The sequence below is a fragment of the Lissotriton vulgaris genome, chromosome 6, assembly GCF_964263255.1.
Source record: "Lissotriton vulgaris chromosome 6, aLisVul1.2, whole genome shotgun sequence".
In the NCBI taxonomy this organism is placed as follows: Eukaryota; Metazoa; Chordata; class Amphibia; order Caudata; family Salamandridae; genus Lissotriton; species Lissotriton vulgaris.
In genome coordinates, this window is record NC_141694.1 from 129741242 (window position 1) to 130894674 (window position 1153433).

The 1153433-nt window shown below is 45.2% G+C and overlaps 1 protein-coding gene and 1 pseudogene across 1 annotated transcript; one reads left to right on the plus strand and one right to left on the minus strand.

Annotated features, from left to right (window-relative positions):
* The first annotated feature begins 29132 nt into the window (after window positions 1-29132).
* CNIH3 (cornichon family AMPA receptor auxiliary protein 3) lies at window positions 29133-860258 on the plus strand. The gene is made up of 6 exons (XM_086925137.1): window positions 29133-29240; window positions 291093-291161; window positions 350126-350173; window positions 672438-672550; window positions 716094-716237; window positions 858751-860258. Exons 1-6 carry the CDS (start codon window positions 29160-29162, stop codon window positions 858779-858781), a joined length of 486 nt encoding a protein of 161 aa, XP_086781263.1. The 5' UTR covers window positions 29133-29159; the 3' UTR covers window positions 858782-860258.
* Window positions 345695-346055, minus strand: LOC147706896 (small ribosomal subunit protein uS10 pseudogene; annotated as a pseudogene).
* Window positions 860259-1153433: the final 293175 nt, after the last annotated feature.

The following is a 1153433-nucleotide window of genomic DNA, read 5'->3' on the forward strand; positions in this document are numbered from 1 at the left end:
AAATGAAAGCTCCGACAATCCCTGATTCTTTTTCACAAAGTAGAGCACTCAGGAGGGTGTTGAATCCATTGTTTTATTTAGCAAACAACACAGCCAAACAGACACGTTTCGGACGAAGGACTTTTCCGAAACATGTCTGTTTGGTTGTGTTGTTTGCTAAATAAAACAATGGATTCAACACCCTCCTGAGTGCTCTACTTTGTGCAAAAGGATCACGGAGTGTCGGAGCTTTAATATATATATATATATATATATATATATATATATATATATATATATATATATATATATATATATATATATATATATATAGAGAGAGAGAGAGAGAGAGAGAGAGAGAGAGAAAGAGAGAGATATATTCACTAAAAACCAAAGGTTACTGAAACGTTAGAATGAGGTTCAGATTTCACACACACAGATAACTATGGCAATTCAGCAGTTATAGTTATATCAAGTAACTATAACTCATTCCCTAAGGCAATTATAACTCCTGCCTCCATGCACAGTTGTCTCATAAATAATTTTACTGCAAATTATGCAATTATTATCAATGATGTCATAGAAGATGTCATGAGTGATGTAATGTGTGGGCTAATTAACAATACGTGGCGAGGGTGTGAGATTTAGCTACCTTAGGGCATGAGTTATAGCTACTTGAAATAACTAACTATAACTGCAGAATTTCTATGGATTTTTTGCGGAAAATCTGAACATAAATATAACCTCCCTGTAACCTTTAATTTTTTAGTGAATTTTGAAGTTTAAAAAAATTCTATTTCCTAACGATAACGTCCCTGTAACCTTGGTTTTTTTCAGTGAATTTCTATGGTTTTTTAATGCTATTTCTTAACTATAACGTCCCTGTAACATTTGTTTTTTTTCAGGGAATTGCGATGTTTCTTAATACTATTTATTAAAAATAATGTCCCTGTTACCTGGGTGTGTGAGTGGTTGTGTGGGTGAGTAAGTAAGTGTGTGATTGTGTGGTGGGCATGTCAGTGCATGTGTGACTGGATGTGTGGGTCTGTGAGTAGCTGGGTGTGTGAGTGGCAGGATGGGTTTGTATGTGGGTGTGTGAATGGCTTTATGAGTGTGTAAGTGAATGTGTGAGTGTTTTTTTGGGTTCTTAGGTGGGTGTGTGAGTAGCTGTATGGGTTTGTGATTGGTTTTCTGAGTCTCTGAGTGGGTGTGTGAGTGGCTGTATGGGTGTGTGAGAAGGTGAGAAGGAGAAGGAAACTTTGCCATTACTGAACAAGCAGGATTATTTACTTTGCGATTCTTTTCTTTTACATCTTTTATACACTTGGATTTATATAGGAATAATTGCAGTAATGTTTATTAACACATCTTGTATGGTTCCTATTTTGTCTTTGTGGAGAAAATAAAAAACACGAAACAGTTAGATCTGTAAATTTAACGCACTGCACTTCTGGTGCTTAATGCCAAAATAGTTTGAATCCCCTCGGGGGAGGGGCGGGGTAGCTATGCATGGTCTTTGTTCCTAGTCACACCCTATATACTCTGTTTTTTGTAATTCCAGATGGCTTTATATCTAGGCCCACAATCTGCCATAACATCATATGCCTCCACAGTGTCCCACCTTGGCGTACCGGCTAGTAGGTCCCTTTGCTATGGCTGTGGTATACGTCAACACTGAAAAAGCCTTCTGAATCAAAGAACAGGATTATCTTTTTAAGTCAAGAATGAACACTGGCTCCCAATGCCTGAAAAATGTTAAGCTCTTCTACACGTGACCAATGGCAAGAGTTTTCTTGAACAGTGTCCTCTTTGGGCTCGTTCCCATTCCAGCAGCACCGGGCAGGGAGGCCTTCCGCTCCAATATTTGCATTGACATTGAAGCCACTTGCAGAGTAGATCCAGACCTCTGCTCACTTCCAGTGACTCTAGTGGGTTCTGGGATTCAAAGATCAAGTGCTTCTCTTTCAGAGACAATCTACTTTTGTACAAGAAGCACCCTCACTGGCTCAGCCAACGTTTTGTGGAGTTCAATAATATTTTCACAATCTTCTATTTTCTGAATCTTCTCATGCCCTCATGTCAATTGCCCCAAATTAATATTGTTTCTAAGTTGGAGGATGGAGGGTGGGGGTCCGGGGAGGGGCGGCTTAATGGCATTTGCACTGATGGTGGTCCCAAAATGGTTTTACTACTGTTTCTGTGCACCATGGCGTTCCTTAGACAAACCACAGCCCACAATAATCACTTCTCTGGATTGGTGGAGAAAATACAGTTTTGAGGGCAAAAATGCTCAAAGTCACCATATGATATATCATTAGCCATGACAGACATACACCTGTACTACAGGTCCTTTCACTGTATTCTTCTAAATGACTGGCTTGTTGGTGGCGGCCTGGATCTACCTGGAGCTGTTCTGAGAGTCTGAACAACATTCTGTCGTCCAGGGAGACCTCAGATCAGCCTCTCCTCTCCTTTTTGGGGACTTGGCAGAATTTGTTTGTGATCATAGACACATGGTGCTACAAGTTGGTAAAGGTCAGCACTTTCTTTTGAACCTTCTTTTGAAGAAAGCACACAATTGTCACTCTAGTCACCTACATCTACAGGGATTTATTGGTCTCCAAATAAATGTCCACGTTGTAGACTGCCTTGGTATGTTCAGGCGTAGAGGTGGGTGCTAAGGACTTTAACAAGATAGCGGGACTTTAATTGCCGGTATAGCCCTGCTACGAAGGGCTATAAGGCTATTAGAACATTCTGCCACTAGAGGGCAGAATGTTCTAACAAATTAAACAAAGGGTTCTCGAAGTTCGAGGGGATATAAATCCCCTCGAGCTTCGAGAAGCCTCAGTAGAACATTGGAATGTTGCTCTGCGGGCCTTTACCGGCCCGTAGAAGCAGGGAGGACTCCATTGTCTGCAATGGAGCTCCCAACATTCCAATCTTCTAATAAGCGTTAACAGAAGCAGAATCCACTAGCTAAATGGCAGCTGTTTTGACCAGATTTTTTTGACTTCTGGGTAATGCCCGGTGATTGTTTCCCTATGAGTATTCCATCAACTTTGGGTACCAGTAATCAATTGGCACCATTTGATACCACTTCAAGGATTTGTTTTTCCTCCTATAATTAGTTTTCAGAAGATCAAGTGCAAGTAGCAGAGCAAAATTTATAATATCTGGGGGCCAGATGCACTAACATTAGGAATACCGATTTCATAATCGCAAATTGTATTTTGTACATATGTAAAAAAGAAATTGGTAGTCGGAAAGAGCCCGATCGGCATTTTCTGACTGCAAAAATGCTTAATACATGTTGCTCCAGGATGATTCCATATGAAATGTTTTATGCAAATTTTGTGATGGCGTTTGGTAATTAGTTGTTATATGTCAGAGACATGCTCTGTGATTTGAATGAAGTGAAACACGGTTGCTGATAGATAGATGAATATATGTTTGTTAACATTTAGGTATTTTTATTCTAGTTTACGCCAAAAAATCATTTGACCAAGAGAGTCACAGATACGGTCTTGAAAAAGATAGTGCTATAATTTCTTCCATCGAAACACGTCGAAGTTGCATGACACAATCCGTCATTAGGCTGGAACCACAGATTACTAATTAACTTTGTAGTATCCGGTTCTAGTGCTTCACTTTGTTTTATTATCGATGTGTAATTTGCCAATGACAACGTGTATTGTCTTTTATGTGTACTCTCTATGTTAGTATGTATAGGTTTTTCCATTGTGTCTTTGTGTTAGTTATTGATTAGTTGGGTCATATCATATATGAACATTACCAAACATGTGTGAGTTATATGTTGTCTTGTTTTTAATTTAGTACGACAACAAACAACGTTTTCTTAATATGGTTTTATATTGTTCTTAACTTTAGAAATGATGTGCAGTTCTTTTTGATACAATTATCAATAAATAGATCTGTTTTTATAAACTGCTTGATTGTGACCATGGGCTTACTATTACACATCCCTTGTGTGTATGGTGTATGTGGAATGGTTTAGAAGAAGTGTGGCCGAGGCCATTACGAGTGGATGTGACTAGTAGTTCGTATTTTTCTTATAGGATAGCCCAAAGGAAATTGCCTTGTTGATATGTCAGAGACAGCCTCCTTTATTACCTTAGATTCTGAATTGAAGGTCAAGTGCCTGTCTCTGTGTGGCTTTTCTTTTGATCACTGAGACTATGCATTTATTGTTGTCTATTGAAGCATCCTTTTTATGTAGATTTCTTGGTGACACATGATAATCAGGGATTAGACGTCAGAGACAGCCGCCTTGATGAATTTGTCTTTTAGGTTCTGCACTGAAGGTCAGGGACCAGTCTCCTTGTGGTTTGTGCGACATCTGTTCCTATATGATTCTATGACTCAATATTGTTTTTAATTGTCGCTGTGTACATTAAATTGGTTTTGTGAAATTATCAATGCATTCTGCTTTGCCAAGACAATCGTCCATGCTTTTGGATGGAACAATCTGAGGGGTCAACGAAAGCGCAAGCTTTCCTCACAGAGGGGGCCGTCACAGGACAGGTGTTCGCACGGTGTGCCTGTAGTGCTTAATTTGTTAAAGAAAAAAATAAGTGCCAGGGCCCTCGTCAGGGGGCCACTGCAGCTTGCACCGCCCATTGCCTTTGCCAGTGCTGCCAATGGCAGTACCAACACACCTACTATTAATCACCCTCCTACAAATGTGACATTTTTGACTAATCCAGGCCTCCTAAGCTATAGGAAAGGCTTTGGTGGTGGGTATTAGTCATTTTAATGTATATTGAATAAATAAACAACTGTTGTTGGGCTCGTCTATAAATGAAATAGCACCACCACATGGCAGATGGTTATAAATGCCGGTGTTGATATTTAAGGGCCGAGCACGGAAACCACCGGCTCAAATTAAGCACTGCTTTCTTTCATGCACCCAATGGTGACGACATACAGCATCTGGGTAAGATACCCTATGACCAGCTGCCGCTTGCTCTTCTGTGCTTGAGGACCCTCCTTCTAATGCATAGACGTTTTTCAATATTTAAATGCCGAGACGATCACGAGTATATTTATGCTTATTTTATTTGAATTTCGCACAGTACTAAACTAAATTGCTTTTACACCCAGAGCCATCAGTTGGCATAAAAAGAGTGAACTTCAATGAGGGCACCGTGACTGGCATTGCAATGATATAGTAACACTATGACAGTGACTGGCACTGCAAGGCTTGTTTAAAACCAGTATATCAAATATTTTTTTTTTACTTTAAGAATAACTTCCAAAACGCTTCCACGCCATAAATAGTTTTCTTTTTCACAAAAAAAAGCAGAAGTTGTTGTCAACTGTCTATAGAAGTGATAGTTAGGGCCTGTTCCCTATTATTTATGTCTTTTTCAGTTTTATACAGCACAAACTCGGCCCAGGTGCTTTGAGGCGCTTTTCATGAGCACGATTACACAACACAAGGTCATTCTGTTTTTTATGGGAGCGTGGGATTTGGGGCCTTATTTACAAGCCCCTTGCGCCGCCAGTACATCCCTTTTTCCCATATTAAAAATGACGCAAAAGTGACACAAGGGTATTGTAAATAAGCCCCTCAGTAGGGGCGGTATGCCGCATCCCGCTGCTTCTTTCTCTTGTGCTTTCAGTAAGCGCTATACTGGTTCGTTACGTTAAGTTAAACGGCACATGGGCGCTACAAGCCTGCGTGTTGGCGCTAGAGGGCGCCCGCTCTGCTCCCTCACTGGTCCAGCGCCGCTCTCTCTGCTCATGTAAAAGTTGAATGGATGCGGATCCGCGGACTACGCAGAGCTCGGGCGCATCCTCCCAAGTTTCAGCCTCTGCCGGCTGGAGCCAGCTTGTCTTTAATCTATCTTCTCCTTCCTCTATTCTAAACTTTCAATCTGTTATGCTTCACATCAGGGACTGGATGAACCACAACCACCTCAAACTGAACCCCGACAAAACTGAGTTGGTATTGACGGGTGGTTCAGCCAGCCCCTGGTCCCCTCTCTTCTGGCCCCCTTCTCTTGGCCCTCCCCCCACCCCCGCTTCCTCAGTTAAAACACTTGGCATAAAACTTAATTCTCAACTCACCCTTCACTCCCAGGTTAGCTCTGTGGTATCTTCTTCCTTCCTTTCACTGCGTACTATACGCAGGGTGTCCCGTTTCTTCACTTTCTCTGCTCTAAAGCTCATCATCTTGGCCATGGTGGTATCCCGCCTGGACTATGGCAACGCCCTGTATGCCGGCATCCCCGCCTACAGTCTGCGTCGCCTTCAACAGATCCAAAACCAGGCGGCCCGCCTGGTTTTCAAACTCCCCAAATTTCACCACTCTACCCCGCTCCTGAAATCACTTCACTGGCTCCCTGTGCGAGCCAGAATTGAATTCAAACTTGCTTCCATCACTTTCCGGGCCCGACACGGACTCGCACCTGAATTCATCTCCTCCGAGATTGTTTCCTATGTTCCCACCAGGGAACTCCGTTCGTCCTCCCAGTCCCTCCTCACCATCCCACGCTACCGGAGAAAGAAATGGGGAGGCTCTAAATTTGCCACCCTCGCCCCTACCCTCTGGAACTCCCTCCCCCTTGAACTCCGCACCATCTCTCTCTACCCACAATTCCGTAAACAACTTAAGACCTACCTATTCACGAAATCTTTCGAATAATAACCCTCCTGTTCCCCCAGCTTTTTAAATTAGGATCCTATCAGTAACAGCGCCAAGAAACCGCAGGTATACGTGCGCTCTATAAGAAATTTTAAATTCAAAATTTAAATTCAAATACTTTACTTAAAAAAGTACTCATTTAGTACTCTTGTAAGTACTCTTACGTGCCTTTGCGAACTGACACCAAAACATCTAAAATGAGGATAAAATGGGGATATTCATAATCAATTAGTACAAAGTACAAGGACTGTGCTGCATTTGTAACTTCTATTAATAAGGAGTTAGACATTTGAGGGTCACTGCACAAAGGCAGGTAAGAGTATGTAAAAGAGTACTCCTGTAGCGGTACTTTCTATGTTGTTAAATTCGTTTGTGAATCAAGCCCATAGAAACGACATCAGCTTGTCTTTCAGGGCTTGACTGGGTCTCTCTTTCAGGATTTACAACCTTTGAGAACTACAATATATATAGTATTTAAACGATTAAATTAAACCTTCCATGTGTGTATATATTTATATGTTTCAATGTCTTTATAGATTTGTACACATACACACAAGATCGGATTTAAACATTTCAAGCAAGCAAGAAAGGTTTATGAACAAATTCATGTGTGTGGCGAGAATCAGTGTCTGTTTTTCTGTGTCGCTTCTGGCACATTCAACAGCTGTGGTGGTGGGGCCGAATGCTCTCTCTGGCCTCCCCTTAGAAATGCCAGTGACAGCCCTAAGAGGGCTGTAATGTATATTTTCCCTCATTCACAGTCCAGCAATAAACCACCCACGTCGCTGATTTTCCAGTTCTTAATTTGTGCCGGTGGTTGCATCATGTGGGCACCAGGACACTTTTTTTGAGGGGTGTGACTGAGTAAGAGAAAGAAATTTAGTTAGAGTGACAAAAAGATATGAAAACTGTGTAAAAGGAACAACGCAGGAATAAAAAGGTCCCTGTAAGAGAGAGCTGAAGAGATAGGAAGTGGGGGTTGGTGAAAGAAAGAGCCATCCAATGTAATCAGGACTAGACAGCCTTGGTATTCGACCACTCGAGAATTCAGCAGCGCTACCAGGAGAGCTGCTAAGAAGAACTAGGGGCCAATGTTATGTTATGTTATGTTAATAGCACTTCTATAGCGCACAGATGCCCCAGCAAAGGGGCATCCCGGCGCTTCTGGAAGGGAATCCAGACACAACACAACAGAAAGATGGAAGAAGCACACAAAACAGAATCCTAAGAGGAATGGGGGAACAAATGCGTTTTGATGGCTCTCCTGAATTTCAGCAGCTCATCAATTTCGCGGATGTGGGACGGTAAAGAATTCCACAGCTTCGCAGCCAAGACTCGGAAGGAACGTCCTCCCTCTCTGCACAATCTGAATCGCGGAACCACAGGCAAGTTTTGGCCCAAGGATCTCAAAGGGCACGAGGGAACATAAGGCTTCAAAAGACTGTCAAGAATCGGGGGGAGGTCATCCTGAGGATCTTGAACGACAGGCACAGTGTCTTAAAATGAATCCTCTGTACCACCGGCAGCCAATGTAGAGAGCGGATGGTACTCTCAGCAGAGCAGAAGCTCGGTAGCCCCACCAGGGCTCTGGCTGCAGCATTCTGGATACGTTGCATCCGCGCGATTTCAGCCTGGTTGGCACCCAGCAATAATGAGCTGGCGTAATCAAGCCGTGATAGTATAGATGTTTGAATGACCAGCTGCCTGGTTGAGGCACCAAAGAACCTCAGGATAGGTCTCAGCCCTCGTAAGATGCCAAAACAGGTGGCCGCTACTTTTTTCGTATGGCCACAAAAGCTGAGGGCAGGGTCAAGCCAAACCCCCAAGTTCTGTCACTGGAGTAGGGGTTACACCCAGCTCAGGGGGCCACCACTTATCATCCCAGAGATCCGCTCGCTTACCCACTATCATGACCTCCATTTTTTTGGCGTTAAGCTTGTTAGAAAGGAAATCTTAGGGTCGGCCGAGCAAGGGGGAGAGGCCTCCAGGCGAGGGTCCTCTCCTAGGATCGTACAGACGAGCAACCACCCCCCTACAGATGGACGCCACACAAAGATAGGTTCTTACCACTTTTATCAGTACTTTAGGCAGGTTATCGTAACGATACAGAAGTACCGGGATCCAGGGATCCTCTTAAACTTAGTCTCTGTGGGACGGGGGTAGCGGGACAGTCTTGGTACCGGTCTGGTACAGGGATATCTTGCGCACAGCTCTCAATCCTCGAGCTGGAGGATTCTTCGGTATGGGCCGCGGCAGCGCCAGCAGGACCCCAAGGATGGTTTCATGAAGATGGGCCGCGGCAGCGCCAGCAGGACTCCAAGGATGGTTTCACGAAGATGGGCCGCGGCAGCGCCAGCAGGGCTCCAAGGATGGTTTCACGAAGATGAGCCGCGGCAGCGCCAGCAGGACCCCAAGGATGGTTTCACGAAGGTGGGCCGCGGCAGCGCCAGCAGGACTCCAAGGATTGTTTCATGAAGATGGGCCGCGGCAGCGCCAGTAGGGCTCCAAGGATGGTTTCACGAAGATGGGCCGCGGCAGCGCCAGCAGGACCCCAAGGATGGTTTCACGAAGGTGGGCCGCGGCAGCGCCAGCAGGACTCCAAGGATGATTTCACGAAGATGGGCCGCGGCAGCGCCATCGGGACTCCAAGGATGGTTTCACGAAGATGGGCCGCGGCAGCGCCAGCAGGACTCCAAGGATGGTCTCACGAGGATGAGTTTGTCTTGGTGTCTCTCGACTCCAGGATACAACTGCCGACCTGCTCTGGAGCTGCCCCAGTTATAGGTCTGGTGCCCTTTGATGTCCGGACCCTCGCACTTGGAGGTCGGAGGGTCCGGGATGTGCGAGTCCAGACACCCAGCAGGGGGGTGGAGCCAGCGCCCAGGGAGGCTGGGGCGATCGAAACCAGGCGGATGGGGGACCATCAAAACTCCTTCCCCCATTGATTCGTCAAGTGGTCTCTTTACCCCCTGGTTGGATCGTGGTGCCTCGATGTCGGGGCTTCGCTGGGTCTGTGGCTGGGGTCGGGCCGAGGCCATGAGGCCTGGTCGTGGAGGGTCCAAGATGGAGGCTGGGCCGGAGACGGTGGTCCGGGATAGGGTCCGGGCCAGCCGAGGGGGTTGAGGAGAGGTGGTCGAGTTCCACCGGGGAAGAGCTGGGGTCTGCCCGGAGGGGCGGCACTCGTGGAGGGTGGATGGTGCTGCTCTTGGCCGGGGAACAGGGGTCGAGGTAGTCCGGGACCCGCCATGCGGGAGGAGTGGGGCCACACCACGAGGCCAGGTCCAACAAAGCTGGAGACAGTTGGTAATCATCCAGCTGGCCACTGCCAGGAGTCCTTCCCAAAATCTGGGGGCATCACGGTCGGAGTCCGCACTCAGGGTGACCGCCAGCTGTGTGTCGTCAGCATAAGAGGCCATGGTCAGACCCCAATGCTTGACGACGACCTGCACCGTTTATTTTACGAATTTAGCACTAAGAGATTCACAAAATCGTGTTTGTGTGCGTTGAGTGGTCTGTAAAGGGTGGAAAGTCAAAGGAAGCCCAGTTGCCACCTTGTCTCCACATTCAGCAGTAGAGTGACACTCTCTTCACAAGTTTCTAAGAGCCAAAGTGACATCAAAACTGTTTATGATTCCAGCTCTGTGTATGAATGTAAGAAAGTGTGCTTTGGAGGAATATCAGGTATGCCCCTGCATTAATATTCATTTACACACAATACAAAGTGAACATACAACAAACTGAAGATTTTCAACGCTTAATAGAATGCATTTATTGGTTTGCAAAATTAACACATTTTATAAACCTTTAATAGCAAAAGAGTTTATTAACACCTGGGAGGATCCAAAAATAATTATTTGCAGCTTACATGCACATTTTTGCAATAGGTTCACAACTCATTGATTTTACCTGATTGTAACTTGTGACCTGCATGTTGAAACTGGATCCATTGAAACAGAAAGTATAACCCACCAAACGATTTAAAGATTCAAAACTGTGAGTGAAGATTACACACAGATCTATCCAACAAGTGCTCCAGCTAGCTGCGATATTTTACTTGTATGAAACACTGCAGCATGCTCATTAACCCCATAAGCTATTTTATATACAGTCTAGGGGGCCCATTACGATGTCGGGCGGATTGCCTCCGCCAAGCTGGCGGTGGCCACCGCCGGCCTGGCGGAGGCAATCCGCCCGACACCGTATTCCGAATTCCCTCCCTCCATATTAGTATGGCGGGGGGGACCGTGGCGGACAGATAGACCGTCCGCCGCTTTTCTGCCCCAGTCACCTTGCGACCGCGGCGGAACAGGCATAATATGGTGGCGGTGTCCAATGGACACCGCCAACCATATTATGATGTGTGGGCATAGGTGTCTTTTCGCAGCGGCGATGCCGCCACAGAAAGGCAGGCTGTCTTTGCTTTAGGGGCCCCCTGCGGACCCCCGTGGTGAAGGCCGAGGTGGTGGGTAAAAAAAGGGGGGGGTACCTGTGGTACCCCCCAGCATTTGCATACACCAAGCAGCAGGCACAGCGCAGTGCCTGCCGCTTCGTGTATGCAAATGTGTGCATTCATTTTTAAGATTGTGGCGGGCCGTGCAGTGAGCACCGCCCGCCACAATGCTAAATATGAGGGATGCGCCCGCCACTGTGGCGGGCGCATCCTAATGCACACATGGTCAGTTTGTGGCACTGTTTCAAAAGACTGTTTTGAAACAGTGCCACAAACTGACCATTGAGTGATAATATTGTGGATACTGTTTGGTAGGGCTTGCTTTACTATATTTCAAGTGCAAGCCCCGTGGCTCCAAAGTTATTGCCTGACTATTTTGTATGTTTTCGCACTATTTTATTGTCTTTTTCCCTCACTTCCTTCCTTATGTTGAGTACAGGATTGTGCCCACGTATAATTGTCTGTGCTTCTATTCCTTTCATTTTATACTCAAAGACTGACTGAAATCAAATTCCTTGTCCGGCTGGGCATTGGAAATACATATATAGAACTCATTGTAGTCTATATTAATCTTTGTTTTCAAAATCCTTGTTAGCACAGGACCATTGTTTTTTGTAATAATGGTGGAAATAGCTGGCCTGGGATCACTTCATGGAGTGGACCCATGGCATCCATTCAACAGATCTTAGGATGGACCGCACATGATGAAGTTCAGTGAGAGGTGCACAATGAATCCTTGGTGATTCATCCAGCTCCGGGATTCTCTTATGCTCCAGAAGGGTCCTGATGAAGGCTGCTTCGCCAGTGATGGGCAGGACAGTGAGAATGAAAGGAAGCGAGCAGCTAAAGAGTGTTCATTTTAGGTCAAAGTATATCCCTGAGGAAAATGATTGTCCACAGCTCACAGGGAGATGCACATCTCAGAACAGTTTGGTATGCATGGCTGGCAAAGAGATTCATTGCGTTCGCTAATTTGATGTATGTAATCAGTCTCCAGAGGTGATGTTATATGTTTCAACTGTAACAGTAAAAGCGCCCATATTCCTGATGAAGAATGATGTTTGCATAGACGTGTAAAGTCAATCACCCCTATGAGAGCAGTGACGTTTGTTCAAGTGGTTCCGACAACCAGCTTTCTAATCCAACTTCAGAGAGGAACTAAAATTGGGTGTTTCTGGGCAAATCACTATATCGCCCTGTGCCTCATATTGTAAATATGTATACGATGTACATATGTATGGCAAAAAAAGTAACCGTATAATACTCCTCTAAATATATATCCTCCTTGCATTATTTTTACCTACCCTCTGCCCCACCCCAAACACACTATACTATTCTTAGTACAACATTTTTTGTTTCTGGTTTTCCGCTGCACTAGAAATGTTCTCATTAAAACCCTCTCTGCCTATCCTTGGAGCTAGGTTTGTGCAATTCAAAATGCCTAGATAAATAAGTGTAATCAGTATTGCCCCGACAGTCTGGCGAAAGCAAAGGAGACAATATTAAAACAAGAAACATCACACCCCACACACACTCTACGGGTGAACCAGACTGGCAATTTGTATGTCTATCCTCGAATCATTATGAATTTCAGGGAAAGGTTGGACACTTTCCTACCAAATGGGTAGCAGCTTGATTTTAGAAATGCAGGGAAATATATTGTCCAGGCTTTTTGAGGTAAGTGTATTGACCCAGTCTTGTATTGACAGCTAATGGATCGCATTGCCTCAACCTTTTAATAATAGTGGCGGGAAATTTATTGACTCAGCCTTTTATTGACATGGATTAAACCATCACCTCAGCCTTTCGTGGACATGGATTGTACCCATTGCCTCAGCCTTTTTACTGACATTAATTTTATCCACTACCTCAGCGTTTTATCGACATGGATTGTACCCATTGCCTCAACCTTTTATTTACATGGATTGAAGCCATTACCTCAGCCTTTTATTGAAAGGGATTGTATCCATTGCCGCAGCCTATCATTGACATGGATTTTACCCTTTATTTCAGCCTTTCGTCAACATTTATTGAAGCCATTACCTGAACCTATCCTTGCAAAGGATTGTACCCACTGCCACAGCCTTTTATTGAAAGGGATTGTACCCACTGCCTCAGCCTTTTTACTGACATTAATTTTATCCACTACCTCATCATTTTATCGACATGGATTGTGCCCACTGCCACAACCTTTTATTGAAAGGGATTGTACCCACTGCCTCAGCCTTTTAATGAAAGTGATTGTACCCATTGCTGCAGCCTATCATTGACATGGATTGTACCCTTTTTTGTACCTTTTTATTGACATGGATTGTAACAATTGCCTCAGCCTTTTATTCGAAGGGATTGTACCCATTGCCTCAGCCTTTTATTGACATGGATTATACCGAATGCCACAGCCTTTCATTTACATGGATTGTACCCTTTATCTAAGCCTTTTATTGACATGGATGGTACCCATTGCCTCAGCCTTTTATACGAAGGGATTGTGCCCATTGCCTCAGCCTTTTTACATGGATTGAAGCAATTGCTGCAGCCTATTGTTGACATGGATTGCACCCATGATTTCAGCCTTTTATTGACATAGATTGTACCCATTGCCACAGCCTATTGTTGACATGGATTGCACCCATGATTTCAGCCTTTTATTGACATAGATTGTACCCATTGCCACAGCCTATCATTGACATGGATTGCACCCATTGCCTCTGCCTTTCATTGAAAGGGTGCTGTCCCATTGCCTCAGCCTTTTGACATAGAATGAAGCCATTTCTTCAGCCCATCATTGACATGGATTGTACCCCTTTCCTCAGCCTTTTTCCTGACATGCATTTTACCCACTGCTTCAGCATTTTGTTGACCTGGATTGTACCCATTGCCTAAACGTTTTATTGACATGGATTTTACCCACTGCCTAAACTTTTTATTGACATGGATTGTACAGATTGTCTCAGTGTTTTATTGACATGGATTCTATCCATTGCCTCAACTTTTATTGACTTGGATTGATTCCAGTCCCTAAGTCTTTTTTTGACATGGATTTTACCCAATGCCTCAGCCTTTTGACATGGATTGGAGACTTTGCCGCAGCCTATCATTGACATGGATTGTACCTATTACCTCAGCCTTTTATGACATGGATTTTGCTCCACTGCCTCAGCATTTCATTGACCTGGATTGTACCCATTGCCTCATCCTTTTATGGCATGGATTTTGCTCCACTGCCTCAGCATTTTATTGACCTGGATTGTACCCATTGCCTCATCCTTTTAGTGACATGGATTGAGTTGCTCCACGTAAAAATTAAAGCTCCGACAATCCCTGATCCTTTTGCACAAAGTAGAGCACTCAGGAGGGTGTTGAATCCATTGTTTTATTTAGCAAACAACACAGCCAAACAGACGCGTTTCGGACGAAGGACTTTTCCGAAACGCGTCTGTTAGTTGTGTTGTTTGCTAAATAAAACAACGGATTCAACACCCTCCTGAGTGCTCTACTTTGTGCAAAAGGATCACGGAGTGTCGGAGCTTTAATATATATATATATATATATATATATATATAGAGAGAGAGAGAGAGATATTGACTAAAAACCAAAGGTTACTGAAACGTTAGAGTGAGGTTCAGATTTCACACACACAGATAACTATGGCAATTCAGCAGTTATAGTTATATCAAGTAACTATAACTCATTCCCTAAGGCAATTATAACTCCTGCCCCCATGCACAGTTGTCTCATAAATAATTTTACTGCAAATGATGCAATTATTATCAATGATGTCATAGAAGATGTCATGAGTGATGTAATGTGTGGGCTAATTAACAATACATGGTGAGGGTGTGAGAGTTAGCTACCTTAGGGCATGAGTTATAGCTACTTGAAATAACTAACTATAACTTCAGAATTTCTATGGATTTTGTGCATAAAATCTGAACATAAATATAACCTCCCTGTAACCTTTAATTTTTTAGTGAATTTCGAAGTTTAAAAAAAATTCTATTTCCCAACGATAACGTCCCTGTAACCTTTGGAATACTATTTATTAAAAATAATGTCCCTGTAACCTGGGTGTGTGAGTGGTTGTGTGGGTGAGTAAGTAGGTGTGTGATTGTGTGGTGGTCATGTCAGTTCATGTGTGACTGGATGTGTGGGTCTGTGAGTAGCTGGGTGTGTGAGTGACATTATGGGTTTGTATGTGGGTGTGTGAATGGCTTTATGAGTGTGTAAGTGAATGTGTGAGTGTTTTTTTAGGTTCTTAGGTGGGTGTGTGAGTAGCTGTATGGGTGTGTGATTGGTTTTCTGAGTCTCTGAGTGGGTGTGTGAGTGGTTGTATGGGTGTGTGAGAAGGTGAAAAGGAGAAGGAAACCTTGTCATTACTGAACATGCAGGACTATTTACTTTGTGATTCTTTTCCTTTACATCTTTTATACATTTGGATTTATTTAGGAATAATTGCAGTAATGTTTATTAACACATTTTGTATGGTTCCTATTTTGTCTTTGTGGAGAAAATAAAAAACGTGAAACAGTTAGATCTGTAAATTTAACAGATCAAGTGTGATTTTGCTTTCCCAAAGCACTGCACTTCTGGTGCTTATGCCTAAATAGTTTGAATCCCCTCGGTGGGGCGGGGTAGCTATGCATGGTCTATGTTCTTAGTCACACCCTATATACTCTTTTTTTTGTAATTCCAGATGGCTTTATATCTAGGCCCACAATCTGCCATAACATCATATGCCTCCACAGTGTCCCACCTTGGCGTACCGGCTAGTAGGTCCCTTTGCTATGGCTGTGGTATACGTCAACACTGAAAAAGCCTTCTGAATCTAAGAACAGAGGGGCATATTATCAAGGGGGTTTATCTCCGCTTTTTTGGCTTTAAAAGCCAAGAAAGCGGAGATAAAATTATCTCCCTATTACCTAGCTGTCGCTAACACCAGTTAGCGACAGCTAGTAGGAGATAGCGACCATCTTGGGCCCCACTTTGCATGTCAGTGATATTTATCACTAATGACATGCAAAGTGGGCGTGCCAAGATTTTAGCGACTGGAAACAGTCGCTAACATCGCTATCTCCTATTACCAACTTTTGGACATATTCGCGCTAAGCGCAAATATCTCCAAAAGCTAACACCTGCCCTGAGCAGTTCTTAGCCATGTTATCCAATGGGAGGTGGATAACATGGCTAAAAACATTAGCTCGGTAATGCATGAATATCACTGACTTTTCAGCGATATTCATGCATTGCGGCCGATTTTTATCGCATTTGGGATAAACCTTGGTAATACCAAGGTTTATCTGCGATAAAAATCGCCGCAGCTCAGCGGTACATTTTTGTCTCTAACCAAGCAATAGCGATAATTTTCGCTATTGCTTGGTAATATGCCCCAGGATTATCTTTTTAAGTCAAGAATGAATACTGGCTCCCAATGCCTGAAAAATGTTAAGCTCTTCTACAAGTGACCAATGGCAAGAGTTTTCTTGAACAGTGTTCTCTTAGGGCTCATTCCGATTCCAGCAGCACCGGGCAGGGAGGCCCTCCGTTCCAATATTTGCATTGACATTGAAGCCACTTGCAGAGTAGATCCAGACCTCTGCTCACTTCCAGTGACTCTAGTGGGTTCTGGGATTCAAAAATCAAGTGCTTCTCTTTCAGAGACAATCTACTTTTGTACAAGAAGCACCCTCACTGCTCAGCCAACGTTTTGTGGAGTTCAATAATATTTTCACAATCTTCTATTTTCTGAATCTTCTCATGCCCTCATGTCAATTGCCCCAAATTAATATTTTTTCTAAGTTGGAGGATGGAAGGTGGGGGGTCCGGGGAGGGGTGGCCTAATGGCATTTGCACTGATGGTGGTCCCAAAATGGCCAGCGACGGCTCGTGGAGGGAGTTACGGTGGGGCAGGAGGGCGGGGAGGGGGAGGGGCAGGGCGGAGGTTGCTAAAAACCGGCATATGGATAATTGCAGGTAAGTAAACAATTTAATTAATAAAACGAATTTCGTAGCTCGCACTGCATTGCATTTTGCGATGCAAGGCGCACTACGAAATTCGTTTTATTAATTAAATTGTTTACTTACCTGCAATTATCCATATGCCGGTTTTTAGCAACCTCCGCCCTGCCCCTCCCCCTCCCCGCCCTCCTGCCCCACCGTAACTCCCTCCACGAGCCGTCGCTGAAAATGGCTTTACTACTGTTTCTGTGCACCATGGCGTTCCGTAGACAAACCACAGCCCACAATAATCCCTTCTCTGGATTGGTGGAGAAAATAGAGTTTTGAGAGCCAAATGCTCAAAGTCACCATATGATAGACCATTAGCCATGACAGACATACACCTGTACTACAGGGCCTTTCACTGCATTCTTCTAAATGACTGGCTTGTTGGTGGCGGCCTGGATCTACCTGGAGCTGTTCTGAGAGTCTGAACAACATTCTGTCGTCCAGGGCGACCTCAGATCAGCCTCTTCTCTGCTTTTTGGGGACTTGGCAGGATTTGTTTGTGATCACAGACACATGGTGCTACAAGTTGGTAAAGGTCAGCACTTTATTTTTAACCTTCTTTTGAAGAAAGCACACAATTGTCACTCTAGTCACCTACATCTACAGGGATTTATTGGTCTCCAAATAAATGTCCACGTTGTAGACTGCCTTGGTATGTTCAGGCGTAGAGGTGGGTGCTCATGAAGTGGGGCCACACTACCTTCTCCCAAGTGGAAGTATCTGCCGTGGTGCTCAGTCTTCATGTGGTTGAGGTTTACCACATTTTTTACATCAACTTCTGGTAAGGGACAGGAACTTGGCTAAGATGATACATATAACCCTGAGACACCGAAGGTGTTCTCTGCCCAAAAGTCAGTTGTGTGCCTTCTGCCTACCTGCAGATTGGACAAGACCGCAAGGGGACTCTTCTATAAAAATGAACGTAAAAGGGGATATTATTGGGCACTGTGGGTCACCACAGTTGAGTGCTTTTGCGCGAGACCAGCAAGGATAGGTTAGCACTAACTTGTCCTAGCAATGATAATAGCAACTCTGGACCTGAGCCCAAAACACCTGCTGCAGCACATCTGCTGGCCACAGAGGAATGTTCAGTGGTTCTGAAGACTGCTGAAAGGTCTACAAGAAACAAGGCACAAAAACCCCAGCCATAGACCAGTCTGTTTTGACCATGCAGCAAGGAAACCATAACTGGCTCTGTGCCATGTTCTGGCTGGAACCACATCAGGATGGAGTTTACAAGAGCATTTACCACCACAGATGTTTGTAGCTGGACAACGTCCATTTTCTGAGCAGCTGCCTAGAAGTAGGTTGTGGCAGTAATTACTCATATTTTCTGTTCCTAGCAATTCATTCAGGGATTATTTAGGGGCTATTTCATAGTTCTGATTACAGATAGCAAGTGCTTTCACAAAATGTAAGAAGGCAATTAATATAGCCTTATAGCCTGCCGTAGCGGGCTATACCGGCTATTAAAGGCCCGCTGAATCGTTAAAGGCCAGAGCCGAAGGCGAGGGACTTTAACTAGACAGCAGGACTTTAATTGCCGGTATAGCCCTGCTACGAAGGGCTATTAGGCTATTAGAATATTCTGCCACTAGAGGGCAGAACGTTCTAACAAATTAAACAAAGGGTTCTCGAAGTTCAAGGGGATATAAATCCCCTCGAGCTTCGAGAAGCCTTAGTAGAACATTGGAATGTTGCTTTGCGGGCCTTTACCGGCCCGTAGAAGCAGGGAGAACTCCATTGTCTGCAATGGAGCTCCCAACATTCCAATGTTCTAATAAGCGTTAACAGAAGCAGAATCCACTAGTTAAATGGCAGCTGTTTTGACCAGATTTTTTTGACTTCTGGGTAATGCCCGGTGATTGTTTCTCTATGAGTATTCCATCAACTTTGGGTACCAGTAATCATTTGGCACCATTTGATACCACTTCAAGGATTTGTTTTTCCTCCTATAATTAGTTTTCAGAAGATCAAGTGCAAGTAGCAGAGCAAAAATTATAATATCTGGGGGCCAGATGCACTAACATTAGGAATACCGATTTCCTAATCGCAAATTGTATTTTGTACATATGTAAAAAAGAAATTGGCAGTCGGAAACGGCCAGATCGGCATTTTCTGACTGCAAAAATGCTTAATACATGTTGCTCCTGGATGATTTCATATGAAATGTTTTATGCAAATTTTGAGACGGCGTTTGGTAATTAGTTGTTATATGTCAGAGACATGCTTTGTGATTTGAATGAAGTGAAACACGGTTGCTGATAGATAGATGAATATATGTATGTTAACATTTAGGTATTTTTATTCTAGTTTGCGCCAAAAAATCATTTGACCAAGAGAGTCACAGATACGGTCTTGAAAAAGATGGTGCTATAATTTCTTCCATCGAAACGCGTCAACGCTACATGGCACAATCCGTCATTAGGCTGGAACCACAGATTACTAATTAACTTTGTGGTATCGGGTTCTAGTGCTTCACATTGTTTCATTACGGATGTGTAATTTGCCAATGACAAAGTGTATTGTCGTTCATGCGTCCTCTCTATGTTAGTATGTATAGGTTTTCCATTGTGTCTTTGTGTTAGTTATTGTAAGTTGGGTCATATCACATATGAACATTACCAACCATGTGTGAGTTATATGTTGTCTTGTTTTTAATTTAGTACGACAACAAAGTTTTCTTAATATGGTTTTATATTGTTCTTAACTCTAGACATAATGTGTATTTCTTTTTGTTTTTTTTATTAAATCTTTTTATTCACAGAATTTTTGTAAATTTTTTTTCCACCCTCTGGAGCACAGAGGGGGCATGGAGCAGATAATAAAAAAAAACAGTATTGCCTAATCATATGAGATTTACACCGTATGTTTCATCTGAAGTAAACAAAAAGAAACTTCCTCTTAATACCAAAATAATACATCACTCCTTATTGGGATGAAATCGCTCTCCTTATACAAACACATTGATAGCAGTTATACATTCTATATGTATTGTACGTCATTGTACCTTATTTACACATTATATACACATTTATACAAATTATATACAAATTATATACATATACAATTCCTATACAAATCATGCTTCTTCCTTCCATTTCGTTATTGTCCCCCATATTTCCAAGCCTAATTTCCTCAAGCTTTTCCCTCTTCTGGAGTAGATCGCTTTTTCTAAATTGTATATACTCAACAACCTGGCTAACCATTGTTGGAATGATGGCGCCGTTTGATCTAACCATGCAGTGGCAACACACAGTCTGTACACTGCCATAGCCACAAAAATAAAATAGTTCCCTGTCTCAACATCATTATTTCCATCTACACCTAACAGAATAATCGCAGGTGTTAGGTTAGCAGGTACTTTTAGTGCCCTTTGTAGAAACATTTCTATCTCTTTGAGTACTGTAACTAAACTCGGACATGTTGCAAACATATGGATGGCATCTGCATCTGCGCTCGTGCATCTGGGGCAGTTTATACCAGTTGTCGCTCCCCATTGTGCCAACTTAGCCGGGGTGTAATATAGCCAATACATAGTCTTATAATGCTGTGCTTGTAATGACGCAGAGCATAGAATATTCATCCCTAATTCTAATGATATATCAAAACATTCTTGTTCTATGCCCAGCTTCGTTGACCAGATTTCCCCCCATTTAGCCATGTCGTCTGGTCTTTGTTCATTTAGCTCGAGATAAAATCTTTTAATTGTGCAATCTACTCCAGTCTCTATTATCTCTAATATGTTCTTTTTTTCAAATCCTCTTGTTCCCCCTCTTTTGTTTTGAAAAAAGCTTCTTACTTGTAAGTATTTGAAGAAGTGATTTGTCGACAAATTAAATTTTTTCTGTATTATTGTAAATTGTTTCACCCCTTGTGTCCCCATTACATCCCCTAGTTTTATTATCCCTTTCCGATACCATTCTGTAAAAACTGAGTCAGAGAATATATCTCCCGGAAATAACGTATTCTCGTATAACCTTGTATACCTATTAAACTTCCCCAAACCAAACTTTTTCATAAAAGCCTTCCATATTTTATATGCACCCAGTATAGTCTTAAAGCGTGTTCTTTTAAAATATGTCGTGTCAAAATTTTTCAAAAAAATATTTTTAGTTTCTTCACCCATCAATATGCCATATATCGCTAATGACCCTAGGTGATCTTCTCCTTCTGCTTCAGCTCCACCTATTAATCCTACCATATACTGCAGGGCAGCGGCCCAGTAATACAACTTAAAGTCTGGTAACGCCCATCCTCCTCTTTCCCGTGGGAGTGCCAGGAATCTCGCCGCTCTCCTAGTTTTACCTTTGGACCAGATAAATTTGTTAATCATATTTTCAATCCTTTTAAACCACGCGTTATCAAACCATAAGGGAATTGTTCGAAAGAGATACAAGAATTTCGGCATGATTATCATTTTTATAATGTTCACTCTTCCAACCAAGGTAAGATGGAGATTATTCAGTCTGTCTAGTTCTCCCCCAACTTTCCGTACAATAGGATCAATATTTAGTTCTACTATCTTATCTAGTTCTGAAGTTATTGTTATTCCCAAATAGATTCCCGTCCGCGCCACCCGTGGATCCTGGCATAAGGCCTTACTATTTTTTATAATTTGTGTTTTTCCGGTGTTCAAAGAATACCCGGAAACCTTCCCAAATTCCTTTGCCTCCTGTTCCACGTGTCTTATAGCCTCTGTGGGTGATGATGTTATAACCGCCACGTCATCAGCATAGGCCAAGATCTTACACTCCCCTCTAAGTGTGACAATTGGGGAGATATTCCTATTTGACTCCAGTCTCCTGATTAGTGGGTCTAAATATATCGCAAACAATAGCGGGGAGCATGGGCAACCCTGCCTTGTGCCCCTGTTAATTTTTACTTTATCCGTTAACCCCGCATTAATTCTAATTGCCGCCACAGGATCTCTATACAATGTCTTTAACGCTGTTAAAAAGCCGCTACCAAATCCCAATTTTTCCAAAACACTCCACATATATACCCATGAAACACGGTCAAAAGCTTTTTCAGCATCAAGTAATAAAACCGCGAACGGGTCCCCATCAGCCTCTGTTTTATCCATAAGGGTAATTAACTTCCTTACGTGGTGTGTAGTCCCCCGTCCCGGTATAAAACCGTGTTGGGAATTAGTAACTAGAGGTGTTATTACACTGGCGAATCTTGTTGCCAGTGCCTTTGAGTAAATCTTTGTGTCCGTGTTCATGAGAGTGATCGGTCTGTATGACCCCGGGTTAGTTGGCGTTTTCCCTTTCTTAAGAATAACCACAATTTCGGCCTCAGACCAAGTGCTTGGTGTTGAACTTCCCTTCTGTGCCTGTTTCATAGTATAAAGCATATCTCCACCTAGCTCCTCCCAAAACACCTTGTAAAACTCTAGCGGGATTTTGTCTGGACCAGCCGCCTTTCCTGATGGTAAACTCTTCATAGCTGTTTTTACCTCCTCTAAATCTAACGAGTTGTCAATCCTCTTCTTCTCTGTTTCCTCCAACTGCCTCCCCTCATAATAGTTCAAATACTCCATTATGTCTTCAGGGTCTTTTATATCACTTTCAGAATATAATTCCGTGTAAAAGTTCCTTAAGACTTCCCTTATTTGTTGTACATTAGTTACAATCACCCCTGAAGTGTCTTCGATTGCTTTTATCTCCCCAAAGGATACCTTCTGTCTAGTTCTAGCTGCTAACATTTTGCCCACTCTTTCATTCATCTCATAACAATTCTCTCTGTTCACTGTATATTGTTTGGCTGCCATTTCTGCTATCTGTTCTTCCTCCTCCATTCGCAGTTTCACAAGTTTAAGATATGCAGAGTCCGTTGGGGCTCCATTACCAATTTGATCTATCCTACTATTCAATTCCTCCTCTGCCCGCAGTAGTTCCCTCCTTACCCCCTCACTTCTTTCTTTCTCCTGTTTCCTTTTCCTAACCCCATAGCTGACGGTCTCACCCCTCACTCCAGCCTTAAAACAATCCCACACTATCACTACGGGTGCTGTATGCCTATTTATATTCAAAAATTCAGATATCCATCTCCTCATATGTTGAATATATGCGTCCTCCACTAGAAAAGCCTTTTCAAAAGACCACTCCGAGGCCTTCCTTACCGCTGTCATACCTTTTAAGGTGACTATAAGAGGATTATGGTCCGATAATAACCTTGGTAGTCTTTCGATGTCTGCCCCATCAATGCCTTGGCTATTAACTAAAAAATAATCTAGTCTGACACTTATCCTGTGGGGTACTGAATAATATGTAAAACCATCTTGACCAGGGTTAAGGGTATCCCAAACATCAAGCAAGCCGTTATTTCTGGCTAAATTAACGATTGCTTTAAAAACTCTTTTCTTCCTTCCCTTATATTTAACTGGGGGTCCCAGCCCCAACCCCAATCCCCCTGCTCCATTGATATTAAAATCTCCTCCTATCAATACAAATGGAGCCCAGGTTGCCAACTCAATATCGATCTCTTCAAAAATCTCCGGATCATCTCCTGTAGACCCATAAATAGACCCAAGAGTGACCCATGTTTCTCCAATCAGACATTCTATCAAGGCCCATCTACCCCATATGTCCTCCCATTTTTTCCTAGTGGTGACATCTCTTTGTCTTGCCATAACCGCAACCCCCCTATTCCTACTTCCCTGCCTAGAGTGTGCTAAAACAGTAAGACCTAACTGGTCTAGCAGCCTAATTTCAGACAGTTGTATATGGGTCTCTTGAAGTATTAGAAAGTCTAATCTTAAACTTTTAATCAAGACAGCTGCCTTCTGCCTTTTTGTTTTATCATTAAGACCACACACGTTCCATGTCATTATTCGTATACTCATCCTGGGTTTTTAACAAATACAATCACAATTTTAGTCATTTCCAAAAAAAACAAATCACGCATTATGACCACTGCTTTATATAACACAACCAACACAAACCTTCCTTCTGTTTCATTATTCCTCTTATTCCATAATGTTTCCTGTATTACATATTTCCTATTTGCTTTGCGCTCCTTGCCCCCCCGTGTCCCCCACCCTTTCCCCCCACCCCGACTATCCCACCCCCCCTACAGGCAAATAGGTCCAACGGACCTATATGTGACAGCTGTGTCTGCTTGGGTCCCACGCCCCCCCCCCCGCTCCTATTGTGTTCCTAACCCTCTACATAGAAGATACTCACTTATTGTTACCAATCTTCGAAGTTACATAGTGATACACTACAATTCTCTGTTCTTGTGCTTCTATAGAATTTCAGAGATCCTAACTTTATATCCTGCTGCCTTTAGCTGGTAAATCTACCACTAGACCCTGAGATTGTGTACTGTTCTGCGGGGTCCTTTCCTTAAGCCATGCCAAAAATTCAGCCGCTCTGACCTCAGAATGAAAGATTTTGAACTGGCCATCTTTTACCACCTTCAGTCTACTAGGGAACATTAGGTATGCCTCACACCCAATTCTCTGAAATGGAGCTATTAGCTCCCGCAGTCTCCACCTGCGCTCTACCGTTGTGTGGCAGAAGTCTGGTCTAGCAAAGAACTCTACCTCCTGGTATCTGCATTTTGCCTGTGGTCTTGCTTTGGCCATTATCTCTTCTCTCAATAAGAAGTTGCCCACATAGATTAGGAATGCTCTAGGCTTTTTTGAACCATCCCCCTTTCTCTGTGTAAAAGGAAATCTATGAGCACGCTGAATCTCTGATTCCCAGTCCCAGCCTTTTATGTCTGGAAGTGCACCCTTGAGGAATTCGATTATGTAAGCTCTAGCGTCCTGTCCCTCCCTTCCTTCCGGAATACCTAAGAGAATGACATTATTTCTCCGCTGCCTATTCTCAAAATCTTCGAGCTTCCATAATACATCGCTGTTAATTTTCTCTTGGTCTTGTCTAAATTCCTTCCATCCCTTCATTTCATCTTCCAGGACCCCCGTTCTTTCTTCCACCTCTGTAACTCTCCCTGCCAACTCTGTACACGCTTTGTTTACTTTTCGAAGGGCATTTTGTATTTTTTTACTTTCCTGTCTGGCTCTCTGGCTCTCTACCCTTGCCTCAGTCTGAATTTGTTTAAGCATTGAAAACATCATTTCAAACCCCAAAGGTGAATTTTGACGTTGAGGTTGCTCCTGGTTTTGAATCTGAGTTTCGGGTGGGCCTTGCCTGGCTCTCTCCTCATTCAACCGTAAAGATCCCATAGTCTCATCTAGACTCCCAACACCCTCTTTATACATCTGAGATGTAGCTGCGTAGTCCCAGTCGAGTCTCTTTGCAACATTAATAGCTGCTGGGCTTATAGATCCTTTTGTTCTTCTCCTTTTTTTGGTCAAGACTTTAGATTTACGTTTTGCAGCTAAGTCTTTATCAGAAGGCTCTCCAGAGCCAGAACCAGATGTAGAAATGGTCTCTGTTACAAGTCCTGATAATGTCTGGTCACTCCCCAAGTCGGCGATAGAGGAATCCTCTGACTCATCCCCCCCAACCGCCCCCACCTCTTCTCTTTCCTCCTCACCCTCATTAACAGAGAAAAAACATTCGTCAGAGGGGGAACCAGTTAGAGATATCACAACCTTAGGGTCAATATTAATCATTTTGCTCGTATTATCACTTCCGTTTCCATCACCATTTCCCTCACCAACTCTACCCCTCTCAGGCTGTTTAGATGCATTAATATCATTACTGTCCCCCTCTGTCGTGACAAGAGAATTAGAAGCATTAGTATTACTCTGCTCCTCCCTTAATGCCTCTGTCAATGCCTCTGTCAGAATCAAAATGTTGTCTAACCCCGGGTTTGGAGGCGCAATATTCTCTTCAGCATGGTGCAAGATACTATCATTCTCTATAATACCATGGCTGACATTTGTATTATTTGGAACATTGTTATCGTTTCTAACATTCCCAGTATCGGGTACAAGTTCGCCCCCTTTCTCATAACTCTGTTTGACCTGTCCAGAAGAAATCTCCGCATTCTCCTGTACCGGAGCGCCTTGTAGTGGCTCATTGTCTCTGTGCACCTTCTTGCTTAGAACTCCCAAATTATCAGTCTGTATTAGATAGCTGGTTGCCTGAAAGTTACTGTCTTTCTCCCTCGCAAGGGATCCATGGTCAGGGTTTAAGCCCACAACTTCACCAGAGTCTATTTGGGGTATAGTTGGGCCAGAGCTAGTTGTGGTTACAGGGAAAAAAGCCTCTGAAACTAGTGGCTGTCTCAGATTCCCCTGTTCTGTTACTTTTCCCTTGTTTCCTTTGTTTATCAGTGCTGCCTTAGTTTTATCTTTTTTTTTCGGCCTCTCCCCCACGCTGCTACCAGCCTCCTTACTCCGTATTGCACTCCTTACTTGCTCGGCAGCGCGAGGGTCTTCGCTCATCTCCTGTGTCCGCGTCAGTTTCTTTGTGCGGAGGTTAGCCGCCGGAGCATCAGACTCGCTCCAAGCAGCTTTCTCCTCCCTCAGAGCTCTCGAAATCTTCGGCGCCATTAAACGCCAACTCGTAGACAAAGCACCCGCTGAGCTCCGCTGCCAATAACGCTTCAGCTGCTGCCGCTGCCGATACTGTTTCCTCCAGCCACTCGCCTTCACCATCAGCTGACGTGCATTAGCCAATGCTCGAGTCAGCACCACTTCCACCGTCGGGAGGGCTAATACCTCCGCTATTACCTTCGAGGTTAACCACATAGATCGCTCTTCTCCCGTTATGTCACTTAAAATAAAAGCCGCTGCACAGAACAGATAAACGCTATCAAGACACCGCCGTTTACGGTTCCATTCTTCTCCTTCTCCTTGCGCTTAATTCTTGCGTGAAAACACGAGCGGGGGAGCAGGTAGGGAGCGCGTCCTCCCCCTACAGACTGTCAGCGGCCATCTTGCCCTGAGCAACCTAAGGTGTCCTGTTGTTAATGACAAAAGTGACAAAACATGCTAGCTTGGACAATGTTGTATTTCTTTTTGATACAATTATCAATAAATAGATCTATTTTTATAAATTTCTTGATTGTGACCTTGGGCTTACTATTATACATCCCTTGTGTGTATGGTGTATGTGGAGTGGTTCAGAAGAAGTGTGGCCGAGGCCATTACGAGTGGATGTGACTAGTAGTTCGTATTTTTCTTATAGGATAGCCCAAAGGAAATTGCCTTGTTGATATGTCAGAGACAGCCTTCTTAATTACCTTAGATTCTGAATCGAAGGTCAAGTGCCTGTCTCTCTGAGGCTTTTCTTTTGATCACTGAGACTATGCATTTATTGTTGTCTATTGAAGCATCCTTTTTATGTAGATTTCTTGGTGACACATGATAATCAGGGATTAGACGTCAGAGACAGCCGCCTTGATGAATTTGTCTTTTAGGTTCTGCACTGAAGGTCAGGGACCAGTCTCCTTGTGGTTTGTGCGACAACTGATCATATATGATTCTATGACTTAATATTGTTTTTAATTGTCGCTGTGTACATTAAATTGGTTTTGTGAAATTATCAATGCATTCTGCTTTGCCAAGACAATCTTCCATGCTTTTGGATGGAAGAATCTGAGGGGCCAACGAAAGCGCAAGCTTTCCTCACAGAGAGGGCCATCACAGGACAGGTGTTCGCACGGTGTGCTCAGAGTGCTTAATTTGTTCAAGAAAAAAATAAGTGCCAGGGCCCTCGTCAGGGGGCCACTGCAGCTTGCACCACCCATTGCCTTTGCCAGCGCTGCCAATGGCAGTACCAACACACCTACTATTAATCACCCTCCTACAAATGTGACATTTTTGACTAATCCAGGCCTCCTAAGCTATAGGAAAGGCTTTGGTGGTGGGTATTAGTCATTTTAATGTATATTGAATAAATAAACAACTGTTGTTGGGCTCGTCTATAAATGAAATAGCACCACCACATGGCAGATGGTTATAAATGCCGGTGTTGATATTTAAGGGCCGAGCACGGAAACCACCGGCTCAAATTAAGCACTGCTTTCTTTCTTGCACCCAATGGTGACGACATACAGCATCTGGGTAAGATACCCTATGACCAGCTGCCACTTGCTCTTCTGTGCTTGAGGACCCTCCTTCTAATGCATAGACGTTTTTCAATATTTAAATGCCGAGACGATCATGAGTATATTTATGCTTATTTTATTTGAATTTCGCACAGTACTAAACTAAATTGCTTTTACACCCAGAGCCATCAGTTGGCATAAAAAGAGTGAACTTCAATGAGGGCACCGTGACTGGCATTGCAATGATATAGTAACACTATGACAGTGACTGGCACTGCAAGGCTTGTTTAAAACCAGTATATCAAATATTTTTTTTTTACTTTAAGAATAACTTCCAAAACGCTTCCACGCCATAAATAGTTTTCTTTTTCACAAAAAAAAGCAGAAGTTGTCAACTGTCTATAGAAGTGATAGTTAGGGCCTGTTCCCTATTATTTATGTCTTTTTCAGTTTTATACAGCACAAACTCGGCCCAGGTGCTTTGAGGCGCTTTTCATGAGCACGATTACACAACACAAGGTCATTCTGTTTTTTATGGGAGCGTGGGATTTGGGGCCTTATTTACAAGCCCCTTGCGCCGCCAGCACATCCCTTTTTCCCATATTAAAAATGACGCAAAAGTGACACAAGGGTATTGTAAATAAGCCCCTCAGTAGGGGCGGTATGCCGCATCCCGCTGCTTCTTTCTCTTGTGCTTTCAGTAAGCGCTATACTAGGTTCGTTACGTTAAGTTAAACGGCACATGGGCGCTGCAAGCCTGCGTGTTGGCGCTAGAAGGCGCCCGCTCTGCTCCCTCACTGGTCCAGCGCCGCTCTCTCTGCTCTTGTAAAAGTTGAATGGATGCGGATCCGCGGACTACGCAGAGCTCGGGCGCATCCTTCCAAGTTTCAGCCTCTGCCGGCTGGAGCCAGGGTGGCAGGGGGCGCTTGTTTCAGTTCACCGCCGGATTTGAATGCGCCTGGTTCAGACTGGTTGGTAGAGAGAGAGAGAGAGAGCTGTGGAGGTGCCGGCTGCACCTCTGAGGGGTGGCCTCTTTGGGAGCCGTGTCTGTTTGAGGGGTCCTCCCAGTGGCACCTCTCCCCCATGGCTTTCTCCTTCGCTGCTTTCTGCTACATGCTGTCCCTGGTGCTGTGCGCCGCGCTCATCGTCTTCGCCATCTGGCATGTGAGTACCAGTCATGGGTGGCGGGCTCCTCTGGGGAAGTGGGGGCATGGCACCGCGCGGGTGTGATTTGTAGAAAGCTCACCAGACCAGGAATGTCGTATGGACCATTGATGCTACTTTTCCACGTGGACGAACGTTTATAGATATTTTTTCTTTTACGTGCAAAATATTTACACATATATTTTCTTTCATTTTTAACGAGATGACTTGAAAAGCACTACAGTGGCGACGAGGGCGTGGAATTGCATTACTCAATAAATGCCGAATGTTTCTCTGTTTCCTGCAGTGTTTATAATTAAGCATCCAATGTCCATCAGTTGTCCCTGCTTACCCATTCCAAATGTTTTATTTACAAGCTTTGAAGGACCTGTTTCACCCAAAAGCTTCCGCTGCCACTTCCATGCCACCGACCTGGCACACCACAACCACTGTTCATATATTTTTGATCTCAGATCCATCAAGCCAGCCATCATAATGGGAACATCAAGAGAATGGACTGTTTTCAGTTGAATATTGTCGGGTTATCCGTGTAATTCTCTCGTCTGTCTGTTTTCTCAGAACCCTCTTTACTCAACTTGTCTGCATTAATTCAGTTTTTTGTTATTTGAACTGTTTTTTTTAACGAAAGCAATGAAACAAAACCAGGTGAACTGCAGCAACATATACCTCTTAAGGGCCAATTCCCAAAGGCATTTTAGGGTACTTTACTTACAACAGTACTCATGTAGTACTCTTGTGAGTACTCTTACGTGCCTTTGCGAACTGACACCAAAACATCTAAATTGAGGATAAAATGGGATATTCATAATCAATTAGTCCAAAGTACAAGGACTGTGCTGCATTTGTAACTTCTAATAATAAGGAGTTAGACATTTGAGTGTCACTGCACAAAGGCAGGTAAGAGTATGTAAAAGAGTACTCCTGTAGCGGTACTTTCCATATTGTAAAATCTTTTTGTGAATCTAGACCTAGAAACTACATCAGCTTGTCTTGACTTGATCGGGTCACTTTTTCAGGATTTACACCTTTGAGAACTACAATATATATGTTATTGAAAAGTGTTTAAATTAAACCTTCCATGTGTGTATATATTTATATGTTTCAATGTCTTTATAGATTTGTACACATACATACAAGATCGGATTTAAACATTTTAAATAAGCAATACTGCTTAGCAGTGAAAGGTTTATGAACAAATTCCTGTGTGAGGCAAGAATCAGTGTCTGTTTTTTTGTGTCGCTCCTGTCACATTAAACAGCTGTGGGGGTGGGGCCCAAGGGGGGCCATGACAGCTAGGCCTGGGGCATGGGCTCTCTCTGGCCCCCCCTTAGAAATGTCAGTGGCAGCCAGGAGGGGGGTTGTGATTCTTATTTGCCTTCAAGAACAGTCCAGCAATAAATCACTCATGTCTCTGATTATCCAGTGCTTAATTTGTGCCGGTGGTTGCATCATGTTGGCACCAGCACACTATTTTTTTAGGGGTGGGACTGAGTAAGACAATTAAATGTAGTTAGAACGACAAAAAGATATGAAAATTGTGTAAAAGGGACAATGCAGGAATGAAATGGACCCTGTAAGAGAGAGAGCTAAAGATTTATTTATTTATTTATGCATTTTTATATAGCGCGGACTTTACCCGAAGGTGTCAGAGCGCTTCGCAATAGAACAGTAATGATACATGAGGAACAAATTACAAAAGCAAACGTTAAGTTACATGAGACCAAAGTGACAAATGTGAGCAAACAAAATAACAAGAGGTAGAAAACGGTACATTACAGGAGGAAAAAGTGACATGTGTGCAAGTTACAAAGGTATACAAAGTACAAGTAGAGGTATAATACTGAAATAAATGGTAGACACTCAAACAGAAGAACAAACGTTACATAAGCAATGGTGGCCCATGTGCAAGTATCTAATGCAAACAAAGTGTAAGAGTTAGCAAACAGTGTGTTACAAGAGAAAAGTGATGTGTGCATGTTACAAAAGAGTACCAAACACAGGTAGAAGGATAAAGCTGCAATACTTGGCAGACACTCAAACCACAAGAACACTGGGAAGGCACTTCCATAGTCATGGAGAATAGAATTTTCTATAATGGAAGGTATTCCTTCAGATAATAGAGATGGTGTGAATTAAATTTGGAAGTGTCTGTGAAGAAGGAGAACTTTGAGGTCAGTTTTGAAGGCCTGGGAGGAGGCGGTGGTCCGGAGCTGAGGCAGAAGTGAGTTCCAGATTCTCACTGCGTTGCCTGAAAAGGATTGGGCCATCGATCTTTCCTTCTTGAAAGTGGGAGGTTCAAGCAGAAAGTTTTCCGCATTACGTGATGGTCTAGAGCCTCCAGAGAGTTTCAGTTTATTCGCCAGGTAGCGAGGAGAGGAGGAATGCAAGACTTTGTGGGTGATACAGGCAGTCTTGTAGATAGATCTTGCCTCGATGGGAAGCCAGTGGAGGGTGGATAACACAGGTGTGATGTGGTCGCTTCTTTTGGCCCCAAAAATGAAACGAGCTGCTGAGTGGAGAACAGATTTAAGGGGGGACAGATGGGATTTGGGGAGGCCAGTAAGAAGAGAATTGCAGTAGTCCAGTCTGGAGAGGACCAGCGATTGGACCAGGGTTTTAAGGTCTTGCTCTGGGAAGAAGTGACTAATACCCCAAAGAAGGTGCAGTTGGTATCGAGCAGACTTTGCAATGGAATTGTTGTGGGAGATTAGATTGAGTTTTTTGTCGAGTATGACACCACGGGATTTTGCGCTGTCGACAATGATGGGTTTATTGTTAAGTAGATTCATCTGATCCATCCATGATTGAACCGGGGGAGGAGAAAGAATGGAAGAAAGGAGGAGGAATTCAGTTTTGGAGGGATTCAGAATCAGTTGATGAGTTGACATCCAGTTTTGAATGGAGTCTAGAGTAGAGATTAGGATGCAGAGACCGTGAGTGGAGGCAACCTTGAGGTAGATTTGTGTTGTCTGCATAGAGATGATAGTGGATCCCGGATGTACTCAGGAGCTTACCCAGTGGTTCTAAATAGAGATTGAACAATGTGGGTGCAAGTATAGAGCCTTGAGGAAAACCTTGACCTACCGCCAAAAGAGATGAAAGACTGTTCGCTATTTTGATCGTTTGGGATCTATCGGAAAGGAAGGAAGCAAACCATTTAAGCACAGTGCCCTCCATCCCCATTCTCTGTTGGAGAGTGTTGAGGAGGGTGTTGTGATTGACAGTGTCAAAGGCTGCAGAAAGGTCAAGGAGAATTAGAAGACAAGACCCTCCCCAAATCGAGTAATCGCAGCGTGTCAACAATCACCTGCTGCGGGGCTGTTTCAGTGCTGCAGTTTTGCATGAAGCCAAACTGAGAATTATCAAGAAGGTCATTGTCCTTAATATGACAAGAGAGTTGTTTCGCTACACATCTTTCTGTGATCTTCGCAAGAAAGGGTAGGTTAGTGATGGGGCGGAGGTTGTTGAGGTCATTCGCATCCGCAGTGGGTTTTTTAAGCAGATGGGTGACCTACCCCGTTTTGAAGTAGACAAGAAGGGAGCCTTGACAGACGGAGAGGTTGACCAGAGTGGTCCAATAGGAAAGAGAATGGGTATAGAAGTCAATGGCAATGGCACTAGGGATGGGGTCCAGGGAATGGTTGGCAGGCTTTGTTTCACGGATGCAAATGAGGAGGGCATCTTCAGAGATGGGGTCAAAGTTCTGCCAAATGGCTAAGGATTTGCGCTCCTCTGGAGGGGTAGGATGAACAACCTGACGAAATCCGCTGCTTTCTTTGTAGACTCCTCCAGCTTTGCGGTTGGGGGAGAGCAGTTAGGATTCTTGATGAGATCGAATAGTTTTTTGGGTCTATTTTTGGCTGAGTCAAGGAGGGTTCTGAAGTGCGACGCTTTCCCAAGGAAGATGTGCTTGTGGTACTTGGATCTTGCTGAACGAAGTGAGGCCAAATTATCGATGGAGGGCGCTTGCCTCCAGTGTTTCTCCAGGAATCTAAGGTGCTTCCTTGCTTCATAGAGGGATTTGTTGAACCAAGGTGCTGAGGCAGTGGGCCTTTTCTTTTTGCTTTGGGAGGAGCAACGTTATTGATTTCGACTGCAAGGACTCCGAGGCATTGGGAGGTGAGTTCGTCAACATCTAGGTTCTGGTCTAGCCTTGGAAGTGATAGCAAAGCTGATTCACAGAAGGAACTGATGTCAATATTTTTAGTGTCACAGAACCAGGAGGTAGCCCTCTTAGGTTGGCCAAGAGTTATAGAGTGTGATAGGTGAAGAGAGAATGAGACGAGGAAGAGGTCAGACCAGTCTACATGAATAGGGGTAGCGACAGAAAGCATGCCTGCTTTAGAAATCACAAGGTCCAGGATTGAGCCCTTAGAGTGTGTTGATTCTGTGCAGTGTTGGATAAGATCGTTTGCAGCGAGAAAGGTGGCCAGCAAATTTGCAGAAGAGTCTTGCGGAAAGCCCCAGTGGAGATTGCAGTCACCCACGAAGGTCAGATTGTCACTTTGCGAGTATTGGTCGCTGATGAAGTCAGTGAGTTCCTCCTTAAATGAAGAGCCACTACACTGCGGGCGATAAATGGCATGGAATCTGAGGGGTGAGCAGTGGTGTAATTGAAGCTCAAGAGCTAGCAATTCAAAAGTGCGGAAGGAGCTGATAGGAAAAGCCTTAAGTTGAAGGGAGTTTCTAAAGATGACTGCAACACCTTCCCCAACTTTGTCAGTTCTGTCATTCCTAAAAATGGAATAGCCTGTGGGTAGTAGGAGATCAAACATAGAGTGAGAGGTATCTTTGAACCAGGTCTCTGTGAGGAAGAGCATGTCTATGTGGTGAAGGGTGATGGTATTGGAGATTTCAAGTTTGTGTTTAATTGCAGATCTGCAGTTGTGGAGCAGACATCGCAGCTCTGTCAAGACTGTTTTGGTGACGGGGGCACTTGGGCTATGAAGGCTGACAGGGATATTGTGCTTATATGGGAGAGCCTGGGGGGGTTTAGGTGGATGCTTGGTTCTGACAGAGGAGATGGTCGGAATAGTGTAGATTGTAGGGTTACTACGAGATGAAGGTTGGAGAAGGGTGGCGTTCAAGGGCTTGTGTGAGTTAACGATATTTGCAGATGACTGGTTATGTTTGGCTATAATGGGGTGAGGGGCCGAGGTGCATCTCGTGGGAAGGTGAGAGTTTTCCAAAGGAGTTGAGGTGAATAGAAAAGAGGAAATCTTGGAGCTTAAAAGTGAAATGGAAGCTACAAGCTGGGAGATGGAGGTGATAAGAGAGCCTAGCTTATTTTCCAGAGAGAGTAGGGTCGAGCACGGACGGTTGGGTGGCTCGATGGGATAAGGAGGGGGTGAAATTTGTGGTGGAAGGCAGGGAGAGGTGGGGGAAAAAGAGGACAGTTGAGGTATAGGGTTCATAGGTGGGGAAAGGTGGAGATTGAGAGCGGGAGTTGGAGTATCAGAGGTGAGGGGGGAGTTGACTTTGTTGGCATTGCAAGAAAGACAGGAATTAAGGACATAATTAGGGGTAGATGGTTGCGGATCACAGTGGAGGAGTGGAAGGAGAGGGGAGGACTGTGTGGAGTCATAGAAATGTAGGAGGTTTGGGAGGAATAGAGGGGAGGTGGTTGGAGAGGTCATGTCAACTTGGAGAGGTGGCTGTGAGGGAACGGGCATCTGGGAGAGTGAGGGGGGTTGGGAGAAAGGGAAGTTGAAGAAAGAAAATGGTTCTGCTGGGCCCGAGGGAGGGAAGTGGAAAGGGTTACCCAGGGGGGAAAGTGGGTAGCACAGCAATGCTGGAGGAGTGGGGGAAAGGAGATTTATGCAATGGGTTTGTGGAGAAATCGGGGTAAATGGCGAGGGGAGAAGGGGTAGAGAAGAGGGGGAGAGGGAGAAATGAGGGGAGCATAAAGAAAGGTAACTGGGGGAGAAGATTGGAGGAGAGGTGGACTAAAAAGGGGGTGGCAGGTAGGAATATAGGGAGGAGATGAGATTAAAGTACCAGGACGGTGCAGATTGGACGAGGAGCGTATTAGCTAGAGGTAAGGCTGAAGTGATGAAGGGGGGGCATACTGTGAGGGGGGAGGAATGGGAAAGGAGGGCATAGGGGAGGGGGAGGGAAGAGGGCCGACCTGTGCTTCTCGACGGTGCAGCCTATTGGAGTGTAGGGGGGTCAGGGGAGGAGAAAGGGAGCAGAGGGTGGAGCTAGATGAAGAGTCAGGGGATAACCTGGTCGCAGAGGAGGGGAGAGACAGGTGTCTTTGCCTTGGATCATGACAGTACCGTTGTTATAGAGTGAGATAGTGAGGGAGCCGTTGAAACACGCGGAGGGGGAAATATTTAGTTGTTTCCCATGAAGGATAGAGGAGGAGGAGGTAACGTTAAGGGAATTATATAAGCTGGTGGACCAAGAGGGAATGTCGCGAGTGAAGAAAATTAAATCGTTTTTGAGCCTCCCAAAATGACCATTTTAAAATTGTTCAACAAAAAGGGAATCCGGGAAACGTTCAATAGTGTTATGCTTCAATCGTTTTACTGAGGCTTTAGTCTGGCCGGGAGGATAAACGATTTTGTAACAATTAATTCCAGCCTTAACTTGTGTGGTGGCCATGTTGGAAAATAGAGGAGGAGGAGGGTGGGGGGGATATGAGAAGGGTGTCACTAGGAAAGTGGTGGTGAGGAGTATAAGGACATAAAGGGGGCACATATTCCAGATGTCGGGTGAAGATAGATGAACTAATGTGCCATCCGGGAAGTGCCATCCGGCGGAATCAGGACCAGGCAGCCTTGGTATTCGACCACTCCAGCAATCAGCAGAGGTACCAGGAGGCTGCTAAGAAGAACTATGAGCCAATGCACCGTTTTCTTTTTACAAATTAAATCACAACGTGGTTTTTTTGTGTGCGTTGAGTTGTCTGGGAGGGATGGGAGATCTAAGGAAGCCCAGTTGCAACTTGCCACCTTGTCTCCACACTCAGCAGCAGATACACTCCGATATCTCTTCACAAGTATCTAAGAGCCAAAGTGACATTAAAACAGTTTTTTAGTCCAGCTCTGTGTATGAATGTAAGAACGGTGCTTTGGGGGAATCAGATATGTCCCAGCGTTAATATTCATTTACACACAATACAAAGTGAACACACAACAAACTGAATATTTTCAACACTTAAGAGCCTCATTAGGATCGCGGACGGACGCAAGTCTGTCCGCGACCCGAGAGCAGGAGGGAACCTCCGCATGGCATGCGGAGTTCCCTCCTGTGCAATTAGGATGTGACCGCCACCCTGGCGGTCACATCCTCTATTATTAACATTGCTGCGGGTGCGGCTTCAAGCTGCACCCGCGGCAATGTTAAAAATGCAGGTGTTGCATTTGTATGCAGAAAGAGGCAGGCACCGCGCGGTGCCTGCCGCTTTCCGCATACAAATGCAGGGGGGTACCATAGGTACCCCCCATGTGCACCCCCCACCCCCCCTTCACCTAGGGGGCTCGCAACGGGCCCCCGCAGTGAAGTTACACATGCTTTTCCACGGCGGAAAAGCATGTTTGCAGGCACATCCTAATCTGACAGTGCCTGAGAGACACCATCACCATATTAGTGCTTTTCCTCTGCGGTTGTAAGCCAACCGCGGAGGAAAAGCTGAGGACGTAAACCAGGACCCACCAGCCATCCTAATGTGGCAGTAGGTCTTTGGTGGGTCCGCTGCGGATTTTCCGCATCCTCCGGGCCGGCGGTGGCTTCCGCCGGCCCAGAGGATGCGGAAAATCCGCAGTTCTAATAACCCCCATGTTGGTATTTATCAGGAACAAAAATTAGCCCATTTTACAAAACTTTAATAGCAAAAGAGTTTATTAACACCTGGGAGATTTTTTAAAAAATTCTTTGCAGATTACATGCATATTTTTGCAATAGATTAAAAACTCATTGATTGTACCTGATTGTAACTTGTGACCTGCATGTTAAACATGGATCTATACAAACAGAAAGTTTAATCCACTGAACGATTTAAAGATTCAAACCTTTGAGTGAAGATTATACACAGATCTCTCCAGCAAGTGCTTTAGCCATCTGAGCTATTTTACATGTATGAAACACTACAGCATAAATCTCTGCAGCATGTCCCTTAACTCCGTAAGCAATTTTATGTACAGTCTTAGTTGTGACTTATTAAGAAATGCAAACTAGCTTTACTGTCACTTGATTCCATGTTGCCATTTCTGTGGGTTTGGAACCTCTTCAATCTATATCATAGACTGACTTTCATTGAACACCTGTTCATGGCTGTGACTCTCATGACCATCCTTGTCTGCGGCCAGGTATGTTCGCTCAGGGGCAGATTCACTAACTTTTCCTGCAACACAGGGCAGCAGTCAAAGTTTCTGTGCTGCACTTTGTGAAAGGGAGAAAGCAGAACAGAGTCATGTCTACTACCGTGGTGTTTTCCTCTCTACCCACGATGGCACACTTTAGGCTTCCATGCACCAGCTTCACCCTTGCACTATAGTGCAACATATCAACCATCAAAGTCCCCCTTTATGCAAACTAGTGCAAAGAACTACTTTGTGTCACTTTGCCCAACTTTCCAATGCAAATCATTGTAGGTATTGGGAAGTAAATTTCATCACAAAACACAAAACACTGTGCTGGTTTGTGCTGCAAAAATATTGCAAAGATCTGGTGAAAAGCAGGACCGGACTGGCTGTGGCGGGCATCGATCGTTTCCCCGAGTAGCTAGAAGGGTGGGGGCTGGTTGTGCAGTGGTGCTGCCCCCAGTAACAAAAGCAGCAATGCTTCACACTTGCACATCCCCAAACCCCCAGGGGGCTGGTCTGACAAAATTGCCAGGGCTGCTTTGGGTTCCCAGTCCAGCCCTGATGCAAAGTGTTAGTAAGTCTACGCCTTAATGTGTAGGTTCCTGCAGTAAATGATTTCTATAGTAAGCACTGGTCACACCACCCACCCTTTGATCCCCTGATCACATCTGATGAATTCACATCACATGACCTTTCAACGCATGTCAACTTTAAACATGACATCACTCAGTTGTGGATCCTAAGCAAACAACAGAAAGTAGATACAAATCATACAATAAGTAAAACATAATTTTAGAAAACTGTTTCATGTGGGTTTTGCAAGGGCCAAATACATGTGCCTGGTTGAAATAACTGGCCTGGGATCACTGCACAGAGTGGACCCATGGCATCCATTCAACAGATCTTAGGATGGACCGCACATGATGCTGAAGTTAAGTGAGAGGTGCACAATGAATCCTTGGTGATTCGTCCAACTCCGGGATTCTCTTATGCTCCAAAAGGGTCCTGATGAAGGCTGATTCGCCACTGATGGGCAGGGCAGTGAGAATGAAAGGAAGTGAGCAGCTAAAGAGTGTACATTTTAGGTCAACATATATCCCTGAGGGAAATGATTATCCACAGCTCACAGGGAGATGCACATCTCAGAACAGTTTGGTATGCATGGCTGGCAAAGAGATTCATTGTGTTCACTAATTTGATGTATGTAATCAGTCTGCAGAGGTGATGTTATATGTTTCGATTGTAACAGTAAAGATGCCCATAGGCCCTGATGATGAATAATGGGGCTTATTTACAAGGTGCATCTGTTATATTCTGATCATCTCTTTCCCTGCTGCTCAGCCTGTGTGTGTGTGATGTCATTAGAATGTTTCATTTTCTTATGTTGACTGTTTTATTTATTTATTTATTTATTTATTTATTTATAGTGTTTTATATAGCGCGTACAAGACCCGTAGGTATCAGAGCGCTTAACAGGAAAGAATAACAAATAGACATTATAGTAGCAATAATAATAATAACATAAATATGAGGTAGAAGGCAATATAATGAATGGACGTGATTAGATATATAAGTTCTTAACATCTGTGCAATTAGCATTGGTCTCAAACCAAGCTCAGTGAGGTAGAGTTTTATTGTATTCCAGTGCATATCAGGATAGTATGGATAAATAAATAAGGTGAGGTAGAGGTTATATAGTTTTGTCTGTGAGATATAGTTATAAGTTCACAAGTATATGAGGTAGCAGTATGTGTCTAGCCTCGGCTTGAACATGGACACAGTCAGATGTCAGGTATTGATCTTCCAACATTCCTGAAGTGGACAATCCTCTGGTAGCATAACTGGTCGTCTCAGTAGTCCGTAGGTGTCTCTAAGTAGGGTATTTACTCATCAAGTGGCTCTTAAGTTCTCGTTTGAATGATAATGTATTTTGAATCTTCCTGATGCTTGGCGGGAGTGAGTTCCATATTCTGGGGGCAGCTCCAGAGAATGCTCTGTTGTAAGTTTTTTTCTTGTGGAAAAAGGCTGGTCGCAGCAGCAGCTCTTTTGCGCTTCTAGTTGTTCTGTTACCTCCTGATATCTTAAGTTTCTTGGTTAGGTATCTAGGCGTGTTGTAGTGAACCGCTTTATGTGTAATACAGGCCATCTTCATTTGAATTCTGGCTTCGTAGGGTAGCCAGTTTAGTGCTTTCAGGTGAGGAGATATATGATCAAATTTCTTCGTTCCCGTGATGAGTCTTGCCGCTGCGTTGAGGCAGGCTTTTAGTGGTGCTGTGGATGTTTTCGGTAGGCCAGCTAGTGTGGTGCAGCCGTATTCGATCCTCGAGATAACTAGTGATTGGATAGCCAGTTTTAGATCGGACTCTGAGATAAAGGGTTTCAGTTTTCTTAAGTAATTTAAGTGGAAGCGGGCGCTCTTGGCCATTGAGTTAATATGGTTTTTCATATCAAGGTTTTCGTCTAAGGTGATTCCTAGTGATTTGGCTGAGTTAACTAGGGTCGGGGCGCAATTTAGCGCCGTCACCAATTTAGTCCATTCCTTAACATCCGGTTGGCTCCTTGTCGGTGAAATTAGCAGGAATTTTGTTTTCTGGGCATTTAGTTTCAGATGGTTCATTGTTAACCATTGCAGTGCTCTCTTTAGTGTCTTGTTCATTAGGTCAATGTCCTCGAGGGAGGCGATCTTTATGTATAATTGCGTGTCGTCAGCATACATGTGATAGGATATCTGTGATTGTTGAAGAATCTCTGTGAGAGGTTCTACATACAAGTTGAATAGATCTGGGGATAACGTTGAGCCTTGTGGGACCCCGATTTCATTGGGGCTTGGTGAAGAGATTGCTTGATTCACTAAGAATCGTTGAGTCCTATTTTGTAGGAAGGAGTTGAACCATTTCAACACGTTTCCGGACAATCCCATCCTGTTTTGTAGCCTAGTCATTAGCACTTCGTGGTTTACCGTGTCAAATGCTGATGACAGGTCTAGGAGGATTAGTAGGCATGTTTGATTTCGGTCTAAGGCTTGAAGTGCGTCATCGACAATATGCAGGATCGCAGTCTCAGTGCTGTGTCCAGTTCTGAATCCAGATTGGCAAATCCTGACCTTGTCATCGTCAGGGCATACTGTATTTAGTTTCTCTTGCTTTCTTTTGTGTTCATTGTTTTAAAAGAGGGAGATGTGTTATATTCTGATCATCTCTTTCCCTGCTGCTCAGCCTGTGTGTGTGTGATGTCATTAGAATGTTCGTGTATGCATGGTTTGAATGTGTGATCAGTTTGAATGAGTGGGGCTGAGCAGCTGGATGCTGCTCCCGGTGGGGCCTTCCTTATTACCAACTTTTAACTAATAAACATCTATTTAAGAACATCTACGACTATTGGATCTACTTACAGTACAAAGTACATTTAGCATTTGAACAGCGTCACTTTTAATATGGGGAAAAATTATGCACCTGTGGCACAAGGAGCTTGTAAATAAGCCCCACTGTTTGTATAGATCTGTAAAGTCAGGCATCCCTCTGAGAGGAGTGACATTGTTCAAGTGGTTCCTTTTATTACCTTCCACCTTGAAAACCAGCATTCTAGTCCCAGCTTCAGAGAGGAACTAAAATTGGGTGATTCTGGGCAAATCACTGTATCTCCCTGTGCTTCATATTGTAAATATGTATACGACGTACATATGTAATGCAAAAAGGGTAACTGTCCACTACTGCTCTAAATATGTATCTGAGTTACATTATTTTTACCCCCACCCCATTCGCACAATGATATCCTTCGTACCACATTTTTTGTTTCTGGTTCTCTGCTGCACTAGGAATTTTCTCTATAAATCCCCCTCTGCCTATTCTTGGAGCTAGGTTTGTGCAATTTAAAATACCTAGATAAATAAGTGTAATCAGTATTGCCCTCACAGTCGAGGGAAAGTAAATGAGATAATATTAAAATAACAAACATCACCCCCACACATCATATTGGTGGACCAGACCAGTTATTCCAATGTCCAACCTCGAATCATTATGACTTTCAGGGAAGGGTTGGGCACGTTCCTGCCATTTGGGAAGCAGTGTGTTTCTAGAAATGAGGAGAAATATTTTTTCCAGGCTTTTATAGATAATTGAGATAAGTGTATTGACCCAGTCTAATATTGACATCTGATCGATTGCATTGCCTCAATCTTTTATTAATAGTGGCGGAAAATCTATTGCCTCAACCTTTTATTGACAAGGCCTTAGCCTTTCATTGACATGGATTGAACCCATTGCCTTAGCCTTCAATTGACATGGATTGTACCCACTGCCTCAGACTTTTTTTGACATGGATTTCACCTACTGCCTCAGCCTTCTCTTGAAGTGGATTTTACCCACTGCCTCATCCTTTTATTGAAAGGATGCCCTACCCATTGCCTCAGCCTTTTGACATGGATTGAACCCATTGCATCTGCCTATCATTGACATGGATTGTGTCCATTATTTCAGCCTCATATTGACATGGTTTGTACACATTGCCTCAGTGTTTGATTCACATGGATTGTACACAGCGCCTCAGCCTTTTAGTGAAAGGGATTACAGCCCTTGCCTAGGCATTTTATTGGCATGGATTGTACCCATTATTTCAGCCTTTTATTGAAAAGGATTATACCCAATGCCTTAGCTTTTTATTGAAAGGGTGCTGTACCCATTGCCTCAGTCTTTTGACATGGTTGAACCCATTGCTGCTGCCTATCATCAACATGGATTGTATGCATTATTTCAGCATTTTATTGACACGGATTGTACACATTGCCTCAGTGTTTGATTGACATGTATTGTACCCATTGCCTAGTCGTTTTATTGATATGGATTGAACCCACTTTATAAGTCTTTTATTGACATGGATTGTACCCATTGCCTCTGCCTTTTACTGGCATGGATTTTACCTACTGCCTCAGCATTTTATTGACGTGGATTATACCCATTGCCTGAACTTTTTATTGACATAGATTTTACCCACTGCCTCAGTATTTTGTTGACATGGGGTTCACCCATTGCGTCAACCTTTTATTGACATGGATTGATCACACTCCCTAAGTCTTTTTTTACATGGATTGCAGCCATTGCCTTAGCCTTTTGGCATGGACATGGATTGAAGCCATTGCCACAGCTGTTCATTGACATGGATTGCACCCACTGCCTCAGCCTTTTTGACATGGACATGGATTGAAGCCATTGCCGCAGCCTTTCATTGACATGGATTGCACCCATTGCCTTAGTCTTTTATGACATGGATTTTGCCCACTGCCTCAACCTTTTATTGACATGGATTGATCCCAGTCCCTAGGACTTTTTTTGACATGGATTGTACCTGTTGGCTCAACATTTTAGTGACATGAATTGATCATAGTCCCTGTCTTTTTTTACATGGATTGTACAAATTGCCTCAGCCTTTTGACATGGATTTTGCTCCACTGCCTCAGCATTTTATTGACCTGGATTGTACCCATTGCCTCAACCTTTTATTGACATGGATTAAAAGTACTGCCCCAGCTTTTTACTGTCATGGATTGCACATATTTCCATAGCCGTTTAATGAGAGTGGAGGTAACATATTGCCCCAGCCTTTTGTTGGCAATAGTTTGAAATGTATTGCCTCAGTCCTTCATTGACGACTAGGTGAACACATTGCCTTGGCTCTTTTAACCGTGGAGGGAACCCACTGCCTCAGCCTTTTATTGACATGGATTGAATATCTTGCACCAACCTTTTACTGACCATGATGGCAACATGTTGCACTAGATTTTTATTGTCAATAGGGTGAAATGCACTGCCCCAGGCTTTTAATGAGATTGCATTAAATAAGATATTAACCCTTTTTATTGACAATGGAGGGACTGTATTGCCACAGCTTTCTATTTAAAGTCGGGTCTTAGATACTACATGGCATTTTATTTTACTACTGTGTGTCAACATAGGAGCTAATAAGTGTACAAAATGTGTGTCATCAGAATATTGAATGGATGTTGAAATAAGTCCCCCAAAAAAACCTGGGCTTGACCTCGCCGCTATTGAATTTTTGGGTGAACTTGTTTGGGAAGGTTCACCTCATTACAAAACGCTTTTCAGATACCCAAATGCATACAGTACATGTACTCAGTCCACCAACTTCTAACGTAGCTGTCTTAAAGTAACATCTGCGGGAACGTTCCCCCATATTATCATCACCTTATTTCAGCATAGTGCTTTATCAACAAGTTTGCCATTTCTAAGTGCTGCAAATAACACTGGTTAATGTAAATTCAACAGCACGGAAGCAAACTCTTTCTATGAACTAGTGATGTCAGTCAGTCAAGATTATGTTTATTTAGACTTTAGTCTGTAAACAATTCAAAGGTATACAGATAAAACATTATACAAAACCATTTATAAAATTCACAGTTTAAAACATTTCTTCATGTAGGTAGCAAAAGCAGCAGACATTCTTTGGGCAGACCTGTCCTAACCGAAATAGTATAAAAATGTATACACTTAAAATATCCAGTTTCTTAAAAACTTCATAGTTCATCTATTTCACGGTAAAAATTTCTAAAAATGTAATCATAGGTTTTTTAAAAAGGTTTGTATTACCTTTATAAAATTCCCTAGAGCAATTGCAATTTCGATGGTGGGCATTTCTGTGAGTATGTTGATCGCCTGTATTCGTGTCCTTATGTTATATTTTTATATTTTAAGAATTTAGGGCGAAGACAAAGTTTTCGCTGCTCAAGAATTAAAGTGCAATCAAGAAGGATATGCATTGGGTCTCCCTTTGTACCCAGCCAGCACTTACAACACCCTTTTCGGTCCATCATCTTTGTTTTTAATTCTTCATTTGCCAGCCAAGGGTTAACACCAATTCTCAGTCTTAGGATCTCGTGCCTATACCAGTGGTTCGGCAGACCATCCAAATAGGGAAACCACTTTTCATTATGCCAGGATTCAATCATAAAGTGGACCGATTTTTTTCTTGGCCAAATATTCCATATCCATATTTCTTGAGACTTCATGCCCCTGATACTTCAAAGCGCTTTTAGTGCACTCGTAGTGAGTCTTGGCAAAACTCAACCTTTATATTCGCACATACCTGCTCGATTTTCTTCCTATTCATTTTTGCCCATCTTAAATTACTGGATTGGATCTCGCTTCTACACCAATGGGATACTTTCTGGCCTTTCTCATTATCCAGCCGTTTCCAGAACCTTAGCAAAGCTATTTGGGATTGACCCCCCCAGGCTGTTGTTTCTAGCTCCGTTCTAATTGCTTGGATCATTGATGACATGGGCAAGGACAACAGGGCTTTCAGACACTTTCCTTCCTCCAAGTCCCAGACCCTTTACCGCTCAAATAAAGGACTTCTGCACCATAGAGTACCTGTGGGGGGATCATTGCACTGAATGCCTTTAACAGCGGAACTGGTGATGTGGAAGTCAAGCCAGGTGTTACTGTGCCATTGAGCGGTGCTACAGGGCACTGCCTGGTTGAACATGGAGGGGTACCTGTCCTTTCCAAACACGCACAAATGACATTTTGCGCAAGCGCCGTGCCTGGATCTTTAACAGTAGGGCCACAGTGCGACAGGGGAGGATGAAATTATGTGGCAGGTTGCACTAAATTATGCGGCAAGGAAAGGCAAATTATGTGGTGTAATAAGTCACATTTTGTGATACTATTACTTCATTACTTTATCCTTTTTACACTTTATAACATTGTCTGAGTATAGGTTTCATATCATTAGTACCAGTTTAACACTAAAACATAGCAATAAGCAACAAAATGGTGACCATTCAACCTTTGCAAAAGGCGTTCCATGGCGATGCAACACGAGTTGCTGCATTTTTCAGACCCCCCCAGGACATTGCGGCATAGATTTGCAAATTTTGCGACACAAAAAATGAAATTTAGAGGCACAAAAATTTAAATTTAGCAGCATTATTGTGCCACTTTATTTCACTCGTAATCATTACTTTTCAGTCTTAAATCGATGGATACTGTTTAAGCAGAGTATTCCACTTTCAAATAGACATGTGTAAAGTATCTGAGAGTATTTGTTAGCTATGCTAAGTCCCCAAGTCCTGTAATTGCTGGCAGCAACATTTTTCACATGTTGCTGCCAGCCAATCAGAGAACTTGTTGGACTCTGACTTCTGCAGGAGTGATATGGCCCAAGGGAAATAAAAACCCCCGGGCCAATCATAACTCTACTTTTAAACTGGCGGGCCCGCAAGAGTCTAAGACACTCCTGCTGGGTCCCGAAACAAGAAGAGAGGCAATGCATTGGTGCCCAACTCTGCTCCCAGCTGCCTGTCTACTCTTGCCCCAGAACAGGCTGCAGGCACCCCTACCCTGACCAGTGGCATCAACCCTTCCACTCTCTCGCTACCGACCCTTCTTACAAGCCTGCACCATGGTTTGCTGTAATTTGATTCTCTCCCGGCTGCTCATACACTTAAAACTGTGCAGTAAACAACATGTTGCACACATAATTATACTGACTGACCCCCCCACCCCCCTTCGCCCTCACCTTCCACCTACCATCACCCCCTTCTCCACTGCACAAGTCCTAAAAAAAAAAAGGAGTGGGGGGACTAACCAAGTTAGGTAGTTTGCAAGTCACCTCACACATTGGTTTATTTGGTATATCAGGAGTATATTTGAGCGCATTATGAGATTTAACAAATTAGATTTGCTTTGAGCTTGCTCCAAAAAAGTGGTGCAATCCCAACGCAAAATCTGGGCCTCAACTAATATTTCTTTTTTTTACAAAGCCTTGCCACAAATAAATTGTCAACAAGGAGAAGCATGGCAGTAAATCTCTTCTGTTTAATTGGTTGCACAATCTGCATTTTAAAATATTTTATGTTGTTGTTGCTTCTGCTACAGAGGTGCCCAGTAATTCTCAGGGAATACTAATAATGGTGAGATAACTCCGGAGGTTAAAGCATTGCTGGAGGGATCTGTGTTTTGTGTAGTCCCAGATTTGTATCAAAGTAGTATAGAAGATTAATGTGCCAACCATCTAATAATATCACTACTCTGTTCTGGTGTACATGGATCAGCGTACGTCAACCACCTAATGAGGCTACACTTTTCTTCTGCACAGGGTTCTCAGTGTGCCAAACACTTAACAATGCCTCTACTTTTTAAAATACGTATTAATCATGCAATGGCTATACACCTTGTGATGCCAGTGCTTTCAAAGTGCCTACCTTCTAATAACACCAGGTTACTTTTTGGAGCATGGGTCTTTCAGAACTCTCTCGAACTAATAATGCAACACTTTACAAGGGCAGAAGTCCCATATTGTTGCAACCAGTAAAGCTACTGCACTTTTGTGGGTGCTGAGGGTTCTCAGTAGGCTAACTACTTAATGCCGTCACATATCTCTGATGCACAAGCTTTTCAATGTGCCTGCCATCTACTGTCACTATACTTTTCATGTTCTTTAGGTCTTTCGATGGGCCACCGACCTCAAGCCACTACACTTTCCTGGTGTCTATGGCTTTCTATGTATCACGCTAATGCCTGTGGATTTTATTTTTGCACACAATTCTCTGTATATTCTAATGGCTCAATGTTGCACCACTCTGGCACAAAAAAGCCTGTAAGTTTGGTTTTTTCTTGCCCCATTTACTGTGAGGTCAAATGTCAGGCTATGTCTTCTGACGAATGTATGCTTATTCTTTTCACGTGGTAATGATCGTTTTTTACTTTTTTTTCTCTGACTACAAAGTGAGAAGATTTTGTAAAGTATGATGTTCCACAACCTTCCTGGGAGAACAAGGAAAGAGTATAGATAGATCAGTTGTTCTAACAAATGTGACTGTCACCTGTACAGAAGAAGGACTGCACCTGCTTTTGTTACTTGTGAGGGGGAACCCTAAGGACTGGACGTGCTCTTACTTGTGATCAGTACCAACAAGTGGACTCCAAACGTCATGTAAAACCTGTAATTGAACTATACAGATATTCCAAAATATATCAGCAGTTAGGAAAGCACAAATGAAACACTTTTCTGTAATTCAGAGGTGAGATGGAAACAAAGATTTTAATAGGATCAAAACAAACTGAGGCACTTGGTGATGCGCAAATAATAAATATTCATAGAAACTTGATTTCCGCACATCATCCTTTGTGAGCTAGATAGCGCTAGCCCCCTACGCAGCGGGGGTAATTCCCCTGCTTTGCTGGGGGGCGGGGGGGGGGGGGGGGGGCGCGCACAGCGCCCCGGTGCTCATGACGAGCTCAGCTCGTCATGAGGCACAGTGCTCGTGTGCTCATGACGACACCTGTTTTCGCGGAACGTTCAGCACAGCAGGGGAATTATCCCCACGTGTGAGCGTTCCACGGCTCATGACGAGCTCAGCTCGTCATGAACACACGAGCACCGTGCCTCATGACGAGCTGAGCTTGTCATGAGCACGGAAGGAGTTAATCAGTAAAACTGTAGGTCTGTGCGAATTTCAATGAGAAATGTCTTGTCAGTGAATGACAGTTCACAACCACACCATGCTTTAGTGACATATTTGCAAAAATGTGCTCCCACATGCTTACCACATTCCCGTTAAATGGGCGTGGCTACTTTGCTACACTGGTGTAACACTTGGATTTTCACAATCCCTATGGCTTCAGTGATTGAACGTTGATGCAAACACTCCCACTCTGAAAACTATTCCAGTGCCACTGTTGATCTCTGAATAGATTCACCCCCACACTCCATCAGCGAGATGGCACAAACAACTCTACGCCCAACTTGTCTGCTTGTAATAGGGACAAAAACAGTAGCTGCTGATATGAAGAGGGAAGATATGCTTTTGGCCAACACTTTACTAATGTTTTGTTCAAAAGAGAGAAATGACCAAGAGAGAAGATGGGGTGCATCATGCAAGCTCTTTTTGACATCACCCAGCCCACCGGAAGATCTGCATAAGGGGATTTGCAAACATACGAGTGTGCAAGGGTGAATGCACTGATCACCATGGCATTATGAGCTTAATTAAAAGAAGAAGACCCCTTTCTCAAGATTCTCAGAAGGTAAAGCAAGCTTTATGACGTATGCATGTGCCAGTGAAATTATACAAGCGCCATTTGCTTTAGTTCCTAAATACCGCTACGCTCTTCATCCTGGTCAGTCATCACATTTTGAGGTGGATTCACCTCCCAGATAGTAAGAAGAATGCAGTGGAATTCTAAAATGAACCACCACCCACCCTCCTGAGTGCTATATATAGGTTAGCAGTCCCAGAATCCTCCTGTTTTCTTTTTCCTGCCTCCTAAAGGGATGATAACGCAGGACTTTGGAGACATGAATATTCCTGTGTTATTTTGGGAGGGTTATCCCATGCCTGCTTGGCTTGCGGGTGATTCCTCCTGCGTCATGGAACTCCTGACCTTACGGCACAGGTGGCAGTGACAGTTCATTATGCAGGGATCTTTTCTTTCCCGTTGGCAGGATTCAGAGGGAAGCGGCCCGCTATTACACATGAATGGTGTTCTGGGAGTTTGTTTGTCTTTCTTTGAAATTGTCAATGTGTGTCCTGTCCGTTAGGATGATGGAACAACCAGCTGGGAGAATGACGTTTTACTCTCAATACCCAGGTGATAAATTTTCATTATAATTTTTCACACATTTTGCACTTCCTTTTTAAGCAGTAGCGTTACCGGTCCTGAAGAAAGCAGTGGGTACCATGGGGGTCCTTGAAATCTGCAGAAACATGTTGACCAGTTTAGAATTCAATAGTAGCTATTAATTAAAACTACTAGAATCGCACTTCCTTTTATTGATTTAGAAGCAGAGAGGTCTTGATTAAAATATTTTTCCTCCTGTCTATCTAATTTTAGTCCCAATAGTACTTTTTTCACCTTCACAATTATTATTTTTGCACTGCTTAACAGTGGTCTCCTACCGCCGAAACAAATCTCGTATATGTCACTGGGCTCCATTCCTGCCAACTTCTTGAGCATTGGTGAGAACATCTTTCCTTCGTGGTGCGAATGATCCCAGATGATGAAAAGGGCGGTATCGGTTGACTACTGATGGGTATTATTTTACACACGAACAAAGTACCCGTAGCTAGTTGACCATGTACTTCTAAGGAGTATTTTTTGGTCTTAGTTTTCTTTTTCTTTTTGTCAATTGCTTAGTTAGTCTGTCTTTGTGTTCTTGTGACCCACCGCTATTCTTTGTTGTTAGAAACTATATTAGTAGGGGGCTATAGCTGTGTGTGGTCGAAAAAATTTCCTTGGACCCTCCCATCCCTGTTGTGTTCATGTTCTGGGAGTCCGCACATGCGTGTACTTTTGTTTTCTAAGGGCGAGGCTATGCGTCTCAGTTACAGGCTGTTTATTAAAAAGAAACATGCAATCATAGGAGTAGAAGTGTAAGCACCACCCTCGTCAAAAGTTGGAAATTGAGAGGCAACAATATGTTTTCACTTTGTGAGCCTTGTAAAAAAAACAATCTATTTTCGAAATTTCGCGGGCACTTTTGTAAAATTCAGGGCATTTTTTACAAAACTGCCGATTTCGCGATTTTTCTTTTTGCAAATCTTGAAATCGTGAAAGCCTGGAGGGCCTGATTTTGAGTAACGTTTGATCCATTTGAGTTAGCTCTGTTTGTTAAACTCTGCAGATTATGCAGAAGCTATTGGATAATGTGGCGAATGCAGCAAATCCATAATTACGCGGAAAACACTGCCGCCGCAAAATCTCATAATTGCAGTGGTCCAGTTTAACAGCCAATCACGTAACTCTGGTAACATCTCCATCCTGGTGCAACGCCCCGAATGTGTTCTGTGTGTTAAATGTGCTGAGGAGCCTTCATTTCTAGGCGCTGGGAGAATGGAGCAGACTTTTACAATTACCCTTGTCCTCTTTGCCCTGGGGATTAATGGTTCATGCTTGTGGTGTCGCTTCCTGTGCTTTGTATTTTCTTTCCGGGGCTGAGTCATGTGGGGACACACATGACCCATCTCGTGGATACTGGTGGGCATCGAACGAGGAGCTGGCATAACAGAAACACCTCCGGGTGAAGGCGGCACGGTGTCAACCTGGCAGCACGAAGAACCACGGGAAACAGATCACAGCACTACACCAATACACAGACGGACCACCAACACCGCCAGCCTCCGTCTTGTGTGTGTTTTACTACGTGCACAGTGCAAATTCAAACTCTTACTGCACTCTGCATGTTACCCTCCGTAGGTACGTAAGTCAGTGACCATACCTTTGAGTCACATGCGTATTGAGGCCACGGACTGGCTGGAACACCAAAATTGTAGGCGGGCACGCGCATTGTTAACACGCTTCACTATTTGTATCACAATTATTGCACACAGCCAGACACTATGCTGTAAGTTCTACGCCACTTGCTTGTGAGGGGCATCGCACAGGCAGGTCATCTGTACTACACTCATTGAGGCCTATTCTTGTTGAGGTCATACACAGGTCCTGAGGCGGCTCGCGCTGCACGCGGAGTGCAGAAGTTTGCCGTGCAGATTTGAGGGCAGGTTGCACTGTTATCACAGTCCCACTGCCTAACTTGTGGAGTCAGTGACAGGCCTTGATGCTCGAGGTGAGGTGGTTCTGCTGGGCATCTGATGATGGTGGGTGTTGTGTTGCCAACTCCTTTAGTCTTTCCACCAGCAGGCAGCGGGTGTGTTGTAGCACCCTAGAGTAACCATGCTGGAGTTCAGATGGCAATAAGCTGTAAAGATGCCTTTACATTTTGTTTTTATCTTGTCACAAACTATTTCTTCTGACAAGTTGCTGCTTTTCCTTTCTATTAGCACCCTACCCCTTAACCTTACTGATTTGTTGGTGAATAATGGTGTAATGCAAGTGATGTTTTACCTTCTCTTGTCCTCAGGGGTGTTACACAGGCCCCCGCAGCCCCCGCATTGCGGGGGGCCCCCTCTCCAGGGGCCCCCTCACTCTCACTTTATTTATCATGAATTTATCATGAAAATTAAACAGTGCGCACAGCATGCTCGGACTCAAATGCCTCTTTTAAATAACTGTATTCACCTTCAGAACAGATCACAGTATTTATTTTTTATTTATTTAAACTTATAAGGCGCACGGCTACCCGCAGTGGGTTTCCCGGCGCCAAGGGATAGACTGAAGAAGAATGAACTACCAGGCATCTGTAAATTAAGCTACTGAAGAAAACTGCTCAAAATTACTGCTGAAAGAGCCACGTTTTTAAACCCCTGTGGAAGCAAAGAAGATCTGTCTCAAACTTCAGGGTCACAGGCAGGGCATTCCAGGAGTTGGTGCCTAGATGAGAAAAGGAGCGGCCGCCCATCTTCACTAACCTAAATCTAGGGACGATAAAATCTCCTTTTCCTGAGGATCTCAGACTGCGACTGGGCTTATAAGCATGAATGAGATTCTGTAGGTACCTCGGGCAGAGCCCTGTTTTATCTTAAAGATATAACATAAGGCCTTGAATTTATTTCTACACGTTATTCTCAGCCAATGTAGATTGCAAAGGGCTTGAGAGGCAGATGTTCTCCGAGGAACATTACGTAACAGCCGTGCGGCCGCATTATGAACAACCTGAAGTTTATTCACTGTTGTTACATCGGCACGAAGATAGAGGACATTCCCGTAGTCCAGGCGAGATATTACCAATGCCTGGACCACAGTCCTCTGTGTAGAGGCCGGAAGCATCCACAAGATTTTTTGAAGCCATCTTAAGGTGGCAAAGCAGATGGAAGCCACCCCGATGGCCTGTTGCCGCATTGTGAGCTTTTCGTCAATGAGGAATCCGAGATTGTGAACCTGAGCAACGGGATGAGGGGTAGGACCCATACTCTCGGGCCAATGTTGAGGACCCCATAGATCTTTACCCTTGCCCAGGATCACAACCTCGGTCTTATCCCCATTTAACTTAAGGAAATTCTCCTGCATCCACTCTGCCACTCGAGTCAGACCCTGCTTAAGAGCCGAGATGTTATCACCTTCCCTGTTGGAGAGGGAGAAGATGATTTGTGTGTCATCGGCGTAAGAAAATAAATTCAAGCCGGCTTCCTCCACAATGGTGGCCAGGGGTCTAACATAGATATTACATAGGAATGGACTAAGAATAGACCCCTGGGGAACGCCGTACGCTGATGCACATATTTTCGAGGATGCTTTTGCTGAAAAAACCTGGAAGGTACGATCACTTTTTTTTTAACACTGGTCTAAGGTATAAAGACCCTATATTTTCCCAACAACTTCCAAAATGTGGAATAAAAGGTTGCTTGAAGGTTGTTACTTTAAATTGCCTTGACCAATCGGTTTTACACAACAGAGGAGTCTGGCTTATGTCTAACCTGTTTATGAAACCTCAGTTTCTCAAATGTTTCTTTTCTAACATCTCCACATCCCTGATAGCTGAGATGCATTTTTGTAAGATTCCAGATCGAGTGACGAAATCACCCAGAAATCAGAATTTGCGTTCCGAACCCTTGGGTTCCATTTTGTGAACGGCATCCATTTTGTGATTGCCCTCACATAGCCTAATGACTGAAGGCCAAAACCTCGTCCGAAGGACACGTACACCTTTGCTGGCTCCTCAGTGACCTGGGCAAGCGGACTCCACTGCCCGAAGCCAAACCTGTTCGGCCAGGTCCTCTCCCAGCGGCCGAGCTAGATTCGTATCAAGGCACAAAATATCATAAACCTTTCATCACACACAAACCATGCCTAATCTTACACACACCTGTCCCTGTTTCTTGCTTTATGACTTGCTTTACGAGGAGGAGGTGCCCGATTTTATTGGGGGTCCGTCGATATCTGATGAAAATACTGGGCCTTGCCGGGTGATCAATTACGGGCTGGAAGAACTGAAATGTGGACTTGTCATCATGACTCTTTGTAGTGAAAATATGTGAATGGTCTACTGTAAAACAAGGAATGTTTGCCTAAAGCATATTATTTTGTATATAAGGAGAAGTCTGTTTTTGTAAAAGGAGCAGTCTCCTGAGAACATACATGCTGATGTACTTCTAGGATACCTGTTACTGGCTGCAGCCAATAAATACGATCTTTTAAGTCACTCAGAAGACTCTGTGTTTCTGTAGTCTGAAACAGGAAGGACTCGGAGCTTTCAGGTGTGTTCCCTGGCACCGCCGGGTTCTTAAAAACCCGGTACTCCAGTCATATTAGTGCACGTCTGAGAGTTAAATAAATGTGGAATTATGCTGTTTTACGACTCCAATTATCTCAAAACACCAAATAAATATGGATAAATACCAAGAAGATGTCCCAAAAATAAATATGATTAAATACAGATAGAAATGTTAAAAGATTTGTTCCATAAAACCGGAGGCCCTAATCATAAACAAGGTATTGTACGGGCTCAGTTAGTATTTTGCAGCCTGTTGGCAGGAGGTCTGTCTGAACCTGTGTGTGGGCAGCGGCTCTGATGCAATACACTTTGCGAGTGTTATGGCACAAGAAGGGGTGAGAGGAAAAACAAGAAGTGGGGTATTTTTGCCCATAGACTCGTGTTGCTGCAATACCCGCTCTCCTACTCCTGCTCAATGCTGACTCCTGTTTGAATTACCGAATGCATTATTGAATGGGACTAAGAGGAAGGTGCACATGGGACAAGGCAGTGATGGATCTGAGTATTAAAAAGATGGATTTATATTTGATGCCTAATCATTGAAACAGTTAATACTTCCTCCTTTTTCAACTGGAGGTTCAAGGTCCGCACTTGGTACAGAAGAGGAACCCGAGCACTTCAAGAAAGTGCTCCCTTTTTTTCTCTTTAGGTTGTTTTTTTGTACATAAGGCATTAAAGACATTTACCACCAGGATGTAGTAAATATCTGACGGATGAAGCACTGTGTATTCGGCATGTGTAGAATTGTAGGTGGTGGTCGTTATGCCTGCGAGGATCTTTAATCAACCGTGAAGATATTTCATTAGGTGAGAGGGAAAGTAACATAGATTATTCTGGCAGTATTAGGATAATTGTAACAGATCGATTTTCGTAGCCTGTGCAAACCCAAATGGAGAATGCCTAACACACAATTGCACCCGGTGGCATCAGATTATATAAACAAAGATGGGCATACCTGAGCCAGTTCATGTGTGTGTGTGTGCAGTCCACCTCCTTATGGCAGGGAGTAACTGGTCCTGGGGAAGGCTGGGGAGACCCCATTATTCTTGGCCATAGTCTGAACTTGTATTTGCTATTTTGTCAACTAGAAATTACGGCAAACCTAACCGCACAACACAGGATGGTTTAGTCATAGCCAAGATGAACATGAATAGGATCGCACGACCCCCCCGCCCCTTATTGTGACACCTTCCAATTTACAATTATGGGAACAGCAGAGGAGCGTCTGATGCCTCGGACTTTTCCCTCCCAACAGACCTTCTCAGATCCTCACAAGCAGGAGCACTCTCACGCCCGCACCCAGTCCCAGCACTTTCACTTTCCATATTATTATTTGGATTGATACTATTTATCTGACATGGGGTTTGACTTCCTTTCGCCTTGCACCAGGGAATCTGGCAAACCAAGCAACAGAACCAGCAGCAACCCCGGCTACACTGCACCTGCTGCACTTTCTGCTTGAGTGGCTCCCCTAACCGGATTGTGACACTGCCTGGGCCCAGCACCTCTATTGTTTGGACAGTTCCTGCCACAGAAAAGGAGACACTGCAGTGTGACAATATTAGACTGTGGGCATGGGTTTGTGTCTGTGATGACTCTGAACTCAATGGTTTATACCAGCTGCTAGGTGGCTGGGGTTAGAATGATGACCACCCAGGCTGTCCAGCTTCCAGTTCTGAGCCGGGGTAATTTATGAAAACATATAGCAATGGTGTTAGTCGATGGCTGCATTTAGGGGAGATAGTTATAAGCTTCTCTAGATGAGCCAGAACAGTCCCATGTGGTCAGAAATTGTAAATAGGTCCAGCAATCACTTAACTTCAACAGAATTCAAGGTCGTTAACAAATCGGGAATATACAACCTCATGAAAACTCCTACCTCTACGACAAACTGACGACTTTTTTTTAAAGTTTCACCATTCCAGGCTGCACACAAATCTCACCTCTTTTGAATATTTTTTTTGCAAAAGGAGGGCTATGCTGATGACACCACAATACACCCTGCATGTCACTGGCTGAAGAGGACTTTAGGATGACATAATGGTAACACCCAGTACCAGATCCTGACCCACATAGATGGCAGAAAATCTCCTCTCTGTGAGCTCGGATTTACTTTTTTTAAAAGGTGGTGATAGTGAGGTGAAGTGTTTTATTTATTTATTTAGTTTGTCAATAGAAAGAACCAGACCCATTGGGGCAGCAAAGTGTTTACAGGAGGTGTTGGGGTTTCGTAACGGGGATGTGTTTTCATTAAAGCTTTTAATAATTTTAACAGACCATGGAAAGATCAGAAACAGCGTTGGTGGTCTTGGCCAGATGTAGAACTGTAATTCACGGATGTACCACAGTGGGGCTTCAGAGTGCAAATGCTAGTCAGGTTTGCAGTGGACTAAAATATTAGCAAGGCCACTGGCATTATGGCTTCTGCAGTTGCAACGTTTTTTGCTTAATTATGCCGCATTTCCCACAGAATCCGTCACTGGCTGCATAAATTGCAAATTTAACAGAAAACAGTTTCTAGCTCAAACAGATCAAGTGTCTAAACACTCAAAAAATGTGTGACTGTGCAGTAGAAGGCCCTTCACAAAAGTTGGCAGGTCAAGTTGCAGTTGCTTATTCATATGTTTGGGTGCACAACTTGTATTCATGGGAAGAAACATTTGCCTAAACATTTATAACGTGAGTAAAAATAAAAAAATAAGGAGGCAAAGCTATCCCAACATTGTGCCGCATTATACAGCATACTTTGCCTTTTCTTGCAGCATAATATAGTCAACCCTGCCACATAATTTGATCTATCCCTGCCTCATAATTCCAGTGGCCTTGAATATTAGCAACTGAAAGTAATGAGCGAACAGAGCGTGGAAGGGATTGCGATCAATGAACCTCTCCACTATCACATACAGACCCCCGGTTTCTTCTCATTAGCTTTGGAAGTGGGTGGTTTACATAAACAAAAGCTGTGTTTCATTTAGCTTAACATTTGCAGGTAGTATTTCTAAAGTTTCATGATATCATTAATTGTGGCTGTGAAGGGAAGCAGTAGCGTAATAAAGGCCCCAGCAGCCCCCATGGTGTGGGGAGGCCTCCGAGCTCCAGGGGGTCTTCTTAGCACATTGCCCTGGCCTGAGAGCTCCTGAGTCTGGTTTCGTTACAACACTGCTTGTCCTGCGTCGCAGGCGGAGTTACAGGGCGATCCAATGCACTTTGGTTCAAAAAGCAACCACAAGAAACATCCCACAGGGGCTTCGAGCTAATACCCTGGGAGTCCTTATGGGAGGGCTCTGGGATGAAAGTGATGGTGCCCCGTTATTCCCACAGGCAGTTGTAGGCAAGTGCAACTGGGGGCTTGCTTGGTAATGCTCCGCCTCTTGGCGCAAGTTATTTTTCTGGACAATAGGGCCCAGATTTGGGGTGAACGCAGAAAGATTCAGCACCAGATGTTGTGTATTCCTAGTTCTCATTGGCTAATCAGGCAAGCAGCCAGCTTCGGTGATTTCATCGCTGGCCGTCCTTGGACGCCCCTAAGTTAAACCATTACTGTATCAAATAAACCTGCAACATTACTTTCTCTAAACATACCGGGGTGGTCTCAGTCAGTTACGTTTGGGCTTTTCCTTTGCATGCATTTGTTCAGTCCATGGTAATGTATGTGCCTGGCTATGGGAATTCTGTGCAATGGTGGACAAGGTAATACAAGTGCATTATAGTCTATGATACTTGTAACATGCAGACGTAATATCCACCACATGTTGATGGAGTATCCTGTCTACCGAACGCTAAATAAGGCCCTAAACATTCTCTGAGTACCAGACTGCCCAAGGGACCCAACCCTGCATATTCTTTAGGATTCCTTCTGCACTGAACTGGATTGGCTCCTGTATCCTTGTGTCCACTGATCTCTCACCATCCTTTGGATTAATTAACACCAAGGTTTCTTAAACATGTCTTCTGTTCAGAGGTCTCGTGCTGAGCAGCCATGCCTTTCATCTGATATTTGCCAACATACAATTCTAAATGCTGATGGCAGGCCTGTCCTGCCCAGTCATACTTCTTCTTGAAGTTCCCGGTGGGCCAATTTTATCAATGACCTTAGTTGACTTCCGCAATGACCCATTGCAATGGTCCTGAGTGCCACTGAGATCAGGACCTATCATTGTACAGATGACACTCAGTTACCCAGGGCACAAGTCGGGGGTACACCTGTCTCTCTGCTTTACTAGTAAGACCTCCCCACTGGTTTTGGTAGTACAGCAGCCATCTACCTGCCGGGAGAGCAGCCCTCGTCCGGAGTTTCGATCCATGTCAGGATAAATGTCACTACCTAGCACTGTGATCCTCTAGGGGAGTCCAGTTTCCATGCGGATCTCCATACTTGGAAGTCCTAATCCCTCGGTGGTAGGTCTTGGCCCCGTTATGATCCTGCTCCCTCTCCGCCACTGCAGACAAGCTAGCCTTCTATCCCTCCGGTATGATGGTTTAGAGGGGAATTAGACCAGAGTCCCTGGCCCTACATTTCTAGTTGCCCTCTGTCCACACTTTTTTTGGATTATGCTCACTCGACTTCCAGAATATGCGCCCTCCTCTTCTTATTCTTCTTCTTTGCACTATTGCTACCCTAGTGGTCCCTCCCCTCCCTATCATGGCTTCCATTCGAATTAAGTCCGGAGTTAACTGCTTCACAGCCATTTATCCCCCTAATCTATCCAAAGCAGCAGCAAAACGGTTCAAGCACAACACCATTGAACAGTTTCCTGATTCCCTCTTTGTTGATCAATTCCATAACTTCAATTCCCTCAACGTCTCCTTCTCCTCATCTATCCTGCATGGAAAGCGACTAAAAGTTTCCCCTTCCACCAGCTTTAATGGCTCTCTTACACTTTACAATAATGGCACTGTCGTGATACAAGCTACAGACTCCTGTCTCTCTCTCTCTTTGACCATCTCATCCACTCCCTTTGTCCAACCCATTCAAATATGATCTCCCTAGATTCTTCCTTGAGCTCCTCTCCTTTCTCTCTTCCTCCCCCCTTGACTCCCCGATACTCCATCAGGCCTCCTTCCCGGGAGTCACAAGCCTACCTTTTATTTCCCCCTACTTTTGCTGCCTCAACGCCTATTCTTCCCCCTTCCCAATATGTTCCTTCACCTATCCCATCTGCTTTGCCTCTGGCATCCATTCCCCCTCCCGACCTTGCACCTTCCCGAGTCACTAACGTGTTCGCCTCCCCCTATTCCAACCAAACTCCCCCTTCCTATTCCGACTGTTTTACAAACAGTCCTACCGATCAACTTTCCTTACCTTCCCCCTTCTCTCCCCCTCTCATCCCATCCCTTTCCGCTCTTCCCCTTCCCCCAAATTCTTCTCTTCCACCCTTCTTCTCTCTTCAACCTCCCCTCCCTCTTTCTTTGCTTCCCAACCATGTCTCCCTCCTCGACAATTCCTTCCTCGTTTCTCCCTCTGACCTTGCAGTCCCTTACTCCCTCAGTTTCTCTAGCCCAATCCCCCCATTCCACCCGTTACCTGTCCCTCTTCATCCCCCGTTCTTAACCTACAGTACCTGTCCAGCACCAATCTCTCTCTTCTCCCATATTCCTTGCCTTCCTGGGACCCCCTCATTCCCCCGCCTGTTCAGCCCCCTCTCCTCTCTTCTCCACATACCTTTGGCATTCATCTAACCCCCTCTCCCCCTCCCTGTTCAGCCTCTTCTCATATCCCCTTACATTTGGCCTCATCTGACCCCCCTCCTACTCCTCAACTTTCTCCTCCTATTGATGACCTCTACTCCTCCCTTCTGTTCAACACCAGTACAAATATTTCTCCTCCCACCACTGTTTTACCATCCACTCCTATCGCTCACCACCTTCCCCACCTTCTACTCTTGCTCCCAAAGTCCCCACCCATCCCCCCACCCCTCCCCTCCCTCCCTCTGCACTTCCTTCCTTATCCCGTTCCCCCACCTTGCCCCGTCCTCCCTCACTCCCTACTCTCCCTCCCGTTTCCCACTCCTCCATCCCTCCCCGTCCTCAATCAGCCTCTGCACATCCTCCCTTATCCCGTTCCCCCACCCCTCCCCATCCCACCTCACCCTCTGCACTCCCGCCCTTATCCATCGTGCCACCCAATACTCCGTGCTCAGCTCTACTCTCCCTGGAAAGCAAATTTGATTCGCTCATCTCTTCTATTTCACAGCCTTAGCATCCATCTCATTTTTGAGCACCAAGTTGTCCCCCTTCCCTAATATCCTCCCGAGGAGTTCCATGCACCCGGACCCCAATAAAGCCAACCACAGTCTGGGGCATATTAACAACAAATAGCGATATTTATCACTAAGTAGGGTTTGTGGCAATTCTTTTATCGCCCCGCATCATGGGATTTTATCGCTGAGATAACGTGCTATTAGCAACGTTTATCTCAAAAGCGATAAAATTGCCGGCGATAGCGGCAAAATCTGTGAATATCGCTGAGAATACAGCGATATTCACGCATTATCGCTAACAGGGTCTTAGCCATTATATCCACCTCCCATTGGATATAATGGCTAAGAACTGGTCTGAGCAGGTGTTAGTTTCTTGGAGATATTTGCGCTTAGCGCGAATATTTCCATCGCTACGCCTTTGTTGCTAATAGGCGATAGCGATGTTAGCGACTGCTTTCAGTTGCTAACAGGTTGGGTACGCCCACTTTGCATGTCATTAGCGATAAATATTGCTGTCATGCAAAGCGGGCCCAAACCGCTCACTACCGCCTACAAGCTGTCGCTAACTGCTGTTAGCGACAGCTTGCTAATAGGGCGATAGTATTATCGCCGCTTAGCAGCCAAAAACGGCGGTTAAAGCGGCAAAAATTGCCTATCGCCCCCCCTTGATAATATGCCCCTCTGTCCTCTACAGACATCTCCAACTTACTAGCCAGCTACAAGACCACCAGCGTCTCCCCCCTCTACCTTCCTCTCCTAAGAATTCTACGCAGTTCACTATGCAGACCATCTCCTCTGTCAGATCCTACCAGCCTCCCTTGTACCGGGCACCCTCATTCAAGAATCTCATCCCTGTCACCAAAACGGTTGCATCAGAACTGCACTGCTTGCTCCACAACTGCAGATCTGCAATCAAACACAAATTGGAAATTTCTGACATTATCACACTCCAGAATCTTGACATGTTCTTCCTCACTGAGACCTGGTTTAATGACTCCTCTCATACTCTGTTTGATCTCCTGGTACCCACTGACTACTCTATCCTCAGAAATGACAGATCTGACAAAATTGGGGGCAGTGTCACTATCATCTTCAGAAATTCCCTTCAAATGAAAGCCTTCCCTACCATCCCTTTCCGCACATTCGAATGCCTATCCCTAGAACTGCAAATACATCATGCCTCACCCTTTAGATTCCATGCCATCTACCACCCGCCCAGTAAATGCTCTGCCTTTGTGGAGGAACTCACTGACTTCATCAGTGACCAATTTTCTCAAAGTGGCAGGCAGATCTTCTTGGGTGATCTTAATCTCCATTGGGGCTCATTGGAAGACTTGGCTGCCAACAAGCTTGCCACGTTTCTCTCAGCTAACGATCTCTTCCAACATTGCTCGGAAACCACTCATTCCAAGGGCTCAATTTTGAATCTTGTTATATCCAAAGCAGACCTGCTGACTACTGCTCCCCCTATCCATGTAGACTGGTCTCACCACTTCCTTGTTCCCTTCAGTTTTCATCTCTTGCCCGTTATAATGCTCGGTCAACCTAAAAGATCTACTACCTGGTTCCGCAACACTAAAAACATTGATCTTGACACTTTTGTGACTCTGCTATGCGGTTACTTCCTAGACTTCACCCCAACATGGATGTCAACGTTCTCACCTCTCAGTGCCTCTCAGTCCTAGCTGTCGAAATTGACAAGGTAGCTCCACTCCAAAGCAAAAGGAAAAGACCCACCCCTCAGCACCTTGGTTCAATAAAACTCTCTACGAAGAAAGGAAAAACCTTAGAAGCCTGGAGAAACATTGAAGAAAATCTCCTTCCACCTCCAATCTCTCTGTTACGTTCAGCAAGATTCAAATACCACAACCACATCTTCCACAAAAAAGCTTCACATTTCAGATCCCTCCTCGAATCAACCAAAAACAGACCCCAAAAACTTTTTAACCTCACCAAAAACCCTAACTGTTCTCCCCTAACTGCTAAGCCAGGGGACTCCACAAAGAGAGCAGACGACTTCGCTATTTTCTTTGATGAAAAGGTCAAAGCCCTGGTGAATCAGGTCGCCCACCCCACCCCCTTTGAGGAGCGAAAAACTTTAGTCACCTGGCAACATTTTGACGTCATCTTGTAAGTTGAACTCCTCAAATGCATCCGCGAAACCAAACCATCCAGCCATTCTTCTGACCCCATCCCTAGCGTCTTCGCCATCAATTTCTACACCCATACTCTCTCTTACTGGACCAGGCTAGTTGATCTCTTCCTAAATCAAGGCTCCCTCCCAGTCGCCCTTAAATCAGGTCAGGTTACCCCTCTTCTAAAAAAAACCTCCGCTGATGCGAACGACCCCAACAACTTCTGCCCCATCATCAACCTCCCTTTTCTTTCAAAAATCACCAAAAAATGTGTTGCAAAACAACTTGTCCTACAAATTATGGACAATAATCTCCTCAACGTTTTCCAATCTGGCTTCATCCAAAATTGCAGCACTGAAACAGCCCTGCTGCAAGTGATTGATGATGCGCTGCATATACTTGCCTCTGGGGAATCGTGTCTTCTGATTCTTCTAGACCTCTCTGCAGCCTTTGACACTGTTAATCATAGCACCCTCCTCAACACTCTTCAAAAGAGAATGGGATTGGATGGCGCAGTGCTGAAATGGTTTGCTTCTTTCCTCTCGGATAGATCCCAAATGATTAAGATAGCAAACAGTCTTTCATCTCCATTGGCTGTAGGTCAAGGCGTCCCTCAAGGTTCAATCCTGGCACCCACTTTGTTTAATCTCTACCTGGCACCATTGGGGAACCTCCTAAGCAAATCTGGGATCCATTACCATCTTTATGCGGATGACACTTTAATCTACCTCAAGGTGTCTTCCGCACACGATCTCTCACTACTCAACTCTACTCTCAATTCCATTCACAACTGGTTGTTAGCTCACCAACTCCTTCTAAATCCTGCCAAAACTGGATTCCTCCTCCTTTCTACCTCTCTCTCACCACCTCCCATTCAATTGTGGATGGATCAGCTGAACTTACTCAACAACAAACCAATCATTGTCGACAGTGCAAAATCCCTAGGTGTCATACTTGACAAAAGCCCCAACCTAAACTCCCACATCAACTCTATTGCCAAGAACGCACGATACCAGTTGCGCCTTCTGCGGAGGATCCATCGGTTTTTCCAGGAGAAAGACTTAAAAACCTTGGTACAATCGCTGGTTCTCTCAGGACTGGATTATTGTAATTCTCTTCTGACGTCTCCCCTCTCAAATCCATCCTCCATTCAGCAGCTCGCTTCATTACAGGGACTAAACGAAAGGACCACATCACCCTTATCCTGTCCTCTTTTCGATGGCTTCCGATCGAGACAAGATCTATCTACAAAACTACCTGCATCACGCATAAAGCCTTGCACATGTCCTCCCCTCTTTACCTGGCAAACCAACTGAAATTGTCCAGAGGCTCGCGATCCTCGCGCAATGTGGAAAAGCTTCTGCTTGAGCCCCCCGTCTCCAAAAGGGAAAGATCGATGGCACAATCCTTCTCAGGCAATGCGGTGAGAATCTGGAACTCACTTTACCCATTGCTCTGTGGCACCTCCTCTACCCGGATCTTCATAGCTGATCTCAAATCGCTCCTCTTTCAAAGACACTTTCAGAACTAAAACTGTCATTCTCAGGCCCCTCTTGGAAGTTCACTCGTAAATTTGTATTTTATTTTTCCTGTACATTCCTCTCTCCTGCGTGCTTTGTTGGATTTTGTGTTTATGTAACCTTCATTTTTAGTTTGTAATGCTGTATTGTGTTTCCACTGTTGTCTTGTAACGTAACTGGCTCTATTGTACAGTGCTCCGACACCTTCGGGTAATGTCCGCGCTTTATAAAAATGCACTAAATAAAAAATAAAATAAAAAAGTTGGGCCCCACTGAATAATGTGCTGAACTCATCCTGGTGTAATTTCCAAACACCGGGACACTTTCAGCAGTGCCTGTAATAGAGCGCGCAGGTCACCCGGCTAACATAATGCACACTTGGGCCCATAAAAATAACTTTCATATACTTTATATATATCTAATCAGGTAACCTACACACTGTTATCAGTAATTCAGTTTTACTTCTTTCTACTTCCGTGTACCTGACTTACCAATCCTTGAAACAGGTACCTAAGATCACAATGGATCAGGAGCTAGCTGTGGGATTAAGTAGACAGCACCAAAAATACCATGCAATACTGAAATAACAGTTTGTACTTTATAATCACCACAGACGCAAGACGTTTTAAACACCTTTATCTAATTCTCATCGTCATCGTATGCCATGAGCCACAAATTTACACAGATCAAACTGTCTATAGCAAATTTTTTATTTTTTTTATAGCTATGAATGAGAGTAAGAAACATTTAGAAATCGGAAAATAAAAGGAAGCGAGAAATAAGGAACACGCTATTTTAGATCAGCAGACCTTCACAACTTCACTAAAGGCGGGTAAAGAAAGGGAACATACTAATCAAAGCAGACTTTCGAAAGTCACTAACGGTTCATAAGAAACTAAATTTATGCAATTTGATTTATCCAGATGTGCTTATTCTCTAAAGGGAGGGTAAGAATGGAACAACTATATAGGCAAACGGTTCTGCATTTGACTAAGGGTAGGAAGAAAGTAGAACATGCTAATAGACAAGTTTGCACAAAAACCTTATTCATAGAAAAAAGGGAAAGGACATTGGCAATTTTGTTTTATTCGAGACAAGAGAGAGAAGTTTAGGTAGACAAACACCCACACTCAATTATATTTACCTAGGATAGGTAGAAGACTAACCCTCGCCAAGGGTCAGTTGGAAAGGCGGGAAGGGACCCTCAAGGACTTAGGTTGCCAGTAGGCGAGCAGATACAGCTCATGGACAATCAGGACAGGACCGGGCTCACCAAAGGGTACGACCAACACCTGCAGCTTCGGATGCAACACCTGCGCTATCCCCTCTCTGCAAGGAATCTGCCAATAACCCCGATTGGGTTCTCGAATCTTCCAGCAAAGTTCTTTGCCAGCACTTAAGGTTTCCCAAACCCCGACTGAGTCTGTAGAAATTACGGACAGAGTGCGCCGCAGCTCTCTGTATCAATCGACTATAGAGTTCGTTGGGTCAGTGACAGGTCAGCTATTTGGACGAGTCGGACAATTTCTCTAGCTAAACCTAGGCTAGTTATACTGTTTTCGGGTCAGTGTACCACCCAGCAATGTTGCAATTGAGAGGTTCCCTAATTTCTGATTGGTCAAAGGAGGAGGTTATGTCATTGCGCCTCCTAAATTTTAGACTTTCTCAGGCTTAATATTCATTTTCGTACCCACCCCTTACATTCCAGTTCCCATGGGATAAGATTTATAGAATACAATAGGGTACACAGTAGGTTTAATACAAATGTTGCGAATGCAGATACAGTTCAGCTTCGTCTTGCTGGGTAGCAGGTCGTTTCTCATGAACATCTTAGCCTTGGCTGCCAGCTGGCTGATTTCCACTGCGGCCAGGTTCATTTCCCCCCATCACGTGACTGGGACCATAGGAGCTTCAAACATGGAGTAGCAAGCGCCTCTCAGGCCCAAGGAGTGTGATACATGAAAAGTAAACGAAAACAATTTAGAAACACAAGAAAAATGAATGCACTGTATACCGTGATTGGCTATACTACACCCCTTACTTTATAATAACTATAGCATTAGGAGTTAGGCATAACAGAGAGCTTTGCAAAAGCGGCAATGCAAGTACGGAGCATGTGAGAAAACAAAGCGGCCATTTTAGCAGTACTGCGCATGAGCAACAAGTTCCCTCCAGAACTGCGAGTGCGTCACATCACATGGGTATGACCGGCGCATGCGCAGACTAAATCCCCGCAAGCAGCGACCATTTTAAAGGCAAGCGTTATTACTGTTTAGTAAACACATAGGCAAGCATCTCTGGGACACCCCGTTTAGTGTAAAATGTGCAATGTTAGTAAGACAAACATTTATTAACATCATTTGAGGTTCTTGATACAAGCAAGTCGCTGAACGTGCGAATACTTGCTCCATCAATCCCCTCTTTGATGATATTTACTATCATCATTATTAATGGAACCAGATGCCAACTTTTCACATTTTTCCCAGTTCAATTTCTTCAAACATTCGATTCAGCTTTTCTTTTGCTTCTTTATTAGGGTGAGAATTTTTCACCCTTTTATAAATCTGACTAGCAGCCCGTCCCGACGTTGTCCGGGTATGAATTGCTGCCGGCCAGTAGTATATTGTTTTGTAGGATTTCGTTTTGATAGCATTTCTTATCTGTGACAGGCCTGTGAAACGCTCCGATTCACAGTGCACTGCTGATGCACTTAAGAGTACGCGTTCAGTAGTGTGTGAAGAGTTTGCCTACTTTATTTTTCCTTGCAATATTATATAGCGCGAACTCGACAACATGGCATGAGCACAATTTACATTACAGAAGAACACATTCATTTGTGGTAGGCACGGGGAGACAAATCGATTTGCCTGGAATAACAGGATGTTGAGCTGATGCCGAGATTCGAACGTAGCTCCCCAACTCTAAAGTTCGCAATTCCAGAACTTGTGGCGGGAGGTGTGTCTAAAAGTGTATGTCGGTGCTGGCCATCAATAAGAGAGACCTGTGCATTTTTCAAATGGGTGGTGAAAAAATATGAGTATGTTGCTGGAGATGTGGGCCGCCGTGCCACCAATGTACTTACCGGGGGAGGGTAAACACCCATTATTCCGCAACTATCTTTCCGCATACCATCACTCCGCATACTTTCATTAGGAAAGTACAATGACTCCGCAATGCCATTATAGCGCATGGCATTACATTTTGTATGCTTTTACCACACATACATTTACAACGAAATTCCTTGTAAATGCATGAATGGTAAAATCATGTTTTTTTTAAATGTTTGGATAAGGTAAGTATGGGTAAAGGGGTATATGTTTTGGGGTACTGAGGTATATGTTTTGGGGTGTTTGGGAATTTTAAAGTTTCAGATATAGTTTTGGGTTATGGGGTACAGGGGTAGTTTTAGGGTTTAGGGATAGGTATGGGTTTTAGGGTACAGGGATATTTTTAGGGTTCAGGGCTAGGTTTGGGTTTTGGGGTACAGGGGTATTTTTAGGGTTCAGGGGTAGGTTTGGGTTTTGGGGTACAGGGGTATTTTTAGGGTTCAGGGCTAGGTTTGCGTTTTGGGGTACACAGGTATTTTTAGGTTTGGGTTTTGGGGTACAGGGGTATTTTAGGGTTCAGGGGCAGGTTTGGGTTTTGGGGTACAGGGTTATTTTTAGGGTTCAGGGCTAGGTTTGGGTTTTGGGGTACAGGGGTATTTTTAGGGTTCATGGGTAGGTTTGGGTTTTGGTGTACATGGGTATTTTAAGGGTTCAGGGCTAGGTTTGGGTTTTGGGATACAGGGGTATTTTAGGGATCAGGGGTAGGTTTGGGTTTTGGGATACAGGGGTATTTTTAGTGTTCAGGGCTAGGTTTGCGTTTGGGGTACAGGGGTATTTTTAGGGTTCAGGGGTAGGTTTGGGTTTTAAGGTACAGGGGTATTTATAGGGTTCAGGGCTAGGTTGGGTTTTGGGGTACAGGGGTATTTTTAGGGTTTATGGATAGGTTTGCATTTTGGGGTACAGGGTATATTTATAGGGTTAAGATGGGTTAGTCTTTAAGGGTGTTGGGGTATTTTAAGGAGTACGGGTGGGTTATGATTATGGGGTACAGGGGTATTTAAAGGGAGCTGGGTGGGTTTAGTTTTTAGGGTGTAAAGGGTAAGAAAATAAAATAATAAATAAAAGTAATATAAATAATGCAATTTAAAAGAATAAATGTTTTAATAAAATTTAAAAAAATGGTATATATTATATATATATATATATATATATATATACACCAATCCCACTCCAAAAAGAAACGGGTCCGACACATGCTCAGTGGCACAAAGGATTTATTGGAAGGTTTCCCAGTGCAAAGTCTTTCGTGATTGTGAATTTGAGGGCAGACGCGTTTCAGTCTTACGACTTTCCTCAGTGCCCGCTTCACCTGGATACAGTTCTGCTTAGGGGCTCGTTTTTAAGGTAGATGGAGCTTCCCTAATTGGAGCAGGAAACTCATGGCCCCGCCTCCCACAACTTGGCACTCCACCTCTCCGGCTGCGATCCATCTCGGGTTTGGTGTCCCACGCTGTGAATGCAGACACAGTGATCTGCTACAACAAACACACAGTGGTGTCCCATTACTGGCTGCGTGTTCCACTTCGCCTCCGACAGTCTCAGCAGGGCTCAATGCTGTTATATCCATTTTGTGCCACGTCAAACAGCATACTGCTGCTTCTTCACTCCCCAACCGGTCTCTAACTCAGGTGAGTATCTCCGACCTACTGGGGGGGCGTCGCGCTATGTCCTCCAAACATTACTCCCAATCCGCTGCAAGCTATGCGCGAAGCTCCTGACCGTGAAGGCGTGTCGGCAAATCGGTGCTTGCTCCCGACAAATATGCACACCAATCCCACTCCAAAAAGAAACGGGTCCGACACATGCTCAGTGGCACAAAGGATTTATTGGAAGGTTTCCCAGTGCAAAGTCTTTCGTGATTGTGAATTTGAGGGCAGACGCGTTTCAGTCTTACGACTTTCCTCAGTGCCCGCTTCACCTGGATACAGTTCTGCTTAGGGGCTCGTTTTTAAGGTAGATGGAGCTTCCCTAATGGAGCAGGAAACTCATGGCCCCGCCTCCCACAACTTGGCACTCCACCTCTCCGGCTGCGATCCATCTCGGGTTTGGTGTCCCACGCTGTGAATGCAGACACAGTGATCTGCTACAACAAACACACAGTGGTGTCCCATTACTGGCTGCGTGTTCCACTTCGCCTCCGACAGTCTCAGCAGGGCTCAATGCTGTTATATCCATTTTGTGCCACGTCAAACAGCATACTGCTGCTTCTTCACTCCCCAACCGGTCTCTAACTCAGGTGAGTATCTCCGACCTACTGGGGGGGCGTCGCGCTATGTCCTCCAAACATTACTCCCAATCCGCTGCAAGCTATGCGCGAAGCTCCTGACCGTGAAGGCGTGTCGGCAAATCGGTGCTTGCTCCCGACAAATATGCACACCAATCCCACTCCAAAAAGAAACGGGTCCGACACATGCTCAGTGGCACAAAGGATTTATTGGAAGGTTTCCCAGTGCAAAGTCTTTCGTGATTGTGAATTTGAGGGCAGACGCGTTTCAGTCTTACGACTTTCCTCAGTGCCCGCTTCACCTGGATACAGTTCTGCTTAGGGGCTCGTTTTTAAGGTAGATGGAGCTTCCCTAATTGGAGCAGGAAACTCATGGCCCCGCCTCCCACAACTTGGCACTCCACCTCTCCGGCTGCGATCCATCTCGGGTTTGGTGTCCCACGCTGTGAATGCAGACACAGTGATCTGCTACAACAAACACACAGTGGTGTCCCATTACTGGCTGCGTGTTCCACTTCGCCTCCGACAGTCTCAGCAGGGCTCAATGCTGTTATATCCATTTTGTGCCACGTCAAACAGCATACTGCTGCTTCTTCACTCCCCAACCGGTCTCTAACTCAGGTGAGTATCTCCGACCTACTGGGGGGGCGTCGCGCTATGTCCTCCAAACATTACTCCCAATCCGCTGCAAGCTATGCGCGAAGCTCCTGACCGTGAAGGCGTGTCGGCAAATCGGTGCTTGCTCCCGACAAATATGCACACCAATCCCACTCCAAAAAGAAACGGGTCCGACACATGCTCAGTGGCACAAAGGATTTATTGGAAGGTTTCCCAGTGCAAAGTCTTTCGTGATTGTGAATTTGAGGGCAGACGCGTTTCAGTCTTACGACTTTCCTCAGTGCCCGCTTCACCTGGATACAGTTCTGCTTAGGGGCTCGTTTTTAAGGTAGATGGAGCTTCCCTAATTGGAGCAGGAAACTCATGGCCCCGCCTCCCACAACTTGGCACTCCACCTCTCCGGCTGCGATCCATCTCGGGTTTGGTGTCCCACGCTGTGAATGCAGACACAGTGATCTGCTACAACAAACACACAGTGGTGTCCCATTACTGGCTGCGTGTTCCACTTCGCCTCCGACAGTCTCAGCAGGGCTCAATGCTGTTATATCCATTTTGTGCCACGTCAAACAGCATACTGCTGCTTCTTCACTCCCCAACCGGTCTCTAACTCAGGTGAGTATCTCCGACCTACTGGGGGGGCGTCGCGCTATGTCCTCCAAACATTACTCCCAATCCGCTGCAAGCTATGCGCGAAGCTCCTGACCGTGAAGGCGTGTCGGCAAATCGGTGCTTGCTCCCGACAAATATGCACACCAATCCCACTCCAAAAAGAAACGGGTCCGACACATGCTCAGTGGCACAAAGGATTTATTGGAAGGTTTCCCAGTGCAAAGTCTTTCGTGATTGTGAATTTGAGGGCAGACGCGTTTCAGTCTTACGACTTTCCTCAGTGCCCGCTTCACCTGGATACAGTTCTGCTTAGGGGCTCGTTTTTAAGGTAGATGGAGCTTCCCTAATTGGAGCAGGAAACTCATGGCCCCGCCTCCCACAACTTGGCACTCCACCTCTCCGGCTGCGATCCATCTCGGGTTTGGTGTCCCACGCTGTGAATGCAGACACAGTGATCTGCTACAACAAACACACAGTGGTGTCCCATTACTGGCTGCGTGTTCCACTTCGCCTCCGACAGTCTCAGCAGGGCTCAATGCTGTTATATCCATTTTGTGCCACGTCAAACAGCATACTGCTGCTTCTTCACTCCCCAACCGGTCTCTAACTCAGGTGAGTATCTCCGACCTACTGGGGGGGCGTCGCGCTATGTCCTCCAAACATTACTCCCAATCCGCTGCAAGCTATGCGCGAAGCTCCTGACCGTGAAGGCGTGTCGGCAAATCGGTGCTTGCTCCCGACAAATATGCACACCAATCCCACTCCAAAAAGAAACGGGTCCGACACATGCTCAGTGGCACAAAGGATTTATTGGAAGGTTTCCCAGTGCAAAGTCTTTCGTGATTGTGAATTTGAGGGCAGACGCGTTTCAGTCTTACGACTTTCCTCAGTGCCCGCTTCACCTGGATACAGTTCTGCTTAGGGGCTCGTTTTTAAGGTAGATGGAGCTTCCCTAATTGGAGCAGGAAACTCATGGCCCCGCCTCCCACAACTTGGCACTCCACCTCTCCGGCTGCGATCCATCTCGGGTTTGGTGTCCCACGCTGTGAATGCAGACACAGTGATCTGCTACAACAAACACACAGTGGTGTCCCATTACTGGCTGCGTGTTCCACTTCGCCTCCGACAGTCTCAGCAGGGCTCAATGCTGTTATATCCATTTTGTGCCACGTCAAACAGCATACTGCTGCTTCTTCACTCCCCAACCGGTCTCTAACTCAGGTGAGTATCTCCGACCTACTGGGGGGGCGTCGCGCTATGTCCTCCAAACATTACTCCCAATCCGCTGCAAGCTATGCGCGAAGCTCCTGACCGTGAAGGCGTGTCGGCAAATCGGTGCTTGCTCCCGACAAATATGCACACCAATCCCACTCCAAAAAGAAACGGGTCCGACACATGCTCAGTGGCACAAAGGATTTATTGGAAGGTTTCCCAGTGCAAAGTCTTTCGTGATTGTGAATTTGAGGGCAGACGCGTTTCAGTCTTACGACTTTCCTCAGTGCCCGCTTCACCTGGATACAGTTCTGCTTAGGGGCTCGTTTTTAAGGTAGATGGAGCTTCCCTAATTGGAGCAGGAAACTCATGGCCCCGCCTCCCACAACTTGGCACTCCACCTCTCCGGCTGCGATCCATCTCGGGTTTGGTGTCCCACGCTGTGAATGCAGACACAGTGATCTGCTACAACAAACACACAGTGGTGTCCCATTACTGGCTGCGTGTTCCACTTCGCCTCCGACAGTCTCAGCAGGGCTCAATGCTGTTATATCCATTTTGTGCCACGTCAAACAGCATATATATATACAAACATATATTTGATGTTTTAATAATGAACTTTTACAATGTATATGACTTTACCACACATGCATTTGCGTCATAATGGCATGCGTGATAAAGTCATATGCGTTGTAAAAGTTTTAGAAATGATGTCTTTGCAGAGTAATAGTCCTGCATTAAAAAAATTGCGGAGTGATGGTATGCGGGATGTTGGTTTGCGGAATATCATCACATATTCCCAGGGGAGGGATAGTCCCTTTCTTGTTATTTCCGTGGAGGCGGGCCTTGTGTCCGGATGTGCGTGGCACGAGGCCTGTGCGCAACAGAAGTGGAAAATCTCCAGTGTGCGCTTCAGGCGTCACCGGAAGTTAACGCGAGATTACATTTCCTGCACAATGGCCCCTGTTTGTGCTCCTTCCGGTCCTTGGGAATAGCGCCATGCCTGACCTCCATACGGTAAAGCAGGTGCACGTCACTGGGAGCGCGGGGCAAGCACACCCGGAGCTGTAATGTACAGAACCTAGGAAGAAAAAACAATGAAATATTGGGCCCAACGCTCGCTTTTTTTCCCCGTAATCCCACGCCCGCACACACACACGCCCACGCCCCCAGCACACACCCACAGCACACAATATGAGACATGGCATGAAGGGCGGAACGTACCTCACGCCCCCAACGTTTGTCACGCCCACAGCACACGCCCACAAGGGACTACTTTGCTGGCATGGTTCTTTTACATTTTAAATGTATATTGTGGGCGTCTGCATAGCCTATGTCCTTCTGCTGCAACTGCCCTTTCCCATGCTGTATTGGGTGTTGTGATTAGTGCTGTGGTTCCTGAGATTACCCGCCTCAAAGGTTTGGGCTCTCTCTTTATTATATTAGCATAGATTATTCAGTTCCTCTAATTCAAGCTCATCCACATTTCTCTTCACTCCTCTCTTATTCACAGTGTACTTTTTCTGGTGTTTGCGACATTTACAACAAATGAATATGATAAACACTGCTATACTTATCCCCATGATTGGCATCAGTATTTTGCTCAAAAGACTTTTCCCTAAGTTAGAAAACCAATGACCTACAGAGGAGAGACCATCAGTTAGTCTCTTCCAGGCACTGTCAACTTCCAGGGGTTTGAGCTCTTTTTCCAAATTTGTAATGTTCCTCACATACCTTTTGATCTCCACACTTTTGTCAGGTATGTAAGTGCAACAATGTTGCGCTTTCAACATTCTACAGACTCCGCCCTCTTTTGCTAATAAGGTGTCAAGAGCAAGCCTGTTTTGTAAAACCATAGATCTGATCGCAACCATTTCGGTATTGACCATCAGGAAACCTCCAGCAGTGTCAGTAGATAACCGATCCACTACTGTTGACAATTTGCAAATTCTGTGTGTATTCAGAGTCACTCCCACTGCAGGTATCAATGCACTAAAAATATCTCCCACTAATTCTCCGGCACTTTCTCTTTTTGTGCGTGCTAATTTATTAGTCTTTTCAATGCTTCCAGTGCTTTTCCCCACATGGTATATCTTTGGGAAGACAATACCAAAGTAACAGCTTCCTTACCAATGGTCCGGCAATTTGAAATAAGCCTTGTTTCCACATATAAAATAAATTCCAGGAAACACTGGCTCTGACCCATCTTTGAATCCCCAACCTCCAATTACCTTGTAATTATGTTTGCATTCACTGGAACCAATGAATATGTTATTATAGTAACTAGTCATTTCTCTGTGAAGACAAAGTTTCCCTTTCTTTTCGAAATCCAGCAACAAGGCAACATTTGCCCCACCATTTGAGGTGCTCCCTATATTTTCTGCCCATTTAGGAACTTTCTGAGTTTTATCTTTGGCCTTCTTTTGGAAAATTTCTCTTCTTTTTTCTACCATATCCAGAAATTCTTTCTCCTTTTCATGTAAAGAACAAGTCAAGTTATTTTTGTGTGCGTCATCTATGTTAATTTTCCCTACCGTTAGAAAATAATCACCCATGTATTTAGCTACATCTCTAGTCGTATGTAAGGGGTTCAGTTTTCTTCGAACAGGAATTTCAGAAAATGTCACGTCAAGGTTTGAATAGTAATACTGTAACGGTCCTCTTCTGTAAAATAAGCTAGTCAGTATACTGCAGGAAATTCCATAGGTTAAGGGTAAGTGGTGGTAAGTTACACCTTCAGCTACTGAAGTGGGTAGCTTCATGCAGACATAACAGTCGTCTATTTCCATCGTCTCTACATAATGCACTAATAGGTTTGCAAAAACATTTAAATGAGTTTTGTTCTTAATCTTGTTAAAGTGTAATTCTTCTTCATCTGATGCTTCTAAATCTAGTCTTGTTTGTTTCAGGCTAAGCGGTCTGTCTAGTACGTCTATACTTTGTGGTGTACTTCTAGTATGTGATTCTACAGTGTCATCCGGTAGATTATTATTGGGGTACAGACTCGGGTTTTTGCTCATCATAGAAGGAATGGTTATAGTCAGTCCTATCCATAGTATTGGATTTGGTGCTATACTACATATACATATTTGACAGCATGTTTTACAACAATTACGTCTAGGTCTTCCATTCACATTGGAATCAGACATTTTGTCTCAAAAGAAGTTTTTCAACCCCTCTTTGTAACTTTGTACAGGTTTCTTACACAGGGCAATTTCAGGTTGGTTCTTCTTCTTCGGTACTCTGGTTAGCAATCAATTCTTCATCACTTTCGTCAGTTATATCAAGATTCTCAAATTCCTCCAACACTAGATAAGTCCATTCAGGATTCCGATATTTACTGTTCTGTCTCTTTATTCGAGCACTTTGTCTCTTAGGCTTTACTCCAGACTGTTCTGCTTTACTGGAGGCATATTTCCTTTGCTCAAGTTTCTCCTCTTCAGTCTTAAGTCTTAGTCTTAGTCTTTTTATGAACTTTGGTTCTTTATTCTTTTTCTTGAATCTTTTGGCGGGCACTGTTACTTGGCTTTCTTCTAATGCTCCTTTATTTTCATTCAGTTGTGGCACATCTGCTTCTATGGTTTCTTTTTCCCTATCTGTCTGACTAGTTCCAGGTCTTGGGTCGGTTTCTTCTGCCTGGTCACTAAGCTGGCCTGGTTCAGGTATATGCTGGATTTTACTCTGTTTGATTCCAATTTCTTCTTCCTGAACACATTTATCTACTTCTATCTGATCCTGTTCAAGCACTTCGAACCTTTGATTTTCTTCTGCTTGAACTTCAACCCTATTTTCTATTTGTCCTTTTTCAATCTCAGGAGTTCTTGGAGGTGTGTCGATAACCTGTTCTGTCCCGATCTGACCTTCCTCATTATTAGTTCTGACATGGATTTCGATGATCTGATTATTTTTTTCTATTCCTGTCTCGTCCTCACTATCCCACTCTCTATCTAAGTAGGTTTGTCTTCTGGTTCTTATGGGATCGAATGTCAGGTTGATTACTGGGACCCACTCATCTTGACTGGTGCTCAGTTGTTCGTCATCAGCTACTTCAGGACCAACGTCAGGAGACCCCTCAGCTGCACAACCTTCAGCCTCAGTTTCTTCGTCTTCAGTCACCCTTTTCGTATGGCTGGCATGGATCCACTTTGGCACACCTGCACACTTCACCGCTGTTGTGGTAACAAGAATCACTTGTCTTGGTTTTCCCCACTTCGGTGCAAGGCAACTCGACCGGGTGTGTTTCTTTAGTACAACCCAATCACCCGGGTTCAGATTATGGGAGTTGCTGGCCTGGCGACGGCGTCTTCCCCAATCTGGTGAGAGATAGAACGCACTTGGTCACCCAGTTGCTTGCAGTACTCTAGCACCAAATCATCAGAAATGCTTATCAGTTTGTGTCCTGGTACCCATGCTTGTGGCATTACTCTTCCCATCAGTATCTCATGTGGGCTCAGGCTTGTCTTCCGATCTGGAATACTTCTGATTCCCATCAGGACAAGGGGCAAGGCATCTATCCAATTCATACCAGTGGAGTCACACATTTTTCCTAATCTTGACTTGATAGTGCCATTCAGTTGCTCTACCACTCCAGAAGCCTCTGGGCGATATGCACAGTGCAGTTTTTTGGTAATTTTGAATGCTTCACAGATTTGGCCTATTATTGCATTCTGAAAATGCCCACCTCTGTCTGATTCAATTGTGACTGGAAACCCGTACCCAGGTGTCAGTTCCCTCAGTAACAATTTGTCTACAGTAATACCGTCATTTTGCTTTGCAGGATAAGCTTCTACCCGTTTTAAAAATAGACAGACAATGACAAGGACGTACCTCATTCCTTTACATGGAGGTAACTGAATAAAGTCAATTTGTAATCAGATAAAAGGACCTTCTGCTTTTCCGATTGTACCTGGTAAAACTACTGTTCTCTTTCCAGGATTGTATTGTTGACAGGTTAAGCACCTCTGGCAGAGTGCCTCTGCAATGTTCCTGAATTTCGAATTGAACCATGTCTGTCTGAAGACACGGACCATAGCATCTCTCCCTATATGTGCATCTCCATGTATCAGCCTAGCCATAGGAGCAAGCAAGCTGTCAGGCAATACAGACATACCATCAGTGTAAACAATGACACCATCCTCATTCCTTTTCTGACAACCAAACTTTCTCCACCTTCTTTTTTCTTTTGGTCCTGCTGCATTTTGCAATTCTTTCAGTTCTTCCCACGTTTGTACATCCTCAAGCACCATAAGTTGGCAGCTGTTTCCAATTCCCTCCAACTTGATATTGACTGACATTTTATATCTTACACAATGTTGGGCCAGTTGGTCAGCATATCGATTACCTGCTGTCACATCGTCATTGCCAGATTTGTGAGCAGCACACTTGACCACTGCCAATTCTTTTGGTAACTGGATTGCTTCCAGTAGCTCCTGTACAACGTTCCCATTTCTGATAGGAGTACCTGAAGAAGTCAGGAACTCTCTTTGCAGCCACAATTGGCCGAAGTCATGCACAACCCCATAACCATACTGGCTATCCGTGTATATGGTTATTCTCTTATTTTTCCCAATTTTACAGACTCTTGCCAATGCAACCAATTCGGCTACTTGTGCAGACTTGACTCCAAACAAATAGGACGCTTCTACTGCGTGTTCTAATGTACACACAGCATAAGCAGCGCTTAAGCCTCCATCCTCATGTCTTAGACACGAGCCATCTACAAACAGTTCATAATCTTCAACAGACAGGGGCATTTCTTTAATGTCTGGGCGTGGGTTTGTACTGAACTCGGTCAGGTCAATGCAATCATGCTCAACCTCTCCTTTTACCTCTGCAATGAGCGAATCTGGTAATATTATTATTATTATTGCATTTCTTATATAGCGCCAGAATCGACCCCCGAAGGGGTATCTCCGCGCTTGCCTTGGGAACCCGTCCTGATGTTTCCCTGTGAGATAGCCCCTATAGGGCATCCCCAAGGTGAAAGCCAGGCATCCCGCCGCCGGGGGGCCGTTGTGGAGATTAAGCAAGCTTAATGCCCAGAGTTGCATAGTGTGAACCCATGATTAGGTCAGGCACCGAAGCAAAAATTATCGAGTCCGTGGACATTTGAGCTCAACACCCTGCCGCGTCGAGAATCGAACCCTGGTCCCGGGTCTGACCTCTGCTTCAGGGTCTGCCTGCTCTAACCAGTGAGCCACACTTCTCCACTAATAGGGTAGCTGGATTCAATATGTTACATCGAGTAATGGTTACATTCGCTGCACCCACCAAAATCCTTTCATACTTAGTCAGCCGACTAGGTGTGAGATACTGGGTTTTAGTTCTGGTCAGTAAGATTACAACTGCATGTGGAACATACACAGTTACAGGATGTCCCATAATGATGGATTCACTCTGCTCAAGACTCATGCAAGTTGCAGCTACTGCTTTCAGACATCCAGGCAATCCAGCAGCCACTGGATCCAAAGTATCAGAAAAATATGCTACAGGATATCTAGTCAATCCATGCGCTTGGGTTAGGACTTACAGTGCACAACTGTCTCGTGTGTCACAAAACAGTGCAAATTCTTTTGAATAATCAGGCATCCCTAATGCAGGAGCTGTACACAGACAGTCTCGTAATTTTGTAAAAGCTGACATGCATTCTACGTCCCACTCCACTGGGTCCTTTGCTCCTTTCTTTGTCATTTTTATTAATGGTTTTGCTAGAACTTCAAATCCCACAATCCACTGCCTACAGTATCCCACAACTCCAAGGAACATTCTGATCTCTTTTTGAGTATTGGGTAGATGCATGTTTCGAATTATCCTAATTCTTTCTGTGGTTACTTTCCTGATACCTTTCTCTATCTGGTGCCCCAGATATTTCACTGAAGAAGTACAGAACTGTAATTTGTCTGGTGATACTTTATGCCCTCCTTCCCCTAAATGGTTCAGCAAGGCAATGGTGTCAACAACACAGTCTTTCCGACTTTTAGATGCCACCAAGAGGTCTTCTATGTATTGCACCAGGATTGATTCTCCAGGTAAGACCAAGGATTCAAGGCACTTTTTCAAAATCTGATTAAAGATTGAAGGACTCTCTGTGTACCCCTGAGGGACACGATTCCAGACGTAGACATGACTGTCGAATTCAAATGAGAAAAGAAATTTGCTGTGTGGATGCAATGGGATTGAAAAGAATGCATGACATAGGTCAATGACGGTAAACCATTCAGCATTCCATGGAATTTGGTACAAAATCACTGAAGGGTTTGGCACAATAGGACAGCAAGGAACGACAATTTTGTTTACCTTGCGCAGGTCCTGCACTACCCTGTACTTACCACTCGGTTTCTTGATTCCAATTATGAAGTGGTTCCGCTCCTTCCTCGACAATCGCTCTGTTTGCGTGGCCATCCCACCTCACCAGTCCAAATTCCATCCTCTGGGCATGGGGGTTCCGCAGGGATCCTCGCTGAGTCCCATTCCCACGTTATTCAATCTATACGTGAGACCGTTGGCTGATGTCGTCAAGCAGTGGGGCATGACTATGGTCTCATATGCCGACGACACTCAGCTAGCGGTCACTATCAGTGGGGATGCTGAGCGGGATGCCCCTAGGTTCCAGAGTAGACTGAGGGCGGTGATCAGCTGGATGAATGCCAACTGTCTCCAGCTCAACGCAAAAAAGACGGAAATCATGATTGTCGGTAAGAGAGCGGAACTCTGGGGGGACAGGTGGTGGCCTCCGGAACTTGGGCCGTCTCCGACTCCGGTTACGGAATTAAGAAACCTGGTAGTCTGGCTGGACCCCACCTTCAGCTTTGTCGGCCACACAAAGAGAACTGCGGCCTGCTGCTTTGGTGTTCTTCGGGGCTTAAGACCTATCCTCAAATTCTTTGATGCCCTGACCAGGCAGCTGGTGATTCAGGCGACGGTGATGTCCCGGCTTGACTATGCCAGCTCTCTCCTGGTGGGGGCCAACCAGGCAGAAATCACTCACCTGTAGCGCGTTCAAAATGCTGCAGCCAGAGCGGTAGTTGGCCTGCCCAGGTTCTGCTCCGTTTCTAACACCCTACGATCCTTGCACTGGCTGCCGGTCAAGATGAGAATTCACTTCAAGGTCTTATGTCTGGCCTTCAAAATCTTGAAAGGTTCTGCTCCCCAGATCTTACCAACCTCTTGTCTTTGTATGTCCCAACACGCTCTCTTAGATCCTTGGGCCAAGCTCTCGCTGTGGTCCCCCGGTTCAAGCTCAGCCGAGCTGGGGGCCGATCTTTTCATGTCAATGCTGCGGCTCTCTGGAACTCCCTTCCGGTAGAGATCCGTATGTTGGAGGACCTCCTGCTGTTCCGTAAGGCCATTAAAACCTTCTTATTTTAAATCTTGCCCCCGCAGCTGCTCCCCCTTTCTGTCTTTGCATTTAGCGGTGTTGTGTTCTACCTTGTCGTGCGCCAGGACGCTCCTTTGCTGGAGCATCTGTGCGCATTATAAGTGCCCATAACATAACATAACATAACATAACATGGGCGAATTACAAGGACTGCTCATTACCTCCTGTATGATGTTTGCTTCTAACAATCTTTTTATTTCGATGGCAACCCCTGCTTTTACTTCTGCACTCATTTTGTACTGTTTGGTATTTGGGTAAACTGCATCTTCTTTTATGGCTATTTTAATTGGGTCAACATTTGCCATTAATCCTACATCTTTTCCAGTAAAATCCCATACTTCTGGTTTCACTGTCTGTTGGAGCTCTTCAGGTAAGTCTTGTATTCTCAGTCTTTTGATTTCTGAGTCAGGCCTTATTAACATTAATTTATACATTCCATCTACATCTGGGCTCTGAATTTCAACGCCTTTTGGTGTGCAAAAGATGGTACAATTCATTTTGCACAACAAATCACGTCCTAGTAAGTTCACAGGACTTGAATCACAGACTACAAATCTGTGCATCTCTTTGAAGTTCCCTATTGTGATCTCCATGGGCTCTGTAACTGGGGTACTAATTAATTGATTAGAAACACCCACTACTTGGATTGCTTCTCCCGAGAGGGGTAGGTTTGGAACATCTGCTGTTCTCATAGTAGAACGGGTAGCACCAGTGTCCAACAGAAAGGTGACATCATTTCCTCCAACCTTTCCTTCATTGTATGGCCCTGACTGGTCTACCGGCAAGGAGGCGCCAAGTACGCACTCCTCGTCCTCCCCCCTCAGGCACCATCAGTAAGGTTCATCACAGAGGAATGTATCATTCAACAGGAATTGCGAAGTTGCTGCATGTCTATCCTCCCTTCCTTCCCAAACCTCTACTTCCTCACCCTGTTGTGCTTTGCTCCTATAGTTTGGCCTAGGTGCACGGGGCAACTGTTGCTGTTTTACCTGTTGCTGTGTCTTTCGTGGTCCCTCATTCTGCACCTGCGGATTCAAATCATTAATTTGCACGTTATCATTCTGCACAGCCTTACACTCGTCCCTCCAGTGCCCTATCTTTCCGCACCCGTGACAGGGAAATTTCTTTCGGGCTTCTTTTCGGCTTATTTTTACTCTGGGCTTCCCTCCACCCCCAGAGTTCTGATTCTGGGTATTATTCGTTGTATTTAACTGCTGCTCTTGGCGCTCTGCTAATTTTACTTGTGCCCACATAACCTTTTCTTTTAATTCTTTTCGTTTATTTTCCAGCTCATTTTCACAATATTTAGCATATTTCAGAACCTCATCAATGGGCTTGGCTTGACAACAGATCTTATTGTCTGTGATCCATTGAGAAATTTCAGGTCTTAGCCCTAACACGAATCGATAAATGAAATGGGTCATATCCTTCATCTCAATGTTATCTAGTCCACTGTACGTTTTGAACACCTGTAACAGTCGTTCATAGTATGAATGTACAGTTTCATCACGATTTTGGGTAGTTCTATCTATGCGGGTCCAATCAGTTTCTTTAGCAGGCACTTTTCCTTTTAAATACAGTAATGCCTGGTCATACTTTCACATCACCTCTGCAGAGGGAGCTCCTGTCTTTTTGTCTCTGGCATATTCTTCACTTGGCCAATCAACAGCAATTTTACATTCTGTCCACAAATCTACTGGAACTACAATGTCAAAGAACCCATCTAAATCTTTCAGGAGGCATTTTTGCACTTTAACAAATCTCTCGACCTGTCTGTACCAGTGTACAGGTTTCTCTCGTAATTTTGGGAAATCATGTGTAAATGACACAATATCCTGTCTGGACCAAGGAACATGTACATATCCTCCACCTGGCACTTCTCTCATGGGATACAATGTTTTTGCCTTGTCAGCTTCTTTTAGGACATATTCAGAAGACACTTCTCTGGACCTACTGTCTTCCTTTTTCTTTACCCACCTGCCTTTCCATTTTTCTAAGTCTCCCCATTTCTGTAACAGGTTCAGCAATTCTCTTATCTGCACCTTTTTCCCTGAAACGTTCATTTTTTACAAATCTTTGTCAGAAACTTCTGCTCTGTAGGGCTTTTGCAATACTTTGGATCTGCTGACATCTATTCCCATATTAGCTGCTGTGTCCATTAGTTTCTCATGGAACACTCTGGTGTTTCTGGTGATGCTTTTACAGATGAACAGTAATTCTTCCTCACTAAGGGTGTTCAGCCTGTCCAGTCCTACGTTCCCAGCCATCAGTTCTTCCAATTCAATTCTTAATTTGTAAATATCTAATGGTTTTGGCTGAGGATTTATCTTTTCTAATTCTCGGGTCCATCGATCTATTTCTTCCGGAGTCACTACCTTGGCACTTCGAGTACCTGAAGCTCACTCTATCAGGATTTCTCTTGTACTAGTCTGAGTGTTCTTTCTCTGTGCACTGCCTTCAGGTTCCCTTATGGGCAAATCCATCAGGGAAATTACAGACTCACATTCACTTGCCTGGTCATCAACTATTAAGGGCTCTTTTCTTGGCTGCACTACAGCTGGAGTAATAACTGGAGTCTTTGGACTAGCCTGCCTATCCCCATAAAGAGGAAGAACTGGATCAATGGTTACTGGAATTGTCAGAACTTCAGGACTTGAATTTAACTGTAATATTTTCTGAATGAGTTAATTTCTCTGTTTAGCTAAGGTTTCTCTTTCTCGTTCCTGCAAAACCTTTTCCACGGAGGGTTCATGTATTACTTGTGGAATTATAGGAGGGTAAAGATTCGGGGCAGTTGGAATTGTCATACTTGGTCCCTCACCACAAGTTGGTCTATAACATGGAACAGTTGTATTGGGCATGCTCGATCCCTCATTACCACTAGACCTATAACCTGGACTTGTTGTATCAGATGCACTGGCCCTTCTATTACTGGAAGGCCTAAAGAATGGATTTTTCGAACTCAAGGACCTAGACTCCTCATCATATGGCGGTGGATTTTTCATTAATAAATCCTCCAGGTATTCATCTTCTGAATCACCCGCAGTCATTAAGTGTTGGGTTTTCTCTGTCCTTTTTCCTCCTTTGGGTTCGTCTACAGCACGTACTGGGAACAGCCCTTCCACCATCATATTTTGTCTCCACTGTTTCATCTTTTTCTCTCGGGTCTCTCTCTGTGTCTTTGGATAAAATGTTGCTAATCCCTTATCCATTCTGGGTCTGTCTCGCTCAAACACCTCTATCTCCCATTCTTCAAGGGCCTCATATTGCGTCAATCTTGGTCTGGGATGTAAATCATTCATTCGGGTCCTTAAATTAAACAAAATTCTACCATTAAAGGTACCATCTAAGGGAAATGCTAAAACTCTGTCATCTTTGGTATATTCCACCTAATTTTCCAACCATACACAGGTATGATACCCTTTATCAAATTACATGAAATATGCTTGAGTATTAGGTGGTGGAATGAGTATACCCTCTCTAGTTTTGACAGGTTTATCCTCCTTGAAATAATTCTTAACTTTGTCTACGAAAGTCATCTTTCTCTTGCTTCCGTACATTCTGTCTAGTCTACGACCTTTCCACTGATCTTTCGCAAACCCTAAGTACCTAGGGGATCACTGAAATATTATCGACGGTCACATTATCGACTTACCAAAATATCGTTGAAAAATTATCGACGACAAAAATATCGACTTTCTATACTTATTACACAAATTACAAAAATATCGAGTACTAACTATATCGAATACATAAATATCGCTTCAATAAATATCGACTACAAATATATTGTTGGACATGAAATTAGCCCTAACACTACAAAAATATCGACTACAAAAATATAGACTACCAAAATATCGTTAAAAAAACAATATCGAGTTCATGTTTGTACACTTTCATTTCTAAAATACCATCTTTATCATCAATAAAAGTCATTTCTCTATACAAAATACATTTCACATATAATACCTGTTACTTACATAAAATTACTATTAATCCACATTTGCTATACATTCTATTACATGCATTTTATCATTTTCTACATATTCTTTGCATTTAACTAACATTTTCATTACTTATTTTCACATAAAAATATATTTCATTTAAAAACGAACCTGCTTTAATGCGGGAATCACCACATACCACCATTCTCACATCAACAAACACTCCAATTAACTAAAAAAAATTCAAACTAGCCTATACAATGCTTCCTTACATCCTACAACCAATCAAATCAAAGCACACATAATACATATACTATAAATGGGATACATGCATTCTACCATTTGTTGCTGCTACCTCTCTGGAAAGTAGATGCCAACACTCTGAAGATTTTGTTGCAGAATAAACATCTTTAAAGATCCAGCTCACTAGCTAATTAATCAAGTAAGTAACACAGCATTTTTGTAGAAATCTAAATTAGAAGTGCACTATTTTCCTTACATCTCCTAAGTCTTACACTTATTTTATTTTCATCTCTTCCTACATTTCTGATAGAAACTACTCCAACACAATTCCTATTACATGGTCATATTTCTTCACGTGCAAAATCAGATAGTAAGTATATAATAATGCTCTGTTATACACCAACTGCTGTTTTTAAACACTAATTTACAAGAGTATTTAATTTTTAAAAACATTATATTTACAGATATACTGAGATTGTCCTATTTCTACACCAAAAAGGATAACACTACACTAATTACACATGTAAGTATAGATGTGTTTGTTATAAAACAGCCAATTTCATTATTGCACATTTCGAATCAACATATCTTGCTTTTTACATCTTCCCTATAGATCATTTGAAAGATCCAACATCAACTATACCAAAACACAAGAGTACCCTTCTGAAAAATGTAAGTATAATTGTAATTTGTCTAAAAGTGGGCACAAAAAACGCTAACTATATTCTTAACACCATGTTATATATTTTGAATTGCCTCTACAGATATTCTGAAAACATCATACATCTATTCTACATATCCTATGAAAACATCCAACACAAACTATACCAATATACAAGAATACCCTTGTAAAAAATGTAAGTATACTTGTCATTTCTCAAAAACTGCCGAAAATAACACAGACTATGTTCTTAACAACATGTTATATATTTTATATTTCCTCTACAGATATTCTGAATACATCATACAGCTATTCTACCTACAACAAAGAAAACGACATATTTAGAAGTTAGTATACTTTTAAATATTTTCCATTTCCAAATGGTTCAATATAAAAATTATAATATTTTGCATTTATTTCTTCTATCTACTCTACAGATCAGACCTGTACTAACTTGATGTACTCCAGCACTACTCTACTATTTAAACAAGTAAGTATATGTAATGTTTACATCAAATGTACAAGTAAGCAAAAATGATAACTGCTTTTGAGTAGGAAATACGTTTGTTATGTGTAAACATTAACGTTGCTTTTCTATATTTTCATACCAACAGCAAATAAAGACATACATACAAGAACATCCTTCAAAAGACATTTCTGCTTCTGTGTCTACTACTTTGATTAACTGTAAGTATAAATGCATCAATAATGATGTTAGCACCACAAAAGGAAAAAAATGTGTTCTGATTTTGTTTCTTTCTACTCTTTCCTAGAACAAGTAAATCAAAATGACTGAAGGTGCAGAATTTGTCATGTCTCAGAAAAATAAATTACTATTATGCTACATGGGTTATGTGTATAATCAGGAAAGACAAAGTGGTAGAAAAGTTTTTTGGAAGTGTACCAAATATTACTCCAACAAATGTTATGGGAGGGCCACTACTGAGGAAACTAATGTGCTATTTACTAGGGAACACAATCACCCCCCAAATGTCACAGAAATTGAAATTAGAGATGCTTTAGAAAGTATTAAAAGTGCTAGCACACAAAGTGACAAACCAACAACACAAATCCTTAAAGAAGAACTGGTAAAAGTCCCAGCCCATGCTTCAAGTCAACTACCCTCTATTGACTCCCTGAAACGCACAATTGCACGCACTAAGCGACTCACTAGCACAACCCAACCCAACCCAACAACTTTTGAGGAAATTATTATTTCACCAGAAATGGCCATCACACACAATAAAGATAAATTTATTCTTTTTGATAATGAAAGCAGTACAAACAGAATAATTATGTTTGCAACTGCAAGTAATTTACGAAAAATCCAACAGTGTCCCCAATGGATGATGGATGGAACATTTAAACCCTGCCCAAAACCTTTTTATCAACTGTATTCCATCCACGGTTTATACCATAATTCTAACATACCTTTCATTTACTGTTTGCTACCCAACAAACAGCAAACCACTTACACCGAAATATTAAATGTTCTCAAAACGGAAATCAATAATTATTTTCCTGAAAAAATAATTATTGATTTCGAATTAGCTATGATTAATAGCATTGTGAGAACATTTCCCCACACAGCAATCCAGGGTTGCTATTATCATTTTAATCAGAGTATATGGAGGCATCTCCAAAAATCTACTTTAAGTATACTATACTCTACAGATAGCACCTTTGCCTATCAAGTTAAAAAGTTAATAGCCCTGGCCTACGTCCCTGTTACAGATGTAGCTGAACATTACAATTTATTAATTGACAGCGCATATTACAAGAGGAATGAGGATAAACTAACCCCATTACTGGACTATTTTGAAGACACTTGGGTGGGAAGGTTGCACAGATCTGGACATCCACGCCAGCCCAAATTCCAAATCCCTTGGTGGAATGTCTATCTTAGTACTTTAAACCAAGAGGCTAAAACAAACAACAGTGTAGAAGGGTGGCATAATGCTTTCCAAGCAACTACAAACAGAGGCAAACCCACATTCCATAACCTTCTAGAAGCTTTGAAAAAAGAACAAAGCTATCAGGAACTAAGAATGGAACAATCAGTGTCACAAATAGGTCCAAAACTCACTAAACAAACAAAACAAATGTTCCGACTACTTCAAAGTCAAGTCACACTATACCCTACAACTAGAGGATTAGAATACCTGGCAATAATAGCTAAAAGTCTACTATAAAAATGTCAACTAAATATACGAATGTCTTCTTACAATAATAGTAAAATTTACATGTCATAAACATATATAATCAATTATAAATAATACATATTTGTTTGACAAACTTATTAAAATTATGAAAATAAATTCGTAACAAATATGCAATGTTTATAATTTATTCACACATACACATAACATTAAAAATCGACATTTCCCACCCAATCAAAATTGTAAATTAAATACTTACAATTTTTGGAGATGAGAGACGCAATCAAGGAAAAAGCAATCCATACAATCCAATCCAATATCTTACTATTCCAATATGGGAAACCCTCAAAAACCCGAAAATAAAGTGTAAAACATAAAAAAACGCTCCAGGAAATCCCGAAAACAGTAGTGTGGACACTTTAGTATTTAAAGTGATATACACACAATTTTTAAAAAACGGTCACGCATATCAATGTATCAATCCGAATCGAAACCCTCAAAAAAACCCGAAAAAGGTTGAAAAAGTGTTAAAACCGCTCCTGGCAAACACGAAAAATAGGAGATAAATGTCAAAATATAAGCATAATAACTCAAACATTTGTTTCTCCGTAAAAAAACAGGCTTCCTTCCATTTAGTTTTCATGCGAGGAACCGAAACCTGTAAAATAACATACATAACGAAACCCCCCCACAAATACCCCCTTCACATTTGTAAATATACTAACAATTAACATTAACCATGTAGGAAGACATTTCCGAACACTTAAAATAAGACTTGAAGCAAAAAAAGCACAACACATCTATAACGGAGACTTTTCACCCAAACACTACTTAAACTATTAATACATACACCAAAAAACACTACAAAGTTCGATTATACCCTCAAACATGACCACTTACTTATAATTTGTAGTTAAAAATAACCTTACCTCTCTCCACGCGAAGCAACTCCCAACCGCGAGCTTCTCCAGTCCAGAATGGAGCGCAATAACCTTACGCGGTAAAAAAGTAGTCCCCTTAACCCATTTGTGTAAAAGGATAATAGAAAATACAATGTAATATTTAAAAAATATAATACATACACATGTATAATGTAACAAATTAATACACTATACTCATTACAATTTTCCTTATTTAAGAAAAATAAATATATTTAATATAAATTAATATATAATAATTATTATATATTAATAATATTAAAAAAATATGTAAGACTTTGAATAAAAGATGTAAATATTTGGTTATTGTGTATATTTATATGAATAAGTTTGTGTTTATTTTTAAGTAAACATTATAAATGTTTATGGTAATAATTAATAATGATAAATAATATAACTTATTTATTGTTATTAATATAACAATTTGAACCATTTACTATATAAACAATGGCCAGAAAAAAGTATTTTATCTGTGAATGTATATATTTTTGAAAATAATAAATGAATGTTTATGTTTATTAATTAATAATAATAATAATTAATAAAATAATTATTATTTTTATTAATTATTACAAAATTTTTATAATAATTTCTAACTATAACAAAAGTATATAATAGCTTAACTAATATTTTGTCAATACCAGATATTATAATTAAACATATTGTTTCCTATACAATTATAAACTTTACAACCGAATCGATTTCTATGTTTAATGTAAAAACAACATTTTCTGAAATATACACCAAGAAATATTTTATTTTGTATTTCAATTTCTTCTAACAAATGTAATAATAGTCATGTTACTTGTTAAAATAAAAAATGTTTTATATATATTTAATAATATTAATATTTAATATTAACATTATTAAATATTAATGTAAGAAATGTATAACAAATCATTGTTTTATGTATTTCTATATAAATACTTGAAACTGTAAGTGACTGATGGGAATATGTAAAATTTACTGAAAGAATGTTGTAAACAAATTTATTTTTATTATTGACAACATGTATATAAATGTAAATATATTATTCTGTGAATACTAAAAGTCAAAAAAATGTGATGTTATATTTGTTTGTGATTGTATTGTAGTACACAATAAAAATTAAAAAAATTGTTTAATAAAGTTTTTTGAAAACATCCATGTTGCATTATTTTTTAATATTAAAAGACAGTAATGAACAAATGTATGCAAATGTGCTGCACACTCACCAATTTAATATGTCCTATTGCTACTCCAGTCAAGCTAATATCATAGAAGCTGCAGGACACTAGCTAAAAATTATTTACTATTCCTACTCCACTCAAGCTAATATCATAAAATGTGGCGGAGACTGACCAATGTTTATTTATTAATCCAACTCCAGTGTAGGTAATATCAGTGATGGTGCTGGACACTAACCAATTAATAATTAGAATTCCAACTCCACTCTAGCTACTGTCTGGAAACATGCTAATACATATATTTTTTAGATCAAAGTAAAACTTAATAATGTAAAGTTATATTATTTTGTATTTTCGTGTAATAGCTTTAATGTATAAGTGTTTTATGTTACACTATACACCAGCACTCTAAAATACCCAAAACTGTCCCTAAACACTAAAAATACCCCTTCACCCCAAAGCCCAAAACTGACCCAGAACCCTACAAATACCCCTTTATCCACAAACTTAAAACTGACCCTGAACCCTACAAATACCCCTTTACTCAGAAACTGAAAACTGACCCTCAACCCCAAAAATACCCCTTTACCCAAGAACAGAAAATTGACCCAGAGCCCCAAAAATACCCCTTTACCCACAAACTGAAAACTGACCCTGATCCCAAAAAATACACCTTTACCCAAGAACTGAAAACTGACCCAGACCCTTTAAAAAACTCCTTTACCCACAAACTGAAAACTGACCCTGAACCCTACAAATACCCCTTTACCCACAAACTAAAAACTGACCTCAACCCAAAAAATACCCCTTTACCCAAGAACTGAAAACTGACCCAGAACCCCAAAAATACCCCTTTACCCACAAACTGAAAACTGACCCTGATCCCAAAAAATACACCTTTACCCAAGAACAGAAAACTGACCATGAACCTTAAAAAACTCCTTTACCCACAAACTGAAAACTGACCCTGAACCCTACAAATACCCCTTTACCCACAAACTGAAAACTGACCCTCAACCCTAAAAATACCCCTTTACCCAAGAACTGAAAACTGACCCAGAAGGCCAAAAATATCCCTTTACCCACAAACTGAAAACTGACCCTGATCCCAAAAAATACACCTTTACCCAAGAACTGAAAACTGACCCTGAACCTTAAAAAAACTCCTTTACCCACAAACTGAAAACTGACCCTGAACCCTAGAAATACCCCTTTACCCACAAACTGAAAACTGACCCTCAACCAAAAAAACCCTTTACCCAACACCTGAAAACTGACCCTCAACCCTATAAATGCCACTTTACCCACAAACTGAAAACTGATCCTAAACACTATAAATACCCCTTTACCCACAAACTAAAAACTGACCCTGACCCCAAAAAATACACCTTTACCCCTGAACTTAAAACTGACACTGATTATTAAAAAACACCCCTTAATCCACAAACTGAAAACTGACCCTTAACCCTTTCAAAACCCCTTTACCCACAAACTTAAAAATGTCCCAAATCCCACTAAATACACCGTTACTCACGAACAGAAAAATGACCCTGAACCCTAAAAAATTACCATATACCAAAAATTATTAAACTGACCCTGAACACTATAAATAATAATGAACACAACATTAAACATTAATATTTAATTAACAAAAAAATAATATTTAACAAAAACAAAAAGAAAATATATTATCACATTAGCTATAATAATAAATTTGATTAATTAATATTGTTTAATTCCAATTAATTAATTAACATGAACATACATTTATACATTACATTTAAATGTATCCAATTAATGTAATTAAGTCATTATTATAAATTAATTACCAATTAATTATTTTAAATAATATGCAAAATATTAATAAGATCATTAACTAATTATAATTAATTTGTTAGCAATTTATAAATTTAAATAATATGCTAATTCATAATAAAATAAATCACTAATTATTAATAATTAATAACCAATTTATCAATTAAAAAAATATACAAATCAATAAAAAAACAATAATTAATAATTTATTAATTAATCAATTAATCAATTAAATAATATGCTAAATACTTAATAAAACAATTAACTAATTAATATTAATTAATTACCAATTAAAATCTAATTAAAACAATTACCAAACATATATTGATTAATTAATTATTATTAAATTACTTCCCACCCTATTCCCCTATAAACCCACAACCCGCTCCTAAACATTAACTACTATTTATTTATATATTATATATATATATTTTTTTAAACATTTTTTTCTACATATTCTCGATATTTTTTACTTTCACTATATTTCGATATTTTGTCTGGTCGATATTTTTGAGTCGATATATTTGTATTCGATATTTTTGGGTCATTTTTTCAGTCGATATTTTGTCCAACGATATTCCTATAGTCGATATTTAGTTAATGTCGATATTTTTCCGTCGATATTTTGTCCATTCGATAATATGTAGTCGATATTATGTCCAGTTACCTAACCTAGGATCAGGTCGAGTCTCGGGATTAAGCGAATACCACATATATTTGTGAAACTTACATTTTGGTAAAATAGGTACTTATGTTTACTATTTTCTTCCAATGCTAAGGCTTCTTGTAAATTTCAACAACCAATCAACACTGTGATTGCAAATAATTTCAGCCAATGGGTGCGCAGCCTTTCCTAGAGACGCGGACTCACGCTCCGGCACTCACCCGTCCTTTACAATACCAGCTCCGTTACACAACCGCTGTTTCGACCAATACCAGCGCGGCACAGAGTGACGTCAGCGCAGCTCCGCGACTGACTCCCTCCTTCACAAGGTAACGGACACTCTCTTTCTGTCTTAAAGTGCAAGTGCTCTATTTAGTTTACAACGTATAACATTCGCCACTGTACTCGAGTGTCTAGAAAGAAAGATTTGTTTCGCTGCAAGTAAACCTCTTCTGTCTACTTTTCTTACACTACGGATAGATCCCTTCTGCCTACCCTTCACACAAGCATTAGAGAACCTGCTACTTCTTTGACTCATCCACTCTTTTCGGGATATATACTAAGTCTAAAGTTTCACTAGCGAACTCCTTTGCTATCACTCAAGCTCCGACGAACCTACTACTCCTTCTCGTGTGACCCTTACTCGGTTATATCACAACTGAAGTTTCATTAGCGAACTCGTTGCTATCATTTATTCAACTATTCATACAGAAAACCCTAATTAGCGCTTCCAGTTCTGCCTAACCACGCACTCATTTTCCTCACTGTAAGTGACCTCTCTGCAAAATGGATTCTCCTCACCACCCGCTATTCTGCCCCCGGGGATTCCAGACAACATATAACAATCACTAACCAGTTAGTAATACATAAAAATCATATAGCAGCATTTCATAAAAACTTTTCTAAAACATTTCATAACATTTGAAAGCAATTTTATTTTCGATTGATCGATTTAGCAGAAATAAAAAACTTTTAGCAGCACTTATTATTTTTCACAGTTATCAGCAAATAACTTATCTACCTATCTTAACTAGTCCTAACCATAGCTCTGCTACCAGAAAATTACTGATAGAGAGCACAGGTCACCCAGCTAACATAATGCACACTTGGGCCCATACAAATAACTTTCATATACTTTATATATATCTAATCAGGTAACCTACACACTGTTATCAGTAATTCAGTTTTACTTCTTTCTACTTCCGTGTACCTGACTTACCAAGCCTTGAAACAGGTACCTAAGATCACAATGGATCAGGAGCTAGCTTTGGGATTAAGTAGACAGCACTAAAAATACCATGCAATACTGAAATAACAGTTTGTACTTTATAATCACCACAGACGCAAGAAGTTTTAAACACCTTTATCTAAGTCTCATCATCATCGTATGCCATGAGCCACAAATTTACACAGATCAAACTGTCTATAACTAAAATAAAAAAGATTGTATAGCTATGAATGAGAGTAAGAAACATTTAGAAATCAGAAAATAAAGGGAAGGGAGAAATAAGGAACACACTATTTTAGATCAGCAGACTTTCACAACTTCACTAAAGGTGGGTAAAGAAAGGCAACATACTAATCAAAGCAGACTTTCGAAAGTCACTAACGGTTCATAAGAAACGAAACTTATGCAATTTGATTTATCCAGATGTGCTTATTCTCTAAAGGGAGGGTAAGAATGGAACAACTATATAGGCAAACGGTTCTGCATTTAACTAAGGATAGGAATAAAGTAGAACATGCTAATAGACAAGTTTGCACGAAAACCTTATTTATAGAAAACAGGGAAAGGGCATAGGCAATTATGTTTTATTCGAGACAAGAGAGAGAAGTTTAGATAGACAAACACCCACACTCAATTATATTTGCCTAGGATAGGTAGAAGACTAACCCTGGCCACGGGTCAGTTGGAAAGGCGGGAAGGGACCATCAAGGACTTAGGTTGCCAGTAGGCGAGCAGATACAGCTCATGGACAATCAGGACAGGATAACCCCAGGAATTTGGATCAGGACCGGACTCAACAAAGGGTATGAACAACGCCTGCAGCTTCGGATGCAATGCCTGCGCTACTCCCTCTCTGCAAGGAATCTGCCAATAACCCCGATTGGGTTCTCGAATCTCCCAGCAAAGTGCTTTGCCAGCACTTAAGGTTTCCCAAACCCCGACTGAGTCTGTGGAAATTACGGACAGAGTGCTCTGCAGCTCTCTGTATCAATCACCTATAGAGTTCGTTGGGTCAGTGACAGGTCAGCTATTCGGACAAGTCGGACAATTTCTCTAGCTAAACCTAGGCTAGTTATACTGTTTTCGGGTCAATGTTGCAAGTGAGAGGTTCCCTAATTTCTGATTGGTCAAAAGAGGAGGTTAGGTCATTGCGCCTCCTAAACTTTAGACTTTCTCAGGCTTATTATTCATCTTCGTACCCACCCCTTACATTCCAGTTCCCATGGGATAAGATTTATAGAATACAATAGAGTACACAGTAGGTTTAATACAAATGTTGCGAATGCAGGTACAGTTCAGCTTCGTCTTGCTGGGTAGCAGGTCGTTTCTCATGAACATCTTAGCCTTGGCTGCCAGCTGGATGATTTCCACTGCGGCCAGTTTCATGTAAATTGATGCTTGTATAGCGCACTACTCACCCGCAAGGGTCTCAAGGCGCTTGTACGAATACCGCTGTGGAACCCGTCCTGGCTTTCCCTGTGAGGCGTCCACTCCTGGGCACCCCCAGGGTGAAGGCCAGGCATCCTTAGCGTTGTGGGGGCCGTTGTGGAGATTAAGCAAGCTATTTCCCCCCATCACGTGACTGGGACCATAGGAGCTTCAAACATGGAGTAGCAAGCGCCTCTCAGGCCCAAGGAGTGTGATACATGAAAAGTAAACGAAAACAATTTAGAAACACAAGAAAAATGAATACACTGTATACCATGATTGGCTATACTACACCCCTTACTTTATAATAACTATAGCATTAGGAGTTAGGCAGAACAGACAGCTTTGCAAAAGCGGCAATGCAAGCACGGAGTATGTGAGAAAACAAAGCGGCCATTGTAGCAGTACTGCGCATGAGCAACAAGTTCCCTCCAGAACTGCGAGTGCGTCACATCACATGGGTATGACCCACGCATGCGCAGACTAAATTCCTGCAAGCAGCGACCATTTTAGAGGCAAGCGTTATTACTGTTTAGTAAACACATAAGCAAGCGTCTCTGGGACACCCCCTTTAGTGTAAAATGTGCAATATTAGTAAGACAAACAAGTTGAATTAATTTATTAACATTATTTTAGGTTCTTGATACAAGCAAGTCGCTGAACGTGCGAATACTTGCTACATCACCTGCACGTTGGCTGCTTTCCATCTGCAACAATCAGCAAAGTACAGGTGGGGACGGGGTTTTCTTATTTTAGACTGTTGCTGGGCACATAACAAAGGTTGAATTTCAGGGGTCATCCGGCCTCCTTTTGTTCAAGTCTCCTGGCTGGGAACAGTCAGGAGCCTCACACCTGATGCAAATGAAACCGAGGAGAAACAAAGGCTCACACCTTGTTAGCACTTCACACATATTTAAGAAAGGCAGCTTTTCACTTTGTTCAGTCCCTGTTTAGGAGATATGCATGAATGTAAGAATGTCAGATGTGTTGGTCTTTCCCAGTATTTACACAAAACAAATTGCATTTATATTTTACTTCCACTGAGGAGGTGCGTTGTAATAATTTAAGCACCACTATCTTGGATAGCACTACTCATCCCAATGCAGGGAGTCAGAGTGCTTTACATCAGACGTGCATATTACATATACAATAAATTATATACGTTTGTAAATGAATGCATAGGATGTGTTACATAAAACTGGGGGATTGCAATATGTAGAAGTTACATATCTTACATAGCTCACTATGCTATTATCCTCGCAATGCGCTCAAACTTACACATGATAGACCTGCTAAACATATATGTGAGGGCTTAAGATCTGATGGCACTTCTTGTGCTGCCACTTTCTGTAAATTCGTGGCTTGTGATGCCACTTCCGGGGATGTCAATTCCTGTAATGCCACGTGTGATGCCAAGCCCCATTATGTTATGCACCGTGATGTCACGTGCAGTGATGTCATGTGCAGTGATGTCACGCACCGTGATGTCACGCACCGTGATGTCATGCGACCCGTTACGCAACATGATGTCAAGCACCGTGATGTCACTTGCAAACTGCCTAACCAGGTTAGTCCCCCCCACCTATATATTTTAGGACTTGTGCCCTCCAGTTACAACTTTAGGCCTCATCCCAGGAGGACAGTCAGAGCCTGGAGACCTGTCTCCGATCCGTTGAGGGTTGGAGACCAAAGATCGCTTTAAGCCGAACTCCCAAAAGACCGAGTTCCATCTCTTCTGCTCACACAACCAGGCCTTGTGGGATTGTCAGTTACTGAGATTTCACTGCTATTAGTTTCTCACTCAAAAGCCATAGGCTTTGCATTGGGCTCCCGGTCGAGTATGCAAACTCACGTAAAACATTTGTTTCAGGGCGCAGCTTCACATTTTAAGGAAAAAATGAATTGATCTTGTCTGGATGGTGGAGACTATTCAGGGGCTGTTCCACTTTACAACTCTAGTCCACAGGGTTTCTTAAGAAAGACACAATGGCCCAGTCCTTCAGCAGCACTTCAGATTTGTTCTAGAACTCAATTCCTTTAGAAGCTGGAACTTTTACTAGTAATGGGGTACAAAACTAGTACTAGATACGATGTTTGGCTATGGTCCTTGCAAGTTAAGTGTCAATGTATCTGAAAGTTTTACGCTTGTCTGAGCAAGTTTTGTGGGACTATGCAATACTTTTCTCACTTTTTAGGTCTGGTTATATCCAAGACCTTTTGATTTTCCCGAAATTATATATTTAATAATGTACTAACCTATGTGAACTTATAGCCAGTGCTCTCCATTGTATGGACTGTTGTTGTGTCACTCACATTTTTCTTCCGCCATCTAACATATAGCATGGTTCAGTGGGTCACCCACTTCTGCCATTGTTAGCTTCACTGTGCGTGATTACATACATTCCACTCTTTCACAAGGAGCGCATCCACACACAAAGTAGTTCCATCAGTGCCAGGGACTATTATGGCAATGTGCACTTTTTAAGACCAGAAAATATATGTTGGCTCTTAGTCATTTTATTATATTTATATTTATTTGGAGTGGCCAAGAATACAGTTTTACAACACACACAACAAAATACACACATTGATGAAAGCAGAATGCTAGGAGCCAACACAAGACCTATTTGTTTTCCCAGTGCTTGTTCTATTTCAGTTCATGTCAAAGCATGTCCATATATTGGATCATTTGCATTCTAACGTGGATTACACATTTTTTTTCCTATGTTTTATAGAGTTGTGCCCATCAAACAGTTGCAGCAAACAAAACAAACATTGGCAAAGCAATCAAGTTTGGCTTTGTCATAGGGGAACGTGCAGACAGCACTACAACACATACACTCACAGGCAACTCACATCTAGGCATGTACACACACTTCTGCAGCCCTTGCAATTCCCTGGAGCCACTCGATACAGAACCTTCAATTTATTTTCAGGACAAAGTAATCATCAAAACAGACACACAGTGAGCACAACCTCTCTTAAGGTTGAGTACTAGTGACATATCTACATGGATTGTTGTAAACAGGATAAATATATGTTAACAAGGGGATCTTGTTCAGGGTTCAACCTGAAGCAGCAGAAACAGGACAACCATGTGAGGCTACTGATAAGGCTATGAAGGGTAAAGGGGCCCCATATGCGTGTCTCTCTTATCTGTGTATCTCTGGTCCTAAAGGGGCCCCTCAAGTCCAAATTTAATCTGGCAAAAGAGAGGTATCTCCAAAACTCAACTAGGCCAATCAAAAATAAAGCAAGGGTGTTGCAGGCACTCGTTATCTGTGTGCTTGCAAGGCCCTACGGTGAACCTTTTGGGGCGTAGCCTAGCCATCATTAGCCTCACAGTGTCAGTCGCTATCCTAGACTATGGCAAGGAGCTTCCATGATAACTTAGGGCACCCAGAGACAGTGGCGGCTGCCGCATAGCTGAAGTGGGGTAAAAGGGTTTAGGGGAACAATAAATAATAGAAAAAACGTACCTGTCGACACCAGCTGCCTTGGTGCTCTTCCCGGCTCTCCTCCCGGTAGTCACTGGGACCCAAGCCCCCAACCCAATCCCTGCGCTGCTCTCATGCAATACCTAGCACGAGAGCAGTACCAGGATTGGTCTAAGAGGCCTGCTTTGCCAAACAGACAGTGTCTGGTAGTATGTGCTGTTTCTCCAACTTGGCTGTGCAAAAGAGTGGGGTTGGAGAAACCAAAGTGCGCATATCTGTTTGGCCAGCCTAACAGGGTTGGCCAAACCGACATGCGCACTTTACAGTGCCCATCACTCCTACCCCTGCCATGGTTCTGGCCCCGCCCACCCGACACTGACATCGGGTCAGTAAGTCAGTGCAAAATAAAATGATAATATTGTTTTATTATTATTACATTTTTCGCTGACTGACTTTGACAAGTGGGTTGACGCTCCTCCGCCACTACAGAGGAGCCGCAACTGCTCAAAGATTTGGTGGCCCTGTGTCATGATCCAGGCCTGTGTTCACGCTTGCTCTTCCTCTTTCCAATTCCATGTTCCATGTCACCTGTAGAGCTTGAGTTCCTCAGTTTGTCTTACCTACTGTCACCTCTTGCTTTGAAGACACTCATTGATAACTCACACCTTTTAGACCTCGTCACGGCCCTGCTGGCCACAGCATCTTCTAATCCAGACTTTTGGCAGTAAGTTGGCACAGCACAATCTCCCCTTGGAACCAGCCTACATCCTTGGAAACTACTTGCACGCCTCTCAACACAGCCCCACCTGCCACACTTATGACCCCGATGTATGTCTAATATTTACAAGCAAGTTCGGCCTAGGCCTTGCGGCCAATCTCACGTTGGGCGTGCTTGGCGTGGTGTTATGGGCCTGAAGCCAACTTCCTGCTATGCAAAGGCACCGCATGATGGGGAGTTGGCTTTACGTATGGTAATAAAATATTACTTTATGTTGAAAAAAACCCCAGAAATTCACTGAAAAACCACAGGTTAAAGTGACGTTATAGTAAGGGGAAAATTTCAGTGACAACTCTGGGCCAGATGTAAGATGCTTGTAAATTGCGCCTTGCAATTTGCATTCGATTGTTAGGCGCAATTTACAATGTATTACAGTGTCTGAGACACTGCTTGAGATTCCCAATGGGCTAGCAAGATGCGAGGCTCATAAATATTAATGAGCCACTCGCAATGTGCGACCCCATTGGGAATGGCTGGCCCTCCCAGGGATAGGGACCTGCTGGGCTCAGCAGACCTCCATGTCTGGGACTGCTTGTCAATTAAGCAGTTTTTTTTTAATGTAGCCTGTGTTCCTTAAAGGAAAACGGGATGCATTAAAAAAAATTAATGAAACGTTTCCGTGTCATTTTTTTAAGGGCAGGCAGTGGTCCTAATTGCGAGTCGCGAAACATTATTTTTCGAGTCGCAAAATATTTGCGAGTCACAAAATAGTGTTTGTACATGGCCCTACCAGAATTAGCATGCACAAACTGGTCGCAAACCCGTTTGCGCATGCTAATTCTCGTCGTACATCTGGCCCTTAATGTTTTAAACTCAAATTCAACAATTACAGTTATCTCTAGTACTATAACTCTAGGCTTAAGTTAACAATAACTTGCACACTCACCATATAAAGCTAATTTCCCCACATATTACATCACTCATGACATGTTCTATAACGTCATTGATAACATCACTGCAGCATTTGAACTGAGATCATTGATGACAAAACTGTGCATGGCGAGGGCGCGCATTACATTTACCTTAGGGCACGAGTTAGAGTTACTAGAGATAACTATAACAGCGGAATTTCAGTGATTTTCTTGAGTGTAAAACATGACTTAGTCACTGAAATTTTCACCTAAATATGACATCACTTTGACCTTTGTTTTTTTCAATGAACATATATATATATGTTTTAATTTTAAGGATAGTAAATCTATAATTACCTGCAAATAAACATACCTTTATGAAATTGTACTTGTCGACATTCTGTTTGCGATATTTTTGTAGGACGATATTTAAAACAGGATATTCTGGTAAAATACCCAAATGATGAGTATGCAATTTCCGCTTTTGTTCCCCAGACGCGGCCCATGCAGGTAAGAACGGTGAGGCAGTGGAGCCCAGAGAGTGTGGGGGGGATTTCGACAGACGATGACGAGGGAAAATTAATGATTTATTGAATGTTTGCTCATCATCGTCCCTCAAAATCCCCCTGCCCACCTTGCCCCACCTCTCTTACTTGCACGGACCGCTGCTGCTGTTCCCGCCACTCTCTTAATGCCACAAATGTAATCATGAGAGAGCACTTTACTCTGTGCCGCATTGGCAGATATGATGTGTTAAAAAGAACGCGGTAGAAATGACATTAAAAATGGACTAGAAACCTGTTCATGTTTGTAGGAAGTACACAGTGTATTTTTGATAAGATTTATTCTTGCAGCACAGCAACATGGATCGGTCAGGTCATCGTTAAGGCCCGGTGCAACTGACCTTTCAGAACCAGAGACTCTGTTATAGGATTCCACATGGAATCAGAATACATTACATAAAATAACATTGCATGCATAGCAGGGTGACAACCATAGGATATAACATATCAACCTTATATAAGAAAAGCAGGAAAAACAGAGCAAAAGGGAGAAAGAGTGACACAACAACTCTATCTTACAAAATCTGACAATCTCAAAGGTATCTTCCTAATCGACATGAATCTTTAACTGTGGAGACAACAGAGTCTTTTTGGCAAAGTGTGGATTCGGTGACATTGGACGGTAAATGATAAGACGTACTGGGTGCCTCTACATTAGTACTGGGTGCAGAACCGTCAAAACTCTTGAAACTTTCAGGACACTTTGCAACACGTTTAATATTCCACTGCTTACCATCTTGTGTGATAACACTGTTCCTAAAAACTTTAGTATCTTTATTGGGCTTACCAAATTTGTTCATACACTTGCCAATAAAACCTGTTTTTGTAATCTTTATACAGTCTCCAATTTTAACAACATGATCCTTGGTACACCACTTATCATACCAGCGTTTGGTTTTACGTTGTTTAAGCTTAACTGTCTCACAAGTGTTGTAATCTTCCTGTTCATTCTAAATATTATTTTTACATTTGTCTTTGAACCACCACAGACATATCTAGGAAGCAGGATTGCTTCCTTTTAAAAGGCAGAATGAACTTATTTCCGTGACTGAAAGTGGGGTGATTCTCTACATCCATATCCTCTCTCTCAAAAGATCTTTCCAATCACCCCTCAATTTGACCACATCTGAAGCATAATTTTTCAACACGCCGTTGAAATGCTCCACTTGACTATTTTTATACAGTGCATAAAGTGATGTGGTCACATGTTTTATATTGTGAAATTTAAGATATTCTTTCATTTCTGTAGAGGTACGTTGTACACCATTATCCGTCACTATGACTGAAGGGCAACCTTCCCGTGCAAAAATGTCCTTAAAGAAATCCAACACCTTGTCAGTGGTGGTACCAGGAACAAACTTGACTTCAGGCCATTTAGAGTGAGAGTCCACTAAAACTAATGCAACGGGTGAATCAGATGGGAGATTCATAAATGGACCTGAAATTTCAAAAGCTAATTTCTTCCACGGTTCCTCAGGCCACTAGGTATTTTGGTGGGGAGGCACATTGAGTTTAAGCATTTTTTCACTTGAGATGCACACATCACATTCCCTGACAGTGCGCTCAATCATACGATCCATTGCAGGCCACCAGAAATAACACCTAATTAAGCGTTTCATAGCAGACATACCAGGGTGAGACTTATGGGCTAACTTTAGAATTAAATCACGCACCCCAACGGGTGGCACACACTTTCCATCCTTGTAAATTAAATCTCCTTCCAATTCCAAAACTTCTGCTACATCAAACATGGGGCTGAGTTCCTCTCTAATTTCTTTTATTTCTAGGCCAACCTTCTAAAATATATTTCTTGACTGTTTGCCAAAGAGAACCTTCCATTGCACTTGACCTCCAATTCTCCACCGAAATGTCTTCAAAACCACCTACAACTATATCTTGAATAGTGGTAACAATTTCACAGTCATCTACAAGTTCATTAGAAGATGTCTTACAAGGGTGATGCGACAATAAATCAGCAGTAACAATATTTCTACCTGGCACAAACTCGACTAAAAAACAGTATTCTTGTAACCTCGAAGTCAAACTGGCAATGCGCGCAGTGGAATTCCAACCACCTACTGGAGATAAAATATTGACTAACGATTTGTGATCCATTCTTAACGTCAACTTACCTCCCCAGAAATAATTGCGACGGTGCTCTATTGCCCACACACATGGCAACAACTCTTTCTCGATTACAGCATAACGTCTCTCCGCTTCACTCAGCATTTGTGAGGCAAAACAAACATTCCATTCTTATTTATTTATTTATTTTGAAAGTTTTATATAGCGCGAACAAGATCTTCGCAGATATCAGAGCGCTTTACAGAGGGGGGAGCATGTATACGCAGATACATCAGTCATGTTAAAGGTACATTGAGGTGATAACATAAAACAATCAATAGGTAATTTCAGAATCGAAATAACAATACAAAGTGTTCGACAAGTAGTACAGATGAGTATCAAGTCTTTGTAGTTTATCTCCAGTAGTGGTTCAAGTGTATTTAGCCATGAGGATCGCTTTTACTTCTTTCTTGAAAAGTATAGTAGAGGTGATGAGCCTGGTTTCAGGGGGGAGCGAGTTCCAAATCCTGGGAGCCATTCCTGAGAAGGAGCGTTTATAGGTTTTTTCCTTGCGGAATCTTTTAGGCTTTAGCAAAAGATTATTTGTACCTCTAGTGTTTCTAGTGTTTCTGGAACCTCCTGAAATCGTCAGCTTCTGAGCAAGGTATGTAGGTGAGCTCAGGTGGACAGCCTTGTGCGTCAGACAAGCGATTTTCAGGTGTATTCTGGCTTCAAACGGCAGCCAATTCAGGGATTTGAAGTTAGGGGAAATGTGTGAGTGTTTTTTTGATCCAGTGATAAGTCTCGCTGCGGCGTTTAGAGAGGCTCTGATGGGTGCCGTAGTGGCTAGGGGGAGACCGCAGAGGGCGGTGCTGCCGTATTCTATTCGAGGTATGACTAGCGATTGTACCGCAGTTTGGAAGTCTTTGGTTGGAAGGAAAGGTTTAAGTTTCCTAAGGGTGTTGATTTGGTAGTTCGCTCCCTTAGTTGCTTTGTTGATGTGTTCCTGCATGCTGAGATTGGTGTCAAGTGTTATGCCCAAAGATTTCGCTGAGTCCACGATGGTGGGTTGGACATTGAGTGCCGTTAGGTCTTTAAGCCACATTTGTGCGGTAGTGCTCTTCGCGGGTGGTGAGATCAGAAGGAACTCTGTTTTAAGGGCATTGAGTTTCAGATGATTGGCGGCCAACCACGATTGGGTGCTTCTGATCGTTGAGTTCAAGAGCGTGATGTCTTTGGGTGATTGTAGTTTGAGATAGAGTTGAGTGTCGTCAGCATACATGTGGAAGTGTACATTGGATTCTTGCAACAAGGTGGTGAGAGGTTCCATAACTAGATTGAACAAGGTTGGGGATAGGGAGGATCCTTGTGGTACGCCTAGCGATACAGGTCTTGGTGCAGACATCAAGTTGTTGCTCTTGAATTTCTGCGACCTGTTATGCAAAAAGGACGTGAACCATTTGAGCACAGTTCCAGATAGGCCCATTCTCGTGTTTAGTAGTTCGATTAAGCTCTCATGTTTGACAGTGTCGAATGCAGAGGAGAGATCAAGGAGGATGAGGAGGCAAGTATCGTTATGATCTAGTATTTGGAGGGCGTCGTCGATTATGTGAGTCATAGCAGTTTCAGTACTGTGATTTGCTCGGAAGCCTGATTGATGAGAGTTGAGGAGATCAAACTGAGTAATGTGTTTAGTTAATTGTGTTTGTGCGCATTTTTCCAGTAGTTTGGCAAGAGTCGGAATGTTGGTAATGGGACGGTAGTTGTTTAGGTCAGAGGGGTCAGCTGTAGGTTTCTTTAGCAAAGGTGTGACTTGACCAACTTTGAGGGAGTCGGGAATGATCCCTTGTTGAAGTGAGCTGTTAATGATTTTGGTCCAGAGTGGAAGGAGCGACGGGGTAAGGACTTTGACAGCGTTGGCAGGAAGGGGGTCCGTGAGGTGATTGGATGGTTTCAGAGTGCTGAGCAGTTTGCCAATTTCTTCCTCCGTGTAGGTGAGAAAGGTTGACCAGGTGGCATTGTTTTTTGGTGTCGTGGGTGCTATGCGGTGGGGTTTGGGATAGAGGCTTGCGTCTATGAGGAGGTCATTCTTTATGTTGTCAGTTTTTTGGTTAAAGAAGGAGGCGAAGTCCTCACAGGAGGGAGCTTCGCACACAGTGTTGAGATGTTGGGGTTGTTCTTTGGATTGTGTTCGGATAAGCTCAAACAGCTTTCTCGGACGATTTTTGGCTTGGTCAAGCTGACGGCTGAAGAAGTCTGATTTTGATCGTTTTATTTTCCTGAAGTAGGCGTTTCTCCTTTTCTTCAGGTTTTTTAGGTTCAGTGCGGAGGGAGCTGATCTCCAGGTGCGCTCTGCCATTCGCATGGCGCGTCTATCGTCATTGAGACTCCCGTCGTACCAGGGATTGGACATTTTTGTGGTGGCTTTTTTTAGTTGCAGGGGTGCGACTTCATTAATTATTGAGGTCATAGTGTTAAGATAGTGATTTGTCAAGGATTGGACATCTTTAACGCCAGCAGGAGGAAGTAGTAAGTTGCAGCTTTTGGGGGGCAGAGAGTTTGAGATTAGCTTTTTCATGTCTCTTTTCCAGACTTTGGGCCTGGCGGGTTGAACGGGATTAAATTTAACTTTTTCATTGATGAAGAATGTGATGGTATGATGGTCCGACCAATCACAGGGATGGATTGATTCGAGTTTGATAGTGGCCTCTTTGGAGATGATGAGGTCGAGGATAGAGCCTTTCTTGTGTGTTGGAACGTTGCAAATTTGAGTGAGGTCAAGGGCGTTAAGGAAGTTCTTCAGACCTTTTACCACCGCATCATTATGATCGTTCCAGTGGAGGTTGAAGTCACCAAGGTATATTTGTGTGAGTTGTCGCCCGGAGTTGGCTGAGATCATGTCCATGATTTGTTGGGAGAAGGTAAGGTTGTCACCGGGTGGGTGGTAAATGCCGTGCAGAGTGCAGATCGGTTTGTCCTCACTGTGAATATCGAGGCAGACATTCTTCATTTCCACATTTTGCATACCTTAATGTCCTCGTGTAAACTCGCAGGCAAAGCTTAGCTCTAAACAGTAGTGCCGTGACCCCACGTCTTGAGTTGACCCCATTAAGACGCAATGTTCTGTTCCCACAATGCCCTAGGTTTCTTTGACATTTCCAAATGAGATGAAAGGAGCATCTTAAGTTGTTGAGAACTGCTGCAGCTGAGTCACTGCCACCCTGCAAGATATAAATAAAACTCGACTTTCCCTGACAAACATATGCCGGAAGGAGCTTGTCACATTCACAGTGCCCACAGCGCTTGTGATGAGTCCTGGTGCTTGGCTCCGCAGGAATCCATCACACAGCAAAGATCTGAATAAAAGGGGACGACCTTTTATGCTTAAAAGTTGTACATACGAGAAATAACATAATTTTGCAACAATTAAACATGGGATAATCCCACAACTAGCCAAGAAACAGACTATTTGTCAAGAAACAGACTATTCATCAAATTTAATTCTGATTATTCTGATTAATTTTATGTTTTTGTAAGAACCTTATTCTTACCATGGTTTGACTGCATACGCTCATTTGATGAAACGAGAAAATTATACACTTGACCACATCCTTAAAAAAGTTTCAAGTTCAGCTACAAACTGTAAAAGAAAGGAAAGTTCAGGAATGCCGGTGAGCATTGGATCTGTGAAATGACAAAGTTCCCCTATAACAGTCTCAGCGGTGCTATCTAGGCAATTCTTTCGATGTCACAGTTTTTTTGCTCTATGGCAACAGTTTCTCCCCAAACTGCAAATTCGTTTTCTTCAGGCACATCCTCTGGTGTGTACATAGATGGGGTATTTGTATTTATATTTATTATTTATATGGCGCACAAATCATCCCCAGGGCAATCTCTCGGCGCCCGAACAGCACGCGACATAATGCAGCATTTATTCATTTAAAAAAACAGGTTTTTAGGTGTTTCTTAAAGATCGTAAAAGTGGGACATGCCCGTAGGTCTTCTGGCAATGCATTCCAATATTTGGGGGCCAGGTAGGAAAAGGCACGGCCACCCATCTTAGCCTTTTTAATTCTCTGGGTTTGCAGGAGCTTTTGGCCACTAGATCTTAACTGCCGGGCCGGGGTATACCATTCTAACTTCTTCGTTAGGTATCTTGGTCACAGTCCGACCAGGGCTTAAAAAGCAGGCATAAAAGTTTGAAAACTGCTCTTTTCCTAATGGGGAGCCAATGTAACTCTCTAAATAATGGTAAGGAAGGGGTGCGTGCTGGCTTGTTCAGGGCTATGCGTGCCGCTGTGTTTTGCATGACTTGTAGCCTTGAGGGCAGGTCTTCCCTCATCCCCTCCAGTAGAGCATTTCCATAGTCAAGTCTAATGACTAGAAGTGCCTGTATTAGAACCCTTCTTGTGGAGAGTGGAATCCATGGGAAGATCTTCTTTAGCGTACGCATCAGTCCAAAGCATTTGCCAGATAGGGTCTTCACATGCTCCTCCATAGATAGTTTACTGTCCATTAAAACGCCCATGATTTTTGCCCATTTTATTGGGGTGGGAGCTTCTCCAAGATCCCCCAGCCACCATTCCTCAGTCCATAAGTCCTTAGCTTTCCCAAACAATAAGATCTCAGTTTTGTTGGAATTAAGTTGCAGAAAGTTCTTTCATCCATGCAGCTAACTTTGTCATGAAAAGCTTGAATCTATCTCTGGTCAATTCCGGGTCCTTCTCTATAGGGACAATAACCTGCGTATCGTTCACATAGGAGATGGTTTGGAACCCGCAGAATTTAATAACAGAGGCCAGAGATGACACATAGATATTGAACAGAGTAGGACTTAATATGGAGCCCTGAGGCACACCCTTATCCACAGTTGTAGTCCTGGATACATAGGTGTCAAGTTGTAAACATTGGGATCTCTCCGAAAGGAAACTCTGCATCCAATCCAATGCCATCCCCATGACACCAATCTCTCGCAGTTTATCTAATAGAATTCTGTGAGAGATGGTGTCAAATGCTCCTGATAGATCCAAGAGAACCAGCATAGTGGAGTCCCCTTGTCTAACAGCAACCTGATCGTATCAGTTACCTCTGTTAAGGCTGACTCTGTGCTGTATCCAGCACGAAAGCCTGACTGTGAAGAGTCCAAGAGAATATAACGTTCCAGATAGTCTGAGAGTTGTCGGTTAACCAGGGTCTCCATTATTTTTTAGCACCCTGGAAGAAGAGAAATGGGCCTATAATTTTGTAGGTCAGCACAGTCTGCTGAAGGTTTCTTGGGCAGAGGTTTAATAAATGCCTTCTTCCATTTCAATGGGAAAGAGGAAGTTGCTAAAGACAAATTGCAAATTTCCCTGATTGAATCGGCCAACTCTAGCACTAAATCGGACATGATGTGGGGAGGAGCCACATCAGACGGGGAGCCTGACTTAATATGTTTTAACAATGGTAGGATTTGCTTCCTCGTGATGGTTGCAAAGGTCTCCAATCTCGGCAGGAGAGGATTATCTGGAGCCGGGATTTCTACCCTAGTCTCCAGATCCTGCTCAAAAGAGTTATAGATATTATCTATTTTACTTGTGAAGTGCGTTGATAACTCATCGCAAAATTCCTGCGTGGAAGGGCAGGCAAGATTGCTAACTTTTGGATTAGTGAACTCTTTGAGAACCCTAAAGAGTTCTTTGGAAGAACCCTTGGCTTCATCTATTTGGGTGGCTATGTATGTTCGCCTTGCTATGTTGCATTTCCTGAGATATATCCTGTGTGCTGCGTTATAGGCCAGTCTGTCTTCCTCTAGTTTTGATTTACTCCATTTACGTTCTCTAACTCTGCAAGAGGCTTTCTCCGCCTGTAGCCTATCAGAATACCATGGAGTTGGGCCTGACATGTTTTATTTTTGTTTTGATTGGGGCAATAATATCAAAAGTCCTTGTCAACTCTGACTTCAATTTACTTATAGCTTCGTTGATGTCATTACACTCACTGAAAGACGGAGGGGAGAATAGTAAACCAAATGTTTTTGGTGTTATTTTCCTCCATTGTCTAAGCGTGACTTCACGCCCTTGAGGCTGCCCTAGACGTTTAGGGGCGGAAAAGGAGAAGCTCAACGCCATATGATCAGACCAGCTTACTGCTTGAGGAGGTTCAATTATGAAATTCAACATATTAGTAAAAATATTATCGAGTGTATGGCCCGCTATATTTGTTGGCTAATATACTTTGGGAGAAAGATCTAACATATCCACAGTTGTAGTCCTGGATACATAGGTGTCAAGTTGTAAACATTGGGATCTCTCCGAAAGGAAACTCTGCATCCAATCCAATGCCATCCCCATGACACCAATCTCTCACAGTTTATCTAATAGAATTCTGTGAGAGATGGTGTCAAATGCTCCTGATAGATCCAAGAGAACCAGCATAGTGGAGTCCCCTTGTCTAACAGCAACCTGATCGTATCAGTTACCTCTGTTAAGGCTGACTCTGTGCTGTATCCAGCACGAAAGCCTGACTGTGAAGAGTCCAAGAGAATATAACGTTCCAGATAGTCTGAGAGTTGTCGGTTAACCAGGGTCTCCATTATTTTTTAGCACCCTGGAAGAAGAGAAATGGGCCTATAATTTTGTAGGTCAGCACAGTCTGCTGAAGGTTTCTTGGGCAGAGGTTTAATAAATGCCTTCTTCCATTTCAATGGGAAAGAGGAAGTTGCTAAAGACAAATTGCAAATTTCCCTGATTGAATCGGCCAACTCTAGCACTAAATCGGACATGATGTGGGGAGGAGCCACATCAGACGGGGAGCCTGACTTAATATGTTTTAACAATGGTAGGATTTGCTTCCTCGTGATGGTTGCAAAGGTCTCCAATCTCGGCAGGAGAGGATTATCTGGAGCCGGGATTTCTACCCTAGTCTCCAGATCCTGCTCAAAAGAGTTATAGATATTATCTGTTTTACTTGTGAAGTGCGTGGATAACTCATCGCAAAATTCCTGCGTGGAAGGGCAGGCAAGATTGCTAACTTTTGGATTAGTGAACTCTTTGAGAACCCTAAAGAGTTCTTTGGAAGAACCCTTGGCTTCATCTATTTGGGTGGCTATGTATGTTCGCCTTGCTATGTTGCATTTCCTGAGATATATCCTGTGTGCTGCGTTATAGGCCAGTCTGTCTTCCTCTAGTTTTGATTTACTCCATTTACGTTCTCTAACTCTGCAAGAGGCTTTCTCCGCCTGTAGCCTATCAGAATACCATGGAGTTGGGCCTGACATGTTTTATTTTTGTTTTGATTGGGGCAATAATATCAAAAGTCCATGTCAACTCTGACTTCAATTTACTTATAGCTTCGTTGATGTCATTACACTCACTGAAAGACGGAGGGGAGAATAGTAAACCAAATGTTTTTGGTGTTATTTTCCTCCATTGTCTAAGCGTGACTTCACGCCCTTGAGGCTGCCCTAGACGTTTAGGGGCGGAAAAGGAGAAGCTCAACGCCATATGATCAGACCAGCTTACTGCTTGAGGAGGTTCAATTATGAAATTCAACATATTAGTAAAAATATTATCGAGTGTATGGCCCGCTAAATTTGTTGGCTAATATACTTTGGGAGAAAGATCTAACATTTCCATGGCTGCTAGCAGATCTACTGTATCGATATTAGTAGTGGTGTTGAAATTAAAATTAAAATCACCCACAATAAAAAAAAATCAGCATACAAGACGTAGGGAGCAAGAATTTCCTGTAGTGCAGTACAAAAGGTCTTCTTGTTTTCACCCGGAGGGTGATACACTACCGACCCTATTACATTATGATACCGGGTGAGGTCCATAGAAAATATCAACAGCTCCAAGTTAGGTATAGAGATAGTGTCCAGAATTTGTTAATTCATAGTAGAGCGAGTGGCTATGGCCAACCCTCCTCTCCTCTTACCTAATCTATCCAATCTTGCTACCGCATATTCTGACGGAAGTACGATTGCTAGAGAGGGTCTTGAATGTGTATGGAGCCAAGTCTCTGTAAATAAACAGATGTCTGGTTTACTGTCATCTAAAAGATCCCAGAGTTCTGTGGCATGCTTAGATATGGACCTAGCATTAATACACAGGAATTGGACAATAGTATCTTGGCCATTTTCTTTCTTAGTGACTCCTTCCAAAGTAGGCTTCATGACTGTTTGTGGTCTAGTGAAAGTGCTGCTGTGGGAGCCAACTATTTTTTTATGATTGACCTGCTGTCAAGTTTGCAATGAGGGCAGCAACTCAGACGACCTCTTTTGTCCAGACAGAGCCTGCCTTCACAACTCAAACTAAGCATAATAGTCCCTACCTCCAACAAGCCCTCCTTAGAATAAGTCAGGGGTGGCATAATTGTATATGATTAACAAGGCAGAGATTTCTGCCAGCTGTCAGCGCCCAGGCACGGACGGGCGCAGACGGGCTTGTCTTTGGCGCGCCCACTGCGTGTGTCCGCTGCACGCCTTTGAAAGTGGTGAATTTATGTGTCCAGGCGGCTGAGCACTAGAACGCTGACCGCCCAAAATAGCGCCTGTTACTATCCCACTAGTAATGGGTTACCTCTCTCCACTCAAACGGTCATGTGCAGGACCACGGTGGACCGGAGAGACCCTTTCAGCCCAGTTGCAAGCAATATGCCCGACAAAATCACAGCCTCAATACATGCGAGTGCCCTCAAACATTCAGTAGGAAAAAGTTATAACTTGTTATTTAAAAAGCAAATATTACAAATGCATAGATTTAAAAATAAAGCATATGCATCGGATGCGGTAAGATGAAGCACATGAGCAATTAAAACAATGCTGAGTACATAAGGCGCCTGCAGCTCCGCTGCTCGCCCATGAAAGTGGTGAATTTATGTGCCTAGGCAGCCGAGCACTAGAACACCGACCGCCCAAAATGGCTCCCGTTACTATCCAACTAGGAATGGGTTACCTCTCTCCACTCAAACGGTCACGTGCAGGACCACGGTGGAAGGGAGAGACCCTTTCAGCCCAGTTGCAAGCAATATGCCCGACAAAATCACAGCCTCAATACATGCGAGTGCCCTCAAACATTCAGTAGGAAAAAGTTATAACTTGTTATTTAAAAAGCAAATATTACAAATGCATAGATTTAAAAATAAAGCATATGCATCTGATGCGGAAAGAGGAAGCACATGAGCAATTAAAACAATGCTGAGTACATAAGGAGCCTAAAGCTTCTTTGTCTCCCCAGTGTGTAGCCTAAAGTTGGTAGCCCAGTTTGTCCCCTCAGCACAGGTTCTGTCTGGGGGCATCAATTGGTAGGTTTTTGGGTGCAGAAGTTGCACCCAGGAGAAATGTCAGCTGACCTCCAAATGTACCAGAAGATCAGTGGTTAGGGTCGATGTGGGCTCCTTCGTGTTGTTTTTGAAGTTTTGAAATGCATTTCAACATTATGTGCATCATTTTTTCAATATTGAATATGAACATGGGATCATGTGGGCACATTAAATGCTCTGTGATTGCTTTTGCTTTGTGATTGCTTGCTATGCACCTGTCATTATGATGCCCGGCCTATAGCTGATCGAGAACCAGTGGCGTAAAAAAACTTGAGGAGGTCCCCTCAATGCACTTTGCAGGGGGCCCCCTCAAGTTTTGCTACGCCACTGGACCCAGTCAGGAGCTCATGGCCGCTGTGCACTGTGCATGAGGGAGCCCCCTGGACCTCAGGGGGCTCCCTGAGGCCCAGGGGGCTGAGGTCCAGGGGGAATAGTCTTACTCCAATGTTGTGAACATTTGTTGGTTGAAAGCACGGCAAATCAAAGCTGAAGGCCGCACGCTACCCCTGGAGGAACAATGGCAGCCCACCTGCACCTATGCTCTTTCTTCCTTGTTTATGATCTTCCAAGGTGTGTGATGGAACCCACTCCCTGAAGACTATACTATTTTTACATATGTACGGAGGCAGAAAGTCTGCTAAGTAGAGAAACTCTTCTCCAGTTGTATTTGCTAGATTTTGAACTTTTGTAGAATGCTCACACTTTGGTTGGCAGTGGGATTTGCCCACTGTCTGAATCTGGAAACTTAAGCTCAGCTTTCCTCCAGCTTCCTGAACACCACCTGTGGTCACTCTGTTGACACTGGTGCTTCCACATTGTGGAGCTAAGTGCTGCCAGTATCCTCGTGGCTATGAACACGTTTGAAGGCTTTGCTGAAACTCAGCTGGACTGTCTTGCTTCTGGTGCTGTTATTGCCTAAGGAGAAGACACTAAAAGAGCCCATAGATATTCACACAGCACCTTGAAGACAATTTTTACTCCTCTGATCCTCTCCCTGGAAGACCACACCAACCCTAACTTAAGACCACTCATTGAAGACACTGGAAGCCTGAGGCTCACCCAATGAATAATGGTCACTGGACACCTCCTGAACCCTATTTTTACCATTAACAGCAACATCTGAGTCGATGAGCACACACCAGTCCACTGAACAAACCACACCCATGTCAGGTTTATCATCCCTGTCCCAGTCCAAAGCACCTGCACCACCACCAGACCAGCCTGCCGGACTTGGAACAGCATCAATGACAATGACTGGAAAACCTCTCTAAGCACCTGCCGACCCAAACACAGCAACAACGTCCCCAAACCCAAGCCATCAAGAATCCCAATAATTGTATAACCTCCTGTGCTGACTCCCTGCCCCCTCAAACACAGTAATACGACAAGATCCAGACCTCAAGCAAGTTGGTACAGAGAGGAACACAGACTGATGAAACTGCAAACAATTGGAGCTCAAAAAGAGAATGAACAGAGCTATGCAGACAGAACATGTTTAACTCCGCTCTAAAAGAGAACTTCCAAATGATCCGGACTACCAAATGCATCGCTCTGGCGGACCACATTAAAGCCAGCACCAACAGAAGCAAAAAAATATTTTCATTGTGAAAGATTTCACTTATGCTGCCTCCAAATTTATCACGCCTTTGCAGGACCTCTGCAACAATCGATCTCAATGCTTCAACAACAAAATCACTGCCACTTACAGCAACATTAGCCTACAACCAAACCCAAATGACTTCGCCAAATGCCTCCTGATCTTATCCAAAAAACCACTGTTAACCACTTGGCCCATCATCACCCCAGAAGAAAGTGCTGTCACCATGAAGTCCATCTACTCGTCAGCCCCATTGGACCCCTGCTCCCAATATGCCTACTGAAGAGTACTGCAAACCATGCCATTCTCACACCCTTTCTGAAAGCCTTCACCTCTTCTGCAACATGCCAGATGTTTAGAGGAAGGACCCTTCAACGCTTGCCAAATACAGACCGATCTCGCTTCTACCATTCCCAGCCAAGGTCTAGAGAAAATCATCAACTGAAACCTCACCGAATACCTCAACAACCACCAACTACTTGACACCACTCAGTCTTGTTTCAAACCCAACCATAGCATCAAAGCTGCCCTCATCACAGCCACGGATGACTTCCTCATGACTAGACAAAGGAGATACAGCGCCCTTATCCTCTTGGACGTCTCTGCAGTATTTGACACAGTTTCCCACCCCATCCTCATCCAGTGCCTACATAACATTAGAATCCAAGGATAAGCACATCAATGGATCTGCTCCTTCCTGATTAGAAGGACCCAGTCAGTGAGCCTGGCACCGCACACCTTGGACACCTGTGCCCTCAACTGTGGAGTTCCGCAAGGATTTTCCCTGAGCCCGACCCTCTTCAACGCATTCATGATCCCTCTAGCCAGCATCATCTAGTCTCACAATATCAACATCCTCTCCTACTCCAATGACACGCATCTCATTCTTTCCTCCATGGACAATATGCCAAGTACCTGTACCCGGATCAAGTTCAAAGCCTGCATGACTAAAATCACTCACTGGATAAAGATCAACTGTCTACAGCTGAACACAGACAAGACTAAAATCATGATCTTTGAGAAAAGCACACACTGTGGAACTCCACCTCATGGCCAACAGAACTGGAACCAGCATCCACTCCCACGCCAAGAACCTCAGATCACCATCGACAGCAAACTCAACATGACCGCCCAAGTCAATGCTGGCACCGCCTCATACTTCCATACTCAGAAGATGCTGAGTACGATTTTCAAATGGCTTCTAATCAACACCTGGAAAACTGTGACGAATGCCTGATCACAAGGAAGCTGGACTATGGGAACACCCCCTATGTCCAGATCAATAAAAAACTCAGCAGAAGGCTGCAGACCATTCAGAACTCAGTGGCCAGAATACCTCTCATCCACCCATGCCGCACTTGCATCACACTTCACCTGACAGAGCTCCACTGGTTCCCTATTCACAAATGAGCACAATTCCTACTCCTCTCCTTTCAGGTCACTGAATAACACTGGCCCAGCGTACCGAAAGTATTGCGTCTGCTTTCAATAACCTTTCAGATGCCTCGGTCGTCCAGACTCCTACTTGCACAAATCCCACACATAGTGAAAACCAGATCTAGCAGTGTAGTCCTATTCTACATCATTCGTAATCTTGAAATGGCCACATAAGGGCCCCCTCCTCACTTCTCAAATTCTGCAAGAAGCTGAAGACCTGGCCTTTTGATTAGCCCTAATAGACTCTAGGTGTGCCTCGAATTACACCTGATCAGCGCCCAGATACACTCCTGGGTGATGGTGCGCTTCAAAACTGCATACCATAGCATAACCGGAGCTCAGAGGAGTGCTGGCCTAAAAAACTACTGCTGAAAGTGATTTTCCATACAAGCACACGTTTTTCATGCCACATCTTTCGTTATTTTATTCTTTATTAACTCCTTGACTCCGACAGTGGTTGGGCACCCGGTTGGCTTGTGAGTTTGCAAAATCCAGTGAAACTTGTGGACTTATAGCCACTGTACTTATTATAGACAACATGATCTGTGAGCACACCGCTGACTTCTCAGGCAAGGTTCACCCCTGGCATTCTGGTAAATGCAGTCTCTTGTAGCTCGCTCCGATATTTTCTAGTATTTCGCCAAGGTTGGCACAGATAGTGCTGATCTATAGACACGTGTTTCTGGTTTATTAACCGTCATCAGTAGAGAATACAGTCTTTATTTTGGGGTTTGCTGAGTAGGCTGCCAAACATTATATCAGGTCCGGTACCTCTCAATGGCGCGCAGGTGCTTCATCCACGACCTCGTCAGCTCAATGACTCACTGGAGTACTTTAAATAGACAACAGGATGTGGGAGCACACCGCTGACCTCTCAGGCAACGTTCGCCCCTGACATTCTGGTAAATGCAGTCTCTTGTAGCTCGCTCCGATATTTTAGAGTATTTCGCCATGGTTCGCGCAGATAGTGCTGATCTCTAGACATGTGTTTCTGGTTTATTAACCGTCATCAGTAGAGAATACAGTCTTTATTTTGGGGTTTGCTGAGTCGGCTGCCAAACATTATATCAGGTCCGGTACCTCTCACTGGCGCGCAGGTGCTTCATCCACGAGCTCGTCAGCTCAATGACTCACAGGAGTACTTCAAATAGACAAGAGGATGTGGGAGCACACCGCTGACCTCTCAGGCAAGGTTCGCACCTGGCATTCTGGTAAATGCAGTCTCTTGTAGCTCGCTCAGATAATTTCAAGTATTTCGCCAAGGTTGGCGCAGATAGTGCTGATCTCTAGACACGTGTTTCTGGTTTATTAACCTTCATCAGTAGAGAATACAGTTCGAGTATTTCGCCAAGGTTGGCGCAGATGTGAGGCAGTGTGCTCCCAACTTCCATTCTGTTTAAAAGGCACCCTGGAGCCAGCAAGCTGAGCTTCGAAGATGCACCTGTGTGCCTGTGAGTGGTACTGTGACCTGAGAGAAACTTGGCAGCATTTCCAGCAACCCCAGATGAATTTTCTTTCCTCTCCGAAACTGCTGCTCTCTACTGATGACGGGCTCAACCCAGAAATGTCTGCACCAACTTTGGTGAAAAACTCCAGCAAGTTTTGAAGTAAGTTTGAACTGAGTACTGCATTTACCAGGATGCAAAGGGGCGAACTGTGCTGGGACTGTGAGGCAGTGTGCTCCCAACCCCCATTCCACTGTACTATTATACTTTGGTATAGCTCCCTTTATTTGCAGTGAGGAGATGCGGGCCAAGAACCTCTAGAGCTCACATACCATAAGTTAAACACATGTTAAGTGATCAATTTCACCTGACTGCATAGTTCTAACTTCGCATCTACAGTAGACGTTGCCGACAACTCATGGAGCGGTACAAAAGGGGGTGGTAATGGACGGAGCATCTGAACCAATCAAACACTCACACCCAGTCAAAAGATCTGGGTTTAATCCATCACCGTTCTTTAGCCCACTCTGCCACCCCAGTTCAGACATGGCTATATGCAAATTAGTCTGACCCTGTGCCTCATGGGAACAGTCCAGCCCAAACTGCCAAGCCATGCCTTCCCTGGACCGGAAACAAGCTTCCGAGGACCGGTTTCTGGCATTCCAGCCATCTGCAGCCCGGCTTGATTGAATCCAGTGGCAAATTGAGCAAGGGACTCACGTCTGAGCATACCCTGCCACACTTATGGCGGCCAAAAGCGGTACAAAATGGGGTGGTAATGGACGGAGCATCTAAACCAATCAAACACTCACACCCAGTCAAAAGATCTGGGTTTAATCCATCACCGTTCTTTAGCCCACTCTGCCACCCCAGTTCAGACATGGCTATATGCAAATCAGTCTGACCCTGTGCCTCATGGGAACAGTCCAGCCCAAACTGCCAAGCCATGCCTCCCCTGGACCGGAAACAAGCTTCCGAGGACCGGTTTCTGGCATTCCAGCCGTCTTCAGCCCGGCTTGCTTGAATCCAGTGGCAAAGTGAGCAAGGGACTCACGTCTGAGTATACCCTGCCACACTTATGGCGGCCAAAAGCGGTACAAAAGGGGGTGGTAATTGACGGAGCATCTGAACCGATCAAACACTCTTTGAGTGGGCTAAAGAATGGTGATGGATTAAACCCAGATCTTTTAACTGGGTGTGAGTGTTTGATTGATTCAGATGCTCCGTCCATCACCACCCCCTTTTGTACCGACAACTCATGGAGAGCAACCCACTATCACAAGCTCCCTGCCAGTTACTCTTTATCCCCATTATATCCTGCATCAGAGACCCTGAATTGGAGATACAAGTGTGCTGGTGAGCCCGGCCCCTCTAGTGAACAACAATAGCCGTAGGCACCATGAACAACAGCCAATCGGTGGAAAGTGCCTCTTTTGGACATAGTTACCCCTAACATTTTGCCTGGAAAATGATGTAATATTGACCGGAAGTGCACAGGGCCCCTGTCAATCAGGCCTCCTGTGCCAGAACTTCTTCCCTAAACTACACCTTTTGTTTTCCAATTGGCACCACTTCAGTACCCCTTTTAAGTCCCCAGAAAATGGTACCCCTGGTATCTAGGGCATTGGCACTGAAGAGAGACCCAAAGGGTAGCAGCACAAATATTGCCATCCTTGGGTCCCCTCACCAAGGCCATGCATGCTGCCATTGTGGATTGCATGCCTTGGTGTAGACAAGAGTTGACATGGCACACATCCCTGTGTGCCATGCCTGCAGACACTGCATGGAATAAAGGAAAGACACCGTTCTCGCAGGCCTTAGCCCTAAGGCATGGTGCGCTATATCTCCTGTGGGGGCATCTTTGCATGAGTAGATATACCACTGCACTATCCATGTTGGTTCCTGGATATTGTAAATGACCAGGGAAGCCATAGTGTGTACATGTGTTTGACACACGTCATTACGAGTTCCCCAGCTCCATGATGGCTTCACTGAAGTATAGGATGTTTGATACCAAACATTTCAGCATAACAAATCTGCACTGATTACAGTGTTAGATTTGTGGAAAATTGCAAAACGAGGACCCCTTAGAGGGGTCCGCTGAAACCTACCAACCCTTAGTGTGCTCACCAACTGGCCTAAGCCAGCCTGCTAACACCAGACAGTGTTCTGACCTCATTGGGAGAGTGCCTGCGCGTGATGAGGTTGAGAACAATGCCTTTCCTCTGTGGAGGTGTTCACTCCTCCCCCTGGTAAGGAAGAGCCATCTGTGGCGGGGATCTTCAAAGTCTTTCCCCCCTTTGTAATGAGGCTCCAGCCTCTCCTCCTAAAAGGAACAGGCCCCCTTCCATTCCTCACCCATTTTGGTGGGAGGGCAGATGGGAAAACGTAGAAAGAATAGGAGGTGTGCGCCCCTTTGCCAACTCCACCCCTCAGGTGCTGGGGGTGAGGTGAAGTATAATCTGCAGTACCCACCATCTTGAAGATGGTGGGACTTATTCAATCAGGGCTAAGAATATGTTCGCTTCCCAGAGGAGGTGGGATTAATATAGGGTGTAGACACCCCAGGGAAGGGGCCTATTGACCATTACCTGTCACTCCCATGTAACACCCCTAAATATAGTATTTAGGTGTTATCCCCAGACCTTGATCTTGAGTTCCTGATGACTTAAGAAGAAGTGTGTACCATAGAGCTGCACCAGCAGAGAAGACTGCAGAGAACTAATGACTTGGCCCCAGTCCCACCGGCCTTTCCGTAGACCTCGATAATCCTGTGCCAGAAGACGACTCGTCCTGCAGCCCTGTGACCTCCAAAACCTTAGGAGGACTGATTGCCTTCGACAAAGATCAAGCTCTCCAGAGAACAGCAGACCTATTCACCAGCAACAAACTACAAGCAAGGGGTTCTGTGACCTGAAGAACCGCAAAACACTGCTCGCAGTTCCACCTCTGCACCGACACCTCCGGCCCAAGTCTTAGTAGCCCATCAGCTTTAGCAAGGTTCCCCAGAGCTCCAGATACTGAGCCCACTGTGATCTGGTGTCTCCCGGACTCCTGGACGTCGCCTGCAGCCTCTGCACGGAGACCCCCTCCACCGTGACCTGCTCCGGTAAGCCGTTTCTGACACCAAAAGACACCCCTGCACTCGTCTGCCCTGGTCCTTGGTGAAGAGGGCCAAAGGTGTATATACATCTCTGAATATATCAGATAACCTGTAGAGCTGTTGGTTTTCTTCGACTGGCGTCCTGGCCTGAGCCTGCAGCCCTTTTCCGATTTTACCTTTCTCCATTGCTTTACATTGGACACCTGACGCTGTGTTGGCACTCTTTACCTGGCGGCCCCTGTGCCGGAGGTGGTGTAGTGTTGGTACTGAATTGGGCCCTGCCCCATGCTTGCTTCAACCCCTTCGAGACTGGCCACCCAAGCGGCTGATTCTTACCTGTGAGCAGCCTTTGTCCCATTGCCCCAGTCCTCATTAACATATATTGAGCACCCGACCTTGAACTTGCCAGTCTTCACACGGTCGCCCCTGTGACGCTGGTGGTGTACAGTTGGTGCTGAACAAAACCTTACCCAATACTGATCTAAACTCCTGAAGACTGTTCTTGTAAGTCGATGTTACTTACCAAAATGCTGAGGAAATTCCTCCCCCTTCTCTCGATCGCCCATAGGAAAACAACGGTGCAAGCCCTGATTGGATCGAGGTTGGATCACGTGAACGTACTTTACCTCGGCCTGCCTGAATATCTTCTGTCACGGCTGCAGGTGGTGCAGAACGCGGCGGCTTGGGCCATTTTTGGCCTTGTCCGCCGTTCTCATGCCACTGGCCTTCTGGAGTCCCTTCACTGGCTTCCAATCAGGAAGCACATTAAGTTTAAGGCCCTTACCATGGAGTTTAAAGCCCTGCATGGCATTGGGGCTCTGTATCTGCGGGAGAGAGTTGTCTTCCAAAACCCAACTAGAGCCTTACGTTCGGCTGCCATGTCACTGGCGAGGATCCCTGTAATCAGGCGTGCACGGACCGGGGGCCGTTCTTTTCAACCTCTAGCGTCACGCCCCTGGAATGATTTGCCTCTTGCTCTGAGAAAGAGCGAGAATTTGGCATCTTTCAGGAAAGATCTTAAAACGTGGCTTTTCGGCCTCTAATCTGCCCCTCGTTGGAAGAGTTATGCTGTGTCTGATCTGTTAGCGCCGGGACACTCTGCCAGAGTAGCTGAGCGCTTAATAAAACCTACGATAACATAACATACATAACTGTATGCTGAATGGGTTCTTTTTCCCATAGGTTAACATTGAAAAGTCTGAAAATTGCACTGTGTCCACTATTGATATTGAAAAGTATTTCTATTTCAAAGCATGTTTACCTGAGACAAAGATTTGTGGTTCTACAAAATGAATATTACCAATTGTTATTTTTATAAATTGGTCTCCGAGTTATTCATTAAGTGTGTGTCTCATATATTGCCACTGTGTGTGCAACAAATGCTTAACACTCCCGTCTGATAACCTAACTGCTCGCCCACACCAACCACCAAATAGAGCATTAGTATTATCTACATTAGCCTCTTTAAAGCCTCTGGGGATCCACTGGACTCTCTGCACACTGTACCTCTTTGTTTTTTTTTTTTTTTTTTAACATCATTTTTATTGCATCACCAATAGAAAAGTACAGACAAGATATTCAGCAAAATGATTATGACAAGGACCAGTTCAGTGGAATACATTCGTTTTCCGTCCGGGGAGTTCTCGTCGCTTACGACGTGGGTCGCTTCATCTCCGTCTTGAGCTCATACGTCTTACATTGTCTGACCGCTTCATTGTGCACATAACCCTGGAATGCTTTTGTGATTTACGCCCCTCCCCCTCCCCAAATTTCGGTACCCCAACATCCCTCCAAACCAGCTTCCTACCCGCCCTCCCCCGTGGTCGCGCTGCGCTTGAGTAACCTTGTATCAGTGTCTGGTGTGTTGCAGGAGGAAGCAAACAATCGCTAAGGTGTGTTCTCCTGTATAATGTTAGGGTCTGCTCCAGCTAGTTCGCTCTCGCCTTCCTGCCCCTCATCGTCCACATCCCTGAGCGCCTGCACCATCACCTCCCATGCAGTCGCCCTTTCCAGTGCTTTCTCATCATTCGACCTCCAGGCCATTTGGTATCGTAGGGTACTATCACACGCGGCCCATCTCAGACACTCCCCATACCATCTTTTATATGTGGGCCCCACTCTGGACTTCCAGTTTTGTGTGATCTCCCGCTTGGCCAGGATAAGCCCTAAATCTATAAATTTACTTGACATCGTATTTCTAGGTGTGTGTGGGAACCAGTGAAGGATGCCAACTGCCTTAGTGTATTGGATATCCCTGTCCGTCGCCCCGTTAAGGGCCCGTCCAACTTCCTGCCAGTAGTCGCCTAAAGAGGGGCAATCCCACAACATATGACAGAAATCCGCCCCCGCTGTATTACACCTGGGGCAAGCAGCGTCGGTCGCCCCAAAGTACTGTTGGATTTTTCCGGGCGTAAGGTATGCCCTGTGGATAACATAGAAGTGGATTAATTGGAACCTGGCATTCCTCGAGCTCTTCCGCGCCCTCCTCAGTAGTTGGCCCCAGGTCGTGTCTGGTATCTCCACCTGGAGGTCCAGCTCCCACTTGGCCTTCAGGGCTGCCAGAGGTTGCAAGGCCTCCCGCTGTATCCGCGAGTACAGGCATGTGACGGCTTTAAAGGTTCCCGCCGCCATCATGGCGTACTGGCAGGCCTTTGAGGTACCTGGTTCCTGCAGCCCTTCTCCCCAGTGGGCTCGCATGGCGCCTGTGACTGCCGCGTGCAGCAGATAGTCACCCCTCGGTAGGTCAAATCTCTCTTGCAGGTCCCGAAACGGCAGCAACACCCCATCTTCGTAGAGGTCTCCCAGCACGTGTACTCCCGCCTCCTCCCACCCGAGCAAGCGTGACCAGTCACCTCCATGTGGGAGGGCTGTGACCATTCCCAACGGAATTTCGGGGGCGTACATAAGGCGGACACCCGCCCGCTTACGGGCCCGGTCCCAACATAGACGGAAAGTCTGCTCCTCGACCGTCAGGTCTCCCACTCGGAGTTTCTGGTGCAGCGTGATATAAGCCAGAACGTGTCGCGGGGTGCCTTCGACTCTCGCGTCCTCGGGACCTCTATAAACTCTTGCCACCTCCTGAGTAAAAGTCTGCAGCTGGGCAGCGAGGTAATATCCTTCGAAGTCCGGCACTGCCATACCTCCCTCATCTTTGGGGCGTAGCAGCGTGTCGAGCGCTATCCGTCTCCTACCCGTGCCCCACAGGAACGCTATAATCAGTGACCTCAGGCGTTTGAAAACCGAACTCGGGATCCATACCGGCAGTGTCCTAAAATAGTACAAAAGCCTGGGCAGGGCTATCATTTTAAGCAGGGAAATCCTACCAGCCAGAGAGAGCGGTAGAGTCGCCCAGAAATCCATAGATCCACGCAGGGCGTTAATACAGCGAGTTACGTTGCCATCCAGCAGGTCGGACGGGGAGTGATAAACATAAACCCCTAGATAATGTAGGCAGCGCGGCTCCCACCGGAGTTCCTGAGCAGTGAGTGGGCACGGCTCTCCCGGCCTCAGGGGAAACAGACAGGATTTAGGCCAGTTGACCCTCAGGCCCGATAACCTACCGAACTGCTCCAATAGCCTCCGCGCCCCCTGAAGTTCGGCGCCGGCATTGGCCAAAAACATCAACAAGTCATCCGCGTAAAGGGAGATGAGGTGCGGCCTCCCCCTAAAAGGCAGACCTACGTAGTGGCGGCCCAGTCTGGCTACCGCAGCGAAGGGTTCCATTGCTAACGCAAACAGTAGCGGGGACAGGGAACAACCCTGTCTAGTGCCACGCCTGATCGGGTATTGTCTCGAGATCAGCGCACCCACCCGGACCCTCGCCACCGCCTCAGTATAGAGGACCTTGGTCCACTGTATATATCCGTCTCCCAACCCGAAGCGGCGCATCACCTCATACAGGTATCCCCATTCGAGGCTGTCAAATGCCTTCTCAATGTCGATGGACAGGACAAATGGGGAGACGGTGTCTGGCCAGTCCACACCCATCAGTCTCGTGAGTCTGCGGATGTTATGGGTGGTGTTGCGTGTCGGTATGAAACCACACTGGTCACCATGAACCAGGCTCGTCATGTGCACCAGCAATCTGTTGGCCAGTATTTTACTGAGGATTTTGTAATCCGTCGTCAACATAGATAACGGACGGTACGAGGACAGCGCCGCACCGTCTCTGCCCGGCTTCAAGAGTGGGATCATGAGGGCCTCGCACATAGAGCCCGGGAGTCGGCCCTTCTCCTGCGCCTCATTGTATACCTCACGCAGCCGAGGAGCAAGATGCTCTAGGTATTTGCCATAAAATTCGATCGGTAGACCGTCAAGGCCCGGGGTCTTGTTTCTAGCCATCTGTTTCACAGCGCAACCTATTTCACCGAGGGAGATTGGCCGCCCTAACTCTTCTGCCTCCGAGTCCTCCACTCGCGGCAACTCTAGCCCGTCCAAGAACTCCTCAAGCTCCTCCGTCCCTCCCGTATCACCACTCAGATAGAGCCCCTCATAATAAGCTCGGAACTTGTTCAGGATCCCGGGTTGGGTGTGGCAAGGCTCCTCCCCTGGTTCCTGTATCCCCATGATCGGCCCTCCCCCCCGGATAGGGTTAGCAAGCCAAGCCAACATCGCCCCCGCCTTATCACCTTCCGCATGCGCCCTCGTCACGTATGCCTTGTGGTCGAAGCTACGCAGCCGCTCTAGCTCTACCGCCAGCCCCTCCCGCGCCCCGCTAAGCCCCTCCTGCAGTTCTGGGTGATTCGGGCGCCTCTCCTCAAGATCCCTCAGCCGTGTCTCAGCCTTGTCTAAGTCGTCCAACAAAGTCTTCCGTGCCCCTGCCGTGTGCCCAATACAGTGTCCCCGCACCACCACCTTGAAAGCATCCCATTCAACCGCCCTCGTGGAAGCCGAACCACTGTTCTCCTCAAAATACCTCTCGATACGGTCACTCAGGGCCTCCCTGAACAACAAGTCGTCCAGGGTGTCAGGTTGCAGGCGCCATGTTGGCACGCAGTTAACAGTCACCATCCATTCCAGAGACATCAACAAGGGGTTGTGGTCCGATATCGTCCTTGCCAAGTATTCCGCCCCTCCCACCGCAGGGAGCACACATTCCGAACAAAGAAACGCATCCAGCCTCACATGTAAATCATGCAGGTGCGAGTGAAAGGAGTAATCCCTAGTGGTGGGGTGCAACGCCCTCCATGCATCCGTGAGGGCCCAGCTCTCCTGCCATTCTAATCTACGCTTGGCGATCCTATGTGCTGGGGACGCGCGTAGCGGGGGATGGGACCTATCTAGTAGCACATCCTCAACCGAGTTGAAGTCCCCCCCCAGGAGGACCGGCCCCGCCAAGTAACCCGCCAATTTGCCCGAGACGGTAGACAAGAAAGCGGGCAGGTCTACATTAGGAGCATACACATTGCAGAGCGATATCATCCTGCCTCTCAGCCTTCCTTCCACCGCCACATACCTGCCCTCTGGGTCTATCGATGACTTCGAGACTTGGAAGGGGACCCCCGCCCGTATCCAAATCAATGTCCCCCTCGCAAATGCTGAAAATGTCGTGTAGAATAACTGCCCCCTCCAGCGCCTTTGTAGAGCCGCCCCTTCCTGCTTATTTAGGTGCGTCTCCTGCAGGAACGCTATGTGAACCCCCCTACGCTTGAGGTACGCCTGAACCTTATGTCTGCGCGCCATGGACTGCATGCCCCGCACATTCCAGGTCACACATTTCAACGCTCCAGTACTAGCCATTCCCCCCTACACAACCTGACCATACAACAAAGAACAGTGTTCGCCTAATTCCCGCGACCACGGGCCCTCCCCCCCACCCTCTCCAAACAGGAAGCCAAACCCCTCCAACAACTACAACCCCTTGAGCAACCCCAACTGCTCGCAACTCCCACCCCCCTAGGACAGGCCCCCCCGCAACTGGAAGTACCCCCATCCAAACCAACACTCCCGGTCACCCCTCAAGGAAAGGTGGTAATATTCGCAGTCCCCACTGCGATGACCTTAGGGGCCAGTAAGGCGCGGCTCAATGCTATAGAACCTCCAACAAATCAGCCCCGCGCGCTCCGCCCCATAATCCCCACAGTACAGATCCCCAAAACCTCAATCAATGTCTTTCCACTGCTGCGGGTCCATCGCCCCGGTGTCCAACCAACGAGTCCATTCCGCCAAACCAGTTCAACATGCCTCCAGTATCTCTCCCGAGGTCTGCGGCGTCACAATAGGGCCTCGGGCTCCACCAAATTCCGATTGTCCTGTCTCTGAGCCCGTTCCCGGGGCCTCCGAATCCGTGCCCTTCCCAGACTGAGTCCTGGCGGCTCTAGATAAGTCCACCACCGCCTGTAGGGCCGCCTGCCTCTCCGCCTCCGTCTGCGACATCGAGGGTTTCCCGGTCCTCCTGCGATTCTTTCTGATCCGTTGGGACTGTCTGATCGGCTTTTCCATCTTGGCCTCTTCCTCCCTGGCCTTAGCACCGTCCGTTCCTGCCTTATAAGTTTCCCACCAGTCCCATGCATCCGCAGAAGTCGTAAAGAATAAAGATTTTTCGTCCACCACCACTCTTAGCTTGGCTGGAAACAACAGGGAGTACTTGATACCTTCCTGGCGGAGCTCGCGCTTGAGGGACAAGAAGTTTGCCCGAAGTCGCTGAGTCTCAAACGTGTAGTCCGGGAACATGGTGACTCTGTTGTTTTCCACTTGAAAGGGCCCTGCCTCTCTCGCCCTCTGTAAAAGCCAGTCTCTGTCCCGGTAATGGAGCAACTTGAACACCACCGGGCGAGGAGGAAGGCCCAAGGCTGGCGGACGCGCCGGAACTCTATGTGCCCGCTCCAGGGAGAAGAAGGGGGACAGGCCTTCAGGTGCCACCTCCGTCCGCAGCCAGTTATCCAAGTAGCCCACCATGTCGTCGCCTTCAATTTTCTCCGGCAGGCCCACTAGGCGTACGTTGTTGCGCCTGTTCCTGTTTTCTGCATCCTCGGCCCTCCTTTCCAGTATCTTCAGACGGTCCATCACGTCGGCCATCTGGGCCTTCACCGTTGCCTGGGCCGGGGCTAAGTCCTTAACCGTGGTCTCCACGGATTTCACCCTGTCCTTAAGTTTGTCGTGGTCGGCCTTCAGGAGGCCCAGGCCCGTTGCTACCTGAGCTATATCTTGCTGTAGGGCATCCTTTGTGGTGGCGATGGCTTCCAGGATGCGATCTTGCATCCGCTGTAGCGCCGCCTGGTCTCTCTCTGCTCCTTCCGCCGCCTCAGTGTCGGTCGCGCCATCCCCCTTCCCCTTCGGTTTCCCCATCTGGGCCGGGATGGGCGGTGGACCTCAAATGTGTTCTTGGTCGCCCTCCGAGCGTCGCCGGGCACCGTCCTCCGGCCGGGTTCTCAGGTCCAGAAATGTCACCAAGAGGCAGGAAGCACTGAGCGGTCGTGGCTCGGCCAGCACCAGTTGCGCCTGAGACCCGGGGTTCTCGTCTCCGAGTCACTGTCGCATCGTTGTCGCCCCAATCAGGAGACGGTCCTCAACCACCGCCCAAGGGCGCGCCCAAAGTTCTACCAACACCTGGGGAGAGGCGCGACACGGCCGCCAGCACCCCTAGCGTGTCCGGGAGCGGTCTTCAGTGGGTCTCCGGGCAGATGCCTCCGTCACAAGCGATCTCATGCCATCGCCGCCATTTTGGGGTCCGCGACTTCTCGGTCGAGTTCAGCTTTCGAAGTTAAGTTACTGCTGCGGGATGGCTCGGTGTCGTCTTCCGCGGGTCCCGGACCCTCCGCAGTACCTTCCAGTACCGGATAATGTCCTTTATCTCGGGGTTCGAATGAATTTTCAGGATATTTTCCGGGATCGGGCACGGAGCTCCGAGCTCACGCTGCCTACCTCCTCGGCATCCAAGCCACGCCCTCTGTACCTCTTTGTTGTATAGTATAGAGAGAGCAAGCTTCCTACATCCACCGAATGGCAGTACACAGTAGAGGCCTAAGGGTGAAGATAGAGCTGTGGGCTCTGTGCTGTTGGCCTGCAGTAACTATTGCTAAGATAATGTGCTGAGGCAGTGAAGTCGACTCAGAACACGACAAAGAGGCGTAAGAGCTAACAATAGTGTGGTGAGGCACTAACTGATCAGCGGGTAGACGGCTTCTGTGGCAGGTGGGTTGGAGACAGGTGCTGAGACATGGACCTACGCAACACAGCACACTGAGGAGACAGCGACTGGAAGCTGCCTGTATGTGTCCAGGATGGAATGAGTGGTGGAGCAGTGGAACGGACTGGTGGAGGAGCAGAGTGCCTTTGTCCCTTATTGAGGTTAGAGGCACCTCTTGAACTGCATAAAGCAGGACACTTCTTACCACTAGTCCAGTTTGAACTCTTCACCAGAGTGACAAATGATCAATATCCTGAGCATCACCTCCCTTATCTATGCATATATTGTCCAAATGGACTACCCATGCAGTGCTACAACCACAAGAAAAAATGGCAACCAGGTTTCAAATGTATATTGAAATTTCCATAAAACAACGCTGTGTAACAGGGTGAAAGGAGCTGTGAGAAGTCTACCTCCGCCCACTGTCACAAATCAAGGTGCTGGACTGAGGTGATGCAAGCCCCACTAAAAAAGAGGCAGTTGGTGGTAACCATCATCCCTTAAGTCAGTGACACGCACAGTCTCAGGCTGTAAACAATTAGTAGAACATTGACCGCTACACAATTAGTAAATCATATTACACAAGGAAAACAGTGGGTAAATATAGGGCACCCAAACTAGAAGCATGTATCGTGTGGCTCAATCCCAAGAAATAGTGGCATGAGAAGGCACAATAGGCATGGACAGTCTGAGTCAGGTGAACGAAAGAGGATAGCTGAGCCCTGTACAACCAGGAAAACTAGACACACTTCTTGATTCGACCAATGCCATAATAGGGTCACCTGAGGCTAGGATTAGCACAATAGTGATTGACATGGGCTATTGCAAGATGACCAGAGGAAGCTGTCAGACCGTGTTAAGCAGGCAGAAAATTCACTAAGTGAATAAACTACATCCAAGTGCAACCTCACTGCAGAGGCAGGTGCTGAGGCTCACTGAAAGAGTGCAATTCCATGAACACAGGGTGGGAATCTGCTCCATTCTTAAGTGAAGCTTGCTTTCTAGTGGCGGCTGGAAAGTACAGTCATTGGAGAGGCGGGAAAAAGGGTTAATACATTAAAAAGATACTTAAATACAGTTAGAAACACCAAAGAAACAAATAAAAAGGACCTTACCAAGCTTCTCTGAGATGCGTCCTCCTCGCTCCGGTCGTCTTCTTCTCCTGAAGTCATGTCCAGCTGGGATCAACAATCCAGGCGCTGCATGAGAGCAGTGCCAGGATTGGAGAGAGCGACCCCACTCGCTGCTCCTGAGGACACTGGAGGCAGAGGCGCAATTAGAGTCAAATTTTGGGGGGGTGGGGCGCAATAAAAATTTGGAGGGGGAGTGCTGATTCTTCCAGCAATATGCAGAGTGGAGATGCAGGGGCTCTAAGAAGGGGTGAAAACACAACAAAGCTTTGTTAGCAAGTAAATGGTCTTTTAAAGATCTGTGAAGAACTCCGTGCGGCTATGTGTGAGCCCGGGAAGCTGCCTCAGCACTTGCTGACACACATGATGGGGGGGTGGGGCTGAAGCCCTTTGAGCCCAATGAGCGTAGTGCACCTGACTGGAGGCATGTGTAGGCTCTCAACCAGGCTGACTAAGACAGCTGGATTGAAAGGTTTATAGTGTGCATGTCAGCCAAAGGGACAAGCGCACTATAAAATAGTGCACAGTCAGGCAGCCCACCACTGCTGCCACTCAGAAGGCCCCGTCCCTTCCTGACGCTCAGTTCAGGATGGGTTGACGGAAAATAAAATGGTGTTGAATTAACTTCATCATCATTTTATTTTTTTGTCTCTAGGGTATTACTGGGGCAATTAAGTGGGCCGACGCCCCTATGCCCAAACAGAGGAGCCACCACTGTTGCTTTCTGGAGGGGGCTCCTAACTTGATTGGCCCATGAACTCATATGAGTGCTGGGGAGGTGGGCTATGGAGGCAGCGGCCTACTTCCTAGATTTTTCCCTCCCAAATGGGCAGGAAAATACTCAGTGCATACATGTCTGCTTGGGCAGAGAGCAGATACTACTTTGTTTTAGGGAATGGGATTTGGGTTTAAGATAGTGTGGTTCAGGGCATGTTCACTCTTGAAGTACAGTGATGGTGCTTGGAAATTGCAACCGCTAGGCGTGGCATCTTGAGTTGAGAGTTCCCTCAATTCCCCTGCCAGGATGACTGTTGGTATCTGGGAAACTGGATGAATATAAAAACCCACATGGGCAAACTAAGGGTCCGATTTGTAGAGTGGCAGTGTGATCATTCTAATTTATTTATTTGAGAGTTTCATATAGCGCTAGCTATACCCGAAGGTATCAGAGCGCTTCACAACAGTCAATGTTCACATCAAAGATAAGTCTAAAATTGACCATCAGACAATGCTGGCAGTCATTGGTTGGACCATTACAACCTTTTATGGCTGCATTGTCTTTTCTATTATATCTTCTCTTTAAAGATTGTTCCTGTGTTTGTGAGTACTTAGTGATAGAGTTTGTAGCCAGGAGTCCTGGTTTATAGTTGTACTGTGTTAAATTACAATTTTATGGTGCATTATGTAGATCTCTTTCCATCGCAGACACACAGACTCTCACCTTTAGCAGTGCTTGCTTGCCCCTGGGACACATGTACAGGGACAAGAAGCATACAAATGCGCCTCTTGCATGCTATGCTGCTGAAGAAGCCCACTTGGTGTTATGAAGGGTAATGATGTTTGTCCTTCCGGCTGCTCAGGTTTGGTTGCTTGCAGAGCTCCAAGGCAAGTGCATTGCAGGCAGCAGAGGCTCTGTGTGGAAAGATCTGACTTCCACAGCTGTTTTTGAAAAAACACCTGTCTGAGGCCTCTTCACCTGTGTGTTTGCCGTTCTGGTGATGAGCTGGATGTGAGGTCAGGCTTGGACTTGCAGTCATCAATGCTGAGCTGTCGTGGCTTTTGTTTGCAATTAGTTTCAGTGGGTTTTGATGAACATAAGAAGTAGACTACTAGGGCAAACCGCCAGTAGCAGAACACAGCAGATGATATACCCAAAGATAAGCATTTTCTGCAGCAGGGTGAGGTGAAGTGTATACAGCAGTGGCATTTCCTTGATTGGATGATGGCTATGACTGCACTCTCTAATTCTTTCACAGTCAACTATTAGTATTTTGTGCAGATCATGGGGCATTACTGTAGTCATTTTCTTCTCTGGTTGTGGGACACTCCATGATGGCAAGTTTGTTTTAGGTGTCAATGGCTGGGTGTATCTAACTCACTTGATAAAGTATTGGCTGGATTTCGTGATGCTGCTGTGTCAGGGGTCATCCCTAAAGCGAGGCTTTCTACATCCCTGGATGGTGATATCTTCATTAATGAATGATGTCAGGTAGAAGGCGATCATTCATAGCTCCTGCCTCCATTTATGGTTTGTTTTGTTAGAATTGTGAATCACATATACGGAGGGACAGATTTATCAAAATATCATGCAATGCAGCAAGACAACTTGTTGTGCTACACTGCATGACAGGAAGAGAGGAGCAGTGCACCACATCTACAAAGATATGATGCATTCCGGCTATCTCCTTGCGCTGGTTCACTGTTTGCTGCCTAGAGCCAACAAAGGCACAAGGGTGTCTGCATTAGAGGCAGAATAGTTTTTGTGCAAGAAGGGACTACTCCCTGCACAAAAACAATCCTTAGAGGCATAGTCTGCTTTCTACATATGCTGCAGAATGCAGTACCTGTAGAAAGAGAAAATAAAAAGGAGAAACAAAGATATTTCTCCTTGTTACACCTCTGTTGGCAAGGTGTACCATTTTGATCCAATACCAGGTTGACTACCCTTAGTACATCTGGTATTGCGTCCGCCCACACTCCACCCATGGACCTTACACCTTAGTAAATCTCTCTTAAGCCCTTGTGTTGCCTTGCATTGCCTTGAGTGACGCAAAGGGCAAAGCACAGGCTTAGTAAATCTGATTTACAAAAAAAGTTCTAGGATGTGACCCGCTCTTATTTATATTATGGGAGATTCTGTAACCATGCGGTGCGTTGACCAAAGGAAACTGGACCCTTTCAGTTTCCTATGTTGTGAAAGCTTTCACAACAGACAATTGCAAAAAATTATTTAATCCGCACACACTACGCACAAAAAGTCAGTTCCACCAGGTAGAATAGTTCACACAAATCTTTATTCTTTGAGTCTTTTTTTTATTTTAGCCTATGCGTTTTGTCCTATTAAAGGACTTCTTCAGGCCTCGTCAGTCATGTGCCAATGAGTGTTCCATCTTCTCAAGTCGAGCAGATCATTTGGTCCTACTTCTGTATTCCTACAGTATTGGGGTCTTCTGGTTAATGGACGCACTTGTCTTTTAGCACCCTTATGAGATTCTGTTAGTATTATGGCAGCTTCAGTCGCTTGACTTTCTCAGTCTGGAGTCTTTGAACAAGATGGTATTGTAGGAGAGGTTCCTTGAGCAGTGTACGGTCAGAGTTGACCCATGCCTCTAAAGAGTGTAGCACACGTGCCTTCGACACGGTGGACTATACCATCCTTCTTTCCCGTGCCGAGGCGGAAGGCATTGGAGGCTCTGCCCTGGCCTGGCTTAGTTCATTTTTGAGAGACCGCTCACAGGCAGTCCATCTGGCAGATTTTTCTTCCCCTACGCGCAAAGTGCAATGTGGCGTCCCCCAGGGATCTTCTCTCTCCCCTCTTCTATTTAATTTGTATATCTTTCCACTTATTTTTGCTTTGCAGAGGATGGAGGTCATGGTGTTTAATTACACCGATGACCTCCAGCTAATTTTTAACCTTTCTGATTCTCCTGACTCTATTCACAATTTCCAGTCGGTGATGGTCCTTATCAGGGATTGGATGAATTTTAACCATCTTAAACTCAACCCTGATAAAACCGAGCTTCTCCTCACTGGTGGTAAACTCAACCCTTGGTCTTCTACCTTCTGGCCCCCCTCTTTTGGTCTTCCGCCCTCCCCTTCTCCTTCTGTTAAGACACTGGGGATTACGCTCAATCAGCACCTTACTTTACATTCCCAGATTAGCACGGTGGTTTCTTCTTGTTTTTTTACTTTGCGCACTATTTGAAAGATCTCACGTTTTTTCTCCTTTTCAGCTCGTAAGTTGATTCTTATGGCTATGGTTCTTTCCCGTTTAGATTACGGTAACATACTGTACAATGGTGTTCCCGCCTACGCCATTCGGCGGCTCCAACTCATGCAGAACCAAGCGGCCCGCTTGGTTAATGGCTTACCTAAATCTCATCACGTTACTCCCCTTCTCAGATCCCTCCATTGGCTCCCTATTAGAGAAAGGGCCCTTTTTAAGATGGGCTGCATTACGTTTCAGGCCCTCGCGGGAACAGCTCCGATTTTTATTAAGTCCAAAATCGAACCCTACATCCCCAGCAGACAACTGCGCTCCTCCTCTCTGTCTCTCTTGGTGGTGCCCCGGTTCAGGAAGAGCAGGATGGGAGGTTCTAAGTTTTCTGTCCTTGCTCCGCTGTTTTGGAACTCTTTACCTCTCTCCATGAGAATGATACCATCTTATCTGGAGTTCCGCAGCACTCTGAAAACTCTTCTGTTCTCACAGGCTTTTATTATCTAAATCATGTTGCTACCTGACTCAGGATTCCACCCCCACAGCGCCATGAAACCGCTAGGTAAACGAGCGCTTAATAAATACCTTTAAATTCAAATTCAAATTCACCAGCATGGCGTCCTTCTCTTTATTTCCAACTCTGGCTACTGTGAAGAAAAGAAAAGAAATTAAAGACTCAAAGAATAAAGATTTGAGTGAACTATTCAGCTTAGTAAATCTGACCGTAATTGTCTGTGGAAAAGAGAGGAAGTTCGACAAGGAGATTAACAAATTGCTTGACAAATTCAGTGGTACAATTAGGCAGGTGATTACATGTCATGGTCGGGTGTATGATTAAACCAGAACACCTGCTGTATGATTAAACAGCACATATCATATCAGGGTACACTTTATGATTAAACCACCACATTGCTTTCCTGTCTCAGTTTCCTTAGTTTACTTGAGTCTGTAAACACCCACAATTCATTAGAATAAATGAGCCCGTGTTACAATTGGGCTCAAATCCCATTTGTTACACATGTCAGGACACAAGACCTTTAAAGACTCCGTGAAACATAAGGTAAAAGCTACAAGTTCCATCGTCCCAGCAGAAGGAGATAGCAAGCATGGTTGTGGCTACTGTGTCAACTCACACATAAGGAATTCAGTAATGCGCCTCGAGCCAAACAATCCATTCAAGCCATTCACCAGCAGCTGGACACGCCATCACGCAATACACTCAGAAGTGGTGTGGCAATCTATTCCCGAAGAGGTTGACTGCACCGCTGAAGCTTGATACACCGAGACGCGCGTCTCGCTCCGGCTGCTTGAACTTTTCTGGCCAAGTCAAAGAAGTGTTCGCAGCCTGTACTTTATAAAGGTATCCTCCTTCACTTAACACCTGAATGCTACTGTAAACTTTGAATTGGTTTTGGAGGCCTCTTTCCCATTCCTCTCATTTAAGGTACATCTCAGCTAACATGGTTCAATTAATCAGCAAGCGTATTGGGAAAGATGGAATTCTCTAATTCCCATTGATTGAGTGGCATCCATGTCTAATATTCCCCACACATTTGACACATTTTTAATGTTTAATTTGTTCTAATGTTTCATTGTTCCAATGCTTCCCCCAGTTCAAAGTCCTGAGGAGATCCTTACATCAAGTGGGTTGATTAAATGAAAATGCATGATGAGTGAACCCCTGACAATCCAGGTCTTTCCTTACATAAAGGACATGTTTCAAACACTGGTTTGCTGCACAAAATGGAGAACGAACATTACAACTGGGACATTTACTCTGTACTTTTATGTTTCAATGAACTGAACTGGATTGGAGTTATGTCTATGTTATTTTGATTGAGTTTTTAAATGTGGTACTGAATGGTCGAGGTTCAGCACAAATTTACGTTTTGTGGGTCAAAGGTGTATTATAAATGTCTAATCATGTTTTGCGATGGTGTGTATGATATGTACAAGTTTCTTTCACGCAACAAGTAACAACCAAGACGAAAACTGACTATTCTTGATTAATCACTATGATAATGCAAGTTAAAACTCTTGATCTTATGAGGAATTAGTCATTTTAAATTGATTCAGGCAAGGTACATACTTTAGTTGTATACTTTTATAAACTTGTCATTTCCTGTCTTAGCCATTTAGTGCCTATAGCCTGTCTTGGGGCACATTACTGGGTGTAGTCGGCAGTTGGACTTTGTGTATTCCTCCTAGACAGCCACACACAATAGGGAGCTTAGGTGTGCCAGGATGGGCCATTGCTGGTAGGATGGGATGGCAGGAGCTAGGTCCAGACCCACTTACACTTGAATGGCCTATGTCCTGACTCCAACATGAAGGGCTGCACACCACCTGTAGTTAGTCCGGAGCCAGGGCAGGGAAGGCAGAATAAAATCTTCTCACACCTTGCAGATGAGGGGTAGCAGATATAAATGTTGGAACTCAGACACAATCTACACTTCTGGACCAGTGGATACTCTGCCTACAAGAAGGACTTCTCTACTGCTGAAAGGACTGCCACTCTGCTGGACTGATACTCTAAAGCAACTGCTACCCTGCTGAATGCTGCACTCTGCCTGGGCGAGAAGGACTAGACCTCCATCACTTGAACCCAGAACCAGAGAATGACTCTAAGGGCTAGTTGGCTGGCCTCTTGATCTGAAGTCTCAGGGACACAACAGGCTTCCAACAACCTTTCACCTGCACCTGGATTCTGCCACTTGCGAGTCTATCCTGCTAAGTGGTGCCACCCTAGTCCTTTGAAGTGGGCCTAAGGTGCTTACCAGCCTGTGTGGATTCAGAGGAACCAACACAACTTTTCTGCTGCGTGGCACAACCCTGAGCAGAACCGATGTGTCACAACTGCTGCTTGGTACAGCTGCAAAGATCTGCATCGCACCCTGTTGCGTTTCAGAACCACTGCTGTGCGATGCATCCTCGGTACAGGTCTTTGTGTCCCTCACCGATGGCAGCCTCGATGACGATGTTGGATTCTGCAGCGCAGCCTCGCATCACCCCGACTGTGTGATGCATCCTCAATGCTGGAATTTGCATCGCAAGCCCCCATCAATGGGATCTGAACCGACAACACAAGACCTCACATGACAGCCTTGCCACATCTCGGAACCGACACATCGCTTTGGCTGCATGATGCATCTTCGACGTGAATCCTCCAAATGCTCAGCAAACCCAGGATTCAAGGTACTCTGTTCACCAGGCCTATCTGGGTCCATGTAGTCAGACCGCGCTACCTTGTGGTCTACCTAAACTGGTGACTTTGTCCCGGTCCGGCGTGACAAGATATCCACAGTGGGCACTTTGTGCTTTTTGGAGCTATATTGGCAGAAATATTTCAAACTGAATGTCTCCGGTTCTACTAATCACCTGGTACCAGGAAGACGGTGGCACAGGCCCTCATCACCAGCCAGCTGGAATACGGCAATGCACTCTAGGCAGACACCACCACAAGCCCATGAAAAGACTCCAGACGATCCAGAACACAGCCGCCAGACTGATCCTCGACCTTCCCAAGAGAAGCCGCATCACCCAGTACCTGAAGCACCTCCATTGGCTCCCAGTCCAGAAGAGATGCCTTTTCAAGCTACTGACCCACACCTACCAAGCCCTCCATCACCAAGGACCCGCCTACATAAACCACTGCCTGAATTTCCTGCGACCTCCCAGGAACCTCCGCTCCTCACACCTCGCCCTCACACAGACACCTCACATACACCACAGCCGCTCCTTCTCTCATCTCACTGCCAAAGCCTGAAACAACCTACCTCTCCACCTATGCACCACACCCTCGCTGACCCACTTGAGGAAGGGAGTCGAGATCTGGCTCTTTGACTGATACCTGCAGCAAGTGCCTGGATACCATATAGGGTGACAAGCTGTGCTCTATAAAAACAACTTGATTGATTAACTAATTGGATTTTTGTTGTTTTGTGTTTATTTTATTTATTAAAAAATATTCTATTTTTCCAAACTGGTGTCTGATCTTTGCGTGGTGTGTTTTTACTGTGTTACTGTTTGAAGTGTTGCACAAATCTATACTAATATAATAAAGAGAGAGCCCAAACCTTTGAGGCGGGTAATCTCAGGAACCACAGCACCAATCACAACACCCAATACAGCGTTGGAAAGGGCAGTTGCAGCAGAAGGACATAGGCTATGCAGACGCCCACCATATACATTTAAAAGGTAAAAGAACCGTGCCAGCAAAGTAGTCCCTTGTGGGCGTGTCTGCGTTGTGCTGTGGGCGTGTGCTGGGGGTGTGACAAACGCTGGGGGCGTGTGGTACGTTCCGCCCTTCATGCCATGTCTCATATTGTGTGCTAATCCCACCCTGCTCCCTTTAAATACCCCTGCACCCCATAATCATAAGCCACCCTTACTCCTTAAAATGCCCCAACACCCTTAAACACTAATCCACCTTAACCCTATAAATATACCCTGTACCCCAAAACCCAAACCTAGCCCTGAACCTCATAAATACCCCTGTACCTCAAAACCCAAACCTACCCCTGAACACTAAAAATACCCCTGTACCCCAAAACACAAACCTAGCCCTGATCCCTAAAAATACCACTGTACACCAAAAACCAAACCTACCCCTGAACCCTAAAATACCCCTGTACCCCAAAACCCAAACCTAGCCCTAAACCCTTAAAATACCCCTGTACCCCAAAACCTAAACCTACCCCTGAACCCTAAAAATACACCTGTACCCCAAAACCCAAACCTAGCCCTGAACCCTAAACATAACCCTGTACCCCAAAACCCAAACCTACCCCTGAACCCTAAAATACCCTTGTAACCCAAAACTCAAACCTAGCCCTGAAACCTAAAAATACCCCTTTACCCCAAAACCCAAACCTAGCCCTGAACCCTTAAAATACCCCTGTACACCAAAACACAAACCTACCCCTGAACCCTAAAAATACCCCTATACCCCAAAACCCAAACCTAGCCCTGAACCCTAAAAATACCCCTGTACCCCAAAACCCATACCTATCCCTAAACCCTAAAACTACCCCTGTACCCCATAACCCAAAATTATATATCTGAACCCTTAAAATACCCAAACACCCCAAAACATATACCTCAGTACCCCAAAACATATACCCCTATACCCATACTTACCTTATCCAAGCATTAAAAAAAACATGCTTTTACCATTCATGCATTTACAACGAATTTGTTGCAAATGTATGCGTGGTAAAAGCATATCAAATGTAATGCCATGCGTTATAGTGGCATTGCGGAGTCATGGTACTTTCGTAATGAAAGTATGTGGAGTCATGGTATGCGGAAAGAAAGTTGTGGAATAATGGGTGTTTACCCTCCCCGGGTAAGTACATTGGTGGCACAGCGGCCCACATCTCCAGCAACCTACTCATATTTTTTCACCACTGTTAGACCTGTCTGCCTCTGGGGGTGTTCTAACCATTATTATTTATTTTTGTCACCCTTAGCCTCCTAGTGTTTCTATTTTTTTTATGTTCACCAGGGTTTTTCAGTGTTGTCAGGGGGCTAGGTGTTCCTTGATTATGTCGCCATCTTTCCCTTCATTTTCTGTGAGGCCTAGTCAAGCTCCTGAAAATCTAGGGACACTCAGAAACCTAAAATGGTGTCCACCAACTGCCATAACGGTCACCTAAGGGTGGCAGACCCATAGGCTAGCATGAGGAAGGTTCCAGAACCCACTAGTAGCTTCCAGGGGTCTGAGGCCAGCCTATAAAAGGCCAGTGACCAGCAGCCATTTTGTACAGTATTGGAAGTGACCAGTGCGGAGAGAGGCGACTTGAGGAGGAGGATAGCACACTAGTAGTAACAAGATCGACCTCTGGGGCCGGCTGTCGCTCTACTGGGAAGTGACCCCTCTTAGGCTGACCAAACCCCACTACCACAGCAACCATATCAAGAAACCAGAGACTCTGTGGCAAGTTTTATAACTATCAGTGACTCTTGCAGCGTGGCTCCCAAGTGACCTGTAAGTCCCGCCCTGAAGGCACGTGTGCAGTGGGAGCGAACCCGGACACAGTGTCGCGCTGAATGATCAAGGAATCAGGAGGCAAGGAGTTAAAATGGCCGCGACTGCAGCACATGAGTCCGGTGTCCACATTGTAAAGAAAAGCGGCGGAACCAGCTGTTGACCTTACCTGAAGGAAACGCTGCTGCCGTGTGCGATTCCTGTCGCGGGATCGGAAGAGCCCAGCTGATCCGTGCTGCCGTCCGGAGGAATCTGAGGTAGTGTCGGAAGAGGCGGCGAGAGTGCAGGAGGAGGCTGGGCGGAGGCGGAGCCCTGTGTGAGGAGGCCGGCGGCGGCAACAGAAGGAGACGACGGACGCCCAGGAGGTTGGCCGGAGGCGGAGTCAGGAGTGAGAGAAGCCGGGCGGAAGAACGTCGCGGGAGCTTCTGTGGACTTTCCCCCCCCTAGTGAGCAGCCGTGGAAGATGCGTCGGAACAGCGAAGAAGGTTCCGATGAGAGAACTACCCTGAAGCTGAACGCTCACTAAAGTAAGCTGGGAAGAGTTCTCTGGTGGGGGGCGGTGAAAGGAAAGGCTTCCAGGCGCCGGGCGTGAACAAAGTACGAGCCTCCTTCAGTGGCGCTTCCTCCGGTGCGTGGGCTGCACGCGACGAACCCCTAACTAAATTGTGCCGCTTTAGTCTGAAACTGTGACACCCATAAAAATTACCTGACAAGTGGTGAGACGTCCGAAAGGGACTTTAGAACTGAGGCAATAGGGCGGGCAGGCATTACAGGAGGACAGGAACTGGCCGTGATGCAGTATATGAACTAAGCTGTAGAGGAAAGCTTTCATCGAGAAAGAATAGGTGTACAAAATATCCCAGCTTTCCCATGAGTGCTTAGAGGATTCTAGGGGGCTAAATGTAATGAGGTATTAATTACCCTGTCTCCTTTCAGATATCCAGCTGCCTAATCCAGTTACTAATACAACAGTAAGGTCCTCTTGTTGCACAACTGATCCTTCCAGCTGTTATTGTCTTACAGTTCCTATGATAATGTAGAACTTGATTCTCTTATAGGAAAGTGTCATTTAGTTATTTACCAACTGTGTATTGAGATCAAATATTAAGAAGTAAGGCTAACAGTGGAATTTTGATACACCTACCAATCGGAAAGAGGTGGGGGCAAATGTATTCAATGAAAGTAATGTAAAGATTGCGAATGTGAAAGTACACCAATGCAGAAATATTTTATGTGAAAAGGTGAAACGTTATTGCAGAACCAAAACAAGAAACCATAGCTTTCTTTTATAAAACATTCGTATTTTTCTAAATTGGTGTGGCGTCCTTTATTTTTAGTGGTAAGACATTGAGTTACTGTGAGTGGGTTCTGTAAGTACTTCACAAAAGCCTTGGAGGTTAGCTGTTTCCCCTCTGCGCCAGGCTACCCTATGTAGTCTAGGATTCCCTAGGTCTAACATAATTGGTGTTTCAGCGGTGGGATCACGGATTTGTGCTTACACTCACTTAGTAGTAATGCAGTGCTTACCACGGGCCTACACCTGGAGTTTTCTCCAAGCGGTCTCCCAAAATTTATATTTTGATTTTCCAAATTTAGTCCTGGTGGTGGGTGGAGGTTGTCCTCAAATTACACTTCTTAGTTCTCTCCTGAGTGTCCGTTTGATACCATATTTGAAAAATGGAATTGAACCTTGAGGAGATAGAGACCTACACTGTGGCCCAACTTAAAGAGTGGTGTCAACGACAGGGGGTGTTCTTCAAGAAAGGTGCCAAGAAAAGCGAGTTACAGACAAGCTTGAGGGCATGGGTGGAAGTTCATATAGAGGAGGAACAGGACACAGAAGAGAGTGGTCGAGACACTGTCCTTGGGGCAGGGCTGCTGTACCAAACTGAAGGGGGGAATCTACTGACAGGTCCCAGGACACTTTCAAGGGAGGGCAGCAGTGTCTCAGTGAGGGGCCTTACTGACGCCGAGCTAGAAGACAGGAGGGAAGAGAGGAGACTAAAATTGGATTTAGCTAGAATGGAAATGGAGAGGGAGGCCAGGAGGTTGGCCCACGAACGAACAATAAAAGAGTTAGACCTTCAAGCCTTAACCTTAATATCCTCCAATCCAAACAATGGTGGCAGCGAAAACAAAGAGATCACCAGAGAACCCAGACCCTACTTACCCAAGGATGTTATTGCTAGCTACACCCCGGGTGATGAAATTGCCAAATGGTTAGCCGCCTATGAGGTCTCCTTAAGGGCCCATGGGATCGTGGAAACCCACTGGGGGGGTGGGCTGTATAAGTGCATGCCACCTGCTGGCAGGGATACCTTGTTGGCCCTGGAGCGGGATGAGCAAACCCACTACCCTACAATGAAAGTGGCGCTGATAAGAAAGTTTGGACTAACTCCTGAGAAGTATAGGCAGAAATTTAGGAGTAGCCACAAACTAGGCACACAGAATTGGGTGGATTTCCTTGATTACGCCAAGAAGGCCCTGGAGGGTTGGGTGAAAGGCAGCGAGGTAGGGGACTATGAAGGTTTATATGACCTCATATTCAAGGAAAACCTACTCGAGAAATGTTTTCCCGAGCTGCGTCAACATCTGGTGGACAGCAAGCTGACCAGCCCCAGGAAGCTTGCTGAGGAGGCGGACATCTGGGCTAGTACCCGGGTGTCCTCGAAGGGGACTGGAGGGGATTCCCAGAAGTCTGGACAGGGCACCCCCCAGAAGAAAGAGGGGGGAGATAATAAGAGGGAGTTCTCAAAAGGTCCACAAAATACTTCTTAAGGAAGGGGCAGAGGATTCATCCCTAAGGCTAACCCACCCCGAAACGCTAATCCTGGCCAAAGCCAGCAGCCAAGGGTTGTCCATTGCTTCGAGTGTGGTGGTGTGGGACACTATAAAGGAGACGTGAGATGCCCAAAAGGACCACCCCCTCCCACTGGAGGAAAAGCCCCGGGAATAACTAGTGTAGTGCTCGGGGAGGAGATGCCTTTGGGTAATGGAGGGGAGCGGGCGGGTGTCACTTTAGTGTCCTTGGGAGATAAGGAGATGGTTCCAAAGGCCCAGTTGCCCGCAAATACCACAAAGTATGAGCAATTGGTCACCATCAATGGCCATAGAGGGGAGGCTCTGAGAGACACAGGAGCCAGTATGACTATGGTGAGAAGTCATCTGGTGTCTCCAGAGCAGGTCATCCCAAATGTACTCCATCCCGCTGTGATGGCTGACAGCAGATTGGGCCACTATCCTGTGGCCGAGGTTCCCTTTGAGTGGGGAGGGGTTGCAGGTTCACTTTGAGTTGCCGTAAGCCCTGCCGTGCCTGTTGATTGCCTGTTAGGAAATGACATGGAGCACAATGCTTGGAGGGAGGTGGAATACCGGACTCATTCTGAGATGCTGGGTACACCTGACTGGGCCTGTGTCAGCACAAGGTCCGCGACTACCCGGAGGGGGAGTTCGTTTACGCTGGAGCCTTGAACAATGGCCCAGCCCGCTGCCAGAGAAGAGAAGGACAGTAGGCAGGAGGGACCTGCCTCAACATCTCTACCTCGTGAGATAGATAGGCCACCTGCGGAGGTGGATCTGGAGTCCACGGAGGAGAATGTTACTTCCTTGGAGAACCTACCCATCCCCGCTGAGTGGCATGTGGAGGGAGGTCCTTCCAGGGAGGAATTCTGCAAAGCTCAGAAGGAGTGTCCTACTCTTGAGGGGCTGCGACAACAGGCCAAAGTCCAGGCAGCAGGGAACATTGTAGGGAACTACCAGATTTACTGGGAGGATGGACTCCTCTACAGTGAGCCCAAGGCACCCGGACATGGTTCATCCAGGGCCTTGGTGGTCCCTCAATGTTTTAGAGCCTTTCTTTTAGAACTGGCTCACGAGATACCCTTGGCAGGACACTTGGGACAGTACAAGACCCTTGCCCGGCTTGTCCCCCACTTTTACTGGCCTCGGATGAGAGTGGCGTCTGATACCTATTGTCAGACGTGTGTGTCTTGCCAAGCCAGTGGGAAAACAGGGGTGAAGCTAAAAGCTCCCCTGGAACCACTTCCTGTCGTTAGCACCCCTTTTGAAAGGGTGGGCATCGACATTGTAGGGCCATTAGATCCACCAACTTCAGCTGGTCACAGGTTCATCCTGGTTCTAGTGGATCATGCCACACGGTACCCAGAGGCAATTCCTCTGAGGACCATCACTGCACCTGCAGTGGCAAGGGCCCTGATGGGGATCTTCACCCGAGTGGGTTTCCACAAGGAGGTTGTGTCCGACAGGGGGACCAACTTCCTATCAGCTTACATGCGGGCTATGTGGAAGGAGTGTGGTGTTACCTACCGGTTTACCACTCCTTACCACCCACAGACCAATGGACTTGTGGAAAGGTTTAATAAAACCTTGAAAGGCATGATAAGAAGTCTGCCTGAGAGCCTGCGGAGGAAATGGGACGTCCTCCTACCCTGTCTTTTGTTTTCTTACAGGGAAGTGCCACAGAAGGGAGTGGGCTTCAGCCCCTTCGAACTTCTGTATGGGCACCCTGTACGGGGTCCTCTCAGCCTGGTGAAGGACGGATGGGAAAAGACCCCCAGGAAGCTTCCCCAGGACGTGGTGAGCTACATGCTGGCATTCCGGAGACAAATGGCCAAGCTGTGGAAGCAAGCTTCTGACAACTTGGAAGCCAGCCAAGCAGTAATGAAGGAGTGGTATGACCACAATGCTCACCCAGTGGAACTGGAGCCTGGACAAAAAGTGTGGGTGATGGTACCTGGAGAGCTAAATGCCCTTCAGGATCGTTGGACAGGCCCCTTTGAGGTATTGGAGAAAAAGGGTAAGGCCACTTACTTGGTGGACCTTAAGACCCCGAGACAGCCCCACCGGGTGCTTCATGCCAATCGCCTCTAGCCACACCATGAGAGACCCGAGGTCGTCTTGATGATGGTGACCGATGGAGCAGAGGAAGAGGAAAGCGAGCCTCTCCCTGATCTTTTCTCGTCTCAAGAAAAGGATGGGTCGGTGGAGGGAGTGATTCTCTCGCCATCCCTGACTCCTGAACAGCAGAGAGATTGCCGCCAGATCCTGGAGCAATTTTCTTCACTGTTCTCCCTTGTCCCGGGAAGAACCCACCTGTGTACCCATGATGTGGACACAGGAGACAGCCCACCTGTGAAGTCTAAGATCTACCGGCTGTCAGACAAGGTGAAGGCCAGCATCCAGGGTGAAGTCACTAAGATGCTGGAGCTAGGAGTGATTGAACCTTCTAGTAGCCCTTGGTCCAGTCCGGTGGTTTTGGTATCGAAAGCTGCCCCGCCGGGCGCCACACCCGAATTGAGATTCTGTGTGGATTACCGAGGACTAAATTCAGTAACAAAGACTGATGCTCATCCGATCCCAAGGGCGGATGAACTCATTGACCGGCTGGGAGCTGCCCAATATTTGAGTACCTTTGACCTTACTTCAGGGTACTGGCAGATTTCCCTTACTGATGGAGCAAAGGAAAGGTCAGCCTTCTCCACGCCTCAGGGTCACTACCAGTTCTGCGTGATGCCCTTTGGGCTCAAGAACGCTCCTGCCACTTTTCAGCGGTTGGTGAACAAGGTCCTCTCTGGTATGGAAGCTTTTTCTGCTGTTTATCTGGATGACATTGCTGTCTTCAGTAGTAGTTGGGAGGATCATTTGCAACACTTGCAAGCTGTTCTCCAGGCCCTGCAACGGGCTGGCTTGACAATCAAGGCCAGCAAGTGTCAGATTGGGCAGGGGTCGGTGGTGTACCTAGGCCACTTGGTGGGCAGAGGGGTGGTGCAGCCCCTCCAGGCGAAGATCGAGGCTATCATGGCCTGGGAGCCCCCCAAGACTCAAACCGAGGTCCGAGCCTTCCTGGGCCTCACTGGATACTACCGTCGCTTCGTGAAGGGGTATGGCACCATTGTGGCACCCCTCACTGAACTTACCTCAAAGAAACAACCCCGACGAGTAGTCTGGACGGAAGCTTGTCAGCGAGCCTTTGTGACTTTGAAACAAGCATTGTGTACTGCTCCAATACTCAGGGCCCCTGATTTCTCAAGAGAATTCATTGTCCAAACAGATGCGTCAGAACATGGCATTGGGGCAGTGTTATCGCAACTAAATGATGAGGGCTTGGATCAACCCGTGGTCTTCCTATCCAGGAGACTACTCCCCAGGGAACAGAGATGGAGTACTATAGAGCGGGAAGCCTTTGCGGTGGTTTGGGCTCTGAAGAAGTTGCGTCCATACCTATTTGGCTCGCACTTCCTGGTTCAGACCGACCATCGGCCCCTTTGTTGGCTGATGCAAATGAAGGGGGAGAATCCCAAGTTGTTAAGATGGTCCATCTCCCTACAGGGAATGGACTTCCGGGTGGAACATCGGCCTGGAATGGACCACGCCAATGCACACGTTCTTTCTAGGTATTTCCGCCTTAGTGATGAGAACTCCCAAGGGATTGGGTAGCTCTCCCCACTTTCAGCTGGGGGGGACGCGTGTTAGACCTGTCTGCCTCTGGGGGTGTTCTAACCATTATTATTTATTTTTGTCACCCTTAGCCTCCTAGTGTTTCTATTTTTTTTATGTTCACCAGGGTTTTTCAGTGTTGTCAGGGGGCTAGGTGTTCCTTGATTATGTCGCCATCTTTCCCTTCATTTTCTGTGAGGCCTAGTCAAGCTCCTGAAAATCTAGGGACACTCAGAAACCTAAAATGGTGTCCACCAACTGTCATAACGTTCACCTAAGGGTGGCAGACCCATAGGCTAGCATGAGGAAGGTTCCAGAACCCACTAGTAGCTTCCAGGGGTCTGAGGCCAGCCTATAAAAGGCCAGTGACCAGCAGCCATTTTGTACAGTATTGGAAGTGACCAGTGCGGAGAGAGGCAACTTGAGGAGGAGGATAGCACACTAGTAGTAACAAGATCGACCTTTTGGGCCGGCTGTCGCTCTACTGGGAAGTGACCCCTCTTAGGCTGACCAAACCCCACTACCACAGCAACCATATCAAGAAACCAGAGACTCTGTGGCAAGTTTTATAACTATCAGTGACTCTTGCAGCGTGGCTCCCAAGTGACCTGTAAGTCCCGCCCTGAAGGCACGTGTGCAGTGGGAGCGAACCTGGACACAGTGTCGCGCTGAATGATCAAGGAATCAGGAGGCAAGGAGTTAAAACGGCCGCGACTGCAGCACATGAGTCCGGTGTCCACATTGTTAAGAAAAGCGGCGGAATCAGCTGTTGACCTTACCTGAAGGAAACGCTGCTGCCGTGTGCGATCCCTGTCGCGGGATCGGAAGAGGAAGAAGAGCCCAGCTGATCCGCGCTGCCGTCCGGAGGAATCTGAGGTAGTGTCGGAAGAGGCGGGGAGAGTGCAGGAGGAGGCTGGGCGGAGGCGGAGCCCTGTGTGAGGAGGCCGGCGGCGGCAACAGAAGGAGACGACGGACGCCCAGGAGGTTGGCCGGAGGCGGAGTCAGGAGTGAGAGAAGCCGGGCGGAAGAACGTCGGGGGAGCTTCTGTGGACTTTCCCCCCCCAGTGAGCAGCCATGGAAGGTGCGTCGGAACAGCGAAGAAGGTTCCGATGAGAGAACTATCCTGAAGCTGAACGCTCACTAAAGTAAGCTGGGAAGAGTTCTCTGGTGGGGGGCGGTGAAAGGAAAGGCTTCCAGGCGCCGGGCGTGAACAAAGTACGAGCCTCCTTCAGTGGCGCTTCCTCCGGTGCGTGGGCTGCACGCGACGAACCCCTAACTAAATTGTGCCGCTTTAGTCTGAAACTGTGACACCCATAAAAATTACCTGACAAGTGGTGAGACGTCCGAAAGGGACTTTAGAACTGAGGCAATAGGGCGGGCAGGCGTTACAGGAGGACAGGAACTGGCCGTGATGCAGTATATGAACTAAGCTGTAGAGGAAAGCTTTCATCGAGAAAGAATAGGTGTACAAAATATCCCAGCTTTCCCATGAGTGCTTAGAGGATTCTAGGGGGCTAAATGTAATGAGGTATTAATTACCCTGTCACCTTTCAGATATCCAGCTGCCTAATCCAGTTACTAATACAACAGTAAGGTCCTCTTGTTGCACAACTGATCCTTCCAGCTGTTATTGTCTTAGAGTTCCTATGGTAATGTAGAACTTGATTCTCTTATAGGAAAGTGTAATTTAGTTATTTACCAACTGTGTATTGAGATCAAATATTAAGAAGTAAGGCTAACAGTGGAATTTTGATACACCTACCAATCGGAAAGAGGTGGGGGCAAATGTAATTAATGAAAGTAATGTAAAGATTGCGAATGTGAAAGTACACCAATGCAGAAATATTTTATGTGGAAAGGTGAAACGTTATTGCAGAACCAAAACAAGAAACCATAGCTTTCTTTTATAAAACATTCGTATTTTTCTAAATTGGTGTGGCGTCCTTTATTTTTAGTGGTAAGACATTGAGTTACTGTGAGTGGGTTCTGTAAGTACTTCACAAAAGCCTTGGAGGTTAGCTGTTTCCCCTCTGTGCCAGGCTACCCTATGTATTCTAGGATTCCCTAGGTCTAACAACCACACATTTGAAAAATGCACAGGTCTCTCTCATTGATGGCCAGCACCGACATACACTTTTAGACACACCTCCCGCCACAAGTTCTAGAATTGCGAACTTTAGAGCTGGGGAGCTACTTTCGAATCTCGGCACCAGCTCAATATCCTGTGATTCCAGGCAAATCGCTTTGTCTCCCCGTGCCTACCACAAAGGAATGTGTTCTTCTGTAATGTAAATTGTGCTCATGCCATGTTGTCGAGTTTGCTCTATATAATATTGCAAGGAAAAATAAAGTAGGGAAACTCGAGTTTACACCCTACTGAACGCGCACTCTTAAGTGCATCAGCAGTGCACTGTGAATCGGAGCGTTTCACAGGCCTGTCACAGATAAGAAATGCTATCAAAAAGAAATCCTACAAAAACAATATACTACTGGCCGGCAGCAATTCATACTCGGACAACGTCGGGAAGGGCTGCTAGTACTTTATACATTTACTCTGAGTTAAGCCTTACTTCTCTGTGCCAAACTACCCAAGGGTTGAGCATAGGTTCATTTAGGGTTGCTTGTGATTTCACCTTGAGAAGAATTGTGGTTGCTACTTGTTCAGGGCTAACACCCCAGTCAACCAACAACCCAATTTCTTACACCATTCTTCAGTGCAAACTTTAGTTTGCGCCCAAATGGGATTTAGTGCAGATTATACCCAACTCTGGAGTTTGTCCCCACAAATTGTAGCAGGGAAAACCAGCTGCAAATCATGGGATCAAGTTGTATCACATTAAATAACCCGCTATATAATAAGCACATTTGACTTCTCCCCTCTTCTTGGATGCCCAAACCACAATTGGGTGCAAATTTCACAGCTGCAGATTAGTGGGTGCGCAATTTCCATCTGAAATTTTTTTGAACCCTTGTATTGGTTCCTTCAAGAGTGAATCTGTTCTCATTTTTGTTTGACTGTGATCATATGTGGGCAGGAGCTATTCTACACAGTCGAGGCTATTACTTGTCCATGAACTTAACTATACTGAGCCCTCAATGGTAAGCAGGTTGTTTGTACTGTGGCGCACCTTTAGCCGAATATCTGACACATCCAGACCTTATTGGACCATTCCTTTCAAATAGCTTATCCTCTCACATCAACATCATATCCAGTTCAGTTTTAGCAAAGTAATTCAGCTAACACCACTTGTCTGGTTGTGTGCCAGAATATGGTTAGCAAAATTAACACATTCTCTGGTAGTGTGTCAGAATATCAATAACACATTCTATGGTTGTATCTCAGAATTTTAATAGCAAAAAAAACATTCTCTGGCTGTAAGTCTGACTATTGTTAGCAAAATGACACATTCTCTGGTTGTGTGTCAGAATATCGGTAGCAACAGAATATCGTTAGCAAAAATGACACATTCTCTGGTTGTGTGCCAGAATATCATTATCAAAAATAGCCATTCTCTAGTTGTGTTCCAGAATATTGGCACATTCTCTGGTTGTGTGCCAGAATATCATTACCAAACAGCCATTCTCTAGTTGTGTTCCAGAATCTTGGCACATTCTCTGGTTGTGTGCCAGAATATCATTATCAAAAATAGCCATTCTCTAGTTGTGTTCCAGAATCTTGGCACATTCTCTGGTTGTGTGCCAGAATATCATTATCAAAAATAGCCATTCTCTAGTTGTGTTCCAGAATATTGGCACATTCTCTGGTTGTATGTCAGAATATCGTTAGCAAAAAGAACACACTCCCTGGTTGTGTCAGATTATAGTTGGTAAAAATAACACATTTCTAGTTACATGTCAGAATAGCATTGTCAAAAATAAAACACTTCCTGGTTGTGCGTCAGATTATCATTTCAAAAATAAAACATTTTCTCGTTACATGTCAGAACATCATTAGCAAAAATAACACTTTCTCTGATTTGGTGTCAGAACATAATTAGCAAAATAGCACATTCTCTGTTTGTGTGACTGAAACATCTTTAGCAAAAATGACACTTTTCTGGTTGTGTGTCGAATATTGCTGCTCTAGTTGTATGTCAGAATGTTGTTAGCAAAAGTAACACATTCTCTAACGAAATACATTCCGAAAATCGATGCCAGAATACAGCTTGCAAAAATAACACATTCTCCAGTTGCATGTAAATGTAAATGTAGTAGTACTTGTATAGCGCACAAATCGACCCATGAGGGTATCTCGGCGCTTGTACGCATACCGCTGTGGAACCCTTCCTGGCTTTTCCCTGTGAAGTGCCCACTCCTGGGCACCCCCAAGGTGAGGCCAGGCATCCTAGCGTTGTTGGGGCCGTTGTGGAGATTAAGCAAGTGTTGGAACCTAAGTATGTCAGGTCACCTAGGGTAGCCTGGCCTAGGGTAAGACACAATCACTAGAGGCACATATGTAAAGGTTGCAAACCACCCAGCAGTAAAACAACGCAATTTCACCCAAAAATGACGCTACACCAATGTTTGGAAAAATACGAGCTTGTTTATAAAAATAATCTTTGCTCTCTTGTCTTTAGAATTCACAGCTTAGTATGGTACATTTTGTCAGGAGAAATAATAATACTCTTAACGTTGCCAAATCATGTCATAAAACAGTTCTTTTAACTTAACAGCACATTACATTTAGTCAGGAATTTAATAACCTTCTCAAAGTTATCAGTACAATCCCCCTACTTAGCTTGTCACCTTTGCATCACAGAACAGTAGTTCCCATGTAGTAGAGTCTGAACTCCTCTAAGAAAGGTTACACATTTCCTTCCTCTCCACTACTGACGACAAGAAGATCTAGCTATTCCCTCAAATCTCCCCCAAACCGACTGGCTCTCCTGGAGAAATGACCTACTGAAGGCAATGAGCCGGTCGGGGTTTTCCAGATAAAACAAACATTCAATGTAGACCCTTCAGGGATTCCTCATGGGCGCTGCACACTTTGGGTCAGATTCTCTGTTTAAGTACTTGCTATGTCTCGCTTCCCTGCCCTCGTTTTAATTTCTTTATGAAGACCACTTCCCCCTCTGAATCATCTCCTTACTTGTGGTTGAATTGTTGGCTGGGGTCTTGATACGCCAGAGGAAGGGGGGAAATAACCGGCAGGACAAAGGAGCCGAATGCTGTTAAGGCTCACCAGCCTCTATGGCTCCTCAGCTCTCCCCTCCCGCTCGAGCCAGCTCCTCCGTGTGGCGCTCGAGCGGGGAAAGGAAGATACCGCAATACTCTCAAGCCGCTGCTGGGCTCCTCAGCTCTCCCCTCCCGCTCATGCCAGCTCCTCCGTGTGGCGCTCGAGCGGGGGAGAGAAGATACCACAACGCTCTCAAGCCGCTGCTGGGCTCCCGGCGCTTCCCCGTCCGGTCCCGCCTCCACCTTCCTCAAGGGGAGCGGCGCGACTGGGCATGCGCGGCAGAACAGCGGCTTAGGATGGAGTCTGCTCGGCTCACTGGGACTGCCTCCTCGCGCCGACGGACGCGTTCCTTTAGCCGGACCAGCGCTGACAGGAGACAGCTAGGGAAAGGCGATTCTCCTCACAATGCGACCGCCGCAGCCACCGGATTCAGGGCAACATAGGCGGGCTGAACAAGGCGGCCAGTGCACTCTGTGGCGCCTCGCTGAACACACGTTTCCAGCCCCACTACAGTTAATTCGATATCTCCTTGGCAAAGGCTGCCCCAGGTAACGGGGAAAAGGGGGAATAGGCTTGAGTTTTATGGCGATTGACTCCTCTCCTGCTCACAGTCCCTTTAGCTACTGATGGGAGTATCCTGGAGTCACTTCCCTCAAGTTCCGCCCTAAAGCCTCTATTCTTTCTGGGTAGGGGGGGGAAGGCTTCCCTCAGGAACAGTCTCACTCACCCACGCGTTATACTGGGATCAGGGGAGAATTGGTGCCCAGGGTCTCCAAGAATTCTCACCCAGCGGGGTCAGGTCAAGTAACTAAAGGGAGGTCAGGTGGTGAATCAATAAGGAGCGTCCCTAGACTGGGAGGTCAACCCTTTGACTATCCTACCCCCACCTTCCGCTACAGCCTGTCCTCCAGCCAGCCTACACTGCAAGACAAAATGGCTGACCAGCATTCCGCCTTTTATAGGCTGACCCTCAGAGGTCCAGAAGGGACCAGAAGGTTCTGGAATGCCCTACTCTATCCTATGGGACAGGTTCCAGGTATGACAGTTGGGACAGTTGGTAGCCACCATTTTGTGACTCCAAGGGAATTCCTGTCAGGAAAGGCCTCTAGGCCTGAGGTAAAAAACTATGAGGGTGAAAAAGCACCTATCCCCTAGACCAATACCTTGAAAAAGCTAGTGGACACAAAAATAAATAAAGGCATGAGGGGCAAAAAGGGGACAAAATAAATAATAAATTGGAGGGACTACGCAAAAAGTCAGACAGGTCTAACACGCGTCCCCCCAGCTGAAAGTGGGGAGAACTACCCAACCCCTTGGGAGTCCTCATCACTAAGGCGGAAATACCTAGAGAGACCATCTGCATTGGCGTGGTCAACTCCAGGTCTATGTTACACCCGGAAGTCCATTCCCTGCGCTGGGATGCCTCAGGGTAACCATGCGCTATAGAAATGTGTAATCATTCATTCATTCATTCAGATGGACCACCTCAACAGCTTGGGATTCATTCCCTTCATCTGCATTAGCCAACGAAGGGGGCGGTGGTCAGTCTGAACCAGGAAGTGCGAGCCAAACAGGTATGGCCGCAGCTTATTCAGAGCCCACACCACCGCAAAAGCTTCCCTCTCAATTGCACTCCACTTCTGTTCCCGGGGAAGCAGTCTCCTGGATAAGACTACAGGCTGATCCAGGCCCTCTTCATTCAGTTGCGATAACACTGCCCCAATGCCATGTTCTGATGCATCTGTCTGGACAATGAACTCCTTGGAGAAGTCTGGGGCCCTCAGGACCGGTGCCGCACACATTGCCTGCTTCAGTTTCTCAAAAGCTTGCTGACAAGCGTTCGACCAAACTACCCGTCGAGGTTGTTTCTTAGAGGTGAGCTCTGTGAGAGGCGCTACAATAGTGCCATACCCCTTCACAAAGCGACGGTAGTAGCCTGTGAGGCCCAGGAAAGCTCGGACCTTGTAGTGTAGTTCCTAGTTTCCCACTAGGCCCTGCGCATTGGAATAACATAAACGGTAGTATCGACGTAGAAGTGCGGATCTTCAAGGCCTCTACTGACTATGCTAAACTTAATTGGGTTTGTTACCAACTAGCTCAGAGGTCACTGGAAACTTTCTTCTCTGCATGGGAAGTGATCAGCTTCTCTGGCACAGACAAGAAGGGATTCAGTTTTCCAACAACCGTGCAACATGACAACTTTGCTCCTCAGATCAAGAGTCAATCTCTAGGGTCGTGTGAAACAATAGGTATTTCACTCAGTCAGGTTAGTGCAGATTACTTTCACGATATGTAGAGAATAGAGAGACGGGCGTTTGTCAATAAAGGGTTAACATTTATTGAACAGTCTTTCTTCTCATACAAGAGAAATGTATTGCCACAATTGCAAGACTTGTTATGATAAAAAGTACGTACAGTAAGATAAGTATTGCGAAGTAATACTGTAAAAGCATTGATATGGTTTCTTAGCCATACAATGGTTTAAAAGTAATAAAACATATATACATTCATATATACATTAGGCTAACATACTCAACTGGTGCTTCTAACTACGCCTACCCCAGTGTACCTGACCTAAGCCTAATACGTGGGAGGGGAGTAAGTAAGTAGCTTTAAGTTAAGTTGGTATTGCCAAGGTTTGCTTCAAGAATTCTCTTCTAAGGGTTTAGTCAACACCATACCTCTGAATAGAATGATGGAGGTCTGGTATCTCCTTCAGGGGGTCTCGGTATCCCAGTCACCCACAAGGGTACACCGGAAACGCTGGAGCTGGATTTTTCTGCACGAGAAAGGCAGCGTCTCTCTTCAGCGCGTCGAGGAGGAGGAGGGGGGACAGCGTCCGCGGGCAGTTGGCATCTGCTGGGCTTCTTCGCAGTGGGACGGCTGTTCAGCTCCTAAGCTCACCACACCATCGTTCGCGCTTTAGCAGCGATAATGGTATCAGTAGCTTCACCACCAAAGGGACAGCAGCAGCATCAGCGTACTGCATACAGCATACAACAGCAATGGGACACCAGCACAGCTTAAGGCAACGTTAGTAGTATTTATACCTGACAGGTGCCTGGTTTGACGCAAGTTTGCTGGACATAAGACGTCAATTAAAGATGTCACTAGGAAGTGATAGCTATCAGTTGCTCATTAGAGTTCCATTACTAATCAAAACACAGCAAGCGGGGATTTCCAGGTTTGCTGAGTTTTTATCTTGTTGAAGAACTTGGAGTGTTAATCTAGGAATATCAGATAGTGACTTCTGCTCTGTCATTGCACTAATTGGTTGCAAAGGAAGTGGCAGAGAACTATTCTGGAATGTGGCTCTGTTCGTGTGAGGCCAGAGATGACTTTCTGAATATCGCACTTGAACGGTTATGCCAATATAGGGAATAAATGGATTTATAGCCAAATAGGGGCATAAGGTCACAGTATCGATCAGGATCCTAGATAAGCACGCAACACCCACTCCACGGTTTCATGTCCATCAAATTACTAAAACTAGAGCAATAGGATGCATGTGTAACATTGCCCACCCCAAAATACATATATGCATTTGAAAATAGGTGTATAATGTAATACGTGAAATTTAGGTACTGTACGTTTTTGAAGCATAGAAATCATTAAAAAATTATAGCATATGAAATCAATGAACGATTATGCAAAAAGAATTACACATGAAATATCTCTTAAACAGAAGAAGGGCGAGATAAATCATCACATATAAATGCATTGCAATAAATGTGCTAGAGGCTGATGTACGTTATTATGTCTCTAGATGTGTGTAGAAATAGAAGTTTGAAGCTTCTGTTCTCTAAGAATAGTTTTTACCCTAAGCAAAGAATTGTTCATGCCAAAAAAAGGTCAATATAAAAAAGTGTTCAATTCAAAAGAATTAATGCTTGAACGGGGAAATAGAGTTCCAACGCTTTTAGCAGTTTTTGTTGTTCAAAACTGAAGGCCGAATTCAGAGTTCATGGGAACGCTGTGTGTCGGAAAGCTTCTCAAAAGTTATTGTTTCTGTACGGGTGAGAACATCGTATCAGACAGGCTCTCAAAGAATTGGTCTACAAAATCAGGTGACAGTTCAACCAAATTCGATAGTGCTGTAACTTGGCAGGTGTGAGAATGATTGCTGTCATCATAGTCAGGATCCGCAATGCTCACAGATGGTCGTACCTGGGTGATGTTGCTTTTGTCACTCGCTCCACTGTTACCACCTAGTCGTAGCACAGGAGTCTCAACGAATGCCGTCATCAGGATTGGTAGCCGCTGGGGACAACACAATGCGTGAGCCGTTATTGGACTGAGCAAAGTATCGACGTCCATTGGTACTGCTGATGGAAGTGAAAGACAGATGTCCAACACGCACTCATCTCCGCATAGCATACATCGAAGTACCGGTAAGATACAGTTCTGCCATATAGGTCTGAATGAAAGGAACCTGGTCATGTTGAGATCTCTCAGCCTGGCCAATCCAAGGACGTTAGTTATCCTGTCCCGGTAGCGCATTGCAAGGATTGTCTCTTCCATTCCCATGGGAGCTATGTCTGAGTTTCGGCTTGCCATAACGAAGCAGGAGGGTCAAAAATAAAATCCCTGCTACAAGTCCCAAAAATAAGGGTATGCCGCCAAAAACAGAGTGAACAAAATTAGGAACGATTCCCAAAATTGCTTGAAAAGGTGTTAGCAGTCCCGTAAAAATCGTCTTAAATATGCCTGGGATGCCTATGGCACTAGACATGTTAAGGAGTTGGCTAAGCATTTCCACGAAATGCACGGGGCAATTTGTTGATAAAAGTTCATGAACTTCAGTAGCTGTCCTTGCAACTAGAAGATCATACGTCTCTTTTGATGACGTTATGGGCACTGTTCTCTGCAAAAGCACAGACTTCATTTTGCTTAAAGTATCAATTCGTATAGAATAGAGATTCAGACGAGGCCATATGGGAGTCACTGTGTCTGCAGGCCCACTCGGGAACAATGCCTGCATACAGCATTTGACCATGGATGTTACTCTTACTAGATAACTTTTCCCTGGCACAAGGCCACAACATCTGTGATCCGTTCTAAGAATGTAACTCCCGTTTGCAAGTTGCATAAAGAAGGGCTCTATCTGAGTTGCAGGTGTGACAAGCTGGTGGCATGAAAGGTTGTTAGAATTTCCATCACATGCTCCGTGTAAATTAATACCCTGACACAAAAGTATACCGCTTAGTGAATGTTTACAATTTTCACCACTAAGAAATACATTTTTGTTGCTGTCACTATAGCAAGAATGTGTGTATGGTAATTTCCATTCTGATTTTACATATCCTTTACCCAATTGTTCATACTGGCCAGTAGGTATGTACTCAAGGCACTTTTTAAATCGGAAAGTTGTTATCGGAATTGTGATAATTCCGTGTATTATCCATTCAATGACAGGACTCTCTGACATTGTCAATGGTAATCTCTCAAGTTTTTCGATGCTCAGGATTGTATAGTCTGCTCCTTTCTGTGCCAAACGGATCTGTTTATCAGTAAGGTTAAAAATGGAAAATAATGACGTTGTGTTGATTAAACGCCAAGGCACATAGCCTGAACGAAGATTTTGCAGTGTCCAGCCCATTTGTACAATAGAACGTAATTGAGATTGGCCATGTTGTAACATTAGCAAGTCTCTATCTATCACATCAAAGGCAGAGGATACAATATTGTCCAACGAATATATTCTGGAAGACAGAGTCATTAACCCATTGCCTACTACAGAAAGTGATTTTTCCAAATTAATACGATCAATTTCTCGTATTTTTTCAGCTGTTTCAATTTGTTTGACTTTCCAAGCCTCGTTGTACGCAGCATAGATACTGGTCGCTATGAAACGCTTTTGACGCTGTTTGCGTGGTCCAAGAATGAAATCGCGCAAATCAGCACCATCTTTTAGTAAAGACAAGTGTTGCTTAATTTCAGCCAGTGTGGATGATGTTAGCCATTCAAGGCAGAGTTTCCCTACACTGTATGTTGTTATTATCCCTGGATGTTGTCTCTGGGAGTATCTCGGGTCTAGTCTGGTCATTGTTAACCCCTGTGTTTTGTTCAGGAATCTATCTTGACAGCTGTTTGTGTCAGTAGGCCAGATTAACCACTTTTTCCAATCAGGATGTGTTCTGTTAAAATGTAAAATTTGTGACACGTCTAACTCAATATCTGTAGTTGTATTTTCAGGTATTGGCCTTGGAATAGACGGTGTTTTAAGGTCTTTGATCTTAGCTAGGCCAAGACAGGATGTTTGGTGTATTGTGTCATTTAAAAACATCATTTGTTCTGGTATCATGCAGGTTCTGAATAGTGCTTCAAGGCCTTTTACCTGACAATCTTTTGGACCCCAAATTGTTTTCGTTTCAATGTTATTTTTCCAATAATCAAAACCAAATGTCATCATTTTGTCATAAAATGCTTCTGAATATATCAATTTAGAATTTGTCAGCATTGTTTTCATTCCTGTTTTATCTAACAGTTTGTAATAAAACGTTTCTGCATCACTAGTGTTAAACCCTGAGAAGTATTTGAATTTCTCAAAAAATGTTTTAGAACTGCTTTTAGGCGGTGTAGCACAATGTTCCCATTGATTATACATAAAAACATTTCTAGGCTGTGCAGATTTATGCAAGTAATGATCGCCATAATGTGTGTAGCAGAATAGTTGCTCATAACTAGATGAACCTTGTAAATAATCATGATCTGTGAATCTAGCTGACATTACTAAATCAGACATCATGTCATTAATACTGTTAAAGTCCCAATCATCAGAGAATGTACTAGGATTTACAAAGTCACTTAAGGAAACCTTCAGTTGATGAGGATACTTCAGGATTTCGACCGGACCATAGATCTCATAGTCAGTTTTCTCCCATACTACCCCACCAGGTATTGGAATTGTTGTGACATTTACTGTTGACAGTTCTCTTTTCTTCACATGGGATGATCTGTGTGGTTTCAGGACTAGGTTGATGTTCTGACTTGCTGTGTCCATTGTACTATATTTTCCCTCAATGAATTCTCCCAAACAAAGTACCATGATGAGCCAAAGCAGGAGGAAAAATACACCTAGACCGAACCAGAACTCTAACCATGGGGAAATAAGGTAGATTTCCTTTAGTTTATGAAAGAGTTCCGTTGCTTTTTCTTTAAAATACTTTTTCGTTTCTGGCATCACTTCGGGGTCGTTTTGATCTTCAGAGAAGTTGTCGAAGTTGATGAAATAACCAGAGGCAGTTCTGTCAATTGATGGGATTGTTCTTTCAATCTGTCTTTCGGTAGCATTTTCTGATGCCACATTAGTGTAGACTGGTGTTGTTTCTTGACGAACCATTTCAATCTGTGTCTCAAGAGGCACGAGTTCCATGGCATTATTGCATGTCCTTCATTGTGCACTGCAGGCTGATCGAATGTGATTAGTCTTTCAGTTTGAACCTCTTGGATTGTTGCAAGTTTGGGTATTCTGTTGTTTCTTGGGAGTCCACTGGGCCTACTGTTGATTATAGGCCACAAGCTTGTGGTTTTACCAGGTCGATGGACACGACTCTGTTCTCCTTTTTACCAGCAAGGGGCGGTAGTACAACTGATCTTGTTCCGGTGACTGCCAAGACAGGTACTGCTTTTCTGTAAGAAGGCCCAAATTCCTTCTTCACTGCGATCTTTTCTCAGACTAGATCCCCAATCTTTGGAATCCAGACAGGCCTTGCTGGGGCTGTTGCTTGTGGTGCCTCGTCAGTGGTAGTTGGCTGTTGCTTTAACTTTATGTTGCTTAAGGATTTTCTTGTTTCATTCAGTTCCTGTAAAACAGCCAAACGATCTTTGATGTCAAAGTCTGTTGTTTTTTCTTGTACCACTGACATCTGACTATCGAGGTCCTGAATGTTCATTCTAATTCCGAACAATATTTCGTATGGGCTGAACCTTTTAGAGAGTTTCTTGGCAAGTTGTTAAGACTAGTCTGGACACTTATTAAATGTTTGACCCACCCAGCGCCTGAACCTAATACCTTCGCTGTTATAGATTGCTTTATGTCACGGTTTTTTCTTTCTACCACACTATTCCCTTCGGGGTGCGACGGACAAGAATACCGCAACCCAATTCCCATGCTGGCCATGGCCTCCTTATAGGCTCGAGAGCTGAAAGCAGGACCCTGGTCAGAATGGAACCTGGTAATTGCGTATGTGCCGATAAAGACTCGCAAATCTTTTATAACCGTTCTAGCGTCAGCCGAGCGCCGGAGGCTACATTTTTAAGTGTGTTTAGCCTTAACTTTTTAATTGGACGCGGGATGGGATGTAGGCAGCGTTACGCTTCTTCTGATCGGTAGCCGGTAGCAAGGTTCACTACTGCGATCCCTATTGCAGTTTTCACAGTTGTTTGCATATATTTGGTGTTCCACACTCATTCCCGGCCACCAGTATACTGATTGTAATTCAGTCAGGGATTCCTTGATCTCTCTGTGCCTAGGACCCAAACCCATATGTGCGTCTGCTATTAAAAATATTCTCCTGTTCGTGTTTGGAATTACTCTGTCCCCCACTCCAGGGATTCGAGCAAAAGGAACGGAGTTTGCATCGATTACGTATGCATAATTGAGTGGATAATTCACGGGTAGTGCTGCACAGTCGCCTTTTACGGTCGTTTTTACTGCCAGCATGGTTTCCCCGTCTATGTATTTTACTGAACGCTTTTTTGTGGCTACGGAAGCCGGTTTAGTTGCTTCCGCTGTGGCTGTATTAGCCAATGAATTCCCTGCAACGTGAACGCCATCACGTTGAAGACTCTGTGCGTGAATCACGTGAGTCTTTTGTAGTTCTTTGTGTAAAAGAGCTACCTGTTTCCAGAGCAATTTATGCTTTATTGTGGCACCTGTGTCATCTTTGTAATCGTTTTCAATCCATCTCTGTAGTTTATTATTGTAAGAGTTGACGCAAAAATGAGAATCGCACACGATAAGTGTCGGGAATTCACGTTCTGCATTTTCGAGCGCCATCTTTAAACATCTGATTTCAGTTCTCTGAACCGAACAGTTTCTTACAGATTCAGTTTTTGTTACTTTCGGTCTGAATTTACCGCACAGCCAACGACCTTTAATGATCGCACATGCTGCATCGTAGGATTTTCTCTCTACGTTGAAATGCTGTACAAATCCATCTGTATAGATTATACATGCGTATTGTGGGAGAGGCAGAATTTCGATTGGCAGAGGATATTCTTTTTCATATTCTAATTCATTCAGTTCTTCAAATTGCGGGGCGAAATAGTATTTCACATCTTCCGCTCCTAGAGAATCTACACACTGTATCCATTTCGGATCCAGTGACACTGTAGGCAGGTTTACTGGGCTGAATAGCGCCTCGAAGGAGGATTCCGCTGTGAGGATATTAATCCTTTTGCCGTGTGCTAGTTCTCTTTCATTTGCTAATGCGATTTGCACTGCTTTCACAGTTCTTTCTGTGTGACTGAATGTTTTTTCTGCTTGTGTGTACAAGTGAGATTTAATTGAAATAGGTACCTTTTCTCCCTCATTAGAGGTTAGGTATGTGAATCCGCATCTTCCTGGGATGACTCGGATTACAAGATCGCGTGTGTTGTCACGTGTATCTAATTTTGTTTTTGCTAACATGTCTGTTTGCAATGATCTCAAAATTTCTGTGTGTTTTTGAGTCCAATTGATTTGTTTAAAATCAGGTTTAATTAGTTCGTAAAGAGGTTTAACCCTCTCTGCGTAATTTAGAATGTAAGTTCTTCCGAAATTCAGAAAACCTAGAATGGATTGTAAATTCTTCAGCGTTTTTGGAGCTTGGAGTACAGCGCACTTCTCTAAGAAGTTGTCCGCTAGGCTTTTCCCTTCACTTGATAACTCGTACCCTAAAAATAGTACTGTCAGATGGGCAATTCGAGACTTTTTAAAGTTGAATTTGTAACCCTCTGCTGCGAACCCAAGTATAATGGTGTTCACTCTTTTCAAGTGAGTATCCAAGTCGTCGTCTGTGAGATAGATATCATCTACGTAAGATAATGCCTCATCATCATATATTTGTAGTAACTCTGTTACCCTAGGTGAGAATAGTCCTGGGCTGTTCTTGAACCCCTGTGGGAGTCGACAGAATTTTTTCTGCGACCCAAATGCAGAGAAAGCGGTCAAATATCTGCTTTCTGGTGCAATGTTTTGACAAAAGAAACCATTAGATATGTCTAATGTCGTTTTATATTTTTTCCTAACTATGTTATTCATTAGGGCTGCACTATGCGAGTTTTGTACTGCAAATGTTTTACAACATGTATTAAGGTGTCTGTAGTCCAAAACTAGACGATATGAATTGTCTGGCTTGGAGACAGGAAACAAAGGATTGTTCATCTGAGAGGTGCATGTTTCAATCACCCCCTGGTATTCAAGTTGATCTAAGATCTCCCTGACCTGTTTTTTAGCTTCTTGCTTAATGGGATACTGCCGTTGGGCAGTTGGTTCACTTTTTAATTGGATTTTGTAAGGAGGTGAGTCCTCATCCCATCCTACATGATTTTTATATAATGCAGGTGCCTGGGCTACTGCCCATTTCCTTGCATATGTATATTTTTTGTGAATCGGAATGTGATTCGAGAAGGCAGGCATAATCACTTCTTCGCCACGAGGGCACTCCCTGACAAACTCTGGGGGCCAATCTTTTTCAGCTAACAGAATATCATAGCCTTTCGAGAGTTTATCCCAAAATAGACCCTTTATTTTCCTAGTCTTATCACCCTCTATACGTAATGTTATTTCGTATATTTTATGGGGCTCGCTAAGTCTGGTGTCGGCAGTTTCAACCTGAATGTATTCATTCGTGTCCACTGTCTCCAGATGACTCATCAAGATCTTGCGCGCTATACTGATTTCTGCTGCACTGTCCAACATTTTCAATGCCCACTCCCCGTTTTTCAACTGTGTCCTCAGTATTCTCGGCATGGTTGATTACTCTAATACTGGCTACCTTCTTTTTCTGAAATTGAGATTTTTTACTCTGAGCAGGTTCCTTGTCTTTGGACTTGGTGTGCTCTCCTGGGTCTAACCGTCCTCTTCTTTCCGAATTCTGTGGAAAAGATCGAGAGGGATGTGTATCAATACTTTGATATCTATCAGGTTTTTTCAGATTATCCCTATTTCTAAGGTTATATCTTTTCTCAGAGGGCTCCCTCTGGGGAGACTGGTGTTCTCGAGTCGGAGTTCTTTCCCTCCGTCGAGGAGACCTTCCTCTGGACTGGAAAACTTTTTCCTTGGGAGTGGATTGTTTATTTCCATCCCAGCTCTTTTTAGGAGTGTTTAAATTATTTTTAATAAATAATTTTTCAGGATTTTCGAGCAGTTGGGGCTTTACCGGTTTTCCACCCAAGCTGTCTCTACCTAATTCTTCATAGCATTTTTCTATGATTTTGGCAAGCTCAAATGGCTGATCTTTTATATCTGTTTCCTTCAACTTCTGGCGAATCACCACAGATGCTGCTTCTCCCTTTATATTGGCTAATAATATAGCCGAGACCTGCTTGAAGTCTTTCAGTAATTTCATACCAAGAGTTAAAGCGGGCTCTGGACCGTATTCATTTTGAATCTGTTTTAGCACTTCTGGTATTACCGCCATAGACGGAACACAGTGTGTTTTTGTGTAAATGGAAGCAAAGACTGTACCCCAAGTGTCGCAGTCCTCCACGTGTGGTGCGATTCCCATAGGAAGGCAGATGGTCAAGATTCTGTGTTTCTCAACAGGGGTAGTATCAGGAAATACTGCCTCTATTTGAGTGATTTTCTGAGCTAACCAGAAAGGAATTTGTTCCCGTTTTATGGGTGTTTTACCAAGACATGACTGTATGTTCTGTGGTGTAATTTTATTAGTGTTCCCCTGATGAGGGGTCAGCTGTGGTACATTAACAGCTGGCTGGACTGTTGCAGTCCGCATTACATATTGGACTAATTGCCTATGTATTTTAATTAATGTTTTTAGCTGTACTAACAGCTCTTCTTTAGACATTTTTGCAATGTCAGGATGTGGTGTGTAGCCGGCTAGAACCGGCCACGTTGCTCCTGGTCTACCTAGTGGACCGAGCCTGGTAATGTGATCATTGTGTTTTAGGGCGCCATAAAACCAGAGCAGGTGCTCTTGGAATTTTAGTGGGATTTCAGTCTCCTCGAAAGGAGCGTACTCTTCTGGAGGTTCCTCTATTTTGTAATAGTGAAACTCTTTTGTTGTAGCGTTTGCCGCTGGAAAGTTTATCTATGAATAGAATACCTCTGTCTGCCGATATTCGTGAGCCTCTATCACGAAAATTACTGTACCACCTTGTGGTGTCAGCCCGTTCTCTATAAGTTTTAAAGTTATAGATTTTCTTAAGTGGACCGGGATGATAATTGCATCCGGGTCTGTGTGTTCGGGACCCTGCTGAGTCGCATCTGCTGTGGCCCCAGTGGTTCCGTTTTCTCCTGGCATTGTATAAATGCAAGGTTTGCAGAGTTGGTCTCCAAGGAGACAAAGATTAGGTGCACAATATTTTGGAACACTGTATCCTTCAACGTTGAATAAACCAGAGCTTTACATAGGAATCTCTTCCTACTGAGTTCGGGCGGATTTTAACCTTTCACCCACTCCAGACGTCTATTGGGGTATTTACGGGAGAAAGGGGTCTGTGTGAAATATGCACGACTGAGTTACTCTAACGTCTTGCGTTAGTTTATCGCCTTACCAAACGTTGGGCGCCATGTAGTGTAGTTCCTAGTTTCCCACTAGGCCCTGCGCATTGGAATAACATAAACAGTAGTATCGACGTAGAAGTGCGGATCTTCAAGGCCTCTAATGACTATGCTAAACTTAATTGGGTTTGTTACCAACTAGCTCAGAGGTCACTGGAAACTTTCTTCTCTGCATGGGAAGTGATCAGCTTCCCTGGCACAGACAAGAAGGGATTCAGTTTTCCAACAACCGTGCAACATGACAACTTTGCTCCTCAGATCAAGAGTCAATCTCTAGGGTCGTGTGAAACAATAGACAGGTATTTCACTCAGTCAGGTTAGTGCAGATTACTTTCACGATATGTAGAGAATAGAGAGACGGGCGTTTGTCAATAAAGGGTTAACATTTATTGAACAGTCTTTCTTCTCATACAAGAGAAATGTATTGCCACAATTGCAAGACTTGTTATGATAAAAAGTACGTACAGTAAGATAAGTATTGCGAAGTAATACTGTAAAAGCATTGATATGGTTTCTTAGCCATACAATGGTTTACAAGTAATAAAACATATATACATTCATATATACATTAGGCTAACATACTCAACTGGTGCTTCTAACTACACCTACCCCAGTGTACCTGACCTAAGCCTAATACGTGGGAGGGGAGTAAGTAAGTAGCTTTAAGTTAAGTTGGTTTTGCCAAGGTTTGCTTCAAGAATTCTCTTCTAAGGGTTTAGTCAACACCATACCTCTGAATAGAATGATGGAGGTCTGGTATCTCCTTCAGGGGGTCTCGGTATTCCAGTCACCCGCAAGGGTACACCGGAAACGCTGGAGCTGGATTTCTCTGCACGAGAAAGGCAGCGTCTCTCTTCAGCGCGTCGAGGAGGAGAAGGGGGGACAGCGTCCGCGGGCAGTTGGCATCTGTGGGCTTCTTCGCAGAGGGACGGCTGTTCAGCTCCTAAGCTCACCACACCATCGTTCGCGCTTTAGCAGCGATAATGGTATCAGTAGCTTCACCACCAAAGGGACAGCAGCAGCATCAGCGTACTGCATACAGCATACAACAGCAATGGGACACCAGCACAGCTTAAGGCAACGTTGGTAGTATTTATACCTGACAGGTGCCTGGTTTGACGCAAGTTTGCTGGGCATAAGACGTCAATTAAAGATGTCACTAGGAAGTGATAGCTATCAGTTGCTCATTAGAGTTCCATTACTAATCAAAACACAGCAAGCGGGGATTTCCAGGTTTGCTGAGTTTTTATCTTGTTGAAGAACTCGGAGTGTTAATTTAGGAATATCAGATAGTGACTTCTGCTGTGTCATTGCACTAATTGGTTGCAAAGGAAGTGGCAGAGAACTATTCTGGAATGTGGCTCTGTTCGTGTGAGGCCAGAGATGACTTTCTGAATATCGCACTTGAACGGTTATGCCAATATAGGGAATAAATGGATTTATAGTCGAATAGGGGCATAAGGTCACAGTATCGATCAGGATCCTAGATAAGCACGCAACAACCTCAGTCTGTGTCTTGGGGGGTTCCCAGGCCATGATTGCCTCAATCTTTGCCTGCAGGGGCTGCACTGTCCCCCTACCCACCAAGTGTCCAAGGTACACAACCGACCCCTGCCCAATCTGGCATTTGCTGGCCTTGATTGTCAATCCAGCTTGTTTCAGGGCCTAGAGAACTGCTTGCAAATGTTGCAAATGGTCCTCCCAACTGCTACTGAAGACAGCAATGTCATCCAGGTAAGCAGCGGAGAAACTCTCCATTCCAGAGAGGACCTGATTCACCAGCCGCTGAAATGTGGCGGGAGCATTTTTGAGCCCTAAGGGCATCACGCAAAATTGGAAGTGTCCCTCAGGTGTGGAGAAGGCTGACCTTTCCTTTGCTCCATCTGTCAAGGAGATCTGCCAGTACCCTGAAGTGAGGTCAAAGGTACTTAGATATTGGGCAGCTCCTAGCCGGTCAATTAATTCATCCGCCCTAGGGATCGGATGAGCATCAGTCTTTGTAACTGAGTTCAGTCCCCGGTAATCCACACAGAACCTCAGTTCTGGTGTGGTGCCTGGTGGAGCGGCTTTTGGCACTAGCACCACCGGACTGGATCAAGGACTGTTGGAAGGTTCTATAACTCCCAGTTCTAGCATCTTGGCATCCTCTCCATGGATGCTAGCCTTCACCTTGTCGGACAGTCGGTAGGTCTTCGACTTCACTGGTGGGCTGTCCCCTGTGTCCACATCATGGGTACACAGGTGAGTCCTTCCCGGGACAAGGGAGAACAACATAGAGTACTGCTCCAGTATCTGGCGACAGTCCTCCCGCTGTTCAGGAGTTAGAGTGGGAGAGAGAATCACTCCCTCCACTGACCCATCCTTCTCCTGAGACGAGAACAAGTCTGGGAGAGGTTCGCTTTCTGCTTCCTCTTCCCCATCAGTCACCATCATTAAAATGACCACGGGCCTCTCATGGTGGGGTTTGAGTCGGTTGGCATGCAGCACCCGTAGGGGCTGTCGAGGGGTCTTAAGGTCCACCAGGTATGTGGCCTTACCCTTCTTTTCCAACACTTCAAATGGGCCTGTCCAGCGATCCTGGAGGGCACTAAGCTCTCCAGGTTCCATCACCCACACTTTCTGGCCAGGCTCCAATTTCACCTGGTGAGCATTGTGGTCATACCACTCTTTCATGACTGCCTGGCTGGCCTCCAAGTTGTCAGAAGCTTGCTTCCATAACTTCGCCATTTGGCTCCTGAAGGCCAACATGTAGCTCACCACATCCTGGGGGGGTCTCCTGGGAGACTTTTCCCAACCATCCTTCACCAGGCTGAGAGGACCGCGTACAGGGTGCCCATACAGAAGTTCAAAGGGGCTGAAGCCCACTCCCTTCTGTGTCACTTCCCTGTAAGAGAATAGCAAGGGTAGGAGGACGTCCCATTTCCTCCGCAGGCCTTCGGGCAGACTCCTGATCATGCCCTTCAAGGTTTTGTTGAACCTCTCAACCAGTCCATTTGACTGGGGGTGATAAGGAGTGGTGAACCGGTAGGTCACTCCACACTCCTTCCACATTGCCCGCATATAAGCTGACATAAAGTTGGTCCCCCTGTCAGATACAACTTCTTTGGGGAAACCCACTCGGGTAAAGATCCCCATTAGGGCCCTAGCCACCACAGGTGCAGTGACTGTCCTCAGAGGAATTGCCTCTGGGTATCGTGTGGCATGATCCACCAGAACCAGGATGAACCTGTGACCAGCTGTTGTTGGTGGATCTAAAGGCCCTACAATGTTGATGCCCACCCTTTCAAAGGGGGTGCTAACGACTGGAAGTGGTTCCAGGGGAGCCTTCAGCTTCACCCCTGTTTTCCCACTGGCCCAGCAGGATACACATGTCCGACAGTAAGTGTTGGACGCCACTTTCATCTGAGGCCAGTAAAAGTGGTGGACAAGCCGAGCAAAGGTCTTGTCCTGACCTAAGTGTCCTGCCAAGGGTATAGCATGAGCCAATTCCAGCAGAAAGGCTCAGTATTGTTGCGGGACTACCAAGGCCCTTGATGAACCAGGTAAGGGTACCTTGGGTTCACTGTAGAGGAGTCCATCCTCCCAGTAAATATGGTAGTGTCCCGCAACGTCCCCTGCTGCCTGGGCTTCAGCCTGTCGCCTCAGTCCCTCAAGGGTAGGGCACTCCCTCTGCCCCTTACAGAATTCCTCTCTGGTAGGTCCTCCCTCCACATGCCACTCAGCAGGGATGGGTAAATCCTCCAGAGAGTCTACTTCCCCCTCCACGGACTCCTGGTCCACCACCGCAGGTGGCCGATCTGTCACATGGGGTGTGGAAGCCGAAGCAGGCTCTTCCTGTCTTCGGGTCTGTCCCTTTTTGGCAGCGGGTTGGGCCATTGTTACAGGCTCCAACCCAGGCGAACTCCCTCTCCGGGCAGTCGCAGACGTGTGCTCACACAGGCCCATTCAGGTGTACCCAGCATCGCAGAGTGCGTCCGGTATTCCACCTCTCTCCAAGCGTTGTGCTCCATGTCATTCCCCAGCAGACAATCAACTGGCACGGCAGGGCTTACGGCAACTCGAAGTGATCCTGCAACCCCTTCCCACTCAAAGGGAACCTCAGCCACTGGATAGTGGCCCATTCTGCCGTCAGCCATCGTGGCGGGGTGGAGTACATGGGGAACCACCTGCTCTGGAGACACCAGTTGACTTCTCACCATAGTCATACTGGCTCCTGTATCTCTCAGAGCCTCCCCTCTCTGGCCATTGATGGTGACCCATTGCCCATACTTTGCAGTATTTGGGGGCACCTGGATCTTAGGAACCATCTCCCATTCTGCCAGGGACACTAAGGTGACACCCGCCCACTCACCCCCCTTATCTAAGGGCAACTCCTCCCCGAGCGCTACACTAGCTACTCCCGGTGGTTTTCCTCCAGTGGGAGGGGGTGGTCTCTTTGGGCATCTGACATCTCCCTTATAATGTCCAACACCACCACACTCAAAACAGTGGAGAACCCTTGGCTGCTGGCTTTGGCCAGGATTAGGGTTTCTGGGCGGGTTTGCCTTAGGGGTGAAACCTGTTCCCTTTCCTTGGAAATTGTTTTGGGGACCTTTAGAGAACTCCCTCTTTTTATCTCCCCCCTCCTTCTTCTGGGGGGCGCCCTGTCCGGCCTTTTGGGAATCCCCTCCAGTCCCCTTTGAGGACACCCGGGTACTTGCCCAGATGTCCGCCTCCTCTGCAAGCTTCCGGGGATTGGTCAGCTTGCTGTCCACCAGGTGTTGGCGCAGCTCGGTAAAGCATTTCTCGAGGAGGTGCTCCTTCAAAAATAGATCATACAACCCCTCATAATCCTTCACCTCACTGCCCTTGACCCAGCCCTCTAAGGCATTTCTTGCGTAATCAAGGAAGTCCACCCAGTTCTGGGTGCTTAACTTGTGGCTCCCCCTGAACTTCTGGCGATATTTCTCAGGGGTAAGCCCAAACTTCCTTACCAATGCTAGCTTCATGGTGGGGTAGTTGGTTTGTTCCTCTGGTTCCAGGGCAAGCAAGGTTCCCGACCAGCAGGAGGCATGTACTTATACAAACCACCCCCCCAGTGCTTCTCCTGCACCCCATGGGCTCTTAGGGAGACCTCATAGGCAGCCAACCACTTGGCTATGTCATCCCCCTGACTAAAGCTAGCTATAAGGTCTTTTGGCAAATAGGGTCTGGACTCCCTGGCTGTTTCTTTGGATTCGCTGCCACCATTCATTACAGGAGAGGACCCCCGTTGCAGGGTCTTGAGTTCTAATTCTTTCAGCCTGAACTCATGAGCCATCCTCCGCTCCTCCTTCTCCTGCTCCAGCTTAGCCAGCTCCCATTTTAATTGCCTCATTTCCCTCCTGTCGGTGAGCTCGGCTTCGGTCAGGCTTCCCCCGGAGACACTACTGCCCCTCCTGGAGTAGGACACTGGTCCTGGGAGTAGGTTTTCCCCCTCTGAGTGGAATGAGCCTTCTATCTCCACAACCGTGTCCCGGTCTGTCCCTTCATCCTCCTCCTTCCCTTCTTTGTGTGCCTCCACCCAAGCCCTTAGACTGGTTTGGAGTTCCCCCTTCCTGGCACCATGCTTAAAAAATACCCCCATTTGTTGGCAGAAATCTTTCAGCTGACCCACAGAATAGGTGTCTAGTTTTTCTAGTGCAAACTCCATTTTGAAATAGGCAATATCAAGTTATACACACAAGGAAATTAGAGTTGCAAGGGCAACCTAAAGCCACCTCCACCCCACCACCAGGAACAAATTTGGAAAAACAAAAGTGAAATTAGGAGGGCCGCTAGGAGAAAACTCCTGGTGTAGGCTAGTGAATTACGTTCAATTACTACTGAGTAGCTGCAACCACAGTCAGGATCCCACTGCTAGACACCAACTTGTTGGAACCTAAGTATGTCAGGTCACCTAGGGTAGCCTGGCCTAGGGTAAGACACAATCACTAGAGGCACATATGTAAAGGTTGCAAACCACCCAGCAGTAAAACAACGCAATTTCACCCAAAAATGACACTACACCAATGTTTGGAAAAATACGAGCTTGTTTATAAAAATAATCTTTGCTCTCTTGTCTTTAGAATTCACAGCTTAGTATGGTACATTTTGTCAGGAGAAATAATAATACTCTTAACGTTGCCAATCATGTCATAAAACAGTTCTTTAACTTAACAGCACATTACATTTAGTCAGGAATTTAATAACCTTCTCAAAGTTATCAGTACAATCCCCCTACTTAGCTTGTCACCTTTGCATCACAGAACAGTAGTTCCCATGTAGTAGAGTCTGAACTCCTCTAAGAAAGGTTACACATTTCCTTCCTCTCCACTACTGACGACAAGAAGATCTGGCTATTCCCTCAAATCTCCCCCAAACCTAGACTGGCTCTCCTGGAAAAATGACCTACTGAAGGCAATGAGCCGGTCTGGGTTTTCCAGATAAAACAAACATTCAATGTAGACCCTTCAGGGATTCCTCATGGGCGCTGCACACTTTGGGTCAGATTCTCTGTTTAAGTACTTGCTATGTCTCGCTTCCCTGCCCTCGTTTTAATTTCTTTATGAAGACCACTTCCCCCTCTGAATCATCTCCTTACTTGTGGTTGAATTGTTGGCTGGGGTCTTGATACGCCAGAGGAAGGGGGGAAATAACCGGCAGGACAAAGGAGCCGAATGCTGTTAAGGCTCACCAGCCTCTATGGCTCCTCAGCTCTCCCCTCCCGCTCGAGCCAGCTCCTCCGTGTGGCGCTCGAGCGGGGAAAGGAAGATACCGCAATACTCTCAAGCCGCTGCTGGGCTCCTCAGCTCTCCCCTCCCGCTCATGCCAGCTCCTCCGTGTGGCGCTCGAGCGGGGGAGAGAAGATACCACAACGCTCTCAAGCCGCTGCTGGGCTCCCGGCGCTTCCCCGTCCGGTCCCGCCTCCACCTTCCTCAAGGGGAGCGGCGCGAATGGGCATGCGCGGGAGAACAGCGGCTCAGGATGGAGTCTGCTCGGCTCACTGGGACTGCCTCCTCCGGTCCCGCCCCCACGCGCCGACGGACGCGTTCCTTTAGCCGGACCAGCGCTGACAGGAGACAGCTAGGGAAAGGCGATTCTCCTCACAATGCGACCGCCGCAGCCACCGGATTCAGGGCAACATAGGCGGGCTGAACAAGGCGGCCAGTGCACTCTGTTGCGCCTCGCTGAACACACGTTTCCAGCCCCACTACAGTCAATTCGATATCTCCTTGGCAAAGGCTGCCCCAGGTAACGGGGAAAAGGGGGAATAGGCTTGAGTTTTATGGCGATTGACTCCTCTCCTGCTCACAGTCCCTTTAGCTACTGATGAGAGTATCCTGGAGTCACTTCCCTCAAGTTCCGCCCTAAAGCCTCTATTCTTTCTGGGTAGGGGGGGGGGAAGGCTTCCCTCAGGAACAGTCTCACTCACCCACGCCTTATACTGGGACCAGGGGAGAATTGGTGCCCAGGGTCTCCAAGATTTCTCACCCAGAGGGGTCAGGTCAAGTAACCAAAGGGAGGTCGGGTGGTGAATCAATAAGGAGCGTCCCTAGACTGGGAGGTCAACCCTTTGACTATCTTACCCCCACCTTCCGCTACAGCCTGTCCTCCAGCCAGCCTACACTGCAAGACAAAATGGCTGACCAGCATTCCGCCTTTTATAGGCTGACCCTCAGAGGTCCAGAAGGGACCAGAAGGTTCTGGAATGCCCTACTCTATCCTATGATACAGGTTCCAGGTATGACAGTCAGGACAGTTGGTAGCCACCATTTTGTGACTCCAAGGGAATTCCTGTCAGGAAAGGCCTCTAGGCCTGAGTTAAAAAACTATGAGGGTGAAAAAGCACCTATCCCCTAGACCAACACCTTGAAAAAGCTAGTGGACACAAAAATAAATAAAGGCATGAGGGGCAAAAAGGGGAAAAAATAAATAATAAATTGGAGGGACTACGCAAAAAATCAGACAGGTCTAACAGCAAGCTATTGCCCAGAGTTGCAGAGTGGGACCCATGATTAGAATAGGCACCGAGGCAAGAATTATCAGGTCCGAGGAAATTGAGCCCAAGACCCGCCGAGGCGGGAATTGAACCCTGGTCCCGGGCTAGACCTCTGCATTAGATTATTGTCTAACAGAAATATTGTGCCCTACACACTGTTTACAATAACATTGCCCGGGCCCATAACATCTTTAAAAACCTGCAGCTTTGCCTAAGAATGTTAGAACACCCAAAGAGTACAGTAGTGATGTAGAAGGTTTGATTACACTGCAGACAATGGAGAATGAGGGATGTCAGAATAAGGCAGAATGAAAACGCTCCCAAGATATGGGAGTCGTTTTTGATGTGAGCAGTGGCAGAGGGTTCAAACCTCAATCTAGATTCAATTCCAGTTTACTAAATGATAACATTGATAATATCCATGATTTGGTCATTTACGTACCTCTGTAATCTTGATACATGCCAAACACGGAACCGCATTAGGAATCTTTCCACCTGACTATGGCAGCCATAGCATGAGGACACCAGAATGATCATAACGCCCTCTGACAAGAGTAGCAATGTGGTACTTCTGGATTTTATGCATTAGAAACAGGGGGCATTTCACCAACTGCATAGCGTAGGCTGTTATGAACAGGTTCATATAGGGACATACAAATTGATGATTAGAATATATCATGCTTTTCTATCGGATTGGAAAGAAAAAGGTTGGCTAGACTGTGAGGAGTGTTGTTTTTTGAAAACAGACAACTCCATTGTACCAAGTTTTTATTTATTTCCTAAAGTCCATAGGAACCTCAGCAAAAACTGTCTTCCCTTCCCTTTGCAGCATACTGTAGAACATTTACTTTAACTTAAATAATTTCCTGATGCATTTGTACTAAATCTTAGCTTCTACTGCCAGGATAGCCCTGACTTCTTAACCCCTTCGATGCTCCTGACGAGCTCAGCTTGTCATGAACAATGGTAAATCTGGGAATGCAGCACCGGGGGGGGGAAACCTCTAGCAGCCAAGGTGTTAAGAAAGATAGCTCATGTTAACTAGCATGCATAGTGTTATTTAACACACATGCTTGCTTAATACACACATGTATTCAACACCAGGGTGGTCTCTCAACATACAAATACATCTTCAGAAGCAGACCATTGAGCATGAATGATCATACCATATTGCAGATGAAGAGCATTACATTCTGCTTGAATAACAACATGTTCATTGTTGAAAAGAAGTAATACAGACATACACCTGGGCCCAGCATGGGCATCTGCTTCGCCTCCAGCTATGCAAATGTTATCATGGGCTGATAGGAGGAGCAGGTGGTCTGGTCAGGCGACAGTGAGTTTATCAAACACATAACAATGTGGATTTGCTTCATTGATGATTTGTTCATCATTTGAGGGTTCAAGTTTTGAAATTTATCACCAAACTGCAAGACAATTACTTGCACGTATCTTTCTCTTGGTGTATCAATGAGAAAATAGGACACTAATAGCAAAAAAATTTCATAAGGAACCAGCTGAGTCAACATCCTAACAAACTAAAATGAAGCATCCCATATGAGGAGTTAATTGTAGCTAAAGAGAATTGAACCACAGAAATATGGTATAAAAAGAAGATGAGATTTTCTCTGTATTTAAGTAGAGAGGGTATCTCCAAAATGTCTTGGTTGCAAGTCATGAAGAAAATTCAATTGGAAAGTATGGAAACCATAATATCGGAGTCTTGTTCCAAGAGTAAAATGGCTCAGGACATTGCCATATTCATTACCACTTTAAACAGTAATGAATAAACAGTAGAAGACACAATATTCTAAGCAAAAAAACAAACAAACAAAACTAAATAACATTACCCATTGGATGTATAATTTCTATTATTAACTGAAATAGGTAGATATTTTTGTAAACAATATTTAGTTCACTATATTTTTATTTAACAATATTTTGGGTATATTATTTTGGCATCATACCTGACAAATTATGTATTTGTTGATGTTTCATATGTTCATTATCTGTGCCCTTGGGGGAACGCTAGATTCATACAAAAGATTTGTGTTGACTCGCACTGAAAATGGTAAATATTAGGATTTAGATTTGCAATGTCAAAGTCAAGAGGAAGCTGTGAATTATAATCACATATTGATTCTCTGTAACAGAGTTAACGATTCTTTTGGAAAATGAGAGTCAGCTAGAGTTGTCTTGATCCCTGATTGTGAGCTGTGCAGCAAAAATATATTTTAATATAGTTAAAAAAATATATATTAACTGAAGTCTCAGAGGGCAAGTGAGACATACTGCACAAGATCTTTAGAGGATAGGCACTATTTCCCACCACCCAACATCTCAAAACTGACCTACTGCACAAGCTTCCTGCCCTGAAGCCAGTTCACCTCCTCCACACGCTTTCGCATAAAATCACAATTGGCATACTTGACCATTGCTCTGTGGGCTTTCAAGAGATACCAAGGCTAGGCTTGGATGAATGTGTATTCTGAAACTCTTTTTGAACCACTGACAGGGACATGAAGAAATTCACACTGTGTTCTGCTTGAACTCTACAGCTCTCGATTGAGGCCCATTATAAACATCCACCTACAACTAAACTCAAGAAGTGACTTTTCACAATGCGTACTGTACACAATAAATATGTTACATGAAAAAAATACAGAAACACACCTTCATGGGAAAAGCAAATATTCTTAGGTAATACAAGAGTAAATAAAACAAGAAATGTAAACTGGAACAACATCACTGTTCCCAGGGTAAGAGGGGCGTGTCTGTTTTTGCTGGTTGTGGCTGTCACCGGTTGAAGGAATGATAGTGTACCTGGCGCACTCAGATTCAATTTACTCTAATGTTTCGATAAGTGTGCAATGTTGTGTAAATGCCTACTGAGCATAAATGACAATAAATCTTAGAGGCCCAGCCCCACAAGGGCGACTGGGACAACAACATGCATCAACACATGGATTATTTCTGGGAATAAAACGTTCAGTTCATTTTCTCATTTGTTCATTCAAATAAACTTTTATGTTTCCACAAAATTATTGGAAGAATTTTGCATCCAACATACTTTTCAATTACATTTAAACAATTTCATATGTTACAACCAATATCACAATGTACATTATTAACTTCACACCCAATGCATTTGAAGACCTTGGTCTCTTCTTCAGGGGTATAGCTGCAAAAGAAAATATGTCACCGGTTGAAGGGCAGAAGGTGTGGCCAGGGGAGTTAAAGATGGGGCACACACCCCACCTAGCCCCTCTCCTCCAGTGACATAACTAATGCCCCTATGTCATGCAACTCCAGTGTCCTCTTCCACACAGACACACACACATATATATCCACCTACAGGAATGCTACCACAAAGGACAACACACATACACTCACACACAAACACACCCAGTCCAGCAAAGTTCAGATCTTCAAACTTGTTAAAGAAAATTGCTTGAACTGCTCATGCAGGAGAACCATCTAGTCAGATGAGTTTAGTGTTCAAGGAACAGATAATGTGTTTTTGCTGTAAAAATTGGACTGTGCCAAAGCAAAAATGAATACTACATCTGGATGTGCAGGTGCAGGAATGTGCTGTCTAAATTCTGCCCTACTTTTGATGAAGAGAAACTGCATGAGCAGATGTTCATCTGGACTGCGTCACTACACATCAGATCTCAAATCTGAACTTTTTAAGGCATTGCAGGCCATGCTGACGATATATGGACTGGGCACATTCAACCAATTTAGAGGATTTCTATACTTATATAAATCAAGCATTGGCAAAACGAGTCGGTCAGTCCTGGGCAAGCAGGTGTGATGGTTATTTGTTTTATTACAAGAATGTGCCACAATAATAAAAACAAACCCTAAACTTGTCTTCCTTATACTTGCAATCAAAATTTAAAATTGAAAAAAGTTGATTGATGTAGTTGTTTTTCTAGTGAGTTTTCTTAAACAATAGACCTTTCAATTGTGCGGTGAATTGTTATAACTATTATATGCTATGAACGAGAAGAATAACTCACTACCTTAACACACATTCAAATCTCAGTCAGCTACAATGTTACAATGTCACTTAAATATTTTATAATACATGGAAACCTGCAACCCCACCATGAGACTATGGGGCCCATTTGGATGGCGGGCGGACTTTTGTCCAACCGTAACCCTAGCGGTGCTGGGACCGGCCGCCAGTGGTGAGGCGGTCCCGCACCGGCGATTAGGATGCCACCACCACCGTGGCAGTGGCATCCTCCATTCCCAGCATTGTGGTGGGCGGTGCTCACAGCACCCCCCGCCACAATGCAGGGAATGAACCGTGTGCATTGTCATGCACAAGGTGACAGGCACCGCGAGGTGCCTGCCACCATGTCCATGACAATGCAGGGGGTACCATAGGTACACCCCATGTGCACCCCCACCCCCCCAATACCCTGGGGGCCCGCAACGGCCCCCCCGTAAGTGAATTACGCATGCCTTTCTGCCACCACAGAAAGGTTTGTTCCCGCTCCCATGCTAATATGGATGTCGGTGTCTAGCAGACACCGCCACGATATATAGCCCCTTTTCCGCCCGGTCGACTGGCGGAAAACCGTCTGACAGTGTTTTTACTTCCGCTGGGGTCCCCCCCGCCACACTAATATGGCGGGGGAAATGGGTGACGGGCGGGGTAGGATGTAGGGCGGATCACCACCGCCATGCGGGCGGTGGCGATCCGCCCTCCATCCTAATGGACCCCTATGTATCTAATCTCAGGCAGCTACAAAGTTACAATGTCACTTAAATCATTTTCAATACACGGAAACATGCAATCCCACTCTGAGAAAGTCTCTAATTTCCTTTATACAGTCAAATTGTGATGTCCCTGGTCACCTGTAATAATAAAGTGGCATAGCAACTCACCTGTAAAAACGTACGGCAGGTGAGTTGTGATCCCGTAAAGCCTGAAGCCTGATCCAGCAGGCAAAGTGAAAGAAAGGCAGGCCACAGAGCATCTTTGCAACTGCAGCCTAAAGAGCAAAGCAAGATCTAGCTTTTCATTCTTCTAATCTGTTTTATTTTTAAATTGACAGTGATCAGCAGAAAGGATAGATTTATGGCGATGCGTTTCTTTTTTGCACACAGTTCATTTCAGAAAAGAAAGAATCTCTCCAGTTGTTACTCATTCTAAGCTCCAGCCTTTTAAATCCGGTTTACACTAAACTGATTCTATTATGTTTTTTACTAGAAATTATGAATTACTTTTTGATAGTAAAGGTTCTCCTTTTATTCCTCATGTTTGCAACAATATAATCTATTTCATATGAACGAGTAAGACTCCAAGCGGCTCATTTATGAAAACTGTTGCATCGCTGAAACGAAAAAAATCAGTGCAACAGTTTTCATGGTGCCTTCCTTACAACACGATGGATGCACCATATTTAATCTACGGTGCTCCATGTCGCAAGTAGTTACAGATACGTCAGTATTACTGATGTATCTGTAGGTGCAAAAGTGACGCATTGCTGGGGTGTGTCTGAAAATAGACGCAACTCCAGCAATGTGTCCTTCAACATGGGGCAAGGCCCATGTGAAAGGGCCTGCGTCAGTCATACGCCTGCTGTGAGGCAGGCGCAAGGTTTTGACACAGTGGTGTCCTAGAAGTGGCACTGTGAAATCAAATAGATTTCACTGCGCTTCTTTTATAAGGCTTTTACGGGAAAATGCCCCCCCCCCCCCCCCCTGCATACATTATACCTGACGGATGTATAATGTAGTTCAGGGCTTTCCTAAGTGACGCATCTGCTAGATGCGTCACTTTGTAAATAGGGAACAACATGGTACATTTTGTATGCCACCCGTGCGTCACAAAAAGTGGTGCAACGATGGTGCAAAAGTCTTGCAAGGCCTCATAAATAAGGCCCCAAGTATGTAAATGGTTTGTGGGAAGCATGATGGTGTGAGCATGTATTACACAGAATAAAATGCCATCTGCCATTTGTTAAAAGGATTATGCAAGTAACCTTGGCGTTCCATGGGTTTATAAAGGAACATGCCCTTTCATGGTGTATGGACATGGACCACCTTGGCGACTTGCAATATCTTTACATTGTACATTTTATCAAATTTATAACATAAACTTTACAAAGTACAGGCAAAATAAATCGCTGGTATTCAAGGTTAACGTAAGCCCAACAGCTCTGCGAGACCACACAAATCTCTGTTAACATAACATAACATAACACATCACACCACAACACTACATAACATAACATACCATAACATACCATAACATAACATAATAAAGCACAACATTGCCTGTCCCTTCTCTAGTAAAGACAAGCCTCTTTCCTGAAAAGGAGAAAGTTACTTAGTTTGCCAACTCTGAGTCTTTTATCGTTTGCTTGTTACATACTTTTATTCTTACACGTTTGATGTTAGTACACTTTAAAAAGTATAAGTAAAATACTTTGGATACCCTCTTTTTTAAAATGACAGTCAAGGTAGGTAATATTGAATTGTGAAGGTTTCCAAAATTCAACAAACTTTGTATAAACCCTACATCACCTGCTATGAGCCACAAATATACTGAGTATGTTTTAGTGTATTTTTCTCATTTCCTACTCACATCAGCTGGAGGAGCAGAAGCTGTCTAGCTTGATGTCATTCACATTTTGAAATATTTTACATTTTCATACGGAAAATGGGGAAAGATAGAGTGCCTACCAGTGGCGGCTGGTGTAGTCTGGGAGTGGTGTGGCTGAGCTTGGACTTATTTTTTTTCAATGAGATAAAATAATTTAATTTCCAGCACAATTGTTTTTAAATGCGAATATAAAGCAACAAAAGATAGTGCCCCGAAATAAAACGAGTTACCATAGTCCAGACGTGATATAGTAGGCATCTAGACAACGGATCTCTACCAGTTAGTCAGAAGCAACCATAGAATTTTATGAAGGCGTTGAATATAACAGATTCATCTAGAGGCCTCTCTTTGGATTTTAAAAGTGAAAGAGAAGGCATTGCAAAACACTCTGGCCTGATGTAGTGACTGTTTACATTTTCCTTTATTCCAACTGTTGCCCTGGAATTAAATGCTATTGTTCCAGTCTGAACAGCCTTCCCAGTTCACATGAAATGGGTGGTTGGTTACAAGTGTTTACAGGGCAGCGTGTTAAATTCAGAGCCCGACCTGCTGCTATGGATTCAAGGAGTGCTTGCATTGGTGTCTGTTCCTTTAGCGTCGCGAGATTTCCAGAAAGAGTTTGAACAACTTTCTCTTCCTATACACAGTTCGACAGAAGTCTGATAGCCCTTAGAAAGTTGACCCAGAAACCCCTTTGTATTGTCCACATGCACTGGCAGGCCACCTAAAGGGATTTGTGCCTGAATGACATCTATAGAAGCAAAGGTTTGTTGTTGGTCCTGGAGGCAGGCCTTCAGTTACTGTTTGTGAAATCCTATTCCTATCGAGCTGGTGCTAAGAGCTGTGATGTGAGGCTGATCAGATCAGGGCAGGCCCGCTGCTAACTGGTACTCGAATTAGATTTCAGAATAATGCTGCTCTTCAGGACGGAGGGTCTAGGGGAGGCACAAGAGGAGATCATCCAATTATGTATAGAGGTGGAGATTGTGAGACACGCTAATTGGGGCTCTCCTGTTTTCAGTAAAGATTTACAACTTCAGTTTGTAATCCAAAACTATGATCATTGAGGTGTGTGAGAATTGTCCGTATTATAATAAAATAACCAGAGGCTGTATTTCACCACACACATGACAACAAGCATGCAGTTTAAAAATGAAAGCTTCACGCTAGAAAAGAGAGCTTTGTGTACTGGCTGGAATGACAGATTCGGATACTGCCTTGGAGTGCACACAACTATAAATAAGCATGACTTGAAGTGTCTGCAAAAGATCAAAGGACATACTTGTTAATCAGGTCAAAAGACATCCAGGGGCGGCCTTAGGCATGTGCAAGCTGTGCACTTGCACAGGGCCACCAAACCCCAAGGGCCACCACACCAATAAATATCCTTAATATAATAATCCTCTGAGGATGGATGCATATTTGTGTAGTGGCCCCTGGCAGGAATTGGGTGGACTCCGGCTCTGTTCCACTTCCAAACACCCTGACTCCCCCCCCTCCTCTTCACTGACCTCCACGGAATGCCCCGCCCGGACCCTCTCTTCCAGGGCCCCCTACCTACGCTCCCTGCCCAGGGCCGCCATGAGCCTAGAGCCGCCCCTGAGACATCGAACAAAAACCCTAACCTGGTGGTCCTCAGGGTTGGGGCCTGCAAGCTCCGTCTGCCACTAAACACAGTGTTTATTGCATTCTCCATTCATCAGCAGCTGTGGACCAGTGCTGGTGCTGATAGGACAGGTTGAGATTTGCCTTGGCCCAAAGTAAGTGGAATGTTTTAAAGAAATTCAGCTGAGACCTAATTTCCAACAATATGTAGACATTTTCAGGCTAGCAATGGCATTTGAAGTGAATGTCATTGATTAGTAGTGACTAGAATACAGAGACAGTTATGATGTGTGGACTACTGTGGTGGTTGGGAGGCACCAGAAGCTCTTACCCTTTGCTATGTGACTCTCAGCGTAGCTCTGTGGTTATCTTCTTAGAAAAGGGCTTGGTGGGAATAGCCTCTTAATGACTTTTCTATTGGTCAGGCGGATGGCTACTTTCCACATAAGCACTGGTACTCAGTTACACCTTGTTCCAGTTTGTACCACAAAAGAGATTTACCAAACAGGATTTGTGGTGCATAGTGAAATCAATTTAAATCTTTTGAAGGCCAATTCCTGTTGGATTCAAGGGACCTCTGAATATCCAACTACTCTTGCTGCATATTGGAATATGTGCTAGAAGTCCAGGGTACAGGAAGCAGCAGCAAAACCCCAAACATCGGTAGAGCAATTCGACCATCTGCCACTACAAGAATCAATAAAGACAAAATGCATTGCTGTCTCCATCATTCGTTTTACACCTCCAAGACACACCAAGATTAGATTTCAGATATCCAATATTTGAGGACCTTGCAGCGTGCAATTACACAGGGATACTTACATTTTGGATTTCCATGACCATCCCAGCCAGAGTACCCCTCTCCGCCTACATAAAAAAGGTATGTAGTTAAGGAAGTTTCATATTTTACAAAAACTCGAGCTATTACATTGTGATCACACAAGAAGAAACTAAAGAAATGTATTCTCTAATTAAGGTGGCAAAGCAGGATGCTACCATGATAGGAAATATCAGTAATAACATCGGACCTTTGGAACTGAATACCAGTTTGAAAATCTGATAATACCTGTACAACAAAGCCATGGAACTCTTGAAAAGTCCCTAACCAGGTTCAGCTGTCCGACTGTTTGACCAGGCCATCTCCTCTCTACTCTAAGATTGCTCTCTGCAATATTGCTAGCTAGATCTCCCACTTCACAAAAACACCTAGATACTTTTGGTGATAGTGCAATCAATAAGGGCAATATAACATAACATTTAATATAACAAGAGGTAAAGCAGCACCCCTTCACAACTCATGCAGTACCACAGAGCAAGGAGAAAATCAACAAACAGATGCATGGCACAAAATTCAACCTTATGAAAAACTACTATTTGTAGAATTTTGATATGCAATATTAAATAAATGTTCACAAAACATACTTCCCACTATAGAAGAGCTAACCGGGCTACTAAAAGAATTGGAAGTGATGGTTCAAAGTAAGAAAGACACCTCTTTAAAAACAGAACTGACTCAGTGGAGCTAAAGACTTTATGACGTAAACAAGGAATTTGTGAACAAAATGTATGAAACTCAAGAGTGATATGAAAGATTATATGCTTAACAAATTATATGCATGGGCAGAACTCTACTTCACTAATAGAATCAACAAATCAAAAATAACTGAAGAAAGTACTCTTTCAGAGCAACAATCATTAACAACACAAAAAAATCAAGGAGGCAAGTTTCATATATAAGAAACTGTCAATGATTCTGAAATTCAAGAAAGAGGCAGTGATACAGCATTTTCTGCTCCCGCTGGCTTACCAATGGTCATCTGATGGACCTTGCTATCTGACTGAGAGTTGATGGGTGTTAGCATTAACATCAATCAAATTCAATTAACAGTGCAATTCATTTGCCTGCACAATGAGGACTAGGAATCTGTAGCTTGGGTTACAAAGGTTTATTACAAATTTAAAATTAAGTTTGAATGCAAAACCCTTAACACAATGCTATAAAGATATAAAATAACAACTTGAAAACCCAACCTCCTAAAGAAGCTTATGCTTACCAGAATTGAACAATCAGGGAATCTTTCACTGCTATGCAGAAAGTTAATAAAAGTAACTTATGTTCAGAGAAAAGTCTCAAGTGTTGCTGTCTATGCATAGATACATCTAGAGTCGCAGAAATCGAGCTCTAAACAAAGAGGATGGCTCAGGTAACCTAAAGAGTCTAAAAAATCAGGGAATCACATAAAGGAAATCAGGGTTAAACAAGAAAAGTTGAGTTTAGATGGTGTCAGCGTTGCTGAAGCTCAGTCAAGAGTCTTCTGTGGGTGGGAGAGAAAGTATTAGCCTAAGCCACACTTAGGAAGGGATCAAATAGGCATTGAGGTCCAAATCTCACAAGGTTTGGGGGAAAATACTCTAAGCATTCCGGATCTGCAAAGAGGCTTCAAGAGAGAATTCTTCTATCTAATCTGGAAAACATCTGTCTAGAGTGAAAGGGGCCTCTGAACACCATATTATAATACACAAAGCCCACTAGGTAACACACCTTTGTACGTCTCATCAGAGTAAATTGTTTCGGTCCGGTTCTCAGGTGGCAGACTGTAACATCGGGGAAAAATCTCACACTGGACATGGGAATTACATCAGTTTCTTATGTACACATCAGTTTGCTACATTTGCTTAATAGGCCTTTCAGTTGGTGTTCCGGTTCCCTATGTTCCTTCCTCTAAGTATTCTTCTCAGACTCTTTCTCTAGCTCTAGTACAGTAATGTATCTACACCACAACTAACAATGCATATAAATACCTGCAAGAAATGTCGAGGTAGCAGAAAAATGAAATCAACTTTAGACATCATGGTGAAATACAGGCCTACATAGGACAACTTAAACATTAACTCAATGGTGCATATCTAATATGTGTGTACACATTTAAACACGTTGTTTGATGGTACAATGCATGCCTGAACAATGCATGCCTTAACCACACAGTCTCAATTACGACTGTTTTTTACCGCGCAGGCCTTTACCAAGCAATTTTGTGATAAAGACATGATGGGTGAAAAGACATGCGTGCTAAAGATCATACCCCTGCCCCTTGCCCTGTAAACTGTCCCTTTTCACCTTGCCCTAAAAATTAAACCCACGCCCAAAAACTATCCCGACCTCAGCCTCCCACGCCCTGATCCCTAAAATCTATCCCCTAAATCCCTAACGTACTAGACTGTGCATTGCCGTCACCTTGTTAAAGCATGTGCATGGTTAAGGCATAAGAGTGGGTAAGGCATGCGTGGTTCGGTTTTCGGGGAAACAGCATGCAACTAGCGTTGTAAGGCTGTTTTACTTTAAACACAAATTAATATATGTTTCTAATACATTAGGTTTCACATTACATATAACATTCAGTAAGCCATGAAATATTCAATTGTAAGTATGACTAAGGACTACATTTAAATCAAATATATGAAATATTTATGCACACATTACATACACCTATTGTTTTCAGAAAAATCACATTCTACATAGGTAGGGATGGTTTCTAATTAGGTTGCAAATCAAAAGATGATATTCATGTGATATAGCACACACATTATGAAAATCGCATTTGATCTTACAGTGAGTACATTATCTACTAAATGAGGATGGTCTTTTACTTTCTCATTACATTCTGTTGAAACACATAACAAGAGTAAATTCTCTAATCCTACAGTAAATGCATTCTTTAATACTGAATATCAAGTGCAACACTTACATTAGTTCATTAAACCATACAAGTAAATTGCTAAATGCACTTTCTATACCATGAGCCCGCTAAGTATCTATGAAGCATTTGTGATGTGAAAAGGGTAGGCAACTTTTGTGCTGCCCTAGCAGCATATCTAAAGATCAGTCTTTCTTTTCAAACAGTCTGGCATCAAATGAAAAGACGGAGTACGACAAAGTAAATGAAAAATCAGGCAGGGAAAAAGAAGACGAAAGAAGGCTATTTTGCAGTCCGGTTAATCCTTAGTAACCAACGTTTCTATTTGAATTGTTTAGAGATAAAAACTTGTGCCAAAGGTACATCAGTTTCACCAACTTATTAAAACCAATTTCTTGATCTCTTAATCTATGTCCAGTCTGATACTGAGCACTTTTTCTCCAGGTTTGGCTGGGTTATATGTGCACCACTTAGAAGCAACTAGAATTCTTCACGCACACAACCCCTACAGACAGAACATAATATCTGGAAAAGGTACATCGACGACGTCCTGGTTATCTGGGACGGAGACCAACAGTCTGCAGACGACTTCCTGATCTGGCTAAATAACCAGAATACATTTCTGAAGTTCACTAGCTCAGTTGCTAACCAATCATTGGTTTTCTTGGACTTAAACATTTATACGGAAGGGGGGAGGCTCAAAACGACGACCCACTTCAAACCAACAGCGATATGACAGTTTCCACCCAAGACACCTCAGAGAGAACTTACCATATGGCCAATTTTTGCGCCTCAGACGTAACTGCACTGATATATCGCAATTCAGGACACAGGCCTGAGACCTGAGGGAGAAATTAATACAGAGGCAGTACCCTGTAAAATTTTTTGACAAAGCTATGAAACGAGCAAAATTAACCACAGAGAAGCTCTACTTGAGGATAGACCACAGGAGACACCAGAAACCAGACGACCAATATGTGTCACCACCTATAATACCATGTCCAATGAGGTCTCCAAGATCATTAATAAACATTGGGGTATCCTCACATGTGGCACCCTTAACCTGGAAAAACCAATGTACGCACACCGCAGAGGCAGAAACCTTAAAGATATTTTGGTACACACACGACCCAAACCTACTCATGAGACAAGACAAACCACCATAGGAATACAAGGTCATTTCCCATGTGGGAACTGCAGCAGCTGCCATTTGACACAAAAGAGCACTATACTAACATTCAGAAATGGCACCACGTGGGAACAGCGCAAAATGACGAATTGTAATACCAAGAACGTGGTCTATTTAATTACATGTCCATGCGGGTTGGAATACGTGGGGATGACCACGAGAGCTGTGAAAATACGCATGAACGCGCACAAGAGTAATGTGCGTTGCAAAAAGAGCACAACTAAGATGGAAACACATTACCTTAATGCCCAACACTGTGTGAACGACCTAAGATGGACAATTATCAAACAACTGCCATCAGAAGTGGGTCTGTTTCAGAAAGAGCAAAGGTGGGTGTTCCGTCTGGGCACTCACATCATGGGACTGAATGATGAGGTCCCCTGGGGACAGCTGTCTAATTAGCCGACATCATTAGCGTCCTCAGGATGGAGGAACTTACCAACATGAACTGCTTGACATTATGTACACAGGCATAATAATGATCTTTTACTTCCATCATCATTGCTCCGTTTATTGGTTTTACGAGATGTTAGGCAAAGGTTGATACAATCTGGAGTGAAAAAAGCAGTGAATACACAATCAGATTTACCCTTTGCCAAGCATTGGATATATCGCAAGGTAAAATAGACATTCCTTGGGTCAAAAGCAACTACAGAGGGAACAAAATAGGGCTGGACATACTGCACGCATGCGCGGGGAAACTCTGCCATCCCTCATGCATGCGCAATACTGTAGCTCTGATCTGAGCATGCGCGACCTAGTGGGTGCTACTCACGCATGCGCACACCTCCTAGACGGAACCGCGGGCTGACAACTGATCGTTCTCGCCAGATCTGCCTAAAAAGGACCTACAATTAACTTATAATCAACCTATCTTCAGCAGAACCACCCAACTAATGGTGGATCACCCTTATATGGGCACATAATTACATCCAGTTTAATGCTAATGAGGTCGAACCACTAATTGAAAACCAGGTATAAATACCACACGCCCCGGACTTTCCAACTCAGTCCGGCGGAGCAGCGTGTGGGGTAAGACAGAGGACAACTCATCCCGAGTTTGTGAGTATAGAGTGTGCAATACAAGCATTCCTAAGACTAACGAAGTAAGTAAGGAACCATATTAAAATCTACATTGTTTTTTACCTAGATTGCACAATAGCAATCACCCCCCAGACGTTCTTGAATGCTCATGAAGCAAGCAATACTTAATAAGTATGACCACAACTTCCTTTACATCCTTTGAGTGTATGTGTATGTGCCTTTAGGCCCATAGGAATGAATGGGGAGTTATTCCTTATTTGCGATTAGCAATTTGCTAATCGCAAATAAGGAATGTGTAGGAATCACATTTAATTTTGCGATTCCTACATGAATCCCGTTTTGCGAGTCTGTAATAACGATTCCTTATGAATCGCTATGAAAGACCGCAAAACGGGTCTTTGATGAATCTACCTGTAAGTGCTCCCACACCATTGTGGGAAACGCTTCCCTCACACTCTCAGTAGGATTCCTTTTGTTTATGTAAATAAGTCTGTGCAGTAAGAATCCTACTTTGTTACTCTACCTCCCTCTTTTTGTTTATTTGTACAGTCTGCTACTGAAACATGTTTTCAATAACATGTTACAAGAAAGTCAAACTAAGGAAAAAGCAGAGAATAACTATTTAAGACAAAAATCACCCACATGCAATAGTGTAGTGAACAGCTTTTAACAGTATTGTTCAGTATGAAAGAGAGAAGTTGAACAATGCAAAATACAAAATATAATACAATCTAACCAGCAAATGGAAAGGAGAATTATTAAATTTAGTTATTAAAAAGGACATAATATGAAAATGGCTGACAAGAAGAAAGATTGGTGGTAATCGAAAGAGAATATTACACAAAATGGGTAATAACATATGTAACCAATGATAATATATACTTGAAACTCAATGAATATCCTTCAAAGGAATTTTAAAAAGCCTTGAAATTGATTTTGGAATGAACAATGGCAACCAGATGAATCAGTGAAAACCACAAAAGCTTTCTTAATTACATACAATCCAAAAAGCCATAAATATGTTTGATGCATAAAATACATTATAGCCAGAAACATTCTCCTATCATGCCTGATTATGAGTTTATACATGAACCAACAGGAAAATACAAGGACAATATTTTACAACCCATTGTACAACAAGACTGTTCATACATCAAGGACACCACAGACCTCCATAAGTAATGATCCAGTCTAAACATCAATGAAAAAAATATAATAACTTTTATGTACCATTGATGTGAATTTCTTGTATACCTTATTACTACACCAAGAAGGTGTAGAAGTCATTTAGTGGGTCTTATTGCAGAATTAAAACATTTGAATGTTGGGAGCTCTGTTGAAAACAATGGAGTGCTCTGGCTTCTAATGGCCGTAGATGTCTGGGTCTCCAACATTCCAATGTTTGTTCAAGTGAAGTAGTGTGGCTCACTAGTTAGAGGCGGCAGACCCGAGAGCAGAGGACGGCCTGGGACCAGGGTTCGATTCCCGGCGCGGCAGGTTTCTGGACCAGGGTCAGCGGACTCGATAATTCTCTCGCCTCGGTGCCCACTCTGATCAGCGATCACACTTGGCAACTCTGGGCATTAGCTTGCCTCATCTTCACTAACGGCCCCACCAGACCGCCGGGGATGCCTGGTCTCACCCTGGAGATACCCATTAAGGGACCATCTCTCAGGGAAGCCAGGGAGGGTTTCGCAGCGGTCGAAGCGCCTTGGGACCCTACGGGTAAGTAGTGCGCTATATAAATGCCTATACATTTACATTTACATTTACATTTACATACATTTACATTCACAGATGTTGCTGTGAACAAAAGGCCTCATGGAGCCTGAGGGGATGTCAATCCCCTCTGACTCCCAGAGACCTTTGCTTTACAAATTTGAACATTCTACCCTCTAGGGACAGAAAGCTGGAGCGGGTCTTTAATGGCCAGTGGAGCCCGCTACAGCGGGCTCTAAGGCTATATTAAGTAATAGGTGCCAAGAAAGTATTTATACTAGAACTATCACAGTATACCTGTCCTTTTTTCATAGTTATTTGAGATGATATGATGGTTTCCTATAGTGGACCAGAACATAGGGCCTCATTAGGATGGCAGACGGACCTGCGTCCGTCCGCCACCCGAGGTGGAGGGACCGACCGCAGGGGCAGCGGCGGTCCCTCCGGTGCAATTAGTATGTGACCGCCACCCTGACGGTCACATCTGTATCTTTAACCTTGCGGCGGGTGCTGCTTGAAGCAGCACCCGCCGCAAGATTAAAAATGCATGTTTAGCATTTACATGCACAAAGCGGCAGGCACCGCGCGGTGCCTGCCGCTTTGTGCATGGAAATGCTGGCGGGTACCATAGGGACCCCCCATGTGCCCCCACCACCCCCGACACTCTGGGGGCCCGCAACGGGCCCCCAAACACCAAAGACCACATGCTTTTCCACGGCGGAAAAGCCGCCATGGAAAAGCATGCGACGATGCACATCCTAATTTGGCTGACGGTGTCTTGCAGAAACCGCCACCAAATGGCCCTCCACACCCCGCGGATCAGCGGCGGACGAACCTGCCGTCCGCCGCTGGTCCCACCGCAATCCCAATACACCATCCTAATCTGGCGGTAGGTGTATTCTGTGGCCGTGGCGGTGAACCCGCATCCTCCGGGCCAGCGGTGGCTTCCGCTGGCCCGGAGGATGCGGATTCACCACCATCCTAATGAGACCCATAGTTAGGGTTTTGTGGAGCACCCAGTTACACCATGTTTTTTTTGTTCACATTTGAAAGGAACAAGGATGGTGAATTAATGCAATGCATGAACTAATTGGATATAGGAGATTTATTTATTATATTATGCCTACTTTAGCAAGAAAATGAACTATTGCAGAAGAAGTCAGTGAACTCACTAATAAAAATGAAGATAACATTCAATTCCTAGATATATTTATTGAAATGTGCACCTCTGAACTTCTATCCAGTGTATATCAAAAACCAATGAACAAAAAACGTTTTCTACAATTTTTAAAGTTTTCATCCTGACACACTCAAATGACACCCCCCATAATCACAACCCACAAGCTAAAATGAATAACCTAATGTGGAAAAAAGTATGGATTAATTTTGCAAGAATCAATATACCCAGAAAAAGTTATTGATCAAGCCAAGGATCATATTAGCTAACTCAAAACTGAGAGTAGTTTTTAAGAACATAAAAAACTAAAACCCAAACTTTTAGTATTTCTATTTTTCACTTTGAGTAATAATATTAAAATAATATTAAATAAACATAGGGAAATGTTACAAGAGGAAGCAGACCTCCGAGTGGTTTCTTTTCCAAAAAGCTGTAAAACCCATATCAGTGATCCAAACACATCCCAGAAATGGTATTGCACACAAAGTAGAAATTATTGGTAAACACCTTTAACAACTATAAATCTAAAGGCACTCATACTTCTTTATGGTTTAAATCTTTTATTATTTTTCACACAGAGAAAAGTAGAACAGGACCCTCTGCTCCTTATAACAGTGCCGTACAGACATCAGATGCCGATAATGATAGCATTACAGAGTAATATGCACGAAGTGGGTCCACAACAGAGGGAATAAAGAATTCCAGGGAACCAAATACCCCCCACCACTCTTCCCACCCTCCCCCGCCCCCCTTCCCCTGTCCAAAAAACAAAAGAATAGGAAAGGAGGGAGGTGCTAGGTGTTCAAAGGATCATCGTGACTCTTTGGGATTGTGCTTTGGTGGGATCTGTGTGTCTACTAGGCGGAGGAGCCTAAGATATCGAGGGCATGTAAATTCCTAAAATTCCGTTGTTAGCTAGGTTAGGAAGGGACGGCATAGTTCTGGGAATTCGTTCCCCCTGCCCGCCAGTGTGTGGGATTGTTTCTCCATACCCAATACCATCCAGAGTCTCTGTAGCCAACCCGAATGTGGCGGAGTTTGAGGAGAACCCAGTATGTTCTGGGTGGCTGCTCCTAGGGCAATAGCAATTAGTTGGCCCCTCTGAGATTTCAGGGGATATGTTAGGGGATTGGGCAGACCTAGAAGGATATAGGCTGGGAGCGCGGGAGCTGTGTGTCGATATGGGAGTCTATGTCATCGAGGATTGGTGTCCAGTATGGTTGGATGTGATTGCAACTCCACAAAAGGTGCTCCAGGGTCCCTACCTCCCCACAGCCCCTCCAGCACATAGCGCTAAGATGGGAGTCAAAGTGATGCAGGTGCTCTGGTGAGTAATACCAGTAGGTGGCAACCTTGGTCAATGTCTGGGTGCGACCTGTGTGGTTTGCCGAGTGTCGGGCTCTATAATATATGTCATCCCATTCTTTGTGAGATAGAGTCCTACCCAACTCCCGCTCCCAACGCGCTCGTTCAGCATTATATGTGAGGGTGGTGGTTGGTAATAAGTGCTTGTAGAGGTCAGAGATGAGCTTTTTATCGGAGGATCGGGTAATCAGCCATTTCTGGTAGGTTGTTTTTTGTTTTTTTTGAGTCTTCAAAACCTTTATTTGCATTTGAAGTTGATTACACAGCTCATCGCCTACAACCAGATACTGGCCGGCAGCTCCATATTCGCAGTTTCTGTAATTAGTGATCATTCGCAGAAGTAACTCAGATTAACACAGCGTGCCGCCTACAACCACATTGGGCCGGCCACGTTTCAAGTCACAAATAATTATGTAAATACAGGCTTTGGAGCGATAGGCCTAGCAGGTACATTTCAATGTGTAACAGGAGAACAGAAAATAAATGGTATATGCCAATTAAGAGTTACAAGTCTCTATGTGCATGCGGAGGGCAGGCTTAATGTAGGTATTGCAGACTCATTCAGATGAGAGCAACTCTAACAATATAAAACTCAAACCCAAAAAAAAAAACACAGCATAGGTTGCTATATTCAGAACCAGCATAGTCGGATACATCACCTTACAGCCCAACCAGGGGCATCCATCGAACTGACACATGTCTTCTGAATAGTTCCCAGTATTTTTTATTTTTTTTTTATTTTTGAAAACCTTTATTGTGCACATAGAAAAATAACAAATACGGGCCTACAACCATCCGGCCGGCCTCGAACACTCAATCGAGCACCAGAGCATACATTATGGCGACCGGGTACTGCATCAGAACCATTTACATGGAGGAAAAGAAAACTGGAGGAGAACGCAGCACGGTACCGCAGGATGAATGAAGGTTAAATTTTAAAGTTTTTGTTATGCAGCTGTCACACAGGCCGTAGTGATCCGTACAAGCAAAATAATAAAGAAGAGCAAGGTCCATGTAGGTGGGACACGACATTAGCAACTACAGCAAGCAATTCGCGTATCAGCAAACAAGTCCCCGCCAGGCAGGATGGTAACACAATATCCACGTTACAAAGTAGCATCTATAACCCAGTAACACTACCACAGCCACCCAACACCCAGCACTCCCTACCATGGGCAAAAAGGTAAAATCATAGAAGAATAAAACCGGTCCCATAGAAACTAACAAAAAGGAAATATAACCCCCCACCCTACACACATGCAGAGGCTATGGCCTACCCCCCCTCTAGCAGCGTGCCTGTCGCCCTATAAACCCGAAATTTAGAAAGAAGAAAAGTCAGAAACGAGAGAAGGAGTCAGCAAGAAACGCCAAAAGAAGGAAGAAAAGTGAAAAGAAGGAAATGTCACTGTTGACTATAGGGAGGGAGAAAAGAACAAGCTAGTCTACCACTCCCAAATAGGGGGGGGATGGCGGGGAGGAGCCCACACAATAACCGATATCCCGGACTCCCAGTCACCTTCAACCTTAGCACCTTGCGGAATATACAACCAGCGTCATACAGGAGAGGAAAAGCGACTCTAAGGAAGTAGGCAAGGGGAACCGAATCAGTCCCAACCCATCACCACCCGTCACTGTATCTAGCACATTTAGTAAAGCCCAGTCACCAACATTACTGAACAAAGCCGCCTTACAATACACCACCGCCCCGGCAATTCTAATAAGCAGTTATTATCGTAGTACAATATTAAAGGGGGTGAGGTCTAGTAATTCGCCCATTGCAGCATAGAATCAAAATTGTCCGTTCCGAGTCCCCGCAAACCTTCCAGTCCCGGTCACAATTGACAGCAAATCAGCCCTGGCCAGAGCGTAAGCGTCCCTTCATACTCGGCAATCGAGGGAAGCCAGCTCCACAAAGTACCTGAAGGCAAAATGGCCGCCGCCGATGAGGAGGAGGGAAGAAGAGGCAAGATGGACGTCCAGCAGCGGCTGCCGAGTAGCAAACAATCAGAGAAAGTAACCCCGAACACCAAAATCGAGATTCGAGCCAAAACTGGAGAAGGGGCACTCGGGAGGCAGTAACCACAGGGGGATGTAGCGGCAGTGAGGGCCGGGAGCTCAGCATCAGTCCCAGAAACATTGTTTCAGGATCCGTGGAGAACTGCAACCTTGTAGCTCCGTCAAAGTCACCAAGCCGTCTTGCGCCGGAATCGCAGCTCCGGGAAGCAGCCGTCACCTCACCGGCCGCGGCCGGAGCCACAGTATCCACCGTGCCCATGTCCGCTGGGAAGGTCGATTTCGTACCGTGCCAGGGGTCAGCCAAACTGTCCCGTTTCAGCCGTTGCACCGCTCCATCTATCCGGTCCCCAAACCGCACAGAAAGTGCCCGCATTTCCATCCTGAGTTCAGCGAGTGCATCCACAACATCCCGGCATGTCAGCTCCCTCTGAGCCTTGGGCTGCCTCTTCGTACTCGGCGGGTGTTGTAATGGCGCCCTCAGGTCACCGCCGAGCGGTGAACTACTGCCAGCAGGCGAGTCAGCCATCGGCGCTGTGGAAGAGGCAGCCGCCATCCCGGGCATCCAGTAAGAAGGGGGGCGTCACATCGGGAGGAAGCCACAGTGGACCCAGGGAACTCGGGGCTAGTCTCAGGAGCCGGGCGGACAAGTCATGGGGCGACCCTCCCAATGGCCGCCGCGGACCAGTTGCAGCGTCAGCCAAGGGAGCAAGAACTGAAGCAACCACCGCTCACCAACACTTCGACCCACCGAGACGGGGCTGTTGAGTGTCGCTATAAAACTCCATCCCAAGTCCTCAGCACCGGCTCCAAGAAGCAGGGACGATCACAGTCCCAGGGTCACAGCAGGCGACAGCCGTCCCGAGGGTCCACGATAGCCAGGGGCGGCGCCGGTCTCAGAGCGCGGCCATGGAGCCCGGCACCCGGCACGGCGCTATCGACGGGAATCCGGCAGGCAGGGACACCGGGAAAACACCCAGTGCATCAGCGCGATCGTGGCTACCATCCGCGGCTGTTGTATCTCGGATAAGCGAACAGGATGTGGGTGCAGAGCGCACTGGCCAGCGGAGCCGGGAATCGAGCGTCCGTTCAGGTCGCCATCTTGGCTCCTCCCCCTAGTTCCCAGTATTAAGACGTATTGTGCAGCTAACTGTCTGTGGAGTGCGCTTGCGGATGGTAGCAAACCTCGTGATGGCAGAAAGTATAAATATGCCTCAAGTCATCCCTCGTGCAAGAGTGGGGAACCCCTGAATGAGGGAGGGAGGGGGGGGGGAAGGATGGGGGGGATGTAGCAGTGAGAGGGAGGGGGGGAACTACCTCTCCATTACATCATCTTTGGGTCGCCAGCAGATTGTTCGCAGGTCAGTCATCTCTCACTGTACGTCTATTGCAATTTCCGCCCTATCTGAAGCGGGAGATACCTCCCTGGCACGAGCCCATTGGAGAAAGGGGTCCCAGATATCTAGGGCCGGGATGCAGCAGGCATAAATTCCCAGTATATACCTAACTGTGTATGGCCGTACGTCACATCCGCCAGCCAAGCGCTGAAGGTAGGTAGTTTCTTCTGCCCCACCTAAGAGCAATCTGTCGTCTCGCGTACAGCAATAACAATGCATGCAGTTTTCTATCTTTTGGCTCTGTATCCATAACCATACCCAACAGGCCTAAATACGGGGAAGGGTCATCCGACCTCCCAACTATTTGGTTTACGGCCTCAAATATTTCTAGTCAGTAGCCAGCGAGTCGTGGATAGCTCCAGGCTATATGGAGAAAGGTACTGGGAGGAAGGGGACCCAGCGTGAGTGTGATATAATGTGAACAATTCAAAAAATTATTTACACAGACAATAAATGCATCCACATTGTTTTATTCTCAATGGGACTAGGGCCTAGATGTATCATCGTTCCCATTTGCGATTTCTTAATAACGATTTTTACCGAATCGCTATTAAGAAATCGCAAAATGGGATGTATGTTTAAATTCGCTTTTTTTTTGCGATTCCTTATTATTCCTAATTTGCGAATTCGCAAGTTGCGAATTCGCAAATAAGGAATAATTTCCCATTCATTCCTATAGGCCAGGAGGCCCATAGGAATGATTGTGAAATAATTCTCAAATTGCGAATTCGCAATTTGCTAATCGCAATTTGAGAATTATTGCAAGGGTGCAGGGGTGTCTCATGGACACCCTGCTGCACCCCTGAAACTTACATGTGTGTGCATATGGCCCACATACATGCCCTATGGGCATGTATGTGCGCCACATGCCACCTTCAAAATTGCTTAATTGTGAATTTTGAATGGAATTCGCAAATTAACACCAACCCGAAATTGGTGTTAATTTGCGATTTCTTAACCCGAATTCGCAAATTGAAATTGCTTCATACATGGCATTTAAGGAATCGCAAAATTGCGATTCCTTAAATGCTTAAGCAAAATAAGGAATCGCAATTTTTTGCGATTCCTTATTTTGCTAATTTCTCATACATCCCAAAAGATGCAAAATGTCCGTTTGCAAATTTCGGCCTTAACGAATCGCAAAAGGCTTGATAAATCTAGGCCTAGGTATACTGAATATACTAGACATCTAGACATCTGATCAATAATTTTAAACGGTTTTAAACGGTTGTACAGTGCCCCAGGGAGGGAAGGGGAGGTGATCGGGTGAGGATATTGTGATGGAAGGGAATTAGTGACAGTAAAATCAGCCAGTTAACAAAACTATATTGGCAAGTTATATACAAAACAAAGGACCACTGGTTCAAAGCTTAAATCAAAAGATATCATACTTCACATAATACAATAAATGTAAAGATAATGGCGTGAAGTTGACGACCAAACAGGTTATTGTCGACGTTTCGACCCTCAAAAGTTCGCAGGGATTAGTCGTGCCCTTGCTGTGGGGTCTTCATCAGGACAAAATGAGGGGCAGGCAACCTTGGTTGGTAAATAAATTGGAGAAAGGTAGCATTCTCACTACTGCATCTCCAGCATTCAGCGTCTTCACGCAGGTGCATCGAAACAGACTCACTGGGGTTCGTTAGTAGCGATGCAGAAATTTAAAATGTATGAGACGCAGCTTATAATTCGGGGATAGCTCTAACAGCTGTTTACAGCAAAACAACCATTGGTTGTCAGATAATGGAGGATCAAGCTCCTCATTTCAAAGTAGCATAGATTTAGGCTTCACAATCGGGGCTTGTTCTTGCATCTCGTTGTACAATCTTGTCACCAGCTTATTTGGGGAGGCACGGGCCAACACATTCTGTAAGGCATTCAAGGTAAGAGGAGCCTCTGGAAATCCCTCCCAAAGGGACCTGCATGCTGCCTTTAACTGGTGGTAGGCGAAAACCTCTCCAAATGGGGTTGTCGTCCCCTCCGCCGCCGCCTGCTGGCCTCGGAACATCCCATCCGGGTATAGATCAGCGAAAGTGTGGACCTGGCTGCCAATCAATACCAACTGTCCTCCACAACTCTCTAGGCAGGCTAACATCGGGTTGTTTTTTAGGGGTATGGCCGGTGCATAGAGGAGTGGGAGCCGTGCTTGTTTCTGTAATTCGCGCCATGCCAATCGCAGAGTGTTGGCGGAGTCTACGTCGGCAGAAGGTCGAGGGCTCCTCGGATATAGAGCAACCGCCAAAGGCAAGGGTGCCAGCGAGTACTGTTCGACCGCCCGTGTGGTTGGTACGGTGTGGGATACGTCCAGAAGTGCAGATTTTGGGCCTGTGCACATAGAGCATACAGCTGCATATCCGGAGCGGCCAGCCCGCCCTGTCTTAGTGGCAAGGTCAGTAGGGCCCATCTGGTACAGGGTTAATGGACGTTGAGCACCTGATTTAACTTGTGGCTGAAGTGCCCAATGCCTGAGTTGTAGGTAGGATAAACGGTCTGCCTCCGGGACTCCATAGTCTAATTGGAGCTAAGGGAATGGGATGATGTCTTCCAGATCAAACAGATGCCCAAGGGAACGGCATGGGGTGGGGTGCCAGCTCATAAAGGCTTTAGGATCTACTCCCGGCTGGAAATCGGAGTTGTCAAACAGTGGCATCAGGGGGGAGGGGAACGATGTCAGCTCATAAGGGACGGCAGTGCGGACCCAGGCCTCCATAATTGTGTTCGTGATGCAAGACGCATAGAGATTAGGTGGTCTGTGCTTCTTCCGAAGGAAGGGGACACCTTGCAGAGGCATGGCGGTGACTGCCTGGTCTTGAAATAGCCAATGTTTTTCAGATTCTAAGAGGTTCCACTCCGCCAAATAGCGGAGGTGCACAGCATAAAAATAAAGCTGGAGATCAGGTACACCAACCCCTCCACGCTCAGGAGGTTGAACTGAGATTGCATGCCTAAACCTTGGTTTGCAGCCCTGCCATATAAATTGAGCTGGATCTGACTGGGTTTGCCGAATGCAGCCAGTAGGGGGGTGCAGAGGGAGGGCCTGGAATAGGTAGAGGATTTGGGGGAGGATTGTCATTTTGATGGCTGCTATTCTGCCCAGCCAGGAGAGAGGTTAGTGTTTCCATTTGCCTAATTCTCCTCGAATATGGGTACAGAGCCTGTCATAGTTAGCAGTGTCAGTGGCTTGTATGATAGGCCCTATCTGCATCCCTAGGTAGGGAACCATAGTGGTAGACAGCTGGATAGGGTGCTCTTCCTGTATGCAGACTAGCGTGGTCGCGGACATCGAGATAGTGAGGGCGGTCGATTTGTCCATATTAATTTTAAAACCAGAGGGCTGCGCGAAGCTGTGCAGTTCAATAAAAAGGGCTTGTAGGGCCTGGAAAGGGTCAGTGATAGAGTAAAATGTCGTCTGCGTATAGGCTGATCTTGTGTGTATCTCCTCCGAATTTGATCCCGGTGATAAGGGGGTGGTGTCTAACTCTCAATGCGAGTGGCTCCATGTACAGCGCGAAAAGGAGGGGAGAGTGGGGGCATCCCTGTTGGGTACCTCTGCTGATGGGAGGACGTTTGGCCATTGACCCGGACCGTGGCTTGGGGCATGCGATAGCAATTCAGGATGCGTGTGCGCATCTCTTCTCCGAAGCCGAATCTCTGTAGGACTTGTTCTAGATAGGGCCAGTGAACCCTGTCAAAGGCCTTCTCTGCAGCCATGGCCAATAACATATATTCCCCTTGCGTGTGAGAGGCTTTTTCAATAAGGTGTAGTACTCTCTTCGTGTTGTCACTGGTTTGCCGTTGGGGTATGAATTCCGCTTGGTCCGGTTCCACCAACTGGGGCATATAGGGGCCTAGGCGTGTGGCGAGGATGCTTGTGTATAGTTTCATGTCTATATTTAGGAGGAAGATCAGCATATATGAGCTGCAAAGAGTCGTGTCTTTCCCAGGCTTCGGGATGACTATGATCGATGCTTCCAGCATTTCCTCAGGAATGGCTCCGGTATGGGCAAACGTGTTAAAGAGAGCCCGTAATAAGGGGGCTACCTGATTGCAAAAGGCTTTATAGGAAGCCGCCGAGTAGCCGTCCGGACCAGGCGATTTACCGAGCTGAAGGCGAGATATTTCCGCGATGACTTCTTCCATCCTAATATCTGTATCCAAATAGGCGGCTTGTGCGAGATTAAGGGCGGGTATCTGTGCAGTTTCCAGATACTCAAGGCTGCGGAGCGTGTCAAGGGAATCGCCAGTGTAGAGCTTACAATAGAAGTCCCGTAAGGCTTCCGCAATGGCTACATTATCCGAGGTAGGGTCGCCCCCAGGAGGACGGATGGCTTGCACCCCTTGCCGTTGTCTCGCTTCCCGCAGTTTATGGGCCAGAAGACGGCCACATCTATCCCCTCCGGTGTAGTAGGAGTGGCGAAGGTGGAGAGCTGCATATTCAGCCTAGTCCTGGTCCAACACCGCGAGTTGCTTCCGTTCTGTGCACAGTTGGCGCCATGCCCTGGCTGCCCCGGTGCGTTTATGCATCTGTTCTAACTTAGTGACCCTCCGCGTAAGCTCAGCTCTTTTCTGACAGTATTCCTTATTAATAGCCGTGGAAATAGCTATGAATTCTCCCCGCAGTAATGCTTTAAGGGCAGTCCACTGTGTCGCTGGGGAGGTGTCTGAGTTGGGGTTAAGAACTAGGTAGTTCGAAATAGCTAATTTAATCTGTTCAATTATGGAGGCCTGGTGCAACAGTGAGTCGCGAAGGCGCCAGTGTCGCGGGGTAGCCGTGTGTGTGGGAGCAGGAAGGAGACCATGACCGGAGAGCGGTCAGAGAGGGACGCAGTGAAGATGTCAGCGTTGGTGACTAGTGCCTGCAGCGGAGGGGAGCATAGGAAGTAATCTAGCCTGGCATAGGTTTTGTGGGAACCTGAATAATAAGTGTACGATCAGCTAGGGGGGGTGGAAGTTTCGCCACAAGTCAACGAAGTCCAATTCTTGGACGCAGGCAAACCCTGACCGTGGGATAGCTCCTACCTGGCTGGTGCACTGACAGGATCGGTCGGTAAGATTGTCAAAGTCAAGAATCAGGTCTCCCCCCAATAGTTGATGTCTTTCTGAGTTAGCCATTGCCTCGGTGAGTGCGCTGTGGAGAAATTTGTCCTGAACCTCATTGGGGGCATACATAGAACCTATTATAAGGGACACGCCAGCTACTAGGAATTGGTATGTGAGCAGGCGGCCCCTGATCTCAGCGTCTTTCTGGAGTACCTTGACCCGGAAGGAGCGAGAAATCAGAATATCCACCCCTGCCGATTTAGTAGAGTTGGAGGAGAACAAGTGTGTGGGGAAGGCTCTGAATTTCATTCTATGATGTTCTTTGTGCAGCAAATGTGTCTCCTGTAAAAGACAGATATCGGCGGCGGAGTGTTCCAGATAATTAAGGACAGCCCTGCGCTTGATGGGGTTATTGAGGCCCCGGACATTAAGGGTTAGGATCTTAAGCAGTCTTTCTGGCATCCATTGTGCAAGAACAGTGTAAGCTGTGGTGAGCGCAGTTTGAGCAATCTACGCGTAAGGCACTGAGCGGGAGGGATCGCGCCGGGACATCCGGTGAACTGCACCGGTGTTGGGAAAAATGATGTGGACAAGGGGAACCCCGAGAAAGAGGTAAAAAAGGGGGAAAATGTAAAAAGAAGGAAAGGGGCCCCAGAATTATTTCCCAACGGGGAACAGTTCGAACAAGTTTGAATAGCAGAGATAGTCTGTCGTCCCAGGACAACTGGTCAGTCAACAAAATGGGGGCCATCGTGTGACCAAGAGGAGGGAACACTCCCCCCGCAGTCCCCCTGCAACCAGCAAGGATGCAAGTAGACGGTCCGGTGTTTCAAAGGACATCATTTGGTAGTCGAGTCTTCTCCGGTGAGGACTTCGGTGGCTGAAGTAAGGGCTGCTTGCTGACCTCAGGGGACCTCTGATTTGGGTGGCCGCCTGGAGCACCGTCGTCTGCCTTGTCGTTGCCACCCCGATGGGGATGCTTCAGATCTGGAGGGAGTACAGCGGCCTTCATCATCCTCAGTAGGCTCCGCCAGGCCCAGTAGGCGGCATGCCTCCAAGAAAGAACGGATCTGGTGGAGTTATGATATGTTATGTTATAACGTATTTATAAAGCGCACAGCTACTCAAAATAGAGTGCACCGGCGCCAGCAGAACACAACGATTTAATGGAAGAGAAAGAGGCCGGCTCATTAGGGGAGAGAAGGTTACTGCTGAAACAGCCACGTTTTAAGTTGTTTCCTGAAAAGCCAGATGTCAGATAGTTCCCTCATTGTGGTAGGGAGTTTGTTCCACAGGTGAGCAACCTGAACTTGAAAAGAACGACCACCTCTGCGGGTCCCACAGTTTCCCATTATGGCGAAAAATTAGGCAAAAGGGATGTCCCCAGGAGTCATGAACTCCGTTCACTCAGGATCTCCGTCAGGCACGCCGCAATCAACGCCCTCCTCAAGAAGCCCAAGGCGGACCCCAAGGACCTCAAGAACTTCCGGCCCATCTCCCTGCTGCCATTCCCGGCGAAGGTCATCGAGAAAATCGTCAACATGCAATTGGCCCGCCACCTCGAAGACAACAACATCTTGGACCCGTCCCAGTCCGGATTCAGACAAAACCACAGCACCGAGACATCCCTCATCACCGCCACAGATGACGTCAGGCACCAACTAGACAACGGCGAAACATCAGCCCTCATCCTCCTGGACATGTCAGCCGCCTTCGACACGGTCTGCCATCACACTCTAAAGACATGCCTCCTAGAAGCCGGAATCCAAGAGAAGGCCGTTGACTGGACCACGTCCTTCCTCTCCAGCAGAACCCAGAGCGTCCGCCTCCCACCCTTCCGATCCAAAGCCACCGACATCATTTGCGGCGTCCCCCAGGGCTCATCCCTTAGCCCGACGCTGTTCAACATCTACATGGCCCTCCTCGCACAAGAGGCCCGCCATCACGACCTCAACATCATCTCCTACGCTGACGACACCCAGCTCATCCTCTCCCTCACCAAGGACCCACACACCACCAAAGCCAACCTCCACGAGGGAATGAAGGCTGTCGCCAACTTGATGAGGAGCAGCCGTCTGAAGCTGAACTCGGGCAAGACGGAGGTCCTCATACTCGGACCCACCCCCCCAGCCTGGGGGGGTTGACTTCTGGTAGCCGACCACACTGGGAACAGCACCGACACCCACCGACAATGCACGCAACCTAGGATTCATCCTCGACTCCTCCCTCTCCATTTCTAAACAGGTCAACGCCGTCTCATCCTCCTGCTACAACACCCTCTGCATGCTCAGCAGGATCTACAAGTGTATCCCTACCGAAACAAGAAGAACGGTGACACAGGCCCTCGTCAGCAGCAGACTGGACTATGGCAACGCACTCTACGCATGAATCCCAGCCAAACACCTATGACGACTACAATGCATCCAAAACGCCTCCTCCCGACTGATCGTCAACTTCCCCTGCCGCAGCCACATCACCCCCCACCTGAGAGACCTACACTGGCTCCCCGTCGACAAGAGGTCACCTTCAAGCTCCTCACCCACGCACACAAAGCACTCCACAACGCCGGACCAGCCTACCTGAACAGCAGACTCAGCTTCTACACCCCCACCCGCCAGCGCTGCTTCGCCAGCCTTACCCTCACCGCTGTCCCCCACATCCAACGAACGACCTCCGGTGGCAGATCCTTCTCCTACCTCATCGCCAAGACCTGGAACACCCTCCCTACCTACCTACGGCAGACCCAAGACCTACTCGCCTTCAGAACACTCCTCAAGACCTGGCTCTTCGAGCAGTAGCGGCACCCCTCCTTCCCTCAGTGCATTGAGACCCTCACGGGTAAGTAGCGCACTTTACAAGTTCTCTGATTGATTGATTGATTGATAAACTCCTGTTTGAGTGTGGTTAAGTCCGATACCGTGGCATCGCTTTTCTCCTCAAGGGAGGCAACCCATTCCCTCACGCCGTCCATGTTGCGGCGTATCTCTTTGTTCTCTGCAGCAAATTCAGTCTTTACTGATTGAATGTCCTCCCTGAGAGTGAGGAACAGGGATTCAAGGAAGGCATTTGTGATTGGCTCATCTCTGGTGGTCTTTGGGCCTTTCCCCGCCTCAGCCTTGGGAGTTGCAGTTGCCAAATTAGGTATGGAATGCAAGCGGCCAAAGATGTCTTTGAGGGGCTTCGCTTTATTGGTTCTGGCCTTGGACATTCTTTCACTCTCCAGCCAGTAAGTGCTGGTTGGGGCAAGAGTCAAAGAAGGTGTCTCCAGTGTGATGACCAGCTCCACCGTTCAAGGAAGCTTTCCCTACCGTCGTCATGGAGCGCTGGCATCCCCTTATTGTCAGTCCAGAGGAGGAGCACACACACGGCAGAGACCGCGCCGACCACAGTCCCCTCCGAACGAGGGCCCCTGGGATTATGTTATGTTATGTTATGTTATATGCTGTTTTATACCGCGCTCAATTACTACCGGAGTATCCTGGCGCGAATAGACCACTAAGGAACCCGTCCTGGCTTTCCCTGTGAGATGGTCCCTACTGGGTATCTCCAAGGTGAAACCAGGCATCCCCAGCGTATGTGGGGGGCCGTTGTGGAGATGAGGCAAGCTAATGCCCAGAGTTGCCGAGTGTGATCCCTGGTTAGAGTAGGCACCGAGGTAAAAATTATCGAGTCCGCTGACCCTGGTCCACGACCCTGCCGCGTTGGGAATTGAACCCTGGTCCCGGGCCGTCCTCTGCTCCCGGGTCTGCCGCCTCTAACCAGTGAGCCACACCACTCCACTATGCTCCCGCTATGCCCCTCCAAGGGCGGAGTTGATGCGGTGCACACCGGTGTCCCTCTGCCTCTGAACTATAATGGCGTCTCTCCCAGGGCCAGGAGGTCAATCTCCCTGTGTATGCTTATCAATTCAGGCCCCCGCTGAGCTTCCCAGGGGGGTTTGATGCGGCCAATCCAGGAGAGTTATGGGCCCCAGTAAGGTGTTGGAGGCCTCACACAGGGCAGGTGCCGAATTCAGATAGTAACGCTGGTGGGGGGCCCCAGGGGTAGCCAATCCTCCCCACCAAGTCCTCCAGGTGGGGCCTGATAATGGCAGCGGGCTCAGCTCCTCGCCGTCTACATGTTGCGTCCCTCAGGTCAGGCACTGGGCACCTCGTGGCAGCTGTGGTGGCACCTCAGACCCACCTCCGGTCCACATCAGGCTCCGTTGAGTTGGGGCCTCGCTCTCTACACCGCAAATGCAGGCAGCATGGCCTGGACGCGGACCCCTCAGCGATTTAAGCAGGGTGATGGGTGGTGGGTGGTGTGAGCTCCAGGACCTCGTGGACTGCTGGGCAAACTGACCGTTATGCAGGGTGAGCGGCCGCAGCCATGGACGGGGGGAGGGGGCCCCCAGGCCGGGATTTAGCACTGATGAAAGCGGGGGCGGCGCCGGGCCTCCTCCCCAGCCCGTGGGCTCGCGTAGATCGTCACCGCTCTGCTCGCGATGATGACGGGCTTGAGTCCACCCCAGACAGGGTATTGCTGCAGAATAGGGCACCAGGAGGGCCCGGGACCCGCCTTGCTCGTTGTGTGCAACGCTGGTCGCAGATCCCGTCGGCCCTCCCCGTCACTGCAGTGGGAGCCTAGGGTGTCACCGGTGCGGGAAGTCTCTCCACCCCCAGCAGGGGGCCCCGGTTAGATCTTACTGCAAGCGTCCGCTTCGGTATCCCGGGCGAGCGGTCCAGTTGATCTTCTCTGTTCTGCCGGCTGAGGTACGTTGCTGCCGGCGGGTCACCAGACCGATGGGGTGGTGGAGGACTGCCGGGAGAAAGAATGCTTGCCCTGGCGGTTCGGACCGGAACCACTGCGTTGTCGGGGCTGCCTACTGTGTGGGACGGCCGGGTCTGCTTCCCGGCGCTGCCACTCCTGCTTCCACGGCCACCTCTGTGTGTATGCAGCCGTAGTTTATGGGGCCGGTTCAAACTGGTCGAGCTCCCGAGGAGCTATGCTGTGCTGCTATGGGCGGACGACGGGTAGGAGCCAGAAATCAAGCGTTCTACCTCGCCGCCATCTTGGCCACGCCCCCTACTCATACTTCTTTAAACTGCGTTCATTGCACCAACATAATAATAGCTGCAAACAGATCCAACTGAAGGCACATACAACATGTCATACTATCCACTGTATATACATATTAAAATTTCCATGTAGGCTTTTATATGTAGGAAACATACATTTAAAATGAGACAGAACATAAAACATATTAGAATTAAGACTCCTAAAGCAACTGTAGTTCCATTCCATGGAGTAAGAACAAAACATCAGTCAGCCATATTGGAAACAGTCCAATCAAACTTGGAATGTGATGCAAGAAAAATAGGTGAAAAAAATAAGGGGAATCTATTATAGGACTTAAATGCCATTTGTATATGTTGTATGATTTTGTTGTTTTACCTTCATATACATATCCATTTATTTTGTTGTACTTAATGTAATATAGTATTCCTTCTTTAGAAATTGATGGTAAGTAGATTGTTTTAATACTCTTTAGTATGTTTGCCCCATCTCTATTTGTACTAAGCTTATCTATCACATAAGTGTATTTTTTCTCTTTTGGGGAGTGATGGGTATTCATTAAACTTCTAATTTTTTACTTACATCCCAGGTTCCTTCCTCATGACTTTCATTTAGAAATTATCATTACTTTCATATTTTGTACAATTACCCTTAATTTTGCATCTCCATTGCTATTAGATGTCACTGCTGCAGTATATTAAATCCTGTAAAGCCATTTAAACAGAGAGCAAGGACGTTTCACTTTATATCATCTCACTTTCAATAAGAGCACTTTTTCATTATGGTGCACATTCCAAACACTGGGCCGCTCATTCATAACATAACATGTGTATCAGTAAAGCGCAGGTTCACTCAGGGGTATCTAGGCACTGAATAACAGATGTTTGTTGTTATCCAACTCAATGGTTCTCTTTTTATTGACCTGAGAAAGATGAAAGGCAGAATGGACCTGCCAGGACTTGAACCTGAGACCATGTGATTGAACACAGGCCCCTACTGTGAATGCATTAGTCCACTAAGCCACCAGACCCGGCTTTGAACAGGCTTTGAAACACATACACCTTAGTTTAATAACTTTTTAAATCCATATTCATTATTTATTAATCATCACCTTGCTGATACTTTCCATTCATAATGTGATTAAAAATTATGAAATTCCAGTAGATATCACATTGCAGTCGTTTGTCAGCCACCCACAACGCTGTGACCACATACGGCGTTCCAGAAGACCAAGGATGCCCTTCTAAACAACTGAAGGACTGTCTGTTGTACTTCTAAACAGGAGAGATTTCAAAGATGGAACCTGTTTAGAATGTCAAGCAGCTCTTAAATGTTGAGACAGTACCAACACACTCACACTATCCCTGGATCCCCTCTAAATGTATTTGAAGCTGTCATTTCTCTGTGTAGAACATTGTTTGTATGATTTCTCCCTGATTACTAGATTTATAATGATGTTTTAATTCTGTTATCTTTAGAATTATTGTGATTAATGTAACCTTGATGATCACTCCTTGACAAATAACTGTATCAGAGTTCAAGTGCGTTGGAGTAGAGTATAATGTGGAGATGTAAATTGCAGGGATAAAAATGTATATTTCCTTAGAAATTATACCTAAAGTTGATGAATTTATGAATTGATCAATAAAATATTTTTTACAATACGTTGAGTTTGAATGAGTTTGAAGAAGCAATAGAAAGTAATACAAATACGTAATCCAAAGGAAGGTCTATAACAGATAACCAAACTGAAGGTTGGTGGCCCAGGAATGGCTGCGCAAGGTTCTGCAGAAAGCAAACATAAACAGATCCAGAATTGCATGCTGCTGGTAAGGACCTTTGTTTTGACCAATAATACATTTCTGAAGGATATTAACTGAAATTCCGAGAGTGGAAATATCCATGTAATCGTATAGTTGACAGAGCTCTTACTTCCCAAAAGGTGTTAAATTAAAAAAAAACGTTTATTCTTATAAGCATGATTTATTGATTTGTGGAAGTTACTAATAAGTCTTTAACTGAAAATAAAGGGTTTGTGTTATCTTAGAAATTAGGAGTTGTCAAGATTATGAACACAGGGACTTGGTCTTATATTGTTGTTCTATGGAGTTTTGTCCAAAGTTAGAATTTAAAAAGAGGTGAAGATCATACCACCTGGTGCCATATTACAGAACGCACATCTGACACTGATCCATGTCAGGTGCAGCCAGATTGTGCCTGCACACATGACATTTCTTGGTAGTTACGCTCGCCACTGAGTAGTTATAGTTAAGCCTTAGCTACCATAGGTAAAGTATTCTTTAGTTTGCTACTAATGTCAGCGCTGTTTGACGAATATTTACAAAGCTTTCCAAAATAAATTTCATCCACCTCAGCTCCATCCACGTTTCAGGGTGAATTGTCAAGTAGGGGGCAAATAAAAGGGAGGTCCCAAAAAGGATTTTTCCTGTGCAAATTTCCAAAGGGGTTTCTGAACTGCACTATGGCCCAAATGGTTCAACAGAATTACATACAATTTAGCAGAAACCTAGATCTTTACCCAGAAACCATGCTTGTGTGATTTTGTGTAAGTCCATTCAGTAGTTTTAAAACAATTAAGGTTCAAAATATATATATATATCTGGACGGTTGGGTTTGCAGGACTGTCGTGGAAGCCCCACGAGTATTCAACTTCAAATAATCCAGCGATCTGATTGGTCGGCAGGCCTCTTTTCCTATCAGCCTTCTCAATCCTGTGTGAGCGTGAAGCTCCCACAAATCCTGCAAAAGCTCACGCTCTGATTGCCATTACAGGGCATAGAGACTTAGGGGCCCATTAGGATCTCGCCACCGCCTGCATGCCCCATTGTAATATGGTCGGGGGGGAAATGGGAGGCAGGCGGTGGGAAATGGCGGTCGGATTGCTACCGCCATGCGGGCGGTGGCAATCCGCCCTCCATACTAATAGACCCCTAGGTGTTTAGTGGTGTGCCTAGAGCTTATGGTCCCGGTGTCACTGCACCTGCTGCACCATTGTAATCATGACCCTAGTGCCTGCAAGATAACTGCACTGGTGACTGTCTGTTTAGTCATAAAATTTAGCAATAATGAGTGCTTAGTGGGGTGCCCTAGAGCTTTTGGCCCCGGTATCACTGCACCATTTAAATCAAGGCCCCTTTTACTGCAAGCTTACTGAAATTGTGACTGCCTGGTTAGTAGTAAAAATATGTAAGAAATATCGATGTTCAAAATATAGGGAAAAAAATATCGACTGTAAAAATATGGACTCCACTACCTTAACAGGTAAGTACAAAAATATTGAATTAAAAATATTGAAGCAAAAAATATAGATGTAAAAATATCAGTTTAAAAATATAAATAAAACAATATATGTTAAATATATATATAATATTAACATTATCTTTAACACAAGTAATTAAATGTAATATATATTTTAACTAAATATAAATAAATAAACTTAATTAAAAAAATACAAACGCACAAACATAATATTTTATACATATATAAATCAAATACATACATATCTCAATGAATTAAAATAAAAAATAACAATTTTATAATTCATTCAAACATTTAACTATAAAAAAATAATTAAAATGTATATTTCCAAAACAATAAACACAACAGTAGGGAAATGTTGGATAGCGGAATAATTACATTAACTATTCCAACTCCACTGAGTTCAACAGTAGAGAAAGTGTTGGATAGCGGACGGGTAAAAATGACTATTCTCACTCTGATGAGAGCAACAGTAGGGAAATTATTGGATAGCAGAAGGGTAAACATTACTATTCCCACTCCAGTGAATGTAACAGTAGGGTAAGTATTGGATAGCGGAGGGGTACAAATTAATATTCCCACTCCAGTGAGAGCAACAGTAGGGAAAGTGTTGACTAGCAGTGGGGTAAAAAATACTATTCCCACTCCAATGAGTGCAACAGTAGGGAAAGTACTGGATGGCGGAGGGGTAAAAATGACTATTCCCACTCCTGTGAATGCAACAGTAGGGAAAGTGTTGGATAGCGGAAGTGTAAAAATTACTATTCCCACTCCAGTGAGTACAACAGTATTTATTTATTTATAACATTTATAAAGCGCACTGTTACCAAACGGTGTCCTGGCGCTGAAGTGAGAGCTCCCCATGCCCCAGCCTGAAATGTTTATTGTGCGAAAAGCCAGGTTTTCACGCCTTTGCGAAAGGCCATCAGGTCAGTCATTTGTCTGAGACCCAAAGGCACCCCTGGGGGTACCAGACCCTGGCTGCCCCCAGGATGAAACTCCTGCCTCCCCATTGCGCCTTCCTCTGTCGAGGGGCTAGGATCAAGCCCATGTTAGATGACCTAAGCTGCCTTTAAGGCCTATACCAGTGGAAGTACTGATTTAGAAAAGACGAGCCGATTCCTCAGAGGGCTTTAAAGACTATACACAAGGCCTTAAAAGAGATTTGCTTCCGTACTGGAAGCCAATGCAGTTTTACTAATTCTTGAGAGACGGAAACAAACTTAGTTAAACCTGAGATGAGTCGGGCTGATGCATTTTGCAAAGCCTGTAATTTGTTCAGAAGCCCCTGTTGAGCGTTGAAAAGCAGGTTATTGCAATAATCCAGGCGGGACAAAAGCAGGGAAGTCACCACTGTCTTCTTACAGCCATCGGGTCAGAATGGAAGGATCTTCCGGATAGATTTCAAAATGAAATGGATGGATGAAATCAAAGCATTGACCTGGGGTCTGAACGTGAGCTGATCGTCGATCAGGACCCCTAGATTCTTGACCTTCGTGACTGGAGAGGGGGGTGTGCCCGTTCCATCAGGCCACCAGTTCTGGCTCCAAAAGTTATCACTAGATCCGAACAGTATAACTTCGGTTTTAGCCGAATTCAATTTAAGACAGTTTTTCGCCATCCAAATGCCAACCGCCAGCATACATTCCTGGAATTTACGGGCAACACCTTCCTCTTTGCCCGGTAGCAGTGACACCACAATCTGCGTGTCATCCACATACAATGTCAATTCAAACCCAAATGATCGAATAATTGAAGCCAAGGAGGAGACGTAAACGTTAAAAAGGGTAGGACTCAGGGAGGATTCCTGGGGGACCCCACAGGGCAACACGAACGGTTTAGATTCGAACTCTCCCAGTGCCACGACCTGGACTCTGTTCGTGAGGAAAGCTTTTAAGATGTTTAGCACTTTCCCTTGAATCCCGCAGGCCTCCAAACGGTCCACCAGAATCTCATGGTGGACCGTATCGAAGGCTGCTGATAGATCCAACAAGACCAGAGCCGCTCTCCCCCCGACATCCATCATTTTCCTAATTTCCTCCGTCGCTTTAATTAAAGCGGATTCGGTGCTATGACCTGTTCTAAAACCGTGTTGGGACGGGTCAAGGGCTTGTGTGGCTCCCAGGAATACGCTAAGCTGTCTATTTATAGCTTTTTCTATTAGTTTGTCCAGTAGTGGTAATCTGGCAATAGGACGATAATTATTTGGATCGGTGATGTCTAGATTTGATTTTTTCAACAATGGAAGAATTGAGGCCCATTTCCAGTTAGACGGGAAAACCCCCATCATAAACATGTTGTTGAACAGCGTGGCTAGAGTTGAGGCTATAGGAGCCGAGGCTAATTTGGCCACAGTGGCCTGGCATGGGTCCCGTGGGGAGCCCGATTTAGTTCCTAATAGCAAAAGCCTGATCTCCTCAGAGGTCACCGGGGAGAAGTGCAGCATCTTATCTACTATCAGATTGGCTGTTAAAGTTACAGACCTAGCCTCTGGCAGGTTTTCCCTGACATGCCCTTCAAGGGAATTAAAAATAATCTCAAGGGGGGCATGGCCAAGATGGCGGCGGAGTAGGACGTGCTTTAAGTCTCCTCCGGCGCCGGGCCCTACAAAGCCTTGATAAGCACCTGCCCCGGGCGTCCCTTTGGGCTCTCTGGTCACTCCTGTGTCCCCTAGGAGCGGTGATCAGCTGTGGTTCGGAGCCCGGCGGAGACGGAGCCCGAGATCGCTGTGCCGGAACCCGTGACCGTGACAGGTCGGGGGCGGCGAGTTGTGAAGCAGGCCGGCTGAACAGAGGGCCCTGGAGGCGTGTGGAGACTGAAGGCCGGAGGGGGCGATCTGGGACAGCCGTGGGGTGCTGCGGAGGCCCAGTGGCGGCAACGGAGTGCCCGGTGGACATCGCGTCCTTTGTTCTCAGGGAAGAGGCGGGGCTTATTGCCCGCAGCCCGGAGGAGTTGCCGCTCGGCCGGAGGTCTAATCGAGGCCGTGGCTTGTGGCCTAGGGCGGAAGGCGGATTGAGCTGCTCCGGGGGCCCGCGCTGCCACACTGGGACCCTGACGGTGGACTGGCGCCAGGATGACCCCCGGGGGGGTGCAGACAACCCCTGGAGAAGTGAGTGGCGGCGCGATTGAGGCGGTGAGCGCCGCCGCCTCCTGCTTGGACCCCCACACACCTAATCGAGGACAGGCCCGGCTGCTGCCGGTGTGGGCAGGGGGACGCGGCAGTGCGAACGCTTGGCCCCCGGGAAGTGAGCGGCACTGCAGCGGGGAGCCAACACGGGACGCTACAGAACAGGAGGCAATGGCACAGGCACTGCGGGGGCAATGAGGACGGACCCCTGCTCCACGTGAGGGCGGCTGACGACGTAGAAGAGGTACTGGGACGAGCTTGGTCCCCCTCCCCTCTCAGTGGCTGGGACGCTGCTGGCTCGTAGAGGCGAGCTGGGCTGGACTGGAGTGTGGGGCAGAGAAGCCAACGGGGTGAGGCCTGGCTAGTCGTGGTGGACGCCTGAACTGGGGGCCCGAGGGGAAGGACGGTCCCCTAGACTTTTGTACTTCTCGCCGCTTGCTGCTGAAGGTACGATCGCACCCCTGGTATTGGTGTGGGGGCTGGAGCCGGGGGGGCCGCATCCGCTGAGCCCGGTCTACCTGGCCCCCTGTGGAGGATGGGGGTAGCACCCGGGAGTCTAAGCCCGCGCCGAGGAAGTGAGGTGGTTACATTTACGAGGCTCTGTCCTGTAGTGGGGGGGTGCCATCCGTGGTGTCTCCCAAAAAGTCAAAAGGGGCCGCAATGTCTACCGTTTCACACAAAGGGAAGACCGGTAAGGACGGCCAACCCAAGAGCACCCAGCAGCCGGCATCCCCTGGCCCGAGCTCCTCTCCTAAGAGGTCTGATGATGAGGCTCCTGCCACTAAGGCTTTCATGACTGATCTCTTTAAGTCTATTAAGGAGGATATTTCCGACCTCCGAGCACAGCTGACGTCTGATCTCCGGGAGGTGCGGAGGGACGTGGACGGAATAGGGGAAAGAGTGGCCATGCTGGAGGATCACAATCTTAGCATGGCAAATGACGTCCACCCATTGAAGCAGGACGTGCTAAGGCTCACAGAGCAGAACTTGGACCTACAATCCCATGCAGAAGACTTAGAGAACCGTTCTCGTAGGAACAACATTCGCATACGAGCTGTGCCATGGGACGGCGAAGGTGGGTGACCTGCGTGGCTATGTCCAAGAGCTTTTCAATCAGATCCTGGGTGAGGAGGATGTGCATGAGATCCGGATGAATAGATTCCACAGAGTCAGTCTACCGCGGAGGGGCGGAGGGCCGCCCCCTGATATATTAGTCTGTGTACATGATTTTCAGCTAAAGGAGAGGATCCTCAGAAAGGCGCAAGACATTCCGACTCTGCAGTTCCGTGAGCACCGCCCACAGCTCTATCAGGACTTGGCGGCAACGACCCTTCAGAAGCGGCGGGAGTTTAGACCAGTGACAGCCTTTTTGAGGAACCACAACATTCCTTACTCATGGGGCCATCCCTTCCGCATAGTCTTCCGGTGGCAGAATAAGCTGGCGCAGATCCGCTCCCTACAGGTGACGAAGGAACTTCTGGGCATCGAGGATGAGTCTCCGCCCTCAGGGGCGGGCAGCCCTTCAACGAGGAGGCGGCATCGATCCTCCTCTTGGCATAGAGTGGGGCCGGCGTCGGATCCTGGTCGGCCTGACCGAGCAACCAGCCTGCAGGAGAGAGGAGGCGCGGTGGCTTCCGTCGCTTCAGCGACATTGATGGCTTCGCAGCAGAGCTCCGGGGCGGCCTGATTTGCGGGCCGATGGCCAGAGGGCGCCGGAGGGGCCCGTGTTATCAGGTTCCGTGGGTATGGTGGTACTTTGTGAGAAGACACCCCGGACCGAGGCCTTGGGAGTCCCACCTGGAGTCTCCCGTCCCCTTCTCAGTGACTGTTCCGTGATCTGCACCGATCTGGGACTATCCATTGGGACTGCTAAGTATATCTGTTTGATTTTGGGTTTGGTTTTGGTCTGGGGGAGGGGAGCTGGGTGAGTTGTTTGGGGCTTTGCGGGGGGGGGTGGTTGGACTGGGTGGTGCACTCATCCAGAATGAGTGTGTGGTATGTTTTTCTCTCACTACTTCTGAGTTGATTGTGATCTTGGTTGTCAGGCCTTTGGGAAGGACTGTTAGATGGGTGGAAGCTGTTGCCGGGCTTGAGTCCCCAAACCCTGAGAGGAGAGCAGTGTTCTCTGGAGGCCCAGTGGTGAATGGGGCACGGGGGCCGGCTGGGCTGCATCTGGGGCGGTGGGGGAGTGGGAAGGCAGTTGCGTTGAGCAGGCAGGGGTGGGTTCCAATTATCCCTTATGCCGCTTAGTATTGGGACATGGAATGTAAAGGGTCTCAACTCCCCTCAGAAGCGCCAAAAAGTTTGGAAATATCTCACTGATCACCACTTGGACATTGTGGGGCTCCAGGAGACCCACCTGGCGCGTAAAGATGAGCTCCGACTGCGACATAGGCACTTCCCACTCATCTATAGATCCTCTGCATCTACTAAACATAGAGGGGTGGCACTCCTGTTTCGAGCGTCCCTACACTTCCAACCTTTGGGGATCAACTGTGACAAGGAGGGAAGGTGGCTAATGGTCAAGGGGGTACTTCGTGGCGTGACCTGTACATTTATGGTGGTGTATGTCCCCAACTCGGGGCAGAATGCTTTTCTCCGAGACCTGTTGGACAGGGCGGGGGACTTTGTAGAGGGATTTGTGGTTCTTATGGGCGATTTTAACATGATTTGGGACAAAGATCTGGACAGCTCACGAGCCCAGAGGGCGGGTGCAGGTGTTTTTTCTACTGAAAATCAGGGTCTGATTGGTGAACTTGGATTGATTGACTGCTGGAGGTTTCTGCATCCACAAACGTGAGATTACACGTTCTTCTCCCATGTTCATCATTCCTACTCCCGGCTCGACCATATTTTTGTAAGCCAGGCCCTTAGGGGCGATGTCCGGGACTCTAGCGTTTTCCCTCTGTCTGTGTCTGACCATAGCTTGTTGGTGCTAGGGTTACAATGGCCGTCCGGAGGGGACGGGGTGAGGAAGTGGTATTTTCTGCTGGCGCTTGTCCGGGATGACAACTCTTGCAAGGAACTGCGCAAGGCGATAGAGGAGTTCCGGACTCTCAATCCGGCGTCGGACACCTCCCTCTTTAATACTTGGGCTGCATGTAAGGCCTCCTTGCGGGGCACATGCCTCAACCTCAACGCCCACCTCCACAGATTGAGGAGGAAGGAGCGAGAGGATCTGGAAGCGGAACTGGCTGCCTTAGAGCAAGCCCACAAAACTAACCCGTCTAGGCTCACTCTTAGGCCACTAACTGCGGTGCGGGGCAAGTTGAAGGCCCACTATACCAATCGTGCAGAATTTACCCTACTTCGGCTTCGGCGTGTCTCCTACTCACAGGGGAATAAAATAGGCAGGCACTTGGCTCGTCAGCTCCGAGATAAAAGGGAGAGGGATTATGTTGGTGGCATCTTGGACTCCTCTGGGTCGTTACACCATAGAGATGTGGATAAGGTGAACCTCTTCGGCCGTTTCTGTGAGGCACTTTATAAGGGTGACTCCCTAAATCAAGCGGCTCAAGATCGCTTTCTGGCTGACCTCCCCATCCCACGGGTGTCGAAAGAGTGGAATGAACTCCTCGCGACCCCCATCTCTAGAACAGAGGTGTTCTAGGCTATCAGGGACCTGAAGCTCCACAAAGCGCCCGGTCCGGATGGCTACACAGCGTTGTTCTACAAATCCTTTCCTTCGGAGCTCTGTGAGTTTTTGGTACCCCTCTTCAACGAATTGGCAGCCACGGAGCGAACCACGGGCTCCATGGCTGAGGCTATGATTACCGTGATTCCTAAGCCGGGGAAAGACCTGTCTCACTGCTCGTCCTACCGCCCGATATCTCTACTCAACGTAGATGCTAAATTATATTCCACTATCATTGCGCGTAGACTTCAGGACCTGATGCCGGCCATCATTCACCCGGATCAATCAGGGTTTATTAAGGGTCGTCAGACGCACGACAACCTGAGAAGGGTTATACACCTCATTGAGAAGGCCACTCGCTTTCGTCTCCCAGCGGTATTGGTGGGGTTAGATGCGGAAAAGGCCTTTGATCGGGTGGACTGGGGTTTCATGTTCCGCACTCTGGATTCTCGCACCAATTCATCACCATGATCCGCGCGAACTACAGCGCTCCTTGCTCCAGAGTGGTGATTAATGGACATCGCTCCACCAGCTTCGCTCACACCCGGGGTACGAGACAGGGCTGCCCGCTTTCACCTCTTCTCTTTGCCTTAAGCATCGAACCTCTGGCCACTGCGGTGCGTGAGCTGGAGCAGATAAAGGGACTCCCATTTTCGGGTGAGCAGCATAAAATCTCCCTTTTTGCGGACGATGTGTTACTCTCGGTGGGGGATCCGGCGCAATCTCTGCCACACATTCAAACTCTGCTGTCCAGCTTTGAAGAAGTAGCCGGGTTCAAAGTTAATTTTGATAAATCGTACATTTTAAACTTGACGCTCCCGCCGGCTGAATTAGAGCGATTGCGCCCGCTTACGCCGTTGGCATGTGCACCTGTCTCCCTGCTCTACTTGGGTGTCCGCCTGACTCCCTCTATTGGTTCCCTGCTCGCAGCGAACTTTCCGCCTATGCTGTCGGCTGTACGCGTGGAACTAGACCGGTGGAAGCCAAAATATATTTCTTGGCTGGGTAGGATCCATGCCGTCAAGATGGTCCTCCTTCCTAGGTTTCTGTACCTTTTCCAGGCCCTTCCCATCCCCATGGAGATGGACTTTTTCCGGCGCCTGAAGACTCTTTTGCTGAAATTCATCTGGCAGGGTGGCCGGGCGCTCCTCTCCTATGCGATTCTGCGGTGCCCACGGGAGGAGGGAGGAGTTGGTCTCCTGGATATGCACCTGTACTATAAAGCCGCACAGCTGCGGGTTTTGGTGGAATGGTCGCAGCAAGAGTCTGAAAAACACTGGCTGCACATGGATAGGAATGTGGCCGGGAGGTCGATCTGAGACCTGGCCTGGAAACCCAAACCTAGGAATGCTTACATCAGCACACCCACAGGCACTGTCCTGAAGGTAAGGGACACGGTGTCGGGAGACGACCACTGGACTTCGTTCCCCTCCCCCTTCACTCCTTTGCACTTTAATCCGGCTTTTCCGCCGGCGCTGCAGGAGGGACCATTTCAGCTTTGGAGAGAGGGCGGTTGTAGGGCCCTTACCCATCTATTCCACGGCACGGAACCCCTCACGTTCTCTAATTGCATGCGGGACTACGGCCTGCCACCCACGGAACACTTCCGGTATGCCCAGCTGATCCACTGGGCGACCTCGCCTGGACTAAGAGCGGCAGCTACAAGACCGTTCTCGCCCTTCGAGGTCTTTCTTCTACGAACCGCCACAATGAAGGGAACGATCTCCTTTCTATATAAACTCTTGCTTAGTACGGAGGTCTCTCCTCGTCCCTGCTACATGGACCACTGGGAAGGCCTTCTGGGTAGGGACATAGCGGAAGGAGAATGGAAAGGTCTCTGGCCAGATATTAAGAATCACAATCACTCAGCGGACCTACGGGATGCCCATTTCAAAACTATGGTTGATTGGTACCTCTACCCCTCGAAACTTGAGTGTGATTGACGGAGAGAGAGAGTGTTTGTTGGTGCCACCACCTGGGTGGGTGGGGGGGGTAACGGGGGGGTGGGATGGGGATACAGTTGGGGGGGGTTATGTATTTGTTGCGGCACTACATGGCTAAGGGAGGATTTTGCCTACCCGGGCATCTCCGAGTCACTTGGTATTGCTGGATTGACTTTCCTCTTGGAGGAGGCAGCAGAGGTATTGGAGAATGACTGACAGTAAGTCCCTTGGCCGTCACTGACTTTCCTGCCCTCCGATTTGCTCAGTTGGCCGTAGCCCATCGCTGCTAATGCGTATATCGGAGGTTCTTACCAAGCCTGTATATGTGATACTGCAATATTGTCGCCTGTTCTTTCTCAGTCTTTTCTCCTCGATCTGTTTCCTTCTTTTCAAGTACAATAAAAACAACTTTAAAAAAAAAAATAATAATAATAATAATCTCAACCTTATTTAAGAAGAACTGCGCGAGATCCTCACACAGCTCCATACTGGGAGGCGTAGTCACTGGCTTGGAGATGCAAGGTTTGAAACCGTAGCAAACAATTCCTTAGGCGAGTTTCTAGCGCAATTAATGCGGTTGGTAAAGTACGTTTGTTTTGCCTTCACAATTAAGACCTTATATACCGAAAGACAAGATTTGAGTATCCTCTTGTCTGCCTCGTAGTAGTTTATCCGCCAAGCCCGTTCCAGTTTCTTAAAGACGAGCTTGTGGTCTCTGAGCTCTTCCGAGAACCAAGGGGCTGAGGGCAGTAGGGAAAGTGCTGGATGGCAGAGGGGTAAAAATTACTATTCTCATTCCAGTGAGTGCAACAGTTGGGAAATTGTTGGATAGCGAAGGGGAAAAAGTTACTAATCACATTTAAACAATTAAAAAAATAAAAATAACTACAAATTAATTAATTTTAATTAATTAACAACTTAATAATAATTCATAAATTAAATAAATTCTCACCCTTCTCACCATTTTCAACTATAAACGCAACAACACGCCACAACACACACCTAAAATTAACTTCACAATTAACATAATTAAATGCCAATTAATTAATTAAAATTAATTAACAACTCATTAATTAATTAATTAAAAATAAATTATTTCCCACCTTCCCACCATTTTCACCTATAAACACCACAATACACACCTAAAATTAATTACACAATTAACATAATCAATTGTCAAATAATTCATTAAAATGAATTAACAACTAAATATTAATTCATCAATTAAAAAGAAATTACTTCCCACCCCTCCCACCATTTTACCTATAAACACCACAACACACACCTACAATTAACTGCACATTTACCATAATTATTTTACAGTTGATTAATTAAAATTAATTAACATCTACTTATTAATTCATCCTTTAAAAATAAATTACTTCCCCCTTCCACCATTTTCACCTATAAACACCACAACACACACCTAAAATTAATTACACAATTAATATAATTAATTGTCAAATACTTAAATAAAATAAAAATGAATTATTAAATAACTAATAAAAATTTACACTATAACATCTCAACAAATGTAAATAAATTAAAATGTATTCAATAAATTTAGTATAATTAAATTACTTCGCACCCTATTACCATATAAACCCAAAACCCGCTACGGAACTGAAAACGCAAAATTCAACTTAAAAAAAAATACTCAAAATAATCAAGAAATGTACTAAAATTAAATTGCTTCCCACCCTATTCCCCTATAAACCCACATCCCTCTACGGAACTAAAAATACAAAATTCAAACAAAAATAATTTAATTACTACTAAAATGTTAACACATAATAAAAATACTAACAATTCTTATACAAAAAATACAAACATCACACACATAAAACATATATACTAAAATACATAACATTACTAAAAAAATCGATATTTTTAACAACTATATTTTTGCAAATGATATTAAACACTTCAATCTTTTTTATGTGGATATTACTTACCTTAAATCAATATTCTTGACCACGAGAATTTGTCTGTCGATATTTTTGACCCATGATATTTATGACTCGCTATTTGTGCAATTTGATATTTTTGATTTGATAGTCTGTCTCTGCCCCGTACAAATATAGCAATATTAGGTGTTTGGAGGGAAAGATAACAAAATGTAAACAGTAAACGGTATGCAGCGTTTACCAAAAGATAAAAAGTTTGAACTACCAGCGCAGATGAGAATGAGACTGACACTTATAAGAGAGGCACGGAAGGAAGAACAGGTTACAACCCATAGAAACATAGGGGGCCATTAGCATGGCGGGCGGACTTTGTCCAACCGCCATACTCCCGGGAAAGGGGACCGCCCGCAATGCATGCGGCGGTCCCGCACATCCCATTAGGATACGCTCGCCATACTGGCGGGCGCATCCCACATTTCTAAAACAGCGGCGAATGGTGCTGAAAGTACCGCCCGCCGCAATGCCAGAAATGCAAGTTGTGCATTTGAATGTACAACGTGACAGGCACCGCGCTGTGCCTGCCACGTTGTACTGTCAAATGCAGGAGGGTACTATAGGTAGCCCCCATGTGCACCCCCTAACCCCCAGAATCCCTGGGGGCCCGCTACCAGACCCCAATGTTGAGAACTGCCTGCCTTTCCGTGGCAAAACCCTGCATGCATCTTAATATGGAAGGCATGTCTACTAGACACCGCCACCATATTAACAGCTTTTCCGCCCGGTCGAGTAATTGACCAGGCGGAAAACCGGCAGACGGTCTTTCTGTCTGCCCGGGTCCCCCCCGTCATGGTAATATGGCGGAGGAATTGGCATGTGGGCAGGCAAAAATGGTGGGCGGATCGCCACCGGCATGGGGTGGGGAGATCGGCCCGACATACTAATGGGCCCCATAGAAAGGTAAACTGCCATGCATACGGACCAATAAAAAAATGAAAGCAGGATGTAAGTCTATTTTAAGATATATAAAAAACAATACATTTTACAAGCAGCAGGTGAGACCTAAAAAAGGCAATTAATACTTTTGAGTCTGTTCTTTCCTCCAGTCAGGGGCCTTATTCTGAGAAAACCAAAATTTCAACATTGATCAGTCCAGTTTCACAGTCAAACGAATCACCTAGGTTGTACCCTTGAAAGTACTGGACAATGTGCAGAGCACTTACTTAATCTTTAACTGACTTATAGTTATTTGCTAAGCGCGAACAAAAGCCAAAAGTGTCCATGTTTTAGTATTCCATAAGACAGAAAAATCATATTTCAAAGATAAATGATGAACGTATAATACATTTCAAGAACCCTGAGATTAAGAGAAGTTACCTGTTAATGGTGAGGATTTTTTTTTTTTAATGAGTATTCAGTTTCTTTATTGCTATTAGGTCATCGTAATATCCAGGATCACAGCAGGAAAGAGATGCATTATTAGTGCGTATATTATTTATCTATGGAATTTTCAGAATAGATGATGATTTGTAATGCTTTGAGACCATAGATCACGTCCTAGCTGACATAAAAGGAGCAGTTGGGATTTGCCCCCTAAAAGTAACTCCCTTATTTCACTTTCACACAGCCAAATTGAGGCCCATCGTAAATTTGTAAATATTTTGAAATTACTTGTGAGCAAGATTCAATAGAACAACTTCTGTTTCACAATAAAAGGAACTCCATTCAGATTAAAGTTGTCATCCTATTTTTTTCAGCTATGATTGACATTATTGATCACAACGCGCACTAGATATATCATTCACCAGAAGGTGCTATAGTAAAATTGCTTATCCCCATGTTTTGAACACGGATGTCATCAGATAATGCTGTTAGTGTTCTCTTCTGCTCCATGCCGATCATCTGTGGATTCTGGGAATGCTTTGCTGATGTCCAGCAGTCTATAGCTGCTTTTTTTAACCTTACCTTCCTAATCCTCAGGTGGTGCAGACTTCTTCTTAAATGTTGAACGGTTGCAAACATAAGATAAGCAGGAAAACCTATTAATTATTTGGTGTTGGACTTGGCCCTTTTTACAGGGTCATCCCAGAACTTTTTGCCTTCCTCCTGGTATTTTTTCTGACATGATGTTGTTGATTTTAGGACTCTGGGCACTTTATCACTGCTGTCCAGCGCAAAGTATATGGGATCTCTATGGTAAAACATGGTAAAATTGGTCTACACCTGTTTGGCGTATTTAATTTACCTATCAGTTCCTTGTAAAGTGGTATCTCAGATACCCAGGGCCAGTAAATTAAAGGCTACTGGTGGGCTTGCAGCGCTGCTTGTGCCACCTACCAAAGTAACCTTTCAAACCTATCTCAGGCTTCTGCCATTGCAGGGCCTGTGTGCGCAGTTCAAGTCTGTGACTCCCCTTTTACTACATATCAGTCACCCCTAAGGTAGGCCCTAGCTAGCCCTGGCTAGCCCTGGGCAGGGTTCATTGTAGGTAAAAGGTAGGACATGTGCCTTAACAGTGTGGCATGTCCTGGTAGTGACAAACAGCCATTTAGTTTTCTCACTACAGTGAGGCTGCGCTCTCATAGGAATGCATTGGGGATTCCCTGATATGTGTGGCAGTGGTAATTCCTGATTTGAGAGGAGTAGCATGATCAAGTTTTGTAAGTTTGGAACAGCAGTAATAAATGCTATGTAATGGTGTTTGCAGAATTATTATCACTATTTTAGAAATGCCACTTTTAGAAGTTAGCATTTCTGTGTGCTATGTGTCTTTATGCCTACCAGATGTGAATTGCATGTCTGGCTCTGGAGTAACAGTCCTGGTGAGGTGCAGTGGTTCCAGAGGGGCTGGGTGAGCCAGCCCTAGACAGATTAGGCAGATCTGCATTTGGAGTAGTGGGAGGAGTAGCCCCTGACCCTGAATAGGTCTGTGCCTGCCTTGTACAATGCTGGCTCCACCCCCCTGTGGTGTGTCTGGGGCCAATGCCTACACTGACAATGAGGGCCCCCCAAACTGGTTTGGACTGGGCTTGGGACTCTGCCAGGGGGGTAGAGCAATGTATAGTATAAGTATTGAGGCTGTGACCCCAAGAGTGTTCTGCTGTTGGTGCTGACTTGGAACTAGTAGCCAGCGGGCTTCTTGACTGCCTGGATGAACTGCCGCCTGGGACCATGCTGTTACCTGTCGGGGAGGGGCAGAAGGGACTGCCCCTCTGCCTGCTTAGGGTCCCTGCATGCTGGCCTGCCTGCGGTGCCTATGCCCAGCTCTGCTTATGGGACTATGGACTAAGCGCCTGGTGAGCGCTACATTTCCATTGCTCACTTTTGATCCATAAAAGGGGGGCTTGGGCTTTCAATCACGTGGTTAGCGCTCTACCTCTGGTTCCTTGGGGGGGAGGGGGGGCCAGGGGGAGGGCATTGTGCCTGGAGCAGCGCGGGGAGAAAACGTAAGGAGCGCTTCTTTATTCCTCTAACCTGTGAGTCTGAGCCCCTAACATGGGCTCCTGTGGTGATACCGCAGTGACGATGCCGAAAGAGCAAGAGCGCTGTTACAGGAGCGCTTTGGTCATCAGTTGCAGTACTGGTTGCCTGTCCAGCACTGTGTTGTGTGCACCTGCTACCGACCAGGGAGGCAGGCTCTGCTGAGGTGGTCTGCATTGCTGGGACCAGACCGAGAATTGCCCAACTGTCTCTGTTTTGAAAGTCCTCGAATATGTTTGTTATTTACAACATTTTGTGTTTTCTCTCACTTAGTACTCCTACCAGTCTACATTCCTATCACTTTCTACTGCCCCTTATGCCCATCTCACGCACCCTTCTTGTTCTATAATGTATTTTAACATTATATGCCAGTGTGATTGTTGGGAAAATATGAAGCTCGCCCTCCCCCCCACCCCCCAAGTCTTAATGACCAAGCTACCCCCCTGGCGAAAAGCCATATTTCCACGCACATTCCCATATGATGGCATCATTCAAATAGCTCTGCTGGGTCTATTAGCATAATCATACACTGTTCATAAAAATGTATTGCAAACATTTAGCGCAGAGATAGCTTAAACACTTGTAACCTAACAACCAAGACAGATGCACCATGCACTAGAGGTTAGTTTATTTGCTTTCTTGTAGCGAGTGTCATGAAAATAATAAAGAAGACCTATTTACCTGAAGAAAGTTCTGAAATGCATAATCTAACCTTAGGCAGGCACTCGATTCAGAAGAATTACATCAATACCAGTCAAGGACTGGCAAAGTCACATGGTCTCATCTTTTAATATTGTTATCTGACCTTTTTACTTTTTGCCTGTGCTGTTATGCATTGGCAGAAAAATATATATATATTTTGTGCTGATGTGGAAAAGTACCAACAAGAACAAAAACAAGCAGCCACAGCATTATGACAGATACACACATACGCTCCATGAAGCACGGCCATTTTTCCCTTTTTTAACTGTTAATTTACCATTCCAAGATGACAGCAGCCAATCCTAAACAGTAAATACACTAATCTCACCTATCCTTACCATGTTTAAGAGGCAAGAAGCTAGAGGCACAATGGAAAAGGAAAACAAAGCCTTCTTCAACCTCAAAAACCCAGGGGCCAAAATGCTCTCAACATCTAGATACCTGCCAAGCCTTTCTGCACCGCTAACTCCTCAAAGGGTGGCGCATACACTGGATTAGAACTCAACCCAGAGGATCAGACATCTCCGGGATCAATAGCACCCACACTGGACCCAATGGACCTAACGGTCCTGAGCAGCCAAGATTTAAGCCACGACGTAAGCAAAAATATATGGCAGACAAAGAAAAGGAAGAGTGTAGGAAAAAAACTACAGAGGCAGGGGAGGCCAGAGGGGAAACACCAACACCAGATGATAACAATCGTGGGCCACCCACAGAGGGTCGGGAGAAAACAAGTACAACTAGGTGTAATCCCAAGGCAATAGACAAGTTTACACCTGGCAAAGGAAGAGAGCCAAATGAGGTAAGAAGGACGTGGTCTGCAAGTGTCAGCCTTCCAGATTTAAGCATCAGTTCGAACGATGCATTACGCCCTACCATAAAGTCAATAATCTCCATCGCACAGTCGTACGTGCCTAAACAGGCCCTCAAAACGGAAGCTCTGATCCACAAGACATATCCAGATGAAGAAAACGACCTGGAAAGTCTAGAAAATTCATGGTTAAAGCTCCTAAGCCCAACACTTTACAAGGAGTTATCGCAGGACTTGACCGAAAGAGAGGGTCTAGAGGACAATAAAGCCCCAGTGCAAAATGAAGGGGAACAACTTCACCTGGGAAAAAACCTGGGAAATAATAAAACAGCAATGACACCCGCCAAGGACACCAGTCAAATACCAATCAGCAGTCACGTGTCAAATGCAGCACAACATCAGCAAACATTCCACAAAGAGAAAGCACTGAGCAACACAATAAATCCCCCTGAGTTCCCTAAGTCCGTAATTAATACCCTTCAATCATCCGCATAGGCACTTAATTTGCAATCAGACAATCTTGACATCCAAATAGAGCTAATGAATATCATAGTACTACATATGAAAAGGGAGGACCCTTGGCCCCCCCGCCCGCATGGCGGTGCGGCGATCCCCTCTCCCCTTGCCTCCCGGTGGTGCAGGGGCGTTATCTCCGGGTGCCCAATGGATACGCGGGAGGTGTGCGCCACACCACCGGTCGGCCGACGCCCAATACCTGACCCGGGAGGCGTGGTGCAGTCTTCCGGGTCAAGGGGGCGGGCGTTGAGGGGTGAGGGGAGGGGGCGGCCCGCCCCCTCCACGCGTCCCTGGAAATAAAGGAGGGGGGAGCACTCCAGTTGGCCCTTCTTGTCGCCTGACGCCCCCCCACACTGGTCGTGCCCCGCGCTCAGGGCCTCCTAATTTTCTGTTTTTATCTTTCAGGTCAAGGATTGCTGCTAGGAGTGTGTGGTACGCAGACAGACGGAGAGTTGATCGTAAAGACCGAAGCGTTCACGTGGTATACCGGTGTACAGTGGATCTGTAGAGTACAGGACACGCAAGGCATCGACAGTAAGAGGAAAGCGGGGGCTTGTATTTCATCGCTTCGTGTGGCCGCCGGGTGGGTCTACGTTAGAGTTTGGCCACCCCTAACACTTGGAAATCCGGTGTTGTGGTCGCAGTTGCGTGGTGCTCATAGCCCCCTGCGCATCCTCCGCCTCGTAAAGGTACAGGGCGCACGGGTTGCGAATCCGAGCAGTAAGCGAATCGATCAATAGTCAAAATGCCGGGAGCCAAGGGCGCTAAGGGGTCAAAAATGGAGTTGATGTTGCAGGCCATGATGCGTAAGATGAATGCCATGGATAAGAGATTGAATAAGATTGACGGCCTAGAGGCTCGTATGATGGAAATGATGGATGATATCGCAGGCCCACGCGGTAGACCCAAGCAGCAGATTGATGCGCCTTTGCTGGAGGGGGATTCCGACTCCTCGCCTAAAAGGAGCAAGTCCAAAAGACCAAGGCGCAGTGCACCCGCTCATGCACCTGTGGCGGTGCCTACTACCGCGGAGTAGGTACTCCCGGATCCCATGGCACCGGCTCCCGCCTTGCCAACAGGGGCCACTCTTGTCGGGCCGGCGCCGCCTGCCCCAGTTGGCCCACTTCCATTGCCTCCCGTGCCGGCACCCATGGCGCCCCCTTCCCCCACTGGTGGTGCCGGCAGCAGTACCGGATTGCGAACCTCAGATCCCTCCTGAGTTAACGGCGCAGATAGCGGCTATACTTCCTTGCCTGCAGAAGAGGGGGTATCATGCCCTCAACACTAGACCATGCCGCTGAGGCGGCCAAGATGGTGGAAAACATTAGGGTGGAAACAGTTGCGAGTGCGGCTGCGGCCTCTGTTTCTCCTTCTTCTGCAGGTTCGGATGCCGCTCGACCGAATGAAAGCGACGCAGGACCGGCTCCGGTGTCCGGTAATGGTAAGGAGGTAGCCCTGCCTCTTTTAGGGGACGATACGATCCCGTCTAGGAGCGAAGATTTAGTGCAACATGTTTCTCGGGCGGTGAAAGAGATGATTTGGGCGGGAAAGTACATATGTATTTTCTCTTTGCTATTAGACAATAGGGAAATGGAAAATGCCAAAATGCTAAAAGAATGGATGCATCCTAGTGAATGGAGAGTACAGTGTGCGAAGTTTAGGGTGGAGGAAACTCTGCGCAATTGGATCAGGGCCTTCTCCATCCTTACGGCTATCACTGTTGAACGCCCTCCAAATGTGCATGCGGCAATGGCTTGCTAGCAGGATTGTGGGTTGGAGCGAACAGTATACTGGGGACGCATGGAAGGAATATGATGTTAATTTCAGGAAAGCGAAGGAGTTCGACTTGTCGTTAACATGGGACAAGGTGGACTCGCTGTCGTGGCATAAACAGTTCGCAGGGAGCACGGCCCCGGCCTAGCCCGCTACCGTAGCCAGTGTGTTCCCCGCTAAAACCCAGCAGCCCGTTCATGCGGCGCCGGGGAATGAGTTCCCAGGGAAGAATAGGGGAAGCGTCGTGGAAAGGAAGGGTGTTTGTTGGGACTTTAATAAGCGTTCCTGTACAAGGCCGGCCGGCACATGTCGATTCAGACATGCATGCGCAATCTGTGGTCACACCTCCCATCCTGAGACAACATGCAGATCTAGAAGTGGTAACCAGAGTCAGAGAGGGGGAAAGAAACTAGAGTAGCGCTGGGTGCACGGTTAGCCCCTCTCCAGTTAATGTCCTGGCAATGATCCCATGGTTGAATAGATACCCAGACCACGCTGCAGCTGCTTTACTACAGGAAGGTTTCTCCCAAGGTTTCCGGATCCCGGCTGGGGATACACAGGATCCCCCAAACAGAGCTAATGAATATCATAGTACTACATATAACAAGGATAAACACTAAATTGGATAAACGTAATAGTCTAATAACAGCAGCTCAAACAAAATACACGCTAGAGGAACGTCCATGTGCCTGTGGCCTCATTATAGACAAGCTGAGCCTCCTTCAAACCCTCCTAGAACAAATAATAGCCATCAGACAGCAAAATACATCAAGTAATAAGTGCAAAGGGGCTGAAAGTAAAACACAACCAGCTCTCTCTAAACAGGAGGACAAGATAGAAGACCAGAAAATACAAAAAACATTGGTCGAGAAAAGAGCCGCTCCTGTATCAAACCTGTGCATCCCAACCAAATCATCCAACCTAGCAAGAAGACAGAACAAGCATTTGCAATGCAATAGGTCTCACATTTATGAGAGGTTAAGCTATTGGCATTGTAAATAACAATGCCTTTTATTTATATATTAAAAAATAAAAGGCATTGTCATTTACAATGCAATAGCTTAAACTCGCCTAAATGCGAGACCTGTTGTATTGGAAATGCTTTGTGGGGAAACCCCTTAATCTACACCCTGACTAAATACTGCAGTGCCCTCCCTCTTTCCGCTAACAACAAAGAACTCCTATGTTAACAGGGTTTTTAGGGTTGTGGGCATCCAATGTATTTAGAAGCCCACAAACTCACCGGCATAAACGACAAAGCATATGAAAAGACTCGTGATTTAGGCAGGAGAATCTACCTACCATCGTAAATTACTGATGGAATTTGAAGGCGCAAAAAAGATTGTGAATCATGTATATATTAGTCACAGCGGTGTCAAGCTGTACAATCTTAACGGTTTCTTTGCTAATAAGAGGTAAACTTGTACAATTAAGATGAGAAATCAGTCTACTTGGCACGACCGAAAAACCCGCACGTAATAATTACGGAACCAAGTGGTATTTACTGTGAGGTTTGGCACACTTTGTCAAAAGAACTAGCGTATCTACAACGTAAAACATGGTAATACGCAGGTAATCCAAAGACTGGCGTCCAAGTTCTGTCCCAACAAACTCTTTATTATATAAAACGTCATGCAGTCAGCAGGTTCATTGTGAGTCACAGTAGAAATATTTATTTTTCTATCCTTGTTATAGAAACGCACCACCTCTTGCCATAGTTCGTTCATTGAGACAACAAAGGCCACATTGCCCCCTCCTGAGGCCCTCCATGCTGCTTGAGCCCTCGCGACAATGGGGAACAGGATTGCGGCATAACAGCAAGCAAACAAGCCCACGAGTGGTGCGAGACATCTGGTTTTAATTATCCTGCCCGTATCTGGACACGATAATTGAAACCACATGGTGGCCGAGTGGGTAACCGACACCAATAGGCCATGGGCGGAGCAATGCGCCCGCCTTTGGCAATTGTCTTTGTTAAAAAGACGCACGCAAAGGCCAATAGCGTGGGCCAAAACAACAAGCACACGCACGAGCAAATCCTAGCATGGAAACACATAAATAGTAGCCCACAAAGCAGCACTTAAGTGAAGATAGATTACAAATTAAGTACAAAAAAACGCAACATGGGAAACCAACAAAGAAGACAACCGTACGAAGTGACACCTGCCCCAGGGAAAAAACAACAGAAAAAGGAAGGGCAAGAGGGGAAATTGACATCGCAACTGTTAAAAGACAATATAAAGGGAGACACGCGAGCGTGCGAACAAATATTGCCGCCGCGCTCCTACATTAGCGCGTTTTGCACCCGTTTTTGTCTTTAAAAGTGATGATTCCTGTCAGACTTCATTTTAAAAGTGGATGGAGAGCCTTATGATTGCCTACCTGCTGTAACCAGCGATTTTCAGCGATTTTGGAGCATTAGAAGTTCTTCTTTTGGCAGTGTGGCTCTTGGTCCCAGCCCAGCTTCTGAAGTAATGCAGGGTTTCCAGTCAGAGGGGCGGAGTGTAGTTCTAGGAAAGGGCCTGGCTTGGGCCTAGCCACGCCCACAGCTCATTTTAGCTGCTACACCAGTGTTTTTATTGCATTTTCACGACTTTTACAGCTTTTTGGACTAATTACTGTTTCCACCTTATTTTTTTTGACAACATGGAGAATAAAGCTGTTGTTAATAATAAAAGGAGGCAGCAAGTTTCCCCACCTCCTATTAAATCTAAAGTTGTGGAATCTTCAGAGCCTTCCTTATCTTTAATATTAGAGGAGATTCAAGCTTTGAGAGTCAACACTGATTCCATTGTGTCAGAAATAAAAAATGTTCGCAAGGTGATGGCTAGTCTATCCATGAAAAGTTCAGATAATTCAATTAAAATTCAAGATAATAAGGCTAGAATTGACTCTTTCACTCCTCTGATGGCAAAAATTCCACCTTTGTGTTCTCAGTTACTGGATTTGGAAAATTGCAATAGGCAATACAATCTTCGCATTTTTAATTAACCTGAAGATGTTGAAGGGGCTAGCTGCAGATTATACTTGGAAAATTAGCTCCCTGGTCATTTGCAACTCAAATTTCCTGAAAATTTTGAAATAGATAAGGCTCACAGAATTCCTTACCATCGAAATCCTCATCCTACCAAACCACGACAAATGATCTTTAAGGTTCTTTGTCACCACCACTTGGTCTTAATTAGAAAGGCAGCTCGAGAAATTCCTTCGCTGATGGTTAATGGAAATAAGATCTTTATTCATCGAGATTTTGCCAAGGAAACTGTGGCAATACACAAGGAATTTTCTACTTTCTGTCATCATCTTCGACGTCTTGGCTTCAAGTATGGACTTTTTGACCCATCGAAAATGCATATCTGGAAAGATAATTTCTCCAAATCTTTTCAACGTCCTGAAGAATTGTGACATTTTATTGATGAGCAGTCTCAACATTCAATGGATACTCATGATTCCAATACTTGAGTTATAACAGTTCTGCATTTTCTGACAGGATACTGAGATTTTCTTCTGTAGGGCTCTAGCGGTTTCGGCCATTCTTGTAACCGTGTGTGTGTTTCACATTTCACATTTATGCCTTTCGTTTGTTGTTTTTTTCTTTCCTTCTATCCTTTGGTCTGTTTTGGAGCTACGTTTTTCTCCTCTTTATTTTCGTCCAATTTCTTCTTTGCTTTTCTTTCTCTTATGCCTGTCTTCTGGATCTCATTTCTTACCATTTTCTACTATGGCTAATGCTCATAAGTTGAATGTAGTGTCATTAAATGTTAAAGGATTGCATCATCCAGTTAAGCGTGCGAAAATATTAGATTATTTAGGAAGGTATAATGCTGATATTATTTTATTCAAGAGACTCATATTGATGACAACATTTTAGATTATAAGAAAAAGAAATGGGTTGATAGCATAGTCTCTTCTCCTGCTTCTGACAAGAAAAATGGTGTGTCTATTCTGTTTGCAAAGAGATTACATTGTCAGATTTGAAGCAAACACTCTGAGGCTGATGTTAGATATATATTAGCAAAAATTAAAGTTCATGATACATTTTTATTTTTATTGAATGTTTATAGTCCTACTGCTGACGATCCTACATTCTGGTCCACTCTTGCTCGGAAATGTTCCTCTAATTGTTGGTGGGGATTTTATTATAATTTATGACCCCTTATTGGATAGAATTTCTCGAACTAAATTCCACCCTTCTAAAGTGTATTTCGCATTCAAAGCTTTTCTTCAAACCACTAAATTAGTTGATATATGGAGATTACACTTCTCCACAGAAAAACTTCACTTTTTTTCTCCAATCCTCATAACTCCCATTCCCGAATTGATTGTTTATTAATTACTTTTTTAATTCTGTTACAGATCCTCGAATTGGTAATATCGATATCTCTTTACAGTCAACATACACTAAAAAATCTAGGTGGCGAATGAACACTGATATTGTATTGAATGAGAAACATATACCTAAACTTTTATCAGCCATAAAACAGTATTTTTCATTTAATCACAAAAGTTCTACCTCTTTAATTAACAGATGGGATGCATTTAAAGCTTATATTAGGGCTACTAAAATTTTCCTTATGGCACAAGAAAACAAAACCTTTAATGCATCCATTATAGATCTACAAAAACAAATTGCGATAAATGAAAGACTCTTTATAACTTCTAATGATCCCCAATATGGGTTTACGCTTCAAAAATTACGATATTAATTTAACTCCATTCTTAGTAAGAGAGCAGGCATTCAAATTTCTAATGCTAAAGCCAGATTTAGTTTTAATACCAATCGATCTGGCCGACTTTTAGATAATTACCTACGCATAAAAAAGGACAAAACTCAAATCAATTCTATTCAAAGTTCTCATGGTAAAATTGCTTTTTCTCAAAATTATATTGTCAAAGAATTTTTTAAGTTTGGGAGTGTGGCCGCACTAGTGTGAGTCTCCTGCAGCCCAGAATAATTATCTGGATATTCATTCTTCTTTTAGTCCTGTCGGTCGGCTGAGGTTGCGCTGTCTGGTGGAGGAGCCCCCCAGCTAAACTTCCTGAAAAATGTAGTCGATTTGGTGCTGCCCTGGCTTCGTGGCGCCCTGGGAGGGATCTGGCCGAGAGGAGATCTTGGAGGAGCTGCGACTGGGGTCGCGTCATACGAGAGGCTGTGGCTGACTGGGCCTTGGGCGAAGAAGTAAGCGGGACAATCAGGCGCAGCGGCTCTGACTGCGACGTGCTGCGGAGGCGGGATCTGAGATTAGCTGGCGATTACGGAAGGTGACTGGGGGCGGCTTTGAACGGCGGAGACGAACTGCTGCAAGGTGGGGGCCGCATTTGAGACCTGAACTCCCTGTGCGGTGTATTGGCACTGCTGAGCGAGCTGAGAGACCTGCCCAGCTGACTGTAGTGGGTGCACGGGGGCCCTGGGGTATGTGTGCCTGAGCGGCGGCCACGGTGATTGACTGTGGCTCTCCTCACCCGTTGCGATATATCAGCACCAGAGAAAAACGCGGGGACAGAGGCTGGGAGTGGTGTCCCCCTCCCCTCCTCCGCACTACACAGAGATAAGGCTGAGGCTGCCCTGAGGAGCCCTTTATTGCAGAGGCACAAATACCGCCATTTTTAGAAGAATTAGAGGGGCAGACAGCCTTGGGAGAACCTACTGATACTTCTGAGTACCGAAGTTTTTCTGAAGTGATCCTCACATACAATGCTACCTGGCTCTGGTGGGGTATCTAAGTGAGGCCTAGCAGTGCACCGCTAGCCTTGCAGTATTGATTAACGGATTGCCGCTCGTAGTGTGAAGTTCTCTGTTACCTGGGAGCCGAACTCTGTTTATCACTTAGACTTTGGGAAAGCTGCCGCTGCCCTTGGAACTGTTGCTGGACTCGTCAGTGCGCTTCTACCATCACGCGCACCTGGTGCCTCTTCCCGTAACTCCTCCTCCCCTTCCTACTTAAGGTACGCCATTACGCTTTCGCGGGACGCGCGCGGGACGAAGCGCGAGGCGAAGCCCGGGCCAAGGGCGGGCCCGTTCTAGACCGTTCCTGACCGATCCGGACCGGGCAACCCCCTTTGGTTTTATTTTTTGTACCTTATCTCTTGTACTTTATATTATGTGTTCATCCATATCCATACTAATATAATAAAGAGAGAGCCCAAACCTTTGAGGTGGGTAATCTCAGGAACCACAGCACCGATCACAACACCCAATACAGCGTTGGAAAGGGTAGATGCAGCAGAAGGACATAGGCTATGCAGACGCCCACCATATACATTTAAAAGGTAAAAGAACCGTGCCAGCAAAGTAGTCCCTTGTGGGCGTGTCTGCGTTGTGCTGTGGGCGTGTGCTTGGGGTGTTACAAACGCTGGGGGCGTGTGGTATGTTCCGCCCTTCATGCCATGTCTCATATCGTGTGCTAATCCAACCCTGCTCCCTTTAAATACCCCTGCACCCCATAATGATAACCCACCCTTACTCCTTAAAATACCCCAACACCCTTAAACACTAACCCATCTTAACCCTATAAATATACCCTGTACCCCAAAACCCAAACCTATCCCTAAACCCAAAAATTACCCCTGTACCCCAAAACTCAAACCTAACCCTGAACCCTATAAATACCCCTATACCTCAAAACCCAAACCTACCCCTGAACCCTAAAAATACCCCTGTACCCCAAAACCCAAACCTAGCCCTGAACCCTAAAAATACCACTGTACCCCAAAACCCAAACCTACCCCTTAACCCTAAAATACCCCTGTACCCCAAAACCCAAACCTAGCCATGAACCCTTAAAATACCTCTGTACCCCAAAACCCAAACCTACCCCTGAACCCTAAAAATACCCCTGTACCTCAAAACCCAAACCTAGCCCTCAACCTTTAAAATACCCCTGTACCCCAAATCCCAAACCTACCACTGAACCCTAAAAATAGCCCTATACCCCAAAACCCTAACTTAGCCCTGAACCCTAAAAATACCCCAAAACCCATACCTATCTCTAAACCCTAAAACGACCCCTGTACCCCATAACCCAAAACTATATCTGAACTCTTAAAATACCCCAAAACATATACCTCAGTACCCCAAAACAAATACCCCTATACCCATACTTACCTTATCAAACATTTAAAAAAAACATGCTTTTACCATTCATGCATTTACAATGAATTTCGTGGTAAATGTATGAATGGTAAAAGCATATAAAATGTAATGCCATGCATAATAATGGCATTGCGGAGTCATGGTACTTTTGTAATGAAAGTATGCAGAGTAATGGTATGCGGAAAGAAAGTTGCGGAATAATGGGTGTTTACCCTCCCCCGATAAGTACATTGGTGGCACGGCGGCCCACATCTCCAGCAACATACTCATATTTTTTCACCACTAATTTGAAAAATGCACAGGTCTCTCTCATTGATGGCCAGCACCGACATACACTTTTAGACACACCTCCCGCCACAAGTTCTAGAATTGCGAACTTTAGAGCTGGGGAGCTAAGTTCGAATCTCTGCATCAGCTCAACATCCTGTGATTCCAGGCAAATCACTTTGTCTCCCCGTGCCTACCACAAATGAATGTGTTCTTCTTTAATGTAAATTGTGCTCATGCCATGTTGTCGAGTTCGCGCTATATAATATTGCAAGGAAAAATAAAGTAGGGAAACTCGAGTTCACACACTACTAAACGCGCACTCTTAAGTGCATGAGCAGTGCACTGTGACTCAGAGCGTTTCACAGGCCTGTCACAGATAAGAAATGCTATCAAAACGAAATCCTACAAAACAATATACTACTGGCCGGCAGCAATTCATACCCGGACAACGTCGGGACGGGCTGCTAGTATTATATATATGTATTGTCTGTAGTGTACTTATTACATTATAGACAGGATAACATAAGATGGCCACTAGGGGAAGCAGAAGCAGGGCTGCTAAAGGGGGTAAACAGCTCACAGGCACCCTTGACGATTTCATTACTAGGTCTAACTCTGTAATAGACATGGGTATACATCTAATGGAACACAGAGTATTTCTGGATTTAGCAGCTGCAAGAAGATTGTCCCAGGACCCTGCAATGTCGAAAAAGTCTTCGTTGGGTCACATAGCATCAGTTAGAACCCCCGAACGTGTCCCTGGTTCTGCTCTTCTTACCACGCATGCTGATATACACCATATTCCAGTTCCACACTCTAGAATACCAACTCCGACACAACCAACCATGCAATCTCTTATAGATAGTACAAGCCTTGTAGGGCCGGCTATGACGGGTGACACTTAGCCAATCTCACTGAAATAGTGAGTGACGGGTGACAGTTAGCCGATCTCACTGAAATAGACGCTCAGGGAGAGGAGACTAGCTTGAGGCAATTGTGTGGGAGGCAGGAGGGTGCAATATAAAAAAGGAAACGCCCCAATGCCTCAGCTTATGCTAGGAAAAAATCTAAAATTGTAAAAGAACAGGTGTCAAGAGGTATGATGACTAATGAAGGAAATGGGATTAGTTTGGTTCCTCACAACTTATTAATCAGGGACAAAGAGGCCCAAACGGTTGTAAATTTAGATGTACCTGAGGGTCCGCAAGATTTGGCAATTTTGGGTAATTTGGGAGGTGTTGGAACTAGGAATGTGGAAGGCGGGAATGAGATCCTATTGATGAATATAGGTGACATCTTAAAAAATGTTTTAACCCCTCTTGAAACAAGATTGACATCTATAGAAAACCAGTTACTTGAGGTGAAAAAAAGAATAATAACATTAACAAGCCTCGGCATAGTGGGCCCAACGCCTAATTGCACTTCAGATGGTGCCCAGATCTCATTAGCTTTGCCGGTACCACATGTGACCAAATCTAAGTCCCCGGCAAAGGGTAAGAATCCAAAAGCAACCACCTCGAAACATGCAGTCACTGTCCAAACAGATCAAGGAATCTCAGGACAGTGTACAAACACCACTAAACCCGACCATCAGAATCTAAAGGGGATTCAAAAAAAGGAAAAAGTGAAGGGAGGATATATTAATTTACCACCGGACTCTAGTCCTTTTGTTGTAGTGTTGACGGGGGTTCCTGAAATAAATAACCAATATGAGGAAACCTTCTGGTCACTTAAAAACAGAGTTTTACACTGGCTGACTGTAAATAGACCGCTACCCCATCATGTAAAGAGTAAAATCCTAATGGTTCGTAGGACACCATGGATAGGCACCACAAATAAATCTATCGCTGGCGATTGTATTATTGTAACATTTGAAGACCCACGTACTGTGAATCATATCTGTGCGTGGAATTCTTTTGGTGAAACCCTTAGAATCGTCACTAGACCACTCTCCTTCTTTTATCCACCACATAAATGTACTGACGGGGGAGGGAGGTGGACCCTGGTTAACTATCATGCCCAGGGTGGGTCCAGTGGTGAGAGACAGGACAATCAAAGACGATGGATGGGTGCCCCAACATATAATAGATTTAGCTGTTTGGAAGCAGTGGATTGACTGTGGCCTATAATGGGCTGTAAAATCAGCACTATTGGCCCATCTTGCATATGCAGCCCCATACCTGTGTATAATCCCAGGGAATATCTCTTAGTAGAGGTTAAGGAGGTGTATGCTGAAAGAAACAAGCAGGGAGGGAAAAATGACCCCCACATTATTGTAAAGAACGGGACACACCGCATATACATAGACAATATACACGGTGAGCAAGAGACATCACCTGATGCACAGAACCCACAGACAGTGCATACAACGGGAGTGACTCTCCTTAATCCAAGGAGACCAAATTTAGAATTAGTACCGACAAACAGTCGCAGCGAGGCAACCCTGAGACTAATATCTTGGAATATAGCTGGCGTAGCCAAAAACCTGAGGGACCCCGATTGGGCAGAGTATATTGACTCTAGTGATTTTTGCCTATTACAAGAAACATAGGCAGTAGATACACCACATAGGGTGGGCTTCAAAACGTACGGGATTGGAGCAGTGCCATCTACAAGGGGTAGGCCATCAGGTGGCCTTATTGTTTGGGTTAAAGTAACACTGAGGATCCGGGTTAAAGTCATAGACACTGGTTCTATAGATCTATTAGCCCTAAAAATTACCAATGATCTAGGGAAACTGCTTTATTTAATTAATGTTTACAACAGACCTGCATCTATACCAAGGAATCACCTGTTTTAACAAAGTTGGATTGCTTATTGGGTAGATCAGTTGGCAAAGAAGCGACTATTATAGGCGGTGACTTAAACTGTAATTTTGAACCTGTTAAAGGGCTTAGTGAGATATTTGAGGAGGAAGACAAAGCAAATAATATTCCTCTGCTGGATAACATAGCGTCCGTAAATTGTACAACCTTGGCAGTACAACTAGTAAAGTTGACTGCGGAACACAGGCTTAGGGCCTGTAATGGTCGCCTTCCATCGGATGGCTAAAAAAAAATTACTTTTTCCAGGATCAACTGTAAAAGTAATTTAGATTTTATAATTGTCTCGCTGTCCATCTGGCACCACATGGTTGATCTTGAGGTGAAGGATAGGACAGAGAGTGATCACTACCCTTTGGATTTATTGATAAAAGAGTGTTTGGTTATAGAGGATGGGACTGTAAAACCACCAGATTTTCGTAGTCCCATAAGTGATGAGGTCTTGGTTAGTAACAGTAGGCGCACATTAAAGTGGTCCCATATATTAGAACATGGCGACATCCTTGCAGCAATATATTCACAGCTTGCTGGGTATTTTGAAGCCTTTACGGGCTTCCCTCCTGAGACGAATACCCCTGAACAATTTATTGCTCTACATAATGAGTTTTTCAAGGCATTAAAAGTAATAGTCACAAAAATGCCAAAAAAGAGTCATCAGAATCTGAGCAATATGTCCCATAGCAAATCTTGGTATGACAAGTCTTGTAGGGTATCTAAGGGGAAACTCCTGCTGGCGATTAAAACTAAAACACCAGCAGATGTTAGAATTGCAAGGGAAGATTATAAGAGAGTACAGGCTGCATCAAAGAAGTTGTGGGAGGAGGGCAGCTGGGCCGACATGTTGGAAGCCGCAAAAGCAACGGATACAGTAGGGTTTTGGCGGCTGGCCGCGAATGGGAACCATGTAGGGAGGGTTGTTAAGGACGTCTATCTTGATGAAATGACGTGGGTCAACCATTTTTCATCCCTATATAAAAAACATAATGGGAATCACAGTGAGACCAGCGCTGAAATGCCATGGCACATAGCCTCTAATGATTCTCTGGACTTCACAATTGAAGAAACAGAGTTGGCAATAAATTCCGTGAAAAGTGGCAAGGCGCCAGGGTTAGATAAAATACCTGGGGACCTCTATAAACACGTTATAAAGATATGGGCACCCTATATAAACTATTTATGCAATACGTTGTCCCGCAGCAAAGATTTCCCCAATAGTTGGCGGGGAGCCGAGATTGTCTTAATTTTTTAAAAAGGAGATAGGTCGGATCCTTCGAACTACTGACCAATCAGCCTAATGGACATTCCCCAGAAAATTTACTCAAGACATATTTTAACCCGTGTAAATGAGTGGCAAAAAAATAAGATGGTCCTCACAAAATTCCAGGCCGGGTTTAGGAGCAAAGTGAGCACCATCGACCAAGTCTTTATGTTCTGCTGCCTTTACTGGAAATATGTCCACATTAAAAAGGGCCACTTGTACGTCGCCTTTGTAGATCTTAAAGCTGCATTTGATTTAGTACCGCGAGAACTGCTTTGGAGGTCCCTTCATGACGCTGGTTTACCCGGCTGTCTGTTAACCCAGATAGTAGAGCTGCATGCTAGGAACTACGCCACAGAGAGGTGGGGCCCCAATGGTGAACTCACCAAGAATATACCAATTGAGCGTGGTGTCCGCCAAGGCTGTGTTTTGGCCCCAACATTATTTTCGCTCTTTGTGAATGACATCCCCGAACATCTAGATGGTTGCTTGAATGACTCACCAAAATTAAATGGGGAGAGGGTGCCTTCGTTACTTTTCGCAGATGACACCATTCTAATTTTGCAAACTAGGAAAGGTCTCCAGGCACTACTGAACTCGTTTAGTGACTATTGCAGCAAGAAAGGGTTAGAAATGAATGCAAAAAAACCGAAATGCATGACCCTAAATCCCATTAAATCTGATAAAGGATCTCTATTCTTAAATAGCCAAAAGTTGGAATCAGTGGAATCCTTTTCTTATCTGGGGGTTTCGCTTGACTCTAAGTTCACATGGAACCCACAGATTGAAAAAAGCAAGGTAATATTCGCACAGAACACAAAACCCATCCTAACAAAGCATAACTTAAGTACCAGTAAAGCGGTATCACCAGCTGTAAAAATTTTTAAAAACAAAGTACAACCAGGAGCTCTCTTTGGGGCAGAAATCTGGGGGCTGATGTCAAAGGATGCTTTTGATACTTTGGATAATAAATTTATGCGCAGCATCGTAAGGGCCCCGAAAGGTATGCCCTTGGTACCCCTTCAATTAGACTTGGACTTCAAGAGGACCGACCATTTTACTATTGTACAGCCGCTGATGTTCTGAGTCAGACTATGGCAGACTCCAGATCTGGTCGACTATAGGAATGGGCTAAAAGAGTTACTGTGCTCAGAGGTATCTAACTCCAATGCTTGGCTAACACATATCAGAATGTGGTTCATTAAAATAGGTCTTCCGCAATTTTGGGAAAGTCCTGAAAGGTTGCAGCCGAATTCAAAAAAGGTGGTAAAAAAGGCTTTCTGGGGTTTTATAAATAATCAAATATTCAATAGCAATAGTGGTGGATCACTTGATAGCTACTTCTTAACCTTTAAGGATGTACCCCTATTTGAGAGTTTCCTTGATAAAGTCGAGCCCCCGCTGGCTAAAACCCTTTTTATAAAATTTAGATATGGCAACCTCATGACTAATTCAACTTTTGCACGTTGGTCTAGGAAAAACGCTCACGAGACCCAAACTGCAGGAGATTTATACACCTTGTGCGTGGTCAACCACAAGGAGGATGACATGCATATCCTTTTCTTCTGCCCAGCATATACGCTGGCCAGAAGAAAGTGATTTAAACCCTTGTGCAATCTTTTAGGAAGTAGGTCATGTATGACGGCACTTAGAATAATCAAATCTGACACATCACAGACCATTGTATTTAGTGCCAATAGATACCTTTATTCCACCTATTTTGTTCGTAGAAAAAAAGTCTTAAAGTTGTAATGATACGGGGTATTTAAATGTATTTTAAGAGTTTTAAGAGTTGGTTCAGTTGATTGAATTAGACAGCCACGTTGCAATATTTTATGATTTTAACTTATTAATTTTATATATGATAATTATTATTGTTATGATTGTATGTAAACTGGATTTTGGACTGTTTTAAAATGAAATGCTGTTGCTCAAATCTTTTATGGCAAAAGAACGCCGAAATAAAGAAATATTGAATTGAATTGATAAAATTGGTCTTGGTTCTCCCATTACTAAAGATGACATTTTGCTTGCCATTAAATCCCTTAAGAAAAAGAAGTCTCCTGGTCCAGATGGGTTACCAGCAGAGTTTTATAAAGAATTTCACTTGTTACCCTTTATATATCAACTTTTTACTTTTTTGGTTCCAATGGTACAACCTCTGGTTCATTCACAGAAGCTTTAATAATTGTACTTCCAAAGCCTGATAAAGATCCCACTATTGTCTCTAATTACCGCCCTATTTCTTTGATTAATCAAGATTGTAAATTATATGCAAAAATACTCGCTTCTAGATTAGCACCTATTTTGGATTCAGTTATCTCTCCCGAACAATCTGGTTTTACGAAAAATAGAGTTTCTGCTAATAACACCAGTAATTTACTTCACGTTATTGAACAAAGTTCTACTCTATCATCCCCCTCAGGTATCCCAGCCTTAGATGCTGAGAAAGCTTTTGATAAGATTCATTGGTAATTTTTATTTCATACATTATCCTTTTTTAATTTTGGAGATTCTTTTATACGAATGGTTTCTGCTTTATATTCTGCCCCGACAGCTCGTTTATTCATTAATGGACACTTTTCTCATCAGTTTTCTCTTTTTAGAGGTGCGAGGCAAGGATGGCCGCTTTCTCCTCTTTTATTTTTAATTGGCATCGAGCCTTTCCTTTCTTCAATTAGAAAATGTGATGAGATTAAAGGTATCAGTATTAAGGGTGTTCTTGTTAAATCCCTTGCATATGCTGATGACGTGCTTTTATTTCTAAGTTATCCTGTGTCCTCTTTCCCACCTTTACTTCATATTATAACAAATTATTCTACAATTTCTGGTTAAACTTTAAATACAAATAAAACAGAATTTTTCCCTTTAAATATATATTGTACCCCTGATATGCTTCCCTTGAATGGTATAATTTGGCAAAAAAATAAACTGAAATACCTTGGGATTTTATTTTCTACAGCCATAAAGTCAACAATTACTTTAAATTGTGATTTTCCTTTAACTTATATTAAAGACAAAATTTATAAATGGTCATCACTACATCTTACATGGAGGGGCAGATTGGATTCTATAAAAATGACTTTAGCGCCTAAATTTTTTTATACCCTTGCAATGCTTCCAATTCAATTTCCTCTGAAGTTTTATAAAGATGTTGATAAAGTTTTGTCTAAGTTCCTATGGTATAACAAATCACCTCGTATTAGTTATAAATTGCTACAAATTCCCAAACGTAATGCTGGTTTTGGCATTACTGATTTTTTTCTTTATCATAAAGCCTTTATTTTGAAACAAAGTTAACTTTGGTTTAATCAATCTTCATTAATTACTCCGCCTGCTTGGTTATCTATTGAGAAATCGTTAGTAAATCCTCACCCACTTCCATCTCTATTAACAATGTCTAATACCACAGCATTTCTCCATAAATCAGCCATTATTAAATCTACTAAAATTATGTTTAATGATTTAGACCTAATTTTTTCTTTCCCCCATGAATACTACTGGAGATATCTCCCTTTGGTATAGCAGTGTTATCAAATTGAATAGGAATGTTACTTTTTGGTCCTCATGGATTAAAGCAGGTATTTTTTATCTTAAAGATGTGTATACCAATAATAATTTCATTTTGTTTGAACATTTACAATCCCGATTTGGTTTATCTCGATCCCATGTTATCAAATACCACTACTTATGTAATTCAATTTTAGATTTTTTCCAGATGCTATTCCCTCTAATATTGAAGTTGATTTAGCAATCTACATTCAAACGGTTTCTTCTTTTCATGGTGTTTCTATTTTATATAAAAAGTTATCAGACACTCTTGGTAACAATATAGATACACTGTCGACTTTCTGGAATAATGAGCTATCACTTTCTCTATCTACTGACAACTGGAAAGATATATGGTGTAATGGTATATCTGGCTGGCTCCCTGTTTCCCTCTTTCAAACTAACTCTTATATTTTACTTGATAGATTATGGACCCCTTACCGTTTATTTCATGCTAAACTTCTCCTGACTGTTGGCATTGTATAGTAGAATCTGGTACATTGCAACATATGTTATTTGATTTCCCTTTCATTTTCAAGTTTTGGTCAGATGTTTGGGTTGTTATAACTAAGATTTTAAATATTCAAGAAGATATTTCTAATAAATTGTTGATTTGTAAATCGCATATCTTATTACATGATGTAAATGTTTTAGAATGTAAACTTTTTAATTTTCTCATTTCATCAGCATTGAAATCCATTACTTATTGTTGAAAAGATTGTTCTTCTTATCTGTTCATGCGTGGTGGTCTTGGGTTCTTTTTACAAGAAGAGGTGCTCAGTTATCTTGGAAGGGGCTCGTTCATAATTCACTTTCTTTTCAATAATTCTGGTTACCTGTTGATTTATATTTAGATAGTAAGTAATGTATGAATATTTTTCTTATCTAGGTTGCCTTCTTTTTCCATTAATGTTGTTCTCTCTTTATTACAGTAGCTCCTTTCAATTATTCTTATTCTATATTTTCCCTTCCCTTCCCCCTTTTATTTTCCTTTAAATAATGTTGTTATCTTTACCTAATGCAATCTTGTTATGTATTGATTGTTAGTGTGGATAGTGTTTTTAGGTATTTTCGCCCTTTAATAATATTTTTTGTATTGTCTTTATGTTTCACCTGCATATAAATTTCAATAAAATATTTTGAAATTAAAAGACAGCATAAAGAACTCAAAGCGGAAGGAAGGGATACATGGAACAACCCACGGGGGCGAAGACACTAAAATACAACATAGTAAGGAATCAGGGATCACTGACAGAAAAATGTCAAGAATGGCGGGGAACATACATGGTGTAAATGATAAAAATAAGCAAGGGTCTTAGGACAACACTGAAAAAACGATATGTGGAAAGGACTATAAAACTATTACTATCCAGCTGCAAAAGAGTTCACCTCCCAGCCCGTAGTAAGGACTGTCCTACAATACGGTAACCTTAGATTTAGTGTAAACAACGTGGAGAAAGCAGCCCCCTTGGAAAACATACAAGGGGCAGTAACTCCTGATACTGAACCAGGACTACTGAGAAAGGTCCCGGATGCAAAAGGGAAAGAGAAAAACCAGAATACCAGTCTCCTGCTTACCACCACAACTCAAGCCATCGAAAAGGGCACAAAGATTAAACCGGACAATGGTAAAATGCAAAAATCAACACTTCAGGGACCTGATCGAGAAGTCTGCAATAGTAGCATTACCGGGAGGTTAGAACATCAATCACAACAAATACTACTAACTCCAGAGTATGAGTCGCACAGACAATATGACATTTTAAACAGGGGCAACATATTTAAATTGCTAGCAACTATCCCAGGGTTAAAACATCTAAACTCAGCCCATATACTGTCTGTGGCATTTTGCCAGGAAGGAAATGGTAATACTAACGAACAAACCATTACAACCTGGGAAACAGTGGAGATTGCCCAACTAATTTTGTCCTTCAATCAATTATTCGACACATGGGGCTTAAGGCTTTCGAAAACTGTAAAACCACGCTACCAAGGCCCACTAGATGAAAAACTCACAGAGAATGGAAATTCAAGGCACAGCCTGGTGACCAAGGAACAGGCTTACTCAGTCCTCCGAAATGCAAGGGGAAATAGCCCATTAACAACAAGATGCAATGTGGGAAATGCCGAAAACAAGGTAACCGCTGAGCCTGCCATTGAACACTGTGGGTGGCTTGCTGGCACGCTGAATAAAGCAAAAGCCGATTGACCACCACAAAAGCATATAGTGAACAACAGCCAAGGCACCCGCCACCTTATCTCATAGAACATAGCAGGAGCGAAGAAATGGCTAGAAGACGGCAGGCCTTTACAAGATTGGGCAACATGCAACATAATTGCTTTGCAGGAGACCTGGGCATTGGAGGAGCTATCCCTCGTTGGTTTTACTCACTTTGTACACCAGCAGAGAAACACAGGAGGCATGGATGCTCAAAAGGCGGGCTAGTGGTATACATTTTGACTGTAATCAATATTAAATCGGAACAAATAGCCCCCCTACGGACCAAAGTACAACTGCTAAAGCTGTCTCTACCAGCTAAAGAGGAACCAGTTTTATTAGTCAACACCTACGTACACCCATCTCCGAAAGAGAAGAAAGCTCACATTCCTCTGCTAACAACCACAATCAAAGATATATGCATCATCAACCCTTCCTGGTAAATCATTATCACAGGAGATTTCAATTCCAATTTAATCTACACACAAGAAGAGGATGAGAATTTAGCAGCAGACAACAAGTTCTGGGAAGTACAACCTCAATATCAGCTCAAGTCGGTTCATACCTACCTAGAAGGACAACAACTTGTGAAAACCTTTGAATATCTGGGATTGAGAATAATAAATGGTGGAACACCAGAAGACTACCTGCCAATGTACACCTATGTCGGAGGGAAAACACAATCAAGGCTTGATTACACAGTAATATCTTTACCACTATTGCCATTCCTCACCCGGTTCATTATTGAATTTACCACCAAAAGCGACCACTCTCTCGAACACATCCATTTTAGTCTAAAGCCTCATAAGCACCAAATTAGTGCAACAATCGTAGAAAGCACATTTTCAATCGATCTGAAATGGATGAAATGGACAACAGGGAACATTAACGACATCAAGCAAAATTACAAAAGTTCAAAATGAAAAGTGAAACCAGCGACTTGAATAAAATACAAGAGTGGGTAAACATCACTAACAAATCAAAACAAGCATGTCTGGCAAATTAAAACAGGCCCCAAAATCTAAAAACACTACGTCATTACCAAACAAAGTTGTCAAATTGAAGCGAGAATTAAGGAAAACTGTGAGGAAATTGAAAGGAACGGAGCCGACCCGCTCAGACTGGGACCTAATACGGAAGCTCAAGAAAGATTACAAAAAGAAACTCTGGGAACATAAAAGAACATGCGGGGACAACTTCTGGGCTAAACTACTATACTCTGCAAGGAAACTTAACTCAAGTACATTTTGAGAAACAATAAATGGTCTGAATCGGCCTACAAATTCCATCACCTCAGGTGTACAGGAAAATTATTGGGTTATGTTACTAACAAAAAGATTTTCTGATAGCGAACTTTTGAATCATCTAGTAGGTATAGAGAGTGAGCTCACAAACAGCAAGGAACAAGGGAGCAATGGCAGGACCGCCACACAAAACCCAAACAGCAGTCCACCCTGCCCTCAGATCAATGTGCCAGGCGCAGAAGAAGTACAAAGGTTTGGAGCCGTAATGAGTGCCAGCAGGCTCGGAATTAAACCTAGAAATTCAGATTACTGATTAGAAGACATAAAAATAGTAATGCTGAAGGGCCAAGTGAATGGGGCCCCAGGACCAAATGGTATCCCACCAATAATCTTCAACTCAGCTCCGGATTTTTGGAGCAGGAGATTAAAAAAACTATTTGAAAGAAGTGGAAACCGAAAGGCAAATTCCGCCAAGCTGGCATGGGTCAGTAATTACACCGATCTACAAAGGAGGTGACAGAACATCTCCAGCTAATTACAGGCTAATAGCACTTCTGGACGTAGACTCTAAATACTATGCCTCATTGTTAATGGAAGAATTAACTGCCTGGTCTGATAAATCAAAACTGATACCACTCAACCAAACAGGATTCGGAAAGGGGACCCGGACGATTACAAACGTTCTATCGCTCTCGCTGCTTGCCGACAAATACATACGGAGGAAACAACAATTGTACCTCTGTTTTGTAGACTTAAAGGTGGCTTTCGACAAAGTGGACCGCCACATTCTATGGGGAAAACTGCGTGCGTGGAACATCCCTGAAAGTATACTCAGAAGAATACTGCTTCTTTACTCCACTACATGGATGAGAGTAAAACGGGGAGACTGCTCAAGAATATCAAGGAAGGTCATAACCACCAAGGGGCTGAAACTAGGGTGTGTTTTGGCCCCACATTTATTTAACCTCTTTATGGCGGACCTGGCACAAAAGCTCAATCTGATCAACTCCCATCCACTGATTCTGGGCACTCAGTGTTTAACTCATTTATCATACGGGGACGACATGGTCCTGATGAGTCTATTTAAGATCTGCCTGTGCAGGTTAATTGCAGGAATGCTGGAAAACATAGCCGACAATAAGTTAGAGATAAATTCAGCTAAAAGTAAAACAATGCTGATCAGTAGACACTGAACGGCTAAACAGCATTTCCAACTAGAAGGCAATAAGCTAAAAGCAGTCCCTAATTACAAATACCTGGGATTTTTTTTATTGACAGCAGGCATAATCATCAGGAGGAAAGAGCGTACATGGTTCAGAGGACAAACCCTTTATCATTTGCTTTCAGGTCCTTAGCAAAAAAACTGAAAGAGCCATCGTTCAAACCTTTATTAACGGTAATATCAGCTAAAATGTTACCGACGTTGTCATACGGCAGTATGGCACTGTATGGGAAAGATGTCAACCTGTTAAATAAATTACAAGTCACAACATACAAAAGGGTCTTTCAAATCCACCAGTCAACATCCCCAGCGCAGGTGAGACTAGAATTTGGGGTAACCAATGAAACGCTGGGGAGAATGTTCGCAACTATCAAGCAATGGTACAGACTGAAGCAAAATACAGCAGAGTCGGAACTGAACAAGGCTCTGTGGGAGGAACTAGAGACGGACGACAAGTCTCCTTACAATCAGTACCTAACAAAAGGTTTAGTAGCACCCTGCACAGGTGAGCTTTGGAAAACTAGCCTGTCCTATTCACCATTCAAACAAGCCATAAACAAATTAGCAAAATCTCATTCTTTGCTAGTAGACAAAAATATCTTCAGTAAGAGGAAACACGCCTGGATGGTAATCGCCAACTACAAAACACTGACACCAGGTCCATATTTAGACATTACGTTCTCGTCATACCGGAAGGCATCTATGCAGACCAGCCATCATGGGTGCATAAAGGGCCGAAAGAATGTAGACTATGTGGTGGCACTAAAGAGAATTTTATCTAGTCAGCACATGTCCTAAACTGTTAAATGCACTATGAATACCAGAAGAATAAGGATGTGCATATCTGCAATCATAGCGGCCTTGGATCCAACTGACACCTTAATGAATTGTCAACTAATAAAGTGTCTTACTGCACACCAGCAAGTATTAAAAAATACATAGAGAATAATACTAAACATTGAAAACATTGGAAGGCACGTCAAGGACACCTGAAAAGTATTCCCATTAGGATAGTGGTCTATGGACATTGAAAACATTGGACGGCACGTTAAGGATACCTGAAAAATATTCCCATTAGGATAGGGGTCTATGGGTCAACTAACCCTCCCCTCTACTAACCGCTAATTATGTAATTTATAAAGACCGTGACATTATTAAATGATAAATCAACTGTTTACTAGACATTCTGGAGGGAAACAATGGAATGATTTTAAATCAAAATGAATGCACAAAAACCTTTTTTATTATCACTTTTTATTGTTCTATGCTGTACTTTTAGAAGTGCCATTGTTATGGTTTTCATTAACTGAAACAATAAAACATTGAACCATTAACCATTAAGCAGTAAATAAAAAGAATATGTGTGAAAGCGCATTAAAGAATAAGGAGTGACCATCTACCAAAGTGGAGCTTCTGGCTCTCCAAAACAGATTATTTTTATAGAACTGATAGAACTGAACAATGAGGGCGTGGGGGCAACAGTGATTTGGAGCGCTTCAAAAGTCAAAGTGAGGAGATGAGGGGGCGCGTGGCAGGGGATGGCTAAAAAAATAAAATGTAAAAAATGTCATATAAGTGAAGCGATGGAAGAGATTGTGGGTGTAAGCAACGTGGAAAGTGCAGCAGGCCGAAATTTGAAGAGGGAAGAAGTATGCAAGGTAGAGATCAAGAAAAATGCACTCCATGGAATTCTGAAACAAAAAGAAAATTGTTATTTTGTGAATTAAGATGTGGAACAAAAGTCATTTAATCAAAAGGGTGGCAAAGAAGCTGTGCTCCATGGAGCGGTAAACATAAGAAGAAGTAGGAAAGTAACTGAATAAAAAGCAAGCAAATGAGATTTACTAGAAAGTCAACCAATCGTCATCAATGGACTGTCACAAAGCCTACTGTAAGTACTGGTATCATCCACCGTAAGGGGACCATTATGATGTCGTGCGGATTGCCCCCGCCAGGCTGGCGATAGCCACCACCAGCCTGGCAGGGGCAATCCGCACGACATCCACACTCTTTTCCCCCACCATATTAGTATGGCGGGGGGTACCTCGGCGGACAGAAAAACCGTCCGCTGCTTTTCCGCCCCGGTCCCCTTGCGGCCGGGGCGGAAAAGGAATATTATGGTGGCGGTGTCTATCAGACACCGCCAGCCATATTTTGATGGGTGTCTTCAGGTGCCTTTCCGCGGCGGCGATGTCGCCACTGAAAGGCATGCGGTCTTCACTCTGGGGGCCCCCTGCAGGCCCCCAGAGTGAAGTATAGGTGGGGGGTGCACACAGGGGGGTACCTCTGGTACCCCCCTTCATTTGCATAAACAAAGCGGCAGGCACCGCGCGGTGCCTGCCGCTTTGTTTATGCAAATGCATCAATGCATTTTTAGCATTGTAGCGGGCGGTGCAGAGAGCACCGCCCGCCACAATGCTAAAAATGCTGGTGCGCCCGCCACTGTGGCTGGCGCATCCTAATACCCCCCACGGGACCCCCGGCCTTATGGCGGGCGGTCCCGATTTCCGATAGGATGGCGGCCGGACTAAGTCCGCCCGCCATCCTAATGACCCTCTAAGTCTTTAACACAGTCAGCTAAAAGCTGTCTGTAGTCAAGACCTAAAAACTGATATTGACTAATTAGAAGCTGCGTTACATATCCTCCGGAGCTGGGAATTGCCCTTGATAAATTTAAAAATAACTCATAGTGCCAAGTGTTAGAAGGTTATCTTTGACAATATTCCAACAAACATCAGACTTGTGGATCATACTTGACTCCACTGTCTGCAAAGGGTCTACTCCATGTAATGTTTGTGAACAAGACTCAGGCTACCTAAAAAAAGCCAGAGATATCCTGTAGGAAGCAGGAGGCAGTTGCAAGCAATGTAAACCATTCAATCAATGGGTAGATTTGTAGAGTACGACTTGTCACCCTTGAGTGTATTCAGGCGCTGGAAATGTAAGGGAAGGCCAAACATTATTTATGACTTTACATAACAACAAAATATACAATCAAAATTTCTCACCTGAGCTTCATGTACTGGAACTCTTTTTCCCAAAATCTTAAAAATCTGGAGAAAATACATCTTCATGTTGAATAGGCAAGCTCTTTTCTCTTTAAACGAAAAGTCAGTCCTATTAGCTTTTTGATTTTGTCAGTACTTTATTATTATGGAGCTGTGTCACAAGGATCTTGAGTGTGCGATCACTGTTAACAAGAGGACATAGGGTAATGAGAGAGCGCAAAACTGAGAAAACGTATAAGTGCACCATATGTACAACCCAGATGCACGAATTCAGTAAAGTATCTAGAAGTGTTGAAAATATATAATCGCATATGCACATGAATGTTTAGTTAATATAGAGAAACATATATAGAGTGTGTGACTAATGTAGAAATGGCACACGCTAACAAGACTGCGGCGACTGCTCATATGAAACTCAGAATGATCAGGAAATTACTACCATACCTACCGGACACTGCTGGGAGAACTCTGGTCAGCTCACTAGTCCTGTCCGCACTGGACTATTGTAATGCTCTATTCCTAAATGCACAATCCCGGGTGACTAACAAGATGCAGTCCATTCAAAATGCTGCCGCCCGGATGCTGGCGGGACTTCCCAAGTTTGCATCGGTCTCAAACACCATCAGGGAACTTCACTGGCTTCCGATACGTAGCCGTATCAAATTTAAATCATTGTGTATTCTTTACAAGGCACTCAATAACCAAGGCCCCCACTTCCTTAAACATAATCTTCATCACTATACCCCAACCCGTTCCCTTCGCTCCTCTCACCACAATCACCTAGTAGTGCCTCGTACTAGAACAGTCACTTGGGGTGACAGGCGCTTTCTGGTTGCCGCCCCCAAACTCTGGAACACCCTTCCTCTACACATTAGGACCAGCCCTTCCCTGTTCATATTTCGCAAACAACTCAAGACTTGGTTATTTGACCAATAGCTCCACTTTTTGTTAGGTCTTCTAAAATACTGATCCATCCCTTAAGCCAGCGCCGAGATGCCTACGGGTATTCGCCGCGCTCAATAAATGTCAATAAATAAATAAATAAATAAATGTGTGGAATTGTTTAGAATGGTTAGAAGTGTTAATCAGATTCCATGTTATGTAGCTGCTACTGAAGAAATATAATGCTGCAAAACGTAGAAACGTGCAGGCCTCATGGCAATGAGGGGAGAACGACAACGTGTACTTACTTTTTCCACATGACACGGATTTACTATTATTCAGTAATTTTTGCTCACATGTTAAGAATCATGTTTTATAGAAGTGTTTTATATAATCATGTTTTATAGAAGTGTTTTATATAATCAGAGTGTATTAACAAGAATTGTTTTAGTTTTAGAAATAAAGGTTCATGGAGTGCAGGCCGTTTGCAAGATAATTTAGTAGGCCTGGAAAGATAAAGTGGCTTCTTTGATCTGCACGTGTTAGTTAGAATCGAGTCTCGTTAGAGCATAAATTGTCATTCCTGTGCAAAGTTTATGGCCGGAGCCAGATAACTAGAGAGTGGAATTTGGGGCCCTATTCATGGGTGTCTGTTTGCAGGTGCGAGGGGGTTCCAATCAAGAGAGTGATGAATAGAGCTCTGTCCAGGGAGACAGGCACAGGCCTGGAGGAGGGTATTGGAATGTTCTGGGGGGTACCGGCGAGCTGGAGAAGGAGCCTGGGAAGCAAGGTCAACGCTAACGAGAGGCCCAGAAGAGTGCCATCATGGAAGAAACCAGAACTGAAACCACGTGAGGGGCGTCTCAGAGGGGTGTTCTAAATTTCGATTGTGATTTTGTATTAGGGACAGCACCCTGGGGTGGAGTTAGAGCAGATGGCCTGAGGACCCTAAGAGAGCGGATGGGTAGGCAGAGAGGGCATGACTACAATGCATAGGTTTTTTCACCTAAGACTAAGAGAACGTGAGTGAACTTCTTTGGAAGTCACCACGGCTGACACCTTTTTAGGGTAAGATTCTGCTAAGTAGGGATGTCACCTAGTCTAGTGTAGGGACAGTCTAACCTGAGATTTTCTTCATTCTGTAAATGTCTCTCAAGCTTCAGCTTGTGTCTATATTGGCAAATCTATTAATCCTTGAACTAGCGTTGGTGGTATTTTTCTGTCGTTTAAGATCATTTAGAGAATTTATGTTTCTGTTGATGCCGGTGTACCTTTTGAACCTGATATTGAGATGCTTGTATCTTCAGTTAACTTTGGCTTTACAATAAAACTTTAAAACTGATCCGTGGTAAGTGATTCTTCAGAGTCGTGCCAATTATTGGTTTGATTAACCTAGTAGGGATTACTTGTTTTACTTAATGACAGGCAACAAAGATTCAGTCGACCTGATCAGGGATTTAGATCTAGAGTGATCAGATAAGAGATCGAAAATCCCGCCCTCCCAGTTGGTAGCTATAGAGGATGGTTGCCGTCTTGAGGAAGGGGATCTAGACTAGGTTAAGATTACCCCCGAGGCTCCTAGAGATCGAGAGATGACCAGCAGAAGAATCACCTGCCGAAGAAGGCGCTGACGGTGCGAGAGAGAAAAAGCAGCAGAGACGGTCGAGAGTGAGTATAAAGGGTCATGCGTTGTCAGATTGCGGTGTTTTGTGTTGTACCTGTGTTGTAATGTCAAGCGGAGTTGAATGCCTGTAGTGTGATTGTGAGACGGTTGTGAGCGCGCGCAACCTGGTGAAAATCTTAAGTTCAGAGAAGAGCTTAAGTGGTTCGGGTGTATCGGACATCCAGAGTAATTGTCAACCATTGTGAAGGGGGTCATGAGGTACCATTGATCGCCCGTAGGACCGTGATAGGGGGAATGAAAGAGTGAGTGTGTGAGTAACGGACGCTGGTCGGAAGGTACTGTGTGTAAGTAACCTATCAGTTGAGGCGATCGTCTAAAACGTTTTACGGAAGACGTTTCGTCAGTTGAGGTGACAATTACAGTTAGACTGTGGGCGTACAGTCAAGAAAAGTGATCGCTTGGTCGGAAGTAATCATTTTTCAGAGTATGAATGGGACGCATGCATGACCGGGATACAAGCTGAGAAAGGAGGGGAACTGCTGCGAAGGGGAGACGAGTGACGTCAGAGAGAGCCGCGCTGTGATAGGCCGGTTGGTGTAAGACCGTGCTGTGATAGGCCGGTTGGTGTAAGACCGCGCTGTGATAGGCCGGTTGGTGTAAGACCGCGCTGAGATAGGCCGGTTGTCAAGAGCCGCGCAGTGATAGGTCAGCTAGCAAGAACCGCGCTAGGATTGGTGGATTGTCATCAGGAAGTAAACAAACGTAACGGAGTAGAAAATTGTGAATTTGATCATGAAATGCTTTAGGCGCTTGAGAGCGGCCTTTAAGAGAGAAAATAGAGAATCGGTGGACAGGGAAGAAGCCCCGCCGGAGGGTACACCAGCTCATTACATGGCTACGAATGTTGGGTTGCATACTATACTGTGGATCTCTGAGTGGAGTAAGATGACAGAAGGGAAAGAGGAATTGGCGTTCCCGAAATACGGAACGTTTAAGTTAGAAGCATTGAACCAGTTGAAAGCAGTAATGCTCGCGACGAGACCTCTACCCAGACCAACACAGTTTGAAGCCCTTAATGCATGGTTTAGGGCGGCGTATGACAGGAGCTTGAACAGGCGCCAGGAAAGAGTAAAACGATCGGTAAGAGCAGTGCAGGATGCTAAGTGGGATGAAGAAGCTAAAAAGTGGAGAGTACAGAGAATTGAAGTAGATAAACTGTACCCCGTGAAAGAAGTCACAGGAGAAAAGAAACCACTAGTGGAGGACGAGGAGAGTGACACAGAAGACAGCCTGATAAATAGGTTATTGCTAGACAGACCACCTCCGTACAATAGAGAGATGGAAGGTCCCGAGCTCCAAAAGGGGGGCGGGACTGGTACAGGGGAAATTAGACCACCTTCTATAATAGAAAGAGGATACGCCAACGGTGAGGAAATACCTCAGCCTAGTCCAGTACAGAGAGTGGTCGGAAGGTTTGTGGTACAAAAGGTGCCAGAAGCAGAGCGTGCCAAGTCCTACCAACTGCCGGACGCTCTCCAAGTACCTGTTACCATAGGCCCTGTAGTATCGATTTACAACCCAGAGAGAGCACGGGAGGAGGAACAGGTGCGGTTAGACAGGGAGAGAGCAGAAATGGAGAATAGGAACAACATGATTAATTCCCAAAGGCAGTTGTCAGGTCCAAGAGATTGGAGCACTCCATTAAATCAAGCAGGGGATCCCATAATAGACCAGGAGGGTCAGAGAGGGCTGATAGATCTAAGGGGACCACGACCGAAATCCTTTAAAGAGTTAAGGGAGTATTTGAAGGAATGGGATGCTGCGGTAGAGATTCAGAATAGCAGGATGGGAGCGGAAGCCGAATGGGGAAGCCAAGACAACAGAACCTTGTCTCACTGCGGGGCTGGCGAAAGCGGTCCAGAGTGGGACGGGAAGAGTCAGAAAAGTAAAGGAGATACCCGCCATACCAGTGGTGGAAGCAGACAAGTGCAGGAAGATAGGAATACAGGATTTGGAGGGGTGCCTCGCCCCATTCACAGCGAAGGAGACCGAAGAACACAGGAGTACAGGGATAGCTTTAAGTGCACTCACCATGCACCTGGCGACAGTAGGCAACACTGGAGTCGCGGGAGCATGGAGAGCCGCGAGGTGTCTCGCCATGCATCCAGTGATCACGGACAGGAACGGGATTGTGGGAACATGGGGAGCTGTGAAGGATCTTATCATGTGCTGAGCGACACCAGACAGCAAGGGAACTGTGAAAACATGGGGAATGGTGAAGGACCCTACCATGTGTCTAGAGAAATCAAACAGAATAGACAGAATGGGACGGTGGGAAATAGGGCATTGTTTCACCACACACCGAGGGAAGATGGAAGGGCATGGGACCTAGAAAGATGGGAACATGGGAAGACTCCCCATAACTCACCTGAGCCTAGGCGTAGGACTCGGAGCTGGGACGGGAGAGATGTCAATGGACCCTCTAAGAATGATGCATTGAGAGCTGACATAAAAGCAAGGAGACTTGATGTGACCAGTCTAAAATCGGATTTAGATGAAATAATAGATGGTACTTTGCCATTAGAGAGGATTGACTTGTACGAACAAGATGAGCTACTGTTTATAGCAAAGGATATCACTCGGAAGGCGAGAGCAGTACATGAAAGATTATCTGAATTAGCAGACAGATACATGGTGGATTTATCGAGAACAAAGGCATTACAGGGGAACCATAGGTTGCATTATTCAGATCAGGACCTGGAAGAGAGGAGAACAATAGGATTAAAAACACACATCAGAGAACTGATTACAGGGATAAGGACATGGAGAGATCTGGATAAATGGGAAGAAAGGTGGTCCAAGAAAAGAACCGTTAGACGGAGCACAATTGGGATGTCCCCAGAGGGAGGGCTACAGAGGATGGAAGCAAACCCTTTGCGCGAAATCGCAAATGGGAGCTATGTACATGTACCCTGGAGTAGGGGGGACTTAGCTGCATTTACCAACTCCTTTCCTAAGCTGAGAGAAAATCCAGTGGAGTGGTATAAGCAGGTAGAAAGGTTCGTAAAGATCTCTAAGGTGCTGTGGGTCGACCTGAACACCCTGTTCGACATCGTAGTACCAGGAGACTTGTGGACGGCATGTAAGGTTAGTGTTGAATGGCCCACGTCTGAACCGGAGAGGGATACTCAGACGAACGGACCATCACCAAAAGTCATGGAAAAGTACGAAAGGGTAATGACATGGCTGAAAGAAAAGGTGCCATTGCAAGATATAGATTGGGTCAAAATAGATCGGACCAGACAGGAACCTAAAGAGACAGTTCATGAATATTATGAGAGATTATTCAAGGCATTCAAGCAGTACAGTGGACTGGATGTAATGGATCCAAAAGACATAGGACAGTTTGTTTCGAAATTTGTCTTGGGATTGAGATCCGATATTTGCTTGATGATTCAGCAACACTTAATTTGTTGGCAAAACAAACCATTAGATGAGATTTTGAGATATGCAAGGTATTGCAGTGATGAGATAGATTCCAAAGCAAAGAAGCTTAAGGAGAAGCTGATGTTGGTACAGATGCAGTCGGCTGGAAAGGGTGGACAGCAGCAACAGGGAACAGGGACCATGGGTCGGAGACAAAATAACCAGAATAAAAGCAATGAGGAAAATTCTAATTCGAGACCTAGGGTAGACACTGCGACATTGAAAAAGACAACCAGGTGTCACCAGTGTAACGAGGTGGGGCATTGGAAACGCGAGTGTCCTTATAATATTGAAATTGGAGAACTAGGACCGGAGGAATAAGACAAGAGCAGTCTGGTAAAGGGGACAGCAATACACAATGGAAAGGTGGTCAAAGGGCGGACCCCGGCTCCTCGAGCCCAGTTCCCTCAACCACCCAGAATAGCGACAGGAGGAAAAACCTATAGACAAATGCCACTTTTCGTAGGAGGAGAGGAATGCTATTACGTTGATCCATTGACTGGACGGCGTGTGAGTAACATGGAGGACTGTACCCTTGGGGCAGTTCTGGAGGTGGACCAAAGGGGACCGTATGTAGAGGCTGAAGTAGCAGGGTGTCCTACAACCTTCCTGGTAGACACAGGAGCCACTCGATCCACTATAAGATCAGCAGTAGTCCCGGATTTGCCCATGTCAGGGGAAACCATTCAAGTGGTAGGAGTCGCAAACAGAAGAATAACCAGTTCTTTGACGGAGCCAGTATCAGTGAAAATAGGGAAATACAGAGATGAGCATCAGTTTGTGGTCTGTGACTCCAGCCCTGTGGGGCCGATTCACAGAACTAACTTAAGACAAAATCCTAAACTTACTCCTTTTGGTATTCACAGAAGTTAGGATTTTGTCTTAAGTTTGTCTTAAGACAAACTTAAGACAGACTTAAGACAAAATCCTAACTTAAGTTTGTCTTAAGTTTGTCTTAAGACAAAATCCTAACTTCTGTGAATACCAAAAGGAGTAAGTTTAGGATTTAGTCTTAAGTTAGTTCTGTGAATCGGGCCCTGTGTGCCTGTTGGGAAGAGACTTGTTATGCAAACTAAATTGTACTATATATTGCACGCCTCAGGGAGTGGAAGTGCAGACTAACGATGATGATGCCGATTTTAAGGTTGCAAATTCACAAGTGTGCATGGAGCTATATCCTACCTTGACGGTGGAGGAGCTTCCATGGGACTTGAGAGGTGCAGTGTCATCTGAAGTGTGGGATTTCACTGGGGAGGAGATAGGACTGATCAAAGGAGAAGAGCCAGTGAAAATCATGGTAAAACCAAATGTCGAATATCCAAGAACGCCACAATACAAATTGACCCCGGAGACGATTGCAGGAATAAAACCCGTGATCGAATCCATGATTAAGCAGGGAATACTGAAAGAAATCGTGGGTAGTCCATGTAACTCCCCGATTATGGGTTTGCAGAAGCCTAGTGGGAAATTCAGAATAGTGCAGGATCTTCGGAAGATTAATAACATAGTTGTTTCATGTTGTCCAGTGGTACCGAATACATCAGTGATATTGTTTCAGATACCATTCCAAGCTGAGTGGTTCACAGTGATAGACCTTTGCCAGGCTTTCTTTTCAATCCCATTAGACGAGGAGAGCAAATTTATTTTCGCTTTTAAGCTGGAAAATCGCGTATTAACATGGTGTCGTATCCCACAGGGGTATACAGAAAGCCCATCGATCTTTAACCAGCTGCTGAAGAAAAATCTTGAAAGTCTAGTACTGCCACGGAACTCGGTTCTAGTCCAGTACATAGACGACCTACTTGTTGCGTCAGAAACTGAGGAAGATTGCAAAATAGACAACATCACCTTAATGAATCACTTAGCCGAGAACGGGCACAAGGTGTCCCCGAGCAAATTGCAGTACTGTTTGACAGAAGTGCAGTACTTGGGTCACCGAATTGAAAAAGGGAAACGGAAGGTGTCACCAGACAGGATAGAGGCGATCATGAAAATGAATCCGCCCACGACACAGAGAGAAGTCAGGATGTTTTTAGGAATGGTTGGTTATTGCCGACAGTGGATAGCTAACTTTTCACTGAAAGCAAAACCGTTACAAAAAGTGACGCACAAGGAGGTGAGTGATCCGGTACCATGGGACAAGGATTGTTTGATGGCATTCTTGCAGTTGAAGGAGGACTTGTGTCGTGCCCCTGCTCTAGGAATGCCGGATTACGAAAAGCCATTCTTACTGTACTGCTGTGAAAGAGAAGGTTGCGCTTTGTCAGTTTTGGTCCAGATTCACGGAAATGCCCGTAGACCAGTTGCATACTTCTCGGCTACTCTAGACCCAGTAGCCGCAGCGTTGCCCGGATGTCTCAAATCCGTTGCTGCAACGGGTGTCAGCATTGAGAGGTGTGAAAACATCGTTATGGGGCACCAATTAGTGGTTTATGTACTGCATTGTGTTGAACTGTTAATGACCAGGACCAAGACACAGCATCTGACAAATAGCAGGCTCACGCGCTATGAGCAAGTCATTCTTGCTGCAGAGAACGTGACCCTTAAGAGATGCTCTGTTTTGAATCCTGCCACTTTGATGCCACTTCCAAATGTTATAGAAGATGATGAATGTGAAGATCACGATTGCCTTGATGTGACTGAACTATGCACCAAACCAAGACCAGATATCGTGGATGAGCCATTGACTGACCCCGATGAAATTTTCTTTGTTGATGGCTCATGTGTAAGGGACGATGTTGGTCAGTTGAGAGCAGCTTACGCTGTTTGTACCATTACTGGAGTTGTGGAAGCCGCTTGCCTGGAAGGAGTACACTCCGCTCAGGTAGCCAAAATCATTGCATTGACACGTGCCTGCTTGGCAGGGAACAAAATTGGAGTCACCCTTTACACCGATAGCCAATATGGTTTCGGGGTAGTTCACGACTACGGGCAATTATGTCTCAAAGAGGTTACATGACCTCTTCAGGCTCACCTATCCGAAATGGGGAATTTGTACGTTTATTGTTGGAAGCATTACAAGGTCCGGCAGCAATTGCCGTTGTTAAATGTACAGCGCACACAAAAAACACTGATTTTGTGTCACAGGGTAATAGGTATGCTGATGAAGTTGCACGCTATTGTGCAGAGCAAGGATATTCCTTCACAGAGGTGGAAGTGAGTGGGATACAGGAAAGGACAGAATTAACTATGGTATTAGAAACTGTAGACACTTGGGATGAGCTAAAAGACATGCAAGAAAACGCACCAGACATTGAGAAACAGACATGGGAAACCGCAGGTTGTGTGAAAAGTGAAATGGGTTTTTGGGTTTCCGCAGATGGGAGAGCAGTGCTGCCAAATGAATTAGTTAGTCCAATGGCAAGGAGAATACACAGTCCAGCACATCTAGGGAGAGAAGCTATGTTGCGGATATTCAGGCAAACCTGGTATAACCCCAAGTTTAGAGTAGCCGCAGAAGCAGTGTGTCAACGATGTACCACCTGTCAGCATTTGAACATAGGGAAAAGAACGCCAGTTACACTGAGTCACATTGGAAGGTCCGGTGGCCCTTTCAATAGAATGCAGTTGGATTTCATTGAAATGCCAAGATGCAATCGCCTTCGATACGTTCTGGTGGTTGTCTGCATATTTTCCAGATGGGTTGAGGCTTACCCTACACGCAGGTGTGACACACTCACAGTAGCAAAGTTATTGCTTAGGGAGTTAATACCGCGTTTCGGGGTGCTGACCTCTTTGGAATCAGATAGGGGAACACATTTCAACAGCGAAATTGTGAAAATGCTTTGCTCAGCTCTGGATATAGACCAAAAGTTACACTGTAGCTATCGACCAGAAGCTTCGGGAATTGTGGAACAGATCAACGGCACAATAAAATCCCGGATTGCTAAAGTTTGTTCATCGACATCCTTGAGTTGGCCTGATGCCTTGCCACTGGTCCTTATGAGTATACGTAGCTCACCAGACAGAAGGACAGGACTTTCCCCGCACGAAGTATTAATGGGGAGGGCAATGAGGCTGCCATCAGTTCCTACTGCTGCACTGTTGAATATCACAGATGATCTGATCCTGGACTATTGTAAGGGACTATCTGACGCCATTCATTCTGTGTCTCTTCAGGTGCAGGCTGCTGAAATTCCATCATCCCAAGACTTGTGCCACGACCTGTGCCCTGGGGATTGGGTCGTGGTAAAGAAGCATGTCAGGAAGAATTGCTTAGACGTGCGCTGGCGTGGACCCTACCAGGTCATACTGGTAACAAACACTGCAGTCAAGTGTGGAGGTCTGCCCAACTGGATACACGCCTCACACACTCGGAGAGTTCCAGCACCCCTGGAAGAAACAGCTCCTCTCTCGGACGAGAATCCAGCTGAGGACGGAGAAGCCACAGAGGGGACCAGCCAAGCTGTGGGGGTGCCAGAGGAAGCTGGGAGTGTGTCTGACCAAGCCGAAGATGGACAGTACACCAGCAAAACTGACGTTGCCACAGAAGGAGAAAGTAGCTGTGAGTACGAATAAGACATTGATCAAGCTGCAAGTGGTCAAGAGTCAAGTGCGAGGACAAGGAGCAGGAGGGAAAGGCGTGGAGAGGCTAGCTGGCCGGAAAGAAGAAGGAGGCCAAGCCTAAGATCAACTCCAGAGAGTACCCTTGCTCCGATATCCGAAGACTCAGACTTGGACGAAGGTGCATTGGACTCAGACGAAGAGGGTCCAAGAAGGTCAAGGAGGGTGCGTGTGCCCTGCAGAAGGTACGCTACTCCTGAGTGGACCTACCTAGCGGCAGATGTCTTGGGGACAGAGATCCGGGAGGGTGAGGGCAGTGATAGTGGTCAGCACTGACCCCATCATCAAAGTGGAAGTGCAGTTGTTGGTGCCTGGAGGCGAAGCTGAAGGGTTACTGACACTCAACATTCCCAATCCTCCCTACCTAAGCAGAATAAAGGACATGGTCTTGAATGAAGTGGAATTTCCAACGTTTGGCACAGTAGTAACAGAACACGAGGAGTCCATACTTCGCATGGAAATACTGGAATACGCTATTAGAGCTGCTGGAACACGAACCATCGTAGATGCCTAAAGACTTTGTGAATAAACCAGAGTGAGAAGACAACCTAGCGCCTAGTGGAAGAAGAGGAAACTTAGGGACGTCTCACTTAGTGGACGGAGAAGGGCTAGGGTTGTCTGTTGCTGAAAAATAAAAGACTGTGTTTGCAAAGGGGTTTTATCAGCTTCCAAGTGTAAGAAACAGACTGAGTAAGCAAAGAGAACTGATTGAAGAAATAAACGAAAAGGGACTTTTCAGAAGGAAACAATACTATTTGAGAACATGGAGGCCGGTAACCCGAACCACAAGGCAAAATGCATAGTAGGCACATTATTAGCCGGAGTGATTCTTCTTATAGTTATAGTAGTTACCGTATCATATATAGTGGGACATGAGAGTGTAACAAAAGCAACAGATGAAAAGTCTGTAGTGACATCGAAACCTGCTGCTGCTGGTAAAAAGGAGGACAATGCAATTCAGGAGAAAGCGTTGCTAGCAGCAGAGGCCCGTAGGTTACATGTAGACGAGTCGCAGGGCAACTTTAAGACAAATGCTTATGCCAAACTATTATATGAATACATCGATGTCATGGAGGCTAAGGATTGCTATGTTTGTATGCAGCTGCCTGCTTCTGTAGACGAGGGCATTAGATACCATCATCTTCCATTGACTTATGGCATTACATGTAGTTTATTGCTTAGCATATTTTACGGACGAGATAGTTTTGAATATTACTTTTCAAATTATGACTCAGTGTTACCAGAAGTCCCGAACTACAAGCAGATGAATAAATGGGACTATTACGAGAGTGAAGATAGATTGGCGAAATTCTTCATTCCTTGGGATACCCTAGATACTTCACATGCACGTAGAAACAATCTGACTTGCAAGGTGTCAGAAATTGAAAAGAAGTTTATAGGGCAAGTTGATGACCGTTACAGAAGACAAAAGATTTTGAAAATGTCAGGACAGTGGAAAACAGATTGGACCGAGGAGGAGAAGGCACACAAAAGGAAGGGTAGTAATGGTCCAATAGCTTTAGATCGAACACAGAAAGGGAAGTTATGTCTCCACAGGAGTCAAACTTACTATGAGAATGTGTTTGTAGGTGAAGTCAGTTGTGAACATGCCTTTCGATTAGAATATTACACAAAGGATTTCTTAAAAGGAATGCAAGTGATTCCTAATGTATATTTTGTATGTGGAAGAAATGCCTACGTGAAACTACCTGACAACTGGTATGGATCATGTTATTTGGTAATTGTCTTCCCCAAAATATATCATGTAAGAGCAGAGAGGCGCACACAATGAAGTCAGTAGTATAAGAAAGTCCAAAAAACATGTACCGTGACTGTCCTTCAAACTGTTTTCGAAGAGGAACGACCTCGAGAAATACCGTACGGAGTAGATTGTCTAGTATATGCCCTGATGAAATTCCCAAGGCACGAATGGGAATGAAACGCGTTGGCTGTGCCGTTGTACGTGAAAATAAAGAATACTTTTAGAAATAAGAACTGAAGATCTACATGTTTTTTGGACTTTCTTATACTACTGACTTCATTGTGTGCGCCTCTCTGCTCTTACATACTATTGGTCAGATATTCATCCTTGGCAGCGGATGGTGAGAGTAGTCGCACCACCAAATAATTCTGAAACAGACGAAGTGGATGTGCGAAACATTGGTCAGCTGCTGTGTGCTTTTGTTCATTGTTAGTCCCAAAATATATCATGCAAAAGATTTAGAGATCATAGAGGGAAAAGCTTCAGCAAGAGGGAGAAGAGATGTAGGTGATCCTGAGGTAGTTGGAGATGTATTTGGCGCTATGTTCCCTCTTTTAGGATTGATACTTAATGATGTTAAGATCAGGAGATTGGCAACAGTTGTAGACAGATTGTCTGCCAGTACTGCAAGATCATTAATGCTGGTGGAAGGAGAGATGCAATCGATAAGGGCAATGGTTCTTCAGAATCGTCTTGCTTTAGACGTTCTGTTAGCCAAAGAGGGCGGAGTCTGTAAGGCTTTGAAGGTCCAGGAATGTTGCACTTACATTCCAGACAATTCAAAACCTCTTGAGAAAGGCATACAGAATATTACTGAGATCCACCAAGAAATTGAAGATCTGACAAGGGTAAATGCGTGGGAAAAAGTGGGTCATGGAATGGGTAAAGTTGGAGGTTGGTTTGCCAACCTAGGGAAGAGTTTTGTCTGGTACATACTAAAGCCTATCCTCATAATAGTGATTTGCATACTCATATTGTGGGGGTTAGTGAGGCTGTACCAATGGTACAGAGCAAACAGGTTGCAAAGAGCCATGAGAGAGCAGGAACAGAGATTAGCTGCTATGCAAGATAACCAATACAGGAGTCTGAGGGCTCTGGAAACGATAAAGAGAGGGAACCTTGCAACAAGTTCTGTTTGATAAGTCAAGATCGATGTATTAATGGTGATGACCCCTAGAGGTCATCAAAGGGGGGGAACTGAGAGAGCGCAAAACTGAGAAAACGTATAAGTGCACCATATGTACAACCCAGTTGCACGAATTCAGTAAAGTATCTAGAAGTGTTGAAAATATATAATCGCATATGCACATGAATGTTTAGTTAATATAGAGAAACATATATAGAGTGTGTGACTAATGTAGAAATGTGTGGAATTGTTTAGAATGGTTAGAAGTGTTAATCAGATTCCATGTTATGTAGCTGCTACTGAAGAAATATAATGCTGCAAAACGTAGAAATGTGCAGGCCTCATGGCAATGAGGGGAGAACGACAACGTGTACTTACTTTTTCCACATGACACGGATTTACTATTATTCAGTAATTTTTGCTCACATGTTAAGAATCATGTTTTATAGAAGTGTTTTATATAATCATGTTTTATAGAAGTGTTTTATATAATCAGAGTGTATTAACAAGAATCGTTTTAGTTTTAGAAATAAAGGTTCATGGAGTGCAGGCCGCTTGCAAGATAATTTAGTAGGCCTGGAAAGATAAAGTGGCTTCTTTGATCTGCACGTGTTAGTTAGAATCGAGTCTCGTTAGAGCATAAATTGTCATTCTTGTGCAAAGTTTATGGCCGGAGCCAGATAACTAGAGAGTGGAATTTGGGGCCCTATTCATGGGTGTCTGTTTGCAGGTGCGAGGGGGTTCCAATCAAGAGAGTGATGAATAGAGCTCTGTCCGGGGAGACAGGCACAGGCCTGGAGGAGGGTATTGGAATGTTCTTGGGGGTACCGGCGAGCTGGAGAAGGAGCCTGGGAAGCAAGGTCAACGCTAACGAGAGGCCCAGAAGAGTGCCATCATGGAAGAAACCAGAACTGAAACCACGTGAGGGGCGTCTCAGAGGGGCGTTCCAAATTTCGATTGTGATTTTGTATTAGGGACAGCACCCTGGGGTGGAGTTAGAGCAGATGGACTGAGGACCCTAAGAGAGCGGATGGGTAGGCAGAGAGGGCATGACTACAATGCATAGGTTTTTTCACCTAAGACTAAGAGAACGTGAGTGAACTTCTTTGGAAGTCACCACGGCTGACACCTTTTTAGGGTAAGATTCTGCTAAGTAGGGATGTCAACTAGTCTAGTGTAGGGACAGTCTACCTGAGATTTTCTTCATTCTGTAAATGTCTCTCAAGCTTCAGCTTGTGTCTATATTGGCAAATCTATTAATCCTTGAACTAGCGTTAGTGGTATTTTTCTGTCGTTTAAGATCATTTAGAGAATTTATGTTTCTGTTGATGCCGGTGTACCTTTTGAACCTGATATTGAGATGCTTGTATCTTCAGTTAACTTTGGCTTTACAATAAAACTTTAAAACTGATCCGTGGTAAGTGATTCTTCAGAGTCGTGAAAATTATTGGTTTGATTGACCTAGTAGTGGATTACTTGTTTTACTCAATGACAGGCAACAAAGATTCAGTCGACCTGATCAGGGATTTAGATCTAGAGTGATCAGATAAGAGATCGAAAATCCCGCCCTCCCAGTAAGTTAAGTAAAAGGAAGACTTCAATATATACTTGACTTCTTTATGAATATTCCAACTTAAAGAAATATGACTCCATTAGTGTTATCTCACATTAGGACTCTCGTTCTGCCCGAGAGTAATTTTGGTTACTGCAACACCCGTATCGATGTGTACAAATTCATTAGGAAAATCAAATTAAGAAAATATTTCACCATCAAAAAGAATTTAGAAGAAACTAATAAAAAAGAGGACAACCCTGATAAAATTCACACGACGACATTGCAGGCAAAAGATATGCTCTTGATGCAAACCTTACCCCAGTTACGTGATATTTTGACTCTCGATGATAGCACTCAAGAGGTTGCTAACATAGAGGGGATTGACATTGCAAAACCAGGGAGTAGTCCCTTTAAACCGACAACCAATTTTGTTCCCAGTAAGCCACGAGATGCTTTTGACATACATCACAAGTGTGTCATTGAAGAACTTAAAAAATTACAAAGGAATATGCAAAAACAACAAACCATCCCGAAATTTAACACTAAGCGATATTTTTACCTTATGAAAAAACTGAAAAATAACAACGCTATAGTAATTGACAAATCTGATAATGGAGGGAATTTTGGGGCATATTACCAACAACTAGCGATAATTATCGCTATGTTGGCTTTGCGGCAATATTTTTATCGCCGAGCTGCGACGATTTTTATCGCTTAGGAACCTTGCTATTATCAAGATTTATCTCCTAAGCGATAAAAATCGGCCGAAATGCATGAATATCGCTGAAAAGTCAGCGATATTCATGCATTACCGAGCTAATGCTCTTAGCCATGTTATCCACCTACCATTGGATAACATGGCTAAGAACTGCTCAGGGGCAGGTGTTATCTTTTGGAGATGTTCGCGCTTAGCGCAAATATCTCCAAAAGTTGGTAATAGGAGATAGCGCAGTTAGCGACTGTTTCCAGTCGCTAACATCTTGGCACGCCCACTTTGCATGTTATTAGTGATAAATTTCACTGACATGCAAAGCGGGGCCCAAGATGGTCGCTATCTCCTACTAGCTGTCGCTAACTGGTGTTAGCGACAGCTAGGTAATAGGGAGATAATTTTATCTCCGCTTTCTTGGCTTTTACAGCCAAAAAAGAGGAGATAAACTCCCTTGATAATATGCCCCGTTGTTTTATGGGACAGAAAAACGATGTCAAAGAAGCATACAGACACCTTGACGATGCCGCCTGCTATTGCAAGAGCAATTTGATGCAGGTGAAAAAAATACAGAGGAATTACAAAGACGATTTGAGTAAATGGAAAAAAAGATGCTTTAATTTCCAAAGACGAATAATCTTTTTTAAATAATGAATTTCCTGTGTTACCTAGCATGTATTTAATTCCAAAGGTACACAAAGGGCAATTACCTGTTCCAGGCAGACCGATTGTTTAAGCCATCAAAAGTACCTTTGAAAAATACATCCAAATATATTGATTTTCATCTTCAAGACTTTGTGGTGCAGTTACCAGCTTTTATAAAGGACACTGCAGACTTCCTATTCCAACTAAGCAAAATAGTGTGGTCAGATGATTTTATTTTCCTCACTATGGACATCACTGCCTTATATACTAGTATAGCCCATGTGGATGCTCTTAAGACGGTGGAATACTATTTGGGTAAAAGACTGATTCAAATGTATTGTCACAATCAAATGCTTATATGTATGATAAATTGGTGTTTGCATAACAATGTATTTATGTTTGATAATGCAATATTCCAGCAGTTGCGGGGTTTTGCCATGGGGGCATGCTTCTCCCCAAGCTATGCATGCTTGCATGTTTGATGGTGGGAGGAGCAAGTCCTCAGGGGACAGGACGCCCAAGAATGGTCTGAATACAAAGTCAAATGGTGGAATTACATCGATATAACAAAAAGGAGGGGAGGAGACGGATCAATTATGATCCAGTAGGGCTGAGATTCCCACTCAAGAAGAGTAAGTGGAAGGTCCAGCCGCAGTCGCAGCCCTGGAAATTGTGGACAACAAAAAGGAGGCTGGGTTGTTCCTAAAGGAAGAAAGGGACAGTCACTAAGGTGCAAGGGGTAGTGCTCAATCGAGATCTAACCCTGGGTATCCATTGTGTTGGATATAATGGCCTCACACACCCTTGCGAGTGTCATGCTTCATCATAGGCAATGCTCCTCGTTGGGTAGGCGGTGCAATACCCAACAGGCACACCTCAAAGAGGGGCTCTTTATCGGAGATCTTTTATCCAACTGCCTATGGGTGAAGTGTGGGTGAGGGACCAGAACAGAGTAGATGGTGTGGGTGAGGATAAAATGAGGCACAAGGTACCGGAAAACAATTTTATTCTGGTGGTCTTCTGCTGCAAATAAAATCAAGATTAGTCTGTACTCGCTGGAACATAGGTTTCCAAAGGCGATACAGTACTAAGATGTGATGGGTGTGGTCAACATGTTTCTCGCTTAAAGTTCATTGACTGCGATTCTTCAGGAGCTAATATATCAAAACTACTATCTACAGAAACATGACCTACAAGAGTGTCAGTTTACAAAAGGCACACAAGTTGTACTACCTGTTTAACACCTGCTCTTGCAAAAATTGGGAGACAAAAGAGACCGTTACCACAGGTAAGAGACAATATGCAATCCCTGTAGTGACCATGAGCACACAGTGACATTGTGACATACTAGTGATAGGTGTAGCTAGTATGTGGCTAAAAACCAAAGTTGCAAATCCAAAGATGGATGTATTAAAAGCAGTAAAAACATTTGATTGCAGCAGCATTCATACCTAGCAGGGTATCAAAATGAGTAGGAGCAAATTACTCACCTAATAGTTAGAGTAAATAGGTGTCAACAGTACCCAGCAGGTCTGACATCAGGGGAGAAGCCATTGTAAATAAGGCTGGGAAGGGGTATAAAGGTAAGAGGGTATTAGAGAGCCTCCAAGGTTGCGCCACACGCGGTGATATATATGGCATTCATTGTGAATTGCAGGCAGCCAACTAGGCTGCTAGTCATGAAAACAACGTACACGGTCTCTGGGAGAAACTATACTTAGCTCCAGTCTGAGGGCATCGATAAATCTGACAATCTCCTTGTATATTATAGCTATGCTGGTATGACTCATATCAACCAAAACGCCTGGTGTGTTGTGACTGGATAAGAGTCAACATTGCGCCAGATGCTATAAACAAACCGTCTGAGCAGCATAAAATGCAATGTAGGGTCTATCAAACACCGAGACCAACCAGCCGTATTGGACTGAAGATAGGTCGACATTGTGCCCATTATTATGTACATATTGTGCCCATTGCTATCTACATATTTTTAGCTGAAGACAGAATTGACACGTAAGTTATCGCTGACAGCAGGGCCTGCCCGTACTAAACCTGAAACACATGGACTGTCCGTAACCTGGGGCGGACTGTGTAAGTCCTTAGGAATGGATGTCGGGTCCGCACTTCACTAGGCATGCGGATCCACTGAAATCACCGTAAACCCAGTGGTAGGGGGAGCCAGCCATAAGATTGAGTTACCCATCGTTGAGACTTACTTCGTACTGCCTGTGCCAGCATGGAACAGGCCTACCCATCACTGCCGGGCCCGGACAGTGGAGAGCCGGTGCGGCGTCTGTGAATAAATAACAGGATGGGCGTCGCTGGGCTCGCAACCCCGAAACGCCTTTTGCCGGTAGGGAATGTGACTACCAAGGCAACTGGGGCAGCCATGACAGATTGTAGGAAGTATCCGCGAATACTGCTTGAAACGGGTATAGAAACATGAAGCTATCCCCCATATTGGATATCACGAGCAGCATCATCGTAGAAAAGACGTATTGCTGTGAAAGGTCATTAAAATTTGCACAAGCCTTTTATCTACATTAATGGCGTGACAGGATGGCATTAGAGGGGGACCACCAATATTGTGCAGTCAATAGGTATTACTATATCATGACATCCAGGTTTGTATCATACCGGTCGTAGGTTGCATTTATGGTAAAGGGGATCTGAAATAATGGGGCGGGTACTGCTGTGCTAACATCCAGGTAGTGGACGCTGTACGTAAGGCCGGTGACACTGGTTGCAAACCGGGTTGTCATATCAAAATGGAGTCACTCTCCCTAGAATGGATTAGTGCGTGGTGTTAAAAGGTGAAGAAATCATCCATTATAACCCTCAAGTACCAAGTCATGGGGAAAAGAGCGTTGATTCTCATTGCAAAATGGATAATCCTCGTGACTGACTTATACACATGGGTACCCGGTATGCAGAGGGGGAGTGGAAAAAACACAAACAACCTACACTGTATAATAGGTTGGTACACTGTGTAGTAACATGAAGCTGACTGTCATACGGACGGTAGGTGGAGGAAGGGGTTAATGTAATTCATCAACCATCCACACTATCTCCCTAATGCCCCCCTCGCGATACTGGGTTGGCAGTGATCAGTACATAGAGGGATTGGCTAACAGTGCGGCCATTTTATCCAACACAATGGATACCCAGGGTTAGCTCTCGATTGAGCACTACCCCTTGCACCTTAGTGACCGTCCCATTCTTCCTTTAGGAACAGCCCAGCCTCCTTTTTGTTGTCCGTAATTACATCGATGACATTTTTTTTATTTGGAGGGGAACCAAAGATCAGGCCCAGAAATTTGTTGATGACATCAATATAAACACCTTAAATTTGCATTTCACTGCCCATATAGATGAAGCATGCGCTCATTTCTTGGATATCACAGTTCAAGCCAAACATGGCAAGGTGGAAAACACTTATATAGAAAGCCCATGTCTGGGAACTTAGTGTTACACGCTGGGAGTTTCCATCCGCAGCACACAATTACCAGTATTCCCTATGTGGAATTTTTGCAGATTCACAGTGCATGCGGTACAGTTGAAGCTCGTGATTTTCACCAGGAAGAAACTAAAAAGAAAGGCTTGAGGCGATCGGATATGTTTCCAAGAAATTAGACGTAGCAAGGAGAAAAGCTAACATGAAAGATCGGACAACACTGTTAAATCCTGACAGAAATGCTATTAGTGAAGACATAGACACAGACAACCAAGTGCGTAGTGATGGTGGCGAGTTATGGTTAGTGACCACATACAGTAAACAGGCCCAAGCCATTAAGGCTATTTTTAAAAGACAGTGGCCGATAGTTTTGACTTATAAGACTCTTAAGAAGGTCCTTCCTCAAAGTCCTACCGTGACATTTCGCAAAGCTTAATCTATGCGGAATGACTTAGTAAAGAGCAGCCCCGAAACTGTCAATCCTGCGAATTGGCTATTGTCTAGAAAAGGTTTGTTAGATGCAGCTCGTGTAGAGCCTGTAAATTCAGTATCAATACCTCTACTTACTAGACACCCTTTTCAGATAGAGGGTATGCATTAGGAGAACACTTTACGTGCAGGACCGACCATGCAGTGTATGTGCTCAGGTGTAGATGCAGTTTGTGCTATGTAGTGAGCACGAAACTGCAGGCATGTCCTTATCCTGCAGCACCTTCGTGCGATTGTGAATTCAGACCCAGCTTACCCGGTCGCAAGACATTTCAAAGCTGTACATGATAATAACTTTAAATGTCTGCAATATTTTGTCATTGATAGAGTTTCCCTTAATAAAAGAGGGGGGAACCAGGAGAAACCGTTACGCCAGCTAGAATCTAAATATATCGTAGAGCTGGATATTAAGGGGCACATTAGGATGGTGGTGCCTGCCAGGTTGTACATTGAAATGCAGGGGGGTACCATAGGTACCCCCCATGTGCACCCACCCCCCCAGAATACCTGGGGGCCGGCAAAGGGCCCCCGCAAGCGATTCCAGGATGCCTTTCCTTAGCGTCAACGCCGCCACGGAAAGGCATGTGTCCGCCCCATCATAATATGGATGGCGATGTCTAGCAGACACCGCCACCATATTACACTCTTTACCGTCCAGTCGACTTGTCGACCAGACGGAAAAGTGGCGGAGGGTATTTCCGTCCGCCATGGTCCCCCTCGCCATAGTAATATGGCGGGGGGAAATGGGTGGCGGGCGGGGACGGATGTTGGGCGGATTGCCAACGGCATGCGGGCGGTGGCGATCCGCCCGACATCCTAATGACCCCCTAAGTTTCCATCTGGGCTGAACACAGGAGAAGACTTACACAATTTATTATAAAATAGGAGGTGCTGTTACTATCTCTATTTTCAAGTGATGGATTTTTAATTGTAGTTTTATTTTGATTCAGTCACTCTATCTTCACATTTCAGATACTTTGTATATATGCCAACTATGCGATTGTATTAGTTCCATTATGGGCATGAACGGAGATAAGTCTTACTGTTACTGGAATGTATAGAAAGTTGTTACATGGTATTTGTACTGGCATATATTTTTTAGATTCCAGACAGTAGATTCTAGTTAACCACCGCTGCCGCTGCATGATCCCTTTTGGTCTTAGTTTTAGTATATTAGCACTTTTACACATCTATTGCTCAATTTGCACCATTTCACTTTTGCACTTTCGTGATTCGTGCAGGCATGGGAACTCCATACTTGGCATAGTGTCTATATTATTGCGTATTTGCACATTGAACATTGGATATATGTGTTTAACATACATATGTGTTTTGTTTACAGGAGAAGTAACAACATATTGCTGTTAATTTATACATTATTTACATTATATATATATATATATATATATATATATATATATATGAATTCATATGTGTTTTAATAATTCAGGTATTAAGTATTTTTTAGCAATTGTAGCTAAATCTTTGAATAGTTTCCTGTTTATGTTCACATATGCATATTTGCACATAGTTACATTTCCTCATTATATGTGTAAGAAGAGTCTAGCACTTATTGAAATAGAATTGTTTATAAATTAGGTTCTCTGTGCCTTAACATCATGCAATTAATGATTATTATTACATGGCCAAAGCAAAAAGGTTAAAGTTTTTTTTCACATACATGATACTATATTGAGTAGTATTTTTTCAGTGTTTATCGTCATGCCGATTATGTTACTGGAAGTGCAATGTTTGTTTACATTTTACGCTTTGGAGTACGCCAATATGTGATCAGGGACACAGTTAATGTTGAAACTCGTCTGAGGCTGAACCTTTTCACTTTGGAATAAAGCACGAATATTGGCAACAGCTATACTCATAGTCCGTGGTCCGGGTTGTGCGCGCACGCATGGGGATACTGCTAGTGGATATATATGGCTCGTTCCCTGTGGGAAATGCAAAGCATGCAGTACCAGTAAAAGAGTTTTAACATACAAAATACCTGGTACTTATCCTGCGCTAAGATCTCCAAATTCATGACATGTACTACAACATATGTAGTGTACTGTCTGGTATGTCCATGTGGCTACTGCTACATGGGCAGTACCTTCAACGCAGTTAAAATGCGAGTACTGGAACACCAAAGAGCAATTACCAATAGGGATGAGAACTACCCTGTAGCCCGCCATTTTGCTAGCCACCACAATAGCAACAGAACACTCCTACAGTTTTTCTGTCTAGTCTGTATCCCCAATGACATCAGGGGAGGAGATAGGGAGAAAAGGTTACGACGTCTGGAGTGAAGATATATTATCGAACTCCAGACCAAGTCACCAAATGGGTTAAACGCTGGAGAAGAATTGATCACTCACCTTAAATATGTATATATTCATTGAACAGCACCTTTATATGTCTGGGTTAAAAAATAGAAGGACTGGCATATAGCATATTTATAAAATAGAGAGGAATGGTAATGAAAAGAACTAAGGTTAACGAATTGCAATGAAATGAACAGTGATTAATGAGTACATATATAAAAGTAATCTATTTTGATACATAGTGTAATGATTGAGAGAGGTTATCTCACCATATAAAACTATGCCAGCCCATTCAGGGCTCAATAATTTGAGTTATAATCGGTCCAATGTAAATGCTGATTAATTTGTAAATATTGGAATCATGTGAAACAGAACGTGACAACACTATGTTTGTATATAGGAGAAATCACAGTCTTATGAATTAAGCACTGACGTATTTACTTGAAATGGCAACAAGTGTGGCTCACTGGTTAGAGCAGGCAGACCCTGAAGCGGAGGTCAGACCCGGGACCAGGGTTCAATTCCCGACGCGGCAGGGTCTTGAGCTCAAATGTCCACGGACTCGACAATTCTCGCTTCGGTGCCTGACCTAATCATGGGTTCACACTCTGCAACTCTGGGCATAAGCTTGCTTAATTTCCACAACGGCACCCCGTGGTGGGATGCCTGGCTTTCACCTTGGGGATGCCCTGTAGGGGCTATCTCACAGGGAAAAGCCAGGACGGGTTCCCAAGGCAAGCGCCGAGATACCTCCCCAGGTGATCGAGCGCTATATAAGAACATACAAAACAAAAAAAAAAAAACAATGATTGCAACGACACCATTTGCACATTCCAATATGGCGCTTAAGAAATATTTTGTACAGTCCTTTGTCTATTATCATGGTTTTTGTAAATATTAACTTCTGCCTCGACTGACGAAAGCTACTGCTGAAACGCGTCTGTTTTGATTTGTGCACAATAAATCCTTATCGGGATTAAACTAACGTGAGTACTGGTCCTTTCTGTCTCCCGGCAGCAGAGCTTTATATATATATATATATATATATATATATATTCACTGAAAAAACCATAGGTTATAGACCATATATAGTTAGGGATTTGCATTTACAAAACCTTATTTTACTCGCATAAAACCATTGAAATTCCATATATAGTTAGTTGCGCTAACTATATATCGCGCACCCGCAATCCACTGCTGATGATGTCACATATTACATCATTCATGACATGGTCAGTGACATCACTGATGACATCACTGATGACATCTCAAATGACATCACTGATGACATCACTGATGACATCTCAAATGACATCACTGATGACATCACTGACATCTCATTTGACATTACTGATTACATCACTGATGATATCATTTATGTGATAATACATCTTCAGACTCTAATATAACCTTAGATACACTCAGTGTAAACAGGCACTCACAGACTGTCACACATCCATGGAGTTACTCACACACCTAGTCAGTCATGCAAAGAATCAATCGCACCTCCATTTCCTCAACTATACAGTTATACAAACTTTACTTATTCAAACATATACTAACACATATTTACTCTCTTATACAATCCCTGATACAAGTTCACAATGATCCATACAGCCACTCACACATTCACTGGCTCTTATGCACAGTTATTTATATATGTCAACTCTCACTTGTACTGTGTTTTACATATGTACTTACTTTGACATGTAGCACTGAGATATCCATTCACTCACCAATACACTCATGCACACAGTCAACCGCCCATACAGCTGTTTCCACATGCACTTTTGAAACCATACATCTAGTGAATCAACTGCTCACACATCTATGCACAGAGTCATACACCTCCCAGCCACCCACACACACACTCAGTCTCCCATACAAATACCTGGGCTACCAATCAATAACCCATATAGTTACTCATATAGCTACTTATCAACACATGCAGCAGTTTACAGAAAAACAGACATAATAATGCACAAATTAAGACAGTTTAGTCACTAACCCATGCACTCAGTGAGACATATTTAATCACTCACTCATACAGTCAGTCATGCACCTACTAAATCCTTCATCCAGACACTTATACATCCACTCATTCTTCAATATGTAAGACATATTTACACTTTACAGAAACATACAGTCACTGGATGTTGTCATCAGTGATGTCATCAGTGATGTCACTGACCATGTCATGAATGATGTAATATGTGACATCATCAGCAGTGGATTGCGGGTGCGCGATATATAGTTAGCGCAACTAACTATATATGGAATTTCAATGGTTTTATGCGAGTAAAATAAGGTTTTGTAAATGCAAATCCCTAACTATATATGGTCTATAACCTATGGTTTTTTCAGTGAATTTTCAAGGTTTTGTAAATGCAAATTCCTAACTATATATGGTCTATAACCTATGGTTTTTTCTGTGAATTTCATTGGTTTTTTAAAAGCTAACATCTGTAACTGTAAAATGTATTCTTCTTTAAATCTTAAAATATATTTTAGATGTTTATTAATAATTTTTTTTTTAATATTTTTTTTCTTCGCTTCCAGTTCGCGAACCGGGAAGCTTTCCGTTAGCTCATCTTGATGCCGCGACCTAGTCCGCGAACCGGTAAATAAATAAAAAAATGAACAAAAACAACAAATAATTAACATACAGTATTACAAAAGTCTATCATTCTTTTATCCTTAAAGTTCGCTGCCCAGAACGCTTTCCGGTTCGCGAACTTGGCGCTTACCACGCAAAAAAAAAATTTTTTTTTTGGACCCTCCTAGGCCCTTTTAAAACCTCCACATAAAACCTAGGGGGTCAACGAGGATCTACTATGCCCCCTTATGGTAATTTCCCCCTTTGTTTTGGCCTCCTCTTGTCTCTCGATCCTACCGAGAGACAAGATGGCGGCCGCTCCGGACTGTTTAGAATGTTGACAGACACCGGAGAGCCAATCAGCTTCGCATCGCAAAGTTCCGATACGCGAAAGGTTCGCTAACCGGATCGCTGCCCGGAGCGCTGTTACAGATATATATCTTGATTTAAACGTTAATTTCTCAAAATCCACTGAAGCACATATATTGAGACCTAGCAAAGGCACATCGGGCTAACAGTCCCTACAATTTTGCCAAGTTTCGTGCAAATCCATTCAGCCGTTCGGGCTAAAAGTGAGTCCAACCGCCCTATGGAAATTAACATGGAAAAAACGCGTTTTGGGACCCCCCTTTTTTCTCGGCCCCCCCTCCACAAAACCCCCCCAAATTTTCAAGGGCTGCTCAGAAACAAAATGTGCCATTTTCCTGAAAATTTCAGCCAATTCCGTCCACAAACGCCAAAGTTATTAGGCATAGAATTTTCAGAAATCCCATAGGGAAAAAATCCTAACTATATATACCTACTGGCGACCGCCAGTAGGTAATATATATATATATATATATATATATATATATATATATATATATATATATATATATATATATATGTTACAATTCCTGTGTAAGAAGAGTCTAGCACTTTTTGCATTGGTGCACTTATTTAAATAGAATTGTTTATAAATTTGGTTCTCTGTGCCTTAACATCATGCAATTAGTGATTAGTATTTCATGGCCAAAGCAATGAGTTTAGAGTTTTTTTCGCATACATGATACTATATTGTGTAGTATTTTTTCAGTGTTTATTGCCATGCCGATTATGTTACCGGAAGTGCAATGTTGTTTAAATTTCCCGCTTTTGAGTACGCCGCAATGTGATCAAGGACACAGTTCGTGTCCGAAACGTGTCTGAGGCTACACCTTTTCATTTTGGAATAAAGCATGAATATTGGCAACAGCTGTACTCAGAGTCCGTGGTCCTGTTTGTGCGTGCAAGCATGGGGATACTGCTGGTGGATATATATATGGCGGTATGTAGTTACAGTTAGGACCTAGTTACCATAAAAAATCGCAACATTCTATTCCCAATAGCTTGGCGCTGGTTGACGAATCTGAGAAGAAATTTCAAAACTTGTGGCCCGCTCCGGTCCGCTCCTATCTTGAAAGTTTTGGGGTGATTCATCAAGCGGGGGCCGAGAAAAAAGGGGGTCCCAAAACGTGTTTTTCCCATGCAATTTTCCATAGGAAGCTTTAGATGCATGGAATTATACCAATTTGGCAAAAGGTAGCTCTTGGTTCAGAAAGTACTCTTTTTGTTAAATGGTGTAAATCCGTTCAGTAGTTGCTGAGAAAAGCAAATAAAATTAGTGACATCTATGGCCTCGCAGGATCCACGCATCCTCTCGATCACAAACTTTGTGCTAATTGGCTGTCAACACTCCAAACCAGGAAGTGTTGGCAGCCATCTTGAAATCAGTAAAAGAAATGTGCAAAACCCGAAAAGGGGGCAGGGTAGAAACACCCTGACCCCCTAGGCCTGCTTAGGGGGTCCCAAAGGACCCCCAGGGACTGCCACCCCCGTGGCTTATGAGTTAAATGTGGGGGGGCTCAAAGGCCCCCCAAGCGCCGGGGACCGCCACCCATTATCTAAAATATTTGCGGGGGCTCTGGCCCCCCCTGTAGTCCAAAGGACCGCCACCCCCCGGGGCTTTTTTTTTAAATAAAAAAGACCTGTGTGGTCCAGGCTGTGCCCCTTTTTACACCTCTCTGCAATGCAGCTCTGTAGCGATAACTGGAGATAACTGGTGGGCTAGTTGGACCCAAGGGACACTCAGGATTCAAGGGAACTTTTCCCCCCAAATTAAAATGGCCACAGGGTGATTTTGCACATGTTAGCTCAGCCCCCCCTCACAAGTGTGAAAACGCGCCCTGTGGCGCATTTTAAGAGGTAGTTTTAATCCCCCTTCCCTACTATGTACTAGGGTCTTACAGAGGAAGCCATGGTAATCACAGGGGTACCCCAACGCATAGTGTTCCCTAATGTATGTAGCTGTTTTAACTGTATTCTAAGTGTCTTTTAGCATAGCACTGGCTCTAGGACTGGTTAGTCAGAGTCAGTTACCACCAGTACCCATCTGAAAAAGTTGAGGGTACAGGATGATTTTGCAACAAGGCTTCTTTCTGCTCCTCTGTTTGTTCTTTCTGCACGTTTTCCTTCTTTCTGCACTTTTCTTCGTCTTTGAGGACTTCTGTTGCTTCTTTTTGCTTTTCCTTTTCTTCTTTCTGTGTGTTTTTTCTTCTTTCTTCACATGTCCTACCTCTGTAGACATAGTTAGAATATAGCATTCACAAAACCTTTGAAATTAACTGGAAAAACCATGGGTTTCAGGCACGTTATAGTTACAAATTACCATTTAAAAAACCTTTGATAGTCACTAAAGAAAACTATAGATTTCAGGCACGTTATAGTTAGAAATGAGCATTTAAAAAACCTTGGAAATTCACTGAAAAAACCATAGGTTTCAGGGGCGTTATAGTTAGTTGGACATTTCACTGGTACAAAACCATTTAAATTCCCCCGTTATAGTTAGTTCAGCTAACTATTACTCGCGCGTCCGCAATGCACTGCTGAGGACATCACATATTACATCACTCATAACATGGTCGGTGACATCACTCATGACATCACTGATGACATCTCAAATGATATCACTCATGACATCACTGATTACATCATCATTGTGATAGAGTGGCAGACCTCCTCTCAACCTAATACAACCTTTGATACACACACTCAAAAATAGAAACAAACATTTTCAAAACAATGGACATACCAATACCACTTACAACACACCTATTCAGTAATTCCAAGATCTACACACACATCCACTCATTCACCAACACTCCTATACAGTCACTCATACATGTACTCACTCCTCATGTGTACTCATACACCTATACATCCTGTTACACACTGACACTCATCCATAGAGTTACTCACAAACATAGACACACATGCAAACAAAGTATCAAACATCCATTTAATTGCATATACAGTTATACACACACCACCACACTTACTGCTACATAAACGTACACATACTGACTCACTGAAGCAATCACTTATAGAAACATATACTAATTCATACAGGAACTATTCCAATCTCTCACTCTCACATATACTCACTTATATACACCAATACTCACATATAGTAGTTTACAACATGTGTAGTTACTCATAAAAACACTATTGAGACAGTCATTCACTCACTAACACACCCATACACACACTCATCCACCCATACAGTCCTGCACAAATTCTGTCTTCAGCACATACAAACAGTGAGTCATTCATTCATGCATTTATGCACTATGTAATACCCCCCACCGAACCATACAGACACTCAAACTGATACTCAAAAAAACAACTAATAACCTATATAGACACTCATTTAGCTACTCACCAACCCATGCAGCCATTTATACACAAAGTGAGAGACTGATACAGATATTTATATATTTAAACTTGACTCACTAACCCATGTATTCACTAAGATCCAATTAATCAGTCAGTTATACAATCAATTTTTCAAAAAACAAATCATCCATTTAGACACTTATATACCCATTTATTCTTCCATCGACCTTGAGATATACATATATAAAACATTTAATTTTCAGAAAAACACACATTCACTGGATGATGTCATCATTGATGCCATCAGTGATGTAATTTGAGATGACATCAGTGATGTCATGAGTGATGTCACTGACCATGTCATGAGTGATGTAATATGTGACATCATCAGCAGTGCATTGCGGGCACGAGAGTTATAGTTAGCAGAACTAACTATAAAGGGGGAATTTCAATGGTTTTGTACGAGTGAAATGTCCAACTAATTATAACGCGCCTGAAACCTATGGTTTTTTTCAGAGAATATATATTATTTATTCAACAATGGAGGTTGCCTTTGTGCAGATTTGTGTAGCTAAAAAGGGGAGAAGGGGGGTCTCAAAACAAGTTTCCTGATTCAGTTTTCCATAGGAACTTTAGACACAGGTACAGCCCAAACCGCTTAACAAATAATACATATATGTGTGTGTGTGTGTGTGTATATATATATATATATATATATATATATATATATATATATATATATATATTTTCGAAAGGGCTGACAGCTTGCATCCGCGCTGCAGCCACACAAAGAGACTCGCACTCCAGGGTCTGTGTTTAAAGATGTTTAATGGCGACGCGTTTCGACCAAACGGTCTTCTTCCAAAGCCAACCAAAATCAAATGTGTTCACCATTTTATGCATAAAGTGTTTCACATACTTTTCAAAAAATAAAGGTAGGACTGCTCCATTAACAAGAACTACAATTGGTAAGAACTACCATGAAGGTAGACGACAGACTTTACCACAACCGTTTTTCAATACATAGGTTAAGTTCTGTTTTTGACATATTTGCTGTATAAGCATGCAAATTCATGAAATTTAAATTAAATTGAATTCAGTTATTGTATTGTAAATTATACTTATGCACTATGCAGTGTAAAGTGGAATTCCTATTTACAAAATTAGCAAACAGGGTCTTAAAGATATTGGAGAATACCTTGTCACGTTATCACGGCCAAGTGGCCACATTTTCCACAACATAAAAGAGTTAGAAGAATTTCATGAATTAAACGTCACGGCCTAGTGGCCAAATCAAATTGTCAATATTCCTCCGATTTGACTGTCTGGGTAGTTCTTAACAGATTAGGCAGCACAACCTACTCTCCAGCTAAGGTAAGAACAGGCAATGTCTCAATAATATAACGGGAGTACCCGACACTATATAAGAAGAATGCCAACTCAACTTAACAGTAAACCAAAATAAAGGGTGAGGGACTGAAATACCTCTTTCAGCCCTGTGGTGATAGTGAAAGTGAACCCTGTGTTGTCTAAGATCTACCTAGCCAGGTACGACATGAACAAGCACAATGGTGTGAGTGTGAGAAAAATTAAAATCATTGGTATTAGCACCAGTACCCACATTTGGACAAGGGACAGATCAGTATATATGATGGGTTCGTAACACAATACAGAACCAGACATTACAGACAGATTGGGATTGGTAAAGAGGCTCTGCGCCCATGAATTTTGGGGGTACAGATGTTGTTTACCGACCTGTATCAGAGAGAGCCCTCTCTGAACAGGTTTAGTGAGGGAGGGGAAGACAAACACATGCACCAGAAAAGGGGAAAGACAGGGTAACAGGGGGGGACAGGATCATTTAAGAACTTGTGCATAGTAGGAATAGGTATACCGGCTCAACATATGGTCTTAGCCAATATGCACATGCAGTTCTTCGTCTTCGTTCAGACCAAAGGGGTTCATAGAGTCCAGGTGAATGATATATCGGGATTCCAGGATACGTAGCTGTTTAAGACGGTTTCCCCCTCTGGGGTTTGCTGGGATCCTGTCAATGCCAAAAAAGGAAAACTGGTTAACATCACTGTTATGAACTCGAAGCCAGTGTCTAGCAGTTGCATAGGACAGATCTACATTTCTGATAGCACGCATGTGCTCGAGGATCCTCTTCTTTATAGGAAAGATGGTACTGCCTACATAGAATTTTGAGCATGGACACATAATTACATACACACAGTGATCAGTGTTACAGTTCATAAATTTACTGATACTCTCCATTCTACCCGTGGGTAGTACATAGGATTTCACATTACGACTGGTTGCACAGGCTTTGCATTTTCCACATTTATAAAAGCCTTTTTGCTCTTTAAGCCACTGTTTGCTCTTCCCTGGGCTTTCAAAGTTACTTCTGACCAGCATATTTTGCAGGGAACGTGCCTTTCTGTAAGTAACCTGCGGTGAACTGTTAGTCAATTTCCCAATTACTGGATCACTTTGTACTATGTGCCAATGTTTCTTTAGGATACCTCATACGCTAGCTGCCTCAACATTAAAAGATGTTATCATCCTGACATTGCTGGAGCCAGAAGTCTCAAGTGGTTTGCTAACCTTTTTGGTTAAAAGTGATGCCCTGTTTCTCGTTTTCACCTTGTCTTTAGCTTTCATAAGTGTCTGTTCTGAATAGCCCCTGGCTCTGAACCTCTGGATCATGCTCCCTTGTGCTTTTTCAAAGTTTTCATTATTGCTGCAATTTCTCCTGGCCCTTAGGATCTCGCCATATGGGATGCTATCCTTTAAGCTGTTAGGGTGGTGGCTCTTAGCATGCAAGATGCTATTTCCTGAGGTGGGTTTCCTGTATAGGTCTGTAACCATTTCCCCTTCTATCACCCTGACTGTGACATCTAAGAAGTCCATCTCCACCGGATCTATCTTGCTCGTAAATCTAAGATTCACGTCATTCTTGTTGTTATCTAGGAGAAATCTGTTCAGGTCTGTTCTTGACCCATCCCAGATCATAAAGATATCATCTATATATCTGGTGTAGAACACAATGTGACGGGTTGTATCAACATTGTGTTCAGACCACAGGATCTGTTCCTCCCACCATCCCATTAGCATACAGGCAAAGCTAGGAGCAAAACAACTCCCCATAGCAGTCCCAACTTGTTGTTTGTACCAGATGTTGTCGAACAAAAAGAAATTGTTAGTTAAGCAAAATTCCAACATTTCTAAAAGCATTTCAGTTTGGTTCAAATAGAAAATCGACCGGTCCCTCATGTAGTGTCTACAAGCATTGAGACCATCACTGTGTTTGATACACGTGTACAGAGAGACCACGTCAATGGTGACCATGCAGTAACTGTCCTCCCATCTGATACCCTCAATCTTGGAAATGAAATCAGTACTATCTCTGCAGTAGGAGGGGAGATTTAAGACATAAGGAGAAAGAAACGTGTCAAGAAAAAAAGAAGTGTTTTCAAGAAGGCTCCCATTTGCAGATACTATTGGCCTTCCCGGGGGTTCACTTCTGTCCTTGTGGACCTTGGGTAGCATGTAAAAACAGGGTGCAATGGGATGTAGTACATGCAGGAATCTAAACTCGGATTCGGATAACAGGTCTCTGTCTCTCCAAACCCTCAGCTTATCATGATATGTTGAAATACTAAGGGTGTATTCCTCCCTGTTCGCCTTCCTGTAGTTGCCTGACAGCTCCAGTTGTTTGCGGGCTTCCTGTTTGTATAGGTTAATGTCCCACAAAACAACGTTGCCGCCCTTGTCTGAGGGTTTGATTATATAGCTCTTATCGCTATTTAGTGTTTTCAGAGCTTCCCTCTGCTGTGGGCTAAGGTTGTGGGTATGTCTATTCTTGGTTTTCTCCCATAGGATAAGTAAATCCCTGTTCACAATATCATGAAAGGTTTCCAGGTTGTCATGGGGTGTGATGGGGTTAAAGGTGGATTTGGGCCTGTGCTTAGTAGTATTCCTGCCACTCAATGTTAGTCCCATCCTGTTAAGAATTTCTTCATCATCCAAGCCACTCACATCTTCCCCACATAGTTCAAATGCACTCGCTAAGCTGTCAACATCTCGTATTTGTAATGTTTTAGACAATTGTGTGCTACAAATGTTACCATTACTTCTCTGTTCTAATGCACGTTTCTTTTTCATTTCAAACATTTTCATAAGTTTCAATTTACGGACAAAGAGGAACATATCAATCCTTGTTTGGCTGTAATCGAAGTTGGCTGTGGGGCAGAAAGTCATGCCCAACTCCAAAACCGATTTTTCAGCCTCAGTTAGGGTGTGGGGGGAGATGTTTATAATGGTCAAGTTTTGCTCACCCATCATTGTTGCTTGTTGTGTCGCTGCATTTTCCCACGCGACGTTCCTCCTCTTGTGTTGCTTCCCCCCACGCCTTGTTGCTTTCCTCTTGCGCTTCCTCCTCGTCCTCTTCCGTAAACCAGGTTTGGTGGTCTCCCCCTCAAAGTCTGAGCCGACTGTAAAAAATCATACTCCTCCATGGGTTTAAAGGAAAGCAAACTCCGCCCACTTGTATCCAGACTTTCATCAAAGTCCGAATAATTTTCTGATCCGGATTCAGAGACTGTTACATTTCGTTGTTGTCCCGCCAGTTGCTTGAATTGCTTGATAGCCGCATCATATTTTTTGCCAAAGGTCAGGATACGCCCACTGGCGTAATCTTGTTTATCCCTCAAAAACTTGGTCTTTTTCTTCTGTTTGATCTCATTTTCATACTTGTCGAGCCTCTTCTCCATTTGTTCGAGGGCTTTGGCTATCTCCTCCTTTGCATCAAGTTCGTCCAACTCTGCTTTCATTTTGGCAATGTCTGCAATCACTTGCTCCAGCTCCATACCTGCATATTTAGATAGCAGGCCAAGCATGTTCTTGCAGGTACCTGCCATTAACTGGGACCAATCCTCGATCAGTTTGGGGTGGGGGTTTTGATAAGTTGGGGTAATCATGATTCTGAGGCCTCTTGGCACCCTCCCAACTTCAATGTAGTTATTTAGTGAAGTTACCTCCCACCACCTGTTGATTTCCTTTTTCAGTAGTTTCTCATATTGAAACAGTAACTGTTTCGTCGATTTGTCGGGTACTGTTGTTATGACCTCATTGTTGTTTACTGGTCCTGTGCTCGTCGGTTCTCCCTCACAGAACAGGGATCGAGCCTCTTCTATTCTGCCTGCCCGTCGGCTCGCTGTCATGACGTTTGAGCTTGTGCTCGCATCCATGGTTGCAGGTTCAGCCTGTAAGTTGATTTCACCACCCGTGATGTTTTTTTGGGCTGTGTATATATATATATGGATATATAGATATATAGATATAGATATATATTACCTGCTGACGGTTATAGTTAGGACCTAGTTTCCATAGGAAAAGCATTTTTTGACTTGGCTATAACTTTGGCGTATGTTGATCAATCTTCACAAGCTTTTCCAAAAAAAGTGTCAAGGTAGGTTCTGGTTGTCATGGAAAGTTTGGGGTGATCTGGGCAGTAGGGACTGAGAATTTGGGGCACGAAATAAAGGTGAGTTTGTAATGTTAATTGCCATATGAACCTTTAGCTACAGTGACAGCCCAAACTGCTGGACGGACTTGCACCATATTTGGCAGGGATGTAAATGTTGGTTCAAGGAAGTGCCTTGTGCCTATTTGGTGTAAAAGTTTTTGAGTAATTTAAATTGAAAACTATAGTGATCTATGGTTGCGGATATTTTGTGGTGGTTTTGCGATTACTCGAGAATGCACGCACCAACGGGAATGCTCTGATTGGCTGGATGGAACATGAACAGAAAGTTGTAGCCGTCATTTTATTGATTGGGAAGGGTTCATGGGGCTGAAAATTTCTGACTAACATAAGGGGTCAGATTTGAGGTACTCCAACCCCATGTTTGAGAAATGAGAGTGTTGGTGACACAAGTTGTCCAAAATGGATTTTTTAAATCACACATGATATTTGCGATGATGCCTTAAAAGCCATGCCGGCCCGTGTACTTTTGTGGGGACGTCACGACTATTGCGATGTCTATGCGAATATAGGAGAAAATATATCCATACTAATATAATAAAGAGAGAGCCCAAACCTTTGAGGCAGATAATCTCAGGAACCACAGCACCAATCACAACACCCAATACAGCGTTGGAAAGGGCAGTTGCAGCAGAAGGACATAGGCTATGCAGACGCCCACCATATACATTTAAAAGGTAAAAGAACCGTGCCAGCAAAGTAGTCCCTTGTGGGCGTGTCTGCGTTGTGGGCATGTGCTGGAGGCGTGACAAACGCTGGGGGCTTGCGGTACGTTCCGCCCTTCATGCCATGCCTCATATCATGTGCTAATCCCACCCTGCTCCCTTTAAATACCCCTGCACCCCATAATCATAACCCACCCTTACTCCTTAAAATACCCCAACACTCTTAAACACTAACCCATCTTAACCCTATAAATATACCCTGTACCCCAAAACCCAAACCTACCCGTGAAACCCTAAAAATACCCCTGTACCCCAAAACCCAAACCTAGCCCTGAACCCTATAAATACACCTGTACCTCAAAACCCAAACCTACCCCTGAACCATAAAATACCCCTGTACCCCTAAATCCAAACCTAGCCCTGAACCCTAAAAATACCACAGTACCCCAAACCTAAACCTACCCCTGAACCCTAAAATACCCATGTACCCCAACACTCAAACCTAGCCCTGAACCCTTAAAATAACCCTGTACCCCAAAACCCAAACCTACCCCTGAACCCTAAAAATACCCCTGTACCCCAAAACCCAAACCTAGCCCTGAACCCTAAAAATAACCCTGTACCCCAAAACCCAAACCTACCCCTGAACTCTAAAATACCCCTGTACCCCAAAACCCAAACCTAGACCTGAACCCTTAAAATACCTCTGTACCCCAATCCTAAACCTACCCCTGAACCCTAAAAATACCCCTGTACCCCAACACTCAAACCTAGCCCTGAACCCTTAAAATAAACCTGTACCCCAAAACCCAAACCTACCCCTGAACCCTAAAAATACCCCTGTACCCCAAAACCCAAACCTAGCCCAGAACCCTAAAAATAACCCTGTACCCCAAAACCCAAACCTACCCCTAAACTCTAAAATACCCCTGTACCCCAAAACCCAAACCTAGACCTGAACCCTTAAAATACCTCTGTACCCCAAAACTAAAACCTACCCCTGAACCCTAACAATACCCCTTTACCCCAAAACACAAACCTAGCCCTGAACCCTATAAATACCCCCTGTACCCCAAAACCCATACCTATCCCTAAACCCTAAAACTACCCCTGTACCCCATAACTCAAAACTATATCTGAACCCTTAAAAAACCCAAACACCCCAAAACATATACCTCAGCACCCCAAAACATATACTGCTGTACCCATACTTACCTTATCCAAACATTTTTTAAAAACATGCTTTTACCATTCATGCATTTACAACGAATTTCGTTGTAAATGTATGCATGGTAAAAGCATATAAAATGTAATGCCATGCGTTATAATGGCATTGCGGAGTCATGGTACTTTTGTAATGAAAGTATGCGGAGTGATGGTATGCGGAAAGAAAGTTGCGGAATAATGGGTGTTTACCCTCCCCCGGTAAGTACATTGGTGGCACGGTGGCCCACATCACCAGCAACATACTCATATTTTTTCACCACCCATTTCAAAAATGCACAGGTCTCTCTCATTGATGGCCAGCACCGACATACACTTTTAGACACACCTCCCGTCACAAGTTCTAGAATTGCGAACTTTAGAGCTGGGGAGCTACGTTTGAATCTTGGCATCAGCTCAATATCCTATGATTTCAGGCAAATCACTTTGTCTCCCTGTGCCTACCACAAATTAATGTGTTTTTCTGTAATGTAAATTGTGCTCATGCCATGTTGTCGAGTTCGCGCTATATAATATTGCAAGGAAAAATAAAGTAGGGAAACTCGAGTTCACACACTACTGAATGCGCACTCTTAAGTGCATCAGCAGTGCACCGTGAATCGGAGCATTTCACAGGCCTGTCACAGATAAGAAATGCTATCAAAACAAAATCCTACAAAACAATATACTACTGGCCGGCAGCAATTCATACCCGCACAACGTCGGGACGGGCTGCTAGTATATATATATTTTACACACTAGCTGGTGACTGTCACACACTTATGTACCTACTCACATATTCACTCAGACACTTATACACCCATTCACATACCCACTTCCACACTTATATATCCAGACACATGCCCACTCAGATACTGATGTACCCACTGTAATACCCAATCAGGTATTTATGCACGCACTTTCAGAGTCACTTGGAGAGTGACACATGTATGTAAAGACCCACTCAGACACTCATACACCCACTTACAGACCCAGTGTTAGATTTTTGCTTCCACTGAGACACTCACTGATAGACAGACCCACTCAGACACTTATGCACCAACTCATAGACCGAGTCATAGGCTCATGTACCCATTCACATACGCTGTCAGAGACTCATACACTCACTCACAGAGTCACTTGGAGAGTGACACATGTATGTAAAGACCCACTCAGACACTCATACACCCACTTACAGACCCAGTGTTAGATTTTTGCTTCCACTGAGACACTCACTGATAGACAGACCCACTCAAACACTTATGCACCAACTCATAGACCGAGTCATAGGCTCATGTACCCATTCACATACGCTGTCAGAGACTCATACACTCACTCACAGACCTATTCAGACACTCATGCACCCACTCAGAGATCCACTCAGACACTCACACACCCAGTCAGAGACTCACTCAGACATTCATTCATTGACTCACAGACCCACTGAGAGACTTATAATTCCACTCAAACAACCACTGAGTCTGACAATTCCGTACTGACTCACAGAGCCACTGACAGCTTTGTACTTCCAGTCATACATTCACTGATAGAGACACACACTCAGAGACTTATGCAGCCCGTGACACACTTACTAAAAGACTCATGAATCTACTCTGATATCCACTCATCGACTTATATATGTAGTGACAGACCCACTCAAAGACTTATTTATGCACTCACATAACCGGTTGAATCATTAAACCAGACTGTTATAGAGTACTTGAGATATTGATAAATGTTTTTATAGCGTTAAATATATAGTGATTTATCTAGTGTGATGGTTAGAATTAGTAAGATAGTTATAACTGTCGAATGTGGTGGTGGCTATTGAATTCTTGCTTTTGCTTTGCATTTTCACTACGTGTCATGAGTCATTGTGAAAACAGAAAGTAGGTTTTAGAGAGGGTTTTTATAGAAACTCTCTAGAAAACCATGACTTTAGAGAATACTGTAACCTCTAGTGTGTAAAATACTGTAATATATGTGGATATATGTGTTTTAGACTTTATGGAAAAGGCGCGATTGTCGCAGTTTATAAAGTCATCGCGACATCTCGAATAACTGCAAAAATGGAAAATAGGTATGAAAGATGTTTTTTTAAAGAAACTTAGTACAAAAATATGAGTTTAAACATGCTTTGAAAGAAGTATAACTATAGTAATATGTGTAGTGCAATGTTCATAATGGATTATTTTACATATTATTTTTGGATGTGTTGGTGGTCATTGAATGTCTGTTTTGTTTTCTGTTTTCGTTACGTGTTTGCGGGGATCGCGACGTTGTCACAAGAACCCCAAAAAAACTAAACAAAAACACTTTAGAAAAAAACTTTTAAATATTTTGGGTATTAAAGTGGTTCTGACAAGAGCCATTGTGTTGGTTGTGTGTATATGGCTGCTACACATAAGACCAGATGCAGAATTTAGAAACACTCTGCTGTGTTCATTTGTAAAGTGCACTCCATTATTTCATACTAAATATTTAGACTTAAACATTATTTAGAACATTTCTTTAAGTGTATTTTTTAGTATGTGAAATAGATTTACTGATCGCAGATTCTCCACAGTAAATGCGACAATGTTGTGCTGAATCACAATATTGTTAAAAATAATAACAGTTATTAATGCACGTTCTGATAAACACATACCAAATCACAAAATGAGTGGTATATAAAATAAATATTGAAAGAACATACGGAAATCTTAAAAGGTTAAAATAAAATAGTCATTACAATTCAGAAATAGAATTTAAAAAACCTGGGAAATGTACAGAAAAAAACTGAAGGTTACCAAGACGTTATAGTTAGGAATTAGCATTTAAAAAACCTTAGAAATTCACAGAAAAAACAAAGGTTACAGGGGTGTTCTAGTTAGGAAATAGAATGTAAAAAAACCTTTGAAATTCACTGAAAAAAACAAAGCTTACAGGAACTTTATAGTTAGGCTGACAATTCACTCATACAAAACCAGAGAAATTCAGCAGTTATAGTTAGCTGAGCTAACTATAACTTGTGCCCCCACAATGCACTGCTTAAGACCTAACATATTACATCACTCATGACATGAAAGCTGCACTATGTTACAGGGAAAGAGCAGGAATGTTCTGTATTGAAAATACTAGGCATTCCTGTCCTTTCCCCTGCACTGGCGCACAATAGGCTGCCTAGCGCCAATGCAGGCACCTTTGCACCATGGAGCAAGAGTGCCTGCGTTGCATGCAGGGTTGTTTTTGTGCAGGAAGGGCCACATTCCTGCGCAAAAAGAATTCTGAAAGGCATTTCCTCTTTCTATGTGTGCTGCAGAGGGAGGAAAAAACGAGGAGAAATAAAGATACACTTCTCCTGGGAAGGGTTATATTTTTAGTGCATTCCCAGGTTTACCTGTTCTTGTAATTCTGGGAATGCATAAAAATCCATGGATGTTGTAACGCAACGCAGCAATTTGCGCAGCGTTACATTACTCAAGATTTATGAGGCCACATAAGGTGGCCATGTGTGGCTTCATAAATCTCTTTTTTGTGTTGCCTCCTTCTTGCAGCACAGTACGTGGTGCAAAAGCAACACAATGGGGCTTGTAAATGTAATCCATAGTATCATTCAAATGTGTGGATATGTGAGGGATTTGCAGTGGAGCAAATCTCCAGATCATGAATTAAATAGTCTGTGGATATTAAAATGACTTTTAACTTGTCACGGAACTGTATTTGCCCATGAGCATCTCTAAGATCCTCTGGTGATCTCCAGATTCACTAGCCATGTTGACATGAGCAGATGACGTAAGATGTTCCAGACATTATCTAAGGTGCCAGAAGGGAATTCACCATAATTGTGCCCCGAAATAGACACAACTCTTCAGTAACTATTGTTCTGTAAACTGTTTTCTTGATCAAATTCAACCAAAAAGAACCTTTCAGCATTTGTAATGCATTTGTTCTGTGCAACAACAATTTACATTTACAGTATTGTAATGTGACGCGACAGATCAGCACTGAACAGGTGCATTAATCATCATGTGGCATACTCAGAAACAAACATTTAAAAGTCTGAATTTGATGTGCTGTAGGCTTTTTCCTATCAATTGCATTTATTTCAGTCTATTTAGAAATTCACAAAGATCCCCAGGAGTACACACAGAAAGGCACAAGTTGTACATTTATATTCATGGTCCCTGGCATTATTCAGGACTTGAAACCTCGAGCTGACCGCGCAGCGGATCTAGCGCTGCAGTGGAATAGCCAACTTGAAAACAATCCTGCCGCCATTGACGGGGTGCTGCGAGGCCACGGCCACTCCTAGGCCACGCCTACCAGTATAAAACGCTGACTGCGAGCGTTCTTGCCCAGAAGCACATTTCCTCCTGAGGCGGAAGCCGGGAGTCTGTACTATCTATTTTAATCTTTGTGTGTCACGAATACTCTGCTTTTTAAAACTATTGCACTTACTTGGTCCCTGGCATTATTCAGGACTTGAAACCTCGAGCTGACCGCGCAGCGGATCTAGCGCTGCAGCGGAATAGCCAACTTGAAAACAATCCTGCCGCCATTGACGGCGTGCTGCGAGGCTACGCCCACTCCTAGGCCACGCCCCCGCCTACCGGTATAAAACGCTGACTGCGAGCGTTCTTGCCCAGAAGCACATTTCCTCCTGAGGCGGAAGCCGGGAGTCTGTACTTTCTATTTTAATCTTTGTGTGTCACGAATACTCTGCTTTTTAAAACTATTGCACTTACTTGGTCCCTGGCATTATTCAGGACTTGAAACCTCGAGCTGACCGCGCAGCGGATCTAGCGCTGCAGCGGAATAGCCAACTTGAAAACAATCCTGCCGCCATTGACGGCGTGCTGCGAGGCCACGCCCACTCCTAGGCCCCGCCCCCCGCCCATTTTCACTCCCTGATAAACATGTGTATCCACCGGACGCTCAGCGGATGGGCGCAGCGGGCGCGCCTAAGGCCAGCCCGTTTACGCCCGTCATCGCCAAGACATCGCCTCTCGCCAGTCTCCCTGGTCGAACTCCTCAGGTACCCCTTCATTACGATAGAGAACACCTCCTTGCCTTGAATCATGGGCAGAGATGTGTTGACATTACTGGTACTTGTGGCTACACGCGCCTCCAATGTAATTCTTGCCACTTTACTGCTACCAGCCCTCGTCGTATTCAATAAAAACGAGACTCACCTAAAACTACCCCCCTCACGATTCTTCAACTCAATGTCAGGTCTCTCACCAAACACCATCTTGAGGTTAACTCTCTCATACTTGATGAAAACCCTGACATCTTTTTCCTCTGTGAAAAGTGGCTACGGGACGGCACGTCTGCCATACCCAACCTCACGCTTCCAGACGACTACCACATGTCAACTTTAAATCGAGATGCGAGAGGCGGTGGCATCTCTGTAATTTACAAAAAGCTATTTTCTTGCTCATTCACCAAAGAAGATCTCCCCGGCTGTGAATGTGCCCGCTTTAAAATTACAACTAGCCCACACTTTGCCCTGTCTGGCCTTTACATCTACCGCCCACCTGGATCTGCCTCTAGATTTATCGAAGCTCTTCTTGAGGTAGCAAACTCACTAGTGACCAAATCCGCTAATTTCTCCATACTAGGTGACCTCAACCTTCATTTTGATCTATCTAGCGACTCCACTATTAAAAATCTTCTTGCAGATCTTTCTGCCCTACAACTTAACTCCCTAATTCAGGCCCAACACATTCAGCTGGACATACTTTAGATCCGGTTTTTACCAACATCCAGGAGGTCATAACAGAGATGCCTATACCAATGGGATGGACGGACCACTACCTCATTAAACTGACTGTACTAGTCAATGGTCGGGCGCATAAAATTGAACCTACTCGCCGCCTTAAAAGACCATGGCACAAACTATCCACCAGTGACTTCCACGCCACCCTTGGTGAATTCCATCAGGAGGCCAACCAGGACATCAATATGACCTATAGCGCTTTTAACGACTGGATTACGGGAGGACTAGATGCTCTCATCCCAGCAAAATGGACCAAAGGGCGTACCTCACCCTCCAACCCTTGGTACAATGACACCCTTAAATCCATGCGCAAGGACTGTAAAAAAGCTGAGCGTCTCTGGAGAAGATAATTCAACAATGGGGACAAAATCAACTATATATCAAAACAAAAATTGTACCATAAAGCTATCCGCGCTGCACGTGCAGCTTTCTATGCAGACAAAATCAACTCGAGCCCTAATCCTGCTAAAATAGTTTTCAAACTAGTTCAAGAACTTCTGCGCACTAGGTCACCTTCCCCCAGTATTTCGTCTGCGCAACAATGTGAGGACCTCGCCACGTACTTTATAGAGAAAGTTCAAAATATTTACAAAGCATTCTCTCAGCACTCCTTCAATCCTATCAACCCCACCAACTTCACCTCTAATTGTACCCTTCGAACTCACATCCCTGATATTTCTCTTGACGACCTTACTAAACTGTGCAGAAAGGTGAAATCAGGCTCCCCTGTGGATCCTATGAGTCCTACTCACTTCATGGACTCACTCAATTTCTTTTTGCCTTCCATGGCTGCCTTACTCAATCTTTCCTTCTCCTCAGCTAGTGTTCCGATAGCCTGGAAACAAGCGTGGGTCTCACCCATTATCAAAAAACCCACCCTAGATCCATCTAAGCCAGAACATTTCCGACCCATATCTTTGCTCCCATGGCTGTCCAAACTTGCAGAGACCCATGTAAATAGCGTCCTGTCCCAACATATGGACCAGAATAACATCCTGGACCCATCCCAAAATGGGTTCAGACCGGGCCACAGTACAGAGTCTGCCCTCCTGGCTACTTCCGAATACCTCCGGACAATCTTAGATTCCGGTCAAAGTGCTGCGCTGATTCTTCTCGATCTCAGCGCAGCCTTTGACACGGTATCCCACGACATCCTTTTAATCGTCTGGAGACGATCAGAGTTTCCGGCCTTGCTCTGACATGGTTCTGCTCCTTCCTAAAGGACAGATCCTTCCGGGTGTCAGCCCCTCCATTCTTATCCAAATCCCATCCCATTGCACAGGGAGTCCCTCAGGGCTCTGCGTTGAGCCCCTCCCTCTTTAACCTTTACGATCAGCCACTTGCAGCAGTGGCCAAAGAGTGGGGCCTGACGCTGGTGTCGTATGCCGATGACACCCAGCTGGCCATCACTCTCACAGAAGGCCCCTCCATCTTGGCCTCTAGATTCAGGGATGGCCTTGCAGCAGTGGCCCAATGGATGACGGATAACTATTTACAGCTTAACGCGGGAAAAACGGAAGTGCTGCTCCTTGGCAAAGACACCAGCCACTGGAATGAGCACTGGTGGCCGTCATCCCTAGGCCCCATTCCTCCTCCCAAGTCCCTAGTAAAAAATCTGGGAGTCTGGATGGATGCATCACTCAGTTATCAGACTCACACCAAGAAAGTGGCTGCCACCTGTGTTGGTCTGTTGAGGAGTCTCAGCCCTATACTTGGCTTTTTCGACGCTAAAGTCCGCCAACTTATCATCCAAGCGACAATCCTCTCTCGCTTGGATTACGCCAATGTCCTCCTCTTAGGCGCCAACAAAGGAGAAATAGCACGACTGCAACGCGTGCAAAATGCGGCAGCAAGAGCTTTAGTCGGCCTTCCCCGCAGATGCTCGGTTAGAGCTACTATTCGCAAATTGCATTGGCTACCCGTCGACTCCAGAATTCAATTCAAAGCCCTCATCATGACCTTCAAAATCTTTAAACTGGGAAGCCCTACTCTCCTACAAACTCTCCTCACTCCCTACGTTCCACGACGTGATCTGCGTTCCTCTAACCAGTACTTACTGAACGTTCCCCGCACAAAGCTTTGCCGCATTGGGGGACGCTCCTTTAGGGTCTTGGGAGCCAAGCTTTGGAATGCTCTGCCTCTCATTATCCGCTCCTTAGAAAGCCTCCCCACTTTCCGAAAGACTATTAAGACCCTCCTGTTCCCCTCTGTTTAGTTCACCTCTTTCCCTCCTTTCCTTTTTCTGTGATTCTCCCTAGCGCCGGGACGCCTCTTCGCTGGGGCAGCTTTTTGCGCTTTACCAAACCATAGAATAGAACCATAGAATAGAATACTCCCACTACCATGTACTTGGGTGCATTTGTTTACAAGGAGGAATATTGTAATGAATAAGCATTGTGGAAATGTTCATTTTTGCTTTTCCTAGCTCTAAAATATTCTTAAAGTTGAGGAATCTATTCCTATAAACCACCAAAAACATGTGTGTTAGAAGAAACTCTTTTCCACCCGAGTTACACAGTTAAACCAACATTTTGTAAATGTAAACGTAGTGGGACTGCTTGTGAATATGCACAGTTATTACTTTGTGGGTGTCCATTATTGCCCCCCTCCCATTATTCATTTCCTGGAAATGCCCATGTTCGAACTCCAGGAATACAAGTCTAATGTTTTTTTTTCCATTCGTAACATTCTTAACTAGAATCTGTGGGATTAGAAATTTGCTCACCTTGTTTGATGATTCAGGATTTACGATTTCCACCTGTAAATTCAACGTTATGCATACATCAAAGGAGTTATGAATTGGGCCGCTTAAATCTTTCTTTAGCATGTTCATGCCAATTCACATTGTTCCAAGAGCAGAGATTTCACACCAGTTCATAAAAATACTTTTAAGTTTTGTCACTTTGGATGAAAAATCTTGTGAAAAAGTACTTTTTCCTGTTGTAGGGCAGGCTAAAAAATGCAGTTTCAACTGACCCCATGCTAAAAATGAATGTTCTCATTTTGATTGAGCGGTGCCCAGCTAAATTATATATCAAAATATCTCCAATAGAAAATTGAATATACCTGATGATTGACAAGCACTTTAAAGAAATGCAGTTTCTTAAGTTAATTTGTACGTCTAAATGTCTGGTAACCTTCTTTGTTGCCTGTAGGAATGTAAATTGCCTTCTCTCTTTTGTGTGCAGATAATCGCCTTCGATGAGCTTAGAACGGATTTCAAGAGCCCAATAGATCAGTGTAATCCAGCACATGCTGTGAGTACCATCAGTTATGAGTTCTGGTGTTGTGAATATTCCCTATTTTTGCAGTTGTGTTTAGTACGCCCAGATTTTTTGATCACCAGGTTTTGGACCTTTTACTGTTGGTAAGTCTCACTATTTGTGTCTCATTCCTGGTAATCACATAGATAAATGAACTGTGGATGTTTTTAAGATAAGGCTACTGTGATGAGGTTAGGGACAGGGGCACTTGGCTAGCTACACGTGAACATGTGAACACGTGCGTGTGCACAAGTGTGCCCACTGCCGGTGTGAGACTACTGGGATAGGCCTTATTATAATAGTGTTTAACAACAAGGGGTGGTGATGGACAGAGTTTCTGAATTAAGCAGAATACTCTCACCCAGTCAAAAGATCAGGGCTAGATCCAACACCGTTTTTTAGCTCACTGCACCATCCCAGCTCAGAACCTGGCTATATGCAAATTAGTCTGTTCCTGTCCCAGTGCATGATGTGAACAGGGCAAACCAAACTACCAAGCCAATTCTTACACTGGAAAGGAAACAAGCTTCCGTGGACCGGTTTCTGGCATTTCAGCCGTCGTCGGCCCGGCTTGCTTGAATCCTGACGGTGCAATGAGCAAGGGACTCACATCTGAGTATACCCTTCCACGCTTGCTTGAATCCTGATGGTGTAATGAGCAAGGGACTCACATCTGAGTATTCCCTTCCACGCTTAAGGTGGACAAAATATTTAACAACAAGGGGTGGTGATGGACAGAGTTTCTGAATTAAGCAGAATACTCTCACCCAGTCAAGAGATCAGGGCTAGATCCAACACCGTTTTTTAGCTCACTGCACCATCCCAGCTCAGAACCTGGCTATATGCAAATTAGTCTGTTCCTGTCCCAGTGCATGACGGGAACAGGGCAAACCAAACTACCAAGCCAATTCTTACACTGGGAAGGAAACAAGCTTCCGGGGACCGGTTTCTGGCATTTCAGCCGTCGTCGGCCCGGCTTGCTTGAATCCTGATGGTGCAATGAGCAAGGGCCTCACATCTGAGTATACCCTTCCACGCTTAGGGTGGACAAAATATTTAACAACAAGGGGTGGTGATGGACAGAGTTTCTGAATTAAGCAGAATACTCTCACCCAGTCAAGAGATCAGGGCTAGATCCAACACCGTTTTTTAGCTCACTGCACCATCCCAGGTCAGAACCTGGCTATATGCAAATTAGTCTGTTCCTGTCCCAGTGCATGATGGGAACAGGGCAAACCAAACTACCAAGCCAATTCTTACACTGGGAAGGAAACAAGCTTCCGGGGACCGGTTTCTGGCATTTCAGCCGTCGTCGGCCCGGCTTGCTTGAGTCCTGATGGTGCAATGAGCAAGGGACTCACATCTGAGTATACCCTTCCACGCTTAGGGTGGACAAAATATTTAACAACAAGGGGTGGTGATGGACAGAGTTTCTGAATTAAACAGAATACTCTCACCCAGTCAAGAGATCAGGGCTAGATCCAACACCGTTTTTTAGCTCACTGCACCATCCCAGCTCAGAACCTGGCTATATGCAAATTAGTCTGTTCCTGTCCCAGTGCATGATGGGAACAGGGCAAACCAAACTACCAAGCCAATTCTTACACTGGGAAGGAAACAAGCTTCCGGGGACTGGTTTCTGGCATTTCAGCCGTCGTCGGCCCGGCTTGCTTGAATCCTGATGGTGCAATGAGCAAGGGCCTCACATCTGACTATATCCTTCCACGCTTAGGGTGGACAAAATATTTAACAACAAGGGGTGGTGATGGACAGAGTTTCTGAATTAAGCAGAATACTCTCACCCAGTCAAGAGATCAGGGCTAGATCCAACACCGTTTTTTAGCTCATTGCACCATCCCAGGTCAGAACCTGGCTATATGCAAATTAGTCTGTTCCTGTCCCAGTGCATGATGGGAACAGGGCAAACCAAACTACCAAGCCAATTCTTACACTGGGAAGGAAACAAGCTTCTGGGGACCGGTTTCTGGCATTTCAGCCGTCCTCGGCCCGGCTTGCTTGAGTCCTGATGGTGCAATGAGCAAGGGACTCACATCTGAATATACCCTTCCACGCTTAGGGTGGACAAAATATTTAACAACAAGGGGTGGTGATGGACAGAGTTTCTGAATTAAGCAGAATACTCTCACCCAGTCAAGAGATCAGGGCTAGAACCAACACCGTTTTTTTAGCTCACTGCACCATCCCAGCTCAGAACCTGGCTATATGCAAATTAGTCTGTTCCTGTCCCAGTGCATGATGGGAACAGGGGAAACCAAACTACCAAGCCAATTCTTACACTGGGAAGGAAACAAGCTTCCGGGGAACGGTTTCTCGCATTTCAGCCGTCGTCGGCCCGGCTTGCTTGAATCCTGATGGTGCAATGAGCAAGGGACTCACATCTGAGTATACCCTTCCACCCCCTTTTCTGAATCGTTTTTTGGTCACTATAGGTGTGGCAGGGTATACTCAGACATGAGTCCCTTGCTCACTGCACCATCAGGATTCATGCAAGCCGGGCCGACGACGGCTGAAGTACCAGAAACCGGTCCCCGGAAGCTTGTCTCTTTTCCAGTGAAGAATTGGCTTGGTAGTCTGGTCTGCCCTGTTCCCATGATGTACTGGGCCAGGGACAGACTAATTTGCATGGAGCCACGTTCTGAGCTGGGATGGTGCAGTGAGCTAAAAAACGGTGATGGATCAAGCCCTGATCTTTGGACTGGGTAAGAGTGGTCTGCTTAATTCAGACACTCTGTTCATCACCACCCCCTTTTCTGAATCGTTTTTGGCCAATATAGGTGTGGCAGGGTTACTCAGACATGAGTCCCTTGCTCACTGGACCATCAGGATTCAAGCAAGCCGGGCCGACGACGGCTGAAATGCCAGAAACCGGTCCCCGGAAGCTTGTCTCCTTTCCAGTGAAGAATTGGCTTGGTAGTCTGGTCTGCCCTGTTCCCATGATGCACTGGGCCAAGGACAGACTAATTTGCATGGAGCCAGGTTCTGAGCTGGGATGGTGCAGTGAGCTAAAAAACGGTGATGGATCAAGCCCTGATCTTTGGACTGGGTAAGAGTGGTCTGCCTAATTCAGACACTCTGTTCATCACCACCCCCTTTTCTACCCCCTTTTCTGAATCGTTTTTGGCCACTATAGGTGTGGCAGGGTATACTCAGACATGAGTCCCTTGCTCACTGCACCATCAGGATTCAAGCAAGCCGGGCCGACGACGGCTGAAATGCCAGAAACCGGTCCCCGGAAGTTTGTCTCCTTTCCAGTGAAGAATTGGCTTGGTAGTCTGGTCTGCCCTGTTCCCATGATGCACTGGGCCAGGGACAGACTAATTTGCATAGAGCCAGGTTCTGAGCTGGGATGGTGCAGTGAGCTAAAAAACGGTGATCGATCAAGCCCTGATCTTTGGACCGGGTAAGAGTGGACTGCTTAATTCAGACACTCTGTTCATCACCACCCCCTTTTCTGAATCGTTTTTGGCCACTATAGGTGTGGCAGGGTATACTCAGACATGAGTCCCTTGCTCACTGCACCATCAGGATTCAAGCAAGCCGGGCCGACGACGGGTGAAATGCCAGAAACCGGTCCCCGGAAGCTTGTCTCCTTTCCAGTGAAGAATTGGCTTGGTAGTCTGGTCTGCCCTGTTCCCATGATGCACTGGGCCAGGGACAGACTAATTTGCATTGAGCCAGGTTCTGAGCTGGGATGGTGCAGTGAGCTAAAAAACGGTGATGGATCAAGCCCTGATCTTTGGACTGGGTAAGAGTGGTCTGCTTAATTCAGACACTCTGTTCATCACCACCCCCTTTTCTGAATCGTTTTTGGCCACTATAGGTGTGGCAGGGTATACTCAGACATGAGTCCCTTGCCCACTGCACCATGAGGATTCAAGCAAGCCGGGCCGACGACGGCTGAAATGCCAGAAACCGGTCCCCGGAAGCTTGTCTCCTTTCCAGTGAAGAATTGGCTTGGTAGTCTGGTCTGCCCTGTTCCCATGATGCACTGGGCCAGGGACAGACTAATTTGCATGGAGCCAGGTTCTGAGCTGGGATGGTGCAGTGAGCTAAAAAACGGTGATGGATCAAGCCTTGATCTTTGGATTGGGTAAGAGTGGTCTGCTTAATTCAGACACTCTGTTCATCACCACCCCCTTTTCTGAATCGTTTTTGGCCACTATAGGTGTGGCAGGGTATACTCAGACATGAGTCCCATGCTCACTGCACCATCAGGATTCAAGCAAGCCGGGCCGACGACGGCTGAAATGCCAGAAACCGGTCCCCGGAAGCTTGTCTCCTTTCCAGTGAAGAATTGGCTTGGTAGTCTGGTCTGCCCTGTTCCCATGATGCACTGGGCCAGGGACAGACTAATTTACATGGAGCCAAGTTCTGAGCTGGGATGGTGCAGTGAGCAAAAAAGCGGTGATGGATCAAGCCCTGATCTTTGGACTGGGTAAGAGTGGTCTGCTTAATTCAGACACTCTGTTCATCACCACCCCCTTTTCTGAATCGTTTTTAGCCACTATAGGTGTGGCAGGGTATACTCAGACATGAGTCCCTTGCTCACTGCACCATCAGGATTCAAGAAAGCTGGGCCGACGACGACTGAAATGCCAGAAACCGGTCCCCGGAAGCTTGTCTCCCTTCCAGTGAAGAATTGGCTTGGTAGTCTGGTCTGCCCTGTTCCCATGAGGCACTGGGCCAGGGACAGAATAATTTGCATGGAGCCAGGTTCTGAGCTGGGATGGTGCAGTGAGCTAATAAACGGTGATGGATCAAGCTCTGATCTTTGGACTGGGTAAGAGTGGTCTGCTTAATTCAGACACTCTGTTCATCACCATCCTCTTTTCTGAATCGTTTTTGGCCACTATAGGTGTGGCAGGGTATACTAAGACATGAGTCCCTTGCTCACTGCACCATCAGGATTCAAGCAAGCCGGGCCGATGACGGCTGAAATGCCAGAAACCGGTCCCCGGAAGCTTGTTCTTTTCCAGTGAAGCATTGGCTTGGTAGTCTGGTCCGCCCTGTTTCCATGTTGCACTGGGCCAGGGACAGACTAATTTGCATGGAGCCAGGTTCTGAGTTGGGATGGTGCAGTGAGCTAAAAAACAGTGATGGATCAAGCCCTGATCTTTGGACTCGGTAAGAGTGGTCTGCTTAATTCAGACACTCTGTTCATCACCACCCCCTTTTCTGAATTGTTTTTGGCCACTATAGGTGTGGCAGGGTATACTCAGACATGAGTCCCTTGCTCACTGCACCATCAGGATTCAAGCAAGCCGGGCCGACGACGGCTGAAATGCCATAAACCGGTCCCCGGAAGCTTGTTCTTTTCCAGTGAAGAATTGGCTCGGTAGTCTGGTCTGTCCTGTTCCCATGATGCACTGGGCCAGGGACAGACTAATTTGCATAGAGCCAGGTTCTGAGCTGGGATGGTGCAGTGAGCTACAAAACGGTGATGGATCAAGCCCTGATCTTTGCACTGGGTAAGAGTGGTCTGCCTAATTCAGACACTCTGTTCATCACCACCCCCTTTTCTACCCCCTTTTCTGAATCGTTTTTGGCCACTATAGGTGTGGCAGGGTATACTCAGACATGAGTCCCTTGCTCACTGCACCATCAGGATTCAAGCAAGCCGGGCCGACGACGGCTGAAATGCCAGAAACCGGTCCCCGGAAGTTTGTCTCCTTTCCAGTGAAGAATTGGCTTGGTAGTCTGGTCTGCCCTGTTCCCATGATGCACTGGGCCAGGGACAGACTAATTTGCATAGAGCCAGGTTCTGAGCTGGGATGGTGCAGTGAGCTAAAAAACGGTGATCGATCAAGCCCTGATCTTTGGACCGGGTAAGAGTGGACTGCTTAATTCAGACACTCTGTTCATCACCACCCCCTTTTCTGAATCGTTTTTGGCCACTATAGGTGTGGCAGGGTATACTCAGACATGAGTCCCTTGCTCACTGCACCATCAGGATTCAAGCAAGCCGGGCCGACGACGGGTGAAATGCCAGAAACCGGTCCCCGGAAGCTTGTCTCCTTTCCAGTGAAGAATTGGCTTGGTAGTCTGGTCTGCCCTGTTCCCATGATGCACTGGGCCAGGGACAGACTAATTTGCATTGAGCCAGGTTCTGAGCTGGGATGGTGCAGTGAGCTAAAAAACGGTGATGGATCAAGCCCTGATCTTTGGACTGGGTAAGAGTGGTCTGCTTAATTCAGACACTCTGTTCATCACCACCCCCTTTTCTGAATCGTTTTTGGCCACTATAGGTGTGGCAGGGTATACTCAGACATGAGTCCCTTGCCCACTGCACCATGAGGATTCAAGCAAGCCGGGCCGACGACGGCTGAAATGCCAGAAACCGGTCCCCGGAAGCTTGTCTCCTTTCCAGTGAAGAATTGGCTTGGTAGTCTGGTCTGCCCTGTTCCCATGATGCACTGGGCCAGGGACAGACTAATTTGCATGGAGCCAGGTTCTGAGCTGGGATGGTGCAGTGAGCTAAAAAACGGTGATGGATCAAGCCTTGATCTTTGGATTGGGTAAGAGTGGTCTGCTTAATTCAGACACTCTGTTCATCACCACCCCCTTTTCTGAATCGTTTTTGGCCACTATAGGTGTGGCAGGGTATACTCAGACATGAGTCCCATGCTCACTGCACCATCAGGATTCAAGCAAGCCGGGCCGACGACGGCTGAAATGCCAGAAACCGGTCCCCGGAAGCTTGTCTCCTTTCCAGTGAAGAATTGGCTTGGTAGTCTGGTCTGCCCTGTTCCCATGATGCACTGGGCCAGGGACAGACTAATTTACATGGAGCCAAGTTCTGAGCTGGGATGGTGCAGTGAGCAAAAAAGCGGTGATGGATCAAGCCCTGATCTTTGGACTGGGTAAGAGTGGTCTGCTTAATTCAGACACTCTGTTCATCACCACCCCCTTTTCTGAATCGTTTTTAGCCACTATAGGTGTGGCAGGGTATACTCAGACATGAGTCCCTTGCTCACTGCACCATCAGGATTCAAGAAAGCTGGGCCGACGACGACTGAAATGCCAGAAACCGGTCCCCGGAAGCTTGTCTCCCTTCCAGTGAAGAATTGGCTTGGTAGTCTGGTCTGCCCTGTTCCCATGAGGCACTGGGCCAGGGACAGAATAATTTGCATGGAGCCAGGTTCTGAGCTGGGATGGTGCAGTGAGCTAATAAACGGTGATGGATCAAGCTCTGATCTTTGGACTGGGTAAGAGTGGTCTGCTTAATTCAGACACTCTGTTCATCACCATCCTCTTTTCTGAATCGTTTTTGGCCACTATAGGTGTGGCAGGGTATACTAAGACATGAGTCCCTTGCTCACTGCACCATCAGGATTCAAGCAAGCCGGGCCGATGACGGCTGAAATGCCAGAAACCGGTCCCCGGAAGCTTGTTCTTTTCCAGTGAAGCATTGGCTTGGTAGTCTGGTCCGCCCTGTTTCCATGTTGCACTGGGCCAGGGACAGACTAATTTGCATGGAGCCAGGTTCTGAGTTGGGATGGTGCAGTGAGCTAAAAAACAGTGATGGATCAAGCCCTGATCTTTGGACTCGGTAAGAGTGGTCTGCTTAATTCAGACACTCTGTTCATCACCACCCCCTTTTCTGAATTGTTTTTGGCCACTATAGGTGTGGCAGGGTATACTCAGACATGAGTCCCTTGCTCACTGCACCATCAGGATTCAAGCAAGCCGGGCCGACGACGGCTGAAATGCCATAAACCGGTCCCCGGAAGCTTGTTCTTTTCCAGTGAAGAATTGGCTCGGTAGTCTGGTCTGTCCTGTTCCCATGATGCACTGGGCCAGGGACAGACTAATTTGCATAGAGCCAGGTTCTGAGCTGGGATGGTGCAGTGAGCTACAAAACGGTGATGGATCAAGCCCTGATCTTTGCACTGGGTAAGAGTGGTCTGGTTAATTCAGACACTCTGTTCATCACCACCCCCTTTTCTGAATCGTTTTTGGCCACTATAGGTGTGGCAGGGTATACTCAGACATGAGTCCGGTCCCCGGAAGCTTGTCTCCTTTCCAGTGAAGAATTGACTTGGTGGTCTGGTCTGCCCTGTTCCCATGATGCACTGGGCCAGGGACAGACTAATTTGCATGGAGCCAGGTTCTCTGCTGGGATGGTGCAGTGAGCTAAAAAACGGTGATGGATCAAGCCCTGATCTTTGGACTGGGTAAGAGTGGTCTGCTTAATTCAGACACTCTGTTCGTCACCACCCCCTTTTCTGAATCATTTTTGGCCACTATAGGTGTGGCAGGGTATACTCAGACATTAGTCCCTTGCTCACTGGACCATCAGGATTCAAGCAAGCCGGGCCGACGACGGCTGAAATGCCAGAAACCGGTCCCCGGAAGCTTGTCTCCTTTCCAGTGAAGAATTGGCTTGGTAGTCTGGTCTGCCCTGTTCCCATGATGCACTGGGCCAGGGACAGACTAATTTGCATGGAGCCAGGTTCTGAGCTGGGATGGTGCAGTGAGCTAAAAAACGGTGATGGATCAAGCCCTGATCTTTGGACTGGGTAAGAGTGGTCTGCTTAATTCAGACACTCTGTTCATCACCACCCCCTTTTCTACCCCCTTTTCTGAATCGTTTTTGGCCACTATAGGTGTGGCAGGGTATACTCAGACATGAGTCCTTTGCCCACTGCACCATCAGGATTCAAGCAAGCCGGGCCGACGACGGCTGAAATGCCAGAAACCGGTCCCCGGAAGCTTGTCTCCTTTCCAGTGAAGAATTGGCTTGGTAGTCTGGTCTGCCCTGTTCCCATGATGCACTGGGCCAGGGACAGACTAATTTGCATGGAGCCAGGTTCTGAGCTGGGATGGTGCAGTGAGCTAAAAAACGGTGATGGATCAAGCCTTGATCTTTGGATTGGGTAAGAGTGGTCTGCTTAATTCAGACACTCTGTTCATCACCACCCCCTTTTCTGAATCGTTTTTGGCCACTATAGGTGTGGCAGGGTATACTCAGATATGAGTCCCTTGCTCACTGCACCATCAGGATTCAAGCAAGCCGGGCCGACGACGGCTGAAATGCCAGAAACCGGTCCCCGGAAGCTTGTCTCCTTTCCAGTGAAGAATTGGCTTGGAAGTCTGGTCTGCCCTGTTCCCATGATGCACTGGGCCAGGGACAGACTAATTTGCATGGAGCCAGGTTCTGAGCTGGGATGGTGCAGTGAGCTAAAAAACGGTGATGGATAAAGCCCTGATCTTTGGACTGGGTAAGAGTGGTCTGCTTAATTCAGACACTCTGTTCATCACCACCCCCTTTTCTGAATAGTTTTTGGCCAATATAGGTGTGGCAGGGTATACTCAGACATGAGTCCCATGCTCACTGCACCATCAGGATTCAAGCAAGCCGGGCCGACGACGGCTGAAATGCCAGAAACCGGTCCCCGGAAGCTTGTCTCCTTTCCAGTGAAGAATTGGCTTGGTAGTCTGGTCTGCCCTGTTCCCATGATGCACTGGGCCAGGGACAGACTAATTTGCATGGAGCCAGGTTCTGAGCTGGGATGGTGCAGTGAGCTAAAAAACGGTGATGGATCAAGCCCTGATCTTTGGACTGGGTAAGAGTGGTCTGCTTAATTCAGACACTATGTTCATCACCACCCCCTTTTCTGAATCGTTTTTGGCCACTATAGGTGTGGCAGGGTATACTAAGACATGAGTCCCTTGCTCAGTGCACCATCAGGATTCAAGCAAGCCGGGCCGAAGACGGCTGAAATGCCAGAAACCGGTCCCCGGAAGCTTGTTCTTTTCCAGTGAAGAACTGGCTTGGTAGTCTGGTCCGCCCTGTTCCCATGTTGCACTGGGCCAGGGACAGACTAATTTGCATGGAGCCAGGTTCTGAGCTGGGATGGTGCAGTGAGCTAAAAAACGGTGATGGATCAAGCCCTGATCTTTGGACTCGGTAAGAGTGGTCTGCTTAATTCAGACACTCTGTTCATCACCACCCCCTTTTCTGAATTGTTTTTGGCCACTATAGGTTTGGCAGGGTATACTCAGACATGAGTCCCTTGCTCACTGCACCATCAGGATTCAAGCAAGCCGGGCCGACGACGGCTGAAATGCCAGAAACCGGTCCCCTGAAGCTTGTCTCCTTTCCCGTGAAGAATTGGCTTGGTAGTCTGGTCTGCCCTGTTCCCATGATGCACTGGGCCAGGGACAGACTAATTTGCATAGAGCCAGGTTCTGAGCTGGGATGGTGCAGTGAGCTAAAAAAACGGTGATGGATCAAGCCCTGATCTTTGCACTGGGTAAGAGTAAGCATGAGCGAATTTTGCGGATCTCGCGTTCGCGAATTTTGCGGATTTGCGGATTCGCAATCCGCAAAATCCGCGAATTCCCGCGAATTTGCGGATTTTTTTTTTTTTTGTGTTCGCCCGTGTTTCTGCCAGTTCGCGAGGGTTTTGTACACTTTCACAAATTGCGAACTTACCTGTCGGGTCGCAAGTTTCGCGAACTTGTTGTTTCTACGTGTCCAGCCTGTTTGGGACACTCTTCTTCATCACTGCCACTCTCTGTCACCACTGCCACTCTCTGACTACTCATGCCACCCTCTGGCCCACCCATGCCACCCTCTGTTTCATCACCACACCCTCTGGTTGTCCAGTGTACATTATTTTCGGCAAAGCAAAGCACACCTTCCCTGCCTCAAGTGACCTGAATTAATTTGGGGCTGATTCATGTGTCACAGAATATTTTTTTAGCTGGCACCTGCTTCCTTAGTGCGCCCTGATTAGTGATCTTTTGCACTTGCTAAGTGCTTTCATTGTTGCAAAATTAGTTACAACACCTGCCCTGCCCCAACTGACAATAATGAATTAGGGGCTGATTAATGGATTTTAACTTCCAGCCTGGCTCCTGCTTGTCTCCCTTAGCTGTAATTCAGGACCTTTGTGGCATATGTGTAACTATTCTGAGGTTCAGAGCAGGGTCACATAATAGTTTCAACTGGCAACTGAACTCTGGAGGGGCCCCTCAGGAAGCACTCCAGGAAATGGCTACTAATGATGAGCCTGAACTTTTGAACCTGGTAAGTAGTTACTTTCAGTTTTGCTAAGATCGTATTTCTGCAATTTTGCACTTATTCGCGGGGCGCGAACTCACGCGAACAGTGCGAGCAGTGCGAGCAAAATCCGCTGCTCGCGGATTTGCGGATTTTGCGGGAAATTCGCAAATCTCGCGGATTGCGGATTTCCCGAAAATCCGCAAAATCCGCGAGCGGAACGGATTTTCCGCCCACGCCTAGGTAAGAGTGGTCTGCTTAATTCAGACACTCTGTTCATCACCACCCCCTTTTCTGAATCGTTTTTGGCCACTATAGGTGTGGCAGGGTATACTCAGACATGAGTCCGGTCCCCGGAAGCTTGTCTCCTTTCCAGTGAAGAATTGGCTTGGTAGTCTGGTCTGCCCTGTTCCCATGATGCACTGGGCCAGGGACAGACTAATTTGCATGGAGCCAGGTTCTGTGCTGGGATGGTGCAGTGAGCTAAAAAACGGTGATGGATCAAGCCCTGATCTTTGGACTGGGTAAGAGTGGTCTGCTTAATTCAGACACTCTGTTCATCACCACCCCTTTTTCTGAATCATTTTTGGCCACTTTAGGTGTGGCAGGGTATACTCAGACATGAGTCCCTTGCTCACTGGACCATCAGGATTCAAGCAAGCCGCGCCGACGACGGCTGAAATGCCAGAAACAGGTCCCCGGAAGCTAGTCTCCTTTCCAGTGAAGAATTGGCTTGGTAGTCTGGTCTGCCCTGTTCCCATGATGCACTGGGCCAGGGATAGACTAATTTGCATGGAGCCAGGTTCTGTGCTGGGATGGTGCAGTGAGCTAAAAAACGGTGATGGATCAAGCCCTGATCTTTGGACTGGCTAAGAGTGGTCTGCTTAATTCAGACACTCTGTTCATCACCACCCCCTTTTCTGAATCGTTTTAGGCCACTATAGGTGTGGCAGGGTATACTCAGACATGAGTCCCTTGCTCACTGGACCATCAGGATTCAAGCAAGCCGGGCCGACGACGGCTGAAATGCCAGAAACCGGTCCCTGGAAGCTTGTCTCCTTTTCAGTGAAGAATTGGCTTGGTAGTCTGGTCTGCCCTGTTCCCATGATGCACTGGGCCAGGGACAGACTAATTTGCATGGAGCCAGGTTCTGAGCTGGGATGGTGCAGTGAGCTAAAAAACGGTGATGGATCAAGCCCTGATCTTTGGACTGGGTAAGAGTGGTCTGCTTAATTCAGACACTCTGTTCATCATAACCCCCTTTTCTACCCCCTTTTCTGAATCGTTTTTGGCCACTATAGGTGTGGCAGGGTATACTCAGACATGAGTCCCTTGCCCACTGCACCATCAGGATTCAAGCAAGCCGGGCCGACGACGGCTGAAATGCCAGAAACCGGTCCCCGGAAGCTTGTCTCCTTTCCAGTGAAGAATAGGCTTGGTAGTCTGGTCTGCCCTGTTCCCATGATGCACTGGGCCAGGGACAGACTAATTTGCATAGAGCCAGGTTCTGAGCTGGGATGGTGCAGTGAGCTAAAAAACGGTGATGGATCAAGCCCTGATCTGTGGACTGGGTAAGAATGGTCTGCTTAATTCAGACACTCTGTTCATCACCACCCCCTTTTCTGAATCGTTTTTGGCCAATATAGGTGTGGCAGGGTATACTCAGACATGAGTCCCTTGCTCACTGGGCCATCAGGATTCAAGCAAGCCGGGCCGACGACGGCTGAAATGCCAGAAACCGGTCCCCGGAAGCTTGTCTCCTTTCCAGTGAAGAATTGGCTTGGTAGTCTGGTCTGCCCTGTTCCCATGATGCACTGGGCCAGGGACAGACTAATTTGCATGGAGCCAGGTTCTGAGCTGGGATGGTGCAGTGAGCTAAAAAACGGTGATGGATCAAGCCCTGATCTTTGGACTGGGTAAGAGTGGTCTGCTTAATTCAGACACTCTGTTCATCACCACCCCCTTTTCTACCCCCTTTTCTGAATCGTTTTTGGCCACTATAGGTGTGGCAGGGTATACTCAGACATGAGTCCCTTGCCCACTGCACCATCAGGATTCAAGCAAGCCGGGCCGACGACGGCTGAAATGCCATAAACCGGTCCCCGGAAGCTTGTTCTTTTCCAGTGAAGAATTGGCTCGGTAGTCTGGTCTGTCCTGTTCCCATGATGCACTGGGCCAGGGACAGACTAATTTGCATAGAGCCAGGTTCTGAGCTGGGATGGTGCAGTGAGCTACAAAACGGTGATGGATCAAGCCCTGATCTTTGCACTGGGTAAGAGTGGTCTGGTTAATTCAGACACTCTGTTCATCACCACCCCCTTTTCTGAATCGTTTTTGGCCACTATAGGTGTGGCAGGGTATACTCAGACATGAGTCCGGTCCCCGGAAGCTTGTCTCCTTTCCAGTGAAGAATTGACTTGGTGGTCTGGTCTGCCCTGTTCCCATGATGCACTGGGCCAGGGACAGACTAATTTGCATGGAGCCAGGTTCTCTGCTGGGATGGTGCAGTGAGCTAAAAAACGGTGATGGATCAAGCCCTGATCTTTGGACTGGGTAAGAGTGGTCTGCTTAATTCAGACACTCTGTTCGTCACCACCCCCTTTTCTGAATCATTTTTGGCCACTATAGGTGTGGCAGGGTATACTCAGACATTAGTCCCTTGCTCACTGGACCATCAGGATTCAAGCAAGCCGGGCCGACGACGGCTGAAATGCCAGAAACCGGTCCCCGGAAGCTTGTCTCCTTTCCAGTGAAGAATTGGCTTGGTAGTCTGGTCTGCCCTGTTCCCATGATGCACTGGGCCAGGGACAGACTAATTTGCATGGAGCCAGGTTCTGAGCTGGGATGGTGCAGTGAGCTAAAAAACGGTGATGGATCAAGCCCTGATCTTTGGACTGGGTAAGAGTGGTCTGCTTAATTCAGACACTCTGTTCATCACCACCCCCTTTTCTACCCCCTTTTCTGAATCGTTTTTGGCCACTATAGGTGTGGCAGGGTATACTCAGACATGAGTCCTTTGCCCACTGCACCATCAGGATTCAAGCAAGCCGGGCCGACGACGGCTGAAATGCCAGAAACCGGTCCCCGGAAGCTTGTCTCCTTTCCAGTGAAGAATTGGCTTGGTAGTCTGGTCTGCCCTGTTCCCATGATGCACTGGGCCAGGGACAGACTAATTTGCATGGAGCCAGGTTCTGAGCTGGGATGGTGCAGTGAGCTAAAAAACGGTGATGGATCAAGCCTTGATCTTTGGATTGGGTAAGAGTGGTCTGCTTAATTCAGACACTCTGTTCATCACCACCCCCTTTTCTGAATCGTTTTTGGCCACTATAGGTGTGGCAGGGTATACTCAGATATGAGTCCCTTGCTCACTGCACCATCAGGATTCAAGCAAGCCGGGCCGACGACGGCTGAAATGCCAGAAACCGGTCCCCGGAAGCTTGTCTCCTTTCCAGTGAAGAATTGGCTTGGAAGTCTGGTCTGCCCTGTTCCCATGATGCACTGGGCCAGGGACAGACTAATTTGCATGGAGCCAGGTTCTGAGCTGGGATGGTGCAGTGAGCTAAAAAACGGTGATGGATAAAGCCCTGATCTTTGGACTGGGTAAGAGTGGTCTGCTTAATTCAGACACTCTGTTCATCACCACCCCCTTTTCTGAATAGTTTTTGGCCAATATAGGTGTGGCAGGGTATACTCAGACATGAGTCCCATGCTCACTGCACCATCAGGATTCAAGCAAGCCGGGCCGACGACGGCTGAAATGCCAGAAACCGGTCCCCGGAAGCTTGTCTCCTTTCCAGTGAAGAATTGGCTTGGTAGTCTGGTCTGCCCTGTTCCCATGATGCACTGGGCCAGGGACAGACTAATTTGCATGGAGCCAGGTTCTGAGCTGGGATGGTGCAGTGAGCTAAAAAACGGTGATGGATCAAGCCCTGATCTTTGGACTGGGTAAGAGTGGTCTGCTTAATTCAGACACTATGTTCATCACCACCCCCTTTTCTGAATCGTTTTTGGCCACTATAGGTGTGGCAGGGTATACTAAGACATGAGTCCCTTGCTCAGTGCACCATCAGGATTCAAGCAAGCCGGGCCGAAGACGGCTGAAATGCCAGAAACCGGTCCCCGGAAGCTTGTTCTTTTCCAGTGAAGAATTGGCTTGGTAGTCTGGTCCGCCCTGTTCCCATGTTGCACTGGGCCAGGGACAGACTAATTTGCATGGAGCCAGGTTCTGAGCTGGGATGGTGCAGTGAGCTAAAAAACGGTGATGGATCAAGCCCTGATCTTTGGACTCGGTAAGAGTGGTCTGCTTAATTCAGACACTCTGTTCATCACCACCCCCTTTTCTGAATTGTTTTTGGCCACTATAGGTTTGGCAGGGTATACTCAGACATGAGTCCCTTGCTCACTGCACCATCAGGATTCAAGCAAGCCGGGCCGACGACGGCTGAAATGCCAGAAACCGGTCCCCTGAAGCTTGTCTCCTTTCCCGTGAAGAATTGGCTTGGTAGTCTGGTCTGCCCTGTTCCCATGATGCACTGGGCCAGGGACAGACTAATTTGCATAGAGCCAGGTTCTGAGCTGGGATGGTGCAGTGAGCTAAAAAAACGGTGATGGATCAAGCCCTGATCTTTGCACTGGGTAAGAGTGGTCTGCTTAATTCAGACACTCTGTTCATCACCACCCCCTTTTCTGAATCGTTTTTGGCCACTATAGGTGTGGCAGGGTATACTCAGACATGAGTCCGGTCCCCGGAAGCTTGTCTCCTTTCCAGTGAAGAATTGGCTTGGTAGTCTGGTCTGCCCTGTTCCCATGATGCACTGGGCCAGGGACAGACTAATTTGCATGGAGCCAGGTTCTGTGCTGGGATGGTGCAGTGAGCTAAAAAACGGTGATGGATCAAGCCCTGATCTTTGGACTGGGTAAGAGTGGTCTGCTTAATTCAGACACTCTGTTCATCACCACCCCTTTTTCTGAATCATTTTTGGCCACTTTAGGTGTGGCAGGGTATACTCAGACATGAGTCCCTTGCTCACTGGACCATCAGGATTCAAGCAAGCCGCGCCGACGACGGCTGAAATGCCAGAAACAGGTCCCCGGAAGCTAGTCTCCTTTCCAGTGAAGAATTGGCTTGGTAGTCTGGTCTGCCCTGTTCCCATGATGCACTGGGCCAGGGATAGACTAATTTGCATGGAGCCAGGTTCTGTGCTGGGATGGTGCAGTGAGCTAAAAAACGGTGATGGATCAAGCCCTGATCTTTGGACTGGCTAAGAGTGGTCTGCTTAATTCAGACACTCTGTTCATCACCACCCCCTTTTCTGAATCGTTTTAGGCCACTATAGGTGTGGCAGGGTATACTCAGACATGAGTCCCTTGCTCACTGGACCATCAGGATTCAAGCAAGCCGGGCCGACGACGGCTGAAATGCCAGAAACCGGTCCCTGGAAGCTTGTCTCCTTTTCAGTGAAGAATTGGCTTGGTAGTCTGGTCTGCCCTGTTCCCATGATGCACTGGGCCAGGGACAGACTAATTTGCATGGAGCCAGGTTCTGAGCTGGGATGGTGCAGTGAGCTAAAAAACGGTGATGGATCAAGCCCTGATCTTTGGACTGGGTAAGAGTGGTCTGCTTAATTCAGACACTCTGTTCATCATAACCCCCTTTTCTACCCCCTTTTCTGAATCGTTTTTGGCCACTATAGGTGTGGCAGGGTATACTCAGACATGAGTCCCTTGCCCACTGCACCATCAGGATTCAAGCAAGCCGGGCCGACGACGGCTGAAATGCCAGAAACCGGTCCCCGGAAGCTTGTCTCCTTTCCAGTGAAGAATAGGCTTGGTAGTCTGGTCTGCCCTGTTCCCATGATGCACTGGGCCAGGGACAGACTAATTTGCATAGAGCCAGGTTCTGAGCTGGGATGGTGCAGTGAGCTAAAAAACGGTGATGGATCAAGCCCTGATCTGTGGACTGGGTAAGAATGGTCTGCTTAATTCAGACACTCTGTTCATCACCACCCCCTTTTCTGAATCGTTTTTGGCCAATATAGGTGTGGCAGGGTATACTCAGACATGAGTCCCTTGCTCACTGGGCCATCAGGATTCAAGCAAGCCGGGCCGACGACGGCTGAAATGCCAGAAACCGGTCCCCGGAAGCTTGTCTCCTTTCCAGTGAAGAATTGGCTTGGTAGTCTGGTCTGCCCTGTTCCCATGATGCACTGGGCCAGGGACAGACTAATTTGCATGGAGCCAGGTTCTGAGCTGGGATGGTGCAGTGAGCTAAAAAACGGTGATGGATCAAGCCCTGATCTTTGGACTGGGTAAGAGTGGTCTGCTTAATTCAGACACTCTGTTCATCACCACCCCCTTTTCTACCCCCTTTTCTGAATCGTTTTTGGCCACTATAGGTGTGGCAGGGTATACTCAGACATGAGTCCCTTGCCCACTGCACCATCAGGATTCAAGCAAGCCGGGCCGACGACGGCTGAAATGCCAGAAACCGGTCCCCGGAAGCTTGTCTCCTTTCCAGTGAAGAATTGGCTTGTAGTCTGGTCTGCCCTGTTCCCATGATGCACTGGGCCAGGGACAGACTAATTTGCATAGAGCCAGGTTCTGAGCTGGGATGGTGCAGTGAGCTAAAAAACGGTGATGGATCAAGCCCTGATCTTTGGACTGGGTAAGAGTGGTCTGCTTAATTCAGACACTCTGTTCATCACCACCCCCTTTTCTGAATCGTTTTTGGCCAATATAGGTGTGGCAGGGTATACTCAGACATGAGTCCCTTGCTCACTGGGCCATCAGGATTCAAGCAAGCCGGGCCGACGAGGGCTGAAATGCCAGAAACCGGTCCCCGGAAGCTTGTCTCCTTTCCAGTGAAGAATTGGCTTGGTAGTCTGGTCTGCCCTGTTCCCATGATGCACTGGGCCAGGGACAGACTAATTTGCATGGAGCCAGGTTCTGAGCTGGGATGGAGCAGTGAGCTAAAAAACGGTGATGGATCAAGCCTTGATCTTTGGATTGGGTAAGAGTGGTCTGCTTAATTCAGACACTCTGTTCATCACCACCCCCTTTTCTGAATCGTTTTTGGCCACTATAGGTGTGGCAGGGTATACTCAGATATGAGTCCCTTGCTCACTGCACCATCAGGATTCAAGCAAGCCGGGCCGACGACGGCTGAAATGCCAGAAACCGGTCCCCGGAAGCTTGTCTCCTTTCCAGTGAAGAATTGGCTTGGAAGTCTGGTCTGCCCTGTTCCCATGATGCACTGGGCCAGGGACAGACTAATTTGCATGGAGCCAGGTTCTGAGCTGGGATGGTGCAGTGAGCTAAAAAACGGTGATGGATAAAGCCCTGATCTTTGGACTGGGTAAGAGTGGTCTGCTTAATTCAGACACTCTGTTCATCACCACCCCCTTTTCTGAATAGTTTTTGGCCAATATAGGTGTGGCAGGGTATACTCAGACATGAGTCCCATGCTCACTGCACCATCAGGATTCAAGCAAGCCGGGCCGACGACGGCTGAAATGCCAGAAACCGGTCCCCGGAAGCTTGTCTCCTTTCCAGTGAAGAATTGGCTTGGTAGTCTGGTCTGCCCTGTTCCCATGATGCACTGGGCCAGGGACAGACTAATTTGCATGGAGCCAGGTTCTGAGCTGGGATGGTGCAGTGAGCTAAAAAACGGTGATGGATCAAGCCCTGATCTTTGGACTGGGTAAGAGTGGTCTGCTTAATTCAGACACTATGTTCATCACCACCCCCTTTTCTGAATCGTTTTTGGCCACTATAGGTGTGGCAGGGTATACTAAGACATGAGTCCCTTGCTCAGTGCACCATCAGGATTCAAGCAAGCCGGGCCGAAGACGGCTGAAATGCCAGAAACCGGTCCCCGGAAGCTTGTTCTTTTCCAGTGAAGAATTGGCTTGGTAGTCTGGTCCGCCCTGTTCCCATGTTGCACTGGGCCAGGGACAGACTAATTTGCATGGAGCCAGGTTCTGAGCTGGGATGGTGCAGTGAGCTAAAAAACGGTGATGGATCAAGCCCTGATCTTTGGACTCGGTAAGAGTGGTCTGCTTAATTCAGACACTCTGTTCATCACCACCCCCTTTTCTGAATTGTTTTTGGCCACTATAGGTTTGGCAGGGTATACTCAGACATGAGTCCCTTGCTCACTGCACCATCAGGATTCAAGCAAGCCGGGCCGACGACGGCTGAAATGCCAGAAACCGGTCCCCTGAAGCTTGTCTCCTTTCCCGTGAAGAATTGGCTTGGTAGTCTGGTCTGCCCTGTTCCCATGATGCACTGGGCCAGGGACAGACTAATTTGCATAGAGCCAGGTTCTGAGCTGGGATGGTGCAGTGAGCTAAAAAAACGGTGATGGATCAAGCCCTGATCTTTGCACTGGGTAAGAGTGGTCTGCTTAATTCAGACACTCTGTTCATCACCACCCCCTTTTCTGAATCGTTTTTGGCCACTATAGGTGTGGCAGGGTATACTCAGACATGAGTCCGGTCCCCGGAAGCTTGTCTCCTTTCCAGTGAAGAATTGGCTTGGTAGTCTGGTCTGCCCTGTTCCCATGATGCACTGGGCCAGGGACAGACTAATTTGCATGGAGCCAGGTTCTGTGCTGGGATGGTGCAGTGAGCTAAAAAACGGTGATGGATCAAGCCCTGATCTTTGGACTGGGTAAGAGTGGTCTGCTTAATTCAGACACTCTGTTCATCACCACCCCTTTTTCTGAATCATTTTTGGCCACTTTAGGTGTGGCAGGGTATACTCAGACATGAGTCCCTTGCTCACTGGACCATCAGGATTCAAGCAAGCCGCGCCGACGACGGCTGAAATGCCAGAAACAGGTCCCCGGAAGCTAGTCTCCTTTCCAGTGAAGAATTGGCTTGGTAGTCTGGTCTGCCCTGTTCCCATGATGCACTGGGCCAGGGATAGACTAATTTGCATGGAGCCAGGTTCTGTGCTGGGATGGTGCAGTGAGCTAAAAAACGGTGATGGATCAAGCCCTGATCTTTGGACTGGCTAAGAGTGGTCTGCTTAATTCAGACACTCTGTTCATCACCACCCCCTTTTCTGAATCGTTTTAGGCCACTATAGGTGTGGCAGGGTATACTCAGACATGAGTCCCTTGCTCACTGGACCATCAGGATTCAAGCAAGCCGGGCCGACGACGGCTGAAATGCCAGAAACCGGTCCCTGGAAGCTTGTCTCCTTTTCAGTGAAGAATTGGCTTGGTAGTCTGGTCTGCCCTGTTCCCATGATGCACTGGGCCAGGGACAGACTAATTTGCATGGAGCCAGGTTCTGAGCTGGGATGGTGCAGTGAGCTAAAAAACGGTGATGGATCAAGCCCTGATCTTTGGACTGGGTAAGAGTGGTCTGCTTAATTCAGACACTCTGTTCATCATAACCCCCTTTTCTACCCCCTTTTCTGAATCGTTTTTGGCCACTATAGGTGTGGCAGGGTATACTCAGACATGAGTCCCTTGCCCACTGCACCATCAGGATTCAAGCAAGCCGGGCCGACGACGGCTGAAATGCCAGAAACCGGTCCCCGGAAGCTTGTCTCCTTTCCAGTGAAGAATAGGCTTGGTAGTCTGGTCTGCCCTGTTCCCATGATGCACTGGGCCAGGGACAGACTAATTTGCATAGAGCCAGGTTCTGAGCTGGGATGGTGCAGTGAGCTAAAAAACGGTGATGGATCAAGCCCTGATCTGTGGACTGGGTAAGAATGGTCTGCTTAATTCAGACACTCTGTTCATCACCACCCCCTTTTCTGAATCGTTTTTGGCCAATATAGGTGTGGCAGGGTATACTCAGACATGAGTCCCTTGCTCACTGGGCCATCAGGATTCAAGCAAGCCGGGCCGACGACGGCTGAAATGCCAGAAACCGGTCCCCGGAAGCTTGTCTCCTTTCCAGTGAAGAATTGGCTTGGTAGTCTGGTCTGCCCTGTTCCCATGATGCACTGGGCCAGGGACAGACTAATTTGCATGGAGCCAGGTTCTGAGCTGGGATGGTGCAGTGAGCTAAAAAACGGTGATGGATCAAGCCCTGATCTTTGGACTGGGTAAGAGTGGTCTGCTTAATTCAGACACTCTGTTCATCACCACCCCCTTTTCTACCCCCTTTTCTGAATCGTTTTTGGCCACTATAGGTGTGGCAGGGTATACTCAGACATGAGTCCCTTGCCCACTGCACCATCAGGATTCAAGCAAGCCGGGCCGACGACGGCTGAAATGCCAGAAACCGGTCCCCGGAAGCTTGTCTCCTTTCCAGTGAAGAATTGGCTTGTAGTCTGGTCTGCCCTGTTCCCATGATGCACTGGGCCAGGGACAGACTAATTTGCATAGAGCCAGGTTCTGAGCTGGGATGGTGCAGTGAGCTAAAAAACGGTGATGGATCAAGCCCTGATCTTTGGACTGGGTAAGAGTGGTCTGCTTAATTCAGACACTCTGTTCATCACCACCCCCTTTTCTGAATAGTTTTTGGCCAATATAGGTGTGGCAGGGTATACTCAGACATGAGTCCCATGCTCACTGCACCATCAGGATTCAAGCAAGCCGGGCCGACGACGGCTGAAATGCCAGAAACCGGTCCCCGGAAGCTTGTTCTTTTCCAGTGAAGAATTGGCTTGGTAGTCTGGTCCGCCCTGTTCCCATGTTGCACTGGGCCAGGGACAGACTAATTTGCATGGAGCCAGGTTCTGAGCTGGGATGGTGCAGTGAGCTAAAAAACGGTGATGGATCAAGCCCTGATCTTTGGACTCGGTAAGAGTGGTCTGCTTAATTCAGACACTCTGTTCATCACCACCCCCTTTTCTGAATTGTTTTTGGCCACTATAGGTTTGGCAGGGTATACTCAGACATGAGTCCCTTGCTCACTGCACCATCAGGATTCAAGCAAGCCGGGCCGACGACGGCTGAAATGCCAGAAACCGGTCCCCTGAAGCTTGTCTCCTTTCCCGTGAAGAATTGGCTTGGTAGTCTGGTCTGCCCTGTTCCCATGATGCACTGGGCCAGGGACAGACTAATTTGCATAGAGCCAGGTTCTGAGCTGGGATGGTGCAGTGAGCTAAAAAAACGGTGATGGATCAAGCCCTGATCTTTGCACTGGGTAAGAGTGGTCTGCTTAATTCAGACACTCTGTTCATCACCACCCCCTTTTCTGAATCGTTTTTGGCCACTATAGGTGTGGCAGGGTATACTCAGACATGAGTCCGGTCCCCGGAAGCTTGTCTCCTTTCCAGTGAAGAATTGGCTTGGTAGTCTGGTCTGCCCTGTTCCCATGATGCACTGGGCCAGGGACAGACTAATTTGCATGGAGCCAGGTTCTGTGCTGGGATGGTGCAGTGAGCTAAAAAACGGTGATGGATCAAGCCCTGATCTTTGGACTGGGTAAGAGTGGTCTGCTTAATTCAGACACTCTGTTCATCACCACCCCTTTTTCTGAATCATTTTTGGCCACTTTAGGTGTGGCAGGGTATACTCAGACATGAGTCCCTTGCTCACTGGACCATCAGGATTCAAGCAAGCCGGGCCGACGACGGCTGAAATGCCAGAAACAGGTCCCCGGAAGCTTGTCTCCTTTCCAGTGAAGAATTGGCTTGGTAGTCTGGTCTGCCCTGTTCCCATGATGCACTGGGCCAGGGATAGACTAATTTGCATGGAGCCAGGTTCTGTGCTGGGATGGTGCAGTGAGCTAAAAAACGGTGATGGATCAAGCCCTGATCTTTGGACTGGCTAAGAGTGGTCTGCTTAATTCAGACACTCTGTTCATCACCACCCCCTTTTCTGAATCGTTTTAGGCCACTATAGGTGTGGCAGGGTATACTCAGACATGAGTCCCTTGCTCACTGGACCATCAGGATTCAAGCAAGCCGGGCCGACGACGGCTGAAATGCCAGAAACCGGTCCCTGGAAGCTTGTCTCCTTTTCAGTGAAGAATTGGCTTGGTAGTCTGGTCTGCCCTGTTCCCATGATGCACTGGGCCAGGGACAGACTAATTTGCATGGAGCCAGGTTCTGAGCTGGGATGGTGCAGTGAGCTAAAAAACGGTGATGGATCAAGCCCTGATCTTTGGACTGGGTAAGAGTGGTCTGCTTAATTCAGACACTCTGTTCATCACCACCCCCTTTTCTGAATCGTTTTTGGCCACTATAGGTGTGGCAGGGTATACTCAGACATGAGTCCCTTGCTCACTGGACCATCAGGATTCAAGCAAGCCGGGCCGACGACGGCTGAAATGCCAGAAACCGGTCCCCGGAAGCTTGTCTCCTTTCCAGTGAAGAATTGGCTTGGTAGTCTGGTCTGCCCTGTTCCCATGATGCACTGGGCCAGGGACAGACTAATTTGCATGGAGCCAGGTTCTTAGCTGGGATGGTGCAGTGAGCTAAAAAACGGTGATGGATCAAGCCCTGATCTTCGGACTGGGTAAGAGTGGTCTGCTTAATTCAGACACTCTGTTCATCATAACCCCCTTTTCTACCCCCTTTTCTGAATCGTTTTTGGCCACTATAGGTGTGGCAGGGTATACTCAGACATGAGTCCCTTGCCCACTGCACCATCAGGATTCAAGCAAGCCGGGCCGACGACGGCTGAAATGCCAGAAACCGGTCCCCGGAAGCTTGTCTCCTTTCCAGTGAAGAATAGGCTTGGTAGTCTGGTCTGCCCTGTTCCCATGATGCACTGGGCCAGGGACAGACTAATTTGCATAGAGCCAGGTTCTGAGCTGGGATGGTGCAGTGAGCTAAAAAACGGTGATGGATCAAGCCCTGATCTTTGGACTGGGTAAGAATGGTCTGCTTAATTCAGACACTCTGTTCATCACCACCCCCTTTTCTGAATCGTTTTTGGCCAATATAGGTGTGGCAGGGTATACTCAGACATGAGTCCCTTGCTCACTGGGCCATCAGGATTCAAGCAAGCCGGGCCGACGACGGCTGAAATGCCAGAAACCGGTCCCCGGAAGCTTGTCTCCTTTCCAGTGAAGAATTGGCTTGGTAGTCTGGTCTGCCCTGTTCCCATGATGCACTGGGCCAGGGACAGACTAATTTGCATGGAGCCAGGTTCTGAGCTGGGATGGTGCAGTGAGCTAAAAAACGGTGATGGATCAAGCCCTGATCTTTGGACTGGGTAAGAGTGGTCTGCTTAATTCAGACACTCTGTTCATCACCACCCCCTTTTCTACCCCCTTTTCTGAATCGTTTTTGGCCACTATAGGTGTGGCAGGGTATACTCAGACATGAGTCCCTTGCCCACTGCACCATCAGGATTCAAGCAAGCCGGGCCGAAGACGGCTGAAATGCCAGAAACCGGTCCCCGGAAGCTTGTTCTTTTCCAGTGAAGAATTGGCTTGGTAGTCTGGTCCGCCCTGTTCCCATGTTGCACTGGGCCAGGGACAGACTAATTTGCATGGAGCCAGGTTCTGAGCTGGGATGGTGCAGTGAGCTAAAAAACGGTGATGGATCAAGCCCTGATCTTTGGACTCGGTAAGAGTGGTCTGCTTAATTCAGACACTCTGTTCATCACCACCCCCTTTTCTGAATTGTTTTTGGCCACTATAGGTTTGGCAGGGTATACTCAGACATGAGTCCCTTGCTCACTGCACCATCAGGATTCAAGCAAGCCGGGCCGACGACGGCTGAAATGCCAGAAACCGCTCCCCTGAAGCTTGTCTCCTTTCCCGTGAAGAATTGGCTTGGTAGTCTGGTCTGCCCTGTTCCCATGATGCACTGGGCCAGGGACAGACTAATTTGCATAGAGCCAGGTTCTGAGCTGGGATGGTGCAGTGAGCTAAAAAAACGGTGAAGGATCAAGCCCTGATCTTTGCACTGGGTAAGAGTGGTCTGCTTAATTCAGACACTCTGTTCATCACCACCCCCTTTTCTGAATCGTTTTTGGCCACTATAGGTGTGGCAGGGTATACTCAGACATGAGTCCGGTCCCCGGAAGCTTGTCTCCTTTCCAGTGAAGAATTGGCTTGGTAGTCTGGTCTGCCCTGTTCCCATGATGCACTGGGCCAGGGACAGACTAATTTGCATGGAGCCAGGTTCTGTGCTGGGATGGTGCAGTGAGCTAAAAAACGGTGATGGATCAAGCCCTGATCTTTGGACTGGGTAAGAGTGGTCTGCTTAATTCAGACACTCTGTTCATCACCACCCCCTTTTCTGAATCATTTTTGGCCACTTTAGGTGTGGCAGGGTATACTCAGACATGAGTCCCTTGCTCACTGGACCATCAGGATTCAAGCAAGCCGCGCCGACGACGGCTGAAATGCCAGAAACCGGTCCCCGGAAGCTTGTCTCCTTTCCAGTGAAGAATTGGCTTGGTAGTCTGGTCTGCCCTGTTCCCATGATGCACTGGGCCAGGGATAGACTAATTTGCATGGAGCCAGGTTCTGTGCTGGGATGGTGCAGTGAGCTAAAAAACGGTGATGGATCAAGCCCTGATCTTTGGACTGGCTAAGAGTGGTCTGCTTAATTCAGACACTCTGTTCATCACCACCCCCTTTTCTGAATCGTTTTAGGCCACTATAGGTGTGGCAGGGTATACTCAGACATGAGTCCCTTGCTCACTGGACCATCAGGATTCAAGCAAGCCGGGCCGACGACGGCTGAAATGCCAGAAACCGGTCCCTGGAAGCTTGTCTCCTTTTCAGTGAAGAATTGGATGGGTAGTCTGGTCTGCCCTGTTCCCATGATGCACTGGGCCAGGGACAGACTAATTTGCATGGAGCCAGGTTCTGAGCTGGGATGGTGCAGTGAGCTAAAAAATGGTGATGGATCAAGCTCTGATCTTTGGACTGGGTAAGAGTGGTCTGCTTAATTCAGACACTCTGTTCATCACCACCCCCTTTTCTGAATCGTTTTTGGCCACTATAGGTGTGGCAGGGTATACTCAGACATGAGTCCCTTGCTCACTGGACCATCAGGATTCAAGCAAGCCGGGCCGACGACGGCTGAAATGCCAGAAACCGGTCCCAGGAAGCTTGTCTCCTTTCCAGTGAAGAATTGGCTTGGTAGTCTGGTCTGCCCTGTTCCCATGATGCACTGGGCCAGGGACAGACTAATTTGCATGGAGCCAGGTTCTGAGCTGGGATGGTGCAGTGAGCTAAAAAACGGTGATGGATCAAGCGTTGATCTTTGGACTGGGTAAGAGTGGTCTGCTTAATTCAGACACTCTGTTCATCATAACCCCCTTTTCTACCCCCTTTTCTGAATCGTTTTTGGCCACTATAGGTGTGGCAGGGTATACTCAGACATGAGTCCCTTGCCCACTGCACCATCAGGATTCAAGCAAGCCGGGCCGACGACGGCTGAAATGCCAGAAACCGGTCCCCGGAAGCTTGTCTCCTTTCCAGTGAAGAATTGGCTTGGTAGTCTGGTCTGCCCTGTTCCCATGATGCACTGGGCCAGGGACAGACTAATTTGCATAGAGCCAGGTTCTGAGCTGGGATGGTGCAGTGAGCTAAAAAACGGTGATGGATCAAGCCCTGATCTTTGGACTGGGTAAGAGTGGTCTGCTTAATTCAGGCACTCTGTTCATCACCACCCCCTTTTCTGAATCGTTTTTGGCCAATATAGGTGTGGCAGGGTATACTCAGACATGAGTCCCTTGCTCACTGGGCCATCAGGATTCAAGCAAGCCGGGCCGACGACGGCTGAAATGCCAGAAACCGGTCCCCGGAAGCTTGTCTCCTTTCCAGTGAAGAATTGGCTTGGTAGTCTGGTCTGCCCTGTTCCCATGATGCACTGGGCCAGGGACAGACTAATTTGCATGGAGCCAGGTTCTGAGCTGGGATGGTGCAGTGAGCTAAAAAACGGTGATGGATCAAGCCTTGATCTTTGGATTGGGTAAGAGTGGTCTGCTTAATTCAGACACTCTGTTCATCACCACCCCCTTTTCTGAATCGTTTTTGGCCACTATAGGTGTGGCAGGGTATACTCAGACATGAGTCCCTTGCTCACTGCACCATCAGGATTCAAGCAAGCCGGGCAGACGACGGCTGAAATGCCAGAAACCGGTCCCCGGAAGCTTGTCTCCTTTCCAGTGAAGAATTGGCTTGGAAGTCTGGTCTGCCCTGTTCCCATGATGCACTGGGCCAGGGACAGACTAATTTGCATGGAGCCAGGTTCTGAGCTGGGATGGTGCAGTGAGCTAAAAAACGGTGATGGATAACGCCCTGATCTTTGGACTGGGTAAGAGTGGTCTGCTTAATTCAGACACTCTGTTCATCACCACCCCCTTTTCTGAATCATTTTTGGCCAATATCGGTGTGGCAGGGTATACTCAGACATGAGTCCCATGCTCACTGCACCATCAGGATTCAAGCAAGCCGGGCCGACGACGGCTGAAATGCCAGAAACCGGTCCCCGGAAGCTTGTCTCCTTTCCAGTGAAGAATTGGCTTGGTAGTCTGGTCTGCCCTGTTCCCATGATGCACTGGGCCAGGGACAGACTAATTTGCATGGAGCCAGGTTCTGAGCTGGGATGGTGCAGTGAGCTAAAAAACGGTGATGGATCAAGCCCTGATCTTTGGACTGGGTAAGAGTGGTCTGCTTAATTCAGACACTCTGTTCATCACCACCCCCTTTTCTGAATCGTTTTTGGCCACTATAGGTGTGGCAGGGTATACTAAGACATGAGTCCCTTGCTCAGTGCACCATCAGGATTCAAGCAAGCCGGGCCGAAGACGGCTGAAATGCCAGAAACCGGTCCCCGGAAGCTTGTTCTTTTCCAGTGAAGAATTGGCTTGGTAGTCTGGTCCGCCCTGTTCCCATGTTGCACTGGGCCAGGGACAGACTAATTTGCATGGAGCCAGGTTCTGAGCTGGGATGGTGCAGTGAGCTAAAAAACGGTGATGGATCAAGCCCTGATCTTTGGACTCGGTAAGAGTGGTCTGCTTAATTCAGACACTCTGTTCATCACCACCCCCTTTTCTGAATTGTTTTTGGCCACTATAGGTTTGGCAGGGTATACTCAGACATGAGTCCCTTGCTCACTGCACCATCAGGATTCAAGCAAGCCGGGCCGACGACGGCTGAAATGCCAGAAACCGGTCCCCTGAAGCTTGTCTCCTTTCCCGTGAAGAATTGGCTTGGTAGTCTGGTCTGCCCTGTTCCCATGATGCACTGGGCCAGGGACAGACTAATTTGCATAGAGCCAGGTTCTGAGCTGGGATGGTGCAGTGAGCTAAAAAAACGGTGATGGATCAAGCCCTGATCTTTGCACTGGGTAAGAGTGGTCTGCTTAAATCAGACACTATGTTCATCACCACCCCCTTTTCTGAATCGTTTTTGGCCACTATAGGTGTGGCAGGGTATACTCAGACATGAGTCCGGTCCCCGGAAGCTTGTCTCCTTTCCAGTGAAGAATTGGCTTTGTAGTCTGGTCTGCCCTGTTCCCATGATGCACTGGGCCAGGGACAGACTAATTTGCATGGAGCCAGGTTCTGTGCTGGGATGGTGCAGTGAGCTAAAAAACGGTGATGGATCAAGCCCTGATCTTTGGACTGGGTAAGAGTTGTCTGCTTAATTCAGACACTCTGTTCATCACCACCCCCTTTTCTGAATCATTTTTGGCCACTTTAGGTGTGGCAGGGTATACTCAGACATGAGTCCCTTGCTCACTGGACCATCAGGATTCAAGCAAGCCGCGCCGACGACGGCTGAAATGCCAGAAACCGGTCCCCGGAAGCTTGTCTCCTTTCCAGTGAAGAATTGGCTTGGTAGTCTGGTCTGCCCTGTTCCCATGATGCACTGGGCCAGGGACAGACTAATTTGCATGGAGCCAGGTTCTGTGCTGGGATGGTGCAGTGAGCTAAAAAACGGTGATGGATCAAGCCCTGATCTTTGGACTGGCTAAGAGTGGTCTGCTTAATTCAGACACTCTGTTCATCACCACCCCCTTTTCTGAATCGTTTTAGGCCACTATAGGTGTGGCAGGGTATACTCAGACATGAGTCCCTTGCTCACTGGACCATCAGGATTCAAGCAAGCCGGGCCGACGAGGGCTGAAATGCCAGAAACCGGTCCCCGGAAGCTTGTCTCCTTTTCAGTGAAGAATTGGCTTGGTAGTCTGGTCTGCCCTGTTCCCATGATGCACTGGGCCAGGGACAGACTAATTTGCATGGAGCCAGGTTCTGAGCTGGGATGGTGCAGTGAGCTAAAAAACGGTGATGGATCAAGCCCTGATCTTTGGACTGGGTAAGAGTGGTCTGCTTAATTCAGACACTCTGTTCATCACCACCCCCTTTTCTACCCCCTTTTCTGAATCGTTTTTGGCCACTATAGGTGTGGCAGGGTATACTCAGACATGAGTCCCTTGCTCACTGCACCATCAGGATTCAAGCAAGCCGGGCCGACGACGGCTGAAATGCCAGAAACAGGTCCCCGGAAGCTTGTCTCCTTTCCAGTGAAGAATTGGCTTGGTAGTCTGGTCTGCCCTGTTTCCATGATGCACTGGGCCAGGGACAGACTAATTTGCATGGAGCCAGGTTCTGAGCTGGGATGGTGCAGTGAGCTAAAAAACGGTGATCGATCAAGCCCTGATCTTTGGACTGGGTAAGAGTGGACTGCTTAATTCAGACACTCTGCTCATCACCACCCCCTTTTCTGAATCGTTTTTGGCCACTATAGGTGTGGCAGGGTTTACTCAGACATGAGTCCCTTGCTCACTGCATGATCAGGATTCAAGCAAGCCGGGCCGATGACGGCTGAAATGCCAGAAACCGGTCCCCGGAAGCTTGTCTCCTTTCCAGTGAAGAATTGGCTTGGTAGTCTGGTCTGCCCTGCCCTGTTCCCATGATGCACTGGGCCAGGGACAGACTAATTTGCATGGAGCCAGATTCTGAGCTGGGATGGTGCAGTGAGCTAAAAAATGGCGATGGATCAAGTCCTGATATTTGGACTGGGTAAGAGTGGTCTGCTTAATCCAGACACTCTGTTCATCACCACCCCCTTTTCTGAATCGTTTTTGGCCACTATAGGTGTGGCAGGGTATACTCAGACATGAGTCCCTTGCTCACTGCACCATCAGGATTCAAGCAAGCTGGGCCGACGACGGCTGAAATGCCAGAAACCGGTCCCCGGAAGCTTGTCTCCTTTCCAGTGAAGAATTGGCTTGGTAGTCTAGTCAGCCCTGTTCCCATGATGCACTGGGCCAGGGACAGACTAATTTGCATGGAGCCAGGTTCTGAGCTGGGATGGTGCAGTGAGCTAAAAAACGGTGATGGATCAAGCCCTGATCTTTGGACTGGGTAAGAGTGGTCTGCTTAATTCAGACACTCTGTTCATCACCACCCCCTTTTCTGAATCGTTATTATAATAGTGGGCACTTATAGGTACGGTCAGTAGGGTTTACTGGTTTATCTGCAGTGTCACTGTATTATACACATAATGGGAAATCTTCCTTAAAGTGTAATTTTGTTTCCCTTAGACCTACCAAGTCTCATAAGGAATATAAATGAGGTGAAACATGTGCGCCCGGTTTGAATATGCAGGTCCCAAGATACTACCCATACACTTCATGGGTCATCCAGAGTTCTCATAGTTCTCTGACTCAGCTCAGAATCAGAGTCCAGGCCTTTTGTCACCCTGCTGGCCAAAGTTATTTACTCTGTTCCCCAGCAGAGGCAACAAAGGCTTCCCCGCACAAAAGGAGTCCCGTAAAGTATGAAACTGAGGTGAGACGTGAGCCCAGTTTTGAATATGCAGGCCCCAGGATTCTACACCTAGACTTTATGGGTCATACAGAATTTTTGTATTTCTCTGACTCAGCACAGAATAAGAGTCCAGGCCTTTTGCCACCCAGCTGGGCAAAGTTAATTACTCTGTTTCCCAGCAGATGGAACAAAGGCTTCCTCGCACAAAAGGCGTAATTAACAATGCTTCACTCAGCTCATAAGGAGGAAAGGGTGGAGAAGAAAATCTGCATCTGTTAATTAGCTGTCACACTGCACAGGAGGTGGAACAGTCCAGGTCCATTGAAGAAAGGAGGAAGCCCAGACATATGGAGCAAACACAGATTTGGGCTTCCCATTGAAGTTTTGGTGGGAAAGATCCTGTCAGTGATGTCAGCTAGGGGCAGAGCAGAGATCCCCAGAGAAGATGTGAACTGTGGCCACTTGATGTCACCATCTTTAATGTTCCCAACATGCTGTGCAGGAGGGTTGTACAGGGGTGGAGGGGGTGATATGGCATCCTGTGTTTGGCCAGCTGTACCTGGCTTCTAGATATTTCCACCCCCATTTGAAAACCCTTATACAAGGGGGAGAAACAGTTGTTGAGGTTGGACACTAAAATTGGAAGGTGGTAACACCGTGGAAAGCTGGAAGGACAAGCCAGCCTGGTACCCTAATGGATTAAGGACACTGCCTACAACTTACCCCAGGACCAGTTGGTCTCTCAAGGCAGGTTCTCTTACATCCCCTAAGGATCAGTTTGGAGAAGATCTGAACTTCTGTGCCCCAGTAACAGAAGAGGCGTGCCAGAGTCCAACAAAATGAGAAGTTTGGCACATGGGCCCAGTAAGACCAGCTCCCAGAGTGAATCCCTTTAGAGGTCAGGAGGCCTACTGAAACTGATTCTGGTGGCTAGAGCTTGCCACCAGGAGACACATGAGCCCAAAATTGCTGAAATCAGCCCAATGTGGCCGGAGTTCTGCTCATTTACAGATTGATGATTTTTGACTCCCCATGGAAAGCCAAGCGTGTGGTGCTCTGTTGAGTACCCTTGGCTGTAGTTGGGAGCAGAAGAAAGAAAGGTTCTGGCTTCTACGCTGAACCAGAGGTATAATCCCAAGTGCCGAGAGCAGGCTGGGGTTGGAGGTGCCTTGGGTCTCCACCCTCAGCCCCACCAATCATCATTGCCTTTGTGATGTCTCGGGTCGGACCTGGACACCCAAAACGTTAAACAACACAAGAGAAAAGGAGGATATGCGTCCCTCCCGAAAAGTGGGAGGCCCGTGAGTGACTAATATTCACTGCTCCTGGCTGGAGCGCACCATAATGCCTCAGGAGAAGCTTATTTCCATACTTATCTGCCTCTTATGGGGCGATAAGAAAAACAGGGGCACCACCACCATGTCTAAGGAAGTGCTTGAGGGCGGCAGGAGCGAGCAGACCCTTCTCTTTGATTATTATTTAAAACTGAATCAACGTTTCTGGGGTCTTGAAATCCAATGCCTCCAGGATTTTCACCCATAGTTTGAAGCACTTCCTTATGCTTAAGCTTTTGTTCTTCAGTTGGGAGTGTAATAACCTTTAAGGGTTAGTTCTATAGTTGTATTTTCTGTGGTTTAAAGTGGTATATAAAAGACACAAACACATACTATGTTTATTTTTAATGTGTTATTAACAATACATGGTTGACAATTGTTTTTGATAAACATTGAATTGTGTTATTGCTGATAATGATTGCATTTAACCTTGGTTATGGTGATATAATGATTGTTTTTTAAGATGTGAATGATTTGTTTTTTAACCTTTGACAAAGCCAATAGGCATGCCTTATATTAAGCTGGTGACATTTGACAAAGCCAATAGGCTTTCCAGATATGATGTTGTGGTGACACATTGACAAAGCCAATAGGCCTGGTACATTTTTTTTCCGTTTTAAATAATTTTTATTTTTTCCAGCAATTTACAAAGTCAATACTTACAACTTCAAACAGTAGCCCAACCCACCCCTCACCCCAGGTCCATAAAAAACAAAAAAAGCAAAAGGAAAAAAATATATTGTTTCAGGCTGTTAACAATTACACATTCCAGATAAGTGTTTTGGCACTGCAATGATTATTAAATCAGAGAAAATTAACTGAAAACAAATCATGTCTAATAAGATAAACATGATACCAAAAAAGAAGGAAGACTTAGGAGGAGGCAGAGGTGGGGGTGTGAGTCGCGGGCAGAGAGGGGGCAGGAGAAAGCACAGGCGGCCAAAGCCCAAGAGGGAGATAGGGAATAGAAGAGGACACAGAGTAAAGTAAAATAAGTAAAAGGGAGGCCACTACATTATCAAGCCTGGGTATTCATAGTTTCGAGCCAATTGGTCATAGGTTCCCAGACTACCAAGCCCTTTTTTTCCCCTCCAACCTTTTTTGGCATAGATTTCCCATTCCAGCCTACACGTAGCGAGTAACCTCGCTTGCCATTGACCAAAAGATGGAGGATTCAGATCTTTCCAGTACGTGGTTATACATATCGGCAAAGTGGACGTTGCGACAAAAAATTGTGCCGTACCAGCTTTAGGATCTAATCGGGCGTATAACCCTAACATGATGGTTCTAGGTGTGAGTTGAATATCTACTTTGAGAATTCTGCAAAAAAATTGTTGTGCCTCTAAAATTAAGGGCTTAAGTTTAGGGCATGTAGCAAACATATGTACTGCATCCGCACTATATTCTGTACACTGCGGGCAGTTTGCCCTGAACCAGATGTCCATTTAGCGACTCTACTGGGTGTTATATTAAAAAAAAACTGTTTTATAAAATTGGGCTTGCAATTTAGAAGTTAAAAGATATATTTGTTCTAGGCCCAGAGCAGAGAAGAAAGAGTGCGGTGGAGTGTTCAACTTAAGCTGCCATTTAGCGTCGATTTTACTCATGTCGTCTGGCCGCTGTTCAATCAAGGTAGAATAGATACTTTTTATCCTTGGCAAGTTAGGGCTTAATAGTTTATCAATAAAACCAACCGCTGAGAACCCTGCAGACCCCCCCAGTTGTATGTGTTAAATAACTTGCGGTAGCCTGATATTGGAAGAACTGATTATTATCCAATTTATAGCAAGTTTGTAGGTCTTGAAATGATCGGATACAATCAGAGTTGAACAGATCCCCCAATCTACCAATCCCTGCCGAGTACCATTGACGAAGATATGATTTTTAGAATATAAACGGCAGGTTATCGTTATGTCTCATGGGGGTGTAACAGTTTAGCTTGGATATTCCAAAAACCTTGCGAACATTACAAAAAACCCTGTAGGCGCTGAGCATAGTCTAAAATTGGACTCGCTTATAATAGCCGAGTTCCAGTTGATGCCAAAGACAGCCCCTTACATTGTCCCTGAAGAGTAAAAGGCAAGGAGAGGGCAGACCTGATGGGCTTGAAGCACAATCCTCATTAATAGTTCACAGGAGTGTTGTAGGACCGCAGCCCAATAATATAATTTTTAGATTATGGAGAGCCCAGCCCCCCCTTTCCCTAGGAAGGGAAAAGAGATTAAAGGCTTTTCTTGGCTGCGTGTAGGCCCAAATGAACCGCAAAAAGATTTGCTAAAACATGGCGAGTGAGTGATTGTTAAAAACAAGCAGGATTGTCCGATAAAGTAAAGTAGCTTGGGAAAGTATGTCATCTTTAAAACGTTACATCTTCCTACAATGGTTAAGTGCAAGTTGGCGATTTTCTGGAGTGATTTCTCCATTGTGATAGCGAGAGGAGTCAAATTTTCTGATACTAAAGTGTCCAAGTCTGAAACTATGTTGACTCCTAAATATTTCGCTTTCTCAGTTATCCTACTGTCTGCCCAGCTTATTTTCCCATTAACGACAATCTGCGTTTTAAATTTATTTAGGGCATAGTCAGAGATTAATCCGGATTCCTGAGCTTCTTGTTCTAGAGCCCTAATGGCAGACTCAGGTTCAGGGGTTATTATGGCTAGGTCATCGGCGTATGCCATGATTTTTGTATCTATGCCAAACCTACTCACTGGGAAGATATAGGGGTTTAGCTCGATTCTTTTTATCAAGGGGTCAATATACAGAGCAAAGAGCAGGGGTGAGCAGGGACACCCCTGCCTCTTTCCTCTCGTGATCTTAATTTGCTCTGTCAGATGACCATTGATGAATATTTTAACGGTGGGATCTTGGTAAAGTGCCTGCACCACCTGGATTATTCTTGGACCGAAACCGATCCACCTCATACTAGCCCAAAGGAATTGCCAGGAGAACCGATCGAACGCTTTTTCAGCGTCTAGAATGATTAATGGGATCAGGTCTCCTGACACCTCTGCAGCACCAAATAAGGTAATAGTGCAGCGGATGTGCTCGTTAGTACCTTTTTTTGGTATAAAACCATGTTGCCATTTGGAGACTAATGGCTCGATATTAGCAGAGAGTCTGGTAGCGATAATTTTAGAAAAGATTTTTGAATCAGTGTTGACTAATGTTATGGGCCTGTAAGATTACATTTTCAGTGGTGATTTATCCTTTTTAGGAATAAATCACTATTTTTGCTGAAGACCAAGAGTCTGGTGGTTTGACCCCCTCAAAGATAGATCGTACCACCTCAGTAAATATCTCTTTTATTTGATAAGAGAAAAATACAATTCTACGGGTATACTGTCCATCCCGGCGGCTTTGCAATCCGGAAGACTAGTAAGCGCTGGTGAAATCTCATCCCACGTTGGGGAGGTTTCTATTGCCTCACATTCAATCAAGTTCAGTGTGCTAGAGGTTATAGTAGCTAGGTACTTTCTGACCTTAATTTGTGTATCCAAGTTTGTTCCTTCAATTTCTTCCGAGTAGAGTTTCTCGTAGAACTGCCTAAATGCTTCCTCTATTTTTTCTAGGGTCGGAGGTTGTTCCTTTGTTGTCTATATTGATTGTAGTAGAGTTAGCAGTTGCCTGCTGCCTAGTAACAATGGCAAGCTGATGGCCAATACGCTCTCCCAACTCGTAGCATTTTTCTTTTGAAGCTGCCCATTTGGTGGCTATTTTTTCTCTGCCAACATTGTACCCATCTCTGATTTGGCCACTGATACCGCTAACTGTGCCTCATCAATTCCTGTCCCGGTCTGGACCGCCTGTATTCATTTCCTCTCCGCTTCCATCATCTGTGCTTTCAACAGGCTGGTTTGCATCTTCTCCTTTCTGTTCCTCCTAATAGAGAAACGCAATATCTCGCCCCTTAGACCTGCCTTGAGAGTGTCCCATACGACCGTGGTGGAAGCTGTCCCATTATTTAAATTTGTAAATTCTTGTATCCACCTGGCCAAATGTTCTCGATATCTGTTATCATACAGTAGTGCTTTTTCAAAAGTCCAATGCAAGGTTGGCTCCTGGTTAGCCCAGCCTTCTAAGTTTAAGATAAGGGGATTGTGATCCGACAGTAGTTGGGGGGCTACATCAATGGAGTAGTCATGAATTAGAGCAGGTGATACAAAAAAATAATCAAGTCTGGCTAATGATAGATAAGGAGCAGAGAAAAAAGTTAAGCCGTTCTGATACGGCTTCAGGTAGGCCCAGACATCTTTTAAGCTGTGAGTGCTAATCAAGTCAAGCAACGCTCAGAACACTTTAGGTTTACTGCCTTGATACACCCATGACCCTATTGAACCCAAGGTACTAGGCAGGTTTAAATTCAAGTCTCCGCATAGGATTACTGGGAGTGTCCAGTGAGCAAGCCCTTCATTTACCTGGTGTATTATCCCTGGGTCGTCTAGGTTGCTGGCGTAGACAGAGCATATCGTAAATAAAAATTTAGAGAGTAAGGTGCACCTTGCAATAACCCATCTCCCTAATATATCTGATTTAACTTGATTAGCTACTAGCGATAAGGTTTTCTGGACCAGAATCCCAACCCCCTTCACCGTAGCCCCCTGAGAGGTTGCCCCTATAATTTTGAACCCAAGAGAATTCCGCAAGAGTTTCTGGCCCCCTTCAATGTGGGTCTCTTGGAGACATATTATGTCTGCCCCCATCAAACATAGTCTCTGCGCTGTTCTCCGCCGCTTTGATAGATCGTTCAGACCACAGATGTTCAATGACACAATCCTAAGTTTATTTAAAGCGCACATTATTTGGCTCTAATGGCGGCCCATGTCTGGTTTACGCTGGCCGCGACCTTCCCGATACCGACCCCTCCCCTCCTCACACCCTCCACCCAACCCCCACAGGCCTGGTACATTCAATGTAATACCCCCTGTATTATGATGTTCTATCTGATGTAGGTGAGGAGGTACTATAATTTACGGAATCATGGCGCATTAGTGGTAAAATGTGATTTCAGTGTCACAAAGGTATTTCTGTCTGCCCGATGTATATATTTGTAAAATAATGAGTAGTAGTTTGTAGTGTGTGTGTAATAAATTATTTTTCCTTTTCTAAAGAAAAAGCACTAAGTTGACAACCATTTATTGAGTGCTATTATTGTGTGCCAGTGAATGGTGAATACTAGCCCTCTTCATTTCCACTGATTAGGCCTTGAACCACTCTGCTTATCTACCCTGAGAGAGTCAAGCACTACAATGGCTTGGTCCCCATTAAGGGGAAATTGTGATCTATTACTTGCTCAGGCCTCAAACCCTGCACAATTTATAATCCAATTTCTTACACCTGTGCTTCCCCTATGCATGTTTGATCAAGAGTATAGTTTGAGTAACTAAAAGAGATTCCTTTGAATAGGAGGCACATATAAAAACAGTTTAGGTTCAGTTTGACTCAATCCACAATAGATCATTCAAGTTGAGTGTGGCCAAGCTCAAGAAGATGTCAGACGCGTTGTGAAGGGGCTCCTATCTGCAAGTTCAAAAGTCCTTAACTATCTGGCACAATCCCACATCAATGCAGCAAATCTGTGTGCAAAAACAGCCCAGCATCTACCTGTATTGCCTCTGAGATGCTGCAATGCCATTTCGGAACTGCAGCAGTGCTGGACAAAGCCACCTAAGTGTACTGTACAGAGGCTGCGTTGAGGCTGCACCCAGGAGCAGCCAGTGAGGGTACTGAAGGAAGGAGTTGCCCTCTGGCAGCCCCTGACAAGGTAGAATTTAAGTAACACCCCCCTGCATAAATGTGCTAAGATCTGCTCTCACCGTGGTGTCACTGGTAGGCCATATTGTGATTAGTATGGCCTTCTATCCTCTTGTTGGGACTGCATGGACCTTGGCCAACTTGAAGGCCTATGGAAGCCCTGTGCAGGAGCTACGTCTTCCTCTGACTGGTAGACTGTATGAGGAGCACTAAGGACCCTCCTTATTGATATAGGTGAGGTGTCCCCTTTTAAGCCATCGGACCATCTCCGGGCAGAGCCCTGTGGATGCAAGGCCCTATCCCTGTTGAGAAAGACATTCAGCATCTCAGTGGGGGGTATGATCTCCAGACCCCACAAATGAGCACTGAACTCAGCAAGCAAAAAGAGACCCATCAGAAATGCTGCTCGTGACTCTCATGCCAATGCCCCCACATTAATTGGCCTACATAATCTGTTAGACACTGCTCCAGGCTTTGTTGGCATCCAGGCACCTCTCCTGCCCATCATGGACGTACCTGCCTTAGCCTGGTCCGAGGGAATAACCTCTAACATTGAGTGAATACGGTCTCCAACTAATGACTGGCCTTGGGCAGTTCACTCTGGAAGAAAAACCCTTCAACTGAATCCTCACACAACTGGCAGTTGCACCCTTGGTTATGATAATGACTCACCCATCCATGGACCCATTAAGGAAATAACGTTTGCGGGTTTCTTTTCATAGATAGTCAAACTTGGCCCAAGGGCATTAAAGTGCTAAACATGAGGACCAGATTACTTTACATAAGGTCAGAATTTTATTGGATACAAGGAGATTATGAGGTTTTCTGCAGAATGACAGGACAATGAGCCAACGCCAGAACTAGATGCTGGTTCCCCAGTGGCAACGTTGGCAGCTCTTGTCATTTAGCCACATCCCTTCCTGATTTGAAGTGGATTGATCATGAAGCATGAGTCGTGTCATGGCAAGGAAAACAACTGGCAAAAGAAGATGATGCTTGTGTCAGCCACAAACTAGATCTCACACATGCTTATGCTGTTGGACCCATGGATAAGCGTAATGCTATGTTGTCTGCAATAAAAACTACACCAGAGCATGGACAGATCGGAACTGCGTAATTTCTTTGAAAATATGGCATAGGTCTGCTCTGTCAGGAGGTGCAGTGCAGCAATTTTGCTTGCTTGCTGTGTTGCGCCACTTTTTTCTTAATCAATCAATCAATCAAAGACATTTATAGAGCGCACTACTTACCCATAGGGTCTCAAGGCGCTGGGGGGAGGGGGGTGCCGTTACTGCTCGAACAGCCAGGTCTTCAGCTTCTTCCTGAAGGAGAGGTGGTCTTGGGTCAGGCGCAGGTCGGTCGGGAGGGAGGTCCAGGTCGTGGCGGCCAGGTAGGAGAAGGACCTTCCTCCTGTTGTCGCTCTTTGGATGCGGGGGACGGCGGCGAGGGCGTGGTTGGCTGAGCGGAGGTGGCGTTTGGGAGCGTAGAAGTTGATTCGGTTGTTGAGGTAGCTCGGGCCTTGGTCGTGTAGGGCTTTGTGTGCGTGGGTGAGGAGGCGGAAGGTGATTCTTTTGTTGACAGGGAGCCAATGCAGGTCTCTGAGATGTCCGGAGATGTGGCTGGTTCGTGGGATGTCGAGGATGAGTCTGGCTGAGGTGTTCTGGATCCGCTGGAGTCTCTTCTGGAGCTTGGCGGTGGTACCGGCGTAGAGGGCGTTGCCGTAGTCCAGTCGACTGGTGACGAGGGCCTGGGTGACGGTCTTCCTGGTCTCAGTGGGGATCCACCAGAAGATCTTCCGTAGCATGCGTAGGATGTTGAAGCACGCCGAGGAGACGGTGTTGACTTGCCTGGTCATGGAGAGGGAGGAGTCCAGGATGAAGCCCAGGTTGCGCGCGTGGTCTGTCGGTTTGGGTGCGGTGCCCAGGGCGGGAGGCCACCAGGAGTCGTCCCAGGCGGAGGGCGAAGAGCCTAGGATGAGGACCTCCGTCTTGTCTGAGTTCAGTTTCAGGCGGCTGGTCGTCATCCACTCGGCTACCTCTTTCATCCCGTCGTGCAGATTGGCTCTGGCGGCGGTGGGGTCGTTGGTCAGGGAGAGGATCAGCTGGGTGTCGTCGGCTTAGGAGATTATGTTGAGGTTGTGTTGGCGTGCGATGGCCGCGAGGGGGCTCATGTAGACGTTGAAGAGGGTGGGGCTCAGTTAGGATCCTTGAGGGACGCCGCAGATGACTTCGGTGGCCTCTGACTTGTACGGTGGTAGGCGGACTCTCTGTGTTCTTCCGTGGAGGAAGGAGATGATCCATTCCAGGGCCTTCTCCTGGATTCCGACGTTGCTGAGGCGCTGTACTAGGGTGCGGTGGCAGACAGTGTCGAATGCCGCGGAGAGGTCAAGGAGGATGAGGGCCGTTGTTTCTCCGTCGTCCATCAGGGCTCGGATGTCATCAGTGGCGGCGATGAGGGCGGTCTCGGTGCTGTGGTTGGCTCGGAAGCCGGACTGTGCGGGGTCGAGGGATCCATTCGTCTCAAGGAAGGCGGCCAGCTGCTTGTTGACGGTCTTCTCGATGACTTTGGCTGGAAACGGGAGGAGCGAGATGGGGCGGTAATTCTTGAGTTCGGTGGGGTCCGCTGTGGGTTTCTTGAGTAGAGCGCTGAGTTCGGCGTGCTTCCAGCTCTCAGGGAAGGTGGCGGTGTCGAAGGATGTGTTGATGATGTCTCGCAGTTGGGGTGCGATGACAGCGTCGGCCTTGTTGAAGACGTGGTGGGGGCAGGGGTCGGTCGGAGATCCTGAGTGGATGGAGTTCATCGTGCGGACGGTGTCTTCGGTGCTGATTGGAGTCCAGGCGCGGAGGGTGGTGGTGGGGGGTGGTGGTTCGGTCGTGGTGTGCGTTGGTTGGTTGTTGAAGCTGTTGTGTATGTCCGCGATCTTGTTGTGGAAGTATGAGGCGAGGGAGTTGCAGAGGTCTTGCGAAGGGGTGATGTCGTTGTTTCCTGCGCTGGGGTTGGAAAGCTCTTTCACGATGTTGAAGAGTTCCTTGCAGTTGTGTGCGTTGTTGTCCAGCCGGTCCTTGAATGCAGTTTTCTTGGCGGCGCGGATCAGCTGGTGGTGCTTCCGGGTGGCAAGCATGAAGGTGGTCCTGTTGTCCGGTGTTGGTTCCTTTCGCCAGACTTTCTCGAGGGCTCGGCAGTTCTTCTTGGAGCTCTTGAGTTCGTCGGTGAACCATGGGGCTTTCTTGCTGCCGGGTCTGCTGGGCGGGGTCCTCAGCGGGGCGAGCTCGTCCGCGCAGTTGCTGATCCACTTCGTGAGGTTGTCTGCGGCCTGGCTGGGGTTCGCTGAGCTGACAGGAGGGTGCTGGCTCAGGGAGACGGCGAGCTGGTAATGAGCCCCATATTGACCAGGTTATCGAAAAGTAGCAAATTTGCCTCATAGAATAACTCCTTAAATGGATGCAAATGTACTACCTTTTAGAATTCACAACCATTGGAAGTAATAGGCTTGGGAAACTATGCCAGAGTCTAGTTTTCATGCAATCAAACACCCAAAACAGTCATGGGACTAATGCTTGCAAATCACTGGCAATTCCTCGAACTAGCATTCCTAACCAATGGTTTTCACCCGATGTGCCACTCTAGAGAGAGGGCCTCATTTAGAATTTGGCAAACAGAGTAAAGGCAGACAGGGTGGTTGAGGACTTTACTGCTTCTACTCTGCCCACAAAATTTAGAGATATCCGCCAGAGCAGCAGCCTATAAATTTTCAGGCACCGCAGTCATGGTAGTTCCTGTCAATGTGGGAAACGTTTAATGAATGGCTCCGTCAAACACAAGGGCTGTCCTTCAAACTTTTCCAAATGTTTTATTTTTCAAAAACAAACTTCCAGAGCTGGAGTTTGTTTTTGAAAAGTAAAAAAATAAATAACGATCACCACATCAGTTTTCTCTCATGGGGTGGGGGTCATTTGCATACCTTGAGTTTGGTGAACAGGGCACTCCGTTATCATTGCAAAAGCATGTCTGTTCACCAAAGTCTAAATCAGCTCCGGAGGCCCACCTGCTGTAAATCAGTGCTGACCTGGCTCCTTATGAGAGCAGTGCACACCTTACTATTGTCATCTCACACATTCACTCTGTGTCTGTGGTCCATTGCTTTTTAGTTGGGAATTTCGGGTTTCACACCCCACGAATCTCCCTGACTGAGCTACTCCGCTGTATGGGCCTTAAATATGGACTGCTCTGATTTCTGTATGGTGCTTGAAGCTTCCTAGGATTGAAACAAGCAGTATGGAACATCTGGGCGGGTGGACACACAGCCAAGAATGGAGACACAAAGAAGAAGACATCGATGCAAGAAAGGTGGGCTGGAACTAGCTAGGCACCCCAACGTCAACATCCACGCTTACTTACCAACAAGTTAAAGAACCCAAAATTGCAACGTAGTAACTTTGTGACAATTCAAGCATTAAGGGCCAATTGTATCAACATTCCGTTTTGCGATTTGTAAATAGCGATTTTTAAGGAATCGCGGTTTAGAATCGCAAAATGGTATGTATGCAGAAATTCACTTATTTTTAGCGATTCCTTAAAATTCCTTATTTGTGATTAGAAAATTGCTAATCGCAATTAAGGAATAATTTCCCATTCATTTCTATGGGCCAGGAGGCCCATAGGAATGAAGGGGAAATTGGCGATTCGCAATTTGCTAATCGCAAATTGAGAATATTTTCAAGGGTGCAGGGGTGTCCAAAGGACACCCTGTTGCACCCCTGAAATCTGCATGAGTACACATGTGGCGCACATACATGCCCTAAGGGCATCTATGTATGTCACATGGCACTTTGAAAAATGAAAAAATATACATTTTGAAAGGAATTCGCAACTTACCACCAACTAGAAGTTGGTGGTAATTTGCGATTCCTTGAGGCGAATTTGCGATTTTTTTGGCTTATTACATTGCATTTACGGATGCAATCGCAAAATAAGGAATCGCAAATTTTGCGATTCCTTATTTTTAAAGCACATTTTCTTCATACATACCATTTGTCCAAAATGCATTCGCAAACGCCGACATTCTGTGAATTTCGGCGTTTGCGAAGTCAATTTGGCTTGATACATATGGCCCTAAGCTCTGTAAACAACACACCGAGGTTGCATGGTTACAAAAATCAAGTTGCTTTATTCCAAAGGAGATTCCATCCATCATTCCATTTGTGTCCCTGGGGAAACTGTCTCTGATCCCTCAAACCATAACACATTCCATCAGCTGGTTATGATACACCAGCTGATATCATGATGCTCCATACTCATGAAGCCACCATGTTTTTGACTACAATTGCCCATCTACCAGAGTCTTCCTCCATACCTGAAAATGCTGGCATCAGGACTAACTCTTCTGGGATTAAGGATGATAAGGAAGTGGCTCCATCCACATTGAAGTCCAAATCTAGAAGAATGCCACAAATTACCCCAAAAACTGCAGGTGACTTTTTATGAGCATTTTTGGCAACCCCAGGTGCAGAGTTTCGAGGGGATCATGAGCATAGACTAGTGTTAGAGTGAATATGTGGAAGGCTGATGGAAAAAGTTTAGGAAAGTGCACGTAATTGTAATGTGAAATATCTTAGCCCATGTTCTGAGAATGTCAGGCAGGTTTGCAACAGATCAATTTAGGCATAAGCTGATGCTAACACATGCGATAACATTTGAAACTTCTTTAGTTCACAGTTGCTTTAAGCTATGAATGGTACAATCTGTCATAGACACGCCTTTGTGGTGGGCTGTAGCGGCATTACTAAACACATTGCAGACACAGAGATTTTGGGACCTCGAAGTGCTTGAAGGATGGTTTCAATGGTGGTCAACCCTCCCTATTTTTTCTATCCTTTATAAAACTGTTCTTCTACTACGCTTGGTCAAGAGGAATTTCTAATCCAGCCCTGAAAGGGAATTTACAGTTAAGTTTGTTCGAGTTCAATAGTTCTTTTTTGAGAGCAGGATGAAGTATCAGTTGCATAACTTGAATCAGATCATTTTACTGACATATACCGGAGGTTTGATCTCTTCCAGGACCATGGAGTAAATTAGGCATTCACTAAACACATTATCGACCTATATAAGATTAAGTGAACATACATTTACTCCACCAACCCTCACCATTTATTACAATGGACCAATACATAAACGTAACTTGAAATGCCGCAGACTAGATCATCTTGCCAAAAGATATCATGTAGACTCATTTTTAAGGAGTCATGGAGCACACTTTGCGATTCTCTGGGAACCATACCATACCAACATTGGGGTGAATGGCTGCAACAAAGATGGAGGGGGCAGTTTTTTTTATTTGTTTATAACTTCCTCAGCCCATGCTGGTTATATTCGCATGGGTTAAAGCTGGGGGTTCCCTTTAGAGCCAAAATGCATAACATCAATCCAGAGGGGTGCTTTGTATACATGGGCAGCCTACTGGATGGCCAAAGGGTACACCCGCTTGCACTGTATGTTCTTAACCCCGGGCCACTCGGCCTGCTTGAACAGTATATCTGCCTTGATTACACCAATTCCCTGTGTCCAAACACTGTGGCTGGCAATTTTAATTGTGTCCACAGACCTAGATAGTCCTCCCATGCCACTACCAGGAGCTTCCTCCTGAAATTTCTCTGAACACCTGTCGGAAGAAATCATAGGTTGGGGTCTCACGGATGTATGGGGAGCAATACATCTGCGGCTGGAGAGTTCTCAATGTTGATGTGCAGTACACTTGTATAGACGTGATCATCTCTACAATATATATACACATAAGCTGGTTGTGGGAGCAGAGTAAATAGCCAAGACCCTTTCTGACCACAGCACCTGCTGCTCACCTTACAATGTAGTGCACTATCAGTGAGTATGCAAGTTGCAGACTGCAGCCCCTTGTAGTCTGGAAAACCTTCTATAAGGCTACTATATATATATGAAAAAATAACACACCTTTTTTAGCCCCAAACGCGGGTTCCACAGGAGAATTACTGAATGAAAGGGAAACCTTTAAGGTTTAAGTGCATGATATCCGCATAAATGGGGTAAGAATATTACTACATAAACAATTACATATATTGGAAATGGAGATACACTCTCTTGGAAAAACGCTCTATGCCCCAGTTGCTGATAATACCACTCTTTAGCAAAGGAGGCATTTACACAGGGAGTTGCAGGCTAGACTGAACTCCCACCACTATAAAGAGTGTTAAGTTTTGAAGCGCTTCAACTGTGACAAATCTGGCTGTTTTTTTAGCCAGGCTAACGCAGACTGAAGCTCCCCACATGAGTATTACTGCCATCAAATACTCACATGGTCATATCCTTCACTAATACACAGGCAGATATATATGTGGTGTTTATCGCGTATTGTAAGTACATATGAATGAATGAAAATCATTTATATAGCGCTACTCCAAGGGTGTCCCAGTGCTCAGCTTCAATGGTACAATAGAAAAACAGACCTCAGCCAGTCAACCCCTACTCTAAGGAGTAAAGAGGTATGTTTTTAGTGCTTTTTTAAAACGCACTTCCTCTTTTATTATTCTCAGCTGACTTGGCAACTAATTCCATAAACCTGCAGACAGCATTGTAAAGGAAGAGCCTCCTCTCTGCTTCTTTAAAAAAAAAAGATTTTATTCAACAAATGACGCATATAAAGCAGGGCTCTGTAACCCAGAGACATCTACATAATAATTATAAAGCTTCATGACTTTGACTTTTCAATAATAAGATCAAGGAGAAATGGAAAGCAATACAGATGAAATAAACCATATGCAAACCCCCACCCAACAACCCCCGTCCCCCCAGTCACACTAACGACCTCCCATATACAGCCGTAGCTGTGCATTTTGCACCACAACTGCATGCTACGATTAACATAAATGCAGGAAAGTACAGCTTGCACCAGCAGGGTAATGTTAAACTAGATGTAGGGGCCCTGCTGCATCAACCGGCTCCAACAGCAAGCCCCGATAGTCCGCCCACCGCTTCCAAACTTTATAATGCTTCTGCGGGCACCCTCTTGCAGCGAAAATAGGAGGTTCCAAGCCCATACAGAAGTCCAGTCCCTTCTTCCAAGTCGACATTGAGGGTGGCGCTGGTGCCTTCCATACTTAAGCAATGTCCCTCTTCGCCAGAGTAAACCATAGCAACATAAGATGCTGTTTATAAGTATTACCCCCAATCCCATCCATGACATCTAAAAGCACCAATTTTGGTGAATGGGGCAGGTCCTAGCTTAACACTTCAGAGAGGCAGGTCACCACCCCTCTCCAGAACCGTAACAAGTAGAGACAATGCCAAATCGTGTGCATCAGGGTCCCTTCCACCCGCTCACAACTAAGACATACACGGGGGGCCACTAGTCCGTCCTCCAAAATCGGACCCGCGTGAAGTAGACCCGATGAAGATATTAAAACTGGACAAGGTGCAGATGTATCGCTATGGCCGCCCCTGCGGGGAGGCCAGGGCCTCTGCCCAGTCCTCCTCATCAAGTGGGCCAACATCTCCCTCCCAGGCCCCTCCAAGCTTCTGCAGTGTGGGGGAGCTGTGAGTCACCAGGAACTGGTAGATCTTTGATATTTTATGATCCTGAAGGTCCCCCATAAATACCTTCGCTTCTATTGGGCTGAACACCGCCAGTGACTCCAAGCCCTCCAGACTAGGGCAGAGGGCGTGTCGAAACTGGAGGTATTTCTAAAATTGGGTTTTTTGCATTTCAAAACCTTTTTTTAGATCTTGAAAGGACTTCAGGATCGGCCCCAGCATGACGTCCTCCAGGGTAGAGATACCAATGTTGTACCAACCACAAAACCCTGACAGAGTAACTAGTTGTGACAGGCTGTCATTATTCCATAAGGGGGTTTCCCCTGTTAGCGTATTCCACCACACCATTCTGCGCAAGGCCTGTCGCCAAATTTGGAAAACTACCTGGGTCGCTGATGGCAGGGATCTACGTACCGGTGCTGAGTACAGAATCGTGTGTAAGGAGAGGTCCCCCATAAGATGCTGATCTACAGCATAGACAGGGTCATCTCTAACCCCATACCACCACTCATTTAAGACCAGTAAATGTGAGGCCATGTAATATGATAGTATGTCAGAGGTTGCCAGTCCTCCACAATACGTGGAGATGAAGCATGTCTGTAGGGCGACTCTCACTGCTCCCCCTGCCCAAGGAAATTGACCTAAAGCTGCATTGACCTGCTTGAACCATCTAGGGGGAATCGGGTAGGGGTGATTCTGCAATTGATACAGTAAATGGGGGAGAGAGACCATCTTGAAGATGGCAGATCGACCATATATAGACAAGAGCATATGAGACCATGTCTTAAGATCCTTCCGGACACGTTCCCAGACCGGACCCAAATTCCTTTTTCATGCCGCAGTGGGTGAGTCAGATAAAAATTCCCCAAGATACTTCATCTTGCCAGAAACAAACTCGAACCGATGAGGCCCAGGCACCCAGACCCCAAGAGGCCACAAGGGGGACTTGCTGGGATTCAAGTAGAAACCAGATGATTTCCCAAAAATCTGCATAATGCGAAGCAGCCGAAGGAAGAATAAAACGGCATTGGCATATAATGCAATGCGATCCGATAATCCGTGCGCCCATTCGAAGCCGGTCACCTGCGCGTCTATGCGGACCCAGGTGGCCAAAGTTTCAACCGCCAGGCCAAACAAGTATGGAGACAGCGGACGCCTTGCCGGGTACCCCGTACATGAGAAAAGGTGGAGGAGGTAGAGCCAGCAACACGTACCGACGCAGTAAGATCAGTGTAAAGTAGGAACATATAGGACAGAAAGTGCAGTCCAAGATTCAACCTGCAGAGCAACGCAAATAAATATACCCAACTAAGGGAATCAAATGCCCTGTCCATATCTGCCAGCAAGAGCAACGCCCGTTCACCTAGCCCCTAGATGGCCGCAACAGCAACCTGTACCCGGCAAATTTTATGTTTTGTCGCCCTCTGGGGCATAAACCCGGCTTGATCTGGATGTACCAAGGTAGTAATGTGGGGCCGCAAGTGGTTGGCCGGTGCCTTGGCCAATATTTTAGCTTCTACATTCAGGAGCGAAATGGGATGATATGAAGCGTGCTGGTCCGGAGGTCTGCCTGGTTTGTGGAACACTACAACCTCCGCATGTCACCAATCCCAAGGAAGACACCTCCGCTCATCGGACTCCTCCACCACTCTAAGGTAATGGGGTCCAAGCTGCAGAAAAAAATTCTTACAAAATTCACAGGGAAACCCGTTTGGCCCCGGAGCTTTACCCGATTTACGGTCTCCCAGGGCTGCACCCAATTCCTCCTCGGTGAGTGGGAGATCAAGCTCTGCACTTGCCTCATGTGGACAGGGCCCGAGGCGGGAGCTCTTCCAACAACCAGCTTATCGCGTCTTTGTGGAGACATTCTCTGGGGGCTCACAGCTCCGTAAAATATGTAGAGAAGCTTCCAGCAATGTCCCTGGAGTGTGTGAGGGTCCTTCCATTTGGGCCAACTATACCAGGGAGGGGCTGGGAAGGGAGCATCCCCAGACACAACCGATGAAGCATCTTGCTAGATTTATCCCCCCATTGGTAGACCCTACTGCACGTTGCCGGCCAATTAAGGCGAGCTTCATCCATAAAAAGAGCTGCTTAGTTCTGTTGCACCAGCAACAACTGTTGCCATGCTTGGTGACCACCGACTCCTCTACTGCGATGGTCAGGATCTGCAATATTAACCCCTCCTTGTAGCAGGGCCTCCCTCTTATTAAAGCGGGGTGCTGTTAGCAGCCCAGCTTGACTAGAGAGCAAAACTCCCCTTGGGCGGTAAGCATTAATCTTCTCATTCAGATATAGCAGCCCCTTATTATGAAGGGCTTGATGCGTCAGTGTTAGAGCTTTAAACATTTTCCACTTACGCACTGGGAGTCAGCGAAGCTGCTCACAGAAGAGCAAGACTGATGAGTGCTGCGGTAGCTTGTACAATAGACGAACCGCCATGTTTTGTACCACCTGTAAGTGCTGACTTCTGGGATACCCAAATAAGCACATTAACATTATCTAGCATTAACATAAGCACATTATCTAGCCTCCGTCTTTATGTCCACTGGTTCACCGCTACCTAGCGCCATGAAACCGTCCCGGTATAAGCGCGCTCTACAAATCTGTTAAAATTCAAATTCAAATTCAAAATTCAAACATAGTCCATCTGTGATAGTATTAAAGCCCTAACCACTGTGATCTGCGCTTGCTGAGGAATCAGGTGTAGGAATCTCCTAAGCTGGCAGAGAATCCAAAGGAAAATTTGTATCACTGAAGAAACCTGGGCGTTGACGGAAAGGCACAAGTCAGACGGAACCCCCAAGTTTCTTGCCTCCTCCACCGGAGGCGGGCAACATTCTTTGATCAAGCTCTAGTCAATCCTGGAAGGGGATTTGGCCCAAATGACAGGATATCGGTCTTGTCTGGATTACACTATAATTTGTTCTTCCTGAGCCAGTCAAGTAGCGTCTTTAAACAAAGAGTGAATTATTTTTTGGTGCTAGCTGAATTCCCATCATAGGTGAGAAGGAGCTGAGTATCGTCCATATGGGAAATTATCTTGATGTCAAATGATTCAACCAGAAATGCCAGACGAGGCATATAGATGTTTAAAAGGGACCCCCCATTTCAACTATTTAGCTGTAGAAGAGTAAAGTTTCTCCACACTACCTGCTATATTTCCTTAAAAAATGATATTAACTATCCTAAAGCAGAGTCTGCCAGGCCCAGATGTTCCAGTCTTTTTAGTAGGATGCTGTGGCCCACCATGTCAAATGCTGCTGAGAAATCCAGCAGCACCAATGCTATGTTGAGACCAGAGTCCAGGAGTCCAGGCTGATCTTAATTGATTCTGTCATTTCCAGCAAAGCTTTCTCCTTACTATGTCCCAAATGAAAGCTGGACTGGGTGGGATGTAGCAGCGTGTTAGCTGTCAAAATAGTGGTGAGCTGCTGAGTTATTGATTTTTCAAATTTTCTTACAGCCGCAGGCAATATTGAGACCGGACGAAACTTGGACAGTGTTTCCGGATCCGCATTGGCCTTTTTAAGAAGGGGAACCACATTGGTTTTCTTCCAAGAGTCAGGAATGGTGCCTGAATGAAGTAAAACCGAGAATAGTTTCTGGTAAATCGGATCTATATTTTTTGCAACAACCACCAATATGTGATCTGGGAGCAGATCTTCGGGGGATCCTGATTTACAGAAAGCAGACTGCTTCTTCAGCTCCTCGAATGAGGGTGACAAAAAGTGTGTCAGCATTGTCTTAGCTGATTGGACAGTAGTGTCACCAAATCTGGGACATCGGCCAGTGAGTAGAAGCTCTCTTGCTGGCCTGGATTTTCAAGATCTTTTCTTTAAAAAAGTAATTTAATCCAGCACAAAGTGAATCATTGGATTCTGGGAGTGATGATTTTGTTTTTAGGTCCGTGAAACTTGAGACAATTTTAAAAATCTCCTGCCATCATTCTCGGCCTCTCTAATATATTGGGTATAGAAAGAGGAGCATGCTTTTTTATGTTTGTATGGTAAATATTCAAAGCCGATGTATAACATACTTTATCCTCATTTAAATAGTGGCGATTGTTGCTGGATACAAAATGTTATGATCATACGATGAATTGGATTGCTGAGTTCTTTAATCACAACAGGGAGAGCACTGAGATGAGGTTCATTTGGGAAGCGTTTAAGGCCTCATTCAGGGGAGAGGTTCTTAGTTTTGGGCTATATGCTCAAAAGCTGGCACAGATGCAGTTGCAGGTTCTATACCAAGGCCTAGGTCAGGCTAAAGAGCGGCTGGCAAGGGATATACATTTAGCCAAAGACACTCAGGACTCTGAAGATGAGGTGGCCCGGTGTAAGGCGAAGGTAAACTACCAGTGGAGTCAAGAGGTGGCTAAAACATACCCCATTAAACAGCAATTGCTTTATGAGTATGGGGAGGCAAGTGGCAGGTGCCTGGCCCAGAAGATGAGATCTAGGAAACCGCACAAAGAATTAATTCTTTAGGGACTCCACTGGGCAATTGGTAGTGAGCGATGTGGAAATAGTGGAAGTGTTTAGGCAGTTTTACATCAGTCTATATACTTGCAAGATGTAGACAAAATAAGTCAAAACTGTTTTTGTTTTATACACTTTTAGATAAACTTAAAAGACAGAGCCCTGAGGAGAACCTGACAAGTGAAAACATCGGGTTTGAAACGCGTCGGCACATAAAGGAAATAGACATCAGTTGCCTAATAGACCACAGAATTAAATGATTGTTTTTTTTTTATATAAAAAAACTTCGGTTGCATTTACTTGTTGTTTATTTAAACCTTGAGTCCAAAGCGTGACTTTTGTTTTTTCAAGAAAGTGTGAGCAGCCCAATATGCTGTTCGAAATGTTTGTGTATATATCAAAAAGTATTCGTGTATATATAAATGGTGTATCTTTGTTGTAGAAATGTATTGTGTTTATGTGTAAATGAAGAAAAACGTCAAGTTTCCTTTTCACACATGAAATAATGAAAAAAACTTAAAATAATAAAAAAAAAAGGGTCTCATGCAAATACAGTCAATTTGTATGAAATTCTTATGGTCCCGGGGAAAACCTAGGCGTGCAAAAAAATTCATGGTTTTATCAAAGGCTGTTGGTGGTAGGGCGGTACCTGATTTTGTATTATATTATTATGCATACATGCTCCAGCAAATGAATATACTACTCACTGGGGTAGGACCTTCTGACCCAGCCGAACACCCTTCCATACATAGTATACTGTTAGGTACTGAAGTAAGAAATCGTCTTTTTCTCAATCTCGATTGGAATTACCACAAACACACAAGATTTAAGGTAGTAATGGCAGCTTTAAGTGTGGAGTGCTATAAAAAAATTATATAAAACTGAAAAGATTTCCAGATATACCCCAATGACTGCCCCGTTTTTTCTCCCTAGTGTCTTTTGGGATAGCGTAGTGGTTAGTTGGAGAATGAAAGGTTTAAAATATTTGGGTGATCTATATACAGCAGGTGTGCTTAAATCATTTGAACAGCTTAAGGAACAATATCAGTTGTCAAACTCGCATATTTGTAAATATTTACAAATCCGCGACTATCTGTTGAAAGCTCGCCCATGTATACAATCTAATCCTCTTATTGAAGCCAATAAGAAAGCAGCAAGGATAGGGGTACTTTATAATTTAATGTTGGATGTTATGCCTAATGATTTAGATTCACATGTTAGTAAGTGGGAGAATAGATTAGGATGCAAAGGGATCTCATTAGAAACCTCAATTTATTTAGCTGGACGAGTACTTATGTCTGCTAATTTGATTGCGCAACATTATAAGACTATATTTTATTTGTATCACACGCCAGACAAAATCTCAAAATGGGGGGGTGACCCGGATGGAAAATGTTTCAGATGTGGTGCAGCACAGGCGGATGTGCTGCATATTTTCGGCACTTGTGTAGAATTGAGGAATTTGTTAGGGCATGTGGATAATTTTTTGTCTGACATTTTGGGTACTCCTGTCCAGCTTTCATTGGCACATATTGTATTGGATATAGAAACTGGGATGGAAGAAGTCCCAGCCTCTAGTAACACTGCTTATCTGATATTTGTAGCCCCCGCTGTGCTGAGGCTTTGTATAGCTTCGTGTTGGCTACAAAAAGACGCTCCTTCATTTGAAGGATGGCGGATGAGGTTCCTCTTTATGTTTAACACTGAATATAGCTTATATGCCATGAAAGGGCGACGGAAAAGGCTTTTGGGACAGAAAATTTGGGGCTCGGTTAGCTCATATATGGAAATAGATGGTTGACTACCCCTGACTTGCTTAGTTTATCAGTTTCTTAGGTTCTTAGCGTTTTTATGTATCTTCATTTTATGTACCGCTATGATGTATGATATTTTTTTTTGCAAAATGGTATAATTTCTGGTACAGCGGAATTTGGTGATGGACGTTATCTACAATTTACTTGTGTCTTGAACCATCATTTTCCCCCTTGCAATCTTTTGTTGTGAAATATTGTTTTGTACTCATGTATTTTTCTCAATAAATAAAATAAAAAATAAAAAATAGTGGCAATGGCACGCTCTCTCCAACTATTAACTAGAGGGTCCCTCAAGGGCTAAATCCTGGGAGAACCATTAGGCCAAACGCACCTTTGAACGCTTCTTGGTAATCTTCAGTGGAGTGCTAGAGTCATCCGGTTTCAAAAGCAAGCCCTTAATAGCTCGATGACGTTCATCAATTTATCTGAGATTACAGGTTTGGACTCATCCAGCAACCTTTTAAGATTAGAGAGTGAAATCTTGTTCCATGCTCCGGTACCTTGCTCCTGGGTAAGTGTTCTTATCTCTTGCGAGCATGCAAAAGGCCAGTTGAATGGGATTTAAAAATGATCAGACCAGCACACCTGTATCGGACTATCCCAGTGGATTGGTAAATTAGACATAATGACATCAATGGCATGGCCTGCTTTACGTTTGGGGCCTGTGTCAGCATGTAGGAGATTGAATGTGGCAAGGGAGTCCTAAAAGCAAAGGAACCAAGGAGTCCTTAGTTTTATCCAGATGAATATTGAAATCACTTACTAACCTATACACCTTGCAAACAGCTATAGAACAGCTTATGCTTCGCGCCAGGATACTCTTGAGTAGTTGTGCGCGCAATAAATATCCATATAACATAACATAACATAACATAACAGCCAGTGCTTAATTTGTAAAAAAACATGAGTACCAGGGCTCTCGTCAGGAGAACAAAGCAGCTTGCATCACATATTGCCCCATCGATGCTGCCAATGATAGTAACAACTCAACTACGAACCATCTCACTCTTACAGGTATGACAATTCAGACTACTCCAGGCCCTCATAGTTATAAGGATGACTTGGACAGCAATCAATTAATAGCCATTTGTAATGTATATTGAATTAATAATTGACTGTTGTTGTGATCTTCTCTAAATTAGTGAGCAGCGCCACCTTGTGGCCGACTGTCACAAGCACTGGTGTTGACCATTAGGTGCTGGTGCCCAGAACCGGAAACCACCGGCTCAAATTAAGCACTGGATCAGACTTTGCAAGATGAGTGCATGTGCAGTGTTGCACTATCTCGCATGTCTCCTGAACAGATGCCAGAATTAGATACCCCACTCTCATTAGCAGAGGTTAATTTCTCCATAGAGCAACAGGCTGCGGGGAAAACTCTGGGCAGTGATGGACAGCTCTGGGAATCCAATCAGACCTATCAAGCATTATTAGCACAGTGTTTACTGGAAATGTACCAAAATTCATGTGACAAATGTTCCAGCCTCCTTTTCACTAAGGAAACAATTATTATAGTGCTGCCAAAACCAAGCAGAGACACAATCGATCGGTTATCCTAAGACCCCTTGTCTATGCTAAACCTTGACAATTTATTATTGTGAAAGATATTATCCAGAAGACTACAAAACACTCTTCCAGCTTATCCACCCTGATCAATACTGCTGGAAACCTATGTTGTTTATTCCATGTCCTGGATCAAGCACCGTCTGATCTGGCTTATGCAGCAGTTCTTTCTTGAGACACGGAAAAGGCATTTGATATGATACGATGGAGCTACTAATTGCATATTTTGAAGAATTGGGATTTGCTGAAGGAATTCCCCTATTGATTCGACACTTATGTAAAGCTCCAATGCAAAAATGTTTATTTTTCTAATGATACACAATAATTTATTAAAACAGTAAATTATGCATCAGCACTGGTAACTTCCCCTTCTAGCCCTGGCTCTGTAATGATGGGTGTGATCTGTTTCACAATCTCAGAAGGACTATGGAGGGGAATCAATCCCTCATGAATATGCATGGAAACCATCCCAAGTCTTTGAACCTTCACCACAAGACGTGTTTCGACTAGTACGTAATTTGCATCGTCTTGCTGGGCATGCAAGCTAGTCTGCTCATTTTCAGGGTTTCTCCTCAGCACCTCTCATAGGTTTGGCAGATGCTTTTAAAAGTGAATTCACATTGCAAATAGTCAGAGTGATTCTGATACAGCGTATCGCTACTTCCTGTTCCACAGGTGCTTTACCGGTGTTTGTAAATGCCATGGCTGATGGTGCCTGGCTTACTTATTCATACTCACTAAATGAACAAACGAACAGCGGTGAGCCAGGAAGAAAACAGCAGATCTCGTTGTCTGAGTTTGAAAGCCTCTGTGGGAATAAAGTCAGTGAAGGCACTATAAGAGAAGATACACGTACAGATGGTACAAGGCAGGGTTGCCTTGTCTCACAATCTTGTTCTGCCTGGCAATGGAATGCTTCTCAAATCATATGTGTAAGGAAGGGAAGTATCACAGGGTATTATTGCAAGGTCAAAAACATTTGCACCTCTCTATACGTGGAATAATATATATTCCTTTATTTTACATGATGCTCACAAAAGCCTCTCAGTAGTCCTTCAGAACTTGAAAGAATTTGAAAATATCTCAGGACTTAAGCTGAAGAGAATCAAGTCTCCCAGGTTCCCCCAACAGACCTGAGTGTCCGAACCCTGTCTTTCTTGGACAAGAAAGGCCTTAAATTAACAACACATACCTTCAAGTACTTAGGTGTGAACGTGTTCAGAGGGGAGGGGGATATCACAGTAGGTAGTCTGAAAAGGGCTTTAGCTTCTGCAATCAGGCACCGTCTGGAAAAAACGCTGGATGTAGTAGCTCTAGTAGAAATGAATCTCCTAGCACGAATACTCTGCTACTTCTCTACTATACTTAGAATACATACAGAGTATACTATACCTACAGTTTGTTTTTTTAGAGACCCAAACTACTCGTGTGGACCAATGGTAGACAGAGAGTGGCAGTCACCAAAGTGTTCCTTCCCATAGACAAAGGGAGACAAAACGTCCCTAACTTTGAAGCATGTTACGTCGAGGCTTGGTTCCAGTGGGTGGTTCCATGGTTAATAATAGACACTACTGCACAAGTTTGATACATGAAGGTCACCTTTAAAGGAATGACCATGGCCAAGTTTCTCCTGGGAACACAGCAGCTCCCAGCTTGTGTTGCCCTCTTGTTGTCCACACCCAGACCTTGCGGGCACAGATATCTGCAAAACACTAAGCAACAGGAGGTGTATACCCAGTGGTGGCATTTGAAAGTGATGGGGCCCCAAAGTTTGGGATGAGTGCTCGCTGATGAGCGAGAGAATTGAGCGAGGGAAGTTCGGGGGGCTTCTTCCACTGAGAAGGTTTTGAGAGCCACCAAACTAAACTGCCCTAGTGGACAGTAGACCAATCATTGAATGCGGATAAGGTTCATGTCACAGACACTTCTCTGAAGTGCCAGATGAAAACATATGCTGATCGTAGTCGACAAGCTCAGGAAACAGTCTTCGATATAGGTGACTGGGCCATGGTCAAGCAGAAACTAAAGCAGAAAACAGACACTCCATTCTCTGTCAATCCTTTGAGGGTGTGATGTGCAAATGACATATGGTAACAGCGCATCGTCCCGGAAAGTCAATCACACAGGACTCATCACACTTTAAGTACCTACCTCAATGGTCATCAGCTCCTGCAATCATCAAAGAGGCGACCAGGAATCAGAGTGCATCTCAACCATCTCGTACCACTCAATGTAGCTGACTGAGGCGAGCACCTCAACATCTTGTTGAAGAGATATGATGTGGTCGTTGCTTCTATTTTTTATTTAACAAGGGGGGAGGTGTAGTGTTGTGAGGCTATGTGCGCTAGGACCCTTGCTGTTCAAGACGGACTCAACAAGGAATTACGTAACTTGCTGGGAGGTGTTAAAGTGTGGCTATTAATGTTTATGACATAATGAGAGTGCAGTGTGTTATTGTATACTGAAGGATAGAGACATACAATCCAGAGCTCCATGTGTGGTGTATTCATTGTGCATGCTCCGGGCTGGGGAGGATGCTACTGAATTCTCACTGAAGTGCTGCCCAAGAAGTACTTTTGTTTACTATTGATTCATTTTATTAGCATAATAGAGTTAAAAGATAAGTAGTCATGACTCTAATTTAGTGATTCTGCATGATTTGTTTCCAAATATTTTTATTAAATATTTCTCCTTTAAACAGCGCAGGCTATATTCACATGTTCAGTGCAAAGTGGTTTCGTTTTAGGCTGTTATAGTTATAATTACATTACAATACATAAGGGATCAGCGCGTAATTTGAGAGACTAAACTATTACATGCAATTGGCGGTGATGACGCAGCAAGCATGCCTTGCCAATAGCATCAGTGTATGACAGAGTGGATCCAGGCCTCAAAAAGACAACTTTAAAACGGAACAGCCTGGCATTGAAAGAGGAGATGGCAGTGGGGAGTATTTACACTCAATCGTATTATTCTGTATCTCGGTCCTTGCATTTCTTCCATTATACTCAGTGTTCTCAACCACTCATCCACATTTCCTTGGTATAATTGCAGCAGCTGGTGTTGATATGAGGAGAATGTGTACTGTAAGGAGCAGAAACCAACAATGTAAAGGACATTATAGAAGATATGCAGGTTGCCTGTCTCTGGGTGAGGATTAATCCTGACAATAAGCACCGTGAGGAGGACGCAAAGAACTCTGCCATTTGCAAAGTAGTACATCATTGTTATTGAGTGTTTTTTTCCTGGTCGAGCATGTTCCCCTATGGCTTACATCAACCTCAGGCAGCTGGATAAACAAATAAAATTATCACAGCATTTTGGAGGTGAAGCACCTTTTTATAGAAGCAGACAACGTCTGCCCAATCAAAACATGTACTCCTGGCTCCCATCATGTGGGCAGAGCCACAGCCCATCTCCTGGTGGTTCTCTGCACTGTAAAGCCAGACCATAAAAACGTGTCGACCCTTAACTGGGGGAAATTTGATCATATAGGCCTTAATAGAACCTTCTGCTAGAGCATGCCAGCTTCAAAGTCAATGTGCTTTATCCAAGGCCAAAGCCTTCTGTTCAAGGGTGCGAGGTACGTTCAGAGAACAGGCACACACAAATAGATGGCCCAAGACTCTAGAATAAATGTACCTTCAACCATGAGAGCTCAACTAATCAACCGTTTCTTCCGCAGACTGCTGAAACCAACTTAGACACTTTCTTCTCACTAAAATCTTTTATTTTGTAAAAGAACAATAACATTAAAATAAATGGATAAACATGGTTAAAAGAAGATTAAGGCTCTTTTGTATTGGAATCAACCCTGTTTCTTGTGCTCCACTGCCCTTTGTTTTTGGTACATGAATGTATTAACAATATTAACTTTTTGAATAATGCATGCTGATTGGTTGCTTCACTACAGCAAGTGGAGGGCATGTATCCACTATTGTTTATATGTTTTCCCAACTCTTTGTCACTGTGACCAGCACAGCAAGATCCTTCAAAGCAGCGGTTTATAAACTTTTGTCTTCTGGAGACCCCCCCCTTAATCATTACTGGAACCCAGGGACCCCCACTGAATCAATATTTGATTCTGGGGACCCCCACAGAGTCATTAGACGGTGGGTACTCTAGCTAAGCATTTTTGATTATTTAAACCGCAAACCAATACCGATAAATACAGAAACAAATATTCATCAAACAAATACACAAATGATGAAATATTTTATTTAATTCAGAAACACATTACAAAATCAAACTTTTTATATTAAGGGGTAGGGGAAGTTAATTTAATTGCAGCCACTCATTGTCCATACTATATTCAGTTTGATGCATTTGTACTGCTCTCATAAATCAATCTGTGCCTACTAACATCATTTTTTGTCTTCAATTTTGCATTCCTTCACAGACAGAACACTTTTACATTTTTAATTTTACATTTTACTTCTATATTTATAAATACTTGTTTAATTTTCTAAGCAGTCACGGACCTCCTTGAGAAGGCTTTGCGGACCCTCAGGGTACCCGGACCACAGGTTGAGAAACACTTCTTTAAAGGAATAATTTGCTGGGTGGGGGAGCAGATGACTGAACCCCAGTATTCTAACACTGGCTCACCAATGTATGTGTAACCATGAAAAAATATGCAAATATTTTTATAGACAGTACAGGTGTACTATCTATAACGTGAAATTATTTGATTAATTTCTGTTGATTATTGATGTTAATCTGGGGCTTTGGTTATTATCTGACATGTTTGTTATTCTTCATCATTTTAAACAGCGGGAGCGATTAAGAAACATTGAACGCATTTGCTTTTTGCTGCGGAAGGTAAGCCTGACCTTTACTGCTGTGTAAAGTTGATTATCTGTGACCTTTTGGTATCTAACATACAGGAAGTACTTCATAGGGAAAGAAGGTATTCCAGTTCAAAGAATCCTCTGCTGCTGCCTGGGGTAGAGCTACTTTTATGTTCAGAGGACTGGCAATAAATGTCACATTTGTCATAGTGTTACATCTTATTTATTTAATTTTAGAATTATGCAGTATGTGACAATTTGATGATAAAATATGCCTTGTAGATTCTAACGCCTTCTTTGCAACACCATCACTCCTGATTGTTTGTGTGGGTATTATACTATACCAGAATGCCTGTTTGTCTATGGCAGGATATGTTCTGCTGTGGTCTGCAGCATAAGAAAGAGATCTTCTCTAAAGCATACAGCTGCAAGTTTAGAAGGAGGACATTGTATGTCTAACTTTTTAGTACCTTCAATCCTGCTAAACCTGTTTTTAATATTCTGGACCTGTGGGACCTCTCTTGCTTTTCAAATACACAGGACCCATGAGAGCTGTGTGGATCACTTACTGACATTTTTATTACTCACAATCACAGTCTTCATCACTACAGTCATCACAAATTAGGATTTACTTTGTCTGACTGACTTTAATTACTATCCATTTCTATGTAACTTAAACATGGTCCTTAAGGAAATACCTCCTTCCACATGAGTTTTCTATAAAACTACATAACTTCCTATACTCTTCAAGTGGAAACAGAAATATGTATATAGATATACATTTACATATATTTGTAACTAAAACACATATACCTATACCACCCAGTGGTGGTTGCCAGTGGGTAGGTATAGTTAGGCTTGTATTGCCATAGTAAAAGCATTGCTTGGTTTACTTATAACTTGTGGTGTTTCATTAAACTTTCACACAAAAATGTTCCTCTACCCCCAGCTCCTTTTTGGAAAGAATTCAGGGTGATCTGTCAGGTGGGGGGTTGTGAAAAAGGGGGCCCACAAAATGTTTTTCCCATTCATTTATCCATATGAAATTTGGACACAGCTACAGCCAAAACAACTGAATGGATGTATACCAAGTTTGTCAGAAAGCTAGATCTTGGCTACGAAAGCATGCTTTTTGTGATTTGGTCTGAATCTATTTTGTAGTAAATTAAGCCTCAAAAACGTTTACGCTCCGGAGGATCTGCGATGGAGCCACGGATCTGCGAGCTGAACCACACGTTGTGATTGGCTGGATGCAATCTGAAGGAGAAATTGCAGTCATTATCTTTGGACTTGTAAACTTGGTCCTGAGTCTTAAAAAATAGAACAAAACAAGATATAAGGGGGCAGGTTAAGGGTACCCTGAACCTTGGGTCTTGTGGGGGGGATTGGTTAAATGTGAAAGAAAATGGTTTTGGGGAGGTTCCATGGATCCGCGAATTCACCATGATGCTCAGCATGACATCTAAGAGCTTTGTGGTTGATCTGTGGATCTAGAGCGACTTCCCTGGGGTCAAAGTATCCACAGAACACCCAAAAAATTCACAAATGGAGTAGGGCACTCGTGGCCCAGGCCCTGTGCCCAACCCGCAGTGGCATCTTAAGGTGTTTTGGTGCAGCGCCAGGCCACAGGCCCTGCGCCCAAACCCAAAGAGGGTGCATCTGAAGCTGTGCACAGCTGGGGGTTGTGCACCTGTAAGGGGGAGGGTTCAGTACCTATAGAGAGTTTCCATCAGATCCTCGTCCTTCAAGTCAAACAGTAGCTGAACATTACTTGTTTGATCAATCATAAGGTCACATGTATTTTGGCATCTGATAGCATGTACAATTTTGGGTTCCTTTTTAGCAAAGTACTTGGCAAGTTGGATTTTTTCTGATACATTTGTAGGTATCAATCTTGGTTTCCAATATGTCAAAATGTTGTTTGACAGAAAGAGAGACCTTTATTAAGGATTGATTATTCATCCGTTGCCAGTTTATAACTGGATAGATTAACTACTAAATTATCTTCCATGGTTATGGTTTGTTTTACTTCTTCTCTCTGATTCGTAGAGGGTACTTTTTTCTTCCCATGCCCTCTTCTACATAGATTGTTCCTTGACTGGCCTCTGACAGGATTGTGTCCTCGCTCCTCCCTTTTGAGGTTTGTTGATCAAGATACATTTGTTGCATTTCCTCCAGAAGGATCATCTTCATTCTGCAATTGAAAGTTCCTTCGTCTTAACTGAGGTTTGTGTCAGACTCACTGATTTCCTCCAGGGCCACCAGTAATTTTATTTTATAATCTGAAGTATATTGTTTCTTTAAGACATCAAATCGTTTTGTCACAGGTATAGACAGTCCCATTTAGGTAATCATGTTAGTCCTTGATGAATTTCCTCTGTTGTCTGGTTTCTATCCCCAATTCATACTTTTCAAGTTTGCTGTACATCTGAGTAGTTCAGAGTGGAATAGCTTACAATACAGTGGGGTACAGTGTAATAGGGTACAGTGAAATGACGTATATTGGAGTACCATACAGTGTAGTGCCATAGAGTGGAATAACATAGAATTGAGTAGTGTTTACTGTAATAACGTTGAGTTTACTAGTTCTAAGTCTTGAGACGTACATTGCAGTGGCATATAGTGTACAGTAGAATGTCATAGAATTAATTTGGGTTAATTATAGAAGTGCAGAATCTAGTAACTAGTAGAATCTGAAGTGTCATTTACTGGAGTGGCACACAATGTAATTTTATTTAACTGAAATAGCACACAATGTTATCAGTAGAATGTAGTGGCATAGAGTGGAGTAGAGTACATTGGAATAGCATACACTCCAGTAGTGTACCATAAAGTGGGGCATACTGGGGTAGCATATAGTGCAATAGTGTACAGTGGAGTTGCGTACATTGGAGTCGCATACAGTTTGGAGCAGTATGTTGTAATTTGGCAGCGATTGGGTTAGCATTAGCAGAAGCCATCCTGTATTTAGAGGCTATCTTGTCCGTTTTGTGGAATCCATTTTGTATTTCTGGCAGCCATTTTGTTTGCCATGTGCTACCACGTGAATGCCATGTGCTCTGCCCTACTTTGCTGTTGTCTGCTCTTGAAATCTGCCTAGAGACAGGTTATATTTAGCCTCTTCCACTTTGCACATGCTCAGTTGAGCTTGCAGCTGTCCATGCAGCTACTGTTAGTCTGTAAATGTCAGGATGTGTTCACCAGAATTAGCAACTGTTAGCTCCTCCCACTTGTAGACTGTGCATTTTCTCTATGACCTTACATGTGCCTAAAACCTACTTCTTGTACTTGTACCGCCTTCTTTTGAGCCCCTGTGTGGGTATAAAAGGAACAAGCTCCTTCCATTCAGTGTGCTACTTCATACATTGCCGAAGGGTGCTGTGTGAATGTAGTTCCACCTCATGACGTTTAATACATTTTGTATTTTCTATTCCAGTTTCTGTGCCAACTTCTATCCTATTGGTCTGAGGACTTGTGCAGAGAAGGGCGAACCTCTTGCACTGGTAGGCCTTGCTGAGGCTCACCACCACAAGTATAGTGTAGATGCGTTGACTAAAGTAGCATATACAAGAGTGTAATCTAATACAGTAGGGAACTATATATTAGCGTAGAGTATAATGGTGTACATTGGCGTGGTGTACAGTGGCGTTGGATGGAGTAAAGTGAAGTAATGTTCAGTCAAGTCAAGTCAAGTCATAAAATTTATATAGCGCACTACATACCCAGAGGGTTTCAAGGCGCTTAGGGAGGGGAGGAGGATTATTTGTCAAATATCCACGTTTTAAGTTGCTTTCTGAACACTAGGTGATTCTGGGTGAGGCGAAGGTAAGCGGGAAGTGAGTTCCATGTTTTGGCAGCCAGGTATGAGAAGGATCTGCCTCCCATGGAGGTTTTGTTGATGCGAGGGACAGTGGCGAGGGCTTGGCTGGAAGAGCGAAGATGGCGGGAGGGGGTGTAGAAGGACAATCGAGAGTTGAGGCAATCTGGTCCGATGTCGTAGAGTGATTTGTGTGCGTGGGTAAGCAGTCGGAAAGTAATCCTCTTATTGACGGGTAGCCAGTGGAGGTCTTTAAGGTGACCAGAGATGTGTTCGTTGCGTGGGATGTCTAATATGAGCCTGGCTGAGGCGTTTTGGATTCGTTGTAGTTTCTTCTGGAGTTTAGCGGTGGTACCTGCGTAGAGGGTGTTTCCGTAGTCCAGTCGGCTCGTGACTAGAGCGTGGGTGACTGTTTTCCTTGTTTCGGAGGGGATCCAGCGAAATGTTTTTTTGAGCATGCGAAGGATGTTAAAGCAGGAAGAGGATACGGCGCTGACTTGTCTGTTCATTGAGAGTGAAGAATCCAGGATGACGCCAAGGTTCCGTGCGTGGTCTGTCGGTATGGGTGCATCTCCGAGGGCATCCGGCCACCAGGAGTCGTCCCATGCAGAGGGGGATTTGCCTAAGATGAGGACTTCTGTTTTGTCTGAGTTCAGTTTCAGACGGCTTTGTTTCATCCATTCGGCGACTTCTTTCATTCCTTCGTGTAGGTTAGTTTTGGCGGTGCTGGGGTCCTTGGTGAGAGATAGGATCAGTTGGGTGTCATCCGCGTAAGAGATGATGCTGAGGTTGTGTTGGCGGGCGATGGCCGCGAGGGGGCTCATGTATACGTTGAAGAGGGTGGGGCTGAGTGAGGATCCTTGTGGTACGCCGCAGATGATTTCAGAGGCCTCGGACTTGAATGGTGGGAGGCGGACTCTCTGGGTTCTTCCGGTGAGGAACGAGGTGATCCATTCCAGTGCCTTTCCTTGGATTCCGATGTTTCTGAGGCGTTGTAAAAGGGTGCTGTGGCATACTGTGTCGAAGGCTGCAGAGAGGTCGAGGAGGATGAGGGCGACTGTGTCTCCATTGTCCAGTAGAGTTCGAATGTCGTCTGTTGCTGCGATGAGGGCGGTCTCAGTGCTGTGTTTGGCTCGGAAGCCAGATTGTGAGGGGTCGAGTGATTTGTTGGCTTCGAGGAAGGCGGCGAGCTGGTTGTTGACAGCTTTCTCGATAACTTTGGCCGGGAATGGAAGAAGCGAGATGGGGCGGTAGTTTTTGAGTTCGGTGGGGTCTGCTGTTGGTTTTTTCAGAAGGGCGGTGAGTTCCGCGTGTTTCCAGTCTTCTGGGAAGGTAGCGGAGTTGAAGGAGCAGTTGATGACGTCTCGGAGGTGCGGAGCTATGACGGAGTCTGCTTTGTTGAAGATGTGATGAGGACATGGGTCTGTGGGGGATCCAGAGTGGATGGAATTCATCAGGCGGATGGTGTCCTCAGTGGAGATTGGGTTCCAGGCGTTAAGGGTGTTAACGGGGGGAGGATAGTCAGCTGATGGAAGGGTGGGTTGGCTTCCGGGTTGGTTGTCAAAGCTGTTGTGGATGTCAGCAATCTTGTTGTGGAAAAAAGAGGCTAGGGAGTCGCAGAGGGTTTGAGAGGGGGTGATGTCGTTGGAGTTGGCCGAGGGGTTGGAAAATTCCTTGACGATGTTGAAAAGTTCCTTGCTGTTGTGGGCGTTGTTGTCGAGTCGATCCTTAAATGCTGTTTTCTTGGCTTTTCGGATCAGTTGGTGGTGAATACGGATGGCGCTTTTGAAGGCGTCCTTGTTGCTGGTGGATGGGTCTTTTTTCCAGGCCTTTTCAAGGGAGCGGCATAGTTTCTTGGATTTCTTGAGGTCCTCGTTGAACCATGAGGCCTTCTTGATGCCAAGTTTGTGTTGGCGTTTTTTCAGTGGTGCTAAGGTGTCGGCGGTGTTGGATAACCAAAGGGTGAGGTTGGAGGCGGCTTCGTTGGCGTTAGAAGAGAGGGCTGGGGAGGTTTGAAGGAGCGATGTGGAGATCTGTTCCGTGGTGATTTTGTTCCAGTTTCTTTGTAGAGTTGGTTGGAGGTGGATGATTGGTTTCGGCTTGTTGTAGGTGAAGTGAACGCAGCTGTGGTCAGTCCAGAGGAGATCCGTAGTGTGGCTGAAAGAGACATGGTTGCTGGAGGTGAAGATGGGGTCGAGTGTGTGACCTGCGATGTGGGTGGGGGAAGTGACTAGTTGTTTAAGTCCGAGGTTGGCGAGGTTGTCCAGGAGGGTGGCGGTGTTGCGGTCGTTGATCTTCTCAAGGTGGAAGTTGAGGTCTCCCAGAAGGATGTAGTCTTTGGAGGGGAGCGCGTGTGGGGTGATGAAGTCCGTGATGTCTTCACTGAATTTAGCGCGGGATCCTGGTGGTCTGTAGAGGAGGGTGCCTCTGAGTGTGGTCTTGGGGTCGATGTGGATCTGGAAGTGAAGGTGTTCGGAGTTGGCGAGGTTGGCGTCAGAGCTGGTTGAGATGCGGATGGATTTCTTGTGGACGATAGCGATTCCTCCTCCTGTATGGTCGATGCGGTCCTTGCGCGTGATCTTATAGTCATCAGGGATAGCGATGGCGATGTCAGGGGCGGAGGAGGCGTTCATCCATGTTTCCGTTAGGAAGGCGATGTCTGGAGAGATGGTGTCTAGTAGGTTCCAAAGGTCAATGGCGTGTCTGTGGACCGAGCGGGTGTTGAGAAGGATGCATTCTAGGTGGTTGGGGTCGGGAATCTGTGGTGTGGTCGGAGCGGAGATGTCGTCGGTGCCGCTAAATTTGCAGGAGAAGCAGGAGAACGGACCATGGGTGCGTCCAGGAGCGGCTTGGACGCAGTTGGGGGCGCGACCGGGGTTAAGGGCTAGGAGGGCGGCGGCATCGTAGGAAATGCGGGGGGGTTGGGCAGCGCGAGGGGCAAGGGGACTGGCGCTGGGCGCGGTCCAGGCGCCATTAATTGCAGTCTGGAATAGATCAAAAGCGCTGCACAGACGGTACCTTATCAGCAGGGGAGCGACCACTCAGCTCGGAAGCGTAGAGCTGGTTTAGTGTAGAATTTAGTTGTGCACAGTAGAGCGTCCTAAAGTGGCTTGGTATACTCTAAATAGTGTAGAGAGCAGTGGCGTAAAGTCAGCTCTTATAGACTTTAGTGGCATAAAGTGGAGTGTGTGAATTAAAAGGTGCTGTAGAAATATATGAAAACATGTCAATATTGTATCTTCAAAATACCAATTATAAGATGTAAATGTTAATTCTGGGGGTATATATAAATAGTTAAAATATTTGTAAATGCATATGATGCATAAAATGTACTTAATATAGTGTGCTATAGTATAATGCGTACAGTTGACAATATAGTCTGATACTTGGGGCTTGAAAGTGGTGATGTGATAGGTTGATGGCTAAGTTTACCAAAAGTAGCAATCAGCAGAATTTTTCATAATTATACGGTCAGCGTGTCACTGACTTGTGGGTTAGGGTGTTACATATAGTTATCAATTAATTTGTGTTATTGTTAATAACGTATTCCCACTTAATTTATGTGGCAATAGGTATTTTGTTTTCAAATTTGTAAAGACTATCCTCCTATGGATTTTTCAAAACGTATCCCTTATTAACTTTGCACCCGTTTTAGAAATGTTGGCATCTTTGACGACACTTCTTCCAGCAGTTTAATTCTCAAAGAAATCAAACATTTGCGGATTTGGATGAACTGAGTGTAAAGCAAAAAGGAGGGTGCCAAAACATGCTTTATTCCAATATACTTGACATACAGTTTTATATTTTGCGTTATGTCAAAACTGTGAGTGGTATTTTGTTTACATTTAGCAGGATTAAATATTATGTTGCGTAGATGTTTATTTTGTCTAGTGCAGGTAATTAATGTAATTATTTTGCAAGTTTTCATCTATTCAAATTTAATGACATCTGTTATGACGTTTACGTTGTTCCTAAACCGTGAGTGTAATTTTGTTAGAATTTTTCAGTTTGATTGCACATAGTTATCACAAGTCATTAGCTGATTAGGTAATCATTGGCTTTCTAAAAGTTAAAGGAGGCCATTTTGTTTTTAAGTACACTTTCCCCGTGTTGTGCTTTATGCCTTCTGATGCAGGTAAATATAAGGTTTTTTATTTTTTTCCTTAACTGTTACCACTTTAATAAAGTAGTAACAGGTAGAGCAAAATAGTTATATCTTTCTATATATAGGTTAACATTTTTGTTTATAACATTTTCTACATTTTTATACCACTGTTAGGTGGAGTGTGTTTTTTTAGGTACCTCTGTAATTTTTAGTATTTACTGTGCTACTCCGGACACTTTTATGTGCATATTTAAATATCAAAAACATTGAAAACAACTTTAGCACACTATATTAAAAAAAGATAGTGTCTTACAGTGTATTTCCAATTCCTGGTACTCCCATAAATCTCAGCATTTTTTAAAAACATATATATAAATGTCTAAATATTTCTCTCTACTTATTATCACTTAACTAAAGTGGTAATAGGTATAGGAAAAGTAGCATACCTAATACTTACCTACATTGAATAGCCTCATAGAAAACATAGGGAAACTCAAGGTAAAAACAAGATGGCTACCTTTACATTATGTAAAGGCAGCCTTTAGCTAATTAGCTAATGACATGTCATTGCTATATACCTCAGGAGTACCATGGTACTACTATTGTCACATATATAACTAAATTAAAAACACTTACAATTTGTGAAATACTTATTCTACTTACCAACAGAATAGAATAGAATATTGAATATTGTGAGAGGATGTAGCCTTATGGCTGGAGCGGGTGACCTAGAAGCTGGGCAACCGGATTCGAGTCTCGGCAACGATGCTCAACATCCTGTGATTCTGGGCAAATCACTTAATCTCCCTATGCCTAACAAAAAGAAAAAAATAAATGTGTCCTCATGTAACGAAACTGGTGCTCATGTAAAGTGCTCTGATACCCAATGTCTCGGGTCTAGTTCGCGCTATACAAAACTCTAAAAAATAAAATAAAAATAAAAACAGAATCATCTGTGAATCATAATATATAATCCTTCAAATTTCCATCAATATTAGGGATGAGCGGGAAATCCGTTACTCTCGCGGATTTTGCGGATTTTTGGGAAATCCGCAATCCGCGAATTTTGCGGATTTCCCGCAAAATCCGCAAAAAAAAATCCGCGAACGTAACGGGTTCAAAAGTTGAACCCCCACTCATGCAACTATTTTACAATGGCGCCAGCAAGCTGCCAGCGCCGTTGTAAAATAGTTACACAGTTAGCTTGCACAGGAACCACTAGATAAAACGAAGCAGGTGCTGCTTTATTTTATCTAAGTGCTTCCTGTGCAAGCTAACTTTGTAACTATTTTACAACGGCGCTGGCAGCTTGCTGGCGCCATTGTAAAATAGTTGCATGAGTAGGCTCACTCAAGGGACCCCTGCGCCCTTCGGGGCGATTGCATAGTAATAACACACACATGGTCGCTCGAACTAGTTGATGCTCAAATTCAGTGACTCATTCATTAGCCCAAAAACAATCGTGAGCGTCGTCGAGGCTGGACAGGTGTGCCTTCTTCCCAAATCTACCGTGGAAAATCAGCTGTGATGCTGGATAGGGCTGTGATGCTGGATAGGCTTTGCATCCTTGACTTTCACGAGCGCAATACCCGTGCTGTTCCTGTGACAAGGAGCTTCTTTCTCTTCATCTGCTGAACTGATCTTTCTCTGACCTTTTATTCACACAAGAGGCACATTCCCTACTGGGCACAATGTGTTCGCACGGGTTTCTGCAAGTTCGCACGCGTTTTGTACAATTTTGCAATTAGCGAAATTGTACAAAACCCTCGAGAACTTGCAGAAACCCGTGCGAACATAAAAAAAAATCCGCGAGGATTCGCGGATTTTGCGGATTTTCGCAATCCGCAAATTCGCAAATCCGCAAATTCGCGGATTGCCAATCCGCAAAATCCGCTCATGCCTAATCAATATCCGACAGACGGTGTTCGTGCTATGCATAACACAAAAGTCTATGTAAAACGCATTTGTTTTTATGCCCATTTTAGGATTCCCCTTTTTTCTATGTACTCCTTTGACAAAATGCTGCTAAACCTTCAGGTCTGCAAAGTTTTGTTGACATTTGTCAAATGGGTGCACAGCTATTAAGCGATAAAAATCTAAAAAATCCCTATCTCTGGTCACCCTACCTGTAGCTACCGCCACATTTGGGCCTTGTAAAATCTGATATCACAATAGGCAAAATGGTTGGCAATTCTCCTGTGGTCACCTATTGAAGGCCTAAGTCCCTAAAGGATAAATTGGTTCCTAGCTATCAGAATGTCGAACCAAACACAACATGGCTACAACCAAGACAGGGATTTCATAAGTGTAATGCCTGTATAACAAGTTGCTGTACATATAAGATGTACAATAGCAAAGTCAAATGTATCAACAAGTACATTACTTGCACTACTGAATATGTAGTGTATTTGCTGGTTTGCACGTGTGGACTGCGCTACATGGGCAGTACTCAACTAGTTCTCAAAAAACGCATTCTGGAGCATCAGAGAGCGATTACCAATGTGGATTTCAACTATCCCGTCGCCAGACATTCCTACGATGCACACAAAAGTGATAGGAAACTCCTCAGTTTATGTGGCATTGATGGAGTGTATTAACACATCCAAGGGGGAGCCCGTGAAAAAGAGTTACGGATTCTGGGTTCGAAGTATATAATCGATCTCAATACCAGAACCTCCTATGGGTTTAACAAAGAAGAAGAATTGTGCACTTATGTAGTTTTATAAATACAAATAGTGCTCAGGGTCACGTGTTTTTCTATTTTTGATTAATGTCCTTGAATGATAAGTTCTTTAATTCTTCTTATCTTAGAAGGCTTAATTTTAATGAACTGTATCTTTTTCTGGGTGTCATGGTGGAGCAAGGGTTTCCTTGCCACTTTTCTACAAAGTTATCATAGGGTGCACTGTACACTTTGGACTGTAGTTATATAGTATCAAAAGGCAACTATGCCTAACTATATGCAATTTGGCGTGGAGTAATCAGAACCAATTTGTACTGCATTATATATATATAATTTTTGTCCGCAACGCGCAATGTCATGTATGGACAAATTAAATTCATGCACTATGGTTCCAGCATAAGATACATCTTCATGAGTATCTGGTGCCAAAATCTATGTAATAGTAATTTTTTCCTTCATTTTTCTACATGTCCTTTTGTGTCTAAATAGGGCACTATTTTATGAATTGCTACTACCCTCCCGCACTCCTTCCTGAATCACCGGTACTTTTATCTAAAAATATGAATTAGAGGATTATTCAAAATTTGACTTGATTGGTTTTCACAATAGGTCTCTCATATGTGTTACAAGGGAAATTTTTTAACCAATACTGTTGGTCTACACAAAATGAAATTGTACCACTTGGTTATTTTGATAGAACCACAATAGTATAATGCATACTAATGTGCAAAATTAGTGGCTTGGATACAATTTATTTTATGCCACTTGGCATTAGTAATAACATGATAATGACTTATGCTCAAGTGCTATGAAATTAATAAGTACTTCGGCAAAATGCCACACTTTAGATATAAATTGTTTCCAAGTAATTATGAGGAAATCTTTTAGTATAATTTTTGAGTCTTGCTTAAAAGAAAAGACAAGTCCGACTTCAGGTGCTCTCTTTAGTTTTGATGACTTAGAATTGAGTGATGTCCTTTGTATTTATTTACAAACGAAACCTTTTTTATCAAATGTTTTATTAAGAACACGAAACAAGATTTGTAGGAAAGGAATCATGAAAATTAATGTGGATTAATTAATGTTTTACATTTAAGAGACCTGATATTTTAAATCAAATCGTACCAAAGAGCAAAAAAAGTATGATCATGTTCCGATATATTTCTTCTATGTTGATTGTGATGTCACTGTTATAAAATGGTGACTGGGAAGGACTCAGACAACTTGACAAAGGGTGTTTTGCGACTGAAACGCTTTGTTGTTTTGTGATTAAAACTACCCGAATTGGAGTTGGTGTGCCGCCTCATCTCTTTTGGAGTTGATTTGCTGACTTTCTTGGCTATCTGTGGCAATGGCTGGAACCAGCGCTTAAAAGCAGGTGAGCGGCGTTCACTGGCAGTATTTGGTGTGCGTTATATATATATATATATATATATATATATATATATATATATATATATATATATATATATATATATATATATATATATATATATATATATATATATATATATATATATAGTACAAGGAGAAGGATTTAACAGTGGCTCTGGACAGAGCCAACACCCCGACTACAATGGAGGAAACAGATAATGCCTGTCTCACACTTCCTGCCATTAGCAGTAACAGCATCTCTCCTAAAGCTGATAATACAGTAAGACTGATTAGATCTTATAGCCAACGGAAAAACCAGTTTAGAAAAATCTGAGATAACTTGAGTCATACTATATTTTAACTCTTGACACGAATATGCCAAATGGTTTGAATAATGGAGAAGAATTGCACTATTTTCTATAATTGCTTTATTTTGTATGTGTATATAGTAATATGATAAACTGTACCTATTTATTGATTCAATTTCCTATCCTTATACTATTTTAAACCCCATTTTTTGTCCCGTGGTTTTAGTCCAGTTTTTAGACAAGGTTTTTTCATGGGTTTTATCTGGATTCTTCGTGTTTTACATTTGATTTTACCAGTCTTTTTAACGGAGCTTTAGCTAGGGATGATGATGTGGGCTGTAAAAATTCTAACAAGGTATTGGACATTCTGTTCATTTCAATTTGTTCTTTTGATATCATGTTTTTGGTTTGGGCCTCCTATATATGAATGATATAATTTTTAGCACTGGCTATTTATTTAGGAGTGAACCACGATAATGATCATTATAATCTATGCACATTATTTATGTCTCTCGTTAAAGTGCACTTTAAGTATTATTATTTTTGCACTGGCGAAATATTTTGGAAATTTATATGATCAGTAGGCATCATATAGGCTTCTCTAATTTATTTATTTATTCATTATGTTACCGTTAGCTACGGTGTATTATTTGACAATGAATTGAGATTGTGTGTTTTTATGATTTTTTGCACTTGCACTGAATTTTTACGTATTTATTTTGCGACATTGCGCAGTGTAAAATCCGACAGACAATCGCTACTAATTGTATAGGCATGTACTGTTGGAAGTATGTCTATTATTTCTATACTAAGAGATAGGATGACCGGAAGCAGTAGAAAAAAAACAGATGTTGTGGATGTTACATTTTATTCACCGTTTTGCACTTGTATTTATTGCACATTGACCCGCGGCATGTCATGTGATCAAGACAGTGTTCCACTGTCGAAACGCGTCATGCGGGCACTCGCCACTCTGAAATGTTGCTGACTCTATGGCAAAAAACTGCACTTGAAAGCTACCAAACTCACTGTGGTCTGTACCTGATATCCTGGGGGCTCCCGGGTGGAGCATGATCGTGGAAACCTATATATATATATATATATATATATATATATATATATATATATATATATATATCCAACCAAAACCTTCTCCAGTCAAGAAAAGAGATCCGGGCCACTTGGAAGTGCAAACCGTGTTTTATTTAATGGCTTTCTCGACGCGTTTCGCAGTGAAATCTGCTTTTTCACGAGACAGAAACCAAACAGGAAGTGCTCAATATATACAGTCACATGGTATTCAAATCATACTCATGGAAAACAGACTTTTGGTATATCTGCGGGCTGAGTTCGACGGTTACAGAGCTCACCAGGCAACAAAAGGAAATACAAACGAATAAGCTGCAGAAAACGTTAAATGCATAAACCGTAAATTGCAATACTTTTTAAACCAGGTTAAATTACTGTCTTTATGTTTGTTACACAACGAATTCCACGCATTGCTAATTTGCCTTTAACCTGGTTTAAAAAGTATTGCAATTTACGTTTTATGCATTTAACGTTTTCTGCAGCTGATTCGTTTGTATTTCCTTGAGTATGATTTGAATACCATGTGACTGTATATATTGAGCACTTCCTGTTTGGTTTCTGTCTCGTGAAAAAGCAGATTTCACTGCGAAACGCGTCGAGAAAGCCATTAAATAAAACACGCTTTGCACTTCCAAGTGGCCCGGATCTCTTTTCTTGACTGGAGAAGGTTTTGGTTGGATAATTTGGGATTCGCTATCCCATCCGAGGCCCGCCTTTGACAAGCGGCAGGGGTCTACAGTGACTTGTTTGGTTGGATATATATATATATATATATATATATATATATATATATATATATATATATATATATATATATATATATATATATATATATATATATATATATATATATATATATATATATATATCAGTTTTCTCCAAACATCAAATCAGTTGGACAGAAGAATAGCGGACCCAACAAGTTCTTAGTGCCAAACTTTAGAAATTCAAAACACCGTGCATCGCCGCCATGATGCGTTTCAGTCCCCCAAGGACCTTGATCACATGACGCGTTGCAGACAAAGAAGTGCAAATGCAACATTATTAGAAACAGCTGCGCTAAGCAGTCATTAACAGTCATTAACAGTGAAGACAGACTATATACTTATTGTTATTTGACGCGGGGCAAATTTCTATATGACAAAGCAAAATACTAGTCAATTAAGTACATATACCAACAATAGTATGGTCTACCACTCTTTAACCACATCGCTGCTGTGGTTATTTTTCCCCTGTGCTGGAAATTGCCATTTTGCTGGTGTCATGACGAGCTCAGCTCGTCATCAGCACAGCTCCACTGTGCCTCATGACGAGCTGAGCTCGTCATGAGCATGGAAGGGGTTAAGACTATCGGATCCTTTGTGTTACCAAAAATCTACCAACAAGGAATACATGAAGGCAAATGAAAATTTAAGCAAACTCCTACAAAAACATCGTAGAGTGGGTTTAATCTCGGAGGAAGAGTACAAATTTATGCTTAATGAACATCCAACTTTGCCAAATATGTATTTAATTCCTAAAATACACAAAGGACAATCACCGGTGCCAGGCAGGCCAATTATCTCTGCGATAAACAGTTGCGGAGAAAAAGTAGGCCAATATGTGGACTTTTTCCTGAAGGAATTGGTAAGCAGCCTGCCCAGCTTTGTACGTGACACTGGAGACTTTTTGGCTAAAATAGAGGACCTAGAATGGCAAAATGATATGCTGCTTATTACCTTAGATGTAGAACAACTATACACGAGTATTTCACATATTGATGGAATGAATGCAGTCTCTAATTTCCTGGGCCGTAGGCCAATTGACTTTTATGAGCACAACAAAGTGATTCTGGGGTTAATTGAATGGTGTCTGAATAATAACTATTTTTTGTTTGGCAAAGAAATCTGGAGGCAATTGAGGGGCGTGGCAATGGGGGGCTGCTTCTCCCCCAGCTATGCGTGTTTACACGTAGGCTGGTGGGAGGAGCGGGTCCTCAATGTCTCGCATCAAGTGTGGGTACGAGAGAAAATTATCCGATACCTCCGCTGCATTGATGATATTTTTATAGTCTGGCAAGGTAATGAAACAGAGGCCATTGCTTTCGTTGATGTGATTAATGACAATCCTTATAATCTTAGGTTTACTTCTAAGATCAGTACTAAAAAAGCAGAATTTTTGGATGTCACGGTTTATATTGATAATCACAGCAGAGTGCAGACTACTCTTCATCGTAAAAGCACGGCGGGCAACACTACTCTCCATGCCTCTAGTTTACATCCCAGGCACACGATTCAAAGTATTCCATATGGAGAAATCCTTAGGTTAAAGAGAATATGTAGTGTTGCCTCTGACTTTGAGACCTGTGTTGATGATTTGCGTAGCCGCATGAAAGCCCGAGGTTACACAGAAAAAATGTTTAATCTAGCTCTAGTTAAATCACAGGGTAGAACACGGGCGAGTTTGTTAAGGCAAGCCTCTGAAAATATTGAATTGCCTGATGTAACATTGGATATCATCAAACAGGAATGTCCCAGATTTATCACGGATTATAGCAGCCAACATAACAAAATAAGACAAATGATTAACCATCATTGGCCCACTGTACTAACTGACAATGTTTTGGGTAACATGCTTCCTGACAAACCCTTGGTTACCTTTCGTCGGGCACTGAGTATGGGAGCTGTGCTGGATCAAAGCAGCCCTGAGCTCAAACTGAAACCTAACTGGCTAATTAAGGAGGGATTCCGAAAATGCTCTACTTGTAGAGCTTGTAATTTCGGAATAAATAAGACACACTATAAAACTCCCTTCAGTGACACTGAGTTTCCTATTAAAGGCCAGTATACATGCAAAACAGAATATGCTGTATACGTACTGACATGTACTTGCGACCTCAATTATGTAGGCAGCACTATACAACCAGTACATGTTGGAATTTTACAGCATATTCGGGCCATTTTACACTCAGATCCTGCTTACCCAGTGGCACGTCATTTTTTGAGCTCGCACAACAAAGACATCAATTGTTTGTCATACTATGTTGTGGCCTCAGTCCCCAAATCAAGAAGAGGGGGTAATCGGGAACTTAGACTCCGACAACTGGAGTCACGAATGATTCTCGAATATGATAGCAAGTGGCCTAACGGGCTTAACATCACAGAGGATCTTCGTCATTTCTTATGATATGGTTTATGTTGTAAATATGGGGTCTCTGCGAAAAAAGTAACAGCTCTGGATGTAACTTCCCCTAGGTAGTCAGGTTCCCTGTTACCTAGTGGACCAAAAGAATATATAGGTGATTGTGTATATATATACACATATATATATATATATATCTTTTCAAATACGACCTAGGTTAGGACTTGTCTGAATAGCTAGATATGTGGCCAGTCAAGTTTCTTGTTGACCACCTTTTCATCAATACAGTTAGCTCCTTGCCTCCTCCAATTTTGTAAATATACACTGACTTTGTATACACCTTTTACTACTAAATTTTATCTGATTAGCACTTTTCTACACTGGGTGTTTTTAGTCATAAGGAATTTTACATATTGTAGATTCAATATCAGTATCAAATGTTCTTACAGTGTTTTATGAGATATAGTAAAGGACAGTGTCCTATCTCTAACTGGTAAATTGCATTTATGCATTGAATACACAAGGTACTTTTGTGCAATATGTTGGTTCAGCACTTTATTCCCATCTCCCTTATTCCCTCACGCACTTTAATATACTCCACTTGACGCAGGCTCAGAACCAGTCAAATTTGTATATATTTGCACTTATACATTAGTCTGCCAGTCACTTTAAATATTCCACATATATGAAATGTACGGTCTTTTTTAATGGATTTATCCTGAAAATATGAAATTCCTATCAACTATGTTTGTGGGATCATATTGTATCACTATTGCATAATGTTATATTTTATGGTATGTTGCCGTTAAGAATGTTTTTATAAATTAATATATACATTGCTTGCAATAATGCAAAAATTCCGTATGCAACAACACATTCCGATATATAGGAAAAGTATGTCTTTCATTTCTATGAGACTCTGACATCACGTGACTGGGCGGGTTAATTAGGTGTGCACTGCATTATAAAATCAAAAAATTCTAACTGGCTCACTTGCATGTGAACAAGGGCTTTTTAAGCCCGAAACGCATAGTGCCCTCTTGCTACCGACTATTATGCAATAAAAAGAACCTGTGAAGCGCATCTGTTGGTCCGTCTCCTCTGTTCCTGCGCCAACCTGACCTTTGGTCTGACTCGGAAGTGGTGTGTGGAGTTTTCGTGTATATATATATATATATATACACAATGTTTATCTCTTGTGCAAAGCATGGACATTTGTTAATAAATAAATTCATAAATATTACAAATATAAATATATATAAATAGTCAATCTATATACACACTATATACAAGAAGTCAGTGTAAAGTTGAGAATGGCTCAAAATCACAAACCCAAATTCATGTTGAAGAATGCCCATGCTGCGGGTATTTGATGAAAACACCCATTGTTGCCATTTCCCCGAATTATTCACCAGTTCATAACGACATGGTTTAAATCAATCAGTTTACCATTAGAAGTCTGCAATCAAGAAAAACTAAGGACAATCCTTATTTTCTAAAAGAGATTAAGTCCAAGTGGGCCTATGCAGCTGTTAATCTATGAGCCTTCTGGGTAAAGTCGAACACCCCATGAGTCACATCACCCACCAGGGTTAAACATATAATCCATGTGATATATAACATAATTCTATACATATTCACCAGTGTGCAAAAAAAAAATTGTAAAAGGGGCGCACATGATGAATACAAGTTCATGATTCAAACGGAAAGATGATATGCTTAAGAACTCCAAATAGCTGCACATAACCATAAAGTGGACACAGATATATCTTATGGGTCAAAGCAGTCGTGATTATACAGAATCTGCAATCTCAACATTAAAGGAGGTCCCCAGGTAACAAGTCACCCGAACTATAGACATGTGTGAAGGTCTTCGGTTGTATTCAGACCTGACGGGGACTTTGTATTCAATTCCAAAATGTAGCGTGTTTCCAGTAGTCACAGTGCTTTTTGACGATTGCCTCCTCTGCGAGACTGGGGTACGTAATCAATTGCATAGTAACTAAGATGTTTAGGGTCACTAGCATGAGCCGCCTCAAAATGCCTCGCCACTGGGTACGCCTGATCTTTATTAGAGATTGCACGTATATGCTGCAGAATTCTCTTGTGCACTGGCAGTTTAGTGCTGCCTACATAACGTAGTGCACAAGGACATTCCAAGACGTATACCACGTATTCTGTTTTGCATATAATTCTATTTTTAATACATATTGGATTAGGTAAATGGGGTAGTGTATTCCTTTTTATTCTTTGCAAAATTGCATGCCTTACACACAATACATTTATAGAAGCCTTTCTGTGTGGATAGCCAGTTAATTGGCAATTTAATTTCCGGACTATTCCTCACAAGGCAATTGCCCATGGATCTGGCTTTTTTAAACGTCAAAAGAGGTGTCCGACTATGCTCTGCCACATCTGCACCTATTACTGGGTCATTCAAAATCAGGCTCTAATTTCGTTTTAAAATACTCCTGATTTTTCTGTGTTGTTTATTATAAGTTAGGATGACTCTCACTTTGGGTGTTTTATCGGTTTTATTATTCACCCTAGCTTTCTTAGGAACAAGTGCCTGATCCCTAGTCAATGATTTGGTTTTATTTATTGCCTTGTCAATAACTGATGTTGAGTAACCTCACGCCAAAAACATCTGTTTGCTGTTCCTCTGGACAATCTGGCATTCCATGTCACTGCTGCAAAAGCGTTTCCCCCGCAGCATCTCCCCAAAAGGAATACTTTGGATAAGGTGCTGCAGGTGATGGCCAGAAGCATGCAGCAGTGAATTACCCACCGTGGGTTTACAGTGTAATCTGGTGGAAACAGTACCATTATCAATAAACACCTCCACATCAAGAAAAACCACGGATTGAGCGCTCATATGCGCAGTAAATTCAAGGTTAAGCTGGTTATCATTAAGTTTCTCAACAAACTGTTTGGCCAGGAGTTGGGGCCCCCTCCAAATAATGAAGAGGTCGTCAATGTACCTGAGCCAAAGAGGTACATGTGTATCCAAAGATTGCCTAAATTGACCCATGAGGACCCGCTCCTCCCGCAGTCCCATGTGCAAGCACGCGTAATTGGGGGAAAAGCAGGCCCCCATGGCAACTCCCCGAATTTTCTGGTAAATATCTATACTACTATTATAAAGAGAGAACACAAACCTTTGAGCCAGGTAAACTCGAAAAGTACACCACCAATCAAAACACCCGAGACATCTTTAAAAACCTCAGGGCAAGCAGAAGGACATAGGCTATTAAAAATAAAAAAATATACGTTGTTTAAAAAATTTCGAAATAAAAATAAAGTAGTCCCTTGCAAGTAGCGCCGGCCGCGACGTCTGCGTGATGACATAATTTGCGTTTGCGCTCCCTGGCAACACCTCCGGAAATGGCACCGGAGATCGCGACATGCTGGGAGGACTGCCGCGGCCCTGCTTGCTGTTGGGCGAAGTGGCGGCCTGTGCGGGCGGGGCGCATGGAGAGTGGCGGCCTGTGCGAGCGGGGCGCCTCGAGAGTGGCGGCCTGTGCGGGCGAGCGCCTGGAGAGTGGCGGCCTGTGCGGGTGGGGCGCCTGGAGCGGGACCGGCGGCTGAGGTAAGGATCAGGCGGGAGGGGGGGTCGGGACGGGAGGGGGCCAGGACGAGCCGGGACGGGCCGAGCCGGGGCGGGAGGGGGCCGGGGGCAGAAGTGCACGCAAGCCTCAAATGCTGCCCCCAGCCCCTTTCTGCCCCTGGCAACGCTGGGGCGGGCTGCTAGTTAATATATATGTCTAGGGGTGGGTGCTAAACTTTGCTCCACTGGCTGGGTTTGCCACTCTGGGCTCTTCTTGGATCGTGGAGCTTGGCAAAAACTCTGCCAAGAGCCGGCAGAGCAGAGTTTACCAGCGCGCTCACCGCTCATGCTCACCCCTAGCATTTATTGTCCCCAGGACCAATGCTTCCTCCAGTGGCCTTCCCTCAGGTGCCGCCCTCACCTGTGCACTCCAAGGGGGCATATAATCAGGCTGGATTGCATCGCAGTGAGCCACTCGACTGCCGACAGAATGGAATCGAATGGGTGCCAGCTGAGCGCAACCAAAAGGGTGAAGTTCAGGGACTGAGTGTGCACCTCCTGCAAGCGAGTGCAGGAAACAGTGAGGAATAGTGTCAGGAATTGAGCGTGCAGACACTGTGTCCACCAGGCGGCGAGTGCACCGAGTTTGAGACACACACAGTCAGTGAGAGTGAAAAGTGCTTCAAGTGAATGCTCAATGCGCAGAATAAAGTATTAGATGTATGTGTGCGTGACACAGAGACCATCGGACAAGGAGTTAGCACAGCTTGTGAGGCAAGTAGAGTGAGTGTACAGACAGTGATCTGAAAATATGTAGAATATAGTGTGAGAATGCCTCTGTGCGTGGTACGGTGTCAGAGTGTCCACTGAGTAAGAGGTACTAATAGGTACGTATAATAAAGACAGGACTGGAGTACAGGAAATGAAAGGCAGGGCCTGTGGGATGGGGACAAGTGGGCAGACACTCAAAAAGGTACAAGCTGTCAGAGCTCTTGCCATGTTTGATTAGCTGTCAGGTCTCAAAGGGAGAACTGTGACCTAGGATTGGACAAGCGAACGCGAGTCCATCATTAATTGATTGTCAGAAAGTAAAGTATCTACCCCGGCAACTAGTTGCTGCACGCGTCCATCTTTCCCAGTGGGTTATGGACTCCGAGTGCCTAAATGCTTACTGAGTACTCCAGATTCATCTGCCCAGTATCCTGACACTGACTGTCCTTTGACCAAGAGAAATGTGTGCAGAACTGGAAGCTGCTGGCCCACACACTCCTGAGGTGACAAATTGCGTCCAGGGTGCAACAGAGTGATAGCTCATGCCTCACCTTCTCAGAAGTTTCCTCCTGCACCTGTCCTTGCAAGCCAGGCCCTATATGTATGAGTTTCAAGGGAAGTGTGCAGCTGAGAAAACTTAGAGATCTTGATTCTCCGAGCAGCGTACAGGTGATCACCGGGCTGACAGGGCACGAGTGCAGGCAAGAACCCAGGCATCGAGCCAGGTAGAACACACCTTGTCAGCTGGATGGGAGTTAGGACACAGGCCCAGAAAAACTGTAGCACTACTTCAGGAAGGCTGTCCAACTCCAAGAAAAGCTGAACACTTCTCCATCAGGTGGCATGGGACACACACACGCATCTGATCATTGTTTCAACAATTAACAGCTGTGAAAAACTCATGACCTTACATATTACAAAGTACACCTGTTGTGTATGAACACTATCACCTGCGACGTTTCATAGATATTGGATAGTACTTCTGTAAAAACAGTACACAACCGTGTTCTGATTTTTGGAAGAGGCTAGGGTGAGCATTAGCACATTAATCCATGTTGTGCAGCCTCACATTTGCAATACATCCGCCTAGAATGTGTGCTCCATCCACTCACAGAACTCCCGGGCTCTCGCTGAGTTTTTGGGTAACTCCGCGAGCTCCACCCCGGCCTAGCTATGACTCAGAGTAATGAAGATTACCAGTAAATAGTCTGAGCATTACTTCTTCCTCCATCTTCCTCTTCACAGTTATCACAAAAGCGGATCTACCCAAGCTCCTATAAATAATACAACTATATTCTTGAATCCTTATGACAAATAAAAATATTACCAACGAAGGTTTGCTAATCACTTCACAAAAGTGTTTAATTTATCCAACTTCACCAAAATATTAAATATTATTTAAGAACATTCAACATAAAAGAATCAACTTTATGTTTGAGCTGCAGACAAGACTGTTGAAACGAACAATGAGGACAAGGAACCACACAACACCAATCTATAAGGAGACACAAAAGTAATAAGATTTCCCAGGTGTCAGCAATATAGATTAATTTAAGATACCCTCCTTTAACCACTTCCATGGAAGCTGCTATTATTTTGATTGAATTCCCTTGAGTTACATCAGGGAGTGGATAATGTGACAAATCATGTGCTAACATAACTGTTGCAAGACCCATATAAACAACATAGATAGTGCAGAATTTCAACGTATTCCTGATATCCAAAAAGTAACAAAAAGAGACTGAACCTTCTTGAGGGAGGCTCTTTTATTTATATAGATAAATAGTGCTCTATTCACATCTGGACCTTGTTGCTTTTCCTCTTCAAGAGAAGGAGGCCCGAGAAAAACAAAGGGAAATCTATTTCCTGATCTATACCAAAAAGCTTAACTATTCTTGGTAGGAACATTGGATCTTTTCTTGAGATTAATTTTTAAGGAAGAAAACTAACAAACTGATTGTTACTTTACAGGGCCCCAGTACTTCCCAACCTGTGACCTGAGGTTATCTCTACCTAAAAGAGATAGATTATGGAGACAGGTTCTAATGTTTCCAATGGTGAGACCTGCAGACAATATAATACCAATTGCAAATTCTAAGGTGGAATTGGTGAAGGAACTACTTGGCTTTTATTTGCTAACCTCTTCAAAATTCTAAATGCCAAGTTTTCCAATGGTAACATATCTTTGTCTCTACAGTCCTTAATGGCTGACCACTGATTACATAGGTTTGAATAGCATCCTGGATAGAAAGGAAGTTGATAAAAATGAATACAGGAGGCCTGTGGGACATTAGAAAGACATCGCATCCTGATATTACACCCTGAGAGAACACTTTAGCAAACAGAATTGTGGAAGTAATACATTGTCCTGTGCTGCAAATAGATCCTACTACTGGAGGCTATGTATCTTCACAGACCCCATGAGAGTGAATGCGCAGAGACACATGATTGTTGAGGGGGGATAAATCCTGCTCATACAATCCGCACACCCATTTGCCATCCCAGGCAGATAAATTGCCTCCAAAAAAGAAGGTTGGTCTCTTTTTATACTCCCAATTCTTGTTGTAGGAATGTGAGAACCCCTTTGGCAATTTACATATGTTCGAGTCACCTGATCGTCTGTTTGTATTTTCATTGCTAGGTTCCTTAAGAGCAGTGAGAATTCCAACAGAGCTTAGTAGACAGCTGCAGGCTCCCACCAATCACTAGATTTCTGAGCATTCTTCAAAGATCACTTTTTTGCACCAAAACCTGTCCACAGGCCACCCAACCTCTCCTGCTGGCATCTGCAGCCACTACAACTGGATTTACTCGAGTTGAAGGATCCCCTGTTCCACATTGTCCAGTATCAACCACCAGTTAAGATCTTCCCTTATCTCCAGTAACACTAGAGTGAATAAGAACAAAGCTTCCAGAATTGCAACAGATGCTGCATTAGAAGATGTTTGTGTAGGCGACTGCAAGGGACCATTGTCAGACAGGCTACCGTATTCTCTGAGCCCTGAGCTATTCTCTAACAGTCTCTGAGTTCTGTGTCAAGAGATTTGAAAGTCGTTGCATCATCTTGTTCTTTCTGGTTTGAGGAATATATATATTCCCTACATCTGTTTGAATTTCCCTTTGTACCACAAGTTGCAGATGTTGTGAATTTTTAGAAACACATATTCATGGAGAAGATTGCAGACTTGCTTTGTATCCTCTTGGGCCTTAGAAAAATAACTTATGAGCAGATCATCCAGATGTGAAATCTGAATACCTATCTCTTGTATAATTCCCACCACTGGTGCCAGCACTCTAGGGAACACTGCTAATCTGAAAGGCAATACATAGAATTGGTAATGGTCCTACCCCATGACAAATCACACACCTCTGTGAGTCCTGATGTATTAGTACTTGTAGATATACATCCAATAAGACTATTGACTTTAGTACATCTCCTTGCGGTATCAGAGGTAGAATCCATTGAAGTGTCACCATCTTCAGGCGTTGGGTAGCAAAAACTGAATCACCTTTTATTTAAAGTCTAACACCAGCTAAAAAAAAACCTGAAGTCTTCTTTAGTAAGGACGGTAAAGGATAACATCCTTTTCCACTTTTGCTTTCTGGTACAGGAGCTGTTGCAACTTTTGACCTCAGACTCTGAACTTAGTCTTTGCCAAATTCCTTGCTGCTTCTGAGTTTTTGGGGGGAATTGGTGTTAAACTGAAAACTATCTTCTGCCTCTGTTGTGAATTATATTTTGTATGCCTGAGCTACAATTTTGTAGGACCTATGAATCTGTCATTGACTTCTCCAATACTTGAGTGAAATTTATTAGGCAACCCTCTACCATGTGATTTGGGAAGGTTGGTAGTGACTTGAGTAGTTGCTGCATGAGATTGTGTTTGATCTATGGAAGTGGCCTCACTTCCTCCCTTGAAGGAGCTGAGTATAACCTCCACCATATTGTGTAAATCTAAATTTCTTCAGCCTAACAAATGACCTCCTCCTCCATCTACACCTTGTGCTGGAGCAATCAGTTAAATATCATAGGATAAATCAGATAAATATCTGATTTATTGCACAATACCTAGGACCGTGCATTCAACCCCCTCTTGTATTTCTTCTGCCAAATTCTGAAAGTCTTTTAATAGTGCTTGAATAGCGTACCTAACATAGGCACCTGCAATGAAGGCAACATTTGACCAGCAAATGCCCGTTTCACAGCTACATCTACTTTCTTGTCAAAAACATCTCCAATGGTTGCATACTCTGAAACGACAGACCGCTGTCAAGAAAGTCCTGCCATTATGGAGCCTACTTTATTGACTGGGTAAAACTTGTCTTGCAAATTTTCGAGGGTGTACCTTTTTGCTAAAAAGTGAGGAAACAAAGACTTCTCTGTACATCCATTCTTGAGATAGTAACATTATCAAGCTATGTAAGGGAAGACAACCGGGCTTTTTTGTGCTATACTGTGCATAAGAAATCATCCTCTCCCAGCACTGCCGCCTGCAGCAAATTTCGATTATTTCTTATGGGTGTAAACACATCACCCAGTTATGCCCCTTGAACAGATCCACCCTTCTGTTTCACATCATCCTCTGGGCGAACCGTCTCGGGGTTTTCTTCCCACCAGGCATGCTTAAGAGTAATATATTTGTGCCTTTAGGGCCGCTACCATATCTTTATAAAGAATATCCTAAATCATCTTCATAAAATTCATATTAGTTATAGTTAAGGTTCCCAGTTTTCCGTTCTTACTAATTTATACAGCTAAATACAGACAGAAAGCAATGTCTTTCCTGTCTGTATTTATTTTTAAAAGCGGACAGATACTGAAAATTGTTCTCCTTGTGAGTGACTTGCTATGCTGTCTTTTGTGAATCCCAGGGCAACAGCTGAGCAGATAGACAGCATAGGCAGTTAAAACAGAATCAGATGTCCTTAAATAAAGGCAAATGTTAATGTATATATGAAGTGTAATGGTAAGATTTAACTGTTGGTGTAATGTTTTGTTATATTTGGCTGCTTAATTTGCTAAAACTCGAGAGGCATCAAAGTATGAGTACATGTACATGTACATGGTCATCAGTGAAATGCATATGGAAATTTACATTTATTCTCAACACACAAAATAAATATGGATAAATACCAATAAGATGGCGAAAAAATAAATATGGGAAAATACGGATAGAAATGATAAGAAGACATAAATACCATAAAAACGGGAGCCCTAGTTATACTCTCCTGAGATCCCTCCCCTGAATCTGTCATATTTAAAGAATGCTTCCTGTTGGAAGTGCACTTCCTGTATGTAGACCTATCCTCAATTCTCTCCTACACTGGCTAGCCACCACTGTATTAGAAAACAGGAAGACTGCCCTGCATTTCCTTTTATTATATGACCTATATCTCTAGCTTCCCCTAATCTCAATAGACTACATGCCAGAAATTTTACACTCATAGTCTCGCGCTCGGATAGAATGGCAGCTTCCAAGCTCCAACTGGATTGAAGGGAGCTGAGCCACAGGTGAACATTTACACTTTCATATATGAGCTGGCTGCATTTTGTCATCCTTAACAAAAAAACGTTCACGCTACAGCGGGTCATTTTCACTCTAAATTACAAAATAAACAAAGTTCACTCAAGAGAAGCGCAACAACACAAACGTGCCCAACACAGTGAGGTCACATTAAGTGCTAATTTGAAAGTAAGTAAAAGTCCACCCATGGTGGCTTAGCATAAACAAACATGGCCGCTACAGTGAGGGAGTGTCCAGTCTTCAATTCACACTCTTACACAAAAATTTACCACTACGGTGGTGCCGCCTTTTTACAATTACTTTATATAAACATGAAATAAATACACTTTAAAAAGCGAAAGATTGGCATAGATAGCATCATTGCACTGATCTGTGCTTGGCCCGGGAAGTATATTTTGTTCATGCACAAGATAACAACTGATGTCTTGAGTGACTGGTGGACCACACGCAGTGTTAATCCCTTAACTGACGTTGGTGCCCCTAGTGGACCTGTTTCTCTTTAAGGCACTCTAAACGACAATTCAATGTAGATACATAAAACTCATTTATTCCTACAAGAACGACAGACAGGGAAGATTTAAACCTTGAAGTTTAATTTCCAGATCTGTCATACAGAAATGTAGTAATATAGTTAAACTCGATCAATAAATCAGAGTGAAATGCTTAATTAGAGTACAGAATCAATCAAAGAACTTGGTAAAGTTCAGGTCAGCAAAATACAAATGATAAAAAGGGACAGCAATCAGGCACGGATTCACCTCCTTAAGTCATAGATTTAAGAACAAAGTATTTCATACTTTTAATATAGGTAAACACGGTCCCCACAGAATAAACCATTCAGAATTCATTAGAGTGAAACGCTTGCAAGTAAATACATAAGTCTTTCATAATTCTACAATGGGATTTGGGGGCAGCTGACCGCTGGGAGTTCTGCCCGTTGGGTTTTTTGGGGAAGTTGGTGCAGTCCAGCGACTTCATCAGGGATTGGGCTCCATTTGGGCTACTTTGTAGCCCAACATATATATAGGCCCCCATCCTAAGGTACCAGCCACCATTTTGTCTCTGTGACACAGTGGCTGGTACCTAGGCAGGATCACTTTTTTGCCTCGCCTGCCTGTCACTGTTATAAGGGTTCTTAATATCTGTCTGAGCTGAGTGCTTCCCCAGTGGGGGGCTGGCTTGCTTTACTTGCAACAGGTGCGCAAGGGGATATATGGATATGTATGTATTTAGGTTTTCGCTTGATTCAGGTGCATAAACGGCTGGCTGAGAAGTTACCATGATTGACAGAAGTTTATTGCTTGTCAGCTGCAGTTCACGCAGAGTTCACGCAGAAAGGGAAGGGTAGGCAAGTTCACACCTGGACGACATAGGAAGCTCAAGGTTAGGTAGAAAGTTCAATGGGGTTTCAAGGGTAATTGAGGTGGGAACACCCAAGGGATTTTAGTGGTACCAGTTACAGTTGATCAGCTCTGATGCCAGTATTTTATTGAGCTTTTAAGATTGTTATGAAGAGAGGGGTGTGCTTAGGGGTGGGGGAAGCTTGTCATAGGTAATCAAAGATGTATTGTGAGGTTATAGTTTTGTCAAGCGAAGGCCCAGGTAATGTTGTAATGTGCACCTGTTTCTATAAAGTGGGCTTTTTCACAAACAGTTCCGGTGTTTGTGGTCTGTGATGCTCCCCTCTTCCCCAACATGGAACTTCTCGCTGATCCCACCTTTATTAGAACAGATACTGCTACATTTTGTGTGCTTCTGGTATGACAACTTGGTGAATCTTTCAAAATGTACTATTCTGATGAAACAACATTTTAACATTCTTGTGAAGGTTGTGGTCTTGCTTGTGAAAATATGTTCAAACATTATTCTGCTGAATAGGAGTTTATCTACATGATACAAAACATTGGCAGCAAATGTCACAAATAAAATAGAGAATGAGGCCTAAAATGTTCTACATTTGCTAGAGTTTGATTCTTCATTACTGCAAAGTGTTTATTTTTCAAATGGAAAGTTAACACAATGAAATAGGAAGTTAAGTAAATTTGGATTTGTGTTCAAAGGAAGTGACGAAGAAGGAATTTCCTTAAGGGGTCATATTTAAGTTACATAAAAAAGTATAGTAATTAAAGTCTGTGCGCAATGAGAGAAAGCCTCATTTGATAGGTATGTGTAGAATACTCTCTAGTGAGGCTTTCACACTACAGCAGGCAGGAGTACCAAACATGTGGAGGAATCTCAAACATTAGGGAGACTGGAGGAGAGAGGTAAGGAGGGAAAAGGAGGTGGAAAGGAGTATTAGGAGGGACAGAGAGATAGGTAGATAGAGAGAGAGAGAGAGAGAGAGAGAGAGAGAGAGAGAGAGAGAGAGACCCCAAGGGAGGGAGAAGGGAGAGAGAGTTGAGCAGTGTGGTAGGGGAGAGGAAATAGGATGAGGTAAAGGGATGAGAAGGAAGAACAGAGATGGCCTAAAGGAGGAGGGAAGGAGCTTAGAAGGGAAATAGAAAAAAGGAGGAAAGAGAGGAGTTAGATAGGGCAAAGTTAGACAAGCAGAGGAAGGACGATGGTTAAAGAGGAGCGGAACGAACTAAAGGTAGGAAGGAAAGGAGAGAAACAAGAGGAGAAGGAAGGAAGCAATGGGAAGAGAGGTTGAGAGACGACTAGAAAGAAACTCCAAAGGAACTGGGTGATGGGTGGAGGATTGAATCTCTTAATGAGATGACTGGTTTAATTGGTGGCTCTGTCAACTAACTGTGAATTTCTGGAACTGTGTCAATTACAGGAATGCATGGGTTTGCCAGAGGCAATAATTCTGTGTAAGTCATTATTTGATGTTTTTTCAACGCTTCCTCCAACATCTTTTTAAAATGTTGTGATACTCTTTTGTGAAGTTTGTCTATAATGAGTAGTTGGTTGTAATTTGTGTCTTTTCGATGTTCTTCCATCTTTCGTAGAGGTTTGAGAACATGAAGACCATTGCATCCCTTTGCCTGCCATTTTCAGAACCATCTTATGATTGGCTATTCAAGGATTATTTTTCAGACCTGATGTTCCTTCTTGTAGTCAGAGTTACTGAAGTGTAATAGCTCTGCTGTTTCGAAAAAACTCAAGGGACTTATTTACAAGCCCCGTGCGCCGCCAGTGAATCACTTTTTCCCATGTTAAAAGTAACGCACTGGTGGCGCAAGGGGCTTGTAAAAAAGACCCCAAGTGTCTTCTTGTGACTTATCTTTGGCAATACTGTAGGCAGGATGAAATTCTTATATTCCATCTGGCTTGTGTGTATTTCTGGTAATGTGGGGAAATACTTCAATATGAAATTTTGCGTGAATTAATAAATTCCTATTTTTAAATTGTTGGAGCATAAGATGTTTCTTTTTATAGAACTCAAATGTGATAGTTTTTTAAAGAATACTGTCACATTTTGACTATCTCTGACTCCTTAGTTGAAGTTTGTTTTTCTTTTCTGACCTAACATCTTACAAGGCTCACTGCCATGAAAAAGACACTGTGTGTTGATGTTTTGATTAACCTCGTCTGACTCGTTTCTGGGGCTTTTTGGTATTTAAAAAGGCATTTCTCCTTTAGTATTTTTTGTTTGTTGTTCATCTTTGATGGAGCTTACCCATAGTTCCTTTATGTTTCTTTATTGCAGTTTAGCCCACATAAATGTTTCATATTTACAGTGTATTCTTAATGTGTGTATTTTATGTTGTTCAGTGTCGTCTTGTAGCTCCATAGTTTTTATGAATCCCCTACTAGCTTTGGTTGCTGTATTCTACAGAAGTGTGTATTTGAATTTGCAACTTTGAATGTCGTTCTCAAATGTTAATAATAATGTAATAATAATACTACAACTAATTCCTAATTCGTTAAAATAATTACTATTGTAATTAAAAATGTGAAAGATAAAATACTCAGGAATAAGGAGCAGTCCCATTAATTCCTATACTTCCAGTACGAGAGCAACTTTACAACAGTAACCAACCCATGTAGTCAGGCGGTGGCATAATAAACAATTTTATTGTTGTGTTATACCCCACAACATTAACAATGTATGACTTCCAGTTGAGTGTGTAAGAACCCACATTGAGAAAGAGAAAGAGAGTTGAGGCAAACGTTTGTAAACTTAAGTAACCCCACACATACACAAACTTTACAGATTACAAACTCTGGATGGAACACACCACTCCAGGTGCCCTACAAGGCTCTACGATACCCAGCCTGTATTCCTCACTCTTCACCATTCACCTGTTAACTACACTTGCTTGAAGGTATACCCTACCTTCCTCTTCCACCCTCCAGTGCAGTGAGTAGGTAAGCAGGCTGAATAGTCATGATCAAGTTAAATTCGTAATAGAGGTTTCTTCCCTCAAGGATCTCTGGGTTGAGGTCTGGAAAGGGCACACAAGCATCACCACAAATAACATCCACTGAATCATGTCTCTCAACTGTAGTGTTCTAGTTTTCCTGGAATGTCACTTGTAGGTTCTATTGTAATGTTCTAAATAGAACACTGCTTTGAATATGAATTGACAGTTGCCGTCGTTCTGGAAGTTGGCTGCTGCGCAGCACCTGTGCCACAATAAACTTACTCTTCTTCCACTTACTCTGGTGTTGTGGACTTAATCACTACAAAAAACGTGGCGACGAGGACACAGGTGCATGCTGAACCCACGAGGAAAAGAACGAAAAATCGACTTTACCTGAGCATCAACGAAAGATCTGCAGCGTCGACTCTGCCTCTGGAGGAGGTTATCGATGCTCTTTGTGGATGTGGTATGATGCGGGAAAGGTACTGTTTGATATTCTAATTAATTTTGGCAGCAGCGCAACAGGAACAAAGTGAAATCCGTCGTAGTTTGATGTCGGTGCGCGCGCAACCTAGAGGTTAGCGTTCCAGTGCACTACCGGCGGACATCTTGTGACTGATATTTCAGAATGACAACGCATTTGGGTTGGCTTACGTAATATTGTGCATGACGTATCCAGTGTGGGCGCCATCTTAGGTGCGTTGGATTCCAGTTGAAGGAAGTCTCGCTTTAGTTGTCAATCACAGGGCAAGCTAAGTAAGCGTTAGATCTGCACGTAACGTAGATGTCATCTTAGGTGGAAAAAAAATATAAAACAGAATCTTCCTTGGAAAATACGTGTGTATACGGTGATACACACACCTGTTTGTTACGTAGCGCCATCTTAGGAGTCAGAAGCGGTTTGAGAGTTTCCCTTTGCAGATACGTGCGCACACGGTGATACGCACACCTGTTCATTAACTAGCGAACAAATATGAGAGAGGCGGTGAGCGTGAACACGGTGACACGCACACCTTAAGGGAGAATCATATCATTATTCACACTACGGACTGCGTTGAGAAAGTAGCAGTGAGACTATCTTCGGTGACACGCACACCAGACACAGTTTGTTTTGAGTTAGTTGCCTGTCTCCACTGTCACTTGTTAGGTATTTGTAGTCTTACCTACTGATCAATCTCTCACTTTGTGCAGTGGAGGAAACTCATAACAAATTGTTTCATTTGGACACTTCTTAAGACATATACTATATATATATTTTTTTGTGTTTTGTTATGAGATTAGACTTTACTGAAGTATAAAATGTGGTCATTTATTGTGATATTCACGCTTAGAGTATACTTAATCATTAACAAACATACAAACAAACATGCAAGCTGTTACTCCTCCTCCACCTTTTCTTGAAGTACCTGGTGAACCACCCATTGTTTGGAAAACATGCTATGCTGCTTTTTACTACTTATCTGGGAGCTATTGGGGCTTCACATTACAGAGCCGAAAGAAAGAAATATCTTTTATTACACGCACTTGGGTTTGAGGGACGTTCTATTTTCAAACATCTTCCACCTTTAGTGCATGTACCAGATGAGGAAGATATTGATGAATTTGTAGAAACAGTCAAAAAGTTAGAGTTGCCGTTTGACATTCAACCAAGCTTGCTCGTGAACAGGCACAAGTTTTTCAAGAGAGAACAGTGGGGAAAACGTTGAAGATTTTATTTCTGCTTTGCGAATGCTGAGCGCAGAATGTCAGTTTGAGACTTTCAGAGATCAAATGATAAGAGACCAATATATTTGTAAATGTGTGGACAAAAGTATTCAGCAGAAATTACTATCCTTGGGTAATCCCACGCTTGAGGAAACAGTACGTGTTGCCAAAAGTATTGAGTTTTCAAAATTGTCTGTTAAAGAATTAGAAGAAAAATTGCCTTCAGCAACAACTAAGGATGATTGTGTGAGTGTTGGTAAAGTTAAAGAAAGTATAAACAACGTGTCTACACGCACAGAAAATAGATTTTGTAAGCAGAGCAATATTTGTTTTAAATGTGGCAATTATTCAATTATCAAATCTGGGCAACCTTGTCCTGCTAAAAACGTTACATGTAGGTTGTGTGGGAAGTTAGGACACTTTACTAAAGTGTGTCAGAATGTGAAGCGTAACTTAGCGCACCCTCAAGACAACAAACAAAGTGCATCTCCTTCGTCAGTTGCTAATGTGAGTATGTCTGAATACAAACAAGAGGATTTTAGTAATATTCAAGATGATTTGAGAGACATGGTTGTTGCTGTGGGAGATTTGTCAGGTGGTCCAGAGTTGACTACAGAATGTGTTGATCCGTACACTGAAATAGGAATTGGTGATAAAGTTGTGTGTTTATTAGTTGACTCCGGAGCGAGGAGAACTATGTTGACTCAAGAACTTTTTAGTGAAGTTTGGGGTTGTCGTGAGTTACAACCAGCTGATAGGTCCCCTGTGTCTTACGAGGGTAGAAAAATTGAGCTTGCGGGTTATTTTGAGCACACGCTGGAGTTTAGAGGGAGAAGTTTGTTTGGCAAAAATGTATGTATCCATCAAAGGGTTGAATATCCTCGGATGGTTTCATCAAAGTTTGTTTAAGATGGTGCTTAGGCCGGGCACTAAGGATCCTATTTCTGTTGTACAAACTGATGATTTTGTGGATAAGTTGGTGGAACGTTTCCCGTCTGTTTTTGGTGATGAACTTGGTGAGGTAAAAGGATTTATGCATACCATTAGAGTTAAAGCTAATGCTATTCCAATTAAACATAGGTTGAGGAATGTACCATTTAGTGTTAGAGATCAGCTGGAATAGGAACGCAATGGTCTTTGCAAGAAAGGGATCATCGAGCCAATTGAGTCTTCTCTTTGGCTTTCTCCCCTGGTCGTTGCTAAGAAGAAAAATGGCGATCTACGTGTTTGCGTGGATTTACGCTGCCTCAATAAAAATATCTGGGTGGACTTGCATCCTCTGCCTAAAATCCCTGATATGTTGTCTTTGATAAATGGTTCAAAGTGGTTTAGCAAGCTTGACTTGGCTTCGGCTTACCACCAAGTTGTTTTGGATCCAACTTCAATGCATCTCACTGCTTTTATTTCTCCCATCGGTTCTTTTCAGTACTGTCGCATGCCATTTGGATTGGCCTTTGTGGCAGCAGTCTTTCAGAGGATCATGTCTAACCTGTTAAAAAACATTAAGGGTGTGGTTGTCTATCAAGATGATGTTTTAATTCATGGTCCCACTTGTGATTCGCACGATTACACTATGTTTAAAGTATTGGAGGGTTTGCGGAATGGTGAAGTGGTTTTGAAGAAAGAGAAGTGTGTTTTTAGGACTCAAAAAGTGGAGTATTTGGGTCATGTTTTATCTGAACATGGTGTAGAACCAAGACCAGGTTTGGTTAAGGCTATAGTTGACAGTTGCCCTCCCAAAGACAAAGTTGGGTTGAAGTCCTTTATTGGCTTGTGTGAATTTTATTCACGGTTTATACCTGATTATGCGTCAAAAGTACGACCTCTCTCTAATATGCTCAAGAGGGAAGTTCCTTTTTGTTTGGGATGTACACTGTGATTCTGTTTTCACATGGATTAAGAAGCAACTTGTAGGCACAAAAATTCTCAAACCTTTTGATCCCAATGCTATGTGCACCATTACAGTGGATGCAAGTGGGGTAGGTTTGGGAGCCGTTCTCACTCAGAAGGTCAATGGTTCAGAACAGACTTTGGGTTATGCCTCAAGGGTGTTGCATGGAGCTGAATTTAATTTCGCGGTTATTTCGAGAGAACTTTTGGCGTGCTGGTGGGCCATAAGAAAATTCAGCCCTTACATTTGGGGCAAACATTTTCAGTTAACAACTGATGATAGCCCGTTGGTTTCCATTCTCTCTGGTGACAAAGTGAAAGAACATACCCCTAGGATTGCTCGTCGTTCTACTAAGTTGGTACAGTATGACTTTGAGATACTGCATATTCCAGGGAACAAGAATGTTAGGGCGGACTATTTCTCTAGACATCCTCTGGTTTTTGAGTGCGAGAATGATGGTGAGGAGGATTACGAGGATGAGGATTGTTTTGTTGCGTCTCTGGGTTTGGATGATATGTGTTCTATCAGTGAAGTTGAATGGAGAGAGGAACTCTCTAAGGATGTTCTTCTTGGTGAAGTCATTAAGGGCGTGAGGAATGGTTGGCCAAGAGAGAATAATGTTCATTATTCTTTACAAACCTTTGTGAAAGTTGGGCATGAACTTTCCGTTGATGGGGGACTCTTAGTACGTGGTGATAGATTGATACCTCCGGATGTGCTCAGAGCGAGAATTGTGAAGGGAGCCCATGAAGGACATCTGGGAAAAACTTTAACTAATAGAAGGGTCCATGAAAATTTTTGGTGGCCGCAAATGGATAAGGAGATTGACATGATTGTTGAGGAATGTGTGGTGTGTTCGAGTGCAGAGAAGAGTCTTAAAATACGTTCTCCACCTCTTCAACCTATTCCTTTTCCAGCCAGACCCTGGGAAAAAAATTGGAATTGATTTGGTTGGACCATTTTATTCATTGCCTTCTACCTCTAGGTATGCTATAGTCGCCATTGATTATTATTCAAAATGGCCAGAGGTACGGTTCATAGGTGAACCTAATTTGAAGAATGTAATTGATTTCTTGAAGGATCTATTTTTACGGGAGGGTTTTCCCTCTTCAATTGTGAGTGATAATGAGGTGCAATTTGTGAGTCAAGAATTCAATTTGTTTTTAAGTAAAGGTGGTATTAGTCACTCCAAAAGCGCTCTTTATAATCCTCAAACCAACAGTTTGGTGGAGCGTATGAACAGAGTGTTAAACAACTATGTGCAGTGGGCTTTGTCTCAGAGGTGTAATGTACAAAACGCTGTTAGATCCATGTTATGGTTCTAACGCACTACGCCTCATTCCTTCACAAAGGTGTCTCCTTATGAACTTCTCAGTGGAAGTAAACTTTGTTCTAAGATTTGTCCTGGGTGGATGCGACAATGGGTGAAATAAAATTCCTTAGGAAATGTGGATGAGGTAGTGAGACACAATGTGACTCAGGCTCAAGTAAAAAAAAAGTTGGTTTTTGATTCAAGGAAAAGAGCAATTTCGCAGGACTTTGCTGTTGGGGACAAGGTTTGCATCAAAATACCTATTCATAGAAGAAAAGGTGGTTTTAAATTCTCTGAACTTTTTACGATAGACAAAGTTTGTGGAAATGCTATTAGAGTGAATTTTAAGAACTAGTGGAATGTTGCAAGAGTTGTAAAAGTTAACAAACAATCCGATAATTCTGTTATTTCTGATGTTGTTCATGGAAAACATTCGTCCTGTTCTTCGAGTGCCTGTGCAAGAAAAGATGCATCTTATTGTAATGATGAGCCTCTTCCTTATGATGGTTTGCGCAGAAGTACTTGTCAACATTGTGTTCCTGCTAGATATCGTTGATGGCTATTCTTGCTAATTCTTGAAATTTATGACAAGTTTATTTCTCCTTAGTTCTTATGTGCTGCACATATCTTTATGTGTGGTTTGGTTTGTTTTGTTTTTCTTTGCTTTGTTTCTATGTTTTATTCTTCTTCTTCCTTTGTTTTTCCCTTTTTGTCTTTCCCTGTTTTAAATTTATTGTAGGGAAGAGGATAATGTAGTGTTCTACATTTTCCCCGTGTTTTGGTTTTCCTTCCTTGTTGTCCGCCTACCTCGCCGCCCTCCGCCCTCCCTTCCCGCCACCGCCGCTTTTCCCCGCCCCTTTTTCTATTCTGTACCCTCCCCGCTCCCGCCTCCCAGCTGCTCCGCCCACCCGCGCACTTGGCCTTAAATGGCGACCGTGCGACGCAGGTGAGTGTGACCCACTTGTGGGACACCCCCGCGCCGCACGGCCACCAGCTGCTGCGTGGGCCCCTTGCCTGCCCTCTGCCTCGCTGCTGCCTCGTTTGCCGGTTGCCGGCTGCCTCCGCTGCGGTTGTTTTTGCCCTTGTTTTGTCGATAATTTGTGCCTGTTTTGTTTAATTTTCATTTTGCCCTTGTTTTGTCGATAATTTGTGCCTGTTTAGTTTTATTTCATTTTCCCCGTGTTTTGGTTTTCCTTCCTTGTTGTCCGCCTACCTCGCCGCCCTCCGCCCCCCTTCCCGCCACCGCCGCTTTTCCCCGCCCCTTTTTCTATTCTGTACCCTCCCCGCTCCCGCCTCCCAGCTGCTCCGCCCACCCGCGCACTTGGCCTTAAATGGCGACCGTGCGACGCAGGTGAGTGTGACCCACTTGTGGGACACCCCCGCGCCGCACGGCCACCAGCTGCTGCGTGTGCCCCTTGCCTGCCCTCTGCCTCGCTGCTGCCTCGTTTGCCGGTTGCCGGCTGCCTCCGCTGCGGTTGTTTTTGCCCTTGTTTTGTCGATAATTTGTGCCTGTTTTGTTTAATTTTCATTTTGCCCTTGTTTTGTCGATAATTTGTGCCTGTTTAGTTTTATTTCATTTTCCCCGTGTTTTGGTTTTCCTTCCTTGTTGTCCGCCTACCTCGCCGCCCTCCGCCCTCCGCCCTCCCTTCCCGCCACCGCCGCTTTTCCCCGCCCCTTTTTCTATTCTGTACCCTCCCCGCTCCCGCCTCCCAGCTGCTCCGCCCACCCGCGCACTTCGCCTTAAATGGCGACCGTGCGAACGCACAGCGGTCACGCGCAGCGGGCGCGCCGATTGTGCGCCGAAGGCGCGCCAAAGGTAAGCCCGTCTACGCCCGTCCGCGCCTGGACCGCGCCCAGTGCCAGGACCCCTGGCCCACGAGGACCCCGACCGACCCGCCTGACGTACTCCGCCACCACCCTCACCGCTCTCAACACCGGCTGACTCCCAGAATGCCATCAAGCCACTCCACGACGTACCCACGGACCTTTCAGCTGCCACGCCTGCAAGTTCACCTGCATCCGGACCAGCCTCGCACCAGCACCCGCCAAGTCGAACACCAGCAGCACCCACCTCAAGTGCATCCTGCTCAACACCCGCTCCGTCCACAGACACGCCATCGAACTCTGGAACCTCCTAGACGCCACAGCCCCTGACGTTGCCTTCCTCACGGAGACCTGGATGAACGCCTCTTCAGCTCCCGACATCGCCATCGCCATCCCAGAGGGCTACAAGATCGTCCGGAGGGACCGAAACGCCAACCAGATGGGAGGAGGCATCGCCATCATCCACAGGAGCACCATCCGTCTCACGACCAGCACCGACAACACCCTGACCAGCGCCGAACACCTGCATTTCCAGATCCACACCAACCCGAACACCACCCTCAGAGGCACCCTGATCTACCGACCCCCTGGACCACGCACGCAATTCAGCGAGGACATCGCCGACTTCGTCAGCCCGCATGCCCTCCCCTCGGCTGACTACATCCTCCTGGGAGACCTCAACTTCCATCTGGAGAACAACAACGACCGCAACACCAGCGCCCTGCTCGACAACCTCGCCAACCTGGGACTCAAGCAACTGGTGTCCACCCCCACCCACCTCGCCGGACACACACTCGACGCAGTCTTCTCTTCCAGCACAGACATCGACTTCAGCCACGCCACAGAGCTTCAATGGACGGACCACAGCTGCGTCCACTTTACCTTCAAGAGAACGACGACCCACCAACACCAGCAACAGGCCGCCCGCAGAAGCTGGAACAAGATCACAGCAGACCAGCTCGCCACCTCCCTGAGCCAGCACCCTCCTGCCAGCTCAGCGAACCCCAGCCAGGCCGCCGACAACCTCACGAAGTGGATCAGCAACTGCGCGGACGAACTCGCCCCACTGAGGACCCCGCCTAGCAGACCCGGCAGCAAGAAAGCCCCATGGTTCACCGACGAACTCAAGAGCTCCAAGAAGAACTGCCGAGCCCTCGAGAAAGTCTGGAGAAGGGAACCGACACCGGACAACAGGACCTCCTTCAAACTTGCCACCCGGAAACACCACCAGCTGATCCGCGCCGCCAAGAAAACAGCATTCAAGGACCGGTTGGACAACAACGCACACAACTGCAAGGAACTCTTCAACATCGTGAAAGAGCTTTCCAACCCCAGCGCAGGAAACAACGACATCACCCCATCGCAAGACCTCTGCAACTCCCTCGCTTCATACTTCCACAACAAGATCGCGGACATACACAACAGCTTCAACAACCAACCAACGCACACCATGACCGAGCAACCACCCCCCACCACCACCCTCCACGCCTGGACCCCGATCAGCACCGAAGACACCATCCGCACGATGAACTCCATCCACTCCGGATCACCGACCGACCCCTGCCCTCACCACGTCTTCAACAAGGCCGACGCTGTCATCGCACCCCACCTGCGAGACATCATCAACACATCCTTCGACACCACCATCTTCCCTGAGAGCTGGAAACACGCCGAACTCAGCGCTCTACTCAAGAAACCAACAGCGGACCCCACCGACCTCAAGAATTACCGCCCCCATCTCGCTCCTCCCGTTTCCAGCCAAAGTCATCGAGAAGACCGTCAACAAGCAGATGGCCGCTTTCCTCGAGACGAACGGATCCCTCGACCCCTCACAGTCCGGCTTCCGAGCCAACCACAGCACCGAGACCGCCCTCATCGCCGCCACCGATGACATCCGAGCCCTGATGGACAATGGAGAAACAACGGCCCTCATCCTCCTAGACCTCTCCGCGGCATTCGACACGGTCTGCCACCGCACCCTAGTACGGCGCCTCAGCAACATCGGAATCCAGGACAAGGCGCTGGAATGGATCATCTCCTTCCTCGACGGAAGAACACAGAGAGTCCGCCTACCACCGTACAAGTCAGAGGCCTCCGAAGTCATCTGCGGCGTCCCCCAAGGATCATCTCTGAGCCCCACCCTCTTCAACGTCTACATGAGCCCCCTCGCGGCCATCGTACGCAAACACAACCTCAGCATCATCTCCTACGCCGACGACACCCAGCTGATCCTCTCCCTGACCAACGACCCCGCCGCCGCCAGAGCCAACCTGCACGAAGGGATGAAAGAGGTAGCCGAGTGGATGACGACCAGCCGCCTGAAACTGAACTCGGACAAGACGGAGGTCCTCATCCTGGGCTCCTCACCCTCCGCCTGGGACGACTCCTGGTGGCCTCCCGCCCTGGGCACCGCACCCAAACCGACAGACCATGCACGCAACCTGGGCTTCATCCTGGACCCCTCTCTCTCCATGACCAGGCAAGTCAACAACGTCTCCTCGGCGTGCTTCAACATCCTACGCATGCTACGGAAGATCTTCTGGTGGATCCCCACCGAGACCAGGAAGACCGTCACCCAGGCCCTCGTCACCAGCCGACTGGACTACGGCAACGCCCTCTACGCCGGTACCACCGCCAAGCTCCAGAAGAGACTCCAGCGGATCCAGAACGCCTCAGCCAGACTCATCCCCGACATCCCACGAACCAGCCACATCTCCGGACATTTGAGAGACCTTCACTGGCTCCCCATCAACAAAAGAATCACCTTCCGCCTCCTCACCCACGCACACAAAGCCCTACACGACCAAGGCCCGAGCTACCTCAACAGCCGAGTCAACTTCTACGCTCCCAAACGCCACCTCCGATCAGCCAACCACGCCCTCGCCGCCGTCCCCCGCATCCGAAGAGCGACTACAGGAGGAAGGTCCTTCTCCTACCTGGCCGCCAAGACCTGGAACTCCCTCCCTCCCTCCCTGCGCCTGACCCAAGACCACCTCTCCTTCAGGAAGAAGCTGAAGACCTGGCTGTTCGAGCAGTAGCGGCACCCCTCCTCCCCCCCTCCCCCCCCCCCCCCCCCCAGCGCCTTGAGACCCTACGGGTATGTAGCGCGCTTTATAAGTGTCACTGATTGATTGATTGATTCTAGTTTTCCTGGAATGTTGCTTGTAGGTTCTATTTTAATGTTATAAATAGAACCCTGCTTTGAATGTGAATTGACAGTTGCTGTCGTCCTGGAAGTTTGCTGCTGCGCAGCACCTGTGCCACAATAAACTTACTTTTCTTCCACTTACTCTGGTTTTGTGGACTTAGGGCTCGATATAGGTAGGCAAATACCGGTCGGTAACGGACGAAATTCGGTAATTTCAGCCGTTACCGACCGGTATTTGGAAAATGAGATGTAGGGCCACCTAAAATACAGATTCGGTAATTTTATCGAATCGGTAATTTTACCGATTCGGTAAAATTACCAAATCAGTAAAATTACAGAATCTGTATTTTGCGATGTAGGTAGCACTGTAATCAGTGCTACAGGGCTTTCAGCATTCGTTATGTTACCACCAACTAGAAGTTGGTGGTAAATAATGAAAAGCCTTGAAAAAGCATTTTTTTTGCTTTTCAAATGCTGCCATGTTGCAGACATACATGCCCTTAGGGCATATATGTCTGCAACATGTGCACCCATACACGATTGAGGGGTGCAACAGGGTGTTAAAGTGACACCCTGCCACCCTTCAATGTTTCCCCCAATTACCGAATCGGTATTTACCGATTCGGTAATTGACATTCATTCCTATGGGCCTACAGGCCCATAGGAATGAATGTCAATTACCGAATCGGTAAATACCGATTCGGTAATTTAAAAATAGAAATTACCTACATCCCATTTACCTACTCTTAAATACCGAATCAGTATGATTCGGTATTTAAGAGTAGGTAAATCGAGATTACCTACATTGGGCCCTTAATCACTACATCAACTCTGCGGACTTCAACTATTTTACTAAGCTTAGCTTCCTTTCCACAGAGCCACTTCTACCATGTGTCAGAACATCAGAAGGCAAAATCCTACTGCCCTTCAATAAGCCTTGGCCAGATGATTATTGCATTGCCTGGCCATGAACCTGTTTCTCAGGATGATGGCTCTGTCTCTTCGTCTGCCACTGCTATTGTACAGCATGGAAAGACCCTAAGTAGTAAGACAGGGAGAAGGTGTGGGTGTCATCAGCTAGTCAGCATAAACAAAGTCAGCCTCTGGGGCTGATAAACAGTGCCATCTTCAGGGTGTACCCCTGGACCTCTACCTGTAGATGCTCCAGGCTCTTCCCAAGGATGATGGTGGATGATGTATGGTGCTTTAAAGGTAGAGAGTTTGCTAATGACAGTCAGTGCTATGCTAGAATCACTAGTGCCATGTGTACCTTTGGGTGGAGGTGTAGTATCACTATTGCTGTGGTGTGCTAAATCCTTTGCAATTTATGTAGCAGGAAGATTGGACCTCCTAGGTACAAGGTGTCTGTGTAATTTACCCCTTATATTACGAAGATGAATATGGCTTCTACTTTCTGATGGTATCCCAGATGAGAAAAGATGTGTCTTAGAATCAGCATTGTGTATAAAGTACTCCCATTGTCTCCATTGACATGTAAGGTCAAGGACAGATTAAAGCCCATGGTAATTCTGAGGTTTCTTTCTTCACTTGCTGTCGCCTAGCAGAGCCTCCAATCATTTGACCGAAATTGTTGTAGGTTTGTAGTTGTTCCATTGTCTGCAGGTGATGATCCACGTTTTTGCGGAGGTATTACTATGATCGATCATCATCCTTTCATTGGTGGCGCTTAAGTAGTCTCCAAGTTGGTTTAGTGATAGGGTAATAATTCAGAAGTATCATTTATTGATTTTGCTCACTTAATTATTATAGAACTATTAAATGGTCTTTGTTGGTTGTTTATTTCTGTGCTGTACTCAAATTCAGGTTATTGCTGTCTAAAAAATGATAACATGGGTTTTAACAGCAATCGTTCTGGGCCTTAGCCTTGTTAGTGTTGACTGTAGACACTGCATTAGCATTCTATATAGTGTTGGCAAGGAGCGCTGTGATTTTTATGCAAGGATGGAATGGAACTAACCAAGCTACCATTTCAGTCAAACCTAAATGGATGTGAGTGAGACAGATACGTCAACAGAGGGCATGTCTCACATACGGTAGGCTTGTAGGCTTGTAGTCAGTCCATCATGGAAGATTGCTATTTGTGGGATATATACTTTTGAGGTGTGTTGAACTACTGTTAACATGGCGGGCTGCAACACAGACCATTCCCACCAAGGCTTTGTGATTTATCTGAAAGTAACTCCAGCTGCCTTGTCGCCACCTCAATTGTACTGTGAAGTGTATGTTTGTTGACTAGTCGTTTTTTGTGCAATTAAGCCGGTGTAAGGGGTTCATCAAGGGACACCTTTTTCCTGTAGGATATGCATCTTGTACAGGGCCAACACACATTTTTGAAGCAATCATGCCATGCCTTCTAGATGCAGGGCTTGTGGAAAACCCAAGCTCCCTTGCTTTGCATGAGGGTACAAATACAAGTTGGAAGTTAATCTGTACAATTTCTTGATTTGAAACAGGGCCCAGCACGGAGTCAGACACTAGCTATGAAGTTGAGATTACAACTGGGATGCATCAGTACAGTCAGCATTTACAAGTGCCACCATGAGCCAGTCGCGAGAGATATTTTATACCTTGTACCTTGTGTCCTAATTGAAACAAGCATCTTCATACGGATCTTAGAAGAAAACTGCAGACGTAGCAATTTGAATTGTGTCTGCTCAGTAATTCCCCGGAAGGCACCATATTTGAGACTTGCCGCTGGGAGACTGAAGCCTGATACAATTAAATACTCAGTAGCCCCAGAGTCTCTAGCGAGGAGCGCCATGGTTATTTACCACCCACTAGCTCAAGTGGGACTGCCAAATCTGCAATCCAAGCAGAAAGCAAACTGAGTTTGTTTCAACCAAACTCATTGATTATCAATATATCACATTTCAAAGGTAATATGTTACATTACATGTTACAATACTGACTACATATATAGAGTATTGTATAGAAAACTGTTTTAATCATTAGTATTTGTGCTGCAAAATTTTTGTACCACAATATTTCGCAATCAATTCAATTCAAAAGTACTTTATTCAGTTTTTTGCACAAAACCATAAATGTTCACAGTACAAGATATGTTTCAGGTTTGTTAAAAGAAAGAACATGTTAAAATATATGTTAGTTAAAACAGGTATACCCTGGAGTTAAAAGGAAAATCCATCTATTCCACATTATAAAAGGCATCATATGGTTCTATACATCCAGACATTTTCTGTAATTCATTGCACTTTTCAAAAAGCCAATCACATGGGGTATACAATCTAATTTTAACAGTTGTAAATAAGGGCGAGCGGGGCGTGCTTGCACGAAGAGCGTTCTTTTTAAAAAAGGTTTAAGGTAAAAAGCTCTGGGGAATTCATAATATTTACAAAAAAACATAAAATGCAGCAAATCCTGTGAAGACAAACTGTCGCAGCCGCAAGGTTCTAGCACTGTTCCTCTGTGACTTTCCCTTGGCACTGCTATTAAAATGTGAAACAAGTTAAACCTAAACCTGGTTAATAAGAAGCTCTCATATGCTGTTAAAGGCAATAGGAGATAAGGTTCCTCTCCAGGCGAGGTTTTGAGCATCATGTGTAGACGGACGTTTTGTTTCGTCATGTCCTTTTCCTCCCTTTCCATTACTTTTCGTGTGGAGAAGGACTTTTTGATGTACGCTACGTCATTTATGGTAATACCTTCCAGATTCAAAAACAAATCCAGACACCCCTCATTCCCAAGTCTGGTTTTAAGATACTTCAGCCAGGGAATCTTGGTCTTACAGTCTAGGCCCATTGTCTCTTTTAGGAGACTGTGCGTTAAACCAAGCTGCTTATTGAGCCAGCATTGTAGCCATAATATAAGAGGTCGCAAGGACAGGGTGTCGCTAATAAAAGGCTGACCGGTCTCTTCGTGTACAGACATGTTCGATGTCCCCTGTGGGACACATAGGAGCTGTATTAAAAATGTATTTTAAACCACCTGTAGTCCCTCAAGTTTACAGTTACCCCATAACTCGCTTCCATAGGAAGCTATCACAATGCTTTTTGCACGATAAACCTTCAGCATGGCTTCCGCAGGTCTATTGCCCATTCTCGCAGCAAAGTCGAATAGTGCAGCGTTAGCCCTTATAACTTCTCCCCTCTTTTTGTTCAGGAGTGGGGCCTAGTTCAGCTGGTGATCAAAATAGACACTGAGATAGGAGAAAGTATTACACATAGGCACCGTGGTGTCATTAACTCTGAAATGATGCTTTTTTTCCGCTAGTTTCCCCATCTGCATCACGTAAGATTTTGTATTGTTTATGGATAGGTCGCGGCTGGCCATAAACCCATGGAATGTATTGAGTAAAGTTTGTAGTCCTTTCGGGGTACGGGCTAGGAGGACGGGGTCGTCAGCATAAAGCAAGACGGGCAGTCCCCGACGGCCCACATAAGGATAGTCCGCCCCTGTGTCTATCAATGTCGCTTCAAGGTCATTTATATAAAGGTTAAAAAGAAAGGGTGCCAGGATGCACCCCTGCCTGACCCCCCGACTAGTTCTAAAATTCCTTGTTACCTTGAGGTCCATTGTATATCTTACGTTAGCCCTTGTGTCTCTATGAAGATCTTTTAAAAAGTTCACCAGTTTTTGCTCTACCCCCATGGCCTCCATGGACTGCCACAACTTTCACACAGTCAAAAGCCGAGGAAAGGTCCATGAAAGCCATGTAGATATTCCCAGAACGTGCAAGAGTGTATTTGCCCAAAAGCAAATGAAGATTTAGGCATTGCGCCACAGTCGAGTGCCCAGTCCGGAACCCGTACTGAGCGTCTGAGATTATCTGCTTCTCATTTGCCCACGAAGTAAGCCTTTTAAGTATAACGCCCCCTAGGACTTTTACAATGGAGTCAATCAAAGAGATGGGCCTATAATTTAGGGTGCTGTTTGGGTCTCCCTTCTTAAACACCGGTACGATTGTTGATAGACCCCAGGAGGGTCTATCAACAATCGTACCGGGCCTTTTTGAATTCTCTGGATGCCTTAGAGCAGTTATGACAGAACCATTTGGGGTTTCCAGAAATGGGTTACCCCCTGGGGGCCTGTAGCATCTTTCCTACGTATTCGGTTATTATATCAAAGGCTTTAAGGACTCCTTCACCCAGATGTTCTGTGCTAGTGCAGATTGACAGTTCAGTGGCACAGTCTTTTTTAAGACTCTCAAGGAAATCGGGCGGAGTAACCTGGTTCCATTTAATGCGTCGTCCTCCATTTACGGGTTGCAGCGTGTTACTTCCCACAATTTTTCCCTTTTCTTCATAAGATTTCCTCCTAGTAGGATACAAACTGGGTTATGGCCACTATGTGCACTCGGTGTTATACAAAAGGCCAGGAGGAGACTCATAATAGCTCTAGAAACTAGGATAAAATCTATGAAACTCCCTGAACTTCTACCCTTAAACGTGGGATCCTTTTGTGTTGATAAGGGTGGTGCAATGCTCATAGTGAACAGGAGATCTTGCTCGTCTAAGATATGGTTCAACTCATTTCCCTGTTTTGTATGTTCAAAATGTAACCCCGTTATCTGCTGGCAACCCATAGTCGCTAAGGTGTTTAGCAGTGGGTCGCCGCAGGGGTGTACATTGAAGTCACCTGCTACTAGTAGGTTCCTTCTAGTTGGGCCGCGACATTGTGTGATAAAGTTATGTAGTTCAGTGATCCTACAGCCCTCACCATAATTGGTTGCGTTATAAAAGTTTATCACGCACAGACTACTTTCTTTTTTCCCCAAGATAATGGCCTGGATGTTTCCATTACCTGTGGAAAAAGCCCTAATACTACATCTTAGTGCCAGGGAGGTAAAGATAACTAATCCTCCCGACGCACAGCCGCTATTTGAGCTTTTCGCGGGAACAGAGAATGATTTGTAACCCACCAATGACGGGTTACTGTTGGTGATCCATGTCTCTTGAAGACAGATGATGGAGTATGTACTTACAAACTCCACCCATAAGGGGTCTTGAACCTTTCCCGCCAGCCCGGCAATGTTCCAGCAAAGAATGTTAAATTCTTGGTTGGCCTCTCTAATCACCTTACTGACTGTCTAGATAGATCAAGTTGGGTTGTTCTAGAGTGGGTGGCCCTGCAAGGTCCTTTGGTTGCTGACGGTGCAGTGTTAGTGAGGATGCCAGAGGTAAAGTTATTAAAATTGTTCTCTGGGCTGACCAGTGTTGGAGGGTATACAGGGATGGTGTAAGAGGTATCTTGTGGGGGGAAACTAGAAGGGATACCAGAGGTAAAATTATTAGAATAACTCTCTGGGCTAGCCGTTGCTGAGGCGTATACAGGGGGGGTATAAGAATCATCGTGACAGGGGTAACTAGAAGAGTTTCCCCCCAGTCAGTAGCAGTCATTGAGACCTGATAGGGCATTGAATCTGTTTGTAACCTCTATGTCCGATAGGTAACCTGGTCCCCCCTCGTCTGGGCTGCATTGAATCTTGATGGAATTGTTTCCTACCCTTCTGTCCTTCTGGGATAAACCTGATTGTTAACAGGCATCCTATTTCTATTGTTGTAGTGGCTGGGAGCACCCTGCGGCCCTGGTCTATAAAAGAATCCAAGGGGCAATATTTCTATTCCCTGCCCTCCCTGCAGGGGACCACCCTCAGCCTCCTAAGTATCATCGCAACTGGGGCTGGGCTGTTAAAATTTACTATGATGCAGTCTCCTTTTCTAGTTTTCCTGGAGTGACCCACCCAGGCTACTCGACGAGCCATGATTATATTGTGTACTGCCCTATTGCCTCCTACAGTGTTTCGCGAGAGCCAGTGTGTGACCTTATTTTTAATCTGGGAGAAGTCCTCTCTTTCTCCTTGACGGAGAAGGGGAACATTTCCCAGAACGATCACTAAGGGAGTGCTTTGGAGGGGAGATTTAGAAACCTGCAATTGCCCACCCACTGCAATGGTATTTTGGACTGTGTGTGTCCGTTAGTCATTGTGGCTGGTTGTTCGCCCTCAACCCGGTGTGTTTGGGAAATCCTAACAATGCTACAGCTACCCTTCGTACTCTGACAGCTGTCCTTTGTGACAGTTGAACTGTTATCATTATTAGTAGAAATTCTTTTTTCTAATGGTGTTGCAGATTTAGTGGTGTAAGACCTGGCATCTTTGGCGTGATTACCCCTATCTTTTTGCCTCTACCTCCTGTATTTTTTGATGCTGTGCTGGATTCGTTTTTGCTGGTTTAGATGCTTTGGACACTCTGCCACTGCTGATCAGTGCCAGGGTGTAAGTGCTCCCTATGTAAATTGTTGTTCTGATTGGATATACATGTTTGGTATATTTGTATCACCATGAAGTCCCTAGTAAAGTGCACTGGGTGTGCCAGGGCTGGTGATGGCAAATGCTACTATTGGGCCTGCAGCACTGATTGTGCCACCCACAGGAGTAGCTCTAAAATGGTGTCTCAGGCCTGCCACTGCAGTGCCTACGGGCAGTTTAGAACTGCCATGTCCTCCTGGTCAGTGTCCCCGCTGACCAGGCCTAACCCTTCCCTTTTCGTGCACATCAGTCACCCCTATGGAAGGCCCAAGGTACCCCCCTGGGCAGGGTGCAGTGTATGTGAAAGGTAGAGCATGTACTAGTGCAGGTGACATGCTCTGGTAGTGAATTACAGCCATTTTCGTTTTTCACTATTGTAAGGCTATCTTGCTCCATAGGTTAACATGGGGGATGCTGGCTACAGTGGTTAACAGCATTTCTTCCCATAGGAACAAGATAGGACATAAGTATCTAGTATCCCTGAACTCAGAATTTAATAACACATCTTTTAGGAAAGGTGGTTTTTAAATCCTGTGTTTGAGAACAGCCCTTTTAGAAAGTTGCTGTTCTCTTGTCTGACCCTTCTGTGTGCCTGGGCCTGTTTGTGTATTGACTGTCTGGTTTGTGAGTGACAGGGGCTGGGGAATTCCCCAGGAGGCTGGATGAGTCAGCACTAGGCAGAATGAATGCATTGCAACCTGAGTGGTGGGAGGAGTTAGCACCTGGGCCTGAATAGGGCTGTGCCTGCCTGCCACAATGCTGGCTCCACCTCCTGCTGGGCGGCTGAGGACCCTGCCCCTCACTCTGAAAGGAAAGATGCAGCCAGCAAAACAAAGTGCTCAGGATCCACCCAGAACTGGTTCAGACCGGGCTCAGGGCCCACATGCACAGAGAGAACAAAGACTTTAGGGGTATAAGTACAGGACCCCGGACAACAGAAAATTAGATCATCCTGGAATCAAGAAGAAACCTCTGCCAAGGAGAAAGATGACTCTGAAGAAGGAAGACTGTCCTGCTGTTGCTCTGCTGGACTGACCTGCTGTTGCTTTGGTGCCAAGGAGAGGGGAAGGACTTTGCTGTGAGCTGTGTCCCCTGTCTTGAAGGAATCTCCAAGGGCCTGAGTAGAGCTGGCTCCCTGTTTTTGAAGTCCCAGGAACAAAAGGACTTCACCCCCAGTTTCCCTGAACTCTGCTGAGAGAGTTCTGTCCTTCCTAGAGTGCTTGATCCAGTTGTGGGGCCTCTGGAAGTTGTACCTGAGCTGGGAAGCTTGAAACCAAGCTTGAGAGACTTTGGAAACTGAAAAGTGTCGCATCGCTGAGAGTGCGAGAAGTTTCCTGCCGCTACGAAGGTCGAGATCGTCGCAGCGCCTGACGCCGCTGCCAGAGCCGTCGCATCCTTCGTTTGCGGGACGCACCAGACCGGTGCGGGAGAAACGAACATCGCTGCGAGTGTCGTCACAGAGCCTGTCGTCGCTGGGTGAGATCACCGCACCGCTTGCTTGCGGACCGCATCACGTCGCTGCGATCATCGTCGCAGAACCATCGCATCGAGGAGCTGCGAGAGAGAGGATCACCGCTGGACCGCGCATCGTCGCCCCGGAGACCGTCGCAACCCCTACGAGATCATCGCATCGTGCCTTTGCGAGAACAGACTTCCTACGGAACCTACACACCGGAATCCATACAAGTGGCCTTCCTCCCCCTACAGACCTGATTTGTCGCAACACGCCCGCTGCTGCAGCGGGGCTGTCGCATCGCCTCCCCAGGGTCTCAGGAGTAACGCATCGCTTGTTTTCCACCGCACCAGCTTCCTGCTTGTGGAACTTTGTTGCATCTAAAAGGTACTGTGAGTAAACGTGACGCAACTGTGAACTTTTCACGCATCTGTGGATTATCTTAACGCAACTTACAGAACTTTGATTATAACCTTAAGAACTCTTTTGAAACCATATGCTTGAACTGTGTATGTTGGATTTTTGCCGTTTTGGTCTTGTGTAGATTAGAATAAATATCTTTATTTTCCTAAACTGTTGTGGAATCAGTTTGAGGTGTTTTCACTTTGTTACTGTGAGTGTTGGTACAAATACTTTACGCATTGCTTCTGGTTAGCCTAGACTGCTCAGGCCAAGCTACCTAGAGGGTGAGCAGGGGTTATCTTAGAGGGTTATCTCCTTGCCCTGACTAGAAGCAAGGGTCCCTTCTTGGACAGTGGTACCTACCTCTGCCAACTAGAGACCCCCAGTTCTAACAGTGGTGGCAGCGGTGGGATTTGAACTTGTATTTGTACTTGACCCACAGTAATTGGTGTACATCACTAGTGAGTGCAGACCACTACGCCACCGCATACTACTGGTTTTTGATTTTTGATTCTATTTTTGAGTAACTCTTCCAAGCATCATGTCTTTGAATGGGAAGGCACCCTGTAAGGAGGCAGAAGTAGAATTGGAGTTTGCCATTGGAGATTTGTATTCATACAAAGTTGAGCAACTTAGGAAATTCTGCCTTGAGTTTGAGTGCCCCATAAAGAGCGCCTACAGAAAGGAGGAGCTGCAGAGAATCTTGAAGGCCCATTGGGAGGCACAAGAGGGAGATGATGACGTAAATGGAGAGAATGGTTTTCAAGTCAAAGATCTGCCAGTGGGCAGAGTAGGCTCAGGAGCTGGCAGCAACCACTCCGGTAGGGGCCTCACCCCAGAAGAGTTACAAGAAAATCAGAGAATGAGAGAATATGACTTGGAAGTCATGAAAATGAAACTGAGGCAATTGGAATTGGAGAAAGAAAGGGCAGCGGAAGACAAGAGAGAGGTCCGTGCCCTAGAGGAAAAGAAATTGCTTTTGGCTCATAAGTTGAGCATGAAAGAACTGGATCTTAAAGCCAAGGAGGTGGATACCAGTTCAAATGGTGGCAGCTCGCAGCCAGTGCATGGGGGTAAAGTATATATTCCCAAAGACCTGGTACAGAATTACCATAGGAGTGAGGATATTTATGCCTGGTTCACTTCGTATGAGATTGCATTGAAGATGAATGGTGTGCCTGATCAGCATTGGGGGGCGGGCCTGTGGAAACATTTTGAGGCTTCTGGGAGGAGTGCTCTAGAGCCCTTAGAGATGGCAGGTGCCATGATCTACCCCAATATGAAGGAGGCCTTATGTCTCAGGTATGGCCTTACTCCAGAGCAGTATAGACTGCAATTTAGAAACTCCAAGAAGAAAGAGTCTGAGACTTGGATGGAGTGTGTGAATGTGTACTCGCGTGCACTGGAAGGTTGGATGAAGGGCAGTAAAGTAACTGATTTTAAGGGGTTGTTGCATTTAATCAGTTGGGAGCACTTGAGTAGTCTTTGTGTTCCAGAGCTGCGCCAGCATCTTTTAGACAGCAAGCTGACAGACCCCATTGAGCTTGCTAAGGAGGCGGACCGCTGGACCAGTACCAGGGTCTACAGAGGAATTGTGGGTACCACAGCCAAAGGTGGGCAGGGTCCCCAGCAGAAGAGTGGGGGGGACAAGGGTAACCAAAAGGAGTTCTCACAAGGGCCCCAAAGTAGTTCCCAGGAAAAGGATTCCCAACCCCCCAAATCTAAACAGCCGTGGCCCTCTAAGGGCAGGCGGGACAATAGAGACAGGAGAAATAACCAGGGTCCCCCTACCTGCTATCACTGCAATGAGGTGGGCCATATTGCTCCAAAATGTCCCAAGAAGAAGCCTGCACCCACTGGTGCTCCCGCCCCAGCGTTAGCTAGTGTAGCTTTGGGTGGGGATTTGGTTTCTAGTGACTGGGGGGAGCTAGCAGTCATGACCCTTGTCTCTCTAGGAGACCAAGAGATGGTCCAGGAAACCTTACTGCCCTCTAACACTAAGAAATATGGGCAGAAGGTGACCATCAATGGGAGGGAGGTTGAGGCTCTGAGAGACACAGGAGCCAGCGTGACATCCGTGAGGTGTCAGTGGGTGTCTGAAGAGCAAATCATCCCTGGTGTACTCCGACCTGTAGTGGCAGCTGACAGCTCAGTGCGCCTCTGCAAGCTGGCGAAGGTTTCCTTTGAATGGGGAGGAGTCTCTGGTCTTTTGGAAGTAGTAGTCAGTGATGCCTTGCCTGTAGACTGTCTGTTAGGCAACGACCTGGAGAGTTCTCCATGGAAGGACATAGAACACAGAACTCACTTGGAGATGTTGGGTCTGCCTGCGTGGATCTGCGTGACCACGCGTGCTATGGCAGCCAGTAAGGGTGAATCAGCAGAACTGGAGCCTGAAACAGTGGCCCAGAGACCTGCCAGGAGAGGAAGAGGCAGAGGGCGAGGGAAACCAGCCCCAGCTGTTCCCACGGTCCAGGAGGAAGCAGAACCTGAGGGGGATGCCCTGGAACCTACAGGGGAACAGGTGGCCGAACTGGGAGACCTACCTGAGCTGACCCATTGGCAGCAAGAAGGTGGTCCCTCCAGGGAGGAGTTCTGCCAGGCGCAGAAGGAATGCCCTTCTCTCATTGGTCTGCGGCAACAGGCTGTAGATCAGGCAGCAGGTGGAGCAGCCAGAGATCACTTTGTCTACTGGGAAGATGACCTACTTTATAGCGAGCCTAAGTTTGCTGAGCCCGGTGCTGCCCGTGTGCTGGTGGTACCCGAGCGCTTCAGAAACTTCCTAATGGGTCTGGCTCATGACGTGCCTTTTGCAGGACATCTGGGGCAAGACAAGACCCTAAACAGGCTTGTCACCCACTTCCACTGGCCCCAGATGAGAAAGCACGTTGGTTCCTTTTGCAGATCTTGCCAAACCTGTCAAGCTAGTGGCAAGACTGGAATGAAGTTGAAGGCACCCCTTCAACCCTTCCCAGTGGTGAGCACCCCTTTCGAGCGGGTGGGCATAGATATCGTAGGGCCCCTGGACCCCAAGACAGCCTTAGGCAACAGGTTCATCCTGGTCTTGGTGGACCATGCCACCCGGTACCCGGAAGCCGTCCCTCTCAGGACAATCACAGCACCCGTGGTGAGCCGTGCATTGATGGGGATCTTTTCCTGTGTGGGGTTCCCCAGAGAGGTGGTCTCCGACCGTGGTACCAACTTCATCTCTAGGTACATGAAGTCTCTGTGGGAGGAGTTTGGGGTAACTTATAAGTTCACCACTCCTTACCACCCTCAAGGAAATGGGTTGTTTGAAAGATTCAACCGGACCCTAAAAGGTATGATTATGGGCCTAGAGGAGCCCATGAGACGGAAGTGGGACGTCTTGTTACCATGCCTGTTGTTTGCCTACAGGGAGGTGCCTCAGAAGTCCTTAGGGTTCAGTCCCTTTAAACTCCTGTATGGCCACCCTGTTAGAGGACCTCTCTCACTGGTAAAGGAGGGTTGGGAAAAGTCCCGTGGGAAAACCCCCCAGGATGTGTTCAGCTATGTGCTGGCCATCCGCAACCAGACACAACGCTTCAGGAAGCTCGCTCAGGCGAACCTGGAAGCAAGCCAGGAAGAAATGAAAAGATGGTACGACCAGAATACCACTCTGGTCGAATTTCAACCTGGGCAGAAAGTGTGGGTGATGGCGCCAGTGGAGCCTTGCGCGCTCCAAGACAAGTGGTCTGGGCCATATGAGGTGGTGGAAAGGAAGAGTGAGGTAACCTACCTGGTTAACCTGAAGACTCCCAGGCAGCCCCTGAGAGTCTTGCATGTGAACCGCCTCAAACCACACTTTGAGAGGTCTGAAGTAACCATGCTCATGGCTACAGATGCAGGAATGGAAGAGGATAGCGATCCTCTCCCTGACCTCCTGGCAGTTAAAGAGCAAGATGGGTCAGTGGATGGTGTGGTCCTCTCGCCCACCCTGACCCCAGAACAGCAGAGTGACTGTCGCCAAGTGTTGGGTCAGTTCTCCTCTCTGTTCTCCCTGACCCCAGGAGTCACCAACTGGTGCGTCCATGATGTGGACACTGGAGACAGTCTGCCTGTGAAGCAAAAGTTTTACAGGGTAGCTGACAAGGTCAGGGCCAGCATCAAGGAAGAGGTTTCCAAGATGTTGGCGCTAGGGGTGATTGAGCCCTCCAGCAGCCCCTGGGCTAGCCCAGTGGTCTTGGTTCCCAAGAAAGCTGCTACCCCCGGTGGCCCTCCAGAACTCCGGTTTTGCGTGGACTACCGTGGGCTCAATGCGGTCACGAAAACTGACGCACACCCTATCCCCAGAGCTGATGAGCTCGTGGATCGGTTGGGAGCTGCCCAGTACCTCAGTACATTTGATTTGACTTCAGGGTACTGGTAGATTGCCTTAACTGATGGGGCCAAAGAGAGGTCAGCATTTTCAACGCCGGAGGGGCACTTCCAGTTCCGTGTCATGCCCTTTGGGTTGAAGAATGCCCCTGCCACATTCCAGAGACTGGTCAACTAGGTACTGTCCGGGCTGGAGGAATTCAGCGCTGCATACCTGGATGACATTGCTGTGTTCAGCTCCACGTGGGAGGAACACTTGCAACACCAAGTGTTGAAGGCTCTGCAAAAGGCAGGCCTCACTATCAAGGCCAACAAGTGCCAGATAGGGCAGGGATCTGTGGTGTATTTGGGACACCAGGTGGGGAGCGGCCAGGTGGCGCCCCTACAGGCAAAGATTGATACCATTCTGGCTTGGGAGCCCCCCAAGACCCAGACAGAGGTGAGAGCCTTTTTAGGACTCACCGGGTATTACAGGCGGTTTGTCAAGGGATATGGCACCATTGTTGCCCCCTTGACAGAACTCACTTCCAAGAAGTTGCCCAAAAGAGTTGACTGGACTGACGCCTGCCAAACTGCTTTTGATGCCCTGAAAACTGCGATGTGCACAGCACCGGTGCTCAAGGCACCTGACTTTTCCAGTGAGTTCATAGTTCAGACGGACGCTTCAGAGCATGGTGTGGGAGCAGTACTCTCACATGTCACTGAGGAGAATGGAGACCAGCCAGTAGCTTTCATTAGTAGGAGGCTACTCCCCAGGGAACAGAGGTGGAGTGCGATTGAAAGGGAGGCTTTTGCTGTGGTCTGGGCCCTGAAGAAGTTGAGGCCCTACATGTTTGGGACTCACTTCCGTGTTCAGACCGACCACAGGCCCCTCAGATGGCTAATGCATATGAGGGGTGAGAACCCAAAACTGTTGAGGTGGTCCATCTCCCTACAGGGACTGGACTTTACGGTGGAACACCGTCCTGGTACAGAACACGCCAACGCTGATGGTCTGTCCAGATTTTTCTGCCTTAGTGAAGAAAACTCCCAAGAGGGTGGGTAGTTCTCCCCACTTTCAGCTGGAGGGGACACGTGTTAGACCTGGCATCTTTGGCGTGATTACCCCTATCTTTTTGCCTCTACCTCCTGTATTTTTTTATGCTGTGGTGGATTCGTTTTTGCTGGTTTAGATGCTTTGGACACTCTGCCACTGCTGATCAGTGCCAGGGTGTAAGTGCTCCCTATGTAAATTGTTGTTCTGATTGGATATACATGTTTGGTATATTTGTATCACCATGAAGTCCCTAGTAAAGTGCACTGGGTGTGCCAGGGCTGGTGATGGCAAATGCTACTAGTGGGCCTGCAGCACTGATTGTGCCACCCATAGGAGTAGCTCTAAAATGGTGTCTCAGGCCTGCCACTGCAGTGCCTACGGGCAGTTTAGAACTGCCATGTCCTCCTGGTCAGTGTCCCCACTGACCAGGCCTAACCCTTCCCTTTTCGTGCACATCAGTCACCCCTATGGAAGGCCCAAGGTACCCCCCTGGACAGGGTGCAGTGTATGTGAAAGGTAGAGCATGTACTAGTGCAGGTGACATGCTCTGGTAGTGAATTACAGCCATTTTCGTTTTTCACTATTGTAAGGCTATCTTGCTCCATAGGTTAACATGGGGGATGCTGGCTACAGTGGTTAACAGCATTTCTTCCCATAGGAACAAGATAGGACATAAGTATCTAGTATCCCTGAACTCAGAATTTAATAACACATCTTTTAGGAAAGGTGGTTTTTAAATCCTGTGTTTGAGAACAGCCCTTTTAGAAAGTTGCTGTTCTCTTGTCTGACCCTTCTGTGTGCCTGGGCCTGTTTGTGTATTGACTGTCTGGTTTGTAAGTGACAGGGGCTGGGGAATTCCCCAGGAGGCTGGATGAGTCAGCACTAGGCTGAATGAATGCATTGCAACCTGAGTGGTGGGAGGAGTTAGCACCTGGGCCTGAATAGGGCTGTGCCTGCCTGCCACAATGCTGGCTCCACCTCCTGCTGGGCGGCTGAGGACCCTGCCCCTCACTTTGAAAGGAAAGATGCAGCCAGCAAAACAAAGTGCTCAGGATCCACCCAGAACTGGTTCAGACCGTGCTCAGGGCCCACATGCACAGAGAGAACAAAGACTTTAGGGGTATAAGTACAGGACCCCTGACAACAGAAAATTAGATCATCCTGGAATCAAGAAGGAACCTCTGCCAAGGAGAAAGGTGACTCTGAAGAAGGAAGACTGTCCTGCTGTTGCTCTGCTGGACTGACCTGCTGTTGCTTTGCTGCCAAGGAGAGGGGAAGGACTTTGCTGTGAGCTGTGTCCCCTGTCTTGAAGGAATCTCCAAGGGCCTGAGTAGAGCTGGCTCCCTGTTTTTGAAGTCCCAGGAACAAAATGACTTCACCCCCAGTTTCCCTGAACTCTGCTGAGAGAGTTCTGTTCTTCCTAGAGTGCTTGATCCAGTTGTGGGGCCTCTGGAAGTTGTACCTGAGCTGGGAAGCTTGAAACCAAGCTTGAGAGACTTTGGAAACTGAAAAGTGTTGCATCGCTCGCTTGCAGAGCGCATCCCCGACAGTGCGAGAAGTTTCCCGCCGCTACGAAGGTCGAGATCGTCGCAGCGCCTGACGCCGCTGCCAGAGCCGTCGCATCCTTCGTTTGCGGGACGCACCAGACCGGTGCGGGAGAAACGAACATCGCTGCGAGTGTCGTCGCAGAGCCTGTCGTCGCTGGGTGAGATCACCGCACCGATTGCTTGCGGACCGCATCATGTCGCTGCGAGCATCGTCGCAGAACCATCGCATCGAGGAGCTGCGAGAGAGAGGATCACCGCTGGACCGCGCATCGTCGCCCCGGAGACCGTCGCAGCCCCTACGAGATCATCGCATCGTGCCTTTGCGAGAACAGACTTCCTATGGAACCTACGCACCGGAATCCATACAGGTGGCCTTCCTCCCCCTACAGACCGGATTCGTCGCAACACGCCCGCTGCTGCAGCGGGGCTGTCGCATCGCCACCCCAGGGTCTCAGGAGTAAAGCATTGCTTGTTTTCCACCACACCAGCTTCCTGCTTGTGGAATTTTGTTGCACCTAAAAGGTACTGTGAGTAAACGTGACGCAACTGTGAACTTTTCACGCATCTGTGGATTATTTTAACGCAACTTACAGAACTTTGATTACAACCTTAAGAACTCTTTTGAAACCATATGCTTGAACTGTGTATGTTGGATTTTTGCCGTTTTGGTCTTGTGTAGTTTAGAATAAATATCTTTATTTTCCTAAACTGTTGTGGAATCAGTTTGTGGTGTTTTCACTGTGTTACTGTGAGTGTTGGTACAAATACTTTACGCATTGCCTCTGGTTAGCCTAGACTGCTCAGGCCAAGCTACCTAGAGGGTGAGCAGGGGTTATCTTAGAGGGTTATCTCCTTGCCCTGACTAGAAGCAAGGGTCCCTACTTGGACAGTGGTACCTACCTCTGCCAACTAGAGACCCCCAGTTCTAACAAGTGGGAATAGGTGCGGGGTTGGTTTGAAATTGGGCCATTTAGTGTATAGCATGTCCTCCCGCCTTATGAATATCCACTAAAGAGTGTAGTAGTTGGGTGTTGTCAGCTGTACCCTGTTGCAATTTATCAATACTTGTGCTAATTATTTTCAGTCTCTCAGTAAGAGGTAATATTAGGGACTTTACAAGCTGTTCCACCTGTCCGATCAGCCCTTCCTCTCCCTTTTCCATCGGTGGTAAATGTTTCGTTTGTTGCGTTTGGCCATTTTTCTGGAGAGGGGGTGCACTCCTATTCGGAGCGGGAATGACCACCTCTTCCTGTTTATGTATGCCTACCCATTTACCCATCTTAGTTATTAATTTGGGGACCTTTGCCCGTTTGCCTTTCTGTTCACCCCACCCCGCTTTCGTTTCCCATTTTTTGTGGTACATGATAGCGTTTCGGCACTGGGGCATACCGGTGTCTTTGTTGGGGGTGTCTTACAGGGCTCATTTTCCTCAATGATGTTGCCATTTTGTGTGTACTGTGTACTATTCCCCAGGATGATATCACTTTGTGTATCCGACCCTATACTTATATCGGGCAGGCCCAAATCACTGAGGCGTTGGTTTAAACGGTTCTCAGGAGTTATACAGCTCTTAATAGGACCTAGAGAGGATCGTTTAGAGAATATTTCTAATGAGAGCCGTTTTTCCACATCTACTATCTCCCGGTCTAATGCAGCTGCTGCCCGGGTGATATAGTTATCTTAAGTCCCCATGAGGCTCCAACCGGGTGTTTAAAAAGTAGGTTTCCCCCTTTATCTATTTGAGTAGGCATGGTATATGAGACAGCACTTAATTGTGGTATATCAAATAGCAATTACTCTCGACCTGTATGTGCTCAGACCTTAGGGATCCGGAAACGTCTTACTTGCCTATAACTCCAGTCTCTACAATAGAGGTCAGGATCTCAGGGGGGTGGCCCAGCCCGGCCTCCTTCGGCCCCGGAGGGCCCACCCTTTGTCCGGGCTTCGTCCGGCACGTCCCGCGCTGCGGGAAACACTGGGTGATATATAGTTCCGGTGGGCGGGTGGGCGGGTGGGTGGGCCTTAGCACAGGTCTCTTCAGGCACGGACTCCTGGGAACTGGAGTCCGTTCAGCGTGCAGCAATAGCCCCCACCGCTGGTATTCATAACAGTTCCTTTGACGGTGTGCACCCCAGTGAGCAACTGAAAGCTCCAGCGACGATGTCAGGTGAAAAGCGAAGTGGGACCCGCGCCAGCGGGTTCCGCGAGAGGTTAAACGTGGCTGATGGGTGGGAGGGCGGGCCTCAGTACAGGTGTCTTCAGGCAGGGACTCCTGGGAACTGGAGTCCGTGCAGCGTGCAGCAATAGCCCCCACCGCCGGTATTCACAACAGTTCCTTTGACGGTGTGCACCCCAGTGAGCAACTGAAAGCTCCAGCGACGATGTCAGGTGAAAAGCGAAGCGGGACCCGCGCCAGCGGGTTCCGCGAGAGGTTAAATGTGGCCGATAGGCGGGAGGGCGGGCCTCAGCACAGGTGTCTTCACGCACGGACTCCTGGGAACTGGAGTCCGTGCAGCGTGCAGCAATAGCCCCCACCGCCGGTATTCACAACAGTTCCTTTGACGGTGTGCACCCCAGTGAGCAACTGAAAGCTCCAGCGACGATGTCAGGTGAAAAGCGAAGCGGGTTCCGCGAGAGGTTAAATGTGGCCGATAGGCGGGAGGGCGGGCCTCAGCACAGGTGTCTTCAGGCACGGACTTCTGGGAACTGGAGTCCGTGCAGCGTGCAGCAATAGCCCCCACCGCCGGTATTCACAACATTTCCTTTGACTGTGTGCACCCCAGTGAGCAACTGAAAGCTCCAGCGACGATGTCAGGTGAAAAGCGATTTCGCACTCAATATTATGCCAGCACTATGAATCCTTCTATTGATGTAATCATTGGCCCAAAACATATTCCAATTTTCTGATAGAGTCGATTAGAAATCTGATCATGCAGTTAGACAATATCTGATGGATGCAATGGAGTGCATATTTGGGTCATTCGTTTACATTGTTTATTCATAGCCCAGACTTGCCATTCTCATCTTTACTCAGTCCATCACCAATTCCCCAGAAAGGCAAGTTTTTGTATGTGCCAAGTGAATTGGGGAGGTAATACATCTAAATAACTTGTTGAAGGTCTGGAGTTGTTTTATGTACAGCCTTATTGATCTGTTGCAGCTTTATGTATTGTATATTTTCAAGTGAAATAAATGACCAACGAGTGTACAACAAACAGGGAGAGTGAGAGGAGATTAAAGCTAGCACAGTACTTCTTCACTGATGTAATTATGTGACCACAGACTGTGATACTCTAGAATGTGGTGGGGGTTCTCACGCTCCCGAAAGAGAACTATGATCTATTGATATTGTAAATAGGGCTTAGATCGCTCACCCACATTAGGTGGGGAGCTTCATTATTGGGGTCACTCCTTATCAGTAAATGAGCCGGTCCACAGGCTCATCATGAGCTTTGTTTTGCTAGAGGTTGTTAATCATGAGACCTCCCTCATCATTAAACTAAACAAAGTTAAATATTCAAGGAAATGTCCTAATTATCCGATCAAACTGGATTTAATATTGTATGAGTGGGGAAAGAAAACAAAATCAGTTGACTCTCACTTAATACAATCTTCTTAACGAAGATTTACATAGGACATGCACATCCACAACCACTCACAAAAAGCAAAAGATAAAAGTTCCCTTCAGGGAGCCTACCTCGAGTATGAGAAACTTCAACCTCTCTCGTTACCTCTACCACAGTCCATGGTCACGTATATATAAAATTAGCCCAAACAGCACCATTAAAAGAGAAATGTGAATCAACCCCTCACCATCAAAAGTCAACACATAAACAGCAAGGTAGGACACAGGAAGCTCATATTTCGATCCATAAAAAGCATGCATACACCACTGAGGGAATAAGAAGGTGATGGTTGGAATCCAATGAATAGAAACCTAAATGGCAGTCGCATAAGTTTATTTTATTTTATTTGCTTGAGTTTTATATATCGCTGGCTAGACCCGGAGGTATCAGAGTGCTTTACATGAGGAGAGTTAAATAGGTTACAAGTTACACATTGTTACAGAAGGTACATCAATTACAAGTTACATCCGTTGATTCATGGCGTGTAGAAGGGTAAGGGGGTAATATAAAAGGGCGATGGGGAGGGAGATTAAGTGGAGCATAGGCACAAGGATAAACAAAGCAGGCAGGGGGAGAGAGATTCAGGGGAGAGAGGAAAGGAATAGGGGAGGCAAGCAAAGGATGAAAGAAGGACGAGGGGGTAGGAGACACAGCGAGGAGACGAGGAAGTAACTGCGTCTGATGTCCGACTGGGTGGGAGACAGCTCCCCGCTGTAAGGGGATTATTCCCAGTCTTCCATTTTGTGTGATTCCCTTGTCGCGGTGGACTCTCTCAGCTGGGTTGCTTACACTCCAGGGCATAGATGCTGGATCCCTCCCCAAGAAGGGGAGAGAAGTGCTTTGGTCACGGGCACACTTAAAAGAATGAAGGAGAGAAGAGGAGGGGGATGGAGTAGAAAACCCAGCGTGAACACAGTGTCCGACGTCCAGCAGGGTAGGAGACGGTTCCCAGTTGTGGGAAGAACAATCCCAGTCCTCCACTAAGTGTGACTCCCTTGTCACTGTGGACTCTCTCAGAAGGGTCTCTGAGACTCCGGGGCAAAAAATGCTCGATCCATCCCCAACAAGGGGAGAAAGAGCGCTTTGGACAAGGGCATACTTATGGGGGCATTTTAGGGAGTCAGGCTGGTAGGGTTACATAGGTTACGAGTTACACATTGTTGCAGAAGGTATGTTAAATACAAGATGCATCCGTTTGTTCATGGCGTGTAGAAGGGTAAGGGGGAAATGTAAAGGGGCAATGGGAGGGAGATTAAGCGGAGAATAGGCACAAGGATGAACAAAGCAGGCAGGGGAGAGAGTTTGCAGGGGAGAGATGAACGGAATAGGGGAGGCAAGCAAAGAATGAAGGAGGGAAGAGGTGGGCGAGGGGATAGGAGACACAGCGAGGAGACGAGGAAGTAACTGTGTCTGAGATCCGGTGGGTGGGAGACTGCTGGACCCGGGGTATCAGAGCGCTTTACAAGAGGATTGTTGCATTGCAAGTTACATCAGTTACAAGAGCATAGTAAGGTACAGTAAACAAAAACAATGTTGCGTTAGTTCTTAGAGGGGAAGGTGCCATAGCAGGTAGACGTCATGTCCGGGTCTCTGTAGATCCCTGTGTAGGCGTTGATGCAGTAGTTGGTCTCTGCTATGATGAAGCCCTGCTCGTGGGAGGCAGCAAATACCTCGGACCCCTGGACGCTGTTTAGATGCCGAGAATGTGAGATAAAAGAGGCTGGACTTCAACTGTCTCTTTTGCGCCTTCTCCCAGACCTGGTTAAGTTTTACAATCGGAAACTCGCCCGTCTCACCAGAATTCATTCTGTTTTCATTAAGTTCTGTGGACTATTTTCCGCCGCCTCCTGCATAAATGCCTAGTAGCAAACAAGAGCATAGGAACGACAGGGTGTACCACGAAGCAAACATGTTCTGCGTTGCGAGAATCTAAAAGAGCAGCAACTGCTTCCTTCTCAAAACTGGTATGTGTGACTTTCACTGAAAGTTGTGCAATTTCACTCACTTAAAATAGCTAATGCTGTTTAACAGCTGCAACGTTGTTTGGCAAACAATGAGTTCCCTTGTAGATGTGCACCGTAACAGAGGGGGTCAGATAATCCCAATCAAGGCGGAGGGTGCACCAGGCAGTATCAACATCCTGTTCACCAGATGTGGAAGTACCCAAATAAGACAAATGAGCATCTTTCTGTCTGAAAATGGAAACTTCACCTCCCACCACCACTTTCAGATTGAAACCTATCTGCTGGCTCTTGTTCCCTGATCCGCAAAATCTTTTCTCAACTTCTGAAGAATTTTCCTTCTCAAGATCGTAGCAGATATTATGTTGGGTGAAGAACTAATTTGTGCCCTAGATGCCGAACCTGTTGCAATTCAGTTATTCATAACAAGATGACCATGCAATGATCCACCACCTACAGTGTTGCAAGCACCATGCCATGACCTACATTGTCATTCGTCTCTGCCTAGTTGTCAATCTTATTGCACCCAATAACGTATTGGTTGCTGGTCATCTGGGGAAGCCATATGTTGATCACTCTCAAAATTTCAGCAATGTTATCAGTCTCCAAGTACATGGAGGGTGATGGAAAACCTCCTCTCCATTATCACCTCTGAGTCCACCACTTGGCCTAGCTATACTGCTCCTGTGGCCTCCGATTTGTATGGGGTCACTTTTGGCTTTGCTCCAGTATGGCATGACCAGTGGCCCACAGTTGGTGCTTTGCGCTTTTTGGCAGTATTTTTATGTTATACTTTAAACATCCATATCTTCAGTTATTTGTTCATTAAATTATGGTAATGCTCTTTTGGCTTCTGCCAATGAGACATTACTCTGTAAACTACAGGTTGTGCAAAATACAGCTGCACGGCTCATTTGTAATCTGCCACCCAGATCTGCATCTAATCCTCTTCTAAGAACGTTACACTGGCTACTAGTCAGAAAGAGAATTCCATTTAAGATCTGTTGCCTCAGCTACAAAGCTTTAGTTTGGAAAGGTCCAAGCTACCTACACCAGAAGCTTAAACACTATCTCCCTGTGAGAATTTGCAATCAATGGATAAAGAGCTACTTAACCATTCCCCACATTCATCGATGAAGATGTGGAAGCAGATCTTTTTCTTACCTGGCCCCCACCTACTGGAATCATTTGCCTTTTCACATTCGTGCGTGCACTGATTACACCAAATTCAAGAAATTAGTAAAGACTCACCTATTTTAATCTGGCTCTCTGGTCCGGCTGTTGTGTCTATCCTTAGCAGTCGCTAGGGTTATTTGTGCATGATATTAAAATAACATAACATAAATTATTATTTATTTTTAAAAATTGGGGTGGGACTTTTATTGTGTTGTGCTTTTGCATTATCAACTGTTTGGTCTTTCTAAATGCTTTACACATTTTCTTACACTAAGCCTGTGTGCTCTGTACCTTAGCTACCAGGGGTTGAGTTAAGGTTTAACCGCATCGCTGCGGCGGTTATTTTTCCCCTACGCGGCTTTTTTCTAAAAGCCGCGTAAGATGACGAGCTCAGCTCGTCATCCGCACACGCCCCCCGTGGCTGATGACGAGCTGAGCTCATCATCAGCATCGAAGGGGTTAAATTACTGAAACCTTTACTGGGCCTAACAATGATAGTGACATCATTAATTGTTGTGCGCTACCATCCACCCCAACTAATAATCCACTTTCTCATAGAGTACACGGTTGAAATGATCTCAGCCACTATTGTTAGGAAAATACTTCGAGGAACTCACATATAAAATGACAGTAACCTGTGTCTACCCTTTATAAAACCATTTTGAAGCACTCGACCTACAGTGGACTGAGTAACTATAACCAACAACTGCAATTGTTGCGGCACAATGCTGTGAACGCAAGCAAAATGTCAACAGCCAAAGCAAGTTTACCTAACTTCGCTTCAGGCAGCATCAAACGTGTCTCATATTGGTAGTAAACAATGTAATGACTACCTGTATGCTAATGGACACGTGTTGCAGGTCACACAGCTGAGAGCTCCAAAATGGACACTCACAAGCTCATTTAATCCATAGACATATCCATGTGCGACACAGTCAAGCAGACCATTCACTGCACGCATATATAATGTGAGTCTTGCCTCCCTTAGCAAGAGCTACATGGATCGCTCCATTTCAGCAACTCCTTCACTCCCTTGATTCTCAGGGATGACCGCGACCGTGACACTTTCTGCAACATGCAAACAAATGCTTGCATCTTTCTACACTAAAACACACCTGCAAGCTCCAAATAAAAAGCCTCGAGCTTGAATGGGAGCTCTCTGAATATACCCATACCCGCTCTTCACTCAGCAAGGCAAATATTTCTGGTAAGGGTACTCCAGGTAAACCACCAACACTGTCATGACAGTGGCATTGCTGTTATTTGTAGATCTTCACTTTCTACCTCTCTTATTTCAGTACTGTAAGAAATTGGATTACTGGTTGAGGTGGGTGAAACCATAATTAAGCCGCAAACACAATCCTTGTCAGGGTAAGGCACAAGCAAACCCCAAATTAACCGATCCTCAACCCCCTGGTAGTTTGGCACAGAGCAGCCAGGCTTAACTTAAAGGCAAACTGTAAAGTATTTGTGCAACACTTCAAACAGTAATAAAGTGAACATTACACACAAAAACCATCCCACAAGTTTGAAAAATAGAGTAATTTTAATAAATGAAACACGAGCAATACAACAAAAATCCAATCAGTAGAACCAGATTTAGGCAATTTTAAAGGTTTCAGGGTAAATAGCACCAAAAAGCACAAAGCATCAACTGTGGATATCTGGTTGCCCTGGACCGGGACAAAGACACAAGTTCAGGCTCACCACGATGGCCGCCAACAGAGACCCAGTTAGGACTGCTGAAAAAGTACCTTCAATCCTGGTTTGCAGAGCGTTACTAGCGTCCTCATTGCACAACCAAATGATGCGTTGGTTACGAGATTTGGCACTGCTGTTATTCGAGGTCCTGCATCATCTTCGAGGACTTGTCGACGAGAGCATGCAATGCAAAGTCCGACATCGAGGATCCGTCACGTAGTCTGGGCAATGCGTTGGTTCTGAGGTGTTGTGAGGTTGCAATGCAAAGTCTGTCATCTTCGTCGAGGCTGCCATCGATTAGGGATGTGAGGACCTGCACCAAGGATACATCGCGCATCAGCGGTTCTGAAGAGGCTGTGGGCTGTGAAGGCAATGTGGGTCTTTGTGTTGGGGAAGATCCACGCAGCAGCAGCAGTGTGTAGGTACTGCTCGGGTTGTGCTACACAGCAGAGATAAATGAGTTCCACTGGGTCTACAGAGGCTGTTAGAGCACCTTAGACCCACTCCCAAGGGTCCAGGCGTGGGGTGGCACCACTTGGCAGGGTAGAATCACAGATGGAAGGGTCCAAGTGCTGGGGTCGAGGTTATTGGAGCCATCTGTCCCTGAGGCTTAAGTCAGAAGGCCAGTCAACTAGCCCCTGGCGCCATTCTGGTAGTCCTGAGTTCAGCAGATGCATGTCCAGTCCTTCTCCCTAGGTAGAAGGGCAGTATTCAGCAGGTCAGCACAGCCAGGCAACAGTCCTTCAGAGCAGCACTCCAGCTGAGTGGCAGTCCTTTCAGCAGCACATCAGTTCATCTTCCTGGCAGAGTATCCTCAGGTCCAGAAATGTACTGAAGAGTTGCCGGTCTGAGGTCCAATTTTTATACCCAGTGCCTAATTTGAAGTTGGACAAGCTCCTAGAGATTTCAACCCCCTCTGATGTTAGACATACCCTTTCTCCTGGTCCTGGCCCCAGCTTGTGTGAAGTTACAATAGATTAGTGACAAGCCCTTTGTGAGAGGGCTCAGGAGGAGCCTTTGTGATGTTCAAGTGTAAAAGGAGACAACTCCTCCCCCTCATTAACTCAGAGTGGCCCATCCTGCCACCTAGCTTCACTTTGTCTAACTGTCTAGGAGCAATACACAAAGACCAACTGTCAGCTACACCTAGTCAGGTGACCCAAGATCAGGCTGCATGCACCAAATGGTTAGGACAAGAAAATGCCAACTTCCTAAAAGTGGAATTTACAGAATTGTGATTTAAAATCTGACTTTACCATTAGAGAGGGCTTGTAATTGAAATAATTTAGACATCAGATTTGACCTGTCTACCTGGTCCCAAATGGAAGTTACAGCTTATTAAATGTACTACCGTAGCAGAATGTTATCCTAAGAGAGAGGTAAGCATTGCAGTAGTGAAAAACGAATTTAAGAGTTTTTCAGTACCAGGACATGTAAAGCGTAAAAGTACACATTCACATTTTTGAATACATTGCACCCTGCTTTCTAGGCTGACCGGGCCTACCCCATGGGTGACTTCTATGTATTAAAAAGGAAGGTTTGGGTCTAGCAAAAGGTTTATTTGCCATGTCGAAATGTTAGTTTGAAACTGCATACAGGCTGCAATGGCATGCCTGAGACATGTTTGAAAGGGCTACTTACGTGGGTGGCACAACCAGGGCTGCAGGCCCACTTGTAGCATTTCATTTACAGGCCCTGGGCACAGGTAGTACCACTTTACTAGGGACATATAAGTAAATTAAATATGCCAATTTGGGAAAAGCCAATTTTACCAAGTATAAAGACAGCGCGTGGCTGGTTAACAGTAGGAAAATGTGCAGAGTCCTAAGGCCAACAAGGAGGAAGGCAAAAAGTCTTGGGATGACTATTCAGAAAGGGCCAAGTCCAACAAGTATCTTGTGTGATGATGTCTTGATCATTTCAGTTGATGTAAAATGTTCATGTTAGTCTGCCTTATTACTACTCCATCTACCAGTTTTACTACTTTATTATTCTCACTTCTATGACCGTTTGTTCTAAATACCTGTGTCTTTCCTGTTCGGATGTGTCAATATCTCTGCTGATCTACATGATGGCCAGCATGCGTCTGACCTTATACATGTCTGTGCATCCTTACACCTGCATCATCTGGTCGCCTCTTCCACACACTTGCCACCCACATCCTGAACCATATACATGCACTTTCCAGTTCTTTAAGGGTTCCATGTATTTCCTGGTGGGATTCTGATATTGCAGCTGCTGGCCCAGAAGATAGCAGATTACTTTGTGCAATTACCTTTGCTGTACAGTGCCCACAAATGCAAAACCAGCCTCAAAGCATTGAATATATACAGTTAACCAGTCATCATGTTGGCTTATTGCGGACATTAGTTATCATTCACTGCAAATCTCTGAGAAGAATGCGTAATTTTGATGATGTGCAGGGAACATAGCAGGTACATGCGAGCCTGAGTGTAAAGTTGTACATTTAGATGTTGATTTCCAAATACAATTTTTGAAGGGAAAATAATGTTCCCCTTACTTTTGATCATTAGAAGTAATAGTATTTTTCATAGTGTAAAGTATACTGACGGTTGTTTTTCACTTTTAAGCGCGTAAAAAATACTTTTGAAGAGTAACGTGCACTTTTGGTGAACCACTTGGCTTCATTGTAGCTGGGTCTTGTGGCTTACTGGACTAATGCGCCTACTGTAGAGGCCTGTGTTGACTTTTATGATGACAGGTTCAAATCTTGGAAGGGCCACTTAGCCTTCCTTATTTCTAAGGTCGATAACACAGGTACTATTGAGTTGGGTAACAATAAACGTGTTATTCTGCGCCAAGATACCCTTCTGAGTGAACATGCACTTTACAAATACACTTGTTATGTCCTCTAGAGAACAAAATGTGTTTACCTTAATCAGGCAGCAACAACTGTAGATGTTGCTGCTGCAACATTATGCTTTGTGATGCATTGAATGGAACTACAGTATTGTTACTATATATTTTACCAGGCATAGCATGTCTTTACATACTTATGTACTTTTTCCAAGTTGCTCATATTTTCTAAATAGCTAAGGGCCTGATTACGAGTTTGGTGGTCCCACAGCGGTCGCTGCAATGGTGTGACCGCACTCCAGATCATGAATTTATTCCTCGACCAGTCGGCGGCCCTGCAGCGGTCTGAGCGCGGCGGTCTGTCAGGCTCGTACAAGAGTCTAACAGGCAGTCCACTGCTCTTATATCGCCGGTAAAATGTCAACTCGGAATATGCTCGGCGTGCCGGCTGCGGTACCGCCAGTTATAATCCTGCCAGGGAAAGATTGCCGGCCCAGCGAGATCCTTGATCCCGGCAGTCTCAGGGCAGTCCGACCACCACAATCGAAATACTGCGTGCGGTCCCGCAGTGCGGCGGTCATCGGATCGCCACCACATGTATGGACTGCCGAACTTGTAATTAGGCCCTTAGTCGGAAACTGTTCTAAACGTTCTTTTCCTTGGTGCAGGTGATGGTATTTTCCAGCTCCAAAGACTCAGTTGAATGGCAGGTGCTTTACAAATATTGTCAATCCGTCACTCAACCTGTCTCCAAACCGGACATCTATAAAAGCGGGTTTGTAGTAAATTCAAAGTATTTCTACAAGTGATAAAAAAATGATCATATGATTAAAAGAAATAGACAAAATGAAGTGCAATTTACAAATCTTTTAATTTACATATGACCGAGTGTCAAACATTCTTCAAAATACTAAACACTAAATAATCTAGATATCACTAGCAATAGATTATCTGTACCCCTTTTATAAAAATGTCACGCTGCCTTCAGAGTACACGTGGCCGAACGAGAGTTCTTAACTTGATAGATAACATAACCAGTGCACAAGTCAGGGGTACATGCAGGTACATGGCGTACACCCGCTATTTTCCGGGGGTGGACACTGTATACACTGCCAAAAAATTGGGCCCCACAGAGGTATGTTGAACTTGTCCCGGTGTAATTTTCAGACACCGGGACACATTTGGCGCACACCCCTCACACCTAGCCACGAGTTTGTAATTTGGAAGAAACTGAGTCCTTGCTTGAGTGAGTGACAATCACACCGCCTCCTAGAACGCTGAAGAAGTAGAACAGACCGAATTCTTATAGTCCGCTGAAAGTGCAGTAATCAGCAATGTGCTTTTTATAATCCGTAAATGTGTATTGTGACAAAAAAGTGTTTAGGAGCGCAGAAGGCTTGACACAGCTGATTCAGATCTGCTGACGGAGGCCGGAATAGTGTGCGCAGCTTTGCGCGCGAGGCCCGGCGCGTGCGTGAGTGCTCTTCGTGATCCCGGCTCGCGCAGCTCGCAGCTCGCAGCTAACCGACAGTCCCAATGCCGCCATCTCCCCAGACCTCATCAGTCAGTCGCCGGCGTTGGCAGAGGCCGGCGCACCAGCTGGGCGGCGGCAGCACCTGCAGGAGTCCGTCATGTCACATTTGGAGGTTGTGCCTGCTGCGTGATTGGTGGCACGAGTTGCAAGGGCAGCTGGAGGCGCTGATGAGAAGCGCCAGGCTATGAGCAGATATCTGCCGTTTCAGCAGAGCTCGCCTCATGTTTTACTGTTGAACAATCGGCTTCACAAAGCGAATGCAGGAAATACGCGTCGCAGCAAAAGTGGCGTGTTGTATCGGGTTCGAATCCGGCCTCGGCCCAAGAGGGCAGACCCACGCCAGACTTTCATCCAAATAGAACTCATGATTGTTGTCCTGAACATCTGGCATACATTTGGCCCGTTTGTATACATCATGTGCCCTTGCTGTGCTAGCTTCATAATTTATAGAATGTTGACCGTTCCTGTGTGTCATTGGCACTTTGAATGTGAGGACACAGGTCGTCCACATTTGAAAAAAGTATTTCTTCAGAATTTTAGTGTGACGTAAATATTTTATACGATGAGAAAATCATGGAACCGGTTTTGGGGAACAGAGGCGATGTTTTATGTCATCCATGAGCTGGGTGACCAAGACTCAATCTCTCTGGCACATACCATTGCTCGTCCTTGGTACTCATTTAATTAACTATTGCATTCTGGAAGCTGTAGTTTCAATTCAGTTGAACCTCTTGGACCAACAACCTAATTACATAGATTTATAGAAGTTGAGCAAAATACTGGAAAAGTGGGGACTGAGTGAATTACGCCATCTGGTCATCCTGTCAGTTCTGCCCTCCACAAGAATAGACATAGTCTCATATTAAATAAAAAAAAAATGGGGAAGGGGGACATCCATTGTATAGAAAAAAATAGTTATTTTATCCAGCCCTGCATTTCTAACAATCGCCATTAATAGGTGTTCTTAAACGGTGCTTTGTACGATGATGTTTCCTTGGGTTTTCAGATCTATTGTGACGTTCCTGAATGGCCCCTTTAATTTATCTCAGTTCATATCAGGTAGACATTGGCCTAGTCTTGCGCTTCCACTTAACAAGCCACTGCATTGTTGGAATTGTGCACCTATTTAACTGAGAACCAATTGGACTACAAATCTAGATCACATTTCTAGATCACAGTATTATGCAGAAGCAAAGTATGTTCTGTAATTGACACTTAGTCAATCTGTAACCTTGGGAAAGCTAGCACTATTGCACAAATAGAACAAATCCATTGAGTACAATTTGTATATTGTATAAATGAGCATAAACATTTTGGTGATGAGTAGTATGATGTACACATTTTGCACTACTGATGAAATTGAGAAAAATTATTGTGCACTGCGTATGCTGCTCACTTAATTGGAACAAGAGCAAACCTATTTCGCCGCAGTCAGATTCATCCTGGACCTCCCCAAGAGGACCCACATCACCCCCACCTCAGAGACCTCCATTGACTCCCTATCCAGAAAAGATTGCAATTCAAGATCCTCACACATGCCTACAAAGCGCCACACAACCAAGGACCATCCTACATCAACCATCGACTGAACTTCCACCTACCTGGAAGACACCTGCGCTCCGCATCACTCGCCCTCGCACACCCTTCACCCATACATCGTAGCTGCAGCGGGGGCCGTTCTTTCTCCTGCATTGCAGCCAAGATCTAAAACACTCTAATTCTCCACCTCTGAACAGCTCCCTCCCTGGCAGAGGTCAGATTGAAAACTCAAAATCTGGCTTTTCGACGTAGACACAGCACCTCAGTGTAAAGATGTTGATGCAAAGTGCCCAGTGACCCAACTGGTCAGGCACTAGGACCGGCCCGAGTGAGGGACGAGGGCGGGAGGAAAGGGAGGAACTGGGGACCAAGTGGGCAGGAAAAGGGCAGTGAGCTGTTGGGATTTGAAGAAGGAGGACAGATAATAAAGAATGTCCCTGACCCTACCACACTGTGTCCGCCTGAGTTCTTGGGGCTGGACACTACATCTGGCGACGAAGGAGAAAGAAACCCTAAGCGTGTGGACAGCCACAGCAGCAACCGGCGACCGACTGGTCCGGAGCTCGCCCCACGTCTGGAGGCTCGAGCGCGCTGTGAAAAACGCCCACCGAGTGCCCACCTCGGCGGCGGACGAGCGTTAATTAAAGCGCCTACCGAGTGCCCACCTCGGCGGCGGAAGCGTGTGGCCAAGGAGAACGCCCAGCAAGTGCCCACCTCGGCGGCGGAAGAGCGCCAACTAAAGCGCCTACCGACTGCCCACCTCGGCGGCAGAAGCGCGCTATCGAGAGCGCCCACAGACTGCCCACCTCGGCGGCGGTAGCGTGCAGCTGAAGGAAAACGCCCACCGAGTGCCCACCTCGGCGGCGATATCATATAGACAAAGAAAACGCCTACCGAGTGCCCACCTCGGCGGCAGAAGTGAAAGAAATTGCCCTACACTGATTCGTGACTCAAGTGGTGGATTACGGCTCCGGTGAGTGACATTGCTGCCTAACTGCCCCCCCCCCCCCCCCCCCCCCCGCAGAAGAAACGAGCAGGAACGACCAAAATCTCGCTGAAAACGAGATTCCCGGCGGCCATTCTGAAGTCAGGCAATATTGACCAATCCCCTGCGAGGGATCATCGGCGGCCATTTTGAAGTTAGGCAAAAAGCCTGAAACAGCTAACAAGCACAGACAAGCAACAAACCAGCACTGGCGAGTGCAACAAAATAACAAACAAGCACTGGCGAGTGCAATAGAAGCTATAATAAAGCACTGGAAAGTGCAAGCATTAAACAGCAAACAAGCACTGGCAAGCAACAAACAAGCATTGGCAAGTAACAAACAAGCACGGGCGAGTGCAACAAACAAGCACTGGCGAGTGCAATAGAAGCAATAATAAAGCACTGGCAAGTGCAACAAACAAGCACTGGCAGGTGCAATAAGGACAATAAACAAACACTAGCAAGTACAACAAACAAGCACAAGCAAATTCAAGACATAAATGAAGACAACGGTAAATAACGACGAGCAAGCGATAAGGAAACATAACAAGCACCAGACAGTGCAAATCTCGAATGCGACAAACACAAGCAAATGCAGGTCTGAAACACAACAAGCACGAGCAAAGGCAAGTACCAAAGTAAACCTCTAACGCTACGCAAAGAGAAGAATTAAAATAAAGAAGGTGAGAAAATAAATGGTCCAGAATCATACCGAGATAGCTGCGGATCTCACCAACCTAAAAGGGAAACAGTCCTGCGACCGTAGCAGATCAAAATATTCCTCCCTCATGGCGGTGGGAAAAGCAACACAACGATCCAGTCCCTACATTGAAGAGCCACCCCCAGTGACACAGACTGTCATTCAGAGTTTGGGTCCCAAATGGAACCGGTGGCTGGAATCACTGGACGACTTTCTTGACGCCACCGGTGAGCGAAGAGATGGAAAATGTCTGACATTACTGCTCCAGCTGGTGGGCCATGAGGGCCGACGTTTAATTAGAAAATTTTCTGAAAAGGACACAGAGACTTATGAAAGACTACAAGAGACGCTACGCGCCCATTTCAACGCAAAGGATGACGTGGATCATGAATGCATCGTTTTCAACACAGCGCGGCAGGAACCAGGAGAATCATTGCCAAACTTCATCACCCGTTTGCAGAGTCTGGCACAACGCTGCCACTTTAACACATTTACAAATGAGGACACAGTTCGACTTCGGGTAATCGAAGGCTGTTCAAGGTCTAGTACAAAGCACAAGATTCTTCAAGGGCATTGGTCGTTAAAGGAAATAATCAAGAAAGCCGAAGCTGGAGAGCGAGTTAAAGCAAGAGAACTATCAAAAGAACCGCACCTATGTGCAAGACACCAAGATACCAGGAAAGAGACATCTCTAAGGTCGGTGAATAAAGCACAAGAAATAAACAAAACCAGAAACGGGGAGGGTGAAGACAAATCAGAGATAAGACAACGGGAGAAACAAAGTAACATGAAGTACTCTGAGTCAACAACACAAAAGACCGGGATGATCCAGGAGTACGACAGCGTCACTAATTCAACCTCAAATTCAACGTGTAGTGCAAGTGATTATGAAGCAGATGAAGCATCAAGTGAGACAGATCGCACCAATGGACCAGATGACAGCCTGCCCAACAAATGTGCAAGAAAAGCAAAGTATAGAGGACTGGACCAGTTACGCCAGCACTGGAATTCGGTACATGATCACACCCGTAACACAGATTTCAGTGCACAAAACAAGCGGGAAGGAGAAGCAAATCGGATAAGACGGACTGACTCACGCGGACACCGGGAATAGGAAGACAAACACATCCACGACATCCGAGACAATGAAGATACTGAGAGGAGGCCATTATCATCACACGAGAGAGGTAGAGATAAAATACCAAGAGATCAACCACAAGAGATAGATATGTGGTCATCAAACAACCTCTCCAGTAAGACGACACCAAAGTAATTTCGAGAAAGGTACCAGGAGAAATATGCCAAAGAGAACTCCGACTCTAGGAGCAGCTCGTCACGGCCTATCTATTTCAAAAATCATCTATTCAAGACACCCTCAAGAGAACGGTATCAAAGGACATCGACAGAAGACTCCTCTGATTCAGAAAGCACGTCTGTTCGATCCCTCGAGTCGACCGAGTCATGGTCCCGACGACGGCCATGGTGTCAACCACCTGAACATACCACAGAACCAAAGGACATCAGTCACGTCAAGAGTAACATATCTCACATCAATGTCCCTGAGCATTCAGTCACTCCACAAGACAACCTGTCATGTCAATCGCAGATACATCAAGATATAAACAATGTACCTTCACCACTGATAGGGTCAGCGAGACTGACCCACAGGGCCTACGGAAAGAAAATAAAGATAGTGGACACCACCAACCGGATGGGAAAGGAATATCCAGTCACCCCGCAAGGAAAACAAGACGTGTTAACAGAGACAGATCATCATCAGATGAGAGAGAAACATGCACAGGCCCAGACAGTCAAAGAGCTCACCAGTCCCAAACATGAGTGGGAGTGGGTGAGGCAAACAGAGGCAGCGAATGAGTCCCCGAACCAAACCAAGATGGTCTTTTCACATAGCGCCTCACCGTCTGGTATACATGACTTTGAACAGGAAGGCAGTGTTGCCCTCGACCGGACAAGACAAAAGGAAGTAAAGTCACATGCGGGTGCTCGGAAAAGAACCCGAAGAACATCCCCTCATGAAGGAAATCGAGCGTCGATCAAACAAGAGCCCCATATGAAGACTGACTGCCGCCATCAAGCTGAGCTTTTCACAGTCACCTCAGAAACTGAAAATGAGTGGATCACCCAGAAGCTGATTGGAAACCACCACGAACCTGAGCACAAGAAGATCACGCGAGACGTCTCGCAATTACAAAGATACACCACTGTAACAAAAGATGTTCTCGTCAAAGCAACAGAAATCTATACAAAAGAAATGGAGATGCATCTTCGTAGCCTATATAGGCGGCCTGCCGACCCGTGTGGCTGACTGAGGAACTATTAAACATATCAGACGCTAAGTTTATTTTGTCAACAAAGGGGAGATATAATAGTGTGATGCAGCCTAGCGTTTCAACAAAATGGAACTATAAGAGCTGCAGAGGCCGACGGAAGACGACTCACCCACAACGTGAAACCGAAACGAAACTGGAGCAGAGAGATCCTGAGACACTGCCAACTGACAGTCAGGCATTGATGGAGACTGCCGCTGAGAATGAGCCCGACAGGCCCTACCGTATCGCTTCATCGAAGAATTCTAAAGAAAGACAATTTCCTGTTTTGCCGTGGTGTATATTATTTTGTTTTCTTTTATTCACAGAGGGGGGGGATGTAAAGATGTTGATGCAAAGTGCCCAGTGACCCAACTGGTCAGGCACTAGGACCGGCCCGAGTGAGGGACGAGGGCGGGCGGAAAGGGAGGAGCTGGGGACCAAGTGGGCAGGAAAAGGGCAGTGAGCTGTTGGGATTTGAAGAAGGAAGACAGATAATAAAGAATGCCCCTGACCCTACCACACTGTGTCCGCCTGAGTTCTTGGGGCTGGACACTACACTCAGCACCCAGATGACCCAAGGGATGACACTCTACAAATACTGAATGATTGATACTATATGTAACCGATTTGAAATTTTAATTCCTGAGCAAAATTGCTGTGTCCTGTAACTTACTATGCAAACAGACTCTAAAATACGCCTTTGACTCTTGAAAATTTTATATAACTGTGTTCATTAATGAGCTCCTAGTCATGTCCCACCGTGCAACAACTAGATGATTTCTGTTTAAAGCAGCTGTGTGAAAGAGAGCTGTCAATGTGTAGCCATCAAGCCTCGAGGCAGCTGGAGACTGGGTCAGCAAGACCCGCAGCCAGTAATGGCCACCAGGCCTCCTTCGATCCCAGGCCAGCTGTGGGGGTGGAGTATCAGCAGAAGAGGACCAGTCCATTATGGATCAAAGGCAGGTAGGAGTATATGCTTTATAAAATAAAGCAATAGTAACATGATTGTAAAGGTATTGTTTATTAGTTCTAAGTTTAATTCTGCCGTGGAGGGTTTTATCTACACTTCTCAGTCAGCTGAGATGTATGTGAGGGAGAACTGGACTCGCTCCACAGAGTCATCTTTCTCAGTCTTCAGCAGCATGTCAGTGACAAGTTGACTCTCTTGCTCTGAAGAAAGGCTGTGGATTGCCAGTTGCACCTAACAAGTGGTAGGATGTGAGCTGGTTTACATGGTAAAACCGATGTGTCTGTTGGTTACCACCATTGTCAACCAATAGTTGACTTGCCTGATATTTTTGAGAGTATAGGCTGTATAGGTTCTAAGTCTCTTGATAGCCATTTAGTGCAACCTTTTGGTCATATCACTCTGTAAAGAGTTCCTAGGATGCCTGGAGATTTCATTTGCTTCGTGCATGATATTGGCAATCTTTTTGTGGAAGCCTACATCATATGCCACTTCATCACCTGTGGTAGTCCTGGGCTTGCCACCTCAACCTTCCTTGATAATGGTAAGGGGATCTGTACTGGGTAGCTGAAGAGTAGCCCAAGAGCACTGAAACTAACTCCCTTAGGCAGCATCTAATGCTGTGTAAGGGTGCAGAGAGCAAATAAGGGAGGAGGAGGCACTAAATCCTCTTCAGTATGGCTTTAAGAGAGTTCATTAAAGTCTTGAGTATTCTGCTGAAGTGCCCAAACAATCTGTAAGTCATGGGGGATGGAAGGAGTTGGAGAAGTAATACCCCACTCATAGGTCATCCCGTATGGCCTTCATATATGTGCTGAGGAAGTTAGTTCTCAAATGGAAAAGTATTTATTTTGGGAAACCAACCTGGGTAAAGAGTCCCAGTAGGTCACAGTCCACTATAAGGGCAGTAATAATTCTGAGGTGCTCTGGCCCATGGTGTTCGGTGACACACTAAAGTGTACAAAAAAGTGATGGATAAAATTCTTGAATTATTCTTAGCCACTGGTAATTACTCGGGCCACATGTCAGTCCTTTATTTTACACAACATGCCACGTCAGTTTGGACCCAACCATATGCAAATCACTCTTGACCCTGCTCCAAAGGGTACAGTTCAACCCAAACTGCTAGGCCTGGGCCTCTATGAACTAGAATACAGGCAGCCCAGAGCCAGTTTTGCCCTACTTAGGGCCCGTTGGAACAGGGTCAAGACTGATTTGCAAGGCAGCTGTTTCCATTGCTGCAAGTGGTCAGGGTTCTGTTCTAGAGGTTAAGAATGGATACTGCTGATATCTAGGAGCTTCTACTATTTCAGGCAAATACATGGAAAATGCCACCACGGTATACAAAAAAGTGACAGATGGAATGCTTGAACTAGTCTCAGCAACCTGTAGTGACTGGAGCCGCATCCCAACTCACCGTTATCTTGCACACCATGTTGCTTCAGTTTGGACCCAGACATATGCAAATCACTTTTGACCCTGCTCTAGTAGTAGCATTCCATCCCGAACTGCCAAGCCAATGCCTCCTGGAACCAGAACACAAGCAACCCAGGACCGGTTTTGCTCTGTATAGGGCTCATCAGCCAGGTATAGAATGCTTACTGTGTCACAGTAAGCACAAGACTGACGTCTGAGCACACCCTTCCCACTAAGGGTGACACACTGAAGTATACATAAAAGTGATGGATTAAATGCTTGGATTAATCTTGGTCACTAGTTATTACTTAAGCCAAATCCCAATCCATCATTACTTTGCACATCATGACACCTCTGTTTGTATACCAGGTTGTTTGGTGGTATTGTCCATCACAATAGGCATGTATTTAATGCGTGAAGTAGTAGAAGCTCCCAGGGACTGAGACTATCCATCCTTATCCTTTAGAGCAGAATTCTGACCTCTGGCACCTAGAAAACTGCTGTCTTTCCACGTGACATAGCAAATGATGCGCAGGTTGGATTGGCGTATCAGACCTTCCCAGCATTCGCATACATACTAAGCTGAGAGAATGTGGAAAAAGGCTTTCTTTGGCCTTCTTCATCCTGAAATGCCCTGCTAGAGGGACCTTATATGTGAGCATCTGCAGGAACTTCCTGTGATACTCTGGCATCACCATCCACAGACTATTCCCATGTTGTGGGGTTAGCCACCATCATAGAAGACCCTTTATCACCCAACTGACTCACCTTCACTTGTTAGACCTTATGTCATGTACACTGATCCCTAGATGCACACAACATTAGGGTTTTGTCCTGGTGATGACCCATGAACGTGAATAATCCAGAGATGAAACATCAACGATCCCAAGTGGATCAATGACACAACACACTTTCTGTAGCCTGTTGCAATGAAATAGCCAAGGTTTTTTCCTTTTGTGCGCAAAGAATATCGCTCCATTGCTTATGTATATAGTTCAAAGTGTAAAAATGTATGGAAAAAACATAGTTGCATTTGTTTTTAAAATTGTGAGCACTGCGCCAGACTCACCATTGAACCTATATTTAAAAAATCATAAGGTAGATTTTTAAACCACATTTATTCCGCTGGTCTTATTGCCTACTAACCGTTGGTGTTATTTATAATCATGTATTGGATTTCAAACAAAAAATGATTGCCTTTAGATTCTTTTTTCTTGCTGCCAAATCATGGGTTGTGAAGAAATGATATAGGTTAAACACTAAATGAAAATTATATTGACCATTACATTTATGAATTGCCATTTATAATCCCAGAATATATTTTGGTTAATAGGATAGACCTGTTTTTTAGGTCGAGCATTCAAGACCTCTTGTATATACTTTAGTATATACTTATATGTGTATGTACTGTGTGGGCTCTGGAAATCAGCTCTAGGACTTATCTGCTTCCGCTTAGGGGCTTTGTTTTCTGTTCAATTGCCTCTATTTAATTGTCTTGATAAAAAACAACCAACAGAGGTCAGTAAAATACCAGCATTGCTTTTTGCTGAGGGACTTTCTTTTTTTATATTTCTAGCAACTGCCTCTATTTAACTTTCTTGATAGAAAACGACCAGCAGAGTTCACTAAATACCAGAATAACTTTAGCATCCTCTAGATTACAGTCCATAGAATTTGTCTTCTACGAGCACCCGTAGACAATATTATCCGAAGGCCCTGATTTTATATTAAAAACAGAGCTTTGAACTATACCATTTCCGACTGAAAGGCAATATTTCTCTCCATGTGTTCCCATAACTGGCGTGTCACACAGTTTGGTGCTTACTTTCCCTCCATGTTAAAGAACACTGGATGTTTCAGCACCCAGGCTAATATGCTGCATAGCTAAATCCATATAAAGTCCCAAAGGCGAAACCCATTGCATTGCAAATGCTTGTTGTAACCAAGGCATGAATTTTGAGAGTCGAGCTCTCCAAATGTTGAAGAACAAGTTAACTGTTAGGGCAAAGAGAATAAAATATTTATGAACAATACCTGGCCTTTTTCATTTGCACAACTTTCACACTCAAAATCATCGTTTGGATAAAATGTATTTGTTCCATTCCTTATAAAAATGCAGAAAAAAACCCTCTTTAAATTTTATTTGCTCCAGTTTTATTCAGCCATGGTGAAATTTTAATTATGCCGGAGTACTCAATTAATTACGCATTACACTTGTGATGAGAAATTACTCCATTACACCAGCTTGAGTAATTCAGAGTAATTTACAGCAAAATCCTACCGTAGGAGCACAGAATCAATCAATCAATCTGGGATTTGTGAAGCCCACTACTCACCGCGAGGGTCTCAAGGTGCTGGGGGTGGGGGGAGGTGGTATGAGCAGCTCCATCCTAATCGAAGAGCTAGGTCTGGAGGCTCTTCCTGAAGGCTTGCAGCGTGAACTAATAAACTAAGAGAGTTGATGGCTACTGCTGTTCTTGTCCTGTAGCATTTAGTGCAATTTTGTTGGCGCAAAATGCATCCTCTGCCCATTTTGAACACGAAGGTGCATTTTGCACTAAACTCTTAGCCCTAAATACGGGTTAATTCATCTTACACAATTTTAAATAATTATCAGGTTTTTTGTAGTAATTGCAACTAATTGCGCTAGAGAGAATTATGTTGGTTCCGGCCACCACTAGTTTTTAGCACAGATGAAGAAGGCTTACAGGGCTACCTTAGCTTATCTTTTACCGATTGGAGGTAAAAAGAGGAATACATCTTGCAGAGGGTATTTCCTTCTGCATTGTATTCGGTATTATGTTAGAATATGACCAAAAAGGTTCTAGTGGTAAGTGCTTGGACAAACACAGGAGGGCAATTTGCGCTTATATACTAATCAATGCTAGTGATAAAATGTGTGCAGATCGTAACTACTCTTGCCTTACCATTTACAATACCATCTAAAGGACCGTGTAAATCAAATATGCACAAACCCCTAAAATGCTAGCAGCAAAACCGGTGCAAAAGAAGACACAGAGTTGATGTAAATGGAAGCAACTTTCCAGCTACTGACCAGCAAAGAACACAGTGATACATGTGACAATGGTCTTGTCTTCTACTGCTGGGAAGCCATCTTTAGGCCAGACCTTCATTTTTAGATCTTCCTGAAAAATTGCTTTAGCTGTTTGTCAGTCTCATGTAATAAAAACATGAATACATTAAAATGCAAATATACAGCTAATTCTATAGGGGTGTTGCTCTAAATCCATTCCTCTGTTTAACGGTCTTGCTTCCACCCATTACAGTATACATTATGATATGATATATGATATGATATGATAAGTGTTTGTATAGCGCGCTATCACTCCAAGGAGCATCTTGGCGCTTAGATTCATATGCTAAGGATGGTAAATATTTGTTGTTCTCAGTCGTCAGATAGAAAGATATAAACAAGATTTAAACAAGTGTTTTACAGACTGAGTCCGCCAAGCTGTAAGTCCATGTTTTAAGGAGTTTCCTAAACTCTAGTTCGGAAGTGGTTACGCGAAGTTGATGGGGTAGTTTATTCGACGCCCTAGCCCCCATAACTGCCAAGGATTTTCCTCCTTTTGTTGCCAATCTGAATTTTGGGACAAACATCAGATTGGCTGTTGCAGATCTGAGTGCTCGGTTGGGAAAGTATTGATTAAAGTTTTTATACAAATACTGTGGACCATGCTTATGAAAGGCTCTGAACGTGAGCTTTAGAACCTTAAATAGGATACGTTTCTGAATAGGGAGCCAGTGGAGGGTATCCAACGCAGCGAAGGCCGATGATTTTTTTGGCCATCTGAGAACCAGTCTCGCTGCCGCGTGCTGGACCATCTGCAGTCTATGCAGGGCAGATTTATTTGCCCCCGCGTATAAGCTGTTACAATAGTCCAGTCTGGATGTAATCAACGCCACTGCAACAGTGCGTCTGGCTGATAAGGGCAGGAGATCAAAACATTTCCTGAGGCCCTTAATGATGTTAAAGCACGAGCCAGCCACTTCTCTTGCCTGCTGTTTAAAAGAGAGGGACTCATCAAATTTAATTCCTAGATTTCTCGCTGCCTTGATGGTATTTGGGGGGGCTTCTACCTCATTTGGCCAACATGTACCAGGAGAGAAGAAATTATTTTGACCAAACGGCAGGATGTCCGTTTTGGCAGTATTGCATTTAAGATGGTTGGTGTTCATCCAGGCAAAGGCAGCCGTCAGACACTCTTTTAGATTCTGTTCTGCTTTTCCAGGATCTTCATACAGTACTAGAACTAGTTGAGTGTTGTCGGCGTACGCTTTCGTACTTATGTTGAAGGAGGAGATAAGGTCAATCAGGGGGACCATATATAGGTTGAATAAAATAGGGCTCAAACTGGAGCCCTGGGGTACCCCTGACCGCACTATCTTCTCTTCAGAACAGGACTGGCCCAGCATAGTAATCTGTCGTCTATGCATCAAAAAGTTCTTGAACCACTTCAACACGGTGCCCGCTATGCCTGCACTTGCCAGGCGATGTAATAAAATAGCATGGGACACCATGTCTAACGCTGCAGATAGGTCTAGTAGGATCAGGACTGCCCTCTTGCCCTGATCCAATGCAGCTCTTATGGTCTCTGTAGTAAACAGGAGTGCAGATTCTGTAGAATGATGGGCTCTGAAACCAGCTTGATTTGGATGGAGAAGGTTTTTCTCCTCCAAATACGCTGTAAGCTGCCTATTTAACCAGGCTCCGGCCAATTTACATACAGCTGGATGGAGCGAAATGGGCCGTAAATTGGATAGAACCGTAGGGTCCCGTAAAGCTTTTTTTTGTAGAGGCCTAACAGATGCAACTTTCCAGGCAATATGTCAGTTCACTTCAGCCTTTGGTGTCTTGCACTATGAGTAATGTTGTTTTCCCTAATCACATGTGCACATCTTTCCAGAAAGATGCGTACTTCAGTGCCATGGCCAATACTTTACTCTGCCAATGTTTTTTTGTGGGACTCATTTTCTGACCACAGTGAAAACACCTTTCATCAGATGCGTTAAATGCCTCAACCTTCATTAAATTTCAGAAAGTCAATCCTGGTGAAATTTACCCGAGGGAAACCATACAGTATTAACTTAAACTCGTAATAGGTGCTATTTATATCAGGTGCAATAAATAGCACATATGCTCAGTGGCGTAGCGTGGGTTGCCATCGCCCTGGACAAGGCAATTATCTTTCCAATTTTCTTGTAAAATTTTGCACCCCAAAGAATTCCCCTGTGCCACTAAGACTGGCACTAAGAATATTGCATCCGTAGAAACTGCCCCTGTGGCCCCACCCATGCTGCGTCACTGCCTATACTCATAATCAGGGATTTTTATCCGGGTGTGGTCCTCCCCCTGCTACTTCACTTTATCCTTGGATTTGGCCAATCCATCCTTGGCTGTTGCTTAGGGGTGTTCACCACGTGTTCCGCTGCCAAGGTCTTTCTGAGAGGGTTTCTGGACACCTCTCTGTGAAGTTTTAACATATTTCCTTCCCCAAACATGTTGCTAATAGGTGCAGCAGTGGTTGTTTGTGTTTATATTATCTCAGCTGTTGCTTGTTTAACTGACATTTGATGCATCCACCATTGTTTAGTGAAATCTTTGGGGGTTGCATAACTATGGTGTACAGTTTTGTGTGTAGCTTGTAGTAATTGATTGTTTTGTATAAATAATGGCTTTCTGCTGCAGAAATTGAGGCATGTTTTCTATTGAGTACAAAAACACTAGCCATGGTCCGCCATTTTTAAAAATCATTCAACGCGAAGCTGAAAGGAATCTGACTTTGTCAAGAGCACTGCTTATGCAGGATCAAGTTGTATGCCGGCATGACTTAAATCGCCCACTTGATAAAGACTGTCGAAAGCTGAACATCGACTTGACTGCCCAAATAAATGCCCTCTCATGCTTCCATACCTGGAAGATACTGAGGAAGATTTTCAAAGGGCTCCCTTAGCACTCGGAAAACAGTCATGCATGCCCTGGTCACAAGCAAGCTATACTATGGGAACAACCTCTATGCTGGGATCAACAGAATACTCATCAGAAGGCTGCAGATCATTCACAACCTGGCATCCAGAATAACTCGCAACCTCCCACGCCGCACTCACAATATACCATACCTGTAGGAGCACCACTGGCTCCCCATTCACAAACGAGTACAAGTAAAAACCTTACCTCAACAATATCATTTGCTTTCATAAACCTTCCACACACCTCAGTTCGTCTGGACTCCTACTTGCACAAATGCCAAGCATACGAAAAACCTAATCTGGCAGTTGATCCTTCTCTTACATTGCTCCTAAAGCATAGAACAACCTGCCACTGCAGCCTCCTCCTCACTTCTTGAATTTGTCCAGAGGCTGAAGACCTTGCTTTACAAGTAGTCCCACTAGCTCCTAGGTGTGTCTCGACCAGTCGTGGCTGCTGCCTAGAAGCAACAATGGGGTGGGCAGGGCGAAGGGGAAGAGGGGAGGGTTGGGAAAGCAGGTAAAGAAAAAAATCACCTACCTCCCGGCCGGCTGGCTGGCTAGCCACCGCGGCCTTTCTTGAGTCCGGTCCTCTTCCTGGCTTCTTGTGAGAAACAGGAAGCAAGAAGCACCAGGGCTCCCAATATCTCCTCAGCCAATCACAATGCTTCAAAGCAGCATTGTGATTGGTCTGAGCACGTTGACACTGCGATCAACCAGGAGCTGGAGGGGTGGGCATGCTTTCCATGCAGATTGCAATGCAGCCTGCATGGAGAACAGGGAAGTTGCGCATGACTGTTTTGGGCAGCCCGATAGGGCCATCCAAAGAGTCACGGCGCACTTTGGAGTGCTCTACCACTCCTCCCCTGCTTGCAGCCCGCCTCGCCCCCTTGTGCACTTTGCCCCAGCAGGAAGACAAATTAAAACGATAATAACATTATGTTATCATTTTTTCCCTTTCTTTTGCTGCTTCCTGGCAGTGGGGTGACACTCCTTCGCCTTAGCGGAGGAGTCGCCACTGCCTGCACTCACACCTGCTCTGTGCCAAGATACCCTCCATGATTATATGTAGTGTGCTCTACAAATCTGCAAAAGATTGTAGAGCCAACCCCCAGAAAGAACGAGGCTAAGATACCCTCCCAATGCACATTTGGGCTGTTCTGGACTCCTTGTACTTCAGGACATTTTGATATGTTTGCTCCTTTCTAATTTTAGCCTCTCAACACACACATAGGAAGAAACACAGTGAGAGAACTGCCGCAAAGCATCGCCTTCCAGTAGAATGGTAAATGCCCTGTAAGAATTTCAGTGTGTGACAAGTTGGTTTCCATTCTTGCTGATGTTGGAATTCTATTTGTCAGTTTCAACTGCGGTGCCTGGTCTTAAGGTGGTACGGGGTTCTAACTTCACATCACTAGATGAAGAGCATCTTTCATTTATTTATCAAAGTAATGCTGAGCCTTATTTATGTTTTTCTTTTGTAACACGTGGCTTGTGACAAGCAGCCTTTTTGAAGTAAATTTGAGTCTGTCGCAATGCTGCGCTTGAGGTTACCCTGCCAGGCGATGAGAAATTCAAAGCAGTGGAGAACTGTTGATCTCATGTGAAATGAGGTCTTCAGCGGTGTTTGGTTTGGACGCATTGTATCTGTGTACTTTTTTGTGGTAGGGATGGATGTAGTGCTGGTGGTATATGATGGAAATACCTCATTGAAGAGATGAGTCTTCAGTTTTTCCATGGATATTGCCAGATTGATTCCTCATAGCTGAGCAAAGGGCATCACAGAGCTGTGTTCACAACACTGGGCTGTTCTGCCTGATGGGTCTTGGGGGTAAATCAGGACTATAGGAACAGTGGGATTAGTCTTCTCATCAAATACTGCTGGAATTTACTGACCAGATGATATTTTTGCATCAGCCCATATTCCAGGGTTTTGTTACTGCTTCAACTAGAATCAGGGTGTGTCCTTGTTCGGTCCCGAATGAAAGATTGTCACATGAGGGATCACCCACTTTGAGGATTTATTTTATGTACTTTGTAGGTAGCGGTTGCTGTACTTCATACATTGATTTCGTTGTTGGAGACAGGAAGTGATGCTGGCAGAGTGTTGGTTTCATTTACTTTGCTTTGATTTTTAATTTGTAGAGCCCTGCAACTACATGATGACAGTCCATTAGTTAAATGTGTGGCTACATAGTGCCTCTAGGGGACTTGACGTCACTATGCTGGCCCACGCTTTAACGTCAGCATGGACAGGCATGCCGCAGGATGCCAGCTTAGTGGGGGGAGGGGGTGGTTACTGGCTACCCCTTTTGCTCCCAAACAATGGCTTGAGTAGTGCTCCTGACTCTCTTTTCTCGGCGTGTCTGCAGTTTGTAAAAAAAAAGTAAAAGAAACTCACCCAGAAATAGAGAATCACAAAGGATTTATCTATATTATGATGCTGTGAGAAGGCAGCAGATTGTGGATCGTGTATATAGGAGGTAAATTACCACTTTTTGGAATTTCCTCATATTTTTTCTTTTTTCTTCTTACTGCTGGCCTGATTAAAGTTTTCTCTCGTAGAGTTTACCCTCCCTAATAGGAATAGTCATCTTACTCCAACAAAGAACAATTCAGTGGGGACCAGAACAAATGTATTCATGAATATTATAATCTTATAAAGACACTATTATTTAAGATTTATTTTGATTACAAAAAGTACTCAAGTCTTTCAAAATGTAATATGACAATAAAAAATCTACTCTGTAAGACTATTGTACCTTTGGCAGTATTGGCTGAAAGGTCTCATGCTCCTACCAATAAATCCTGTAAGACACCTCCGAGCATGATCCCAATGGAATTTACCTTGCCTGATAGTGATGTAAACTGTCAAGTTCCTTCAACACTTAATAAAGAAATAAAAGACACTAAGACTTTTTCATAGTACTCCGAGTGATATTTTCGTACATATAGATGAATTGTCGAGTACACTAGATTTCTCTATGAATATTTCCTCTCGTCTCTCTGGAGACTGTGTTCAATGGCCAGAGAGGACTTACAAGTATTGCAAGGACTTTTAGGCTGTATCCTAAATTATCTGGAAGAAAGATTCTTAATCGTGACCTCATATTGGAAGTTTACCCACAATATTATTGGCATTTATGAATCACTCTAATTTCTCTAGACAATTCCAAGATCCAATTAGCAAAGCTGTCTTAAATTTAAAAATCATCAAGCATACAAACAGAGGGTACTTTGTCAGTAAATGTAAAAAACCCAAACAAATGGAAAATGGCCATCCAAGCTCAGGGGACCCAATTTGGGGGAATAGTTCAAAAACAGTACGAAAAAGATACAAAGAAAATATACCCTCCGAGTAAACTATTCTTAAACAACGAAAAAGTATTATAGGCTTCTCCTAAATATGATGTTGCTTCTCTCTGTTTCCTGATTTTTAAAAGGCAGCCTAAAAGTACATCACAATCCGTTCAAATAGAATACAAGAAAGAAAAGGAAAGGAAAGTTCGAATAAAATCGAAACGTGAAACAGCGAAAAAAGAAAAGCAAAAAAAGAATAAGTAAAAATGAACTGAGAAGAGCTAAAACTCCTTCTACTCAGTTCATGTTTGTAATCTAATCTTGGGTAATTGCAACTTTTTGTGTAAAAATGTTTTTGATCTGTTGTCAGTTAAATTAATATTTTTGATAGAGATCCCTGGGATAAATTATGCAAACGAGCTGCTAGAATGCATATTGAATCTTTAAAATGCAGCATGATCAGTAATAGTTTAGGTCAGCTTTGAAGGAAGAACAATTAAGCCTTGCAACAGTCTGCCTCTAATAGAAATATTAATGAGGAATTCAGGTCTTGGTTTCTAGGAAAGTTGAATATGAGCAAATTTCAGAATTAGGCAGTTAATTGAAACAAACATGTTCACTCCTTTCTTGAAACTTGGCCATGCTGATATTACTAATAATTTAATAAATCTAAATGTAACTATTATATAAATCCAACAATCATGTGTAATCCATAATGTTGCACTACAACGCTAATGTTGAATCAATATTCTGGCCAAAAATTTCAATAAAGGTAATTCAAAGGGGGTATTTCAATACTTTTATTCACAGACTACAAAATGAACAATGCGATCATCCCAACTTCACAAATGCCCTAAAGAGCATTTGGATTGGTTTTCTCAGTAATAAAGATTCCCAGAATAACCCCGTCTTCTAGTTAATATATACCCTGGACATACACCTCTAAATTAACCCATAGTTTTAATTTCATACATAGTATAATTAAAAGATAAAATACTCTGTGGATATTCATTATGTGGCATTTCAGCGCAAAGCTGTCTAATGGTGCTATTTAAGCATATAGAAACATAGAGCTAGAAGAGGCATGGGCCATCACCGGAGATACGCTCCATTATCATTACCTTGAGTCCGGAGCACTTTCGTTTTGAGGTTATATTGACGGCTTTGTGCTGCGCCTCTTCTGAGGTCTGATGGTGTGTTACCATAAGGTAGGAGCGGTCCTGGAACCTTCGTGGCTCCAATTCATGGGCGCGGCAAGGGAGTGGAGGCGGCGGATTCCCGGCTTGCAGTTCCGGGTCTTCCCCTGTGGAGCCTGCGCCCTCCAGTATGCTTTGAGTAGGAGGTGTGGCAGGCCGACGCAAGTAGCTGGCCGGGGGAACAACTTGGAGAGCGCTCAGGAGGCTGGAAACAGCTTACGATATTTATGTAGGAGCACTACCGGCGTTTTTGTGAGCAAGGGAGGAGGTAAGATTTCGGAATCTCTTCTTACGAACCTATTTGACCCTCTAATTGTTTTGCCTGCCTCTCCCCCCGGTGTGCCCCAACGAGGATGGAACAGTTCAGAAGGATAAAACAGCAGATGCTGAAGGCGCCAATCTGGGAGCTCTATAGGAGCCTTATGCAACGCCAAGTGAGGCTGAGGGTTTGATTGGGACTGGGCTTTTTCGGGAGGGCTATTAGAACTGCATGGAGAAGTATGGGAGCAGCGTCCCCTACAGCACTCCTCACTGTGCGACTGTAAAACATACGTCAGAGCCTGCCATCTGTCACTATACCTTGCGCAATAGGGCTCCTAACCTTATCTCGGATCTGCCTAAACCTCCCTCAGTTTCCCCCCCAATTACAGAAGTTAAGGTTACTGTTAGACAGGATAAAGGGAGAGTTATTGCAGAGAATACTCCCCCTGGCAGGTGAAGGGGGAGGGGGAAAGCCAAAAGGGGTTCTGTATTCTAAACCTAGAATAACACCATCATTGAAGACGTTCTATAAGGTGTTATCTACCACCTCCGATAGGGGGCAGAATAAAAAACCTATTATGGCTTCTATTACTACTCTGCCTGGTCCCTATGCATCTATAGAAAACTGTCAATCTTCTACTAGCCTCTCTACAGCATAACAGGTGAGGTAGATACACCTTCGGGCCAGCACGTGATTGTCCACATATCAGTGGAGTTATCTAATAGTTTTTCTGCAGTAGACAATAATGAAAATTTTTCTGGTACCCTTTCTGTTAAGCAGAAAGTGGTTGTTTTTTTCCTTCCACATCTGGGACTTTGTTAGCTGGATTACCTACTCCTCCCTTGGCTCCGATTACGATTCCCCCGTGGTCATTGGCTGATATTCTGTTAAGTCTAAAGGAGGATATCAGGAGATTTTCAACTTCAGAGGCTAACCAAGCTGCTATTCAGGCCTCATGTGAGGTATAGGTGCAGAAAATAGAAGAGGTCTCGCAAAAAACGGATGCTCTTGAGTTAGAGATTCCTAAGATTAAGGATGCTTTACTCCTCCTCAGTTAGGATGGACAAATTGGTACAACAAACAGGGAACTTAAGGATGATGTAGAGCGTTTGGAAAACCATTCAAGAAAAAATAACGTGAAAATATTAAACGTTCCTGAAGATCTGGAGAGTGATGATATTAAAAATGTTGTGATCTCCCTTTTAAAGGTAACCATCCTAAAAGATTTGGCGGAATTGGATTTGGTCTCTGACATCCAAAGGGTTCACCGTGACCCATACAGGAGGAACCCAGAAAAGCAACGGCTAAGGAACATTTTAGTTAATTTCCTTACATATGCTATTAAGGAAAAAATTCTATCCTTAGCCTTGAAAGCCGGACAGGTTAAGAGTAATTCCTTTTCCAGTACATTCTCATTCTCCATCCGGTCCATTGTATCCCATATCGCAGCAAAAAAACAGTGGGAGCTGGGCAAAAGAATGGTGATCTTAATCTCATTAGGGGCCAAGACCCAGCTGAGGTTTCCTGCATCACTCCGGACCATGTGGAACAATCATATGTATAATCTGCACCAAATAGAGGAAGTTGATGCCCTAATAGACAAAATAAGAAGTGGAAGTGGGGTATAACTGGAATGGGGGCATAAAGGCATCTATCTGATTAAAAAACAAAATCTTCTTTTTATATATTTTCCTTCTTCTCTAGTAAATGTACAGTTAAATGCCACTGGCGCCCTGGTGGGATTGGGTCCCTTCTATACTATGTTGTCTTGTTATGGTCATGTCCAGGGGTCCTCGTCCAAAGGGTTTATGCTGCTCAGAGGAGAAGGGAGGGTTCCCCAGGGTAGCGAGGGGATGTTGGGGTCACTGGGGGGGGCGTCTTAAGATGTAAGCCCCTTCCAGAGTTCTTGATTAAGGTCCAGGTAGCTGGAAGGGCACGTAAATCATAATGAGTACCAAGTCTAGATTTGTCTCCAGGAATGTCAACGGACTCCGTTGTCCACATAGACAAAGGTTAGTTATGAAATCTCTTGAACAATCTTCAGCTCAGGTTTGTCTCCTGCAAGAGACTCACCTGAGCTGTTTGGAGTGTAAGGCCGTCTGGGAAATACTGATTGGTTGAGCATTATTTCTCCTCTGAGCAGACAGCTCATAGTAAGGGGGTGGCGATTTTAATTAGATCAGGCATTGGAGGCACTATTAAATCAGTCTCAACTGATCAATCTGGAAGATATATAATAGCACAGTTGGCCATTGGGTGAGCCAATCTTACTATTGTTTCCTTTTATGGCCCCAATGTCGATGATCCAGCCTACCAGCACAGAGTACAGACCAAATTAATAGATGGTACCACCCCAGGTAATAATCGGAGGTGATTTCAATGTCCTTCTTAACCCCCTTCAGGACAGGTCTAATTATAGCCAATATGCTGCTGCCCCCGTACTCGTCGGGCTATGATCAATATGATCCATGAGCTCGGGATGGTCGATGCTTGGAAGGCTAAAAAGGGCACAGAACAAGGTTTTACGTTTTTTAGCAAAAAACACGGTCATTCTTCTAGAATCGACTATATCCTTACAGACAGGTCGGGTCTAGAGAATCTAGTTGATATTTCTATCCATCCATGCATTCTTTCAGACCATGCTCCAATCTCCTTTTCATATCTAGGGTATAAGCCAAGTACCAATTCTAGGTGGACACTAAAAAGGGCAATGCTTTCTAACCCCAAAATCATCGGTGCCCTTAAAATTTCAACAAGAGATTATTTTTCTGATAACATTGGTTCAACATCCCCAGACTATATCTGGGACTCATTTAAGGCTTACCTGCATGGACAGCTACATAGTCTGATATGTTCCAAGAATAGGGAAGAGGCTTTAGAATTTTAGTCTTTGGAAAGGGAGATCTCTAAGCTTGAAGGAGACAGATTGAATTGTCATCCTGATAACTTGACACAGGTCCTTAGTGATCTAGATCGTCTGCGTCTGGATTATAGGGTGAAGCTAGATCACAAAGTAAGAGCACAGTGGTTAGCCCTTAACATGGAAAACTATGAGTACGGTGAAAAAGCGGGTGCCCTTTTGGCATGGAAAGCAAGGGCCGACCGGGCCAAGAATATTATCAACGAACTTATCATTGATGAGACTAGAGTGACCTCCTGTATATAGGAGGACATGCAAAGGTGCCTTCTCTCCATGTTTTCTGAGTTGTTTAAAGAGGAGACAACCTCTAGTCCTGGGAGTATCCAAGAGTGGCTGCATAATAGGGCATTACCAGAACTAACAGAGGACAGCCGAGTTATTTTAGATGCCCCCATATCGGAAGATGAAATTAAACTCTATATAAAAAAGATTAAGAATAATAAGGCTGCAGGGACGGATACTCTTCCTGGGGAAATATACAAGGTCCTCCAGGACGAGTTAGCTCCTAGACTGTGTGAACTATTCAACTACATTTACAGTCTTGATGGTAGGATACCTAAATCTTGGAAGGAGGCCACGATTATCCTTATTTTAAAGCCAGGGAAAGATCCCTTCAAAGCTGATTTCTATAGACCAATCTCACTGCTGGAGATTGGTCAATATAGTTCCGCAGCTGATAATTGTAGATCAAAAGGACTTTATCCCAGGGATGTTTCCAAGAACAAACGCTGCAGCTAATAGGTAGCATCGATTTAGCGATGGCACGGTCGGAGCCCTTGGCTATGGCTGCATTTGACGCAGCCAAGGCGTTCGATCGAGTCAATTGGGTCTTCCTTTGGGAAACCCTAAAAATCATGGGATTTGGCTCGACCTTTAAACAGACTCTTATTAGATGCTATGAGGGTGCCTCTGCAGTTATTCTTTGGAATGGCTTGTTGACACCATGCTTTAACATAACAAGGGGAACAAGGCAGGGGTGTCCCATCTCACCCTTATTTTTCGACATCTACATCGAGCCCCTTGCTCAAGCCTTGAGATTGGATGACCAAATCACTCCCTTCCAAGTTTTAGATTACAGTTATAAGTTAGCCCTATACGCCGACGATTTGCTGGTGTATACTAACAACCCAGTCGAGATACTCCCAAGGTTGGAAGCTACCCTGGAGGAATTTGGTCTGTATTCTGGATATCTTGTCAACTCCTCCAAGACAGAGGTAATGTGTTGGGTCGTAGACAATATGACCGGAAGGAGTAGTAAGGAATTTAGGTATTTAGGGATAATCATTGTTCAAGATCTAGTTGACATCCCTCTGATAAACCCGAAGAAAGTGGCCAAGGAAATTGACCAGGAATTACGACCTGGTCTGACCTTATATTATCTGACGGAGTTCTTCCTTGGGAGGTCTTAAGATTAAAAATAGGCAGCTCCTTCTCTAAATTTAAATGATTGCAATTGTGCTCCTGGTTTACAGCTGAGAAGGAGCTCATAGGTGGCAACTGGGAAATCGAGTACCATCTTCAAAATACAAAGCTTACAAAAAAGGAGGTCGGGTACTGGTATAGGATTCTGCTGGATGCTGACGATGTAGACCTCCTTCCACCTTACCTCGTCTGGAACTCATCCGTCCTGGGTGATATAGCTTTTAAACTTTATGCCTTATCCCTTCAAACTCTAAAAAAGCATGTCAAGCCAGCCTCTCTTAAAAAGAACAATTTTTTCGTTATCAATAGACTGTATTATACTCCCAAGAAAATAGCAAGATTTGCCCCTTGCTCCTCCCTGAAGTGTCCAAGCAGTGGCGGCTGGTGGATTTTAAAAGTGGTGGGGCGAAAATGTTGTACCGCAAAGTAATAAGCGAGCGTGCAAGCCCGAACTGCAAAAGGAGGGTGGGGGGGGGCAAGAATAGTCCTGTCTTTGATGTAGTGGTACTGGTTTGGAATCATGTCATGTTGTAAATATTTTGGCAAACAAGCTGCATTTCAACCAGGCTGTAGAGCCTATATACTGTACATTGGAAAAATCCAATAGCCTGTGTGAGATGACTTCAAAAACGAAGTTGTAAATTACACTGGGGTGAGAGAAGTGACCCAGTCACAACTCAGACATGTTTACTTACTTTATGGCAGTGTAGGCGTGCGTCACTTTGCTGGAGGCAGTTAGTCCTATGCTTAGGTGCACATATTGGAGTCATGCTGCCATGCTGAATGGGCAGTGTGTGCTGATGTGATCAGACAGAATGGTTGCATAGGGTGGTTCAAGTGCAAAAGAGGGAGTCTAGTGAAATGTGGTTTACACAAACAGAAGATTTTTGTACTGCGAATAATACATAAGGGGTTATTTTAAAAAGTACATCCCAGCATCGGAGACAGGGAGGAACAAATCAAAATACTCTTATCTTCATATTTCACTTCACTTTATAGAAACATTATTTTGTGCCGTTCATTATTTTTGTTAAGAAACCATTTTATAACACTGCCGGCTATATTGTTTTCCTAGTTCAAGTTTTTCATCAAAGCAATAACAATTTATTTCACGCCACCAAGGGTAGCGAGGTCACAGCAGACAAGATGTGACAACTACATGTTAACACAGACAGTAAAACGACGAGAGAGAGAGAGATGAGCTACAGACGGCCTCCAAAACCAATACTTTCACTAAGCATTTGTCAGTCTGCAGAATAGTCGTCAAAGATAACCTGTTTTTTAAAGATTAAATGCACCGGATGTCGGTTTAGTCAGAACCAGTCCCTGCCGAGATCCCTGTGCAAAATTTGGCCACAATACATCTCTTCTTCGCTGGATTCAATCGACATCAATGATGTGCTTGCTCTGCTCCATCAACATTGGGAGCGGTGTTATCTAACCCAGCTGCTGCTTCTCCACAAGCCATTTCAGTCACCAAGGCCTGAACTGCTTTCTATGGCCTCAAACTCAGAATTCTGGCAAGCACATGTCCACATCACAAGTGGAAAGAAAATGCAGGGGGACAGAACACATCAACATTCAGGCACGTAACTGTACTGACAGGAATACACGGAGAAAGATTTAAAAAAAAAATGTTTTATGGGAATGTTTGCATTTCTTATTTTTCTTTTTGTACCCAGACACCAGTCAGAAAATGAAATAAATCACAGTCCTCGAGACACAGACCTCTATTCAGACTCCGAGGGCGCTTTGCCGGCCCCAGAATCGGATCTTTAAAGCAGCCAAATATTAAAGGAGGCCTGGCTGGAACTGAGCGGTACAGATGTCCGGAAGGAACTTACAAGGAAGGAGGATCTAGAAGTAACGAGGACACGCCGTTCTGCTAGACTCTCTCCCGTGACGCAGATGCATGCTGTTTTAGTACAGGCCAGGCCTGATTGTCAAGCCCGAACAACAGATACCCCCTGCCTCATGGAAGGTCTGGACACACCCGAGAGAGTGGGGGGTCTCGCTGCAGAGGGGATGGGGGGAGGCGGGATAATTATAAATAATAGAATTTTCAAACTTACCTGCTTCCCGCCTTTAAGTTCCCAGCAGACAGACTCCCGATTGCCGCCGTCCTACTTTCGAAGAATTCCCAGGGTGCTGCTCGTCAGCAGGAAGGCTGCAGGCAGCCTCCCTGACCCTCCCCTCCATGGCAGCCGGCGCTGATTGGTTCGGCCGGCTGCCCTAAAAACGTCATTCCTCTTAGTCTGCAAGCTGCAGAACGGAGAGTGGGAGGAGGCTTGGGGGAGCGGCTTGCCCACTGTTGCTAATACTGTCTGTTTGGGTAGCCTCTCAGGCTGTCCAAACAGTCCGTATTCACAACAGTGGGCAAGCCACTCCCCCAAGCCACTCCCCCTGCCCTGAGGCTCGACTCGTAATCAGGAAGTTAGTTCTGCAGTGCTGACTGCTTTCTCGCCGTGCGAGAAGGGCAGGCAGAAACAAATGGTAGTTATAAATAAATAACTACCATTTGTTTCTGCCTTCTTCTCGCACGGCGAGAAAGCAGGGGGGGCGGCGCCCTAACGCCCCCATGGTAAAACCGCCACTGTGTCCAAGATGCAAGTTTGCCGATGCGGATAACATACACATATTCTTTGAATGTGTGTCTTTAAGAGGATATTGGAACAACGTGGAGCGTGCCCTTGAAGTCATCTTTAAAATGAAGCTTAAATTGAACCTAGCATTAGTTATTTTTGGTTTGGATAACGATTTCACAAATTCGCTTTCTAGTGCACAAATGGGTTTATTTTTTTGTTTGATTTTAATCGCCGGAGGGAGATTTGCAAACTGTGGAAAGACTCTAGGCCCCCGTTGTATGAGAACTGGCTGGGTGCTGCATTTGGTATGGGTCGTTTGGAACAGGGATATTTGGATGATAACAACCAAAACATTTGGTCACCACTACTATCTTGGGGCATCGAAATGAGGTTGGTCTAATGTTTTCTTGGTCCAATGATTACACCAAGACTCGTACAAAGAAGCTGGCCTGGTTAGGCCCCAAGCCAATGCAGTAACAGAAGCCCAGGTGCCTAGGTCGGAATGGGCCTTTTGTTTGTTTTGAAGACGCTAATGGTGAGATGAGGACTGTGAAAAAAAAAAGGTATAGTAATATCGGCAGAGTTGAATCTGATTTACCAACCCCTTGAACTAGAAAAGGTAACATAGGTGCCTAGATAATTGATTACATAATCTCCACCTAGGAATCATTTATTTAATTCTCAAAAGTACACATATTATACTCAATGTATAGTGATTATTCAATACTTCAGGCTATTCTTGACCTTCCGCTCCAATCAACTACAGATTGGACTTTAGAAATCAGTACTGGTCAGTCTGAAATTCAATCAATAAGTGGCTGCTTATATTTCAATATTTCTAAGATAAGTATATTTAAATGTAATGAACTGCAGGTGATACTGATTAATAACTTTGGCCAGTGTTCTCATGTAGATTTTGAATAGAATGGGACGCAGAAGAGCTTCTTGTGGAACATTGTGTTGCTTATGTGCCAATTTTAAAGGAGGAGCTAAATCTGTGATGCTGGCTAAAGTTTGACAGGTAAGAGTGTGGCACCACCTTAGGAAACCAACGTAATGTAGCACAATTTAAGAAAGTGACAGTGACAAACCTGCAGTCGGTGATCCTAATGGACTGACTATCAGTAAAAGGCTGCTGTTCATAGCAAGCTATGGTAGTGACCATTCCTGTGTCAAAGACTATTTCATCTTTGAGCTGTAAGACTCAGAACATACAGAATGGTTTATGATCCAGCTTATACATGGCACACGTGGTGTGTGTTGTTAATGCATGTTTGGCATGTTGAAAGTCTTTCCATTCTTATCTTATTGTCTTATGGAAGAGCATCCTGTCTCAGCAGCTGCTGTTTCCTTTCCCATACTAATTCTAGTGACTAATATCCTTGCAAAGATTACTCTCCTGTGCATATTTAAGATCTATGTTATGAGAGCAGTTACCTAAGGAGGAGGGACTAATTCTGATAATGTAACTTTTTCTGTGAGTGCAATACATTGTCTCATGCTGATGCGAAAAAGTTAGAATATACTCTAGTTTGTTTAAAAAAAAAATGTTTTATTGTTCAGTTCATAACATACAAAAACAAACCAAAAAAGCAAAGGGCAAAGGAGAATAATTGAAATTAAACAAAAAACATAGACTTGCCAAAAAAACAAAATCAAATGCTTTTTCAGCATCAAGAAAGATAATTCCAATATTCTTTTGTAACGTATTTGCAAAATCTATAGCTGATATAACCCTATGGAGATGGTTTATCGTGCTTCTGCCAGGAAGAAACCCATGTTGCAGCCGAGATACAAGGGAGGGGACAACTTGCAATAGCCGAGTTGCCAATATTTTGGAATATATTTTAGCATCGGCGTTAATTAGTGATATAGGCCTATATGACCCAGGAGAACTAGAGGGCTTATCCTTTTTTTTAAACTACAATGTTAGCCTCATCCCAAGAAACCGTTGGATTTCCAGCTTGAGCAGTTAAAAAGTAGTAAGCATGTCCTCTTGGATAATTTCGAATAATAAACGATAAACCTCCAAAGGGAGTTTATCCGGACCAGATGCTTTCCCTAGTGCCAGCTCATCTATTGCAGACTGCAATTCCAGCATAGAAATTGGAGCCTCCAGTTTCTCCCTCTCAAGGAGCCCAAGTGTACAAAAATCAAAATCCTGAAGAAAAGACTCGATTACTTCCTCAGCAACAGGGTCTTGAGTATAGAGTTCTTGATAGTACCTACAAAAAACTTCCATAATTTCCTCCATAGTTTCCACCATATACCCGCTAGCATTTCCTATTATATCTATACGCTACACTGCCTGCCTCCCCCACATTCTTTGGGCCAAGCATCTACCTGTTGCCTCACCATATTCATATCTTTCATTTTTATAGACCTGATATTGGACAGCAATAACCTTGCTCCATATCCCATTGATCCTGGCTTTACAGCTGGCAACCTTAGTTTGAGCCGTACGAGAATCAGTGTGAGAGTGGATTGTGGCAGTAAGCTCACATTCTGCCTTACCAAGTTCTTCAATCAACCCAGTTATCAGAGCTTTTTGTTTTTTTTGTTTAGCCCATCCATAGCTGCATATTTCCCCTTCAATCCTGCTTTAAGCGAGTCCCAAACCATAGGTTGAGAAGCAGTGCCCCGGTTAAACTCTAGAAACTGCTCAGCCCATGCCTTATTATGAGTTTTAAATTGCTCATCACAGATTCGTTTTTTACTAAAAGTAAAGGCACGTACTTCACGTTTCATTTTACAATATGTCAGGTCTAATACCACAGGGTTATGATCGGAAGTAATATGCGGCATTACTTGAATATTTGCCCCTACAATAAGAAATCGGGGAAGAAATTTATAATCTAATCTTACCAGTTTAGAATGGGGAGAAGAAAAGAAAGTATACCCCGGATTCCCAGGTTGTAACGTTGCCCACCCGTCAACCAATCCATGTTGTGATATCAGGTGAATTAATGCCCTAAAGACCTTCGGCTTGCGACCTTGATAATTCTTAAATGAGGGGTTCCAAGTTTGGGCATCTCCATGTACATTAAAATCCCCAAGTATTATCAGAGGAGTTGCCCACTGTGCCAATTCTACATTTAAAAACTCAAGCATTTCGGCCTCATCAAAATTAGAACCATATACTGTGCATACAGTAAACTTAGTCGCCTCAATTATACACTCAGTGATCGCCCACCGCCCAAAGTTGTCCACACACGTCCTACACGATCCTACAACACCCTAACTACACATTATCGCAACACCTCTGTTCATAGTAGATTGTTTTGAGGCAGCCAGCAGTGTAAACCCCATTGAAGATAGAATTTTGTGATTGTACCAAGAAATATGGGTTTCCTGGATACAAAGAATATCAGGATTGATGAGACGCAACTCATTAATCAACTGTTTTCTTTTGGGAACATTTTTAAGGCCACAGACATTAAAGGAACATATTTGTAAACACCTAGCCGCCATCAAGACTTATAGAATGCATATCATTAATTATTACTAGTAGCCAAGAAGCTATAATTAATCCACCACTCTCCAAAAAACTGTTATGACCTGACATTTTATTTTTACCCCCACCACACCCCCCTGACCCCCAGTGTCCCTAGCCCCACCCACACACCGACACACCCAACCTACCCACCCACCCCTGGTGCCTGCCCCCCCTTAACTAAGGCAATAGGGTAGAACACCCTTGTGATGTTCGGTGAGTGGCTCCCCTAAAGACTCGGCTCAAAATCAGTCCATTTTTAACAGATAGACAAAACATATCAGAAAGGAAAATTCATGATAAGCTGAGAATTAAACCAAACAGTCAGGCCAGAGTAAGTAAATAGTCTTTCACTTCAATTTCAGATGAGAATAACCTGGTCTGGCCTTTATGGACAATTTTTAAAGTTGCTAGCTGAAGAAGAAATACTTGTGACCCCTTGGCTTGGAATGGAGCAATTAATTGTCGGAGCTTCCAGCGTTTCTCAACAGTAGAATGGCAAAAATCTGGCCGCACAAAAACTATGTTTTTGCCAGTTCTCTTCCGATCGGGTCTAGCCTTATCATAAAGTACCTGTCGTGCCAGAAAATTATTTAAAGAAATCATAATTGCCCGTGGTAGCTGAGGTCCCACTTGTGTGCTTCTTGCTGGTCGCAGCCAAAAAGGAAACCTATGAGCCCTTTGAATCTCACGTGACCAGTCCCATTTTGTCACCTCAGGGAATGCCACAAGTTTCCATATATCCTGCCCCTCTAGATTTTTTGGAACCCCTAATAGTCGTAGGTTATTCCGACGAAGGCGATTTTCCAGCTCATCATTCTTATCCTGGACAACATTTCTATGCGCCTTTATATCCACAAGATCTACCTTTTGGGACACCATCTGATCTTCCAGAGATGATATTCTGGCCTCTGCCTCTACCATACGGTCCGTATAGTCATTGCATGTTTTTACGAGGCGTCGAATAGTATTTTGCAACTTCTTGCACGCTGTATGGGCCTTAAGATGTTCAGCTCGGGCCTCCAACCTGTGGTCATTAATGGACCTATAAATCTCCTCCAGTGATACGGGGCCCAGTGTTAGATTAGGTACTGCAGTTACCACTCCACCATCTACTTGATCAGAAAGATTTAACCTCTCCGGTAACGGTGTTCCCATAGATAAATCCAAAACAGTCTCCTCGATATGAATAACCGACTCTCCTCTATCGTTCTTTCGTATAGGAGAGGCCTGATCAGATGCACTAACAGGAGAAATATTCCGGTGTTGGCTATCATCTATATTGGGGGAATTTGCAATGTTGTCGCCACAACTGTCCTCTGGAAGTGACAATTCATCTTCCATGTCCGATCCTTCGGACTGTTCTGAAAGTGAATAAAATTCACCATCCTTACTACTTAGTGGGTCCGGTGCTTCTCCCTCGCTTGCAGTACCTTCTCCATCCTTCTTAGCACTCGATTTGTGACCGTCTTCATCAGTCTCAGCCGAGATAGAAAGTATCCCAGAAGATATCATTACCTGGGATGGAGAAGCTTGTTCTATATTTACACCATTACCTGAAGTCGCTTTCACCTCATTATGATTAGACCTAGAATTACTGCTGGAATTAGGAGTAATAGCAGCAGTGCCAGTTTTTTTCCCCTGCCAACACTCTGAAACATTTGCAGTATCTTTGGTTTAACCACATTGATATCTTGGCTTGGCCCAGCATGTCCCATATCAAGGATGTCTTGCATTTCCTTGGACTTCGCAGCTAATGCGGCGCATGTACCAATTTTCGCTTCACCGACTGTTCTAGTTTTCTCGCCCCTAGCCACTTTGGGTGGCAAAGTAGAAAATAGGACCAGAGCCACGTACCGCAATATAGCAAATTTTAAAAAAAGAGAAATTTTCCTGGCTCCTCCGATGAACTTATACGCTTATATACAACAACAGTCCCTGTGCAGATATAATGGTCTTTATCTCTCTTTAGTTTTTTGTTTTATTTCCCCATTTTTTTTTCTTTAGTTCCCCTGCAGCCGCTTGTCCAAAAGAAGATTACAGCAATTGCAACATACAAGCGCGGTGTTGGCAGCAATACCAATTTCCAATAATCAAATGCACTCTTCAGACTATACTCCAATTGTACTCCGGTTATAACATCAATCAGAGCCGAAAGTGTCTAACTTGCTTTTCCTTATGTTTTAACAGTGATTTTAACAGTGATTCGCCTGCTCAGTTTGCTGACAATCTGCGGAATTGAAAAAAGGCCCATTCATTGCCATTATTATCTTAATATTATAGTATTTTGGCCCAGTAGGAAAGTGATACCAAACAGAGCTTAACAAAATGCAATCGTTTGGAAGAAGTAGTTATGTGGGCATTACAACAAACACCAAAGTAGTACATTACAGATATCGTGGCTTAGGTATTGATAGTACATTATGAGAACATTTAATGTTGCCAATTTTTTTTCATTTGTTTGTAAAGAACTTTATTATTTTGAAAACAGAGACCACTGCATAACGGAACATGCAATGTATACAGTAATAACAGCAAATCCAAAGCTAAGACTTCTGTGAAAACATCTGTAACACTGTCATACCAAAGACCCCAGCCCGAATGATTCCACCATTTAACCCAAATCTGGATATATTTGCATGAGCATCCCCTGGCCCCACAGACTGCTTTTTGCTGTTGGGTGCACCGATCCACTCCATGTCGCCACTGAGACAAGGTAGCAGGGTCGGAGGATTTCCATTTAGATGCAAAATTTCTCTTTGCCACCATGGTGGCCACTCTGAGCAGCGTACAAATGGTCCTCGAGTGATTTTTGTGAGAGGTCTACCTCCCAGTTCAGCACTGTCGACGGTTCCTCAACGACCCTTTTCCAATAGCATGCAATGACAGGCCCAAACCCTTTGGTAGGAGTCCGCAGGAGCCCAGGAACAGGGATAACAAGCAGGGCTCGTAAGGAGGCGTGCCTTATGCAGGCAGGGGGGAGTGAGATAAGTACCATATAGATAGTATATCTGAACTAATCTGAGCTTGGAAGAAATCATAATAGTGCAGTGAACCATGATGGCAATGCGCCATTCTTTGTCCTCCAGTGGTCCCACCCACTCATCCCACTGGGTCCGAAGGTGCTGTAATGTTGCGGGCATGTTGGCAACTATTGTGCGATGGATCTGGGAAACTCCACCGTTCAATAAAGCCCCCATAAGGACTTGTACCTCTAGTGGGCTGAACCCGGGGAGCGCCTTGTCTGTGGTAATGTACATATGTAATATGTGTGCAGCAGCTGAAGATATTTGTGAAATTGTGTTTGGAATAGGCTGTAAGTGGATTAGTGTTCTCAAAATAAGAGCAGCCAGGGGCCAGACCAGACACAATTTAAATGGATCCATTTACCACTCAAATGTATTCTAAGAAAGGTTTTTGAGTGAACATTATTAGGGTTGAAATGTTTTTTGTTTCAAAATAACTTTCTCTGTGATCTAAACACACATAATTTTAAGGAGTTTTGTCTTCCTATTCCCATCATGTAGCCTGTTTACTCCTGTCACTGAGAGAAGTACAATTATAACTGTTTAAAGGTGAGAAACTCTATAATGTTTGGTCAGTACTTTTGACCTGGTATTGAGCAACTTTCTCAGGTAGATCCACCCAGGAATCCCACCTACCCGCCCCTAGTGGTAGTAGCTGTGATCACACTGTAGGGCCTATTAACAAACTTCAAAGTAGAACTACAATAGTGCAATAAAATGCTATTTATCTTCATAATGTCCTATATTTGGCTGAATGCTATGAAAGTACTCAGCAATCTTAAAATACAGAATAACTCATGAAATATAAACATATCATACAAGGCTTACACTACAAAACTTTGTCAGTTCTCTAAATTAAGACCTAATGAGGTGCAAAATATTAAAAAAGTATTTTGATAGAGTATTAAGAGAGCACAGTTTGGCCACATATGTAATGCCTTGATACACCATTTAAAAGTATATATTCTTAATATAAGTAATTAAATTGGCCTTCATGAAAAGTTATACCAAGATTCGAGTGTGTAATCGCCAAATGTTACAAATTCATGACAATTCCATTACTTTTACTTACAATGAAGGCTCTTCTAATATAATTGACTAACTTCGAGTGACCCTAGCTGCTATAGATTTAACAAACCTATCTTGTGCTGTCTTACGTTGAAAACTTGCAATACTGATGCTAAAAAGTGTTTATGTAAGGGGCTATACAAAGTGCAAAAGAGCCTAAAGTGATTAGAACTTTACTGAGAAAAGTTATCACATGATCCTTTTGGTAGGTTCAAGAACCAAGTATCTTGCAGTGGAAGTACTAATAGAGAGTGCAAGGTGCTTAGACGAAGCTAAGTAAGATAAAACCTATATTGCGGGTTGCATATAAAATCGAGGTAAGGTTTCAGCCTTGCAGTAATAATCAATGCAGAGTTCATGACAAAATACAGGTCCTGCAGAACTCAGCTGCCAGAGTTCTGTCCAACTTGCCAAAACATCAGTCTGTCACTTCGGCCATGAAAGAACTTCATCGGCTGACAGTCAGAAACTCTCTACCTTACTTTTAAGGCATTACATGACACAGGTCCAGAATTCTTGAGAAACTCGATTTCCTGGTACAATCCTAATAGGAAACTCAGATCAATGGGTTCCTAAACAGTCACACCATCCAGAATTAAGAAAGCTAGATGGATGGCTGCAGCTTCCACGAAGGAGCCACCAAACTCTGCAATACTCAACCCTCCCACATTAGAACCTCATCCTCTCTGCTACTTTTCGGAAGGCTTCTCAAGACCTGGCTTTTTAACTTGTAACCTACCCATCTCTCCATGCGTACTATGCTTTGCCATCAGCGCCAAGACACCCTTGGGTATACATAGTGCTATATAAATCCATGTAACATTACATGACAGCCATCTGCATGATCTGGGTCATTCTATTGTGCATTCTAAAATGTTATTTGCAAAATAATATTTTCACTTTTACTTTAGAGACAAAGGGCCTGATTTAGATCTCGGTGGACGGGTTTCTCCGTCACAAAGGTGGCGGATATCCAATCTGCTTAAATATAAATCCCATAGGATATAATGGAATTCATATTTCGGCCGACTGGATATCCGTCACCGCTGTGACAGAGTAAATTGTCTACGAGCTCGAAATCAGGCCCAGAGTCTGAGTAGTCTGGGTTGGAGAAGAATTCTGGGGCACCCAGCTTTTTATAAATCTGTTTGACAAAAATAAGCCATGGTATCTTATTCATGTTCTCCAAGGCTATTCAATCCTTCAGAATTAATCTTGAGGAACCTGCATCGGACATTCGCTAAATCTTAAGCCATAACATAAGAGGAGCCACTCTAATAGCTATCTTCATGTATCCCAGTCTCGGCAATGACAAATACTCACAGCTGACCACTGTGGAACTACCAATAGCCTTTGGATAAAGCTCTTTTCTATCCTTTGAAGTAATCTGACATTGGTGTAACCCCAGACTCCTGTCTCATAAAACCCAACCAAAATGCATTTACTCTTACATATTTATATTAATTCCTCAGCGGTTTATGGTGTAAATGTGAGGCGAACCTGAAAACTACTTCTATTACTATATGGAATTGCTGGGATCTCAGATCGAGTAGATGAACTCAGTTCTGCCTGTAATTGAAAGAAATACCTAAGTAGTTAACATGTAATTCAGTGACAGGGACCCCCCACAGCACATATAGACTTGGTATTTTTGGGGTCACTGGCCATAATAAATGATTTGGATAGATCAGCTTTCAGATGAAATATAAAGGAGTCCAGTAAGAAATGCAGACTATTAGCTATTCTTTGTCATTCACATATATGAGGGTTGGGATGGGACATTTACCAATTTGTGGCATATCTTCCTCTTTGAGGGAAATATCATTATACAGCCCATTGATATATTAAATGAATAGAAAAGGGGCCTGTATGCAGCCTTTCCGTGCTCACCATTTTCAGTTAATTAAAGGGGAGCATTCGCTGTTTGGCCCATAACATACCTTTGTGGACGTTCCCAAATGGTAGCACCTTAACAAAGTTACTAGTGTCCTTTCTACCACCGTTTTCTATTATAATCCACAAATTGGTAGTGATTAACAATGTCAAACGGAAAGGAGAGGTCCATAAAGTATATGATGCCTCTCCTGGCTTTGACATACTTCCCCAATGAAAGAGACAAACTGAGACATTGCTCAACTGTATTAATGCCTTGACGAAATCCAAATTGGACATCAGGCAAAATGTTGTTATCCTCAACCCATGCTTTCAGCCTGAAGAAAAGAACTCAACCCAAGATAAGATTTGCATGGTGGCATCTAATAGCAGAGATTGGTGGTCCCAGCTAGGTTCAGGTTGGTCATGTTCCCTTTTATTGAAAATGGGAAGAATTATAGCCTTTTTCAAAGACAACCACAGTTCACAAATCATTTGTTATAACTGGCACCTACAATGGTATGTTCCCTTTAAACATGTCCACTAAGGCAGACAAGTACACACACAACTAGAAATCAACAATGTGTTCAAATCACATCTAGAGGAACTATATGCTCCCCCCCCCTGAAACGGACAGAGATGAAGTGACTGACTTCTTGGCAGACTTGCCGATCCCAGCCCTGACCCCAGAGACTCAGACGGCCCTAGCCGGACCCATAACGCAACAGGAAATAAAAATAGCTATCCACTCATTTAATCGGGGAAAGACTCCGGGTATGGACGGACTGCCTGGGGAGTTTTACTACGTCTACTCCGAGACACTGACACCCGGGTTGGAAAAAATGTATAAAACCGCTTATGAAACCGGCCATCTAGCAGTCACGACTATGCAGGCATTGGTAATATCCATTCCGAAACCCGGCAGAGACACCCTGGATGTGGGCAATTACAGACCCCTCTCCATGCTCTCCTCAGAGTATAAAATCCTCAGTAAAATCATCGCTTTGCGTATACAGGCCCATCTCCCTGGCCTGATTCACACAGACCAATGTGGCTTCCTCCCGGAGAGAAGCACTTCTCAGAATACGCAGAGACTCCACACTCTCATGTCGGCCACCCCACAAGACCTGCCGCACGCTGGCTGCATAGCCCTAGATCTCAGGCAAGCGTTTGACTCCCTGGCCTGGGATTTTATGTTTGAAGTTCTGCGTTGTTTCGGCTTCCCGGATGCCCTGATCAAATGGATTTGTCTATTATACACAAACCCAACGGCTAGGGCGCGCATGGGCAGGTACACCTCGGACAGCTACGATGTTCACAGGGGCACCCGACAGGGATGCCCGCTGTCGCCACTGTTGTTTGTGCTTACACTAGAACCCCTGGCGATTGCACTCCGATACAGGGCGGCGGAGTCGGGAATAGTGGTTGGGGACAATCATAACCTGCTCTCCATATACGCCGACGATATCCTGGTGTTCCTCCGTAATCTGCAGGATGACCACTCACAACTAGCGGCCATCTTTGACCGATTTGAGAAAATATCTGGCCTGGCCATAAACCCGAGAAAATCACTGGGTTTCTTTTTCCGAAAAGGGCAGCGACCCACCCAAATACAGTTTGGAACTCACGAGATCCTTGTAGCACCAACCACGTTTAAATACCTCGGTATTAACGTATTTCGAAGCCCGGAGGACCAGATAGATGGTAATATAAGGAAAGCAATCAATGGCCTTCGAGGCAGCATGAACTTTTGGACATCCCTGCCCCTCTCTGTAATGGGCCGGGTGGCGATCTCAAAAATGGTCCTACTTCCTAGGATTCTGTATTACTTCGTAAACTTACCAGTATTAATCCTGCGACGTATTTTTGCCACACTAAACACACTGTTAATAAATCTTATATGGGGGTCAGGAAGGCGGTAATTAAGCCTCAAGAAATTACAACTAAACACCAGACAGGGAGGCCTGGGGGTACCAGACCTACAAAGCTACTACTACGCAAGCCAACTTCAATGGCTGTCACGGTGGGTGGCGGGCAGGAATATACACGAGATTGCTCTCACGGCAGATCAACTGGCACGTGGAGATCTTCACTCCTTTCTATTGCCCACTGCTAAGATCCCCAGAGACTGCCACCCCCTATTACATGTAGCCTTGAAGTGCTGGCAAAAGGCGTTGTCGTATACGGCGGGAACCACTCCTTACGCTGACAACATCCCCATCCTGGGACTCCCGACGCCACATGGGACCTTGACGCGACGCAGATTACAACCTTGGTTGACGGCCGGGGTGGACAGAGTGGGAGACCTGTTTGGGGACGACACTCTACTTGATCATGCCTCTTTCGCACAATACACTGGCGCCCCACAACGTTTATATCTTCTGCACGCCTCGGTGACCCAATATGTCAGACGCACCTGGGCCCCACAACGCATCAAGCCTGAACAGCACAAATCAGTTCATCTCCTTCATTACATGGGGACGGGCGGACACCTAGTAAAGTGGCTCTACGTGGGCATCAGGGAACATGCGGCTTTGCCCCTCACCGCACTTAGGGAAACTTGGGCTACGGACACAGGGGAGACCATCTCAGACGGGGATTGGAAGATCATCCTGGGCCATCACAGGAGGGTGTCCAGAAATGTTAAATTCAAATGTATACAGGCCATGGTCCTACATAGGGCGAACCTCACCCCCCAAAAGGCTCCACAGGATGTTCCCTGCCACCCCCCACACTTGCCCTAGATGTCAGGGAGACAAAGCAAACATTCTCCATATGTTGTGGACATGCCAGAGAATCCGCAACTACTGGGGGACGATCAGACACATATTGTACACTATAACAGCCCTGCAGATCCCTGCGGGGGCACTACCCTGCCTGATAGGACACAGGAAGAGGCCTAAGAATTGTAAGGCGCAACTGAAATTTCAGGACTTATCCCTTCTGTTAGCAATCAGAGTGATCACCATGAGGTGGAAATCGCCCAGATCCCCGAACGCAGAAACATGGCGATCAGACTTGTTGAAATGGGGAAAGGCGGAAACTGCTGCGCTGCGCAGGGAAGAGGAGAAGGGCCTACGAAAATATCCAGTTGCACAGGACTGGGAACGAATGCTGTTAGAACTAGACAATGTAGACCTAGAAATGACGCAGTGATGTACCTGTAGATTGTATGCCAGATGTACAGATTGCCTACACACATGGGTATCTAGACAACTGTAATGGTCAACCAGGCCTGAGGACAGTAATATTCTCTGGAAAAGCTAAAAGTCAATGTATCCAAACTTCCAATGTGTGTGGAGGGAAGGGCCAGGAGACGGGGAGGGGGAGGGAAGGTGTTAAGGGATAGTTCACATACAGGCGATATTGCAATTTGAATACTAAAGATAACTGATGTAACAGAAAGCTACTTGGAAAATGTAAGATAAGACGATAACAAAAAAGCATATGATAAATAATACGCCACAGTTAAGTTACAGAAAAAGGAAAAGATTGATATAATGTAAAAAAAAAATGTACCATGTAATATTTGATACAGTCACAAATAAAAAGTTTTTAAAAAAAAACAACAACAAAAAAACATGTCCACTAAAACTCCATCGGATCCCAATGGATATTTTCACAAACGTAGGAGTCTAAACCTGGTAGATTTGTGAAATACAGATGTAGTATTCTTCTGCAAGAGCACCTCACCAATGTACTCCAACTGGTGGCCAGCTGAACTCAGACCTACACTGCACCCAGCACTCATACCAGGAACCTCAAAATAATTATCAACAGCAAAGTGGTCATGGCTGCACAAGTCAATGCTGTCACTGCATCCTGCTTCCACACCCTGAAGATGATGAAGTAGATCCTCAAATGCCTCCCAAGCAACAATTGGAACATTGTCACTCATGTCCTAGTTACCAGCAAGTTGGAATACTGGAACACCCTCTACGTAAGGATCGCCAAGCAACTCACTAGAAGACTACAAGCCATCCGGAACTTGGAAGCCAGACTCATCCCCAACCTCCCACACAGAACTCACATCACGCAAGATCTCAGGGAGCTCCACTCACTCTCAAAACACAAACTTGCTTATTCCAAACTCCTCACACACACATTTAAGGCACTACACAACTTAGGCCCCACCTACCTGAACAGTCGCATCTCCTTCCACCAACCACCCAGGTACCACTGCTCCCTAGGACTCCTACTCGCACACATCCTGTGCATACACGGACCATATCTGGAGGACAGGCGCTCTCTTACTTTGCTTCTAAAGCATCAAACGACCCCCACTACACAGCAAAGCTCCCTCATCTCTTCTTGAATTCCACAAGAAGCTGAAGACATGGCTTTTCAATTAAGTAACCTACCATAGGCAGGGATAAGCACACACACACCTGCCTTGCAACAAGATACCCTTGGGTAATAGTGTGCTTTACAAAAACACATAAGATGACATAAACCCCCACCTCTCCTATCTTTTCTATCTGGAGATCCTCACACATTTCAGTTTACTACTTAGGGGTTGATTTCAATCTCATTCGGAGGGCTCCGGATTGGAATCGAAATTGCCTAAACCGATTCGAAGCCTATGTTTGTGACCGAATTGTACCCCATTCTTAACGACCAAGTATGATGCGAGGATCTCGTTATCGTTGACCAAATCATTTCCGAACCCGTCAATCTGACTCATTCAGAGCTGATGGACCCGGCTTCCGAACGAGCAAATATGATGTACGATTCAGATAGCCTTATTGACCTGGTCTCAGCAAGACAAAACAGCTGTCAGAATCGGACATCGGGGGGCCTTAGCAGGCCTCCCTTCACCCGGGGCCTTCCGAATCGGTCATGGGTGGTTGCCCATGGGTCCCCCTGATTGAAGCATGCACAGTGTGATGGTCACCATGGGCTGGCCACCACAGGGTACACTCTTTTCCCCAACCACCCCTTTTTACTCTGGGAGCATGTGTACGCGATCGGTATACAGGCTCCAATAGAGTTCAATGGGAGTCTGAGCAAACCGAGTCCGTCAGCATACAAATGCATCATACTCGTTCGGTCGGACTCTCAGAGCGCGATTCGCTAGGAAAGCCCTCCAGATCCGAGTCGTTGGGAGGGCTTTCCTAGCCTGAATCAGCCCCTTAATAGTAAATATGGGGGACACCAGAGGGCATGGCTGGTAAAAGTGTGCAGTTACTGCTTAGTTGTTATGAATTAGAAACTGCCATTACAGTTAAAAGAAAATCTTATGGGATTTGGAAGTATTTTGAAGAATGAATGAAAGCAATGTTTTTCATCAGGTTTTGATGCTTTTGAATATTGTCTTCATTTTTTACTTTATATTAGGGTTTTTAGTAGCATCTATGTACATTGTTGATCACATTGTTTTAGTATGTTTTGTCATGAATAACTGAAATCATTTCTTCTTTGTTTATTTTGTTAATAAAGTATGAAAGCTAGATACTGAAGGTATATAGTTTAGGGGTGTGCCACCCTCTATAGTTGGTCTTTATTGTGGTATGTGGTGTGGTTGAGTCCTTTATAAAAGTGTCTTAATACCGCCCTCTTAAACCGTGGACGCAATATCAAAAATGAAAATGTACAAATCCCTGTAGCAAATCCTATGTTTTTATATGTAGCACATAGGCTAGATGGCAAAGGAAAAAGGTGTTGTGAACAATTCCACCAAATGTTAAAGATGAAAGCATTTGACCTAAACACAAGTTCTTTTGCATATGGCCGGGATGCCCGCCACCCCCTCCCAACACCAATTCCCCATGGGAGGAGACAAACACAAGTTTGAGCTTTTGGAAGGCGGGGGGAGTTACCCCCCCGGACGTATTTATTAAAATATGAAACAAAATTAAAACTTTAAATTAAAACGTTTCATAAATTATGTACAATTTTACTTTCATTACATTTTGATGAAGACATGTTCTTTGGCTAACCTTAACAGATCTCTAATACAAAGGTTTCCTAGCCGAGTCTAGCATCCTGAAAATGCATAACGTTCTAAAATAAAATTTTACATCCTAGCATTAAGGGCCAACGGCAAGGTCTTAACCGGTGTCAGATCCCTAATACCAAATTCCCGCCCTCACGGTGTGAGTGGCGCATGCGCAGAGGACTTTACCCTCGTTGCCAACTGTAACTTCCCTTGTCATGGGGGCCCCCTTTCACTCGACACCATCTTAAAGGTCGTCCGAGTTCCCGTGTGAGGTATCTGTAAGAAGGACAGCGTGGACTCCCCCCCTTCCCCACACTCTCTTCCGCCGGAGCGGATATCCGGCCCCGGGAAATTCATAGGAGGGGCATATAGCCGTCTTCCCGCTGGGAGGGGCCTATGGCCGTCTCCCCCTAGGCGACCCATCCGTAGTGGGTGCCGCCTCCCTGTGGGAGGGGCCAATGGCCGCCTCCCCCCGGGCGCTCCCATCCGTACTGGGTGGCGCCCCCCCTAGGGACCTTGAAATCACTGCTCACCGATAATGACCTTACCGCCCGCCCAAAATAAATACGACAGTTATTTTACCTACTAAGGGAAGAAAATACGCCTATTCTGCCACAGCTTGACGATTCACCAACTTTCACATTTCTACAAAGAGAAAAAAGTCCTAAAGCACAAGATAATTTTATTATGTGATACATTCCTCCATTTTCTACAAGGGAAAAAAGGCCTACACACATTTATTCAATCAAAGGCATATATTAATGCTGTAAATGTAACTGCATTTCTTTAATACATTCGAATATCACCACAATTACTTTATTCCAACAAACATTGCAAAAAGGGGGCTGGTGGGTGGGTTCAAAATTGCTGCTTGTTCTGTCGAGGGCTCACGAGCAACGAGTGGTGCAGCCTTCCGAGCACTGGAACAAGAGGACGCTTCATTGGATTACCGCTCTATTTATCCGTCTGCGGGAGGGCGGGGGCCCTCCTCGTGTACGCCCATTCGTGAGCGGACTTCCGGGCGGGTGTCTAGGACAACCCCTTCTGGGCGGGAAGGGCGTGCTCCGCCTACGCCGCTTTGGGCATACCAGCCGAACCACGCCCCCCGCCCAAAACAGTTTCCCGGGGGGATCGGGGCACCCATCCATACGTTCGGGGGGACCGAGTTGTCTTCCCTTTCCTTATAGCCGGGATGCCCGCCACCCCCTCCCAACACCAATTCCCCATGGGAGGAGACAAACACAAGTTTGAGCTTTTGGAAGGCGGGGGGGAGTTACCCCCCCGGCCGTATTTATTAAAATATGAAACAAAATTAAAACTTTAAATTAAAACGTTTCATAAATTATGTACAATTTTACTTTCATTACATTTTGATGAAGACATGTTCTTTGGCTAACCTTAACAGATCTCTAATACAAAGGTTTCCTAGCCGAGTCTAGCATCCTGAAAATGCATAACATTCTAAAATAAAATTGTACATCCTAGCATTAAGGGCCAACGGCAAGGTCTTAACCCATGTCAGATCCCTACTACCAAATTCCCGCCCTCACGGTGTGAGTGGCGCATGCGCAGAGGACGTTACCCTCATTGCCAACTGTAACTTCCCTTGTCGTGGGGGCCCCCTTTCCCTCGACGCCATCTTAAAGGTCGTCCGAGTTCCCGTGTGAGGTATCTGTAAGAAGGAGAGCGTGGACTCCCCCCCTTCCCCACACTCTCTTCCGCCGGAGCGGATATCCGGCCCCCGGGAAATTCATAGGAGGGGCATATAGCCGTCTCCCCCCTGGGAGGGGCCTATGGCCGTCTCCCCCTAGGCGACCCATCCGTAGTGGGTGCCGCCTCCCTGTGGGAGGGGCCAATGGCCGCCTCCCCCCGGGCGCTCCCATCCGTACTGGGTGGCGCCACCCCTAGGGACCTTGAAATCACTGCTCACCGATCATGACCTTACAGCCACAGGCCGGATAGTTGACCGACTATCCGGCCCCCCCACACCTCCTAAAGGTCATGCCTCCTCAATCCCACTAGCCATGCTATGAAGTCTCCTATGAGTAAGCCATTCCCCGCCCTGGACAGGTGAACCCCATCATTCAAGTAATAGTGATCACCCCGAATACACCCATGGGGGATGCTTTGCAAATGCGCGGAGCGAAACAATTTCCCAATTTTATTGTTGACCCTCTTTACCGAGTGGTTCAACGCCGTTACAGAGAAACCCCCCCGCCAGACTTTCCTGGGGATCATGTGGGACCAGGCAATTGTGCACCCCGGGAGCCTCCTAGCCAACCAGCTGACTGCCGACAATATGTGTTCCACTAACACCCGTCTTCCCAGTCTTACAAAGTCGTTGCCCCCCAAGTGCACTATGATTACAGATGGCGGTGACCTTTGCCGCCCTAAGAGCCCCTCCACAAACGCTTGAAATTGGTCAAAACAGAGGCTCCCCTTCCCATGGAAGGTCACTCTGAACCCGTATTCCCCAGATGCGTGAGTCGCGTCACCTGCCATGAATACGTCCCCAGCACGCTTCACGTATGAGTGGCCCACGACCCATACCACTTGATCTCCAGACGGTGATCCTTGACCGCTGGTCCTCTGGTGTTGGGTCAATCCCCAATTCCGCCCCGCATCACAGGCTTGCGAAACTGTAATTCAAACAAAAGACAACAAGCGTGAGTTCATTTCATCAGTCTTTTACAACATGTGCAGTAGCACATACCTCTTGAAACAGTTCGAGGACCAACGGCCCAGCCGTTTCACCTCTTCCGCACCCAGACCCCGGGCCGTAGCCTCAGTAGCGGCCCCTATTCTGAATGAGTGGGTCCCAAAATCGCACAGGTTCAAGCCCGTTGCAGCAATTGTAAGTGCCAGCACCCTCTGAAACTGAAATTTCGTCAACGGGGTGCCGTCCTTGTGTCTAAGCAGGCTCCCTCCCCATGTCGCCGGCCTCTGTGCCAGGTAGTCCTCCAAATACCTTATCGGACAACTGGGGCTCCCTCGGGCGCGCTGCACAACAACACTACTGCCCGAAGCTTCCTGGTCTGTCTTGGACCTGGCTATCGAGAATAACATAGAATCACCCCGTATTTGAACGTGATCCCGGCCCAGGCCTCCCTCCACATCCTTCTTGTTCCTCGCTACGAGTTCACTTACCCGCATGGCCCCATGGAATGCCAATGCGAAAGCCGCTCGGAACAGAACTACCTCGGAAGGGGAGGAGCATGTCTCATCAAGTTTTGCTAATAGCAAAGACAATCTCTCTAAACCAATCGGGTGCCTTGTATCTTGTCTGCGACCCTCCAGGCGCTGCCAACCGTGGAGCGCCTTCCTGGCTAGGAAGGAATCCGTCGGGTCCCGTATGCCATGGAGCTGTGCCATGAATGATATAGCCGCCCTATGTCTGTTGGCAGTTGCAGCTGATCGGCCTCCTTTATGAAGCGCCACTAAGAACCCCAGGAAGGATTCCTCCTGCCCCCAGCTATGTGTCCCCACCGGCCCCAAGAAAGCGCAGTATGAACGAAACGCTCCCTCATAGGCTTTCCTCGTCCTGGGCGCTAAGCTGGCTGCCACGAGGTCCTGTAATCCGGGGCACCGATCAGCCATAGTGCTTCGGGGAACGGTGCCGCCACTAGATCCGCTGTAGGTAGATAACCCCTGAAAGCCTGCATGTGTGAACGAGAGAGTGCATCAGCTGCATTATTCAGTACACCCGGCACATGTTTTGCCCTGAACTGTACATTCAATCTCATGCATTGCAATACAATTTCCTTCAACAGTCTCAAGATCCACTTGCAGCGTGCTGCCTGGCGATTAATGCACTCAACCACCGTCATATTGTCAGACCAAAACAGTACCGAGCGGTCCCTAAAATCATCTGGCCATGCCAACAGAGCCACCCAAATGGGAAATAGCTCCAAGTACCCAATGTTACCTGTTAGGCCACTGGTGTGCCACCACGTCGGCCATACTTGCGCCGACCATCGGTTACCAAAGATTGCGCCAAATCCCAAGCTCCCAGCTGAGTCGGTCCATAAACCCAGTTCGTCAGACGATGCTGGGGGTCTGTTCCACGCCACCCGACCGTTGAAGTCCGCCAGGAATGCCAACCAAATGCGCATATCCTGGCGAACCTCTGCCGACAGTCTTGTGCGGTGGTGTCCCTCCTTGAGGCCGACCATAGCTTGTGCAATGGAACGTGAGAAGGGGCGAGCCATCAGTATTACTCTTAAGGCAAAGTTAAGCTGGCCCACTGTTTGTTGTAACTGGTGCAGGGTCACCTTCTTTTTACCCAGGCATTGTATTAAGGAAGCCCTGAACTTGGCCACCTTCTCCATTGGCAGACGGAAGCATCCTTCAACGGAATCGAGCTCAATTCCCAGAAACTCCAGTGTAGTAGATGGCCCCACTGTCTTACCCGGGGCCAATGGGACCCCAAGCTCCTGCATGAGAGTGCAGAAGTCCTGCAGTGTCTGTGCACATTTCGTAGTGCCTGCCGGCCCTAAGAACAGGAAATCGTCTAAATAGTGCATTACCTGTCTATGCCCGGTGGCCTCGGTGAACGCCCATTCCAAAAAACAGCGGAACATTTCAAAATAAGCACAAGAAATTGCGCAACCCATGGGCATGCATTTATCCATGTAATACTTCCCTTGGAACGTGAATCCTAGCAAGCGCTGGTCCCGAGGGTGTACCGGGAGCAACCTGAATGCTGATTCGATGTCCGATTTCGCCATCAAAGCACCGGGGCCCAGGTGATTCAGTAGCTCGACGGCATCGTCGAACGATGCGTATCGAACTGAACATACTTCAGGGTCAATGGCTTCATTCACCGAGGCCCCCCTCGGGGCCGACAGATTGTGAATGAGTCTATACTCCCCTGGGTCTTTCTTCGGAACCACCCCTAGAGGTGAACACACAAAATCCGCCACTGGTGGGCTTGGAAACGGCCCTGCTACCCGTCCCAAGCTGACCTCTTTGGTAATTTTCTTGGCGGCCACTGCCGGGTTGTGTTGAACAGATAGCTGATTCTTACAAAAGGGGCTCCCCGAAAATTCCCTGCCGGGATGTTGAAGCCATACAAGAAGCCATTCCTCAAAATCCCGGCGGATACATGATCAGGGTATTTGTTCAGCCAGGGAGTCAAAGCCAGGATGTCGATGGGCAATGATGATTGCTTCCCAGGCATCACATCAATCCTGCTTGGATCCCCCCTTTCCTCTTGAACTACCGCTCTTGGACCTACAGCTACTTTCTGGGTGTGAGGAGTTCCCACAGCCCGCACAAGCATGCCGGAACCTACATGTTCCCTGGGGCCTGCTACAGTTACCTCTGTTAAAACCCCAACAAACCCCACGCCTGCCCCCGTTCCCGCCGGTTCTGGGCTGTGATTCCCCACCGGCGTTTGCACGAAAGGGCTGCGCCGGTCTTGGCTGGACTGTCCCAGACCCGCTCCCGCCTGGCGAGGACGTACACGCCGATCCAGGCAAGAGCTGTTTGTGCCATGACACCGTGTCGAGACAATCCCACGATAAAGTCACATCAAACTATTTAGATTTTCGAAAGTGAACATCATAACCCTTCCATTCATTCCCCCCGTACATCGAATAAAAATCCATGATCCTTGGTAACACGATAAATCGGGCAACACTTCGGGTTTACGTTCCCCCATTACTGCTGTGAATATAGAAAAGGCCTTCACCCAGTTCGCCATGGTCTCATCAACCCTAAATTCCGCCATCTTGGCCCGCCATACGCTGGGGTGCCATAAATCTTTCTGGGTTTTTGCGTACTCTATCTCACGATGGTCGGTCAACAGTGAAAACACATTAATATATTTGTCCCCCCATATCATTTCCTTCGTGGCCGCCGGGATGTGCTGAGACAACCTTTCCCGCCTTGAAGGCACTGAACTCTCCCAAACCATTGGCAATGGGTTCTTACCGGGTTCAACCACCGTGTCCGCTGTCTTTGCTCGGCCATCCGTCGCGACACCCGGTGCTACCTGTGGAGGAATAGAAGGAACATTCGCCGTCCCGGCTTCCCTTGACTGTCGTAACTGCTCAATTATTATTCTGGCTTCCTCGGCCGGATCCCCCACAGCCACTGCCCCCCCTGCCTTCTTCTTTAGCCAGGGTAACACTGCCGCTAACTGAAGGGCCAGTTCTGGTGGCATCTGATCATCCTCAACTGGTGTTATCACAACGGGGATTGGTAAACCCACGCCCGGCCTGGAACCGGGCTGCCCACCGGTGCGACTGGGCCTGCTGGGGGCACCTCCGGGACTGGGCCCGCCCTCCTCCTACTACGCTTCCCCTTACCCTCCGGGGCGACGTCCGGCAAGGCCGGTCCTATCACTTTCTTAGGCCGCCCCGATGGATTGTTCTGGGCTGCTATCTGCTTCTTAACCTCTGCTAAGCCCCGCCCGATCGAATCCACTTTACCCAGTTTTCGGTCCATCACCGCCATTCGGTTCACCAAGGTGCGTAGCATCTTCTCCATCTCGGAGCTCTTTCCCGCTTTTTTGCCAGACATGCCTTCGGTTACTCCGTCCGACTTGATCCACAAGGTCCTAGAGCCTCCGACTGAAAGAGAAACAACAAAGATTACAAGTTTTCAAAATTGCTGCTTGTTCTGTCAAGGGCTCACGAGCAACTTCCGCCACTGTTTTGGAGAAATCTGTGCTTGGATGGCCTCGAACCACCTTCGTCTCAATGCGGATAAGACGGAGGTCCTGTTCTTTAATCAAAAAATGACAATACCCCCCTCACTGTGGTGGCCTACGGTACTTAATCCCCCCCCTATTCCGGTGCACACCGCCCGTAATTTGGGATTCCAGTTTGACGACACGCTCTCCTGCGGCCCACAAATTAATAAAGTCACGGCTGCCTGCTTTGGTAAGCTAAAAATGATGAAAAAAATCTTCCCATTCCTGCCTATGGATGCGCGCAGAACAGTCACCCAGGCGCTAATAACGTCCCATTTGGACTATGCCAACAGTCTTTATGCTGGGGCCCCTCTGTATCAAATTGAACGCCTGCAAGCAGTTCAAAACGCGGCAGCAAGACTGATTGGCAACATCCCTTTCCGACATTCGATCTCCATGTTTCGTAAAAAGCTCCATTGGCTTCCTATAGCCGCTCGGATTAAGTTTAAAATACTCACTCTTGCCTTCCGTGCTCTCAACGGTACAGGTCCAGATTACCTGAGAAAGAGACTCACATTATCCCATTCAGTGAGAGACCTACGTTCCAACAGTCTACGCCTTATGGTTGTGCCACGCTTCTGCCGCGCTCGAATGGGTGGCAGAGCTTTTGCTGTCCTTGCTGCGAAACACTGGAACGGCCTCCCTCTGGACCTCAGATTTGCCTCATCTGAAGCACTGTTTCGCAGCCGCCTGAAAACTTGGCTATTCTCCTCATCTTAGATAGGCTCCTCTTTATCTCCGCTGACAGTTTTTTAGCGCCGGGACACCTCCGACGGAGGTAGCTGTGCGCTCTACAAGATCCATAAATAAATAAATAAAACGAGTGGTGCAGCCTTCCGAGCACTGGAACAAGAGGACGCTTCATTGGATTCCCGCTCTATTTATCCGTCTGCGGGAGGGCGGGGGCTCTCCTCGTGTACGCCCATCCGTGCGCGAACTTCCGGGCGGGTGTCTAGGACAACCCCTTCTGGGCGGGAAGGGCATGCTCCGGCTACGCCGCTTTGGGCATGCCAGCCGAACCACGCCCCCGCCCAAAACAGTTTCCCCGGGGGATAGGGGCACCCATCCATACGTTCGGGGGGACCGAGTGGTCTTCCCTTTCCAAAAGACCTGCTGGCCACACAAGAGCAATTTGGCTGGTAAATGGCATGGAACAAAAGAAGTTAGGGATTGGGAAACTAATTGGCTAATTTTGTGAAACATCGATATTCTTTGGCTTCCATTGTGTGTTTTCCCCATTTGCATTGCTTGTCCATTTGAAGTCCTTTTCCAACCCTTATTTTCTATGTGCACGTGATGAAATCTAATATGCCCATTAACTGTTCAGTGCAGGTATATTTTAGAGCTCTTTTGTGGAACTAAATTATCCTTTTTTTGAACTAAGCTTAGAGTGCTCGTTTTCTGGCGTGTTTTTCTTTACAGACGGCAAAGCCCACCCACCCCGCAGCCAATGAGGGGGTGGGTACACAAGGAACACAAGGTGAATGAGCAGTATCAGGAACTATAATAGCTTGGGGTGAACCGCCAAAGTTGTTTGACATTCACTCGAAGACTTTTTCGTGTATTTTGAACTCTTTCATGTGTTTCTTTTGCAAAGAGCATGCATCTTCCTTATTGCAGCTTCATTGGTGCAGTATGTAACATAGTTTAATCAGGCCCAGGAGCATTTTAACTGTGCCACTGTACATGGACTGCTAACTTTGGCAGTAAACGTGAAGCTCTTAAATTGTCTCACAGCTCTATTACAACGCTCTTAAAGTGTCACCCCAGTGTTGTGACCTGCTTTTGTGCTGTGATTCCCAACACTATATGCACACAAGGGTACTAACCGCTGTACATGCAACCCCATAGCTGGATTAAATACATGTGTAAAACTTCTAGGTGGCAGCATGTATCCTAAACATTTTAACCAAGCAGTAGTTTCCTTGTGTTAACCTTATAACTAAAAATGAGGTTTTTTATATTTCTTACCAAAAACAGTGTTGACATTTTCACCAACTAGACAACTCGAAAAATGCGCATTTCTTTAGGAAGCAGTGTCTGAGTTGGGACCCTATATATTCCCTTTAATTGATACTTTCTTTCAGATGTCTCTCTGCATGAAGAGTAATTACAGTGCAGATGACACCAAATGGGGTAATTTGTTTTTTTCTCTGGAGAACCAGTAACTAATCTTCATTACCAGCCTGATTTGTAATTATATCTTCAATCAGGTGAGGTAAAGCTGGAAACTGTGTATGTACTTGTTAGAAATCCTAGTTAAAAACAGCATTAGGGACTTCTTGTCTTCCTCTGTGTGTCTCCTTTCCAATTTTCTTTATTTGCGCAATTTTTTTTAGCCCACTCCAAGATTAATTCACATTTAAAATGGAACACCCAGACGAAGAACAGGCATCTCTATAACTAGTTTAGATTTATGGCCCAAGAAGTACAGCCACAGTTTCTGACATTTCCCTATGAGTTTGGGATCATAACTCACCAATTCTATCAGTTGAAACTTTTTTTGAGGGGTATCTTATTTTTATTATATTGTTCGTTTGTCCTTTTCATGAAAATCCTTTCCAGGACAAGTCTTCCCTTGCAACATGCTTCCTATGAAACTTCGAGATATTGGTGCAATCACACCCTTCCTGCACTAAGGCTAAATGTAGTGTTGGAACAGTAGAGACATATCTCAAATATCTAGTTTGCACGTCTTCTCTTTCCATGAAATGCTTTCTCATGAAACTTCTTTTCCCCTTCTCTACTGCCTGTGAAAATCAGGGTCATTATTTTTACTTTCTCACATCTTTTGCATGAGAGCTCCTTCAATACCCCTTAGGCTCTCTCAGAAATGTGAGGCTTTCAGATATCCATCATACTGTAAGAAAAATGTGGCCCAGAGATTCAATAGGTCCCACAAATTCAATAAAACATATTTGGGGTGTCAAGATGGCGGTCGCACTCTAAGAGTGCTCTGGACCTCTCCGTCACCCTCTCCCATCCGTAAGCCACTGAGATGCCTATTCCTTTGTAAATACAATTACAGGTGTCCTGGACTTGCCCTGCCTGCTGCCTGATCTTGAGGAGACACCGGGGCTACATTCGACGGGCATCCTGCGGCACTCCACTCCCTCCCTCTTGGGACTTGCACTCCCGTCTTGCTGAGCCTCGGATGGCGTGGTCGGGGCCGGGCTGCTGTGCTGTGGCTGAGATTGGAGGCTGAACGTTCCCTTCGCCACCTGCTTGTGGGGCTGCCTCTCGCCTGGTGGCCCCCCTTCCTGCTTCTTGTCCTAGGATCAGGACATGATATGCAGTGGAACCGAGGGTTCCAACCGATCCTGGGATAGTGTACCCAGACCTGACCTCAGAGGCCTGTCCGCCTCTTCAGCCCTGTGAGTGAATGAATGCCTACCTCTACTGCTGGACCCAGGGCCTGCAGCCTAAGGGGCATGGGCCTGGTGCTGGTGTGAGGATGTCCCTCCCAGGTCCTTTGACATTTACGACTTCTGCTCTGCGGACTGGCTACTCATCTGATGACGCCCCTGCCTGTTAGGCCTCACCGGTGGACTGCATTGGTGTCTGACCAGTCCGACGAATGATTGCTGTCCCATGGAGGCTGGTTCCTCTCTAGGTGCATCTGCGTCGGGTCCGGGCCCCTCTTTGCCAGCCCTGTGGTCCCACACCCAGAAACTCAGCTATGGGAATGTCTCCTTAATGAGATAGTGTCTTTTCGTGGCCCCCATTAACTACTTCTGCCATTGTGACAATTCTGCTGATGCTTGAGGAACTGGCAGGGCTGTGGCCTGAGGCAGAGCGACTTCTGTGAGAGACAGGGACTACAGCTGTGGGAGTGTCGGTCCTGCAGGCCAGTTCACCAATAACTTGGAACCTTGCCCTTTCTGCTACCCAGACCCCGTGAACAGTGTGACACTCTTCTATTGGGAGGTTCACTTGCAGTAATAGGAGGTCACAGTCCTATCCTCTGGCCCTGAAGACAGGTATGCCACTGGCTGGCCTGGACTGGACTCAATATATAATATAACTATCTGACCCCCCCTTGCTTTGCCTGTGGATGCCTGAGCTGGAGGTCTTCCTGTGCCCTCCGCGCTGCAGCCCGCCTGGAGGAGGACCCCACACTCATCAGCTCAGCTATTGCTCCAGTTTCAACCCAGATCCCACTGTCAGTCTGCGTGCTGAAGAACATTTGGTGCCCTACACCTATCCTGAGGATCTAGCCTGCCCCCTTTGGTACCTACCAAGCTCACTTGTGGAGGAGATTGAACTGCCAGGGGCTTTGGCTCCTCCCTGGATCCGGCTGCTCGTGCAGTCACATCCTCATGACAAGTGGGCTGGATCCCCTCTGGTGGTCCTCATGACAGTGCCCTCTTTAAAAAAAGCTAATTAAAAGAATCATCAGGGCAGCAGTCTTCATTCAAGTAGAAGACAGTTTGGCTCAGCAACAATACCAACCTCCAGGGCTATCAATCCAACTTTGGCCATAGTGATGACTACTCTGTCAACACCGTGGCCACACTTCTCAGACAGCCCAATGGAGGAAAGGCTGGCTGGAAGACAAATAGTTGTATGTCCCAGGATGTGTAGCTTTGCTGTTATGTCAGTTTAATAGTTATCTTTGCCCCGATTGATTATGTTGGTATCTAAGTGATATTTAGGGTATTATTGAATGACAGCATCACTCTATTCCTTGTATACTGCAGTTGAAGTGAGGGAGTAGTCTACTAAACCTGTATCAGCCTGCCCAATTTACTTCTGACTAGATGACTTCTTATATTAAAATAATCTTGGCTCCTTGAAACCTGAAATTGAGCATCTGCCTGCTTTTATGATGAAAGATCATTACCTTTTAAGACAGGAGTTTTAGAAATGTGGAATTATCCTAATTTGATCATCGTTTTATGTTTTATAAAGTGGTCTGTTATCCATGAAGTGCATTGTGGCAATGAAAAGTAGCCACGCACTGAAAGGAATGAAGGGGCAGGATTTATATATTCAAAAGCCAAGTTTTGAGGGCTATTCTCAAAGATGCATGGTTAGAAATTTGGCAAAGGAATTGAGGTTTAGGCGCTTCCTTAAGAAGCTCAGCTGCGAGCCCCAGCTTTGAGGATATAATAGTGACTACCAAGTGGGTTCTCAGTGCCAGGTTATGAACGATCAGTAGTTTATGCAATATATTATCTGGCAGGTCAAATACAGACTATTACAGTAATGAAGGCGCGAGCCACTAGTCACACTCAAGACCTGAAAAAGATAATCTGGGAGCAGAGGCATAAGGACCTTTCTGAGAGCTCTCGCATGATAGAAACAGGGGGAGGACAGTTTGGCAATTTGATCAGAACAGTCCAGCTGCTTAGAGGTTTCTAAAAATCTTGTCGATAAGTCTAACAGTACTTTTAACCTCTCTTTGTTATTGAATTGCATGATGTACCTAACCAAAGATTTAAGCAGGACATATAAATGTTCAAGTCTTTGTTGAACTCATGGCTAGAAATGATTTCCAGCTTTCCACCCTGCTAGAATATGATACCCATGGTGGAGTATTTTAGCCCTGGTGGAGTATGTTAGCCCTATTGGAGTATGATAGCCCTGGTGGAGCCTGCCAAAAGCTTGTCTTGGGCACATTGGGACACCACAGGCCAGTAGATTGAGCCTGGGATCTGGCCATCCGATTCACTGATGAAATATCGATGTAGAAAATATTGATGTACTAAAATATTGATGCAAACATATAGAATACAAAAATATCGACTCCCTATATTTAAACAGGTAAGTACAATAATTTTGAATACAAAATGTCGAAGTAAGAAATATAGATGTACAAAATATCGACTTAAAAATATATATCACATAAAAGAAATATATTAAATATAATTAATATTTTTAACAAAATAAATTAAATTTAATATACATTTTAACATAATATAACGAATACACTTAATAAAAAAGTATAAACGCACAAACATAAAAATGTATACATATACATATATTTACTTAAATGTAATTATTAACTATTATCTTTATTTATTTTTTAAACTTTTAAATATATAAAAATTAAACCTATACATATATCAATAATTTAAAATTAAAGAAATAACCATTATATAAATAATTCAAACATTTAACTATAAAAAAATTAAAACATACATTTTACAATATAATAAATACACAGAAGGGAAAGTGCAGGTTAGCAGAGCGGTACAAATGACAATTCCCACTCCAGTGAGTGCAACAGTAGGGAAAGTGCAAGGTGACGGAGGGGTAAAAAATACTATTCTCACTCCAGAGAGTGCCACTGTAGGGAAAATGCTGGATAGCTCAGAAGTTAAAATTACTATTCCCACTCTAGCGAGTGCAACACTAGGGAAAGTGCTGGATAGCTGATGAGTGAAAACTACTATTCCCACTCCAGTGCGTGCAGCAGTAGGGAAACTGCTGGATGGGGGAGGGTTAAAATGACTATTCCCACTCCAGTGAGTGCAACAGTAGGGAAAGAGCTGGATGGCGGATGAGTGAAACTTACTATTCCCTCTCCAGTGAGTGCAACAGTAAGGAAAGTGCTGGATGGCGGAGGACTGAAAATTACTATTCCCACTCCAGTTAGTGCAACAGTAGGGAAAGTGCAGGTTAGCGGAGGGGTAAAAATTACTATTCCCACTCCAGTGAGTGCAACAGTGGGGAAAGTGCTGGATGGCAGAGGGTTACAAATTACTATTCCCACTCCAGTGAGTGCAACCGAAGGGAAAGTGCTGGATAGCGGAGGGGTAAAAATTAATATTCTTACTCCAGTGAGTGCAACAGGAGGGAAAGTGCAGGATACAGGAGGGGTCAAAATTACTATTCCCACTCCAGTGAGTGCAACAGTAGGGAAAGTGTTGGATAGCAAAGGGGTAAACATTACTATTCCCACTCCAGTAAGTGCAACAGTAAGGAAAGTGTCGGATAGCGGAGAAACACAAATTAATAACAACATTTAAATAATTTTAAAAATGTAAACAATATAAAAATAAATAAACAATATTCTAAAAATAGCAGATTTAGTATATTAAATATTAACATTAAATATATTATTTACATATATCAAAAAGGTAGAACTATTATCTAAATTAAATACATTTATAAACACTATTCATTTAAAATAAGCAAATTTTTTTTTAAAACAATAATATATTTATTTAATTTCCTAGCCTATAACACCACACCAATAAAATATTATTTAACATACATATTCATAATTTGACAAAATTATTATTAATGCAAATAATTAATAAACATTGATTTAATATGCATTCTTTAATACTATAATATTCACAACACACACCTAAAATGAAGTACACAAATACCACAATTAATTAATAATACATTATTTTCAATTAATGAACTAATATTTATTAATACATTACTTCCCACCATATTCACCTATAAACACCACAACACACCTCAAATTTTTACATAATTATCATAACTAACTGCCTATAGATTAAGTAAACTTAATTAACAACTAATTATTACATCATCAATTAATAACTAAATTACTTCCCACCATTTTCACCTATAAACAGCACAACACACACATAACAGTAATTACACAATTAACATAATTAATTGCCAATTAATGTATTAAAATTATTTAGCAACTAATGATTACATCATCAATTAAAAACTAAATTGCTTTCCACCATTCCCATAATTTTCACCTATAAACAGCACAACACACATAAAAATAATTACACCATTAACATAATTAATTGCCAATAAACAAATTACAATTATTTAACAATTGATTATTACATGATTGATAACAAATTAATTTACACATTTAACACTATAACATCTCAATTCAACAATTATTAATAAATGTAAATTATTCTATAAATTGTATATAATTAAATTACTTCCCACCCTATTCCCCTATAAACCCACAACCCGCTACAGTACTAAAAACACAAAATTCAAATAAAAAACATTAATAACTACTCAAAACATTCAATACATTGTATATAATTAAATTACTTCCCACCCTATTCCCCTATAAACCCACAACCCGCTACGGAACTAAAAACGTAAAATTCAAACAACATTATTTATAAAGTGATAAACTTTTTTCACATATAATAAAAATACAATCAAATCTTATACAAATAATACATGCTTCACACACTTATAAAATATTTACTAACATATAAATTTTTTTAATACAAAATCGATATTTTTAACTTCTATATATTTTGCAAACAATAATAAACACTTTGATATTTTTTACATCAATATTACTTACCCTAAGTCGATATTCTTGAGCCACGATATTTTTGCAATGATATTCAGGTAAATCAATATTTGTGATTCAATATTTAGTCTCTGCGCCGGCCATCCAGAGTATGTCATGGATACTTTAAGACACCAGCAATCAGTGCCTACAACCCGTGCACCAGGCCTCCTGCCTTCTGCCGGTATCCAGTAAGAGATTTACACCCCTGCCAGAGCAGGTGAGCCATTATTGAGCCTGTGAACTCCATTATTGGTACAGAAAAAAGTTTCTGGCCAGTAGCGATGTCCCCAGACTAAGGGCCTGCACATGCCTGATGTTCTTAATCAGTCGCCTTCAGAGTTTGTTATCCATGGGAGTCCAGTAGTGCCTGAAGACACCATGGATCCAAGGGGCATGACTTAGATATCGGAGGATGTATTACTCTATCACAAACGTGACGGATATCCCGTCTGTCGTATTACAAGGACCATTGGCTAAAATGCTCTTGTGATACTGCTGGCAGGATATCCGTCACATTTGTGATGGAGTAACCCGTCTTCCAAACTCTAAATCAGGCTCTAAATCTGGAATTGTCACACCCTCTTGACCAGCAAAGTGGTTGGTTTGGTACAGAGGCAGCTTTTGCTCTACCTATCCCAAGATTGAATCAGGTGACTATGCTGTTTTACAATCTGTGTACCTCTGGTACAAAGTGTATCTTCTGAGGAAATGTATACACTCTTGCTGGGAATACATTTTAATTGAGCCCCACCAAGTCTACATTCAATCCTCAGAGTTTCTTGTTCCAGCTCCCCATCCCTTGTGTGCATCAAAAAGAAATCAGCTTGCATTGCTTCGAACCCCCACACGTGTAGGCCCAAACAGTGCCTGTGAATACACACTTCCAAGAACGACAAGTGATACCTCTAGTCTATGGAGCTACTATACTTGATTTACACACTACTATTGTATTTGATTGTAATTGCATTTATATAGCGCCAACCACCCCAGACAAGACATTAAAGCGATTTACGCTGGGCAGCACGCTGCTCATTAATCCAAGGTTAATGGTTAATCTAGTGGTAATTGGTTATTGCTATAAAAACCACAAAATTATTACTTGAGTGAGTACTTTAAGGATTAAGGCACAAGGGGGTGAAGCTATGCTATTTAATAATGTCTAATTATATAATATGCTGGGTAGAGTTATGGGTTACTTTCCATGCATTACTTATATGTGAATTGCTAAATGATTCAACCAGAAAGTGCTGCTCATACTTCTTCCTCTAAAATATAGATGGTCATAGTTGTTGATATGACAAGTTACCTGTTTTGTGAGCTTCATAAATAGATATAATTAAGCTGCTTGCCATCGCAGGGACACTGCTATTTAGATCTTTATATGAGTTAAAACTAAGATGACTGCCACAAAGTCTGCGTGGCGGTAAATAAGTGTTTGAAGCAGCCGTCTGGTTTTGATGAAAGATATTTAGCTGTTATGAAAGTAATTCAATGTTTTCAAGGTTGCTTTTGCTACATTTGAATCAAAAGGAAAGTACACAATTGCTGTTTGTTATTGTCCTTGACAAGAGCAGCTCATTGTGGAGCTGGTATTGTAGCAGCTAAGTGTTGTTTTGTCCTTGTGTGGGATTAAATGTTTCATTTGCTCTCCTTTGAAAGATGTTACATGCATGCTCTTCTCACACTAATTATGTGGGTTGCTGCTGTAAGACAATCAGCGTTGTTGTAGGGAGCAAGTTTTAATTTTTCTGTTCAGTGCTCGAATTACAAAGCGTGGGATGGGTGGTGTTTGTTCAATATTCCTAGCAATTGTTAGGTAACCTTCATCCAATACATTATTCATGTGTAGCCTATTTTTAAAGCTGGCCTCTTTGTTTTGACTGGGAGCAGAGAAGGACCAATTGCACACCATTTTTGCCCAGCTGAGGTATGAATTGTTGATGTTCACAATGCCAAAGCACAGGGATGTGGCTTGCATCTGTTCCTCTCTAATGCTGTGTTTGGTCCGCGTGGGGATATTAACTCCTGCCCTAGTTAGTTAGACCTTCTTAGGGGAGGGCTTATTTCTTTAGGACCTAGGGTGTAGTGTAGTTCCTATTTTCCCAATAGGCTCTGCACTTTGGAATAACATAAACGATAGTGTAGACGCCGGACTGAGGTCGACTAGGTCTCTATTGAATATGTTAGACTTAATTTAGGTTTGCCAGCTAGCTCAGAGGTCACCAGAAACTTTCTCAAATAAACAGGAAGGAGTGAACTTCCCTGTTTAGACAAGAAGGGATTCAGCTTCTGACAACCGCATAAACATGACAACTTTGCTCCCCCAGAATAAGAAGTATATTTCCAGAGTCGTGTGAAAACAATAGATAGCTATTTCACTCAGTCAATCGTGCATACTTAGTTTCACCAGAGTGCAGAGAAATAGAGAGACGGGTGTTTTCAACAAAAGGTGTTATTTTATTGAGCAGCCTTCTTTCTCATGCAAGAGAAATGAAATGCCACAATTACAATACGTGTTATAAAGTAAAGTGCGTACAGTAAAAGGAGTATTATGACATAATACTGTAAAAGCATTGATATGGTTTCTGAGCCATATGATACTTAAAAGGTATAAAATATATACAGTTACATACAATGATAATAGTTTGACTAAACATACTCAACTGGTGCTTCTAAATATGCCTACCCCGATGTACCTAACCTAAGCCTAGTACGTGGGAAGGAGTAAATGAGTTGCCGTTTAAGGTAAGTTAGTTTTTGCCAAGATTCTGACTCAAGAATTCTCTAGGGATCTAATCAGCCCCGTACCTTGGTTTTTAGAATGTAGGAGGTCCTGTATCTCGTTCTCAGGACTCGATCTCCCGGCAAACCGCAGGGGTGACTGGGAACACCGGAGCTGCATTTTCTTGGCAGGAGAAAAAGACAGCGTCTTTCTCAGTGCGCCAAGTGCGAGGGACGGCTTCCTTTGGCACTCGCATCAGCTGGGCTTCGGATAAGTAGATAGCCGCTCTGCTCCACACCACTGTGTGTTGCTTAAGGCAAACGTTGGTATATTTATACCTGGAAGGTGCCGTGTTTGACGTAAGGTTGGACATAAGACGTCAATAAAAAGATGTCACTAGGGACGGGCCGTTCTTTTAGTGCTCGCAGGAGTTCTCGGACAAATCAAAACAAAAGCACGGGGAATTCCCAGGTTGCTGAAGGTTTGGTATGTTGTAAGAACTCGTTGTGCTTTCTAGGAGTCTAAGGAAGTAGCTTTGCCGCATTTGGTTTGTATTGGCCTTTACTTTAAATATGAAATATTTAATTAGGGTCCTAGATAAAACACAACAAGGGATGGTACTCTTTCTTCCATTCTGGCCTTGAGTTGATGACAGTTCAACTTCCAAAGTCTTTGTTTCTCTGCTCCGACCACACTTGTTGTTGGAAACTCAGACCAATGTACATTACGGAACTATTGAAATTGTTTTACAGTGGCTAAATCACTATGGGCCTTATTTAGATTTTGGGTGTGGGATGCACTATTGAAACCTGGTGGATATACTGCCCAATGTATTACAATAGCTGTAGCCTACAATGCTCTTGTAATACTGTGGATGGGACGTGTGCCATATTTGTGACGGAGTATCGCACCCACCGAACTCTAAATAAGTCCCTTTGTCATTTACATTGTTCTTTAGAAACATTAGAAACATTACGTACACCCAAGTATTTACAAGCAAGAAGATAGACATTAAATAGTATAAGACTTACTTATATGCTCCAATGTCCTTAGTGGATGTGTCGGCTCAACCCGGTATGACTTGGCCCAGGCACTAAAGGTAGATCTCACAGTTACTATTGTAACTCTATGATATTCTTTTATGGCTGTGAAATCATTCGAGTTAACTCTTTACAGAGTCACTCTTGGTAGTGTGCATACAGAGCAGAGAATAATCAAAACAACACCTTCTTCCTTCTTGTGGACGTCCCTTGCTAATTGTAAGCAAAAATGTGTAAGTTATTAAAAAGAATCTAGGGATGATGCACCTGACCTGTTCTCAGGAACAGAGTAGAAGTATTGGCATAAGACAACTAGCTCATGCAATGTCCAATTTTCAACATATAGACATTGAGTTGTTTGTGCAATACGTGATACCATTCTGTTCCATTCATACAGACTTCCATCAAGACATTAAGGTTTGGGTACATGGAAATCCTGGTATTGGAAAAAGAGAGGCTTGCTGCGTTCTGTAATATATAGTGAAATGTGTGAGGACGTTCACCTAGATGCTTCATATGCTACAAGAAACTCACCAGCATCAGCTACAAGACTTCTTGCATGATCATGAAGGCCATTACATCCAACATGACACTCAATTTAGCAAGCAAAATCAATCTCTCTGGTGGCCATTGCAAAACGCATGATATTGACATGCTCCGGCCAAGGAAGAGCAAGAAGATAGGCCTTCTTTTTTTACATGCAAAGGTCAGGATGGGTGTATTGACCTCTGCTGTGCTCCAGGGATGTGAAAAGCATCTCGATCCTTGCTAAGATTAGCACTCCTTAGCACTTCTTTATCAATAGTTAAATTTTCACATGTATGTAACATATATAGTATGCAAAGTAATAAGCACAGCTCTCTTTTCATTCTTCTTAGTTGTTCAGTTTAATTTACGTAGTTGTTCCAAACTGCTCCCAACAGCTAACACGTGTTTCGTCGCAACCGAGAGGTCGTCCCGCGACTTCCTTAAGGCTGTGTAATTACAAACACATAAAACCAGTGTATGTATTGGGAAAACTATCCCACTCATTACAGTAACCCAAAACCCGAAGGTTTTAGGTACAAATACAATGCAAAGTATAGCTATGCAAATGGTGAGACTGAAGCAAATTAATCAACTTTCAGGTAATTTAAGAACACAGAAAGTAACAATGTACAAAATACACTAGGTCTATGACCCAAATATAGATCGGTGCCACATTGAATCCGTGCCTCCTAATATTGTGTTGTGAAGAATCCTATTTCTGTAAAACGTTAGGTGTGACTAGGTGTGGAAAAGATGGAAATTTCTGAAAAAAACATGCTAATCCGGTGAAGGTATAAACATCAAACCGTTCCACAATGAGGGTGACGTGAGGGTGGGAAAAGGGCAAAAGTGGGCCAAAGTTGCCCAAAGCCTGAGTGTATTCAAACTTCATAAATACCTATTTCTTTCATGTGAAATAATCTGTAAATCAAGCAGAAGTATATAGATCGAAAAAGTGAGTCTATTGTCCAACAATTAGAATCCTGACAACGTCAGCGTGTGCCTGTACAGATTACCTACTTGTTTGTGGTGATATTTCCAACCCACAGTAGGTTTCTGGTATGGCGGCGTCAACGTTCTGTAACTTAACTTGTATCACAAGTCTTCTCTGTAGTTATTCTTCAAAAACCTGTAAGAAGTCAAATGTTTGTAAGCTGACCTATAATTTATCAGTCTGACTTGATAAATTAGGTTAATGTAATATTCATGTTTTATCCCTGATTTCTTTCTATATTTAGTACACCGCTAGTTATAAGACATGCTCTGTTTAAGTGACGTTGCGTCTATATAATGTCTGTCTATTTTTTTTAAACGCTTATGGGTAGTAATCGAGCAACCGCCCTTCATGCTCAAAGCTGTCAGGAAAGCGTTAATTCTGGTCTGCAGCACACTAAGTAAACTTTAGCATATCGACATTAAGCCTCTCTGTTAGCCTTGAAACCTATCTAAGCTTCGCTGTAGTAATGCACAGTTGAATTGCATCGACCGCTCTCTGAGTGCAGAGATGTATGAACCCCCCCCAAAAAAACTTTAGCATATCGACATTAAGCCTCTCTGTTAGCCTTGAAACCTATCTAAACTTCGCTGTAATAATGCACAGGTAGGTTGCCTCTACCGCTCTCTGAGTGCTGGGATGTATAAACCCAAAACTCTAAATGAGGCATTTACATTAGATATGTGCCTTACACCCGTTTGTTATGATACTCACATTTTTCTAACCTTGCTCGTTGAAATACCAAAAGACAGTAAATGCGGCTTTGACAATTATTTAATGTGCTACACCCATTTGGAAAATCCATATTTAAATTCTAACCTTAGGGCACTACCATGGGTACCCCTCAAGTGCACCCTTCACCCCCCTGGGGGCCCACAATGGGCCCCCAAAGTACATCCCCACCAGCCTTAGGAAGGCCTTTAAAAGCATGCATCCTAATATGGAGGAGGAGAACATTTTTCACCTTTCAATAGTATGTGTACTTTTCTTAGTTGCATTTATCTATTGTCTTCAGCATAAACCATAATACCATAAGTAAGGATTGCCACTACACCATACTACCATAAGTAAGGATTGCCACTACGTCTGGCTTATGAATGAAAGTGTCATTGATCAGTTTAGGCACTCAATTAATTATTATTCATGCACCCTGCCACTCATCTTTGCACTCATGCATCCATCCACTGACTAATTCTTGCATTCACCTTCTGAGTAAACAACAATAAAACACACACTCAGCAACATATGCAAGATAAATTAAAAGAATGCAAGTTGAAAAAAGAAAATATGCTGTCTAAACACTGAAGTCATATGCTTGTTATAACAAAACTAAACAGCTCCTGTGGTCCATCTTGCAGAAGTACTGTAAACAGTCTATACTAATTTTAAACTTCCAGGGTGACAGGATCCATTTTCTTTATCATCCGTGATGATAAGTGTGGCTCAAATCCACTCGAGTGACTTACAGCACTCACCCATAATTACCAAGTAAGAAGTCAGCCGGACAGTGGAGAAGAAATAACAAAGTATTTATTAGGCCACAAACTCCCATATGAGAGGGCCCTGTCCGACCTCACCCCTAAGAGTGCGCCGAGAGGACTGCTTCATCTCACCACAGCAATACATTATAACATGGTACAGCAGAGTAGAACACGCCAATACTGGAAAAGTACTGGACCCCAGAAAGGGTGAACAATGGTCTCATACAAGAGGCATCTGCACCTGCAATAGCAACATTTGGTTATCTCTGCCCAAGGCCGCCGAGCCAGGCCTCAGCGTCTCCACAGCCTGCGAACATTATAGATAAGAGTTTTCTTGACAGTTTCGGTAACAATTAGCTAAGAAACGAAAACTACTGTGTTCAGGGTTTTTCTATTCCTACGGGAGGGGAGATGAGCGAGTGCGACTCGCGCACTGAGAGAAGCACCCAAAATGGTGGCACACAAGCTAAGCTAAGAATACTAGATCTTGTTACATGCATAAATGAATCATGGTTACATGCATAAATGAATCATAAAATGGAGAGTACAAACATAAATGCGTAAATGAATAAATCATTGGTTAGACACATCAGGCTAACTCATATATGCTAAAAGTAAGTGGGTGGGGCATCGGAAAATGAAACCTATCAGTGATGTGAGATTCGGCAGATAGACCTGATTTTTTAGAGATCTGTGTGACTACTACTCTGTTTCTAGGTTTTGCCTGCACAGAGCTTACGCTGTGCTTGTGAAATCTTTTCTATTTAATATAAATCTTAAATGGGTCTTACCCCTTGCTTTAATTGCTTTTCATTGGTTCCTGTGCTTGCTCCTACTTTTCCTACATTTCTATTGGCTGTAGCACACTATTCCTGTTGTTCCTCTTGTTGTTCCTTGTGTGTTTCTCTTATCAGTTTCCTGGCTCCGAAGCACTGTTTCCATGCACTTTTCTGGAACAATTGTTTTAAAGGTTTTACCTGCACAGCGATGTGCTGTACTTGTTTTACTGGCTTTAACTTGCTATAGATTGTAACGGGAACCCACAATCAAACCTTTCACTTTAAATGCAGAGTGATCTCTCCTCAATGAGAGTGTTATTTCATGTTCTCCCTAACACTATTTTCAGTGTCGCAAACTGTTCCACACTACAATTCCCATGAGCATTTGTTCCCCCTGCCTGATTAGCTGAGCATGTGTGCTTGTTTTACCGGCTTTAATTTAGGATGATTGAGTATTTATTTTTATAATTTGCAACGTGAAACTACAATTAAACCTCGCACTTTAAATGCACAGCGATGTCTCCTGAATGAGTACGTTATTTCACGCTGTCTCTTACAGCATTTTCGAGGCCACGAACTGTCCCACACTCAAATCCCATGAGCATTTGTGCCCCCGACCTAATTGACTGAGCATTGTTTTTGTAGTAGTATAATATACCGCAAACTGGACCTGACCCCAAGGTATTGACTTATTTACATGCCACATTCATATTGAGGCACAGAGAGATTAAATGATTTGCCCAGAAACATGGGATGTTGAGCTGATGCGACTCGAATCCGGTGCCCTAGTTCCAAAGTCAGCAGCTCTGGCTGTTATGCCACAAAGACGCTCGTTTCACAGATCTATCCCACTTCACCCAAAACCTCTTATTTCTCATTGTCCCAGAAAGACAGATACCAAATTTTATTCAAAGTTTTTCCAAGTTTGGGACTGAGGCACCCCATCACTTCCTCACAATAGCGCAATACACTCACAGAAAAAGAATGAATACTACAATATCCACACAAGCTGCAATTTTTTAAAGAAACATTGCACCACTCTGTATTACCACCAGTTACTGCACAATATATTGGTTTTGTCAATAAACAAGTTATAACACTTTTATGGAGTTTCAGTAAATGATATTGCACAACTGCTGACCAAGCTAAATCTTGCACACAAAAAAAAGGAATCACATAGGCGAAACCTAATGCATTTACCAATGCTTGTTCTTTTTATGACTGCTAGGTCTCTTGGCTGGTGATTGAAACTGGTCCAACAGAGAGTAAGCACAAATCTCTTGCTGTCCTACTTAGCATGGCACAGTGTGCAACCCCAGTAAAGTAGTGCCTCGAGGAACCCAAGTGAAGAAATAAATGTTGCTTTTATAACCGGTGATGCTCCTACTGTATTAGTGGCTACAAGGAAGCACTGGCTGGATAGGAATGAAAGAGGTAATTAAAACCACATTAAAATGTAACCAATAATTATTCCAGCCACTCAGCAGAAATCCATCAAAGAACACACCCAGCAAATACCTACACAAGAATATGACCAGCTCTGTATGTCAGCTCATATTTGAGCTGTCATCAGTGATGTCATCAGTGATGTCACTGATCATGTCATGAGTGATGTAATATGTGAGGTCATAAGCAGTGCATTGCCGGGCGCAAGTTATAGTTAACTCGGGTAACTATAATGGCTGAATTTCTCTGGTTTTGTACAAGTGGAATGTCAGTCTAACTATAGAGTACCTGAAACCTTTAGTTTTTTTCTGTGAATTTCTAAGCTTTCTTAAATTGTTAATTCCTAACTATAACGTCCCTAAAACCTATGTTTTTTCAGTGAATTTCTAATGTTTTTTAAATTCTATTGGCTAACTATAACGTCCCTGTAACCTTTGGTGTTTTGTTAGTGAATTTCTACGGCTTTTTGAATTTTATTTGCTAACTATAACCTCCCTGTAACCTTTGTTTTTTGTGTGCAAATTTTTAAGGTTTTTTTTAACTAGCAGTCATGTTTGCAGAGTGGTGGAGAAAGGCGCTGGGCCTTCAACCAGCTCTCAGGAATTACCCTGTGTAGGACTTACAGAAGGTACCAGGAGGGCTTCTTGGCCCCAGAGGTCCCTCTGGAGCCATGGTGACTTCATCCCCCAACCAAGAACACGCCAGGAGGCGCATTTGCAGAGTGGTGGAGAAAGGGGGCATAGCCTCTGACAACTTGACAGCAATCCTGCTGTGTGGAACTTACTGGAGGTAACATGAGAGGTAGAGGCCCTTGGGGGCCAACTACCCCTCCTATTATCTCCAGTTAGTCCCATACAGCAGGATTGCTTAGTTCTGCTATCATGCCATGCCCCCTTTCTCCACCACTCTGCAAACGCGCCTCCTGGCGTGCTCTTGGTTGGGGGATGAAGTCCCCTTTGCTGCTGAGGGTCCTTAGGGGCCATCTAGCCCAGCTCTTACCTGCAGAAAGCCCCACACAGTGGGATTGCTGAGAGGGGGTCCCAGGCCATGCCCCTTTCTCCACCACTCTGCAAACGCGCCTCTTGGTCCACTACTTTTTGGGAAATGTGGTCCCTTGCCTTTTGAGGGTCCCTTGGGGCCAACTAGCCCTCCTGTTAGCCCCAGTAAGCCCCACACAGCTGAATTAGTGAGAGGTGGTCAGAGGACAGCCCCCCTTTCTCCACCACTCTGTAAATGGACCTCCTGGTGCACTGCTGCCTGGGGTAGTTCTTCATTTCAAATTCTTTCTTTGGGGGATACCTTTCACTGTGAGATCTGATCATAAACCACTTTCCAAAATTTTCACTTCTAGAGAGATAAATATCATTTCTCCCAGAATTTCTCGATGGGTGGATGGGTTATCCAACTATAATTTTGTAGTCGAGTTTGTTCCTGGTTCTGAAAATTGTATGGCAGATTGTATGTCCAGGTTACCTGTTCAGTCTGATGTGGGCAATGTGGATTTTAGAACTATTGTTGTTATTATTATTATTATTAGGTTTTGAAAAGTTGTGAGGCTGCTGTTCGTCCCTGTGACCTCGGGACTGTCTCTTGCTGGGTTGTCCTGTGTTGCCGCTGCGACTCGCCGCACCCGCTCCGCGGGTGCCGCTTCGCGGCTTGAGAGGAGGGAGAGGCGAAGTCTGAGCGCTGGAAACTGGGAGGCGCCTGGAAGGTCCAGCACGTCAGCGCTAAGCAGGGACTCGGAAGACCAGGAGTCCCTGCTTCCCCAGGTGCGCAAGCGGACGCGCCCACCTTCAGACACGCCCCCGCCTGACCAAGAAAAGGCGCGCGTTTCTTCCACCCGGTGGGACCCACTTGAAAAGTTGTGAGGCTGCTGTTCGTCCCTGTGACCTCAGGACTGTCTCTTGCTGGGTTGTCCTGTGTTGCCGCTGCGACTCGCCGCACCCGCTCCGCGGGTGCCGCTTCGCGGCTTGAGAGGAGGGAGAGGCGAAGTCTGAGCGCTGGAAACTGGGAGGCGCCTGGAAGGTCCAGCACGTCGGCGCTAAGCAGGGACTCGGAAGACCAGGAGTCCCTGCTTCCCCAGGTGCGCAAGCGGACGCGCCCACCTTCAGACACGCCCCCGCCTGCAACGCCCCCTACTTCACGAACTGCTCGACGCTCAGCGTGACGCCGAGCGGGACACCGAGCGAAGCCCGAGCAAAGGGCGAGCAGTCTGTGGCAGTCAGGGGCTGTCAAGGCTGGGCTGGGCCACATCCCTTTCCTCTCCAATCCTAGTGTGCACATACGGCCTGTGTGAGGCCCCCTGTGGTTCCCTACAATCAATCATGTCTACCCGCTCTGGAAAACCTCTCAGGAGTGAAGGTGAAAGGGGAGCCATTGCTGGGAGCCCTGTTATTGGAACCATGGACCGCTTCATCACCAGGGTGGCGGCAGTAATAGAAAAGGAAATTGCTATGTCTGAGCGGCGCCTATCCGAGGTCTACCTCCCTTCAAGACGTTCATCCCTGGGGGCTGCTGCTCAGGCGTTTACACCGGTCAGTGAGCGGATTCACTCTGCCCCCCCCGCTGGTGTTTCTGGAGACTCTACAGACCCCCCCCAGTTGCTTGAAATAGGGCAAAATATAGATAGGCTGGAACACCTGGCCGCGCTTCTCCCTAGTGCTATTGAGGAAGATGGTGGTTCTAGAGAATCATTGCCACCAGTATCACCTAAACTCCTAAACGTAGCCATCAGTCAGCCTCTATCACCAAAACCGCCCACCCCAATCATAGTAATACCAGATGAGGTGTCAGAAGAGGTGTCCCCTAACATTCAAACTCCCGAAACTAGGCAGGATAAGAGGTTTGTTAACAAAAAGGCAAGAAAACGTAAAAAGGGTAGGCTAGTGAGTCAGGCCGCTCTTTACCAAAGAGTAAGAATGTCCTCCGGACTTGGTGTTAAAAATGTAAGGGGCCTGTCCACAGAGAATGAAACGGTCATAGAAGGGGAGGTTGTGGTCTCTCCTAAGGGGCCATTTATAAATGATAACACCGCTAATGTTTCTAAGCTCGTTGACCCTGTAACTATTGAAAATATCCTGGAGAAGGTAAATAGTCTCTTGATGCCCCTATTAATACAGGTTAAGGGCTTGGGGTTGAGGATAGATAAATTAGAGCAATCAACCCTCGACGGGTTCCATTCACTCAAAACCACATTTAAACAACTAGCCAGAGTGAGTGAAAACCTGGACACGGGCGTAAAGGGGAACGAATTACCATCACAGAGAGATCCTAAGCCCCCAAAATGCTTAAACAAGGTTGATACTAGCAGAGCACAAAACGCAGCTCCCAAAACTTCTCCCCCTTCCAAAGTAGGGCCAAAACCTAAGGGGCCATCAGCACACTTAGAGGTTGCCTCAAATAAGCCTAAGCCACTCCCACAAAAACAGCTACAGATAGCCAGTGGTAAAGCGAAAGACACCCAAATATCAGGCACACGTGACAAAGCCCAAAAACTAGTAACAGGGAAAGCCACTAGACCTGTCCCCCAACCTACAGCTCCAACTACCACCCTATCGGTCCCTAGAAATCCAGTACGTCGGATCCCCCCAGTAAACCTCCCGCCAGACTGTCAACCCTTTGTTGCTGTTCTGGTAAATGTTCCCCCTCTCAAGGAAGGACAAATGGAAAACCATCAATCCCTCAAGAATAAGTGCATCCATTGGCTTAAGTCAAACAAGCCAATCCCGTTGGGTGTGGATGGGATTATTTTAAGTGTCAGTAGAGTTGAGTGGGTAGGGCAGGGTAAAAAAACTCAGGAGGGGGACTGCATAATAATAAATTTCCAAGACCCTAGAGTAGTGCCCTCCATCTGCACTCCAATTAAAAATATGGGGGCTCCAGGGGTTAAAGTAGTAGATCTATCCTACTTCTACCCCAGGCAAATTGTTAGCCTAACTGGAGAAAGCCTGAGCTCCCCTGATTTTTGCCAAAATTGGGAGACACGTTGGGCGTGGGTTGCTGGGGGTACAGGGGCGAATCCTCTGTGGGCACCAGGGTCCCACTGACTGGAGGAGGTTGACCCCAGGCTATGCATGAATAAAGAAATTGTGAGTAGAGTAGAACCAATTGGAGTATCACCCCCCCCAAATTGACTCTCTCTCAATTGAAGATACTAGCGGGATGATAACTCTTAAAGATATTCCCCAAGATCCCTGGTCCCTTCAGGCATCCTTGATGAGGGCCACAGACAGGGATACTTTTGCGTCCATCGACATTCCAGCTGTGACGGACCTAGCCTTTAAGGTTTTCAGCTGGAATGTCGCAGGGATTGCAAAAAAGTTGGCTCTACCTGACTTCACTGCTTGGGTAGATGAGCACTATCTGTGCATCTTCCAAGAGACATGGAGCTTGGTGCCGGTACACAGGGTGGGATTCTCTTCCTATTCCGTCCCTGCACGAGCCTCGGAAACAGGGAGAGGGCGACCCTCGGGCGGCCTACTCATTTGGGTAGCAGCCTCTCTAGACTGCAGTGTAGAGGAGTTTTACACAGGCTGCCCGGATATCCAAAACATCACCTTAACAGACCAAAGGGGAAGACTGATTCTAAATATTTATAATGTTTATGCCCGTGGGACTAAGGGTGGGAGAAAGTCACCTATAATATCTCTCCTTGAGACCCTCCTAAATAAAACCCCACACAAGATGCGCACATTGGTTGCGGGTGATATGAACTGTACGTTCGAGCCTTTGGGCTCGGACGTTGCCGTTGACCAAGACGAGGAGGATACCAGGCAGGGGATCCCTGCATTGGAAATCCCATCCGTTAGGAGGTGGTCAGAAGTGGCGCTCCAGTTATACTCCCTGAGCCTTGAATTTAATCTAAGGGCAGCCAATGGGAGAACAATCTCGGATAGGGGGGGGGGGCCCATACGTACAACAGACCAGGACATACCTCCAGGATAGATTACTTATTAATAGATGTACACCTATGGAACCACGTGAGGGACATGCTGGTGGTCCCCACGACTGAAAGCGACCACAACTCCCTTTCCTTAAGCATGGATCAGTGGTGGCGACCCGTAAGAAAGGGCGATAATAACCTGGTAGTTGCACCCCCCGACGAGTCTGAAGTCTCGCCATGTGGTAGACGTTTAAAATGGGCCAAATTGGTGCTCTCCGAGGCAAGGGTTGGGGAAATTTTATCCCTCTTAAATCGTGCGGTGGCAACCCTGGGGTCCCCCCTAGAAGGGGTGGGTGGAGTGAGTGGACTTTTTGTCTCCTTAGTAGAGGCCCTGACAAATGTGTTTACTACACAACCTAGTAAGTCGGGTAACAAGAATTCTAAAAAACTAGATGATGGCTGGTATACCCAAGCATGTAGGTTACACAAGGCAAAGCTAGTTGAGGCAGTAAAGCACAAATCCCACAGCGACATTCAGGAAGCAAGGAAGGCTTACAATAGATCCCTCAAAATTGCTAGGAGGGAGTGGGAAGATAAATTCTGGGAAGACCTGCTCCAAGCTAGTAAAAGTAGGGACCCAAGGGCTTTTTGGAATCTTATAGGCAAACGGAATAGGCCCGATGGAGCTATGAGACCCTGTAACATCCCGCCTCAAAGTTGGGTAAAACACTTTGGGGCTCTATACCTTCCGGCAGAAGGGGAACAGAATGCCAGGATGAACTTCCCACTAGTAATTGAACCTCACGCCTATGACCTCTTTACCCCCTTAGAGATTGAAAAAGTAATAGGGTGGGTAGCCCCCCGTAAGGCAGCTGGCCCAGACGGCCTCCCGGGGGACCTTATGAGGGCATACCCAGTGGAGTGGGGAAGGATTATTGCTGCTCTCCTCAATGACATCATGATGGGAGGGCCAGTGCCCGAATCTTGGAAAGGGGTGGTGGTGGTCCCGATTTACAAAAAAGGGTGTAGAGAATCCCCGGGGAACTACCGCCCCATAAGCCTGATAGACTCCACCCAAAAGATAGCAGGCAAAGCTATACTCGGGAGGATTCTCCATTGGGTGGAGGAGAATAAAATACTATCGGACTTTCAGGCAGGTTTTCGGGCAGGAATGGGGACAATAGAGCAGGTGTTTAGGTTGGCACTTTTAGGGTGGAAGGTGGTGGAGCTAGGCAAGGGCAGTCTTTATTTGGCCTTTATAGACCTGAAGACTGCCTTTGACCTAGTCCCCCGGGAAGAACTATGGAGGGTGCTTTATGAGCTGGGACTACCCCCTTACATCCTGTCCCTCCTCATTAGCCTCCATGCCCATACCTTCGCACAGGTCCGCTGGGGAAAAAACGGGGAGCTCACTGAGAAAATACCGGTGTCCAGGGGCGTAAGACAGGGCTGCGTCTTGGCGCCCACCCTTTTCTCACTATATGTGAATGGTGTGGTAGAACATCTTCAACTAGAACCAGCCGATGCCCCCTGTCTTGGAGGAGTGCGGATCCCCACCCTGCTTTTCGCAGATGACACGCTTTTGATCTCGAAGACTCCACAAGGCCTTCAGAAATTGCTAACCCGTTTCCAGGATTTTTGCGCTGTAAAGGGTTTAGTAATTAACGTGGACAAAACAAAATATCTATTCTTAAATCCCCCTAGGAAACTGGGCCGCCCACCTATGCTTAACTCTGTTGCCTTAGAGAAAGTATCCGAATTCGATTACCTCGGAATTCGGATAACGGACAGAATGTCTTGGGCACCTCATATCGACAAGATGGTCCCTTACCATAAGAGAGTAGGGGGAGCTCTCTTGAGGGAGTTCCGGGCTTCACCTAGGAGATCGCTTACACCAGTAATCGACATCTACATGGCCAAGGTAGTGACGTCAGCCTTGTATGGGGCAGAACTGTGGGGCCACTGCCGTTTGGACACCTTGGCGACAGCGGAGAGTAAGCTACTAAAATCCATCATTGCCATTCCCCTGAGTACACCGTCCGTACCAGTGTTGCTGGACACTGGCTGCAAAAACATTACAGATCTAGCACAACTTCGCCCCCTCCTCTTATGGACACGAATTTGGAGAGGTGAAGAGCTAAAATCCTACGCTGATGGTCTGGGGGAAATAATGAGCTTGGGTGGCTGGGCAAAAATAAGATGGCTGAGAGACACTAAAAAGCTTCTGGAGAAAATCGGACTGGGGGACTGTTGGTCATCACGTTCAGCCCCTCCAAAGGAGGTTGTCAAGAGCCTTTTTTGGAAATGGACTGCGGAGCACCTAATTACAAACCAGAACCATTGCAAGTCTACTGCTGCCTTCCTACTAGTTAAAGACATTGTGGTATTTGAGCCCTACTTGGACCTTATTACCCTCCCTTTTGACCGAGCCCTATATTTTAAATTTAGAGTTGGTTCTCTCCCTCTTGGGGCTGTGGTATCAAATTGGAAATCAGCGGCTCATATGTCCCCCAACTGTGCTTGTTGCCCGAGCAGGATAGAGTCTATTTTGCATGTCCTATTTGAATGCCCGGACTATGCAAAGCCCAGGAGCTTCTGGTTGAAACCTCTTTGTGGAAACATGGGCACGCGTAGCTACCTCGTAGCTTTACGCATCCTAATGACGGACACATCCCCCCCAGTTGTATGTGGAATCGCAAAATCTTTAAAACAGTTTTGGCTTATTCGTTGTAAGAGATTGTCAGTAGCGGTTGAATTGCTTTTTAGATAAATTATTATGGGCAATTTTTGTCCTTTTATTCTTTTTAACATGTGTCTCAACACTGACTTCTTAAAGTGATGCTTTTTGTACATTTTCAATGTCTGTATTGTATGTGTGCTTATAAGATATCTTGCATATCGAATAAAAGCTTATGACTGAATTATTATTATTAGGTTTTGTAAAGCGCGTAGTAACCCGTAAGTATCCCAGCTCTGAGATCAGGACAGACCAGAGGATAACATAAGGGGGAGAGAGGAAAAAGATCAGGGAAACAGGTGAGTTTTCAGCAGTTTTCTGAATCGGAGGTGATCTGATTCCATCCTTAGATTGCGGGGGAGGGAATTCCACAGGCGGGCTGCGTTGACAGAGAAACGCCGTCCGCCAGTGCGCGCCCTCTTCACTCTGGGAATAGTGATGAGGTGTTCATGGTCAGACCGAAGGGATCTTGAGGCTTTGTAGGGCCTGATGAATTTTTTTAGGATAGGGGGCCTTTATCCTGTAGGAGTTTGTGTGACAAACAGAGGGCTTTAAATTTGACTCGCTCTCTCACTGGAAGCCAGTGGAGCTGCTTCAAGGCTGGTTTGGCCGAGGATCTGGCCGGGGTATTGGTGAGAATCCGGGCCGCGGCGTTCTGGATCCTTTGCAGTTTGTTAAGGGTTGCTTCAGGGGCGCCCAGATAGATGGTATTGCTGTAATCCAGCCTTGACAATATGAGGCCTTGGATGAGCAATTTCTGGGAGACAGGAGGGAGTAGGGGCAGAATCTTCCTGATGGATTTAAGGAGCCCGAAGCAAGTCCCAGCAATTTTTTTGGCGTGGGTCTTGAAGGACAGGTCTTTTTCCAGCCAAATTCCCAGGCTCTTGATCTCGGACTTGGGGACTGGAGGTTCACCCAAGCAGGGGGGCCTGTGGTAAATAAAATTACCTATACTTAATTTCTATGCGGTAAAGTTCAATAAGAATAACTCAGTCAAATAAATGAGAGGCAGAGTCCGTGGCATCTGAGTTTATAAGGGTTTTATTCCTTAAAAAGGAATTGGTTCGAACCAGGTATCATGTTCCATCACCACAGGGGTTCAGGAAGGGAATGGGCATGGACATGGACATGTACAACGTTTTATTAACAGAATATCATATATATAGTCAATGCATATAGTGGTGATGAATGCAGAAGGCGTAACAGCTGAGAGAAACGAGATAAGAACACATATGCGTAACAGAAGGCGTGCACGAGGGCGTACACGGAGTTGTGTGCTAGAAACGTCATAGAAAAGTGTCACAGGTGGGTGGATCCATCGAAGAATCCTGCAGAGTCAGCAGAAATATGTGGCAGAGATGCGCGCGCAGCAGCATGACGTGTGATTGACGTGGAACTGGAGGGTGAAGGGGACTTGACATTTGCGCTATACGGGGAGACAGAAGTCTGGCGTGTCAGAACAACCTAATCCCAAATCATATCTGGTATCTTGTGTTTTGAGGAACTGTATTATCTAGAAGGAAAGGTCTCTCGGGTAGAGGCTATGCTATACTGACTGTTAGTGCGTGTATATGCGACTACGTGTCTACGTGTAAAGCAAGGGGGCCATGGGCCTACCATGGTAACGGGAGCTATGAATTACTTGCATGGAGACAGAAAGGCCGGGCCCTTTGCTCTGCAGATGGGAAGGATGTTTACCTAAACACTAGACAGGAATGTATTTTCGAGGAGCGGAGCAGATAACTTGAAGGCTGAATACTGTTTTGGCAGGCAAGCAGGCCGAGCCAAGCACCGCTAGCCGCGCAGGGAGTAAGACAAAGTTCAGGGATACAGATGCAGGTCCAGGCTGCAGCTTCCAGAGGCAGAAGGCAGAAAAGGCTCGAAAGCAGAAATCAGGGCCTAGCTCGCCAGAGCCAGGAAAACATGAAAAGTGCACCATGTAAAGACGGTGGCAAGGCATACTTAGGAACTGAATATTCGACCCATTCATGGTGGATCTGAAAGAGGACATGTTAACGTTGGACGCAAATGTATTTGCGTCTTCATAGCTGGAAGTGGAGGGAAACATACATGTACTTGAAGCACGTACATGGAGCCGTTGGGGTCTACGTTAGGGGACACAATTGACCATAAAAATTCATATTACCTCATTCCCTCCTTGTCCCCTACGGACCCTTCATGATATATCAATCCTCATTAATCTATCAATCTGTTCATGTAACATCATTTGCTCTTCTTTCTTCTGACGGTGTTTTGGACGTGGACTTGAATGAGGCATACATGATGTGGCGCACAAGCCGCAAATCGCTGGCCCACATTGCAGACATAGACAACAACTGAATACTATAAGAAGGGCTATTCCTAGGAAGGATAGGACTTTCCATCCCCAGGCTGATAACACGCTCCAGAACCAACCGGACTAAGTCCAGGTGCCTGGATTCTGGTGTATCTGACTTGCAATCTTGTGAAGACGGGTTATGGCTCTATATACTGATGGCGCGTTTTCTGGAATGAAAACACAGCAGCTCGATCCTATGACTCTACAAGCTCCGCCCCTATCGGCCAGGATGACGTCAAGGACAAGACGATTTTGAAGAACGACAAGTCTCATAGCAGACTGTTCCTCTGTTAAGTTGCCTAGGGCGGAAGTAGTTTCATTCACTACTGCTTCAAGGGTCCTGGTTAATTTACGTATCAATTTACTATTAAAGACAGCACCTAAGTAGGGAAAGAAACCTTTATTGAAGTCTGTGTATTGCTCCCATGCCGTTTCAGTATAGTCGACAATCGGGAGATCTCTCTGTGGTCTATTGTGTACTAGATGGGAGTCCCTATGATAATCAGGAGGGGCTAGGAAAACAGGTGGCAGAAGGAAGGCAATGTAACAAGTACCATCCCAATCTAGAGGTAAACGTATATATGCTGTATGACCACAAATGAAATAGGAATGACGAGAAGCCTTGAATGTAGACTTGCCTTTATCACTGAATTCGATCACAGTAGTACATGTACTATGACCTAGGTGTACTGAACCATTCTTCCTGACACATAATTCACCTTTGACTGGTAATACTGACATAGCGGGCAAGACTGATTCGGCTTCGGACTGGACATTCAGAATCATGAGGTTAAGTGTAAAGTTACCTAATCCATATACTTCATTTTCTAGATCAGTCCCTGTCCTTTGGGGAAGACCCTCCTTGTCAGGAAAACATACTTTATGCAAAACTGTGTTCAGGTTTCCCCATACCCAGTTGCCCTGGTAAACTACGGAATCAGAATTTAAGGAATTAATCAAACTAAACCATGCACCACAGGAACCATTGTGTGTGAACGGGTACGGAAAGAGGGGCAGAACTCCCTTGTATTTCTGATAGGGAGGGAGTCGGCCACATATCCAACAGTTTGTAGCATTGCTGGTCTGATGGGAATGGTGTAACATACTAATGAATTTATTGTTGCGCAGCGCAAGTCGGTAAGACAACTCATGCGGGGGCAGTTCACTGAAAGTGTGCTCGACAGTGTCATTTGAAGAAGAATGTGCACGTTTGAAAATAGGAAAATATAGGTGTAACAGTATACTTGCAGTAATAATCAAAAGACTCAGAAAAAACATAATCAATAGTGTCACAATACAGTGACTACGAAGTGATTTACAATATTCACGTTTCTTGAGCTGTTTCTGTCTATCTCTCTCTCTCTTGGGGTCTAGGGGATACATGTCAGAAACTTGTCTAACCGATTCACCTAGGGGAGGACTTAAACAATTAAACTGTCTGACCTGCTAGACCTCAACTTTAATTTATGCTCCGGAGAAGAAGTTTTCTCTACCAGGGGGAGTTTTGAGTCAGTCTGTGGAGAAGGGCAGGGCTGGGAGTCTAAGTCTGGCGGCAGTCCATGGCATTTTTTAACATGACTCGAGTGAAGCCAGCCCTTGCGGCCCTCCACTTTAATCGCGGTCCTTGTTGTTAATAACACGAGCTTCGGCGCCTGCCAACGGGGCTCCAGCGGACTTCTCCTGTCAAAGTTCCTCACGAACACCAGGTCCCCCGGGACAATCTCGTGTGGCTTCACCTCGGTGTTGTCGGGAAAGGCTGCAGCAACCTGTGAACGACATGATTGTAGTGCAGACATCAAGGAAGCAAGGTAATCTGTCAGCATGTTACAGTCAACATCAGTAATTTTTCTCGGCAGAGGCGTCCCCCACATATTCGGTGGCCTACCAAAGACCACCTCATACGGGGATAGCCCTGTTCTAGAGTGTGCTACCATCCTCATATAAAAGAGTGCAACTGGTAAAGCTACTATCCAGTCGACGCCTTTCTCTCTACAGATCTTGGCAAGACGTATTTTCAGGGTCTGATTATGACGTTCCACGAGACCTGCTGCCTCGGGATGTCGGACACAGTGGAATTTCCATTGATAGCCTAGCAGGAGCGATACCTGCTTCATAAGCTCGGACGAGAATGGCTGACCGTTATCGGAGTATACGATACGAGGCAAACCATACCTGGGGAAGAATTCACGAACCAACTGCTTGGCAGTGGTCGGAGCAGTGTAATCTGGGACTGGATATGCTTCTGTCCAACGGGAGAGTGCACATACAACTACGAGGACATATTTGAATCCTCGACAGCGTTCCATCTGGATATAATCCATCTGGAGGACTTCAAAAGGGTGATCGGGAGGATGAAATCCACCTTGCTCTACGAGAATGCCTTTACCTGGGTTGAACTGACAACATATCATGCAAGTACGCACTTTCTGTTTTGCTGCTGCTCGTAAATGTTTATTGAACCAAAGGTTTTGAATACTGTCTAACATGGCTTTTTCTCCTAAATGTGCTGGACTGTGTACTGTGTTAATGATAACTTGAACCATAGAGTCGGGGAGAAACCATGTAGATTTTCCCTTCGTCATCCATCCCTGTTCTGTCTGGACCCCTCCTAGTTCAGTCCATTTCTTGATTTCATCTGGTGTAGCATGTGTCTGTATATCAATTACATCTAGGGCGGGATCCTTAACTGTCATGCAATGTGTCGGTGTCTGGACTATTGTCTTTGTCAGATCAGTTGTGTGAGTCTGAGTCTGAGCTGTCTGCTTGGCTGTTCGGTCTGCCAGGTCGTTACCCTGGGAAATGATATCTGTGACTTTCGTATGTGCCTTGCACTTCATAATGGATATGGCTGTAGGCAAATGTATTGCGTCTAACAGAGCTTGAATGAGGGGACCGTGCTGGATCTTGGCACCGTGGGAAGTTAAAAAACCTCTCTCTCGCCAGAGTACACCGAAGTCGTGTACGACTCCGAATGCATAACGTGAATCTGTATATATGTTAACTCTCTTGTTCTTGGCTCGAATACAGGCTTGTGTCAGAGCGATGAGCTCTGCTGCCTGAGCTGACAGGATGTCAATACAGTTCGTTTCTATGACTTCAGTTTCTGTCGTGACTGCATATGCGGCCACTAACTCTCCTGTACTTGTTCTCATACATGAACCATCCACATAAAGTGTCAGGTCTGGATCTGGTAATGCGGTGTCTGTCAAGTCTTGTCTGGGTTTTGTCGTGATGGTAATGACTTCAATACAATCATGTGCCAATGGGTCTGTCTCACTTAATGGTAGAAGTGTAGCAGGGTTCAATGTATTGCAACGTCTGATTTCTATGTGTGGCTGAAACAATGTCAATTCATAACCTGTCAGTCGTGCTATAGTCAAGTGTTGAGTCTGTGTTCGGTTTAAAAGAACTTCCACGGAATGTGGAACTTGTACTGTCAATTGATGTCCTAACACTATGGAGTCACTTTGTCTGATTGCTAGAGCTGTCGCTGCTACTGATTTCAAGCACGCAGGCAGGGCCTGGGCTACTGGATCCAATGTACTAGAAAAATAAGCACACGGTTTGTGTGAACCTGCTTGATCTTGGGTGAGTACTGACAATGCAGTACCTTCACGTTCTGTGACAAAAAGTGTAAAAGGCTTAATGTAACATGGTGTCGCTAAAACTGGTGCTTGACATAAGGCTTTCTTTAAGTCGTCAAAAGCTTGTGTATGTTCCTGAGTCCATGGGAGGACAGTCGATGTCGCTGCCTCCTGGGTTGTCAACTGTATGAGTGCCTTGGCTAGAAATGCATACTGAGGAATCCATTGTCTACAGTAAGAAGTGAGGCCTATAAAAGCCCGTACCTCCTTTTGTGTCTTGGGTTGTGACATATTTACAATTAACTGGATGCGGTCAGGTGTTAGCTGTCTCCCCCCTTTGGACAGCAAGTGCCCAAGGTAAACCACTTGCTGAACACAGAATTGCAGCTTCGAAGGAGACACCTTGTGTCCCTTGTCAGCCAAGAAATGTAAAACCGTCAGTGATGCTTGCTCACATTCAGGTTCACTTTGGGCGGTGATCAATAGATCATCGACATACTGAAGTAGGGCAGTGTTATCAGGCATGTGAATACTGTCAAGTTGTTTTTTCAGTGCTTGGCTATAGATGCTGGGGCTTTCTGTGAATCCTTGAGGTGCGCGTGCAAATTTGAAGCTTCGGCCATTTAAACAGAATCCGAAGAGATATTGGCTTTCCGGATCAATGGGGACACTAAAGAAGGCGTTCTTCAGATCAATTACAGTAAAGAACGTTGCTTCGGAATCAATAGCTGTCAATAGAGAGGAGATATCTGGAACCACAGGGTACTGTGGCACAATGCATTTATTCAATTCGCGTAAATCAATAACTAATCGATAAACTGGAGGTGCATTTGGATCAGTGCGTTTAAGAATTGGAATGATAGGGGAATTACACAGATTTGAGTCGGTTTCTACAACCACTCCTTGTGCAATGAGCTCGTCAATGATTTTCAGCAAAGCCACTACAGCATCTGGGGGTAACTTGTATTGTCGGATTCGTGGTAATACCACTCCTGGCTTGAGTGTGACTCGATATGGTGTAATGTGCATACAACCTACATCAGTGGGGCCTTGTGCCCATAAATGTGCAGGAACATTCTGTAATCTGGGATCAATATCTCTCAACACATAGTGACCCTTAAAGTCACGCAAAAACAGTCTTACTCCTTCCGGAGAACAGCAAATCACAGCTCCTAGAGCTTTCAGTGTCTTGATACCTAACAAGTTTTCTGGACATGATTTCGTTAATAACAAATCTGTAGTACGAGACAACGGACCAACTAAAAGAGGTACTGGTTTCGATACTTCATTTACAATAGGCTTGCCTGAAAATCCAAGGGAAACATTCTGGGAGCCTGAGAGGGGTGCCCCTGGAACCTCGTCGTGACTTATTGTTGTTCTGCTTGCCCCTGTGTCAATCAAAAACTTTCTATCTTTACCTAATACTTGACTATGAACGTAGGGACCCTCTTGATCTACAGGAACCTCAATAAGAGGCAAGCCAACTTCCCTCTCTAGGCTGTTTCATGTGTATCGCTGATAATCGGGATAATCAGTTTGGGCATACTGGTACATCTGCTGAGTTGCATGTTGTGTTGCGGCAATCGGTTGTGGCTGTGGTACCGCTACGGTCTGTACTGTCTGTTGTGAAGTCTGCATAGGCTGTGCATTCTGTGGTACTTGTTGTTGGACCTGATCTTGTCTAGGTTGACGCGGTCTCTCTTTAGTTTTACCTGTAGCTATATTGTGTTTCAAAACTGCACATTCGTTTATATAGTGACCTGGCTGTTTACAATAGTTGCATGTCCCTTTAACAGGAGCTGCTGAATTATTGGACTGTGTCATGCCCTTTTTCTGACCGTCAGCTGGAACTGACTGGGCTACTAACATTTTCATTTTCGTGTCTTTCATACGTCTTTGTTCGTGATCATGTTCTTCTCTAATTCTGTTCTGGTGGTACTGTAACATTTGTAACATTTGGGAAGGCGTGTTTGCTTGCCAGGTGCTCTCGACTTTCAGTACACGATTCTTAACTTGGGGCAGGGAATTCTCGACTAACTTGGATACAAAAAGGTGTGGATATGACTCGCTACTTGCTTTCAGGCCACTAATAATAATAAAACATTTCTCAAATCGGGAATAAAAATCACTGGTGTCTTCATCGGGTTTCTGTTTACAGGCTGAGATTGCATCCCAGTCCTCCTTTTTCGTTGCCAATAAACGTGGCAATACTTGTACTAACAATCCTGGTAATGCTTTCGTTTTCTCCCCAAGCCCTAGGCCTGTGGTTCGAGTATTTTCTTCGTTCTCTAATGCAGCCCAATCTATCTTTGTGTCACCCACCTCCCATTCTTTTTCTTGGAGTTTCTCGTAAATACCGGCAGGCAATAATACTTTCAATATTTTCATGATGTCGGGATAGGTATAATCACCCATGAGTAACATGTCTTTTATTTCACGGTGGAAACCTGCAGGGTCTTTATCGTGACTGGGCACTAGTTTCTTCATTTCCAATAATTCCATTTTAGTTATAGGCGTGTATACATATACACGTGTAAGGGTGTTATCATTATTCCTGACTGGATGTACTTCTCGCAAGGGATTCTGTCTGTCTATGTAAAACATTTTTCTTTCTGGGGGTGAAGCTGAAACAAACTGTGGATTCAGAAAAGCACTATATCTGTGGCGATGTTCTAGAATTAGTTTAATTAAATCAGTACCCAGGCCTCTCCATTTATTCATAAGTAACTCTATTAGTACATCAGGTAAGGGACCTGGATCAGAATGTTGGCTCTTATACAATATAAGGAGGTGCTGTATCATGTACATACCAGCTAGTCGCTGTTCGTCTGGGGAAAGATTCAAAAAGGTCTGCGCTAATGCGTCATCACTATATTTATCAGAATTGTCAGCCCATTGTACTGCTGACCTGGCTAATTCTTGTTCATCCATGGAATCGAGTACATGGTACCCCATTCGTTCTTGAAGTATTTTATCGGTAGCCTGAAATAGATGTTCAGGAGTCTTCGTGTTTGACATAGCGGAGTGAAAAAGTCTCTTGCTTTCTGGACGTATCGGTTTATTAAAGGATCTACCCTTTCCTACATATGCTATCGTTCCTCTATCTTCTGGCTCTTCCTCTGAAGATTTATCCGCGTCTGATTCTGCTCCCCTTTCAGCTTTCTCTTTTGCATGAAATACTACTATTTCTTTACGGATTTTCCTGTACATGGCCTCTATACATGCCTTTCTATCATGTTTTCCCTCTGAAATATTCTGACCCCACGTAGTTAGTACCTCCATCTCTTCTTTATTTACACCAGGCCGGTCTCGTTCTCTTATGAAACAGTTTATGAGGAATCTTAATAGTATACTTTGAAGGTCTACTTTCTGATGTGCCATAGCCTCGTGAATACATTCCTGACCCTCCCCTGTCTGAACAAAATGATATATCCTGTCTAGGTAATCTTGCATCCCGGGAAATAAAACCAAAAAGTTTGCAGCACGTCTTATGCGTATTGAGGCTAATATCATGCAACCGTCTTTGCCTGGTACTGGGTCATATCTACAGTCTGTAAGAAGCTCTTTAAACTTTTCCATTGTGGCGGGTTTCGGAGTACGTTCCATTGCTAGTTCTCTAATAGTTAATCGGTGTGCTGGTGGCGGGGTATGGTAACCCCCTGATGCACCTCCTGAGGCGGAGGCTTGAGCATGATCTGTCTGTAGGGCCGTGTCGGGCCCGAAAGGATTAAGCGGATTAATAGGGTTAATGGGGGGTGCAGGAAGTGGTGGAGGAGTGGTCTGTCGTTGGGGAAGGTTATTAGTGGGTGGTATAGGTGCAGGTGGAACATTGGTGTATGCGGGTGCTACATCGTCTAAATAAGAAGAAAGGAAAATCTCTGCTGCGGTCTTGTGACGTAATTTAGTCGGAACCAATGGAGGGGGCAGATCTTTCGGTACTTCCGGGGTCGCCTTGGGCAGGCCCTCGGCCAGGACTGGATACAATCCTGTCATAATAGCATTACTACGTCTATCGTGTTGTTCTATTCTAACTCGTTCTCCTTCTTCTAGTAGTTCTTTCTCTTTGGCTTTTTCGGAATCTTCTTTACTTCTCTCTGCTTTTCTGAATGCTTTCTCTGTGCGTCTATGCGATTCTTTACGCCATAATTCAATGGCATCTTTCTGTGACTGTCTGGCTTTCTTTTTCCATAATGCTTCTTCTACTCTCATGATGCACTCGGCATCCCATGTCCCTGTAACGGGCCATCTTTTATTCTCTGCTAAATCTTTGGTGTAGTCCACCCACAAGTCGAGATATAATACGGCATCTAAGCCGTGCTTGTGGTACATAAAATATCCGGGAGTGTCCCTGGGAGGGATGGGAACAGCTTCCTCGAGTATTCCTCTCCTAGTTACTATCTGTTTCAGTTTAGAAAACAGCGGCATTTTGAGCCGTGTTACTTGATACTTGATACTTACTCAGATTTGGACACCACTAATACAATAAACACAATAATGGAAATCAAACAATCACTCATACCACGACATTTAAAATACATTAAAACATTTCGGACAACGAACAATAACTTAATAGCTGAATACTGGATATACTGCTAAACAGTACAGATACACTGCTAAACAGTGCAGACCGGGTCTGTGTACCCAAACCCGTCTTGACCGGACACAAATTAATGCACCCGTCTAGATGCGTCCCCAGCAACGGTACTCACCGGAAAGCACGGAGCGGAAGGCCTCGGAAAACTCGACACTGGACTGGACCGGACTGGACTCGACTCGACTAGTGGCGTAGGTACTTCGGAACTTCGGAACTGGTGGGCCTCTGAATACCTCGGACCTTGCTCTCTCGGCTGGGCTCTGGTCGGGATCCTCCGCACTCCTCACCGCCTCGTCTGGGTGTCGATCGCAGCCTCAGTCACCTCCGTTGGCCTGAGGGAGATACAGGAAATCCTGCGGGTACGCGTAGTTGTCCGTCACGGCTGTGGCAGGGGACCAGGCCTGCAACGCACCGCCGGCGCGTAAGGTGGGGGAGGCGTCCCTGTTCGGGCGCCAATTATGTGGGAAAAAAAATTACCTATACTTAATTTCTATGCGGTAAAGTTCAATAAGAATAACTCAGTCAAATAAATGAGAGGCAGAGTCCGTGGCATCTGAGTTTATAAGGGTTTTATTCCTTAAAAAGGAATTGGTTCGAACCAGGTATCATGTTCCATCACCACAGGGGTTCAGGAAGGGAATGGGCATGGACATGGACATGGACATGTACAACGTTTTATTAACAGAATATCATATATATAGTCAATGCATATAGTGGTGATGAATGCAGAAGGCGTAACAGCTGAGAGAAACGAGATAAGAACACATGTGCGTAACAGAAGGCGTGCACGAGGGCGTACACGGAGGTGTGTGCTAGAAACGTCATAGAAAAGTGTCACAGGTGGGTGGATCCATCGAAGAATCCTGCAGAGTCAGCAGAAATATGTGGCAGAGATGCGCGCGCAGCAGCATGACGTGTGATTGACGTGGAACTGGAGGGTGAAGGGGACTTGACTTTGGCGCTATACGGGGAGACAGAAGTCTGGCGTGTCAGAACAACCTAATCCCAAATCATATCTGGTATCTTGTGTTTTGAGGAACTGTATTATCTAGAAGGAAAGGTCTCTCGGGTAGAGGCTATGCTATACTGACTGTTAGTGCGTGTATATGCGACTACGTGTCTACGTGTAAAGCAAGGGGGCCATGGGCCTACCATGGTAACGGGAGCTATGAATTACTTGCATGGAGACAGAAAGGCCGGGCCCTTTGCTCTGCAGATGGGAAGGATGTTTACCTAAACTACTAGACAGGAATGTATTTTCGAGGAGCGGAGCAGATAACTTGAAGGCTGAATACTGTTTTGGCAGGCAAGCAGGCCGAGCCAAGCACCGCTAGCCGCGCAGGGAGTAAGACAAAGTTCAGGGATACAGATGCAGGTCCAGGCTGCAGCTTCCAGAGGCAGAAGGCAGAAAAGGCTCGAAAGCAGAAATCAGGGCCTAGCTCGCCAGAGCCAGGAAAACGTGAAAAGTGCACCATGTAAAGATGGTGGCAAGGCATACTTAGGAACTGAATATTCGACCCATTCATGGTGGATCTGAAAGAGGACATGTTAACGTTGGACGCAAATGTATTTGCGTCTTCATAGCTGGAAGTGGAGGGAAACATACATGTACTTGAAGCACGTACATGGAGCCGTTGGGGTCTACGTTAGGGGACACAATTGACCATAAAAATTCATATTACCTCAGGCCAGATGTACAGGGGGAGGGATAGCCCCTTCTGGCCGAGGAGGAGAATGTCTGTCTTTGAACCGTTACGTTTTAGCGATGAACTATTCATCCATCCTTGAATTTCTGCAAGACAGCTGTAGAGGTCAGATGGTTCTTGGTTGGGGTGAGACAGAGACACCACTAATTGAGTGTCATCAGCGTAGCTGATGATTTTCACTCCGAACGGGATGATGACCTCCTCCAATGGGGACATGTAGACATTGAATAATGTCGGGCTTAAAGAAGCACACCACATTGGAGGGGGGTTTCGGGAGAGCGGGTGTCATTCTCCCAGACCTGAAAGGAGCGGTGGCCAAGGAATGATTTGAACCAGGTCAGAGCAGTGCCCTCAACACCGATGTTTTTGAGTCGCTGGATTAAGACCCGATGGTTGACGGTGTCGAAGGCCGCACTGAGGTCCAGGAGGATCACTGCCACTGATCCTCCTGCGTCCAAAAGGGCTCTGGCCTCCTCCACTGCTGCAAGCAGGGCGATGTCAGTGCCCTGCCCTGGGCGGAATCCGGTTTGCGAGCTTCTGAGCAAGTTGTTAGTCTCCAGAAACTGCGAAAGCTTTTTGTTAACTAGCTTTTCAGCAATTTTACTGATTCCGGGGAGGAGGGAGATTGGCCTTTAATTGGCCATATCCAAGGGGTCCAAAGAAGGTTTTTTAAGGAGCGCTTTGATGACGGCCGCTTTCCAGCTGGGGGGAACTTTTCCCTGGAGCAGTGAAGCGTTGATGAGGTCAGTAAGAGGAGGGGCGATCGTGGGGGCCACTTTTTTAAGGATACGTAGGGGGACCGGGTCCCTGGGAGATCAGCTTTTGATAGTATCTAGCGTGGTTGAGACCTCTTCAATGGCTACTGGTCCGAGAGAGTTTAGGTGGGGAGTGGATGGGTTTGAGTTAGTGCAGTCTTCCACGGTGAGACTGAAGTCGACAGGAGGTAGAGAGGTGAGAATTTTCTGAATCTTCTCGTCGAAGAATTTGGCCAGTTTGAGGCATTTCTCTTCAGATGTCTTGGAGTCTGGTAGTTTCTTTGGTCCTGGATTTGGGACTTTGAGTAATTCTTTTAAAATGATGAAGGTTTCCTTGGCGGAGCAGGAACAGTTTTCTATCCTTTCCTGAAAGAATGTGCTTTTGGTGTTGCGTAAAGCGATCTTGTAATTTTTTAGGGAGGTGCGGAAGGCGTCTTTTTTGACTATCGACTTATCCTTCCTCCAAGAGCGTTCCGTTCTTTTGCACTCCTTACGTAGGAGGTTAAGATCAGGGGTATACCAGGGAGCAGGGCTCACTCTTTTGATTCGCCTCAGGGTGGTAGTTTTAGGGAGGAGCTTGTCCAATGAGTTGGTGAGCCAGGAGTTAAACTGGTTGTCCGGAATGGCTGGGTCAGAGACCGGGGGGGGGAGAGGCCCTAAGAATGGAGGTCCATTCTTCTGGCGAGAGTTTGTGCCATCGTCGGTCAGTGACCCGGGTTTTGGCCGGTAGGGTGGGTGGGACGAAGAGATACCAATAGATAGGTATTAAAAAATGGTCTGTCCAGGGAAGGGGGAAAGGGGTGCGGGTTATGAGGTCCGAGATGTTGGTGAAAACGGGGTCCAGGAGGTGTCCTTTATCATGGGTGGGCTCTGAATTAACTAGTCAGATGCCGAAAGATGTAAGGTCAAGGAGAAGTTCGGACGCAGTTATGTCCTTGGAGTCTAATAGATGGAGGTTGAGGTCTCCCAAAATAAGAAAGTTGGGAGTAGTGGTCGCCATCTGGGTGACAGTGTCGACAAGAGCGCTTGAAAATTTCGCTGAAGTTCCCGGCGGGCGGTATATCAGCAGCCCAGAGAGGGAGGTCGCAGGGGATATTTGTAAAGCAGTGGCAACTTTCGCAGTCGTCGATATCAGCATCGCTAGATCTACATGAGAATTGCTCTCTGTAGATTATCGCCAGGCCACCTCCTCTGCCGAGGGGTCTGTTCTGGGATTGGATTTGATAGCCAGGGGGTAAAGCATTGATGATGTCAGAATCCGACCAGGAGGTAAGCCAAGTTTCCGTGAGGAACAGGACGTCGAAGTCGTGATCCCGTACCAGGAGGTTGATTTCGTGGGAGTGTTTAGGGAGGGACCGACAGTTAAGGAGGCTCAGCTGTAGGCCGTGACTATCTGTGATGGTGGTGGCCGTATTACATAGGACACAGTTGGTGAAGGGTTTTTCTCCCAAATAGGTGTAGTTGCACTTGGGGTTTTTCGAGGGATTGAGTACATGGAGCCTGTCTCTGGTGTAGGCCAGTCGGCCAGCGGGAGAAACGGGCAGAGTGACTGGGCCTGGGTCCGGCTGGGCCCGGACGGGCCCAGACGGGATTGCCTTAGGCGTGCCCGCTGCACCCGTCCGCTGCGCGTACGTGGAGGACACATGATTTTATGGAGATGTTAGGGGCGTGGCCTCGTGCAGGTGGGCGTGGCCTGCGGTGAGGTTGGCTGATGGCGGCGAGTGGGGAGAGCCTGTCCCGCGGCAGCGTTTACCTCGGCTGCGCGGGTGTCAGGGAAGCAGTATTAAAGTCCCAGAGCAAGGTAGGAGTGGGCACAATTAAAATACAAACACGTTATCACAGTTTTAAAAAGATCGATTTTAGCGCGATATCAGATATGCTCCCGGCTGTGCCTCAGGAGTGTCTAGATCAGAGGCGAGCTCGTAGTCAGCTCGTTAAGTAGGAAGGTGGGCGTGGCCTCGTGAAGGTGGGCGTGGCCTGCGGTGAGGTTGGCTGATGGCGGCGAGTGGGGAGAGCCTGTCCCGCGGCAGCGTTTACCTCGGCTGCGCGGGTGTCAGGGAAGCAGTATTAAAGTCCCAGAGCAAGGTGGGAGTGGGCACAATTAAAATACAAACACGTTATCACAGTTTTAAAAAGATCGATTTTAGCGCGATATCAGCTATGCTCCCGGCTGTGCCTCAGGAGTGTCTAGATCAGAGGGCGAGCTCGTAGTCAGCTCGTTAAGTAGGAAGGTGGGCGTGGCCTCATGCAGGTGGGCGTGGCCTGCGGTGAGGTTGGCTGATGGCGGCGAGTGGGGAGAGCCTGTCCCGCGGCAGCGTTTACCTCGGCTGCGCGGGTGTCAGGGAAGCAGTATTAAAGTCCCAGAGCAAGGTAGGAGTGGGCACAATTAAAATACAAACACGTTATCACAGTTTTAAAAAGATCGATTTTAGTGCGATATCAGCTATGCTCCCGGCTGTGCCTCAGGAGTGTCTAGATCAGAGGGCGAGCTCGTAGTCAGCTCGTTAAGTAGGAAGGTGGGCATGGCCTCGTGCAGGTGGGCATGGCCTGCGGTGAGGTTGGCTGATGGCGGTGAGTGGGGAGAGCCTGTCCCGCGGCAGCATTTACCTCGGCTGCACGGGTGTCAGGGAAGCAGTATTAAAGTCCCAGAGCAAGGTTGGAGTGGGCACAATTAAAATACAAACACGTTATCACAGTTTTAAAAAGATCGATTTTAGCGCGATATCAGCTATGCTCCCGGCTGTGCCTCAGGAGTGTCTAGATCAGAGGGCGAGCTCGTAGTCAGCTCATTAAGTAGGAAGGAGGGCGTGGCCTCGTGCAGGTGGGCATGGCCTGCGGTGAGGTTGGCTGATGGCGGCGAGTGGGGAGAGCCTGTCCCCCGGCAGCGTTTACCTCAGCTGCGTGGGTGTCAGGGAAGCAGTATTAAAGTCCCAGAGCAAGGTAGGAGTGGGCACAATTAAAATACAAACACATTATCACAGTTTTAAAAAGATCGATTTTAGCGCGATATCAGCTATGCTCCCGGCTGTGCCTCAGGAGTGTCTAGATCAGCTAGAACTATAAATTGGATTTGTGAGTCTGCTTTTGAAGATAAGGAGTGGGCTGATGCCTATGCGAATGATCCTTATTTTAATGTGTTAAAACATTTCATTGTGAAAGGTTGGCCTGATAAGAAGATGTTGTCTTCCACTATGGAGAATTACTTTTGTGTAAAAGATGAATTGAGGATTTTAGATGACAAGATATTGAGAGGAAAATGTGTGGTGGCTCCTAATGATTTAAAAAGCAAATTGATCAATTCGGCACATGAAGGCCATTTAGATCATAACAAGACTAAAGCCAGACTTCGTGAGTGGCACTGGTACCCAGGGATGGATCATGAGTTAGAAAATGTGGTAAAAGATTGCTGGCAATGTGCTAATAATGACAAATCTAAAAAAATCTTCTCAGTACCTATTTCACCTGTTGAAGTACCTGTTGAGCCATGGACTAAATTAGGTTCGGATATCGCTGGTCCATTTGACTTGTAGACTCATGATGAGCATTATGTGATTCTACTTGTGGATTCTACTTTCAAATGGGTTGTAACAAAATGTGTTCCAACGGTTAATACTTGAACCGTAATTGATTTCCTTAAAGATGAGTTCTCTAGGACTCCTAGGACTCATATTACTGATAATGGAACACAACTTGTGGAGATGGAACAGTTTATTTCTAGTTTAACCATTGTTCATTTTAAAACTGCTCTTTATTCGCCACAAACAAATGTGCTGGCTGAGAGCATGAACAAAATTGTTGAAAGTTGTGCTCAACTGGCAATTCTGAATACAGAATCATTGAAAGTGGCTTTGCGAGAACCCTGGTGGGCACATAGTGTAACACCAATAGCGTGACATGTGTGTCACCTTTTGCTGTACTCAGGGGTAGAAACCCACATTGTAAGCTAAATCCAGTTTGGTTGGGATTAGATACTTCTGTTCTCGACCAACCTTCTGTCTCTGAAATGTGTGTATGAAAAAAGAATTATCAAAACAGATATAAAATCTGTTTTGATAATAAACATTCCACAAGGCAGACCCTGTGGTGTGTTGGTGATACTGTCCTTGTGAGAAAACCTGGTATTGTAAAGAAAGGTAATTTTAGGTGTATGGGTCCTTTTGTAATTTCTTCTGTCCAAAGAAATATGGTTGTGTTGGATTAGCGAAAGTTTCCAACCAATATTCACAACTTTCCCAACGTACTGTTACAAATCATTATGGCAACACAACCAGCAGAGATATTGGTAGGTTAAGAATGAGACCAGGGTGGCATAAAGATTATATAATGTATTCTCATTAATTACACCTTATAGATATTCTTACATTTTATTTTTTTGTTTTGTGCACATAAACTTGCTTTTGAGAGTTTAATGATTTCTGCATTGTATCTTTGTATTGTTCTTTCACATCATCTTTCTGTTATTTAATTCTCACTTGTTGTTTTAACCTTGCATTAAATGTATGCTTTTTTATATTATAGAGGGGAAGATGTGTTATGGTTATGTTTCCTCTAGAACATTTACAATGTCACTTCATGATGTAATATATTCTTTGTTCTACTGTGGTTTAGTTCTGTTTAGAACCCCATCTGGCAGTTGATGCTGGATCGAGGTCTGTGAGGGTTGATACTTTATACTTCTCTACAATAAATCTTCTAAAGCATAATTTTAACTTAGGATTCTTGCATAATAATTTTTCCTGTACTTTGACATTATTTTTGCATCTGACAATTTGATCTCTGATCAATGAATCAGTCAGATGTTCAAAGTCACATGTACGAGCTATTGTTTTAAGGGCAGCCACATAATTAGTATTTTTTTCCGCCTTACCTTGGACCCTTGAAAAGAATTGATGTCTTTCCAAGACCACATTAATCTGTGAACCAAAATTTTTCTCAAGCATTAATACAGACAAGTCATATACATTACTAGGTTCTCCAGTGTCATTACCAATTTCAATTAAGTCAAGGCTTTCTTAAATATATCTTCCTTCAATACCTAAATTATGTAGAAGAATAGCTTGTTTGCGAAATGCAGAGAATTTCTCACCCCCAAAGCTATGAGGTAAGAATCGAAACTAACTTCCATCTTTTCCATGGTAATACAGGTTCTCCTTTTTCTGACAAAAAATGGGGGGGGGAGGGGCTCTGATGAAGTTGCATAATAACATTTGTTGAAGAAAATTAAAAAATGTAAACAGAGAATAAATATATTCTACCTCAAGGTTCCTTGACCCAGGGACACCGCCTGCCGCCCAGAGGTTCCCGCCGCTGCCTCCCTGCGGCCCCGCCCACCACCAGACCATTGGCCGCCCCGCTCCTGCCACCCAGCTGACCCGCCCAACCGGCTCCTTACTTAAGGGGTCCGCGGGGTCAGCCAGGGAGTGACCACTGCGCCTCTCACGAGGCCGGGTCACCCCCCTGCTTCCCACGCCTGCCGCTGCTGTTACCTGCCTCCTGCCTGTCTCCTGATTGCTGCAGAGCGACCCAGCTGCCGCTGGGCCACCCGGATCTACCCCGCCTCCCACGCTTGACCCAGGGACACCGCCTGCCGCCCAGAGGTTCCCGCCGCTGCCTCCCTGCGGCCCCGCCCACCACCAGACCATTGGCCGCCCCGCTCCCGCCACCCTGCTGACCCGCCCAACCGGCTCCTTACTTATGACGCCCCCAGAGCGACGCGCAGCGGACGCGCGCAGCGGGAGCACCGATTGAGCGCCGAAGGTGCACCAAAGGTAAGCCAGTCTGCGCCCGTCCGCGCCTGGACCGCGCCCAGTGCCAGGACCCCTGGCCCCCGCAGGAACCAGCCCACCCGCCGGACCTACAACGCCACCGAACTCCACGCACTCAACGCCGGAAGAATCCCGGGGTGCTACCGAGCCACCCCGAGACGCACCCACGGACCCTTCTGCTGCAACTCCTGCAAGTTCACCTGCATCCATACCTCCACTACACCAGAACCGACCAAGACCAAGACGAGCAACAGCCTCAGCCACCTGAAATGCATCCTGATCAACACCCGCTCCGTCCACAGACACGCCGTCGAGCTCTGGAACCTGCTCGACACCACTTCACCGGACGTCGCCTTCCTCACGGAAACCTGGTTGAACGCCTCTTCAGCGCCCGACATAGCCATCGCCATCCCAGACGGCTACAAGATCATCCGAAGGGACCGCATCAACAACACAGGAGGAGGCATCGCCATCATCCACAGGAACACCATCCGCATCTCGACCAACACCGACGACACCCTCGCACCCGCCGAGCACCTTCACTTCCAGGTCCACATCAACCCCAAGACCACCCTCAGAGGCACCCTCATCTACAGACCCCCGGGACCACGCACACAATTCAGCGAAGACATCGCCGACTTCATCAGCCCGCACGCCCTCTGCTCTGCTGACTACATCCTCCTCGGGGACCTCAACTTCCACCTAGAGAACAACAACGACCGCAACACCACCACCCTGCTGGACAACCTCGCAAACCTGGGACTCAAGCAGCGGGTCACCACCCCCACCCACTACGCCGGACACACACTCGACCCCGTCTTCTCATCCAGCAAGGACATCGCCTTCAGCCACGCCACCGGACTCCACTGGACGGATCACAGCTGCGTCCACTTCAGCTTCAGAAGGACCACAATCCACCACCACCAGCAACAGGTTGCACGCAGAAGCTGGAACAAGATCACAGCCGACCAACTCACGACCTCCCTGAGCATGAACCCTCCCACCGGCACACCGAACCCAAGCCAGGCGGCCACCAACCTGACCAAGTGGATCAGCGACTGCACTGACGACCTCGCCCCCCCTGAGGACCCCGCCTAGCAGACCCGGCAGCAAGAAAGCCCCATGGTTCACCGACGAACTCAAGAACTCCAAGAAGAACTGCCGAGCCCTCGAGAGAACCTGGCGCAGAGACCCAACTCCGGACAACATGGCTGCCCTCAAGCTCGCCACCCGAAAGCACCACCAACTCATCCGCGCCACCAAGAAAACCGCATTCAAGGAACGGCTGGACAACAACGCACACAACAGCAAGGAACTCTTCAACATCGTCAAAGAGCTCTCCAACCCCAACGCCGGAAACAACGACATCACCCCTTCGCAAGACCTCTGCAACTCCCTCGCCTCCTACTTCCACAACAAGATCGCGTACATACACAACAGCTTCAGCACTCAACCGACGCACGCCACGACCGAACCCCCGCCCCCCACCACCACCCTCCGCGCCTGGACTCCGATCAACACCGAAGACACTCCGGATCTCCGACCGACCCCTGCCCTCACCACGTCTTCAACAAGGCCGACGCTGTCATCGCACCCCACCTGCGGGACATCATCAACACCTCCTTCGACACCGCTATCTTCCCGGAGAGCTGGAAGCACGCCAAACTCAGCGCCCTACTCAAGAAGCCATCAGCCGACCCCAACGACCTCAAGAACTACCGCCCCATCTCGCTGCTCCCGTTCCCTGCAAAAGTCATCGAGAAGACCGTCAACAAGCAGCTGGCCGCCTTCCTCGAGACGAACGGATCCCTCGACCCCTCGCAGTCTGGCTTCCGGGCAAACCACAGCACCGAGACCGCCCTGATCGCAGCCACCGATGACATCCGTGCCCTGCTCGACAACAGAGAAACAGCGGCCCTCATCCTCTTAGACCTCTCCGCGGCCTTCGACACTGTCTGCCACCGTACCCTAGTACAGCGCCTCAGCAACGTCGGAGTCCAGGAGAAGGCACTGGAGTGGATCATCTCCTTCCTCGCCGGGAGAACACAGAGAGTCCGCCTCCCTCCGTTCAGATCGGAAGCCACCGAAGTCATATGCGGCGTCCCTCAAGGCTCCTCGCTCAGTCCAACCCTCTTCAACGTCTACATGGGCCCCCTCGCAGACATCGCACGCCAGCCCAACCTCAACATCATCTCCTACGCCGACGACACCCAGCTGATCCTCTCCCTCACCAACGACCCCGCCACCGCCAGAGACAACCTACACGAAGGGATGAAAGAGGTAGCCGAATGGATGAAGAACAGCCGCCTGAAACTGAACTCGGACAAGACGGAAGTCCTCATCCTGGGATCCACACCCTCCGCCTGGGACGACTCCTGGTGGCCCCCCGCCCTGGGCAGCGCACCCCAACCTACAGACCACGCACGCAACCTGGGCTTCATCCTGGACTCCTCCCTCTCCATGACCAGACAAGTCAACGCCGTCTCCTCGTCGTGCTTCAACATCCTGCGCATGCTACGTAAGATCTTCCGGTGGATCCCCACTGAGACCAGGAAGACGGTCACCCAGGCCCTCGTCACCAGCCGTATGGACTACGGCAACTCCCTCTACGCCGGAACCACCGCCAAGCTCCAGAAGAGACTTCAGCGGATCCAGAACGCCTCAGCACGTCTCATCCTGGACATCCCCCGGTGCAGCCACATCTCCGGACACCTGAGAGACCTGCACTGGCTCCCGGTCAACAAGAGAATCACCTTCCGACTCCTCACCCACGCACACAAAGCCCTACACAACCAAGGCCCGGGATACCTCAACAGCCGCCTCAACTTCTACGTTCCCAAACGCCAGCTTCGTTCGACCGGCCACGCCCTCGCCGCCGTCCCCCGCATCCGAAGAGCCACCACAGGAGGACGGTCCTTCTCCTACCTCGCCGCCAAGACATGGAACTCCCTCCCGACCCACCTCCGCCGGACCCAGGACCACCTCGCCTTCAGGAAGCAACTCAAGACCTGGCTGTTCGAGCAGTAGCGGACCCCCACTCCCCAGCGCCTTGAGACCCCTTTGGGTGTGTAGTGCGCTATATAAATGCTGTGATTGATTGAAAAATAGTCACTATTGTTCACATTAAGTAATAGCTATACTACAATACAAAGAGTCTGTCCCACGATGTCATTTAAGTGTGTGTATCACTGTCAAAACTTAACATGCACACACCGGTTGATACGATGAAAATTAAAGTGTGTGCATCACTGTATGCACTTTCGATTTCGTTTCACAATTCCAAGTGGTCTCTTCACAAGGATAATAGTGTGTGCATCACTGTGTGCACTTCCGATTTAAAAGTTTAAATGTTTTACCTCACAACGTTTAATACGTTGACAGCGCTGCGTTGAATACCACAACTGTACTGTGAAACAAAAAAAAAATTCCGATTAAAAATGGCCGCCGGCGTCAATACGTCATGACGTAATACAGCACATCCAAGTACAAGCAAGATGGCTGATGATAGTACGCGGTCTAATCGTCAACTCCAGAGATTACACTTGGATTGACCGTTAAACCCGCAATACGTCATCAGTGTTATCCAGGACTCCGTGCTGTTCACATCGATCTGGATCACAGGTCAACCTGGTACAGTGCACCCTCAGCACCTTCCGCGACAGTCACTCAGAGGTATTTGCCGATAAATGCTCCACTATCCGTTGTCTCCTCAATGAACACCTTCGTAAGACTAGCGGAATAGTGAATTTAAAGATATCAGGAATAACGACATTTCTGCCGACCCATAAGACAGTTTCCATATTATAATATTGTGTAGGGTTGATGCCCACGTTAGTCTTCACCTCTTCGCCAATGTTAAAATAAGGTTTCCGATTCAAAATGATGCTTTAGAAGATTTATTGTAGAGAAGTATAAAGTATCAACCCTTAGACCTCGATCCAGCACCAACTGCCAGATGAGGTTCTAAACAGAACTAAACCATAGTAGAACATAGAATATATTACATCATGAAGTGACATTGTAAATGTTCTAAAAAAAACATAACCATAACAGGGGGATGAAGTACACTTTATTCCTGAGGCCGACAGGACGCAAGAGGACCTCATCGCCCCACCAGCTGTGCGCCGAGAGGCGCGTTTGCAGAGTGGTAAAAAGGGACGTGGCCTCCGACCCCCTCTCAGCAATCTCACTGTATGGGTCTTACTGGAGGTAACATGTGGGCTAGTTGGCCCCTAAGGACCCTCAGGAGTGAAGGGGACTTCATTTCTCTACCAAGAGCGAGCCAGGAGGCGCGTTTGCACAGTAGTGGAGAAAGAGGGTGAAGCCTTGGCGATATGCGAATTTGAAAAAAATATATATTCATCCTATTATTTAGGAAAGGAGGCTGTGTGGTACCCTTTCCCTAAATCATTCTAGGCCCTGGGACACCATCCCCCAGGGCCTAATTTTTCTTTCTTTTTTTAGAAAAACAGGAGGGGGCCACGCGCCCCCCCTTCCCAGGCCGATTTTGGATTGGGGACCCTATCCCCGGGCCGGGCCTTCCATATTTTTCTGTTTTAATGTAAAGAAGGGGGGCAGTGTGGCTCCCCTTCCCCGGGCCATTATTGACCAGGGACCCCGTCCCCCGGGGCCTGCCCCCTTTTATCTATTTTTATTTTTTTAAATGAAAGGGGCTGCACAACCCGCCTCCTGGGCCATTATCGGCCCTGGGGAATGCATCCCCCGGGACATAGCCATCTCCTTTGGGACCGCGGGGGAAGCCTGAAGACCCCCGCCGTCCCGGCCGGCTCCGGCCTCCTGCAGGAGCTGGCATTGCTTTTTACACTCAGGGATCTGCTGACATGCAGCTCCATGGGTGTAAAAAGTAACCCTGGGCGGAGTTGGCGGAGTGGGGCTTCGCGGAGCTACGCGAAGTGGGCGAGAAACTACGCCCACCTCCGCACTCCGCGTAGCCCCACTCCGCAAACACCACTGGCCGACAGCCCCGCCACCCGCCTCCCTCCCGCCCTCCCTAAATACTTTAAATTAAAGGAATCAATTAATTTAAAACGCACTTACCTTGCCCGCCGCTGCCCGCCGCGTCCCCGGGGCTCGCTATCTTCCGTCTTCTTTACTAATGCGCATGCGCGGGCGGCCGCGCATGCGCATTTCTCACGAGAAAATGCGCATGCGCGGCCGCCCGCGCATGCGCATTAGTGAAGAAGACGGAAGATAGCGAGCCCCGGGGACGCGGCGGGCAGCGGCGGGCAAGGTAAGTGCATTTTAAATTAATTGATTCCTTTAATTTAAAGTATTTAGGGAGGGCGGGAGGCGGCCAGCTACGCTCCGTCTGCGGAGCGTGCGTAGTGCCGCCTGGCTACGCCCGCTCCGCAAAATGCGGAGTAGGCGGCACTACGCACACTCCGTGCACGGAGCGTAGCTGGCCGCCCACCCCTAGTAAAAAGCGAAGTGCTCCGCATTTTGCAATCGAGAGCATAATGCTCTTGCTTGCTCAAACCGGAGACAAGCTGAGCGGTGGCAACTCCTGACCCAGCCATCGGTGTGGGTTGTCAGCAGGGACTGGACTGCAGCCAGGGCTGGCGGTGGTTGGCAGTATGGACTGGACTGCAGCCAGGCCCTGCACTTAACCCATTGCATGCAGCTAACACCCTCATGTGGCCTTTGGCCTAAGACATTGGTAGTGCACTGAATATTTTCCACATTTTTTTCCCAATTAAGTCCTCCCTATACATACCCGAACACTCCGGTACAGGAGAGATGCGGTGGACGATCCAACACCAAGTAAGTGGGCACTTCATCAAGGGAAATGTTGTGTGATAACACATCGAGTACACACTATAGATATCAAGTCTACCATTAGTTTGACTAAACACTGCTACTCTACCATTCGGTAAAGTCGGATCCATCTAGGTCTACCAACATCCCATGGGGCTCATGAAACTTCCCGCAGGCGTAAAAGCGTATCTTTTAACCTTTTCTTTTTAATTCAACAACTTTTGCCGTCACCTTTCACCAACATTGTCCAACTTGACTCTAGCTCACGAACACAAGCACCATTTGTGGTCTTAATAAGAACCAGACAACACGCCATCATAAAACCAAACGATGGCTAACGATAGAATCTAAACACCATTTTTAAACAGTGCGAAGAACACTTATAATTTAAAAACGCAAAAAATGCCCACAGTATTCATAGTAAACAACAAACTAGCACCACTCTAGAGGTTCCTGGAACCCGACCACCCCCTTGAAGGCCCTGAACATTGCCATCTATCGAAATCTGAGGCACAGTAGGTGGCTCAAAAAGGCCCATATGTGTATCAACAACACAGGAGCGCATTTACCATGCACAAAATACTTATTCTCCATAAGGGAGAGAAAATAATCCAATTTTAGGTATGAGATTCTTCACGTTTTTAAATCACCACTTTCCTTGATTCATTTACTGCTTCAGCACAGTTAGCAAGTTACCACTGGATATATCCACATCATTTGCAACAACAAGCCAAACCTATGATAGAGCATTAAAGTTGCCAGAATCACATCTAAATAAGAGCATCGACAAGCTTCTAAGAGTGCATTCAAAACAAAGAACACACATTGTATAGGGGTAGATGCACTCTTCACTGTACCCCATCGGGTCTGAAGGGAAAACAAATATTGAGAAATATTAATGTATACATAACATTTCCCAGACCCTAATTTTTCTGTTTTCCGCCCAGTTATAGGCAACAACTATGCCTATAACAATGACCCGTCAGGGCCAATAAGCAGACACTTGACCAAGAACCTTAAGTTAATACACTTACAGCCCGATTCATCAAGCTTAAATTGCGCTCGCAAAGGGCCAGATTCTGAGAATCTGGCCCTTTGCGAGTGCAATTTTTGCATTTGGGATTCATCATCCCAAATGCAAAAATCGCTATTTGCGAAATCGCATATTTGCGAGGAATTGGATTTAAGGAATCTCTATTAGGGATTCCTTAAATGCAATTCATTAACCAATTTGAAATTGCAAATTCGCAATATTTGGTCGCTATTTACCACGAAGTCTGACTTCGTGGTAAATAGCGAAAAATTAGAAAAAAGCACTTTAGTGCATTTTTCTCTGTTGCATGTTACACACACACATGTCCTTTGGACATGTGTGTGCGCAACACCTGTGTAAATTTGCATTTCAGGGGTGCTACAGGGTGTCCTTTGGATATACACTGTTGGTTGCGACAACGTGGCTGAGGGTCTTTGTGACAATTTCTTTCGGGACTCTGGCACATAGACTGGTGTGGTTCACTCCCCTCTTTGATTTGGGTTAGATCTCACTTGGAAGCTGAGTGAGCTCATTTCTGTTTTTCCTCCTTTTCAGTTGATTTACAACTCAAAAAGGTCTACAGAGGATAGGGTGTGTCCCTTTGGGGCTTCCCACCATCATCATGTGAGCCGGAGTAGGCTCACCCTACACCTATATACCATAGATGGCAAACCAAGTGCACTCACTCCCCGCCCCGATGCATGCATCAACAAGAGGCCCCTTACCAATTAAACTCAGGAGTCTTGCTTGATGTTCCGCAGTGCGTGTGTTTATTAAAATAACTTCACAGGTCAATTACTTCATTGACCGCATTTCTTCATTTAAAGTCCAGATTACTTTTCATATCACAGCATTAAAAATTCACTTTTATCTACATATTTACTCTTTTACCGCCCATTCTCCAATGGGCCATTTGGTTTAACTTCAGGGCTGCGCCAGCAGGCCACAACCCAGATAGCCTGCTCTCTTTTCGTTAACCCCCTTCTGGTCAACAGAGCCGCAGGTGAATTATATGCCCCCACTTGGGCAACCAGCGGCTTCCAGGGTAGGGCTGGAGAAGCCAAGGCCACCAGCAGGTCAGCCTCAACTCTCCCGCCAGCCCCGGAGTCCATGATGATTTCTAAAAACCTGTTCAAAGGTGGAAACTGTCACTGGACAAGAAGTTCCCGTGTTATTCTTGTCCGGAAACCCCGCTCTTGACCTGCCGAAAGACCTAATTTTAGGGTTGGGTGGGTGGGTGTCTTCTTCACGGATGTCCGACTCCTCGGCTGGCCAGTAAACAAAGAGGGAGTCCTAAGATGGACGCAGGCTTTTAAGCCTCGCGCCCAGGTACCACTTCCGGGGCGTCAATAAGCCCCGGTCCTATTGGTCTACACGCAATTCCACTTCCGGGTCGGCTGACCCGGAAGTGAAACCTCCGACGGCACTTTGTTTACCACTAACGGCGCCACTCCCCGAAGGGGGGTGGCGCCTTGCATAGATGGCAAACCAAGTGCACTCACTCCCCGCCCCGATGCATGCATCAACAAGAGGCCCCTTACCAATTAAACTCAGGAGTCTTGCTTGATGTTCCGCAGTGCGTGTGTTTATTAAAATAACTTCACAGGTCAATTACTTCATTGACCGCATTTCTTCATTTAAAGTCCAGATTACTTTTCATATCACAGCATTAAAAATTCACTCTTATCTACATATTTACTCTTTTACCGCCCATTCTCCAATGGGCCATTTGGTTTAACTTCAGGGCTGCGCCAGCAGGCCACAACTCAGATAGCCTGCTCTCTTTTCGTTAACCCCCTTCTGGTCAACAGAGCTGCAGGTGAATTATATGCCCCCACTTGGGCAACCAGCGGCTTCCAGGGTAGGGCTGGAGAAGCCAAGGCCACCAGCAGGTCAGCCTCAACTCTCCCGCCAGCCCCGGAGTCCATGATGATTTCTAAAAACCTGTTCAAAGGTGGAAACTGTCACTGGACAAGAAGTTCCCGTGTTATTCTTGTCCGGAAACCCCGCCACAGGGCGAGGCGCTTACTGGCGGACTCGACCTCCCCCCGCGCTCGAGAGCTTCGGAGATAGCTCCTAAGATTGTTTCTATAAATATCTCGTTGCCCGCCTCTGAAAGGTGCACTCCATCCTCTGCATACAATTCCGGCCTGGATGTTTGTATCAACTTGTGACGGATAGTTCTGATACTGGACTTCTGCAAGATCTCCGCCACCGCTTGATTTAGCCTCTTTACCGATTTATTCACCGCTTTCCTGGGTGCGTCCCGCAACCATACCAACCTCGGGATGACTTCTGACCACAGTAGCCTAGCCTCGGGCAAGATATTTTTGACAGCTGCTAAAGTCGAAAACAAGAACTCTTTCACTCCTCTCCTTCCTGCCGGGATCATATCGTTGCCACCACAGTGCAACACGAATATATCCGGATAAGGCATGCCTCTGGCCAAAGCTGCTTTTAAATCCTTAGGAACGTCAGCTAAGAGCTGCCCGCCTACTCCCACCCAATGATGATCACATCCTTGCACCATGTGCACCCTTTGTTCGAGCGTCTCCTTGAAGATCACTCCAGCCCTGCGAATGAAGGAATGGCCGCACCAACATATTTGGACCCTCTTAGGGGAGGTACCTACAGTAAACATTAAGAGACACAATGAGAACGATCTAGAGCAGAAGGGGGGGGGAAAGTAATCATACAGCTGTTAAACTAATTGCGGTCGAACATAACGCTCGTAGCAAGCAGATTTCCAACGACCCAACCTCTTGATGGCCTGCTCGGGTAACCCCAAGCCCGCAGCTGTTGTTGCTGCCCCGATGCGAAAGGAATGAGAAGTAAAATCGGACGGGTCAACCCCAATCTTCGCTAAAGTCATCTTAACCACCCTTGTAAACTGGAACCTAGTGAGGGGCAGACCATTCATGTGAAGCAATACTCTATCATCGGCCCCTTGTGGCCTAGTTTGCATGAATTCTCTCATCAGGCTAACTGGACAGAAAGACTCTCCCTCCACTCTTCCCAACTGTATCCAAGACCCTCTGCCTAAAGGGTCCGTTTTCGACCTTCGCACCCTGAGTCTCAGGACATCTACTGACTCTATTACGTCTGAGCACCTTAGGCCACCCTCCCTATCTGTTTTTGATGCCGGGAGTAATTCTGAGATTCGAAGAGCGCCGCAAAAGGCTAACACGTAGGCCACTCTAAATAATTGGGTCTCGTATGATGAAAAGCAAACCAATGGCAATGTGTCCAAGATTTTTACCAATTTTCCTACATCTATAGGCCTTCTAGAGTCTTTCACCCCAGGCGCCAAGCGCTCCCAACCCTTCACCGCCCTTCTCACTCTCTGGTCCTTCGTTGGGTCAGCGACTCCCTGCAACCCTGCATAAAATGCCAGTGCCGAAAGTTGCCTCTTCATACATGCAACCGAATTTCCTTTCTCTTTCTGATGCACTATGAAACCCAACACACTCTGCGGCATAAAGACTTCCACTAGTCCCGCCCCCTTTAAGTATGACATATAACATTCCCAAGACTTTTGATACATACACTTAGTCTTGGGGGCCACGGATGCTGCTATCAACTCGGAGGCAGTGGGGCACCAAGCTTCCATAGCTCCGCTGGGAAAGCTGACATTGTCGACTCTGCTTGCGGCCAAAGTGCCCGGAACTCTGTTAACTTAAAACGAGACAATGCATCAGCTGCTTTATTCTCAACACCGGGAACATGCCTAGCAGTGAAATGGACATTGTATCTCAGGCATTTCAAGATCAAATTCTTTAAGAGATGAAGCACCCATGTGCAGGTTGCGCTCTGGTTATTAATCACCATCACTACTGACATGCTGTCTGACCAAAATACAATGCGCCTGTTCGAGAGCATATCCCCCCACAAATGCAATGCCACTACTATGGGGAACAATTCTAGAAAGGAATTGTTACGGGTCAGCCCTCGTTCTACCCAATCATCAGGCCAGTGTTGCATGCACCACTTGGCTCCCAAAATTGCTCCAAAACCAATGCTTCCTGCAGCATCAGTGAACAGTTCCAGATCAGCATTTGAGGTGCTGGCTGACCGCCACAACACCGTGCCATTGAATTCCTGCAAGAAACACTTCCAAATCCGCAAGTCTTCCCTCATTTCAGATGATAACCGAACTCTGTGGTGTTTGGCCCGCAGGCCAGACATTGCCCTTGCTATACTCCTGGAAAAAGCCCTGCCCATTGGTATGACCCGCAAGGCAAAGTTCAGTTGGCCCAAGAGTACTTGCAACTGGTGTAACGTTACTTTCTTTGTTCCCAGACAGCTATCAATTGCCCCCTTGAAGGCATCCACTTTTGACTTTGGCAACCTGCACACACCTGCTCTGGTATCAATTTCGATGCCTAAAAATGTCAGACATGTTGTTGGGCCTTCTGTTTTCTCCGCCGCTAACGGTACCCCCAGAGCTCCAGCTACCTGTTGGAAGCCCAGCAGGGCCTTCCTGCAGGACTGCGAACCCTTAGGGCCCAAAAATAAAAAATCATCGAGGTAGTGTACTACTGCATGGGATTTATCTGATGACAAGAATTGTTCCACTGCCCATTCCAGGAACCTTGCAAAGGTCTCGAAAACTGCACAGGCAATAGAACATCCCATGGGCATGCACAAGTCAATGAAGTAGTTGTCATCGAAAGTGAAACCCAACAGCCTAGTATCATCTGGATGAACGGGGATTAACCTAAATGCTGACTCGATATCCGCCTTGGCCATTAAGGCACCTCCACCCAGCCCTTGCAATTTTTCAATGGCTGTGTCGAAAGATGTATAGCGCACTGTGCACAGTTCCGGGTCTAATTTATCATTGACCGATAACCCTGGAGGACTTGATAGATTGTGTATGAGTCAGAATTTACCCACCTCTTTCTTTGGGACTAAACCCAACGGTGAACAAACCAACTCAGGGTTCGGGAGATTCTTGAAAAGTCCAGCGACACGCCCTAAGGAAACTTCTTTCATAATCTTACTTCGTGTCGCCTCCATGTTCTGGAGCACAGAGCTTTGATTGCGAGGCGGGACTTTAGTAGGGGATGCTGAAGAAGGGATCCGAAAACCAAATGTAAAGCCATGGAGCAGGAATTGGGCCTCCTCAAATTTGTCATACTTACTGAGGAGGTGTGTCAAAACATGACGTTTAATGGGAGTTGGGAGCTTTGTCGGATGCCTTGGGTGGCTTTCCTTTTGGAGTGGTATGGGTGGGCTGTTCTTTAGGGTTTCCATTTTTCTTGAAACATATGAGTTCAGGATGGGACGTGCCACCACAGTAGGAGCAGCAGTGTTTGAACCTGCACACGGCCCCCCTCGTACACTTGTTTCTATTAAACTGCCAGCAGGCCTGTTTTTTATCACCGACTCCCTTGTCACTCCAAAAGGACTGACTCTGAGCAGGGGCACTAGCCTTAGGCGTTGAGGGGGAGGAGTAAAAAACTGTGTGCCATAAATTGATCTCTCGTTGATCCCACGATATACCTGGGTGGACTGCTTTCATTTGCCTGAACATTTTGTCATACTTTAGCCACCCCAGTCCTGGGAACTCCGAAGCGGCACCATGAATAAGGGATATATAACTCGTCATCTGCGGACCTAACACAGGGTATTTCTCCAGTATTACTGCCGCATAGATGGCAAAACCTGTGATCCAGTTTTTCATGGACCACTCTGTCCATGACTTCTTTTGACTATATTCGCCCTCTTTCCCACCTTTTGACTTCCCTGCCGCCACTCCTGCATTGATAAGGTCAAACACGTCAATATATTCGCCTCTAAGTATCCTTTCCTTTACCTCTGCGGGCACATGCCAAGTGATCCCCGTGGATGGCGATAGGGTCATGGAGGATGAGCCAAACATTAGCGGGCTGAATGCCAACAGTGGAAGACCCGACGGTTGCCCCCCAGCCCCCCCCTGCGCCTGACTATTGTGGGGCACAGAATGATCAGCAGCAATGTTATCTATTGATGCCTGTGGTGGACACCCTAAGTTCGCGTAAGCATTCAACATTACCTGCCCTGCCCCCGTTGGGTACGTCATGGCGGGGATTATCGAGCTTAAGGGGCCATTACCAATTGCTTGCCCATGTGAACCGTACAATTGCATCCCTGGTAACTGTGCGACCCCCCCAGGTTGTATCCACACTTGCGACACTCCACTACCTGGTTGCGCCACCACTGGCGGTAACATACCTTGTGCACATGGTGCCCCCACAGGAGTGACGGGGCACCCTCCTATTTGTGTATGCTTAGCAGTATTATTCTGTCCTTCCATGCCATCCTTGTCCTTCTCTGCGGGTGAATCTATTGTCTCTAGCACCTCCTCCTCACCTGATGATGCTGGTTGGGGCTGCGTCGCCCTGGGCCGCTTGCCTTTTGTTGTCTCTTTAAACCTCTCCGGAGTGCGCCTCGCTCTCTTGCCTCTCCCTCTTTCCTCCTGAGGGTTCGCGTCTGCTCTAGCCCCCTCTCGCATGTTCTTTAGCACCCAATCCATGCCTTTCTCTCTCGTATACTCCAGCAACTCCGTAAACCCGAGGTATTCATCACTTTTTGTAGAAGGCTCTTTACCCTTCTGCGACTTTTTAGGCGGCATCCTGCACTTAAAGAGAACAAGCATTACTTTCTTTATCAACATTGCAAGCATCCATACAGCCGCGCTCTACTTTCCCGGGGCCCTGCTCACTCCATCGCGAGCCCACGTGGTTGAGCTTGCTCCCAGACAGCTAAGGTTATGCTCACTGTGCCTGCGTCCATCCCTAGGTTATGTTGCCCAAACCCGGACTGTTCACCCAGTGCCCATTCCACCATACCCCTTAGAGTTAGAGGTGACACCCCGATTTGCCCCAGTGGCCTTTTAGTCTGTCAGTCAAATGCCCAACCATTGCGCTATATCCCCAGCTTCAAAATAGAAGTATCTTCGCGTATTGTCTGGTACTGAATTTGCTTTGAGCGCTTAACAAAGCAGGTTGCCATGTCCCACTATTCCAGCCTCAGTCTTGCCCCTGTTTATGATTGGGGGCACACGATTATGTGAAATTGAAGCCAGGACCGCCAAAAAATGCCTTCTGTTCAGCCTGTTTAGCCCCTAATCACCATTGGAGGAGGGGGGGTTGTAAACGTAAACTACACTCCGAATCTGGAAGGGGGCTTAATCTTGAATAAACAAATGTTCAATGACTATATTTACCCCCTACGCTGTTCAAGGCGATCAATTAGTAGCAACACCATTGCTCCGGGCACATGATTAAGTTTGTCCCCACCTCTGGCAAGGCACTCGAGCAGAAGCGCCCACCGTTCGTTGCAGCGCGCCTCATCCTCTTACAGGCACAGCTGGCGGGTGAAGCATTTGCACCAGGGACCCCGAAGGACGCATCGCACTGGGACCTAAAGCGCGCCTCGGGGTTCACACACAACGCGTCGCACACCCCCTCACTCGCATTCGCGTGCGCGCGTCGCTCATCTCCCTTGCCAACGCGCAACGCGCTCCTATCATCAACCCTCGACACGCGCCTCAGCCCGCTCACGCAACTCGTACTTAACTTCCTCGCACGCTCCTCAACGCGCGCCTCCGCTCTCAATTAAATTCAAAATCCTCGCATACCTGACGACACACAAACGCGTGCCGCACCATCCACTCGATTACACACTGCACGGCTTACCAACCTGCCCTAAAGTCAGCTCGACCCTCGCTAGCCTCTCTCCGCGCGATGGTCCTGTGAAGCGATGTCTTCTTCACGGACGTCCGACTCCTCGGCTGGCCAGTAAACAAAGAGGGAGTCCTAAGATGGACGCAGGCTTTTAAGCCTCGCGCCCAGGTACCACTTCCGGGGCGTCAATAAGCCCCGGTCCTATTGGTCTACACGCAATTCCACTTCCGGGTCGGCTGACCCGGAAGTGAAACCTCCGACGGCACTTTGCTTACCACTAACGGCGCCACTCCCCGAAGGGGGGTGGCGCCTTGCATTTTCTTTGTATTTTTTCCAACACGGTGTTCAGTCTACCATGTTGCCTAATGGTGACTGTAACAGAATATTTTCTGAGATGGCCAACTAATCAAATTACAGAGGATTTGCGAATTTGCAGCCAGATTCACAAATCTTCAGTGAACAACTGTAGAAAAAGCTCCCCAGTTCAATGGTGTTCCTTCAACTTTTTAAATTGGATTTGTGAATTCACTTCAGATACATGAATTAACAGTACAGATATCTCTACAATATAAGTTGTATATGCCCAACCCTGGCACCTTTTCAAATGAACATATCTCAACTTCTGAATGGATTTGCACCACACCAACAAGTGCACAAATCTTGAGTAAAGTTCTACCTTTCTTCTGTTCAGCTGTGCTTTTTGGGCTGAGGAGCACAGAATCCTATGGAAGTTAGAATGGAAATATCACTTTTGATGTCCCCTCTATTTTTAGGCGATTGTTTGACTGATCTGCACAAAACCTTCAAAATGATGCACTCTTTTTTTTCTTTTTTTAAATTTCGAGCAGATTTATCTAAACAGTGCTCAAGTTAAAAAAGAAACTACACATTCAGGAATGTGAACGATATATCTGAACCATGTCATATAAAATAACACATCTGCTTCTCTGTTTTTGCAACAACAACAAAATAACCACATATAAACAAATCAATCCTGCAGTTTGCACATTTACAACATTCGATTAGCAGGGAAAAGAAAGGAGAACAGATGAGCTCATAACCTGCCATATGCTGTGTATATTGTCACCTAAATACATCATTATTTCCGCTCCATCTATTTTCTGTGATCAATTTATGATGAGAATCAAAACATAAATTGTAGAGCTCCCCTGCTTGCTAATGTACACATTGTCTGGGTTGCACATGAATGGCTGGGAATAGCTGTATGCGTGTCCTCTATTGCCTGCACCCGGTGATGTTGAGCAGCTCTTGAACAGCTTATTATAGTGCTTGGTGATTAATTTGCCCCCTGTAGTGTTATGTCTGATGCTTATAGCTGGTGTAGACATTCTGGTTCATCCAATTAATATGAGGTCATTTGCCTCCTTAAATAGATTAACACGCCTGCATTTCAATAGACTCTAAGGGGTCTATTTACTAAGATTTAACGCCATGTTTGCATCACAAAAGTGATGCACAACGACGCAAAATCTTTTGTTCCCTATTTACTTTCCAGTGTAAAACCTGTATTATGCTGGAAAATCACTTGAAAGTAATGAAAAGCAATGCATAGAGCTGCTATGCATTACTTAGCTCCATGGGGGCATACACTGGGTGTTGCATAGGCGTTCCCATGCTACTACCTAAGGTTTTTGACGTTAAACCCTATTTACTTTAAAAAGTAGACAAGGTTTAGCGTCAGAAAATAGCACCCATTTCCGATAGGCGCTATGACGGAGAAATACTTTTATTTTCCGACTTTGCATGTGTGCTTCACTGACAGCACACATACAAAGTGGGAAAATGGTGAAAGTTAGTCTAAGCATAGTATTTTGTACTGGAACAGTATCCTTCCAGTACAAAACCTATGTTAGACTCATGGTGAGCCCATGCACAATGGTAAAGGTGTGTCTGCACATTTCTGCACCGGCATTAGGGAGAGGGGAGCAGAGTGCCATATTTCTGTAAATATGGCGCTCTCCTGCTCTCTCCTTCTCATTCACCGCAGTATTTGTGGCTACTGCACTATGTGAAAAACTGGTAAACCTTGGCCTAATTGCCTTTCTATCTGGGAGTAAATAAAATTGACGCAAAATATTTCATCCATTAATTAGTTTGGCAGCTACCCCCTACTGTTTGCATTCAAGATGTGTGAAAAACGCATTACTCTCATTTTGGATGCTAATGGGAGTGTTATATGTGCTGTGAGTAGACGAATAAGCTTTGATGGAGTGTGCAAAAGTACAGTTATTCATCTGGAAAAACTTGTGAAGTTGATTTTAATACTTTGAGAGTTAGGTAAAGGTTGCACGGATGTTTAAATAATTATGAAAAATGTGGTCATTTTGTTCTGCTGAAAAAAGAGAGAAAGATATGGCAAATACATTTTTTGTGGTATTTCTGTCCACGTGTAAAGTTTACGGTAGTTACAAACGTCACAGAACTTCGCTGTTGAAATTTAAATTTTGTATGGCCTTTGTTTGTCAGTTGCAGTTGGGTGTGACAGTATATTGGTGGTTCCTGCTGGACCGCTAAGAACCCAGCATATTTGGCATCACCATCAATATTCAACAGTACAAATGTCGGAAGTGACATTCACAATACACGTATAAAAGCAGAAAAAAAACTCTAGCACATAGAAAACAGGGAGACGAATTCCTAGCAAATGATGAACGTGCAACCATCCAGTAATCATCAATATAATAATAGGTGGGAAAGGAGAAAGGTGTGAGGAGAAAACAGCACTGTGAACGTATTTCAGTTGTTAGAAATTGGGTTGTTGGTTGACTGGGGTGTGAGCCCTGGTCGAGCAACAGTCACAAATCCTTGCAGGGTGTACCACAAAAAGTCACTAAATCAACTTGTGCTTAACCCTGGGTAGCTAGTCACAAAAAGCAGTGTCACTTAATTCAGAGGCAAAGTGTAAAGTATTTATGCAGTACACAAACAGTAATAAAGTGAAAACACAACAACCGAAAAATCCCAAACAAATGTAGAAACATAGAGTAAATTTTCATGAATTATTTAACACCAAAATGACAAAAATCAAATCAGTAGAACCAGGGCTATGCATTTCTAAAGTTTTTAGTGAAAACTAGCACATAAAAGATCAAAATGGCAATTGTTGACAGGAAGTCGTGCAAGACCAGGTAAAAGTCGAAAAATATGGTGATGGAGAGCGGTTCAGATGCAAGAATTGGATTGGGCCCGGTCAGCATTTACCTTTGGACTTTCCAAGAAATTCAGTGAAAAAGTGTCTGAGAAGGTAAAGGAGCATCATCATTGAATGGCCGTGGGTCAAATCCACAGTGAAGATTCCTACATTTGGACTTAGTCACCGAAATGGAAGTTGAAAATCTCAGGCGGGACAAGGCAGAGGGCTGTAGCTGAAGACAGTTCCACAAGGTCAGATACCCCTTTGGCAAAGGACCGCTGAAAGGGATTTGCTGCTGTGGAGAAGAATGTAGCGGGCGAAGCTGCGAACTCAATCCGACTGGTGGCGCACTTCGGGAGGATAGTAGAGCAGGTTGGACCTGGCTTCCTCCTGGTTATAAGAGCAATGGTTGGCCAAAAGTTCTCAAAGGTCCAAAGCTTTGGGAATTGGCCATCTGGGCACCTTTGTACCACAAGTTAGGGTCCAGTACTGGTGGGACACCTCTTGGGGTTCAGGGCTTACTCAGGCTGGGTCCAGGTGTGGGTTCAAAATAATGGAAGCCTTTTATGTCCCTGTGGCTCTGAACAGGAAGCCAGCAAACTAGCCATTGGAGACACTTCTGGTAGTCCTAGGTGCAGATGAAGATGTAAAGCTCAACAGCAGGGTTGGCCTCAAATTGTTCAAGGGAGGCTTCAGGCAGCAAAGCAGTCCTTTTAGGTACAGCAGCAGTCTGGTAGAGCATACAGCACATCACAGCACCAGGTAGTCCTCTGAGAGTCCTTCCGCAAATCCAGTAGTGAACTGAAGATTGGCTCTGAATGTCCTACTTCTATATCCTGGTTATTTAATTGTCCTGGCTCCCAGCTAGCTGCCGTGACAATACATGGTTGTTAGAACCTTTGTGTGAAGGCAGAGTATAGGCTATTCAGTTGTAAGTAGAGCTGTGCGTAGCCCTACCCCCATCCTGCCATCAGAGGGCCCACTGAGGCACTAGTGACACGTTGCCTACTTCTACCACCATATGGGGAGAGTGTCTTTGATCCAGTGCAGTAGTGCTAGATCACCTGAATATTGCAGGAGACGTAAATCTGTCTCTGACCTGGTGTAACTAGTTCTGAACTTCCTGCTTCTGCCATGAGCTGGGGTGGCTGTCTGTGACGTGGTGTACTTGCAACACATTGCCTGATTATTCCTTGAGTATTGCCTCAATACTCCACAAGTTTGAGTGTCTGTGACCTGGTGCACTAGTGAAACATTGCCTGATTACTATTTGATTAAGTGTAATAGGGTAACCCTGTAACCCTCAGAACCCGGGTTGGTAATTAAACAAACAATGATGGTTCTGTCGGGAAGAGCATTTCAATTGAACACATCAATTAATGAAACAATTTACGTATATAAACACTGATCCCAATGGAAAGAAAGTAAATCTTTAGTATTCAAATCTCTCTTAGATCTTAATTCTACAAAATCTTAGGTGTGCTGTCCAATATACAAAAAACATATATTGTGAATACGCAAGGGGTGTAGATCGTGACTTGTGACTGAGTGTGACAGGTGAAACAACATAAATACATAAAATGAAAGTTTTTCAAAGTATCCACTGCAAAACACAATAGTCTTAAGGGATTGAATTAGTTATTTTGTTCCTTGGGACTTTGTGCAGTCGGATGTGTAGCAAAATACGTCGACGTTTCGACCCCAATGTTGATGTGCTGATTTATGCGCATATAGAATGGGTCTTCATCAGGACTGGAAAGGGAGTAGGACAGCCTTATTGTTAGGTGTGTCATTCACCTACTTCTTTATTGATGGAGGTGCTTGTCAGCCGACAAGCGCTCATCGTGGTGTGGGTTCACAGCTTCTTTCATTGTAGATTCTTCTGCACCAGCCGGTGGGAAGATTTTCGGGTCTGGGTTGCCTTGGCAATTGCTTAGGCGAGTGTGGACAGACGTCTGGTTCAGTCGGTTCATTCGGGTCCTTGCGGTCAATAAAAGAAGCTGTGAACCCACACCACGACGAGCACTTGTCGGCTGACAAGCACCTCCACGTCTGTGACCTGGTGCACTCGTAACACATTGTCTGATTATTCCTCGAGCTAGTGTGTCTGTGACCTGGGGCACTAGGGACTCATTGCAGGATCTAGGATGTCAGTCTGTGGCCTGGTGCACTAGGGATAGATTGCCTGAATATTCCACCCTCTGGGATGTCTGTGACCTGGTGCACTTGTAAGACATTGCCTGATTATTCCTCGAGCTAGGATGTCTGTCTGTAACCAGTTGCACTAGTGAAACATTGCCTGATTATTCCTCAAGGTGGGGTCTTTGTGTGTCACCAGGTGCATTATTGACACATTTCCCAACTATTCTTGAAGCTGAGGTGTCAGTGACCTGATGCACTAGGGATACATTGCCTGAATATTTCACCATCTGGGGTGTCTGTCTGTGACCTGGTGAACTAGTGACATATTGCCCAAATATTCCATGAGCTGGGGTGTCTGTGACCTGGTGCACTCGTGACACATTGCCTGATTATTCCTCGTGGTATGTAACCTGGTGCACTAGTGACACATTGCCTGTAGATTTCAACATACTGGGCTGTCTGTTTGTCACCAGGTGCACTAGTGACACATTGCCTGATTATTCCTTGAGCAAGGGTGTCTCTGTGCCACCAGGTGAACTATTGACACATTGCCTGACTATTCCACTAGCTGGGGGGGTCTGTCTGTGACCTGGTTTACTAGTGACACATTGCCGGTATATTCCCCCACCCGAAGTGTTTGTCTGTGACCTAGAGCCCTAGTGACACAAGGCCTGAATTTTCCATGAGCTGGGGTGTCAGTGACCTGGTACACTAGTGACACATTGCCTGGTTATTACTCAAGCTTGGGTGTCTGTGACCTGGTGCATTAGAAACACACTGCCTGAATTTTCCATGAGCTGGGGTGTCTGTCTTTGACCTGGGGCACTATTGACACATTGTCTCAATATTCCACGAGATGGAATGTCAGCCGGTGATGGTGTCTGTCACCAGGTGCACTAGTGACACATTTCTTGACTATTCCACGAGTTGGGGGGTCCGTCTTTGACCTGCTGCACTAGCAACACATTACCTGTATATTCCACCATCTGGGGAGTATGTCTGTGACCTAGTGCAGCATTCCCTGAATTCTGCATGAGCTGGGGTGTCTGTGACCTAGTGCACTATTGACATATTGCCTGACTGTTCCATGAGCTGAGGTGTCTGTCTATGACCTGTTGCACTAGCGACACATTGCCTGTATATACCACCACCTGAGGTGTCTGTGACCTGGTACACTAGTGACACATTGCCCTAATATTCCACGAGCAGGGGTGTCTGGTGCTCTGGTAACACATTACCTAAATATTTTTCAAGCTGGGGTGTCTGTGACCTTGTGCACTGGGAACAAAGGGCCAGATGTACAACCAGCAATTTGAATGGTGCCCCCCTGGATGTGGTGGATTCCTTTGATTACTTGGGAATCAGGGTTTCAAAAAACATCAAATGGTCTTTCCATCTGGCCAAGATGCTTTTAAATCATAAGCGGGTTTCTGGGGTGATTGTGAGAGAACAACATCGGTCTGTGAGCAGACCAATTGCCCCGGCACTCGCTATTTATGATGGTAAAGCACTACCTTCGGCCCTTTACGGGGCAGAACTTTGGGGGATGGAGAACACCAGCGAATTGGCGAAGTCTGAAAACAAGTTTTTAAGAGATCTCACCTAGCTTCCCACCTCTACTCCCCTGAAGCCCTTACTTTGTGATCTGGGAAGGCGTTCTTTCCAAGATATTGCACGCCAACGCCCCTTGCTCTTTTGGGCATGCTTAAGAATGACCACTGAGTAGTCCAACTACGCTGCTGCCCTTGATGAGTTGATATCTATTGATGTAAGGAGTAGAGTAAAATGGATAGTGGATATTAGGCAGCTCCTGGCTGATATTGGTCTTGGAGAGACATGGGTATGTCAGACCCCACCTCCCAAGCAGGTATTAAAGCGTGCCTTCTGGGATTGGGTGCAGATGCGTGATCTATCCAACCCAAAAACTGGGAAACTTACTTAAGGGTTCTTCAAACATAAAAGCATCTGTAGATTGGAACCCTATCTTGACTTCATACAGGTTCCCAGGGACAGGGCCCTATATATGAAGATGAGATTAGAGACCCTGCCTCTTAATAATGTGATAGCATCATGGAAGGGGTCTAAACCAGTGCCTGCCCCTTGCCCATGTTGTGCACACCACACTGAGTCCATTGTCCACTTTTTTCTGGCATGCCCGGCTTACGGGAGAGCCAGAGCTAAGTGGCTCAAACCAGTATGTAAAATGTTGGGCCTTACAGATCACTGTGCTGCATTACGCATCCTGAAAACTGATACTTCCTCCTTGACATTAATATGTGGAGTAGCTAAATTTCTGGGTTGCGCCTGGTTGTTGCGAACAAAGTACCATGCAAGAATGCATTAGGTCTCAACATTTGATGGACTCTTGGGTGAAAGACCTGTAAAACGAATCTCGGCCAAGATTAATGATGCAAAAGCTGCTATTCTATTCCTTATTGCTCATATGCACAGTGCTTTTTCATTATCTACTGTACATAACTTTTACTTTTAACTTGTACATATTGTAGTTTTTAATGGCTCAGAACCTATTTTATATTATGATGGTTGTTAAATGACAAATGTTTTTATGGACATAAAATGGATCTTTTTGGAATGCTTTTATGATACATTTTTTATTGAATAAAGCTTATCTACTACTACATTTCTTGACTATTCCACGAGTTGGGGGTGGTCCGTCTTTTACCTGGTGCACTAGCAACACATTACCTGTATATTCCACCATCTGGGGAGTATGTCTGTGACCAAGTGCAGCATTCCCTGAATTTGGCATGAGCTGGGGTGTGTGTGACCTAGTGCACTATTGACATATTGCCTGACTATTCTACGAGCTGAGGTGTCTGTCTATGACCTGTTGCACTAGCGACACATTGCCTGTATATACCACCACCTGAGGTGTCTGTGACCTGGTACACTAGTGACACATTGCCCTAATATTCCACGAGCAGGAGTTTCTAGTGCTCTAGCAACACATTACCTAATTATTTTTCAAGCTGGGGTGTCTGTGACCTTGTGCAAGGGCCAGATGTACGACCAGCAATTTTGCGACTCTCAAAATGCGTTGCAATTGCGACTCACAATTTGCGAGTTGTAAAACTGTATGTACAACAGTGTGTTTAACACTGAGATATCCAATAGCGTCGCAAACTGCAAGGCTTATGAATATTAATGAGCCTCTCACAATGTGCGAGCCCATTGGGAATGCAGGCCCTCGCAGGTATGGTGGCTTGCTGGGCTCAGCAGGCCACCATGTCTGGGACTGCTTTTAAATAAAGCAGTTTGGGATGCATTTAAAACATAATAATACATTTTCGTTTCATTTTTTAAGGGCAGGTAGTAGTCCCCTGTGACCTGGTGCACGAGTGACACATTGATTAATCCTAAAGTTGGAGTGTCTGTGTCCTGGTACACTAGTGACACTTTGCCTGAATGTTCCTCATTCTGTTGTGTATGTCTGTGACCTGATGCTCTTGTGACATATTGTGTGAATATTCAACCATCTGGGTTGTCTTTTACCTGGTGCACTTATGACACATTGTCTGAATATTCCCCGAGCTGGGGTGTCTGTCTGTAACCTAGCACACTAGTAATATATTGTCAGAATATTCCATGAGCTGGGGTGTCTCTCTGTGACTTGGTGTGCTACTGACACATTGCCTACATATTCCATGATGTGGGCTATCTGTCAGAGACCAGGTGCACTAGTGACACTCTGCTGTACTATTCCACCATCGAGGGTATATGTCAGTGACCTGGTGCATGAGTAACACATTGCCTGAATGTTTCACAGACAGGGGTGTCTGTCTGTGACCTGCTGCATTTATGGCACATGTCCTGAGTATTCCACAACTTGGGAAGTCTGTCTGCAAACTGGTGCACTTGTGACTGTCTGTGAACTGCGATGCTTGTAACACATTGCCTTATTATTCCTCAAGGATGGGGTGTCAGAGACCTGGTGCACTAGTGATGCAATGCCTGAATATCCCTCAAGCTGGGGTTTCTGTGATCTGGTGCCCTAGTGACACCTTACCTGCATATTCCATGATCTGTGGTGTCTGTCTGTGACCTGGTGCACTAGTGATGCATTGCCTAAATATTCTATGAGCTGGGGTTTCTGTGACCTGGTGCCCCAGTGACACATTATCTGAATATTCTACAAGGTAGGGTGTCTGTCTGTGACCTGGTGCACTAGTGATGCATTGCATGAATATCCCTCAAGCTGGGGTGTCTGTGACCTGGTGCCCCAGTGACACATTACCTGCATATTCCATGATCTGTGGTGTCTGTCTCTTACATTGTGCACTAGTGATACATTGCCTGAAATTTCCACTATCGTGGGTGTCTGTGACTTGGTGCACTAGAGACTCATTGCCTGAATATTCTATGAGCCGGGGTGTCTGTGACCCGGTGCACTTGTGGCCCATTATCTTAATATTCCACAAGGTAGGGTGTCTGTCTGTGACCTGGTGCACTTGTGATCTATTGACTAAATGTTCCACGAGCTGGAGTGTCTATCTGTGATGTGGTGCACTAGTGACACATTGCCTGAATATGCCACAAGCTGGGGTGTCTGTGACCTGTTGCACTAGTGACACATTGCCTAATAATCCTCCAACTGATATGTCTGTGACCTGGTGCACTAGTGACATACTAGCTGCATATACCACAATATGTGGTGCCTGTCTGTGAATTAGGGCACCACTGATACATTGCCTGAATATTGCACACTTTGTGGTGTCTGTCTGATACATGGGGCACTTGTGACACATAGCCCTATTATTCCTTGATCTGTGGGGGGGGGGTCTGTCTGTGACCTGGTGTACTAGTGACACATTGTCTAATTTTTCCTCAATCTAGGGTGTCTGTCTGTCATGGTGTGCACTAGTGACACATTGCCTGATATTCCTCTTTCTGGGGTGTTTCTCCGTCACCAGGTACACTAGTGACACATTGCTTGACTATTCCATTAGCTGGGTTGTCTATCTGTGACCTGGTGCACTAGTTACATGTTGCCTGATTATTCCACAAGCTGGGGTGTCTGTGACCTGTTCCACTACTGACAAATTACCTGAATATTCCATCAGCTGTGCTGTCTGCCTATGACCTTGTGCACTAGTGACACATTGCCTAAATATTCCATGGGCCAGGGTGTCTATAACCTGTTGCACTAGTAACACATTGCCTGGTGATCACTTAAGCTGCGGTGTCTGTGAGCTGGTGGACAAGGAACACATTGTTTGATTATTCAATGAGCTGTGGTGTCTGAATGTATCCTGGTGCACTAGTGACACATTGCCTGAATCTTACAAAAAAGGGGTGTCTGTCTGTGACCTGGTGCACTAGTGACACATTGTCTGATTGTTCCTTGAGCTGGAGTGTCTTTGACCTGGTACACTAGTGACACATTGCCTTTATGTTCCACTATCTAGGGTGTCAGTCTGGGACCTCATTCGCTAGTGACAGATTGCTTAAATATTCCACCATCTGGGATGTCTGTGAGATGGTGCACTTGTGACATATTGCCTAATTATTGCTCGAGCTGAGGTGTCTATCTGTGGCCTGGTGAACTAGTGACACATTGTCTGAATATTCCACAAGCTGGGGTGTCTGTCTGTGATCTTGTGCACTAGTGACACATTGCCTAATTATTCAATGAGCTGGGGTGTGTATGACCTGATGCACTTGTAACACATTGCCTGGTGATTACTTGTGCTGGGGTGTCTGTAACCTAGAGGACCAGGAACACATTGCCTAATTATTCCAGGAGCTGTGGTGTCTGAATGTAACTGGTGCACTAGTGACACTTTGCCTGAATCTTACACAAACTGGGGTGTCTGTCTGTGACCTGGTGCACTAGTGTCACATTGTCTGATTATTTCTTGAGCTGGAGTGTCTTTGACCAGGTGCACTAGTGACACTTTGGGCCCGATTCACATAAGTCATCTGAGACAAAATCCTAACTTTTTGATGTTCTGTGTTCACAAAAGGCATTTAGAAGTAGTAAAGTTAGGATTCCTAACTTTACTTCTCCTAAACTGAGAAAAATCCTAACTTTATAACTTTCAGTATTCACAAATGGCATTTAGGAGTAGTAAAGTTAGGATTCCCAACTTTAGTACTCCTAAACTGAGAAAAATCCTAACTTTATGACTTTCTGTATTCACAAACGGCATTTAGGAGTAGCAAAGTTAGGGTTCCTAACTTTAGTACTAATGCCTTTTGTGAATACCAAAATTCGTAAAGATAGGATTTTTCTCAGTTTAGGAGTAGTAAAGTTAGGAATCCTAACTTTGCTACTCCTGAATGCCTTTTGTGAATACAGATTTTGTGAATCAGGACCTTTGCCTTTGTGCTCAATGATCTAAGGTGTCAGTCTGTGACCACATGCACTAGTGACATATTGTTTGAATATTCCACCACCTGGGATGTATGTGACCTGGTGTACTTCTGACACATTGCCTGATTATTGTTCGAGCTGGGGAGTCTCTCTGTGACCTGGCACACTACTGACACATTGCATGATTATTCCATGCGCTGGGGTGTCTGTCGTTCACCCGGTGCACTAGTGACTCATTGCCTGAATATTCCACGAGCTGGGTTGTCTGTGATCTGGTGCACTAGTGACTCTTTAACTGACATAGTACACAAGCTTTTGAGTCTGTGGTTTTTTGCACTAGTGACACTATGCCTAAATATTGGGCCGAGCTGGGGTGTTTGGGACCTGGTGCCCTAATAACAAATTACCTGCATATTCCACAAACTGGGGTGTCTCTCTGTGGCCTGGTGCACTTGTGACACATGAGCTTATTATTCCCTGAGCTGGGGTGTCTGTATTGACCTAGTGCACTAGTGGTACATTGCCTGATTTGTCCTTGATCTGGGGTGTCTGTCACCAAGTGTACTAGTGACACACTGCTTGATTTTTCCACGAGTTGGCACTTCTGTCAGTCACCAGGTGCACTAGTGACATATTGCCTGACTATTCCTTGAGCTATGGTATCTGTTTGTGACCTGGTTCACTACAGACAAATTGCCTGAATATTCCACCATCTTGAATGTCTGTGTGCAACCTGGAGCATTAGTGACACATTGCCTGAATGTTTCACAAGCTGGGGTGTTTGTCTGTGACCTGGCATGCTTGTAACACATTGCCTTATTATTCCTCGAGGCTTGGGTGTCTGTCTGTGACCTGGTATACTTGTGGCACATTGATTATTTCTCAAACTGAGGTGTCTGTGACCTGGTGCACTAAAAGCACATTGCCTGAATTTTCCACAAGCTGCAATGTCTGTCTGTGACCTGGTGCACTTGGTAAACATTGCCTGATTTTTCGTTGAGCTGGGGTGTCTCTCTGTGACCTGATGCACTTGTGACACATTGCCTAAATATTCCATGAGCTGGAGTGCCTGCGATCTGGTGCACTTGTGACACATTGCCTGTTCATTCCTCAAGCTGATGTGGCTGTCTATGACTTAGTGGACTAGTGACACATTGCATGATTATTCCTTGAGCTGAGGTGTATGTCTGTGACCTGGGACACCTGTGACACATTGACTGAATATTCACCCATCTGGCGTGTCTGTCTGTGACCTGGTGCACTTGTGGCATATTGCCTGAGTATTCCGAGCTGGGGTGTCTGTATGTGACCTTGTGCAGCAGTGACTCTTTGCCTAAATATTCCATGAACTGCTGTGCCTGTCTGTGACCTGGTGCACTAGTGACACATTGCCTTATTATTCCTCAAGCTGGGGTGTCTGTCCGTGATCTTGTGCACTAGTGACAGATTGCATGGTTTTCCCTCGATCTAGGGTGTCTGTCCGTGAACTGCTGCACTAGTGGCACATTGCCTGAATATTGCACTACCTGGAGTTTCTTTCTGCAACTTGGTGCACGTGTGACACACTGTCTGAATTTTCCATGAATTGGAGTGTCTGTCTGTGACCTGGTGCACTAGTGACACATTGCCCGAATGTTTCACAAGCTGGGGTGTTTGTCTGTGACCTGGCATGCTTGTAACACATTGCCTTATTATTCCTCGAGGCTTGGGTGTCTGTCTGTGACCTGCTGCAGTTGTGACGCATTTCTTGAATATTCCTTGAGCTGGGGTGTCCGAATGTAACCTTGTGCACTAGTTACACATTGCCTGATTATTCTTCATGCTCGGGTGTCTCAGACCTGGTGCTCTAGTGACACATTGCCTGACTATTCCACTATCTGGGGTATCTGTCTGTGACCTGGTATACTTGTGGCACATTGATTATTTCTCAAACTGAGGTGTCTGTGACCTGGTGCACTAAAAGCACATTGCCTGAATTTTCCACAAGCTGCAATGTCTGTCTGTGACCTGGTGCACTTGGTAAACATTGCCTGATTTTTCGTTGAGCTGGGGTGTCTCTCTGTGACCTGATGCACTTGTGACACATTGCCTAAATATTCCATGAGCTGGAGTGCCTGCGATCTGGTGCACTTGTGACACATTGCCTGTTCATTCCTCAAGCTGATGTGGCTGTCTATGACTTAGTGGACTAGTGACACATTGCATGATTATTCCTTGAGCTGAGGTGTATGTCTGTGACCTGGGACACCTGTGACACATTGACTGAATATTCACCCATCTGGCGTGTCTGTCTGTGACCTGGTGCACTTGTGGCATATTGCCTGAGTATTCCGAGCTGGGGTGTCTGTATGTGACCTTGTGCAGCAGTGACTCTTTGCCTAAATATTCCATGAACTGCTGTGCCTGTCTGTGACCTGGTGCACTAGTGACACATTGCCTTATTATTCCTCAAGCTGGGGTGTCTGTCCGTGATCTTGTGCACTAGTGACAGATTGCATGGTTTTCCCTCGATCTAGGGTGTCTGTCCGTGAACTGCTGCACTAGTGGCACATTGCCTGAATATTGCACTACCTGGAGTTTCTTTCTGCAACTTGGTGCACGTGTGACACACTGTCTGAATTTTCCATGAATTGGAGTGTCTGTCTGTGACCTGGTGCACTTGTGACATATTGTCTGAATATTCCACGAGCTGGGGTGTCAGTGACCTAATGCACTAGTGACAAATTGCATGATTAGTCCTCGATTTCAATGTCTGCCTTTGACCTGGTGCACTAGTGACACATTGCCTGGGTTTTCACCAAGCTGGGGTGTCTCTCTGACCTGATACATTTGTGACAAATTGCCTGATTTTAGCACATGCTGGGTTGTCTCTCTGTGGCCTGGTTGTAGGAAGCTGGCTCTCTATATAGTGTACTAAAACGAAGTACACTGTGCAGAGGGCCCAGTGGGTCCCTTATTGGTTTACAGAGGCAACAGTAGATAATACTAACGCTCTATTTCTGGTAGTGTGGACCAGTAGTTAGGCTTATCAAAGGGCAGTGCTAAACATTTTTTGTACTCACAGAAGCAACAAATAAGAATAAATCGGAGACCAATTTGCATTTTTGGTTGATTTTTTAGATAATTTTACAGACCAAGAACTTTATTCTCCAGCAAGTACTTTTAAAGTTATGAATTTGTAGAGTTCGCAATATCAATCACATTTGTGTGCAATTACACACCAATGAAATCAATGGGGGAAAAAGACAAAAAATGCATGTAAAATCGTACAGTCAATTTTCAAGGTTCACCTCTTAGATTTTGGTAGTTATCAAGGCCAGATCCAATGTTCCACCAGCTGATTCTTAGGTGCGTCCCGGATTCAGCCAGGAGCTGAGTGCTGATGTTGTTTGTAGCTGGTGTGCTATGTGAGAGGGGACCACTTAAGAGCACACTGTACAAGAGCACTTTCAGGTAAGTTTGAGGGAGCCCACTCAAGGGAGCAGGTACAATGGCCTTTTGGACCATGGGTAACAATTGTATCATTGTTACAGGGGCTGGGTGCAGATCAGATAGGTCAGCCGGACATTGTGTGTCAAGATGTCCTCGCGGTCAGGAGCTGGCAACTTGGAGAGGCGATTTCAGGACAGCTGGGACACTCAAGAGGTGGGTCTCAGGGGTCATGATGTCCCTCAATGAGTGCTTGCTTCTGGGGAAGTTGGAGTCCAGAGAGAACTCTTTGTCTCAATGCAAGTTGCAGGAGATCCGGTACCCCAGGTATTTGGGCGGCACAGCTCCAGTAGTCCCCAGAATTGGCACAGGGACAGATCTGACCCTTCTGAGGTGATGTACCACTTTTAGTCTGGGTGCTGCCTCGAAGTCTACCCCAAGGGTTCTTGGAGTCCTCACAGTGGCAAGGCAAGGCAGCACACTACGATTGTCGAATCCTTCAGGCAGCAAGCAGTGTTTGACACCAATTCCTCGGCAGCAGGGCTTCAGTTCTCTGGCAGCAACTCTTTTTAGTCCATTTCTTCTTTTTGTCTATTGAAGGTCAACATCCAGGGATGCTACCTTAGTACTCAATTTAGGGATGCTAAAGGGTGAGAGAGGTATTAACCAATAGGCAACCTACCTGTGGAGAAGTGTGGCTCAATGGTTAGAGCGGCAGACCCTGATGCAGAGGTCTGGCCCGGGACCAGGGTTCAATTCCCTGCCTCAGCGGGTCTTGGGCTCAAAATTCCATGGACCTGATAATTCTCGCCTCGGTGCCTATTCCAATTATGGAGTCCCACTCTGCAACTCTGGGCAATAGCTTGCTTAATCTCTACAACGGCCCCCACAATGCTAAGGATGTCTGGCCTCCACCTTGGGGGTGCCCAGGAGTGGACGCCCGCACAGGGAAAGCCAGGATGGGTTCCACAGCGGTATTCGTACAAGCGCCTTGAGACCCTTGCGGGTGAGTAGTGCGCTATACAAGTATCAATTTACAAGTATCAATTTATCAGTAGGGCATCTAAACCCTCTAAGTGACCCCTTCCTATGGGAAGGGGCACTACCCTTGCCCCGATAGGTAATTTTCCCACCAACTCAAGATGGTAAATTTTCAAAAATTGGGTCTACATTCCCTGCCACATCTTAGGCGTGGTGCTGGCTGAATATTTACCCTCCTCCTCATCTAACTATCTATCCTGCCTGTCCTCCAGCCAAATGTGGAGCTGGACAGAGGGGGTTGGCATCCCCCATTTTCTGGGGAAGCCTGGTTGCAATTCAAAGGCAGCTCTCTGGAAAACCATTCCGGCCTGGCAGAGGTGTGAAGCACCTCCACTCAGAGTAGGCTTTGTTTCGGGCCTCTGAGAGCACGGACTCTCATCCAATGAGGTCAGAAACATGTCTGGTGGTGGCCGGCTAGCTATGACTAGTCATTGACCACACCAGTGCTTGGTAGGTTTTCTGGGACCCTCTAAAGTGCCTCCTGTGTGCATTTATTAATGAATTCAACACTGCATCAGTGAGGATTTATTAAGACAAGATGTTGGGTACCAAACACATTAGGGTCAGTGAAGCCATCATGGTGCTAGCAAACTCATAATGACAAGTATCCAGCCCATGCACTCTCTATGGCTTCCCTGTGCATTTAGAATATATAAGAATGGCTCAGATATTGCAGGGTCATATCTGCTCATGTAGGTATGTCCACACATGGTACATAGTGCACCCTGCCTTAGGGCTGTAAGGCCTGCAGTAGAGGTGACTTACCTATACCTCATGCAGTATGTAAGGGCATGGCACACAGGGCTGTGTGCCGTGTTGACTCATGGCTTTTCTCCGCACCAAGATACACAGCCGGTAATGACAGTTTCCATAGTCTTGGTTAGGGGTCTCTGGAGCGACACACTTTGTGGGCAGCCCCAGTGGACCCTCTTCAGTACCCATGCCCTAAGTACCAGGGGTACCATTTACTAGGGACTTACCAGGATGGCTGAAGTTGTACAAATCGTGGTGCAGTTTTGGGAAAGAGTTCTTGCACTGGGAACCTGGTTAGCAGGGACCCAGTGCACTTACAGTTTGAAACCCCATCAGGCATTAAGCAAAAAGAGGGGGCTAACCATGTCAAAAGAGACACTTTCTTACACTGGTGCACTAATAAGACATTGCCTGATTAATCCTCCTACTGGGATGTCTGTGACCTGGTGCACTAATGACACATTGTTTAAATATTCCACGAGCTGGGATGTCGGTGACCTGGTGGACTAGTGACACATTGCCTGAATATTCCTCAAGTTTGTCTGTGACCTGGTGCACTATTGACACATTACCAGAATATTCCCGCATCTCTGGTGTCTGTATGTGACCTGGTGCACTTGTGAGACATTGCATTATTATTCCTCAAGCTGGGGTCTCTGTCTATGACCTGGTGAACTAGTGACACATTGCCTGAATATTCCACAAGCTGGGGTGTCTGTGACATGGTGCACTAGTGACACATTGCCTGAATATTCCACAAACTTGGGTGTCTCTCTGTGACCTGGTGCACTTGTGACATATTCTCTTATTATTCCTTGAGCTTGATTGTCTGTCAGTGACCTTGTGCACTAGTGACACATTGATGGTTTTTCCTCGATCTAGAGTGTCTGTCTTTCACCAGGTGAACTAGTGACACATTGCCTGATCATTCCTTGATTGGGTGTTTCTCTGTCACCAGGTGCGCTAGTGACACATTGCTTGACTATTCCAAGAGCTGGGGTGTCTGTGACCTTGTGTACTAGCGATACATTTCCTGAATATTCCACCATCTTTGGTGTCTGTCTTTAACCTGGTACACTTGGGACACATTGCCTTATTATTCCTTGAGCTGGGGTGTCTGTCCATCACCAAGTGTACTAGTGACATATTGCATGATTATTCCCTTAGTTGGGGTGTCTATCTGTCACAAGGTGCAATAGTGACACATTGCCTGACTTGTCAACAAGCTAGGGTGTCTGTTTATGACCTTATGCACTACCAGCACATTGCCTGAATATTCATCCATCTGTAGTGTCTATGTGTGAACTGGTGCACTGGTAGTGACACATTGACCAAACATTCCACAAGGTGGGGTGTCTGACCTGGTGTACTAATGCCACATTGCCTGATTTTTCCTCAAGCTGTTGTGTCTATGACCTGGTGCACTAGTGACACATTACCTTTATGTTCCGCGATCCAGGGTGTCAGTCTGTGCACGTGCACTAGTGACATATTTGCTGAATATTACACCATCTGGGATTTCTTAGACCTGGTGCACTTGTGACATATTGTCTGAATATTCCTTGAGCTGAGGTGTCTGTCTGTGACCTGGTGTACTTGTGACACATTGCCTTATTATTCCTCGAGCTGGGGTGTCTGTCTATAACCTAGTTACTAGTAACATATTGCCTGATTGTTCCTCGATCTGGGGTGTATGTCACCAGGTGCAGTAGTGACACATTGCCTGATTATTCCTTGTGCTGGGGGGATCTCTCTCTCACTAGTTCCACTAGTGACACATTGCTCTACTATTCCATGAGCTGGGGTGTCTGTCTGTCTGTGGCCTGGTGCACTAGTGACATATTGTTTGAATATTCCACTTGTAGTGTAGTTCCTATATTCCCAATAGACTCTGCGCATTGGAATAATATATCATATAGATGTGACATAGGACTTATGTCCACCAGGTCTCTATCGAAATATATTAGACTTAATTGTGAGTGCCAGCTACCTCAGAGGTCACTAGAAACTTTCTCGAGTTCACAAGAAGGGATTTAGTTTCTGACAACCGTATAAACATGATAACTTTGTTTCCCCAAGATAAAACTGATCTTCATAGTTGTGGAAACAATAGATAGATATTTTACTCAGTCATTTGTGCATGCTTCGTTTCACCAGAGTTTGCAGAGAGGTAGATAGACGGGCGTTTTCATTAAAAGGTATTTATTGAACAGTCTTCTTTCTCATGCAGAAGAAATGATCTGCTACAATCGTAATACTGGTTGCAAAGTATAATGGGTACAGTAAAAAGAGTAGGATAAAATAATACTGTAAGAGCATTGTATGGTTCCTAGACCATAGATAAATACATATATAAATAACAGAGGCTAAAAAAGTACTCAACTGGTGCTTCTAAAATACGCCTACCCTGATTTACCTAACCTAAGCCTAGTACGGGGGAAGGAGTAAGTGAGGTGTAGCATAAATGTAGTATTATTTGCCAATAATCTATCCAAGATTTCGCTACGGGTCTAATCAGCTCCGGGCCTTGGTTTAGAATGAAGAAGGTCAGGCTCAGGACTCGATTTCCCAACAACCCGCAAGGGTAGCTTGGAAACACTTGAGCTGGATTTCTCGGCAAGAGAAAAGACAGAGTCTCTCTCAGTGCGTCTGCTGGAGGGTCGGCTTCCTTCGGCACTTGCTGTAGCAGGATGCGTCAGTCAAGTAGATAGTCGAACTGCTCCAAACCACTGTGTGTTTGCTAAGGCAAGTGTGGGCATATTTATACCTTGAAGGTGCCGAGTTTGATGTAAAGGTGGACATAATAACGTCATCAAAGAGTCTCAGTTCTTTGAAAACTCCATGAGTTCTTGGACAAGTCAGTATTCGAGCAAGGGGAAGTCCCTAGTTGCTGAAGTCGAGTTTTACAAGAAATCGTTGTGGATTTTCAGACCTAGTGGAAGTATCCCTGCCGTATTTGGACTGCATGAGCTATGTCTAAATATGGTTATGATTTCTATGCCTATATAAGGATATGGTGATTTATACCTATATAAGGGCATGAATCGGGAAAATTACAGTAGGGTTCTAAAATGCTATACAGCACCCACTCCATGTTTATCATGTTCAGCATTAGTAAGTTCAAGCACTAAAACAAAACATATGCTAAAGCATGTTTTTACAATCCCACCCAAAAATACATAAAAAATGCATTTGAAATGTTTGCATATAAAAAATTAGCATTTGTACTGAACGCATTATAAAGCAATGATTTCATTGTAAGCACATAACATCATATTTGAAATGCTAACCAAATGAGTCACGAAATTACATTTATGAAATGGCTCTTAGTTACAGAAGAAAAGTCGAGACCTTCTCATAGCAGAATATACAAACTGTTTTGGTTTGTGGATTAGGTCAATATTGTTCCTAGGAAGTATTCAAAGAATTCTTGTTCTCTAAGAATAGTTCTACTTTAATCTGATTACTTTTGTGCCAAGATTTATTGTGTTTGGAAAAAGTCCAAATCAATTCGTAAAAAAAAATAGAGTTCCAAAGTTAGAAGTTTTGTTATGAAAAAGTGAAGGTCGAATTTCAGAGTTGAAAGAATGCTGTGTGCTAACTTTAAAAGTTATTCTCGGTGTCAGGAGAAAACATTAATTTGTCTAGGCTGGCAAAGAAATCGTCTACCACAGTAGATGAAAGTTGAACCACTTCATTAAGTAGATCAATCGTACACAGATGAGAAGCATCGCCGTCAGTCGCATTAGCAATGTTTGCAGTTGATGGTACCTGTGTGCCTGTTGGTCCGCGTATCTCACCTTCAGCTGGAATTGCCAGTGAGATCTCAATGAATGCCGTCATGAGGATATGTAGCCGTTGTGGGCAACACAAAACATGAGTTGTTACCAGACCCAGTAATGCGTCAACATCCGTTGGCATAGCTGATGAAAGTGTTAGACAGATATCCAACACGCATTCCTCTCCACAAAGCAGGCAACGTAGAACAGGTAAGATGCAATCTCGCCAGATTGGTCTGAATGACAGGAACCATGTGGTATTCAGATCTCTCAAACAAGCCAAGCCAAGGATCTGTGTTATCCGTTCGATACTACATTGACAGAAGAGCATTCTCCATGGTAATTTGGGTATCGCTGGTGACTGGACTTGCCATAACGAAGCGGAAGAAATAAAAATATTATCCCTGCTACGAGTCCCAAGATGAGAGGCAGGCCGCCGAACACAGAGTGCACGAAGTTAGGAAAAATTCCCAGGACTGCTTCAAAGGGTGCTAACAGTCCCAAAAAAATTATCTTAAATACATGTACAATACCACTGGTATCAGACATGTTTAAGATATGACCTAACATTTCTGCGAAATGTATGGGGCAGTTTGTTGATAATAATGCATGTATCTCTGCAGAGGACCTTGCAGGGACCTTCCAACTTGCAGATCATACATCTCTCTGGACGAGGTCAGTGGCACTATTTTTTGTAAAAGAATGGCTTTCATTCTGCTTAAAGTATCAATTCGTATTGAAGAGATGTTCAGTGAAGGCCATAGTGGCGACTCCCCGTCTGTCTTAGTTTTAGGAAACAATACTTGCATACAACAAGTGACCCTGCTGGCTGACACACTACCGAGATAGGCTGTCCCTGGCATCCTTCCACAACAGCTGTGATCATTCAGCATTATGTAGCTTCCATTGGAAAGCTGCCTAAAAATTGGATCTATCACTGCTGCCGGGGAACCCTGCCGGTGGCATGATAAGCTGTTTGAAGAAACCTCACAGGCTCCATGTAAATTAATGCCTTGACTTAGAAGTGTACCGCTCAATGTGGTTTTGCAATTTTTACCACTAAGAAATACCTCCTTTCTCCCACTCCAACATTTGTGTGTGTATGGTAAATCCCAGGGTGACTTTATGTACCCCTTACCCAACTTTTCATACAGGCCTGCTGGTATGTGTTTTAAGCAATATTGAAACTGGAAAATCGTCACTGGTATCGTGATGGTGCCATGTATTATCCATTCAACGGCTGGTTTCTCAGAAACGGTCAATGGTAATCTCTCCAGTTTTTCTATACTCATCACTGTATGGTCTGCTCCCCTCTGTGCCAAAGAGATTTGTTTATCTGTAAGGTTAAATACAGTAAACAACGACGCGGTGTTGATTAGATGCCAAGGCACATCGCCAGAACGAAGGTTTTGTAATTCCAGCCTAGCAGCATAATAGAACGTAATTGAGACTGGCCATGTTGTAACATTAGCAAGTGTTGTTCCATTATGTCTATGGCAGAGGATACAATGCTGTCCAAAGAATACATTCTGGATGACAGAGTTGTTAAACCATTGTCAACTACAGAGAGCTTTCTCTAAATTAATACGATCAATTTCTCGTATTTGTTCTGCAGTTTCCATTTGCGTGACTTTCCATGCTTCATTATAAGCAGCGTCAATACCGGCGTATATGAAACGTTTATGACGTTGTTTTCAAGGTCCCAATGAGAACTCTCTCAAATCAATGCCATCTTTAGGTAAAGTTAAGTGTTGTTTTATATCTGGGAGTGCAGATTTTTGTAGCCACTCAAGGCACAGTTTTTCTACACTGTAAGTTGTTATTATCCCTGGATGTTGTCTGGATATATCGTGGATCTGGCCTAGTTACTGTAAACCTTTGTGTCTTGTTCAGGAATCTATCTTTTTTATTTTGAAATATATTTTTATTGCAGACGATATAAAAGTTACATGTTCCACATTCCATACTTTTAATTTCGGCAGCTGCAACGCAGCAACCTCCCAATGTTTCGTCACACAGCCCGTTTGCCCACATCCCGGAGGCCGGGCGGCGTTAACTATTATAAATTAAAGATCTTAAATCAAGAGTTAGTCGCAGCCGTCCAATAGAAAGATCTCGATTCCGCTTTTCATTTTTTGAACAACCCCTCCCAGGAAGCCCCCCCTCCCAACACCTCCCTCCCGTGAACAACCTTATGAAACGAGTATGAGCGACTAGGAACATCCAGCCTCAGCCTACCTTGCTAAGTCTCCCCTCTGCCCCCCCAATACCTCGTGAACCCTTAGGCCTGTGACTATACTCATCAGGAGCACCCCAATCTCAATGTCGTACGGAGCGTCCTCCTCATTACTAACCTGGGGTGTCCTTCACCAGCCCAGCGATGTTGTGTGCTATATCCAGAGGGTTCTCTCAACAGTATCCACTGGGGGGTGCTGTTTCTCCATACTCGGTTCCAGATTAGTCCGGTCGGGTCCCCCCTCCTCCCTCCCTCCTCAATGTCCCACCACCTCTTCGTGTCTTCTCAATCAGTCATGTATAGATATGTGTCAGGAGCGTTAAGTGTTTAGGCATGCGATGCGTCCTGGATGAGTCGTGGGGGCTCCCCTTCACCGTCCTGCTCCCCCTCTTCCTCATGGGATTCTAGGTCTCGTAGGGCCTGTACTAACCCCTCCCACACCATCCCTGCATCCAGTGCTTTGTCGTCTGATATCTAAGGGAGCTTTCACTGGTAGCCCATTTCAGGAATTCATTCATCCATCGTCTGTACGAAGGACCATTCCTTGCCTTCCAATGTGTAGTTATTTCGCGCTTGGCTAAGATAAGACCCATGTCAATAAGTTTGCTTGTATTCTTATTTTTGGGAGTGTGAGGGAACCAATGTAGGATACTGATAGCCATGTCAAACTGCAGCTGTCTACCCGTCACCTCGTTCAGCGTGTCTCCTATTCCCTTCAAGTAGTCTCCCAGCATCAGGCAATTCCACAACATGTGGTCCAGTTCGACCCCCTCCCTGGTGCACCTAGGGCACGCTGCCTCAGTCACTCCGAAATACTGACGAATTTTCCCTGGCGTTAAATACGCTCTGTGGAGTATAAAAAAGTGCACCAGTTCGAAGTGTGCGTTCATGGTGCTCTTATGGGCTCTTCGCATTATCTGCGCCCAAGCCGTCTCAGGGATCTCCTTTCCCAAATCAGCTTCCCAATTGGTTTTCAACGCAATCAAAGGCGGCAAGTTTTCCCGGAGCATTCTAGCATAGAGACATGTGACCACTTTGTAAGTACCCGCCGCCATCATGCTATATTGACAGGCCATAGTTGTCATGGGTTCCAATAGCCCCTCCTTCCAGTGCGTCTGCATGGCTGTAGTGATCGCGGCATGTAATAGGAATCCTCCCCTCGGCAGGTCAAACCGTTCCTGGAGCGTTTGGTAAGGCAGAAGCGCTCCGTCTTCGTACAAATCTCCTACTACGTGCAGCCCCGACTCTTCCCAGATCTGCAGCTGCGACCAGTCCCCTCCATGCGGTAACGCCGTCACCATACCAATAGGTATTTCTGGCACGTACGGGTAAGGGTGGGCGGGCAACATCGCTACGCCTACTTCGCCCTTTGCAAAGTAGGTGAAGCAGGCAACACTACACCCACTTTGTGGGCGTAGCAAAGTTGCCTGCCACCCACCTCCCTCCCGCCCTCCCTAAATGCTTACATTAATATATAAAAGAATTATAAAACCACTTACCTTATCCTACCGCGTCCCCGGGGCTCCCGCTCATCATTGCGGCCGCGCATGCGCATTACCATCGAAGACGGGCGCGCCGGCGGTGCAATGACGAGCGGAAGACCCAGGGACGCGGCAGGACAAGGTAAGTGGTTTTATAATTCTTTTATAGATTAATGTAAGCATTAAGGGAGGGTGAGAGGTAGGCGGGTGGCGCGTAGTGGGGCTACTCGAAGTGCGTGGGTGGGCGTAGTGTTTTTCCCACTTCGCGTAGCTTCGCGAAGCCCCACTATGCCCACTACGCCCAGGGTTACGTACAGGTGACGTACTCCCGCCCGGCGCTGGGATCTATTCCAGCAAAGGCGGAACGTTTGTTTCTCCATAGTAAGATCCCGCAAGTCCAGCCTCTGTTGCAGTGTTCTGTAAGCTAGGACATGTCGCGGTGTACCTCCCTCCCTCTCCTGATCTGGTCCTCTGAACACTCTTGCCACTTCCTGTGTGAAGAGCTGCAATTGTGCTGCCAAATAGTAGAGTTCGAAATCTGGGACCCCAAGTCCCCCCTCATCTTTCGGCCGAATAAGCGTGTTCTGGGCGACTCTGCATCTCCCCGGGCCCCAAAGAAAGCAATTTAAAAAGGAAGCAGGGTATCCATAAAGGAAGTGTACGAAAATAATACAGAAGTCGCGGCAGTGCTACCATTTTCAAAAGAGAAATGCGGCCCATCAGTGATAGTGGCAACGACGCCCAAAAGGCCATACTGCCCTTCAGTGCCAGTATACAACGACCCACATTTCCTTCCAACATGTCTGCCGGGGTGTGGTAGATATATACACCAAGGTATTTAAACAGGAGGGTTCCCATTTTATCAGTGGGTGGCCGTCGGGCCTGATCTCCCCTTGTCGCATAGGGAACATACACGTCTTGGACCAATTACCTTTGAGGCCCGAGAGCTCCCCAAAGCGCTGAAGTAGTCTCTACACCCCAGTCAAGGCCGCCTCTGCGTCCTCAAGAAATAATAACAGGTTGTCCGTATATAAGGTGGCGCCCGTCCCTGCCAACCAGCCCCCTATAGTGTCTCCCCATCCTGATCTCGATAGCTAGAGGTTCTATTGTGAGTGCAAATAAGAGGGGGGACAACGAGCATCCTTGCCTCGTCCCCCGTTCCACAGGGTATTGGTGCGATATCAGCCTCCCCACCCGCACCCTCGCCACCGCCGAGGTGTATAAGACTCTCGTCCATCGTATGTACTCTTCTCCAAGCCCGAAGCTCCTCAATACATTATATAAATAGTCCCATTCTAAGCTGTCAAAAGCTTTCTCAATATCGACTGACAATATCAAGGGTAATTGCGCTTCAAAGTTATCTTCGCCCAAAAGCCGGATAAGTCTTCGAATGTTCAAAGTGGTATTGCGCGTAGGGATAAATCCCAACTGATTTTTATGGACCAACGAGGCCATATATGGCAGTAAACGGGCCGCCAAGATATTACTAAGAATTTTGTAGTCAGTCGTCAACATGGACAACGGCCTGTACGAAGCCACGTTGCTGCTCTCTCTTCCAGGTTTCAGCAACGGTATCACTAGCGCTTCTCTCATTGATTGGGGCAAGCGACCCGCCTCCTTGGCCTCTCTGTATACTTCCACGAGCCTCGGTGCCGACAAATCTATATATTTACTATAAAATTGTATTGGCTGACCATCCAGTCCTGGTGTTTTGTTGCAGGCCATACGCTTTATAGCTCCCTGAATCTCTCCCAGTTCAATATCTTTCCCGCGGCCTTCAGCTTGATCATGGTCTACTTGTGGCAAATCTAGCCCATCGAGGAAGGCGTCTAACGCAGGATCCCCGCTCTCCACCATGCTTTTATACAGCATCTCATAGTAGCGTGTAAAGCCCTGTAGTATTTCGGCCTGAGTATATACCATTTCCCTACCATCCCCCTATAAAGCTAGGATGGGGGAGTATCGCCGTGTGGGGTTGGTCAACCAGGCCAGTAGTGTGCTCGCCTTATCGCCTTCTGCATGCACCCTCATCGAGTAGGCCTTGTAGTCAAAGCTGCGAATATGCTCAACTTCGACAGCTACCGCTTCCCGAGCTGTACCGACGCTCTCTCGTAATTCAGGGTGCCCAGGCCTCGCCCATTCTACCTCCCGTAGGTGTGTCTCCGCTTTATCTAGGTCTCCTAGGAGGACCTCCGTACCCCCGCTTGCTTCCCAATACAGAGCCCTCTGATGACTTCTTTGAAGGTGTCCCACTCGGTTGCCCTGGACGCTGTTGTGCTGGCATTGTCTGTAAAATACTGAATAATCCCCTCTTCAAGTGTTGCATGGAAGAGCGGGTCATCTAAAGTGTTCGGTCGCAGTCTCCAAGTGGGAACACATGGGGTCTCAGCCATCCAGTCTAAAGTGACCAATAAGGTGTTATGATCTGAGATTGTTCTGGCAAGATATTCGGCTCGCACCACTGTCGGGATCATCAATGGGGAGCACAACATTGCATCCAGCCGAACATGCAGCTCATGTACACTAGAGAAGTAGGAGTAATCCCGATCAGTCGGGTCCTGTATGTGCCAAGCATCCGTCAAACTCCAGCTTGCCTGCCATTCCAGCCTACCCTTGGCTAACCGGTGAACCGGGGAGTCCCTGAGTGGCGAGTGAGATCTGTCCAGAGAGACGTCCTCCACTGAGTTGAAGTCTCCACCAAGCACTACTGGGCCCGACAGATAATGCGCCAGTGTCCCCGACAGCTTCCCCAAGAAAGCCAGCTGTTCCGTGTTGGGTGCATATATGCTACATAATGTAATATTGTGGCCCCGCAATTTACCCGCCACCGCTACGAACCTACCCTTAGGGTCAATCGTCTGCTGGGTCACCTGAAAAGGTACTCCAGCTCTAACCTGTTAAGAAATAGGTCTAGTCTATCTTCTATGGCCATACTCCACCATCACATGATCGGCTCTGAGGGTATTTAAGAACCGCCCCTTCCTTGATTCAGTGCTTGGTATCTTTTAGCTTTGGGTTCCAGGTGCTGGGTCGTGGTATCTACGTTGTTAGAGAGATTGGTTCACGGGCTCGTGTTCCTTTTCAATTGGATCCCCTCTGTATCTTTAGTTCTACTTTTGCCTTGCCCTTTCCTTTCCCTGGTTGTTCCATTTTTTCCCTTTAATTGAGTGCAGTTTAGGAGAAGTCTATATCCCACCCCGCCCCCCTCACCTTCCCTCTGTTCCTTCGTAATCCTGAAGATTGAGCTGTTGTGTTTTTGTTGCTACTCGAGGGTAACTGGGGCTCCAGTCCCCTCGAACCACGGCTCCTCGGAAGGACAGTCAGTTATATTTCCGAGAGACGCCAGCTGGCGTGTTAGCTGCGTGGATTCCAAGCAGCGTCCTCTACTTCCGCGTTGTTGTAGGCTATCCACCTCATTGTGTGCCGCTTGGGCGCTTTCAGTCGAGCTGAGAACACAGAGGAGCTGCAGATCCCGGAAGAGGGATTAGTTTGTTTGTTGTGTCCCCCTCCTCGTTTAAAGATTATAAACACTTGCAAGGACATTAGCTGGGGTTTTTTTATGCCGAGTTCAATGGCTTTTTCCCCTTAAAAGTCCCGTTTTGGCAGAAAGCGTCCTCGAGTGTAATTTCCTTATCCCCTATCTCTACCTGGAACTGGATGCTCTTACGTTAGTGGAATACTCATCATACCTGCTGCCAAAGACCTCCCCGAGGCTAATCCTGTACATTTCACAAGTAAGGAGGCGTCTTTTCATTGCATGGTGGAGTGTGGTTATGGGAATAAGGGGTACTCATTGAAGTTGGACACAGAAGTAATTGTGTGTACATTGTTCCGTAGGTACAGAGGCGTGGAGGTGGTGGTCGAGTCTCATTGTCCAGTCCAGCTCAGGGGTGAAGCCTTTTTTGACGTTGTAACGACCGGGTTCTCAGACTATATGGGATCAGCTCCTGAGAGCCCCTCCAACCCAGCCGGAACGTAACCACCTCCCTCCTCAGGACCCATCTATCCAGGCACCTGGGTACCTACCTGAGGATGGGGAACTCGCAATATACAAGCTTATATCATTAGAAACACCACTAAATCTATAGGGATTACTAGGAATACTCACTGATTAATAAGTACGTCCATGCCCTACACCACACTCATACCTCATAGTCTCGCGACCACATGGGTCCAGACTAATCTACCCTAGGGCAGTTCTGATTATGTACAATTACACACTGATCACCATCAGTGCTCACTCGACACGCAACCCGGCGTGTCTACACACTAGGCTCCCACCTGGTGTTCTCATTAACGCCACTTTCCCTAGAGGCGATCTCATTACACACCGTATCCCCCCGGTGCTCTCTCTCAAGCCACAATCTTGTGGGTATACACACTGACCACAATCAGTGCTCTCACTAACGCCGACGATCACTTTCCTATGAATACCTTCAGCTGGAAGTTTCACTATTCACTAGAGGTTCACTACTACAATAATATTATGGGATGGCCGAATCACTTAGTGTATCAATATTTCCCTAGCTCAAGGGCTTCTCTCTCTCCCTAATTATTCAGTGGCTACTTACCGGATCAGGGGCAGCATCTGTTCTGGCTGTAACACCTGACTAGAAGGAAAGGTTACCTGTGCTTTAAGAACAAGAGACACACACTGTATGCAAGAACAACACATGCACACTAGTTCACTAAGAACTGGGGTATCTTTATTACAATAACAATAGAATACACATACACAGATCTGCGGGGTCTCTGTAACTAACAAGAACTGTAACACACCGCTGAAAGAAAAAGGATTAGACATACAATAGCCTAGGGAATAAAGACAAGATTAAGGTGTAAGTGTAAAGCGGACTAGTTTAGACTACCTCACCTATTAGAAGGAAGATTTCTCTCTCTCTGGTAGGATCAGGGCTCTCTGTCTCTGGTGGGATCAGGGCTCTCTGTCTCTCCCTCCGTCACCACAGCTTCACGCTTCTGGCTCAACTGCTTCAGCTGACAGCCTCAACTCCTCCATCTGCTTTAATGCATTCTGATAAACTGGCAGCCCCAGCTGATAGTTCCAGCTTTGTTCATACGACTGCTCTCTCTCCAGCTTCAGCAATCATCTGCCTTCTTTCTCCATTCCAGAAAACCAATAGAACTGAACTATGCTCTTCAGCTCCAGCAAACATTTTACTCTTCACTCTTCAAGAACCAAACTGACTGACCACTCCTCCTCTCCTGCAATTCGCTAATATGGAATCCTCTCCCCTGTTCATGAATCTCTGGGGGAGGCGAAAAAAGTGTTGTTGTGTCCCCATTATTGAGAAAGCGGTCAAATACCTGCTTTCTGGTGCAATGTTTTGACAGAAGAAACCGTTTGAAATATCTAATGTTTTGTATTTTTTACGCACGATGTTATTCATCAGTGCTGCACTGTGTGCATTTTGTACTGCAAAGGTTTTGCAACAGGAATTTAAATGTCTGTAGTCCAAAACTAGACAATATGCATTGTCTGGTTTGGAGACAGGAAACAAAGGATTGTTCATGGACGAGGTGCATGTTTCAATCACCCCTTGGTATTCAAGTTGATCTAGGATCTCCCTGGCCTGTTTTTTTTATTCTTGTTTAACCGGATACTGCTTCTGAGCAGTTGGTTGATTCTTTAACTGGATCTTGTGGTGAGGAGAATCCTCTTCCCATCCCACATGATTTTTATATAATGCTGGAGCTTGGGCCACAGCCCATTTTCTGGCATAAGTGTATTTTTTATGAATAGGAATATGATTTGAGAAGGCTGTCATAATGATCTCTTCGCCATGTGGGCACTCCCTGACAAATTCAGGTGGCCAGTCTTTTTCAGCAAGAAGAATGTCATAACCCTTAGATAGTTTTTCCCAAAAGAGTGCTTTTATTTTCCTAGTTATGTCCCCCTCTATTCGGAGTGTGACTTCATATAGCCTTATAGCCCGCCGTAGAAGGCTATACCGGCTATTAAAGGCCATCTCCAGCGTTAAAGGCCCCGAGCCGAAGGCAAGGGCCTTTAACAAGGGAGAGGGACTTTAATAGCGGTATAGCCCTCTACGAAGGGCTATAAGGCTATTAGAACATTCTGTCACTAGAGAACAGAATGTTCTAACAAAAAAAACAAAGCCTTTTGGGAGCGTGAGGGGATTGGAATCCCCTCAGGTTCCCTGAAGCCTTTGTTCACAGCCAGAGCTGTGAACAAAGAAACATTGGAATGTTGGAGCTCCAGCTTATACCAGCCATTATAAGCCCTGAGCACTCCATTGTTTTCAATGGAGCTCCCAACATTCCAATGTTCTAATATAACTTATGTGGTACGCTTACCCTGGTATCCGCAGTTTCAACCTGAATGTATTCATTCATTTCAACTGTCTCCAGATGATCCTTCAGGATCTTGCGAGCTATGGTAACCTCTGCTGCACTGTCCAGCATTGTCTGGGCCCGCTCCCCATTCTTGAGTTGTGTCCTCAAGATCCTCGGCATGTCTGATTTTCAGACTTGCTACCTTCTTTTTTGTGAATTGAGTTTTCTTATTTTTTGGTACGTGTTGATCGTCTTTGGACTTAACGCGTTCTTCCTTGTGTTCTGATCGTCCTCTTCTTTCGGATTTCTGCGAGGAAGTCTGAAAGGTACAAGAGGAACGTGTATCAGTATCTTGATATCTATCAGGGTTTCTTAAATTATCCCTATTTCTGAGGTTATATCTTTTTTCAGAGTGCTCCTTTTGAGGAGACCTTCCTCTGGATTGAGAACTCTTCTCTTTAGGAAGTGTCTGTCTAATATTTTCCAAGTTCTTTTTAGGAGTAGTGAGTGTGTTTTTGATAAAAACTTTTTCAGGATTTTCTGTTAGTTCGGGTTTTACTGGTTTCCCTCCCAAACTTTCTCTTCCTAGTTCTTCATAGGATTTTTCTATTATTCTGGCCAGTTCATATGGTTGCTCAGTTACATCAAGTTCTTTTAGTTTTTGGCGGATTGCCACTATGCTGCTTCACCTTTAATATTAGCTAATATTATAGCTGAGACCTGTTTGAAATGCTTCAGTAACTTCATACTGAGATTTAAAGCAGGCTCTGCCCCATATTCATTTTGAATCTGTTTCAGGACGTCTGGTATTACCGCCATGGAAGGAACACCATGTGTTTTGGTGTAAATTGCTACAAAGACTGTACCTCAAGTGTCACAGTCTTCCAGGTATGGTGCAACACCCAATGGTAAACAGATTGTAAGAATCCTGTGTTTTTCATGAGGTGTACTATCAGGAAATACTGCCTCGATCTGAGTAATTTTTTGAGCTAACCAGAATGGAATTTGTTCCCTCTTTGTGGGTAATTTACCGATGACTGATTGTATAGTCTGTGGTGTAATTTTGTTTGTGTTACCTTGATGAAGGGTTTGCTGTGGAATTCTGATAGCAGGTTGGACTGTTAGTGTACGCATGACATATTGTACCAATTGTCTATGTATTTTGATTAATTGTTTTAGCTGAGCTAGCAGTTCTGGACCTGTCATTTGTTCTATGGCAGGAGGTGGTGTATAGCTAGCTAGTACCGGCCATGTTGCTCCTGGTCTACCTAGTGGACCTGTTATGTTATGTTATGTTAAGTGCGACTTATAGAGCGCACTGACACCGAAGCTTCCTGGCGCTGACAGACAGAACAGGTGAGGGGGGAGTATAGATGACAAAAACTAGCCAGAGATGGGGAAGAGGTGGGTTTTTAACATTTTCCTGAAGTTCAAGAGGGACCTAGCCTGGTAATGTGATTTTGATGTTGTAGGGCGCCTTTGAACCAGAGCTGATGCTCTTGGCAAGTTAGTGGAATTTCAATGTCCTCGAAAGGAACGAATTCCGCTGGATGTTCCTCTATCTTATAGAAGTGGAACACATGTGTTGTTGGATTTTCTTGTGGAAAGATAATCCATGAATAGAATACCTCTGTCTGCCGATATTCATGTGCCTCTATGACAAAAATTACCCTACCACCTCTTGCTGATAGGCCATTTTCTATTTTTTTTGTCAAATCTGTGTATTGGCATTTATTTTATTTAGACATTACAGCAAGTGCGGCGCTGCAAACATTACATCTCGTCGGCTATGGCAAATTTTCGGCGCACGAGCAGAGTAACATGTCCGTGAGGCGCTGCAACGTTACACATAGATATTACAGAGTTTAGTGTAGGCGCCTGGGCACATCGATAGCATAAGGGAGCCTATGTGCTCCAGCCCAGTGTACAGAAATGAACTTTTATATATAACAACTTCAAAAAATATTTTGCAACAAATCAAAAACAACAGACTGTGGCATGGTCACAGATATACAGTACATTCTGACCCCCTCCCCATCCCGGCCCCCGCTGACCCCACCCTCCCCCCACTCTCTCTTCCCAAGCATGCATGCCTCCAACCTCCACTGCTCTTGCGCCGCAGCCTTGTGTTGTGCACCAACCTAAACGTCAGGTGTGTTGCCCGCTTTGCACCCCCCCTCTCCCAGTATGCCCGTCTGGTCCCCTGCCACCCCCTCGCCCACAGTGCTTCCCGCTGTTTGTAGGGCGTTAAGCATGCGTTCCCAGTGCTCTGCAATAGGCTCTCTGCGGAGCCCTTCTGTTTCCTCCCGCCGTATGGCAGTCCATTCTGCCCGAGCCTACGCCTGGAGGGACAGAATCCATGCCCGCACGCTAAGCAGGTCGCTCGACTTCCACCTCCTCGTGAGGAGGCGTGTCGCCACTACCATCCCCAGGTCCAGGAAACGGGACGATACCTTGTCTTTGGGTGACCGCTTAAAATGATGCAAGAGGTATTAAGGCCAGTTACAGGGAAAGGTGCGGCCGGTGCACCACGTAAGTAGCTCGCTGATGTCCCTCCATTAAGCGCCCAGCCCTGGACAATGCCACAAAAGATAGAGAAGATCTGCATTCACCTCACCGCATCTGGGACAGGACGCGTCAGTCCTGTGAAAGTATTTATTTATTAAATCAGGAGTAAGATAGGCCCTGTAAACTATGTAGACTTGGATTTGACGGAAGCGCATATTTCTGGGGATAAGCACCGGGCTTTTAAGGATTTTCTCCCACTCCTTATCGGCGAGTGCTCGCCCTAGGTCCCGCTCCCATTTACCGCGTAGTGGTGCCAGATTCAGTTCCGTGTGCGCCCTCAGGGATGCAGCGAACCACTTAACTAGATGCCTGCCCCTACCCATGACATGAAGATATTGCACGGTCATGTGTTGTGTAGGCTCCGCTGCAATATCTCTCCACTTAGCCGTCATGCATGCCATGAGGGAGCGGTGCATCAGGAACCCCCCGGGGGGAAGTCCATCTTCAGCGACCAGCGTCTCGTATGGTAGCAGTGTTCCATCTCTATATAAGTCGCCCAATGTCTGGACGTCCGCTTCATGCCATTGCTCCAATATGTGGCGCGTGAGAACCCCCTCACCTCCTGGCGAGCCTTCCAGTGGCACCGCAGGTGCGTAAGGGAGCACTGTTCTTGTGAGTAGCAGTGCCCTACGGAAGCATTTGAATGCCACCGCCAACAGTAACGGGGTGGGCACGCCGGTGCCGCTAGTGGATGGAATAGCGCGGTGATCCGCTCCAAGGTGTAGGGCGGCTCACTCGTGGCAGTGTCCTTTCTCCCCCTATCCGCTAACCAGCGGGCAATCCATTGGAGCTGCGCCGCCAGATAATAATGCTAAAAGCAGGGAGCAGCTAATCCGCTTCTGTCCGTGGGTAGGAACAGTTTCCCAAGCGCCAGGCGGTGCCGGGATGCACCACAAATGAAGTCACGCAGGACCTTGTTAAGCATGGAAAAAAGGAGACAGGTATAAATAAGGGCAGATTAGCAAAATGGTACAGAAGGCGAGGGAGCATGACCATTTTGGCAAGGGCCACTCTGCCCGTGGGCATCAGAGGGAGCCTGGACCAGAAGCTGTTCTGGGTCTTGAGCGCCGTTACCGCTCGTCCCAAGTTCCCGTCAAAGAGGTTGGCCGGCTGACAGTAGATCTAGGTCCCCAAGTACTTAAACGTGTCTGCTTTCCATTAGACTCGCGTGCCATGAAGGTGGTATTCTGGATCGTCTACCTCGCTGCTGAATGCATAGAGGCAGGACTTGCCCGCGTTTACTCGGAGCCCCGAGAGACCAGCGAGGCAGCTCAACAGGTGGGCCTGCCGCTCTGGTCTGTGGCCCACATCCCTGACAAATACCAACCGGTTGTCAGCGTATAGTGACACCTGGTGAATACCGTAGCCCAGGGGGATGCCATCATCCAGGGTCTGTCTCATGGCCTCAGCCAGGGGCTCCATGGCCAGCGCAAAGAGCAGTGGGGACAGAGGGCACTCCTGTCGGAGCCCCTGCCCACCGCCACTGCCTCCGAGACATATGGCCCCAGCCGGACGTGAACCACAGGGTTCCGGTACAAGAGGTCCACCATCTGCAGGAAATTTACGTCCAGCTCATGTCGCTCTAGCACCGACGACAGGTAACACCACTCGAGGCAAAGATTTTGTAGTTGGTGTTAAGCATTGCGGGCGGTAGGAGCCCAAGGCCGTGGGGTCTCTGTCAGGCTTAGGTAGGGACACTAGAAACGCCTCCCGCAAAGACGGTGGGAACTGACCCGTGTCTATCGCCGTCTTGTACAGTTGAAGGAGCTGGGGCGCTAGGATTTCCCTGTTCGCTTTGTAGTATTCAGCTGGCAGGCCGTCAGGCCCCTGGGATTTCCCGGTCGCTAGTGCCTGTATCGCATCTCCCACTTCCTCTAGAGTAAGTGGGGCATTGAGCACGGCTTACTGGCCTCAGTGGCTATGGGCGGCGCAACCGAATCCAGGAACTCAGCCAGTATATGTCCATGGCCAGTACCTCAAGCCTTATAAAGTTCCCGGTAGTGGTCAGTCAGCGCCCGATGTATTTTGCGCTGCGTATGTACCACCGCCCCTCCCCCTGTGCGAATGGCACCGATCGGGGTGCCGCGGCCCGTCTTTTGCACCAGCCAGGCCAATAGGCGACACGCTCTATCTGCCTTGGCGTGTGTCCTGGCCAAATGCGCCGCATAATTGTGACATCTCAGCCTTTCAATAAGCACCGCGTGTTCACCTCGGAGGTCATTTAGCTTGGTCGAGTGTCTGCCAGTCCCCTCACCCTCCCTCTCGTAGTGCAGGATCTCGGTCTCTATTCGAGTCAGGGAAGCTGACACTGTTCCATGTGGCACCTATGCAATGCCCGCGGATAGTCGCTTTATGTGCATCCCATTCCACCATGGGGTCGCTTGCCGTCTCCGCGTTCTCCTCAAAATAGGCTAGGATAGCCGTGCCCAGCGAGGATCTAAACTCAGCGTCCTCCAGCGCGGCTGGCTGTAGCCGTCACATGGGCACCGTGGGCCGGTCCGCCTCCCACCTAAGTTGGAACCATAAGGGGTTGTGATCTGAGTGTGTCCTACCCAGGTATTCTGATCTAGCCAGGAGCGGGAGCAGGGACTGGGAGCCTATTATGTGGTCCAAGCTGACATGGAGGTCATGGTCTGGTGAGTGGTATGAGTATATTTTGTCTGTAGTGTGCTGTACGCGCCAGAGATCGTGTATTCCCCAATGGGATAGCCAGTCCCGTAGAGCCTGCGCCGTCGATGTTGCTGCCGCCACACGAAGGGTGGGAAGGAGCGGTCTAAGTGTGTGTCAAGAACCATGATAAAGTCCCCGGCGAGCAGCCAAGGGAGGCCCATATACTGATGTAGGATGTGATTTAAATTTGCCAGGCAAGAGGGCTGATCCATATTAGGGGCATATATCCATATTAGGGGCATTTATGGATCCCAGCAGGACCTCCTGTGTGAGGGAGTATCTCCCCTCCGGGTCCACCTGATTGTCTTCACATGTAAAAGGGACACCGGCCCTCACCAAAATCAACGTGCCACGCGCATGCGCTGAGTATTTTGTACCATAGACCTGCCCTCTACAGCACCTACGGAGGCGATCCAGTTCTACCCGGGACATGTGTGTCTCCTGCAGGAGCGCGATCCCCACCTTATGACGCTGCAAATAAGAGAAGACAGAGTAGCGGCGCGATGGGGTGTGCATGCCGCGGATATTCCAGGTCATGATGTTAGTGCATGCCATACGCTGGGTCGTAGTGCAGCCACCCGGGGGGCCAGGAGGGGGCTCTACGCGGGGCCAAGGGACAGACTCTCGGGGGGAAACTCTGAGTGCCGATTCTGAAACGTATAAATCAGAACTAACAGTGCAACAGAGTGGGCGAGTTCCCAACGGGGCATACGTTCAAACCAGTTAATGGATCTACCTCTTAATGTGACGTCTCCTCAACGCAAAGTGTATGCGGTGAAGCGCGCAGCCAACAGTTCAATCAAGGTGCTCCCTTTCCTAGGGCCACTGGGCTTCTGAGAAGTGTTTGGGAAGAACTAACCTGGGTATCGCGCAGAGCTGGCGTGAGCCACCCACGGTGGCCACCTTGCGCGCCGGACGCTGAACATCCCCTAATCTAAAGCTTGGAAGCACACCTGCATTGTGCTAGCGATATATAACCCCAAGACTGCGCCAGCTAATGGAGCCAGAAACATATTGTGGCAGCGCGTTGCAGCAGGCACGTAAAGGATACAGCAAACGGGGTATTGAGCACAGAGTCCGCAATCTGTCCATCGCAGTCCTGCATCCAGTCACATAATGAAGTCGGCTGTCTGGGGCGTCACCACGGGAAGGCCAATGTCATCAGACATCACGGTGGATGAGGACGAGCCACTCGCGTCTAGTTCGCACTGTTGCCGGCAGTCCGAGCAGCCGGCAGCATTCACCACCCCCAGTGTTGCAACCACCTCAAGCGCTTCTTGCTGCTCCTGCCGCATCTTCTCCAGGCTGAGTGCGACCTGGCCCAGGCCTGCTCCTTGCCGAGTCCCCCTTTTCCTCCTCTGCTCCTGGAGCGCTGCTCTTGCCATCCACCCTCTTCCGGGCCCGCAGGTCTCGTCCCGGACCACTGCCCCGTCACTTCCAACCAGTCCAGACTCCGATGGGGCCTCAAAGAAGTGTGTGCCCTCTTTAGTAACCACCCGCAGGCGAGAGGGGAACAGCAGGGAGTAAGGCAACTCCAGTTCCCGCAGCTGTTTCTTTACTGCCAGGTACGAGCCTCTTCTCCTCTGCACTGTTCCCGTGTAGTCCGGAAAGAACATCACGTGGCTGTTACCCACTTTGAGGTCACTAATTTTCCTGGTTTCACGGAGTACCGTATCCCGGTCACGGTAGTTAAGGAGTTTGTAGACAAACAGGCGAGGCCGAGTCCCGGGCCGCTGAGCCTGTGGCGGCACACTATGTGCCCTCTCCACCACAAAGTGCGGGGACAGCGTCCCTGGCGGCACAAGCATCCGCAGCCATGCCTCAATGTACTGCTCAGGGTCCTTCCCTTCTTCTCCTTCCGGCAGGCCGACTACCCGGATGTTGTTGCGCCGGGAGCGCTCTTCCGCGTCCTCCACTCGGTCTTCCAATGCGTGAACCCTGTCAATCGAGTCTTGTAATGCTGAGGCATGGCTTTGCACTACAGGTTGCAGTTCTTGGACCGACTGACGCTGTGTGGCAACTAAATCCGAAAATTTATGGTGGTCCGCATGCAGTAGCGTGAAGTCAGATGTGACTTTGTCTATCCGGGCTACCAGAGAAGTCTTGATTTGTGCCAGGGTGGCTCCAATGCGCTCCACTGCCACCAAAACGGTGTCCATCTTAGCCACCAGGGTGGCCACTGGCTCCATGCCTTCCCGTCTGTGCTCCTGTGTGGGGCCTGGGTCGCTGGTCGCCTGTTGCTTCGATTGAGATTTGTCCCGAAGCCTGCCCATCATGAGCTGCTGCGCTGTGGGCAACAACGCGCCGCGCCGGATGTCCAGCAATGAATGGAAGGGGAACCCCCACCTAATCAGTTAATGGTGCGCGCGGTGCAGGAGGGAGCTAACTGGGCCGGGTCGCCATTGTCAGAGGTCGTCGGCAGGAAGCTCTAGGGCACTCCGTTGCCCAGGCCAGACCTGAAACGTTTGTACTTGCGCCCCCCCGGAGGTTGTGTAGACTCTAGCAGTGACCCACACCGAAGGACGCAGTAGCTCCGGCAGTGCAGAAGACCCGCCCTAATGCAGCCGGCACGGCCCCAGATCCCAGCAGCAACAGCAAAGGGGCACAGTGTCCAAGATGTCCCAGGAGTAGAGGCCGCCCGATGTAGCAATGTCCAAAATGGCGCCTGCTTCAAAATGGCGCCCAGGCCCAGCTGCGCCCAACCTCCATCGAGTTATGCGTATTGACAGTGCGCTCTGACGTGCCTCGCTGCCTTCGCCACCTGGCCAAGTTCCACGGCCTCATCTGCCTTCTCGTGCCTCCTAGTAACTCGCCCAGCGTGATGCAGCGACACACCGCTCTAATGGCCAGTATCCTTTCAGGCGTAATTTGGCCCAATATAGTGCGGCCCCAGCTTTTTCCCCACACGACCCTCCTTCAGGTGGCAAGCAGCGCCAGCGGCACCACACGGTAGTTCCCCTCGTTGAATGCGCCCATGGTTTTCTCACCATTCCGATACTATCTTCACGTCATTCCGTCTTAAAATTGTCGTCACTCACCATATTCTTGTCTCCTACAGCCCATGAATACGCCTAAGATTGACACCTCTTAAATAATCACCAATTGGTATACACTTGACCTTACTCAATCGTCTCAATCACTTCACCCATTCCTTATAATACACAATTCTTGCATGATTGATTCTGAGTTCTTCATGTTGCGTTGTCACCTATCTCGTTCTGTGTATAGTGAACATTCCCCTAATTGTACGCTGCTCCTCCCCAGGCATAACAGGCTCTTACATTAATAGGCGTGTAATCCATGTCCTGATGATGATCCACTTGCCCTTGAGCTGGATCGAAACGCCGTCGACACTTTAAAGCACCTTATAAATGTAAACCGTGTGTTCTTTGAAACTGTAAAGGTGTATTCTGCAATTTGTTCTCTCATTTTGTCACTGTGTACTCCCTGTGTGTAACAATCCGTTAAGCTGTGCCTAAACGCCCTGTTGGTTCCCTTCCTTCCTGTTTCTGTATTGCTAAGTAGGACACAGGCTTGTGTCCCATTTTATGTACTGTTTTGCTGAAATCCCTTGTTTATTGTTGATTAAGTAAATATTAGACCTCTGTCCGGCTAGACATGTCCTCTGAATATAGTAACGATTGAGTCTACATTTATTGAATACCTATTCCCCGTTCTAGGGACTGGTGTACTAGTGACACATTGTTTAAATATTCCACGAGCTGGGATGTCTGTGACCTGGTGCACTAGTGACACATTGCCTGAATATTATAAGCAGTCCCTAAAATGTAAAACCCAGTTGCTCCCAAATGAATGTGATGACATTCTTGGTGTCAAAGTCAAAGTCAAATGATTTATATAGCGCTCTACATACCCCAGAGGGTCTCAAGGCGCTTGAAGAAGGGTGGGGAATTACTTGTCGAATATCCAAGTTTTAAGTTGCTTTCTGAATGCTAGGTGGTTCTGAGTGAGGCGAAGGTGAGTGGGAAGTGAGTTCCAGGTTTTAGCTGCCAGGTAGGAGAAGGATCTACCTCCCATGGTGGTTTTGTTGATGCGAGGTACAGTAGCAAGGGCTTGGTTGAGGGATCGTAGCTGGCGGGAGGGGGTGTAGAAGGAAAGTCGTGTGTTGAGGCATTCGGGTCCGAGTTCGTAAAGTGCTTTGTGTGCGTGGGTTAGGAGGCGGAAAGTAATCCTCTTATTGACGGGGAGCCAGTGGAGGTTTTTCAGGTGACCAGAGATGTGGTCTTTACGCGGGATGTCTAGTATGAGTCTGGCTGAAGCGTTCTGGATGCGTTGGAGTTTTCTGGAGTTTTGCGGTGGTACCGGCGTATAGGGTGTTTCCGTAGTCCAGGCGGCTCGTGACCAGTGCGTGGGTGACCGTTTTTCTAATTTCGGTGGGGATCCAGCGAAATGTTTTTTTGAGCATGCGAAGAATGTTGAAGCAAGATGATGAAACGGCGTTGGCTTGTCTGTTCATAGAGAGTGAGGAGTCCAGGATGACGCCCAGGTTCCGTGCGTGGTCAGTCGGGATGGGTGCTTTTCCAAGGGCCTCTGACCACCAAGAGTCATCCCAGGCGGAGGGGGAGGTGCCTAAGATAAGGACTTCTGTTTTGTCTGAGTTCAGTTTCAGACGGCTATGCTTCATCCACTCGGCTACTTCTTTCATTCCTTCATGTAGGTTGGTTTTGGCAGTGTTAGGGTCTCTGGTAAGTGATAGGATCAGTTGAGTGTCATCAGCGTAGGAGATGATGTTGAGGTTGTGTTGGCGTGCGATGGCCGCGAGGGGGCTCATGTATACGTTGAAGAGAGTGGGGCTGAGTGAGGATCCTTGTGGTACGCCGCAGATGACTTTAGTGGCCTCTGACTTGAATGTGGGAGGCGGACTCTCTGGGTTCTTCCGGTAAGGAACGAGGTGATCCATTCCAGTGCTTTTCCTTGGATTCCGATGTTTCCGAGGCGTTGTATCAGGGTGCTGTGACAGACTGTGTCGAAGGCTGCGGAGAGGTCGAGGAGGATGAGGGCGACTGTGTCTCCATTGTCCAGTAGAGTTCGAATGTCGTCTGTTGCTGCGATGAGGGCGGTCTCAGTGCTGTGTTTGGCTCGGAAGCCAGACTGTGAGGAGTTGAGGGATTTGTTGGTTTCGAGGAAGGCGGCGAGCTGGTTGTTGACAGCTTTCTCGATGACTTTGGCCGGGAATGGAAGGAGCGAGATGGGGCGGTAGTTTTTGAGTTCGGTGGGGTCAGCTGTGGGTTTTTTCAGAAGGGCGCTGGGTTCTGCGTGTTTCCAACTTTCCGGGAAGGTGGCGGAGTTGAGGGAGCAGTTGATGACGTCTCGGAGGTGTGGTGCTATGATGGAGTCTGCTTTGTTGAAGATGTGGTGAGGACATGGGTCTGTGGGGGATCCTGAGTGGATGGAGTTCATCAGGCGGATGGTGTCCTCAGTGGAGATTGGGTTCCAGTCATTAAGGATGTTTAAGGGGGGTGAAGTTCCTGCAGAAGGTTGGGTGGGTTGGTGTCCGGGTCGGTTGTCGAAGCTGTTGTGGATGTCTGCGATTTTGTTGTGGAAGAATGAAGCTAGGGAGTCGCAGAGGGCTTGAGAGGGGGTGATGTCGTTGGAGTTGGCTGAGGGGTTGGTGAATTCTTTGACGATGTTGAATAGTTCCTTGCTGTTGTGGGCGTTGTTATCTAGTCGGTCTTTGAATGCGGCTTTCTTGGCAGACCGGATTAGTTGGTGATGTATGCGAGTGGCGTTTTTGAAGGCGTCCCTGGTGCTGGTGTTCGGGTCTTTTTTCCAGGCCTTCTCGAGGGAGCGACAGAGTTTCTTAGATTTCTTAAGGTCATCGTTGAACCAGGAGGCGTTTTTGCTGCCTAGTTTGATTTGACGTTTTTTCAACGGTGCTAGGATGTCGGCGCTGTTGGATAGCCAATGGGTGAGGTTAATGGCTGCTTGGTCGGGGTTTGAGGAGTGGGCAGGGGGGTTTTGAAGAAGCGATGAGGAGATCTGGTCGATGGTGATTTTGTTCCAGTTTCTTCGCAGAGTGGGTTGAGGATGGTTGTGGGTTGTGGTCTTATTGTAGATGAAGTGAACGCAGCTGTGGTCCGTCCAATGGAGAGCTGTGGTGTGACTGAAGGAGACATGTTTGCTGGAGGTGAAGATAGGGTCGAGAGTGTGACCTGCAATGTGGGTGGGGGTAGTGACGAGTTGTTTGAGTCCGAGGTTGGCGAGATTGTCCAGAAGGGTGGTGGCGTTGCTGTCGTTGCTCTTTTCCAGGTGAAAGTTGAGGTCTCCCAATAGAATGTATTCCTTGGAGGGGAGGGTGTGTGGGGTGATGAAGTCAGTGATGTCGTCACTGAATTTTGCACGGGGTCCTGGAGGCCGGTAGAGGAGGGTGCCTCGGAGTGTGGTCTTGGGGTCGGTGTGGATCTGGATGTGAAGGTGTTCGGCGCTGGCAAGGTTGACGTCTGAGCTGGTTGAGATGCGGATGGTGTTCTTATGGACAATAGCGATGCCTCCTCCTGTGTGGTCGGTGCGGTCCTTACGGATGATCTTGTAGCCTTCCGGGATGGCAATGGTGATGTCTGGGGCTGATGAGGCGTTCATCCATGTTTCTGTTAGGAAGTCGACGTCCGGAGAGATGGTGTCTAGTAGATTCCAGAGGTCGATGGCATGCCTGTGGACCGAGCGGGTGTTGAGCAGGATGCATTGTAGGTGGTTGGTGGCAGATCTCTGTTTGGAGTTCGTGGATGAGGAGTTGTTCCTGGTGCCGTCGAACTTGCAGGAGTTGCAAGAGAAGGGTCCATGGGTGTGTCCAGGAGCGGCTTGGACGCAATTGGGGAGGTGGCCGGGGTTTAGGGCTAAGAGGGTGGAGGCGTCTTATGTAATGCGGGTGGGGTGGGTGGTACGAGGGCCAGGGGGTCTAGCGCTGGGCGCGGTCCAGGCGCGGACGGGCGTAGACGGGCTTACCTTTGGCGCACCTTCGGCGCGACTGGGGCGCGACCGCTGGGCGCTAAAGCAGCTGTCATATGTGGATGGTGGAAGAGGAGGGGCGAGGGAGGGTCAGCTGGGAAGGCGGGAGCGGGGTGGAGACTCGGGCGTGGCGACACAAACAACAACAATATTAACACCAAAATGGCCGGCAGCGCGAAACGGAGCAGGCAGCCACAGTAATGATCAAAGTGCAGGATAAACTAAACGAAAAGGCAGTCAGGGCAACACAGGGACGGCACAGTGGTACAAGCAGCAATTAAGCAGGCGAGGTGGTTAGCGCTATCAGGCAACAGTAATTTCACAACAAATCGATCCTGCTATATTACTTAAATAATTAAATAATAGCGATGTTTATAATTCCAGCGGTCCTGTAATGCGCGTTCTGAAACAGATAGCAATGTGCACAAGCAGCTGAGTGGGGCAACGATACCAGGCTGGAGGCAGGTCGGGGAGCAGCGAGGAGGAGCGACTGCGTCTGTGGAACACAGGACGGTCACAACGCGATCTTTGCAGCGTGGGGCAAATGGTCTTAGTGGAAGGGAGGGTCAGCTGGGAAGGCGGGAGCGGGGTGGAGACTCGGGCGTGGCGACACAAACAACAACAATATTAACACCAAAATGGCCGGCAGCGCGAAACAGAGCAGGCAGCCACAGTAATGATCAAAGTGCAGGATAAACTAAACGAAAAGGCTGTCAGGGCAACACAGGGACGGCACAGTGGTACAAGCAGCAATTAAGCAGGCGAGGTGGTTAGCGCTATCAGGCAACAGTAATTTCACAACAAATCGATCCTGCTATATTACTTAAATAATTAAATAATAGCGATGTTTATAATTGCAGCGGTCCTGCAATGCGCGTTCTGAAACAGATAGGAATGTGCACAAGCAGCTGAGTGGGGCAACGATACCAGGCTGGAGGCAGGTCGGGGAGCAGCGAGGAGGAGCGACCGCGTCAGTGGAACACAGATTTACCTTTCACGCAAATGTAGAAATTGACATCTTTAATGTTTACGCCAGGGAGCTCCAAGGTGGTAAGAAATCGGAAGTTGTAGCTAAACTGGATATATTACTACAGGCTTCCCCTAATAACACAAATACACTAATTGCTGGGGACTTTAACACCACTTTTGAACCCCTTGGTTTAGATGATATCCATTTGACAGAAGAGGAGGATGCTAGGTGGGGAGTTCCCCAACTTAGCACTAAACCTATAAAAAAGTGGACCGAGGCTGCTATTCAGGTAAAGGGTTTCTGTTTGGAGAACGAGCTGAGGGCCGCCAATGGGCGTACACTTTCTGATAAAATGGGGAAGGAAACCTTTGACAATGGTACTAGGGCAAGCAACATTGATTATCTACTAGTCTCCCTCAATTTGTGGTCAATTCTCCTTGATATGGAGGTTGTGGCACGTATTGAAAGCGACCATAACCCCCTGTGCGCAAAGTTAAAATTGAGCATTCATACGGGGGATGACGCTCACCAAGGGCATTCCCACCCGGACCTTGTTATGGCAAATGATGAACGACACCTTAAATGGTGCCAAGTTGCTGGGCATCAAGAAATAATTCGTTTTATTGATGTAGACCTGGAAGGGGCCTTAGAGGCGATGGAGGACGGTATACGGAAAGGATCTCCCCCCCACTTTTTGTTAGAGGCTCACAACAGGCTCTTTACTAAACTGAAATCATATTTCTGTAAACCCAGCTTAGGGAATAAAAGAGCTATAATTAAAAAACCAGAGAGCTGGTATAATAGCTCTTGTCGCCAAGCTAGGAGGGATCTGGGTATAGCCCTAAAGTCTTAAGATATGGGAGCAGTAAGACTGGCTAGGGCGAACTACAGGCGCAAGCAAACTGCTGCTAAAAAGGACTGGACAGAGGGCCTGTGGCAGGATTTGAAAGTGGCATGTTCTGCAAAGAATTCCAAACTTTTTTGGGAAATCTTTAAGTGGGACAGGGGAGGGTATGGAGAGAGCCCCCACAATAATGTTGACCGTAACTCCTGGGTCGACTATTTTAAGACCCAATATGCTGCCCGTGCCAATGGTAAAGGCATAGGCGACCACCCACATATTGTGTACAAGGAACCTCCCTTTTCTTTGAATGAGGTGGACAGGGCTTTGGACCTAGTCACTGAGGGGCGTGCTACCGGCATGGATTGTGTCCCCGCAGATTTATTTCTGAACAATAGAAGGCGTTGGCGACTTTATATTCTTTATCTGGCAAACGCCATAGCTCAAGGGATGGAAGTGCCCATCTCATGGAAAGGGGCAGAAATCGTGCCGGTGTACAAAAAGGGGGACAAGTCACTTGCAGCCAACTATAGACCAATAAGTCTAATTGACTGCTTACAAAAAATCATCGGTCGGTTGGTTTTGGGCAGAATTCAGTCCTGGATGGATAATGACAATATTTTAAGTCACCTCCAGGCTGGGTTCCGCCCAAAAACAAGTACCATTGACCAGGTCTTTCGGTTCATTATGTTATATTGGGGCACCGTAGTCTTGGAAAAGGGCACTTTGTATGCCGTTTTTGTCGATCTAAAAGCGGCATTTGACCTGGTCCCTCGTAATATATTATGGAAAGTTCTAGCAGATCTGGGGATGGCACCTGAATTGTTGAGCCTGATTATCCGCCTGCATGAGGATACCTTCGCGCGGGTACGGTGGGGATCCCATTCCCAGGGGGAGGTTACCGAGCCCTTTCCGGTGGAGCGTGGAGTAAGGCAGGGTTGTGTCATGGCGCCCACCTTGTTCTCGCTCTTCGTGAACGGGGTTGCGGATTTCCTCTCCCTGGTCCCGACCGATGCCCCTGTGATGTCTAATGAGCGGGTCCTGATCCTCATGTTCGCGTATGACACTCATCATTTCAAAGACTCCGAGTGGACTCCAGCAAGCACTGAAAAGGTTTGAAGATTTCTGTTTGGACAGGGGACTAGAAATAAATACTACAAAAACTAAGTATATGGTCTTGACTGGTCGTAAAACGTGCGGGTCACATAGACCTTTTAGAGGGCTGATCAATATGAATGGTTCCCCGTTGGAGCGTGTAGGGAGGGTCAGCTGGGAAGGCGGGAGCGGGGTGGAGACTCGGGCGTGGCGACACAAACAACAACAATATTAACACCAAAATGGCCGGCAGCGCGAAACGGAGCAGGCAGCCACAGTAATGATCAAAGTGCAGGATAAACTAAACGAAAAGGCAGTCAGGGCAACACAGGGACGGCACAGTGGTACAAGCAGCAATTAAGCAGGCGAGGTGGTTAGCGCTATCAGGCAACAGTAATTTCACAACAAATCGATCCTGCTATATTACTTAAATAATTAAATAATAGCGATGTTTATAATTGCAGCGGTCCTGTAATGCGCGTTCTGAAACAGATAGCAATGTGCACAAGCAGCTGAGTGGGGCAACGATACCAGGCTGGAGGCAGGTCGGGAAGCAGCGAGGAGGAGCGACCGCGTCTGTGGAACACAGGACGGTCACAACGCGATCTTTGCAGCGTGGGGCAAATGGTCTTAGTGGGAGGGAGGGTCAGCTGGGAAGGCGGGAGCGGGGTGGAGACTCGGGCGTGGCGACACAAACAACAACAAAATTAACACCAAAATGGCCGGCAGCGCGAAACAGAGCAGGCAGCCACAGTAATGATCAAAGTGCAGGATAAACTAAACGAAAAGGCTGTCAGGGCAACACAGGGACGGCACAGTGGTACAAGCAGCAATTAAGCAGGCGAGGTGGTTAGCGCTATCAGGCAACAGTAATTTCACAACAAATCGATCCTGCTATATTACTTAAATAATTAAATAATAGCGATGTTTATAATTGCAGCGGTCCTGTAATGCGCGTTCTGAAACAGATAGCAATGTGCACAAGCAGCTGAGTGGGGCAACGATACCAGGCTGGAGGCAGGTCGGGGAGCAGCGAGGAGGAGCGACCGCGTCAGTGGAACACAGATTTACCTTTCACGCAAATGTAGAAATTGACATCTTTAATGTTTACGCCAGGGAGCTCCAAGGTGGTAAGAAATCGGAAGTTGTAGCTAAACTGGATATATTACTACAGGCTTCCCCTAATAACACAAATACACTAATTGCTGGGGACTTTAACACCACTTTTGAACCCCTTGGTTTAGATGATATCCATTTGACAGAAGAGGAGGATGCTAGGTGGGGAGTTCCCCAACTTAGCACTAAACCTATAAAAAAGTGGACCGAGGCTGCTATTCAGCTAAAGGGTTTCTGTTTGGAGAACGAGCTGAGGGCCGCCAATGGGCGTACACTTTCTGATAAAATGGGGAAGGAAACCTTTGACAATGGTACTAGGGCAAGCAACATTGATTATCTACTAGTCTCCCTCAATTTGTGGTCAATTCTCCTTGATATGGAGGTTGTGGCACGTATTGAAAGTGACCATAACCCCCTGTGCGCAAAGTTAAAATTGAGCATTCATACGGGGGATGACGCTCACCAAGGGCATTCCCACCCGGACCTTGTTATGGCAAATGATGAACGACACCTTAAATGGTGCCAAGTTGCTGGGCATCAAGAAATAATTCGTTTTATTGATGTAGACCTGGAAGGGGCCTTAGAGGCGATGGAGGACGGTATACGGAAAGGATCTCCCCCCCACTTTTTGTTAGAGGCTCACAACAGGCTCTTTACTAAACTGAAATCATATTTCTGTAAACCCAGCTTAGGGAATAAAAGAGCTATAATTAAAAAACCAGAGAGCTGGTATAATAGCTCTTGTCGCCAAGCTAGGAGGGATCTGGGTATAGCCCTAAAGTCTAAAGATATGGGAGCAGTAAGACTGGCTAGGGCGAACTACAGGCGCAAGCAAACTGCTGCTAAAAAGGACTGGACAGAGGGCCTGTGGCAGGATTTGAAAGTGGCATGTTCTGCAAAGAATTCCAAACTTTTTTGGGAAATCTTTAAGTGGGACAGGGGAGGTTATGGAGAGAGCCCCCACAATAATGTTGACCGTAACTCCTGGGTCGACTATTTTAAGACCCAATATGCTGCCCGTGCCAATGGTAAAGGCATAGGCGACCACCCACATATTGTGTACAAGGAACCTCCCTTTTCTTTGAATGAGGTGGACAGGGCTTTGGACCTAGTCACTGAGGGGCGTGCTACCGGCATGGATTGTGTCCCCGCAGATTTATTTCTGAACAATAGAAGGCGTTGGCGACTTTATATTCTTTATCTGGCAAACGCCATAGCTCAAGGGATGGAAGTGCCCATCTCATGGAAAGGGGCAGAAATCGTGCCGGTGTACAAAAAGGGGGACAAGTCACTTGCAGCCAACTATAGACCAATAAGTCTAATTGACTGCTTACAAAAAATCATCGGTCGGTTGGTTTTGGGCAGAATTCAGTCCTGGATGGATAATGACAATATTTTAAGTCACCTCCAGGCTGGGTTCCGCCCAAAAACAAGTACCATTGACCAGGTCTTTCGGTTCATTATGTTATATTGGGGCACCGTAGTCTTGGAAAAGGGCACTTTGTATGCCGTTTTTGTCGATCTAAAAGCGGCATTTGACCTGGTCCCTCGTAATATATTATGGAAAGTTCTAGCAGATCTGGGGATGGCACCTGAATTGTTGAGCCTGATTATCCGCCTGCATGAGGATACCTTCGCGCGGGTACGGTGGGGATCCCATTCCCAGGGGGAGGTTACCGAGCCCTTTCCGGTGGAGCGTGGAGTAAGGCAGGGTTGTGTCATGGCGCCCACCTTGTTCTCGCTCTTCGTGAATGGGGTTGCGGATTTCCTCTCCCTGGTCCCGACCGATGCCCCTGTGATGTCTGGTGAGCGGGTCCCGATCCTCATGTTCGCGGATGACACTCATCATTTCAAAGACTCCGAGTAGACTCCAGCAAGCACTGAAAAGGTTTGAAGATTTCTGTTTGGACAGGGGACTAGAAATAAATACTACAAAAACTAAGTATATGGTCTTGACTGGTCGTAAAACGTGCGGGTCACATAGACCTTTTAGAGGGCTGATCAATATGAATGGTTCCCCGTTGGAGCGTGTAGACGCTTTTACCTACCTGGGGGTCACCCTTCAGAAAGACTTGAGGTGGTCCAGCCAACTAGATATCACGGTTCTAAAACTCCGCCAGCAGGCAGGTAGCCTTCTAAAAAAAATGTCCACCTCAACAACTAAGCCCATCAGTCCCTTACTGGAAGTATATGGGATGAAGGTCCTAGGTTCGGCCTTATATGGAGCCGAACTATGGGGTGTTGAAGATCTTAGGAAATTAACGCTAGCTGAAAATGAATTTCTTCAAAAAGCTACTAGCGTCCCCATAAGTACCCCCTTAGTGCCGCTAATTTGGGACCTTGGAAAAAAGGCGGTCCAGGACTTAGCCTTTTTGCGTCCAGTTCTTTACTGGCGCCGGCTGTGGACGACAGAAGAACTACAGCATTATGCTCAAGGTCTGAAGGAGGTAATGGCTAAGGACACGTCCCAAAAAATCCATTGGCTTAAGAACATCAAGTCGATACTTTCCAGGTTACGTATGACTGACTTATGGGAGGACCCAGAAAATGCTCATTTTCCCTCCAAAAAATGATTAAAAGAAAAATACTGGGAAATGGTGATCTATGAAGCAAGGTCAGAGGGTCTTTCCGCGCACTTAACTAGTCGCTTCATGGACATTAAAGCCCTACGGAAACTAGAACAATACTGGGACATTATTGCTAAACAACAGGATCGTAAGCTCTATTTCCAGCTTAGAGTAGGATCAATCCCAGTAAGATCTTTTGCAGTTAAATGGGCAGATAAAAGTGGAATCTATAGATGCCCCAATTGTGAGGAGGAACAAGAGACAATCAGCCATTTTTTATTCTTTTGTCCCCTGTATAAAGCCTCCAGATCATTGTGGATCAAGCCTTTATGTAAACTACTATGGCTTCAAAGACACGCTGAGGCTCTGAGAATTTTAACTACAGACCTGATGCCTACAATTGCTGTTGCCGTGGCTAAATATTTTAAATGGGCCTGGGTAATCCACACAAAATACATAGCGGTAAAAATGTGAAGACCAAATTGTATTTGTCCTTGCACTTACGGGCCACCACTTGTGAACTTTGCACAATATTCCCCTCTACTAATGTATGTTTATGAAATAAGTTTTTATATCTCTTTTAAACTGTAATTCGACATAGTCTACTCTAGTCTGATACTTTTTAAAAACAAATTATTTATTGTATGGATTTTAATGTCTTTTTTATCTCTATTGGTGTAATATATGTATGTATACTTTTATGACTTAATTGTCGAATAAAGTTTGTGAATGAATGACACATTGCCTGAATATTCCTCGAGCTTCGATCTCTGTCTATCACCTGGTCACATGGGCTGATTTTCACTCAGCTGGGTGTGTGTCTGTCACAAGGTGCAACAGTGACACATTGCCTGACTATTCAACAAGCTAGGGTGTCTGTTTATGACCTTATGCACTACCAGCACATTTCCTGAATATTCATCCATCTGCAGTGGCTATGTGTGACCTGGTGCAGTGGTAGTGACACATTGTCTAAACATTCCACAAGTTGGGGTGTCTGTGACCTGGTGTACTAGTGCCACATTGCCTGATTATTGCTCAAGCTGGAGTGTCTATGACCTGGTGCACTAGTGACACATTACCTTTATATTCCACGAACTAGGGTGTTAGTCTGTGCCCACATGCACTAGTGACATATTTGCTGAATATTCCACCATCTGGGATTTCTGAGACCTGGTGCACTTGTGACACAGTGTCTGAATATTCCTTGAGCTGAGGTGTCTGTCTGTGACCTGGTTTACTTGTGACACATTGCCTGATTTTTCCTCGATTTGGGGTGTCCGTCACTAGGTTACTAGTGACACATCGCCTGATTATTCCTTGTGCTGGGGTGTCTCTCTCTCACTAGTTGCACTAGTGACACATTGCTTTACTATTCCATGAGCTTGGGTGTCTGTCTGTGTCCTGGTGCACTAGTGACGTATTGTTTGAATATTCCACTATCTGGGGTGTCTGTTTGTAACCGGGTGTACTAGTGACACATTGCTTGAATATTCCACGAGCTGGGGTGTCTGTAACCTGTTGCACTAGTGACACATTGCCTGAATATTCTACAAGCTGGGATGTCTGTGACCTAGTGAAACATTGCCTGAATATTCCTCGAGCTTCGATGTCTTTCTGTGACCTGGTCACATGGCCTGATTTTTCTCAGCTCGGTGGGTGTCTATCTGTCACCTGGTGCACTAGTGATACATTGCCTGATTATTCTGCAAGCTGGGTTGTCTGTGGCCTGATGCTCTAAATACACATTGCCTGATTATTCCTTGAACCGGGATGTCTGTGACCTAGTGCACTCATGACACATTGCTTGAATATTCCACGAGCCGGGTTGTCTGTCTCTGACCTGGTGTACTAGTGACACAATGCCTGAATATTCCTTGAACTGGGATATCTATGACCTGGTGCAAAAGTGACACATTGTTTGCATATTCCACCATCTGGGGTGTCGCTTGAGACAAATGATCTGCTGAGCAGTCAGCTTTAGATTTGGATTTTATTGACATTTCCACTGCACACTGTGACCAAAGCCAACTTCAAAGGAGACACGGTTTGCTTCTTAGGCTACAGATGAAAGCTATGAACAGCTTTAATTCTGAAACTTTAATGAAAGCGAATTCTCAGTAGTAAGTTCCAGCAGCTTGAAAGGTGTTTAAAATTCGATTTTAAAGCTTGCAAAAGAAACCTGTAGGTCTGGCCTCATTTGCGCATCTTTATGGACAGACAATCCATTGAAAATCTGTCTGTAATTATGTGTCTCATTTTCATGTTACAACAGTGAGGTATGGCTAGAGATCACCTGCTTTTAACCACAGCTCGATGGTGCTGCTGACCACTTCAGCATCCCATCTTAATTATTATTAATTATTTGAACATTAAGCTCTGCTTATAGGCCACTCAAACATTCTACTCACAGCAATTCCATACTAACCTTTACAAACATAAGCTTTTAAATGCGTAATACACACTGTATAATTGTTATTTTGTGTTCAGAAAAATGTTTCAAAATTCGATCAGTGTATATATTATTTTACTTTAAAGTTTATGTGACCCATAAAGTGCTTAATTTGTAAAAAAAAAAAAAAAAAAAAAGAACTACCAGTGCTCATACTTTTCTTAGGGGTCGCAGCTCACTTACACTTATGACGTGGGCTGTTAATTCATAATACCCTCCATATTTTGTGACTAAAGCCATACATTTATTGTGGCTGACTTTATGGTACTTAGTACAGTCACCAACAAAGTGCCCTTTTGGTCACACTATATGGAGGTTCCCTATGAATGCTTAAGAGTTACTACTACTTAGTCTTCAGCACCATTTTCTTTTTATTACCAAGCTGCAGTTTATAACTCTGCCACAGGTGGCGCAAGACTATCATAAAAGATCCATATTCATTCCTCCTGTCTCCTCAAAACAAGCAGAAACCCTGCGGCTCATACTAACTATTCACTTTATCACTATTTTCTGTGAGAATGAGTACGTTTACAATGAATTTGCATTGGTGCAGGATAATTAAGATTTCTGCCTCTGAGAGATCATTGTCCATCGCCTTTTACCTTCTTGATGTAAAGTGTAAATTTTAAGTAACTGATCAAGTAGGGCTAAAGAAATTCGGGTAGGTGCAACACATACATGTTTTTTATATACAACTTACTTAAACGAAATGTAGAATTTTAGGGATGTAAATTGCTGAGTATAATTTAGTGGGTTTTGAAAATTTGCGAATGGTTTATTTAAAGATGCTGTGTGGCTGGAATTATAAATCACAAATTTGAATGGAATTATTATTATAGTAATGCTAGAATAGATCTGTGCCTTAATTGTTTCAAATGCGGATGCAAATCCCGAAAGGCAGCATAGGCTTGTGGTCTATGCTGCAGCACCATACACATGGCTAGTAGTACCAGCAGTACCAGAAATCATCAGCATTTTCGGCGTCAAATGTGCACTACAATTAGAACAAACATTGGCAAAGCCAATAGGTCTGGTGTTAGCCGCCTTCCTTTTGGATTTGGAAGTTCTTGTTTTGTTCCGTGCTGGTTTTTGTAAAACTTTATCATTGAGAAGCACCCAGGCTTTCATCAATCTAAAAAACCATCATCAGCTAAAGGTAAAATATTCTGGTTTCAAAAAGTACACATTACCATAGTAGCCCTTGACACAGAAGGAAACTACTTTGTGTGTGCATGTGCTCCTTGTAAAAGGGAAGCACGCTGTAACTCAAAGTAAAGCCAGCTTGTGGGTGAAGTGTGCTGCCTCACTGCCATGTGAAGCAAGCTGTTGAGGCTGGATGGAAAACATTTCTTGGCTAACATATATATAAATATGTATATAGGCTCGATAGTCACCAAAAGCCTCAGCACTCATGGGCGTGTGCTAAACCCAGCAAGGGTGAACTTGCCAAAATGAATTTCTACTTCACGCAACACAAATTGGTCAACACTCTCGGAAGGGATTTTAATACATTTTATGAAATAAGTGAGTCGAGGTCAATGCTGCAATAAGATAGAAATGTGTAATCTTTGCCAGAAGTTAAGAATGTTTTAATTATCTTTTGACAGCACATCATACAACCACTCACATACCCACTCACTTAACCATAGGGCCATTCTGATAGATACATCTGCCGTGTGGATTCCTCACCTTGTGAATATCCCCCTTGCGTCAGCAACGTTCGGAAATTTTCTTCGTAGCACACCGACGTGGGCGACGTCACAGGAGCACGGCATCGCGCGCGACTCCGTCTGACGTCACCGACCCCATATCAGGCCCACGCCGGCGTGATGACGTCAGTTCCCTTTTTTCCGCGTCTCCGACGCTAACGGTTTTCGGGATCTTCAGCGATACCTAGTATCTTTCTGTTAAATAATTGTCACTGTTTCTCTCTTACGACTTGGTTCTTCTCCGGAGATGTCGTCGAGGAAAACAGGCTTTAAGCCATGTAGGTCTTGTGCCCGCATGATGTCCATCACTGACCCACATAAGGATTGTTTGTGGTGTCTTGGTTCGAGTCACGACGTCAAGAACTGCGATTCCTGTTTTAAAATGAATCCAAAGGCGCTTCGAGAGCGTGAAGCAAAATTACTTTTGGCGAAAGTGAAACAGGATTCTGGGCGACATTCGAGATCGACGTCACGAAGATCGAAGTCGAAGCAAAGGTCTCGGTCGAAGTCGGGCTCGGCGTCGAGATCCAGAGCGGGTTCGAAGTCTGGAGAGGAGTCGAGATCTAAAGCGAAGTCAAAGTCCAGAGAAAGATCTAGGTCTAGATCTAAGTCGGCTTCCGGTCATGCTTCGAGCTCCTCGAGGAGAAAGCATAAGAGGAGGAAGCACAGTTCGAGACATCATTCGGAGAAGGAATCCTCTGACTCGAAGAGAAGGTCTCACAAACATCGTAAAGACTTTGTCTCTCCTTCGCCTGCTTTGTCAAGAGAAGGTTCTCCGGCTCCGGAGCCGGAGCCGGACCCGGAGCCGGTATCCTCGGAGCATGAAGAGGAAGAAGAGGTGACTCCTCAAGAACCGGCTTCAGCGGAGACTCCTGTGAACCCAGAAGGTCAGGGTGAGGATGTGTCGGGGCGGCCTCCATTGCAACATCCGGTAGGTCCGTACCCTTCCTTTCCTGGTCCTGGACAGGATCCCTCGCATTTTCTCAATGCGATGTTTGGAGTATATTCTAGGGCAATGTACCCCACTGGAGCGCCTGTTGGTCCCATGGGTCCATTACCGTACAATCTGGGTATTCCTCAGTCGTACGCCCCAGCTCCATTTATGCCTTTCATGCCGGCGCCTCTTTCACCATGGCTCTGTACGGCTCCTCCGAGGTCTTCGACTCCGCATGCGGCTTCGCCGACTCCGGATCGACCTCGCAGTCGAGATCGAGGTACCACACCTGTTCATGACTCTCGTCCTGCTGCTTCGGCTCCTCGATCGACGTCGGAACCGGCTCCGTCGGAGTCGTTACCGGATCCGTCGACTTCGATTCGTTTGGAGTGGTCGAGGCGAAGAGCTCAGCGTCTTCTCGAACAAAAAGATGATGAAAGTTCTGATGTGGAAGAAGGCGAGCTTCCTGATCATGATGATGATTTCGATGAGCTTCGGGATGCTAGTGGTCTAGAACTCTCTTCCGAGTGGGGTCTGCCTTCGACTTCTGATGCTCCATCAAGGGACGTGGCACCCTATCACGTGGTTATTAGGAAGGCTGCTGACCTTCTTAGCTTAAAGCTGCCTACAGTGGAGTACAAGCCCAACATCCTCACTGAAGTCTTGCATTCTCCTTCTTCGATTGTGGAGCCTACACTGCCATTTACTGATGCCTTGACGGATCCAATTAAGGAGATTTGGAAGAGGCCGTTGTCTGCTCCTGCAGTTTCAAGGGTTATTGCAAGGCGCTATAGGGTGGCTCCTGATGACCCTGCATTTCTTTCTACGCATCCATCTCCGGAAAGTCTTGTGGTTCAGGCGGCTTGCTCTAATAGGGCTGCAGGCTCTTTCCCTCAAGTGCCAGCTGACAAAGAGTCTAAGAAATTAGATCAGTCTGCGAAGAAGACTTTCTCTTCTGGGAGCATGGCTCTTAAGTCATCAAATGCTACTTGCCTTTTAGGTAGATATGTGCATGCGCTAATGGACTCAGTGAAGCAATTGTCATCAAAACTTCCTGAGGAGGATAAGAAGAACTTTAATGAAGTGATCTCTGACACTCAGGCTGCGGCCCGCATGGTCATTCAAAGCGGCATGGACACTGTGGATTCTGTTGCTAGAATAATGGGCTCATCCATTGCGACCAGGAGAGCCGCATGGTTAAAGTCTTCTGATTTCTCAGCGGATGTGCAGTCTACATTGCTGGACTTACCCTTTGAAGGAACTGGCCTTTTTGGTAAGAAGGCTGATGTGGCCTTGGAGAGGTTTAAGGACAGCCGTGCCACTGCAAGATCTTTGGGTCTGCAGATGAGAGGGTCGACGACTAGAAAATTCAAGGGATTTGGTAAATCTTCTTTTCGTCCCTTCAAGCAGGGCCAACAACAACAGCAGCAGCAGCAGAACCCTCTATATAGGTCCTATAGAGGTAGACAGAGGGGTCGTGGACGTGGACGTCAAGTCTCCTCTTCCTCCACTTCCTCCAATAATGCCCAACCCCCACCCGCATCAGCAAAGCAGCCCTAGATCCACCATTCTGGATCATGTAGGGCCAGTAGGGGGTCGGCTTACTCACTTTCTACGAGATTGGGAATCGGTTACATCAGATCTTTGGGTTCTCAATCTCGTAGAGAATGGGTATGCACTTCCTTTTCAGGAGTTCCCTTCCAATTACCCTCCTTGCCAAGGTTATTGTTCGGAGGACCACCTGCTTCTCCTGCAGGAGGAAGTCCTGGCACTGTTTCGAAAGGGTGCAATAGAGGTGGTTCCAGAGCAGGAGAGGGGTCAAGGGTGCTACTCCCGGTATTTCTTGATTCCCAAGAAGGATGGCAGGCTTCGGCCGATCCTGGATCTCAGGATTTTGAACCTCTATCTCAAACAGGAGAAGTTCAAAATGCTCACCCTTGCTTAGGTTCTTCTGGCGCTGATGGAAGAAGACTGGATGGTGTCGATCGACTTGCAGGATGCGTATTTTCACATCCCAATCCTGAAGTCGCACAGGAAGTATCTCCGTTTTACGGTGGGATCGCAGCACTACCAGTTTGCGGTCTTCCATTTGGACTTACTACTGCGCCTCGAGTTTTCACCAAGGTGATGGCAGTGGTGGCTGCGAATCTCAGAAGGTCAGGGATTCCTGTATTCCCTTATCTAGACGACTGGCTGATCAAAGCAGAGTCGCCGGAGATGGTGCTCCATCATCTGCAGGAGACAACTCAGTTGTTACACAGGTTGGGTTTTTCGATAAACGTACCCAAATCTCACCTGGTGCCCTCCCAGCGCAACCTGTTCATAGGTGCGGTACTGGACACTTCTGTATGTCGTGCATTCCCTCCACCTCAAAGGATTCACGACATTCAGGAAATGATTCCTTTATTCTACAATGGAGCGGTTGTTCCAGTCCTGAAGGTCCTTCGCCTGCTCGGTCTGATGGCTTCTTGCATTCTGTTGGTCAGTCATGCACGCTGGCACATGAGGGCGCTCCAGTGGTGCCTCCGCAGGCAGTGGTATCAGCACAACGGAGATCTCAGGGAGTCAGTGAAGATCTCCAGGGAAGCTGCAGCGGATCTGTCTTGGTGGGGCGTGGAAGGCAATCTGTCGCAAGGAAAGCCTTTTCAACTGCCTCCATCAGTGGCCACAGTGATAACGGATGCATCCACTCTCGGCTGGGGTGCTCATCTGGGAGACCTGGAGGTCAAAGGTCTTTGGTCTCCGGAAGAAAGGTTGTTTCACATCAACCTTCTGGAATTGAGGGCGATACGTTTGGCGCTCAAGGCCTTCCTCCCTTCCCTTCACGGTCGTTCGGTTCAGGTCCTAACGGACAACACGACTGCGATGTGGTACATCAACAAGCAGGGAGGAGTAGGGTCGCAGTGTCTCTGCAGAGAGGCTCTGCGTCTCTGGCCCTGGGTTCAGGACCATCAGATTTGTCTGGTGGCAAATCATCTGGCCGGAGTTCTGAACGTGCGTGCAGACAGTCTCAGTCGGCAGTTCTCTGCCGACCACGAGTGGAGGCTTCACCCGGAGGTTGTTCACGACATCTTTCAGATGTGGGGGACTCCTCGGGTGGATCTATTTGCCACTCGCGAGAATGCTCACTGCCCTTCATTCTGCAGTCTCCAGTATCCGATGCAAGGAGCATTGTGGGACGCGTTTCAGCTGAGTTGGGGAGATCGACTCCTTTACGCGTTTCCTCCCATACCTTTGATTCCTCAGGTTCTGAGGAAGATTCGTCAAGACCGGGCCCAAGTCATATTGGTTGCTCCGGATTGGCCAAGAAGGGTGTGGTATTCGGACCTACTCCACCTCTCCTCTCACCCGCCGCTCCGTCTCCCTCACAGGGCAGACCTCCTCTCTCAGATGGAGGGGCAGGTTCTACACCCCCACCTCCAGACATTACACCTTCATGCCTGGAGATTGAACGGGGCAACTTGAGTTCTTTTTCTCTCCCTCACGAGGTGGTGGATGTCATTCTCTCTGCCAGGCGTGACACCACTAAGTCCATTTACTCCTATAGGTGGACAAAATTTGTTTCTTGGTGCAGGGAGAGGGATATTGACCCTTTGAAGGCTCATTTGTCTAATATTTTATAATTTGCCCTTTATCTGGCACAGCAAGGTTTGGCCGTGGCCAAGGTCAAGGGTTATCTTTCGGCCTTATCGGCGTTTCTATGTTTGCCGGATCAGCCTTCTCTCTTTAAATCTCCGGTGGTTTTGAGATTCTTGAGGGGTCTCATGAATATGTTTCTTCCTACTCCTTTTATTGTTCCTCATTGGGATTTGAATCTTGTGCTGACCTTTTTAATGGGTTCTCCCTTCGAACCCTTGCACAAGTGTCCATTGAGGCTTCTCTCTTTTAAAACTATCTTCCTCGTTGCAATCACCTTGGCAAGGAGGGTAAATGAGCTTCAAGCTCTAAGTTCCAAACCCCCATTCCTGACCATTCATGCTGAAAGGATGGTTCTTAGGACCAGGGCTGCTTTTCTGCCTAAGGTGGTGACTCCTTTCCATCTTGGGCAGTCCATTACCCTTCCTACCTTCTATCCTCCCCCTCACCCGTCTAAGGAGGAAGAGAGGCTGCATCGCCTGGACCCTAAGAGGGCGGTGTCTTTCTATCTGGACAGGACTAAGGACTTCCGGATGGACGACCAGCTGTTTGTTGGCTTTGCTGGCTGCAAGAAGGGCAGAGCGGTGCACAAGCGCACTCTTTCCAGGTGGATAATCCTGTGCATCAAGATCTGCTACTCCCTTGGGCCTCCCTCCACACTTTCGCGAAGCATTACTGCTTGGATACCGAGGTGAGGAGGGATGGCCACTTTGCGCGCTCTGTCCTCCAAGACTTCCTGGTGTAGCAGAGTGGACACCCTCCTTCGGGAGTGGGGACTGCTGTGGGAATCTATTCACAAGGTGAGGAATCCACACGGCAGATGTATCTATCAGAAGAACAAGTTACTTACCTTCGGTAACGCTTTTTCTGGTAGATACAGTATCTGCCTGTGGATTCCTCACTGACCCACCCGCCTCCCCGTTGTCCACTCTGCTATACCTGGTCTTTCTGTATATATGGTTTATTCTATTGTATTGATTTAGTTCTATATGTACTGTGTACATTGTATATTTGCATGTTTGCTATCGTTGGTCCGTCCGTGTGCCTCGAAGGCACGGAAAAAAGGGCGGAACTGACGTCATCACGCCGGCGTGGGCCTGATATGGGGTCGGTGACGTCAGACGGAGTCGCGCGCGATGCCGTGCTCCTGTGACGTCGCCCACGTCGGCGTGCTACGAAGAAAATTTCCGAACGTTGCTGACGCAAGGGGGATATTCACAAGGTGAGGAATCCACAGGCAGATATAGTATCTACCAGAAAAAGCGTTACCGAAGGTAAGTAACTTGTTCCTCACACACCAACTCACTTACCTATATAGGCAGTGACACAGCCACTCACTCTCCCATACAGCTACTCACACAACCAGTCACTCACCAATACACCGACTTACACAGCCACACGCTCACCCATACAGCTTCTCATAGACATACTTCTCCATCTATCCAACCACATAACACAGCCATTCACTCAGCCTTACAACCTCTGAAGACAGCCTTAGACTCACCCATACCACTACCCAGACACCCACTCACACAACTACTTACATACCCATTTACACATTCATAACACCAATTACACACCCACACATTCACCTATACAAATGCTAAAACACACTGACTCTCCAATACACCCACTCACACACCAACTTATTTAACCATACACCCTCTCAAACAGCCAAACATTAACCTACATCGCCGCTCATAGTGCTACTCACCCAACCATATTAGTACTCAAACACTCATTCACTCACCCATAGAGCCATTCTGAGTGTGGCCCTAAGCCTGTATCCTATGAAGGGAACCCAGAGAGACCCCCTGGTCTAAAAACAGAAAATATATTGGGGAAAATTGCTGCAATCCAACGGAACTCCTGAGGGATCGAAAAAAAAGAAAATGGCGGCCGGACCTCATCATTAATCATAGGACTCATGGAGCCCATCCCAGGGAAGTATTCAATGAGGGGAGAGGGGGCCACAGGGCCCTCCACCCAAGCCCAGATTTGCCCTTGGGAGCCCAGCCCGGGGACAAACATTTCCATAGTGTGGGAAATGGGCAGCACTGCCCCATCCCTGAGCCTCCAGAGGCACAGGGACCCCATCCCCTGGGGCTAAATTCCAATACTAAAGTAAAGAGGGTGAATGGTGCCTCCTCCCAGAGCAAAGAAAGGCACCAGTGAGACCACCCCTGGGTTCAAAATAATATCTATGGGGAGGAGGTGCACAGCCCCCTCCCCAGGCCATCAGAGGCACCAGGGAGAACACCCCCAGGACCAACATTTCTTAAAATGGAGAGGGGGCCACACAGCCCCCTCCCTGAGTCATTAATGGCCCGGCAACCCCTTCCCCCATGGCTGGCTCACATGCTATGTCCCTGGCAGCAACCCCTTCCCCCCGGGACATAGCGTTTTCACTGCCCACACCAGCACAAGTAAGGAAACTTGTGTTTGCCGCTGCTTGGTGGGATAATTTTTTAATCTGTCATCAAAGTGGCAGAAAACTCAAAGTCTGCACCTTGCAGGCAGGAGCTTTGAAAATGCTCCAGCTAGTTGGAAGCAGTATTTTGATCTGTTTCACTGCCCGCAGTGATGCTGGCAGGGAAACAGATGAAAATATTGGTCCCGCCTGGATCAATTAGCATCAGTAGTTCCTCCCTGCAGACGGGAGCAATGCTGGTTGGCGCTGCATGTGGGAAGCTGGCTGGGGACGCAGAGCATTGGGGCTCCCCCGTGGCCCCCAGCTATTACATTGTGGGTGTCCTGGGTTGGCACTAGGGCACCTGCCTTTAATAGTGTGGGCCCTAGGGATGGGGTCCCCGGGGCCGGAAGAGGCTCAATAGAGGGGCCACGTGGCCCCCTCCCCTTTAATTTGAGAAAAAGGTGCCTGAGACCCCTCCTCCCCTTTCATAAACAAGACATGCAAACTGCAATCAGACCATCAAAATAAAACGGTTTTATTTACCCGACTCTAACAACAGAACAGATGCATATTCTATGCCAACTCTGCTTAAGGAAGTCAAAGTGTCACGACAGTGACAGGTCGCTTAATTAACTCTTTACTTAAATGCTATCCAGAGATTTAGGCAGGGGTGGAATGAGGCTACTACGTTCGTCTGTGAACTAATAAGAGACCCAAAAGATGTGCTCCAGAGTTGTGCTATCCTCTCAGTAGAGGCATCTGGGAAAACATGCAAGACAGAAATCCCTGTACTCATACTTAGCACAGCAGCATCGTGATTCTGACATGATTTGGGATATTCTTAAAGATACAGCCCACATGTGAAATGACCATGAGTAAGGAATCAATCAGGAAGCTTATTGTGCTGCTGAACAGGAAGCTGTTTGATCACCTAGAATCTGGTCTTCAGTTCCAAGAATTTTTACTGCAAGAGATGCCACATATGGGAATCCGAGCCTTCTCGGTGACCTCTGGGTGTCTTCAAGTTGCTCAAGGCGTTATAGCGTTAGCTGGTCACGACGGTAACCACAATGTCCAGAGGGTGGCCGGCTATACCTTAATTAAGACTGAACATTGTTTCTCTACTTCTTTTTCGGGGGTCGTTTTGTCCAGTCAGTATGGTAATTACGTGGAGCAGGGTCAATTCAGAGGCACCATGCTACTCTGAGCCACTCACGTGGGCACACACATTTTAATACTGACGTGAGCAAAGGTTAAAAGCATGTTATTGGTAGCGGTAGATCTTGTTCATTGTTTATTGGCTGGAGGACACCAAAGAAATGATAGGTGAGGCCGCCTAGGATTGGCTACCAGGGCTCATGAAGGTTGCTTTAATGTCCTAAACATTCGCTGCCCTGGCCCCTACGATAGCATGTACATATTGCCTGCCGAGCAACGAGGATGCAGGTTGGTGTATGGTCATTTGTGCGCGAGAGGCTGCAATTGTGGGAACAGACAGCTCTTGTGAGCGAACCACTGCCCAGATTTGAGACAAGTTGGTAAATGCCTGTCACTTGTGGGCTTAGAATTAATTCTATGAGCAAATGTGTACCCATAGTAGGGTAATCGCTCAGTGACTTCAGTAGTGCGAGTCTCCACCCAAGAGCCACCCGTCAGTACATCGTCATCTTCTGCCATGTCTTTCAACTCGCAACTTCCGCCTGACCTCTCAAGTTCATGGCGGTGACAGTAAATGACAAGCTTGCGCAGCAGCAGGGGGAGGCGTGTGCGTGCCTCGTGTGCCAGCAGGGGGAGGAGAGGGGCCTGCGCGATTCACTCGCGGGAGCGATAATTGCTACCATATGGTGGCGCTAGCTCCCGCAATTGAATCTCCACACATGCACATGTTGCCATTGAAGGCATTGGAACGCGTGCACGGTTCTCAGTGAAAAAGGGGACCAATGGCTAAAGGTCTCCTCCTATGCAGCGCATGCGCGTTGCATAGGGGAGACGTAAAAATAGGACTTGGGTGATGGGGTCCCCATGGCCTAATAAGGCTCGGGAAGGGGAGGACACATGTCCCACTCCCCTTTAAAAAAAACAAGAAACTTGGGAATTGGGTCTCCAGGGCCTAGTAAGGGCCCGGGGAGGGAAGGCACACGGACTCCTCCCCTTTAAAAAACATAAGGTCCTGTGGTCAACCCCCGCCTTTGTCATGCATGGAGTGGGGTTGGCTTTACATATGGTAATAATATATCCGTTTATGTTAAAGAGAACCTATATATTCACTCAAAAATCAAAGACTAAGGTAATGTTATGATTAGGTGAATATGTCAGTGACAACATTGACATTTCTAATTAGCAAAAAACACAGAAATTCACCAGTTAAAGCTAGCAGAGCTAACTATAACTTGCATCCCTGCCATTCACTGCTTAGGACCTCACATATTACATCACTCATGACATGTTCTATGACATCAATGATGACATCACTGATTACATCATCCAAGTTTCTTTTGTAGACATTCTCTATAAACAGGTATAGCATTAGATCTATGAAAGTAAGTGCAACATATCTCACAATAATATGATGCATATTACTGCTATCATACATACAACCCCCTTGGTTTAAAGCAAGTTTAAAGCTTGTGTTATGTGCAACATTGACCCTATACTATACACTTCATGGGTAGCCGATTTCATGTTGACTATGATTCACAGATGAAAAAATAACCTATCTTGCACACGGTGTTCAATCTGTATACAACTTCTCAGGGAAAGTCCCTTCAAATACTGAAGCCCTCTTATAAAACTAATGCCCTACTATGGTCAGTCTTTATGTGTGTCAAACCCTTGACAGTCACTGAACCTACGTTGAGACACAAAGTGGATATACATAGAAAAGTGGATTCTGTTAACATTGTTTATTCTATGGAGAGAGTTTACTCTGTACCACACTGTTTGCACACAGTGAAACTCTCATGAGACATACCACAGGCTATTAAAACGTATCTTCTTATAACAGTGTACACTCTATACAAAATGTGTCCAAAGAGCAACTATTCACCTCAAACAACTAGGTCTGATCATACTATCTACAGCCTTCATACTATGGTGCACACTTTACACCGGGCCAATCTTCTGAAGCAAAACAAGCACATGTACATAGGTTAGTACCTGGTGCATACAGTCTTCTATGATAAGTAGAAATTGTCATGCTGAGACGATTCTGTCCAATAACTCGAGGCTGTTTACAATACAAAAATATAAAACATTTCTGCAGTACCAAATAAAAAGCTTATGTGGAACATAATGAACACCAGTCATCAACTGTCACCTGCACACAGAGTTATTCTTCAATACAAAGATTTCTAACGTGTTCAATACCTCCACACACCTATATTGCATTAGGACCACATGTGTTTTATAAACACTTATAATGATTGGCTGGACACAGGCTGTACAATATTAGGTAAAACGTAATATGGTAGTTAACCGCCACTATTGAAACTGTAAAACAAATTAACACACTCATTGGATGATGTCCTCAATGATGTAATTTGAGATGTCATAAGTAATGTCATAGAACATGTCATGAGTGATGTAATATGTGAGCTCATAAGCAGTGCATGACAGGAATACAAATTATTGCTCGCTCTTCTAACTATAACTGGTGAATTTCTGACTAAGAATTACAGTGGAAATCGTCTAACCCTATAGTTCATGAAAGGGTTAGTCAAACAAAAATTCTTTCCTACTACGGTAATCTGTGAAATTTCTTGTAACAAAATACATGTCTGCTGGCTTTACCACTGCGCAATTCAAATCCACTCCTAAAGGCCTATTGGCTTTAACATAAGCATTTCTGAATAAAGGAATCAATCCTACTGCCCTTGTCTGATATTTTCATAATAAAAAAAACAAACGTATGGCATCTAAAATAACTTTTCCAAATAAGCAACCAACTTTTATCATTCATTTTTCACCATAACTAACTGCGACCTACCATACTAAGCATAAGTGCTCACACAAGGCATAGAATCAGACATACTTTCATAAAAGTACAAATATGTGCAGATTGTAGTTTTGGAAACAATATACAATCCCTCTTAAAAGGACCTAAGAAGAATTATCATAGTGCAAATGTATCTGCAGAGTTTGTTCAAGTGAGTCACCATACCAAGGCCTAAAGAGGATTATAAATGTGCAAATAGTTTATCTCACTGTTTGTCAGAAGGTAACCAACATCAAAACCCTTGTCTACAAAGATAATCTGTAGGATTCCTTGTAACAAAATAGTCCTCTGCAGGCTTGAATGCAGAGTTACAACAATCCACCCCTGAGTGCATATTGGCTTTAACATATGCTATTGACAATAAATGTGTTACCTATACAACTTTATCATAAATGTTCATAATAAACAAATCAAACCAACTCAGTCCTACTGTATAGAGCATATGTTTTCCCACAAGGCAAACACTGTAATGCAAGAGAGCTTTTTCAGTGGAAGCACACCACTTCTGCCCAATCAAATGCTCCTCCTAAAGGAACCAAAATGTGCCTGAAGCTTAAGTGTCTCAGGAATGCTTCTAAAAGCTTTATATCTGTTGATCACATAAGGTCTGACAACAGTTGTTCTGTCAAGCCAGGCCTAAAATGGTCCCATCCCAGTTGTGAGTAGCACATCCAGTTCTATATTTTTCTTCTTGCTTTGAATTATGCCTCTAGTTGACTGCATGTAGAAAAAAATAACACCAGGCATGCAAGTGCCACCTCATTTACTTTGTCAGGCGCTTGAGAACTCCTCCCTCCCAGACAAAATAAATGAGGTGATTGCTTTCTAGAAAGCTTCTTGAGGGGCAGACCTACTTCCTGGCACCTGTCCCCTGGTTAAAACCTTTGTGTAGAGTAGCACTGTGGCCTCAACTGCTGCCAATCTTATTTATTGCAGAAGTACTTTCTGGATACTTGTGCCCTGGGGGAAAAGCAACGTGTGGTAGAGTGGCACTGTGTGATTGGTTGCTGGAAACAGGGCCGGTCCTAGGCCTTCTGAGGCCCCGGGCGAAAGGGAAGATGTGAGGCCCCCCCAATTGAATAGTGCGTCACAAGAAGTGACATCACAGAAAGTAACATCACAGTACTATTGATCTAATTTGGCATCACTGAAGCTAACTAATGTGTATATCAGTAACATGGACAAAAAGTAGAGGGGATGGAAAACAGGTGAGCAAATATCCAGATAAAAGGAAATATTGCAATCAAACAACCCCACACACACAACCACACAAACACACAACCACACACACAACCACACACACACACAACAACACACGCACACACACACACGCACACACGCACACACACACACACAACCACACACACACACAACCACACACACAACCACACACACACACCTGCACACAACCACACACACAACCACACACAGTATCGGCTCGCCTTGATTCCCTGCCCCTTCTTACAAAAGAATCCTTCCTCTCCCTCCTGCCCTTGGTCAAATCAGGTTCCCCTCTGGATCCCTGCCCCGCTCACATCCTGAAACAGATGCCCGCCTATAGCATGAGACGACTCCAGCTGGTCCAAAACCAGGCGGCTCGCCTGGTTTTCAACTTGGCCTAATCCCATCATGTCACTCCCCTCCTCAAGTCTCTACACTGGCTTCCTATCCGTGAACGAACCCAGTTCAAGCTGGGCTGCATCATCTTTCAGGCCCGGGCCGGCGCAGCGCCTGCCTTTATCTCCTCTGAAATCAAACCCTATGTCCCTGTCAGGGAGCTACGCTCACCTGCCCAACAATTGCCCACAGTTCCTCGCTTTAAACTCAAAAAGTGGGGTGGCACGAAATTTTCTACACTCGCCCCTGCTTCTGGAACTCTCTCCCGGCCCATCTCAGATCCTCCCCCAATACACACTTTTTCGCAAGGCCCTAAAAACTTTTCTATTTTCTCAAGCTTTTTCCCAATAAACCGTTTTATCCACTCTCCCCTGCCTCCTGCCCTCTTGGGCTCAGCACCTTATAGCGCCAAGAACCCGCCAGGTGTACGTTGCGCTCTATAAATAATTTTAATCTCAAACACACACAACCACACACAACCACACACAACCACACAACCACGCACACACACAACCACACACAACCACACACACAATCACAACCACACCACCACAAAACCATATAACCACATACAACAACACACGAACACACACACAACCACACACACACAACCACAACACCACAACCACACTACCACACACGCAACCACACACACAACCACACACACACACAACCACACACACACACACAACCACACACACACACACAACCACACATGCACAACCACACACGCACAACCACACACACACCACACACACAACTACACAAACAACCACACAAACAACCACACACACACAACCACACACACACAACCACACACACACACAACCACACCAAGCATTGGCATAGCCAATAGGTCTCGCCTTTGGGACCTTATAAGTGTTTAGCCATGCAACAGTTAATGTGGTTGCACCAAAGATATTGTGCTGCATAACTAAATACTTAGAAGGTCCCAAAAGCGAGACCTATTGGCTATGCCAATGCTTGTTTTTATAACCCATAATACGCAAACTCAGTCACAGTGGTGTGTTTTTACGTGACAACATGTGGAGTCAAGAAGACAGTACTACCCTGGTCAGTTCCAGGGATTCAAAGATCACTAAATGTAACTGAGACACTTCATTGTATATTTGGCCTGTGTCAACGAAATTCCAGCTCTAAAACAACACAATCATGGGAGAGCATCCAGATGCATACTTATCTCCAAGGTATCAGACCTGGGACGTAAGGTGTTCGAACTATCTAGTAAAAAATAAAATATTTACATTCTAAAACTATATGGTTGATGTTGAAGCACTAAAGATCAATTTGGATATTACTGAACACGTATTTGAATCACGGGGATGTTTGTCACCAAAAGATACATATAATAATGCTAAAACGTAAGGTGTTAACCTCTGGCACAGCTCAAAACTGTTGTGGGCGGAGAATGAGCACGGTAGCCAAGGATGTTAAAGCGAGCCCCAGGTCAAAATTTAAAGCGTAGAGTACTTTTTTAAAAGGTCCACTATACTTAAACGGCAAGGTGCTGTTGCGTTCTACTAGTAACTTATGAACGTGGTTTCCATAGCAACTGATTTTGCTTCACTTACTTTTTAACGTCTCTGCTTCCTGCCCAATAGCCACCGATGGCTATGGTGCCCACTGCCATGACAAAGATGATAACCATATTGTAGTCCAGGACAGGCTCAATAGAGGCATACATTGCCACCTTCACTGACTTGCCAAATGTATCACCAATGTATGAATGAGTCCTACTTAAAATTACACTCCTGCTGCGCTTTCTGAAACAGACACCAAAGGCTACAAGGCCCAGGGAAGGGGGCCCCCACACTATGACCTTGCAGCTCATCCAGTGCTTGAAGGCCTTGGGAGGGGGCCCCCTCCCATGGGCCTTCAAACAGTAACAAGGCACTTCCCAAGACACTGCTGAGAGCTCATCAGAGTACAAAAAAAAACAACAAAAAAAACCTCAGTTGAAGGGGTGTTCTTTAATAGTGGACAGAAAATAAAGTGGTAGCTGTACCCAGCTTAGATGGCAACGAGAACGGTAAATATTTTTTATGTTTTGTATGTAATACTGCCCCCTGTGTCAGATCAGTATGAGTCAGATAGTGTTTCTGCATAAATGAATTAATTGCTTTTAATTTATCTAGCTAGGAAGAATGTATCGACCACTGTATGTCACAGGCATTATTATTACCAAACTTTAGCTGTATTCAATGAAGATGAGAGACACTGTCCTATCAAGATTCGAAGGCTTCTCCCTCCTCCCCTCACCCACCTCTTTTTACCTGTGTCCGGCTTGTGCTGGAACCAAAGGGGCCTTCTGTTGCCTAGATACAAAATGCACAAACAGCGCCGATAATGGCCGGTACTTAACCGAGGCGCTGCCCTGCCCCTGACATTGTGAGGCCAACATAATTGCTGGCCCAGCATTGTGCCGTCCCCCATTCAGGTTGTTGCATCCCCCACCCGTAATGTAATCAGGAGAGGCAGGGGGCCCTGTGGTGGGCTGAGGAGGTGTGACCTTTCACAGGGGCGCGAGGCCCTGGGCAGCTGCCCACACTGCCCATGCCTAGCGCCGGCCCTGGCTGGAAAGATGCATGATTGCAGAAATGCTTTCTGGTCACTGTGCCAAGGTGAACGCTCTTGATCTGTAGAAGTGCTTTCTACTCTCTATGCTTTGATGAACCCCTTTGAGCCAGAGTCAGTGTGTGGGTGTTTGCTGGGAAGCGCCTTGCCTTGTAGAAGTACTTTCTGTACACCTGTGCTCTAATGGACTCTTCTGTGGCAGGAAAGGTCACAGAGCCGCTCTTGGGTGCCAAAGGCATAAATACTTTCGGATAATAGTCAATTATTGCAAGAGCTCTTGCTTTCAGAAAGCAGAGCGAAAAAGAAAAATAGCCTATGGTAGCTGACTAATTACCAAATAATTTCGAGTGTGTGCTTTTTACGCTTTACTCTTGTGAATTTTAGGCCAAAAAAGAACTTTTCTTATACTGTTTAACGCAGTTTATCACAATTAGCGACTGCGGGTTTTCAGGTTTCCTTTACACGTGTCCATTAGCAAACTTAACAGCCAGAGTGTCCAGACTGCCTTATTTTAAAGGTCAGGAATTACTGAACTAATTAAGCCGAGGAACGGCAATTAGCAAAGCATCTAGATAATTGCATGAGCATTGTAGTGTGCTGTGAACGAAAGGTCAGTGTTCACAGGACTAATCCGGCACTTTCATAACTGGCTCAGAGAGAACATTAATATTTTTTTCATTAGGAAAGCATTTGCACAGGGGAGTGTTTCTTTCCATACAATTCAAAAGAGCAGGGCTGAAAAGTGCAGTTTGATTGGTACTGAAGCACTGGAGATAGTACAGTATCTGTCCTGGGGACAGACCTCTTGCTGAGTTGTTGGGCCAGGCTTTGGATTAGCATGGGCCACGGGGGATTTGGTTTGTTGGTTTTAAGGCACAAGTGCATCAAGGGATGTCTACGTGTTGCCTCAGTAGTACGGGTAGAGGGACAGTGAGAAATGGCGTAACTAAAGTTGAGGGGGTCCCCCCTTCAAGGTACATGGAGGGGCCCCACTCCTTATTTAATATGGAGCTCTCAGGCCTGAGTACGGCGCTGAGGGGGGCCCCTGCAGCTCATGTCCCCCCACACCGTGGGGGCTGTGGGGGCCTGTGTTACGCCCATGGTAGTGAGGCAATATGGTTTGTAGAATCTCCAGAAAGGGACTTGTGAGAAGGTGGGTTGGTATATGCTGTCCACTAATTAAAGTGTTATATGAGAAAGAAAAGGGTCCACAATTTAAACAATGTATAAATCAATCCTCAGTCGATTACTCAAATGAATTCAGAGCATACAATCAATCACCAGCTCATAGTAATAAATACAAAATGAACAATAAAGCAACGGACTGGAATATTATCAAGCAATTTTAATTCATTGCTACATCAAAATGTATTTTTTCTTATTCGAGAGCTATACGTAACGTAACGTAATTTGACTTATATAGCGCACAAATCACCCCAAGGTCTCAGGGCACTTGCTTAGGGAACCCGTCCTGGTATTCCCCTGTGAGATACCCCCGGCAGGGTATCCACAAGGTGAAAGCCAGGCATCCCGCCGCGAGGGGCCGTAGTGGAGATTAAGCAAGCTATTGCCCAGAGTCGCAGAGTGTGACCCCGTGAGTTGAGTAGGCACCAGCGCGAGAATTAACGAGTCCGTGGAATTTTGAGCCCGAGACCCTGCCGCTATAAAGATGCCAACTCGATTCTTACCAAAGGGTCACAACAATATAATCAATATATTCATAAATAGATGTGCCCCTAACTAGGGAACGTGCATAGATAGAAGTGATAGAGATTGATATAAGTGTTTGAAGAAAAAAGGAAGAATCAGAAATTGGTGACAAAAATAAATGCAATATTTTGAGGACAAGTAGGTAGTCGGTTACAAATCACTATCCAACAGTGTATATATTCACCCGGCCTAGGTATAGTTCTTGTATATAGTTTTTTGATCAAATATAAATTCCAAACTAGACACGTCAAGTGAGGAACAAGGTCCAGGGTGAAATCAAAGAGTGAGCGTCGACGTTTCGACTCGTCTTTAGGCTCAATGGGTAATTTACACCTCAGCCGTGCGAGTCTTCATCAGGACAAAGAAGAAGGAAAGGGCAGTTTCACCAAGATTTGAGTGATCCTGTTGTCCCCCCATGGGAGAACCATGAGAAATTATCGACTGTATGCAGACTCTCTCACATCGGGAAAGGTATCCAATTACTCCTTTAAAAATGTTTTCAAATGTCCCATCGGTGTATCTACCGATAATTCAATATTCTTCACGGGGTACAAAGTTTTTTAATGGGATCCGGTATAATAAGGCACATCGAATCTGGTGATGGAGTTGAAAAGGTTTAAAGATTCACGATTTCCTTGTAGCTTTGGCTCAATACGAATTCAAAAGATTCTTAGTGGCGTATCTTAGCCACGTAGTCACCCCCCACACCGCATTGTCAGTATCTTTGGGCAATGGGTGGCCATGGAGGTGCCTTGTTAACCAGCGTCTCTATGTTTAACGGGATCCCTGTGGACGTATTCACTAATTAAAGTGGGCACCTTGAACTAGTCTACACAACCCTTATGTTGTATGAGGTCAAAGATGACCTTATGGAAAGTTATCCTAGTGGTAGTTATGGAGAGCAGCCTTCAGGCTTAATATTGAAGGAATGTAAAGCAGCTTGTTTTACCAGAATATCACCTCCTGAATGACTAAATGAAACGAGAACCACACAGTAGTTATATAAACATATGTATTTATTAATATAACACTCTCTATTGATCTCCATACAAGATTAAAACATAAGGACATAAGGAACACAATACTGGATCATTCGTAAGTAGCACAATACACAACGGTCTCCAGGGGGAGACCGAACCATATACTAAAACAATGGCATAACAATCACGACTTCACTAGACACAATGGCTAGAGCACGTAGAATCACTGGGACCCCAAGGAACCACCCAAGTTAGTGGCACAGGGAGCCCACGGAGGACGGATGTAGTGAGGAAAGATGATGTATGCTCCGTAAAACTCTAAGGGAAAGTCGCGGTTGTAAAGTTACAGTTTAAGGACACTTCTACGAGGACTTCAAGCAAACCTTTTGGAACTTAGGAGGTTTTAGAGCCAACCCACCAGTGAGTACCGAGGTACCCGTGTTACCTATCCCAGGGGAGCCGAGTGTATAGGGGTCAAGTGGTGTCGAAAGTTTTCGTCATTTTCAATAGAGAGCTGCAAGGAAATACTGCTGCCAGGAAGGCTAATAGTGTCCTGTGGAGTCCAAGGCTGGATTTTAGGGGTCAGATTTACAAGAAACTGACACATCTATATAGATGCGCCAGTTTCCCTGCGCATGAGTGAAATACGCTTGCGCCACCATAGATGCGCCATATTTACAATACTGCACACTATGGCGCAAGGATTGACAGATGCGTCAGAAATTCTGACACATCTGTTGGTGGAAAAGTCATGCATTGCTGGAGTTGTGTCGCAAGCACGTCACAACTCCAGAAATGCGTGTTGTGGCCTATTTCCAATACACTGCGTCACTCTTATGCCTGCTTCAATCAGGCGTAAGGTTTTGACGCAGTGGGGTCCTAAAAGTCACGCAGTGAAATCTTGTAGATTTCACTGCATCACTTTTATGAGGCTTTCTTACCTGGGAATGCCTACCCTGCAGTCACACAGGGCTTTACAACGTGATGCATCTCACTAGATGTGTCACATTGTAAATTTGCCAAATTTTGTACGCCTCCGTTGCATCAGACGCAACGGCAGTGTAAAAGTGACATAAGGGGCTTGTGAATCTGTGCCTAGGTGAGAGGAACCTGAAAGCAGAGGGGACAGAGTCTGGGTCACTTCAGTGACCAGGGGCTTGGTAGTCAAATGCCCATCTATGTCGGTTGCTTCAGTGGCGAAGAAGGGATGCTTGACTCTGTAACCACGAGGACCAGGAGACGTCGAGGATGACCAGGATCTGGAGGTGAGCTGTCCCACAAAGGATGTTAAGTGCTGAGGAGTCGGCATCTGGCTGGAGCACTAACAAGCCTTGGCAAATGCAGCCCACGCAGGCAGAACAAACAGGTTACGGTGTGGACCAGCAAGGTCCAGGTTACTCTCCAAGCAATGCAAAATTAGGGCACGTCTGGAGCAACCAGGGATGCCCAAAAACAAGCAAGGTGACCCTCACCAGGACCCACAGGCTAACTGACCAGGAGTCAGGAGGAGACCTCAAGCAAGTTTGCAAAGCCCCAGCCCACGGAGAACTCATTGCGAGGAGGCCGGATATCTTCGGTGCAAATATTACTCTAGTTTAGGACTACAGGAAGTCCAATGCACAAGACCAGGTATCACCAACAAGCATATGCACTTGCTAATGTACCCGGTGCACAGGGGTCCAGGTTACACGGTCCCCACGAGGGATACTGGTCTCAGAATTGCTGAGAGGTCAGATCAATCTCAGAGACCTTCGAAAACCCACCTCCTCTGTTGCTGAAATCTTCGGAGTCCTCAGGAGCTCGGGAGAAACAGACCGGTCAGTTGCGCTTAGGTGCCTGCTTCTGCAGGGGAGTAACTCCTTTACTCCATGGGAGATTCTTCAGTCGCCTAATGTCATGCAGACAGTCAAAGTACTTGGTTTCTTCTTAGCAGAATCTAGTCCAGATAACAACCAAAGTCCTATAGACCGGTAACCCACTTTATACCCACGGAAAAGGGTTGGACAGATCCAGGGGACTCTCCTAGGGAAGGGACAACACAGAGGGGGGGCTACACCCATGTCCTTTGTCCAGTTTTGTGCCACAGCAGGAGCCAATGGCTCCCAGAACTGGCTTGAGCTGGACTATGCACAGGAACACCAAATGTGACCCCAGTGCAGACTTTCTGGCACTCTCAGAGTGCACCCACCCAGCCCTAATACAAGAAATCCTGTCTGGGAGGTGGTCACTCCTCCCTGTGACAGGTTGCCTTTTGCCATGCCTTCCTCTGCTTGAGCTTAGCTCAGCAGCAGGAGAGCAGAATAGTGTCTGTGGCTGGCAGCGTACCTTTTGTGCTGCCTGGGTCGAGAAAACTGGTACCGGGTAGACCGGTGACCCACACATGTCCCCTCGGAAGGGGGGAATCATTCCTCCCACACCACTTACTGCTGTGGAGGTATGATTCCAAGGTGTTTCATACCAAACACAGCATGTTTCTAAGCATCCTTTTTAAAATTAGCAGTTACCGGAAGGTTATAGTGCACTTAGACCTATATGTCTGGCTGCATCACAGACGACCCCGACAAATGGTGTCTGAAGGCTGCAGAGGGGCCCTACTCATGCAGGGGCACCCTCTCATGTAAACCCCAGCACTCTACCTTCAGGATTGATAAGGCATGCCGTAGGGGTGACTGATAGGTTTTTAAGTGTAGTGATTAAGATAGATATAGTGAACCTATATCTGAGTAAGTGGTGCAAGCACCAACTTACACAGGCTGCTGTAGAAGACCTGTGGTGTCATTTTGAATGGCCTCTCATGGATGGCTTACTACATGCTTCAGCCCTTGGGAGGCCTCTGAGGTACCTATGCCCTGGGTACCTGTTAACCATATACTAGGGACTGATAAGGGTACCTCAGTATCCAATGTGAAGTGTACCTAAAGTACATGCACAGTAATTTAAAGGAGAAAGCAGGTAGGCTGGGGTCCTGATTAGCAGGATCCCAGTCAGACTAGTCCAAAACAGTGAAACATCAGCAAAAAGTGGGGGTAACCATAAGAAGCAGATCCTACTTTCCTACACAACCCCCCCCAAACTCAAGGACTTTAAACTAACCATGACCAGTTGAGTCTTCATGTTCTAAGTGGAAATATCTGGACAGTCCATCTGCATTGGAATGGTTACTCTCAGGTCTATGTTCTACTGTATAGTCCATCACCTAGAGACACTTATGGTCTATCTGAACAATGAAGTGAGTGCCAAACAGGGGGCGTGGCTTGAGCACCATCGGGCATGGACGCGTGAGCTAAGAGCTCTGTGTCGGCCTCGATATTTATCCTGATTTAGAGACTCCCATGGCTGTGTTTGCGGCTCCAGAGGGGGCCCCCCAGGGCTGAGACGTGCCCGCACACTCCTTGAGTTTTAAACAAGGAGTTCCAGCGGCTGCTCGCTCGCTGGTTGCTGCCGCTCTACCCGGAGGGGACCGGCCATCTTGATTGCGGCCTTTAGAGGGCCTGATATCCCCGGCCTCGAGTACCCGGGAGGCCGCCGGGGGGAATGGCCCCCTGACGACAGCAGAGCTTGGCGCCGAGGCAGGACGCGGAAGGTGGCCGCATAGAGAGTGGACTCGCCGGCGGAGGCTGACGGAGCTGTGCGGCCGATACCTGCCTGAGACGTGCCTGAGATACCGAGGGCTGCTGGCGGCGTCCTGAGGGGTGAGGCGCGTGGGACGGCCCAGGAGTTGCCGATCCGGATGGCGGCTGCCCACGTGGGAGGGAGCCGGAGACTTCGGACAGCGGCACACACTGCAACGCTGGTGCCCTGACAGAGGGGCCTGACGTCGGAGCTCGCGAGGGCCCACCCGGTCCCAGTGGGTGGCCGAACACGGGCCTGGTGTCACAGATCGGCAGCAGGCTGGAGTGGTCTGGGCAGGCGGCTGGAGGGGCAATCAGACTGTGTATACATTGCGGGGGCCAGACCTGGAAAAACACCCTTGGCTCCCCCTCCCCCTGCGCATCAGGATAGTGGGGAACCTGGCCCACAACAAGGCAAAATTGAGAGGAGAAGCTTCACCTGAAATTGGTGGCCCGGCTCCCGGAGGTACTGGAGAGACGGGATTGCCCCAAAGTGAATGTGGCGGCCATACATTGGCTGGAAGGTGGTGTGGTAGTGGCTGCTTCCCCCCCCCCCTGACTTCTGTGACGCCATCTCAGGGCCCGACCCGGCCCGGCAGCATTGAGGCTGGAGGAACCGCCTGGTGGCAGGCAGGAGGCCCTATGGGGATGGCCTTGGCGGGACTGGCACAGTAGTTGAAGGAACGGTGGTAGTGCCTGGGAGCGGATCGCCTGGTCAGCGACAGGGGCGGTTTCAGCAGACAGGGAATCAGCGCAACTGAGATGAGCAAATTCTTGGTGACCCCAAGGACGGTGAATGGTGGAGTCCCATCTCTGGCCGGCGGTGACAGGTAACTCTGGCCCCCTCTCTGCGCCTAGCGGTCCGAGGGGTCACCCTGCGGTGCAGCTGACCACCAGGGAATGCAGAAGAGACGGGGGACTGGTACACATATCTTAAACCCCCGAGAGCACAGCTGGAGGCACCTACCCCTCTCTCTCTGCGCCAGGGCCCGCTTTTAGGGCTGGACCATGGGGAAACCACGACGACAACCGGGGGTGGCTCCACCTGACCATGCGGAGGACTCCCTTGAGAGCCAGGAACAGGGCTCGACTGGAAGCCCAGCTGCGGGGCTGCAGCAACAGCAGATAGACCAGATCCTCCAAGCTATATCGGACACGAAGGAGGCCCTACGCCACGACATAGCGCAGGTGTGGACGAGCCTGGGATTTTTGCGGGCTGATCGTGTCAAAAGCACGGAACTTGCACTGGAAAAGCTGGAACCGGCTTAAAAGACGACGGATGCGGCGTGGGCGACTTATTGCGCAGAGTACAGCAGCTGGAGAAGAGGGTCGAAGATGTGGAAGGGCGCAACAGGCGCAATAACATACGGGTGGTGGGCCTGCCCGAAAAAATCGAGGGAGACAACAGGGTCTCCTGTCTAGAAGCATGGCTGCGTGATGTAGTCGTCCCCGAGGGCCTGACGCAGTTCTATATGCTGGAAAAGGCCCACCGTGTACCCGCCCGCCCGCCAGCACTGGGTCGTCCTCCTCGACCAGTGGTCGCACGCCTGCTGCACTACAAGGACCGCGACACTATATTACAGAATGTCCGGGCTTCTGGCCCATATCGAGTGGACAATGCCTCAGTCTCTCTTTACCCTGATTACTCTCAGGAGGTTCAGCAGAATCGCTTTTCCTTTTTGGCAGTCAAACGGGCCCTTCGTGAGGAAGGCATACATTATTCTCTTTTATTTGCGGCACGCTTGAAAGTGATGGTGGACGGGAAGTCGACCTTTTTCGACACGCCGGAGGACGCATGGCACTGGCTTGAGAAGTATCGTGCGGAAACGGACGGCGCTGGAATATGGGAAAAGAAGGCCGAGACTCAGGGGAAACCTCATAGGGGTCGTCGTAATAGGAAACGCATGGAGAACAAACAGTTACCATCGACTTCACTGACGGAACTGGAGAGAAAGGCGGCCTTACAGGCTGTCTCCGCCATATCGGGAGCTGCAAATGCGGCTTCGCTGGTGGATTCAGAATCCCAGCAGGGGTCGGAAGAGGTGGTGTCGGAGGGTTCTGAGGAGGACTCTGGAAACCTGCCTCAGGTTACCCCAGGAACTGCTGATGGCCTACTGGACGAATGACTATGCTTGACACCGAAATGTATACAGTAAGGCGGTGTGCATCTAGTGTTGTCTTATATTAATGAGGATTATGGGTGTAGCCTTGCTGGTGATGGTGATGGCGGGAGGCTTGGTTTCCTACCGGGGTGGGGGAGTGGCGGAGGAGGGAGGGGGTCCATATGAGGAGGGGCTCACCTGGGGCGGGACACAGTCAAGAGGAGGGGGACTCCGTGTACGAGGCACTACCGACACGCAGAGACGGTGTGATCGTTGTCCGGCTCAGTTTGGTGCAGGGTCACCTCCTCACCTCACATTACTTGTGAGACTCTGGTAGCTCCCAGAGTATTCCCCTTAGTGGGGATTGGGTTTGGATGGGTAGCAACGGTTTGGCGCCTGTTCTGGGTATGGGTGGGATGAGGGTTAGTTGGGGATGTTTTGAACTTCGGGGGTTTGTCAGTGTGCCCATTAGGCTGTACTCGGTTGTGCTTTGTTGTGTGCTCTCCTAAGGCGACCCAACTTGAGTTAAAATGTATCATCTGGAATGTGCGGGGGCTGAACTTCATGAGGAAGCGTTATAAAGTGCATGCATATTTAGTCCGCAGGGGGATCCAGGTGGCCTTCTTACAAGAAACGCACATTGATCAGGCTGAGGGGCGGGCACTGCAGAGGAGATGGAGGGGACAGTTGTTTTATACTACTTATTCTGCGTTTGCCAGGGGAACTTTAATCTGGGTGCGATCAGGGGTTCCCTTCCAACCCATGGACACGGTGGTAGATTCGGAGGGGAGGTTTGTGGCGGTATTGGGTCGCCTAGACGGAAGAGATGTAACGCTTTGCAGTGTGTACGCTCCGAACTTGGAACAAACCGCATTCTTTTCAAGACTCTCTGGGAGGTTGGCGGCATTCTTAGCTGGCATGGTGTTCATGGGCGGGATTTTAGTTCCGTTATGGATGTGGAGTTGGATCGTTCTCACCCCCCCATTGGCCCAATCAGTGGTACACAAAATGGCTAAGGCGCGGCGGGAATGGCAGGATGCCTGGCGGGCGCATCATCCCACAGACAGGGACTACTCGTTCTATTCCGTTCCGCATGACTTACATGTACGACTTGATAGTGTTTTGTGCTCCCCGGGGGCACAAGAGCTCACGCCCCATAGAGAGTATCTGGCAAGGACACTCTCTGACCACAACCCTTGTCTGATAACAGCGATCTGGTCGCGACAGCGACAAGCGATCCCGACATGGCGCTTGAACCCAATGGCACTAGAGGACCCAGTATTCAGAGCGGAGGTCAGGGAGGGCATCGGACATTATTTCTTAGAAAATTCAGGGACAGCGATAAGTTGAGCCCATGAGTGGGACGCCTTCAAAGCTGTGGTGAGAGGGGTATGCATCTCGTCCTCGACGGGGTCGAGTAAAACGCTGTTAGACGAAATAGAACGGGAGGAGGCTCGTCTCCGCCAAGCAGAAAAAGATAGTCACACGAACGTGGGCGGACAGGAGGAGGTAATGGCGGCGTGGGAGATGGTGGCCGTTCAGGTTGAGCGGCTTCACTGCTTTGATTATAAAGAATATATGGTACGTGCTCACGCTGAGAGGGACAGGGCAGGATCGCTGTTAGCCTGGCTGGCCAACGCAGCTATCAGGGGAACCCCAATAGTGTCGCTGTCTATGCCGGAAGGGGGCCTGGCTGTTCGCAGAAAGAGGTCAATGACCAATTTCTGGATTATTATATGTTGCTTTACCAGAGTAGGTTGAGGGAACTGCCCAGTGGTCTTGATGATTTCCTAGAAGCAGCACAATTGCCGCGACTGGAGCCAGAGCAGGGTGCCAATTTAGGAGCAGTTATTTCACTGGGAGAGATCAGGGCAGCGGTTAAACACATGGCCAGGAGAAAGACGCCGGCGGCGGATGGCCTCCTGGTGTAGTTTTATGCAACGTATATAGATCTCCTCGCAATGCAATTGCAATCAGTGTACAGTGAGGCGTGGGAACTGGGCAGCCTGCCCCTGTCCACCAGAAAAGTGATCATAGTGCCGCTACTGTAGAAGGGCGGGATTCCCACATCTAGGTCGGCGTACCGACCGCTTTCGATGCTCACAGTAGACTACAAGATCCTGAGCAGGATTTTAGCCACACGACTCGTAGATCACATGTGCTCTTTAGTACACCCAGACCCATCAGGCTTCATCCCAGCCAGGAATACTGCGACGTGTATACAGCGGTTGATACAGATCATGGGAGAAAGAGGTGAGGGATCGCCGGGAGCGGTGGTACTGTTGGTGGATATCAAAAAGGCCTTTGATAGTGTGGAGTGGCCGTACCTATTCCGGGTACTGAAGGAGTTTGGCTTAGGAGATCTTTTCATACGCTGGACCCGACTGTTGTACAATTCTGCCACAGCCAGAGTACGTATGGGACGCGCAGTATCTGCGGCGTGCCTGGTGGAGAGTGGCACCCATCAGGGCTGTTCTTTATCTCCGTTGCTGTTCGCACTGGCAATCGAACCACTGGCAGCGCATGCACGGCAGGGACGATCCTATGAAGACGTCTTGCTACGTGGTGAGACTCATTACAAATCCCTATATGCGGATGACCTTTTGCTGTATCTGGCAGATGCAGAGGACTCCGTACGGGGTGCTCGAGCCCTTCTCCAGGAGTTTGGCCACTTGTCAGGATTAAAGGTGAACTGGAATAAGACCTGCCTGTTTTCCCTTGACCACAGACGCTCAGCCGCCCCTGACGCTAGGGGGCCTACGATGGGAACCTGAGTGCTTACCATACTTGGGTGTCTGCATATATCACGCCCCCTCCGACCTTTTGGAGGGAAATGTGGGCGGTGCGATGAGGGGGCTCAGAGGTAGATGGGGTGTTGGCGAGCCCTACCTCTTTCGGTGGCTGGGAGGATAGCGCTTCTAAGGATGGTGGCACTCCCACGGTTGCTATACTTCTTTCGTACTTTGCTGATATGGATCCCTGTGTCCTTTTTCAAGACACTCCGAGCACTGGGGACAGGTTTTATTTGGGGCTCAGGTAGAAGGCGAGTAGCGTTGAACACCCTGACTAGGCCTAGAGAGGAAGGGGGGTTGGCGGTCCCAGACTTCGAGTGGTACTACTTAGCGGCACAGCTGCAGTGGCTCACACAAGCCGTAGCCCGAGAGTTTAGAGGCCCAGACGGGCCGCAGGGCAGAGTAATTCCCAGTCATGTTCTGTCATTCATAGTGTTGTGTAGTTCCTATTTTCCCAATAGGCTCTGCGCATTGGAATAACATAAACAGTAATGTAGATTAGGACTGAGGTCATCTAGGTCTCTACTGACTATCTTAAACTTAATTTAGGTTTGAGCCAGCTAGCTCAGAGGTCACTGTAAACTTTCTTGAATGAAGAGGGATGGATAACCTTCCCTGGCTCAGACAAGAAGGGATTCAGTTTCCGACAACCGCATAAACATGACAACTTTGCTCCCTCAGAATAGGAGTATATCTCTAGAGTCGTGTGAAAACAATAGACAGATATTTCACTCAGTCAGCAGTGCATACTTAGTTTCACCAGAGTGCAGAGAAATAGAGAGACAGGCGTTTTCAATAAAAAGGTGTTATTTATTGAGCAGTCTTCTTTCTCATCCAAGAGAAATGAATTGCCACAATTGCAATATTTAAAGTAAAGTAGAGTGCGTATAGTAAAGTAGTATTATGAAATAATACTGTAAAAGCATTGATAAGGTTTCTTAGCCATATGATACTTTAAAATGGATAAAATATATACATACATAAATACATTGAATAAAAGGCTCAACTTGTGCTTCTAACTACGCCTACCCCGGTGTACCTGACCTAAGCCTTATACGTGGGAAGGGACAATAAGTAGTAATAGAATGTGGGAGGTCTGGTATCTCTTTCCTCAGGACTCGATATTCCAGCAACCTGCAAGGGTAGGCTGGAAACACCGGAGCTGGATTTTCTCAGCGGGAGAAAAATACAGCGTCTCTCTCAGTGCGTCAAACAAGTAGATGGCCGCTCTGCTCCAAACCACTGTGTCCTTGCTTAAGGCAACTGTTGGTATTTTATACCTGAAAGGTGCCGGGTTTGACGTAAGGTTGGACATAAGACGTCACCAAGAACTAACAGTTCTTGCAGGACTTCAGGAGTTCTTGTTCAAATCAAAACAAAAGCAGGGGGGGGTTTCCCGGGCTGCTGGAGGCTTGGTTTGTTTAAAGAACGCGTTGTGCTTTCTAGGAGTCCATGGGAGTAGCTGTGCTGTGCTTTGGATTGCATGGGCTATTACTGAATATAAATCTGATTCTTATGCCTTTGTCAGGACATTATTGATTATAACCTCACAAGGGCATAAATCGGGAATATCGAATTAGGGTCCTAGATAAGAACACGACACCCACTCCACAAATTGATGTCCATCATTACTAAAACTAAGCAATATTAAACATTCAAAGGTGCATGTGTTTTTTTTTTTTCGACCCACCCCAAAATACATATTTCGCATTTGAAATGGTATACGGTAAATACACGGAAATGAGTATTTGTACTGTACGCTTTTCAAGCAGTGTTATCATTCAGAGAAATGCATATATATATATATTATCTGAACGAATTGCAAAAATTACACATGAAATGGCTCTAAATACAGAAAAGAAGGTCGAGACCATTTCATCACATATTTATACAAATTTCTGTATATGTGCTAGAGGCTGAGGTAAAATATTGTCTCTAGTATCCTAAACTAGAAGCTCTGTTCTCTAAGAATAGTTCTACTTTAAGCAGAGTACCATGCGCCAAAAAAGTTAATATTTTGAAAATATGGGCAAAAATAATTTCGCTTTCAGGGGAAAAGTTCCAAATATTTTCTGTAGCTTTGTTTATCAAAAACTGAAGGCCGAATTCAGAGTTCAGGGAACGCTGTGTGCTCATTGTTTTTATTAAGAGTTATTCTCGTTGACTGGAGAGAACATTATCTCAGACATATCCGCAAAAATTGGTCTACCAAATCAGGTGAAAGTTCGACAAAGTATGAAAATGCTGCAACTGTGCAGTTCTCTGTGTGAGTGCTATCATCGATGGTTGGATCAGCAATGCTCACAGAAGGCTGTACCTGTTCGGTGCTGCTTTTCTCTCTAACCTCACCGCCACATACTCGTAGTGGTGAAGTCTCAACGAATGCCGTCATCAGAATCGGTAGCCGCTGGGGACAACACGATGCATGAGTCGTTACCGGACCTAGCAAAGTATCGATATCCATTGGTACTGCTGATTGTAGTGTAAGACAGATGTCCAACACGCATTCTTCTCCGCATAGCAGACATCGAAGCACAGGTATGACGCAATCTTGCCAGATCGGTCTGAATGAAAGAAACCAGGTTGTACTTAGATCTCTTAGCCGGGCAAATCCGAGGACCTTAGTGATACGGTCTCGGTATCGTATTGCTAGGATCGTTTCTTCCATCGTTGCTAGAGTCTTGCCTGTGGATTGGCTTGCCATATCGGTGCAGAAGAAGCAAAAATAAAATTCCTGCCACGAGTCCCAAGATTAAGGGTAGGCTGCCAAAGACAGAATGGACAAAATTCGGGAAGATGCCCAGAACTGTTTCAAATGGTGTTAACAGTCCCGAAAAAATTGTCTTAAATACATGTGCGATGCCACTGGTATTAGACATGTTTAAGATTTGGCTTAATACTTCTACGAAATGTATGGGGCAATTTGTTGATAAAAGGGTATGTATCTCTGCTGTTGTCCTTGCAACTTGCAGATCATATGTTTCTTTTGATGACGTTAGAGGCACAGTTGTTTGTAAAAGAATAGACTTCATTCTGCTTAAAGTATCAATTCGAATAGAAGAGATATTCAACCGAGGCCATAACACAGCCCCCATATCTGGATTGCTGTGTGGATACAATACTTGCATACAGCAAACGGCCCTGGAAGTTACAGTTGTCAGATAGGCTTTTTCCTGACAGCATGCCACAACAGCTGTGGTCACTTATTAAAATGTAACTACCATTAGAAAGTGGTCTAAAAAATGGATCTATCTGTTTTGCAGGCTTGCCATGCAGGTGACATGAAAGGTTATTTGAAGACCCTTCGCAGGCTCCATGCAAATTAATTCCTTGACACAGAAGTGTACCGCTTAGTGATTTTTTACAATTTTTACCATACCTCTCTGTTTCCTTCACTATAAAATCTGTGTGTATAAGGGAAATCCCAGGTTGATTTGATGTATTCTTTACCCAACCTTTCATACTGGCCTGCTGGTATATACTCTTGACAGTAGTTTAACTGGAAAGTTGTTATCGGAATTGTAATCGTTCCATGTATTATCCATTCAATGACAGGTCTTTCTGACATTGACAATGGTAATCTCTCGAGTTTTTCAATGCTCAGGATTGTATACTCTGCTCCTTTTTGTGCCAAACTGATTTGTTTATCAGTAAGGTTAAAGAGACCGAATAATGACGTTGTGTTGATTAAACGCCATGGTACGTAGCCTGAACGCAGATTTTGCAATGTCCATCCAAGCTGTACAATAGAACGTAATTGAGACTGACCATGTTGTAGCATTAGTAAGTCCTGCTCTATTATATCAAAGGCAGACGATACAATACTGTCCAGTGAATATATTCTGGAAGACAGAGTCGTTAACCCATTGTCCACAACAGAAAGTGATTTTTCCAAATTAATACGATCAATTTCTCGTATTTTTTCTGCTGTCTCAATTTGCATTACTTTCCATGCTTCGTTGTATGCAGCGTATATACCGGCCGCTATGAAACGTTTTTGACGCTGTTTGCGTGGTCCCATTAAGAAATCACGCAAGTCAGCACGGTCTTTAAGTAAAGTCAAGTGTTGCTTAATTTCAGCCAGTGTGGATTTCTGTAGCCACTCAAGACATAATTTCCCTACACTGTATATTGTAACTATCCCTGGATGTTGTCTCTGGGAATATCTAGGGTCTGGTCTGGTCATTTTGAACCCCTGTGTTTTGTTCAGGAATCTATCTTGACAGTTATTCGTGTCTGTTGGCCAGTTCAACCACTTTTTCCAGTCAGTATGTGTTCAGATTTGGTATAAAATATTAGAAACGTCTATCTCCACATCAGTAGTGCTGTCACTATCAGGCATGGGTTTTGGAATAGACGGTGTGTTCATGTCTTTTATCTTAGCAAGGCCAAGACAAGTAGTTTGTTGAATTGTGTCATTCAAGAAAATAATTTATTCTGGGATCATGCAGGCCCTAAACAGTGCTTCTAGGCCTTGTACTTGCCAATCTTTGGAACCCCAGATTGTTTTTGTTTCAATGGTGTTTTTCCAAATTTCGAAACCTAATGTAGACATTTTGTCATAACATTTTTCTGAATAAATCAATTTAGTATTTGTCAACATTGTTTTCATTCCTGTTCTATTTGACATTTTAAAATAAAATGTTCTTGGGTCACTGTTATTAAGTCCTGAGAAGTATTGGAATTTATCAGAAAACTTTTTTGAACTGCCTTTTGGTGGAGTAGGACAGTGTTCCCACTGGTTAAAAGATACAAAAATTCTAGGCTGAGCACTTTTATGCAAATAGTGATCACCATAATGGTTGTAGCAGTAAAGCTCTTCATAATTGGACGAACCTTGCAAGTAATCTTGTTCTGTAAATTTTCCTGACATTACTAAATCTGACATCATATTATTTTTGTTTTCAAAGTCCCAGTCATCAGAGAAGGTACTAGGTATTACAAAATCACTTAATGAAATCTTGAGCTGGTGGGGATACTTTAAAAGCTCGACCGGGCCCAAAATGTCATAATCAGTTCTGTCCCATGCTACCCCACCGGGTATTGGAATGGCTGTGATGTTTACTGATGACAGTTCTCTTTTCTCGATGTGAGAAGATGTGTGTGGCTTTAGGACCAAGTTGATGTTCTGACTTGCTGTGTCCATTGTACTATATTTTCCTTCAATGAATCTTCCCAAACATATAACCATGATGAGCCAAAGCAGGAGGAAAAGTACACCTAACATAATCCAAAATTCAATCCATGGTGAAATATAGGTAAGTCTTTTTCAGTTGTTGGAAAAGTTCAATTACTTTGTTTTTAAAACGTTGTTTTGGAGGCGTTTCTTCATGTTCGCTTGGGTCTTCAGAGAAATTTTCGAAGTTGATGAAGTAGCCTGATGCAGTTCTGTCAATTGTTGGAATTGCTTCTGGATTTTCATTTGCTTTTGCATTTTTCTTTGTTTCATTAGAATAGTCTAAGGCTACATCATTGTAGATTGGTGTTTCTTGACGAACTGTTATTATTTGGGTTTCAAGAGGCACCAGTTCCATGGCATTATTGCACAGTCCTTTTTTATTCATTGCTGATTCCTCCAATTTGATTAGTCTCTCAGCATGAGCCTCTTGGATTGTAGCGGTCTACTACTTATTATTCGCCACTTGATTGTGTTTTTACCAGGTCGATGGATACAACTCGGTTCTCCTTTTTTCACAGCAAGGGGCAGTAGTACTACTGATCTTGTTCCGTTGATGGCTAAGACAGGTACTGCTTTTCTGTACGAAGGCCCAAATTCCTTCTTTACCGCGATCTTTTCTCTGACCAGATCCCCAATCTTTGGAATCCAGACAGGTCTTGCTGGGACAGGTGGTTTTTCTTCAGTGGCTGTCGACTGTTGTTTAACTTTATGTTACTCAGGTTTTTTCTTGTTTCATTTAAATTCTGTAAAACAGCCAAACGATCTTTGATATCAAAGTTTTTTTCTTCTACCACTGAAGTGTGACTATCTAAGTCCTGAATATGCATTCTAGTTCCGAACAATAGTTCGTATGGAGTGAGACCTTTTAGAGAGTTTCTTGGCAGATTGTTAATACTAAGTTGGACACTTGTTAAATGTTTGACCCACCTATCACGTGAACCTAATACCCTCGCCGTTATAGATTGCTTTATGTCCCGTTTTTTTCTTTCCACAACCGCTTTTCCCTCAGGATGGAAGGGAGAAGAATACCGCAATGCGATGCCCATACTGTTCATGGCCTCTTTGTAAGCTGGAGAGCTAAACGCAGGACCCTGATCAGAATGTAGCATGCCAATTGAGTATGTGCCGATAAAGACTCGCAAATCTTTTATAACTAATCTGGCGTCAGCCGAGTGCTGGGGTCTACATTTTTAAGTGAATTCAGTCTTAATTATTATGGGGACGCATTTCTCCGACTGGATTTCTGCGATATAGATAGCCTGATGCTATCTAATAGTGGTATCTGGGCTACAGGCTGGGCCGGTTCACAACTGCGATCTCTGTTGCAGTCCTTGCAATTCTTTGCAAAATAGTAGATATCTACGCTCATTCCCGGCCACCAGTACTCCGATTGTAGTTCCTTCAGAGATTTCAGGATCTCTTGGTGCCTCAGACCCAACCCCATATGTACTTCTTGTAGTAAGAAGATTCTTCGGTTCGTGTTTGGAATGACCCTATCCCCCACTCCAGGGATTCGAGCAAACGGAACAGAGTTTGCATCAATTATGTATATATTACTGAGTGGATAGTTGAGAGGTAATGCTGAATAATCTCCTTTTAATGAGGCTTTTACCGCCAGCATGGTTTCCCCATCTATGTGTTTTTCTGAACTCTTTTCGGTGGCTACGGAAGCCAGTTGAACTGCTTCCGCTGTGGCTGTGTTAGCCAATGAATTCCCTGCAACGTGAACGCCATCACGTTGATGACTCAATGCGTGTATCACGTGAGTCTTTCATAGTTCTTTCTGTAAAAGAACTACCTGTTCCCAAAGCCTTTTATGCTTTATTGTGGCACCTGTGTCATCTTTGAAACCGTTTTTGATCCATGTCTGCATGCCACTGTTATAGGATTTGACGCAGAAATACGAATCGCACACTATTAGTGTGGGGAATTCGCGATCAGCATTTTCAAGCGCCATCTTTAAAGTTCTCAGTTCAGCTCGCTGAGCTGATCACTTCCTGAGTGATTCAGTTTTGGTAATCATTGGTTTGAATTTACCAGAGCGCCAGCGACCTTTAACAATCGCGCACGCTCCATCATAGGATTTATTTTAACATCATAGTGTTGTGCAATCTGTCCATATAGATTATGCAGGTATATTTTTCGAGAGGAAGAATTTCAGCTGGCAGAGGATATTCGCGTTCATATACTAGATCATCTAGTTTTTTCAGTTTTGGGTCAAAATAGTATTTCTCGTCTTCTGTTGCAAAATAATTTTCCCATTCTATCCATTTTGGATCTAATACTCCTTTAACCAGGATACGAGGACTTGTTAACGCCTCAAGGGCTGATTCTGCAGAAAAAAACAGCTATTCTTCTGCCTTGGGCTAGGGATCTTTCTTTTGCTACAGCAGTTTGAACCGCAGTTAGAATTTGTTCTGTAGAACTGAATTTTATTTCAGCCTCAGTGTACAAATGTGATGTGTAAGCTATAGGTACCGTTTCTCCCTCATTAGAGGTCAGGTATGTGAATCCGCATCTTCCTGGGATGACTTGGATTACAAGATTGCGTGTGTTCTCACGTGTTTGTAATTTTGTTTTAGTTAACATGTCTGTTTGTAGTGATCTCAAAATTTCTGTGTGTTTCTGAGTCCAATTGGTTTGTTTGAAATCTGGTTTTATTAATTCATAGAGCGGTTTAACCCTCTCAGCATAATTTAGAATGTATGTTCTTCCGAAATTCAGGAAACCTAGTAGTGATTGTAAATTCTTCAGCGTTTTTGGAGCTTGAAGTATAGCACATTTCTCTAAGAAATTGTCTGCCAGGCTTTTGCCTTCACTTGATAAATCATAACCCAAAAATAGGACAGTTAGATGGGCAATTCGTGACTTTTTAAAGTTGAATTAACCCTCTGAGGCGGATCCAAGTATTATGGCGTTCACCCTTTTTAAGTGAGTCTCCAAGTCATCGTCTGTGAGATAGATGTCATCGACATATGATAATGCTTCATCATCATATATTTGTAGTAACTCTGTTACCCTTGCTGAGAATAATCCCGGGCTATTCTTGAATCCCTGTGGGAGTCGGCAAAATTGTTTTTGCGAACCAAATATTGAGAAAGCGGTCAAATACCTGCTTTCTGGTGCAATGTTTTGAAAGAAGAATCCATTAGAGATGTCTAATGATGTTTTATATTTTTTGCGCACAATGTTATTCATTAGTGCTGCACTATGTGAGTTTTGTACTGCAAATGTTTTACAACAGGAGTTAAGGTGTTTGTAGTCCAAAACTAGATGATATGAATCGTCTGGCTTGGAGATAGGAAACAAAGGATGGTTCATGTGAGAGGTGCATGTTTCCATCACCCCTTGATATTCAAGTTGATCTAAGATCTCCCTGACTTGTTTTTTAGCTTCTTGTTTAACTAGTCGTGTTCTTATCTAGGACCCTAATTCGATATTCCCGATTTATGCCCTTGTGAGGTTATAATCAATAATGTCCTGACAAAGGCATACGAATCAGATTCATATTCAGTAATAGCCCATGCAAACTAAAGCACAGCACGGCTACTCCCATCAACTCCTAGAAAGCTCAACGCGTTCTTTAAACAAACCAAGCCTCCAGCAGCCCGGGAACCACCCCCCTGCTTTTGTTTTGATTTGTACAAGAACTCCTGAAGTCCTGCAAGAACTGTTAGTTCTTGGTGACGTCTTATGTCCAACCTTACGCCAAACCCGGCACCTTTCAGGTATAAAATACCAACAGTTGCCTTAAGCAAGGACACAGTGGTTTGGAGCAGAGCGGCCATCTACTTGCCCGAGAGCACAGCTGATGCGAGTGCCCGCGGAAGCCACCCCTTCCTGTTTGACGCACTGAGAGAGACGCTGTCTTTTTCTCCAGCCGAGAAAATCCAGCTCCGGTGTTTCCAGCCTACCCTTGCAGGTTGCTGGAATATCGAGTCCTGAGGAAAGAGATACCAGACCTCCCACATTCTATTACCAAGGTACGGAGCTGACTAAACCCTTAGGAGAATTCTTGATGCAGATTCTTGGCAAAATTATCTTAACCAACTTAACTTAACATCGCTACTTACTTGTCCCTTCCCACGTATTAGGCTTAGGTCAGGTACACCGGGGTAGGCGTAGTTAGAAGCACCAGTTGAGCCTTTTAGTCAATGTATTTATGTATGTATATATTTTATCCATTTTAAAGTATCATATGGCTAAGAAACCTTATCAATGCTTTTACAGTATTATTTCATAATACTACTTTTACTGTACGCACTCTACTTTACTTTGAGTATTGCAATTGTGGCAATTCATTTCTCTTGCATGAGAAAGAAGACTGCTCAATAAACAGCACCTTTTTATTGAAAACGCCCGTCTCTCTATTTCTCTGCACTCTGGTGAAACTAAGTATGCACTGCTGACTGAGTGAAATATCTGTCTATTGTTTTCACACGATTCTAGAGATATACTCTTATTCTGAGGGAGCAAAGTTGTCATGTTTATGCGGTTGTCGGAAACTGAATCCCTTCTTGTCTGAGCCAGGGAAGGTTATCCATCCCTCTTCATTCAAGAAAGTTTCCAGTGACCTCTGAGCTAGCTGGCGCAAACCTAAATTAAGTTTATCATAGTCAGTAGAGACCTAGATGACCTCAGTCCTACGTCTACACTGCTGTTTATGTTATTCCAATGCGCAGAGCCTATTGGGAAAATAGGAACTACACTACATGGCGCCCAACGTTTGGTAAGGCGATAATCTAACGCAAGACAATAGAGTAACTCAGTCGTGCTTTTTCACACAGAACTAAGCATGGGCGGAAAATCCATTCCACTCGCGAATTTTGCGGATTTTCGGTAAATTCGCAATCCGCGAACGCTCGCGAATTTACCGAAAATCCGCAAATTCGCACGCAGCGGATTTTTTTTTCTTGGTGATACAATTTTGCGGCGTGCGGTGTAAGTTCGCAATTGCGAACATGTAGGTGCGGTGGGCAGCAACAATCTCGCACTCGCGAAATTACAAAAATTGCAATTCTGCACAAGAAATCCACTAGCAAGCAGCATAGACCTTCTGAAAATGATGATTTTTATCAGAATAACTCCTCAGGTTGACATTTGCCTGCACTTTTTTGGATTTGAGGCCTTTTGACTTTCTTTGGATCACTTTTGGATTAGAAATCAACTTTCACAAGTAAGCTTGTTTGGGGCATTACAGTTGCTGTAATGCTGTTCTGCAGAAAAACGAGTTTTGTGAAAGTGAAAGCATTCAACAGGTTCAAAAGTTCAAACTCATCATTAGTAACAATTCCCTGTAGTGCTTCCTGACTGGGGCCCCCCCAGAGTTCAGTTGCTAGTTGCAACAATTGTATGACCCTGCTCTGACCCTCACAGCAGGCTCATAGAATAGCTACAAGTAGGCCACAAAGGTCCTGGAAAAAAAATTGCACTGCAACAGAAAGCAAATTACAGATAAGGAAGCAGGTGCCAGACTGGAATTTTAAAACCGTGACACATTAATAAATCAACCCCAAATTAATTCATGTCAGTTGAAGCAGGGCAGGTGGGCTTGCTTTTTCCCCCCATAATCTACAGTGATGATGAACTAGAGGGTGGCATTGATGTACCAGAGGGTGGCATGGGTGAAACAGAGGGTGGCAGGGGTGAAACAGAGGGTGCTGGGAACCTGTGATGATGAACCAGACGTAGAAACAACATAATCGCGACCGTTGCGAGCCGACATGTAAGTTCGCAATTGCGAACTTGTACAAAACCCTCGCGAACTGGCAGAAATCCTTGCGAACACAAAAAAAAAATCCGAGAATTCGCGGATTTTGCGGATTGCGAGTTCGCAAATTCGCAAAATTCGCGAACGCCAGATTCGAAAAATTCGCTCATGCTTTAACCCTTTTCCCGTAAAAACTCCAATAGACGTCTGGAGTGCGTGAAAGGTTAATATCCGCCGGAACTTAGTAGGATGACTGTTTATTTACCATCGACTCTGTGATTTTACCCAGTGCCGGAAGTAATGATATGGGTTGTAGATTTGAAAGTGTTTTGGGGTCGGGAAGTTGGTTTTTTGCAGTGGTTTCACTGCTGCCAGTTTCCACTCAGGGGGGACGTTGGCCGTGGTCAGTGAGGTATTGACAATGTCATTTATTACTGGATTGGCAATTTGTACAATAAGGTGCAGGAGTCCAATGGGGCACGGATTAAATGGTGATCCTGATTTTTTTGCCAAAATTGCTCGCTTAGTCTCCTACAGACTGATTGGTCGGAAGGCTGCTAGCTGAGTTTCCTCCTGCCCTATTATATCACTCTCTTTCCTTGACTCTGGTATTGGGACCTCGAAGTCCTTCGTCAGACCCTGTACCTTTTCCTCAAAGAAGTCTGCGATAGTATCACAGAGCATCTGTGAGGCGGGATATCCTGCACTAAAGATTTGGGTTTATTGAAGTCATTCACAATTTAAAAAATTGCTTTGTGTTTATCATTAGCAGTTTCTATTGCTGATCTAAAAAACATCTTTTTTGCCTGTTTAATTTGCGCATGATAGGCACGACAGGTTGATCTTTTTGTATTTGCCGCGCTCTGTGCTGCAATAGTTTTTTCGACAACTGCGTTCTGCTCTTCGTAGCTCCCCCTGTTTATTTTTGAGCTCTTGGTCGAACCATGGGGCGTCCGTTGTGGACTCTAGATGGATGTTAATATCCCCCAGCACTGTAAAATTGGAGCACCTAAGTGTTGGACTTGGCCTTTTTCCCCCAAATTTTTTTCGCTTTTGACCCCCTTACCTAGGATGTCTCCCCCATGGGATTAAACCTGTATAGGACATGAGTGGTGTGAGACACTTTGTGAAAATGTAAAATTACATGTTGTTAAATGGTGTACAGAAAATATCCCCCATTTTAAAACTGCACCTGACCGAAATGTATTGTATTTTAAAATGGATGCCATGGCCTGGGTAGTGCCACCTGACTGCGTTAGGTTGGCGGTCTAGTCATTAATACCCAGCAACCCCTAGCTTTTGGAGGGAAAGCCTGGCACCCAGGGTGCTCACCCCCTCCCCTAGAACCAGTTTAGGCTAGATGTGCCAACATTCTAGAAGGTCCTGGCACTGCCTGGGAGGAGGGTATAAATAGGGGGAAGTGTCACCAGAGAGTCAGTCAGCGCTGGGACAAGGAAGGGAGGGGGACCTGCTGTGAGGTGCTACCGCCACATGGGCCTGTGAGCTGGGCCCTGTACCCCTAAACTCCCCCCCTCTGCTGTCCCCTGGGCCCCTGACAAAGGAAGGCCCCTACCCAGGTCACTGACGCCGTTTTGGACCAGGTACCACGCCAGCGCTGCATGGGGGAAGCGCCCAGGAGGTGAGGAGTGGGACTGTCTACCCCCTCTTGTTAAGCTGTGGCCCTGTGGAAGTGCTGGGTCGTGAGGAGCTACCCTGGGAGGATTGTACCCCCGAGGGACTGTGGACGGCTGACTGGCATAAACTGCGATATTGCCCCCTAAGCGCTGTGGGTCCAAAGACTGTTGCTGCCTGTGGAGCTGCCGGGGAGGATTTTACCCCGAGGTGCTGGTGGCCCTGAGAACTGTGTGGGCCGAAGGAGGAGCTGAGCTCCGTGAATAGCGCCCTTATTCTGAGTGGAATAGCGCCCCGGGAGCTTACCCCGCGTTTTGGCGCGCTTTTGGCCCCGTGATCGGAGCGGATGTCTATCCGGCAATAGAAATAATTAATTAAAAAGGGAGCCTACCCCTTGTGCCGCCGATATCACTGCCGCAGCCCGAGGAGTGGTGGCGCTGCCTTGCGCCAGTGGTAAATTGTCGGAAATCACCGCCGCGGCCCGGCGCTGTCGTAAGGACCCCCCCCCATTGCTGGGGTGAACGTTGCGGCGGCCCCCGGTGCCAGGAGAGGGCCGCCGATGTGAGGAGTGGGCCGCGCTAGGCCCTGAAGCCGGCCTGACCCGCATCACGTGGCTGGGGCGCCAGTGACGTCATCGGGCCGCCCCCGCCACTGCCGCAAGTGGATTGGCCTGCGCGGCCGTGTGCCCTAAAGGCCGCGCAGGGATTGGCTGTCATCCGGCAGCCCGGGAAGAGGAGCTTCCTGAAGCCCTGGGTCCCCGTGAGGAAAGGGGGGAACCCAGGTGAAGTGCCGGTTGTCGTGGGAGAGGAGGGGGGCATCGAGGCACACTGTCGGTGCCTGCCCCCCCGCCCCCGGAAGAGAGCCCCAGCGTCGTGTCGATTGGAGAAGACAGAAGGGAGGGGGCCGCGACGCACACTGTCGGTGCCAGGCCCCTCCGCTGGTGGAGATCCGCGCTTGCCCGGGTGAACAGCAGGGAGGCGCCGAGAAGAGCGCCAGAGTTGCGCAGGCCTCCCCCTGATCGGCCCCCTCCCAAACGAGGGGCCGAAATTGAAGAAAAGAGCCCCCCCCCAAGGAGCGCGAGACAGGGGGTGGTGTGGAGAGTCCCACGTGTGGAGAGAGGGAGACGGGCAAGGATTGCCCAGGCACAGCGTTGGTGCCACCCAGCCCACGTACCATGAGGAGGGGGAGAGGGAGCGACGAGGCACAGGGACGGTGCCAGCTCATCCCCTGTCCCTAGTGAGGGACCAAGAAGTTAAGTTAAACCCCCCTTCAGCCGCCCTGAAGCCCTGGCCCCAGTGAGGAAGAAGGGCCTGGGCAGCTGGCTTACATCATTGAAGGGCCTCCAGAGGTCGGGAGAGTCCTGCCCCAGAACATCTGGAGCTACGGAGGAGGAGCCGCCAGCATTCGCAGGAATCCCGGTGAGTGGGGTTTTGATTATCCTGTGTGGAAGTCGGGGCACAGGGTCGGTGCTCACCCCAGGACTAGGGCTTGCCCCTGGAAACTGTTCTGAGCCTCGCTGGCCCTTTTGGTCCCCTTTGAAACTTCTAGACTGGGCCGGGACATTACTGAGGCCCCCCCCCCAGGATTGGTACAGGGACAAGTTAACCCCTAGCTAGGTGTTAGGCCCTGCAGAGTGAAGGGCTGGGTAACTCAGCCTGGTTGTTAATGGCTTGTTGATCCCTGAGCCCTGCAATGGTTATTTGCCCTGTCATGTCTGATCAGGATGCTGGCTGCCTAGGGTAACGCAGCGTTTCATGTTACCTGTCCAGGTGTGATGCGCCACCGCGCCGAGTGTTTAGGGTCTGCTGATTACCCTGCTAAGGTGGCTTAATAGTCCTACGGTTATACCCGCCTGCTAGTGGATGCTGGTATGCCTTGATGTCTTTCCTTACAGGGGTTATGCAGGATGTTGCCTTTTGTAATTACAGCCTACTACCAAGGATGAAGGCCTGAGTTGGCCCTGCCTGACGCGTAGTTCCCTAGGTGGAGGGGGGAAGAAACCTGATGTTTTATTACAGGTGTTCTGCCTAATGTTAATGCCAGGTGATTCCTATTCTTTTTGCAGGAGTCGCCAATGCCAGCTATTTTGGGTTCTTATCCCTAATGTTTGATTGCATGTTTAATGGGCGAATACGCCAAGTGCATTTTTCCCTTATATAGGTGTCACTGATGTTACGTGCCAAATGCTAACCTTTTTATATTTCAGCTAGACACTATGGACTATGGACTCAACCCTTTTTGTCCCATGTAAATAATCCCCCACTGAAATACTTGGCTTGGGTGCCAGTTGGCGCCATGTTATGATTACCACTGTAATTTTCCTTTTTACCTTACAGGTTGGAGATATCACTAAACTACTTCTTTTCCAACCAAAGGTGGAGTTGCGTCTCTTTTGTAGTGTGCCTGGTGTGTCGTCTGTGGATACTGCGTGAATGCTTCACATGTCCTCGAAGTTTGGCCTGCCCGCTTGATGCCATGCTACCCCGTTGGAGATTTGGGTAACCCCCATTTCTTACACTAAGTATCAGTGGACTAAGTGCTTCCACAACACTCCCCAGAAAACCTATACATGATCCCGGTGGGCGATAGATCAGTGCCCCAGCAAAGGAGAAGTTCTCACTAATTTTAACACAGAAGCCCATCCCTTCCGCATCTTTTAGCTCATGAAGTTCTGTCACCAAGCAACCGAGTGTATCCCTATATATAATGGCCACTCCTCCTCCCCGTTGTTCTTCTCCTGTATCTACCCTTTGGATACCATATCCTGGAAGCAGGGCATGTACCACATCCGGAGTGCACCATGGTTTGAGCCATGTCTCCGTGATGAATAGGCAGTCTAAGTTATCATCAATCAGTAGGTCCTGGATATGCTGGGCATGCTTTGGCAAGGATCTGGCTTTGATTAGGCCTGCCTTTAGGGTGTTATAAGATGCTGTGAGTGCCGAAATTTGTGACCACGAGAAGGTGCAGTGGCACTTCTGGCAACTACCGGGCCTGTCCAATATGAGGGATCTAGCTTGTATTTATCACAGCTGGGCTCCGGTTTGAGGGCCAGCAGTTCCTGTCTACTATAACTCCCGGTTTTGATGTTACCAACAGGGTTCCTGGCCCTGCGCCCGGCCTGCACGCGGACGGGCGCAGACAGGCTTACCTCTGGCGCACCTCCGGCATGCCATTGGTGCGCCCGCTGCACGCGTCCGCTGCGCATCGTTACCATCCGTGCACTGAATAAGGGCTGGGCTCGGTCCTGTCCAACAACCTCAGCAAAGGTGGCCGCGTCCAATTAGCCCCAGGAAGTGAGGATCTCACTTCCTCTTTGCCGTGATGTCTCCCTCTACACAAACAGCACTTGCTGCGGTGGAACGGGGAGCAATGCGGCTCGAAAAATGATAGTGCAATTTCAAGGTGAGCACACAAATCACACAAAGTATTATGACACAATAATCAGAGGTTTTAAAATATTTTCTAAGTGCGAGTTAAAAATGAGCAGGCTGTCAAATAGCATTCATTCAAACAGCGCGCTCCGTCCTGTGACACACAGCAAACAGACTAGTTGTCAGTCCGCCTGGTAGCAAAGCAGTTTTGAATCCCAGTCAGGCCCAAGGAAGCTCTGACCTGGGTCTGGGTAGTTGGAGCAACCTAATCCATAATGGTTTGGATTTTACTCTGCAACGGTTGAACCTGGCCTCCACCCACAAGGTGGTCCAGGAACACAACCTTACTCTACCATATCTAGAACTTGGTGGCCTTGATAGTGTGGCCTGCCTTTTGCAGGGCCTTCAGAACATTTCTTAGGTGGACCAGGTGATCCTCCCAGGTGGAGCTAAAGACAGCAATATAATCTAGATAAGCTACAATGTAGGCTTACAGACCTGTGAGAACTTTATCCACCAGTCTTTTAAATGTGACAGGTGCATTCTTCAAGCCAAAAGGCATTACCACAAATTGTTAGTGCCCACTAGGGGTTGAGAATGCTGTTTTCTTTTAGCATCCTCAGTTAATCTGATTTGCCAGTAAGCAGCTGTCAGCTCAACTGTACTTAAGAAGTTGGCTAAGGCCAAAGTATCAATCAGTTCATCTGCCCTAGGAATTGGATGAGCATCTGTCCTAGTGACTGCATTGAGTCCCTTGTAGTCCATACAGAACCTCATCACTCTCTTACCACCCTGGGTGTGAGGTTTTGGTACCAAGACTACTGGAATAGCCCAAGGGCTATCTGAGGGCTCAATTACAACCAAATTCCAACATTTTTGGACTTCAGCCCTGATAAAGTCCCTGACATAATCAGGTTGCCTATAAATCTTATTTTTAACAGGCAGACTATCACCTGTGTGCACCTCATGTGTACACCAGGTAGTCTGACTTGGAGTCAGTGAAAACATGTGTTTATACTGATTGAGGACCTTCCTGCAATCAGTCTGGGCTGTTCCGTGAGGCTGCCCGCCAAGTCTACACCATCAACTGAACCATCATCAGGGTTCCGTGAGATAAGGTCAGGGAGTGGATCACTCTCTTCCTCATGTCCCTCATCAGTAGCCATGAGCAAGCCCATATCTGCCCTGTCCACAAATGGCTTGAGCCTGTTCACATGGAGCACCCTATGGGGGCTCCTGGGAGTTCCTAGGTCCACCAGGTAGGTAACCTCTCCCTTTTGCTCAAGTTTGGTATGGGGCCCACTCAACTTGTCTTGGAGAGCTGCTGGGGCCACAGGCTTCAACACCCATACCTTCTATCCTGGCTGGTATACCGTCAAAATATCCTTTTGGTCATTCTGGTCAGGCTTTCTGTAATTACTGGCTAGCCTCAAGAATTTGGATGCCTTCTTCATGTACTCAGCCATCCTGGAGCGGAGACCAAGTACATAGACCACTATGTCTTGTTTAGGTGGTTTGAGAGGTAACTCCCATCCCTCTTTAACTAAACACAAGGGACCCCTAACTGGATGTCCAAACAGAAGTTCAAAAGGGCTGTAGCCAACCCCCTTCTAAGGAACCTCTCTGTAGACAAAGAGAAGGCAGGGCAAGAGGATATCCCATCTATGCCTAAGCTTTTCAGGGAGACCTTTTATCATGCCCTTGAGGGTTTTTTTTTTATCTCTCACCTAACCCATTGCATTGTGGGTGATAGGGTGTGGTGAATTTGTAGTTCACTCCACACTCCTTCCACATAGCAACAAGATAACCTAAGAGACATAAAGTTTGCACCTCGGTCTGATACTACCTCCTTAAGGAACCCCACTCTGGAAAGATTCCCAGGAGGACTCTCTCCACAGCAGGAGCTGTGGTAGTCCTAAGGGGAATTGTCTCTGAATACCTAGTGGCATGGTCCACCACCACTATCATAAATCTGTACCCAGATGCAGTTGGAGGATCCATGGGACCAACAATGTCAATCCCAATACTCTCAAAGGGAACCCCCACCACAGGTAGTGGTATCAGCGGGGCCTTTGTAGTACCAGCTGCCTTACCACTGGCTTGGCAAGTAGTACAGGAGCGACAACACTCCTTTGTGTCCTCTGACATGTGAGGCCAGTGAAAGTGAGGGACAAGCCTGTCCCAGGTCTTACTTTGGCCTAAGTGTCCTGCTAATGTGATGTCATGTGCCAGTGTTATTAGGAAGCCTCTAAACTTCAGAGGTATGACCAACCTCCTGATATAGAAGTCCATCATCCTAGTAGATCCTGTGGGACCCACTGGCACTCTCAGCAGCCTAAGCAGCAGCTTGCTGTCTAAGGGGTTCAAGAGAGGGGCAGCTCAGCTGCTCCTGGCTCATATCTGCCCTGGAAGGGGCCCGTGTCCCAAGAACTCAATCTGATCAGGTTCCAGTTCCTCTGAGACAGTACCTTCACAGGGGCCGAGATAATCCCCCTCAGGAGCCTGATCCTCACTCTTAGGCAGGGGGGAAGACGCAGCCTTACCCCTACTGCTCCTTCTCTTAGAAGGCACCTGGTCCATTGTTCCATGATCCAGGGCCTGTTCAGTGGAAGATATGTTTGTCTGTGACCTAGTCACTGCAAACACATCTGCAGAGATGGACAACATTTCAGCATGTGTCCTGAGTTCCACTTCAGCCCAAGCTGAAGTCTCCAAATCATTGCCCAACAAGCATTCCACAGGGAGGTCTGAGCTAACCACAACCTTCTCAGGGCCAGTTACACCTCCCCAGCTGAAATTCACAACTGCCAAGGAATGGTCTGTCCTGACATTGCTTGCATTGGTCTCTTGGTACATCTCACTAAGTATGATCTGTTCAGGGCCTACAAGATCTTTTGTCACCATTGTGAAACATACACCTGTGTCCATGGCCTCCTTACCATTGATTAAAGGCTGTTGTCTGTACTTGCCCAAAGTATTGGGACTGACAAGTAAGGAGCCTCCATGCCATGCCTCCATCACAGAACAAAACAGCCTGAGTTGGAATTCTGACTAGGCCAGAATTCATCTCAGATCCCAAGGTTCACCCCACTATTCCATTGCTTTGTGCACCACCACTTGAAACTGTGCTAGGGGGAGCAGTTGCCTTAGGGGCAGTGGTGGTACGAGTAGAATCCTTGGTGCTTGGACAATTGGCATCTTTTGTCCAATGGGTCTTCTCTTACATATATAACACCAAGGTTTCTTTTTGCCTTTTCTCTTGTTAGATTGTGACTCCCCTCCAGATGTAGGTCTTTGGGGCCCTAGTGAAGACTTCTGGTCTTTACCCTTTTCCCCACCCTTATCTAAAGTTTTAGCATCTTGCTTCTTTTGATCACTACCTGGATTCTGAGCTTTCTTCCTCACCATGTTTCTGACTCAATTGTTTGCGTTCTTTCCCAATTCTTGGGGAGAGGTCAGATCAGAATCAACCAGTTACTGATGCAACAACTGATTTTGGCAATTATTATCAGTCTGCTCTCCCATAATTAAATTGTGCAATCCTATACATTCGTTCACGTTACTGGCAAGGAACCAACCTTCCAGAGCCTTAGTAGCACAATCTACAAAGTCTACCCAGTCCCAAGTCTGTGTCTTCTGGGTGTCTCTGAACATAATCCTGTACTGTTCAGTGGTCAAGCCACACCCATCAATGAGAGCACTCTTCAGGACTGAATAATTGTCAGCATCCTCTTCTCTAACCGTGAGGAGCTTATCTCTACCTTTGTCAGCAAAGGAGTGCAACAAGATAGCTGCCCCTGGTCCTGACAGGCCCTCACTAGTGCAGGCATCCATTTGTGGATGTCATCCCCACTCTGGTAGGGAGGGAGTATCTTGACAGGTTCCTATGATCATGAGAATACTCCTTAACCCTAGGGACACTGTTGCTGCCTTCATGAGACTCTAGTCCCAATCTCTTTGTAGCCCTCTGGAGCTCTAGGGATTTCCTGTCTAGGGCCAACTGCCCCTTCTTGAGCCTAAGCTTGATTTTCTCAAGCTCAAGAATTTGGCACTGTCTATCATAAGAGGATTCCCCCTTGTCTGATATGGAAGTCCCTACAGACGTTCCTGACTGACAAGAATCTACAGAGGGAGATCTGGATCCCCTAGGTAAATTCTGTATTATTCCTGGTGGGGTAAAGAGAAGGCCACTGGGGCCTTCTCCCCCACCTACAGGAAGATTTATGTTGTCCAGGTTAGAGTCAATTGACCCTCCTGGTCAAGGTTTGAGTCCAGTTCAAAGAAGGGTTCACATCCTGGCCTTTCCCATTCCCTGCCCCACCCACTCTATCTACCTCATTAGATTCTGGGGTCTTCCGAAGGACATCAAAGAACAAAAACTCAATTATTTGTTGGGTGTTTGCACTTCTCCCTGTCCTCAACCTCCTAGACACACACATGGCTTTCAATTCTTGAAATGAGAGACCATTGTACTGAGCTGACAGAGAGCCACTGGCTTCTCCTCTAAAAGACTTACTAGTGTCATGTAGTGTAGACTAAACTCTCTTGAGTTGGATAAAGGGTGTGCTAGACCCTTGGCTTACCTAACTCCAAGTTCAGTAGAACTTACTTTTTCAAATCTTAGTATTATATGTGCCTAATACTTAGTGGTTTACAGTTAATGACATGTATCTGGTAAAACAATAGCAAGCTTGAATCCCAACGACTGCACACCAATGGGAGAAGGTGGGTTGGTATATGCTGTCCACTAATAAAAGTGTGCACCTTGTACCACTCCACACAACCCTTATGATGTATGAGGTCAAAGATAACCTTATTGAAAGCTATCCTAGTGGTAGCTATGAATAGCAGCCTTCAGGCGTAATCTTGAAGGAATGTAAAGGAGCTTGCTTGACCAGAATATCACCTCATGAATGATTAAATGAAAGGAGAACCACACAGTCGTTATATAAAAATATGTACTTATTGATATAACACTCTCTACCGATCTCCATACGAGATCATGAGGAACACAATACTGGATCAATAGAACATTCGTAAGTACCAAAATACACAGTGGGCTCTAGGGGGAGACTGAACCATATAGTAGAAAAATGGTATAACAATCACAACTTTACTAGACACAATGCCTAGAGCACGTAGAATCGCTGGGACCCCAAGGAACCACCCAAGGTAGTGACACAGGGAGCCCACGGAGGACGGGTGCAGTAAGGAAACACGACCACGTGCTCTGTACAACTATATGGAATCGTCGTGGTTGTAAAGTTACAGTTTAAGGACACTTCTGCGAGGACTTCAAACAAACCCTTTGGAACTTAGGACGTTCTAGAGCCAACCCACCAGTGAGTACTGAGGCACCTGTGTTACCTATCCCAGAGGAGCCAGGTGCATAGGGTTCAAGTGGTGTTGGACACCTTCGTCGTTTTCAATGGAGAGCTGCAAGGAAATACTGCTGCCAGGAAGGCGAAGAGTGTCCGGTGGAATCCAAGACTGTATTCTAGTTGAGAGAAACCTGAAAGCAGAGGGGAAGAGTCTGGGTCACTTCAGCTGACCAGGGGCTCGGTAGTCGAATGCCCACCGATGTCGGATGCTTAAGGTGGGAAGAAGGGATGCTTAACTCTGTAGCCACGAGGACGAGAAATTGAGGATGACCAGGATCCAGAGGTGAGCTGTTCCACGAAGTTCATCGAGTGCTGAGGGTTCAGCGTCCGGCTGGAGCACCAACAAGCCTTGGCAAATGCAACCCACGCAGGCAGAACAAACAGGTTACTGTGTGGACAGCAAGGTCCAGGGGACTCTCCAAGCAATTGGAAGTCAGGGCACGTCTGGAGCAACCAGGGAAGCCCAAGAACAAATAAGGTGACCCTCGCCAGGACCCACAGGCCAACGCTGCGAGGAGACCTCAAGCAAGTTTGCTAAGCACCAGCCCACGAGCACTCAGCGCGAGGATGCCGGATATCTTTGGTGCAAATATTACTCGGTGTCAGGACTACACGGAGTCCAATGCACATGCTTGGGAATCGCCAACAAGTATATGCACTTGCAAACATATGCTGTGCACAGGGGTTCGGGTTACACGTCTCCCACAAGGGATATTGGTCTCAGAATTGCTGAGAGGTCAGATAAGCCTCAGGGACCTTTGAAAACCCACCTACTGCGTTATTGAAATCTTCAGAGTCCTCGGGAGCTTGGGAGAAGCAAACCGGTCAGAAGAGCTTAGGTGCCTCCTTCTGCAGGGGAGTAACTACTTTACTCCAAGGGAGATTCTTCAGTCATCCAGCATCGTTCAGACATTTGAAGTACTTGGCTTCTTCTTAGCAGAATCTTGTCCAGGTAAAATCCAAAGTCCTGTAGTCAGGTAACCCACTTATATCCACGGGAAAGGGTTGGACAGATTCAGAGGACCCTCCTAGGGGATGGGCAGGTCAGAGGGGGGCTACACCCATGTCCTTTGTCCAGTTTCACACCAGAGCAGGAGCCAATGGCTCCCAGAACTGGTTTGAGCTGGACTAAGTACAGGTACACCAAATGTGCCCCCCGTGCAGATTTTCTGGCACTCTCTGAGTGCACCCACCCAGCCCCAATACACTAAATCCTGTCTGGGAGATAGTCACGCCTCCCTGTGACAGGATGCCTATTGTCATGCCTTCCTCTGCTCGAGCTTGGCTCAGCAGCAGGAGAGCAGAATTGTGTCTGTGACTGGCAGCGTCTTATTTTATGCTGCCAGGGCCGCGAAAGCTGGTACCGGGTTGACCGGTGACCCACACCTGTCCCCTCGGAATGGTGGAATCATACCTCCCACAACAGCTACTGGTGTGGAGGTATGATTCCAAGGTGTTTGACACCAAACATGACATGTTTCTAAGCAGCTGTTTTAAAGTTACCATGTACTGCGAGGTTATAATGCACTTAGACCTATATGTCTGGCTGCATCACAGACAACCCCGGAGAATGGTCTCTGAATGCTGCAGAGGGTCCCTACTCTTGCAGGGGCACCCTCTCACGTAAAACCCAGCACCGTGCCTTCAGGATTGATAAGGCCTATCATAAGGGTGACTGATAGTTTTCTTTTTTTTAAAAATATTTTTATTTTCATCTCAACAAAACAATTGGGACAGCATCTTAAAATTTCCTTTCTGTCTTTTACATCATACACAAGCAAGTCAGCGGGTATAGAATAGTCACAATTGACCCAAAGCTTTGTGGGAAAAAACATAATTAGTAACATGATAGAGCACATTCAACCCATTGTAGCGTGGCTTCTGCAAGTAATCAGTCTATTTCCTCATCGTCCCCAGTGGTACGCGGTGGGACTGATAGGTTTTTAAGTGTAGTGATTTAGATAGATATATCTAAGTAAGTGGTTCAAGCACCAACTTACACAGGCTGCTGTAGCAGACCTGTGGTGTCATTTTGAATGGCCTCTCATGGGGGGCATAATACATGCTTCAGCACATGTATGGCCTCTGAGGTACCTATGCCCTGAGTACCTGTGTACCATGTATTAGGGACTGATAAGGATGTTATGTTATGTTATGTTAAAATTATTTCTACCGCGCACGGTCTGCAGACGGTTTCATGGATACCTCAATATCTAATCTGAAGTGTATCTAAAGTACATACACAGTGATGTAAAGGAGAAACAGATAGGCTGGGGTCCTGATTAACGGTGGGCGGCCAGCTACTCTCCGTGCACGGAGTGTGCGTAGTGCCGCCTACTCCGCATTTTGCGGAGCTGGCGTAGCCAGGCGGCACTACGCACGCTCCGCAGACGGAGCGTAGCTGGCCGCCACCCGCCTCCCTCCCGCCCTCCCTAAATACTTTCAAATAAAGAAATGAAATAATTTAAAAAGCACTTACCTTGCCCGCCGCTGCCCGCCGCGTCCCCGGGGCTCGCTATCTTCCATCTTCCGTCTTCGTTACTAATGCGCATGCGCGGGCGGCCGCGCATGCGCATTTTCTCGTGAAACTGCGCATGCGCGGCCGCCCGCGCATGCGCATTAGTAACGAAGACGGAAGACGGAAGATAGCGAGCCCCGGGGACGCGGCGGGCAAGGTAAGTGCTTTTTAAATTATTTCATTCCTTTATTTGAAAGTATATAGGGAGGGCGGGAGGGCGGGAGGGAGGCGGGTGGCGGGGCTGGCGGCCAGTGGTGTTTGCGGAGTGGGGCTACGCGGAGTGCGGAGGTGGGCGTAGTTTCTCGCCCACTTCGCGTAGCTCTGCGAAGCCCCACTCCGCCAACTCCGCCCAGGGTTAGTCCTGATTAGCAGGATCCCAGTCAGACTAGTCCAAAACAATGACACATCAGCAAACAGTGGGGGTAACCATAAGAAGCAGATCCTACTTCCCTACAGGACTTTTCTGGTATTGTCACAGGAAACCTAAGCACAAGTAAAGGTAAACACCTACCTACGTCACAAGGGGAAGGCTTAAAGAGTCCCTGCTGTCAGTAGTACTTTTGGGGGAGGGGAGAGGGATGAGAAAAAAACTCTCTGTCAGCCTTCTTGGGTGAGCTTCTCGAGTCATGATTCATCTATCTGCCCCCAACCAAGAAAACAAGGCCACAGGTAGCGCAGAAGCTTGGAGTGGAGGAGTAGTGGGAGAGAATGCTTCAGCAGCTGACTCCCTCTCTGAGGTATCCATCTCCTGAATAAAGCACAAATAAAAAGGACTCGGGACATTCAGTTTGCAGTTACACATGGGCGCTGAAGTGAAGCTGGTATGCACTTCTCGACTTTAAGTTGCCTAAAATAATTTGTTGCTGGTGACAAGCCACATAGGAGGAGGAAAGGGGTTTGCAGGAGACTGACCCGTAATATGAGCTTGCTCATAGAAACACACAATGCCTCACTCCAAAAGTCAATGTTGGCCCAAATATGACTCATATGTTTATAACCAATATTGCCTTCGACCCTCAAAATAGCTACCTCGAGCTCAAATACCTGGAAAGTGCCCACCATTCACATACCCAAGGAGGTATGCGGCTGATCCATTCTTTGCAATACACAAACGGGCAACTATATTTGCATTTGCGATAATAAAGAACATCTTTTATAGATAACTGCAAATCAAACCCCAGATGCTAAAATAGAGACGCATCTACATTAGACCAATACACTTTCAGAAGTGGACAGCCAGAAAATATATGTTCAAAAGGTGCAGCTTGCAGCCCTCACTTCGGGCAATAGGGCTTACTGCCAGTATTATTAATATCCCATGTATTAATGTTCTTTGGCATATAGTATAGCATACAGACGTTTTTATAACGTTGATGTGAAAGGCCAACTGAAACCACTGATGAATTCATTGTATCTGAAGCATCAGAAATATCTTCTGGTTGTACAGTCTGAACTAGCCTGCAACTCCATTTAAATGCCAGATTAACCAAATTGGTATCCCTATAATTGCTCATTATTTGGTTTAATTCTTTAATTGTTAACTTACCCTCTGTAGTGTACAAATGTACCAAGATAGCTGGGTCACTGAGAGCAATATTCTATATTGGATTATGCAGCGAATAGTTACAAATTTGAAGATACATAAAAAATGACTGTGGCAGGAGATCATATAATGTTTGCATTAGGCAAAGTACATAACCCACAATTATCGTGTAGCTGCTCTACAGTTTTCACACCATGATCATACCAAAATCTGGGTTCTGAATCATGAAAAATAAGAGGGACATTGGGATTACCCCAAAGTTGTGTAAAAGAGTGGACCACAGGCACCGAATATTTAAAACTCATTTCGCCCCACAGTTTGCAGATAACCTCAACAATCTTAAATCTTAATAATCCTGAAGCACACCCGATTAAAATAGTTCAGGTCAGGCAGTATACATAGGAGAAACTTAAAATCGGCCCCCATAGCTATTTCATATCCTAGGGCATAAGAACCAGTGTTATGGTCAGTAAACAGGTTCCTGCTATGGGTACGAAATGCTGCCCAGAATAAGATCTTAAAATCTGGCAGTGAAAATCCGGCCCAATTGAAAGGAAGCTTAGTAATTGTAATAGCCTGCCTGGAGTCAGTGACAAGTAGCGGAATTGCTCTGAAAAGATAAAGAAGTGTAGGGAGTATGCTCATTTTGACAATACTGCAGTGCCTCACTATACTAATTAAGAGGCGGCTCTAGGTCCTCATCTTAGCTATACATGAAAGCAGAAGTGACTTTTGCAAAATCGGTTATATCTTACTACACATTTTAACCTTTAAATAAGTAGCAACTAGGACTATTCCAAAAGTCGAGTAATAAGTAATCTCAAATAAGGTTCTAAATGGAGTGCATTTAAGAGAGGGGGATAGAAGAAACCCCTGGCTTGCCCCCCTACATATACTCAATAAAAATGAGCAGTGCCTGTCCAAGACCAAGCTGGCCATTGGAATTCGATAAAGAATTTTGACTCGATGCATAAACCTTTCTCCAGTACCCATGGCAAAAATAGTCAGCCACAGAAATAACCAGAAGACCTGGGTCACATTTATGAAATTTGCAGCGCAGGGTAGCACAACATGTCACCTTGCTGCGCTGACCTGTGTCACAGGGAAAGGCCAGAAATGCACCTTGTTTTTCCAGTACAGACAATTCCCGTCCTCTTTCCTTGCGCTGGCATTGCTTTGGTAGCCTAGTGCCAATGCAGGCACCCTTGCACCATGGTGGAAGGGAGCCTCCCGCACAAAAACAATCCTGAGAGCTTTTTCCTCTTTCTATGTGTTTCTCTTTCTAGGAATGTTGCGGAATGGAACACTCCAAGAAAGAGGACAACACAAGGAGAAATAAAGATATTTCTCCTCTTTACTGCTCTGTTGGTGAGGCTTACATTATTGGCACATTTCCAGGTTTACCAGGTTGTTTAAATCTGGGAATGTGTAAAAAATCATGCGAGTTGCGTGGGAAAACCCACGTAACAACTCCCTGGCGCCGAGTAATGCAGTGCAGTGATTTGTGCTGCTTTGCATTCCTCCATATTTTTATAGCCATTCAAAGTCACGCAAAGTGGCTCTGTGTGCATTCAAAAATATGACTAAAGGTTTGCTTCACTCTTCCACCACGTTGAGTTGTGCAAGAGCGACTGAAACTAGTTCATAAATATGGCCCCTGGTCTAAAGCCTTCTCAGCATCTAGAAGGATCATACCAGCCCTACTTTGAATAACTTTAGCCATGTCAAAGGCAGCAATAGCTGTATTTATGTGGCTGGCAGCATTTGTCCGGACTAAATCCATGTTGCTGTAATTTTTATGTTAATTATGGAGTGGTGTGGCTCACTGGTTAGAGGCGGCAGACCCGTAAGCAGAGAACAGCCCGGGACCAGGGTTCAATTCCTGACGCGGCAGGGTCGTGGACCAGGGTCAAACGGACTCGATAACTCTCGCCTCTGTGCCTACTCTAACCAGGGAACACAATCGGCAACTCTGGGCATTAAGATTGCCTCATCTCTACAAAGACCCCCCACAGACGCCGGGGATGCCTGGTTTCACCTTGGAAATACCCAGAAAGGGACCATCTTACAGGGAAAACCAGGACGGGTTCCCCAGCGGTCTTCAGCGCCAGGATACTCCTTGGAGTCACAGTGCGCTTTACAAGTACACCCACATTTACATTTACATTATTTTGTTTTTTGATAATTAATTGATATGTAGTGTGTTAGACCTGGCACCTTGGCGTGAGTCTCCCTTCCACTTTTTGCTGATGTGCCTCCGATGTTTTGCTGGTTTTCCGATACTCAGGGCACTGCGCCACGGCTGACCCGTGCCGCAGTGCAAGTGCTCCCTACTGTAAATTGTACATGTGATTGGTATCCATGATTGGTGCATTGGATTTACTGTCAGTCCCTAGTAGTGCGCACTAAAGAGTGCCGGGGCTTGTAGATGCCAATACTGCTGGTGAGCCTGCAGCGCTGGTTGCGCCACCCACCGAAGCAGCCGTAAAGATGTGTCTGGGAACTGCGACCGCAGAACCCGCGTGCGGTCTCGTACTGCCACGCTAGCTGGGCAAGTGCACCCACTTGCCAGCCCCGAACCTTCCCTTGACTACATATTAGTCACCCCTATGGTAGGCCTACGGGCAGGGTGCGTTGTAGGTGTAAGGTAGGACAAGCCCTGATGTGTGTGGCATGTCCTAGTAGTGACTTACAACCAAAACCGTATTTCACTATTGAAGGCTACCTGCTCCATTAGGCCAGACTGAGCTGCTGGAATTATTACACCCTATAATCCCAGCAGGCTCAAGGAGCATGGTAGCGAGTCATGTTTAGTATGCCTGAACTCAGGATGATAAAATATTTCTTTTAGTGAAGTTTATTTTAGTATCCTGGGTTTGCAAATGCTACTTTTAGAAAGTTAGCATTTGCTCGCTTAACCATTTCAGCCCGCCTCTGCTGGTGTGTGTATCTGACTGTCTGGGACGTGTGAGTGACAGGGCTGGGGGGATGACAGGTGGTGAATGCGCAGATTACACCTTAGTGGGAGGTAGGAGTGCCTCTTGACTCGAACTGTAGCTGTGCTCTGCCACCACAATGCTGGCTCCACCCTCCTGGGGAGCGACTGATGACTCAGCCGGCACCTGGCCCAGGAAGGGCGAAGCCCCCATCAACAAGGTACTCTGGCCGCCCCTGTCCGCACAATGCTGGCTCCACCTCCTGTGGGGCGTCTGATGCGCCTGCCCCTCACACTGAAAGCAGAAGCCGGAGTACACCCACCAGGGTACTCAAGGACTGAGAGTGGCTATGCAAAGGCCCCCCTGGCCTGCGAGAACAAAAGAATTGGCCTATAAAAGAAGGAGCCCTGCTCCTTGAAAATTAGATCCTGTTTGGGCCACAGAAGGACTCTGCCCGACGAGAAGGACCGTGAGAGACAAGGAAGGGTGCTGACTCTTGCCTGTGTCTGGTGCCTTGCTGCCGAAGGAGAGGAAGAAGAAAAGACTACGAGAAGACTTTTGCTTTACTTTGTGCCAAACTCTGCTAAAGAGATCTCCAAGGGCTTGCAACTGAACTTGCCCCCTGACCAGCGCCCCAGGACCAGTGGGCGCTACCCCCTGAAAGAAAGCGACTGCGGGTGCTGACCCTCGCTGCAGTACCGACGGAGGAATCTCCTCCAAGGCAACGACACCCACCTGACCACCGTGACCGGGGCCCAAAGCAACAGCGAAAGCAAAGCGAGGACCAGCTGCCGCTGGCCCGAACACCGTGACCGCAACTGCACCGGGAGCCCGAGAGCAAAGCGAAGGAGGACCCGTCCGGTCCGAGCTCTCGAGTTGACTGCGCTACGAGCAGCCACTCACCTGCAAAGACGGACAGTTGCCCTGTGAGAATCCGCAAGGTCGGTAACCTGCCCGACAGCCCAGCTGTGAGCGCACAGCTGCACCGGCACTTGGCTGGGTACGTCCTGCACTTGGGGACCGTACTGCCACTTGCCACCACCGCACAGCCGCCGCCTCCAGGGTCGGAGCAGACGACGAGGAGAGGACCCTGCCGCCACAGAACACCGCTGCCCCGGATGACCCGTGAACTGCTCGGCTGAGAGCCGCAACGAACAGCGACCCCGGGAAGGCAACGCGACGTGGGACAGATCCCTTGGAAGCCGCCTGCTCCACAAGAACTTTGTTGACATCGGCCTGAGGGCCTAAGAGAACGCTTAGAACTGCTAGAAAGAACTGTGATAAACTGAACTGAGTAATTTGCAACCGTTATCGTAAAGTACGTTGACTGTATTCATAAGCCTGCTTAAAATCTATATAAAGATATATATTTTTACAGAATACAGTCTGGTCTCGTTGTGTGGTGGGTTGGTTATAAAGGTGTACTATTGCAAGTGTTTAACCCTATGTGCCCCAAAGATTAGCCTACGACTGCTTAAGCCACACTACCTAGAGGGTAAGCAGAGGTTGTCTGGAAGGTAACCCTCAGCCCTGACGAGGAAGAGAGAGTCCCTGCTTGTCGCTAGTGTTGCACTGCGCCAACTAGAGCCTCCCCCTTCCTACATAGTGTTTTTGAAACTTTGTGCGTGGAATGATTTTTAAAAATATTTTAGTATTGTTTTAAATTATATAATTTGGTATTTATTTTTAAATTCTGCAATTTGTTTGTAGTTGGGTACATGAATGTTATTCCAAGTTATTACAATATTTTATGTTTTACACCTTTTTCATATTTCTATTGCATAATATATTGTTTATTTTTATATGTCCTATAATTTTTTTTTTTTATTACTTATTGACATATGTAGGTAATTAATACAACTTTTTTTATTATTTGTAATCCTTTTGAAGTCCAATACTTTCCCTACTGTCGCTTGGACTGGAGTGGAGATAGTAAATATAACCCCTCTGAAGTCCAACACTTTACCTCCAGTTGCTCAGACTGGAGTGGGAATAGTAAATATAACCCTTCTGAAGTCCAACGCTTTCCCTACTGTTGCTTAGACTGAAGTGGAAATAGTAAATCTAACCCCTCCAAAGTCAAAGACTTTACCTAGTGTTGCTTAGATAGTAGTGGAAATAGTAGAGACGCATGAGCACACTGAACAAAATGGCTGCCGCATAACGAGCTCCGCCGCATTTTCAGTCGTTTTGCCGAATGAACAACAATTCTAGGTTTTGCCCCAAATAGAGATCGCTGTATTGGGGTGAAGCTTACCTGCCTGGTGGCCGATTTTGAGGAGTTTTTCAGCGCTGCAAGTGGTGTTTTTCTTCCCTTGGTCCCAGCTTCCACCACTGCCTCAAGGAACAGCCTGGAGTGTTAGTCAGGGGGGCGAAGTAATCTTTAGGAAAGGGCTTGGCTTGGGCCTAGCCACTCCCCCAGACTGGTTTAGCTGCTGCACCAGCCATTTCTTGCTTGTTTTCACTTTTGCTTTACATTATATACTTGACTTTTATACATTAATATTCTGCCTCATTTTCTTTCAAAATGGAAAATAAAAGTGCAGTTAATAATAAAAGAACGCAGCAAGTTTCTCCACCTCCTGCAAACTCCAAAGTAGTGGAGTCTTCTGAACCCTCACTAACTTTTACATTGGAGGAAATACAAGCACTTTGTGTCAATACAGATACTATTGCTTCTGAAATTAAAAATGTATGCAAAGAAATGGCAAGCCTATCAATGAAAATATCCGATAATTCCATCAAAATACAGGATAATAAAGCTAAACTTGATGCTTTTACTCCACTTGTGGGTAAAATTTCACCTGTCTGCACAGCATTATTGGACTTGGAAAATCGTAATAGACAGTATAATTTACACATCTTTAATTTACCTGAAGATGTTGAAGGAAATAATTGTAGACTATATTTGGAGGGTCTATTGCCTAGCCTTTTACAACTTAAATTTCCAGAAAAGTTTGAAATTGATAGGATTCCCTCCCACAGGAACCCTCTACATACAAAACCGCGACAAATGATTTTTAAAGTCCTTCGTCATCACCATTTGGTATTAATCCAGAAAGCAGCTAGGGAAATACCTTCACTGATGGTAAATGGAAACAAAATATTTATCCATCAAGACTTTGCCAGGGAAACTGTCTCAATTAGGAAAGAGTTTACTTCTCTTTGTCCTCAACTGCGAAGTCTAGGTTACAAATATGGTCTCTTTGATCCATCGACAAGGCGCATTTCAAAGGACAATTTTTTTGATTTTTTCAACGTCCTGAGTATGTGAAAAAAAATTGGGACCATCAGTCACAGCTCTCTATAGATACAAATGACTCTAATACGTGACTTTCATCTGATATGTATCCTCTGACTCAATACTGAAATTCTTTTATCCTAGGGCTCCAGCGGTTATGGTCATGCCTGTTGAGCGTGTGTGCGTTTCACACTTCACATTTATGTCTCTTGCCTTTTCCTTTTCCTTCCTCATTATCTGGAGCTACCTTTTTCTCTTTCTCTTGATTTTCTTTTATCATTCTCTTCTCTATTTTCCTTCTCAATTCTTTTATTATGGCTAACACTCAGCATATTAATGTTGTTTCAATAAATGTTAAAGGTTTGCGTCATCCAGTTAAGCGTACAAAAATTCTAGATTATTTTAAAAGTTACAGAGCAGACGTTTGTTTTATACAAGAAACTCACATAGATGATAAAGTTTTAGATTATATGAAGAAAAAATGGGTCGATGGTATTGTTTCATCTCGTGCTAATGGTAGAACAAATGGTGTGGCTATCTTATTTGCAAAGAAACTTTGTTGCCTGATAAGGATGGTAGAATCATACTTGTTGAGGTTAAAGTTCATGACTCATTTTTATTTTATTGAATATGGTCCTACAGCGGATGATCCAGTGTTCTGGTCTAATCTCACAACAGAGGTTCTTAAGATTGGTAATATCCCTTTAATTGTTGGAGGTGATTTTAATGTTATTTCTGCCCCATTACTTGATAGAATGTCTCTTACTAAGTTTCATCCTTCTAAAGTTTATTTTGCGTTCAAATCATTTCTTCAAGCCACTAAATTGGTAGATGTTTGGAGATTACATTTTCCTACAGATAAATGTTTCACTTTCTTTTCTTTTCTAACCCTCATAATTCTCATTCTAGGATTGATTGTTTACTGGTGTCTATACATTTAATTAGTTCAATATCCAATCCTACGATTGGTAACATTGACATTTTTGATCATGCTATGATTTTTCGGGTTTTGAATTTAGAAACAGCTTTTGCTCAAAAATCTAGATGGCGAATGAATACTGGTATAATATTAAATGAGTATAACAAGCATAAACTTTTAACTGCCATTCAAGAATATTTTCTATTTAATCATGAAGGTTCTACATCTATGACTACTAGATGGGATCCTTTCCGTATCTATTATGGCTCATAAAAATAAAACCTTTCATGCAAGTGCTAAAAACCTTCAAAATAAGATTGTGATTTTTTTTTAAGTTTGAGTTTATTGAAACATCAGAGAAAATACAGAAAAGAAACTGGAACTAGGGTAATGAAGAACCAGTCAAAAGGATAAATCATCAAATCATATATAAGCAAGGGGGAGAAGCATAAAAATTACATAACAATATCAATAGATAAATGTGCAATTACGTCCAAAATGTATAATGCAAAATAGACAAAGGAAGCATAATAAGTTAAAAAAAATATACACAAGGAACACCAAAATAAAAATTAAGTTGGTTTGTGTACCTCAATAGAATGGACATCATGAGTGACGGATGAGGGGGCAGAGGAGGAAAGATAATTCACTAAAGGGAGCCATAGGAGGTCACGTTTGATTGCTAGGGAAACAGGGGAAACAAAATTAGTGTCTAATCTATGGTTGAAACAGATAGCCTTCCACCAGATTGTGAAATTTGAACGTCTTTTTATTACATCAAACGATCCACAGTATAAATTTAAATTACAAAAATTGCGTTGAGAATTTAACTCGCTTCTTAGTAAAAGAGCGAGTGTCCAACTTTCTAATGCTAAAGCTAGATTTAGTGTTAATGCCAATAGGTCTGGAAGACTATTAGCTAATTATCTTTGAATAAAAAAAGATAAATCACAAATTATTTCAATTCATGGTGCCCAGGGTAAAATTGCTATTTCTCACAATGATATTGTCGATGAATTTTTAAGTTTCTATTCCACACTTTATAATAAACCTGATTTTCTAGACGTGTCCCTCATAGATTCCTTTTTAAATTCCTGTGAGTTACCCGGGATTTCACAATCCGACAAGAATGATCTAGATGCACCTATCACTACAAATGAAATTTTTATCAGCTTTAAAATCTCTTAAGAAGAATAAATCTCCAGGCCCTGATGGGATCCCAGCAGAATTTAATAAGGAATTTCAATCACAATTATTACCTTTTTTACAACAACTTTTTACGTTTTTTGGCTCTACTGGAACTACATCTGACTCTTTTAAGGAAGCTTTAATTATAGTACTTCTGAAACTTCCGAAACCAGATAAAGATCCCACTCTCTAGTGTAGTTCCTATTTTCCCAATAGGCTCTGCGCATTGGAATAACATAAACGATAGTTTAGACGTAGGACTGAGGTCGACTATGTCTCTATTGAATATGTTAGACTTATTTTAGGTTTGCCAGCTAGCTCAGAGGTCACTAAAAACTTTCTTGAATGAACGGGGAGGAGTGAACTTCCCTGATTAGACAGCTTCAGCTTCTGACAACCACATAAACATGACAACTTTGCTCCCCCAGAATAAGGAGTATATGTCCAGAGTCGTGTGAAAACAATAGATAGCTATTCCACTCAGTCAATCGTGCATACTTAGTTTCACCAGAGTGCAGAGAAATAGAGAGACGGGCGTTTTCAATAAAAGGTGTTATTTATTGAGCAGTCTTCTTTCTCATGCAAGAGAAATGAATTGCCACAATTGCAATACTTGTTATAAAGTAAAGTGCGTACAGTAAAAGTACACCACCGAACACCACCCTCAGAGGCACCCTGATCTACCGACCTCCGGGACCACGCACCCAATTCAGCGAGGACATCGCCGACTTCGTCAGCCCGCATGCCCTCCCCTCCGCTGACTACATCCTCCTGGGAGACCTCAACTTCCACCTGGAGAACAACAACGACCGCAACACCAACACCCTGCTCGACAACCTCGCCAATCTTGGACTCAAGCAGCTGGTGTCCACCCCCACCCACCTCCCCGGACACACACTCGACGCAGTCTTCTCTTCCTGCACAGATATCGACTTCAGCCACGCCACAGAGCTTCAATGGACGGACCACAGCTGCATCCACTTCACCTTCAAGAGAACAACGACCCACCACCACCAGCAACAGGCCGCCCGCAGAAGCTGGAACAAGATCACAGCAGACCAGCTCGCCACCTCCCTGAGCCAGCACCCTCCTGCCAGCTCAGCAAACCCCAGCCAGGCCGCCGACAACCTCACGAAGTGGATCAGCATCTGCGCGGACGAGCTCGCCCCGCTGAGGACCCCGCCCAGCAGACCCGGCAGCAAGAAAACCCCGTGGTTCACCGACGAACTCAAGAGCTCCAAGAAGAACTGCCGAGCCCTCGAGAAAGTCTGGAGAAGGGAACCTACACCGGACAACAGGACCACCTTCCAGCTGGCCACCCGGAAGCACCACCAGCTGATCCGCGCCGCCAAGAAAACTGCATTCAAGGACCGGATGGACAACAACGCACACAACTGCAAGGAACTCTTCAACATCGTGAAAGAGCTATCCAACCCCAGCGCAGGAAACAACGACATCACCTCATTGCAAGACCTCTGCAACTCCCTCGCTTCATACTTCCACAACAAGATCGCGGACATACACAACAGCTTCAACAACCAACCAACGCACACCAAGACCGAACAACCACCCCCCACCACCACCCTCCACGCCTGGACCCCGATCAGCACCGAAGACACCATCCGCACGATGAACTCCATCCACTCCGGATCACCGACCGACCCCTGCCCTCACCACGTCTTCAACAAGGCCGATGCTGTCATCGCACCCCACCTGCGAGACATCATCAACACATCCTTCGACACCGCCACCTTCCCTGAGAGCTGGAAGCACGCCGAACTCAGCGCTCTACTCAAGAAACCCACAGCGGACCCCACCGAACTCAAGAATTACCGCCCCATCTCGCTCCTCCCGTTTCCAGCCAAAGTCATCGAGAAGACCGTCAACAAGCAGATGGCCGCCTTCCTCGAGACGAATGGATCCCTCGACCCCTCACAGTCCGGCTTCCGAACCAATCACAGCACCGAGACCGCCCTCATCGCCGCCACCGATGACATCCGAGCCCTGATGGACAACGGAGAAACAGCGGCCCTCATCCTCCTAGACCTCTCCGCGGCTTTCGACACTGTCTGCCACCGCACCCTAGTACAGCGCCTCAGCAACGTCGGAATCCGGGACAAGGCGCTGGAATGGATCATCTCCTTCCTCGACGGAAGCACACAGAGAGTCCGCATACCACCGTACAAGTCAGAGGCCACCGAAGTCATCTGTGGCGTCCCTCAAGGATCCTCACTGAGCCCCACCCACTTCAACGTCTACATGAGCCCCCTCGCGGCCATCGCACGCCAACACAACCTCAACATAATCTCCTACGCCGACCACACCCAGCTGATCCTCTCCCTGACCAACGACCCTGCCGCCGCCAGAGCTAACCTGCACGAAGGGATGAAAGAGGTAGCCGAGTGGATGACGACCAGCCGCCTGAAACTGAACTCGGACAAGACGGAGGTCCTCATCCTGGGCTCTTCATCCTCCGCCTGGGACGACTCCTGGTGGCCTCCCGCCCTGGGCACCGCACCCAAACCGACAGACCATGCACGCAACCTGGGCTTCATCCTGGACTCCTCCCTCTCCATGACCAGGCAAGTCAACAACGTCTCCTCGGCGTGCTTCAACATCCTACGCATGCTACGGAAGATCTTCTGGTGGATCCCCACCGAGACCAGGAAGACCGTCACCCAGGCCCTCGTCACTAGCCGACTGGACTACGGCAATGCCCTCTACGCCGGTACCACCGCCAAGCTCCAGAAGAGACTCCAGCGGATCCAGAACGCATCAGCCAGACTCATCCTCGACATCCCACGAACCAGCCACATCTCCGGACATCTGAGAGACCTTCACTGGCTCCCCGTCAACAAAAGAATCACCTTCCGCCTCCTCACCCACGCACACAAAGCCCTACACGACCAAGGCCCGAGCTACCTCAACAACCGAATCAACTTCTAAGCTCCCAAACGCCACCTTCGATCAGCCAACCACGCCCTCGCCGCCGTCCCCCGCATCCGAAGAGCGACTACAGGAGGAAGGTCCTTCTCCTACCTGGCCGCCAAGACCTGGAACTCCCTCCCGACCGACCTGCGCCTGACCCAAGACCACCTCTCCTTCAGGAAGAAGCTGAAGACCTGGCTGTTCGAGCAGTAGCGGCACCCCCCCACCCCCAGCGCCTTGAGACCCTACGGGTATGTAGTGCGCTCTATAAATGTCATTGATTGATTGGTTGATTGAGTATTATGAAATAATTCTGTAAAAGCATTGATATGGTTTCTGAGCCATATGATACTTAAAAGGTATAAAATATATACAGTTACATACAATGATAATAGTTTGACTAAACGTACTCAACTGGTGCTTCTAAATACGCCTACCCCGATGTACCTAACCTAAGCCTAGTACGTGGGAAGGGGTAAATGAGTTGCAGTTTAAGTTAAGTTAGTTTTTGCCAGGATTCTGACTCAAGAATTCTCTAGGGATCTAATCAGCTCTGTACTTTGGTTTTAGAATTGAAGGAGGTCTTGTTTCTCGCTCTCAGGACTCGATCTCCCAGCAACCCACAAGGGTGACTGGAAACACTGGGGCTGGATTTTCTCAGCAGGAGGAATAGACAGCGTCTTTCTCGGTGTGTTCCTTTGGCACTCAAATCAGCTGGGCTTCGGATAAGTAGATAGCCGCTCTGCTCCACACCACTGTGTGTTGCTTAAGGCAAACACTGGTATATTTATACCTGGAAGGTGCCGTGTTTGACGTAAGGTTGGACATAAGACGTCAATAAAAAGATGTCACTAAGAACGGGCCGTTCCTTAAGTGCTCGCAGGAGCTCTAGGACAAATCAAAACAAAAGCACAGAGAATTCCCAGGTTGCTGGAGGTTTGGTATGGTGTAAGAACTCGTTGTGCTTTCTAGGAGTCTAAGGAAGTAGCCTTGCCGCATTTGGTTTGCATTGGCTATTATGAAATATTTAATTAGGGTCCTAGATAAAACCACAACACCCACTCCACGTATAATGTCCATCATTACTAAATACTAAGCAGTATATAAACATATAGGTATGCATGTGTTTCCTCATCCCACCCCAAAATACATTAAATGCATTTGAAACGGTATAGATACACGAAAATGAGTATTATACTGTACGCATTAAAGCAGTGGTATCATTCAGATAATGCAAATGTACTGACAGCTGAATGAATTACATAAATTACATTTATGAAACAGCTCTTAATACAGAAGAGAAGGTCGAGACCATTTCGTCACATATTTATACAAGATTGTAAGTGTGCTAGAGGCTGATTCAAAATATTGTCTCAAGACTCTCTAAAAATAGAAGTTCTGTTCTTTAAGAATAGTTCTACTTTAAGCAGAGTACCCTGTGCCAAAAAAAGTAAATATTTTTGAAGTTGGGAAAAATAATTTTGATTTGAAGGAGAAAAGAAAAAATATAGTTCCAATTGATTTAAACAGTTTTGTTTATAAAAATCGAAGGCCGATTCCAGAGTTCAGGGAACGCTGTGTGCTCGCTATTTCAATTGTTATTCTCGTTGTTAGGAGAGAACATTACCTCAGCTAGACCAGCAAAAAATGTGTCTACAACAGTAGGTGAAAGTTGGGCCAACGCTGAAAAATCAGAAATAGTGCATATATGCGATGCATTGCCATCATCGGTGTTTAGATCAGCAATGTTCACAGAGGGTTGTACCTGTGTGCTGCCGCTTTCATCTCGTACTCCACCGCCACCTACTCGTTATGGTGAAGTCTCAATGAATGCCGTCATCGGAATCGGTAGCCGCTGGGGACAACACGTTGCATGATTCGTTACCGGACAAAGCAAAGCGTCGACATCCATCGATACTGTTGATGGTAGTGTAAGACATACGTCCAACACGCATTCTTCTCCGCATAGCAGACATTGAAGCACAGGTAAGATGCAATTTTGCCAGATCGGTCTGAATGAAAGAAACCAGGTTGTATTCAGATCTCTTAGCCGGGCCAATCCGAGGACCTTAGTGATACGGTCTCGGTATCGTATTGCTAGGATCGTTTCTTCCATCAAAGCCTGAGTTTTGGCTGCGGCTTGACTTGCCATATTGGAGCAGGAGGAACAAAAATAAAATTCCTGCTACGAGTCCCAAAATAAGAGGCAGGCCACCAAAAAGAGAGTGCACAAAATTCGGGAAGATGCCCAGGACTTTCTCAAAAGGTGCTAACAGTCCCGAAAAAATTGTCTTAAATACATGTACGATGCCACTGGTATCTGACATGTTTAAAATTTGGCTTAACATTTCTACGAAATGCACGAGGCAATTTGTTGATAAAAGTGTATGTATCTCTGCCGCTGTCCTTGCAGCTTGCAGGTCATATGTCTCTTTCGCCGAGGTTAAAGGCACAGTTGTCTGTAAAAGAATAGACTTCATTCTGCTTAAAGTATCAATTTGAATAGAAGCATTATTCACAGAAGGCCATAATGCTGCCTCCATGTTAGGATTGCTGTTTGGATACAATACTTGCATACAGCAAATGACCCTGGACGTTAGGGTTACGAGATAGGGTTTTCCTGGCACCATTCCACAACAGCTGTGGTCACTTAATATAACGTAGCTACCGTTGGAAAGTTGTCCGAAAAAGGGCTCTATCTGTGTAGCTGGGGTGCCGTGCAGATGACATGAAAGATTGTTTGATGAACCCTTGCAAGATCCATGCAAGTTTATACCTTCGCATAGGAGTGTACCGCTCAGTGATGTTTTACAATTAGTACCACTAAGAAATACCTCTTTCTTGCCCCCACTCCAACATCTATGAGTAAAAGGTAAATTCCAGGTTGATTTGATGTATCCTTTACCCAACCTTTCATACAGGCCTGCTGGTATATACTTCTGGCAGTATTGAAACTGGAAAGTCGTTATAGGGATTGTAATGGTGCCATGTATTATCCATTCAATGACATGTCTTCCTGACATTGTCAATGGTAATCTCTCAAGTTTTTCAATGCTTAGCACCGTATAGTCTGCTCCTTTCTGTGCCAACGAGATTTGTCTATCAGTAAGGTTAAAGATAGAAAATAATGAAGTTGTGTTGATTAGACGCCAAGGCACGTGACCTGAACGCAGATTTTGTAACGCCCAGCCTAGCTGTACAATAGAACGCAATTGGGACTGGCCATGTTGTAACATTATCATATCCTGTTCTATTATATCAATTGCAGATGATACAATGCTGTCCAGTGAATAGATTCTGGAGGACAGAGTCGCAAACCCATTGTCCACTACAGAAAATGTTTTTTCCAAATTAATACGATCAATTTCTCGTATTTTTTCAGCAGTTTCAATTTGATTTAATTTCCAAGCTTCATTGTATGCTGCGTATGTACCGGCGTATATGAAACGTTTTTGACGCTGTTTGCGAGGTCCCAGTATGAAATCTCGCAAGTCAGCACCTTCTTTAAGTAAAGTTAAGTGTTGCTTAATTTCGGGAAGTGTAGATTTCTGTAGCCACTCGAGGCATAATTTTCCTACACTGTATGTTTTAACTATCCATTGATGTTGTCTTTGGGAATATCTCGGGTCTGGCCTGTTCTGTTTGAACCCCTGTATTTTGTTCAGGAATCTATCATGACAGTTATTAGTGTCTTTGGGCCAGATCAACCATTTTTTCCAGTCAGGAAGTGTTCTGTTTTGTTTTAAAATATAGGCCACGTCTAACCCCTCATCTGTAGTGGTATTTCTATCAGGTATTGGCTTTGGTATAGACGGGTTGTTTAGATCTTTTATCTTGGCTAAACCAAGACAGGTTGTCTGCTGAATTGTGTCATTCAGAAACATTATTTGTTCTGGGATCATGCAGGCTCTGAACAATGCTTCTAACCCTTGTACCTGCCATTCTTTTGTTCCCCATATGGTTTTTGGCTCAATGTTGTTTTTCCAAAATTCAAAACCAAATGTAGACATTTTTTCATAACATTTTTCAGAATAAATCAGTTTAGTATTTGTCAACATGTTTTTCACCCCTGTATTATTTGATATTTTAAACTAGAATGTTTCAGGATCAGTGACATTAAACCCTGAGAAATATGTGAAATTCTCAAGAAAGGTCTTTGAGCTCTCTTATGGCGGGGTTGGACAATGTTCCCATTGATTATAACTGAAAGTATTTTTTTTTTGTCCTCATATATGCCACCAGATGGAATGACTCTAGATGGAAACTCCCAAATCTGCCGACACAAAACCTAACTGTGCGCCCTGGAGTATTTTATGCTTAGCAGTTAAGAGGTCTCCCAGAGGTAGGCTTTCTACTAGTCCAACTCCCCTATTCGATGTCAGTGTACCTTGTCACGGGGAGGATCTGAAAGTATTTCTAGGATTTGCAGATTTATGCAGATAATGATGCCCAAAGTGGTTAAAACAGTACATTTCCTCATAACTCGACGAACCCTGTAAATAATCATGTGCAGTAAATTTTGCTGACATTTCTAAATCTGACATCATATTATTAAAATTTTCAAAGTCCCAATCATCAGAGAAACTACTAGGTGATACAAAGTCACTTAATGAAATTTTAAATTGGTGTGGAAATTTCAAGAACTCAACCCGGCCATAAATGTAATAGTCAGTTTTGTCCCATGCTGAATTTCGATCGGCAGCGGATTTTACTGTTCGTATTCCAGATTTTCTAGTTTTTTCATTTTCGGATCATTGTATCCATTTTAGATTTAATGCCACAGCATTTAGATTGTGTGGGCTTGTTAATGCCTCAATGGCTGATTCTGCTGTTAAAACAGATATCCTCTTGCCTTGAGCTTGGGCTCTTTCTTTTGCTACAGAAGTTTGAACCACAGTAAGAATTTTTTCAGTTGAACTGAATTTCATTTCAGCTTGTGTGTACAAATGTGATTTTGTAAGCTATTGGTACCGTTTCTCCCTCATTAGAGGTCAGGTACATGAATCCGCATCTTCCTGGGATGACTTGGATTACAAGGTTACGTTCATTTGCGCGTGTTTGCAGTTATGTTTTAGTTAACATATCTGTCTGTAATGATCTTAATATCTCTGTGTGTTTTTGAGTCCAATTAATTGGTTTAAAATCAGGTTTTATTAGTTCGTTGAGAGGTTTAACCCTTTCTGCATAATTTAGAATGTATGTTCTTCCGAAATTCAGGAAACCCAGTATTGATTGTAAGTTCTTCAGCGTTTTTGGAGCCTGGAGTACAGCACATTTCTCTAAGAAGTTGTCTGCTAGGCTTTTGCCTTCACTCGATAATTCATATCCTAAAAATAGGACAGTTAGATGGGCAATTCGTGATTTTTCAAAGTTAAATTTGTACCCTTCAGCTGCGAACCCAAGTATTATGGTGTTCACTCTTTTCAATTGAGTCTCCAGGTCATCGTCTGTAAGATAGATGTCATCGACATAGGATAATGCCTCATCATCATATATTTGTAGTAATTCTGTTACCCTGGCTGAAAATAATCCTGGGCTGTTCGTGAATCCCTGTGGGAGACGACAAAATTGTTTTTGGGTCCCCATGCTAGAGAAAGCGGTCAAATATCTGCTTTCAGGTGCTATGTTTTGACAGAAGAAACCATTTGAAATATCTAATGTCCTTTTATATTTTTTGCGCACGATGTTATTCATTAGTGCTGCACTGTGTGAATTTTGTACTGCAAAAGTTTTACAGCAGGAGTTTAGATGTCTGTAGTCCAAAACTAGACGATATGAATCGTCTGGTTTGGAGACAGGAAACAAAGGATTGTTCATTTGTGAGGTGCATGTTTCAATCACCCCCTGATATTCAAGTTGATCTAAAATGTCTTTTACTTGTTTTTTGTAGCTTCTTGCTTAACCGGATACTGCCTCTGTGCAGTAGGTTGATTTTTTTACTGGATTTTATGGTGAGGAGAATCCTCATCCCATCCTACATGATTTTTATATAATGCAGGGGCTTGGGCCACGGCCCATTTTCTTGCAAATGTGTATTTTTTATGAATTGGGATATGATTTGAGAATGCAGGCATAATCATTACTTGGCCATGTGTGCACTCCCTGACAAACTCTGGTGGCCAGTCCTTTTCTGCTAGAAGGATATTGTAGCCTTTAGATAGGTTCTCCCAAAAGAGACCTTTTATTTTCTTAGTTTTATCTCCCTCTATACGTAATGTTATTTCATATAGTTTATGGGGCACGCTAACTCGCGTGTCTGCAGTTTCCACTTGAATGTATTCATTCGTGTCCACTGTCTCCAGAAGATTCTTCAGGATCTTGTGAGCTATGCTCACTTCTGCTGCGCTGTCTAGCATTGTCTGGGCCCACTCTCTGTTTTTCAGTTGTGTCCTCAGGATTCTCGGCATGTTTTATTTTAATACTCGCTACCTTCTTCCTTGGAAATTGTTGTTTTTTACTTTGATGAGCAGGTTCCTTGTCTTTGGACTTGACGTGCTCTTCTTTACATTCTGACCGTCCTCTTCTTTCCGATTTCTTTGAGGAAGTCTGAAAAGATCGAGAGGAGCGTGTATCAATATCTTGATATCTGTCAGGTTTCCTCAAATTGTCCCTATTTCTAAGGTCGTATCTTTTTTCAGAGGGTTCCCTTTGGGGAGACTTGTCCCCCCCCCTTCTGGAGATCTATTTCTCCGTTGGGGCGACCTTCCTCTGGACTGAAATAGTTTTTCTCTGGGAGTGGTTTGTTTGTTACCCTCCCACTTTTTCTTTAGAGAATTGAGATTATTTTTAATAAAAGTTTTTTCAGGATTTTCAATTAGTTGGGGTTTTACTGGTTTACCACCCAAACTATCTCTGCCTAATTCCTCATAGGATTTTTCAATTATTTTAGCAAGCACAAAAGGTTGGTCTGTTATATCTGTCTCCTTCAATTTTTGGCGGATTGCCACACATGCTGCTTCTCCTTTTATGTTGGCTAATAATATAGCCGAGACCTGCTTAAAGTCTTTTAATAATTTCATACCCAGAGTTAAAGCAGGCTCTGGACCGTATTCATTTTGAATCTGTCTTAGTACATCTGGTATAACCGCCATAGACGGAACACCATGTGTTTTTGTGAAGTCCGCATGACATATTGGACCAATTGTCTATGTATTTTAATTAGTTGTCTTAGCTGAACTAAAAGTTCTCCGTCTGACATTGCTTCAATGTCCGGATGTGGTGTGTAGCTGGCTAGAAACGGCCATGTGGCTCCTGGTCTACCTAGTGGACCGAGCCTGGTAATGTGATTTTGATGTTTTAGGGCGCCATTAAACAAGAGCAGGTGCTCTTGATACGTTAGTGGAATTTCAACTTCCTTGAAAGGAGAGTAATCCTCTGGAGCTTCCGCTATTTTGTAGTAGTGGAACTCATGTGTTACAGCGTGTGCTGCTGGAAAATGTATCCAGGAATAGAATACCTCTGTCTGCCGAAATTCATGTGCCTCTACCACAAATATTACGGTACCACCTCTTGATGATACTCCATTTTCTATAAGTATATAGGTATGGTTTTTCTTATATTGACCGGGATGATTATTGCATCTGCATCGTTATTTTGGACAGTCGTGTCGTCTGCTGCGAGTTGAGCTGCTAGTCTAGCTCTCTCCCTTTCGTCATCCCTTTCTGACATTTTTACTGACTGAAAGTTTGCAGATCAAGTTTCAAGGAAACAGAGATTAGGTGCACAATATTTTGGAACACTGTATCCTTCAACGTTGACTATACCGTAAACTAGAACATAGGATTCTCATCCTCCTAAGTTCCGGCGGATATTAACCTTTCACCCACTCCAGACGTCTATTGGAGTTTTTATGGGAAAAGGGGTTTGTGTGAAAAAGCACGACTGAGTTACTCTGGTATCTTGCGTTAGATTATCGCCTTACCAAATGTTGGGCGCCATGTAGTGTAGTTCCTATTTTCCCAATAGGCTCTGCGCATTGGAATAACATAAACGATAGTTTAGACGTAGGACTGAGGTCGACTAGGTCTCTATTGAATATGTTAGACTTAATTTAGGGTTACCAGCTAGCTCAGAGGTCGCTAGAAACTTTCTTGAATGAACAGGGAGGAGTGAACTTCCCTGATTATACAAGAAGGGATTCAGCTTCTGACAACCGCATAAACATGACAACTTTGCTCCCCCAGAATAAGGAGTATATCTCCAGAGTCGTGTGAAAACAATAGATAGCTATTCCACTCAGTCAATCGTGCATACTTAGTTTCACCAGAGTGCAGAGAAATAGAGAGACGGGCGTTTTCAATAAAAGGTGTTATTTATTGAGCAGTCTTCTTTCTCATGCAAGAAAAATGAATTGCCACAATTGCAATACTTGTTATAAAGTAAAGTGCGTACAGTAAAAGGAGTATTATGAAATAATACTGTAAAAGCATTGATATGGTTTCTGAGCCATATGATACTTAAAAGGTATAAAATATATACAGTTACATACAACGATAATAGTTTGACTAAACGTACTCAACTGGTGCTTCTAAATACGCCTACCCCGATGTACCTAACCCAAGCCTAGTACGTGGGAAGGGGTAAATGAGTTGCAGTTTAAGTTAGGTTAGTTTTTGCCAAGATTCTGACTCAAGAATTCTCTAGGGATCTAATCAGCTCCGTACCTTAGTTTTAGAATGGAGGGGGTCTTGTATCTCGCTCTCAGGACTCGATCTCCCAGCAACCCGCAAGGGTGACTGGAAACACTGGGGCTGGATTTTCTCGGCAGGAGAAAAAGACAGCGTCTTTCTCAGTGCGTCAAATGGGAGGGACGGCTTCCTTGGGCACTCGCATCAGCTGGGCTTCGGATAAGTAGATAGCCGCTCTGCTCCACACCACCGTGTGTTACTTAAGGCAAACGCTGGTATATTTATACCTGGAAGGTGCTGTGTTTGACGTAAGGTTGGACATAAGACGTCAATAAAAAGATGTCACTAAGAACGGGCCGTTCCTTCAGTGCTCGCAGGAATTCTAGGACAAATCAAAACAAAAGCACGGGGAATTCCCAGGTTGCTGGAGGTTTGGTATGTTGTAAGAACTCGTTTTGCTTTCTAGGAGTCTAAGGAAGTAGCCTTGCCGCATTTGGTTTGCATTGGCTATTATGAAATATTTAATTAGGGTCCTAGATAAAACCACAAAAACTCTAGTTTCTAATTATCGTCCAATTTCCTTAATTAATCCGGATTGTACGTTATATGCTAAAATCCTTGCGACTAGGTTAGGACCCATATTAGATTCTATTATACATCCAGACCAATCTGGTTTTATGAAAAATAGACATTCCGCTAATAATAAAAGAAATTTGCTTCACATTATTGAACAAAGCCATACTTTAACTTTACCTTCTGGTATTTTTAGCCTTAGATGCTGCGAAGGCATGTGATAAAATTCATTGGCAATTTTTATTCCATACATTATCATCATTTAATTTTGGAGATATTTTTATATGCATGATTTCAGCTTTATATAATGCCCCTACAGCTCGCTTGTTTATTAATGGCCAAATCTCATATCAATTCTCGCTTTTTAGAGGTACAAGACAAGGCTGCCCTCTTTCTCCTCTTTTATTCGTAATTGGCAGTGAACCTTTTCTGGCCTCTATAGGAAAATGTGAGAATTTTAAAGGAATCAATATTAAGGATTATATAGCAATTGAATGGGTTTGCTTAGATTGAGCCGCACATCTTAAATTTGTTATGCCAGATATAATCGTGAAAAACAGTCATTAGGCAATTGCTACTGCGGCAAGGGTGCTTAAGGTATATAACACCTACCCACCAAGGTGTCGTTTCCTCCCAAGATCCAAAGGCGAAACTTGGGTCACATATGCAAAAAAATACAATACCTCAGCACACCCTTCTCATTATTTCAGTAAATAGTAGTCTCAATATTACTTGACACAATTTTGGTAAACTCAGTGCCCTATATGATATAGTCCAGAAAATTAACTAGAGTCTTCAGAAAGATATGATAGTCCAGACAGGTCTCCTTGGATTGAAGTTTGTTTATTGTCATATATCACTGGAAGCAAGCAGCCACGCGCGTTTCGCCCGCAGGGCTTTTTCAAGGCTCGTAGTTTACTTCCTTCTAATGTGAAAGATCCGCGAAAATTATTTCCAGAAATCAGTATTTCCGAATCCAATCAGTCACACCTTGGGAAAATGGGTCTGCTTTTTGTTAATTCTTCTATATTGCGTTGAAACTATGTCCAATAGGAGGGAATATATTAATTTCCTTTCCGAGTAAGGGAGCCAAAATCCCAATAAGTATGGCATCAAATCCCAAGGTATGGGTATGATTTCTTGAATCTTGATAAATCCAAGAAAAACAATCTCTCAGATATCAGCGGGAGCAGTGTAGCGCGCCCAAATCGATCCAGTCCAAACTCCCCTACTCGGAAAGGAAATGAATATATTCCCTCCTATTGGACATAGTTTCAACGCAATATAGAAGAATTAACAAAAAGCAGACCCATTTTCCCAAGGTGTGACTGATTGGATTCTGAAATACTGATTTCTGGAAATAATTTTCGCGGATCTTTCACATTAGAAGGAAGTAAACTACGAGCCTTGAAAAAGCCCTGCGGGCGAAACGCGCGTGGCTGCTTGCTTCCAGTGATATATGACAATAAACAAACTTCAATCCAAGGAGACCTGTCTGGACTATCATATCTTTCTGAAGACTCTAGTTAATTTTCTGGACTATATCATATAGGGCACTGAGTTTACCAAAATTGTGTCAAGTAATATTGAGACTACTATTTACTGAAATAATGAGAAGGGTGTGCTGAGGTATTGTATTTTTTTGCATCAATATTAAGGATGTTAATGTTAAAACCCTTGCCTATGCTGATGATGTACTCTTATTTGTTAGTGACCCTTTATCCTCTTTCCCTTCACTTATGGATATTATTACCAAATGTTCAAAAATTTCGGGATATACTTTAAATACCAATAAAACAGAATTCTTCCCCTTAAATATTTATTGCACTCCTGATATGCTTCCTATGCGGGAAATTATCTGGCAAAAAAAAAAATTTAAATATCTTGGGATTATATTTTCTGCTATCATAAAATCTACAATAAATTTAAATTGTGATTTTGTTCTCAACTATATTAAAACTAAAACGGCTAAATGGGCTCCATTACATCGTTCTTGGTGGGGCAGAATGGACACTATTAAAATGACTATTGCCCCCAATTTTCTTTACACTCTATCCATGTTACATACACAACTTCCGCTATCATTTTATAGAGATGTTGATAAACTTTTGTCAAAATTTTTGTGAAGCAACAAGTCTCCTCGTATTAGTTATAAAAAGTTGAAAGTACCTAAATGTAATGCTGGTTTTGGTATCCCTGACTTTTTTCTTTATCATTAAGCTTTTATTTTACAACAAAGTTCGTTATGGTTTAACAAATCATTTCTTCACAATCCACCTGCGTGGTTCTGTATTGAGAAATCATTAGTTACTCCATTTCCGCTACCTACTTTGTTGAGTATGCGTAATTCTACTAATGTCTCTAAAATTCAGCTATAATCAAAATCTTCTAAAATGTTATTTCATGATCTTGATCAAATTTTTCTTTGTCCCATGAATATTACCGATGAATTATCACTATGGTACAGTAGTGTTATTAAATTAAATAGAAATATTAGTTTCTGGTCTTCATGGATTAAAGCCGGTATTTTTTACCTCAAAAATGTATATTCCACGAATACATTTATTCCTTTTGATCAACTCCAAGCTAAATTTGTTTTACACTATTCCGACTCTCTTAAATATCAATATTTATGTGATTCTATTTTGGACTCTTTTTCAAATACTATTCCTTCTAATGTTACTGCAGATTTGTCAATTTATATTCAAACAGTATCTACAGAATCCCATGGGGTTTCCATTCTTTATAAAAAAGTTGTCAGATACTTTAGGAACTAATTTAGAAATGACTTCAAATTTTTGGAATACTGAGCTTACGCTTTCTTTATCCATGGACTCGTGGAAAGATATTTGGCTTAGTAGTATATCTGGTTGGTTTCCTGTTTCAATTTATCAAACACATTCTTATATATTATATAATCGTTTATGGACTCCATTACGTTTGTATAAAGCTAAACTACTTCCATCTACAGATTGTTGGCATTGCAAATCTCACCCAGGCACACACAAGCATATGCTTTTTGATTGTCCCTTAATTTTTAAATTTTGGATTGAACTATGGGCAATTATTAAAAAGATTTTTACTACTATTCATTCAGATATTTCTCATCAATTAATAATATGTAAATCTGCGCTTTTAACTTCAAATTTGTGTGATTTAGAATGCAAACTTTTCAATTTTCTAATTTCAGCAGCACTAAAATCTATCACTTACTGTTGGAAAGATGTTTCTTTGTTATCTGTTCATGCATGGTGGTCTTGGGTTATTTTCACTAGAAAAGGTGCACAATTATCTATGAATGGGATTAACCATAATTCCTTTGTTTATCATTCTTTTTGGATTCCTATTGACGTATACTTATCCTCTTAATGTTATAGTTATAACTCTGATTCTCAGTTTACACTATATAGAATATTTTGAATTTTATTATAGTAGCTCTCTATAGATATATTATGATATAAATTTTCTATTTGTTACCCCTTTCTTCATCTTCCCCTTCCATCCCATCTTTGTCTTGATTAAGCCTGTTGTAATACCCATTGTAATTTTTTTGGATGCCTATTGGTAATTTCTGCATTTTCTACTAAGTAATATTTGATAAACAATATTATTTTATGTATTGTCTTTATTATTTGTCTTTACACATAATTTCAATAAACTGTTTTGAACTCGCGTAGTGGAAATAGTAAATTCAACGCCCTAAAGTCCAACGCTTTTGCAAATGTTGCTTAGACCAGAGTGGGAATAGTAAATCAAACCTCTTAGAAGTCCAATGCTTTCCTTACTGTTACTTACACTGGAATGGGAATAGTAAATCTAACCACTCCAAATTCCAATATTGTCCCTACTGTTGCTTAGATTCGCGTGGGAATAGTAAATCTAACCCTTCTATTGTGGACACAATAAAGTAGATTTAATGCCACCATGAGGTAGTTTTAACACACGTTCCTTTACTTTTGCTCTCTGCACTATCACCCACACGTCAAACCCACCTAGGGACTTTCGGGAGAGTTGTAGCCTGTAGGAGAGTAGGGTCTGCTTCCTATGGTCACCTCCACTTTTTGCTGTGATTCTCTGGTTTTTCGACTGTAATGTGGCTGTGGGCCTGCTAATCAGACCCACAGCCCAGCTGTTCTCTCTCTACATTGATACCATGTACTTTAGGTACATACCAGATTCGTTACTGGGTCACCTTTGTGAGCCCCTGTATAGTGTACCATAGGTACCCAGGGCATAGGTGCACCCTAGGCCTACCAGGGGCTGCAGCATGTATTGTGCCACCTCTAGCTTGCCTTCCAAACTGACACCACAGGTCTGTTCAAACAGCCTGGGTAAGGTGGCGTAATCACCCCTTACTTAGATATAGTATACCTATATCTACCATTATATGTAGACACATATACACCTATAAGCCACTCCTATGGTAGGCCTCGACAATCCTGGAGGCGGAGTGCTTGGTTTTATGTGAGAGGGTGCTCTGGCATGAGCTGAGCCCCTCTGCAGCTTTCAGAACCATCTCCTTATAGCTGTTTTATGATATAGCCATACTATATATTCTTAAGTGCATTATAATCCTTGCGGTTAATGCTAACTTTGGTTTGGCTTTATCAAAACATGTTGTGTAAGGTGTCAAATACTTTGGAATACTATGCCCCCGCCAATTCTGGTGGCGGGGGTATCATTCCACCCTTCTAGAGGGAAAAGACATGTAAGTTACTGCTTTATCCTGTTAAAGTTAAACAGAGCCCCAGCATCACAAAATGGATGCTGCAGCCACAGACACGAGTCTGACCTCCTGTTGCTGGATGAAACTCCGGCAGGGGAGGCCTGGACAATAGGTTTCCTGTCCAGCGAGGTGCCAGCACCGCCCCAGACAGGGGTTATGTGGATTTGGCCAGGGAGGGATGCATTCAGTGAATTCATCTAGACACTGCCTGGGGCACACAAGGTGCTCCATGCATAGCCCAGTTCAAACCAATTGCTGGGGCACTCCAGCCCCAACTCTGGCGCGAAACTGGACAAAGGGAAAGGGGTGTAACCACCCCCTTCTCAGGTCCACCCATAGGAGGGACCTAGTCAGGTAATCCAGCCCCCATCCTTAGTATAAATATAGGAGCTGTTTCCCTGGGACTTTAGATTATCCTGGATGAATCTTTGAAAGATATATCATGGACCTTCAGCATTCCATTCTGAATGGAAGACGGAAGACATCTCCCTTGTGGTCAAGGAGTGACCACCCTGTGCAAATAGGCACCAACAGCAACTTCGCTGGTCTGCAGTTTCAAGGCTCCTGTCAGAACCCGAAGACTCTGTGACTCAAGAATTAGACTTCCAGACTTCTCTGATCCCAATCCACATCCCCAGCAAAGCTGAGACCCGTGGCGGACACGAGAGACGTGGGACTGGACATCTTAGACATCCTGCATTTTGCTACCTGCACTCCTTTCCTGACGCCTCAGTAATTTGTGCATTGGGGTACAAGAAGCCCCAGCCCTGAGTACCATTTGCACTGAAGCCCAGGCCCCCACACTCCGCGAGTGTCCCGTGGGCCCCGCCTTTGCATTTGAGCTTGACGCGTCTTCCCGGTTCCTTGCCCGTTGGCCAGTGAGCCCCCTGAAGACGCCATCTTGAATTTGCTTTACTTTCCTTGTTGCGCTGGGTTTGCTCCAGCTTTTCTGAAGAGGAGAAGCGCCACAGACCTTGCTGGTCTGGAACAGAGCCAATCTCGACATCCTGCATGGGTTGCGGTTGCCAAGGCTTGTTGGGTCCAATCCGGATACTGACACTGCAGTCATCTAGATCCATTGTGGGACAGCTCGAATTCAGTGCCTGGTCATCGTCGATGCCTCCTGGACCTCGTGGCTGAAGAGACAAATTCACCTTCTTCACCTTAAAGCACCCGACATCGCCTGGTTCCTTCCTAGTCACTGGCTAGTGACCCAGACTCTGTCCCCTCTGCTTTCAGGTTCTTCACATCTCCGATCCACCCTTGGATCCACCCGGACACTTTTCCTCTGGTCGCCTGCAGCACTTCTTTGCAGCACTCAATAGAAAACGACGACAAAACCTGACACGAAAAGACACCTTTGCACCCGGCTTCCCTGGGTGAGGTAACACGAGTACTCCGGTGCTCCCTTGGGTCTTGACTCTCTAAGTGTCCTAGTTTAAAAGGGTTCCATCCTAGTCCATCCAGAAGTGTCCTTAAATTGTATATTTGTAACTTCTTCGTTTCCCATAGAAAGTCAATGGTAACCCGAGTCTGTGTTTAGACACTGCACGCTTCTCCCGTGGGCCCCCTACTTCCTAACCTTTGGTTGTTTAGTGTAGTCCCAGCGATTCCACAGGCCCCAGGCCTGCTTTCTAACTCTCACGTGGTACTTATACCACTTTCTTAGTATATGGTTTGTGAGTCCCCTAGGGCATAACGTATACTGTGCAACTTATCGTATAGTTACTGTGTGACTTGTATTGTATTTTTACCTCTGACCTCATAAAGAGTGCAGAGGGGTTGTGTTTAGAGTAACTACATATATATTTCATATATACTTTGTGTGGTGTTCTTTCATTTGGTATTCAAGGGGTTATTTATGGTAAAACAACTTGCTTAACTCGCCTACTGAAATCTTAGCCTGAAGACTGCTGGTTCATGCTACCACTAGGATAGCTTTCTATAAAGTTGACTTTACAACCACCATCAATAAGGATCGAATAGACTGGTGCAAGGTGCTCACTAGAACTAGTGGACATCATATGCCAGGCTAACTTCTCCCATTGGTGTGCAGCGGTTGGGATAAAGGCTTGCAATTTGTTTTACCAAATAATCTTGTAATATCATCGGAAAGATCATATCAAGGTACCTGTAGGTACATATAAATCAAGTCTTATATACATAAGTTCTACTAAACTTAGTAGTTGTAGGTGGTAAGGGCTTAGCACACCCTGACTGCAACTCTTAGAGAGGTTCTAGTAGGAAACCATTTAGTGTAGGTAGGTGCACACACCACACCTCACTAGAAAATGTCCTTGGAAGCAGGCCCTAGTGGACCTCTTCAAGAAGAAACCCAGAGGGTGCCTTCTAAGTATGACTCATTAACTTTTCAGGAACTGAGAAGCCTGTGTGCAGTCAGAAAGTTGAGACAAGGACAGAGTCCAACCTTTAACCACCTGGTAGATATATTAGTGGCCCATGATGTAGAGAATGCATCATACCCAGGTAGCCAAGGGGGTAGAGAGGGGGGCCAGCTCTCAACAGAGGAAAATACAACTGGGGAAGATCCAGTTGTCTCTGATGAGGATGATGACCAGGATGCAGTTGATGAAACTGACCTGGGCAACCTAGGACTATCTGGAGGTGGAGAGGGCCAAGAGATGCCCCCCTCCACTCACCCCAGTAGTCCTAACACAGGAAACAGAAGGCGCAGGTCACTTTCTAGTGGCTCTGGGCATTCTGATTCCTCAGTAGGGTCCAGTGCCTCTGCTCAGAGGAGGATGACTTCCCCTCAGAGGAGAGAGCACAAAGCTAGGATGAAAGAAGTCAAGCTTAGGATCAAGAGGCAAGAAGTTGCCCTTGCCAAAGAGACCATGGCTCTTGAAAGAGAGAAAAAGTTAAGTGGACTAGAGCCCACTGGTGGCAGCAAAATTCCTAGAGATAGGGAAAGGTCTCATGACCATAGAAACCTGAACAAGATTGTTCTTCCCTATCAGATTGGGGATGACATCCACAAATGGATTGCTGCTTTGGAGAGGGCTTGCAAAGTACAACAGGTACCCCAAAGTCGTGGGCAGCAATCTTGTGGCTCTCCTTTGCAGACAAAGGTAGAGACAAGCTCCTCACTGTAAGAGAAGAGGATGCTGACAATTACTATGTCATGAAGAGTGCATTGATAGACGGGTTTGGCCTAACCACTGAGCAGTACAGAGCGCTGTTCAGGGATACCCCAAAAGACACAGACTCAGGACTGGCCTAATTTTGTAGATTGTGCAACTAAGGCTCTGGAGGGCTGGTTATAGGGCAGTAAAGTCACTGACTATACAGGATTGTATAATTTGATTATGAGAGAACAAATCCTTAACAACTGTCAGAACCAATTATTGCCTCGGCACCTGGTTGACTTTGATCTGACCTCTCCCTAAGAATTGGGAAAGAAGGCAGACAAATGGGTCTGAACCACGATGAAGCAGAAGGTACAGAACCAAGGTGGTGATCAGAAGAAGCAAGACCAAAAGGGTGGGGAGAAAGCAAAAGACCAGAAGTCCTCTCAAGGTCCCCAAAAGCTTCTAATGGGAGTTCCCAACAATTTAAAAAGAAAGAAGGCCCAAAGAAACCATGGTGCAAGATGTGTAAGGTTACTACTCACTGGACCAGTGAATGCACAAAGAAGGAGGCAGCTCCAGCCACCATTGCCCCTAACGCAACTGTTCTCCCTAGTTCAGCTCCAAGTGGTGGTTCTCAACAGAAGGGTGTAGTAGGGTTAACCCTGGGAACTGAGATGGATTCTGGCTTAGTCAGAATACCAATTCAAGCTGTTTTGATCTGTGATGGGGACATAAGTATGTCCTCTACTTTGAGTCCCAATAATTTGGGCAAGTACAGACAAACTCCATTAATTAATGACAAAGGGGCTCAGACCTACAGGGACACATGTGCTAGTGTCACAATGGTGACGCCTGACTTTGTGGACCCTAGACAGACCATACTAGGTAAAAATTACCTAGTGACCAATGCTAGCAATGTCACTACCACTAAGCATGGGCGCAAAATCCGCTCCGCTCGCGGATTTTGCGGATTTTCGGCAAATTCGCGATCCGTGAATTCCCGCGAATTTGACAAAAATCCGCGAATCCGCGAGCGGAACGGATCCGGGGGGCAAAAGTTCAACCTTCAAGCTTGTAACTATTTTAGAACGGCGCTGGCAAGCTGCCAGCACCATTCTAAAATAGTTACTAAGTTAGCTTCAACAGGAAGCACTAATAGATAAAACGCAGGTGCTCGAGCACCTGCTTTATTTTATCTATTAGTGCTTCCTGATGAAGCTAACTTAGTAACTATTTTAGAATGGCGCTGGCAGCTTGCTGGCGCCATTCTAAAATAAAACAGGAGTGGGGCAGAGGGCAGAAGGTCACAGAGTGGGGCAGAGGGCAGAAGGGCACAGCAACGAGTGGGGCAGAGGGCAGAAAGACACAACAACGAGAGGGGCAGAGGGCAGAAGGGCACAACAACGAGTGGGGCAGGGGGCAGAATGGCACAAAAACGAGTGGGGCAGAGGGCAGAAGGGCACAAAAAACGAGAGGGTGGCAGTGATGAACCAGAGGGCGCATCGCGGTCTCGCACAAAAAAAACCTGCGAACACGCAAAGCGCCCAGCGAACACGCCAAGCGCCCTGCGAACATGCAAAAATAAAAAATTCGCACAAGTTCGCGAATTTTGAGAATCGGGAATTCGCAAATCCGCAAATTCACAGATCGCGAATTCGCAAAATTCACCCATGCTTAACTACCACTCACAGTATGGCAATTGTTAATTTCTCCTGGGGAGGGGTAACTGGCCTCAAAAAGTTTGTGGTTAGCTAGGACCTCCCTGTAGAATGCTTGCTTGGAAATGACCTGAATACTTCAGCTTGGGCTGAAGTGGAGTATAGGACCCATGCAGAAATGTTGGGGATATCAGCACATGTCCTTGCTGTGACTAGAAAAGGAAGTAGGTGGTGCACTGCAGGTTTGAATACAGTTCTGGAGATTTTTCAAGAGTTTGGGTGCACTCGTGGGTGGTGTTTCCGTCAAAACACCAATGGATCATAGGAACTTGTGGTGTACGCATAGAAATGCTAATACATCCCCAGGTGAGGCACTCCGTGGGTGTTCAATCAAATGATTCAAAAGTTGTTGTCCAAATACTATTTATTATTCAATAGTTTTCAGTCCAATATATATTTCTGATCCATTTAGAGTCGAAGATAAATGCGAACTCCTCCAATGCATTTCGGGCGACATGAACACTCCGTGACAAAGGGCATCTTGCCCGAAATGCATTGGAGGAGTTCACATTTATCTTCTACTCTAAATGGATCAGAAATATATATTGGACTGATATGATGTTAATATCACCGATAAAATCCTTATGAAAACTATTGAATAATAAATAGTATTTGGACAACAACTTTTGAATCATTTGATTGAACACCCACGGAGTGCCTCACCTGGGGATGTATTAGCATTTCTTGCTGTGACTAGGCCACAGGTCAGAAATAGCAAAACTGAACTGGCACTGGATTCTGGAACAATGGACCAATTGCCTACCAGGAGGAGAAGAAGTAGGGTTAAGGCAGTGCTTTCCTCCTTGCCTAAGGAAGAAGATCAGCATTCACAGGAAGCTGATTGTGAGACCCAGGAGGAAATTGTCCTAGAAGAGCTTGAGCCTGATCAGGTTGAGTTTCTTGGGACAGGGGGACCCTCCAGGGCAGACCTGAGGCAGACACAGTTAGACTGCCCTTCTCTTGAACACCTCAGACAGCAAGCTGCTGCTGAGGCTGCTAGGAATGTTAGTGGGACCCACAAAGTCTATTGGGATGATGGGCTCCTGTGTTCAGAGGCTAGAGAACCCAAGCCTTGAGCTTCCAGGCGATTGGTCATACCTTTGGCTTTCAGGGGCTTCCTTCTCACACTAGCCCATGATATTCCCCTTGCAGGAAATCTTGGCCAGAACAATACTTGGGACAGGCGTGTTCCTCACTTTCACTGGCCTCATATGTCAGAAGATACCAAGGAGTTTTGCCACTCCTGTGTCACCTGCCAAGCCAGTGGCAAATCAGGTGACACCACAAAGGACCCCTAATACCACTACCTGTGGTGGTTGTTCCCTTTGAACGTGTAGGGATTGACATTGTTGGACCAATGGACCCCCAAACAGCCTCCGGGCACAGGTTTATTCTGGTGGTAGTGGATCATGCCACCAGATACCCAGAAGCTATTCCCCTAAGGACCACAACAGCACCTGTTGTGGCAAGAGCCTTCCTGGGAGTTTTCTCAAGAGTGGGCTTTCTGAAGGAGGTTGTCTCAGACAGAGGTGCAAACTTTATGTCTGGATATTTGACTTCTATGTGGAAGGAGTGTGGAGTGAACTACAAGTTCACCACACCCTATCATCCACAGTGCAATGGTCTAGTGGAGAGATTCAACAAGACCTTAAAGGGCATGATTAAGGGTCTCCCTGAAAAGCTTAGGCGGAGTTGGGACATCCTGCTGCCCTGCCCTTTGTTTGCTTACAGAGAGGTTCCACAGAAGGAGATTGGCTACAGCCCTTCTGTTTGGGCATCCTGTAAGAGGAGGACCCCTGTGTCTGGTGAAGGATGGATGGGAGTTACCTTTTAAACCTCCCAAACAAGACATTGTGGACTACGTACTTGGTCTCCGCTCCAGGGTGGCCGCGTACATGAAAAAGGCATCCAAAAACCTTGAGGCTTGTCAGGAATTGCAAAAGGCCTGGCATGACCAAAAGGCTGTGCTGACTGTTTACCAGCCAGGACAGAAAGTATGGGTGTTGGAGCCTGTGGCCCCAGCAGCTCTCCTAGACAAGTGGAGTGAACCCCACACTATTGTTGAGCAGAAGGGAGAAGTCACCTATTTGGTTGACCTTGGAACTCCCAGGAGCCCCCACAGGGGGCTTCATGTCAACAGGTTCAAGCCATATATTGACAGGGCAGACATGGCTTGCTCATGGCTACAGATGAGGGACAGGAGGAAGAGAGCGACCCTCTCCCAGACCTGCTTTCTCAGAACCCTGATGATGGTTCAGTTGATGGTGTAGCCTTGGCAGGCAGCCTCACTGACCAACAGCAACAGGACTGCAGACAAGTTCTACAGTCCTACAGACATATGTTTTCCCTGACTCCAAGTCAGACTACCTGGTGCACTCATGAAGTGGACACTAGGGACAATCGTCCTGTAAAAGTTAAGATTTACAGGCAACCTGATCATGTCAGGGACTGTATCAGGACAGAGGTCCAAAAGATGTTGGATTTGGGAGTCATTGAGCCCTCAGAGAGCCATTGGGCCAGTCCAGTAGTCCTGGTGCCTAAACCTCACACCCAAGATGGTAAGAGAGAGATTAGGTTTAGTGTGGATTACAGAGGCCTCAATGCTGTCACTAGGACAGATGCCCATCCAATACCTAGGGCAGATGAACTCATTGACAGATTGGCATCTGCCAAGTTTGTGAGTACATTTGACCTGACAGCTGGCTACTGGCAGATCAGACTAGCTGATGATGCAAATCCAAAGACAGCATTTTCAACCCCTGGTGGGCATTATCAATTTGTGGTGATGCCCTTCGGTCTGAAAAATGCACCTGCCACATTCCAAAGGTTGGTGAACCAAGTCCTCTCAGGTCTGGACGACTACTGTGCAGCTTATCTAGATGATATTGCGGTCCTTAGTTCCACTTGGGAAGATCACCTGATCCACCTGAAGAATGTTTTGGAGGCCCTGCAGAAGGCAGGCCTAACTATTAAGGCTACCAAGTGCCAGAAAGGGCAGAGTCAGGTTGAATACCTGGTCCACCTTGTAGGTGGAGGCCAGGTTCAACCATTGCAGAGCAAAATCCAGACCATAATGGACTGGACTGCTCCAACCACCCAGACTCAGGTCAGAGCGTTCTTGGGCCTGACTGGGTATTACAGGAAATTTGTCAAGGGGTATAGTTCCATAGTGACACCCCTGAATAACTTAACTTCCAAGAAAATGCCAAAGAACGTTCAGTGGACAGTCAGCTGTCAAAAGACATTTGATGACCTGAAGCAGGCCATGTGCACTGCTCCTATTCTGCAAGGTCCAGGCTACTCCAAGGAATTCATTATCCAAACAGATGCTTCTGAGTTGGGGGTAGGTGCTGTGCTTTCACAACTGAATAAAGATGGTCAAGACCAGCCAGTGGCTTTTATTAGCAGAAGGCTGACCCCTAGAGAGAAACGTTGGTCAGCTATTAAGAGGGAGGCCTTTGCTGTGGTTTGGGCCCTGAAGAAGCTGAGACCATACTTGTTTGGTACTCACTTCAAGATGATTCAGACAGACCATAAACCCGTCTTGTGGCTAAATCAGATGAAGGGTGAAAATCCCAAACTGCTTAGGTGGTCCATTTCCCTACAGGGGATGGACTTTCCAGTGGAGCATAGACCTGGGACTGACCATGCCAATGCAGATGGACTCTCCAGATATTTCCAGGTAGAACATGAAGACTCAACTCATCAAGGTTAGTTTAAGGTCCCTGCATTTGGGGGGAGGGGGTTGTGTATAAGAGTAGGGTCTGCTTCCAATGGTCACCCCCACTTTTTGCTGTGATTCTCTGGTTTTTCGACTTTAATGTGGCTGTAGGCCTGCTAATCAGACCTACAGCCCAGCTGTTCTCTCTCTAAATTGATACCATGTACTTTAGGTACATACCAGATTGGTTACTGGGTCACCCTTGTGAGCCCCTGTATAGTGTACCATAGGTCCCCAGGGCATTGGGGCACCCTAGGCCTACCAGGAGCTGCAGCATGTATTGTGTCACCCCTAGTTTGCCTTCCAAACTGACACCACAGGTCTGTTCAAACAGCCTGGGTAAGGTGGTGTAATCACCCCTTACTTAGATATAGTATACCTATATCTACCTTTATATATAGACACATATACACCTATAAGCCACTCCTATGGTAGGCCTCGACAATTCTGGAGGCAGAGTGCTTGGTTTTATGTGAGAGGGTGCTCTGGCATGAGCTGAGCCCCTCTGCAGCTTTCGTAACCATCTCCTTATAGCTGTTCTATGATATAGCCATACCATATACTCTTAAGTGCATTATAATCCTCGCGGTTAATGCTAACTTTTGTTTGGCTTTATCAAAACATGTCGTGTAAGGTGTCAAACACTTTGGAATACTACCCCCGCCGCGGGGGTAGCATTCCACCCTTCTAGAGAGAAAAGACAAGTAAGTTACTGCTTTACCTGGTTAAAGTTAAACTGAGCCTCAGCATCACAAAATGTTTGAATTTTTGAATTTTAGAAAAACATTTAATACATTTCATCATAAAATAGTTAAGAACTGTAAAAAAATTATCAAACACTTGTCCTTTAAGAAACACAATTATTATAATTCTTGTTAGGTAGAAATGCATATTAGTTTTTTCTAGGAAGTGCCAAGAAATTATGGTCCATATTCAATAGGCAGTTACATTTAAACATGATCCATTAAGATGGGCCCACCTATTAAGGCTCTTCGTCAAATGGGTGATGAATAATAAAGTAATTCCATACTCTTGGAAAGGAGCCATTGAAAGATGATTTGTTAAAAAGAAGACCAAAATGATCCTGCTAATTATAAATTAATTTACCTCCAAGATATTTGCAAGAACTTCAAAAATGGTCTCTAGAGGAGAGTATTATTCGGAGGGTATAAGGTGATTTACGACTGAATTGCTCAGCTATTGATCACTATTATGTGCTTTGGCCTTGGAAGATCCATTGAGACAGTGGGAAAACATTACTGCTATTTTGTGGATCTACATGCAGCCTTTCATTTAGTTGATTGGAAGATTTTATGAAGAAACTTTAAGCTTATACGACCCAAAAGGACTTCTAATATTGCTTCTGCTTCTCCATACACAGAATTGGGCTCAGGTCAATGTTTCCTATAGAAGGTGTTTTTTAGACAGGGTTGTGCTTTAGCCTGCTTCCATTTTTGCTTATTTCTTGCGGATTTCACAAGATTTGTTGCAGAGACCAATCCTTTTTAACCTAAAACTGGTAATGATCAAAAGCCTTGTCTTAGGTATGTCAATGATTTAACTTTGATGGACTACACTCCAGTCGGCATGGAAAGGAAAATCAAGGCTCTTTGTGACTATTGCTCAATTAAGTGTCTAACTGGTAATGTTTCAAAGACCAGAACCATGATTTTTTTTTCTATAAGATCAGACAAGTTCTCATTATTTCTTCAAGAAACCCATTAGGAGGAAAAATAGGTTAATACATATTTAGGACTTCATTTTAGTGAAAATCTAAGTTGGGATAAGAATTTTTGGTCTTGAAAACCTCACTTTTAGCAACGATCAATTGGTTAAAAAGTTAGATATCAATTATGGCAGTTATTCTTGGGAACCTTTAAGAAAAGCTACCCTTGGCAAACAGGTTCCCCAACCCTTTTATGGAGCTGAGTAACTAGCCTTAGACTCCGGAGGGGACTGGGAAAGTGTCTAAAATACTTGCTTGAACAGATTGTTGTTGATACCCTCTGTTTCTATTATTTATGCGTTGAGACTGGAATTGGATTTACCATCATGGAAATTGTTAGCTATTTCACGGTCTTTATGTTACCTATGTTCCTTAGAACGTGCTTTGGCAAATGAGAAACTTGACATTATTATCTTGCAGGTAGTACTAGGAGCATTGGATATACTATGAAAGGAAGTACAGACCTGCTTCCAATTCCTATATTGAGATTAGTATTTTAGACTTGGGAGAACTGAGTTCAATGACCAGGATCAAACAAATGATTAAGGAAAAAGTTGTAGAAATGAGTAGGAATTGTGATAGATTACATGTCATCCAAATGTTCCATTAAAGATTTTTGCCACTGGATAAGAGTGGATGATATTTTCCCTTACTAGTCAGAGATATGAGAGAAAATTCTAAGAATTAGCGTTGGGATTGATCCCTCATGGCAAATGAATGATTTTAGAGCTAAAATTGTTGCTGAGGAGGGCCATTGTATTTAAGTGTAAGATATGATATTTGTGCCTTTCCTTTAAACTGTGGTCTTTTTTAACTGAGAGGAATAAATATGTCCCTCAATATTTTGAAAGGATCACTATTTTACAAGAATAAGATCACTTTTGATTGTAGTTTCTCTGAGATCATTTAATGTTGCAATTGCTCTAGAAGAATGGATTAAGATTGCCCAAACAACAATGTTTTGAGTCTAGAACATTATTAGACTTAATGTTGATTGTTAAGATCTGTCTCATTGCACTTTAATTAATGTATTTTATAAAAGTTATAGTCTCCAGATATTTTCTGATCTACACCACATGGCATAATGCAAATTGTATGACTGGTGCATACTGATGAAAGTTTATTTTATCTCCAGACACTGATCAAATGCCTTTTATAACGGGTTATGCCTTTGCAACTCATTTTGTAACGATGTGGATTGCCTATATAGAAATTTACCTCAGTCTATGACCTTCCAAGGCTTTTAGCACTGTGATAATGTATGTTGCTTAGTTTCATTTCTGCTATGTGTGGTGGGTTTAAAATGGCCAAAGATATTTGTATACTAACATATCACCCTATAATTTGGCGTACTGCACTTTGCAATGTTTTGAGTGCTGATAATTTAATTAGAGGTTCCAATCTCAGACAAATAAAACTGTATGAAAGCTTTAAATGAACTGTCCCTATTTGTATCTGTGATTTATTTGATCCTGTGTCTTGAACATTTTAATAAAATAAATAAATATCAAATGATAAGTAATACGAATGGTGCCCATGCCCTTTCCTTAGCCGCAATGAGTATCACTGTATCAAAAATCAATGGCTGCTAGGAAGGTGGAGGAGGGGAGAGGATGTAGCCTAACGGCTGGGGCGGTCGACCTCTAATTTGCAGAAGTGGGTTCCAGTCTCGGCAGGGATGCTCAACATCCTGTGATTCTGGGCAAAACACTTAATCTCCCTGTGTCTAACAAAAAAATGAATGTGTCTGTCTGTAACACAAGTGGTACTTGTGTAAAGCGCTGTGATACATTCTGGTCTAGAATGCACTATATAAAACTAAAAAAAAGTAAATACTAAAATATACAGGACTGCTCCTTTAGTATTCAAAATCTCAGTAGACCGAGATTTTCTCCCCGATTAGGGTCTAAAAGTGCCAATCCTCCCTCAGCATGTTTTCCATCAACAGGAGCTGCATCACATGGTGCCCACATGCGACTCCTCTGTTGAAATAAAATGAAAACCGTTAAGCCCTTATCTGCTCTAATGCATTGAGAGGGTTGGTGCAGAGGCAGCCACAAAACAGGGTTTGCTTGTTCTTGCTTTCTAAATCAGCAAGAAAAGCACCTCTACATCACATTTTCTACAACAACTCATTATGTAATTTGAGACCAGATGTAGGTAAAATAGATTTACCGAATTTTAATTACCGAATTCTACCGATTCGGTAATTAAAAATCGGTAAATCTTAGGGGTGGATATGTAGGAACATCCAGATGTTCCTTTTACCGAATCGGTAAATATCTGTATTTACCGATTCGGTAAATACTGACCGGTAATGCCCCATTCATTCCTATGGGCTTTGAAGCCCATAGGAATGAATGGGGCATTACCGGTCGGTATTTACCGAATCGGCAAATACCGATTTTGACAAGGGTGCAGGGGGTGTCACTTTGACACCCTCTAGCACCCCCAAAAAAGATTCGGGGGCCATGTGGCAGGCATACCTGCCCTAAGGGCAGGTCTGCCTGTCATATGGCACAGGTGTGCATGCACACATGTGCATGCACACCGGAATCGGTATTTTACCATGAAGTTGGATTTCATGGTAAAATACCGATTCTGTAAGGCTTGTGGGACTCAGAAGAGTCCCACCTACATCTCATTGTTACCGAATCGGTAAAAATACCGATTCGGTATTTTACAGATTTGGTAAATTTACCGATCGGTAAATTTACCGAATCTGTAAAATATGTGGCCCTACATATCATTTTGTAAATCTCGGTCGGTAACGGCCGAAAATACCGATTTTCGGCGGTTACCGACCGACCTACATCCGGCCCCATGAAATTAACTGAGATTCCTTACACTGTGTTAGAGTGAGCTATATAGATATTCATATGAAAGTACTAACAGTGGATGATACTGATGAAATGTGTCTCTTACTTTTTGAGTGCTTTATGAACAATTTCTGTTGGTGAACCTAGTTTCTTCCAAAGCACTTTTTTGTGGGAGTAGTTTTCACTGTTTTCTCCATTTCCATTCGTTGCCAAACTGTTGTGCACTTTGAGTGTCTGCCGTAGTACATCTTCCGTGTCATGGTGAGGACTTGTGGCTCACTGTTCTGCTTGGCTGTGTGCAGAAGAGGGAGTTTGGCGCGCAATGTTGGCAGCAGTGTGAGTAACCAGAGCGGTGGGGCTGCAAAAAAATAGGTGTTGTTTCTGTCCCTACAAGCAGTGCTTTAAGTGGGCCGGTACTGTCCGGTATGGAGTACCAGCACTTTTTTATTTTGAGAGGGAGAGTACTGGCACTTCTCAAGAGAGGCTTAATACTTTTAATTGAAGAGTACCTGCACTTCTCAGAAACAAGCAGGTGCTCTGCTACAGAGCACCTGTACTTCAATGTTTCCATTTCAAGCACTGCCTACAAGGTACCTTTATTTTATTCATTCTGGTCCTCTGAAAACAATACACAGTCCTTTGCGTTATGATGCATTTAGGATTTATAATTTGCTTCGATCACCGCAACGCATTTTGAAGTGTGCATATTTGCAATATTGTATGACCTGGAAAGTTCTCTTGAATTAGTGTTCCTTATACAGAAAACCTCCGAAGCATTTGGGTAATTGTTCTTCTTATGTGCAACTTAAGTTCCAAGTCTGCATATCATTCTGAGGCCTATCTTAGACCTGCAAATGCACTTACCATCTTGCTCCATATTATTAGAACCCTATTTTTCCTGTATGGCCATTCATCTAACAACATAATACATTCTGGTAAGAGCAGTCTTGTGAAAATCCTTAGCTGAAAGAAGCCCCATTGTCGTCCTTTGTTTAGGTAAAGAGCTTTTGGTACAGTTATACATAGTATTATTAAAGACTAGGGGGACTTTGCCCCTGAGTTTAATGCTAGTGCCTGTGTTTTTATGAGATATTACATGTGGATGTAAAGCATCTGCCATCATTCCACGTATACCTTTATAATCGGTCCACTGCTTCACTGTAGAAATTTCAATATATTGCAGACGATGCAATCAACCAGTTTTACATATGTTTATGTGGATTCTTCCAAATCAGGCTCACTCGACACGTGTTTCGCCCCTTCGGCTGGTGAGCATAGAGCGTTTTCAAGACTTCAAAGGGAAAGGCCTTAAGAGGTCCTAGGTTTGCCTTTGGCAAGTTGCCTCTGTATCTTGTGAGCTGACAACAACAGAGATGCATTGCTTAATTTGTAAAACAATTAGTGCCAGGGCCTTTGTAATGAGGACTCTACAGCTTGCACCATCCTTTGCCCATGCCAGCGCTGCCTATGACATTGCCAACACAACAACTTACCATCACACCATTACAAGTGTGACAATTCGGACTATTCCAGGCCCCCAAAGCTATAAGAATGGCTTGGGAGGCAGGTATTAGTCATTGTAAATTAAATTAATAAACAGTTGTTATTACGCTAATACCTAAATTAGGCAGATGGTGCCACCATGTGGCAGACTGTCAAAAGTGCCGGTGCTGGAAATTATGAGGTCGATTATGATGGCGGACGGACCTGCGTCTGTCCGCCACCATCGAGGTGGAGGGACCGTCCCCAGGGGCAGCGGCGTTCCCTCCGTTGGAATTAGGATGTGACCACCACCCTAGCAGTCACATCCCTTATATTTAGCATTGCGGCGGGTGCTGCTTTAGACAGCACCCGCAGCAAAGTTAAAAATGCATGCTGTCCATTTGCATGCACAAAGCGGCAGGCACCGCGCGGTGCCTGCCGCATTGTGCATGCAACTGCAGAGGGGTACCATAGGTACCCCCCATGTGAACCCCCCACCCCCCTTCACCCTAGGGGCCCACAACGGGCCCCCAAAGAAAAGACCGTATGCCGTTGGCGGTGTCTCGCAGACACCGCCACCATATGTGAGCACTTTTTCCGCCAGTCGCGAAAGGCGACCGGCGGAAAAGCGGCGGACTGTCTTGCCGTCCGCCGCGGACCCCCCAGCCATTCTAATGTGGCAGGGGGTCATTGCAGGGAGAATGGCAGACGGATTGCCCCCGCCAGCCCTGCGGAGGCAATCCGTCCACCATCATAATCGACCTCTAAGTGTGGTGTGGAGTCCAGAAAGCCCCATGGTCAAATTAAGCACTGCACAGACGTCAGGGCCAGACTGCAAGGCACCATATTAGAAGGAGCCCATCCTTCACTCATCGGTTTCACATGCACCCTACCTGTTCAAAGGAAAAAACACTCTTCATGGACTTTTCTTTTGAAGCCTTGATAAACCCCTATTCTCACCTGCCCAATAGGCGAAGGACGTGTCAGTTCTGGAAGTGGTACTAGGTATTTGCCCACAAAAAATAGAAAAAGTCCCTCTGCCAAATGGTAGTAGAGGAATATATAGTTCTGGCAAATCTGATGAAAATGAATTACAAAATACACTTCCAGGATTGCAATAGGGGTGGCCAGATGGCATGAAGCTATGTTGTAATCCTACGAAAATATTAAGGGGCATAGGTGGCCACCTCATTCCATGTCAGTATGGATATTGTTTCCAGTTCCTGGCTTTTACCCTACCAGAGATAAGGCAGTATTAGGTACTGGTGTATCTCCTGCTGAAGGCAGTGGTATACTAGGTGCCTGGAAGTCGCCCTAATCAGAGACTCTTTTAGCGCTGTGGCTTTCTTTTATAATTTATTAAGAAGGCATGTTTGTGGTTTGGTGAAGACCATTTACTTCCAGCTGATGTTAACCTAATTCCTTTATTTTTTTGTAAAACGGTTCTATGTTGTTTTAATTGCTTGCAGAGGCCCAACAACGGCCAAACTAGTCTGGGTTTGCATATGGTTTCACTCAGAGGGGAAGTGGCCAATGAAAAAGGCTGGTCTGCCCTTTTGGGGTGTGGCCAAGGCTGAGTTGGAACAGATGAGTTAACAATAATGGAATTGAATGCAGCCAGTGTACGTACCGTTGGCTGATATTACCTCTTAGTGCTAAATGAAATTCCCACAAGAGCAGCAAGGTCTTGTCATGAGCTGCAGTAAAGTGCCAGTCATCAGTTGGATAATTGATGACTAGAGTCCTAAATCACAGATGCTGCATCCTTATACTCAGGTAACTGTGAAGTGGAGAGAAGAAGACTCTTGCTCAAATGTCGGCTTAATAACAGGGGCAACCCTTGGTCATTTTAAATTGGCCATTAAAAAGCCATGTGTTGTCCATAAACATAATAGCATGGTCCCAGAACTTCACATGCACTTAGAGAGACCACTGCAATTTTGTGATTACATTTTATTTCCCTTGGTTTTCTCATTTCTTGACCGTTGGTCTTGATATTGTTATGCCACAGAAAGTTTATTATTGCCTCATGTGTGCTCATTTCTATTTTGTTTCTTCTCATTCAGCTGGTGCTTCCTGAATATTCAATACACAGTCTTTTCTGTATAATGTTCTTATGTGCAGAAGAATGGCTGACATTGGGATTGAATGCACCGCTACTTTTCTATCACTTATGGAGGTAAGTGGAACTTTGCTCTCCTGTGGATTCAAGTAGGGGAGTAGCATATCCAATAAGGAAAATGACATAGATTCACAATGACATTCACATGGATTTTTGAGTACATTTTTGCACTTTGTATTCAATGTAAATTACATTATTTAAAAAAGCATGGATTCTTGATAATAGTAACATTCCCTAACATATCTCTCCCTGTTTTATGTCAAACTCTTTTTTTATCAAAATACTTAATTTGACACAATGCAGATGGAACAACAGTTATTAAAGGTATCGAGAATTAAGATAATATATCATAGATGCTACATAGACAGAATGTAGTTAACCTCGCCGAAATAAACAGGAAGGTGAAGTAAGAAAACTAATGAGTACAAAGTCCTAATTCTGAATAATTGATGTTACTAGTAAGAGAGCTCTTCTAGTCTATGATGTTTTTGGTAAAGACCATACAGTTTTGTGGAATCAAGTGAGGTATGTAGGCAGTCTAGATAGGATGTAAAGAAAAGGCAGAGAACAATTAATGTTGGGGCATGGTGGACCAGTAGATAAGAACACACTGCAGAGAGGTAGTGCGTGGCCCTCAGGACAACAAAAGGAATGATCAGGATTGACTTGTTTAGCTAGTTTATTCTAAATTGATCTCCTACTATTCAGTAGGCTCACACTGCACCTCATCAAATCATTACCAAGCAGTTTTGTACCCATCAGATGAGCAATCGAGAACTTTTCAAAGATTTTCTAAATGGAGAAACAGGGTGCTCCTAACGAAAGTAAAAAAAATATTGTAGGACTGCTGCAGTGCAGGGTCAACCTATACATGAGCAGGAATGATAACTTAATCGAAAACTGCTCTAAGCATTTAGTGGCAGGTAACATTATTTGCACATTGTTAGTTTACCAATTTGGCTCTCTGGTGAGTACTGTTGCTATTTCATGATATTTCAATGTCTTATTGTCCTTGTTCAAGAGCAAAGTGGGTAGTGATTGCAGTATATGTCCCAAGGACCTTCTGGATAAAAGATCAGGTTGATCTCCAGCTTACATTAAGCCCTGAGACCAGTCCACATCAATCAACATCTCAGTGGAATACAACAGGTTTGCATGATTATTTTAACAATGCTCTTGCTTTCCCCTGAAAAGTATTACAAGACATATTAGAGACAGGACATCCTTGTCTGGTACCCAGTTGCATTCTCCAGTTCCCCATCACTACCTTTCTGGGTAGTTCATGTAACATGATACAGATTTATCTAGGTATCATGGGTCCAAAGGGTATCTGCTTCATCACATCAAGCTGATATATATAAACCAGGGATCCAGAAGATTTGAGCATAAAATATATGCCTGCACATTCACTTTCTTATTCATTTGTGCCATCCATATTCTAAAATAGCTTTCTTAAGTTTGTATCCTTTCTCCCCGAATGTAAATTCAGCTCAGTCTCTATGTCCCAGGAGTGTGACCAGTCTTGGCACATTACTAGCAAGATCTCTACTCAGGATCCTAATACCTGGGTTAAGTATCATCAGTGTCTATGTTCTTGACATCTGCACATTGTGAAGGTGGATTTCAGGATCTGTCTTGTTGTCACTGCCTCTTTCAGTGCAACAGGTAGACATGTCTTGCTCCCCTGATAAACATTTAGAGTTTTATAAGTTGAAGTACAAGCAATTCTTTGTATATCAGGTAAGAATATAATGGCATATGATCAAGAAACACCATGGTTCCTTGTCCCATTTATTCTACTGTTAGATTGAATTGTCTAACATGATCTGCTCCATCAACAAACTCATGTTCCATATTTAGATTAGAGGTTAGGGCTGCTCCAAAGATATCTTAGTCTAATTCCAGCCAGGTAGTTTGGACTATGTCTATAATGTTGGTGAATAATTGTTAATAACCTGCCCTTTTGTGACTGAAAACCGACTTCCTGGCCGTTATGTTGGTCTGAGCCTTATCCACATCAGTTCACCCTTCACCCTTCACGTGCCACTACCACCAGCGTCTACCATCTTTGATAACCCCTTCATGCTGACGTTTGCCATATTGTAATCAAATTCACAGAAGTCTTTTATAGAAGACTTTGCCCTTAATAATAATAATAATCCACATTTGTAAATCGCACAATCACCCGCAAGGGTCTCTAGGCGCTGGGGGCCGTCGGGAAGATTAAGCAAGCTATTGTCCAGAGTCACATGGTGCTGGGCTAATCTGCCGCCAGTGCCGGGGATCGAACCATGATCCCCAGATTCCGGAGTCAGTCGCCCTAGCTGCGGCGCCACACCTCTTCCCCTTATCCAACCATGTACGGTTGCCCCTGATGTCGACTTAGAATCGACTTCTAACAGAATGGTCTATTAAGAAAGAAAAGGCAGCATTTTCATGTGGTGCAGTGAGTGCAATGTGACCATTCCTAAGACAACTATCCCTCTCTCCTCATTCCAGGTTTCACCCTTGTTTAGATTCTAAGAGCTATTTTACCATCTGTGTGATCAGTTTGGGATTGGCTATGTGTGTTATGAAGTATAAAGTGTGGAGGTTAGAAGGATTCAAACCAGTCTTTTATTAGCCTTACAGAAGCCTGATTGACAGAGACATTTTGTAACATGCCCTCCTGCCTTGCTTGGGAGAAAGTAAAGAAACATTTCAGAGACTGCCTTGGTCTTCACTATTTTGATCCCGGGCTATTGGATGGACCGAGCTATCTAACAGATTCGTCGAGGTGCTAAAGTACCACAGGAGGATACTAATTTGACTTTTTATGATGTTGTGACAATAGCCACTCAAGTGGTGGCTCATCAGACTGTTACTTTAAAAAATAGAATGTCTCTGGATGTTCATATTGGCCACATGTTTGACTGTGTGCTACAATATAGTTGAAAGATGTACTCATATCTTCAATGTTTCTGTAGGGATCCATGAGCAGATGGGAACCAAGGACACTGCAACTAGGGATGAAGGGGGCGCTGTACGACGTCAAGAATTACCTTGCAGGAGTTCAAAACGAGAGTGATCAATAAAGAAGCATTTTAATATTTTTTTTATCGTGCAGCATTTGCTGTACATTCAAAGACTGGGTGCAAATGCCACGCAATGTCTTCAGCTCATTATTTTTTTTTTTAATTTCTTATTTAGATACTGGTGTTTACATTTCCCTTCTCTTACTGCAAAGAGAGCGAATTTTGCAAAAAAAAAGTCGCAGTCCTTCTTGGCTACAGAGTCTGTGAAAGGAGAAGGCTGTAGTTTGTCAAATGATTTCTAACACACAACAAAATGGAAATACTTGTAAATTAACTTTATAAATATTTCAAAATATATCAGCGAGTAAAGAGCAAGCAAGGCATTGTTTTTTCCAGTTCTCAATTGCGATGGATACTGCAATTTGAATCGCATCGAAGCAAACCAGGGACTTTACCTGTGAGATAAATATGCATTGAAACCAAGTTTGCAAAAGGTATTGTGTGAGTGCCACATACGTTTAGCAGTGAAGTTGCACGTCTGATGCAAATTTATTGCCAACTTGAAGAGGGCTTTTCAATGGAAATATACTGTATGTAAATGGCAGTACCCTACCGCTCCATCATTTACACATATATTTGCGACAGTGTGCTTCAAAATGCATCACGGAACACATATTATAACCCCAACCATACTCCTGCTATATGAAAGTGCCTCAATTGCGACACTTGTCCTTTATGTAGCGCTTTGATTTCAAACAAATCCCGTGACTTCATTGACGTAACATTGATAGCAGCATTCCCCACACTGGAAATCATTCCAGCACCACTGATGGAAATTATTGTCACTTCGCATGGTCATCAGGGCTGCAGGTGGGCTCCAAGTTGCAAGCGCACCCACCTTTGACTGGTCGCTTCACATGGCAGCTACGTATTCGCGGGTCTTAGTCTCACCTGTGGGTTTGCAGACTGCACTGGAAGCATGGGATTCAAATGCCTGCCTTTCTCCCTGTGCGAGCAATGCTCCGGCACATGGGCAGGGACTTAAGTGATGCCAGGTCGTGGTGCTCACTGCATTCTGTCAAGAGGCTAGTTGGGGCAGATCTTTCTCTTAGAAACTTCTTGTGGTGAATCTGGCCCTATACTGGTATGCAATATGACTTCATTCTCTGTTTGCTCTTTTAAAAAAGGAAGTGCCATATGTCTCTCCCAGCTCAATATGGACTCCTCTGTAAATATCTTTTATGTTAGTCCCCTAATCCATCATGGCAGATTCACTTTCTGTAGGTCACTTCCTGTTTCCACAAATATAGTCAGTTACTTTATTTTAATTTCCTCTTTCTTTCTATATAGTAATATTCATCAGCAGCATGCATTATAAGTAGTTCCGTAACGTTTGCATTTGTTTTTACTCCTGCATAATTTTTTTTATGCAGATTGTTTTTTCTCCCATTAGGTTCTCCTATTTTTCCCTCCCATCTTGCCTTTCCTGATTGCTTGGCCCTTCCTCTTTGGAATGATCTTCAAGAATTTCTTCTGAAGGTTATTTTTATTAATGTCAACAGTATTTTCCACTCATTTTGTGATCATTCACGTGTGAGACTATTAGTCCTCATGTGACTATCAAAATAGTGACAATACGAAGGTTTGCCGTTTTAGGGAATACTGCGCGGAAGACATTGTGACACAAAAGGGTTAACTAGCTTAGGTAGTGTTGATGAGTGAAAACGCTCACAGAAAACCCATGTACCACGCTGAGGTAGCAGATGATCTTGTGATGCTAACGGGATGGTCTACCAAGTCCCAATACAGAACAGATACCAGTCATTGAGTTTTCTGGACCAAAATGAATGACATCAGATGGGCCCTGGATTGGGAGGGATGTAAACAAAAATTATAATGGAGAGTCAACCATGTCTGAGATTGAACTGGTTAATATGTGACTATAGATTGTATGTCCACTGGAGGAAAAGATGAGAATTTTAGGTATAACATTCAGCTTTCTAATTCAGATGAGAACATGTCCACATTTAGTGATTGCCCGCCTAATGTTAGCCACTGTAGGAAAAGTGAAACTTGCTATATCGCCAGTTGGAATATTGCAGGCTTGACGGCCAAGGAGGATATTTTAGGATGGAAAGAATTTATCGGTTTATTCGATATCATTTGCCTACAGGAAACTTGGTGCAAAAATTTCAAGGGCAGTGATGGCTTTGTATCCTACGAACTTCCCGCCTTGGCATCGCCCTTTGGCAGAGCAAAAGGGGGGTTGTTGGATTTGATTTCAGTCAAGTTACCAATTTTGGTGAAAAAGCATGTAGTAGTGGGGGCTCACTCCCAAATTCTAGCACAAGAAGCGGGTAGAAATATACTTTTGATTAATTTTTATAATAATATATTTGATGGTACCAGGCACACAGTAATTAACGACTTAGAAAATGCGCTAAGTTGTATTGTGAATAATTTTAATGGTGTTTATGAATTTATTTTTGTGGGGGATTTTAACATTTCAGTTTGCCCCTTATCATCTCAGAAGTTATGTGGTGTCTATGATCGTTCAGGGGATGCTGATATTCATTTCCCCCATAATTTGTATGGAGAAACTCTGAACAGTTTTCTGATAAATTATGACATGGAAATTTTGGAAAATGGAAAGAATGACTTGGGTGAAAGTTTACCGACTTTCAAAGGGAGGGGGGCTAATACTGTCATTGATTTTATGTGCATGTCCTCTAATATAATCCCCTTGTGCTCAGAACTGAAGGTGGTTGATGTTATGCTAAGTGACCATAACTGCTTAACTATTGAAGCCATGATCTGGAAACCTGCCCTCGTAACCAATTTGGGTACTGTTGTTAATATTGAACCCCATAGACCAAATGGTTTCAGGTTGAGGTGGAAAGGAGATAAAGCCGAAATAACATCTGACTCTATTATTAAAAGCTGTATGACAGAAATTACGGCGATCCTCGAACAGGACGAAATCATGGCTGACAGTATTGATCACTTCGGTAGAATTAATGCAATCATCAATAAGAAGTTCACTAGAGTAGCTGGGCACAAGAGTAGACAAAAAAGGGGGTGGTTTGACCATGCCTGCTCTACCGCCCGGAAAGACCTCAAAGAGGCCTTAGCAGTTAAACCTAGAGATAAGAGTCTGGTGACCCAACTTAGGCTGGATTGCAACTTGACCCTTAAGCGCAGAAAGGCCGAACTTCAGCAGGAAGCGTGGGATAATCTTAGCCAAGCAGCAGAATTGAAGAATTGCACACTGTTTTGGGCCACTGTGAACTGTCCATTTCTTAAGGACGAGAAGGTACCGGAGTTAACATCAAACGTGAGTATGGAATCAAGGATTCAACATTTTTCCATCATCTTTGATTCTGGTAATGGACCGGTCTCCTTTGGAGATGGTTGGCCTATTGTTGCCTTAAATATCACCATACCAGAGGTCATGGATAGTATTAGAGCTAGCAAGGGAGGGAAGGCCCAGGGACCTGATGGGGTGCCTATAGATGTGTACAAGACTGCACCGGAGATATGGGGCCCATTGTTGGTTAAGATTTTTAATGCAGCAGTTAGTTGTGAGATACCGTCAACATGGGCAGAATCAATAATTGTCCCCATCTTCAAGAAAGGTGACCGGGGTGATGCATAAAATTACCGGCCAATATCCTTACTGGATTCATCCATAAAAGTTATGAGCCGGGTCCTTTTAGTTAGATTAGAGGAATGGGCAGAGTCCAACAGGATTTTAACCAGCAGTCAGTTTGGGTTCAGGAAAGGCCGTGGTACCATAGAGCAATGCTTGAATTTGGAACTTTTGGTAGGGAAATATACCCAGGCCAAAAAAGGGTCTATTTATTTATGTTTCGCTGACCTAAGCAGCGCTTTTGATATGGTAGACCACGCTATACTCTGGGCTAAACTGATTGAAATGGGAGCTCCCAAAGGTATAGTCTACTTCCTGGCCCGCCTGTACGAAAAATTATGCACCAGTGTTCGGTATGGACCTAATGGGGAGTGTACGAGCAAGTTCAGGATCGGGAGGGGAATAAGGCAGGGGTGTGTTTTAGCACCCCTGCTCTTCACACTCTTCATTAATGAGGTGGATTCTTTTCTACAGACAGTTGCGGCAGACGTCCCGAGAGCTAACAACCTTAACATCCCTGTGTTACTCTATGCGGACGACGCCGTGCTGCTGTCCAGGACCCCATTAGGTCTTCAACGTTTGATGGACAGGTTTGTACAGTTCATCAAAAGTAGGAAGCTGGTGATTAATAGGACTAAAACTTATGTTATGGAGTGTGGGTCAGGACGATCTAAAACGAAATTTAATTCCCATTATTCCATAGAAGGTGAACCGGTCCAAAAAGTTGATAACTTTTGCTACTTGGGGATTACATTCTCTAAAAAAAGCTGCTGGGATACAGAACATAAAGCCGTTAGAACAAAGATGATGAGGAGCGCTAATGGGGTATTTGTATTTGCCAAGAAGTTGGGAAATAGGCGTATTAAAGACATGTTAAATATTTTTCAATCTAGATGTCTTTCTGCGGACCTTTATGGGGCTGGAGTATGGGGGTGTGTCACCAGCTGGGAGTCTGCAGGTAGAGGAGAATAATTTTCTGAAAAGGCTCCTGTGTTTACCCACATCTACCTCCAACAACTTGGTTCATAAGGAAATGGGGATTCAATTCCTGAATGACATGATTATGTTAAGACCCCTATTATTGTGGCGCTCGGTATGGCTGAATGATGGTACCTCCCTGAACACAGCCATCATCGACGATTGCCTTACTTTGGATCAGCATTTAAAGATCCCTTGGATCAAATATATTATTGATAGTTTTCAGAAGGTTTTTGGGTTTAATATGTCCAATGATCGATATTTTGCCTCTGACATCTCCAAGTCTAATTTGAAAATCACTTTCTTGAACTATTGTGCAGAGAGGCGTGCTTTGGAGGAATTAAATCTCTCTACTTGTATGCTGTATAACAGTATGAATGACTTTATTGGACTCCAACCGTACTTGACACAGGTGACCAGAGTCTCGCATCAGTTTGTGCTGACCAGGATGAGGATGGGAACAGTACATTATCTGGTAGCGTACCCCAATGTAAAAATGCGCCCATCTGGACCCTGTGCTTGTGATAATAATGCTGAGCAAAGCACTATGCACTTTCTTTTATTGTGTCAGTTGTATGGTGAACTACGGAAAGTTTTCCTAAAGCCTATGCTGAAAAGATTTGGAGTAAGAACAATTAATGACTCTATGAAACTGCTTTTTAATCTGCACCACCCGGACATCTGCTTTTTTACGGCTACTTTCCTGCTTAAGGCAATCGGTGCTAGGAAAAGTATGTGTTTTTAATTATTTTAATTATTTATTCCATCCCCTTCTGGATAATAATGCATTATGTGTTCCTTTTTTAAATCGACCAAATGTTCTGTATTTATAACTTTATTCATTTATTTATTTGGATGGCAGAATGCAATACATACAGAGCTGTCCGCCTACCCATCTCAGGCCGGCATCACTTGAAACTGGTCTACAAGATGATTGACAATAAGGGCGAGAAGTATACAAAGCATGTATTAAAAAAACTACTCTGTCGGCAGACATAGCTCCGCTCTGTGCATGTTAATATATAGCAGTACATTTTAACGTTTTCACCCCCCCACCTTCCCCCCGAACAACTGCCCTGACCCCCCAACTCCCCAGTTGCTGCTCTTGTATGTAATTGTGTGGGTGCAGTGAGTGTTGTGCGGACCCTCGCTGCGAAATCTACAAGATAGTCCTGTTTGCTCACCTCATGGATCGCCACCACCAGTCGCTCCCTGTTCCCCCCGTCTAGTGACCAGAGGCAGAATAACCGCATCGGTGACTGCTTCCACCCAAGTTTGTGTCCATGGTGTCACTCGGCCTCGCCAAACTATTCCTGCCCTACTAATGGATCTGCATCAAGTGGCTCTGGTTGTCCCTCCCCCTCCCGCGCTGTGGGTTCCTCGTCCGAGTCCTTAGCGTGTAAGTAGGTCTGATACAGGCCCCAGAAGTTCCTAGGTCAGCTCCTGGGTGGGAGCAACTCGCCATAAAGCTCTGATTGCGTGTTGCAATGCAACATGTTAGTGGACCATCTTTTCAGCGTCGGTAGGGGGCCCCTCATCCAACACATCGCTACCACTCTTTTTGCAAGAAGCATGCCCATGCCCACCAATTTTCTCACCGCTACCGGTACCTTTTTCGTGAATCCCAGAAGGGCAAGAGCAGGGTCCATGACCAGCTCCAACTCTACTATAGTACTCATTTCGGCAAACACCTTATGCCTTCGGTATTTATAACTGTGTGTGCTTTTATGGACATGTTTTCTATGCTCCGAATAAAGCTTTATGAAATGAAATTTATCTTGTGATGCTTATTTTTGTCATTCCTAATACACTAAACTATATGTGCTGGCAAGGTGCTGTGTTTACTATACCGGACCAAGGTATGTGGATTGAGGAAGACATGCCATTGAAGTTAACCCCTTCGCCGCGGTGTGAATTTCGCCGCTGTGTGGTACAGGATGGGGGGGCGTGTCACTGACATGCTCATAACGGCTCCCAGTCGTCATAAATCACGGTAGGCGTGTGCTCATGACGGCCGGGAGTCGTCAGAACTCAGCCCACTGATTAATTTGCCCGCACAGGCGGGGAAATAACCGCGCGTGGGCGGAGCGCCAACGTTCTGACGGCTCCCGGCCGTCATGAGCACATGCCTACTGTGACTCGTGACGGCCGGGAGACGTCATGAGCACCGAAGGTGTGAAACTGATCCTAATTGAGCCTGAGATTAGTTTGAAGGCCTGAGAGGATGACTGATTGGTGTTTGGAGGATCCTGGATTAGGGAATACACTGACCACGAGAACAACTAGAACTGGAAAGGAGTATTATATTGAGTAAGGCAGCTTTTAGTGTATAAAAGAAGGATTGCAGATCTCTTGGCGATATTCACAGACTGAGTTGTGCAGCTTTGCCATTGCCCAAAGCTGCTGTCCCTGTTGCACCATTTCCAGAGAGAGAGAAAGAGAGGTCGCAGCAGGCTGAACGGTAATAGCTGCTAAACGAAAGTCCTCCAGGGGTAAGGGGCTGTATTCCCCTGCTTTTTCTTGATTTACAGAATTATTATTGTGCTTTTCATCTACTGTTTTTGCAATTGCCTCATCATTATTTTGCTTTCGTTGTGCTAGCATTCCACTATGTAAACATATATACATGTAACCATTCTGCTACTGTTCTTTTATTAAATTCATACTGTATCTGCTATGTGTGTATTGCTCCATGCTGAGTGTCCTAATTGATTTGCACCTGATTAATATTGCTTGGGTTGGTTGCAAACAACCGGTCCAACACAGAAGGAGTGGCAGTCCTGTCAGAAGAATAAGGTAGACTGTTGCATCCAGCACTTGTTAGGTTATGTTATGTTATGTTACTGGGTATTTGTAGAGCACACAGCTACTTCTTAGAGTGTCCCGATGTTAGTAGAAACCCTTGACAGAACAGTGCACACAACAGCAGGTATGCCTCATCTAATGTTGAAAATGCCAAGTTTTAAATTTCTCCTGAAACTAAAGAAATCCTGCACCTGTCTCAGGGAGGGTGGCCCGCAATTCCATAGAAAAGAGGCTGCCACCTGGAAGGAGCGTCCCCCCATACGCGAACGCACAAACTTTTGCACGATCGACAACCGCAGGGTCGAAAACCGCAAGGTTCTGGATGGGGCATAGGGCTGAATTCTATTCCTAATGTAAGGCGCCCCTATGTTGTGGAAGGCCTTAAAGGCTTTGAAGGCTCTTTCGCACCGGGAGCCAGTGCAGGGACTTCAAACGAGGCGTCATATGTGTCCTAGGGCCAACCATGAGTACGGTCCTATCCTCCGCCTTCAGCACCACCTGCAACCGGCCTAGTAAATAATCAGGGAGGCCTAGGGACAGAACGTTGACATAGTCCAACCTTGACGTGATCAGGGCTTGGACCACTGTTTTCCTATGCAAGACTGGGAGTAAGGGGAGGAAGTTCCTCAACATTTTCAGTAGCCCAAAGCATGTGCCGGCCACTATTTGCACCTGTGACTTCATGGACATGTCAGCGTCCACTTTCACCCCAAGATTTTTTATGGTGGTGACTGGGCTTGCTGGGGAGGACATATTCTGGGGCCACCATTGGCCCCATTCATCGCCTGGGCTATGTCCCCCCCAAAAAATGTCAGACTTTTCTGAGTCACACAGCAGTTGATTTTGCCTAAACCAGGCAAACACCTTTGTCAGGCAAGAGTTCATTTCACTTCCTATCAGCGTATCATCCTTCTCGCAAGTGAACAGTAGCTGCGTGTCGTCGGCGTAGGATAATACTTTTGCCCCATATTTCTCTGCCAGGAGAGCAAGGGGAGCAGTCTTTATGTTAAACAAAGTTGGGCTCAAGCCAGAGCCCTGTGGCACTATTTTCATCTAGGGGATAAGGACAGAAAAAGGAGGGCACCAAACTGTTTGCTGGCGGCTTTCCAAGAAGAAGAAGGTGAAACACCTAAAGACTGTGCCACCAATGCCACAGTCCTGGAGTCTGTGCAGAAGTAGATCATGGGGCACAGTGTGGAAAGCCACTGAAAGGTCCAGTAGTATCAATACGGCTTTTCCTCCTCTATCAAGAGTAGATGTAATACTACCTGAGACTTTCAACAAGGCGATCTCCAAACTAAAGTTAGCTCTAAACCCTGACTAGCTTGGATGTAGTACATGGGTTGCCTCTACAAAATCAGTGATAACAACATTCACATACTGTATTTTTTTTTACAACTATATGCAAAAGTGAAGACTTGTATACAATTAATGGTGGTTTCGCACAGTGGGTCCATTGTGATTCAAAATCATTTTTAAAGGGTGTGGCAAACAAATAGTCAAAGGTCTGGCCATTATTGTTTTTCTCTTGCTGATTTACTTTGTCATCCAAGCCACTATTGCCTCCATCGGAATTCTTACCCGATGCAAGGGTAACTTCCCATCACACCCCTTAACAGGCTATGATGATGATGATGACAATAATTATACAAGTGATGAAGACTGTGAAGGCAAAAAGTGTATTGATTCATCAATATTGATCCTTAGACGTCTTTTAGAGGTCACCATGGGTCCCAGCTGCAACACCTGATTTACCTCCTGCTACACCTAGTAGCATGCTTACGAACCCTAGCCTTGAAGGAAAGTAACACACTCGGAAAACAATTATTTAATTAATATTGATCCATGGAAGTCTTTCGGAGATCGCCATGGGTCGCAGATGCGACCCCTAAGTTACCTCCTGCTGACCCTAGTACCATGCTTGAGAACCCTTGCCTCAAAGTAAAGTAACACACTTGGAAAACAATGATTTATTGTTCCAAGTGGAGTTAATACAGTAAAAGGTGTCTATGTGTCCCTTCTGCCCAATAGCACTTAAAGAAAGCAAGATATACAGGAGAATCAGAGGGGGGCAATACAGAGAGGGAGCAGAGGGGAAAGTGTATGAGAAAAATAGAGAAAGGAAGAGCAGCAAGAAGATACTACAAAAAGATGGGTGAGAGATCAGGAGACACGCCGGGTGAGAGTGTGAGAGAAGCAGAGAGAATAAAGAGGCTCAGAGACAGGTGAGAGAGATATAGACAGGTGTGAAAGGAAAAGAGACATGTGAGAGCAAGATCCTCTCAGTATGAAAGATGTGATATATACAGAGACAGATGACAAAGAAATAACTTAGAGAGACAGGAAGAGAGGGATGGACAGGTGTGAGAAAAGTGATAAGGAGGCAGTTGGTGATAGACAACGGAGGGGCTGGGTGAGTAGGCTCGCTTTGCTAGAACAATATAGGTCAGACATGGACAGATAAGATAAGTAATAAAGAGGCAGCTGAGAGATACAGGTGAGAGACTAATGGGAACGACTATTGAGAGAGGGGAGACAGAGGGTGGGAGAGACAGTTGAGAGAGATGACAGAGACAATGATGAGGGAAACTGCTGAGAGAGAAGTGAGAGAGAAGTGTGTGAAAGTGAGGTACAATAAAGAGACAGGCTAGAAAGACAACTGAGAGAGGTGGACAGGTGAGAAAGGGACAGCTTAACCAAGTGACAACTGAGAGAATGGTGACAAGGTGACACAGCCAAATGGAAGACAGAGTGGCTATAGAGCTTAAAGACACAGAGACAGGTTATAAAAACAGGTGGGGAGTAGGAAAGGTGAGAGATATGGAGGTAAAATTGGGAGAGAAACAGATGAGATAGAGACAGACAAGGGAGTAAGAGATGTGGGAGACAGGTAAAAGAAAGGTAAAAAAGGACAAGTGAGAGAGAGGGGAAGGCATGAGATATAAGGAGATCAGTGAGAAAGGCAGAGTTAAGCTAGAGAGGAGAAGAGGAGGGGTGATAACAACACGTGAGAAAGACTGGTGAGAGATAATAAAAAAGCTGGGGGATTGTGAAATCCTGTGAAGTCATGGGGGATCAGAGAACATGTGATGTCACTTCTGCTATCCTTGGTCTATTGGTGACTCAACATCCTTATATTGAAATGAAATGAAGTGAAATGAAAGCAGGATTTATAAAGCGCATGGCTGCCCGTGAGCGTCCCAGCGCTAGTGAGAGAGGTAGTGGAGAGGAAGTGGGGAGTTATGGGTAGATTTCTGGGAGCTTCATGGGGTCTAATCAGATTTTTTAGGATGTGGGGCCCCTTGCCATGAAGGATTTTATGAGTCGTGCAGAGGGATTTGAAGTGTATTCGCTCCTGAATGGGCTGCCAGTGAAGCAGTCTAAGGGCCGGTTTTGCAGAGCTCCTGCTGTTAGTGCCTGTTAGAAGCCTGACTGCAGAATTTTGTGCTACTTGTAGTTTGGCAATGAGTTTCTTAGGGGCACCAAGGTACAAAGCATTGCCATAGTCCAATCTGGATAGTAGGAGGCTCTGGATGAGGCGCTTCCTAGTATCTTGGGGGAGCAGGGGAAGAATGTTACGGGTAGTCCGTAGGATGACGTAGCAGGCCCCTGCTGACTTCCTGGCTTGCGTGGTGAACGTCAGGTCCTGGTCGAGCCACATGCCCAGGCTCTTAAGGGATTGTTTTGGGGCCGGGGCAAGCCCCATGCAAGGAGGCCACAGAGTCTTTGGAATGTAGTGAGATTGGTTGTCTAATACCAGTATCTCAGTTTTATCACTGTTGAGTTTATGATGTGAGCAGTCCATCCAGTGTGAGATATCTTGGAGGCAAGAGTGAAGGTTATCAGGGGCACAGTTAAACTGGCTAAGAGAAACAACAAGCTGGGTGTCGTCAGCGTACGTCACAAGTTTAACACCATGGGGAGTGACTATTTTCTCCTGGGGGGACATGCAAGCATTAAAAAGAGTGGGGCTCCACAATGTACAGGGGTGGCACGGGATTTAGAGGTTCCCTCGAGAACTTGAAAGGAACGATTGTGGAGGAAAGATTTCAGCCAGGATAACACGGACCCAGTTCCCTGAGCCGGTGAATCAGAGTGACGTGATTCACTGTGTCGAAGGCTGCGCTCAGCTCCAGGAGGATCACTGCCACTGATCCTCCTGAATCAAGGATCTTTCTCGCCTCCTCCACCACCGCGATCATAGTGATTGATAGGTATCATGCAATAAGTGGTGCAGGAGTTTCAGATTGTATAAGAATTTAAATTCCTTTCTGTCTTAGCATATCCATAACACGCTGATGCTATGTTTTCTTGGTCATGCTAACTTAGTTTACCAGATCTGCTCACCTCTAAGCAACAGATACACTTTATGCTGGCACTAGAAATGCAAAATTTTTAAAAACCTTACTAAGACAAATCTGTTTACGTTTATATTACTTGTGAATGGCATCTACTAATTCTCATGGTCACAGCGAGATACCTGCTTGTTCACCAGCTATCATGTAACTCCACGCTCTGACATTTTCTTGGAAATGTGCCCTAGTGTGTAGTTAGATATTTGAGCTCTGCCTTGTATCGAGGAGCCTAGCTATGTAGCTGGTGCATGAGGGTCTCCTTGCTGGTTATCTTTGTGAGTGGCAGTTGTAGGAAGGTGGATATCTGTCTATATGGTTACCCCAACTTTTTTTGCCCAGTGTTTAGCTGGTTTTTGACTTAGTTGCCCTGGGATCCTGCCATTCAGGGCCCCAGGCTCTCTGCTCTCTCTGTAAAATGGACTCCATGTACTTTAGGTACATATCCAATTGGGTATTGGGTCACCTTGTGAGTCCCTGTATAGTGTACCATAGGTACCCAGGGCATAGGTGCATCCAAGGTCTACCAGGAGCTGCAGCATGTATTATGCCACCCTTGGCTGGCCATACAAACTGACACCACAGGCTGATCACTCAGCTTCGGCAAGGTGGTGTAATCACCCCTTGCTTAGATATAGTATTCCTATATCTACCCTTATATATAGACACATATATACCTATATGTCACTCCTATGGCAGGCCCTGACAATCCTGAATGTAGACATAAAGGAGTTTGCTAGCCCCCACGATAATGATTATTACGAGAAAATTAATCAAAAAAAGCACAAACAAAGAAACTCTTCAGTTTGTGCAGGTATTTTATTTAAACCTGTTGCAATTTTTTTATCAAATTCAAGTTTTCATGGAAGAGAAAGATGCTTCTGAACCATAATTAAACATATTTACAACATTTAGACAACAAACATATATACAAATATTCAACAATCTTCTTTTACAAAAAGCTACGTGTTCACAAATATTTACTCGTTGTGAAATATTTCGTTGCCTTTATGAAATATTTCTTACTTTTGATTACCAAGAATAGAAAACAAAAGATGTGTAACGGAAGCTATTAGCTCCGTTACACATATTGGACCCGCGGGACCGCGTAGCCCATAGATCAAGGTAATAGAGGCTATGACATCAGTCTTTTAGTAGGGGAGCAATAAGGTTTCAGATTTAGTTACTGAATGTTCTTCTTTCACATTTTTCTACTCAGATTACCCCCAATGAAAGAGCCCTGATGAGAATCTATTACTCACCTTCAGATTCGAAACGCGTCGGCACTTAAAGAAAAATTATAAATTTATTGTTGACTGCATTATCAATTGTTTTTTGAATTAATTTTCCCTTGCAATGAATGGGTTGCTTTCTTTTGTTTTCTATTCTTGGTAATCAAAAGTAAGAAATATTTCATAAAGGCAACGAAATATTTCACAACGAGTAAATATTTGTGAACACGTAGCTTTTTGTAAAAGAAGATTGTTGAATATTTGTATATATGTTTGTTGTCTAAATGTTGTAAATATGTTTAATTATGGTTCAGAAGCATCTTTCTCTTCCATGAAAACTTGAATTTGATAAAAAAAATTGCAACAGGTTTAAATAAAATACCTGCACAAACTGAAGAGTTTCTTTGTTTGTGCTTTTTTTGATTAATTTTCTCGTAATAATCATTATCGTGGGGGCTAGCAAACTCCTTTATGTCCACATTTAACCGGTCCAGCTTCCCCTGCATCCCAGGACCATACTCCTTTCCTGACAATCCTGAAGGCAGAGTGCTTGGTTTTATGGGAGATGGTGCCCTAGCATGAGCTGGGCCTGTCTGCAGCTTTCAGAACCATATCCTTATAGCTGTTCTATGATATAGCCATACCATATACTCTTAAGTGCATTATAATCCTCGCGCTTAATGCTAACTTTGGTTTGGCTTTATCAAAACATGTCGTGTAAGGTGTCAAACACTTAGGAATACTACCCCCCCCCCCCCCCTGCCAGTTCGGGCGGTGGTGGTAGCATTCCAAAATTCTAGAGGGAGAAGACATGTAAGTACTGCTTTACCCGGTTAAAGTGAAACAGAGCCTCAGCATCACAAAATGGATGCTGCTGCCACAGACATGAGTCTAACCTCCTGCTGCTGGACGGAACTCCCGCAGGGGAGGCCTGGACAATATGTTTCCTGTCAAAGGGAGGTGCTGGCACTTCCCCAAACAGCCTGTAGAGGATTGGGGCAGGGTGAGTTCAATGGAAAGTGCTGTTTCCAGACACTGCCTGGGGCACACAAGGTGCTCCATGCATAGCCGGGTTCAAATCAGTTGCTGGGGCACTCCATCCCTGGCGCGAAACTGGACAAAGAGAAAGGGGTGTAACCACCCCCTTCTCAGGTTCCACCCATAGGATGGACCTAACAGGTAATCCAGCCCCTTAGCTTAATATAAAGTTAGGAGCTGTGTCTAGACACACTAGATTATCCTGGAAGAAACTCTGAAACTTCTCTGACTCCAACCCACATCCACAGCAAAGCTGAGACCCGTGGCGGACACGAGAGACGTGGGACAGGACCTCCTGCAGTATCTACTTTTTACTAACTTGGCAGCTCCTTAGGCATCCTCGAAGTTGTGCATTGGGGATTGGGAAGCCCCCACCCGGAGCAGTAAGTGCACCGAAGCTCAGCCCTCCACACTCCACGAGTGCCGCGTGGAGCCTGCGCCTGCATTTCTCCTCGACGGGTCTTCGCGGTTGCCATCCCGTTGGCTAGTGGCCCTCCTGAAGACATCCTTTTGAAACAACACCACTTGCCTGGTTGCCCCGGGCTTGCTCCTGCTTTCCTGTCAAGGGGAAGCTCCCCAGACCTTGCTGGTCTAAACAGAAGCCGATCTTCCCTTCCTGCGTGGATTGCCTTTGCCAAGGCTTGTTGGGTCCAATCCGGATACCAACACCACCAACAGCTAGATCCTTGGTGGGACAGTCCGTATCCAGCTCCTGGTCGTCGTCGACGCCTCCTGGTCCACGTGACTGCAGAGACAAGCTTCATCTCCTCACCTGATTGCATCTCGACATTGCCTTGTTCCTTTCTGGTTCCTTCCTGGTCACTGGCTAGTGACCCAGACTCTGTCCCCTCTGCTTTCAGGTTCTTCACTGCTCTGATCCACCCTTGGATCCATCCAGACACTTTCCTCCTGGTCGCTTGCAGCACTTTCTTGCAGCTCTCCATAGGACTGATCGATGAAACCCGACACGAAAGAACACCTATGCACCCGGCTTCCCTGGGTGAGGTAACTCGAGTACTCCGGTGCTCCTGTGGGTAATAACTATCCAAGTGTCCTAGTTTAACTGGGTTTTCCCGTAGTCCACATGGAAGTGTCCGAAATGTATACTTTGTTACTTTTTCCGTTCCCATTGAAAGTCAATGGTAACTCGCATGTGTGTTTAGACACTGCACACGCATCCTGTGGGACTCCTACTTCCTAACCTTTGGTTGTTCAGTGTAGCCCCAGCGATTTCCTAGGCCCTAGGCCTACTCACCTTTCCTGAAGTGGTTCTTATACCACTTACCTAGTATATGGTTCGTGAGGCCCCTAGGGCAGAAGTGTATTTGTGCAACTTATAGTATGCTTATTGAGTAACTTGTGCTGCATCTCGAACTCTGACCTCATAAAGAGTGCAGAGGGGTTGTGTTAGTAATAAATACAAATATATATTTGATATATACCTTGTGTGGTGTCCTTTCATTTGGTATTCAAGGGATTATAATTGGTAAAACCATTGCCTTCACATGCTCTCTGAAGTATTAGCCTAAGACTGCTTTGTCCATGCTACCACTAGGATAGCTGGTCTATAAGGTTGACTTAACAACCATCACCATAAGGGTTGTTTGGACTGATACAGGGTGCCCACTACAATAGTGGGCATCACATATAAGGCCAACTTCTCACAGCAGTATATTTATTTTTGCAATAAATGTTTATAAACTCAACTGAAAACGTGAGATGGAGTTTTCTTCGACCCTGCTATCGCTCCTAGCCAGATTCTCATGTTATTCCCCATTCCATTATCTCAAGCAACTCAACAAATCGCCCATTCTTTCTTTTCCTACAATGTTGCTTCGTGTTGGATGACTTGATTGTCCACATCTTGTACACCACAGCACTATTCTGTAGACGTCTAATATTTTGATTCAATCCACAATAAAACACCTGAATTCCTGTTGCAACTGAAGCTGCAGAAATAACACGAACATTGTGACTAATAAATCTTCAAGCAGCTATTAATATCTAAATAGGGATCTCTCCTGAGATTCCCCACTGCCCTCTTGAGCCACCTTCTTTACCCTGTGTCCTTGCTGGGGGTTTGAACTGTACAGCCCAAAACCCATCTGGCTTCAACCCTCACACATACCTGAGTTGTGGCTAGACTACAATTTACAACACCAGCTCGTGCTACACATCAACGGCTTGAGACCTAGCCCACCTAACACTAGTAGTTATTTTTCTTTGTGGTGTCCATGGAAAATCAGAACTTATGGATCCACAGGAGGAACAGACCAAGAAAGCATTTGAATACGATTGTGCAAGCAGGTAAGTTATGGAAGAGCCCATTGATGATTCCTAGTTCTCCTTATTTATGCGCATCACATGATAGGTCTAGTTTATCATTGCGTTTATTGTTATTGTGCACTTGTAGCACCTGTGAAAGATTCTCTTGTTGATAGAGACGTATTTAGATAGGTTATGTGATGAAACTACGCATACATTTACCACGAAAGCCAGCTCCACGTAGTCGCAACCACGTATGTCTTAACCACCCACACATATACCTTCCAATCATTTGTAGAGCGCGCTACTCACCAGTGAGGGTCTCAAGGTGATGTGGGGAGGGGTGCTGCTACTGCTCGAACAGCCAGGTCTTGAGAAGTCTCCTGAACGTCATTAGGTCCTGGGTCTGTCGCAGGTGGGGTGTTCCATGTCTTGGCGGTGAGGTGGGAGAATGATCTGCCACTGGTGGTCATTTGGTGGATGCGCGGAACGTTGGCGAGGACAAGGTCAGCAGAGCAAAGCTAGCGGTTTGGTGAGTAGAACGCGAGTTGTTTGTTGAGTTATGTTGGTCTGGTGTTGTGGAGTGCTTTGTGAGCATGGGTGAGGTGCTTAAAGGTGATCCTCTTGTTGACGGGGTGCCAGTGCAGGTCTCTCAGGTGGGCAGTGATGTGGCTGTGGCAGGGGATGTCGAGGATGAGGCGAGCGGAGGCGTTCTATATGCGTTGAAGTCTCCACTGGAGTTTGGCCGTGATTCTCGCGTAGAGGACATTGCCGTAGTCCAGCCTGCTGCAGACGAGGGCTTGGGTGACCGTGCTTCTTGTTCCAGTGGGGATCCATCTGTAGTTCTTGCGAAGCATGCAGAGGGTGTTGTAGCATGAGGAGGAGACGCCGTGAACTTGCTGGGTCATTGATAGTATTGAGTCCAGGATGAATCCCAGGATGCGTGCGTGGTTGGTGGGTGTCGGTGCCCATCCCAGCGTGGCTGCCCACCAGGAGTCGTCCCAGGTGGAGGAGGTGAAGCCGAGGATGAGGACCTCCGTCTTGTCAGAGTTCAGTTTGAGGCAACTGTTCTTCTTACATTCTGCGACGGCCTTCATTCCTTCGTGTATGTTGGTTTTAGCGGTGGCGGGTCCTTGGTGAGGGAAAGGATCAGCTGGGTGTCGTAGGCATATGAGACGATGTTGAGGTTGTGCGATCGGACGATGTTGGTGAGTGGTGCCATGTAGACGTTGAAAAGGGTTGGGCTGAGGGATGATCGTTGGGGTACGCCACAGCTGATCCTGGTGGCTTTGGATCGGAAAGGGGGAGGCAGACTCTCTGGGTTCTGTCGGTGAGGAAGGAGGTGAATCAGTCTAGGGTTTTGTTGAGTATCCCTGCATCATGTGCAAAGGGTGTGGTGGCAGACGGTGTTGAGGGCTGCCGAGAGGTCCAGGAGTATGAGGGCGGTGGTTTCGCCGTTGTCCAGCAGGGTCCTGATGTCGTCAGTGGCGGCGATGAAGGGGTTTCTGTGCTGTGTTAGCTGCAGAATCCGGATTGGTACGGTTCAAGGATGTTGTTCTCCTCAAGAAAGCGGGTCAGCTGCCTGTTGACAGTTTTCTCGATGACTTTCACTGGGAGCCGGAGCAGGGAGATGGGCCGGAAGTTCTTGAGGTCCTTTGGGTCCGACTTGGGTTTCTTGAGTAGGGCGTTGATCTCTGCGTGTTTCCAACTTTCCGAGAAGGTGGCGGTCTCGAAGGAGCTTTTGATGATTTTCCGGAGTTGGGGTGCGATGATGGTGCCTGCATTGTTGAAGATGTGGTGAGGGCAGGGGTCAGACTGTGAGCCGAAGTCGATGGTGCTCATGATTTTGATGGTGTCGTCGTCGTTGACGTGGTTCCAGGAGAGCAGTAGTCCGGTGTGGTTGGGAGGCAGTGCGTTTGAAGTGTCGGCGGCTGTCAGGGGGGGTCTGGGTGTTGAAGCGGTCGTGGATGCCTGCGATCTTGCGGTGAAAGAAGGTGGCTAGGGAGTCGCAGAGGTTTTGCGACGGCGGGATGTTGTTGGAGCTGGAGCTGGGGTTGGCAAGTTCTTTCATGATGTTGAAGGGCTCTTCGCTTCGCGTGTTGTTGTTGATGCGTTCCTTGAAGGAGGTCCTTTTGGAGGATCGAATGAGTTGGTGGGGCTTGTGGCTGGCATTCTTGAGGGCTGCGTGGTTGTCTGGCGTCTGTTCGTGGTGCCACTTCTTCTCGAGTGTTCGGCAAGTCTGTTTGGATGCCTGGAGGCCGGTGGTGAACCAGATGGCCCTCCTGTCGGTGCATCTGTTTGAGGGTTTCCTGACCGGGCGAGGGTGTTGGTGCATTCGTTGATCCATTGCCTGAAGTTGCGGGTAGCTGTGTCGGCGTCAGTGGGGTCGGTTTGTGGGTCTCGGGAGAGGATGGTGATTAACTGGTCTTGAGTGACCTTGTTCCAGCTGTGGTGGGGGTTTTGTTGCGGGTCGTTGTGCGTGGTGTGTTACTTGAAAGAGAAGTGGATGCAGCGGTGGTCGGTCCAGTGAAGTTCGGTGGTGTGGCTGAAGGTGACGTGGTTACTGATGGAAAAGAGGGGGTAAAAGCGTGTGTCCGGCGGAGTGGGTGGGTGTCGTGACGAGCTCTTTGAGTCCGAGGTTGGCGAGATTGTTGAGCAGGGTAGTGGAGTTGCTGTCATTGGCGTTCTCGAGGTGGAAGTTCAGGTCTCTGAGGAGGATGTAGTCTGTGGTAGCAAGGGCGTGCGTGCTGATGATGTTGGTCATGGAGTCGCTATACTGTGGTCGGGGTCCGGGGGGTCAGTAGACGAGGGTTCCTCTGAGGGTGGTGTTGGGATTGATGTGGATCTGGAAGTGCAGGTGTTCGGCAGTGCTGAGGGTGTCTTCTGTGCTGGTCGAAATTCTGAGGGTATTCCTGTGGACGATGGCAATTCCTTCTCCTGGTTTGTTGGTGCGGTCCCTGCGGGTGATCTTGTAGCCATCCTTTATGGCTATAGCAATGTCGGGCGCCGAGGAGGGGTTCATCCAGGTCTCCATCAGGAAGGCGATGTCCGGGGACGATAAGTCGAGTAGATCCCAGAGTTCGATGGCGTGCTTATGGACGGAGCGGGTGTTGAGTAGTATGCATCTGAGATGGTTGCGATCTGCCCTGGTGGGAGTGGCACGACATGCTGATGTTAGGTGGCTGGTGAAGCTGCAGCTTCGGCAGGAGGAGGGTCCGTGGGTGAGCTTCGGGTGGCATGGAAGCAGGTGGATGATAGGCCGGCATTGAGTTTGTGGAGGAAGTTGGCATCATAGGGGCTTCGGTAGTTGTGGTGCTCGCGGGGGCCAGGGGGTATGGCATGGGCGCGGTCCAGGCGCGGACAGGTGTAGATGGGCTTACCTTAGCTGCACCTTCGGCGTGCCAGTGGTGCGGCCATGCTGCAGCCGCCATTAAGAAGGGGAGATGGAAGGGAGGAGCAGCTAGGAGGCGGGTGCAGGGAACAAATGGGCGATCCATGGGGGCAGGGCCACAGGTGATGCAGCGGCGGGAAGGGGAAGTGCAAGGCCAAAATGAACAGAGAGCAAACGGAGGACTAGAGGTTCACAAAGGCAGAATTAGAGATAAAAAGCATACAGTACAGCAGCATGGGAGAGAAAAAGCATACAGTGCAGCAGAATCAGCGAGAAAATAGCATACAGTGCAGCAGACAAGTAGAAACAGCAAATTAGGAAAAAAGCAGGGAGAGCGGCACGGGAGGCATGAACTTGTGGCAGCAGCGGGAGTGTAATATGGGCAGGTTGAGCTGTGGGGAGCGACCTGCTTGTAAAGAGGGTCAACGCTCACTCCTTAACCATGTATGCCTTTATAACAAAATATGTGTTGTTAAAGCATGTATGGCAAAGACATATTCGTGGTTAAGATTTGACAGGTGAATCCTAATGCCCACCCAACCCTTGTCCCCACCCTGAGTCTTAAAACTACCCCGCCCTACTGAAAACCAACCCCTCCCCCATGAGCCCTAAAAACTTCCCTTCCCTGTCCTAAAAACTACCCCACCCTCCCCTAAGCTCTAAAACTACCCCGATCCCTTCCCCCACCCTGAGCCCTAAAACGGCCCCCAGCCCCTGGCCTGACACCTAAAGCGACACTCTCCCTCCTAAAAACCAACCCCCTCCCCAGCCTAAAAAAACTTCCCTTCCCCCTAAGTCATGAAAACTACATCGCCCTCCCCTAAAAACTACCCCAATCCCCCAGCCCAGAAAACTTCCTCAACCCCACTCCAGCCCTGAAAACAACCCATACCCCCATCTGTGATAAGTACCCTTACCCCTCAGCCCTGAAAACTACCTGACCCCCTAGCCCTGAAAGCTACCTTGACCCCCTCAGCCCTGAAAACTACCCTGACCCCCGCCCAAAAAACTTCCCCGACGACCCTGCCCTGAAAACTTACCTGACCCCCAGCCCTGAAAACTACCCCTAACCCATGCAAACGACCCCCCTACCTCAAACCCCAACCCCAGCCCGACTTACCTCACCGTGCCCTCTGGCTCTCCCTATCATTCCTGCTTCCACCCAGCAGCTAGACCAGGTACTGCCTTAACCACGCATATGCGTTGAAGGTATATGCGTGGTTTAGGTAAGCATGGAAGCGATTGTATTGGCTGAACCCGCATTATTCCGACCAGTTCCCATCTTGATAGTTTACTCAGTACTTGGGGTGGGTACCATGCCTGTTCCATTCACGCCACATTGTGATGTCGATCTACAACATATATATTTTAGATCATCCCAAAGCACGCATATGGCAATACTAAAGTCTCCTATCAATTGATTTCTATTTTATATGGACGGAATGAACCGACAGTAGCCATTGTTTTCATTGTGGAAAGTGTAAAGCAGCAGATATGACCCTCAAAATGTAAGCTGGCGTGTTAAACTCTTATCCAAAGCAATTTCCACTTACATTTTAATGATAGAGCAGAAGCATATGTTCTATGATTTAGCTTTTAACTGGAGACCATTGATAACTTTCCTACTAAATGTCAGTCCATTTGAAAGTGACAAACCTAAGCACGCTTTGGAGAATATCCATATTTTCAAGGACAATTTATAGTAGATAGAGTTAGTGACCTCCACTGCTGCTGAAGATTTTCTTTCTCAGCATATGTGTCATGAGCACAAGCCTCTCTTTCTATTCATCCATATGTCTTTTTGAGCAGTCAAGCCATCTCTTTGTGACTGACTCCCATACATTCTAGTTTGTGTGCATTTTTCCTGCTTCCTCCTTGAATATAGCTTTCCACTGGTTGTTGCATCTCTTGGTTATGAACTGTGTTCTGCATCTTTCTAAGGAGTTGTCTTTCTGGAACCCCCTACTTTTGATGTCATGCCGTAAGTTCTCATGCTTAGCTTGTAAAATGATGCGTTTAAATCTGCATTTCTATGCATTGATATTTGACTGCGTGCTCAATTGTCGTGACCCAAATACTTATGCAAGAGCAGTATGTTAGCTCATGCCACGCTATCCTTGAAGCGGTGACCTTTAGACTTTAATGAAAAACCACAAAAAGACTATGGTGGAGGGGTTGGGGCAGGGAAGTCGGGCAATAGACCCGGTAGAAAGGTAGATTTCGTTACTCCGGTTTTCTCTTCTGATGGCGATTGATAGCAAGTTAATTCTTTACTACCAGTTGCTTTTGTTGGGAGAAAACTCCTTTTTATTATGGTAAGAGATTTGGGTGCTGCTCTGTAGCCAGATTTGGGGAAAGGAATCGAGGAAGTTTACTACAACTGAGACTCTGTTAAGATAAAACACAAAAATCATAAGGTCTAAAACAAACAACTTTACAGTTACTCAAAAACGATCCCAGTATGCTCAACATCACACACCTATCTCAGTCTGTCCTCTACTCTCTTGCCCTTCAGAGATGCAGGGATTTCCGTGTAAAACAAGCATTTAAAATGCAATAGGTCTCGCGTTAGGAAAGTTTGAGTGATTGGTATTGTTAATGACAAATTTTGTATTCATGTGTAGGTTTTGAAAATAGCTAAATTAATAGCTTTGTCATTTACAATTCCAATAGTTTTAATTTTCGCAAATGTGACACCTATAGCATTTGTAATGCAATATGTGTTGTATTTACGTGACTTAGATGTATTGATATTACAAATAACAATGGATTTTCATTCTTAATAATTAATACTTAAATAAAAGTTCTTGTAATTTATAATGGCAATAGCTTAAATTTTTGTAAATAACTTTTGTGAAGATTATGTTCAGTGTATTTTATTCTGACGAAAATCCAAGAACAGAAGTTAAATATTAACATATTTTTGTGACATTTGTAATAAAGTTTGAAACATTGAAAGAATATATTTGAACCAGTTGTTGTTGAATGGTTGCACAGAATGATGCTGTGGTGGCGATGAGTGATGTTGTGGTGGCGACGAGTGATGCTGTGGCGTTCAGTGATGCTTTGGTAGCGCTTAGTGATGTTGTTGTGCCCCTGAGTGATGCTGTGGTGGTGCTGAGGGATGCTGTGGTGATGTGATAGATAGAGTGAGTGCGATAGATAGATTGAGGGAGGGCGATAGATAGAGGGAGGGCGATAGATAGAGGGAGGGCGATAGAGGGAGGGTGACAGATAGAGAGAGGGAGGGCGATAGATAGATAGAGGGAGGACGATAGATAGATAGAGGTAGGGCAATAGAGGGAGTGCGATAGATAGAGGGAGGGCGATAGGTAGAGGGAGGGAGGGCGATAGATAGAGGGAGGGAGGGCGATAGATGTAGTGAGGGAGGGCGATAGATAGAGGGAGGGCGATAGATAGAGTGAGGGCGATGGATAGAGTGAGGGCGATAGATAGAGTGAGGGTGATAGATAGAGTGAGGGCAATAGATAGATAGAGGGCGATAGCTAGATAGAGAGAGGGCGATAGATAGAGAGAGTGAGGGCGATAGATAGATAGAGGGAGGGCGATAGATAGATAAAGGGAGGGCGATAGATAGATAGATAGAGTGAGGCAGAGCGATAGATAGAGAGAGGGAGGGCAATAGATAGATAGAGTGAGGGAGATAGATAGATAGAGTGAGGGCAATAGTGAGTGAGGGGGATAGATTGAGTGAGGACGATAGAGTGAGTCAGGACGATAGAGTGAGTGAGGGTGGTAGAGTGAGTGAGGGCGATAGATAGATAGAGTCAGGGCGATAGAGTGAGTGAGGGCGATAGAGTGAGTGAGGACGATAGAGTGAGTGAGGACGATAGAGTGAGTGAGGGTGATAGAGTGAGTGAGGGTGATAGAGTGAGTGAGGGCGATAGAGTGAGTGAGGGCGGTAGAGTGAGTGAGAGTGGTAGAGTGAGTGAGGGCGGTAGAGTGAGGGCAGTAGAGTGAGGGCAGTAGAGTGAGGGCGGTGAGTGAGGTGGTAGTGTGAGGGCGGTAGAGTGAGGGCGGTAGAGTGAGTGAGGACGATAGAGTGAGTGAGGGTGGTAGAGTGAGTGAGGGCGATAGATAGATAGATAGATAGAGTGAGGGCGATAGAGTGAGTGAGGACCATAGGGTGAGTGAGGACAATAGAGTGAGTGAGGACGATAGAGTGAGTGAGGGTGATAGAGTGAGTGAGGGTGATGGAGTGAGTGAGGGCGATAGAGTGAGTGAGGGCGGTAGAGTGAGTGAGAGTGGTAGAGTGAGTGAGGGCGGTAGAGTGAGGGCGGTAGAGTGAGGGCAGTAGAGTGAGGGCGGTAGAGTGAGGGCGTAGTGTGAGGGCAGTAGAGTGAGGGTGGTAGAGTGAGGTGGTAGCGTGAGGGCGGTAGAGTGAGGGCGGTAAGTGAGGGTGGTAGAGTGCTGTAGAGAGGGTGGTAGAATGGTAGAGTGAGGGCGGTAGAGTGAGGGCGTGAGGCGGTAGAGTGAGGGTGGTGGAGTGGTAGAGTGAGGGTAGTAGAGTGAGGGCGGTGGAGTGGTAGAGTGAGAGTGGTGGAGTGAGGGCGGTAGAGTGAGGGCAGTAGAGTGAGAGTGTGAGGGCGGTAAAGTGGTAGAGTGAGGGCGGTAGAGTGGCAGAGTGAGGGCGGTAGAGTGGTAGAGTGCGGGCGGTAGAGTGGTAGAGTGAGGGCGGTAGAGTGGTAGAGTGAGGACGGTAGAGTGATGGCGGAAGAGTGAGGGTGGTAGAGCGGAGAGTGAGCACGGTAGAGTGAGGGAGGTTGAGTGGTAGAGTGAGGGCAGTAGAGTGGTAGAGTGAGGGCTGTAGAGTGAGGGCAGTAGAGTGGTAGAGTGAGGGCGGTAGAGTGACGGCGGTAGAGTGGTAGAGCAAGGGTGGTAGAGTGAGGGAGGTAGAGTGAGGGTGGTAGAGTGGTAGAATGGGGGCGGTAGAGTGAGGGCGGTAGAGTGAGGAGTGCTAGAGAGAGGGTGGTAGAATGGTAGAGTGAGGGCGGTAGTGTGAGGGCAGGAGAGTGGTAAAGTGAGGACGGTAGAGTGGTAGAGTGAGGGCGGTAGAGCGGTAGAGTGAGGGCGGTAGACCCTTCAGCTGCCACTCCTGCAAGTTCACCTGCATCCGGACCTGCCCCGCACCAGCACCCGCCAAGCCGAACACCAGCAGCAATCACCTCAAGTGCATCCTGCTCAACACCCGCTCCGTCCACAGGCACGCCATCGAACTCTGGAACCTCCTCGACACCACAGCTCCTGACGTGGCCTTCCTCACGGAAACCTGGATTAACGACTCCTCAGCACCCGACATCGCCATCGCCATCCCAGAGGGATACAAGATCACCCGAAGAGACCGCGTCAAACAGACGGGAGGAGGCATCGCCATCATCCACAGGGACACCATCCACATCACGACCAACACCGACGACACCCTGACAACCGCCGAACACCTGCACTTCCAGATCCGCACCGACCCGAACACCACCCTCAGAGGCACCCTGATCTACCGACCCCCGGGACCACGCACACAATTCAGCGAGGACATCGCCGACTTCGTCAGCCCGCATGCCCTCCCCTCCGCTGACTACATCCTCCTGGGGGACCTCAACTTCCACCTGGAGAACAACAACGACCGCAACACCATCACCCTGCTCGACAACCTCGCCAACCTCGGACTCAAGCAGCTGGTGTCCACCCTCACCCACCTCGCCGGACACACACTCGACGCCGTCTTCTCATCCAGCAAAGACATCGCCTTCAGCCACGCCACTGGACTCCACTGGACGGACCACAGCTGCGTCCACTTCACCTTCAGAAAAACGACGATCCACCACCACCAGCAACAGGTTGCTCGAACAAGCTGGAACAAGATCACAGCCGACCAGCTTGCCGCTTCCCTGAGCCAGCACCCTCCCACCAGCTCAGCGAACCCCAGTTAGGCCGCCGACAACCTCACGAAGTGGATCAGCAACTGCGCGGACGAACTCGCCCCACTGAGGACCCCGCCCAGCAGACCCGGCAGCAAGAAAGCCCCATGGTTCACCGACGAACTCAAGAGCTCCAAGAAGAATTGCCGAGCCCTCGAGAAAGCCTGGAGAAGGGAACCAACACCGGACAACATGACCGCCCTCAAGCTTGCCACCCGGAAGCACCACCAACTGATCCGCGCCACCAAGAAAACTGCATTCAAGGACCGTCTGGACAACAACGCACACAATTGCAAGGAACTCTTCAACATCGTGAAAGAGCTCTCCAACCCCAGCGCCGGAAACGACGACATCACCCCATCGCAAGACCTCTGCAACTCCCTCGCCTCCTACTTCCACAACAAGATCGCGGACATACACAACAGCTTCAGCACTCAACCGACGCACGCCACGACCGAACCACCGCCCCCCACCACCACCCTCCGTGCCTGGACTCCGATCAGCACCGAAGACACCGTCCGCATGATGAACTCCATCCACTCCGGATCTCCGACCGACCCCTGCCCTCACCACGTGTTCAACAAGGCCGACGCTGTCATCGCACCCCACCTGCGGGACATCATCAACACCTCCTTTGACACCGCCACCTTCCCGGAGAGCTGGAAGCACGCCGAACTCAGCGCCCTACTCAAGAAACCTACAGCGGACCCCACCGAACTCAAGAATTACCGCCCCATCTTGCTCCTCCCGTTCCCAGCCAAAGTCATCGAGAAGACCGTCAACAAACAGCTGGCCGCCTTCCTCGAGACGAATGGATCCCTCGACCCCTCACAGTCTGGCTTCCGAGCCAACCAAAGCACCGAGACCGCCCTCATCGCTGTCACCGATGACATCCGAGCCCTGATGGACAACGGAGAAACAGCGGCCCTCATCCTCCTAGACCTCTCCGCGGCATTCGACACTGTCTGCCACCACACCCTAGTGCAGCGCCTCAGCAACGTCGGAATCCAGGAGAAGGCACTGGAATGGATCATCTCCTTCCTCGACGGAAGAACACAGAGAGTCTGTCTACCACCGTACAAGTCAGAGGCCACCGAAGTCATCTGCCGCATCCCTCAAGGATCCTCGCTGAGCCCCAGCCTCTTCAACGTCTACATGAGCCCCCTCGCGGCCATCGCACGCCAACACAACCTCAACATCATCTCCTACGCTGACGACACCCAGCTGATCCTCTCCCTGACCAACGACCCCGCCGCCGCCAGAGCCAACCTTCACGAAGGGATGAAAGACGTAGCCGAGTGGATGACGACCAGCCGCCTGAAACTGAACTCAGACAAGATGGAAGTCCTCATCCTGGGTTCCTCGCCCTCCGCCTGGGACGACTCCTTGTGGCCCCCCGCCCTGGGCACCGCACCCAAACCGACAGACCACGCACGCAACCTGGGCTTCATCTTGGACTCCTCCCTCACCTTGACCAGACAAGTCAATGCCGTCTCCTCGTCATGCTTCAATATCCTGCGCATGCTACGGAAGATCTTCCGGTGGATCCCCACCGAGACCAGGAAGACGGTCACCCAGGCCCTCGTCACCAGCCGACTGGACTACGGCAACGCCCTCTACGCCGGAACCACCGCCAAGCTCCAGAAGAGACTCCAGCGGATCCAGAACGCCTCAGCCAGACTCATCCTCGACATCCCACGACACAGCCACATCTCCGGACATCTGAGAGACCTGCATTGGCTCCCCGTCAACAAATGAATCACCTTCCGTCTCCTCACCCATGCACACAAAGCCCTACACGATCAAGGCCCAAGCTACCTCAACAACCGCATCAACTTCTACGCTCCCAAACGTCATCTCCGATCAGCCAGCCACGCCCTCGCCGCTGTCCCCCGCATCCGAAAAACGACAACAGGAGGAAGGTCCTTCTCCTACCTGGCCGCCAAGACCTGGAACTCCCTCCCTCCCGACCTGCGCCTGACCCAAGACCACCTCTCCTTCAGGAAGAAGCTCAAGACCTGGCTATTCGAGCAGTAGCAGCCCCCTCCCCCCCCCCCAAGCGCCTTGAGACCCTCCGGGTAAGTGTTGCGCTCTATAAATGTCTGTGATTGATTGATTGAGTGAGGGTGGTAGAGTGGTAGGGTGAGGGCGGTAGAGTGGTAGAGTGAGGGCGGTAAAGTGAGGGCGGTAGAGTGGTAGAGTGAGGGCAATACAGTGGTAGAGTGAGGGCAGTAGAGTGGTAGAGGGATGGCGATGGACTGAGGGCGGTAGAGTGAGGGCAGTAGAGTGGTAGAGTAAGGGTGGTAGAATGAGGGTGTGAGGGCGGTAGAGGGGCAGAGTGAGGGCGGTAGAGTGGTAGAGTGAGGGCGGTAGAGTGGTAGAGTGAGGGCGGTAGAGTGAGTGCGATAGAGTGGTAGAGTGAGGGAGGTCGAGTTGTAGAGTGAGGGCGGTAGAGTGGTAGAGTGAGGGTGATAGAGTGAGGGCGGTAAAGTGCGTGGCTGAAGGTGGCACGCAGCTCTCTGCTGCTGGTACATTCTCCTACTGAACTATCGTTCTAGTTTGGGAGTATTAGCATTTTTAATCCAGTTCTAAGCCATGCATGCTTCCCCTGTTGCGAGGTTTGGTCTGCCCAGGCCATATACTGTAGAAATATGGAGACGAAAATACAGTGTTTAGTTTCCAAATGTATCGCCTCATCAGGGAGGTTGTAGGTGCTATATAAATAAAAAAGAAAAAATGAAAGACTCTGGGACAGACCGGCTGACCGGTTACAGGTTATACTTACTGAAAAGTTAATGTTCCCTCTAGCCATCAAGTAATAAGCATGTAGCTTCAGGAGGGGGAATTAAAGAGAAGCTATTTACAATCAATTAATCAAGACTTGCATAGCGGCTAATCACCCAGTAGGGTATCCAGGCCCTGAAGATGTGTCTAGAATTAAAGGAGCACACCCTTTAATTCAGGAACACGCTTGGCCTGCTGATAGCCGAATAGCTATAAATGGCACTTTCAGTCAGACCGTTCAATATTTTAGCAAACTGGTTATTTTAAAAGTGCATGTTGAAAAGTTATATTAAAGTGTTTAACATATTTGTTACCTTCTACATAACCAATAAGACACAATTGAATACTTTAAACAGTCTCAGAACCAATAGGACATGGTCTAGGTGAGACCTAAAAAATTAAGTGCTGCATTTTTTCCAAAGCCAACCTAAAAACTCAGTGGATAATAGCAGTTTTGCTGTATGTGTTAAAACTTAACAATGAATCTGCAAAGGACTACTATGCTAGCCCATCGAACCTGTGGGAATATCCCCACTTCTCAAACCAGAGACATACACCTCACCTCTATACCCTTTACTCAGGTGAAGCTGTTCTAATCACAAGAGGCGCTCAGTATGATGGCATAATCTAAAGGTACTGTCACTTTTAATGTAACTTTGTCAGCTAAAGGTTTTTTTAACAAGTTGCAGACTATTTTAACATTTATCTGTGGTTGGTGGTCGTCGTTGAAAGAAAGTTTTGATTTCTGGGTTTATTTGAGATTTATAAGGGCTCGTAATGGCAGGACGTGGAACATTGTACTTGGGTCCAGTAGACCGGTACTAAGTTAGCAAAGCTGGTTCAGATAAGATGGAATTGAAGCAGGGCGATGGGGCAGGTAGGGCCGGTTTAGGAGTTTACAAAAAAGATGAGGCTACTTCATATAAACTGAGGGTGGTCTGCCACAAGGAGACAGAGTTGGTTAAAGTGTGGGAGGGGCTTGAGGGTTTGGTAGCTTTGGAAGAAGATATTGGCTAGGACGGCAGTGCTCCTTTGGAAGAGCAGGGGCCTGGATAGAGTGCTCAATAGAGGATGCAGCCTGACTGGTACAGAAGTCAACCTCGAAGCTGGGGAACTGGATTCGAGTCTCGGCAACAACGCTCAACATCTTGTGATTCTGGGAAAATCACTTAATCTCCCCGTGCCTTACAAAAATGAATGTGTTCTTCTGTAACAAAACTGGTGCTCATGTAAAGCGCTCTGATACTCGGGTCCAGTTTGCGCTAAAAAAACAAAAAAACCTGGGGGTGGCTTGTATGTGTGTTTTGGAGGGGGTGCGTGTGTGTGTTTTGGAGGGGGTGCATGTGTGTGTTTTGGAACAGGTGCATGTGTGTGTTTTGGAGGGGGTGCAGGGCATAACATTGGTGAGGAGCCTCGGTATAAATCGAGGGACTTGGTAATGGACGAGGTGTCCTGGCAAGGGCGAGTTGGCATGGGTGAGCAAAAGGTTTGCTGAAGGTGATAGCAGTATGCTTTATTTAAACACGGCCTCAACTTGCTGCCTGGACCTGTGAGGGCCGCTGCCATTCCCGGGCCCTCGCGCTTCACAGAGCCCCAGCTATTACCCCGACAGGCAGATTTTAATAAACTCACAAACACTGGCCTAGGTGGGAGGTGACTGGTGCAACCAGGATCCTGTATTAGCAGCAATATGCTGCGTGTACGTGTTAAAATGAAGATAGCATCTTCATCGGATTTCATAACTTGCCCATGATCACACAGTATGCTAAATGGCTACGCCGGGACTCGAACTCACTAACAACGGAAAAACAGCGGAGCCTCTGACAGTCGTTCATAATGCTGTGATTGCCGCCCTGTCCCTGACACAGTACACTGGCTTCGCACAACGCATCACCTGACACGAGAAAGGATGAAATACACAATAAACAAAACACTCCCTGTCCTGCAGATATAGTAATGCCCCTGCACGTGAAAGTGCATTTGCATGTGTTCCCCGTTTGTCTTCTCTAAGCATTTAAACAATTAGATTGAAGACACAGAGGCGTACAAGGTGTTATTTTTACAGCATTCTGCTGTTCTCTGTCCCACAGTTAACAGGAAGATACAAGCAATTAATGGCGCTGGAGCAATTCACTTCACACCACTAACTGGGCGACAAGAGGCTCACAGTAAACAGCATTGGTGGTGGGAAGGAAAGTAAAGTTGCAACCAAAGCTAATTAATTAATAAAAAAAAGTAGTGCGCGGAAAATAAACATATAGCCATAGAAAAAAAGAGGGAGGAAGAAGCAAGGGAGACGGAAAGAGGGAGGAAGAAGTGGGAGGGCGGGAAATTAAACAAGTAAAACAAAATAAAAGTACACTGGGAGGGGGGAGGAGAAATGCGAGAGATGGCCTGGCGGCCGTCAAAGTGAAAGTACTGCAGTGAATAAATTAGGGGAGGAGAAATGCCTGAGGCAGAGCGCATGCTGGGGGATGCCTGTGGGAGGGAGGCTGGTGGCTTTGATGTGCACGCGCTTTTTAGGTCAATGCGCTTGCACATTGAGCTTGCTTTTCACGGGCACAGCATCAAATCGCCCGATGGTTAAGCTCTGGTTAAGCCCCAATATCTCTCGCAAGCTCAATGCGCAAGCGCATTGACAGGCTCGACCTAAAAACAATGCTTTTCTTGGTTGAACCTTACATCAAGTTCAAAACTTTAAGGGACAGATTTACAAGCCCCATGCTCCACTTTTGCGTCACTTTTAACATAGGAAAAGTGACGCAAAAGTGGCACAGGGGGCTTGTATATCTGCCCCTAAGTTTCTGTTTCATGCTCTGGCTTTTATTTAGTTAATTCTATACTCATATTGTTACTCACATGCCTCGTAAATAACACTTTAATATGTTCAAGTTTCCATTTGAAGAAAACACTGGCCCAGTAATCTCCTACTCTCACGCTCAAGAAACAACGCCTTAGTTTAACTTTTTGAAGTCATGAGTTCTGCTGTCCAGGGACCCCCAACTCAACAATTTCCTCCAAATTTCCTTTACATTTCCAGGAGCCGCAGAATTATTTAGAAATGGTTGGTAGAGGGTGGCACTGCTTTATAGAATCTGGCGCTCCATTAAATGCCTGCCAATTCTCGCAGGATTTCCTTTTGGAGCTCTATAGTAGTTTCTCCAGAAAGATCACAGGGCAACCCTTAATGCTGCTGTTGCACAGCAGTCTATAATTTAGGTCACAATGCCACCTTGTTCAGAAAACAGCCCCGGCAGGGCCGGTCTTAGGGCAGTGCGACTGGTGCGGCCGCACTGGGCGCTGACCTCAGGGGGGCGCTGTGTGCAGCAATTTTATGATTGGGGAGATGAGGGGCTTTTTTGCTCAGCGGTAATCTGAGAATCCGAGGACGCAGTCATGGGGCGCCAACAGTGATTGTCGCACTGGGCGCCACCAGCGCGAACACCAGCCCTGAGCCCTGGCAATGCGGCCCTCCATGGACAGCATTAGTGGTCAGGGGTGAACATGTGCTTTTGCAGAATTTAACTCTGATTACTGTTGTCCTTGTCGAAGAGGGATCCAGGCATCCTGTGTGCTGGGGTAGTACCGACAATTCAACTCTGCATAAAGTGATAGAGTCACCATAACCTAAAAGATCTCATCAGGCTATGTGGCCTTTTTCATGCCATATTACTGAGAAGTTTGCTTTTACTGTCATTTTGGAATGTAAATTTCCCATGAAAGTTGTATATAGCTGAATTATTTTACTTCACCAAGGTAGATTCCATCCTGATGAACTTCATTTGTGGCATTGTAGAAGTCTTGAAACATGATCTTAGATTTGTTATTTGCCGGTCTAACCAACATTTCCAAATTGTCCAAATACGGGAGAAAAGGTATTTTATAACACGTACTGAAGAAACATACATCTTTGGGCTTTTTATAGAGGGATGAAAGGAAGCATTCATGTAAAGTTTTAAATGATGACATCCCTGTTTATAACACCCATAGCAAAATGTGCGCACACAATATAAGCAGAATAAAAACCAACACATCCTTGATTACTTCTTCATTAGTTCTTATTGCAAGTCAATTCACATGTTCTCCTTCTCTCGGTACTCAGCTGCTACTAGTATCCATGCAATCATGCACTGAGAAAGTCCATTCATTAAATCTGGAGAGAGCACACTCAAGTAAATTGAATTGTTCCATCTAAAAGTTTTTCTTTATTTAGTTATTTTTGTTTTCTTCAAATGTAGCAAACACATTAACTTTCAATACGTTTCATTCCTTTATATGCTATGGAATATCTTCAATGTGAAAACATATACATATATTGCATAGTAAGTTCTGCTTTCCTTCCTGTGTTTTGATTGTCTTAGTAGTTACAACGATCCATCACATGTTAATAACAGCGTGTATCTGGCATGATGTCGGTCTTGTCTCAAACACTAAGAAAACTGTGCTCTGTCCATATTGGTTCACCCACTTCTGGATTAACACATGGCTTAGAATATTTTGATAAATGAAGTATTGCAACTTTTAAGCAGAATATTAAGGCACTGTGGGCCTGATTCACAAAGGTAAACTTACACTTTTGGGTAAATATAATATTTTATGCTAGTCGCAAACTACAAATTAATAGTAAATGTATGACTGCAGAGACTACACAGTTAGGGTGGAGAACTCTGCACAAAAAAGATAGGACATTCCCACCCTTTCCATGGATCATTCATCAAGATGAGATTGTCTTTGCAATCAAGGTTGAGAAGCTGGCAACTAGGAGTGGGCATAACTTGAGTGATTTGCTGCAGCATAATTTCGTGAATTTACAGCAAAATTACATAAGATTACACAGAATTACATTCAGATTGTAAACCAGAATTTTGCTCTATTTTCTATTTTCGTAGTGCAAAATGCACGCTTGTATCCAAACTGGAGCAGAGTCGGCATTTTGCACTTAAAAAATAGTTCTAAATTCAACCAACCGTGAGTCGCAGCCAATGCTTAATTTGTGCAGGTGCTTAGCACCGGCACTTACTATTCAGGGCCAGGTCTACACATTTTACATGGTGCTAGCTTACTGACTCGGCACAGAGTGGTGTTGTAACTTCTCGATCTCTCCCGAGTCCCAGTGAGTGCTTCTTTGTGACTTGTGAGGCGGAATTTGCATTGAGCAAAGATTACTGCAGAATTTGAGACATCATCATCAATCATATATGTGTGATGGCGTCATGGCAGCCCGCGGCCGTTAGTTCAGTGTTGCTGGCGGTGGCGGCCGGGAGTCAGACCAAGAGTCAGACACTGATTGGGCTGGGCCTAGGCCAGATTCGGTTGTGCGCGCGCTGCACGCAGATTTTTTCCCTTTTTGCCCTGCCCCGTCACACCCGCATCCCCGGCCATGAATCATCAGCACGACGCAACCATGTTGAGGGCAGGGCAGGGCAGGGCAGGGCAGGCTGCAGTACAGCAGCAGCAACAGGCGGTGGGCCCAGTAGTTAATAAAGGTAGTGGCAGTGCCCCTCACCCCCGGCCGACCACAAGCGTAACCGTAAGTACTAGTATGTAGTAAGCACGCCATAAGCAGCAGTCTGCAGTGCTCATGGGCCGCAGGCGCAGGATGGCATGAGCGCTGCGGCAATAAGAACACTCAGGACACTCATTTGGTCTTGCGCGTGGTCCGGACTGCCTGCCCCGGCCACGCCTCCTTTATTTTATATCCAAGCGTGTGACGTCACACGCTCGTGTAGCCGCGCCGCCTGAGGTGCGGAAGACTAGACCGCATACCTGCGGCCTCGAACATTACATTCCTTCTAACCTTTATTTGATCAACAAAAACTCAACACAAATTACTCAATAGTCTCAAGGCATGGAAAACAGGGCCAACCGGCCAATTACCAGTCTGGAGGGTAGGTGGTCCAGGGTTACCCCACCGCAAAGTCTGTTAGCTGGGAGGACGGTACAGGATTCCTCCGCAGACTGTACCCCGCGGCTTCTCCTCTTGTGGGGGCCCTCAGTGGGGTGACCGGCGGGAAACCTTGGGCACCTCGTGGAGTGGCTGGAGATCGGGGGGTGTTGAGTCGGGGGTCCCAGTTGTCGAGGGACTCGCCTCCGCGGTCTCACTCAGGACCTCTTGACTATTGCTCTCGGGTCTGTCAGGCCCCTCCGGCTGGCTGGAGGTCTCTTCTTCCCGCTCCAGTTCAGGGGGGCACACAGTGTCTGGGTGAGCCCTTTTGAAAAAGGACACGTTGCGTGTAACTGTTTCCGGTCCTCGCAGGGCGGTTACCAGGGTAACGGTCCGGCGCACTACCATCCACGGCCTGGGTTCAAATGGGAGTCGAAACTTGCTCCCCGGATATCTGTCCTTCACGTACACTCAGTCTCTTTCCTGGATCTCCGACCTTTTGGCCCTGCGCCGGAAACTGGCATAGTCGTTGGACCGGGCTCGGTTGGAGATGGTTACCTGCCGGTCTGCTCGGTGTGGTGTCCAGTTGGGGTGATTGGGGAGGGTGTCCCTGACCACTCGGCTGAGGGACCTGGTGCCGCTTCCGTGGTTTGGTGGGGTGTCAGGCGGTACTCTCGTAAGAAACTGTATATTGCTTTTTCCAGGGGGGCTTCCTCCGCATGGGCTATTCTTATGACCTTGTTCAGTGTGCGCATGAACCTCTCTACCTCCCCGTTGGCTTGAGGCCAGCGGGGGGTTACTATCCGGTGATGGATGCCCCAGCTTTGGAGGTACTCGGCGAACTCTTGTCCTTGAAAAGGGGTCCATTGTCCGTTTTGACGGTCTCAAAGATGCCATGCGTCGCTATTGTCTTTTCGAACTTTGCAATGACTTCCTTGGCTGTTTGGGTTTCAACCACTTCGATTTCTGGGTACTTGGTGAAGTCGTCGATGATGACAAGTACATATCTCCCGTCTGGTAGGTGCCCGAAATCCACGCTGACACTCTCCCACGGTCTCTGCGGGCGATGACTGGGGCTGGACGCTCAGGATATCCGGCCACTTGGCACCATGTGCACGTTTTGACCAGCTGTTCCACCATGGTGTCCATCTCGGGGAACGATACCTTGGCTCGTAGTCTACTCTTGGTCTTTACCGTACCTTGGTGCCCTCTGTGAGCTAGTTCCACGGCTTGCTGGGCCAGACTTGTTGGCATCACTATCCTCGGTCCCCTCAGTAGGCATCCTTGGTGGTCGACAGATAGCTCCTCTTTTACCCTCAGGAGTGCCTCGAGTGAGGTCCTGGCTTGCGGTGTTCGTTTGCCCAGGGAGGCTTGGATCGGTCGCCAGTCGTTGGACCTGAGGGCATTCGCCACCAGTTGTAGCACTTCGTCATCCCGAGTAGCTTCGATGATCATGTCCAGGCTCATGGGTAGAGGCCTCGACCTTTCTAGCACGATCCTCACGTATTCCTCCGTCTCCTCGGCGTCATCCTTCTCCCCTTTTGTGGCAGCTTGGGGGTGTCTGGAGAGGTAGTCTGCGGGATTCGTCGCTCCTGGCCTGTATTCTACTAGACAATCGTACTCTTGTAATTGGAGGATCCACTTTTCGATCCTCGGATGTGGTTTGGACACGGATCCTTAGAATAGGGAAATCAGGGGCTTATGGTCCGTCAACACTGTAAAGGGGTGCCTATACACGTAAACGTGGAAGTGTCTGCACGCCCAGTGGATCGCAATCACCTCCCTCTCTATCTGTGAATATCTTTGTTCCGTGTCCGTCAGGGAGCGGCTGGCGTAAGTGATCGGGGCCCACTTGTCATTGCGCTGACGTTGAGTGAGTGAGCACAGCCCCTTGGCCATACGAGCTGGCGTCAACAGCCATTTTGGTGGGCTTGGCCGGGTCGAAGTACGACAGTGTCCTGTCTGCTGATAGGGCTGCTTTGGTGTCTTGGAACGCCTTTTCTTGTTCTTCCCCCCACTGCCAGGGGGTAGCGGCTTTGGTCAGCTCTCGGAGAGGCCTGGTGAGGTTTGATAGGTCTGGTACGAACCTTCCGCAGAAGTTCACCATGCCCAAGAAGCTCCTCATCTCGGATATGTTGGAGGGGGCCGGTGCGTTTTGGACATCCTTTACCTTGTCTGGATCTGGGGCTATCTCTTGATCTGAAAAGGTGTAGCCGAAAAAACTGATTTTGTTTTGAAGGAATTGGCACTTCTCCCGGTGCAATGTCAGGCCGGCATCTTTGATCCTCTGCAGCACGCCTCGTAGTCTACAATGATGTTCCTCAACGGAGTTGGCGTAGATCAACAGGTCATCGCTGACATTCAAGACCCCCGGGAGTCCTCTGAGGACCTCCCTGATAGTGTTCTGAAAGACTTCAGCGGCACTTGAGATGCCAAAATTGAGACGTCAATATCGTCTGAGGCCCACATGGGTAGAGAATGTAGTTATGTAACAGGAGTCTGGATGAAGGGGCAGTTGATGATAGCCTGAGCGGAGGTCCATCTTTGAGAACCATCGGGCTCCATTTATCTCTCCCAAAATGTCGTCGATCGTGGGGGTCAGATACCTCTCCCTTTTGACTGCTGCATTGGGAAGACGCATGTCCACGCATATGCGGACTTGACCCGGCTGCTTTGTTTTGCATACCACCACGATTGGGGATACCCACGGGGTGGGCCCGCTGACCTTCTTGATGATGCCTTGCCGCTCGAGGGATTCCAGTTCTTCTTCTACTTTCTTCCTCAGGTGAAATGCTATCCTTCTGTGCCTGAGGGCTACTGGTTGGATCGACTGATCGATGTGGAGGGACACCTCCTTCCCTTTTAGGCACCCGATGCCTTGGAAAGTGTCTTCGAACTCTTCCAATATGGTATCTAGTTCTTCGGTCAGCACAGCCATGGAAAATGATATCAGCCTGAGCTCTTCTGCGGCCTGCCCGCTAATCAACATTCCAGCTACCTTCTTTGGTGACGTAAACCGTCGTCGGGACTCTCAGGTCTTGGTGCTGGAGTTCAGTCTGGAAGCATCCTATTAGCGGGATCGGCGTTTTCTGCCCGTATGCGAATACTTTGATCTTCGCTGCTCGCAACGGTGGTTTGGTGCTGAGCTGGTTGTACACGTTGGCTGCCATTAATTCGATGGATGCTCCAGTGTCAATTGTGGCCCTCACGTCCTGTTGATGTATCTTGATGCGGCACTTCGGGAGATGCCGTTTCTTCCGCTGGGGTTGGTCAATGGCGAATACGTAATGGACGGGATAACTACCGGTGTCGTTGTCCATGTCCTCACTGGATCTTCCACTATAGCGGGTGCCGTCTCTTTCTTTGGCTTGGTGGATCTGCACACAGCTGCGAAGTGGTTCATCCAACCGCATGAACTGCATCTTTTCCCTCTTGCCGGGCAGTCTTGGGCGCGGTGGGGCTGGCCTCCGCAGTATCCGCATTCCCTGCGTTTTTCTTGCGTTTTTTTTCCGCCATACTGGCGCACTTTCTGGTTGACGCCATATGGAATGAGCTCCCTGGTAAACTTCGTCTGATCCCCTCTGAGTCCAATCCCTCCTAAAAAACTAAAGGCAGTAAGTTCTCTGTTGGTGGGCATGTAATTGGGCTCTGTCCGTTAGCGCCGGGACACTCCTTGGAGTAGCCAAGCGCTGTACAAATCACTCATTCATTCAAGGGGTTTTTGGTCTCATTAAGCCCTTGCTGGCTACAGCCTGCAGCTTTGTACAGCTGGAGATTTTCCACTTCCAAAGAAGAGACTAAGTTTGTACGAAGGATTCTTCCCCGACTTCGTCCAGTGACTCCCCAATGATGATACCCCCTCCTCTGACACTCCCAACTGTTGTGTCCCGCTGAACTTTACCTTTTCAGTCATCTTTTTGTAGAAAGTTCTTCAAAGTCCGAAGGTAAGCGGAGACCAGGTCCAGTCCACTTTGTGTATCAGAACATCGTGGTGGGCCATAACTTCCAACTTTGCCCCAGTATCCTGTGACTATATGTCTGTGGTAGGCATTTTGATCTTTTAGGTGCTAGTTTTCACTTTAAACTTTAAAAATTCATAACCCCACTCCTACTAATTGGATTTTTGCCATTTTGGTGTCAAACTATATATTAAAATGTACTCTATTTTTCTAAGCTGGTGTAGGATTTTTCTTGTGCTGTGCTGTATTTTCATTTTAATACTGTTTGTGAGCTGCAGAAATACTTTACAAATTGCCTCTAAGGGAAGCCAAGCTACCAGAGGGTTTAGCATTGGTTAATTTAGTGACTTTAGTGGTTCACCCCTGACAGAGATTGTGGCTGACACCCTCCTCAACCAACAACCCAATTTCTCACAACTTAGAAGTCAGTTGTTGTAACAGACTATAGGTCTGTGAGCAAAGTTGATTCCCTCAAGGTGTCGTTGGTTGGCCCAACATACACCATGTTTTCCCAAACTTGCTAGCCCTGCGATGTTTCTGCCCAAAGCTATGTTTCCCTTTTCAGGTGGGTTACTCTGTTATTGTGTAAGCTTGACCTCTGTTTTTACATAGACTGAAAGAGAGAGCACTGCTTCAACGAGCAGTTGGTTGTTGGTTTTCTGGAAAAGAAATAGTTCACAAACCATCTCCTGTTGGATTGTCCTTTTAATCAAGATCTGTTACATTTAGAGCTGCTTCTGTAGTTTTAACTTGGGCATTCCCTTGGCTGACATCTATCACACATCAACAGGGGCTTTTCCTCACACTTTTAGCATTGTTGTCTGCACTCCTAGGTAATGGGTGATGCCCATTTCATCATGACTATGCTTCATGTTTTCCTAATCGAATCCTCTTGTACTGAGGCAACTGCTTAGAAAGTGATTGCTAGGTGATTCATTCATGAGGTGAGCAATAAGAGAGAGGAAATACCCATATGAAGTCAATTACCTTTGGCAGCACTCTTTCTGTTGGATATATCTTCTAGTAGACTCCTCAATGGCCACCATTTTGAGGGACAGGGTAAGTTCTGAGTTCTGTTAATAAGTTTCCAGTCCGCCATGTTGTAACGTTCATAGCTGAAAGTTTGGTACACTGCTTAGTTTCATTCATTCCTCTTAGTACTTGTTATTTTGTGCCTTTTCCGGGCATACAAATGGAGAGGAATCCCATGTCCGTTTGCAGAATGGTGTTATGTGGCTCTCCACTTGAACTCCACCACAAGCCCCTGGGTAGAAATGGCAGTGATAAATAGTTTCCGGATCTAGAATCTGATTCAGGGTTCGATGTATGGGTTACTTCATCACAAATGTGACAGATATCGCGTCCATCAATTTACAAGTTCCATTGGCTATAATGTACTTGTAATATGGAGGACAGATTATCTGTCACAGTTGTGATTCAGTAATCTGTCCACCAAACGCTAAATCAGGCACTTTGTCTTTTGCCTGAGGATATTAAAAATGTAATCAAACTGCAAAAAGATAAAGCATTCATCAAAAAGAGCTTTACCAGTGGTAATTTATTCTTTTTACCTAACATTGTTTTGACACAAATAGAAGGTTTCTGATTGTTGCTAAAATTTCCACTTTGTGTTTATTTCAGTTTATTTCGTGCAGTTTTTTTTATCAGTATCCCATTTTTGTAAATTAGGGAAATTGGGCATCAGGTTGTAGTAGAGACACAAGCAAAGTTTAACTAAGGATTATTGTTGGTGGTAATTCATATGTATTGTGGTAATTACTTTTACCACTGTTCTACTACTGTTCTTCATTTAAAGATTTAATTTTTATTTACCTTTATTTAAATCATCCTTTGTTAATAATGTTGTTTCTTTGGATGTTGGTAAGGAGCCTCATAATTACAAAATCTACACCACATGGTACAGTTACTAATGTCAACCAAGATCTTTATGTTGTACAGTTAACAATACATATTGAAATATTTGTATTATTAATAAAACATATACCACAATTTTATTTGATGGGTAATCTTCATTATCATTTGTTTAACTGTTCAGTAGCTCTGATTTCCTTGAAAATTGGCAATCTTACTATTCGCTTTACCAAGTATGGATTAGACATGTAATATGGTATATTCTTAATTCATTAGATGTGATGAATCAGAGTACAATGTATGGATTTCATCACCATTTGTTCAGAGATCAACGTACTATGCCCCAGAAGGTTTTAAATATTTTGAGATGAGTCTTGGATGAGGACATTGTAGTGCAACGAAAAACTTCAATATCTGACCTGTGTTGATTATTTTCTCCAGGTACTTCCAATGCCCAGCGGATAGCTCCGAATTAGCATATGATCCACCCATTGTTATGAATGCAGCCACTTTAAATTACTGCCAAAAGGAGGCCTGGTGCAAAATGGCATTTTACCTTCTCTCCTTCTTCTACTACCTTTACTGGTAAGTGGAATCATTCCCACAAGAAATGTGCACATACATGTAAAAAAGGCAACGGAAGTCATTTAGAAGTATCAAGCATTGGAAAAGTCATTAGCTTTTACTGGGGACACTGGGGCACAGAGCTATTGTCTTTGCTAATGTTATTTGCCATATGGTTGCCTTGCTTGCAAGGTGACCACCTTGGAATGAGTTTTCAATTGCTATAAGAAAAAAAAATCAAGATGGCCACTTTTATTGTGTATGCCTGGGCAGCTTTTTTAGAATTGTTTAAAATTTTTTAAAGGTTTTTAATGGCCACACACTGATAGAACAGTGGATGGGTCGTGAGCGGTCAACTGTTTAAATAAATAAGAAAGGGATCGTGAAACATGAGGGGGCAGGAAGGACAAAGAAAAAGGCACAGAGAGCAAGTGGCAAGCGGGTACTAGAGGAAAGCCAAATATTTAACTGAAGAGAGTGGTTCTGTGTAAGGGGGAGAGTAGGGGAGCAACTAGAAAGGTGTAAAAAGGACAAAGTGCTAAAGGCATGCATGTACTGAAGCAGATACATATATTTACATAAGAGAGTGGGGAGCGAGCAAGGGAAGGAAGTAGCATGGAAAAAGAGAGAGAGAAAGAGAGAATAATCCCTCATACATTGCATTGCAAGGGTCTGATGTCAGCAGTGGAAGGATATAACTTATCCAATCAAAACATGGTGAGACTGAAATGCTCTTTGAGCAGGACAAATGCAGGGACAGAGAACAAAGCCATTGAATGATGAGTGGAGAACTTAGATTTGCAAGGAAGCCACTGAATCATGAGCAAGGGGCGAATCTAAAGACCACTCTATGTCTGCATTGGCGACAATAAGTATAATGCCAACAGACGACTAAAGATGTCTATAGGCTAAACCAAGAAAAGTGGAAAAATGATTAACCACATGTTCCTTAAAGCTTTTTTGCTCGAGTAGGTGTACCCTAATTAAGGAGTCAATCAGGACCCAGTCACACATGCACACACAATTAACTTTTTTTATTACCTGTTTATTTTATTCTCTTTCCACACACTCTCTCTATCATCTACATTTAATTATCATGGGTTTGTCTTCGAACCACCAACGTGTACCTTCGCTCTTGCTGGCACGTGGTGGCACCAGCTGTATAATATTTGTAAGATACATCCTTGGCTCACATTTTCAGCTGTTAAAACTCATATTATCACTTTGATTTTTCACGTCCTGATTACTGCTCGATGCTCCTCGGACCACCTGCTAATTCTATCATTGTGTGAGCTTTTTCCGTGTACTTACGTCCCCATTCTTCTTGCATTTCTCGGCTAAAATTGGGTCAGGTCAGTGGGCATACTGTGAAGGGTAGCGTCTACTTTACTTTAATAATTTTTCTCTAAAAAACAAAAAAGTAATAGTTGTCTAACATGCTGTCCTATTGTGAAGTGCCTTGGCTGAGGGACAATGCGTGTCCATGTGCTCTGCCACACTTTGTGCTATAGAAAGGAAATGTAATGCATATATATATAGTTTGTTTTAAAAATCCTGTAGGGTCAAGAAGTGCTTACTCGCTGTCATTATCAGTATCAAGAAGGGTAATCATGAATATTTCCCATGAAATATATCAGTAGCTAAAAACACCGCTGAAATGGTTTTGTGCAGTGTTGTTTCTTCTGCCAATATAGTTCTTTCTAGCATTGCAGGCAAAAATACGTTTCTACCGGTGAAATGATTGCGCATTGAAAGGGCAGATAAACAGTACACCTAGAAGAAGTATAAAAGATAACAAATGGAAAGTTAGGTGGAATAGCTGAAGCCATTTATGAGGAAAAGCAAGGGGCATAAGTGAATAAAAGTGGTTATTTCTTCCAAAACATACCCTCACACACAATTCTTCACCACCCAAAATGTAATAACATTTAAATTATGTTGTACGTTTTCTAATGATCTTAACTCATGGATGTAGATGCCTGTGGACTGGTTTCTAGTCCATTAACTGAGATAAGAGAGTCGATTGACTTACCAAGCAGCCCATTGACCAATTTTGTAGTAGGGTGGAGCAGGCTTCACCTGGAGATGAAGCTAATATACCTGTAGACAGAGTGGTTACTGTAGGCTCCACCTGTGCTGGTACATATATTATTGTACCTCCAGCTGTAGTTGGTAGCTGTTTGCAGGATATAGTACCCACAGGTCAATTGGAACCCAAGCTCCTGGGTCCCCTTATCAATATTTTATCATGGAACATTGCAGGTCTAAAGAAAAACTTAGTAAATCCCGATTGGAACAATTTTATTAATACCTTTGATATCTGTATGTTTCAAGAAACGTGGTGCCTATCCCCTGAATATATGAATGGTTACTCTACATTCTATGTTCCGGCTGTCTCACTGGGAAGAGGCCGCCCCTCTGGTGGGTTACAGATTTGGGTGAAAACATCTCTGAACTGCCGTGTTATTTCTAACAAACACATTTCTAACGACATCTTGCACATCACTTTAAAGAATAGTTTAGGGGGCTATACTTACGAAATTTTTTGCATTTATGCTAGAGGTCTTCAGGGAGGGCTTCTTTCCCCAATACTGGAATTATTGGATGTGGAGTTGTCAAAACTCCCGACCAGTTCTAAAATACTGGTCGGGGGGGATTTCAACTGTACATTCGAACCCCTAGATGTGGAAGAGGTACTAGGTCCGAACGTTGTGGAAGGTAGACTAGGCATACCCCTGCTAAATCTTAACCCAATTAAGAAATGGTCATCAAGAGTTATTCAGCTGAACGCCCTGGTGCTTGATCATAACCTCTGGGCCTTAAATGGCCGTACAAAATCAGATCGCGCAGGTGCCATGACCTTTAACAGGGTGGGGTGCCCCTCTCGCATCGACTACATCCTTTTAGATGCACGCTCATGGCCCGACGTAATAGACATGGTGGTTAGGGAGTCCTCCTATAGTGACCACAACCCCTTATGTATGCAGCTTAGGTGGGTATGTGGCCGTGAACCTAGTCGGGTAACTGAGATGCTAACTAAAGAAATCTTCCCTGTAAATAATAATAGGAAGCTAAAATGGAATGTAGTCAAATGTGATGAGGGGAAGCTCCAAAATATTACGGATTTAGTATCCAAAGAAATTAGTAGTTTGACAGCTTTGCCCCACTCTGAAGTTAAGGTAGTCGGTCCTAGTTTGTTGGTATCCTATAGTAACCTAATAAGTAAAATAGGAGCCCATTTTTGTAAGAAGCAACCGGCAAAACCAGGCCTTAATGGTTTTAAAACCACAAGTAACCCATGGTACACGAGTAATTGTAGAACCAAGAGGAAAGCAATAACCAAAGCAATACAAAGTAAGGACTCTGTGGCCGTTCGGGCTGCCAGGAAAGATTATACAAGAAGTATAAAATCCGCAAAACGAGCCTGGGAGGAAGAGCACTGGCAACAGCTTAAGGAAGCAGCACGTGGGAAAAATGCTGTTACTTTTTGGAAATTAATCAACATTTTAGATAGCAAGGGTGCAGGAATGATTTTAAATTATATTACGGAGCAGGAATGGTATTCTCATTTTTTAAAGCTGTACTGCGAGGATAATTTGGACAGCTCGCTACCACAATTAGCTAATACCCCTGGAAACATGCTCTGTGAAACTTTGATCCATAATATGGATCCATTTTCGCAGAGAGAAGTATTAGATGCTATCTCTAAACTATTGCCCGGGAAGGCCCCAGGCCAAGATGGCCTTCCAGGGGATATGTTAAAATATGACCCAAATGTATGGGCTAAGTATATTTCGTGTCTGATGAACTTGATCCAGGCTGGTCACCCTGTTCCAGACTCCTGGAAAGGCGCTGAGGTGATAACTATTTTTAAAAAGGGCGAAAGGGATGACCCCTCTAATTACAGACCAATAAGTCTGATAGACACCATTCAGAAGGTGGTAGGAAGGGTGATCATAAATCGCACAGAATCTTGGCTTATGGATAATAATATCTTGTCCCATTTTCAGGCCGGGTTTAGAAGTAATATAGGTGCAATAGATCAGGTCTTCAGATTTTGTGCAGTCTGTTGGAAGTCAGTGCTAATCATGAAGGGTAGTCTTTTTTTTTTCAGTTTAAGAAATTTTTATTGAGCATAAGGAAAGAAAACAAAATGATACATCATAATATCATAACATAAGGCAATGTAAAGTCAATAGGATATAATCATGAAAGACATTTTTTGCGATACAAAAAAAAGAAACTTGAAAGTATAATCATGTAATGGAATAAAACCATATAAAGAGGAAAGAAGGAAAAGAAGAAAGAAGAAAAGGGAGAAAGAGGAAGAGAGAAAGAGAAAGGAAGGAAGGGGGGATTAAGGGGGGGGGAGGAGAGGATAGGAAGTTGGAGAAAGGTAGCCAGATAAGATCAGATTTAATTTTTAAGGTGACAGATGTAGAAGAAGCAATAGCAATTCTGTGCTCATCACACACAAAATTCCACCATGTCTGTACAGACAGTTTAGAGTTATCCTTCCAGCAAGACAGGATTACTTTGTATGCAATAGCAATGAAGAGGTCAAACAATTTTGCATTATGAGAATGTAAGTCCAAAACATCAGATAGAGAACCTAGAAAAATATGCAATGAAGAAAACGGTTCAGATAAATGAAAAATACGCATACAGTATTTCCAAACTGATTTCCAAAACGAGATAACCCTTGGGCAATCAAATAATAGGTGTTTAAGTGTGCCTGGGTGAGATGAACAGGACCAACAAAGGGGAGAGGAGGAAGGGGAGAATTTGGAAATGCTTATAGGGGTGAACAGAGCTCTATGGTAAATGAAAAAAAGAGACTGAGTAATACGAGCCGAGACCGAAGTCTTAAACAGTTTGGACCATAATCGATCCCAAGTATCAATAGAGAACGAAAAAGAGAAATCAGTTTCCCAAGCAACTTCTATAACAGTTTTTGGTCTAGGACCAACATTCTCTAATAATAATTTATAAATTAAAGCAGCTTTGGGGATCTGTTGGATGAACAACGGGTAAAGAGGGGTGGAAGGGGTAAGGGAGGGAAGGTTGTCAAACGTAGGAAGGGTAGATAAGTGAGACGTAATGGCATGAATAATAATATCAAATTCATTACGGTGTTGTACAGATAAATCAAACTTAATACACATGTCCTCAAAAGAAATAATAGATGAACCTGAAAAGAATTGATAAACAAACATAATATCCTTTTCCTTCCAATACTTGAAGTAGAAAGATTTACCCTTGTATTTAAGATATTTGTTGTACCAAATACTGGAGGAAAGGAAAATTTGCAAGGGTGATAAATCTTTTGAAAAAACATTGTGTAGCAGGGTATGAGAATATTTTAGCACGGGGTACTGCGACAAAAATGAACAATTGGACATAAAAAGGGATTGTTGAAAAGTGAAATCCTTTAATAGAGATCTCTCAACTGCAATCCATCTGGGCAGCGGGGTATCAGTGAAATCAAACGCCAATGAAAAGGCTTGTTTTAGTAAAAAGGCCGAATGATATGATTGGAAGTCAGGGAATCGAACCCCCCCTTCAGATTTAGGGCGTAGAAGTTTTGGTAAGGAAATTCGGGGACGCTTGTTGTTCCATAAAAATTTAGAGCAGATGGAATTTAGTCTATTAAAGTACAATTTAGGGATTTTTACAGGAAGCATGGAGACAGTATATAATATGTGTGGAGAGACCATCATTTTGATGGTGTCTAGGCGACCCCACCATGAAAGGAAAAGAGGAGACCATGTCTGGAGGAGCGATTGAAGCTTCTGAGTAAGGGAGGTAAAGGTGAGTTTGAGTGTGTCACGTAGGGTGGAGGAAAACCAGATACCCAGATATTTGATCTTGGAGGGACACCAAGCAAAATCAGTGGAATCAAACATATACTGATAACAGGATGAGTTAAGGGGCAGAACTTCTGTTTTGGAAAGGTTAAGTTTATACCCAGAAACAGATGAATAGAGGCGAACCTCTTCCAAGAATGGGGGGAGGGATGAAACAGGGTTGGCCATATAGACCAGAACATCATCAGCATATGCCGAGATTTTTGTCTCAATCGAGGACTGGTTGAATCCCTGGATGAGGGGGTTGGAGCGGATTTTAATAAGGAAGGGCTCAAGGCAGAGAATAAAGAGTAATGGGGAGAGGGGACAACCTTGTCTGGTTCCTCTAGATAAGGGGAAAAACTTAGAGAATTGATTGTTAACAAAAACACTAGCACGAGGAGCAGAATAAAGGAGTCTAATTAAGGAAATGAATTGGGGGCCAAAACCAAACCAATGTAAAGTCTTAAACATAAATTGCCAGTTAATTCGATCAAATGCTTTCTCTGCATCTAGGGAAAGGGCAGCAAGAGGAGCCTTAAAACGGTTGCTATGGGAAATAATATTGGTAAAAACACGGGCATTGTCTGCAGCAAGTCTTCCTTTTACGAAGCCAACTTGATCAGTCGAGATTAATAGAGGTATAAGGGATTCTAGACGGGCAGCTAAGATTTTGGCAAAAATCTTACAGTCGTAATTAATGAGGGATATGGGGCGGTAATTTTTGCAAAGGGAATGATCCTTATCCGGTTTGGGAATTATGACTATAAGGGCATCTAAAAATGAACCCGACGCTTTGGCATTTGCAATGAAAGAATTAAACAGCTGTAAAAGTTGGGGAATAAAAATGGAGTGCAAGTTGGCATAAAATTCGATAGGGAGACCATCTGGACCAGGGGCTTTCGCTTTTTTAAGGGAGGTAATAGCCTTGAGTATTTCCTGAGGTGTAATGTCAATTTCTAACTGTTGAAATTCAGTAGGAAGTGACGGAGGGGGGGGAAGGCCTTCAAAGAAACGAGAAAGGTCCTCATCTCCAGGCCGTGTATCGTCTGTATATAAGAGTTTATAATAATTATGGAAAACCTGTGCAATTTCCTCATCAGAGGAGACCTTGGTGTTAGTGTCTTCATTAAGAATAGAGCCAATTGATTTGCGTTCAGATTTGATTTTAAGGTAATTAGCCAACATTTTCCCAGCCTTATTTTGACCCCCATGAAATTTGGATTTAATCTTTAACAGGGTGTTGCAAGCTTCAACTGTGGCAATTTGATTAAGTTCAGATTTGGCTTTAATAAGGAGATGAAGAGAGTCAGGGTCCTTGGAGGAGAAGTACGCATGTTCCAGGGTCTTAATAGTGGCGAGTTGGGCAGTGTATTTGGCCTTGTTAAGTTTCTTCTTCCTAGATACATAAGAAATTGTGAACCCTCTTAGTGCAGCTTTAAAAGCATCCCAATTGTTCGAAACTGATGTGTCTTGGGGTTGATTGAGGGAGAAGTACTCAGAAATAAAACTCTTAACTTTAGTCATGAATTCCGAATCAGAGAGAAGGTAAGTGTTAAATTTCCAGCGACTGAAAGAGGTGGTAGTATGGGACATGTCAAAAGTAGCATACACAGGTGCATGGTCTGAAAGAAAAATAGAACCAATTTCCGATTTTTGGATAGCAGGGAGAAGAGATTTACTGACCAGAATGTAATCAATTCTGGACCTGGTATGGTGTACATTAGAGTAGAAGGTATATTCGAGTGAATCAGGATTGCATGTTTTCCAAACGTCAAAAAGGGGACGGGAGGCAATTGCAGATTGGAAAGCTTTGTGAGTCTTATCCGGGTGGAATTTGGAGGAGGATAATCTATCCGAGAATGGGTCTAACCATTGGTTAAGATCACCAGCTATGACAACATTAGGGCAGTCAATAGAGGAAATGAGGATTTTAATATCATTCCAGAATGTAGGGTCAGGACGGACAGGACCATATATATTAAGTAGCACCAAAGTTTTACTTTGTATAGACACTTTTGACATAACCCAACGTCCCTCAGCATCCGACTGGGAGGACAAAATTTGAACATCAAGACCTTTACGGAATAAAATAGCCACACCCCCTTTTTTATCAATCGCAGGAGAAAACACCACTTGACCCACCCAAGCCCTTTTGAGTTTCAGTGATTCAACATCTGAACAATGCGTTTCTTGGAGAAAAGCAACCTGGGCATTCAATTTGGACAAGTGGGACAGTACCTTTTGACGCTTGACTGGGTTACCAAGACCACGAACATTCCACGTTACGAAGTTACACATGATGGGAGGTAAGGGAGGAGGGTAACAGTTGGGTCCGGTACACTGCAGGTAAGGAACTAGAGGGAGATACAAGGAAGACATACATATTAGCAATAACCAACGGGCAAATGCAGGAGAACAAAATATGAAGGAACATCACAGTCCATATAGCGAAGTAAGGATAACCATGAGGAATACTAGAGAATACAAGATACAAGACAAGGAGGGGAATAAAGAGAATAACTGAACATGAATGAGCAAAAAATATGCAACATTGGCCTGTGAAAAGGGAGAGAAAGAGAAGAGAGGAAAAGAGAAGGAAACATCTAAGAAACAGATCAAGGCAAGGATGCCAGACCTGAGAAATAAGAGAAGAGCTAAGTAAAGGAAGCATGGAGACGCCAACGCGGGCGCCTAGCCAGCAAAGCTAGGAAAACGCGGGAGAGTAGGTAAGACATAATCAATGAAAAGTGAAGGGTTTTAGTAAAATAGGACAGGAAGGAAACCAGGACAAGGCCACAACAGTCGTCAAGACATTTGAAAAGCAATTTCAAAAAATAGATGAAAGTTAGTCTCAGTCATTGGTATCCATCGTCGGTAAAGAGACGGTGAGAAGAAAGTCTCGAAGCTTCTGAGGATCCTCAAAGGTGCGGGTGCGACCATTATGAGTTATTTTGCAGAGGCAAGGGTGAAGAATGCCATATTGGATATTGAGCTCCCTCATGCGAGGACGTAGATTGAGGAATTCCTTACGACGTGCATTAGTAGCATTCGAGAGGTCTTGAGATACATAGATGGTGTGTCCCGACCATATGAGGCGACGTTTTGCCCTTGCAGCCTTAAGGACAGTCATCAATTCGGTGAATTCCAGAAACAACATAATGATACCTCGGGGTTTGGCCGGGTTGGATGTCGGGCGACCCAGACGGTGTGCACGTTGGATGTTCAGTGGGATAGATTCAGGTGTAAGGTCCAAAATTTCGTAGAGTAGCTTGCGGACGAAGGTCACCATATCACCCTCCCCATAGGATTCCGGAACACCATAAATTCGGAGGTTGTTTCGCCTGTTACGGTTTTCAAGGTCCTCAGTGTGAAGTTTCAGCTGCTGTATCTCTTTTTCAAGAATAGGGATTTTTGTAGATACATCCTGGACATCACTAACACGCTGTTCTAGCTGTAGGACTTTGTTTTCCATGACTACCCATCTTTCTTCAATCTGCTTGAGCTTCTCATTAGTTGCCACCATAAACGGTTGTAAACCACGAACCTCTTCTAAAATGGAGTCAAGCACCGGGTTTTGAGAGGTGCGAATTGGGGACGGAGGGTCATTCTTGGGGCGTTTTGGTTTTGTTCCGGTGACAGACGCTCTCACATGACCTGCGTCCTGAGACATGGTGCCACCAGAGGGGCAAACTAGGAGGACCACAGGAGTAGGAGCCAAACCAAATATTAAAAGTTATGAGACCCTTAAATTAATGTATAGTGAACACTTGGTAGAAGAGGTCCTGAGCGGGGTGACATGAGGCAGTGAAGAAGCACAAATTCCAATCTGTAGGACAGGCGTCTAGATGCAGTAAAAGTCAGAGAGTCACAGCCAAAAAACCAACCAGAGATGTAATGAGGAAGAAAGCAGCAGAGCGTCCATATAGGTTGGAAACCATGTGGTTATTAGTTGAGCAACAAAGGGTTATTGAGGACAAAAATGCAAGTATAGAACAGGTGCGCAGGCATCACCTCAAAATGGCCGCCTATATGCAGTGCTAATAGATAGAGATAAGCTGAGGGGAATTCTGGCGCCAATATGCATGGAAATGTAGAGGAAGCAGTTTGCGCGGTATTCAAGACATACCTTTCCCAAAGTTGACCTGTGGCAGCATCATAAGCATATGGACGATGGTAAAATCGCCAGAAACGCGAGCGCGGCGGCACAAAATGGCGGCCGCTCGCGTCTCCGTACTCAGAGAGATGTTGCAGCGGAAAAAGACGTCAAAGCTGCAAGTTGAAATGCCGCCGCCGCTCGCAAAGTACGGGGACCATGTTCCGCCGTACGAAATTATCTTTTCCTGGTGTCCGTAGACGGAAAATGTGTAGAAAACCAAGTAGAAGTCCCGCGTTGACACGGAGCTCAGCCGGGAAGCGCCATATCACGTCGGCGCGTAAGCCACGCCCCCCATGAAGGGTAGTCTATACTTGGCTTTTATAGACTTGAAGACAGCATTCGACGTCATCCCACGGACTAAGCTTTGGTCGGTCTTATCTGATATGGGTTTTCCTAGTTACCTTCTACAATTTATTGTTAAACTTCATGATGGAAATTATGCCAGAATCCGCTGGGGATCTCAGGGTCAACTGACTGAGAGGATTCCGGTAAACAGGGGAGTGAGACAGGGGTGTGTGATGGCTCCAACCTTGTTCTCCCTCTTTATTAATGGGGTGGTAGACCATTTGAGGGAGGACCAGGCTGATGCCCCCACCCTTGCCGGTGAGAAAACACCTACTCTCCTGTTTGCCGATGACACTCTTCTCATGTCTAAATCCCCTATGGGTCTGCAGAAACTGCTTGATCGGTTTTGCAGCTTTTGTAAAGAAAGAGGGTTGACAATAAACACTTCCAAAACAAAGTTGATGGTGTTAACCTCGAAAAAGCAACATAGGAAGGTTAACCTCTTGTTGAATGGCACCGCGCTGGAGGTGGTTCAAGAATTTGATTACCTAGGAGTTAGACTTTGTAATAATTTGAGTTGGTCTGCCCATATTACTAAAATGGTTTTAAACCTTAAAAGGGTGGCAGGAGTGATTCTCAAAAACCAGCAACGTTCCATTAGCAGACCCATAGCCCCTACCCTGGCAGTATACGAAGGGAAAGCTCTGTCGGCGGCAGTTTATGGTTCAGAACTTTGGGGTGCGGAAAATACAAAAGCTTTAAAAGTGGCGGAAAATAAGTTTATTAGAAATATGGTTTCGCTACCTTTATCGTCCCCCTTGAAACCCTTATTTTTAGACCTGGGCAAAAAATCAATAGTAGATCTGGTGCAAATTCGCCCCTTGTTATTTTGGGTTCGTCTTAGAAGGACCCCAGAACTCTCTAACTATGCCATGGTTTTGGATGAGTTGATTGGTTTGAATGTAGCCAACAAAATCAAATGGTTGAATAATCTAAAGAGGCTCGTGAAAGCCATAGGTTTGGAGGAGAGTTGGATCTCTCAAATGCCACCCCCAAAAACAATTGTAAAGAAACTATATTGGGATTGGGTTGTTGCAAAAGATCTTAGGAACCAAAATTGGGGCCACTTAACCAACTCCTTCCTTGAACATAAGCCCCTTGGAAAATTGGAGCCCTTTTTGGATTTTATCCAGGTCCCTCGAGATAGAACTTTGTTTCTGGAATTCAGATACGGCATTTTACCTCTTAACACATTCAAAGAAGGTTGGAAGGGATATAGCGGTACAGGGGTTAAATGTCCAGGTTGTCCCTGCCCGAAAGAATCATTAGGACACTTCCTATTTGCTTGTGTAGCCTACAAAAAACCTAGAGATAGGTGGTTGAAACCTGTTTGTAGGAATTTAGGGGTGAGGGAACATAGATTAGCCATGCGTATTTTACAAACAAATGTCAATTCAATGCATATGATTTGTGGGGTGGCTAAATATGTGGCGAATGCTTGGTTCATTAGGTCAAAATTTTTGCCCATTGTCTGAAATTATTTTTATGTTAATATTCTGTTTACTGGTGGAAAATTTTAATTTTTGTGTATAGCTTATTTTGGATATTGTGTGTTGTACTTTTATGAAACTTGTTTCGAATAAAGTATGTATGAAAGGAAAGATAAGAGAACTGCATTTTACAAATGATGACTGGACCGGATCTGCATAGCCTGCATCCACTACATGAGCACTTTGTTGACTTTCAAGCACTTTAAAGTTGGAAAGGACTGTTTGGCGCCAAATACAGTGACTGTTTCAAGATATGAATGATCCTCATTGAGGCACAGCACTCTGACTACTTTCTGCACTGAAATCATATTGTGTAGTGCACTCAAAGGGTGTAGTTAATTTTGTTCTGTAATCGACAACCACATGTGGGCTAAAAGTAAAGGGGAGCCAAAGCGGGATATGCCAAATGTGACAAGTAAATGCAAAAGAAATTTAATTCAAAGCATAGAAGAAGGGACAACATAATTGCTAAATAGATGGATCTGTAGACATACATCACCTCTAACTGGTATGCAAAAGGCAAAGTGCTCCAAGAACCACCTTTTTGTACTTTTTTTTCGCAAACCTCAAAATGTTGCTAGTTTTTATTGTGTCTGGTAGATTATTGGTTCTTGTGGGAAAGGGCTTAAATTACCCAAACGCAGCAAAATTCCATCAGGTGGAGCACATTAGTCAAAAAGTTTTGAATTCGTTCTGCGATTGAAATTATACCAACATTCAAAAGTCAGCATAAACATCTTAGTAAACAGACTAAGTGTTCAGACTCAAATGTCAATGCACAAGCCAAGCAAAATGTTAGCTTTGAGCATTGTTAGAGAATTCTTATTTGTTGCTGTTTGATGCGTCTGGCTACTTACTGTTCCCTGGTTATGTTATTATGCACTTAGGTAGAGCACACTTTCACTAGGGATGGTATCCTGGCGCTGAGCATGTGCGAGCCAAGCCAAGCCTAAGGCACAGTAGGGCTAATCAAAAAGCCAGTTCTTGATCTTCTTGTGGAAGTCAATAGGTGAGAAGGAGGCTCTTAAGTGTAGTGGCAGGTCATTCCATGCGTTAGGAGTGATGTAGGAGAAGGCTCAACTGTCAGAACTAGTTTTCTGTTCGCATGAAGTGAAGTAACTGTAAAACCATGCGTTGCAGAGTTGCTGTCTCTTGTGTTTTTGTATTGTTTTAATAAATAACCAATGGTATTGTTTATTGCTTTTTGACATTTTTCTCTCTATGCTAACATGTTAGTGCAACACTTATTCTCCAAATCAGTAACCTAACCCAGCTGCTCATGGTATACAAACACATTTCTTACTCAGTGATTCCAAGTTCAAAATTACTACTTCTTTGACTGTTTTCAAGTTTATTCATGTCAGATGTTAGTCGATCATCCATTGCTGGTGATAGCAAAGGCATTTACAGTTTAATAATATTAGAAGTGTTTTGTGCTTACTTTTAGGTTCTTTCAGACTGCCCTCTTCATCCATTGGTCTGGTTTGGTGTCATGCAGCCAATTACGGCATAGAACATGGGCAATTGGTCAGCCCATTTCAGCTCTTGGCTAATTTCACTGTGATTGATGGCATTCATCCTTTCATAAGGAGCACATCTACACACAAAGTAGTTCCCTATAGTGCCAGGGTCTAGTATTGTAATTTGTGCTTTTTGAGACTGAAGGAGATTCCCCAAAAATAAAGTTGTGCGACAACCATAAACAAAACACTCATTAATAAAGCCAAAAGTCTATCAACCAACACCATACTTATTGGCTTTTCCAATGCATGTTTGCACTTTGCGTTCTGTTTCCTATAATATTGTTGCCCCATTTTGCATGTGCCAATACAAGTATCGTAATACTAAGTAAAATGATCTGCTTCCTCTAACTTGATCACTTGCCAGTGGATCACTTTTTGCTTAGCATTGAAGGAAGCGGCCTTGCTGACTCTGCGCTGCTTTTTAAAAAAAAAAAATGTTTTAAGTGTAAGAACTCTTCGTGTGGGTCCAGGGCAGTTGTAGGTTACTTGTAAAGAAATGTTAGGGTGATTGGCGTTTACCACAGGTGTCTTGGGGCCACAGTGCCATAGCAATCAGAATGGATGATCAAACACCATTTTTGCATTTGACTTTCTCAATGGGGTGAACAAGTAGGGTTAACTCTACGAGTTATTGTAGAATTAGAAACAATGCATCACTAAAGCCAGCATTTAAATATTTGAATATCCAGACAATGTTTAACTTTTTAAAATAAAATGGGTTTATAGTGGGCACATAAATTAGTACGAATAGGTTCACCAAAGAAGCCCAGGTGTCTCAAGCCCCTTCTGAGCCAGAAAACAAACTCCAAGTTGTATTATTATAGGAACATCTTGCTTGACATTTGAAAGTTTAACATGGAACCCTTCAGCCATTGTTGCTCTATGGTAATTCTTGTGGTCACTTCGGTTCAATTCTGAAAGGCCCAGGTCTCTTCTCTCAAAATATAGGTTTGAGTAGCAGGATGATGGCAGCTTTACTGGTATACTTATGCATTTTGTTTATCTAGCATCTGGTGGTATAAAGGATATTAATAATAAAAATATGCTTCCCCAAGAAAATAATAATGTGCATGGCCTGTAAGAGAGGCTACCAAAAAACAATGTCAAACACAAGATCTCCACCCTCATGAGTCCTTGATACTTCCTTGTTGTCTACTTGTGACTCTGTAGCTGGCCACTTGTGACCACTGGGGGATATCATTGGTTGCTTAAGTCCTGAGCCCCACTGGACTCTAAGTTTGCAGGCAGTTGGCAAACAAGTGTGCTGGTAACCACTATTTGTCTGAGATGGTGTTTTCTCTTTTTTCTCTGGGGGCCCTGAATTCATAATCTATAGGTTGTGAGGCACAAGGAAACTGACAGCATCCCTAGGACTGAAAAGAAAACTCTGAACAAATGAAAAGAATCTCAGGAAGAATGGGAAAGTCAACCTCAAATCAGACAGAGTCCCCGGAGGAGCTCAGAAAGTATCTGTCTCACTTTCAAAACTAGGTGTTTCATACATATTTTTACATACCTAGTAAGACAAAATTGCAAGCTTACCGTGGCATGAGCACATACTGAACAAATCAGAGGTTTACACATCATAGATAAGTTTCTTTAACACAAAGCCATTTCCCTGGAGTCTCCAGTAGATTCTATGTAATTGTTATGTTATGTTATCCGGATTTATAGAGCGCGCAGATGCCCCAGCAAAGGGGCGTCCTGGCGCTAGAGCAGAACATAAAAACCGGACAGAGGGATAAAACACAACACAATATCAGCAGAACTAAGGGGCTAAGGGGAAAAGGAAGGTTTTGACAGCCTTCCTGAAAGCAAGGAGCCCCTCGATGGCACGAATATGGACAGGCAAGGAGTTCCATAGCTTGGCGGCAAGGACTCGGAAGGAGCGTCCGCCAATCCTAGATCTCTTAAAACGAGGAACTGTGGCAAGATGAAGAGCAGAGGACCTCAGAGAGCGAGCTGGGACATAGGGAGATATAAGTTGCTGCAGAATCTGAGGGGAAGAAAGTTTAAGGATTTTGAAAGTCAAAATCAAAGATTTAAACTTTATTCTCTGCGCCACCGGGAGCCAATGGAGATTGTAAATGGTTTTCCTAGCTGAGCAAAATTTGGGCAGGCCAACCAGAGCCCTGGCGGCCGCGTTCTGGACGCGTTGAAGACGAGAGAGCTCGGCCTGATTGACTCCAAGAAAAAGAGAGCTAGCATAATCTAATTTAGACAGGATCATGGCTTGCACAATAAGTTGACGAGTGGGAGCGTCAAAGTATTTAAAGGTAGACCGAAGTTGACGCAAGATCCCAAAGCAAGATGCAGCAGTCTTTTTAGTATGGATGGTGAAGCTCAATTGGGAGTCAAACCACACCCCAAGATTTTTAACTTCAGTAACAGGGATAGGGGTGGGGCCGAGCTCATGAGACCACCAGCTATCGCCCCACAGGTGAGTTTGTTTCCCCACAATGAGCACCTCGGTTTTCTTAGCGTTCAATTGCAGGAAATTGTCATTCATCCAGTGGGCCACGGATATAAGTCCCTCACGGAACTTAGCTGCCTCAAGGTCGGAAGCCCCACTAATCGCAACCGCCAGCTGAGTGTCGTCTGCGTAGGACACGATGGAGAGGTTCCCACGCATGGCGACATCAGCTAGCGGCTGAACATAAAGAGTAAATAAGGTGGGGCTTAGAGCTGATCCCTGTGGAACTCCCTGGGCAATCGCATGTGGTTTAGATTCGAAGGGGGGAGTGATGACCCTGAAGGAGCGATCAGATAGAAAAGATCTGAACCATTCAAGAGCCAACTTATCCACCCCAGCCTCAACCAGACGTTGGAGTAAAATGTCATGGGAGACAGTGTCGAAGGCGGCACAATTGCCATCTTAAAATGCATTACACATAATTTTACAATCGAACAACTGACCATACACAAAGTGTTTCTAGCAGTTTCTATGACGTTTCTGAAACTGCTGCAACTGTTAGCACAGCAAGAAATAGGCTTCATTCATCATAATACATACACTTGAAGGAATTAACCAAGTGTGTCACAGTATTCTGTGCTCTGCTGAGTTTGTAAAACATTAGTGAAAGAAGTCACATAAAGGAACTTTGATTGGGAGCAGTTTGTGTGGTTCATCAGAAAATAATGTCTTTGTCAAAATGTGGCATAATTAGATCACAAATTTAAACACAGTTATGAACCTATTTGGAAACTTGTTTTAAGTGCAAAACTATTAATTCAGCGGTTACAGTTATATTTCATCATAAAACCATTAACATTTTTAAATATTTTGTCTCACGAAATTACACATTTAAAAAAAACGTTTGCAAAAAATACAACATACCAGCAAGTGAGGTTGTTTAAACTAATTCACATTATCTTTTTTATGTTACACAGAAAGAAACTGAGTGCACATGTATTTGGCACCTTTTAAGGTCTGTTGTTTTAGTAACTACAAACTGATGTAATATAGATTCCTAATTTGTTAATTATCCTTATAATTTCCTCCCTCTGGTAAATGAAAATTATCACATCATCACAAACTCACAACATCGTTTAGAATCTTTCGGAATTAAAATTTTCAATATATCACATTCTTCAGCTTTTCTCCAATCCCGTTAAATTTCTTCTTCGATGATTCTTCTTGTCTTCTTCTGCTGTCGATGCACTTCATATTAAAACATATTCTAAAAGTAAGTCTATAAAATGTAAAGGTTGCATAAACACCTAATGGAACTAACAATACTACACCAAGTCAAATATCAACTACTTCTAACACCCATTTTTTCCCAACCACTAATTTATGACCAAATCTGATCCCAGACACCAGGTACTGTAATGGATAAACTCCTTGTGCAATATTAGTCAAATTCTTAATATAGCTACTAAAATTCTGAGACCTATCTGGTACATATGTACAGCATAGAGTCTTCATTACCATACAAGCACCTCCTTCTTTTGCTAAAAGTATGTCCAAAGCCATTTTATTCTGAATTACTATGCTTCAAATGGCAAGCATCTCTTCCTTAATACTAACTACAGCACATGCTGTGTTATTCACTAAACATTCTATTAAGAGCTTACTAATCTTCGCAAAATTTACAGCAAGTCTTGTAGAATAAATCAAGGCAGAGAAAACATCCTGATTCTTTTGCTCTACACCACCCTGCCTCATTCTACTATAAAGTAGTATTCAAACTATACATGTAATAGATTTTAGGAAACACTAATGTAAAATGACAGGTACCTGTCCAGCCCATTGGAAGTGTCAATTAAATAGTCTTGTTACATGTGTGATAAATACTTTTAAACACAGGATTAGCACATAAAAGGAAACACCTGTTTGCATAAAAAGTATATGTACATCTACTAAACTACAAAACTTGGATGTATTTGTGATTTCCTGATTACTGCATCTTCTTTAAAACTGATTTTCAATACTCCAGAACCTGGAGGTTTAACATTTTTTTATTATTATGTTCTCCATTAAAATGATGCTCTGCTTCAATTAGTTTGCACATTCTTCACATTATTACTTTTTATATTGGCATTGTGAAACTTTATAGGAAGTGGCGTAAACTCAGCTCCCCCAAGATTTGCAAAAACAGGCAACTCATCTATTGGGAGCTGTATTAAATTCCCCAAAAAGCCTCTAATGCCTTATTATTTAATAATATATTGATCAGGAATCAGCATAGGAGAAAGGTGATTGCATGCAAGTTACACCTTTAGAAACTGAAATCAGCAACATTCATGATCTCTATTATTCTTTAACAGCAACATGTAAGTATTTTCTAAATAATTATTCTTACAATTATTTGTAACATCTATTTCATCATGTTTAGTACTATTGTCATTAGCAGTGTTGGAGAGATTCACCCACAGGAGGAAATACGTATACTAGCAGTCCAGTAACAATAGCTGACATAAAAACGACTAAAACAACTTTGAAACCCGTACAAATCTTCTCTTTTCATTGACTTTTTCTCTTCTTATCTGTCCTTCAAAAAAAGAAGTCTTTCAAAATTTTCAAAAACAAAGTTCTTCAAAAATCGGTTAATAATTCTGCAACAGTCAACCGTTCTCTGTATTTTAGGATAACATATTCAGCATCCAAGATTTCTCTGTCTCTTTTTTTAACTAATGGTAGTTTGTCTGGATCTCCAAACAAAAATAAATCTAAGATTTTTCCAGGTAGTGTCTTCTGGTTCAATTGTTCACACATACGGACAATCAGGAGCTGTGCACTTCTTAATTGGCTTTCTTTACCTCATTGATTTACATTTTGCATTTCCCTCTGAATTTCTGCAGCACCCGCTTCAAGCTCTCCAGTAGCATTTTTTACTGGTTTCTTCAGCTACTTGTGAAACATCAAGTGCTGACTTACTTTGCACAACACTCGAGCCACCCCTAATTCATTGATAATTTGCACACCATGGCAAGTTAGTTTGGACCGAGCTACATGCAAATCAGTCTTGCTCCTCCCTGAACTGCACATAAGCAATCCAGGACCGGGTTTGCCCTAGTTGTGGACTTGTCAGCTGGTACAGCTTGGTTCCCATGACAAAGTGTGCACAGGACCAATGCCTGGGCGTACCCGTCCCACTTAGGGTGTTAGATCTGGGGGTCTCTAGTTGGCAATGGTATTCACCTTTGTTCAAATAGGGACCCTTACTTCTAAGCCCCCTTGGTAGCTTGGCCTGAGCAGACAGGCTTATCTTAGAGACAGTGTGTTAAACATTTGTGAATATACACAGTAATAGAGGGGAAACACTACAGATCGACACAACATAGGTTTTATAAAAATAAGTATTCTTTATATATACTTAACACAAGACCTCAAATGACATAAATCCACAATACTATACTTAAAGTTGATTTAAAGATGATTAAAGTTCCTTAGTTCAAGTTGGTGATGAATGCGACAAAGTACCTGCATGCGTAGCGCAAAGTGAACAAAAGGCTCGCAAAAGGGGAGATGCGTCGGTTCCGTGATCCGGAGGAGATGATGCATCGTGCCTCAATGCTTGCGCAGAGTAGGGGATGCGTTGTGATCCTTATCGGTGCGGAGGTGATGCGTAGATTCTCGGTCTGCGGGCCCATTTCGGTGCTCAAGATGGCGCCTTGATGCGATGCGATGATCCGGTTGCGATGCGAGAAGATGGCGCCCCTGATGCGACGATGCGATGATGATGCGTAGACGCCTTGGCAGCCTTGCGATGACTCTGTGCTTTGGAGTCACAACAGGCCCTGAGATACACTTCTCCGGCGATGCGATGACGACTCTCTCGATGGGGTCACGCTTCTCCGGTGATGCGACAGCAGGCAGCTTCGATGAACACACGCTTCCAGGGAGATGAGGCGAAGGCTTGCTTCTCCGGCGATGCAACTATTTCAGCTGCAAGCAGCGATACGCTTCCTCTCGATGTGTCGCGCTTCCAGCTCCCAGTGGCACGAAAATGCCTGGAGTCAGAATTCCCAGCAAAGACATTCAGAGGGGAGCTGGAGATGAAGTCTTTTGTCCCTGAGACTTCAGCAGGAGGCAAGCACAGTTCAAGCTCTTGGAGAATATTCTGTAAATGATTAAAGTCCTTTAAAAATTCCTTCTCCTTTCCTTGGCAATGAAACAACCACTGCAGGCCAACCCAGCAAATAGCACACTGGCAGAGGGGCAGTTCTTCCCCTTGGCAAAAGGTTTCTTGTTCCAAAAGTGATCTAATTTCTTGGGATCAAGGTCCCAATATTTAAACCCCAAAATTCTTTGTTCTCTGAAGGCAGAGAGGCCTCTGCCTAGTCCAAACCAGTTCCTGAGCACTTTGTTTACATGACTCTCTTCTTCCTTTCACTATGCAGGGCAGAGACATTAGCTGCCCCACAGGGGGTGGAACCACCACAGGGGAGGGGAGGTGTAGCTCTGGACCACTTTGTTGACATGATTCCTTCTCTCCTTTCGCAGGGCAGAGACATCAGACAAGCCACGGTAGGTGGAGCCAGCATTGTAGAGGGAAGACCCAGCCATATTCAGGTTCCAGGTGCAACTCCTCCCTCCCATCTAGATGCAGATCTCTCTATTCACCACTGGGCTGCCCCAGCCTGTGTCCTGGAATCCTCCAGCCCTGTCACTCACAAACCCAGACAAGGAATACACAACCTAGTAGAGGCAGGCCTGGACAGTTAGGCAAGAAAATACCTACTTTGTAAAAGTGGTATTTTCATTATCCTTCTTTTTTTTTGTTTTCAAATCGTCTTTATTGAATTATAAGAAATACAAAATACAAACAAGTATACATAACACAGAATATAATAATAAAGTAATATAAGTAAAGGAAAATAAAGAAAGATAATAATAAACTAGAGAAAATACCAATAACAATAAAATAAGTCCAAAATAAGTCCAAATCAATCATTACATACGTGGTAAGGTGCTCAAGTGCCTACCAAGTGCAGTCAGAGACTACTTATTGATCACGGATTGTAGGATCAGCAGTGAACATATATATATATATACCACGAGGAACCACATAAGGAAATAGTATGATGTCATACACAGTCCTAGCCAATATCAACAGCCTACTAAGGAATATGAATTGAGAGACATACAGATGTTACCACAACAGGTTGTAATCACGGAGGATCAAATGAGAATGATGAAGCGTCCAGGGATTTCCAGAGTTTTCGGTGAGTCTTACGCCATGGAGAAGTGTGAAGTGCGGGGTTGTCCGCTTCTCTGAGAAAGGACAGCCATTCCTGTCACACTCTAAAGGATACACCTTTGGCATTCTTCCAATTGCATAGTACGATTTTACAGGCTAAAGTAAGCATCAGATCCAGCAAGTATCGGTCGGTAACATTTTCTAGCGTCGGGTCAAGAACGCCTAATATAACATACGAGAATTTTCTGGGGAAATTGATGTTGAAGATGTGACCTATACATCGTTGTAAAGTAGGGCAGGTAAAGAGCATATGGGAGAGGTCTCCAACCACTGAGTTACAGTTCCAGTATGTCGGGCTTTCGCTTAGATGGAGTAAAAAAATAAAATTCTGGAGTCCAGTACGACCTATTTAGTAACATATACTTGGTCTGTGAAAGTATTAGGGATATTTTATTCACAAAAATTGTGCTGTGTATTTTGTCCCAGTCATAGGGGGTATTAGTGGAATTGGGTTCAGATGCCCACGTGACCTTGTATTTTTTATGCGTCTTAGGGGGTTGGGTAATAGGATTTTATAAATTTTAGAGACGGTGTGTCCTGATTTCAATATTAGGGATATCTGAGACACTAATGTTGGTTCGTAGGGTTTAATAGAACGAGCTGAGAGGAGAGATTTCAACTTCAGGAAGTAAAAAAATCCATTGGAGTTAAATTGTGTCGGTCCTGGAAGGTAGAGAAAGGTAAAGGGAGGGTCCCTGTAAAAAGGTCTTTTACTAGGTTTATTCCTTTATGAGACCAGTAATTCCAGTGGAGTATTTTACCATCAATCCTCAAAGAAGGGGTTCGCCATAGAGAGGCCACGTTAGACTTATTGACTATTAGTTTATATGGGGGATCTAACCTCTAGTATTAAGGAGGATGCATTGTGAGTGAGGTAGGTGGGAGAGATCCATGGTGAGGAGGGCAGAGAAAGGCATATTTTCGATGAGTGGCTTTTCTATATCAAACCACACTGGCGTATAGTCCGGATGTGCAAACAACCAGTTAGCTCCTTGCTTGTATAGAAATGCTGTTTGATAGTTCCTAAAGTTAGGTAGACTAAGTGTGGGGCGAAAATTCGTTCCGCTCGCGGAATTTGCGGATTTTCCGCAATTTCGCAATCCGCGAACCTCGCAAAATTGCAGAAAAATCTGCGAATCCGCGAGCGGGACGAATTTTCCATGAAGCACTTATAGGGTTACAGCAGGTGCCCAAGTTGAAGCTAATTTCTTTGTAAGCATTTACAAAATGATTACAAAGAAATTACCTTCAACTTGGACACCTGCTGCAACCCTGTAAGTGCTTCCTGAGCGGTGCCTCCAGAGTTCGTTGCCTACTTTCACCTATTCTCTGACCCTGCTCTGACCTGCGAAGCAGGGTCAGAGAATAGTTACAAGTATGGCATGAGGCTCCTGTCACAAAAATTAAACCTTAACAAGAAGCACTTACAGATATAAATAAAGCAGGTGCCCAAGTTGAAGCTCAAATTCAGTAACGTTTTAATCAGTCCAAAACATTAGTGAGCACGGTCGAGGCTGGGCAAGTGTGCTTGCCTTTAACCCCGTCTTTGCCGTCGAAAATTAGCTGTAATACTTCGGGGAGGTCTCTGCATCCATGAGTTTCTCGAGCGTGAACCCCGCGTAGTTCCTGTGGCCAGGAGGCTGCTTTCTCCTCATATGATGCCCTGCTCGCTCTCTGACCCTTTATACACAAGAGGCATGTGAACACGCATAGCAGCTCCGCCCGATCGGCCCTGCACCACACACCAGCGGTATGAAACGTCTTCCAGCCCTTTCCCCACTATGATGGACAGCTTCATCCATCATAGTGGCATCTTCATGGATAACTATGCAGGGCAGGATTCATTCTGGCGCGAGGATCCTGTCACAAAAATTAAACCTCAACAGGAAGCACTTACAGAAGAAGCAGGTGCCCGAGTTGAGGCATAAATTCAGTAACGTTTTAATCAGCCCAAAACATTAGTGAGCACGGTCGAGGCTGGGCAAGTGTGCTTTAACCCTGTCTCTGCCGTCGGAAATTAGCTGCAATACTTCGGGGAGGTCTTTGCATCCATGAGTTTCTCAAGCGTTAACCCCGTGTAGTTCTTGTGACCAGGTGGCTGCTTTCTCCTCATATGATGCCCTGCTCGCTCTCTGACCCTTTATACACAAGAGGCATGTGAGCATGCATAGAAGACCCGCCCGTTCGGCCCCGCACCACACACTAGCGGTAAGAAACGTCTTCCCGCCCTTTCCCCACTATGATGGACAGCTCACTCAAGGGACCTCGGCGCCTTTTGGCTCGGTGGCAAAGTTACAGGCACACATGGTCAGTGGAGACAAATCTTCTGACCCTTTACACAGCTGCAGTGTAGGAAAAGCACTATACATTTACCCAACGAGGTATCACTCACTGATTAGCCAGGAGAAAGTACTCCAGTTGAGTATGTGGAAAATGAGCCCGCATTACCATCGATGCCCAGGCTGCTGGCGCAAACCGCCTCTTAGTTCCCATGCTGAATAATTACCAAATAAAGAGACGGGCGCTGGAAGCAGGAATCAAGAACAGAGTTTTACTTCTCATGAGGAGAGCCAGTCATTTCGGACACGAAACACAGTGTCTTTCGGGAGGTGCTCTAACAAGTGAGCTGAGACTCTTGCTTTTATACTTTACAAGACATTTGATGGTACAATCAGGACAGTATGACGCAAAAGAAAGACATCCCTATAATCCTCGTGGTGATCCTACTCCACATACGTTCACAATGGGGACCCTTGACCTGCTGATAAGAGGGGAGGGCAATCACGCAGCTGAGTGTTTCGTAGGATGTGTACGCCTGATCATAGCCCAGGGGGTGGGGTGGCTAGGACCAATAGTGGATCCTTTGAAGAGGGGTGACTTCATACAATGAGGGCAGTAAATGGTATCTCCTGGCTTAGGTGATGGCCTCGGACATGTGTGGTCAGCCGGACTCGGGGGAAGGGGTCATCAAAGGAGTGGTATTCATGCCCGCGTGGACAATCGGGCGCGGAGGGAAGGCTTGTCAACAGAGGGGCATTCATAGAAGGAAAGGAGGTGCTGGTCAGGCGCGGCCGTGACTCTCAAGGACAGGGCTTTGCGGAAGAAGAGGGTTTATGACTTGTTCATGTGAGGAGAAGGAGGGGGTCAGGGTGCGCGCAGGGCCAGGGTCGCACAGAGAGAGAGAGAGAGAGAGAGAGAGATCCTATGACCTGTACATGAGAGAACAGGGGCAGTCAGATACAGCTGGGGGGGGGTTATGTCAGCTGAGGCGAAGGATGCTTCTTTGAGAGGGGAATGGGGAATGCCTGGGTCAAGCAGGAGGGTTGCCTTTCACATCAGGATCGCGCAAAAGGAAAAGGGTTTCATGGTCTATACATGAGAGAGGGGGTGTAAGATACGCGCAGGAGGGAAGCCGGGGATTCCAATGGGTAAAAAGGCCATGGTGCCTAGAATGGCTGTACATATGCATAAGGGTATGGGTTCTTACGGGCAGGGTGATGCGGTCAATAATTTACAGTATCCATGGTGCCCACAGGGAGAGGAGTGGGAGAAGAAGGGAAATGAATGCTGTCTATGTACATCAATTTCGTCAATCTTTCACAGTCGCCCCTTTTTACATAACAGCAATCATTTTTTCAGCTGATGTGATTACAGGTAGACATGCATCGTTGACGAATTAGCACTTTGTCGATACTAACATGTGGCGTACAATCATAGACAGTTAAGGCGATGGGAAGAATGCAGTACATGGGAAATTACATTTTCGTTGTGTTCCTGACAATTAAACACACTACATAGCATGAATCTTTCTGACTTAAAAAATGTGACCAATGAACAGTTTTGACCAGGTAGTTGAGAGCGGAATTCAGTTCAATACATAAGATCTCTTCGTCACAGTGTCTTTTTATCAGCGAGCCATCACTGGTAGGCTCTAATCTGGGTACTTTCGTTGGCGCTGTTGAGCACCGGCGGTGGAGCTATAGGTCCAGCTCGGTTCTATCCTTACGCGTTGCAGGGTGCGGTCAGTCCTCTGCTGTTAGACCACAGTCCTGTTCCCTAAACAATCCGTTTGGCGGCGCCTTATGCTCGGCACCTATAGTTCTGTGGCAACACCCTATTCCCATATAATTGCAGCTCTTTCCTTTGGCAAAAAGTCACGTGGGAAGGTGGGTGAATGTTGTTCAAATAGTCGATAGGAGAGAGAGTGAGCGGAGTTGGGTCAGAGTTCCTGGGACACACAGAAGGGACCAAGGGAGCAAAGGATAACAAGCAGGCAGGCCCATCAATCGGGCCCAAAGAAGGCGGACGGAGACTCCAGGCACACGTGGGTTAGCAGTCGGAGGGCTTCAAGGCGGCCCGTCATTTTTCATTTTCCACGTTGAAATTGCGGTCTCGTCCCGTGTCTTGTTGCCCTGCAGCTCCACCTCTGGTCGATGTCACACGTGTCCCAAGATCTGCAGTCAGGCTGTACGTCACATCTGACCCATCTCCTTCGGTGATCGTGAATCTTTGAATAGGTACAAGACAACGTTTTAGAGAAATGGCAGAAGAAGACATCTACGCATATGAATTCCTCCCTCAATTCTACGCATTTGAGAGTTTATGCTCATCGGTCACAGTCAGAGGTCTATTACCAAGCAGTGCATGTGTCAGCATTCCTACTGAGTTTGAGCCAAGTTTTATTCATTATCCTGTTTATAACTCACGTGAGGATGAATGACATTTCCATCAACTGTGCGTTACATCATATTCAACATTACACACCATTTTCCTTCAGGACTGGCTAACATTTTCACACAGGGCGGGGGTGCTATCGTCGAGAGTCGGGCAAAACAAAATTTCCTCAAGGGTCAACAGCTACTCATGGTCATTATGTTTATACCCGGGACAGCAGCTGGGGTCTATCAAATGGGGAGGGTATACTTCGGGCGCTCGCGCTTGGGTGCGAAGGGGTGGGGCAATCTGGGTATTGGGTGTCAATCTAGACGTTGGCGTTCGTTTCTGAAGAACAGACATAGGATGCCATTGACATACAGTTCCCCTATGAATAGCCAGATTTGGGGACCTTAGTCGTCTTACCTGTCCTTTCCTTCTCAGCCAATTCAAGTTCATTCATTTTGCAGAAAGGAGAGGCAGTAACATGGCGAGATACAGTCATTTTAGTTTCGGTCAATTTCGCTGAACACCTTCGCGTTCAATATGTATCAAATCAGGCTGGTGCCGGTGAGGCACAATTTTACCAAAAAGAGGGATAGAAAATAGGGAGACTCTCATAGAGAGTGAGAGTCGTCCGCAATCTAAACGAGCCATTCGGTACACGTATGACATGTAAAGAGAGAGAGAGAGAGAGAGAGATAAAAAGGGGTGGAGAGAGAGAGAGACGTGTACGAAAATAGGTCATTTAGTGCGCTCACAACACAGAACGGCAAAGGTCAGGTAACATGCAGATACAGACAGAGGGGAGACATAAATTCGTACGTTACACACACACAAACTCAGACAGGGAAGACGGCACATATATTACACATATACAAGACATTCACGACAAGACAGGAAACAATTGTTAGTCTACAAGATCTGTTTTTATATATATCCTACGTATCTTTACTATCCTATTTATCTACGTGCTTAGCTCCTTCTGCCCTTCCCCCCTTTCCCTTCTCGCTTGTCACGCCTGCGAGCGCTCCCAATTACCAATACTCACACCTCGGTTTGTTGATCAGAAATTAACCTGGTCGTGCTAGTTACCCATGGTTGGATTTTAAACCATTTTTCTGTTCCCTCCTTTGGTGGGAAGTTCTCCAGGCTGAGGCAACGGCAAGCATTGATCGGGAAAACAGTCGGACGGCTTGGCTATATCTGTAAGAGTGTGAGAAAGGGGGCAGTGCATTTTGAACATCGGCAACATTTCTAACTTCCTAGGCGGGTGGTGCCGTAGCAACCCTTACCCGTACTATTTTTCTTTGTCCTATCCCTACCTAGTCAAAACGTCCAGTTATATTATTTAACGCGTCGTTTCTAATCAATTTTTCGTCACTCAGTACCTGTCCAGTTTCTATGTCAGTCCATCCTCTCAGTTGCTATATTCTAAGGAGGAACAGTCATGTTTAAGTCTACGTCTCTTTTTTAGAACAAACTTTTATTTGTCATAAGGACCATACTCATATTCCCTTCTTCCCCTTCTCATTGGCGGTTCGGCCATCGTCCATCCATACATCAGCCAGGGTTCCGACGTGACCTGCAGAAGGGAGGAGAAAGAAGGGGTGGGGGGGCAATATTCAAACCTCATCAACATGCAGTAATCCGGAAATGTTTTTACCCACCACATACTCGACCTATCTCCATGTAGTGCATTTCCCTACCATCACGGCGTTTTAAGCCCAGATGGACCAGAAAGGTCAGACAGATAATCATTGACGATCTGCGTATCTACATGAGTTACTTGGTCGTAACCCCTTTTGATCGGGTACAAGGGTGGCGGTCAGGTGGCATTTCTGTGGTGTCGTTTTTAGGTCTTCTAAAGCACTTTTCCGGCTGCCTGTGACACATAGTGTGGCTGCTAAATATCGGGTCCTTTTTAACCTTTAACCTTCATCATACTTTCTCGTTGCTTACAGTAGTAATACATTCAAAACTCATTAATGCAACCGCTACAACTATGCTTTCGTTTTCAAAATACTTTTAATAAAAAGTGTTGACGTATAAATACAGGCCTACAACCCAGTGGACTAGCCACGGAGCAGATTGGAACTGTACATAGGAAGAACAAAGCTGGTGGCAGTTCATTGCATAAAGTGCGGCAGTGCAATAAAATCGTATTAAACTCCCCTACAGAGCAAGCATGATGCATGTCAGTAATTCATCTTTAATAAATTCATAAATACATTATCCAATGTTCATTCATTACCTTAAATTACACCAATTCATTTTACAACTCATAATCAGTACCCACCCTAAGTCAATTCATTGTCCAAGCACATACTCAATATCCTTCATATCTACTTTCATTATCCAAAACGTTATATATCTCGGGGTAAAAAGCTTGCGCAATCAGGGTGCAACAAAGTTCATTAAAAACGTCTCATTTTGTGTTGGCGCCATTTTGGGTGGGGTCAGGCAAGTTCCAGCACAGCCAGAGTGTCTCTAGTCTCACACGGTTGGCCCAGAACTTTCCGCTGGCAGTTCAAAAAGTCTCGTGCTATGTGGTTAACAGTCTAACAATATGGACCATGAGTCAAAGAGTGGGAAGGGCGGCAACAATTTTCCTACCGGGTCATCCTGGTGTTCCTCCGGAACTGAACAAGCTTGTGCCGTGGCGGCATTTTAGCCATTTCCGATCCGAGGCTGGTGCCGGCAGGAGTAGCACCGATGTCGTGGTTCCCAGCGAAGGGGGCGGGGGCACCCATGCAGGGGGTCGGGGCCCCCCCGGCTCTTATAGAATCTTCAAGGTCGAGGAGAGGCGATATGGAGCGAGTGCCCGTCCTGGGCAGAAGACCGCTTTTTGATGTTGACCCTCTTTAAGCAAAGAGTGTTGGGGTGTCGCTGGAAGCCTCCACCTGGAGGGAGGTGGGGGAGGGTCGTTCGCGCCGCCTCCCCCTTCCAGCGACCCCGCGCCGTTCCTCGGCTCCGTCGTCTCGATATTGGCCGTGCCAACCATTGATGATGGGGGGGGGGGTGGTCGGCGGCTGGGGCAAGACAGCCCCCCCCCTCCCTTTTCGACATGTGGCGGGACTACCTCCAACTCTCCAGGGAGCTTGAAATGTGGCGGGACTGCCTGTACCTATGCAGGCGATGGCATGCGGCGAATTTGGCATGTGGCGGGACTACTTGATTTGCCGCCGTTCTCGCCTTGGCTTCGGCCTTCGACGAAAGCCGGATCGGGTGAGAGAGAGGGGTGGTCGGTGGCCGAGGCAAGACAGCCCCCTCTCTCCCCGCTGCCTGCAGGGCGGCAGAAGAGAAAAGATGGAGAGGTCCTTGTCATCCTTTGGACCGCCTGCCCAACATCATCTCCTCCTGACCGTGGCCAGGCGAGTCCCTCGTGCCTCGAGGCCTCGCCTTCCGGATGGGCGTAACCGCGGACCTGTTGCACTTCGGGAGCTTCCGGAATAGGGGTAGGTACCTATTGAGTTGTTTCTATTTCATGTGACCTTTATTTGGGCGGGGCGGGCAATGAGGCAGACATGTTGGGGGCAGGAACAGGCAGTGAAGCCTAGCTACCTCGTGGCTATTTTCTGCTATCAAACCTTTTCGCCATTTTACATTTCTTATTACGAACTATTTCTAATGTTTCTTATTTTTGGTGAAGTCAAAAGCTCATCAGGGGGTTACTGACTTAGCCTGATTTCCTTTTATTTTTCTTTCTCTTCCTTAGCGTGTTTCGAGCTAAGGCTTTCTGTTAGTAGGGAACGGTGATCACTTCATATTTTTATGTGTCCTTTTCACTAGGGGGTACTTCTGGACGGACCAGGCGAGTTCCCTCCAATAAATGGTCCGGGGTGGAACGAGATTATCGATCAAAAAGGGGAACATATATTCCTTCATTAGGGTATCATCCTGGACAGACCGAGCGATGTACTTCCACTTACTAGGGTAGCCTCCTGGACGGACCAGTCGGTCTATTTCTACTAAATGGCCCATGAGTAGAGAGCATATGTCCTCCATAAGGGTAGTCTCCTGGGCGGACCATGCGAGCTACCCCACAATAACCAACCAGTTGGGAGTGGGTAGGACTGACGAATTCACAAAGGGGCATAACCTACCCTTTTCTACTTGCAAAGACTAGACAGAATATTTCTATTTCACGTTGTTTGCAAATAGAAAATACCTCAAACGAAACAATTCCTGGGACAACAATGTCCAGGCAACCAACCAATCAATGGGGAGAAAAACAGGCATGACGGATTACAACGGGGACAAATGTCTGCATTACCTGCCCTTCGCTATCCATAAAGGGAACAGAATATTCCTATTCGTCTCTGTTTGTGGACAGGGAAGATCTCAAAGAGCAACAATCGATTATTAATCGACTTCAAACAATTCAGTGGGGAGAAAAGTAGGCATGACGGATTACAACGGGGACAAAAGTCTGCATTACCTACCCTTCTCTATCTGCAAAGAGGGACGACGTTCCTATTCGCCGCTGTTTGCAAACAGAGAATGTCTCGTTCTCTAGAAGAGAACCAATATGTCAAGTAGCCCTCAAAGCTAAATGAACCAATACCAACCAATACAATATCAGTATACAAATACCGATTTCAATACAATCAATCAATCAATCAGGTGGATAGAACCACCCTACCAATCAGGCGTAAAAACACCCTACTTAATCTTACCCGGACCGGACCATACGGACAGTTCTTCGTCTTCCTCCTCCAGCGCCTGATTGTTCTCTTACTCCATGCAGCATTCCTGTGGGATTCCAGTCAGGACAATAGGTCACTCAAGAGAGGTCCTTTTAGAATTGGTGAAGTTCTGTCGATCGGCAGCCGGGCTAGGGCCCTCTCAAGGCAGGTATACTCCGATCATTTTAGACGTTCACTTCTTCGTCTGGATCTCTCTTACCGAACCCTATGTCACTGATGGACCCCGCGTTGGGACGCCAATTGTGGAAAATGAGCCCGCATTACCATCGATGCCCAGGCTGCTGGCGCAAACCGCCTCTTAGTTCCCATGCTGAATAATTACCAAATAAAGAGACGGGCGCTGGGAGCAGGAATCAAGAACAGAGTTTTAATTCTCATGAGGAGAGCCAGTCATTTCGGACACGAAACACAGTGTCTTTCGGGAGGTGCTCTAACAAGTGAGCTGAGACTCTTGCTTTTATACTTTACAAGACATTTGATGGTACAATCAGGACAGTATGACGCAAAAGAAAGACATCCCTATAATCCTCGTGGTGATCCTACTCCACATACGTTCACAATGGGGACCCTTGACCTGCTGATAAGAGGGGAGGGCAATCACGCAGCTGAGTGTTTCGTAGGATGTGTACGCCTGATCATAGCCCAGGGGGTGGGGTGGCTAGGACCAATAGTGGATCCTTTGAAGAGGGGTGACTTCATACAATGAGGGCAGTAAATGGTATCTCCTGGCTTAGGTGATGGCCTCGGACATGTGTGGTCAGCCGGACTCGGGGGAAGGGGTCATCAAAGGAGTGGTATTCATGCCCGCGTGGACAATCGGGCGCGGAGGGAAGGCTTGTCAACAGAGGGGCATTCATAGAAGGGAAGGAGGTGCTGGTCAGGCGCGGCCGTGACTCTCAAGGACAGGGCTTTGCGGAAGAAGAGGGTTTATGACTTGTTCATGTGAGGAGAAGGAGGGGGTCAGGGTGCGCGCAGGGCCAGGGTCGCACAGAGAGAGAGAGAGAGAGAGAGAGAGATCCTATGACCTGTACATGAGAGAACAGGGGCAGTCAGATACAGCTGGGGGGGGTTATGTCAGCTGAGGCGAAGGATGCTTCTTTGAGAGGGGAATGGGGAATGCCTGGGTCAAGCAGGAGGGTTGCCTTTCACATCAGGATCGCGCAAAAGGAAAAGGGTTTCATGGTCTATACATGAGAGAGGGGGTGTAAGATACGCGCAGGAGGGAAGCCGGGGATTCCAATGGGTAAAAAGGCCATGGTGCCTAGAATGGCTGTACATATGCATAAGGGTATGGGTTCTTACGGGCAGGGTGATGCGGTCAATAATTTACAGTATCCATGGTGCCCACAGGGAGAGGAGTGGGAGAAGAAGGGAAATGAATGCTGTCTATGTACATCAATTTCGTCAATCTTTCACAAGTATAGTGCAACTTGCAAAAAAAATTGCGTTTTGGCGGGAAAATCCACGAATTTGCTGATTTTTTCCCGATTTCGCGTGAATTCGCGGACCGCAGATCTGCAAAATTTGCTTAAGGTAGACCCAGACCGCCTTTTTCCTAAGATAGTTGGAGCTTATGCATTGATATTCTGGGTTTCTTACCCTGCCAGAGGAACGTGTTGAAGAGCTTATAGATCCTGGTCAGGAAATCATTAAATAAAATCATTGGCAGCCTGCTGGCTAGATAACTAATCAAAGGATCACCCTCATTTGCAACGTCTCGGCCCTACCCCACCATAAAAGAAATTTAGGGGACCACCCCTCCATTAACGAGGATATTTTCTTAAAAAGAGAGGCTTCGTTAGTGTGGAGGGTAGTGATCAGGTCTTTGTCGAAATCTAGGTCCAGATATTTGAAACATTTAGGTTGCCATGAGAGACCGGTGTGTCCCATAATCTCTTTGCCGCCCTGGTTGGTTAGAAGTTTAACTTCAGTCTTATCTTTATTAAGATTGTACCCGGACACTCTGAAGAAACCTTCTATTGAGGACATGAGAGCAGGGATAGCTTCCCCAGCATTTTCAGATACCACTAAAACGTCGTCCGCATATGCGGTAATTTTGACTGTGTAATCATTAAAGCGGACCCCTTCGATTTGATCATTGTTCCTAATGTGAAATAAAAAGGGTTCGATGGCAAGTAAGAAGAGTGATGGGGAAAGGGGACAGCTCTGTCTTGTTCCTTGTTCTAACTTAAAGGAGGGCGAGATAGAGCCTCCTGCTTGTACTCTAGCTGAGGGACTGAAGTAGAGAGACATTACCATACGCGTTAAATTTTCTCCCAAATTAAATTTATTCAGAGTTGCTTCTAGGTATGTCCAGTCCACTGTATTGAATGCCTTTTCGGCATCCAGTGTGATAGCTACTGTTGGTGAGCCGGTGAATTTAGCTTTCTCCAATACGTGGGCCAAGATCCTAGTATTATCACTGGATAGCCTATTCTTTAGGAAACCCACTTGAGAGGCGTGAATAAGTTTAGGCAAGAATTTTTGGAGACGGTTGGCAAGGATCATTGCGTAGAGCTTACAGTCCAAGTTGATGAGGTATATTGGTCTGTAATTTTTGGGGAGTGTCGGGTCTTTCCCTTCTTTTGGTAGAACTGCTATGATGGTTTCCACGAGTGTTCCAGCGACTCTACCTGCATTACTAAATTCGTGGAACAAATGTAAGAGTGGAAGGAATAGAAGCGATGGAAAACATTTAAAAAATTTGGCACTAAACCCATTGTGACCTGGGGCCTTCCCACATTTGAGCGCTTTAATTGAATTCTTAATTTCTAAGGCGGTAATTGGGCTATTAAGTTCTAACTGTTCTGATTTTGTAAGCGCTGGAAGATCACATTCATTTAGGTAATCTTGTACTCTAGTGTTGTCTAAATCTTTGTTTTTGGCGTATAATGTCCTATAGAAGTGTTTAAAAATGTCAGAAATGTTGTCTGGATCAAAGTGAGTTAAGCCATTATGGTCTGTTATGCTGTTAATTGTATTCCTCTGTATTTTAAACTTTAAGTAAGCAGCTAGACTTTTACCCGCCTTATTCGTTTCACAGAGCTTGAATTTTTTTTGCCTGTTAACCCAATTCAATTTCAATTTCAAAGCTTTTATTCAATTTGTGAATACAAATCATACAAGCAACACATGTAAAACAATTCATTATATTAAAATTATTATAAAATCAAGGTTATACAAGGGAAATCCGGAATATTTCATATGGGCAAAAGACATATACTAACAAGCGCAAGACATCGAATCATGATTGAAGATATAAATAACTAGAAGGTGCGGGGATCATACGCGTACAGACAGGAATAAAGAAATTATTGCATAAAATGCTTATCCTGGCAGCTGTACGTTTTAAGGTGAACCCAGAGCCTAAGACATGGGACATTGTAATTTGCAAATAAAATTAAAAGACAGGTAGGTACAGACAGGACGGTGTAAAAATATAACAGCACTAGGCACTTCCTGGCAGCTGTACCATTAAAGATGCGAAAAGTCAGGGGAGCAAACATGTACAGACAGGATTAAAGGTAATAATCGCACAATGTGCTCATCCTGGCAACTGTACATTTTACATCAAACCCAGGATAAAAAAAGGCGTTTTGCATAATTATTTACCGCATGCTATAAAAGACAAGTAAGTACAGACAGGAATGAATAAAATCATGGCAATACAATACTTTTCCTGGCAGCTGTACATTTCAGAATAAAAGTAGCAACAAAAAAACAAATGTCCACATTTTCTAGGGCTGATAGTAACGCAAGGGCATTCTTAAATGACCGTATGTTGTATTTGATAAAAATAGGTTTTAAGTACCTTAATCTTAAAAAGTGATAACATTTACAGAAAAGTAAAAAATGGCAGCAACTCTGGCGTGAAACGCTGTCACAAGGGCAGGGGGTTTCTGATTTAAGTTTCTGTACTGGGAACGCAACAAGGTGATGTACGATACCCAACCTGACATGAGTTAGGACAAATTGATGAGATGGACGGCTGACTGTTAAGAGATAGGCTTGGAACCCCGATGGTAAATTAAGTTCCTTATAAAACTTCACAGTAGCCAGTTTGCCATATACCTCATCACGCCCTTTCTTTTTGTGCATTAAAAAAGTTTGTTTAATTTCTTTTTGGGGGATTTCGACCGCCAGTTCGGGGTCAAGGAGCACATCAATATCAAACAAAGTTTTGTACCAGAAGTGAATATATTTCAGCCAAAGGATGCGTGAAGAAAAGTCCAATCCTATACAATCAAGAATAATTTCTTGAGTGAATTGACGAGTCTCTGACTTAGCCCAAATAGAGCGCCACAATAAGAGTGGACGAACGGCTGCTAAGTCAGAAAGAAACTCGACCCCAACCTCGTCATGGATTAATTGAACAGAAGCAGAATGGGGGACACATAACACTCTTCTTAAAAACTTATTTTCGTCTTTTTGTAGAGAAGTGCCATCTATGTGACCCTACACACCCGCCCCGTACAGTGCCGCGGGAACACAGCGAATATTGTAGATATTAATCATATCTCGGATGCTTCTCGATCCGAGCTTGGAAGCAAATCGAAATACGCTGCTAGTAGTTCGCGTCATTTTCAACCTGATATTGTCAAGCTCGGATTTCCATGACCCATCATTGGCATAGGTGATTCCTAGGTAACAGAATGTTTTAACTTGTAGCATTTTGTCACTGTCTAAGAAGAAGCAGGACTTCAGTTTATTAGCTGACTGACCACACAACATGACATAGGTCTTGGATTTATTTACACAGAGTCTCCTGTTTTGTATAAACAGCATAAAACTATCAATGAGACGCTGTAAACCTATCTGGGTACGGGATAAAAGAACGGCGTCATCCGCATATAATAAGATTGAGACAGAGTTGCCTCCAATCAGCGGAGCGTCTGCCGGTATAGTAGCTAAGGTGCGATCAACACAATTAATGAAAAGGGAAAATAAGAGAGGGGCTAATACGCATCCTTGACGGATGCCCCTAGACACCTTAAAGAATGGGGTACATTCACCTACGGTACCGTATCGGACTTTACAAGATAGTTTCTCGTAGAGCCTTGCCAGGAAGTGAACTATTTCTTTCGGTGCCCCTAACTCCAGTAAAACCTGCCAAAGAATTCCGTGATCAACTAAATCAAACGCGCTGCTCAGGTCAGCAAAACATAAAAATAAGTTGCCCTTTTTGGCTACTGTGTATTTGTTAATTAGAAGATCCAAATTTACGCATTGCTCTAATGTGCCCATGCCTTTCCTAAAGCCATATTGCACTTTAGTTAAAATGTTCATATCTTCGGCCCAAGTTTCTAGTCTTATGAGCAAAATTCTACTCATAACCTTAACTGAGGCATCCAATAAAGAAATTGGTCGGTAGTTGGAGGCCTCGGATTTACTGCCTTTTTTAAAAAGGGGGATGATAACCGATTGGCCCCAAGAGGGGGGAATGTTGCCTTCGGCTGCACAATTAAAAGTCCTAACCAGGATGGGGGCCCATAGGTTAGGTTCAGCTTTTAATAAATCTATAGGCACCCCATCGGGTCCCGGGGCCTTCCCCCCCTTGCTGTTAGCAAGGCCTTCAAGTCCCTCTTCCAGGGTTATCCCCAAGGGTACAGCTGTCCATATTGACGAGTCAGCAAGAGGTAAGGTTAGTGAGAACCCCTCTGGGTTAAAGATATTGGTAAAGTGGGTGATCCACTCCTCACATGCGACATAGGAAGTAATTTCCGGAATGCCTTCTGTGTTTAAAAATGGGCTGTTGACTATTTCCCAGTAGAGTTTACTATTTTTAGTCTCAACTGCTTCATTCAACTTATCCCATGCTTCTCTCTGTAAGACCTTTTTCCTATTAGAAATAGCCAATTTGTAGTTAGCCCTTGTTTGTTTAATTCTGTTGCCGTCTCGGGGTTTAAACCCTAAAGCAAGCTTCAATTCCCGTAAGGCTACAGTGCAGGAATTATCAAACCATCCCAATTTTACGGTTTTATTAGCTGATGATTTCTTGGTAAAAATACCCTCGATAACAATATTGATATTGATGAATTTTGATAACAGGAGATCAGGATTAATAACATCATTTAGGCAATAACCAGACCCCCCAGGATATAGCGGCATGGATTAGCAAATTTAGCGGCACAAAAATGGAAATTTAGCGGCACAAATATGGAGATTTAGCGGCAATTTTGCGGCATTTTATTTGGCCATTTTTCCTACAACAAATACAGATAACTTTGTTTTTTGAGTTAATTAACAACATGAAGCTATATATATTTGGTTTAATTACAATGTACACACTTTGGGGCAGATTACAAGCCCCTTGCGCCCCTTTTACACCACCGTTGCATCACTTTTGTGACGCAGCAGCAGCGCAAAAGATGTGCCATGGTGTGGGGTACTTACAACGTGACGCATCTGGGAGATGCGTCACGTTGTAAAGCCCTGCGCCATTTGTGGCAGGTGTGGGTACCACCTTCTGACCAGTCATGTTCCTTCCATCTGCAAAGAAGGACGACCGTTCTTAGTTTCATCTTTCATCTAGGTGCTCCAGGTTTTTTAAAACTGACTTTCCAGAATATTTATTTGTTTTGTCCAATGGTCCTCCGTACTTCCGAGCGCGCTCCTGCTACTCCATGCCATTGAGTCCGTCAATGTGAAGTGCCTAAAGCTGGGTCGAGAGAGGGTAAATACTGTGATGTCAGCAGGCTGTGAAATGCTGCATGAAAAGCTATCAGTTCTGTTCCCCCTGGCATTTTAATGAATGGGCGTCGTAGTATCTCTCTCTCTGCCTCGTTTCCCCTCCCATATCTTCCAAGCTTGGTTCAGCCCCACGTACACGTGGGGCACGTTATGCAGCCAATAAAAGGCCCAGGGCCCTGGGCGTGGTGAGGTCACTTGACAGCCACCAACTACAGAACGTGTGTCCCTAGCTACCTTATTCCTAGGCCTGCACCAGTATTTTACATCCACGTTCAGTAGTCTGTGTACTTCCGTTCAGTAGTCTGTGTACTTCCGGCCTGTGACGTGCCATGCCAGGACCTGCTGTCCCGCACTTGTCCCTGCCCCCTCCGTCATTTGTTGTCCTATCCACCGCTGTCCGCATCAGGCGTCTTCCAAAGCCACTAATTATAGAATGCAAACAAAACCTGCACGTGAAGGGCGCCGCCGAGTGAAATCCTCAAACTCCGCCTGACCTGCCTGACGTTGGAAATGTCATTCCTCATGCTGGGTCACGCTGACACATTTCCACCGCTACGGCACCTTTTACGGGAAGGAAATGTGAATTTGCGGTGAAAGGGGAAGTTTTAAATAAAAATTACAACTCGTTCTCTTTAGTACCGACTAAGCCTTGTAACCTTTTAATCATACGTTTACAAAATAACCACAAGGCGCGTAACCTGTGGTCTCTTGCTCAGGTGCCCGGGCCGGGGGTGTGCATGAAAGTTCCCTCTGATGCCTTTGTTAAACCTTGCTCTCCCTCGGATGCCATTGTTAGGCAGGGTTGGGATTGATTTTCTCGGCTGACGTGCCTTCTTTGTAAATGAAGCGGTAGGGGGCACCAGGCCACATCTGTGGTCCCTGGCAGTGGAGGGGGGCTGGAATTATGGGTATTTTTGCAAAGCAGACACTGTGTTATTAATCAGACCCACCAGGATATAGCGGCTTTTGGAATAATGCCGCAATTTCTACAAAAGTGCTGATTTCGCGGGCACTTATGTAAAAATCGCGGCATTATTCCAAAAGTGCCGATTTCGCGGCAAATCGCGAAATCGCGAAATCCTGGAGGGTCTGAATAACTGATCTCAGTTTTACAGCTAACTAGACCTCCCTTTGTTTGGCCGCAGAGTTGACCCCTGTCCATTTGATCCTCGGGCCATTAGGTCTGCATGAAACAATATCAGTGGTACAGGTTTCTCCAGTCTCTGGTGTAACACCCCTTCCGGGGAGGGTGACGCAGATGCTATTGTGGTCACTAAGACTTTCTTCTCTCACATACAAGTTTGAGTAGTCACCATTGCTAGAGAACAGGATGTGATCGATGAATGTCCCAGCTTCCCTCCCTGTAAAAGTGGGGCAAATGGCATTCTGGTTATTTTTGTTACAATTTAACAGGGATAGATCTAATTTGGATGACAATTTATTTAAAATAGAGCCATAATGGCAATGTGGAAAATGGGGGAAATCCTCGCTCCTGCCCGCACCCCCGTTAAAATTATCCTGCTCCACCCCAAAACCACATGGATTCCCCTTGGATAGCTGGCATGGCTGCAGATTGAAATCCCCAGCCCATAGGATGTCCGTCTTCTTATTTGAAATGCCCATGGCCTTAGCGATTTCTTTTTCCAAAGGGTACAAAATATTCCCTCTGGTGGCATCAAAGATGTTGTTGTAAAAATTAACAAGGACCAAGTCATTTCCCTTGCCACATTCAATCCTTAATACCTGGCTATGAGCTCCCACACTTGAGCTACTTCTGACTTTGTTATTACTCAATCTGTTAGAGAGAAGTATCAGAAGTCCCCCCTTTGCTCTGCCTGAGCTGGATTTAATGGCATTAAGGCAATAGGATGAATAACCTTCTACATTAATATCCTCCTGACTCCAGGTCTCCTGGAGGAGGACTATATCAAACCCTTCTCCTATAAACCTGAGCCAAAAAGGGGTGTTTAGTTTCCCTGCAATACCTGCGATATTCCAGGAAATCAAGGTAAGATCGGCAGACTTAGTTGCCTGAGCTGATATCCTGGAGGCTCCGATTGCTGACCTCCTAGTAGGGGATTGGGTATTAGAGGGATGGTGTTTAAGATGAGGGGATTGGGTGGGAGTACTTTCCGGTACGGAGACCCTCTGTAAAACCGTATGTCCACTAGGAGACACAGCGGCCACAATAGAGACTGTTTGTAAACTGGCAAGGGTAGATTGCACACTTAGACCAGATCCTGACTGCCTATTGACTGGTTGATTTGATGGTGATGGGACATGATGTCAGTCAACCATCTCCAGGCAGTCAAATCTGTTGGATGTTTGAATACCTTGCCACCCGCCATCTGCAAAATGGTTATTGTTAGGATACCAGGGGCGAGGTACCCATTCCCTGCCCCTGTTCTGTTGGATTTGCCATGGGTCACCATAATTCCATTGGTGTTCTTGGGTCATGGCCCAGTTTGGCGGTGGAATTAGATAATGGTAGTTAAATGTAGGAGGGTAGAAAAAGGAGAGTCGATGGGTATCGATTCCCCCTTTCTTCTCTAGGTCTGGCCATGAACAAATATGGTTCACAGTAGAGGCATCCTCGCAGGTAACGATGACACAATCCCCTTGGATACTCTTGGGGCTCTTCCCCACCCAAGATTCCCTACGTACCGATGATATTCTGCAAATGGTGGGAGGCTTCAGGGGCCTGTTGATACTAAGCCACTGGAGGATTTTATTCCGGAGGGACCAGTGGGGTTCATCTGTTCCTGCTGTAAGTTCAGGTACTCCTGTTAAGATTACGGTAAATGGAGATACCTCAGGAGCCAGATGAATTGGGCGTTTAGGTCTGGGCCCCTTTTTACCTACGTGGGAATGAGTTTTAGGGGGAGCCTGAGATTTACTGTTAGATTGCTGTAAAGGCTCGTTGGTCATAGTGTGGTTAGCGTCAATTAACGTAACTTGAGGGGTCTGAACAGCGGGAGTTTGCTGACTGGATGAAGGTGTCTGGGGTACTGATTTAACTTTGGGCTTGGGTTTTGTGCAATTTGCACAGGTAATAGAAGCAGAAGATGTGGGAATTGTAGGGTCCTTTGTTTTGGGTTGAGCGTTAAACGTAACAGTTGGTCTATCTATGTTAGCTGTGGGGACCCCCGGACAGGACGCTGAGGAAACAACCCCATATTTGGCTGTTCCTGCCCTGGACTGGTTGGATGTTTTATCAAGAAGTATGGCAAGCTGTTTTTCAATTGCCATAATACTCCGTTCCAGTGGCTGGAGGTGGTGTTTAAGTAGGTCCCTGAATCTTTCAAAAAGCTGGGAAAAATCGTGATCAGACAAACAAGGGACACCCTCCTGAACGTTACCCATGGTAAGACAATTTAAGTTAGGCAAAGCAGATGATGCAAAATTAGTACTTGTGGTAACGTTTGTGGTTGGAGCAGTTGTATAACCTTTCTTTTTCATGTTTTTGGGGTATTGGTTGACCTTATTCCCATTATTTAAAGGTACTGGCTGCTTAGGTACAGCGCCTTCTCTCACCCCCATGAACCGAGCACCTTGAGCCGAATCTTCAGCCGCGATCTGCTCTAGGTCCGGGGTGATCTCAAGGTTCCCAGTGGTGTCGAGTTCCAGTGACAGATTTGTGGCCGACAAATCAACAGCATTAGGGATAGAGTGGACTTGTGCTGTTACATTTCCAGGCAGAGTTAAGATAGGGATAGGTGCAGCTGTTGGAAGCGGGGTTAAAGCCGCGGCTATGAGGCCCAAAGAAGATCTCTTAGCAATCGCAAGGTCCTGGGATACCCTGCGCTCTAGGAGGGAAATATTTAGGTTAATAGCCTCGGTAGTAGTAGATATAAATTTGTCAATAGGACCTGTAAACTGCGCAGTTCTAAGAGCAGTCTTACTTCTGGATCCCCTTGTTACAGACATTATAGCGGTGTGCAGGCTCCAGGAGCTAAATCCAAGATCAAATAAAACAAAGGAAGAGTACCTTTAACGGGAGATAGAATCACCTGACGGATGAAAACCAAGGGGAAGGGCCCAGCCCAGCCTGGTTCAGTCTGGAACGGGCTGAAACGGGCCCGCCCTTGGCCCGGGCTTCGCCCGGCATCCCGCGAGGGAGGGGAAGCGCGACTTTATGCTCCTCCTGTCGCTCCTTGCAGGTGGTGCTGGCGCAAGGCTTGTTGGGGGATGTAGTTCCCCGGTCCCCGCTCTCCACTCGGCGGCAGTCTCCCAGGACCAGCGGGAGTCGTGCGGCGGGAGGCGGGGGTAGTCCTGTGGTGCTCCGGCGGGTTGGCGGTGAGTCTGTTGTGCAAACTGCTTGCAGGGTCAAAGTGATTGGCAAAGGTTTCCCCCGCTCTGCAGGGGAAGCGCGACTTTATGCTCCTCCTGTCGCTCCTTGCAGGTGGTGCTGGCGCAAGGCTTGTTGGGGGATGTAGTTCCCCGGTCCCCGCTCTCCACTCGGCGGCAGTCTCCCAGGACCAGCGGGAGTCGTGCGGCGGGAGGCGGGGGTAGTCCTGTGGTGCTCCGGCGGGTTGGCGGTGAGTCTGTTGTGCAAACTGCTTGCAGGGTCAAAGTGATTGGCAAAGGTTTTCCGGTTTCCAGTTAACCCATATCCCAGCTCTGTCACTGAGTATCCTATTATATTCATATTTCTTAATCACCAAATCATTCAAGATCGTCTCATCTCTAGATGGTATATGTTTGCTCTCTAAAATAGAAATCTCTTTCTCCAAGTCGTCAAGGGTTCTGTTGTAATCCCTATTCATGGCTGATCTGATTTTGATCTCACCCCTAATAGTGCTCTTCAGAGCTTCCCATCGAGTGAAATCCGACGTGTCGTCTCTTTTATTAATCAGAAGGTAATTCTGTATTGCATTTCCAATGGTTTTCCTATGTTGCTCTTTCCTAAAGACTTTGTCGTTAAGTCTCCAAAGGGACTGTTGTTTGGTCGGTTTTATGCTTGATATAGATAGGGAGATGCATGAGTGATCTGATACTACTCTTGGTTCTATAGATGTCTCCATGATTCTGGCAGTGGCATTACTGGTGATGAATAGGTAATCAATGCAATGCATGAGTAGGAGTTGTGAGGCAATGAATAAAATGTGTAGTCCCTCCCTGCCTGTGGGGTTTTATAATCTCCAGGAATCCAGGAGATTGAAACGGGAGCAGAGGTTAGTAAAGGCTTTGTGGTAGTTGTTACTGCAAAAAGCACACCTTGAGTCTCTGTCTAAGGCTGGGTCCAAGGGCAGATTAAAATCGCCGGCTAATATATGCAGAGCTGAGTCTTGAATAGTTTCTGTCTGTTTAGATAGGTCCTTCCAGAAGTCTAAGTCATCTATGTTAGGTGCGTAAACATTGGTGATGAAGAACTCCGTATTGTCTTTAATCAATTTAGTCATGACCCATCTCCCTTTAGTGTCGGCTGTTTGGGTTCCTATTTCAATGTTGCATTTTTTCGCTAATAGAGTTAGGACACCGTTCTTCTTGCCTATCGCTTCAGAACTAACAACTACATTGTAGAACCTATTTTTAAGTGTGTTAAATTGCTTGGCATCAATCTTTGTCTCTTGTAACAAAACAACTTCACCTTTTTGTTTCTGGAGATTGTCAAGAAACTTCCTCCGTTTAACCGGATGGTTAAGACCTTTAACGCTAAGCGAAAGTATTTTGATGTTATTAGGCATGGCAGTCCCCTGAGGGACCATGGGGTAGATTGAGACATCATAAGTATATTGTCAATATGATCTGTGTGAACCTAAAACCACTGCTTTGTAGCCTCGAAAGTTTAGTCCCTTGTGTATTAACAGTGTGCACGAAGTATAAGGATCAAAGGAGATACAGGTCAATGTGGTCCCAATCCTACAATCCAGAAAGTTATAAACAGAGGTTCCCTCATATTGTTTGAACCAAAAAAGGCGTTCAGGCTTTATCTGATATATATTAACAGTTGACTTGCACAAGGGATGTACGGGTTCAGCAATGTGAGACAATGAAAATGAGCAAAGGGACTTCTCATCAATCTTGCAACATGCCATATTACCTGAAAATGACATATATGAAATAAGCCCACATATAAGCTCTCGACAGGTAAAATATGTCACACAGTGAGTCACATTGCTAAATGTTTGCGGGCTGGTGTACCCTTTCGAGATATCATTCAAAGCTACAATTAAAAATTGGGAACTTGTGCTTGAGCATGAAAAACAATAACACACAGAAAAATGCAAGCAAAATACACTAGAAAAAAGGAAGAATCTCAACCCCCCCAACCCACCTTCCCCCTACTCCCCCCACCCCACCCTGAAAGTACCTAGTAGGCATGGTGACAAGTGGAAAATAGCTCCCCTCCAATGGCAGTTAACAAATCATGTTAGTCAAATGAAACCATTTCTTATTTTGAGAACAGCAAAATCTAACTACCTAACCGGAGCTAGAACAAGTATTTATGATAGGAATTGGATTGTTCTAGGAGCGATACAGGAGACTCTTATTGTGTATTGACTGTCACACTGACTCCTAAGGCTATCCCTCCTGAGTATTATTATGAACAATACCAGAATTCAAGGCAAATTAACATTACTAAGGCTTTAGCTTAAGGCCAGTGAGTTAGAATTGCACTAGTGACTAGAATGAGCTGGAGACTTTAAGTAAACTAGAGACTAGCTAACAATATCTGGTTGTTAGTCACTGAAGAGCCACTAAGGAGTAGAAAGTTGATTTCACTATCAGCCCTTTAGCAGATTGAACAATTATAGTGAGATCTAGATAAAGCATTGAAAACAAATAATCTGAGTTGGAACATTTGTATATAAAGAACCTAAGCAACCACTACCAAGTTGTCTCATTCAGTGTGGTACTGCTGCAACTGAACAGTGTTATGAACGCATTACAAAGCACTAGACCATCAAACACATAGCAGATTAATTTACCAAGATACTCAGGTGCCTGCAGTGGTGGGTGTCATCGTTGTTGTGTCAATTGAGAAATCATCAGGGCCATCTAGGAACCTTTTCAGTTGAAGGGGGTCCGTAAAGACTTGGAGAACCCCTTGTATGACCACACAGAATCTCGCAGGGCTTGCGAAGCCGAATTGATAGTTCAGGGAGCATAGTCTGGGCCGAAGAGCAAGAAAACCGTTTCTAATATCAACCGTCTCTTTACTTTAGTCCTGGGAGATAAAGATTTTGTTGGTTTTCCATAGAATATGTTTACGCATGAAGGACAGGATTTGTTCAACATGTTGGTAGCGAAGAGGCTTGCATACAATTGGTCTTGGGCCTTTTTGGTTTGGTTGAATCCTAGATGGAACTCTGTGGGCCCGGTCAAATTCAACAAGGGGTGGTGAGGGACAGAGTCTCTGAATTAAGCAGAAAGCTCTCACCCAGTCAAGAGATCAGGGCTAGATCCAACACCGTTTTTTAGCTCACTGCACCATCCCAGTTTCAGAACCTGGCTGTATGCAAATTAGTCTGTTCCTGTCCCAGTGCATGATGGGAACAGGGCAAACCAAACTACAAAAGCCAATTCTTACACTGGGAAGGAAACAAGCTCCCGGGGACCGGTTTCTGGCATTACAGCCGTCTTCGGCCCGGTTTGCTTGAATCCTGATGGTGCAATGAGCAAGGGTCTCACATCTGAGAATACCCTTCCACGCTTAGGGTGGACAAAAATATTTACAACAAGGGGTGGTGAGGGACAGAGTCTCTGAATTAAGCAGAAAGCTCTCACCCAGTCAAGAGATCAGGGCTAGATCCAACACCGTTTTTTAGCTCACTGCACCATCCCAGTTTCAGAACCTGGCTGTATGCAAATTAGTCTGTTCCTGTCCCAGTGCATGATGGGAACAGGGCAAACCAAACTACAAAAGCCAATTCTTACACTGGGAAGGAAACAAGCTCCCGGGGACCGGTTTCTGGCATTACAGCCGTCTTCGGCCCGGTTTGCTTGAATCCTGATGGTGCAATGAGCAAGGGTCTCACATCTGAGAATACCCTTCCACGCTTAGGGTGGACAAAAGTATTTACAACAAGGGGTGGTGAGGGACAGAGTCTCTGAATTAAGCAGAAAGCTCTCACCCAGTCAAGAGATCAGGGCTAGATCCAACACCGTTTTTTAGCTCACTGCACCATCCCAGTTTCAGAACCTGGCTGTATGCAAATTAGTCTGTTCCTGTCCCAGTGCATGATGGGAACAGGGCAAACCAAACTACAAAAGCCAATTCTTACACTGGGAAGGAAACAAGCTCCCGGGGACCGGTTTCTGGCATTACAGCCGTCTTCGGCCCGGTTTGCTTGAATCCTGATGGTGCAATGAGCAAGGGTCTCACATCTGAGAATACCCTTCCACGCTTAGGGTGGACAAAAATATTTACAACAAGGGGTGGTGAGGGACAGAGTCTCTGAATTAAGCAGAAAGCTCTCACCCAGTCAAGAGATCAGGGCTAGATCCAACACCGTTTTTTAGCTCACTGCACCATCCCAGTTTCAGAACCTGGCTGTATGCAAATTAGTCTGTTCCTGTCCCAGTGCATGATGGGAACAGGGCAAACCAAACTACAAAAGCCAATTCTTACACTGGGAAGGAAACAAGCTCCCGGGGACCGGTTTCTGGCATTACAGCCGTCTTCGGCCCGGTTTGCTTGAATCCTGATGGTGCAATGAGCAAGGGTCTCACATCTGAGAATACCCTTCCACGCTTAGGGTGGACAAAAATATTTACAACAAGGGGTGGTGAGGGACAGAGTCTCTGAATTAAGCAGAAAGCTCTCACCCAGTCAAGAGATCAGGGCTAGATCCAACACCGTTTTTTAGCTCACTGCACCATCCCAGTTTCAGAACCTGGCTGTATGCAAATTAGTCTGTTCCTGTCCCAGTGCATGATGGGAACAGGGCAAACCAAACTACAAAAGCCAATTCTTACACTGGGAAGGAAACAAGCTCCCGGGGACCGGTTTCTGGCATTACAGCCGTCTTCGGCCCGGTTTGCTTGAATCCTGATGGTGCAATGAGCAAGGGTCTCACATCTGAGAATACCCTTCCACGCTTAGGGTGGACAAAAATATTTACAACAAGGGGTGGTGAGGGACAGAGTCTCTGAATTAAGCAGAAAGCTCTCACCCAGTCAAGAGATCAGGGCTAGATCCAACACCGTTTTTTAGCTCACTGCACCATCCCAGTTTCAGAACCTGGCTGTATGCAAATTAGTCTGTTCCTGTCCCAGTGCATGATGGGAACAGGGCAAACCAAACTACAAAAGCCAATTCTTACACTGGGAAGGAAACAAGCTCCCGGGGACCGGTTTCTGGCATTACAGCCGTCTTCGGCCCGGTTTGCTTGAATCCTGATGGTGCAATGAGCAAGGGTCTCACATCTGAGAATACCCTTCCACGCTTAGGGTGGACAAAAATATTTACAACAAGGGGTGGTGAGGGACAGAGTCTCTGAATTAAGCAGAAAGCTCTCACCCAGTCAAGAGATCAGGGCTAGATCCAACACCGTTTTTTAGCTCACTGCACCATCCCAGTTTCAGAACCTGGCTGTATGCAAATTAGTCTGTTCCTGTCCCAGTGCATGATGGGAACAGGGCAAACCAAACTACAAAAGCCAATTCTTACACTGGGAAGGAAACAAGCTCCCGGGGACCGGTTTCTGGCATTACAGCCGTCTTCGGCCCGGTTTGCTTGAATCCTGATGGTGCAATGAGCAAGGGTCTCACATCTGAGAATACCCTTCCACGCTTAGGGTGGACAAAAATATTTACAACAAGGGGTGGTGAGGGACAGAGTCTCTGAATTAAGCAGAAAGCTCTCACCCAGTCAAGAGATCAGGGCTAGATCCAACACCGTTTTTTAGCTCACTGCACCATCCCAGTTTCAGAACCTGGCTGTATGCAAATTAGTCTGTTCCTGTCCCAGTGCATGATGGGAACAGGGCAAACCAAACTACAAAAGCCAATTCTTACACTGGGAAGGAAACAAGCTCCCGGGGACCGGTTTCTGGCATTACAGCCGTCTTCGGCCCGGTTTGCTTGAATCCTGATGGTGCAATGAGCAAGGGTCTCACATCTGAGAATACCCTTCCACGCTTAGGGTGGACAAAAATATTTACAACAAGGGGTGGTGAGGGACAGAGTCTCTGAATTAAGCAGAAAGCTCTCACCCAGTCAAGAGATCAGGGCTAGATCCAACACCGTTTTTTAGCTCACTGCACCATCCCAGTTTCAGAACCTGGCTGTATGCAAATTAGTCTGTTCCTGTCCCAGTGCATGATGGGAACAGGGCAAACCAAACTACAAAAGCCAATTCTTACACTGGGAAGGAAACAAGCTCCCGGGGACCGGTTTCTGGCATTACAGCCGTCTTCGGCCCGGTTTGCTTGAATCCTGATGGTGCAATGAGCAAGGGTCTCACATCTGAGAATACCCTTCCACGCTTAGGGTGGACAAAAATATTTACAACAAGGGGTGGTGAGGGACAGAGTCTCTGAATTAAGCAGAAAGCTCTCACCCAGTCAAGAGATCAGGGCTAGATCCAACACCGTTTTTTAGCTCACTGCACCATCCCAGTTTGTCTCCTTTCCCCGGTAGCTTGTCTCCTTTCTGGTAAAGAATTGGCTTGGTAGTTTAGTCTGCCCTGTTCCCATGATGCACTGGGCCAGGGACAGACTGATTTGCATGTAGCCAGGTTCTGAGCTGGGATGGGGCAGTGAGATAAATAACGGTGATGGATCAAGCCCTGATCTTTGGACTGGGTAAGAGTGGTCTGCTCAATTCAGACACTCTGTTCATCACCACCCCCTTTTGTAAATCGATTTTGGCCACTATAGGTGTGGCAGGGTATACTCAGACATGAGTCCCTTTCTCACTGCTCCATCAGGATTCAAGCAAGCCGGGCCGAAGAGGCTGAAATGCCAGAAACCGGTCCCCGGTAGCTTGTCTCCTTTCTGGTAAAGAATTGGCTTGGTAGTTTAGTCTGCCCTGTTCCCATGATGCACTGGGCCAGGGACAGACTGATTTGCATGTAGCCAGGTTCTGAGCTGGGATGGGGCAGTGAGATAAATAACGGTGATGGATCAAGCCCTGATCTTTGGACTGGGTAAGAGTGGTCTGCTCAATTCAGACACTCTGTTCATCACCACCCCCTTTTGTAAATCGATTTTGGCCACTATAGGTGTGGCAGGGTATACTCAGACATGAGTCCCTTTCTCACTGCTCCATCAGGATTCAAGCAAGCCGGGCCGATGAGGCTGAAATGCCAGAAACCGGTCCCCGGTAGCTTGTCTCCTTTCTGGTAAAGAATTGGCTTGGTAGTTTAGTCTGCCCTGTTCCCATGATGCACTGGGCCAGGGACAGACTGATTTGCATGTAGCCAGGTTCTGAGCTGGGATGGGGCAGTGAGATAAATAACGGTGATGGATCAAGCCCTGATCTTTGGACTGGGTAAGAGTGGTCTGCTCAATTCAGACACTCTGTTCATCACCACCCCCTTTTGTAAACCGGTCAAATTCAAGCGGGTTACTGAAGGACAAGTTAGTTACCTGTGAGAACCAGGATTCCAGAAGAGAGATGCAAGAGCAAGAGGAATCCTCGGATCCCTTTGGAATTCCAAAAATACGCAGGTTCCCTCTTCGATTTCTATCTTCAAGCTTACACATTCTCCTAGTTAGAGTCCGTCGTGTTTGATAGATTTTTGAGGGATTTACAAACTTTTGTCACTGTGTCTTCCAGATGGCTTATTCTGTTCTCTGTTTCGGATAGCCTGCATTAGTGTCCCTGATGTCCTGTCTGATAGCAGAAATGTCCTCCTTCGTTTATTTTGCCAGGTTGTGGACCTCTGCTAATTTACTCAGTATTGTATCCATAGTTACATTAGTGTCTCTTTTACCTTTGGTGGGTGAGTCAGGATTCGGTGGATTGGCCTTAAGTCTCTTGAGGTTTTTTGCTTTTGTTTCACCCATGTTGTACAAGCTTTAGGTAACAAGCTGTGGTTGCGAGCAGTAGGTCTGAGAAAGAATCTGTTTGCCGCTGGGGACTGGAGATACTAGCGTGCAGGAAATAAATTGCGCAGCTAGGCCTTAGGGCTAATTATCCTGAAGGTAGTGGTTTACAAGGGAAATATTGCGCAGATAGACCTTAGTGCTAGTTAACCGGTAGAATGATAATAAGTGGTGGATCCCAGATGTTAAGATTTCTCCATACCGGCTGCCATTTTAGAGACAGGCAGAGCTATGGTTCGAAATAGGCATCTTTAGGCAGCATCCATTTTAAAGTCAGGCAACATGAGTGAAGATGGTCAGGTAGAGCACTTTTCAAACAACAATAACTGCCCACTAGCACAAGAATCCCTGCTTAGCTTAGCTGATTCATATATGCCTGACAATTGGAGAACACCAGAGGACTGCGCAGAGCAGCTTTCAGATGGTTTGTGGCTCACTACATGTGCATTATCCTCAGATGCAACAATTCTAATGTGAAAACGTTCCTGCGGTGGCCTACTAATTCAATTATGCAACTAAGTTTATAAATATCTAATCAGGTGACAAAAAATAGAAAAATACTGAATTTATTCAAAACGTGTAAAAATTTATTTTTCTCTTTTTTTATCTTTCAATTCATATGAGTTCTGTTATCAATCAGAATTCACAAGACATACATTTTTCAATTCATATCAAAAATTTCAGGACAAGTACAGTTAAATCATGAATATCTACAACAGAAAAAATTCTATATACAACATACAAAATTATTTAATAATAACCCTTGGTAACACTCATGTCTCTCAACACACTCACGTGCTAACAATCATACCACACTCAAACTCCAAACTAGGATGGTGAAAAGGAACTGAATTGCTATTTTAGCAAGATGACAACGCTAAAAGGAGTTGGGCCAAGATGTCACTTAAGGCTCCCGTCGCAGGTCTACGCGCGTTTCGGCAGCTTAAGCTGCCTTCATCAGGACCATTTTCATCATGACTGTGCAGAAACCAAGGGATCTGGAAAAGATATATATATGTATATTTACAAAAAATATGTATAACCATATTGTCACCACCAAAACGTTTAGACAAGTTAAATTTGTTGCCCAACAACAGGGGCTCAACAGCATGACCACAGCAAGAAGGAATCTAAGTTCAGCAAGACCTAAGTCTATTAGAAAAAAAAACCCAACCTAATGCATATACCTAAAATTCTAGACATGATGGTATATCTAGGGCTAGGCATATGATACCACCCTGCCAGTCATGTTAATCAAAGAGGTAAATTAGTAATTCTAAATTATCATACAACAAAAGTGAAAAAAGTGAGAGGGGAGAGTCTCAAACCTCAAGCTGTACTATCAATTACTCATCTTAGTTTAACCAAGGGCGTAGCCCTTGAGCTTACCAATCACATCACACAGCAATAGAGTCACCAGAGAACGTCTTCAGTGCGTTTCAGGGGGCAGGACGTCCTATGCCGCCAGTAAGTAGCTGCAAGAAAGAGATGTCTCATATTTTATCTTAAATAAACATTTAGGGGTGAGGTTCATTGCAACCACTTCAGTGGAATCCATATTTATTTAGGCTTAAAAGATTACCAAAAGGTAAATACCTTTCTTTTAAAGTTTGAGGAACTTATTAACTTTCTGAAAAGATTTACGGCTTATTCACAGAAGGTTGTGGTTAGGGGGAGGCTTAGGGCTTCAACGATCAGCTGGCATGTTTTGCACCATAGTCTGTAATCATAATAGAAAAAGAAATTCGTAATGAATAATCCCTTTAAAATATCTATCACACAGTAGCCCTGTCTAAGCTGACACAGATATCAACAAGTACATCCTAGTATACAGCATGATCTTACTTCAATGTCCGTGAGGGGTCCTTTATATATGTTGAGGTTGTTCCACAGTCAGCCCCCTGCAAAGTGGAATAAGAACACGTTAATGTGTCCTGTCGATGCGGCGTGACTCAGGGTATCCAGACATTTGCTGTAAGCAGCAAGCCTCTCCCTGATATATTTTATGATAGTAGGCATATAATTAGTGGCCTAAGTGCTTTCTGGCTCAGGATACATTTCGGCGTTAATGCACTGTTATAGACGTACAGCACTCGTGCTATGAGAATATTTTTGTTTGGAAGCGTTTTATTGATGACATTTTTTTTATTTGGAGTGGATCGGACGAACTTTTACGAACCTTCTTTCTTTGGCTTAATGCGAGTGACAGCAACCTAAGATTCACTATGAACTATAGCACCTGTAAGGTAGCCTTTCTAGACATCAACATCGAAGGAACCAACGGATTTTTGACAGTTAGCCTATTTAGGAAAGATACGGCGAAGAATACTATCTTGGAGTATAACAGCTTTCACCCCAACTGTCAAAAGGACTCCGTACCTTTCGGTGAATTCTTACGAATTCGCCGTAACTGCACAGATATTGCGTCTTTTCACTTACATGGAGATGCACTTAAGGAAAGACTGCTGAAGAGGGGCTATCCGCATCGTCTGGTGCGGCATGCGTACAAAAGAGCCAAATACTACGATAGGTCCGCACTCCTACTGGGCAACACACGAGTCAAACAAGATCGGATCACGTGTGTGATCGATCACTCTACTCTGAATTTCAAGATCCGTAATGTCATCAATAAAAATTGGAGAATTCTGAATACTGATGAGAATGCCATGGCACTCCCTCTCCCTATGCTTGCATATAGGAGAAATAGAAATTTACGGGACATGTTGGTGCATTCGAGACCTCTAGCCAAAAATGCTCAATCTAACAACCAGTCCTCTATTACAGGTTTACCAATAGTTGTGGGTAATCACAGGTGTGGTTCCTGCCACGCGTGTGACTCAGCCATTGTATCGGACACGATAATATACAATGAAAAGCACATCAAACTGCGATTCTTGACCAACTGTCGCAGCAGCAATATCGTGTACATCATTTTCTGTGGCTGTGGCCTAGCTTATGTAGGTGAGACGGGTCGCGAGTTCCGCGTCCGTCTCAGCGAACATAAGTCCGCAATCAGAACGAAAAAATTGTCAGCCCCCTTAGTTCAACACTGTCTTGAGAAATCTCATACAGAAAATGAGATAAAATGGTGTATCCTAGAAAAAGTGACCCCTAAATTAGGTCAAGCTAATGAGATTACACGCAAGAAACGGGAAACATTTTGGATTTACCTCTTGGACAGTGTGAAATGTGGATTGAATGAGGAACTTGCTTGGCATGTGACTAAATAAACACCTCCGATATATCTGAGATACATCTGTGCTGGTTCTGATATGAAATTCTGATTCTGACTCCTTCTCAAGGCTGCCTTTACTCAAAACTGTCACTCCAGCTAAATTGCAGCTTTAGAGATTTTTTACTTTAACATCTCCTCTCATAATTATGGAATTATAATCCCGAGTTTATTAATTCGGTTTCAGAGAATGATCACCATATTGAAATTTTGGAGCCCCGCGACAATGTGTATTTCTCGATGGTAGGGTCCATTATTTTGATTTGTCCCTTTTTGTTTGGACTAAACTAATTACATCCCTCTTAGAACAACAGTACTTTTAATCCTTTTTAATATGCCACCCACAGCCCTGTTGGATGCCCCTTAGCTTCCACAGTTGGGGTGATTGGTTTAGACAGTCCTACCTTTATTTTTCGTAGTGGGTAGGATTGCATCAACTAATAGAAACTGTGCTCGCTACTCAGTCCCTTTGTTATGTTTAGTGGGTGACGCATTGACACTGCGTACACAGAAAGCGACCCCACGTGATAAAATCAGCCCTATAGGATCCGCTTTAAAACCTAGGATCAGTCTATGCCAGGAAATCTCCGGCGGAGGAGGCTTCGTGCGGTGTGAATATACGGCTCCAAACTGCGGTCTGCACAGGGTAAGTGAACCTCCACGTTTAGGATAATGAGATCCGCTCGAGTAATTTTTTCCTAAATCTAAACTACCGACGTTCCCGGCTGCTCGTCAGTTACATCCATGCCTCGGCTGTGCCGGACTAACATGTCTCGAACAGTTGCGTAATTTTAAGGGAAACATAACTAATAGAAACTGTGCTCGCTACTCAGTCCCTTTGTTATGTTTAGTGGGTGACGCATTGACACTGCGTACACAGAAAGCGACCCCACGTGATAAAATCAGCCCTATAGGATCCGCTTTAAAACCTAGGATCAGTCTATGCCAGGAAATCTCCGGCGGAGGAGGCTTCGTGCGGTGTGAATATACGGCTCCAAACTGCGGTCTGCACAGGGTAAGTGAACCTCCACGTTTAGGATAATGAGATCCGCTCGAGTAATTTTTTCCTAAATCTAAACTACCGGCGTTCCCGGCTGCTCGTCAGTTACATCCATGCCTCGGCTGTGCCGGACTAACATGTCTCGAACAGTTGCGTAATTTTAAGGGAAACATATCGAGCATAGCCCGGCTAGCACGAGTGCTGTACGTCTATAACAGTGCATTAACGCCGAAATGTATCCTGAGCCAGAAAGCACTTAGGCCACTAATTATATGCCTACTATCATAAAATATATCAGGGAGAGGCTTGCTGCTTACAGCAAATGTCTGGATACCCTGAGTCACGTCGCATCGACAGGACACATTAACGTGTTCTTATTCCACTTTGCAGGGGGCTGACTGTGGAACAACCTCAACATATATAAAGGACCCCTCACGGACATTGAAGTAAGATCATGCTGTATACTAGGATGTACTTGTTGATATCTGTGTCAGCTTAGACAGGGCTACTGTGTGATAGATATTTTAAAGGGATTATTCATTACGAATTTCTTTTTCTATTATGATTACAGACTATGGTGCAAAACATGCCAGCTGATCGTTGAAGCCCTAAGCCTCCCCCTAACCACAACCTTCTGTGAATAAGCCGTAAATCTTTTCAGAAAGTTAATAAGTTCCTCAAACTTTAAAAGAAAGGTATTTACCTTTTGGTAATCTTTTAAGCCTAAATAAATATGGATTCCACTGAAGTGGTTGCAATCAACCTCACCCCTAAATGTTTATTTAAGATAAAATATGAGACATCTCTTCCTTGCAGCTACTTACTGGCGGCATAGGACGTCCTGCCCCCTGAAACGCACTGAAGACGTTCTCTGGTGACTCTATTGCTGTGTGATGTGATTGGTAAGCTCAAGGGCTACGCCCTTGGTTAAACTAAGATGAGTAATTGATAGTACAGCTTGAGGTTTGAGACTCTCCCCTCTCACTTTTTTCACTTTTGTTGTATGATAATTTAGAATTACTAATTTACCTCTTTGATTAACATGACTGGCAGGGTGGTATCATATGCCTAGCCCTAGATATACCATCATGTCTAGAATTTTAGGTATATGCATTAGGTTGGGTTTTCTTTTCTAATAGACTTAGGTCTTGCTGAACTTAGATTCCTTCTTGCTGTGGTCATGCTGTTGAGCCCCTGTTGTTGGGCAACAAATTTAACTTGTCTAAACGTTTTGGTGGTGACAATATGGTTATACATATTTTTTGTAAATATACATATATATATATCTTTTCCAGATCCCTTGGTTTCTGCACAGTCATGATGAAAATGGTCCTGATGAAGGCAGCTTAAGCTGCCGAAACGCGCGTAGACCTGCGACGGGAGCCTTAAGTGACATCTTGGCCCAACTCCTTTTAGCGTTGTCATCTTGCTAAAATAGCAATTCAGTTCCTTTTCACCATCCTAGTTTGGAGTTTGAGTGTGGTATGATTGTTAGCACGTGAGTGTGTTGAGAGACATGAGTGTTACCAAGGGTTATTATTAAATAATTTTGTATGTTGTATATAGAATTTTTTCTGTTGTAGATATTCATGATTTAACTGTACTTGTCCTGAAATTTTTGATATGAATTGAAAAATGTATGTCTTGTGAATTCTGATTGATAACAGAACTCATATGAATTGAAAGATAAAAAAAGAGAAAAATAAATTTTTACACGTTTTGAATAAATTCAGTATTTTTCTATTTTTTGTCACCTGATTAGATATTTATAAACTTAGTTGCATAATTGAATTAGTAGGCCACCGCAGGAACGTTTTCACATTAGAATTGTTGCTTGTTCCCCTCTGTTCCTGGGCCACAACTTATTTTTTTGAGGGGGTCCCTTCTTACATGTTGCTAACATTCGCAGTTCTTTAACTGTGGGATTTCCTTTCTTTCAATTGTTCTTCCCTTTGTATAGGTTTTTTTGTAATGTTTGGATTGATTCTTGTTGCTCACTTCAGGTAGCTCACATGTGACCACATTGTAGGATTGTGAATCAGGTGCTGAGAATATACTCTCAAACCACTTGGTTCAGCCCTAGCGATCGTAGTTTTATACCTTGGCGTGGTATAAATAATCATTGCATCATTATGGATAGCCTTCAGACTTTTGGATTTACCGATGATGACTTTAATACACTTATGGGGAAATTGGCGGGCGATGGTGGTCCTGCCCCCTCTCACCAATTAGGGAATTGTGAATGGCAGAACCTCCTTAACATGCGTAAGAGATTAAAGCGTATAGAATCGCATGCATTCTACATGTTTGAATACCTTAAAGTGGGGGTTATCCCCTCAGGTTTGAGAGTTCGGAATGCTCCCGCACTCTTTGTCGACATCAAAAAGTTCCTGGAGCGGTGGTCTCTCATCTCGAACCGCTGCTCCAGGGACTGGATGATGCTGATAATTGAAACAGCTAAGGACGTAGCATCCACTCTCCTACAGGAGATCAGTGACCTTGAGGAAAAACTCAGTGCATCCACAGCAGTGGAAGAAGGTAAGAACTGTCTTGAGAAAATCAAATTGGAGATGAAAGACTTTGAGACTTACCTTACCAATAAAAAGATGGAGAAGCTAAAGAAAGATGTTAGGTGGTTCGCCAAAGAAAAAATCTATCCCTACCTAACTCCCAGTTACTACCAGGAAGTACCTCAAAGCAATCAAACAACTAACTATAACGGACACTCGGGTAGGAGATACACCAATTTCTCAGACTCAGGGTCCTCTGGTTCTGAAGGGGACAACTATCAGGACAGTAATTATGGTTTCCCAAACCCTGGTCCTTTTAGGGGCAGATCTAACCAACGTCCATTTCATGGGAGGGGTTTTTTACCCCGGGGCCAATTCAGAGGGAGGAATGTCCGGTGGCAGGACCAAGCAGCACATACTCAAATGAACCCTCAACCTCCACAGCAATATGTGCGGACGCGCAACCAACAGTATTGGTGGTAGGAGGCCTAGAGATATCCAACTCTGGATCCGCTCAGGACTTACCTATCTATAATTTATCCACGACAAGTCTTAAACCTGAAGATGTTAAAGTTCTAAGTAGGGGTATCTCCTTCATCCCCAGTATCCATCTTAATAAATTTAAACTACATCAGGACCTTTTCGCTTTCTTTCGTAAAGTCAGACTTCACAAATTCTTTTCTGACCGGCCACCGAGTGAGGACGACAATAATATGTCTGGATGCAAACCACCATCGACTTTCACACCCACACTGGATATGGTAGGTACTGAAGTTCGCATCTTTGAAAAGCAGGTCCTCCAAGATATTGCACGAGTCATAAAAAACCCCTACAAACCGACATCCAACCTCTCCCCTCTGGAAACCTCTTCCTTGAATGTATTGAGAACTAACCCATCAATTGTCATTAAACCTTGTGACAAAGGTGGAGGGATTGCGGTATTCGATAAGGAGAGCTATGACGACAAAATGTTGGAAATGTTGGCAGTGTCTGAACACTACAGACCGGCACAACGCAAGGAAGTGGAAAGACTTAACAAACAGATTCAGGAAATGACCCAGATGGCATTCAGAGATGGTTTCATTTGTGAGGATGAATATGACTTCCTCAACAGAGCAGCCCCCATTACTCCTGTACTATATGGCCTGCCTAAGACGCACAAATCAGAAACAAACCCTCCCATGAGTCCCATAGTTTCGACTATTGGCTCTAGCACAGAGCCACTGTCGAAATATGTGGACAGATTTCTGTGTCCATTAACTCAGAAGTATGCCTCATACATTCGTGACACAGGGGACATAATTCAGAAAATAGAGGGTCTACCTTTCAACCCTGAGACGGACATCCTCGTGACGCTCGACATTGAGGCATTGTACACCAACATTCCTCAATGTCGAGCGTTACGGGCGGTCTCCGATCTCTTGAGAAGATATCCATCTGATCGCCCGGATGCCTTCATTCTCCAATGTTTGGAGATTGTGTTGATGAACAATTTCTTCGAGTATAACGGTAAAACTTTCAAGCAAATCATGGGAACATCTATGGGGGCTTCTTGTGCCCCCAGTGTGGCTAATATATTCATGGGAGAATGGGAACTCCAAAATATTTACAATGAACTAGCCCCCTTTTTTGAGAATATTTTTGTTTGGAAGCGTTTTATTGATGACATTTTTTTTATTTGGAGTGGATCGGACGAACTTTTACGAACCTTCTTTCTTTGGCTTAATGCGAGTGACAGCAACCTAAGATTCACTATGAACTATAGCACCTGTAAGGTAGCCTTTCTAGACATCAACATCGAAGGAACCAACGGATTTTTGACAGTTAGCCTATTTAGGAAAGATACGGCGAAGAATACTATCTTGGAGTATAACAGCTTTCACCCCAACTGTCAAAAGGACTCCGTACCTTTCGGTGAATTCTTACGAATTCGCCGTAACTGCACAGATATTGCGTCTTTTCACTTACATGGAGATGCACTTAAGGAAAGACTGCTGAAGAGGGGCTATCCGCATCGTCTGGTGCGGCACGCGTACAAAAGAGCCAAATACTACGATAGGTCCGCACTCCTACTGGTCAACACACGAGTCAAACAAGATCGGATCACGTGTGTGATCGATCACTCTACTCTGAATTTCAAGATCCGTAATGTCATCAATAAAAATTGGAGAATTCTGAATACTGATGAGAATGCCATGGCACTCCCTCTCCCTATGCTTGCATATAGGAGAAATAGAAATTTACGGGACATGTTGGTGCATTCGAGACCTCTAGCCAAAAATGCTCAATCTAACAACCAGTCCTCTATTACAGGTTTACCAATAGTTGTGGGTAATCACAGGTGTGGTTCCTGCCACGCGTGTGACTCAGCCATTGTATCGGACACGATAATATACAATGAAAAGCACATCAAACTGCGATTCTTGACCAACTGTCGCAGCAGCAATATCGTGTACATCATTTTCTGTGGCTGTGGCCTAGCTTATGTAGGTGAGACGGGTCGCGAGTTCCGCGTCCGTCTCAGCGAACATAAGTCCGCAATCAGAACGAAAAAATTGTCAGCCCCCTTAGTTCAACACTGTCTGGAGAAATCTCATACAGAAAATGAGATAAAATGGTGTATCCTAGAAAAAGTGACCCCTAAATTAGGTCAAGCTAATGAGATTACACGCAAGAAACGGGAAACATTTTGGATTTACCTCTTGGACAGTGTGAAATGTGGATTGAATGAGGAACTTGCTTGGCATGTGACTAAATAAACACCTCCGATATATCTGAGATACATCTGTGCTGGTTCTGATATGAAATTCTGATTCTGACTCCTTCTCAAGGCTGCCTTTACTCAAAACTGTCACTCCAGCTAAATTGCAGCTTTAGAGATTTTTTACTTTAACATCTCCTCTCATAATTATGGAATTATAATCCCGAGTTTATTAATTCGGTTTCAGAGAATGATCACCATATTGAAATTTTGGAGCCCCGCGACAATGTGTATTTCTCGATGGTAGGGTCCATTATTTTGATTTGTCCCTTTTTGTTTGGACTAAACTAATTACATCCCTCTTAGAACAACAGTACTTTTAATCCTTTTTAATATGTCGCCCACAGCCCTGTTGGATGCCCCTTAGCTTCCACAGTTGGGGTGATTGGTTTAGACAGTCCTACCTTTATTTTTCGTAGTGGGTAGGATTGCATCAACTAATAGAAACTGTGCTCGCTACTCAGTCCCTTTGTTATGTTTAGTGGGTGACGCATTGACACTGCGTACACAGAAAGCGACCCCACGTGATAAAATCAGCCCTATAGGATCCGCTTTAAAACCTAGGATCAGTCTATGCCAGGAAATCTCCGGCGGAGGAGGCTTCGTGCGGTGTGAATATACGGCTCCAAACTGCGGTCTGCACAGGGTAAGTGAACCTCCACGTTTAGGATAATGAGATCCGCTCGAGTAATTTTTTCCTAAATCTAAACTACCGGCGTTCCCGGCTGCTCGTCAGTTACATCCATGCCTCGGCTGTGCCGGACTAACATGTCTCGAACAGTTGCGTAATTTTAAGGGAAACATATCGAGCATAGCCCGGCTAGCACGAGTGCTGTACGTCTATAACAGTGCATTAACGCCGAAATATATCCTGAGCCAGAAAGCACTTAGGCCACTAATTATATGCCTACTATCATAAAATATATCAGGGAGAGGCTTGCTGCTTACAGCAAATGTCTGGATACCCTGAGTCACGCCGCATCGACAGGACACATTAACGTGTTCTTATTCCACTTTGCAGGGGGCTGACTGTGGAACAACCTCAACATATATAAAGGACCCCTCACGGACATTGAAGTAAGATCATGCTGTATACTAGGATGTACTTGTTGATATCTGTGTCAGCTTAGACAGGGCTACTGTGTGATAGATATTTTAAAGGGATTATTCATTACGAATTTCTTTTTCTATTATGATTACAGACTATGGTGCAAAACATGCCAGCTGATCGTTGAAGCCCTAAGCCTCCCCCTAACCACAACCTTCTGTGAATAAGCCGTAAATCTTTTCAGAAAGTTAATAAGTTCCTCAAACTTTAAAAGAAAGGTATTTACCTTTTGGTAATCTTTTAAGCCTAAATAAATATGGATTCCACTGAAGTGGTTGCAATGAACCTCACCCCTAAATGTTTATTTAAGATAAAATATGAGACATCTCTTCCTTGCAGCTACTTACTGGCGGCATAGGACGTCCTGCCCCCTGAAACGCACTGAAGACGTTCTCTGGTGACTCTATTGCTGTGTGATGTGATTGGTAAGCTCAAGGGCTACGCCCTTGGTTAAACTAAGATGAGTAATTGATAGTACAGCTTGAGGTTTGAGACTCTCCCCTCTCACTTTTTTCACTTTTGTTGTATGATAATTTAGAATTACTAATTTACCTCTTTGATTAACATGACTGGCAGGGTGGTATCATATGCCTAGCCCTAGATATACCGTCATGTCTAGAATTTTAGGTATATGCATTAGGTTGGGTTTTCTTTTCTAATAGACTTAGGTCTTGCTGAACTTAGATTCCTTCTTGCTGTGGTCATGCTGTTGAGCCCCTGTTGTTGGGCAACAAATTTAACTTGTCTAAACGTTTTGGTGGTGACAATATGGTTATACATATTTTTTGTAAATATACATATATATATATATCTTTTCCAGATCCCTTGGTTTCTGCACAGTCATGATGAAAATGGTCCTGATGAAGGCAGCTTAAGCTGCCGAAACGCGCGTAGACCTGCGACGGGAGCCTTAAGTGACATCTTGGCCCAACTCCTTTTAGCGTTGTCATCTTGCTAAAATAGCAATTCAGTTCCTTTTCACCATCCTAGTTTGGAGTTTGAGTGTGGTATGATTGTTAGCACGTGAGTGTGTTGAGAGACATGAGTGTTACCAAGGGTTATTATTAAATAATTTTGTATGTTGTATATAGAATTTTTTCTGTTGTAGATATTCATGATTTAACTGTACTTGTCCTGAAATTTTTGATATGAATTGAAAAATGTATGTCTTGTGAATTCTGATTGATAACAGAACTCATATGAATTGAAAGATAAAAAAAGAGAAAAATAAATTTTTACACGTTTTGAATAAATTCAGTATTTTTCTATTTTTTGTCACCTGATTAGATATTTATAAACTTAGTTGCATAATTGAATTAGTAGGCCACCGCAGGAACGTTTTCACATTAGAATTGTTGCTTGTTCCCCTCTGTTCCTGGGCCACAACTTATTTTTTTGAGGGGGTCCCTTCTTACATGTTGCTAACATTCGCAGTTCTTTAACTGTGGGATTTCCTTTCTTTCAATTGTTCTTCCCTTTGTATAGGTTTTTTTGTAATGTTTGGATTGATTCTTGTTGCTCACTTCAGGTAGCTCACATGTGACCACATTGTAGGATTGTGAATCAGGTGCTGAGAATATACTCTCAAACCTCTTGGTTCAGCCCTAGCGATCGTAATTTTATACCTTGGCGTGGTATAAATAATCATTGCATCATTATGGATAGCCTTCAGACTTTTGGATTTACCGATGATGACTTTAATACACTTATGGGGAAATTGGCGGGCGATGGTGGTCCTGCCCCCTCTCACCAATTAGGGAATAGTGAATGGCAGAACCTCCTTAACATGCGTAAGAGATTAAAGCGTATAGAATCGCATGCATTCTACATGTTTGAATACCTTAAAGTGGGGGTTATCCCCTCAGGTTTGAGAGTTCGGAATGCTCCCGCACTCTTTGTCGACATCAAAAAGTTCCTGGAGCGGTGGTCTCTCATCTCGAACCGCTGCTCCAGGGACTGGATGATGCTGATAATTGAAACAGCTAAGGACGTAGCATCCACTCTCCTACAGGAGATCAGTGACCTTGAGGAAAAACTCAGTGCATCCACAGCAGTGGAAGAAGGTAAGAACTGTCTTGAGAAAATCAAATTGGAGATGAAAGACTTTGAGACTTACCTTACCAATAAAAAGATGGAGAAGCTAAAGAAAGATGTTAGGTGGTTCGCCAAAGAAAAAATCTATCCCTACCTAACTCCCAGTTACTACCAGGAAGTACCTCAAAGCAATCAAACAACTAACTATAACGGACACTCGGGTAGGAGATACACCAATTTCTCAGACTCAGGGTCCTCTGGTTCTGAAGGGGACAACTATCAGGACAGTAATTATGGTTTCCCAAACCCTGGTCCTTTTAGGGGCAGATCTAACCAACGTCCATTTCATGGGAGGGGTTTTTTACCCCGGGGCCAATTCAGAGGGAGGAATGTCCGGTGGCAGGACCAAGCAGCACATACTCAAATGAACCCTCAACCTCCACAGCAATATGTGCGGACGCGCAACCAACAGTATTGGTGGTAGGAGGCCTAGAGATATCCAACTCTGGATCCGCTCAGGACTTACCTATCTATAATTTATCCACGACAAGTCTTAAACCTGAAGATGTTAAAGTTCTAAGTAGGGGTCTCTCCTTCGTCCCCAGTATCCATCTTAATAAATTTAAACTACATCAGGACCTTTTCGCTTTCTTTCGTAAAGTCAGACTTCACAAATTCTTTTCTGACCGGCCACCGAGTGAGGACGACAATAATATGTCTGGATGCAAACCACCATCGACTTTCACACCCACACTGGATATGGTAGGTACTGAAGTTCGCATCTTTGAAAAGCAGGTCCTCCAAGATATTGCACGAGTCATAAAAAACCCCTACAAACCGACATCCAACCTCTCCCCTCTGGAAACCTCTTCCTTGAATGTATTGAGAACTAACCCATCAATTGTCATTAAACCTTGTGACAAAGGTGGAGGGATTGCGGTATTCGATAAGGAGAGCTATGACGACAAAATGTTGGAAATGTTGGCAGTGTCTGAACACTACAGACCGGCACAACGCAAGGAAGTGGAAAGACTTAACAAACAGATTCAGGAAATGACCCAGATGGCATTCAGAGATGGTTTCATTTGTGAGGATGAATATGACTTCCTCAACAGAGCAGCCCCCATTACTCCTGTACTATATGGCCTGCCTAAGACGCACAAATCAGAAACAAACCCTCCCATGCGTCCCATAGTTTCGACTATTGGCTCTAGCACAGAGCCACTGTCGAAATATGTGGACAGATTTCTGTGTCCATTAACTCAGAAGTATGCCTCATACATTCGTGACACAGGGGACATAATTCAGAAAATAGAGGGTCTACCTTTCAACCCTGAGACGGACATCCTCGTGACGCTCGACATTGAGGCATTGTACACCAACATTCCTCAATGTCGAGCGTTACGGGCGGTCTCCGATCTCTTGAGAAGATATCCATCTGATCGCCCGGATGCCTTCATTCTCCAATGTTTGGAGATTGTGTTGATGAACAATTTCTTCGAGTATAACGGTAAAACTTTCAAGCAAATCATGGGAACATCTATGGGGGCTTCTTGTGCCCCCAGTGTGGCTAATATATTCATGGGAGAATGGGAACTCCAAAATATTTACAATGAACTAGCCCCCTTTTTTGAGAATATTTTTGTTTGGAAGCGTTTTATTGATGACATTTTTTTTTATTTGGAGTGGATCGGACGAACTTTTACGAACCTTCTTTCTTTGGCTTAATGCGAGTGACAGCAACCTAAGATTCACTATGAACTATAGCACCTGTAAGGTAGCCTTTCTAGACATCAACATCGAAGGAACCAACGGATTTTTGACAGTTAGCCTATTTAGGAAAGATACGGCGAAGAATGCTATCTTGGAGTATAACAGCTTTCACCCCAACTGTCAAAAGGACTCCGTACCTTTCGGTGAATTCTTACGAATTCGCCGTAACTGCACAGATATTGCGTCTTTTCACTTACATGGAGATGCACTTAAGGAAAGACTGCTGAAGAGGGGCTATCCGCATCGTCTGGTGCGGCACGCGTACAAAAGAGCCAAATACTACGATAGGTCCGCACTCCTACTGGGCAACACACGAGTCAAACAAGATCGGATCACGTGTGTGATCGATCACTCTACTCTGAATTTCAAGATCCGTAATGTCATCAATAAAAATTGGAGAATTCTGAATACTGATGAGAATGCCATGGCACTCCCTCTCCCTATGCTTGCATATAGGAGAAATAGAAATTTACGGGACATGTTGGTGCATTCGAGACCTCTAGCCAAAAATGCTCAATCTAACAACCAGTCCTCTATTACAGGTTTACCAATAGTTGTGGGTAATCACAGGTGTGGTTCCTGCCACGCGTGTGACTCAGCCATTGTATCGGACACGATAATATACAATGAAAAGCACATCAAACTGCGATTCTTGACCAACTGTCGCAGCAGCAATATCGTGTACATCATTTTCTGTGGCTGTGGCCTAGCTTATGTAGGTGAGACGGGTCGCGAGTTCCGCGCCCGTCTCAGCGAACATAAGTCTGCAATCAGAACGAAAAAATTGTCAGCCCCCTTAGTTCAACACTGTCTGGAGAAATCTCATACAGAAAATGAGATAAAATGGTGTATCCTAGAAAAAGTGACCCCTAAATTAGGTCAAGCTAATGAGATTACACGCAAGAAACGGGAAACATTTTGGATTTACCTCTTGGACAGTGTGAAATGTGGATTGAATGAGGAACTTGCTTCTCATGTGACTAAATAAACACCTCCGATATATCTGAGATACATCTGTGCTGGTTCTGATATGAAATTCTGATTCTGACTCCTTCTCAAGGCTGCCTTTACTCAAAACTGTCACTCCAGCTAAATTGCAGCTTTAGAGATTTTTTACTTTAACATCTCCTCTCATAATTATGGAATTATAATCCCGAGTTTATTAATTCGGTTTCAGAGAATGATCACCATATTGAAATTTTGGAGCCCCGCGACAATGTGTATTTCTCGATGGTAGGGTCCATTATTTTGATTTGTCCCTTTTTGTTTGGACTAAACTAATTACATCCCTCTTAGAACAACAGTACTTTTAATCCTTTTTAATATGTCGCCCACAGCCCTGTTGGATGCCCCTTAGCTTCCACAGTTGGGGTGATTGGTTTAGACAGTCCTACCTTTATTTTTCGTAGTGGGTAGGATTGCATCAACTAATAGAAACTGTGCTCGCTACTCAGTCCCTTTGTTATGTTTAGTGGGTGACGCATTGACACTGCGTACACAGAAAGCGACCCCACGTGATAAAATCAGCCCTATAGGATCCGCTTTAAAACCTAGGATCAGTCTATGCCAGGAAATCTCCGGCGGAGGAGGCTTCGTGCGGTGTGAATATACGGCTCCAAACTGCGGTCTGCACAGGGTAAGTGAACCTCCACGTTTAGGATAATGAGATCCGCTCGAGTAATTTTTTCCTAAATCTAAACTACCGGCGTTCCCGGCTGCTCGTCAGTTACATCCATGCCTCGGCTGTGCCGGACTAACATGTCTCGAACAGTTGCGTAATTTTAAGGGAAACATATCGCGCATAGCCCGGCTAGCACGAGTGCTGTACGTCTATAACAGTGCATTAACGCCGAAATGTATCCTGAGCCAGAAAGCACTTAGGCCACTAATTATATGCCTACTATCATAAAATATATCAGGGAGAGGCTTGCTGCTTACAGCAAATGTCTGGATACCCTGAGTCACGCCGCATCGACAGGACACATTAACGTGTTCTTATTCCAATTTGCAGGGGGCTGACTGTGGAACAACCTCAACATATATAAAGGACCCCTCACGGACATTGAAGTAAGATCATGCTGTATACTAGGATGTACTTGTTGATATCTGTGTCAGCTTAGACAGGGCTACTGTGTGATAGATATTTTAAAGGGATTATTCATTACGAATTTCTTTTTCTATTATGATTACAGACTATGGTGCAAAACATGCCAGCTGATCGTTGAAGCCCTAAGCCTCCCCCTAACCACAACCTTCTGTGAATAAGCCGTAAATCTTTTCAGAAAGTTAATAAGTTCCTCAAACTTTAAAAGAAAGGTATTTACCTTTTGGTAATCTTTTAAGCCTAAATAAATATGGATTCCACTGAAGTGGTTGCAATCAACCTCACCCCTAAATGTTTATTTAAGATAAAATATGAGACATCTCTTCCTTGCAGCTACTTACTGGCGGCATAGGACGTCCTGCCCCCTGAAACGCACTGAAGACGTTCTCTGGTGACTCTATTGCTGTGTGATGTGATTGGTAAGCTCAAGGGCTACGCCCTTGGTTAAACTAAGATGAGTAATTGATAGTACAGCTTGAGGTTTGAGACTCTCCCCTCTCACTTTTTTCACTTTTGTTGTATGATAATTTAGAATTACTAATTTACCTCTTTGATTAACATGACTGGCAGGGTGGTATCATATGCCTAGCCCTAGATATACCATCATGTCTAGAATTTTAGGTATATGCATTAGGTTGGGTTTTCTTTTCTAATAGACTTAGGTCTTGCTGAACTTAGATTCCTTCTTGCTGTGGTCATGCTGTTGAGCCCCTGTTGTTGGGCAACAAATTTAACTTGTCTAAACGTTTTGGTGGTGACAATATGGTTATACATATTTTTTGTAAATATACATATATATATATCTTTTCCAGATCCCTTGGTTTCTGCACAGTCATGATGAAAATGGTCCTGATGAAGGCAGCTTAAGCTGCCGAAACGCGCGTAGACCTGCGACGGGAGCCTTAAGTGACATCTTGGCCCAACTCCTTTTAGCGTTGTCATCTTGCTAAAATAGCAATTCAGTTCCTTTTCACCATCCTAGTTTGGAGTTTGAGTGTGGTATGATTGTTAGCACGTGAGTGTGTTGAGAGACATGAGTGTTACCAAGGGTTATTATTAAATAATTTTGTATGTTGTATATAGAATTTTTTCTGTTGTAGATATTCATGATTTAACTGTACTTGTCCTGAAATTTTTGATATGAATTGAAAAATGTATGTCTTGTGAATTCTGATTGATAACAGAACTCATATGAATTGAAAGATAAAAAAAGAGAAAAATAAATTTTTACACGTTTTGAATAAATTCAGTATTTTTCTATTTTTTGTCACCTGATTAGATATTTATAAACTTAGTTGCATAATTGAATTAGTAGGCCACATCAGGAACGTTTTCACATTAGAATTGTTGCTTGTTCCCCTCTGTTCCTGGGCCACAACTTATTTTTTTGAGGGGGTCCCTTCTTACATGTTGTTATCCTCAGATGCAGCAATGGGGTATTATTTGCACAGTGACTTACATGTTGCCATCTAATGATCAAGTTAGTAGTGGTCCCAAAGGTAATGGCATGCTGCCGATTAAAAGCTGGGTTAGATGCTACTTGCTAGTCAAGCTGATGCATAGCATGCCATTCTACAGCTTCAGCTCTCAGTTGTGTGACTAGGGAGGCTCCGCTGCAACAAGTGCATATCAGATGTACCAAGAGGCGTTTAAATGCGGTATTATCGTCGTGGGAGGTGCTTAACAATATTATTCAAAGTGAGAATGTACAAGGACACTGCGGGTCTCCTACAATGCACCGAGTGTGTCCTCCATTTTGGATGTGAGCGCGCGTATCATACCATCAAGCAGACTCGATAATGAAGGTGATCGGAGGTTCAACACCGGACCATAGATCTGTAGGCCATAGATCCGCTGGGCATTTTCGTCAATCCGATCTCTGGACACTTTCCGCCTCGCTGCAACAACAAGCAGCTGCGGCGGACTCGTCAGCTTTCGTTCCGTGCTCGTGCAAGCTCCAGCGTGGGTGGGGGTGAATGGAGTACTGGCCAAGTTGTTCTCCGAGCCGATCTCTGTTTAAGCAGTCGAACAGGGATCTTCAAAATAGAGTCGGAGAGGACCCCGCATTCCGACGTAGATTCCTGATGAAAGGAGCGTCACTGCCTCAGAATCGTGCACACAAAAGCAAAAGAAATCAGCGCCACGGGAGGAGGTTAGAGCTCACGCCGCCATCTTCAACGACGTCCAAACCACGCCCCCCTAAAAGTGGTATTTTCAAACACAGAATATTAAAACCAACTTTTCTAAAATATGTATTTTATCATTCTGAGTTCAAGCATACTAAATTCGAATTTCTACCATGTTCCCTGAGTCAGTTAGGATTATAAGAATGTAATAATCTAACTGTCCATTCTAGCCTATGGAGAACAGGTAGCCTTGCAAAGGTGAAAAAAACGAAAATGGCGGTAATTCAGTACTAGGACATGCTATGCACACCAAAGCATGTCCTACCTTATACTTATAATGCACCCTGCCCTTGGGCCTACCATAGGGGTGTCTGATATGAAGTAAAGGGAAGGTTTAGGGACTGGCAAGTGGGTGCACTTGGCCAAGTCGACATGGCAGTTCTAGACTGCCCATGGCACAACCAGTGCTGCAAGCCCACCAGCAGCATTTGATTTACAAGCCCTGGGCACACATGGTGCACTGTACTAGGGTCTGACAAGTAAACCAAATGACCAATCATGGAATTAGTACATCAATTTAACATAGGGAGCACTTGCACAGTGGCACTGATTAGCAGTGGCACTGTGCCCAAAGCATATAACCAGCAAAAACATATCAAAACAGAGGAGACAATCCGTCAAAAATGGAAGGGAGACTCACGCCAATGATGCCAGGTCTAACATAGGGCAACACAATAAGTATACAAAACAGCGATGGAAGGAATGCTTGAATTAATCTGAGCCACTGGCAATCACTTGGACCACATCTCAATCCATCATTATTTTGCACACCATGCCACCTCAGTTTGGACACAATATGTAAATCAGTCTTGACCCTGCTCCAATGAGAACAGTCCAGCCCAGCTGCCAAGCCAGTTACTCTCTCAACCAGAACACAAGCAGCCCAGGACTAGCCAGTGGATCTTCTTAATTCAAGCATTCCATCCATCACCTTGTTTTGTTTATTGCATTTGATGCCCTAAGTTTGCTGGGTATGCCCAGACATAGTTCCCAGGCTCACTGTGCCACTGGAACCAAGATATACCTGGTCCATAACAAGGACAAAACTGGTCCTGGGTTGCTTATGTTCTGGTTCACTGTTCCTGGCAGTTCGGGCTGGACTGTTCCCATGAAGAGCAGGGTCATGGCTAATTTGCATATGTCTGGGTCCACAGTGAGGTGGCCTGGTGAGCAAAAAAGATGAATTGAGATGAGGCCCGAGCGGTTGCCAGTGGCTGACATTAATTCAAGCATTCCATTCATTACCTTGTTTTGTTTTTAGCTCCAATGAAGGCTTTCATACATTCATTATCCCAAGGCACTCGATCACTTATGTCACTATGTGTCCCTCTAATGCTAAGCATTAATGAAAAATTGGGTATCTCCACTGACGACAGTTGTCTACAGTGCTCAAGGACACTTTTACAGCTCTCTGTGCATGAGGAGGAATCATTCTTAGAATTGCGGATAAGCGGTCTTTGGAGACATCTCTTACTCCTTTCTGAACCTGTAGTCCCAAATAGTTAACTACATCTGACAGCACTGTAATTTTGTTGGTTAGATCTTGTTTCCATGTTCGGCTAAATGATTTAACATTGTAATAGTGTCTAATATACAAGCCTCTTTTGTTTTACCAGGATTTGTGGATAGATACCTCTTTGTTTTAATGTAACCTACACTGGCTTAGCAGTTTTTATTAGCCCAATGTCTTTACCTGTCATATCCCAACCCTCCCTTTGCGCTGTCTTGTTGAGACATGCAGAATACATTATATTGTGGAAGCTCCGCCCACTCTCCACCCAATGGAAATTGGCTTGTGTCTTAAATGCTGTCTTCAGATTGGTTGTAGGCTTGTTAGTCCCTCCTTTTGATAGGCATGTCTTCATTTGTGTCCTTCCACGGCTAATTGCCCCTTTACTGCACAGACTACTTTCTTCCCTTGCCTCCCCCTCCCATGCCTTCTCGCACCACTCCCCTATTGCATTGCCAATGCTTGTTTTATTTGTATCTCCCCTACCCCCATATGAGTTCTCCGTTTATTTATTTATGAATAATACAGCCCACACCGAGGCTCGGCTCCTCCACACCCCTCCAAAATAGCTGTTTATTTATTTATGATTACGTGATACAGCCAACACGGCGGCTCAAACCCTGCTCTCCAGCTCCAAAGTCTGCAGCTTTATATGTTAAGCCACCTCCTCGCTTCAAGACAAGCCCCTTAAAGAGGTTTATCTTTGTTTCCCTCACTGAGTCACCCTCCCACCATGCACCAACCCTTAACCCATTCCTCCCTCTTGATTTCCCTGTGCTCTGCACTGATTTTGGAACAGGGAAGTTCCTTCTTCCTTCGACGCTCATGACGAGCTCAGCTCGTCATGGTGTACACCTCCATACACTCATGACGAGCTGAGCTCGTCACAAACAATGGAGTAAATGAAAAGTCAGCATAGGGGAGGAATTGCCTTAGCAGCCATGGAGGTGCTGCTCCTGCAGAGTACCGATGCTCCTCCCATGTCTTCATCAGCAGCTCAGCTGAGCTTCGGCCTGCCAGCCTTCTCTGCAGCAGCTGCTCAGCAGCCCATGTGGCTGTCATTCCATTAATATGTGGGGGCCCATGCATGGTGTGGAGCTCTGGGGCAGTGAGACACTGTAACCGAACTGGCCTAGTAGGGGGGTCGTCTCACATCGCCTGCCATCACCTCATCTGTTATGATGAGTGGCTCGAACAGCCCGGCCATGGGGCTCCCCATGGAGCTTCGCAGTCTGAAGAGCCAAAGATCACGCCCGTGAGGGAGATGAAGGGCATTGTGTAAGGCCCCCCTGCGCTCTAACAGGTCGGCAACGTCCGTCTGTGCAGCACTTAATGCCAAACCTTTCCCGCGCACACACCCATACGCAGACAACCACCGCTAGCGCAGAGCCCAGCCGCGCACACTTTACATGATTTATAACACTCCTCGCCAACCAGGATGCGGCTACAATTATTGAAGTCCTCACACAAGCGAAGTCCGCTCTAACTGGAATTAGTCCTTCATCTGTTATATATAGAACAAAACAAGCCTCTGACTTGCGGAGCTGTAGTGGGGCAGCCATGGGGGTGGGGGGGGGGGGGGGGGGGTCTAACAAGCATACACAGGCCTGGATACTGCCTCCACAGTGGACATTATTTGAGGGTACAATGCCAGCCCAGGCAATACACAGTGACAGCAGCCTGTACAGGCAAACAGGGCCCCTCCGTGCACTGCACCGCTCCAGCAGCCAGCACCTCTCTCCTAGGACTCCTTACCAGCAGCCAGCACAAGCAAACAGGGCCCCACCGTGCACTGCGCCGCTCCAGCAGCCAGCACCTCTCTCCAAGGACTCCTTACCAGCAGCCAGCACAAGCAAACAGGACCCCACCGTGCACTGCGCAGCTCCAGCAGCCAGCACCTCTCTCCTAGGACTCCTTACCAGCAGCCAGCACAAGCAAACAGGGCCCCTCCATGCACTGCGCCTCTCCAGCAGCCAGCACCGCTCTCCAAGGACTCCTTACCAGCAGCCAGCACAAGCAAACAGGGCCCCTCCATGCACTGCGCCTCTCCAGCAGCCAGCACCGCTCTCCTAGGACTCCTTACCAGCAGCCAGCACAAGCAAACAGGGCCCCACCGTGCACTGCGCAGCTCCAGCAGCCAGCACCTCTCTCCAAGGACTCCTTACCAGCAGCCAGCACAAGCAAACAGGGCCCCACCGTGCACTGCGCAGCTCCAGCAGCCAGCACCTCTCTCCAAGGACTCCATACCAGCAGCCAGCACAAGCAAACAGGGCCCCTCCGTGCACTGCACCGCTCCAGCAGCCAGCACCTCTCTCCAAGGACTCCATACCAGCAGCCAGCACAAGCAAACAGGGCCCCACCGTGCACTGCGCAGCTCCAGCAGCCAGCACCTCTCTCCTAGGACTCCTTACCAGCAGCCAGCACAAGCAAACAGGGCCCCTCCATGCACTGCGCCTCTCCAGCAGCCAGCACCGCTCTCCTAGGACTCCTTACCAGCAGCCAGCACAAGCAAACAGGGCCCCACCGTGCACTGCGCAGCTCCAGCAGCCAGCACCTCTCTCCAAGGACTCCATACCAGCAGCCAGCACAAGCAAACAGGGCCCCACCGTGCACTGCGCAGCTCCAGCAGCCAGCACCTCTCTCCAAGGACTCCTTACCAGCAGCCAGCACAAGCAAACAGGGCCCCTCCATGCACTGCGCCTCTCCAGCAGCCAGCACCGCTCTCCTAGGACTCCTTACCAGCAGCCAGCACAAGCAAACAGGGCCCCACCGTGCACTGCGCAGCTCCAGCAGCCAGCACCTCTCTCCAAGGACTCCTTACCAGCAGCCAGCACAAGCAAACAGGGCCCCACCGTGCACTGCGCAGCTCCAGCAGCCAGCACCTCTCTCCAAGGACTCCTTACCAGCAGCCAGCACAAGCAAACAGGGCCCCTCCGTGCACTGCACCGCTCCAGCAGCCAGCACCTCTCTCCTAGGACTCCTTACCAGCAGCCAGCACAAGCAAACAGGGCCCCACCGTGCACTGCGCCGCTCCAGCAGCCAGCACCTCTCTCCTAGGACTCCTTACCAGCAGCCAGCACAAGCAAACAGGGCCCCTCCGTGCACTGCGCCTCTCCAGCAGCCAGCACCTCTCTCCTAGGACTCCTTACCAGCAGCCAGCACAAGCAAACAGGGCCCCTCCGTGCACTGGAGCCAGCACAGACAATAAAAGCGCCCCTCTCCCCTAGGACTCAGTACTCTCTCGAGCCCCTCCGTGGGCACTTACTGCAAGTGATTACTGTTAGCCAGTGCTCTCGGGTGCCCGGTGGAAGCAGCCACTGTCCAGAAGGGGTGAAGAGCGTATTCATCACTGCAAACGCCCGCTGCCTGCTTTAAAGCGCCGTTACCCCCTTCTTTAAAGGTGATGCTGACGGCATATCTTGTCATGTTCGCTCGGTGTGCCTCTTATATAATCAAGAGCGCAAATTCATTTTAAGGAGAGGCTGGGAATCCATTAAAGACCGTTACACCTACCACAGAAGGAAGAGGAGCTCAGCATGCACGGGTACTTAGTGGCTAAATGTAGTAATTAGTGAATTGAGATGTGCTAACATATACGTCATCTTTTGTCGTTTTTTTCAATAACTATATTGATAAACATATATTAAATAAATACATATTTACCTACACAATTGATCACTCTTTTAAAACAAATATCTGCAGACGTTTCGAACATGAGAGGTTTGTCCTACATAGAGCACTGGTTGTATGTGTTGCTATGTCAAAGTCCGTTTCAAAGCGCGATGTTTGAGCCGGCGTTGGCCTCTTGGCGCTGAAGATAGTTTCCTCAATGCGAATCACCATAGAACGAGTGTGTTGCGACTCAGGAAACCAGCGATTTGGCATGGCAAGAGTGCCCCGGCCCAAGTGCAAGGCGGGAAGAGCCCTCTGTCTTTGTGTAGGAAAAGGCGATAGTTGGACCTATGGACCCCTCTCACTCCTGCCGAACTAAACATAGCTAAGATTCCTGTCGATTTTTCAGCATTTGTTTAATTTAGGAAGACTCGCAGCCAATCAGCTTACGGCCGAGTCTGCACGCTCAAAATTGAAAGAGAGACCCCTGGACCTCTCGGTCCTTGTAGCTGCCAGTGCTGCTTCCCGGGAGTTCAGATGTGGCAAGGTTAAAGGTGAGAAGATCCTCAGAGACTGGATTTACCCTCCCAAAGTACAGGAGCTTTAGTGAACTTTATCTGTTCTTCTGCAGTATACCAGTCATCTTTCCAGCCGTTGAGATTGTTCATCAATGTGCTTGGATGGTGTGCCTCTAGATTGTGCACTAGTGGTTAAAACAACAACTATGTCACCCCTTCAGGTATTTCTGTCTCTGTATATGTTCTTCTGCTCTCCATGTCTTTTTTCCTTTTCCTCTTCGCACTACTTCTCTCACTTTCTCCACTTCTTTCCTCTGTTCCCTTGCTTACCTTGGCACTAGGCTTCTCCCCCTTCTTCACTGCCATTCTCTGTTGCTCTCTTTATCTCTCGCTGTTTATCCTGCTTTTTCTCTTTCGTCCTCACTTTTTTCTTAACTTCCCTCACTATATCCACCTCCCTTTTCTCCATCAGCCTGTTGCTAGGCCACTTCATTGTCCTTTCTCACTCTCTCTACTTTTTTTTCCATCACACTTTCTCAGCTATTTAGTCCTTTGCATCTTCCTTACAGCTTTCCTCCCATTTCCCTTTTACTTATTCCCCTGTGTCTTCCTTTTCCTCATACCCACTGTTTCTCCTCCTTTACTACTTCTCCCCTTTCTCCTTTACTGCATTCTCATCTGGCCTGCAGCTCCCTTTTCCCAATCAATCAATCAATCAATACACTTGTAGAGCGCGCTACTCACCCGTGAGGGTCTCAAGGTGCTGGGGGTGGGTGGGGCGGGTTGTGCCGCTACTGCTCGAAGAGCCAGGTCTTGAGGTGTTTCCTAAATGTGAGGTGGTCCTGGGTCAGACGTAGGTGGGCGGGGAAGGGGAGTTTCACGTCTTGGCCGCCAGGTAGGAAAATGATCTTCCTCCGGCGGTGGTTCTGTGGATCCGTTGGACGGTGGCGAGGGCGAGGCTGGTGGAGCGGAGTTTGCGAGTTGGAGGGTAGAACGTGAGGCGGTTGTTGAGGTATTCGGGGCCTATGTCATGGAGCGCTTTGTGTGTGTGGGTGAGGAGCCTGAACGTGATCCTTTTGCTGACGGGGAGCCAGTGCAGGTGTCTCAGGTGGGCTGATATGTGACTGTGGCGGGGGATGTCGAGGATGAGTCGTGCGGATGCGTTCTGTATGTGTTGGAGTCTTTTCTAAAGTTTGATTGTGGTTCCTGCGTATAGGGCGTTCCCGTAGTCAAGTCGGCTGGTGACGAGGGCCTGAGTAACCGTCTTTCTAGTTCCGGTAGGGATCCACCTGAAGATCTTACGGAGCATGCGCAGGGTGTTGAAGCATGAAGATGAGATGGCGTTGACTTGCTTGGTCATCGTGAGAGAGGAGTCCAGGTTGCGTGCGTGGTCAGCGGGTGTCGGTGCGGTGCCCAGTTCTGCGGGCCACCAGGAGTCGTCCCAGGCGGATGGGGATGGTCTGAGGATGAGGACCTCCATCTTGTCTGAGTTCAGTTTCAGACGGCTGACTTTCATCTATTTTGCGACGTTTTCCATTCCTTCTTGGAGGTTGAGTTTGGCAGTGGCTGGGTCTTTGGTGAGGGAGAGTATCAGCTGGGTGTCGTCGGCGTATGAGATGATGTTGAGGTTGTGTTTGCGTGCGATGGTTGCGAGGGAGCTCATGTAGATGTTGAAGAGGGTTGGGCTGAGCGATGAGCATTGGGGTACGCCGCAGATGATCTCGGTAGCGGCGGAGCGGAAGGGACGAAGGCAGACTCGCTGGGTTCTGTCGGAGAGGAAAGAGGTGATCCAGTCCAGGGCTTTGCCTTGGATCCCAGTGTTGTGGAGGCAGGTTATTAGGGTGTGATGGCAGACTGTATCAAAGGCGGCTGAGAGGTCTAGGAGGATAAAGGCAGTGGTTTCCCTGTTGTCGAGTAGGGTCCTGATGTAATCGGTGGCTGCGATGAGGGCGGTCTCAGTGCAGTGGTTGGCTCGAAATCCGGACTGGGATGGGTTGAGGGACCCATTGGCTTCGAGGAATGAGGTCAGCTGCTTATTGACGATCTTCTCGATCACTTTCACCGGGAAGGGAAGAAGAGAGATGGGGTGGAAGTTTATGAGGTCTTTAGGGTCCGCTGTGGGTTTCTTCAGTAGAGCGTTGATCTCTGCGTGCTTCCAGCTCTCTGGGAAGGTGGCGGACGCGAGGGAGTTGTTTATGACGTTCCGTAGGTGGGGAGCGATGATGGAGTCGGCTTTGTTGAAGATGTGGTGAGGGCATGGGTCGGAAGGAGAGCAGGAGTGGATGGTTGTTGGGGGCGTTGGTTCGGTGGCTGGGGGCGGAGTCTGGGCGCCAAAGCTGTTGTGGATGTCTGCGATCTTGCGGTGGAAGAACGTGGTGAGGGAGTTGCAGAGGTCTTGCGACAGTGTGATGTTGTTGCTGTTGGCGTTGGGATTGGAGAGATCTTTTACGATGCTGAAGAGTTCCCTGCTGTTGTGTGTGTTGTTGTCCAGCCATTCTTGGAACAATGTCTTTTTGGTGGTGCGGATGAGCTGGTGGTGTTTGCGGGTTGCATTCTTGAGGGCTGTCATGTTTTCTGTCGTCTGTTCGCAGCGCCAGGTTTTCTCGAGGGATCTGCAGGATTTCTTTGATTCTTTCAGGTTGTTGGTGAACCATGTTGTTTTCCTGTTGCCAGGCTTGCCTAGAGGGTTCTTCAGTGGTGCAAGGGCGTCAGCGCAGTTTGACTATCCACTCTGTGAGGTTGCGGGCTGCGTCGTCGGTGTCAGTGGTGGTGATGGGTGGGTTCTGGCTCAGTGATGTGGTTAGCTGGTCTACAGTAATTTTGCTCCAGCATCTGTGGAGGATCTGTTGCAGGCGGTGGTGGGATGTGGTCTTCTTAAAGGTGAAGTGGATGCAGCTGTGGTCGGTCCAGTGTAGTCCGGTGGAGTGGTTGAAGGCAACGTGGCTGCTGGCAGAGAAGACGGGGGCGTGTGGCCGGCGTAGTGGGTGGGGGTGTTCACCAATTGCTTGAGTCTGAGGTTGGCGAGGTTGGCGAGCAAGGTGGTGGTGTTGTTGTCATTGTTGTTCTCCAGATGGAAGTTCAGGTCCTCTAGGAGGATGTAGTCTGATGAGGCGAGGGCGTGTGGGCTGATGAAGTCGGCGATGGCTTCACTGAATTGTGTGCGTGGGCCCGTGGGTCTGTAGACAAGGGTTCCTCGGAGGGTGGTCATGGGGTCAGTGTGGATCTGGAAGTGTAGGTGTTTGGCGGTGGTGAGGGCATCTTCAGAGTTGGTTGTGACGTTGATGGTGTTCCGGTAGATGATGGCGATTCCTCCTCCGGTTTGGTTGACGCAGTCCTTTCGTGTGATCTTGTAGCAGTCCGGGAAGGCTATGGCGATGTCGGGGGCTTAGGAGGCGTTCATCCAAGTTTCTGTGAGGAAGGCGATGTCTGGTGCTGTTGTGTCGAGGAGGTCCCAGAGTTCGACGGCGTGCTTGTGGACTGAGCGGGTGTTGAGCAGGATGCACTTGATTTGGTTGTTGTTGTTGTTGCCTGGTCTGGGTGGTGAGATGTAGGTTCAGACGCAGGTGAATTTGCAGGTTTGGCAGGAGAAGGGTCCGTGAGTGAACTTCGGAGTGGCTTGGTAGAAGGCGGCTGGTCGGCCGGTGTTGAGTGCATGGAGGGTGGTGGCGTCGTATCTCAGTCGGGTTTCTTGGTTTAGGCGGGGGCCAGGGGTTGTGGCGCTGAGTGCGGTCCGGGCGCAGATGGGTGCAGACGGGCTTGCCTTTGGCGCACCTGCTGCGCCGACTTCATAAGAAGGGCTAAGGGAGGGAGGAGCAGCTGGAAAGCGGGAGCAGGGTGGCGAATGGGGCACCAGGGGGGTGGGGCCGCAGGGTGGCACGGCGGGAAGTGCGAGGGAGGGGAGCGGGTGGGGGGGCACAGGCACTAGGGGCAATGGGGAAAAAGAGAGGAGAACAATACAGGAAAACAAAGAAGGCAGGAAAAGGCAGAGAAAATAAACATAAAAAACAGACTGGGCAGAGGAGAGGGCTTGTGACAATCACAGGTGGCACAGCAGGCAGCGAAGCAGCGGCGTCACAGGGGGACCAGGGCTGATTTTCGACAAAAGAGATAACACCCCCCCATTACGTCATGCTTCAGAAATGTGGAAAATGGTCCGTTTTCAAATGTTTTATTTTTGAACGTCAGTTCACATTTGTAGGTGGATCATCAGTGTTAGAGCTAAAATTAGCATGTTTAAAGTGATTTTCATGCTTCCAGGGGCCCAAAACACAAGATTTATGGAATGGTTAAAAGTGCATGAACGGGGAATAAGAGAGGGGACCAATACAGGAAAACAAAGAAGGCAGAAAAGGGCACAGAAAATAAACAGACTGGGCAGAGGAGAGGGCTTGTAGCAATCACAGGTGGCACAGCAGGCATCGTTGGCACAAGGGGACCGCGTAGCGGCTAAGGGGGCGACCTACCTGGTGACAGGGTCAAATGTCGCTCCCTCCACCACCGCGCGGCCTCCATAAGAAGGGCTAAGGGAGGGAGGAGCAGCTGGGAGGCAGGAGCGGGTGGTGAATGGGTCACCAGGGGGGTGCGCCGCAGGGTGGCAGCGGCAGGAAGTGCGAGCGAGGGGAGTGAGTGGGGGGCACGAGCACTAGGGGCGAATGGGAAAAAGAGAGGAGACCAATACAGGAAAACAAAGAAGGCAGAAAAAGGCACAGAAAATAATCAGAAAAACAGACTGGGCAGAGGAGAGGGCTTGCGGCAATCACAGGTGGCACAGCGGGCAGCGGAGCAGCGGCTTCACAGGGGGGCCTTGTGGCGACTGAGGGGGCGACCTACCTGGTGACAGGGTCCCACTCTTTTTCACCTCTGTCTTCTTCTCTGTTTATACAAAGGCAATGGTTCTTGCCACCGCATTTTATGCCTACAGTGCTGCTCCAACTGTCTTGTATGAAATGTGTTTTCAAATATATGATGCTATATGCACTTTTTAAAAACTGAAATCTACAGTCTCTGTCCCCTTTTTTCTGCGTTCTCATAATGTCTTGTACATATACTTTTACTTGTCCCTCTTACTGAATCCGGTTGAGATATTGCTGTTAAAAAAACGGAAGTAACTGAAGCATGGACGTCATTTAGGGATTGCCAGGGGTCGCAGCTGTGACCCATGTCTTGCCCCTTGGGAACGCTTACTTATTGTGACTCTTGGACTCAGAAGTGGCAAAATCAGTGCCAAGATCACACAAGTGGCTCGCATTACCAGCGTCAGGCTCCAATCTCTTTTACTGCTTAATTTTTTTTTACACTAATAGTGAATAATAGTTTATTGTCCACTAATAATTTCTTCGGGACCTTCACTGGCTGAAGGTTGAAAACTGAATCAAATTCAAAGCATTATGCTTTATGCATAAAATTAACTCTGCTTAAGTCCCGAAAATTTTTTGTTCCCTGCGCTCCTCCACACAAAGAAAGTTTGTTATTCCTAAAATCAAGTTGTCCCGTTTGGGAGATAAATCTTTTTGCTATCAAGGGCCCGTGCTACGGAACTCCTTGCCTTTCTCAGTACGCAACGAAGATAACTATTTTAAATTCCGCAAAATCTTAAAAACCTGGCTATTTAATATCTAGGCCCTCTCCATCCTTTGACTCAGACATCTCTACAAATCTCGCGCCGAGAAACCCTTTGTGGGTAGCTGTTGCGCGTAACAAATGCAATAATAATAATAATATTAATGTAATAATAAACAATGGAGTAGCACGATCTGAAGCAGGGCCATCACTGGCATCTTAGGTAAGTAAAATAAAATACTTTTCAATTAATGTTTTGTGCGTGCATGCGGGTGAGAGAGTTTTGCTGAGAGAGCGTGTATATGTATGTGTGAGTATGTATGTTAGATTTAGTGTGTGTGTTTGTGTGTGAGTGAGTAAGAATGTATAGGTGTGTCAGAGTAAGAGTCTGTGAACGAGTGAATCAAGGTAAGAGATAGTGCAGTTATTGTGATGTTGTGAGGGTTGATGTCATGTGACATCAAGTCATGTGTTGTTATTAAGGTCAAAGGATGCATGGGCCTGATTCACAGAACTAACTTAAGAAAAAATCCTAAACTTACTGCCTTTTACTCTTTTTGGTATTCACAGAAGGCACGTACTCATCAATTAGTAAGTGCCTTGTGTGAATACCAAAATGAGTAAGTGCCTTCTGTGAATACCAAAATAAGTAAGTGCCTTCTGTGAATACCAAAATGAGTAAGTGCTTTCTGTGAATACCAAAATGGTAGTAAGTTTAGGATTTTGTCTTAAATTAGTTCTGTGAATCGGGCCCAGTGATTTCACTTCCGCTACCTCTGGCATTTTGGTTCATAGATGCTCTGGCGCAGAAGGGAGGCATGCAGCACTTCATGAAAGTGTAAAAGCAATATATAAGTACCCTTTTCCTTCTTGCCAGGTGCATGAGATACAAAACCAAGCTAGGCACACAGGACCTCATTTTAAGTGGCCACGGGATTTTCGCTGTGTGTAATCTGAGGCCTGCGGGGGTCTAAGGAGCCTGCAGATTGATGGCAGCAGTTCTGCCGTGTGCTCCCTGCACCAGCCTCGGTGGCCCTGGATTCTGGAACGAGCCGCTTTAATGGGGATTTTCATGGGGCGCTGGTTTGCTTGCGCCTGCGGCGGGACGACGAACACTTGGGTTCAGAGTTAATCAGCCGGGTCAGTCCTCCATCTTGTGTTAATTTGTGTTGTAGGTTGAAGGCTCTTTACACGCCATTGTTAGTTTCGAAGAAAACCAAGTCTCATTAGACAGATGTTCAGAAGAAACACTTCAAATAAAGGGGTTAATTTGAATAATGGAGGCCAATGCTTTTTATTCCCACAGGCATCATTTTGTATTCTCAGCAGGTGAGAGGATTGCGAGCAAAATGCTGCAAACATCTCTAATGCGTCTGCGGGTTCTTTTCATATTATGTTCCCTGTGTTCTGTTGAATGTTTTCGCTGGAGATTGCCCTCTTGGTGGTGTCTTTTGTTTAACACACTCTGGTGGCTTCTGTAATTGGGAAGATGTAGCAATGGTTGCGCCATCTGCCCAGGCTCACACATGGGGCCATTTAAGGACTGTAATGTCAGTGGTGTACTGTATGGATCCAGCAAGTGCTCTATCGCAGAAGGGAATCGTGAAATTACCAACACTATGTATTTACATGGTGAATAACGTGCAAAGTCAGTTTTTCGGTATGTTTTCAGCATTTGACGTTACAGCAGCCATGGACTTCCCGTGCAGAAGTATTACTTATTTATTGATGCAGCATTACCACTCTAATCCCCTAATAGGAAAGTTGTTATACGAAGACCGAAATCCACTTTCCACGCCTTTTACACGATGTTTAGACTCCCAAAGATTTTTAAAAGCGAGCCACAGAATAATTTGGAAAATACATTTACAAACTGCAACACAGCGGTATAGGAACTCCCTTATCGGTAGAGAAGTCTGGCATGCTAAAATCTGGCATAAGGTGCACTACTACACTGTAAGACCTACATTACAATGCGGAATGTGTGTGATGAAGTCATACAGTGAACTAGAGGAGATGTTTGCCGTTCATTGGCTCAAGCAGGGTGACTTTTTCACATGGTCAGTGACTAGCTACTGCCCCCTCCCTGTTGAACCACACCAACCCTGAACACATAGACATGAAACATAATTGTCTTTGGAAGGCGGGGGATCTACGGACCCCCCGGCCGTATTTATTAAGATACAAAAACAATAAAATTCTTAAAATTAAAGATGAACATTTATGCAAAATACAGCAGGACATTAGATACAATATTGTCAACAGGTATGATTGGCTAACCTTAACAAAATTCTAATACAGCTTGTTTCCTAACCGAATCTAACATCCTGATCTGAATTTTGCATACTAACATTTCTTTGCCCCCAGAGGCTCCCTTGCATCTTTTACAAATTCTGACTCTTGTTGAGGGCCTGTAATTTGACTCTCTCACTCAAAAGAGGAGGCTGAACTTGTTCCCCCACAAAATATGTCTCCCAAGGGAAGTACACTTCAATCTGCTGTATACAGATCTTGGCTGGCGGCACCATAATTATAGTTTTTGGAGTGCAGGGTTTTTTTTTTTTGCTTGACCTTCAGTAAAAGTCAGAGTGACCTCTGGTAACAAAACCTTTTTGTTTTTTTAGAGAGGTGATTGCACGTATAAGAATGATAGTGAGCTGCCTCCTAACACAGGAGGATGCCGCTGTCCGTGTCCCCCGCAGGGCGACATTAGCAGGGCAGCCTTTTAGCGCCCACTAGTCGTAGAACCCCTCCCCCTCCTGGTCCCAAGGAGGGGAAGGCTCGGGCTGGCTTACCAGCCCTGCCCCTGGGCGGAGGCACCGTGCGTGCATCCGGGGGAGGGCACACGCTTGGGGGCAGCCCAGGTGTGTAGGCCCCTGCCACCCCACAGATCGACCTCTTTGACTGCCGATCAGTCTGCTGCCTGCCTGCGCGCTGCACAAAATCGGTGAGTCCGTTTTTAGAGCCCCCCTGGTGCCCGCTCCCCCCTTCTGGGGTTGCGGCTGGGCCAGGCGGCCCGCTTAGCTGCGGGCCGCTGAGGCAGGTGGCAGCATGGCTGAAGCCTTGCAGGGGTCTCCGGGGTCCCCCCTTGGTGCCCGCTCTCCCCCTTCCGGGGTTGTAGCTGGGCCGGGCGGCCTGCTTAGCAACGGGCCGCTGAGGTTGGAGGCAGGCATTCGGGTTGTGCAGCCTACTTGTTCCCCTCGTGCCCGCTCCCCCCCTTTGGGGGTCGCAGCTGGGCCGGATGGCCCACTTAGCTTGGGTCGCTGGGGTGGTGAGGCACGGCGCGAGTGAGAGGAGGTCGCGGGACAGGAAAATCGTCCTCCCCAGGCCCCCCTCACCCCACTGGGATTGCTGTGGGGCGAGGATCGACAATTGGCTGGCCAAGTGGTAGCTCAGTTTGCTAGAGCCTGCTGCTAATCACGCCAAGGTCGCCGGTTTGATCTTGGGGTTACAACTTTTGTTTGTGAAGCGTGCATGGCGGGCGAGGGGGGAACGTTGAGCCCAGCATGGTGCACAAGTGGACACGTAGGAGTGACCGCGACTCGGGCAGGAGCCAAGCGCGGTTCATTATGGCACCTCTATGGGTTTGAAGTGATTTACACGTTTAGATACTGCGGAGTGGGGCGTAGCGATGCCAGAGTTGCTAAGAGACACGTTTCGAGCACGCTGTTTACACATCTCGCTTTCAGAATCCTTTCATTTGGGGCGAAAGACGAGCACAGGGAGGGTGCCAGAGAGGGGTGAAATATCTTTCCCCGTTTTCTGTTTTAATTCCGAGCGTCAGAGGCACTCATGCAGAGCAGTACTGACTGCGGTGTGCTTCTCCCCCTCCCCCGCCCCACAGCGAGGGCCGCGTGGTCAGGTCGATGGGGCGTCCGCCCGGATCTGGGGGTTGAGAGTTCGAGTCCCCGAGAGATGTGTTCGGTGTTTGCAGGTATAATGGTGCGATGGGTAGTGTGGATCGGCGCAGGAGCATCGAGCAGCGTGGTGTGCATTTTGTGGTCACATAGCCGAGGGTCTATTGCAGATTGGTTTGTTCCCCCGTTGCTCGTAGTCCCAGCGCCCTTTTTTTGAAGGTTTCACCTCCCACTACGGGTTGCCCACCGACGACAGGGCCCCCGGTGACTATCTGTGGGGGTGCCCTGCTTTGCATGCTTCTTCCGTGAGCCTGGATGTCTCAGTCGGTGGAGCAGAGGAATGTAGATCTGAGGGGCCAGGGCTTGGGTCCCAGTGCGGACGGCTTAGTTGACGGGGTTTGCTTGCGGTTCGGAAACTGCTCGGAAATAAATTGCATTTTCGCCAAGCACTGCGATGAAAGGCAGCACTAGTCCTGGTACTCACGCACAATCCATAAACGCTGCTCGCATAGTTTGACATCAAAATACAGCACCCTTCCTACCACGCACTACATCGTAGACTCACTCATTGCCGCTCTGACAGTGCTCCTTGGCGGCTGTTAGGGGTTAAGGTGCTATATCAATGCGATAACGATTATGCTTCTTTGCTCTGCACCCACGCGGTAATCCTGTGTCCCAGTGCAGAGCACAAACAGTGCATTATCATCTCACACCCTCAGCAAGTGGAGAGTGCAGCCTCGCGGCTAGAGCAGTCGACCTCGAAACTGGGGAACCTGGTTCGAGTCCCGGCATGGGCGCTCAGATACTGTGATCCTGAGCAATTCACTTACTCTCTTACAGTGCCTGACAAAAAATGAATGTGTTCATCTGTTACGAAACTGGTGCTCATGTAAGGCGCTCAGATACCTGATAATTTAAACCCAGAATACAGTGGGGTAAAGCATAGGTGCCCCTTAGAATGTTTCAAAAGGGAGTAGAGTTAAAAGGAGACATTGCGAGACAACATAAGTTTGCGAGCCACATGTGCGCGAGAATTAAACATTGAACAATAGGGAGGAGCCAGGGCGAAGCCCGACAAAACGCTTACCGCGCAATACAAACAAAGGGACATGGCTAAGAGGCACAGCGCCCATCAGATTCCCTCCTCTGGGATCGGAGCGTCGCGGCATGCCGGTTGGCTGGCCGCGGGGTTGCTGCAGTGTTCGGGAGGCTGCCTGGACAAGGCATGGCGATGGAAGTGTGCTAGTGGCTCAATGCATGCATTTGGACTAGCAACATGTGAGGTGCAGATTGGAGTGCCAGGGGTGGCTCAGTGCGGAGAGCCATGGACTGGGGATGGAAAGGCTAATGGTTCGATCCTTGGTTGTGTCGGAAGCAATATTGACTAGGTGGTGCTTGACACGCTTAGAAACGTGGAAAATGGAGCAATGCACTCAGGAGCTTGAGGCGCACCTGGATGGCGCTTTGGCCGCCAACCCCCCCTCATCACGGACGGGAGCAGATGGGGCACAGTTGGGTTCTTGCTGCACCCTGACTCGATGGTCCGGGGTCGGCGGCTTGGGGTGCCTCGATGGTCGGCGGGGCGGGGGCCCTTGGCCATGGGGGAGCCTAATCTCTTGCATGCGTTGCAGTGGACAGGGCCTTAATAGGATTGCATGGGAGGGCCAGCTAGGACACATTAGGGACCGCAGTCCTGCAGTTGAGAGCCGGGCCATGAGGTTGGACCCGGGCGTTGCTTGGCTGGGTGGCCGACAGCTCCAGTGGATGCGGGCGCCAGGGGTGAGGGCACCTCGGCTTTCGCACCCCACCAACGCCCCGGGGGAAGCGGTGTTAGGGTCACCATATTATGCAGATTACATTTTGTAATGACCAAAGAGAGCACGATTCGAGCATCAAGTTCGCGTCAGCACCCGAATGGTGGCACTTGTGCCAGTATCAAATCAAACAAAATGAAGAGGCAGCAAACTGTGTGTTAGAAGAGAAAAGTGACGTGTGCATGTTACAAAAGAGTACCAAACACAGGTGGAAGGATAATACTGCAATAAATGGCAGACTCTCAAACCACAAGAACACGCTGGGAATGCACGTCCATAGTCAGGGAGAGTAGAAATCTTCTATACTAAAAGATCTGTTGCGTGTTAATCTAGGTTCCTGATCGATACTGTGACCTTATGCCCCTATTCGGCTATAAATCCATTTATTCCCTATATTGGCATAACCGTTCAAGTGCGATTTTCTGAAAAGTCATCTCTGGCCTCACACGAATAGAGCCACATTCCAGCATGACTCCCTGCTACTTCCTTTGCGACCAATTAGTGCAATGACAGAGCAGCAGTCACTATCTGATATTCCTAGATAACACTCCGAGTTCTTCAACAAGATAAAAACTTAGCAAACCTGGAAATCCCCGCTTGCTATGTTTTGATTAGTAATGGAACTCTAATGAGCAACTGATAACTGTCACTTCCTAGTGACATCTTTAATTGACGTCTTATGTCCAGCAAACTTGCGTCAAACCCGGCACCTGTCAGGTATAAATATTACCAACGTTGCCTTAAGCAATGAGAGAGCTGTGAGCTGATGCTGGCTGCCTGCATGACCCTGTGTTGGTAAAAACTAGCACTCTGTCGCTGCAGCCTGCTATCCTGTGGTGGTGAAGCTGCTGATTACCATTATCGCCGCTACAGCGCGAACTATGGTGCAGTACGCTTGAGGAGCCGAACAGCCGTCCTCTGCGAAGACATCCAGCAGATTCCAGCTGCCCGCGGACGCTGTCCCCCGCCTCCTTCCTCGACGCGCTGAAGAGAGCCGCTGCCTTTCTCGTGCAGAGAAATCCAGTCCCGGCGCTTCCGGTTTACCCTCGCAGGTGACTGGGATATCGAGAGAGACCCCTGAAGGAGATATCAATCCTCCATCATTCTATTCAGAGGTATGGTGTTGACTAAACCCTTAGACGAGAATTCTTGAAACAAACCTTGGCAAAACCAACTTAACTTAAGCTACTTACTTACTCCCCCTTTCACGTGTTAGGCTTAGGTCAGGCACACTGGGGTAGGCTTAGTTAGAAGCACCAGTTGAGTATGTTAGCCTAATGTATATATGACTGTATATATGTTTTATTACTTTTAACCATTGTATGGCTAAGAAACCATATCAATGCTTTTACAGTTCTATTTCGCAATACTTATCTTACTGTACGTACTTTTTATAATAACAGTTATTGCAATTGTGACAATACATTTCTCTTGTACGAGAAGAAAGACTGTTCAATAAATGGTAACCCTTTATTGATACACGCCCGTCTCTCTGTTCTCTACATCTCGTGAAAGTAAACTGCACTAGACTGACTGAGTGAAATCTATGTCTATTGTTTCACACGACCCTAGAGATTGACTCTTGATCTGAGGAGCAAAGTTGTCATGTTGCACGGTTGTTGGAAAACTGAATCCCTTCTTGTCTGTGCCAGGGAAGCTGATCACTTCCTATGCAGAGAAGAAAGTTTCCAGTGACCTCTGAGCTAGTTGGTAACACAACCCAATTAAGTTTAGCATAGTCAGTGGAGGCCTGGAATATCCGCAGTTCCACGTCGATACTACTGTTTATGTTATTCCAATGCGCAGGGCCTAGTGGGAAACTAGGAACTACACTACATGGCGCCCAACGTTTGGTAAGGCGATAAACTAACGCAAGACTTGTAGAGTAACTCAGTCGTGCATATTTCACAGACCCCTTTCTCCCGTAAAAACTCCAATAGACGTCTGGAGTGGGTGAAAGGTTAAAATCCGCCCGACCTTAGTAGGAAGAGATTCCTATGTAAAGCTCCGGTTTATTCAACGTTGAAGGATACAGTGTTCCAAAATATTGTGCACCTAATCTTTGTCTCCTTGGAGACCTACTCTGCAAAAACCTGCATTTTTTGAAATGTCAGTAGAAAACGGAACCTCTGGGGCCGCAGTAGATGCGACTCAGCAAGGTCCCGAACAAGCAGACCCGGATGCTATTATCATCCCGGTCCAGTTAAGAAGATCTATAACTTTAAAACTTATAGAAAACGGACTGACACCTCAGGGTGGTACAGTAATTTTCGTGATAGAGGCTCACGAGTATCGGCAGACAGAGGTATTCTATTCATGGATAAACTTTCCAGCGGCAAACGCTGCAACACAAGAGTTTCACTATTACAAAATAGAGGAACCTCCGGGAGAGTACGCTCCTTTCGAGGAGATTGAAATCCCACTTAAATTTCAAGAGCACCTGCTCTGGTTTAATGGCGCCCTAAAACACAATAATCACATAACTAGGCTCGGTCCTCTAGGGAGACCAGGAGCCACGTGGCCGGTTCTAGCCAGCTACACACCACATCCTGACATTGCAAGAATGTCAAGAGAAGAGCTGTTAGCACAGCTAAACACATTAATAAAAATACATAGGCAATTAGTCCAATATGTAATGCGGATTGCTACAATCCAGCCAGCTGTTAATACACCACAGCTAACCCCTCATCAGGGAAACACAAATAAAATTACACCAAAGAACATACAGTCATGTCTTGGTAAAACACCCGTAAAACGGGAACAAATTCCTTTCTGGTTAGCCCAGAAAATCACTCAAATAGAGGCAGTATTTCCTGATACTACCCCTATTGAGAAACACAGAATCTTGACCATCTGCCTTCCTATGGGAATCGCACCACACGTGGAGGACTGTGACACTTGGGGTACAGTCTTTGCTTCCATTTACACAAAAACACACGGTGTTCCGTCTATGGCGTTAATACCAGAAGTGCTAAAACAGATTCAAAATGAATTCGGTCCAGAGCCCGCCTTAAATCTGGGTATGAAATTACTGAAAGATTTCAAGCAGGTCACGGCTATATTATTAGCCAACGTAAAGGGAGAAGCAGCATCTGTGGCGATTCGCCAGAAGTTGAGGGAAACAGATATAAAAGATCCTGTTGAGCTTGCAAAAATCATAGAAAAATGCTATGAAGAATTAGGTAGAGACAGCTTGGGTGGGAAACCAGTAAAGCCCCAACTGCTCGAAAATCCTGAAAATTATTTATTAAAAATAATTTAAACACTCCTAAAAAGAGCTGGGATGGGAATAAACAATCCACTCCCAAGGAAAAAGTTTTCCAGTCCAGAGGAAGGTCTCCTCGACGGAGGGAAAGAACTCCGACTCGAGAACGCCAGTCTCCCCAGAGGGAGCCCTCTGAGAAAAGATATAACCTTAGAAATAGGGATAATATAAAAAAACCTGATAGATATCAAAGTATTGATACACGTCCCTCTCGATCTCTTCCACAGAATTCGGAAAGAAGAGGACGGTCAGACCCAGGAGAGCACACCAAGTCCAAAGACAAGGAACCTGCTCAAAATAAGAAATCTCAATTTGCAAAAAAGAAGGTAGCCAGTATTAGAGTAATCAACCATGCCGAGAATACTGAGGACACAGTTGAAAAACGGGGAGTGGGCATTGACAATGTTGGACAGTGCAGCAGAAATCAGTATAGCGCGCAAGATCTTGATGAGTCATCTGGAGACAGTGGACACGAATGAATACATTCAGGTTGAAACTGCCGACACCAGACTTAGCGAGCCCCATAAAATATACGAAATAACATTGCGTATGGAGGGTGATAAGACTAGGAAAATTAAGGGTCTATTTTGGGATAAACTCTCAACAGGCTATGATATTCTGTTAGCTGAAAAAGATTGGCCCCCGGAGTTTGTCAGGGAGTGCCCTCGTGGCGAAGAAGTAATTATGCCTGCCTTCTCGAATCACATACCGATTCATAAAAAATATACATATGCACGGAAATGGGCAGTAGCCCAGGCACCTGCATTATATAAAAATCATGTAGGATGGGATGAGGATTCACCGCCTCACAAAATCCAGCTAAAAAGTGAACCAACTGCCCAACGGCAGTATCCCATAAAGCAAGAAGCTAAAAAACAGGTCAGGGAGATCTTAGATCAACTTGAATACCAGGGGGTGATTGAAACATGCACCTCTCAAATGAACAATCCTTTGTTTCCTGTCTCCAAGCCAGACAATTCATATCGTCTAGTTTTGGACTACAGACATCTTAATACATGTTGCAAAACTTTTGCAGTACAAAACTCGCATAGTGCAGCCCTAATGAATAACATAGTTAGGAAAAAATATAAAACGACATTAGACATATCTAATGGTTTCTTTTGTCAAAACATTGCACCAGAAAGCAGATATTTGACCGCTTTCTCCGCATTTGGGTCGCAGAAAAAATTCTGTCGACTCCCACAGGGGTTCAAGAACAGCCCAGGACTATTCTCAGCTAGGGTAACAGAGTTACTACAAATCTATGATGATGAAGCATTATCTTACGTAGATGATATTTATCTCACAGACGACGACTTGGATACTCATTTGAAAAGAGTGAACACCATTATACTTGGGTTCGCAGCAGAGGGTTACAAATTCAACTTTAAAAAGTCCCGAATTGCCCATCTGACAGTACTGTTTTTAGGGTACGAATTATCAAGTGAAGGGAAAAGCCTAGCGGACAACTTCTTAGAGAAGTGCGCTGTACTCCAAGCTCCAAAAACGCTGAAGAATTTACAATCAATACTAGGTTTTCTGAATTTCGGAAGAACTTACATTCTAAATTACGCGGAGAGGGTTAAACCTCTCTACGAACTAATTAAACCTGATTTTAAACAAATCAATTGGACTCAAAAACACACAGAAATTTTGAGATCACTGCAAACAGACATGTTAGCAAAAACAAAATTAGATACACGTGACAACACGATCGATCTTGTAATCCGAGTCATCCCAGGAAGATGTGGATTCACGTACCTAACCTCTAATGAGGGAGAAAAGGTACCAATTTCAATTAAATCTCACTTGTACACACAAGCAGAAAAAACATTCAGTCACACAGAAAGAACTGTGAACGCAGTGCAAATCGCATTAGCAAATGAAAGAGAACTAGCACACGGCAAAAGGATTAACATCCTCACAGCGGAATCCGCCTTCGAAGCGCTATTCAGCCCAGTAAACCTGCCTACAGTGTCACTGGATCCAAAATGGATACAGTGCATAGATTCTCTAGGAGCGGAAGACGTGAAATACTATTTCGCCCCACAATACGAAGAACTGAATGATTTAGAGTATGAAGAAGAATATCCTCTGCCAATCGAAATTCTGCCTCTCCCATTATATGCCTGTATAATCTATACAGATAGCTCTGTACAGCATTTCAACGTAGAGAAAAAATCCTACGATGCAGCATGTGCGATCATTAAATGTCGTTGGCTGTGCGGTAAAATCAAACCGAAAATAACAAAAACTGAATCAGTAAAGTACTGTTGGGCTCAAAGAACTGAAATCAGATGTTTAAAGATGGCGCTCGAAAATGCAGAACGCGAATTCCCCACACTTATAGTGTGCGATTCTCATTTTTGCGTCAATTCTTACAATAACAAACTGCAGAGTTGGATCGAAAACAACTACAAAGATGACACAGGTGCCACAATAAAGCATAAAAAGCTCTGGAACGAGGTAGCTCTTTTACACAAAGAACTACAAAAGACTCACGTGATTCACGCACAGAGTCTTCAACGTGATGGCGTTCACGTTGCAGGGAATTCATTGGCTAATACAGCCACCGCGGAAGCAACTAACCCGGCTTCCGTAGCCACAAAAAAGCGTACAGATAAATACATAGACGGGGAAACCATGCTGGCAGTAAAAACGACCGTAAAAGGCGACTGTGCAGCACTACCCGTAAACTATCCACTCAATTATGCATACATAATCGATGCAAACTCCGTTCCTTTTGCTCGAATCCCTGGAGTGGGGGATAGAGTAATTCCAAACACGAACAGGAGAATATTTTTAATAGCAGACGCACACATGGGTTTGGGTCTAAGGCACAGAAAGATCAAGGAATCACTGACTGAATTGCAATCAGTATACTGGTGGCCAGGAATGAGTGTAGAACACCAAATATATGCAAACAACTGTGAAAACTGCAATAGGGATCGCAGTAGCGAACCTTGCTACCGGCTACCAGTCAGAAAGAGCGCAACGCTGCCTGCACCCCAACCTGCGTCCTATTAATTAGTTAAGACGAAAAGCACTTTTTAAAAAATGAGTCCTCCAGCACTCGGCTGACGCCTAGAACGGTTATAAAAGATTTGCGAGTCTTTATCGGCACATACGCAATTACCACGTTCCATTCCGACCAGGGTCCTGCTTTCAGCTCTCGAGCTTATAAGGAGGCCATGGCTAGCATGGGAATTGGGTTGCGGTATTCTTGTCCGTCGCATCCCGAAGGGAATAGTGTGGTAGAAAGAAAAAACCGTGACATAAAGCAATCTATAACAGCGAAGGTATTAGGTTCAGGCGCTGGGTGGGTCAAACATTTAATAAGTGTCCAGACTAGTCTTAACAACATGCCAAGAAATTCTCTAAAAGGTTTCAGCCCATACGAACTATTGTTCGGAATTAGAATGAACGTTCAGGACCTCGATAGTCAGATGTCAGTGGTACAAGAAGAAACAAAGCACTTTGATGTAAAAGATCGTTTGGCTGTTTTACAGGAACTGCATGAAACAAGAAAATCATTAAGCAACATAAAGTTAAAGCAACAGCCAAGTACCACTGACGAGGCACCACCCGCAACAGCCCCAGCAAGGCCTGTCTGGATTCCAAAGATTGGGGATCTAGTCAGAGAAAAGATCGCGGTTAAGAAGGAATTTGGGCCTTCTTACAGAAAAGCAGTACCTGTCTTAGCAGTCACCGGAACAAGATCAGTTGTGCTACCGCCCCTTGCTGGTAAAAAGGAGAACAGAGTCGTGTCTATCGATCTGGTAAAACCACAAGCATGTGGCCTATAATCAACAGTAGGCCCAGTGGACTCCCAAGAAACAACAGAATACCCAAACTTGCAACAATCCAAGAGGTTCAAACTGAAAGACTCATCACATTCGATCAGCCTGCAGTGCACAATGAAGGACTATGCAATAATGCCATGGAACTCGTGCCTCTGGAAACACAGATTGAAACAGTTCGTCAAGAAACAACACCAGTCTACAATGATGTGGCATCAGAAAGTGCTACCGAGAGACAGATTGAAAGAACAATCCCATCAATTGACAGAACTGCCTCTGGTTATTTCATCAACTTCGACAACTTCTCTGAAGATTTAAACGACCCGAAGTGATGCCAGAAACAAAAAAGTCTTTTAAATAAAAGCAACAGAACTCTTTCATCAACTGAAGGAAATCTACCTAATTTCCCCTTGGCTAGAGTTCTGGTTCGGTCTAGGTGTATTTTTCCTCCTGCTTTGGCTCATCATGGTACTGTGTTTGGGAAAATTCATTGAAGGAAAATATATTACAATGGACACAGCAAGTCAGAACATCAACCTAGTCCTGAAACCACACAGATCATCCCACGTGAAGAAAAGAGAACTGTCAACAGTAAATGTCACAGCAATTCCAATACCTGGTGGGGTAGTATGGGAGAAAACAGACTATGAGATCTATGGTCCGGTCGAAATCCTGAAGTATCCTCATCAACTAAAGGTTTCCTTAAGTGACTTTGTGACTCCTAGTACATTCTCTGATGATTGGGACTTTAACAGTATTAATGACATGATGTCTGATTTAGTAATGTCAGCTAGATTCACAGATCATGATTATTTACAAGGTTCATCTAGTTATGAGCAATTATTCTGTTACACCCACTATGGGGATCATTACTTGCATAAATCTGCACAGCCTAGAAATGTTTTTATGTATAATCAATGGGAACATTGTTCTACACCACCTAAAAGCAGTTCTAAAGCATTCTTTGAGAGATTCAAATACTTCTCAGGGTTTAACACCAGTGATGCAGAAACGTTTTATTTCAAACTGTTAGATAAAACAGGAATGAAAACAATGCTGAGAAATTCTAAATTGATATATTCAGAAGCATTTTATGACAAAATGATGACATTTGGTTTTGATTATTGGAAAAATAATATTGAAACGAAAACAATTTGGGGTACAAAAGATTGGCAGGTGCAAGGCATAGAAGCATTATTTAGAACCTGCATGATACCAGAACAAATGTTATTTTTAAATGACACAATACACCAAACATCTTGTCTTGGCCTAGCTAAGAACAAGGAACTTAAAACAAAGTCTATACCAAAGCCAATACCTGAAAATGTAACCGCAGATATTGAATTAGACGTGTCACAAATTTTACATTTCAACAGGACACATCCTGATTGGAAAAAGTGGTTAATCTGGCCTACAGACACAAATAGCTGTCAAGATAGGTTCCTGAATAAAACACAGGGTTTAAAAATGACCAGATTAGACCATAGATACTCCCAGAGACAACATCCAGGGATTATAACAACATACAGTGTAGGGAAACTCTGCCTAGAATGGCTAACTTCATCCACACTGGCTGAAATTAAGCAACACTTGTCTTTACTAAAAGATGGTGCTGATTTGCGCGACTTCATTCTTGGACCACGCAAACAGCGTCAAAAGCGTTTCATAGCGACCAGCATCTATGCTGCTTACAACGAGGCTTGGAAAGTAAAGCAAATTGAAACTGCTGAAAAGATACGAGAAATTGATCGTATTAATTTGGAGAAATCACTTTCTGTGGTAGACAATGGGTTAACGACTCTGTCTTCCAGAATATATTCTTTGGACAATATTGTATCCTCTGCCTTTGATGTGATAGACAGAGATTTGCTAATGTTACAACATGGCCAGTCTCAATTACGTTCTATTATAGAATTAGGCTGGACGCTGCAAAACCTTCGTTCAGGCTATGTGCCTTGGCGTTTAATCAACACAACGTCATTATTTACCAGTTTTAACCTTACTGATAAACAGATCAGTTTGGCACAGAAAGGAGCAGACTATACAATCCTGAGCATCGAAAGACTCGAGAGATTACCATTGACAATGTCAGAGAGTCCTGTCATTGAATGGATAATACACGGAATTATCACAATTCCGATAACAACTTTCCGATTTAAAAAGTGCCTTGAGTACATACCTGCTGGCCAATATGAACAATTGGGTAAAGGATATGTAAAATCCAAATGGAAATTACCATACACTCATTCTTGCTATAGTGACAGCGACAAAAATGTATTTCTTAGTGGTGAGAATTGTAAACATTCACTAAGCGGTATACTTTTGTGTCAGGGTATTAATTTACACGGAGCATGTGATGCAAATTCAAACAACCTTTCATGCCACCAGCTAGTCACACCTGCAACTCAGATAGAGCCCTTCTTTATGCAACTTTGGAACGGGAGTTACATTCTTAGAACGGATCACAGGTTTTGTGGCCTCGCGCCAGGGACAAGTTATCTAGTACAAGTTACGTCCATGGTCAAATGCAGTATGCAAGCATTGTTCCCGAGCGGGCCTCCAGACATAGTGACTCCCCTCTGGCCTCGTCTGAATCTCTATTCTATACGAATTGATACATTAAGCAAAGTGAAATCTGTGCTTTTACAGACAACAGTGCCTATAACGTCATCTAAAGAGACGTATGATCTTCTAGTCGCAAGGACGGCTACTGAAGTCCATGACCTTTTATCAACAAATTGCCCCGTGCATTTCGTAGAAATGTGCAGCCAACTCCTTAACATGTCTAGTGCAACAAGCATCCCAGGCATATTTAAGACAGTCTTTACGGGACTGCTAACACCCTTCCAGGCAATTTTGGGAATCTTTCCTAATTTTGTGCACTCCATTTTTGGCGGCATACCGCTATTTTTGGGACTCGTCGCAGGGATTCTATTTTTGACCATCCTGCTACGTTATGGCAAGCCTCGGCTCAGACATAGCTCCCATGGGAATGGAAGAGACAATCCTAGCAATGCGCTACAGGGACAGGATAACTGACGTCCTCGGATTGGCCAGGCTGAGAGATCTAAACATGACCTGGTTCCTTTCATTCAGACCGATATGGCAAAATTGCATTTTACCTGTTGGACATCTGTCTTTCACTTCCATCAGCAGTACCAATGGACGTCGATACTTTGCTCAGTCCAATAACGGCTCACGCATTGTGTTGTCCCCAGCGGCTACCAATCCTGATGACAGCATTTGTGGAGACTCCTGTACTACAGCCAAGTGGTAACAGTGGAGCGAGTGACAAAAGCAACATCATCCAGGTACAACGTTCTGTGAGCATTGCTGGTCCTGCCTTCGATGACAGCAATCATTCTCACACCTGCCAAGTTACAGCGCTATCTAATTTGGTTGAACTATCACCTGATTTTGTAGACCAATTCTTTGCGAGCCTGTCTGATACGATGTTCTCACCCACAGAGAAACAATAACTTTTTAGAAGCTTTCCGACACACAGCGTTCCCATGAACTCTGAATTCGGCCTTCAGTTTTGATCAACAAAAACTGCCAGGAGCTTTGGAAATCTATTTTCTTTGAATTGGACAATTTTTTAATATTGACCCCTTTTGGCACAAACAATTCTTTGCTTAACGTAAAAACTATTCTTAGAGAACAGAAGCTTCACACTTCTATTTCTAAACACATCCAGAGACATAACAACATAACACCAGCCTCTAGCACACATGTTATTACAATGCATTTTTATGTGATGATTTATCTCGCATTTCTTCTGTCAGAGATACTTCATGTGTAATTCTTTATGCATAATCGTTCATTGAGTTCATATGCAATAATTTTTGAATGATTACTATGCTTTTAAAAAAAAAACGTACAGTACCTAAATTCCATGTATTACAAGTACGCCTATTTCGAATGCATTTATGTATTTTGGGGTGGGCAATGTTACACATGCATCTAATTGCTTAGTTTTAGTAATTTTGATGGACATTACCTGTGGAGTGGGTGTTGCGTGTTAATCTAGGTTCCTGATCGATACTGTGACCTTATGCCCCTATTCGGCTATAAATCCATTTATTCCCTATATTGGCATAACCGTTCAAGTGCGATTTTCTGAAAAGTCATCTCTGGCCTCACACGAATAGAGCCACATTCCAGCATGACTCCCTGCTACTTCCTTTGCGACCAATTAGTGCAATGACAGAGCAGCAGTCACTATCTGATATTCCTAGATAACACTCTGAGTTCTTCAACAAGATAAAAACTTAGCAAACCTGGAAATCCCCGCTTGCTATGTTTTGATTAGTAATGGAACTCTAATGAGCAACTGATAACTGTCACTTCCTAGTGACATCTTTAATTGACGTCTTATGTCCAGCAAACTTGCGTCAAACCCGGCACCTGTCAGGTATAAATATTACCAACGTTGCCTTAAGCAATGAGAGAGCTGTGAGCTGATGCTGGCTGCCTGCATGACCCTGTGTTGGTAAAAACTAGCACTCTGTCGCTGCAGCCTGCTATCCTGTGGTGGTGAAGCTGCTGATTACCATTATCGCCGCTACAGCGCGAACTATGGTGCAGTACGCTTGAGGAGCCGAGCAGCCGTCCTCTGCGAAGACATCCAGCAGATTCCAGCTGCCCGCGGACGCTGTCCCCCGCCTCCTTCCTCGACGCGCTGAAGAGAGCCGCTGCCTTTCTCGTGCAGAGAAATCCAGTCCCGGCGCTTCCGGTTTACCCTCGCAGGTGACTGGGATATCGAGAGAGACCCCTGAAGGAGATACCAATCCTCCATCATTCTATTCAGAGTTATGGTGTTGACTGAACCCTTAGACGAGAATTCTTGAAACAAACCTTGGCAAAACCAACTTAACTTAAGCTACTTACTTACTCCCCATTTCACGTGTTAGGCTTAGGTCAGGCACACTGGGGTAGGCTTAGTTAGAAGCACCAGTTGAGTATGTTAGCCTAATGTATATATGACTGTATATATGTTTTATTACTTTTAACCATTGTATGGCTAAGAAACCATATCAATGCTTTTACAGTTCTATTTCGCAATACTTATCTTACTGTACGTACTTTTTATAATAACAGTTATTGCAATTGTGGCAATACATTTCTCTTGTACGAGAAGAAAGACTGTTCAATAAATGTTAACCCTTTATTGATACACGCCCGTCTCTCTGTTCTCTACATCTCGTGAAAGTAAACTGCACTAGACTGACTGAGTGAAATCTATGTCTATTGTTTCACACGACCCTAGAGATTGACTCTTGATCTGAGGAGCAAAGTTGTCATGTTGCACGGTTGTTGGAAAACTGAATCCCTTCTTGTCTGTGCCAGGGAAGCTGATCACTTCCTATGCAGAGAAGAAAGTTTCCAGTGACCTCTGAGCTAGTTGGTAACACAACCCAATTAAGTTTAGCATAGTCAGTGGAGGCCTGGAATATCCGCAGTTCCACGTCGATACTACTGTTTATGTTATTCCAATGCGCAGGGCCTAGTGGGAAACTAGGAACTACACTACAGATCTTCCTTCAGATAATAGAGAGGGCATGAATTAGCTTTGGAAGTGTCTTTGAAGGAGCAGTCTTTGAAGCACCATACTTCGTTGCAACCAAGAAGACTTGACATTTCCGGGGAGTCCATATCCGGGTACACAGGCACTGGGTCACATCTTCAGGGGTGTAGTTATCAATAGTGCAGCAGGTGCAGTGGCACTAGAGTCCAGGGGCCTGAGTGCCCAATTGCACCCCAATTATACATGGTTTTGAAGCAAAAGCAGAAAGTGGTGCCAATTGCCCTTGCTTGCGTCAGTGCTATCATGACCACTTCACTCAAAGCCATTACAGTGTCGCCAGCCTGGAATTTTTAGTCTAAATACTTACAGGGAGAAAAGGAAGAATACAACACCCAGAATGGCTTAGGCTATCAAACAAAAGACCTGGACTGGAGCCAGTGTCTATAAGGACCCATCTGTCCTTTTCCTGACATATCTCATTGAGTGTCCTTGTTGAGCTGACCCCTACCGATATAGTGATCACTGAAGGGATCCCACAGAACCATATATACATAGACCTGAAAGCTGGTTTTGACCACTTTTGTGACTGTGGTGACTTATGCTTCGGTATAGACCTAGGAGTATGCTCATACCGCTTTGGGGACCAGTTTGTATATATCTCTGACATGTTTGATTAAGTATCTGTGTTGAGGTAACCCCCCGCACCCTTTGGTTAAGTTTAAACTGATTTATTATTTTTTCAGACGGATAGACACCCTTCAAATGGAGCATTATACAGTTTCTCATAGAGACCGGGTACTTGCCCTTCCTTTGCCTTTCCGCCAAAATATCCCCCCCTTAGGCCACCTGTAATTGACGTAACAGTCACATACATTAACACCTTTGGCGTGATCTGGGAGGCTACCACATTCTCTAACACTCTTACACCCTTACCCCCCTCTATAGCCTCAATCATTATGGCTTCTCCTCTGATATCAGACCTACGGGGTACTGTTGACACCCTTTTACTCTAACTATTAGGTGAGTAAACTGCACCTACTGCTTCTGAGACTCTACCAATATGAATGCTGCTGCAATTGATTGTTTTTATTGGTTTTAAATATCCAGGTTGGATTTGCCACTTTGGTTTTTAGCCACACTTTTCACTAGTATGTCACAATGTCACTGTGTGCTCACGGTCACTACAGGGTTCACAGATTGTCACGTACCTGTGGTAACAATCTCTTTTGTCTGCCACTTTAGGCAAGAGCAGGTGTTGAACAGGTAGTACTACTTGTGTGCTGTTTGCAAACTGATACTATTATAGATCATGATTCTGTAGATAGTAGTTTTTCATTACGTCCTGAAGAATCGCAGTCAATGAACTAGAAGCGAGAAACATGTTGACCACACCCTTCACTTTGTAGTACTGTATCGCTCTTGGAAACCTAAGTTCCAGCGATTACAGGCTATTCTTGATTTTATTTGCGGCAGAGGACCACTAGAATAAAATTGTTTTCCGGTACCTTGTGCCTCATTCTAACCTCACCCACACCATCTATTCTGTCCTGGCCCCTCACCCGCACTTCACCCATAGGCAGCTGGATAAAAGATCTCCGATAAAGAGCCCCTCTTTGAGGTGTGCCCGTTGGGCATTGCACCGCCTGCCCAACGAGGAGCATTGCCTATGATGAAGCATGACACTCGCAAGGGTGTGTGAGTCCATTATGTCCAACATATTGGATACCCAGGGTTAGCTCTCCTTGGAGTACTAACCCCTGCACCTTAGTGACTGTTCCTTTCTATCTTCCTCCCTTTAGGAACAGCCCAGTCCCATTTTTGTTGTTCATACAGGGTTTTGAAGCAAAAGCAGAAAGTGGTGCCAATTGCCCCTGCTTGCGTCAGTGCTATCAGGACCACTTCACTCTGTTGTGTTTTATCTAGGACCCCGATCAATATTGTGACCTCATGCCCCTATACGGCTATAATCAATACATATCCCTATAATGGCATAGCAATCAGAGCCATATTTCAGTAACTCATCTCTGCAGTTCATGACAGTCCATGACACAGCAGAAGCCACTTCCTTAGATTCCTAGATAGCACACCAAGTTCTTTCGACATCTCAAACCCCCAGCAACCTGGGAAAGCCCCACTTGCTTTGTTTTGATTGGTAATAGAACTCCTGCAAGCACTGTAAGAACGACCAGTTCTTAGTGACATCTTTATTGACGTCTTATGTCCAAAAACTTACGTCAAACGCGGCACCTTTCAAGTATAAATATACCAACGTTGCCTTAAGCAAGCACACGGTGGTGGTGAATACTGGAGCAGATCGGCTGTCCCCTTGCAGAGCCCAGCAGATGCGAGAAGCCCACGGACGCCACCCCTCCTCCTTGACGCGCTGAGAAAGACGCTGTCTTTTCTCCTGCCGAGAAAATCCAGCTCCGGCGTTTCCAGCCTACCCTTGCGGGTGACTGGGATATCGGGTCCTAAAGAGGAGATACCAGACCTCCTGCATTCTATTCCAGAGGTACGGTGCTTACTAAACCCTTAGAGAGAATTCTTGAAACAAACTCTTGGCAAAACCAACTTAACTTAAACTGCTACTTACTCCCTCCCTTGTATTAGGCTTAGGTCAGGTACACTGGGGTAGGCGTAGTTAGAAGCACCAGTTGAGGTCGTTAGCCAATGTATATATGAATGTATATATTTTTATTCATTTTAACTATCTTATGGCTAAGAAACCATTTCAATGCTTTTACAGTATTATTTCGTAATACTCCTTTTACTGTACGCACTTTTCATAATAACAAGTCTTGCAATTGTGGCAATTCATTTCTCTTGCATGAGAAGGAAGACTGCTCAATAAATAATATCTTTTATTGAAAACGCCTGTCTCTCTATTTCTCTGCATTCTGGTGAAAGTAAATCTGCACAACTGACTGAGTGAAATAGCTGTCTATTGTTTCACACGACTCTAGAGATTGACTCTTATTCTGAGGAGCAAAGTTGTCATGTTTATGCGGTTGTCGGAAGCTGAATCCCTTCTTGTCTGAGCCAGGGAAGCTGATCACTTCCTATTCAGTCAAGAAAGTTTCCAGTGACCTCTGAGCTAGCTGGCGCAAACCTAAATTAAGTCTAACATAGTCAGTAGAGACCTAGAAGACCGCAGTCCTACCTCTACACTGCTGTTTATGTTATTCCAATGCGCAGGGCCTATAGGGAAAATAGGAACTACACTACAACTCAAAGCCATTACAGTGTCTCCAGCCTGGAACTTTTAGTCTAAATACTTACAGGGAGAAAATGAAGAATACAACACCCAGAATGGCTTAGGCTATCAAACAAAAGACCTGGACTGGAGCCATTGTCTATAATGATCCGGAGGAGGGTGTTCACCCAGATTAGGTCTCCCAGTCAGCCTTCTCTGCAGCACCTCATTCTTCACATCCTTTCACTTACGATAAAGCTCATGTATTTCACCCCCGTGGCATGGGGATGTTGCAGGCCGCCCTTCTCCAGTCGCTGCACGTATTATCCGCCTCGTGAGCCTGTCATAAATCTAACGTGGCCTACATTCTTGGCGCTGATTGCTGTTTACCGAATTTACAGAGACCTGCCCGCTGCAGTTCACAATCATGTACTTACTCTTCTTTTTGCCTTGATTAGCGCGGATTGTACCCAAAGGTGTCAGAGCGCTTCACAGAGGGAACAGAACAGACACAGGAGAGCACGATAATGAACACATTACGCAAGCAGACGCTAAGCTACATGAAGCAAAGTGACATACGTGAGCAAACAGTTCAAGAGGTAGCGAACGGTGCAGTGTAGGAGGGAAAAGTGACAGGTGGGCAAGTTTCAAATGCGTACAATGTACAAGTAGAGGGATATTAGTGCAATACAGGGCAGACACTCAAACACAAGAACAACGTAAGAAAGGCAATGGTGGCACTCGTGCATGTACCCGGAAGCAAAGACATTGTAAGGGGTAGCATACAGTGTGTTACAAGAGGAAGTGACGTGTGATTGTTACAATAGAGTACCATACACAGGTAGAAGGATAATACTGCTACAATTGGCAGACTCTCCAACCATAAGTAACACACCGGGAAGACGCTTCCGTAGTCAAGGAGAATAGAATATTCTATGTTAAAAAGGTCTTCCTGAGAGGAGGAGGTGTTTATGAGAGGGATAGTAAGGAGATGAGTTAGGAAGTGACTCCAAATAACACACCCCTAAGTGCAATGGTCATTAGCAAACTTAGCATGTGGATATTTGACTTAGTTTCAAGACACTACACGCCTGCAGCAGGCGCTGGAGGTATGCAAGTAGGTGCCCTACCAAACTCCTTACGAGAAGGTATTGTGGGCAAAATAGTTCTCGTAACTCAGGGTGCAAGTTACAAAAGGGTACAAAGTACAAGTAGAGGTACAATACTGCAATACATTGCAGGCAGTCAAACACACGGACATAGGCAGTGGTGGCACTTGTGCAAGTACCGGCAGCAAGGACTATGGGAGAGGTAGCAAACAGTCTGTGACAAGAAAGAGGTGACGTGTGCAGGTTACAAAAGAGCGCCAAACACAGGTAGAAGGATAATACTACAATAAATGGCGGACACTAACCACAAGAGGTACAAGTGGGGAATAGTACTGCGATACATATCAGACTGCCAAACATAAGAACAAACGTTACATACGCTATAGGGCCATTCGTGCAAGCGGCGAAACAAACACAATGTAAGAGGTAGCAAATATTGTAGTACCAGAGAATAGTGACGGGTGCATGCCACTCTGAGTACCAACCTCAGGGTGAGGGTTATCACTGCAACGAGGGGCAGACTATCGAACAACTGGAATACACTGGGAAAACACTTCCAGAGGCAGGGAGAATAGAATTTCTATTTGAAACGTCTTCCTTCAGATAATAGAGAAGACCCGCGTTAAATTTGCAAGTGTGAAGGTAATGTTGACAAACCAGTTATCATATCTACAAACAGGCTTGGCCTGGGTAGCGTGTGGGGTATTGTAGGCCCCTGTCTCATTGCAGAGAATCTGGAGTGGTAGATGGAAGGGGGGCAGGGCTTCGAATGAATGTGTTCTGTCTCTAATGCAGGAACAGCGCTGGAGAACCGCCCTACTCACATGGGGGGGCCATCTGAACTATCAACAGGCATAAGGGTCATAGCACATTAGTGCCATGTGTCAGGGTTCGGGGGACCCACGTTCTCCCCAATTTTCATTACTGTCCCTAGGTGTGGGCGGGCAGATTACACTCATGAATCGTGATAAAATTAATACCAGTGATTGAATATCAAGAACAAATTTTGATGGTACTGGGTGTTATATCCGCTGCTACTTGTGTGAGGATTCTGCTACACCTGCACAACATCACACATAATGGGCTTTTGGGGCACATGCTATATGTTCCACCTACACGGATGAGAGGTAACCACACATCTTCAGCACGGCCAACCATGACCTGTCTAGAGGGGTGGGTAGTGGGTGCAACAAGACACCACCATCTGTGAATGCTGCAAGGAGAGGAAGGGTGTATAGGACTGTCACCACCCACTTACCTTCTTCCTGGTATACACAAACAGAGGTGTGGCTCAAGGCGACGCACCCCAGGGTTCGGTCAGGAGCAGGGTGACTCAGCAGCTATGGATCGCTGTAAGATGGCGAGGGACCGGCAGGCTAGGGCAATACAAAGGCGGAGGCTAGTTGTGCGTGTTAATTTTCCTAGTATCCCACCAGCCAAAAGCACTTTGTCATGACGCAGGTAGCACAATAGGGGGTTTAGCAACCTAGCATTTTTAAAGTTGCCAGGACCAACGGTCATCTGAGTAGGTGTTAGATTTGGTGGTTGTATAAGATGGTGTGCAGTGCCCATTAGGATGCCAGGAGTTATGTCTGGGCTAGAAAGGGAGGCACGCGCGAACACAGCTTAGGGTGGAAGCTGCAGCTCGCTACTGAGATAGTTTGGTTGGGATCCTAAGCATGCGCTGCAACAGCTTGCTAGAGAAACTGCGACAATCTTTGGGGGGGGGGGGGTGTTCACCCCTCCCCATCAATTTGGTCATACACTGGGGAGGCATGACTTTACTTTCCTGGGTAGGGTGGCACTGCTGTAAGAAATGAAGTCCCCCTTGGGTAGAATGAGCAGCTCATTTCGTGGAGTATTAGTAATGGTGCAATAATTAATGTGTGCAGTGTTTGCAAACAATACACAAGCTGTGACAAGATGGGTCCCTTTCACAGGTTGGCACCATGGGCAACGCACGGGGATTGCACCCAGGGTTTCGCACGGACGCAGTTTGTATGGGGGCTCCCCCGGGATGAGATGGAGGAACAGGCGAACAACAGCTCACATTAGGGGACCCCCCTCCCATGTCCTGACTATCCAGTTAGGTGGCAATGACTTAGTAACCATGGGGAGGAGGGCACTCATACAGGCTTGCAAACAGATATAGGGACTATCAGCAATAATTGGGGCCATGCGAGCTAGTGTGGTCAGAGATTGTTCCACGCAGGGAATGGCGGGGTGCCAGGTCCATAGCTGCAGTAGAGCATTCATGCAAAGGGCTCAATGAGGCCACGCAGAAGTTCACGGAATGGAGAGGCTTGGGATTCATCAAGCAGGCACTAATACAGGCAAGGGTGGAAGGCTATTATTATTAAAAGGATGGCATGCACCAGTCCAAAGTCAGGATGGATATGTTTCTCCTTGATATACAGGATGCACTGGAAGCTGCGGGATGTAAGTAGGGAGCTCGGAGGTGGGGGGCTCTGTCATCGACGGTAGCCTCCTCCAGAGCTGTGGCGGAGTTATAGGGCGATCTGGAGGCAGACGGGTACAGTAAGGGTACCTCTGCGGCAGACCGGTACAGTAAGGGTACCTCTGCCTGGCACAGTAAGGGTGCCTGGGCCAAAGACCTGGACCTGCAGGGAGGTTCCGGGAAAACCGCGACGGCGCCCCATTAGTCCTTCGGGGGGTTGGGGAGCCTGACCAACCGGGGGTGCGCCATACCACGCTCCGCCCCATAAGGGGCGGGAGTATAAGAAATGATCGCATGATCCGTAGGGGGATCTGCAAAGGTGCTGCACGGTCCGGGCGTTGACCCACCATGCCGGCGGGCTCAGAAGGCAGGCGGGGCAGCGAGGGGCTGCCTGCCCTGGATCGCCCGAAAGATAACCCACTAAACGTAATACTTTTGTTGTATGAAAATAAACCTGCAGCAGTTCTTTACCCATAAACAATGTGTCCAGTGTAATCATTATATGGGCAAATGTAATATGTGATGGGAGGAGCGGATGACGGTATGGGCACTATGCCGCTGTCCGCGTCCCCTGCAGAGGGACATTAGCAGGGCATCCTTTTAGTGCCCACTAGTCGGAGCACCCCTCCCCCTCCTGGTCCCAAGAAGGGGAATGCTCGGGATGGCTCACCAGCCCCGCCCCTGGGTGGGGGCACCGTGCGTGCATCCAGGGGAGGGCACATGCTTGGGGGCGGCCTGGGTATTTAGGCCCCTGCCGCCCCCCAGATTGACCTCTTTGACCCCGGATCAGTCTGCTGCCTGCCTGACGCGCTGCACCCCCCCTATCCTCGTACCCAGCAGCTAGGCAGGCAGCATGCAATTTGGATGTTTTTAATGCTTCTTTTGTGTTGCAGGCAGAGTTACAGGGCGATCTGGAGGCAGACGGGTACAGTAAGGGTACCTCTGCGGCAGACCGATACAGTAAGGGTACCTCTGCCTGGCACAGTAAGGGTGCCTGAGCCAAAGACCTGGAGCCGCAGGGAGGTTCCGGGAAAACTGCAACGGCGCCCCGTTAGTCCTTCGGGCAGTTGGGGGGCCTGACCAACCGGGGGTGTGCCATACCACGCTCCGCCCCGAAAGGGGCGGGAGTATAAGACATGATCGCATGATCCGTGGGGGGATCTGCAAAGGTGCTGCTCGGTCCGGGCGTCAACCCACCGTGCCGGCGGGCTCAGAAGGCGGGCAGGGCAGCGAGGGGCTGCCTGCCCTGGATCCCCCGTAAGATAACCCACTAAACGTCATACTTTTGTTGTATGAAAATAAACTTGCAGCAGTTCTTTACCCATAAACAATGTGTCTGGTGTAATCATTATATGGGCAAATGTAATATGTGATGGGGGAGCGGATGACGGTGTGGGCACTATGTAGCCAATAAGTGATCACAATCACTCTTGGGGTGCCTTTATAGGGTTATCCCGAGACCATCAAACTTTCCTTTGTGCAAAACATAAGCTTAAAATAAAGAATGAAAGCTCCCCAACCGGTCAAGCCACCCCCACGCATTGTTCTACTCCTATCCAGGGACTGTGAAGGTGGGACAGAGAGTTACCCGGAAGAGCAGCTCTCCTGGAGTGCCGTGTGTGGTGGCTGATAGTCATCGGGTCGTGCAGTGAATTCTGGGATCAGGGCAAGGCTCCCCCGAGCAGCAACAACAAATGCTCCACACACGTGTGGAAAATCTAGCCCCAATCTGATTGCCTCAGATGTATAGCTCTGGAAATGCGCATTTACACAAGGCATTTACAAAGCAAATGTATTGCTGGGGTCATCCTTCATTCACTCACACGTTATAATATTTCAGCGCTCTGGACAGCTCCAGAGCCATTCATGTTGCAAACCTAACGGGTTTGATTCCATTTTTTTACTGTGTGGCACGATCACTGTATTTTGCAAACCACGGCTCTTGCATAGCACACTAGTAGTAAATAGTATAGTAATTAATTGAATTTGATCGTCTTTTCTTCTCTCTTAGCCATAGGATCTGCTCCACTGTCCTCCTGTGGGTAACATGCTGCAGAGAGGTTCGGACCGGAGACTGGTTTTGTAGATGTTTCAACAGACCTTTGCCGGCTGGTAATGTGTACGCATGCGTCATGAGCAGCAAGCCTATCCTGCCCGGTGCGCATCGTCACCATTTCCTTCTATTCTCAATAAGCATTGACACAACCCGTTTGTCTGACCAGTGCAAGCTGGTGATTTGGTTAATTTGTAATTATTATTTGTTATTCCAAGCAGGTGCCACAAAAATAAAAGGAAAGAAAAATAATATTTGCAAAATTATAAAGGATGGATTCAAAGTGGAAGGGAACAAGTACTGGCAAAGTAAAGTATTGGACCAGTAGCCGTGTCAGTGACGTGCATTTCAGTTTAGGCAGATGTAATGTGTAGTCCCGCGAAATACTACCGTATTGCAATTCAGCTAAATGCTGAAGCGGACTTGCCCATTACACAAGACTGCAATGTGCAGAAGCGAAATTTGAATGATATCTGAACAGTCTTATGTATGAAGAGAACTGGCCAAGTCGAACGTATTTTTTGTAGGGAGAGGGAGAGAAGGAGGCAGAGGGAGGGAATGTGTGCATTTTATTTATTAATTTATTTTATACATGATGATGCAGAAACAGCTAGAACTTTCTCCAGGACAGACCTAGGCCACATTTGTGTTTATTTTGACTGGCAGCCGGGTGCCTGTCACAAGGGTGTTGCTAATTATAAAAAGCTAATGCACTAATAGAAAGAGGGTCACCTTAAAAATAACTTTATGTTAAACTAAATCACGCCCTTTTCCATTCTCAACGGCGTGGTAGATCCCATAGCAATTAAGAATGAAAAATGTATTCAGAGAAAGGCAGTACCAAGCAATTTAAGCTTAGGCAAACAGGTTGCACAAACCTTCCTGGCAAAAGCTTGCATCACTCCAGCAGGATGCCTTAAGAGCATGGGTTGGGCAGAATGCATATATCGTATTGCAGCTCACTGGCTGGCATATGTCTCTAACCAGGAAATGCCTGAAGAATGCCACTGACACCTTTGCCCTAATGGATTGTTGAACAGTGGCATAGCTAGACCTTTGGCCGCCCATGGGGCCCCTGTGTTTGCTGCCCCACGACGGCCACAGGTAAGAGCGGCGAGGGGTGCTGGTGATCCCTTGCGACGCCTACAGGTAGGAGCGGGGTGGTGCTGCCGATCCTTGCTTTTGCTGCAACGTCTGCGGGTAAGATCGTGGAGGGAAGACTGCTGGCCCCAAAACTCATGCCGCCCTGGGAGCACCGCCTAGTGCTGTTGAAAGAAATTAGGTTAATGGTTGACTAGGGTGTGCCTCATCATTGAGGAAGCAACCACAATCGTTGTAAGGGTAAGGTACAAGCAAACCTCAAATTACCCTTCATCCCACTGGTAACTTGCTACGAGCAGTCAGGCAATCTGTAAAGCATTTGTGTAACCTTCAAAAAAACATTAAAACACAAAACAAAAAGAATCCCACACTAGGTTAGAAAGACATATCAGTTTACGATAATTAAAACAAGATGAAAATGAAAAGAATCTCATCAGTAGAACCGAAGACATTCATTTTTAAAGATTTCAGGTAAATATTGGCAAAAAGCACAAAGCGCCAACTGTTGATATCTGGTCATACCGTACCTGGACAAAGTCACTAGCCAACTGCTCAGGTTCATGGGACCGCTACAGGGACCTAGTTAGGCCTGCTGAACACAGGTCCTTAAATTCTGGTTTGGGGAGCATTGCGAGGATTTGTAGGTACCTGTACAAGTATATCATTTAGATGGTATTTTTCAAGTTGTAGTCTTTCTTACACACTGTCTTATTTATTTTATTTATTTATTTAGTAGTTTGTAGAGCGCTCAGCTACCTCCAACGGAGGTGTCCCGGCGCTGGTTCCGCTTACTTCCGGACGGCACAAATGCAGCGAATTCCAATTGGTAATAACATAGTTTCTACTGTTCTATGCTTCCACATGTTTTCCGGTACAAGTGGTACCTTACTTCTCCAGTATTGGGGTGTCTTTCATAGATTCACATGCTTGAATATTCCCCGTCGTCGGAGTGGGAGTCCCACGGTAAATAAAATAGCAATAAATACTAAATATATATATAAAATATATATACATATATATATAATCAGGAGAAAAAAACTGAAATACATATTAGAGAAGGCATAAACTGCCTAACCAAAATTCTACATAGGAATGCATGGGGAAGGAAAAGACCATATGCAGCCTATCCTTGTCATTATGTTGGTCCAAACTGCAGCCAATCAGGGGACAGCAGCCCTCTAGAACCTCCTCCTCAGAGCTCAGCACCTCAGATTTTCTACCGCACGTCGTGTGTAAGGGAGTCTCCCTGAGCTCTGCTCAGTTTTTTCTCATCTCTTCAGGTTTTTTCCTGTTTCTTACATGTCTACAAGTAAGAAGTCTCTTTTCAGAGCTTGTTGATCCTGTGAAAAGCTAAGACTTTTTTCTGAGGACCCACACAGTAAGTGTATTTACTGTCTTTACCCTGACCATGAGGTAGGGAGCTGTAAGTTCTGTAGAACATTCTCCACAAAGACTTTAAAAGACGTTTACTACTCTGGCTTCAGAGGCTAAAGGATAAAGACAATGTACTTCCTGATGCTGAAAGTCTAATTTCCAGTCATTCTAAAGCAGCTTCTAAGCGTGGTAGTGTGCAGGAGGTGCCTTCTCCATTTTAAAAAAAGAAGAGGATGTCTCTCTCCTTGACCCCTGCGGTGTCTTCACCACTTCCTACCACTTCTGGGCCCACGAGACCTGTCTCTCAGGCTCCTTCTGCATCTGCTTCCAGTTTTTCTGTGAAGAAAACTGATTTTCCGTCGACAACGGTGTCGTCCACAGTTCCGTTGACGAGATTTGCTGTCTCTGGTTCAAAGTCGACGACGACGGTAACGACGACGCTTGCATCTGGATCGTCGATAGCCCCTTCGTCGACGTCTTCGTCGTCGATGAGAGTAATTCTCAGCTCTAAGACTGTATCGTCAATCATTCCAATTTTGTCGTCGTCGACGAAGAAACCTCCGTCGTCGACAGTCCGATCGTCGTCGACAAAAGGTTTAAAGATGTTGATTTCGTCGACGCCTTCGACGACGAGTGTTACGTCATCGTCTGTCCCGTCGACAGTTGTCCCGTCGACGACTGCTCCGTCGACGACTGCCCCGTCGACGGCTTTCCCGTCGACGAAGAAGATAAAACAGAAGGCTCCGTCGACATCGACGTCAATGAAGGTTATGTCGACGGCTTCACTGCTGTCGACGATGTCCCCGTCGACGATGTCTTCATCGACGACGGTTTCGATGGCGATTTCGACGAAGAAGACCGCAAAGACCATTGCACCGTCTATGCCTCCGATAGCTCCGTCGACGGAAGGATTGTCGTCTACGTCAAAAACGCAAGATGTAGTCACAATGACACCGTCTTCATTTGCCTCATTACCCTTGTTGCCGCTGTCTTCCAGCAAATCGGACCAGATCGCAACTTTACCAGAGAGGGGAATGGCTCTTCCACCCTCTCCTTTGTTCGTTACGGACTCAGATCAGGAGTCTGACGGGCAGGAGCATGAAGCTTTTACAGAGGCTCAAAGTCCATCAGATTTAATTATAAAGTGTCAGGACTTCAGTAATGATGAGGAGGAACAGTATGGCCATCATGATGAGGTTCAGACTCAAATGCCAGCTGCGATGTTGCCATTCTCAATGATTTCAAGACTCCAAAATATGTTGGATGACTATAATCGCCGTTTCCCTACATCACCTCAAGTGTCTACTGTCCCATCTGTTTTGACCCCGATTACGGAGCCGTCTACCGCTCCTCCAGAACCTTCACTGCCTGCTATCAGTCAGAGACACACTTCAATTCAGGTTCACGCAACTTTGTATACTGATGATGACGACGAGAACCCTCCTGAGCGAGAGGATGGTGAAGTTACAGATGTGGATGGTGATGATCAGATGGCGGAGTGGGATGACTATCGGGCACAGACACCATCCCATCTCAGGTGACGCCAGGGGATTCTCCTCCTGTGGATATTGCAAGCTTCCATCAATTGATGGACAGAGCAGCACAGCGTTTCAAGTTGCCACAAGTCCAAAGAGAGGAAGATTGTTTCCTATATGATTTTAAGAACCAACCATTTAAACAGATTCATACTGTTCCAATCATAGATTTCATCTGGGCTGAAGGAGTGAAACTCATGAAGACCCCAAACTCTTTACCGGCACAATTGCCGAGGTTAGACAAGAAATATAAGGCGCCGGTGGGATCTCCGGCATGCCTTACGGGCCAGCCGAAGCCTGATTCTGTTGTTACTCAGGCAACTCAAAGAGGATCGCGGAATTCTGCATCTACTATCACGGCTCCCCCAGACCGTGAGGGCCGATGCCTTGATGCTATAGGTCGCAAATTTTCATCAATGTTTTCCACTACTGTGCGAGTGGCTAACGCTATGGCCATTTTGGGTCGATATGACTGTCAAGTTTGGGCAGATATGTCTGCCCATGTGGCGTTACTTCCGGATGCTTCCAAGGCAGAAGCGCTACAGCTTCTTCAGGAAGGTGAAGGAACATCCGAGGAATTGATTGATTGTGCAGCGGATGTGGCCTGCACTGGATTTCGACAACTCGCTGGAGCGGCCGTCTTACGTCGGCAAGGTTGGTTGCGCTCAACCTCTTTCCGTCAGGACGTTCAAGCAAGAATTCTTTATATGCCTTATGATGGCGAATCACTCTTCGGAGCGCACATTGACGAAGCGTTGACATCTATAAAGAAGGACACGGACACTGCACGTGCCTTAGGTACTCTTCAATTTAAGAAACAGCCCTTTCGGGGTGCTCGAGGACGAGGCACTAATTCCAATTTTCGAGGAGGAAGCAATCAATATCGCTCCTATAACCAAAGCAACCAGCGTTTCTCTGGAAACCGTCAACAGTCTTTTCGTCAACAGCCTGCCAAAACCGATAGAGGAAAGTCCACTTACAGGGGAACTTCCAACAAACGTCAATGACTTGCCTTTAACTCTGCAAATTGGAGGTCGAATCTCTCTATTTGGTTTTCAATGGTCCTCCATCACCACGGTCCGTTGGGTGCTCGACATTGTAGACAAAGGCCATGCATTGGAATTCATCGAAATACCTCCTCCGTCGCCACCTTCCGGGCCTCCACCTCCACACCTTGAGGAACTCTTTCATCAGGTTCACCTTCTGATTCAGAAGGGTGCGGTAAAAGTGGTACCAAGGTCTCAGAGAGGGAAGGGGTTCTATTCCCGTTTTTTCCTAATTGTCAAGAAGAACGGGGAATGGAGACCCATTTTGGACTTGAGAGCGCTCAATCAATATCTCAAGAATCAATCCTTCCGCATGTTGACGCTTACAGAAATCTTGCGTTTGCTCTCAGTCGGAGATTTCATGGCGACTATCGACCTCCGAGACGCCTACTTCCATGTCCCAATACTCCCAGGTCCTCGGAAGTTTCTACGATTCAAAGTGGGGCAACAGCATTTCCAGTTCAAGGTCCTGCCATTTGGCCTCCGTTCCGCCCCTTGAGTCTTTACCAAGATATTGGCTCTGGTCATGGCCTTTCTTCGCCTCCAAGGTGTCCAGATATTCCCAGTGGAGAAGTGTGGCTCAATGTGGAGAAGTGTGGCTCAATGCTTAGAGCGGCAGACCTTGATGCAGAACGATGGCCAGGGACCAGGGTTCGATTCCCGCCTCGGCGGGTTTTCTCGGCTTAAATTCCTCTGACCAGATATTCTCGCCTCAGTGCCAATTATAAGCATGGGTCCCACGCTGCAACTCTGGGCAATAGCTTGCTTAGTCTCCACAAAGGCCCCCTGATACACAAGGGATGCCTGGTTTCACCATGGGATGCCCAGGAGTGGACACCCCACAAGGAAAAGCCAGGAGGGGTTCCCTTGTGGTAGGAGTACAAGCGCCGGGATGCCTCCGGGTCACTGTTCGCGCTATACAAATACGCCACATTTACATTTACATATCTCGACGATTGCCTCCTAAAGTCGCAGTCCCGCTCACAACTGTTGCACCATACCTCCATTTGTCAGAGGGTGTTTCGTTCCTTAGGTCTGTCCATCAACCTGGAAAAGTCCCAATTGCACCCTGCAACTTGCAAGGATTTCTTAGGGGCCACACTAGACACCACGCTGGCAAAGGCGTTCGTCTCCCTGGAACGTCAACAGAGGATTCTTTGTCTAGTGTTTCTTCTACTGTCAAAACAGTACATTTCAGTTCGACTGTTGAAGTCCTTTCTGGGGATGGCTTCGTCGTGCATCGCTCTCATCCCACATTGCAGACTACGGACACGTCCTATTCAAGAGGAATTAGATGGACAGTGGCGTCAGGTCACCGGATCCTTCAACGATCTGATTTGTGTCACGACTCGCATGAGAGCAGCGCTCAAATGGTGTTCACAGCCATTGCATCTTGCAGCGGGGATGTCGTTCCTATCAAACACCCCAGATCTTACACTAACCACGGACGCTTCTCTGGAGGGATTGGGGGCGCACCCCCAGGACCTGTCTATAAAAGGAAAATGGACTCTACATCAGAAAGCCTGGCACATCAACAAATTGGAGCTCATGGCTATTTTCCTAGCGCTGAAGTCGTTTCAACCCGTGCTGCAAGGAGAGTCTGTCCTCATACAAACAGACAACACAACCTGCATGCACTACATAAACAAGCAGGGCGGATCGAAATCTCCGGTGCTCTCTCGCCTGGCACAGGCAATTTGGGACTGGTCACTCAATCACCAAATCACGATCACTGCAGTTCATCTCCCGGGGTTGTCCAACCTCCTGGTGGATTCCCTAAGCAGATCCCGATCATCAACCCACGAGTGGGAACTACATCAACCGACACTCGACATGATCTTTCGTCGATGGGGTCGCCCGGCACTAGATCTCTTTGCAATGCCAGAGAACCACAAATGCCCAGCTTACGCAAGTTGGCATCCCCACAAAGGGTCTCAGGGCAATGCCCTTTTGATGAACTGGTTGAATCTGTTTGCGTACGCCTTTCCTCCAATCCCTCTGGTGCCGCGAGTGCTTTGGAAGATACGGAGAGAACCCTGCCACATCCTTCTCATTGCTCCCTGGTGGCCACGACAAGCATGGTTCTCGGAGTTGCACCTTCTGTCCCAATGCGAGCCCATCCTTCTTCATCCTCGGATGGATCTTCTTTCCATGGACAGGGGTCTCATCTACCATCCGGACACCTCTTCTCTGAGCTTATCAGCCTGGAACCTGAACACTGTGAATTTGCACATCTAACCATTCCTCAAGAATGTCGAGAGATCCTTGCTCAAGCCAGGGCTCCTTCAACTATAAAGACTTACAACTTGATGGAAACATTTGGAAACATTTCTGCCATTGGTGTGCGGCTGCAGGTGTGCATCCTTTGCGTGCAACTCCTGCTCAGCTCCTCCCTTTATTCTTTCATTTAGCTCAGTCAGGATTGTCTCATGCTACTTTAAGAGTTTTTCTGGCTGCAATTTCACGCTTCCGCCACGATGGCTCCACCTCCCTATGTTCCTCTAGGGTAATACGCCAATTTTTCGAGGGACTCTTTCGTAAATTTCCACCAATTCGGCGCCCTCCTCCTGGGTGGCGCCTCAACATTGTTTTAACACAGTTAATGAATGCACCATTTGAGCCAATACATAGAGCTGACCTCAAGTACATCACCTGGAAGGTTGCACTTCTTCTTGCATTGACGTCTTCACCTTGAGTGGGTGACATTCATGCATTCGCGATCAAACCACCATTTCTTCAGTTTCAGCCGGATTGTGTACTGCTACACACAAACCCAACCTTTCTTCCTAAAGTACCTTCAGATTTCCACATCAATGAGCCCTTCATTCTGAAGTCTTTCTTTGCTAATCCGCAGTCTCCCGCAGTCTCCCGCGGAACAACGCGTGCATTCCTTAGACATTAAGCGGTGCTTGAAGTTCTACATCAGCAGAACGGACTAGTTCCGTAAATCTGACCAACTCTTCGTCGCCTATGGCCGTTTTCACAAGGGACGACCAGTCACCAAACCTACAATAGCCCGCTGGGTGTCTTCGGCTATTGCCTTCTGCCATCAAAAAGCAGGCAAACCTTTGCAGTCTGCAGTAAGGGCCCATTCCACCAGATCCATGGCGTCCTCTACTGCAATTTTTGCCGGTGTCCCACTGTATCAGATTTGCAGAGCAGACATGTGGTCCAGCAGGCACACGACCACGAAACACTACTGTCTGGGTGCCATGAATGAAGGGGATACTGCAGTAGGACAAGCTGTGCTTCCTAATCTTTTTCAATAAGGTGAGCCTCTGTTCTACCCTCCTCCTATTAGTTTCCATATGCTTATTGACTGTTATATTAACTACTGGCGGTCGCTGAATGGATTTGCACGAAACTTGGCAAAATTGTAGGGACTGTTAGCCCGATGTGCCTTTGCTAGGTCTCAATATATGTGCTCCAGTGGATTTTGAGAAATTAACATTTTAAAAAACAGATATATCTGTGACAGCGTCCCAGATAGCACTCCAGATCGCGTACTTTTCGCTTAACGGAGCTTTGCGTAGCGAAGCTGATTGACTCTCCGGTGTCTGTCAACATTCTAAACAGTCCGGTGCGGCCGCCATCTTGTCTATCGGTAGGATCGAGAGACAAGAGGAGGAGAAAAACGAAGGGGGAATTTAATGAAAGGGGGCTAGGTAGACCCCTCTTGACCCCCTAGGAATGATGTTGGGGTTATTAAAGGGTCCCCTGGGGCAAATAATAAAAATTTGATTTTTCGCGGTAGAAGCGCTTCTCGGTTCGCGAACCGGGTCGCAAACTGGTAGCGAAACGTGAATTCGCCATTTTGTGTTTCGATTTAATTAAATTACTAGGTATAAGGGGGTACGGGAGACGTATCCTGACCCCTTATGTTTTCTGAGGGTGGCTGAGGAGGCTCATATATGTTGATATATGTCTTCCAGCGGCTGTGCGTGAGCGTTTTTTTTTTTTTTGCTGCGTGACGTCTGTTAACGTTCGATTCGATGGAAATCAGGAACTGTTGACCGCTATTTTGTCACTGCGAGTGAATATTTTATTAAAAATAATTGTTATAAATTAATCCTTATTGATAAATATTGTCTGCGCCATCTTGCCTTTTTTGCAATGCCACACTTTTGTTGAGCACGGCAGCCATTTTAGATGCCTTGACCAGACCCACTCTCTGCACGCCGCCGATCCTCAGCATGGCTCCCCACCCTCGCAACCATCTCCCCCACGCACTGGTCACCCCCGCTCTCTCTCTCTCATGCATGGGCCAGAAACCTCCTCCCATGTGCGCTGTTCTTCTCTGAGAATCACACCCTGTGCCCGCCTGACACCTCCCTTTCACCCTCTTCACTACCGCACCCTCTGACACTCCTCTAGGTATAAGGGGGTACGGGAGACGTATCCTGACCCCTTATGTTTTCTGAGGGTGGCTGAGGAGGCTCATATATGTTGATACATGTCTTCCAGCGGCTGTGCGTGAGCGTTTTTTTTTTTTGCTGCGTGACGTCTGTTAACGTTTGATTTGATGGAAATCAGGAACTGTTGACCGCCATTTTGTCACTGCGAGTAAATATTTTGTTAAAAATAATTGTTATAAATTAATCCTTATTGATAAACATTGTCTGCGCCATCTTGTCTTTTTTGCAATGCCACACTTTTGTTGAGCACGGCAGCCATTTTAGATGCCTTGACCAGACCCACTCTCTGCACGCCGCCGATCCTCAGCATGGCTCCCCACCCTCGCAACCATCTCCCCCACGCACTGGTCACCCCCGCTCTCTCTCTCTCATGCATGGGCCAGAAACCTCCTCCCATGTGCGCTGTTCTTCTCTGAGAATCACACCCTGTGCCCGCCCGACACCACCCTTTCACCCTATTCACTACCTCACCCTTTGACACTCCTCTTCCTCTGTGTCCGATTGTCCAGGCCGGTCCCAGGCTATCACCTAGCCCTGCAGATGTAGTTTATGGCCCCAGCTGTAGAGAATCACCCCTCTTCAAAGGAGTTACAGTAGATCAAGGCCCCCACCCCATGAGATCCGTCACACCACACGCGTTCCTACTATCTGATAACCTTCCTGTATTGTGCTTGGGGAGGGGATTCTCACTGTGAGGGTGTGTGGGACCGAGCCTGAAGCGGAAAATTCCAGGGATGCCTCTTTGTACATCAAAGTTTTTACAATTATGTGTCACATTAAAAATATATAGCACTCCAACAAAGTAGTAGGATTACAACACTTTAATAACTTATAAATATATAGAACGCAACAAAAACAGTAAATACATTTAAACATTTTTTTGAAAAAAGAAGCAACAATGGTCAGTAGCTGTGTTTTGTGCGAATAGTCCCAAGGCAGCACATGGTGCTGAGTTCTGGACGGCACCCAGGTGATGTTACCTGGGTGCCGCACTGGTTTTTGGTATCCTACAATGCAGCTCCGAAAAACGGCGTGGGTCGTCCCGGGGGGTGCGCGGGGAGACCTCATCAGTAGCGGTCTGTTGTGCGAATAGTCCCAAGGCAGCAGAACGCGCTGAGATGTGGATGGCACCCAGGTGATGTCCAGTAAGTTGTCGCACTGGTTTTGGCATCCTACAATGCTGCTCCGAAAAACGGCGTGGGGCGCCCCGGGGGGGGGGGGGGGGGAGGCGGCGTGAACGGGCCTCCCCAGGTGGAGGCTCGTCTGCTGTACTGGGGCGCCCCTTTACCGTTTCAGTTGCCATTCCGCACGCTTTTGCTACACTGTGCCTCATCCTCCATTCAGCTGTTTATCGCCCGCTCTTACGGCTACAGCGTCTCGCTCACCATGTAGTTGAGTTGCGCCCACTCTTGCGGTGCAGCGATAGGCGGCTGCCACTGGACTCTTAAAATGGCAGACGGCTCTTCGGATTTGGGCCTGGTCCACTAAAATGGCCCTGGGACACCCTGGAACTCGGACGTCCCCTGAGCCTTGAAGATTTTACAAAAGTCTTGGGGGCCCCCGACTCCTGCAGGCTTCCGGTGGGGAGCGGCTGCCATGATTGCTCGCGGAATGACCACGACGGAGCCACGAGATGGTGGTGCTCTCAGGCTGACGCCAGCTTCAGTCTGAAACATCTAGAAACAAGGTGGGGCTTTCATCGTTTGGGAAACAAAAATGTTTTAATCCAATGAAAAGTGTTATTTTTAGGTCATATGATCAAGCCTTCCATCATTAGGAAACCAAAAGTAAAATGAACCAATGAAAAAATGTATAAAGAAGTCACATGACCTGTTATGCTTACGTTACGCACTGCTATAAAAAGCGTAGAAAAACCGTTGGCACGTGAGGCGGCGTCAGTAGCGGACCGATGTGCGAATAGGCCGAAGGCAGCACAATGCGCCAAGATCCGGATGGCACCGAGGTGGTGTCCAGCAAGTTGCCGCACTGGTGTGGCCATCCTACAATTCTGCACCAAAAGTCGGCGTGGGGCGCCCCGTTGGCCTGTGAGGTCGCGTCAGTCAGTGGGGGCTGTTTGAGGATCTGACTGCATTGGAAAGCAATGTGATGCTGTGCGTCGTCCTCAAGATGGAGGCTCCTCGGCTGCAGTGGGGCGCCCCTTGGTGTTTCACTCGCTATCCAGCTGAGTTGCGTCCGCACTTACGGCTACAGTAGGCCGAAGGAAGCACAACGCGCCGAGATCTGGATGGCACCGAGGTGGTGTCTAGCAAGTTGCCGCACTGCTGTGGCCATCCTACAATGCTGCGCCGAAAGTCGGCGTGGGGTGTCCCGTTGGCCTATGAGGTGGTGTCAGTAGCGGACCGATGTGTGAATAGGTCGGAACCAGCACACGGCGCCAAGATCCGGATGGCACGGAGGTGGTGTCATAGTTGAGAGTTCTGAGCAGCGCTTGTAACACTGTCTGAAGCTTATTTGCACCTGCTGCAGCTTCACTATTGCCCTGGTGTGGCCAAAGACCGCCCATGACATAGGTGTCAGGCTCCCGGGGTCCGGCGGAACTTTTTTCCTTTTCCTTTCTGCATCTTGTCCCACAATCCGTTTGACCTAAAGACACGACCAGGTCACTGAATGTGTGCAGGGGGACGCTATTGATTGAATCAAAATGGCGGCTTCACACAAAGCTGACTCAAGCGTTGCTGCTGATGATATACAGACAAAAACTGGTTTTCAGTTTGTACATTCTTCAGGATTTTTCCATCCAAGGCTGGTTGAGAGTTTGTAGAACAATGGCTTCAGATCTTGCCCTCCCCTCTTTTGACTGTTGGTTCTTGTTGCCTATCTCTTCTGTTGTCATTTAACTGAACCTTTTTTGACTGCCGAAAGGGGTTCTGGTCCGACCGCTGGTTGGTGGAGACATTTTGACTATATCCTGGACCTGCCCGGCCTCGCCCAAAATGGCGCCGGTATAAATGGGACTCGTAACTCCTTGTTGTGTACTGGTTGCACAACCTTGATATCAGGAGATACGTATGCAGTTTTGAAGCACATGGCGGGCGGGTACGAGAATTGATTGAATATTTCGACATCCCTATTGATATTAAGTTCTGATGTGTTATTGATTACTGTACTATTGAAAGTTCGAATTAACGTCACCCATGGTACTTGCCCGCAAATGTATATCTAGATAATTTTATTGTAAGTGGCCCTGTCGTATTTTAATTACAAAATGTACGTCCACCGATTCCGCAACTGTTAGACACCTTAGTTCTTGCAACCTAATGGCCTGCTCGTTGAGTTCCTCTACAGTGTAAATGTCTCCTCATCATATACGATTCCAGTTTGCTCCGTGGCCGGCCCACGTGGTTATAGGCCCGTATTTGTATACTGACATTTTCACAATAAAGGTTTTTAAAACAAAACATGGTAGTAGTATTTACATTGGTAAAGTTTTTAATTTTAGTCACTGTTTTCGAATCAGTAAAAGGCAAGTGAAATAAAGCAGTCCAATTACATGACGGATAAAAGGTATAATACGCAGGAACGCAGTAAAGATAAATGGTCAAGGGCTGTTGTGTTTTTTACTCCTGCAACATAAAGTGATCGATAAGAATCTGATATTCAGGCGTATCGGCGACTAAGACAGCAGGCCGAGCATCTTTTGCTCAACAGCTCCGTCATGGGACGAAGAAACGCCCTTTTTCTAGAAAAAGGAATATATTTTACTTGCAGGACAGTTGTAAATTTTCCGGGAAAGTACATTAGCCTGGAACATTATAACATATATGTTTAAGAAAAAATAATGTTCAAAAGCAATAAAAAGCGTAATTTTTAGGTCATATGACCAAGCCTTTCATCATTAGAATAACAAAAGTAAAATGAACCAATGAAAAGTTTTATTAACAAGTCACATGACCTGTTATGCTTACGTTACCCGCTGCGCGCCGCGCCCCGGATCGCTTCCGGGAAGCTGCGCTTCGCGCACCGGAGCACTTCCGGGTGCGCTAACGCGGCGTGTCATATAACGCATTACGCGACAACGTAGGTCCAGAATATAGTCAAAATGTCTCCACCAACCAGCGGTCGGAACACAACCCCTTTCAGCAGTCTAAAAAGTTCTGTTAAATGACAACAGAAGGGACAGGCAACAAGAACCATCAGTCAAAGAGGGGAGGGCAAGTTCTTCCCTACCGGGTCACGTTGGGGCACTACCGGAACTGATCGAATTGGTAGTCTACAGTGTTTCTGGATGTTTCAGACTGAAGCTGGCGTTAGCATGAGAGCACCACCATCTCGTATCTCAGTCGTGGCCATTCCACGAGCAATCATGGCAGCCGCTCCCCACCAGAAGCCTGCAGGAGTCGGGGGCCCCCAAGACTTTTGTAAAATCTTCAAGGCTCAGTGGACGCTTTCGAGAATGGGGCCCAAGCCCTAGCAGACAAGCGTCCGAGTTCCAAGGTGTCCCATGGCCATTTTAGTGGACCACGCCCAAATCTGAAGAGCCGGCCGCCATTTTGAGAGTCCTGTGGCAGCCGCCTATAGCTGCATCGCAAGAGCAGGAGCAACTCAACTACATGGTGAGCGAGACGCTGTAGTCGCAAGAGTGGGCGGTAAACAGCTGAATGGCGGAAGAGGCACAGTGTAGCAAAAGCGGGCGGAATGGCAACTGAAACGGTAAAGGGGCGCCCCACTACAGCGTGTCTTCAGGTCAAACGGATTGTGGGATAAGGTCCAGAATGGAAGAGTCATCAAAAGGCAAAAAGTTCCGCCGGACCCCGGGGGCCGGCCGCCTATGTCGGGGGCGATATTAGGCCACGCCAGGGCAACACGACTTGGGGAGGGGGCAGGAGTCAAGCGCACCCTCCCAGTCCGCGCCACCACACCGTATGTTGAAAATCTGAAGCCATCGTTCTACAAACTCTCAACCAGCCTTGGATGAAAAATCTTGAAGAATGTACAAACTGAAAACCAGTTTTTGTTTGCATAGCATCAGCAGCAACGCTTGCTATCAGAGTGCATGAGTTTTATGCTCGATCGATTGAGCTAGCCGGATCAGGCAACAAAAAGTATAAAATAGTTATGTAAATAGTTATTTAATAAAATGTTTTACCCTGTTACTTTGCTGGTGTGTTGTATATATTTATAATATTTGCATAGAGTTTATCGTTATTTTGGGCGGGGTGGGTGGCGGAGCCGAGCTGTCTTGCAGCCATCATGGTGTGGAGCTCAGACTGCTCCAGCAGCCAATTCACCTCAGACCCCTCCGCTCTCCTTCAAAGGTGGCCTGACCAACGCACGTTCCATGTGCAGGCACAACCAAGATATACACGACCTTATCTTGGAGTTCGACCTCGACTGCCTCATGATTACTGAGACATGGCTAACAGCTGACTGCAACCCTGATATAGCTATTGCTCTTCCCCAGGGCTACTCACTCTTCAGGGAAGATAGAGCCAAGGGCCGAGGCGGAGGTGTTGCATTCATCCTTAAAGACACCTTCCCTTGCCACACCTTCAGTCTAGAGCCTCTAAAAAAGATAGAAGGACTAGGCTTCTCTATTAAATTGAACGAGCACACTTCATTTTCAGGCGGACTTATCTACCGCCCACCCGGCAATGCATCTGAGTTCCTCGACTCACTGCACGATTCTTTAGGACAGCTTTCACTCAGATACCCATTCTTCTCCCTCCTTGGTGATTTTAACCTCCACCTAGAATCGAAAACAGATACTCGTACCATCAATTTCGTACAAACACTTGATATGTTCAATTTTAAACAACTCGTTACCCTACCCACTCACTCCCTGGGTCATACTCTTGATGGAGTCTGCACAAATTCCCCCTCCTTGATTACACTAACGCCCCTGCCCCAGATCTGGTCCGATCACTCCTTTATCCCATTTCATATCCTGAATGAAAACCTACCGAACCGCGACAAACCTGTTTTTCTCCCCGGCAATCACATCAATTGGAAAAAGGTTCAGGATAACTTCACTCTTAATCCTTCAATGCAAACTCAAGCCCCTATCCTCTCCGGTAACGTCGATACCGACACCGATCTCTTTCACAACTGGATCGCTCAAGAAATTAAATCCAGAATTCCGCCCTCACGTCCCCGCACCTCTCGGGGCAAAACTAAAATCAATGCCCCCTGGTTTACACCTGAACTTGCAAATGCGCATCTGCTATGTAAAAAGGCAGAAAGAAAATGGCGGAAGACATACGAAGCCACTAATCGTACCTCCTATATCGCTACAAGAAAAAACTACCTTTCAGAAATCAAATTGGCAAAAAAAAACTACTATGTCAACGCCATAAAAAACGCAGGCCAAAAACAAAAGGTGCTGTTTGCGATAGTCAAATCTTTCACGCAACCTAATGCACTCCTGCCTGAAATCCCCCCCTCTCAGAAATTCTGTGATCAAATTTCTGATTATTTTGAGGAAAAAATTGCCTCAATCCAAATCAACTTTCCCCCCCCTGTCACCCCCCCCAGTACTCCCCCCACTGACCCCCCAAAGCTGTACGCTAAGTCACTTCGCCCCTGTCACTCTTGAGGAGTCGAAAAAAGCCATCCTGGCCTGCAAATCGGGTGCCCCATCCGATCCTTGTCCCCCCAAAATACTACACCAATTAATCGACGAGGTTAATCCACTCATTAACAACTTAATCAACTCCTCGCTTAGCTCTGGCATAGTTCCGACCTGCTGGAAAAAAAGGAATCGTCAAACCTCTTATGAAGAAGGCAAATAAACCACCGACGGATCTCACCAACCTCCGCCCAATTTCGCTGCTCCCTGCTTTGGGAAAAATCACGGAACAGCTAGTCCATAAAGAGCTGAAATGCTACCTAGATGAGAATAACCTTCTTCATCCCCAACAATCCGGATTCCGCCCCAAGCACTCGACTGAAACTGCTCTCATTGAACTGTCCGACACTATAAAAATCCTACAAGATCAGAGAAAAAAATCCATCCTAATCCTTCTCGACCTAACGGCGGCGTTTGATACCATCTCCCACACCATCCTCATCGGTAGACTCAGGGACATTGGCATCTCTGATTCCGCCCTATCCTGGATTACGTCTTTCCTCTCCGACCGTTCCCAAACTGTCACCTTAGGTCCATTTCACACCAAAGATAAACTTGTCCCTTCAGGTGTGCCACAGGGATCCATCCTCAGTCCTCTCCTGTTTAACGTTTACCTCATTCCACTCCTCAATCTGATAGAATCATTCGGCATACCTGTCACCTCGTATGCCGATGACACACAACTCATCGTGCCATTGGACGAATCATCCACCAAAGCCGAACTTAACCTCAAACACTGCCTGACTGAAGTATTTCGATGGATGGACAATAACCACTTGAAGTGCAACTCAAGTAAAACGGAGATCCTCCCGATTGGCACAAATATCTCCTTCTGTCCAGCACTTTGGTGGCCGGACAATTCCGTCGCCCCCCCCCAGACAGTTTCGTCTGCTAGGAATCTCGGCGTTACCTTTGACTCCGATCTCTCCTTTGATCAGCATGCCAGAAAGACGGTGCCAGTCGCACTTATAATCTCGCGACTGGATTACTGCAACGGCTTGCTCGCAGGAGTCAAAAAGAGCACCACCCAAAAACTGCAGAGCGTACTTCATACAGCCGCCCGTCTTGTTCTGGGTCTACCCCGCAGATCCTCCATCTCTGCAGCGCTTCGTTCACTTCACTGGCTCCCACTCCATAAAAGGATTCTCTTCAAAATCCTGATCACAGCCTTTCGTGCCTACAACAATACTGGCCCTAAATACCTCAACAAGCGCTTTCCCCACTACGTGACCAGCCGTCACCTTCGTTCAACCAATGATAACCTCATCCTTCTACCTAAATACAATCTGAAAACGAAGGGTGAGAAGACCCTCAGTTTCCTGGCAACTAAAGCGTGGAACAAACTGCCCAAAACCCTCAGACAACAAACCCAGGAAAAATCCTTTCGAAAGCTCCTAAAGACATGGATCTTTAATCTCCCGGACGATTATTCCAAAGCTTCCATCTAATCCTATTGGACTGGTTCACACAGGTTTCCTAGCGCCAAGATGCTCCCTCCGGAGCGAACGTCGCGCTCTAGAAATACCCCACCAAAATATCACCAAAATATCTCACTAGTTTCGTATTTCTCATGAAGGGTTGTTCCTAATGTTTCTATTTTAGCGAGGTCAAAAAGAGATCCCATTAGTGGCCTACTTATTTTGCTCGATTATTTATTTATTTTTTTAGACGATTTTTCACTATCTGCAAAGAATAAACAGAGTATTGCGACTTTGTGCTTGTTAGTAAATAGAGAATGAACCAAAGAGAATCAATTCTAAAATAGTAAATGCTTGGATAACAATCAATCAAATGGAGAGACAAGCAGGCACGACGGATTACAACGGGGGCAAAGGCCTGCGTTAACTACCCTTCACTATCTGCAAAGAGAGAGTACTTCTAAGAGAAAAGAGGGGGGGGCAGCGTTCAAAGCACATCAGCGTGCATAAACACGAAAATGTTTTTACCTATCACGTACTTGACATTTGACAGCTTTTGATATTTGCTATTAAAAAACCATTGAAATTCACTGAAAAAACCATAGGTTTTAGCCCATATATAGTTAGGGATTAGCATTTACAAAACCTTAATTTACTCGCACAAAACCATAGAAATTCGCATATATAGTTAGATGCAATAACTATATATCGCGCACCCGCAATCCACTGCTGATCATGTCACATATTACATCATTCATGACATGGTCAGTGACATCACTGATGACATCACTGATGACATCTCATTCAGTGAATATATATATATTTATATATATATATATATATATGTGATCAAGCCACTTCGGTGGTGAAACGCGTTATGGCGGACTTTTGAAGGAATAAACGCTACAAGCCTTTTTGCTCTCACTTTGGGCTCGTGTCTGCTTCTTTGGTGCTGGCTGGAACTTTGTCGTTGCACCCAATCTGTGTCAGCAGCTCTTCAGATATATATATATATATATATATATATATATATATATATATATATATATATATATATATATATATATATATATATATTTATGTGCTCCATACACATACATTTTCAGTCTTTATTATGCTTTGTGTTGATGGAAACTTTTTTCCTTGGTACTGACTGACTGACTCATGTGATCAAGGGCAGACTCTGCCCGAAACGCGTCATGCCAAATTTCAGCTGCAAAATGGTTGAATAAACGCCTGCTGTGACACTCTGCAACTCGTGTGGTGGTCCGTATTTTCTGTGGGTTTATCCTGGAAACAGAACTTTATCCATATATATATATATATATATATATATATATATATATATATATATATATATATATATATATATATATATATATATATATATATATATATATATATATATATATATATATATATATATATATATATATATTTATGTGCTCCATACACATACATTTTCAGTCTTTATTATGCTTTGTGTTGATGGAAACTTTTTTCCTTGGTACTGACTGCTATCCATTCTATATTCAAGCATGTGAATCCATGAAAGACACCCCAATACTGGAGAAGAACAATTGTTACTTACCTGTAAACAGATGGTTCTCCAGTATTGGTGTCTTTCATAGATTCACATGCGACCCTCCCTCCCCCCCTCAGAGGCTCTCTTCTCCTCATAGACTCTTTTGGTCTCTCTTGTGCTACGAAAATCTGAGGTGCTGAGCTCTGAGGTGAAGGTTCTAGAGGGCTGCTGTCGCCTGATTGGCTGCAGTTTGGACCAACATAATGACAAGGATAGGCTGCATATGGCCTTTCCTTCCCCATGCATTCCTATGTAGAATTTTGGTTAGGCAGTTTATGCCTTCTCTAATATGTATTTCAGGTTTTTTCTCCTGATTATATATATATGTATATATATTTTATATATATATTTAGTATTTATTGCTATTTTATTTACCGTGGGACTCCCACTCCGACGACGGGAATATTCAAGCATGTGAATCTATAAAAGACACCAATACTGGAGAACCACCTGTTTACAGATAAGTAACAATTGTTCTTGTGTGGGTAGGCCTAGTGCCATAACAGGAATCAGGCCCATACACAATCACATGCATCACATCTCTGACCCTTTTTTTCAATGTGGGTAGCTGTGGATTTTGGACCCTAGCTCAAACAGTAGCTAAAGAAATATAGCAAACCTGTAACTCTTTTTCACACTAGACACCGGGGGGATTTTCATGACTCTCACCTGGTTTTGTTTACCCAGAATCCCTTGCAAACCTCACACTTTGACTGAAAAACACATTTTCCTCACATTTCTGTGATGGAAAGTTCTGGAATCTGTGGGAAACCACAAACTTCCTTCCACCAGCATTCCCCTAGCCTCCTGATATAACTAAGGGTGGGCGGCGGAGTTCACAGAGTTGAACTACTGGAGTTCGGTGGAGTTGCATCTAAACTCTGTGGGATTCTGCGGAACTCCACTCTGCACTAGTCTCACTGTCCATCGTCCTCAATGTACCACTGTAGGTCCCCACAGGCTTTCGGTTATAAACCCAAAGACCAACACAACCCCGCTGGCGGCAACATTACGTTTCCCAGTTTTGGGCACAGCGGGGCAGCAATATTATGTTTCCCAGTTTCGGGCACAGCGGGGCAGCAACATTATGTTTCCCAGTTCCGGGCATGTCTTGGCTGCCAGAGTATGCTGCAGTGCTTACCTGCATGCTCACTCCTCCTAACCCAACTGAGATCCGCCACCAGAACTTTCACCCAGAGTGTTCACATAGCTCGGGGGACCTCTTGCGAAAAAAGGAAGAAGAGAGACTGGCAATCCCTTGATGTTTACATTAGGTATAGAAACTAGAAAGCGGACTTAGCAGCAGCTTTGCAGCCCGGGTGGCAGCTGTTCTCTGAACTAGAAGCGCTCCAGAATGAGAAAGAACGAGAGGAAGGTGAGTGAGTGCCCTCTCCTTGGTGCCCACCCTTGCAGCAGAGTGAGGTGGGAGGGTGCACACACAGAGCAGCTCACATGGGACCAACTGTTCCACGGAGAGTGATTCCCAGCAGAAGGGTCTGGCTTGGGCTGCCAGGTGGCTCCTGGGCCCCTGCCCGCTGCGGCTGCAAAACATTAACTCCCAAAATGATGCATTTGAGGACTGGCATAGACAGTAGTGGATGTGCCTGTTAATCCTTCCCTCATAGAAGCAAGGGGCCATGCATCATGTGAGCAGGAAGGTACTGAATAGCGCACAGCTGCAGCTGAGCCTCCCCTCCAGAGCATCTATAGTAAATGGTCACAACCTCTCAAGCTGTCATGGTGTTGAGTCTTGCACTGACCGGCGTCGGCCTGTACCCTATCATCTGCTGCTCATGCGACCTCACACCCACTGACGTCACATTATTGTTCTAAACACCTCTCTTTCGACCACAAGTGACAATATACGGAAGTACCTCATAGTCATTGAGGAATAGTCTGCAAACCGTGCTTGGTATAGTAATATGATCCTTGCCCAACTCATTGGCGTTCATTTCATCCATCTTGCAAAGATGAAAGGCTCGTCAGTTCTGCTCAAAACACAACATGGGTGAATCACATTTTTCCACTGAAAACTGGCATTTTTTTAGCAAAGGAGGTAGCTGTGGATTTTGGGCCCTTGCTTAGCCATCACTTAGGGAAATCTAGCAAACCTGTAATTTTCTTAAAGCTATACACCTCAGGTGGGGTGCCTTGCGTGGCTCTCACCAGGTATTTTTACCCAGAAACCCTTGCAAACCTGAAACTTTGACTAAGAAAACACATTTTCCTCACCTTTTTGTGATGGAAATTTCCAGAATCTGAGGGTAGCTACAAACTTTTTTCCACCCAGCATTCCCCTAATCCTTTCAGTGAAAATGGTACCTCACTTGTCTGGGCAGGCCTAGTGCCGCAACAGGAAATGCCACAAAACACCACATGGAAACATCACATTTTCCCACTCAAATCTGTCCCTTTTTTTGCATAGTGGATAGCTGTGAATTTAGGGCCCTAGCTCAGCCACCACTTAAGCAAACCTAGCAAACCTTTATATTTTTGAAAACTAGGAACCGGAGAAATCTATGATGTGGTGACTTGCGTGGCTCTCACTAGATTTTGGTACCCAGAAGCCCTTGCAAACCTCAAAGTTTGACTTAAAAAAACACATTTTTCAAACATTTATGTGATGGAAAGTTCTGGAATCTGAGGGGAGCCACAAACTTTCTTCAACCCAACATTTACCTAAGCCTTTTGATAAAAATGGTACCTCACTTGTATGGGTAGGCCTAGTCCCTGCGACAGGAAGCGGCTCAAAACCCAACATAGATCCATCAAATTTTTCCACTCAAAACTGATACTTTTTTTTGCAAAGTAGGTAGCTGCGGATTTTGGGCCCTAGCAAACTTGGCACCTAGGGAAACCTAGCAACCTGTAAATATTTTAGAATTGGGATCCTAGGGGAATCTGGGGGATTTGACTTGCATGGCAATTACCAGGTGTTTTAACCTAGAATCCCTTGCAAACCTCAAACTTTGACTAAAGAAACTCATTTTCCTTACACTTCTGTGATAGAAAGTTCTGGAATCTGGGGGGAGCCACACATTTCATTCAATCTATCATTCCCCTAAGTCTTCAGATAAAAATGGTGCCCCACTTGTGTGGGTAGGTCTAGTGATTGCAACAGAAAACGTCCCAAAACGCAACATTGACACATCATATTTTTCCACTCAAAACTGACCCTTTTTTTGCAAAGTAAATAGCTGCGGATTTGGGGCCTGGCTCACTCGGAACCTAGGGAAACTAAAAAACCTGTAAGTGTCTGAAAATTAGACAACTAGGGGAACTGGGGGGATGACCTGTGTGGCTCTTACCTGGTGTATTTACCCAGACTCCCTTGCAAACCTCAAACTTTGACTAAAACATATTTTCCTCACATTTCTGTGATGGAAAGCTCTGGAATCTGCGGAAAACCACATACTCCCTTCCACTAGCATTCCCGTACGTCTTCCAATAAAAATGGCACCTTACTTGTGTCGGTAGGCCCAGTGCCCGCAACAGGAAATGGATCAAAGCGTAAGATGGATACATCACATTTCTTCCAATCAAAACTGACCCTTTTTTTGGAAAGTGGATAGTTTTGGATTTTGGGCTCTAGCTCAGCTGGCAACTAGGGAAATATTGGAAAGTGGGTTATTAATATGGGTAAGTATGCACCTACCACTAGTAATAAGGCCACCAACACGGTAGAGGGTCAAATAAAGATCTCAGTAAATTAGCCCCGTGCTCAACCCTTGGTAGCTAACAACTAGCAACACAAAAAAAAGCCCTTGTCACACATCTGAAAGGTACTTTCAGGGTTCCCCTTCTCTTGTTGGAGAAAAAGGTTCTATGAACCACTCCACTGTGTGTTTAAAAGCAAAGTCCCATACCTCACAGTGAATACTACATGCAATAAAAAAGTGTATACATAGGAAGTGCCTCAAGTAAGCAGCCACCAAAGAGCGATTGGCAGGTTCTTGCCAGTGGTTCTGTTTGTTACATAGGAAAGTTGCTGATCATGAAAGAGTGAGCATGTTGGTGAAACTTGCCAATATACATATCTTCATACAATATCTATGTATTTGTGGTATTGAACCCTCCCACTCAGGTTTCCCGCATCCTATAGCACAGAAACAGCCTTAGTGGAGGTCACAGACACAATCATACTTGCCTTGGCCCAGGGGAACTCAGCTGTTTTGGTTCTCTTGGATCTATCTGCAGCCTTCAACAACATCTCTCATGCAACCCCAATAGAGATTGGGGGAGATTGGTTGTTGGAGGCAAAGCACTAGGCTGGTTGAAAAACCTTCTGTCTCATCAGACACACTCGGTACAGCTTGAACTCTTTAGTTCCAGAACTATGGCCTTAGACAAGGGGTACAGCAGGGATCTTCTTTGAGTCCCACAATTCTTTGGCCAAAGTTATAAGATCATGTGGCTTTGATGTCATCTCGTATGCAGAAGACATACAGCTCGTCATCACTATGGGGTCAAACCCGGAGTCCACTAAACACAAATTCAGGGTTTGCATGGTCAAGATTGCTTCCTGAATGTCTGTTGTTGGAGGCAAAGCACTAGGCTGGTTGAAAAACCTTCTTTCGGATCGGACACACTCGGTACAGCTTGAACTCTTTAGTTCCACAACTATGGCTTTAGACAAGGGGTACAGCAGGAATCCTCTTTCAGTCCCAGCTTTTTCAATATATATGTGGCCTCTTTGCCCAAAGTTATAAAATCATGTGGCTTTGATGTCATCTCGTATGCAGATGACATACAACTCGTCATCACTATGGGGTCAAACCCGGAGTCCACTAAACACAACTTCAGGGATTGCATGATCAAGATTGCTTCCTGAATGTCTGCAAATTGCCTTCAGCTGAACTCCGGTAAGCCTGAGATACTTTTCTTTGGGAAGGCACTTGCTGTCTGTTCCAACGATTGGTGGACGACTGAATTGGGTCCAACTCCAATCCCAAAAAAAGTGATAAAAAATCTTGGTGTACTTTCAGATGAGAACTTATACATGAACAAGCATGTAAATTCAGTCTGTAGGCCATTTCAACCAATGCAGACCAGGAACGTATTCACCCAGGCACTTCTGGTGAGTCACCTGGATAATGGGAACCTCCTAATGGTCATAATGAGCAAAGGCCTTTTTGCCAAACTCCAAGTTGTTCAGAACATGGCTGCCTGCCTGGTCTGAAATCTTCCGCTTCACTCTCCCTCGGAACCTATGCTACGATCCCTGCATTGACATTATTTATATAAATCCAATCTACCCAACATTAGGGACCTTGGAAAAACAAACAGTACCAGAAAAAAAAGGCATTGGACTTGGAGGGGTCATAATTACAATTTAAAATTAAATTAATACAATAGAAGGGTAAGTGTGGGGCTTCCAAAGGGTTACATTTACTATTCCCACTCCAGTCTCAGCTGCAGTAGAGAATGTGGTAAACTTCGGAGGGGTTAGATTTACTATTCCAAATCCAGTCCTAGCAACAGTAGGGAAAGTGTTGGAGTTTGGAGGGTTTGGATGTACTATTTCCACTCCAGTTTAAGCATCAGTAGGGAAAGTGTTGAACCAACCTTGTAAGGGTAAGATTCTCTATTTATGCTCCAATCTAATCAACAGTAGGGGGAATGCGTTGTATTTCATAGAGGTTACACTCATTATTCCCACTCCAGTTTAAGCAACAGTAGTGAAAGCATAGGACTTTGGAGGCATCCTGACTCGAATCTAAGCAATAGTAGGGATAGTGTTGAACTTCGGAGAGGTTATATTGGTGGACTTTGGAGGACTGAGATTTTCTATTCCCATGCCAATCTAATCAACAGTAGTACTACTTTGACTCCAGTCTAAGCACAAGTAAGGAAAATGTTAGACTTCAGAGGGGCTCCATTCCAGTCCAAGCATCAGTAGGGCAAGCACTGCACTTTGGAGGAATTACATTTACTATTCCCACTTCAATCTTAGCAATAGTATTGACAGTGTTGGAATTCGGAGAGGTTATATTTACTATTCCCACTCAGTCAGTCAAGTACTATTACAGCTCAAATCTGTGGAACAGCAGGGAAAGTGTTGGACTTTGAAAGGATTTGATATACCATTCAAACCCATTATTGTTTAGTACAAAACATTTGAATACTTAACAACAGAAAAATATTAAATCATATTTTGTTTAAAAGATACACAGTATATAAACAAAAAGAAAAAGGAAATAATAAAAAAGTATATATAAATATATATATATATATATATATATATATATATATATATATATATATCCAACGTAAAAGGTTGCCCCAAGAGAGAAACCAGCCGGCAGATAGTAAATTCACATTTATTGACGATCACAGCGCACACAGGCAGATGCGCGAACACCAGCCTCTGGCCACGCCCACAGGGGCTGGACGTTGATGATATAAAAGGTGCAAGGAAAACCATATGAGTTAACAAGCTGCCACAGAAGAAGAGATACATTTCTCGAAACGCGTCTGGCAAATCGGCTAATTATGAACTGAGGAGGCTGGTGTTCGCGCATTTGCCTGTGTGCTCTGTGATCGTTAATAAATGTGAATTTACTATCTGCTTCTCTCTTGGGGCAACCTTTTACGTTGGATATGGATATATATATATATATATATATATATATATATATATATATATATATATATATATATATATATATATATATATATTTTTTTTTTTTTTTTTTGAGGCTGCTGCAAATATGTTCATGTCGGTGAAAGACAAACCATCAAAAGGAAAGAGCACGGCTCCACCGACTGAGGAAACCACCAATCTGAAAAGTCTGTTTCTGAAGCTAGAGCGGCTTCAGGAACGAGAAGTGAGGAAATGGTGGGAGGCAACCTCCCTTGAGAAATATCTAGAGTGCAACAGGGTTCCTCGAGGCCTGCGCATTTACACGATCCCCTCATATGAAAACCCGGACCCTGCCCTTCTAAAAGATTGGGCAGAATATACAGCAGAGTCCTCCAAGGGGATGGTGAGGTTGCTTGTGAAATACGCGTGGAGCGACCGTGAGAAATGTCTGAAAGATATAACTGACCTCGAAGCCGAGATTGCCAAGGACAAAGACACTAAAACCTGTGAAGAACTCCGGAATGCAATAGGTAAAAGGATCAAAGAATATGAAATGGGAATACGTAAAAGGAAACAAATGAAATTCCAGAGGGATGAGCAAGACTACTCATCTGGTAGAATTCTTACCTTTGCACGGAAATTTGACGCCACACGTAAGAGATTGGCTCAGGGGGCCATACAGACAACGGATATGGACACTGAGGAGTCAGAAGTAGAAACCTCAGATGGAGAACAAAACTTAGCCCCGGGAACAAAGGAAAAAGAAACAGGGGAACCTTTTTTCGACAAGTATCAGGTGATGAAGGAAACCCGCCAGAGACCACAATTAAGGAACCATCCCCCTCAACAAAATCAAAGAGGAGGACGAGGCGGGGGAAGAGGCACAAGGGGAGGTTCACAGAACAATACCACCCCAATGGTGACACGCAGTGCCTCCAATCGCAGAAGAAAGTAATCACCATTGAAGACAACAATGTCATCAATCTCTCAAAAAGGATTTTAACCACTGATGAGATTAACGTCTTGAAAAAAGGTCTAAGTTTCTGCCCGACTAGCGAATTTAACTTAGTGGATGCCAAAATAGACTTGTTAAAATACATCAGAAAGTTGAAGTTCAAAAAAATCTTCATGCAAATTCCAGAGAAAGCAGCTTTGAATAACTCAGAAAATACCACTGCGACAGTTGAAGATGATCTCTTGGAAATCTTGATTACACCAACACAAGACTTACAAAACTCAGGCCAAGAGACTGAACTTTCTTTAGAACAAGCCAGAGATCCGAGCAATCTAAAACTGAAATCAAGGAAACTACCAAATACACCCCATGACGCGATTGACGTGTTTAATGAAGCAGTGACAGCAGACTTGGAAAAAATGGCAAACAGAAAAATGGATATTAAGTCCTCTAATATCTCCAGGAAGGAATGGGTTGCAATCAAATCCTTGAGAGATGACAAAACAATTGAGATTAAGCCCTCAGATAAGGGCGGGAACATCGTCATCTTCTCTAAGGAGCTGTATGAACAGGAGGCACTCAGACAGTTGAGTGATAAAGAATGCTATATCACAGTTAAAAGAGAAGAATATTTTAAGAGCACCATTGTATACGAGAATCTACTGAAACAATGGAAAGAAGAGAGCATGATTAGCCAAGATGAATTTGTCTTCCTACAATGTGATTCCCCCATGCTCCCCACCTTCTATCATTTGCCCAAAATCCATAAAAATGCCAAACGACCACCAGGGAGGCCGATTGTCTCGGCAATCGGAAGTCTCCTGGAAAATACATCACGCTTCATAGACATTTTTTTAGCACCTATTGTTAAAGACCTGCCCTCTTATGTAAGAGATACACAGGACTTTCTTCGCATCATGGACAATATTTCCTGGGATAAAGACATGTTACTAATAACCATGGATGTTGTCAACTTATACACATGCATAGATCATGAGCAGGGTTTGTGTGCCACAAAATGGTTTTTGGAACAAAAACAACCGAAATACCGAGCACACAGCAAGATGATTCTAAGTATGATGAGATTTTGTCTGTTTAATAATTACTTCCTTTTCGCAGGCCAACTTTACAAGCAGATCAGAGGGACCTCAATGGGTTCGTGCTTCTCCCCCAGTTACGCGAATCTCTTCGTGGGCTGGTGGGAGAAGCACGAGGCATGGGGAGGCAGTAATGAAAGATGGAACGAAAGAATATTGATGTGGACCAGGTATATTGATGACCTGTTCATCATTTGGAGGGGAGACAGGGCCTCGGCTGAGGAGTATGTCTCAGCTCTAAATGATAACGAGCTAAATCTCAAGTTCACCAGCACCATAAGTGATCAGAGTGTATGTTACCTCGACCTAGAGGTCTTTGTGGATAATGGCCATCTCCACACCAGACTTTATAGAAAGCCAACGGCTGGCAATGCCGTATTACACGCTGCCAGCCATCATCCTAGAAGTCTGATAAGGAATGTACCATATGGTGAATACCTTAGACTCAAAAGAAACTGCTCTGGAACTGAGGATTTTAAGAAAGCTCAGGAAGAAGCTAGCGATAGGTTCCAGGCGAGAGGTTATTCTAGAAACATCTTAGAACAAGCGAATACCAAGGCAGACACTGTTGACAGAAGGGATCTTCTGTTAGTGAAAGAGTCAAGGAAAGAGAGTGATCAGGTCAGAATGATTACGACATTCAATAACAAGTCTGGAGAACTGGTCGAAGCATTTAAAAGAAACTGGCACATATTACAAACTGATACCATCCTGAAGAAATCGTTGCCGGATAGACCTATGGTTACATATAGGAGATGCCAGTCTCTTTCGGACCACCTTGTTCACAGTCATTACTCCCCTACTAATGCCAATCAGATGACAAACAAGATAGTTGGCTTTTTTCCTTGCTTACGTTGCAAGGCTTGTAAATTCAGTAAGAAGGTCAAGGAGTATCCATGCAGAACAGGTGAAGAGAGACCCAGTAGAAAGATTACAAAACACCTAAACTGTAACTCAGATTTTACAGTCTACTGTTTGGTCTGTCCTTGTAACAAACGTTACATAGGAAGCACCATAAAACCAGCAAAAATGAGGATTTTAGAACACATGAGGGCTATCGTGAATAAGGATAAAACATATCCGATAGCCCATCATTTTTCTGAACAGCACCAGAGCAATAGGGACTTACTAGTGTACTATTGTATTGATCAGGTTCCAAAGACAGAACGAGGGGGGGATAGAGAAAGATCCCTACGTATACTGGAATCACGTTACATCTTGGACCTTAAAACAATGACACCATGGGGTCTTAACAATGATGCTGAAATGTGGGTGCACCTATAGCAAATTCATGATCTGCAAGGAAATAATCAATCTGCGAAAACAACGTGGTATTACTCCTTGTATATTTGTAAACTGTAACTGAATGTTGGTCTGTGGAATACGTATTCCTTTCATACATGTAATGGTGATAAGAGTCTAAAGAGTGACAATGATACCAGTAAAATTATGTTGGCTAACTGTGGCATAATCATAAGCCCATATTGGGCTCAACATCAACCCATCAGCCTAGCTGAGAATTGTTCCGTTGATATGTAAATACAACATGTAGATTTGTATATAGCGGGTACAGGGTTGTAAATAGGTAAAATGTATATATATATATACATGATTTGCACGCAATAGAGCCACGTACACATTAGGGGATACACCCCTACACAAAGTTAGAGACGTCTAAAGGTCAGGTACTTTGGGTTGAATAACTTACCATATGCATACATGTAATCTGCATAATTTAGTGCCTTGAACGCATTAGGGGATACACCCCCTCATAACACCTGAGACGCCTGTAAATATGTAAAGTAGATCTTCAGGTATCAAAATTGTAATTACTGTAAATATGTGTCAGTCTTACAACATATTTTGTCAAAAGTCAAACTTTGTTTTATATTTTTTGCACTGAGCACTTTTATTTATCGCCATATTTAAACAATGGTAGGAACCTTGTATATACACACTACAAGATGTCCGCCACTAAATTGTTCTGTTACCATCGTTGATGTCTATGACTCCCAAAAGGGCGGACTGTTTAAAATGGCGAAAATGTTTGAACACTGACGACACTGACAAAGCCTTGTGCGAAACGCGTCTGTCGGGGGTGCCGGGGGGGTTTGGAAATAAAATAACTTAAGAAACAACGACACTGGAGTGCTGGCCGTTTTTTCCTGGAACCGATTTCTTGGAACGTGTAACGATATATATATATATATATATATATATATATATATATATATATATATATATATATATATATATATATATATATATATAGATTCCAGCCGGAGGTTGATGCGACGCTTTCACAACAAACCCAGGACGCAGACACAGATGGATAAATCCACAGCCAGACTTTTTCGAAGGTATTCTTTTTTCTTTATTTCATATAGCGTGCAGGAGGTGCAACACACTGCCAAACAGACGCGTTTCGGGCGTGGACGCCCTTGCTCACTGTCAGCGGGAAAGCGGTATAAGCATAGTTTAAATACATTGGTTGATGGTACAAGCGCGCCAAAAAACGTTCAATTCAGTTACATTGACATAAAGAACGGACTAGGGCTACAACCTATTAGTATTATGTATACATAATGGTTCGGCCATGTTACAGTGAGGCCAAGCTGTTATTGTCAGTGCCGTCAACATTGAATAGCTGTGCAATGAAGCCTAAACCCTTAACTCAGGGAGTTGTGCTAACTTTTCATTATATAAGCAGGGAATAAAGTACATAAAGCGCATATTAATAGCAGCGTTCATGTAAACATACTATTTGTGCAAATACGCAAAAATAATAATAATAACTGTGCAAATACGCATGTCAACTGTATAAATACAACAATTTACACAATAAGACTATAGATACATATAAAATGTAAAATGTAAAGTGCAAAATGCTTAGCAGCTTCATGAGATGTAAACATTGACCGTGCAAATACGTAAAGTTATAATACTGTACAAATACATAATAAGTAAAATATGCATTTCATATATATATACACGTCGGAGTTATAAACTCAAATCCCTGCCTTCAAACTATTTTTAAGCACAAGTTTTCCACAATCAATGGGATAAAATAATTTGACGATTCTATTGCACATCCAAATTCCTATAAGTGGCACATTCGTGGCATGGTTAACACTGATATATTACTAAGTGAGAGTTCCAGCGCGTATAATATTAATCCCAATGATCTATACCGCTTAAAAAAATGTACAAAAATTATAACAAAAGAGTGAAGGAGTGCTTCGATGTCCTACTTATATCACAGAGAGGACATACGGGTGTGATGGGAATGAAAAATTCCAAAACAAAACTGTTTCAGTGATTTAAAATATGTAAATACATAATGATACCTGTTTGTCCACATGCCAAAGTAAGTGACAAATACCATGGTGGTTCATCATAAAGCTTAAGGTAACTGAGACATATCAGTAAATGTGACGCATACAGATACTACTGAAGGGACAGGAAACAGGGAAAATGGGATGACATCAAAATTATCAGACTATGTAAAGAGTCCAAGAGTAATCAAATGGACTACCGCAAATTACAGAAAAGTGCTGAGATCTTCCCCCATGTTCAAACCTCCCGGGATCTTGGTGTTGAGGCGAACTATATAAAGGGACTCCAACTGCCGTAATCTTTTCTCATAATCGCCTCCCTTCTTACTAGTTTTGACAGCATCGATAACAAAATAACTTAGATGGGAAAGGTTGCGATTATGACATTGATCAAAATGGCGAGCTACTGGATAGTTTTTGTCGCAGTTCACTATAGCTCTCAGGTGCTGTAGGATGCGTTGGTGTACCGGTAATTTCGTGCTTCCTACGTACCTCAGATTGCATGAGCACGTGAGAACGTAAACAGCTAGCTCTGTTTTACAGTTGAAATAAGATCTTATATTAATGGGTTTGTCGTTAAAGGGCGTTGTATAAGATTTGGTATTGATACCAAATTTACATGCCCTGCAGGAAATACAACGGAAGAAACCCTTCCGTGACGACAACCAATCTGCCTTTTTAGCTGTTTCAGGGGAACTGGACACCAGAGCATTTCTCATGCTATAAGCTCGCCTATAGGTGACTTCAGGCTTGTTGGGCATTATCTGTTTTAACGTTGGGTCTGTAAGAATAACTGACCACTGTTTCCTGACTATTTTAGAAATTTGGTTTGCCTGTCGACTGAAACCTGTGATTAATCTGATAGGATCACTGTGGCCAACTGCATCCTCAGTAACAGTTATAGACTTGTTAGAGGCCTGCAAAAGTTTCGATCTATCCACTTTATTGGCTCTCTCCATGGCCGATCTAAGGGCACTAGGTTTGTAGCCCCTCGCTTCCATCCTTTGCGTTGCCTCTAATTGGTGGAGATCCCTTTGTTCTAATGAACTACACGTTCTGTGAATTCTAAGGAACTCCCCGTAAGGGATAGATCTAGTGGTGTGCCCCGGATGGAAACTCTGTGCGTGGAGAATGGTATTCCCCGCTGTACTTTTCCTATATAGGCCTGTTGTAATAGCACCATTGACTATGCTAACCTGTACATCCAGAAAGCTGATCTTGGTCTCGCTTATCTCTGCAGTAAACAAGAGGTTGGCATTGTTGACATTGATGGCATTGATGAAGTTGGTAGCCTCATCTTTGCTCCCTCGCCATATGATGAAAATATCATCAATATAACGCATATATTTAATGATATTCTCTTGCCAAATGGTAGAATATTGCGTCCTGAGGACATGCTCCTCCCACCAACCCACGTGGAGCCCCGCGTAGGTCGGGGAGAAGCAAGCCCCCATGGCAACCCCCCTTAGCTGTCTATACAATTTGTCATCAAATAAAAAGACATTATTGTTGAGGCACAATTCTACCATGGTTAACAACATTTTGTTGTGTCTGTGCAATTCTACAGGTCTTTTGGCGAGAAAGTAACTTAAAGCCTTTAAACCATCGTGATGTGATATACTGGTGTACAAGCTGGCAATGTCCATGGTGATTAGTAGGAAATCAGTAGACCATTTGCATTGTTCCAAATTTCTCAGAAAATCTGTACTGTCTTTTATGTAAGCTGGTAGGGTGGACACAAAGTCTTGTAAATAATGATCGATGTACTTGGAAGTATTTTCAAATAAGCTTTGGATAGCAGAAACTATGGGTCTCCCAGGTACTGGTCTTATTACCTTGTGGACCTTTGGTATGAAATACAAATTGGGTATAACCGGATGATCTTTGTACAGATATTTCATTTCTTCCTTGGTGATAAGACCATCCCGTTTCCATCCATTCAATTGCTTCCAGTAAGCTGTTTGAATATTCTTGACCGTTCTGAAATCACAGGGTTCATAACATTCCGTGTCACTAAGGTGGCGATGCGCTTCCTCCATATACTCAGCCCTATATATATATATACATTTAAAGCGCAGCAGCCGCCGCACTCCGCTATAACCCCTCCTCTGACAACAGCGGTCCGTACCGGGCAGCAAGCCCAATCAATTTCAAAACAGTCACACTCACGTCCTTTAGATGCAGGGACAGTGCGAAGTACGGACACAAAATAGTGTGTTCCAAAGTTTCTTTAATCAGCAATGGCAAACAAAAACAATGTCTCTCGACGCGTTTCGAGGCAGCACCATTAAGGCAGCCAAACTCAGAGTGCTTGAGCACTTACGTGCTATTACCAACATGGACAAATCTTATCCTATAGCGCTTCATTTTAATAGTCATCACAACCAAAATTTGAACTTATTGAGTTTCTGTGTGTTGTGTACTGTGAAATTTGATGAGAGAGGCGGCAATCGTGTACAGAATTTGCGCAGAGTAGAGTCGAGAATGATTATTCAATACAAAACCATGGTCCCTAATGGATATAACTGCGACGAAGAGATGGAAGTACATCTAGGATGATTGAATAGAAATTTTCAAGTTTTATTGAGCTATCTGTAGTTTTTGTCCAGTGAGAGAACTGTTTGGGTAAATGTATAAAATGAAAAAATGTATATAAGATGTATTGCCCTATTTTGTTTTTAACTTCTAGTGTCCTTTTACATGGACTCGTGACCAAGGGGAGGAGCCCCGAAACGCGTCGAGAGACATTGTTTTTGTTTGCCATTGCTGATTAAAGAAACTTTGGAACACGCTATTTTGTGTCCGTACTTCACACTGTCCCTGCATCTAAAGGACGTGAGTGTGACTGTTTTGAAATATATATATATATATATACACAAACAATACTCTTTCAGACATAGAGTGATGTATAAATTATGCAAAAAAGAGGCAGAAAACTCTAGGTAGTTCTCAAGTTTAGGTGGAAAGCAGCTCCTGTATTGAGCACTCTCAACACCTGTGACACTTTAGATCTGCTCTCCTCAAATATCTGCTTTTCTATCGAAGTCTCTAAGCATAGGTTTAGCACAGTGCCTTCCACGCTGAGTTAGACAGGGACAAAGTCTTTTGCCATTTCTACAGCAAAGTCTTTAAGCAGAGACTAGCACAGTGCTATCCATGCTGAGCTGTAAAATGACAAAAGCCTTGTACCACTCCAGGCACCGTATTACAGCTTTGAATTGGTAAAATACTAACCAAGCTAACCTGAAATGAATAAAAGCAACCCCTGACACACGTTTTGCTCTCATTAGACCTCTTCGGAGAGGTATAGCTTTGTCCAGACACAAGGGAGCACCCAGTATGTCAAAACAATAACTTTTCAGGCATAGAGTGACACATAAATTATGCAAAAAAGAAGTAGACAACTCTGGGTAGTTCTTAAGTTTAGGTGGAAAGCAGCTCCTGTATAGAGCACCCTCAAAACAAGTGACACTCTACAATACAGGAGCTGCTTTCCACCTACACTTGAGAGCTTCCCAGAGTTCTCTGCTTCTTTTTATATATATATATATATATATATATATATATATATATATATATATATATATATATATATATATATATATATATATATATATATATATATATATATATATATATATATATTCAACTAATATTTAATAAATTGAATATTTTTTGCACCGCATCATTTGGAGTCCGTGCCACCTTCTTGGGAAGTTTGACATTATCGGGATTACTTTAGTATAAGTAAATTCACGTTCTCCCCTACAACCATTAAAACACTGACACTTGAAAAAAACGCTATTTAAATTAAACTACTACTAATAAAATAAAGAAGTAATACGTAAAAATTAAATTACACAAATATTAATATTGAAAACATGTAGGAATTGAAAAAATAACTCAGATTAAACAAACAATTTGCATAACAAATAAACAATTAAAACATTTCAGAGCTAGCAATTTAACAATAAAGATTAACAATTAATTTAAAATAATATTATTTCAGTATCTTCCCACCCTACCTCCTACAAAACCAACAACTTGCTTCTAAAATATAATTACTAACAACATTATAAAAAATAAAATATACATACAATTTACAATAAAATAAACAGTATAACAAATAATCACTTAAACAACTCACATAATTATACATCAATTAAATATGGATTTTACAATAACACATAATTAAATTTAATATAAATTGACTAAAATTCAATTAACCTCCCACCAGATTCCTCTACAAAATCAACAACTCCCTACAAAATTATAAATTAATAATTAAATTTAAAGCCGTTTAGCGCGTCGAACATTCCGCCCCAGTGCGGACGTTCGATTGCGCTAACGGGATTCGGACGTCCAACAGTCGTGCGCAGCACTAGCGAGGTAGTGCACGCGACGACCGTTGGACGTTCGAAGCACTAAAGGGGTTAAAGAACATTAAATTGCATATTTTGAATTACAAATTATTTTATAAAATAATAGCAATTATACAAACAGTAGTAACACTTAATATTAGTATACTATCTAAGATATATTAAGTTAATTAAATATCTCTTTTTTGCACATATAATAAAGCAAAGAATATTAAATACATTAAACAATATTCTTACCTTAGATATTCTGTTCCACAATATTTTGGTTGTCATGATGTTCTTAACACGATATTCATGCTCCACAATATTTTTTGTTCCACTATTTGTGTCATTCACGTTATAACAGAAGGGTCTGCAGATGCCAGAGTGGAGTGAGACTCGTAAACACTATCCGTAGTTACTGTCGTAGAGGAAAGATATGTTATATTGAGGGCATGGTCTGCTTCCTAATGGACCAACAAACACCTGTGGCATGAGGGAGTGCAAATAACAGACACCCACACACCTGTTGCCCACCAGAGGCTGTGTCTGCAATGTGGCCCCTGATAATATCTAATCATGTGACAGGCATTGTACAAATGATGATGAACCTAGAGTAAAGACAGTGGTTACACATCAGTGTTAAACAGGAAGCAATTCAATAAATGAGGGCCTTAAGAAACCATGCTATCATTTTGTTGAATATCAGTAGCCAGCCTTGAGCACTGAATTTCAGAGCCAGTCTGACCGGTAAACCGAATGATAAGCCTTAGAAGTAAATATTTTTTTGAGTTGGTAAGTTGTCATTAAATGATGTTTTAAATCGTATCTTGCTTAATCATTATAAACACATTTCTGCTCAAAGACTCTAAACCAGCAGTTGCTCGAAATAGATTTGCGTGTCAATTGGAATTGTGTGTTATTGAAGTCAATGTTGGGATATTTCGGAGTCAAAGTGAACCACAGAGAAGCAAGGAAGCATGATCATGTTTACATTTCAATTAAAAAATTTCAAATTGTTCCCTTTTCTTCTGTTCTCTTTCCAGCATGATCTACAATTTTGTGAACGCCCCTTAACTGGCACAAGGTATATGAAGGACAAACAGATGAAGATGCTTCCAGGGATTCCCTGCATAAAGAAGAGGAGTCTCTTTTGCTAAAGACAGCAATTTCAGAAGGATATGATGTCTGTCCAGTTCATGGAACATAATGGCTAGAAGGACTGGAAAAATACACGGCAACAGCCAGAATAAGCTGCAACCATCAAATGTTGTTTGAGGTGTTATAAGACTTTGGGAACATATAGACTCCCCTCAGGAAAATTGATGCTACAGAGGTGGACCACAGTTTTAAGCTTTGATGAAGCTTGTTGACATGACAACTGTCCGGGATATTTAATCTAGAAAAAAATAGGAAATGCTGGCTAGCCCAATACATTTCTATAATTCATTCAAATGCGTTGCTTTAATAGATTTACATTTAGAAGCAGAGACTACCTCTCTGAAAATGTTTGCAGTTCTGGCAGCTCTCTCTGTGGCAGTGTTGACTGCTGCAGGTTACTGTGAAACAATGAGTGGACAATGTGGACAAATAAAAAATTGATGAAGCAGATATTTAATTATTGTTAATTCTCTTACATCCAAGAGAAGAATATGCTAGGTCGACAGTGCTACTCACAGAATACATGCCGCAAGAGTATCAACTAATTTCGGATATATAGGATTCGGTGAGCAGGGGATATGCAACAAAGAAAACATTCTATTACCTTCACTGCTGCAAATTATACATTTTAGAGTATCTCATAACAGCATAATGAAGCAAGTGTATTACGGCAATCAGTCGCTGATATATAAAATGGAGCACTCCTCAAGCTGAGAACTACAAAGGCATCTAGGTCAAGAATAGCACAGACCTGTGAGTTCCTGCTCAAGCCTGGCCATGAATGTTGTTGAACCAACATGTATTTCTTTTTAGCTCAATAGCACACCTGTATGTAAGAAATGTGTATTTATGTCCTAGTTGGAGAACATGCAAAAAAAAAATGATGGATGGAATGCTGAAGAAATCAAACATTCACCCCAGTCACAGATCTGGGTTAAATCCAATGTGTTTTTTGCTCTCCATTCCAGTTTGGACCAAGCCACATGCAAATTAGTCTTGATCTGATCCTCATGGGTACTGTCCAGCCCGAACTGCCAAGGCAGGTCCTCTGGTATCGGAAACAAGCATCTAGGGGCGGGCTTCGGGGTATCATTCCTTATCAGCCAGGTTAGCTTGAATCCAGTGGCATAGCGAGCACGAGACCCACGTCTGGGCATACCCATCCCACTTAGGGTGACAAATGCACACAAGAAAACAGATCATGTACGGAATGCTGAACAAATCAAGCATTTACCCCTGCCACCAAATTCAAGCTAGCCTGGCAGGTGAGGGGTGATACCCTGAAACAGGTCCCAGGATGCTTGTTTCCAGTCCAAGGAGGACGTGGCCTGGTAGTTCGGGTTGGACTGTTCCCATGGGGAGCAGGGTCAAGACTGATTTACATATGGCTGGATCCAAACTAGGGTGGCATGGTGAGAAAAAAACGATGGATTAAACCAGATCTCTGACTGGGTATGAATGTTTGATTTGATCAGCATTCCGTCCATCATGTGTTCTTTTTGCTAGTTGGAGAGCATGGAACGAGCAAATATCAAAAATACATTTTTAAGTTATGTATTGATATGATATATTATGGTTTCATATGTTATGTTATTGTATTTTGAGCTGAATCGTTTGTAAAATCAAACTGAGAACTATTGGGTGAATAAGGATCTAGTTGGGTTATTAAGATCTATTAAGATCTATTATTGCAGTTGGGTTACTAGGGCTTTTTCGCAAAGGGCTGATGGGGAAAGATGTTGCTCTTATATTGGGGCCAAACCATGGTTATTTAGTTATTCAATCATTCATGGCTTTCATTTATTGCAAACCATCTCCCAGTAAATCCACTGTTGATTTTATTCTTTAACAGGAAGCCCCAGAATAAAATACTCCTAATTGGGTTAATTTTATCTTCTACTTCACAAGTCTACACTGTCATCATCTCTTGACTCATTTTTGTAAGGCAAACTGAGAAAAAGATCTCCAGGAAAGAGCTCCTGTTTAGGGGCCCGTTGTGCATTGCAGAGCCGATGCAGCTAACCCGATGATGAAGCATGCCATCCTTTTGGGTGGGTGACGGGCCTTGCTCCAATTAGTAAAACACACTCACTGACCACTTATTTAATAAGGTTCCCGAATAGTGTCACCCTAGGTTAGGACGGGAACTGCATACTTTATTTGATTATAGTTATATGAGGGAGTTTGTGTGCTGGACCTTGATTTCTCCTTGTCCCTCTAATTCTTGTGTTCCAAAATGTTAGTGCCTGCCTTGAAAGTTACCATGTTACTCCGGATGAAGCCTTTAGTAAAATACAGATTTAAGAATTGTAATTAATTATAAAAGGGGAAGAAGTAATTACACACATCGTGCAAGAGAGGTGTACTTACAGGAAAAAAAGAAGTTTGCACCTGATCATCAGGTCAAATATTAATGTATTCGGAAGGCGGTGTGGAAAAACAGAGAATACGTATCAAAAGTGGTGGGTGAGGGGAAGACTGGCAAGAGGATGAAGCTGTAGAGGAAAGGTAAGAGGAAAAAAAGTTGAAGTAGTTTCAGTAGGATGGGACATGCAGGTCAGAAATGTTTGAGGGGTCTGAATCAACAAGTTCCTTAGGGCCTCCAGTAGGGTGAGCACCTGTTTCTAAGTTTAATAAAACATGTCCACCAGGGAAAGAGAAGACATGGGTGCTACATCAACAAGTGCCATCTAGTGGTGTAAACTACCTCGTCCTTATTCAAAAAGGCAGGCCTAATTTTAAGTCCATACAGAAACTAGCGCAGGGCTCTGGCAAAGAGCAGGCTCTGAAAGAGGGCTGGCCTGGGAAATAATGTCTCCCTACCCGTCCCTTCTGACAGCCCTGAAAGGGCATCAGAAAGTTGGAAAGCAGACGATTCAACAGAAGTTTCTTCAGGTTTCATTTGAAAACAGTGTTAGGGTAACCAGATTAACACCCTAGAGTAAGTTCCAGCTTTTCAGGGAACAGCTGTGAAGGATTGTCCTAATGTACACTGTTTCTTGAGCATAGGCATTGAAGCTCTAAGGTTTGGTGCTGTACCAAAGAACACTTGTATTGTGATAGCTATTTAGGAGACTCCATGTGTTCTCCCTCCGATGCAATCCGTTTTGAAGATGTGTTATACATGCCAATGCTTCTGGTTAGGCGAGAGACTACCGAGTTTTAAAGCGAACATTACAATTGCCTTCATTTAATACAAGTTAATAGGGAAACTAAATTACCCCATTTACTTCTCTGATTCACTCTTTGCTGCTTGTAAATGTTGACATATATATATGGGGCTTTGTTGTCAAAATGCTTAAAGTAGGGTCTCTACATAGAGGGGAGCTTTCAGTGGACAAGACAAGCTGTCAGTAACCTCCTGAGAAGAGTATTTCTATGGTCCAGTCTGGAAAGAAACAGTGCTTCAATTAATCATCCTCTGGGATGAAGTGTTTGATGCTCTGAACAGTAAGGCAAGCACTATAATGTGCATAGTTCCTTGGCTCAGTGTTGTAACAGTAAAACAGAGATATCTGTGGACATCCAAGGTATCTCCATTGTCTGGCCATATTTATAAACGTGCATTTTGCTGCAATGATCTGTTTTTCAAAGGGTTTTGATTGCAGAGTATTGTGAGGTTTAGCAATGAAATATTAAAGGCCATTTTTTAGTCACTAATTAATTTACACGTGATCTGTGAATACTGCCTTGCAACCTGGGCCCCATTCAAAACTTTTAATAATTAAATATTTGAAAACAAATAGTGTTATTCTTTATTATGCCGATGAAGATGTTCTTGAATTGTGCTGGCATGACCTGGCCTTCAGGAAATTGTGCCAATCCCTTTTATTTGTAATGGATTTTTACTGATGTGGCTAATGACTTATAAAGTGATGCATGATCAGTTTGAAAGGCATGAGTCATTGCATAAAACACCTTGAAACCTTTTTTAACTCCAGATGTGTTTTCCCTTTTATTTCTATTTACTTTAATATGAACATACATTTAAAGAATTATTATTCCGAGATGGCCACCACTTGCAAATTTGAGGTCTACTCTAAATGCATGCTTTACCAGTTTCCATGGTGGGCAAGTCACACGGTTTATTCAAGTTACAGACTATTGGTGCCACTGCCTAGGAAAGTTGGCTCTGACGAGAGCACACCAAAAATTCTACCTTGTCTCAAGGGCAGGCGCTACATGCACTAAAGTGTGTGTGTGACAGTGTGAGTGGAGGTCGAGATGCAACTATCAACCTTACACGTCGTGGGCCGTGCATCACTATTGTCTTTAAGAAATCCGCCTTTCACTGTCTAAAATGCCAAAGCACTTCTAATCTGGAGAAGGATTTAAAGATTCCTGGATTCTGTTTCTGCGAGGAATGAAATAAGCTCAGTTCTGTCGATCAATAAATATTGTGAGATGGTGAATAACAAATTCTCATGAATTGCCGGTGTACAACCAAGAAAATACCTCACGTAGTAAAGCTGATACCTTCGGAATAACCCTGGGCCCCTGTTCCCCGCTCTCGCTGGAAGCGGGCTCGCGCCTATCCGGATACGTAGCAGCTTATTTTCAGTGGCTGCCTGTGCACGTGCCGGAAAGCCATGTTTGCATCCGTGTGCCTTTCAGCCAAAGCGACTTGCCGCCTCTCATCTGTCACAAGTAATTACCACGGCTTTGTTTTGGGTCGGTGCCCTGCCGATGCCTCCCTGCCCACCAAGCCGGAGGTCAGGGTTAGGACGGGTTCTCTGTAGGGCATTAACAGGAAGGGCATGACTTCATGACTGAGCCAGCGGTTTGAAAAGTTCCTTTTGCAGGCCATTTTATTCATGGTTATTTTTAGATTTCATCAGAATGGCCGATTACCATCGGCGTGTGCCTGCGTGCACTGTTTGCCCGTCTGTATACAGTTTGCACTAGTAAAATCCAATTGCCTTTGCAGAAGTCAGAGGGCTCCCACAGAGTGTCTAGGAAAATAGAAGTTACCTATGTACAACATCCACAAATCAATATCGTCTGGGGTTAGTCACACAAATCCACCATCACACGTGTGAGAGCCGAATTTAGGTAAAAGTAGCAACACAATAAGGCAAAGTGCACAAGTCTTTCCAGGGTGTTGAGGTTGTAAATTGAAATGGGTGCCATTCATAGTAAAAAGATTCCTCAATTAGAAAAGAAAAACAGAAATGCCTAAAGTATTCACACACCTGTTAGGAACACAGCAGTTACGTTTGTATGAAAACCCCATTTATGTTTGTATGTGCGTCTCGAAATGCACACTTTTAGTCAGAAGTGTGCAAATAAAGAAAATGCTGCGATCTAAGCACATACATGAGCGTAAATGGAAAGGTTTGCACCCTATTCACAAACTGCATTTTGTAGTATGTTTAGTAGTTCTACATTAGCACTACTCATGTTCTACTGAATTGTAATAATCGTAAATAAGTTCAGTAGCCGAGGTGTAGATAGATGATGAAGGTTTATTGATGGAGTTCTAGATGTAGATAGACAGATAAAATGAAGCCCCACCAGGAGCAGCTCTGGGGTGCCAGTATGCTTTTGAATTCGTAGTTTAAAGTTTCAAGAGGTTCTTGTAGATACCTTGTAGTTTCTTCAGAATTAAAATTTGTAATCCATAGGAAGATACCCGTAGATTCTTACCATCCTCGTTGCCAAATGTAATAATCGTAAATACGTTCAATAGTCGAGGTGTAGATAGATGATGAAGGTTTATTGATGATGTTCTAGATGTAGATAAATAGATATAATGAAGCCCCACCAGGAGCCGCTCCCTTGCTGCTCAGCCCATACTCCCAACTGCTACTCATCCACCAGGCATCCCCAACATTCCATTACCTCACCATGCAGCAGCATTCCACAGCACATCCACTCTGGCTGAGCAGCAAGGCAGAGAAGCAGGAAAGATGCATAGCCCTGAGAACCAGATACCACAAAAAGGCTGCTCACAAACTTACTAGTGTAAACCTTTGCCTCCGCCTCGTCTATCTTTTCTATGGGGAGATCCTCACACGTAAGTTTAGTCTTTAGCATTAAATGTGGGGTAGAGCAGGGGAGTGGTTGATAAATGGGGCCAACGTACGGCCAAATAGGTGGGTTTTAGGCAAGAGTAAGAAGGAGTTAAAGGGGATTTTGGGAGTAAGAGTAAGTCCATTGCTGTTCTCTAACTGCACTTTGAAAGTTACTACAGCCAGACAAGACACAAAGCAGTAGTTAATGTACTCCAGCTCAGGAGTGGAGTAAGTCCATCACCACACATGGCCAATCACTAGTGCTGCAACACCCTCACATAGAAAATAATGGAGATAGGGACTTAAAATAATACCCCTTAGATAATATTGTTACATTATTTTAATGGTTATAAAAGAAAACAGTATTTATTTTATTTTAACATATATAAAGAACTTTTTTAAATTAAAAAGGTAATATTAATTTTTATTAAAATATAATGAAATCACTTTTCAGTAATTCTATGCATCATTTTTAATAATTGATACATTGATAAAAACGAATAGCATTTTTATTTGGAGAAAGTGAAATTGCAGCGTGGTTAAGTACCTCTCGGAGCAGAGGTGCCCCAGTCTGTACCACAAGCAGCAGAGCAAGAGCCACTCTTTGATTTTCCACGAAGAATCATCAATCCAAACCAGGAGGACTGCAAGAAAAAAGATGAAAGAAGTAACGAGCCAACCAATGGAGGCACCTCCTTATGAAAAGAAGACCTGCAAGCATCTCTAACAGACTTAAAGAAGAACTATGATAGGTTGCTCTCAGTGAGTCTTGCTAACTGTGCTCTATGGAACTTGCCCGAGGTACGTTATGTTCAGATATGTTTCTTGCACTAACAACCTCGTGGTGATCCTCTCAGACTAGGCTGCTGCTGGCATCTAACAGCCTCGAGTGTCATCACAGAGCGACACAGGATGTGGACATTTTATTGATAACTAAGGTCACAAAACATCTTATCCCCTTAGCAACTGGGAAAGAAATAACAAACAGAGGAAACAAATGAACAAAGGAAAAGAATATATGGGCAAATGTCCTCAAGAACTAAGAGACCATAAAAAGCAAAATTTTGTGAAATCAAGCGTACCTACCTCACTTTCAGCTACACACATAATCTCCCAACCAACAGGGAAGATGCCTCACTCTTGTCCAACATATAATTACATCTTTAGGCAAAAGGGTTGACAAAGATTACCAATGTTATATAGGGCTTTTAGGAACACTGAGACTAATAGCAATTTGTTTGATCCCGTATGACACTGCCCTTCATGAGAACTAATAGAGACTTGAAGGAACATACAAACATTTATAGTTCCACTGTATCATAGAGAGAACATAAACCAGGACGTGACCAATGCCTTGCAGAAATGAGGTCTCATAATATTATACTTCAGACCACAAGCATAGTCATTATAACGTAATATACCATCTAATTATTTTCTTACGTGGCTGATCCAGCGGGCCTAAAGAAATTCTGTCTCAACAACACTACCCAACACCATGATACTCACCATTAATCAAATACTCTTCACAAGGCCCATAAATGACTGAGACAAGAATTGGCCAACTGAATCATGTGACCTAATTAATCAGAACTATTCAGAAAAACTATTTACACTTTATATACAACTGCAGTATTTCATTATCATGTGTATAAAATGGTAACATTTAATTAAGTCACCTAGGCAATGGATTAACTGATGGTAACTAGACTTAAAATAAACAGGACCAGCTTGTCATTTCAAAATCTATTTTATTAACTTTATTTTCAAATAAAGAGCATTTTTAATTTTAATTTCTTTTATTAGCATTTAATAAGCATCATTTTTTTTTCTTTTGTCCTCATATCCACCATGGTTTCAGAAAGCCATTTAGAATAAGCATTGGTACAGTTGACACAGTATTATAACTGGGAGGGATCAATTCATTTCGAGGGGAAGGCCATAAATCCCTCAACTGTCTCAGCTTGATATCCATTTTGGCTTCCAATGGGGAGGCCTACTGCTGGGCCTGGGCCGGGCTGTGACCGGGCAACATTTGGATTTTGGCACCATAGTAGTATAATCATTGGACCCGGGGGGAAAAAAAAACGGATCTTTATTGTGCCCATACAAGCAAATGCCAAAAGGCCCTTTTGTTTTGGTTTCCTGGTCTGGCTAGATCCATGCGTGCAGTCTGTAAAGTAGATGTCAACCAATCCCCATGGGAAGGAGGGAGAGAATCCTTCCACCTCCTGCAGATCTCTCTCCTTGCCAAAAGGACCGTGTAGAAGACCAGGCTTTTGGCTATGTTTTGAGTTGTCCTCAGGACTCCAAAGATCGCTAATGGTAAATCTATGATAATTGGGAGACCTAACGATGCCGTAAGAGTCTTACCTATGGCCTCCCAATATGATGCAATCCGGGGACATTCAAAAAACATATGAATATCTGAAGCTGCAATCAGCCCGCACCTTGCACATGCCACTGAATTTCCTGAGGCAAATTTGGATAATCTTTGGGGAGAGTAATACGCCCTACGAAGGGTGAAAAGATGGGTTCTGCGAAGCCAAGAGGGTTTCACCATACTTTTTGAAATCTCAAATGAGGTAGACCAGAGTTCTTGTATGTCTTGACTCATTATTAAGTCACCCCAAAGTTGAGTTGGTAACTTAAATTCCCCATCAGATTCATCTGGTAGGAGATTATACCATTGTGAGATCTCACGTTTGGTTGAAGGGATACTTACCAAATTAGTTATTAGTTGACTATGCCCCCCAAGAGGAAACCTATTTCATTTTATTAGTGGATCATTATATGCCAGTGTCCAGTTTTTCATTTGTATGTATTTAAACCTCGAAAGAGTTGGACCTATTTTATTCTGTAAATACTCCCATGAGAGCAGGTCCCCCTCGTAAAAGAGATCCCCCATTCCTTAAGGCCTGCCTCTCTCAAGGGAGTGGCTAGAGTATCTTCCAACCAGGCTGGACTATCAGGTATTCCCCAAAGCGGTGCTTTATCGCAGTAATACCCCTGTTTAATTGATTTTATTACCTCAGACCAGGTTTTAGCCAAACCGAGCAGGACCTTCAATTTGATCTTTTTGAAGAATTTCGGGTTGCCAAATTTAAATAAGTATCCCGACTGGCTGAGGCCTTCCCTTTTCAACATGGCTGAAAACATTAATCCTATCCCATAGTCAGTAGGTTTTTTTAGAAGCATTCGCATGTGTGATAGCTGAAAAGCCCACAAATATAATTTTACGTCTGGTGCGGCTAATCCTCCCTTCTCCCATCGCCGTCTAAGCTTCTTCCAAGCTATTCTTGGTAGTTTTTTGTTCCAGATAAAAGAGGTGATATCTGACTGTATTTTGGTTATGTGAGTCTGATCAAAATAAAGGGGAATGGTGTTAAAAAGAAAAGAAAGTTTGGGCAGAATGGACATTTTTACGAGGTTAACCCTCCCTCTCAAGGATAATTGGACCATGCTTGCATTAATTTCCTACATTCTTTGAGGATTGCTATAATATTTACTGTGGCAAGCTTATTAATATCTTTTATGATATTTAGGCCCAGATATCGTAATGATTCACCCTCCTGTATTTCCAAGGAACCCGGATTGTCATTCCAGACCAACATCTCTGTTTTTAATGTATTGATCTGGTAGCCTGATATTTTCCCAAACCCCTTAGCAGTTTCAAATATAACCGGGAGAGCAGTTGTTACGTCTGATGTAAGAACGAGCAGGTCATCAGCGTATAACGCCACCTTCTTTTCCCACCCTCTGTGACAAAAAGGAATGATGGCATTCTCTCTCCTCAGTTGTTGTGCGAGAGGTTCAATATAAAAATCAAACAGAAGGGGGGAAAGCGGGCAACTCTGCCGAGTCCCTATAGTTATATTAAAGGGGTCTGACAACTCCCCGTTAATTAATAGGCTTGCCGATGGACTGGCATACAATAGACTAACTACACGACAAAATCTCTTCCCCACTCCAAATTTAGCCAGGGCCCCCGACAGGTACACCCAATTAACCCTGTCGAAGGCCTTGGTCGCGTCCAGAGTAAGAGCAGTCAAGGGAAAATTCTGTGACACCGCGATATCTATTGCCCCTATTAAGTCGTATGTCAGTTCATATAGTTGTCGGCCCTTTACAAATCCTTTTTGATCTACGTGGAGGACTGCTGGGGCTACCAAGGCCAACCTAGAGGCTAAAATTGTGGTGAAGATCTTATAGTCCACGTTTAAAATTGATATGGGCCTGTATTATTCACAGGCGTCCTTAGGCTTCCCAGGTTTCAGTATGAGTGTAATTGATGCGTTGTCCCATGATGACGGGGGAGTCTGACCTTCAAGAAGGATCTGATTGAACATCTTAGTAAGGAAGGGGGCTATCTCATCTTCTAAAATTCTATAAACTTCTGCAGGTTGCCCATCCGGCCCCGCTGCCTTTCCCTTCTTGCTTTTTTTTATAGCAGCCCTAACTTCTCCTTCGGTGATACTATCCTCCAATGCTTGAGACTGAGCATATGTAAGACTGGGGAGATTCATATGACTTAGCCAATCGTCGACCTCCTCAGATCGGGTTACAATGTCCTCCTTATAGATGGACTAAAAAAAAAGCTTAAAGGCCCTTCTAATTTCAATATCTGATGTAAAGGAATCGTTGCCCACCTTGATATTTGCAATATTGTTCCCGACCTGATCTGATTTAGTCTTCCACGCGAGCATTTTACCTGCACCTTCGCTGTACTCAAAATGGGCTAATTTGCTTGCTTCCCATCTCTGCTGCAATCTAAGATTCAATACTGAACCCAGATTGGCTTTCAAGGTCGCCATTTCTTTTTTATAATTATTTATAATGGTCTCATCTGCCCCAGTATTACTGTCAATAACACATTGGAGATTTATTATCTTTTCCTCTATGGACAGAATTTGTTCTTTATATTGCTTCCTTTTGTATGACACTTTCGCTGTTATGAGTCCCCTTAAAAATGCTTTGAACGAGTCCCAGACGATCCTTGTAGTTGCTGAGTCATTATTGATAAGAAAAAAGTTGTGTGCTTCTCTATTGAGATATAATATATCATCAGGTGAAGAGAGAAGTGAACGATCAAAGGACCATCTAGGAGGCAATCTCTCTGTTACATAGGTTAGGTCCATTAATACTGCAGAGTGATCTGAGAGATGCAGAGGTAAATATTCGATGGATCTTACAGGTTCCGCCAGCCTTCGGCTGATCAAGATAAAGTCAATCCTTGACTGGTGTTTATATTTATAATTCCGGAAAGACACTCCTTGCTGGTCCCCAGACCTCTCCCTCCATATGTCAAGATACCCATTTGTTTTCATTGCAGAATGTAACACTAACCTAGATTTTGATAAAGCTAAAGATCGACTATTAGGGGATTTATCCAAAACTGGGTTTAGGACAATATTAAAATCACCAGCTATTATAGTTGGCTCAGGAAAGGAGAGCAAATGTGAAAACATAGTCTCCAATGTGGTAGGATCATTCTGATTTGGTCCATAGTAGCTCAAAACTGTGGTTTTAGAGCCCGCTATTACCACGGAGGCTATGGCCCATCTTCCACCTGGGTTGACCTGTTGAGATAGCAGCCTAGCTTTAGCTCCTTTCTTGAAAATTATAGATACCCCTCTAGTATTACTGACCTGAGTAGTTGAGACTGCAAAGTCTATCCGCCTATTTCTTTTAATTAAATCCATCGTCTCTGAATGTGTTAAATGAGTCTCCTGGAGAATAATGACCTGCGCATCCAGATCTCGTAAATATTGCATCATTTTGTTTGCCCTTGGTTTGGTGCGCAGGCCATTAATGTTTCAGGAGAAATATTTTATGTTAATCCGACCAAAAAGAGAGATAAGCAGATAGGACTAGACCGACCCATCGTTGTCTAAAACTCTTTTGATAAGATTGCGATACCACTTTCTTTCTATAAAGACTATCATATCTTGGCTTTCTGAGGACATTTTTACTTTTTTCCACCCCCCACCACCTACCCTAGCTACGTGCCACCCACCCTCCCCCCTCCCGTTCCCTGGAAAACCCTTGCGATATCTAACGGGTGCAATGTCCGGTTGATAGCGCCCCTCCGTGAACTCCTGGAGAGAAACCCCACCTATTTAAATGTAGAAAATATAGACACTAATCTAATAGTGACACTCAATTAATTATATTACTTATTATCTCTTGGGGAGAATTTAATTTTACACTATATGCATAAGAACTCAGAGAAGTCAAGAGGTGGCCATGGACACTAGCTATTCTTACTGAATCTTATAGTTAAGACTTCTTATTGCTTCCCATCTGCATCAGGAGTTCATTCGCTGCTTGCACTGTTCTAATATTGGTCATCTTATTGTTATACATTATTTTCATACCAGCAGGAAATGTTAATTGAGCTGAGGCACCCGCTGCTCTAAACGCTTCCAGGCGCCTCCCAAACTCCCATTGCTTCTCCAAGGTAATTCTTGAGAGATCTGACCATATTAAAAATGTAAACCCCTTTGCAACCAACGACTTTTGTTTTAGCGCAAGATTAAGTATTTGTTCTTTCAGAACGTATGTGTGAAAGTTTACTAGGATTTTACGGGGTTTAGATCTCTGGGGGTTACGTCTAAAGGGATACCTGTGAACTCTTTGGATATCCAATGCTAGTTCTTCTAGGGAGAGGTCTAAACTCAGGGACTCTTTTAGCAAGCCCGTTATAAATTGTTTTAAGTCTGAACCCTCTGAACCTTCAGGCACATTCAAAATTCGGAGATTCCCCCTCCTCGCGTTGTTTTCCAAAGTCTCCATCCTTTCACTGAGTGCTTGCTCCTCTCTAGAAAGCTTCTGAATATCTACTTTCGCCTGGCCCAAATAGATAGAGAGTGCTCCTGTAGTCTCCTCCATGACTCCCGTTCTAATAGCGAGTCCCTCGATTTTATTTTCAAGGGATTCACAGTAGCTTCTTATTTCAGCTTGATGTGCAGCTTGATTTGCAGAAGTCTCCGCAAAGCCCTTCCTTATTTCCAACGTAAGAGCTGAAAACATACCTAGTATAGCCGCTGGTGTTATTTCATCATTGGCCGCAGACTTGGATTGATCTGTGAGTGAGTCTATAGAATATTCAATTTGATCAAAAAGATCTCCCCCAACTGCTCCTGCTTCTTCATTGGATCCGCTAGGGGCAGCCTCAGTGACAAACAAGACTTCTGAATCTTGTAATACGGGAACTGGTACTGCTACTGGTACTGACTCCTCTCGAACGAGAGAAGATTGTGATCCTGACCTTTCTCGTTATCGTTATCCCCATCTCCTTCTCCTTGACTTAATTCACTGGCTTCAGGTTCTATAACCCCTTCTTCCGTTCCTTGATCTATTGCCTCTATTGCCTCAGAATCCTGAATGGAAGAAATCTTATCGATTAAAGGAGAACTTTCCACTTCAGGACCGGCTGACATGGTGTGATCCCCTGACAGATGCAGTATTTGGGGTATAACTTTAAGGTAGGAGCGTAAGGAGGGGGTAATCTTGGGGTTTTTCTCAGATGCAGTGTTCTGCACTTTAGTTTTTGTCTTAGTTTTGGACTTCGGGCTGTATTTGGTGCCTCTCCCTTTGACCTCTGTGCTTAAATAAGAGGAGGATTTTTTATCTTCACCTACTATGGTGTGGTCAACCACCCCATTAGGTGAACCTAATACCTCAACTTTATCTTCTAGCAGTGCACCTTTCTTCTTCCTCCCTCTTTTGCCGGTAGCTTTAGTTTTACTAACGGAGGGCTGTGTTTTTGCAGTAGACTCGGAGGCAGCTATTGCCTTTATTGACCCCTCTTGGCCTGTCAAAGTTGTAGTAAGAGGATCCGAAGTAACTAGAATCCCCTTGCTTCCCCCTCCACTATATCCGCCACCGCTGATGATGTAGGTGCTGGTATATGTGTTAACTGTATATCCGGCAGTTTAGTAACAAGTTCTGGGGCACTACGCAAGATTTTGTCAGAGGAGACTGCATGATATGGCTGCCCCAGACTTCTCAGTAACCTCCCTCTCCTAAGCTCCAGCGCAGCTGACTGTAGACGGAGTAATGGTGGTTGTGGTTGTGGCAATTGAGAATGTTTTATCTCACCCGTAGACTCCTGTGGATGTGGCTGTGAAACCCTCTCAGGGAAATCTAAGTGGTGATTAGGGGGCCTCTGTTTATCAAAGTCAAGGCTTACCGTATCTTTAAGGGCTTCCTCTGCAAAAATTAAGCACAGATTACTTATCTCGCTCTGTGAAAGCTGCCAAAGACCCAGCCACAGGAGACTCGTTGTGTTCTTCGGTGATGCAGCTCCGCCTTCTCCCAAACGACCGCAAGATGAGGCAGAGCAGAACCCAGGGCTGCGAAGCACTCGCAGCCGACAGCAACCAGCGTTCTCCCTGCCCCCAGCTGCCGTTCCGCACTCAAGCAGAAAGCGGACTGCCGGTGACTCAATCTCAATCTCGACGAAGCAGGTCTGTATTCCCCGTCACAAAACTCTCCAGTGCGGTAAAAGAATCGGCCCGAGCAGCCAGGATTCGGCTCCCCAACCACCGTGAGTCTCAGAAATCAAAACCTCTGGGACAAGTTACATGTTGTGGCGATCTTCACCAGGAGCTCATACCGGAGCACCGCGACCGCTTAACCAGCGGCCGCCAAGTTCCCCTTAAATTTGCCTTGATTCTGCTGAACATTTTTATTTTCGAAGGTTGCTATTTGCTGTTCAGCTACCTTTACCTGTGCCCACATTGCTTTTTCCTTAAGCTTTTTCTGCTTTGCATCTATCTCATCACTGCAGTATTTTGCTTTCCTCAGAATGTCATCAACTGTAAGTGATTGCCAACCGACAATTCCGTTTCTAATCATCTCACCAATTTCAGGTCTCAAGCCATAAACAAACCTGTATATGAAATGGCTCATGTCCTTTTCACTTAATTTTTCGTAACCACTGTATTGTTTAAATACCAGCAGTAATCTTTCATAAAATAAATGTACTGATTCTTTTGGTTCTTGATTTGTTCTGTCAATTTTAACCCAATCTACTTCTTTTGGAGGAATTTTGTTTTTCAGCCACACAATTACCTTGTTATAGAAATCCATGACATCAGCTGAAGGAGCACCTGTTATTTTATTTCGAGCTGGTTCTTCTTTGGGCCAACCTACAGAAATTTTACATTCTGTCCAAAGATCTGATGGGAAAACAATGTCAAAGAATACATCAAGATCAATCCACAGAACCTTTGAAACTTTAATGAATCTGTCTACCTGACGATACCATTCTACTGGCTTTTCTCTCAGCCGAGGAAAATCATTTGTAAAGAGTAAAATGTCCTGCCTTGTCCAAGGGACGTGAACATAACCTCCGCCAGCTATTTCCCTCATAGGAAATTCGGTTGCAACTTCCCCTCTTTCTCTTTTTTCTTCTTCTCTTTTCTTAGTCCATTTCACTCTCCATTTACTTAATTCAGCTAATCTTTTTAGAAACACAATTAATTCTTTTACATGAGTTATCCTACCTGTGGTATTTAAATTTTCGATATCTTTTTCAGAAAAATCCACTCTGTAATGTTTCTGCAATTGTTTCTGTCTACTCAAATCTATGTCTAATTCAGCAGCCACTTCTTCAAATTGATAATATTTGTTTTTCGTTTTCCATTGTATACTCTTACAGATAAATAACAATTCATCATCCTGATATTTCTTTAAACAGTCAGTTCCAATTGTGCCAATAATTAATTCTTTCAAATCTGCTTTTAATTTTGCGACTTCAAGTTGTTTAGATTCAGGAACTTGTGGGGTTAATGGAGTCTGTGTTAAATCTGTTTTATTTATGCTCTTTTCTGCAGATCCAGAATCAGATCCTGCAACAGATGGTATCTGACCATTTGACAAACTTTGATTAAAAGTTAAATCTGGCATTGTTTTTTCTCGATGTATTTCTGATAATTCTGAATAAAATTTTCAGCTACTTTCTGAATTTCCGCATTTAATGTAACAGCCAGAGCTGAATGTCTATTGTCTCCTTGTTCAAAAACCGGTACAACAGGACCAATTGTTACTGGTACTGTTACTGCTTCCATCCCTTTTGTTAATTGCTGTATTAATTCCTCTTTAGCTCTTAAATACTCTGAAATATCTGGTATATTCCCAAGTCCTTCTGTTCTCTTTTCATTTCTCGGGATTTCATTTTTCTGCTTTGGAATCTCTGGATAATTTCTGTTTTCTCTTGGAGTATTAGAGTTACTTCTTGACCCTACCCTTTCAGGTAATCTTAAAAATCTGGGTGAATTTTCATTCAACTCTCTAGGAGGTGCACTAGGAGAGGTTCCTAAAGAAACTCTTGGGGTAGACTGTGAACAACTTGGCTGATAGGGTGGTAGATTATTACGATTTGTAATAAAAATTTCTTCTAAAACCGCATCATCTAATTCTTCATCAAGATGACCTCTCTTTCGGGTGTTCTTTTGACCTGGTGTTTCAGTAACCATCTCTCTTACTGGGTATAAACCATCATACATGTCTGCTTTTCTCCAACGACACACTCTATCTTTATGAGTTTCCCTATTTATGTCTAATTTTGGGCCTCTTGATATTCCTCTCTTCTCTCGTTCAAGTTCCATCATTTCAACCTCCCATTCAACTAAAACCTCAAATTGAGTAGGTCTAGGCTTTGGCATAATTGCCATCATTTTTTCTCTCAGGTTTTTCAAAACGTTAACATTAAATTATCCATCTTCTGGCCACACTAATACACCATCATCTTTGGTATATTGTATCCAATTTTCAAACCAAAGGACAGTATGATAACCATATTCACCGTCCATATATGCTGCGGGTGTTTTGTACTTATGAAGTAATTTTCCACCTCGCGTTTCAATTTTCTTATGGGGGCTGAATATATTTTTTAATTTCTGAAACCATGAAGGCTTCTTTTCCTCCTTTCCATACCAATAACTCATGTTTTAAAACTATTCCGTTTAATTTGGAAAGATCGTAAGTATTTCTTTGTTGTTCCGCTACTCTAGCCAATCCGTGCGCGAAACTCACCAACAAACCAATCTTGTTAAGCCATGTCACTACCTTGCTTAACCAATAGAAGTACTGTTTTCAGAAAGGACCAATCAGCTAACAGCTTGTTTCGGTCACGTGAACCAATCAGTACGCTTGCTGTGACGTATGTCAACCAATCGCAGCGCGAACCCTGTGACGTATGCTGCCGCTGCAGCTTCACTGTTTCCGCTCCGCAAACTCACCCCTCCTTTACAAAATATTTTCACAGCGCCATTTTAAAACAATTCTTTTCAATGAATTTCAGTTAGTAACTACAGAAAAACAAACCATTTGTCTGCTTCGCTAAATAAAGTGATAGTTTTTATCAATCATTCGTGTTCTCACTCCCGTGAAATAGACAACGCTATTTTCACAAAAACATTTATACACATTCAAACGGAAAACCCTGACCATGTATACATGAAATCCTCGGCAGGACTTTAACCTACCAATAGAAATCCTCAATCGTCAGTAAGAATAGACGACGCTTCTTTACCCTTCACTCAAGCTTGGAAAAATCCTACTACTCTTTTCACAGCGAGTTTTAAAACGGGCTCCTAGTCCCTATACTCAAAGCTACGATTTCATAGGCAATCCTCACTATACATACAACCTGTCATACCTAGAATCCCTAAACTTGTGCTGTACGTCCAGAACACTAGTTGACATATCACTAATCTGAAACAAAACAAATGAACCATGTAAATTCGCCTGTTACACTACTCTGCCGGCAACTTAACCAGGAATTTTCACACTGCTGGAAAAAACCTTTCGACTACATATAACAACTGGACAAACTTAACATGTGTTAAACATGTATCCTATGTATCTACATATAGCATGACAGTTACCATAGTAACCATAACTCTGCTACCAGAGAATTGATCCAGCGGGCCTAAAGAAATTCTGTCTCAACAACACTACCCAACACCATGATACTCACCATTAATCAAATACTCTTCACAAGGCCCATAAATGACTGAGACAAGAATTGGCCAACTGAATCATGTGACCTAATTAATCAGAACTATTCAGAAAAACTATTTACACTTTATATACAACTGCAGTATTTCATTATCATGTTTATAAAAAATGGTAACATTTAAATAAGTCACCTATGCAATGGATTAACTGATGGTAACTAGACTCAAAATAAACAAGACCAGCTTGTCATTTCAAAATCTATTTTATTAACTTTATTTTCAAATAAAGAGCATTTTAAATTTTAATTTCTTTTATTAGAATATAATAAGCATCATTTATTAAGAAAAGGCACATTAGACTGTCAGTTCAAAATGAATCAGCATGAAAAGTATTTAAGCAGAAAGAATCTCATTCTCTTAAACCCTATTTCCCTGACTAAACTTATTAGAACCTAAAGAAAAGACATTAGTTCAGGTTTCCCTTACGTGAGTCAAAAGTCCGTCAGCATCTCACGCCCTTCAGGATTCAGGAACGAGCCAGCAGCCCTCCCTCCAAGGGGCCAAGTTTTATACCATTTCTCTATCTAAAACTAGCTAAAAGAATAGTTTTTTAAAGACATTCAGCGCATTCATTTGCTGACAGCCGTCAGTCCACATGAGATCATTGCTTTATTCATTCCAAAATCGTGCCTTTCTTAAACGTTTTTGTCTACTGTCCACAAACGACATTAGCTTCCGAGGTTATTGCAACAACTTATTAAATAACAGTTCGCTGCTTCCTCAGCTTGGCTTTTCTGCCACATCCTGTCCTTGGAAATTATTCAACACGGAGCACATCTTGCACAGTTCCTCTAATTTTGTTTACTGACGATTATGAATGTGACAAAATGTTTTCATTCTTTGCTGTGCTCGGCTCATCATGACAGGATTCCAAACACCCATTTTAAAAGCTAGGCCTCAGGCCTCTTTTCCGAAGAACTAGTATGCAAAGAAACACAAAACATTAATTAATTTGAGTAATGAAAGCCTTTCTGTTACCCACCCCCTATACTAATATTAACCCATTAGTTTATGTTATCTAGCTTAAAGCACGATTAAGCAGCAATCATAAAAACCTTTTTCACACGAGCCCCAGGATTCTCCACGAGCCTTTGCCACATGAAAGACATGACATAGACGAAGCACATTTAAAATAAGCACATGCTATTATTTAAACAGCCGCAATTAATGTTGACAAAACAAATAGACAAAGTTAGTTATTATTTTTCAACGTACATGCAAATGCAACAAAGAGCAGATAATGTTAGTTCCCATATGTTTGTGAATGCATTATTAAACTAGGTTGAATTAGTACAAATCATGCATAAACTCATTAATTCATTATGGAAGTTTAACTCCACGAGTCAAAACGCATTTGATTTTTAAAATTCGCTTAATCAACTCCCTCATCTGGTGATTTCTAAATCACCAAATACCCAAACTTTTTACCAAAAATGTTAACTTTTGAAGACAACATATTTGAACACTCTCTGAGTTAGTATATCTAAACCCCTGTCTCAGCAGTTTGTCTGCAACTCTCATATTGTGCTCTACGAAACTCTTCCATTTCTATCTCCTTCTCCTGTGCCTTTTTGAGTTTGTAAATCCTTCTCTTTTCCCTCACATGCTGCTTTCTCTTGTGAATCATGCAACTAATTTTTAACAAAAGAGTCACTATAACTATGATTATTACAGGATAAAGTACTTTGCCAATGATTAAACTGCCAATTTCTGGAAATCATTTTCCAACTGCCTCAAACCTTTTGCTAAGACGTTCTGAAAAATTGTCATTTACCATGGGTTCTATTTCTGAGTGAAATTCAGTGATGTTTTTGATAAGCATCTCTATATTTTGGCTCTTATCTGGGATATAAGTACAGCAATGCTGGACATGTAAAATCCAGCAAACTCCTCCTTCTTTTGCTAGCAGAATGTCTAATGCAAGACGGTTCTGCATAACCATGCTTCTTGTGGCAACAAGTTCTGTATTAACTAATTGAAAACCACTTGCAGTGTCTGTGGACATTCTGTCTACAATTGTGGAAACCTTTCTGATTTAAATTGCATTCAGGGTTTTTCCCACCATAGGAATTATTGCACCAAATATGTCGCCCATGATTTCTGAAAAACTTTCTCTCCTGACCCTGTTCAGGTGTTTGCCAATTTCGAATGAACCTTCTGCATTTCTGTCCACATGAACATTTTTTGGAAAAACTAAAACAAGATAGCACGTCCCATACCAATGGTCTGGGAGACTAAAGTAGGCTTTATTCCCACAAACAAAATAAATTCCAGGGAAAATTGGATCTTTGCCACCTTTAAATCCCCATCCCCCTATGATACGATAAGTATCCTCACATTGACTAGCTCCCACAAAATAATTGTCGTATAATGTGTTGTCTCTCCTAATACAGAATTTTCCACTAACAGGATCATCTATGTGAATAGCAGCATAACTATTTCCACCATTGAGCTTCTCATCCACGAGCTGCCAAAATCTGGATTTAGTCTGTTTCAGCATCTCATTTCTCTTATAAATCGCCCTTCTCTCCTCAACCAACTTCAGAAAAGATTTTTCCTCATCTCTCATTTTGCAAGTTAAATTGTTCTTATAAGCATATTCATAGGTAAGTTCATTAGTCACTAAAAAGAATTCCCTCATCTGTTTAGCAGGTCTAACTGTGTTTAAACTATTTACAACTTTCAGGTTAGCAAACATTTCGTCATAGTCCGAGTAATAGTACTCCAGACGACCTGTTTGATAGAACAAGCTAGCTATAGCACTGCATGTAATGCCATAAGTAAGGGGAAGCATGTTATACTTAACCCCCTCTGAAACAGAAGCAGGAAGCTTCACACAGACGTAGCAATCCTTCACATCCATGACTTTTACATATTCTGACAAGAGTCTTGAGAAAGAATTAGTAGAAAAATCACCAACAGATCTATCTTAGTGAATCTCTGGTTTGTGCTCAATGATTCTATTAGTTTTACCTGCAACATCATGAACAGCTTGTTTAGTTTCAGCTTTGCTTGTCATGTTAGCCTTGTAATCCTCTTTGTCTATGCCAAAAGGAAAGATGACTGCCAAAATTAACCAAACCAAGATTATTAGAATCACACAAATAGAAGACATTTTACAGCATCTTCTAAAAATAGCATACCTTGAATTGTCAGTATTAGGCATCTTTTTTTTTTTACAAAGTTTTTACTTAAATCTAATTCAAAAACAAAAATTTAAAAATAATACTTATAAATACACCTCCCCTTTTAAATTTTTTATTTTATTTTTTATAACCCTCTAACAGCTTCTCTTCGACCTTGCGTCTTACATCAAAGTGTTTTTCCAGCTAACACAATTTCTTCAACCTTGTGTCACCTAACACAATTTCTTCAGCCTTATGTCAAAAATAAATCACAACCTAAAGAAAACTATTCTAATCAATGTCACTTGTTTCTTCCAAATCCTCCTGGCTACTACTACTGATTTCCACTACTGGTGGTATTATAATATAGGTCCATTCAGGGGACTTATACTTTTGATTTGGCTTTAATGGTCTTTTTCCCCTACTGCTAATCACTTCAATTTTCTTTCCTGCTTCACTTTTCTTATCAGAGTCACCTTTTTGACATGATATCTCATTAATCTGCTCCTTTGACTTGTTCACCAATTTGAATTTTAGATTTTCTCTTGGCCAATTATCTCCTTTTCTTATGAATTTCTTCTTAGGCTCAGTTTCATTACATTCAGCTTTCCAAGCCCTTTTTCTTAATTTTCTTATTTCAGACTCTTCATCACTCTCATCCGAATCTGTTTCAGAGATTTCAAATTTATGTCTAAGATCTTTTTTACTCAGCAGCTTCACTCCGTTAGGAACATCATCCCTGTAGCTGGTACTCGGTAATTTGTCTTCTTCTTCTGGAATTACTTCTAACTTCCCAGTTTCAGAATTCTTGTTCCCGCTTTCAGAGCTTTCAATCTGCTTTTCAATACTCTCCTGATCTTGAATCTCTTCTGACTCAGATTCCTTTTCTGCTTCTTTTTCTAGAACATTTTCATCATTTTCTGAATCTAGAATCACAATCTCTAGATCTTTTTCATTCAATGCCTGATCCGCATCAGAATCTTCCAGATGTCGACCTTCTTGTCGATCTTCAGAATCTAGACTCTTCTCAGGTTCTTCTTCAGAGTCTGAATCAGTTGTTGTGTCACTATCCTCATCAGGATTATCAGGAGGCGGTACACGAATGGTATGACTTGCATGCACCCACCTTTTCAAACCTTTGCATTTAACTGCATTTGTTGTGACTAGTATCACCTGTCTTGCTTTTTGCCACCTGGGTACTAAACAGTTTCTTCTTCGGTGAACTTTTGTCCTCACCCAGTCACCTGGTAACAGATCATGAGCTTGCTCCTTTTCTTTTGAAATCACATCAGTTCCCACCTGATAGAATACAGAAATTACCACATCAGATAAGTTCATACAGTATTCCATAATTGCACTTTCATTAATGCTTAGACCTTTTCCAACTGGTATAAATGCTTGTCTCATTACTCTCCCCATAAGTATATCATGAGGACTTAGACCTGTCTTTTTATCTGGTGTGCTTCTCAAAGACATTAAGACAAGTGGAAATGCATCTGTCCACTTCATTCCTGTAGCTAGGCACATTTTTGCTAATCTATTTTTAATTGTCCGATTAATTTGTTCTACAACACCTAATGCTTCTGGCCTGTATGCACAGTGTAGCTTTTGTTTTATGTTCAGAGCTTCACAAATAAATTGTAGCAATCTGTTTTCAAAGTGTGTGCCACGATCACTTTCAACAGTGACTGGAAATCCATACCTCGGTATGATCTCCCTTAAAAGCAATTTTGCCACAGTAACTGAGTCATTATGACGAGTTAGGAACGCTTTCACCCATCTTGAAAACTGACAGACAATCACAAGGACATATCTTAATTTGTTGTGGGGTGGCATGTCAATGAAATCCATCTGCAACCTGGTAAAAGGACCATCCTCCCGTCCTATGGTTCCCATACTCACAACTGTTTTTCTGTTTGGATCGATCTGTTGGCATCTCTGGCAAAGTGATTCTGCAATAATCCTAAATTTTGGATTATTCCGTGTCTGCCTGAACATCCTGATCATAGAATCTCTTCCTAAATGTCCTGTACCATGGTACATCCGTGCCATGTCAGCAATCATGCAATTTGGCATCACAGGTCTGTCATCTTTGTAAACCCAAACCTCATCTTCTTCCCTCTGTCTGCAACCTTCTTTTAGCCATGTGTTTTTCTCCTCATCATCTGCCTCGTCTTGTAGATCTTTTACTGCCTGCCATGTTTCAACTACAGATATTAGCATGAGAGAGTTAAGAATATGTTCATTGTCTTTTTCCCGATTAATTGAAAAATTGTTTTTCGGACAGTAACGTGCAAATTTCATCAGCAAAAGAATTACCTTTAATAATATAGTCTTCGCCCATTTTATGAGCTGCACATTTCACAACAACAATTTTCTCTGGTGATTGAATGCCATCAATCAATCTTTTGATCAATTTTGCATTCCTGATCGGAGTTCCCGCAGAAGTTAAATAACCTCTTTGAGACCAAAGCTGGCCATAGTCATGGACTACGCCATATCCATAATAATTCTCTGAACTCCCCCCTCCCTCAGCTCCCCATGCCTGCACCTACGCCTGGACTTGCTGTTAGTGTGTGTGTATGAGCATTGTCAGGAGCTAACTGGGATGACCAGAGGGTATGCCCCTGGTGTGTGGGTGGGACCTTCAGTTTCTGAGTTGGAGTGTCCTTCTTCTTCCTCTAGCGTACTATCTCATAGTGCCTGCACTAGCGCCTCCCATGCTGCTGCCGCCGCTTCCAGTGCTCTGTAGTCAGCCCTGCGGCGGGCCAATTGGTATCTAAGGGTACTTTCGCTCGACGCCCATTTGAGATATTCATTGAGCCATCTTTGGTGCGTAGGCCCCTTTTTTGATTTCCAATTTCTAGTTATTTCCCTCTTAGCCAGTATCAATCCCATATCTATAAACTTGCTCGTAATCCTATTCTTGGGTGTGTGCGGAAACCAATGCAGCACTCCTACCGCTTTAGTGTATCGTTGCTCTCTGTTGCCTTGTTCAGTGTCTCGCCGATCTCCTGCCAATAGTCTTGTAAATGTGGACAGTCCCATAACATGTGCCCTAAATCTGCCCCTGCTGTGTTGCATCTAGGGCAGGCCGCCTTTTCCACCCCAAAATATTTTCCGATTTTCCCTGGTGTGAGATAGGCTCTGTGGAGAATATAAAAATGTATCAACTGAAAGCGTGCGTTCCTCGTACTCTTCCATGCCCGCCTTAATAGTTGTGCCCATGTTGTGTCAGGGATCTCCATCTGGAGGTCTAGTTCCCATTTGGCCTTCAGTGTTGTTAGAGGTTGTAGTGGCTCTCGCAGCATTCTAGAATAAAGACACGTCACTGCCTTGTATGTACCAGCTGCCATCATGGTGTATTGGCAGGCCATGGATGTGGTGGGCTCTAGCAGTCCCTCCCCCCAGTGTGCCTGCATAGCTCTGGTCACAGCCGCGTGCATCAGGTAGTCTCCTCTCGGGAGATCAAAGCGGTCTTGTAAGACTTGATATGGAAGTAATGCCCCATCTTCGTACAGGTCACCCAGCATTTGTAGCCCTGCATCCTCCCACCGCTGCAACCGCGACCAGTCGTCGCCGTGTGGGAGTGCGGTCACCAATCCTTGGGGTATTTCGGGTGTGTGCATACGCTGCACTCCCGCTCTGCATTGTGCACGATTCCAGCAGAGCCTGAACGTCTGCTCTTCCAGGGACAAGTCTTTGAGGGTGAGCTTCTGTGGTAGAGTAATGTACGCAAGCACATGTTGGGGGGTACCTCCTTCCCTCTCCTGCTCCGGGCCTCGATACACCCTCGCCACCTCCTGCGTAAAGACTTGTAATTGAGCCGCTAGGTAGTAGAACTCAAAGTCCGGTACCGCCATGCCCCCCTGATCCTTAGGTCGGATCAACATATCTAACGCTATTTTGCGTCTGCCCGTGCCCCACAGGAACGATATTAGCAATGATTGCAGCTGCTGAAATATAGAGCCAGGAATCCACCCCGGTAACGTGCGGAAGTAGTAGAGTAGACGTGGTAGAGCTATCATTTTCACCAAAGAGATGCGGCCTGTCACCGAGAGCGGAAGAGTGGCCAAGAAGCACATGCTCCCTCTCAATGCTCGGATACAACGGCCCACATTGCCCTCTAGCATGTCTGTCGCCTTGTGGTACACATTAAGTATGGGCGAATTTTGCGAATCTCGCGTTCGCGAATTTTGCGGATTTGCGAACACGCAATCCGCAAAATCCGCGAATTCTTGCGAATTTGTGGATTTTTTTTTGTGTTCGCAAGGATTTCTGCCAGTTCGCGAGGGTTTCGTACCAGTTCGCAATTGCGAACTTACATTTCGGCGCGCAACGGTCGCAAATTATGTTGTTTCTACGTCTGGTTCATCATCACAGGTTCCCAGCACCCTCTGTTTCACCACTGCAACCCTCTGTTACATCAATGCCACCCTCTGGTTCATCATTACTGTAGATTATGGGGGGGAAAAGCAAGCACACCAGCCCTGCTAACTGAGATGAATTAATTTGGGGTTAGTTTATTAATGTGTCACTGTTTTAAAATTCCAGTCTGGCACCTGCTTCCTTATCTGTAATTTTGCTTTCTGTTGCAGTGCATTTTTTTTCCCCAGGACCTTTGTGGCCTAATTGTAGCTATTCTATGAGCCTGCTGTGAGGGTCAGAGCAGGGTCATACAATTGTTGCAACTAGCAACTGAATTCTGGAGGGGCCCCAGTCAGGAAGCACTACCGGGAATTGTTACTAATGATGAGTTTGAACTCTTGCCCCTGCCGAGTGCTTTCAGTTTTGAAAAACTCATTTTTCTGCAATTTCGCGGGGTTCGCGGGGCGCGAACACGCGCAAGATCGGATTCGGAAGCCGCAAATTCGTGCCAATATGCAATTTTTTTTTGCGGCGTGTTAGTTGGCAAGGTTTTGTGCGTTTTTGCGAGCCGCTAGTAGCGCAAGGAGCGAAGTTACCCTCGCGGTCGTTCAAGGGCGCAGCCATCTTGTTTGCCTGACGTATTTCCGTTTCCGGGCGCGAAGTGTAATCTCGCAAAGTCTGCGGCTTGCCAGTACAGTTTCGCGCATTTTCGCAAGGAAAATCTCGCGCGAACTTACCCGCGCGGTCGTGAACGGGCGCGGCCATCTTGTTTCTCATTCATTGCTATGGTTCTGGGCATGGTCTTTGTATCCTCTGTCAATCTCTGCCATCCTTTGCTTGTTTGAAGTTTTTTTTGATCTATTTTACTTATTATCTATCCCTCTATTTTTCTAGCCCTATATTTTTGTGTTTACTGCTACTTTTGGTTAATTTTAAACTACTTTTGTAAACTCTTTTCTTTTCTTCTCTTCCCTATTCTATTTTCTTTATTCCTTTCCGCCCAGACCATGGTGAAGGGAGCCGGGAAGCATCCCGAGAAGGGGAAGGGTCCCGCACCCCACGTTGTCGTAATTTGACAATGGCCGGGTTAGCGCTTAGCTTTGCTACACACGTTATTCCCCTTAACTTGGCCATATTAGAAAACGCCATTTTGTATGTTACGGCGGCCATTTTGGGGAATAAGCGGCCTCGTGGCCAGCATGCCCTTTAGTCCGTTGTCCGTACCACTGACCACTCGACTTTGCCCAGCAATAGGCTATTTTTAGCAACGGTCAAGCCTGTGCATGCGCAGTTCCAACTGACCAGTCACCCCTCAGGAATGTTCCGCCAAACTGACCAGTGGAGTTGTAACCCCTCCCATGAGTTGGCTGTGCTCCAAAAATGACCATATATGTACATAAAGCTCTGTAACGCTGTACCGCCTACCTTTTATTACCTGTAAAATTGTATAAAAGACGGAATCACACCAACGTTCGGTGTGATACTTCTTGCATTGCCGAAGGGTGCTGTAGGAATGTACCACCACCCCATGGGGTCTTAATAAACTTGTCTTTTGTACTTTTCAGTTTCCGTGCCAATAGTTCTTTGGTGTAAGTGGGTATTTCCGTGGAGCATGTAGGCCTTGGGAACCCGATACCACAAATTGGCGACCACGAAGGGACTCATCGGTGACTCGGATGCCCGAAGGAGAGGTCGTGACGAAGGATTGGAAACTCGCCATGGACGCGTACGCTGCCACCGAGTGACCCGAGTCTTGGCACCCACGGTGTTTTCTTCCTTTCCTTCTGATCTGACCTTCCAGGTGGCGCCGGTCTCCGACTGAGTTCTTGATCGTCTGCGTTGCTGGATAGTGCCTGTTTGGCTGATTTGATTAAAGACCTTGGCAGTTGGAACCTGGATATTTGAAATTGGGTAAGACTTGTGATCAGTAAGGTAGTCTACGGACGCTTACTGAAGTTCTATGATTTGTGATCGGTAAGGTAGTCTCCGGACGCTTACTGAAGTTCTATGATTGTGTCTATGATTTGAGTTAGCTAACATTTTTGACTTTGTGAACTTTGAATTATATGTGTAGTGCACTTCACATAGGCAGGCATGTAGAGATGTTTCTCTAATTTTGTTTTGTACTCTGAGCGGCACATTTGTGTGAAGTACTGTAAGTGCCATTTATATGGTATCACGCTTTTCGTGATACTTTTTGAACATGCCTGTTTTAAGCACACTCCGAGGGATGTGCTGTCTTGGAAATGGTACCACAATTAGGTTAGCGGAATCACAGCCGGCTCCCCCAGAAGGAACGCCAAATCGTGAGATGTACGTAAAATTCGGCCTTCCCCCTATACTGTACAGCAAATTATGGCATAAATATACCAGAACCGATCCTGAGTTGCAATGGCCACTACATGGGTCGTTTGATTTACGAAAGGTTCAGTTTGTGGAACAATGTTTGTTTCAGCGCAGGTCTAGACAGGATATGTTCGATTGTGTACGAATGTGGGAGAAAGCGGTGCGTGAACGTATGAAGCGTGAAGTTGCCTTGGCGGATAAAGAGCAGCGCAAGGCTTCTCGAGATAAGGCTTTACAGCTTGAGGAAAAGGAGGCCCAGGAAAAGAAAGAGAGGGAGGAACGGGAACGTAATTTGCAATCGACCGGTCAATTTCCTATTCGTCGTCCGCTTTATCCTGTCCTTACTAATGAAATTGATGATTTTTCGTTATTAGATCGATCACCGCCTCCGTACGTTCTTCCTACGGCTCCGACTGCAGATTCTGATGACGAAGGACAGGATAAGTCGGAAAAAGGGGATAAGTCCAGTGTCAGGTTATCCGCGGAGAAAGCTGCGGACTTGCGTAGTTGGGCCTGTAAATTGAATTTAAATTATGTAACTGTGTCCGACGTTGTTGCTGAGAGGGGTAAATGGACAGAATGAGAATTGATGTGTTTTTTGCATACTCTTGCTGATGAAGTTGTTGCTACATTTCGTAAATATTCAGAGACTTTAGAACCTAAGGCTGTGTCGGTTCATCGTGAGAATCTGGATAAAGGTTTATTTGTTCTTGCAGATGTTGATGCATTTTTCAAACAACTGATCACGCTACGGGATGAGGCGTCCAAGCTGCGGGAAGAAAAGAAAAAGGAGTCTGCGCCGGGGTCACAAGAGCAGATTAAGGAGTGTTCTCTCCGGGGTTCAGATAAGAATTCTAAAGTGCATGTTATGCCTATGCGTGAAGCTGCACCCTTGTATGTCCCACCTAAAGGGGACGGTACAGATGAGGATAAAAGATCGAAGGATGCAAAGGGGTACTTTATATATAATTGGGTGTATACGCCTTGGAATAGAGCAGATGTTATGGCGTTGAAAAATTCTTTACCTGATCTTCGTAAAAATCCAGCCGCATTCTATGAAGGGGTGGAGGGAGCCATTTCTTCTTGTGTTATGACTCTTGTTGATATAGATCTGTTCTTTGGGTTAATTCTTCCGCCAGATATGTGGAGATTGATTCGTAAAAATAATGATGAAACACTACTTGGGGGTACGTGGAAGGAAATAAACCAGGCAGATTTAGACAGAGAACCTGCATGTAAACCGTGCGATTTGATTTTACAACTCCCAGCGGCTATCTTAACTAAATTAAAAACGCTTGTTTCTTCTAAAAAGATTGATTGGACTATGGTAGCTTCATGCAAACAAAAATTAGATGAAACGGTATCAGATTTCTTTACACGCTTCGAAGAAGCGTTTCATGATTACAGTGGTCAATCGTTAACAGATGATACGGGTAGGCATTTGTTTGTAGATAAGTACGTGGCTAACCTCCTACCGGAGATTGCAAAACGATTAAAGACGAGTGAAAGTTCCTGGGCCACGGCGACCCCTGCGTCTTTGTTAACTATGGCTCAGTATTATGAGCGGCAGGAATTGGAGGCTAAAGAAAGTGTTGATAAGAAAGCGAAGGAATTGAAAACGAAGGTGATGTTGGCACAGGTTCGCGGAACGCAATCTAGAGGGAATGATAGAGGCAGAAGAGGTGGGAGTAATGCGGCGTATGGTCGTACGGATATAGCGGAGGATCAATGTGCCTATTGTAAGGAGTTTGGTCATTGGGCTGAAGATTGTCCGGTACTTCGAGAGCAGCGTAGTCAGCGTGGTCGAGGAGGTGGACGGTCGAGGGCCAGTTATTCGGGGGCGAGAGGTGGAGGAGGTGATCGTGGTAGGGTTAAAGAGAGGGGCCGTGGCCAGGACGAACGTAATACTTTTGATAGAAGGAATCAGTATCAGATATCGGAGGGTGAGAATGTGGAGCATCAGGATTACGTGCATGCATAGGACTGCGTAGGATGGGGTACGGAATCAGTTGAAGTGCCAGTAGATCAGAGAGGTCCATATGTATCAGCGGGCATTTTGGGTTCTACTGATCAGTTTTTAGTCGACACAGGAGCTACTCGTAGCGCTTTGTCTAAAAACTTGGTTCCGAGGGCTCCCCTGTCTGGCGAAACGATAACATGTATAGGGTTTGATGGCACACCCTCTCCCAGCCCATTATCAAAACCTCTTGCACTGTGTCTTGATAAATTTTTCAGTTTTGGTCAATTTTTGTTGTCACCCCATACCCCAGATAACATTCTGGGCATTGATTTGCTCAAATATTTTCGAGCAACGATACGTTGCGCTCCCGAGGGAGTGCGAGTTATTTTGAACGATAATTATCCAGATTCAGACAGATTTTGCACTATACAAGAAATAGAAGCATTGGCCTCTCTCCCGCACACGTTATGGGCGACCTTAGATACGGATGTGGGGCAGATGCTTATTCCACCTATTCGAATCACTGTTAAGGAGGGAGTACTTTTGCCACGTGTGCCACAGTATAAGATTTCCAGGGAAGGTGAAATTGCCCTGACGCACATTGTTCAAGATTTGATCATTGCAGAAGTAGTGGAGGAGGTTCCTTATAATGTTTGCAACAGCCCTATTCTTCCGATCCTTAAGAAAGATACTGACGACAAGGTTTATCGATTTATTATTGATTTGAGAGAAATTAACAAAATTGTCATTCCCCAATATCCGGTGGTGTCCGACATCACGACATTGCTCACATTGGTTCCCCCAACGGCGACGACCTTTAGTGTCATTGACCTCAAAAATGCGTTCTTTTCCATCCCCATCCATCCTGATAGCAGATATTTGTTTGGCTTTACGTTAAATAATAAATCGTATAGATTTTGTCGTGTTCCTCAAGGTTACACTGAGAGTCCAAGTATCTACAGCCAGGCTTTAAAAAGACAGCTTGATTCTTTTGAATTGCAATCTGGAGTTGCCCTTATCCAGTATGTTGATGACCTCTTGTTAGCTGCAGACACTTATGTACAATGTGAAGAGAGTACTCTCGCCTTGCTTTCCTTTCTGGCTCAGAATAACCATAAAGTCTTGAGGAAAAAGCTTCAATTCTGTAGACCCAAGGTGACCTACCTCGGTCATCTTTTGTCTAAGGAGGGGCGTGCATTAACATCAGATCGAATTCAGGTGATTTTAGATACACCAGTCCCCCGCACTCAGAGAGATGTGCGTGCCTTTATAGGATTAACGTCCTTTTGTAGACAGTGGATCATGGGGTTTTCGCACATTATAAAACCTTTGTTAGCATTACTGTCCAAAACTACACCAATGCCCCTCGAATGGACAGATGAATGTCAAAATGCTTTTGATCAACTGAGGCGAGCCCTTTGCTCTGCACCCGTGTTAGGTACACCAGACTACACAAAGATTTTCACATTGTACGTGCACGAGAAAGATGGGTGTGCGTTATCAGTGTTAGTGCAGGCACACGGGGATAAGCAGAGGACATGTGCGTATTTCTCTGCTATTCTTGATCCTGTAGCACGAGGGTTACCTGGGTGTTTCCGAGCAGTCGCAGCAACAGCAGTAGCTATACGGCAAAGTGAGGGAATAGTTTTATCACACAAATTGTTGGTACTAGTTCCCCATGCAGTAGATGCCTTGTTAAACCAAACAAAGACGCAGTATCTTACGAGTGCACGCTTAACAGGATATGAGCTTACACTCCTGGCGCCACATATCACACTGAAACGATGCGCTACCCTGAACCCTGCCACTTTATTGCCCTATCCGGTTGAGGAGGGTCAGGAAGAAAAACATCACGATTGTGTTTTCCTGACCGAGGAACAGACAAAGGGTCGTGTCGACTTACAGGATATGCCACTTCCAGATGTGGATGGGGAACTGTGGGTTCATGGATCGTGTTTGAGGCTGCCAGATGGTACGACTTCCGCAGCATATGCGATCACGACACTTAAGACAGTGGTAGAAACAGCTAGAATACCACAGAAATCGGCTCAAGCAGCAGAGCTGATAGCCTTGACAAGAGCCTGCGAATTGAGTGCTGGCCTATGTGTGAACATATACACAGACAGCCGGTACGCCTTCGGAGTAGCGCATGATTTCGGGCTACTCTGGAGAGAACGTGGGTTTTTGACTTCTCATGGAGTACACATTATGCACGGAGAACTAGTGCGTGATCTTCTAAACGCGTTGCTTTGTCCAAAGAAAGTAGCGATAATTAAATGTAGTGCCCATAAAAAGATCACTGATAAAGTGGGTCAAGGAAATGCTTTTGCCGATAGTATAGCAAGACAAACAGCTATGTCCCGAACTGACTCCCCCATGTATGTAACAAAATCACAGGCTGAGCGATGGTATGATGCTAGAGCGGAGATACTAGATATCCAAAAATCAGCGACTGACTCAGAACTTGCGGCATGGGCAGCAGAAGGGGTACTAGATGATGAGGGTTGTTGGAGAAGTAAGGATATGGAGAGATGGAAATTGCCTGCAGCTTACTTGCAGGCGATGGTTCAGATGACACACGGATTAGCGCATGTGGGAGCTCTTGCAATCACTCGATTGTTAACACGAGTTTGGGAGCATCCTGAGATTGCCAATACTGCCAACAGAGTAGTGCAGACCTGTCTGATATGTTTACAAAACAATCCTGCGAAAGGGACGCATACTCCGAAAGGAGGGTTCGTTCCACCTTCTGCACCATTCGAGGTACTCCAAATGGATTATATTCAGCTTGAGCGCTGCAATAACCTTAAGTATGTCTTAGTGGTGGTGTGTGCCTTTAGCAAATGGGTTGAGGCCTTCCCCACAAAAGTTAATACAGCTTTGACAACGGCTAAGGTGCTGCTCAAGGAGTACTTCCCTCGATTTGGAGTTTGCAAATTTTTGTGGAGCGATAATGGGCCTCATTTCATTGGGAAAATTGTGGAGTATGTACTGAAGGGGTTGGGTATCCAGCAGAAGTTTCATGCTGTGTTCCACCCTCAGTCAGCAGGTCTTGTCGAGCGATACAATGCTACGTTGAAGTTGAAACTGGCTAAGATTGTGGCGTCCACGTCATTGAAGTGGCCGGATGCCTTGCCGCTAGCATTACTCTCTCTTAGATCAGTGCCCCACTCTCGAACAGGCCTCACACCGTATGAAGTGGTGTTTGGAAGGCCTATGAACATATGGGGAGTGCCTAAGCCGCGATTGATACATGATGTGCCTTGTATAATGATGAACGATTATTTGGCACGATTAACAAATGATTTGCTTTCTATTCATCAACAGGTTCGAGAAGCGCTCCCTGACAATTCTACTGGAGAGGCTCACAATCTTCGTCCTGGTGATTTTGTGATGGTGAAATCGTTTGAGAGGGCGAATAGCTTGGAACCGAGGTGGCGTGGCCCCGAGCAAGTCCTCCTGGCAACTCGAACAGCTGTGCGAGTGACCAACAGAAAGCGGTGGGGGCACTCAACTCACTGCCGCCGTGTTTCTCCGGATCTGGTGAATCCTACTGTGCTAACCGACTACAAGGAGATTCTGGATAAAGAAAAGAGCCCAGCTGTGACATCGGCCGAAGTCGAGGGAGCCTTCCCGGACCACACTGTTTCTGGACGACAGCGTTACGATCTGCGGCCACGATAGGAAGACGATATTTGTTTTTCAAGACTGGTTGGTTACCGCTCTGTGGTTTGTGAAACGGAAGACGGGAATCTCAAGGGGGGGGGGGGAGGGATCAGTTCTGCCAAGAGTAGCGACACCCGTCTTGACCCCGGAGAAGAAAACAACGGCTACCTCGGAGCTCAGCACCGTATTTTTTCTTTTTTAGGTATTTACATTTGAGACATTGTGAACTCTTCGAACTATGGTGTCTTCTGCATCACGAGACAAAAGAATACTTGGTGCCATCTTGTTCGTATTGACAATTGTGGTGATAGCAGTAATAGCCTGGGTAGTAGAACTCGTGGTGCCTGTACGTGAACATTTGCTGCCGACTACCCCGGCTCCATCTGAACATTTTCACTTCACTTTGCCCTACCATGAAGAGCGGCACCGACAGACTTACTTGAACAATAGCTTCATTCAGATTTTGCATCATACTCACAATATGACGAACACTTCAAATTGTTGGGTGTGTGGGATGTTGCCTGGACATCAGAAGAAAGGGGGCACTCCACTCATCCCACTCCCATTTTCGCATAATGGCTCCTGCAATGCCTGGTACACTCTTCTATTCACTTTACGATGGCCAACGAAAGGGGGGGGTGCTTTTCCGTTTGAACAAAGTTTGTTACCATGACCGGGATGGGTATCCACGAGCTGAGGGTACTCGATTTGAATGGGAAGAGTACCGCCCCGATAATGTGTCTGCACCCTGTGTTTACAGTAATCAAAGGAACATCAATATGTCCAGTTCACATGTTATTAATGTTATCACTACAAAGGCAGATCTCTGCATTCGTAATAAAGGTACAATCCCGGTGGGGAAAAGTGAATGTAACACTACACTTACATTTGACAGTCCGAATGGCATATCATTTGTGGCATCCCGAAATACTTACTTTATCTGTGGCAATAAAGGTTATCATCAGCTCCCTTTAGGATGGTTAGGCACATGTTATGTATCCTTTGTATTGCCCCCTGTATTCATTGCCCCGCCAATGTACCATAATGATTATGTACTCTACCATGACTTTGTATTAAATCGTGTTAAACGTGCTGTGGTCTTGGACGATATTGACCAGACCGATACTGCTTTACAACAATATGTAGACTTTAATTTGGGACTGTTTTCCTTTGTTGGGGCTGCTTTGAATAGTCGGAAAATACGACGGCTGACTCGTGTTGTTGAGGCTGTAGCCAATGATACAGCTATTGCATTGGGGAACATAACGGAAGAACTTCAGATTTCTAGAATTGTTACGCTCCAAAATCGTATGGTTCTAGATGTGGTTCTAGCGGACCGTGGGGGGGGCGTGTAGAATCATCGGAAGTAGTTGTTGCGTTTATGTGCCTGATAACTCGCCTTCTGTTTATGATGCCATTTCGAAGCTACACAAAATAGCTGCTGAAATACATCCGGACAATGGCACTTGGACTTTTTCAAGGTGGTTCTGGTCAATGCTTACTGCTTGGGGTTGGAAACTGCTGACGATTTTATGTACCATTGTTGGGATACTGTTCTCTGTATGTTTATGTATACAATGCGGTCCTGCTTTATGTTCCATGTGTTTATCAGCTTGTATCCCATCCAGACGAGCTCTTGCCCAAAATGAAATGATGCTTCATAAAGAAGTAGCTCAAATAATGTTAATTGATATCGAGGATGAGTATGCCGACTACGTCCACTATGAGGTAGCTTCAGCTAAACGCTAAAAGGGTCGTCTGTTGTAATTTGACAATAGCCGGGTTAGCGCTTAGCTTTGCTACACACGTTATTCCCCTTAACTTGGCCATATTAGAAAACGCCATTTTGTATGTTACGGTGGCCATTTTGGGGAATAAGCGGCCTCGTGGCCAGCATGCCCTTTAGTCCGTTGTCCGTACCACTGACCACTTGACTTTGCCCAGCAACAGGCTATTTTTAGCAACGGTCAAGCCTGTGCATGCGCAGTTCCAACTGACCAGTCACCCCTCAGGAATGTTCCGCCAAACTGACCAGTGGAGTTGTAACCCCTCCCATGAGTTGGCTGTGCTCCAAAAATGACCATGTATGTACATAAAGCTCTGTAACGCTGTACCCCCTACCTTTTATTACCTGTAAAATTGTATAAAAGACGGAATCACACCAACGTTCGGTGTGATACTTCTTGCATTGCCGAAGGGTGCTGTAGGAATGTACCACCACCCCATGGGGTCTTAATAAACTTGTCTTTTGTACTTTTCAGTTTCCGTGCCAACAGTTCTTTGGTGTAAGTGGGTATTTCCGTGGAGCATGTAGGCCTTGGGAACCCGATACCACACCGTGTCCGGTTCCCGTGCGGGCGTTTGAGGGGGGAGGAGGTCGTACCCAGGGAGATCTTTACCCCGGAGGAGGGGGGCCAACTCATTTTTTATGTTCAGCGCCGCCTCCCCAGGACCATCATGGGAGGCGGCAAGATCAGTGCCGGGTACGGGGCCCGGGAGCGCCGGAAGCGGTGGGAGAAGGTGTGCCAGGCCATTTACCACCACTCTTGGGTCTGGCGCACCTACAACCAGGCCACCCACCGCTGGACGGATGTCCTGACCCGTGAGCGAGATCTGCTCGACCTCCTTGGCCTTGAGATCCCCGGGCTTGGTGAGTAGTAGTAGCTATGTCTTTACTACTATGTTTTCTCCTGCTGTGTTATTATATTGCAAATTTTTGTTTTTTACCAAGAGCAATAATGCTGCTCATTACATTGTAGGTAAATTATATTTCAAAATCTTCTGTGCATTTCAGGTACACTGCTCTCCTTCTTCTCAGTAGTGTTGCTACTATGCTTATTTGTTTTAGATTTTGTGTTCATTTCATTGGCCTGTGAAATTATGTATGAGTGTAGTTGAAAGAACTGCGTAATGCTACACACTAAGGTTCAGATTTTTAATTACCGGCGCATCCCTGCAAAGTAGCAGGGATGCGCCAGTAATTGTGCGTCACGCCACCATCACCCATGGTGCGCCGTATTTACAATGCGGCGCACCATGGGCCCAAAACGTCACCAAAGCGTTACGCATCTGTGCCGTAAAGGCGGAGCATTGCTGGAGTTGCGTCGCAATGATGGTGCAGCTCCATCAATGCTCTGGGGTGCCCTATCTCCCCAATGCTGCGTCAAGCCGTACGTGTGCTTCAAGCAGGCGCAGGGTTTGAGTCACGCATCATTGTCCTCAAAGTGACTGATTGAAATCTTGTAGATTTCCCTCAGCCACTTTTAGGATGCGTTCCTGCGCAGGAACGCCCTCCCTTGCGCCGGAACGCCCCCTATTGGCGCAGGGCTTTACAACGTGATGCATCTCCCATATGCGTCACGTTGTTAATATACGCCGCACCATTGCGCCTCTTTTGTGCTGTCGCTGCGTCACAAAAGTCACGCAACAATGGAGCAAAAGAGCCGCAAGGGCCTTCTAAATCAGCCCCTACAGACTCAAGTCCAGTCCTTCCTTTGTACACATGGCGATAAGAAGAAATAGTGGTGGTGGATTAATAATTTGAGTATTTTAATGACTGGTTAATGTAGTAGGAAACTTTAGTGTTGTCGCTGATCTTCAATCACGATGGACTTTGGCTGTCACTTTGCGTGCTGCGGACTGCTGCCTGCCAATCCTAGGCCAACCTTTTTAGTAATTTGTTTAGTGAGTTACATAGGGTAGTTTCCAATTCGACGGTCCGCAAATCAAGCAATACTAAAGTAATGACGTAGTCGACCACATGAGATTGGTCAATAATATATCCCGTGGAGTCGTTCCCTATTTGCTATTTCGCAAAAATATTTTGTCACTTTGTTAGTTCTTTTGAAATGTTTGATTTGGTTGAGAAATATCATCCATGTTTTCTGTTTTTCTTTCTTTCATGTTGTACATCAGCTTCCCCCAGGGGCAAGAGGAGGACACAGGAGGAGGAGGAAGGTGCTGTTGACGATGCAGGCCAGGACCGGGCAGGCGAGGGCTCCTTTGCTGGCCCCAGTAAGTTTTAATTTTAATATAGAGTACTTATTTTTTCCTAGCGTTCCTCATTCGATTTTTTCTAAATCGTCTTTGATCTTCTTGTAGACAGGATCTAAATTCTTATCCTGCCTCGACTATGACTCCGTGTGGTATTACTAGATTATTCTCATTAGTCTGTCTGTGTAGCTAACTAAGATTGCACATTTGGCGTTTCCATTGGACACCCATTCTAGTCAGCAATAGCTCTATGCACTGAGTGCAGTCCTCTAGGATTGTCCATAATGTCTTTTCAAGTATTCTAAATGTTTATGCTTTGACCATTGCCAACAATAAAAAGGTGAATGACCACCAAGAAAGAATAAGATACTACTTTACTTTTGGTTTGGATAGGAGGACAATCCATTCTACTACTGTTGCAGGGACAAATCTGCACAAACAGAACTATGGACACTAAATAATGCATCGCTTAGCTTATCAATTATAATAGGTGCTGTAACTGTTAGACTTTCCACATACCTCAGTGATAACAGACTTTGTAGTTGAACCCCCAATCTCCTTACTGACTAGATAGTGTGGCAGAGTCATTTAGCTCCCAAAGTCACCGATGGCAGAGGCACGGACTCATGCTTGCAAAAATTCGAAAACCTTTAGCTCATCCACTCTAGTCTGGAGGACCAAAAACCACAGAGTCTATTTAAGTTTAAAAGCTTTATTAAAAGTAAACACATTTATTAAATTCAAGTTTGTCATAAAAGTGAACGTGTAACTGAAAATGGAAAAGTGCTTAGTGCTGACGATTAATTGGACACATTTCTTGTGGTCGAGCCGAGCTCTCACCTGTTTTGAACTTGATCCTGCTCGTGTTCTTAGAAGTCAAGGTTCTGTCTGTTAGGAGAAAAAGTGGTGCGTGTTAAAAAGTAAAAAGCAAACATTCATCAGTTGTGCCAACAAGTGCAGCAAGACAACAGCCTTCCCTGGAAAAAGGGACATTTTTACTCTAGAGTACACAGTCATAAATTATTAAATTGTATACATTTTTTTTCACAATTCTTTCTTCCTCCTAGACCAAATATTATATAGTAGTGAGTGGTGTATTCTAACATTATTAAATGTACTTTGTAGGTGGAACATCTGGAGACGGGGCCAGCGCGGAGGTGGTGGTGGCATTGGACGAGGAGGACAACTCTGGGGAGGAGGCGGTGCAAGTGCCGGACAAGGACATGCCTGTGAGGGTTCACACGGTGGTGGCGGGCAGAGGTAAGCTATACATTCCTTAGTCATTGAGATTGAAGACTGCAGAGTGTGCTTTCTGCACGGGTGTATTATAAAAAAAGCAGGTAGTAGCCTCCTCTAAATGTACTTCGACTTAGCTGTGAAGTTTTTGGCGAGAAGAATCCCAATCAGATCTGAGGTGAACTTGATGGATGGGATGAACGAAAAGCGAAAAAAGGGTGTAAGTAAGTGTGGAAGCACGAGAAATGTAATGATGACTGGCAAAGAAGAATGATATGTGTTTGCTTGGTCCCCGAGGTGGCTGGGAAGGTAAGAAAATGGTATGGTGCATGGCTGGGTGAATGATGAAGCAAGGATGGGTGGAAGGAGAACAGCCTGGGTGGGTGAGACAGAAACTGTATGTGTGCAATATACTTTGAATGGATGGATGCCTGGATCATTCATGGTACTATCTGACTCTTAGATAGCATATGTGTATCTAGAGAGAGTAGACGGTCACTGGATGAACTAATAGTTACTTTGAAGAGCATGTAACACCGCACCCGCACGTCCGTTCCAGTGTAGGAAAGGCAAGGAAAAGAAGTTGTAACGTTGTCCAAATACTACCATAGTAGCAGTAGTTTGTATTGCAACTGCAAGCACAGCATATATCCGGTTATTACGGTGGACACTCCCTACCTCTCTTAATAACTTTAGTTTAGTAGTAGTACGTCATTCATGTGTGGGGGTATCACTGTTCACTCAATAATAAGCAAAGCACCTAAAGTCATCCCATATGTCATCAAATACATCCCATGTGAAGTGATAGATAATCAGATAATTTAGCTTCTTTATTTTCCTTTTCTAATACTCATTTGCACTGTAGGGTGAAAGCTAAATTAACTAAGCAGTAGCCCTTTTAACAGAGTATTCTCAGTGCCACCCGTAATAGAAAAGTAAGAGCTTCACCACCTGCATGTACTGGACCGGTACAGTAACACAAGTCTGTCTCACTCACCATGGTGTGCATCTGTTTTTCTCGGGTGCAAGTTCACTGCGCTGGCATTATGCCGGCTTGCATAAGATAACGTACCAATTTTCCTAAACAAGAGAGAAGAAGAAGAATAAGAGTGGTGTACTGTCATAGTCGACTGTAATGGAAGTCCATAGTGCTCGTAGAATTTGTTCCTGAAACTCCCACTAATGTTAGAGCAAGGATGAAGAAGTCGGAGGTTACATAGATACTGTCCTCAATAGTTATGTACTGTGCTTTCAATTTGCTACTTGTACTGTGACAACTTTCTGCTCAATCATTTTGTGTTAATCTTAAGGAGCATTGGTTACAGACTATGTCTTTCTTTTTTCATGTAGTTGCTCCTTCCAAATCCAAGACACCATCAAGGAGGAAGGGCTGGCTCGAATGGCCCGGCAACGGAGGCTGGATGCCACTGTCGCTGAATATCGGCGGCTGGTGGCCCTGGAGGAGGAGGAGACGCAGTCTGGTACAACAACAACGTCCACTGGGACAGCTGCATCCTCCTCCGTGCGGGCTGCCAGCCAGCGCAGTGCTCCAGCGGTATGGAGCCGGGCTACCAAAGCCAAACGCCACCGCCCAGCAGCAAAGAAAGCAGCTGCCCCTCACAGGATTTGCAAGGCACACCGGCGCCGCTTATCCCTCAGACTGTCCTACCTGGAGCAGGAGGTCCATAACTATAAGAACGTGGTGGAGGGCCTCCGCTTCGAACTTGCCACCCTCCACAAGGAGCATGATGCCCTGGCTGCTAATTCCAACAGCACCCTGCCATAGTGTCCCTGCCCCTTTTTTAGAGACTTTTGGGGGGTGGGAATTGGGAGTTGGGATTTTTGGGGACTTTTGAAGGACAATCGTTGGGGTTAGGGAGGGTCTTGCGGGAGATTATTTTGTTAGGGCTATAAAAATATACTTTTTGAAACTTTATCTGACCATACCTGTTTTTTACTGCTTTTGGGTCTGGTGGGTGGGGGTTTAACAGTAAGTTTGTTTTCCTGAATAGTCCTAGGACTTTAGTAGTACTACCGTCAATCCAATCTCTCATCTCTCCTAATACTCCATTATACTACCTCCAACCAAACGCCTATCTTACCTGTAATTTCTGTTTGCAAGTAGGGCTAGGCCCAGGGCTGGCTCCACGGGAAACAGCGATCCTGGGCGGATAAAATTTCCTCATAGCGGTGGTACTAGTGGTGTGACACAGTGGCAGTTGCATGCCTATGAAAAAAAGAAAATGAAATCTGGTTTGTCCTCCTGAGCAATACAACGGTACAATAGAGAATATAGCAGGTGACAGAAGTACACTAGAACAGTGCCACATTGTAGCCTAACAAATGTTAAAGTATAACTAATTCGGTTGAAGTTCTTTGACATTAGCCATGGGTCTTTGTCAATCAGAGTAAGAATATATCCTCGGATTTCTTCACCAGCCTGTTGCTATCACCTTATCCTCCCCAGCAAGTGTGTGGATTTATTGCTGTAATTTAGTCACACATCAATGAAAACCACACAGCCCGGGGGAAGAGGGTTAGGGTTTGAAAAATGGATGGGTACGGGGGTTTTTGGGAAAGGTTTTGGGAGACAAGAAAAAATAGCACAGCATGGACAAACAATTGTGAACATAAACAAATCTTTGGGTACAAACCTATCCATTAATCTTTGAAAGTGCATGCACTACTGGATGCATGTCAGTGAAAAGTAAGTAGTACTTTCGACAACTGTGGAAGAAAGAATGCGACAGTACAGGGCGTGTGTGGAATTATTGATAACTATATTCAACATAAGGTCTCTGTTGCCAGATACCTGAGAGCCTTGCTGGTCACTATAAATCCATTCACAACACTCAATGGGGTTGGTCTGGAAGGTATAGTAGATAGAAAAGGAGAAATTGCTCTTTTTCTAGGTGTCCCCTCACTCACCAGGGTTGCCCCTTGGTGACATGCTTCATCATTGGGGCCATCCCAGTCCTCTACGGGCTGGGGCGTGCTGCGACTTGCGAATTACGTAGGAGCACTTACAAATGACTATGTGTGGTGCAGATGTGATAGTGGAGTGGACTAAGTGATGTGTTAAGGGATCAATTTAGAAGCAGAGAGAGATCCAAGAAATGCAGTCACAGTCAGAGAAAAAGGCAAGGGATACTGTATCTATGTTGTTGTAGTGGTCCTGTTGAAAGTGGTAAGTAAGTTGCCTGCAGAAAAAAAATCCTCTTATTAGCGGCACTCCTCCATTGCAGCCGACGCTTCGTCCATCGATGTTGGTCACCAGAAGACACCCTGTAAAAAAAGCACAGCATAGACAAACAATTGAACATAAACAATTCTTTGGGTACAAACCTATCCATCAATCTTTGAAAGTGCATGCACTACTGCATGCATGTCAGTGAAAAGTAAGTAGTACTTTCGACAACTGTGGAAGAAAGAATGCGACAGTACAGGGCGTGTGTGGAAATATTGATAACTATATTCAACATAAGGTCTCTGTAGCCAGATACCTGAGAGCCTTGCTGGTCACTATAAATCCATTCACAACACTCAATGGGGTTGGTCTGGAAGGTATAGCAGATAGAAAATGAGAAATTGCTTTTTTTCTAGGTGTCCCCTCACTCACCAGGGTTGCCCCTTGGTGACATGCTTCATCATTGGGGCCATCCCAGTCCTCTACGGGCTGGGGCGTGCTGCGACTTGCGAATTACGTAGGAGCACTTACAAATGACTATGTGTGGTGCAGATGTGATATTGGAGTGGACTAAGTGATGTGTTAAGGGATCAATTTAGAAGCAGAGAGAGATCCAAGAAATGCAGTCACAGTCAGAGAAAAAGGCAAGGGATACTGTATCTATGTTGTTGTAGTTGTCCTGTTGAAAGTGGTAAGTAAGTTGCCTGCAGAAAAAAAATCCTCTTATTAGCGGCACTCCTCCATTGCAGCCGACGCTTTGTCCATCGATGTTGGTCACCAGAAGACACCCTGTAAAAAAAGCACAGCATAGACAAACAATTGAACATAAACAATTCTTTGGGTACAAACCTATCCATCAATCTTTGAAAGTGCATGCACTACTGCATGCATGTCAGTGAAAAGTAAGTAGTACTTTCGACAACTGTGGAAGAAAGAATGCGACAGTACAGGGTGTGTGTGGAAATATTGATAACTATATTCAACATAAGGTCTCTGTAGCCAGATACCTGAGAGCCTTGCTGGTCACTATAAATCCATTCACAACACTCAATGGGGTTGGTCTGGAAGGTATAGTAGATAGAAAAGGAGAAATTGCTCTTTTTCTAGGTGTCCCCTCACTCACCAGGGTTGCCCCTTGGTGACATGCTTCATCATTGGGGCCATCCCAGTTCTCTACGGGCTGGGGCGTGCTGCGACTTGCAAATTACGTAGGAGCACTTACAAATGACTATGTGTAGTGCAGATGTGATAGTGGAGTGGACTAAGTGATGTGTTAAGGGATCAATTTAGAAGCAGAGAGAGATCTAAGAAATGCAGTCACAGTCAGAGAAAAAGGCAAGGGATACTGTATCTATGTTGTTGTAGTTGTCCTGTTGAAAGTGGTAAGTAAGTTGCCTGCAGAAAAAAAATCCTCTTATTAGCGGCACTCCTCCATTGCAGCCGACGCTTCGTCCATCGATGTTGGTCACCAGAAGACACCCTGTCCACTGCCTGCCTGATGCTGAATTGTGGCTCGCTAATGTGAAGCCTGACTCCATCTTTTTTTCCCCATTGCAGAGACTGAAACCCGGCCTGTAATTATTCAACGAAAAACAGGAAGTGATATAATATTACAACACCACTGATAAATAAATATAAGGTATGTAGGCTGTGGAGTGCAAAAAGTCACACTTTGATTTTCCTAGTAGACAGTACAATATTTTTGAAAGTGCGTACTCTGTCTGAGTCACCTTTTGAAGGATAAATAAGTAGGGGCAAATTAATGTAGCGGATCTTTCCCCTCAAGCTAGGTGTACTGTAAACTGTGTTTTAGAACAAAATTAGATCTTCCCAGCAGTGCTCCCACCCAGACCCTTGCTAAAGCCAGTCGCATAAATGTAGAAGACCCCCAATCAAATCTTAAAAAACGAGGCCTAGCAGAAAACTGGTGACAAAACTTACTTTGAAAGTAAAAGTAGGCCCCCTTACTAATTACCCCTTACCCACCGTGGATTGCATTCAAACCACTTGCAAGCAACCAAGCAAAAGTATCCATAGCCAGCATCGCTCCAAGACTCGAAAACCCCCCACCCAAACACATGCAATAGAAATACTGCTAACCCTAACGAACCCTAAGTTAAGAATAGTGGCAAAGGCTTTCTTTAACTATGCCAAATCCTCCCTTTCCCACCATGGATTTTCTTCAAATGACTTGCAACCAAAATTACACATTCTCACGAGTGCTCTAAGACCCCAGAACTCAGTTGCAAAAATCTAGAACACCCCGAAACACATGCAATCCTGCTGCTAGGGCTAACCCTAACGAACCCTAAGTTACAAAAAGTGCCGAAAGGCTTTTCCGCGAGGATTTTGTCCCAACCACTTCTACCCGGTATTAGACCTTCCCAGGAATGCCCCAAGACCCGCCAACCCACCCGCCAAAAAGCATAACACCCCCAAACAGGCCAAAAGCAAAATCTCATACTTGCAATATTTCTCGGCCTTCGGTCCAAACGCGCTGCGTAGCTAGGCCATAAGTCGGGGTTGCCACTACGGATTTCCTGAAAAGCAAATGCAATCAAGATTAGAGTGTCCCAGCAGTGTTCCCAGACCACGAAACTCACCCACAAACAGACGGAACCCCCCCTAAGAGCACCTCAAAGGCAAGCAAGTCATCAAAAACACAAAAAAAATTCCGCCTGGGATTTGGTCCAAACCACTTTTATCCGGTATTAGAGCTTCCCAGCAATGGCCCCAGCGCCGTCAACCCAGGAGAAAACGAGTAGAAGACCCCCAAACAGCCAAAGAGCAAAAGTACAAAAATGGGGACTTGGTCAGTTTTTTCCAAATTTCCCAAATCACTCCGCGCGCGCTCTGCAGCTAGGCCCTAACTCCCCTCTGCCACCATGGATTTGCTTCAAACCTCTTGCAAAGTAAAGTATTTATAGCCAGCAGTGCGCCCAGGCCCCGAAACCCCCCCACAAACACCAGGAAGCCCCCCAAACAGGCCCCCGAAAACGCTACATTGAGCAAAATGTCAGAAATAGCAACAACAAAAAATCGGCCTGGATTTTGTCCCAACCACTTCTACCAGGTATTAGACCTTCCCAGGAATGCCCCAAGACCCGCCAACCCACCCGCCAAAAAGCATAACACCCCCAAACAGGCCAAAAGCAAAATCTCATACTTGCAATATTTCTCGGCCTTCGGTCCAAACGCGCTGCGTAGCTTGGCCATAAGTCGGGGTTGCCACCACGGATTTCCTGAAAAGCAAATGCAATCAAGATTAGAGTGTCCCAGCAGTGCTCCCAGACCCCGAAACTCACCCACAAACAGACGGAACCCCCTAAGAGCACCTCAAAGGCAAGCAAGTCAGCAAAAACACTAAAAAATGTGCGCCTCGGATTTGGTCCAAAACACTTTTATCCGGTATTAGAGCTTCCCAACAATGGTCCCAGAGCCGTCAACTCACCTGAAAAGAGGTAGAACAACACCCCCACAAGTTCTGAGTCTTTCTTCATTGGGCGTAAACCAGCCCTCTGGTTTGATGGAAATAGGAGTCTGAAGGAGGAGGATAGAGGAGCATGTTCTTCTGAACTTGTGAACCTGAGGAATGCAGACTGCGGCAACTTCAAATCAATTAGCAAACCAGTGAAGACAGTTCTGCTGATGGGCTTGTTTTTGTGATTATCTGATTAAAGTTTGAAATATATTAACTGTGCACAACAAAGAAAGACAGACACACAGGAATAAAAGTGAATAAGGACGAAAAAGAAAGTTATTGATTCGTTGTCTCATTTTCAGGGCTCAGTATCACGGTCCAGGAATGAGAATAAGGCTTCGTCATCATACTCTGCGAATTCAGGCAGGGTGAGCTCAGTGTCACCTGACAGAGTAGAAATTCCCTCATCTATGTTGCTGGCCACCTCGTCTTCACCCGGCGCGATTTCTCATACTCTGAAATCTGGTAGTATGAGGTGCTGATTCATCTTGATCATTGTTAACCTCCACATTTTTGGGCGAGAGGCGGCTCAGTTTGGGAGTTACAATGCCACCAGCAGCACTGAAAACACGTTCAGAAGACACGCTTGCGAGTGGGCAAGACAAGTAGTTTAAAGCCAGGTTGGTGAGCTATGGCCACAATTCTTTTTTCCCATGCCAATACGCCAATGGGTCAGAATTAACATAGACCTCTGTTGAGTCATTCAGATAGTCCTTCACCATCGACTCAAGGTCCTCATCCAAGGTTCCTCCACTTTGCTTAGCTCTTGCTGTGCCTCTGACCTTTTGAGAACCAAACCCACGCAGAGCTAGCCAATCCTCTTCAGCCTCCAATGTTTCTGTTGTGTCTGGTGCAGATGATCCGGTTGCCGGTGTCTTTAACGGCTGAGAGGTCACTTGTGCCACAGCCACAGGTGCAGAAGTGGATTGTTTTGACTGGGGATGGCCTGCTGATGTACTGCCATTTCCTTCAATTTTCAGCCGTTCTCTTTCAAACCTCTTGGCTGACAAGGCTAGCCAATGTTTGTACTTTGGAACATGTTCATCATCAAAAGGAAAGAATGCTTGGCCTGCCAGCGCCTTTTTGTAGCGTGGATCCAGAATAGTAGCACAAATGTAATGCTCTTCTGAGTGGATCGTTTTAAGACGTTCATCACCTTGTAGGAGCTCTAATAATTTCTCAGCCAGAACAAAAGAGTCTTGGTTTTTTACATCTTTTTCAAACACAGAACACACCTCCTTCAGTTGGTCCTCCAGCATGTACAACAATGGGATAGCTTTTCCCAAATTACAGTCCTCCTTGCTGACTGCACGCGTGAAGAACTCAAAAGGACGAAGCATGCGTGTCAGGCTTTGAACTATGTTCCATTGCGCCGCACCCATCCTCAGGTCCTCTGTACCCTCTGTCAAGAAATATTGATCGAGTACCGTATACTGCTCATACAGACGCTCAAGCATGTAGAAGGTTGAGTTCCAACGTGTTACCACCTCCTGGATGAGTGCTTTCACTGGCATTTGACGTTGATATAGCAGGCTCCTCAGCTGCTTCCGGGCCTTAAAAGAATGGCTGAAATGGTTGCACATTTTTCGGCAGGTGTCCAATACTCTGTACGCTGCACTGCCTTTATTACCCAAGAATTTTTGGACAACCAGGTTTATACAGTGCGCCAAACACGGCACTCTGAAATAGTTACCCTTCCTCATGGCCTTAACTATATTGGCGCCATTGTCCGTGGAAACATAACCAACCTGGCGTTTTAGTGGGGACAGCCAGTTAAGGACCTTTGTGTTAAAGACATCCAAAATGTTTTCTGCTGTGTGACGTTTCTCCAAACCAAACATGGCTAGTGTTGCATGTTTCCGAGCAGCTTTAAAAACAATGTCCGTGTCAACACCTGTGTTTAGCTTTGCTTTAGCCCCTGAAAAAGAGACCCAGTGTGCAGTGATGCACATGTAATCAGCGGCTGCGCCACTGGTCCACATGTCTGTTGTCAGATGTATAGTGTGAACAGCACTCTTCTGCAAAGCTGCCCCAATCACCTTCAGAACATCTTCATGTAGTGCTGGAACCGCAACTCGGGCAAAATAGAACCGGCTAGGAACCTTCTATTTAGGGCAGAGCTCTGCCACTAATTCTAGAAAACCAACCCCTTCTACAAAAGAAAAAGGGAGAAGGTCCAGAGCTAGCATTTTAGCCAGCTTAGTGTTATACAGACGCGTCAGTGGGTGGTTGCGTTCATATTGCGCTTCTGTAAACAACATCTTTTTAATGTTGCCCTGGACCAAGGATTTACAGGATGATGATGATATCTTCGACCCAGTTACGCTCGCTGATGAACTTTTCTGCTTTGATGTCCCACACTCTTAGTGTACCTCACATGGGATGTGCTGCTGACAGGGGTACTGGGTGTAAGTGAAGTGTTTGAATCGTCTTCTTCCTCCTCGTCATCATCAGATGAAAAATCAACGTTTTCATTACGTGCAATTCTGGCTTCCTTGACCGCCTCTAGGTGCGGAAACCATTGGACAGGGTGCGCTCTCCTAAGATGACCTCTCTGGCCTCCGGTACCATAGTTGGTACCAAACTTACCACGACTAACTCGAAGCTTACAAATGCTACAAATGGCTACGTTTTCCATTTTTGGGCAAACACTAAAGAAGTCCAAAACTGGAGACTTGAAATGTCTTTGGGGGCAGGAGGAGGCGGCGATACTGGTGGTGGTGGTCCTGCTGCTAATGCCAGATGAAGTGGAGGATGTGGATTGCCGAACTTCAGTACGTTTTGCACTTTCACCACCACGAATTGAGGTCGAGGTGGATCGAGGTCCCTTCTTGCGAGGAAGAAATATGGAAGCGGTAGGTGTTGGTGTACTAGTTAACTCCAAATCCAATGATTGTTGTATTTCCATTGCCTCCTCGTCGACATCATCATCACGCTCAGCAGCTTCTCGGTATAGGGTCAAAATGTCTCTTTGCTGCATGCCCGCTGGGGCTGCAGTGACCTTTGTGATGACTGGCTCGTCGTCATCGTGAGAGGCTTCATCAGCAGCAGTATCCGTCACTTCTTGTTGAGCCTCATCACACTCCATAGCTATGAGTTTTTCGACGACCTTCCTTTTACGCTTAGGTACCTTTGTCAGATCATGGTGTGCCTCACTCTCAGACGGCAGTGGTGCTGGTTCCCAATTGGGATCCGTCTCATCAGAAGGAGGTGGGCTTGAAGAAGATGTAGACACCAACCTTGATCTTTTCCTTGCTAGGGATGTGGAAGACAATGAAAGATCATCAGGAGGAGTGGCTTCCAATGATACCTCGGCTTGATTGTCGATTTCCTGATGTGCCCCTACTTCGGGAGGAACAACTATTGTGGGCACTTGTGACCCTCCATGCACCTCTGCTTGCGCATCTCCTTTTGCTGCCTCTCCTTCCACATGTACTTGGGCTTGTACTTGCACATGGTGTTGTTGTTGCAGCTGTGGTTGTTCAACACTTGTCAGATGAGTTACAACAACCTGTGTTGATTCAGGGACATTGCTGCTACTTTCTTGCGATGAGCCAACATCACTGGTCGATGGTGATTGGAGAAGTACACTGACTGCCTCTGAAGCACTCAAGGGCTTTGACTTAAGTTGGCGTGGTGGAGGAGGCACTGAACCCAATGGAGCGGGGGTGCTGCTCCCAGCTTGGTCCCCAGCAGATCCTGCTGCTGCTGCAGGCGTACTTTTTTTTTTGCTCCCAAAAAACGTGGCGGTTGGCACACCAGCCTCCTTGGTAACTTGCTTCTTCTGCTCCTTACTAGCAACTTTCTTGCTAGAGGAGCAACGGACACCTTTTTTTGGGGCCATCTTCTTCAGAGCAGGTCAGACAGCAGGCTGCAGTTGCACGAATTGTAGAGTTGTCTGAGGCCAGACGTGACGTCGCGTGACGTTATGCTGCACACACACACCGCTGCAGGACTTCTTCCTGGCACTGGTGGTTCTCTTGAGTCTTGTGCACCTAAAAACAATGGAAGACAGAGGAACATCAGTTCCCTTATACACCCCAAAAAAATCGGAAAAAAAACAGAAAAATCAGCACAATCCCATTCCATCCATGCCCTCCATGATGTTTAAGTTCAAGACACCCCACAGAAAGACGAGGCCCATGCTAGACTCAAATACCCCTGGTGAAAAGGCCACAAGTACAGCCCCAAAAAACGAAAATCACTGAAAAATCAGCACAATCCCATTCCATCCATGCCCTCCATGATGTTTAAGTTCAAGACAGCCCACAGAAAGACTAGGCCCATGCTAGACTCAAATACCCCTGGTGAAAAGGCCACAAGTACAGCCCCAAAAAACGAAAATCACTGAAAAATCAGCACAATCCCATTCCATCCATGCCCTCCATGATGGTTAAGTTCAAGACACCCCACAGAAAGACTAGGCCCATGCTAGACTCAAATACCCCTGGTGAAAAGGCCACAAGTACAGCCCCAAAAAACGAAAATCACTGCAAAATCAGCACAATCCCAATCCATCCATGCCCTCCATGATGTTTAAATTCAAGACAACCCACAGAAAGACTAGGCCCATGCAAGACTCACTACCCCTGGGCATAAAGGTTGAAAAGTAGGCAAAATGGTTGCAGGCCTAACAACAATGCCTGCATTCAAAATGGCCACTTGCCTCCCAGCACATGGCCAGTGCCTGTAGCAGCACTCAAAATGGCCCCCAGCCACATAACCTGTCCCTCCCCATGAACACCCCCAAAAATCGAAAAACACTGCAAAATCAGCACAATCACATTCCATCCATGCCCTCCATGATGTTTAACTTCAAGACAGCCCAGAGAAAGACTAGGCCCATGCTAGACTCAAATACCCCTGGTGAAAAGGCCACAAGTACAGCCCCAAAAAACGAAAATCACTGAAAAATCAGCACAATCCCATTCCATCCATGCCCTCCATGATGTTTAAGTTCAAGACACCCCACAGAAAGACTAGGCCCATGCTAGACTCAAATACCCCTGGTGAAAAGGCCACAAGTACAGCCCCAAAAAACGAAAATCACTGAAAAATCAGCACAATCCCAATCCATCCATGCCCTCCATGATGTTTAAATTCAAGACAACCCACAGAAAGACTAGGCCCATGCAAGGCTCACTACCCCTGGGCATAAAGGTTGAAAAGTAGGCAAAATGGTTGCAGGCCTAACAACAATGCCTGCATTCAAAATGGCCACTTGCCTCCCAGCACATGGCCAGTGCCTGTAGCAGCACTCAAAATGGCCCCCAGCCACATGGCCTGTCCCTCCCCATGAACACCCCCAAAAATCGAAAAACACTGCAAAATCAGCACAATTACATTTCATCCATGCCCTCCATGATGTTTAACTTCAAGACAGCCCACAGAAAGACTAGGCCCATGCTAGACTCAAATACCCCTGGTGAAAAGGCCACAAGTACAGCCCCAAAAAACGAAAATCACTGAAAAATCAGCACAATCCCATTCCATCCATGCCCTCCATGATGTTTAAGTTCAAGACACCCCACAGAAAGACTAGGCCCATGCTAGACTCAAATACCCCTGGTGAAAAGGCCACAAGTACAGCCCCAAAAAACGAAAATCACTGAAAAATCAGCACAATCCCAATCCATCCATGCCCTCCATGATGTTTAAATTCAAGACAACCTACAGAAAGACTAGGCCCATGCAAGACTCACTACCCCTGGGCATAAAGGTTGAAAAGTAGGCAAAATGGTTGCAGGCCTAACAACAAAGCTTGCATTCAAAATGGCCACTTGCCTCCCAGCACATGGCCAGGGCCTGTAGCAGCACTCAAAATGGCCCCCAGCCACATGGCCTGTCCCTCCCCATGAACACCCCCAAAAATCGAAAAACACTGCAAAATCAGCACAATCCCATTCCATCCATGCCCTCCATGATGTTTAAGTTCAAGACACCCCACAGAAAGACTAGGCCCATGCTAGACTCAAATACCCCTGGTGAAAAGGCCACAAGTACAGCCCCAAAAAACGAAAATCACTGAAAAATCAGCACAATCCCATTCCATCCATGCCCTCCATGATGTTTAAGTTCAAGACACCCCACAGAAAGACTAGGCCCATGCTAGACTCAAATACCCCTGGTGAAAAGGCCACAAGTACAGCCCCAAAAAACGAAAATCACTGAAAAATCAGCACAATCCCATTCCATCCATGCCCTCCATGATGGTTAAGTTCAAGACACCCCACAGAAAGACTAGGCCCATGCTAGACTCACCACTGAGTACCCCTGGGCAAAAGGTCCCAAAACAGCCCAAAAATCGAAAATTCCAAAATTTTAGTTGCAGCAACTGTAATGCCCCAAACAAACTTACTTGTAAAATTTTTTCTAATCCAACAGTGATCCAAAGAAAGTCAAAAAGGCCTCAAATCCAAATATCCTGCAGCATCCACAAAAAGTAATCCTTCCAGCTCCAGATCCAAATGAAAAGTGACCAGGAGATGGACAAAGCACTGGGAGGAGCCTGCTGGACAGGAACAGGAAGTTGAAGACTGTGGGGCACTTCCTTCCTCCCACCTCCCTGCCCCCTCCCCAAAATGGACTCCTCGCTAAAAAAGTGCAGGCAAATGTCAACCTAAGGAGTTATTCAGATAAAAATCATCATTTCAAGAAGGTTTATGCTGCTTGCTGGTGGATTTCTTGTGCAGAATTGCAAATTTTATATTTTAGCTTATGCGAGATTGTTGCTGCTCGCCGCATCTCAAATCTCGCAATTGCGAAGTACCGCGAGACGTGATCTCGCCGTACTCGCGTTGACAAACTCTCGCTGTGCAAGTTGGCAAGCCGCGATGACGTAATCGCGCTCGCCAAATTCCCGCGGGATCGCACAGCAAGATCCAAAATGGCGCAGCACTCGCAAAATATCGAGAAAAACAACTCGGCAAACAATGATAAACGCTGCGCGCCGCAAAAATTGTATCACCAACGCCGCGCGCCGCAAAAAAAATCCGCTGCGTGCGAATTTGCGGATTTTGCGGGAAATTCGCAAATCTCGCGGATTGCGAATTTCCCGAAAACCCGCAAAATCAGCGAGCGTAACGGATTTTCCGCCCATGCTTAGTACACATATACTCCTAAATATTTTAAGCAAGTAGGTTCCCAGTTGAGCGACGGGCGATTGGCCGGTCGCTCCTCTCCCTGTCTCAATGGGAATAAACAGGATTTAGTCCAGTTTACTTTTAGGCCTGATAGTTTCCCAAAAAGTTCTAGAAGCCTTTCTGTGCCCTCTAGTGCCTCGCCGGCATCCTCTAGAAACAATAAGAGGTCGTCCACATACAGCGAAATGCCGTGCGGAATTCCCCTATATACCAGGCCCTCGTAATAACGACCCGTCAGTGCTTCCGCCGCAAATGGCTCTATCGCTAAGGCAAACAGCAAGGGGGACATCAAACACCCCTGCCTAGTTCCGCGACATACTTGGTACTGGTGCGAAATTAGGGAGCCTATCCGGACTCGTGCTGTCACGGATGTGTACAGTACTTTGGTCCACCCTATATAATTATCGCCAAGGCCGAAGCGCTTCATAACCCTATAAAGATAACGCCATTCCAAGCTGTCGAACGCCTTTTCAATGTCCACTGATAGCACCAAGGGTAGTTGCGCCTCTGGCAACGGGTCACCCATTAGTCATATCAGTCGGCGTATACTGATGGTAGTGTTTCGGGTGGGGATGAAACCAGATTGATCACTGTGAATCAGCTCCGTCATGTGGCTCAACAGTCTAGTGGCTAGTATTGTACTCAGGATTTTGTAGTACGTTGTCAACATGGACAGTGGGCGATAGGAGGCTGGTTTGGTCTTCTCCCTTCCTGGCTTCAGTAAGGGGATCATCAAGGCTTCGCACATGGATTGGGGCAACCTTCCTCTAGATTTAGCTTTGTTGTAAACCACCTGGAGCCACGGAGCTAATTGCTCCAGGTATTTGCTATAAAATTCTATGGGAAATCCGTCCAAGCCAGGGGTCTTGTTTCGGGCCATCTGCTTCACCGCACTCCCTATCTCCCCGAGTGTAATGTCTCTGCCCAAAAAGGTGTCGATCTCACCTTCTCGGCCTTCCGGTCAGCTTTCGTAAAGCGTTTCATAATACAACTGAAAGTTGTCTAGGATCCCTTTTTGGGTATTGCATATGTGGCCTCCTTCTCCTTCGATGGCCAAGATCGGGTGGCTACGCCTAGTTGGGTTAGCCAGCCAAGCGAGCATCGTCCCTGCCTTGTCCTTCTCAGCATGCGCCCTCGCCAAGTAAGTTTTATGATCAAAGCTTCGAAGCCGCTCCATTTCTACCACCACTGCTTCCCTGGCCTCACTAACAACTTACTGCAGCTCAGGGTGGTTTGGGCGTGCCAGCTCAGCTCTCCGTAATGCCCTCTCTGCCTTATCCAAGTCATCTAATAGCATTTTGTGGGCTCCTGCATATTTCCCGATACAGTTGCCCCTAACGACCACCTTGAAGGCATTCCACTCCATTGCTCTGTTGGCTGTGGAGCCATCATTTTCCTTGAAGTATTGTGTAATTCTCTCCCCTAGCGCTTCCTTAAACAGCAGGGCATCTAGGGTGTCCGGTCATAGTTGCCATGTCTGGATCTTCGAGGTCTCAGTCACCCAGTTTAACGTCAATAATAGAGGATTATGGTCAGACAGCGTGCGGGTTAAGTACTCAGCGTTTGCCACCATGGAGATCAAGAGCGGGGAACACAAAACCGTGTCCAGTCGGACATGGAGGTCATGCAGACTAGAGTAATATGAGTAATCCCTCATGGTAGGGTGTCGCGCTCTCCAGGCGTCTACCAGCTCCCATCTCTCCTGCCATTCGAGCCTACGCTTCGCTAATCTATGCACTGGCAACGTCCCCAGCGGCGGGTGAGATCTGTCCAGAATAGTGTCTTCCACTGAATTGAAGTCTCCTCCCATAATTATAGGGCCTGCTAAGTAGCTCGCCAGCACACCAGAAAGCATTGTTAAGAAGGCCGCCTGGTCCACGTTGGTTGCGTACACGCTGCAAAGCACTATATCCCGGCCCTTAAGTTTCCCCTCTATGGCTACAAACCTGCCCTCTGGGTCTATTACCTGCCTAGTCACTTGGAGAGGAACCCCCGCTCGGATCCAGATCAGCGCAATACCCTCTTGTTTTGTTAGGTGTGTTTCCTGTAACAGCGCGATCTGCACCCCTCTACAAACCAAATAAGCATGCACCTTGTGCCTCCTAGCCATAGTATGTAGGCCCGCACATTCCAGGTCACACAATTCGTTGCTCCAGAGTTAGCCATAGTCCCACAGCAATCTGCATTTGACAGCACAAGTCCTCATCCAGGCATACGTAGCGGCACCCCCCCCCCCCCCAAACCCAAACTCAAAACAATTGTCTTCTCCCTCCCATGGTCTTCGCCTTGAGCCGCCCCAACTACTCTCGGCTTCCTCCCCCCCAGAACAGGACCTAACTTTGCAAAAGTAGCTCCCATCCAAACTGTAAGCAATGGCTAACTAATCCCCCGCAACCACCCGACTATACCGCAGTCTACACTACGGTGGCCTTATGGGCCAGTGGGGCGCAGCACGACCCCAAGGGTGGCTGTCACGGTCCTAACCCCCTCGCCCGCAATCCCCCAAAAAACACTCACGAATATCCCAACTGCGTCATCGTTTGCCGCTATTTCGGGCACTTCTGGTTTCCCCGGAAGCCGCACCCAGGAAGTTTATGTGTCTCTCTTCTTAGGCCTCAATAATTTCTTCCGATGTCTGCAGAAGTCTGCAGCGTTACCACTGGGCCCTTTGCGCCACCAAGCTCCGATAGATCTGTTTCCGACCCTGTCCGATGATCCTCCGATTCCGACCCTCTACATGATCGGGTGCTCCCCGTTCCCGAAAGGTCCACCACCGCCTGCAGTGCCACTCTCCTCTCCTCTTCCGTTTGCGACTCTGTCGGTTTCCTGGATCTCTGCCGGGCATTCCGAATCCTCTGTGATTTCCGCACTGGCTGCTGGCGCTGCGCCTCTTCAACTCGATATTTCGCCCCGTCCGTTCCAGCTTTGTAAGTATCCCACCACGCCCAGGCGTCTGCTGATGTCATGAAGAAGAGCGCCTTGCCATCCACTTCAACTCTAAGCTTGGCCGGGAAGAGAAGCGAGTACTTTATTCCCTCTACACGTAGTTCTCGTTTGAGCGAAAGGAAAGAGGCCCGCAGTTTCTGAGTTTCATATGTGAAGTCAGGGAACAATGTCACGTTGCTATTATCTACTTGAAATGGGCCTACATCCCTAGCCCTTTGTAGTAGCCAGTCCCTGTCTTTATAATGCAACAGTTTTATCACCACCGGGCGGGGTGGCTGGCCCGGCCTTGGAGGTCTAGCTGGGACTCGGTGTGCTCTTTCTAGGGTGAAGAAGGAGGAAAGGCCCTCCGGCGCCACCACCGTCCGCAACCAGTTGTCGAGGTATCTCACCATGTCTTTGCCTTCGATTTTCTCCGGCAGACCCACCAAGCAAACTTTATTGCATCTGCTACGATTTTCAGCATCCTCCGCTCTCCGTTCCAGTGCCTGTATACGATCGAGTACATCCGCCAATCGGCCATCCATAGATTTATACTCCGGTATTATCTCTTGCAGGGTATCCTCCGCACTTTTGACTCTGTCTTTCAATTTGTCGTGGTCCGCTCGGAGGAGCCCCAGGCCCGACGCCACCTGAGCTATATCCTGTTGCAGAGCATCTTTCGTGGCCTTAATGGCATCTAGGATGCGATCTTGCAATTGTTGTAGATTCGCTGGGCCCTGCGTCACGCCATCCGGCACATCAGAACCGGCAGCACCATGCACTCGCCCTTTAGGCTTCCCCATCTTGCACTGTTTTCAATCCAGCAGCGCACTTCCTGTGGTTCCCGGGTAAGATCTTCCAGCGCCCCCTCGAGTGGCTCTCTCGCAGTAGTAGCGCTCCTCGCGATGGTTGGCTCGTTCACTTGCGCCTTGAAATCCATGTTAGGTTCCCTTTGAGGATGAGTCTCAAGCCGATCCAACTTCGCTTCGCAGCTCAGCGCTTTGTTGCGACAGACGCAGGGGGATAACGGCTAGATCGGAGGGATCATTCCCGTCCGAATTGCGTGCAGTTCCTTGATTAATTTGCCCAGCTTCAGTGATATGTGCCACTATTTAGTGCTCCACTTAGTAGGGTAATCATCAAAGTTCCGTCGTTCATCTCCAGCCTGCGTCCGCTCCCCCACTCTCTGTCTAACGTGGAACGTGGTTTCAACCCACTGCAATGTCCTAACCGCGTCTCTTTGTAGGGTACTTTTATACCGATGACTTATCGGCCTTCTAGTTCCACTACATGGCGGGTGCAGGGTCATCCACTATCTGAGTTACATATCTCTGCGCCGGAGTTCCGTTGCAGGCAGTGCTCGGCCAGGGCCTACTTACACAGGACAGCCTCACGGAAAGGACGCTCTGCCAATCCGCCGCTCTCAGGTTCTTCAGGCCTTGTTTTTCACGATGGCCGTCTAGTCCCGCAACTGTCCTTACTACTGCCACTCTTCAGGGGCTGTTGATGGTGCAATCTGGGTAAAGTGTCTGCTCGCACCGTCTCCAAGGGGGCCGCCGGTCTTCGCGCTGTGCCGGCTTCTCGCTCTCCCAGCAGAGGGTGGTCCCTACGCGCTTGCCGCTCTGCTCGTCTCTCATGCCCTAGGTGACATCGGGCATGCTCCGACTTCGATTTTCGGCGAGCTAGCGGACGGCACCTCGATTGGGCGCTCGTGGTACCTCTCTGATCGGTGATCCCCCAGGGCAGGGCTCCCAGCGTACTTCACACCTCGGGGTCCGTACTTTTCGTCAGGGATCGTGGGTTACTGTGTTGCTGGTATAAAGGGCGGCCGCTATTTTGAGGTCCTCTCCACCAGCGATGGGCGGCCGCCGAACTTATTGTTACCCGCTGGCAGAAGTCCTCTCCCCAGTCGTTGTCGGGAGTCCTGTCGAGTGGGTCCAGCTAACTCCTCTGCCTGTTCGATGCCCCCGAGGGGGCCACCGGCCTCCTTCCGTCTCCTGCGCACTATCGCCGGGCTCCATCCGCCATTTCGGGCCAGCACCCCGCAACAATCTTCGATCCTGATGGCAAGGCGCAGAGCCCACGGAACAGCGATCTGCACAGCTCCCGGGGTGCCCGCAGTCCTCTGACGTCTGGTTCTGTCAGGAAATGTCCAGACACAGCGGATATCGCGTCGTTACTCAGGATAACATTGGGGATCTGGCGAGGAGCTCCGGGCTCACGCCGCCATCTCCCTCGGCATCCAAGCCACGCCCCTCGAAAGGATTATGGCCTTGGCAGCGATGCATGGACTAATGGGTCATTGGGAAATACTCGCAGCAGCGCATGAGTTCTTGGCACAGAGCTTTCTTGAGAACCCACCGAGTTGTCCTCTGATTATGCTAGAGGATCCAGTGCTGGAGGAGCACGTATGTTCTTTCCCACTACTAAATTGGATGGCTGAACTGTTTTCGGATGATGACAGTGATTTCATGTTGGAGGCTGTAGCTGCATATTTTGCATATTCAGTCCTATCCTGAGAAGCCTTCGAGACTTTTGCTATTAGCACGTTCCTGATTGCATTTTTTTTGAGGGTGCTTACTGCTTACAAACAATTCTTTTTCTACACCCCAGGCCTATTGACTTGTACGAAAGTTGGCCTTGTGTTGAAAAGTTTAGACCTTTTTATTTGGCCGCTGTAAGGCCATCATATCTGCTTTTGAAAATTAGCTTAGCTCGTTATTATTGAACTCTGCTTTCATGGCCCCTGTTCTGGTCTTACCTTACCTTAATTTTTGACCGTGCTCGGATCATTGGGGGGTGTCATATAGCTATTTCGTTTCTATATACTGTGTTAAGTTAGCATGGGCTTATTAAATGTTTAAACGCCATTTTTCCTTTTGCTTAATTTTGCACACGACACATAATTGTTATTTTAGCTTTCAACCCAGAAGAGCTTCGTGATTTACTTGAGAAATAATATGTTATTGCTCTGATATCAGCTTTGCTTGGTACACTGTCTGCACAGTGAGTGCTGAAGGCTCCAAGGATAACTCGACACAGTGTTGTTGTGAGGTCTGATCTTCACACCTCCTTAGACATAACACACATGCTGCTTCCAAAATCTGGCTCTAAGCGGGTTTTATATTGCTTTGCTGAAAACACATGTAACACACTTGATGGTGCTTCGCATGCAGAGAGCTGGTGGAAGATGATGTGATCGTCTGCCACTGAGATTTTGAGGTATGGGCCCACCCTGCTAAAACCCAAATGAGACCTTCATAGATATAAATATACTATGCTAAATAGGGAGGGTGAGAATTAGGTGTTGTTAATTCCTATTCATTACAGCATCTTAGTATGCTGTCACCATTCTCCTTTTATGGACTAGTAACTATGCTGATAACTTTGTTGCTTATAATATGTTTTCTTGTATTATATAAGATACTGCGTTTGAGAACCCTGCATTAGTAAATAAATATTTCAAATATGCACGTGTCCTCATTTACTCCACGTTCTGGTTTGAAATGATTATATAGCGAAAGAGTGTTCATGTGTTCCACAATACCTGAGGTAATCTAAGTTCATGTTCTGGTTTGTCTAAACATTGGGAGTTTGTTATGACCAATGAGACACTGAAGCTAGCTCGGTAAGGGGATTTTGGGACTGAGGTGAGTTTTGGGCCATCCTAATTCACTGAGGTTCCAGGTCTCCATGCACAGTTCTGTAGGAGAACAGAATTCCCGCTACACTCTGGATGAAGTGGAACTGTAAAGAAGGCATTACACAGGTCTATGGCCGTGTACCATTCTGCATCATGCGGAATCTGATATAGAATTACCGCTGGGTTTGGTACAACTGGGCAACAAGGAACAAATATTTGATTAACCTTTCTCAGGTCCTGAACTATTCTGTAAGTTCCTTTTGGCTTTTTGATTCCCATAATCGGTGAATTACATGGACTGCTCTCAATTTATTTTAAAACACCTTGTTTTATGAATTTCTCAATCACAGGAATGACACCCTCAATAGTTTCAGCTTTCATTTTATTCTGAGGAATGTTTGGAAAATCTATTCCTTGCTTTACAGTAATTTTTACTGGGTCTACATGTTTCATTAAACCCATTTCATCTCCAGATAAATCCCAAATGTTTGGATTAACTGCCTCTTTCAGTTCTTCAGGTAAAATATTTTTTTCAAAAGCAGGAAACAATTTATTTTCTTCTTCAACCATTAGCATTGTTAATTTGTACAGACCATCTTCTTCTAAAGTTTGGAGCTCAATACCATCCGGTGAGCAATATATTTTACAGTTCGTCTTACACAAAATGTCCCTCCCTAGCAGGTTAACAGGACTGCTGTTACAGACTACAAATCTGTGTTTATCTTTGTAATTTCCAATCTCAATTTTAACTGGTTCTAATAAATATGTTTTAATCTGTTGATTTGCTACACCTACTACTTGGATGGACTCACCAGAGAGAGGAAGGTTTTCAATTTCCACTGATCTAACAGTAGAACGGGTAGCACCAGTGTCCACAAGAAAAGTGATTTCTACATCATTCACTTTACCATTTACAAATGGACCTGACTGATCTACCTCAAGAGTGGCTCCAAGCACACACTCTTCTTCCTCTCTCAGGCACCGACATGAGTAATCCTCTGAATCACTGCCTTCATTTTCCTTTAACCAAAATCGTTGAGAAACATTTGACACATTCACTCTTTGCGATCTATTTACCTGCTCACCTCCGCAGAATCCCGTCTCAGGGCTGAACCTTTGCGCATTCACACAATTTGGAAGTGGCGGTTGTGGGATTTGGCTCCGCTGATTCAACTGGCTCTGCTGATTCACTAACTGTCGCTGTAGCTGTTGCTGCAACTTATTTCATTTAAGTGTTGATGTAGCTGTTGCTGCTGATTTATCTCATTCTGCATCTGTGGATTTAATAATGAATTTTTACAATTTATGGGCGTATTCTTACACACACGCTTCCAGTGTCCAATTTCGCCGCAAATAAAACATGGGAGCTTCTGCTTAAGCTCTTCAATATTGACATTAAATTTTGGTTTACTAAAGTTCCCCTTAAATTTGCCTTGATTCTGCTGAACATTTTTATTTTCGAAGGTTGCTATTTGCTGTTCAGCTACCTTTACCTGTGCCCACATTGCTTTTTCCTTAAGCTTTTTCTGCTTTGCATCTATCTCATCACTGCAGTATTTTGCTTTTCTCAGAATGTCATCAACTGTAAGTGATTGCCAACCGACAATTCCGTTTCTAATCATCTCACCAATTTCAGGTGTCAAGCCATAAACAAACCTGTATATGAAATGGCTCATGTCCTTTTCACTTAATTTTTCGTAACCACTGTATTGTTTAAATACCAGCAGTAATCTTTCATAAAATGAATGTACTGATTCTTTTGGTTCTTGATTTGTTCTGTCAATTTTAACCCAATCTACTTCTTTTGGAGGAATTTTGTTTTTCAGCCACACAATTACCTTGTCATAGAAATCCATGACTTTAGCTGAAGGAGCACCTGTTATTTTATTTCGAGCTGGTTCTTCTTTGGGCCAACCTACAGAAATTTTACATTCTGTCCAAAGATCAGATGGGAAAACAATGTCAAAGAATACATCAAGATCAATCCACTGAACTTTTGAAACTTTAATGAATCTGTCTACCTGACGATACCATTCTACTGGCTTTTCTCTCAGCCGAGGAAAATCATTTGTAAAGAGTAAAGTGTCCTGCCTTGTCCAAGGGACGTGAACATAACCTCCGCCAGATATTTCCCTCATAGGAAATTCGGTTGCAACATCCCCTCTTTCTCTTTTTTCTTCTTCTCTTTTCTTAGTCCATTTCACTCTCCATTTACTTAATTCACCTAATCTTTTTAGAAACACAATTAATTCTTTTACATGAGTTATCCTACCTGTGGTATTTACATTTTCGATATCTTTTTCAGAAAAATCCACTCTGTAATGCTTCTGCAATTGTTTCTGTCTACTCAAATATATGTCTAATTCAGCAGCCACTTCTTCAAATTGATCATATTTGTTTTTCGTTTTCCATTGTATACTCTTACAGATAAATAACAATTCATCATCCTGATATTTCTTTAAACAGTCAGTTCCAATTGTGCCAATAATTAATTCTTCCAAATCTGCTTTTAATTTTGCGACTTCAAGTTGTTTAGATTCAGGAACTTGTGGGGTTAATGGAGTCTGTGTTAAATCTGTTTTATTTATGCTCTTTTCTGCAGATCCAGAATCAGATCCTGCAACAGATGGTGCCTGACCATTTGACAAACTTTGATTAAAAGTTAAATCTGGCATTGTTTTTTCTAGATGTATTTCTGATAATTCTGAATAAAATTTTCAGCTACTTTCTGAATTTTCGCATTTAATGGAACAGCCAGAGCTGAATGTCTATTGTCTCCTTGTTCAGAAACCGGTACAACAGGACCAATTGTTACTGGTACTGTTACTGCTTCCATCCCTTTTGTTAATTGCTGTATTAATTCCTCTTTAGCTCTTAAATATTCTGAAATATCTGGTATATTTCCAAGTCCTTCCGTTCTCTTTTCATTTCTCGGGATTTCATTTCTCTGCTTTGGAATCTCTGGCTGATTTCTGTTTTCTCTTGGAGTATTAGAGTTACTTCTTGACCCTACCCTTTCAGGTAATCTTAAAAATCTGGGTGAATTTTCATTCAACTCTCTAGGAGGTGTACTAGGAGAGGTTCCTAAAGAAACTCTTGGGGTAGACTTTGAACAACTTGGCTGATAGGGTGGTGGATTATTACGATTTGTAATAAAAATTTCTTCTAAAGCCGGATCATCTAATTCTTCATCAAGATGACCTCTCTTTCGGGTGTTCTTTTGACCTGGTGTTTCAGTAACCATCTCTCTTACTGGGTATAAACCATCATGCATGTCTGCTTTTCTCCAACGACGCACTCTAGCTCGATGAGTTTCCCTATTTATGTCTAATTTTGGGCCTCTTGATATTCCTCTGTTCTCTCGTTCAAGTTCCATCATTTCAACCTCCCATTCAACTAAAACCTCAAATTGAGTAGGTCTAGGCTTTGGCATAATTGCCATCATTTTTTCTCTCAGGTTTTTCAAAACTTTAACATTAAATTATCCATCTTCTGGCCACGCTAATACACCATCATCTTTGGTATATTGTATCCGTGTCTGTTTATATAAACCACGCCACCAATAACGTTGCTGCAAGATGGAAGCAGTCGCGGACCCACCAGCATGGGCCGCAGCTATACCTTTGTGTGTGGTTTTGATTAAAGTGTGTCTGCGGTCCGTGTTGGGAATCAGCCGATCTCCAATGTCAGGTATTCTAGCAAAAGGAACTTGTTGGGGATTTAACTGATAAGAATATGTAAGATCCTGAGGAGGATGGAAGGATCACTCAAATAGGCAGGTTGTATCCAGGTTTAGTCGTAGGAAGAGGAAATCCATGCACAGCTCCACATCCATTACAGGTAACAGCCTTGATCATTTTCAAACAATACATTCTATCACCTGGGAGACCAGGAATCAGCACAGAACTACTAGTGACAGTTACCTATGACATAAGCAGATAAGCATGTTGCAGCATGCTACACCAGAGAAAAATATATATAATAAATAGGAGAGAAGAATAGAAGCAATATAAACATTACAAAAGGTTAGGATACAAAGTCTTTTAAATAACTTGGTCTCGTATGGGCTTGGAAAACTTAACCTTTGTAACAGGTTGCCCGATGACAACTAAATCACCCACAGAGACCTTGGATTCTTTAGCAGATTTCTTAGAATCAATGTATGCTTTCCTGGGTAAGCATCTAGCCTCTTCCTTATTCCGCCACTCAGGAGAGATTTTCTCAGATGGATAGAAAGAGGCGGACTCTTCAAGATGCCTTACCCAAGAGGGCTCAACAGCTTACAGGGAGACCTACCTCTAGTAAAAAGAACAAAAGGTGACTTTCCAGTAGTACTGTGTGGTGTCCCCCTATAACTTTCAACTTTCTTAAGAACCTCCTCCTTCCAATTGAGACCAGCACTCCTTGACCAAGAGATGGTTTCTTTCAAAACTCTGTTAAATCTCTCCACCATACCATTTGTCTCTGGGTGGTAAAGCTAACACTTCTTATGCCTGATGATTTTTAAGGAAAGTCTCCATCTCTTTTGAAACCAATTGAACACCATTATCTGTGAGAAGGGTATCCGGATAACCTTCTTTGGACATGAGAGATTCTAAGAATTTGATAAAATGAACAGTTTCAATGTTAGTAGTAAAATGAACTTCAGGCCACCCAGAGAACAGATCAATAAGCACAAAAATGAAAACTTGTTGACCATTGGAGTGAACTGGCCCAAGTATATCCAAAGCGACATCTTTCCAAGGCCCATACGGGAGATCCCTTACAACCCTTGGCTGAACCCTTGTAGATTTCGACTTTTCCCTTATGGAACATACAATACAAACCCTCACCACTCTTTCAACATGTAAGTCCATACCTGGCCACCAATACAAGGAGCGAAGCCTCTCTTTTGTTTTCGACTTCCCAGAGTGTGACTTGTGTGCTAGCTCTCTTAAGGTTTGCCGAAGTTTAAAAGAAGGAACAGGTCTAGCACCATGTAGAAGCAAACCATCACAAACAGCCAACTCATCTCCCAGGCCCCAAAGCTTCCCAGCCTCTTCTGATGCTTGTTTCCTTGAGTGCCAACCTTTATGAATAAGGGACGACAGTTCTGAAAGAACAGAATCAGTAGAATGTTCTAAGCACAATTGATGCTCATCAATGATCTCATCCTCAACAACACAGACATGAGTATCATCTTCATCATTATCCTCATCTTGGACACTATTTTCAACCTTCCCCATAAGTCTCAAAAGTGTATCAGCTATGCCATTCTCCATACCAGGAATGTACCTTATGTCAAAATCATACTGCTGGAGAGGTATGACCCATTTGGTTATTCTGCTACATACCAAGTCTATCCCTTTCTTCCTGAAGGTTTCACAGAAGGGCTTGTGATCAGTCTTTATTACAAACTTGGTACCCTACAAAACCTTTTTACGTTTCTTAACAGCCCAGAATACAGCCAAAGCTTCCCGTTCAATTACGGAATAGCGAGACTCAGCATCCTTCTGACAATGAGAGAGTAACATTATAGATGGCATTCTCCCTTCACCTTCCGGCTGAAGAACAGCCCTCAGACCTTTGAGACTAGCGTCAGTAGTAATAAAGGAAGTCTTGGAAGGGTCAAAACGTTTGGGTTTAGGAGCATTACCGAGGTTTTCCTTAAGGGAATCAAACTCAAGATCACACTCTTTAGTCCATTTGAAATCTAATCCTTTTCTCAAGAGAGACCTCATACTACAACTTTTCTCAGCAAAATTCTCAATGAATGTATTATATAATTAGAGCTCCCGGTTTTATGGTATTTATTTTTTTGGTCATTTCCGTCCGTATTTATCCATATTAATTTATTGGCCATTTTAGCTGTATTTATCCATATTTATTTTGTGTTTTGCATATAAATGAAGTTGTAAAACTACATTTCCATATCTATGTAACTGATAGACGCGCACTCATACTTTGATGTCTGTCGTGTTTTAGCTATTTAAGCTGCCAAATATTACATAACAATACGTCCACTGGTAAATATTAGCATTGTACCATAAATGTATGTTGACATATGCCGTTATTTATGCCATTAGTTAAAGTAATTTCATACTGTTTTTTAATTTTCCATGCTGTTCATCCGCTCAGCTGCTGGCCTATAATTCATGAAAGACAGCACAGACAGTCAGTTGAAAGAAGCACAATATTCTGTATTTATCCACTTTAAAAAATAAATGCAGACAGATAACACATTGATTTCTGTCTGAATTTATCTGTAAAGTCTGTAAAAACGGAAAACAGGGAGCCTTAATTATAATACTCTATCATCCCTAAAAACTTCATGAGCTCTTCCCTGGAGGTAGGAGCAGTCATACGAGTAATGGTGTCAACAAGATTAGCCTTAGGAGCAATACCTTCACCTGACATAGTGTGTCCTAAATAGTGGTTGGAAAATGTTCCAAACTGACATTTTTCAGCTTTAATTGTGAGATTTGCTTCACACAATATACGTAAAACACTGTACAGATGATACTCATGTTCTCTGTGATCCTTAGCAAACACAAGAATATTGTCTTGATAGATACAGACCCCTTTGCAATCCTTGAGAAGTTTTTCCATCACACGTTGAAAGACAGACCCTGCAGACACAAGGCCGAGCGGCATCCTTACAAATATGAATGTCCCAAAGGGTGTTATAAAAGCTGTGTAGTCCCTTGAAGCTTTAGCAAGTTCAATTTGGTGATATGCCGAAGCTAGGTCGATGGTGCTGAATACCTTAGCTCCCCCTAACAACACCAGGAGCTCTGAAATGTTTGGAAGGGGATATCATTCTACCACCACACACTTATTAAGCTGCTTCAAGTCCACACATAGATAGAGAGATTCATTGGGCTTGCGGGCTGCCACCACCAGAGCCAACCAATATCGCCCCTCCCAATTCCTCAATTATACCTCCCTGCTTGAGTTTGTCTAACTCATTTTTAATTTCCTCTCTTACGGACAAGTGAACATTTCTCACTTTGCAACTAGAAGGTTGAGAGTTGTGACGGATGTGAACATTGAGTTTAAACACTTTGAGACACCCAAGTTCATTCCTAAAAACAGTAGGAAAACTTTGTGTGATCTAACTTTCACTGGTTAAGCAATCACGGCAGCCATCTTGGAACGGTATTGGATTACCACTGGTGTTGGAATTCTCTGCTATGCTTGCCCGCAGGTTCACTTCTGGTCCTGATCTATTTGAACTTTTGGAACTTTAACGATGCCCTTTGGGTGGAAACCAAAACTGTCTGTACTTGCCGCGGTGCCCAAGCAACTTTGGCTGATGCCCGGTGGAGCTGTCATATGCAGCTAAAGAGGAGTTTGGCTCTGGTTCACGCCTCGGCCGGCACCTACCTAGCCGGACATTGGAGATCGTTTTCCTCGCCTCCCCATTTTACTACCTGCATTCCCTACCCCGTTTACCATTCCCCTCTGATTCTTCATTCCTCATACGATGTGTATATGCGCTAATAATCTCACATTATTGTGTAATCTTATGTTTTTGCTTTTCTCCTATGTCTATACTTGTATATGTAATTAGGGAACCTGTAACTCACTGATCCTCATGTAAAGCGCTCTGATACCTCCGGGTCTAGCCAGCGCTATATAAAACTTTCCAAATAAATAAAATAAAAAATCATGACTCCTAAATCCCACTAGTAAAACCAGCGAATGATGCTATCCCCTTTTTCAGATACATATGTTTTCCCAGAGGTATAGCGTTTTTTATACTCAATGAGTCCTATGAAGTATCCTCGCAGGGGGATAGGCTCACCTCCATATGCCAGGGGTGTATATCGGGTTTTAGAAGAGAGGTCTTATGAGCCAACTTGTTTTGAAAGAAAATTCTTGAAATGATGGTGATTTTATCACCAGAATCGAACAGAACTCTTTGATCTCATCCACCAGGCAAGTCTTATGTTGTATACTAGAATCTACTTGAACAACAATTTGACCACATACAAAATCTTCTTCTGAAATCTCAGTTTCCACACATTTAACTTTAGAAGAGGAACTCTTGGTTTTGCAGACAACAGAGAGATGACTCTTTTGTTTACATTTGACACAAATAACATTTAAAACAGGGCATTTATTATCGTTAGCGAAATGCCCTAATTTATCATATCGGAAATAGCACAGGTTTCTTTTTTGTGTTAAAACCAACCTTAGGTTTTGACATACTTTTCACCTCATCCTTTACCACTTGAACAGTACTTTGCTTATCTTGTTTATCCTTTTTTATAGTGTCAACACACTTGATAGAGTGTTCGACTCGTTTTGCTACGTTCACTACTTCTTCTAGTGGGAGTTCATCTCACAACCAGAGCTCTTCACAGATGTTTTCGATGTTGCACCCCAACATGAATTGATCTCAGATCCTCTCATCTAATAACCCTGCAAACTTGCAAGATGAAGCCAGCATTCTGAGTTGAGTGATGTAGACCTCCACACTTTCACCTTCATTTTGCAACCTTTTTGTAAATTGATATCTCTTTAATATAGTCCTAACTTTAGGTAGGTAGTGTTTGTTAAGTTTTTCCATGCATATTTCAAACTCATTTAAATCTCTCCCTTTTGCGTCACTGAGTTCAGGAAGATGATCAAGGACATCTTGCCATTCCGATACCAAACAGTGAAGCAGAAGAGAAGATCTATGCTCAGCACTGAGGCTGACTCCACAAACTTTGGCATAGCGCTCAAATACTGTCTTCCATTTCTGCCACTTAATAGGTGGCTCTCTAGACGCCATTAGGAAGAAAGGAGGAGCCATAACATTTTCAATTGTAATTACCAATATAGGCAGCAATACACTTTAAGAGAATAAAAATCTCTTAAAGGTGTCTCTCCAAGTGCGTCAGAGCATGTTTAGCTTTCAATATTAAAGCACACGATTTCCAGTGCAGCTGTGGGTAGTATGTTATGTCTAGGTGCGAGGGACTAACCAGAACAGACTAACAAGGGGTATTGTTGAGCGACCTTGTACCTCGTGTGCAGACTAAACCTCAGAGCACAGCAGACAACACGAAAAGCAGACAGTTCTCATATGAAAGGGGCACAAACAGAGTCTTGCAAAATATATCAGTCAGTCAAAGAAGTCTTTATTCGATATTTCATCATAAAAGACATACTACACAAATCAATCATAAAAACAATTCAGTCTATAAGATGACCAGTTAGAGTGGTTACATTACCCTACAATAAAATACGCGAATGTCGTTAAAATGTGTACAATAGTTAAAACAATAAATTACTATGCATTAAGAACAGACTAAAAATAGCATTAAATCACAATATGCAAGACTTCATTTTCAATAAAAGACCTGTATAAACAAAACATCTATAATACAACATATCATTCCTAGGTGCGTCAGGCCTGTGCCCAATCTGGCATATTATTATGGGGCAGTTAACAATGAATTAATCAGCCTTAACCGTAGGATCCAGGCCCAGCCGATACATTTTGCAACCCCAATTACCACTAATAAAGAGGTGTCGGTCTTTAGAATTCTGCTAGCTGTCTTCACTGAACGTGTACCCAGTGACCTACAGACTGGGCATAACCACTTATGTCTAGGAGCATGGTACACAGGGCAGATGAAGAGGAAGTGGTCAACTGTTTCTTCCGACTCTGTACACAGTGGGCAGTATCCACTGTTGGCCCAAGACCTTGTTAGACCCCTGAGCGGTAGTGTCCCTACTCTAAGCTGATGGAATAGCTTACGATCTAGGGGCCTAGTAATGACATTCCAATAGTCTTCAAGGTGGCAGATATCTTTCACCAGCACAAAGGATGCCGTCAGTGAGCCGTCTATCAGTGAAGCATGTCTTTTAGAGATGGCCCATCCCCAATACAGATCTCTAAACAGCTTTTTCGGGGAAAATGTAGCTGTTTCCGGGTTATACCAGAGTTCTCCCAACCCCATATCAAATAATGTGGTTCTTAGGTCTCTCAACCAGCCTATCCTGTAGGACCCCTGAAGATCCCTAACTTCTAACAGTGCTTTCGCGTATAGAGAAAATTCTGGCGTGGTCCACAGGCGCCGCCAAAACGCTAATGGTCTATATCACCCAACATCCTCGAATGGTTGGCACCCTAAATCATATAAAAGGGGAATGCGGGGTGTAGATTGCGGGAGGCCTAATACTGCCCTAAGGAATTTGTTTTGGGCCACTTTGAGGGGGTCCAAGTTACTATAATCCCAAAGCTCAGCGCCATACAGCACCACTGGCAAAATGTTTGAGCCGAAAGATCTTCATAAGTGGGGACATGGGTTTTGTTTGGGAACATTTATGTTCTTTAAGGAGAGCTCCACCTAATTGAGCATGCTTTAAAGCAATAAGGTCTATCTGAGGGTTCCAGCTAAGGTTGTCACTAAATGTGACACCAAGATATGTAAAGACCGAAGTCTGTTCAAGGGTAGCCCCACCCATTGTTACCCTAGCTGTAATTGGGCTTTTCCCCCGTAAAACCATAAACTTGGTCTTGGCCACGTTAACCTCTAGCTCATGTTCGCGGCAAAACAGTTCAAACCTAGACAGGACCAGCTGTAGTCCATGTCTCATTTTAGATATTAAAAGCGTGTCGTCCGCGAACATGAGCAGTGGGATTTTCATACCGGCCAAGGATGGAGCATCTGTAGGGTGGTTTGTAAAATAGTTTAGGACCCCGTTAATGAGTAAAGAAAATAAGGTAGGGGCCAAAACACACCCTTGTCTAACACCCTTGGTGACATCAAATCTATCAGTAACCTCACCAGGCTTAGCCCAGCGAACCTGTGCATACGTGTGGGCATGTAGGTTTACCAAAAGCCTCACCAATTCTACTGGCATTGTGAAATATATGCTTGCAGTGTCATGCTCAAAAGCAGCCTCATGGCAGCGAAGCTCATGCTAACTTAGCAAATGTCGACAATGGACCCATAAGCTATACTACAAAACAAGATCGATCTCGGCCTTAGATTCTCAGGAAGAATCAGTCTACCTCCACGCATCAAAATTTCATCCTAAACCGAAAGCTCAAGGGACACTTGGGACACTTTTCACAAAAGTTTGGAGGGAATTAGGTGCGTTTTTCTCCTCGGGCCAACCACAACTCATGTACTTCAAGACACGACTCAGAACCACATCTTTGTCTAGCTAATTTCTCCTCTCCTCCTAAATGATGGAACACATGTCACCCAAATCAATGGAGGCAATGAAACAATTATCCTGGTCTTTGTCTTCCTCTACACCAGTGTCTTCTTCAGCAACAGGGAACCTTGAGAACAAATTCACCCTACCATTCTTGTTACCAGGCAAAAATGAAACCTCAAAGTCATACTGCAATAACTTTGTAGACAACCTGTGAATCCTTGGTGGGTTTTCTTTGATTTTACTCCCAGAAAGGATGGAAACTAAAGGGCTGTGATCAGTGCTCAGCACAAAATGATTGCCCCAAATGTAGGAATGAACTTCCTAATGGCCCACCAACAGGCAAGGAGTTTTCTCCCTATCACATAAAATTTCAACTCTGGTCCACTCAAGACTCAAGAGGCTTACCCCAAAGTACATCTCCTATTTGGATTGTGTGAGTATAGTGCCCAAACCAACACCACTAGCATCAACAGTGATGGTGCACTTGACCTTGGGATCAAAGGGTTTCAAAATGTTAGGCCCTACCAAGACTTTACCCATTCAAAGACTTATTGACAGCGATCATCCCAAACAAAGCCTCGCTCTTCTTCAACATGTTGGTAAGGGGTTAAACTCTAGGGGCCTTATTTATGAAGGTCTTGCGCTGCTGGTGCGTCACTTTTAAAATGGGAAAAAGTGACGCACCAGTGGCGCAAGGCCTTCATAAATGAGGCCCCAGATGCATAGTCAGGCATAAATCTTAAATAAAGACTAATGAAAGATGTAAATCCAATCTTGTCTGTAGGTGCTACGCTATCAACAAATGCTTTTACCAAACCTGGTCTAGGCTCTACCCCATGTTCAGACAAGACATGTCCCAAATACTCCACCTTTTTCCCTAGGAAAATACACTTCTCCTTCTTGAGAACAACACCCCTTTCTGGAATTTGAAAAGAGATTTGTCATGTTTTTCCTTTGACTCACCTAAAATCAACACATCATCCTGAAACACAGCAACACCCTTGACTATCTTTAACATGTGACACATGATCCTCTGAAAGACGGCATCCTACAATATTGGAACATCCCAATAGGAGAGACAAATGCCGTGAGATGTCTGGACAAAGGCTCCAAAACAACCTGGTGGTAAGCTGAAGCAAGATCTAATTTACTAAACCACTTCTAACACTTAATCAAAGTGAATAATTCTGAAATCTTGGGGAGGGGGCGAGAGGCAATCCAATTTTTTTTTTTGAGACTGCGCTAGTCAATGCAAACACAAAGGTCTCCAATTGTTTTCCTAGCGACTACCAACAGAGAAAGTCACAAAGATGATTTAACTGGCTCTATATTGCCTTTCTCACACAAATCCTTTAATTTGTGCTCACGACGATCTCTCACGCTAAACGGGACCCTTTAAAGTCTGTGCTTGACGGGAATAGCATCTTCCTTAATTTTAATCTGATGTCTAACTACCCTAATCTGTCCCAAAGTTCCCCAAAAACTAAAGGAAAACGTTGTAACACATTTTGAGTATAATCAGAAGAACAAACTATAGAAGCCTGATCCTTAGTTCCTGGCCTGAGAGCCATCTGAAAAGCCCTTGGTGAAACCACCCAAGAATAGACAAACCTTTGATGGTCAAATAGACTTTACTTAGAATCTTCCTTCCCTTAAAGTCCAAGATGCCCTAAAAAACAGCCTACTCTATTTTCTGATCCTCATACAAAACAGGCGCATTGTCAGGCGGTTCCAAAGGACGCTCACCCCATGAAACATTTCCTGTGTGATCATGGTAATTCTTGCACCAGAATCCACCAAAAGACTCACTTTCTTGTCCCAATCCCAATTTCAGCATAGTGATCAACACATTTGGGAGTGTCACCCTCAATGACAGACTCATCACTCACTATGTCTCTTAGTTCAGCTTCAATATTACAAACGTTGTCTGGGTGAGCACGTTCCACCTCAGACACATTCGCCACAACAGAAGAATTGACCTGCCCCTTTCTAACTTGAGGAACATTACCACGCTTGATACTTTGGCATACTTTAGCAAAATGACCAAACTTGCCACATGACCTACATGTGACACTCTTTGCTGGACGCCCCCTGCCCTCCTTGAGATGAGAAGGGTTGCCACACCTGAAACACAAATTTGGTTGCTTGAAAAAACTGCTTTCATTTTGTGGAGCAAAATTGGGTTTAAAGTCTACTGATCTAACTGCCCCTACAAGTTCACTGGACTTGTCCTTCAACTCTTTGACAGAAGCTTTAGAAAGTTCAATGCTTTTCACAGTGCGAATAGTTTCTTTGAGTGATGGATTCCTCATAGATAACAATTTCTGTTGGATAGACTTATCTGAACACTTACAAATATACTGATCTCTGATCGATTGTTCAGTGAAACCTTAAAATTGACAGTCTGCACTCAACATTCTGAGGGCAGAAAAAAATGTGTCAACATCTTCACCAGATCTTTGCTCCATTTTAAAAAACGTATTCCTGATGACAACTACACTTGGCCTAAAATTGACACGTAACTCTAATTTTTTTAAAGTTTCTACATATTCATCAATTTCCTTGTCTGCTTGAGCTCGTACCAATGGTTGCAGGTGTTTAGAAAACTGATCTTCCTTCAAAACTTAGGGAGTGCAACAGTAAACATTTTTTCCTTTCATCCCTATAATGGGAAGCACATAGAGCTCCCAAATAAGTTACAAATACATCATACCAGTTTTTCCAAGTAATAGGTGTGTTGCCAGGTCCTTCGAGAAAAGGATGGAAGCAATGAGTACGCAAACAAAAATGAAAACATGGCGGCCGGCTAGTTGCGGGTCGCGAGTGCACGGAGGTGGTGGTGTTCAGAGTTGTAATGAGGAGCTGTTTTGCGGCTGTTTCGTTTCGTGGCTCGTGAGAATTGCGGAGAGCGGCGGGAAAAAGTGTGGAATCAGGCTGGCCTGGCTAGGTTGAGCAAGCTGACGACTACGAGAAAGTTTCCCTGGAGTTTTCTTTTTTTTTTTTTTCTATGCGCCTCTCTGCGTAGCAGTTAACGCATGGAGACGAAAATCGCGGTGCCTGCAGGTGAGGACGGCGAGCCTCTGGAGCTTCTGGAGTCGGGGTTAGAGGTCAGCAGGGACGCCGCGGAAGAGACGAGCTCAGAGGTGAGCGCTGTAACAGAAGCCGCTGTCGGCTGGACAAGGGCTGCCCAGGAGGTAGGAAGGGGGAGAAGGGCGGCTGCAAAGATCACTTTGAGAGCCGGGGGCGGGCGAGGTAAAGGAATTGAATACACACACGAGTTGTGTGCTAAAACAGGAAATAACAAGCAGACTTCTCCGTATGAGGATGTTAATGTAAAAACTAGGACGAGAGTGGATTTAGGGAAAGCGGCATATGCGCTAAGAAGTGCAGGCTCGGCTAACATAAATAAAGCAGAGTTAGGAGACATACAAAGACTGCCAGAGAAGCTTAAAGAGAGGAAAGCACAGACTCGAGGCAGGTCATTAAAACGACACAACGCTGCTTTAGATAAAAAAGGAAAACTTAAAGTAGTCCCTTCTCCTTCCCTTAACGCTTACTTTAAAACAATCCCAAAAACACTAATCTTGCGACCAAACACTGATAAGGAGGTTTTTGAGCAGGGCCAGATCCTTCCATTGAGTCCTAACAGATATCAAGTTTTAGTGGAAGACTTGGGAGGTCTCAGTCAGGAAGAAGGGGAGGGAGACGAGAATATGGCCGACGGAAGTGAGGCAGATAAAGCTGTAAAAAGTACACCGGGCAGCGAAAATACGGAGACTTCTGGAGGGGTTGTAGAAGACATGGCGGGGGCACAGGAGTCTTCACCACAAGACAACAGTAAGCATTCTGGGGAAAATACAGGGATGCCTGACCAAGAGGAGGTTATTCCACACAGTTTAGATAACCCAGACACATATATAGTCACTCTTTTGAGAAAACTAGATAGGGACATGAAGGAAGGTTTCCATGTTGTGAGAGCTAATCAGGCAAATATCCAGGCTTCATGTAATAGTTTGGAGGCCAAATTCAGCGAGCTAAATCAGCGCACAGAGGTTCTGGAGTTAGAGGCAAAGAAACTCCGCGAAGAGGTAGTCGCGAATCAAAAAGAAATCGAGGACATTAAATTCTTAGGTAGAGCCCAGGATGAAAGGATGGAGCGTCTAGAGAATATGCAGAGACGCAATAATTTAAAAATCTTGAAGCTACCCGAAAAAAGTGAAGGGACAGATATAAAAAGATATGTGGCACATATTTTAAGCACAGAGCTAGAGTTAGAGGTAGATGAAGAAACTATTTTTGCTGACATACAGAGGGTGCATCGAGATCCTTTTAGGCTGAACTCAAATAGGACTAAACCAAGAAAAATCTTAATTAATTTCTTGACATATAATTTAAAAGAGAGTATCTTGTCGGCAGCCCTGAAAAAGAAATCTCTAACAATCAATGGAACAAAAGTAGAGATTAGATCAGATTTGTCTCCCGTAACGGCAAATAGACAGTGGGAGATGGGAAAGAGAATGGAGCCTCTAAGGAGTCTGGGCGCTACAGTCCAGCTTAAATTTCCGGCATTTCTTAAAGTTATGTGGCGGAACAAGATGCACTCTTTTCGATTTGTTGAGGATGTTGATGATTTTATTGAAAGATGTACAGAGTTATCACGAGAAGTATCTACTATAAATCAGGGACTGTAATGACTCTCTCTTAGTAATAGCCAAGAGACAGCAAACATATAAGATATTTTTGGTACTAGAGAAGCACCACCACCTTTGCACTCATAAGGCCTACGGCCATGGATAGACAGGAAGGGTTTTCCAGAGGGAGGGGGGATGGGGCAAGGGGGTGGGAAATGAGAAGGGAAAAAATTAAAAAAATAATCCTCAGATGCCAATGGGCCACCAGTGATGCAGAGATTAGCTGGTTTTTTAAGGAGAATGACGGGGGTTGATAAGAAAGAAGTAAAAATTTTGTCCTGGAATGTTAACGGGCTAAGAGTGAAATCCAGGAGAAGGATTATTTTTAAATACTTGGAGGATACATTGGCTCATATAATTATTTTGCAAGAGACCCACTTAAATGAAGAGGAAAGTAAGGTTATGTTTGGTACACAGAAATGGATAGCATACAAATATTATACGCCACAGACTATGGTGACTAAAGGGGTTGCAATTTTAGTTAGGGCAGGAGTTCAGTTCTCTTTTTGTGCTATGGCGGGAGATCCTGGAGGGAGGTGGCTTATAGTACAGGCCATGGTTGCTGGGAAAAACCTTGTATTGGTTGGGTATTATGGGCCAAACATTGATGATTTGGCCCCTTTGGACAAATTAGCATCAGAATTATTGAGTTTTTCTGGAGACATAGTTATGGCAGGAGATTTCAACACGGTAATGGACAAAGATCTGGATCGTTCAGGAAAGAGAGCACAGAGTAATGTTAAGATGTCTAACAGAGTAAAAGAGCTATTAATACAATATGGAATGTGCGATATATGGAGTATTAAATCAGGCAAGAAGATGGGTTACACATATTATAACCAAAAGTATAGACATAGGTCCAGGATAGACTATGTCTTGTTAGATTTAAGGATGGTGGAGTATGTCACAAACATCAATCATGTAGGGGTACATTTATCAGACCATTCAGCTATCCACCTGCATTTGATATTTGGTCAAAAAACTTGTGAACCTGTTTGGAGATTGGATCGTACAATCCTGTTAGACCAAGAAGCCATAGAAATCGTAGTAGGCAAATTGGATGCTTTCCTGAATGTAAATGTGGACTCTGCTAAGTTAGATGCGGTATGGGACACATGTAAGGCTTTCTTGAGGGGGAGGCTGGGAGCCTTAGGTGCGAAGAAGAGAAGGATATATTACAGTAGAATTTTGGACCTGGAAGAAGAGATTAGACAGAACGAGGCTAAGATTGTGGGAGAAGAAGAGCAGCAGCTAAGAGACCAGGCTATCCTAAATATATCAAAATTGAGGGCTGAATTAGCCACAGTTCTTGCAGCAAGAAACAAAGAGAAGTGGGATGCTAGTAACTTGGCACATTTTAGCTATGGAGAAGGGTGCAGTAAACTGTTGGCGTGGAAAGCAAAGAAAGATCGGGTTCGAAACTTCATCAAAGAAATAAGAGTAGACGGAGATACGGATATTACAGATAGTGGAGAGATTTCAGAAGCTTTTTACGAGTATTTCTCCACAGTTTATAAGGAGGAGTTAGTACCAGATTCACAAGAGATAACAGAATGGGTACAGTTAATAAGTCCACTCCCAACCCAATATAAACAGATTTTAAATTCGGAAATCTCACTGGTAGAGGTGGAAAAAGCTATTAAGAAGGGTAAGAGGGGTAAAGCTCCAGGGCCAGATGGTCTTCCTCTAGAAGTTTATAAAACTCTGATTGGTTTAATTGCTCCTTTTTTACAGCAAGTTTTTAACAACATCTTTAGAGGAGACATAGCAATGCCGAAGTCTTGGAATGAGGCAGTAATAGTACTGGTCCCAAAACCCGGCAAATTACCTAAATACTTAGATGCTTACAGGCCAATATCATTATTAAATAATGATTATAAACTGTTTACTAAAATCATGGCCGATAGATTAAGCTTAGTCATTCCACTTTTAGTGCATGATGACCAAAAGGGTTTTATGAAGGGTAGATATTTAAAAGAACTTACCTTCTCAGTGGTTGGCGCAATAGATATGGCGACAGTTTTCAATCTCCCTCTTGCTCTTATTGCCCTGGACGCCGCCAAGGCATTTGATCGTGTGAATTGGCTATATCTGAAGAAGCTTATTCAACATCTAGGTTTAGGCACATGCTACACTAATACGTTGTTATCATTGTACAGCTCTCCCACTTCCAAGGTGCTGGTAAATGGTATTTTGACATCCTCTTTCAGAATAATGAGGGGCACCCGCCAGGGATGTCCAATTTCCCCTTTATTATTTAATTTATATATAGAGCCGCTTGCTAGTAAGATTAGAGCGATGGATGCAATAGCTCCTTTTAGGGCAGGCGAGTGGAACAAGAAGATTGGTCTTTATGCGGATGACATTATTATTTTTACTTCAAATCTGAAAGAATCCATGGGAAATATTTTTAAGCTCACTAAAGAATTTGGCAAAGTTTCAGGATATGAAATTAATGAAAGCAAAACAGAACTAATGGCATGGAACTTGGATACTGAGAACTTTAAATGTAAGAAGGAGATGAGATATCTGGGAGTGAGAATAACACAGAATACAGCGGAATTAACAAAAATCAATTTTTCAAGGGTGAAAAAAGAAATAGGGGAGACATTGCGAGGTTGGAGTCATTTACCTCTCACTCTGATTGGTCGTACTAACTTGATTAAAATGGTGATCCTACCAAAGCTTACATTTTTGTTTGAAACAATTCCTTGGGACTTTGACAAGAAAGGGCTTAAGAGACTACAAAGTGAAATTTGTTCCTTTATATGGGCTACTAAAGCAGTTCGCTTATCCTGGAAAAAAATTAGAAGAAGATGGGACAAGGGAGGGTTATCAGCCCCAGATTTTTTGTTATATGACTGGGCTTTTCGTTTAAAGAACTTGAGAGAACTAATGGGAATACCAAAAGCTACAACTATTGGGTGCATTTTTCTGGCTATGTTGAGATTGAGTAACCATAATGAAGATGGATTCATGTATAAATTCTCAGACCCAAAATATTTCAAAAAGGTGAGATTAAAAACTCTACGGGAGGCAGCAGAGCTCTGGTATAAAATCAGGAAAATAGCAAAGTTGACCTATTTTGGATACAGGTCATCCATATGGGACACACCAGGATCACCGTTATGGGCAGAAGACGCATTGGCTGTCCCGTTAAAAACAGCAGGATTAAAAACTTGGGGAGATCTATTTCCGGAGGGAGCATTGATTGGTTGGACACAAGCGGCACAGCTGTGGGGGCAAGGGTTATCTAAGTTTAAGTACATGCAGATACAAAGCTGGGCAAACAAGATGGATATTGTTGTAGGATTTCAAAGTGACTTTGAAGACAAGACTTTTTCCTCACAAACATTCAAGAAAGAAGTTGCGATGTGGTACTGGGCAATGGTGGACATGGAAGATGGCCCGTTTACACTGCCAGAACAATTATGGAGGGATTGCTTGCCGGACATCGCCACAGAAAATCAATGGCAAGTAATGATGACTATACTATATAAAACAGTTAAATCTGCAAATTTAAGGAGAAATGTTCTCTTTACTATCCATAGAGCCTATTGGACCCCCCGCAGACTATCGAAGTTTAAAGCCGGAGGACGGGTTGAATGCCCAAAATGCGGAAATATAAATGTGGATGACTTGCACATGTTTGTGGAGTGTTTAAACATCAGGGAATTTTGGGAGATGGTAAGCAACTGTCTATCACAATCAATCGGCCACACGATAGAGGTAAGCCATGAACTAATTATTACCGGGAGACTTGACCTATTTGATAACAGAATAAATGATAAAGTAAAGATAGTTTTTTATGGGGTGTTGCTAGCCCGTAGGGAAATCTGTAAAGTCTGGGTAGAAGCTAAGACACCGACACTCATAGATTGGTTAAATAGCATGAGATATTTTGCGACACTAGACTCTAAAGGTCTGATAAATAAGAAACAGAGATTTTGGTTACTCTTTTTGGAACATTTTGGATAATAGGCAGACTTGTGTCTGGGTACAGGATAAGAGACTAGTACATAATGGAAAATTCCTATGATTAAGGCCTCAGCCTATCTCGCAGGCCGGTGGAATAGGTCCGTCCTTCGTGAAGGCGGAGTGGAAGAATCGGGTTGCGGCCTCCGGTGTGGCTGTGTTATAATACACACATGGTGGTATAGGAGATTGTGGCCCAGTCCGGGCTGGAGAGCTGCACATACTCGAGTCCACAGCCAGCATATTGAGATAAAAGCCCAGGGCGGAGACTACTGAACAAGGGTGGCGAAAAGGCTAATGAGGAATAAAAAAATAAAAAAAAATGAACTCACCCAAAGTTCAGCAAAAAAAGAGAGTAAATAAACTATACCCCCAAAAAATACCTCTGCCACAGGCTAAAATAGGAACAATTACAATGGATAACTATGTGAGGTGTGCATGCCACGGTTGAAACACGCATCCCAGTGTTAGCTTTAACAAGGTGTGCGTGTCACCGTAGAAACAAACACACATGAAATGGAATAGATGGTGTGCGTGCCACTGTTACAATAGACGTACCTGAAGTAAACAAAAGAATTCCAAAAATAAGAAATGTGCCCAGTGTGCGCGTGTCACAGTTGAAAATGACACCCACGAACTGGAAAAGATGTGCGTGCCACAGTTGTACTGGACGCACAGAATCCCGCAAAATAAATTATCAAGGAATGTGAGTGCCTTTGAAAAGGTGCAACGGTGAAAATCCGCAATGTGAAGAACAATGTCTGGACAAATCAAAGGAAAAGAAAGCACTGACCGATGGGGCTGTAGCCTTCCGCAACGAAGATGGAAAATCTTGGGAGTAGGGTGACCAACCGTCCGCAAATTTCACGGACAGTCCGTAATTTTCACCTCTTGTCCGTTGTCCGTGATAACATCTTTAACGGACGCCATTTGTCCATAATTTTGATGATTTTAGATTGTGCTTTCCAAGCATTGTTAGTGTGTTCTTCACTCTTCGATACATAGGATTGGTTTGAAAGCCATAAGCCAATCCTAGTGCTCACTGCTCAACGGTTCTCATTGGCCCTGATACTTCAGGGCCAATGAGAACAGCTTTAGGGTGCCCAGCCTTAGCCTGCTTTAGGATCTGCAGGACACACTTAGGGTCTTTCGATTCGTGTTTACGCTACAGGGTCAGAGTCCTGCTTTTTGGGGGCAGCTGTGCAGCAGACTCGCAGACCTTGAAGAACTGGAATACAAAGTCAGCCACAGTCTTTATTACCCCCTGCAAACAACTTATCGAACTCTCAGTAAAGTTGTAAAAAAGTGCTTTTCATGATTCTTTATTTTACGTGTGCGTGCATTTATTGACTGTTTAGTTTACTCCCTGCTCACCCTGGCGTACTCGTTCCTGTGCTGCTGCCTTGTCGGGCGCCAGGACGCTCCTTAGCTGGAGCATCTGTGCGCCAAATAAAAACGCATAACATAACATAACATAACATAATCACTCTCCACCTTTCCAGGGCCTCGTGACAGCATATTTTTAGCTCCCAGCTCCTCTAATGGGCAGCATCACGTTAAATATGGACTTATCTATTTCTCTCGTCGACTGGAAAGAAACGGTGAGCAGAGGAGGTGGTGCGAAAAAGTCGTTAAATTAGAAAAATTATGAATCTGGAGGTTCACAGAATGTGTTGTTTTCCTCATCTCGGTTGCCGGGCCTCATGCTCCTTAGAGGTACAACAATGCCAGACGGGATAGTGTGAACCTAAGAAGCATGCTTAGATTTTTGTTTTTTTACAGAGAATCGAGCATAGATTGCCTGACATGGCGATGCTTGTGGCCTGGAAGTCTGTCATACCTCTTAAGTGGTTCCACCATGTCACTAACTTGGTGATTGGACTTTGTATACTGTGATGGTTAACCCAATACTAGTAGTGTTAAAATCATACATTAAAATGACACAACACAAAGCACTGTTGGCTATAAATCCAAGGCAATGCCTAAAATGCCAGGACATTGGCAGTGTCCCTCAGGGTGTGTGGTTACTCAGCCCTTCGCACAGGAGTGAATTTGAAGGCATGTTTTTCTTTAAATGTGGAAGTGTCATTTTGTGGAGTAGCAGGTGAGTGTTTCGTTCTCCTCCATAATTACTGTTCATGAGCAAAAAACCTACACATAGGATTTTTAAGGCATTTTACAATCGTGTGGTTCCTTACCTCACCCTGAGAACCTCATTACGAGTTGCCATTTGTTTTGGGAGGTTATATCATTACAGATATTTACTGCATTTCTACAAACAATTTTGTATTTTTGTTTTTTTGCATTTAGTTTATTTACTATGCATAACGTGTTCGAGGCAAGTAGGAATAAACATGCTGGAATAACATTAAAATAAATGTACAAAAATCCGAAAATATCATCATGAATGTCCAAGTAAAACAGTAGAACTCTCTTTGCTAAATGTAGACTTGGCAGTCATAAACATTATATTATAGGGTTTATGTTGGTAGTGATGATGCCAAGTCAGGTAGATTGGGACACGGGCCTAGCAGATTGTTTACCGGCCTTTCCTACTGTTTCGCTAGTACTGGACATCTCTCCATCTGCTGAGTCTCCAACCCATGACATTACTAATACAAGCGCATGCTTACATAGTTGTTGTATTACGCAATGGATGCAAAAGTAATTTTTTTACGAGGTTAAACATGAAGGATGCTATTAATTTACCTTTCCTGAATCCTGAACTGCATGATAATAAGCTCTCCTTCATTATATCCACCGTGTGTTAATGTTGCTCTTTCATGGCTTCCATGCCAACAGTTTTATTTTGCCTCATATGGTTGGTGGGGTGACTATGTTGATATCCAAAGATTTACTCTGTCTAGCATGCTGTCTCATTATTCGCTGTGGGTCGTATTTATGGAGAATTGGCGTAGGGCAGCGGCGCAATTCTTCTTGCTGCACCACCCTAATTAAAACTGAAAGGGCAGATATGCACCATATTTGTGCAATACAGTGCATTCCCGTCCTTTCCCCCTGCGCTGGCGGAAAGGACAGGAAAGGGCTGCGTAATGCCAATGCAGGCACCCTTCCGCCATGGTGCAAGGATTTCTGCATTGCATGCAGGATTTTTTTGTGCAGGAAGGGCCACTTTCCTGCACAAAAGCAATCCAGAGAGGTGTTGTTCTCTTTCTATTTGTGCAGGACACATGGAAAGAGTAAAAAACAAGGAAAAATTAAAATATTTCTCATTGTTATGCCTGCTCTTTGGAGGCGCAAGGTGGTGGTGCTTTTCCAGGTTTGCATGATTTAAGTAAATCTGGGGGAAAGCCCACCGCAAAGCCCAAGGAACGCCTCGCTGGTGCAGAGTAAGGCAATACAGGGACTTGCACTGCTCTGTCTTTGTCCATATCTATGATGCAATCTATCACACATACATCCCAGCCGTATGAGTTTCAGTTGAGATGTTTAATGGGCAATATAGATTCCTTTACATTTTTTTTTCAGCTTGTCACAAGTGCTATGTTTTCAAGAATAGAGGACAAATATCAGGCTGTTTCTTTTGAAAAATTCCTGTTTATTCCTTTAACACTTGGATTGGTGTTTACAAAATTCTCTCACTTTGCAGTCGAGTACAGAATAGGAAAGTCGATTAGTTGCCAATCTTCTTGTGATGGTAAAGGACATGTGAAAACAAAGGATGCAAGCTTTCAATTTTTTTGTAGCACATAACAACTTTTAAAGGCCTGTAGATTAACGTTTTAACCTAATTTAAACTTATTTTGACTTGTAGTTATGTTTGTCTATTTCCTTACTTATATAATATTGCACAACCTCCTTTGTAGTGTCTGTTAAACATACCATTTGCCCCGAATTTTTGTCCAGAATTTTGACCTTCCGACCTGAATTTTTGTCCTGAATTTTGACCCTTTGTCCTGAATTTTTACACTCACCGTCCTGAATTTTCACCCATGCCAGTTGGTCACCCGACTTGGGAGAGCGAGTAAACAGAAACAGCCAGTAAGATCTAATGTGCGTCAAAGTTGGCCCGCCTGACTCTAAAATGTTGTGAATGTCGTGAAATGCGCGCACTTGACCTTTTAACCGCATCGCTGCGGTGGCTTTTCCCGTTGTGTGCGGCAAATTTTAAAAAGCCGCGTTACATGACGAGCTCAGCTCGTCATCCGCACACGACCACCGTGGCTCAGCTAGTCATCAGCAGCGAAGAGGTTAATAAAAGAAGGACTTCACACTGTGAACACGGAGCGTGAGCAAACGCAGAGCGTCTGTCCTGTCTTAGAGGATGAGCCTGGTTCAAAGATGGCGTTTCCTCACTGTGCGCTGCGTGCAGAACGTGACATGCAGCACGCCTGTCCTTGACTGACAAAGGATGCCTGTCCCTATAAAGGAGTCCCCGAGTGTTGAGCTGCTGCTGCTAAAATGGGGGTGAACTCATAGTGCATATGCATGAGCATACCTTCAAGGAAGCCTTAACTTGTACTTCCGAGTGGCGAATTCGGCATGCATCATCTGTAGGGTGCCTCAGTGACTTTGCTGCTTACACCGGGGTGTTGAGTCCTCCCCCGTAGAACGAGATAAATGGCAGGAAGGAAAGCCGCTCTTTCAAGACGAGGCATGAGAAGTCTACTGTGGGTCCTGCAGTCCTCTGCGAATCGTTGCCATCATAATTGTAGTAATGAAGCATTACAATTAAAGAGGTTGGTGAAAGGTATAAGTTTATTCACAGGCAGAAGCTGCGCAGCAGCCAACATAGGACTAAGCAAAATCAATTCTATTGCAGGATAGGAGGCTCTGATTATGCTATCTCATTTCTTTAATGAAATGCCCAGCAGCCATAGAAACAAATAAACTACAATACCCAGAAACACATGGGTAACAACCATAGAGTATGTGGTATAAAAGGTCATAGAGACAGTCACTCCTCCTCTTTCTTTGCAGCTCCGCAGCCAGTTAAGTGCTTTTGGCTTATCTTACCTGTATTGTTGTTATTGATTTGCTGTTTAATTTCTTGCAGTCGCATGCTTTCAAGTTGCGCTTTCAGCGCTTTGTGTGTCTGTGCTGCACGCGCTTTCCGCTCTTTCCGTTTCATTCAGCTTGAGGTATTTGGCTCGTGTTTACCGAGTCTTCGTTTTTCCTTTGGAAGCGCGTGGTCCACCTTCCTGTACCCGGGCGCTCGGCGCCCCTGTTTTGTTTATTTTTCTATGTGGAGCGGGAGACGGGGGTTTGTGTGCCTCGCGCGCAGCAGCGCGAGCTCACTCCTAACGGGCCTGGCATTTAGAATTCCGTGCATGCGCGGTAGCTAATTTCCGTGTTCCACATCTCTTCAGAGACATGGAGCTTGCAGAGAGACGCCTCTTCTTAGCGTCGATGCCCACGGCCAGTGTGCTTAACCCTTACTGACGCCCATTGCTGGTTAAAGGCTTTGGGCTGGATAATATTGGCATAGGCTCTGCCTAGAGTGTGTTTTTTGTGTTCGGCAAGCCCTCCCTCCACTTTGTATTGACTTGGGCAGTTTTTTCTGCTTCTTTGGCTTGCTGTTGCGGTTTTTACACTTCCCCTGCATTTTGCCTTTGGCAAACCGGATTCTAGTCATCCAGTGGACTGAATATATGTTCTCACTCAGTGAGAACCATGAGTGCTTCATATTACTGGGATGACTAGTATGATGATGAAGAAGCCCCAGAGTCCTTGGAATATGATTTGGTTGAGGCTCTTGATCAAGGGGTACAGCATTCCGTCAATATAGCTTTGGTTAGAGGCATTACGCCTTTGAAGCGTCATTTTACCCAGTATGCGCAGCAGCAGGGATGGGTTCCTGCTTCGCTCAAGTCTTCTTCCTCCCCTAAAAATCCTCATTCTTCGGATTTCCAAGAATTGGCTAAAACCTTGCATTCTGTGAAGCCTTACCCAAGGTGGGTGCGCCTTCCACTGCTTCCCCTGTGGATAAGGACGACCAGGATTCGTCTTCATCATCTGACCATGCGAGACCTCCTCCCAAGAAGAAGGTATGCAAAGAGCTTTTCGTGGATGCACCCACGCACCCTCCTGTCCTGACTTTTGAACCCTCGGACATTGTCCACCCTAATTCTTCAGCCTGGCTTCCTTCCCCTGCGGTGGCTGAGTATGTGCAAACTCACATACGCCAGCCATTTGACAAAGAGGTGCGAGCTCACCTTCGCTCCGAAGGTACGCGTCCTGACCTGGCGGATCATCTTGCAGACACCCCCGAAGTTGATCCCACAATGCTTACCTATCTTCGCAAATATGCGAAAGACACTAAGAAGGGCTTGGACCGCTCTTGGCGCTCTTGTCAGGACAAGGTTCTAGATTAAGGGTGGGCGTAAAATCTGTTTCGCGGGCGAATTTGCGGATTTTACGCGATTTCGCGATCCGCGAATCTCGCGAAATCGCGGTAAAATCCGCGAATCAGCGGGGACGAATTTTCAGCCAAGCAAGGCTTACAGCAGCAGGTGCAAAAGTTGAACCTAATTTCTTTGTAACCTTTTACAAAAGGGTTACAAACAAATTAACTTCAACTTGGACATCTGCTGCTAATTGCTTCCTGGCGCCTCGTTGCCTACTTGCAACTATTCTCTGACCCTGCTCTGACCCTTGAAGCAGGGTCAGAGAATAGTTACAAGTAGGCAACGAGGCACCTGTCCAAGGAATTAAACCTCATCGGGAAGCACATACAGATATAAAAAACAGGAAGAAGGGAGAGGATGGCAAATACACCCATTTTGAGTTGTCAGGAGGGGTTAAGCTAAAAGAGACCTTTACAGCACAATTTTCATATGCATTTTGCTAAAAATAAAAAGCTGTATGTTCTGTAGGGGCAACTCAGGAATCTGGCCCTTCAGAGATCCGGCCTCTCTTTCTTTCTCTCATTCTCTCTCTCTCTCTTTCCCTCTCTTTCTCTCTCTTTCTATCTATCTATCTCTCTCTCCCTCTCCCATGAACGACTGCATGGGTAACTTCGCTATGCAAGCGGCTCGCGAAGACGTAAAAATCCCCGCGAACACGCAAAAAACCCCTCGAATACGCAAAAAACCCAGCGAACACGCAAAAAAACAAAAATCCGCAAATTCGCACAAATTCGCGAATTTTGCGGATCGTGAATTCGCAAATCCGCAAATTCGCGGATCGCGAATTCGCAAAATTCGCCCATGCTTATTCTAGATCTTATGGGCCCACTCACCAAGACTCTGGACCTTGGTTTTGAAGCTAAAGAATCTTCGGCGATGGTGGATCCTGATGAGTTGATTGAATGGGCTCAGAGGGCCATTTGCCAACTCGGCAACGCGAATTGTGCCCTTTCCAATGAGCTTCGTCGCTCGATTCTTCTAAAACTTGACCCGAAGCTTGCTGAACTTTGCACTTCTGAGGCGGGTCCGAATGCTCAAGGTTTACTCTTTGGCCAGCCCTTCTTAAAAGAACTGACCAGTTTGTTAATACGTTCAGTGGTTTGGACAAGGCTCAGGCCTCTTTACGCCGAGCCTTTCGTCCGGTTTTCTGCAGGGCCGGACGTAGTAGGGGACGTTCGTTCGGCCGTGGTCAGAACACCCAAAGGGGAAACCAGTCCCACAGAGGCAGTCAACAGGATTCTGGGTCCTACAACAGGTCCAAGTTCTATCCTTCCAAAAAAGGACGTGGCCAGTACCAGAAGGGTCATTCTGGAGGATCCTATGGTGGATACCAGGAGTCCAATACATCAGGTGAGTCTAATTCCTGTATGCAGTGTGATTCTTGGGGGCAGGATACAGTTTTTCCTAGACAATTGGCGATTGATCTCCAACGATGCTTGGGTGCTGGAGACTGTTCAGGGTTATCGGATAGAATTCTATCATCGTCCACATCAGCCCCACCCTCCCTCTCCACTTTGCTTTTCCACTCAGGATCAGGAGTTCATTTCTGCGGAACTGGAATCTCTCCTGTTAAAAGAGGCCATAGTTCCGACCGTGCGCCATCCTCAGGGGTTCGCCAGCACGGTTTTCCTTGTGGAAAAGAAAGGGGGAGGATCTCGCCTGGTTCTCAACCTGAGGGATTTCAACAGGGGAGTAGTTTACAGGCATTTCAAGATGGAGGGCATCCATCTGTTGAGGGATCTTCTGCGCGAGAAGGATTGGATGGTTCGTCTGGACCTCAAAGACGCTTACTTGCCAGTCCCAATATTTCCACCTCATCGGCGTTTCCTGCAGTTTCAATGGCTGGGGAAATGGTACAAGTACAAGGTTCTCCCGTTCGGCCTATCGTCAGCACCTTGGTATTTTACGAAACTTCTGAGACCGGTAGTGGAATCTCTACGCGCCAGGGGTGTTCGTCTGATTATTTATCTAGACGACATCCTCATTCTGGCGGAATCCCCTTTTCAAGTGTTGACCCATCTGAACTGGGCTATCGATCTCTTGCAGTCCCTGGGGTTTCTTGTGAACGTCCAGAAGTCTGTCTTGGTCCCGACTCAAGTGTTGGACTTTTTGGGTTTCCAGGTCAATTCTCTTACCTGTCAACTTCTGTTACCCGCTCAGAAAGTACGTTATATCAAGAGAGAGCTGACTACTGTTATTTCCAAACCGACTGTGTCGTTGAGGTCATTAGCACGAGTCTTCGGTCTGTTAGCCTCCTCCATTCAGGCGATCTTCTTGGTGCCTCTACATTACAGGGCCTGAAGATTCGTCATCTCCGCAAAGGTCTTCGATACTCGGACCAGATTCCTCTATTAGAGGAGGCGAAATGGGAGATGCAGTGGTGGTTGGACCACATGGAGGCCTGGAATGGTCGAGCCCTCTTCGGCAGTTCACCGGAGTTGGTGATCGAGTCAGATGCCAGTCAATGGGGTTAGGGAGCCCGGTGCGGTTCCGTCTCGACGGGGGGTCGTTGGTCTCCTCAGGAGCTTTCCCTGCACATCAATTGCCTGGAACCCCTGGCAGGGTCCTTCGCGATCAAGTGTTTCTCTCCCCTTCAGTCCCAGTGCTGTATTCTTCTCTGCATGGACAACATGTCAGCAGTCCGTTACATCAACAAGCTGGGCGGTACTCGCTCGAAGCTTCTGGCGGAGATTGCCAAGGACTTTTGGCATTTTTGTCTGCAACAAAAGATCACGGTTATTGCAGAATATCTTCCCGGCCGCGAGAATCAGGTTGCGGATTGGCATTCCAGACACCTGAATGACTTCAGCGATTGGAGGTTGCATCCCCTCGCCTTTTGCACTCTTCTCCGGACTTGGGGGCCGTGTCACATGGATCTGTTTGCCTCTCGGCTCAATTCTCAGCTCCCACTGTTTTTCAGTTGGAGACCGGATCCGAAGGCCCTGGCCACGGATGCTTTTCTTCAGCAGTGGCCATCGACTCTGTGTTATGCCTCTCCCCCTTTCATGATGATACCCAGGGTTCTGGCTTACACGAAACGGTTCCAGTCGGAGATCGTTTTGATTGCTCCTCTGTGGCGGGCTCAACCGTGTTTCCCGGTTCTCTTAGAGATGAGTTGTGCAGTGCCGCTCCCTTTCCCCGGAAGTGGAATCTCCTGTTAGATCCTCTTCGGAATCCGCATCCCCTGATTCTCTCAGGCTCTCTCCTCCTGCTAGCGTGGCGGATTTCGGGGAACGCTGGTCGGTCCCAGGCCTTTCTGCGGACGCTTCCAGATTCATTAGTGACGCCTGGTCTTCCAACACCCACAAACGCTACAGGGGATCCTGGAAGCGTTGGTGTGACTGGTGTGTTCAACGGCAAGTTGATCCCGCTTCAGTTGATGTCTCTGCCATAGTGAATTTTTTGGCTTCCCTGGCGTCCTCTGGTTTGGCGTATCGCACGGTGAACAATTTTCGTTCTGCCATCTCGGTGGACGGTAAACCTGCAGGTGAACACCCGCTGGTTTCTAAACTACTCAGGGGGATTCGTCTGGCGAATCCTCCACATCCTAAATACGTCGCATTATGGGACGTGTCGGTTGTTCTCTGTATTCTGGAGTCCTGGCCTGTTAATTCATTGCTGTCCCGTAAGCAACTGTCGGCCAAATTAACTATGTTACTGTGTCTGATCTCTTGCTAGCGGGTGTCTGATGTCCGTGCTTTGGATTTAGCCGGCCGTCATTTCACGCCGGATGGCGTTACCTTTCACCTTACCAGGCGTACTAAGACCAACACTACAGTGATTTCTTATCTTGCTTTCCCTGCTTGTCCTAATCTGTGTGTCGTCCAATGTCTCAAAGATTATGAAGTAAGTACTGCTTCTTTTTGTTCAGATATGCAGGGTCAGTTGTTAATTGCTTTGCAAAAGTCTTTCCGCCCTGTCACCCCGGTTACTTTAGCTAGATGGATTCGTTGGCTCATGGCTGAGGCTGGGATTGATGTTTCTGTGTTTGGGGCGCACTCAGCTCGCGGAGCCATGGCTTCTAAAGCTTTCTCTATGGGGGTCACTTTGTTTGACATTATGAAGGCCGCTGATTGGTCCTCTGACTCTGTTTTCAAGACGTTTTATTTTAAACCTATTACTACTGTTGCTTCTGTGGTGGTGGATCAGCTTTAAACAAGCATAATCAGAGCCTCCTGTCCTGCAATAGAATTCAAAATTTGCAAACATTCGTGACAAGAATTTTCAATTCTATTAAGGACTAGGAGGCGAGGATTATCCCACCCGTTATTGTATGCATTTACTGTTATTCATATTCTGCATTTATGCTCATGATGTTTGCCTTATATGCATCCTGTTTATTCACCCTCCCTTGCTATTCTGCTCAGTATTTTGCATAGCTTGGTATTACGGCTTTGTCTTCTTTTCAGGATCTGATCCCAAATGAGGAGTTTTCCGACCTGCCTGGTGTCTGCCTTCCTGCTCCTTCGGAGTCTTCCAGCTTCAGTTTTCTTCACTTGGTTGCCTTTTGGATGTTCCTTGGCCTTCCTGGATTGGTGATGCTGTTTTCCCTATTTGACTTTCCGGATTGGCTTTGTTCTGCTTTACTGGATATGTTCTCACGAAAGAAAGAGGAGGAGTTACTGTCTCTATGACCTTTTATACCACATACTCTATGGTTGTTACCCATGTGTTTCTGGGTATTGTAGTTTATTTGTTTCTATGGCTGCTGGGCATTTCATTAAAGAAATGAGATAGCATAATTCTCGCCTCCTAGTCCTTAATAGAATTTAAAATTCTTGTCATGAATGTTTGCAAATTTTGAACTGTCATTAGGGGAGAGGAGTTGGCCTAACAGAAAGGGCGGTCGATCTCTAATCTGGGGAACCGGGTTCAAGTTTCGGCAGAGAAGTGCTACATCCTGTGATTCTGGGCAAATCACTTAATCTCCCCGTGCCTAACAAAAATTAATGTGTCCTCATGTAGGATAACTGGTGCTTATGTAAAGCGCTCTGATATCTGATACCTTCGGGTCAAGTTCGCGTTATATAAAGCGCCATAAAAAAAAAGAAAAAATAGAGAACACAGGCAGGAGTATTCTAAATTCTCTATGGAATACACTTGTGCATGCAAAACCATAAGTTACACAATTACTATGACACCACATATAAAATAAAGAATCAAGTCATTTTGTAGTGTATTTAGCTGTTCTGGGTCATGAAGATTTGCCGCTAGATCTGACTGGATTTACACAGGCTAGAAACATGTTGACCGCATTCTAGATTATACACTGATTAGTCTTATTAGGACCATTGTATCCTACATAAGTACCACAGTTTTACCTAGGGTAGTGAGTTCAATCAATAAAGTTCATTGACAATGAGCGCCACTATAGCTGTTTTAAATCTCTGCTGTTAAAACTCTTCCAAACACTATAAAAATCACCACCTTCTCACCCCCACTTCATCATACGGCCTATATAAAAAGACCTCTGACAAAGAGACCCCTTGCGGGTGCCGCCGGGCATTGCAGCGCCGGCCCGATGAGGAGCTTGCCCAATGATGAAGCATGACACCCCTTGGAATGTGTGAGGGCACTTGCTCCTATTGGAGAACTCTCCCCATACTTGAATACTATCATCTCTTCTTCTACCCCCTCTTTTTCTTTGTCTCTACAGGAACATCACAGCCCCCATTTTTAGGTCTCGGCTTAGCAGCACATGCGCTGCATGCGCTGTCTCAGCGAGACCTAAAGTAATCTGTATGTTAGCTGAAACTTAGTGTAATTTGTTATGCAGCTTGCCATTGGTTTAACTCTGGCATTGCTGTTGTAATCTACCTTTCTGTTGGCTGTTGATACCATACCTAACTTCCGTGTAGTCCGGAAGCAGCAGCGCCTAACTACAGTTTTCGTCTGCAGCAACACTCTGTAGGGCGCACAGGGGACTTTCTTTTTTCTCTTCAGCAGCGCCTGCCTTACAAGCCACATGATGCTCGGGCGCACGTTCCAGCAGCGCATGGAGATTAATCTACTGCCCTTTTCTTTGGGTTCCCCTGCCCCCTACTTAGCGCGAGGAGAATCTCGCGCCACAGCATGTTCTTTGTATTTAACCGAACTATCGCTATGTGCTGCTAACGACTGCCACAGCTCTCTGCCCTCCCTCTACAGAGGCTGGCACCATGCAGTGATGTCACAGTGATTGCCAGCTCTGCCGCCTGCTGGTTCCGAGGAGGGGGTGGGAGCGGTCCCTCGCCACAGCTCGAGGAGGCAGCAGCTCTGCCGAGTCGTTGTGTGCGCCCGCCTTCACTCCTTCACTGGGCTCTGCCTCCGTCTCTCCAGCCGGCTCTCCATCGGTCTCTCCTCCACGTTGGCCTTGCTGGCTGAAGGTAAATGTTTTGTGTGGGTTCCGAGGCTGGGATGACTGTTTGTGTTGGCTCCGAGGTTCGGATGACTGTTTGTGTGGGCTCTGAGGCTGGGATGACTGCCGGGAGAAACAGGGGTGTCCGTCATCAAGCAGAAGGGCTGCCAGACCACAGCGCGGTGTACGGCTCGGCGCACGGGCCCCTGTCTGCGCACTGCTCCAGGTGTGTGCCTGTGCAGTGCCGGTCTCAGCACTGCCCGAGGCTTGTTTTCCCCTGCACCCTTGCCTTCTGATGCCTCCTTGGGGTTGTTTCGAAGAGAGATGCAAAAATTCTTGAGTTGCTTTCACTTTCACTGCACTTGCTTAAAGTGTTTTGGATTTGAGGGATCATTCCACTGTTATTGACTGTACTGTGCCTGTTCTGTGTGTGGCTTACACATACACACAAACCCCACTTTCCCATACAGTCGTGTACCATCAATTAGGTGGTGAAACGTCTCTGCTACACACCGAACAGGGATAGAACAGTCAGCAGCAGCGGAACGAACCCTCCAATCCAGAAAACATTAAGCGAATGCAGTGAAAGTAAAGCCCTCATGTGTCCTTGAGCCGTGTTCACACTGTAAAAAACTGCAAAGACCATAAACAAATAAATTGGAAAGCTGCCCCCACAGTGCAGTGTTGTACTTATTCATGAGTGGACGTCAGCACACTGTGAGGGCTATAAAGCGCTATATAAATTAAATGAGAATGCTTCGTGTCTGTTTGTGTTTTGAAAAACGTACACTGCTACCTCTTCAGGGTGCAAAGCAAACTTGCTTTGCTGCCGACCATGAAATACTTATTCTTCCATCCAAATGAAGTTTTAAAAAATTATTTCTGTGTACAAACTTGGGTCTTTGACTTTTCAGTTAAAATTGGAATTTATGATTATTATCGCTCCCTAGAATGTTGCTCACATGTTGTACACAATTGACAGGCTGACATTTGTATGCAAAAGACACCACTACATCCACATCTTTTGCCATGAAGGATTATACTGGCTTCACGTGCTAGCAAGAAGTCCATTAAAATATCAGGTGCCTGGTTCACGGAGGAGCGTACAGACATTTGCATTTTTATTTTGTAGGGTACATGCCACGAACTATCAAAAAAGAAATGCTTTAGTCCAGGAACTCACAGCTCTATGACTTCAAATTTTTGCAGGACAGACCCAGCCTCTCATCTTTCCAACTTTAATGAATAGGGTAATAACTGCAGCCGAACACTGCTCTGTATGTCCGAGGCAGGGAAAAGAGGGGGTGGTGAGTTGTTGCACTCTCCAGTGGGTGTGAATGCAGTTTCTAAATGCGGCGGCGCTTCCAGTGTACATTTTGGACTTAGCATACCAACACCGTATTGGCAGACGTAGCCAATTTAATTCTGTTTTTCACAAGTACTCACTGCTCTTCCGTTTGCCTAAGCTGATCGCCCATTTTGCCTCCAACAGACTCACCCATTCACCAATGGTTTGCACATCTGTATTCTATTTGGATGCAATCTAAAGCGCTTAAACACTATAAAAATGCAATTACAAGTGCAGGACTATGCCAAGCGCGAGCATTGTTTTGTATGGTTTGTGCGGGTTAGTACATAAAACCGCTTAGTAAAGTCGCTTCTTTAAACAGGTCATTAATAATAATATAATAACTAGTTATCCAATAAAGGTCAATATAAGCATAACTGTTGCATATATAAAAGAGGATACAACAAAAAGGGGAAGGGTTAATATGTCAGGAACATGAGCATAACAACAAAAGAGGAGGAGATCATAATTACAATAAAAATATCAATAATGTAACCAACAAAGTCGCTTTTAAACCTTCCCATAGGCTGACTCTTGCCATTGGCCTCCCCTTCCGCAGCCTCTAAGAGGCCCCCTCGCGGGATCGGCTGCTCCTTCCGTTTCTGTGCCCTAAGTGCATCATTTCACATCGGAGGCTAGCCACACTCCTTCCCGCTTGGAGTTCGGCGTCAGGTACATTTTCCAAAGCCTTCAATGTTAATTATTGGTCACAAGACTACAAACACAGTCAGTTGCTCCTTGCATTCTATAAGAATTACGCTTTTGCAGAGCTGCGGATGAATTTCTTTGAATGTGGAAAGAAAAATGGTGTCAACAACGCACTCCTTTGCAATGAGCCATTTTGCCTTTTTGATTACTATTGAAATTAGTAGTTCACTACTACTCATTGATCGCAGTTGACGAAGTCTAATTATAAGGGACCCCACGCAGTGTTGAGTGACACACTTCTGCCGGTTGTGGCACTTGGGGGTGCACTGGTGCTAATTTTAAAGGTACTTGACACTTATTTTTCACATCAAGCTTTGACCCAGAGCAGGAGAGAGGTGGGCAGACAAGGGAGAAAGATAAGAAAGATATGAAAACTGAGACAAAGAGATACAGGAGGGTGATAAACGACCTCAAAGAGTGAGTGAAAGTGGCATGAAGAGTAGGATGCTGGCAGGAAGAAACGTGTGGCTGAATCATAAGTAAGCAGCCTAGGGACTTGGCAACCCATGCATTTCGCAGTGCCTGTGTTAAGTCTATAAGAAATCTTTAGGCTACAACATTTATCTTCTTGCTTATAGATTAAGCACTGTCAGTGCAGGGCGTGTGTGTCTGTGCCTAAGTTCACCCAAACGGGTGCACCATGCACGGACCAGTGCCTCTTAGATTCACACAAGTCTTATCTGCTATGAGGGTGGTCCATTACCAGCACTATACAGCACAAAGATAAACTTCACCAAATGAACAAGCAGGTAATAACGGCAGAGTTCTGTCACACATTTTCAGAAAATGTGGAGGACTTTAATATAGTCCTTTCGCTTCAGTGGTCGAGTACCCATACAATCTGACAGCTAACGATGTAACTGTTTGCTGCTGAGACATGCCAGTGGTGCGTTGAGATATTCCTCCCACTTGGTAAGACAGGTGCGGCGACGCTAGCTGCAGAAGCAGGCTTACCAAACAGCACCATGGAAAGGCCGGGGCGATGGTTGTCTGAGGGTTATGAGACACATTCGGCCGGAATGGTTGGGACAACAATGCTGATGATTTGCCAACAACTGTGCTTGACTTTTCTATTTCTCTCCTCTTCAGTAGTATACCCGCAATGGTGGTATGGGGACTGGGGCACTCGTTCTTACGTCACGCTACGAGGCGATTATGGCAGCGACGAGTGGTGAAGCCTGGAGGCCCGAAGCGGACAGACTTCCTATGGCAAGGTGGGCAGCCCCGGACGGTGGGCAAGACCCTGGAATGTCTCGGTGAGGGGAATTGGCCAGGTTGAGCTCAGTGAAGGGCCGCCCTTGGCACATGCCACCCGAATGGTCTTCAGGTGAGGTGATGTATCACGAGGATGGAGTGCGACTATCAAATAGGGCTCAAGGGAGAATGGGCCAGGTTGTGCTCAGTGAAGGGCCGCTGGTTTCATATTCCACACTGAAGGGTTTCCGGTGAGGTGAGCTATAACAGGGACAGAGTACAGTTATCTGACATGGGTGCAGATGCCTAGATTGGGCAATTGGGGTCTTTCCTTAAGAGCGCAGTTGGGGAAGGTGACGGACCTGTGGGCCCTGGTCACCTTTGTGGCGGTAGAAAGACCTTCGAACAGTAAAATTGACCGACGGAATGGACGGGAGTCCGCCTTGCGTACTCCCTAGCCCAGCACTGAGGGGGGGGAGAGACGGTAAGCTCTCCGCTGTAAAATATGACCCCGGCTGGGGAGGCTAGGGCGACAGGTTACGGGCCTCCTGGGTCCCTGGTCAGCCTGGTGGTCGGAGGGTGGGCCCCTGGAGAGGGCAGACAAGGATCAGAGGTTTGGGGGCCCACTCCTCATGGGGCGCAGGTGGATTGCACCTTGCGTGGATGCTTTGCATGGAAGATGCGAGATGGAAGGCCCCTTAGTGCTGGAGGACTAGAGTCTCGCCGAAGAAGATCTGGAAAGTCTATAATAAAATTGTGTTGATAACTGTAAATAATGAATTTGAAATGCCTTGTCATGTTTATGAAATGTCAAATATTAAACATGGCCGTTTTACACCCACAAAAATCTCTGTTGATGATTTAATGTGGGTTGTCAAATTACCAGGAGGGAGCGGGGAGCATGCTGGGGGTTCCAGGTCCTATCAGCAAGAGCCCATATTCCGCCCTCCCTGCAGCCAAAGAGGCAATAGCAGTTCAAGTGCAAATGCCTGCGTGCTCCTAACACGGATGAATACGGCACATGTTGATGCTGCTGTTTAACCATAAGGAGCCCCGGCCCAGCCCATCTTGCCTCTTCTAACAGATGCGGAAAGCAAGAGAAATTTAACAAAGACACATGGTTCAAGTGCTGTTTAGATGCTTGCAAGCAAAATTGAAAAAAGTGACGTTTTAGCCAACATGTGGACAATAAAGTTCGTTTAGGATTAATGTACATTCATCAAAACTGTCACTGCAATTTATCAAAAAAAGCAGGGGTTTCAACAAAATGCTCACAAATGTATGCATAATTAATTTAGAAGCTGTTTCATACCGCAGGTACTAATTAGAAGCTCCTATTAAAAAGCTGTTTAAATAGCATGTTTGATTCAGGGTTTGAAAACTGACTTGTTTATTTATTTCTACTTTGTGTTTTTATATTCATAAAATCTGTCGTTCTATGTCCCTCATATAATGTTCAATTAGTTCTTCTATTTGTGGGTGAAATGTCCCGTTTTTTTGCTTTCAAGATCTGGTCACTCTACTTAGTACTGGCTCTCGAGATGACATATGCACGAATAACCACTTGGTGCAATAGATATACGTTTTAAATACCATTCTTACAAAAAATGCCAGTATTTTACAAAGGAAAACAGGTTAGCAGTACTGATAGTTTAAGCTATTGGCGTTGCAAAAAATATTCGATTTTTTTAAATAAAAAAAATCCCAGCAGTAGCATAAGTAAAAGGTGCAGTATCTTTTGTAATTAATAGACGTTTGTTTAAAACTCCAAAGGGACATCTAGTAATATCCTATGGTACTGCACCCTTTTCTTGCCTTGTGGATTTTATTTTAATATTTATGCTATAGCTGGGATATTTTATACCAAAAACAAACAAACATTATGATTTGCAACGCCAATAGCCTCAAACGTTCTATAATTGCGAGACCTATTGCATTGCAAATGCTTGTTTATATGGTCTTCCAAGTAGCCCTCATGGGCCAAGCCAATGAGCTTGCTTCTTACACCCTTTGGAGGCATACATCTTTATTAAGTAATGTCAATTAATCCACAATTTTAAAGAGAGGTCTGGCAAACTCTGACATCCAGTTCTTATTGCTGGGCATTTTCTTGAATAAACCTATCACCATCTACAAAAGTTTATTCTCTGACATGGCCCACTCCCAGTCTTCCTTTGACTCTACATCCCTAATTCTTCCATAACATCACACAAACTTGTTGCCACTTCTGCAGACCCTGAATTATCATCTCTCTTACTAGCATCAGGCAGCCAGGCGTACGAGCCTGACTTACCCATTGCCTCCACCACCCAGGCTCAGCACCTTCAACAAATGCTTATGATTAGTCTGAGAGTGGTGCTAAGCCCCAAATGTCCATTGTAAGTGCACACTTGGGTTTGTATCCCATCCTCGTCGCAAAATTATTGTGGTGAACTGACACTGTCCTGAAACATGTTCTGTTTAAATCTGATTGTAGAACCCAGAGCACGAAAGAACGAGGGGGCATATTACCAACAACTAGCTATAATTATCGCTATGTTGGTTTAGCAGCGATATTTTTATCGCCGAGCTGCGCCGATTTTTATCGCTTAGGAACCTTGCTATTATCAAGGTTTATCTCCTAAGCGATAAAAATCGGCCGAAATGCATGACTATCGCTGAAAAGTCAGTTGGTAATAGGAGATAGCAATGTTAGCGACTGTTTCCAGTCGCTAACATCTTGGTCACGCCCACTTTGCATGTCATTAGTGATAAATATCACTGACATGCAAAGCGGGGCCCAAGATGGTCGCTATCTCCTACTAACCGTCGCTAACTGGTGTTAGCGACAGCTAGGTAATAGGGAGATCATTTTATCTCCGCTTTCTTGGCTTTTAAAGCCAAAAAACGGAGATAACCCGCCTTGATAATATGCCCCCTAGTCTCCCACGTGATATAGTGAAATGACAATAGAAAGAACTCACTCGATTCATGACAGATTTGTATAGTTTTAGTCCACATGTCTGAAGTGCATTAATTCTCCTTGGGCGTGGGGCGGGGGAGGCCTTAGGCTCTTTGAGAAGAAGCCACTGAAAACTGCAACAGCTTTGAAGTATCACAGAGGATTCTCATGACATTTCTACAGGTTTATATATGTCTGGAGCGACATGTCTAGTTTCTGTTCTTTACTCCTTCTATCTCCTCTGATGAAGTACCAGCGGTGCGAAAACATATTTGTAGCACCCGGATGTTCTCTATTGTACCTTCTACACCCAAGGCACTTCTTGGCAGAGGTATGGAGAGATGACTCTATCTTCGTTTGTTCATTAAGTTTAATGCATAATGTAGGTTGTTGAAGGTGACATTTCGGATGGTTGGGTAGGAGGGAGGCAGCATACACAACCTGGAAGTCCTTTTAAGCAAAGTTGGTGTAATTTAAGAGTGTGCAACTTGCTACATAAGTTTTGTTCAAGCTAATACCTTGAATTTGATGGGTCTTAACTCACCAAATAAAGATCACAGGACCAGGCACTATTCGTGCAGTTGACACCAAGACATTTCTACAAGAAACACACTTGCGAGAAACAGAATAGAGGAGATGAAGCATATGGATTACCAACACATGTTCACCCTTCACACCCATCCAAAACAGATGGTGTGTCTATTTTAATGAGGTGATTCCCCAGTGCATATATTCTGACAGAAGAAGACCTGAGAGGCAGCTATATATTTGCCCAATTTAATCACATAGGTGCAAGATTTGCACTACTTAATGTTTATATCCTCAACATAAACCAGTACACTTACATTGTAAAGTCCAGTCATTTACTTTGCTAATTATTGGAGGTTAGGTTTGGGGTGTGGGTCTGGACAGACCTGGACAGGCCTAATCCTCAAAGGCCAGCAATCAAAGCAGCAAGGAAAAAATTGAGAATGGTGAAGAAAGACCTCTGAGATATACTGATATTACCTTTCCCCGTACACAGGATATATACGAGAATTGATTGCCTTTTTGTTGGTCAGCGGAAGATGTGCCAGATGAAGCACCCCAGAATTGATGACATACCATCGTCTGATCATGCTCACATATTGGTGGAATGGGAGCATAACTGTCCTAGACGACCTACATACAGATAAAGGCTGAATGAAAACCACATTAGATTCCCAGTACAAATAGAGAAAATCAGACAAAAAAAAGCATAAAGATGCACATGGTTGTGGGGCGGACAAGAAAGAGTTGCAGATTGAAGGGACAAGTTATTCTCCTTCAGACTAACTAAGCAGAATGTACATTTTTATTATTAAAGCAAAAATATAGTGTAGCAGGAAATTAAGTGTATAGACTTTAGCCTTGCAGTTCAAAGCCCAACAAAGGAGATCACATATACTGGAAATTTAAAATGCACAGGAGCGGACAGTGAAGGAGGAGGATGGGGAAACAGAGGAAATGTTTACCAAACATTAAGGGGCCGATTCCGATCTGGGTTGGTAAGCACTCCGACCGCGCCGGATCCGGGGTGCTTTCCGACCGCTCCAGACTTCTGCAGAATGACCGAGCTAGTACGATGCGGCTGTATGCTGTTGGACTCGGTTCGGTCGGACTCCAATTGAAGTCAATGGGAGCTGGTCGTTTTACTCGTACATGGTCTTCCATTGACTGAATGGGTACGTTGTGGACAAGTGCACCCCCTTCAGAAGGTACACATCGGTGCCATCCGCACCGTACATGCCTGTGTTAGGAAGACCTATGGGTCTCCCCCTGTGTCCGAGTCGTAAGGCTGCGGGTGACAGGGGGTCCGATGCAGACCCCCAAAGTCCAACCCCTGGAGCTATTTCGAGCCGGAAGCTCCGACTCAATCAGGCTGTCCGAATCGAGCATCGTACTAGGTTGGTCGTGAAACGTCTCCATTGCGCGCCACGGTTAGCTTACGGCCGAGACATACGGAGCGGTTTGGACCGGGAAACGATTCGGACGGAGATTTCGCGCTTGTTCGCATCGTACTTCGACCGAGATCAGAATCGATGCTGATTAGCATCTCTGCTAATCAGCAGAGATGCGCCAGAAGAGTTGCGATGCATCTGCCCACTCGTGCGCCGCTTTTAGAATGCGGCGCCCCGTGGCGCTCGGATGGGCAGATGCGTGATGCATCCCGCGGCGGAAATGTGGCGCATTGCTAGAGTCACGTCACAAGCGCGACGCAGCTCCAGCAAGGCTCAGGTTGCCCCTGTTCCCAACATGCTGCATCAATCTTTACACCTGCTTCAAGCAGGCGCAGGGTTTTGACGCAGCATGATCTTAAAAGTCACTGAGTGAAATCTTGTAGATTTAACTCAGCCACTTTTAGGAGGCGTTCCTGCACCGGAACGCCCCCACCCGTGCAGAAACCCCCACATGTGACGCAGGGCTTTACAACATGACGCATCTCCCAGAAGCGTCACGTTGTAAATACCCCGCAGCATGGCGCTGGCTTTGCCCCTCCGCTGATTCACAAAAGTGATACAACGGCGCCGCAAATGTGCCGTACGGGGCTAGTAAATCTGCACTACGTGTTTTAAAGGTTGCTAACCCTTAGATTCAATCAATCTGAGGGTTTGCAACTGCCAAAACATTTCTTTAAATTTACTAAATCCATTTAATGATTAGGGAAAGGGTTTCCAAATCATTAAGGGCCTGATGTAGGTAAATCTAATTTACCACTTCTAAAATACCGAATCATACCGATTCGGTATTTAAGAAGTGGTAAATTAGAGGGGGGGAAATGTAGGTAATTCTGAATCGGTAAATACCAAATCGGTAAGATTCGGTATTTAACGATTCTGTAAATACCGAATCGGTATCCTCCATTGATTCCTATGGGCCTTGAAGCCCATAGGAATCAACGTGGAATACCGAATCGGTATTTACCGATTCGGTAAATTCCGATTGTTGCAAGGGTGCAGGGGGTGTCACTTTGACACCCTCTAGCACCCCAATTCCAGACTTGTGTGCCATGTGGCACACAGACATGCCCTAAGGGCATGTCTGTGTGTCACATTGCACAGGTGTGCATGCACAGATGTGCAAGCACACCTGTATTCGGTATTTTACCACCCAATGGGATTGGGTGGTAAAATACTGATTCTAAAGGGCCTTTGGGACTCAGAAGAGTCCCACCTACATGTAGATTTAACAAATCTGTATATATATACCGATTCGGTATTTTACCGATTCGGTAAATTTACCAATTCGGTAAATTTACCGAATCGGTAAAATAGGCCCCCTACATCCAGAAAAGCCATTTACCGGTCAGTAACGGCCGCATCGGCCGTTAACGGCCGGTAAATGTCGACCTACATCGGGCCCTAAATGAGTTAGGAAAGATGAAGAAATTGCTATTTGGAATGAACATTTTAAAGGCGTTCCTTCCAAGTACCGCTTCTGTAAGTGATGTATTATTCATTTGCAACAGAAATCTGGCCGAAAAGCATAAATATTTTACCACCTACTCAAAGGAGGTTGTAACCCATTCGCAAACGGGAAGGGTTCCCCAAGGAAATCCTTCCACCTTGTGAATGGTAAAAACATATTTTTTAAGAGTAGAAAGTTGATCCATTGACCATGGTCTAATCTAAAAAAAAAATCTTAAGATTTTCATTTTCTTTTTGTAAATGGATCAAAACAGCTTGCACTTTAAAAAATGCTTTATTTAAAAGTAATCACAGAAATGGTGGTTTGCTGACCCCAGCCTGTAGGTGTAGCCAAACATAGGGGTTGATTATGATTGCGGTGAATCCGCATCCTCCGGGCCGGTGGAAGCCACCGCTGGCCCGGAGGATGCGGATTCACATCCGCGGTCAGAGAAAACACCCACCGCCAGATTATGATGGTGGTGGGAACAGCGGCGGACGGCAGGTCCGTCCGCCGCTGATCCGCGGGGTGTTGACCGCAATTTGGTGGTGTCTGCAAGGCACTGTCAGCCAAATTAGGATGTGTGTGTAAACATGCTTTTCTGCGGCGGCTTTTCCGCTGTGGAAAAGCATGTGGACCTTTGCTTCTGGGGGCCCCTTGCAGGCCCCAGGGTGAAGGGGGGGTGGGGGTGCACATGGGGGGTACCTATGGTAACCCCCTGCATTTGCATGCACAAAGCAGCAGGCACTGCGCAGTGCCTGCCGCTTTGTGCATGCAAAGCATGCATTTTTAACCTTGTGGCGGGTGCTGCTTCAAGCAGCACCCGCCGCAATGATAAAGATACAGGATGTGACCCCCAGGGTGGCGGTCACATCCGAATTGGTATGGAGGGAACGCCGCTGCCGCTGCGGACGGTACCTCAACCTCGGGGGTGGCGGACGGACGCTGGTCCGTCCGCCTTCATAATCGACCTAATAGTTGGTCGCAATTTGGGACCTGCCTCAATAATATGCAAGCGGTAGTTCAAATTGTTAACTACTACCATTATGTATTACTTGAATCGACCTATTAATGCATAGATCGTTTTGCAAAGTAAGGATGCTTTCGGTAAATGTCGGTGCACAAATTGACCCCCTTTTACCTAATGTATTCTTCGTTCATGGGGCCCACTGTTATGTACTATTTAGTTCACCTTACCGGCTGCATTGGTTGCTTTGTGTGTTGGATTGCGAGTATGAGTTCAACATTCTGAAGCTCTGGGGTAGTAGCCCTAAGAAAACCAGTGTGAGAGGGAAACCTATAGTGTCTGCAGCAGCTGGGGGAGGCTGCCCTTCTTATATCGTTATTCTCAATACATTCTATTACAGTTCTTTGTTTCGACTGTGCTTTCTCTGCCTCATAAGACATACTTAGAAACCACACCTCTGACATCTGTGATAGAGAAGCAGAGATATGATCCAAGTTGGCCCAGTGACCCAGCAGAAGTGAGGGAAGCCAGACATGCACTTAAATCAGGAATATTGTGGGCCTGGGTGGGTTCCCAGCTGATTTCTATAAGACCCGATCATCCCATGACTAACATTTTATTAATTTCACGAGGAGCTGGGAGTTATGCCTTCCATGGCAGAGGCAGACATAGCACTAATACCAAAACCTGAAATTCTGCAGACTGATTGCACTTTTTTAAAATATCTTTTTATTAAACAATTTTCAGCATATCATAATTTAAATCAGTACAATACAGATATTTGCATGACAGACAAGGCAATACAATAGCAAATTATATGCAGTGAAAAAACTTCAAAGGAGAGGCAGATCGGCAAGCTCAATACTTTGTGGGGGAATGAAAATATCTCCACAATGGGAGTTCCACTGTGACCAAATGCGGGCCCATTTCTTGGGACAGCCTTGGGCAGTAAACACTGTCTTTTCTCCTAACATACACCAGTCCATATTACCCTCCCATGCTTCCAGAGTTGGCGGGGCTGCCGCTCCCCAGGCCTGAGCGATGTTTTTCTTTGCGAGTATGAAGCCCAAAGTTGCCCATTGTCTTTGGTAAGTGTTGAGATCAATCAGCTGCCATATGTTTAGAAGGCATCTATGTGCCTCTGGGTGGATAGTGACTGTCAGGACAGCGCTCATCACTTTGTGAACCTCCTTCCAGTACCTTTGGACTAGAGTTCATTCCCACATAACATGCATAAACGTGCCAGTGAGGCCACATTTCCTCCATGCAGTCCCCTGTTTCAGCTCTTCCCATCAATACCAGCCGAGGGCCGGTCATATATACTCTGTGAGGATTTTAAGATGGACTAGCCGTAATCGGACCGAGATGGCTACCACCCGGGGCGAGGAAACCACTTCCTGCCAATCCTCATCATCCATTTCTATCCCATCATCTACCCACTTCTGCCTCAAAGTTAAAAGAGGGTCGTCCATGTGATTTACCAATTTATAGTAAATTAGCGAAATGGTCTTGTCTGGGATATGGCCATCTAATATTCTGTCCTCTAATGGTGACGAGTCGGGAAGGGATGTGCCTCTAGGGATGAGGGAGTGTAGTGCATGACTGACCTGATTGTACTGAATGAGCTCGGCATCAACGAGTTCCTGTTGAGTCTGAAGGGTAGCAAAGGGTTTTACTCCACCCCGTACCCATAGATCTTTGATTTGTGATATACCAATCAAGTCCCATTTATCAAATCCCTACGAGGACCACAGATTGCCAAGTTGTGCAGAGTCCCATAAGGGGTAGCCAATGTTAATTTACCTTTCCACCCCAGGGATTTATTGGCTGCGTGCCATACCTTAATGGAGTGTCCAGTGGGCCCTGTAAATCTGGATCGTGCTGGTGCCGAATAAAGGGATCGGTTATAATTTCCTCCAGGGAGGAGCCTTTTATCCATCTGATAGTCTGGGTTGGTGAGGTCTCCATAAGTACTATGGTTAATGACCGCCAGGTGTGCAGCCCAGTAATATGTTTTAATGTCAGGTAGGCTGATGCGGCCATCGTACCATTTTAACGTAAGTTTACTCAGGGCAATACGCGGTGATCCGTTCCATAACAGGTCTCTCTGAAGACATTCGATTTCTTTGAAGTATTTTGAGGGGACTGGGTCAAGTGAATTCTGTAAAACATAAAGGAAACGGGGTAGGGACATCATTTTAAAAAGAGCCGCCTCACCCAATAGGGAGAGGGGGAGGGACTTCCGGCTGGCAATGTCTCTCCTTAGGCGGATCAACGGAGGGAGAAGATTTTTTTCATATCGAAATGCAGGGCCTAGGGAGAGAACTATACCCAGGCACTTGAACCCAGTGGAGCTAATCTGAATAGGAAAGTTGCGGGGTAGGACAGGGGGGCCTTCCCAAAGGACATAGAGGTGGGACTTAGTCCAGTTAATCTTAAAACCAGAATATTTACCAAACACAGTTGAGATGTCAAAAATTGCAATTAGTTTGATCGGGTGGACTGGGCATTTCTCTTTTTAACTATGCGGAAGTTCGGGTTTAGAGACGCTTTTCTTAATATGGTGAAGGCCAACTATAGCCATCCCTCCTCTTGCGTGACGGTCCACGGTTGCTCCTCCACCCCCTTTGCTTTGAGCAGAGGCACCCGACAGGGGTGCCCCCTCTCACCCCTCTTGTTTGCCCTTAGTATCGAACCCTTGGCGGTCAGGTTCCGGTCTAACGACGAGATCCGGGGCATCCCTTTTGGAAGTGTTGAGCATAAAGCCTCCTTGTTCGCCGATGACATCCTCCTTTCCCTTGCCGACCCAGTGAATTCATTGCAGGCAGTACAAGGAGAGCTACGCAGCTTTGAACAGGTAGCTGGGTTCAAGATAATTTACACAAAATCCTTCATACTTAATCTTACCCTTTCTACTGCTGAGGTGCTGCACCTGAAACACCTGACACCTTTTCAATGGGCTAAGTACTCTTTACTCTATCTGGGAGTCCGTCTCACGGCTAGGCTGGGAGACCTATATAAAACGAATTTCCCTCCTTTGCTGACCCAAAGGAGTCTTGGCGGGGGCGAATCAATGCAATAAAAATGACAGTGTTACCTACATTTTTATACTTATTCCAGGCACTCCCTATTGAATTGGAGAGTACTATGTTGCCAACCCTTGGCACTCTAATCACCAAATTCATCTGGCAGGGGGGAAGGCGCGCCTGGCCCACCATGTGCTCAGAGCTCTTGTGATAAAGGTGGATTAGCCCTGCCTGACTTTACATTATATTATCGGGCTGCTCAATTACGAGTCTCAGCTGAGTGGTCGGACAGGGAATCAGACAAGCATTGGCTCCACATGGACAGCGCTGTTGTGGAGCGCTATTCATGGGACGTGCTGAGGAGAGCCAGGAGAGATCGTCCTCCCAATGCCTATCTTAGCACCCCCACCCACACAACTCTGATCATTTGGGGCCAGGGTGACAAATGTAGAGGGCTGGACTTCATTCCCTTCCCCGTGCACGCCCATTGATTTTAATCCGGGCCCTTTGACAGTTGGAGGAAGGGAATTTGACTCAAGATATCTGATCTGTTCCGCTATGGGGAGGTCTTGACGTTTACTGAATGAAGGAAAGAATTTGCGCTCCCGCAGAGTGAACATTACCACTATCTTCAACTCAAACATTGGGTCTCGACACCTCCCATTAGAGAGGCGGCTACTAGGGAGCTTACAGAAATGGAGAAGTTTGAAGGCGGGTTCCATGAAAGGCGCTATTTCGGCTCTCTATGACATGTTGCTCCACACTACAATTCTCCATGGGCATGTTACGTGACTTTTTGGGAGCAAGTTTTAGGTAGGGCCATTTCAGACGGGGAATGGGCACATATCTGGAGCGACCTCTCTAAACACAACAAGTCCATGGCTACACTAGTCAATATGTCAATGTTAAAATTTGCCTTTGATGTATTATTCTTATATATTTTTTTTTAGTTACCACCGGGTAGGGGGGGAATCGTTTTTTATGGGGGGGAGGGTTATATGTTCTTTAACCCAGCATCATTAATTCTGTGCAGGGATGTAGCAGGCCTGGGGATTTTACGAAGCTGAAACCACCATAGATGTTTGTATTGCAACCCCGGAAATTGCAAGCCCTCTGGTGCCCTTGCGGTCACTATCCTCTATGTTATGTTTTGTTTGATGCTCAATAAAAAGAAAACATTTTAAAAAATTGCAATTAGAGACTTTCTGGGCTCCGTTAAATAGAATAGTATGTCGTCCGCGTCTTCCCATTCAGGTGACCAGCACATACCAACGCAAAGAGAAGGAGAGAGAGTGGGCATCCTTGGCGGGTGTCCCGGTGCAGGACAAAGGAGTCCAACTTTTTGTTATTCACCACGACCTGCGTCATTGGTTCAGAATATAGAAGACGGACTTATCTTATGAATTTCTGGCCGAACCCTAGCTTCCGACGGACCACAATGAGGTAAGGCCATTCAATAGTGTTGAATGCCATAGTGACATCTAGGGAAACAAGGACAGCCGGCTCAAGGATTGTGCCCACTCTGCCGAGAACACCGTGGGCACGGAGCAGGCTGTACTGATCCGGATGTACCAGTTCCGATATTACGTTAAAGAGACGGTTTGCGAGGATCTTTAGTTTGGCATTAAGAAGGGAAATAGGCCTGTAAGAGGCACAGACTGTTTTGGGCTTGGCTTTCTTTTGTATGGTTACTATGGTAGCTATACGTTGGTCAAGTGGGAGCACACCTGTTTCTATGTTTTTCTCAAACATGCTTTTGAGATGAGGGGACAGTTTGTCGGGGCTGAGTTTGTATAATTCTATTGGGATGCTGTTCGGGCCAAGAGCTTTTCCCTAATGAAGTGATCTGATAACTTGCGCTATCTCATCTACAGTCAGGGGGCTGTCTAATTGGCGCTGCTCTTCTAAGGAAAGAGTGGGGAGTTTGATATCTCGCAATAGTTCAGAAGATTCATCCTCGGTGTAAGACGCCACTGCGGTGTATATTAAATCAAAATGCCTAGCAAAGCAGTCTGCTATGTCTTGGGGATCAGTCAAGCAAACATTATAAGCATTATTAGCATTGTGTAGGACTGGGACCAACCTGCTCGCCCATTCGCGTTTATCAAGCCAGGCTATTAGTTTCCCAGCTTTGTCCCCGAGATCATAGTTCCTACCGAGTTTCTCTCTCCCCAGCGTTTTCGCCCTTTCTGTAACTAGCGCGTCTTGTTAACCTCGCAATAATGAGTTGAGTCAGGTGTGACAGTCGTTAACATCTCTCTCTCTAAGCGATAGATCTCGTCCTCCACATTTGTAATTTCCTTATGTCTTTCTTTCTTTTGTCCGGATATTAGAGATAGAGCCTCTCCCCTAACCACTGTCTTAAAGGCTTCCCATAGTGTCTGAGCGGAGTTCACCGTACCCAGGTTCTCAGCAAAATATGTGTCTATAGTCTTAGTGAGTTCTTGATGGATTTTGGGGTTGCGAAGATGCCAGTGGTTAATAGTTGCTACCCTACCCACCCTAGATTGATCAAGGAGAATATGAACCCATAGTGGTGAATGATCCTAAATGCCCCTAGCTAGGTGCCTGATTTCGTGGATGAGTGAGATTTGGGGGCGGGGATCAAAATATAATATAATCTCGATAGGCTGCCATGAGCCCGGGAGTGAAACGTGTGTTGTATACTTTCAGAGTTATAGGTGCGCCAGCCATCTGCTAGTCCCATGGCGTCAAGAAAGTCTGGGAACCATCTATGTGAGGGCCCTAGTTCACGTGGTGGGTGGCAATCAAGTGCACCTGACCCCACGGAATTAAAATCTCTTCCCACCAATAACACTCCCTCAGGTAAATGGCAGGAGAGTGGTACGCAGGTCCTGGAATGTGGTAGTCTGGAGGCCAGGCGGAACATAGAAACTAGTGTAATACCCAGGACCCAGTGATACCTACATAGCGGCCCTTGTCATCTGTCCAAGTGCGGTCTACATTGAGGGGGAAGGTGTTTTTCAACATTATACCCACACCTCTTGAGCTTGTAGTGAACCCTGCATGTGCCACCAGATTATACCCAGATCTACATAGTGCTTTACATGAACTACCGATCAAGTGCGTTTCCTGGAGCAGGACAACATCAGGGGCTTGCTTCCTTATATTGGAGAACTATACTACGTTTAACCTTATCTCCAAGCCTGTTGACCTTCCATCTCAGGACCCTGGCACTTTTATCCCACTGCGTGTGCATCACAACTATTAGCGTCATCCATAACCTTGGTCATGCGAATTATAGAATTTGCTGAAATAACAACTCTAACATGAGTCACATATACATCCCCATCACGTCTACCCCTATGCCCTTTTCCCACCCACACCCAACTCCCAGTCTGAACTTGCAGAGTGCCTGTCGCCCCAATAAGTTAACTAAAAGTAGAAAAAGAAGGGGGAATTATCAACGCTCCGTCCACTAGCCCCCCCCCCCGGCAACTCTCTAAATATTAAGACTCCAATTTGGATAACCTCTTAGGTGCAGGGCCAACATGGTAATCTGAGTCTAACAATAGAACCATTTGTGGTCCTTCTCTTGAGTAGACTGTGAGATGGCCAACAGTACCCCCAGAGTCTGACCCCCTATCCTGTAAGTCTGGATCACCATCCCAGTCTCTGTCTCTGGTTCCGTTATCCACTCGGCCGTTGAGGCAGTCCGAAGCCACCACAGGATTATCAAAGAACCCAGCTCGTCCCTCGGCCTCCACACGAAGACGGGCCGGGAACATCATTGCATACCCGAGCCCCTTCTCCCTGAGCCTCCTCTTGATGGTCATAAATGTTCGGCGTTGCCTGAAAAGAACGAGAGGTCTGCATTTTCATATCGGAGGGGAGTTACGGTCCGAGCGTGTTGGAGGATCGGGTCTCTATCTCGACGATTAAGAACTCATGCTATCAACGGGCGTGGGGGTGCACCAGGTTTGGGCTGTCCGCCCGGGACTCTAAGTGCCCTCTTAATAGTAAAAAACTTCCCCAGGCCATTGGGCCGAAGGTGATTAAGTATGAGATCCTCCATAAACAGATCTGCAGCCGGCCCCTCCGCTTTTTCAGGCACACCAAGGGTGCACATTTTATGACGCCTGGTGCGGCCCTCGCCGTCACCCAACTTACGCTCAGGCATTTAACAGAAGGATTTAGGGTCCTGACCTTCTCTTTGAAGTAGGGAGACATTGTCCGTTAAGCTGGCTGTTTTTATATCTAAGTTCTTGACTTTTTCGTTCATTTTTGTGAGGTCAGCATGGATTAAATTGATTTTGATGGAAATAGTGTCCATTTAGTGTTCCAAGGAATCTTTGAGTTCATTGATGGCTGACATGACATCCTGAAGTGTCAGCTTCAGAGCGGCGTCTCCGACATCCTCTGCTGCCTTAGATGTGTTAAGTTGGTCTGCGGGCGAGCCCTTATGGAGGGTCTAGCGATTGGCTTTTTGGATTGGACCTGTTTCGTAGCCCTGGGACCCCGGGCTGTGCCCTTCTCCGAATCATTCCTTCCCGCCATTGTGTATGCAACCTGCGAGGTCCACTGATTGTAACCGATCAGGCCGCCACTCCTCGGCACGAGGCAGGAAGGGAGGGGAGGTGGGGGGCGCTCTCAGGCAACCGCTGCTACAGTCCCGGCCGAGCAGAAGAGGCCGTGAAAATGGACAGTAGGGTGCTCCCCAGGCAACTGCTGAAATGTGCTCAAATGTCCCCCTAGCAATCACTCACGCATCACCAATTCAGCAGGTTCACGGGAGCGAGTCACGAAGGGTAGCCACGACTACGCTGCGTAAATGGAATATGGCCACAAGCTTGAAGGCCAAGATGGTCCCAAGCACAATAAGTTGGGTGCTGCCAGTGCTGGGCAAACCCTCAGGACCAGAATACACCCTCACATCCAGCAGCGCGGCCGAGGCAGGGCCCAGCAAAGCGTCCAATATCAGCTACACACTGCTCACACCCAAGATAGTCAACGGGCCCCAGCAGCTGGGTCTACAAATGCCACAGGTCTGCTCCACAATAATAGAAGCCCCAGAGGGCGCCGATGGTAGCGGGTGCGCACTCCCCCTCCGCAGCTTCAAAACAGTGGGTTTGCACTAATGCCCGTCACGAGAGGGAGCTGCCACAAATACCCACAGGCCCCCGGTGGAGCCCCGCATCTCGATGGCAGGTAATGCTGAGAGGCTCGGCGTGGCACGTACCGCTGAGCAGCCAGTGCAACCAGTGCAGCTCCTGGGCGGGTCCTGATGAAGTCCGCACCATAGCCGCTGATGATCAAGTGCCCAGGCGGGGTGGGGGGTTCAAGAGGAAGTGCAGCGCGGCTTTCCCCTGCTATCGGGAGCGGCCGCGCCCGGATGCAGCAGCGTCCACCAACCTCAGTGTCTTCCGCCGACTGTTGACTTCCGGTCCGAGGCGGCCGCTCCAAAAGTGCACAGTGCCGACCTGCAGGATCACTCCAGCCCCAGGCGTCAGAGATGCACCCAAGCCCCAAAAGACAGGACCCATTTCAGCACTTTTCAGCCAGCGCCGGAGCTCGGAGAAAAAACGGAAAGGCTCCGCTCACCCTCAGCAGTCCAAATCAAGAGTCAAAGGTCAAGATAATTCGCAGGATTTGTGCCGGGGAAGAGGTTCCGATGTTGCCAAAGACTGACATGGCCATCTTGCGTCGAAGCTAGGCCACGGATCACTGACAGAATTTCGACCTCCTAAATATCGACCTACAGGAATATCGAGTCAACAATATCGAGGGCAAGAATAGCGACATCCTATCTACAACATGGTAAGTACAAAAAAATCGAAAAAATAATATAGATGTAAAAAATATCGATGTTAAAAATATGTTGTTTTTTTTTTATATATAAATGTAAAATAAAGTATATAACACTAATAAATAAAAACTACATAGTTCAAAGTATCTAATAATGTTTAAAATTAATAAATAATACATATATATTAATAATACATTAATTAAATATATACAGTAAATATATAATATATATGTACTGAACAATAACTATTAATAATTATTTTACTAATTTATAAATTAATAAAATATATTCTAAATTACTAATACATTTACAAATATAAAACAATAACATAAATAAAATGTAACTAATATAAAAAATAAAATAAACATTTAATTTTTTTACAATTAATTATATAAAACGTTGGATAGCGTAAGGGTAATAATTAATATTCCCACTCCAGAGAGTGCAACAGTAGGGAAAGCGTTGGATAGCGTAGGGGTAAAAATTACTATTCCCACTCCAGAGAGTGCAACAGTAGGGAAAGCGTTGGATAGCGTAGGGGTAAAACTTACTATTCCCACTCCAGAGAGTGCAACAGTAGGGAAAGCATTGGATAGCGTAGGGGTAAAAATTACTATTCCCACTCCAGAGAGTGCAACAGTAGGGAAATTGTTGGATAGCGTAGGGGTAAAAATTACTATTCCCACTCCAGAGAGTGCAACAGTAGGGAAATCGTTGGATAGCGTAGGGGTAAAAATTACTATTCCCACTCCAGAGAGTGCAACAGTAGGGAAAGCATTGGATAGCATAGGAGTAAAAATTACTATTCCCACTCCAGGGTGTGCAACAGTAGGGAAAGCGTTGGATAGCGTAGGGGTAAAAATTACTATTCCCACTCCAGAGAGTGCAACAGTAGGGAAAGCATTGGATAGCGTAGGGGTAAAAATTACTATTCCCACTCCAGAGAGTGCAACCGTAGGGAAAGCATTGGATAGCATAGGAGTAAAAATTACTATTCCCACTCCAAAGAGTGCAACAGTAGGGAAACCATTGGATAGCGTAAGGGTAAAAATTACTATTCCCACTCCAGAGAGTGCAACAGTAGGGAAAGCGTTGGATAGCGTAGGGGTAAAAATTACTATTCCCACTCCAGAGAGTGCAACAGTAGGGAAAACATTGGATAGCGTAGGGGTAAAAATTACTATTCCCACTCCAGAGAGTGCAACAGTAGGGAAAGCGTTGGATAGCGTAGGGGTAAAAAATACTATTCCAACTCCAGAGAGTGCAACAGTAGGGAAAGTGTTGGATAGTATAAGGGTTAAAATAACATACTTATAAATAAAAGTTTTTTGCAATTATAAAAATATAAACTATTAAATAAATATAAACCATATACAATACCTATACATAATTATAAAATACATGCTTAGCGAAATATATTTAACCTAAAATAAATTTTAAATAATACCATTTAATAATATTTTATTACCAATTAATAATTAATTAACAATTATATTATTAACAATACAATTATTTTTAATACATTATTAATTAATTAAATTTACATTACTTCCCACCATATTTCCCTATAAAACCACTACCCACGACATAACACATTCATCCATTTATGAGTTAATGAAAATTAATTAGCAAATAATTAAAATTAATTAACTATTAATTAAAATTAATTACCAATTAATTAAATTTATGTAATAATTCCTACTAATTATTAATTCATTAACAATAATTAAATTACTTCCCACCCTATTCCCCTATAAACCCACATCCCGCTACAGAACATATATATCAATTAATCAATTAATTTATGTTTTTTTCAAATTAATTAAAAATAGTTAGCAATTAATTATAATTAATTAATAAATCCTACTAATTATTAATCAACTTACCATAATTAAATTATTTCCCACCCTATTCCCCTATAAACCCACATCCCGCTACAGAACATATATATCAATTAATCAATTAATTTACTTTTTTTTCCAATTAATTAAAAATAATTAGCAATTAATTATAATTAATTAATTAATCCTACTAATTATTAATCAACTTACCATAATTAAATTACTTCCCACCCTATTCCCCTATAAACCCACATCCCGCTACAGAACATATATATCAATTAATAAATTAATTAATATTATTTTCCAATTATTTACAAATAATTACCAATTAATTATAATGTATTAATAAATCCTACTAATTAATAATCAATTTACCATAATTAAATTACTTCCCACCCTATTCCCCTATAAACCCACAACCCGCTCCGGTACTAAAACATACAATTTTCTTATAAATTATTTTATTATTATATAAAATTAATACACATATAATGGTAATTATTTTAAATACTTAAGTTAAACATATAACACATACATAATAAAAAACTATAAAATAATACAAATATCGATATTAGTGTCATCGAAATTAGTAACATCGATATATATGCTATCGATATTACTAACTTCGATATTACTTACATCGATATAAAGAATTTCGATATTACTTACCTTAGGGTCGATATTCTGTCCTACGATATTCTTGACTTCGATATTATGCTCCTTCGATATTTCATACTCGATATTATGGTAGGTCGATATTTACTACTCGATATTTTGACTGTGTACCGAATATTATATATGTTGTGGTTCAATGATGTGGCCAAGTCCAGATTTGTTTGAAATCATCAGATAAATGACAATGGTGCACATGCATCAAAACTAGAAAAACCGATTCCTTATTTATAAATAAGGAAACGCAAATAAAAAATTGCTAACCGGAATGCATCATGAGATTCGCTAAAAGTTTGCAATTCGCAATAAATTGCTAAATCGGGACAGAGTACACAATTGCGACTTGCTAATGCATGAAATCTCGGAAAAAACGATTTCGGTATTAGTGATTTCGGTATTAGCGAAATCGCTAATACCGAAATCGCAAAAAACGGGTCGCACTGGATGCAGGCTGATGACATCACAACCAGGAAGTCATTCAGTCCATGCCTTCTTCAGTGCTCTGAGGATCTCAGAGGAGGAGGCAGAGACCTGAAGCTGAGCTGAGACATCTCATACTCTGTATCCAGCTACTGTTCTCAGACCCAGGATGGACAAAAACGATGCAGGGAAGTGTGCCACGCCTAGGAAGAGGAAGCTGAAGGTCTCTGAGAGGGAACTTGAACACCTGATTAAAGGTGTCAGCAGTAATCACGACAAACTGTTTGGAAAATTGTCCGTGAAGGTGCCAGAGGCTTTGAAGTGCAAAATATGGCTGTGCATAAAGGAAAAAGTGAATGCTGTGGGTGTCACACACCCCAGCATTGCGGAATTGAAGAAAAGGTGGTATGACCTGAGGAAATGCGCAAAGGAGCGCATAGCAGAAAGGGTGAAGGAAGCATCTGGCACAGGAGGGGGTCCATTGAATGCACCCGCAAACACAGCCCTAGAGGACCTTGTGAGGGGACAATCAAGCCTGAGGCAGTCGTCGGAGTGACACAATTGGACACATCTGGCGTAGCAGGAACATCACAAGGTAAGATGCATGCAAGCGCTAAACCTCTGCGTACTGTATAACCGTGCACAATCCCCCAGCCAAATCACAGTGTACAGGTATAACCCCATGCCACGTTTCACCTCATACATAAAATGTATCATGGGAGTTGTAGTCATGTCAGACAAGTGGTCATTCAAAAGCTAACATGGTTAATTAAACATGCCAATTCTGCATGCCAGCCACTGTGTTTAAGTCAGTAATTTATTTTGAAATAAGTTTGCCAAATGATAAACAGAATTAGGATAATACAAGACTAACATTGCACTGTTTCACATCAAAGATGCAGCGGAGGCAGACTCCAAGGATAGTGACCAGCTCGTCATCTCAGAAACACCTTTAGAGAAGGATGCAGAGACTACTGTGGTCCCAGAAAACACACCACCCCCACCACCAAAACGCAGGGCAGATGTACCCTCACTGGTAGAAATGGAATCCGATCAGACCCAGCACCCATTACATCCTCCAGCCAGCCACATGTCCCTTCACCAACTCCAAGACAGGCACAACTCCAAACAAGACAACGGCACAGGCCCAGGACCCGTATTGCGGCACATGATGAGCAGGTCCCAAATGTGTATGGCGGCGTGCTGTCTCATATGCAACGTGTGCAGCGCCTGCAGGGTAGACACTTGGGCACAATCAATATGCATATCACAAAGCTGGACAAAAACATAAGCACAATGGCAGACAATGTGCGCAAACTAACATCAATGGTTGCTGAGGGGTATCGCCAGACAAACTTGACCTTACAGGAGCTCACCTGTCCAGTGCTTGCAGGACAACACAAAAAGCGGAGAAGGCATCACCATAGCCTGATCCGCATGTCAGTGAATACCAGGGTCATCAACAAGCTCTGTAATACCACCGCACTATTGGCACGGCGCTCCGTGTCAATGCAGATTGATCTAGGTCATTTCTGTGGGGATTTTGCCAGGTCCTTAGGACAAGTCACCACTGCTGTGGAACACATCTAGTCCGGGACTGTGAGTGCCATCAACCTGGAAGGGGATGAGGGGAGTGAGGAGGCCTCTAGCCTGAGTAGCCTATCGGTGCCAGTGACCACTAACAGGAGGCGCAGTTTGCGCAGCTCAACATCCATGGGATCACGTCAGGGTGATGGTGCAGAGGCAGGCGACAGGAGGCTGGGGGTACGTGGCAATTGGCGGTAGCCAGGCATATACTCCTTTTTGGCCATGGTGGAGTAACCTTGGCCAATTTCTACTTGGTGATTGCCCTCCAGTGCTGAGTACAATTTTATTTTGACTTTATAGACCAATGCAATCACCTTCCAAAATTTCTAAACACACGTCTCAAGTTTGACATGTGCTCATGTTAATAAATATTTACGTGTTTGTCATGGGTAATTCTTACCTACTTCAAAAATGATGTTGTGTGATGTGTGCACATCTCTTCTGACCCTCTGCAGTATTTGCCACATGCGCCTGTCAGTGTTGTGCGGGTGATTGCTCGTCACTATCTGAGTCAGCGTTGTCCATCTCAATGGGAATGCCCCTTCTGGTGGCAATGTTGTGCAGCATGGCACATACAGCCACAATCCTGCAGCAGGTCTCGGGGCTATATTGCAATGCACCACCAGTTTTATGAAGGATACCAAAACGACTTTTGAGTATGCCAAAGGTGCCGTGTTGTACCTCTGTTCCTGTGGTGTGCCTGGGTTGAGGTATTGTGTAAGGATATATTCACGCATGGCATATGCGCTGTCACCTACAGGGTGGAAAGCAAAGGGTTAGCTACAGTAATGCTATTACATTTTGTTTCATGATGTAGCAACTAGATATATGTATGTACCAAGTAGGTGCCCTTCGCCAAAATCACCCCTGAGCAGGCGCCTGTGGATGCCACTGTGGCGGAATATATACGAGTCATGTGTGTTCCCTGGAAATGGTGCCATGATGTCTGTTATTATATGCTTTGCATTGCACACGACCTGCACATTGATGGAGTGGTACGACTTCCTGTTCCGGAAGATGTACTCGTTGGCTGCTGGTGGACAAATGGGGACATGCGTGCAGTCAATGCATCCGATGAAATGTGGAAAATGTGCCACCTGGTAGAATTCCAGTTTTGTCTGGTTCAACTCCTGTGGGGTTGTGTGGAAAGTGATGTGGGTGTGTATCATTGTCAACATGGCATCAAGGAGTTTTCGGAAGAAGCGTGAGAGTGCGCTTTGGGATACACCTCCAGCTACGTCGACTACCCTCTGGAAACTGCCTGATGCTAGTAGGTGCAGGCTGCATAGGACCTCTATGTGTGCAGGGATGGCATTGACCCCTACGGGTCTGGTGCTGCAGCAGGGGTTCCAAATCTAAAATGAGGCGCATTATCATTGCACGGCTATCCGGTACTTATCATATATTTCGTCTTCATTTTGGCCCAGCAATGTTATGCGCACTCCGAATACCCTCTCCTGCATCCTCCTTCGGCACTGGGCTGCTGCATTGATCCTTATCCTCCATGCCAGCATGTAGAGGGCTTCCATTGTGAAAGGCTTACGGGGTCTCCTGATGCATTTTTAAAGGGTTTCTAATTGTTTGCACCAGTTTTTTTTTTTAGTTTTTTTTTTTACTTTACCTCCTGGCTGAGATTCCCCTTATTCTGCTCTTGCAAAATAGCGATTTTCTTTGAATTCGCTAATTGCGATTTTTTTTTTAAGTTTGAAGTTTATTAAGGCATAAAGAAGTAAAGACAGTACATGAAAAAACTATCATAAGTTATAAAAAACAAGAAATCTCTCTTACAAAGGAAGAAATTAATCAAAGAAATAACGTATACAGAAAAATAATTTGCAATAAAAATTCAGGAATATTTGTGTAGGAGGGAAAATACTAGAATTGTATAACATAGAGGTGATATAAAGGAAACATAGGAAGCAATCAATTACCTTGCATATAATTTAAGATAAAACAATCACGGTGGTTTTTGAACTTCTACACTGTTTATTGGAGAAATGGGAGAGGGCCTGGCAATGTTGGATAGATATTCGGTCAGGGGAAGCCATAGAAGGTCACGCTTAATTGCTAGGGAAATAGGGGAAACAAAATTGGTGTCTAGTCGATGATTGAAACAAACTGCGTTCCACCAAGCGGAGAAGGAAACATCCTTAGCTTGTTTCCAATGTGATGTGATATGATGGAAAGCAATAGCTATTAGGAGATCAAGTAATTTGTGTCTATGGTGGGATCCAGAAAGATCGGGGGAAAGGGAACCTAGAAAAATGTGAACAAATGAAAAGGGGAGAGTGAAATTGAGAATTCTATGAATTTGGGACCAAACTGCTTGCCAGAAAAGTGAAATGGGAGGGCATTCAAAGAGCATGTGTTTCAGATCAGCCAAAGGGCAGGGACAGGACCAACAAGTGGAGGGAGTGTCTGAGGAGAAAGATGACAGAGTTAAGGGTGTAAATAGTGTACGATTATAGATAAAAAATAAAGTTTGAGTTGTGTTAGCAGCTCTAGAAGTGCTGTGAATTTTAGACCAAATTTTATCCCAAAGAGTAGAGGGCCAAGTTTGAGATAGATCTTTTTCCCAAGCCAATTCAACCTTAGTTTTAGGACGTTCAATAGATGAGTGTAGAGATTTATAGAGAAAAGAAGCAGAGGGGGATTGGTCGAGAACATTCGAAATAGAGAGGTGTGTTGCAGGAATAGAGTTGGTAGCAGGGAGGGAGGAGAGATACTGGGTAAGGGAGGGGATCAGCGATAAATATTGTTTACGATAAGAGGATGGCAACGAAAATTGGGTTTGAAGGAGATGAAAAGGAAGAGGATGAGTATCAGAAAGAAGTTGAGAGATCCATTTCAAACCCCGTGAGTGCCAAGATTTCCAATATAGTGAGCGGTTACGGATTTTAAGGTGTTTATTATGCCAAATAGGTTGGGTGCGAGTAGAAGACGTAGAAGGGTAGGAGGATAATAAGTAAGGCTGAAGAAGAGAACAAGTGTGAGTAATAATGGGAGATCGAAGAGAAGTTACAGTAGAGGAAAAGGAAAGAAACTCATTGAATTCATAAGGATGAAGAAAAGATGATTCTAACGTCAGCCAGAGTGGAGGATAGTAGGGAAGATCCGAGGAAAGCCAACGTAAGGCTTGTTTTAAGGAGAAGGCAGTATGATATGTTTTAAAACTGGGAAATTTGACTCCACCTAGAGATTTATCTTTCTTCAAAGCAGAGATGGCTATTCGGGATTTTTTACCTTTCCATAAAAACTTTAATAAAATAGAATCTAACGACTTAAAGTATTGATTAGGGATGCGGATTGGAATCATGGAAATAGTGTAGAGGACCAATGGAGCTAGCATCATCTTGATGGAGTCCAAGCGACCCCACCAAGAAAGAAAAAGAGGATTCCAACGATTGATGGATGTAGAGATTTTAGTAGAGAGAGATTCGAAATTGAATTTGAGGGTATCAGAAAGACGAGGGGCAAACCAGACACCTAGATATTTAATCTTAGAGGGTTGCCAGGAAAAAACAGATGTATCAAATAGATGTTTTTGGCATATTGGATTTAAGGGTAGAATTTCACATTTGTCCGTGTTAAGTCGATAGCCAGAGACCTTAGAGAATGATTAAACTTGAGTCAGGAAGGAAGGTAATGTTGTTTGAGGGTCCGAGCAATAGAATAAAATATCATTAGCGTATACCGATAGTTTAACTTGCTTTTGGGGGCCATATTGAAAACCAGAAATATTATCATTGCGTCTAATCTTGGTTAAAAAGGGTTCTAAAGCAAGAATAAACAAGAGAGGAGAAAGGGGGCAACCTTGACGTACGCCGCGGCGAAGAGGAAAATAGTCAGAAGTGATTCCGTTAGCAAAGATGGAAGCGTGGGGGCTAGAGTACAATAAAGAAATAAGAGAGATGAATTTAGGAGGGAATCCGAACCAACGAAGAGCTTGAAACATAAAATCCCAGCCTATTCTATCTAAAGCCTTCTCGGCATCAAGAGAAATGGCAGCTAGTGGGGAAGAGAGGGAAGTGGCCTTACTCAAAATATTAAAGAAAACACGAGAATTATCTGACGATAAACGACCCTTAACGAATCCGGATTGTTCGGGGCCAATAAGTTCTGGTAATAGAGGGTCTAGTCTGAGGGCTAAAATTTTGGCAAAAATCTTATAATCTGTATTTACTAGGGAGATTGGGCGATAATTTTTACATAGGGTATGATCTTTATCTGGTTTGGGTATTAGACAAATTAACGCTTCTTGAAAAGTCCCCTGAGAGGAACCAGAATTAATAAAGGAATGAAATAATAATAAAAGTTTAGGGAGGAGAAGGGAAGAAAAGTGATTGTAGAACTCAATGGTAAAACCGTCTGGTCCAGGAGCTTTGCCACGACGAAGGATCGAAACAACGTGTGAAATTTCAGAGAGGGAAATATCTATGTCCAATGATTGAAAATCGACATGAGAAGAGTGAGGGGAAGGAATATCCTGAAAATAAGCAAGTAGATCGATGGGGTCAGGACTGGATTCAGGGGTGTATAAATTTTGGTAGAAGGATACAAATTGAGCCAATATATCTTTGTCTTTAAAGAAAGAAACTCCAGCTGGACTCTGTAAAGATTCAATCTTTGTTTTTTCCTTGCGGATTTTGAGGTAATTTGCTAGAAGCTTACCCATTTTATTTTGGCCGCCGTAATAGCGGGAATTACATTTAAGGAGAGAATTTGAAGCCGCATTTGTGGTAAATTTATTCAACTCAATTTTGGCAGAAATAAGTTCACGAAGTGAAGATTCAGAGGTAGAATTATAATAGGTATATTCTAGTTTCTTAATTTTATCCAAAATTTGAGTTTACTTGGTGATTGATTGTTTTTTCTTTTGAGAAACAAAATTAATGATAAAACCTCTAGCAGCTGCTTTGAAGGAATCCCACACCGTGACAAAGGGAGTCTCAGGGAGTTGATTGAGAACAAAGAATTTAGAGGTAAAAGCTGTAAATTTAGTGCAGAAAATAGGGTCTAGCAGTAAAGAGTTATTAAATCTCCAGCGTCCTGAATGGGGAGAGAAAGGGATAGGATCTATATCGACATAAACAGGAGCATGATCTGAAATTAAAATGGAACCAATGTCTGAGTGAGTAGCTAGCTGTGCTAGGGGCTTGCTGAGGAAGAGGTAATCAATACGGGACTGGGAGTGATGGGTGGGGGAATAAAACGAGTACTCTCTAAGGTCAGGGTTACATAGTCTCCAAATGTCAACTAGAGCACAGTTTCGAATAGAAGTAATAAACTGGGAATGCATCTTAGAGGGAATAAACTTAACTTTGGAATTCCTATCTAGAAAGGGGTCCATAACTTGGTTGCAGTCACCACCAAAGATAACATATTGTTCATTAATTGTAACCAATTTGTCAGAAATGGCAGGCCAAAATAATTTATCAACACCTGTAGGAGCATAAACATTGAATATAACAATAGGAATTTTATCAATAAGAAGATTAGGAATAACCCAACGGCCATTAGCATCATTTTCATGAGATATAACTGAAACTGATAACTTTTTATGACATAAAATAATAGTACCATTTTTCTTACCTAAGGCAGGAGAATGAAAAACATGACCCACCCAACATCGTTTAAGTTTGTTAGCCTCCTTGTCCGAAAGGTGGGATTCTTGGAGAAGAGCTATGTCGGCTTTAAGCCGTGTCAAGTGTGTTAGAACACGTTGACGTTTAATGGGGTTATTTAACCCCTTAACGTTCCATGTAACTACTCGGAATTTGCAACTTCAGTAAAATGATATAAATATACGAAAAGATAAGCTGAAGAAGTAAGAGAATAGTATTGAAAATGGAAAAAATAGTGATTGTAAGAGAAAGAAATCAGAAGCGAATGAAGGGAACACATTAAGAGAAAGGAAGAGAGAAGGTTGAAGAAAAGAATAGAAAAGAGAACAATAGTAAAAATAGGAGAATGCATGAAGAGAGTAAAAAGATCTCAACAGATAGAAAACAAGTCAATAAAGAGAACTGAGGGATAACGACGCCAGAAGAGGACGACATCAACAACGGAGACTTACACCGTCGAACACCAGAGGAACCAGCGAAGGAACAAATTGAAGGAAAATATGGGTACACCGGGATGAAGAAACACGGGGAGAGGATCTGTAAGAAGATAAAAATCGGGAGAAAACATTATAGAAACATGTGGTAAACGAAACAAAAAAGTAGCACGATAACATTACACAGAATAGGTCAGACATACATGGGCAAAATGCACTCAATCATATACAGGAAGCAAAAAACAAGATACAGCAGGGTGATGGGGAGGTAGACAAGTAATAAAACATGATAAAACAAAGATGGTTAGACAGGTCTTGCAGTGTCCATGTTTTCAGTTTCGTGGCGACGAAGGAACTCTTCAAGGGCGAGTGGGTCTTCAAATGTTGTTGTCCTGTCCTTGTAAGTCACCTTGAAGAGACATGGATGCAGCAGTCTGAATCTGGCACCAAGGGTTCTCAAACGTGGTCTAAAATCGAGGAACTGCTTTCGACGATCAGCTGTAACTTTAGCAACATCTTGAGAAAGGTATAACCTGTGGCCCTCCCACATAACTTGTTTTTTAGCCTTTGCTGCCGAAAGTACTTGAAGGAGGTCAGTATATTTGAGGAACAGCATGATGACTCCGCGGGGTTTGGTGGAAACTTTCGGGCCCAGTCTGTGCGCACGTTGGATGTTAAGTGAAGAGGAAGGAGGAAGATCCAAAATTTTTGGTAAAAAGGTTTGGAAAAAAGCTGTTGGATTGGATCCTTCTGTAAGTTCCGGAAGATTAAAAGGCGAAGGTTATTTCTCCGGTTACGATTTTCCAACTCTTCCGATTGACGTTTCAGGAGAGAGACATCTTTTTCTAAGAGTGAAATTTTTGCGCAGGAAGATTGAAGAGATTCCGTAGATTGTTCCACCAAAAGGACCCGGGATTCCAAAGTAGACCATTTGTCGTGAAGAAATTGCAAGGTTTTCGTGGTTTCGGTCATGAAGGGTTTAAGTGCACGAAGTTCCTCCAAGATAAGATCCATGGATGCTGAGTGCGATGAAGAACCTGGAGAGGGAGGATCTTTTTTCTGCCTTTTCGTTGAACCAGGTTGTAGAAGCTTACTGGATGTAGCAGTTTTAGGAATTGCGCCTTGAGTGGCGGTTGGTTTATGGAGAGTAGGGTCATCCATAGTGTGCGTAGCGGAGTCAGAGTCCGAAGAAAGTTGTGGTTTGGCCTTAGAAGCTGTAAGTTTGAGGGTGCGGAGCTTCCCCATATATTGCTAAGGAAGGAAGCGCAAAGTCACCACAGATTTCAGATGAGATGATTTGTAAATAAGGGACAAGAGTTACGCTCTACTGTGAAAAACTGTGAAAAGCGTAAATAGGTTGCACTAGGAATGACAAGATGCTACCAAATGTTAGTTCCAAATCCAATACCCTCTCCACAGAAAAGCCAGATAAAATTGTATAAATATATTATCACTGCATGGTAAGGAATAACAAATTGAAACTCCTATGCCGACTTGAGAGGTTCTGTATATGCCAAGCAGATTAGCGTGTCGCCATAGTGTGTGAAGAAATGCTTCATGCGCAAGGAATGAGCGCTAACGTTGGCTGAGAGGAAATGGCGCTGTTTCGTCAAAAAATAGTCATTGAGTGTCAGAAGAGGAGAGACATGACGTGTAGGAGAGTCTCGTTAAATCATGAGGCTGGTACATGAAGCAGCTGCAGCGAGCACGCTGAGGAAGAAAAGCGGCGCTTGTTGATTTAAGAGGAGCGCGGCTGAATTGAAGAAAATGGCGGTCGCTGGAATAGCGAACCGCGTCACCAAGGAGAAGAGCGCATTTGCGTCGAAGTAGAGGAAAGCAGGTTAGCACATTCCGCTCACCTCATGTTCCGACTGCGGAATATATTGTTTGCGTTTCCAAATTCCCGGTGAAGGTGGATATATTCGCCGGTTCCGGTGATCGAGCGGCGCAGCTCCGCTATCAAGCCGCCATCTTGTGCGGCGTTCAAGCCACGCCCCGCTAATTGCGATTTTTAATGCATTGCTTTGCAATTCTTTATTTTGCTAATCGCTGTTTGCGGTAGCAATTGTATGTTACGCTGTTATGGTTTCAATATTTTGCTACTCCTTAAATTTGCAAGAGATTTTTTTGTGAATCTCTTGTCTTTTCAGAATTTTGGTTGATGCATTGAAAAGTTTCGTTTTGCGGTCGCTAACGGACTATTTTTCAATTTCGCAATTTTTGCCAGTGCAATTATGCTTGATGCATGTGCCAGAATATCCATTAGATCAGAGTTCTCCAAAGTCGGTCCTAGAGTGCCAGATCCATGCCAGATTTTTAGCATATCCCCATTTAGATAAATGTAGTTATCTTAAAAATCTGGCATGGATCCGAAACTACAGGACCGGCTTTTAAAGAACCCTGCATTAGACTATTCACTGTTGTGTTTGGGTCCAGGGCCGTTTCTACCATTAGGCAGGACTAGGGGCGGCTGCCTAGGGCGGCAAAGGGGGGAGGGCGGCAAAAAACATGAATTTGGGAATCCCCTTAGTGGAATTGCACATCTGACCTGGAATAACGAGCTCCCTGTGCTCGTCGCCCACACATGTAGTGGTGAAGAGCATGCCCTGAATAAACTTTTGCCTTACATTGTTTAATCCGCTTGCATCTTTTCTAGAGGCCTGCGTCTTTTGTGTGTTTTTTAGGTCTCGCCTTTTGTCGATGCGCATGCGCATCGAGCAAAGCGAGACTATTGCGAGTTATCCACTCTTTATCCACACTGCAAGGAATCGTGGCGATTCCTTGCAGTGCACGATAAATTTAAGGTCAATGCGCATGCGCATTAAGCTTATGCGCATGCGCATTGACCTTAAAAGCGCGTGCGCGTGCACGTCCGTCTCCTAACAACACACACACACCCTCTCCCCCGCTCCGCCCCCTCCCGCCGTGTCGCATTTCTCTTTCTCCTCCCCCTCCCCTCTCTTCCTTCCATCTAACCCCGTGTCGCACCTCTCCGCCCCCTCCCGCCGTGTCGCATTTCTCTTTCTCCTCCCCCTCCCCTCTCTTCCTTCCATCTAACCCCGTGTCGCACCTCTCCCCTCTCCGCCCCCTCCCCGCTCCGCCCCCTTCCCTCCGTGTCGCATTTCTCCTCTCCGAGCCGAGACTGTCGATGTGCGTCTCGCGCCTGCCTCGTGGCGCCTCCAAAGAGGTCTCTGAGATCTGCAGGGGGCGTCTCACTCCCACCGCTGAGCAGAGCCGTCCATGAGACAAGCCATGTGCGTCTCACACCCACCTCATAGCACCTCCAAAGAGACAGACTGGTCTGTGCCTCACCCCCACCTCCGACAAGCCAGGCTTGTCACCCCCGGGTCATGTGTTTCTCACACCCTCAGCTGAAGAGACGGACTGCCTCTGAGGCCGGTTTCATGTGCCTCACGTCCACTCCTGAAGAGAGTGCGCGATTCCGAGATCAGCCATGTGCTCTGCACAATCACCTTTCAAGAGACAGTCCGTCCCTGCGCTTCACACTCACCTCCAAAGAGACGCCCGCAACTGAGGCCGGCCATGTGCTCTGCACAGTCACCTTTCAAGAGACAGTCCGTCCCTGCTCCTCACACTCGCATCCGAAGAGACAAGCTTTCCCTGAACCCAGCATCCCGCCCTGAGGCCGGCCATGGGCTCCTCACTCACAAAGAGACAGTCCGTCCCCGAGACAGGCTATTTGCTTCTCACACTCACCTCTGGGACAGCCCACCCCCTGAGACATGCCACGCGCGCCTCACAGCTGCCGAACGAGAAGACAGCCCCACAATCCCCAAATTTCACATTCCCCAAACCCGCCGCCTAGGAAGCAGCCGTGTCGCGTCTCTCCTCCCCCCTCCCCTCGCGCCGTGTCGCATTTCTCCTCCCCCCTCCCCTCTCTTCCCTCCATAAAATAAAGTAACTGCTGTACATTGTCCAGACTTAGAAAAACAAGGTGCACCTATAGTCATATTTTTCGACTTTGTGCTCGGATGGGCAGTGCCAACACTCTACAACTGCTCACAGGAGAAACACCTAGACAGTGCTTCACAATCACGCCCTTTCCCCCATGTCCGGGAAGCCACTCGAACACCAACGCATTCACGTTATTCCTGCCACAATATTGTGTCCTCAAAACCTACTCACCCTCTGGTTGAAGGGAGTACAAAGTCTGATCATACACTTTGAACATATAGTCATTGTTTGGCTGCTGATGAACATCTGAATGAGCAATTATGTATATTTTACTTTCATGTCAATTTGCACCAGATTTGCACCAGATCCCGCTCCTGCCTTCGGTCTCCTCACAAGTTTGACCTGGGTCTTCTTGCTCTTTACTAAAATGGGAGATGTTTTCCTCCATAATCAGTGTATCTAAGGTGGAATCCTTTTTGCACTAAAGAGTACTTGTAGGCTGCAAGAAAAGAACATTTGGGAGCCCCTCATCTTGGTTCTGAGCACGTATTGAAACATTTGCTGGCGGTTTTGCATATGTAATTTAGGGTGACTGAGCTTCAAGAAAACTAAAGTATTCAGTGAAATTGTTGACTCTGTTTGGGAGTAATTCATAGAGGTGTCTCTCACTGGAGCTCATGGCTGAAAGAAAATAGAATGATACCACTTATGCCTTTCATGCATGGACAGTGTGCCCCCACAGCGGCTCGAGGTGCCAAGCCCCCAAACAGAAAAAAAGAGCGTGAACCCCTCACCCTCACTCACCCTCACCCCCTCACCCTCACTCACCCTCACTCACCCTCAACCCCTCACCCTCAATCACCCTCAACCCCTCACCCTCACCCACCTTCACTCACCCTCACTCACACTCACCCTCACCCACCCTCAACCCCTCATCCTCACTCACCCTCAACCCCTCACCCTCACTCACCCTCAACCCCTCACCCTCACTCACCCTCACTCACCCCCACTCACCGTCAACCCCTCACCCTCACTCACCCTCACTCACTCTCAACCCCTCACCCACCCTCAACCCCTCACCCACCCTCAACCCCTCACCCACCCTCAACCCCTCACCCACCCTCAACCCCTCACCCACCCTCAACCCCTCACCCACCCTCAACCCCTCACCCTCAACCCCTCACCCTCAACCCCTCACCCTCAACCCCTCACCCTCAACCCCTCACCCTCAATCCCTCACCCACACTCACACTCACTCACCCACCCTCACCCTCACTCACACTCACCCACCCTCACTCACCCTCACTCACCTTCACCCTCACTCACCCTCAACCCCTCACCCTCACTCACCCCCACTCACCCTCAACCTCAACCCCTCACCCTCCCTCACCCTCACTCACCCTCAACCCCTCACCCTCACTCACCCTCAACCCCTCACCCTCACTCACCCTCAACCCCTCACCCTCAATCCCTCACCCTCACCCACACTCACCCCCACTCACCCCCACTCACCCTCACCCACCCTCACTCACCCTCACCCTCACCCACCCTCACTCACCCTCACTCACCCTCACCCTCACTCACCCTCAACCCCTCACCCACCCTCAACCCCTCACCCACCCTCAACCCCTCACCCACCCTCAACCCCTCACCCTCACTCACCCTCAACCCCTCACCCTCAACCCCTCACTCACCCTCACCCTCAACCCCTCAGCCTCACCCTCACTCACCCTCAACCCCTCACCCTCACTCACCCTCAACCTCATGCTAAAGATTTACAAAAAAAACCATAAACAATTCTAAAAGCACTAACTCTAATGCTGCGAGACCTATTGCATTTCTAATGCTTGTTTCAGAGGTGGTGGCGCCTGCCTTTGTAGCCGGACTTTGCAGGTCTCGGATAGAGAAGGGGAGGGAGGCGGAGGGGCGGCTCTTTCCTGCCTCAAAAGCTTGTGACAAATCCTCCCTGACACGCTGCTTTTTCCCCCTTTCCGGCTTATTCAGCACTTTATGGAAACTCCCCTGGACTGCCCGAGGACTCCTCGCTCCGGTAAGAAGCGAAGCCTCTTTGTTCATGCGCATTATCCTGCCGTGCTACATCTCCCCCAGAAGACTCACAGCACAGGCCTCATGTACGTTATCCTCCTGCTTTGCTAGCCCTCGCCTCAAGGGTGCCTTCGGGTTATCCTCAGGACTGGTGCTTTATTCCACACTATAATCTCTCGCTCTCCTGGTACCCTAGCACTGACCTAAGGGGTGCCTTATCCTTCCGTGCTACACCCTCCCTCACCCAGAAGACTCACTGCACTGGTCTCAAGTGCATTATCCTGCCATGCTACGTCTCCCCAGAAGACTCGCAGCACAGGCCTCAGGGGCCTTAGTCTTCCATGCTACACCCTCCCTCCCCCCGAAGACTCACAGCACAGGCCTCAGGTGCACTATCCTTCCATGCTACACCCTCCCTCCCCCAGAAGACTGACGGAACAGGCCCCAGGTGCCTTATCCTTCCGTGCTACACCCCTCTCCCCCAGAAGACTCCCAGCACAGGCATCAGGTGTCTTATCCTTCCGTGCTGCACACCCCTCCCCCAGAAGACTAGCAGCACAGGCCTCGGGTGCATTATCCTGCCGTGCTACATCACCCCAGAGACTCCCAGAGACTCACAGCACAGGCCTCAGGTGCATTATCCTGCCGTGCTACATCTGCCCCCAGAAGACTCACAGCACAGGCCTCAGGAGCACTATCCTGCGCTGCTACATCTCTCCCAGAAAACACAGCGCAAGTCTCGAGTACATTATCCTGAAGTGTTACATCTCCCACAGAAGACTCACAAGACAGGCCTCGGGTGCATTATCCTGCCGTGCTTCATCTCACCAGAAGACTCACAGCACAGGCCTCAGGCCAGTTTCAGGTTGGCAGCGGGGCTGAAGTTCCCCACGAGGGGGTGCAGGGAGGTGTAGGGGTGCAGAAAGATTGCCCAGAAGGGTTGCAGGAGTGTGGTGGAGGAGTGCATGTGAGGGGTGTGGGAGAGTGTGTGTCGACAGGTGAGGGGTGCTGACAGGATGTGGATGAACTGAAGTGGGGTGCAGGGAGGGGTTAGGAGGCCAGCTGTGGGTGCTTAGAGAACCCAGAAGGGAGGTGGATCAGCAAGGCGCTAAGGGAGATGTGAAGAGTGAAAACCTGAAGTGTGAGCATATAGGGGGTGGTGGTGAGGGTCCTCTAGTGTGACCTCTGAGTGTGACTTGGGTAATGTGCGAGAGTGCCGGCATGGGTTAGGAGAGTATGTGGGACAAGTGAGGGATTAGGGGACTGGTTGGAATACAGTGACAAACTTTTTTGGAGGGCAGCTGTGGATCTCGGTGTCTCTTGTTTACAAGTGTCATGCTGAAGTCTAGATGACCCCTTTTCATCCATTGCCAAACTTGGCAGATACCCTGCAAAACTATGAAACTAGTTTCCCACACTGCAGAATAGAAAACTGCACCAGTTGGCATCAGACCCCCTATCGCGTGGAATTGAACCAACAAGATATTTCCGTGAGACAACATGCCTAGAAAGAAGTGGTTTTGAACGGTTTGAGCATAATAGATTTTCACTACAGTAAGATAAGAGAAACATATGAAATGCCCTACTCCAATATTGCTATTGTGAGTGTTGTATAGCAATGCGTTCAGCACAGGGCTGCTTCCGGGTGCTTGGACTTCTTGACTTTGATATTGATGCAATGTTTGGCTCAGTGTCTGTGTACGAAACCTTTCAACTTAATACCTCCAATGTTTAGACAGCTAAAGAAAGAGCCGCCCAGTGCAGACTGGACAGCTCAGTGGATTAGGGTACCTGCGGCAGACATCTGCGTGCAACATTTTCAGTTTTGGTTTGTGCTATGTTAGGAATCGATTATTGTTTTGTTACTAGGGATCGTGATTGGGAATCGAATTGTACTTTCTTAAGAAAGAAGCATGGAGCCAAGTAGCTTACTGAAAAGAGACCAGTATCATTTGCATAAAAAATGAAGCAGGGTTGTGTGTCAGTATCATGACAGATCCTTGCATAGCTGAATCTTTCCAGAGGGTGTATTCATCTCTGGTGCCCTGGGGTTGCAATACCCCTCCTTTCTTTCACTGGTATTGTATCAGCAAGAGGACCCCACGACACTCCAGTCCAGAAATTGAAATGAGGGACAGAGTAAAGCCATTTCCCTGGAGGCCGCTCCTTGCTTGCAGTCCACTGATGTGGGCGGCCGACATTTCTTCAATGGGCCACGAGCGAAGGAGAGGTGAGGGCATTAGTGGGGCCGGAAGGGAGGCTGTCTGCTCGCTGTTACCTCAGCCTGCTCGGATGCTTCTGAATAATACGTACATGAGCATCTATATAGTACTTTATAGCTGGGCAGGGCGCTCTCAGTTTTGGAGCCTAGACTGTTTAATAGCATAGACAGCCGGTGGCTTCTTAAGACAGGGGACATAGTGATGGGATGTAAAAGAGAAGGGGTGTGGGGGGCGCATTTTTCCATTCTCGCCTAGGGCGGCAAAACACCTAGAAACGACCCTGTTTGGATCTCTGGTGCATGACCAGAAAGAAGTAACCATGGTGAAGTACATGAAAAATACTTTAATATAAAGGCAAACTAGAGCCCACCAGCCGTTGTCCCACAGGAACAGATCCCAGGTCTGCAACTCCTGAAACAGCTGACATTCTGGAGCAAGAATGCAGCAGTCGACGACAGGCAAACAATGTAAAGTCCCAAGATGCAGCTTGAGACAGCCAACATTGTGATATGCAAAAGAACAAGTAAGAGAAGCACTATGTATATGTTATTAGCATCCAATTTATGAGGATATATCACCTACCCTTCCTGAACAAAAACAAAAAAAGCACATCAATCCATTTGATCTTGTAAATAAACTGGTTTGCAGTTCTGGATTTTGCCGTCAGCATCAGAACCACATGTGGTTTGAATCTCTCACAGACCACCACCATCCCTGCATGACATCCATAAAAGAAGTCATGTGCATAACAGCTCAAGACGCAGGAGAAACAACAGGATTGACCTGATCCAACAACAAAGAAGCAGGAACACATTCGGCCACATCCGACCGGTCAGCTGAATCGCAAACAGAATTGAACACACACACACACACTTAGGTCAACAGTCAGGATGGAACATTAAAAAATGTGTTTCCTAGAAGTCGGAGTCCACTTCACCAAAACGTCTCTGAAAAATTTCCCGAAAACCAAGTTGTGATGGCCCATCATCTGCACCAGCCAACTTGACAGAGGTAAAGGCAAATTTAGCAACCTAAAATAGTCCCAAAAAGTTGAAATCTAGCTGTCTCTATTTTTTTTATTTAATCCTCTGAGCGTTACTCAAGAACCCACACACACATTCCTGGACCACAAACAGTGATTATCATCATGGTACACTTTCATCTTGAACTGTGAAACTCTAGATAACTTTTGCTCATAGTCATGCCGGACAATTCTTTTCTCTTCCAGCCGGACAGGCATGAAACTAGTCTTAGCAACTCATCAGACTGAAAGGAGAAATACCGGTTATGTTGTGTGTGTTATTATGAGATGCCCAAATCTTCTTTCTGATAAATTCTACTACATCCATTCCACAGACTGAATACCTTCCTTTAGTACTCGATAGGCCCGCAACACTGTTCCATTGGATTGTGAACCATAAAGGGAAGATGTACAATATTTTACACTGCTATCCCTCAAAATCTCTCCTTTCTGTCTGAAACCAGTCAACCCCTTGGGCGCGGGTGCGATTCTGCGCCTGTGCGGCACATTCCGATCGCGGGTGCGGTCATGACAACCGGGAGCCGTCATCAATACACGAGCACTGTGTGCCATGACAGCTCACGGCCATCATCAGCATGGAAGGGGTTAAACACAATTATTGGTAATCAACACTTTAGGTGATCCCTCCGAAGGAAACATCTTCCACAAGAACTCAATTGCCACCTCGGTATTCATAGATTCCACAAAATCGTAGTTCACTCAATGTGAAAAACAATCAATAAACATGAGTATTCAGTTTTTAGGACCATAATCGTACATAAAACAACAAGACAATTCAGAAAAACATGATATAAACACATTAAAATATCAATTTAAAAATATACAATCGTAGGTTCGTGATGGTCCATGCCATGTAGACCGGTTATAAAAATTACAATGAAAGCATGTCGTACAAAAAAAACCATAGTGTATAACAGTCACAATAATTTTTTTTATCAGCATTTTGTTAAAATACAAAACATTCCAACAACAAACATAGCCAGTTTTATGTTGCATCAATCACTATTAGTGGTACAGTCAGAAATGAATACAGCATTACATTGTGCATTGGCCGGGTACCTTGTGCATACAACAACAACATGGTTTCCATAAGAAAATTACATTGAGTGCTGTTAGCAATGCAGGCTGTATATACATTTGTTTGGTATCAAGATGTTCTGTTACCACTGCAGGAGCTATGCTATCTATGCGATCACATACATACATTAATTGTACCACCCATTAATAGCTATGTAGGATCTACACAACCCATGTGGTGTCCAATGATCTCACCACCCAGAGCATGTTTTAAGACTGAGCCACCAATTCCAGCTCTGTGATCTCCTTCTGTGTCTGTTCCCATTGTAGGAAAGGTTCCCAAATGTCGCGGGCCTGGAAGTGGGCGGCATGAGCTCCCAGAATGGGGTCAGTTGAGTGTGTCCATATGTTACGTCAGCCAGACAGCTCCTCACCATTGGAGTTCTCTTCCTACCCTACCATACCGCCACCTGTCGTTTAGCAAATAGTAACAGTAACACATGCAATTTACGTGTTTTTTGCGGAGTGTCATTGACATATCCTAATAGGCCTATTGTGGGTGACAGGACTTCAGACCGTCCAACAATTTAGTTCACTGAAGTGAAAAGTTTTGACCAGTATTCTGTAAGTGCCAGACAGTCCCATGCCAAATGGAGGAAGCCACAGCGACAACAGCCCTCATTCTCTCTGAGCCCCATCCTATGCAGGCTAATAGGAGTTCTATAAAACCTGTGTAAGTATTTGAAATGGATCAATCTCAGCTTAGTGAAAGGTCTGTGAGTTGTCCACAGCAGAACTCCCATTGCACTTCGGTTAGTGGGCAGGTGGTCGTTCCAGGATTGAATGGATTTAGGATGAACCAGCGGTGCTGAATCTTGCATTACCTATTTAAAATCAAAGCTGGCACTGCCCCCAAATATCTACAGGCCCTTGCTAAACCCTACCTACCAAATCGCAGTCTGCGTTCAGGCACAGCTGTGAACTTTGTGGTACCAAGGTTCAAAAGGGCCAGAATAGGCGGGAGATCTTTTTCCTACCTGGGCCCAACGCTGTGGAACTCACTGCCTATTCACATACGCAAGGAGGAAAGCTATGTGAATTTCAGAAAGAGCGTAAAAACTTGGCTGTTCAACAAATAATTGCTTTGACTGTTCTCTCTCCAGTGGTATCGTGTGTCTTGCGGGTCTGGCGCCGGGAAACCCTTTGTGGGTAGCTGTGCGCCTTACAAGTGCTATAAAATAATAATATAATAATAATAGAGTCTTGTGACTAATTTGCGGGGGGATGGCGAACCCACCAGGTTCTCCAATGCAGGCAGCACGGGGGGAGCCGATAGGAAATCGCTACTGAGAGCCTTACAGGCCGTCGGAGTTTATGATACAAAAAACGCTCAGAGAAGGGCACAGTCTGTTTATCGTCTGCCGATGGGGGGGGTCTAAACTTGTTATCATGAAATAGATCAGCAAAGGTATGAAGCTGTAGATTCTGTAATAAGGTCTTGCTAACTCCATCCGCGATACAGGGCAACAGCGGGTTGTGAGCTAACGATAGCGAAGGAGCATATAACATCGGAACTCCTGCTCTTTTACGCAGCTCCTCCCACACCCATCCCAGCATGCCCACGGTGTCTATGTCCTCCCTGGGGCGGCTCGCTGGTCGACAGATAGCCACCTGTAAAGGGACAGGTGCAACTGCATCCTTGCTCCACCTCCATATGGGGCTGAAACGGCATCAGATGTACTCAGAAATGCAGATATTGGGCGTGAGCGCAAAGTGCATACAAACGCATGTTCGGGGCGCCCATGCCCCCCTGGCGCAGTCGGAGTGTCAACATATCCCAAGACACCCTGGCCTGTCCGCCCGCCCATGCCAATGCTCCAGGTGCGAGAGTGTTAAAAAAATGTGACGTAGAGGAATCAGGATATTTGCAAATACATACAGAAATTTGGGCAGAATGACAATCTTGGCTAGAACTAGCCTACCAGTGAGAAACAGCGGCAGTTTTACCCATATCTTGACCTTCTCCTCCAGCCACATAACAGCTTTCCCATAATTTAGATTCCAAATTTCCTGTACATCGCGGCTGATCCAGATGCCCAGGTATTTGACTGCTTCTGCTTCCCACTTCAGGGGATACTCGGAATCAACCAGCGGCGTATTCTCTGTCAACGGGAATATCACCGATTTAGACCAGTTCACGGAGATTCCAGCCAGACCCCCAAACCAGATGAATTCCCGCAAAATTGGTCCATATTATCTTTCGGGTTAACAAGGTAGAGGGTCACATCATCGTTGCACCTGAACCTTGAATAGGGCTGTGCCTGCCTTCCACAATGCTGGCTCCACCCCCTGGGGAGAGGCTGATGTCTCTGCTCTGCACACTAAAAGAAGAGAAGGAGTCCTGTAAACAAAGTGCTCCAGGACTGTACTTGCCTTCCACAATGCTGGCTCCACCTCATGTGGGGCGTCTGATGTGCCTGCCCTGCACTCAAAAAGGAAAGGAGAAGTCTGGTAAACAGATTGTTTCAGAACTGGTTAGGACTGGGAAAAGGCCCCTCTCCCCTCAGAGAATAAAGGATTTTGGGGTATAAATATTGGGACCCTGGTCCCATGAAATTAGGTCACTTTTCGACTACAAGAAGAAACCTTTACTGTGGAGAGGACCTGAAGAAACGGAGGAGAGACTATTCCCAAGCTGAAGTGCTGCTTGGGGAATTGGCCTGTAGTGCTTGCCTTACTGCCAAAGGAAGGAGAAAGGAACTTTGTGTACTTTGATTTCAACTTGTGAATGATCTCCAATGGCTTGGAGAAGAGCTTGCCTCCTGCTGAAGTCTCACAGACAACAGACTTCAACCCCCCAGCTCCCCAGAGTTCTTTTGGAAGTGCCTGCTGCTGTTTTGGGCCTTCTGAGGAACTGCGTGTCGCAAGGAGCTTGAAGCGCGACTCAATGTCGCTGGGCCTGCCGTCACAACTCCGAAGGAGGGTGTCGCTGCTGGAACTGTCGCACTGCACCGCATCGCAGAGAAGCATGCTGCAACGAAGTGGAAGCCTGTCGTGGTCACTGCTGCTGCCGTCGCAACTCCAAAGGAGGGTGTCGCAGCTGGGGCTGTCACACTGCATCGCATTAGGAGAAGAATCTCGCAACGAGGTCGGAGCCTGTCGCCGTGCCTGCTGTCGCAACTCCAAAGGAGGGTGTAGCCGCTAGAACTGTCGCACTGCACCGCATTGACCAAGAGCACCTCGCATCCCTGAGAAGCGCGCCGCGGTCGGAGCTGCTGCCGTCGCTTCTTGGATGTCACTGCTGTAGTTGTCGCATAGAATGGAAGCTGCACGCATCGTGGGAGAAGAGCGTCGCCCCTGGAGCTGCTGCCGTCGAGTCGTGGATGCCGCTGCTGTAGACCACGCTTCGAACCGAGAATTTCTCACATCCCCGAGAAGCCTGCCGCATCTGGAAGATCTTCACGACTTTATTTCTTTGTATCTGAACTTTGCTGCATTTCCCATCGCTGCGACATTGCTTGTCGTGGAAGCGCAACGCAACCTAAGGTACAGTGATGCAGAGTGTTGCATCTAAGATCTGAACTGAACTAAGCTTAAATTTACCATCTTAAAGTAATCATAGTGCGTATTTTTGTTGTTTATGGTCTTGTGGTAACTCTATATAAAGTATACTTATTTTTAATATAAAACCTGTGTCCATTTGTAGTGTTGTCACTGGGTTACTGTATGTGGTCACAACTGCTTAACTTACAACGCCTCTGAAATAAGACTGGACTGCTGGTGCCACGCTTCCAAGGGGGTGAGCAGGGATTATTTTAGGAGTGTAATCCCCTTAACCTGACTAGAGGAGAGGGTCCCTATTTGTCACAAGTACCTACCTGTGCCAACCAGAGACCCCCAAATCTAACAAAATCCTTCCTGGAAGCCAAGATGAAACTTCGTGAGCTCAGCATCCAATACATGCTCATCTACCCCACTAGACTCAAAGTCACAATTGAGAAATTAGATATTCGCCAACACACACTGCCCCTGCTCGGAGGGGAGTGACCCTGAGATGCAAAGCGCTATAACTACCCAAGACAGTGCAATAACAGAGGCTGTAATAGAAGCCGTTCACAATCCACGAGGACACATTCGCCATAGCGGACAAATGCAGAGGACACAGTGGCGCACGCAGAGTCACCGCGAGTTTAGCCGGTGAATCCCGTGGAAGTGGCGAGAGGGACTACCTGGCTAACTCCCAGGTACCAAACAAGGACCAACCATTATTAAGCTTAAGGACAGTGGACGAGGGGGCCTTGATGAGGCCACTGCCCCCCATCCACTGCTTGAGGCCTACTCAGACTCAAATACATTGACCTTCCTTGGGGGAGGTTGAGCTTGATTTTGACCAAGTTAGAATGGGCTCCAGTTGGGGTGGCTTAGGGCCGCACCCAGTTGATGCTGGTTACAGGGCTACCCCGTGAAAGCTTCTTCATGTTGCTGGAGCATGAAGGGAGATCGGGTAGTTTATAGTCATGTTCTTGGTTATGGATCAGATTTCCGGCATATACATGTTATAAAGGAGCCAGTGCCCCCTGCCATGACGCAGAACTCTCAAGCCACTCTCATGCTCGAGCTTAACAACTCAACCCAAACTTTACAGCCCACGTAGTCACCTGGAATGTGAATGGTCTCCTAGACAGAAGAGGAGAATGCAGGCTGATATCCTGAGTCCTACCAAGAAATGCACCTCCTAGGCAATAAAACTCAGTTTCTTGCCCAAGACAGCTATGCCTGTATCTACTAAGCTAGCTGCACAAGCGGGACTCACAAGAGTGGATAGACCCATGGGACAGATACATTGTAGTTACTGTCCTCTTGGAGGGAAACCCCCTTACACTATTCAACGTTTACTCCCCACCACCTCTCAATGCATCCTTCCTGGAGGTCATAATGAGACTGATTGGGAACCTTCCAGAGGGGCCTGTCATACTGGGGGGCGATTGGAACAGGGTGGTGGAGGACAACATCAGTAGGCTTAGGGCCGGAGCCCGCACAGTCACAGGTCACACACTAAAGGCACCTTTCATAGAGGCATTGGGTCTACTGGACGTTTGGTGACAAAACCATCTACAGGAGATGGGGTACACATTCTACTTGGGTTGCACAAAACACACTCACTCACTGAATTTGACGACTTCCTGATGCCGAAATTTGGAATGCACAAGGCAAGAGATACACCAGTTCTATCTCAGGGCCTCTCAGTTCAATCCCCAGTGCTTCTCGACAGGCCACCAACAGCCCCACTATGATGGAGGCAACCCATAGTGAAATATCATCAGTCACAGGAGAAGGCAGAAGAGTAACAAGCAACAAGCTATATGCAAGCTAGAATCCCAAATTGCAGACCTCAAAGCCCGCTGACTAGGTAACACGGACCAGGAATTGCGCAAACAGTTAGTCCATGCCCAGACAACGCCTAGCCATACACTCCCAGTTGAGGCATGAGCTGTATGGCTCACCTCCCAATCTTGCAAATACCATTGGAGGAACAAGGCGAGCAAATTGCTCCACCACTTTTGCTCCAACTTGCAACACCATGACCCAATCCCATACCTCACAAGCCTGGATGACGCGAAGGTTGCGGGAGAAGCAGAGGTCACTTGCAAATTCACACGTTTGTTCACCGATTTATATGCCCAATGAGACACGCTTCCTGACTCAATGATAGTCAACTTTGTGTACCCTCTCCAAACTCACTTAGATGTAGAGGGACAATCCCTAGAGGGTGACCAGAAGTCTGACCAGCTATTGAAAGCTCTGTCTCTTCACAACTCGGGGAAAACATAGCATAACATGTGTATTTATAAAGACCTCAATCATCTTAGAGTATCTTGGCGCTGAATAACAGATGTTTATTGTTACTCAAGTCAGAAAGGTGAAAGGCTGAGTGGGCCAGCTGGTATTTTGACCTGTGACCATTAAGTCAAACACAGGCCCCTACAGTGAACACATTAATCCAGAAAGCCAGCAGACCAAAGGGATTCCCAACCGAAATCTTTAAGCAGTTCATGTACAAACTGGGCACCCCTCTGAAAGCTATCCTCAAGGAAGCAATGGACACGAAATAGCTTCCCCCAACTTACAGAGTGCAGAAATTGTAGTGATCCACAAACCGGTCAAAACCCTGGATGACTGCTTTCTCATGCTGACCTGTCTCCCTCTTAAACACAGAGTTAAAAATGATAGCTAGGCCTAGGTTGACAGCCTACTCTCAGTAATCATGTCCTTGATTCTATCTGTTTTAATAAGAGACCTTGGTGCTTTTTCCCTAATAGCAATTCATATATAGACTATTACTGGTGATATTATATTAGACTCTGTCGCTTTTGTATAGAGCATGGGAGCTATTTGTTGAAGAAAGACCGCCCAGTGGTATAGTAATATATTAGGAAGGGCTAAACCGCCTCTATGCTGGGGTAATGATAGATATTTGATAGACCTCCTAATTTTCCCGTATTGCCACATAAAAAATGAGATTAGTGAATCTATAGTTTTGAGTGTGGTATCCTCTACTATTAATGGTATTGCACGAAACAAATATAAAAGTTTAGGAAAAATATTCATTTTTACAAAATTACTCCTGCCGATAATTGATAAACGTAAACTATCAACTCTTTTAAGATCTTTTTCCAACGTTTTAATTAGCGGATCAAAATTCAAATTATTAATCCTTTCAACTTTCGGTGTTAAACATATCCCTAGATATGTAGCACTATCTACTCTCCTAGAGTCATTGTAATTTGTATTTTCGGTACAGATAATGATTGTTTTGGCTTTATTAAGTGAATAGCCTGAAAATGAACCAAATTGTTGAGTACACAGTAACAGATAGAACCAAGTTACTTTAAAAAAATGTAATTTAAAATAATTGCTAGCTCTAGGAAAGTTTGGCTGAAAATATCGACATTTTTATCAATCCCGAAACATAATAAATACATTCCACTTCGGGACTCCTTTCTTCTTCCCCGTTTAGTAAATGATGATATGGCCAAAAAATGGAATAATATTTACAACAAGGGGTGGTGAGGGACAGAGTCTCTGAATTATGCAGAAAGCTCTCACCCAGTCAAGAGATCAGGGCTAGATCCAACACCGTTTTTTAGCTCACTGCACCATCCCAGTTTCAGAACCTGGCTGTATGCAAATTAGTCTGTTCCTGTCCCAGTGCATGATGGGAACAGGGCAAACCAAACTACAAAAGCCAATTCTTACACTGGGAAGGAAACAAGCTCCCGGGGACCGGTTTCTGGCATTACAGCCGTCTTCGGCCCGGTTTGCTTGAATCCTGATGGTGCAATGAGCAAGGGTCTCACATCTGAGAATACCCTTCCACGCTTAGGGTGGACAAAAATATTTACAACAAGGGGTGGTGAGGGACAGAGTCTCTGAATTAAGCAGAAAGCTCTCACCCAGTCAAGAGAGCAGGGCTAGATCCAACACCGTTTTTTAGCTCACTGCACCATCCCAGTTTCAGAACCTGGCTGTATGCAAATTAGTCTGTTCCTGTCCCAGTGCATGATGGGAACAGGGCAAACCAAACTACAAAAGCCAATTCTTACACTGGGAAGGAAACAAGCTCCCGGGGACCGGTTTCTGGCATTACAGCCGTCTTCGGCCCGGTTTGCTTGAATCCTGATGGTGCAATGAGCAAGGGTCTCACATCTGAGAATACCCTTCCACGCTTAGGGTGGACAAAAATATTTACAACAAGGGGTGGTGAGGGACAGAGTCTCTGAATTAAGCAGAAAGCTCTCACCCAGTCAAGAGATCAGGGCTAGATCCAACACCGTTTTTTAGCTCACTGCACCATCCCAGTTTCAGAACCTGGCTGTATGCAAATTAGTCTGTTCCTGTCCCAGTGCATGATGGGAACAGGGCAAACCAAACTACAAAAGCCAATTCTTACACTGGGAAGGAAACAAGCTCCCGGGGACCGGTTTCTGGCATTACAGCCGTCTTCGGCCCGGTTTGCTTGAATCCTGATGGTGCAATGAGCAAGGGTCTCACATCTGAGAATACCCTTCCACGCTTAGGGTGGACAAAAATATTTACAACAAGGGGTGGTGAGGGACAGAGTCTCTGAATTAAGCAGAAAGCTCTCACCCAGTCAAGAGATCAGGGCTAGATCCAACACCGTTTTTTAGCTCACTGCACCATCCCAGTTTCAGAACCTGGCTGTATGCAAATTAGTCTGTTCCTGTCCCAGTGCATGATGGGAACAGGGCAAACCAAACTACAAAAGCCAATTCTTACACTGGGAAGGAAACAAGCTCCCGGGGACCGGTTTCTGGCATTACAGCTGTCCTCGGCCCGGTTTGCTTGAATCCTGATGGTGCAATGAGCAAGGGTCTCACATCTGAGAATACCCTTCCACGCTTAGGGTGGAAAAAAATATTTACAATAAGGGGTGGTGAGGGACAGAGTCTCTGAATTAAGCAGAAAGCTCTCACCCAGTCAAGAGATCAGGGCTAGATCCAACACCGTTTTTTAGCTCACTGCACCATCCCAGTTTCAGAACCTGGCTGTATGCAAATTAGTCTGTTCCTGTCCCAGTGCATGATGGGAACAGGGCAAACCAAACTACAAAAGCCAATTCTTACACTGGGTAGGAAACAAGCTCTGTTTAATTCAGACACTCTGTTCATCACCACCCCCTTTTCTAAATCGTTTTTGGCCACTATAGGTGTGGCAGGGTATACTCAGACATGAGTCCCTTTCTCACTGCTCCATCAGGATTCAAGCAAGCTGGGCCGAAGAAGGCTGAAATGCCATAAACCGGTCCCCGGTAGCTTGTCTCCTTTCTGGTAAAGAATTGGCTTGGTAGTTTAGTCTGCCCTGTTCCCATGATGCACTGGGCCAGGGACAGACTGATTTGCATATAGCCAGGTTCTGAGCTGGGATGGGGCAGTGAGATAAATAACGGTGATGGATCAAGCCCTGATCTTTGGACTGGGTAAGAGTGGTCTGTTTAACTCAGACACTCTGTTCATCACCACCCCCTTTTCTAAATCGTTTTTGGCCACTATAGGTGTGGCAGGGTATACTCAGACATGAGTCCCTTTCTCACTGCTCCATCAGGATTCAAGCAAGCCGGGCCGAAGAAGGCTGAAATGCCAGAAACCGGTCCCAGGTAGCTTGTCTCCTTTCTGGTAAAGAATTGGCTTGGTAGTTTAGTCTGCCCTGTTCCCATGATGCACTGGGCCAGGGACAGACTGATTTGCATATAGCCAGGTTCTGAGCTGGGATGGGGCAGTGAGATAAATAACGGTGATGGATCAAGCCCTGATCTTTGGACTGGGTAAGAGTGGTCTGTTTAACTCAGACACTCTGTTCATCACCACCCCCTTTTCTAAATCGTTTTTGGCCACTATAGGTGTGGCAGGGTATACTCAGACATGAGTCCCTTTCTCACTGCTCCATCAGGATTCAAGCAAGCCGGGCCGAAGAAGGCTGAAATGCCAGAAACCGGTCCCCGGTAGCTTGTCTCCTTTCTGGTAAAGAATTGGCTTGGTAGTTTAGTCTGCCCTGTTCCCATGATGCACTGGGCCAGGGACAGACTGATTTGCATATAGCCAGGTTCTGAGCTGGGATGGGGCAGTGAGATAAATAACGGTGATGGGTCAAGCCCTGATCTTTGGACTGGGTAAGAGTGGTCTGTTTAACTCAGACACTCTGTTCATCACCACCCCCTTTTCTAAATCAAAAAATGGAATAAAGCAGGTATAAGAACGGTTTTGGATCTAGGTGAAAATATGGTAGATTTTCAATTCTCTTATCTACAGAAGAGATATAATATTCCAAACAGCTACCAATTTAAATTTCATCAAATTAAAGCAATCATGAATGCTAAAATCCCTGAGATTTCACAAGAAACAATTCCTATCCTAGATATTCTGACAATTAAAAGCGTAAAAATAGGGAAAATATATGATTTACTTCTAGAAAAAATAAATGATGATATAGAACATACTGAAACATCATGGGCTACTAGGCTTAACGATCCAAATGTAGATATTGATTATAGTTTGTTATTATTATCTAAGATAATTATGTCTTCAAATTTAAAAGCTCAGTCATATAAACCGATTTTCAATTTATATTTTACCCCAGCAAAACTATTTAAACGGGGTAAAAGAACGGATGATCTTTGTCCAAGATGCGCACAGGGACCTGCAGATCTAATTCATATGTTTTACGGATGTCGGGTGTTAACCCCACTTAAAAATGATTTGAATAAATTCTGGGAAGAATTATTTGGACATCTGATCCCGGTATCAGCTATGCTATATATGTTGGGCTATGATAACTCACTTGGACTGAATAGAACCCAGGAATCATGTTTATGTATTGGGGTAACTGTTTATAAGATCTTATTAGCGGCTAGCTGGAAGGATGCAGATTTCCCTACCTTCCAAATGTGGCTGGCAAGGTTTCTGGCTATATTTAATCACGAAACAGCAATATATTCATCTAAAGGGACGCGATCTTGAATGCGGGGCCAGAAAATTTGGAAACCAGTTGAGAGATGGATGCATGGGGTTAAGGATCAAACCGCTTGATTATGAGCTATATTGTTTAGTATTAAACATATCTAATTTAGCCAAATAAGCAGGTAAAGACTATTATGTTTAAGCAGTATTTTACGCCTTTTGCTGATTCCTCTAAGCTTCTAGTACTCTATTTTCCCGTCTCTGGAACCTATATTCATTTTCTGTACTGTATATATTTTAAGCTGCTTATATGGATGATAATGTTATAGTATTTATGACTGTGAATATGTGATGCTGTTCAATAAATACATTTAAAAAAAAAAAAGTAACCATGTCCTTGATACACCTAGACCAAGATGTCTTTCATGCCCGAACGTGCCTCTAGACACAACATAAGGTAGCTACACATTTCTCTAGCCCTATTGGACAGACTAGAGCGACCAGCTAGGGTACTCCTGGCCAACATAGAAAAGGCATTGATTCAGTGAACTGGTCTTACCTTCACTGCTGACTTAACTTTGAACCTTGCTTTTTGGGATACCTATGATTGCCAACTGCTCTACAATGACCTCACAGCCCATGTCTGGGTGGGTCCACGACGTCCACTCCATTCTCCACACAAAGAGGTACAAAACAGGGTTGCCCACTGTCCACACTCCGCATTTGCCATGGAGCCACTGATACATTAATTTCGAATAAGGGGGTCGAATGGGGACCAGAGACTTCAGACAGAATGGCACTATATGCTGACAATGTCCTCAATTTCCTGACTTACCTTCAGACCTCGTGCCCACAGGCTCTGCGCATGTTTTAAGTATTTGCCGAAACAACGGGCCGCTTTCATCAACCTTACTAAGTCCTCGTATTTTCTGACCTCCACATATCCCCATGACTATGTACATCACAATGACCACACACATATGGCATGGTCAAACAACATCTGACCGCTTAGGAAAGTGCTTGAGACAGACTTCAGGATGTGGTCAGCCCTCCCACCGTTCCTCATGGGTCAATCCGCCATCTATCAAAAACTACTCTTTCGAGCTACGTTGCTCCTTTTTTGCAACCTCCGGTTCAAACTACATAGCTTCCTGTGGAGCCAGGGTCATCCATGTATAGCTCTCACAAAATTCTTTAAATTCAACTATGAAGGGGGCGTTATGGATGCAGATGTTGAATAGTACTATGCAGTCTTCCATGTCCTGGCCATCAAAGAATGGCGGTGCGACACACAGGGAGACCCTGCATACATGGCAGAGAAATGGGCACCCCAGGGAACTCTCATTCCCAATTTATCATATGGAGGTAAAAATTAGGTAAGGTTACCTCCTGCAACAAGACTAGTCCTTAACTTATGAAAAAAGACCATCAAACTCTGGGGGTGGAGAAACTTGCTCATGGATCAGGCACCGTTGTGGGAGGGATCCATGCTGCCACCGTTGCTCGACCTCTGTAAGTGGGATTTGATAGGTATCTTGGGCCTGGTGGACTTGCTGGAGGGTAGCATCTTGAAGTCATACCAGATGCTATATTCTGAATATGAACTATACAGTAGCCAATTTTACTACTACCACCAGGTCCGCAATGCTGAGTCCATATATTGCGGACCTAGACAACCTCCCGGAATTTAACCCCCTGGAGGCAAAGCTGCTCCTGAAAGACCTGTGTGATCACAAGGTGACACAACTTTATGAAACTCTTGTCCATCACACGCTTGACACACTTGGAGCCCTTCAGCTCACCTGGGTGCATGAGCTGGGCACCCCGGCGGATGAGGACTGGACTGAGTCACTGGCTTTCCCCCGCCATGTGACAGTTGTGACTCCACTCTGTCTAATCCAGCCAAACTATTAACACAAGAGCTACCTAACAAGGCACAAACTCTGGAGGATGGGAGCTGTTGCTTCACCCTCTTGTCTCTGTTGTGGCACCCAGGATAGGGATCATGTACACAGCACATGGTTATGCTGGAGACTGGAACCATTCTTGAGGCAAGTGCTTTCCTGCTTAAGTACTGCCCTGAGTAGACTATCCCTTTTGAATGTAAACCTGCTCTTCTACATATCAGCACAGACCGATCCTAGATCAGCTAGGAACAACACTGATGCGACTAGGCCACATGGTGGCCAAAGAAGACATCACTTATAAAATGGAAAGACAACAACCCAATCCCTGTGGAGACCAGGTGGAGAGGTCTTGATTAGTGCATTAGTAGAGAAATGTGGGTATTCGAAGCCAGGGGTTCTACTCAAAAACATGCAAAGGTCTGGCAGAAAGAGGCAGACTACAGAGATATCGCCCTTCATCCCGGGCCAACCCAAATGGCAACGCTAGACGAGTAAATCCGGGCATACAAGAGCTGACCTACAGTCGACTTACATGTATAACCAGAGATGAGGGGGTTGAAGGGGAGGCGCGGGTTGGTGGCGCACTGGGAAAGAAGCAGGAGTCTTATATGCTGCAGCTGTTCTGTTCATGATTTGCATGATTATTATGTTGCAAACAGACAGAAATTAATAAAATGTGTTATAAAAAAAGCTGCAAATGCAGCCGGGCAAAATAAACCTTTTTCCAGGACTAAACCTTTTTTTAAATTCCTGTAAGTCACCCTTGAGGAAGCCCCTAGACAGGGTGCATGTTGCAAACATACAGAAATCAAAAAAATGTGTTATAAAAAAAATCTGCAAATTACTGCCAACATAAACCTTTTGCCAGGCCTAAACCTTTTTTTAAATACTTTTAAGTCACCCTTAAGGAAGTCCCTGGAAAAGGTGCATGGTATTTAAAAAGAAGGACATATTACTTACGTTTTACATGTGCTGTCAGTGAAATATCTCCAAAGTTATTTTGAACTTTGGCAAACTGGGTGTCATACTTGCCGGGCACACGCACGCTCGGCGAACTACTAAAATGGCCGGTCCCTGCTAACACGCATGCGCGTGTCCCGGCAGGCGAACTAAAACCCTCTCTAAGCCTGAGTGGAGACGCATCGCTCCCAGCTTGGGTTTAGAGTGTTGCTCTTTCCGTCGCTCAAGCGCCGGTCGTCCTGCGTCCGGCTTCCTTCCTCGATGAGTCGTTGTCTCCTGGCCTCCTGTTCCCCTTCCATGTGTTCCTGGCAGCCCTCCTGCCTTCGTCAAGATGCCAGCAATAATCTCCAACTCCCAGTGGTGACTTTTCCATCTCCTGCAGAGAGAATATAAGAAAGAAAGAAAAGCTGCAATAAGTCCCTAGGCTAACAGCGCTTTCAGTGCTGAATTGATATTAACCAGGCGCGCAACACCCATTGGGCTCACGGGGCTTCAGTCCCCCCCGTCGTGTGTGTCAGCCCGTGCTGACACAGCTTTGCGGGCTGGCGACCATCTAATTGCAGCTGCACCCGAGTACTTAACAGGTCTTTCAAAGGCCATTTTGTTGTATGTATTGTGGAAATAGCAAGGACCCCCTGAACCACTCATAGGTTGATTCCTAGGACAGGGAAAATTTCATCAATGTATTAACACTCCTAGGCAATCTTCAATATATAAAGGTGTATAGACAACGGTACACAGACAAAATATCGAGTTTTAAATTTCGATATACAATTATATCGAAGTTTAAATATCGATGGGACAAAATATCGAAGGTAAGTAATATCGACAGTCTTAATATCGATATTAGTATGATATCAGTAATATCGAAGTTTTAAATATCGAAATAAATAATTTTGATGTTCCTAATATCAATTTTTAAATAAATTTAGTGTATATTATATTGTATTTATTATGTTTTATTATTTATTTGTAATGTAATTTAATTAAATATTGTCTTTTAGTACTGTAGCGGGTTGTGGGTTTATAGGGGAATAGGGTGGGAAGTAATTTAATTATGTTAAATTAATTATTAATTAGTAGGAATTATTAATTAATTAATTGAGAATTAATTTTTAATTAATTTTAATTAATTGATTAATTGATAAATATGTTCTGTAGCGGGTTATGGGTTTATAGGGGAATAGGGTGGGAAGTAATTTAATAATATTTAATTAATTAATATATGTTTGTAAATATTTTAAGTCATAATTAATTGGTAATTAATTTTTATTAATTAGTTAATTAATTAATATAATTTTGTACATATTTTTAATTATTAATTAGTTGGTAATTAATTTATATTAATTAGTTAATTACATTAGAGTAATTTTTTATATATAATGTTTTATTATTAATTAATTAATTGGGAAAAAATAATATTAATTATTAAATTAAATTAATTACAGCTAATGTGCTAATATATTTACTTTATTGTTATTGTTAATTAATAATTAATTGGTAATTAAATAATATTAATTAATTTTGGGTAAAGGAGTATTTTTAGGGTTCAGGGTCAGTTTTCAGTTCTTGGGTAAAGGGGTATTTTTAGGGTTCAGGGTCAGTTTTCAGTTTTTGGGTAAAGGGGTATTTTTAGGGTTCAGGGTCAGTTTTCAGTTCTTGGGTAAAGGGGTATTTTTAGGGTTCAGGGTCAGTTTTCAGTTTTTGGGTAAAGGGGTATTTTTAGGGTTCAGGGTCAGTTTTCAGTTTTTGGGTAAAGGGGTATTTTTAGGGTTCAGGTCAGTTTTCAGTTCTTGGGTAAAGGGGTATTTTTAGGGTTCAGGGTCAGTTTTCAGTGTTTGGGTAAAGGGGTATTTTTAGGGTTCAGGGTCAGTTTTCAGTTCTTGGGTAAAGGGTATTTTTTGGGTTCAGGGTCAGTTTTCAGTTCTTGGGTAAAGGGGTATTTTTTGGGTTCAGGGTCAGTTTTCAGTTTTTGGGTAAAGGGGTATTTTTAGGGTTCAGGGTCAGTTTTGGGTTTTTGGGGTACAGGGATATTTTTAGGGTTCAGGGTCAGTTATGGGTTTTTGGGGTACAGGGATATTTTTAGGGTTCAGGGTCAGTTTTGGGTTTTTGGGGTACAGGCGTACAGGGTAAAAATAAAATAAATTTACATTAAATCAATTAAATGAAATTAAAAAAAGAAAATTACATTAAATTATTATGTGTTTTATTTATTTTAAATGTATATGTATTAGTTTTAATTTTGTTTTAATATTTTTATTTAATATTTGTAAAATTATATGTATTTTTTTTTTTTTTTTTGAAAACCTTTATTGAGCCTTCACAGTTGTTACACAGCTTGTCGCCTACAACCCAACTGGGCCGGCCGCCAAGTAGGTGTCTAGAAAAAAAAAAACCCCATCATTACAATACAATTGTGCCTGCATTCTTTGAAGACGTGAAGGTAATTATCTAGAAACAAATGGTGAAGGAAAAGTGCGAATGGTCCATGCTGGGTGTATGAGGTTTTCATTTTCTGTTTTATACCTAAGGAAAGAACATTCAAAACTTCGGGAAGTCACAGTACGATCAATGCAATAAGCTTAATGCCAGTTAGATGTGAGTGTATTTCTGAGTTAGGGCCAACCTCACGTCGCCCTTCATGCTAGGTAGAGTGTGAGCTATCCATCTCCATCCCTCCACCCCCTCCCGGTACACCCCCCTGCATCACTCAGCCTCCCTCAGCCCATTCAGTCTTCTTCGTCTGAGTCCATTGCGTCATCTTCAGGTAGTGGATCACAAATCTCGCCCCGGTACGTGTTCCATGGGGACCACACCTTGTTCCACTTGGCCGGGCACGCCCTGTTCGAATAAACTGCCCGTTCTGTGACCATGGCCCTGTCCATATTTACGCACCATTGTGAGACCGTCGGTGGGTCCGCCACCCCTCAGCGCTGCGCGATATCCCTCTTGGCCATCATCATTCCTAGCGTTACCCAGAGGCGGCCATGCCGGGACAAGTCAGTTGGTTCCCACACATTGAGAAGGCAGCGCCGCGGTTCAGGGAGCACTGAGACCTCCAACACATGTGACACAGTGCGCATGACCTGACGCCAATAGGAATGTATAACTGAACAGTCCCAGAATGTGTGGAAGAGTGTGCCCTCCTCCCCGCAGCCCCGCAAGCAGAAGGGGTCAGGGGCTCGTTGTATGCGGTGAAGCAATGTCCTGGTGTAATATGTTCTGTGTAGAACTTTGAGTTGGATGAGTCTCATTCTAGATGATATGCCCGCTTCCTTAGGGGATGCCAGTGCCTCGTTCCATTCATGTTCATCCATCTCGCCCACCTCCTGCTCCCATTTCTCCTTAAGAGGCACTAGCGGGTCTGGGGAATTGTTAAGGAGTTAACAAAGGTTATGGACAACTTCTGACATGTCTCTTAATGCAGCGATCGAGATAGCAAAGTCCATTGAGCACTCTGAAAAATTTGTGGATGAAATAAGATCGCAAAACAATGGAAAATCTGAAGTATTGATTGTTAATATGGAAAATTACAAATTCAAGGATTCGGATAAGTATGAAAAGTCCATTAATACAAGGAATGAGAGTCAATATAAAGTTGAAAATAAAAACAGATGGCAAAAATCTGATCAAAGAATGAACAGTTGGCAAAGACCAGACCAAAGAATGAACAATTGGCAAAGACCGGATTCAAGGGTGTACAATATGTATTGTTTTAGATGTGGAAGTGGCTATCATTTAGGTAATTCAAAGGCATGTCCAGCTTTGGATAAAGTGTGTTCAAGATGGGAAAAAAGGGGCATTTTTCAAAAGTCTGTAGATCAGCTCCAAGGAAAGTTAATTTACTCCAAGATCAAGAGCAAGAGAGTTCTAGTGATTGTGATTTTGATGTCAATACTATAATGTGCATAACCAATGAACCAAAGATCAAAAAATTTCCTTCTTGTGAGATCATTATTAATAGTGTACCAACTAAAGTTTTTGTGGACTCTTGTTCATGGTACACTATTTTACCTGACATCTTATTTAGATCTAATTGGCCTAATGTTAACTTCATACAACCAGACATTACTCCAAGTGGCTACACCGGTCATAAATTCCAACTTATTGGTTACTTTATAGCTGAACTTAGTTTCAAGAGTCGTTCTACATGTGGTAAAATATATATTACAAAGTCTGGTGATTCACTTTTAGGTTGGCCACATCAAGAACACTTTGGAATGAAGCTTGATCCAAATGCTGATCCTCCTGTTTATCCTATTGACTCTGATCCAAGTACTTCTTCGTTGAGCAAAGGAAATGAGAATACATTAATTTCAGAAATTAAAGAGAAATTTCCAAAATTATTTTGTAATGATTTAGGAAGGTATAGAGGATTTGAACATCGTATAAAAGTACATGCAAATGCTTTACCCATCCGTCACAAGGTTAGGAATGTTCCTCTTTCGTATAGATTAAAATTGAAGGAAATGTTCAATGACATGTGTGAAAAGAAGATAATAGAACCCATTGAGTCATCTCCTTGGGTTTCGCCAATTGTGATTTCAATTAAATCTGGAGGAGATCTTCGCGTGTGCATAGATGTCCGCAGTTTAAATAATGCCATTTGTGTAGATTCACATCCCTTACCTAATCTACACGAAATGGTTTCTGCTTTAGATAATGCCAAATATATTTTCCTGTTTGGATTTAGCGAGTGCATATCACCAGGTTGTCTTACACGAAGACTCAAGAGACCTAACTGCCTTTATTACACCTGAAGGTTTATTTAGATTTTGCAGGATGCCCTTTGGATTAGTCAGTGCTGCTGCAGAATTCCAAAGGTTGACGAAGGAAACGTTGACTGGTTTGAAGGGGGCAGTTGCATTTCAGGACGATATTTTGGTTTTCGGGAAAGATGAGGATGAACATGGCAAACATGTGTTGAAAGTGTTAAATGCATTGTCAGATAAAGGGTTAACACTTTGTGCTAGTACGTGTAGGTTCAGAAGAGAAGAAGTGGAGTATCTTGGACACTGTATTAGTGGTATTGGAATTAAACCTAAAACCTCACACTTGGAGAACATCAGCAAAGCGCCCATTCCTCAAAACAAGGAACAGTTGGTAGCCTTTTTGGGGCTTGTAGAATTTTATGCGAAATTTATTCAAAATTATGCAACTGTTATTTAACCATTTAGGATGCTTTTGAAGATAAATGCAAGGTTTGAGTGGACAGATCATAAGACTGCTACATTCAATGCTGTTAAGTCAATGATTATAAGAGCACCTTGTCTTAAACCATTTGTAATTGGGAAGAAATGTATTGTGATGTTTGATGCACGTAATTGTGGGTTGGGTGCAGTTTTAATTCAGGAAGAGTGGGGCAAGGAATGGATTGTGGCGTATGCTTCAAGGACATTAAGAGAATCTGAGAGACATTATTCAGTAATTGAGAAGGAACTTCTAGCGTGTGTCTGGGGGCTGAGCATTTTCGACCTTTTCTGTGGGGAACGAAGTTCATTATTAAATCAGATCACAAACCATTGGTGCATATAATGTCACCTGGTGGGGGGCGTACACTTTCATCAAGGTTGGCTAGACTTTCTTCTAGGTTACAAAATTTTCAGTATTCTTTAGAATATATTCCTGGCAAAACTAATGTTCATGCAGACTGCATGCCAAGGCTTCCTTTGGCGTGTAAAGAATCAGATGTGGTGGATAGAGATGAGTGTGAAGTAGCATATGTTGTTAGTGATGTTAATCTGGTATTTGGAGAGAATTCTGTAGTGCAAGAACAATTATGGAATGAAGAAATGGATAAAGATTTAGAACTTAAAGAAGTGAAGGAATTCATATTGAAGGGTTGGCTAGAAGGAAGAGATTTCACAGGTGGTTTGATGAGTTATCATAAAATTAATGATGAGCTTGCTATAGAAAATGGAATTTTATCCTCATGCGCGCTAGAGGAATTCCGCTCGCACGCTGAGATTTTTTAAATCGCATGTTACGTGACGAGCTGGGCTCGTCATCAGCGTGTGAGGAGGCTATGCCATGACGAGCCCAGCTTGTCATCAGCGTGGAAGGGGTTAATGAAAGGTGATAAATTTATTCCACCTTTTGGTCTTAGGAAAAATTTTCTTGATTTAACTCATGAAGGGCATTTTGGTATATCAATCACCAGGAGACGATTGAAAAACAATTTTTGGTGGCCTGAAATTGATTATTTTGTGGAACATCAAGTGAAGTTATGTGAATTATGTGCCAATAGTGATAAAACAGCAAAGGGCTTGCCTAGTGTTCCACAACCAGTGGAGTTACCTGCATCACCTTGTAACAAAATTGGCATTGACATTATTGGACCATTTAGTGTACTGCCACAACAACATTCTTTTGGCATAGTGATGAGAGATTATTTTTCGAAATGGCCGGAAATAAAAATGGTTAGGGAAGTTACTAGTGATGCTGTTGTACAATTCATGGATGAAGTTTTTCATAGAGAGGGCATTCCTCAAGAAGTGGTAACAGACAATGGACCACAGTTTGTCAGTAAGAAAGTTATTTTAGTAGATGTGGAATCTCTCACAAAAGAATAGCGGTATTCCATCCAGAGGCCAATGGCCAGATAGAAAGATTTAATAGAGTGGTCAAGGAGGCTATTCAGTTGGCTGTGAAAGGTGGTTTATGTTGGAATAAAGCAATCCAGTCTATGTTGTTATCAAACAGAACTGCTTCTAATGCAATAAGAATTCTGCGTATTGGTTTTTAGAGTGTTCAGAAGAATGGCGCACAACTTGAAACGGTATGGTCATGGTCAATGAGATCTTAAAAGGATATTTTGGTTGGTGCTTCTTGGCCAGAGGAAAACCTTAACCTCTGTAAAGAAAGAAGGACAGAGACCTCCTTTTCTGGGAATTAGGCAAAAGTCCAGAGCACACAATAAATATAAATAGACTGGTTTGTCTAAGAGTAGTGATAGTAGGGATAGACCGGACAAAGCGTATAGTTTTCAAAGGTTTTATTCACCACAGTGTTCCCAACCTGGGAATCACTGTAAACACAAATCAAGCCGACACGTGTTTCATCACAACATATGGCTGTGATTCTTCAGGGCTGATATGAATGATCAGGGGCGTGGTCAGGGAACCGGTGATAATTCCAACCCGGTCCTAATCGGGTGGTTTTAAGATTTGAACGGGCGTCACCAATCGGGTTGCCGGTGCCGATCTGTAAGTAACAGAACTTGTTGTATCCGCAAGATCTGGGGCACTGTGGCCGTATTCAGCCTGAGTAGTTACGTCAACCTCAATCGGTGTCCGAGTGCGGGAACAACGACTGCGGCCGGACCCGCCCCTTTTAAAAGAAATAATAAAAAAAAGAAAAAGGCTAGACCGCTCACATAAAGAGACCCATCAGAAAGGGAAAAGTTACTTAAGAAAAGGAAAGGAGACCAACTCCGTGCTTGATAAACTAGATCAAGTGAAGTGTCCACCTTTCACAGCTGCTCATTGCAAATAATTTAGTCTTGAATTAAAGATCGCCAAAAAAGGCGTATCTGTCAGGAAAGCACAAAATTTTGAAAAGGTCAATGCATGTCTCATTGGTAATCCTTAAAGCAAAAGAGACCACGATATGGCCAAAAGGGCTGAGTCAAGTGAAAATAATAGTAGGCGGAAATTGAGCGCAAAAGCGCCGTAACAGCGGGGGAAAAAGGGGTAGGTTCTACAATTTCAGAACACCCCAACTTCTAATGCGATTACTTTGTTGTCCCCTTTTGAGTTATTGAGAGGGCGGAAACCTAGCACTAATCTTGTACCTTGGTGGTTGAGGAACAAGGATAGTGGTCGTATTGATTTTGCTGAAGTTGATTTTACAGAAATTCGCAAGAAAGTTGATGCATATAAGGAGAAAATGAAGAATGATTTGTTAAGAAAGGGGACAAAGAGTTGTGTTTCCATACAAGTAGGGGATTTTGTGAGATTAAAAAGAGTTAGTTTTGTTCATAAGGGGTTGGCAAAATGGTCTGATCCTACTAGGGTAGTTGAGGTATTTAAGAATGCTGTGAGAGTGTTGGAAGGTAGTGTTTGGCATTTTAGTAGAGTTTCAAAATTTAATAGTGACAGACACATTTCAGAGGATGATTCATCAAATGTGTTTTCGGATGTCACCACTGATGGATTGGTGGTACCCGGATCTACTGTAGTTTCTGGTAGTTCCTGCAATTCTGCTTCACAAGAATTATTGAGGAGTTCAAGGAATCGCAGGGTTCCGGATAGGTTCAGGGATTTTGTTCTTATTTTTTTTTAAAAAGCGGGGAGGTGTGTTGTATGTTACTGTTTGTAATGACCCGCGTGGTCACAGGTGCGTTATTACAAACAATAATATTTTATGTTGTGTTTTGAAAGTGTGGATCGCGTGTTGTTTTCCGCGTGCTGTGTGCTGTGTGAATGTATCTGGATCCGGGTGGTGTTGTGATTCGAAAAGAGTGTGGGGAAATGATATGCGGGGAAATGACTGTTTCAATTCATTCAGTTGTTACTCAGACTTGCGAAGACTTGAAGAATAAAGTACTCGTGTTTCATCTTTACCTGGATCTTGTTGTTCCTTCTTTTTGGATGTTTATTGACTTTTATAACACATTTACTTGTAAATTAGGCTTTTGTTGTGTTCTCACCCCTTCTTACAGTCACTCTGTCTATGGTTAGAAGAATTAGCCCCAACCCCCGAAATATTTTTCAGCCCCCGACCCCCCACCCCCCCCGAAATTTAGCTCTAGTTGCCCGCTTGATATTAACTTTTAAAACTGCTGCAATACTTATCTGCTGCAAACTCTGTGACTTTGGAGTTTTGGTGTTCCAGCTTCTGTTTAGTGCAAGAGTATTCTGAAAAGTAAAGAAATTCCAATTAGGCCTGCCTGAAGTCGAGGTGGATTTCATGTAGTTTACTATAAAGCATCACATGTACCTTATGATATTTAAGTTAGAAGTTACATTTATTCCCAGTCATAGGTGGGTTTCAGTGTGGCCTGCCTTATATGTTTTTCTGCTCATTGCCAATAACTCTGAACTCTTTATCTCATACTCTTCCTTTAACCCTTTTTAAACATGAACACCCCTTCACTCACACCAATTACCAGAGGTCAGAGAAGAAGGGAATTATTCAGGTAGTTCAGAATTATGCATATAAATGCGTAGACTTTAGGACTAGCATTTCACTGTGTATATACCTGGGTTACTGTTGGTACTTTGACTCAGTTAGAATCAATAAGTGACCAGGAGAAGTTGGGGACCTTTTCATCTTTTGCATGGCATTCCTGCGGAAACGTGAGTAGAATTTGACACTGGTTCTCCCATAGAAAAGTGCTGGCTTACATTATAGCACTTTATAATGTCAGTTTAGGAATATATAGAAAATTATTCAAGGAATCAAACCAATAGTAATTTAAAATCCAATCTAATAGTCAAGTTAGATTTAAAATCACTATTATGAAACTGCTATTTTTAGAAAGTTTGCATTTGCTGCCTAAGTAAAATGTGCCTTTCTGACAGTATTCAGTATCCCTGATAATGGCTCAAATGTGTATTGCTCCCAGACAGTAGACAAAGAGCTTAAGTGCAGGTAGGTACTTGTTCCCCTGACAGGATGGCCATCTGGGCTGGGTCCGGGAACTTAATGAAACTTCTAAAGGTGCCTACCCTCCTACAAGCAGATGTACCTCACACCTAGACCTGCCCCTTTACTGTCATGCTCCCCAGTTAGGCACCAATCTCAGTGGGAGATAGGCTGCCTCCAGAACCAGTTCTGAATGACTACAAGGGAGGGTTTCTCCATTAACATAGGCACATCTCTGGGTGGGCACAGGGAGCTCTGCTCAAGGGAAGAAATGTTCTAGTGTTAGGTAGAGAAAGGCACTGTGGAATAGGGTACACTAAAACTCACTAGACGTGCTGCAAAAGTGGGTAGGTTTACTCCAGGGAACTTTTAGCCCATTGGTTAGGAAGTGGCCAGGAGTATCCCCACCCAAAGACTGGCACGGGCATAAATGTGGCACCTCCAGTAACCTCTTCAGCAAACATCTGGACCTGTGGAAGACAGAAGGACTGCACTTGCTGCTGAACCTGTGGAGTGATCCAACCAATGGCTGGATCTGCTACCACATGTACCCAGGACAAAGAAGTGATCTCATGTTAAACTACAAGGATGCAACACTCACTCTATAGAAAATAACTACTAGGAAAAAGCTTCTATACATTATTGTAATGTTTAATACCAAAAAGGCATTCAACGTGAAAGTTGGAGCTCTTTTAAGACTTGTTCATCAGCATGGGCTTCGAGGTCCAATTTTGTAGGTGGATATTTTATAATATTGAAGTTTAAGGGCCGGTGTATTAGTGAAGGGCAGTATGTCTGCAAGCATATATCTTGCTAGGGGGGAAAGACAGGATTGTTCTTTGTCTCAGCTTTTATTTTTGCTAATAAAATAACCCTACTTGATCCTAAAAGAAAGAACCCAGAGATTGTGGGGGTGCCCAAGACTGGCTTATGTGCAGGCAACATTCTTTGAACCTTTACTAACACCAAAGAATCACTGGTAAAACTAAAACTCCTTACTCAGAGCAGGTCAAACTTTTCAAAATAAATAGGAGAAAAACAGAGATACTGAGGGCCATATTATCAAGAACGGGCAATGACATTATCGCCGCTTTAGCAACAGGAAACTGCTGCTAAAGCGGCGATAAGGGGCTTGATAATATGCCCTTGAGAATTCCCATAGAAGCCCAGGTTCTGGTGAGAAGGACATTAAACCTGGGCTTCTATGGGAATTCACAATGCACAGCATAATTGTCAAAATCAGCTGTTGCATCAGTACCTGGTGGACTCTGATCTGACCTCTGCATATTATCAAGCCCCTTATACCGCTCTAGCGGCAGGAAGCGGCGTTATTGTCATCGCCCGTTCTTGATAATATGACCCTGAATCTGTCAAAGACGCAAATCTGTGAGTTGCAACTGGTCTCTCTGTTGAAGTGGGGGGTAAATTCGACCTACATTGAGGTTTCAACTTGCTAATTCCTTTTACATGTAACTAGCGGCTAATTGGCCTGTCCATAAGGTTGCTACATGGTGTACATGAATAAATGGAGATGATTGTCTCATTCCTGAATGTGAAAATTGGCTGTGGCGAAAAATGTTTATTTTGCTCAAACTGTTATGTCTGTTCCAGCCTCTGCCGATCGTAAACCCCATAGAAGAGCTCACAGTTTTACAGAAGATAGATATCTTTATATGGATAGGGGCAGAAGGTAAGAAAATCATGCTGGCCTCTAGAGATAGAAGTAATCTAGCTAGCCCAGGCCTGTGGAAATACTATCCGGACTCATTCAGGTTCTGAATCGGGCTGCACCATGCTCATTTGGTTCTAGTACACATGTCCTGGTTTTTAAATACGTGATCGCACTCTCTTGGATGAGGAGAATGTCCCCTTTGTGCACTCAGTGTAAAGTTCAATCATTAATACATAACTTCAGTTGTAGTGTTGTTAATATCATTGATTTTATTTTATTTTCTTCATTTACTTTCAAATCAAACGATGTTATATTTTGGACATTCCATCAATTTTGAATTAAACTTTCATTCAAACTGCCCAATGCATTTCGGGCATGTGAGCCCTTCATCAGGGGCTGATGTGCTAGAAAAGAGGAAACAAGGTATCAGCAAGGGACGCAGATTTAAATAAATCAATATATGAGTACGTATAGTAGATATCATGGTATGTGAATGCTGTGATAAAGGAACTGCAAGTGTATCCGAAACATGACAAAAAAAGTGAACGATGCATATAAGGTGCTCGTGCTACTGGTGTTCAAACCCTTTAATACGTTGGAAATTACATTTTCCTTTTTCTGCTGGAGTGTGTCCTGCTTGCTACATTCCTTTTGGAAGTTCTGCGTACCAAGCTTTTCCTCTCTTTGGTGTTCTTATCTTTCCTCACCATAATGGCCAATGACTCTCATTCTTCCAAATCCTCTGTCACAGGCACAAAGTCGAAGAGACAAAAAAATGACCCGCCTTCTCCGATTCATTCCTCTCAGAACCCTGTTCTGGATTCAATTTTGGATGAAGTTCGAGGTCTACAACCGTTCATGGCTGCTACAAATGAAAAATTAGCACAAATAGAGGAAAAATGGATCGTCATGGAAAGTAAGGTTTTTGAATTGGAAAAATGTGTTAGCGACATCCAGGATGTATCCACAAAGATTCAGTTTTTAAACAAGAAATTCATAAACTGAAAATACACACAGAGGACCTTGAAAATAGAAATCGTAGAAACAACCTACGCCTTTATGACCTTCCGGAAAATGTTTAGGGGTCGGATATGGTACTTTTTCTTCAGAAATTCCTTCCTGGGCTTCTAGATCTTCCTTCTCCCTCTCCCCCTATCAACATACAAAGAGCACATCGCTTGGGATGCATCACCAATAATCCTACGAAACCTCGGGCATTATTATTCTCTTTTTGGAGTTTACAGAACTAATGTCTATTTTGAAAGCTGCCAAACTCAAACGCCGTCTCATTTAGTCTTAGCACAATATCTACATCTCCGAAGATATTTCCAATGCAGCTAATGCTCGTCGCAAGGAATTCTTAGCTCTGCGTCCACAGATGAGACAGCTGAATCTTCAATACGGAATTCTCCATCCATGTCTTTGCAAAGTTACACACGATGGGCGCTCACGCTCCTTTGATGATCCTGCTAAACTCAAACGTTTCCTTCGAGAATTCTCTTCTGCTGGAATGGATACGACAACTTGACTTCCATCTTATGTTTCTCTATTTGAGTTCTATCTCAATGCTTTGCTCATTTTACTTATTATGTTTTACTCAAATTTTTCTCCAATTAATTGCCTTTCCTTTTCCATCTCTCTCTATGTCTCTTATCCGCCTTTTTATTTCTATTAAATTTCCTATAGTCTACTGCATTCTTCTTTCCTTTATCTTTTTGTATGATGACTTTATTTTAGTTCTCCTTCTTCTATATCTTGTTTTTCCTTTCCGGATCTGCCTCGTCTCACTCCAATATGTCCCCTCTTCATTATTTTTCTCCCTTCTCACGGATCTGGCTGTTTTGCTTTGATCTGTTTGTTTATCTTTCTCTCCTTGCACTATCCTTTTCTTTTTCTCTTCTTTCTCCTCTTGCTTTCTCTTTTATTGTATATTTCTTGCTTCTTTGTATTTATATTCATTATTTTGTGTTCTTTGTTATTTACTTAGGGTTAATGTATTTCAATGCTGTGGACTTTTTTGTTGGAGTGTCATCATGTAATTGTTTTGTACGGTGTGATCTTTTTTGTAGTCATGTCCTTGAAGTGTCTCCGCTCCACATGTTCTCCACTCTCCTAACCCTCCATTATGTGTAAATTTTGTCTTGTGGAACGTCCAGGGTCTTGGGAATCCAGTCAAATGACAAAAGGTACTGTCACAGTGATTTAAACTTAATTCTCAAATTGTTTTTCTTCAAGAAACTCATTGTTCAGATGTTGAGTCGCTCAAGTTGAAAAGACAATGGGTGGGCCAAGTTGTTTTTTCTCCTGCATCCAGCCAAAAAGGGGGTGTTGTTATATTGTTTCATAAGGCTTTGTCCGTTCAGATTTTATCCACTCAAAATGATGATGATGGTCGATGGGTATTGGCTAAGATTGTAGTACAAAACAAAACATTAGTTTTGCTCAATATTTATGGCCTGTCAAGCCAGATCCCAAATTTTGGACTGATATTAAAATTCTTCTCTCCTCAATTGATTGCCCTAATATTATTGTTGCTGTTGACTTTAACCAATGGTTAGACCCTTTTTCTGCTAGACTGTCCAAATGTAAATTTTAACCTGATGAATCTCATAAATCTTTTCAAACTGCCTTTGCCTCCCGTCCGTTATTTGATGTTTGGAAAACTTGTAACCCTGATCTGCTTGAATACACATTTTTCTCCAATATGCACCATACCCATTCTAGAATTGACTATATTTTGGTCAGTAAGTCCCTACTACCCTCCATTCAAAAATCTGAAATTGGATCCATGTTTATCTCTGATCATGCACCTGTTTATGCTACTTTAGACCTTTCACTTACTTCCTCAAAGTTTAGCAGATGGAAATTCAATACTTACTTGCTATCTGATACAATTTTTGTTAAAGAAGTCACCACTTTTATTAGTGAATTCTTTAATTTCAATAAACCTCTCGATACTTCAGTCCCAAATACATGGGATACTTTTAAAGCTGCCCTTCGTGCCTTTACTATTTCTTATGTTTCAAAAAAGAACAAAGCCACAAGAAGTAAATATGAGGACCAACTACAAAATATCAATGGATTGGAGCATATATATTTCTCCTCTACATCTACCAAGGCCCTCCGTGATTTAATTGCAGCAAAAACTGAGCTTAATAAATTAGCAACTATTGAAGCTTGTAACATTTTACGTAAGATTAAATCTAAATATCACGGGGGTCAAATTAAAGCGGGTAAAATGTTAGCAAATTATTTAAAAGTTAAATCTGAACGTAAAACTATTGGCACAATACTTAACGAATCCACTAAAAAATTGGTCTCATCAGATGAGGATATTGCTGAAGTCTTTCTTGAATATTATCAGTCTCTTTACTCTGTTGACACATTCCCCTCCAGTCCAAATTTAGATTCTTTTTTCTCAGGTCTCCCTCCACCACCTTCTCTTCCTGAGGAATTTGCCGCCTTGGAGAAGGATATTACTCTTCAGGAAATTATTAATACCATTCAATCGCTGAAAAAATCTAAAGCACCAGGCCCTGATGGGTTACCTGTAGAATTTTATTCTACCTTTACCTTAATTTTTGCCCCCAAATTATTATAACTTTTTAATTCCTTCATTGCTGATGCTAAAGCGTCTGGGTCTTTTATGGATGCTTTAATTGTCATAATCCCTAAACCTGACGAGGATCATTCATATTGCAAAAATTACCATCCTATCTCATTAATTAATTATGAATGTAAAATGTTTGCCAAAATTCTTGCGTCCCGCCTTGATAATATCATTCCCCTTTTGATTATTACTGATCAAGTTGGATTCGTGAAAGGTAGGCTAGCCTCTGACAAAGCTTGAATGTTTACTAATATTATCTCTCATGCCAAAAAATGTACTGTTCCCCTTGCAGCTCTTTCTTTAGATACTGAGAAAGCATTTGATTGCATTAATTGGCAATTTGTGTTTCAAACACTACATTGGTTTGGATTCGGACCTTCTTTTATTAAACTTTTGTATTCTTTATTTATTTATTTATTTATTTATTCTTGCCCTCGTGACAGTATTTTTGTAAATAACCATTTCTCAATTTTTTTTTCTTTATCTAGAGGTACACGGCAGGGATGTCCTCTTTCTCCTTTATTGTTTATCCTATGCCTAGAACGGATTCGGAATAATTCTCAGGTTTTAACCTTAATTCTGTTGAAACTAAAATATCTGCTTATGCAGATGATATTTTAATGTATATGTCCAATCCAGTTGACTTCCTTCCATATTTTATGAGTGAGGTTCGACTTTACTCCTCTATTTCTGGTTATAAACTCAATTTATCAAAAACAGAAGTTCTACCTTTGAATTCTAACTGTTACCAATTCATGTTTAATAATACTGATTTTGCTTGGTGTCCCTCTAAAATTAAGTATCTTGGAATTTGGTTTTCATCAACCCTATCAGATACTCTTAAATTTACATTTAATGCACTAATGACTAAGCTCCAATCACTCCTCCTCACATGGTCTCCCTTATATCTCTCATGGTGGGGTAGATTAGATACTATTAAAATGATGATTGCCTCTCACGTGTTGTATACGGTATCTATGCTACCTTTTAAAATCCCTAAAGTATATTTCTCTCGGATAAACTCTATTTGTGTCAAATTCTTGTGGCATAATAAACACCCACGTATTGCTCTAAACAAACTCATTCGACCTAAAAATGAAGGGTTGTGGGTCACAGGTTAGAGGCGGCAGACCCGGAAGCAGAGGTCGGCCCGGGACCAGGGTTCGATTCCCGACGCGGCAGGGTCTTGGGCCATGGTCAGCGGACTTGATAATTCTCACCTCAGTGCCTACTCCAACCATGGGTCCCACTCAGCAACTCTGGGCAATAGCTTGCTTAATCGCTACTAACGGCCCCATCAGTGCCGGGGATGCTTTTCTTCACCTTGGAGATGCCCAGGAGGGACCATCTCACAGGGAAAGCCAGGATGGGTTCCCCAGCAGTATACAGCGCCAGGACGCCCCTTTGGGCAGCTGTGCGCTTTACAAGTATACGACATTTAATATTTAACATTTTCCTGATTTTAAAGCATATCACTCAGCGTTTTTGATTAAACAATCTTTTTCCTTAGCTTATGACTTTTTGGATACACCTGTCCCCAGATGGATCCTTTTTGAACGCTCACAGGATTTTTCTTTTCAAGATATTATTTTTATGTCAAATTGTACCTTTTTGTCCAAAAATCCTATTCTGAAATACTCCCAAACTGCTTTATAACACATTTTCCAAGGACTTAACTCCTCTCCAATGTTTTTTATCATCTGTTGTATGGTATAATAAGTTTCTCAAATATAAAGGTAAATCTTTCTACTACAAATATTGGAAGGAAAAGGACATCACATTTGTTCATCAGTTTTTTCACAATTTTTCTATCATCTCCTTTCATGATCTGCAAATACAATACCAGTTACCTGATTCCTTCTTCAATGAATACAACATCATTGTTCATGCCATACACTCTCCCTTAGCTACTTTCTCACTCCCACCCGACTCGCCATCTTTAACTCCTTCTACTCCTCTATATTCTTTATTTTCAACACACAGGCCTAAAGCAGCCCTTGTATATAAATTATTGTTCTCCAATGTTATTGATCGTTCTAAGTCTATTATTGAGTTAGCATGGGAAGCCTACTTGTCCGTTCCTCTTCCTATTACAACCTGGGAGAAACTATGGTCAAAGTTGTTCAAAGTGTCTGCTGCTACACGTATAACTCAGTCTCTGTATTTTATTTACCATAGAGCTATTATTACTCCTGTTAGTATTTGTAAGTTTTCACCAACCTCCTCTCCTCTTTGTTGGTTATGTTCTAGTGTAACGGGAACGTTAAAACATCAATTGTATGAATGTTCACCTGTTTTATCTTTCTCAAATTCAGTTTGGAATGTTTGCATGTCAATATTTAACTTCAATGCTTCTTTATCGTTCCTGCATGTTTATTTAGGATCTTTCTCACCAGATGTAGGTATTTTATCTTCTATTTCAAAACTGTTTGAACTTTTTATTGCTTTAGCTTTTAAGGTAATTTTATCATCCTGGAAAGATACTTCTAAATTATCGTTACTTATGTGGTGGAATTTTATCTGCGATGAACATAGGATTGCTATTGTTTCCTCATCTTCTGTTTCTCAAAAAATCAAATCTGATCTTCGTTGGCTTCCCTTCACCACTTACCTCTCTTCTCACCCTCCTTTACATTAACCCTTTTTCTTTCCTTTCTATAATATTATCCTATAACATTGACTCTTCCTCACCTTTCTTCCTCTCTTCCTATTTCCTTTGCTCCTTTCTTTCTCTTTCTCTCTCTTGCTTTCCTTTCTCTTTCCTTTTTCTCTTTTCATTTCATATATATCTTACGTTATATGGCTAAATGATTATTTTACTTTGGTTGCCTATGTTTTACTATGGCTTTTTTTTGTATTTGGAAAAAAAACTCTTAATAAAAATTCTTAAACAAAAAAAAAAGAATCACATTTGATTGAGCATGTGAAAACAGCTGCAAATAAAACATGGCACATGTATTAAAGTACATGGAATAAATGATGTGTGTGTTGAATTAGTTTCCTTACCTGCCAAGAGCTACTGTAGCATACCTTCAAAACGTAATTGACCCGTGGCTGGTTTTGTTTTTAGGTATGTCTAGTCATACAAACTCTGGAGATGAAGATGAGGATGATCAAGGAGGAGTGAGTTAGATCTGGAGCAATTCACATCTTATTTCCTACGTAACCTCTGCCTAATTTTAAGAGCCTTATTTAGAATTTGTGGTAATACAAAATCAATCATTAGATAACTGAAGCAATAATCCTCCAGTGTAATTTCCTCCTTCAATCTATCCTTTTGATTAGGGAAATTCAATCAGTGGATTTCCCTCCAGATTTACCTCTTCCTCCTGAAACATGAGGTTGTTGTATTTTCTTTCAACTCTAAATCAGACCTCTATCTTCTTTATATTGAGCAAAAACAAGGCATTTTACCTCGCTGTTCTATTTTGGAATGCAGAAGAAAAAGCGAAAGTGGCCTGATACACAGAAAAGAAGGGAAGATACATCCACTGAAAAAATGTATGTTTCCCCACTACCTCCTGGTGGTGTGATAATGTCCAATTATGAGTTTGGCAAATGAAAGATATTTTACCATGCTTAAATCCTTCGGATCCATAATCCACAACACCAATGTACAACGTTACAACATTAATTCTACCACAAATGCTGGTGGATCAACTGTGATGTGGAGAGGGTGATCTGCTGCAATGTCTACCACCAATTTCAGGGAAAGGATGGCATATCTTCATAGACAGTAAGTACAGTGCACTCAACATTCTGGGTAACACGCTGCCCATACAAATGTTAGTGAGACTAGATATGTGAGCACTGAAAATAAATCCCTATTTTGGACTAAATCTTCGGGCCCACTTAAATTGGTGCGAAAATCTGGTAGTAGAGACAAATTGTGGTTGATTTTCCATATTGATGTTTCTCCATTGATGGGCTTTTTCAACAACAGATTGAGCCTCTGCTATAGAGAAACCTCTGTTCCAATGGAAATTCTGTCAGACCCAAAGTCAATTCAGATTGGAATCTACTGGCCTTAAAGCTAATGTAGTGGAAAACACACATATGTGCCCTTCATGTAATGCCATTCTTAATAATTGGATTAGACAGAAAGTGTTGCATGCTTACCCTCCTTCCAATGAAACTCTTATAAGCATGACTTGGAGCAAACCATATTTAACCCACGGTCTTTTTTAAGTGGTCTCTTCTCCTTATATTTAAGTTGTTGTCGCATTTACTCCTAGCAAGCTAAATTACCCTCTTAGCAGGAGTCTTCCAGCCCAAGTACCTGCATTAACATACGTATCATTAGCATAAATATCATCAAGCTAGACAAACTATTTGCAATACAAAAATAACTCCAACTGATATGATCACTACATTCAATCACAGTCTTTCAGTGAGCTCTTAAAATTTCTCCAGGAACTACTATACAGATACACACTTATTTAATTTCTCCTTTCAGTAAAGAGCAAACACATCTCTCTAGAATCAAAGCATTATACACTTTACATTTTCAAGGTTACTTACTCTTATGACATTCAAGAATGACGTATAGCTCTTTGTCTAATACCGAACTACACAGTCTATGCGATTTCTCTGTCTGTCAGGAGACAGCTTCAGTGCAACACCACCCTACATTGGCCACAATAATCAAATTATCTTTGCAAAGCTTTATCACTCAAGATGCATCTGCCCCTTGGAAATCTAGTATGATTAGAGTTTTTTTCAAGTTTCTTTGATCACACAGTTGGATATTGTTATTCAGGTAGAGAAAAACAAGACTGCAAATGCACTGACTCCATTTAAACTCTTGAACTTGTGAGATAAGACGATGTCTATTTTCAAAATGGGCTCTTTCACATAATGAGATGAAGTGTAGGTAGAACCCAATATCATTTATTGGGTTCTACCTACACTTCATCTCATTGTGTGATTTTACAGGAAGACCCTGTAAAATGAATTGAAAGGATCGAAATGCGGACCTCACAGATTGAGTTTTGGTATAACATCATATGTGAAATGGACATTGCACCATATTCATTTTTGATCCATATCATTTGCTGAGTGTTTTTTTTTGCTCCAGATACCATTTATATACTGCACAACTTCTACATTATACTTTTGCACCGTTCACCTGGTTGCCCACACACTGTAAATATTTGTGCATGATTTTCGGTTGGTCTTATAACATATATATATTTTTCATATGGACAATAACAAAGTGATCTGGTCAGATTCGTTCTGGGTTTGTACTCTAATTGATTTACCCACCTCGACCGCTAAGTGTCAGCCTCTTTAGGCTTGGAATCATTGATCAGATCAGAGTTTTTGATTCCTGGACCAAAAATTTCAAAGATCATAAGAAATATTTCTTTGTAAAATAACTCCTGTGAGAACAAAGCTTCTTTTCTCTCTTAAGAAAGCAACATAAACAATGAGAAGATCAATATAATTAATCATGTTACCAGAATGAGCTGAACAACAACACATTTTACCAAAGTTACTTGCAAAAAAAACAAATCATTGTATCTTGATAGTTGGGACAAAAGAAGGAAGACTTTGTATGATTACCGGTGATGAATGGGGTAACCATTTTAATACATCAGAATATGTACTCTGAAATAAAGTAAGAACACTATTCAATGCCATTGAAGAGTTCCCTTGAAGTGAATCCAATTTAAAACCACTGACTCAACCTGACCGTGACCTCCACAAGGAGCAGTAAAGTTGGTCAGAAGTGCATTGTTAAAATTCTATTTAATTTTATAGGCGGAGAGTGTCTGAAAAGTTGCAAAACTTTGTGCAAGATCGTGCCACAATACTGCAGTTTGTTCCTATTGTTTATCAAGGCTATATAAAAGAGGACAGATTGAAGACATGTATGTAAGGCTTTCTTGTCAGAATCAGCTTATGAGAAATAAGATGCTGCATTGTTGAATACTTCGCCCCTTGACTTAATCTGTGCCCAGTGCCACAGATGCACAGCCGCCTTATTATATTGATTCTAATAGAAGGCAACCTTCAGGTTTATTCAAGTTTTTTCTGTCACATACTTACTTTATTATACTACATTTCTATTTTTTGCCCTATTTTAACCTAAATGAAGATCGCTGCAAAACTATGTCTAGCAAGAATATTAGATTGACTATATAAATGAATTTGGCAATTTCTCAGCACTTTTCAATCCAGTTGAAGGCAGACTGAATACTATGTTTAGCAAGGACATTAGTTTAAGAATGAATATTTGGATTGGGTCCTCCATAGCAAAAATCTAGCTGGGTAGTAACTGAGTGATGCAAATACCTTTCCTTTTATACGGACAAGATTATGAATGCCCAAAATTGTCAGAACTTTATTCAAAGTTGTGAAAGAACTTTCTGCATCTAGCACGTTTCTGCCGTCTCCTTCGCTCTCGCTACATCAATGCAATGAACTTGCACTGTTCTTTCATAATAAAGTAGAGTTTATCCACTGTCAGCTTGACTCTGACTCTTCACTTCATAACAACTTTATTTTCCCTATTTCTCCCTCTTCTGTTCAGGTGAATACTCTCTCTCAGGCCCCCTCATTTGTTGAGTCCCGTCAGAAGGCCTGGCTCCCACTGGACTTGACCTCTCTTCATTTGTTGGGGACAATCAAGTCCGGCTCTCTACTTGACCTGCTCCCCCATCCAAGCTTAGACTTTTGGACCAGGCCGCTTTTGGTGTGATTCTTACTCTTCTCAACTCCTCCTTAATTCTAGGTCAGGTCCCTCAGAATTGGAATTGTGCTCTGATGTGCCCTTTGTTGAAAATTTCCGACCTTGACCCTCTCTGTTGGTCAAATTATCACCCTATATCACTTCTTTCTACTTTTTCCAAAGTTTTGGAAAGACATATCAATTCCCAACTTTCCTATTTGGCACTGCACAAGTTATTCCATCTGTCACAGTTGGGTTTTCATTCTGGGCATGGTACCGAATCGGCTCTGCTTGGTGTTACAGAATATCTTAGGCAGCAGCTTGATTGCGGTGGTACGGCAGTGCTCATCTTGTTGAATTTGAGTGCGGCCTTCGACACGGTCTCACGCTACATCCTAGTGGATTGTCTTGAAGCCTCAGGTATTATAGGAGTGGCCTTGCAGTGGTTGATCTCATTTTTAATGGATCACTCATTTCAAGTGTTCTCTCATACCACTAAATCTAATTCAGTAGCCCTTAGATCAGGAGTACCGCAGGGTTAGATTTGGAGTCCTCTGCTTTTTAAACTTTATATTCGCCCCTTGGCAGACATCGCAGAAAAGTCTGGGTTGACTATTTTCTCTTACCCAGATCGTTTTCTCTCTTTCATCTGCTCAGCATCAGGATTCTTCCTTATTCCAGAACGGACTGCATAATGTCTCTCTGTGGATGTCTAGTAATGCTTTAAAGCGGAATGGATCTAAAACCGATGTCCTCATTCTGGGAAACAATCCTGATCTATGGGGAGCAAACCATTGGCCTGACTCTCCGGGGCCTCTACCTGCTTGGTTCAGAAGGTGAAGAACTTGGGTGTTATCATAGATAATAATCTCTCTTTTAGAGTCCAGGGGCCAGATGTAGGTAAATTAGATTTACCGATTTTTAATTACCGAATTTTACCGATTTGGTAATTAAAAATCGGTAAATCTAAAGGGTGGATATGTAGGTATTTCCAGATGTGGAAATACCGAATCTGTAACAATCGGTATTTACCGATTCTGTAAATACAGAATCGGTATTTCCCATTGATTTCTATGGACTTTGAAGCCCATAGGAATCAATGGGAAATACCGATTCTGTATTTACAGAATCAGTAAATACCGAATTGTGCAAGGGTGCAGGGGGTGTCACTTTGACACCCTCTGGCACCCCACAAATAGGCATGTGCGCCATGTGGCACACAGACATGCCCTGAGGGCATGTCTGTCTGTCACATGGCTAGGTGTGCATGCACACCTGAATTCGGTATTTTACCACACAATAGGATTGTGTGGTAAAATACCGATTTTGTAGGGCCTTTGGGACTCAGAAGAGTCCCACCTACATCTGAGATTTACCGAATCGGTAAAAATACCGATTCGGTAGTTTACAGAATCTGTAAATTTACCGAATCAGTAAATTTACTGATTCTGTAAAATTGTGCCCATACATGCCAATTCTTGAATACCGGTCGGTAACGGCCGAAAATACAGATTTTCGGCCGTTACCGACTGACCTACATCGGGCCCCAAGTGTCTGGAGTCACTGCAACATGCTTTGCGGTTCTCAAGTGGCTAAAACAATTTCTTTGGCTAATTCCATCTACAGCCCAAACAACCGTGGTGCAGGCAGTGGTGATCTCCAGGCTTGACTATGGCAATGTACTGTACTTGGGAGCAGATAAGTCCGCTGTTTACAGCTCATTCAAAACGCGGCTGCTCACCTGCTTTTTCGGTTGCCTCGACAAGCCTCAGTCTCTCCTTTCCTACATCAACTTCATTGGCTTATGGTAAATAAACGCATCGAGTTCAAGGCTCTATCTTATATGTTTCGAGCTAAGCATGGCTGGGCTTCATTATAAATACAAAGTCTGGTCAGCCAGCCACTCTCTCAGTGCGGTTGACCCCTATGCGAGGCCACTCTTTTTCCAACCATGGACCTAAACTGTGGAATTCCCTTCTCCTGGAACTTAGGACCTGTCAGTCTCTTCTGGCATTTCGTAAAAAGCTAAAAACGTTTCTTTATAATCACTTCCCTGTTTAGCTCCGGGAAAACCTGTTGGGTAGCTGTGGGCTGTATAAGTATTTTAACTATAATAACAATAAAGGGGGCATGTGAACTGTGGGGGTGATACAAAGAATGATTTAGGATTCAGTACATAGTAGGAGGAAGGGAAGAGCCAGGATTGTGGCTTTGGGAGGGTAATTATTGTGTTAATACATTCTACAGGCAGTTCGATCATAAGCTTACATTCAACAATCTCTATTAGAAATACAACCAACAGAGAAGAATATAAAAGAGCTTGTTAGATTTGTGACTGTTTGTTTAAAGTCCACTGTTGTAAATTAGGTTACTGGTCAGAGGGGGAACCTTACTCAAGCCTAAATTACAATCTTGTTCAGGATGAAACACAAGCAAACTCCAAATTAACCTGTGCTTAACCCTCTGGTAGCTTGGCACAAAAGCAGCCAGGCTTAACGTTGAGGCAATGTGGAAAGTATTTATGCAGCACTTCAAACAGTAATAAAGTAAAAACCCAACACAAGAAAAATTCTACATTAATTTAGAAAAATAGATTAAAATATAATAAACAATTTGGAACCAAAACAACAAATAGGACAGGAGATGTGTAATTTCAAAGTTTTAGGTAAAATAGTGCCTAGAAGCACAAAGCACCAACAGTGAATATCTGGTCACAATGGGCCAGGACAAAGTCACTAGTTCAGGCCGACCACCAATGTTGCACGGGCCAGGTACAGGGACCTGCAGAACAAAGTAACTTAAATACTTATTGTGGAGCGTTGCTAGATCGCATGTTGAGGATGAGCTGCACAGCGGCAGTTCTGAGGAGCTGCGGGCTGTGATGCCTAGTCCTGAGTTGTTGTCAAGGATGCCATTGGTGAGGGGCTTGTGAAACGAAGGCCTGCATCGAGGCTGCGTCGCACAGCAGTGAATCTGAGGATGCTACAGAGTGTGATGAGAGACACCGAACTCTAAATTCCTATCTGCTCCCAATTGAAAGTTATCACTTAATTACTGTAATACATTAACCCAATGGTATCCTATGGAAGAGATAGGCCTTGCAGTAGTGAAAAATGCATTTAGGAGTTTTGACTACATAGGCATGTAAAAGTTAAAAGTATATGTCCAACTTTTTAAATTTTTAAATACACTGCACCCTGCACTATGGGCTGTTTAGGGAATAATTAAACAACAGGGGGTGATGATGGACAGAGTTTCTATTTAGGGAGTACCCTGGGGATGACTTATATGCATTATAAAAGAAGGTTTAGGCCCGGAAGTTTACAATTGCACACACAGGCTGCAATGGCAGGCCAGAGACATGTGTAAAACAGCTACTTAAGCGGGTAGCATAATGAGTGCTGCAGGCTCGCTACTAGCATTTAATTTATATACCACTTTACAAGGGACTATTAAATGTGCCAATTAGGAGTAAGCCAATCCAATTTCCCCATGTTTAAAGGAGACGACACAAGCACTTTAGCACTAGTTAGCAGTGTCATAAAAGACAACAAATACGGGTTCAGAATACAGGAGGATGAAGGCAAGCAGTCTGGGGAAGACCCTGCAGAAAGGGCCAAGTCCAACACCCACCATCAGGGTAAACCTACAAATGCTGCACATACTTCAGTCAGATACGTTACTGAAAAATGATCTTCTCTAAAGAGCATCAGTCACATGTGAAAGGTTTCCAAATGCATTAGTGCTGAAACAATTTTCAAAGTGGAGGAGTGGCCATCAATGTTATATCACTGAAGTCATAGGGACTGTGGTAAATCCAAGTTTCCCTCAAAGAACAAGTGTAGCAAATGAGCCACGCCCATTCAAGTGGAGAATAGTAAGTGTGCAGTATGCAGCTTGTGGTTCATCTTGGAGCACTCGATGTACCCCACCACAATTATCAGATATTTCACATTACAAAACCCTTTCACTTTGCAGTCACAGAAAGTAAGCACCAATCTCTGTGTCAAAAGAATAAGCAGCAATTTGACAAAAGACATTCCCTGACAATTGACCTCTGATTTTGAAATGCACAGCAAATGTGACATAACAAAAAAAATTAAAGGCCTCTTTATTGTTCATTTACCTTCTGAACTCCAGGATTGTTATTTTGCACCACACCTACTTCCAGCGTCTGTGTCCAAATGTACAAACATGTTTATTCCTCTAAGTATAAACCAGGTTTAAAAAATAAACAGTCACAAGTATTTTTGGTGCAGAAGATTTCCACACATGTCTGCATCACTCCGTATGTATATTGAGAATCAATCAGTGCTGTGATGTACTTACAGCTGACTAAAGACAATATCAGATTAGACAGTTGTGAAGTCCCTTAATACTTTTGTGACATAGGTCCGAGTGCATTGTCCTTGTCCTTGCAAGTCATGCGTGGGCAGTACACCTCAACCTCTACAATTGGGCATATAGGTACACTACAGAGCAATGAAAAGCCTGGACTGAAATACTTCCTTATTGGAAATTTTAATTCCGGTGGCACCCTGTTTTGCATACTGATCTCTCTTCAACAAGATGTCCTCCTTCCCTCCCTATCCAGGAAGCTACTGAATATAAACTTACACATACAAAAGCCCTGGCAAAGAGAATAGCGAGTCTTTAGATGTGCACATTGTAGTAATGATGACACACTGGTATGATGTAATCTAAGTAGATTTATTCAGGTAAGTAGACAGGTAGTATAAATCCTCAGTCCTTATCAACAACCCAACCAGGAGCAGCCTGCCTGCTCTCAGTCCCCATCCGCCAACTGGCATCACTCACAGCCCACACACCAACATTCCACTCAGAACACTCACACAGGCTGAGCAGCTAGAGATAGGATAACATAAGAGATAACATAGTAAAGGGCACACCTAATCCTGACACCTAGCTTATCACATTAGGAAACAGGCTCCTCAACAAGGCTACTTCACAAAAGGTAGCCTTCAAGAAATGCGGACATGTTGGACATATACGGGTGCAGGTGCAAGCACTGTTGGCCCCAGGAACACTGTAATCACAAAGAAGAGCTACCAAGGTTTAAATATGCACCATCCAACCACAAGATGGCAGCACGTATGTGACGCTGAGCCGGGTGGCTCAAAGCACGTCTCTGCTTAAGAAAATGACTGACATCAGCTGGAAATAAGCAGAACACTCCGTCGTAACAGAAGATCCCACAAATGCAGCACGCGACTTCAGGTAAGCTGCATGCGCATGGAATGGCTTGTGCAATGACTTTTTAAGTTGATAGTGACAGTTAACGTGATGACAGTTAACTTGCCAGGATCCATGAAAGTCTTGATAATTTTACTTTTTGGTTGAAGATGGCCCCATTCAATCGCCAGTACAGAAATATTTATCTAACCAAAAATGTCACAACAATACAGATTTCAGACTCTGCCAACTGAGCTTCAAATGCAACTTGTCCCAGAAACAAAAATTACTCAGTTTCTCCACTTGTGAAGGAACATCATCATTGCACAACACAAACAGAAGAAATACTGTGGGGCACAGGGGCTTGTTTTTAATTGAAATGTCACATATTTCTCAAGGAGTGCAGCATCCAGATGAAGGCTCCCAAGAGCATGAAAACACATAATATGATCAACTCCCTAGTTGGGGTGACAGAAAATGTTCTCAGTTTACTGTAGACATGCTTGCAGACAGTGCACACTGATTACCTGCCATCAAACACTGCCAAGTCCAAATTGAATCTTTTGGTGCCAATACTTAAGTACAGTACATTTTGCGCAGCATAACATACCAAACAAATGTCCTTGCGCAACGTTCATTTGAGCCAAGTGAGCCATATACAAGTAAAAAGATGATGCTTACTTCTCTTGATCGCGCACTTACACCAATATGTACCAGGTGAGCACAACACGCTTGGGCTGGGCTGTCCGATGTAAATAGACACTGGTGGGGCTGCTTAACATGCTGTTTATGTCCCCTTAGTGGCTCCCTAAGTTTCTGTGTTACATGTTGTGGCTCATGCTTGTTGCGTCTTTTTCGGGTATCTGCGCCGTTTTCTTTCTGTTGTAGCTTCTTTCCAACGTGTTGTAGAAGACATCTTTAAATCTCTTCAGACCACTTGTAGCAACCGCAGGGCATGGGGACGTCTTCAACAACTACAGAAAGGTATGTAGCAATGATGACACGCTGGTATGTTGTAATCCAAGTAAGCTTATTCAGGTAACTAGACAGGTAGTATAAATCCTCAGTAAGTCCTTATCATCAGCCCCACCAGGAGCTGCCTGCTGCCTGCTGGCTGCTCAGCCCCATCCACTAACTGTCATCACTCATCCAGACACTCAAGCATTCCACACACGGCCCACACACCAACATTCCACCCAGAACGCTCACAAAGGCTGAGCAGCTAGAGACAGGATAACATAAGAGATAACATAGGAAATGAAACGTAATGCAAGAATACTACACACATTACTACCACTCAGGCTAAACCACACATGCTCACAATCAATACACTATAAACAATCCATACCAGAGGCAACTAACATGTGCCTGATAGCTCCTAATGGGTCTTGTTGTATACTCAACTAGACTCCTGATAGAAGAAAATCACCATGTACCTTTTGTTTCAAAAAACACCTTCAAATGAGCATCCTTGTAGAACGCTGTAGGTAGAACCATTCCATCTTCCTGCGCACAACATGGCAACGTAGCCATTTTTGGGCCAGATATACAGCGCTTTTTAGCGTGCACAAACTAGTCTTAGACCGGTTTGCACACGATAAAAAGTATGGGCCCATGTATAAACTGTATTTTGCGACTCGCAAATAAATTGTGACTCGCAAAATACTGTTTTGCGACTCGCTATTAGGAAGGGGCGTTCCCTTCATAATAGCGACCTGAAAAGTTATGTACCAATATTTTGCTACAGTAATTGCGGTCGCAAAACAGTCGCAAATTACCACCTATTTCAAGTAGGTGGTAATGCATTTGCAAATGGGAAGGGGTCCCCATGGGACCCCTTCCCCTTTGAAAATGCATGCAATATTATTTTTTAAGGGCAGGCAGTGACCCTAGAGACCAATGCCTGCCTTAAAAAACTTAAAGAAATGTTTTCTTTTTTTTTTAATGCATCCTGTTTTCCTTTAAGGAAAACAGGTTGCATTTAAAAAAAAATAAGGCTGCTTTATTTAAAAGCAGTCCCAGACATGGTCGTCTGCTGAGCACAGCAGGCCACCATCCCTAGGAGGGCCTGTCATTCCCAACGAGCTCGCAAATCACTAGAGGCTCATTAATATTCATGAGCCTCGCAATTTGCGACCCCATTGGGAATCGTAAACCGTTTTAAACACACTGTGGTACATGCCAAATAGCGCCTCGCAAATTGCAAGTCGCAAATGCGACGCAATTTGCGAGGTCCTATTTGGCAGGTTGTACATCTGGCCCGAAGTTTGGTATCATGGAGAGAAGGATATCAAAGAGAACCCATGCCCCCCTCAATACTGGAGATATGGTGGCCTGGTCCCAATGGAGAGTGAATTGCGCTCTCAGGATCTTTTAAACAATGCTGCACTTGAAGTATTTGTGCCTGCAATTACCTTTTTTAACATGGCTGAAAATGGTGAGTCCACTGTGTTTGTGTCCTCTTCCCATACCTAACTACTTATATCTGTAGGATCACTGACTGAACTGTGAATACAGGAGCTTAAAACCCTTGTCCCCTTCTGGGTGGACCCCGCATGATACACACCATGGTCGCTTCCAGATTCCTCCTATGATGATGTGGATCTTTTGTCGCTGGGTGACCCCTCTCAGTCCACACTCTTAGTGCTAAACTCTACATACTGGAGTCAGGCCTTTAAATTTAGGTTGCTCACACAATGTACAGACTGTGGCTGCTTAATAATTCATATTAGGGGATGGGCCACTACGACTCTCAGGGAGAGCCTCGTAGTACATATCAAAGTTATTTAACAATACCCCAACATAGTAGAGGTGGTCTTCATCACATCTGAACTAGCACACTGCATGGCCGAGCCACTTCCTAAGTACTCCACGGTGGTTTAACCATACAATACTATAATACATGAGATTCTGCAATCTCTGTATAAACGCCCATCTCCAATTTATTTTGAATAGGCTAGTTGTGATGCACCTATTTGCTGATTATATAAAAAGATGTCAGACCTCACATGTAATAGCTTATTACAGTTGAGTTCTGATGTCACAATGCCAGCGGCCCGAGCTAGAGCTGAGATGAATGGCAGGTCAGGTCTCAGAACATTATTAAAGTAGATGTTTAAAGCAACAAAAATGAAACATTTTTTGTTTTCTGCTTTGTTTTTCTAGCTTACAGCGGCAAGCAGAAAGAACATGTTTATTTGTTGCACTTTCTACATATTTATAAAAAAGTTATAATCTTTCTGTATGTTTCTACACATTCCGAGGTACTGCAGCTTTAAAAAAAAAAAAAAACTGACTTGTATTGAACTGATTCTAACATGTTTTTGCAACAAATATCTAACAGGGATTTTATGTGTTTAATTTCGTACTTGAAGTTCTAGTTATAGTCTTCATGTTTGCAAACATGCTCTATTTCATATGAAAGAGCTGCACACCAAGGATTTCGGTGGTTTGTGGGAAAGGTGATGGTGGGACCATGTATCATAGGGGATAAAGTACCCCCTGCCGTACACAAGTCTTTTGTAAGTCACCTTGGAGCTCCATAACCTTATAAAGCCTTCATCCTTGTTCCTTTATATGGTTATGGAACTCCTCTGTGGCTTTCAATATTCTTAGCATGTATGGCAGGGTGTACTTTTCCCCTTATATTACACGTGAAACGGGCAGAGATGCGCTGCTGTGTCTGTTTCCCACACTCCCCGCAACACTTCATGCTTAAGTGCAGCGACATTCCTCATACAAGGGTTGAAGCATGTCATTGAATCTTACACACCTCTCCTATGAACCCCCATTTAGGTCCAACAAACACCCTTTAAGCCATGTACCCTGAATGGGCGGCCAGGACACCCAATTTAAATCTGAGCACTTAAAGTCCTCATCAAGGATTTGAAGCTCTATATAAATGTTACAGAACTATACTGTGATTAATTACAAATATCACCATTATATTGATATCATATGTTATTTTGTAAAATAATGTATTATTGCACCCACCATCAATTTAATGCAATTAGATTTAAAAAAAATGAGGATTTGAGAAAGAATTGAGAATAGAATACCTCTGCCTGACCACACAGGTAATTTGTCTCTATGTAGTAAGTGGGTGGTATTAGATTTGGAGAACTGTACTGCATCTTCAGCATCGTATTTACAGATTGTACCTCTCTTTGCGCCATCTATTTCTAAATTGCGTCACATACCATTTGGTAAAGAATGACGTGTCTGTAGGATGTATAATTGTATCACGATTACCAAAGCAAAACTGAAAAGCAGAAAAAAACATGTTCTGCAACTATGAACTATCGTAAGTCTAGGAAAAGCAGGGAACTCTTACTAAACGCGGATGAAATTCTGATGTGATGTCTATTATTTACTGAGAGTGCTAAGCGCCGTTTGAATCTCACACTTTAGCATTCCCTTTGTAAGCTTATGTCTCAAAATATCCCTCACCCTCCCAGGGAAGGGGGCAGAACGCCACAAATAGCGAAGGGCTATCATATCAGATTATTCCAAGCAGGCTTCCGTCGCCCGGGGGCTCGCGCCATGCTGTGGACACATGGAGGTCGGGCTGTCTGCTTGAGCGGGCGCGTGCTGTTCTAGAAGCGCGCGCATTAGCAGCTCCGGCTGTGCGTCGCTGCAGCGTGCCAACGCGTGGCTTCAGTGCTTGGGAAAGAAGCCTGTCAAAGCGAAGGGGCGTCGGTATAATGCAGCTCTGTGCTGTACGGAGAGGCTGCATGAAGGCTTTTATTATTCACTGTTCCCGCCATGATCTGTACAAAAATTATAAAAGAGTTACTGCATATAAGTTGTACTGCATTGTTAATTACATTTATATAGCGCCTTCTAACCTGATGAGGAATTGAAGCACTGGAATGCATTGGGCTAATTTAGAAATTTTTTAATCGGGTTAAACTTGGTTCCCACCCAAACATGAGCCTGGCCCACCCAAACACGAATCTTGGCCTTTGCAGCGATGTTAAGAAGGCAACAGAAAATGTGCACTATAATTTAAAACGTTACTCTGAACGTAATTTATCATCTCCTTCTAGGAGTTGCGTGATTGGGCTTTGGCACTCTCTCAGGCATATTTCCTTCTTTTCTGTGCTGGGGAAAAGGAGTTTGTTTATCCTGATTCACCTTTCCTGACCCCCTTCAGCTGCTTGTCAGATCGGGCTGTGAGATAGATTTCCAACCCAGCGGGTATGATAATGTGTGGCTATTTAGTTTTTTAAAAAACCTGCAAAGGCCCAACAAGATACATACTTCAAGTATGCTCCGAGAATGTGTGGCTATTTTCATATTTTTAAAATCTGTGAGGGCCCAGCAAGACACATACTTTATGTATGCTGTGTATATTTCACTTAAATTACTTGTATCATTTTCATGACTGGCTCTGCCACAAATACAAGACAACATAACAAATGTCCAGATAACTCTGGTGATTAATGGTCCTGCTGGATAGAAATCTTTTGTCTGTTTGTAGTTTTGGGATGCAGATAAACTGTAGTTTATGTGGATAGCTCAGTGGGTTACTGCCTTTGTCACAGAGATCCTTTTGTTACTTGCAGTTCAGAAGTTACAGATCTAACATAGGACAGTGACATATGAACTGTATTCTAAGAGCTGCATACAAACCTGAATGATATAATTAGAACGTTTTTTGTGTATTGCGATATAGCTAGAATGTCCCCACTCTTTCATTATTCTAATGTTGCTATAAAGAGTTCGTTTTGGCAGATGGACATTTTTTATCAGTAAAGACAAACCCTAACCACTGGGGTATGCTTTAAATCCTGAGTTTGTGCTTCTCCAGACCTATCCCTCTTAACACATACTGCCCACTAGTATGGCTACCATGTGAATCCTACACCTGGTAATCCTCATTGGCTTATGTGACATTCCCTATAGGCTGATTTACATATTTGTATGATTCATTGTCTCTGCATAATGTGTGAATTATATAAAGTACTGTGAAACCCTACACTATGAGTAGCGATATACCACAAATGAAAAGCATATGAGAGTGGCTACGGAGAGATGATGGGCACTGTTGGAGGGTGGCAATAAGGGCATCCGAGGAGGAAGTGAATATGGAGAGAGTCTATGTAGAGATGAGGGCACTGTTGGAGGGTAGCAGTGAGCTAATCAGAGGAGGAGGTCATGGAGGGCTACTTAGAGATGAGGAACACTTTTGGAGGGTGGTAGTGAGGGAGTCTGAGGAGGGAATCATGAGGGGGAGAGGCTACAGAGAGATGAGGGGCACTGTTGGAGGGTGGTAATGAGGACATCCGGGAAGGAGGTCAATAGGGGAGAGTCTAGGGAGAGATGAGGGGCATTGGTAGAGGGTGGTAGTGTGAGAGTCTGAGGAGGAGGTCATGAGGGAGAAAGGCTAAGGAGAGATGATGGGCACTGTTGGAGGGTGGTAGTAAAGAGAAAGAGGTCAATGGGGGGGCACCAATAAAGACCTCCACCTCAGCGCTAAAGCCAACCCTGTCATGGCCTTTCTGTTTTTGTTTATTAAATTAGCAGTCGGGTCATTAGGGCCACTGTGGAACATATTTTAAAGTGTGTGCTAGTTATATTTACTGGTATATTTATTGTTTTAAGTTTGAGGGGGATTTTACTCATTTTTTTACCAAGAATAATGAAAAAGGATCTGGATGGTGGCTGATATGGGGCTGGGGCCCTAGGTCAGCTGTGAGATAAGGTGCACAAGAGATGGATGGTAGAAAATGGATAATCAGGGCTGGAAGAGAGTGTGCTGCAGCGTCCGGGGTTAGGTGGCGTTAGTAATGAAGAGAGATTCTCTCAGAAGACTGGCAACGAGGGAGGCTGAGTAGTGTTACTTGCCTGATACTCCCACCTCAGAAACCTCCTTTTCACATCAAAGGGACCTTACATGGGATGCATTTTTAAAAAGAAAAATGAAATGTCTGTTTCATTTTTTTTAGGAGCAGGCAGCAGTCCGTGGGACCACTGCTTGCTCTTCAAAAATATTTTCACATCCTTTCACAACGCGGAAGGGCTCCCCTGGTGACCCCTTCCTCTTTCAAGTGGATTACTACCTATTTGGAGTAGGAGGTAAACTGCAAGTGTTTTGTGACTTTAATTGTGGTCGCAAAACAATGATGCATACAAATGCAGCTCGCAATTAGGAAGGGACGACCCTTGTTAATACCGTCTTGCACAATAGCGTTTGTACATGCGAGCAGGGCAGGGCCACATAGGCCCCTGGCCGGGTGGCATACTGACCAATCACAGCGCTGCTTAGAGCATTGTGATTGGCTTAGGGGAGGAAGCCTGGCTGCCTGCTTCCTGTTTTTTTTTTTTATGAATATTATTAAATTGAACCCCACCCCACCAGACCTCTGCGCGCGACCCCCCGCAACCCACTATTCCTCTCCCCCACTCCCTCCCACGAGTCGCGACTGCCGCAGTGGCCCACCCGAATGCACTCTTGGCCCACCCAAATAAAAATTCCTGTAGCCAGGCCTGCTCTACGGGCAGTTCTGCCCTGACAGTAGGAAAGGAAAGGAAACGTTTCTTCGAAACCCTTGTTTGCTTTCCTTAGTTTTCGCTCGTCCAACTAACCCTAGACAATCCACAGTGTTACAAAACTGTTGGGGGGCTAAGGTTGATAAAGAGGTCTATTTTTATTTATATTGAGGTTGCTTTTATATAGCATGCATATAGCACTTATATAACTGCCATCAAGGAGGCAGATCGCTTTAAATAGGAAACAAATATGGCCCACAGTATATAGTAAGATCAGGAGATGACAGTACACATTAGGTAGGCCATAATCACAATCTAGGAAAGTAAATTGTATATAGAGATACACATGGCAGAGTAGATCAATAGTAACTTGTGTAGGACACCGCTTTTGTCCCCCTCCCTCTGCCCCCAGCCTAATAGGCCTAAATCACAATGGGCCTCTTTTTGACATTACAGTGCCAAGGACTGTTCGACAGGTCTGCTGGGTTTACATCTATTATATTTAAGACAGACTTCAAAGGAGGAAGACAGGATGACAAAACAATTATTTTGTGTCCCCTGCATGGTAGCTGAAAACTCATTTTCTTTATTTTTTGTGTGCAATTTTAAATAGCGCAAACTTGGCTTGAAGGTATCAGACCACTTTACATGAGCATCAGTTGCAATACATACGGACACATTCATTTTTAAGCATAGGGCGATTATATGATTTGCCCAGAATCACAGGATGTCTGAGCTTCCCGACAGACTCTTACCTGGTTCTCCAGCTTCAAATTCGGCCAACCTAGCCGTTAAGCCACACCCTCTTGTTTTGTTCTAACAGGGATCTGTCTCCGTAGTTGTAGTGTGTTCAGTGACTGCATCAAACTGGATACTAGTGTTTGATGTGAGAGGACACTATGAGTACCATAGTAATCTCCCCACACACAGCCCCAGCCCTCAGAGTCCATGCGGTGTGGCTGGGACTTTGACTAACTTGAAAATTCTCAAAGTGGGTAAGGTTAGCCCAGGGAATCTTTTGCGCATTGCAGGGCTCGAAAGCTCCATTCGCCTCCTTGCTTTGGCGAGCCAGGTTTAATCAGGACGAGCTATTTTTAGGGCCTACTGCCCATTTTGAAGATAAACTGACTTTTGACCTCTGTCTCTGAGAGCGGAGTAAATATGACAAGATAACAAGATTCAATGGCATCTTTATTGCTCACCAAGTGAATGAGCAGTAAAGATGTATTTAAATCTTGTTATCTTGTCATATTTGCTCAGCTTTCAGAGACAGAGGTCAAGTACATTATAGTTAGGTCGAGTAGATTTTTCAAATTACTAGCCCTGCAGGTCTAGTAAACTTTTTTAGATTTTTTGAGCCATGCATTGGTTAGGGCATCACCAGGGGTCAGTCCCACCCACTAGCTCATGCCAGGCATAAATGTAAAAAGAACAAAGAAAAGATGATGGACGGAATGCTGAACAATGCAAATATTCACCCCCAGTCAACATATCTGGGTTTAATCCATCGTTTTTTTGCCCACCAAGCCACCCCGGTTTGGACCCAGCCATTTGCAAATCAGTCTTGACCCTGTGCACCATGGAAACAGTCCAGCCTGAAATTCCAAACCAAGTCCTCCCTGGACGTGAAACAAGCATCCTGGGGCCAGTTTCGGGGAACCACCCCTCATCCGCCAGGCTAGCTTGAATCCAGTGGCGCAGTGAGCACGGGACCCACGTCTGGGCATACCCAGCGCACTTAGGGGGACATAAATATGGCATCTGCAAGTACCCACTTCAAGATATTTTCTGGACCTTTGAAACATCGGAAGAGGACTTTACCTGCTGCCTGTGGCCTGAAAAGAGGCTGCGTTGAATTATGACCTACAGGGCTAAAGTCAGAAGGTAAAATCTTTGACCAGAACAAACCTATGTACTGTATCCGACCCGCACACCATCACATTCAGCATAAAATTGCGCCTAGGTCTTGTTCTATCGCAACTTTTGACTATTGTTGCCACTTTGTGCTTCTTAACACTATTTATTCTTATAACGATTAAAAATTTGTATCTTCGGTTTCCCTTATTGGATTTTTGTCATTTTGTTAATTAAATTGTAGTTAATTTCTGAAATTCATTTGGGTATTTTTATTGTTTTGCATTTCGACTTTACTCTATTGGTACTGCATAGTAAGTAATACATTGCCCTAAATTAGGTCTTTCTGATCTGTGCCATTGATAGCAGATGGTTGAGTTCACATTTATTAAGAGACTTTAGTGGTTCACCCTGACAAGGATTGTGATTATTACTTGAGGTGGGTACTTACTACCCTCAACTAATAACCTTATTTCCAGGGCCACTGGAATTATGCGACAGGGGAGGGGCAAGTTATGCAGCAGGGTTGACAAAATTATGCACCACAAACGGCATATTATGCGGCGTAATGCAGCACATTTTAAGATAAGTATTACTTCATTAATTTGTAATTTATACACTTATTAACCTCATGCGCGCTAGCGGCAATTCCGCTCGCACGCTGAGATTTTCAAAACCGCACTTTACGTGACGAGCTGGGCTCGTCATCAGCATGCGAGGAGGCTACGCCATGACGAGCCCAGCTCGTCATCAGCGTGGAAGGGGTTAAAAGTGTCTGGACATTGGTTGCGCCTCATTAGTAGCAGTACAATACTTAAAATTAGTAATAAGCAACAGAAAGTTGACCAGTCAACCTTTGCAAAGGGCCTTCCACTGCCCGGCAACATGTGTCACTGTGTTTTAAGTAACTTTTGAACAGTTTGAGCTAGAAACAAGTTCATTTTTTTGTTAAAAACTGCAGTTTATGCAGCAGATGATGGATAATTTAGTAAATCCATAACTATGCAAAAAACACAGCAGCTGCACAATTGTGTTAATTGGCAGTCCTAAATCAATATGCAAATCAAGATCAGAGATGCACTCAATCTTTGACCTGAGAGCTGCTATTGCAACGAGACACGCTATTTTTGCAGTACTTAGGTATGGGTGTATAATCTCCACCAATTGGTGCATCTCTGATCGTGATTTGCATATCAATGTAATTCGCTTCAATCGGACAATAACGCCTATATGTCGTGTTTTATTTCGTCGCCAATAGGGAACTCGCCTATATTTGTTCTTTATGTTTAGGACTGCCAATTAACACAGTCCTTTGCAGAAGCCTCATTTTGGCATTCAATTTAGAACTGCGCCGGGGACTATGGTGCAATTTTTTTTGAATTGGCATAGGCGTTTGACGCATTTACTGCCCTGAAGAAGTCCAATTTTAAATGGACGAAACGCGTTGGCTGATGTTTTTTATGAACTGAACGAAATAAAATAAAGGAAGAAACTATAACCTACGAACTGTTTAGACACCGTTTTTTAAAAGCAAGTGTCATATTACACTGTTTTCTGACATAGTCTGAGTTAATTTGTCTGCATGTGATGCAGCTCCAACTGTGTATTGTTGTTCTATACACCCTGTTGAAAGGAGGCATCGCAGGGCAGGGGATGCATAGGGAGATTTTCACACAGGCACATTATATTTGGTCACAAATGACATAGGTGACTAACAATTGGTTGCTGCGATAATCTTTTGGTCCACTGCCCACATTTTGAGTAATTGTGTGAATGAACTTGTAGTGGCCATGATTTCACTTACTTGCATTATGCATTTTGGGGGATTTTTACATAGAAAAACTTTTCGGAACTATAGTTATAAATACAAGTTATTATCAATAAAATGCACATGAAATACATTTAAAGTAACTAGGTAAAGTTGAGAATGGAAAATGGATCCACAGCACTGTTGAAAGCAAACACATTAGACTAAAGTTAAGATGGTTCCCATACTTGACCAATCGAAACACTGTTTCTGCTTTTGGTTAATCAGTAAACAGTTAAGTGAGAAGAGAGTGGTAGTGTGTGTGATAGATACCCTTTTGTATCAGGCAAAGCAGCACATCCTCTAGCAATCAGGATCCCTAATGTTAGTGGCAATATTAAGTTTATCACGGGCTGCGTGGGATATTCACGATGAGGTGGGATACAATGGGCTTCTGTTAAAATTACAAATGCGCAATGGGCATATCAAGTGTATTTTTGAAGTGTGTTTAGAGAAGCAGTGACTCATACATTTATATCTTAACTTTACAGATACCCCTGATGAAGGTTTTTTCGAAATGCATTGGGTGTGACGTAATTCTAGTATAATGTGAAGGACTTGAGATTCAGAGCATTGCGCATGTGCAGGCCTGGATGGGCAACCATGAAGTACTTATAGGCATAAGTTCATATGAATTTCTTGGCCCTGGCGTGACAATGAAACTTGGACAAATCCTGAAAATAAAAGATGGTCAAATTTTGAAAAATTTTGGTGTAAGTGAATCATTAATGACACTAAGTATATACGGCTGTGCAACTCTATATGAACTGCAAAAGTGCGGGACATTGATCTTTTAGATTACGTGTAATGCGTGACCACGGAACGGAACACGCAAGGGTGATGCACGCTAAACCGGATTAAAATTCAAAGGAACCAATTAGCAAAACAAAGAAGGGAGTGCTACAGGATCTCGACTGCTGTAGTGGCAACAACTGTGCCATTGGTTCCTTTTATCCCAAACAGAAGGAACTCTGCTTGCTCCTGGTGAAGATCACTTATACTTCAAAACAGACTGAACTATGTCCATCTGCTGTGTTTTGGTCAGACATCATCCCACCTGAGGGATAAAATTGATACTGCTTAAATAAGATATTGATATTGCATAGTGCATTGGTCCCAACCATAACACTGTCATCCAAGCATTGAAAAGGTATAGGAACTATGGTGCTCACCTTTATGGGTTCTACAGCTCCTCGAAAGTCTATGTGATAGCTTAGGTTCAGTTATTTAAATGCTCCTTTACTTTAGGTAGATTGCAGTGAGCAGTGTAAGCGCCTAGAAGTGAATTAGCTCAAAATGCAGACAATGGTGAAACTATGTCCCTTATTTTAGAGTTTTTCAAACCGAATATTCAGTCATTATAGCCTATGGCACTTGCAATATGACGGACAGGACATCCAAGACGTTTTCATTGAGTACCCCATCTTCCAAACTGTAAATAAGGCCCCAGGTTTGAACATAACATAATGATGATTATAGCTATTTTTTATTTAGCAAACACTTTGTATCGCACTTCTGCAGTTCTAGTTGCACTGTAAATAGTAGGTGCTAACATTTCTCAATTTTTGATGAGCCACCTAAGACAGAAATCTTAGTCAGCCAATTCAAACTTGTGATTACTTTGCATTATATAGAAAAAATCTTGTTTCTTTCATAAAACGTTCACAGATAATATCTGTCGCATTTTCCTTGTCATGTACCAAAAAGAAACTCTGAAAGGCCTCGAACTGCCTGGAGCCTTTTGCTGCAAGTCACAGACCGCAAAGGCTGAAACGCCTCACTGCCCTGGATAAACACATCTTTTAAGGAAGATTACTTACTGCACACCACACTGACATGCTTGAGCTGTGATTTAAGACGGATTTTAAAGGTCCTAACTGGATCTCTGACACCTCCCATAAACCTTTCCCCTCGGCCTATGCATAATTTTCCTGTTCATTAGTGCACGGACTGCGGAAACAACAGGCTGATTAAACTTTGGCCAAAGGGTAATGGAAGTCTGGGTGAAAGAGGCTCTTCAAAAGAGCGACACAGAGCATCATGAACACACTAACAAAATGGAGGATGCTCTCATATCAACAGCCCTCCTTCTTGAATTCCTGTATCTGTCAATCTCAATAGATCATTATGTATAATTTATTTCAATATATAGGGACTAAATTACATAATGCTTCTCATGGTGGCATATGTCAAGTACCAGACACCCGAGCCCCCCGCGCACAAGGCGGAGCGGATCGACTACAGACCCCGCTCGCAGATTAGAGGTGCTGACCCCGGCGAGGGGCCCCCCCACCCCCCAACTGTCCATTTAACTGTCAGGACCTAGCACCCCCTCGCACAGCGCCCACTGACCCCGGTTGGCGTGCCACACACGTCCAGCACCACATGCTATACTAGGAAAAGTTTCCCCCACGGTTCTATGTTTTTCTTCAGATTGCAATCCGGCGGTTGCGAGACCGGCGCACATTTCCCTCACCAGCATCCATCACGGGATTACATGTTTATGACGAAACACACAGGGACGACACTCACATACGCCTCTATTGACACGAAATTTCACGGACAAGGAGGCATGGGCCCTAGCCGTTTGCACTTAGATCTCCATTTTACACGCTAAAGTACCCATTCATAGTCACATCAGGGCCACAAGAACCCCCGCCCCACAATGCCCAAACCCGCAAATAACACAAAGACACAAGTGTTAGGTTTGGGAAAAATTGCTGCAGGTTTATTACATACAACATATCATATGTACTGATGGTGGGTTAGCTTACGGGCGATCCTAGGGCAGGCCGCATTCTCGCCACCTGCCCGCCTGTTGATCCAAACAACACAGTGGCGAACCACCCAACTGTTGCACAATTACCATAATTATACTGACACGCCCATTGCTGGGCGTGACTAGGCAAACCCCCGGTTGCACAGGCCCACCACCGCCCGAAGGACTACTGGGGCGCCGACACAAATTCCTGCACCTCCCATGAGGATACAGGTTAGGCTCTGAGGTTATGCTCTGGCACCCCTATGTGCCCGCTGACGTCCAGCGTTTGCACCTCTCTTCTTCCGGATCGCCCAGTAACTCCGCCTGCAACGCAAAAAGGAACACATTAAAAGCTCCCCCCGGAGCCCCCTCAAGCAGACACTCTGGGTTCGAGGAAGGGCGGGAAAAGAGTGTCCCAACATGGAACTGCGACGTCCGGGGCGGCAAAGAGGCCTCCCCAGCAGGGCAAAGGTCTGATGTACGCCAGACGACTCCTCCCAACCGCCCCGGACGTGCATCACTTACCAGTCTCCACCAACCAGGGGAGACTGCCTCAGGTGAGGAAACTGCTGCGTCATTCGGGGGCGGGACAGCCCTCCGTGACTAGGAGCCCGCCCTCCTTATGGCCACTGCGTGGCCTCGGGCAGGCGCATAGTCACATCAGGGCCACAAGAACCCCCGCCCCACAATGCCCAAACCCGCAAATAACACAAAGACACAAGTGTTAGGTTTGGGAAAAATTGCTGCAGGTTTATTACATACAACATATCATATGTACTGATGGTGGGTTAGCTTATGGGCGATCCTAGGGCAGGCCGCATTCTCGCCACCTGCCCGCCTGTTGAGCCAAACAACACAGTGGCGAACCACCCAACTGTTGCACAATTACCATAATTATACTGACACGCCCATTGCTGGGCGTGACTAGGCAAACCCCCGGTTGCACAGGCCCACAACCGCCCGAAGGACTACTGGGGCGCCGACACAAATTCCTGCACCTCCCATGAGGATACAGGTTAGGCTCTGAGGTTATGCTCTGGCACCCCTATGTGCCCGCTGACGTCCAGCGTTTGCACCTCTCTTCTTCCGGATCGCCCAGTAACTCCGCCTGCAACGCAAAAAGGAACACATTAAAAGCTCCCCCCGGAGCCCCCTTAAGCAGACACTCTGGGTTCGAGGAAGGGTGGGAAAAGAGTGTCCCAACATGGAACTGCGACGTCCGGGGCGGCAAAGAGGCCTCCCCAGCAGGGCAGAGGTCTGATGTACGCCAGACGACTCCTCCCAACCGCCCCGGACGTGCATCACTTACCAGTCTCCACCAACCAGGGGAGACTGCCTCAGGTGAGGAAACTGCTGTGTCATTCGGGGGCGGGATAGCCCTCCGTGACTAGGAGCCCGCCCTCCTTATGGCCACTGCGTGGCCTCGGGCAGGCGCATAGTCACATCAGGGCCACAAGAACCCCCGCCCCACAATGCCCAAACCCGCAAATAACACAAAGACACAAGTGTTAGGTTTGGGAAAAATTGCTGCAGGTTTATTACATACAACATATCATATGTACTGATGGTGGGTTAGCTTACGGGCGATCCTAGGGCAGGCCGCATTCTCGCCACCTGCCTGCCTGTTGAGCCAAACAACACAGTGGCGAACCACCCAACTGTTGCACAATTACCATAATTATACTGACACGCCCAGTAACTCCGCCACAGCCCGTGCGGTGGTTCCCGCTGCCGCACGGGCCCCCCCACCACTGCTACTGCTCTTTACCTGCAACCTTACTCAGAATTGCTTCCTTAATATAGAGGAGGAACAGGACAACGCTCATCAGGGTGGGATGACACAATTCACCACCAGTACCCTGACCTACAAACTAGCTCGGCCGAGCTTCTTGTCAGTCCCGGGAACATGACCTACCGCCATGTGCGGGGACCCTATCCACCTCGAAGAGACCAGGCTCCTGTCATGACCTAACATGCCTGAAGGAAGGAGGGGCCCCTACTGCCATTAATCTGCAGGACCTCCCGGGTCGGGACCAAATCAGAAACCCAAGGGATAAGAGGGGCCCCACTACTGAATGCCCTTTTAACAAGAGTAAGGCTGTCCATCACACGCCGCTGGAACGCCAACCCACCTCTCAAACTGAGCGTCAGAAAACTACAACAGGTGAAGTCACAGCTACTGCTGCAACGCCGTATACTGCACCATCCACAAGATTGTGTGCTACATGACTCTTGTACTGCCAGCCTCAAGAGAGGACCGGGGAAAGAGGGCGCACTACGTATACTACAAAACTTGTGTGGGTCCCAGGTACCGCGTATGTATGAAAAATAACACTCCCAGGCATACACTACAGAAATTACACAATAGATTCAACAAACAAACTAGTTCAGTTTAGAAAAAATAAGTTTTTTAATTTGATTAAAAGGAAATATTAAAATTCAGTGCATTGGTCAAAATTGATAAAATAACAATACAATGATACATATGTATTCACAAAGAAGATTAAAAAGAGGTTAGATGGCATCCGGTCGAAGCGTTTCGACATATATAATATGCCTTCATCAGGACTTTTACCATCAAAATTCTGTAAAAAAGATCATAACAGGATTTTAATATTATTGAATTCCTATCGTGACAGATTACAACCGAACTAGTTACGTGTTTGTTACACCATTCTATTGGTAAGAATACAATGTTCTTTTCACATTCTTGATATACCGCTTTAATTAAACATCTCAAAAACCTATGCGTATACATTAATTTCAATAACAAGACATGATGTGATTTACGTTCATAAATCTGGCAAGGTTAGCCTGACAAAGGAGATTATTCTTAGTCATAGAGTGTAGCAAACCCAATTCTACTGAAAACATGTAAAAATTAGTACAATTATAAACAATCCTTATTTGCAATCCAATCTAAAGAGTTAAATCAAATGATGTGATTGATAGTCATCTTACAATTTGCACCCTATATATTTGAAAGTGGGTACAGTTGGAAAACAATACGTCTTTATAATCCAATCCCATGATTACTTGGTACATTTTACATAAAACATATTCACATTCATGTTTGGCTTGCTTGCATATGGCTGTTGCTAAACAATGAATAGGGTCTACTCACTCGTGATTACTAAGGTAGTAAGGAAAGGAAAAGGATGAAAAGAAAGAGAAGGGAGAATAGCCGTTTATACACTTCTTCATTTAGTGGTATATGGTATGTCTATTGGTATTATTTTAAGCAATACTGGATTCCTTAAAATTAATTTAGTAGATGCTATTAGTAAATACCACATATTAAGTTGACTCTTACTTAAAGTTATTAACCCAAATCCTATTCTCACACTACTTATTCTCTTAGCTAATATAACTCCTATTTGAATTACTAACCTAAGGCAAATTCTCATAATTAGTTGTACTCTTACCTATTGTTCTCTTACCTAGGGTCGTATTCTTTTCCTTGGACACTCCTGTAATTCACATCTACTGAGGCTATAATGTATTAATACAGTGGTGTAATTTGGGTCCAGGGCGTTGTAACGTCCCTACAAGTGAATCATATAGTTTCATTAATAGCCACCCTATTACTATTTCTTGTTTAAGGGGAAAAAACACATATTGTTAATTATCTTACCCTAAAAAGGATTTTGATATGCTTTTCATCTGGGGTCTAATTAGTCGGTTGAGCAACACCATAGAGCAGTAGTATATTAAAAGAATCCTACCAAAGGATACAGAATACAGATTTAATTAAGTGATCCAAAAAGGTATATCCATTTTAGACTCTTTTAGTGTAGCTGTTAAATGATAACCGCTTACCTAAATAGAAAGGAAGCGATGCTTGCTGATAATATTTAGTCCTTTATCATGATGAGTTTGAAATACGAAACGTATGCGACATGGGCGTTTATATGTCACCGCCGTTCACAATACGGCTCCTAATGCAAAAATATTAGATATTTTTAGATTACTGTGTCTTACTTCAATGATAACCGTTAGATGTGTCAATTAGTAGATTACCTTAATCTTACGGAGCAATATTAACTGTGACGACGCGTTCACCTCGAGGTCGGGTGTTCAAGTCTTAGGCGACGGCGTCTTGATGTCGACTTGATGTCGAGGGGGATTTTAAAAGCCGGGCGCACGTTACTCCTATTAAGTAAGGCGCACACTGTTAGTATTTAGATGGCTATATGCATAGTTGCAGTTTGGTTTAGACTAATCTAAACGGCATACGCGTTCTCTTACCGTGAGCGCTACGAACAGCTGCATCCGGATACTCTGCCAACGGGTCAGGTTTCAAAAAAGAGCGACTCCGATTGGGAGTTCAGACGTTCTTTTATAAGGACATATTCTATTGGTTTATGCACCACCTGTGTTTCTTAAAGGGCGATACTGTTATTGACCCTTCGTGTGTTTATGTCTAACCCTCCTAAGGTCATTAATTTCATGTACTCCAATAATAGTATTGCTTAAGGACGGTTACATGCTAAATATACTGCAATGTGGGAGAGTAGTTTATTTTTAAAGGGAGGGAGGGGGGGGGAGAGAGAAAACGGTCTTATTTACACTTCGTGTTGTTTTTGTCTGGCCCTCCTAAGGTTGATGATTTAATATATTCTGGTGTCATTATAACTGCAGTATGGTTATATGTTAAAGATGATCTCGATGTGGGGAATAGTATATTTATTTAGGATACTTTTATGGAAATAATGGTTAACTATATACAAGGAGTAATAGATCTAATTAAGGTTTTGTTTACATCAAATGTATAGCCATATGCTGAATAAATTAAGCGGGTTATCAATAGTTAGGATCTTATTAATCAATGGTTTTTGCAGTATTCATAAGATTGCATTCTCCCAGGGCAATTCATTGTTGAGGCCCTGGGTGAAGGTCTTACATACAGGGTCTACAGGAATTTCAGCCGCCATCACCTGCCCTCCTGGATTTTAGTTTGGAAGCGGCATGGGCCCTGCTACCATTAAGTTAGCTAGTCTGTGAGACGACTTACGACCCCCACCCAGGGACAGCTGCAACCAAGGAGCCCCTACGGGTGGTAACCGTACAGAGCAGCCCAGGGAACAGACGCGGCAGGATAGACAGAGCCACGTTGCTGGGCCAGCTATAAACCCCCCAGGAACGCCCCCCAAAGAGCGCCCTCCCAATGGCCGATAGCGAGGGAGACAACCTGACCATGCACTAAAATACCTAGGCCACACCACTTATGGGTATTTCTCAAACGGGTCTTAGGACACGCCCATAGTTACATAAGCCTGCCGAGCAAGAATAATAAACAGTGCTTGTCCTGGCAAATCACTCCCAGATCATTATTTGCAATTTGATAGAGCCGACTAGCGGAAACCCGTAACCGTCAACGTCCTACCCTGTTCTGAGTTTAAAGTGTTTGCCATTATTGCAGTGCTCTACTAGTACCAGAGTTTGGTACTCTTTGGTGCATGCCACGCCACTTCTCTCTTAACACACTGTTTACTGTATCTCCCGTGTTGCATATCTTTGTACCTGCACAAGTGCCATATTGCCTACGTAAAGTCTGTTCTTGTGCTTGGAAGTCTGGTATGTATCGCGTACCATACCCATGAACCCCACTCAGGTTGGCGTGCATGCCGACCAAGCATGGCATAATGGAAAGTGCTGCCCCCCCTAGGCCCCCCCCAAACTACCAGGGGAACCATCAACACCCGGGTTTCTAGCATTCCTGATAACCCACAGGTTGAAAATTTACATTCATAAATTCGCTTTCCGGTTCTGGGACGAAGTAGCCTGTGTTTAGCCACGCCACTGAAAGTCGTCTGACATTAGAGAACATGTGTCACAGGGACGATTCTGGTGGACTAAACGATTATTCTGAATGATATATCGTTGGGGAGAAGTCTTTATTGAGGCTTCATTCAGAATTCTCTGTTGTAACAAAGTGCTTAACCTGGAGATTGATAAAGCGGATATGAGATGTGTTGATGTCAGGAGAATCATACCCACCTATTGTGTGCGAACACCGCCCGGGTAGTTGTTTCATCCCAGGAGGAGGTATCAGCCTACCGTTTTAGTAGCTTATATGTTAGAAGAAATAGGTAGGTTAGCCTGTATACAAACCTTTTGAAACAATACACCTTATCCCCGCTAACGTTGTCTACAGGGCACACCAAGGCAGTTCAATATGGCATGGCTTATTAACAAGAACACTCATTTGTTCAGCATTACACCTAACCCCGGTGCAGGGGTGTTAACGCCAGTCCGCATACTGCCAAGCTGCAAGCTGCTATGTGTGATATTTTATGATTTGAGTGAAATTATGACTGACAGTTCAATAGCCAGCAGTGACGCTTTCTCGTGAAGACGAGGGAGACAGCAGCTGCTCAGCAAGGAATCTTAATTATCTGATCATTATGACTTGCGCCCTAGCGTATACCCTGTTTGTAGGCTTGCATACTCACACCTCATTCACACACATACCTAATATTTATGCTAACAGAGAAACAAGTTAACCCCTGGTATTCCAAATAATAGAATGCCTCTTGTTTAACCCACTGGAATAATTGCCGTGATCATCCCAAGCTAACCAAGTTTGGGACTATGTATGAGCGGCATAGCCATATATCCAGTCGGCAACGTGTGACATATGAAAGTCTTATGTGTGGCAGTACGCCGCATGCTAGAAAACCAAGGACTGAATAGCGAACTGTAGATGTGCCTATTTGTACGAGGAAGGCCTCTTTTGAGGAAAATGGGACCAAGTCATAATGTATATGCGTAAAATCAGTGATTAACATAAACAACTGGAGTATCCTTCGTGGATACCTGCGTGTCGGTTGCAAGGCTGAACTATTCAAACTGAACTAGTCGCGCGTTACCAAGACGACTGGTTGCTTATCGTAACATGGCCCGGGGTGCGGCATATCTATAGCCGCGTATAGCCTCGTTTACTGTGAGCAGGAATCGCAAGTTTGGGAGCGTAGTGCATGCCTAATAGGTAGTTAGTGTGTCATAGACACTGTTTCAAGGGAGGAAGTGGGCACCGGGATGATGTAGAATGAACAGACGTAGCCAGGATAACTACAGGAAAATGAGGGTACACGGGTCCTAGATGCCACTGCCCTCGCTGCATCCACGGAAGCTACGCTCCTGTTTATGCCTGCCTCATCGGCAGGGGTTCTTGATAGAATGAACAGGAGTGGGGTATTGCTCTCAAATTCACACGTGCGCCTAAGCTTCGCAAGTGCACGAAAGCATCTTCGTTTGGGGCGCAGCAGTCTTCTACGAGGAGCATAATATTACCATCTAGCTCTTTTTCCCTAAGGATACCTCTGCATCTATATTAGACCAATTCTGTCAGCTGCTATGTTGATGACATAATCCTACCCTCACCAATGTAGATGACTACCTACAATGCTGGTCTATAGCATGGAAGAGAGAACCAAGGCTACATTAGAGTAGAGTTTAGCTATAGTATCAAGCTAAACAAACCCGATACCTGTACGATATTACGACCAGTGTCACTTACCACTTGCAGAATTTACAAATGTGCAGGTCGTGCTTGGACCTATACGGCAACTCATGCTAAAACCCATAAATGCAAGATCCAACTAACAGAAAAAAGATGGGCAGAAAGCGGGCGCAAGTGCTGCCTAGGAAAGCCCTGAAACATCCACTGCTATGAATAAAACTAAGTACAACCATCTGGGGGGTATGAGTGCCAGCCATAGCAGCTAGGTCGCTGGGCAGTGTACACAATGTAGAATCGTGGACAGAGTGCTGTCCCCCGCATAATATGCACAGTATGCCTATGCACACGAAAACAACCAGCGATATGGGCAAGGCGCAACGTATCCCCCAAGGGGCGGGGTTACCGAAGAGACCGGGGCCCGGTAGAGCCCGGCAAACATGGCTTGTGTGTCAGCAGGGTCTACCTTCAAGGCGCTGAATAGCGTCCGGTACCAGACTCAGTTTTTTTTGGTGATCATTTAACTGGCACTGGGGTGGTGGGAGGGCCTAGAGAACCTCGCTGGAACTCACATTTGTGTTTCAGCAGAAACAGTCAACTCCTTGAGGCATCCTACTTGCTTCGCTAATGCAGCAACCACGTAACGAAAACGGGCTTAAAACAAGGCGCTGCATTTCCTTTCTCCGTATCAACTGAAAGTAAACAATCACAGGGTTGGATCGGGATTAACAGTCGACATGGTAGAAACCTGAACCAAATAAATTGAGAATCTGCGAGCCCCCCGCGCGATGGGATGACCCATGGGGAACCCGACGCCCTACACGATTAACTGAAATGCTAGATGATGCTGTGGGCCGCGGTGGCCCGCTATGCGACCTGGGATCCTAGCGATAGAGGAGAAAAACCTCTCCCGCAATCTATGTTACAGAGCCAGGCGCGAACCAATAAATGCGATGGTAACAGACGCACCGCTGCGGGCGGACAAGGTACAACCTAAACGTCTTGATGCCTACAATAACCGACCTTAAGAGACCACTCCACAATACTGCGGGCTCACACTTGGACAATATTATCAACGGGGAAGCCAGCTTGCAAGCTCCCCGCGAAGAGCGAAAATGAAACATAATGGGGGAAGAACCCGTACACCGTATCCTATTTAACCAAGCAATCCACGGAAATGCCCATCAAATTGTCCGCACTTACTCACATGTGCAGGTATCAAAGAACCGTGACCCAAATTCACTGCCAACAGGCGCCATACACCTCTTGCGCCGGACAAAAGAAACAAGCCGCCACCGAAAATGGCCGCACTGGACGCCATTACCCTTAAGCGCCGGACATCACACCATGGTGTCCCTAAAATGGCCGCACCCTTCAGCCATTACCCACGTCCACCAGGATAGTAGGAAGTCACTGTAAGGCACCAGGACCATCCCCACGCTTGCCCATATATGCAAGCACTTTAACAAACCACACTGTGTTATAGAATCGCGCCGTTCTTAATCGTTGGGAGACTGGTGAAGCACAACAAACCTACAACAGACATGCCGCGAAAGGCCCGAAGATAGCCGCCACCCAACAATGGTATGACTGAATGATGTGCTCGGAGTGAATACACAGATGACGCAGAGTTTGAAATATACCCATCGGTGACGAGTATGTATGCCGGGCAGGCCACGTAATTCGAATATTTAACTGAATTAGCGCCGCGGTCGGAAGCATATCAAAAGCAATCACAGCAGGCACCGCCGCGTTATCGATCCGATAGCCCGGGACTAGTGCAAACGAAAATGACCCCATGCCTCTTACAACCGCCCCTACGTGCCAAGCCCCGACAGCAGCAATAACAACAACATGCCGAAATTGATTCAGTGTTCCCCGGGGCGGTGATCAGCATAAAACTGGCAATGCCAGCCTGTGTCCACCTCGTACCAAGGTACCCGCGGAGCTGCACTCAGCACAATACCGCACCACCCGTGCTCCAGCCGAACACCCGACAACTTGCCCCAACATAAAGATGACCGCAACCCATACGCGCAATTCTTACTGCCCCCAGAAGGTCGAACCAACCCGACGCACCCGCTGCTCTACCCAGGATGCGCGCGACGTGACAATGCCACCGGCAGCCAAGGCTTCAACGCCCACGGGACGGGACCAGCAGACTCCCCCGACAACTACCGCACCTGCAGGAGACCCCTGCTGCCATCACACAAAGCACACCCCGTTACTTCCGCGCAAACCAGCCACTCAGAAAGTGCCACGATTCAACAGAGTCAAGCTGAGCAGCAGAGAAGGAGGGAGCCAGTTGGGTCACAGTGAGGCTGCGCCTACAAACGGTAGAAATCTATCTCCCGCGCCCGGGTGCTGCTCCGTTCGCGCCGCCCTCACAGACTTCAAACCTCGGGACCTGCTGTTCTCCCGCCGCTGCAGGTAAAGGGGGGGTGCAATGCGAACTGATGTATCCCGCAACAAACAACGCCGGGCAAGACTCATCGCACCGGAAGACACCAACGAACACGACGCCAGACCATCGAGGTGCCCCCTTGGGACCTCAGCACTGCAAGGAGACCTCCAGCAGCGACAGGAAATAGAGAGTCCCCCGCGAGGACACTACCACGCGTCGAGGGTGTCCCAAAAGAGTGTCCCAACATGGAACTGCGACGTCCGGGGCGGCAAAGAGGCCTCCCCAGCAGGGCAGAGGTCTGATGTACGCCAGACGACTCCTCTCAACCGCCCCGGACGTGCATCACTTACCAGTCTCCACCAATCAGGGGAGACTGCCTCAGGTGAGGAAAGTGCTGCGTCATTCGGGGGCGGGACAGCCCTCCGTGACTAGGAGCCCGCCCTCCTTATGGCCACTGCGTGGCCTCGGGCAGGCGCATTGCTGCAAAGTCAGGCGAGGTTATGGCTACCTGTCACAAGAAGACCGCCACATGTACTTCTATTTTTGTTTTGCTATGTAACCCTCTATGTGTGTAATAATGTGTAATCACTTTCTGCCTTACCCCCCTCCCGGGGGCGTGATATGTGAAACCTCATTAAAAAAAATTGAAATTAAAAAAAATGGTGGCATATGTCAAGGATGTTCAGCTTGCCAAAGTCACATGATTCATATTCTCAAGCATAGAGCTTGTTGTTTTGTAAATAAATTCATGTACTTATTAACTGTGTCAACGTTCAAAGCTACCTTTAAAGCAAGGGAGTGCAAAAGAACTGGAGGGGGGATGTTGGAAAAGGCAAGGGCAATTTGCATGGACATTCTTGGTCTACAACCTCGCTACTGGTTGATCAGTAAAATGGCACAGTAATCCCGCCTCTGGTAGTACCATTACTGCAAGGTATTCTCTCACCTTTTACATACCATTATGAATGTCACATCTGGAATGGGGAATAACATGCAGATGTTGGCCGTACAGCACACAATTTCCCTATGCGGTTCCCAAAATACTTTTTCAGGTATATATTACAGCTGCTTTTAGTAAGAGGATATGTGCTTTAAAATCCATACGTTTTTACCGCACTGAGTGTGATAATACCACACTGTATGCAATCCCTTTGAGACCATCAACAAGAGTTTTTGGCCAAAATTGGTACCCAGGCTACAAGTAAGGAGAAATTTAGTCCTGATTTACTAAGGGCTTGTGTTGCCATTGCGTCACACAAAGCATAGCAGGTCAGGCCTTTAAGCCAGTTCTACTAAGTCAAGCAAAGCCGCCCTGAGTGACTCTGCCTGGCTTAGTAAATATAGAGAAATGCAAGGCAGCCCAAGTCACTGCTTTGTGTTACTTTGCGTTGGGAGGGCTTTCCATAGGTCGATAGTGAGTATACCCACACATCCACCCATGGATTTTGGCTCATTGTCAGATTTGCTAAGAATAGTAAACTTGGGAATGCATCAGAATGCTAAGCCATCCCAACTGAGGCGTAGCCAGGTTACATTTTGTAGCACACATAGAACGAGGAAAATGCCTCTGATGAATGTTTTTGTGCAGGAGGCTGCCACTTCCTGCACAAAAAACAATCCTGCCTGTAACACAGGCATCCAGCACCATGGCACAAGGGTGCCTGAATTGTCACTAGGCTGCACTCATGCAACAGCACACATAGAAAACAAGAATATACCATAACTTTCCTGCCCTCTCAATTTGACGCAGTGCAGTGAAACAAGTTGTCTTGCTTCATTGCGCCAAATGTTAGTAGGGGCCTGAGATAATTTCCTAGAATCGTTCATTTTCCTTTTTTAAGAATATCCCATTTGGGATAGACTGACTAATGCATGCCATCTTCCACAAGAGGACATGACGCCTAAGTCAGTATGGAATATTATACGGCCAGCAAAGACAGCTCAGTGAGTTATTTAGTCACTGCTGACATATTTACGTGGCCTATCTGTTTTAATTCTGGTAGACCCAGCTCCTCCCTTGATCCATAGAAGATTGATGACCAGCCATTAAAGGCACGCTCCTTTGTTAAACGCTGGAGTGGGCCTTTAATGTCCGGTAGAGCCTGCTAGGTTGGGCTCTAAGGTTATATTAAACTAGATTCTACCTACAGTGTATCAAAGACCTGCGGTGGCATGCTCTATTTCAAAAACAAGTTCTAGTTATAAGTAAGACACTTGGCTCACGTACAGCGATGCTGCAAGTCTTAGGGTACTTTAGAGTGATGGTACCTGTTAGAACTGGGGGTCTCTAGTTGGCTGAGGTAGGTACCTTAGTCCAAATAGGCACCCTTGCTTCTAGTCAGGGAAAGGAGGGACACACTCTTAGATAACCCCTGCTCACCCTCCGGTAGCTTGGCACGAGCAGCCAGGCTTATCTCCAAGGCAATGTGTAAAGTATTTGCAACCACACTCCCAGTAACACAGTGATAACACCACAAATGGACACCGCACTGTGTTAGGAAAATAGAAGTATCTTTATCAATAAGAAATACGATGAGACCAAATGATAAAAATATCCAGCATATGCGTATTCGTAATATTTCACTGGGCCGGTTATTAGGCTAACAATCATATGTAGGTTCTTGCAGTATTAATGAGCAGTTCACCATGATCTAATGTAGTCCTAGTGCAATGTTATGCAGTTCGTAATGTAGAAATAAGACAGTCCTAATCCAAGTACTAATGCGGTTCGTAAAGCAAGTAATAATGCAGTTCATAATGCAAGTACTAATGCAGATCGTAAAAGTAAAGTAACAATGCAGTTCGTAATGCAAGTACTAATGCGGATCGTAAAAGCAAGTAACAACGCAGTTCATAATGCAAATACTAATGCTGATCATAAAGGCAAGTAATAATGCAGTTCGTAGTGCAAGTAGTAATGCGGATCGTAAAAGCAAGTAATAATGCAGTTCGTAGTGCAAGTACTAATGCGGATCGTAAAAGCAAGTCGGCACCAATCGCGGTGCTACTAAAGGTCTCTATGCAACTCTTGGCTGACTCGCGGTCAATGACCGCCAAAATATGCCCCCAATTCTGTTATGAAGGAAACTACATGCAGCTCCACAATACGACCCCGGTACTGCCACTCCTCGGCGAGTACGAGCCGTGATACTGAATTGAGCGGAGGCTCGTGCTGCAAAAATGGGAAAGGCAGAGAGCGGTCTCTTGTAGCGCGCTCTCTGCCACAGGCTTCGACACACGCACGCTCGCTGAGCATTACCTGGGGGAGTGCAGTCTCTCTCTCCTCTCCTCGCACCTTGGGCATCACGCTGTGCGGCTTTGGGTTTGGCGACGGCTGCTCCTCCTAGTGAGAGTCAGGCTGCCAGACGATGGCCTTGCAGCTGATCGGCTCCCGGTGCGACTCCGTTGATCTTGGGCAAAGTACCCTGGACCCACGATGGTGAAGGTTCACAAGTCTCTCCTTGGCAAAGGCAGGCTCGGGCCGGCGGCGGTGATTCCTCGCGGCTCCCCCTTGGTACGACGGTCCGGGCAGATGGCGATAACGATCACAGCACTTCTGGTCACGTTGTTGATCGAAGCAGAGCGCAAGACTGCTCCGGGGCACATGGTCACAGGGCAATTCTATACTGGGAAGGAAACAAGTTCCGGGGACCGGTTTCTGGCATTTCAGCCGAATTCGGCCCGGCTTGCTTGAATCCTGATGGTGCAATGAGCAAGGGACTCACATCTGAGTATGCCCTTCCACGCTTATGGTGGACAAAAACGATTCAGAAAAGGGGGTGGTGATGAACAGAGCTTGTCTCCTTTCTGTTGAAGAATTGGCTTGGTAGTTTGGTCTGCCCTGTTCCCATGATGCACTGGGCCAGGGACAGACTAATTTGCATATAGCCAGGTTCTGAGCTGGGATGGTGCAGTGAGCTAAATAACGGTGATGGATCAAGCCCTGATCTTTGGACTGGGTAAGAGTGGTCTGCTTAATTCAGACACTCTGTTCATCACCACCCCCTTTTTTGAATTGTTTTTAGGTCTCGGCTAAACGCGCGGAAGCGGGTTGTCGCAGAGAACTATTGTTAGCGTGTGTGCTTCCCAGGAGACACTCCTGGCCGTGCGCATCGCCTTGGGGGCGATTTGAAACGCGCACTCAATCGCGCTCGCTGTGGGCAGCTGCTGTCGCGCATTCACGCGCATGCGCTAACTTGGGGCCACGGGCACACACCGCTGCTGTCGCGCATTCAGACGCATGCGCTAACTTGGGACCACGGGCACACACATCACACTTGGGACCCCCCTACTGATGCTCGCACTCACGGAGACTCCTGTTGCGGGTGGAGTTGGGACCCCCCACCTGATGCTTGCACTCACCTTGGATTCCTGTTGCGGGTGGAGGCCGTTACCTGGCTTCTTGCACCGGCGAGAATCTCTCTTCCAGGCGGAAGCCTCGCTGCCTTCAGCACTCCTCCGGTAGCTGCTCTGGTGTTGCGGGCGGGGCTCCACTCCTCCGTAGGAAGTTCGGTGAGTTCCCGTTGTCCCTCGGTCCTGCCCCCGGCCTGCCTGACTTCCTACAACGGGCAGGGTGGCGGCGGGGACAATCTTTTATTTTTCTAACCAAACTCACTTCGTCTCAAGTAAAACAAGGGGCATACATTTTTAGTATGCACAATTTGTCAATAATATTACAATATTTGAGTCTTATTAAGCTGCACACAACGTATGTTTTATTTGTTTTGGGCTCACTCTGAATTGTATCGCTTCTACATGCGTGCAGATTTTGCAGTTACGGAAAGCGAAATACAGTGGGCTAAATCCGTTTTCTCCTGATCACAGTCTGGGTGACTAGTTAACTAACATGCCGCTTTCAGCCCAGGTATCATGATCAGAGTTTCCAGTTCAGCCACAGTGGTTATCTCTAGAGTTGCACAGGAACAGCAAAATGTTAGTGCATAGTTATCTTTCAAACACAACATTACTACACACTGATCAATGACTTTGACTTTCGAAGTATGATTATGTGGTGCATCTGCCAAGCACTTTGTAAGAAGTCTTTCTGGCACTATGAGAGCTAAATCGCAGAGTAGTGAGTGCAGAGTAGTGAGTGCTGAGTAGTGAGTAGTGAGTGCAGAGTAGTGAGTGCAGAGTAGTGAGTAGTGAGTGCAGAGTAGTGAGTGCAGAGTAGTGAGTGCAGAGTAGTGAGTAGTGAGTGCAGAGTAGTGAGTGCAGAGTAGTGAGTGGTGAGTAGTGAGTGCAGAGTAATGAGTGCAGAGTAGTGAGTGCAGAGTAGTGAGTGCAGAGTATTGAGTGCTTAGTAGTGAGTGCAGAGTAGTGAGTGCAGAGTAGTGAGTAGTGAGTGCAGAGTAGTGAGTGCAAAGTAGTGAGTAGTGAGTGCAGAGTAGTGAGTAGTGAGTGCAGAGTAGTGAGTGCAGAGTAGTGAGTGCAGAGTAGTGAGTGCAAAGTAGTGAGTAGTGAGTGCTGAGTAGTGAGTAGTGAGTGTAGAGTAGTGAGTGCTGAGTAGTGAGTAGTGAGTGCTGAGTAGTGAGTAGTGAGTGTAGAGTAGTGAGTGCAGAGTAGTGAGTGCAGAGTAGTGAGTGCAGAGTAGTGAGTAGTGAGTGCAGAGTAGTGAGTGCAAAGTAGTGAGTGCAGAGTAGTGAGTGCAGAGTAGTGAGTGCAGAGTAGTGAGTGCTGAGTAGTGAGTGTAGAGTAGTGAGTAGTGAGTGTAGAGTAGTGAGTAGTGAGTGCAGAGTAGTGAGTAGTGAGTGCAGAGTAGTGAGTGCAGAGTAGTGAGTAGTGAGTGCAGAGTAGTGAGTAGTGAGTGCAGAGTAGTGAGTGCAGAGTAGTGAGTGCAGAGTAGTGAGTGCTGAGTAGTGAGTGCTGAGTGTAAAGTAGTGAATAGTGAGTAGTGAGTAGTGATTAGTGAGTGCTGAGTAGTGAGTGCAGAGTAGTGAGTAGTGAGTGCAGAGTAGTGAGTAGTGAGTGTAGATTAGTGAGTGCTGAGTAGTGAGGAGTGAGTGCAGAGTAGTGAGTGCAGAGTAGTGAGTGCAGAGTAGCGAGTAGTGAGTGCAGAGTAGTGAGTAGTGAGTGCAGAGTAGTGAGTGCAGAGTAGTGAGTGCAGAGTAGTGAGTAGTGAGTGCTGAGTAGTGAGTAGTGAGTAGTGAGTGCAGAGTAGTGAGTGTAGAGTGTGAGTGCTGCGTAGTGAGTAGTGAGTGCTGAGTAGTGAGTGCAGAGTAGTGAGTGCAGAGTAGTGAGTAGTGAGTGCAGAGTAGTGAGTGCAGAGTAGTGAGTAGTGAGTGCAGAGTAGTGAGTGCAGAGTAGTGAGTGTAGAGTAGTGAGTGCAGAGTAGTGAGTGCAGAGTAGTGAGTGTAGAGTAGTGAGTGTAGAGTAGTGAGTGCAGAGTAGTGAGTGCAGAGTAGTGAGTGCAGAGTAGTGAGTAGTGAGTTTAGAGTAGTGAGTGTAGAGTAGTGAGTATAGAGTAGTGAGTGCTGAGTAGTGAGTAGTGAGTGCTGAGTAGTGAGTAGTGAGTGCTGAGTAGTGAGTGCAGAGTAGTGAGTAGTGAGTGCAGAGTAGTGAGTGCAGAGTAGTGAGTGTAGAGTAGTGAGTGTAGAGTAGTGAGTGCAGAGTAGTGAGTGCATAGTAGTGAGTGCCGAGTAGTGAGTGCCGAGTAGTGAGTAGTGAGTGTAGAGTAGTGAGTGTAGAGTAGTGAGTATAGAGTAGTGAGTGCTGAGTAGTGAGTAGTGAGTGATGAGTAGTGAGTAGTGAGTGCTGAGTAGTGAGTGCAGAGTAGTGAGTAGTGAGTGCAGAGTAGTGAGTGCAGAGTAGTGAGTGTAGAGTAGTGAGTGTATATAGCCAGGTTCTGAGCTGGGATGGTGCAGTGAGCTAAATAACGGTGATGGATCAAGCCCTGATCTTTGGACTGGGTAAGAGTGGTCTGCTTAATTCAGACACTCTGTTCATCACCCCCCCCCCTTTTTGAATCGTTTTTGGCCACTATAGGTGTGGCAGGGTATACTCAGACATGAGTCCCTGGCTCACTGCACCATCAGGATTCAGGCAAGCCTGGCCGAAGACAGCTGAAATGCCAGAAACCGGTCCCGGAAGCTTGTTTCCTTCCCAGTATAAGAATTGGCTTGGTAGTTTGGTCTGCCCTGTTCCCATGATGCACTGGGCCAGGGTCAGACTAATTTGCATGTAGCCAGGTTCTGAGCTGGGATGGTGCAGTGAGCTAAAAAACGGTGATGGATCAAGCCCTGATCTTTGGACTGGGTAAGAGGGGTCTGCTTAATTCAGACACTCTGTTCATCACCACCCCCTTTTCTGAATCGTTTTTGTCCACCATAAGCGTGGAAGGGTATACTCAGATGTGAGTCCCTTGCTCATTGCACCATCAGGATTCAAGCAAGCCGGCCCGAAGATGGCTGAAATGCCAGAAACCGGTCCCCGGAAGCTTGTTTCCTTCCCAGTATAAGAATTGGCTTGGTAGTTTGGTCTGCCCTGTTCCCATGATGCACTGGGCCAGGGTCAGACTAATTTGCATGTAGCCAGGGTCTGAGCTGGGATGGTGCAGTGAACTAAAGAACGGTGATGGATCAAGCCCTGATCTTTGGACTGGGTAAGAGTGGTCTGCTTAATTCAGACACTCTGTTCATCACCACCCCCTTTTCTGAATCGTTTTTGTCCACCATAAGCGTGGAAGGGTATACTTAGATGTGAGTCCCTTGCTCATTGCACCATCAGGATTCAAGCAAGCCGGGCCGAAGACGGCTGAAATGCCAGAAACTGGTCCCTGGAAGCTTGTTTCCTTCCCAGTATAAGAATTGGCTTGGTAGTTTGGTCTGCCCTGTTCCCATGATGCACTGGGCCAGGGTCAGACTAATTTGCATGTAGCCAGGTTCTGAGCTGGGATGGTGCAGTGAGCTAAAAAACGGTGATGGATCAAGCCCTGATCTTTGGACTGGGTAAGAGTGGTCTGCTTAATTCAGACACTCTGTTCATCACCACCCCCTTTTCTGAATCAGTTACACAATGAACACAGCTATTAACCATCACACCGTACAAGTGTGACAATTCAGACTATTGGAGGCTCCCCAAGCTATAAGAATAGCTTGGGAAGCAGATAGTATTTTTTTATGTATATTGAAATAATAAACAACTGCTGTGTTCAGCTCTAATTTAGACAAACAGCATCTCCATGAGGTAGGCTGTCATTAGTGCCGGTGTTGACAATTAACTGCTGGTGCCAAGCACCAGAAACCACCGGCTCAAATTAAGCACTGATTACAAACAATATTTAGACTTCCAATTTGAGAGCTAGTGACATCTCTTACATTGGTTGTCTTTGTGAGTTTTGTGAGTCCTTTCTTTCCTTGGCGGATAGTAGGTCTGCAAAGGAGACCACTAGAAACAATGTGTCTTGCTAAAATGGGACAGAACCTCCCTGGCAACTGTGACAGAATTTTCGGCATGTAGCAATAGCTGACCCGTTTCACAAAAACCTTAGGTACTATCTGCAAACCGAATGGAATATCTGATTCACTGCAGCAGAATCTCCATCCCTTTAATCTCACACATGGGGATACTCGCCCAGAGGACAGATTTTGCCTAGCTCTTTAGGCCGGGGCTAAGGGTGTGAACAAGGGCGGAAAGTATACACCCTGAAAGACTGAAAACTCTGGGGCATCTTAGCAAGAACCTCGTTAAAATTATCGCTGTTTTCGTTGCAGGAAACTGCCGCAAAAACTGCGATAATGGCTTGCTAATATACATTATAGAATTCCAATAGAAGCCCAGGTTAGATGCGCAGGATATCTAACCTGGGCTTCTATTGGAATTCTATAGCGCATATCAGCAAGCCCATTAATTTTAACGAGGTTCTTGCTAATATGCTCCTCTGTGCGTGTTTACAGACAATCCCAGTGGATTTTGAAACCAATCCGAGCACGTAGCTAAATGGCATAGTATTAATGCCCATAATATGTGTGAAAAATGTTGTTAGTTGGTGTAGGAGAAGGGATTGCTCCACGTGGAAAAGTTACATCTTAACTCTAATCAAATAACCAGTAGCTTGTCCGGTTAATATGTTTGTGGATGTGCCCAAGCCATAGGATTGCTTGCTCAACCCACAAACACAGAGCAAGTTGTATATTCTACGCTAAATTGCCTCCTCAGAAAGTTGACTTTCGTTTGTGACTCCCCGTGTGTTCTTCACTTGCCTCCCAAGAATATCCTTCACCCTTAAAAAGCATCAAGAGTTTGCATCAAAGCATCTGAGCTCTCTCCCAGAAGCGCCTGCGCCATGCACCGAGCAGCTGCCACTTATAGGCTTTATATATTATATTTCAAATGAAATACCATCCTTTTTTATTTCAGGTTTCTACTCACCTAGGCCACGGTTTAACAAGATGTACTGAGGTTTCGGAGGAACTCTGGTACAGTTGTGACATTGTTGGCAGCAGAACAAGAAATAGAACAAGAAGACTTTACTTAGGCAGGCCTGCCCTCTTTGCTGTGGTATAAAAATAAGTTTGTTCCCTGTGCCTCAGTCACTTGTTTGACACATTTCAAAGTACTTAGAAACTCAGTTTAAATACTGCAAAAGAATTTCAGATGTACCCCCCAAAATGTTTGCTTGCTCTTAGCATCAATTTTTAAAAGGAACAAATATTTACTTCATTTTTATTTTGAATTTTCAGGCAATAATAACACACAAGTATGGCTTATCATTATATCAGACTTCAAAAGCTATGTATAGATAACGGCAATAACTGAATATTGTTATGCACTTATACCAGCCCTTTTCCTCCTGTGATATTCCTGTGCTTTGTATTATTACCAGGCTCTCCTTCGAATCCCAGAATAACCACACTACAGCAACATGCTTCTTCATCCTTAAAATATTAAAGAAAATACTCCCTTTCATCCCACTTGAGCTCAGGAAAACAGTAGTCACAGCCTTGTTTAGCTCAGGACTAGACTACTGCAATGCCCTTCTGATCAGTGCAAGCAAACGCAGTCTACAAAAATTGCCGGCTACTTAAAATGCTGCAGCTAAAGTTCTGCTTGGGCTCTCTTGCTTCGACTCAGCCTTCAAGGCCCTCGCAGAGTTACATTGGCTGCCGATCATCAAGCGCATCCAATTTAAATCCCTGTGTATTGCATTCAAGGTCATACATGGTAAGGGCCCACAACACTTATCGCAACTCCTCAGACCCTAGACCTTGGGCAGGTCACTTAGATCGTCTAACAGTGGCAACCAAGCCATCCCCAAAATTTCAAAGGCAAGATGGGGAGGCAAAAGTTTCACCTACACCACCACTAAACTTTGGAACTCCCTGCCCACCAGCCTGAAAAACGCACATAGGCTGCTCCAATTTAGGAAGCGCTTAAAGACCTGGCTATACCAGTACTATCATTCAGGAAAGATCTGTCTCCTGGTGTTTCGCGTGCCTAGATACCTCTGGGTCATGTTGCGCTTTACAAGTTCTTCATTTCATTGCCAGTGCTTTAAATGGACAGGTACTGTCCGGTAGTGAGTACCTGCACTTATTTGATTATTTGATTAAATGGAGAGTACCTGCACTTCTCAGCACTGCTTAAGTGCATTTAATGTGAGAGTTCCAGCACTTCTCAGAAGTAAACAGAACTCTAAAAGTATGTGCACTTCTATATTTCCATTTAAGGCACTGAGTATTTCTCCCTCCTCTGTGAACCTGTTTTTGAATATATACAAGGCTCCGGGTTGAGCCAAAACGTTATGGCGACTAGCACGCAACTTTTGAAATACAGAAAAGCACTAAATCCAAGGTCCGTGTCTGTGCGGCTTGGGAGGGCACTTGTAGCGAGCGAGCCTGGAGGTGGAAACAGAACTTGCTAATATATATGGACTCGTGAGCAAGGGAAGTTGTTCCCGAAACACGTTGAGTGGGCTGTGAATAAAACACCAGTTGTTTGAACCGAGTTGTTGGCCTTGAACAAAGTGTGACCGATTTTGTTGGAATACGGGGGAGTGGCGATCCCGTCCTGGCCCGCCGCTGCTAGTGGCCATCTATGCTTCATCGCCGACTTTCTCGTTGGATATATATATATATATATATATATATATATATATATATATATATATATATATATATATATATATATATATATATATATATATATATATATATATATATTATATATATCAACAAACCAAATTCCCATTACTTCCATGCTGGCGAAATGAGAAAGCGGACCCAACGGCTTCAGGCAAGTAGATGTTTATTGTTCTTTCGACCTTTCCTGTTGACGTGTTTCGAGCATCAAGTGCCCTTGTTCACACAACGAACCATTGCTTTTAAGTTTGCTCAGTGTACCACCCGCCTGTGGGTCACCTGACCACAAGCATAGACACAGAGGAAATACTGGTTAATCGCAGTGCAATTTTTCATGGTTATAGCAGCATTGAAAAACCTAAAATGATCTTCTGTATCGTTTTTCTGGTTTTTGTACAGCATGAATGCTTAGTACCGGGCAAAAGTGGCTAGTGCAATCCATAAATAAATATTGTATAAATACATAATCAAATATAAATACACTATATATACCTGTATACACTATTAAAAACACATAATAATGGCTTTACTACCTTGTGCGGTAATCAAATATAAATACACTATATATACCTGTATACACTATTAAAAACACATAATAATGGCTCTACTACCTTGTGCTGTACGAGGATAAAATGTTGCAACCCTATTACATAAATAAAATACCTTTAAAATTAATTATGTAAACAGTTGATTTGTGCAAAATGTTGTCATATGTGCAAATTCTAGCAGTTTGTGCAAAATTCTGCAAAACAAGGGGCCTTTGATATCTTCAATCTACCCGCATACGAGCCTGTGTATCATTTGCCACTACCAGTACACTGATAACGTTTTGAAAATTATTTGATTTTTGAGTCATATTCTTGTAATATATATATATATATAAATATTTCATGATACCTTTTCCATGGTGGACATGTTTTTTTTACACTTTTATAGGGCACCCACCGCACTTGTACTCTCTCTAAACATAAGTCTGTGTATTTACATCCTACCTGTATCTCTAGAGCCCTGGGGTTTCCCTGTTCCTGCACTCTCCTGTTAAAGCTTCACTTACCTTCAAGTGCCTTATATTATTTTCACACCTGGGCAAAGGACTCCTAGAAACCCTGAATATGGGTTAGCACCAGGATTGAGACATCTTAGGTTTGAAGACTGGCACTTTACCCTTGACGACCATGACACTCTGCTAAACCATGTTAGAGGTTTCCAACCGTAAAGAGGAATCATGGTATGAGAGCTCTTGCCTCATTACTAGTGGTGTGGTGTGGCTCACTGGTTAGAGGCGGCAGACCCGGACGCAGAAGTCGGGCCAGGACCAGGGTTCAATTCCTGACGCGGCAGGGTCGTGGACCAGGGTCAGCGAACTCGATAATTCTCGCCTCGGTGCCTACTCTAACCAGGGGTCCCACTCGGCAACTCTGGGCATTAGCTTGCCTAATCTCCACAATGGCCCCATCAATGCCAGGGTTGCCTGGCTCCACCTTGGGGATTCCCAGCAGGGACCATCCCACAGGGAAAGCCAGTACCAGTTCCCCAGCGGTATACTGCGCCAGGACGCCGACAGTCAACAGTGCGCTTTACAAGTAAGTTTACATTACATTACTAGCATGGTTTGAGAGCGTTTAAACAGAGAAAATATAGGACATCCCTGACGAAAACTGTTTGGCCCATATGGATAAGAAAATGGCAGAAACATGTTGGGTATTTATGCGCATAAATGAGGAGTTAGAAGCTACATTGTATACCAACAACCCTCCATATTATTGCTATTTTTTTATCATATCTGATTACCCAATCAATCAAGGAGAAAACTAAGGGATTACCCAAGATATTTTTACAACTGGATCCTTGTGAATGTCCAAGACCACTTCATCAGGAACTCCAGAGGGTTCTATCTGTCCCCCATTCACCAGCCTCTTCTGCTCTCCCTTGCCCGACATGCTCCCGTCACTTATTATCAGAGTTTTTGGGAGGCCTTTAAAAAGGGTTCTAAGGGAGGGTGTAAACTTAATCTTTTGATCTGCTTTGCATATAATGTTGTTGTTTTTTTTGGGTGTTTGTACCTTTTATGATCTCCTCTGAAGATCAAACAAAGAAAATTGATTGATTGATCTGCTTTACTTTGGCTCCATTCTATTCTCTTCACACTATGTTTCAGACTGCTTTTTCATCATGGGAATTAATCTTTCTACTTTCCTATCCTCAACTCCTCCTCCTGTTGTTTGTCGATTTAGATACCGTATATAGATTTCCAAATTGATGCCCTTATATAGGAACAATTCACATTGCCCGTATTTAGGCATAGAAATCCAGCCCTTATTTAGGCATTGCCTATGCTAACCAAATACAGGCATGGTCAACTACCTCAGTTCATCTTCATTACAACTAGTTCTTGGAAAACCAGACTCTTAAGCCTTTAAGACTTTCCCTTGCTTGGAGATTGATTTCTCCAAGAACTCATTTATTATGCATGAACATCTATTCCTTAGGGGTTCATTCATGTGGTTCTTATGCCCGACTTGAATGTCAATACTGGCATAACTAAACACCTTCAAGGTATAAATATACCTTCACTTGGCAAACCACGATACGGCTGCCTACTTGGACGACGCAGCTCGTCACGGCAGGTTTGGATGGAAGTCAAATCCCAACTGACGCACTGACCAGATGGTGTTATCCTCCTCGCAGAGAATCCAGCTCCAGTGTTTCTGACTCCCCTTGTGGGGTGTTAGAGATTGAGAACCGGAATGAGAGTCCAACCTCTCTCATTCTAAGGTATGGAGCTGACTAGAACCTAGAGAAACTTTTAGCAACTCTTGGCTAAACTAGACTAGAGCTAAACAGCACCTACTTCTTCCCTTGTACTACACTTAGGTTAGATACACTGGGGTAGGATTATTTTAGAAGCACCAGATGAGTATTTTAGCCTGCGTTATTTATGTATGTATTTTTATGAATATATGCTGTAGCTATACACCATGCTCTTGCAGTATTATTTTATCTTACTGCTAACCCTGTACGTATTATACTTCGCATTCTGTCTTACGATTGTAGCAGTTCATATCTCTTGCATGAGAAATAAGACTGTTCAATAAACCCTTTTTATCGAAATGCCTGTCTCTCTATTTCTGTGTAACTCTGTAGAAACAAAGCATGCACGATTGACTGAGGAGAAGTGTGGCTCAATGATTAGAGCGGCAGACCCTGATGTAGAGGTCTAGCTTGGGACCAGGGTTCAATTCCACGGACCTGATAATTCTCGCCTCGGTGCCTATTCTAATCATGGAGTCCCACTCTGCAACTCTGGGCAATAGCTTGCTTAATCTCCACAACAGCCCCCACAACGCTAAGGATGCCTGGCCTCCACCTTGGGGGTGCCCAGGAGTGGACGCCTCCCAGGGAAAGCCAGGATGGGTTCCACAGCGGTATTTGTACAAGCGCCTTGAGACCCTTGTGGGTGAGTAGTGCGCTATACAAGTATCAATTTACATTTACATTTACTGGGTAAAACTGTTATCTATTGTTTCCACGATTCTGAGATTGTTCCGATTCTAAGGAAAACAAAGTTGTCATGTCTATGCGGTTGTCAGAAACGAATACCTTCTTGTTTATTCGAGAAGTTTCTAGTGACCTCTGAGTTAGCTGACACACACAAGTAATTAAGTTTAATTTACTCGATAGAGACATACTGACCTCAGTCCTATGTCAAAACTATAGTGTATATTATTCCAATGCGCAGAGTCTATCAGGGATATAGGAACTACACTACATGCCGACCAACGGTTTGGTAAGGCACTAATTTAACGCTGGATACTGAAGTAACTCAGCCGTGCTTTTCTCAAAGACCACTACTCATAATACTCCTTAAGACGTCTGGAGTGGGTAGGAATAATATCCGCCATAGCTGAGTAGGACGAAAATCTTATGTATTAGCTTTTTGGTTTGTTCAACGTTGAAGGATATAGTGGTTCTAAAATATTGTGCACCTTATCTTTGTTCCCTTAAACAATGACCGAAAACGGCAAAAACACCGAAACCGGTGGAGCTGAGCCCGACGATGTTAAGGTAGCTTTTAATTATACAGGTTTTAATGAAACCGATGAGAATGCTATAATCATTCCTCAAAAGTTAAGGAGAGCCCTCACTCTAAAACTTATAAAACATGGCCTAACAACAAGAGGTGGTAGAGCAGTTTTTGTGATAGAGGCACATGAATCTCACAAGACAGCGGTATTCTACTCATGGATAGTATTCCCTGAATTTAATCCAGTAACTAGAATGCTTCACTTTTACAAAGAAAATGATCCACTAGCGGAATATATTCCTTTCGAGGATATTGAAATTCCACTCACATACCAGGAGCACAAGCTCTGGTTTAAAGGCGCCCTAAAACATGCAAATCACATTACCAGGCTCAGTCCACTAGATAGACCAGGAGCAACATGGCCGGTTTTAGCAGGTTACACACTTCATCCTGAAATCAAAGACATGACAGATGTAGAAATACTTGCTCAACTCAAAGAGTTAATCAAAATCTACAGACAATTGGTCCAATATGCCATTCAGACTTTTACAGTCCAACCAACATTAGTTATTCAACAACAAACCTCTCACCAGGTGAATACACTAAATATCACTCCACAGACTTTACACGCAGTCATGGGTAAATTGCCCACAAAACGTGAACAAATTCCATTCTGCATATCTCATAAAATTACTCAAATCGAAGCGGTATTTCCTAATACCAGCCCTTATTAGAAACACAGAATTCTAACAATCTGTTTACCAATGGTGATAACACCACATCTCGAAGACTGCACCACTTGGGGCACAGTCTTTGCTGCAATCTACACTAAAACACACTGTCTATGGCGGTAATACCTGATGTCCTGAAACAAATTCAAAACGAATACGGGCAGAGCCTGCTCTGAATTTATGTATGAAATTACTGAACATTTTTAACCAGCTCTCAACAATAATATTATTTAATATTAAAGGAGAAGCAGAATCAGTGCCAATCCACCAGAAATTAAGGGAATTTGATGTAACAGAACAACCACAAAAACTAGCCAGAATAATTGAAAAATCCTATGAAGAATTAGGCAGAGACAGTTTGGTGGAAACCCAGTTAAACCTCAACTGTCTGAAAGTCCTGAAAAGGCCTTTACTAAAAACAATCCTACCTCTTCTAAAAAGAAGTGGGAAAATAGCAAACAACATTCAAAAAAGAAAGATTCTCAATCCCGAGGTAGGTCACCGCAAAAGGAGCCCTTGAAAGGAGGTATAATCTCAGGAATAGGGATAATTTGAGAAAACCTGACAGGTATCAAGATACTGATATAAGCTCCTTTCGTATCTTCCAGATATTGTCACAGACATCCGAAAGAAGAGGAACGGTCAGACACGTGAAGTTCAAAGACGATCAACACGTTCAGTAAAACAAACAAAAACCTCAATCTACCAAAAAGAAGGTAGCAGGTCTAAAGATCAGACATGCAGAGGATTCTGAGAACACAACTCAAGAATGGAGAATGAGCTCAGAAAATGTTGGACAGCGCAGCAGAAGTATCAATAGCTCGCCAGAACCTGAAGTGACTTCTGGAGATAATGGACCTGAATGAAGTCATTCAAGTTGAAACTGCAGATACGAGGGTTAGTTCTCCACATAGGTTATATGAAATAACATTCCGGATGGAGGGAGACATACCAAGAAAAGTGAAAGCACTTTTTTGGGAGCGACTTTCTGAAGGTTAAGAGATAATTCCAGCAGAACAGGACTGACCACCAGAATTTGTCAGAGAGTGCCCTCATAGCGAAGACATCATTACTCCAGCCTATTTAGTGATCCAAATCATTCCGGGTCAACGCGGTTTCACCTACTTAACTTTTAACGAAGGTGAAAAAGTACCAATTGCATACAAATCACATTTGTACACGCAAACAGAAATGAAATTTACATTGACAGAAAAAATTCTGACAGCAGTTCAAACCGCTGTAGCAAGAAAAAAAAGAGCCCTAGCACAGGGGAAACGCATTATGGTCGTAACACCTGTACCAGCCTTAGAGGCAGTTACAAAAGTTAGCATTCCGAATGCAAAAGCTTTACATCAAAGATGGATACAATGGGTTAATTCTCTTGCTGCAACTGATGTTGAATATGTTTTTGATCCTTATTTGAAAACACAAGCATTCCTGCAATACGAACATGAATGTCCTCTACCTACTGAAATTCTTCTTCTTGACCAGTATGAATGTTTAATTTATACTGACGGATCTGCACAACCTGCTACGGGGGGTAAGCAAGCTTATAGTGCAGCATGCGCAATCGTTAAAGGTTGTATGCGGGATAGCAAATTCAGACCTATGGTCACAAAAACGCAATCTCTAGGAGATTGTACAGCTCAGCGAGCTGAACCACAAGCATTCATAATGGCACTTGAAAATAGGGATCACGAATTCCCCACACTCATTGTGTGCGATTCTTTTTACTGTGTTTAATCATACAATGAATATTTACAGAATTGACTTCAAAACTGTTTCAAAGATGCAAAAGGTGGCACAATCAAGCATAAAACGCATTGGGAACAAGTAGTTCAGTTGCGAAACGGACTACAAAACACTCACGTGATACACACGCTAAGTCATCAACGTGATGGCGTTCATGTTGAAGGTAATTCATTGGCCTGATGAAGCCGCGAAGGGGTCGGTGCAAACGGCTTCCTTAGCTGCAATCACTCGTTCAAAAATGAAAATAGACAGTGAAATAATACTGGCTGTCAATGCTTCAAGCAAAGGCAGTGGTGCAGCATTACCTAAACAATTTCCACTCAAATACTTGTATATAACTGATGCACACAAGGTTCCGTTTGCTCGAATCCCTGGAGTGGGGAATAGGGTAAAACCAAACATGGAACATAGATTAGGACTAATCCTAGCAGAACATAAAGGGATCGCCTCTGCTCATGCAGGTGTTTCCGCCACAATATAGGAATTAAAACAGAGATACTGTTGCCCCAGCATTAGGAAACAGACCAGAAACTATGTTCTGGACTGTGAAATATGCCAGAAGATGAAAGTCTCTACTGTGAAACGCCGTGCGCAGACGCCCCTGTTAATTTCAGATAAACCATTAGCATGTGTTTACTTGGACCACTGCGGTCCGTTACAAAGGGATGGTAACTACAAATATATCATGGTCACAGTGGATTCGTGTTCAAGGTTAATTTGGGTGTGGCCTCAGCACTCGGCTGACGCTCGAACTGATGTAAAAGATTTGCGAGTCTTTATCGGCACATACTCAATTGGCACACTACATTCTGACCAGGGTCCTGCTTTTAGCTCTTGAGCTTACAAAGAAGCCATGGCCAGTTTGGGTGTAGCATTGCGGTATTCTTCTCCATTCCATACTGAGGGAAATTCTATTGTGGAAAGAAAAAAAAACGGGATGTAAAGCAGTCTATAACAGATAGGGTATTAGGTTCGGGTGATGGGTGGGTCAAACATCTTTATGGGGTTCAACCTGCCACAAAGTTCTTTAGGGGGTGTCACTCCATATGAGGTCCTATTTGCGACAAGAATGTTGGTTCCGGACCTTGATTGTCATGGAACAGTGGTGGAAAATAAGAAATGTGATATCCAAGATCGTTTTGCTGTTTTACAGGACTTAAATGAACTAAGATCGAAACAAAGCAATGTGCTCCTGAAGCCTACCACCACAAGGGAAAAAGCAACCGTCCCAGCAAGACCTGTCGGGATCCCAAAGCTTGGGGATCTAGTCAGAGAAAAGATCGCGGACAAGAAGGAATTTGGGCCTTCTTACAGACCTGTCCTAACAATCCAAGGATCAAGAACAGTACTACTGGAGCCCCTTGCTGGTAAAAAGGAGAAAAGATTTGTGTCCATAGACCTGATCAAACCACACTATGTGGCCGATACTAAGCAGTAGGCCAAGTGGACTCCGCCAATGTAGCAGACGCACTCCTCTAGCTACAATCCAAGAGGTTCAAACTGAGAGACTCACCACCTTTGAAGATTCTACAGTGAGAAATTAAGGACTAAGCAACAAAGCTATGGAACTCGTACTTCTTGAGACCCAAATAACAGTTCATCCTGATACACCTGTATACAACAAAGTAACGCGTGATCGAGTGGTTCCAGCGATTTCAACTAATCCGGATGCAATTCCAACCATTGACAGAACTGCCTCTGGCTATTTCATTAACTTTGATATGTTTTCTGAGGATCCCAGCGAACGTGAAACAACACCAGCACAAAGAACTTCCGAAGAACAAGCAACAGACTTTTTTCATCTCCTGAAAAAGACTTATCTGGTTTCACCATGGATTGAACTATGGATTGTTTTGAGAATATTCTTCTTTCTACTTTGGTCAGCTTTGGTAATAACTCTGGGTATGCTGATAATTGGAAGATATGTTGAAATGGACACAGCAAGTAAAAGAGTCAACTTACTTCTCCAGCCACACAAATCATCTCATTGTGAAGCAAGAGACTTGTCAGCATTCAACAACACAGCTGTTCCTATATCAGATGGTGTAGTTTGGGACAGAACTGAATATGACATTTTTGGCCCATCTGAACTTTTGAAGATTCCACACTTATTTAAAGTTTCATTAAGTGACTTTATTACCTCTAGTACCTTTTCTGATGATTGGAACTTCGAGACTGTTAATAACATGATGTCTGATCTAGAAATGTCTGCAGTATTCACAAATCATGAATATTTAGAAGGTTCATCAGACTATGAACAAATGTATTGTTATAACCATTATGGTCATCTTTTCTTGCACAAATCTGCAATGCCTAGAAATGTATATATGTATAATCAATGGGAACATTGTCCTACACCTCGAAATGGTAGCTCAAAAACATTTGCAATGAAATTTCCATATTTTTCAGAGTTCAATGTATCCAAAGCAGAAACATTTTACTTTAAAAATGTGAACAAGACAGGAACGAAAAATATGTTAACAAATACGAAACAGATTTATTCTGCAGCCTTTATTGCCCAAGTGTCTAGACAGGGTTTCGACTTTTGGAAAGACAACATTGAGACAAAATCTGTCTGGGGTACAAAAGATTGGCAAGTGCAGGGGTTAGAAGCTTTGTTTAGAGTCTGTATCATCCCTGAGCAAATTATGTTTTTGAATGACACTGTCCAACAAACGTCTTGCCTTGGGTTAGCCAAGATCAAAGACATGAACACACCAGACCATACCTATACCAGCAAGTAATAGCACTACACGGGGGAGGACGACGTACATACTATTTTGCATCACAACAGATCAGATCCAGATTGGATAAAATGGCTGCTCTGGCCCACGGACACAAACAACTGTCAAGATCGATTCCTAAACAAAACACAGGGTTTCACTATCTATTAGGCCAGAACCACGCTATGTTCAAAGACAGCATCCAGGGGTAGTTACAACATACAGCGTAGGGAATCTCTGCCTGGGTTGGCTACAGAAAGCTACACTACAGGATGTAAAACAACACTTATCTTTACTTAAAGAAGGCGCAGACCTTAGTGAATTCTTGCTAGGACCACGAAAACCGCGTCAAAAACGTTTCACATATGCCGGTATCTATGCTGTGTTAGACGGACCGGGAGGGTCGGCCGAGATTACGGGGAGAGGTCTCCAAGGAGAGCCGTCTCCAACGACTGTACAGATAAGTAACTTCCCCCCCACAGACGGACACCACACAAGATTGAAGGTTAACGAGACTTTATATGCACTTCTTAGGTTACGTTGATATAATACAAGGAGGTCTGGACTCAGGGGTCCCCTCGGTTCTGATCTCTGGTTGAGGAAAAGGGTAGCGGGACAGTCTTAGTTACCAATGAGTTCAATAGCTCTCAATCCTCGAGCTCGGCGTGGTTGCTGATCGGGCCGTGGAGGAGCCAAGCAGGTCCCGAGATGGATGAAGGGTGGTCGGCGGGCCGTGGAGAAGCCAAGCAGGTCCCGATATGGATGAAGGATGGTCGACGGGCCGTGGAGAAGCCAAGCAGGTCCCGATGCAGATGACAGTTACAACGGTCCGCGGCCTCGCCAGCAGATCCGGACGACGGTGAAGGATGAAGGTTACGACGGCTGTGGCAGCGCCAACAGGCAGGATGATGGTGCACAGGACAGAGCTACGGCAGCGCCAGTAGTCCGTCCAGGATGAGTTCTTCTTTCGTCTCTCGACTCCAAGATACAACTCCTTCCTGTTCTGGAGCTGCCCCAGTTATAGGGCTGGCGTGCTTTGATGTCCGGACCCTCGCACTTGGAGGTCGGGAGGTCCGGGATGAGGGAGTCCAGACACCCAGCAGGGGGGTGGAGCCAGCGCCCGGGGAGGCGATGGGCGAGCGGCACTGGCCGGGGGAGAACCATCGACACCTCTTTCTCCCATTGACTGGCCAAGTAGCTCGCTCGCCTCCTGGGTGGAGGGTGGTGCCGGAATGTCTGAGGCCGGGCTAGGCCCAGGGTTGAGGTCGATCGGGGGCCAGGCGGCCTCGTGGCGAAGTGTCCAAGATGGCGGCCCGGGCTGGGCGCGTGGGTCGGCCGTGGATCGGACCCACGAGGTTATCATGCTTGAGGGCAGGTGTCCCTGAGGGGACGTAGGACGTGCAATGGTGGTGTGTGGTGCTTGTATGACTGGCTCGGGCTTGGTCGAGCCGGGGGAGAGCGGCCCGTCATGTGGCCTGTCCAACATGCGTCCCCCCCAGCTGAAGGCGGGGAGAGTTACCCATCCTCTTGGGGACTCTCTTCGTCGAGGCGGAAAAACCGGGACAGGCCATCCGCGTTGGCGTGGTCAGACCCAGGCCGGTGTTCAACGGTAAAGTCCATACCTTGCAAGGAGATGGACCAGCGTAGCAGTTTTGGGTTTTCCCCCCGCATATGCATCAACCACTGCAGGGGTCGGTGGTCAGTCTGCACCCGGAAGTGGGTGCCAAAAAGGTAGGGTCGGAGCTTCTTGAGGGCCCATACCACAGCGAAGGCTTCCCTCTCTATGGTGCTCCAGCGTTGCTCCCGTGGTAGGAGTCTCCGGCTGATGAAGGCCACCGGTTGATCAAGGCCTTCGGTGTTCACCTGGGACAGGACCGCCCCAATGCCCTGGTCGGAGGCATCCGTCTGGACGACGAACTCCCGGCTGTAGTCTGGGGCCTGGAGTACAGGAGCGGAACACATGGCGGCCTTTAGCTGTTCGAAGGCCGCTTGACACTCTGGGGTCCAGTTCACCTTCTTGGGCTGATTTTTCGACGTGAGTTCGGTGAGAGGCCCCACGATGGTACCATAGTCTTTCACGAACCTTCGGTAGTAGCCCGTGAGGCCCAGGAAGGCTCGCACCTCAGTTTGAGTGTTAGGGGGTTGCCAGTTCTGGATGGCGGCAATTTTCAGTTGAAGAGGGGCCACTAGACCGCTTCCCACTTGGTGTCCGAGGTAGGTCACTGACCCTTGTCCAATTTGACATTTGCTGGCCTTGATCGTGAGGCCAGCTCGCTGAAGGGCTTGCAACACTGCTTGGAGGTGGTGGAGGTGCTCGGTCCAGTGGTGGCTGTACACAGCGATGTCGTCCAGGTAGGCGGCGCTGAACTCTTCGAGCCCCGCCAGGACCTGATTGACGAGCCGTTGGAACGTCGCTGGGGCATTTTTCATGCCGAAGGGCATGACCGTGAAGTGATAGTGGCCATCGGGGGTGGAGAAGGCAGAACGTTCTTGTGCTCGGGGTGTGAGGCCGATCTGCCAATATCCTGCCGTTAGATCGAAGATGCTGAGGTAGCGGGCAGCGCCCATTCGGTCGACCAGTTCATCTGCCCGGGGGATGGGGTGTGCGTCCGTTCTGGTGACTTCATTCAGGCCCCGGTAGTCGACACAGAACCGGAGTTCGGGTGTGGTTCCGGGGGCGGCTGCTTTGGGGACCAGTACGACCGGGCTGGCCCATGGACTGTCGGAGGGCTCGATGACCCCGAGCGTGAGCATCTTAGTTACTTCCGCCTGGATGCAGGCCCGTACCCGATCAGGTACGCGGTAGGCCCGGTGGCGGATAGGAGGGCTGTCTCCGGTGTCCACATCGTGCACACACCAGGAAGTGACACCTGGGGTGAGGGAGAACAGGCTGGCAAACCGTGATAGGAGGGCTTGGCACTCTTGGCGTTGTTCCTGGGAGAGGGTCTCCGAGAGTCGGACCCCATCCACGGAGCCGTCTTGCTCCTGGGTCCGCAAGAGGTCAGGGAGAGGCTCGGAGTCGTCCTCAACCCCGTTGTCTGTGGCCATCAAGAGGCTGAGTTCTGTTCGTGCAAAGTGGGGTTTCAGTCTGTTGGTGTGGAGGACTCGGAGCGGATTCCGGGCGGACTCCATATCGATCAGATAGGTGGCGGGTCCCTTGCGCTCGATTACTTTGAAGGGTCCCGTCCATTTGTCTTGGAGAGCGCACGGTTCTGTGGGGGACATTACCCAGACCTGTTGCCCCGGCTCGAATTCAATAGATGAGGCGTTCTGGTCATACCATCTCTTCATGTCCTCTTGACTGGCCTCTAGGTTGGCTTTCGCTAGGTCTCTGAACCGCTGGGACTGGTTGCGGAGGGTGAGGAGGTACCGGAAGACATCTGGAGGACTCTTGGCCGGAGGCAACTCCCAGCCTTCTTTGATCAGGCTGAGTGGCCCCCGTACTGGGTGCCCATAGAGCAGCTCGAATGGGCTGAAGCCTAGGGACTTCTGTGGGACCTCCCGGTAGGCGAAGAGGAGGCACGGCAGCAGCACGTCCCACTGGCGACGGAGGGGTTCTTCCAATCCCCCGATCATCCCTTTTAGAGTGCGATTGAACCGCTCAACAAGTCCGTTTCCTTGGGGGTGATAGGGGGTCGTGAAGCGGTAGGTGACCCCACACTGTTGCCAGAGGGACTTCATGTATTTGGAAATAAAGTTCGTGCCTCTGTCACTGACGACTTCTCGGGGGAACCCCACACGGGAGAAGATCCCCATCAGGGCCCTGCCGACCACTGGGGCTGTGACGGTCCGGAGAGGAATAGCCTCAGGGTAGCGGGTGGCGTGGTCCACTAGTACTAGGATGAAGCGATGGCCTTGTCTTGTACGTGGGTCTAGGGGTCCCACAATGTCTATTCCGACCCTCTCAAATGGGGTCGTGACTACGGGAAAGGGTTGCAGGGGGGCCTTTAATTTGCGGCCGCTCTTCCCACTGGCTTGGCACGTGGGGCAAGATCGGCAATGCTGGTGCACATCGTTTCTCATTTTCGGCCAGAAGAAGTGGGTCACTAGGCGGCTGTAGGTTTTATCTTGTCCCAGGTGCCCTGCCAGGGGGACATCGTGGGCCAGATTTAGCAGGAAGTCTCTAAAGCGGAGTGGCACCACTAGTACTCGGTTGGCCCCCAGCTCGGCGATTCGTTGCTCGCTGTACAGTAGGTCATTGTCCCAGTAGACCCAATGAGTTCCGGAGGTATCCCCTGCGCTTTGGGCGAGCGCTTGTTGTCGGAGTCCCTCAAGGGAGGGACAGGTCTTCTGCTCCTGACGAAATTGTCCTTGTGTGGGCCCCCCTTCTTGAGCCCACTGGTCGAGATTAGCAAGGTCGGAAGGTTGAGCAGGTTCGAGGGGGATGCCCTGGTCGGGGGTCTCGGCGGGGGCGACCGGAGGCGGAGGCGCCGGCCATTCTGGTTCTTCCGGGTGATGGTTGGCACGGGCGGCCATAGACCGGGTGGTGACGCACGCCCAGTCTGGGACGCCCAACATCCCCAAGTGTTCTTTTCGCTCCACGGCTGCCCACGGGGAGCTTTCCAGGTCATTTCCGAGGAGGCAGTCCACGGGGGCGTCGTCTCGGACCGTTACTTTCAACATGCCGGAGACCCCTCCCCACTCAAAGGGGACGCAGGCCATCCGACACAGACTCTCCGAGTTGTCGGCTGATCGTACAGGGCAGAGAATGTTCGGTAGATATTGTTCTGGGGTCACCAGATGACAGCGGACGGCTGTCACACTGGCCCCGGTGTCTCGAAGGGCTTCGGCCCGTTGTCCATTGATGCTCACCCATTGGCTGTACTTCTGGGTGTTAGCGGGTAGGGGGACCCGCGGGACCATGTCTCTTCCCCCTAAGCACGCGAGAGTCATGGCGGCTGGCTCCCACCCTTGATACTCTTGCTCGTCTGTTTCTGGTTCCTCGGAGATCTGTTCTTCCCCTAGTGCCGCGGCGGCCACCTGGCGGGGTCTTGGGCTCGGATACTGCGGGCAGCTTGGGTCATTTGCATAGTGGCCTACTCGTTGGCATCGGTGACATGTAACATTGGCTCTGTATCCCGGTCGCGCCGGGGTGCTGCCCCGGTTGGCCGGGGGGGTGGTGCTGGTAGTGGGGGCGGCCGGAGTGTTGTCTCTTCCTCGTCCTTGGCCCCCTCCTCCTCCTCTGGATCGGTGGTGACCATTGTTGTTCCTGTTCTGCTCGTAGGACCCATTCCGGCCCACTCGGGTGATCTCCCACCGGTCAGCTTCGGCTGCGAGCTGCCGGGGATCGGTTAACTTGCTGTCGAGGAGGTGTTGGCGTAGTTCAATGAAGCAGTTGTTGGACAGATGCTCCCATACCATCAGATTGAACAACTGCTCGTAGGTCGTGACGTTGTTCCCTCTGATCCAGCCTTCGAAGGCTCGGCTGAAGTACGTTACATAGTCCACCCAAGTTGTACCTGGAATGCGTGTGCAGTCTCGGAACCTCTGACGGTACATCTCGGGCGTGAGGCCATAGCGAGTGAGGAGGGCCGCTTTCATATGGTCGTAGGAGGTCATCTGGTGGTCTGGGAGCTGTAACAGAGTATCGCGGCCCTCATTGAGGAATTTGCCCCATAGGCCGGCTCCCCAGTCGGCTCTATCGATCCGGTGCGCAGTCATCGCGATTTCATATGCCTTAAACCATTGCTGGATGTCGTCTTCTCGAAAATATTCTCGGACCACATCCTTGGGGATGTGCACTTTTTTGTCCGTGGTCCCGGGGGTGGACGGTCTGTCGGGCACCCCTAATTCTTTATTCTGTTTGCGCAGGTTGATCTCGGCTAGGTTCCGCTCGTGCTCGTACGTTAGTCTTTTTTCCTCGAGCTCCCTTTGCCTCTGTTTCTCCTCTCTTTCTTCTCGGAGGCGAAGGTGCTCTAAGTTTATTTTTTGCTCGGCCAATTTGAGTTCTATGTCCATCTTGAGTCGGGCCATTTCAAGTTCGTGTAGTCGGGCTTTTTCTCTTTCTTGGATCTCGTCTTGCGAGAGACCCGTTCTTTGCTCTTCAGGGGCCGTGTTGGTCTTTTTCGCGGTGCTTTGCTCCGGGGCTTCGACATCCCCGGTCTCTGCCCAAGATTCTAGGGCATGCTTAAAATCGTCCTTGGTACTTAGTCCGGTGGTAGCGATACCTAGTTCGATGCAGAACTGCTTTAGTTCACGATGGCTGTATTCCTCTAGCTTTTCCATTTGGAACTTCTCAGTTGATCCGCTCTCTTTAGTCGACATTGTTGTTCGTTGTGGGGTGAGCTACTCTCTGTACGTTATGCGGTGATTCGGATCGCGCCGCTGGCCACCAATGTTAGACGGACCGGGAGGGTCGGCCGAGATTACGGGGAGAGGTCTCCAGGGAGAGCCGTCTCCAACGACTGTACAGATAAGTAACTTCCCCCCCACAGACGGACACCACACAAGATTGAAGGTTAACGAGACTTTATATGCACTTCTTAGGTTACGTTGATATAATACAAGGAGGTCTGGACTCAGGGGTCCCCTCGGTTCTGATCTCTGGTTGAGGAAAAGGGTAGCGGGACAGTCTTAGTTACCAATGAGTTCAATAGCTCTCAATCCTCGAGCTCGGCGTGGTTGCTGATCGGGCCGTGGAGGAGCCAAGCAGGTCCCGAGATGGATGAAGGGTGGTCGGCGGGCCGTGGAGAAGCCAAGCAGGTCCCGATATGGATGAAGGATGGTCGACGGGCCGTGGAGAAGCCAAGCAGGTCCCGATGCAGATGACAGTTACAACGGTCCGCGGCCTCGCCAGCAGATCCGGACGACGGTGAAGGATGAAGGTTACGACGGCTGTGGCAGCGCCAACAGGCAGGATGATGGTGCACAGGACAGAGCTACGGCAGCGCCAGTAGTCCGTCCAGGATGAGTTCTTCTTTCGTCTCTCGACTCCAAGATACAACTCCTTCCTGTTCTGGAGCTGCCCCAGTTATAGGGCTGGCGTGCTTTGATGTCCGGACCCTCGCACTTGGAGGTCGGGAGGTCCGGGATGAGGGAGTCCAGACACCCAGCAGGGGGGTGGAGCCAGCGCCCGGGGAGGCGATGGGCGAGCGGCACTGGCCGGGGGAGAACCATCGACACCTCTTTCTCCCATTGACTGGCCAAGTAGCTCGCTCGCCTCCTGGGTGGAGGGTGGTGCCGGAATGTCTGAGGCCGGGCTAGGCCCAGGGTTGAGGTCGATCGGGGGCCAGGCGGCCTCGTGGCGAAGTGTCCAAGATGGCGGCCCGGGCTGGGCGCGTGGGTCGGCCGTGGATCGGACCCACGAGGTTATCATGCTTGAGGGCAGGTGTCCCTGAGGGGACGTAGGACGTGCAATGGTGGTGTGTGGTGCTTGTATGACTGGCTCGGGCTTGGTCGAGCCGGGGGAGAGCGGCCCGTCATGTGGCCTGTCCAACATGCTGCATATAACGAAATATGGAAGATTACCCAAGTAGAGACTGCAGAACGAATACGAGAAATTGATCGTATTAATTTAGAGAAATCTCTCTCTGTAGTAGACAATTGGTTAACGACTCTGTCATCCAGGATATATTCATTGGACAGCATTGCGTCTTCTCCCATAGACATCATGGAACAAGACTTGGTCATGTTGCAACATGGTCAGTCTCAATTACGTTCTATCATGCTATTAGGCTGGACGCTCCAAAACTTGCGTTCAGGCTATGTGCCTTGGCGTTTAATTAAAACTACGTCACTGTTTTCAGAATTCAATCTCACTGATAAACAGATAAAACTGGCACAAAGGGAAGCAGACTATACAGTACTGAGCATTGAAAAACTGGAAAAATGACCATTCACAGTGGCAGAAAGACCAGCTACTGAGTGGATAATACATGGTAAAATTACTCTGCCTGTACAATTTTCCATTTTCAGTATTGCCTAAAAAGTATACCAGCAGGCAAATATGAATGGTTGGGTAAAGAATACATCAAGACATCCTTGGATTTACCATACACACACAAATGTTGGAATGGGGGCGTGAAGTGTTTCTTAGCGGTTCTAACTGTGAAAACGCACTAAGCGGTTCCCTCCTTTGTCAGGGTATTAACTTAACCGGGGCCTGCGATGGTTCCAATACAAACTTATCCTGTCACCTGCAAGGCTCACCAGCAGCAGTGATTAATCCAACTCTTTGACTACTTTCTAATGGAAGTTACCTCATGTTGAATGATCACAGCTGCTGTGGCATGTTTCCAGGTATCCCATATCTAGTAACGGTTACATCCAGGGGCACTTGCTGTATGCAAGTATTGTTTCCACAAACCAAGACAGCCATGGAGTCGCCTCTATGGCCTTTACTGAACATCTCTTCTATACGAAGTCATACTCTAAGCAGAATGAAAGCCATTCTTTTACAACAAACTGTGCCACTAGGGAAGAGGTGTGGCGCAGTGGCCAGGGCGACTGACACCGGATGCTGGGGCTCACGGTTCGATCCCCGGCAGCAGGGGTCTGCCTAGCACCATGTGACTCTGGGCAATAGCTTCTTAATCTTCCCAACGGCCCCCAGCGCCGGGATGCCTCCGGGTAGCTGTGCGCTTTACAAGTACTGGATTTACATTTACATTTACTGACCTCCGCCAAAGAAACCTATGATCTACAAGTCGCAAGGACTTCTGCCGAGGTACATGCCCTTTTGAATAGAAGCTGCCCAATAAATTTCTCAGAAATGTTGGAACGTTTCTTAAACATGTCTGATACAAGCAGTATTGTACATGTATTTAAGACCGTGTGTTCAGGACTGTTAGCACCTTTTAAAGCAATCCTCGGAATAATTCCCAACTTTGTGCACTCTGTGTTTTTCGGACTGCCACTACTTTTTGGACTCGTAGCAGGGATCCTATTTTTGCTCCTACGGCTCCGATATGGCAAGCCAAATCACTAGCGTCACTCCAAGCACCCTAGAGAGAGCTCTATGGAGATGAAGTGTCGTTAGCGCATCGTCCACATTTTGGGTTTACCTCGTCTATGAGAATTAAATACCACATGATTTCTGTCATTCAGACCAATCTGGCAAGATTGCATCTTACCTGTATATCGCTGCCTACTTTGTGGTGAAGAATGTGTGCTAGACAACTGTCTTACACTCCCATCACGTCATGCCTACGGATGTCGATACTCTGCTGGACCCTGTAACGGCCCATGCTGTGTGTTGTCCCCAGCGGCTCCCAATCCTGATGACGGCATTCATTGACATCTCACAGACGCAAATTGCTACTGCTGACGTACAAGAGGAAACAGGCACGCAGGTAACATCCGTTACGAACATTGCTGATGCGACCAATGCTGAAGGCGATGATTCTCATCTATGTGCGGTTGGTCTTCTAAACAAGGTAATCCAACTTTCACCTACAACGGTAGACAACTTTTTGTCTACAGGATTAGAAGATTTCATGTTTTCTCCACCCCCTAACACTGACTTTTGATTTTGGCACACAGTGTACTGAGAGACTCTGAATGTGGCCTTCATTCTTCCAAAACAAGGGACTAACTTTGGAACTTTTTTTCCTATGTTTAATTTTTTTCTTCCAAATTTATATTTTTTCATTTTTGACACAGAAATCTGCTTATAGTAGAACTATTCATGGAGAACAGAATTCTTTGAATACTTCCAGAGACAATATGTAACCTTGTCCACAACAATTTTTTGTAATCTGACATGAAATGGTATCGACACTTTTTCTTCTGTATTTACAAGCCATTTAATTATGTGCATATATATTTATGATTCATTCACTCGTATGGCATTCAAAACGTCTACATATGCTTAGAATGAAAAATTGCTTTAATATGCCCAGCACCAATGCATTTTGTATGCTTACAACCAGTTGTAATGCATTTTTTTTACAATGTATTTTAGACACTTTGTGTGTAGCTATATTTTAGATATGTTTCACATGTTTAGGATTTAGTAATGTCGCGCATACAAAAGTGGAGTGGGTATTTGTGTTGATTTAGATACCATATATAGATTCCCCGATGTATGCCCTTATATAGGTACATTTCACATTACCCTTATTTAGGCATAGACATTCAGCCCTTATTTAGGCATTGCCATGCTAACCAAATACAGGCATTGTCAACGATATCTGTTCATTTTCATCACAACGAGTTCTTGGAAAACCAGACTCTTAAGACTTTAGAACTTCCCCTTGCTTGGATAGTGATTTCTCCAAGAACTCATTTATTATGCATGAACATCTATTCCTTAGGGGTTCATTCATGACGTTCTTATGCCCGACTTGTACGTCAATACTGGCATTCCTAAACACCTTCAAGGGATAAATATACCTTCACTTGCCATGGCAAACCACGGTTCGGCTGCCTACATGCATGACGCGGCGCGCCACGGCAAGTTCGGAAGGAAGTCAAATCCCAACTGGCGTACTGACCAGACGCTGTCATCTTCCTCGCAGAGAATCCAGCTCCAGTGTTTTTGACTCCCCTTGCTTAGAGATCGAGACCCAGAAAGAGATTACAACCTCACTCATTCTAAGGTATGGAGCTGACTAGAACCTAGAGAAACTTTTGGCAACTCTTGGCTAAACTAGACTAGAGCTAAAACAGCACCTACTTCTTCGCTAGTACTACACTTAGGTTAGGTACACTGGGGTAGGATTATTTTAGAAGCACCAGATGAATATTTTAGCCTGTGTTATTTATGTATATATTTTTATGAATATATGTTGTAGCTACACACCATGCTCTTGCAGTATTATTTTATCTTACTACTAACGCTGTAAGTATTATACTTCGCATTCTGTCTTACGATTGTAGCAGTTCATATCTATTGCATGAGAAATAGGACTGTTCAATAAACCCTTTTTATTGAAACGCCTGTCTCTCTATTTCTGTGCAACTCTGCAGAAACAAAGCATGCACGATTGACTGAGTGAAACTGTTATCTATTGTTTCCACGATTCTTTGATTGTTCCGATTCTAAGGGAAAGAAAGTTTCATGTTTATGCATTTGTCAGAAACGAATACCTTCTTGTTTATTCGAGAAGTTTCTAGCTACCTCTGAGTTAGCTGACACACACAAGTAATTAAGTTTAATGTACTTGATAGAGACATACTGACCTCAGTCCTATGTCAAAACTATAGTGTATATTATTCCAATGTGCAGAGCCTATCAGGGATATAGGAACTACACTACACTCCTAGACTCTTATCCCCTTCCACTATCTGCTCAAGTGCCGCTCGTAGTCGTGGACATTGCCTGATCTTAAAGCTGATGCCCTCATATTAACCGTCGCCTTTGTCCTGACCTGGATTTCTGACCTAATAGCCAGTCCTTTGCCTCATTGCCGGAACTGCTGCTGTTGGACATTTGGGGGATAACGGGGAGTGCGGGACTGCGAGAGCCAAAAGTCTCAGCGCTAACACAACCACGCGCACCTGGTGACTCTTCCCACCCCTCCTCTTTGGTGCTCCCTGCCGTCCTCATATACAACTCGAGGCCCCCGCTCCGCGGGAGCCGCTCGTAGTCGTGAACATTGCATGATCTTAAAGCTGATGCCCTCATATTAACCGTCGCCTTTGTCCTGACCTGGACTGCTGACCTAATAGCCAGTCCTTTGCCTCATTGCCGGAGCTGCTGCTGTTGGACATTTGGGGGATAACGGGGAGTGCGGGACTGCGAGAGCCAGAAGTCTCAGTGCTCACACAACAACGCGCACCTGGTGACTCTTCCCACCCCTCCTCTTGGTGCTGCCTGTCGTCCTCATATATGACTTGCGGCCCTGCTCCACGGGCGCCGCTCGTAGTCGTGGACATTGCCTGATCTTAAAGCTGATGCCCTCATATTAACCGTCTCCTTTGTCCTGACCTGGATTGCTGACCTAATAGCCAGTCCTTTGCCTCATTGCCGTAGCTGCTGCTGTTGGACATTTGGGGATAACGGGGAGTACGGGACTGCGAGAGCCAGAAGTCTCAGCGCTCACACAACGACGAGCACCTGGTGACTCTTTCCGCCCCTCCTCTTTGGTGCTCCTTGCCGTCCTCATATACGACTCGCGGCTCCCGCTCCGCGGGCGCTGCTCGTAGTCGTGGACATTGCCTGATCTTAAAGCTGATGCCCTCATATTAACTGTCGCCTTCGTCCTGACCTGGATTGCTGACCTAAAAGTCAGTCCTTTGCCTCATTGACGGAGCTGCTGCTGTTAGACATTTGGGGGATAACGGGGAGTGCGGGACTGCGAGAGCCAGAAGTCTCAGCGCTCACACAATCACGCGCACCTGGTGACTCTTCCCGCCTCCTCCTCTTCCTAGTTATAGTAGGCCCCCTACGCCAACGCGGGACGGAGCCCGGGGCGAAGCCCGGGCAAAGGGTGGGCCATCTGTGGCCGTCTGGGGCCGTCAGAGGCTGGGCTGGGCCACCCCCTTAACATCGTGAGTGAAACTATATTTGATTGCAATGCCATTTATTTATTTTTCACATCCCTTTTATGTGAGACTGTAAAGCCCGCGGTTTGTCGTCTGTGACTGTCCAGACAAAATTGCTTACTATAGATTTCATTATTTCCCATATTGATCTTCTTTGTAGGGAACCATGAGCCGTCGTAATAGTGTAGGCAGGCCATCACTGGCGGGGGGTAGTATAAGGGGGACTCTTGATGCATTTATCACTAGGGCTGCTTCCGTATTGGAAAAAGAGATTGTTCTAACGGAAAAACGACTGTCCCAGGAGCTTATGAGCAAAAAACGCTCTTCTTTAGGGGCATTAAAATCGGTAGTAACTCCACTTAGACAGCACCTAGATGAGACCCCCCCCACTTACTGATACTGATAATTTACACACTGTAAATGATCTATCCCGGTCGCTACAGCTATAATTGATTACAAATTATTTAGATGAAGTGGAGTCACTGTTAGAAATGACGCCAAGTTTGTCTCCTGCCCCAGTAGTAAGAACCCCAAAAGAGGACCTGTTAGAAGTGAGGTCCAGTCACGAAAATGTATCGCTCCGCCATCAAAGAAGAGGAAACTTCGGAGCGAGGAACAGGGTGACAATAGCCATAAACGGAGGCCCACAACTAAAGTTTAACCAAAAAGACCATCTGTTACTACCCCTGATTTTGCCATGACAGAAAAACCTCCATCAACCTTTATAAATGAGTTGTTGCCAAATATAGAAAAATTGGTAAGATCCTTAATCCTTCCCCTACTAGAAAGGGTAAAGAGATTAAGTGAACAGCTAGGCTCGGTGGAAAAGGAAGTGGTAAAGACCTCCTTGTTGCTAAGTAAGCAACATGATGTTTGTTCTGGGTTAAAAGTTAACGGAAAAGGTAAAAAGCCATTATCTGAATCTCTTGCAAAGGGCCAGAATCTTCCCTCGATACAGAAGCAAATAGTGCCCAAAGCAGCACAAACATCTAAATTGAGTGACCAAAAAAAGAGAGATATTGTAGAAACAACCAATAAATCCAATTCATTCGGAAAAGAGGGTAAGGGGCCAATTGAGCCAAAAAACGTAAATAGTTTAAATAAAAGAAGAGTGGATTTACCCCCGGGATCCGCTCCTTACGTTGTGATTATGGCAGGAGTCCCGGTTCTCCCCGTAGAAGTAAGGGAAGACCAACGAGCCCTTAAAAATAAAGTAATATTTTGGCTGTGTAAAAATAGACCTTTGCCAGCTCATATTAACGGAGAAATTCTAAGTGTTAGGCATGTTAATTGGATTGGCACTAGGCCTAAAGACAGAACTGGAGATATTATCATCATTAATTTTAAAGACGTCAGAGCAGTCAGACACATTGGCGATTGGTGTGATATAGGAGGCTGTGAAGGTATTTCAACGCATCATCTAAGTTACTTTTACCCTCAAACTTCCTTCTCGAATTTTCAAGGTCCCCTCTCATGACACAGGGCATTAAATAGTTATAGTACAGGATTCAATGGTTACACTCATCGAACTTTCAGCTATCCACAAAAACCAATTTGGGGAAACCGGGTTGTAAATGGGCATAACACTGATCACTATGGTTTTAATAACCCAACATTTAACCAATTCTCGTTGCTATATGGGTTGGAAGATGTGGACTGACTCCAGCGCATTGGCAGTGAGAAGCTGTCCACATCCGGCAGTCATGAAATCTCTAATATTGAGCTTACTGCAAATATTGGGGAGAGGGAAGTGGAACCCTCTAGTAGTCATGAGTACGACTGTCCGGGAGAGTTCCCAAATAGCCATGAACAAACTAGCTCTAGTACAGTAGACAAAGGAGCATTTATATTAGCTAATGTAAAAGATAAAGAACCAGCTCCAACTTCGAATATTATTAGCCTTCTCTCTTGGAATATAGCTGAATTGCAAAAAAAAATGGCTATTCCTGAATGGAATGATTTTATTAGTTCATTTAATATTTGCATGTTCCAAGAGACATGAAGCATGGTTCCGCTCCATAAAAATGGGTATACCACTTATTTTATCCCTGCAACTACATTAGGAAGAGGACGACCATCGGGTGGATTACACATATGGATCAGTGTGACACTGAATTGGTCTATCACTGCCCGCAATTTGCCCTCAAATGATTTATTACACTTATCCCTGAGGGGCCTGACGGGTGGAACCACATTAGAACTGTTCTGTGTATATGCTAGAGGTTCTAAGGGAGGGCAATTGTCACCAACAATAACCCTACTTGATGAAACACTGGCGTCTATTCCACCAAAGGCCAAAGTGATAGTAGGATGCGACTTTAACTGCACCTATGAACCCTTAGATGATGAGGAGATAGTTGGACTCAATGCAGACGACTGGAAGCAATCTATCCCCCTGGTCAACTTAAAGCCTATTAAGAAGTGGACGACTAGCGCAATACAGATGAATGCTCTAACATTAGAACATAATTTACAGGCACTCAACGGGAGGACTGTCTCAGATCCCGATGGGGCAATGACATATAATAGACTGGGATGTCCTTCACGTATAGTCTACATACTGATGGACATACAATCTTGGGATAGTTTGGTAGATATGGTGGTCAGGCCATCTCAAGACAGTGATCATAACCCACTCTGTATGAGCTTGACCTGGGGGAACAAGATTAATATAATAAACACCCCGAGGATGATTGCTAAATAAGTTATCCCTACAAATTGCAATCGGAAAGTAAAATGGAGTAGGATTAGCTGCGAGGAATGGAAACTAAATAGCATTAAAGAATTGGTACACGCAGAGATCAGAAAGTTAACATCTAGCAGCCTAATACAGCCCACTTCACAAGATTATAAAGCAATGGATTCCTTTAAGATTCTAATAGATAAAATAGGAGTCTTTTTTACCATTGAGACGAGAAAGGGTCCTTGTAAAACTAGAATTTCGAATGGTACCCTTTGGTATACTGCTGAGTGTAGGGCAAAGAGGAAGGCAATAACAGCTGCCATTAAAAGTAATGACCCTCTTTCTGAATCAGAGGCAAAATTGTTTACTTTTCTAATCACAGCTGCCTTAAAATCCATTACTTTCTGTTGGAAAGATGCTTCTTCTCTTTCAGTCCATGCTTGGTGGTCATGGATTACCTTCACGAGAAGAGGTGCGCAGCTTTCTCTTAAAGGCGTTACTCATAATCCACAATCATTTCAATCGTTTTGGTCTCCTATTGATTCATATGTTTTGCAATGATATTGTTATACATTTTCTTATGTTCTATTTTTACATTGCATTTTAACTGTAACTCTGTAGTTTATGAATTCACGTTCCTATGACATGTTATTTCCATCCCCTCTCCCTCCCTTTCATCCTTACCCTCCCTCCTTAATTGCGATTCTTTTGTATTATTATATGTTAATTTTGCGTATTATGATTGATTGCACTTCATATTGGTTATTTGATCGCTTACGCTTGTAACTTCCTTCCTCTTTTTTGTATTGTATTTATTCGTTTTCCTTTTGTCTTAAAATTTAATAAAATCTTTCTGAACTTAAAAAAAAAAAAAGTAATGACCCTCCAACAGTAAGAATAGCTAGAAAGGAATACAGCAGGATTATCAAAGTAGCTAAGAGGAACTGGGAAGAGGATCATTGGCAGCAACTTAAATTAGCTGCCAATGCAAAAGACTCAACCCAGTTTTGGAATTTGTCAATAAAATGGAGAGAAGAGGGGTCGAGGCAATGCCAAATCACATAACAGAACGACAGTGGCATGCCCATTTTTTCAAATTATTTTGTGGGACAGCAGATCTAGAGCAACCTATGGGTGTTTATAATAACAATAACATGGTAAAACAAACGCAGCTAGAAAACTTTGTCCCCCGGGAAGTGCAGGATGCTATTACCAATATAATACCAGGTAAGGCGGCGGGTCCGGATGGACTGCCGGGTGACCTACTTCTGCATGACCCTAAATTATGGTGCGACCTCATTGCACATTTAATGAATTTAGTTATGGCTGGACATCCAATACCAGAATCTTGGAAAGGTGCCGAGGTTCTTACCATATATAAAAAAGGTGACAGAGAGGACCCTGCCAAGTACAGACCTATAAGTTTAATTGACACAATCCGGAAGGTAGTTGGCAGGGCATAGTTAATAGAATTGAGACATGGCTTCATGAGTACAACATTCTAACCCATTTCCAGGCGGGCTTTAGGAAAAATGTAGGCACGATGGACCAGGTTTTCAGGTTTTGTGCAGTATATTGGAAATGTGTGACCATCGCAAAGGGTAGCCTATATTTGGCCTTCATTGATTTAAAAACAACATTTGATGTAATCCCCCGTGCTAAACTCTGGAAGGTTTTGTTGGCCATGGGGTTTCCGTGTTATCTCTTGCAGCTCGTTGTTAGGCTTCATGAAGACACCCATGCCAGAATCCGATGGGGTAGCCAAGGTCAACTTACAGAGAGGGTGCCAGTCAGCAGAGGGGTCCGCCAGGGCTGTGTTATGGCTCCCACATTGTTCTCCCTCTTTATTAATGGGGTGGTAGACCATTTGAAGGAGGACTCTGCGGATGCCCCAGTCCTGGCAGGGGAGAAAACACCTACCCTCCTCTTTACTGACGACACTCTCCTGATGTCAAAAACCCCATCGGGTTTACAGAAAGTGCTTGATCGATTCAGTGTGTTCTGTGATGAGTGAGGGCTAACCATCAAGACCTTTAAAACAAAGTTGATGGTGCTAGCCTCAAAAAAGGTTAGGAAAACCCATCTTACCCTAAATGAGGCCGCTTTGGAGGTGGTTGAAGAATTTGATTATCTGAGAGTCAGATTATGTAACAATATGAAATGGGATTCTCATTTAGCAAAAATGCTCCTGAATCTTGAAAGGGTTTCTGGAGTAATACTGAGGAACCAGCGCCTATCGATTAGCAGGCCAATAGCTCCATCCCTCGCAGTCTATGAGGGAAAGGCACTAGCCGCGGCGGTCAATGGCTCTGAACTGTGGGGAGGAGATAATACAATGGATTTGGTAAGAGCTGAGAACAAGTTTGTGAGAGACCTAGTTTCACTCCCCATTTCAACCCCTATAAGACCCCTTTATATCGATTTGGGTAAGAGATCAATTGGTGACATAGTACGCCTCCGCCCCTTGCTGTTCTGGGTGCGCCTAAGAAGGACACCAGAACTGGCTAAATACGCTTTGGTGTTGGATGAATTGATCAATTTGAATGTCTCCAATAAAATAAAATGGCTCAATATATTCAAACAGTTGGTGATGAATCTTGGAATGACAGATTTTTGGGTTTCCCAATCACCACCTCACAAACAAATTGTTTAAAAAATTTATTGGGAGTGGGTGGAGGCAGAGGAACTAAAAAAGTACAAAGCAGGGATCATTAACCAATCAATTTCTGGAACATAAGCCAACCGGGAAGTTAGAGCCACTCTTGGATTACATCCAAATTCCTAGAGACAGATTACTCTTTTTGAAAATGAGATACGGTACACTCCCCTTGAAAAAGTTTATAGCGGGGTGGAAAGGAGTGAGAGACTACGATGTTACCTGTCCAGGCTGTTCATGCAAGAAGGAGTCTCTACCGCACTTTTTGTTTGCTGTAGGGCTTATAAGCTACCTCGAGCTAGGTGATTAAAACCTGTGTGCAGAGAGATGGGTGTTAGAGATTTTAGGATTGCATTACGTATTCTTTTAACTGACACATCCTCTATGTTCATTGTCTGTGGGATTGCAAAGTATCTTTCTAGCGCTTGGTTCATACGGACTAGGCTGCTAGACGCCACAAAATAGAAATGCTAATCTCATCTTAATTGATGTTTCTTACTGAAAATGCATTTTAGGCTTTTGTAATTATCTTTTATTGTAAAAAGTGTTTTTAAATCCTCTTCTAAGATGAAATTGTATTATGTATGTGATACTTTTTGTATATTGATTTTATAATTAATGAATGTCTGCACTTTTATGTTATGGAAATATCGAATAAAGTATTACTACTACTACTATCTGCTCAAACGAAGTATAAAACTACAATATTCCAGTAATTTGGCTCCGATGTGGGATTCCCTAGGCTCCTTGGACTGGACAAAGGACAAGCTGGAACGTCCATTGGGAGAAGCTGGTATTCTGAGATGGGAACATTTAAAGGATGAATGACAATTTATATCATGGAAGAGGTGTCAAGAGAGGACGAATAATACTGTGGCTACATCTAACAACTTGGGCAGAAACAGAGGTTTAAAAGACAAGTGATATGTCCTATGATTATGCCTTGATGCTTCAGTTTTCTTGCACTTATTCTACCAAGTAAAGCTTGCAGGGTAGATACAAGAAGTGCAGAAATACAATTTTATCGATAGGGCGGAACCAATAAATTCTCTTGCAGCATAAAGGCAAGCTATCAGAAAATTATGCTATGGAAGGCGAATCCGAGGGAAATGCGGACAAAAAAAAAAAGTCCCTACACGCAGTTGAGGCCACCGTGGTGGCATCATCCCTACCACAGTGTGGTTATGTCACCAATGATGAAGCATGCCAGTATTCTGTGGATGAGGTGACCTATCCTTCCATCTTGGATACCTGAAGGTTTTTGTAGAATTACACTTTATATGCAGTTTTACTCTCCATTCCTTAGCATTCTTTGTAACAATATTTAAGTGGATTTGGAGGTCATGCTAGGATGAGTCCTCTTTTTCTCCTTTGGTGTGGTATATCACAGGGTTAAGCACAGGTTAATTTAGTTACTTTTGTGGGTCATTCTGACAAGGAATGTGGTTGTGGTGAGTGGGGCTTCCACCCCCTCAAATAATAACCCAATTCCGTGCAGTACACTCAGGTAAAGATGAGCACAGTTTCCATTCAGAGTCTAGTTAACTGCACATTTCAGGGAGTTATTCCAAGTCTGGATAATGATATTTGGCCTCTGCTTGATCAGCCTATGCTGCACCCAATATATCCAGGTAAACAAGTACTACTATCATGCCAAGGACCGACAGTCATACAACAGCTACCCACCAAGAACAATCCATTAGCCCTTTAACCTTTTCAAAAAATGAGCACTAGGTTGTTCAAGCACATGTGCCTCTTTCACTCATCGTGCTCCTATACAAACTATTCGTTTTTTGGGGCATACGCAAGTCTATGTATTGCTGCACCATCTAATTGTAGCCAGAACAATTAATGTGGAGTTATTTTCGTATTTTGCCAAATATGCTCAATCTTTTGAGGCATTTCTCAAATGGACAAACATAAATTTCTGAACGCTAACCAAGGAAATGCTGCCTAGAGAGTCTGTAGTCTAGAAATACCAAATATGTGTCATTATTCCCATGGAATAGAGGAATAGTAATTCCCCTATCAGTATGTAATATTGGCACAGATCACAATATTGTTGTACAATCACTACATTACACTGTTCATTTGATGACAGACAGCAAACTATATATGCTATATATCTTTAAACTATATAATTTCTAATTCTTTGACTCCTGGTTAATCTATTGTCTAACTTTATGTCAAAAAACAAATTTCCCTTTGGATACCTTAATGTGAGCACCAATTCATACAGACCAAATAGACATCAATTATTCATACATGAAGACCTATCACTCGGAGCAATGCAGTAAGTAACACAAACTCTGCAAAAACAAATACATTCAGTGTGTACAGTTTCTTCATATATATAAAAGAAATAAAAAACACATTAAAAAAGTATATAAAACATAGGGAACACAGACAATAAAAAAGGAACAAATCATATACATTAATTCATCCAATCCTTTTCCTAAAGTTAAGGAGGTACAAATGAGGTATATTCAGCAACAATCAGAATACTCGTCAGTCAATGGGTATTGTACTTCTCCTTTAGTTTCTCAACGCGTTTCGACGGACAGTTAGCATATAGCCGCCTTCATCAGGAAAACATTTATTAGCTGTATTCCCAAAATTTCTGAAATTAAGATAAAATATGCCTTAGATTCAAAAACAGACTATGACATATTCAAATAATACTGTACACAAAGCTGAAATGAGCTGAAAAAACAGAATCGATGCCACACAGCTAATGCTCCAAAAAAGACAACCATCAAATATACAGTTCAAACACCAACATATAACTTTACATTGAGGTAGTTCATACAGAAAGTCTTAGAGTTAAATATGTGCAAAAACCTTTTTGCTTATGGTCCACAAAATTGGATCCTATTCATATTTATCAATATGGACCTACTACTCATAGTTGTATACACTTGCCACTGATTATTATGCATAGAGTAGCCACATGGTTTTTATACTTTATATTCCTACAAACATTTCCATGTAATTTATAAAGAGAAATCACATACGCCACCTCCATACACAGGTGTATATCGGTTTAGCATTTCAAACATTCATTTATATTTGTATTTCCTACACATCTAACAAGCATATTGGGCTATTTTCTCTGTATAATTCATTATGGTTCATACTGGTGAGTATCTGCAACCAAGAACATACAGTTTCTTGGAGTCCTGGTATACGGGCTGGTAATACCATTTACAGAAAGCCCACAATTACACTGTAAGCCACTGAACTTAAAATGAAACCCGCCTTCTAGGTGGGGGAGTAGCACTTCCTTCCTCCTGAGCACCCTCGTATATTAAAACGCTGTCGATGTCTGCATGGACCACAGCTTAAACACTGAAAAGCGTAGTGAAAAAGGACAACGGTATATGTATTTTTGTTGTGAGAGACATATTAGGGAATGAAAAACAAGGCTATCTGTGGCTATGCCTTTTTAAGATCTAATCATATACTTTTTTTTAAAAAATCCATACGAAAGCGATGCTAGTATACGGTGGCCAGGCGGAACATATTTTAATAATGGGATTTTTATGTCACGTCTGCCTACTAACTGTCTTCTAGTTAGGGATTATCGGCCCAAGCGGTCCTATAAACTTGATGTCGCGTCTGCCTACTAACTGTCTTCTAGTTAGGGATTATCGGCCCAAGCGGTCCTATAAACTAGTGGCCTTTATTGAGGAATGTAAAGATGTCATACTTACATCCGTGTTTTGTTTCTTGTTATAATTCACACAAGTCAAATGTTTCTTAGTGAGCAGTTTTAGAGAACGGTCCCTGCAAGAAAAATATATCTCTATATCTATCTTTTGCCTAAAACAACTTATCTGGTACCTCATTAATCCAACTATATTCAAAAACGGCCACGTGTTGTGTACTCACTTTAAATTCCGTTATTGTTAGGTTCAAGAGGCACGCGGTAAACAACCAAAAGTCGTAGGCGCCGTACACCATTAGATACTTGTAGAAAATATTAAGGTATGTTGCCTGAGAGATAGCGGTAGTAAGGTAATTAGATACTGTCCATGTATTTTATCTAAGCCGGTGAATCTTTTTTTTCACAGAGGCTGGACACATAGAGAAACTGAAAACACTGGCCCGTTATGCGCTATACAAACAAGTGAAGTGTAAGTAGAGCTATTGCTACCATATTCAGATACATGCAGAGCACTCCTGCCTTGTGATTCACAAACCTAATGGACTCCTTTTCCATTTACTTATTTTTAACCCCCTAGTGCGCTACAAGTATCTAATGGTGTACGGCGCCTACGACTTTTGGTTGTTTACCGCGTGCCTCTTGAACCTAACAATAACGGAATTTAAAGTGAGTACACAACACGTGGCCGTGACATAAAAAGCCCATTATTAAAATATGTTCCGCCTGGCCACCGTATACTAGCATCGCTTTCATATAGATTTTTAAAAAAAACTATATGATTAGATCTTAAGAAGGCATAGCCACAGATAGCCTTGTTTTTCATTCCCTAATATGTCTCTCACAACAAAAATACTTATACCGTTGTCCTTTTTCACTACCCTTTTCAGTGTTTAAGCTGTGGTCCATGCAGACATCGACAGCGTTTTAATATACGAGGGTGCTCAGGAGGAAGGAAGTGCTACTCCCCCACCTAGAAGACGGGTTTCATTTTAAGGTCAGTGGCTTACAGTGGAAATTGGGGGCTTTCTGTAAATGGTAATACCAGCCCGTATACCAGGACTCCAAGAAACTGTTTGTTCTTGGTTGCAGATACTCACCAGTATGAACCATAATGAATCATACGGATAAAATAGCCCAATATGCTTGTTTGATGTGTAGGAAATACAAATATAAATGAAATGTTTGAAATGCTAAACCGATATACACCTGTGTATGGAGGTGGTGTATGTGATTTCTCTTTATAAATTACATGGAAATGTGTGTAGGAATATAAAGTATAAAAACCATGTGGCTACTCTATGCATAATAATCAGTGGCAAGTGTATACAACTATGAGTAGTAGGTCCATATTGATAAATATGAATAGGATCCATTTTTGTGGACCATAAGCAAAAAGGTTTTTGCACATATTTAACTCTAAGACTTTCTGTATGAACTACGTCAATGTAATGTTATATGTTGGTGTTTGAACTGTATATTTGATGGTTGTCTTTTTTGGAGCATTAGCTGTGTGGCATCAATTCTGTTTTTTCAGCTCATTTCAGCTTTGTGTACAGTATTATTTGACTATGTCATAGTCTGTTTTTGAATCTAAGGCATATTTTATCTTAATTTCAGAAATTTTGGGAATACAGCTAATAAATGTTTTCCTGATGAAGGCGGCTATATGCTAACTGTCCGTCGAAACGCGTTGAGAAACTAAGGGAGAAGTACAATACCCTTTGACTGAGGAGTATTCTGATTGTTGCTGAATATACCTCATTTGTACCTCCTTAACTTTACGAAAAGGATTGGATGAATTAATGTATATGATTTGTTCCTTTTTTATTGTCTGTGTTCCCTGTGTTTTATATACTTTTTAAATGTGTTTTTAATTGCTTTTATATATATGAATAAACTGTACACACTGAATGTATTTGTTTTTGCAGAGTTTGTGTTACTTACTGCATTGCTCCGAGTGATAGGTCTTCATGTATGAATAATTGATGTCTATTTGGTCTGTATGAATTGGTGCTCACATTAAGGTGCCCAAAGGGAAATTCAGTTTTTTTTTTTTTTGGAAAACCTTTATTTGTAGAAAAAATACACCGCTATTCAGCCACACATCCCGGAGGCCAGGCAGCATTATACCCATAATCAAAATCGTGCACAAAACTTTACACAGGAACATTCAGGTTTAATTTTCAAATAAGACATTCTAGAACAATAAATAAACCAAATATCAAGAAGGAGGAAGAAGGAGAAGAGGTACGAAAGCGAGGAGACAAGAGAAAAAGAAAAAAGAGAGAGGGAGAGACTAGGCTGAGGACAGGCGATGTATTCTGGGCTCGCATCACTGGGAGCGGTCGGGGGTTACACACCCTATTCCACAAACAGTCCAATGAGTGACAGCATTGCAGATGGGGAGTAATAGAACAGGATAATAAGCATGGAACAACGGGAAGGGGGCACTACGGAGACAGACGGATTTCGGGCATCACTGCCTCGGGGGGTACACAGATGTCACCTCGATAGGAATTCCACGCTCCCCACACGGACCTCCACATTTTAGGTTTGCCTCTGGCCACATACACAGTTTTCTCGCGCAGCATGCACCAGTCCATGTTGGTTTCCCACAGTCCAATCGTGGGGGGGGCAGGTGCACCCCACCTCTGAGCAATGTCTCTCTTAGCTATCATGTTGCCCAAGGTGACCCAACGGGTCTGGGCAACATTGTAGTCATTCGGGCCCCAAATGTTAAGAAGACAGCGCCGGGCCTCCGCATGTAAGGTCACACCAGTCACATCTCTCATCACCTCATGCACCCGGTTCCAGAATCGAGTCACCCCAGGACATTCCCAAATAATGTGCATGAAAGTCGCAAACATTCCACATCCTCTGCGGCACATGCCATCCTGTGAAAGCCCCATGTGTAGAAGCCTAGAGCCCGTGACATAGACCCTGTGGAGAATCTTCAATTGAACGAGTCGAAGCCTTGCCGAGATGGCTACCTCCCTGGGGGAGGAGACCGCTGACTGCCACTCCTCATCATCCACCTCAATCCCATCGTTCACCCAAAGCTCTCTCAATTTCACCAGCAAGTCAGTCCGCACGTTAATAAGCTTCTTATAAGTCAGGGAAATGGCACTGTCCGGCATGTGTCCGTCCAAGACTCTATCCTCCAGTGGGGACGATTCAGGTACTGTCTCCCCCTCTGTTATACAGGACAAGAGAGCGTGGCGGAGCTGTGCACACCGGAAATACTCCGTCGCGCCCAACTGGAACTCGGCCTGTAGTGCCTCAAAAGATTTGACCACCCCACCGGCCATTACATCCCCAACTTTCGATATCCCAATGACAGCCCATCTGTCAAACCCCTTGGAGCGCCACAGCCTCCCTAGCAGGTCGGAATCATATAGTGGAGTGGCCATGGTAAGCCTGCCCTGCCAGCCCAGAGTTTTGGTAACCACCCTCCACAGCCGTACCGCCGTCTTGGTGGGTCCCGTCAACATCCGATCCAGAGACCTTGAATACAACGCTCTATAATAGTTCCCATCATTCATAAGCCATCGGTCCATGGCATAGCCGGGGCCGATTGCTGGGCCGTAGAGGCCGTGATTGACCGCCGCCAGCTGGGACGCCCAATAATAGCGACGCATATCAGGTAAGGCTATGCCACCATCGTACCACGGTATGGTCAGCTTCGTCAGGGATATCCGTGGTCTACCGTCCCACAATAAAGTGCGCTGCAAGTTCTCAATCTCCCCAAAATATTTAGCGGGCACCAGATCCTGGGTGTTCTGCAGCGCGTAGAGGAACCGTGGCAAAGACATCATTTTAAACAATGCAGCCCTGCCCAGTAAGGAGATCGGTAACTTCTTCCAACCCTCCACATCTCGACGCAGCCTCACCAATGGAGGAAGCAAGTTGTGAGTGTACCGTGCCCGGGGATCCTTTGATATATAGATACCCAGGTACTTAAAGCCCTGTTGGGCAATCTGTATTGTACAGCCGCGGGGAAGGCGCGGAGTATCACCACACAACGTGTAGAGAGAGGACTTGGACCAGTTAATGACCAGGCCCGAGTAGCCACCGAAAGTGTCCAGCAAGTCAAACACTACTATAAGGGAGCGGCAAGGGGAGGTGAGATACAAGAGGATATCGTCGGCATATAGCGACACCCGGTCCTCAAATCCCGGAGACCACGTAATCCCTGCGACATCAGGATGAACCCGGATCCACGCCGCCAATGGTTCAAGCGCCAACGCAAATAGGAGAGGTGACAGCAGGCATCCCTGTCTGGTGCCTCTGCGTAGCGCGAAGGAGGCAGACACTCGGCCATTAACAGTCACATTAGCTAACGGGGCAGAGTAGAGGAGCCGGACCCAGCCGATGTAGGCGGGTCCGAGCCCAAGCTTAGCAAGCACGGCCCACAAATAGTTCCACTCCAGAGAGTCGAAAGCCATGGTGGCGTCAAGCGAAGCAAGTACCGCAGGTTCAGTAAGCAGGTGCGCCCGCACCATGACTGCGTGGAGCCTGCGGAGATTGAGGGCCGTGTTGCGGTGTGGTATGAATCCAGACTGATCCGGATGAACCAGATCCGAAATCACCCCCACCAGACGGTTAGCTAGTAGCTTAGCCAGAATTTTGGGCTCGGCGTTCAGCAGGGAGGCGGGCCTATAGGAGCGGCATAGGTCACGTGGCTTTCCCTCTTTGTGTATGACCACTATGGTGGCAAGTCTTTGGTCGAGCGGGAGCTCTCCAGCCTCACGGGCCTCAAGGAACATATCTAGTAGGGGCGCGGCCATCATGTTAGCCTTAAGCTTGAACAATTCCACAGGAATGCCGTTAGGCCCCGGCGCTTTGCCGGAGCGCAACGACCGAATCGCCAGCGCCACCTCATCGACCGCTATATCTCGGTCCATGTCTTCCCGTTCAACATCTGATAGACAGGGAAGCTCGATGTCCTCCAAAAAGGAGGTCGATGCAGATTCCGGTATGGAAGCCGCAGACGTATAAACCACCTCAAAGTATTCCGCAAACGACCCAACAATGGCGGCCGGGTCAGTCACGACCAGGTCTTCCTCGCCCAGTATCTCTGGAACCACACGAGAGGCGAGGTCTCTCCTGTCCAGCCACGCCAGAAGTTTGCCAGCCTTGTCCCCAGAGTCATATATTCTGCCTTGCTGCTCCCTGCTCACCGCCTTCGCCGCGTCGGTGGCAGTGTCCCTAAGTTCCGTTTGTTTCAGGGAGAGGGCATGGAGCAGGTCCGGAGTCGGCCCCAGGGCCAGCTGGGAATTCAAATCGAAGATTTCAGATTCCAACCGCACCATGTCCTCGTCCCGCCGCCTACGCGCTTCCGCAATCAAGGAGAAGGCCTCGCCGCGGAGTACGGTTTTAAAGGCCTCCCAAAGGGAGACAGCCGAATCAACCGATCCGGAGTTTTCGGCGAAGTACCTCTCTATAGATTTAGCCATGAGGTCCCGGGTCTTCGGATTACGAAAATACCAGGGGTTGATAGGGGCCACCCTCGAAGTCGCGATAATGTGAAAATCAAAGGTCACCCAAACCGGGGAGTGGTCCGAGATGCCCCTGGCCATCAGGCGGGCGGTGGAAACCGACTGTGCCTGGGCCGCGGGGGTCAGGACATAATCAATACGAGAAAGGCTACCATGGGCACCCGAATGGAAAGAATACTGTCGCAGGGCGGGGTGCAGTAGGCGCCAGCAGTCAATCAGCCCCATGGAACCAAGAAAGTCCGGGAGCCAGGACTGTGAAGTACGTAGGTCTCTGGATGGGAAGCGATCTAAGTCCCCCGATACCACTGAGTTAAAGTCCCCCCCCAGGATCAACAAGCCATCAGGGAGGTTCAAAATGGCGCTACCCAGGTCCTGAAAAGTAGTTGCCTGTAGCCCCGGGGGGATGTAGACCGAAACCAAAACTAAGGTGCGCCCCTCCCATTTACCCACCACCGCCACATATCGGCCCCTCTCGTCAACAAGGGTAGACTCCACCTCCAGTGGAAGGGACATGCGCATCATAATGCCCACCCCCCTGGAGCCCGTAGAGAACCCCGAATGGGCCACCATCTTATACCCTCTCCTGTTCAACGCCTTACACGTATTTCCTACAAGATGGGTTTCCTGCAGGAGAACAACATCTGGCGAACAACGTTTAAGCATTTGCAATACAACACCCCGTTTTATTCGATCCCCCAACCCGTTCACGTTCCAACTCAACAGGTTAAGAGATTTACCCCCCATCATCTAGGACGCTCCACCCCATCAGCCCCACCCGTAATGGCGCCCGCAGAGCATATACAGCAGAACAATGAGACCTCAGCCAGAACAAAGGAAGAGACAATAAAGAGAACAGAAAAAACACACCCCAACTACCCCCCACCCTGCACCCCTGCATTAGACTAATAGCCACCCCAACTAGCAGTGTGCCTGTCACCCCTTAAACTAATCTACAAGAAGACCCTCAGAGGAGAAAGGAGCCATCCTATCCCCCCCGTCACCCTCCAGAAAAAGTCAGGAGTCTATTCGTTCATTCCTGGGAACCTGATCCTCCAGTAGCCTCCTCCGTCTGGTCAGCCGGATCGGTCCGCTGTTGGGATAGAGTATCAAGCCAGTCCCCTGCCGCATCCGGGAAGTCGAAAAACAAAGTTCGATGACCGTGTTCAATACGAAGTTTAGCAGGATAGAGCATAGAGTAGCGCATCCCCAACTCTCTAAGTCTCCTCTTTACCCCAGCAAAGCTCTGGCGCCGTTTCTGTACTGCTTGAGTAAAGTCGGGAAAGAAGTTTACATCTGAGTTCTGAAAGCGCAGCGGGCCAGCGGACCTCGATGCCTGTAGAATGGCGTCACGGTCCCTGTAGTTGAACAGTCTCGCAATGATAGGGCGAGGGGAAGCGCCCGACTTCGGGGGACCGCCCGGTATTCTGTGGGCCCTCTCCACCGAAAAAAAATTACTCAAACCTCCCGGTGCTAGATTCTTGACTACAAGTTCCTCAACAAAGAGTTCAGCTGAGTCCTCCTCGGCTCTCTCGGGAACTCCAGTGATGCGAACGTTCTGGCGTCGCGCACGGCCCTCGAACTCATCCAGCCGGCGTGCCAGCAGTCCGTTAGCCATCTTCAAGTCGCGGACCTCGGTCTGCATGTCAGACATATCGTTGACTAGGCTCGATGTTTTGAGGTCTAGCGACTTCACTCGATCGTTAGTCTTACCAAGATCAGTTCTGATAAGATTCAGCTCAATCTTTAGGGTGTCCACCTTGCCGGACAGCGCTTCGTGAAGAGTGTGCATCTCATTCTTCACCCCGGCAATCGCATCCATCACATCCCGAAGCGTGTCCTTAGGTCGGTCCGTCAGTCCCGGCGATCCCTTAGAGTGGGAGAATCGTTCCGGAATGGTGGATTGCGACTGATTCGGCTTCCTACTGACTCTCGGAGGCTTGCCTTTGTCCGAGTCCCCCTTGCCCGCCATGTTGGCACACCAGGGCAAAGTAGTCCAGAGGGGTGAAGAAAGCATGAGGCGCGCCCACAATCGGCACGATAAGGTCCCGAAGGCCACCAAAGGAGGTTGCAGAATAGAGCGTAGAATCCAGCCGCACCAGCCGGGTCAAGAAGACTTAGACAGAACGTTCCGTGGAGGGTCACCGCTCGCACTCCTCGACGTCTACCAGTGCCGCAGGCAGGGCCACCAAAGTGTCGACGAGCTAACTAAGTCCAGGAATGTCGGATTTTCGTTCTGAAAGCGGGCGCCGCTTCAGCCCCGGCTCAGCATTAGGTACCCACTACCGTGGGACAGGATGGGTGGCAGGATCTTTGCGGAGGATCGGGAGGTCTTCAGAGCTCCGAGCTCACGCGGCCATCTTGGTTGCCCGCGAAGCTCCTCCCCCCGGAAATTCGTTTTTTGACATAAAGTCAGTAGTTGGTACCCCATCCCTTTGGTATTGGGTCCCTCTCTCTTTTATTAGCGATCTATTGTCTAAGCCAGGCCTCTCGTGCCCTGAATGGGCTGGTAGTTAGAGACTCTGAACATGACATTTGTTAGATTTGTAGCATTTCTTCCCAAAAAAACAATAATTCAACGCAGTCTCCCATATGCCGCTAAAATATCTCAGCCAATGCCAAGACTTCACTACAATCTTTGTCCCTCTGAGTCTCCTGGGTGTGGGGGTACCAGGCACATATCAGTTTTCTGTGGGTTCAGGGTTCCCAGAGGCAATAATTTGGGTGCAGTGCATTTTGTAAAGGTGGTAAGCAGCTGCAAGTGCAGTGTCGGTTTAGGGTACAAGTGCTTTAGTCAAAGATATCACTCCGGAGTCCTGGATTGTATGGAACATACTACAAAAATATATTTTTAATATCTAAAGAACCCAAGGTTACTATTGCTGTGTGCCAAGAACTCCTTACTATGATATGCTGGGTGGGAGATTGCATTGAACGTGATCTCTGTCAGATTTTTGGCATTTTTTCACAATACACAGTAGCCCCCTTTCCTTTCCCCATTCAGTTTTCCTCACAATGGAAAATTTTCTTCACAAAGGAAAAAAGCCCTGCCTCAGATTGCCCACAAACGTGTTTCCTGTGGGGTCTGCTGAAAAGGGGAGTACTGGACATTTATGGTGTCAGACTGGCCAGCGGCAAAGAACTGAAAGTAGTGCATTATGGAAATTCGAATTGCAGCTGTGACCTAATGTCTGACCCACATTTTTATTTTCCTAGATCTTTTGAGTTTAAGGTTATCAGACATGTGGGTTTTCCATGGGTTTGAGCAGGGATCCACACTCGCATGACACTCGCAAGAGAGTGTGAGGGCATCATTTCTAAAGGAGAAATTCCCCCACCTTCATCAGGTTGGAACCACACATATCAATCATCAATCATAGGCATTTGTAGAGCGCACTACTTACCCGGAGGGTCTCAAGGCGCTGGGGGGGGGGGGGGTGTTGCTACTGCTCGAACAGCCAGGTCTTGAGCTTCTTCCTGAAGGCGAGGTGGTCTTGGGTCAGGCGCAGGTTGGTCGGGAGGGAGTTCCATGTCTTGGCGGCCAGGTAGGAGAAGGACCTTCCTCCTGTCGTCGCTCTTCGGATGCGGGGGACGGTGGCGAGGGCGTGACTGGCTGATCGGAGGTGTCGTTTGGGAGCGTAGAAGTTGATGCGGTTGTTGAGGTAGCTCGGGCCTTGGTCGTGAAGGGCTTTGTGAGCGTGGGTGAGGAGACGGAAGGTGATTCTCTTGTTGACCGGGAGCCAGTGCAGGTCTCTCAGGTGTTCGGAGATGTGGCTGAGTCGTGGGACGTCGAGGATGAGTCTGGCTGAGGCGTTCTGGATCCGCTGGAGTCTCTTCTGGAGCTTGGCGGTGGTTCCGGCGTAGAGGGCGTTGCTGTAGTCCAGTCGGCTGGTGACGAGGGCCTGGGTGACCGTCTTCCTGGTTTTGGTGGGGATCCACCGGAAGATCTTCCGTAGCATGCGCAGGATGTTGAAGCACGACGAGGAGATGGCGTTGACTTGCCTGGTCATGGAGAGGGAGGAGTCCAGGATGAAGCCCAGGTTGCGTGCGTGGTCTGTCGGTTTGGGTGCGGTCCCCAATGCGGGGGGCCACCAGGAGTCGTCCCAGGCGGAGGGCGAGGATCCCAGGATGAGGACTTCCGTCTTGTCCGAGTTCAGCTTTAGGCGGCTGGTCGACATCCACTCGGCTACCTCTTTCATACCTTTGTGAAGGTTGGCTCTGGCGGTGGCGGGGTCGTTGGTCAGGGAGAGGATCAGCTGGGTGTCGTCGGCGTAGGAGATGATGTTCAGGTTGTGTTGGCGTGCGATGGCAGCGAGGGGGCTCATGTAGACGTTGAAGAGGGTTGGGCTCAGCGAGGAACCTTGGGGTACGCCGCAGATGAGTTCAGTGGACTCTGATTTGTACGGTGGTAGGCGGACTCTCTGTGTCCTACCGTCGAGGAAGGAGACGATCCATTCTAGTGCCTTCTCCTGGATTCCGACGTTGCTGAGGCGCTGCACTAGGGTGCGGTGGCAGACGGTGTCGAAGGCCGCGGAGAGGTCAAGGAGGATGAGCGCCGCTGTTTCTCCGTTGTCCATCAGGGCTCGAATGTCATCGGTGGCAGCGATGAGGGCGGTCTTGGTGCTGTGGTTGGCCCGGAAGCCCGATTGCGAGGGGTCTAGGGATCCATTCGTCTCGAGGAAGGCGGCCAGCTGCTTGTTGACGGTCTTCTCGATGACTTTGGCCGGAAAGGGGAGCAGCGAGATGGGACGGTAATTCTTGAGTTCGGTGGGGTCCGCTGTTGGTTTCTTGAGTAGCGCGCTGAGTTCGGCATGCTTCCAGCTCTCTGGGAAAGTGGCGGTGGTGAAGGAGGTGTTGATGATGTCCCGTAGGTGGGGTGCGATGACATCGTCGGCTTTGTTGAAGATGTGGTGAGGGCAGGGGTCGGTCGGCGATCCGGAGTGGATGGAGTTCATCATGCGGACGGTGTCTTCGGTGCTGATGTGGGTCCAGGCGCGGAGGGTGGTGGTGGGGGGCGTTGGTTCGGTCGTGTCGTCGTGGCATTCGTCGGTTGGGTGCTGAAGCTGTCGTGAATGTCCGCGATCTTGTTGTGGAAGTAGGAGGCGAGGGAGTTGCAGAGTTCTTGCGATGGGGTGATGTCGTTGTTTCCGGCGTTGGGGTTGGAGAGCTCTTTCACGATGTTGAAGAGTTCCTTGCTGTTGTGTGCGTTGTTGTCCAGCCGGTCCTTGAAGGCAGTTTTCTTGGTGGCGCGGAGCAGCTGGTGGTGTTTCCGGGTGGCAAGCTTGAGGGTGGCCATGTTGTCCGGTGTTGGTTCTCTTCTCCAGGCTTTCTCGAGGGCTCGGCAGTTCTTCTTGGAGCTCTTGAGTTCGTCGGTGAACCATGGGGCCTTCTTGCTGCCGGGTCGGCTGGGCGGGGTCCTCAGTGGGGCGAGTTCGTCCGCGCAGTTGCTGATCCACTTCGAGAGGTTGACGGCGGCCTGGCTGGGGTTCGCTGAGCTGGCGGGAGGGTGCTGGCTCAGGGAAGCGGCGAGCTGGTCGGCAGTGATCTTGTTCCAGCTTCTTCGGGCAGCCTGTTGCTGGTGGTGGTGTGTCGTTGTTCTTCTGAAGGTGAAGTGGACGCAGCTGTGGTCCGTCCAGTGGAGTCCCATGGCGTGGCTGAAGGCTATGTCTTTGCAGGATGAGAAGACGGCGTCGAGTGTGTGGCCGGCGAGGTGGGTGGGGGTGGACACCAGCTGCTTGAGTCCGAGGTTGGCGAGGTTGTCGAGCAGGATGCTGGTGTTGCGGTCGTTGTTGTTCTCCAGGTGGAAGTTGATGTCTCCCAGGAGGATGTAGTCAGCGGAGGGGAGGGCATGCGGGCTGATGAAGTTGGCAATGTCCTCGCTGAAGTGTGTGCGTGGTCCCGGGGGACGGTAGATCAGGGTGCCTCTGAGGGTGGTCTTCGGGTCGGTGTGGATCTGGAAGTGTAGATGTTCGGCGGTGGTCAGGATGCCGTCGGTGTTGGTCGTGATGCGGATGGTGTCCTTGTGGATGATGGCGATGCCTCCTCCCGTTTGGTTGGTCGTGCGGTCCCTCCGGGTGATCTTGTAGCCCTCTGGGATGGCGATGGCGATGTCGGGAGCGGAGGAGGCGTTCATCCAGGTTTCGGTGAGGAAGGCAACGTCAGGAGATGTGGTGTCGATGAGGTTCCAGAGTTCGATGGCGTGTCTGTGGACGGAGCGGGTGTTGAGCAGGATGCACTTGAGGTGGCTGCTACTGGTGCTCGTCTTGGCGGGTGCTGGTGTGTGGCAGGTCCGAATGCAGGTGAACTTGCAGGCGTTGCAGCCGAAGGGTCCGTGGGTGCGTCTCGGGGTGGCTCGGTAGCATCCCGGGAGTCGGCCGTCGTTGAGTGCGTTGAGGGTGGCTGCATCGTACGTCCGGCGGGTGGGCTGGGATGTGCGGGGGCCAGGGGTCCTGGCGCTGGGCGCGGTCCGGGCACGGACGGGCGCAGACGGGCTTACCTTTGGCGCGCCTTCGGCGGGCAATCGGCGCGCCCGCTGCGCGTGACCGCTGCGCGTTGGCCACTCTGCCATAAGAGGAGAGTGGTGGGGGCGGAGCGAGGGAGGGGCAGCTGGGAGGCGGGAGCGGGGCGGCGAATGGGAAGGCTTCAGGTGGAGGGGGGCGGGGCCGCAGGGGAACAGCGGCGGGGAGCGGGGAGGTGACGGGGGCACAGCGGGAAGAGAAAAAACGGCGGTAAAATAGCGGGAAAACGGCGGACTGGGCAAGGGACAGTCAGGAAGAGAAAATCAGGAAATCAGGGGCACAGCTGCGAGCAGCGGCGGGAACGGGTCAGCAGGGGCACACCCACGGGGAGTGTGCGCAGTGCGAGGAGGAGTGACCGGCCCAGGGGCACAGAGGTCACAGAGCACCACTGCGTGCGCTCTACCTTAAATGCTACAGTGGGAGGGAGGGGCAGCTGGGAGGCGGGAGCGGAGCGGCGAATGGGAAGGCTTCAGGTGGAGGGGGGCGGGGCCGCAGGGGAACAGCCGCGGGGAGCGGGGAGGTGACGGGGGCACAGCGGGAAGAGAAAAAACGGCGGTAAAATAGCGGGAAAACGGCGGACAGTCAGGAAGAGAAAATCAGGAAATCAGGGGCACAGCTGCGAGCAGCGGCGGGAACGGGTCAGCAGGGGCACACCCACGGGGAGTGTGCGCAGTGCGAGGAGGAGTGACCGGCCCAGGGGCACAGAGGACATAGAGACGACTATCTATCTCCCCTTTCCACGTAACCAAGTGGGCTATGACTTTTTGTTTAGGAACAGTTACCAGTCAGTGAGTATAAGCCCTATAATTAAGCCTGAGCAAAATTTCAGCTGGGTCCGTGGTAACCACTGTTAACCAGTCAGTTCCTTTTAATAATGGGCCACCACCAACAAACCTATGCTGCTGCTCTGCCAGACCTTGGAGGTGGTTGACACGCTTATCTCCAGTAATGGGCTTAAAGTCAGGTTCAGGAGCCCCAGATGCCTTTTTTTTCTTCGACATTTCTGTGCTGGGGTCGGAAGCGGACTCTGAAATAAAAACAATTGCTACAGACAATCTTTTATATCTGGTGTCCTCCTGGGCGGAGTTCATGGAGAAGATTCTGGTAGAGAGTGTGGACCTCAGTGATAGTTAGGGCAAAAGTAGAGACCAAGAAGCTTTTCAATAGGACCGTAGTCCGTACCATTTTACTCTCATGACTGAAACAACAATCCTTCAGAAAAACTCCTAGGCACGAGAATCCTAATACCACCTCCCAAAAATTGCCTGTTCGCTGACCATAAAATGGCAGAGCCCTGAAGTATACAAAGCAGCAATAGATAAAAATTGGTAATTACTCATGCCACATCACAATCCATTGTGATTTTGCACGCAGGGGCGGCTCCTTCGCTATGGCGGAGGAGCGTCGCCCCACTGCATTTATGCGGTGAGAAACATAACATGACAATAATTTAGAGTTATTTTCATTTTATGTTTCCTGTCCTGCTGCTTTGCAGCGAGCAGGTGGGCGGGGTTGCTCCGCTTTATGAGCAGGGCAGGAGTGGTTTGCACACTCCTAAAGTGCGCAATGACTGTTTGGTCGGCCGTCTTCGGCTGCCCACACCAGTCTTCCGCACTTCCCTGTCCTTCATGCAGGCTGCATTAAAGCCTGCCTGGAGAACATGCCCACCCCTCCAGCTCCTAGCCTAGCACCATGTCACAACGCTTAGACAGCGTTGTGATTGGCTTAGGAGGGGTGGCTGGCGGACTGCTTCCTGTTTCTGTCAGGGGCAGGAGAGCAGGAGCAGAGAAGACGCGGACCTGGTAATTTTAATATTTGTTTTCATTCTGACCCCATCTCCCTCGTTTGCGCATCACCCGGCCCCACCGCGCTGGCCGCAACTGTTTGCATACAATCGTAGCTTGGACCCAGCTATATGCAAATCAGCCTTGACCCTGCTCTAATGGAAAAACTCCAGCCAGAACTGCCAGGCCTGGTCCACCCTGAACCAGAACTGAGGCAACATAGGGCTGGTTTTACCCTTTTTATGGGCTCATCAATCGGGTAAAGCCAGGTTCCAGTGGCACAGTGTGCACGGTACCCATGTCTGGGGAAACCCAACCTACTCAGGGGGCATATTAAAGTATACAAAAAGTGATGGATTGAATGCTTCTATTAATCTCAGCTATAGGTAATTATTTGGGGCCACGTACCAGTCTTTTGTTATTTTGCACTCCAGTTTGCACCCAGTCATATGCAAATCAGTCTTGATCCTGCTCATTGGTACAGTCCAGCCTTAACTGCCAAGCCTGGTCCTCCCTTAACCGGATCACAAACAACCCAGAACTGGTTTCCCCCTGATTAGTGCTCATCAGCCAGGTATAGGTCGGTTCCAGTGACACATTGTGCACGGGCCCACACCTGGGCATACCCATCCTTCTAAGAGCTTCGCACTGAAGTATACTGAAAAGTGCTGGAAGGAATGCAATGGAAGGATGCCATAAGTGAGATAGGTTGCCTTCACTGTATATCTTGAATTTTATTTAGGTATGTTCACTGTATGTTCTTTTAGAGCGTAGTTAGGTCAGACCTGTAGGGTTGGGCAGGGACCAAAAACATTTTTAATGCATTTGTATTTCAAAAGCAATTTGGATAAAATTAGTTTAACTAAAATACACATCAGCAGCACCTTAAAACAGGACAAAGGGTATAATTACTCTTTTCTGATGAGGACACTGTTATTACTTTTATGGGCACTTCATGGCCCACCTGAGATCAGCGCGGAGCAAAGTTTTCGTTGCCTTTGGTAAAAGTTTAATAATACAAACCGCTTGGGCACATTTCTAATTATAGGCAAGGTGGATTCTTAAGAAAAGCTTGTCTAGGTGTCTGCGTGTACCCTCAACAACTTTTTTTCATGATCTGCATAATATGAGGTGATGGTGAAAATAATTGTTTGCTATGTGCAATAAAAAACTTTGCAGACGTGTTGCTGGACTTTGCACTACTTTTTCTTTAGAGGTCACAAAGACTCAAGTTCTGAATTGTTGGACCTGTCACACACACGAATCTTCGTTTTTGGCATTAAATTTGGGGCTTTGAAACTCTTGGACACATGATGTTCAGTATATGCACAAAATAGAAGAAAAGACATTGCTAGTTCTCAAAAGATTACTCTCAGCAGACTTTTGAGCACAGAGTAAAAGGAAAGCAAAACAGAAAAGCTCTTCGTTTTATAAAGTCCAGTGTACATATTTAAGTGCTAATGGAAACTTTTAGTGATATTGTTGTGCAAATGAACACATAGCAAGCACGCTCCCACTGACATGATTTCTGCTTCGATCTCTGAGGCATGTTTTGCAAATGCTTGAGTGAAAATATAACGATTTATGAATTGTATTTATGAATAAATGTCACAGGCCACAAATATTTTATAAATAATAGGATAAAACACATACTGCTGTGACCCACATATAACAACAACCTGAGCAAAGACAATGCCTGTCAAAATGACAAAGAGGTCAAGAGAGACCCCATCTTTCACAAAGGGTAGCAATCTCTCTGATCTAAGCGTCTCCTCCTGGGGATCAATTAGATCAGCGGTTTCTAACCTTTGGAATGCTGTGGAACCCCCACTGAATCCCTACTGGAAGCCTAGAAACACTGCCTGAGCATTTTCCATGACTTCAAACTCGAAGCAATTCACAAAATACAGAAACAAGTATACATCAAACAAATGATGAAATATTTGATTTAATTAATAAACAAAATAATACAAACATCAGAATTTTAATTGTGTAATGGGGAGGTTGAAGCTTTTAAAAATGTGGTTTTATTTCGAAAAGATGAAGCACTATGCTAGATATATCACATTGTCGTTTTGAGCCCTTTTGCATGCTCTCTGTTTGTTTGCACTTTCTAGTGTGTCAAATGAGGACTCCAATCTACTTAATAAGTTCAATTTGCTGTACTTCTTCTGCTCCCACGAATCAAGCTAAGGATACCTACTTAGGGCAGATCTGCAACGCAAGCCAAATCGAGAAATGACCACCAAGCAGATGGTCATTTCTCAAAGCATTGACAGGAATCCACCATCATGGTGGTTCCTGGCAATGCTTGGTGAAGTTTGATGCAAGGCTCTGTCAACATGAGGAACCCGTGCACCAAACTGTTTTCTTTTGTATTAAAAAAAAAAACTCAACGTGAGTTTTTCTATTAAAAAATACAAAAGAAAATGCTCCCCTCACAATGGATGCCCTCCATGGAAAGATTTTCCTGGTGGTGACGATCTGCGAAAACTGACCTCAAATTCCACCCTTCTAAAGTAGGTAGACGGAATTCGAGGTAAGCTTCCGACAGCCCTCCATTGGAGGGAATTAACCACGGCAGAGTCGGAGTAGTATCCGCTGTGATTAAACCAAAGGTCTATATGTATGTGTATATATAAATGTATATATATATATATATATATATATATATATATATATATATATATATATATATATATATATATTCAATGAAAAAAACATAGGTTTCAGGCACGTTATATTTAGAAATTAGCATTTAAAAAAACCTTAGAAATTCACTGAAAAAAAACATAGGTTTCAGGGGCGTTATAGTTAGCTGGACATTTCACTCATACAAAGCCATTGAAATTCCCCCGTTATAGTTAGTTCAGCTAACTATAACTCGCGCGCCCGCAATGCACTGCTGATGACGTCACATATTATATCACTCATGACATGGTCAGTGACATTACTCATGACATCACTGATGACATCTCAAATGACATCACTGATTACATCATCCAGTGAATGTGTGTTTTTTCTGAAAATTAAATATGTTTTGCATATGTATATCTCAGGGTTGATGGAAGAATAAATTGGTATATAAGTGTCTAAATGGTAAAATTGATTGTTTAACGGACTTATTAAGTGTATCTTAGTGAATACATGGGTTAGTGAGTAATGTTTAAATATGTAATTATCTGTATCAGTCTCTCACTTTGTGTATAAGTGACTGCATGGGTTGGTGAGTAGCTACATGAGTATCTATATAGGTTGTTACTTGGTTTTTCGAGTATCAGTATGAGTGTCCGAGTGTCTGTATGGTTCAGTGGGGGGTCTTACTTAGTGCATAGCTGCATGAATGAGTGAGTCACTGTTTGTATGTGTTGAAGACAGTATGTGTGCAGGACTGTATGGGTGGATGAGTGTGTGTATGTGTGTGTTAGTGAGTGAATGACTGGCTCAATAGTGTCTTTATGAGTAACTACATGTGTTTTAAACTAGTATAGGTGAGTATTGGTGTATATAAGTGTGAATATGTGAGAGTGAGAGTTTGGAAGAGTTCATGTATAAATAGGTATGTGTTTCTATAAGTGATTGTTTAAAAGAGTAAGTATGTGTACGTTTCTGTAGAAGTAAGTGTGGTGGTATGTGTATAACTGTATATGCAAGTAAATGGTTGTGTGATTCTTTATTAGCATGAGTGACTATGTATGTGAGTAACTCTCTGGATGAGTGGCGGTGTGTAACAGGATGTATAGGTGTATGAGTACATATGATGAGTGAGTACATGTATGAGTGACTGTATAGAACTATTGGTGAATGAGCGGATGTGTATGTAGATCTTGGAATTACTTAGGTTGTTGTAACTGGTATTGGTATGTCCATTGTTTTGAGCATTTTAATTTCTATTTTTGAATGTGTGTATCTAAGGCTATATTAGGGTGAGAGGAGGTTTGCCACTCTATCACAAGGATGATGTCATCGGTGATGTCATTTGAGATGTCATCAGTGATCTCATGAGTGATGTTACTGACCATGTCATGAGTGATGTAATATGTGACATCATCAGCAGTGCATTGCTGGCACGCAAGTTATAGTTAACTGAACTATAGTTAGCTGAACTAACTATAACGGGGGAATTTCAATGGTTTTGAACAAGTGAAATGTCCAACTAACTATAATGCTCCTGAAACCTATGGTTTTTTCTGTGAATTTCTAAGGTTTTTTAAATGCTGACTGAAATCTATGTTTTTTTCAGTGAATTTCAAAGTTTTTTTAAATGTTAATTTCTAACTTTAAAGTGACTGAAATCGATGGTTTGTTAAGTGAATTTCAAAGGTTCTTTAAATGCTATTTGGCTAACTATGCCTACAGAGATAAGACATGTGAAGAAAGAAGAAAAAACGCACTGAAAGAAAATTAAGAAATGCAGAAAGAAGCAACAGAAGTCCTCAAAGACGAAGAAAAGTGGAGGAAGAAGGAAAACATAATGTGATCTCATGAGTGATGTTACTGACCATGTCATGAGTGATGTAATATGTGACATCATCAGCAGTGCATTGCTGGCACGCAAGTTATAGTTAACTGAACTATAGTTAGCTGAACTAACTATAACGGGGGAATTTCAATGGTTTTGAACAAGTGAAATGTCCAACTAACTATAATGCTCCTGAAACCTATGGTTTTTTCTGTGAATTTCTAAGGTTTTTTAAATGCTGACTGAAATCTATGTTTTTTTCAGTGAATTTCAAAGTTTTTTTAAATGTTAATTTCTAACTTTAAAGTGACTGAAATCTATGGTTTGTTAAGTGAATTTCAAAGGTTCTTTAAATGCTATTTGGCTAACTATGCCTACAGAGATAAGACATGTGAAGAAAGAAGAAAAAACGCACTGAAAGAAAATTAAGAAATGGCGAAAGAAGCAACAGAAGTCCTCAAAGACGAAGAAAAGTGGAGGAAGAAGGAAAACGTGCAGAAAGAACAATCAGAGGAGCAGAAAGAAGCCTTGTTGCAAAATCATCTGGTACCCTCAACTTTTTCAGAAGGGTACTGGTGGTAACTGAGTCTGACTAACCAGTCCTAGTGCCAGTGCTATGTTAAAAGACACTTAGAATACAGTGAAAACACCTACATACACTAGGGAACACTATGCGTTGTGGTACCCCTGTGATTACCATGTCCTCCTCTGTAAGACCTTAGTACATAATAGGGGGATTAAAACTACCTCTTAAAACGCACCACAGGATGCAATTGCACACTGGTGAAGGGAGGGGGGTGCCTGAGGTGACATGTGTACAAACATGCCCTGTGGCCATTTTTAAATTGGGGGATTAAGTCCCCTTGAATCATGAGGGTCCCTAGGGTCCAATTAGCCCACTAGGTACCTCCAGTAAGCGCTGTTGCAGAGAGGTGTAAAAAGGGGCATGGCCTGGACCACCTCTCTGTAATGCAGTGCAGTGGAGCTTACTGGAAGCACCTGGTGGGCTAGTTGGCCCCCAGGGGCCCTCAGGATTGAATGGGAATTATTTCCCCAGCTTAAAATGTGCCACAGGGTGTGTTTGCACACACGTCACCTCAGGCCCTGCCCCCTCCCTTCCCCACTGTGTAAAAGCACCCTGTGGCCGTTTTAAGCTGGGAGATTAAGTTCCCTTAATCCTGAGAGTCCCTAGGGTCAGACTAGCCCACTAGGTACCTCCAGTAAGCGCCGTTGCAGAGAGGTGTAAAAAGTGGCACGGCCTGGACCACCTCTCTGCAACACAGCTCAGTGGCCCTTACTGGAAGCACCTGGTGGGCTAGTTGGCCCCCAGGGGCCCTCAGGATTGAAGGGGAATTCTTTTCCCAACTTAAAACACACCACAGGGCGTGTTTGCACACGTCACCTCAGGCCCCATCCCCTCCCTTCACTGCTGTGTAAACGCGCCCTGTGGCCGTTTTAAGTTGGGAAATTAAGTCTCCTTGGATCCTGATGGTCCCTAGAGTCAAACTAGCCCACAAGGTACCTCCAGTAAGTGCCACAGAGCTGCGTTGCAGAGAGGTATAAAAACGGCTGTGGACTCTGAACACCTCCCTGCAACACAGCTCCTTGGCGCATACTGGAGGTACCTGGTGGGCTTTTTGACCCTCAGTATTGAAGGGGAATTAATTCCCCAACTTACAACTTGCCAGGGAGCGCGTTTGCACAATGGTGAAGAAAGGGGCAGGGCCTGAGATGACATTTCTGCAAACACGCCCTGTGGCGCGTTTTAAGTTGGGGAATTAATTAAGTACTAAAGTTAGGAGTCCTAACTTTAGGACCCCTAAATGCCTTCCGTGAATACCTAAAGTCTTAAAGTTAGGAGTTTTCTCAGTTTAGGAGTCCTAAAGTTAGGAGCACTAACTTTACTACTCCTAAACTGAAAAAAATCCCTGAGAAAAATGCTAACTTTAAGACTTCCGGTATTCACAGAAGGCATTTAGGAGTCCTAAAGTTAGGAATACTAACTTTATTACTCCTAAACTGATAAAAATCCAAACTTTAAGACTTTGGGTATTCACAGAAGGCGTTTAGGAGTCCTAAAGTTAGGACTCCTAACTTCTGTGAATACCGAAATGAGTAAGTGCCTTTTGTGAATACCAAAATGAGTAGGTACCTTCTGTGAATACCAAAATGGTAGCAAGTTTAGGATTTTGTCTTAAGTTAGTTCTGTGAATCCGGCCTACTTTCACTACAGATAAGATTGCGCTCCATTAGATCGATGATGCATTCACCTCTACTAAGGATTTCAGATTGTTTTTCAAAGTGGAAGTCAAGAGGAAACACATTTGATTTGCCTTCGCAAAGCCCAAGACGTTATGATTGTTAAGAAATCTAAGCCCTGAGCACATACATATCAGTGTCCAAAGATTTTTGTATTTTAAATAATCTTCAAATATTTAATTTTGTTTGCAAGCAGACTTCATTTTATTCATGTAGTCACATCAGCATCCCACTAGCCTACACTTGTTTCGTCCTTGGGTTCAAGTCATGTTATGAACGTTTATGCTTTACTGAGGAACAAATACACATACTCACACAAACTAGGGGTGGGCGGAGCGCATGGAGTTGCATTACACGGAATTCCGCGGAGTTGCATAAAAACTCTGTGGAATTCCAAGGAGTTCCGCAAGCAGGCAGAGTTTCTCCAATGCCCCACAGAGTGCAAGGCTGCATGGTAGCAACAGCGGTGGTGTTCACCACAAGGTGTTCCAGATCTATGCACCTCTAACTGGACTTCATGACCCCCTACATTTGTGTAGTCACCTGTCAACAGATCTGGTGCCTTTAGCTGTGTCTGTGCCCCCCAGCATTGTGTATGTGCTCTCACCTGAGCCCAGATCCGATGCCTTTGAGCTGTGACCCCATCGCTGCTCCTGGAACTCCTGGGTCATTGAGAGGTGGTTTTACCTGGGTACATATCAGGTGGCCTCCGCTGTGGCCTCACGCACAGGAGGACTTCAAGTTCTCCCATAGTCGAACTCGTGTTTTTCTCCTGCTCATTGCCTGCACAGTCAGGAAGTGAAAGCCTGCCTCCCCCTGCCCATTCTGTGGGCTCTGAAAGTTTGGGGCAGCCTCTGGAGCTGCCTACCCTCCCTGACCGGGCCCCCACCTGACATCAGCCCCCCTGTGTCTGTGGCTGATCTTTGCTCTTAGTAAACTTAGTACATGGTGGAGAAGTGTGGCTCAATGGTTAGAGCGGCAGATCCTGATGCAGAGGTCTGCCCCGGACCAGGGTTCAATTCCCGCCTTGGCGGGTCTTGGGCTCAATTTCCCCGGACCTGATAATTCTCGCCTCGGTGCCTATTCTAATCATGGGTCCCACTCTGCAACTCTGGGCAATAGCTTGCTTACCCCCAGATTCATGAAGAACACATTTTGCGATTCCGTAATAGCGGAAAATACCGATTCGCTATTAAGGAATAGCAAAATGCTATTCATCAAGAAATCCATTCAAAAATAGCGATTTCTAATAATTCCTTATTTGCGACTCGCAAATTGCGAGTCGCACTTAAGGAATATCTTCCCATTCATTCCTATGGAATGAATGGGAAGACCATCTCAATTTGCTAATCGCAATCAGCGATTCGCAAATTCAGAATGCGATTTCAAGGGTGCAGGGGTGTCCAAAGGACACCCTGTTGCACCCCTGAAATTGATGTGTGCACATATGTTGCGCACACACATGCCCTTAGGCCATGTGTGTGCGCAACATGAAACTTTGAAAAATGCACTTTAGTTTTTGCTATTTACCACGTAGTTTAACTTCGCGGTAAATAGCGGCCCCAGATTATGAATTTGCAATTTTTAAATGGTTCATGAATTGTATTTAAGGAATCTCAAATTGAGATTCCTTAAATGCAATTCATCGCAATTTAGCGATTTCTATAATTGCGATTTTTGCATTTGGGATGATGAATCCCAAATGCAAAAATAGCGCTCGCAAAGGTCCAGATTCTCAGAATCTGGCCCTTTGCGAGACGAATTTACTTTGATGAATCTTGCTGCTAATCTCCACAACAGCCCCAACAGCGCTAGGATGCCTGGCTTCACCTTGGGGGTGCCCAGGAGTGGGCACTTCACAGGGAAAGGCCAGGAAGGGTTCCACAGCGGTATGTGCACAGCGCCATGAGACCCCTTCGGGGGTGATTTGTGCGCTATATAAAAGCACTACATTTACATTTACATGGCTCACTGCTTTTGTTGGTCCGACAGGGCTGGGTCCCACTGCCGTTTACACTGTAGCTCCCACAGTCTGGTGCGAGCCACTTTTTTGCAAACATGCACCTCCTCCTTGGCTGCCTAGATTGGCAGAGCGGATCTTTAAACTGCAGTCCTTAAGAAATGATGACTTCACTGGAAGGGGCTTGATGGTAATGAGGAAAGTCATGCGAACAAAGCAGAAGACATCAAAAAGTAGTCCGACTTCTCAATCGTTCTCCAGATAGTGGCAGATATGGCTTAAACATCTACCCTGGTGTGAAATTACAGGCAGGTATGGAGTAGGCAGGAGGGCAGTTTGGGGGGCTGCAATAGGGATATTGCTTAATGCCTACGACTTATGACTAATTGAACAATCAAAATACAAAAATATAGAACTACGTCCAAGGCAGACTGTGGAGCAGCCAGGGTCCAAAATTCTACACACAGCGGTGGCTATGCTGCGTGGAACTTTTGACTTAAAGGGCTTGGCGACAAAGCAGTGGGAAATGGATGGATTACACACACTTAAGTCATAAAACAGATAACTTCTTATCACCAGGACCCAACGTTGTAGTCCCTGGGTTTTAATTTACTCCCTAAATTCCAGCATTTGCAGTCTTTGTACTCTTTAATTAAAACATCTAAGGATTGAACTTGGTCCAGGAAAAGTGTAGTGGTAGGTGTCAGTAAACCCCGATACATGGCATAGAAGTAGGTTTTGCCATACTCTGCCCTCCAAGTGGAGTGCCCAGTGACAAAAACTGTGAAATCTGCCGGTGGAGCGGAGTTTACCTACCAACCCTTACCCATAACCCATTTCCCTCCCTAAACCCTAAAAACACCCTTACTACCCAAATACCCTTACTCAAAGTAAACCCTAAAACACCCTTCCCACCGAAATACCACCACCCACCCTAAACCCTAAAAATACCCTTGATACCCAAATACCATCACTGCCTAAACCCTAAAAATACCCTTGCCACCCAAATTCCCTCACACACCCTAAACCCTAAAAACACCCTAGCCCCACAATACCCTCACCCACTCATAAACCCTAAAAGCTCCCTTAGCCACATTATATACAGACACAGGCACACACTGACCGTCGAAATACTTACATTTTCGTTGTAAATGCATGTTTGTAACTATATATGGGTGTTAAAGACATATGTGGTAAGGCATATGCGTGGTAATGGATGTGTATAAAGATATTGCATGTTAATGACTGCATTGTAAAGACTGTTTCACATCCAGATGTAGGTCCCGTAACTCAACAGAAAAGCTGCCTATGTGAGACCACAATTGGGTTAAGCATAAGTTAACTTACTTATAAGTTCCTAGTATATGGCACCAGAGGTATCCAGGGGCTGTTAGTTAAAGTGTCTATCATTGACAGTAGCACTTATTGTACCACCAAGAGTGAGACAAAGCAAAGTATGACTCTCAGCCCACCATTGTTGGCTGGTAGAGCTGCTAACTTGATTTTGGCATTTAAAGCAATCGCAATTCCCAAACCTTCAACCCATAAAGCAGGGCTACTGACCCCTAAAGGGAGGGTGCATTAAATTAAAATGTTGGTGTTGGACATGTGTTTCTTAACTTTAGATCTCCTGACAGTAAAAATCACATATTATTGTTTTTACTGTGAAAAGACTGGTAGCCCCAATGGTGAGTACAAGGTTTCACACTGACAATGCAGCAGGGCTAATTTCTGAATAAGAATACTAAATTGGAACCTCAAAATAATTTTTGCATTAAACCTGACTAGATGGTCAAGTCAACGTTAATGTAACTTTTGCAAAAATGCCACAAATCACAACTTTTGTAAGTAGCAACTTTGTTGCCCTAAGTTTTCCAGTGACTTTATGGTGTTGGACATTGGACGACCTTCTGCCGTCCAGGGATAGGTGCAAAAGACTCTCAGGAAGGAACACAAAGGGCCCGCTATGGAAGAAGTGTGACCTCTTCCTGGCAGGAAGTACAAAACAGGCGAGGGGAAAGCTGCCATTGAAGGGTAAATGGCGGACACACACAGAGGGACTGCTCTTTTGTTCCTGCAGAAAGGTTGGCATTGAGGACAAAGAGGGGCAAGCCATGGCCAAACTGCTTTTTCTTTGGGACTCTAGCTCCCAGGTAGCCCCTGCTCTGGGTTGGGCTAGTGATCTCCACACACCAAGAGAAGGGTTCTGCATATAGGAGTGGGTAGACTGGTGCATTGTGGGATGGTAAGATGCCACACTTCACAGGAAACTGTCACTAAGCAGGAGGTGGCCTCGTATCCAATTGTCTAGTAGTCACAGCATTCCTCTAGGGCACAAACTGGGCATAAAAGTGACTCCCCCAGCACCCAGACTTCAGGTCCAATCTGTACTCAAGAGTGGACTGAAGAAGGAGGGACCTGCTATTCCCTGGAGTGCAGTCTGATTGCCCAAGATGGGAGTTAGCAGTTTTAGCACCAGTTTAAGCGAACCACTGCTTTTGCTGTAACAGGAGTCCAGTAGAACAGGGTCAACTGGACCCGGGGGGCATTGACCCCTGTGGCCAAAGTAGTCCCGCCATGTTTATGGACCAATGAGTTGCCTCAGGAAGACCCCCTTCCCAACACCAGATCTGCATCCTCACTATCCTTCAGCATCCTGTATCTCTTGCATCGGGACTACTCCATTGCAGTCTATAGTAGTACACCCATGGAACCTGGAGCTCAACTGGAGACTGCTTTGACTGCCAGGTAACTGTTCAGCCAAGCCTTTTTGGTTTCTATGACTGACTCCCTGCTGGAATTGGTCGCTCAAACAAGGTCATAGTAGTAGTTTACAACTTTATTAAGGGTTTCCAAAGTTTAAGAGGTTGGCCACTAGTAAGGTACATTACAATGAATTATTGCATTGAATGAAAAACACAGTGATTTATTGTTGCTCTAAACAAATCATTTCTCCAAATCCCTCCAGTGGATTTGTGTTGTTGTGATGTCTATTTAAAGACAAAAATACGACCTATTTGTGTAAATGGATGTTGGATTTTTAGCATATCCTGTGTCTTTCTTGTTGGACTGTTTTGTTGGTACTTTATAATGCTTTGCTCGTGTTTATTTGAAAAAGCCTGCCTGCTGAAACCCACAGCTACCCAGGGTTGAGCTACGTTTTATCAAATGGATCTGACTGGATCCAGTACAGGTAGTGAGTTTATTACACAGTGAGGTCTCACAACCACACCATATAATAAACCGTTTCCCTCAAACTTTATGTATGCACAAACCCATCTTTCACTGTTTTTTCGGTTATACTGATTTGATTTGATTGAGTAAAGGACAGGAGCAGGCCATAGCAGTCATACCTCTCTCACAGCTACAAGTGTGGTACATGGAGAGCATGGAAACAATGTTCAAAGCCAAGATTGCACTCAATTTTAAAAGCGAGTGTAAGGAATAAACTGGAAGGGGTGGATTTTTTTAATGGCCTGGCCAAAAAGCTGTATTTTCAGCACAATATACAAAAACTGGCTAAAATCTGTAGGATGTACATCCAGTCCTGACAGAGAACCAATACAATATTCGTGATCTTCTAGAGTAGTCAGAATAAATATTTTTCTAAAGAAGAAAGTAATTTGCCTATAAACAATACAGCTGCTAGGTAGATAAAACTTGCAAGTACAGCATTCAGATACCTGTGCTACAGACGATACAGTGCCCATTGGATACAGTGTGCTGATAGAAAATCTTTTACCAAGAGGAATAACTAATGTTTGAAATTGTGTGTTGAAACATAAGACCCATTAATGTCCCTACTCAACTTATGATTTCCTGTACTGCTAAAAGTTTGATCCTAAATGTACTAGTTTGCCAAGGGTGCCACTGAAGTATGCCGGGCCCTTTATAAGATTCCATATTGTTAGGGGCGATGACTACTGCTCGACAAAGAAAGTTCTGTCACTGTAATATTACTCAGCCATCTCTTTCCATAAGTAGGACATCTATTATTTTGCGGGTTCATCAACATTTCTTTTGTTGATCTGGATATCTGTTGTTTAACGTCATGAGTAGCTGTCAACTGCTAATCAGCCCCAGGCTACATGTGCACATCCCTCAAAAATGTATTTACATTTTCACAGGTCTCCTTGGTAATTTAGCTGTATTTGTGTGCACCAAGTTCAAATTAGAGATCTGCAATGTGCAGATGAATAGGTAAGACAACATCAATAGAAACACCAGACCTTATTTCAACTTCTCGCTTATGTTTTACAAGTTGCCATATTGTGTGTCTGATGTTTATCAAATGTGCTAGCAGGATGCTAATCTGATTTCTGTGACTGAGCCTCCTTGAGACTTAATACTAATTATCTCCATTCATGTCTAAGGTATTCATGAACCTTGGTGGGCAAATGTCTGACTTCAATGGTCACTCGTAAAGAAACAGAGAGAGAAGGATGATAAACAAAACTAGGCCGGCCTCCAAATAAATGTAGCAAAAGATCAGGAACCCAGAGTGATGGATTCAGAGACCTAGTTTGTATGTTATGGTCACTGCATGAGTTATGTCAGTGTATACCTGAAGAAGAAAGAAAAATTTCTTTCTAGAGTCCCCTCACTCACCGGGGTTTCCCCACGGTGACATGCTTCATCGTTGGGGCCATCCCAGTTCTCTACGAAAAGGGGCGTGCTGCGACTAGCGAACTACGCAGGAGCACTTTTTTTGTGAAAAGACTATGTTTGGTGCAAAGTGATGAGGTGGTGGAGTGAGTGTCAGTGAAATAAAAATACCGTGCTAGTGGGCCTCAACAAATTTATTCTGCTCCTAGTTTGGTATAATAAAATGGGGGTGACACTGCTATTTGACCTTAAGTAGGGTCAAATCAGTGTTTCTGGTACAGAAACACTGATTTGACCCTACTTAAGGTCAAATAGCAGTGTCACCCCCATTTTATTATACCAAACTAGGAGCAGAATGACTTACACTCACTCCACCACCTCATCACTTTGCACCAAACATAGTCTTTTCACAAAAAAAGTGCTCCTGCGTAGTTCGCTAGTCGCAGCACGCCCCTTTTCGTAGAGAACTGGGATGGCCCCAATGATGAAGCATGTCACCGTGGGGAAACCCCGGTGAGTGAGGGGACTCTAGAAAGAAATTTTTCTTTCTTCTTCTGGTATACACTGACATAACTCATGCAGTGACCATAACATACAAACTAGGTCTCTGAATCCATCACTCAGGGTTCCTGATCTTTTTTTTTTTTTTTCAATGGTCACTCACCATTAATATCAAAGGGGTTACCCAGTATATGTACAGAACCTGGGCGATAAAGTAGTAAACAAACAATGCTTCTGCTACATAGATCTTAAAGAAATTCATAAATATTTAAATCCAGCCCTCCTGCTGCGGAATAATCATTCAATGAGACAATAACAATTTACATATGTCTCCCGGTTAACTTAAGTAATCATACATAGGCATTTTAAATAATTCATATGTATTAAAGGCATAGTATGTACACTCACATAAACACAAATATATTTACGCAATCAATACAAAAAAACAATACAAATACAGTGTATAAATGATTACATATATAAATCACAACACATTGAAATACACAAAAATAATAATCACATGTAAAAACGAGTGGGCCACTGACGGGAGCATTTGAGGTGGCATATATGCGCCCAGGACTAACTTAGTCAGCCGAAATTTTCCAGTGCGGTGACAAGACTTGACGTATGTTGTGGCAAGTAAGGTGTTAAGATCTCTAAAGAAAGTCAGAAGGAGCGTGGTTTCAGAATTGACTTGACCATGGGATACACTGTATTTGTATTGTTTTTTTGTATTGATTGTGTAAATATATTTGTGTTTATGTGAGTGTACATACTATGCCTTTAATACATTGAAATATTTAAATTGCCTATGTATTATTTCTAAAGTTAATCGGGAGACCTATGTAAATTATTTTCTCATTGAATGATTATTCCCCAGCCCGTGGGTTGGATTTAAATATTTAGGAAATTCTTTAAGATCTAGGTAGCAGAACCATTGTTCAATGGTCACTCAGGTACTGACCTGTAGAAAGGGAGGGGACCTCATTTCCCCAGAGCCTAATCATTTCAACCTGTGAAAGGAAGGTATAATATTTCACTTCTTTGTGTGGCATGGACCCCCCAGATCCTGGAGTACTTCATAGAGTGGGGTGTAAACAGCGGGTTTCATGTGGAATGGAGATTTCCTTTTCCTGTCGAGAGGCAGGGCGGTGCAAGATCCAGCAATCGGTGGAGAGTGGACAGACAGAATGCTCTGTTGACTTGCTGTACTACCAAGGACTCAGGCATATCTGTGGCAGTAAAGCACACTACTTATACAGGAACTGTGTCATGTCATGTTACTGAAACTTTCAGGTGAAAACCATGGGACTTCAACTTGGTTTCTCCAATGATTGCGCATATTACAGATCGGTGTAGTATTTTACAAATCCTTGGATAATCACTATCAGATCAAGAGGTTCCTGGTACAGAATATAAAAAAAAGACAAAAGGAAGAATTCCATAATCTATCTTTAAACAGTCAATAAGTGCAATCAGGCACCATCAAATAAGAAAGATATAATGAATTCTTATCTTCTTGAGAGAGGGCTATTTAGAGAATACTGTTTCCAACGCTAGTGTGAGTCTCTTGGACTGCAAAGCTGCTCCAGCATATAAGAAGGATAGTCTCCTGTTGTCCTACTCGGAAGAACTGACTTAAGTCCAGTCTGATGAAATCTGCATGTTTGTGAAACTTCCCTCCCCAAGCTGGAGAGCTCAGAAGACCTCGCAGACAGAGGAAGCTGGTTCTGCCTTAAAGGTAACCATTAAACCAGGGGCAGCTTAACATCTCTTAAATAAGCCCATGTCAAATTTCTTCCCTGTATCTGTGTAGCAATGAGAGTCCAACAGAGTCAGGGGGTTGGACCTTCTGCAGAAGAGACCTAAGGGCCAATTGTAACAGGACATTTTGCTGTGGATCATTACTTTAGTTGTGGGCAGGGAACTTGTGGCCTGGCGTTTACACACCCTTTACTGAAAGTGTGGAGACCTCTCATCTTGTCATACTTGATGCTTTTGGCTATAAAGTTTGAGGCTTCTTGGGGACCATGAAAAACAAGTACAGGATCTTGTTGCACCCTGTTGGACTACAGTTTTCAGTATTCTCCTGCTCAATGTTTTCAAGGTACAATATTTGACCAGAACAAGCCACCAACTCTTCGCGAATCTCACTTCATCAACTATGGGCAGCACAACCTAAGTTTAGATCCTCAAAACATTGTAAAGGTATGAGAGATAGAAGGTGCCTAGCTACATGTCTCCTGCACCCCTCACATGCGCTTTTCTCTGAGGGAGATCCTATTGCGTGTGCAAATAGTCAAGGGTGATATTCCTCAGAGAAACCTGTCTGCTTAATAGGAATCAGACTATACTTTCTTTGTTTGAGCTTAGACTCAGCTCACATTTCCTGTTGACCATACCTAAGTTTGCCCGCTCTCGTATGGATGGTTGTTCCTTCCAAGTGGTGGCATTGCGTCTTTGGAACAGCCTATCACTCTCTCTTAGACAGGTGCAGGACCTTCTTGTCTTTATGAAGAAACTGAAGACATGGCTTTCCCAAAATTAGCTCTTGGCCTGCTGGCTCTCGCGTACTCTGCCTATCTTGAGGTCCTGTCAGCGCTGGGACACTCCGTGGAGTAGCTGTGCGCTTTATAAGAACCTACTCACAATCACAATCACATCATCTTCATCCTCTAATCCCCATAGTTCAACAATCCTTTCTCCTTTACAATGTAAAACACCAATGTACAATGCCAGTAACCCACTGGCGTAACAAAAAGTGAGGGGGCCTCCCTCCACGGTACTTAGAGGGGCCCCCTCCGGGCGCAATCAGGAGCTCTCCGGACAGAGTGCAGTGCCGAGGGGGCCCCTTGGAGCTAGGGGCCCCCCGCACTGCAGGGGCTGCGGGGGCCTGTGTTACGCCCCTGTTGTAACCAAGAATCATTTCAATGCTTTTATCCCCATTGCCTGGGTTTGTACAGCATCATGGGCGGTTACGCAAGAATTCGCCTTGCCAATTATGTGCAGTCCTCTTATTATGCCATAGTGCACACCAAGCAGGTTTGCACAATTCCATGGCCATGACTGGAACCTAATTGTGCTGTTGTGTAAACCCCCATGCATTACAAGAATCTTTATGAACATAATAACCACTAGGACAGTCAGGGGCTGATTTTTGTGGATCCGGTACTCCATCCCCACGGTAACGAAGTATCCCCTCCGCCAAACTGAAGGTCTGCCCGTCTCATTTAGAGGCGTGCAGACATTCATTATGTTGGCGGCATAGACTACTCCGTCTCTGCTGCCAACATAAATCTCTGATGAACCGATGGGGGAAGGGCTGTTTGAATTTAGACATGTGTCCACCCAGCTGATTTAGAGTGGGTGAACACATGGCTAGATTTCCCTCTTCATCACTGCTAGGTAAATCCTGGAGGTAAGGGACAGTGAAAACTGAAAAATACTCCTCTTCCCCATCATGGGAGACATCTCAAAATTTGACCAGTGGGGACTCTGTCAGAGCGACTGAATAAAACCCCAACGGCCAAACTCTAAATTGGCCCTTCAGTCCCCATTTGCTCCCTTCCTTCCTTCACACTCCTACTCACTGTGTGGCATAATATCAACAACTAGCAATATTTATCGCTGAAGAAGCTTAGCGAAATTTTTTTTATCGCCAAGCATCGCCGGACTTTATCGCAGAGATAACGTGCTATTAGCAACGTTTAGCTCCAATGCAATAAAATAACCAGCAATAGCGACGAAATGCGTGAATATTGCTGAAAAACCAGCGATATTCACGCATCATAGCCAATAGGGTCTTAGCCAGAATATCCACCTCCCATTGGATATAATGGCTAAGAACTGGTCTGAGCAGGCATTAGTTTTTAGCGATATTCGCGCTTAGCGCAAACATTTTTATCGCTACGCCTGCCTTGCTAATAGGTGATAGCAACGTTAGCAACTGCTTTCAGTCGCTAACTGGTAGGGTACGCCTACTTTGCATGTCATTAGCGATAAATATCGCTGACATGCAAAGCAGGCCCCAAACCGCTCACTACCATCTAAAAGCTGTTGCTAACTGATGTTAGCAACAGCTTGCTAATAGGGCGATGACATTATCGCTTTACGGCCGAAAACGGCTGCAAAAGCGGCGATAATTTCATTTCGCCTGCCTTGATAATATGCCCCTGTGATCTGTGCGATTCAGAAAAGGGGGTGGTGATGGACAGAGTATCTGATTTAAACAGAACACTCATACCCAGTCAACAGATCAGGGCTTGATCCATCACCGTTTTTTAGCTCACTGCACCATCCCAGCTCAGAACCTGGCTATATGCAAATTAGTCTGTCCCTGGCCCAGTGCATCATGGGAACAGGGCAGACCAAACTACCAAGCCAATTCTTATACTGGGAAGGAAACAAGCTTCCGGGGACCGGTTTCTGGCATTACAGCCGTCTTCGGCCCGGCTTGCTTGAATCCTGATGGTGCAATGAGCAAGGGACTCACATCTGAGTATACCCTTCCACGCTTATGGTGGACAAAACGATTCAGAAAAGGGGGTGGTGATGGACAGAGTATCTGATTTAAACAGAACACTCATACCCAGTCAACAGATCAGGGCTTGATCCATCACCGTTTTTTAGCTCACTGCACCATCCCAGCTCAGTACCTGGCTATATGCAAATGAGTCTGTCCCTGGCCCAGTGCATCATGGGAACAGGGCAGACCAAACTACCAAGCCAATTCTTATACTGGGAAGGAAACAAGCTTCCGGGGACCGGTTTCTGGCATTACAGCCGTCTTCGGCCCGGCTTGCTTGAATCCTGATGGTGCAATGAGCAAGGGACTCACATCTGAGTATACCCTTCCACGCTTATGGTGGACAAAACGATTCAGAAAAGGGGGTGGTGATGGACAGAGTATCTGATTTAAACAGAACACTCATACCAAGTCAACAGATCAGGGCTTGATCCATCACCGTTTTTTAGCTCACTGCACCATCCCAGCTCAGAACCTGGCTATATGCAAATTAGTCTGTCCCTGCCCCAGTGCATCATGGGAACAGGGCAGACCAAACTACCAAGCCAATTCTTATACTGGGAAGGAAACAAGCTTCCGGGGACCGGTTTCTGGCATTACAGCCGTCTTCGGCCTGGCTTGCTTGAATCCTGATGGTGCAATGAGCAAGGGACTCACATCTGAGTATACCCTTCCACGCTTATGGTGGACAGAACGATTCAGAAAAGGGGGTGGTGATGGACAGAGTATCTGATTTAAACAGAACACTCATACCCAGTCAACAGATCAGGGCTTGATCCATCACCGTTTTTTAGCTCACTGCACCATCCCAGCTCAGAACCTGGCTATATGCAAATTAGTCTGTCCCTGGCCCAGTGCATCATGGGAACAGGGCAGACCAAACTACCAAGCCAATTCTTATACTGGGAAGGAAACAAGCTTCGGGGGACCGGTTTCTGGCATTACAGCCGTCTTCGGCCTGGCTTGCTTGAATCCTGATGGTGCAATGAGCAAGGGACTCACATCTGAGTATACCCTTCCACGCTTATGGTGGACAAAACGATTCAGAAAAGGGGGTGGTGATGGACAGAGTATCTGATTTAAACAGAACACTCATACCCAGTCAACAGATCAGGGCTTGATCCATCACCGTTTTTTAGCTCACTGCACCATCCCAGCTCAGAACCTGGCTATATGCAAATTAGTCTGTCCCTGGCCCAGTGCATCATGGGAACAGGGCAGACCAAACTACCAAGCCAATTCTTATACTGGGAAGGAAACAAGCTTCCGGGGACCGGTTTCTGGCATAACAGCCGTCTTCGGCCCGGCTTGTTTGAATCCTGATGGTGCAATGAGCAAGGGACTCACATCTGAGTATACCCTTCCACGCTTATGGTGGACAAAACGATTCAGAAAAGGGGGTGGTGATGGACAGAGTATCTGATTTAAACAGAACACTCATACCCAGTCAACAGATCAGGGCTTGATCCATCACCGTTTTTTAGCTCACTGCACCATCCCAGCTCAGAACCTGGCTATATGCAAATTAGTCTGTCCCTGGCCCAGTGCATCATGGGAACAGGGCAGACCAAACTACCAAGCCAATTCTTATACTGGGAAGGAAACAAGCTTCCGGGGACCGGTTTCTGGCATTACAGCCATCTTCGGCCCGGCTTGCTTGAATCCTGATGGTGCAATGAGCAAGGGACTCACATCTGAGTATACCCTTCCACGCTTATGGTGGACAAAACGATTCAGAAAAGGGGGTGGTGATGGACAGAGTATCTGATTTAAACAGAACACTCATACCCAGTCAACAGATCAGGGCTTGATCCATCACCGTTTTTTAGCTCACTGCACCATCCCAGCTCAGAACCTGGCTATATGCAAATTAGTCTGTCCCTGGCCCAGTGCATCATGGGAACAGGGCAGACCAAACTACCAAGCCAATTCTTATACTGGGAAGGAAACAAGCTTCCGGGGACCGGTTTCTGGCATTACAGCCGTCTTCGGCCCGGCTTGCTTGAATCCTGATGGTGCAATGAGCAAGGGACTCACATCTGAGTATACCCTTCCACGCTTATGGTGGACAAAACGATTCAGAAAAGGGGGTGGTGATGGACAGAGTATCTGATTTAAACAGAACACTCATACCCAGTCAACAGATCAGGGCTTGATCCATCACCGTTTTTTAGCTCACTGCACCATCCCAGCTCATAACCTGGCTATATGCAAATTAGTCTGTCCCTGGCCCAGTGCATCATGGGAACAGGGCAGACCAAACTACCAAGCCAATTCTTATACTGGGAAGGAAACAAGCTTCCGGGGACCGGTTTCTGGCATTACAGCCGTCTTCGGCCCGGCTTGCTTGAATCCTGATGGTGCAATGAGCAAGGGACTCACATCTGAGTATACCCTTCCACGCTTATGGTGGACAAAACGATTCAGAAAAGGGGGTGGTGATGGACAGAGTATCTGATTTAAACAGAACACTCATACCCAGTCAACAGATCAGGGCTTGATCCATCACCGTTTTTTAGCTCACTGCACCATCCCAGCTCAGAACCTGGCTATATGCAAATTAGTCTGTCCCTGGCCCAGTGCATCATGGGAACAGGGCAGACCAAACTACCAAGCCAATTCTTATACTGGGAAGGAAACAAGCTTCCGGGGACCGGTTTCTGGCATTACAGTCGTCTTCGGCCCGGCTTGCTTGAATCCTGATGGTGCAATGAGCAAGGGACTCACATCTGAGTATACCCTTCCACGCTTATGGTGGACAAAACGATTCAGAAAAGGGGGTGGTGATGGACAGAGTATCTGATTTAAACAGAACACTCATACCCAGTCAACAGATCAGGGCTTGATCCATCACCGTTTTTTAACTCACTGCACCATCCCAGCTCAGAACCTGGCTATATGCAAATGAGTCTGTCCCTGGCCCAGTGCATCATGGGAAAAGGGCAGACCAAACTACCAAGCCAATTCTTATACTGGGAAGGAAACAAGCTTCCGGGGACCGGTTTCTGGCATTACAGCCGTCTTCGGCCCGGCTTGCTTGAATCCTGATGGTGCAATGAGCAAGGGACTCACATCTGAGTATACCCTTCCACGCTTATGGTGGACAAAACGATTCAGAAAAGGGGGTGGTGATGGACAGAGTATCTGATTTAAACAGAACACTCATACCCAGTCAACAGATCAGGGCTTGATCCATCACTGTTTTTTAGCTCACTGCACCATCCCAGCTCAGAACCTGGCTATATGCAAATTAGTCTGTCCCTGGCCCAGTGCATCATGGGAACAGGGCAGACCAAACTACCAAGCCAATTCTTATACTGGGAAGGAAACAAGCTTCCGGGGACCGGTTTCTGGCATTACAGCCGTCTTCGGCCCGGCTTGCTTGAATCCTGATTGTGCAATGAGGAAGGGACTCACATCTGAGTATACCCTTCCACGCTTATGGTGGACAAAACGATTCAGAAAAGGGGGTGGTGATGGACAGAGTATCTGATTTAAACAGAACACTCATACCCAGTCAACAGATCAGGGCTTGATCCATCACCGTTTTTTAGCTCACTGCACCATCCCAGCTCAGAACCTGGCTATATGCAAATTAGTCTGTCCCTGGCCCAGTGCATCATGGGAACAGGGCAGACCAAACTACCAAGCCAATTCTTATACTGGGAAGGAAACAAGCTTCCGGGGACCGGTTTCTGGCATAACAGCCGTCTTCGGCCCGGCTTGTTTGAATCCTGATGGTGCAATGAGCAAGGGACTCACATCTGAGTATACCCTTCCACGCTTATGGTGGACAAAACGATTCAGAAAAGGGGGTGGTGATGGACAGAGTATCTGATTTAAACAGAACACTCATACCCAGTCAACAGATCAGGGCTTGATCCATCACCGTTTTTTAGCTCACTGCACCATCCCAGCTCAGAACCTGGCTATATGCAAATTAGTCTGTCCCTGGCCCAGTGCATCATGGGAACAGGGCAGACCAAACTACCAAGCCAATTCTTATACTGGGAAGGAAACAAGCTTCCGGGGACCGGTTTCTGGCATTACAGCCATCTTCGGCCCGGCTTGCTTGAATCCTTTTTTTTTTTTTATGTTTGAGAGCTTTATTAGAGAAAATATAAGTATTACAATAAGGTGACATCAGCAAATATGAGAAAAAATTATAAGCCGGGACAAGGTAAATAGAAGCAGCCAATATCACAGTGAAAAAACAAAGCATTTTAAGTTATGGGGAGGGAAGGAGGGAGGGGAAGGGAAAAGAAAAGAAAAGCAAAAACATGGTATTTATCGTAGAAGATGGGTAAGCAATAATAAGAAATACAGTAAATGGCAGTCCAAAGTACAGTAAAAAACCATCATTTAAGTTAGTTGCATGAATGAAAAAGAGGTAGGAATGAGGTCAATATAAGCTAAATAATTACAACATTGAGATTGAAAAATAACATGCAAAAAACTACAGGCAAGAGTACATGTGTTCAAGGGGGCTTGAAATTATCCGGAGATAGTGGAGAGTAACTTTTTTTAGCGGATTTATCGAGGTAGAGAGTAAGAGGCAGCCAATAAAGTTCAACATTTCGGGAGGGTTTACAGGAGGAGGCAAAGGCCACATCAAGTCTGTGTGAGTGACATACAAGATTCCACCAACAATTGAGAGATATTTTGTTCAGAGCTTTCCAATTAGAGACAATATGCTGTAATGCCAGAGCCAGCATAAGATCAAAAAGACCACGAGAATGTGGAGGGAGGTCTAAGTCTTCTGAAAGGCTACCAAGAAATACTAAAGAAGTAGAAAATTGAATAGAGAGGTTGAAAATGTGAGAAAGGCGAGAGAAGAGCTGAGACCAGAAAATGCGAGTTGAAGGACAGAGAAAGAAGAGGTGGAAAAGATCTGCAGAAGGGGCATTACAGGTCCAACAATTAGATGCCGCATCAGGTTGAAAGCGAGAGATAGAAAGAGGAGAGAGGTATAGTCTGTGATAAAAGAAAAATAGGGATTGAGTGAGAGAGGCAGTACGGGAAATCTTCAAGGATCGAGCCCATATTTTATCCCAGAGAGAAGTCGGCCATGAAGAATGTAAGTCTGTCTCCCAGGACAATTCTAATTTTGATTTGAGACGCTCTGGATTGGGGGCTGAAAAGTATCGGTATATGATGGAAGCTTTAGGAGTTGTGGAAAGGACAGTGAGTAGAGAGGAAGATGAAGTAGGTAGGTCTTCAGAGGGGAGAGAGTAATAACGATCTAGAATGGTTTCCATAAGAATAGGAAATTTCTTTGCAAAAGAAGGAGGGCAGTGGAATTGAGAACGAAATGCAGGAAATGAGCAAGGGGATGATCCATCAAAAAGATGACGTATCCAAATGATACCTTTCGCTCTCCATGAGGGCCATGCAATAGGTCGGTTGTTAATTAATAGAAGTGAGTTGTGCCATATGGGCAATAGTAGGAAGGATTCCTGCGTAACTGAGGTAGGTGAAACTAAAGGGCGTAGAAGAGAAGAAGTATGCTTGAATAAAAGGGGGTTAAGGCATGGGGCTTTAGAGGTAAAACGAATTACTTCTTGGAAAGAGTACGGAAGCAGTAATTCCTGTTCAACAGAAAGCCAGAGGGGAGAGAAAGGGGAGGGTTCCTGGGATAGCCAGCGGGAAGCCTGTCGAAGGGAAAAGGATTTATGGTAGAGGCGAAAGTCTGGAAAGTTGGTACCACCATTAAGCTTAGATTTACGTAAGTTGAAAAGCGATATGCGGGCTTTTTTCTGCTTCCAAAGAAATTTGGACAATGCAGAATCAATGCGACGGAAATAAGAGGTTGGAATACGAAGTGGGAGCATGGATAACAAGTAAATCAGAATAGGGGCAATCATCATTCTGATGGAGTCAAGGCGGCCCCACCAGGAAAGAAATAGTGGATTCCAAGAGGTGAGTAATGATTCTATTCTAGATATGACTGCATTCATGTTGAGTTGAATAGAGGAAGAAATAGAACTAGAAAAAAGAACACCGAGATATTTAATTTTTGTAGAATTCCAAGCAAAGCCAGTGGCCGTGAAATAGTGGGGGAGACAAAATTTGGTTAAAGGAAGGATCTCTGTTTTGTCCGAGTTTATTTTGTAACCAGAAACCAAGGAAAATTTCTGAAATTCGTCCAGTAATGCAGGAACTGAGGTAGGCGGGTCAGAAATAAATAAAAGAATATCGTCAGCATATGCAGACAATTTAAGATGACGTTTACCGTACGGGAAGCCAGAGATGGATGGGTTATTGCGTATGGAGGTAAGGAAAGGTTCAAGCGCCAAAATAAATAAAAGAGGTGATAAGGGGCAGCCCTGACGAACGCCACGTTGGAGTGTGAATGGGGAAGTAAGTTGACTATTAACGAGAACAGAAGCTTTAGGCATAGAATAAATCAAAGAAATATAAGATATGAATTTGGGGTTAAAGCCGTGCCATTTCAGGGAGGCCAGAAGAAAGGACCAGTCAACCCGGTCAAAGGCTTTCTCAGCATCTACTGAAATGGCTGCAAGGGGAATCGATAGTGAAGGGGCTTTACTTAAAACATTAAGGAAGAGTCTAGAATTATCCGAGGTCAAGCGGCCCTTAACAAAGCCGCATTGTTCTTTCCCTATGAGATGTGGTAGGAGCGGGTCAAGGCGAAGAGCTAATAGTTTCGCAAAAATTTTATAGTCAACATTAACTAGAGATATAGGACGGTAATTTTTACAGAACTTAGGGTCTCTACCATCTTTAGGGATAAGGCATATGGTAGCGTCTTGAAAAGAGCCTTGGGCTGAGCCAGTAGAACAGAAAGACTGAAAGAGAGATAGAAGTTTGGGTAAAAGAAGGTCCGAAAAATGTAGGTAAAATTCAACTGGGAAGCCATCAGGTCCTGGGGTTTTCCCCTTAGTGAGGGAGGATAGAGCAGAGGACAGTTCTGAAATAGTAAGATCAGAATCAACGGCCGAAATATTAAGGTGGGAAGTATCTGGGCGAGGTATGTTATCAAAGTAGGATTGAATAAGCTCTGGGGTGGGAGGGTTTTCCGGAGTATATAAAGTCTCATAAAAAGCGTGGAATTGTTCCAAAATTTCTGCATTGGTATGAAGAAGAACATTAGAGGGGGAATAAATAGAATCAATATTAGTACGTTCTCTACGAGACTTTAAATAGTTCGCTAACAATTTACCTGACTTATTTCGACCTCCATAAAATCGTGCGCTGCTTCGGAGAAGAAAAGAGGAGGCAGAGTCTGTGGTAAGTTTGTTGAAGGCAATCTTAGCTTTAAGTAATTCAGGAGACATAATCTTATCAGAGGAAGTGTAGAATTGATGTTCCAGAGATTTAATATGTGCAAGTGTGAGTTTACGTTTTTGAAGGAATTTTTTCTTCTTTTTAGAGACGAAATCAATAATACAACCTCGGGCTGTGGCCTTGAAGGAATCCCAAAGAATATGAGGTGGGGTATCAGGTGTAGAATTAAGATGAAAAAATTCAGTAGCAAAGGAACAAAAAGAGGAGGAGAAAAGAGGGTCAGTAAGAAGAGAAGGGTTGAAGCGCCAGCGAGAAGATTTAGGAGTAGGAGGAAGAAGGTCAAAAACAGTAATAATAGGAGCATGATCAGAGATGACAATCGGTTCAATAGAAGAAGAAATAAGATGTTGAGAAAGAGATGAGGAGAGAAAGATATAGTCTAAGCGGGAGAAGGAAGCGCGAGGAGGAGAGAAGAAGGAGAAATCCATAACGTCTGGGTGAGTGAGTCTCCAAGAGTCTACAAGGTGAGTTTGGGTAATAGTGTCAAGGAATTGTTTATGTGGTTTATGAGGGGAAAAACGAACAGAGGATCTACGGTCTAAGAATGGGTCAATGATCTGGTTACAATCTCCACCTAATAGAAAAGCATCATCTTTATGTTGAATACATTTGGCTGTAATGGAGGGCCAAAAAGAGGAATCAAAACATGTGGGACCATAAACATTGAATATCGTAAGTGGGATATTGTTAATTAGTAGTTTAGCTAAGACCCAGCGTCCCTCGTTATCCCTTTCTTCTAGAACGACTTTACACTGGAGTCGCTTATGAATTAAAATGGCTACTCCATTCTTTTTTTGAGAAGTGGGAGAAAATAAAACAGTTCCAACCCATAGCCGCTTTAGCTTTAAAGATTCAATGTCAGATAGGTGAGTTTCTTGGATAAGGACGATATCTGGGTTGTAGGAGGAAAGGTGGGAAAGTACTCTTTGCCTTTTGATAGGGTGAATAAATCCTTTCACATTCCATGAAACAACTTTGAAGGTGAAAACTTATTAAACTGTTCTAAATCAAGAATTGCAAAAGCAAACTGTACATGTAATAATGCAAACTGTATAGAAGTATTAACCATAAAACTCTTCAAAAAGGAAGAAGGAAGAACAGGTAGAAAAGGAAGAAGAAAAAGGAAAAGGGAGGAGGAGAAGGGCGGGAAAAGGGAAGGAAGGTCAGTAGGGAAGGAAGAAGGAAGAACAGATAGAATGCATAGAAGACAGTACAAATCCAAAAGGATGACTGTATTAAACATACCTGAAAGAGAAAAAATACACATAGGGAAGGTGGGGAGGTGGTGATGCTTTACAAGACGTACGGACCAGGATCAGGAGGAGAGCCACATCGAGACCGCACAAAAGAAACATGGAATGGGACATGGTGATGAGGGAAGTATCCGATACATATCCGTCTGGGAAGGAAAGAAAAGGGAAAAAATGTTAACATACATAACATGTCAACGTAAAAATAGAAATCCAGAAAGTAGAAAAAGAAAATAGAGGAATACATTGGAGATGGCAAAGACAGATAAAGGAAAAAGGAGACACGAAAAGAGAGTATAAGAAATTAGGACAAGAAGTAAGGAAAATACATGCAGTCAAAGACAAGCCATTAAGAGGACAAACAAATTAGATAATAAAAGTCCAATTTCAGCCACTGGTCGAAGCAGAAGCGGAGGCGTCCATCCCTTCTTCACTGTGCAGAAGCAGAAAGTTCCTTAATTCTCCAGGATCCTGAAATGACCAAGTCTTTTCTCGATAGGTGACTCTGAGAGTACAAGGATGAAACAAGCCATATCGTGCTCCTAGGGCGCGCAAAGATGGGCGCATAGCCAGAAATTCTTTACGTCTGGAGGCAGTGACGTTAGAGACATCTTGAGATAGATATACTCGTTGACCTTGCCAAGACACTTGTTTTTTACTCCTCGCAGCTGAGAGAATTAATAGAAGATCTGTGTATTTCAGAAATAAAATGATGACTCCACGAGGTTTTGAGGAGGAGCCCGTTCTGGCGCCTAGTCTATGGGCTCTTTGTATACTAATGGAGGTGGAAGGTGGTAGGTCCAGAAGTTTCGGCAAGAAAGTAGTGAAGAAAGTTACTGGGTTGTCCCCCTCAAGATTTTCCGGTAAATTGTAAATACGGAGGTTATTCCTCCTATTTCGATTTTCCAAATCCTCTGTATGCTTTTGGAGTGAGAGGACCGTTTTTTCTAAAGAGTCTATACGTTGTGTATTGGACTGAACGTCAGGAAGGTGCTGTTCAACCGTAGAAAGGCGGGCATCCATATTTTCCCATTTATCCTTTAAGAGCTGCATATCTGTACTCGTTTTTTCAATAAATGGGCGCAGCGCACGTAGTTCTTCTAGGATTTGGTCAGTAGAAGAATGTGAAGGATTGTCTTCTGGCGTAGGAGAATTTTGCTTGAGGCGCTTGCCCGCCGGGGCGGGTGGGGAAGACTTACTGGTGTTAGTATGAGCCAATGATGATTTTGGAGTCGTCATTTTCGCAGGTGCAGTGGCACTACCTGTACCAGATGAAGAAGCCCCAGAAATACTCCCCGATGGTGTGAAGACAAATTTAGGTTTGCGTAAGTTGACCATAGAAAGAAAGGAGCGTGCGACAAAACAGCCTCAATTCCCTGTGAGACGACTAAAGGTGCACTTGAAATGTTCCAGAAATATGTCCAGAGAGAGGATAGGGCACCCAGACGTAGCTCAATGGGGAAGGCAACAGGGAATTAGAGTAGAATATGTAACGAGTACAAAAAATGGGAGGATGACTAAAATGGAAGCACATGAAGGAGCATCCTGAAGTAGCTGAGGCGCAGGAGAAACAGGCAGAAAGTCTCAGAGAGCGTTGTTGTCAATGCGCCATGAGGAAGAAATTCAGAAGAAAAAGTACTTCAGAGCAATGAGCCTGTTAGGGCGGGAAACATCCAGTTGTCAGGGGTGAGATGCTCTAACAACTGCGTAGTTGGACGTTTCCTCTAATGTGGAAGAGAGAAAATGCAGGAAAAACGTCTTGCATAATGTATATAAATCTCACCCCTGAATTGAAGTCGGCGTCTGAGAGGTCGTAGGCATCCAGTAGCACGTCGTGCAGTGACAGCTCCTGTCAGCAGAGGCTCCGATGGGCGGAAGGAATTCAAGATGGCGGCTCCGTGAGGGGCAGAGAATTCATCGCGGCGAGGGGCGAAAACGGCTCCACAAGCGGCGAAAAGTTACTCCGCCGATTCCGGTGATGTTCCGCCAGCCAAATCCGGCGACGGTATTTCAAAGCGTCCCGTTTACATCAGGGAAAATGCTCCGTGAGGTTATCGGTGCGGCGGAGCTCCGTACCTAGCCGGCCATCTTGCGCGGCATCCCGGCTTGCTTGAATCCTGATGGTGCAATGAGCAAGGGACTCACATCTGAGTATACCCTTCCACGCTTATGGTGGACAAAACGATTCAGAAAAGGGGGTGGTGATGGACAGAGTATCTGATTTAAACAGAACACTCATACCCAGTCAACAGATCAGGGCTTGATCCATCACCGTTTTTTAGCTCACTGCACCATCCCAGCTCAGAACCTGGCTATATGCAAATTAGTCTGTCCCTGGCCCAGTGCATCATGGGAACAGGGCAGACCAAACTACCAAGCCAATTCTTATACTGGGAAGGAAACAAGCTTCCGGGGACCGGTTTCTGGCATTACAGCCGTCTTCGGCCCGGCTTGCTTGAATCCTGATGGTGCAATGAGCAAGGGACTCACATCTGAGTATACCCTTCCACGCTTATGGTGGACAAAACGATTCAGAAAAGGGGGTGGTGATGGACAGAGTATCTGATTTAAACAGAACACTCATACCCAGTCAACAGATCAGGGCTTGATCCATCACCGTTTTTTAGCTCACTGCACCATCCCAGCTCATAACCTGGCTATATGCTAATTAGTCTGTCCCTGGCCCAGTGCATCATGGGAACAGGGCAGACCAAACTACCAAGCCAATTCTTATACTGGGAAGGAAACAAGCTTCCGGGGACCGGTTTCTGGCATTACAGCCGTCTTCGGCCCGGCTTGCTTGAATCCTGATGGTGCAATGAGCAAGGGACTCACATCTGAGTATACCCTTCCACGCTTATGGTGGACAAAACGATTCAGAAAAGGGGGTGGTGATGGACAGAGTATCTGATTTAAACAGAACACTCATACCCAGTCAACAGATCAGGGCTTGATCCATCACCGTTTTTTAGCTCACTGCACCATCCCAGCTCAGAACCTGGCTATATGCAAATTAGTCTGTCCCTGGCCCAGTGCATCATGGGAACAGGGCAGACCAAACTACCAAGCCAATTCTTATACTGGGAAGGAAACAAGCTTCCGGGGACCGGTTTCTGGCATTACAGCCGTCTTCGGCCCGGCTTGCTTGAATCCTGATGGTGCAATGAGCAAGGGACTCACATCTGAGTATACCCTTCCACGCTTATGGTGGACAAAACGATTCAGAAAAGGGGGTGGTGATGGACAGAGTATCTGATTTAAACAGAACACTCATACCCAGTCAACAGATCAGGGCTTGATCCATCACCGTTTTTTAGCTCACTGCACCATCCCAGCTCAGAACCTGGCTATATGCAAATGAGTCTGTCCCTGGCCCAGTGCATCATGGGAAAAGGGCAGACCAAACTACCAAGCCAATTCTTATACTGGGAAGGAAACAAGCTTCCGGGGACCGGTTTCTGGCATTACAGCCGTCTTCGGCCCGGCTTGCTTGAATCCTGATGGTGCAATGAGCAAGGGACTCACATCTGAGTATACCCTTCCACGCTTATGGTGGACAAAACGATGCAGAAAAGGGGGTGGTGATGGACAGAGTATCTGATTTAAACAGAACACTCATACCCAGTCAACAGATCAGGGCTTGATCCATCACTGTTTTTTAGCTCACTGCACCATCCCAGCTCAGAACCTGGCTATATGCAAATTAGTCTGTCCCTGGCCCAGTGCATCATGGGAACAGGGCAGACCAAACTACCAAGCCAATTCTTATACTGGGAAGGAAACAAGCTTCCGGGGACCGGTTTCTGGCATTACAGCCGTCTTCGGCCCGGCTTGCTTGAATCCTGATGGTGCAATGAGGAAGGGACTCACATGCATCTGAGTATACCCTTCCACGCTTATGGTGGACAAAACGATTTAGAAAAGGGGGTGGTGATGGACAGAGTATCTGATTTAAACAGAACACTCATACCCAGTCAACAGATCAGGGCTTGATCCATCACCGTTTTTTAGCTCACTGCACCATCCCAGCTCAGAACCTGGCTATATGCAAATTAGTCTGTCCCTGGCCCAGTGCATCATGGGAACAGGGCAGACCAAACTACCAAGCCAATTCTTATACTGGGAAGGAAACAAGCTTCCGGGGACCGGTTTCTGGCATTACAGCCGTCTTCGGCCCGGCTTGCTTGAATCCTGATGGTGCAATGAGCAAGGGACTCACATCTGAGTATACCCTTCCACGCTTATGGTGGACAGAACGATTCAGAAAAGGGGGTGGTGATGTACAGAGTATCTGATTTAAACAGAACACTCATACCCAGTCAACAGATCAGGGCTTGATCCATCACCGTTTTTTAGCTCACTGCACCATCCCAGCTCAGAACCTGGCTATATGCAAATTAGTCTGTCCCTGGCCCAGTGCATCATGGGAACAGGGCAGACCAAACTACCAAGCCAATTCTTATACTGGGAAGGAAACAAGCTTCCGGGGACCGGTTTCTGGCATTACAGCCGTCTTCGGCCCGGCTTGCTTGAATCCTGATGGTGCAATGAGCAAGGGACTCACATCTGAGTATACCCTTCCACGCTTATGGTGGACAAAACGATTCAGAAAAGGGGGTGGTGATGGACAGAGTATCTGATTTAAACAGAACACTCATACCCAGTCAACAGATCAGGGCTTGATCCATCACCGTTTTTTAGCTCACTGCACCATCCCAGCTCAGAACCTGGCTATATGCAAATTAGTCTGTCCCTGGCCCAGTGCATCATGGGAACAGGGCAGACCAAACTACCAAGCCAATTTTTATACTGGAAAGGAAACAAGCTTCCGGGGACCGGTTTCTGGCATTACAGCCGTCTTCGGCCCGGCTTGCTTGAATCCTGATGGTGCAATGAGCAAGGGACTCACATCTGAGTATACCCTTCCACGCTTATGGTGAACAAAACAATTCAGAAAAGGGGGTGGTGATGGACAGAGTATCTGATTTAAACAGAACACTCATACCCAGTCAACAGATCAGGGCTTGATCCATCACCGTTTTTTAGCTCACTGCACCATCCCAGCTCAGAACCTGGCTATATGCAAATTAGTCTGTCCCTGGCCCAGTGCATCATGGGAACAGGGCAGACCAAACTACCAAGCCAATTCTTATACTGGGAAGGAAACAAGCTTCCGGGGACCGGTTTCTGGCATTACAGCCGTCTTCGGCCCGGCTTGCTTGAATCCTGATGGTGCAATGAGCAAGGGACTCACATCTGAGTATACCCTTCCACGCTTATGGTGGACAAAACGATTCAGAAAAGGGGGTGGTGATGGACAGAGTATCTGATTTAAACAGAACACTCATACCCAGTCAACAGATCAGGGCTTGATCCATCACCGTTTTTTAGCTCACTGCACCATCCCAGCTCAGAACCTGGCTATATGCAAATTAGTCTGTCCCTGGCCCAGTACATCATGGGAACAGGGCAGACCAAACTACCAAGCCAATTCTTATACTGGGAAGGAAACAAGCTTCCGGGGCCCGTTTTCTGGCATTACAGCCGTCTTCGGCCCGGCTTGCTTGAATCCTGATGGTGCAATGAGCAAGGGACTCACATCTGACTATACCCTTCCATGCTTATGGTGGACAAAACGATTCAGAAAAGGGGGTGGTGATGGACAGAGTATCTGATTTAAACAGAACACTCATACCCAGTCAACAGATCAGGGCTTGATCCATCACCATTTTTTAGCTCACTGCACCATCCCAGCTCAGAACCTGGCTATATGCAAATTAGTCTGTCCCTGGCCCAGTGCATCATGGGAACAGGGCAGACCAAACTACGAAGCCAATTCTTATACTGGGAAGGAAACAAGCTTCCGGAGACCGGTTTCTGGCATTACAGCCGTCTTCGGCCCGGCTTGCTTGAATCCTGATGGTGCAATGAGCAAGGAACTCACATCTGAGTATACCCTTCCACGCTTATGGTGGACAAAACGATTCAGAAAAGGGGGTGGTGATGGACAGAGTATCTGATTTAAACAGAACACTCATACCCAGTCAACAGATCAGGGCTTGATCCATCACCGTTTTTTAGCTCACTGCACCATCCCAGCTCAGAACCTGGCTATATGCTAATTAGTCTGTCCCTGGCCCAGTGCATCATGGGAACAGGGCAGACCAAACTACCAAGCCAATTCTTATACTGGGAAGGAAACAAGCTTCCGGGGACCGGTTTCTGGCATTACAGCCGTCTTCGGCCCGGCTTGCTTGAATCCTGATGGTGCAATGAGCAAGGGACTCACATCTGACTATACCCTTCCACGCTTATGGTGGACAAAACGATTCAGAAAAGGGGGTGGTGATGGACAGAGTATCTGATTTAAACAGAACACTCATACCCAGTCAACAGATCAGGGCTTGATCCATCACCGTTTTTTAGCTCACTGCACCATCCCAGCTCAGAACCTGGCTATATGCAAATTAGTCTGTCCCTGGCCCAGTGCATCATGGGAACAGGGCAGACCAAACTACCAAGCCAATTCTTATACTGGGAAGGAAACAAGCTTCCGGGGTATACTCAGACATGAGTCCCTTTCTCACTGCACCATCAGGATTCAAGCAAGCCGGGCCGAAGAAGGCTGAAATGCCAGAAACCGGTCCCCGGTAGCTTGTCTCCTTTCTGGTGAAGAATTGGCTTGGTAGTTTAGTCTGCCCTGTTCCCATGATGCACTGGGCCAGGGACAGACTGATTTGCATATAGCCAGGTTCTGAGCTGGGATTGTGCAGTGAGATAAATAACAGTGATGGATCAAGCCCTGATCTTTGGACTGGGTAAGAGTGGTCTGCTTAATTCAGACGCTCTGTTCATCACCACCCCCTTTTCTGAACCCTGTGATCTGTGCAGCAACTGGCACTGGAGCCTGGTGGGCTGGGGGCGCCTGCACTTGGACCTGCAGTGTCTGTCCACCCACAGCGGGCACAAGGGAGATCCCGCTGCTTTGGAGACTGCTGCAGAGACAGAGAGGGGTCTGTGATTTTCATCCATTATTGTGATGTTCTTGTTTATACAGAGAGGAATAATGTGACATTAGTTCCAGTTTGCACCCAGTCCATGGAGAACACTCTATGCCTGCATGTGCATGTAGAAATGCTGTTGTAATGTGCAGTTTTCTAGTTTTTTCACCCTGGAAGAACAGTTACCTGTTTTCTACTCAGAAGCTGTGGCTAGAAAATGGCCTACGGGGCATCCAGGGCTGGATCATGGTAGCCCGCCCAACCCTGAAAGCACCCTCTAGTCTGCAGGCCACATGGAAAATGGGACAAGGACCGAATAGCCAGTCCAGCCATGAGTATTGAAGTACTTTATGAAATATGGTGCCTAAGCATGCCATACCAATGGCATTTGTTGACTGGAGAGATGTCAGGTACTCAGAAGCAATGTTGCAGCTGCATATTTTGCCCAAGAATTCAAAAATGAGTAAATTAATATTGAATTAGTTGGTAGTATGCTTCCAGTGGTAGCAGAATCATTTACATAGGGCATGAATACATTTTGTTTATCTGGTTTACATAATGACAGACATACTTTTATGTATGCTCAGTGTTAATAACACATCAACAGGAATGTGCACCACTGTTTTTCCTTACTGAGAGGCCCAAAAATAGACTTACGATTAGTAATAAACTTTCTCCTAAAGGTACCAGAATATTGTGTTTTAAGTCATGTGCATCTTTAAGTTGCGAAGATGGGGAGTTAAGTATCATACAGCTAGAGTAATTCGTATACACTTACCCTCACAGATTATGATAGTCAATACTCTGCCTATGATATTTTTATAGGACTTGATTTAAAACATGCTGTTCTGATAGAATACCTTTAAAAGGCTGCTTCACTGTGAAATTCATGGTTTACGGCTCCTATTTCAGCTTCTAAAACTGCAGCTTCCCAGGTAATATGGCAGCCTTTAATTGCTGCAGGGGAAATCCAACAGGAATGATTTAGAATGACAAAACTGATGCTGGATTGTAAGTGTTTCAAATGTTTGCAAAACATTTAGTTAAATACCCTGTACAGTTTACTCTAAATGTAGTGTTGTTATGCAGTATGTAAAGTCATGTGTGCTGTAAAATGCACTTGGCGCTAGATGCCATGGAGTCCTGTTCACATTGTAGTGCTGTATGCGCAGGGTCTGTGGTATGACCCAACCAACTTTTTGTGCTGTGCCAGAAGTGGATGTATGACGTTACAACGCATACTTTTACAACGCTTACCTTTACAACGCAATTTTTACACCGCAACATCCATTACAACGCATACCATTACAACGCATGCCATTACAGCGAATTCTTTGAAACTACCTTTACAACGCATTCCACTACAACGCATACTACATTTACAACGCATACCATTACAATGCATAACATTACATTGCATGTAAGGTAAGTATTGGATAGTGTAGGGGTAAAAATTACTATTCTAACTCCAGGGGTTGCAACAGTAGGGTAAGTGTTGGATAGTGTAGGGCAGTGGTTCCCAAACTCTTGACTCCTGAGGACCCCATTGAGTCACCACTGGAAGCCGGGGACCCCCGAGCAATTTGTAGGATTTAAATATCAAACGTTAAAACAGTAATTCGAAAAAATGTAACAGGTGTTCACACAAAACAAATACTCAAATTACTAAGGATTTAAAGGTCATATTTACAAGCCCCTATCACTATGGGAACATCACTTTTTGCTACGTTCCTGTGGCGATAGAGGCTTCATTTATTTACAAGGCACCATTAAGCCATTTAATGTGGTTTAACGGTACCTTGTAAATAAGACCCCCTTTCACACAATGCTTAATGTTGTGGTGGGCGTTTCCCTTGCAACACCCATTGATTTTGATGCTGCCCCCTATTTACAAGGGCGGCGTAAATGGGAGGCAGCTCCAAAATTAGGACCAGGGAAAACCTAGTCTTAACTTGGCGAAACAAGGAGAAATACTTTATTTCTCCTCGTTTTTGTAAAATGCCTTGAATTGTTTATGTTCAGGAAGGTGACCCTTCCTGCACATCAACAATATAAAAAAAAAAAAGAAATTTTGTAACTTCCATGAGTGATGCATTAAGCAGCACACATAGAAGTGACAAAACAAAATTTCAAGATTGTTGATGTGAGGAAGGGGGACCTTCCTGTACATAAGCAATCTTTCGCTGTTAGGTGTAGTGCCAGCGCAGGGGAAATGCAGGACTGCACCATATTCTTGTAAATATGGTGCAGCCCTGTGTTTCTGAAGTGGCGGAGTGTGTTGTTAAGCCAAGGAGGCTATCGACACTCTCCACCACTTCTGCTGTATTTTATATTGAAAGAATTTGCAAGAAAATGAAAAAAGTTAATGGAAAGGTTGTGTTAAAAGGGGTTCAAAGACAACCAGTGACCAAAGACCCCTTTATGTTGCCCGGCGGTGTCGCCTCTATGACCCACCAATATTAATCAATGAAGAAGCAGGCGCTGGAGACTGGAAGGCAGGAAACGAGGATTTTATTCTCTCCGGAGGAGAACACATCAATTCGGACAGCAAGTATCGTCACGAGGTGCTCTACCCACATCTCTGAGGCCTGGCCTCTTATACTAGGGTTTATGACCTTTATTGCACGTAACACATTCTCGCAACACTTTGATATTTGAAAGAACATCCTCGGAATCTCCCCTTCAGGCCCGTTCCCACATACATTTACAGTTGAATTCCCCACCCCGGTCACAACAGGTGATGATTGTCGCGCAGCAGGGCATTCCGCCGGTTCACGGAATGCGTGGAGTTGATCGGATCTCATAGGGTGGGGGCTTTGATCAGCTCGAGGGTCTTTTGATGGGGAGGGGAAGCTTCCTACTGTACGGGGTAATAAACAGTATCCGCAGGGCCAGGTGGCGGCCTGGGAACAAGGAAGACAAACGGGGACACAGGGAAAAGGGGGTTTGCATCAAAAGGATCTGAGACCATGAAAGGAATGAAAAGTGTGGCATCGGAAAAAGGCAAGATGGCGTAGATAATGTTCACCAAACTGTATTAATTTTCCACAGTTGGTGCTGTACCTCCGGGAGTAACTTTTCAATGGTTGGTTTTATTTCGCAGTACGAGGCTCCTGCTCCTGCCAGGGCCAGACTGAAAACCCAAAACAGCCCTGGCAAATGATTTCAGAGCAGTCCTCATATGGTGCACACCAAGTGCAGTGAGTGAGCCTGACTACTGCAAAGGGGGCTTTTGGAGGCTCTCCCCCCAAAACATTTTGGAAACAATGGTGTAGTCTACAACACATTTACCATTATATAGTGAATTATATTCGCTTTTAAAGAATAGTAAATGAAGACCTGTTTATGTCCCAGAATAGGACCATCTTTCTGGGGGTTCTTCAATGATTTCCCCACTATCACCCTCCAACAGTGCTTCTCATCTCTCCATAGCCCCTCTCTCGTGTATTTCATTTGTTTTATAGCATCTCTCATACCATTGTAGGATGTCAGAGCACTTTACATCCTACGCATATAGGAGACAATGAATCATATGTGTAAGTCAGTGAATAGAAAATTTTACATAAGGCAAAGGAGACTACAAGAAGTAGAATTCACATATCATTCATACTGGTAGGTATTTTTAAAGAGTGCTTGGTCTGGAGAAGCACAAACTCAGGATTCAGAACATAACACAGTGGTTAGCATTGACTTTAACAATAAAAATGTATTTCCACCCAAATAAACGTTTTTAGCAGCATCAGGATAATGAAAGACTGAGAAAAACATGTCACTAACTTGTACAATGCAGTTTGCAAGCAGCTCTTTAATGACAGTTTATAGGTCACTGTGCTAGATTACGATTGTCACTTATGAACTGCACAGTAACAAAAGAATCTCTCTGACAAAAGCAGTAACCCACTGACCTATGCATATAAAATACTTTTTTTTAAATGCATGGTACACTTTCTTTGCAGAAGGCATATTAACCCTCTGTGCTACATTAGATAAGTCAAGTTGCCACTGGACAAAACTCTCGTCTCTCTCCAGCAGAGACATTAATCACTGGCGTTATCTCAACCCTTAAATTATTCTTTGAAAACAAACTCCTAATTATACAAGATACTTTTCTGTGCTTTTAAGACTGCTGCCTGCGGACCCCCTGGGAATGTGTCAGGGACCCCTGGGGGTCCGCGGACCACAGTTTGGGAATCACTGGTGTAGGGGTTAAAACTACTATTATAACTCCAGGGGGTGCAACAGTAGGGTAAGTGTTGGATAGTGTAGAGGTAAAAATTACTATTCTAACTCCAGGGGGTTGAGGTTCCGTGAATTCTGAACCCGTTTCGTAAAGGTCATGGTATCGTTATGATTTTGGTAGTAGCGAACCGCAAATGACGAGTGCGGCAAGTACGAGTGTTTTCGTCATGTTCGATTGATGGATTCACTACGTATTTTAAGGATTTCGTTCGGAACCTTCGGGTTCCATTTTGTGTACGGCAGCCATTTTGTGGTTGCCCTCACATAGGCCGATGACTACGACCGAACGAGTTCTTAGGACACGTACACCTTTAGCTGACTTCTAGATGACCTGAACGAACTGACTCTGTTGCCTGAAGCTAACCTTGCTGAGCCAGTTCATTGTCCGACAGCTGGTCAAGATAGAGATCAAAGAGCAGGACATTGCTGAGTTTATGGTACACGCACACACACTTCTATCTTGCTTCTCATCTGTTTCTGTTCCTTCTTTTATGGCCTATTTATGATTTGGGTTGTGGTCCTTTTATTATGGGTTCGTCCGGCCTGTCCGAGCAAGAATGTTGGGCTTTCCCGTGTAATTGATGGTGGGCTGGACAACTGAAAAGTGGGCTTGTCGTTATGTGATACCCTTTTGCAATGTCACCTGTGATTGGATAGTTTGTAAATAATTTGTGTTTCTTAGGAATGTGATTTTTAGCATAAAAGACGATGGCTCGCAATACGAAAATTAAGCAGTCTCTAGCGAACTACCCGTGTCGTACTTCGTAGACTTCTTTTCCTGGTTGCAGCCAATAAATTTGATATTTGACGACACCGAGAAGTATCCTGTGTCTCTGTATTCCAAGACAGGTGAACTCGAAGACTTCGGGCGTTTCCCCTGGCGCCGCTGGGTTCTAAAACCCGGTTCTTCCGGGTGCAACAGTAGGGTAAGTGTTGGATAGTGTAAGGGTACTATGTGTTGTAATGCTATGAATTGTAATGGTATGCGTTGTAATGACTGCGTTGTAATGGCATGCGTTGTAGTGGTGTGCGTTGTAGTGTCATGCATTGTAATGGTTGCGTTGTAAATGCATGCGTTGTAATGGATGTTGCGTTGTAAAAGTTTCGTTGTAATGGTAGTGCGGTGTAAAAGTTGCGTTGTAAATGTTGTTTCCCGCCAGAAGTACTTATATGGCAGAAGGCATTGAGGCAGTTTGCAACTGATCCCTGGAATTCGGCTACATTAATATTCATGAGGCAGGATTGACTCTATGAATCCTTGTGTAGCTGCCAATGCAGAGATGGAGACCTGTTAGTGGCTTATTCTCTGTACTGATATTAACAGCTCTGTCACCCTCCAATACAAAACAGGCCAGATAAATAAATGTCACAATGACAAAATACATTGGTCATTCTCCAAAGTGGTTCCTCTGCAAAGGTAACTGGTATCTGTAGTCAGGATCTCTAGCGTTTCCAGGTGTGGAGAAAGGACCGCTTTCAAAGCATATAGGGACCCATGGAGATCTCTGGAAAAGGGGAAGCTATGACTGTAAGCCTTTTGAAGAGCTTTGTCTTGTCTCATACTTCCTCCAAGCCTCTGACCTGTCCTGCTTCCACCACCATACCTCCCCTGCATTTGCCTTTGGTATTAAAGCCCTTCAGATGCATCACTTTCAGCTGCTGTCCTCAGTAGATTTAAAATTCCTGACCATGAAAGCAGCATTCTTGGTGACATTCCTTAAGCTAGAAGGATCAGCAAACTGGATGTTTTGCTGGTTTGTCCTCACTTTCTTACCATTCTGGAAGATGAAGTTGTTTTGTGTCCTGATCCTTCTTTTCTTCCAAAATAAATGTCCAGGTTTCATAAGGATCAGGGTGGTCCTTACAGTGATATGTCCATCCCTCTCTTCTCCAGATGAAGAGCTCCTCGTCACAATGGACATGACATGAGCACTGCCTACTTATCTTGACACGCCCTTCTCCTTCCGTCAGACAGAACCTCTATTTGTGACTTTAGAAGCAGCAGGTCAGGGTAGGAAGACTTCCTCCTGACAGTCAGTAGATGAGTCTGATAAACAATTACTTTAGCTTACTCCTTGGGAGAGATTCCTCTCCAACGTGGAATCCAAAGTAGATCAACTGGGAGTCTTGCAGGTTCAAGGTCAGAGTTTCAGGGAATCTCTATTGCTGATATGCGTAGGGTTGCCACCTGCACCTTGCTATCATCACAGATTTCAGAATGATGGCAGGAACTTTAGTATGGAGGATCCTAATTGCATTTTGCCATGAAAATCTATGCTTTTCCTGAATACATTTCACAGGGTGACTGATTCCTTGCATTCTATGTTTTGTTGATTTTGGTATTCCTCATAAGTAATGATTGGGACGAGGATGATGGATGTGGCAGTATTGTCCTGATTACTTACCAGTAACCTCCATTACTCCTTCTAGTCCTCTTCCTCGCCCCATCATTTGACCCGCCTCCCTACCCCTGAGAGCACGGCCTTTGTCTAAGCTTGGTAGGTCACGAGACTCCTGGGAATGATAGTTTCTTTATGGCAGCCAGTACTGGGTCAGCAAGACTTTCCTTTTCAGCAGTCCTGGGGTTTCTTGTCTCAATGATGGGGGATTCACCTCATAAGCAATGACTGGGATGCAGATGGGTAGAATATTAATAATAAAGATTATCGAAAGTAAGTGGGACTTTCCCTTGGGAGGCACAATGAGGGGGCCATCATCTGCCACCCCCATTTTTCTTGCGACTCACAAGGTGTCTCAATGTTGATCTTGCAAATAGATTTTCTTTTGGCAACTCTCACTGTCTGAGAAACCTGCATTTACCTTTCCACCTTTGTTGGGGCTTGGAGAAAGTAATGCCACAATGTTTATGAGTGCATCAGTTAACATGGCGAAGATGCTAAAACAGCATCATTAATTAATACTCCCAGAGGATATTCACAAGCATATACCTGTAGGGGTACTGTGTTGGTTTCTATTTTGGGTCTCGCATTGGCTAAGAGCTTTTGATGATATATAGTATGCTTATGGGGGCTTATAACAGCCCTCTTCATCCATTGTTTTGTAGCTGTGTCAGTCATATTTTTCTTCCACCCACAGCATACATCATGCAGCAATAGTCCAGCCCACTTTAGCCACTGGCTAACTTCACTGTGAGTGGTGACATGCTGCCCCTTCACAAGGAGCATACCTCCACAAAGTAGTTCCCTTCAGTGCCAGACACTACTATGGTAACGTGTGCTTTTTTGAGACCAAAAAATAATTTTGCTTTTAACAAATGTTTTTTGCATATTGGTATGGACCCGGCAGACTGCTCTACAAAGTTTTACAAAAACCATGATGATGCAAAAGCACTCACAAAGCCTGAAAGCCAGCAGCTAACGTCTTTCCTACCGGCTTTGCTGTGTGCATGTTTTTATATTGATGAAGGCCTGACAGCTTCCCCAAAAATAGAGTTTTACAAAAACTATGACAGAAAAACAAGCACTGACAAAGCCAAAATGTTGTCTGCCAAATCCAGACCTATCTGTTTTTGCCAATGCTTGTTTTTAATGTGTGCTTGTTTGCCTCTGTACAGCGTTAATTGAAGAGGGGCAGAGGTGGTAAGAGTGATGGATGTCACCCTGCCGGGAAGGGTGTGGGGGGGGGGGGAGTGGAGATGGGGGGGATGCCTGCAGTGCACTCTGCTGAGTGGCGTCATCCCAGCACAGTGCAAACAGCGCCTGTCCTAATTATCGAACCTGCTTCTAAACCTTTACCCGCTCCCGCTGTTCAAAACAAAGACATGTGCAGAAGGAGGCATTAAAATGTCATCAGCCACAGCAGGCAGGAGGCGCCGGGCTCCGAACACCCCATTGTGACTAATAGGTGTTTAGCATATGGTGGCGCACTGCCATTTGTTTCAGCAGAGCACAATGGGCCTGTGGTTCTACTTATGGAAAGGGCCTCAATGCAGAGATATTTTTTTAGATGTTTACCATATTCTCGACTGGCTAATGACACAGAGTCTAGTAATAAATATTCACTTTTAATCAGTGCAATTCTACCGCCAGTTTTGTGCTCCATGAAATTCTGAAGGTAAGGCTAGTTTAATGAGGTATTCATTCTGACTAACTTGCTGGAGGAAAGGAGGGCGTTGTTTTCACTATTCTTATATTTAATATATATCTTACGCCCTTGGTTACTCTCGCCGAGTTCCTAGGTGCAAAAGTCATCTCTTACGCAGATGACACGCAGCTTCTTTTTACTTGTTAGAAGGGAAATGACTTGAATGAGAAGCTTATCTCTCGGTGTCTCGCCGGGCTGTTTCATTGGCTGGACTTGCACCATTTCAGATGCAATCCCGATAAAACTAAGATCGGGACTTTCTGAGACATCCCTTACAACTTAATGGAAACCTGCTGGCCGAGTGACGTGCCGCACCCCAGTTCCCCCCAAAAGTGTGCGAAGAACTTAGGAATCGAAATGAACAGCACCCTCTCCTTCCAACCACAGATTCAACCCCTTGCCGGCTCATGCTGCAGCATTCTTTGCATGCTGAAATGTTTTTTTACCTCTTCTACGTGAGTCTGAGGGTAGAAAGGTGAAGCAGGCCCTGATAACGATGAGACTCGACCACAGGAATGCTCTTTACCTCGGTCTCCCTAACTATGTTCTCAAAAGGCTGTAGGTGTCGCAGAATTTGGCGGCGAGAATGTTTCTCAGACTCCCACCTAGGTTTCATCTGTCCCCCATTTGAGTGCCCTCCACTGGCTCCCAATAAAAAAAGAGGGTGGTCTTCAAGACTATCGTCCTAATGCATAAGGTCATGCATGATGCGGGCGCGGTTTATATCAGAGAGAGGATCAGCAAATGCACTCCAGCACCCACTCTGTGCTCTTCCCCTGCACACCTTGCAAGAGTGCCCCGCATCAACTGCCTTAGAATAGGCGGAGATCATTTTCCTATTTTGGTCTACTCAACTGGAACAAACTCCCGTCCGATCTTCGTTTAGTACACAACCTGGACATCTTCAAGAGGAAACTAAAGACCTGGGGCCTCATTTATGAGGCCCCTTGCGCCATCGGAGCTTCACTTTTTATGAAGTTCCGTGGCGCAGGAGCCTGCGTGGTATTTATCAGGCAGCAGTACGCCAGTTTTTGTGGCGTACTGCTGCCTGATAAATATCAGTCCCTTTAACGCAGTGTTCTGCGTTAAAGGGGCGTGCAATGGGTGTTGCTGGGGGCGTTCCCAGCAACAT

Coding starts and splice junctions, on each gene's coding strand:
- CNIH3 (XM_086925137.1), top strand. CDS start 29,160: ATGGCTTTCTCCTTCGCTGCTTTCTGCTACATGCTGTCCCTGGTGCTG. Junction 350,174..672,437: donor TTTGCTTTTTGCTGCGGAAG/GTAAGCCTGACC, acceptor CTTCTCATTCAG/CTGGTGCTTCCTGAATATTC. Junction 672,551..716,093: donor CTTTTCTATCACTTATGGAG/GTAAGTGGAACT, acceptor TATTTTCTCCAG/GTACTTCCAATGCCCAGCGG.